Source organism: Eretmochelys imbricata, chromosome 5, assembly GCF_965152235.1.
Source record: "Eretmochelys imbricata isolate rEreImb1 chromosome 5, rEreImb1.hap1, whole genome shotgun sequence".
In the NCBI taxonomy this organism is placed as follows: domain Eukaryota; kingdom Metazoa; phylum Chordata; order Testudines; family Cheloniidae; genus Eretmochelys; species Eretmochelys imbricata.
Window position 1 is genome coordinate 17,407,515 of NC_135576.1, and position 1,153,433 is coordinate 18,560,947.

At 41.1% G+C, this 1,153,433-nt stretch overlaps 1 protein-coding gene across 1 annotated transcript; it reads left to right on the forward strand.

Moving 5' to 3' along the window:
- The first annotated feature begins 824 nt into the window (after positions 1 to 824).
- DCC (DCC netrin 1 receptor) lies at positions 825 to 949,282 on the forward strand. Its single transcript, XM_077816218.1, has 29 exons — positions 825 to 915; positions 323,713 to 324,033; positions 432,065 to 432,349; positions 457,733 to 457,883; positions 458,292 to 458,428; positions 577,971 to 578,125; positions 580,512 to 580,632; positions 661,027 to 661,183; positions 677,938 to 678,092; positions 703,169 to 703,317; positions 704,949 to 705,087; positions 716,349 to 716,398; positions 787,656 to 787,797; positions 790,839 to 790,949; positions 798,909 to 799,103; positions 829,264 to 829,359; positions 833,135 to 833,373; positions 840,852 to 840,990; positions 847,572 to 847,679; positions 854,799 to 854,993; positions 863,306 to 863,338; positions 890,031 to 890,096; positions 897,038 to 897,200; positions 903,800 to 904,026; positions 907,416 to 907,532; positions 912,359 to 912,514; positions 921,901 to 922,113; positions 946,454 to 946,596; positions 949,193 to 949,282. The coding sequence occupies exons 1-29, from the start codon at positions 825 to 827 to the stop codon at positions 949,280 to 949,282; spliced, it is 4,344 nt and encodes a 1,447-aa protein (XP_077672344.1).
- The last annotated feature ends 204,151 nt before the right edge of the window (positions 949,283 to 1,153,433 follow it).

Consider the following 1,153,433-nt stretch of genomic DNA (forward strand, 5'->3'; position numbering starts at 1 on the left):
TGGGGAGCTTTATACTAACAGGAGGTGAGCTAGCTACATAAGAAGGGACATGCCCTGTATTAAATAGCTCCGTTGAGGAAAAGTTACTTCCCACGCTTTACCTACAGAGGGCATCCCAGCTCATTCATATGTAGACTCTGTGACTGCAGCTGCTGGAAGCAGCAGGGCTCAGGGTTGGTTTTTTTTTTGTTTTTTTTTTTTTTCCAGTGGAATCTTTCCCGTGATCCGGTTGGTTTCTCTCCACGTTTTCCCTTCCAGCCCTCCACTTCTTCGGATCAATGGATGTTACAGCTCTAACTCCCATCTCACATACTGCTGGTGGACAGCTCCAGTAACAAGTGAGAGCTTTACATCCCCTTTTTCTTTCCCCTTCTTTTCCCCCCCACACCAACATCTGCCAACAAGGAAGAAAATCACAAGCTTTCCCTTTTGTATTCTTCTGATTTTTAATTTTTTTTTATAAATACATATATATTTTGTACTTTGCCCAGCTGTGGAAATGGAGCAACCCCCAATCTTTTGATGCACCCTGGTTCGCTTTTTTTTGCAGTATTTTTCCATGTATGGTTTTCCAGCAGTGGGAGCACTGTTCCCCACCTTTCCCCCTTTTCCTTGAGTTTGTTTCCTAACATAATCTGGAGGCTTGGCGGCTCTTGGACTGAATATAACTTTTTTCCCTCCACATCCCCCAACTCCCCCTTTTGCTGAGCTTTGTCAGTGGGGACTGGAGAAAGAAAAAACAGAAGAGGAGGAGGCAGAAGGGGCTGTGTGTGTGATTGTTGCTGGTGCTCAGGACCCAAATCTCTGTAGGTGTGTGTTGAAATATGGAGAATAGTCTTGGATGTGTCTGGGTACCAAAGCTGGCTTTTCTACTCTTCGGATTTTCTCTGATCAGCCTGAATCTTCAAGTCACCGGTAAGTGATCGCTGCCTTATTTGTCTTTTGCACTCCATGGATAAGGGTGAATTTTGCAAAACCCTAAGGAATGTGCCTATCTCTTATGTGTTATCAGCCTTTCCCCCCCCCCCCCTTTCAATTTTGTTGTTGTTGTGGATCAGTGTAGGGTTTTTCAGGTAGTTGACATAGATTTGGAAAGGAGTGAGACGAAATCCGGTTTAGAAGCACCCTGAGAAGCCTCTGAAAAAGGAAAACCAACTGAAAGGAAAGAAACCCAGAAAAATAAAGGAGAAATGTGGAAGGAGGTGGTGATAGTGTGTGTGTGTGTGTGTGTGTGTACACTGGTTTGTATTTTCTCTTTTGCACCTGACCACTGTTGCAACTGGATTTATTTGCCTGTGGCGTTTTTTTTTATCTTTAGGCTGAGATGGGATCTATAGATTTATTTATATTTTTCAGACGGTAGGGGAAGGGTAAATGATGAAAAGCAAAATATTAGTTTGCAAGATGGAAAATGTAGTTATTTGCAGAGCTCTCCAAACTCCATTTGATTGATATTCTTTGGGGCTGCCTCTCTCTCTCTCTCTCTTTGCACTTGGCAGGCACATTTTCTGATTAAAAATGGCAAAGCTGGTTTGTATATTGAATTAGGATAGAGAAGGAAAGAGGGGGTATTCATACTGTGATGCTCAGGAGCTGTCTGTGTTGGAGGCAGAGAAGAGCTGGGAATTAGAGATTTTTTTAAAAAAATTCAGGAATTGGAGTAATATCGAGAAGTGTTAGGAACTAAGAAAGTGCAGCTTCGATTTGTAGGTGACTCTGTGTGTGTGTGTGTGTGTGTGTGTGTAGAATGTATGTGGGAAAATATTATTCTCCAGTGATCATTTTTTCTCCAGAAGAAAATGAGCTGGGTTTCATTAGGAGCAATCTTAGAAAGAGAGAGGCATGAAAAGCAAAAATAAATAAAATAAACACACACAAATTGCTTCCACACCAGCTGCTGCTGAACAATAGAAACCGATAGCCCCCTCCACCCCCATACACACACACACACACACACACCCCACACACCCCCCCCCACTAAAGCAGCTTTTTTTGTGATGGGGAAAGTGCTGCATATGAAAGCCTTTGCAAAAAGATCTGTACCCTAGACTAGTATCATTCAGAATATCAGCTGTATGCAAATAGAAATGCCTTAAATTGTTCATATAGATGATGCTTCCTTTTAAAATATATATATATTGTTTGGCTTGCTTTGGAGAGCTAGTAAGTGAATTGGGAAGATGCTTCTGTTAAATACAAGAAGGTTCATTTTGTGTGTGTGTTTGTGTGTGTCCGTCACAATGTCCTCTGCAATAACTTGCATGGAAGGTGGGACTTGGGCAATCAGAGCAGGATAATAGGTGTGTCTCTTGAATTTCCACCTTAAAGGCTAGTAGTTGGGAGACATGTCAGTGATCCTCCTTCTGGAACGATGATTGACTTGCAGACTTCTTTGCGGGCATATGGCGAGTTGGGGTCATGTGTGCATGCAAGAGAGAGGAAGGGAGTGAGGATGCACACTGTCTTAATGATGTCGTGGGGGGAATGATGTCTGATATTATGCAGATAACTCATTACAGGATCAGGTTGTTTCCTAGCTGTACATTTTGGTTGTGCATTTCACTCTCTACGTATAATGTGTATTTATCGTGCTGCTTTTTGGAGACATGCATCTCTGTGTTGTACCAAGTTCCCTGATCTGTCCTTTGCAATCTAGAATTGTGCAAAGTTTTCCCTATGGTTAGCCTCCAGATCCTTCCTGAGATTGTTGTTTTGAGCCCTCTTTTCACAATCTCTGGATTCAACTGACAAAATAAGAGATCCTGCGTCTTTAAGGAAATGTTGTTCAAGTGGCTTTGGCCTCTGCTCATTAATCTGAGTTTCCACTACTCTTCTTAGTAGCTATTTTCTCTTTTCAGAAACCTAGTAGGGGACTAGGGTAGCGAAGAAAGCATAATTCACTCTATGAAAGGACCAGTAGGAGGTGCCCTTAATAAAGCCAAGTAGCTGGTTTGCTGTTTGGCAAAATTCCCATTCGGCAGGGCATTTAAAGATTTGTTGACTAGAAACAAAGGGCTTATAGAGATGCACAATGGGACTGTGTCCTTTCACACTTTCTAACTAAACCCCAAAGCTGGTTTGGAGATGTAAGAATTTGTTAAAAACTTTAATAACAAAGAGCAGTGTTGCACAGTGTCAACATATGAGGAGGAATATGCTACCTTTGTGCCTGAATGAAGTCATTCAAGTCCCTTCCATTCACACTTCCATTGTCTGTAAGATGCAAAATGTTATGTGGTAGGCGATCAAAAGTAAAATCCAAAAAAAAAAGGTTCTTTTCTCTGCACAAAATCTGAATGCACAGAGGCATATGTTACTGAGCAAGAATTGACGGGCAATGTTCGCTGTTTTGGAAAAAGAACAGGAAAAGACATTATTAATTAGAACCAAATCTCTGACTATTTAGCACTTAATACTGGAAAGTAAACACATATATGGCACTATATAGTTTGCTTGCCACTCATAATTAAGTAAATGCAAACTACTCTTTTGTCTGGAGGGGGAAACAAAACCCAACATGATTATTTGTTATTTTACTCTCACATCTTGGTATGCTGTTTAGCATGGTACAACATGTCAGAACCTTGTGGTGCCTGGCCAATATGGCAATCCCTTTCTCTCTGAGTGGTGCAGTATAAATCGACAGTGACTTGTCACAACATCCATTTCACATGCAGCAGAGTTGCCCTCTGTGTTATGACGCATGGGTTATACGAGTGTGTTAGGTTAGGCTTGGGGTATTTGATTACATATTCTTAAAAGTTGTGACGGTCATGATTGAGGGCAAGCATTTCAGTCTATATATTTGCAGCTTTGTCATTTTATAATTACTTGATTTATGTTTATACAAACACTATTTGCCTTCTGTTTCTCTTTTTACTCCCCCGCCCCCAGTTTGTGCAGAATTAAGGCCAAATCCTGCTCTCAGTTACACGTGGGTAAATCTGGACTAATTCTTTCAATGGAGTGTCTCCAGATTTGAAGTCAGAATTTCATCCTCCGTTTATTTCTCATTCCTGAATTCCCCTCCAACATACTTCCCAGCACATAACACAGCACCAGCTGTCTATTCTGGAATCCAAGCCATGACAGTGCCACCACGATATAGACAGCCATACTATTCAGACTTGAACCAAGTCTTCTGTAGTGAGTCACTCCAAATACCCACTTGAGGTCCATGTGGAGTTTTGTCTGAGTAAGATCTGCATAATTGGGTCATCAGTCTAAGACAAGAGCTGGTACGCTGACAGTGTAGTCTGAATTGCCCAGTGGGTCCTTTATCTGTAGCTGACCGCTCCCTCTGCCACCACACCAGCGTCTTTTCCCTCTGCTAGTGGAAAATCTAGTTTTGTATCACCAGTCCTGCCTCATCAGCATCCTGCCTTTGGTCAGCATTAGATTTGTGCAGTGTGCATGTGATATATCACTGTATTCTCTTTGACTTTACTTTGCAATATTGCTTATCACTTGGATTGTGCTTTAACCTAGTCTCCAAGATATGTATATGTATGTGCGTGTATTCTTTATGCTGCCCAGTTTGGTTTCTTATTGAGCATAAGTGGCATTTCATGAATTCCCTCAATGATATGCTGCCTTTAATAAAACGTTTTCTCTTTGATGATCTTTCAGAGTAACTCCTCACAGTCTCACAATGCACTTACTTTCATCCACATGTACTTTAGAGATCCATCATTGAACTCCTGGCTCTTATTTTCTGCCTAGTAAAAGAGAGGTTATAAAATCAAAATAGTTTTCTATGTGGCTGTTTGTACAGCAAATGCAGCTACAAGGATACAGTTTCTAAACTGATTTTGCAACTGTACTTCTAATGGAAGAGATCGTTGTGGAGATCACTAAATAAATGTGTTTACTACCATACCATAAGAAGTTTTTCCCATTGCAATACTTCAAAAACATGCTAGACCGAACCGTCCCTGATTTTGCTCTTACACTCGTCTTAAACCAGTGTTACTGTGTTGGCTTCAGTAGAGTGACTCCTGATTTATGCTGAGTCAAATAAGTGGAGAATCTGTCTTTTTACACTGGTAACTAAGGGTCAGGCTCTGGTCTTAATTACACCAGTGTAAATAGGAGTAATTTCATTTAGATTAGCAGAGTAACTCCATATTTACAAGAGCAAAATTTGTAGGAGAATTTGACCCTCAAAGGCAGATTATATTTTCCTGTTTATAACTTCATTTCTCATTGAAATGCAGAATTGGTATAGACTGATCCAATGAAGACAATCTCTCTTTGTTGTAGTATAAATAGAAGTAAATTTCTGAAGATGTTGGCTTTGCCTGTGTAAAATGAATAATGACAAAATTTCATAGAGGCCTTCAAGACTAATTATCTAAAGACAGAATTTCACATGATTCTGTTAAAATAATCCCTTGGGTGAATCATTGATTTACATTTTATATCTCTAGTAAACATGTTAGGCCTAATTCTGATTTCACCTATACCACAATTGTAGTAATGTATCTTCACTGACTTCAGTGGAGTTGCTCCTGATTTGAACCATGTGAGATCTGCATATGTAGGGTTCTATCTTGCAAGTTGCTGAATGCCTTCAACACTCATTGAGTCAACACCCGACAGAAAGCATATCACCTCTCTGAAGTCTGGGCTTTTTCAAAAAAATGGGTAAATTATTGACTTTGTAATTTTGGGACGCTTTGCACACCCCAAATTCAGATTTGCACAAGCAAACTCTTTGATTTGTGTATGCATGCCTGAGATTCTGGGTGCACAAAAATTAGGTGTCACTATCCCTACTCTTCAAGCCCAGGGGACAGAATGTTGAGTGCAAATTTAAAGGTGGAGTTGAGGCCATACTGTTACGCTGATTTTAGCAGCAGAATCATTGTACCATATTGTATCAGACTTCCTTTCAAATATTTTTCACTCCCACCTTAAACATTTCCTTCTCAAACGTTATGACCATTTGTGGGGATATCCCAAGTTGCTATTGGTTTTGATCGTCATGAAATAACAAATAGTGTGTTCACTGCATATGCACCCTCTCTCCTCCTTTCTTTCCATAAAGTTTGCTGTCTTTTTTTTAGCACTCTTTCTGATTATAAGCAACTGTAATTGCTAACTAATGCTCAGAATGCTTGATGCTTGCATATCCTGGTTTAATGTTGGTAGAATGTCTTTGTCTTAGGCATTAAAGAGATTCATTCCTTTGGAAAAAAGAAAAGGAGTACTTGTGGCACCTTAGAGACTAACCAATTTATTTGAGCATAAGCTTTCGTGAGCTACAGCTCACTTCATCGGATGCATTCCTTTGGGTCTTCCATATAGAATCCTGTAAGGAAAGCTATCAAATTAGCTTTATTCCATGAAAGGCAATGGCTGAAAGTTATAAAGAGTAGTCTGTGATTTCTGATAATCAATACACTGATAAAGCAGAGTATATGTTTCTTGAAAGATAACAAAATGGATAACTGACCTATCAAAATTGTTTCTTTTAAACAGTGTTTGTCAATTTCAAATTTGATGTGAAAGACTACAGCTATATTGGGATAATGTAAGAACATCTCATTTGGTAGTTTATAGATACCCTCATGGTAAAGGAAACTACAGCTACAGAGAGACATGAAAAAATTCACAATTAAATATCTGCTTCAGTCTCCATTGATGGCAATCATTTACCAGCAGGAATACCAATATGTACTGTAATTTTATAAATGCTACGAATACTCAAACTATATTGAAAACTGGTTAAGCGGTTGCCCAAAGTATTGGTAAAATACGGAGAAACCCTTTAAAGAGATACTATCACCATGGAAATTAAACGTCCAGTTGAAAATTTTGTTCCTACCCTTGCTACAAATATACCCCCTAAAGCTCTTAGAACACAGAGATTAAGGGGGAAAACTGCTCTGTTTTTCTACTTTTTATTGAAGGAGTTTCCCATCAAATTTAATGAGACCAAAGACCAATTTCAGGCCGGCAGTCCTATCCACAGATGAAGGCAATTGTAGACAAATGTGCATTGCTTTAAGCCTCAAACAGCTCCATATATGCAAGCTTTTGGAATCTTTCAGTCTGAGGTGACAGAGCTACCGCCCTCGGATCTTGTCTTGGGCTAAGAGCTCCCAGGTGTTGAGGTCAACGTTGCAAGATTGACGGTTGCAGTGAAGAGTGTCTTCATAACATTTCCCTGGTCTGTCCCTAAAATGAGTTCCAGTCTGCAGTTCTCCACAAAAGATGGTTTTCAGTATTTTACTGTCAGGCATATGGACCACATGGCCACATCACCTCAACTGTGCTCTCATTATAAAAGCATCAATGCATGTGATGCTGCAGCACTCAAGGACCTCAGTGTTTGGAATAAAATCTTGCCATTTAATTCCCACTATCCACCATAGACATCATAAGTTTTATGTGGCATTGATAACTAGTCCATGTATTTCAGCCATACAAGAGTGTTGTGATGGTAATGGCATGCCAAACATCAGCTTTTGTTTGCAGTCTGACACTGTGTTTGTTCCAGAGATGCTAAAGTTTTCCAAATGGATCACGGGTTGCACCAATGCACTTTGTAATGTCGTTGTCAGTCGTTGTATCTCATGAAATGACACTGCCTAGGTAGCAAAATTTGTCAATGATCTTGAGGGTACAACATCAATCGACACAATTCAAGTAGCTGCAGTATTTCCCAAGGCAGGACCATGATTTCAATCTTCCTTAAACTGATCATTAAGCCAAAATATTTTGCTGCACATGCAAAGCAGTCAGTAAACAACTGAAAGCCCCTGATGTTATGGATCAATAAAGCACAATCATCAGCAAACAGTTTGTAAAAAATTGTCTTCATAACTTGTCTTTACATGCAAGAGATGCAGTTTTGAGACCACTTTATCCATGGGGTACTACATAGAAATGACACAATCAGTACTATTGTACACTTCGTATATACTCAGTTTCACTGTTTTGCTGATCAGTTGGCAACCTGTCTCAAGCACTAGTACTGTATGGGAACGTCATTTTCAAACACTGTCTGCAGGGGGCGCTCACATAGAGTCACCAAAGTGTAGGACTGGAAGGGACATCAATAGGCCATCTAGTCCTGTCCCCTGCACTTAAGGCAGGACTACATAATAACTAGACCATTCCTGACAGGTGTTTGTCTAATCTGCTCTTAAAAACATCCAGGAGATGCCACAACCTCCCTACGCCCTTTATTTAATTGCTTAACTATACTGACAGGAAGTTTTTTGTACTCTCCCCCTTCCTCTCTTCCCACCCCCCCCAGTTCAGAAATACCAAAGCCGAAATTGAAAAGGCAGCAATAATCAGGCAAACAGGAATGTATGCAGAGAGAATGATGAGGTAGATAGATGGATGGATCTGATAGAGGACTGTTGTAAACATCTGCTGGGAAGCAGAAAAACCCTTGTAACACTTTCTGAAGGTATGTTTTTATTTGTTTTTAAGTGTAAAGTTTCAGGAACATCATGTATTTTCTAAGGACCTGATCCCAACCTCATTGGAATCAATGGAAACACTCCTTTTGACTTCAGTGGACTTTTGGATCAAGGCCCTAATTGAGCACTGGCTGATGAGACTATTGAGATTGGAACCAATTGTTGTTGTGCTTTCCTTCTTTTGATTTTCAGCTTCATGATGGACTCCTGGCTCAACTTATTGCAGGACTTGAAGCCTTGGATAACACCAAGTGTAATATTGGAAGTCAGACTAGATGATCACAGTGGTTCCTTCTGGCCTTAGAATTTATGAATTGCTTTAATATCTGCTCCATCCTCCCTTGGGGTTCTATATGGTGAACTTCCAGGAAGTTGGACTTATTGAAATAGATACTTCCCAATGTCCTCTACTATGATCTTACAACTGGATGTTGGGGAGAAGTGTACAATAAACACATGGGAACACACTTCAAAATGTCATAATCGCTAAAATACCTGATTTATGCTCTCAATTTCCTAGACAATTACGAGTAACCAATCACAAATGAATACAATCAGGAATGTAATTGTTTTTAATACGAATACAGAAGAAGATTACTTGTCATCTAGGATTCCTGGTCATGAATTATAGACGATGTCCAAAGTCCAAGGTACTCTGCAAACAGAAAATATAGACTACACAGTGCAGTTGCTGCTGTCCTGTGTAATAATATACACTGTGGAATAAATAGGAGATCACTGTGAATTGCCAGGCTATAATTCTACCATTGAGTTCTGGAGATGAGTTGAACTGAAGGCAAAACTCATCTGACCAGAAGAGCCCTAAAATAGAAATACAGTTTCAATTTATTTTTTAAAATTTTTACATAATGTATGGTTCCATTGTCCTGTACACACCTGCCAATACATGAAGGGTTCAGATACTATGGTGGAATAGTCCATGTATATATATGGATGGGATGTATAGATAGCTAATTTCTATTCTTCCAGATAGTACTTGCTTGCTGCCTTTCTCTCCTCCTTGAACTACATTAGCTCCCATTGCTGCTTCCTGTTCCCCAAACTTCTTGATGTCTTCTGTTACAGCCCCCCTTCCAGCTCGGGGTTAATCTCCACCAGAGTACTTTTGCCCACTGCTCCAGTAGCTTTCATTACGCCACCACCACAGTGGCTCTTTGATCGGAGGTAGCAGCAGCAGCGAGTGATAGAATAAAGTGATTTTCTTAGACAAAAAAGCAAGGAGAACAGCGAGAGGCTGTGGCATGGTAAATTGGTTTGAGGCTAATTTTGCTCTCCCTGCCTGGTGTTTTGGTACAGTAGAGGACGATACATTCTGTAAGCAAAAAATACTGGTACTTTGGCTTTGTCTCCTTTCCCTGACTGGTTGTGGATATGAGAGCTGAGTCTTAAATCTCCAAGGGAAAATGCTTAGGGCCAAATCCTGGCTTGGGTTGTTCATGCCTGAAAAGCTGCAGCCAACAGGGGAATCCTGAATCACAATTTATCTGTCCAATTCTATGCTCAGTTCTGGTTTCCCACCAAACTGACAGAGAATTAGATTAAGAAATTCATCCATTTGAATGCCAGAAGGGACCTTTAGGTAATTTAGTGTGACCTTCTGTATAATGCGGGACATAGTATTTCACCCAGTTACACCTGTACTGAGTGCAGTAACTTGCCTGATTAAAGCATCTCTTCCAAAAAGGCAGTCTTGATCTGAAAACTTCAAGAGATGGAGAATCCACCACTTGGTAGTTTGTTCCAATGGTTAATCACCCTCACTGGTAAGTTTTTTTTTTTGGCCTTATATTTAATCTGAATTTGTTTGACTCTATCTCCATCCATTGGTTCTTGTTACATCTTTCTCTGCTGAATTAAAGAGCCCCTTCATACCTGGTATTTTCTTCGTATGAAGGTATACACCATGATAAGTCACCTCTTGATGTTCTTTTGGGTAAGCTAAACAAATTGACCATAGAGGCACAGATAGTCTGTGTATGCAGCCTCACCTGTCCCATTACACATTATTTACTCTGCTATTGTCAGGATTATTCTGTGTGAGACAGGGAGGGTGACCGTGAGGGCAGCCAATAATTGGCCCTATAAATATTCTTTCAGGGGCTCAGTCCAACATTTTCCTATTTCCTTTTCATCTTTGAATATATTTTAAGGTAACATAAAGATAAAAGAAAAGTATCTGAAAGCCAAAATTGGTTCAACAAATTTCCGGAATCTCTCTGCTCGGGATGTCTGAAGGCCTGTGACTGTATTAACTATCTGACTGACAGCTAAACTGGTAGGCATTTCCACCTGGCTCCAGAAAGCAGTGATTGCAGGAGATGTTGCAGTCATGGACAAGGATGATTGATATAATCATATAAAGCGCTTCTTTCTAGGGGAAAGATTTCCAAAAGAATTATAATTTTTTTTAAAAAGTTGCTTCCTTATAAGTTGAACAGACTTCTAATGAAATAGTGGAGTACTTGGGGGATACCTGCAGGCATACCAAGTGGAAGTTAGGTACTTTAGTCCCCAGCCATACCTGCTTAAAAGTGCTCATTTGGTGCTCAATTCACATGCTGACCTCCTTCCTCTTTGAGGTTCTCTCTGATCCTTTCCCTCTTGCTAGCTGAAGACTAAAAAGCATTTAAAAAACACTCTTTGGGGGTTCTATCTAGAATATCCACGCTTTTCCTCTCTGTTACATGAAGGGGGGAAAAGTATTTTAAAGAACTCAGTTGGGCCTCAGTCTACATGCTCTTCTTTTTCTCTTTGCCCTTTGCTGCCTCTCTAATGCTCAGGAAAAATGGCACTTAAAAATGCCCCCTCAGCTTTTCCCCTCCTTCCCTCTCTCAGATTCTCCGAAGCTGATGACACACAACAGAACATCTTCAGAATGATACTCTGATGCTGTGACCTGGTTCTGAACTTTACCTTTGTATTATTCAAGCACTGTGGGCTCTTGTTCAGGTTGAGGTTTTGTTTGCCATTGTCTTGGTGGCAGGTGTTTTTGTAAAGCTCCTGATGGACAGCTATAAAGCTCAGGTTTTTTAATAGCATTTTTTTTATGAGTCTCATGGAGAAATGTTTGTGTGAGCTCACCAAGGAAACCCTTGGGCTTTGTAGTGTGTGTGAAAGTAAGTTGGAAGTATATGACATTTCACAGTAGTTTGTTTGCTGTGATGTGTGGGTTTTTTCCCTCGATTCATCGCATTTTGTAAATTTCATAGTCATTTGTAAATTTCACGGTATCTTTCACACAGTATTCCTGTTATCCAAAGTAAAAATCAGTTTATACTTGCTCACCTCCTTTTGTATACTGTATGCTTCTGAAAGAGCACTTGGGGAAGGAGACTTCCGTGACTCCCCATCCCTTATTCACCGCAGATTCACCTCTTTTGTTTTAAGAATGAAACAACACAGTTCTCTGCTCACAAGATTGAAAAGGTTCAGCTGAATCAGTGAAGAGCATCTTGTTGTACATTTTAAGGCCTTAGATTTAGACTTTGCTTTAGAAAAAGGAGGTTGGGGAAATTTTTGGTGAAAGAAAACTTTTTCGGATAAATTAAACGTTTTAATGTAGTGTTGGAAACTCCAAATGAACATTATTGTCATGTCATATCTACGAATCACAGTGTGAAACTGGCTAGTTTCACTTCTGTTTCTAATCAATCTCATTTTCCTGCTTAGGATGAGTGAAATGTAAAATTGAAACTATGGTCTATGTACCTTTTTGCAGTAATTGAAAGATGTCATTCCATGGCCACCTATAAATGTACAGAGTTTCCTTGCTTGCTACAGGGACTATAAGGCAGCTGCTATTTTATAGTTAAAAAATACCCCTCAGCTGCCCAAATGTGGGAACCAATATTTGACAGAGTTACAAATGAAGGACACCAAAAATCACTCATTTGAGTAACTTTAAAGTGCTGTAGAAGTCATTCCATTAGTGTAAATTATTCCTTTTATAAAACACAATTTAATGGGTCTTTCTGATGTAAATTACGTTTGGGAATAAAAGGGGGGACACACCAAATTTTGGAACTAAAACAAGTGATGTCCCATGGAATGACAGGTACATTTCAGAGGTATCTTCAGTTCTGATGCATAACGTTCCATACTGACTCTCTATGCATTCTCTTTCTCTCTCTCATCAAGATTCTATATTTGTTCTTTCTTTGGTTTTTCTTAATCTGAAATAGAGGTCATGTAGGCTGAAAAGTGTTGGGGAACGTGACATAAACAAAACAGCTGTACTTCCACACTGTTCCAGCAGCTTTCTTAAATTCTAAGTATTAAAGAGTAAATTAGATTTAAAAAAAAAAAAAATCTGTTCATTTTGATGACCTAGAGGTTATAATAACAGAGAAAAGGATTCACTTAATATCTGGGGCCAGATAAAGGGCTGATGTAAATCTTCATTGACATAAATGCAGTTACACCAATTTAGACCAGCTAATCTTTATCTGAACAATAACCTTTTAATGCAATTTGCTGATGATGATTTTGCATGTTCCACATCATAATATAGATATTAACTCTTTCTTCACAACCACAGTAGACTAATCAGGCTTTGCTAAAGCAGCTGTACTGATATTAAAAGTGTTATAACATGACTGCTGAGGTTATTCTAGCATCAGTAACGTAATCAGGTTTTCATCTTTGTGCAGGGAATTTGTTAGGACCTGGTATTATATTATTAAAGTATTAGTTATATCTTGATTTGGGCATAATTGAATTGTATCATATTAATAAAACACAATTAAAATCAATGGCATATGATACCACTGTGAGGATGTGGGCACTTGTGGTTGTTTATAATGCTCTACCAACAGTTCACATGAGACAAAAGCATGGATAGTTTTAAAATGAGCAAATTTTCCAATACTGATGGGTTTTTTTTCCTGCTTAAACGTGTATGCTGGCAAAGAGCCACCCCAATCCCTTGGAACAGTTGCTTTGTTTTGGATTGTCTTTGTGAATCAAGAGTGAAATATTTTTAATCTCTAACAGGCAGTGAAATAATACTGGGCTTTGTACTCTTTCTTAAGCTTAAGCTCCATTTAATGCAAATTCTCGAAGTATCACAGAGTGAGGCCATGAATTGAGAATGACAAGGTAGATTTCATTGTGCAGTGAGCCTTGTCTGTTAAACATGCAACGCTTTAGCCACATTGTCCAGCTATTTTTATCATCAGCTCTCATGGTACATCCTTAGAATGGGAGATGCAGCAGTTAAACATAGCTATCAAACTATCTAGCATTACAAAGTGCGTTGAAACTGTGAGCCTTGGGATAAAAAGTTTAAATCCTAACAGAAAACTCGAGTGGAATCTAAAATAGAAGGATCATAGTGAGGTGCTCCTAGGTCTGTGCTGTGCCAGTGATATTGTTCTTGTTGATGAAATCCAACATTGTCCCTCAGGGAGGTAAAAAGAGAGCTATAGATTCTTTGCTGGTTATTTCATTCACTACTCATCAGAGGTGGACACCAACAAGCACTGGTGTCACAGAGGCCTCCGGCTGCAACAGTAGTGCAAAGGAAAGATACTGCAGTGAAAACGCAGGATAAACAAGATTATCTGTCACTATGAGCTACGAGACTTAGAGAGCTGTAATGCTGGGAGTCTGTTATAGCAAAAGCATGGTCAATGTTGTACCGTTAATTATCTTTAAAGCAGTACTCCTCACTGTTTGTTTTTTTAATGGGAAATGCTGCTTAAAAATTGAGTGGTTTGGTCCCATATTACTAAAGAATTCTCAGACAGTGGATAAGTGGAATTACCTTGGTGCAGTTCAAATGATCTTTACATTTGATGGGTATTCAGTGTAATTTATTGTTCACATTGCCAAAGTCTGCCTCTGTAAACGAATTGTGTGTGTGATCATTCATATGCCAGCTAACTGATAGGCACTGTTTAGTTTTGTTTATTACTGACATCTTCTATCTTGTCAAAAATTGCAGAGGTTTACTTTATGCTGTGCTCCGTACTATTCCCTATATCAGTATATTCCTGTACGACATGCAAATGTGATGTGTCAGAAATAAGTAAACCATTTATGCGGGGTTGGCCAGGGTCACTGCTTGACTGAGGAACTTCCAAAGAACACCCAGTTGCTGTGAGAAGCGAGGCTGATGTTTCAGTTGGTGGCATTTTTCTCAAAGATAAAACTGAATCAATGCTGCAGCAGGTCATAGAGACCTAAAGGTTAAGGTCAGAAGGAACCACCAGATCATCGAGACTGACCTCCTGCATATCACAGTCCACCAACACCACTCGGCATCCACATACTAAACACAACAATGAAAATTTCATCAAAAATTCATAGCCCTGAGGAAACTAAACTATTACGAGCCACAGGCAGAGAATAGGCGGGACCAAGGGGCAATAGTGCCCCAAACCCTGCAACAGTAGGGAATTAAGTGAATATACCCAGATGATTCTGGCAAATGACCCACATGATCCTGGGAAGCAACAGTGGGCCATGGTGTTTCTGGAAATACTCATATTTTGACTGAAATGTAAAACCAAAATCCTAACCACTTGCGGTTTATTAATGATGCCACGTCTCTTTCCATGAGCAGGGGTGTTACTACTTGTGTCTTGGCCAAATTCCAACTTGGTTAATTGCATGCTGCTTCCCTAATTTTCCCTTTCATTTTTTCAATCAGATAAATTATTTTTCACTTCCTTTCCTCATCTGCTGTGCAGTGGACTGTTACACCTTTGCTACCTTCCACTCCAGCAGCAGCTCCATTGCAGTGGTGGGACTGCTGTCAGTGTGAGACTATGCTTAATGTTAAGTAAGTGTGAAAATCTTTACAGAGTCGGGGATTCAACTGGTAAAATACTTTGAGATTCTTTTAGAAGAAAAGTGCTATACAAATGTAATGTATTACTATTGTAAAAGCTAATCCTACTAATACTGATACAACCCAAATGAACACGTGAGATAGCTCAGCAATAAATAAAACATAAAAGGTAGTTCCACAAAAGCACAATTATGGATTTATCCTCTCTTCATTTATCCCCAGCTAGCTGGATTTTGTTAATCATCTTACCTGAACATGTGTTGCTTTGCATATAGGAGGAATGTAGCACATAAGAATATTAGTGGATAATTGTCTCCACAAAAATCCTAGGAATGTGACTTCCATGAGGGAGTAATTGGTCTTTTAAATTATGTAAGAATAACAGGTAAACCTTCTGTTGAAGTCATTTGACGACGTCTTTCACAAACTATTATGCTGAAGAAAAAACTGTTCTTGTTTTCGGTCCATTGGTCTTTGAATGGTAAGTGGAAAAACACTCCCTAGTAGCTAAAAGCTTTCCTCCCCCACCCCCTCTGTCATCACACCAGATAATTTTCTTGACATTCTCTGCCCTGGTGAACTGAAGAACAGATGGAAAACGCCCCTCTGTATTCATATGAGCTATCACAGGTGACTTACCCACTTTACCTCTAATGTCACCACTCTCTTCATTACACACCTTCTGGGCAGATGCACAGCAACCCCACACAGTAAATTTATGATAACAGTAAGACAAAAGGTAAATAAGAAAATAAGGAACATATGTACCCTGTCTCCATACTCTGTATTGCAGGAATGTCCACATTTTTCCCACCAGAGGGCTTCATTGCCAACTTTCTAACAACATAAGGGGTACAACTAATGAGCACAGCTCATTCTGCTCTTTTTTGATATTGCAATGTATGGCTTTGTAGGTTTTTATTGTCCTGCTGTATTGTTGTGAACCCAAGTTGCAGGCTTCTTGTGGCAGAAAGGCTACTTGAACAGAGGAGTGGGAAGAGTGGGACAGTGGAACATTAAATAAAATATGTTTGAAATATAATGGGTGAGAAACGTGTAGTAGATATATTTAATGAGACTGATCCAAAGCCCATTTATATCAATGAAAGACGGATCATTGAGTTCAATGGTCTTTGGATCAGTCCCAGTAACTATAAGTTCTGAACTAAGCGAGCAGATTTCATGTCCTTGGTTTCTTGTGGTAATGGGGTTTAATTTGGTGTGTATCTTCAAATATGTAATAAATCCTCCTCTAATCTCTGAGGAAGGAAATTGATGGGCTTCTCAATGGTATGAGATCATCTGGTTATCCTTTCTATGGCCCCGTCACTAGAGGGTGACATCATTCAGTTAGCATATTACAGGCACTCTGTCTTTTCTTAGCATCCTACGGGTATCAGAAAGATTCTCCCTTCCCCATTCTTAGTGTTTTAATGTCACAGTAAACACCTGATTGTCTTTCAGAGTGGTAGCCGCGTTAGTCTGTATCAACAAAAAGAATGAGGAGTACTTGTGGCACCTTAGAGACTATCTATAGCTCTCTTTTTACTTCCCTGAGGGACAATGTTGGATTTCATCAATAAGAACAATATCACTGGCGCAGCACAGACCTGGGAGCACCTCACTATGATCCTTGGCTTTCGAAAGCTTATGCTCAAATAAATTGGTTAGTCTCTAAGGTGCCACAAGTACTCCTTTTCTTTTTGCTGATTATCTTTGTCACTTTCTGGGACAAATGGGCATTTGGATGTCTGCACTCACCCAGATGAAAGGCTCCTTAGCGTTCTGCACAGGTAGATACATAATTGTTGCCAACACTCTGAAACTTCATATCACTGTTAATATAGTTTCCTGTATTTCAATAATTATTTGCTTAACTTAAAGCCCAAGTAGAATAGTGTCAGACCTGTTCCTCTCTATCACACCAGTCTGAATCCAGCATAGCTCCACTGACTTCAGTCGCATTATATTAATCAGGTGTTACACTGATGTAAGTGAGAATCATGGAATCTTGGCTGTGAGTGCTTTAATTTACTGGACAAAAATCATGCTATAATTTGCATCCTTCAGTATGGGCCTGCAAATCCTTCGAGAGTCTGTGGGCTAAATTCTGCCCGCTGTTCTATTTAGTGATTTCAGTGGGAGTTGCACATGTGTAAATGAGAGTAAAATATAGCCCTTTGTATATTCACTGTTTAACAGAAAGCGAGAGAGTTTGGTAGACTGATAGTAAGGAAAACAATGGTAGCTGCCTAAAATGCTGGAAATGCTATTAACTCTGATAGAAAAATTGCAGATAAACACCACAATGGTCCTTATTTCCCATCTTATAAAGTGATATGTAACATTTGAGCAAACAAGCTGGAAGGATTTAGCTTTAACAGCAGATTTAGCTATTATTGGTAAGGACAAAATAGCCTTAATATTATTTGGGTTTCTGAGAACCAGAAATTTGCTGCCAGATTAAGCACATCCTAGCAATCATTTGCCACTGTGCTGTAATGCTATTTTCATAACCTAAAATAATAATGAGCACTGTAAGTCATGTATATAGAAATTTCTCTTCCCCTTATAGTATTAGGAAATTTTATGTAGTTTTGATCTATAGTGTAAATTAGGCCAACAAAGTGCTGTGCTATGTCTTCATTAAAAGAAGAGACCATAATAATGAAACCATGTAGCATAGAGTTGCAGGGTTGTTGTTTTAATTATGAACATTCAGGACTGTTTCCATACTTGTGCTTAAATTGGCACTGACCAACATATATTCAATTAATCCATATGTCCACTTTCTCTTAGAGGTGATGTTTCATTGAAAAAATTATGTATCCATGAAACAAATTATGTAACCATTTGTTAAATAAGCACTTTTTAAATAGAAATTTAGTGACTCCTGCTATCAAGTATAATAGTTAATGCTATTTAGGAACATAGTTTTGAAGAGAACCTGTATTTCCAGCATTTACTAGGTTATCTCAAAAGTGGAATTCAATTTAAGGCAAACTCTCACTATACCCTGGATTTTCCCACTTTCATCTCCAAAAAACAGACACAGGGAATTTAACATGAGGAATGAATGTGCTTGTAACAAATGATTGGATGCAAATCAAAATTGCTGTGCACTGAAATTATGGTTTGGTGAACTATGACTTTTAAAGCCTTTGCAAAACCCCAAACTTAACCAAATGTCTTTAGAAGTTTGAAAAAGCTTTATTAACTTTGATTAGGATTAGGATTTGTTTTCCTTTGTTTTAATTTTCTTCTGGGTATCTGCACTTCCAGGTGTCAGCAGAAGTTGACTTGTTCATTAGCCATGAAAAAGGCAGTTTTTGTGGTATTCCCTATCTGGCCAAACCCAGGAAACACTGCCAATGTCTTAAGAAAGCCTGTATGCAGTGTTGTAGCTGTGTCAGTCTCAGGATATTAGAGACACAAGGTGGGTGAGGTAATATCTTTTACTGAATCAACTTCTTTTGGTGAGAGAGACAAGCTTTTGAGCTTACACAGATCTCTTATATTCAAAGGTTTCCAATGGTTTAAATAAATGTAGGAAAAAGTAGACGAGATTAGATTCTGTAGGCTGATTCTGTTCCCATGCTAGTGTGAATCAGTAGGGACTTAATTGAAGGTGATGGAGTTGCAACAATGCAAAACTGTTATCAGAAGAAAGTTAGGTGCTTCAGGGCTAAATTTTGCATTCAGTTACACTGATGTAAACGCAATCACTCCAATGCTTTCAGCTTAAGCTGAACACTTAAGAACAGAACCTGTCCCTAAGGCTCTATAGGCTGCCATAGAGACATCAAGCTCTCTCTATTATTCCATTTGATTGGATTTGTTTCCAGCTGAGTTTTTCAGGAAACTGGAATAATTTTTATACATCTGTGCTTTGTGAAACAATTGGCTTGATATGTGCAGAGATGGTAAATGTGGAGACGGAGAGGGGAAATATTGATTTGTAATGCATTAAAGTTGAGTTTCCTACATATAATATATTTTTTATGGTTTTGAAGGAAATATTTACCCGGCAAGTATGTTTGGCAGCTGGATTTTAGTATTCCCCAGTTTGAAATTTGTGATCCTTCATTTAAATGGGTGTTTAATTTATGTGAGCAATCTAGTTAAAATTTTATCCGACAATGAAAATGAAAGTCCCCAAACACTGTTCCTTAACTATAAGTGCTATACCCAAGTAACTGCTATTGCAACAGACTTCCATTGTCTTTGGATCTAGGTTTGCACACCTGTGGGGACAGAGCTTCAAAAGAGTTTGGGCCAAATTTTCAAGGTCTCAGCAGTCACTTTTATGGACAGATTTTTCAAAAGGGCTCAGCACCCATTAGCTCTCGTTATGACACTTACAGGCAGTTTTTCCAAAGAGTTCACCCCACCGGGGTCTGATCTCCTTTGAAAATCTGGCCAATTATTTTTGTGCATGAATGAGTGCTGGGCTCTCTTTATAGTATAAAAGGGATATCATCAATCTGAAATTGTCATTCAAAAATAAAAAGGGGTCTTCCTGTCAGTTTATGTGGTTTTACAGCTATATTCTCCTGTTTTAAAGATGTTTCTCTCCTTTGTTGTTCTGTGAAGGACCCAAACTTCTCTATCTCACAGTGGTGTTGGGAGGATAAATACAGTAAAGACTGCGAGGTGCTCAGATATCAAAGTAATGTACAAAATAAAATCAGTCCCTCCTTTCACTTTTTCCACTGTACTATAGCATTTCTTTCTTTCCCTGCCCACAGTAGAGCTCATTCCCCTATGCTGCTTTCTAATGTTGTGTGAGGAACACAGGACTACATCTGGCTATGCTGATTTAGGTGTTAGCGGCTTCGTTTGCTGTTGTAGGGAAAAACACAACACCCTGAAAACAGGTCTTAAAATATAAAACAAAACCCCCCTCTCAGTCCATGATCAAATTGAAAGCTTGCTTTATGCTCTACTCTCTCTGGGAAAAATCCAGGGCCTATGCACAAAGCCTGCATAAACGGCCTTTTTCAAGGGAACCTGAGCACAGAGCTTAGAGCCCAGGAGATGTGGCAGTAGCTGCTAACCCTCTAGCTAGTGGGGTTGCTGAACATGTGTAGGGAGGGACTCAGGCCCTGATTCAACAGTCCATCCCTAAGCACATGCTTAACTTTAGGCATGCATTGAAGACCCTTTGACTTCAAGGAGGCTGAAGCAGGTGCTTAAAGTTAAGCATGTGCTCGAGTGCTTTGTTGGATATGGATGGGCTTGGGCACATGAGTAAATCTTTTGCTGAATTAGGGCCTGAATGTCAGTCCCACCAGTCCTCAACTCTGTGTTGCGCTGCTGTGGAGAGTGTCTCTTGGAGTACAGATGTACGACATGCAGGGGACACATGGTCCTGCTGCATGCATGGCTTTTCTGTGCTCTGCCAGCAGCTACTCAATGGAACCGTGATGTCAGCACTGTGTTTAGTACCTTCTTGGGATTTGGAAGCTCATGTTGAACTCTGCATTTAGCCAGGTTTAATGTAACCCACACACCTCCTGGGTGTGGTGCGCTCTCTCATCTAGTGGCACTGAGACCACTTAGAGATTAATGAGTCTGCTCTAGCCTTAGCTAAGGGCCATGTGGCTTTTAGCTCAAGCAGCAGAGGCTCATGCATTTAGCTCCGGAGGTCCCGGGTGTGATCCTGCCCGCCTGCGACCGGAATGTGTCAGTGTTACATTAACTTTGACTATTTTGATGGATAGAATAATAGTTTGGTTATGTTTCTATTTCTAGGTTAGTCATTACTTAAAAATGAGCCATCATCACCAGTTTATGGGTACATGAGATCACTCTTTGCCTCTGCTCATTTCCGTTCCTCTCATGGTCCCTTGGAACAAATGTAGTAATCTTTTCCTTTACGAAGTCAAAGGGTGGGAAGACTTGAGTCAAATATCTGTTCTGAACAATGGTTTGGAAAGAATCCTCCGATCACTTGACTCGAAGCAATACAGATATTTAGAAACTTTCCAAACGCAGTCAAAACTCTTTGAAAGGTCTTCCTAAAAGGACATTGTCAAGGTGAGTAAGGCCCTAATTCAGCCTGTTTCAGAAGGTCTATGCACTGGGGCTTAAGTGGGACCTACGTGGTACTTATGCCTGTTCTTAAAGGGGAACTTCACCCTCTGGTCTAAAAAACAAACAAACAAAAATGACTAAAACAGCATTTGGACATTCTTGAGCACCTTACAATAAAAATAATGCCTAGCTCTTATATAGCACTTTATATCATCAGTAGCTGTCAAATTGCTTTGCAAAGAAGGTAAGTAGTATTATCCATATTTTACAGATAGAAAAACTACAAGTGTAACCCTCACACCACTCAGTGTGGTGCTCTGTCCCCCTCTCGTGGTGGCTGGGACACCTAGGGAGGTTGATGAGCTTGACTGACTTGACTTACTGAACGGTCTTTTTTAGCTCAGGTAGTTGAGGCTTATTCTTTAAAACCCAAAGGTCCTGGAGTTGATCATTGCTACTGTTGACCCATATAGGGGCACTGCATTACCCAAAATGACAACCCATCTTGCTTGTATTAAAGAGGAGTGGGATACAAACAGTAAGACATTTCAGAGTCAAGCTTCCACGGATGTTCACTATAAAACAATATTATAGAAAAAACGATGAAAAATACCTTGATAAGAGTCCTTTAAAAACGTGTTGTCTTGTGCTAAAGTATAGTTAAAAATGTGTTGACCTTTGCACTCTCTGATCAAGAGGAACTGGTATCTTCATTCCCCCCTCACGCAGAGGATTTACTACAGATTCTACTGTGCTGTTTGCATAGTAAATTAAATACAGTCAGACCTAGTTAATCCATGTCTCATTTTACCCTATGCCTAGGTGACCAAAAGCTCCATGTGGTAAACAATGTTAGTGTTTCCTGTGCATGAACCGTACCAGTGTCTTGTGTAGCCAAATAGGCATGAAGTTCACTTTGATTTAGATTAATTAGGTTTGATGGAAATGTATCAATGGCTTCTCTAGTATATCACTTAATACACAGGAAGATTACTGGTATTCTGATGGTAAGGCCTCTCATTCTGCTGAATGATTCAGGAAGTTTAGTAGTTGCAAGGTCTTTGTTCTGTCTGCCTTTCTGATGAAGGGTATGCACTGATCCAGCTCTTATGGCTGACGAGGAATAGGGAATGGGCAGTCATGGTTATTCTTTTCCTATGTAAGTCCAGGAACTTTCTTAGAATTTTACCTGGGCAGTTGCAAAAGTAATTCAGTAGTTAGATGGTGCGTGCACTCAGGGCTTCAGCACTTACTCTGGACAGGAACAATCACATTTTCCTCAGCATTTTACCTGTACTAGTCAGGATTTTGTGTATCTTCCTTATCAAGGGCTGGAGATAGATTTATTTTTTCCCAAAACTTGTTAAGCTCTTTGACTACTAGATTTTAGCACATTAATTTCAAGGATGGCCTTCAGTTTGGTGGTAACTTACAAAAGGGGACAATAAATCTATCTCCATATGCACAAACTATATATACATTTCATTTTATTAATGTATGTAGCACTTTTTCTCCAAAACATAAAGTAAGGGTCACAGCAGTAAGCGTTCAATAATAAATGATTACTGCTTACTGTAAAACAGTAAATTTGTTTCACAAATTCATTTTTTTAAGGCCAGAAGAAACCATTATGGGCATCTAATCTGACCTCCTAAATACCACAGGCCACACAGAACCTCCCCCAGTAATTCCTTCATCAAGCCCCCAATGTCTGTTTGAGCTATAGCAAATCTTTTTGAAAGACATCCTCTCATATTCACACTGAACATAGTGCTGTATTTTCAAATATTCAGAACTTTATTTTCCCATAAACAAAGTGCGTAAGTCCTGAAGCCTTAATGTTCCATCTGTGAATTATCTCTGCTGTAGAGTGAATTCCACTGGATGACACAGAGTTCCCCTCTTCTACAGCACAGACTTGGGTACTTGACCCTGCAAACACCTATTCACACAGGTAGTTCTCACTCACATTACACTGAAGTCAGTGGGTTTATTCTGGTGGAGAAATATTGGCAAAGTTTGGCCTGTACTCTTACTGAGGGTTTTTTACTTGTAAAGTTTGACTTCTACCTTTTTTTCCTAGTTGTCACCCAGTGGAAAACAAATGATCAGAACTTTTTTAAAGTGTAATTTTTTTCGAGCTCCGATAACTACAAACTGGTGGAAGGAATTTTACTCCAGCTTTGCTTAGAAAAACCAGTCATCTTAGGAAGAAGATAAAACATGAAATGCTTTAGATAGAGGTTTATTATGGAAATTGTTTTACAGCTTTAACTGTATGTATCAAGGGCTGCCAGAGAATGTCGGTGATGGGAAAATTGGGAAGTGTGTTTATGTTAAGATTCCAAAACACGAATGCCTAACAGATGTTTATCCAAACCTCTGGTGCCTAAGTCAATGTCAAGGGCCAAATAAACAGTGAAAAGTTATAAATTTATGACATTAAAGACCACCAGCCCCATAGGAGAAAAGAGAAGTCGGAGTGTGAATTAATGATCGATTCCCTGTTCTATTTGAATCAAAGAAAATGCCAGAATGATTGATACACATGCACAGTAGTCAGTATGGGGAAGTGCCAGATTTTGCAATAGAAAATTGGGACATCTTTCCTAGTGATATTATCATTGGTGGTTCGAGATGGGAAGGTGTGCAAGGTAGAATAGTAAAGCAGATTTTTGGCACCGTGCAGGTGATTTCTTTGTTGTGTAGCGGGAAGACAGCAATGTACATTGTGTACAATATCAGACAATGGGCCAGATTCAGAAAAATTGTCAAAGGACGGTGTAAATAACTTTCATGAACTGGAAAGAGATTTATCCTAGGAGAGGGCTGGCTGTATGGGTAGACACTGTTTTGTTTCAGCCTTCCTTCAGGGTCTCTGATATGGGGTCTATTCTCAGCAGAGTTTTTTTGGCACTTTGTCAGCAGAGATCCAGAACCAGTGGATCCTCTGTCCATGGTCACTTCATGGCCACATGGTCCCCTTATATTCCCTGGCATATGGGAATTAGTCTCTATTTTGTGCTGCCACAACTCTGTACTTTCTGAAGCAGATTTTCTGTCACCAGGGTCCCTGGAGAGGAATTGGCTGTGGATGTGAGAGAGTAGAAGTGGACTTACAGTACCTCTGTGGCCAAAGGGATAAATGTAACACTCTCCTCTCTGCCCTCTAGGCTTTTGAGAAGATGTGGAAGACAGAGTGTAGTAAAAATGGAAAAGGAACTATAGAGTATATGCATCATGCAGCTTAAGACACTGAATGAAGGTGAAGAATGGGTTATGTTGGGTTAGTGTGAATGGGAGGGATGGATTCACTGCGCCTGTGCAGATTATGGTTTAAAAATGATGATCAAAAAATGAAACATTTTAAGACCACGTACTGTTTTGTTTACTTGACTGGGTATAACCTACAGGCAGCAGCTCTACCTAAGAAAGTGATTTTGAGTCAAAAAGATGAAGACAGGGGACAAACTTTACTGGAAATATGTTCATTATCTTTAAAAAATGCACCACAGCTGACAATAAGCAGTTCTCTGTGAACTGTTCATTCACATAAACAGAACTAGCAAGACCACCTTTGTCATAAATATAAAGGGAAGGGTAAACCCCTTTGAAATCCCTCCTGGCCAGGGGAAAGCTCCTCTCACCTGTAAAGGGTTAAGAAGCTAAAGGTAACCTCGCTGGCACCTGACCAAAATGACCAATGAGGAGACAAGATACTTTCAAAAGCTGGGAGGAGGGAGAGAAACAAAGGGTCTGTGGCTGTCTGTATGCTGGGCCTTTGCCAGGGATAGACCAGGAATGGAGTCTTAGAACTTTTAGTAAGTAATCTAGCTAGGTATGTGTTAGATTATGATTTCTTTAAATGGCTGGGAAAAGAATTGTGCTGAATAGAATAACTATTTCTGTCTGTGTATCTTTTTTGTAACTTAAGGTTTTGCCTAGAGGGGTTCTCTATGTTTTTGAATCTAATTACCCTGTAAGATATCTACCATCCTGATTTTACAGGGGGGATTTCTTTATTTCTATTTACTTCTATTTTTATTAAAAGTCTTCTTGTAAGAAACTGAATGCTTTTTCATTGTTCTCAGAACCAAGGGTTTGGGTCTGTGGTCACCTATGCAAATTGGTGAGGCTTTTTATCCAACATTTCCCAGGAAAGGGGGGGTGCAAGTGTTGGGAGGATCGTTCATTGTTCTTAAGATCCAAGGGTCTGGGTCTGTAGTCACCTAGGCAAATTGGTGAGGCTTTTTACCAAACCTTGTCCAGGAAGTGGGGTGCAAGGTTTTGGGAAGTATTTTGGGGGGAAGGACGCGTCCAAACAGCTCTTCCCCAGTAACCAGTATTAGTTTGGTGGTGGTAGCGGCCAATCCAAGGACAACGGGTGGAATATTTTGTACCTTGGGGAAGTTTTTGACCTAAGCTGGTAAAGATAAGCTTAGGAGGTTTTTCATGCAGGTCCCCACATCTGTACCTTAGAGTTCAGAGTGGGGGAGGAACCTTGACAACCTTCAATAGCTCCAGCTGCTGAATCTCGCCAGCATTGAAACTGGTACAACAGACAGATCAGAACTATAGTGCTCTCAGAGACAGTAAAATTGCAAGGCTGCAATTTCTTGACAAGTTTAAAAACTGACCAGAAGGTAGGAGAGAGGCAGGCACGGGCTGCAGTGGCAATACTGGAGACCAACAGGGAGGCCTAACATTCCTTTCACTTATAACCAGAGTGAACTAGAAGTCAGAATGGTAGGCCAGGAAAGAACAGTTGTTAGATATGGTGGTACATGGTAGGCACTAGGTGGGGACTCCACCACTAGGAGATAAAGTGTGATAATCTGTGTTCTAACTTTTGAACCCTCTCAGAAAAGACAGCTGCTGCTTTTTTTTCTAGTCAGGAAACATACGTTAAAAAAAAAAAAAAAAAAAAAAAGCCCCTGCCGGCTTGGCAGATGTAATTAATGAGCACTGAATTCTGCCCTTAGTTATATTCATGGCAACTTGTTGAAGCCAATGAGTGTAACTAAGAGTCGAAGGTGGTCAAAATCTTTAAAACAAATATGCTGTGAAATGTGTGGGCATTTCTCAGGTTGGGGCAGGCTCCAAGGGCACCCCATCGGTGCAAGACAGCGAGTAGTATCTTGTTTACTGTTCACACTGGCACTAGTCCAGGAATTGAACTATCTGTCATTCTTGGGGGGGCTGCAGTGATTATTTTTTTTAACTCACTCCCTGCTGCAGTATAATCCCTCTCTTTCTTCTGCTCTTTCCTTGCCCATCTCTCCAATGTGAAAAACACATTCTCAGCATATGTACATGCCCTATAATTGGCAATTAGATACTGAAGGGGGGTGGGATAGCTCAGTGGTTTGAGCATTGGCCTGCTAAACCCAGGGTTTTGAGTTCAATCCTTGAGGGGGCCATTTAGGGATTTGGGGCAAAAATTGGGGATTGGCCCTGCTTTGAGCAGGGGGTTGGACTAGATGACCTCCTGAGGTCCCTTCCAGTCCTGATATTCTATGAATCTATGAAGTCCCTTAGAAGTATCATTGATAGACAGTTATACAAAATCTACCTAAGAGTAGAACCCTGCAGTGCTTGTGTGATGAAATACCCTTTTTGAATTTTTAACAAGAAGTTGCTTTGGGGTTGCTTCCAAGGATAGGCAAAGGTTCAGGGTGTCAAGAGGGTGAGTGGTGTTCATCTTATATCTGAACTAGCTAGATACAAGTCTTGCTCTGTTTAATTTGCTTCTCCTGTTAGTTTGCATGAGCTTGCACTTCTTGAAGCTGCAAATATTCTCTGTTAACCCAGCCTGCCTTGGGGAGGGAAAGGGTATGTATGAGTTGCATAGATTCACTGGGAGAATTTTCTCTTCTAGGGGAAGATGACAGAGGCACTTATACATTGCTCCACTACCAAGTTTATTGCAATGTGTATTTTTTTAAAACAGAGATTGTACATATAGCCAGAGCACTGGTTGAGTGCATTTTAATACATCAAGAGAAATAATAAATATATGTAATTGTTGTTACCCTCCTCTTCATACCATTATTTGCTGCACACACATATGAAGTTGTCTTAGATTACTTGGCTGAGACACAAAATTCTCCCAGAACACAGAAATGCCATGTCCACCAATATACAGTATTCCACCACAGTTTATACCTAGTGCTTTCTACTATACGCATCTGGGGAGAGAGGGAACATAGAAAAATAGATTGACACTCCACATCTGGGAATGGCCTGTGTTTCCTGTTTTGCAAAATCAGGCAATAGCATACAGCTCACAGTACACACCAATGAGTGTCAGAGTTAAAATATCCACAGGGCCTTTTAGCAGAGCACAACAGGGTATCATTACAAAGATGGAAGTGGTTCCATGGTAGCCAAGGACTGGCTGGGCCCAGATAGAAGTGGTTCCATGGTAGCCAAGGACTGGCTGGGCCCAGATTTATTTTCCTTAGATTCTTGTGATGTGCCATGCAAATTTACAGCCCTTTATAAACAATGATATAATCTCATATGAATCTATATATTGAGCTTCCTAAGAATGAAAAAAAAACATAGGAACAATCAGTAGGCATTATGCAGGTGACAGCATTAGCTTTAACAATAAGCACTGCATATGTCTTGACTTTGAGTTTTATGGCACAGGGCAGTGTTGAAATCAGTGAGGGCAAAATGACAATACATGGTGAAGAGTACGTGAAGATCCTAAATTTGGGTCATTTCTGTTGTGAGAGTTGAGCAATAAATGGCACTCTCCAATGCTAGGCCTTGATTATTGTGATGGACAGAGAGCATAGAGAGACTAAAAACCAATAACTAGGTTATAGAGTCAGACAAGTTTCATTCATAGAGCCAAAATTTGCACTACAGAGTCAGTCAAAATGCCCATAAACTTGGCTTCTGTGGGAGTTTTTGCTGACCAAAAACTGCAGGATTTGGCCCCATATAATTTTTATAAGTAACTTAAGAGGATTTACAAATAAGCATTTGGCTCAATATATTATTAATCACTGCATAATACACCCGCATATTGTGTATGAACATGTTTTGTACTGGCTGGCCTCACTGAAAGTAAGGTACTTAATATCATCTGGGGTACATTAGTTATTTCTCAAGCTAAAATGGCAAGGACTTGTGCTTTTGATGCAGGTCATGGGTTCTATCCCTCTTGGATAACTATGGTGTCTTTGTATATGTGTCCAGACCCATTCAGTGATGGGACTTGTGGATACATCACATAGATATAAGCCAAGCCTCACCAGAGCAGGGTATGAAAGGCCTGACATTTGTTTCAGTCATCCCATAAGACTCGCTTGACCAACACCACACACGGCCGCAGTAAACCTAGAAGAGGAGAAAATTGTTAGCAGTCCAGAATCAGGGTTTAAGTTTGGTATCAGATGTTTTGTTTGGAATAATGGCCTTTAGGGGCTGTTTCAGAGTTAGGAAAATAACAAACGACTTCACTGAGAGTAAGAGATTAATCAACTGTTCTGAAATTAAACTGCACAAACAAGCAGGCGAGAGAGAGAATCCATTTCGGTCCAGGTCCACAGACAGCCCTCCCTGTGCCCCCACCCCACTCCAAGTATGCCAGCAGGCTCTCAGACTATACACATTATATCCTCAGAATGTACCTTCGCTGGCTGGTCATGGGTTGAGGGAAGGACAGTGCTGCCTGCCAGAGCATTTATATGTCTAAATTAACCCCTTCATAGGTGTTAAAAGTGTCCAGCTCCACAAGGTTGGGAACAAGAGCTGAGCCTCGTTTTCAGCCATCCCTGTGGGTTACTGAACTAGTGCTCTGTGTTTCAGCCTCTAAGTGGGGAACGTCGTTTTCCTGTTACACACTCATTGCATTTCCATATGGCTTTGGAGCTATTTTTATAAATTTGCAACATTTGTTACAGCTTTGCCTTGCTGCTCAGTGGCCTCATTTCCAGCCACGGTTACTCTTTTTTCCTCAAGTATCACTTCAACAGGGAAAGTTCAACAGGGAAAGAGACTCAACTGCTGTGACAAAGCTGGAAGGATAGTCAGTAAGGGACAGATCTGAATACACTTACTCATGTTGAGTAGTACCAACCTACACAAGCGGTCCCATTGACATCAGTGGAATTTTTTAAGGATTATTTTTACCCAACAGGGCAAAGGTGATCAGAACCTAGTCCTTAATTATTGGGTTAGGCTGTGAAATGGAGCCATCTGATTAGTCTATTTGAAGTGAGAAATATATAGTGGTTCTTGTCACACCCACTTCATTCAGCGCTGAGAAGAAACAGAGATGGAAAGACTGGGGAAAAAAACAAAAAGCCCACCCTAAAACACATAGCTGAAGGTAGGTAGTAAAATAATACAGATAGAGCTTGACTCTTCCCAAGAGCATCTTTTGCTAGCTTTAATAAATTGTTTCGATCGACAGCTGTGGCTTCTTTTGACCCTGGAGAGTTCGAAGTCAGATCTGATTCTTTGATGTGGTTTGGAAGGATTAATCCAGAAAATGCCTTGTTCCCTAAAAACGATAATTTTACACAGCACAGTGGGATGTGGGGGAAGGCTATTTTCCCCCCTTGTATATTGATTTTTCACTGAGCTGACAGAACTGTCTCTGTTTGCAAATGGTCATGCTCAGAATTATAACTCTGATATTTGTCTAAAAATGGTTGAAAGAGAACCATATGGCTTTTAAGTTATTAGTTTCATGAAAGGTTGGGTTATAAAAAAACCACAATCCTTTTGTGGCTGCACACTTAAAAATCCTCTAACAAGGGATAAGTCCACAGATACATCTCAATATTTGTTGATATCGGGGGGATACAGATATCAAAGTCCAATAGATGTGAGTGAATATATGCCAAATTCACTTAATGTGGACAGGCCAGAATACAAAACAGAAGCTAATTAAAATAAGCTAAAACAAAGGATGTCCAGAAAACAACAATTCCTTTTTCTCAAAAAAATTGAGGTTTTGAAATTTGTTTTGACGCAGAACAAAAATGAGGCTGTTCTGAATTTTCATAAAAAACCTGAATGAGAAAGGCCTAAAAATAGCCAATAGCCTCGTGGTTAGAGTAGCCATCTGGGAGGTGGGAGACTCTAGTTCCCCCCTCTGTCATTTTGACTAGAAATTCCATTCTGGACCTGAGAAACCTTCTCAACAAAAGTTTGGTCCAGAGGGATTCATTTCAATAGAATGGTGTTTTTTGAAAGAAAAGTTTTGTGATTTTTGTTTTTCAACCAGCTATAGTTAAAACAGTTTTGAGAGCCAGACTATTTATTTTTTTAAGATGAGATGCAGCAATAATTAAACAAAAATATGTTGGACTTGAAATTGGCTCATCTTACAAACTGTAGAGTCTAATTACCTATATACCATTTTATTTTCAAAGTGATGCATTAACACCAAGCAACAGTTCAGTGATTATGTCCATCTCTCTGATTGGTAATGAAAATCAAAATAAATATTAGTACAACTACTGTTAAATAGATTTGGAGTATTAACTTTAGCAAGCACTTGCTGCCAAGCATAAATGCTATGTCTAACTCCTGACAAAGGCAATTTTTAATAACAGTAATGTCTTATATCACTTTTCTCTTCCTAGCTTTACAAACTGTACAGGAATCACTTTGGCTGTTCCTCAAATGCAGGCAACTCTAGGGTGAAAGACAGAAGATATAAAACACAGAACACTACCAAACCATTTAGGATATAAAATTTAAAAACAACATGTACATCTGTGTAATATAGTGTTGATAAGGGTCATGCCGATATAACACCTTCATTAATCATTGTCTGGACCTTGTTTACTGTACTCTGTGCAAGGTTAATCTCTTATGGCAACTTCTTTCCCATATGCCTTTCTTGGAGATGGCCTTTTAAATCTGGCAGAAACAACCAATTTCAGTTCTAAAATGGTCGTTTTGCACCAGGCTGTTTCAGGACAAGTACCTCCATCTCTTTTTTTCTATTTAGTAAGTGTTTTACACTCCTTTTATGTTTATGCTGCATTTTCTGAGACTCTGCACAGGATTTGGGTCAGCAGAATGTGATTATCCAAGGTAGAATGGGGACAGACACTTGGGTCAAACCTCCTATTCTGGCAAAAAGTGTCATGTGATCTCTAATGATTCTCCGTTCTTAGTGTCATGTATGGTAGGGAGAGAGGAAGGAAACACAAAACTTGTTCAAGAGTCTTTTAGTTAAGTGCATGCATAGAAAAGCAATTACTTAACCCGTGAGTTTCTGTAACCGTATTCCATTTTCTTCCAGCCTAGCTGTGATCCTATGTGCAATAATACAGTAATCAGCATTAAAAATGAAATATTTAACAGCTGTTACTAATCTGCAATATCAGTTTTGCCAAATCTCAAGATTTTCTTGCCATTCTTATGACACTTCTTGTTGTTCTTAAAGCCACAGCTCCTGCAATCTAGTAATTATGTGAGAATCTCAGATTTTCTTTAAAAAAAAGTTTCAAGCCCTCATGGTTGTGGAGAAAAGCTTGAAAATGTGACCTGAATGTACCCTGAAGATTCAGAAACCAGAAGGACAATAGAACCCAAAACTTATTTTTAAAAATACTGCATGATTTCTAAGCCAATCTCATGATTTTTTGGGACCTGACTCATGATTGTTTGAGTGCTTAGGATTGGCAATACTGTAGTATCCGAGATAACATCGTTAATCCTGTTCTTAACCACTTACATTTCATGTACCATAGTGCGGTTACTTATTGTAAATGTCCAACTTTTAAATGCAATCTTTATATCTTATGTACCTATCTTCACGTACATAGTGTGGTTACTTATTGTAAATGTCCAACTTTTAAATGCAAACATTATATCTTAGTTGCTGAATTTCCCCTGGTTTGTCAGAATCTTGGTTTTGTATCTTACGGGGGAAATTGGATGTCTCCAAAATGCCTTGGCAACAGAAACTTTCCATTAGTCAACAGTCAAGTCTTACTTTCATTTCTAGAGATCCAGGAATTACAGTAGAGCCTAAAGTCTCCATTGTGCTAGATGCTGTACAAATACATAGAGAATTCCTGCCCTGAAGGGCCTGCAGTCCAACATAAAACAAGATATAATGAGTGAGGAATTGGGAGAGACTAGATGAGGGCTACAGTAATGAGAATGTGTGTCTATATAGGCTAGCTATGTGCGCAATTTAGCTAATTAATAGAGTGATATACCTTATCCCATCATTTAGGTTAGACTGAAGCAAACTTGCCTGTTTGGTTAGCAGAATGGAGTGGCCATTTTCATCCAGACTTGGTCTCCGTGTCCCTGACTTGGCGCAGAAAGCCTTTCCATTTCCCTCCATTTTTCCCCTTCACATTTTTGAGAAGCTCTGTTCATAGATTCTAAGGCCAGAAGGGACAACTGTGATCATCTAGTCCGATTTCCTGCACTCTCTCACACAAGCCATAGAACTTCCCCAACATAATTCCTGCTTGAACTAGAGCTTAAGTTTATGATTGTGCTTCATTCATCTTTCTGCCTTAGTGAATACTGAATGGCAATCCCTTTAGAGTCTATCAGTTATGCTTTTTAGTTGTGCAGATGTTGGTACTGGAAGATGAGCATAGTTCTCTGTTGGTCCAGGCAGCAAACTATTAGCACTGGTAGTTCAACCTGGGTCTCCTGCAGAACAAAACAGGGGTGCTCCAGTGGGCCAGAGAGCTATTTTTTTCCCCTTCCGATGAAGAATTATGTGTTAGTACGGCCGACTTCGTGTTTCCATGTCATTTGGGAACATTTTTACAAACAAGTACTTGACACCAGGATTTGTTAATTGCTCTAAATGCAAACCTTAATTAGCTGTTGAATATTTTTTGTGCATTTAAAATTATAATTATTCCAATACACTAAGAATGGGAACCTGGTATAATTTATGTTGTACTGTACAGCTGAAATTAAAAAAAACAAAACAAAACACAGCAGCAGCAAGAAAATAAAAGCTTAATGGGTAATATTAAAATAAGGCCTCTTTTTTGTTAAGTATTGCAGATAAAATAATATGAATACATTGAAAAGCACTTTTATGGTGTCTTCCATCCAGGGATCTCAACTAACTTTATAAATGTCAATGAACTTAACCTCACAGCACTACTGGCAAGTGGTTTCATAGGTTGACTGTGTGTTGTGTGAAAAAATACTTCCTTTTGTTTATTTTAAACCTGCTGCCTGTTCATTTAAAAAAAATAAATTAAACATTGCACAAACCACCTGCAAACTGAAACATGTTTCTACTCAATGGGTCCAATTCAGAACCAGTGTAAATGGGCCTAACTCTATTGTACTTGGTGGATTTGCTCTTACTTCCACCTGGAGTGAATTTGGACCGTTAAGTATTTTCTTTTCTAAAAAAATGCTTGGAAGGGTTGTTAAACGCCACATTACAATATACAGCAAAACACTTCCCTGTGAGTAAAATATGAAACATAGTTAAGGGCCTCGGGGAAGATGGCTGCACTGTTTTCACAGCTAGAATATAGGTATTGTTGTAAAAGGTAGTTACATGTTTAGAGGTCTCGTATTTATATTTTAAGCCTTAGGGAGCTAACTTGGCCATTCACCTACCATTAAAATGTATATGAAATACAGAATTTACCTAGTGATATAACATTCATGCCTTTCACTTTACAGGCTGAGATTTAAATGCTTAATTTGTTATATCTAAAATGTATGTAATTTAAAACAGAATATTTACGTTTTCCCGTGAGCCACGGACAGCTTATTGGTCTCAAATTCTGCAGGGGTCACCTCCAACCGGATGATTTATAGCTTTTTAAAATAATATCCTCCCATCACTCAATGTTTATCCTACTCTCCTTAGAAGCTTGAAACAAAAACTTTTTTTTAAAACTGAATTTTCTTTTCTCCCATCACATGTGCACACACTTATTTTAGTATTCTGATCTATAGATTTTTCAATGCTAGAAGGAACCATTGTGATCATGTAACTTCCTGTATGACACAGGCCATAGGTTTCACCCAGTGACTCCTGGTTCTAGCCTAGGAGTGGGCAAACTACGGCCCGTGGGCCACATTTGGCCCGCCAGCCATTTTAATCTGGCCCTTGAGCTCCTGCTGGGGATCGCGGTCTGGGGCTTACCCCCCTCTCTGGCTCTCCAGCTAGGGAGCAGGGTCAGGGAGCCGTTCCGTGTGGCTCCTGGAAGCAGTGGCATGTCCCCGCTCTGGCTCCTACATGTAGGGGCAGCCAGGGGGTTCTGCCCTGCACACTCACCCCGCCCCAGGTGCCGCCCCCGCAGCTCCCATTGGCTGGAAACACAGCCAAAGGGAGCTGCGGGGGCGGCACCTGCGGAGGGGGCAGGGCACAACAGAGTCGTCTAGCCGCACCTCTGCATAGGAGCCGGAGGGGGGACATACTGTTACTTCTGGGAGCTGCTTGAGGTAAGGACTGCCCTGAACCTGCACCCCTGAGTGACATCCCCCCCCCAGAGCCCCAACCCCCTGCCCCAGCCCTGATCCCCCTCCCGCCCTCCAAACCCCTTGGTCCCAACCTGGAGCACCCTCCTATACCCCAAACTGTCATACCCAGCCCCACCCCAGACACTGCACTCCCAGCTGGAGTCCTTACCCGCCCCCATACCTCACCGTCCCTTCCCCAGCCCAGAGACCCCTCCCACACCCTGATCCCCTCATTTCTGGCCCCACCCTGGAGCCTGCACCCCTAGCCAGAGCCCTCACCCCCTCGCATACCCCAACCCCAATTTGGTGAGCATTCATGGCCCGCCATACCATATCTATACCCAGATGTGGCCCTCAGGCCAAAAAGTTTGCCCACCCCTGTTCTAGCCTAACAACTTGTGGTTGATTCTGACTACAGCATTTGTTGTAGCAAGGCAATATTTTAGTACAGATGCTCTAGAGTTCAGGGTTGTATGTCCTGGCTTGTTCTTCAGTGCTGGGCTACGGATGCTAGTTTGTTTTTGTAGTAGCTTCCCTTATAACTTTTAGTCCAGAGGTTAGGAAAACTCCCCTGGGATGGGGGCAGACCCTGGTTAAATTCCCCCCTCTGCTTGGTGTGGAGAAGGGATTTGAGCATTGGTGTCCTAGCTCTCAGACAAGTGCCCTACGGACAAGTGCCCTATGGACTATGGGATATTCTGATGTGGGTCTCGCCATTACTCCTGTTGAAGCTGTTCCACTTTTATAGTTAAACTATATTGGACCAGTGAGAAAATCTTTATAGTCCAGTCATTGTGACACTCACCTGAGAGGTGTGAAACCCATGTTCAGATCCCTTCTCCACATCAGGCAGAGATCAGAATGCAACTGGGATCTCCTCCTCCTACAGGTGAGTTTCCTGACCATTGGACTAAAGGTTATATGGGGCCCTCCTCTGGCTATTTTGCTGTTTTGGAGAAGTACTTTGAGCGTGCTACTGGACTGGGCCCTACAGACATGAGACAGGTGCTGTCTGTCAGGACTGAGGCAGCAGTGCACAGGCCCAGAGACAGAAACTTGGGTACCTATGGAACTTTAGCATGGGACATGTAGTTGCCTTGGGATTTTAGGCACCTTCAGGGTTAGGTGGCAGCTAAGCAGGGGTTTTGAGGCTCTCAGTGGTGCCTAAATTTTGGATGTATGCACCTAAAGTGTGAGTTAAGCACTTAAGCCCTTTTGTGAATCTGGGCCTAGGCCCTTCTTTACCATGATGACATAACACTGTTGTAGCTAACAGCTTGTGCAAAGCCTGCTGGGTTGTGAATGACAGAAAGCATTACGATATTCAAGTGAAGAACTGTGACTATAGGTGGCAGAATAATGCCTGAATACCAACTTGGCTTTACTTGGGTAAGTAGGGTACTTAGCTGCATCCTGCTTGACTTTAGTGGGTACGAAGTGTAAGGGTAAGGAGCTACCAAAGAGATTAATACTCTGATCCTAGAAGCAATGGAATTTCACAGAAAGGTGGCTGAATCGGGAACGGAGGAGAAAGAAATGGAACATAACCAGATAGGATATACATTAAAATGTGCTTGCTTGCTTTCTTACTTATTTTTGTATTGGTTCCTCCAGGGGAGATCCCAAGCAGATATTATGGTGTCTACAAATCATAATTAAGGTTTCTAGGGAGTTAACAATTACAAGATCAAATATTGCTCTCTTAGACCTGTGCAAGCCCACTGATGTCAGTGGAGTTGCACAGGTCTAACTGAGAAATATTTAGCCTGCAGTATGCATAAAAATGAATGTGCACAACATATTTGATAGCCAAAGTCCATTTAGGGAATGATTTAAAAGTGAGACTCTGTCCTGGCTGTACCCAAAGAGGTGAAGTAGGCAATTGCCTGGCCCCCAACCTGAATTATTGGTACCCCTTGGAAACCCAGAAATGAACAGGTGCATAGGGTTGACAAACCAGGATGCACCGGACTGACAGCAGGCTACTGATGTCTGTGAGATTGCAGATTCTGACTTCTAAAGAAGAGCTTAATTAGCTCCGCTCCAAGGGGTCTATTCTCCCCTTCGTACGCGTGCATAACTCCAATTGACATTAATGTGAGTTACACACCAAGAGGAGAATAGACCCCTCAGAATGTGGGGGAGGACAGGGGCAGCTACAGAGAAAGAAGAAAGAGTGAGTGGGGGAGGTAGACTGAGAGAGACACAATGAAAGGAGAATGGTTGGGGGGAGACCCTTCTGTCAAAAATGTTCCCAGCTTTTCATAAAAAGTTTTGAAACCACAGGAAGTCCTAAGTTGCCGCTTTTACTTCTCCAGCATATAGCTCTTAAAAGCACCAGCCTATTCAGAGCTCTTTCCCAAGGTTCAAAATCCTTCGGGAACCCCACTTCCCCCATCTGTTTTGTTTCCCAGGGATCCTGCTTCTATATGAAGTTGATGGCAAAATTCCCCTTTACTTCAGTAGCAGCTGCCTCTGGGATGTAAGCTTAGTTATTATGGGACATAGACGAGGATAAAAATCTCTTCCGAGGAAAACGAGAACTCTTTGTAAATGACAGCAAGGAGACTGGATTTGTGAACAAAAGCTTAGCTAAACTTAATTAAAATTAAACCAAACTAAACTTTAATAAGAACAAGGGAGAACTGAAACTGAATAGAATGTAAACTACAGAAATGATGAATGGCTGAGTTTGGTATAGCTATATATGGAAAGCTAGCCGCAGTGCATAATTAAATGGGACAAATGGAAATGTACATGGTCATTACTAACAAAAGCAAGTGATAGATAAGGTATACTCCGTCATGCTCATAAATTGCCTGTTACTATTTATGCATTCACACTATTTATTCTGTTTTCAGTCAGGCTACTTACGTGATAAGGAAGCAGGAGTTGACCCATAATAACATCATATCCTAAAATTCCTGAATTAATGTTGCTGTTGCAGGCAGTATGGCTAGGATAAGAAAGTAGAGAGGTTGTCTACACTAGGAGGTCTTTTCTTGTAAGTTTTGTTTTTTCAAATTAAAATGCCCTACATCCACAATACTCAGTTCTTCTTTTGAATTAACTGACCAGTTATTGCAAATTAGAGAATCTAATTTGAAAGTAGATTAAGTTGATTTTGGAGTGAATTAGTACAAATAAAGGGGAGATACAGGTGTTTGAATAGACAACCCAGGAAGTCTCTTCCAAATGTATCATCTGTGGCATCATAATTTTCCAGGTGGAAGAGGCCCTTGAGCTAAGCCACAAAAATCTTTACTGGGCCACGGTCCCACAAACTCTGGAGTGAAGTAGCCAAAAATACTTTTTAACAACAGAAGATAAATTGAAATAGTTTTGTGTTCAATAGGTCTAAAAGTCAATGATCCTAGAAAGTTCCTCTCCTGATCTTTGTACCACTGAAACTCCCCCGGGAACCCAAAAGAAATTAAAGATTTTTCTTGAGTCTTTTTTTCCCTCTTTAGAATTGGATCGGCTTTGTGTGCCCAGACTTAAATGAACAGAGCTGATGATATAAACCTACCATTAGGGAACATACTGAGATCAATAAAAAATCGCAAAGAGCAGCTTGCCATTGTAACCTTTGCCAGATGCTTGAAAACAGGGTACTAATTAGAAAAGTAAGAAAGGGTTCCTAATTATTTTAAAATGCCATTTTAGGGCTGTAGAGTCCGTAAGTTAGAGTTCCAGTTTAAAAAAAAAAGTCAGACTTAATGCTGTAACTGTTATGCTATATGATAGAGAGGCTTCTATTTGGAACCAAAGTAATCACCAAAGCAATGTCTATTATGCTCTGTAATTGCTTGGCCAAATGATGATTAATGGGACACACAATAGCCATGTGCAGTATTTGAAAAGGTGTAAACGTTACAGGCTAAGTTGTGCAAGATGGACACAGCCTTCAGTGGGTGGGGGCTTGGGCAACCCCAGGCGCATCCCAGGGAAGGAATTGTGGTCCAGGGAGCTACAATTCCCTCCCTGCTCCTCCCCATTTTTGCTCCAAGGGTGTGTGTGATGTTTTGGGGATCACTCAGACCAGTAATGGGTCCTGTCACTGTCGGCCTTGTCACTTTGGGTGTCTTAGCGCTATTCTGCTATGGCTCAGAGCCCTGACACCAATAGCCAGCCCACCAGCATAAAGGTCCCACCCGGGCTTCCACCTGCCCCGTTAACTCCTTGCAGGATGACCTCAACAGCCCTTCTGGGCCTGAGTCTCCCCGAATCTGTCTACCTGGATCTCTTAACTACCAGAAACTCAGCCTTTTCCCCTCCAGTGCATCACCCCCCCAAGGTGTGAAAACAGCCCCCCAGTTATCCGTTCACTTTGAAACCCGCACAGTTTGCACAGCAGAGACCTGCTTGGGATAAAACTAAACAAAAATGTTTTTAACAGAAAAATCACAGATTTGGAGGTAAAATAGTAAGGGAAAGCATACACATACAGCATACCCAGAAAATAAACATAAAGACATAACTTCAGGCTTTGCACGTCTATATTAGGTAAGTTTCCTTGTCTAATATAAGTTACCTATTGACTCTGAAGAGTTTCCCAGTGTGCCCCCTACCCCTAAGAAGGGAGTCAGCATTCTCAGACACCCTGTTTTTAAAACTGTCCCTCAGTTTCTGGATAGCCTTCATTCAAACCCCTTCTTTTTAAGGGTTTGCAGTTTTTTCCCCTTTCACTCAGACTATGGTGATCCAAGTTTACTCAGAGCGAAGGAAATTCCCTTTCAGCTTGGTATCTGGGGTGTCTCAGTGTCTTTCCTTTAACTCCATCGTTTGTCTTTTCTTGGGTTGTACCATGCATGGTTGGTTGTACCTGGTGTTGTGTAAACAACTGGCTGTGAAGTGTATTTAATGTCATAGTACAGGTCATGCACTTAGTATTCTATATACATAAATACATAGATTCATAACCACAGTCTATATACATACCTCATAATGACCATCAAGTTCAGAACACTAAAGGCTTTCATAGAAGACCGTACTGGACATATTTCTGTACACAATTAATGTATACAACTAGTTGATTCAACTGCTTACTTTTCGGAGTTCAAACCCCTGTTCTCCCCTTAGGGTGTCTGCACCCTGATTGTCACAGGCTGGGAGGTGGTATTTGCAGCTGGCCTTGACCAGCATCAGATTACAACACGCTTTGTGCCAGGTCAACTGGATGCATTTTGGGGGTCAGAGCCTTCAAGGCTCCACCCAATGCTCCCTGTACCCTTGATTCAGGATGTGGGGTAGTGGCACATGCACCCTAATGAATTAATTCTGTGCCCCAAAACCCAAGGTGTGGCCAGTCTGTGCAGGGACACACTGGCTCCCTCTTACACTCTGAACATGCAGTCCAAGGTGCAATGTAGCTCTTCAATGGGAAGAGGAACTGGAATAAGGGGGAGTAAGTACAATGAGGACACAGCTAGCCATAGTGGGATGAAATTAAGCAAAATATACTTGTCTGCGTATCAGAGAAATGCTGAGATTGGTGGAATAATTCCTCAGAGGCCAGGATGGAAGGCTCACAGTTTGGATTATTTAAAAGTAGGTTAGATTAGGTCTTTTACTGTGCATTTGTGCAGCACCAAACACAAGGGGGGCTTACTCTGACTGGGTCTCCAAAAGATAACGTAATACAAATAATCTCCGCTTTCCCATGTACGGGACAATCCCAGACTGGATTCACTGGAGTCACTGACTGAACAGGTTCTTTCTATCTTCAAGGGCTGTGATTCTCTGGTAACGGTGCGTTAGGAAAAGAAACATAACAAAACAAAGCTGATGACTGTGTTAAACCTATCACCAAAATTGAAAACATTGTCATTTGTTCCATATTTCATTTCCTTGTCAGTACAAATAGTACTGTGCATCAGACCTGCTCGTATTTTCAGTGGCTGTTCTGATGCACTTCAGGCTCCTCGAGAGAGATATGAGAGTATATCATGTTTCATTTGGCATGGCTCCCTCCCACAGGCTCCGTTCATTAACAATACTGAGGAGCGGCCAAGGGATTAAATCATGGCAGTAAAAAAATAAATCTATAGAATTAATGGCACTAATGAAGGTCAGGATGGTATTTGCCATGTTGAAGGAGAGTTGACTGTGTTATAGAAGCACTGAAACCCAAAATTCCTTTAAAGAAAAATATAAAAGTCAGATATGTTTTTTTCCCCACATATTTTAACTTAGCTGTTTTGTGGCATCAATACAAAGCTTCTTAAGACCAGTAGAAAAACTATTTGAAATTCATAACAAAAATAGATACAAATTCAGATTATCCTGACTGCAACTGCTCCCACCCAACCCTTATGTTCTGTTGCGGTTTCACTGAATAACACAGCAAATAGAGAGAATGAATGGTCTCTGCAGAACATAATAGAAGATGGATTCATTTATAGAGGTAGATGTAACATTAATGAATATATTTAAGTAGCAGATGTTTAAATAGCCATAACATACAGCACCAGTACCATAAACTCAAATTCAACTTGATGCTCTGTTTGCTATGAAAAAGCACATGACAATAATTCCAATGGCCAAAGTTTCAATGGTTGATTCTCAAGATGGGCCTGAAAAATTAGTAGACAAATCCATTGCACACACGGGAAAGTTGTGTTTGCAAGTCAAAATTTGTAGATGCAAAATGGGTAATTCCACGTGTGGGCTGCATGCGCAATTTGTTGGTTTGTGCATAAAAATGTGCTTTTTGCAAAGAAATGTGGGTTTTGCAAGTAGACATGCAAATTCTGAGGGTACAGGTTTGGCATCAATTACTGAAAATGTGGTCTCAAGTGTCTTCATCTATCACGCATCACATCAGATGGGATTGGATCCTCATGGCAATATGGTAGTTGACAGTCTAGAGAGGGTATGTGATTAAACATTTTCCTTTCCAAGCCTGCCCAGTCCACCGTGCAGTTCTCTGGAGCTTATTTTGCTCTTGATCCATGTGCAACTCTCACTGCAGCAGTTTGCTTTAAAGGTTAGAACAAGTGATCTAGATTCTATTCCTGACTCTGCCCTTGTCAGTGAGCTTGGGCAAATCATTCACATCTCTGTGTGCCTCATTTTATCCATCTGTATTTTGGGTACAAAGGCAGTTAGAAGCATTTGTACTCAGACTTGAACCTGCAAAGTAGCCATGTCAGACTTTGGCCTGTTGGAAAATATCAGCAGTAAGGCTGGAATATTCAAAGGAGACTGGGAGTGAGTTACCTGAAATTTGTCGTCTGACTCCTTCGGAATCTTTTGAAAATCCAACCTAAAATTCCAGCCACCTCAAATTCAGATTGGAAGATCAGCGTGAAACAGGCATGAACAATGGCAGGATTAATATACTGTGCAGTGCCTATTTTCACATTTAGATGCTATAACCCATATCTTTATTTTTTTCCCCACAAGTTCTGTCTGACACTTGCTGTTGCAATTGATCACTAAAAAAGTCCGAAATTCATTCGAAGATATGGTGGCCTTTAGTTAAGGTTACCTTTTGGTGAGTGAGTAAGGCTACCTCAACAGGTGAGTGACCTTTGTTGGGTCTTAATAATCGAAATCTAGTTTATCTGGTTCTGAGAGGATGACATGCTATGAAGAAAAGGTCCTTTCTGCTTTCTCTGGCTGTAGTGAATGCCCCACTTTTCCAGATGAATTCTCAAGATGATCAACTTATATATATATGTAGACAGTTAAAAAGGGATGGAAAGAAAGGGAACAAGTACATTTAAGTGGTGTTAGAGATGTTTTCTCTTGTTTTTATTCTGATTTATTATTTGGGGCTAGATTTTAAATTGCACCCATAGTGGGGGCCAGATTTTCAATAGTGCTCAATACCCACCAGCTCCCATTGTGACACTCATGGCCAGATTTTTACAAGAGTTCAGCACACAGCATACTGAGCTCTTCTGAAAATCTGGCTCCTTATTTATATACAGGTTTCAGAGGAGCAGCCGTGTTAGTCTGTATTCACAAAAAGAAAAGGAGGACTTGTGGCACCTTAGAGACTAACAAATTCATTTGAGCATAAGCTTTCGTGAGCCACAGCTCACTTCATCGGATGCATTCAGTGGAAAATACAGTGGGGAGATATTTTACCTTCAGTCCTTTTGGTAAGATGTCCATCTGTTTGCATTTGGAAAGGAAGATGATGCCTGTCCGTATGAGTTTTTTCTGAAGGTGATAGATTTCCACTCCATACGGCTAAATTCAGTGCCTTGCATAATGACAGGTTTTCTGAAATTTAGCCATATAGAGTGGAAATCTATCACCTTCATGAAAAAACTCATACGGACAGGCATCATCTTCCTTTCCAAATGCAAACAGATGGACATCATACCAAAAGGACTGAAGGTAAAAAATCTCCCCACTGTATTTTCCACTGAATGCATCCAATGAAGTGAGCTGTAGCTCACGAAAGCTTATGCTCAAATTAATTTGTTAGTCTCTAAGGTGCCACAAGTCCTCCTTTCCTTTTTATTTATATACAGTTATTTATACACAGATTTTCAAAAGTGCTCAGCTCCCATGTATGCCTCCCCCCACTTATGTAAGGGGGTGGGCTAACGGCCTGAGCATTTCAGTAGGAGTAGGGAACCTGAGTTCCAGTCTGTCTATGACACTGTCTCCCCTCTGTAGCCAAGGGCACGTCATTTAACATCTCTTCCTTTGTTCATCCGTGATGTGAATAATAGTGACCCACCTCTTAGGGCTGGTGTGGAGATCACTTAAACCTGTTGTGCAGTATTAATAGTATGTCATAAAATACACTTTTTGAAAACAGCTTGCCAGGGTGAGAGAGGAATAGCAAGCATTTACATATCACTTCATGCAGCCATCCTGTCCTTCACCCTTTGAGGGCCAGTGATGGAACTCATTTAGTAAAATTGTGGAGGCTAAATAAAGAAATTAGGGAAGTCTCCCATTTGGAAGACGCAATGACAAATGCAATGGGAAGCTGTGTTGGCACACCAGATATACATCTGCCTGTTGGCCACAGTGGAATGACGTTAGCATTTTACAGAGTGAGTCAAGCTAAGGAGAAAGCATTGCTTTTGTGGTCTGTGGAGTTTATCACAAACACTTCATTTAAAGGGTGTAGTCCAGGAAAATCAATTATGGCTCAACTTGCCATTGGCTTGAGTGGAAGCTTGCCCTTGATATTCACCATAGTAGAGTAATTAATTGTTTTTTTCATATTTGCAAAACTGTCTTGCATCTTCAATTAGAAGCAGTAATGCTGTGAAGCAGGCCCAGTCCAGCTGTGATTAATGGATCCCTTTAAAGGTTTTCATTCATGAAAGATGGCCATCCTAAACCAAGGCTTACAAAAGCTGGTTAAATACCCTCCTATGGGGAAAACAATAGGATTGTTAGGCTAGGGGTTCCAATGAGGTCTGGCAGTCTGCGTTTGCAGGCAGAGCTTGCCTGTGCGAATAGGATAAACTACCTATGTTATGTACTTTGCCCAGGCAAAGATTGTCTCTCAAAAGTGTCCCAAATACTTTAATCATCAATCTGTATGCAGCTACGCACCCCCTTCTATGCTCCGGTTATAGCAGTGAACTATAACAAATGCTGTTTATAACTGTTTTAAAGTGCCTTTTGTAATGATGCATCCATTTTAAGGCCACTGTGCGGCTGATATCTGAGAACCACATCTCCAGACTGTTTGCCCAGGGACTAACTCCCACAAAACTGCAGACAATGAGGTTCTATGTAATGGCAGCATTACAGCTTACATCCGCAGCACCGTGGTACTTGACTAAGTTATTGTTTAAGGAAAGATATGATATTTGCAAAGTTTAAAAATCCAGGATTAAAGAAGAGTGATTGGGAATGGTAAACTTGGGAGCACTTGGGATACCAAGGAGATTTTAGGCTAATTTCTGCGTAAATTTTCTCATGGTGTGATATATTGGAGTGTGGAATCATTGTCCAAGAGAAATTCTGGAAGACCAGTTGCTTGGATCATTTAAAATTGGGCTGGGTAATGGCAGTGCTTTAAAAAGGTTGAATTTTGTATTAGATCAGTTGATAGTTACCTTAATATTTATTATTATTTTTATCTTACCACCTCAGAGTCCTAGTCATGGCCCAGGACCCCACTGTGCCAGGTGCTGTATGCACACACACAAGAAAAAGATGGCCCCTGCTCTGAAGAGTTTACAATCTAAATTATGCCCTAGGACATAGGTGGGCAAGCTGTGGCTCACGGGTCACATCCGGCCCATGGGACCATCCTGCCTGGCCCTTGAGCTCCCATCCGGGGAAGCTAGACCCCAGCCTCTCCCCCGCTGTTCCCCCTCCCCCGCAGCCTCAGCTCGCCGTGCCTCCCGTGCTCTGGGCGGCAGGGCTGCGAGCACCTGCTGGATGTGTATTAAATTGCTCCCTGTAGGCATGTGCTTCTTACAGTGTACTATTTATGGCTGCCACTCCTGGTGCTCTGAGCAGCATGGTAAGGAGGTGGAGAGCGGGGGGGTTGGATAAGGGGAGGGAGTTCCAGGGGGGCAGGAGGGTTGGATGGGGTGGAGGTTCTGGGGGGCGGGGCGGTCAGGGGACGGAGAACAGAGGGAGCTGGATGGGGGTAGGGTCCCAGGAGGGTGGTTAGGGGTGGGAGGTCCCAGGATGGGAGAGTCAGGGGGGTGGGGTGTGGATAGGGGGCGGGGCAGTCAGGGAACAGGGAGGGTTGGATGGGGGTGGGGTCCCGGAGGGGGCGGTTAGGGACGGGGGGTCCTGGGAGGGGGCGGTCAGGGAACAAGGAGCGGGGGGGTTGGATGGGTGGTGGGTTCTGAGGGGCGCGGGAAGTGGGAGGCGGCGGACAGGGGGCGGAGTCCAGGCTGTTTAGGGAGGCACAGCCTTCCCTACCCAGCGCTCCATATAGTTTTGGAACCCTGATGTGACCCATCAGGCCAAAAAGTTGGCCCACCCCTGCTCTAGGATGTAACTGGGGATTATTGCAAAGTCTGAGGTAGCATTATTTAGTTTCTGAAGGCAATTGAAAAGGCTTGTATTCCGCATATGCATATTCAGTTACTCTCTTTGAGAACATGGACCGAATATCTGTACGCTTTTCATGGGCCAAATCTTGAAGCCCTTATTCGGTCAATGGGAGCTCTGCCTGAGCAAGGATTGAGTGAGGTCTTTGGGAGTTGGCCCTGTACATACAAACATATGAGGGTCCAAATACTGAAGACTATCTGTACTGAGGCGAAACTCTCATTGGTTTTGGTTATCATAACAACGCTGATCATTGTTCACTATTGCGGTAGTGTCTATAGGCCCCAATGAGCGAACAGAGCTCTATTTTGCTCGATGCTGTACACGCATTTAAAGAAAAAGATACTCCCTGCCCCCCAAGAGTTTACAGTCTTAGTGTATATTAGGAGATGACATGGCTACAATAAACAGCCAGGGAGGAGGCTGAGGCAACAGTGAAATGAACAGGATCTGCGCAGCAGGCTCATCATGCCAGTGGCTTTACCGTTATCAAGTACTTTGTAGACATCATGGCAGGCATGACTTTAAAGAGAGCCTGGAATAAAAGCTGCAGAATTGGGTCCATTCCAAAGTTCCAGGTAAATGCATGTTTCGTAATGATGGATAGCAAGCTGTGGGGATGTATTTGTTCATTTTTCAATGCTTCCGATGTGTAATTTGGAGAATTGAAATATGATATTGCCCGTCCTAATGACAGGAACTCCTACATTTCCACACTTGCAAATGTCTTAAGGTATGTATTTAAATGAGTCACAATCATGTTAACAAAGCTAACTCCAACCATTAGGAAATCTGTATGCCACATCTCTGCATGCGGATGCTATTAAAATGTCAACTCCGCATGAATACCAATATTAACAGTGCTGTCAAACTTTAATGATTTATAACTATAGGTGCTGTATCAGCACAGAGAGCAAGCAATAAGAAGAAAACCCAAGCCAAAATAAAGGGAAACATATGGAGGGAGAGTGGATAATATAAATAAGTCCAATTCAAATTTATATAAAACAAAATGCAAATTACTGAGATAACAGTGAGGTGCAGTTGTAATGTGTGATAGATGGTCTTTGGGCTGCATAATTTGTTCAGTGTTATCAGGAGGTTGAGATTTTTTTGCTTGTTCATTTTACTTTGCAAACCTCTGGTAGACATCTCCAGTGCTGCTGAGAGGCTGTGTCACGTGGCAGATCAAATCTAAATTCAGCATCTTTAGTATGATTATTACCTGCATAGTGCCAATAAGGCGGTTTACATACAAAGTTCTTAACCCAAAAATCTTAGACTCCAGCCTGACCCAACAATCAGGTCTAGGAATAAGCCCTTGTGCCCAGGCACAGCCCGCATGGATCTGAATGAAGGATCAAGGCCTTGCTTGGCAATTTACAACTGAAGGATGAGGAAAGGGGATGAAATGAATAGCAGTGTGATGAATGGCCATATCTTATGTAGGTTTATTGGTTCCATGACTTTTTAACATTTTTTGAGATTTACCATCTTACATTTAATAGGCAATGTCTCCTTCCAGCACCCAAACCTGAATATCTAAACACCAGTCTCCAACAACAACAACACAGTGAAAAGTATGTGTCGGGGGAGATGGAAACCAATGCCAACAGAGGCTCTAAAGCCATGCACTCACGTAAAAAAATGTCGAATTCATACCTACTGCATCTCCCCTGACTTCCCCAGTATCACAGCAGAGGTGAGTTTGGTGTTTTGAGCATATTCACAAGCCCCTTGGCCATGTCTCTTTCAACTTCCTCACTGCTCTTTCCCATTATCATCAACTTCATCTCCTATTTCTGTTGTTCGGATCAACACCTCCCCTGCTTTTGTCTGAGCAACTATCTTCATTGCCTCACTCCGTCCAAAAACTAGCCTGTCTCCCTGCTTTCTCAGACACCTTTGCCTCACTGGCTTGATTTGCATCTCTGATCCCTATTTTGCTGATCCTTTGCCTGCCCCTTTGTCAAAAACACACTGTCCCTGAACTTCAGCTTTCCATAATACACAGGCCTCTTCTGTACACAAGTCAATGCCTTGAAGACCAATGGCACATGCCCTATCTCCATGTTCACTATGAAACCTGGTTATCTCATGAGGTACTTTACAGAGATATCTTCAGGGCTGGTCAGTCTAATTGCTCCCTGATTTCCATAAGCATTGGCAGTTCTTATCCCATAGTCAGCAGTATCAACTCTCTTCTCTGCCCACATTTCTTCTTTGAGTGATTGCACGAAGTTACTAACCTGTTCTTTAACTGTTGTTCTTCTAGATGCATTACACATGTCTATTCCACTTTCGATGTGTGTGCCCTGCACACAGTTGTCTGAAATGTTTCCTTCAGTGGTACCGGTCGGGCAGCTCATGCGCCTTCTGCTGCCGCTCATCATTGTGCGCCATATTAAGGCGAGATGTGCCCCAACCCTCCTCAGTTTTCTTACCACCTATGGCAGTTATAGGAACTTGTTTGCTTGCTTTAGCAAGTTCTTTCAGCATGTTATAATTTTATATAGTTACCTATTTCTATAGTTTTTAGTGTCAGTAATAGACTAAGCTTGATAAGTTTATGGAGGGGATGGCATGATGAGACTGCCTACAATGGCATGTAGCTGATCTATGATTGCTAGTAGCAAATATCTCCAATGGCCACTGATGGGACATTCTTTTCCAGGTATCCAGCTGGTGGATCTTGCTCACATGCTCCGGGTCTTATTGTCATATCTGGGGTCCGAAAGGAATTTTTCCCCTGAGTGTTTTTCACATTCCTCTGCAGCAAGGGGCACCTGTCAATGCAGGTTTAAACTAGTGTAAATGGTAGATTCTTTGTAAGTTGAAATCTTTAAATCATGATTTGAGGACTTCAGTAACTCAGCCAGAGGTTAGGGGTCTATTACAGGAGTGGGTGGGTGAGGTTCTGTGGCCTGCGATGTGCAGGAGGTCAGACTAGATGAGTATGATGGTCCTTTCTGATCTTAAAGTCTATGAGATAAGTTTTTGTTAGTAAAGTTATTTTTCTTGGTCCCCCAAGTTTGGGGTTCCATTGTTGGTACCAAGGAATGCTTCTGTCAGCAGGCTTCAAGCCCTGTCTTACATCTTCTAAACCAAAGCCCACGAGTGACAGATACTCCAGTTATTTCAAGTGTCTGGGTGAGTCTCACATTAGGATCGATGTCAAATCTGTAAAGACTTCAAGCCAAGGACCAGAAAAGACAGGGGGGCCAGGCTGAATGTTCTTTGATGAGGATTGGGGGGAAACTCCCATGAAGGCTGCTCTGAGGCTGCTCATGACACTTTCCTGCTCAGAGAGGGTGCCGAGCAGTTCAGCTTCTGTGAGAAGTGCTCCTCCAATGTTGGTTGAGTCCCAGCACCATTCAGCTTCTCCAGTGTCCAGGAAGAAACATAAGGCTTCCAAGGATGCTGCCAGGAGAGAAACATCACCTGTTCCTAAGTTTACCTAAGGGAACAAAGAATCTAGTAGCTTGCCGTCAGAATCAAAGCACTCCTTCCCTCACTCATTTGCTAAAGCAGTACTGTTGACGCCAGTGCTGGGGCAAGCACCATCAAATCTGGGCCTAAAGCAGCACCTTCATCATCCATGGTACCATCTTTGTCTCTTGCTCACCTATTTGTCTTCCTGGCTGTGTGTGGCTATCACAGGCAGAATGAAAGGGCTCTACTTCTCTTCTCAATGAATATAATCTTGGATAGCCTCCTATATTTGTTTGTGCTATGACTTGGCTAATGGTATCCCGCCAGGCAGAGTGACAGCACATTTGACAAGGTCGCAGGTGGCCTCTGCGATCTTCTTGGCTCAGATATCTATCCTAGACATTTGTAGGGAAGCAACTTGGTCTTCAGTGCACACATTTGCATCCCATTATGCCATCACTCAGCGCTTTAGAGACGATGCCAGATTTGGGCCAGTTGTCCTTCAGTCCTTGTTCAGATAGACTTCTGATCACACCTCCTGATATCACAGCTTGTGAATCACCACAAGTGGAATGCACATGTGCAATCCCTCAATGAAGAAAAAATGGTTACTGACCTGTTCTTAATTGTTGTTTTTCGAGATGCATTGCACATGTCTGTTCCATGACCTGCCCTCCTATCCCTTTGCATTGGAGTTTTCCAGCAAGGAGAAACACAGGGGAGTTGGGGTAGCTCTGTTCTTTGAACCTGAACACAGTGGCACATGGAAGCAGAGGGTGCTCGAGTTGCACCTATGGATATGCCGAGGGAGAAACTTCCAACAACTGTGTGAGGAGCTCTCACGCACACCAAGAGTGGAATGGACATGTGCAGCGCATCTTGAAGAGCAACTGTTATGGAACATTTTTTCTACTTTCTCCTCCAAGCTGTTCTTCAGCCAAGTGCAAGGAATTGGCTTTGTTCTATCAATCGGCGCTTGCCCCAATGTAAGATACTGACTCCTCCATTTCTGTCCATTAGAGTATTACCTTTTCCTTGTCCCTCAGGCACTTTCCTAACATAATAAACCAGCCACTTCCTCAAACCCCTTCCATGCTTATTTTTTGATCCTATTATCCACATCTGTGCTCCCACCACTGTCAAAAACTTTTTCCCACTGATACATTTTCTCTACAATTTGTCACTGTCCTCTTCCTTCTTAAAATCTTTTCCTAGGTCCTCACCTTTCCTGTTAATAATGGCACATCTCCTAATCTTTCCATTTATGGTAAATGCAGAGAAAATAGCCATTTCTGGTCTCTCTGATCACATATCACACCGTAATCCTAGAGCTGGTCAAAAAAATTGGAATTCACTGAAAAATTTCAAGTGGCTTCCATCTTGCAGGGTTTGAAATTGATGCATTTTCCATTTTTTTATGAAATTGAACATGGTAGTTCAATATTTTTATAAAAAGTCATAAAATCAAAATTGTTGTTGAATTCTTTTTAGTTTACCAAAGACTGTTTTCTTACTGAAAACTGGTTTTTCAATAAATCAAAAATTTCGTAAATGATTTCAACAAAAGTATTGTGATTTTAGTTTGGTCGGTCTCTTTCCCCATCACTTATGTCTGTTTTAGGTATTTCTGAGGTACCCATCACCTTGTTACCTGAAAGCTTGATGAAACTGTGACAAAGCATACAGAAAAGATGTTCAATCTTTTCTCTCTTCTCCATTTCCACAATAGAGGCTTATGATTTATAGCTGAAACCTTTGTGAGACAACAGGGATTACAGCAGAAGTCAGTCTTAAGTATGGATTTGAAGGAGGAAGAGATGGTGGCTTTATGGATTTTGATAAGAGTGCACTCATGCCAACAGTTGACTTTTTTTAAACCAAGACTGGATGTCTTTCCGAAAGAGATGCTATATCCCAAACAGAAGTTATTCGTTTGCTTCAGAAACTACTGGATGAGGATCTATGGCCTGTGTCATGCAGGAGTTCAGCCTAAATGATCATTCTGGTCCCTTCAGGCCTTAAAGTCCACGACTCTAAGAGAATCTACTCTCCTTCACATGAATGACCTTTTCTGCAAATGATGACCCTCTTCTCTTCCCCCTCTGGCTCACTGCATCCTTCGGAGCTGTGAGTCACTTTACTGGCTCTCCACTCATTACAGAATCCAGTGAAAACTGCCCTATTGATCTCTAAACCCTTCTCGACTACTTTCCCTCATCCAGCATCAGCCTCTCTAGACTTGCCATTGCTGGGAAAAAAGTAGCCTCTGATTTATCCCTGCCTCAGAGTTTCTCTGTCTCATTTCAGAACTCTGCTGAAAACATATCTCTTCTCCCTCATGTCTCCCTCCTAAAGTTGCTCTGCTATTATTTAACTCTGTAATTGCATTATTTAACAGCAGCTCTATAAAGCATTTTATGATGCGGTCTGTGGGCAAGACAGCACACAAATAAAATTGTGTTGTCTTGCAACCTCTGTATTTGTTTTCTGTGTTGCGCTCTCAGTTTTAATGAGGGCTGACACTGCAATTAGAGCAGGGGAGAGTCTCTCAAACTCTGAGCAAGTCAGAGGCACAGAGAACACATTTTATTTAGACCTTCTGTCAGTTTAGATAGGAAGATTTATCGCATCTGACTATAGTAACGGCATTACTCATGCAGCTGCTAAATTCACAAAATAGTAAAAACAGCCAATTATTTCAAACACTCAGAGTGTCTGTGTATGTGGTGTGCTTTGGCATCAGTAATAGTAGCTTGTAGTCATAATTTCTGCATGTGATCATTGAAGCTACAACCAGGTTGGGCTGGAACTGTAGCTAGGTCTGTGTTTGCATTTTATGTGCTCTTACATGAGCAGCCATGCAAGACACTTTTTGATTTAAGTTGTATTTCACTTCCCCTCCCCATAAGTGTTGTATTGTGTTGCTGCCAAAATGGCTGCCTAAACTCACCCTAGAGGTGGCTGCATATTAGTGGCTACTGAGTTTCTTGTGTAAACAAAGCCCAGTTTTCCAAAGTGGCTTCCTAAAGGCTGAATGCAAATGGAACTTTTTCTTGTATTTTGTGTACCTATGTTCCCATTCCAATATGCATACAGTATGTGGGATTTGCATGTGTAGTTGAGGCAGATACTTTGGGAAATTGAGCCCCCAGTATATAAATCATGGCTTGGGAGGTATAACATATTAATAGAGATGGCCTGAACCAAAACCATGAAACTGAATGCAAGAAGTAGTAACATTTTCAAAAGCTTCTACATGACATAAGAACCTTTGTCTCATTCTCAGAGAGGACTTAAGCACTTAGAAACCTTAGGGACTTGTTTACATGAACATTTAGTTCACAATAAGCTGGAGTGTGAATTTACTCCGCACTAGCCTGCTGTGCATTAAGTGTCCAGGTGGACCCTTCTGCCATGAACTAAGCGTTTGTGGAGACAAGCCCACTGATAGGACCATGATGCTAGAGCAGATGGGCTGGTGCGGTGGTGCAATATGGCAATTCATATATTCTAATTCTGTTTCTGTTGTTGAGAACCAAATGTCAAAGCTGGTCAAAAATCAGGAAAACAATCATGCCAAAAAGTTTCAAATCTAATTTCCACTTTAGAAGGTTTGAAATGGACCCATTCTGGGTGAAAATTTTCATAGTATTTATTCTCAAAATTGTTGTCAAACTTTGCTGCTTCACAAAATTAGTCTTTACTTACTAAAAGCGGAGTTTTCAATAAACAAAAAAAAATCAACAATGATTTTGATAAAATATGTTGCAGAAAACTTAGATGTCAACAATTATTCGTGAAAAGTTTTGTTGTAAAATAATGGCCTTTTTTTTTTTGAAGAGCATTAACTTTTAATGCAAAAAATGCTGACCCAGTCTCCTAAATATGCTAGTCCATGTTTTCAGTAATTACTGGCATATCCATTTGAATATGTTCATTTTACAGTCGAAGATGTTTGTGTCAGCAAATGGGCGGCGGGGCGTTCTATCTCTGCTGAATCAAGAGAGGTTTTCTTCTTCTGCAACAGTTTCTGTGTAATGCTTCTCAAATTGGGTGCAGAACAAGCACTATCAGTCCTAGCTGTGGTTCAGAGAGTCAAAAGGGAAAACTAAAACAGCATTGCTTTGGAGTGGTAGTAATGGAAAGAGGGAGTGGGTTTTTTTTTTGTTTTTGTTTTTTTTGGCCAGAAATGGATAAAAATGAATTACTTTTCCAGTGAGCTCTAGGTGCTTAAATCAAACCATAATAAATGAGGCTGCATTTTGGACAAACTAATCAATAGGCTATCATAGTCAAGGAACTTCATGTCGTATAAACCTCCTGGGTTGAATTTAATAATGTGAGCTGTAGTGCAGTTTCATGTAGCACCGTTTCTTCAAAGTGCCACTAAAACATAATTTTAGAAAATTCTTCTGAAAAACAGTGAGTGTTACAGAATCATTAGGGCTTTAAGGGGCTCTGGCCGCTGCCTTTTTGAGGATTCTTTTTAAAGAGAAAAAAAATTAAAGTGAACTCAGTGCTTATGAAAGAGGCTGGATTGAAGTCGGTTTCACTGTCTAATAGCAGAAAACTTCCACACAAAGTCCTACCTATGTGTCTCATCCTGACCTCCAGAGGTAGTTAGTTCAGGTTACCCTGCCCCTGAATATGAAATCTTCAGCTTCTCTGTTGAGACTACTAATCACACACTGAGACCACTATCATTTCACAGAAGGCTTTGCATTTCTATAGCAGCTTTCACTGAATGAATCCAAAACATTTCAGGGGAGATTTTCAAAGTCACAAATGAGAGTCAATGGAAGTTAGGCATCTAATTGCTATTTGTGCCTTTCAAAATGTCAGTAAATGTTATGGTTCCCCTTTTCCAGATAAAGAAAGTGAAGAACAGAAAGGCCAAATGTTGTACGCCACATAATTTGGTGAATCAGGAGTGGAGCTGAGAGCAGGATTGCAAAAACCCCAATTTCTTCTTTGCTACTTTAGCCACAAGCCCAAACTGCCTCTCCACTGCTAAAATGTCTGTGTGCTATATATGCTGAATGTAGCAATGATTTTATTTAAAATCTATCACCTCTAATGTTTTCTGGCTAATTAATGAGACAATGTCACTCCCCTCATGTTGCACTACTTTTCCTAGCAGTTTTTTATGGGCAGATCTTAATTATTGTTATTCTTGCATTGTGCACGTACACAGGGATTTACAGTCAAATATTTCAAAGTGGTTGCTTGCCACCAATATACACGAAGGGTGTATCTCCTCTCACTTAACAAGCAGCCACGTGGCCACCACTCCTGAGCCAGAATTGTTCACTCCGAGTTCCTCCTCCTCTCACAGCCGGGCATTGTGCTCTTGGTCGTACTCCAGACTCTTGCTGGAGCAACTGCCACTGGCATCCAGAATATGAAGCAGGAAACAGTTCTTCTGAAAAAGAAATGTAAAGTAATTACATATTTTCTGAGGCATCATCTTGTTTTCCAAGCATTCCAGAGTCCCCCTTGAGTGGAAGAAACACGAAGCTTCTTTTAAGTGTCCGGGGTTAGCCGTGTTAATCTGTATTCACAAAAACGAAAAGGAGTCCGGTGGCACCTTAAAGACTAACAGATTTATTTGGGCATAAGATTTCATCGGTAAAAAAACACTTTTTCAGATGCATGGAGTGAAAATTACAGGTTCAGGCATTATATACTGACACAGGCAGAGAAGGGAGTTACCTCACAAGTGGAGAGCCAGTGTTGACAGGGCCAATTCGATCAGGGTGGATGTAGTCCACCTCAATAATTGAAGAGGAGATGTCAATTCCAGGAGAGGCAATGCTGCTTTTGTAGTGAGCAGCCACTCCTAGTTCCTATTCAAGCCCAAATTAATGGTGTTAAATTTGCAAATGAATTTTAGTTCTGTAGTTTCTCTTTGAAGTCTGTTTCTGAAGTTTTTTTGTTTAAGTATGGCTACTTTTAAATCTGTTATAGAATGTCCAGGAAGATTGAAGGGTTCTCCTGGCTTTGTATGTTACCATTCCTGATGTCTGATTTGTGTCCATTTATTCTTTTACATAGAGACCGTCAAGTTTGGCCAATGTACATGGCAGTGGGGCATTGCTGGCACATGATGGCATATATAACATTAGTAGTTGTGCAGGTGAATGAGCCCCTGATGGTGTGGCTGATGTGGTTGGGTCCTCTGATGGTGTCACTAGAGTAGATATGGGGACAGAGTAGGCAACAAGGTTTGCTACAGGGATTGATTCCTTGGTTAGTGTTTCTGTGGTGTGGTGTGTGGTTGCTGGTGAGTATTTGCTTCAGACTGCGGGGCTGTGTGTAAGCGAGGACTAGCCTGCCTCGCAAGGTCTGTGAGAGCACGGGATCATTTTCCAGGATAGGTCGTAGATCGTTGATGATGTGCTGGAGAGGTTTTAGCTGGAGGCTGTATGTGATGGCCAGTGGTGTTCTGTTATTTTCCTTGTTGGGCCTGTCCTGTAGTAGGTGACTTCTGGGTACCTGTCTCGCTCTGTCAATCTGTTTCCTCGCTTCCCCAGGTGGGTATTGTAGTTTTAAGAATGCTGGATAAAGATCCTATAGGTGTTTGTCTCTGTATGAGGGATTGGAGCAAATTCGGTTTATCTTAGGGCTTGGCTATAGATAATGGATCGTCTGGTGTGGTCTGGATGAAAGCTGGAGGCATGTAGGTAAGTATAGCGGTCAGTAGGTTTCCGGTGTATTTATGTGACCATCACTTATTTGCACTTCAGTGTCCAGAAAATGGATCTCTTGTGTGGACAAGTCCAGTCTGAGGTTGATGGTGGGGTGGAAATAATTGAAATCTTGGTGGAATTCCTCAGTGGCCTCCTTTCTATGGGTCCAGACGATGAAGACGTCATCAATGTAGCGCAAGTAGAGGAGGGGTGCTAGGGGACGAGAGTTGAGGAAGCGTTGTTCTAAGTCAGCCATAAAAATGTTGGCATACTGTGGGGCCAAGCGGGTACCCATAGCAGTGCCACTGACTTGAAGGTATACATTGTCCCCAAATATGAAATAGTTGTGGGTGAGGACAAAGTCACAAAGCTCAGCCACCAGGTTTGCCCTGCCCTCATCAGGGATACTGTTCTTGACAGCTTGTAGTCCATCCTCATGTGGAATATTGGTGTAAAGAGCTTCTACATCCATGGTGGCCAGGATGGTGTGTTCAGGAAGATCACCAATGCATTGTAGTTTCCTCAGGCAGTTGGTGGTGTCTCGAAGATAGCTAGGAGTGCTGGTAGCGTAGGGTCTGAGGAGAGAGTCCAAATAGCCAGATAATCCTGCTGTAAGAGTGCTGATGCCTGAGATGATGGGGTGTCCAGGGTTTCCAGGTTTATGGATCTTGGGTAGCAGATAGAATACCCCTGGTCGGGGCTCTAGGGGTGTGTCAGTGTAGATTTTTTCCTGTGCTATAGCAGGGAGTTTCTTGAGCAGATGGTGTAGTTTCTTTTGGTAACCCTCAGTGGGATCAGAGGATAGTGGCCAGTAAAATGTGGTGTTGGAGAGTTGCCTGGCAGCCTCCTGTTCATAATCTGACCTGTTCGTTCTGACTACAGCTTCTTTTAGGAAACTGGAAAGGGATGGTAAGTGTGTCTTCCCCTTTCTGCTCTTTGACTGTGCCTAGCACACCACACTTCAGCATCCTGCCCTCCCCGCCCAACAGCAGTGGAGATTGGAGGAGGCCTGCTCTGGAGACACAGGACATAAAAGAAGATCCAGGGGGCTCAGATCTGGAGAGGGAAGGTAGAGTCATGGACGTCTGATGAGACAACCATGGGGCTGGGTATGGGGTGGGAGAGACGAAACAAGACACTGAAACAAGCAACCACCCCCAAGCCCGGGAAATCCCCAAATTTAATTCTTCTTTGTTTCCAAAACCGGTTGTGGTTACTTGGTGATAACTATGCCCTCTAGCTTTCACATTGTGTAAAACACCCAAGCTCTTAAAAGCAATGAAACACATAGGTGCTAACTTCTTCAAAGCAGGGATTCTTTGCTACTCTGTGTTTGTAAAGTGTTGAGCACAATGGAGCTCTGATCCCCTTTGGGGCTTTTGGGTACTATCACAACAATAGTGAGGGCATCATAAATCTTTCCCTGTCCGCATACTGAAAATAAAGGCATTGGGACAGATCCTCAGCTGTCACTAAGGGCACAACAGCTCCATTCAAATCAACAGAGCCACAGTGATTTACAACGGAGGAAAATGTGGTCCATTCTTCTCATAAAACACAAAGACATACACATTTCAGCAAAACACAAACTGTCCTTACCACTAACACCAATTAAATCCTTTTCATTCGACAGTAGTTTCAGAATATGAAGCAGGAAACAAAGTTCTTCTGAAAAAGAAATATAAAGTAATTACGTATTTTCTTGCATCCATATATATCTGAGAGTTTCAAATCAGGACCACATACATGAATAATTTGCCATGTATTCACAATATTATACACTCTTCCTATTAGATGCCATACCCTCCATTATTCTTAAGAAACAGCAATTGTAAGTAGTTGACCAAATATCTACTGTCAATTGATAAATATATTAGCTGATAAATCCTTCTTAACAGTGTCCCGTAAAAGGCAATATTTAGATATTGACCTCAAAATAGCAAAAAATGCTTTACAAAAGAAATCAATGGGTCAGCTTGATGAAATGTTCATTCCTTCATACAGGGTAAGAAAAATGTGTTTGTGTATGTGGCAGAGTAAGACTTACGATATCATAAACTATTCATTGCCCTGGCTTTAAGTGCTTAGGTTTTTTAAATAATGTGATAGACAAGTACATTGCTGCACTTTATACCCTTAACGGGTTTGGGTTTTGGTTTTTTTTTTAAATGGAACTTTTGTCTGAATTTTAGGGAAGGAGAATCTGCCACTGAGAGAGGATAAGAGACTGAAGTCACCCACAAGGTTTCTTTTCTCTCAGACCTGCCCTGCTGCCCCCCTTAAATGAGAATCTTATGACCCCATTCCTATCCCACCTGCAATAACTTTCATTTTAATCCTGTCTGTATGTGTATCATTCTCTTTATCTTTCCTCTTAGTCCATTTTCTCCAAACCACCCAGGATCTCAGTTGTTCCTCTCCTTGTTTTTTCGGTGTCCTCTCCACTGCCTGGTGTGTCCCAAATTGTATTCATCAGGCGATGAATTAATTTTTCACCATGAAAATGGGCTGAAAGGAGGAGGGAGGGAAATGGTGTGGCTGTGTACGTTTTAAATGTTCAAAGCATAACTCAGACCTAACTAATGCATTCACTGCTAATTCAATAACGTATTTCACACCGCAGAAGTGCCTTTTTGTCAGTATGTAGGCTCAGCACCTGCTCTCCTAAAAGAAGGCCTCTTTAATGTATATTTTATGGCTGTGTTGTGCAGCAAGGGAGAAGGGGGAGAAGGCATAATTATTTGGCATTTCTCTGTATCAATACACATTAAATAGGGATTTAGTCATGGGTAATTAGCAAGCATTGACCCACACTGTGATTTATACCATATTTCATGAGCTAAAAATAGTCATTTTCTTTAAGAACAAAAATGCTGTATATTTCAAGAGGGGCAGCGCTGGCAGGATGCTTGAACAGAGTGTGAGGGATTGAAAAGGAATGAAACCACAATTGTTCCCTGAGCCTCTAAGGAGTAGAAGCCAGTGCTTCCTCTGGTTAAAAGCCAAGATGCAGTCTATAAATTGCATAGCAAAACTCAACTTTGTTCTCCCAAACTTGTAGATTACTAAAATCATTCCTCATATTTAAAAGAGGAGAATAATAATTACATATTGCAGAGAGTTAATGAATTGAAATTAAACAGGCATCATTAAGCAACCAGCCTCTTGAGTGGGAGCAGCCTAGTTGTTGATTTCAGAATGCTCCTATAGAAAGAGAAGAGAGCCTGTCAAAACAAGCTGAGTAATAACTACGGCCTATATTGTGCCATTGATTTTTTTTCCCCTAAATGTCCCATTGGAATCAGTGAGGAGGTGGACTTAAAAACTGGTGACACACTTTGACCCTAACACTTAAAAAGGCACTGGAGGGAAAAAATAAAGATGGCCTGTCTATGCCAGTAAGATTCTTGCTGGTAACAAGACTCAGTAAGGCAGTATTAATAAGCAAAGCCACACTTGGTAGCAGTATCACTAGTAAACTTTTAAGGTGATATTTACGTAACTGTGGGTGTTGGGAAGGAAGATGTAGCTTCACTGTTTTTGCTCAGTAGCTCATGCTATTTATCTCTTTACTCACTGTACAAATCAAATGGGAAAGAAAATAATACGGACAAAATTCTGGCTCTCTTTTGTATTTGGAACCTTAGACACAATTTTGTGCACATATTGCAGCCAATATGGGCTGGGCTCCCTCATGATTCCTGCATAGCTAGCTACCCATGCAGAAGTTATCCCTACAGAACTGGTGCATCAGAGGAGTGGGGAACATGCTAAAATGAGTGCCCTGCACACCCTATCATGTTAGTCATATGTAGGCCCCAGATATGCCTCCACAGTTCAGCATGTGGCTTACATATGGAGGAACATAGTAATTGCATACTAGATCACATCCATTATCTGGCCAACTCAGTTGCCTGCCTTGGACAGTGGCCAGCACTAGATGTTTCAGAGGAAGATACAAGAAACCCCAGTGTAGGCAGGTGTGGGAAAATGTGGCCCCATGAAAGTCTTATCTTAATCCCTAATAGTTCGAGATTGCCTTAAACCCTGAACATGAGGTTTATATCCCCATACCCCTTCCATTTTTTTTAGCATTAACTATAAAAACTCTTGATGTTCTTGTTATCCATGTAAATAACCAATCCCTATCTGAATCTTGCTAAATTCTTGGCATCAGTGGAGAGCCTCCAAAATATAAATTCTGTGAGTCTTGGGTGAGTAGAGGAGGGAAACCAGATAGGAAAGTGTAGCTACTGCACCCTACAAGTCTTCAGGTGGTGGCATTTTGGGCATATACATATCCTCTTGTTTTAATTCAACTCTTTGTGCTCATAGCTGCAAATCCAAAAACATACATTTATCTCAACTTCCTTTTCATGGTCAAAAATATAATTAATCACATGTGTATGTTAAATGAACAGATGAATTTATATATGATGGATTGTAACCAGAAATCGAGTTTGAATGACTAGACAAAGATTTCTGTCTCGAGTGCATTAATTTTATTTTGTTTTTTAACATTGTTCTCTTTTTATTAACTCTTTGTATAGTTTTGATTCATACAAGTCTGCAACATGTTGAATTGTCTGAGCTTCCTATATATCATATATATCTGTAATTTCCCCCCTGCTAGTTACAGTGCTGGATTACACATGCTAAATACGGGTCAGTGATTCTGATTTTACTGGGTCTTCTCCCTATATCACCATGTCCTTTGACGCTGAGTTGTGCTTCTCAATGGCATACTTCATTGCACAGTATAAAATGCTGCAGCTGGGGGGTGATTGCTAACGAGCAATTACTTTTGCCACATTGTTTCCTTCATTTGGATTAGTTGGTATTTGATCTAACCAGTCCTAACTGTAAATGGTGCTTTATTGCCGGGTTTGAAAAGAAGCTCTATGTCTTGAGTTATGGATGCAAAGAGCTTTCATTAACGAGTTTTTCCATTTGGTAACTCAGGAAATTGAACATGTGGGGAGGGGAGGAAGAGTAGAGAATATATTCTTATGAATCAAATGCACCTAAGATTTCAGAGATTATAAACTAGATACTGTATATTTTATGGTCTATATTTTGGACTTGTCTCGCTTCCAGTTTTCCATTGATTAAACTGTTTTATAAATTATAGATCCATTCCTACAAATAATTGACATCAATGCTTTAAAGATATGCAGCCAATATCTTTGGAGAGGTGGAGTCTGGGGATTGTAGGTGGCAGATACTTGCAACTCTGTCCTCTTATCTTTTTATTTATTGCTTTAGTGCCTTGAACAATGGGGCCTCAATCCCTACCAGGGCAGACGGGCACTGTTGTAATACAAGTAATATATAATAATAATAATTAGTAATGTCTGCTAGTGAACTGGCAAGTGTCGGCTGGAGAGTTTGTGGCACTTTATTTGAAGGAGTTCTGATCCACTGGTTTAAGCACACTGCTGGGAGTTGGTCAAAATTATTATTTAGGACTTCTTATGTAGCTTTGGGCAAGTCATTTAGGGCAGAAATTTCAAACTAGGGGACCTACGATTAGGCATTTAGGTCCATATTTAGGCTCTTAAATAAGCGGTTTGACTTTCAGAGGTGCTGAATGAGTTGCAGGAACTCATTCCTCTAAAAATCCAATTGAAACTATCTTTTGGCACCCAAGACTGAAAATTTTGGCCTTAACCTCCCTGTCTCAGTATCCTCAGTTGTAAGATAAATAATATTTTACACACCATAGAGAGATTCCTAGGATTAATTACATAAGTTGATGCTTGAAGTTAAAGCCCATTGAGCATGAAAATGAAAAGTGCTAAAACAGTGTCCAGTATATTTTGAAATAAATGAAATATTTTAAGCATTTCTGAATGTTAAATATTATGTGCTGAGGAAAATAAAGTCACCTACTTAGAAATATTTTCTATAACTGTTGTGGAAACATCAGATCCACTTTCATTGAATTTAGTGTAAATTGCAAATGTATATACATTAAGAGTGTTATACAAAATGTATTACAAATATTATATTTGAAGCACGTTCTTTCATTCCTTGCCTTTTCCCACTGCTGCCAATGGCAATCAGTGGGAGTTTTGAGTGAATAAGGAATACAGGATCAGGAAACTTGATGTATAATACCTGTCAGACATATAATGGTAATTCGTAAGGAAATTAGTGGGACTGCATCATTTTTGGCAAGTAATGACTGTGCAGTATAATTGTAATTCTTTTCTTTTTTGCCAATTTGTACATGCACTGCCTATTTTAGCCTGAGCAGCTAACCAATATTTGGGACTTTGCAGGTTGTTTCTATTAGGAAGAGAAATTGATGGTGCAATTATTTCTTTGCTCTGCAATCCTGTTAATTTACAAATAATATACACAAAGTTCTGTTTCCCTGAACACAGTAGGAATCAAATTGGAGGCAGTTCGCCGTTCCATGCCTCTTTTCATCCAGCACTCTGTCCAAAAAGTGAATATTGTTGGCTTTCTGTCAGGGACACTGAGCTACCTCTCTTGCTGTGTCCTGATTATCTGCTTCTCTCTGCCTGCACGCTGCTTCTGCTTCTTTGCCTCACACACACAAGCAGCTGCAGTCAAATCAATCCCCACCCCCTGTGTTTACATTCAGTCTAGTCTTTGGCTGGTAAAAAGAAAAGGAGTACTTGTGGCACCTTAGAGACTAACCAATTTATTTGAGCATAAGCTTTCGTGAGCTACAGCTAGCTCACGAAAGCTTATGCTCAAATAAATTGGTTAGTCTCTAAGGTGCCACAAGTACTCCTTTTCTTTTTGTGAATACAGACTAACACGGCTGTTACTCTGAAACCTGTCTTTGGTTGGTGACGTCTGTTGTTTCAGCTATACCTAAACAAAGGCCCATTTAATTGTTCCCTCATTTAGCCTGAATGGAAAGCAGCTAGTGTGCCCAGCAGCTTCAGTGAGGTTTGTGATTGCCCACAGATCAAAGACAAACTTTCTGGGACTCCTCTAACCTCCAGTATAAGAGTATTTGCTGTAGGGTGGACCTGGAAAGTTTTGCTATAGCAGAAATAGAACTATAACTGTATAAGACAATAATACACAGGACATAATTCATTATAGTTCAAAAGTTCTGTGTATAAAATAACTTTTATAGTTAAAATAATGGTAATAAGTTCTCATGCTTCAGGACAGAAGCTGATATCTGGGCAGAAAAGAAGGCAGGGGATAATTCATTCAAAATACTCAGTAGTTTTTGCCAAATACATAAGAGATTCACTTTTTAATTTTAAAATCATTGACTTTAAATTGTGCTCTGCTAAAATTTTCCATTTAAAGATTGGATGCCTTTTCTCCTGTTGACTTCTGGGAGATTGTTATGGCTCATTCCATGGGACAGTGTATACCTCGGCATGTAATACTATTAAAGGAACATTGGAATTTGTTTAGAAAAGTATCGTCCAATAACTAAAATGCATCCATATTTCGGCTTGAAATTATTAAAATGAAAATACAAACTGAAGCATAACAAGGTCAATGTCTTCCAAAGGAATTGCTTGAATAAGTGTTTTTCAAGTACGATTTCTGTAGAGATTCTAGTTTGCATCAACATTTCGATTGCTTTTCTGTATCTGTATGATGCTAAAGTTCATGAGATTTGCAGCAACTACAATTTTGAGTACTGCACTGTTTCAGTTTGAAGTTTGTTCTTGGCAGAGGTGACCTAATCCATCCCTGACTCAGGGTTTGTCTATACTTACAGCACTGCAGCAGCCTAGCAACCTTGGTGATTCTGTGCACTTGGTGTCACTTGATGAAGAAGCTACCTACACCGAGAGGAGAGGTTCTCCTGTCAGCATGGGACTCCTCCCTGGGAGGTGGTAGCTATGTCAACAGGAGAAGCCCTGCCGTCAGCAGCTCTGTCTACACCGAGTTAGGTCAGCATAACTGCGTTGTTCAGAGGTGTGGATTTTCAACACCTCTGAGCAACGTAGTTATACCAACATAGGTTTGTAGAGTAGACCAGGGCTCAATGTGTGATTACTAGGCTCTTATTTTTTATATATAGTATATTATGATTGCACAGTAGCTAGAAATTGGTACAAACTTGGTCTTGCAAAGAAAACCTGCCTGATAGAGGAGAGGTTTTAGAAGTGGTTGAAGTGTAAATTAAGAAGTGTTGGGATGCACTTCAGTGTATGGATACTCTTACATAACTACAATTCTCATAAGTGGCCCATTTATACTCTCTCCACTAGGGAAGCATGAGAAACGGTAGAGCTTTGTCCTTGGACGTAGCTGCTAATTTTCAGCCCTACTATACTTTGTGACTTCTATGCTCCTGTTTCTAGTCTCACACCCAACATAAAGCAGGAGTAACTCCATTGGAGTTATGCCACTGTAAAACCAGTGTAAGACTGTCTACACTACCAGTTATGTCAGTATAACTTATGTTGCTCCAGGGTGCGAAAAAATGCCACCCTGGAGTGACATAAATTAGACCAACATAAGCGTCAGTTTGGACAGTGCTATGTTGGCGGTAGAGCTTCTCCCGCCGACATAGCTACTGCTGCTCATTGGGGGTGGTTTAATAACATAGACGGCAGAGCTCTCTTCCATCAGCACAGAGCGGCTACATGAGAGATCTTACAGCGGTGCAGCTGCATCAGTACAGATGTGCCACTGTAAGATCTCTAGTGTAGACATAGCCTAAGGGAGATCACATTCAGGGCCTTATATTATTTCCCCTATATGTAATCACCCCATGAATTAGATTAAGCCAAACCAGCTTGTTTTATTCCACAGGGATGATCTGAGCTCTGCAAGTCACATGAGAGTAGAATTTACCTCTGGTCATCCTGCTAACCCATCCAGCTAATGTGTACCATCAGTGTGTTTATTCAAAACACGAGCAATTCAAGGGCCAGGTTTGATTCCAATTGAGATTTTTATCTCTAAATTAGATTCATATGAAAAAACTTTGCTTTACAAGGATTCTGCCGGCTGTGGTCCTCAAAACCTTTTGAAAGCTCTCACCTGTTCAATATTTTTATTAACAACTGTTAAAGCAAACACACACAAAAAAGAATTAATAATAGATGTTGCAATGCAAACTGGTTTACTCATGTTCCTTGCTGCTAAAATATGCTGGAGCAGAGGCAGTATGCCATGTGGTATTATGTATGTTGCTTGCAATGCTGTCTGGACCAATGTCATTTGATGGCATACTGGTTATGGAGCTGCTTCCATGTGGACGGCATCACGAATAAATAATCAAAGCACACTAAAAATAGATTTCTCTGTGTCTTTCTGTCTTCTTTTAATAAAGTTCTTATCTAGAGAACTATCTAAACGTTGATAAACATTTGTCTACCTACTAACCTAATGAGAACAGGCTGTACATCATGTGTGAAAACTCATGATCAGTAGATATTTAAAATGGCTCTGGTTTTCAAATTGGCAAGCTGGCAACCACCCAGCATAACAGAAAGGTTGTATGGATTTCTTATTTGGTAGTTAGTGGGCTGGATTAATCCCTGGTGTAGATTCCACTGTTTCAGGGATGAACTTTGCCCAGTGGGATTACATGACACAATTCACCTGAGCAAGAGTTTTCTCAACAAAGCCATCGACGGCATAGCAAATATGCTTAGCAAATAGAGTTTTCTGCCATTTCCTTCATTGTTCCCATCTTTTGGTGGAAGTAGAAAGAATGTGACTTTCCTGCAATTACTGTGCACTGAGTGTAACAAGTCTTAAAACAATGTTGAGGAGGAGGAAATGTACCACAACACTCACAGACTCTGTAACAGTCTGGACACTGAAATGTAAAAATATTACTTGACATGCAGAATTACTACAGCTGGCATATGGATTCTGAGCATTATGGTCTCCCTGCCTTATAACAGTTCTTTAGTATGCATATGTCTGTCCCTGTATATTACAGAGTCATCTGAGGTGTAAAGTTTCCCAAAGTTTGGAGGCGTTTGGCTCTGGGTTTCTGTCTTGGGGACAAACATTCCCAAAGTTCAGGGGTATTAGGGATAGGGATTTGATTCAGACTCAGCTCTAAGATACATACATAATGTGTATGTTTATGAGTGCTTTTAAAAAATAATAAATCAGAGGAATTAGGAATTGAATATTGGGTTACCTGGCACTCCCATCCATCCTGCGATATAGGATTGTTCCATGCAGTATAATTTCTAATGTTTTCTCCACTGAGAAAGACTATATACTTCTGTTGCACTTCCAAGGGATCTCAAAGTGCTTTACAGCTATGAGCTGTGAGGTAGGAGAATTAGTGTACCTATGTTAAGGAGATTAAATTGAGGTATATAAAGGTTAAGAGATCTGTCCAACATCACACAGTGAGTCACTGTCATATGTAGAAGTGGGTAGTGAACCCAGGTAGATTAATGATTGTGAGGCCTCATCTCTAACTACTTTTGTCTTTGGATGGGCTATCACCAGCAGGAGAGTGAATTTGTGTGGGGGGGTGGAGGGTGAGAAAACCTGGATTTGTGCTGGAAATGGCTTTTAGATAAGCTATTACCAGCAGGACAGTGGGGTGGGAGGAGGTATTGTTTCATATTCTCTGTGTATATATAAAGTCTGCTGCAGTTTCCACGGTATGCATCTGATGAAGTGAGCTGTAGCTCACGAAAGCTCATGCTCAAATAAATTCGTTAGTCTCTAAGGTGCCACAAGTACTCCTTTTCTTTTTACTTTTGTCTTAGAATCATAGAAGATTAAGGTTGGAAGAGACCTCAGGAGGTCATTTAGTCCAATCCCCTGCTCAAAGCAGAACCAACACCAACTAAATCATCCCAGCCAAGGCTTTGTCAAGCCGGGCCTTAAAAACCTCTAAGGATGGAGATTCCACCACCTCCCTAGGTAACCCATTCCGGTGCTTCACCACGCTCCTAGTGAAATAGTATTTCTGAATATCCAACCTAGACCTCCCCCACTGCAACAGGAGACCATTGCTTCTTGTTCTGTCTTGAACTGGTCCATGTACTATGAACATAGAACAAAAACTAGCCTTGCTCCAAATACCTTGCCACAAAATGCAGCCTTCTTATTGTCTCCTGCTCTTTGTCATTCATCTATCTACTTAGCTTATCAACACAAGCCAGGATAATGTTTTTTCCACCTATGGTTCACTGCAATTACAGAGCTAATAAAGGGTAATTCACTGATGAAGAGCAAACTTCTTTTGTGCTGCATTTCAATAGAGACAGTTTCCAGTGTGCCTCAAACAACACAATACAAAATCTTCATGAGATGCAAGGTATAGAGCAAGAGGTTCTCAGGTGCTTCATTGGATGTTGGAGTAACCTTGCAGGGTGGCTAATGCTGGTATTTTGTGATCAGATAAAGTTCTATGATTTACAGGTCCTTGGGGCTTTGTGTATTCATTTTTATTAACTTTAATAATAGAAGCTCTATAAAATGTTCCCATTCTGTGTTGCATGAACAATGCAGAAGTTGATTGCTCCTGACGTTTAATTGGTTTATGTTTCTCTCAAAAACAGTCTTGCACTGCAAGAGACAGGGATATCAGTTGGCTTGCAGAGATTGCAGAAGATTTTAACACCAACAAATTAGCCTTTTTGTTACTTTTAGCAGCAAATTGCAAATGTGAGTTTAGAAGTGTGTATGGGCAGGTGGAATTCCGCTGTTCAACATTCTAAAGATGAGGGGTTTCCTTCACACTATGGAATACTCACCCAGATGGGGACACTTTGTTTTTTTCCTTCATTCTTCGCCTTTTTTTATTTTTCCACAGTGCTGTCAGTTTTTCATGTTATAAGCTTCAAGCCATCTGGACTCATAGCTGTCTTTATTTTTCCCCTCCCCAAATGTCATCTCATCTGCTGTAAAAAGGCATGAGGCATCTGAATATTACCAATTATAATTTATGATTGTTAGATAATCTTGGAGTTCAATGTGGCAGCAGTTCCTCTGTTTTCCGTGGCAGTAAGACACTTTGGAATACATCCATCACCTATGATGATGTCTTTGGAACTCCAAGAGAGAAAATGATATGCAAAGCAAACTAACCTGATGGTGATTTAGAAAGACAGAACAATGCACAGTGTAGGGAACCAACACCGCACATATCACTCTTTGAAATGTAAAGTCAATTTGGGGGAAAAAAACCTTCAAACATTACTGAACCTTCTTTCTGGTAATCATACTGAAGCCTCCTTGGGCTGCAAGTACTGGATGGATACAATATTAATAATGTTGAGGGCGGCAGCAGCAGTTGTGAAAGGATAAAACACTTTGGAAGGAAAATTCCTATAGAATTTTATATTTTTCCGTGGCTTATTGTAATGATGTACTGAACCAGAACCTATTCAAATAAAACCTTTCTTAAAAATCATATCCTCTGAAAATGATCACCACTTCTGTGCTCTTAAAAGAATAATTTCAAATGCTATTATATTAATGACAAATTAAAGGTCAGATCAGCAAATATAGAACAAGATAAACAAAGGCACATCTGGAAGGTTCGGAATATTCACAGAATGAGACTTCTTTCTGACATTTTCTTGGTAATTTTTTTAAAGTCTGAAGATTAAAATCATACAACCAGACCAACAACAACAACAACAAAACACATAAAAAAGCTACTGTTAAATCTATCTCTATGTGCAAAAGCAAAATTATCATGCAGCCATTGATATCCTCGGTGAAAGGTCATGGAGATGTTTAGTGGGAGAAAAGACAAAATAAAACCACATAAAAATGAACAATCTGGAATTAAACTAATGTGCTTTGAATCCTATCATAAATTCAAACAATTCCTTTGCAATTTTTTTTGTAATTTCTGTGCAACTGAGGTGATCTAATAAGGTCATTCATAAGGTCTAATAAGGTCACTTTTTTGTTTTAGGCTTCACGTGAGAAAATGACTGCAGCTACTTTGTACTACTGAGTCTAGCCAAACCTACATGTAATATTAGCACTGCATGATGTGAAATGAGAAGAAAAATACAATAGTTATTGGAAACTGCGCTGTTTCTGCATTGTAAATTTCATGTTCTGTGGGTTACCTTCGCTTTTCATTTTAAGCTGCGTGCTGAGGCAGATAGCCAGTTTAAAAAAAAATAAAAAGGTTGACACACATCTTATGAGCAACATGGTGTAGAATACCAAACGTCTCAACGCAGCACACATAATGAAGATCAGAAATGTGACCAATTGTGGCTTGCCTGTGTGAGTGAGCTGTCAAAGATCAGTAGATTATAGGTTGGGTTACATTGCCTACTGTGGCCATGCTGCTTCTGGCGGCTGGTGAGCCTTGTGTTCATTTCACATCATTTAGACTCATATTAGCATATGTAGGAGTAACAAAGGTTGCCCTAGCTCAGAAAGCAATGGCACTTACAATGGCTTTTTGCAAATATAGGCCCAGATCTTTCACTAAAGATTGAAGCACTCCACTGCACGGAATGGAGTTACACTGATTGACAGCAGCTGAGAATCTGGTGTTCTGTTCTATTTTTCAATAAAAAAGATATATTTTTTCCTCGAATGTGTTTAATCTACAGTATCGGCATAACTTTCAGACAGTACAAATGAGGGCTGAATTTGAGCCAGCCACGTAAAGGGGAAAGGCTGTTCAGTATATTCTGATAGCAATACCTTCCTTTAGCCACCTGGTCCCCCAGACATCTTTGTTAGAAATTACAGTTTCTCGGTATTCTACAGACCTTTCAGCATCTTCAAATGAAATTCTTGCAATTCAGGCTGCAGTTTTATTTTCCTATTCTTAGTACAGGACCAAATTCTGAATTTCTGACTCAAGCAAAACTCTCGTTGGACTGGAGAGTTTGGTATATAGATAATATTACTTTTCATTGTTCAAAATTAGGGCTATTGAAAGTGGAGAATTTAGTTAAGAATATCTTTCAGTAACTTTCCTACACTCAGTCCAAAGGATATCAATCAACTAACCCTGGTGGTGGTGCATTTTTTTTTTTAGACTCTAAGCAATTATTTCTGCAGTAAAAACGAAGCAGTTGGCAGCACTGCAAACTGCAGTGTTGCAGGCTAGTCATACTGCAGAGAGCTACAATGCAGGTTTCCCCTCATTGCTTTGTTAATGAACTCAGCAATATGTCTGTGAAGAGAGCTTATTCACTCACTGTAGTAACCTAGTTGCGGACTCCTGAACTGTTGCTGGTACTCTATCTATAGAAGGCTCTGCATATGGGACATTTCATATATATCTTGTTTGGGGTGGGGCATTTGAATGTGTGGGTTTATTTTTAAAAAAATCTATTTCAGTGTGTTTGCTTTAATATTTGTAATGCAGTTCCCTAAAGATATTTTGCTGTATTTTGTTTGTATACATATGTAACTTACTGATTGATCTTTTTATGATCAATAAGACTGAACCAATTCAGGAAAGCCCCTGAGTATTCTAAAGAACCACTAAGCAGTTTATGGAGTGTCAGTTTTCTGTATTCCACAATTGCTTAGATGAATGATTTTTTAGGGACTTCACTTTGAGACCTGAAAAGTTTGCTTCTCATATGACACAAGGTTATGCATAAAGGTAATCTACCTCAGAGATAAAAAACAAACCTACTTAATTATGTTCATTTTAGGGCTGTCAAATTATTAAAAAATTAATGATTAATCACAAGATTTTTTTAAAAATCACAATTAATCAGTTTTAATCACACTGTTAACCAATAAGAGAATACCATTTTATTTAAATATTTTGGATGTTTTCTACTTTTTTCAAATAAATTGATTTCAATTACAATGCAGAATACAAAGTGTACAGTGCTCGCTTTATATTATTATTTTTATTACAAATACCTGTACTGTAAAAAGATAAACAAATTAGTAATTTTTAATTCACCTCTACAAGTACTGTAGTGCAGTCTCTTTATCCTGAAAATGAAACTTAACAAATGCAGATTTTTTTTAACTGCACTCAAAAATTAAGCAATGTGGAACTTTAGAGCCCACAAGTCCGCTCAGTCCTACTTCTTGTTCAGCCAATCACTAAGACAAGCAAGTTTGTTTACATTTATGGGAGATAATGATACCCACTTCTTGTTTAAAATGTCACCTGAAAGTGTTGTAGCCAGCATCGAAAGGTATTTATGTGCCAGATATGCTAAACATTTGTATGCGTCTTCATGCTTTGACCACCCTTCCAGAGGATATGCTTCTATGCTGATGATGGGTTCTGACTGATAACGATCCAAAGCAGTGTGGAATGATACACGTTGATTTTCATCATCTGAGTCAGATGCCACCAATGGAAGGTTTTTGGTGGTTCGGGTTCTGTAGTTTCCAAATTGGAGTGTTGCTCTTAAGACTTCTGACAGCATGTTCCACATCTTGTCCCTCTCAGATTTTGGAAGGTACTTCAGATTCTTCAACCTTGGGTCGAGTGCTGTAGCTATCTTTAGAAATCTCACATTGGTACCTTCTTTGCATTTTGTCAAATCTGCAATGGAAGTATTCTCAAATCAAACAACATATGCTGGTCATCATCCGAGACTGACATAACACAAAATATATGGCACAATGTGGGTAAAAATCCAATTTTTGCATGCATTTTTTAAACGAGCATCATCAGCATGAAAGCATGTGTTCTGGAATGGTGGCCAAAGCATGAAGGGGCATACGAATGTTTAGCATGTCTGGCATGTAAATACTTTGCAATGCCAGCTACAAAAGTACCATGCAAATGCCTGTTCTCACTTTCAGGTGACATTATAAATAAGTGGGCAGCATTATCTCCCGTAAATGTAACAAACTTGTTTCTCTTAGTGATTGGCTGAACAAGAAGTAGGACTGAGTGGACTTGCAGGGCTCTAAAGTTTACATTGTTTAATTTTTGAGTGCAGTTAAAAAAATCTGCATTTATTAAGTTTCACTTTCATGATAAAGAGATTGCATTACAGTATTTGTATGAGGTGAATTGAAAAATACTATTTCTTTTGTTTATTGTTTTTACAGTACAAGTTTTTGTAATCAAAATAATATAAAGTGAGCACTGTACACTTTGTATTCTGTGTTGTAATTGAAATCAATTTATTTGAAAAAAGTAGAAAACATCCAAAATATTTAGATAAAATGGTATTCTATTATTGGTTAACAGTGTGATTAAAACTGTGATTAATCACAATTAATTTTTTTAATGGAGTTAATTTGTTTTGACTTAATCACTTGAGTTAACTGCAATTAACTGACAACCCTAGTTACAACCAATTCTCTCAAAGGTCATTAGTTACAACAAAGTAAGCTGCACTGTTCTCCTAACCTTAGCAACAGAAAGGGCAATGCAGAGCACATGATTTGCCCTTGCTCACTTTTTAGACTCTCTGTGGAAAAAATGGATGTAGCTCTTCTATATAAGAAGAGGGGGTCAGGATCAAATACTCCCCTCCAATATCAAGGCAAAAAGTGAGCAAGAAATAAATACTGAAAGCAAGACAGACTTACATGTTCCTATTCCCTTCCTCCCATCTAGTTCTGGTGTTGGTTGGGGGATCATTGCTTTTTGCTGGGACAGTGGGTAGTTGCCTAATGGACCAGTAAAAAATTGAAATTTGCTTGTTTGTGACATTGTTATCCTAATGATCTCTCACTCAGCATTTGTCTTGTGAAATGTATGTACTTTGGGGATATGTGCCATTTATTGCTTGGTTTTGCATTACTATTGGGGGAGAGTGTCCATAATATGTTTGATGTGGATATGATCCAGTGTTGATGTAAGAGGCTATTAAAAGGACTTACATGTAAGTGCCAAGCATACCATTACTGAAGTACTTATAAGTAAAATATACATATGTTGTGGAAATAGTATTTATGTATTTATAAATACACACATAAGCATAAGTACTTCCAATTCCCCTATTCCCTGCCATTGTCTGGTCAATATATATGAACAACTGCCTAAATAATATAAGCACATAGTGAAAGAAAAGGGAAAAGAGCCACCGTGAAAGCAGACTAAGCAATTGCTTATGCCCCAATTTCTCAACAGCCCCTTTAGCGTTTGAGTGTGCCCAGTAGGTGTTTCCTACCCCATCCTGCAGGGGATGCAGTTACTGGGATTGTTCCCTCAATGTGGGACACTGAGAGGTATGTCTGCCTGCTTTCATGTGACTGCAGTGGAGTTACTTGAAACTTCCTCTGAAGCATCTGATGCTGGCCACTGTTAGAGACAAGATACTGGAATAGATGGACCATGGGTCCAATCCTGTATGGTGATTCCTATGTAGTATTTCCTGTTCCAATAATAGGGATATTTTAAGGAATGCTGCAGATACAATGGTCATATTATCTAAACTGCAAAGGCAAAAGTAGCAAAACTTTAATGGAAGCCACTGTACGAACTATGCTGGTAACCTGTCATTATTAGTTATACCTGTAAAACCGGTATACTTGGAAACTAGTCCAGTATTTATAACAAAAAAGTTGTTCCACATGGCAATTGGTATAATGGGTTTATTGCGAACATATAATAGCTAGTAAAATTATTTTCCTATCACAAATAGTAAATACATTATATTGATTTCCCTGTAAACTAGATTTCCAGCTAGTACAATCCGTTTCCCATTGTAACCAATAAAACCAACAGAGCCTTATACTACTCCTATGTTTAGTATAGTAGGGTTTCAAAAAGAAAAGTTGATTTCTGTGGTTACTGGCAATCTGATTTATTTTCTGTCCCAGGTGCCATAAATTCGAATGCATTTGGGATAAATGTTGCTTCTCTCTGATATGGCACATTCCTTTGCTACCCTTGCTGATTGCTGTTCAGGTATCAAGCTCCCATGCTTTGATGAGAGAACAGGACGCACTGTGCATTTTTCTAGTATGAAGGAGTTTGAGGTCTAGCTTTTCCCCCAACCTAACCCCTTTTTTTCCCTTTACACAATAGGAGAAAATTTGGATCTAAGAATTTTATTTACTATGCATCATCAGTGGAAAGCTGTGCTAGCCATATATGGACCTTCATTTATCCATTTGTTTTAAGGACACGATTGTCTCTGCTAAGGATGGATCTATAGCACCAGATGTTGTGAAGTAGCACTGGCTCTTGCTTCCTATGTATTTTGTTTCAGTTGTCAGCTGGCACTTGAAACAAAGTGTCAGCACCATCATTGCTGTGCATGAAAACAGGTTGCAAAGTGTGTGTGTGTGAACGTCAATCAATTGCTAACATGTCCTTCTTTCCTTCCACCACAGCTAGACGCAATATAATTGTTTTCTGTTTTCTTTGACTGAGTGCTTTTTCCCCAGTGTGGATCAAAGGGAGATCAAAGCCACTAATGTTACACAAAAAGAACTGAATGTAAACCCTCAGCTGGCATGCAAACCCGATCGGGCTGCATTATCAGTATGACTATGCCACACCAAAGACAGTAGGCATAGAAAGGACATGGATCATACTCAGAGCAATTACTTGCTTTGAGTTGATAATTTATCTTGTGAAAGGAGGGATAATTCCACTTATTTGCAGATACTGATAACTCACTTAGTTGAGTAATCACTTCTTTTTTCCATGTTTGAATATCCTTGCTGTTTTAATTCCTGATCTGCATCTAGCGTCCAGGAGCCCACTTGTCTTCCTCTCTCTCTCTCTCTCAATGAATAGTTTTTGTCAGGAGAAGTTGGCTGAAGGATTTGTTTAACACGTTAGGAGACAAACAGACTAATCTTTCACACTACTGATCTGGAACCAGGAGAAAAACCCTCCACAAGTCTGCCTGCTGTTCATTCTTGTCACGTCCCTGAGACTCAATTGTCTTTCCTGGTGTCTTGGCACACATCTTTACTACTTCCCTGGCCTTGCATTTTAAATGCTACCTTCCTTATCTCTTTTTTTATCCACTTTTACTTATCTTTTGTCCTCTATCCATGAACCATCATCCCTCCACAAGCTTTACTACCATCAGGCATACTTCCCTGCATAGTTATTAGCTGTCTAATTTTTCTGCCTGATAACATCCAGCACCTTATTAAGAATTGCCATTGTGTGAGTCTCATCTGAGCAGAAATTGCTTTAATTAAATAACGCTTGGCTACTTACGGTTTTTGCTTCTTACTCCTTTTTTACTTTGTAAAAATCATTTGAAAAATAACCCCCCGTGTACTCTAAAGATACTTTAGTGGGGTTTTTTAGAATAAAGGGGTTTAAAATAATAAAGCTAAGAGAATTGTTGATTAGAACTAATATTTGACTGGAATACTCAATGGAAAAGATGTATAAGGGAAGGATACTGTACTTACTAAAGTGGGTGCATGGGGTGGGAGGAATCAAACCATCTTCAGGCAGCTATTTGTAAGTTCACATCTTTTTATCCAGCATATTGAATACATGACAGCAGGTGGTACTATAGTCAAATGCATTCTCCTAACTGTATGTGTGTGCAGCATCACGTCCACCACACTGATCTTCATGTGACCCTCCATGCATATGTAACACCTATAGATCGTGTCGTCGGTGGGTGGGATCAAACCTGGGCCCTCCTCTGGAACTAAATGCATGAGCCTCTACTGCATGAGCTAAAAGCCATATGGCCCTTAGCTAAGGCTGTAGAGTGGACTCATTAATCTCTCTCTCTCTAAGTGGTCTTGTGCCACTCGGTGGGACAGAACACCACACCCAGGAGATCTTGCCTCTCCTGAGCCACTTTCACAACATCAGCCCTGTCCCTCTCTTCCACGTGCACTGAGGGCATTCTAGAGACCTGTATAGGCAAGGGGCAGGGAATGAGGGAAGAGTGAGTGGATTGGGAGTGTGGTTATGAGGGTGTACATCCTGCTTATTGGCCTCCTGTAGTTTACAGACAAGAAAATGCAGCTGTATTATCTTTCTTGCAGAGCCCCTCTACAGTGAGTGAGGCTCCCTCTTTTTAAGATATCTCCAGGGCAGTTGTGACCAGGTGGAGTCTTTGGTAGGGAGCACACAACACAGTGGTGGGGGCGGGAGGGGAGGGGGTCAGATCTTCAGTGGATGCACAGGACCATCTGCAGATGGCTCGGGCTTTCTGCAAATCCTCTGGAACCAGTGGGTTTTAGGGGCATGGTATTCCGTTAGCCTCTTCTGTGGTGAGCAAAACTTGCTGACTTTTGGGGATGACGGCACAAGGATTTTGAGGGGATCGCATTTCATCCCCCTCTCCAGCCCTCCTCCCGCTTGTGCTTGGGGCAGGGGCAACCTCACTCATTGAAATTAGTTTTAAATGACAGAGAAAGGAAAGTATATAAACCTAGTACATTCTGCATCCATATATTACTATTCGTTTTCATCTGGAGGTGTGGTGGTGGTTGCCAAGATTTTTCTCGTCTTTGGGGTTTGCCCAAAATATGAATGTTAAACCTTCTGATGCAACCCAGCAATTACCACATAGGGCTGGATGTGTTCACTGTCCCTAGCTCCTCAGGGGCTGCAGTGCTGGCTTTGGACTCTGATCTTCAGGAAACTGTAATCGCTGGACACTGGAACTCAGGTCTCTGCCTTCCCTCACCAAATAGTGACTACACTGCTCCTCAGTGACAGATTTCCATCCAGTTTTTCTCCTATTTGTTTCTCTTCTGCAGAACCCCAGGAATCTATCATCTTTAGGTTACTGGCCACCTTTGGGGTGGAGATTCCTGTCAGAGCCAGGGATGAATATTTTTGAGAGAATGACTCAACTCAGCAATGTGACCTTAACTCCACACAGGATGTTGCAATCTCAGTAATGGGGCTCAGCTGACAGACATCTTCTCTCTGAAGCTTCTCTCCTAATAGTCTGTGGTCCATGTCTATGCAGCTAATATGTTTGAAGTATCTAAGATGGTGCTCCCCTCTGCTTCTGAGTTAGGTAGTGAATTGCTCCCTCCGAAAGGTTATTGAGATCCTTAGAATTGCTGCTGTCACTGCATTTGCTACATTTCTACAGAAGTCCAGCTCTTGGATTCTGCATTTGTAAAATTCTGCTATACTCTTGACTTTTCAGTCCTGGACAGCTATCTGCTTTTCTCTGCGTTATGGATAATTTTGTGTTTAATATAGCAGCTTCTAGCCTAGAACTTCAAAGAAAGCTAGAAAATTAACTTATCCACTGACTTTTATCTCCTTGCTTCCTGGTAGCAGGCAGTTGTCTGGGATCTTTCCATCACAAGAAGGGGAGAAAAAGGGAATGAAGGACAATCTAACTTACCAAGTAGCCATCTCCAACATTAATAATATTAGTGGTGATACCCAATGTGATGGCGGTACCATGGAAATCATGGGAGGATTTTGAAAATCAGTGCATTAGTGCTGGATTAGGAATTTTACACCAGTGCGAAAATCTGCAGCTTGAAATATCCCTGCAAAAGGTGGAGGGACAACCTTATTCTGTGTGGTCTCCAGGGATTCCATGAATTTCACCTTCCAAGCCAAAGGCTAAGTACTGTGAATGTTGCATTGAATCAGCTGGGGAAGATAACTCTGCAAAGGTTTATCCACTCTTGCCCGCTTGGTCTGTATCTCTTTTGGTCCTCTGCCCAGCCTATGGTTAGGTTCTGCCAGAATAATTTTTGTGAAATGACCTGGCATCCTCTTCTCCTATTCCAACCAACAACTTATCTGTTCAAACTCCCTCCCACATACCTCCATTGCCTTCTTTTGGAATTGAAAACAGGTGAATACTACACTTCTCCAAGATGGTACAGGTGTGTTTCCTCGAATAGATTCTTTCCAGATTAGATAAAACCAAACTCATATTTATTTTAAGGTACAGGATAGAAAACACAGAAAAATGAAATGGGTTAGATGGATGTGTAATGTATTGCCTCTAAAAACGGGTCTGTGAGCGCCACCTTAAGTTACGGAAAAGAGATATCCTTTAAGGCATTCAGAAGGGCAGAGGTGACTTGATGAGGGTCAAGGGGAAGCAGAAACAAACCCCTACATAAATATAATCCTCCTCTGGCCCATTAGAGGTTGTGGTTATTTCTGATCCAGCTTCCAGACATTCTGGGTGAGATTTTCAGACCCCACTGCTCCAGCCCCTTTACACTGCGTAAAATGCCAGAATGGCACAAAGGGGTCCTTAAAGGCCACTTCCTGCTGGGGGAAGATTTTCCTGGCTGCCTCCTTAAGACCCTTTCACAAGCCCTGGTATGTGAGGATGTTAGGCCAGGCTGAAGCACACAATCCTGTGGTAATTCTGGTCACCTCTGTGGCCCACAGGGCAGCCCACAGAGGTTGCCATAACTTAGAGAGGTCCCTAGAGTTGAGTAAAGTACATCAGTGACCTTTTCAGCCCCTGAAAAGCCCAGGACTGAGAGGGCACAAAGGCGGTTTAATGCTACCATAAGCCCCCCTTCCACTTGTGCTACAGATTCTGTGCTCCATCTCTGAGACGGAGCACAGAATTTCACCCCACGTCAGATGCTGTAGTGGTATGCTTCGTAGAACTGCATGAATTCATAAAACAAAAATATAAACAGAAAATGACAGCAAAAATAAAACGCAAAACTCGAAGGCAGTTTATTTAATCACTAAAGAGGCAGGAATGTTGAAGAATTGGCTTTGTCCCATCTCTTCTAGTTCTCCTCATTTGAAAAGATTGTCATTGTGATGTCGAACTTTGATTATCTGAGGTACTTATAGGGCCTGCATCACAGTAGTATCTAAGCACCTCACAAACTTTAATGTATTCATCCTCACACCACCACTGTGCAGTGGGGAAGTGCTTATTGTGCCCAAGTTACAGATGGGAAACAGAGGCACAGAGAGATTAAATGACTTGTCCAAGGTCATACAGAGCATGGTAGAGTCCTAGAGCCCTAACCATCCTTCCTTTCTTCTGTGTGGTTTCAAAATGAGAACTTACAGTGCCAATAGATATTTGTGGAAATCTTAATTTTATATTCAAAATTGTTATGCCTAATTTTATATTTCTGTAAAACAGAATACCACTTTTAAAGTTTCATTTTCCTCCATGCTTGATTAAAGTTCACAATAAATCAGAAGCCTACGGGCCACCTCAACACATATTGCACCAGCTTCTGCTCTCAGAATCCAGTGTGATTCCATGCTCAACAGCACTTGAGTTGTATGTGAAGTTGTTGGTGCTAGTGCATCCTGTGAGGACAGCTCTTCAGGCTTGAGGAAATCTAGTTATTTTTATTCCTCTAAGTAGTATACTTACAGCACGTCTCTGTTTTAATCATGACGGTATGTCTTTGATGTCCGTAGCAATCACTAACATGTTCAACTATCATGTGGTGCATAGCTTACAGGTATAGGTGTATTTGCTTGGTGAGGCATAGGTATATGTTAAGGCAATAATGCAGGGGTGGCCAACATGAGCCTGAGAAGGAGCCAGAATTCACCAACATACATTGCCAAAGAGCCACAGTAATACATCAGCAGCCCCCCATCCGCTCCTCCCGCTCCCAGCGCTTCCCACCCACCAGCAGCCCCACCAATCAGGGCCTCCCTTCCCTCCCAATCAGCTGTTTTGTGGCATGCAGGAGGCTCGGGGAGGGAGGGGAAGGGGAGGAGCGAGGGCATAGCAGGCTCAGGGGAGGGGGCGGGAAGGGGGCGGGAAGGGGTGGAGTGGGGGCGGAGCCTGTGGCAGAGCCAGGGATTGAGCCGTGAGCACCCACCCTCACATTGGAAAGTTGGCGGCTGTAGCTCCAGCCCTGGAGTCGGTGCCTGTACAAGGAGCCGCAGATTAACTTCCGACGAGCCGCATGTGGCTCCAGAGCCACAGGTTGGTCACCCCTGCAATATTGCAATGAGCCTACAAGCCTCATGACCTGTAAGACAATAGCTTAGTTAAACTAATTAAGGCATGAGGTCCAAAAAGCCTTAACATGAATAGCTAACCAAGAGTAACCCTAGCTCATAAGATATCACAAAATAGAAAGATGTAATGACTAAATTGCTGGTAGGTAATCACAAAATGCTAGTTTATAGCAGCTTGGGATATTTTTAGTCAGGCCTATCAGCAGATGTCTGACCACAGGAAAGCCATAGTAACTAATTGATGTATATGCTAATAAGCGCGAGGGAAAAGGATTAATAACCTATGGGAGATTTCAGAGTAACAGCCGTGTTAGTCTGTATTCGCAGAAAGAAAAGGAGTACTTGTGGCACCTTAGAGACTAACGAATTTATTTGAGCATGAGCTTTCGTGAGCTACAGCTCACTTCATCAGATGCATACCGTGGAAACTGCAGCAGACTCTATATATACACAGAGAATATGAAACAATACCTCCTCCCACCCCACTGTCCTGCTGGTAATAGCTTATCTAAAAGCCATTTCCAGCACAAATCCAGGTTTTCTCACCCTCCACCCCCCCACACAAATTCACTCTCCTGCTGGAGATTGGCATCCCAACATTAGTAGGGTGAGGCAATACAAATAAGGAAAAGAGGAGAAACTCCTACTGAATATACGTTAGACATAGTGGTATCAGCGTAACACATTGTAAAAGTTGTATCCCAGCCTGTGTCCTTTGGGAGGGAGAGCTATAGCCCTTGGGAAATGACCACTGGTGATGATGGTGAGGGGGAAGATGAGGAAGATGAAAACTAACACTTTAGGTTGTTTTGCAAGGGAGAGTGCAAGTATATGGATGCTCAGCTCATTCTGTATTCCCTCTACGTGCCTTACTGGGTTGGAGTGTTTGTGAATTTGCTAACTGTTAACCAAACTATTATAAATATAGTGTGATTTCCTAAGTGTGAGTGTTGCAACCATGTGCATCAGGGCTCCCAACTGAACACCGTTGGTGCTGGAACATTTTTTACAATGGGGGTGCTGAAAACCAGTGGTCCCCACTCCAAACTTTTTACCTCACCCCCCCCTTACTCCTGTCTGTGCCACCCCCACCTCCCAGAGCTGGGGCCAGGAGCGGGGCTGGGGCTTGGAGTGAGACACGCAGACAGGGGTAAGAGGGCCAAGGCTGGGACCCGACATCCTGGGCTGGGAGCGGAGCTTCTGGTGCAGGGCTGGCAGCAGCTGGGACCCCCGCATGTGGACTCCAGGTGCAGGGCCATGAACAGAACCCTGGGTGCGGGGCCAGCGGCAGCCAAGAGCTGAGCCCCCAAGCGCAGGGCCAGGAACAGAGCCCTGGGTGTGGGGCTGGCGGCAGCTGGGACCCTGCGTGCAGAGCCCTGGGTGCGGGGCCAGGAACACAGCCCTGGGCATGGGTCCTGCAGCTGGGAGTCGGGACCCCAGGTGTTGGGCCAGGAGCAAAGCCCTGGGCGCCAGGCCCGCAGTGCTGGGACCCTAGGCATGGCATAGCAGGCAGGATGTGGCCACACAAAATCTGGTGGGTGCTGCAGCACCCCTGCACCACTAGTTCCCACGCCTAAGCTGAACAGTAATTTTGATAATACTGGGCCTGATTTTGGGATAAGAACTTACCAAATTTCAGTGTGCTAATTGGGGAAACTAATTCAGTAATATGATCAGTATACAATCAATAGGCAACAGGTAGGACTGCACTTCTTTGTAATAAACCAATTGTAATAAGGTTCTGAATTGCTTGTCTGTTGAGTGCTTTGTAAACATACTCTTCAAATGCAACCTCAGTGTACCTTCCTGCTTAAAAGCCATAGCAAAGTATCTATGGCTTTTCTAATCTTTTGTGATAACATCAACTACTATGAATGAAGATGCCCATGTACAGGAAACACTTCTTTGTGAGTTCTGACTTTGGGCCAGAGATCTGGATTCATAGAACCATAGAAGATTAGGGTTGGAAGAGACCTCAGGAGGTCATCCAGTCCAACCCCCTGCTCAAAGCAGGACCAACCCCAACTAAATCATCTCAGCCAGGGCTTTGTCAAGCCAGGCCTTAGAAACCTCTAAGGATGGAGATTCCACCACTTCCCTAGGTAACCCATTCCAGTGCTTCACCACCCTCCAAGTGAAATAGTTTTCCCTAATATCCAGCCTAGACCTCCCCCACTGCAACTTGAGACCATTGCTCCTTGTTCTGTCATCTGCCACCACTGAGAACAGCCTAGCTCCATCCTCTTTGGAACCCCCCTTCAGGTAGTTGAAGGCTGCTATCAAATCCCGCCTCATTCTTCTCTTCTGAAGACAAAATAAGCCCAGTTCCCTCAGCCTCTCCTCATAAGTCATGTGCCCCAGCCCCCTAATCATGTTCACTGACCTCCCCTGGACTCTCTCCAAATTGTCCACATTCTTTCTGATGCGGGTGGGGGTAAATCTGGATGCAGTCCTCCAGATGTGGCCTCCCCAGTACTCAATAGAGGGGAATAATCACTTCCCTGGATCTGCTGGCAACACTCCTACAAATGCAGCCCAATATGCCATTAGCCTTCTTGGCAAGAAGGGCACACAGTTGATTCATCTTGTCTTTCAAAGCTGAAGATTTTTGTGATTTACTGCTGGTCATCCTCAATAAATCCCAGACCTCCCATCTGCATGTATGCCCTTTCTGACCTTCCCAAAGCCTTTCAAACTTATCTTGAATGGGTATGGCAAAGTTTCTTGTCTCATTTCTCAACCTTCTTGCTTTGAACCAGGCTCAAGATCATATCCTGCAGCACTGGAAAGCTGCATTCCATTATATTCTTAATCAATTACTTCAGAGAGGGGTTTGGATTTAGCACAAAGGATTTTAAAAGTTGGAAGACTTAATTAGATCTGAAATAACAAAAGTAACATTTCAGTTTAGTTGGGGGTGGCTGAGAATGCTGCAGCTGCAGCTGGCATTGCGTGAGGGAGACTGTTGGGTGAAAGGTTTCAGAGTAACAGCCGTGTTAGTCTGTATTCGCAAAAAGAAAAGGAGTACTTGTGGCACCTTAGAGACTAACCAATTTATTTGAGCATAAGCTTTGATCCGATGAAGTGAGCTGTAGCTCACGAAAGCTTATGCTCAAATAAATTGGTTAGTCTCTAAGGTGCCACAAGTACTCCTTTTCTTGTTGGGTGAAATACATTTGCTTTTCTTTACACTCTTTTTGTTTGCCAAATCCTGTAGTTCCTACTGAGGTGTAACTCCCATTGGAGAAAATGGCAATGTTGACTGTTGACTGAAGTGGGTAAGCAAAATTGATGTGTAAAGATGCAATAAGGGCTGATTTACAGCAGAAGGTAAATATGCTGGTGTATCTGATTCAGGCTTACAATGGCTGCCCTGAGCCTCCAATGGGCCTCAGTTAGAAACTAGTAAAATCTGCAGGATTTAGGATGGTGCGCTCCTACTCAGCATGAACGGTACTGTTAACAATACTCACATGAGCAAGGTTTGAGTCTTGTATTAAAAAGACTTGATGTAACTAGTGTTAGTAAAGCAGATGGAAAAAGTTTCAGAATTACAGGAGCATTTCAGAACAAAAGAACTATTCTTAGCAATGCAGATCTGATTTGACTGTTATGGTGGTTAGCAGCTTTGTAGGTCTTTATGTTCTTCTCTATCATTGTTTTGGTAACATTTATGACCAGGGCTGTCCTTACCCATATGCAAAGTACTCAGCTGCGTAGGGCACCAGGAAATTTGGGGCACCAAATTTCCTGGTGCCCTACACATCTGCGTGCTGCTCCGGCCCCTGCTCTGCCTGTTTCCCATGGCCCCCGGCCCTGCTCCGCCCCCGCCCCGTCTCTTCCCGCCCCTGCTCCACCCCTGCCCCCACTCCACCCCTTCCCCTGAGGACTGCAGCAGGGGTTGGGTGCTTCACTCACCTGGTGGCGGTAAGTGGAGCGACCCTGCCCCAGCCCACTCCGTGCTGCTGGCTCCCAGCCACACTGCCGGTGCGTGCTGGGGGACAGTTTCCCCTGCCCCCCGAGACCCAAGGCTGGGAGCCAGGGGAGCGGAGCGGGCTGGGGCGAGTCTCTCCACTTCCCGCTGCCCCATGAGTGCAGGGTCAGACCCACTCTGCACTCACCGGGCGGCAGGAAGTGGAGCCTGCTCCTGCCCACCCACGGAGGCCTGGGGCCACTCCCCCCCCAACCCGGCCCTCTGCGTGTGTGTGTGGGGGTGCATAGGGCACCAGAATGCCTAGGGATGGCCCTGTTTATGACACTCCTATTTCATGACACAGAGAGGCTTTGCTTGAGTTCTTAGGGCATCATTACCCTAATTAAATGCATGGAGAACATTTTCATATGAAATATGAACATACAAAAGTGAGAAGGGAGTTGGGCCTTAGACTCTACCTTAACTGGGCAGATTTCCTCTCCATCCGAAGTTCCTTCCCAGAATATCTGAATATCTGGAATCATTTGATGAATCTTTTACGTGGCAAAACATTTGAAGGTGAGATAGAATTCAGCCTCCTTTCTCTCACGGCATGATCCTTTTAAGCTTTGCTGTGGAAAATATCTTCAGCCCTTGACATCCTGGAAACCTAAGTGCATTGCAGCAGAACGTCAGAAATGTCAGAACTGCCTTTGTTGATTTCCCCTTTTCCCTATTTTATCTGTGGTTCACCTCTGCTGCACTGTTTACCACTTTTATCTTTCTCTACTTGACAGGCTGCTTTCTCCACTGCTGTCCGAGCCTTGAAAGAGTTGTATCTCCTTTTAGCTGATCCTTGTACCCTTCTCAGGATTTCATTGACCACCGCTTATCTTCAACATGTTGCATGATTGCTGTTATTGTTTCTTTAATAATGCATTCGCTCTCATGATCTGGCATAGAGATGTCCGTGTTGTTACAGTAAGACAGTGGTTTACCCTACTGGCTCTGACTCCTTTGATATATTAACACATTTGCTGGCTTTAGATACTTGATGTGTGTTATTATTCTGATGTGTATGTGCTATTTTCCTTTTAAGTAGAAAGAGGAACAAAATAAAGAAACTTCCCGTCCACTTGCATCTAATTTATGTTACCTAAGTGCTCTCTAATGGCATTAATAAAACTTTCCTCTTATTGGAAGGTATATGATATAATTTGGCAAAGGCAAGAATGCAATACTGCAAAGACAAAATATTATTGTCTGTAGGATCTACAGGAATTCTTTGTGTGTCTCACCTTTTGTGACACTGGAATACATTAGTTCTTCACTACAGGAGAACACAGGGAGAAAAATAAAAAAGAAGTCCTGAGGATTTGTTCATTTCTTGAGAAAGTCTCTCCTTGACCTTTTTGTCGTAATCTATTTTTATTCTTTTTCATATTTTTTAATTTTATGTGAGATGCCCCACCGTTTCTTGATCCAGAACACACCATGTACAGCATAGGATTATTTGATCTCACTCTGCAAAGGGCCAAATGCTAAGTGTTTTCCCCATCCTTTACTCCCATTTACTTTAGATCTCTCACTGATTTCAGTGGGAGGTTTGCCTGAGTAAAGGTGTAAGCATTTGTCTCTAAATGCAGGTATGGAGGGAGCCAGAGATAGTGTGTAAATCTAAATCTATGATGACAGCTATTTGTACTTAGCAGAGATTAGCTAAAATTGAATTCTCCTCTCCCAACCCTTTCAGATCATGCAGAGGATCCCAGGATCCAAATCTGCCTGTGTAATTTTTGTTCTAGTTCCTGGTCCTTGGTGAACAAGGGGTTACAACCAGCTCATCTTTCCTTTTCCTCTCACATAAGTGTTTATCCTGCTCTTTTTTCATTGATATTATTACCCAAGGCTCAGTATTAGTGATGGTGGTTTTTTCTGTCCTTTCTGTAATCTGCTAACCTAGTTGCTGGCTGACCCTACTTGCCCTTCCCATTTATAACATTGTTCCTCCAACAGTTGTCTCAACTAACCTGCTGATTGCTTTTCTGTACTCTGCAGAAACTCCAAGTCCAGATTTCAGAGTGGTAGCCGTGTTAGTCTGTATCAGCAAAAAACAAACAAACAAACAAAAAAACCCAAAGAGCACTTGTGGCATAAATTTGTTAGTCTCTAAAATGCCACAAGTACTCCTTGGTTTTTTTTCCACTCCAGATTGCCAGTAGAAACGTGTGTGTGTGTGTGTGTGTGTGTGTGTGTAAGAAAAATACCTCTGCTTCATGTGCTGTATTCTCCAAAGAGTATCCATTGCACACCCAGCTGTTGAAACATTTGTTTGGTTTCCATGCTGTCTTTTTCACAGGTGGCAAAGATGATGAAAGCACTTAAACATCAACTCTCTGTTGAAGTCTGCAGCTAGATAGGAAACTGGCTGGAGCATCTTTACCCACTTGTCAGTGTTAAGCACCCTGCAGAGCTTTACCTGGAATGCTAGACATGAGCTAGCTGTTTCCCATTCTCCACCTGTAGAGTTGAAGAGAATTTCCCATACATCAACATAATGATAGCAATCCACTTTACTAAGGCTCCTAAAGTAATCCACTTTACTACAATCCTCCTCCTCCTAGGCTATGCTTTCATTGTATCTGTTGCTTAGATTGATACGTACCTTTCCCTATGACTCAGATTATTTTGGCGACTGTGGACACAGTATCTAAAATGGATGTTACTCCCTCTGTACTAGAGATGAGAGCAACATCATTTGCCCACCTTTGATTCCCATCCTGCCCTCAGTACACCCTTTGTCTTGTATGTTTCAATAAGCTATTCACATTACCATCTAACGAACACTGTCAAAAAGACATACCGGGATAATAAAAATCAGTTGTGCTTGCCGTTTTCAACAACAAAGCAAACCTGTCTTTTGCTGGGATAGGAATTTGGACTGTTCTTGATAGTGAGAGAACAATATACATTAGAGATGCAAAAAATATTTTGGGCATCCACCCCACCTACAAGTGCAGGTTTGTTGCCGCGTAGAGAACGTTATTAGTGCTTTCTTTCATTCAGTTTTAAGTGTCCCAAGTGATGGGGCTTCTACCACTCCCACTTCCCTTGTTACAGATTCCAGCTAGATTAACTATCCTGGAACCTCCACCTCCTTCAGTAAAACATTACCATTTATATTGGACAAGAAATTATGTCTTTCAGTAAGACAATTTAGCACATGAAATAGATTATTAAAATCACGGTTTCTTCCATCAAGATTATCCATTTAGAGAAAACGAATCCCAAGTCCTTCTGTTACTTAATCCTGCTGTTTCTTCACTGCCTCCTGTTCTATTGTGCTCAAAATGCAGCCTGCATGAGGTGCAATCACACCTTGACTGCATGCAAAATGAATGCAATCTTCCTGAAATGCTAGTCTTCCGTTTGATCTCTCAGCTTTAATCAGCAGAGCCCTACAACACCTCTTATGCATATGGTGTTCAAACAGACGTTAGCTTGGGTTACTTGGAGTGTTGTAAAAGGGTAGTTTAGGTACTATGTGCCCTTCTGGACCTATGAAGGAGAACTGTATTAATTTTGCACATTAACGCAATCTTACTTAGCTCATGTAGCCTCTTCCCATCTGGGAAAGCGGCAACATTTAGTCATATGGTGCAGTCAAACATATACCACAGCACATAAATCCCTTTAAAAAGATTGTTCTGTTCAATCTCATGCTAAAATAAACAAAAACTGAGCTTTCCAATGACATGGGGTTCGCATTAAAGCAACACAGGAACGAGGTCACTTTAAAAATAAGGACTGTTTCTCTGGCAAACACGGACTATGTGAAAACTGAGGGACTGGATCATGAGTTAGGCTCAGATAAGTTAGGCTCAAATGCAAAGACACTTTAGTCAAGGTCATTTCATCCTAGTGATTGATGACATGATCCGGTCCCCCCGTTTTCAAGTAGTCCACGCTTGCCAGAGTAATAGACTTAATTAATCTTTAATTCCTGGACACGGCGGGACAATCCTGGAGGGTTGGAAACCCTAAGCACAAGTCCCACTGAAAGTAAATGGGACTTGTGCTCCTAAGTGATTTAGGACTGGAGCCTTTGAAAGTCCCAGCCTAAATCTTAAAGAAACCAACTACATTTGCAGGCTTGTCCTGATTTACTGTCCTTATAGTAAAGACACTTCATCCTAAACTGTCAAACATGATGAATTAGTCACTAGTACCAGATTTTATAAACACCATAGGATGCACCAAGAAGCTCATTTAAATGGGTGAGTCCAAGAGACTGGCAAGATTCATAATCATTATATGTGTCCATGTTAAGCAGACCTGTGAGTAGGGCTGTTTGCCTGCATTTTGAATTTGAATTATAGTGCTCACATTTAATGGTGCAGTTCCTCTGTCAGCTGCCACTTCTCTGAAAGTTGGGGAGAAGAGATTGAAGAAAGGGGTAGTGCATGGTTAATGTTTCACAGAACAGGGAGAGATTTTTGCCTTTTTTTTTAAATAGCTGATGTATTAGTAGGATTCTAAATTGCAGAGTTGAGATGTTCATTTTATTCAAGCCCTGTTGCTTTCTGGGAAAATCAGACTTTGTTAGCTGTTGGGGCAATGCATGTTAGATTTGTCATGATGGTAGCGCAGAATAATTTGGATGACACCTGTATTTTACTGGCGCTGCTACTTGTGTTGTGTATTTTGGGTAGTGTGAAACAGGAAGTAATATCAAGCAAATCTGCATGTGATATCATCATAGTGAAACTTGAGACCAGGTTACAAACCCAAAAACTGAAGTCACCAACAATTTGTCAGGGCTCATGAATCTTCAGTGACTCTGGACGGAGACCTTCTGGCCGGGGTATGGTTTCGGGTGGAATCTAGAGAATACTCAGTGATTTTTGCATAGTTTCAGGCAACCCAGGCAAAACGTTCTGAGTTCAGTTGAGCTTTGTTTTGAGCGTTTGGGTTTATTCAGTGCCGAGAAATGGGTGCATGAACCCTTCTGAGCCAAACTCACAGATGCTCTGTATTGAATGACCACGGGGCAGAATCAAAATAATTTAAAATATGCTGCTGCTATTAAAAAACTACCAAAAAAGTATCTTTGGGTAGAAATACTTCAGAAGCTGTTGTTTGTAAATTAGTGAAAGGTTTGTTCGTGTGTTAACCAACCTTGGCTTTGCTTGATCTGTTGATTTAGCAAACAGCTGATAACTTCTCTTTACGGTTAATTTTTTAGGAATATCAGTGAGCAATTGGAGGCACTCTCCGTCAGTGGAATTTTTAACTGATGGAACTGAGCAGGAGATGCCCATGTTTGTCCAAGGCCATTTGTTAGAGGATCAGTAATGCTTTACAATAGGATATGGAATCCAAAATGTGGATGACATGATATAGGAGTGCTGTGAAAATAGGACATGAATGCATTAGAGTTGAGGGATGTTTCTATTGATCCAACAATTCAAAATGCATTGGTGTGTAAGTTTTCCCCATCTTGACTCTTTCCCTTTGCTCAATTAATTGTTGCTACAATTCCCTCTTGTTTATTAGAAACACTTAAATCTCCACACTGTCATGGTTGTTTTTGTCTTACCATAATCTGAGAGCGAGAGAGAAATCTCAGGGACCAATTATCTATGCATGCTTACATCTTGTTTTTCCTAAGCAAGTATACTTGATGCTGATATCTTTTGCTAGCAGAATATTTTTCATCTGCTTTACACTGACATAATCAATGCAGCTACGTTTGCTTCTGAGTGCTTATTTCTCAGCCAGGTCTGAGTCTCCTCGTCCTTCCTTAACCTTAAAAATGTAAAATGAAATACTCCAAACATCCTTGTGGGTTTGCAACCTCTAACTGAAGCTGGTGGCTAATAGGAAATAAAAGTTCAAGTTGGGTCAGGTCCCACAGAGAGAAATTGAATTTATTTTCTGACACAAGATTAGTGGATACTTCAGAAATCCCAGCCCACCATCTCCTTCCTTTCACTCTAATGAGTTTAGTATGCGATAATGATGTTGTGGGCTTCATCAGAATTCTGCCCGTGAAGGAGAATTTCCAAACTGTGCCTGCAAATGACAGCTATGCCGTAAACTGTAGCCATCCATCATAAAGAAGTAGCTTGTGCCTGATAAAAGGCTGTTTGGGCAGAGTCAATCGAATGAGCAGTATTAGAGCTTGGTATTAGTCTGCCCTTTGGGTGGGGAGGGGGGAAGAGGAGAACATGGTAAAAATATGTGATATTTATTCATGGCATTGCCCTTTCTGAAGACTAACCTATAATGCAAAAATGGACATGTCAGATGTAATGCTAATAATCTTAGTTATAAAAGGAGACCTCATCCTGATTTTAGCCTGTCAAGAAGCGTTATTAATGCTTCCGGCATTCTTTAAATGGCAAGCATTGCAACTAAATGGCGCTGTATTAAAATCAGGGTTCATGGTCTGTTTGCTATTAATGAAACATGAGCCAGTGTTTCCACTTTTAGAAGAACTCTGAGGGCACAGAGAATACTTCTGTGTATGCTCAGGATATGGCAGAGCCCAGATCATACTGGTCATATCATCATTTTGCACCTGAGCCAAATTAGTGTAGAGAAAGGTGAATTTACACCTGCCCTCAGACAGTGCTAATAAATCCAATCATACATTACTTCTTCTGCCAAAATGCTCTACTTGAGCCAGAGTCTGATCTGACATTGCTGTAAATACAGTGTATAACAGAGTGGCGTTATTCCAGATTTATGCTGAGATATTAATCTAGTCCGTTGACTTGAGTTGGTGTTTTGTTGTGTTGAGGCACAGAAATATTGGTCTCTTAGATTCCATTAAAAATAAGGCTTTTTCAAATATCTAAATCTTGATCCATCTCAGACATTTCTTTTAATGAGGGCATCCTCCAAGGGGCTTTGCAATGGTGACTTTTCAGTTGATGCCTCATGGGGAGCTGTCCAAAATGATTGGCAAACCTTACTCTTCTCTCTTCAGAAACTGCCAAATCACTTTGCAAACTAAAGTCTGCAAGGACCATAAGTTAATAGTCAAAACGAGAAAGGAGCCTCTCCAAAATTTAGTTTTGCAATAATGAGCATATATCTCACACTGAGGAAAGGCAGCTGGATAGTTGCTAAACAGTGTCAGTAGCATTTCTTTGCCTTAAATTACTGAGTGATGAGATAAAAGAACCATCTTTCTCCAAGGCCTGCTAATCTGATGGGTTTTTTTGTATTTTCCTTTACGTCTGAGATTAGAACAACTAAATTTATGTTTATTAACCTCATGAGACAAAGGCTAAATGGTTTTGTTACCTGTTCTAGTGTCATAGTAGTCGTGGATTATTTATTTTTTGTATGATTTACTTGTTCCTTAAACCTGGCATCTTGGAGAATTCCTGTCAAAGAGACCTTCATGCTCTTGAGTTTGAACTCCTGGTCTGTCTTTTATGCTGATCTTAAAAACTATTTGATAGCTTTGTTTGATTTGTGGGTTAAGTTGAAAGCTAAATGGTGATCAATTCCAACAAAGTCTGCATTTTTTTTAGTTCAACAGAAAACCTCCTAACACTCTGTATAGTGCAGTGGAATCTATTCAATGTACCCCATCTATTGGGAAACAACATAGAACAGACTATGCCCTGTGGAGTATGAAGAAAACAATTCCCTGCTGTTGGACATCAAAAGTTACTAGATGTTATTAGTGCCTAGTCCCCACCAATGCAGCAGATATTTTTCTTCTGCTGATTCATATAAAAATATCAGGTTTTAGAACAGCATGACTTTTTTCCCTAATAAAAGGAGAGGGATTTTAGTCAATTAATAATCTTACATCCGATATGTATTTACTTGCCTTCCTCTTTACAGGGAAATAATGAATACAGTAGTAGAGAGAAACCAGCAGTAGAAAACTTGATATATACCTATCTGGAGAATCTGGAATTCTCAATCTGTGGGAAATAAAAAAAATTGTTTGGAAACGGAACACAAATTAAATTTTGAAGTTTACCATGGGATGAGAATTTTAAAATGTCCCTGAGGCTCTCCAGGGAGCTCTGGGAACTGGACAGCACACAGAGCCAAGTCTTCCAGGCTGAAGAGGAGCTGGGAGGCTGGAAGCCCAGCCTGCTGAGGAGCCATTAAGTCTGGGACCAAGGCAGGGTGCTAAGGAGCTGGGCAGGTGAGATGTCAGGAATGGAGTTCTGTCTGGTTTTCATCAGAATTTTGGCAAAATGGATATGGTTCTGAAGGTCGATAAGATATCGATAAATTGAATTTTTCTGATGAGATAAATGACCTGTTGGAAAATTTACAAGCAGCTCTGTATATCTGTGTATGTTATGCACTTCAAATACAAACCTGAAACAAAGTTCAGATGCAGAGATGTTTTTAAATAGTATTTTCAGCTCAAGCTCCAATTTGTAAGCATTAGTAAGCTTCTTCAATGTATTTTTGCTTAGTAGGTGATATTTGCATTTTACAATTGATTCACACAAGGGCTTGCGTGCCCTTTTGTGTGAAGGAAGGGGATATTGAAAGGGGTGGAGGTTCATACAGGAAAGTATTTCCCTAAATGGAACATTCTCATGATCACAGAGCTAACACATTCTTATGCTTTTGGATAGATCTGGCTATTTTGTCATTTGTAATCCCGCCCTATCAGAATGAAGACATTTCAAATCTTCCTATCATTAGACTTCTTTTGGAGTGTCTAAAGCTACTTGGATTTTATTGATCCCATAAAAATGAGTGAGTTCATTTCCTGGTGGGCAATAGAATTCCCTAGAACTTGTTTGTAACTGTCTGGTCCTTGGTACTAAGCCACTTCATATTATTCCCTCATTATTATTGTTTAGTATTTTAACAGCATCCAGGTGCCTCTCTATACAAATAAGATATGATCCCTGTCCTGCAGAGTTTATAAACTGAGAAACAATGCATGGACAAGAAGGACAGTAAGAGTTGGGAGTAATGGGCATAATCACAAAGATTAACCGGAACCTAAGCAATAGCTAGCACACTGCATGAAGAAATAGGAGGTGTTGGGATTTTTCTTCAGAAAATAACACACAGGTAGCTTAGTCAGCTAGTTTCTTTTAGTGTGAAAGAACACATGCTGGAGAGAGATGAATGGGGACCGTGTACTTATTTTATAGACCAGTCCCAACGTTTTAGTTGAAGAACATTAACACGCTGAACCTTATGTCACCTAGTTTCCACAATGCAGCTTAATCCCTTCAAAGGTCCTTAGAAGAGGATCAGAAATGTAAATTTGATTCCTTTTTCAACCCATAGCATGTTATGTTCTCAGCATTTCTTTCCACTTTTTGAAGCAAACATACTGTTTTAAGTGCAGTAAGCCTACTGAGGAAACCACTTAGCTAAATGTTGGGGAAACATGGGCAGGCTGTAAGTAAAATGTTGCTTTAGATTAATCCCTGGTGCAATAGGGTATAAATATTTTGACATGATAGCTATCAATTTAGAATTAAATGCTGGGACTTGGAACAAGTCTGAAATTTCCCCTGGATTGTGTTGATTTAATGAAGTTGGCTGTGCTGACATGCCTGCAGGAGAGCCAATGTACTGATATGGAGAACTTCACTGAGTTTCTCTGATGCACTTGTAACCTATAAACAACCTTAACGATAGCTGTTTTCACTATGATGCGTGTGCCCAAAATCAATGGGGTACCACGCAGCTTTGGAAAACTGAATGCTCTCCAATGATTATTTTGTACACATACCTTTTAAGTTGTTACCAAAGTGGTGTATGGAACCAAATCCTGGAGTCCTCACTGATGAATTATTCAGGCTGAATTTCCGTTAATGTCAGTGAGAACTTTAGCTTAGTAAATCTTGAGCAGAGAATGCAGGATTTGGCCCAGAGAAAGTGCTGATTACAGTGAGATCTGGGATTACAGTGACTCTGCTTCAATTGGCTCCTTGTTGTGGAAATAGAACTTTGGAAGTCGATACTGAAGGTAGTTTACACACAGGCTTCTGAGGTTCTGATGATGAAAGCTAGAAAAAAATGGTTCATTTGCTTTTACGGATAGCACAAATCTCTTTCTTTTGGTTTGAAAGAAGGCATTTTTAATAAATCAGAGCCTTTCAAGTGACTTTCCCCCCTCACCCTCACTCCCCCCAATCAACTGTTAAGAGAATAAAGACGACTTGACAAGTGCACAAGGTATGAAAAATATAGATTGTCTTGATTATTATAATGTTCTTTACTTCTCATGACATGGTACAAACATGGTTCTTTCTGCAGAGACAGACTGCAATAATCTTTTTTGCACTTCTGATTGCATTTGCAATGGAACAACACACATGCCATGTGCCAGCTCTTCAGATGCAGCTGTTTGTTATGCATTTGCCACAGTGGCTTTCCCCTTTGTAATCAACGCACTTTTAAAAGACATTCATAATGCATCATGGTTAAAGGGACACAGTCATGGCTGACGCAGCCAAAAGCTAACATATCTTAAAATATATATTGTATTATTATTTAATTCTTTGAATTGTTTCATGGAGGCCTAATCCTGGAAAATGCTGAGATTCCCTCAACTCCCATGGAAGTCAATGAGAGTTGAAGGTACTCAGTTGGTTATATGACACAGTCTACACCTTGCAAGACTAGACTTTAAGAAAATATTCCAACTTTGTTTTTTAATTAATAAAAAATATCTCTACCTGTGGCTGAATTTGGTGAGAAACAGGGAAGGGTGGCCTACTCTGAATTGTTTATAGTGGTCATTTTATTTGTTTGCTGACCGTGCCCTTGATATGCTAGGGACTGTACAAACATTATAGAGGGCATGGTCCCTGTTCTACTGTTAGAGTTTACAATCTAAAAATACAATACATACAATGGTTAGGATTGAGGAGTACTATGTAGAAATGAAGTGTTGAAGCTGGTGATAGGTCATGTTGTGGTAATATACTCCATCTTTTTCTTTAAAAATACATACAGACTGTTCCTAGTTACCTTTAACCTTTGCCATTATCAGTCAGTCACTTTCTTGTAGTCATCACAGTAGATGTGGGTCTTTAGGATAGATTGGAATGGAGAAATGATTAGTAGGATTGCTCACTAAGGGTGTTCCAGGCATGGCAGTGCAGGGAAGTAGGCATGAAGACAGTTGTGGGAGAAACTGACAAATGGGATATCAAGGCTGGCCTCATTAGCTGAGGGGCTGGGTCAGTGTGCTAAGAGACTAGTTCAGATGGTGGAGTTTTGTAAAACCTTAAGAGAGATAAGAATCATAGGACTGGAAGGGACCTTGAGAGGTCATCTAGTCCAGTCCCCTGCACTCATGGCAGGACTAAGTATTATCTAGACCATCCCTGACAGGTGTTTGTCTAACCTGTTCTTAAATATCTCCAATGATGGAGATTCCACAACCTCTCTAGTCAATTTATTCCAGTGCTTAACCACCTTGACAGTTAGGAAGTTTTTCCTAATGTCCAATCTAAACCACCTTGCTGCAATTTCAGCCCATTGCTTCTTGTCCTATCCTCAGAGGTCAAGAACAACAATTTTTCTCCCTCCTATTTGTAACAGCCTTTTATATACTTGAAAACTGTTACCCTGCTGCTCCTCAGTCTTCTCTTCTGCACACTAAACAAACCCAATTTTTTCAATCTTCCCTCATAGGTCATATTTTCTAGACTTTTAATCATTTTTGTCACTCTTCTCTGGACTTTCTCCAGTTTGTCCACATCTTTCCTAAAATGTGGTGACCAGAACTGGACACAGTACTTCAGCTGAGGCCTTAACCAGCATGGAGTAGAGCAGAAGAATTACTTCTAATGTCTTGCTTACAACACTCCTGCTAATACATCCCAGAATGATGTTTGCTTTTTTTGCAACAGTGTTACACTGTTGATTCATATTTAGCTTGTGATCCACTATGACCCCCAGATACTTTTCTGCAGTACTCCTTCCTGGGCAGTCATTTCCCATTTTGTATGTGTGCAACTGATTGTTCCTCCCTAAGTGGAGTACTTTGCATTTGTCCTTATTGAATTTCATCTTGTTTACTTCAGGCCATTTCTACAATTTGTCCAAATCATTTAAAATGTTAATCCTATTCTCCAAAGCACTTGCAACTCCTCCCAGCGTGGTATCATACACAAACTTTATAAGTGTACTCTCTATGCCATCATCTAAATCATTGATGAAGATACTGAACAGAACCGGACGCAGAATTGATCCCTGTGGAATCCCACTCGATATGCCCTTCCAGCTTGACCATGAACCACTGATTACTCTCTTGGAATGGTTTTCCAACCAGTTATGCACCCACCTTATAGTAGCTCCATCTAGGTTGTATTTCCCTTGTTTGTTTATGAGAAGGTCATGCGAGACAGTATCAAAAACCTTACTAAAGTCAATATATACCACATCTACCGCTTCCCCCCCATCCACGAGGCTGGTTATCCTGTCAAAGAAAGCTGTTAGATTGGTTTGACATTATTTGTTCTTGACAAATCCATTCTGTTACTTATCACCTTATTCTCTTCTAGGCGTTCACAAATGGATTGCTTAATTATTTGCTCCATTTTCTTTCCAGGTACTGAAGTTAAGCTGACTGGTCTGTAATTCCCGGGTTGTCCTTATTTCTCTTTTTATGGATTGGTACTATATTTGCTCTTTTCCAGTCCTCTCTCCCATTTTCCATGACTTTTCAAAGATAATCGCTAATGGCTCAGATATCTATTCAGTCAGCTCCTTGAATATTTTGGGATATATTTTACCAGGCCCTGGTGACTTGAAGACATCTAACTTGTCTAAGTAATTTTTAATTGGTTCTTTCTGATAAGAAGATTGACTCTAATGTTCTAGATGAAGTCCATGGAGAGAATCAAGTAGAGGGGAATGTAAAAAACCTGTAGTTCTTGGGACTTTGGAGACAAAGGCAAAGAAAATGTACAAAGGGAACTGACCATATTATTTTAGGTCTACATAGGTGTGTGATATCACTGTATTAGTACTAGTAAATTAGCAAGTAGCAGTAAAACAAAATGGTGGAACTTAAGTGACAGATTGGACTGGTGCTGTTCCCTCTGCACTGGGATGAAGTTGATTCAGCGTGCATGCTGGATGAGTGGGGTCTAAGTGTGCCAGTGTGCAAAATTCCAAATGGTCACAACACGCCTGGGCTTTCTCATTATGCACAAGTTAGGCTTAATCTACCAGGCAAATATTTGTGTATGGTATAAAAAAATAATGAAAATCTTGGTTCCTAATGTTTGCAAGATTGTCACCAATACTTCCTGGTGAGACTCATCTTTAAAATTGGTTAAATGAGGAGTAGGACTTAAGTCACATAGAAAATTTTCTGTTGGGATAAAAAGTGAAAAGATGAGAAAAATTCTAAAAAACTGTACTAATATAAGAAGAATCCCTTGATTATTTAAAGATACTATCTATGATTAACAATAATTATGTGAAATCAAAGCTAGAGTAAATGATTAACACAAGCATGCATTCTATCTTTTGAGAATGAAGGAGATAGACTATGGAAAGATTTGACACAGTCTGCTTTCTCATATAGAATATTAAGACACAATGAAATAAAATGTCTTTTTATAGACTTTCTGTTAACTTTCCTTCAAATTAAATACAAGAACATTCTTCAAATAGGAACGAAAATTATGGACATGATATAGATGAGCCAAAGAACCAAAATTCAGATTTAGATCCTGGTTAGTGGGAGGGTTGGGATTCTGGATTCTAACCAAATCAGGCACATAATGGCCTTTCAATTCCAAGTAGTGAAACTCTCATGGTATCCATAATTGTAATTAATTTCCTACAATCTTGAATGGTGAAAAGCTTACAAGGTCAGCTGCTTTGCAGTATTTCTGTCATTTTTGGTTACATCTGAAACAGAATTAATCCAAAACAGATTTAATGGCTATTAGCCAAGATGGTCAGGGATGCAACCCCATGCTCTGGGTGTCCTTAGCCTCTGACTACCAGAAGCTGGGATCACTCGATGATTGCCTGTTTTGTTCTTTCCCTCTGAAGCACCTGGCATTGGCCACTGTCACCTGACAGGATTCTGGGCTTGATGGACCATTAGTCTGACCCAGTATGGCCATTTTTTTGATCCAACACAATTTGGATCTTGGGTTTTGAATCCAACTCATGTTTCTCTTTGTTTCCTGTCATCCTCCCAAAAGAGTTTTGAAGGCATTTATGCTGAGTTTTGGTTTGGAGCCATCTCTACTCTGACTTCTCTGCCACTCAGAAACTTGTCTTAGCTGGTTACTGTGTATTATTTTTTGTGTAATTGTGCATCATCTCATGTCCCAGATAATGGATCTGGCGATGTATTTCATAAATTTACTTTTACTTTTTATGTTATTTTAAAAAATTCAAATGGAGCACAATACATAATAAAAATGCACAGAGACGCATCAGTAAGCCAGAAGTGACTGCTAAAACTAATTTATCATATTAATATTTTATCATATGCTCATCACAATCAATGGAAGTTGAAATCCATGAGTGAGATTGATACCTCCAGTGATGTTCAGAAAATGAAAGCTAGTCAACGCTACTTGGTGGAAGAGAGGATGGATTGAATGTGATCTTATCACTATTTCTATCTTCTCCTCCAGAAAGCTGTAATCATTCTGTGAGCTCATGAAATTAATCTCTTGATGCCAGACAAACATATATAGATTTTTTTCAGAGACATGTTTAACTATGGAGAATTATATTACCTGGTTCAGAAAGCAAATTCTGTTTCATGTGGCATAAAACGGTCTTTGACCTTAGTCTCCACAAATGAAAAAACTTTGCTCCCACAACCAGACTTATCCTCATGAGGGTCAGTGAATTGCCACTATGAACAGGCATTGGGCCAGGGAGAGAGTGAGAATTACTCCATAGGCTGGTGGTTAGTGTACTCATTTAGGCTGCGGGAGATCCAATTACCAATTATTTATTGCCATGAAACTGCTTCAACAAGAGAGACTGAGAAAGAACTACAGCAGCCTAATCCATAGTCTAATGGCTTAGGCACACTCTTTCCACGTGGAAGACCCACGTTCAGATCCTTTCTTCACATCTGGTTGAGGGGGGAATTGAATGGGGGTCTTCTACAGCCAAGGAGAATACCATATCCACTGGGCTAAGGGTTATAAGTGGGGGTGCTGCTGCTGCTTCTCCTCCTCAGATGTTCCTGTGTGTTTTTATGAATCTAGTCCTTCTTTGCTTTTGCCAAAATACCTAAAATCAAAACAAACAAAAAGTCTGCTTGAAACAAAATATTTTGGTTTTACCTAGATTGAAATATTTTTGACTTTTCGATTAGCTGAAATTTGTTTTTAAAGAATTGTTTTTGGCTCAGCCTGAAACAATTTTTTAAAATTATTATTTTGGAATTGCCAGAAAACCAAAAAAAAAAACAATTATTCATCCAGATCTGCTCATGACACCTATTTCAGTAGGCAGAGTCCCCACTTACAGATAAGGGAGCACAGGCCCAGGGTCAGATTCTCCCGTGTGCCCAAGTTTCACGGTATTCAGCTTACTAGGCAGCCCTGCAAAGGTAGTGTTCATAGAATCATAGACTATCAGGGTTGGAAGGGACCTCAGGAGGTCATCTAGCCCAACCCCCTGCTCAAAGCAGGAGCAGTCCCCAACTAAATCATCCCAGCCAGGGCTTTATCAAGTGTTGCAGCTCTTTGATGCTGAGGCCAATTTTATGCAGGTCCCAATGTCATTTAGAGCAGCATAAAGGCTGCTCTAACCTATGCCAGCTGGCCATGGGCTATTACACCTGCTGATATTAATTGGATTACAGGTGTGTTTCAGCCATACTGCATCCATTTATGACACAGCCCTTAAAACGGGGTTGTAAAGAGGTGTACACAATGGTTGCATTGAACTAAAGAATCTGGCTCACAGAGCAGTTAAGTGACTTGCTCAGTGTCGTACAGAATATCTGTAGAAGAGCTGAAAATGTAACCTTGGCTTCCTGATTCCTACTCCTGTGCTTTCACCATACAACCATCCTCCTGCATCTAAAACATCCCCCAAAGAGCTTGTCACTTAGTGGAAGACTAACTAAGAGATCCTGAGAGCCTAATAATTCCTGGCCAGGAGAAATTTTGAGCTCTGAACAGATTCTGCCAAAATTTGCTACATATTCCACTGAAGTTGTCTGTAATAAATGGAAGTTTCATTAAGTGGACATTTTGTTATAACCCCTTTCCCTCACCACGAAGAGAAGAGGTGCTGGATTATCAACAAGGAGGTCATTTAAAAAACCGCTAAATTAAAAGGCAGTAGATGGTATGATGAAACATCAGTTCTAGTCAGAGCTTTCCTCAAAAGGTACAACTCATTTGCATAACTGTTGCTTCTCACTGCCACCCGTCCCCCTAGTATTCAGATTAGGCTTTGTTGTTCTGCGGTAGGAGACCCAGAAAAATGTCATTGATAAGGAAGAGAGAGCAGTTTGGCTAGCTGATAACCATAGTATAGCTGAACTGTTGGTTTTTGTTCACTTGCAGTAATTAGCTACAATTTCAGTTAAATGGCTGCAGGTTTTCAATGTACCAAAGAGACAGGTGGGACCTTTCTCTGAACCATTAAGAGATTGGAGTACAAAGCTACTGCCCTTTTGGTTAAATTATTCAGGGCTACAAAAATGCCTGCCTAATTAATAAATCAAGGCCATAATAGTCTATCTTGTAATGAAAAGCTTTTACATGTAGCCATTAATGAAGATAAGACCTTGCTTTCCAGTTGAATCCATCATCATGAACAGTGAAAACCTGCATGATGATGGAGAGATGTATCGATGTTCTATGCTATATCATTTGGAGTTGTCATTAAACCTTCATAGATCAATTATGCTTCACCAAGTTTTATTAATGATCCCTTTATCTAATATTAATTCCATGGCACTAACATTCAAGGAATATGTTCCACTGAACATAATAGAGCTTTGCCTGGATAATTTTGTGAATGATCCGAGGAACCTGGAATTCTGTAGTTGATACAATATGACAAGTTCTACATGACATGAGCTGTTCTTTGAGGCCAAATTTTCAAAAGGGGCTTCCATCTGACAACTGTGTGTGTGTGCATAAAATTGTCGACATGCAGATGCTTGAGTATTCATTTTGCAGCATTATCCATCTGTGTATGCAGTTGATAGTATCGACAGGTGGGTTTTGTATGTTCTATCACCTTTGTTTGCTATCCCCATTACATGCAGGAGTACCAATTATTTCTGTATGATTTATTTATGATTTATATTGCAATAGAGCCCACAGGTCCTAATCACGGCCCCCTTGCTCTATTCTAGTCTATAGAAGCTCTTCTACTGTGTTCAGAGCTGTAGTATCTGCTCACCTTCTAGCATTGCATTAAGCAATGTCACCATATATCTGCAGCTGTTTGTTCTAGGGAATGTACAAATGTAACCACTGCTAAGTGGGTGTTACAGGTCCCATCTGTGCCCAATCCACGGAAAATATGAGCATGTTGTAGCCCCCGACGAGAGCCTCAGTGCTGGAGGAGAAAGCACTGTGTTTAACCCAGATGGTGCACTGTTCTGTCTTTTACAACCAGTACAATATGTGGGTGGATGAGACAGTTATCTAGTCTCCCAGCTCTCTGGTTGCTATCATTTCAGTCACTGGGAGAAAGAGGGGCTGAAAAGGGCAAAAAAGAAAACAAGATCTAAAGTTCAGCTCACAGTTCCTTCTCGCTTGCATCAGAGTTGTGACTCCCCAGGCTTTTCCCGGCTGGGAATCCAAATCCAACATAAACAGGTGCTCTGCCCCTTCTGTCTCCTGTTTCAGAGCTAGTTCAGGGCTCCCCCTCAGGAGCCTACCCTGAACCCTGTGAGTCTCTTCTATTCCCTGTCCCGCTCTCTCAACACTTGGCCCCTTGCTCCTGGGGTACATGATAGAAATTAGCGCTACTCCTGTGGCTCAGCTCTCCTGCTACAGCCAAACTGCTGGGCCGCTCCAAAGGCATCCACCAGCTCTCTTCCCTGAGCTAATAACCAAAGGTCTCCCTTCCCCAGGGTCTATCAGACTTCCTTTGGGGCTCTCCCAATTACCTCCAAGCCCTAAATCAGAGTTCCTCTCCTACAGGAGCCTGCATTGCTTCCCGTGGGCTCCTTGTAGCCTGCAGTCCCAGGCCTTCCCCAGAGAGAGAACTCTTCTCCTTCCTCTCACCTCAGATCATCCTTCCTACCTGAGCAGCTTCCCGCTTGTACTGCACAGGCAGTCTTATAGAACTCAGCTGCTCCCTTCCTAATTGGCTAACGAGCCACCACCTGCTCTTAGGTGTGGTTTACAGGGTCATCATGGGTCAGCTAAGCCCTGATTCTCCCTAAGGGCCACTGGCTCCATGACAGGACCCTACACAATAATAAGCTCTCAACATAGTGCTTTTCACCTGTAGATCTCACAGCCTTTTATAAGCATAATATAGTATCAGAAGGCAAGTGTTTTAGATGGACAAACTGAGGCACAGGGAGGTGAAAGGACTTGCCAAAGGTCACTCAGTAGGTCAGTAGCAGGGGCAGGTACTGAACCAAGCCTCTGGACTGCACAACACTGTCTTACACATATTTTCATTTGGATATGTTTAAAGATAAATCTTTGGCTGCTTCATATTATTGTACCTTTAGGACTTGATTTCCTAGTTGGTAGCAAGAAGTCCCTATTATGTTTGAATACATAGTTTGACAAAGTTCCTCCTCTACCTTGATGGGTCTTGCGCTTATTGGCGGATTTGCTCGCCTTGGAGCTTCACGGCAGCGCTCAGTTTGGCTGTTTTCGTGAACCCTCAGTCCAAGTCAACTCCTCCTGTGTCTGACCAGGAGTTGGGAGGTTTGGGGGGAACCTGGGCCCACCCTCTACTTCGGGTTCCAGCCCAGGGCCCTATGGAATGCAGCTGTCTAGAGTGTCTCCTGGAATAGCTGTGCGACAGCTACAACTCCCTGGGCTACTTCCCCATGCCCTCCTCCCAACACCTTCTCTATCCTCTCCATAGGACCTTCCTCCTGATGTCTGATAGTGCTTGTACTCCTCAGTCCTCCAACACTCTCAGTTCTCACTCTCAGGTCCTAGTGCCTCTTGCTCCCAGCTCCTTACACACACACCACAAACTGAAGTGAGCTCCTTTTTAAACCCAGGTGCCCTGATTAGCCTGCCTTAATTGATTCTAGCAGCTTCTTGATTAGAACACCTGCAGCCAATCAGCCTGTCTGTCTTGTCTCCAGAAGGTTCCTGATTGTTTTGGAACCTTCCCTGTTACCTTACCCAGGGAAAAGGAACCTACTTAACCTGGGGCTAATATATCTGCCTTCTATTACTCTCCTGTAGCCATCTGTCCCAACCCTGTCACAGTAGATACTGCAGCTTTGCATCTTAACATTTTATTTATAATTCCATTCACTTGGATTTCATTTAATGGAGACAATTAATAAAAGGTCTGTGCTTTTAGCTTTTCTCTTTTCAATAGCTTACACACAGTATACTCTGAAACCAGGATGCATCCGATGAAGTGAGCTGTAGCTCACGAAAGCTTATGCTCAAATAAATTGGTTAGTCTCTAAGGTGCCACAAGGACTCCTTTTCTTTTTGCGAATACAGACTAACACAGCTGTTACTCTGAAACCTGGTTTCAGAGTGGTAGCCGTGTTAGTCTGTATCAGCAAAAACCACGAGGAGTCCTTGTGGCATGTCTCTAAGGTGCCACAAGGACACAGTATATTGTAACTTTTGTATGTCTGAAATTAAATGAACCAAATCATGCAATTTATTACCTAGAATGCAAATTAGGTGACAGCACTAAAAATGTACTATTGGTATAACCATTTTTTTCTTCCTGTTTGCAACAGGGTTGTGAGCCAAACTGTTCACAATGTCAGGTAAACTCCCAAACAAGCTTATAAATTTCCTGGACACACTTGGTCCTTCATGTTGTAGGTATATATGTGACAAAGTTGTAACACTAGTGTGTTATATCAGACTCTATTGTCTCAAAGTATCTCACAGCACATATCACAAATAGAAAAATGTAGTATTCGAGCACTTAAGAATGTACTATAGAATTTAATAGAAAAACATTTTTAAAAAGATAACCGTCTTACACAATTTAACAGGGAACTATATTTCTGCTGTGCAATTCTATAGGATTGTTCAAAAAAACCTATCGAAGAGATCATTCTCTGTTCAGTTCTATAGGATTTTAGAATGTTTTCTATAGAATCTTATTAATTTTATCCCTTTTAAGTCTATAAGCCTTCTCTATAAAGGTAATTTTTGTTTCATCCTTTTATTTTATGGTCCAAGCTGTGTCTATCAGATTATTATGTTTGCTTATTATGGTAATGCCAAGAGACTGACTGTGGATGGGGCCCCATTGTGCTAGACATTTTACATAATGAAAGACAGTTTCTACTCCAAAGAACTTACAATCTAAATACACAAGACAGACAATGCATTATATATAAGAAATATGCATATAAACATTGTAATTTTCATCCTTTGTTAGGAAAATGACAAGAAATAGACTTTCATAAGCCAACTCCTCTTTCCACTCAAATGTTTTCCTATTGTGTGAAAAATGGATGCAGATGCCAGTGGCAGGAGCGACTGGTGATAAAAAAAAAATTGGTATCATTTATAGAGCATACACAGAGTGGAATCCTTGGTACCATTTCCTCCACAGAAAATGTCTCTTGCATTTTACTTTTTCAAAGTATGCGTCAGTATGGTTCCCCTTTATTTAGTGCTTGATTTATGTGAAAGTGAGCAGAGTTCATTCTGTTACACTGCTGTTTATGGAAATGAAACATCCTGCACAGTATGAAAAAGGAAGTTTACTGTTCATTGCTGGAATTCTTTTCATTGAGATCTAACCTCAAGAAGTAGTTTTGAGTTATGAATTACAATTCATAACAGGCATCGATGAAATGTTTAATTTAAATAAATAGGACACAATCATACCAGGGAGAGTGAAAGCGTATGGTATGATCAGGCTGCCTACAATGGCATGTAGCTGACCTGCCACTGCTAGCAGCAGATATCTCCATTGGAGAGACACAAGATGGGAAGGGCTCTGATTTGCTTCAGAGAATTATTTTGCAGGTGTCTGGCTGGTGAGTCTTACCTACATGCTCAGGGTCGAACTGGTCACCATATTTGGGGTCAGGAAGGAATTTTCCTTGGGTCAGATTGGCAGAGACCCTGAAGGATTTTCACCTTACTCTGAAGCATGGGGGCACGGGTTACTTGCAGTTTTAAACTCGTGTAAATGGTGGATTCTCAGTAACTTGAAGTCTTTACATCATGGTCTGAGGACTTCAGTAACTCAGCCAGAGTTTAAGGGTCTATTACAGGAGTAGGTGGGTGAGGTTCTGTAGCCTGCAATGTGCAGGAGGTCAGACACGACAATCATGATGGTCCCTTTCGACCTTAAAGTCTATGAGAAAGCATTGAACTCTCAGGGTGTAGCTTATAGAACAAACATTAAAGAAGTAAGCTGTGGGGCCTGCTTCATATGGCAGTTGATAAATAAATGGATCACACTCATAATTCCAGACTCAGTGAGCAGTGCTCAGGGTTTTACACCTGGATGCTGCGTTCACTTTAAACACCCTGGATCGAATTCATCCATGTAACTCCACTGACTTAATCAGTATTACATCATCAATGAATTTGGGTCATGGTATGTGATATGCTAACCCTCATATTTCTCCAGGAGAATAGATAAGAAGCGGAGGTAAACACAAAAGGTTCTACAAGGTGAAGAAGAATCAGCTTGTTAAAATTCAGGCATTTTTCTTGTTGTTAAATGGAATTCTGGTCCATTTAATAACAAGGGTTATTAGGTTTTTAAGGGTTTTAAGGGTTTGAATTGAGTGATACTATTTCAGAAATATTTATGAATAATATCTATCTTCAGTACATCTATTGTCTGGCAGAGAAATTAAGGAACAAAGCTACAGAGAGAGAGAGAGTATAAAATGAGAAATCTTTTGTTCCCTTAACTTTTTTTCAAATCCGCTGGCTTGTTTTAAACTTTAATCACAAAATCTTTTCTTGTAATTAAAAACAAATACAGGTTATCAGAATAAAAGTCCTACTAGCATAATTTTTAAGGGGAAGAACTAGTATTATGCAGCTTTACTATAAGGTTTGGTAAAATTAGTGGAACGCTAAAAAAAAATTAGAAATATTTTTTTCCAGAAAACTGGACAATTCCTGTTCCTTTTTAATCTACCAAAGTAGAAGAACTCCTGTCCAACCGCCCTGTCTCCTCCTGTGGAAGAAATAGGATATAGAAACATATTGTATTTAAGTAACTAATATGTGTAATTTATCCCTAGGTTATTCAACTACTTTTTTCACGTCTCCATTCTTTATGCAAACACCTTCGCTAGCTATGCATAACAGGAGGGGTGTATTCCTGTTCCCATTGAAGTTAACTGGAATATTACTATGGACCTAAATGGGAGCAGGAATGGAGCTCTGGTGAGCAATTATTAATACATTACTTTATAATTTACAAGTAGAGATGGGTTATCGCAGTGGTGGGCAACCTGGGGCTCATGGGCCACACGTGGCCCGTCGGGGTAATCCGCTAGCGGGCCATGAGACAGTTTGTTTACATCGACCATCCGCAGGCACAGGTGCCCACAGCTCCCAGTGGCCGCAGTTTGCCGTTCCCAGCCAATGGAACAAACACACGATTTACTTGTTTGCTAGAATGTATCCTGTGCAGGCTATAGGAAGTGGTGATGATAGTGTAGTAATCATTCTTCTCTGGAGACTTGAGCTGTAGAGTTATAGAGTCTTGCAGGAGACGGAGTACTGGTTTACTCTAGCAAAGCGCTTAAGCGCACAGACAGTCTCACTGAAGTGATATTAGAACTGTGCAGATGTGGAAATGAATTTGGCACTCTTATTCTTCTCCCTGGGCTAAACCATCTCACGTGATGGTAAAATGTATTCAGGAATTATGTATGGGCACAGTATCCTTCTGAGATAGGGCGGTGTTTGTGTGTCTGCAGAGGGAGCAGGAGGGCAGATGTCCTTTGATTAATGGGAAATCCCATGTATTTTTGGGCATCTGGCAGACAGACAACTCCTCAGTATCTCTGCCCCCTCATTCATTCAGTAATTGTTCTACCATTAGGTCACCACCTATTCACTTTCCCCTTCTCTGAGAGGGGAAAGAAGAAGCAGAACTGGAGGTAAAGCTGCAAGAAGCAGCATCAAATCTTGCAGGCATTTCCCAACAGAGATTCTCTGGATTTTCCAGGGATCTATACGTTGCCTTCACCCTCCTCTGGCTGGCAAAGCCCACTAATCCTAGAAACCCCTAGAGGGACTTTTGTAGGCTCAAAGGGATGGTGAAAAATACTAGCTCCCCTCCTCTCCTCTCCCCTCCTTCATACTGTTTTTAAAGTACTGGAAGAGAATGTCTGCCCTTGTGAATGAGTGTTTTGGCTGAGTATGCACTGAGCCTTTATAGACTGAGGGCCAACACTTCAAAGACAGCACAACAGCGCCCCTCAAGGAGTGCACATCCACAACCCAGGCTTGTACATGCGATTGTCTGTTTTGCATGTGCATTTACCATTTTGTATGTACAGTTGTTGGGTTGCATGCAGAAAGGTGGGTTTAGCAGGTTCAAAGAGACACGCAACTGGCACATGCAAAATTTGTGTACAGCATCCATTTATGTATTTTATTTTTTGGTTATAAAATGAACCTTATCGATTTCCTCTTTTGATGCATATACCATTTTTTTTATTGCCAAACAAAAGGTGTTAATCAATGTTAACTGAAAACTAAGAGACACCACCCTGAAAATCAAAACTAAACATCAGCACTCTCTTTTGCCTTCCAACCCCTCAATCAAAAGCCCTATAAGACAGATAAGTCGCTGTATATGCAAAATTAGGTGCAGAATGACCCATTTTATAAATCTACTGTTACAGCAAAATATACATGAAAAACCCTGTGGGTCAGCTGCAAGCCCATATAATAATATTTTACCATAAAGCTAAACATTAACAGATATTTTCAAACCTTAGCAGTGGCGCATTAACAGCATTATGTATATGGAATTATCTATGTCATCCCCATTAGCTTTTGCTAGCTGACTATTAGCTATGCAAATTTTACTATTTACATAATGAAAATTTCTATTTAAATAATAAAGTAATATTTAACTTTTTATGGTTTAATAAAGATTTTTATGCCTTTGCTTATTCAGGGGATTCATTTTTTATATTTAAACATGAAGAAATACATTTTCATGAGTCCTAAGGAATGGGTTTATTTCCTTAATTTCAAAAAGCTATCAGTTAAATCCCAGCAGATTGTCCAGTGTGCTTTTATAATTTATGCCCTGCAGGCAGGAGAAACCTCAAGCCACAGCAGTGGGTAAAATAAATTACCAGGAATTCGTTTGTCTGCTGGGAGGACTAAACTATAGTCCAACAGGGGACTTAACCGTCTCTGTGTAGTTGTACCAAGCTGAGGGCCTCCCGGCTTGGGAATAGACATCTGTTACTAAATCATTTGGTCACCAAACTCCCTCCCCATGACTCCTTGCTGCAAGGAAGGCAGGACTCCAGGTGCGCTGCTTTTTTCCTCCTCATTTCCACACTGAGGCCTCCACTGCACAGTTGTTAAGACACAATGGGCACATCATGTCAATGTGAGCACATACTTTTTAAAGATCCCCCCCAAGGGAACTTGGCACAACAATAGCTAACTAAAGAAGCCAGAGGGCCCTTTATCTTACCAAAAGAAGCATCTGTTTAAGGTCTAGTGCTTGAAGTGGCTCTATTCAGCCTATTGTAGCTAGGTTTGCCCTGTTTAATTGCCACTTTCATTGTTTAAAAGAAATGTAACACTTTGAGAAAGGAAAATAAAAAAAACTTGATTTTTTTTTTAGCAAATATTATGTCTCTTGCTGAATCTGTTTTTATGGGTTTTCTATTTCCTAACTGTATATCTCTGTCTGTGATGTCTGTCTAATTTATAATAAGGCACTCAGATACTAGGGTGATGAGCACAATATAAATACCTTAGGGCTTGTCTACATTACCTGCTGGATTGATGGGTAGCGATCGATCCAGCGGGGGTCGATTTATTGGGTCTAGTCTAGACGTAATAAATCGACTGCCGAGTGCTCTCCCATCGACTCTGGTACTCCACCAGGGTGAGAGGCGCAGGCGGAGTCGACTGGGAAGCATCAGCCATCAACTTACCGCAGTGAAGACACCATGGTAAGTAGATCTAAGTACGCTATGTTATTCGCTGAAGTTGCATAACTTAGATCGATCCCCCCCCGTGTAGACCAGGCCTTAGAGTAGATAAACACCTCATTTCTCTATCTCAATACTGTGTGGGGCAGACTCTGATCTCAGTTACACAGTGTAAATATGGAATGATTCCATAATTGCTCTACTCTAAGCATTACATTGAGCCCATGACTTCTGTGGAGGCTTTGCCGTTAACCTTAGTGGGAGCAGGATCTGGCCCTAAATACTTAACTTGCAATCTTACAATCACTTTGGATTTACTCCAATACAAGTGAGATCAGAATCTGGCCCAGGTTCTTTAGACATTCTATCTTTACATAGACTGTAAAATTTCTGATAGTTGCTTCTTAATATATGTCTCACCTAACAATATTAAAATTGTATGCTTCTCTTCCTGAATACTAGCTGCTCTTAATGAATGTAAAATATACAGTAATGCAAGACAGCTGACCTTCATTTAACACTTCTTATGAAGACAATGACTTTGATTCTGAACTAATTACAGACAAAATTCCTGTTGAATTCAGAGATTTTTCCTGAGTAAAGACGGCAATATCAGGGCCAAAGTATCCCAGGTAGTTCTTCCCAAGTCTTCTGCAACTTTAGATATCATACATGGGCCATAGGGATTTTCTGCAAAGCTAAACAAAGAAGTGCCCTGGCTTTCCCTGAAGAGGGAGCTGAGATCCTCCTCATTGTACTTTATAATTACCAGTCATTTCAATATCAGACTGTGAAGATTTCCCCTGAAAATGAAATGCTTAAAGTCTAGCCCCTCGGTACCTTGACCTCTTCTGAAAGATGTTTGCTGGGTCTTTGAAAATCCTCTACAGCCTGTTCAGTGGTTAGTAAACTTGTTCCTTACTAGTTTTAAAAATTAATTTCATTGGTGAAGCCTTGACCGATGTCTTCAAGCAAAAGTTCTGGCTGTTAATATGAAGCATTTACTTGTAATTTATTAGTGCTTTGCTTTCTATGTTCAGTTTCAGTTGTTATTAATGTCTTCATAATTCAAGGCACTTACATTTGCAATACAAATGAAATAATATCACACCATAGTAAATAACTATGCCATAGTAAATAACTCGTTTTATAGGGAGTGAACTTAAAAATAACAAAAGGCCAGGTAGGAGCCTGACTGCCAGTGAAAGTCAGTAGCAGTTACACAGCTAAAGTTCCTTTGAAAAAAAAATCTCTCTCGATGATCATAAGGTAGCAAAGAACAAAAGTTAACACGTCATCTATGGAAGATGCATTGTACCTAGTGAGGTGGCTGCTCTGGTGCATTAAACCCATGTGGATGGGGAGGATATTTAAAGGCATCTAAGGGAATTATACACCTAACTCCCATTAGTTTTCAATGGGAATTGGGTGCTTAATCCTCTTAAGTGCTTTTGAAAGTCCCACCACTAGGCTTTAGTACCTCAGTGGGCCTCTCATATGCTGCATGTGGCTTGCCTGGGTAAAGCACTGGCAAATAAAATGCAGGGCTCTTTCATAGGCTAGGGATGGGAAAAGTGATCTAAAAAGGTCCATTGAAGTCAATGGGACTTTTGTTCCATTGACTTCAGTCAGGCCAGGATTTTGCTCATAATCTCTGCAATTACATGATAAACCCTTATCTGTGCACCTTCTTGGCATATAAGGTTTTGGGTTGGGCATAGTATTTTTCGGAAAGTTTGAAAAAACATGGAGCTTGAATATTCCCCCAAGTCAGCAACTATTCAAATGGCCTCCTCTGTTGTGTATGAAACCTGAAACTATCAGTGTTTTTAAATCATTGTGCTCCAGTGTTTGATGCCCATTATTTACTTGTGTTATAATAGCACTTAGAGGACCCAATGTGATAGGCATCGTAAAAACTCATAATGAGAGAAAGCTTGTGCCTTGATGAGCTGACAGTCTAAATAGCTGACACAGAGAAAGGGGATACAGAGGCACAGTGACATGCTCAAAGTCACACAACAGGTCAGAGGAAGAGCCAGGAACAAAACTCAAGTCTCTTGAGGTTTCCATCCATGTCTTATCCCCTGGATCACACTCTTTCATTTGTGCTTTAGCATTGAGATTAGCATATCCCTGAACTGCTTTATTAAAGAAACTGGTTGTTCTACATATCTGAAGTGGTATACACATTCCGGCCCCTTTGTGAACAAGTTCTGTTGCCTTATTTATTTACTGAGATACCTCCATCACACCTGTTTAATATGTATGTGTGTGTTTGTGTTCAACTTACTAGAAGATAAGAACATCCTTCTCCAGTGTATACTGAAGAAGAGTTTTTTTGTTGTGTGTTTTTTTTTAAAGTTTATTTTTCATTCTTGTTTCAGGCCTAATAGAAGAAAGCACCTTCTGGGGGGCAAAAAAGTTCCAACAACAAAGGAGATGTTTGAAAATGAGACTGTTTTTCTAGGTTAAAGTAGTGTATGCAATTTGTGAAAATAAAGGATGTGTGTATCACTCATGAAGTAAAACAGGAACTAAGCACACAGCATGTGTTGAATTTTTCTGTTGACCTTAAGAACTGTGTTTTTGGAGCACTGTGGTGCTTTTTAGGTCATTCTAGTGCCTTGTCTCTCTCTGTTCGCTTCTACAACATGAAAAAGAAGCTCTGGGGAATAGTAAAATATATATATTTTTTAGTGCTAAATACTGACCAATTGGCTTAATGGTTATTATTAAATGAGACAGGATTAGGGAGTCATGCATACAATTCTACAACAGGCTTTATAGTCTCTTGACTCATTGCCTAAGATAAGTGCTGTTTCCTTGACGGTGCTGTTTAACTCTTTAGATTGAGAAAGGAAATCCTCTGGGTAACTAGACACAAACCATCCACTGAATGGGGTCCTAATCCTCTTCCTTATGCACAGGTTCTCATGCACAGTGCTATCATGCCTGAAACTGAAGAAGCCCTTTTGACATGCCTGAGCGACATATGGGAATATGCACTCTTTTTTAACCAAACTTACGATTTTTAATGAGCTTGAGTGGTAGGATCTTTTATTTGGATTGCAAGATTGAAAACCAATGTCTACGTGCATATGGGAAAGCCAAGGCAGTGTAAATGGTCAAAGAATGGGTGTGGGACTTCTGGGTTCTAGTGCTGTGTCTGCCACTTTTTTCCTGTGACTTTAGGGAAGACACTTGACCTTTCCATGCGTCAGTTCCTTCATCTCTAAAATGGGAATCATAATATTTACCTACCTCAACAGGGTAATATGGCATTTCAGATAAATTTGTATTATACTTTCAGATCCCTTGATCAACAGTAATATAGAAATGCAAATTAGTATTATGTCTAACTTGCACATGTTCACTAACTCCTAAAAGATAAAGAACAGCGAGATGGTGGACTTGATTCAGAGTCAGCACTTTGTAAATCTGTGTTCCTCTCACATTCTCTGTCAGTACACAGCTTCTAACGATCTAACCGGTGGACCAGATTTGGTGATGAATCTTGGTCACGTGCTACCTGAGGTACATTGCGCATATGCTAAGAAGGAAGTATGGGCTGGATGAATGCACTATAAGGTGGGTAGAAAGCTGGCTAGATTGTCGGGCTCAACGGGTAGTGATCAATGGCTCCATGTCTAGTTGGCAGCCGGTATTAAGTGGAGTGCCCCAAGGGTCGGTCCTGGGGCCGGTTTTGTTCAATATCTTCATAAATGATCTGGAGGATGGTGTGGATTGCACTCTCAGCAAATTTGCGGATGATACTAAACTGGGAGAAGTGGTAGATACGCTGGAGGGGAGGGATAGGATACAGAAGGACCTAGACAAATTGGAGGATTGGGCCAAAAGAAATCTGATGAGGTTCAATAAGGATAAGTGCAGGGTCCTGCACTTAGGATGGAAGAATCCAATGCACCGCTACAGACTAGGGACCGAATGGCTAGGCAGCAGTTCTGCGGAAAAGGACCTAGGGGTGACAGTGGACGAGAAGCTGGATATGAGTCAGCAGTGTGCCCTTGTTGCCAAGAAGGCCAATGGCATTTTGGGATGTATAAGTAGGGGCCTAGCGAGCAGATCGAGGGACGTGATCGTTCCCCTCTATTCGACATTGGTGAGGCCTCATCTGGAGTACTGTGTCCAGTTTTGGGCCCCACACTACAAGAAGGATGTGGATAAATTGGAGAGAGTCCAGCGAAGGGCAACAAAAATGATTAGGGGTCTAGAACACATGACTTATGAGGAGAGGCTGAGGGAGCTGGGATTGTTTAGCCTGCAGAAGAGAAGAATGAGGGGGGATTTGATAGCTGCTTTCAACTACCTGAGAGGGGGTTCCAAAGAGGATGGCTCTAGACTTTTCTCAATGGTAGCAGATGACAGAACGAGGAGTAATGGTCTCAAGTTGCAGTGGGGGAGGTTTAGATTGGATATTAGGAAAAACTTTTTCACTAAGAGGGTGGTGAAACACTGGAATGCGTTACCTAGGGAGGTGGTAGAATCTCCTTCCTTAGAGGTTTTTAAGGTCAGGCTTGACAAAGCCCTGGCTGGGATGATTTAACTGGGAATTGGTCCTGCTTCGAGCAGGGGGTTGGACTAGATGACCTTCAGGGGTCCCTTCCAACCCTGATATTCTATTCTATGATTCTAAGAATGGTGTGATTCCATTGATGTCAGTGGAATTACTCCTGATTTATGCTGGCATGATGTCAGAATTGGGCATCACATTCACTGACCTTTGAAGTAACTCTATACCCCAGGGACCTGACTCTCCTATTGTTTACACCAGCATACATCAGGAGTACGTCCAGTGTAGTCAGCACTAGTTGAGAGAGGGGCTCATTCAGAGCCTGTTGATTCAGTTTTGCAAAAGCCAAAGTGTGTCGTTCAGGTTACCAGAAACAAGGGTAAAACAGGAAGGATTCACTTGCCTTCAATGCTTCATGTGTCTCCCAACTGCCTACATTCAGCTCTGACCCCACTCTCAACTGATAGGATGCAATAAAACAGTTTTCTCTGAAGATACAGGGCTGTTACAGCCTTTGGAATGACTCTAAGATCTTTTAGGATTAATCTCATTGAACCTCTGGGGGGCCTGACAGCTGGAGCCGAGCCTTTCACTACCAAGACAACTTAAGCAGAAAAAAAATTACTTAAACTTTCCATAGTTAAATCCTAATAGGCTTAGTGGGGGAAATAAAAGCAGTTAATTTAATGTTATATTAGTTTAAAAGGAAAATGAAACAAGTGGGGAGAGGGAGAAAAGAAGATTCAGGCTGTAAAATTAGCCAAGTTTTCATGCCTTTTTTTTCCTTCCCATCCTCATTTGCTGATTTCAGGCTTGTCAAAAGCATCAGTTTAGGCCTTCAATCTTGTGTCGGTAATGAATTTTAATGGCAGTCCACATGGCCTCTTGACACAGCATTAGCCGTGCTTCATTTACTGGCAGGGTGCTGAGCTGTTGTAGCTCTGGCTTGGTAGCTGTCAGGGCCATGATTGTGGCTGGAAAGGCAGAGGGGCTGTGACCACCTCCTGCCCCTCACTGACATGGCAGGAGCCAAATTAAATCTCAGACAATGAAAATGAGCGGAAAATTTAACCCGTCTGGGAGGTGTGGGGGGAGATCAGAGGGAAAGTGGCTTGTTGCCGAGCTTGTCAACTCTAGAGCTCTGAGAGTTCCTATTGATTGTTTCAGCTTCTATCATTATAACCTGACTCAGCTCCCTTAATTTGTGTGTGGAAAAAAAAATGTTATGCAAAATAATAATGGTTCTGCCCTTAATTAATCTGCAGCACACACACATCTCTGCACTGAACTGGGTGCTTTTGACTTGCACACACAGCTCTGCACTGAACTTGGCTTGGTTTGTCACATGGCTTGGGATGATGTCATTATTTTTTAAGAAATTAAAAAAAAATTGGATGGCATTTTCCTTTGTGAGAATTGAAAAGCAAATATGAACAGTTTTAGTAATAACTATGGCATTTCTATGTTGATAGAAAACCAGCAGAGGTTTTATCTTGTTTCAGAAAATAAAAGGCACTATACAGAACAGTGGTTATTGTTTACATTGACTGCTAGTGAATACAAGTGTAGTTGGTGCTAAAAAAACTGGCCAGTGTTCTTTTAGGTATAGCTAATATAAACTTACTGTTTGCAGTATTCCTTACATTTCCCTGTACTTACTATGGGAATACTGCATTTACTGAGGTAACATTGTTTAAAATATCTAAAAGTCAGCTGGCGTGTTCTTAAGGGTGTCCACTTTATCCCCGAGATATTAGTTTTTCTCTGGTGACTTGGAATAGGAAAAAAACAGTGCTAGCTTTGTAGGGTCAGAGGCTGTTGGCAAATGTTGACTTTTTCATTATGAGCACTGTCTAGGTAATACCACAGTTGGATAGTTATGAATTGATGCTTTTCTGGTTGCATAGAAATTTGGGGGAAAATCCTGGCTCCTTTGAAGTTAGTGGAAGTTTTACTGTTGAATCAATGGGGCCAATATTTCACTCATGTTACTTACCTTTAAGCCAATTCATTCTTTCTCTGTTTTCACATTGTAATTAAGAAGGATGACACTTACAAAAACGAGTGCCCTAATATTTCAGTTATCCTGAAAGAAGAGAATATGTATTTTTAAAAGAGCTTAGTGCATAAAATCTCCTTTAGCCAAAGTGGAATTTTTAAGACTACAGGATATTACAATTCAGAAAAAAATTGCACTACATCTATTTGTTTTCCCTTTGTAGTCTCTGTCTCTATTGGCTGCTGTTTAATGTTGAACCATGATATGAATTTTAAACACTTAAAAAACAAGATTGAAGAAGAGGTGTTTGCACAGGCTTTTCTTGGGCTCATTCTTTGCTTTCTTGTTCATAGCCCTTTAGTTTTCTGTGCAGTACTAAAGCAGTTTTGCTGCCTCTAACTGGTAGAATAGACAAGCCCCACCAGGGACCACGTTGTGAAACGTTTCCACTTTCAGAACAGACATCACACATTGTATGGCATCTCTACTCTCCCTGTTACAGGTGTGGAACTCTCTGGCTACCATTAGCAAGAGTTCCACAGTGCATTGCACAGAAATTGAGTGGGTGTTATGAATAGGTCAAAAAACTGCAAACTCCATATCCCATCTGGGAAGAAGAAAAGAAGTACTTGTGGCATCTTAGAGACTAACAAATTTATTTGAGCATAAGCTTTCGTGAGCTACAGCTCACTTCAACTGTAGCTCACGAAAGCTTATGCTCAAATAAATTGGTTAGTCTCTAAGGTGCCACAAGTACTCCTTTTCTTTTTGCGAATACAGACTAACACGGCTGCTACTCTAAACCTGTCATCTGGGAAGGAAATACTTAATGATATTCATGTGAACCTCCTGTCACAATAGCACTTTGAACTGTGATCTTATCTTGTAAGTAAGGCTATGATTTAATTGTGGGTATTTTTAGTAAAAGTCATGGACAGGTCATGGGCAAGAAAGAAAGCATCACAGCCAGTGACCTGTCCATGACTTATATCATAAACACCCCTGATTGAATGTTGTGGGAGGGAACCTGCAGCACTAGCTGCAGGGGGAATCCCCAAGGGGGCCCGCTGTGGGGGTGGGGAGGCTCAGGGGGCCAGCGGCTGCTCCAGCTGTCGCCGTGGGGGAGGAGCCCTGGGGGACCAGTGGCTGCTCCGGCCACCGCTATGTGGGGAGCCCCGGAGCCAGCCACTGCTCTGGCCACCCTGGGACCAGTGCTTGGGCGATCCCCAGGGCCAGCTGCTTTGGCCGCTGCTTGGGCAGTCCCTGAGGCCAGCTGCCTGGGCCACCAGAGCAGCTGGCTGCAGGGCCACCTGAGCAGCTGGCTAGAGAGCCACTCCAGCAGTGGCCAGTCTGGCTGTCCCAAGGGCCATCCTGGGGTCAGCCACACTGGCCGCTGCAGAAGTCACAGAAGTCTCAGGAAGTCACGGGATCCGTGACTTCCGCAACCTCCGTGACAAACATGGAGCCCTATTTATAAGCTAAGCATGGTTATACCTGGTCACTGCTGGAATGTAAAACATTCCATTAATACCCAAAAGGAGGCGATGTGGTAGGGGGTCCTTTCCCCTCTGACTTATTACTGAATTGATGTTAGGAGGCAGTGTGCTCTTTCAAGTGAGATTTAAATCCAAGGTACTAATAACTTGGGACTGTTAAAGATTCTGTGGTACTTTACCCCCAAACATGGTGGTTTTTAGCCCTGAATTTCCCTTAAAGTTTCAACTGGATACAGTAGTATTTATTTCTTGTCCTAAAATGTTGTGTAACATTGTTGCTATGTTCCACTCTAGAATTTGCTGTACTACCATATGGTGTAGATAGCTGTAATCTCCTGTGTATATGGTCCTAAAACACTTGGGGATCAGGTGCTATAAAAACACAAGAGAGAATTAGCCAGGTTGTCTCTCTAATTCTAGAAAGTTGATGGATGAAATTGTTACAGAGCATCATTTATAAATAAGATATTACTGTGTTTAGTGTATAGTTGTTTCAGAGGCCTGAAATGGGTGAAAGCTACCTTACCCTTTAAGTGGGAAAAGAGAGAGTCTTTCTCATCTTAATTTGATTCCTGAATAGTTCTACAGGGGACTTTAATTTCATGGATTTCATAGTTTTATCAAGAACATTCCTCCCCTCCCCTCCAGAGTAATCCACATATGCATTTACTTGCAATTCAGTAAAACTTTCAAAGATATAAATGTTCTTTGGAAAGCCCTTAAAAATGCATTACTATACTACACCCTGAAGGAAGAGGAGAACAAGTAAAAATACCTAAAAATCAAGTTTGTCAACTGCAAAGGGACCTAGATGAATTTTCAGAAGTAATTTATTTTAAAGTTAAAATATGTTGTAAATTTAGCACTTTAAATTCATAGAATGGGTGTTTCTTAACTCACTTTTTTTGGTCTGAATTATATGTTGTTTGAACTGTGGTTCTACTCTGAAAAGTGACTGAAAAATGGCATTTTAAGGTTCTATGTTTATTGCCTGTCATAGGTTCCATAAAGTGTATTTTAGTTATGAGCAAAAATATGTTTATCCTAACTGCCAACCCTCAAAATTATAAGTGGATTCTTTGTTTCTCATGCACCATCACCACTGCTAAAGAGAGTGCAGGTTAAACCTCATTAACTTTTGGATGGAAGTATCTTTATTGCTGCTGTAGATTTTGGTTTGTGCAACTGCAGGGCCAAATCCTGCAGTCCTCCCCTTGGCAAATCCCACCGAAGGAAGTGAGGTTACAGGTAAGGACTGCAGCATGGGAAAATCAGAGTATGAGAATGTATCTAGTTAATAACTGTGCTCCTGATGCTCCCCTCTATGCACATAGGCAGAAGGGAGCCCTGGGACAAAGCATGAAATTGCAGGGGCCAAAACATTTGCAGTCAAGTGGGAATGAATTTATAGAGGCATTTATTCAGATCCAGCCTGATTGTCTTTAAGAGACACTGAGAAACGTTAGCAAGAATGACACTGACAACATCGATGCCTCCTGTGTGGTAGGCTCTCAGATACTGTGATGATGAATTGCAATATAACACTCTTAGATCTATAGAATCATAGAATATCAGGGTTGGAAGGGACCTCAGGAGATCATCTAGTCCAACCCCTGCTCAAAGCAGGACCAATCCCCAATTTTTGCCCCAGATCCCTAAATGGCCCCCTCAAGGATTGAACTCACAACCCTGGGTTTAGCAGGCCAATGCTCAAACCACTGAGCTATCCCCCCCCCAAGATAATTACTATGTGCTGAACTGGCTAGGGTTGGGACCATGGAAGAGTGAGCTGCATCTCTGTAAGATGCTTCTTCCTCCCATAGAGGCCATGGAAGCTATTCCACAGGCATACCACATGGTGGGGAATCTGTGGGTCAAGAAGGATCAGGGCTAGTGAATCATAGAATCATAGAATATCAGGGTTGGAAGAGACCTCAGGAGGTCATCTCGTCCAACCCCCTGCTCAAAGCAGGACCAATCCCCAACTAAATCATCCCAGCCAGGGCTTTGTCAAACCTGACCTTAAAAACTTCTAAGGAAGGAGATTCCACCACCTCCCTAGGTAACACATTCCAGTGTTTCACCACCCTCGTAGTGAAAAAGATTTTCCTAATATCCAACCTAAACCTCCCCCACTGCAACTAGAGAACATTACTCCTTGTTCTGTCATCTGCTACCACTGAGAACAGTCTAGATCCATCCTCTTTGGAACCGCCTTTCAGGTAGTTGAAAGCAGCTATCAAATCCTCCCTCATTCTTCTCTTCTGCAGACTAAACAATCCCAGTTCCCACAGCCTCTGCTCGTAAGTCATGTGTTCCAGTCCCCTAATCATTTTTGTTGCCCTCCGCTGGACGTCTTCCAGTTTTTTCACATCCTTCTTGTAGTGTGGGGCCCAAAACTACACACAGTACTCCAGATGAGGCCTCACCCATGTCGAATAGAGGGGAACGATCACATCCCTTGGTCTGCCAGCAATGCCTCTACTTATACATCCCAAAATGCCATTGGCCTTCTTGGCAACAAGGGCACACTGTTGACTCATATCCAGCTTCTCATCCACTGTAACCCCTAGGTCCTTTTCTGCAGAACTGCTGCCGAGCCATTCGGTCCCTAGTCTGTAGCGGTGCATGGGATTCTTGCGTCTTAAGTGCAGGACTCTGCACTTGTCCTTGTTGAACCTCATCAGATTTCTTTTGGCCCAATCCTCTAATTTGTCTAGGTCCCTCTGTATCCTATCCCTACCCTCCAGCGTATCTACCTCTCCTTCCTTTGTCATCTGCAAACTTGCTGAGGGTGCAATCCACACCATCCTCCAGATCATTTATGAAGATATTGAACAAAACCGTTCCCAGGACCGACCCTTGGGGCACTCCGCTTGATACCGGCTGCCAGCTAGACATGGAACCATTGATCACTACCTGTTGAGGCCGACAATCTAGCCAACTTTCTATCCACCTTATAGTCCATTCATCCAGCCCATACTTCTTTAACTTGCTGGCAAGAATACTGTGAGAGACCGTGTCAAAAGCTTTGCTAAAGTCAAGGAACAACACGTCCACTGCTTTCCCCTCATCCACAGAGCCAGTTATCTCATCATAGTGAGAAGATACTCTGCAGTCTCCATCCCAGAAAAACGTGCTGCCCTATTCTACTCAGTTTTCCTGATGATCCTTTAATTTCACTTCAGTTTGTTACTCCTCCTCCTGCTGCTAATTCCAAAATTATGTTTGCAAAGATTTTTTCCCCTTAAGTAATCCATTAAATTCTAGTTCAACGATAAATGCCAGCAACATGCTCTGTTAACTTATTTTGATCTTTACTGTACCAACATGCCTACAGTATAAAATCAATGAGAGAGAGAGAGAGAGGGAGAGAGAGAGACCTTCAATGTTGTACAAAATGGCTATCAAGCTGCAATCCTTTTCAGTTCCAAACTGCCCATCAACTATATGGCACAGAAATATTTCTTCTAAAATATTTTTATAGCTGCTCATCTATGCAATCAGTTGTGGATGTAATTTTAAAGCCACAGAATAGAAAGATCATATTTATTAATTCAGCAGGGGTAATTGCAGCATGATAGCATAGAGAAACCTTCTATTGCCCTTTAGTTTTATGAAAAATCCTACAGAATACAATAGAGAATGGTAACTTTTCTTGGCTGTCCTATAGAATTTAATAGAAAATTAAACCTCTGGCGTAGAATTCTATATGTTTGTTCAAAAAGCAATAGAAACGGTATTCTACATTACATTCTCAAGGGTTTTTTTAAGAATAACATCTGTAGAAATCTGATAAGTTTATATAGAATCCTATTGGCTTCAGCCCCATTACATTTTGTAAGAGTTTCCCATTAGGGTAGTCATATCAATAGAGCTTATTCCTGATTCAGCATTTTTTGGGAACAAAAGGAGGACTGATCTCTCAATATTTTTAAGTGCATATGCTATAATGGGAATTAGTACAGCAATAAGCCACAACAGGGTATGCATTATAAAGTTCTTGGGGTAGGCTGGCCTTGCATTCAGCCATCCAAAAAGTAAATCAGTTTGCCCACTAGTGCTTACCCTGAAGTGGCCTATTGCTATTAGAATATAGCTCATAAACTTCACACATTGTAAACTACCTTTCTGAACAACATTTTGGGAGGTGAGGTGGAACTTTGAAATGTGTCCTTCCACTATTAAAATAATCCCTAGAAAAATTGTAAGAGACAGTATCAGGGAAAAACTTAGCGGTGAAAAGGTTATAAACATTTTTTTCTCTACTTTATCATTTATTTGTCATCTCCCGCCCACCCTCACCCCCCATTTATTATCTAGACCCCTTTGCACTACTCCCAGCTTCCCTTTCAGCAGCAATGTGATACTTTCATTGGTAAACTGGCTACGTATACAAGAATTTGGATTATTAGTGATTAGTTTCTAGTGTAGCCTTTACAAAAACAAGAGGATCACACGTGGCTAAAATGTCACAGATTGCTCCTGAAAGGGCAGATTTGGACTGTGGAGGAACGGGCGAAATGTAAACATCAATCTTTCTCCTCAAGCTTCTGCTACTTTCTTTCATAGTGCACCCTGTCAATTTCCTATCCCTCAGTCCACCCATTTAACTTAATGGGCAGAGAGATTTTTTGTTTTGGGCTACATGTAACTTTGAGAGTTATGATGAAAAGTGTCCAGGTAGCTAGCCAATGAGAACGTGACTTTGGACAATTAGTGTCCTTATTTGGACTCTAATAAACATGCACTTCAGTGTACAAGGCCTTAAAAACCAAATCGGGGGCTAAGTTCAGACCTGGAGTAACTGCTTGCAACTCCACTGAAGTCACCAGTCTGGAATTTGACCATGTGATGGGGTCTACAGGCCCCACACGGAACCAGGGTGATGGGCAGAACAATATTGGGGTAGAGAGGCCCTGCCCCGCAAGAGTTGCAAGGCAGGTTTCCAGTAGAGGAACAGTTTAAAAGGACACTGGTTGCCCAGGAAAAGGCGGAAATGAGCTGCATGTGGCACCAGGGAGAGAGGTAGAAACTGAGCTAGGAGTGGCAACAGCTTTGTGAAGGCTGCTCTACCAGCAGGGACTTGGATTCCCACCCCCATCTTCTGGATTTGAAAGCCCTAAGAGAAGTTGACTGACTGAACAGGACACAAAGAGACTGAGAAGAGTCTGTTACGCCCCAAATTGAGGAGCTCCAGACTGGTGGGAAGTGACCCAGGGGAAATATAATTTGGAGTAGCTCAGTAACAGGATTGGAAACTTTGACGAATCCCTAGGGATCCGATGGAATAGGTGGGCCTGGGTCCCCCTACCTTACACCCTCCCCACAGCTGCTTTGTAGTGACTGAGCTCTGGGGGAGTAGTTGGCGCACGAGGGAGTGATTAAGGCCACAGCCTGGGATGACTAAAGTGGCAGAAACCCTAAGGCCATTAGCTAACCACAAGGCAAAGTGATCATCTGACCTTCCTGCTTCAGATTGTTTTATGGTATGTGCAATAATGAGAATACTGTGTGAGGAAATCTCCCTTACTTAAATCCTGGCATGTTCCTCTTGGGGCTGGATATGCTGGCTTCAGGATGCTTATATAACATGGCCAGCTTAGGATGAGCTATATCACCATAATCATCTGCATAAGTGTTGAAGTTGCAAACTTTGCCTTGAAGTTGCCCAGCCAGCCAACCAGTTCTTATTGTGCAGTTCTGAAATAGGATCAAGTAGCTTTCAAGACTTAGTTCTCCATCCTAAGAAACAACAGCTTATCCTTCTCATTAACGAAAAATAGAGGAAACAAAATCCGTTGAGTTTCTGCATGTCAAAAATTCAAGCAGTCACTCCTCTCACAGGTGGTTTTTGTTTTGTTGCTGCAGAGAAAGTGCCTGAGATTGTAAGTAGGGATGATTAAATTGGTTTAAAAAATCCTCTCTTCTGCCATCTCCAAAACTTCTGGCCATTCCTAGAACCCTCAAAATACTGAAATGATCAATTAAATTTGTTTCCCCACCCCTTCCATTCACCTTTGTATTTTCTGAAAAAGGCCAGAAATACGAACAAAACAAAAATAAATGTTCTCACATTATTTCTGACCTAACTGGAAGAAAGATATCTTTTGAGAAACCTGTTGTGAGACTTCTGGCCAAAATGTACACGCTCTAAAGGTTTGTATCGTTCAGATAAGCAGCCAAAGTGTTTGTGTGATTAGCAGTTGGGGCCCGATCCTGTAAAATCCTGAAGGATGCTGAGCACTTACAACTGTGAAGATATAAAGTTGTGAGAGCTCACCACCCCTGCAAACCAGACAACTGATTTAGGAGCCTAAACTAGGAATTCTAGTTTTAAAATGTTGATGACTGTGCATTGAACTTCTTCAAAAGATGGATATTTGGCCAAATGAAAATCATACTTGATAAGAATACACTTCCCTGTGTAGGAGTGAAAAATCAGTTGGATAAGAATGAAGAATTTACCTAATGAAATCAGAAACAAAATGATAATTAGAAACGTATTATGCTGAAAACCTAGTCTCAGGTTTATGTTGGAAATGGACTCCCGCATGACAAGATTCCATAATACCAGAGTTAACTGTAAAATACTAATGAATAGAAAATAGGTGAAAAAAGTCTAATTTATTTTCTGAAGGATATAATAATTGAACCCATGATACGGAGTCTTTAGCAGCTACAGCTCTAAACAGTATTAAAAACAGATCATAGTGTATTATACCAGAGAAAAAAAATCATTCTCATTTTCAAAACTGTGTACTTTATCATTTTGTAAGAGTTCTTGACCCCAATGTCTTGGATCTTAATCACTACCTGGTTATTAGTATTTAAAGATTACACAGGAATTTAAAAAGGGGTTGTGCTAAAATCTTCTTTACCTTTTCAGCAGTGCAACAGCCCTCTATTTATAATCAGTATAGCAGGCTTCCAATATGCATTTCAGTATGCCCAAAAGTAAAGTCATACATCTAGGAACTGTATCCTGGGATGCAGGGCCCTGAAAATGACTTGGGAGTGCTGGTAGATAATGAGTTGAATCTGAGCTTTCAGTGCAATGCTGTGGCCAAAAGGCTAATACGATGCTTGGATGTATCAACAAGGGGATACTAAGTGGGAGCAGAGAGGTCATATTATTTCTGTATTGGTCACTGGTATAACCACTACTGGAATACTGCATCCAATTCTGGTGTCCACAGTTCAAGAAGGATGCTGAAAAATTGGACAGAGTTCAGAGAAGAGTCATGAGAATGATTAAAGCAGGGATGGGTGGCTTGTTTGATCATTTAATTTGGCCCACCCATAGGAAGCTGCTGAAAATACTATTTTTTTTTTGGGGGGGGGGAAGAGATGAGCAGGAGCGTAACCGTGAGTGGGTTGGCCATAGCCCACGCAATTAGCACCCAGTCCACAGCCCACCCAAATCTGAGCATCAGCCATAGAGTTGAGAGTGAGGAGGCTTTCAGGAGGTACAGAGTGGAGGCTGGGACGAGGAGCTCACGAACCAGGTCGCAATGCACTCATTGGCCCAGCCACCTCTCCATCACCCATGCCACCTGGCACTTGTTACTGTCTTCCCATTGGCTGTGGGAGCTGGGAGACAATCTGATTGCAGTTATCCCCCAGCTCCCAGCCATGGGTGTGTCAGGGAATGAGGAGGCAGTAACCAGAGCCGGGTGGCATAACAGCACTTTGCATTAACCGAACAATTAGAGCACGCGGGTGATCTCTCCTGTGGCTGCTAGACAGTGCTGCAGCCTCACACTTTCCCATTCTCTGGATTATCTGAATTTTTGATTATCCGATCTGGATCCAGTCCCCATTACACTGGATAAACGGGGTTCTGCTTTAGTCCCTTCTGGCTTTATATATCTGTGAATCAATGAATCTCTACAACTGCTTTCAACTGTTTTTATAAAGTTCTAAACCTTCTCTAGGTCTCCTCGAATAGAAACTAGTTCTGTTGTGTTACTGAGAATTTGTAACAATTGGCCCGACCTAGTAAACAAACATGCATCAAAACCCAGACTCCTCATATGGCTTCCCGTTTTTTGAAAACTGGTCATGTTCCTTTTCCTCCTTTCCCCATGACAGACTCAGATCCAGTTTGCTCATTCTTATGTTGACAACCACTATTGACATCAATTATCTATCACAACAATATGGAATGGATAACACAGTGGGTGAAATTCTGACCCCCGCACCCGAAGGGAAGCTTATGGCAAAACTGTCATTGACTTCAGTGGGGCCAGGATTTCACAGTATTACTTAAAAAAAAAAATCAGTGATGAACCCATACAAGTTGTCTAATTTTCAATAATTAAAGTATAGTTGTCTTGATATATATCAAGAAAATTATTTCCCCATTTTATAGTGATCACTGTCTGTACGGTTAAGGAAAACACAAGGGGTTTGTGCATTCCTGTATCAGCAATTACACTCCTTATAGTAAAAACAATATCCCAAATCTCAAGAGCTAATGGGATATTTTGTTTTCTGGGAGGGAAGTAATGCTATGGTGGAATTTGTTGTTTCCATATTTCTGGGTTATCTAGTGTTTTCATTTTTTATTGATATATGAGTTATATTCTCATCTCATTTCAACCAGTTTGGCACAGTATTACCCCACTGTGTTAGTGGAGTTATCCAGATTGCCACAGTGTAGATGAGTCCATAATAAGGCCTAAAGACATTTTTAAGTACCCTGACTTTAGAGCCTGTCATAAATATAAAGGGAAGGGTAAACCCCTTTGAAATCCCTCCTGGCCAGGGGAAAGCTCCTCTCACCTGTAAAGGGTTAAGAAGCTAAAGGTAACCTCGCTGGCACCAGACCAAAATGACCAATGAGGAGACAAGATACTTTTAAAAGCTGGGAGGAGGGAGAGAAACAAAGGGTCTGTGTGTCTGTCTATATGCTGGGTTTCTGCCTGGGATAGACCAGGAATGGAGTCTTAGAACTTTTAGTAAGTAATCTAGCTAGGTATGTGTTAGATTATGATTTCTTTAAATGGCTGAGAAAAGAATTGTGCTGAATAGAATAACTATTTCTGTCTGTGTATCTTTTTTGTAACTTAAGATTTTGCCTAGAGGGGTTCTCTATGTTTTTGAATCTAATTACCCTGTAAGATATCTACCATCCTGATTTTACAGGGGGCATTTCTTTATTTCTATTTACTTCTATTTTTATTAAAAGTCTTCTTGTAAGAAACTGAATGCTTTTTCATTGTTCTCAGATCCAAGGGTTTGGGTCTGTGGTCACCTATGCAAATTGGTGAGGCTTTTTATCCAACATTTCCCAGGAAAGGGGGGTGCAAGTGTTGGGAGGATTGTTCATTGTTCTTAAGATCCAAGGGTCTGTAGTCACCTAGGCAAATTGGTGAGGCTTTTTACCAAACCTTGTCCAGGAAGTGGGGTGCAAGGTTTTGGGAAGTATTTTGGGGGGAAAGACGCGTCCAAACAGCTCTTCCCCAGTAACCAGTATTAGTGTGGTGGTGGTAGTGGCCAATCCAAGGACGACGGGTGGAATATTTTGTACCTTGGGGAAGTTTTGACCTAAGCTGGTAAAGATAAGCTTAGGAGGTTTTTCATGCAGGTCCCCACATCTGTACCCTAGAGTTCAGAGTGGGGGAGGAACCTTGACAAAGCCTGTCTGTGCTGTACAACCAGTTCTTGCAGGACACCCAGTTATAACACATTCAAAATTGGAGCCTCGATGGAATTTAACCCTATTATAACTGGGACATGATTGAAAGCTTTAGATCAGTTAATAGCAAGTTTGGGGTCAAGACTACAACTCTACACACTTTAAGCTTTATTTGCAGTGGAGTTATGTCCTTAAGTCATCCAATTTTTATTTATAATTATTGACTGATAAATTACCTAGAAGTTAGACTTCAGGTTAAAAGTTTAGTTCGACTCTGAATATTGAATTTGGAATCATGTTTATTGTGTCTCACTGATTCCAGATCAAATTTGCTCTCTTTATGAGAGGAAAATATTATTGTCATTTTTTCTAACAGTCTGCTTGACAAACTCACTCTGGGACTGAAAGTCAAGCAGTGTTCTTTCCTGTTCATGCGTCATTACCAATCGTTCTGACCCAATTGACGTGTATTATGGGCATAGTTAAAATAGTCAATTTTTTTCAAGCTTTTTGGACACGAAAGGTATAATTCAGAAAAAGTCTGGCTGTTAGGGCCCCTTGCACACAATTGCAGACTTAATCGATGTATGGATTTGTCATAACTGCACATACTATTTGTGTATTTGTTAACTAACGTAATCTAGACTCTTTACTAGCCAGTTCCATGCACAGATATCCAGTTTGCACAGGTAGCTGCACTTTGCATGTATAAAGTTTCAGACTTGCCTGTACAGACATGGTACACATGCAAATCAGGCACTTCGTTGTCTAACCACCAAACGCGTGCCCAGAAATGAGATTTGCACACTCAAAGGTAAGTTTTTAGATGCAAAGAAAATCAGTTTTAGACCCCGGTTTTTGAAAAGTTGGCTTTAAAGATTTTATTTCTTCAGAATTTGTGTAGCCTTAGAATTCCAAGAGTACCAAAGCCAGGATCAAACTACCAAGACATAATCACGTAATTTGAGATATTCAAAGTTCATACACCATGTATCACAGACAATTTAGGAATATTCTGCCATTATGCCGGAAGATAGATTTTATTGCTCACTAGAATTCCCTCCCAACCTGAATAATCTGTGACACTACGATCACATTATGTAATGATGCTTTGTTTCCATTTCCACAAGCATGACTACTAATGTAAGCAGTGTCAGGATGAGCTCCACCCTGACATCTGGTGGTGAGGTGTGGCAAGTTGTGGAAAAGAACTTCAGGGGCCGATGTCATTTGCATAGGCACACCCACCACGCCTAGAATGAGACCATAGCCGCTCAAATGGTCACTTTGGCTGCTGTGGGATCCCCAGCGTCTCTGTTATTGGGGCAGGAAGAATAAATTGTTATTACCCTGATTATGGGAACTGTGCTTGGAACTGTACGTGGCCTTTTGTTATGATGGAGGGATTCACCATCAACTAAGTAGCACTCGCTAGGCAAGGGTCATGGGTTCCAAAACTGTGTGAATAGAGAGAGGCTGGGGACAAGTATTAATACTTGGTGGCATGGGCCCCTTGGTGAGGGCCTTACATGCTAATTGCACTTCCTCCTCTCTCCACTGTGGAATATCAGAGCTAATTTTGATTTCATTAGAAGTCTAGTTATAGGCTGCTGAGCTCACTTTGGGCTGACAGTGCACCAGCACTGGGGCTCCCCTACTACAAGCTGAATTCACCTAAGAGCTGAAATCACTGAGTGTTGTGTTAAGTAGTGGGGGAGCCTGAAGATATATTGTGGAGCTGTTTGCGGGACGGCTGGTGAAGCAGTTTGACGCGGAGCAGTGTGTAGATGGCAGGAGCTGCTTGTGGGTCGTGGAGCTGAGCGAAGGAGTTCGTGGGGCGGCTGGCGGAGCGGAGCGCAGCGGAGCGAAGGAGTTCGTGGGGCGGCTGGCGGAGCGGAGCGCAGCGCAGCGGAGCGAAGGAGTTTGTGGGGCAGCTGGCGGAGCGGAGCGCCGCTATGGAGCTATGGGGCGGTCAGCTTCAGATCATGTAAGGTGCCTCTTACCCCCGTCCCATTTCCACCCCGGTTGGGAGGTAAAGCTCCGCAGATAAACTTTCGAACTCTGGGGCTGCCCTGACCAGGGACAGAGACTTTTGGGGCATTGGACTTTTGGGACTTTGGGTGATTTGGGGTTGCTGGACTCAAGAACCAAAGGGAAAAGGGCATGCCCCAATTTGCCTGGGGTGGGTTTTTTTTTGCTCATGGGTTGTGTTATGAATCCTGTTGGTGGTGTTTCCCCAACATAATGCCACATTGTTTCTCTCTGTTATTAAAAGGCTTTTGCTACACTCAGACTATGTGCTTGCGAGAGGGGAAGTATTGCCTCTTGGAGGCGCCCAGTGGGGGTGGTATATATTTGTCCCAGGTCACTGGGTGGGGGCTCGAGCCGGTTTGCATTGTGTTATTGGAATGGATCCCCTAGATATTGAACCCGGCCCTTGTTGCTGCCAACTCTGACGGGCAGAAGGGTTACATTTTTGGGGGCTCGTCCGGGATGTGTTGCAGAAGCTTTGGGCCTGCCCCCTGAATGCATGCCTTCTGCTTCAGTGAACTATATTGCATTAGACCAATCTCCTTTGCCCATGCTCAATGCGGCTGACTGGCAAGAAGCCCAGCGGCAAGATATTGACATTCGTGATACACTACTTGCCAAAAGGGAGGGGCGAAGCCCAGCTGCGGTTGTCCCACCTAACCCGGAGGGTAAACTACTATTGAGAGAATGGACCAAACTAAAACTGATTCAGGGAGTGCTACACCGAATGACCACTGACCCTTTACAAAAACAACGAGCACAACTAGTACTGCCAAAAAAGTACAGAGCCCTGGCCATGAGGGCCCTGCATGATGACTTTGGGCATTTAGGGATGGAGAGGACCCTGGAACTTATTCGTAGTAGGTTCTATTGGCCCCGAATGGCTGAAGATGTTCGCAGGAAATGTGAGACTTGCGCTCGATGTGTTCAAAGGAAAACTCTGCCCACGAGGGCTGCATATCTCAAGAACATCACCAGCAACAAACCTTTGGAGTTGGTATGCATTGATTTCTTGTCTGTAGAGGTAGACAAGAGGAATGTTGGAAACATTCTAGTAGTGACTGACCATTTTACACGGTATGCACAAGCATATCCCACACGTGATCAGAGGGCCACCACCGTTGCTCGAGTATTGTGGGACAAATATTTCTCAGTCTATGGATTCCCGGCTCGGATACACTCTGATCAGGGGCGGGATTTTGAGAGTCACCTTCTGAAGGAGGTGCTGAAGATAGCAGGAATTAAAAAGTCTAGGACAACGCCTTATCACCCCCAAGGTGATCCTCAGCCAGAGAGGTTCAATCGAACCCTATTAGATATGTTGGGAACTTTGCGACCAGAGCAGAAGGCAACCTGGAGCCAGCATGTCGCATTTCTGGTGCATGCCTACAATGCCACAAAGAACGATGCTACGGGAGTCACCCCATATCTCTTGATGTTTGGGCGAGAACCAAGATTACCCATAGATTTGTGCTTTGGTGTATCAGAGGATGGAGATAGCTATGAAACTCATCAGCAATATGTATCCCGACTAAGAGAAAAGCTGCGGGATGCTTATCGCTTAGCTACCGCTGCGGCTCGGAAGAACGCAGACCGCAACAAACATCGATATGATGCTAGAGTGCGTTCGCAGGAGCTCCAGCCGGGGGACAGAGTCCTGCTGCGAAATTTGGGTATTGCTGGCAAACACAAGATAGCTGACAGATGGAAGGCAATACCTTACCTGGTGATGGAAAAGCTAGGAGATCTGCCGGTCTACAAGATCAAACCTGAAGACGGTCCAGGGCAAATAAAGACGGTGCATAGAAACCTTTTGCTCCCTGTGGGGGAATTGGTAAGCACCCCTTATGAGATGGGCCACGGCAGGGCCGCCGGGCAGAACAGAGGTGCTAGACCAAAGCCGCCATCCAACACAGACAGTGGGCCCCCGGCAGCTAACTTACCCCTATTCTGCACATCTGAGAGTGAGTCTGAGGAGGAAGACACAACCCTGGTGTATCCTGGGATGGAGACAAGATTTCAGTCTCGATCAGCTGAACCAAACGAGAGTTTTCCCTCTTCCGCCCTAAACCCAATGGCGGAACTATTTAGGCCCCTTTCTGATACCCCGGTGCTGCTGATGAGACCCCCCTGTGATGACACACACAGGTTACTGGACAATGGGGACAGACAGGTAGAGGATGTCCTGGGCACCTTGGACCCTCCAGCGTTAGAACTAGGAGTGCAGGGGCCTACACCAGTAGCCGAGGGACCCTCCAGGGAAGCCTCTCCATCCGTCACTCAAGAGGATGTTCCCCCTACCTCGGCAACAGAGATTCTCAATAGACGAGACAGGGTGATAAGACCAGTGAAACGGTTAACTTATGATGCACCTGGGGTGACTAGTGAGGAGCCAATACATTTAGCACACAGGCTTGTGGAAGCTAAAGTGGGCTTCCTGAGGCCCTTTGGAGGAAACCAATGAGTTGGTATAAAGGGAGTGTGATTTGTCGGGACGACAAAGTCTCGGCTGGGGGGAGGATGTAAGCAGTGTCAGGATGAGCTCCACCCTGACATCTGGTGGTGAGGTGTGGCAAGTTGTGGAAAAGAACTTCAGGGGCCGATGTCATTTGCATAGGCACACCCACCACGCCTAGAATGAGACCATAGCCGCTCAAATGGTCACTTTGGCTGCTGTGGGATCCCCAGCGTCTCTGTTATTGGGGCAGGAAGAATAAATTGTTATTACCCTGATTATGGGAACTGTGCTTGGAACTGTACGTGGCCTTTTGTTATGATGGAGGGATTCACCATCAACTAAGTAGCACTCGCTAGGCAAGGGTCATGAGTTCCAAAACTGTGTGAATAGAGAGAGGCTGGGGACAAGTATTAATACTTGGTGGCATGGGCCCCTTGGTGAGGGCCTTACATGCTAATTGCACTTCCTCCTCTCTCCACTGTGGAATATCAGAGCTAATTTTGATTTCATTAGAAGTCTAGTTATAGGCTGCTGAGCTCACTTTGGGCTGACAGTGCACCAGCACTGGGGCTCCCCTACTACAAGCTGAATTCACCTAAGAGCTGAAATCACTGAGTGTTGTGTTAAGTAGTGGGGGAGCCTGAAGATATATTGTGGAGCCGTTTGCGGGACGGCTGGTGAAGCAGTTCGACGCGGAGCAGTGTGTAGATGGCAGGAGCTGCTTGTGGGTCGTGGAGCTGAGCGAAGGAGTTCGTGGGGCGGCTGGCAGAGCGGAGCGCAGCGGAGCGAAGGAGTTCGTGGGGCGGCTGGCGGAGCGGAGCGCAGCGGAGCGAAGGAGTTTGTGGGGCGGCTGGCGGAGCGGAGCGCCGCTATGGAGCTATGGGGCGGTCAGCTTCAGATCATGTAAGGTGCCTCTTACCCCCGTCCCATTTCCACCCCGGTTGGGAGGTAAAGCTCCGCAGATAAACTTTCGAACTCTGGGGCTGCCCTGACCAGGGACAGAGACTTTTGGGGCATTGGACTTTTGGGACTTTGGGTGATTTGGGGTTGCTGGACTCAAGAACCAAAGGGAAAAGGGCATGCCCCAATTTGCCTGGGGTGGGTTTTTTTTTGCTCATGGGTTGTGTTATGAATCCTGTTGGTGGTGTTTCCCCAACATAATGCCACATTGTTTCTCTCTGTTATTAAAAGGCTTTTGCTACACTCAGACTATGTGCTTGCGAGAGGGGAAGTATTGCCTCTTGGAGGCGCCCAGTGGGGGTGGTATATATTTGTCCCAGGTCACTGGGTGGGGGCTCGAGCCGGTTTGCATTGTGTTATTGGAATGGATCCCCTAGATATTGAACCCGGCCCTTGTTGCTGCCAACTCTGACGGGCAGAAGGGTTACACTAAGTTTCAGATCTTCATTGTTTTGTAGTGAGATTCTTGGTGCTGCCAGTAACAGTGTAACTTTATTTTTCATGAGCGCTGATGGTTAGATGCTGTACTGATATGCACTTTAGAATACCTAGGATTGAGGAGAGTGCCTATCTGGACAGGTTTCAGAGTAGCAGCCGTGTTAGTCTGTATCCGCAAAAAGAAAAGGAGTACTTGTGGCACCTTAGAGACTAACAAATTTATTTGAGCATAAGCTTTCGTGAGCTACAGCTCACTTCATTGGATGCATTCAGTGGAAAATACGGTAGGGGGATTTTATATACAATGGGTGTTACCATACACAGTGTAACGAGAGTGATCAGGTAAGGTGAGCTATTACCAGCAGGAGAGAAAAAAAACTTTGTCGTGATAATCAAGGTGGGCCATTTCCAGCAGTTGACAAGAATGTGTGAGGAACAGTAGGCGGGGGGAATAAACATGGGGAAATAGTTTTACTTTGTGTAATGACACATCCACTCCCAGTCTTTATTCAAGCGTAATTTAATGGTGTCCAGTTTGCAAATTAATTCCAATTCAGCAGTCTCTTGTTGGAGTCTGTTTTTGAAGTCCTTTTGTTGTAATATTGCCACTTTTAGGTCTGTAATCGAGTGACCAGAGAGACTGAAGTGTTCTCCAACTGGTTTTTGAATGTTATAATTCTTGACGTCTGATTTGTGTCCATTTATACTTTTACGTAGAGACTGTCCGGTTTGGCCAATGTACATGACAGAGGGGCATTGCTGGCACATGATGGGATATATCACGAGCCTCTGATAGTGTGGCTGATGTGATTACGCCCTATGATGGTGTCCCTGAATAGATATGTGGACACAGTTGGCAACGGGCTGTGTTGCAAGAATAGGTTCCTGGGTTAGTGTTTTTGTTATGTGGTGTGTGGTTGCTGGTGAGTATTTGCTTCAGGTTGGGGGGCTGTCTGTGAGCAAGGACTGGCCTGTCTTCCAAGATCTGTGAGAGTGATGGGTCATCCTTCAGCATAGGTTGTAGATCCTTGACGATGCGCCTGGACCAGTCCACACAAGAGATCCACTTCCTGGACACTACAGTGCTCATAAGTGATGGTCACATAAACACCACCCTATACTGGAAACCAACTGACTGCTATACTTGCCTACATGCCTCCAGCTTTCACCCAGACCACACCACATGATCTATTGTCTACAGCCAAGCTCTACGATACAACCGCATTTGCTCCAACCCCTCAGACGGAGACAAACACCTACAAGATCTTTATCAAGCATTCTTACAGCTACAATACCCACCTGCTGAAGTGAAGAAACAGATTGACAGAGCCAGAAGAGTACCCAGAAGTCACGTACTACAAGACAGGCCCAACAAAGAAAATAACAGAATGCCACTAGCTGTCACCTTCAGCCCCCAACTAAAACCTCTCCAGCGCATCATCAGCCCTGAGCAGTGGGGCTCAGTCTTTGACTTTGGCCCCGGGCCCCAGCAAGTCTAGTGCCAGCCCTGGCAACCCCATTAAAATGGGGTCGTAATCCACTTTGGGGTCCTGACCCACAGTTTGAGAACCGCTGTATTAGACCATTGACTAACAGAAATATAGTAATATGGGAAAGGAAAAACCCATATTTTGTATTGCTATAGACTTGAATGAAAAGATAAAATGAAGGCTAAAAAAAAAAGAGCAACTATTAATTGCACTAGCATTTATGTGGTTGTATAGCATGTATACGATTATTTTGATTGCTATTAATGAATACTCATCTGAAAAAGCCTTGTTAATAGGAACTGAGAGTTAAAAGGTAACTCTGGACTATGTATATTCAAAATTTACTCTGAATTGCTGTCAAAGTGTAAAAATGAAGAGCCTGATATATATAACTGAAAAAATCCAAGCTGTGATCAAGGTCTCTAGTCTTAATATATTATTTCTATTTGTACAAGATATGTAAGTACAATGGATCTGTGTAGACTATCTGTGAAGGTGGGCAGTGGAAGAGTTGTTTTATCCTTGCTAGGTGTGAGTGTGTGTAGCATAATTCATGCAAGAGGTCATATTTTCACCATCAATATAAATGGCTTGTTTTACATTTACATGAATGTAACATGAGCTGTGTGCTTGTATAACCTCATTAACTTCATATGAAGGGCCACATTTATGTTCACTCCGGTCACTTTAGACACACAATCTGTATGTTTCAGAACAATAATCGGTTGGTTTTTTTTGTAATGTGATAGCTCCTAAAAACACCACTGAAGGATCAGGGCCCCATTCTGCTAAGCACTTATAGCAAAAAGATTGTCCCTGCTCCAAAGAGAAAACAGTCAAAGTATATAATGAGAGACAACATATGGATACAAGAAATAGACTTGGGGAAAACAGCATAACAGTGAAGCCATCTGGGGACATAAGAAGGGACAGATCTTACAGCTCTTGCTCTGATAAGCTCTCAGATGGTCATTGATTTTAACAGATTTTTTTCCTGAGTAAGGACTTCAAAAGATTGAAAGTTCTCAGATTTCTTTCCCCATGAAATAAAGCCAGGTATATTCACCTGCTTGACATATTGATAGCTTTTAGATTGAAAATTATTTCCCGCCTTCACCTTGAAAGTAGAAGAAGGCAGTAGTGTTGAATATTTTATGCCGCATGCCCTGCTATGATTAATCTGCAACTCTCTTCTGGGCTATTGAAGACAGGGCTATGAGGTGGAGTCATCACCGATAGCGGAAGGTGTGAACAAAGGAGAAGTTGAGTCAGAGCCAGGCATCTTTCCACTAGTTGTTTGTGGCTGCTTTTCAAAAGTGCTGAGCACCCACCCAAAAGATTCCATGGAAGCTACTGTGTGCTCTGCACTTCTGAAGATCAGGCTAGTGGAGGGACAATGAAACTATTTTATGCTACCCAGGGTAAAAGTGAACCTTTCACTGACTGGTACCCAAAGTCTTCAAGGTTCTGTACCTTTGTTCTTAAACCTTTCTTTAAATAAATGAATAGACAGGATTTCTGCTACATAGAGCCCAGTTCTCCCACCTACACTTGGTCTGAGCACTACTTGTTCATGCCACTCAACGGATTATGTGTACAGAAAAGCACTATCAGTGTTTGCAACAGTGATTGAATCTGGACCCCTAGGGAGCTGAATGAAAGGAATAGTCTATTTTATACCACTGAATCCAGCCAAGGATTCCCCCCTGCCTTCCCCCCCCCACAAGTCTTGCTATTTGAAACCACTTTATCATTGATGACAAACCAAGTTCAGTCATGTATCTTTCACTGTCTTTTCTAATTTTAATTACTGAGTGATATATACAGTTGCACAAGATAGAGGCATATCTGCATGGTGGTGTGTGCCTTGATGGGAAAACCCTGCTTTGATTGCATCTGTGGTGGCAAGTATATTTTGTAGTCAGAGCATTGCAACTTCTAACATGGCATGGTTGTCACTTTTGTAATATTAAACTTAAAGGAATATATGCTCTAATGACCATATCTGTCATCTTTGTACTGTTTGCAAAGACCATAAGAGTATTTGAATCAGCTTTATTTTCTTCTGTCTGACAAGCCTAAAATCTATTGATCAATTTCCCTGTGTAACTTCATCAGAGTCCATTTTCTTTACCTTTGTTTTACTGCTATAATAAATATGAGCCATTAATGATGCTCTTTACACATACATTTATTCTGAACACTGCAAATATTTTGACAAGTTATTTATTCTTTTGGAAGGTTTCTGTAAATACAATTAGACCAGATATAACTCAAAATGATGGTGAATCTTCCAAGCTTTTCTGAACTTCCCAGGGGTGCTGTTCAGTTCTTTAATTGCTTACTAATATAAAAATATCATTGTTAGTATAGTATAAATCATGACAATTGTGCCTCACAAGAGGCTAAGAGTAGCACAAGATGCAGTAATTAAGATATACTAATAGGTCTAGGAATTTATATAACAGCAGCTTTTAACAAGGTTGAAAAATGGCATGTCAGAGTCCAGTGGAGACAAAAAGGGAGGGGGGAAGAAAGAGTAGAGAGCAAAGCTGCTCCTTGTTCTAAAATATTTATTTGTGTTCCAATGACACAGGTGTGGAACATAATATAAGGCGTGATTAAAGCTGAGGATGTGGTCTCTAGTGAAACCATCCAAGTTTAGTTGACTTTTTAAAGTGCAACGGTTTGTTAATAGCCCCTTCAAACACTCTGAACTCAGACAGTCCTTTTGACTTCTTCAGAAGTATTGTGGATGTCTCTTTGCAATAGTAAGGAAATGAGGGATTGTCCACGGCTTTTGGCATGTTCAGTGTCCCAGCCCGGTATCTGACCATTCTGACCATTGAATAAAGTGGCAACAAGTAAATCACTTGGTTCAAGAATGGAGAAAAAGGGCCCCGATTCTGCTCTACTACATCTGTGAAAATCGAAGAGTCTGCTTTGACTGCAGTGCAGTCACTCCAGATTTACAGTAGCATAACTGACAGCAGAATCTGACCCATTTCCCAGACCTATACTAACAATAAATCTTTTTCTTTGCTTCAGAAGAAGAACAAGGGACTTTGTTAAAATGAGCATGGATTCCTCTGGGATACCAAACATTCAAAAAAACCGTCCGTTTGCCTAGGGCAGTAGAATCCCTTGAACTAGCACTTCTGTCTTTAAACCAAAAGTCTATGAATCGATAATCATAGAATCATAGGACTGGAAGGGACCTCGAGAGGTCATCTAGCTTAGTCCCCTGCACTCATGGCAGGACTAAGTATTATCTAGACCATCCCTGACAGGTATTTGTCTAACCTGCTCTTAAAAGTCTCCAGTGATATTATTATTTTTTGACCAGTGAAAATGTTTTTCTCTGCAGCATACTCTCCCCACATGATTTCCTTTCAAGCTTGGGGCACTAAAGGGCTGGTCCTGCTCAACTGAAGTCCGTGGGGAACGTTGCCATTGAGCTACATGGAAGCAGGGACATTGGGGGAGAACTAGACCCTTAGAACTTTTTTGAGTGATGAAGCTATTTATTTTGGTAGATCTTAGGGTACAGTCATTCACACACTGAGCATTTTGAGCTCCCTAATGTTTTGATGGCCTACATGATCAAATACTTTCATAGATACCTCTCAGGGTGCTGTTCCAAGTTTGTATAGCCCATAGGAAAAAATGTCTGACTTAGTAGTAACATTGGTAATTGTGCAAGTGAAGTGGATGCAAATCTTTTGTTTCAGAGTGTAGGAACTGCCTTGTAGGCAGAGCTCATTGAAAAATGTTATATTGTTTCAGGGGGGAAATTCAAACAAAATGGAAAATTTTAATGTTAGTGTTTTTTGGTGGAATCTTTCAGGTTTTTGTCTAAATTAAAACTGAAAAAATTCTCAGTTTCCAGTTTTCAAAAAACTCCCCCCTCCCCCCGTATTCAGGTTTTAAAAACATTTTTTCTCTTTTTATTATTTTCTCCCCTTCTTGCCTTCCCCTCCCCTTTTTCCACTGGAAAAGGAGAGAAAAGGGACAAAAAACATGCAGGGGGTGAGGGCGGGGAACAACAGTTTTCAGTTTTCAAAAAGCAAATGTTTTGCTTTTCATTAAAAAGTAAGAAACGTTTAACTTCGATGAATAATTTCTGCAAAAATTCTCATTTGAGTTGAAAAGCCATTTTTCATTAAAAAAAAGTTGTAAAAAAAATTTGCCAGCTCTACTCACATGTCAGTAAGAATCAGTCTCCTACCTCTGTGTACAGGATTTCCCAGAAAGCTAGGGACATTGGTAGGGCTTTTTCCCCCATTCCTCTCAAGTATCAGACAGTGGCTACTGCCCAAGGCAGGATACCATACAAGGTGCACCATAGCCCAGATCTGCCAAGTCCTATGTCCTATCATAAGTACTTATGTGGCTCTGATCACAATACTATCCATGCACCTCAGTAATGTTGGATGTATTTATCTTTACAACATTAGAGTGACGTAGAGAAGTGATATTATCCCCATTTTTACAGCTTGGGAACTGAAGCACAGAGAGATCATGTGACTTGCCCAAAGTCATGCAGGAAGTCTGTGGTGGAGTAAAGAATTGAACCTGCATATCCCAAGTACTGGGATAATGCACTAACCACCTTTCTTCCCCGCTAATGTTAATACTGTTGATGTTTTAAAGGAACACATTACTTTGAAACCTAGCCAATTTCAAAATCAGAATTAAAATTCAAGTAAAGAAACAATTAAGTTTAATAAAGTAGTTTTGTGTCCTACACCTTCTTCTGTCAATTGTTGTGGTTTTACAATCCCATTTACCTATTATAAAATGATTTTTCTATCTCCTGTTGCTGTGTGAAAGACCCACAAGCAAGGGAAAATTAATGAGTGACATAGAGTTGGGGGTTGGGGCACAAAAGGGACAGTGAAACTGACTACATAACAATTGCTCTCAAATCCACAAAAATAACCACATGGACAAGAGAAGGATTTTTCCTCCTCTCTATTGGCTTTCAGTTATGGTATTGCTTGGTGCTACTTGTAACACTGCTACAATGGTTTTAGACAGAAATTTGGTTGAATTTGAAGTTGAGGGCATTCCTTTAAAAAACAGAATAAAGCAAAGTAGCCTAAAAAAGAACAACTATTTTGACATTCTGTTAGAAAAAGAAATCAAATTATAATAGAAACCAAGTATAGAGCCATATTCTCAGCTGGTATGAATTAGCGCATCTCCACTGACTTAAAAGAAGTGATGTTGATTGAGACCAGCAGAGAATTTGGCCCATAGCACAGAAATGGATATGAGCCATGAAACACACATGAGGAGGAGATAAGTCATTTTAAAATAGAGTGAAAGCAGAGAGTAAAAAGCCAAAGGTCACACAAATGGTTCAGACGCACTCTGAATATTCTCACACAGTTTAAATATCTTAGCTGGCAGGACACAGTCTTGTCTGGGGCTCAGCGCTAATTTTAGATACAAAATTGAAAACCCTAATTATCCTTTTTGTGTCCCTTATTGAATGAGAGCTTCCTGATTTTTGAGATGTCATCGCAAAAATAATCCTAGAATTTTATACACACATCTACAAATTGACAGAACCTCTGTAACATCTGACAGTCCCATTTCTTAATGTCTTGGTATGAGTTTATACCTAACATAAATCAGGGTAGATATTCAAATGTATCTGAACAGCTTCTGTATATCGATGATTCCATGCAGTTCATGCAGAAAAGGAAGAGTCCCGAAAGCACTAACTATAGTGTAGGAACAAACATGCCTTGGCAATGGGGTACAGTAAAGGTAACATTTTCAAAAGCATCTAGGTAATTTAGGAATCTAATGCCCACTGAAAGTCAGTAGGACTTAAGTTTCTAATTCACTGTTGAAAATTTTGCTCTAAATAATGTATAGTTGTTTTGCCATGTCTAATTTCTAGCATTCTGTGAATGGCCCATTACTTTTCCATGTTACATTATGGGTACATTTCTCTATGGGTCTGATGACACAGTGGCACAGAGAGACAGGATGCTAATCTTTTGCCCCATCATGCCTAATCGCCTCTTCCTCACTGGCACCTCAAACACTCAAGAGGGAATTTTATGGCTGCAGTAGCAGAGCAGACACTGGCAGGAACTGATGTGCATTTCTGTGCCTCCACCCGCTTTCCTCTTGATTATCCGTGGTATTTGCACTTCATTTCACTGAATGTGTGTATCTGATTCATTGACATCTGTTAAGGAGGCAGTGGAGAATAAGCTGTGCAAATGAAATTTCGGTGAATAATGTCTGCATTTCAATGAGCTGGAGCTGCTGTTACCTAGCCATTTATTATGTGGCCTTTGGGGCTTTGACAGGCAACACCCAGTCTGTTTCTCATCAGTTTAAATCCCAATATTTACTTGCAAACGGTTCACTGTAAAGGCTTTTCTTAAGGTTGTACGTGTCAGTTTCATGATGAAAATGCCGTCTTACCAAACCCAAATGCAATTGTTTAGAGATTTTGATATTAAAAAAGGAAAGAAGACAGATAATTTCTGCCAGAAGAAAAAGGGGAACTAGGGGGTGGAAGCTGATGCTGAGACTGTGTTAAGTACTTGTATGCAATGGGCATGATCCTGCTTCCACTGAAGTCAACAGCAAAGTTCCCATAGGCTTTCAATGACTGGTCCATGAAAGTGAGTTGGAGTTTCCAGCTGCTCAGCACACTTTCAGGATCAGACCCAGAGTCAATCAATATAAAAATAAGAAGGGGCCAGAATCTGTGCTGCATCTCCTGAGCCAGACAGCATAGAAATAAATGCCTGACTAGGATTCCAGGTTGCTGTAGGGGTCAAAACAACCCCTGGTGGAAGGGAGAGCAGCTCTTTGCGGGTGTAAAGGAGAGCAGCCTTCTCCCTCGCATCAGCCTGGCTCAGGCTTCCTCATCGTGCTGACCCCAAGGCATTTTAATAATTAGTTTTAAATATCTGCTCTTGGTGGTGTTAGTAACAACTGCCCTTGGATCAGTGATCTAGTTTTTTTTCGTCCATGGTATGTGTGCAGTGCGATTTGTTGTTGCAGGGTTGCTCCTGAGTGCAGAGCTGCAGGTACTATTGGTTTCTTATTAGCCAAAAGACCCTCAAAACAATCATTTAGAGCAGGAGAAGAAAAAGTGCATGGAGCTTCCAAACAGGTATACAGAATACACATCTAGACAATACATTGTGGGCCAGATTAACCCCAGAGGCACAGTTTGTGTGTGTGTGTGTGTGTATGTGTGTGAATGGGCATGCAGCTGGCAAACCCCTTTACACCCATGGAGACACCTACATTGGAAGAGGAATTCACCCTGAAGGAAGAGAGGTGGTGGTGGGTTGGCTCTTGGTCTCATTTGGGGGGCTCTCCTGAGCAGCTTATTTTATAACTGTTTATCAAGGAGTACTTTGAACCTTCCTCTGAAGCATCTGGCTGCTATTTGAGACAGGATAGCGAACTAGATGGACAATTGGATTGATGATCTGTATTAAGTTCATATGTTTCACTAAAACGAGAGCAATATCGAAGTGACGCTGTGAGTTAGTGGCTAGACTTCCATCTCTGAAAATCTAAATTCTGATGGTAACTTGGATCACATGTGAAAATAATTCATGGTGGTCTCATTCTAGTTCCCTTTTACTCATACCGTAGCACCTTAATGCTAGCTTTCCCAGCCAAAGTGGTGACTGCCACATTGCTTGAAATATTTACAAATGAGCTACAGAAAAATCTGAAGAATATAGTGTAAGGAACAATATTGCTCTGGCAAAGGAATGATCCAGGAGATACAGATTGCCTAAAAGCATGTGGTGATTTTCCCCAATCGTCTCTGGTACTTTTCAGCAGGAGGTCTTCTACGTATAGTATATGCCCTCACTGATAGTAGCAGTACGCTACTACCAGAATTGCCCTTCCTTTCCCCATCTCCGTATGCTGAAGAGCCTCATCACAGGTGACAGAATGAAGGTGTTCCAACTCAGCAGAATGGTAGAATGCCTTTTATTTTCTCCATTTTACATGCAATAATATCTGTAAAATGTCTGCAGAACAATGCTGTGCAGAGCTTCTTCAGCAGTGCATGGGTGCATATGAAGTATTCATGAATTACAAATGACTGAGAACAGAGAACCTCTGACTGGTAGTAATGTGTTAGAAATTGAGGATGTAGTTTTTACACAGGAATTTGCCTCTTGCTATCATTTTGGGAAGGAAGTACAGGCCCTTAAGACTTAATGTAAAATAAAGTGAAACAGTTGTACAGATATCATGAAAGCTTATGCTCAAATAAATCTGTTAGTCGTTAAGGTGCCACCGGACTCCTTGTTGTAGTTGTACAGATGTCATCTATGATATCATAATGGATCTTGCTGGAGAAAAATGTTGGTCTGTGTATTTTTCATACAATGAAAATAAATAAGATAAGGTGGTTCTTTCACCCTGTGAAACAAGCAGGCTGTACATGCAGTACTCCAGACCTCTACCATCCTGAGGATGAATCTCAAACCCTGATCCTTTGTGTGGCACCTAGCTGTTTTACCACTAAAACAGCCTACCGTGTCCTTTAATCACGTCCAATTACTGCTAAACTAAGGTGTCTCTGATCACTAGTTTGCAAGAATTTTATATTGTCACCACCATGTCTGAATGCAATAGTATCTGATCTATCTGGATCACAGCAGATCTTACGGCACTCTGGACTCCATCACATTACTGCTTTCCTTTTTAAAACAACATGGCATTTCCCATTAGACTTTTCGTAAAGGAACAGTGATTTTAATTTTTGCCCCTAGTGCAATGAAGCAATACTGTCTATGAGAGAGGAAGGAAAAATGAGTTACAAGCATGTAAGGATGTTTAATAGATGTTTGGTGCCATGAAATAGCTAGTAGATGAAGCTCAGGTCTCCTTGAGAAAAAGTAATAGACACTTTCAATCATATTTGTTTTATGTGTTTTTGTTTTTGTTTTTTTTTTAAACTGAAGGTACCTCAAATGGTGAGATCACCTGTTCTAGCGGAGAGCTTGGAGTCAGGAATTAATTTACTTTACTTCCACCTCTGCTGACATTGACTGCATATAATCCCCACTTCTCAGAAGTGTTCTCATCACTTCAGAAATGCTCTTCTAATGGCACATTCCTGTATATGAAACCCAAAGGAATGTTTTCCTTTTTATGTGGTTACTTTAGAGCAGTGGTTTTCAATCTTTTTTCATTTGTGGATCTGTAAAAATATGTCAAACGGAGGTGTGGACTCCTTTGGAAATCTTAGACATAGCCTGTGGAACCCCCCCCCCCCCCCGGGTCCTGCAGACCATAGGTTGAAAACCACTGCTTTAGAGGATCATATTGTAAGCACTGTTATCACAATATAGGATTCCCACTTAGTGATGAGGAATACCAGTTAATTGTGCAGTAAGAACTGAACATTCTGCCTATTTTATATCATAGTAAAATATTTGTGCATTATGCTTGTATCAATAGAAGCATTGCCAATAGTCAGTTCATTGATTGTTCCAGTGTGGAACATGACAAATACTTTATTACACTACCATGGAATTGCCTGAAGTTTTGCATACACAGCACAATTCAATAACTCACATAATCTTACTGAGGTGCTCCAGAAGCCCCGAAGCAAGCACATTCCAAGTGTGATGTTTATTTTAACCACAGCCTGGGAAAACTTCCACATACTCTGAAAAAAAAAATCTTACTTCTAGGGGTTCCACCTACTATATCTCCTAATTTATCACACACAGCATTAATATTTCCCCAGAGAGTTCAGATTCATCTGTGTGGACCAAATTCATCTCTACTATAAGATCAGTGACTTGGATAGATGTACAGCCAGGATGACTTTTGCCCTGTGTGTAAAGCAAAGCCAGGGAAGTTTTAAGTGATTGCCATTTTCCCCTGAAACTGGGGAAAGTAGTTCACTTTTCTTTCTGTTAAGCAAATTTATTTGCTATTAATAAAGCTTGAATAAAATTCATGTTTAAATTATATAACTTTTCCTCAACATGCAGGTAGAGTGCCTCTTTGCATATACTGAGCAAATTCCCTTGTGGTTGAGAACCTGTCACTTAAGTAAATCTGACTTTCCATGTAATTTCTAACTTAGGTGCCTCCCAGAATCAGTACCCAAGAGCCAGAGAAACCATCTGAGCTAAGACTGGGTGTACAAGGGGCACAGTCACCTCCCACATACTCCCTTGTGGTTGAGTGTGGCTCTTCAGTAGGGGCTAATCAGGCCTAGATCTCCTCAGCCCTTCTCAGTCCCTTCTGTTCCCTGAGCTAATTCCTATTTCTGTGGTTTTCTCTAGCCTCCTGCTCCATTTCTCCCTCTTTGGAGTGTTGGTTTTGCCTGGTAGCTTCTCACCAGTCTTCCGGAGGGATCCTCTCTCTGTCTCTCTAGTAGCTATCTTTCTCTTCAGAGTTTCTCTAACAGAGGTCCTTAAACTTCCATCCAGGTGCTTCCTTGCCTAATTAACTGCCTCCCAGTTACCCAGTGAATTAACTACTCCCAGGTGAAACTGAGCCACCTCATTCCCTCTTGTGGAGGCTGCTAGAAGTGAGCTGTAGCTCACGAAAGCTCATGCTCAAATAAACTGGTTAGTCTCTAAGGTGCCACAAGTACTCCTTTTCTTTTTGCGAATACAGACTAACACGGCTGTTACTCTGAAACCAGAGATAGGCTAGTTACCTTCTGCCAAGTGGCTTGTATGCAAGGAAATTCCTTCACTAATGTCTCTTCTCTGTGCTTCTGAACTTCACTAGAGCTGCTTCATGCAGGTACAGCAAACTTTCTCTCATTTCTAGGTAACACTGTCAAATACTAGAGAATGGGGGGACTGGATCCTTGGTCTCCCATGTATGTGCTTTAACCACCAGGGTACAGTTATTCTCATGCTTGCTCTCCCTCTGTCTGACCCAATGGCTTTTTAAATTATTTATCCATAGTGGAACATCTTTAACAGGAGGGGCTGTGGGAACTCCTGTATCAGAATATCCTATAGCCCAGTTGCTAGAGCACTCACCTGAGAGATGGCAGATACCTGTCCAAATCCATTCTCCCTCTCAGGCAACCTGAAGTGGGGGTCTCCTACATCCTGGATGAGTACCCTAACCACTGGGCTAAAAGGTATGAGGGAAGTCCTCCTCCACCACCCCTCCCACTAGCTGTTTTGTACAAGTTTGCCTTCAGGGCCCAATCTGGTAGGTAAACTCTGAGGATGCTTACTGGATTGGGCCCCACAAGGGAGTTAGGTGGAGGAACACTTTTGGTTCCTGAATCATTCTGGGGCATAGATGTCCAGATGCATGTGCAGAGGTAGAAACATAAGTACCAAGGGAACTTTTACTGCAAAAACGGAAGTGCTGAGTATGTTTAGGGACCTATGTGATTTGATGGTAGCTGAGCATGAATTTTGTGAATTTGAGTGGGGTCAGATTCTGGGATTTAGGCACCTAAAGTGGCAGATAGGTGCTTATGTCCTTTAGTAAATCTAACCCTCAGCGCCCAACTCCTATTGAAATTAAATAGACATAAGGTGCCCAACTTGTTAACCACACATCTGGGTTCTGTGCTTGGCTCTGCTATTGACCTACTGGGTGATCTTGGTCAAGTTGCTTTTGTTTCATGACTCAGTTTCCCCATCTTTAAAATGTGGATAATGATACTGAACTCCTTTGTAAAGTGTTTTTGAGATGTATGTTTAAAAAAGTGCTATATAAGAGCTAGGTGTTGTATTATTTAAAGATCTGAAAAGACTGCATGGTCAGTACAGGAAGCCTGTGAACTCTTAGGCATAACGGACAATACCAAATTGTCAGGATGGGGGGAAAAAAAAGAGAGAGAGAGAAATTCTGTGAAGCAGCTGTGATACTTTTCTCGAACCACTTGCTGATGACCTCTTTAACAGAACTGGAGTAGACATTCAATGGTGTGCTGTAAAGGGTCGCTGTTCACACCTTCTGCCAGGGTTATAAGAACTATAGATGTATTAATGTGCTCACAGGATCTTGGCTTTTGTGTGTGTTTTGCAGTCCTACATTCCCCTAAGATGACACGAAGCCAACGGTCATAGCCTCTCTGTGTTTGAGTCAGGTGGTATGTTTGGTGGAATTACAAGTGCGTGGATAAATAAATCTGAAAAATGGTGCAGTCACACCAGGTTTCAGTATCTTTGGGCTAAGTTTCTCCATGTCCACTGTTTCTTTCTGTACAACATCCATCCCAAATCTATCAATTTTCTTTGTCCCCAGGGCTATGCCATGGGCCAAATCCTCTGTAGTTATTACTCGTATTCTATTACTCAAGCAAAATTCCCATTGATAAAAGAGCTAAGTAAAGAGATTCAGGATTTGTTCCTAGAAGAGGATTCTACTGCCTATATAAAACCAAACTCAGTGTGAGTGAAGTCCTCTGCTTTTGAAATAATCAGAGATAGCATTTGTAGCAAAAAAGGGATAGCGTCATTTCACAGAGTGCGCTCAGCACATTTTCAGCAAAGTTTGGGGTTCTGCATTCTTAGGACTAATATCATTTCCTTATGGGATAACTAATAACTTAACTCACCCCAAATTGAACAGGGACAGAAATATCACATGCGGAAAAACTTGTACCATACACCAGCCTTTTTATATCACATCCTGCCTTAATGCCTACCCCAAAATGTCAAATGCACTGGGCTTGGTTTTCCTGCTCACTTACACCACTGTAAATCAGGAGTAAATTCACTGAAGTAAGTGCAGTGTAAAACCATTGTGAGTGAGAGGGGCCAGATTCCAAGGTGCCGCCAGACTGTACAGAATGGAAATTGGAGTGAGCAGGCAATGGTGGCTGAAAGTTCACCTGTGCACTTCTCTGATCTTAGGGTCCTGCAGAGGCCTATTCTGGTGGTTCTGCTGCTCCCACCCACCACTGTAGTATCTCAGCATCTAGACATTCCCCCTCCTCCCCCCCGCTTTTTTTTTCCTAGCTAGGAAAAGAGGTTAAGTGACTTGGCCAAGGGCATATGGTGAATCAATGGCAAATCTGTGAATAGAACCTAGCTCTCCTGACCCCAACTCCAATGTTCTCTCTGCTGTACCAGGCTGTCTCTTCTGCTGTGCTCTGTTAGGCTAAGGGCTGAACTAACATTTGCTGTACAGCAATGACCATAGAAGCTAAAAACACAACTGAGGATTCACAAAGTAGAGGGGATCCTGCCACATGGTCCCCTTTTCCTCCAAGCAAGGATGGTGAGTGGGTGGTGTAAGAGTTTCTGTGCACTACTGTAGGATTCCTCATATAGTGGATAATCTTCCCCTGGGCATTTCAGATGGCATCGGTGCCACGGGTATGGTGCAAAGCAGCCGCACTCCACTGGAAGACCTGGCCCACTGAGTTCAGCTTTGCTCCTCCTTTATGAGAGGGCCCTCTCCATTAAGCATCTGAGTTTTTGTTGGTCACTTGAGCGGTTGCACAGGATTGGATTGATCGTGTGTAAGTCTCTGTGACAAATGTTTTCAGTAAATATGGTCATGAGCAAACAACACCACCTTTTCCCTTTATACTTCAAAAATGTCAGCAGGAAAGAACCTAGGTGCTACTTGTTGATGCTGCCATAATTAAAGACTCTGCTAATTTCTCATCTTGTCTTGCTCTTTCTAGCCATCAGTATAACTTTTCGCTCTGCCCTGCATTTCAGTGAAATATTTAAAGAACAATCATTAACAATACAGGTTTCAGAGTAACAGCCGTGTTAGTCTGTATTCGCAAAAAGAAAAGGAGTACTTGTGGCACCTTAGAGACTAACCAATTTATTTGAGCTCACGAAAGCTCATGCTCAAATAAATTGGTTAGTCTCTAAGGTGCCACAAGTACTCCTTTTCTATTAACAATACACTAGATAGATGATCTAAAGTGACAGTTGTAGGTGAATCATTGATCTTTTAGATCATTGCATTTAAAGTTTAGGCTCACAGTGGTTTGTACTGATCAAGGGTGAGAAGCCAGCTGTATTGTGGGACTCCATGCACAGCTGGATTCCAGATATCAGGAGAGGCTTTCCATCTAGGGGACCTAAAGGTTTGATCTCTTGAGGGCCGGTGGTAGGTCCCCAGCTCTGCTTGTTCTCTTTCCCAGTCTAGCTGAGTGGGAATTTGGTGATCGTCAGGGCATTTTTGCAAGCTATTACTTTATTTTAAGCATTTTCCTGACTGCTGGCCATGCAGCTGCAGTTGGTGAAATATGTTCGCTGGTGGGTCAGAGTGGCCAATGGTGGGATTAGTTTAACTTGTTACATGTTGTGAGCATCACTTGTGTTTTTAAATGCTGTAATGAATCCAGCTGCTTAGGCAATGTGCATAATACAGATTCTCATATAACAGACAGACACACACACACTATATATATGTCTAGAGGTTAAATACTTGGAAGCAGTGAAAAAATAGTTTGCATTTCTTTAGTGTTTTTCATCCCCAGGATCTGAAGCTGCTTCAGAAATATTAAGACAATATAAATAAATGGAGGTGACAGAGAGATGAAGAGACGTGGTCAAGGTCATAACATTTGTAAGTGGCTGCATCCAGAATGCCTGATGCCAACTCCCCTCTCTAAGCACAAGAGTACACTGCTTGCTCAGCATAAGAAAAAGCTTGACCAAAAAATGTCCATGGCTCAGGTATCTGGAGAAAGCGAATGACTTGTTTAATAACATCATTAGTTACGGGTTAGCTATCTTCCTTTCTAATACAAACCAGTCAGGTTTAACTAATTACTTATATCAAATGATGTCAGATCTGCTAAGCAAGAGCACAGGAAATGGAGTGTCATTTTCCAATTTCTTTCTAATTTTCAAAATACACTGACCTAGATGAATGTAGTATTTGCAAATATTGTGCTATTGGGAGAGTGGAAAGTAGGTTCAAATGCAAAATAACTGACTAGTGTTGTGTGGTATTGGAAGGTTTAACATATGTATATCACAGCTAAACTTGGGTATATTTTAGAGGCAGTCTACACAGAATGTATTTGCCATGTTTTATTTTTAATAACATGTAAAATGTGCTTATATTTTGTAAGATATAAACTCTCCAATTTTGTGATATTAAAAAAAAATAATTATAGTGGGATAATGAAGCTGGCTTTAAAAAATCAAGGGCCATGGAAACATCCACAAGAGGGAACAATTGGCCCATGAAACTCCACAAGGTTAAACTCACAAAATTTCCTTTCTCTAATCCCCTCAGTGTGGAGGGCATTAACAGGCCACAGAAACGGTAAGGAATACAACTCCATGAATGCAGTGCATCCACTGGGAAGGGACCCCAAAGCTGGTCTCTCCACACTGTTCATTTGGGTTCCACTTCATCATGGCACCTTCACTCCTGCAAGGAGCCTATTTGTTGTTGTTTCTGTGGCTTGGCTGCCGTCATAGTGGATAAAGGGGTGCTGCTTCCCTCATTGTCCATCAGGCAGGTGGCTTCCACTCAGGAGCAAAGCTTTGGCTTTAGGCCCACATCCTTCCCCAGCTCATGCCTCAGACTCCCCAGTTGTACCCAGCCTCTCTGGGAAGGAACAGCTGGCACCTTTTGCTGAGGCACCATGTCTTTTCCTCAGGCCTCTGTTGTTTATGCCTACGATTTTTTTCAGGAACAAGAAGCAAAAAGAATCAGCCTGGAGCAGCAACAGCAGCCTAAGGAGCTACAGATGAAGCAGTTCCCAGACAGGGAATGGGGGCAGTGCTCAGAGTACCGCAGTGTTCTCACTGGGCTTTAGCCTCGGCAAGGCTGGAGGAATGCACCGTGCTTTGGGAGTAGGAATTGGTGAGGGAGTCAGAAATTTTGGTTTTGATGCAATCTTATTTATTTACAAGGAACATACAAAGTCCTACTTCTCTGAACATAAGAGGACTCTTATAGCTTGAGGCAGTTCGCTTGTTTGCTATTCCAAGCCTGCTTTCCCAGCCAACCCTCTGTACTCAAAACACTTTTTTTTCCTTCTTGCTTTATCTCAAGACTACGTGATGGTGCTTCCACGCTATGTTTGCTTGGCTTTCTTTCACTGCTTCTGTGTAGCTTCTCCTTGCCTTGTTGTACATCAGCTTGTCTGGAGTGTCTCTCGCGTGCGCACGCACACACAAACAGGTCCACCAATCAAATCCCTAGCCCCTGGATTAGAAACATTGTGGGCCACTTGATTCAGCTTCTGTTCAGCTTTTCCATGTGCCTTTGGTTTTCGGGTGCTAACTGCTATTGTTTCAGCCACCTGAATACAATGTTGTCTTCACATTTATTCCAAATGGAAGGTGGCAGCCATGCCTGACCCAACCACAGAGTTTAGCCCGGTCCAGAAGCTCCTAAAAGTCTTCAGATTGGACCCTAGAGTACATTCCACAAAGCTTGGAATTCTCAGCCTAAAGTGGACTCAGCAGTTGATCTTGCCCTCATAAGCCAATAGCTCCTTTAGAGAACCTCTGAATCTCAAAATAGATGATGGGCAGTCAAGTGAACTTTTGACCCAATTTATACTTCCTACAAGTCTACATCAGTCATCCAGTAGCTACCACAGATCCAAGCAGAAAAAAAAATCACCTGTGCCAAGTTCACAGTGTTAGTCTGCAAAGATCTCCAGATTCCTGTCACAGTAAAACCAGTGTGAATGATACAGGAAGGTGCCACTGTCCTACCATGCAGAACCCACATTAATTAGAAGTCCTGTTATCAGAAAGGAGACTGCCTTCACTCTCCCTGAAGAGTTGTAGATTGCCCTGGACTCAGTGCAGAATGAAATCTTGGAGGAAAAAGAGTAACTTACGCTCAAGGTATGCCTACACTGCAATAAAACATCCACGGTTGGCCTGTGTGAGCTAACTTGGGATCGCATTGCAGGGCTATAAAATTGCAGTGTAGATGCTCGGGCTTGGACCCTCCCTCCTTGTGGGATCTCAGAGCCTGGGCTTCAGCCCAAGCCTGAATGTCTACACTACAATTTTACAGCCCTTCAGCCTGAGCCACGTGAGCCCAAGTTAGCTGACATGGGCCAGCCATGGGAGTTCTATTGCAGTGTACCCTCAGTCTCATCAACCAAAATCCCTTTACAATTCTGTTTTGGACTTCTAAATTCTTTTAGCAGCAGTAAGGGCATAGCTACTCCTGGCTTCTTCCTCTCCTTCCTTGGTCACAGTGGGACCACTTATCTTTGAGCTTCAGCAAAGCATTTAACTTCTCTGCGCCTTGGTTTCTCCATCTGTAAAATGGGATAGTAATAAAACCTACCTACTTCACAGGAGTGTAGTGAAGCTTAGTTCATGAAGGGTTATGAAACACATCGAATTTCTCAGCCAGGAGCTGCTATGGAAGTGCAAAATGTAAAAATGCAAGAAGTAGAAAGAAGGCATCTTTATTTTCAACCTCTGGGTAGTGTGTAGATTATTGGTGGTTAGAAAAAGATCTTTTGATTCTAATCTGTATGCAAGCAAAGAATAAATAGGGACCCTTGCAATGTCACTTTTACAGAGTCCCTTTTCAAACATTAACCACACTTTAAGTATTTACCAAGACTTGCTGTCATGTTTGCTTTTCATCATCCATGGTTTATCTTTCTCTCAGGCCACTGATTAATCTCCTGTCTGGGCATCTGAAGTGCTGATTAATTGATGACCCTGTATAATTACCCAGAAACACTAACAAGCATGCCCCTCAGTTTGAAACACTTTTTTAAAAATGCAAAGGCATATTGGTAGGTAAAAAATAAAATTTTTCCTGAGGTTTCACAATTATTACATCTTTGTGTCATTTCTGTGCCCCCCTTTGCAGATATATCACCTCTTTACAATATAAAGGGATGGAAAATAATAACCCTTCTGGTGTTGGACTCAAATAAACAAGTTTGATATTTTGTTTTCCGTAAAACATAGTTTCCTCTAGTCTGCCATCAAAGAGACATTTTCCCTCTTGTAAAATAAAACATGAGACACATTCCACCTGCTTCTTTGCTGTGTGTATACGGCAGCCCCCATATTTTCAGATGGTAGAAGCCAGTGCTTTCGAGAAAATGGATAAGTTATGTACAGAATTTTGCCGATGCATGCCAAGTAAAAAGAACTCTGTGCAATATTGTCATCCTCCCAATGGCCCAGAGGAGCCTGTTCTCTCTTCCAGCAAAGAGTTAAAGGTGAGAAAAACAACATTAATCACAACAGAAAAAGAGAGAGCATGCTTAGCTACTTTTGCCTCACTTTGGCATTTCTTTTGGCCCTCTTTCAGGTTCCTTGCAGGTTTCTAAAGTGGAGTCCTGGTGGGATTCTCTCCTGTAATTTTCTCTTTTCTTGCAGTTATCCTGCAGTGACTAAATAATGTAGAACTGAGCAATGGAGATAATAGGACTGCTGACATCTGGCTAATTGCCATTCCGGCTGGGGGTTGCCTGGCAGCTGAGTGGGGCCTGATTTGGAGGTGAAGAACTTCTAGTGAACCGTGATGGACAGAAACCATCAGCGAGAGACAGAGAGAAAATTCATGTTTTATCCCTAAATGGGTCTCAGTGGTAATGCCATCACCTCTGGTATCATGTGGCTCCGACCCATAAAATGTAAGTGCTGTATGGGTAGGAAGGTGTGCATGCTGTTTAACAGTTGTGATGTAGTTTCTCACAGCTGCTGCAGCTAAATTTCAGTATAAAGCCAAGACCTCTTATAGCTTTGCTGTCTATTTTCATCTTAAAATTTGTAGTTGAGGGTGGAAAAATTCAGAGAAGTCCCAGGGCTTATTTTTTTTGTACTCTCCATGAGGAGCTGATTTTTCTTCCTCCCTCCCCCCCCCCCCACCTTGGTTTTTACCTTTTGACATATCTTCAGATAGAAAGGAAATTGACAACTGTGTTCACTAGCTTATCAATGCAATAACTTCTATTTGATTGCCTCTCCCTCCTTGTCTTGTGAGACTGTAAGCTCTCCCAGGCAAGGACTGTGTCATTGTAAGCCTTTGGTCTGATTGGGCCCTATGGGTACTACTATATTGTAAGTCTGAATAATCATCCATTCTAGGTTTCATTCATATTCACTGTCAATGTGTCTTTAAAAATATGCAGCCCATCTCCACTGTCCCATAAATAAAATGAAAAGATACTTTGCAGTCACCTGTGGCTCCAAATTCAATAAGGGAGTTTTATTAGGGACTCAGTTTTGCAAAGACACAATTAAATTTGTCTAAATGCATCTCGTTTGATTTGATTTAGAGCACAGATTTAGAGTTGATGAGTGCAAATATTTGTTTTCACTGACATCACATAGAGGGGAATCTTCAATGTGAACAGGATGCTTGGAGTGGAGATGAGTAAATCATTCCTGGAAAGAATCCAAACTCTCTCTTGTATCAATCATTGAGTCAGGTCAATTCAAATGCAATCAAAACTTTCAGTTCTAAACAATGAAGTTATTTCAAATTAGTTTACAAGGAGTCTTTAAGATATTGCAATAAGTACATAATCCTTGAAATTAGACAACACTTACTTTTCTAGTGGAATGTATTGAGTGAGTGCAATCCATTTTCTGGGGGGGAATGCTGCAGGGCTATTCTAAAAATAAAATAAATTGATCAGTTTTGCAGTTGTATGAATATGTAAAAAAGACACTGCCTTGTTCAGATGATAAATTTGGAATAAAAAAGGCACCCATGTTCTCATGTCTTGATAGTGTGTTGAATGAACTCCAAGGTTGGTGCCTAAGGACAGCTTTTCTGTTGCTGCTTGAATAGCTGTTCTGTTTTTACAACACCTCTTTTGTTTTCATTCCCTACCCTTAAAGAAATACTGTTAACCAGCATGCCTACAGCGTGCTTCATTTGCGCATACAATTGACTTGTGAACACTGGGTGTGGCATAAATGCTGCATGTTGTGTTTGTATTTATATCTGTATCTGTGTAAGAAAGTCCTCACCAAAATATATTAAATCCAAATAGATAGAGGACCATTGCTTTGCTGTCCGCCATAGATATTTTATGAAACTTAGATAATGTGGTCATAGGAGAATAAGGAATAGATTGAGAGATTTGGATTGGCATTTGTTTCTATTTACATACACACTCTACACATGACCATACACATCTGTGCTGATATATTTGTTAGAGCTGGCAGTAAATGATTTTTTTCACCATGCAGAAATTTTTTTTTTTTTTTTGAAAAACCAAAACCCTTTTGTTTTTCACTGAAAAGTTTTGTGGTGGTGTCAGTTTTTTGACAAAGGCAACATTTTCTGTGGGAAGCAATTTCTGTTAAAAATTTGTCTAATCAAAAATCCAGATTTCCATTTAAAAACAGTATAGACACACAATTTTTCTCCAGCCCCAATATTTGCATATTGTATACAGTCAGCACACTTAACTTTTTTCAGAACAATAGAATACTTTATCATTTCTAGCAGAATTCCTCATTAGAGATAGAGAACATCCCTGAAAACAATAGAATGTTTTGAAACAGTAGAAACGTTTAATAAACACACACACCTCTTATTTACATATACACAATACATTGTATACATAATCTGTGTCTGAGAGTCTAAAATACACATTTAAAATAGACAAAATATGCGTATGGCAACTCTAAACTGTTTCCTTTATGTTATGAATGCCACTGGCTACATGCTTATTGTGTAACATAATCTGGAAAGATTCTTTCATGAATTTTCATCAATTTTTCAACAAAGCCATGTTGCAAATGGTGAATTATGTATTAATATATGCTAATTTATACACCACTGACAACTTTTTGGCATTGGATCAGTAACATTTATATATCTAAGTTTGTTTATTAATAATATCAAGGAATTGGGAGAACCATTTAATAAGAAAAAAAAAAGATGTATTTTTCTAAGCCAGAGTAATGAAAGTGATAATCTGTGGAAGTTTCCATAGCCTTTACTGGGTGAACTATAAACTCCTATAGATCTAACACATAGCAAATGCTTCGTTTTGTATTTCAAGTAACAGTGGACATTTTAGCATAGTTAAACAAAAATACGAATATTATATAAATTATCAAAGAAGAATAAAGCATGCCTGTCAACATAAATAGTTTTGGCAGTCAAGAGTTCTAACTAAAGCCCCACATACGACACCTGATGATATAGCATTTATGGGTTTTAGCTGACCTGTGTGGAGTTTTTCTGTCTCGTCCTTTAGCTCCAGGGCCAATTACACCTCTGTGCAACTTTGGGCAGCATACACATAATTAGTTGCTTTTAAGAGTGCAGAATCATTACACAGTAAGTTAATGGCACATCCTGGAGGTAACTGGCAGACCATGAGGAGGGGATATTGACCTTTTAGAAAAATATATTCTCTCTTTCTCTCATGTAAGAAGCATTTACTAATAATGGGTTGTTAACAAATACAAATTAAACAAAGCATTTGTTATTTTCATGGAGAAGAGCTAGAAGACTTCAAATTATCTAGTAAAATACAAGAATATATAATATTAAACTCTCAAGGCCCAGTTCTGCAATTCTTTCTGAAGCAAAACTCCCATTGATCTCAAAACATGCTAGATTCAGGCCCGAAGGCTGAATATAATTATTTTAATCTGAGTATACTGTATATAATCAGGATGATAATTTAGTTAATCTAATATCAGTAGCTACCACTATAATGAAATGAGTGTAGATACTATGGTGATAGGCACATTTATAAATGTGATAAGTTATATTAGGATTGACGGGCATGAACACCACTGAGAAATATTAATTTGAACAATTATATAGACGCCATTAGAATCCTTCAGCTGGCTGGTTTCTACTAGAAGACCTGTATCTCAAGAACCAGTTGATCAATGGATTTGCTGTTCTGTTCATAACTTTTTTTTGCAAGCAGAACCTTTTTAAATTTTTGAACAGAGATGTCTACTAGAGAAGTCATCAGTTGCATTGCTGCACTCACCTTTCACTACTTTATCTGCTAATCCATCCCCACCTGGGAGTATTACTCATGTTCTGAACCTCTGAGTAACTTCAAACTACCCTTTCTATTTTTTAAAAAAAGTACTATAGCCTGAGATGAAGCAGTACTCAGCCCCGGATCTGCAACAAGTTTAAGGCCAAATACAGAGGGAGATTTTCCAGTGGGAGGCATGGTATATTTAACTCAGACCTTGAAATGCTATCTGGCTAGGATTTTCAAAGGAGCAAAAGTAGGAATTAGATGCCCAAATCCCATTTATTTTCAATGGCATTTGGGTGCCTAATTTCCGTAGACTCCTTTGAAAATCCCAACCCCTGATTCTTAACTGTGACATTAAGTTGTTTTTTGTTTGTTTGTTTTTTTTGCGGGGGGGGGGAGGGGGAGGAGGAACCATCTTTTTGGTCTTCTTGTACAGCTCTTAGTACAATAGGGTCCTGGGACATGACTGGGGCCCCTAGCCACTACCACAATACAATGTATCAAATTTAAATTTTAGGAGTTTTGTTGTTGTTTCTAAACCTTCATTAGTTACAGTTTTTCCCTCCAGCTTTGACTTGATCAGTGAGTTAGACTTCTGCTGCTTCACAGGTGCCTGAGTTTGGCATATACAACATGGTGTGGTGTTGTATAAAAATCTTATGGGTACTCGACTCATCTGGTCTGACCTCACCCATGGCTTCACCACTTATGAGTAATATTATCACTCCAAACTCATGTGTATTCCTTTTTTTTCTATTACAACACTATGTATTTTATAAATACTCTATAAATAAACATACCTAATGATGCCACCAGTGATTAATTCGTTCCTACTGATTTGCTGGTCATGATTTATGGATGACAAGTTTAAACAATTATTAAGCTTAATTATACTTAATTGATGGGGTATTATCCTATTGTTTGTTAGAAGTGTGAATGAAAATAAAGGTGATTGGAAAATCTAGAGTTCCGTAGTTGCTAAATCAGCATATTAATGTTTACATATGTAGCAATTTAAATGTATTAATATGCACACAATGCGTAGGTGAAGGGGTACCCAGATCAAGCCTTTGAGACCCTGGGTTTGGAAAAGAACAGGAAACGTAGCTGTAGATATATATATAGATATAGAATATTTTAAACAGATAATTTTGAGTCTAACATAAGTGGAAAATATTTTGCCTTAGGCAGTTTTCCTGAGATTAATTTTTAATCACTAAAACTGCTTAGTATCAGCAGTGTTTACAAAAATCTACCATCTTCGTAGGGTTTGCTGTGTGAGTGTTTGCAGAAACTTTGCTCAACCAAAAATCGTTGGTAACTCAAGGCCCACTTCTTGCATAAATGGAATAGACTGCAACTGCCCTCATGGTTTAGGGCCTGATCCAGAGCCCACTGACGATAAGGCCAATAAGTCAGTCCTGAGGTACGTTCCACAGAGGTTATATATCCCAGCATTCAGTGCTCTATTGCCCTAAGCAACTATATGAGCACATGATGGATACCCAACAAGAGACACTGTAAAGTTCCATTCAGATTACAATTTTATACTGGGATCAGCACAAAGGCTTATTGTATATAATGCTCAGGGTGTTAAATCTTAGACACTTAGACACTTTTTAAAAAAAAAACTAAAATCCATGCGACTATTGCCTTTTTAGGGTCTACAGAAAAATACCTTGTGCTCTCTGTGGGCATGTCTACAGTGCAAGTGAAGGTGTGATTGTAGCATGGGTAGACTTATCTATGCTAGCTTCTGTCTAGCTATCACAGGTCGCAACAGTAGTGAAGGCCTGTGATATGGGCTTTAATGCAGGCTAGCAACCTGAGCACATACCCAGACTCCCCAGTGGGCTTGTATTGGGATTGTTAGCTCATGATAAAGCCCATGCTGCCATGTCTTCACGATGATTTTACCCGCTCTAGCTAGATTAAAGGTACAACCACAGTTGCCCTTGTAGGCTATGTCTACACTTGCTGCTAGGGCTGTGATTCCCAACTCAAGTAGACATACTAGTGCTAGCTCTCATTGAGATATCACCCTAAAAATAGTGGAGCGGTGGTAGCAGGGTGGTGGGGTGGGCTGAGAGCCCCTGTGGATACATACTTGAGGTGGCTAGCCCATGCTGCCGCTCACTGCTGCCCCTGCTTCTGTGGCTACACTGTTATTTTTAGTGACCAACTAGCTTGCTGAGTGTTCGCATGAGTATGTCTACATGAGCTGGGAATCACGCCCAAACTCCAAGTGTAGATGTAGCTGTAGTATAAACATAGCTTTATCTGTTGCCTGTCCTTTAATGTCCACACTGCTATTTTTAATGTGCTGGCTCAAATGGAGGGAGCGTGGGTGATCTGTCTCCTTGAGCTGGGAGGCACACTGCCAGTTGCAGTGTAGACATATTCTGTGTTGTCTGGCAGTCAGCTAATAAAGATTCCTAGCTGATAGTGGGTGCTAGACAAAGATGTTTGTATACAATAAAATAACCTTTAAAAGTTGATGTTCAGTCAAACAGCCATGTTAATTTCAGTCCCACGCATGGTAAAATGAGAAGAGAGAAGGAAAAAATGATTTCCAGACTTTTGGAAGAATATCACAAAGAACTAAGAGAATGACAAAAGAAGTGCTATATAAAAGTGTCCTTTAGTCAGTGAAAATCAAAACTGAAATCTCATTGCAGTCTTAACTTCAGTTGTTTTATGAAATCCCTGAGAGAAATGTCTGACACTTGGTGTTTATAGGTTTCAGAGTAGCAGCCGTGTTAGTCTGTATTCGCAAAAAGAAAAGGAGGACTTGTGGCACCTGAGAGACTAACCAATTTATTTGAGCATAAGCTTTCGTGAGCTACAGCTCACTTCAAAGTTGCTCTTGTAGCTCTGAAATACAAAGCACCGAGTGAATTTGAGATCTCTCTTCAAGAATCGGCTAAATGCCTCACTTTATGTTTTACTTAAACAGACATGATCCTTTTAACTGGAGTCAGACCAGCCTCCTAGTCTGCATTAGATGTGCAAACAGGAGGGAGATTGCTTGCTTTGCTGGTCTGCAGCAGCAATTGCAACTGGAGGGAGGCCGCTATATAAACTATTAGCACTTTGTCTAGTCTTAAAAAAAAAAAGTCACAGCACTTTAATTTTTAGTAGAAAAACCATGTTTCTGTGCTCGTTACACCATGTTAATCAGTGAACTAGCTGATGCAATATCATGGCATGACAAAACATTGACTCCTTGCTAGCACATAGTTGAGATGAAGCCCCATATTTTTCAACATCCATTCCTATGAAGGCAGCTGTGGTCCAAGAGATTAAACCCCACTTAGATGCCACCAGCCTTCTGAGTTCTATCCCCTGTTCTTCTACTGATTTGATGATCTCATGCAAGTTACCTCAAAATGTGCTCTATTGAGGTATCTAAATAAGTGATCTCATTTGCATAGATGAGCACCTCCAACTCTCACTGTGACCATCCAGAGCTTCTAAAACCCAGTCTACTCATACAGGTGCCTTCATACTCCCGAGTTTTATCTTCTGTGCCTCAGTTTCCTCAGCTGTAAAATGAGTGTGTGAATGTTTTGTACTTTCCTATCTCCTGGAGGAGGAGTAGGGGGTTGCAAGGGTTAATGTCATTAGTTGTTTCTTAAGTATTTTGAGATCAACTAATGGGAAGTAGTAATGAAGTGCAAAACATTATTATTTATAAACAATTTTAGAACAGCAAAGAATTGAGAGGTTAAGAGGTAGGAAAAACACCAACAATGGAAATCTGTTTTTAGAGGTGTTGATATCATCATAACCTTTGCACACCTGGCTAGGAAATAGCTGAACATCTTTGTCACTATTTTCACATGGGTAGAACATTTGGTTCCTTGAAGCCAGTTAGTGACTGCTTCTTAACAGGGTGGGAAAGTGGGGAAATGAGAACAAAGGAGCCTCAACCTACCTTGTGTACTCTTCTTAAGGGCCCCTCACAACTAATGGTTATTGTACTCATGGTAAAGCAGGAACTGCACTCAGATGTTGTGGGGATCCTTCCCCTTCTCTGCTCCACCTTGCAGTATGGATCTAGTGCACTGAGGGAAATCTACCCAGAAGGGTGTATCAGCAAGAGTCCTCCTCCAGCGCTGGACCATGCTGAAGAATTTTGGCTGCAGTTACCCCAGCACAGGTTTAGGTCTACATGGCATGACTGAGGCCTGAGTAACCAAGCTGGAAATAACTTTTTGAATATGCTGTACAGTGCAAGTCATTCTTCAAAGATGATTTTATGGTGAGGGCTAGCATTTTGTCCTTCCACTTACAGGTTTTCCTAAAAACAATGGGTCAGATCCTGTCTTGAGTTACACCACACAAAACCATGCCTGATGCTTTACAGAAAAATGAAAGCCTTTCCCTAAGGAGCCAATGCCTTCAGGACTCAATATTGAGAGCAGAATTTTGACCATAGGGACTTTCAGTAGAATTCTGGTTTCAGAGTAACAGCCGTGTTAGTCTGTATTTCCAAAAAGAAAAGGAGTACTTGTGGCACCTTAGAGACTAACCAATTTATTTGAGCATAAGCTTTCGTGAGCTACAGCTCACTTCATCGGATGCATACTGTGGAAACTGCAGAAGACATTATATACACAGAGACCATGAAACAATACCTCTTCCCACCCCACTCTCCTGCTGCTAATAGCTTATCTAAAGTGATCACTCTCCTTACAATGTGTATGATGATCAAGTTGGGCCATTTCCAGCACAAATCCAGGTTTTTTCACCCTCCGCCCCCCCCCACCCCACACACACACAAACTCACTCTCCTGCTGGTAATAGCCCATCCAAAGTGACCACTCTCCTTACAATGTGCATGATAATCAAGGTGGGCCATTTCCAGCACAAATCCAGGTTTTCTCACCCCTCCCCCTCCCCCCCCCCCAAACTCATTCTCCTGCTGGTAATAGCTCATCCAAACTGACCACTCTCCTTACAATGTGTGTGATAATCAAGGTGGGCCATTTCCAGCATAAATCCAAGTTTAACCACAACGTCTTGGGGGGGGAGGAGGTAGGAAAAAACAAGGGGAAATAGGCTACCTTGCATAATGACTTAGCCACTCCCAATCTCTATTTAAGCCTAAATTAATAGTATCCAATCTGCAAATGAATTCCAATTCAGCAGTTTCTCGCTGGAGTCTGGATTTGAAGTTTTTTTGTTGTAAGATAGCGACCTTCATGTCTGTAATTGCGTGACCAGAGAGATTGAAGTGTTCTCCGACTGGTTTATGAATGTTATACTTCTTGACATCTGATTTGTGTCCATTTATTCTTTTACGTAGAGACTGTCCAGTTTGACCAATGTACATGGCAGAGGGGCATTGCTGGCACATGATGGCATATATCACATTGGTGGATGTGCAGGTGAACGAGCCTCTGATAGTGTGGCTGATGTTATTAGGCCCTGTGATGGTGTCCCCTGAATAGATATGTGGGCACAGTTGGCAACGGGCTTTGTTGCAAGGATAGGTTCCTGGGTTAGTGGTTCTGTTGTGTGGTATGTGGTTGTTGGTGAGTATTTGCTTCAGGTTGGGGGGCGGTCTGTAGGCAAGGACCTGCCTGTCTCCCAAGATTTGTGAGAGTGTTGGGTCATCCTTCAGGATAGGTTGTAGATCCTTAATAATGCGTTGGAGGGGTTTTAGTTGGGGGCTGAAGGTGACGGCTAGTGGCGTTCTGTTATTTTCTTTGTTAGGCCTGTCCTGTAGTAGGTGACTTCTGGGAAACAATGGTCACGTTGGTCAATGTCTATAAACAATGGTCACATAAACACCACCCTATACCGGAAACCTACTGACCGCTATTCCTACCTACATGCCTCCAGCTTTCACCCTGACCACACCACACGATCCATCGTCTATAGCCAAGCTCTGCGATACAACCGCATTTGCTCCAACCCCTCAGACAAACACCTACAAGATCTCTATCAAGCATTCTTACAACTACAATACCCACCTGCGGAAGTGAAGAAACAGATTGATAGAGCCAGAAGAGTTCCCAGAAGTCACCTACTACAGGACAGGCCTAACAAAGAAAATAACAGAACTCCACTAGCTGTCACCTTCAGCCCCCAACTAAAACCCCTCCAACGCATTATTAAGGATCTACAACCTATCTTGAAGGATGACCCAACACTCTCACAAATCTTGGGAGACAGGCCAGTCCTTGCCTACAGACAGCCCCCCAGCCTGAAGCAAACACTCACCAACAACCACATACCACACAACAGAACCACTAACCCAGGAACCTATCCTTGCAACAAAGCCCGTTGCCAACTGTGCCCACATATCTATTCAGGGGACACCATCACAGGGCCTAATAACATCAGCCACACTATCAGAGGCTCGTTCACCTGCACATCCACCAATGTGATATATGCCATCATGTGCCAGCAATGCCCCTCTGCCATGTACATTGGTCAAACTGGACAGTCTCTACGTAAAAGAATAAATGGACACAAATCAGATGTCAAGAAGTATAACATTCATAAACCAGTCGGAGAACACTTCAATCTCTCTGGTCACGCAATTACAGACATGAAGGTCGCTATCTTACAACAAAAAAACTTCAAATCCAGACTCCAGCGAGAAACTGCTGAATTGGAATTCATTTGCAGATTGGATACTATTAATTTAGGCTTAAATAGAGATTGGGAATGGCTAAGTCATTATGCAAGGTAGCCTATTTCCCCTTGTTTTTTCCTACCTCCTCCCCCCCCCAAGACGTTCTGGTTAAACTTGGATTTATGCTGGAAATGGCCCACCTTGATTATCATACACATTGTAAGGAGAGTGATCACTTTAGATAAGCTATTACCAGCAGGAGAGTGGGGTGGGAGGAGGTATTGTTTCATGGTCTCTGTGTATATAATGTCTTCTGCAGTTTCCACAGTATGCATCCGATGAAGTGAGCTGTAGCTCACGAAAGCTTATGCTCAAATAAATTGGTTAGTCTCTAAGGTGCCACAAGTACTCCTTTTCTTTTTAGTAGAATTCTGTAGGCTTTCTGTGTACTACATCATTGTGCATCTAATAAACCTTTGTTGCTGTCCTACAATGGGTGGGTTGTTTTTTTCTGCACTGAGTGATTTATCATGTGCAGAATGCATATGTTGCCTTTGAATCGGAGGGATACAGCGTTATCAGTAGCTGCATAAGGAGTTATAGCCAATTTCATCATGGAAAGTAGTAGATGATTGCAATCAATAATCAATCAGACCATTTGTGACAGTAATCGTACATCACCTTTCCATATGGATGCTCTGTTCTGCTGTTAAAAATTATAGGTTCTTTTTAAAGGCATATTTAGCTCCCTGTGCAGTTCTTTGTGTGTTTGGAAAATGAAAGCAGTCATAAACTTTTAGGCAATGCTGTCACAATTTTGGAACAGCAATTAAGTAAGTGACAACAAAGTAATTGAGTTGAATATGGAGCATCGGGACTGGCCTTTCTCTTCCTTTGAATTGTGCTGGAGGATAATAATATACTAAGTGTCAAAGCCAGCGTTAGCACTTTTGAGCATGCCTGAATAACAATGGTTGTTGCCCCCACATGCATGGCTCCTGTTTGCTGCTGTTACATTGCTATTCACAGGGCAGGCATAAAGATTTGTGGAAGGGACAATGGGATGGTTCTTTAGATTAGAATACACCACCGACACAACTGAGTCTTCTACATCTACATGTGATGATCTTGATATCTTTTCAACATCAGTGATCGGTGTATGTTTTCAAGGAAAATAGCAACATATTTTGTAGATCCTATAAAATCCAGGGCCTTATACTCTGTGTTTCTCTTCAGCTGCTGCCAGTTAATAAAGATTCTCAGAATTGTGGTTGGTTGTGATGGTGATGGACAAATAAAAATGTCTCTCTGTTCTCCTCACCAGGAAAACGGGTAGAAACTTACTACTTAAAAGAAAAATGAGAGCTGAGAGTGTCATATTTTCATTCTCCCAACTCAAGGGGCCTTTAGCCACAGGTTTCACAGTGTCCCCACAATCCTCTCTTTTGTGTGTGTGTGTGCATATAGATTTACTTCTGCCTTGTAGTTAGCACTTGGCCATGTATATCGATCTTAGGGTTTCGCACTGGAGTAACAGGGTGCATATAGTTATTGTTACAAAACCATTTCTATTACAAGTCAGAACTGTTTCAAGACAGGCACTCCTGAGCAATCCAACAATATCATAATTCCTGTCTAATCCAAAGAAGAAGCAAGATCTGGAATTTTCATTATTGTCCAGGGTACAAAATAGCTGAACCAAGTAAAAGTTATATGATTCCACCTGCCTCAGTTTCTCCATTTGTCAAATGGAAATTAATATTTTACCTACCTTACCATGGTACTGTGAGAATTATTTGGTTATGGTGGGATTTTCAAACATGTCTAAGAGAATGTAGGAATTAATGGGATCTATGAAGCTTTGCAAATTTCTGTCTTAATGTCTATACAGCACTGTGAAAATGAGAGCTTGATACACTATCAATCTTTAGCATATCTAACATTTTGGTTCCGCAGGGATAATTCACAAATGTTATAGATGTGTGCTTATTTTTTTGTTTTGCTTTTGGCTGGCCGGGTTAGCAGGAACCTAGTTAACATAAACTCAGTCAACACAAGTACTATCAGCAGAGGTGAAAGTAAGCCAGTATGGCATACCGGCAAGAGCGGTGCATCGTACTGGGACTGGCTTTCCCAGATGGCAATTTAAAGCCCTGGGGTAGTGGTGGTGGGGCTCCGGTGGGAATTTAAAGGGCCCCAGGGCTCCAGCCCCTGCTACTGCCCCAGGGCCCTTTAAATAGCCCTCTGAAAAAGACAGGAGAAGGAAGGAAGGACTGTCTAAGAAAATAATGAGTAGTTTATGATAAAATAGGTCTACACACTGGAAAACTTTTCCTTTAACTGTCTGCTGAAAGGCTAAAACTGCTGAAGGACCAAATTTTGTACTGATTTACAAAGCCATAGGGTGTGAGTCCCAATATATCCCAATAGTTTGACCCAATATATCTGCCTGGCTGTGTGCTTCTAATATACTTTATTATTATTTATAAATTATTAGATGTTCTGTGTCGGGAGAGATTGATGTAGCCTCCAGCAATATGGCTGATGCTAGTTTGATAGATACAGTGCTACTGGCCAGTGATTAAAACTAGAGTAGCTTCTTGCAGTCATTATAAATTACAACTAGCTGTACAATACATCGCCTGAGGAAACTACCTTTTATCTGGGAAGTGTGCATGGTGTTTGGAGCAGTCAGGACCTCCTGGGTTCCATTCCTGGCTTTCCCACTGACTTGTGTGTGACTAACTTTAACTTTAAGCATCTTATATCTATATGTAGAGGGCTTTGACATTAAAAACTTTCAACTAAAAAGTAATTTGCCTGAAGCTGTGTAGCAAATCAGTGGCAGAACCAGGAAATAAAACCAAGAGAGAGAGGATGATCCACGGGTTAGGACTAGGGTTGCCAACTTTCTATCTGCACAAAACCGAACAGCCTTGCTCCTTCTCCGAGGCACCGCCCCTGATATTCTTCCCCACCCTCTGTTGCTCGCTTTACCCACCCTCCCTCACTCGCTTATTTTCACCGGCTGAGTCAGGGGGTCGGGGTGCGGGCTCTGGGGTAGGGCCAGAAATGAGGAGGACTGGCTGTGGGAGGGGTTTCTGGACTGAGGCAGTGGGTGAGGATGCGAGAGGGGGTGAGAGCTCCGGCTGAGGGTGTGGGCTCTGGGGTGGAGCTTGGGATGAGGGTACAGGGGGTGCTCCCAGCTTTGAGTGAGGGATTTGGAGAGCAGGAGGGGGACCAGGGCTGGGGCAGGGGGTTAGGACACGGGATAGGGTCAGGCTCCGGGCGGCACTTACCTCAGGCAGCTCCTGGAAGCAATGGCATGTACCCCCTCCGGCTTCTATGCAGAGGTGCAGCCAGGCAGCTCTGCATGCTGCCCCCTCCACAGGTGCCTCCCCTATGGCTCCCATTGGCCATGGTTCCCAACCAATGGGTGCTGCAGAGCCGGCGCTTGGGGTGGGGACAGTGCACAGAACCCCTGGCTGCCCCTACGCATAGAAGCTGGAGGGGGGGACATGCTGCTCCTTCCGGGAGCCATGGCAGGCAGGGAGCCTGCCTCAGCCCTGCTGTGCTGCCAACTGGACTTTTAATGGCCAGGGTCCCTTTTCTACCAGGCATTCCGGTTGAAAACCATACACCTGGTAAACCTAGTTTGGACTCTAGTTTGGGTCTCATGGAAAACACAAGTTTAAGTTCCTGTTCCACCATAAACTCCCTATGTGACCCTTGGCATGTCACTTAGGGCCAGAATTGTAAAAGTATTTAGAACTGGGGTTCTCAGGACAATTTTTTTTTGATGGGGTCTCACATTTTTTACTAAAATACTTAATTAGCTTTAGGAAAACCAAATAAATATGCACACAGACACATCCAAATCATTAAAAAGAAAAGGAGTACTTGTGGCACCTTAGAGACTAACCAATTTATTTTAGCATGAGCTTTCGTGAGCTACAGCTCACTTCATCAGATACATACCGTGGAAACTGCAGCAGACTTTATATATACACAGAGAATATGAAACAATACCTCCTCCCACCCCACTGTCCTGCTGGTAATAGCTTATCTAAAGTAATCGTCAGGTTAGGCCATTTCAGCACAAATCCAGGTTTTCTCACCCTCCACCCCCCCACACAAATTCACTCTCCTGCTCTACTTGCGCTATATTGATGACATCTTCATCATCTGGACCCATGGAAAAGAAGCCCTTGAGGAATTCCACCATGATTTCAACAATTTCCATCCCACCATCAACCTCAGCCTGGTCCAGTCCACACAAGAGATCCACTTCCTGGACACTACAGTGCTAATAAACAATGGTCACATAAACACCACCCTATACCGGAAACCTACTGACCGCTATTCCTACCTGCATGCCTCCAGCTTTCACCCTGACCATACCACACGATCCATCGTCTACAGCCAAGCTCTGCGATACAACCGCATTTGCTCCAACCCCTCAGACAGAGACAAACACCTACAAGATCTCTGTCAAGCTTTCTTACAACTACAATACCCACCTGCGGAAGTAAAGAAACAGATTGATAGAGCCAGAAGAGTTCCCAGAAGTTACCTACTGCAGGACAGGCCTAACAAAGAAAATAACAGAACGCCACTAGCCGTCACCTTCAGCCCCCAACTAAAACCCCTCCAACGCATTATTAAGGATCTACAACCTATCCTAAAGGATGACCCAACACTCTCACAAATCTTGGGAGACAGGCCAGTCCTTGCCTACAGACAGCCCCGCAACCTGAAGCAAATACTCACCAACAACCACATACCACACAACAGAACCACTAACCCAGGAACTTATCCTTGCAACAAAGCCCGTTGCCAATTGTGCCCACATATCTATTCAGGGGACACCATCACAGGGCCTAATAACATCAGCCACGCTATCAGAGGCTCGTTCACCTGCACATCCACCAATGTGATTTATGCCATCATGTGCCAGCAATGCCCCTCTGCCATGTACATTGGTCAAACTGGACAGTCTCTACGTAAAAGAATAAATGGACACAAATCAGATGTCAAGAATTATAACATTCATAAACCAGTCGGAGAACACTTCAATCTCTCTGGTCACGCAATCACAGACATGAAGGTCGCTATCTTAAAAAAAAAAAACTTCAAATCCAGACTCCAGCGAGAAACTGCTGAATTGGAATTCATTTGCAAATTGGATACTATTAATTTAGGCTTAAATAGAGACTGGGAGTGGCTAAGTCATTATGCAAGGTAGCCTATTTCCTCTTGTTTTTTCCTCCCCCCCCCCACCCCAGATGTTCTGGTTTAACTTGGATTTAAACTTGGAGAGTGGTCAGTTTGGACGAGCTATTACCAGCAGGAGAGTGAGTCTGTGTGTGTATGGGGGTGGGTTTTTGGAGGGGGGTGAGGGAGTGAGAGAACCTGGATTTGTGCAGGAAATGGCCTAACTTCATTATCATGCACATTGTGTAAAGAGTTGTCACTTTGGATGGGCTATCACCAGCAGGAGAGTGAATTTGTGTGGGGGGGTGGAGGGTGAGAAAACCTGGATTTGTGCTGGAAATGGCCTAACCTGACGATTACTTTAGATAAGCTATTACCAGCAGGACAGTGGGGTGGGAGGAGGTATTGTTTCATATTCTCTGTGTATATATAAAGTCTGCTGCAGTTTCCACGGTATGTATCTGATGAAGTGAGCTGTAGCTCACGAAAGCTCATGCTAAAATAAATTGGTTAGTCTCTAAGGTGCCACAAGTACTCCTTTTCTTTTTGCGAATACAGACTAACACGGCTGTTACTCTGAATCCAAATCATTGTAATTTATTTATTGCTCGTTAGTAAGTCTGTGTGAAAAGTGATATTAACAAACATACAAGTATCACTTTTCACAGCAGACTTTTTCACCCCTGGCAAGCCTGGGGATAAATTAAGCCCTGGATGGAGGGTCAGGGGAGGCAGTGGGGGCCAGGGACGATGGGGGTGAGGGGTTGGGAGAAGCAGCCTGAAGCCCTGTGACCAGAGTCTGGGGCCTGCTGCCATGCAGCCAGAGCCCAGGGCTAGAGCTGGAAGCCCCACGGCCAGAGCCTGCCACCCCACCACTCCAGGGCTGAAGCCTCAAAGCCTGAGCCCCAGCGCCTCTGGGAAGGTGAGGAACTCAGCAGCAGCATTCTCGTCCAGCGTTGTGTCCCAAGGGACTCTCAGAGCAGGGCAGGACCCAACCCCTGCTGGTGGTCCCAGCAACCAACACCAAGGCAGTGCATCCAGGAGCAACGGGGAGGTGGAGGGGCCGCTGCTTTGCCTCCCCTTCTCCAATCACAGCCCAGGAGGCTGTGGTCGCAGCCACAGTGGCTGCATTTGAGAAGCACTGATTTAAGTGCCTGAAGAAGCAGATAGGTGCGCACTGGGGTTTCCAGAAGGGCCGTGGCACCTAATTCTCATTTAAATCAATGGGAGTTCTTCACCTAAGTGCTTTGGGGACCACAGCACCTTCCTGCCTCACAGGGCAGTTCTGAGGCGAAGTGTATTAAAGCTTGTGAGTTGCTCGGCTACTATGTGAGGGGGGCCAGAGAAGTGCTATATAGAGACTAAATCTGCATACAAGTATTTAAATCCAGGCACCCACATTTAAAAAAAAAAAAGAAAAAGAAAAAAGTGGCTTTTTGGCCTGAATCTTTCCGTGCCCCAATGTGCTCATTTGTCAATTGGCCTCATAACACTTACCTGCCCCTGGAGCAATGTGTGATTTTAATTAATTAATATTTGTAATGCACAATGAGATCCTTGGGGGAAATGCACCACACACGGCAATTTGCCAGACTCCTCCCTGTCCTCTTGGCTTGCACGCAAGAATGTTTGCTGGCTTCAGAACTTTTTATAAAGATGCTGTATCTTCTATTTTTGAGATAGCAGCAGTGATGGCTTTCCAGCTGCACAGGTTTTCATAATCCAGTGAGAGACTAATCACACCTTAGTAGTAATGAGGGAGAATCATTGACAGAAGTCAGGTTTCAGAGTAACAGCCATGTTAGTCTGTATTTGCAAAAAGAAAAGGAGTACTTGTGGCACCTTAGAGACTAACCAATTTATTTGAGCAGAAGCTTTCGTGAGCTACAGCTCACTTCATCATCGGATGCATCTGATGAAGTGAGCTGTAGCTCACGAAAGCTTATGCTCAAATAAATTGGTTAGTCTCTAAGGTGCCACAAGTACTCCTTTCCTATTGACAGAAGTGACGTTTATCACCAGTATCCTAACAGCAACAGGAATATATGCACTGACAGTGGAGTCTGGTTTCCCCCTACTTTTGTACATTGAAATCCTTTTATCCCACATTCAAGATTTATAAGATCTTGAGACCATTAGCCGCAGAATCTCAGCTGGCCTGAGGTATACAGTATTCATTTAAGCTACGCACCTGGCTATGATATGTTAACATCCTGCATCACAACCTCCTTATCACCAAAATGCCATAGGAAAGAAAGGTTTCAGAGTAACAGCCGTGTTAGTCTGTATTCTCAAAAAGAAAAGGAGTACTTGTGGCACCTTAGAGACTAACCAATTTATTTGAACATAAGCTTTCGTGAGCTCAGCTGTAGCTCACGAAAGCTTATGCTCAAATAAATTGGTTAGTCTCTAAGGTGCCACAAGTACTCCTTTTCTTATAGGAAAGAAATTGAGGCATTTACCTTGATCATCAATCCTTTTTTAGATTTCTTAAACATTTTCCTTTTTTATTCCCCCTTCCACCCTCAGCAGCTGTTGTTTATTTATTCAGGTATGAACTCTTCTCTGTGATTTATTATTTGTCATTTGATTCAATCTTGATTAAAACTATCAGATCACTCTTTAAAGGAAATCAAATCAGTATCGCATTTCTGCAATTACAAGTCTCCACGGAATTTTTAGCTGGCCTGTCCATTCTTCCCATCACCTGGTTGTCAAGGAAATTTTTGTTTGGTGTCTAAATAATTCATTGATCTTCTGTCTTGGACTTGACATGAAAGTATTTTGTTTCCCCACCTCACCTATAGATTGGTAGATAAACGAGGGATTTTTAGAAAAATAAGAATATTTTGAAGTTCTCTAACAACTTCCATCCAAAGAGTTCTAACCACTTTCCAAACATTTAAAGAAGTTAGCCTCACAATATTCCTGCACTGAGAAGGAAATTTTGCTGTAGGTATTCCAGAATAATTCTAGTGACCAGACCAATTGTCACAGAGCTTTACAGTCACACCCTATTTTGCTTGGGAATAATTTGCCCATGTAGACCAGCCCTTATCAATTTGCTCAATGTCAAAGCAGGAGTCAATGACCAAACTGGGGACAGATGAGCCGGGTCTCCTAATTGCTAGTCCAACTAGACCACATTTATTTTTTTCAAAAATCCTATATGCCCTTCTCATCACTCGACAAATATGAGGTTACTGTCTTCTAACTATTTATAAGGGTTAGTCCTGCAACCTATTTGATTTACAGACTTCTTGTAAAGAAGTTTTGGGCCACATTTGCTATATTTAATGGGAGACTATATTTATATTTAACAGGAGACTGTAAACAATCCATACCTTTGAACTAATGTTTTGTCTTAGTGCAGCAGTTTAAAAACCCCTTCCTTTTTACAGTACTTTGGGTAATAAGTGAGTGACCATGGGCAGGTCACTAAGGGTGAAGTAACAGATTGGGGGTTAGAGGAGGAGAGTTTCATTTTGCACATGTTAACAGAGACCATGTGTGCAAAAATGACAGTACAGTATGGAAATTTCGTTACTGTGATCCCACTGAGCAGCATGCAGAAGTGAAAGTAAGCTGGTACACCCCAGTAGGGCGTACTGGCAAGAGCCGGTGCACCGTACTGGGGCAGCCCGGCTTCCCCAGGGGGCAATTTAAAGGGCCTGGGGCTCCCAGCAGTGGCTGCAGCACCAGGCCCTTTAAATTGCCTCCAGAGCCCCGCTGCTGGAGCCCTGGGGTAACGGCTGCGGGGCTCCGGCAGCTATTTAAAGGTCCCTGGGCTCCCCTGCGTCTGCTGCCCCAGCCCTTTAAATAGCCCCCGGAGCCCCGCCACCGCTACTCCAGGGCTCTGGGGGCTATTTAAAGGACCGGGACGGAAGAAGCAGGGGAGCTGCGGGCCCTTTAAATAGCCCCTGGAGCCCTGGGGTAGCGGGGGCTCCAGGGGCTATTTAAAGCGCCGGGGCTCCAGCTGCCTCTGCCGCCCCGATCCTTTAAATAGCTGCTGGAGCCCCGCCACTTCCCCAGGGCTCCGGCGGCTAATTAAAGGACCAAGGCAGTAGAAGCAGGGGAGCCCCGGGACCTTTAAATAGCCCCCGGAGCCCGGGGCTGCTGCTGCTACCCCGGTGGGGGGGAGGAGGAGAAGGAGAAGTAGGCGGTGGGGCACTTACCTTACAGGGTGGGCTGGGGCTGGTTCTGACCGCCTCAGCCCTGCCCCTTCTGCCCTAGGCTCTGCCCCTTCCCGGGGCCAGAGCTGGCCTCAGCATACTGGTAAATCATTGGACTTACTTTCACCCCTGACAGCATGTGAAAGTTCATGGAATTGGGCACTGAAGCAGAGCTCAGAGAGAGAGCACATGTGGTTTATTTGCTGGCTACTTGTGCACCAGGGGAGAGAAATTAAAGCAGCAGGGGAAAGATACTAGCAGGACCTCCAAGAAAATTTCTGGGTCTATTAGTAAGCTCAAGGATTCCTTAACTCATCTATCCTAGGCAGTGCCTCGTACTCCTCCTAAAGCAAACAAATTAGAAAAAGGCCTCCCATCATGACTCATTTAGGAGTGCTTTGAATTAGGTAGTGTGTCATTCACCCCTGCCCCTCATCTCTGTCTGTTACCGGCTGTGCTTTTGGTTGGTAATGCCCTTCCAATGGCTCTCTCCTCTCCAGAAGGATACACCCAGCAGCACAAGCAGATCAGAAAGAGAAATTTAGATAAAAGCACTAGGCCTAGTGATAGCATCAGGGGAGGGGTATTATTATTGGGATCTATAAAACTGGAATAATGTTCCAGTGAGGTCAAAACGCCATCATTAAAGTAATTTAAAACTGGAATGGACAAAGCGCTAGAAAATATATTCTAGCCAACAATCCTGCACTGCAAGGGGGATGGTCTGGAATATCTAAATAAAGGGCCAGATTTAAAAACGTACAGAGGGACAAAATTAATCCAAACTCTGCAAGTTCCCCACCCCCCCCTCAATTTTAGAATAAAATCTCATTTTGGTGGTTGATTACCAGTACTGTTGATTACAGAACAATAGGTTCTGTAGCTGACTCTGCCACAAGGAGAAATGAAAACTAAGTGGATCTTAGGATTCAGTGGAGATTACTGGATCCACATAATCACGATCCAGTTACCAGGTACAGCCTCTCCCTTGGTCTGCTGAAACTCCCACCTCCTGCACACTAAGCTATCTGAAGTAGGAGTGAATCCCAGCTCCATAGCACAGAGGGAGTGGAGAGTTCCCCTGGAGCCTACTTTGTATCCGCTGTCCTCCAGCACACTGTATTATTAGTGTTAACGACTTCTATTATGGTAGCAGTTAGAGTCTTTAATTGAGATTGGGGCCTCATTCTTCTAGATGCAGTAAATGAACATGGTAAGAGACAGCCCCTGTCCTGAAAAGTTTGCAATCTAACCAGACAAAGAAATTATTATACCCATTTTACAGTGGGGGAACCCAGGGCACAGAGACATCGAGTGATTAGCCCAAAGTCACAGAATCAGGAGAAGAAGTCTGCTTCCTTAACCACAAGATCTTTCCACAAGGTGGAAACATTGTGTGGTTCTTGCGGCTTTCTTTAGCACTAAAAAAAACCCCAAGCTGAATTTCATCCGTATTATAGTCTAGAAAAATTCTTTCATTATCAAGCAGAAAGTGAGTCTCAAATTGATCTAAGGCATTGAAGTGTGACAATTCCAATTCACCTCAACTCAAGTGGATTTGCAATGAAAAACATTGATATTGCTAGGAGGAAGTGTAACCTGGTGGCTATATCACTGGACTGGGACTCAGAAGACCTGTGTTACATTCCTAGCCCTACCACTAGGCTGCTGGATGGCCTTCGGCAAGTCACTTCAACTGTCTGTCTCAGTTTCCCTATCTGTAAAATTGGGATGATACCAATTTCCCTTTGCTAAGTGCTTTGAAACCTACAGATGAAAAGTGCTATATAAGCGTTAGGTTACTTCTCTAGAGTCGCAAACTGCTCTTTGTATGGTGCCAGTGACTGTGGTATCTAGGTGTAAAATATATTTCCTCTTCTACCTCTTCTTTTTCTTCTTTTTGTTTTGTTTTCAAGACTGCTGTCACCATTCACTGCCTATCACCTATATGGTTCAGCCCTTTCTTTTCCTGCTTCTGTCCTCATTTGCATCCTTTGCTTTTTTTCTGTCACTTACTGACCCATGAGTCTCTTGTGACCAACTAGTTTCTCTCAGAACAGAAAGCTTTCTGACAGTTAGTCTGAGTTCTTCTCAATGCGTGAAGAAAGAAAGAAGCTTAACAAGTTTTCATCCACTTTCAATTCATTTCTCTAGCATCTTTCTTCCTTTTTCCTCTTTCATTCTAAGATGTTCACCTCCACACACGTAATTCCACCCTCCACACACTGTGATAAGCTCTGTTTCAGCTCTGACACTTCTCCTCTTTCTACTTTCATTTAAGCCAAAAATATGCTAGTTTTTATTTTTCCTACAGGAGGATTTCCCTTTGGAAGAAACCAGCGAAGTAAAGAATCCACCTACTCAGAAATACAAAGGGCAGATTCACTAGTTTTTCAGTAGGTGCAATTCTTTTTATGCAACACTGTAATAATTAGAAAACACACTAAGCAGAGTGAATGTTAGGATACTGGGGGAGATTCTGTATTCCATAGGCATTATGAAATGTTTGCACTGAAGTCCCGAAACATGGAAATCTCACCCATGTCTGTGCGGTTCATCACAAACTTAAAACTCAGACAAAGTTTAAAGAGGTTTGTGAACATTTCAAAGAAATAAAAGACCTAGGATCATTTGAGACCACTACAGTTTGTGTCAGAATCATGCTTTTATATTGTCATTGTGAATCTAGGTGACGCTCAATGGTTTCAACTGGAGGTGAGCTCACATGAAACCTCTGCAGATTAACATCTTTCAATTTCTGGGCTTTCAAAAATCCAAAATCAAATCCAAAATGTTGTCTGAGCACATCTTAGGTTTCTGGGAGTCTCTCTCTTAGATTTTGAGATAATTTGAATGCTAATCTGAAATAAAAACTTAGGGTGTAAGAAGCCAAGTGAATGGTAACTAACTAAAATGCACAAACCTCTGCAAAATCAAGTCACCCAAGTCTGTGTGGCTGTAGCATCATCCTTTTCAAATTTTTTGCATGATTTTGGCTCGTGGTAACTCACAGTAAACCTCAAAAGATATCAAGTTCAAGTCTGATCTGCTTCAATATCTAAAAAGTCCCATTCGTATTCTGTATATGGCTCTGGTCACAAGTACTCCTCGTTCTTTTTGCCGATACAGACTAACACATCTACCACTCTGAAACCTGCTAGAATACTGTGTCCAGTTCTCGTGTCCATAATTCAAGAAGGATGTTGATAAATTGGAGAGGGCTCAGAGAAGATCCATGACAGTGATTAAAGGATTAGAAAACATACCTTATATTTATGGACTCTAGGAGCTCAATCTGTTTAATTTGCCCATGTTTGTGAGGTAATGTTGTATCCTGTGAGCATATATGTTACGATAACTCATGAACTAGTGGCCTTCCAGTTGTGCTGTTTTAGGACATTGTCACCTAGCCACCCAATGAGGTGAAAAAAAAATATGTAGAATAAATTTTTTTTTTTCTGTTTCAAAAAGTATGTGGGCTACAAATGTGCTCCAAACATGTTGCACTGTTACCCTGTATTTTTAGCAGTTCTATGTACCTGTTTGCTTCTAGGGAGAGTATCTTGCCTTGTAAGAGTGATAACTATATCTCCCTCACTAAGCAAACTTGTGGTTTTTTTCATAAATTTAATTTACATATGCTATAATGCTTGTGTGGAGTAATGTTGTACCCCACAACCATATAAGTTACGCTAACTCACGAACTTGTGGCCATCCAAATATGCTGTTTTAGGATGTTGCATATGCTAATTGATGATGTATTGCAGTGATGGTGGTTGCTGCATACAGTCACTCCAAGGTACTCTTCGTAGGTTCATCCCTTCAAGTCCAGGCTTGTTAGGTATCCTCACGCCAGAATGGTCTGATGCCGGCTCTCTTTGCCTAACATTCTTGAGAGGATCTTCTGGCTAGGTATTCTGCTCCAAACACTGCAGACTCAGGAGACTCTTGCTAGTTCTTTCAATTTGTTAGTTAAATAGAGTTGGTTTTGCCTACAACATTGAATAATTGTTCTTAGTTTCTGAATGCATTTGGGTACAAACTTCCCCCATGACACAGTTAATATAACTTTTTTTTTTCTGGATGGAGATTAAGGGGTGACTTGATTGCTGACTGTAAGTACATACATAGAGAACAAATATTTAGTAATGGGCTCTTAATTCAGCAGAGAAAGGTATAACATAATCCGATGGCTGGAAGTCAAAGCTAGACAAATTCAGACTGGAAATGAGGTGTACATTTTTAACAGTCAGAGTGATTAGCCATTGGAACGACTTGCCAAGGGTTGTGGTGGATTCTCTATCACTGACGATCTTTAAATCAGGCTACGTCTACACTTGCAGATGTAGAGCGCCAGGAGTTAAACCAGCCCTTGGAGACATCAGCAGAGAAAGCGCTGCTGTGTGTTCACACTGTGCTCCTTGTGACTGTGGAGCATGTCCACGTTAGCAGCTCTTGCAATACCACAGAGAGCAGTGCATTATGGTAGCTATCCCAGCGTGCAAGTGGCTGCAGTGTGCTTTGGAAAGGGTTTGCAATGCCTAATGGGGCAGGCACAGCACCACATGATGCAGGTTTCCCAATCCCGTGGTTCCATGGGCATCCTACTAGACTGCCAGCTGCTTTTCAAATGAGGGGATGGGGAGTATGACAGGGAGTGTGTTGTGTGTATGTGGCGGGGGGAGAGTGTGTGTTTTGGGATGCAGAGTGTGTCAGCTTGCTATCTTGTAAGTTCAGACAACGGCAGGGGGAAGGGGGAAACCTGACATCAACCCACACCACCCGCCTCTCTCTCTCTCTCACGCACGCACGCCTGCCTCTGCAGCAGGAGCATTCCACAGTAATGCTTTACTTTGTCCCAGAGCAAATAAGCATGCAAGCTGTCAGAACAGAGCTTTGAAAGGGGATATTCGCATGCCTGCAGCCGAGTTCAAAACAATGACCAGAGGGGCCACTTGACTTCAGGGGACTTTGAGATGTTTCTGGAAGCCAATCACCATGCAGTAATGCAACACGTCATCCACGCTGACACCCCGGCATTTCAGCCCGGGCACAGAAAGCTCTATGCTTCTCGTGGAGGTGAATTACCAGGCGTGCTCCAGCCGTGGGGTCCGGGCGCTCTAAGTGCCTTGCCAGTGTGGACACCTCAGGAGTTATGGCGCCCGGGGCTGATTTAATGCGCTCTAACTTGCAAGTGTAGACGAGGCCTTAGATTGTTCTGAAAGATCTGCTCTAGGAATTATTTTGGGGAAGTTCTCTGGCCTGTGTGATACAGGAGATCAGACCAAATGATCACAATGGTCTCTTCTGGCCTAGAATCTGTGAAATCATATCTGAAAGTTTTAAGGGTCTGCAAAACTAGGTTGGAAATCTCACAAACTCAAGTTTTGTGATGAAATATCTGGCACTCTGCTTCCAGTCCCATTTGGAAATGCTGTGAGAACAGGTTCTTTCACATTGTCACCCTTCCAGGTCTTGTTCCAATAAGAGATTGGAAGGAGGCAATACAAAGCTAAACATTTCAGAATGTGAAGAATGGTACATTCTGAATTCAGTGTTAAAAATGAGTGATCATTTGGAATAGATTTGTATAGGAGGTTCCGATTTATTTTGGACGTGGTCATTCAATCTTCTTTAAGATAGAACAGTTCCAAAATGAAGCAAGAAATTCTAGGGCATTCCGTTCTGGGAAATGCTGGTGAAAATAAATGCCTCAGATTCTTATAGATCTGCAGGGAAGATAAGGAGCTCAATTAATTTTAGCAAGCAAGATTACTCTTTCACTGCGAATAATGTTACTCCTCCAGGAAGTATTTGTTCTCTCTGTTTTAGTTTATCAGATTATGCAAGATGATTGGCTAAAATTGGAGGTTGTCTCCTATGGAGTAGAATCCCAAATGACAATTCCTACAAATGCAAAGATAGAATTAAAATGTATTCCCAGAAAGAATATAGAATACATTCCTGTTAAGACACAAGCATTAGAATAAAATATAATTTTCCTGCTGTTGAAATGGACTGTTGCATTGTGCACAAATTCAGATTTCTGTGGCTTCCACCATTTTCCCTCAACAAAGTCAGCTTGAAATAGGAGGATCATTGGAGGACACAAGATGAAAATATATATATTTATGCATCTTTTGCTATTTCTAATTTCCAGATTATAGTGAATGCTAATTGAAGTAAAAATATTGGCAATCAATATAGTCATGTCATTCAAATTTTCTTCCTTACGCTAATGCTGAAATCATAAGGCAGCAAACCTTCCTAATGTCTTCAAGTTGTCAGAATCAATAAATGAGGAAACTTGTTTTCTGTCTGTAAAAATTAGCTGACAATGAAGATAAAGGTGCAGTGTTTCTGCTGCTCATGTTTCATTCAAATCTGAAGACAGATTGTGCTGGAATATCACTACCATGTACTTGTGAAAGCCATAGAACAAATACAACATTTTAGCTTTGACTGATTGCTAAAGAAATAATTCCAAGATGAATGTTTATTGGTAAATTTGAGAAACCCCTCTGTTATGCTGGCTGGAATGGCTTTCAATCATGGCTGCCAACTTCAGTGCAGACTGTTGAGAAGCAGAGCAGAGACCCCAAATTGTTACATGTTCTGTTATTAGATTTCACCAACCAGTAACAAATGTGAACTTGTAAAGCACTAACAGTATTACCATGGAATCCCTGGGACATTCCAGTCTATCTAGCCACCCAGGCAAGCTAGACTTAGTGATACATGGTTGCTACACACCAAAGATCACAAAATACTCAGGTTGCTCCCAGTCCCAAGAGACCAGTCGCTTACTGCAGGTGAATTTGTACCTTAGATTTCACACCAAAGACAGTGCTTGTAGCCAATCCTATAGTAAACTGTTAAGGGTTTATTAACTAAGAAAAGAAATTAAAGTTATTGCAAAGTTAAAGCAGGCAAACAAATATAAACAAAATGAGTTAGTCTATGGTTTCAAAAGGTGATAGAGTTGTAGTAATCTGTCACCTCTGAAAGCCTTTTAGGGCTAACCCAGGTTGAACCTGGGAAATCTCTGCTTCTGTTTTGTAGCTCCAGCCCTGTGAGAGTCCGAACAGCAAAAGAAGACAACTTTTCTCATCAGTTACTTTTATTTTCTTCTTCCAATTCAAGCTGATGGGATGAGCCCTTTTGCACACAGCCTCTTCCTGAGTTGTATTGTGGTGTCCCACAATGGCCCATTGAGTTTTGACAAGTCGTCTTTCCAGGATAGGAGCTGATCCCTCCTGACTTGGCTCAGTTTCGGAGCAACCATTTTTTTACACTTACAAAGCAAAAACTTAAATATTACCTTATAGCATGCGATAAAGAAAAAGTGACCTCAAGGCATGCAGCAACTAACAAGCATTTCATAAAGACCAAACACTAAACACTTTGTTATAAGTCCAATACCCACCTCAACCATACTAACACACAGGTGAAAGAGACTGGTTTCCAGCAATGAATTTGTCAGGGCTTGGCTGAGGCAAGAGCTGTCACCTGGTCTGCCAGCGTCATACCTTCTACTGGTTCAGATCACTGAATTCTGATAGAAATACTAGGAGTGCCTCCTGTTGATTTCCAAATGAACATCCTTCTAGCACAGTTAGTTAAGAAGGATGGTCATCATTAAACAGATAAAGAGTTTGACTTGATCAGGTTCTGTTTGAATACTTAATTCAGGATTATTATAAGTAATGAGTTCATATTCTTTTCTACACTCCTTTCCACTTAGTGGACTTTCCATTCTTTGATTTTTTTTCCCAATTCTCTGCTCACTCATCCCAAACAGCTACTGCCCAAGACCACTTATATTTTGCTTTTATTTGTTTATTAACATAGCATCTAATGTAATTCCAGAGATAGTGGTCCAAAATGAGGGTGATCTATTGATTATTCATTTCTCAGAAACATAGAAACAGAAGGATCATTTATGCCTCTGAAATCCTCCATCTTTCTGTGTGTCCTGTCTTTCTTAAGGAGCCCCACCTGCCCCCGCCCCAAATGGCACTCTGGGCACCATCAGACACAAATGATTATTATTACTAATAATAATACTAATAAGAAATCAAAAGTGTGAGAATTTCTCACACCAAAAGTTCTTATTGTACCAGTTGATCCTGACTGATGCTCAACGGGGAGGTGAAGCCTCGTGAAGGTCCCTGTCAATGTGCTCTTCTTTTCTGACGCTTCAATACAACTTCAGTCCCATGCACTTCAGCAGGACGTTCATGGGACTAATTGATATGGAGTTGCATTTTTGTAACACAAACACTTCCTTTAGAGCTGGGCAAAACGAAGGCTGACCCACTCCTTACTTTGCAAAATGTTGGTTAGGTTTCAGTTTTGCAGAACAAAAAAACAAGGAGGGTTCAGATCCAATTGAATCTGAGTCCCAAAATACCATGTAGGATTGAGGTTTGAGAGTAATATAAATGGTTCTGGATTTAGTCCCTCTCTACGCTTGTGTTTCCATGACGTTTTGTTGTCCTGTTGCTGTTTACAGTGCGCTGAGTCTCTTAACAGATCCCAGTATCTGCATCTTACAAAATGTATTGAAAAGTTGAAGAAAATTGAAGTGTGCATGCAATTTTCAATAGCCATAGGTTGGTGCAAGCAAAAATCAGACAGTGTTATGTGACTTTCAAAGGTTGTTACCAATTAAACCAGTTTGAGCAGTGGTGTGTGTTTGTTTGTTTGTTTGTTTGTTTTAAAATAAACTCAGCCTGGTGGACTACATTGGACACTGCTAATTTTACTGCTATTTATCAAGCAAGTTTATTTAAATAATTGAGTCCATAATTTATTCCTGGCTAGCACTGAGCCTCCAACTGCATATTGGGTAATTCAAGAGAGTCATAATTATGTATATCCTAAATATTAAATTAACTGTTCTTTTTTGATGGCTCAGCAGAGACTGCAGGGGGTGTTCTTCTCTTTTTTCCCATCCTGGCCAGTGATGAGGTTTTCTGAGTGAACGGCAGACTTGAGCCATGAAATTGGCCAAACTGAGTGCTGCTGTGAATCTGTGAGGCAAGCAAATCCGCCAGTGAGCACAGGACCCACCAAAGTAGAGGAGGAACTTTGTCACAACAGTATAAAACTTCCTCTCAAGCTTAGGAGACGTTTGTTTGGAGACATCTTTCTGCTTGTGGGGAAGGTGGGCAGCAAACATCTCTTCCAAGGGATGTTTGCAATAACTGGGCACTTCAGGAAAGGTAAGGATGCCTGCCGCCCTTCCCTACCCTGGTTGCTGAGCTTTTGGCAGTTGGAGACCTGAACACTTTGCTACGTTTCCAAACTTGGGACTAATCAAAGTGAATTTGGTGCCTGTTAATGTTGTTGCCAATCAGAAATCACATAACGTATGTGCATAGTAGTCCAAAAATAATTTTCCGCCTCTTGGGTGAGTTTATAGATACACTGAAGTTTTATGTCATTAAGAAGGGAAGGACAGTCCTATGGTTAAAGCAGAGGACCAAAAGCAAAATTCTGGTTGTACAACAGACTTCCTGTGTAACTTTTGGACCTCAAACTTTCTGCAGTTCAATTTTCTAATGTGCTATATGGAGTTAATACTTTCCTAACTCACAGGGGTGATTTTAGACAAAATTCATTGCCATTAATACAAGATGCAAGGTTATGTAAGATGCAAAGTGTTATTTAAAAGCATAAATTATCTGCAAAAGTTGGTTAGCCTGGTACTGGGGATCATTATACAAATGTAGGGAAAGACTACAGGTTAAAATGGCATTACAACAATGCAGGGCTCTTTCAGTGGGAATGACTCTGTTTATACTTTATAGGTTATGACAGGCTAAATATATACAGCATGCATTATCAATTAGCAGATAGTTAGGGAAGATCAATTGAAGGAGTACAATCTCTTCCAGGAAGGCATGTGAAGGGTCATGCTCCCATAGGGAGAACCCTGCATACCATAATCTAAAGATTAATCCTTTTGCCCCAGGGTATAATTTAATAATGTATGTCACCAATCCACTTAATACCTGCATGTTTTTGGCCAGTGCATTGTCTACCCCTTCTATTAATAAGTCCATAGAAAAACATGTTCCTGATTAGATGCCTTTAAAATGTACTTAGTCTGTTGCCAGTACCCCTATCACAAGCTACAGTTTAGTTAAGACCATAGTTCTCTGTCTCTGTGTGTGTGTGTGTGTGTGATATAATATTAAATATAAATGTGTATTTAATTTGGGGCATTTAAGGACTCCTTTTCACTACAGGGTTATTTGTGGGTGTGTGTGGCATGTTTAATTTCATGCCCACATATACCTGCACATTTTAATGCCTGCGATTTATATTGTGAGGATAATGTTAATTATCCATTTGCACCTACAAATGTAACTAGTGCACTTTTTGCCCATAGTTAACTGCAGGCATTTAAATGTGACCCAGTTATTTGTGGGGACAAAACTGTGTCCACAAAACCAACCTAGCATAGGTGAAAATCAAGCCCTTCAAATAAAACCATGTTGGCTGCAATAGAATTCATAACATCTGTAATGTTTCCAAGTCACTTCAGTTTTTTAGCTAGTAATTCTTTTCAGCTACACTTCCTTTCCCTTAACGTCATTTGAACATAATACTATAACCTTCATAAATTGTTAGGCAGAGCTATAGTTACTAAGATCCAAAATGTAGAAGAGTTCAAGAATTTCTGGGAGTGAATTATAAAACTGGACAGATTTAGGTATACCAAGAAATCTCATGGAAATAAATTCAGTCCACCAAGTCAATGCTTTCTCAGATTTAGAATATTTCAACGCTATAAAACTTTCAAAAATCTAAAGGCCTGAGAGTAGGGGATGAATTCTCCTAAACAACTCTGTAGCTTTTTTTCTGTCATGATTCACGGTCTTTAAATATACAAACCGATAGTTAGTCACCTTGTCCTTTGCTGTCAAGGAGGTAGACTAACATTTTTTCCTCCACGATGCAGCTCATAATAGGATAGACAATACATCACTGAAGGGCTGCTATCTCCTGACAATGTACCTCCCATATTTGAATAGCATTACTGGCAAATATGCCAACTTTTCAATGAGTAAATCAAGGTAAACACCTCTACTCTAGTAATGGGCTTCCTTTGGTAACAGCAAATAGTTGTGTTGATACAGTACACTCTCTGTCACTGTCTCTGAGTTTTCCACTATCACAATTCTTTATCAACACAATCTATTCTATTAATCTGATGCTATCAGTGTTGGTTATGGAAAATCATGTACTTTGCTTTTTAATGTCTGTCTTTTTCATATTTTCTTCAGACATTTTTATTCAAGACTTAAACATTTGTTTCAGAGGAAGATGAAGACACTGTGGGGAAAAAAAATAAGAAACTGCAGTTACATAAATAGGGCTAGATATCAGATGGTGTAAACCAATGTAGCTGCACTGAATTCACTCGTTGGTTCAGGGGCTAGGTTGCGGGTCCAGTGATGAACTCCAGTCTCCCATGTCCTAGGAGAACTCTCTGTTCCACCAGAGACTTCTCAGTGACCTTGGATGAGTCACTTAATCTCTGAGTGCCTTAGTTCTCCATTTGCAAAATGAAGATACCAGTACTCCTCTACCTCACAAAGGTGTTTGGGAGGAAAAATACATTGGAAAGAGGCCCTGGGGACAGCCATGCTGGCCGCTGCTGGACTCGGGTGGCCCCGCAGCCAGTGCTGGAGCTGCTGCTCTGGCGGCCTCAGGCAGCTGGCCCTGGGGATGGCAGAGCAGCCACAGTTCAGCGGCTCCTGGCAGTGGTCCCAGGGTGGCCGGAGCAGCGGCTGGCCTGGGGCTCCCTCCCCAAGCTGCTACCCGCCCCCCCAGGATTCCCCACCCCCTGGCGATGGCTGGAGCAGCCACTGGCCCCCTAGGGCTCCCCACTCACGGCAGGACTAAGTATTATCTAGACCAGATGTGGGTAATCAGCGGCCCGCAGGTTGCAAGCGGCCCGTCAGGGTAATCCGCTGGCGGGCCGTGAGACAGTTTCTTTACATTGACTGTCCGCAAGCACGGCTGCCTGCAGCTCCCAGTGGCCACGGTTCCCGGTTCCCGGCCAATGAGAGCTGCGGGCGGCCGTGACTGTGGATGGTCAATGTAAACAAACTTTCATGGGCTGCAGGTTGCCCACCACTGATCTAGACCATTTCTGAGAGGTGTTTGTCTAACCTGCTCTTAAAAATTTCGAATGATGGAGATTCCACAACCTCCCTAGGCAATTTATTCCAGTGTTTAACAACCCTGACAGGAAGTTTTTCCTAATGTTTAATCTGAACTGCCCTTGCTGCAATTTAAGCCAATTGTTTCTTGTCCTATCCTCGGAGGTTAAGAACAAGTTTTTCTTCCTCCTCCTTGTAACAACCTTTTATGTACTTGAAAACTGTTATCATGTCCCCTCTCTGTCTTCTCTTTTCCAGACTAAACAAAACCAGTTTTTTTCAATCTTCCCTCATAGGTCATGTTTTCTAGACCTTTAAACAGTTTTGTTGCTCTTCTTTGGACTTTCTCCAATTTGTCCACATCTTTCTTGAAATGTGGCACCCAGAATTGGATAAAATACTCCAGTTGAGGCCAAATCAGGGTGGAGTTGAATGGAAGAATTACTTCTCATGTCTTACTTACAATGATCCTGCTAATACATCCTAGAATGACGTTCACTTTTTTTTGAAACAGTGTTACACTGGTGACTCATATTTTGCTTGTGATCCACTATGAACCCCAGATCCCTTTCCACAGTACTCTTTCGTAAGCAGTCATTTCCCATTTTGTATGTGTGCAACTGATTGTTCCTCCAAGGTGGAGTACTTTGCATTTGCCCTTCTTGAATTTCATCCTATTTACTTCAGACCATTTCTCCTGTTTCTCCAGATCATTTTGAATTATAATCCATCCTCCAAAGCACTCACAACCCCTCCCAGCTTGGTATCGTCCACAAACTTTATAAGTGTCCTCTCTATGCCATTATCTCAATCATTGATGAAGATAACGAGCAGAACTGGACTCAGAACTGATCCCTGGACAAACATCCATTGTTCTATCCCCCACATCCATTCTCTGCTCGAGCCTACTGGATGTTGTTGCAGAATCAATCTATGTGGCATACAGTGATTGCAGAGGACTGCCTTCGCAGGTAGTCTGCCTCCCAGCCGTGCAACAGGACTTAGTGTTGTAGAGGGCTTTGGTCCATCCTTCTGCAGCAGATGTTACTCTACACATATGCAGTTATAATTTGTACTTACAGGCATGTATTTTTCAGGGGCAATTTAAGAGCGCTGGTGCAAGCAGCTTCAAAACCTTCCTCTATATTTGCATGGCCAAAATAGCACACCCACATTTGAGACAATAATTTTGGTTTATCCAGTGTTTGCAAATTCTATGATTTTTATTCATGCTAATTGGGTGTTCCAACTGATATTTTTAGGACAAACAAAAAGTGTATTGCACAGAAGTTGGCACTCAAATTAGGATGCACAGCTTTAAAGGTGGAAAATAGAAGGATGTGTTTCAGTAGCATGACCCTAAGTATGTTAGGGAAAATCCTTCCTATGTGATTTTTTTTTTATATTCATTCACATATTAATTTAATTTGTTCTTTAAAAAAGAAAATCTGAGCCAAAGGTTAGCTGAGAGAATTATTTAAAATCCCTAGCATATATTTAGTACTTTTGTAGCATTTTCTCTCTTAAGATCACAGAGTACTTTATATGCATGCATGAATGAACCCGCGAACCCCATTTATGAACACTGATGTAAGGAAATATCCCCATTTTATTAGTAATTATTTGCCATTTAGTGAGGTAAATTAGTGACTTGCCCAAGATCACACAGGAAATCTGTGGTGGAATCAGAAATAGAACTCAGGCATCCAGGTTCCCAGTCCTGTGCCTTAGCCAGAAGACAATCTCTTCGACTCTCTGTTCTCCTCACACAATGCTTTCTATCTTCAAAGCAGTGAGAAAACAAAGGAGAGAGAAAATGACAATCTGTTCAGTGGCACAGATACTGCTTTGACAAGGTAACATTATAGTAAGGCTTCACATTTTCCATAGGTAGTTGTATTGTCTGTTTTCCTGCCTTTTACATGCATTGTCTTTGTCTTTACAAAGACCTGTCTTTTATTTAGTGTTTACTGTCTAAAGTAAACCTGTTTGTAGCCCTTTAAAGCAGCCTGTAGTCTGCAGTTCAAAGAGGACTACACAGCAGCAGTAGTCTTCTTTGTGGTGGACAGGTTCTGTGCTATCAAAAGCAGGTATGGACAATCAGTTACAACTTATCAGAGTCGTTACTGATGTACAAACAAGTGAGTAATTGTGGCTCAGAATTCATTTATGGTATGAACAATGAAACAAGAATGCTGAACTGTGGCTCAGCACAGAAAGGAGCAGCGGTTTTGGTTTTTTTTTTTTTTTTTCTTTTTCTCCCTCAGTATTGGAAGGTTGCCTAGCTCTGTAACAAATTTTGCTGTCAGTTGGGAGAAAGTTACTAGCAGGCATTATGTTAGGAACTTCCTTTACAAAGAGTAATGAGTATTGAAGCATCTGCAGAGACTAACAGTGCTGCTAACAGTCATAATAGGGAGGCAGTCAACCTTATAGTAATGAGCAGCAGTTGACCTGATGGTTGAAACACAACTGTCATGTAAATGGAAACCTGTGGGCTCCTCCTGCAGCTTTATGATATTGCCAATTTCACTCTGCCCTCAGGTGCAAATTCTCTTCCAGGAAAAAGGTCTGAATCTTACAATAAGCCTGCCTTCTGGCTGTTTTCCCAGGGGACAGTTTGTGACTTGGAATAATATTTTTAGACTATTCCTGCACAGGTGCAAACAGAAGACCGAATCCTTGAAAAATAAAAATGAGAATGATCATTGACCAGAGTGTGTCTACCAAACTCTCCTCGTCTCAATAAATTAATAATATAGACCCTCCAAGAGCTGGAGAAGTTTGAAAAGGAATGTGGTCTAGTCTGCTGAACGTAAGGATTGATAGTGAAGACATTTTGCTCCTGGCTATGCTGCTTACACCTCGTAAGTCAGTTAGTATCTCTCTGTTTCAACGTTCTCATCTTTCAAGTGGATATAATATTTACATACATTGCAGGTGTGGTGTTTATAGCTATTAAACTATTCTGACTGTTTTTTGGTGTTCTCTGCACCTTTGTTTCTAAGCATTCGCATTCTTCCTTTGCACAAAGCTAAGTAGCCATTTTGTTCTCAGAGGTGCTTCCGGCTTGCAACAAAAGAGTCACGCTCTGTGCTCTTTCATAGACTTTATATTTTTTGTAGTTTTCCATAATCTAGAAATCATCTTTGGAAAAATGGTACGTTGTCCTCTCTGTATGTGAAATCAGAACAAGACTTGGGATACAGATGTAAAACAGCAATGGGCTAAAAACGAAGTGAAGAATCAGTAAAGAGGTCTCCTGGTTAAAAAGACATGTAGGAAAGGTAAAACGGCCACTTATGGAAATCTGGAAAAAGCAGAACAATTTGAAATCTATGGATAAATGTTTTAACAATATTTTATATAAATGTTATAAATTGATAAAAGAAGGAAGAATGACCCAGTGGGCAGGGTACTAGCTGGAAACCTGAGTGAAATTCCCTGTTCTGCGACAGGCTTCATGCATGACCTTGGATAAGTCCTTTATGCTCTCTGTGCCTCAGTTGCCCATCTGTAAAATGGGGATAATCATTACTTCTCTAGCTCACAGAGCATTGGGAAGATACATACACTAAAGATAGATTGTGAGGTGTTCAGATACTTCAATAAAGAGAGCCATAATTACCTTAGATAGAAAAGAAGGCACTATATGTGCTATAATGGGGGTCTTTTGAAGTGTAATGAGTTAATGTTTGTAAAATATTTTGATATCTGGCTTGAAAGGCAAAAATGGAAAATATTATTGTACTGAAGTTCTTTCCCCCTTAGGTTATAGGTACACAGAGCCTCATCCCCTTGTACAGATACACAAGAGCCAGTGACAATCGCAGTCCCTGCGGCGAGGGGAAAATGAGGACTGATTGCTTTGTGCCCCTTGGGGATGATGCATAGGTTCCAAAAATGGCAGGAAGAAGGCAGTGCTGTGACCCCCAACCACTTCTACATCAACTCATGTAGCTCATGAGGCACACTGGGGGTGTTACTGTCACAGCATATTCAGGGCTATAGTAAAATGCCATGATCTAGCTGTAATTGAGCATCACAACACCACTGTGAGGTAAATATTAAATCATGTTCTTATTTTACAGATGGGGAAACTGAGGCAAAGACTGACTAAGTGACTTAACTAGAGTTAGACAGGAACTCTAAGGCAGAGCTGTGAAGAGAATCCAGATCTCCCAAGTCCCAGTCCTGCACTTTAACCACAAGATCATATTTTATCATAAAGCCTTCAAGCAATTAGCTATAATAGCCCTGTTTCAGCTTGAGTTGAAGTGACACCACTTTCCTCCTTTTGTATTTATCAAATTGACCTTCCATTTTTTTTTATCTCCATTATCATTACAACTATCTGGGGGATGACTTCATTACAGGGGGTATATCTAGATGCTTGCCATTATCTGAAAGTATCTGTCAAATTGTGAGAATGGTTCCTTGGGTACAATAGGTGGAAGAAATTATGAAAATGTATTTTGGAAATCAAAGTGGCCTCTAAGGGGTAAAGCATAATGTCATTTTGCATTGCAGCTACATCAGGAGAATTCATCTGATAGAGCCATCTCCAAAATTTAGCCTGTTCTATTAACTTACCATTTAAAAAAACCCCACAACCCAATCATGGTCATTGTTTCCTAAATATTTTAAACATAATTGAAATTCCACAGCCTAATTTCCCTAATGCCATGCTGTACCATGACTCCGAGAAAAACTCCAAAGATAAAAACTCCAAAGATGATTGATGAAAAAACAAATTTTTTTTTCATGCTAGCCAATTAATACTGTTTGTGTTTTCATATGATACAAGAAAACCCCTAATTAAGGGAAATTTCCTTGAAAAAGTCCCTCTGGGGCTTCCCTGTAATGTGGACTTACCTCTTAGTCGAGGGCTGGACTTAATTTGCTTAAGGAAACCACAGTAACTGGCAGCTTGTTGTGTTTAACGACATTCACAATTTAATCTCCAGACACAATTACTCCTGTAATTTTGCGAGGTGGTTTTCTATCAAATATTCCATCAAAATTTTACAGCAGCCTGATTCATATCTGAAAAACCAATGAGTTAATGCATGCATATTTATTATTGACATGTCATCTAGATGTCTGGTATGAGCCAGCCTTCTCATGCATGGCTTCAAATCAGCGTAAGAGGCTTTTCTTCATATCTGAGATTGTTCTCGTTTGCATTTTTACTGTATAAATATAACATAAATGCTACGGGAGATTATCTGGATAAACAATAACCTGGGACCAGCAGTTACCTTCAGTGATGCTATCCACATATCAAAATAGAACGTGATTGCATGCAAAGTTCTTAGAACAGGAATGCTTTTCCTGTCTAACCGGCATTTGTGAAAGAGATTAGCCAGTAAATAAGTGGGACAATTGTTTTCTGAAGACAAAAAATCTAAAAGGTCCATCTAGGTTTAGTTCCTGTATCTACCACAGTGGAAAACAAGACATGCCCATGATGTATAGCGATGGGGCCATTAGAAATATGTGTAATAAATAAATCTAGAACTAAAGAAATATCGAGTCAGATCCTCTGCTCTTGTAAATTGGGTGTAGCTCTATTGAAATCAGTGAAGTCAATGCAGCTATGCTGATTTGCATCCTGTGAAAATCTGGCCCATTGTGTGTGTGTGTGTGTGTGAATGTGTACAATATATGTATCGCCATCCGAAAGCTAGTGAACTTCATTTTCTGGTTTCTTCAGATCTTCAGTACAGTTTACTCCTCATTACTTTAGTAAAGCATGCTCCAGAAATGCCTACCATAGCTCAATACATTAGATCAACCTGCACAGAAATATCTGCTGAGCAAGACACTCAGCTAGTATAAAGTGATGTAACACCACTGAATTCAGCCAATTTACACTAGTTATTGATCTAGCCCAATGTGTCTACATTTATTAATATACTTTACGCTTCTCACTGCTGCCAAGATGTCTGTACCAAGTTTTTTTTTTTAAATTAGCTGTTCCAAAAAGCACTGTTTTATTTTAGCTGTGGTTTCCATTTTAAAGGTGTATTCATGATTCCATTAGCAAACACATAAAATGAAAAGAAAAGGAGTACTTGTGGCACCTTAGAGACTAACCAATTTATTTGAGCATAAGCTTTCGTGAGCTACAGCTCACTTTGCCACAAGTACTCCTTTTCTTTTTGTGAATACAGACTAAAACGGCTGTTACTCTGAAACCTAACATAAAATGGACTATTAGAAGTGGTTATACATCTATCAAGAGTAATTTATCTAATCTATCTATAAAGTGACAGTATATGTCATTGTGACTACCAGGAGCCAGTTTTAACAGTTTAGCTCTTCTTTGACTCATTCTTATTCATAAATGGGTTTGAGTTGGGATTGAAGCTCAATTGCTTGCTAATCAGTACTTGAGCAAAGTAAACTTCCTGCAAGTGTTTGGTTCAGTGCTAGGCAGAAGAGCTGGGCTAACAGCAGATGCAAGATTCATGCCTTTAAAACAATGAACTTGAACTTATTTTAGCTGGTGTGGCTATGGGAATTAAGACATAGGTACATCTACACAGCAATTAAACACTTTAAATTACTGCATAGACCTTTGGGCTTGAGCTGGAGCCCAAGTTCTGGGAGCGCCATGAGTGGGGAGCATTCCAGAGCCCGGCCTCCAGCCCGAGTCCTAACATCTGCACAACAATTTTTAGCCTTGAAGCCCGAGTCCCGTGAACCCACACCAGCTGACCCAGGCCAGCCACAGCCATTCCATGGGTCTTCTATTCCAGTGTAGAGACTAAGTGTAGAGATTCTCCTTTGCAAGAAATACGCTATCAGAAATGCTGTCAGTGGGATTCTGATCCAGTATTCATGGGCGTGCACCAAAAATATAGATGTGTCTGCAGTTTTTCGAGACTTTCCAGTTTTGTTCTAGTTCCAGGTGCTTTTTAAATGTTTTCAAAATATCTGGTGAGCAGATCGAGGGAGTTAAAACTCCCACCTACCTAGCGGTTTTCCTTTGTTCAGATAAGAGTCTGGGTTCATTCTGATGGTCAAAAAAATGGACTGATTATGGTTTTTTAGTCAGGGAAGAATTTAGAATCCAGCTGGTCTGGGCAAAAAAATTGTAATCTTCAGTTTATTTGGGATTCTGTCAGATGAGGCATGTTAGTGAGCAAAACCTCAGTTATTATGAGCCAGTTTGCTTTGAATAATTTAATTAGAAAATACTTATCAGCTGGGAAGTTCACAGGAAAATATTTAAGTGGGGTTTCTGATTTACTCCTCTGTCCCTAATACTTTTGAAATACTAACGTAAACAGAGCAATGATGGGCATTTTATCGTATTGCTAATCATTAGTTTGGTTTAAATCATTAGTGAATTTCAGTGTTTGTGAAAAGTGTCCCAACTGACAGCCTTGAAGACTAAAGTGCTATACTTATTCACAGACCTGCTACAATCTGGGTAGCAGCAAACAAGTTTTATCCACACTGCTCCCTCACTGTGCCTGTAGAAGGACCACCACTGAGAGAATAAATTAGTGTTCATGCCCATTCTTTCTGGGGCTGACAAATTGTCATCTGCTGACAAATTGCCATCTGGGGTGCTTATGGTTTCATTATCGGGATGCCCCATCCATTAGGAACTGTGGTGCCACCCAGCACCAAGTCATTTCAAACAGGCTACCAAATCGCCATCATGTGAAAATGTCTTTTGGTCACTATTGCCCTGGTCTGGACTTGAACTGGTAGCCATAAACGGCATTTTTCCCATTACCTAGACCTTGAAACATGCACTTCCCTGTTTGTCACTTTTTTCTTCCCACTGGTTTTTATTCCTCCCACTAATAACTTCAACTCCAGTGTGTGTGTGTGATCACAGTAAGCTGAACTGAGTTGTTTACTCTGGGTAATATTCCCTCCTTCTTCAGAAAACCTGCGCAAGGGATATGCTCCACTTAAGGCCTGCTCTACACTAGGAAACTGGGTCAGTATAACTATGTTGCTCAAGGGAGTGAAAAATCGACACGGCTGAATGATGCAATTAGACTGACCTAACCCCCAGTACAGTCAGCACTAGGTCAATGGGAGAATTCTCCCATTGACCTCACTACTGCCTCTCAGGGAGGTGGATCACCTGTGTGGATGGGAGAAGCCCTCCCATTGGCATAGATCAGGAGTGGACAAACTACGGAAGCGGCTGGCACCATGTCCCTGTGGCCCCGGGGGGAGGGGGAAGGGTAGAGGGCTCCGCGTGCTGCCCTTGCCTGCAGGCACCGCCCCTTGCAGCTCCCATTGGCCTTAGCCCCTCTGCATGCCGCTGCCACCCCGGAGCTGCTCCAGGTAAGCGGAGCTGGGCCAGAGCCCACACCCCTCCTGCACCCCAACCCCCTGCCCTGAGCCCCCTGCCACACCCGTCCTGCACTTCAACCCCCAGCCCTGAGCCCTCTCCTGCCCCCCAACCCCTTGCCCTGATCCTTTTCCTGCACACCACACTCCCTACCACAACCCACTGCCCCAGTCCTACATTCATGGCCCTGCATGCAATTTCCCCACACAGATGTGGTCCTCGGGCCAAAAAGTTTGCCCACCCCTGGCATGGATAGTGTCTTCCCTGAAGCACTACAGTTTTGCAGCAGCTACAACGTTTTAAGCATAGACAAGCCCTTAGTCTCACTTACACCTATTTAGTGGTGTATCAACCTTACATATGTATTCCACCCTGTAACAGGGTATACCTGGCCCTCTGGAGGCCCTACTACACCCTGCCCTAGGAGAAGAGCAGAAAAGGTGGGTCATCCAGACCTTCCTAGAGAGGCCTCATAAGAAGCAGCCCAGCAGGTTCAGTTAAAAGGCGATACAGGGCTTTAGCAGGTCAGTTGCTGGCTGGGACCTGAGCAGCAAGGCCGGGTGCTCTTCTCTGGCCATAGGAAACTGAATGATAACCAGACTTTGAGTTCTGGCTGCATTTTGCTTTCTGCAAGGACCTGATAACTGTAACCCTAAGGTCCTGGGTGAAAGGAAGGAGACCAGTGGGAAGAAGCCCAGGGAAAATTGTAGCAGCTAATTGAAGGAGTTAAAGGGAGCAGTGCATGACTATTGTTCATAAGTTCCCTGGGTAGGGACACATAGTAGTGCGTGGGCCTGGGTTCCCCCCACCAGTCATTGGGGAAGTGGCCTAAGCCCCAAGAAGGGGATAAGTCTCATTGAGAAGCCCAAGTAAAGGATTTGAATGTGAAGTGCTGAGGGATGGGGTGAAGACCTTGGTCAGGACAGACAGACAGTCTGGTGAACACCAGAAGGGGACTGACCCTGAGAGATGACCTCATTGGAGAGCTGGGGCATTGAGAAACAGTGAAGACAAAGAATCTCCAGGGAGAAAGCCCTGGGGCAATGCTCTAGAACACGGCAGGACTCAGGTAGCCCAGAAATGTTTGAGAACTGAGCCCAGAGACAAGGCTGAAGACACTAACAAGGGAACAAAAAGAAAAGGAGTACCTGTGGCACCTTAGAGACTAACCAATTTATTTGAGCATAAACATAAGCTTTCGTGATGCATCCGATGAAGTAAGCTGTAGCTCATGAAAGCTTATGCTCAAATAAATAGGTTAGTCTCTAAGGTGCCACAAGTACTCCTTTTCTTGAGGAGGTCAGCCTCACCTCAGTCCCCGGAAAAATCATGGAGCAGGTCCTCAAAGAATCAATCTTGAAGTACTTGCATGAGAGGAAAGTGATCAGGAACAGCCAGCATGGATTCACCAAGGGAAGGTCATGCCTGACTAATCTAATCGCCTTTTATCATGAGATTACTGGTTCTGTGGATGAAGGGAAAGCAGTGGATGTATTGTTTCTTGACTTTAGCAAAGCTTTTGACACGGTCTCCCACAGTATTCTTGTCAGCAAGTTAAGGAAGTATGGGCTGGATGAATGCACTATAGGGTGGGTAGAAAGCTGGCTAGATTGTCGGGCTCAACGGGTAGTGATCAATGGCTCCATGTCTAGTTGGCAGCCGGTGTCAAGTGGAGTGCCCCAGGGGTCGGTCCTGGGGCCGGTTTTGTTCAATATCTTCATAAATGATCTGGAGGATGGTGTGGATTGCACTCTCAGCAAATTTGCGGACGATACTAAACTGGGAGGAGTGGTAGATACGCTGGAGGGGAGGGATAGGATACAGAAGGACCTAGACAAATTGGAGGATTGGGCTAAAAGAAATCTGATGAGGTTCAATAAGGATAAGTGCAGGGTCCTGCACTTAGGACGGAAGAATCCAATGCACCGCTACAGACTAGGGACCGAATGGCTAGGCAGCAGTTCTGCAGAAAAGGACCTAGGGGTGACAGTGGACGAGAAGCTGGATATGAGTCAGCAGTGTGCCCTTGTTGCGAAGAAGGCCAATGGCATTTTGGGATGTATAAGTAGGGGCCTAGCGAGCAGATCGAGGGACGTGATCGTCCCCCTCTATTCGACATTGGTGAGGCCTCATCTGGAGTACTGTGTCCAGTTTTGGCCCCACACTACAAGAAGGATGTGGATAAATTGGAGAGAGTCCAGCGAAGGGCAACAAAAATGATTAGGGGTCTATCATGACTTATGAGGAGAGGCTGAGGGAGCTGGGATTGTTTAGCCTGCAGAAGAGAAGAATGAGGGGGGATTTGATAGCTGCTTTCAACTACCTGAAAGGGGGTTCCAAAGAGGATGGCTCTAGACTGTTCTCAATGGTAGCAGATGACAGAACGAGGAGTAATGGCCTCAAGTTGCAGTGGGGGAGGTTTAGATTGGATATTAGGAAAAACTTTTTCACTAAGAGGGTGGTGAAACACTGGAATGCGTTGCCTAGGGAGGTGGTGGAATCTCCTTTCTTGGAAGTTTTTAAGGTCAGGCTTGACAAAGCCCTGGCTGGGATGATTTAACTGGGAATTTGGTCCTGCTTCGAGCAGGGGGTTGGACTAGATGACCTTCAGTGGTCCCTTCCAACCCTGATATTCTATGATTCTATGATTCTTTTTGCAAATACAGACTAACACGGCTGCTACTCTGAAACCTAACAAGGGAACAGTGATAGTCCTTATTGGACCTCTGTTATCTCAGAAGGGGTTCATTCATGCATATTGACTGTGTGAGTTGGCTGAAGGGCTGAGACAGTGAAGAGCTGCCTAGAGAGCTTGGCAGCCGAACGGCGCAGCAGGAGCTGAGGAAAAGAGCGCAGGATTGCACCCAGCTGACAGGAGACGCTAATGAGAGGTTGGTGACACACACCCTTTGGGCCAATATTGCAGTCAAAGACACATTTCCCATTGATTTCAAAAGAAATTTTGCCTGAATAAGGACCAAGGAAGGCAGAATTTGGTCTTAGCTATTTACTTGGTTCAAATCTAAAGTTGACCCAAGTACAAATATTTTTATGCAGATGTGTAGGAAATAAGTACCCAAATCTTTCCTTCTGCTTACACCTCATGAATATATTATTTGCATTGGTGTTCAGCATGATCTTAGTGTTTAAAGGGGTTGTGCTACATTTGTTGTCAATGACTAGTCTTAAGATTTTTCAGACACTACAGTTTCTCAAAAGTAGGCAAAAAAAGAGGGTAGGTTTGGGAAATGGATGTGGGCTGACATCTCAAGAAATACCAGCCTACAATGTATTTCATTAAACCCTGACAACAGATGAATGAAATCCACAGAAGCACAGATGAAACCTATCTCTGCCTTTATAAAATGAACACATAGCATTCTGCAGCTAAAGAAAGCACAAATCTCACCAGAAATGACATCAAAGACCTGCTGAGCTTTTGCAGCTGTTTGTCAAATTCCCCTGAAGTGTGAGGGTATTTCTAAGCAAGACAATACAGAATATAGTATTTTGATGTCTCATAGAACAGCACATGCATTATCCTCATTTTATTTCTTGTCACTAGCCTAATCTGAAAAGTAAAGTAGGATAGTGTGGTGTTTAGTCATGCTTCTTGAACGTGCTTTGTAGGCTGCTTTGCTCTGTTCTGCTTAATGATATGCTGCTAACATTTTACTAAACCTTAAATACAGCTCTGAAATAAAAGGACCATTTTCATTTTCCTGTGTTTATAATGCCAATCAATTGGTGCCTTCAAGCAATTATTGACTAATTAAAGACTATCTTAGAGAAGACAGAGAAAGCATTAGGAGCTCACATGTTGAGTTAAACTCTCTCATAATATTTGCATAGTGCCATATATGGAAGAACAAATAGATGTCTGCTGAATCTTTTACTGGGGAAATTGGAGCCCTGGCAACCAGGCAGTGTAATTCAGTTACCAAAATTGGAGTCCTTTTCCAGGTTCTCATTTCTTTTATGGGTCATATATCGCAGCATTGGAGGGTTGGGGGTGTCAAGGTGAGCTGTGCAAAAAGTATGCACAATTTTGATATTGAGCTTGCCTGCTTTCAGCTCCCTATTTCCAGATGGGTTAAAAATTTAGATCTAGATTTTGACTAGTCCATGGTTCAGGAACATTCAGACTGAGAATAGAGCATGTGATATGATTCGTTTATAATGAGAAGGGCCACATACCAAAATCACCCAGTGACATTACGTATTGGGTCTGAGACTCAGTCCAGGTTTCAAACACCCTCTAAGTTTGAACAGGTTTGATTCTGTGATCTTGATTCCATGATCTTGATTCAGGGTCTAGTTTTGTTACAAACTGGTAGTGAAGACTGAGTTAATCAAAAGATTATTTAAAGCTCACAAACCTTTTGGACAAACCTGTGCCATGCTTCAAACCAGCCCCAGGTGACGTGTTGTTTTGCTCGAAAATCACAAGGACTACTTGTCTTCAAAAGGTTTTGTTGCCGGCACCCAGTGCCGAGAGGCAAAACAACAGTAGGGGTTCATTACCCGGTGTGCTTCACTCAATAATCACAACGGGGTGGAGAAGCAGAAAAGTTTATTTGAAGCTTCAGAAAGGTACAGGGAGTTTAGAATCTCAAATCCTGTACACAGAGCAGGAAGTTACACAGACTTTTATACATCCTTTCTTCAGCATACTTATCCAATAGCAAGCTGCCCTAAGTATCCATATAGCCAGCCAATCCAGTTACCAGCTAGTTCCTTTGTTTTTTGTATCATTTGTTAAACTATACATAAAGCTGCTTTATTCAGCATTTTTTTTCCATATCTGCCCTGTTTGGCCTTGTTTAGTTTCAGGCAGTCTGACTCTGCAACATAGTGTTGCAGATCCTCAGCATAACTGCTGCGAGTGCCTCCAGGCTGGGGGGCCAAGGACACTTGGGCCTAGTACGCAATGCTGCTGCGAGTGCCTCCAGGCGGGGGGCCAATGACACTGGGCCTAGTGCGAGGGGGCTTCATCGACACTTGTGGTCTTCCATCCCCTCAAGTTACCTAGTGGCCATGCCCAGTGTCCCCAACAGTTTCAAAACTGAACTCAGGTGAAATTCAGCAGTTTCGTCTGAGTTTCTCTTTGAAATATTGGATTTGATTGAACCTGCACAACTCTGACCTTTGACCCATGGCCTGAGTTCAGGTGATCATGTAAACAATCAAATGAAACTAAAACTATAATGCAAATAGGAATAAACAAAGACGCTTAAACATTTTGTTTAAAATGAGCCTTGCAGTTAGCCTGAAGGCTGGTATTTAGTTCAAGGCCTAGTGGTGGTGGTAATAGCGCAGGCCACATTAGGCCTACTAAAAGTTAGTGTTAGTAAGTAACCTTTGGTTAGAAGATTTAGCAATATATATCTTGTGAGAAACTGTCTAGACTGTAGAGGCTTTATTTAGCCCGACTTCCTTAACCACATTGTACAGAGAATCTCCTAGCTGTGCAAATGCTTACAACAGTTGTCAGAACCCCCAAAATGAGTAGCAGGAATGACACACATGAACCAGAGGCCAAAACTTAACCATATATGGTCTTGGAAATACATAGGTGTAAGGAATGGGCTCATTAAAAGGGACTCGAACCCAACCCTCAGCAAGATCTTGGGAAAGCAGAATGGTGGCTATCTGAATGCTTAATCTCACTTTAAGGTGAACCCAGAGTCCCATGATTCATGAGTATATGTGAAGTGGACTCTGCTGTTGTTGTTGTCATTTTTTCTTCTAGGTCTGATGTTGCTTACATTGATTGTGGTATAATAAAACTCATAAAGTCTGTGTCTCAACAATCATCTTCTTAATTTAATTGCTTCATGTCACTAATAATAGGTTCATTCTTTGGTGGCTAAGTGCATTTTGCACCCCAAATTAATGATAAGGCTGCAACTCAAAGTAAAAACAGAGCAGCACTAACCCTGCTATACTGAAATCGCAGAATGTAGTGACAATATTAATAATAGTTTGCAGTCCTCTTAGCCCTTCCCTCTGTGGATCTCGAAGCTCTTAACAAACACTAAAAATTAAATCCTCACAACAGACTTGTAAAATAAGGAAGTGTATTATTATAGTATAATTAATGGTAATTATTACTTGTATAATGATAGTACCTAGAGACTTTAAATTGAGATTGAGAGTCCATTATGCTAGGTGCAATACAACACACCATAAGAGACACTCCCCACTATGAAGAGTTTACAATCTAAATAGATAAAGATGGGAAACTGAGTCATAGACCAGTTAAGTGTGTTACTCGGTGAGTCTGTGGCAAAGCTGAGACTCAAACCCAGATCTCCATTTTTACATCAGAGAAACTCCAATGGCTACAATGGATCTATTCAGGATTTACCCTTGAGTAAAGTGGGAAGAAGTCAGACAGTTTAATTCATTCTGGACAAGCGCAGACAGAGTAGGCCTGTTGAATGCCTTAACTGTTTAAGTTTTAATTTTATGTTTGAGGCTAACCGTTAATGGTCTAATGCCCAATCTTTAGTTGGGAAAGTCTTTGTTCATTGGATGCTCGAGCTCCAGTTTTGCTGTATTAAGTCAATGTTCAGTTGTAAACTTTTGAAAGAACCACCAAGATGTTTTGTTCAGAGTGACGAACAACCTCCATTCCCGAGGTTTTCATAACTCTGAAGTTCTATTGTACTGGGCTAGGTGGACTATTGGTCTGACCCAGTATGCACGTTAGTTTTTTCTATCAATCGCATTATCATCAGCTGTTTGTAGGAGCATAAACCTGATGATGGACATAACAACTGGCTTTGCTGAAAGGCAAATAGTTATGGTTCTGTTGCTGCTTGGGTTATATCCAAGCATGCATTTTGATGTTTCCTTGGATAAGATAAATTAGACCCCCCCCCCATATTTTCTTGGATCATGAGTAGTACACTGCATATCCATCCAGCACCATGAAATGACCCTTACCATTCCATCACAGCTCTGAGATTCCACATATTTCTCTCCTATACGTTTTCAATTCTTTGGTCACAATGGCACACTTCCTTTGTTACATACTCTTTACATTCCACATTCCTACTCTAACGATTTGTTTATGAAGGTTCACGTCATTCTTTTCCTTGGTGCAAACATGCACTGTACTTCCCATACAGTGAAGTATTTGGTGAAGCACCATCATAACTATAATCAACACTCTTAATGGCTAGAACCTCCTCTCCAGTGTAATTTGTCATGATTTCCATCCAGAATATGTTTGAGACATTGTCACAGGTGAAAGAGGATAACAGCCTGAATGATCTTTGGAATAAAATGAAAATTGACCTATTATGTAAACTTCAAAAGCACACATTTCGAAAAGTCTGCATGGGACTGCGTTGTGGCTAGCCAAGAAAGTGTTTGAACTGGCAAAAAAAAAAGATGCAGAATGGCTTGGAAATGGAAGAATATAGATGGGAGTACATGGAATTCAGCAGACAGATTCAAAGGCAGACAAGAGAGGCAAGAGTGAATGCATCAGGACATAAGGAGAGGAACTTGAGAATTATAAAGAGTCCTAATACAAAACATACGTTCACAGTGGTCTGGCCTGTTACAAAAAGTTTTCCCATGATCAAGCATAATAAAAGATCATGATGGCAGAGTTCTCACCCAAGGTGACAATATCAAATAGTAATAGAGAAATTGATACCGAAATCTATATGCCTCATCAGAGCCACTTACAATACTGAACAATAGAAAGATGAATACAGTATGGAGTTGGAGCCATCAATCTTGTGAGAGGAAGTGATGTGAACTGTTATGAAAATGGAGCCTAGGAAAGCACCAGGAGCAGATAACATACCGGCAGAACTGCTGAAAGTGATTGGTGACTGTGGTATAGATCTCGTGTGGAAAATTTGCAGTGATAGATGGATGACTAGAAATTGGCCAGATGACTAGATGAAAGGAATCTTTCTGCCTTTACCAAAGAAAAGAGACACAAGAGTGTAGTAACGATCATATTCTCGCCCTGATATCGCACACAAGCAAAGCTCTGCTCTACATAATCCAGGATCTGCAGCGAATGTTTAGAAGCAGAACTACCACCACAGCAAACTGGTTTCAGAGAGGGGCAAGGTGTGATGGTTCTTGGGGTACCCAGACAGGACTGAGAGTCCTCTTGTTACCCCCCTGTCTCCAGCATGAGGGAGACTTGTTTATGCTTCTGGGTATCAGCTCCCTGATGCCATCTGCCTGTTAGACATGTAATCACTCGTCTTTGGGCTATGCCAGCCCTTATTTTACTATGCAAGCTAACAATTTGTGTACCCCAGTCCCTGGTTCTATTCAAAGCATTTGTCTGTAGTATCCAGCCCCTTCTACATTGAACACTCACAGAAATACCAGGTCTGTAGTCCCAAGGAATCCATTTTGAAGCCCTTGGAGGAGAGGAAGGTGATCAGGAACAGTCAACATGGATTCACCAAAGGCAAGTCATGCCTGACTAACCTGATTGCCTTCTATGATGAGATAACTGGCTCTGTGGATATGGGGAAAACGGTGGATGTGATATATCTTGACTTTAGTGAAACTTTTGATTTGGCCTCCAACAGTATTCTTGCCAGCAAGTTAAAAAGTATGGATTGGATGAATGGACTATAAGGTGGATAGAAAGCTGGCTAGATCATCAGGCTCAACGGGTAGTGATCAATGGCTCGATGTCTAGTTGGCAGCCCGTATCAAGCAGGGGTCTGTCCTGGGGCTGGATTTGTTCAACATCTTCATTAATGATCTGGAATGATGGGATGGATTGCACCCTCAGCAAGTTTGTGGATGACACTAAGTTGGGGGGAGAGGTAGATACGCTGGAGGGTAGGGGTAGGATCCAGAGTGACCTAGACAAATTGGAGGATTGGGCCAAAAGAAATCTGATGAGGTTCAACAAGGACAAGTGCGGAGTCCTGCACTTAGGACAGAAGAATCCCATGCACTGCTACAGGCTGGGGACCGAGTGGCTAAGCAACAGTTCTGCAGAAACGGACATGAGGATTACAATGGACCAGACGTTGGATATGTGTCATCAGTGTGCCCTTGTTGCCAAGACAGCTAATGGCATATTGAGCTGTATTAGTTGGAGCATTGCCAGCAGATTGAAGGAAGTGATTATTCCCTGTATTCGGCACTGGTGAGGCCACATTTGGAATATTGCATTCAGTTTTGGGGCGCCCACTACAGAAGGGATGTGGACAAATTGGAGAGAGTCCAGCGGAGGGCAACAAAAATTATTAGAGGGCTGGGGTACATGACTTTTATGAGGAGAGGCTGAGGGAACTAATACTGCTGACCAGAAGAAAATTGAAGCCTTTGAGATGTGGTGTTGACAAGGATGCTTGCCTATCTCCTGGACAGAAAAAAAGATGAATGCTTAGGCTAGAAATATTATTGAAGAGAAGCGGACTCAGCTGGCAGAAATTAATTTATGTACTTTGGTCACATAAGGCGTAGAGATGGAAATAACCCAAAGAAAGTTATCATGAAAGGAATGGTGTCAGGTCTTTGTAACAGGGGATGACCCGTGAGGAGGTGGATAAATGGTGAGCAGCAAATATCTGGGAGGTCGTCTGATGAATATTCAAAGTTAGCAATGGATCAAGAAGGCTTCCAAAATTCTTTTGTGATGTCACCAATATTCAGTCATGAATAAATGGTTTTTACTTAAGTGGGAAGGGAATCAAACCCTTTCTAGTGCCTTAACTGTTAGATCATCCTATTTTTAATAAAATAAGTGAACATTTTTCTTCCCTAATCCTTACTACTAATTTAGTTAATCCTGGTGTCTTGACCAAAGTATTTATCACTTAATTTCATTCTGGTGGACCCAGTATTTCTCCAATAATTCAGTTGGGCAGGTTGAGTCTGATTCTTCATTCTGATACAATCAGAAGCAGGCCAGTTATTTTTTACTACTTATCAGCTTTTGTATAGAGGTGTTGTTACTGGTAAATCATTAACTACAGTCTTCCCTATAACTGCATTCCATTGGTGGGTGAATTGATCCTAGCATACCTACAGTGGGCCTGATGCTGTAGTCATTTACACAGGTTTTACATCAGTGTCACTATACTGACTGCAGAATAGCTACTTCCAATTTACACCCATGTAATTTAAATCAAACTTGAAATCTGCAGAGCAGAATTCCTCCTGATGGCAGGTAGTATATGAGTTGTTGTTCTGATAAATCAGAGAAACCATTTTATATAAGGAGTCATTTACAAGGAGTTCTCTGATCAGATGTTTTTTCCCTTCAACTGTTACAACAAAATGAATATCTTCCTACCCTTCTCAGACACTCTTGACAGGCTCATAAGAGCAAACAAGCTTCTAGTTTTATAGTTGCCAGCATTTGGATGTAAAAATCAGCTTTGGGATCTGATGTTGCTCTCAAGAGATGTATTTCTTTACAGAGCTACAGGCTTTATTCCTAAAGAGTTTTTGTGCAGCTGCATGTCTGTTTTTTATTAAGAACTATAGTTATGCAGAAACTCACATCAGGATACATGTCTCTCAGGAGGACACTAGAGTCACTGTCTATTACTATTACATCTGGAACTGTATGTTTTCTTATCGACACCTGTGCTGGTTACTCTTTATTGTTGGTGGTGCTGTTTATTATATGTTGTAATAAGTTGAGGATACCCAGTTGTCTAGGCCGGTCATCTCTGAAAGTTATTTACCATAATCCTCAAAATACATTACTGGATTTTTGTTTCACCTACTGAAAAGCCAGCACGTGGATGCTCTCTTTTGCTCTCTACTTCTTCATTATCCATTCCAAGACCTAACTCAGCCCAGACACAACGGTTTCTGGTTGACAGACACACACGAGCAGTGGTTTTCAAACTTTTTGTATTGGTGACCCTTTCACACAGCAGGCCTCTGAGTGTGCCCCCTCCCCTTATAAATTAAAAAAGGGAGGGGGAGTTAATTTAATTTAATTGGGGCTTGGAGCTGTCAGCCCCATGGAGCTGACAGCTCATGATCCCCATGTAACCACCTTGTAACCCCTTGAGGGGTCATGACCCTTCATTAGAGCCTAATGAAAAAACGTACATTTTATGGGAAGTTTTCACTTTTTTTTGTTTATTAGCTGTCAGAATGGGTTTGTTTTTTGTATTTTCTACGATAGAGCATAGGTAGCAAATATGTGACCTTGGATAGAAAAGGTTCCAACTATCTATTCCTTTGCACCTTGTATAATCATCCATACTTTTGCAAAGTGAAGGGAAAGTTGGGTATAAAAATGCTTCCTTCTGCAGGTGTACACTGCAGTGATGAGCTGCCAAAATCTTAACAACTGGTTCCCTATAAAAAGTTCTGATTTAAGGGATGTGCCACAGTATGTATTTTTTGTACCTTTCTCCATAAAAAGTGGCAATGCATTGAGTCATTGGGAGTCATACTTAACAATAAAAAAATATTTTTACATGTTTATTACAATAGAAACCAGGTATTGCTTTATTAAAAGCATATCAACATGACAACAAGGCAAGTGCGACCCCTGTTAATAAAATAATAAACTAGACCAAGGTGGCCCGAGGACCACATCGGGATTGCAAAATTGTGTCAGGGGCCAGGTAGGGAAGGCTGTGCCTTCCAAAACAGCCTGTCCCCATCCCCTGTCCGACCCCCACCCACTTCCTGCCCCTGACTGCCCCCCTCAGAACCTGCAACCAATCAACCCCACTCCCGCTCCTTGTCCCCTGACCACCCCTACCCGAGACCCCCCACCCTAACTGCTCCCCAGGACCCCACCCCCTACCCAACTTGTCCTGTTCCCTGTCCCCTGACTGCCCCGACCCCATCCACCACCACCCTGACAGACCCTCGGAACTCCCACACCTACCCAACCCACCGCCCCCGTTCTCCGTCCCCTGACCACCACCCCCAGAACCTCCGCCCCCTCCAACCACTCCCTGCCCCTTATCCAACCCCTCCTCCCAGCCCCGGCCCAGCCCCCTTACCATGCTGCTCAGGGCATCGTGAATGGATGCCGAGCGGCCTGCCGGAGCTCACAGCCCCACCCCCTTACCACGCGGCTCAAAGTGGCTGGAGCTGCAGAGCTGCCCAGGAGCGGTCCAGGGCGCTGGTGCCGGTGGTGCAGCACGCTGAGGCTCTGCAAGAGGGGGGAGGAGCTGGGGGAGCCTCCCCGGCCGGGATCTCAGGGAGCCGTAACAATTTTTAGCAGGTTCTAAAACTGCTTCAAAATTTAACAACCGGTTCGCACGAACCAGTGCGAACCGGCTCCAGCTCACCACTGTGTACGTGACCATACAAGGTGCAAGGCAGTGAAGAATCAGGCCTACACTGATTGTTCAAACTTCACAGAAACCAGCAACCCAATTGGCAATAACTGGCAACCTTCTTGGCAGCTTCACCAGACAGAGGACAGTGCCTGAAAGGACCTGGAAACTGAACTACCCCCGCTTGAAAAGAAAAGGAGTACTTGTGGCACCTTAGAGACTAACACATTTATTTGAGCATAAGCTTTTGTGAGCTACAGCTCAGCTCACGAAAGCTTATGCTAATAAATTTAGCTAATAAATTTGTTAGTGTCTAAGGTGCCACAAGTCCTCCTTTTATTTTTACAGATACAGACTAACACGGCTGCTACTCTGAAATCTACCCCTTGTGGTAAATGCATTTGGCTAGATTGTAACTCGGACTAGAGAACGCATGCAAGTGGGTAAGAGAAAGTATGTGTGTATATATGTGCCACCTGGACCTTAGGCTCAGATATGTGGTCATAAATGAGGCTATTTACCCACCTTACCTACCTACCTCCCCTGTGCAGACGAATAGGGAATAGATGGAGTCTTGGCTCCAGACTTCCCTTACTCAGTGGCCAGAGTAGATTCATCCATCTTCCTTGGAAGTCTTTTCCAGTAATTGTTTTTTCCTTTAAGAACTTCTCTGATCTCAAGTATTGAACTCTTAGTTCCAGGCCATTGTTCTTTGTTCCTCTATCTCCTCAGACTGTCAGTAATTCTTTCTTAAGATATATTATTACCTTAAAGATAACATATAATTATAAACTGTGATCATGGCACGTCTGGAGCTGTCATTGTCTTTCATATATTCTGAATTTAGGTAATCCTCACCCCTGAATGATCCAATACTTTAGAAAAAGACATACTTATACTTTCTTCTAAGGGCATGTCTTCACTTAGCAATGTTAAGCAGCGCTTTAACGTGGCTGTGTAGTCACGGCACTATAAAAACCCCACCTCCACGAGGGGTGTCGCTACCAGTGCTGGGAGTGCGGCTCCCCGTGCTGATGCACTGTCTACACTGCTACTTTACAATGCTGAAACTTGCAGTGCTCAGGAGGGGTGTTTTTTTCACATGCCTGAATGAGAAAGTTGCTGTAAGACAAGTGTAGACAAGGACTTAGAGAGAATAAACAATAATGATCTCTTCTGCAGCATCAGTGTGTTTATGGAGGAGAAGAAACTGCAAAATGTATCTAATTCCAGTGCCACTTCATGGGCTATTAGTGGAGATTGAACCTGAGACCTCTAGATGAATGGCTCTTAATCTTTCCAGACTATTGTACCCCTTTCCGGAGTCTGATTTGTCTTGCGCACCCCCAAGTTTCACCTCACTTAAAAACAACTTGCTTACAAAATCAGATATAAAAATACAAAAGTGTCACAGCACACTATTGCTGAAAAATTGCTTAGTTTCTCATTTTTACCATATAGTTATAAAATGAAGCAATTGGAATAGAAATATTGTACTTACATTTCAGTGTATAGTATATAGAGCAGTATAAACAAATTTTAGTTTGTACTGACTTCACTAGTGCTTTTTATGTAGCCTATTGTAAAACTAGGCAAATATCTAGATGAGTTGATGTGCCCCCTGGAAGACATCTGTGTACTCCCAGGAGTACACATACTTCTGGTTGAGAACCACTCCTCTTGGTTGCGTGAAGCCACTTGCGCACGCCTCCGCCTAGGAGCCGGACCTGTTACTGGCCGCTTCTGGGGCACAGTGTAGCCCATGATGCCAGGACAGGCAGGCTGCATTGCTGACTGGGAGCCACTGGAGGTAAGTCCATGCTCCTGCCCCAGCCCTGAGTCTCCCCAAACCTGGAACCCGCTCCTGCAACCCAAACCCCTTATCCCCGGCCCCACCCCAGAGCCTGCACCCCTACCCCGCAGCCCTTACCCCTGCACCCCAACCCTCTGCCCCAGCCCTGAGCCCCTCCCACACCCTAAACCCCTCATCCCCTGCTCTGTTGGGTCATGGGCATCAACAATTTTCTTCAACTAGGTCCCCAGAAATATTTGAAAACCACTGCCTTAGACAACTAATGTAAGCTATCTTTCAGAGACGCTGAGAAACCTTATTGTCCGTGTGCTAGTCTAAGGTAAAGTGCAAGTGTTTGGAACTAGGGCCCTGATTCTGTAATCACATATACTGCTTTTGGGCCAGATTCCCCCACTGGTGTAAATCAGCATAGATTACTGGAAATCAATGGAGCTGTGGACATCAGCTGAGGATCTGGTTCAGTGAGTGTAGCTGGACTAATTAAATATATAATATATAATATTATCATATGTGTTTCCAGGATTAGGACCTTGGAATTGATCTTCTGACATGAACACCCTCAACCTCTATTAAAGTTAGTTCAAGGTAATCAGAACTTCGTAATTGGTGGTATTATTTCGTATTATTTTGGTCCATGACTAAGAGCTGTATTCATGGACAAGGACTATTTGTTCTTGGTGCAGTACAAACAGAATAAAAAGATTGTTCCTGCTCAAAGCCCATACAGTCTAAGGCAAGAAACAAAAGATGGATTGAGAAAGAGAGTATAATGAAACAATGAGACAACATTGGTCAGCATAGATTCATAGATACTAAGGTCAGGAGGGACCATTATGATCATCTAGTCCGACCTCCTGCACAACGCAGGCCACAGAATCTCACCCATCCACTCCTGCGAAAAACCTCACCTATGTCTGAGCTATTGAAGTCCTCAACTCGTGGTTTAAAGACTTCAAGGAGCAGAGAATCCTCCAGCAAGTGACCCGTGCCCCATGCTACAGAGGAAGGCGAAAAACTTCCAGGGCCTCTTCCAATCTGCCCTGGAGGAAAATTCCTTTCCGACCCCAAATATGGCAATCAGCTAAGCCCTGAGCATATGGGCAAGATTCACCAGCCAGATACTACAGAAAATTCTTTCTTGGGTAACTCAGATCCCACCCCATCTAACATCCCATCACAGGCCATTAGGCCTATTTACTATGAATATTTAAAGATCAATTTAATTACCAAAATCATGTTATCCCATCATACCATCTCCTCCATAAACTTATGATAAGCTGTCGTAAGAGAGAGTCAACATCTCACAATCAGATCTAGAATATTTGTATATGAAAATATGTAAATATTGTAGCCTTTGGCTAACAGGACATTTCAATTTGAGTGAAATTTTGAATTTAATTGAAGTCAGTGGCTATACTTCTGTTGACTTCAATAGAGCCAGATTTAATATTACATTGGTCCTACACTAGGAGGTCAGTGTTATTTAGTTCCCACATTTTTCATAATCTCTTTACAAAGAAACATGCATCCTTTCTTAAGATGAATTTTGATTTATTTATAAATAACTCACAAAGATTCTGTATATCTCCAGAGAGGTGAAACTAAACAGAACTACAGAGCTAGAATGTTGAAGAGAAACCAGAGATTAATATTGGGGGTTAAAATGAAATCTTGATATGGCAATTTCAAAGCGCCATGCAAATAAGCGTAATAGTTATGAGGTTAGACAATGAAGCATAAATGCCTTTTAATGTTCTTTAACTAGCCTCTACTTATTACTGAAGGTCCTGTTTGAAAATACCTTTCGTTGTCTAACTATTTTTGAATTGAGCTGCAATGTCATGCAGCATTCAACAATTACATTGTTTTCTTGTTGTAGTGGAAGATCTTTATCAGCTTTCATGGCACTCTGGTGAGAGCCTAATAAAAGCACACATGGCCACTCATTCAGGAACCAGATTTACAGACTTGTATGGGGTTTTTTGTTACTGTTGTTTTGAAGGTGTTTGGGCAGCTGTAACTCACGTCTGCTTTGCTGGTCAAAGATCATCTCGCTAAAATACTCTTTTTAATCCTTCTTTTTGCCAGAGAATCGGAGCTAAATACAATTCCATCTACTAACATCAATTTGCAATAGATGTCCACAAAACAGCCTATAAACTTGTGAGCAAATGAGGTTTCACCTTGCTATTAACAAGGTTGCATTGCCAAGCCTGTCATCAGCGAAGCTGACCCTTTTGCTCTAGGAGGTCTGTTATATTGTCTGTTCCAGCTGGTGCTATTGGCTGTTAATCAGAAGTGTTTATGCTTTTTCATTCTCACTTAATTTCTGCTCTCCGTGCTCAACTTTGTATTCAGAATTGGTTCATTACAAAGTATATTGTTGCAACCCTGTCTCGACATTTCGCCGTCAGCTGGCAGTGATCAGTCAATATTACTTCTGCCACTCTTCACAACGCAGAAAATATGCAATCACACCAATTAGGATGTTTACAGAATCTTTTCTCTGCCGTCTTTCTTCTAACTGGCAAACCTGGCCAAAGATTTTAAAACAGAGAAAATAAGGAAAAAAGCTGGACATGCTGAAATAACGGGCATGGCACTAGCATTGAAAGCTTTTGTGAAGTGTAAAACTATAACATGGCCAAATTCTGCTCTCTTACGCCATTGCATGTTGTATATTGGGTTACATTTTCCCCTCACTTACACCATTTACTACCCATTTGAATGGAACTGCACGTGATTTAAGTAAAAGGATAGAATTTGGCCCATTGATTTGGAATTACTGCAGATCTACAATGATGTAGCTCAGAGCCAAATTTAAGCTACTTAACTATAAGAAAGGATCTTTCCCTACTATTCAATACAATATTTCTTTAAGGATATACGTGCAGACTGAAGTCAATGGCAGTATGCTGAATTACAGCAGGTGACGATATATCTAACTAGTTAAATTGACATTTGATTTTTAATAAAGCAAGTTAAAATTTGAAAAAAAGTGGTCTTCATTTTGCAGAATTCAGAACAGACCCATCTTTCACTTTGTACCAATACTTTTTGTGACTTTCCTTTTAATAGACGTTTCATCTAAATTTATATTGAAATCATCTTAAAAAAATGTAGTTTGTGGCAACTGAAAATTTTAAAATCATTATCATAAACATATTTCAGTAAATTACCAATAAAAATAACATTCAGAAAAAAACTGATATTTTTGGTAATTTTTTTCCACACTTTTTTCTTTTTTTTGAAAATGGTTTTCTTTACCCTCCCTTCCCCCCGAAAAGGGTGAAACTTTAACCCGCTTTAGACTCTACCCAAAAGTAGTAACTGGAAAGATCCTGTAAGGGAGTGTGTCACTGTCTTTCATTTTTGCCTTAAAATTTCAGCATGCTGACTTTTATTGACTAGTAACAGTGCAAGATAGAGGGCCAGGTTTACTGTTTGACTGCAGTTGTACCCACTTATGCTGATGGTATTTGACCCATAAGTTTTGTTTAAGACACACATTGGTACCAGTGTAGAAAGGGGCATTGCCTGGGATTAAGCACACTTTTGTGATCCCGATGGAATGCTTTTCCATTGTTAGGAAAATGGTCCTGTTCTTGACATAAAGAACATAGGGATATGTGCTGTGAATTGCTAGTGAGCTCTTGCTGGCGTAACACTTGTTGTTTTATTATCAGAACCTCTTCCCTTGAGACGCCCTTTCTCTCCCTTATCCACTTTTGACTTTATCTTTTACATCCCACTCCTTTGGCTTGCAGCAGACTCTGACTTTCAGCATGAGGACTGCCTTCATTGCCAATGCTTCCTTAAGCCCCAGTTCTTTTGCAAAGCTCTATAACTACCATCTAATGGCTTTTGTAAAGTATCCATCACCACGGTATCTAGAAACCTGATCTATACTCCAACAATGTCTCTGTACTTTTTAGCACCTGAAAAGTTCTGTGAAATGTAATCGTTTGAGTTTGATTGTAAGCCCTTTGGGTGAGACCCATGATATTTTTTGTCATCTTCATAGCAGCCCATACAGTTATGGTGCCTTTAAAAGTAATATGCTAATTCATTGCCATCACTGTTGTCCTGGCAAATTCTAGAGGGATGTAGGCCTGGTCTACACAACAGAGTTAGGTTGACATAAGCTGCCTTATGTTGACCTAATTCTGTATGTGTCTACAATGTTCATCATGCTGCTTTAACTTGCCCGTTATGCAGACCTAATAAATCTACCTTGGTGAGAGGCATAGCATGTAGGTTGACATAGTTAGGGCGATGCAGGGTCAGTATAGACATTGAGTCGCTTACGTCGACAATGCCTCACTGTGGCCACTCTGATCACTGTTTTGGACCCCACTGCCTGAAAGCCAAGTACACTGGTACATGCTCCTTCACTTTTAAAGCCCCAGGAATTTTTGAAGTTCCATTTCCTATTTGCTCAGAGTGGAGAGCTAACTTAGCAGTTGACCATGCTGGAGCCATGCAGCAGACCTGCTCCTGCATGGAGTACACTTAAGGTGGTGTCTGTGGGGAGAGAAGACTGTGCAGTCACAGTTCCCATCCAGCCATGGGACTTAGACATCTAAGGCTGGTTGCTTGGGGCATGGTGGAGAAGGGTTACGACAGGTACACGCAGCAGTGACGCATGAAAATTAAGGAGCTGTGGTAGGTGTACTAGAAGGCAAGGGAGACAAACAGTCATGCTGGGGCAGAGCCACAGACATGCTACTTCTACAAGGAGCTGCTTGCCATCTTTGGCGGTGACCCCACCTCAACCACCAAGCACCCTGTGGATACTTCAAGGGAGCTGGAATCACAAGGCACCACAGTAAACGCTCAAAATGAGGTGCTGGATGAGGAGGAGGAGTATGGGGGACAGGCAACCATGGGATTCAGTGGCATGGCGAGCCAGGATCTGTATTTGACTCCTGAGCACTCAAGCGACTGCAAGCACTCCAGTACTGGCGAGCCTGATGCAGCAGAGGGTGACAATCAATGACAAAATGCAGAGAGTTAGGGAGGACAGGAGAAATGGGCAGCAAGAGGTGACCCTGCTGCCCAGGGAGCAAACAGACATGCTGCAGTCCCTAATTGAACTTCAGGCTGAGTGCATCTGTGCTCACCTCCTCCTGCATCCCATACAGAACTGCATTCCAGGACCTCCCTACACTCCCCTCACCCCCACAGCCCAGATTTCTTTTGGGGCCACAGTAGTACGCCAACCATGCTGCTCCGAAGGACACTGAATACAGTGATAGCAGCACGTCCACCGAGCTGTGACAGACTAGGTTGGTGTATATGTTTGTGAATTCCCTGTTCCTTCCCCCTTAAAGATACTTTTACCTGTATGTAAGAAGTTTATTTCAGCTTGAAGCAGGTATATTTGCATGGCTGTGAAATAAAAGTCTGTCTTAGGAAACTGAATTCATCTTTATTAATCTCTAACATATGGTGGCTGTGGCCACCATTCAAAGATAATAGCAATAGTTGTTTTTGCATTGTTATATTAGCACACATATCACTCATTACAAGGTTCATAGCACAGTGCAACCCCCCCCCAAAAAAAACAAAACAAAAAAACAAAACAAAAAACAAAAAAAAACAACCAAGCACAGCACAGTACAGCAACTCACATTACTGTGGCTCACTATTAAAATGCTCCTTCAAAGCCTCCCTGAGCTGAATAGCTCCTCACTGAGCTCTTCTTATAGCCCTGGTATCTGGCTGCTCAAAATCAGCAGACAGCCAGTCCGCCCCTGCAGAAACTTCTCCCCCTTTGCTTCACAGTTATCATGAAGTGCACAGCAGGCATCAATGCCATAGGGGTATTTTCTTCACTGAGGTCTAATCTCATGAGTAGACAGTGCCAGCAGCCCTTCAAGTGGCCAAAGGCACATTCAACAATCATTCTGCACTTGGTGAGCCTGTTGTTAAAGCATTCCTTGATGCTGTTGGTGGCTGGTATATGGCTTCATGAGCCATGAGAATAAGGGGTAAGCAGGGTCTCCCAGGATCACTACTGGCATTTCAATATCCACAATGGTAATCCTCTGATCTGGAAAGAAAGTCCTGCTTGCAGCTTTCTGTACAGGCCTGTGTTCCTAAAGATGCATGTGTCATGCACTTTCCTTGATCAGCCTGTGTTGATGTCAGTGAAATGACGATGGTGAGCCACCAGAGCTTGCAACACTATAGAAAACATAAGAATGGCCATACTGGGTCAGACCAAAGGTCCTTCTAGCTCAGTGTCCTGTCTGCTGACAGTGGCCAATGCCAGATGCCCCAGAGAGATTGAACAGAACAGGGAATCATCAAGTGATCCATCCCCTGTCACCCATTCCTAGCTTCTGGCAAACAAAGGCTAGGGACACCATCCCTGCCCATCCTGGCTAATAGCCATTGATGGACCTAATCTCCATGAACTTACCTTGTTCTTTTTTGAACCATGTTATAGTTTTGGTCTTCACAACATCTTCTGGCAAGGAGTTCCATAGGTTGACTGTGCACTGTGTGGAAAAAAATGCTGCCTATTAATTTCATTTGGTGACTCCTAGTTCTTGTGTTATGAGGAGTAAATAACACTTCCTTAGTTACTTTCTCCACACCAGTCATGATTTTGGAGACTTCTATCATATCCCCACTTTTTTGAGATGGGGTGACCACATCTGCCATTTTGTTGCCCAGTCACCTAGTTTTGTGAGATTCTTTTGTAGCTCTTCACAGTCTGCCTGGGACTTAACTATCTTGAGTAGTTTTGTATCATCTGCAGATTTTGCCACCACAGTGTTTACACCATTTTTCAGATCATTTATGAATATATTGAACAGCACTGGTCCCAATACAGACCCCTTGGGGACATCACTACTTACCTCTCTCCATTCTTAAAAGCTTTGCTTAAGAGCCTTTGGTGAGGGACCTAGTCAAAGGCTTTCTGCAAGTCTAAATACACTAGTTCTTCAAATTCTTTTTTGGCCTTCCTAAACATATTTTTACACTTCATTTTCCAGAGTATATGCTCCTTTCTATTTTCCACACTAGGATTTAACTTCCACTTTTTTAAAGGATGCCTTTTTGTCTCTCACTGCTTCTTTTACTTTGTTGTTTAGCCATGGTGGCACTTTTTTGGTTTTCTTACGATGTTTTTTTAAATTTGTGGGTATACATTTAAGTTGAGCCTCTATTATGGTGTCTTCAAAAACTTTCCCTGCAGCTTGCAGAGATTTCACTTTTGGTACTGTATCTTTTAATTTTTGTTTGACTAACTTCCTCATTTTTGCATAGTCCCTTTTTCTGAAATTAAATGCTATGGCATTGGGCCGCTGTGGTGTTTTCCTCGCCACAGGGATATTAAATTTAAAAGTAGCCCTTTCAATTGATGTACTCCATTGCAAGGTGATCTGATGCCAGAATAGGGATGTGTGCCTTCTATCGACCTACTGAAGTTCAGCAACTCCATAGCTGCAAAACCATCTACTATTTCTTGCACATTGCTTAGAGTCACAGTCCATCATAACAGGATGCAAATAATGGCCCTGCACACTTGCATCACAGCAATGTTCACGGTGGATTTACCAACTCTAAATTGATTCCTGACTGATTGGTAGCAGTCTGGCATTGCCAGCTTCCACACAGATCACCACTTGCTTGTCCACCATGCATGCAGCTCTCCTATTGTCGCTGTGCTGGAGGGCTGTGGCAAGCTCCTCCAGTAATGTGGCCTTGCACATCTGAAATTTCTGCAGCCACTCTTCATCGTCCCATATCTGCATAAGAATGTGATCCACCAGTCTGTGCTTGTTTCTTGGGGCCAGAACTGGTGGTCCACTGTGTGCAGCATCTCATGAATTCCAAAACCAATCTTGAATTGTTTGTTTCCATGGCACATCCACCAAGGCATCATCAGACTCTCAGCTCTGGAAATACTGCAGGATCAGGTTCATTGTGTTTGTAATGCTCAGCGCAATACTGAAGCGCAGTGCAGGATCCATGCTTCTCATAGAGATGGCAAATGTATGGGTTAGTGGGGTTTATGAAAGGGGGATTGGGAAAACTGCACCATAGGATGCTGAACTCATGTTTCCAGCCACCCCTGGGGACTTGTTTGCATCTATGAGTCATTGCAAGCCCTTCCGAAAACACCCCGCGCTAGTTGGTGGCAAGTTGCACAGTGGGGTAGCTAGCTCTGGTGCTCTGCTCTCTGTGTTGATACAAACACTGCTACTGTGGACGAACACTGTTGACACAAGGAATGACGTGTGGACGTGCAACTGTGGTTTAATTAATGTGGCGGCTATACATCAACGTTACTTAAGTCAACTCAGTTTTGTAGTGTAGACAAGGCCTTAGCCTCCTTGCAGATTGAGTGCCACCCAGATCATTCTCTACCTAGATCCTTAACGTAGTCAGTCTGGCTACTAAGTTTGTGTCACTGATGATCCACTATCATGACAAAGCTTTTGACAACCATGTTATCACTGGCCTTGTAGCGACATTCATTGGTAAGCATCTTTCATAATCTGTTGGTCTTCCAGCCCAATATGTATACCAAGAAATTTGTCGAAACTGAACCAGTGCTGATGGAGGCAATTACTGGGTTTGGCTACAAATATCCTTGTTTTTGATCTTGTCCTGCCACTTCATATGGAATAACTGTTAAGATGACAAAATTCCAGAACACCAATTCACTACTCTTCAGCTTTCCTCAGTGCCCGTGTATCATGGCCATACAGTAGCACGGGTATAACCAAGGGTCTATAGATCCACAGCTTTGTAGCAAACTTGATGTCTCAACATCCCCACACAGGCTTCTGAAGGGCCCAAAACATGGCAGCAGCTGCTGCTATATAAGTGTCCACATTTGTCAACCAACCTCCAGCACTGGCCCAAGTATCTGAGCAGGTGGCAACTGTCAGTGTCCCATCTGGACAGGTCAATACTGAGCTAGAGGCTGCTTGATGGTAATTGACACATATTTAGTTTTATCTGGATTCATAACCTGGCCAATGCACGCTGCTTCTTGCTCAACTAGGTCAGCCATCAGCTGCAGCAGTTCACCAAACTGAGCCAGTCAGACAATGTCAGCAGCGTATTTGAGCTCTCAAAGCAGAATAGTTAATTACATATTGATTAAAAAACAGTTATAAATCATGAGAACTACAGTGCTACCTCTTGATATGGCACAGGAAAGACAGGAACATCTGTGTGCACAAAACCCCTTTTTGAATTGAACAACACTGCAAAGATATAAAATAAAGCGGCTAAACTTTCTTGCGTGAAGCAGAGTAATCTTTTCTATGCAAGATTTATACAACCAGCTTGTCTCATTCTTCATGTTTACCCATCAGGTTATGAATATCTTCTCTGGAATGAAAAGCTTGTTTTCTGTTGAATTTTTAATTCCGTCACTGTTTGCAGCTACGCCAAACGAAGCCTAACCTGTCACTGCTCAAGAGGGAAATATGGTGGTGTTTAAAGCTCTGTTTGTACGATCAAATGAAGCTCACAAGGCTGATGGAAACCCCCTTCCCCACAAAATAATGAGTTTAATTTCTTTGAAGAAAAAATCTGTTTCAGAATTTAAGCTCTTTAGTACATCATCTCAGATTGTCATTGAGGTGAAACTAATATTAATGACAGGTTTGTATAAAGCAGTGGTAGATTTCATCTTAAAATTATGACACTCAATTTAATATGGGACAACTGAAACCAGGGAAAAAACAGCAATTATAACTAATAAGCTATTGTACTCCATTAGTTAGGTTCTTACATCTGCTGCTATGCAACTACTAAGATGAACCTGCTACTTGTTCAGTATTGCCACTGTGAGCAGCGTAAAAAATGGTACTGTATAATAAATGTAGAACACAAGTAAATTGCAGGTAATCATAAGCCAGAATCAATAGAGAATGGATAAAATGCCATACTGCAAATTCAAAATTGTCTGGAGCCAGCAGCCTGAAGTGATGTACTGGCATTTCTGCAATATACACTTTATTCATAATTCCTATACCTGTTCCTAAATGCTATCTGACTGTAGTTTGTCAGATTCTAGTTTGTTTCCTCACTGCAACTTTTTCATCATTGTGTCTGGACTTGATTTTGAATGTCATACAGTGAGTATTTCATGAGCAAAGACATAACTGATTAGGGATAATGGGAGTAGTTAAATTTGGATCCAGCAGTTCATCCTGCTTCTGAAATCCAATCAATACATTCGGTCAGGTCTTCTCTGTGGTAATGATATAGGTTGCCGGCTGGGGTCAGGGTTACTGTCTTATAGCAATTAAAGAAAGGCAAGCTATCTGGGAGTCATACAGCAGAGTTTGTCACAGTTTTTAATACTGGAAAAATAAATGAGTCATGTTTGATGGAAATTAATTAAAATGCCCTCTGAAATGTATTTTATATTGATTATTATGAGTCTCCTCAGCAGCTTTATCTGTTACATGATTTTCAGGCACAATGTTAAAAAGCCCCAAGTGGTTTATATCTATTTCAAGTAATAGCAAAACTGTCTGGCAGTTGTTTCACTTATAGAAGTCCAGAGCAAAGAGAGGAGTGTGTGTGTCTGTGACTGGGAACGGAAGGAGAGAGATAAAAGTGATACTCAATTTATCTACTTTAAAATCATATTTTTTCCAGCTTTCATGTCAACCACATTCCTCCCCACCCCCGACCAAAAGAAAACAATATCTGACATCCTTTGACAGGGCCTTACTTCAGCCACCACCATTTCTTTTCACTTCATTTTTCCCACCGCTGGGGAATTTGTTGTCTTGTTTCTTTATCAATTCAGCTATGGTTATAGGTGTCATAAGTTCTCTTTACAGTAGCTTGTTTTCTGTAGCCTTTTTCCCAAGCCTGCTTAATGCTGTTGACAGTCTGAGTGTAACCTCCTCTTGAAACATTTAATTATGGCAGTGCACCGCGCACACATTGTATTCATGTCACTTGGATATTTCAAATACTGAACTGGCCGATTTCCATCATTTCAGAAATATAGTTTGACACACTGAGCCAAATTTTCTCCTCTTTTCTTTGGAATCCCTTAAGAAAAGTGCCAGACTGCCAGCCCTTGGAAACTTTACTCCTCTGTTTATTCACTGACTGGGTACAGGATGGATAGCAGCAGTGCAAGCCTCTCCATGCTATTCCTCCAGTGATCCTCTGATCTGGTCAGAAGAGATCACCTTTAGCAAGGAGATGGAGTTTCAGTTTTTATAACTATTCAGTCCTTGGCCCCTTTTCTATTGCCACCAGTGAAAACATTAATTGTGGTGGTGGTTCTTGGGTATCCATTAGGAAATGGAATGAGCCAACTCGACGTCAGGTCATTTCTACAATGGGGTGGATTTGAATCAGCAACCTAGATATGCATGGCTGAATATCCCTTCAGACATATTCTCAAAGTGGAGCACAAATGGTGTACGCTTCAATCGAATGCTTCACCTGTCTCAATTCTGCATGTACACCAATGAATGTCAGTTACCATATGCAGGTGGCTATTTTATATGAAAAAATTGTGGAATTTTGCAGTCACTGTGAGGGCACACACATTTTGACCTGTGTATTGATAAGTTCGCCTCTAAAAAGTTGGTCCAGTGTGTTTGTTTTAGTTTATAATTTGTTAAACACTGTGACAACGTATTCAGTTCTGTAATAATACCTAGCTTATAGCGCTTTTCATCAACAGGCTCAAAGGGCTTTACAAAGGAAGTGAGTATCATTATCCCTGTTTTACAGATTGGGAAATGGAAGCACAAAGAAGTGAAGTACCTTGCCTAAGGTCACACAGCAGACCAGAGGCAGGAATAGAACCCACATCTCCTGAGTCCTGGTCCAGTGCTCTCTCCCTTAGGCTAACCCACATAACATGAATGATAGCCACTGCCCAAAAGTGTTTCTAATTACTGAGGTTACAGGAGCTACCAGGGGCAAGAATATGGAGGGTTTTTAATGGTGTCCACTGAATTGTAGCCTTGTAAGTCCATGATGAAAGATTATCAAATAATCACAACCAAACTGCATCCAAAAAAATATGGGCCTGATCCAGAGAGTTGCTGAGCATCTGCAATTCCCATTAAAGTTAATCAACAATCAGCATCTTGCCCTAATCCTATGGGCTGCTGGAGACACCTTGCAGGTTTATGCCTAACTCCTTTTAGGCCCCTTTGCAAATCGCAGCCTTAGCAAACAAAGTCAATTTTGTAATACATGACCCATTCTCTTGTTTGCTTACTGTCTGGCAAAATTCAGCAATTTGTAATGGTGCAAATAAGCAAGTTGCTACTATACAGAAATATTTTGTATGCATGAGTTTTTAATATAACATTAAGCCCATAAATCAAATAGATTACATATAAAACATAACTATATATTTAATTCTGCAATATCATATGTAAATGAAATCTGTTTGATACATTATGTTTTTCCTAATCTTTTACTATTGTAGGCAACTATACTAAAATACTCCTAACTTAAAGCTCTTGTTCCCTGAGTATCTCAAAGTGATTTACAAACATTATGGAGCCATTTGTGCAACTCTTCCTCACATTAAGCACCTATTCATGTGAGCAAACTGCAGACTAGTGGGTGTCTAACTCCCTCAGGTTCCGCAGAAAATCCCAGGGTAAAAGAATTGAGAGCAACTGAATTTACCTGAAGTTCCTGAAAGGAAATACTGATTTTATGCTGAAACTGTTTATCAGGACTTGGCAGAAAACATAAAATTGTCCAAAAAAAGAAAGAGCTATAAAGACAAAGAATTCAAAGCTTAGCATTACCAGTAAGATACAAAGCTGGACTCTGATTTTATTTACACTGGTGTAAACTCCAGAATAACTCCATGTTCTTCCTTAAAGACAGTTTGTTCTCAATAATGTTGGGAAGAGACTTTTTAAAAAAAACATTTTCAGAACAAAATCATTTCCTTTCGGGAGATTTGGGTAAGTTAAGAGACTTTTATTCTTTTAATCTTCCAAGGAACTCAAGACATCTGGGCTTCTGTCTTGGTGTTCTAAGTGCCTGATCCTGTGCAATCCTGACCAGTCTGTTGAAGGTTCTGGGTGGCTTCCTTTTCAGTTGACTTAACTGGGAGCTGAGGACACTGAGCACCTGGCAGGAGGGATCAGGATCTTGAAGGATCGTCCCTTAAAAGCTAAAACCTCCTTTCCAAACAGCAGGGTGGATTTCAGATAAGATGCTCCAGGGAAGGATTATTTTGGCTGCAATGAAGAAATGTTGATCAGCAGGATGCGCCCATGCTCCAAATAAGCATTTATGCTGCCTGTGCACCATTTCCATGTTAGAATTACTGTGGATTTACACCTGAATCTGGCTCATAAATTACAAGACTGTTTCATTTGGTAGAGTTTCCTATGAACCTTGGGCTGATTCTGAACTCATGTTGTTTTTACACCAGTATAGTATGAGATCAGAGTTGGGTTACTTTTGGGGTGTGTTTTTTGCTTGCAGTTCTGGGTCATAAGAATTGCTGTTCTCCCCACATTCTGAGTTTTGTTTTGAATTTTAGGTTCTGGTGGCCCCAAAATTTAACGATAACCACTGTCTTTTCTTAATGGTTTCAGATTGGAGAGCACCTGGGTTCCTCACTGAGTTTTTGTGTGGAATGCATGCCAACCAGAAACCGACTGAGGTTCAGTGAAAGGGTTACGGCCTCAGTAAACTTGACCCAAGACTTGGCTCTGGAATGAACACTGAGACTGGTCAGGGGTTTCGTTAGGACAATTTGGCACGGCTCCAGATTGTGATTAGCCTTGGTATGGAGGATGGTGGAAGAAGGCAGCTGAACAAGAGGCCCTCAAGCAGCAGAAGTGTGTACTTAGTTTGCTCAGTTACTTGGCTTTGCTTGCTATTTCAGCGTTGGTAGATGGAAGTGAGCAACTGCCAGTATTATTGGAAAACTAACCTGTGCTGTAATAAAACAGAGACTGGCTTATGCCATCCAACTTCCTAGCCTCACACAAATAAAGTAATCTGAGGGCGCTTGGCTAGGATACATTTTCTGCTGGTATTTTATTATTAAGTACAAAAGGGCATATTTTAGAGCATTTTGCATATAATTTCCAAAGAGACGGGGAGGGCAACACTCAGCAGGTAAAGAAGTAGTCACAGAATACTGAATTATTGGTCTGATGCAGCACAGTGTTGTAGCTTACCAGTTACCGTTGGCAAAACGATTGTGCTGCTATGAATAAGGGGCTAAGGCAAGGCAGACGAGATGTGCCCATACAACTTGATTTTCTGAAGCCATAGTTCTTTACAAAACATTGTTCCAAGTAATGTTGCTAAACTACTGTTGAAGTAATTTTTATTGGGTTGATTAAAGGCTATTTTGCTTAGGTGAGAATGATGCACTATTGCATCATTGATGCTTCTGTACCAAATGACTGGAGGACAGCTAATGTGATGACAGTTTTTAAAATGGGCTCCAGAGGTGACCCTGGCAATTACAGGCCAGTAAGCCTGACTTCAGTACCAGGCAAACTGGTTGAAACTATAGTAAAGAACAACGTTGTCAGACACATAGATGGGGAATAGTTAACATGGTTTTGTAAAAGGAAATGCCTCACCAATCTACTAGAATTCTTTGAGGGGGTCAACAAGCATGTGGACAAGGGGGATCCAGTGGCTATAGTGTATTTAGATTTTCAGAGAGCCTTTAACAAGGTCCCTCAATAAAGGTTCTTAAGCAAAGTAAGCAGTCATGGGATAAGAGGGAAGGTTCTCTCATGGATTGGTAATTGGTTAAAAGATAGGAAACAAAGGGTAGGAATAAATGGTCAGTTTTCAGAATGGAGCGAGGTAAACAGTGGTGTCCCCCAGGTAGGGCTGTCCCTACCCCTATGCAAAGTACGCAGCTGCATAGGGCACCAGGAAACTTGGGGCACCAAATTTCCTGGTGCCCTAGGCAGCTGCGTGCTGCTTCAGTTCCTGCTCTGCCTCTTCCCTGTGGCCTCCGCCCAAGCCTCGCCTCTTCCCACCCCTGCTCCACCCCAGCCCTACCCCCACTCCCATGAGAACTGCTGCAGGGTTGGGCCTGCACTCACGGGCAGCGGGAACTGCAAGCCTGCAGGGTGCGGGGGAGGGGGGGTTGTGTAGGTCCCCAGAATGGGTGGGGATGGCCCTGCCCCCAGGGGTCTGTACTGGGCCCAGTCCTATTCAACATATTCATTCATGATCTGGAAAAAGGGGTAAACAGTGAGGTGACAAAATTTGCAGATGGTACAAAACTACTCAAGATAGTTAAGTCCCAGGCAGACTGCAAAGAGCTACAAAAGGGTCTCTCAAAACTGGGTGACTGGGCAACAAAATGTCAGATAAAATTCAGTGTTGATAAATGCAAAGTAATGCATATTGGAAAACATAATCCCAACTAAACACACAAAATGATGGGGTCTAAATTAGCTGTTACCACCACTCAGCAAAGAGACCTTGGGAGTCACTGTGGATAGTTCTCTGAAGACTTCCACTCAATGTGCAGCGGCAGTCAAAAAAGCGAACAGAATGTTGGGAGTCATTGAGAAAGGGATAGATAATAAGATAGAAAATGTCATATTGCCTCTCTATAAATCCATGGTACTTGAATATTGTGTGTAGATGTGGTCATTCCCTCTCAAAAAAGTTATATTGGACTCGGAAAAGGTTCCAACAATGGCAACAAAAATGAATAGGGGTATGGAACAGCTGCCATATGAGGAGAAATTAATAAGACTGGGACTTTTCAGCTTGGAAAAGAGATAACCAAGGGGGGATATGATAGAAGTCTATAAAATCATGACTGGTGTGGAGAAAGTAAATAAGGAAGTGTTATTTACTCCTTCTCATAACATAAGAAGTTGGGGCCACCAAAACAAACAAAGGAAGCATTTTTTCACACAACGCACAGTCAACCTGTGGAACTCCTTGCCTGAGGCTGTTGTGAAGGCCAAGACTATAACAGGGTTCAAAAAAGAACTAGATAAATGCATTGAGGATAGGTCCATTAGTGGCTATTAGCTGGTGATGGTGATGGGAAGGGCAGGGATGATGTCCCTAGCTTCTGTTTGCCAGGAGCTGGGAATGGGCGACAGGGGATGGATCGTTTGATGATTCCCTGTTCATTCCGTCCTGGGCACCTAGCATTGGCCACTGTTGGAAGACAGGATACTGGACTAGATGGACCTTTGGTCTGCCCCAGTATGGCGGTTCTTATGTCTACTGCATATTTACAGCTGGAATCCCTTCCCTACCCCACCTTACAATTGCTATCTTACAACTCCTTTCTGAATAACAATAGCTCTGAACCTCTATTTTTGTGCAATGAAAAATAGTAAAGGAGATTTCAAATATATAGGAGTGTATACACAACTCCTGTAGTGATATTTACTTCTGCGGTCTTGGACTTAAGTGGTTAAAAAGACAAGGGTCCAGTTCCTCAGTTGGCATAAAGTGATGTAAATCAATTGAAGTCAAGGGAGGCATGCTGGTTTGTACCAGAGGAGGATCAAACCTTGGATGCGTAAACAGGGGAATCTTGAGTCGAGAGGTGATTTTACCTCTATATCTGGCCCTGGTGTGGCCGTTGCTGAAATATTGTGTCCAGCTCTCACGCCCACGATGCATGAAGGCTGTTCATAAATTGAAGAGGGTTCACAGAAGAGCCACAAGAATGACTAAAGGATTTAAAAAATGTGCCTTTATGGCAATAAACCCAAGGAGCTACTTATCCTAACAAAGAGAGGTTTAAGGGGTGACTTGATTACAGTCTAAAATTACCTACTTGGAGAATAAATATTTCATAATGGGCTCTTCAATCTAGCCGAGAAACATATCCCAATGGCTGGAAGTTGAAGCTAGATAAATAGGGAAATAAATGTTTAACAATGAGGGTAATTAACCATTGGAACAATGAACCAAGACTTGTGGAGGATTCTCCATCACTAGCAATTTTTAAATTAAGATGAGGGAAGGTCAGCTGGCCTGTGTTATACATGTGGTCAGACGAGATGATCACAATGATTCCTTCTGGCCTTGGAATCTATTAATTGGACCTGCTACATTAAGAACGGATAATGCACAAGTTGCTGTGGCCCAGGGCCTGTCTAAGCGTGGGAGAATTACAAAATTCTACCCCAAGATAGGTAAAGGCATGAGACCAGACACCTGAAGAGAGAGCCTCAGAGCTCAAATAAATTGGTTAGTCTCTAAGGTGCCACAAGTACTCCTTTTCTTTTTTAGAGACCAGAAAGGGGACAGAGATGCTGCTAACCCTTTAACCATGACAAGTTGTATTAACAGTTATTTTAATGTTACTTACAAGAAGAATGCTTGTTGCAGAGTTAAGCACTCAAAAGTTCAGAAATGTCAGATTTAGAGTTGCCCGTGCAAGCAACATTCTGCCCCTTTGTGCATCCAGTGTCTGCACGGACTGATGCAAGGGTCTTGTGGAAAAAGAGGGAATGATTATATAATTTCAGACTGAATCAAAATGCATATGCCATTCTCAGGAATTCCCAGTACAGCATGTCCTGCTGCTACCACTTTCCCAGCAGCACAGGCCCAGCCTTAGTATGTGAATGTTCACTTATTTTGCCTGCCTGCCAAAATGTGCACCACCCAAGTGAAAGCGGGGAATTGGCAATTTATATCTCAGCCAAACCTGAGCCAAATTCCATGGGACAAAGACAAGGCACTTCTCTATCCATAGGGCTTTCTCTTTGGTGAAATTCAAACGTCTGCTGCAAACAATAAAGGTGTTAGATCTTTTCAAAAATAGTCACAAGAATCTTTACTAAGGGAAATATTTAGGCAATGCAAATATAGGGGCCACTACCAGCTCTCCCTATTGTAACCTAAGATCTAAGCTGCTAGAATAATTTGTGAATTTTGGCTGTTTTTATATTTTATAATTTGACCAGCTCTATTCAAGATCAAATGGACAGATGCCAGTTTAGTAAATTCTTCATTCCGGTCTCATTTGTTCCTTCCCTTCGAGATCCTTGACACATCCCTTCTTTCTTGTGCTTAAAATAACAGTAACTTTGTTCTTCATCAGGAAAAAAATTAACAGCTGTAGGAATGGTTGAGTCTTTTATATGATACATTTTTAAAGAAATCTAAAGTATTTACACTTGAAAAATGAACAATGACAAGATCAAAAATTCTCCGGTTCCCTGGAAGGGGAGAGGAAAAAATACAATACAGTGTCTATCAAAGGACAAAGATAAATTCAGACCAAAACTCATGGTTTTCTTCTCGGCAAGGAAATATGGATGCCTTAGCAATTATATTTCCCACCTCTACCAACTATCTGTTTTTACTTTATAAATGGTAGCCTTTTATTGTGATCTGTCTTCCAGAGTGATATAAATATAATTACTTTTATTCATTTATTACTAGCCGATGTCTCGTCTTTCTAATGAGATGTTACAGTTCTAGAATGTGCATTTGAACAAAGTAGGAAAATCAGCAAAACAGTCACGCAATTAAGGATTTATTTTCAGCAAGGACATGCAATTTGGGACCTCAGAATGTGTGCACACATTTTAAAAATGGAAACAGCTCTTAGTTGCACCTCTAACAACCAGATTGCTAGAGCAAATAAGAAAATTTTATAGGTGGAATTGTTCAGATTTGTGGCAGATGTAAATTGCACCTTAAAACAAGGAGGCTAGGCCATGGGACAATTAAAAATATACTACTTATAATAACCACTTACATATATATAGCAGGATACCTAGAGCAGTACGTATGTTACACATTGTGCATACCACTGGCAGGGGCAGAGCTGGCCCCATGGCAGTGGCAAGGAGCACCAGCACTGACTGCCCCACTGCCCACTCAGGTTTGGCCCTGTGGCCCTTCATCATCACAGAGGGTGGCAGAGCTAAAAATGAACGAGTGGCATTGTGATCTGGTACATGGGGGTCGCTTCACCATTCAGGGCGTGGGGGCCACAGGGCCAAATCTGAGTGACTGCAAACCCCTGTACTAGGTTGCAATGTCATTAAGTTTGCCCCCCCCCTCCCCCGCCACCCAGGCCAAACTAGAGATGCCCTATGACTCCTGTTCACAGGTCACAATGCTACTCACTAAATTTTGGCCCTGCTGACTTTCTGTCATGATGGAGGTTCAAAGGGCCAAACCTGAGGGACCAGCACTGTTCCTTTTTGTGGCTGCATTGGGACAGCTCATGCCCCAGGGCTTCCCCCTGGGTACCTGCACAGTCTCACCCCTCTTTCAGCAACCAGTGTTTCTTTTGCTCAGCTTCAGGACCTGCAACAAGTATGATCACTCTGGTAAGCAACTGCACGGGGTGGGATGCTGGAGAGCCCTTTGGAGGGCAGACATGAGAGGGTTTTACTGAGGGCCCACTGACGGGATTTGGTGGGTGGCTCAATTTTATTTCCTTGCTCCAGGCAGGAATATTGTTGGAGAAGACCAGAACCCCTGGAGCTATTATGCATTGTGCATCCCGTGAGAAAAATTTGGGGTGGCATCCCTGATATAGCACTTTGTTATTGGCATATCACAAATACACGAAAGATGCAGCTTTGTGATGTTGAGGAAAGTGTTACCTATTTAGTATTTCCATGGACTGTGAAACTTGTGGATAATAGCCCATCTCATCACTCTTTATAAAATGACTGTGCTTTTGACTCATTTCTCAAATGCCTCAGGAATGAGAAGGGGGGAAATAATTTCTCAGGTAAGTCTTGTATCAGAAACCGGAAGGTAGGTCTCCGGTGGTAAATTTCACGCTTGGGTATACACAATTATGTAGTGTCCCTTTTAAAATAGTTTTTGAACTCTTTAGTGGACATCATGGTTTTCAGAAGCCGCCAGAACCCTGCCAGAGCAGGAGCGGTGGTGTGTATGTGAGAGCGCGAGCGCATGAAAGCGAGCCTGTGGCCTTCCAACTTGTCTGTATGTATATATATTTCTTCTTACTATATGTTCCATTCTAGGTATCCGATGAAGTGAGCTGTAGCCCACGAAAGCTCATGCTCTAATAAATTTGTTAGTCTCTAAGGTGCCACAAGTACTCCTGTTCTTTGTGCCCATATGGTTCTTCATGTTACATTTGTTGTATAAAAGAGTAAAACACCACAGTTGGTGACAAGGATGGGATCCTAATCCAGGAATACAGCGAAACAGAGAGTTACTACAGAGGCAAGAAGAAAAGGAGTACTTGTGGCACCTTAGAGACTAACCAATTTATTTGAGCATAAGCTTTCGTGAGCTACAGCTCACTTCATCAGATGCATACTGTGGAAAGTGTAGAAAATCTTTTATACACACAAAGCATGAAAAAATACCTCCCCACACCCCACTCTCCTGCTGCTAATAGCTTATCTAAAGTGATCACTCTCCTTACAATGTGTATGATAATCAAGGTGGGCCATTTCCAGCACAAATCCAGGTTTTCTAACCCCCCCCCCCACACACACACACACAAACCCACTCTCCTGCTGGTAATAGCTTTTCTAAAGTGACCACTCTCCTTACAATCAAAGTGGGCCATTTCCAGCACAAATCCAGGGTTTAACAAGAATGTCGGGGTGGGGGGGAGGTAGGAAAAAACAAGGGGAAATAGGTTACCTTGCATAATGAGTTAGCCACTCCCAGTCTCTATTCAAGCCTAAGTTAATTGTATCCAATTTGCAAATGAATTCCAATTCAACAGTTTCTCGCTGGAGTCTGGATTTGAAGTTTTTTTGTTGTAATATCGCAACTTTCATGTCTGTAATCGCGTGACCAGAGAGATTGAAGTGTTCTCCGACTGGTTTATGAATTTATGGTGTATGTTCTCCGACTGGTTTATGAATAAATTGGTTAGTCTTTAAGGTGCCACAAGTACTCCTTTTCTTTTTGCGAATACAGACTAACACGGCTGTTACTCTGAAACCTGTCATTATACGGAGGCAAGGAAAACTGACAAGGAAACTGCAGCCTGAAGCCGCCACGACTGAGCATAAACTGCTCTTTAAGAGAGAAATATCTGACTGACTGAGAAAAATGGTCTTGTTTGATAGCTCTGTGAGGACTGACCCACCTATATCAACAATCAGGAACAATATATATTTGCTAATACTATAACTGACATTTTTACAGAGTGCAATGTGAGCTAAAATTTATAATCAGGTGCATAGTTTATCAGTTCAACAGTTAAATCAGCAGACCAAACGTTTGAGATTGTGGAAATTCTACAATATCCCCAAAAGCCACTGTTGACTACAGAGCACTCACGGTTTTATTAATGGAACCAAAACAAAAATGAAACAATTTCTCAGTATATGCGGGGTTAGGAAAATTAACATTGCCAGTTTGGAAAGAGTTTATAGGGATGCGATAAGGGACCAGTCAGTGTGTGATTATGCAAAGTGGAATAATCCAAAACAAGGTGTTGTTTTGGGATGATTCAACCCTCACATGTGCTCTGGAAATGACTCTGTTAATGGAGTAAGCTCCTGAAGATGCCAGGGAGCTGCAAAAGCATCATGTAATGTGTGTAACAAATAAAATAGATCAGGTAAAAAGTGCAATTTGAGCAAAAATCATGTGAACTTTAGCTGAGGGAAGTGGCCTAACAATGCAAATGATTGTTACTGTGAGGCGAAACACAGTGGAAACTGAAACAAATTGGGGCACAAGCGGAAGACGTGCAAGTGCCACCACATTATGAGAGAAATAGATGGTTTCAGATTCCTCAGCTTGCAGGTGGTAACATGGAGAATGTTAGAGGATCTCTACAGCTGTTTTATTTAGAAGACAAGAAACAATGGGGTTATTCTGATTTCTTTACAAGTGGAAGGAATAAGACTTAACATGGAGCTTGATACGAAGTCTACTGCTTCTGTAATTTCACAGGTTTCAGAGTAACAGCCGTGTTAGTCTGTATTCGCAAAAAGAAAAGGAGTCCTTGTGGCACCTTAGAGACTAACCAATTTATAATTTCACAGAGGATTATCAGAGAGTACTTAAAGAGGTGAAACTGCAGAAAACCTCAGTGCTACTGAAAATGTATATGGGAGGAATCCTTGTTCCTCTGAGTGTTGTTGCAATGAGGTATATAAAAAGCATATAGGGTATAAGAATTAGGTATTATCCCTTTAAATAGTTTGTATTGGTCCTCAATCTTCTGTGCTTCAGAAGCCACCAGAAATTTGCCAGAGCAGTAGCGTGGCTTTGCCTGTAATAATCGTGGTTATTTGGATCCCACTATGCCCATGTGGTTCTGTCATGTTATGTATGCTGTGCCTTTAGTTCTTTACACAACAAATTCCTAGTGTCTTGCATTGACGCTGTGTGAGACTATCCAAAGACAAGAGTTGGCCTTTAAATTTAATGAATTCTGCATACAAGGAACCCAAAATTCCAGTAGATTTTTATCATAAGTAATTTCTATAAGGCACTCCAAGGCTGATAGCCTCAAGTGAGCTTATTTAAACAGTGAAGTCATATACACATACAAAAGCAACAGTGAAACACATCATTTGCACCAGCATCAGAGAGGAAAACAATTCTCTAATGATCTTTCTCAAATTAAAACAGCTAAATGGGAGTGAACTGCTCTTCCTGTGTTGTAGAAAATGTCACTTAAATGCCAGAGCTCTCCACCTGCATGACAACCGCTTTCATGGAAATGTAAGGTAGCCCAAACATCTTTGAAACATCAAGTCGCAGTTTCAAGGCTGGATGGGGAGAACCTAGTGTATATTTGGTGTGAATGCTTCACATTGTAAGGGGACTATCCCAGTCTCCTGGTACCCTTCAGATCTTTGGAGGGTCTTAATAAGGTAAATCAGTCCTTCATCTCAGCTTCACCCATTTCGTTTCAAGCCTTTATGGTCAAAGTAGTTGCTACCTTGAGAGCAGATTTTTGGGCCAGGAAATTCACTTGGAAAACAGAAGTTAACCCCAATTCATATATTTCTATATTTTAGCCTTCTAGACAAGCATTGAGCAGTGCCTTCTAGACTAGTGTAGAGCCATACCATTTTCAGTAGTAAAAGAAGGAAACAAGAATGTCAGCAAGGGAGTATAGGAATAAAAGTTTGAGCTAATGTGGAAGGTTTCATAACCTAGGGGAATAGGACGCTGAACCTGGAGTCCAGAGACCTCAGAGGGTGCTGGATCCTATTCAGGATCAGCTGCTCACTAGTGCGTGACCTTAGACCAGTCATTTCCTCTCTGTGCCTCTGCATCCCCTCCCAACTTTTGTCTGTTTGATGTATACAGATTGTTTCATTCAACATCTTCATTAATGATCTGGATGATGGGATGGATTTCACCCTCCGCACGTTCACAGATTACACTAAACTGGGGGGGGAAACGTAGATACGTTGAAGGGTATGGATAGGGTCCAGAGTGACCTAGACAAATTGGAGGATTGGGCCAGAAGAAATCTGATGAGGCTCAACAAGGACAAGTGCAGAGTCCTGCACTTAGGAAGGAAGAATCCCATGCACCGCTACAGGCTGGGGACCGACTGGCTAAGCTGCAGCTCTGCATAAAAGGACCTGGGGATTACATTGGACGAGAAGCTGGATATGAGTCAATGGTGTGCACTTGTTGCCAAGAAGACTACGGCATATTGGGCTGCATTAGTAGGAGCATTGCCAGCAGATCAAGGGAAGTGATTATTCCCCTCTGTTTGTCACGGGTGAGGCCACATCTGGAGTATTGCGTCCAGTTTTGGCCCCCCCTGCCCAGTACAGAAAGGATGTGGACAAATTGGAGAGAGTCCAGCGGAGGGCAACAAAAATTATTAGGGGCCTGGGGCACAAGACTTATGAGGAAATGCTGAGGGAACTGGGCTTATTTAGTCTGCAGAAGAGAAGAGTGAGGGGGGATTTGATAGCAGCTTTCAACTACCTGAAGGAGGGTTCCAAAGAGGATAGAGCTCAGCTGTTCTCAGTGGTGGGAGATGATAGAACAAGGAGCAATGGTCTCAAGTTGCAGTGGGGGAGGTCTAGGTTGGATATTAGGAAACACTATTTCACTAGGAGGGTGGTGAAGCACTGGAATGGGTTACTTAGGGAGGTGGTGGAATCTCCATCCTTACAGGTTTTTAAGGCCTGGCTTGAGAAAGCCGTCTCTGGGATGATTTAGTTGGTGTTGGTCCTGCTTTGAGCAGGGGGTTGGACTAGATGACCTCCTGAGGTCTCTTCCAACCCTAATCTTCTATGATTCTGTGATTCTATGATTGTAAGCTGTTAATGGTAGAGAATGTCTCTTGCTATGTATTTTTACAGTGCCTAGCACAATGAGGCCCTGTTTCAGTCAGAGCTTCTAGGTATTACTGTACTGAAGCATTAATAATTCTATATGAAGGAGAAATCTGACATAACTGTAACTCTAGGCTTTTGAAACTGTGTTCTCATCTGGGGTCATGAAGCATTTCCTGTGTACCTGGAGGATTATAGTACTGCAAGCAACCTACATTCTATGAGGGATTTCCTGAAGGCCTGTGGCCTTTAGATGGAAAGTTCTGAATGTGGTAGTTTCCAGACACTGTTTCTTCGCTCTCGCTCCTTAGAGGTTGTTTCACCTCTTCAGGGAGTTTTGAGTGACATTTCCAAATAGTCTACAATCACTGGAGTTGTAAAATAAGATTTCTCAAGAAGACAAAGTCAAAAATCCTGTTAAAAGAAAATAATGCTTAAGGTATCTAGCTATTCATAGATCAAGGTCCTCTTTTGGGTTAATTACAGGAAAATAAGCAACCCTTGTTTCCTAGCTTGTCCTCTAATCATTGATCCTTTTGCTGTGTTGCATACCTGGCATATGACCTGTAGCTTCAGGTGTCTCTTGCTGTCATCCTCCTCCCTTCTCTGCACCTTGGGATCCCAGTAGCATGTGACCATTTTTTATATTGAAGGTGAGATGAAGTGCATCAACATACTAGGTCAACATCAGCCTCTCAACAATGGAACATCTGATCACATGTGCTATCTGGGGGGAATGGAATTGCCTCTGTGATATCGCTATTGTCTTCAGTACCTCCTAGCAGCAACACCATTCAGTTCTAAGGGTATTTCCTCCAATCTCCTCTCTAACATGATGGCATTTCAGATACCACTTTAGTCAACCTAAATAGCAAAGGTGATTGGATCCTGGTGTGCAAGTCATTTGTCCCTGGCTGCAGGTGTAAAACTGTACCTGGCTGATTGATCTTTAAAGAGACAGAACTTATAATATTATGTTCCCTTCAAACACAAATATACGCTACAGAAAGATTAATTCTGTTCTTTCAAAAAAAGGAGTACTTGTGGCACCTTAGAGACTAGCCAATTTATTTGAGCATAAGCTTTCGTGAGCTACAGCTCACTTCATCGGATGCATAAAACACAGTATGCATCCGATGAAGTGAGCTGTAGCTCACGAAAGCTTATGCTCAAATAAATTGGCTAGTCTCTAAGGTGCCACAAGTACTCCTTTTCTTTTTGCGAATACAGACTAACACGGCTGTTACTCTGAAATCTGTTCTTTCACAACAGCACAAAGTTTGAGTCAAACAATGCATAAATATTAGTAAGACAATAGCTGTTATAAACTAATAGGTTCTTTGTGTAGGAATTCAAGGGACTCTATTTATAGTTCCAGTTCTAAACTTCAAACAGTTGGGATGTTATGTACTCAAATTTGCTACTTTTGAGGATGGACAAGTCCTATTAGTTTTCTTAAACTGTGCAACTTTATTTAGTACTTGTGTGAGATAATCTCTAAAAGAAACCACTTGTTTTGGAAGTCAGTAGCACTGTTGTGAAAATCAGCAAGGTTGATTCACAGGTGCTGAACTTTTGAGTGAATCCTTTCTTCTGCTTTTTCATAGAATCATAGCATAGGACTGGAAGGGACCTTCAGAGGTCATCTAGTCCAGTCCCCTGCACTCATGGCAGCACTAAGTATTATCTAGACCATTCTTGACAGGTGTTTGTCTAACCTGCTCTTAAAAATTTCCAACAATGGGGATTCCTCAACCTCCCTAGGCAATTTATTCCAGTGCTTAACTACCCTGACAGTTAGGAAGTTTTTCCTAATGTCCAACCTAAGCCTCCCTTGCTGCAATTTAAGCCCATTGCTTCTTGTCCTATCCTCAGAGGTTAAGAAAAACATTTTTTCTCCCTCCTCCTTGTAACAGCTTTTGACATACTTGAAAACTGTTATGTCCCCTCTGTCTTCTCTTTTCCAGACTAAACAAACCCAGTTTTTTCAATCTTCCCTCATAGGTCATGTTTTCTAGACCTTTAATCATTTTTGTTGCTCTTCTCTGGACTTTCTCCAATTTATCCACATCTTTCCTGAAATGTGGCACCCAGCATTGGACACAATATTCCAATTGAGGCCTAATCAGCACAGAATAGAGCAGAAGAATTATTTCTTGTGTCTTGCTTACAACACTCCTGCTAATACATCCCAGAATGATGCTCGGGGTTTTTTTTTTTGCAACAGTGTTATACTGTTGACTCATATTTAACTTGTGGTCCACTATGACCCCCAGATCCCTTTCTGCGGTTCTCCCTCCTAGGCAGTCATTTCCCATGTTGTATGTTTATTGTTCATGTTTGAATTCATCTTGAATGGGTAACGAACAAACCTCAAAACTCAGCCCAGAGAACCAAGTTATTCCTGGTCTGAGGTTCAAAGCCATGCAAATCCACCTGATTTTTTATGGTTTCCAGTGAAAAAATATAACTTGAACTATGGTCTTCAAAATTCAGGTTCACCAAAAGCCTGGTGAACATTTTAATGAATATGAGCCGAGCTTCAAATTAGCAACCAATCTCCAGGCCTCTAGTTTGTGATTTTGTCAGTAAAATGTCTTACAGCATCATTTAAATCCCACTGTTCCAAGAACAGAAGTCCAAGAAAACAACTATAAATTATGCCGTTTTAAGGCTTCTATTGAAGTTTGAGAAATCTCAATATGAGGTATCTTTGAACTCCTCTCCAAGATAAAATTTCTCCATGTTCTACTTGTCTCAATGTCCTCCCCTCCCCCCAAAAGTATGTTTTCTTTTATATGTCCCTTAGGGCAGAAAGAACAGCAGTGTGATATGAATGCATAGTCATTTAGGAGTAGGTCTGTCTGAAGCACAGTTCTAAAGGAAATTACAAAAGGGACATGTAGGACAATCCTTTCTGTCTGATCATATCTGCTCCTGGAAGTTGCATAGAACACTGTCTGTTAGCTCAGGGACAGAGGTTGCTGTTCTACTCCCAAAGCAAAATGCTGACTACATATGGCAGCAGAGCAGAGAACTGCATCATAAATCATTTTCTAGCTTTGTTTTGCATGCATTGCTTCCCTCTGCAGGCAGTAGGTCAGGTGTGGGGGTGGGGTGAAATGCTTGAGGTATGACCTCGAATGAATTGAAGGGAGAGTTTTCAGCTGCCTCTCAATCTGTTTGGTTGCATCTTGGACGGAAGGGATTTCTTTCCCGCCAAAGGTGGTTTTTCATGTAGTTGCACAGCTCTAAGGCTAAAAACATTCCATCGTGGTCAGCTAAATCCATATTCAGACACTTGAATAAGTGTCCTGATTTTCAAAGACTGATAAGCTCCCACCATTCCTACTGAAGTCAAAGGGAGTTTGCCATTGACTTGTATGACAGCAGGATCGGGACTCCTGGGAGCGGTAGGACTATGTGTGGGGGAAGTTCAGCGGAGATGCTCCTAGGGTTTGATCCTACAGGAATTTTACCCTTGACTTCAATGGGAGTAGGTTCAGGCCCCTACAGTGCCTGCGAACTAGTCATGGTAAGAGGTATGTAATGCATGAGACGAAGACATTGAAAGTGATGTGCAAAAGGGGGAAAAATGTTTCTACCCTTTTCCTTTCCTTAGGGCCACGTTGTGCTGAATATGGAGCTCCTAGGTTCTTCCTCCTCATTCTGCAGTGGGAATGCAGGCAGCTGCTGCCTCCTCTCTGACTCTTTGGGAATGGGACATTGTAGCAACTGCAATTGTCTAACCCCTTAAGCAGGGCTCCTTGCTCCTCCCTCTTTTAAATTAGAAATTCAAGTCTCCTCACGCTGTTATTTCAGGAAGACTCCATGGATGGCTAAAGAGGTCATAGCTGTTATGACTTCACAAGTAAGAAGAGTGAAACATGAACTATTGTGGAAGGAAGTGATTTTCGAATGTAATTTCACATATACACCTTTGCAGGTCACCTCAATGCATAAAACAATGATCCAACTGATCAAGTTATTAGGGGGAATTCTCTGCCCTCTTGGATATGTCATAACCCTCTCTTCGATTGCATAAGAGTATCAGACTCCCCACCTAGCCACACTGTATCTCTGAATCTGCCAAGGTCCAGCTTTGGGAATGACGCATAATGAGGTACACCTAAACACTATTCCTGCCCAACACTTAACATGCTGTGGGATTCCTTTCCATTGTTACAAGTTTCTCTTTCTATAGTTTTAGTTTCATTGTTATTTATTTCTGATGTAAATAACATTTAACAATAAAGGTGAGGGACACCACATATGTGTGGTGCAGGTGTCCTCAGATAAGGATGTTTGGCTGTACAGACCAATGATCATCCTCCATTTTGGAAGGCGGGGCTTCCAGCAGGGTTGGGTTTCTGTAGTCTGTAATGCTTGACTAATAATGTGTTAAATTGCATGCTCTGGATTACTTTAGAAGACAGAAGACAGAAGAACACAACACTTGCGTAGAACATAGGTAGTTATAGTACTAAAAGGAGTAACATCCCTCCAATTAAGGGACATGGGAGAGGTGTCACATATACCGATACCAATTGTTCAACTAGAAAACAAGGGAAAATCTACAATTTTGTTTTTAAACCATCATTTGGAAATGCATTTCTGCTCAAAAACAAGAAAAATGAGGATGAAAGTATTTTGGCAACAAACCTTCTCTGACAGCAGAGGAAACATGAAGATTCATCAGGCGCAATCAGACATCTTTGTGTCTCTCTTTGAAAACCAAGTAACTTTTACATATAATAAAAGACATTGAGAAATGAATGTTGATATAATGAAGCCAGTACAATTATTCTCTACAGGGATGTGCAGTGGAGTGAGGTTGCATTTTTATTACCTCACAAGCTTCCTTCCTAATTGTTTTGCTTTAAAAAAGACCACATTATATTTGTCCTCTTAGTGCTTTCTTTATTTTGGATTTTTGTCTTCTGATCCAGTAAGCTACAGCCAGGCATGTTTACTTGCGTGGCTTAATCTCATGTCACAGTTTCTCTGTGAATAAAGCCCATAAGATAACAGTTTGTAACTGGATTACATAGATTGACTTATTTTATGCAATTTTCGAAACAAGGTTATTCAAGGATACCCTACTTCGTATAACATTTTTTCTGGTTTCAGAGTAACAGCCGTGTTAGTCTGTATTCGAAAAAGAAAAGGAATACAGGTGCCACAAGTACTCCTCCTTTTATTTTTTCTGGTGACATTTCTCTTCCTCCATATTTGAGCTTTCACTTTCACACTTTCAAGTTTCTGTCTCTCTTGTTTCCCTCAGCTCCTCAACCCTTCACATTTTTCTTTTTTAGCTTGCTGGCAGTAAGAAGCAGCACCTCTTCATGGCAAGACTGCTTTCAGGCTTATCATAATGTCAGCAAGGACCGTGGAATAACTCAGTGATGCACAAGTGTGTGCTAGGCACATAGAGATTTTTTTTTCCCTGACTAATAAATTAACAAAAAAAAGGAGCTTTGCTCCAGTAACCCTGTTTTCTGTTGTTGCAGTTGAATTTCCTGTTTTTCATTCAGATTGGGTGGCAAGTGCATTGGATCCTCCCAGAGCCCCCAACCATGAATTCCACTTCAAGGGCAAGGATTCATTTCTTCCACAGTGAAAGTGGTGGGAGGGGGAAGCAAGAAGTCTAAATCCGTGCAGTAAATTATGAAGATGAAATTCTCTCAATAAAGCATTTTTAAATGCTCCAGTGCAAACTCTGTTAAGCGAGTGCTTCCTCATAAATCTCGGCAAAAATTAAATGACTCTCAATTGAGACTTGCATCTGGTAATTAAAACTTTGCAGGTTCCTCTAGACCTAAATATAAATTAACATTTCTATTCCCTTTTTATGTGCTCATATTTTTAAAGATGAAAAATGCAAGTGTGTGTTCGGGGGAGGGGGAGGAAGGCTCACTTTGTTTCACGTGTTCTGAATGAGGAAACAAAAAGATCTTTATTTCCTTGCAGTAAAATGGTTTTTATAACAAAGGAGATGGCTGAAGTATGAAAATGAAAATCTCTAAGGGAAGTGGAAGCTGAGCTCTTTAAAGAGACCCTGAAATGTACTGCTCCAGATGGGGCCTAATCTGCAGCCTGGGCCGGCTCCAGGCACCAGCTTTCCAAGCAGGTGCCTGGGGTGGCATTCAGAATGGGGCGGCCGTCTGTGTCCCGCAGCGGCAATTCAGTGGCAGCTCCATGCGGCGGCAATTCAGCAGCAGCTGCTTGGGTCAGCAAAATTGGTAGAGCCGCCCCTGTCTGCAGCCCATTGAAGTCCAGGGGAGTCTTTCTGCTGACTTCAATGCTCTTTGGATCAGGCCCATAAAAGAATATGGCTGTTTGGTAACAGGTTGCTGGGCAGAGAGTGGGATTCTACAGGCAAATTAGTAGCTCTAAAATCAGTAGTCCACCTCATCCATTGTTCTTCTTCGAAGCCAGGGTGTCAAGTAGAGCCAAAAGGAACCCATTGAAAATCCACCTACTGGAACAAACTTGCTATCTTTTTTCTGAATGGATGATCAGCTATAGAGACTGGCTGGATGCTGGGGAAAGAGGTGATTTCAATCAGCTGTCTCCACGCTGCCAAGTGAGTGTCTCATTCTTGATCTGTGGGGGCGCACAGGGTGAAAGAGTATCTCTGTCTCCATACACATTGTGTCCTTGACTCTTCTGCTGGAACTTCCATAAGAATGCCACTCAGCATAGGTTGGGTTTTTATGATGTCCCTCAAGAACAGGAGGAAAACTGATCACTAACCCCTTTTGCACAGGCTACCAAACAGCCATTAGGGTTGAAAAAACTTCTTATGTCAGCCTCAGACACATTCTACCTAGCAGCTTAAAGGTGTAAGGGTCTCTCTATCATGTTACCAGTTTCCCAATTCATCTTTCTCTCTTTAAACTGATCCCAGCTTCTTGCTTTGTCAATAGAGTCTTCAAAGATTATTTTTGTGGGAGATGAGAAAGTAACTTATGCATCTTCAGAGAGCATGAAAATGCCTTCCTACTGGGAAGTTGTCTCACTCTGGGGTTCTATCCAGACCAGTGTGAAGTTGTATCACCACTTGCTCCACAATGCTTAACCTTAGGTGCTTCACAATGCTTTTCTCTTGTAGCTTCCAATCTGGACCACACATAAACAGCCTACCAGTGTGTAAGTCACACCCTGATTGTGTATAGCTGCAGTCCTGGTCCAGCAGCTCTGATCCCAACAACCTGTCAGCAACACACCAATCAGACTCGGGCTTCCACCAGCTTTGGTTATTAGTTGCAGGGTGACCTCAAGACACTCCCAGTCCCTCCCAAATTTTCTCAAAAATGTGTTCTGCACTGTCAAGCCCTCTTCTGGGCAGTATAGAGATTAAGAGCCATTGCCCTTTAAGGAATCAATATTGCACACTTTGCTATTTTAACCGGAGTTACCAACCAGTTCAATTTAAACCTAGCACTGGATTGGTTTAGATTAAAAAAAAAGTTTTATTAGCAAAAGAAAATAGGATTTTAAATGAATTCAAATATAAGATAGAAAGTTAGAAAGGATTACAAGCAAATGACTGGATGTGAAACTGCGATAGGTCCCTTTCGGTTTGGGATCTCCAAATGACAGCACTTGGCTTCTAAATTGTGTGCTGCCAAGGTTTGTCTGTCATGAGATCCTGGTATAGTTACCTCAATAACAAGATGGACCTGGATTTCCAACAGTAGATGTGCCATGAAAGAAACTAACTGCATCCTCTCAGAAATCACTCCATAATGAAATGTCACCAGGTCTTCAGTAGTGCAGAAGCACCAGCAAACTCAGACCCTAGACTAGTTGTTGCTCAGCTCTCACTACATCTTCCAACTCCTCTCAAGCCAGATGTCCATCAACAGCATGATGCCCAGTGTCCTTCCAAGGATCCTTTTCAAGCTCTGAAATACACATAGGCCACTGAAGATGACATACGTAATATTGGTACCTTCTCAGATGATATGGATATAGCCTGGCTTAGTGTATATATAATGCTATATCACACACCAGTGCTGAAATCATCTGCACAATAGTCTCACAAGAAACCTTGGCTTTTCTGAAGAGTCCTTTGATATATTAGTGAAAAAGGCAGAAGCGCACAAACAGGGAGATGGCCAACAACATAAAGGGTTGGAAGGCATTTTCAGGGCTATGGCAAAACATAACCATGAGATCTGCACCATCTCTCTGGTTGACAAAAACAGAGGACAGCCTAAAGCACAACAATCTATCCTGCCTACAGGGCTTTTACATACTTGTCTGGCAGCCATAATTAGCTTTCTAACATTCCCATCACAAAACCAAATGGCTTTCCCTGCTCATCAATGGACAAGGTCCTATATAGATGGAAAACACATTATTAAAGCAATGCTGAAGCATGCATGTGCTGATGATTGTCCAGAGCCGTGTGACCTAGCAACCATACAGAAGACCCAATGATGAACATTGATCCTGCGACACTTAAGGAAGTACAGGAGAACCTCAGAGTTACAAACTGACTGGCCAACCACACACCTCATTTGGAACTGGAACTATGCAATCAGGCAGCAGAGACAAAAAAAGAGAAAATATTGTATGGTACACTACTGTGTTAAACATAAACTACTAAAAAATAAAGGGAAAGCTTTAAAAATGATTTGACAGGATTAAGAAACTGTTTCTCTGCTTGTTTCATTTAAATTGAGATTGTTAAAAGCAGCATTTTTCTTCTGCATAGTAAAGTTTCAAAGCTGTATTAAGACAATGTTCAATGTAAACTTTTGAAAGACCCACCATAACTTTTGTTCAGAGTTACAAATAACCTCAATTTCCAAGGTATTCCTAACTCTGAGGTTCTACTGTGCAAAAGGCCATCCTAAAGTTATGCAATGGATGTGCTTCTGGACCTAATGGCATTCCACCCTGGTTGCTCAACAGTTCTTTGGAACCAGTGAGCATTGGCCAGCTGTTTTAAAAGAGTTGGCATCAGGGAGAGTAGCAGCAGATTGGCATCATAGGTTCTCTGTACACATGTAAAGGATTTCACACTGAGTGTGGCAACTACAGGCCTGTCTCATTCCTATTGGTGCCTGGAAAGGTTTTGGCTCATGTTCTGCTTAGTAGAATGCAGCCGCTGCTTAACAGATGACATCATTCACAGCAATTGGGTTTCAGTACCGGAAGGGTGACAATGGACACTGTCCTTACCCCCTGGCTTCTGCAAAAGGCTTGATTAGTTCACTCTCCATTGCAAACCTAGGGGATTCTTTGATAGTATGAATGCAGACAGGTGATCAGAAGAGAATGCTGACCTCAGCTGCTGCCGTTCACAAAGAAGAGGGGGTTGGCTTCCATGTTCAATAGAGCAGATTGCAGATTGTGAGGCTAGAAAGAACTAAGGAAGTTGTCCCATGGAATTGTGGGATACTTCCAGTTGACTTCCAGGACCCGAGTTAAGAGGGGCTGTGTGACAGGGTGCTGAGCAGAAGGATTGCAGAATCAGCCCTCTGCCACGCCAGCCCCATTTAAGTGAATAAAGTGGAGCTGGCTGGAAAGAACCTGCCCTACTTGGGGAATGAGAGCCAGCAGCCAGCCCAATTAGCCCAGGACTATATAGGAGGATGGGAAGAAGGAAGCGGCGATGGTATAGAGCTACCCTCAGAGGCCTCAGGTAAGGCACACTTCTGTTCCCCTAAGCAGGTCCTGATGAGAGGGCCAAAGCACAGAAAATATTGTAAATTGATCGTTGCATGAGAACTGTAGTGGTATTGGTGGAGGGACCACAAAATAAATGGCACTGTGAATGCATAACAAAGGGAGTCTGCACAGTTTCTGCAGGGCAAGAGAACAGGAGTGGAACGTACCCTTTAATAACATGAAAACATCTTTGTGCTGAGATGAAGTTCAGAATATATCAAACCTGGATCCTCTTACAGGCAGACTTGGAGTGGCTAGAGGCATTCCGTATGTGCTGTCAGTAGCAAATTCTGAGCATAAAGTGGTTTGACTTTGCGTGAAATGCCATAATCTTACAGAGATCTAGCCTTCTTCCATTCACTCACTACATTCAAAAGCGGTTGTCAGAGTTCCCTCCCCACTCTGAACTTTAGGGTACAGATGTGGGGACCCGCATGAAAGACCCCCCCAAGCTTATTTCTATCAGCTTAGGTTAAAACTTCCCCCAGGCACAAATTCTCCCTTGTACCTTGGATTAGGTAAATGCTGCCACCACCAAGTGATTTAACAAAGAATCAGGAAAAGGACCACTTGGAGTCCTATTCCCCCAAAATACCCCCCCAAGCTCTTTCCTGGGGAGGCTTGAGAATAAACAAGATGAGCACAGACCAGCCTTGGGTTTTTTAGGATACTAAAAAAACCAATCCGATTCTTAAAAAAAAGAACTTTATTAGAAAGAAAAAAGGTAAAAGAAGTACCTCTGTGAAATTAGAATGGGAGATAATGTCATAGGGCAATTAGATTCAAAACACAGAGAATTTCCCTCTAGGCAAAACCTTAAAGTTACAAAAAGAAAAAACAGGAATACATCTTCCTCTCGGCACAGAGAAAATCACAAGCAAAACCAAAAGATAATCTAACGCATTTCCTTGCTAAATACTTACTGAGGAGTTGGAGTGCTTGCTTTCTTGTTCTGTCTCTGGCAAAAGCCACACGGAACAGACAAAGCCTTTCCCCCCTCACCTCCCCAATTTGAAAGTATCTTGTCCCTTTATTGGTTCTTTTGGTCGTGTGCCAGCCAGGTTAGTTGAGCTTCTTAACGCTTTACAGGTAAGAGGTTTTTCTGCCTCTGGCCAGGAGGGATTTTATAGTACTGTATACAGACAGGTGGTTACCCTTCCCTTTTATTTTATGACAGCGGTGTTGCATGTTCTTTGGCCATTTTGCCAGGATGGACAAAAACACCTCAGCACAGAGTCCTCTCAGACTTTCCTTTGACACATCCAGGGGTGCATGCTTTGACGCTACCTGCCATCACCTCAGGGCTGCCCCAAAGATTCATGTATTCACAGGACTGAGCCAGATTTTGGAACTTCACTCTACAATGCCTGGTACGATACCATGGTCGCTCTGGGTGGCGCAACAGTCCTCAGTACATTGTATACATTTGATGATGATGATGATGCATGTCCGCTACAATATATGTTTCAAAATTGTTCTTCTTTTGAACGATGCAGTTCTATGGTCAGTATCTTTTTGTCCCTCTAATGATCCTTTATCTTGTTTCTACTTATTGTTTGATAGTCTCCCCACCCTCCCAACCAAGCTTGTTAATATATTTTTAAAAGCCTTCTGATTGATTATACTAATCTTTACAGCCCTGCTTAACCACACTGGTCTCTGTTTCCCGTGTCGTTTCCTGGGCTAACTACAATGAATTTTCATTGTGCTTGTCAAAACGATTTCTTAAATACAGCATATTCCACTTTCAAGCCATAGATTTTCCAGACAATCAATCCCTCGCAGCAGAGATGTCCAAACCATCATAGATTTGGAATTTGAGTTCCATATAAACATCCATAAGATCTGAGTGCTTATCCAAAGTTTATCTGAAGTCAATGGAGTTACTTTAGATTTACCCTAGGGTGTTTTCGAGCAGAATTTATCCCATTAAATATGCAAAATTGGGTTGGAAATCATTCTTGTGAGATTTCCACACATATATACTAAGGGAATAACCTTTCCAGAAATGTCATGTGAAAATGAAGGGAAAAGGGGTGTGGGTCTATGTAATTTAAATAGATCTATCTCAAAACCTCAAAAATAGCTTTGTTCTCAAAATGTGCAAAGGTTTGGGAAGCAGTTAAGCTGGTTTTTTTATCCCTCTATTCATGCCATTCCTACACTGTATCAGTCTTTTATTTTCTTAAAAGTAACATCCCTCAAGTCAAAAATGTGCTGATTCCCATAATATTTCATCTTTTGAGAATTTGATTTACCTCCACACATTTAATTTTCTCTTCATGTTTATCACTCCTTCTTATGGAGGAAAAATAGTCTTTCAGGTAAGGCACTAAATTGGGACATGGAAAATCAACATTCAATTCTTGGCTTTGCTATAGACTTCCTCTGTGAGCAGTTAATCTTAAACTGAGGATAGTAATATTTATTCCCCCCCATCCTTGTTTTTCTTGTCTATTTCCATTGAAAACTCGTTAGGTCAAGGACTCTATTACTATGTGTATGTACAATGCCTAGCACAGCGGTACCCAACCTGGGCTGGGGCCTCTACTGTAATACAAAAAGAAAAGGAGTACTTGTGGCATCTTGGAGACTCACAAGGACTCCTTTTCGTTTTTGCGGATACAGACTAACACGGCTGCTACTCTGAATACTGTAATACAAGTAATAATATTTCCAGTGATAATACTTGTATGACTTCCTACCACCGCTATAAGACCGGAATAGACTTTGATCGTATGAGCTATTGAGAAAATTCTGCAGAAGAAATCCTGCTTGTCCTTCATAAATGCATCCCCCTCTTTGGGTGTGATACCCTGACTATTTATGAATACTTAGTTTCCCTGTCAACATTTTGACCAGTTACAGGCCTTTCATCTGGGCTAACAAGACAAACACCTCCCATCCCGCTTTTCCTCTTGGGTTCTTTTAGACAAGTAACTTTTCCCATGAAAAGTTATAGCCAGCACAAATAATTTCATTTTAAATCCTTAATTGTAACGATTTCCTGAAGCCTGGAAAGGCACTCTGCATAGTCAATGAACTGGTGTGGCTGCCAGTGCATGAACAGCATAGATTGTTCAGTGTTTGCAGTGGCTCTATCACCAGCTATACATTTTAATCAGATAGCTGCTTTTCAAATTTATTACTGTTTGCCAAACACTGCTTCTGGAAGCCTTTTGTCACAAAAGCTAATGAATTATGTATAATGTTTCCACAGTTTTTCATTGTATTAGCCTATGTAGTATTTGTGTGGACATTTTGCAAATTCATTACCAAAGTATTATCGTATTAATGGATTTGGTAAGAAAAGTATTAGTGTGCGGGGGAGGGGAAATATGAATATTAATATCACACGTGGCTTATGTCTTGTGGTAGGGGAAATGGTAATAGCCTATTTCAGAATGTGAATTTCAAACAATATTAGCAACTGTATTAGAAGGAACAATCATTGAGGAAGTATATTGCAGGCATGAAAAATTCATGATATTCTATGTCATGGCTCCTTGAAGAATTGATGTTAATTTTCAGAACCCTGGGACCAGTCATCACTGTAAATCAACTGATACTTTTGAGGATGTTTCCTTTTTTGTTCTGCACATTCTTCAAAAGCAACATAGGAGAGATTCTAATTTCACATAGAGAGGGTCACATTTTCTTGCCTGTTACACCACTGTAATTTCACATAGTTCCATTGACTTAAGATACCATTGCAACTGAAAAAAGAAAGAGGAGTCCTTGTGGCATCTTAGAGACTAACAAATTTATTTAGGCATAAGCTTTCGTGGGCAAAACCCCATCTGCTGAAGTGGGGTTTTGCCCACGAAAGCTTATGCCCAAATAAATTTGTTAGTCTCTAAGGTGCCACATGGACTCCTCATTCTTTTTGCTGTTACAGACTATCACGGCTGCCACTCTGAAACATTGCAACTGAGTGTCTGTGGGCCTGATTCTCCTCTCACTCTACAAAGGTGTATCTCCGCTGCCTTTAATAGCGTTACTCCTCATATGATTTAATGCTGAATCAGAGTGGTTCTAATCCATGATTTTACCTCTCTGAAAATCCTGCTGGACTGCTGGTGACTTGAGAAACGTTTAAGGGAAGGCTGTACAGCTTCATAGCTGTATGTGTGCTCCTTGATAAGGGGCTCTTTTAAAAGCACTCTTCAGCCCTATGCTGTGGCTGCTACGCTGATCACTGAAGGGCAAGTGCTTTCCCAAGACCCTTGCTGCTTCTTGGGAGCCTCTGAGTCGCTCCTGTTCTCTGTGTATGGCACACAACAGCTTAGTCTCCTGCTGACTAAATCCTTTAGTCAAACACAAGCTATAGGCTCAGTATAGGGAAGGGGTATCTGGGTGAAATTTAATGGCTGGTGATATTCAGGAAGTCAGACTAGATGATCTAATGGTCCCTTCTGGTTTTGCACTGTGAAACTATTAACATGTGTAATCCACTGGTCAAAGTATGTGTTACAGATCCCCCCTGCCTCATCCCCGGAGGCTGAGTTTGTTATAGCCTCAGTTAGGGAGCCCTGGCACTTTAGCTGGGGCTGTAACAGACTCTGTGGATTGGGCACAGAGGGGGAACTATTAACACACACCAGTGGGATACATATGCACTCCCTACTTTGAGATACAAAGATATCTGCCTCCACCTGGAAATGGAAGATCTATGCCACTAATTCAACAAACGGCACAGTGCAATAGTATCGTAGTATTTGTTTCAACATAATAAGAAATTGTCCCGTATTAAAATATTCCGGTAGGTGATGCATCCATATTATTGCTGCCACCGAGTGAGAACTGAGTCTATTCTCCATGTAGTATTAGCTTATGAACCAATAAAGTTGCTGCTCCATGCTCCAAGTGCGAATGGTGATGTAAAGAGCTGCAAGAGGATGCCGTTGGCAGCACTCAACAAGAAGTTTTATTGGTACTACAAAACCCAGGACGTATATGCTCTATATTCTGGAGTGCCATCTATGGGCCTGTTATCCACTAAGTAGCTATTTACATATATGGAGCACTTCTATAACAGTGGCTCTCTACTTCTTGCAAACACCTATTTCTCCAAAGAGACACTGTAGCAAGGAAGGTAAAATTACTGTATTTTATTTTCTCAGTGAAGCAATGAATTATCTCTGCTGTTAGGTCATGTTGTCCATCCCTCTCAGTCAATGCAGGATTATCCCTATGATCTATTTTCCAGTGATGTTCAGCTTGGTTTGGAAAGACTCAGGAGAGGACTTCCACCAGAGTAGGGACAAATATTTGTTAAATATTTTCCATGTTTGGGGGTTCAGAAATTGCCTCATTTTTAGTATTTTCTGGGATAAAAATGCTTTAGAACTGATGCGAGACTCTTCTGCATCAATATGGAGATAGCAGTTGTTGTGCCTGGCTAGCCCATCACCCCCAGTATCACTGTCATGTAGCAAACTAAGTGTCTCTGTCCCCCTAAATGGGAAAACTGAGATACAGGGAAAATTTGAGATGTGGGGGTGCACTACTGGTCAGTGGAATGGTGGCCAGTGCTAAGAGTCTAAAAGAGTTTGATCTGATACTCATTTTCTGTGTGACTTTGGGAAAGGCACCCCTCTCAGCCTCATTTCCCCAGGGGGCCAATAATATTTACCTGTTTTGTCGAGGTATTATGTGGTGTAGCTAAATCACCCACGTAAATTGCCATGTAAGTGCAGAACATAGTCAGTGGCAGAACAGGAAGGTTATTAGCTCCCCGTCCTATGCCCACTCTATTAGATCATTTGGCCTCTAGGGACAATTTTCTTCTCCACTTCAGGACAGAAACCATGTTTTGATTGTTCACATGATTTAATGTGGAAACTGCCCATTTCCCCATAAAAATCCGCTATTTGGGGTGGGGAAAAATAACATTAAATTCAATAATGGAAAATTATGCACAAACTTTTGTGAAAATTGTTTGCCAATTTTGCCCAGCTTTAGTCTGCTAGAACCCATCATAGCCTATTTCTGGTGAGAGTGGTAATGGCTTTTATGCTGTTGTTTTTTGCGGGGAGGGGGGAGGGTTGTTTCATGTCTCTGGACAATTTATTTCCATGTGGTTTTGCTGCTTGCATATCTTTATACAGTGCAGGTGTGGAGAGGGATGAGGGAAATAAAGCACATCTGATGTGTTGTCATATTTTTTTTTTTTAGTATGTTTACATTGAGACATGAACTCCCTGGTCTTCATCTCAGTCTCTTATTTTGCAAAAATATATGTATAGCACTTTTGAGTGACTTGTGAGCAACGTGAAAAGGTATAGTCTGTGTTTTGGCGCAAGCTGCAGAACTCAATTTGGGTCATTCTGCCCTTATGCCTCAGCAGTTAAACTGGAAGGACAAAAGTCTTCAAAAGTTCACAGTGGCTTAATTTCTTTTTTACATGTTTTGCTGTGGCCCAACTGTTGTTGTATCGATCACATGATATAGCAATTTATTTGAGTGATGTTGGGCACCTAGAAAGATAAACTGCTATTGAAGTGTAAATAATAAGTAAACCACTGGCTTTTGTTGTGCAAGGATCAGGAGGGATAAGGCAGCAATTGGAATTCCAATAGGCAGGCTCTGTGTACTCTGCAGCAACCAGGAATTCTGCAGCACCCTGAGGTGGCAGGCTTGACTTTTTCATCACCAGGAACATTTGACATTTTGCAAGTTACATGTATTCAGATGTCATCCTTTGCAAAATCCAAGATGATTATCTGCAAGGGTCAGGAAGTAGAGTTTTCTACCATACACAACACTGGGCTAGATTGGTGGTGGTGGGGTGTGTGTGTGTTTTCCCCATCCCTTGAAATATCAGTCATTGTGCACTGCTGGAGGAAGATGGATCAGCAGAGTGTTCAAGTGAGGCAAAAATCCAACTCGGATTTTCAAAGGGTGAAATGCACCCTGCTGCAGCTAGCTGTTGCAAAGCCTTATGTATCTGCTGACTCCATGTTAAGTGCAGGGTTTTCAAAAGCACTCGATGTCAGCCTAAGATGACCCCCACTGAAGTCAGTGGTAGGACTCCCATTGACTTCAGTGGGAGCAGAGTTAGGCCAGTGCTGAATACTTTTCAAAAATCCCACCCTGCGGGCTTAATTGGGGCTTAAATGGCATTAGGGTAAATTTTGCGCCAAAGAACGAATGACATTTTCATTATTTATGGCTTGATAGCTATTAGAAATAAAAATAAAATATTTCTAGTCATACTTTTAGGGAACAGGCACGTCATAAATGTGCGGTGTAGCATTGTCCTATTTATCTATATATGTAGCTGTTTTATATGTTTATGGAAACTCTAGAATTCAAACTATGCTGTATTTTTCATGATCATCTTTGCATTTCTTTGTTCAAAGTTATTTTTCAATAAATCCATATTTCAAGCGTGACCCTTATGTTTGTCCAAAATACCCAAAAAAGAGAGATGTGCTTCAGAATAGAGAGCTCAAAGAGCAAAGGACACCAAATCCCTTCAAACCTCTCAAATCAGAGTGTTTTCTAACAGCCTAAAAAAGCATACAAAAAGCTGCCAGTCTCTGAGCAATGAAGGATTTTCTCTTTTGTTGAGAGACATGGAAAATCACTCAAAAGAAGAAGAAAATCAATGTATCCAGCGAGTATTGGAGACGTGACACTTTTAGACTGCTTTGGTCTTAATCTATAGGGTAAAGGTAATGATGAAGGTAAAGGAAAGAGTGCCTGGTCCTTCCCATAGAACACTATCTAGTTTAAATGAAATGCTACTCTACTTCCTGTTACCTGCCTCATTTTCTTTATTCCATCTTATTTTGCTTCATTATTCTTAGATCTGTTATCAATCTCTAGTCTTTTGCACTGGAAAATAAGACTAACTCAATGTTAAACAAACTACCAAGTAACTGAGTTGGGTGAGTAACAGTACTATTATCTAACCCACCTTCTCTCTCTCTAATACCCTGGGACCGACATGGCTACAACAACACTGCATACAAGTAACTGAGGTGTCCATCTAAATGCCAAATCCCATGCTAATCCCATTTTTGGCAAATGCCTGTGGCAACCTCTTTCTAGAGGTGTCCCTACTGGGTTCTCTGAAGCAGAAAGAGAGCAGAAAGACGTACAGGATACTATATATCCTTAGGCAAAATAAAGTCAATTCCAAAAGTTGCCATCGTACACTCAGAAGCACTTAAGAAGATAAGTGACCATGTCTGCTGAAAATTGTGGAATTTGAATATTATCAATTTTTTGTCTAGTAACTTATTTCTGAAAACATAAGGCACCAAGAAACCTTATTTTAATGCATATACATACAGTTAAGTTTACATTTACATCAATAGTTTTTTAATATTACTATTTAGTTTCTTCTTTAGATGCTGCTAGCCACATTTTTAAAATTACCGCTAAGTATAGTACTAGCTTTTGAAAGCTTGGAAAAACAATTCAGAAATTTAACTATGAAACATATCTGTCTCTTAACATAATTCATAGGAAACCAGGAATCTATTGTCTTGAACTAAGATACCTTAGAAAGAAATTACACTTAATGAGATTTAACAGAGTAATTTTTATACTCTCCTCTAACTATTGTCTACAAACATTTTATTAAACATTTAAAATCTATTTAATGTAAGAAACGCAACAGAAATAATATGCCAGTAATGTAATTTGGTGCATGACTGGAAAATCCTGCACATATAATCATTTTTATTAACATAAGAATGGATAACTTCATTTTTGTTGAATTTTAAGGGCACACATGCTGTTAGATTTTGTCCATTGACTATAGCTTGTTGACCAGAGAATGGTAGCACATTGAGCTAATCCTGCCCATTAATATCTGAATGTTCTCATATCAAAGTGCTTATCTGGTACCTCAAAAGATGTGGATTGTGTTCAATACATTCAAATGACTGTCTGAAATGCCATTATGTTGTATCCAATAACGTGTTTCATGCCATTACTATAGTATGCACTAGAAATAAAAGAAGCATAGTGGAAAGAGAATGGGGAAGAAATGGAAAGAAAATGAGTCACTGGAATGGTGCTACAGATTTATTCTCATCCTAGTAGGACCACTTCTCAACCCACAATAAATCAAACAATAGTGTGACTTACTCTGCAGAGGAATCAGCCTTAGACAGCTGTGCATATCCAACTTCCAGGTGTTTCATCCTGAATTGGCAATCAGACATTGTTTTCAGAGGTGGGAGTCACACTCAGATGTTTTGCAGGGAGTAGGAGAAAGACAGAGAAATCCACTCTTGAGTCTTTACATATCCATTTATTCCTCTTGCTACAGTTCCTCTGACTATGCAGTTTTATCTAATTTGTGGTACATTAAAAGGAAAGACATATAAACCTGGGAAGTTTTTCACATTCATCCTTAAAAAAGTTAGATGCCCGTTGCCTATTGCTTCAAGCTTGGTGCCACTACTGTCTGTTGCAATGCAATCAGCATGATCGCAATTGAATGTATGTTACAGTGGGGAATGTCAGTAAATGCCACCGTTTAACATGACCAATGTGTATAACACACTAGTGGGAAAATAGTCTACCTCCAACAAAGAAGAAGGTTGAGTTTCTCCTGCACATAAGAAAAACTCCAAACTAGCCACTTGCTCTCTATTGTTAGGACAAAGCATAGGTGTAACAGAATTTTTCAGCTGCTGCTAATGGGTATGCCACTAGCTTGCTGCTTTTTCACAGGATTAGACAGCATCAGCAGCCTGGCTCTAGCAAGTGATCCAAACTTCAGAGGATGTTGAAAACATTTTCGAACAGTGGACCTGGACAATTGTTCATTGTTCTATTGAAGGATAAGAGTCATCCTTACTGACTCTTGGGATGATGATGACACAAGGCATGAGATTTGATTACCTCCATTTTTTTCATCCTGAAGAATATTTTGTTGTTGAGATTGTGGAAAGAGGAAAAGGGTGACCTGTAGGTTCTAGTTCCATTAGCAATAAATGTACTCTGTTTTCCCCCTGAGATTGGGGGTAGAGAAGAATGGTGAAGGAATTCTAGTATTATTTCAATAGCTGGGCTGTGTTATAGAATCATAGAAGTTAGTGAGGGAAAACTATCATCTGTGGCCCACAGCAGGATTGTTCCTTACGGTACGCTTTCAAGTGCTTTGTTCTTTGAAGTGTGTTGTTTGGTATGAAACGTCTCAAGTGATAGAACTTATACCACTCTTCACCCATATAGAGAATAAGTAAAAGTAGTGCTAGCAAGATGCATGCTGAAAATCTTTTCTAACAAATTTGCTTGCTACATCAAGGGGAAAAAATCCAGAGACTTTGAGAGAAGAACTTAGATGACTGGCTTTGGAAAATTCTTCCCCTCCTATGATGTTGTTTCTCTTTTGTTATATTTGACATTATGGGGGCCCAGTTTTCCTTCCAGATTAAAAGCCAATGGGAGTTGATTAAGGAGAATAGGTTTCTTTGAGAGATAATTGAGCACCCATGCAATAGAGGGAATGTGTGAAATATTACAATGACAAGGACGCATTGATAGTTTGTTGTTGAGATGGTTGAAGCAGTTCGCTGTGTCCTGATGCCAGCAAATGAAATATGCTTATGTTGTGCTTAGACAGATAAGGATATTTGACTTATGTGCTGTCACTGTGGCTTGTGCTTTGGGAGGAAAATGAAATTTGTGTCCAATGTACCTAGACAGAACTTTCAAAAACCAATAAAAAAAAAAAGGAGTACTTGTGGCACCTTAGAGACTAACAAATTTATTTGAGCATAAGCTTTCGTGAGCTACAGTTGCATCCAATGAAGTCAGCTGTAGCTCATGAAAGCTTATGCTCAAATAAATTGGTTAGTCTCTAAGGTGCCACAAGTACTCCTTTTCTTTTTTGCGAATACAGACTAACACGGCTGTTACTCAAAAACCAATAACAAATTTATATTTAATCTATTTATTCCTGTTTACTTTGTTTAAGGGATTATATGTTTTTTTAGCTCCTAGTGCAGCCTGTGATGTGCTAGTGAAATGAAACAAGTACTCAGTGTGACTAGACAGGACTTTAACAAAAACAACAAATATGCCATCTGTGCTTTGAGTTATGAATATGTGACTTCATTGCTGTCACTGCAGCTTGAGCTGTAGCAGCGCATTGAAATCCATGACCAGCACAACCAACTTCTGCCAGGAGAAACAAATTACTATCATGCTCTTCCTTTTCTTCTTCATCTCAATAGGCACTGACATTGTGGAATCATAGCAGAAAGATACTGAGCAATTGCTGCTCTTTGATATGATTGGCAAACTGTGTAATAGTCTCTTTAGAAAGGCCAAGGATCCACCCCCTGACGAGAGCAGACAAAGACAAAAGGAAAAAAACAAACAAACAGGAAAGGTAGCATCATGTCTTTTCTTTCAGGGCCTTTCCTAGAGTAACATTCTGATAGCAACAACTAGATGTGAAACAATTTAATGTGGGACTTGAATATAGGGACCGATGCTCAAGTCTGGCCAAACTGGATTCAGGGCAGGAGAAAGAAAGTTTGACCCTGAGCCACCTCTCTGCTCCCCTGATTTTGTGACCGACCAGGGTCTGAACTGACTTTTGGTGTAACTTAGAGCAGCCTAACTGATACACACTTGGGACCACTGTTGCCAGCCTAGGATCATCAGGGTTCATCACTGGTCCATCTAGGAATGCCCCCTGTGCTTGCACAGGAGCATGTAGTGTAGAGCTGGGTGAACTATTTTGATCAAAATTTGGGGTGCAAAAAATGAAGATTTGGTGACACCAAAAATGTTTTTCCAATTGTATGTTGGGTTTGCTGAATTGCTGATTCTGAAAAAAGCCCCAAAGATAAAAAAAAAAAATCTAAATGTTCATTTTGATATTTTCCAAGTGAAATGCTCTGATTTTTCCATTGAAAATGACTTTTTGTTTAGAAATTTCCTTTAATTTAATTTTAAAAAAATGCAGAGACATTAAAAAAATATTCCAAAATCAAAACAGAACATTTCAGTTTAGGTCAAACAAAGCATTTCATTTGAGCCAAAATAAACTGTTTCCAACTCATCAACAGTTTAAAACATTTTTGGTTCTGCTCTGACCTCCAACTATGTTTTCCAGATTTTCTAAATTGCCAAAGAATCCATTATTTGCCCAGCTCTAGACTTCATTACCACTTGGGAATTGTCCTACTCTGTCCCCTTTGTGTCAACAGAGTAGTGCTAAGGAGATGGAGACAGGTTCCGGAGCCAGCTCAGAAACTGTACCTAAAGACCCCTGTAGCAGATAAAAAATACAGAAAAGGGCCCTAGATGGTAATACGTAGCCCTTCAGAGAGGCATTTACATCTCCAAAGTACAACAGTATTGCAGGGGTTTATTAGTGATTCTCTCCATTTCAGTGATGATGGAATTCACACTCAGAGGTTGACTGACTTGGCTATAATCACACAGTAAGTCAGTGACAGAACCCAGGAATTCCTGAGCTCAGTCATCTTGACCCTGGTGCTTGAAAACTGAAAGCAGATGATTTGTAAAGACACCAGATGTCTCTGTGACTAGATTTTGCAGCTAAAAGGATCTTGAACCCAGGCTTGCAGGGTTCCCAGGAGTAGCCAAGCTCCAACCCAGCAGCCTGCGGCCAATAACTTACCTGGGACCCTTGAGGCTCAGCCTGAGTGTGAGGCTGTACCCCTGAGGTGTGATTGGCAGAGTCCCAGAGTGGCTGATCTGTCCACTGGCCCCATTTAATCCAGCAGCTATTTGAACAATTGGGCTCCACCTTGCTCTGGCCTGTGTGCTTTTGTTCCCCTATCTTGATTTCCTGGCATCCTGACCCAGTTTGACTACTGGTTTCTGACTTGTGGTTCCTGATTTCCATTTTGTCTCCTGCCTCTCATATCCTGATCTGGCCTGACTCTGGTGCCTGACTCATGGTTCTGCCTCTGACCTCCTGGTATCCTGATCCAGCTGACTCTTGACTCCTGTCCCATGACTGCAGACTCTGGCTCCGACTACTATGTCCAGCCATCACAAACATGAACCAATGGCTGGAGGCTGAAGTCAAACAAATTCAAATTAGAAATAAGGCATACATTTTTGACAGTGAAGATGATTAAACATTGGCCCAAACTACCAAGGGAGGTGGTGGATTATTCATCTCTTGACGTCTTGCAATCAAGTCTAGATGCCCTTCTGTAAGATATGGGCTAGCCAAACACAAGTTATTAGGCTCAGTACAAGAGTAGCTGAATGAAATTCAGCTGTACAGGAGGTCAGACTAGAGATGATTAAATGACCTTAAAATCTATGAACGTTTCACTGCTGTTAATCAGCTTTTCTTATAAAAATATAAAATGTCACCTTCTCCTCTATAGTTCAATAAACTAACATACTTGGACTTTTGCTAGGTATTTATGAATGTTGATTCCTAATGCAGCTGAAAATGGGAAGAGAAGAGCATGCTGGATACTTGGAGTAAAATTCTTGTCTCATTGAAGTCATTGATTTCAGTGGATCAGGATTTCACTCGAGGTTTCCAGCTGAGTCAAAATAAATGGATACTACCAAAATAAATGCTCACAGGTCCCAAACTGCAGTTTTTCAGAATTCCTGGGAAATTTTACAGATTTTGGCTTTTCATTCTGAATTGGAATTTCCAGTTCCTGACCAGCTCTCCTTCTGACACCTTGCATTTCCCCAACAAAGCACTCTCGCTATCTGTGTCAGGAAAATGCTTGTATTGTTTATCTGCAACATGCCATAAATACACGCCAGCCACCCTTAAATCCTCCATGCATGACTGCAGGAATAAATTCCTCTGTGCTGTGCAGTGGAATTGAAGCATTCATAAAGGGTGAATACATCGTGTTAAGCAGCTGAACCTTTGCCTTTTTTCCATTAACCCATGTACTTCCTTTGCCTTTCAACAAGTACCTTGGTGTTTTCTCTAAGTGTGGAGGAAGGACAATGTATTCTGCACGATAAATTAAAGAGCTCATTCAGCAGAGTTATAAGGGGTGAAAATATAAATGGTTCTTTTCCCCCCTTACGGGAAAGAATCTTTCAGACATAAAATGACTCAGCGAGGTTCAGATTTTATTATAAACTGTTAGAGTATGTAGCAAAAAAATAGTTTTTGTTCTCTACTGTTTAGCATGTCTCATCTTAAAATAAAAAAGCATGAATCATGAGTTGTTCAGCATGGCAACATCTCCACCATGAGTACTCACACAGGTATATAAAAAGAACTATAGTCGCACTGCAAACTCCATCAACCACACAACTACTGCCCCTATAAAAACATAGTGCAGTTAGAAAAATTATCAGATTAGCCATCATCTGAAGTTGAACCTGGGACCTCTAGAACCAAAGCATTGTCTTCTACTATTAAATATTAATTCTTTTAGCTCAGTGGTCCCTAAACTGTGGGGCATGGAGGCATGATTAGTGGGTGCAGGAGGGGCATGGAGGAATGATTGGGGGTGCAATGCCATGGCCAGCCCCCACAGAGGGCGGAGAGGGAGCATCATGCTTCCAGCACTGTTCCCTCCAAGACCAGCTCTGCCCCCAGCCTCACTCCTCCCCCAACTCTATTCAGTCCCCAGTCCTGCTCTGCATCCAGACCCAGCTCCACCCTCTCCGCCCCAGACCAGCTATGACCCAAGCTGCAGCTCCACTTCTCCCTCTGCTCCACCCCCAGACCAGGTTGGCCTCTAGCCCCAGCTCCTCAACCGTCCCAGTTCCACCCCCGGCTCTGCCTTCAGCCCAAGCTTTGCTGCTGAGGAAGCCTTGGCTGTACAGTAATGGAGGTGGGCGCAGACGGATTCCATTATTGGTCAGAGGGGGGTGTCACTGTGCCTCAGTGGCTGAGGATACCAGATTCAGGACAAACCTCTGAGAAATAGGGCAGACCCGCCCCAAACTGGTGGTTATTCTTCCATAAGATATACCAAGCCAGTAACAAAAGTAAACTTCTGTCTCACCACACTGGTTAACAAGAAGTCCAAACTGCAGTCTCCTTAGGTATCCCAGCCCTTGTTTCACCATCCAGATACTGGACTTTATGATGAGTGGTTATTTAAAACCAATTTCATTAAAGGGTCCTTCTAATCCCAAGAGATCAGCCACATAGCCAGCTCAATATATAACTCAGATCTTACCCAATAATCATGCTGTTGCTAATCTTTTAGTACCTAATATCTAAGGGTTTATTTATAAGAGGAAAAAAAGGAGGAGCGAGTTAAAATGGTTAAGGAAATCAAATACAAGAACTTTGCAATCAGTGTGTGTGTCGGGTTTTTAGCAGTGATGTTACAGACTGCTGCCTTGTGAAGTCACTGGTGACTTCTAAAAGATTGGAAGGGCCTCAGTTCATTGGTTATAATACTCCTTTTAGGGTAAGTCCATGGTCCAGAGATCAGAGCAGGAAAGAGGCAAAATGGAGATGCTATAAAATGGATCTTTTATATCTTCACCCACATGGAGGGGATATTCTCATTCTTAGTTTGAGGAAAGTTACAGGCACAAGATGCAGTCCAAGGTCACATAAGCAAGTCACAGGTCCTTGCATGATTCAATGATTCATAGGAGCAGCCATTACCCATACTTTGGCTAAGGTGTCCACAGCAAGGTGGCCATTGTGACCCATTGTGAGGTAAATATTCTTTGATTGGGCCATCAACTTGAATAGTCCATTCACAATGTGCTGTCTGGCTTCAATGTAGATTTTACCTGGCGGGTGTTAATCAGGATCACCGCACGTATGTAGGATGCCAGTATATAGTCAATATCTATTACTTCAGATACAAAAATGATACACGCATAAAAACAAGATAATCATATCTGATAGACTGTTACTTTTCCATTGATACCTTACATGACATACTTTGTATAAGATTTATTGTAATTGTCTAACAGTCACAATATTAATGATATAAATGGTCAAGTTTCACTCATACCGCGTCACAGGGAGCACGACTGAAAAAGTTTGAGCAGCACTGTGCGAGGTGGAAGCTGTAGCACAACTGTATTCTTTGGATCAGGTGCAGAGAGGAACATGTAACTTACTGAACATGGAGCTAGATAATATTGTACAACCCTTAGGATTTACATCACCAGAGGATCTGGCCGGAATATTGAATTCAGTATCTGATACAACATTGATACCTTTGTTCATTATCAGTTAAGCATGTTAATTGTAGAACATTTCTTATTTAAAATGGGGCGGGAATACCATCCTGATACTTTGGAGTTATGATCTCCTGGCAACAAAACTTCCTATTGGGATGATCCTTGCTAAATTGGAAGGCTTTTTGTCCAGAATGATTTAAATATTCTTTATTCTCAAGATAGTTTCTCAAGCTTCTATCAAGAAGATGCTTGATTAAATTTGATTGCCTGTAGAAAAGCTGTGTGCTATTTCCTCACTTTCTTAGAAAGATAAAGTTAAAACATGGTCACATTAAACCATCATTCTATATTTTAATGTAAATCAGATCCCAGAAAGCGAAGGTACTGCTTCAGAAAGATAACAGGAGTTTGTGATTAGCAGGGTAGTAGTTTGAGTTTGAAAACTAGTCTTCTGTGGAGCACAGAAAATAGCTCTGTCTGCTGTACCAGAGGTTCAAGCCTGCAATCCATGTATTATAGGTGAAGCTGGTAGTGCAGCCTATAATTAAGATTGCCTGACATTTCCCATTAAAAGACCCTGTTTCAGTTGCTTATAACTTTTGCCACACTATATCCTTTCAGGCTGAAATTTTCAAAGCTAGTTGTCTGCCACAGACTGATTTTTTTAAATTTCTTTTAAATATAGGAGGGTTTTTTTTGTGTCATAGATACATATAATCCATATTTTAGGAAAGTCATTATCACAGCATGCAGACAGATATGCCTAACTTTAAAATCTGTACAAATCTTTTTTAAAAGTGAAAGACTTTTTTTGTTTTGTTTTGTTTTTTTACTATTTTGGCACCCAAAAAAGGGTCTATGATTTGATCCTGAAAGATTCTGAGCACCTGTGCAAAATTCTGAGCATTCACTGATCAAGCCCCAAAATGCCAATATTCTGTTTTGGGGGAGGGGAGATTTTTTCAGCATGATGTGCCTGGAAACATTGAAATCATAACCCTATGTGATAGACTTTATAAAGGAAAGCTGATAAAGGGATAGATTCTGATCTGATTGTTAACTGATGTAAAACCAGTAATAACCCTGTTGAAGTAAATGGAGTGAGAGCAGAATCAGGTTTAAGACCTTTATATGGGATAGGGCTGAATTTGGGTGCTGTGGTCGCAAGAAAAATAAAAACAGAGTACAATAATAGACACAATGTTATGGACAAAATTGGACTAAAAAATAAACTAGTGTGACTTTTTCTGTAAGGTTTCCTTTTTAAAGTTAAATTCTGTTGGAAAGAAGGATTCAAGATGCACTGCATTAGTAAAAGAATTCCAGTAAAAAAATTACTCAGAATGAAAGACCAAGCAAGAACATCAACCAATTTCATGTCACAGAATGAGACAAATTTTAGTCCAAAGTCCAGAGCTAGCAAAAGAAACTCTCCTTGACATTTATCACACTGTGCAGGTACCCAGTGCTGCAGTCTGTGTATGCCTCATTTTAAAATTGACTTCAAATGTGTCTTAGAGAAACCAACAGGTCACCCTGCAGGATAGTGTGGAAAAATATTGCAATTGTCTCGGTAAAGAGAAGACTCCAGTATTGCCAGTAATTTTTCCTTAACAAGCACATTATGAACTGTATTCTGCTCTTTTTTCACCTGGCCAATCTCACTGAAATCAGTGGAGTTGCTTCGGTGAACTGAGAACCGGTGCCTATATCAATGTATTGGGATTGCTATGAAAAAACAACATTTATGTCACAGTATCTGAGATGCCAGTGTGATCTCCCGTTCTACGTACAGGGAAAGGCTGCAGTCAATCAGAGCTGATGATGTCATAGATACTGATTTGTTTGGTTTGTTTTTTAAGTAGTGGCTGTTCTAAATAAAGATGCATATTACCATGAAATCCCAGGACTTACTCTGAAAGAAAATGAGTCTGTGGTATAATAAAGAATTGATGGTTATTACTTGTATTATCGTAGCACTTAAAGACCCCAGCTGAGATTGGGTCCCATTGTGCTAGGCACTGTATATACGCATAGTGTGAGACAGTTCCTGCCATGAAGTTTCTAATCTTAATAGATAAGACAAAGGGTGGACACATACAGAGAGATGAAGAGACTTGCCCAAGGTTACCCAGAAGGCCAGATTCAGAGTTCAGAACAGAACCTCTTCATTGCTATATTAGTTGGTATATGACATGGGCCATTAGTTTTAAGTACTGTAAGACTTCTGAAATGGCACTGGTGAAGTTACACTGTCCACGTCCACATCATGGAAATCTAGTTTAAAATGCCTCCCACAAAATTGCCACTATAAATAAATTTGAAGAGAACAACTAAACAGACGCTTTTCTCCACACTGTAGTCTAATTAAATTCCTGACCCATGAAAGTGTGACAGGTAGACAGACATAGCTTTATTGGCCATGCTGACATATCCTAGAGTGAGGATGGTATGCTTGCTGTCTCTGTTGATCTCCTGGCAAGCTGTCCATTCTTGCAGATAAAAGCAGAGGAGGATAGTGTCTGACCTCTGAACTCTAAGCCAGCTACATGGAAAGTTATTAATATTTGTGGTGACATGCCACTGGGCTTGTGACAGGCCTGTGTTACTAAGGAGGATAATCAAAACTGGAGGTTGATGAGTTGGAATCTTTCTTTTCTGGTTGGTGTTGTGGTTATTTCACAAATATCATAAATGTATGGGATGTCTCCATTCTCTGAGCTGCTTTTCAAACTGAAAGAAAAAAGTCATTTGTTGATGGCACACTAATTATAAAGAAGTTCCCTCAGACAACACAAATGTAATTACATTACGTTTAATTACATATAATTAATTATACAAAATATTGAAATTATGTTGAATTTTGCAGCACTGGGTGCTGTACATTTTGTTGGTGTATAGAGCAGATGTGCATGAAAGAGATTGGAAGTCATCCAGAAGTTGCCAATTTGCAACTAGATAATATGATCTTGATTTACAATAATGCTGGAAAACATATATATCTATATCGGAGATTCAACAGTGTTGTGCATGGTGATGTTTAATGGTTAGACAGTGTTTCTATAATTATCATCAGAGACTAAATCCACATGCAGATATATAAGGAGGGCTAGGACTACTTTTCTCCTAGCTCCTTTGTCAAGGCCTCACACTACAGTGGCAAAGCCAGGAACTGAATTCAGATTACCCAAATTCTAGTACCTTAACTACAGGCCAGCCTTCTAATACGGATTAGCTATGGTGCCAGTAAAATAACCAGTAAATCTTGATCTGGACATGCAGACGAATGACAAGAGATGGGTGAATGGACTTAAAGTGGCGGGACACAACTTTATGAAATATGTCTAAGGGGGTAGGGGAAGGAGGAAACAGCAGGGAGGAGAGGTGAGCTCCCACTCCCTGCACCCTCCACCAAATTACCAGGCATTAATTGGGTCCAGTGAAGGGTTGAATGGCTCCTTGTCATATGACCAAAGAATGAACGTTGGCTCCCCTAACCAAAGCCCCATCTTCAGTTCCTGATTCAGCCCAAAGCTGAGTCCCACCACCTTCCACTTACAAGGGGAAATGAGGGACAGACAGCAGAGAGCTGAGACTTAAGACCTTTTCTCTCCACACAGGCTAAGAGGGGGCATCAATCCCTCTTAGTTCTGTGCTCTGATTTACTCCAAAACCTGGCCCCTTGAAGTCTCCAACTGCCTGGTCACAAGTTGTGCCAATATTTATTATCCCTCTCTTGCTCTCTCTCTTTTTTTTTTTTTTTTTTTGGCTACTCTCTCATATTTATCATCGCTACTTACCAGGCCTCCGGGATGCTGTGGAGACCATGAAAAAAATCTCACTTTGCCAGTCTTGCCCAGATGGGAAATTCTTTCCTGATCCCAAAAGAGATTAGTTTAGACCCACAGCAATCCTGGAAGCCCAGCTTTGATAGTTATATCTGGGTTTCCAGGATTGCTGCGGTCCACTGTTGCACTCTTCCCACCTTCAGCTTCCATCCACCCACAAGCCTGAGTACATCTGGGTAGGGAGAGAGGAAGCAAAGGAGACCTGGTCCAGAGGTCTTGCCAGTTCCAACCAGGACCCAAAGGATTGGTCATTCTCCTGCCAGTCCAACCATACATCTTTCCCCACCCCAATAAGACAGAATGCCTCTTCCTATCAGGAGTATATACCCTTATTTAGCAAGGAAATTGACTCAGTCTAATGGCTTGTTTACAGGAACATTTAGTTCACAGCAAGCTGGGGTGTGAATCTACCCTGTGCTAGCCTGCTGTACCCTAACTTTCTTTGTGGACCCTGGTGACAAGCACTAACAGCCCCTCAGTGTGGTTTGATGTAGTCCCATTTCAGGAACTGTTAGTGCGTGTCAGTCTAATGCAGAGTAGATTTACACCTCAGCTCGCTGTGAGCTAAATGTTCCTGTGGATAAGCCATAATAGATCTTTTCCTTCTTTCATATCCTCCAAAGCCCGGGCCCTTACTTCCACATAGTCCCATTGACTTCAAGATGATTTTGAAGGTTTGAGGTGTAAGCTTTAATACCAGCACTACAGCTGGTTAAATAATGGAGAAAGATATAAACAAATAATTATTCCATGAGAGCGGTAGAATTTGCAGCAGTTTATTTGCTATCTGCAGAACTGGCTCAGTATTAAAAACACAAATTCTTGTAATGCCCCACTCCTAATGCTTCTGGAGAAGATAAGTTCAACTCATTTTATACAAAATTCTTAAAATTTGCAGTGAATATGATTTCATAATGAATATTTTAACAACTCTAGGAAGGAAATTGTAGCTACATTTTGATGATAAATCTCAAAGTTTGAACTCTCAGGAAAATTGCTCAGCTTTCATTTTAAAGAAAAACTTAATTTCCTGCAGAATTCAATTATGTCAAAATGCTTTGAAATTATTTAGATTATAGACCAAATAGATACAGAAAATGAATAATAAATCAACAATTGAGTGTCAGTATAACAGTACGTTTCTGTATCTGAATTGTTACTATGATGCGAATACAGACTAACACGGCTGTTACTCTGAAACCTGTCATAAACTGAGTCATTACCCACCATAAACAGTGGACAATCGGAAATCTGGGCTTCTTCTCTTACAAAAACACATTTATTTTCATTTAGGACTATATTTAGGATGTTGTCACTGTACTGAAGTCAACCAAAGCTTCTTGACAGATAGAATGAGTAACTATGTCCTGGAAGTCATAAAGGAGAAATTTAATATGTGACATAGAAAGAAAAAGTCATATTTTCGGGGAAGGGTTAACTTAGAAAAGATATTTTTTCCCACCTGAGCTGTGCTTTTGAAAATCGCACCCTTTGCTTAAAAAAGATGGAGCAGAGTCTAATATTGTTTCCTTTGAATTAATGGCAAAACTCCCTTTAATGTACGTGGGAAAAGGATTGAACTCCAGAGTAGAGCTGTGTAGCGAAAGGAAATTCAACTGTATAAAGGATTTTGAAATTTCAGATTTTGGCTTTATTCTTAATTAGAACTGAAAAATCAAAAATTTCAAAATTCTTTAGGATGGAAAAATTTCTTTTAAAAAGTTTGGGGTTCATCAAGACCTTTTGTTCTGGTTTTATAGTTTTTGTATTGTATACTAGAACAATTTTTAAAAAAAAATACTAAATGAAAAGTTGGTCCACAACAAAACATTTTGTTCCAAAAATTTTGAAATGGGACATTTTGACATTGTTTGAACTCCCCCTCCACCCCATGTTTTCTTCTGAAACATATTTCCATGAAGCATTTGAATTTTGATGGAACCCACATATTCCAAAGTAAATAGGGTTCAATTGAAATGGCAGAGTTTCTCTGAAATGGCTTGGCTGCTAGAAACAATAGCTTTGATGCATAGCCGGTGTGTACAATAGTTGGAAGCAGTAAACAGTACTGGTAACATAGTAGTATGAAGCAGATTAACCTTATTAATTTATTGGAATTACACCTTTGTTCCTATCAGCCCTGATACTTAAGTGTACTAAATTATCACTGTCACAGGATGCTCTATGCACCACTGGAGTGCCTCCTTCTGGCCGCATCTGGGGATTAGCTCCGCCAGTCCAATGCCCCTTCCTGCTGTTACTCACTCCATCACTCTTGCAGTCTTGCTCTCTTGGGACTTGGTTGCTCCTGCTTTGTGGCTTGGCGCTCTGGCCAGGTCACTGTCGTTTTCCCATTCTGAAGGGATACACACACGCCAAGTCTCTCTGGACCCACTGTTCCAGGCACTCTTCTCTTTCAATGCCCTTTACAGTGCCACTTCCTCTGTGGCTGGTAGAGGAACCCAGGCCCACCCTCTACACTAGGTTCCAGCCCACGGACCCTACAACAAGCAGCCAAGGTCTGCACAGTCCTGTCCCTTACTGCTGTATCCCTAGGCTACATCCTACCTTGCCGTCCCACATCCTAACAGAGACTGCAGCTTCTCTCTCTGCATCCTCCCCTCTACTCTCAGCTACTGGTCTTTATACAGGCACCTCCTGTTTCTGTCCAGCTGAGCTTCATCTCTAACTAGTCCTTGCTCACTGGCTTCTCCTCCAGGGGCAGCCTAGGTGGTTAATTGGTCTGCCTCACCACCTTAACCCCTTCAGGCCTTGTATTGGGTGGACACCCCATCACATCAGAAAGATCCAGCATACGATCACTTGTACTTAAAATGTTGCATAAGAATGTGCAAGCAGAAACAATCAGTGGATCAATTTGCATCTTGTTGTTGATTCAGAGCAGTTGCAATATACTTAATAGCAAAATCATATAAGGTATTATTTATTTTTTGTGCTGTAGGCAAGAATCAGAGAATTAACAACATTTCTGTCTCGTTATTCCTTTTGTGTCTGCCCGAGAACCCACAGCAACCTATATCTGTGTGTGTTTTTTTAATGGAAGATGTTCCTTTCACTATGTTTGGAAGATATAATGACAATGGCTAGGAAGGTGGTAATATGCTGTCCTTAATGCTGGAAATGGGTGTGGAGGAGGAAGAAAAAGGAGGGGAATAAAAACTGAAAATATTGTTGGGTTTTGAAATCTGAAGAAGTTGGGGAGGTTGGTTTCATGTAGAAAAATGTTTCCAAGAAACTTCTAGAAAAAAAAAGGGCTTTCAAAATTTCCTGTGACCAACATTGGCTTTATTTGATGTTCTGTTACTTTGTTCTCTTCCTGTCTATCTGTTGCATCACTTGTTGTCTCTGGTTTAAAGATTTCTGGTACAGGGACTGTCTTTTTTTTTATTGGATGTCTGTGCAGCATGTAGCAAAATAAGAACTGGTTCCCTGAATTGGGCCTCTAGGTTCTACCACCAAACACAAAATAATACAAGATGAAAGTCCTTGGAGTTGATTTACTCCTTGCTTGCACTTGTCTGAATCAGAAGTAACTCCACACAAGCAACTAATATTCCCAGACATAAAACTTTATGTACTGAGAAAAAGGCCATCTTCAGTTTAGTTGGATGAAGGCAGAGAAAGCAGTTTTTTGCCTCTGTAAATCCATTGGCTGTAGTGGAGTTACTTCTGGTTTACACAGGTGTAAGTGAAAGGATAGGTAGGTGGGCCCAGTGTCTCACATCTGTGAGAAGAGTTCACAGGCCAAATTCCTTGTCCTCTGGTGCTCCTGTGTAGTTACAAAAAAGAAAAGGAGGAATTGTGGCACCTTAGAGACTAACCAATTTATTTGAGCATAAGCTCAAATAAATGCATCCGATGAAGTGAGCTGTAGCTCACGTAAGCTTATGCTCAAATAAATTGGTTAGTCTCTAAGGTGCCACAAATCCTCCTTTTCTTTTTGCGGATACAGACTAACACGGCTGTGTCAAGGTTCCTCCCCCACTCTGAACTCTAGGGTACAGATGTGGGGACCTGCATGAAAAACCTCCTAAGCTTATCTTTACCAGCTTAGGTCAAAACTTCCTCAAGGTACAAAATATTCTACCCGTTGTCCTTGGATTGGCCGCTACCACCACCAAACTAATACTGGTTACTGGGGAAGAGCTGTTTGGACGCGTCTTTCCCCCCAAAATACTTCCCAAAACCTTGCACCCCACTTCCTGGACAAGGTTTGGTAAAAAGCCTCACCAATTTGCCTAGGTGACTACAGACCCAGACCCTTGGATCTTAAGAACAATGAACAGTCCTCCCAACACTTGCACCCCCCCTTTCCTGGGAAATGTTGGATAAAAAGCCTCACCAATTTGCATAGGTGACCACAGACCCAAACCCTTGGATCTGAGAACAATGAAAAAGCATTCAGTTTTCTTACAAGAAGACTTTTAATAAAAATAGAAGTAAATAGAAATAAAGAAATCCCCCCTGTAAAATCAGGATGGTAGATATCTTACAGGGTAATTAGATTCAAAAACATAGAGAACCCCTCTAGGCAAAATCTTAAGTTACAAAAAAGATACACAGACAGAAATAGTTATTCTATTCAGCACAATTCTTTTCTCAGCCATTTAAAGAAATCATAATCTAACACATAGAATCATAGAATCATAGAATATCAGGGTTGGAAGGGACCCCTGAAGGTCATCTAGTCCAACCCCCTGCTCGAAGCAGGACCAATTCCCAGTTAAATCATCCCAGCCAGGGCTTTGTCAAGCCTGACCTTAAAAACTTCCAAGGAAGGAGATTCCACCACCTCCCTAGGCAACGCATTCCAGTGTTTCACCACCCTCTTAGTGAAAAAGTTTTTCCTAATATCCAATCTAAACCTCCCCCACTGCAACTTGAGGCCATTACTCCTCATTCTGTCATCTGCTACCATTGAGAACAGTCTAGAGCCATCCTCTTTGGAGCCCCCTTTCAGGTAGTTGAAAGCAGCTATCAAATCCCCCCTCATTCTTCTCTTCTGCAGGCTAAACAATCCCAGCTCCCTCAGCCTCTCCTCATAAGTCATGTGTTCTAGATCCCTAATCATTTTTGTTGCCCTTCGCTGGACTCTCTCCAATTTATCCACATCCTTCTTGTAGTGTGGGGCCCAAAACTGGACACAGTACTCCAGATGAGGCCTCACCAATGTCGAATAGACGGGGACGATCACGTCCCTCGATCTGCTCGCTATGCCCCTACTTATACATCCCAAAATGCCATTGGCCTTCTTGGCAACAAGGGCACACTGCTGACTCATATCCAGCTTCTCGTCCACTGTCACCCCTAGGTCCTTTTCCGCAGAACTGCTGCCTAGCCATTCGGTCCCTAGTCTGTAGCGGTGCATTGGGTTCTTCTGTCCTAAGTGCAGGACCCTGCACTTATCCTTATTGAACCTCATCAGATTTCTTTTGGCCCAATCCTCCAATTTGTCTAGGTCCTTCTGTATCCTATCCCTCCCCTCCAGCGTATCTACCACTCCTCCCAGTTTAGTATCGTCCGCAAATTTGCTGAGAGTGCAATCCACACCATCCTCCAGATCATTTATGAAGATATTGAACAAAACCGGCCCCAGGACCGACCCCTGGGGCACTCCACTTGACACCGGCTGCCAACTAGACATGGAGCCATTGATCACTACCTGTTGAGCCCGACAATCTAGCCAGCTTTCTACCCACCCTATAGTGCATTCATCCAGCCCATACTTCCTTAACTTGCTGACAAGAATACTGTGGGAGACCGTGTCAAAAGCTTTGCTAAAGTCAAGAAACAATACATCCACTGCTTTCCCTTCATCCACAGAACCAGTAATCTCATGATAAAAGGCGATTAGATTAGTCAGGCATGACCTTCCCTTGGTGAATCCATGCTGGCTGTTCCTGATCACTTTCCTCTCATGCAAGTACTTCAAGATTGATTCTTTGAGGACCTGCTCCATGATTTTTCCAGGGACTGAGGTGAGGCTGACTGGCCTGTAGTTCCCAGGATCCTCCTTCTTCCCTTTTTTAAAGATTGGCACTACATTAGCCTTTTTCCAGTCATCCGGGACTTCCCCGGTTCGCCACGAGTTTTCAAAGATAATGGCCAATGGCTCTGCAATCACAGTCGCCAATTCCTTCAGCACTCTCGGATGCAACTCGTCCGGCCCCATGGACTTGTGCACGTCCAGCTTTTCTAAATAGTCCCTAACCACCTCTATCTCCACAGAGGGCTGGCCATCTCTTCCCCATTTTGTGATGCCCAGCGTAGCAGTCTGGGAGCTGACCTTGTTAGTGAAAACAGAGGCAAAAAAAGCATTGAGTACATTAGCTTTTTCCACATCCTCTGTCACTAGGTTGCCTCCCTCATTCAGTAAGGGGCCCACACTTTCCTTGGCTTTCTTCTTGTTGCCAACATACCTGAAGAAACCCTTCTTGTTACTCTTGACATCTCTCGCTAGCTGCAGCTCCAGGTGCGATTTGGCCCTCCTGATTTCATTCCTACATGCCCGAGCAATATTTTTATACTTTTCCCTGGTCATATGTCCAACCTTCCACTTCTTGTAAGCTTCTTTTTTATGTTTAAGATCCGCTAGGATTTCACCGTTAAGCCAAGCTGGTCGCCTGCCATATTTACTATTCTTTCGACTCATTGGGATGGTTTGTCCCTGTAACCTCAACAGGGATTCCTTGAAATACAGCCAGCTCTCCTGGACTCCTTTCCCCTTCAAGTTAGTCCCCCAGGGGATCCTGGCCATCCGTTCCCTGAGGGAGTCGAAGTCTGCTTTCCTGAAGTCCAGGGTCCGTATCCTGCTGCTTACCTTTCTTCCCTGTGTCAGGATCCTGAACTCAACCAACTCATGGTCACTGCCTCCCAGATTCCCATCCACTTTTGCTTCCCCCACTAATTCTACCCGGTTTGTGAGCAGCAGGTCAAGAAAAGCGCCCCCCCAGTTGGCTCCTCTAGCACTTGCACCAGGAAATTGTCCCCTACGCTTTCCAAAAACTTCCTGGATTGTCTATGCACCGCAGTATTGCTTTCCCAGCAGATATCAGGAAAATTAAAGTCACCCATGAGAATCAGGGCATGCGATCTAGTAGCTTCCGTGAGCTGCCGGAAGAAAGCCTCATCTACCTCATCCCCCTGGTCCGGTGGTCTATAGCAGACTCCCACCACTACATCACTCTTGTTGCACACACTTCTAAACTTAATCCAGAGACACTCAGGTTTTTCTACAGTTTCGTACCGGAGCTCTGAGCAGTCATACTGCTCCCTTACATACAGTGCTACTCCCCCACCTTTTCTGCCCTGCCTGTCCTTCCTGAACAGTTTATAACCATCCATGACAGTACTCCAGTCATGTGAGTTATCCCACCAAGTCTCTGTGATTCCAATCACATCATAGTTCCTTGACATCACCAGGACCTCCAGTTCTCCCTGCTTGTTTCCAAGGCTTTGTGCATTCGTATATAAGCACTTGAGATAACCTTCTGATCGCCCCTCATTCTCAGTATGAGGTAGGAGCCCTCCCCTCACAGACATTTCTGCCTGTGCTTCCTCCCGGTATCCCTCTTTCCCACTTACCTCAGGGCTTTGGTCTCCTTCCCCCGGTGAACCTAGTTTAAAGCCCTCCTCACTAGGTTAGCCAGCCTGCTGGCAAAGATGCTCTTCCCTCTCTTCGTAAGATGGAGCCCGTCTCTGCCCAGCACTCCTCCTTCATGGAACACCATCCCATGGTCAAAGAATCCAAAGCCTTCTCTCCGACACCACCTGCGTAGCCATTCATTGACTTCCACGATTCGACGGTCCCTACCCAGGCCTTTTCCTTCCACGGGGAGGATGGACGAGAACACCACTTGCGCCTCAAACTCCTTTATCCTTCTTCCCAGAGCCACGTAGTCCGCAGTGATCCGCTCAAGGTCATTCTTGGCAGTATCATTGGTGCCCACGTGGAGAAGCAGGAAGGGGTAGCGATCCGAGGGCTTGATGAGTCTTGGCAGTCTCTCCGTCACATTGCGAATCTTAGCCCCCGGCAAGCAGCAGACTTCTCGGTTTTCCCGGTCAGGGCGGCAGATAGATGACTCAGTCCCCCGGAGGAGAGAGTCCCCGACCACCACCACCCGCCTTCTCCTCTTGGGAGTGGTGGTCGTGGAACCCCCAACCTCAGGACATCGCATCTCATGCCTTCCAACCAGCGGAGTCTCCTTCTGCTTTCTCGCCCCAGACATATCATCTGGTCCACTCGCCGCAACGGTACCTGCGGAGAGAACATGAAAGCGGTTAGTTACCTGTGTCTGTGTTACTGGAACCCGGACATTCCGCTTACCTCTTCTGGAGGTCACATGTTGCCAAGCTTCTTCACTGGCCTCTTGGCTCCTCTGTGCAACCTGTTCTATATCTTTAGAGCTTTGTGCCCCTAGAAGCCTATCCTGAGTTTTGTCTAGAAAATCCTCAGTTTCTCGTATGCAACGCAGGGTCGTTATCTGTTGCTCCAGACCTTCAATCTTCTCTTCCAATATGGAGACCAGCTTGCACTTTGTACAGACAAAGTCGCTTCTGTCCTGTGGAAGAAAGACAAACATGGCACATCCAGTGCAGGTCACAACAGCTGAACCCCCCCCTTCCATATCACCTTCCTACTACGAGCTTCCTCAGAGCAGTTTGCAAGACGTAAGCCTCACTGGGCTCACTCCAGGCGAACTCCCAGGCAAACTCCTGCTGTGAGCTGCTCTGCTGTCCCCGCTGCTCAGCTGGTTCGCCGCCGCTCAGCTGGTTCGCGAAGCTCTGGCTATTTTTAAACAGCCAGGCTTCCCTGACGCAAACAAACAGACACCTAGCTAGATTACTTACTAAAAGTTCTAAGACTCCATTCCTGGTCTATCCCTGGCCAAGACCCAGCGTATAGACAGACACACAGACCCTTTGTTTCTCTCCCTCCTCCCAGCTTTTGAAAGTATCTTGTCTCCTCATTGGTCATTTTGGTCAGGTGCCAGCAAGGTTACCTTTAGCTTCTTAACCCTTTACAGGTGAGAGGAGCTTTCCCCTGGCCAGGAGGGATTTCAAAGGGGTTTACCCTTCCCTTTATATTTATGACAGGCTGCTACTCTGAAACCTGTGTAGTTACTGACACCAGTGAAAAGTAGGTGCAAACCACTACCACCAGCATAAGTGAGAGAGATGTTTGAATTGATAGGTGATTTACACCCAATTTATATTTACTTTTCACTGGTGTGAACAATGAGACAAAATATGAGGCCATAGAAAATTGGGTCCAAAGTCTTTCAGAATGAATGAATGAATACTCTCCGGTGGAGTAAAAACAACATTAGATACTTTTTTGCTCCCACTTTGTAAATTACCATAAAGGCAAAGTGCTCCCATCTACGTCAATAGCAAATTTCTCATTGACTGTCATGGGAGTAGGATCGGGCCCTCCGTTCCTCAATTCTACTTTTTAGGCTATGGGCTTGTCTTCACATACAGCGCTGCAGCCTTGTAGCTCCTGTTGACATAGTTAATCCACCTCCCTGAGAGGTGATAGCTAGGTCAGCGGGAGAAGGTCTCCCATTGACATAGCGCTGTCTACACGGGCGGGGAAAGGGTTAGGTCAGGAGAACTGTCGCTTAGGGGGGTAGATTTTTCACACCCCTGAGCAATGCAGTTATACCAGTATAGGCCTGCACTGTAGATCTGGCCTAAGTCTACACTTAGAATGCTACAGTGTCGAGACTCACTACACTGACAGGAGTTCTCCCTTCACTGTAGTTAATTCACCTTCCCGAGAGGCAGTAGCTAGGTCAACCTAGCGCTGTCTACACCTTTTTTTTCACACTCTTGAGAGATGTAGCTCTGCCTACATAAGTTTCCATTATAGGCCTGCCCTTAGAAAGGCCTGCGAAATTTGGGAATGAAAATGGTAATGGTATGCGCTGTCCTGTTCTGTTATTGGCTTTCTGTACTGAAGAAGGCAATGATTCTTTGGCATATATACAGAAACCTGATATTCTTAATATGGCTGTTGCTTTAATAATAATAATAATAATAATTAATAAAAAAAATCTCCCCGGCATGGCTGGAGACATCAGGACAACACCCTGGCAGGAGGTAGCATTTGCATCTCTGCCTTTGAGCAGCAGTGCTGTGTCAAAGCTCATCTGGGAACCCCCTCTCTGCATTTGACAGTTGTGGCAAATAAGAACAATTTATTCCTGACAGCTTTAGTAACAATATCTGCTAATTTATGCAGAACTTCTCCTGGGATAATTGGGACGCAGACATGCTCTGCATAAAAGCCAATGGGTACATGGAGACTCCTGGCTTACCAACTGCTACTCTCTAGAGGAAGAGGCAGTAGGCCAAGCAGATTGTCCCTTTTCAATAAAAATTAAGGGTGATAAGGAGTTTGGAAGACAAAGTAACGAGCTGTTGACGGGTCATCTGTCAAAAGTCCTTGATAAGGTTGCTGGGGAAACAATGGAAACTACTTCAAAGTGAACAATGCAACTTTGAGAATGTGCCAGCTTAAAAAAAATTAAAAAGGGAAACAGACATGTCGACACTTAAACATATTCATTGAGCAACACATTTTTTCAAGAAAAGAAAAGGAGGACTAGTGGCACCTTAGAGACTAACCAATTTATTTGAGCATAAGCTTTCGTGAGCTACAGCTCACATGGCTACTACTCTGAAACATTTTTTCAAGATTTTTCCCTTTCATTTATACTTAAGAAACAAAGAAGCTCCACTGAGGGGAAAGCAAAAACTTGCATACTTTATTTTTTAATAAAAATCAGTAAATGAGGAATTTAATCTAGTCAGTGAACTGAAGTGTGTGGAAAGAGGAGACAGAATGCAGATTAAAGAAAGTACAATTTGTGCAAAGATGGTGATAGTAAAGGGGAAGAAAAGCTGCTGTTTTTCAAATCTTGTCTTTGTTTCTTTTGGAAGTTAAGGGAAAACATCTCATTAGAATGTAGTTATTTACTAGAACTTTTCCTGAAGTCTGGCAATATTTAAAGTTATACTTAGTGCTATCGACAAAAACGACACAAAAACTTTGCAATTAATCATCTAGAGGAGCGGCCAGAACCTTGGCTGGTGGAAATCAGAATACCTTCATTGAATTCAGTAGGCCAGATTCTGCGGCTGCAACGGTTTACGCCAATTGAATTTCTGACCAAGGTTTTATAAGTATCATCCTAAAGATATAAAATATTAAGAAAGATTGTTCTGAAGGTCAAAGGTAGATTTAGTGTATAATAGTAGAAGCCCACAAGCTGCAGATGATATATATATTTGCAGCTATGCTAACTTTGTTTATTACTGAGCCTCATAAAACTGAATCATCAGTTTTCTTTCTTCTTAACCATTTATTAGAGAAAGAGTTTTTAGATTTCAAAAGAAACCTCTGCAGACATAAGTCCTGCTGCATTTTTTTGTTGGCAAAATATATATTTCAATGTATAGAGCCTATGTTATATTTATCATTAATTTAGTGACCCCTGCTGGGGAGGATCATGATGATCAGATTCAGGTATCTCTGCAGTTTGATTTTATGAGAAACAAATTTCTCCAGGCTACATTATATGCTTCTGAAAAGCAAGGTAAATTGGACAGACACTGACTGTTTATTTTTTTATCAATCTGATCATAGGCAGCTGATCACTAATCTTTGGGGAGAATGAGTGATTGAAATGAGCGATTAAAACTGAACAATTTAAAAAATAAGACATTTATCATAAACATTGCCTTTTACTTGTTCCTCTCAGTTCCCTCTGTTATATTAGTGAACTTGTTTCATATGAAATGCAAAGTAGTGCTTTTTGATGTTTTTCCAATATGTTTTTATAACATCAAAGGGTCCAGATGATGCCATTTTCCCTTCTCAATCTGATTTACCATCACAATGGCATCATTTGGTTCCATGTGCCCGCATATTTTCTCTTTTTACTATTGCATTTCTGGAATTAAAATTTGTGATAATGGAATGAACAACCCCAATGATTGGAAATTTTCAGCTCATTTTCATCACTATTTAAATTGTTAAATGTATTTTTTGTTACACTTTTCTTCTTAGGTGCTCTGCAATTCCTCTCCCTCCTTCCCACCCCCCACCCTCCAATAAATGTACAATAGAGACATTCTATGCATCAAACTGGCTTCTTATATTAGACCCTCAAAATTTGACCATGCTCATGTCAGCAAACAGATATTTGAACAAACAAAACAGCCAGTGGCCTGCATGATTGGCAGACCACGTGTACAATTGGCTGTTTTGTTTTTTGCTGCATTATACAGGTTTTGCCTGTGCAGTGGGTGCAGATATCAATTAAAATGATTTTCTATAACCTTTTAGGGGTCTCTTTTCTTCTCAGTGTGTTCATATAACAACCAACAACACTAACAGGAACTACAGATGAACAAGAGATCAGTGTGAGGTAAATCCCAGCTCATGATCTCGATTTTGAATCCTCTCATAAGAAAATAAGAATGGAGATACTGGGTTAAACCAATGGTTCATCTAGCCCAGTACACTGTATTTTCACAGTGGCCGGTGCCAGATGCTTCAGAGGAAATGAATAGAACAGGGACATTTATTAAGGGAAGCTCTTGTCTAGTCCCAGCTTCTGGCAGTAATAGTTATACTGTATACGGTTTAGGGACACCCAGAGCATGGGGTTGCATCCCTGACCATCTTGGCTAATAGCCATTGTTAGACCTAAACTACATAAATCTTTTTTGAACTCAGTTATACTTTTGGCCTTCACAACGTTCCTTAACGAGTTCCACAGGTTGAATGTGTGTGAAGTACTTACTTTTGTTTGTTTTTAAACCTGCTGCCTATTAATTTCATGGGGTGACCCTTGATTCTTGTGTTATGTGAAGGGATAAATAATACTTCCTTATTCACTTTCCTCAGACCATTCATGATTTTATAGACCTCTGTCATATCCCCCCTTATTTGTCTCTTTTCCAAGTTTAACAGTCCCAGTCTTTTTAATCTCGCCTCATATGGAAACTTGTTGCCCTTCTCTGCACTTTTTCCAATTCTAAAATTTCTTTTTTGATATGGGGTGATCAGAACTGCACACATAATCAGAGTGTGGGTGTACCATGGATTTATATAGTGGCACTGATATTTTCTGTCTTATTGCCTATCTCTTTCTTAATGGTTCCTTACATTCTGTTAGCTTTTTTGGCTGCCGCTCCACACTGACCAGATATTTTCATCGACAGTGACTTCAACATGTCTGTCTTGAGTTTAAACAACTAATTCAGGCCCCATCATTTTGTATGTATAGTTGGGATTATGTTTTCCAATGTGCATTACTTTGCATTTATCAACATTGAATTTCATCTGCCATTTTGTTGCCCTGTATCCCAAATTTGTGAGTTGCTTTTGTAACTCTTTGCAGTCTTCTTTGGACTTAACTATCTTGATTAATGTTGTATCATCTGCAAATTTTGTCACCTATTTACCCCCTTTTCCAAGTCATTTATGAGTATGTTGAACAGCACTGGTCCCAGTACAGATCCTTGGGGGACCCTGCTATTTATCTCTTTTCACTGTGAAAACTGACCATTTGTTGCTACACTTTTTCTATCTTTTAACCAGCTACTGATGCTTGAAATGACTTTCCCTCTTATCCCACAGCTGCCTAATTTGCATAAGAGCCTTTGGTGAGGGACCTTGTCAAAGGCTGTCTGAAAGTCCAAGTATTCTATATCCACTGGATCACGCTTGTCCATGTTTGTTGGCCCCCTCAAGAAATTCTAATGTATTGGTGAGGCATGATTTCTCTCTACAAGAGCCATGCTGTCTCATCCTCAACATATTGCATTCATCTGCATGTCTGATAAAGCTGTTCTTTATTATAGTTTCAACCAATTTGCCTCCTTCATCAAATTTTGGTGTTTGGGTTATGCCTGTTATCAGCAAAGGCTTATCTTGGGTAAAGGCTAAATTTGAATACCCTAAAATTTGAGGGTGTTCGTAGTTTTGGGGTCTGATCTGGACACACCAAAAGGCGACTTAGACCAGCTACAAATATAGGATGTTTTATGCATGAAGACAGCAGTTGGTTGAATCTGGGCCCTTTGGGAAACTTTGCCTATTCTTACCCTGAACATAAAGACAACAGATTCTGGACCTTGATATTGCATAATCACATATTTCATGGCTGTCATTTTCCTTTCTGTGGAAAACATGCCTTTTTCCGTTTTTTTCCACCCTGACAGATGAGATACAGTGGGACACTTTAGCTTAGTTTCTGGATACTTTTGTCTGTGGGATAGGAGTAGGTAGTCCTTATTAGGAGCTCATAGCATCTGGAGATTTTTCCTTTCCTGGTCCAACAAAGCCCAGATTTGGTAACCTTCAGAGCAGGCTGCAATGCCTGTTTTCCCTGACTGTTCCCGAGGGGCTGGGATGAAAGGGAAGAAAGTATTGCCTAGGCATTCTGAGAAGGTTGTAATGCTGGCATATGGTCAGCCTGACATGTTTAAGGACTGAGTTGCAGACAGGTCTAGAGCCATGGATAGGAGCAGGTTTTAAAAAGCAAAATAAGAAAATTTGGGGCTGTATTGTGGAATATCTTTAGACAGACACATGGGGAGGAGAATTCACAAGGAGCCCCTCAGTCCACCCCTGTGTAATCTGCGTGAAAGCCTGTTATTACATTCAGGAACCCCTGATGCTGCAGTATCTGGCTGCATTGTGTTCCAGAGGGGGAAGGGTGGCTTGGCTGCATCAAGGGAAGTAGGCTTCTCCAGCCACAGACTTGGTGCAGCCCATGCAGTCCTCTTTCAGAGTGGTCTGCTCGAGAAGGTATTGTACCTTCCTGAGTTTCCCATAGGCGGGGGGCATTGCCACTTCAATCCCAACAGAGGACAGTAGCTAAATGCCCAAATTTGACCCTGTGTCATCTTTGCTACTTTGAATACATTTTCTCTGGTCAATCCTCTGTAGCTACTGAATGACTTCTCTCTGTAAGGGTAAGAGAAAGCCTCTCTTTAGAAACCTCTGTTCAGATTGTGGATCAGCTTGTAGTCTGTGCGAACACCCTATGACACTGTAGTAGAGAGTATTATAAGACGGCTTTCTGGCAAAAAGAGAAAAACTATCAGCTCCCAGAAGAAACTGCATCCCTCAGTTTTTGATTTTATACGTGATGTTTCTATTCAAGCATATGAGAATTTATGAATCTTGGCATGTTGATAAGAAAGTATGGCAATAATTCCTCCTCTCCCCCCCTACCCCCCCACCACCTCCAACTCTATCAAATGCAATTATTTTGGTAACATGGATACTCTCTAATTTTCAAAACACACAAATCAAGAAGAGTTTTGTAGGTTGGTCTGTGTTACAGAATGCAGAGACAAAATGCAGTGGAGGCCGGATTTGGTTTGAAAAAATCAAATACATAAATTGTCCAGCTTCTCTGCTAGGGGAACCTTAAAAATCAGTGTTTTGCTGCCTTCTGTGGGTGCTGCTGTTATTTCTGTTGCTTCTTGACATGAGCTGCATCCCAGCGCTTGCATTAAACAATTCTCATGCAACCTGAACTTTTTTCATCAGCTATAACGATAGTCAGGGTGACCAAGCGAGGTTGAGAGTGAGAGAGAAAAATTGCTGTGGTGTTAGCAGTGATCTTCAACGCAAATACAGCGAAGGTTCAGTGACAATTTCTTCTGCTTATAATGTTTTCTGTTCCTTGAGCTTTGGCGAAGCGGCTTGACTGACCTAGCCAAACAGATGTATGCATGCTGGTCGGCACACACTGGTCTGCCTGGGTCTATTGGAATAGTGTGTTCCGATACTGTGAGCTGCCGTTGGTGGTTGTTTAAAGAAAAAAAAAAAGCCTGCTGGTAGTTAATGCACCAGGCAACAATAGACGTGTCTGTCTAGTGAGATTTATTTGCAGGTCAACAGCTATACATTTGCACCACTCTACCTTTCAGAAAGTATAGTGATTTATTGTGGGGTTTTTTCCTATGCACCAACTGTTTGTGTAAATGGATGCTCGGAAAAGGGCACTTTATATATTTACATTAGGAAAAGTGACTCCTAAAGTACAAGCCAGCAAAAGATTTAATTAACCTTTTCACTAGAATGTAACTCCATTGATCGTCTCCATTTTCCTCCTCCCTGTTCAGTCTTTCTCACTCCCTTTGTAATGGACCTATGTTAGCCTTACATTTGGATAGCGCATGCATCAACTGCTCTTCGAATCTTGGGTCCTTTTCAGTCCCTCAAAGCAACTATCTTTCCCTATCGGTCCCCCTCCTCCAATCCCTCGGACCTCTCTGACTGATCTTGGCTGCTTTATTATTTCCTCAAGTCCTGATAAATTTTTAATTGAAAAATCAATATGGACCCATGGGAGCAGGGTCAGCAGGGAAGTTTGGTAGCCTACAAGGGATAGAGCTTTAAAATATTAGTTTTATGTCAGGGCTTCATCATTTCCTTTGAAAGAATATTATTTATGGGATTCTGAGATGAGAGCAGCTGTGTTAGACAGACTGCACATAAGCAAGTGGAGCCATGTTTTGGAACTATGATCAGAGGATCTGCTTTTACCTTTGAGGATTTGGTTACCTTCTTACCTTAAGCATAAGTCTCTTGATAGGTTTTTGTACCTCCTTTAAACCTATCAAGCTGATCCCAGCAAGCTAGACAGTGGGTACATCCTCAAATTACTGGGATGGGCCAAAACATCACTATTAGGATCACTATTTATTCAAACCTCAAATTCAACTGAAACCAAAAACTTTTTGAGACTGAAACAATCGTCAGTTTATTTTCTCCTACTATTTTTACTTGCCTCTGCCCTTTCTGTAGCTGGCATTGGAAACAGAAGTGCTGAGAAGCCAGGAAGATGGCGATTGCCATGGTCTTTCCAACCTGATAGGAATCAGGAAGCACCAAGGGTCTTATGAGACTGTTGTGAGACTTACAGACTGATTTCTATACTAAATAAGTTCAAATGGATCTGATCGATGTTCTAATATAACATGTAAACATTCGGATGTCAAAGCTGGATTCCCCATAAAACATGAAGCCAGGCAAAATTTGGGTGGTTCAGGGGTTTCATGATTTAGATTGTAAACTCATTAGGAATGACAGTCCTATTGTTCTGTGTTTGTACAGCACCTAGCACAATGGGGTCCTGGTCTATGACTTGGGCTTGTAGGTGCTACCACAGTAATATAGTAATAATTACAAGAGTCAGTTCAGATTAACCAACAGTAATCTGCTCACCTGCAAACTCAAATTAGCTCAGCCCTAAATTCATCTCAGGATGACCAGGTTTAGTAAGAGTGACAAAGGTGGGTTGATGAATGGTTTCATATCAAAATCAGGTTGCCGTTTTGCCTAATTTTTTTGGTTTGCTGCAGTTCAAAGCACAAGAGGATGGCAGCCCATATAATGAAACCAGGGTAAAGTTACATACGGCTTGTAAATACTGTACTAGAAGAAGTTGTCTCCTCTCCATGTAATATCATAGTAGGAAGTTGTTGTGTAATTCACTGTCTCTGGTTTTGCACTATGTTGGATGCATTACAGCTTTAGCATTGTCCTGGACTCGAGGAAAAAAAAGACAAGATGCAAGGGATGTGGTTTAAATTATGTGACAGTTTTGTTAACTTAGCTCATCTGGGAAGTACCAGGCAATAATTGGTACAGTGCAGGTCATGATTCCTTTTTTAATCATCTCCAGTAGTGGGCTGCTCTCAGGCACCCCCCCCCCCCATCCACAGCTGTTCCCCAGCCTGTTGCTGGGCCTCTATTTCCCTCCTCTCATATAAATGTTAAGGGGCTGGGGGAAAGGGGTTGTCTCCTCACTGTACCAGACATAAAGAGTCCCAACCCCACTCCCCAACTTCTTTAGGAGATGCCTGCCCCTAAGTCCTCTTCCACTTCTGGCTTATCAGAGAACTGGACCTCCTGTGGAATATGGAGTAACTTCACTGGGCACCTCCCACCTGCTAAGATGTGACAATTTGAACTTGACCTGCCCCACTGGGTCTCTGAGCTGTTATGGGGAAAGTGAAAAACCCATCCCACCCAGCCAATCTGACACGAAGGGAAAAATTCCTTCCGGGTCCCCCAAAAAGGTAACTACCACAATGCCCACTGCAGAGTAAAATCCTGGTCCTGCACTAATCCCAGAGGTGAGAGGGTGGGAGCTGCTGATCTGGGCATAAGAGGGGTCTCAAGCAGGAGGGATGTGATTTATATACTCTCTTTCATAGATGTGCAGGGGCCAATGGGGTTACTTGAGACCCAGTAGCCTGCCCACCAGCTCACGTCATGATTAAGGCTGCGATTCTGTCACGGAGGTGGCGGAAGTAACAGATTCCGTGACTTTTGCAGCTTTAGTGGCCGGTGTGGCTGGCCCTGGGGTGCCCGAGCAGTGGTCCTGGTGGCGGCCCTGGGGCCAGCTGCACCAGCTGCCACTCAGGCAATCCTGGGTGACTGGCCCAGAGGAGTGGCCAACCAGCAGTCCCAGGGGTGGCCCTGGGGAGCACTTGAGCAGCGGACCCTGGGACTCAGCAGTGGGTGGCTGGGGTCGGTCAGCCTCCACGGCCAGTGCAGAGGCTAACCATTGGCCCCCTCGGGGTCCCCCAGAGTAGCAGCATGCAGAGACCCCAGGAGCTGCTAAGTATTAGTCAGGGGTATTTATACAGTAAAAGTCACGGGCGGGTCATGGGCTGTGAATTTTTGTTTATTGCCCATGACCTCTCCAAGACTTTTACTAAAAATACCAGACTAAATCTTAGCCTTAATCATGTTGCCTTCCTCTCCCCACCCCATCCCCATGTCCCAACCTCCCTCATTACTCCCAAACTAGGGGGGACTCTTAAAGGAGACACTACTCTTTTCCCCCCTCTAGTCCAGACAAAGCTCCCCAACTTTCAGGCTGTGGGAATTGCATTAGTGCAGCGGGCTGTCATCAAGGATAAAGCAATGAATATGTTCATACTGTTTTTTTTCCTATAAATTGTGGGCCGGATCTTGAAGGCTGGACTCTATTTTTACAAAGGGAAATTTCCCACTGACTTCACTGACCGGCTGGGAAGTGCTTTGGAAAGCCCTTCAGACCAGTTCCCCTTGTTTTATTATGTTTAAATCCAATTATGTTAGTTATAGTACTACTGCTGATCCAGCTTACCTGCTGCAGAGAGGCCAAAAGCAAGCAAACCTACTTTGCTGATTTGGAATTAAGTTAGTTATTTGAGCCAGCTCATTCTGTAATGTGATTAGCCAACATGCCAGGGAGACTTAGTGCTCCATTCACAACAGCAAGGAGGGTAAAGTACTGTCTTTGTATCACCAATACAACTCTCTTCTCAGTGCTTCTAATGAGGGACCTTCCCCTTCTTAGAAACCCACACAATTATATAGTAAGTTAAACTATATCCAGCCCAATTTGCTCTCAGTTAGTGACTGGAGTTCATTAAGTATGCTTTCAACTTGTTTTGTGTTGGAGGCTTTTGTGCAAATTGTAACTCAATTTGTACTGGAAACATTGAGCTTTGTAGGAACACTACCAATCTTGCAGTTAGTAAATATATAAGCAGAAAGACTAAATTGCTACTAATGGGGCTACATATTCCATGTCTTATTGACTGCCTGAGTTTTGTCCATTACAGTACCTTGAATATGAACTTCTCAATAATAAGTGGTGCAACTGAGTTTAATTTGTTAAAAAGGAAAAAAAAAAGTTAATTTGTTTAAAACTGCCAGAGCATCTCGGAGTCATAATTGGTGCCATATCTTCCCTCAAAAGCTTCTGTGCCTTATTCTATGCTAGTTTGGGTAACAAGTTGCAGATGATAAATCTCATTTATTTTCTTTGGGAATAGAAATGCTCCCTTTCAGCACCGGACTGCAAACTGTTATTCAACTAGTTATTGGGTGTTTTTTGATCTGTTAGAGAGAGAGAAAGCAAATCCTTTACAGCTATGTGATTCCTTTTGAAATATTGCTGTTTGCGTCTTGCTTGAATGGAACTTGCTCTGATGTATGTATTTTGAAACAATCAGTAAATATTGGCTTTCACTTATTGATCTGAAAACATGCAGTTTCTCCATCACCGACAAATATGAATTCGGACTAAGATTTTGGATGTACTTTTTTAGACATCAAAACGAAGATGCTTCTTACAAACATTTGGCTGTTGTAAAATAATGCTGTGATTTGAGACAAAGTATGGATGTCCAAGTGACAAAGATATTTGGATAGTGTATGTTTGATGGCACCATAACCAGTAATTTAAAAAAGTGACTGATTTCTTCCACAATTAAAATCTTCCATTATGCTACTTCAAAGCTAATTTCTTTCATATTTTCCTGAATAGTTCCGTCCATTAATATCACTCTAAGTAATGATACAATTATATGTAATCATTGTCAGAATTCAGCACATCAGTTCCTTTGTGTAGTGATTGTGCAGCCCCTTCAGCTGCTTGAATTTGGATTGTTTCCATTCTGTGTATTGCCAAGAGCAGTTCTGGAGTCTCTGACATTTTGTCTGACATGAGTGAAAACTAGGAAAGCGAGGGTCCCTGTCAGTTGTTCCACGAGCTCCTCCATCTGGCAGATGTTGATTTAAAGCCCTGAGAAAAAGGGATGAGCCAAAAAGGAGCCAACTTTTCCTATTGAATACAATGGTTAAAATGTTAATTTAAGATAAGAACTTGTTTTGAAAGAAGTCTCTTAAATTGGGGGTGTATCTGTTTAAAGTGCTAAAGAAAAAAAATCATGCAAGTTCCCCTGGAGTATGATTTTTTGAAAATAGAAACTGCATATTTATCAGACAAATCAAAAACATTTTCTATTTTACTGCTAACAGAAAGCCCAGTCCTGCTGGCCTTACTCAGACGTGCAGGGAGTTCTCACATAAGGAAAGATGGTAGGATTGGTTCCTTATTTGGTTTCCTATCCCTTTACTATTGTGCCAAACTCTGCTCCCCTTACTTGCATGAGTAGTCTCATTTAAGTCAGTGGGACTACTTGGGTGGACAAGACAAACAGGATTTCATCTGCTTTTTACACAGTACAGACCAAGAACTCCATTCTGCAAATCTTTACTAATGTGAATAGTCCTTAACCAAAAGAAGTTCCATTGAAGTCCCCACACTTGTCTTTGTTTACGTGAGAACAACAGTCTGAAGTCATTGGTATGGCATGTGTGTGAGAACAGATTTCTGTTTCATGGATTCTAACAGTGCATATATAATATTGGTTGGACTAACAATGAGGTCAGGGTGTTGCTAAATGGGAGGTAGTAAACACATGATTGCCTTGAACTTCTGAAGGAATGTGGGAATCAGGAATCACCCTGCATTCTGAGACCCTGATAAAGTGACAGTTTTAGCAATACACAAGCGCTTCAGAACACTGGGGAATCCTAGCTGCTGTCTGACAAGGAAATAATGATTTCCAGCACTACAGGAATGGAGGAAACCATAAAATCACCCTTTTCTTTCCCTGTGTCCTCAGGTGTCTTTGATCATTAGATTTAGTGCATTCTTTCTATACAGTTTGCTCCTTGAAAAGTTATCCTTTGATATAAGGCTGTTATATACTTCACTGAAGTCCCTTGTAAAGTACAGCTATGCCAGAAATAAATTATCTGCTACCTGCCTCAACCCATGGGCTGGACGCCTCTGGTTTGAATCTTTTCAAAGGTGCTTAGATCCTTGTTTTATAAAGAAGTTCTTTGAAAATGTTTTGTCATTGAGTTTTCTTGTTCACACTTGCCAGCTGATCCATGCTGATTCTTCATATCAGGTTTAGTAAATCACAATGTGTTACTTGGGGGTGAGAGAGAGCCTGTTGGGAGGTTAGAGAGAGCAAGGGAGTTTAAAACCGAAATAGTGTTGTGCACAGAGAGACTCAGGGAGGCTGTTCTCTTTGTAGGTCATTAAAAAATTAGATAACAAAGTGGTTACTTAGTGGAGCAAGAGAGCAAGCGCTAGACCAGGAGTTCCCAAAGAGTAGCCAAATGACTATATGCAACGCAAGTCTACGCTTTCCTTGTAATTATATCCTGTGGTAAAAATCTTACAGAATCTAAATATATATAGAAAGGATCTCATTCTCAATTAATCATCCCATAACATTTAATTATTATAGACCTTCTGTAGGATGGTTCAAAAACAAGAACACAAAACAAAACGCCCCCAAACCCAAATCTATAGGAAAGACCTCCATTTCCGTTGAAGTCTATAGATTGTCAGAATAATTTCTATAGCACCTTATTAGTTTTCACACGTATAAAATTCTGTAGGACATTTCCATCTGGGCAGGGCAATCAGTTGTAACTTTTTTTTATTGCTGGTGAATTCATACAGTAAGCAATTTCTATGCGTCAAGGACAGGACAAGCACTGTACAAGCATCCATTATGACTTTCTGCATTTATTTATTAAAAAAAAATAGATGTTTGTATGGAGATTAGCTGCAACCTTCAGATTCGTGCTAAAATCCTGTCACAGCCATTCTACTGTACTTCACCAAGTCTGAACTGCGCACTCCGAGATGAACCCCCACCTTTGGAATTTGCTGTCTGTTGCTGAGTAGTTTGGTAGGTGCTGCTTGAGTGTTCAACAGGGCTGCTACTCTGAAACTTAACCATCAGGTAGCTGAGGCATTCCAACCTTTAACATGGCATTTCCTTTGCACAGCAACTGAGTCCTGTGTTCTCCTCCCGCTGGTAAAGATCAGCTATAGTTTAATTCCGTGCCATGATCATCTGAAGTGTTAGCAGAAGGAACTAAATCCTTTCATTACACTAGGCAGTAATTAGCCTTTCTGAAGTAATGCTGCATCCTGCTCCTTTTGCATGCACGGTGAGCTCTGACAGTAGTGGGGCCTCCTGTTGCTTTCCTGAATGGCTCCGAGCTAAAATGCTGATTACAGAAGATGAAATAGATTCCTATCACTTCAAAATTAGTGTCTAACAGATATGATTCTAAATCTAAAGACTTTCTTTTGGACCCAACTGACCGGGGGCTGATGCATGCCTATAGAGGACCAAATCTGATGGTCCTGGGACCATCTACTGTGTAATGGAAAGATCTTAGAGAATTTACTAAGAATGGAACCTAATAGGATTTTATAGAAACTTGTTACAAAAATTATTCTCAAAACCTATAGAACTGAACAGAAAATGCTAACCTTTTTGTAGATTTTTTTGGTAATCCTATAAAATTCTCTAGTAGGGATATAATTTCCTAGTAATTCTCATAGAAATGACTAAAAATGTACACAAAGGTTAGGGTTTCCTATTCATTACTATAGGACTTTTCCATTTGTGCAATATTACAAATCCACATGTATTTATTTTGTAGGCTTTGTAGCAAATGAACTACTGCTGTTGCCTTTTTTGCCATTCATTTATTTTATGCCTAGGTTTGAAAGAATTTTATTTACATTAGGGATGCTGCAGAAACATATATGGCTTCCTTCTTACAGAGGTGGTAGTAGGAATAAGTACAATACCAGTTGAGATTTATTTGTTTCCTCATCCCGCACACTCTTTGCATGCACCTTTTTAATGGGCTTACTGCTTAAATTAATGTAAGGAAGGATGACTTTGCTCCCTGAGGCTATGAAGTGTGATTACAGTAATCAGGTGGGTAAGTGATTGAGAGGAACAAATGGGGCTTGCTGGATTTGAGGCACCACCACCAACAATATCTTGGCTAGTAGTCAGTCACTGCAGTTTCACGGGGATGTGCTTCCTCGTGCCACAGTGACACCTGCTGGGAGATTGGATTATGATGTAATATTCAGAATGAAAGCTTTGGGCTCAATTTTTCTTTGTCACACAGGGATGCAAACCCACTTATGGTCTTACATCCGTGCAATGGAAAGATGAATTTGGTTCTCTGTGGTGCAGTGAGAATGCTGAGGTTCACCAGGCTGTTGTCTGTGTATCGAATTGGACCGCATCTGTGAAAGTTTTAGGTTTGGTAGTAAGAAAGTGGACTGAACTCTTAGAATGCTAACCACTCTTTTGAAAAGGAGCTTTCAATGTCTGGAAGAACCCTGAAAGCCAGATGGTGAGGGCCTTTAATTTATCCTTTCCCTGCCACATATTTTTTTGCCATATTGCTGTTTTTGATAGATTGGATCATTGCTTTAAAACAAGGCTGCTGGCTGCAGCTCTGGAGGGGGTAGAGTACACCTCATTTAAATGCTTGATGTTTTAGCATGTGCCCAAACACTCACCTACTCTCCTAATATTGGACTCGGATGCGAGCATTTATAGTGCAGACCCAAATCATTGTGAGAACATGAGGAGCTTTGGTACCTCAAAAGCTTTGTATAGCTGGAATCCTTTGGAGGTGATGGTTGAACTGTGGTTATGTGTTTGTGATATGGCTGTGTTTGTCAATCAGCAGTGTGCAATAACTTTTAATGTCTCACTCAACTACGGGAGTTAAGAAAGAGGGAGGGGATAGTATCCCAAGATATTTGCCCTCTACAGATAGGTAGCATTTTAGTGTCTACTATGGGTACTGCACACATGTAGCTCTCCTGGAGGCATTGCTCTTGTTTGGGGACTTATTATGGCATATTGTTATTGCCTCCGTTTATTGTATACTGTACATTTTCTTCATATTTTGCTAAGGTTTAAAATTGAATAAAGCACTTCAAAGTGCAACAGGCAAAATTCCTGACAAGGCGTTTTAATGATTTACAAACAGGGTAATGATTTACAAACTTTAAGCAAAAAATCTTCTGAACACCAATGTTTGGAAAAGATTAGAAAACACTGACATTAAGGTCACCTTGTTCTCCATAACTCTCCTACTCAAATAAAAAAATTAAGGTTAATGAATAATTTAGGATGATACATATGTTTTGAATTATGATGATCAATGATGAAGAATGTCTGAATGGTAAAAATCAGGGTTACAATTTTGATTTAATGTTAATAGTTTATGCTTACGTACAGTGAATGAGTTTGGATAGGCCAGGATAGTACTTATGCCAAGGCTTTGGCATAGCTTTGCTTGACATGAGTGTTGTCTTGACAATTTCTCCCTCACGTAGGTGTGCTTAAGTAATGCTCAGAGCTGAGAGGATAAAGGTGATGTTTTGTTAGTGGAATGTATTCTGTTGGAGGGCATCAATAAGACTAAATTAATCATTACAGTAAAATACACAAAACACAATGCTAAAAAGTCCCTACACTGGGAAAAACAAGAATAAGATGACATGATGACAGGAAAATTAGTGTAGACAGCAAAAATTATGTAAATTGAACCTTGTGCATGTGTATTGTATGTGTTATTGTAAAACACAATCTTAACATTGATTGGAAGAGAACTAATGAATATGTAATGTGAGATGCTTTATGGTGTAGACATAGATGCACAAATTAACATACGAAAAACAAATGAACAAGGGCCCAAGTCAGAAAGTTCTGGACTAGAGACTGAGACAACCGTCATGAAGAGTTTCCCAATTCCCCAGAACATGGTAACTTGGGACCTGACCTGTTCCATCTTATTTGTTTATTCTCTGTCATAAATGTATGATCAGAAATTATAAGTGACAATGATTGTGTCTAAAAAATTATAAATAATGGCTCAAATCGATTAAGCCTAAATTGGGTGGAATTGTGCCTCAGTTTCCCACCTTACAGTTCAATAAGGGGTCTTCAAGTACCTCTTATTAAAAAAAAATAAATAAAAAACCTCACAATTATATTGTTCTGCAGTCATAGTCTTGTATAGTAATGAGCCTCAAACAGTGTAGTAAGTGTTATAATGTTTGGGCCATTAATATGGAATAGTGAACTATTTCTGTTTTTATAATTTATGCACACCCACAACTTAAATTGTTCATAAGTGGCCTAGAATTTTGCTTGCATCAATTTTTGAGCATTTCTCTGTAGATAACAAGGCCTTGTTTTTCAGAGGTGCTGAGCACCAGAGCTCCCATTGACCCTGTATCTTTTTACTCCAAAGAAGAATTGTATGTGTATTGCCTGAGATTACTAAAAGGACCATGATTGCTTCTTCATCAGCATGTTATAGAAATGGGCTTGAATTTCAAATTGTGTTCTGGGTTTGAATTTTACACAAATGTTTGTGGATGTACAGATCCAAGATGTTGGTTTGCCACAATATAGAGATGGGCCAGAAAAAACATTTGGATCCAGACCCAGGATTTTATTCTGATAATTCCTCAATGTGATCTGATCGAGGATTTTGGTTCAGATGATTTCTATTTGTGTATCTAAATACCAAGAGTTGGGACAAGCTTAAAGAGTTGAGAGGTTTGCTGAGTATAAGCATCTAAAATATTATCTTCCACCACCCCAGTTCGCCAGTCCAGAGGTACTGCACCCGACTTCCATGCAACACTGAAGAAGCGCATTAACCAGAACACCCCAACATTGTCCAGTGCTTTCAACGTCTCTGGGCGAATCTCATCCACCCCAATGCCTTACCACTATGAAGGCACTTTGCTGCTGTATCAACCTCAGCATCAGAAATAGATCCGACCTCACTGGAGGTTTCTGGAGCTGTCTCCTGAAAGGGGGGCATGTCAATCAGGTTGAGGAGTTCCTCAGAGTGCTCCTTCCATCTCTCTTCAGTTGAGTTCAGCGTTTCACCAACCTTGCTAAGTACAGCCTGGGCAACGTCCCGCTGACCCCTCCTAAGGTGACAAATGGTTTGCAGAACACCTTTGAAGCTGTCATTCCCCATGGTCTCTCCAAACTCCTCCCAAGCCTGGGCTTTCGCTTTTAAGAAAGGAGACCAGACGGTATGTTCCACTTAGAGGGGGATCACACTCATCAGCCTCTCCGGCAAAGCCTCTGCCAGGGTGCTGGAGAGTAGGTTACACCCATTAGTTGAACCTCGGATCCAGGAGGAACAATGCAGATTCTGTTCCGGCCATGGAAAAACGGACCAGTTCTTTAGTCTCTCACAGATACTCGAAGAGTGGTGGGAGTTTGCTAATCTGGTCTCACTTTGTTTTGTAGACCTGGAGAAGGCATATGACTGCATTCCCCAAGATGTCTTGTGGGAGTATGAGGTGCCGGGGCCACTTTTGCGCACTATCCAGTTCCTCTATTCTTGAAGTGAGAGTTGTGTTCGGATTCTTGACATTAAGTTGAGTTTGTTCAAGGTGGGTGCTGGACTCCGCCAAGGGTGCATCTTGTCCCCACTCCTGTTCGTGATTTTCGTGGACAGGATATCAAGGCACAGACGAGCTGTTGAGTGCATCCAGTACAGGGACACAGAGGTGCCATCTCTGCTGTTTGCAGATGATAATGTCCTCCTTGCTTCTTCCGACTTCGATGTGCACTCAAACATTTCACTGCAGAGTGTGAAGCAGCTGGGATGAGAATCAGCTCCTCCAAATCAGAGGTCATGGTCCTCTCCCAGAAGAAAGTGGACTGCTCTCTCCAGGTGAGGTGGGAGCAGCTGCCCTTAGTGGAAGAGTTCAAATATCTAGGGGTCTTGTTCTGGTGCAGTGGCAGCAGTGATGTGGGTGCTGTACTGATCCATGGTGTTCTGGTGAAGTGGGAGCTGAATTCTCAGATGAAGCTCTCAGTTTACAGGTTGCTCTATGTCCCCAACCTCACTTATGGTCATGAACTTTGCAAAATGACCGAAAGAACAAGATCGCGGGTACAAGTGGTGGAAATGAGGTTTCTCTGCAGGGTGGCTGGGCTTGCTCTTTAAGACAGGGTGAGGGGCTTAGCTATTCAGGAAGGCCTTGGAGTAGAGCTGCTATTCTTCCCGATCAAGAGGAGCCAGTTGAGGTGGTTCGGGCACCTGATAAGGATGCCCCCCGTGGGGCTTCCATTGGAACAATACTAGGCATGTCCCATTGGGGAGAGGCCCTGAGGCCGACCCAGGACACATTGGAGGGATGATATCTCCTGGCTGCCCTGGAAACACTGGGGGATCCTCCAGGAGGAGCTGTCACCTGTTGCAGAGGAAAAGGTCTGGTCTTCCCTACTCTTTATGCTGCCACCTCGACCCTCACCAAGTAAAGCAGCATGAAGGAAAAAGTAGACTAAGAAGATTATCTTACCTTTCCAAACTTTCAGAGTTCTTCTTTCCTCTGTGAGTTACCAAATGAACCCGATTCATCAAACAACTGTGATGATCTTTCATCTGTTATTCAATTTTATCTGCTGTTAATTGCTTACAAGAGAAAAGAAAAATCCTGAAACTCAGGCAGCAGAAAGTGGTTAACTGTGTTAATATTAGTCTCATTCTGTGGGACAAATACTATCAGATACTTTTCAGCAGGTCTCCATAATTAGACCTGCCAAATTTGGCAAACTGATTATGCAAGAAGCTAGTGAGTGAGCCTACAAATGTTGCCAGTGTTCATAAGGTGGCCACTTTTTGACTTGATAATATCAAATCATTCATTTAAAAACATTTCACTTTAAAAGATCTTGAAGACTTGTTTGACCTGACAACTTCTGATTTGTTAGGTGAACTTTTGTGGCACTGAATTTTATATTCTTTCTCTAAAGATTTCTTTCATCTGTCATTTCCTGAATGTAGTGGGCTTACGGGTTCAAGTTTCTCTCCTCTCTCTTCCTTAAGCAGAATAACAGCATCAGAGAGATCAAGAAGCTCACTTGTCAACACACCTGACAGAGTACTTAGTTGATTGTGACATCTGGAGCTTGTCTCAAAAGCAGAGGCATATCGTGTCATCTCTGTCAATGAGTGATTGCGTTATCTTGAAAAGCCTTTGTTTCTTTCCTTACTGTAGAAACAGCACTCATAATCTATTTCTATAGCTAGTGGCAGACTTCGATCTCTATATTTTATGAGCATATGTATCTCAGAGCATAATACCTACATTGAGTAATATCTGAGTGGTTTTAAACACAGTAGATTGGCCTTTCTTTGCTGAGTGGTGAAGACTATTGCTGAATGTGCTTTTTGCCAGCTAGTTTTTAAGATCTATCCATTTTTCAAACTCTGCCATGAATTCTCTTTTACCATTGTTCTACAGTTTGCTTCACTAAATAGTAGCTGACATATCAAGCGTGATTCTGCAGTGTCTCATCCCTTGTGTAATCAATTCCATCCCTGTAAGATGGCTGCAAAGCACTGCTAGATGGTAGCATTTTGCCATCACTGGGACAAAATTACCATTGTAAATAGATCTTTTGTAGTCATTTATACAAGTGGAACGTGCATATAAAACATTACTGGTCATATGTTAAATTAAAGGTACATTTTGAAATAGTTTATAAAGTATTAATAAACTGAATAATAGATATCTTAATGAATGGTTAATCAATTGTTATTCAGTCCAGCAAGTCAATATAACAAGGGCTTATAACTGCCTATAACACTTACAATACCTCAACTGATATATGTACAGCCATCTGTAAAGTATATTACACATCTGTGACATGCTTATAACACCTATTGGTCATTTCTGAATGCTAAATAAACTGTTTAGAAATGGCATTTTCATAAATATATGACCATGTTACCATTCTGATCGGTAACATTTTACACGCACTTTGAAATCGCTTGTGCTGGAGTATTTAACTATGTTAGTGGCAAAGAGTGGAGAATCTTACACTTCAACTTTATTTAAGTTAGAGCACTAGACTCTTTGACCCAACCAACTATGATTATTCCTTTTGAACAATACAATGTTGTGCTAAAAGAGTGTCTAAGAGTTGACTTGGGAAAATGGCAAGCAATGACCAGAGAACAATACTTAGGGCTTGTCTACATTACCGGCTGGATCGACAGGCAGTGATTGATTCAGCAGGGGTCAATTTATTGTGTCTAGTCTAGACACTATAAATCAACTGCCGAGCGCTCTCCCATCGACTTCAGTACTCCACCAGGGCAAGAGGCACAGGTGGAGTTGACGGGAGAGCATCAGCTGTCGATTTACCGCAGTGAAGACACCACGGCAAGTAGATCTAAGTACATTGACTTCTGCTACTTTATTTACGTAGCTGAAGCTGCGTAACTTAGATCGATCTCCACTCTCCCCCGCCCCCAGTGTAGACCAGGCCTTATTTATACCTTTTTTCAATGACCGCACATTGAATCATTGAATTCAAAGGTGAAAATCCCCTGGTTGTGCTTTGTACAGGGCTGGTTTTGTCTGATCACACAATTGCAATTACTGCAAATGAACTAGATATTTAAAAGAGACTTAATTTGCCATCAAGATGGGAAGAAAGAGTTTGAGTCAATTTCGAACCATCTCAATGTGTGCAGGTTCAAAATGTAAATAGGGAACCACAAGTGTCCTTTTTCTTATGTCGTTTACAATACTGTTATACAGGAGAAAGTCCAGTAAAGTCGTTAGAGTTACACTGGTGAAAAAATGGTGTGAGATCATAATTGGGCCTACTGAGTCATAACAAGTTGATATTTATACTATACCAGTGGTCTACAATGAGATGGTGTGGACAAGCTGATACCAGCATGCTATTCATCTAAGGTTGGGTGGCATTTTGGGTAAGAAGCATGTCAATCAGTGATTATAACAAAAGTGGTGAGATCAGGACTGGTGTCAAGGGCTCTGATTTTGTGGCCTTACTGTACCTGATTTGAATGTTTTCTTTGACTCAAGTGTGTAAGCCTGCTGAACTGAGCTACGGGGTCCGCTCATAGTATTGCTATCTATTTTTAGATATAAAATAGTGTGCTAAACATTGTAAAGTGAGCACAGTGTAAAGTGGGACACTGCCTGCCCCAAGGAGCTTACAGGCCAACAGATAAAAGACAAAAAAACCCTGTGAAATCTAGAGGGGTGTGGATAACAGATTTGTGATCCTTTCCATAATTATAAATTTCCAACTTGGGATCATCATAAAAGGAGGAAGATTGTAGGAGCTATGCAGGAGAGGACACACCGGTGACTTGGTGTTCAAAGGTACTGCAGGCATAGGAGGTGGCATGGGAAAAGGTACCAAGATTGGGGTGATTGAAATAGTCAAATAAGACGTCAAGGATGGCATCACCAGCAGAGCGGAAGGTTTGAAGAGAAATGTGGTGGGAGAAAAGTCTGAGATGTAGGCCAGAGTGAGTTGTTTAGGTCTGAGAAGGTGTGCAAAAGATTTTTACACTTCATGATGTGTGCGAGAGGGAGTCAACTGAAGTACACTGAAGGAGGATCTGGGGAACTACAGGCCAGTCAGCCTCAACACAGTCCCTGGAAAAATCATGGAGTAGGTCCTCAAGGAATCAATTTTGAAGCACTTAGAGAAGAGGAAAGTGATCAGGAACAGTCAGCATGGATTCACCAAGAGCAAGTCATTCCTGACTAATCTAATTGCCTTCTATGATGAGATAACTGGCTCTGTGGATGAGGGGAAAGCAGTGGACATGTTATTCCTTGACTTTAGCAACGCTCTTGACACGGTCTCCCATGGTATTCCTGCCGGCAAGTTAAAGAAGTATGGGCTGGATGAGTGGACTATAAGGTGGATAGAAAACTGGCTAGACTGTCAGGCTCAACGGGTAGTGATCAATGGCTCCATGTCTAGTTGGCAGCCGGTATCAAGCGGAGTGCCCCAAGGGTCAGTCCTGGGGCCGGTTTTGTTCAGTATCTTCATAAATGATCTGGAGGATGGCGTGGATTGCACCCTCAGCAAGTTTGCAGATGACATGAAACTGGGAGGAGAGGTAGATACGCTGGAGGGTAGGGATAGGATACAGAGGGCCCTAGACAAATTAGAGGATTGGACCAAAAGAAATCTGATGAGGTTCAACAAGGAGAAGTGTAGAATCCTGCACTTAGGATGGAAGAATCCCATGCACCGCTACAGACCAGGGACCGAATGGCTAGGCGGCAGTTCTGCAGAAAAGGACCTAGGGGTTACAGCGGACGAGAAGCTGGATGTGAGTCAACAGTGTGCCCTTGTTGCCAAGAAGGCCAATGACATTTTGGGCTGTATAAGTAGGGGCATTGCCAGCAGATCGAGGGATGTGATCATTCCCCTCTATTCGACATTGATGAGGCCTCATCTGGAGTACTGTGTCCAGTTTTGGGCCCCACACTAGAAGAAGGATGTGAAAAAATTGGAAAGTGTCCAGCGGAGGGCAACAAACATGATTAGGGGACTGGAACACGTGACTTATGAGGAGAGGCTGAGGGAACCGGGATTGTTTAGTCTGCGGAAGAGAAGGATGAGGGGGGATTTGATAGCTGCTTTCAACTACCTGAAAGGGGGTTCCAAAGAGGATGGATCTAGTTTGTTCTCATTGATAGCAGATGACAGAACAAGGAGTAATGGTCTCAAGTTGCAGTGGGAGGTTTAGGTTGGATATTAGGAAAAACTATTTCACTAGGAGGGTGGTGAAGTACTGGAATCCATTACCTAGGGAGGTGGTAGAATCTCCTTCCTTTTGAAATTTTTAAGATCAGGCTTGACAAAGCCCTGGCTGGGATGATTTAGTTGGGGATTGGCCCTGCTTTGAGCAGGGGGTTGGACTAGATGACTTTCCAACCCTGGTATTCTATGATTCTGTGATTCTACACATGAGAGATGGGGACCATAGTCAGATTAATGGGCAAGGAAAATCAGTTATATGGTGAGATATAGATCTCTTTTAGTACTTGGATGTGCCATATTCTGCCCCCTGTTAATCACATTGAGTAGAACCACAAAATCAATGAGAGTACTGGAATACATGGAGGTAAGATTTTACTTAAATTCCTAAATGACTGGTACAATATACCTTTGTATTAATTAATTAACTGTAATGCAGTGTCTAGGATATTTGAGAGCACTGTATTGTTAGAATTATTATTAGAATATTACTCCCACCCAAAACTGAAGTGGATTTGGTAAAAGAAAAGTCTTCAAAATATGCCATCTCTCCTAATGGAATACAGTGTAATTATATTGTGTTGGCAGTGGGTCATTTTTAAAGATGCAGATGTCAAAGCAGCAAAAGGTACGTGCCACTAATTGAAATATATTGAACATATGTAATTGCGTATTGGTATCCAATAGAAGTTAAATAATTAAACATATATAGGACTCTTTGCAACAAACACATACTAATAGTAAATGTCATCATTAGCAGCATATTATAGCTGTAATACGATCTGATCAAAGGCTAATTGAGTTTCTGGGATATTTTGGGTAAATAAAACATGGTGATTTCTAATAATAACAAATTACCTAATAGGATAGATGGTTGGCTATTTTAAAATGTTATTTTTACAATTGAATTACAAAAATCTCATTATGGGTTTTATTGCCATCAATTTTATTTCTCTTGTTGAAACTGTGTTTTCTGTGCTAAGAAATTCAGCTTCATCACAATAACAGTAGCTGTGATAAGCATTTAAAATTTTTAGACTACTGAGGACTGAATCACTTGGAGTAGCTGATGGGGTAGGGGAAAAACAGAACATTAAGCCACGTGTTAGATCTTTTGATCCTGCGTTAGCAAGTGGCCAAAATAGTCCCAGGTGCAAGGGCACATCAACATGAGACATTACTGTGTGCAAGCCAGGGTGCGATTCTACAGCGCACTAGCTTGCCACACAGTAATGTCCCATGTGAACAGTACACTAAAAGTTCTGGAGTGCTGCTATTTGAAATTGGACTACATCAAAGCACACTATGGAACTTTTAGTGCACTGTAGCAGGTTCCACACTGGATGTTACTGTCCAGCAAGCTAGCATGATGTAGCGTCATACCTTAGCTTGCTGTGGAGTAATGTCCCTTGTAGACAAGCCCTTAGAGCACCCTGAGGGCTGCTCTAAGTCGCACCAGCTGCAGCCAGTCACTGTGCCAGATGGCAAAATGATGTGTGCTGTGCACTGCATTTCTCTTCCACACCCCCAACATATAGTGGATATGAAGAACTGGTGCCATAAAGCTAAGTCTGCTGGCTTTGTACCATCCAAGGTTTTCCCTCGGTCAGCCTGCCAACGGAACAGGATCCAGTCATCAGTCTCCAGGAACAGAGAATCAGACATAGCTACATTGAGCCTCCTCTGGCACCTATTGAGGTCAATAGCAAAATTCCTATTGATTTCACTGGTAGAAGTATCCGACTTATTGTAATCACCTGTATTAAAAGGGGAGGGCCTGAAATTTATGATTTCTGGGGACTGGTTAGAGTTGTGAGATGTGAGAGCTGGACAGGCTAGGAACACAATTAGCAACATACTATCTGGACCTTTTAGCTTGGTATCTTACCTCTAAAAGCAGCCCACATGTGATGTTTGGGAGGAACGCAAAAATAAATCAGTACATAAATGTAAACCTATAGTTTCAGTTTTCAGCATTTTCCATCTGGCATCTTTTATGAGAACTAAAATCACAATAATAAAAGTAAGAAAAGTTGCAAACCTTTTTATTTTTTAAGATACAGCAAAATTGGATAATAAATGGGTAGTTTATTTTTATATTAGTATGATTTTACAAAAAATACTCTGCTTTTGATGCATCCACGGCAGTGGTTGAGTGTTTGCTGAAGGGAAACCTGATATTGAATGAGTAAGGGGAATAATTGTTTAATTGCTTTAATAAAAATATTTGGCAGACAGAAATGCAAAGGCAAGCCTTATTCCACTAGGATATGCACTCACACTATTATTTATATATTAAAAACTGGAGTCAATAACAGGCTGAGGCATGGCCAAAAATCAGTTCCATATAATCACGGTAAAGTCGACTTTCCAAGGTGATGGAAACTCTAAAATGAAATATTCTGATATGTTTTATTTATGTACTGTATTTAAAGCCAAAAATGATGGTGTTGAATTACGTGCTGAAATTCTAGCAAACTTGTCTCAGACCTTTTATCTATCCAAAGTAGAAAATTAAATTATTAGTGGTTTATTGTATGGGGGTGTTTCAAATGACACCTGAAAAACAATTCTTCTCTCTGCACCCTGAAGGGTTTTTTGTTTTTGTTTTTTTAAAGGATGCCCAATTAACTGTAAAACACGTGTGCCTAATTTTTTGCATGCAACTGCCGGTTTTTGCACATGGAAATTGCTGTAATTATGTACACAAATAAGCCATATAATTACGTGAGCCTGATTTTAGAAATTCAGCTCTGTAGTTCTCATGATACTTTTCTGAAGAGTCGGGGCAGATTTTCTTCTATGCCAGAGCTCTGTTTCAGAGAGCCAGTTATAGCTCTTGATTCCCAAGCCCTGACCCCAATGGGACTTATTTCGGCTCTCAGCAGCATTAATTTGAACCGTTGATATGGGGTCCTTAATGGACACTAACCACTGAGGATAGAAAAAGTAGAGCAGAACTCCATTATGCTCTCCCCTTTCCCCAATGTGCCACCTAGGGGGAAATTAAGATACAGAGTCCAGTTGCAGTGTAAACGCACCAACAAAACATTACCCTATGAAAGGAGAATTCTCTGCTAGGCCCTTATCTCTTTGTGCCACAAACGAGCCTGAAAATCGTGTCCTAGGAGTTTGCCCCTTAACCTCCGGGCAAAAGTTCCTTTCCCCACCCTGTTAGGCTGTGAGCTATGTCCTCAACCCCCCAGAGATGGCTGCATTTGGAGTTATTGAACTTGTATAATTTGTGAACTACTTCTGTGGGAAAGATAAAATATTGGTTTTGGTGGTGGCATGTTCATTGTATTTTTAAGGAATGACACAAAAGAAATTCTGATCTTAAATTTACTAACAAAGCTATTTTTAAGGGGAAGATTTCTCCTTAAATGCAGTAAGAAAAATCTGTTTGTAATAGATGTTTCTTCCTGATGTTACCATTAAATGTGTTAAAATATGAGAAACAGTATCTCCTGGCTTGGAAGTGAATACTGTTTTTACAGTGGAGGCAATGTCCGAATTGGAAAGGGTTTTAGATGTTCTACTTGAAAAGTCACATCCACATCTTTGTATGTTCTATTTTTTTAACATGAAAATGACAATTATTTCATATGTTAGAGGAGCTGTTTACAGACAGCTTTCTTTAGAGTGTGCAGAACAGATACAATGAGCAACCAGTTATAAACCATATGTACCATAAATGCACCATTACACTGATTGTCAGTCAGAGTATTTTGATGACTACTTATTAATCTAAATGGTTTTCCATTCTTCCTATTTTTGTTTCTAGAGAAACCAAAGCACCACTATTCCATCTTTTTTTGCTAATTAATTGGCATAATTGGTAGAAATGGGCCATTTGGGGGCTAAAACCTCTTTAGCGCCTAACTGAAATTACCGAATGCTGTTTATTTGCAGAAGTGCCAGTAATTTAAAGGAAAATGCTTGAATCCTAACCTTTTCACACTGAGTGTTTTATTCCTATTTTCTCTCCTTTACTTATTGCATTAGATACAAATATAGGCAGATGCAAGCAAACCAAGCACCGTCAGTGTTTACACGTTCATATGACTTATTTATGGCTTACATATTTATGCAAGACACAATGGAACCAGAGTCTCCAAGAACAATGAAATATTAAAAAAATATACTGCAATATCAAGAAGTTGTTAGAGAACCATGTAGACTAAAGATTGATTTTCCTTTAGAAAGGGAGCAGTAATCACATGTTAAATGTTACATGTTTTACATGTAAGTACATGTAAAATAACATTTGTATTACGGTAGTATCTAGGGGCCCTATTATGCAAAGCATTGTATATGAAGACATGGTCTCTGTCCTGAAGAGTTTACTCTAAGAGCTGAACACAGTGTTGTGCATGCAGCTATGTGTTGTACCTTTTATTGCTAAGGTGTTTGCCAACAAGTCTGCTAAAGGCCAGGGCTAGGAGGCATTTCAAGACAAAAGGATTTTACAGAGTGAGAAATATGTTCTATTTTCTCTCCCTTGGGGATTTTATATTTGTTCTTTCTTCTTTTCCTTAATCCCAAATAAAAACCATCTAGACTGAATGAGCCTGTCTTGCTACTTGCGTATAGGAGCCATATGTAACACCCGTGTAAAGCATGCACCATGCCTCCACCTTCTGGTGGCTAGTCTAGGGGTTAACTACTGCTGCTAGCTAAGGGAGCAACCTTTTTAGCTCAAGTATCAGAAGTCGGTTCCTTTGGGAGTGAAAGTTTCTGATTCAAATACTGCTAATTTGTGGTGTGGAGTGTGTTCCATTGCACAGAAGCTACTGTTGTTGGCAGCCGTGAAGAGGTTAACTGTGTGTATTTAGGAGTCTGTAGGCCTCTCTCTTGCAACACACATCATCCTTTAGTGGACAAATAACAGCCATCATAAAATCTGCTTTTAAAGCTGGGACTTTATGTAGCCACCAAGTTTCCACATGGAGCCAACTTTGATGGCTGAGTTGCAAACCTTTGAAAAATGGTGTTTTTAAAGAAGAGGCTGACACAGCCTTACCAGGCACCAGTACAATTACGGCTTTTTCTCCAGGAAAAAGTCAACCGTTGGAGAGTGACTAACTCAATAAATTGCTTACATTTATAGCATAATTGCTGCCAATGAGACAAGCCATTTTCTATAATCTGGATTCACACAGGCTCTCAGATACCTTGGAGTCACTTCAGTGGATTTACACTAGTGTAACTGAGAGGAGAATTTGGCCTACGGTGTCTCTTCTTTCGATGGGATTGTTGTATGACTGGACTGAGCACTCAGCTACTCTGATGTAAATCTGCTGTATGCAATCGAGTTACTGTAGATTTAATCCGATGTGACCAAGAACAGAATTTTCGAGGGCCCCCTCTTCCAGTCTAGAAACAAGCTGTATGTTGGGAGACTGAGAAGCTATATCACAGAATGAAAGAGTGGAATGAAATCACCGAGCTCTTTAACACTGAGGGGGTTGACTTGTCTGTTGGCTCACAGATGAAGGAAAAGGTGGAGATTCTAGTTTCCAACATGTTTTTAATACACTTATATTTCCACATGAGAGAATAAAGAGAATCAAGTCAGTCTGTGCAGAAGACTTTGTCCCCTGTGGTCTCCATGGAATCCCCTTTGCACCAACCCCTTATTGCACCATAATTTTCCATCTCACAAAGTTCTCCATTCTATCACTCCAATTCTGACAGTGGCTGCAACCCCTTATAATTTTCCATGATTATCTCTCATCATGCTGCCTGACCCTGATTCAGAAGCCAGGAACCACTTGGCACTAGCTCTGTGGCACTCAGACTCACAACTTGGGCAATATCCCCCTGATCATTCCAGACCTTCTCTACTTAAGTTGCATCTCTTAACATGCCCATGTGTTAACAAAATCAGTCTGAGTCACGTAGGTGTGCGTGGAGAGCACAATGACAGAATTAGACTAACCCAGTGCGTTTCTGCAACCACCTTAATCCAGGTGCTTGTTAGCAAGAGAGAAGCAGACATGCATAAAGAAGAATCCCATGGTTCCCTTCAGTGTTAATGTGCTGTAAGAGGTTCGATTGGAGCCCATATAGACTTTGAATGCTCTCCTAGCTAGGGTCTTGTAAGCAGGAACAGATTTATATTTTCTGTGCTTTCTGATCTTATGCATATCCATGCTATCTGCGCAATCATAGGTGTCTGTCACAGTGTGAGAAAAATCTCCTCTTTTCTACAGGCCCACTGAAGAAATGAACATACTGTACACCCTGTGGTTGACCAGTCAGGCTTATGACTACTCAGCTGGTCACATATTAACACAGAATCCAGGATATGGATTCATTCCTTTGTGATTCAGTTTCTTCCTAGGTGCATTTTCCAGACATTGGTTAGCCTGTAGAGTGCCTGCAGGCTGTACGTCTCATGTTACATAATTTTGACACCCCAAGTGATCTTAATGGGCTTCTTTGTGAATATGTGGTACGCAATCTGTCATGCTGGCATTCAGAAATGCCTTTGTGTGAACTCTGTGCTTTCTCTTCCTCCCACTGTTCAGTGATTCTTCTTTTGACATGTGTATCAGTATAAGGGAACAACCACATGGAGGAAGGAAGCACTAATAATTCAGCAAAGGAAAAGTATGATGGGGCATGAAAATTTGTTAATGGCATGACTCCAAAAAGTATCAGTTTAAACCTCTCGTTGCCTAGCAGCTAGACAACGAAGCAAGGTCAAAACAACTTTTCAGGAAAGAATATGCTACCATTAAGAGGAAGGAACAGCTAGAGAGTGACATCCTAGTGTAGTGAGTAAACTAGAATGACGAGCAAGGAACTGTTGGGTTCTAATCCTGGCTTTGCCTCTGATTTAGTGTGTGAATTTGGGCCAAGTGCCTTAACTTACGTGTGACTCTTTCTCTCCATCTGCTAAATGGGGGCTATTTTCTCTCAGTTGTTGAGGATTAACTAGATGTTTGTATAGTCCTTTGGGAATATAAAGTACTAATTATATTTTAACAGATTAGCATGAGTTAGATTAGGCATGTGATTACATATGTGAATCAAATGTGCACAGACTCCCATCTAAAATGATTGTAATCATTGCCCATGCTGATGAATCTATAGCTAGAGGTTCCAGTGTCCCATCTCTAAGGATATGTTTTTAACATGGATGAAATATGAGTCATGGGTTTACAGTCTTCACAACGGCAAAGAGAGAGGCTCTGCTATATGGGAGGTGGTTGTATTATATGCATATGTGGTGACACAAGGAACCAGATTGGCAGGTTCTCAGTGAGAGCTTTGATTCCAAAGTGATCATGTGGGTTCTGAGCTGAAAAAAACCTGAAGCTAGCTTGGGTTCACAAGAGGTGGCTCCAATAGTGATTTGTGCTCAAAACTGTTTCAACACACTGTGCTGATGGTTTAGTGTGTTTTCATGTCCTGGGCACCGAGCAGAGAGGCAGCCAACCTGGCTTCTAGTCCTAACCCTGTCATCTGCCATGTGACAGTGGCCAAGGCTCTGTGCTTCTGTTTTGTGCCCTATTTTGTCTAGACTGTAAGATCTTTAGGGTAGGGGCTGTCTCTCACTGTGAGTTCATATAGTGCCTAGCACAGTGGGGCCCTGGTGTCAGTTGGTATGAATGTAATACAAAAAATAATAATAGTCACTGTGATTTTATGGGTTTCAGGGTAGCAGCCGTGTTAGTCTGTATCCGCAAAAAGAAAAGGAGGACTTGTGGTACCTTAGAGACTAACCAATTTATTTGAGCATAAGCTTTCGTGAGCTGTAGCACCCTGTAGCTCCGCTCAAATAAATTTGTTAGTCTCTAAGATGCCACAAGTCCTCCTTTTCTTTTTGTGATTTTATAATCTGCCTTTAAAAGAAACCACTAGACATTATTAAGGTGTCTCAGGGTGATGCTGACCCTGTAAGTGGGAGCAGGGCCAGAACACCTGTGCTTCATCAGCTGACACAGATAAAGCTTTAAAAGAGGGTACCTGGGCCACTGGAAGAGTGGGAGTGAATGAGTGGGTCTGTAACCAACCTGGCAGGTTGGAGCTAGGAAGCTGCAGGAATCAGGAGCAGAAATAGCAGGACTGCCAGAGTCCCCTGGGAGAGGAGGAGATAGTGAGAGGCAAAGGGGAAGAGATCCCCTGGGAGTTATAGCCCAGCTGCCTAGGGTGTGGTGAAGAACTGTGTGTGTTTGTGTTATGTTGAAGTTTGTAGGCAATCGAACTGCCTACAAGTGACAGGCTATGGCAGTGGGTCATGTGGCAAGCCCTGCCTTGTTACAAATTGGTGCAGAACTAGGAGTCTTGGTAGTTTCCTTTTGTTTAACTTTCTCTAACCTCTTACCTGTCCTCTTCCTTGGAAACTGCTACCATAGATGTTTGCCTTCTCTCATTTTCTGCCCCTCATCTCACTCAGAGATAGATTAGGTTCTGACTATTTTCTAAAATTGTCTGCGTTGAGCCTTTGCCCAGTCTGAATCAGGTCAGATGCTGAGGGGCAGTGGAAAGAAGCATTAAATAAAGTCTGGCTCTTTTTGGCTCATTCTGGGAGTTTTCTGTAGAATGAGCCAGAAATGAGTGTCTGTCATCGGGCCAAGATGCGTCTGCACAGACAAGCAGGGTGCAGAAACCTATTACATAGCCTCAAGGGCAGAGGGGTCTGTGTAAGGTTTTATGTAACTAAACGAAATGGGTGGTGAGGCAGAGGCTGTTTGGCAGTCTTCCATGAAACACCTGGCACACTTTTGGTAGCTGTAAATAATTAGTGTTCTATTTCAAGCATTAAACCGTTCGATGATACAACATTTTAAATGGACTGCTCACCAAGACGGAAAGCCAGGTTTGTCATCTGTAGTGCTCCTTGAAGCAATATTACATTTTTTTAGCTGTGGGTGGCCCCTTTTGGGTATCTTTTGAGAAATTTCAGTCGTCGTGAAAGGGGGAAAAAATGACAGCTGTAGTGAGAGCCAAGCATTGTGTGAGCAGGCGCTGCCTTCCCTTCTGCAGAGTGCTGATACCAGGGAACCCTGTATGGTGTTTTGTTCTGTAGGCAGTCATCAAACTCATTTCAGTGTTTTACCTTAGCCATTCTGAGTTTAAAAGGCTGCTAATTAATTTCCCATAGTAGCCAGAGTGTTCCTCATCCAACCTAATGCAAACTTTGGCACGGTGATCCAGGCCTTCATGACCTGCGGGTTGGATTCTTGGAAAGTACAGACTTACGGAAGGAAAACACAGGCATTAGAAAAAGCTGCTGCTGGTTCAGCATGTAGTAGCCCAGCTACTCAGCAGCACAGGATGATATCAACACATCATTTGATTCACTAATGCCTTTCCTGGCTTTCCATTTCATACTGGATTATATTCAGGTCCTGATGGTCTAAATGCTCAGTTGGCAGGACTGGGGCTATTTTATGAGAGGAGAAATGGAAGTACAAAGTGATTAAATGACTTGCCCAGGGCCACACAACGGTCAGTGGCAGAGTTGGGAAGAGAACTCAGGTTTTCTGACTCCTAGTTTTGTGCTTAACCACTGGAGTTATGCACACAGAGTATAAAATGTATACGCCTAAAACTCATTTGCTAACAGAATTTGCAGCTGCAAATGCAATCATTTGCTCAATCAAACACTATATATGCAAGTAACTGCACAAGCAAAATGGCTTGCAAACAAATGGAGGTCAAGTTATTGGCCCCTTTGAAAACTTGGCTCAAATGTACAAACTGGTTACAATCTATACTCTTCAAGGTATATTTTGGAGAGGGGGGGAAATCTTTAACACATTTCATGCACTGTATGAATCAAGGGGAATGCTGAATATTTCTGCAAGGTTGTGGTTCCCCCATGCCTATTCTGTTCATATCTGTAGAACCATTAGCCTTTCACATTTTCCAGAAGTTTTGCTTTCAAAGAGCATTGAGTCTAGAGCATTGTAGTGTGGAGTACTGTATGAAGCAGATTAGCCATATGGCTACAACAGCAGTATTAGTCCTAACTGAGGGGTAACAAATATTTTGCTGTACAGTTTTTCTTTCATAAGACTTGTGATCCATATGGATTTTAATCAAAAAGCATTTGGCTGCAGGGGTGGCCAGGAGCGTACAAGGCCTTGGCAAAAGGCCCCAAAGCCACTGTCCCATCTGCATAATATTATCCACTTGAGTAGGTTTTCTCTATTGAAATCAACAGGACCGTATGGCGATATTCAGATCTGAAATTATTTCAAATGGATTCCCGTGTAGTTACAACTCTGTACTTGCAATCTTGGTGATTTCAATTTGGAAACTCATTCAAGTGGATAATTTAATGTAGGACTGTTCCTTCTGTTTTCCCTTGGAGCTGGCAAACTTCTAAAAATAATTTTATTATGAGCAAAGGTATACAGTTCATAATAGGACAGTGTGGGGTTTCAGATTTATTTGCTCCAAACATAAAATTGACCGCAAGTTATTGTTGTGGTATAATGTTTTAATATGAATAACTAAATTGTGTGAACTGACCTCTGAGATTTCTCTACAGTCTAATCTCAAAGGACACATTTAACAACTGAGCTTTTCACATTGCTTATCCTCATCTATTTATATGGACTTCAGACTCTTTTTTCCTGCACATGCCACTGCTGTGTTATTTACTTATTTTTGTAGGGAGCTTTGTCAGAGTAAGAAGTAAAAACTCACAGCATATATTATATAAGGCATACATGGCCTTTCTATCTAAGGATCTCAAAAAGCTCAAAGCTTTCATTAATGAACTGTCTACTATACCTGTGTGAGGTAGGTGTCGTCATTACAGATAGGTAAACTGAGGCACAAAGAAGTTAAAGTCGGAATGCACAAAAGGAGTTAGGTGCCTAAATCTGTTTAGGTGCTGGTGTGGTAATTCGACCTACACATCTACCTTAATCGTTAGCTCAACTATAGGAAGTATGTGAAAGTTCATAAGATGTCACAATAACCTATAATAACTAATGTTGATGGGAAAAGGGAAACAGACTGAATTAGTCCAAAAAAAAAAAAATGGATGAACAGCCGGAGACTACTGGAGCAAGTTTCACTATCATGACTACCATGCTTGCCATTTCCTGGGACCCCAGGCCTTCATCATCCTGGTCCTGAGAGAGGGATCCAGACGATAGGCCACCTCTACCAGCTCCAGAGGAATTCCAGATGCCACCTAAGATGAAATGGAATCAGACTTTAACAATAGGGTTGCCAGGGTCAATAGGGAACACCCGGTCGAAAAGGCACCCTGGCAGCTCTTGCTGAACAGCCCATTAAAAATCTGGTCGGTGGCACAGCGGGGCTAAGGCAGGCTCCCTGCCTGCCATGGCTCTGCGCAGCTCCCGAAAGCAGAGGCATGTCCCCAGTCCAGCTCCTACTCGTAGGGGAGCCAGGGGGCTCTGCACACTACTCCTGCCCCAAGTGCCGGCTCTGCAACTCCTATTGGCCAGGAACCACGGCCAATGGGAGTTGCAGGGACGGCACCTATGGATGAGTCAGCACTCAGAGCTGCATGGCTGTGCCCCTGTGTAGGAGCCAGAGGGGGGACTTGCTGCTGCTTCTGGGAACTGCTTGAGGTACGTGCTATCTGGAGCCTGCACCCTTGACCCCCTCCCACGCCCCAGCCCTGATCCCCCCACCCTCTGAACCCCTCGATACGAGCCCAGAGCAACCTCCTGCATCTGAAACCCCTCATCCCCAGCCCCACCCCAGAACTCACACCCCCAGCCGAAGCCCTCACCCTGCACCTCTGCCCAACCCCAGAGCCCCCTCCCACACTCCGAACCCCCCAGTCCCAGCCCAGAGCACCCTCCTGCACCCCAAATCCCTTATTCCCAGACCCACCCCGGAGTGCACAACCCCAGCTGGAGACCTCTTCTGCCCCCATGCCCCAACCTCATTCCCCAGCCCGATACACCTCCCACCCTCCAAACCCCTCGATCCAAGCCCAGAGCACCCTCCTGCACCCCAAACCCCTCATCCCCAGCCTCACTCCAGAGTCTGCACCCTGAACTGGAGCCCTCCCCCCACCACCCTAACCATCTGCCCCAGCCTGGAGCCCCCTCCTGCAACCAAATTCCTCAGCCCCGGCCCCACACCAGAGCCCACACCCCGATCTGGAGCCCTCATCCCCTCCCACAACCCAAACCTCTGCCTCAGCCCGGACCCCCTCCCATACTCCAAAACCCTTGGCTCCAGCCCAGAGCCCCCTCCTATACCCCAAACCCCTTATCCCTGGCCCCACTCCTCTCACCCCCTCACTCATCCCATCTCACTGCCTCAGCCTGGAGCCCCCTCCCCCTCCCCACACCCTGAACTCTTCATTTCTGGCCCCACCCCAGAGCCAGCACCCCCAGCCAGAGCCCTCACCCCCTCCTGCACCCCAAGCCCATGAGCCAGCCCGGTGAAAATGAGTGAGTGAGGGTGGGGAGAGCGAGCACCAGGAGGAGGGGATATGGGGCCTCGGAGAAAGGGCAGGGCGGGGTGGGGCCTCGGGGGAGGGGGTGGGCCAAGGGTGTTTGGTTTTGTGTAAGTAGAGAGCTGGCAACCCTATTTAATAACAACAGCAGCAACAACAACTGCTCCAGCCTATCTCAACTAACTTCTCTTTTACCCAAAAAGACATGTATTACCATCTTTGATACCGTCTAAGAGACTGTCAAACAAAGGGGTTTTCCTTCTAAAAACCCCCTCCAGCTAAAAGGAAAGGGAATAAGGCCTATGGTTAAAATTAAAGTTAATACTTTACGTTTAAAATGCTTTAACTCTATTTCCTTCTTTTCTTTATCTTTAATAAAAGGCTACACTATTAAAAATTCTTTTATTTGCCCTGGTACTAAGCAGCCTAAGAGCAGTGCAAACAAAACCCTGAGCCTTGTTTAACCCTGTTTAATTTTGGACAGTAACTGCATTATATTAACATCTTTGAGCTCCTATATTACATCTAAAATAATGCAAGAGTGCCTAAGTCACAGTTTTAGGACCACTGCAATGGACAGAATTCTCATGGGACCTTGGAGACACCTAAACTCAATCGGCACCTGAGTTTTTGCAGTAAAAGTTCCTTAGGTGCCTATGTTTCTGCCTCTGAGAGTGCGCACTTCTGCTCCCCTGTGGGTGTCTGGACGCCTATCTCCCATCTAAGTCTCATTGTGATTCACAAACCAGGGGAAGGGACCACTTGTCTAACTCACCCGAGGCGAGCTTGCATAAAATGACTCAGATTGAGCAAGGGTGCCCACTTGATGGTTAGTGCTCTCTCCCAGAATGCGGGAGACTCGGGTTTTAGTTGCTCTGCTCCAATGGCTTTTTCATTATTTAGCCAAAGTGATTATTATTTAGCCTCCTCTTTTAAACTTTTTATTCCGTCCAATTAGCTTATATTTTGACATGAAACGTCATTTTGAGCTGGAAAACCAAACCGTTTTTGTTCTGAAAATGTCAAAACATTTACTTTTAACAATTTCAAAACTTTTTCCCTGACATTTTTTGAGTTGAAAAAGTTACTGATTCTGACCCTGGTTTAGGTTTTAGTCAACTGAATTGTGTGTGTAAGTCAGGTAGGGTTCAGTTTTCCCCATGAAAGACATGACTAACTCCCACTGAAATACATGAGAATTACTCAGATCCTGTGGGGAAAGAATCAGCCCCTTAGTTTTGGTGCAAAGAATACAGTATATATACTTAGAACAAAAAGCTGGTTTCTGATCCAAAGAGTTTACAATCTGTGTTTCTACAGCACAATGGGGTCTTACCCCATCCCTGGTCTTCTAGGTGCTACAGTAATTCACATAATAAAGGTGTTTATGTTTCAGGGTAGCAAATAATCTATTTCTGTAATATCACCTAAATCTGAAGATGGGGATTTATTTCAAATGCTAATATTGTGGTTTACCCCAATTTGTGTATTGCAGGTTGTCCTTATATATTTCTAATTGTAGAAATGTAGGACTGGAAGGGATCTTGATAGGGATCTAGTCCAGTCCCCTACACTGAGGCAGGACTAAGTTACCTAGAACATCCCTGACAGGTGTTTGTCTACCCTGTTCTTATAAACCTCCAATGACAGAGATTCCAGTGATTCCACAACCTACCTCAGTAATTTGTTCCAGTGCTTAACTACACTTACAGTTAGGAAGTTTTTTCTGATGTCTAACCTAAATCTCCCTTAATGCAATTTAGAGCCGTTATTTCTTGTCCTGTTCTCTGTTCTAAGGAGAACAATTTATCACCCTCCACTTTATAACCCTTTAACCTACTGGCACACTGTTATCATGTCCCCTCTCAGTTTTCTCTTCTCTAGACTAAACAAACCCAGTTTTTTTCAATCTTTCCTCATTGGTCATGTTTTCTAGACCTTTAATCGTTTTTGTTGCTTTCCTTTGGACTTTCTCCAATTTGTCCACATCTTTCCCAACGCGTAGTGCCCAGAATTGGACACAGTACTCCAGTTGAGGCCTTATCAGTGTGCATTAGAGCGGAAGAATTACTTCTTGTGTCTTGCTTACAACATTCCTGCTGATACGTCCCAGAATGATGTTTGCTTTTTTTGCAATAGTATTACATTGACTCAGATTTAGTTTGTGATCCGCTATAACCCCCAGATCCTTTTCTGCAGTACTCCTTCCTAGGCAGTCATTTCCCATTTTGTACTTCTGCAATTGATTATTCCTTCATAAGTGGAGTACTTTACATTTGTTCTTATTGGATTTAATCCTATTTATTTCAGACCATTTCTCCAGTTTGTCAACATCATTTTGAATTCTAATCCTGTCCTCCAAAGTGCTCACAACCCCTCCCAGCTTGGTAGTGTACTCTCTATGCCTTTATCCAAATCATTTAGGGAAATAGTGAATAGAACTGGACCCAGGACATATCCTTGTGGCACCCCAATCAATATGACCTTTCATTTAATTGTGAACCACTGACAACTACTGAGTATACTTTTCAAACCAGTTGTGTATTCACCTTATAGTAGGTTCGTCTAGGCTATATTTCCATAGGCGATAATTTTGTTAATTGAAATTGTGGGATTAATTGAGTTAAAAGGAAAGTGAGACATGGAAGCTGTGATTGATTATGAAACCAAATCTTTCCCTTTTGGAAGGGCTGATGCACCCGGAAGCGTGAAGGTAATGGCTTGCTGATATTCACTTGGTGATCCCCCAATCCAGCAGTCTCATTTGCTGTCGGATGTCTTACAATTTGGATTATGTTCAGGTTATGCTCTTTTTTTAAAAATGTCTTTGAGATTTTTCACAAACTGTAACAATTCATTCATGGCTTTATAGTGTGCACTTTCATTGTGTCAAGAGGGAAAGGCTCTGCATCTGCAGAGAATACACCATTTATTTCCTTACCAGTCCCATTCATTATTGTAGCAGCGCAGTTTGTTTTGTTAACGAAGACCATTTTGCTGTTCTCCCAGAAGTCTTTTACTAAAAATGGGAGCACTTTAATTTAGGGATGAAAGGGAGAGCTGCTCTGTCCCTCTACATTTTATAAATTTAGAGCGGATAAAGTGGGATAATGTACACGCAGACACAAAGAGGGAACAGCTATTTTTATTTGTAATTCTGCTGTCAGAGGTAAATCCAGTTCTAATTTGTATGGCTGGGTATGTATATGAATCCATACAATAGGTGGACACTAACTTCCATGGATGCTTCTAGTGTGCCAGTGATGAGTGGGACTTTGTCATGGGTAGGCAAGAGAGCCAGGGGATTCCATACTATATGGATCCTCTCCTCTGCAAGGGGAAGATGGGCGCCATTATTCTTCCCGGCCCAAGTTATTGGATTTAATGCAGAAAATTCTGTGGCTTGTGTTATACAGACGGTCAGACTAGATAATCATCATGATCCCTTCTGACTTGAACCATTTCCAGTTGAACTCATCAAGGTTTATTTTGGAGGAGCTTTTCAAGCTATTGTTAGTGGCTGAAGCAGGTGGTGGGTTGGGAAGTAGGTAAAGCCTATGCTGTTGGGGATGTGCCAGCTCATCCCTTGTCATCCCCCACTGCAAACACAGCCCTAGAATCTAACATAAACAACAGAATACACAGAATTTGTCTGTGTATCATTAAGATAATTGATATTTATTAGCCTCTTTATAATTTTCTGCTTTTTGTTTTCCAATGGTGCATATAAATCACACTCACAACAGCCGCTGTGGATGTGTTTGTGTCTATTATGTTGTCCTGATAAGACTGGCCAGTTTCACCTTCCCAATGCAAGTTATTGAGATTGATTGAAGCGCTGTGCTTGTCCAATCCGGAATACTATGTAATTAATGTTTCATTATGCTAATGTATGCAAATTTACAAGTGTGTATTTGGTTGGGAGGGGAGAGAACAAAAAGGATTAAAGAGTTCACTCTAAAGTACAAATTAATTTATTGCGTTACTAAATGGCCTCAGAGGAAGGAGGGAACACATTTAGAGAATGAACAAAAATGGAAACAAGAAAAAATACTGCCTAAATATATTGTCTTTCTGAGAAGTGCTTTCACTGTGGAAGTGCAGTGTGGGTTCGAATGGTGTTATGCTGTAGCATTGCATAGGAGCTTTGGTGTTTCTCTATTAAATTGGATTTGGTTGGCTTACTACACAGATCTCATTGGTGGAGCTGTTTTTTACAACAATTCTCTATCTTTACATGTGTGCACCCCAACATTCCATGCTCTGAGTCCCCCTTCAACCCTATCCTCATCTCCAAGTTCTCCCTAGGGTTCTCCTTTTTCAACCTATTAATATGTTCTCTTGACCCCGTACCTTCCTGACACCTCTCACTCTTATCCAACCTTCCATCCTACTTCATTTGGCACCTTTCCCTCTATTTTCAAGCAAGATACTGGGTTTCTAATCCCCAAAATCCCTAGCTCTCCCTCACCCCCTTCACCAGCAATGCCTCTGTCTGTTCCCATTGCCTTTTTTCTCTCTCGTGCAATCTGACTTTTGTCCTTTCCCTTTCGTTGAGACCACTCTCATTAAGTTCACTAATGATCTGTTTCTGGCCAGGGGTGAGGACCTCTTCCCTATCCTCATCCTTTTTGATCCATCTGTTGCCTTTGACACGTTCACATCAATTCTCCATCTTGGCCTTGATTCTGTCCTGCATTGGCTTTCTTCCTACTTTTTAAATGCTCTTTCAACATTTCCCTCAGTGGATCTCCCCGTTCCCTGTTCTATTCAACACTGGTGTCCCTTTTTGCTCTGTCCTTGTCCCTCCTCCTCTTCTCCCCATACAATCTAACTCTGGGTGACTTTGTCTTTTCTCTTTGCTTCAATTACCACCTCCTATAATTATGAAACCCTAAATATCTCTGTCATCCTCCCCCTCCACAGCTCTGTTTAGTTCCACCTCTGTGGATATCTCTTCTGGATGCCCTACTTTCCTGCCGAGAATGAACACAATGAAAACAGGCCTGACCCACTCCTTGGGTTCTGCTGGCACAACACATGCAAATGATGACATAGCGCCGGGAAATGGGTACTCTGCCTTGAGTTGGGGGGTCCAGGGGCGTTAGTTCCCCAAACCCCTACTTTGCCATGGAGCCAGCCAATGTTGTTTAGGAATGGGTGGGATTGACCTAGGAGACCAAGTTTACATCCCCATGCTCCGAAGGAGGCATCTGCATATAACGGGAACAAACTCTTGCATGGCATTCTTTGCCTTCCCATTCCATGTGTAAACCAGATGAGTAGAGATGTGCAGAGAGAGGAATATAATGATACAATACAGTCAGGCTTATTTACAAATCCCAGAAAATGCTTCAGTCTAAGACAGGGGTGGGCAAACTTTTTGGCCCGAGGGCCACGTCGGGGTTGCAAAACTGTATGGAGGGTTGGGTAGGGAAGGCTGTGCCTCCCCAAACAGCCTGGCCCCCACCTCCTTTATCTGCTCCCACTTCCCACCCCCTGACTGCCCCCCTCAGAGCCACCAACCCATCCACCCCGACCCTGCTCCTTGTCCCCTGACTGCCCCTAGCTGCCCCCTGGGATCCCACCCCCTATCCAACCCCCCCACTCCCCATCCCCTGACCACGCCACCCCATTCAATCATCCCCTATTCCCTGTCCCCTGACTGCCCCCGGAACCCTTTGCCCCTTATCCAACACCCCCCCGCCCCAGCTCCCAGTCCCCTTACCATGTCAAAAGCGAAAGGAGCTTGCAGCTGCGCTGCCCGGTAGGAGCAGCGGGCCAGAGCGCTGGTGGCGCAGCGAGCTGAAGCTGCGGGAGAGGGGGGACAGCGGGAGAGGGGCCGGGGGCTGGCTAGCTTCCCTGTCCGGGAAGCTCAAGGGCCAGGCAGGACAGTCCCACGGGGCAGATGTGGCTCGTAGGCCATAGTTTGCTCACCTCTGGTCTAAGATCTACTGAAAGCTCTGGGGGATAATTTTATCCGAACCAGTTCTGTATCCCTCCCATCATCCACCATAGTTTCAAATAGTAGAGAAATTCTCAAATTACAGTCTATGAACCATTAGCTATCCACAAAAACTCATTTTTGTGGTTCCACAGGATGATCTGTTGTTCTGAGAGCAAGAAGTGAGGGGCATCTGGGTTGGGTAGGAAAATGACCTGTAGAAGGTAGCTTTCTTTTTCGTATTGTTTTGCCAAATAAAAGAGTTCAGCAACAGCACTCCTGAAGGCCAAAGAAAGGGGAAGGAAAGGAGGCTTTCTCATTGCCTTTTGCTTGACAGGTGCAACTCTGCTGCCCCTTACCTTAACCTCAAGCTTTCCCACTCCTAGGGCAAAAGTGAAGACCCTTTGGAGGAATAAGGAAGGCTTCTTGTTCTCCCAGCAGACAAAAATCAGATCAAGATCCCAGGGGCTGAGCATCAGATGCAACTATCAGAGGGGGGAGGAAGAGAAGCAGGATCAGTAGGTGTAAAGGTCATTGAAGTCAGCGGGAATCTCCACTAGGATTTGAATTAAGCCCTAGTAACAAGAATGGGGAAGCTACAATGATTCTCAGATGTCAGGTTTATAGGTGCCTTAGAAATATTCCAGGCAGATTAGATAGATGGAGGTGAGAGGGCAGTTACAGCAGACTCTTATGGTGAGGGCTTCCTTCTGTTCCAAACTCCCAACTCTTGCCTTTCTGTGGAGAACCCTCCTTCAGCCAGAAATCACTCCACCAACTTTATCAGTAAACACTCAAAGTGCCCTCTAACATTGATCCCTTAGTTCCTGCTCACTGTACCTCCTTCTCTTTGCACTCAGACTTGTTCTCACCTACCGTGCAGTGCAGGCTTATTATATAGGCCATGTGCTCAGGGTGCTACCTAGACCTGTCCTGGGCTCACACTCTGCCTTCTATGTCATAGAATCATAGAATATCAGGGTTGGAAGGGACCTCAGGAGGTCATCTAGTCCAACCCCCTGCTCAGAGCAGGACAAATCCCCCATTTTTGCCCCAGATCCCTAAATGGCCCCCTCAAGGATTGAACTGCCAACCCTGGGTTTAGCAGGCCAATGCTCAAACCACTGAGCTATCCCTCCCCCCTGCAGCAGAAGCACCACTTGCACAGTCTCTTCTCAAATTGCATCCCCATCCTCCAGCCAAACAAAAGCTAGCAGCAGGAATTAGGGATGGGGTTTCCTACCAGCTGTCTAGCCAACCAGGGTTCTCTGAAGGCAGAGGGCTAGACTTTCTATACATCAATTATGTGTTACAGCACTAGGAGCCTGAGGGAAGTAGCAACACATGCAGGCCATGAACTTGGGGTGGGGGTGGGGTGGGGTGGGATGCTGGGGCGTTCACATAAATGTACTGTATCATATTACATTAAAAATACAAAACGGCAATTACAAATTGGCTCTACTAGAATTTTACCTCGATTTTCTACGTAAACTAGAAGAGTGAAGGGCTCATGGTGTTACCACATGCCTCAGCGGAGTCAAAACCCTATAATTCACAATACCCTATTGTTTTCCTGACTCCAAAAAGAAGTTACCAAAAAAACCCAAACCGTAGTAGGAGAAACTTCAACAACATACAAAATACCCTGCCATAAATATAAAGGGAAAAGTAACCACCTTTCTGTATACAGTGCTATAAAATCCCTCCTGGCCAGAGGCAGAATCCTTTCACTTGTAAAGAGTTAAGAAGCTAAGGTATCCTCGCTGGCACCTGACCCAAAATGACCAATGAGGGGACAAGATACTTTCAGATCTGGAGGGGTGGGGGGAAGGTTTTTGTCTGTCTGTGTGATACTTTTGCCAAGTACAGATCAAGGATGCAAGCTCTCCAACTCCTGTAAAGTTAGTAAATAATCTAGCTAGAAAATGCGTTAGCTTTTCTTTGTTTTGGCTTGTAAATTCCCTGTGCTGGAGGAAATGTGTATTCCTGTTTTTGTGTCTTTTTGTAACTTAAGGTTTTGCCTAGAGGGATTCTCTATGTTTTGAATCTGACTGCCTGTAAGATTATCTTCCGTTCTGATCTTACAGAGTTGTTCTCTTATCTTTTTTTGTTATTCTAATAAAGTTCTCATTTTTAAGAATCTGACTGGGTTTTTTGGGTCTTAAAAATCCAAGGTGTTTGTGCTCATCTTGTTTATTCTCAAGCCTCCCCAGGAAAGGGGGTTTAAGGGCTTAGGGGGATATTTTGGGAAAACAGGAACTCCAAGTGGTCCTTTCCCTGTTCTTTGTCTAAAACACTTGGTGGTCACAGTGTTTTACCTAATCTAAGTGCAAAGACTTTGTGCTTTGGGGAAGTTTTAACCTAAGCTGGTAGAAATAAGCTTAGGGAGTCTTTCATGCGGGTCCCCACATCTGTACCCTAGAGTTCAGAGTGGGGAGGGAACCTTGACATACCTGTTGCAAAATAAGTTAATGTCATAAAAATCAGGTTTTTGTACATTGAGGATGTTTTCATAAAGCCAGCAACAAGCTTCACTGTGTGACTCTGTCAGGAAAGAACAGGCAGATTGATACAGAAAAATGACTTCGTTTTGATTTGGTTTCTCTGTCTATCATTTACAACAAAGTACACCTAACTGTGCACAATGTAAAGCTGTATTTCTGGCCTTGGTTTGTTTCTGCTGACATGTTCATATAACTTGAGTATTGATCTCATGGTTTATGTTGTTGTCAATAAAAATATAGTCTTACATTGTAGCGTTGGGTGTAGTCTATTGTCTTGATCGTCTTTTAAATGGGTAATAATTCATTAAAGCTTTGAACTGTGCTACTTTCTCACCTGGAGGCATCAGGAAATACAGGAAGTGTGCCTGTAAGCATGTGATAGAGATAAGCAGATTAATATTTGTTGTTTTTCTAAACCTTTCAACTATTTTAGGAAAAGTACATGGTATAATAGCTGAGGAGATTGTGGTGTCAAGGCAGGGACGTGGGGCAGGGTAGTCTTGGTTGCTGTAAGCCAAGACTCTTCCTGGTGACCTTGCTGCAGTGAGAACCTCAGATTCCGAATAGATAGACTTCCTTCAGGCATTTTGGAGTGGCAATTCTGCCATCTTTTGAGAAAGTGCCAGCTGTGGAAGGGTAACAGGCCTAGGTCCTGCACCCATCTTGCCAATTTGAGGGTAGCTTGTGCCACAGGTATCTGGCCTTGTGCATTGCCCTGATAGGAGGATTGGGGGGAGGGGGGGCTCAATCTGATCCTGCAATGCAGAAGTGAACAGTTCTGCTGTAAATCCCAAGCCACTGAACATGCCAGAGTCTAGCCCAGTCAGAGGCAATTAAACCAATTAAACCAATCTCCTTGTCTTTGCACACAGCTCCCAGGCTGCTGTCTCCAGCCTGCTTTCTCTTTCCCTCTAAGCTTGATCCCAGTGGATTCTTTTTTGGTTCAGTAAGTATCACAGACTGGCTGGATGCCTGGTGAACTGGGTTCTTGTACCTCCCACAACACCCTGTGGCTAAATCCTGGTGGTTCATCCTCTCCCACCCATCTTCTGAAAATAGGATTATTAGATTATTTCATAGTTAGCAAACAAGCAGTTCATCTCTCCCATCCCCCCAGATTCCCCCTTCCTTTCCCCTTTCTTCTCTTGTACTACAGGCCAGGTTTCCCCTCTCTGAACTATTTACATGTTATTATACCTCCCAAACATTTCATATATTGGTGCTTCCCTTCTTTGGGGATTCTCCTCATTCACATTTACCCCCACTGACATCACACTGTTCTAGAGGTTTCAATCAATGCTCAGTACATTTTTGGATGCAGCAGATTGGATGGGATTGACAACACAGCACTGCACCTTAAAGAGAGACACTCTGTTTGTTTGTTTTTAATTACTAACTAAAAAGAGAGAGAAAGAAAAGAAAGCGGTTTCTGATAGAGAACACCTTAAATAGCATGTCCTGAACTTTAAAAAAAAATGCTTTAAAACATTTTGATAAGGGATTTTCTGTTTTCCTATTGGTGGAGAAAATGAGATGGCTATACAGGAGAATAATGAAAGAGACTGAGTGCTGTCAAATAGAGTAAACACTGTAGGAAAAAGTCTTTCTCCTACCTTCTTTCAGTGACAGTTATCTTAGATGGTACCTGTAATTATAGTAGGTACAACATTTTCAGACAGAAATGGGATTTTATTTTTTCATGTTGATGGTGTCTTTTTAATTGGAAGTGTTGTTTTTAAACACCTTAAAGCAATGCTGTTTGCCAGGCCTGAGCATTTTGCCTTTACTCCTAACTCCCTTTAGCCCTGAGAAGCAAACTTAATTAGCACATCTGGACCTTTGAAAAGGAGAAGACTGAAAATGTTGCGGTACTTTTAAAAGACCTAAAGCAGGATTTTTTCCCATAGAACTTTTGTGTTCAAATTAGCATGCATAGTGCATAGGTTACATAAGGAAACCGGCGTGTTCCAACTTCACATAGATACCTGTAATTGCTTGGGGCTTGTATGAGCTAGCTATTGTGCACAGCATTAAATATGATCGTAAAAACAACAACAACAACATCCTTTTGGCTCATGCAGTGAAAGGTCTGACAACAACCTGAGTATAGGTGATAACACAAAATTGCACCAGCAAATCACATTCAACAGCCACCAGTGGATGAGTTGAAATAAGAACTTGCCTGAACTTAACTGCATCTAAGACTAACTCAAAATTTATTAAATTTCGGAGCAGTTTGTAGGGTAACTTTTATGCTAAAGTTGTAGGGCCCAGAAGTTGTGGTACCTCCTTAGAGTGGTCCCCAGAGACCAGCAATCTGGAAATCACTCACTTCCCGTGTATAAAGTATTTTGGGGTCCCTTTCACAGCTGGAACCCTACACTGCACAAAACTTTAATGCAGAGGCCCCAGCAGAGAGCCAGATACAATTGCTGGACTCCACAGATGGGTCAAGAAAAGCAGCGGGCCAGTGGATGAGAGGGCAGGGAGCCTATAGGGAACAGGAAATCAGCCATAGGCAGAATCTTACAGGACAGTCATAGTTTGTGAGGAGACTGAGATTCTGTAGCTGCTAGTAGTGATTGCAGGACATAGTATTCCTTTAATAAGAGAGTTTCTTTTAAGTAGAGAGTACTTTATTCTTGATCTGACTTTGAGCTTTCTGCAGAAGATAGAAAGAAGTGGCTGACGTTAACAACAGTGTATAAGAAAAGAGCTGACTTTTGTACTCCTACAATGAGCAAAACATTAAAAACAAATCAGAGAGACAGGATTATGCAGTGTGTGTTCCAGTTATAGAACTGTCAGGTTTTTTTAATTCAGTGTCCATAAAAAGTCTTAAAAATTATCCAGCAGTGAAGGAATGAGCTGCAAGTTCTTCTCTGCAATTACTCTGGCTCTGTACATTTTACCACTTTGTCTAGATTTTTCAAAAAACCTGTCAAATTATTACAGAATTAATCCTTGATGTTTTCCTTCTGAATCCCAAAAAGATGAACACTTAATTTCTCGTGAATTGTATTAAGCAGCCCTAGCAAAGTTGGTCAAGTCTGTGGCATGACCTCAACAGTATATAATCTTATATTTTTTCGAATGAAAAGATAAGACAGCCTCTCTCTGTTAAGGGTGAAAGGAGTTGTTCTGCTTCTGATACTTTTTGAAATGGTAACACTCTTTACGATTGAATTTATATCTTCCTGACTAGGCCACATATAAGCAGGGTCAGGATGGGGCAGTACTAAGATGGGAGAAACCTAGGGAAAATGTAGGCCCTGAATGAGGTGATGAGGCACCTTCTGAGTCAGTGTGGAAGCAATGCCCCCTTATGGTGCCAGGGGATCATGTGCTGTTTGAGTTAATGTCTTCTGGATGAAATATAACACTCACATCACTAAAGGTCCAGGAGCATTTTTTATGTCAAAGTAGTTCACACTACTAAGGTTGGCCAGATTCCAACTCTTTGCCACTCCGAATTTCCTCTGCAGCTCCAAGTGGCAACTTCTGTCCTGATGTGTCATGTGGTGTTTCTGTAGGCTGCCAAAGAGTGGCCATATTTGGTCATAAGTGCAGCTGAGCTTCAGTGAAAAGAAAAGGAGGACTTGTGGCACCTTAGAGACTAACCAATTTATTTGAGTATAAGCTTTCGTGAGCTACAGCTCACTTCATCGGATGTACGAAAGCTTATGCTCAAATAAATTGGTTAGTCTCTAAGGTGCCACAAGTACTGCTTTTCTTTTTGAGGATACAGACTAACATGGCTGCTACTCTGAAACCTGTACCACCTTTGTTAGTATAATATCTGGGCACCTTCCGTGATGTGACTAACATCAATTGCATGAGGCCTATTCTTCTCCCATTCCCTCCCCAGGGGAGAAATGTGTCTGTAGTGGGGTGTTTTAGTTTGGTAGGGTTTTTATTTTAGTTTATGTCCATCTGCTATGTATTTATTAGAGAAATAATGGTAAAAAAAGTGCAGCTTTCCCAGGGAACTGTGAGTTGTAAAATTTGTGATGGTCCTTGGTTCCTGTGGGAGTTCACGCCACAGCCTTGGACTGGCTGTAAAGAGCTCTGTTTCCTGCATGGATAAACTGTCTTCTCATTGTAGGATCAGGCAGAACAGGGATTGAACCTAGGTAGGTTTTGTTAAAACGAATATGTTCCGATGAAAAATTTTGGTTTCAACAAATTGGCATTTCCCAATTAAAGAAAATTTCATCAAAAAATTCTTGACCAGCTCTAAACTCAACTAAATACATAAATGAAAAATCTAAATTACGAATGTCAAAACTAAATGTTTAAACTGAAAACCTACTCTTTATATGTGCTCAGTAACCACCAGGATTCTTGGGAGTTAGTGACACAATTTTCCTAATAAAAATTACTGCAGTATCAGTCCAAAACACTACAGGAGAACTATTTTAAAATGCAGTGAGCTGATGCACCACTATAGAGAACTACAGAATTGTATATAATGCCTGAAGAGTTGTTCTATGTACCGTGCTCCTTTGAATCAGATTGTAAATTCCTTGGGGGTAGCAGATTTGTCTTTCTACATGTGACATGTAATATTAATGCACATGTTGGGCCAGATATTCAAAAAGGGCTAGAATTTAAAGTGCTCAGCACCAACAATCAACGCTACACAAGTTAGATTAAAATGAGGTCGTTCCTTTTAATAATTTTATTATATTTGAAGCCTCATTTCAGTTTTAGCTGATTTGGAGCACATAGAAAATTGTGACAAGTTTTGCTGTACTGTACGCTACCTGGAATTGTAAATAAGTGTTTACTAGTCTGAGCACTAAGCTAATTTAATGCAGGATCTGTAGACAAAATCAAAATGGCCCCTGAGAAAAATACTCAGGGCTTCCATAAATGCATTTTATTGTAATTGACTTAGTTCAGCTAGTATATTATGCTACCACATTTCTGATAGATGCAGGTACCCTTACATTTGCAGATTTCAAATAATTTGTGTGCAAAAGTTTTTATTTCTTAATATGTGTTTGAAAAATAAAAAAGCTCCCAGGGTTGTTTGGTCAAATGCTGTTGCAACTGTGAAATCTCTTCTGTCTCTGCAATGGAAGTAGCTGATGATTGTTATAACACTTAAAACAATTAGAAAAGCACACACATCTCATGCTCTGATTGTAGATGTCTTTGAGGGGCATAGAACCTGAAGGAACATGTTGGGGAAAAGTCACAAGGGAGGTAAACTTTTGTGACAGAAGTGCAGCAACATCCCAGGCATGGACTCAATTGTGCAAATTTTACTCAGGTTGGTTAGCATTTACCTATGCAGACAATCCCATGGAAGTAATTAAGGCTCTCTGCAAGTAACCTCAGTCTATATTCACCAAACGTTCGTAAGCATAGGGTTTCCAAACACGCTGATGAACATCAAATCCAAGATTCAGTTTCATTGGGTTTGATGTTGAATGCTTTGGAGTTTAATAATCACAGACTTTTTATTTTAATGTTTAGCTTTTTGCAACTCTGAGGGATTGCAAGGGAAATATAATTAAAGATGGAAAAAATTGAGGTGATCAAAGGTGCCAGATAAAGCACTGAAACTGTAGAAGAGACATTTTATATTGCAGTATACTTTAAAAGAGCTTCTCTACAGCTACCGTCTTAGTTTACCCCTTCCTCCCACCCCTTAATTTCAGCTATTGGCATAAGTTTTAGTAGTCTAGAGGTTTAAACATAGCTGGAAAATATCAGTCTGGTTCTTAGAAATAAAATGAGCCCATTGGCCATCTCGAATGGAAAAACAAATCCCACCCCTCCTCCAAATACTAGGGGTGAAGAGTTTAATGGCCTGTTGTAAACTGTGCTGTATTTAGGTGCTTCCATTACATTGTTAACTCATCTTGGATTTCGTGAGATATTTAAGGTAAAGCACAGCTGGGAAGCGTCTTCTCAAGGACTCGGACAAATACTAAAGAAGTTTTACAGCATCTTCACATCTTCCAATAGCACGAGATTAAAAACCTCCACTGGCTGTAGCTGAAGAGATAATCATCCGGGACAGTGCTTTGCCATGCAAAGATTTGACTTCAGATCTGGTTCCCAACAGCCCACTCTTCCTTTCATTGATGCCAGCAGGCGTTTTGCTATTGGCTTCAATAGATGTCCCTGTGCTGGGCATTAGGAACGTTTCAGAGGTGGCATTTCCGCTTTTGGCAGAATAAGGGAAAACACTGTGGGATTTCCCCCCTCCCCCCTTCTTGTGCCCTGAAGAAGCTATTTCCAGTGCTGCTCACTAGAAGGAAGGTCACCATGAGTTGCAATGTTGTGAGAAAGTGGTGCAGAGCAATGATTTCTAAGTGGAATTTATTTAGGTCTCATCAAAAAATAGGTTTGAAGATCATTTGGGAGCTAAACTCAATTTTGGAATTTCTAAAATATATTCATAAATGCATCTTTTCTTTCTGTTTCGATTTCAACTCTTGCTGCACTAATTAAACACTCACTAGGGAAAAATATTATTCTCCATCAAGAAATTATATTCTCTCCCAGAGGACCTGGAGTCCAACTCTAAAATGTGTGTGTGAAGAACAAGAAAGCTGGATTACTGCAATCCACTAGAAATAAGGCCACACGTGATGACTGCTTGAACACTTTAGCAAGTGTAAAATATTGCTGCCTGGTTACATAGAATGTCTTTAATATGTGCTTCATAAACTGCACTGCCCTCATATTGGTTTCTCAGTGCAATTTACGTTGTGAGTTTCTACCTTAAAACTCTCCATGATTGGGCTTCTGAGTACCAAGGTGTTCCAGTTGACAGGCTCTAGGGTTGTAAGTCCAGCTCTGGTCTGGAATCTGGTTCCCTGTTAATCTAACGAAGACGAAATCTGGGTAATCTTTGGACATATCATAAAAATTTTGAACAATGTTCAGTCCCTCAGCCTTCCTGTCTGCAGGTACCTGCACTCTGGTACCCGGAGTTTACTACAGGTTAGGGAGGAAAAGGTTTGTGGAAGTCCCTTGTTAAAATAATGATGATACATGGTTTGGAATGTTCCCAAAGATTGGCTGGCATTCAAGATCTAATATTTTGGTTGGGGGTTGCTTGATCTAATTCCTAGGTATCTAACCAGATAGGAGCCGAGTGGGATTTTCAAAAGCATCTAGGCACCCCCTAACTGCCATTGATTTCAATAGGGGTTGGGCACTATGGCAGTTCTGAAAATCTCAGTAGGTGGCTATCTGTATCATTAGGCATCTAAATACCTTTAAAAACCTGTCTCTTAATCCCTCCTCCTTCCTGGACTTCCAAGAAATTGTCTTTGAAAGCATATGATCATTTCTTCAACCTCTCACCACTTCAGCCTCCAGGAGCAATATTTCAGAGAAGGGTTTGAATTGTATTCACATTCCAAAAGCATTACAGGTTATTCAAGCTTTTAGGTACTATGCACTAAAGCAATTTAAGATAACTATGGCTTCTGCAAAGGATATGAATAGCTGAAATTGTGACTGAACTGCAAGGGTAATTGCATGAAAAGAAAGTTAACTTCTGTAATTTATGAACTCCCTGAATTGAAATCTGTCATAACCCCACTGTTTCAGAAGAAGTGGATTATTTACTTCTGATACTAGTCACGTAAATTCATTAACATACTGTCATAAACAGCTGGGTGTTAAAATGTGTTGTGTTTTGGTGGTATAAATAAAAATGTCCAACAAGAAGCTGTGGTTTAAAAACAAACACCAGAGGCCTATGGAAGAATAAAAAGCAACAAATGTTTTTAAGATAACTGTACTTGCCTAAATTGTAAATGGGTCTGTTTGCTACTAACAACAGTTTCATGACAAAAGTGTACCTTCCACCAATATGCAATCTTAGGTTGCTGAAACCAGTGTAGCTCCATTGACTTCAATTGGGATTAAACCAACGTGAGCAAGATCAGGATCAGGCCTTGAATACATCTTTTGCCAGTCAATTAATTTTGTTCTTCCTTTAGAACATGGTCAGAGTAAAGATAATGTGGAGAGGAGGATGGTAGCTGGCGAGGGGCTGGAAATATCATATACTGGAGGCTTTGTCAATCAGGAGCCAAGCAGTTCAAGGTCACACTGTCAACCCAACCCTTAACAGCTAGGAATGTTATATATAGCATATCTGTGGAAGAAAGGTTGAGGAAAAGGTTTGCATAACAGAAAATATCTGCCTTGTTTCCATTCACAGTCAGCAGCTGTAAAGACATGCAATGTCTTATAAGTTTTGATTCTCTGATACCATTTAGCAATCGATGGAAATTATAGGGCCTGATTCTCCACACCTGGACCGTGGCCTAGTAATTTACATTTGTGGAAAGTGCATGTAAAATGCTACAAAATCAGAATCCAATTTCACGCACTTTCCACAGGTGTAAATGACTGGAAAAGGTGCAATCCAGTAGAAAATCAGAATCAGGGCCATTTCCGTTCCTTTTATTGTGCCATTAGAATATGTAATAAAATCTACTAGTTCTTAAGCATCTTAACAGTTTTCTAGTCTTTATCAGTTAAGGTTTATATTCATATCATGGGCCCTCCATGGAAGCCTCTCACTCCATCTTCTTCTCCATTGCCTCCTAATTCTGCAGGTCTGCAAAGGGGCCTAGACTCTGCATTTTGCAGCCCTGTCATGCATTCTTGATGTCACACATTTATGGCGTAAGAATAGCCTGTAATGGCTGCTGCTGTGACACCTTCTCAGCTGGTATCCAAGGGACTTCAGTATCTCCCCCGTTGCTCTCTCTATTGCAGAGGAATGGAAAAGAAGTCAAGAGGACGTGTTTTTGAGGATGTTGTGGTTAGATGTTGATAGATGTTTGTGTGTGTGTGTGTGTGTGTGTGTGTGTGTGTGTGTGTGTGTGTGTGTGTGTGTGTGTGTGTTCGTTCCCTCTATGTGCCGCCCCAGCCCTGTGCAGGCAGGTGGCACGGCAGACCTTGAGCGAACCACCCAATGACCACAAGATCCATTAAGGGATGAAGGCACCCAGCCAGGTGTATTGTTGACAAAGCATAATACTAGTATCCTGCAGACTCTGCCAGACCACTAATACATGCATGCCCATAACAATGGACCAGCTCAGTGAATGGCAGGACTTTCCATTCCTCCCTAAGGCCAGACAAAGATACTCCCTCTGAGATACATCTTTATACCCTGATACAAACAAGTTAGTCTTGCCCCTTTGACATAGTTAGTTACTGCCCCCTGACATCGCTAGTTATCACTCATCTTGTACATGTTGGTTAGATCAGAACATCTCTATTATGTACTATCACTCTGACCTTATCTTTTAGGATGGGTCAGTGTGTTCCTATTATCCTTAGTAATATTTTTGTACCATCCTTGATATCGGGATGTTCTGGTACCACTGGACATTGGCATGTGTTTGCATGAGCATTCTGTGACTAGCACTTGTTAGAAATGTGTTTTTCTGCAATATCAGCCGTGTTCTTGCCAATTTCTGTGAGCAGGTCCTGCCTCATACCAGGCCTCTGATACAAGGGCTTATGTCTCAGACTCTCTTCCTCCTACAGATGTGAGTGTCATTCTGGTTAGGGGAGAAAAGCTTCATCATATACAAAGAGTTGGGAGCACTTCCAGAAGATTGCCAGACTCTGGATTTGTCTAATCTCCTCTGAAAGGTTGCTCATAAATACAAAGCCACCCAAGTGCTATTTGCAAACTTCTCATGGTGAAATTCAGCTCTGTGCAGGGATCCAGCACAAGCCCTACGAGCCAATTAGAGTAAATTCCACTTATACCCTCAAAATGGTACTGAAATAGTGCATAGGCTTTGTACTGATCCACTGCACTAGAGAAAATTGAACACGTTGGAACTTGTTTCCTGAAGTAATGCTTGCGGGGGGGGGGGGGGAGTGGTTAGAGGTATTTTGCTTTGTTTACATATTTGTCTCCCTTCTGTAAATATTGTATTTGAACTGGTGGCACCAAAATATTCATCTTGGTTTTCCTTAGTCAATTTGCTGAGACATGCTATTTTAAATTAAATTAATTCTCAGACTGTTCGCCAGGCACCCAAAGTGTCTTCTGGGATTTTCAAAAAGAAAAGGAGGTCTTGTGGCACCTTAAAGACTAACAAATTTATTTGAGCATACGCTTTTGTGACCTACAGCTCAGGTCACGAAAGCTTATGCTCAAATAAATTTGTTAGTCTCTAGGTGCCACAAGTACTCCTTTTCTTTTTGCAGATACAGACTACCACGGCTGCTACTCTGAAACCTGTCATTATTCTGGGATTTTGTGTTCGTACTCTTCAATGAGTTAATGCACCAGAACTGGCATCTATCTCCCTGTACGTGAATGAATAACCAAGCTTTTCTTATTTTAGGTTCACAAGTTAAGGGTTTTACATCATTGCGGTTCCTGACTGAGCCTTCAGATGCTGTCACCATGCGTGGAAGTAATGTGCTGCTGAATTGCACAGTGGAGTCAGATCAAGGAATTCCTGTCATCAAGTGGAAGAAAGATGCAGTCTTCTTAAATCTGGCAGTGGATGAAAGGAGACAGCAGATGGCCAATGGTTCCCTTTTGATACAAAGCATAGTCCATTCCAGGCACCATAAGCCAGATGAGGGTCTCTACCAATGTGAGGCCTCTTTAGAAGGTATTGGGGCTATCATCAGTCGGACAGCTAAAGTCACTGTAGCAGGTAGGAATAACTCTTCTGTCGTTTAAACTGCTAGAAACGTTGTCTTGTGAGAACAATTTTAAAGAAGCATTAAAATGTAGGGAAACATTCTTCTGGCAGAAATGTGTGGTTTGGTTTCCCCCCAAAAATAAATAAAATAAAGCCAGACATGACACATGAATTATTTTTGACAAGCAACTATTCTTGCTTAAATATGTCTAATCAGCTCCTTGTTGCTGTGAGATATTTGCTGCATATTTATTGTCTTCAAAACAAGAAGAAATCTTTGAAATTGGAAATTAACTGCTTTCTTAGTTAATTCAGCCTTAGAAAAAATAAAACGCTGAACCTCTGTGGGACGTAAAATGTGCATAATTTGTTTTTCAGTTTAGGTCTTTTTTTTCCGCACTGACAAGAATCCATTATACAACTTATTGAAATTTGTAGCCTTAATTTCTGTAGCTCTTTTTTGAAGTACCTGGGAGGAAGTATAATATAGTGGTGAGAACAGAATATTGGTCATCAAGAGACCTGGGTTTCATTATGGCTCTAACACTGAGTTTCTATATGATAACCATTTGAGCCTAAATTATTACAGGTGGCCAATAATTTTGGGTGACTCACTGTTTGGGGACCTGAGCTAGTGCTCCTACATATGATTTTCAGAAGTACCAAGCATCCACAATGCCAACTGAAGACACAAGGGATTGGTAGGTGCTCGGCCTTTGTGAATGCTTTAGGTGTGTCAAAAATGTCGTCACCTCAAGTTAGTGGGCACTTAAAAGGATAGGCAATAGCCTCTCCATGTCTGTTTCCCCTTTTGCATAATGGGAATAACTGTGCTCCACTTTACAGGGTGGCGTGAGGCCTTAATCAGCTAATCATTGCAAACTGCTTTGAGACCCTTGAATGAAAGGTTAAATAATGAAGTGTTGTTATATTTCAGGGGTGGGCAAACTTTTTGGCCTGAGGGCCACATCGGGGTTGTGAAACGATATGGAGGGCCGGGTAGGGAAGGCTGTGCCTCCCCAAACAGCCTGGCCCCCGTCCCCTCTCCACCCCCTCCCACTTCCTGCCCCCTGACTGCCCCCTCCCGGGACCCCCCACCCCTAATTGCCCCCCAGGACCTCACCCCCTATGCAACCCCCCCTGCTTCCTGTCCCCTGACTGCCCTGCCCCCTATCCACACCCCTGCCCCCTGGGACCCCCAACCCATCCATCCCTCCCCCACTCCTTGTCCCCTGACCACCCCCTTCCAGGACCCCTGTCTCTAACTGCCCCCCCAGGACCCCACCCCCATCCAACCTCCCCCCGCTCCCTGGCCCCCCTGGGACCCCTATTCAACGCTCCCTGTCTCCTGCCCACTCCCCCAAACCTCTGCCTCATTCAACTGCCCCCTGACCGCCTCCCGGGACCTCCTGCCCTCCCCCTGTCCCCTTACCCTTATCATGCCGCTCAGATTGGCAGGAAAGACTTATTTGAAAGCCTGGGAGGTGGGTGGGCACAAGCCACGCTGTGCACGCGGCAGTGTAGCTGCGGGGGGGCGGGGAATATGGGGAAGGGGCCGGGGGCTAGCCTCCCCATCCGGGAGCTCAGGGCCCAGGCAGGACAGTCGGGCCGTAGTTTGCCCACCGCTGTTATATTTAGTATCCCATGGCATCTAGCTTTCAGCCTGTTTCTGTAGGATCATTGTAAACCATTATTAAAATATTTCACAGGGCAGTAGGTTTTCTTTTGATCTTGAGCAGTGTGTTACTAGATCTGGCTCTGACTGAAATATGTTTTGGCTGCCTAGAATGGTCAGAACTTGAACTGGACTTCCTGCGAGTAGATATCCAGAGCTGGACTATATTCCCCTATCTTACTTTATTTACTATGGGAGACTTGCAGGCACAGGGTCCTTGGTCTTACGATGGTTGAAAGCAGCCAAGTCTCTAATCTCCTTGGAGGAAAGAGAGTCTAGGTAAGTATTTTTTTACAGTCATGCTAAGAATCAGAGTTGATGGTACTTGAAGCAACTGGAGAGCTCCCTTGTTAACGGAGCTATTCTTTGGGTCATGTGAAAGGAATTTTTTTCTTGAAGAAGAAAAATAAATTTGTAGCCACTCTTGTTCCAAAGATAAACCTAGAAAATGCAACTTGATTGCTCGACTTGAACGCAGATGGGATCCATTCCTTCAGCAGCAGACTGGGTGAGGTGGGCTAAAAATTCTTCATTGAGTAATGTCCCTATGAGTGTTCCACTTCAGGTACACCTGTGTCTCTTGCATCCTTAATCAGAGATTTCCTGTTTGCAGTGTCTGTTTGACCTGCCTATACATCCTCGTGCCATGCACTGAGGCTACATAGGGCTGCCGCGGTCGATCTGCCCTCGGTTCCCTCTCAACCACCTCGGCCTAAGACAGAGCCCTAGTGTGTCTGCCTTGAGAATGCCTGAGTGAACTTCTTCTTTATAGTTTAGTGTTAGTTGGTTTTAGTTGCATAGTTAGTAGATAAGTAGTGTGAGGATTAACTTTGGTCCTCTCCCTCACTTCAGGGAGCCTTTCTCTCCTGGCAGGGCAGGCCCGACTCTCCAGGATTCAAACATTGCCTCTCTTGTTGGGAGCCTATCTTGGTCAGTGATGGCCACTCTAAGTGTGTCAGCTGCCTGGGAGAGTCACATGTCTCCCAGAAGTGTAACTTTTGCCTGGCTCTTAAATCCAGAACAAGGAAGAACTGTGAGGTCAAGCTGCTGCTGGAGTGCTCCTTTTGACCCAGTTCAGAGTCAGGTCAGAAGACCTTCCCACAGACATCTGTCTCTGGGCAGATCAAGTTCCCCTTTGACCTCAACACAGATCTTGCCTAAGAGGGGCAAAACTCTTGAGTCCTCAATGAAGGGTCCCAAAAGAGAACTGCTGACTGTTATCATAAGGACCCTGCTCCCAAAAGACCCCCGTCCCCTGCTGAGTCCATGGCATCAGAAGCCCCAACCTCTCAGCTCAGCACTGTAGAGGCAAAAGACTCCTCCTCCAGAACTGGTGGGTCTGGGAAATCCCAGAACTCTTAAGAGAAACACATTTCCAACAGAGCCCTGGAACTGTCTAAAAGGGACAAGGAGGATAAGCACTCCTCCAAACCAGTACAACTGAGCACAGCTCCATCATTAGTAGCTCCCCAATCAGGATCTTCAGTACAACCATGCAAACCAGTGTCAGACCATTGGCGCCTACTTTGGTATGTTCAAAATCTACAGTATGTCTGCTTCAACTGCCAAGCACGCTATTATGTCAGTACCAATCCTCCACTCAGTACCACAGGAATTCAGATACTCAAAAGACTTTTATCAGTGGCAGATGGACTGGAATCTCCACTACTCATGGGTACCACATACCTCTCAGTACTGAGACCCCATTCTCCAGACTACTATCACTCTCCAGTACCACTGGACTCTCCACCCTTTTTCAGCTGGTGCCCGCTTAGTTGGAAGATACCAAGGAGGAGGAAGACCTTCCTTCAGTCACATCCATCTCAGTGCAGGGTTCTCCTACACATCCATACAGGAACCTGTTCTTTGAGTCCCATAGGGAAAACCCTCATGCTCAACACCACAGGTGGTGGGACTGACTCCTGAAAGGGGTACAGTAGTCTGGAAAGGTTGAGAGCCACTGGTCTAGGGGACATCCACTCCCCAACCTGACCACTATACTAGTCACTGAAGACCCACTCGCCCACACCATCTGGAGAAACCCACTTTCCTGCTGACTCCTCATACCAGCCAGCAAAGGCCTGTTTACTTACTGAGCCCTCCACACCATCCTGGGAGAGCTACCCCCCAACCTAATATCCTTAATAGCGATGGGAGACCTAGTTCCCCTACTTGATCCCTGTACAAGGTGGGGTAGACCCCTCTCAGTCGGACAAAACTTCCCACCTCAAGAATCAAGGGCGTACATCCCCAACCTACCAGAAAACACCCATTTCACCAACCCACTCTCTACCTGACCAACCACCCCAAGACGGAGGCTTTAGGACAGCTGCCTGCTACAATCACCTCTGTTTTGAGGAACAGCTGCCTAAGAAGGGATCCTCTGAGATGCTGTTTGGCTTTGGTTGGACTTCTGCTGATTACTAATTTAAGTAAATGCACCTGTCTCTACTGTTCCCTGTCAACTTATCCATTGGTTGTGTGTGGCCTAAATCCCTGACTGTGAGATTTATGGGGCAGGGATTGTCCTTGTGGTGTTTGTACAGCAATGAGGCCAAATCCCTGACTGGGGTCCCAAGATGTTATTCTAAAAGAAAGAAAGATGCAGGGTAGAGGGAAGCCTGGCATGTTAAAGGGACTGATTGATGTGGGTGAGAGTGAAATCACTGATGCCGCTGTTTGGTGTGGGAAGAGTGTAGAATTGCTACATTTTGTGGGGTAGAGGATAAGTATGTGGGGTTATTTGAAGTGTGGGAAGAGTATTTTGCTGACAGAAGGTCAGATGTATTCCTGAGGGAGCTGGAAAATATTTGAAGAAGTCCTTGTTAAAATTTTGGCAGCACACCGCTGACTTAAGACACAGGCAAATGAAAGATACGACAGGGTAGGGAAGAAGGGTAAGAGGAGAAATAAAGATTTAACACTCCAGTAAGTTGCACTAATCACTGCATGAAGCTGCTTTTACAGGGCTTGTGTTGTGCAAGTACTTTAAGTTGTCCAAAGTAATGGAAGATCAACTCAGATTGTTAAATAACATTATTTGGAAAAAAGTAGAGAAGGGTGACAGGCTGAATTAAACCAAACAAAAATGTCCACTGGTACCAAGGACTGTGAGAAGTGTGGTTGGTAAACAAGAGGCAAATGAAATTGGAGATTAATGGACCAAAATTGGTGTGTTGGAAATTGGGCCTAATTGGTGGACAAAATATGAGAGGATGGGCTTAACCCACTCTTCAACCCGTTCAGGGTCCTTAAAAGAGACAGAGGGGAATAGTGATACCAGGTGGAAGATGGATGAATTGAAAAGAGTGATATTTATGGGGCTTGGGTTTCTGTTCTCAACTCCTCCCTTGCATGTCCTTTTTCATTCCTAACCTTCTTTCTTCTCTTTCCTATTTCTCTCTTTGCCTTCTGTTTGAGTCTGGCTTAGCCAGCAATGACAATTCAGTCTTTTGGAACACAACTGTGAGCCCTTCATGAGAGAGGCAGCTAAGAACAATGCCTTAAGTAGCCCGATGCTGGTACTAGTTTGGAAGTTCGTGGAGTGACTGAGCAGACTATGTGGTGTGCCCATGTTTCTCCAGCCATGAGACTGCAAGTAACAGTCAGCTCCAGGGACAGAAACTATATTTTCTATTTTTTCTCTTGTTTTCTGTCCCCTTATGTGTGTGCGCATCTTGTTTTGACTTCAAGGAAATCTGACTCTGACAACAAGGGCAATAAAGTGCTCCAGACCATTTCAACTAACTTCTTCTCTCGCCCCTCCCTCCAAAAAGGACAGTTAATACCACTATTAGTACCATCTAAAAGACTGTCAAGCAGAGTTATTCTTTCCTCTACAAAATTTCTACAGCTAAAGAGAAAAGGAATAAGGGATATTGTTAAAATAAAAGTCTTATTTAATACTTTACATTTCAAGTGTTTTAACTTTTTTCCTTTTTCTGTATCTTTAATAAAAGGTAAATAATTTTTAATGGTGTATTTGCCATTGAGGGGATTGAGCACGTCAAGGTCTGTGTAATCAAAACCATGTTTGCCTGTTTTGTCTTGTACAGTGACAGGGTCATGTTAATACCTATGTGCATTTAATTCCATCAAAATTAATACGGCAGATATCAAGGATTCAGGAGAAGCTCTGGATAGATCTTTGGTTAATATTATCAGTTGAGCTTTGAACCTCTGTGATCAGTTATGATACCAGAAACATGGTTGCTAAACAGATCCTTTTGCAAAAGGTAACAGTCAACTTTGCTTAGAACAAACTGCTCAAGAGTACTGAAAGTATATCGCCCTTTTAAAGCCCTTCCCCCCTTCTATTTTCATTTATTAAAGTGCTATTTAATGAAGAAAATGTGTCAAATGAAAGCTGTCTGTAGTCAAGAAATTTTATGCATGGAACCTGCCATGTACCACAAATCATATTTTCCAGGACCTTCTCAAGGGCTCTTGAGGCCTTGACACTCACCAGTTGTAAAAGTGTTCTTGGCTGAAGTGGGAATGAGAGCAGCGAAGAGAAACTAAGAGCTGCCTCCTACTCTAACATCTTATTAAAAGTCCCAATTTAACAGGCTACTGATTATTGGTATTTCTAGTAATGGGTAGGTCTTCAGATACAGACATTACATTGAGCAATTTGATTTCTATTCATATACCATTCTTGGGTCACTGATCCAAAGTCTCTGGCTTTAACAGCACCCTAACCAACCCAAAACATTGCTCTTTTATTGAGGGGGGTTGAGGGAAGTCTGTTGTTCTTAATGCAGCAATTGGCTTTTGAATGAGGCTACCAACTAGATTAATCTGAGAGGGGTAAACTTTTCCATGTAGGTGTCATGGGACATTCACCTCCTGAGCACCTCCAAGCTGCTGGATGTGAACCACAGCCCTTTACACATCCCTAGTGCCACGTAAGGGCTGCTGACTGACCCTGGTTGGTCTTCAGTGGCTTGGGCCTCTGGTCAAATTATAAAGTCAGAATGAACCCTTTCCAGGGTATTAAAGACTCTAGCAAATAAAAGTCTCTTTGTCCTTGCTAGGGTCTTCAGCCCAACTCTGGGCCCTTTAAATTCAGCCCTTTGTTCTGGCTTCCAAATAAGCTATGCACCTTTTGAGTTTATGCCACTTTACCTGCAGTGGCAGAGGAACCCAGGCCAGTCCGCTACTTCGGGTTCAACCCAAGCATCCTATAAACAGCACCTATCTCCTGCTTGATTCAATTAGTTGTGCTGCTTCTCCCGGCCTCTTCCATGCTAGCCCCTTTAGCATCACCCTTATCTCATGGTTAAGGTTCTTCAGCTCTCTCTCTCCCAAACCCAGCAATGAAAAATTCAGCCAGGAAAAAAAAAATCTCTGGTTATCTCTCAAACTCCTTTGGCCAGACAGGAGCATCCTTCCTTGCCCCTCTGGTCCCAGCAAGGAACTGATCTGCTAAGGCCCTGCAGCTCTTTTTATCTGAGCCTTCTGGGCTCTGATGGGCTGCTTCCCTGAGGCTTCTCTAGGCAGGCCTGGAGGATCCACCTTCGTTGCTACTTTCCTGTCACTTTGCTGGAATGGGATGAACTAGGATGCCGGGACTTTCAGCAGTGTCCATAAAGGCCTGGTACACCCTCTCACAATGGGGCATTTTTTTTTCTTGTAATGGTGAAAAATAAGGTAGGACAGGTTATACAGATTAGTTAATTAGACTGAAGAAGGAAGGGCAGGAATTTGAGTGTCAAACTAGGGTTCTGAATTAGACAGTTTCTGAACTAGTTGGCCCCAATATCCTAATTGTATTAAAAGATAAGCCAAAAGATTAGATTATACAGAATTCCTGCACTTCAGCTTCATGCTTCTTGATCAGTCTGCATGTTTGTCATCCAAAAATTTGATTACGTTGTTTGTTGTGGCAAATTATGACTAAAGCGATAACTATTAAAAATCATTTATGAACACATTCTGCCACCTCACTCACCCTGAGTAATATCTTACTGTATTCCTGTTGATCCAATTGCAATCAGTTGGGCTACTCATGCAGTAAGAAACTACTCAGGGTGAGTCACTTTGGTAGAACTGAGCCTTTTATATTATTCAGTAGTTATGAGGTAGAAGATACCCAGCATAGAGGGCCCACAGAATGGCCTAGTGGACAACCTGAACCCCAGTTGAACCTGTAGAGCCTAAGTGGTACATAGACCTTCAGACTTTAACCTTATAAGCATTTAGAAACTAATATTCCACACCACTGGATATAGAGCCAAACTTGTATACAATTAATGCAGTAGTCTTGCTCAGAAGTGGGCTGACTGAGGAGAGTTTTAAGAAGAAACAGTAAAGTATCAATTTTTGTTAAGGAAGTCAGGGATGTGACAAACATACAGGCTATACTTGTGACAGACCCAATGCTTTTGGCTACCTTGGTGTAACTGAACATCTTGCCATATGTTATTGCTTGTGGAAATCAGTGAAGATAAATGTCTACACAAGTACTAATGTGAGATACCTGTAAACCATGTTGTATGGCACCTTACAATACCTAAACACAATAGAATGGACCCTGGATTCTGACAACATACACATAGTCTTTCATGCTTTCCAGCCACTTGTGGTAACTGAGCAGTTGGAATGAGATACAGATTTTGGATGTTACTGCAAACAATCCAAAACCTGTTTTTTATTCTTGAAAGAACATGCCTTTTGTATTATGCCAAACTAACTACAAGAGTTTTCCTATATGTCTGGACATTTCTGACTCAAAATGGGCTTAGTTTTTGTTCCTCAGTGGTAAAAAAGCCAAATCAATTCATTTTATTGCAAAGGACAATTTGAATAGAACAATATTTTTTAAACACAATGGGACTTTCAGGTTGCAAATTTTCTCACTTATCTTCTGAATAACAGTATGAGAAGCACGATTAAATCTCCTCTCTGCTTAAAATATTAGTTATCACAATATCCGTAAAAAATCTTTCAGTGAATTTTCTTTTAGAATATGTGTTTTAATTAAAATTAGTTATAAAATTCTTAGCAGCTATATTATGGTGGCATGTGGAATGCTAAAATTTTGCAAATGGATAGGGATGGTAATGTGAATTTTTACTTATTATTATTTATGTTATTATTTTATTTACAATTGTTCCTAAAAATCCCAATAAGAAACAGGACAGCATTTTGCTAGATACTGTAAATTCACCTAATGAGTAGAGCTGGTTGGAATTTTTCCAACAAGAGAAAGTTTAGTCAGAAAATCACAATTCTTAGAGTCCAAAGTCTTTTGCCTAAAACATTGCTGGTTCAATGAACTTTGGCAAATCCAAGACAGGGTTCCCAGGGAATCCTGCCTGGATTCATGGTGGGCAACTGGGGACCCCAGTGCCCCCCAGCATCCATGGTTCAGGGGCATGCATTCCAGGGGACTGTTCCACATTGTAATTTCTCTAACAGTATTGCCAAATTCAGAATAATATAAAGCTAGTGAATAGGATCATGGCTGAACCTGAGATTAAAATTTTATAGATGTGAAGAAAGAAAAATCTGAATCCCAGATCAAAGCTCTCCAACAGAGAGAGAAATTTTCCTAATTTTTAAAACTTTAAACCCACTAATAATTTTAAAAGAACTATTGATGTGTGGCACAGCACGTTTAATTAACGGCTAAGGAGACTAAGGGGCATTACTATTTACAACTATTTTAGGGCATTAATAAACTAAGATTAAAATGAATTATTTAGAGCAGTGGTTTTCAAACTTTTTTTTCTGGCGACCCAGTTGAAGAAAATTGTTGATGCCCGCGGCCCAGTGGAGCTGGGGATGAGAGGCTGAGGGTTAGGATGAAGGGGTGAGGGCTGGGGCCAGGAATGAGGGGTTCAGGGTTTGAGAGGGGGCTCTGGGCTGGGGGAAGGGGTTGGGGTGTGGGAGGGGGGTCAGGGCTCTGGGCTGTGGGGGCAGGCTCTGGAGTGGTGCCAGGGATGAGGGGTTTGGGGTTCAGGAAGGGGGTCCAGGTTTGGGGGATCTCAGGGCTGGGGCAGGGGATTGGGGCATGGGCTTACCTCCGGCGACTCCCAGTCAGCAGCACAGCCGGAGTGCAGAGGCAGGCTTCCCACCTGTCCTGGCACCGTGGACTGTGCTGCACCCGGAAGTGGCCAGCAGCAGGTCTGGCTCCTAGTTTCGCATCTCCACGCGGCTCTTGCCTGCAGGCACCATCTCCTCAGCTCCCATTGGCTGGGAGCCAGTGCTTGGAGAGGGGGCAGTGCCCGGCGCCTCATGACCTAGAAGCCAGACCTGCTGCTGGCCGCTTCCGGGGCGCAGCATGGTGTCAGAACAGGTAGGCACTAGCCTGCCTTAGCCGGGCAGCACCGCTGATGGAACCTTTAACATCTCAGTCGGTGGTGCTGACCAGAGCCGCTAGGGTCTCTGGGTGCTGAGCAAGGCGACCCAGTGCCTTACTTGCTGTGACCCAGTACTGGGTCACGACCTGAACTTTGAAAAACACTGATTTAGAGGGTCACAAGGGCTATACATTACCTAGGGGTAATGGGATGAAATAAAATAAATGTCAGCGGAATATTAGCAAATGCTAGACTGGAGACAGCACTAGAAAATGTGAGAGAGAGCATTAGGTCTGTTCCTTTTTGAATTTCTGTGTTTCTATGATACTCACTTTTATAGAGGAGGCAAGCATCCTTTAACATATGTCCACCTCTCAAGCTGTCAAGTATTAATTTGATTCATTCTTCTTCTCATCCCAAAGCATCTTTATGTGTACAGTGGAGCATTGCCATTCATTCCTGCCCATGGATTGTTCCTATCTTAATCCCAGACTGTTCATGTCCCTGCATACAATGCCTATCCAACTAGTGGTAGGTCTCTAGACCTGCCTGACCTTGACTGTGTTGTTATTTCCTTTGGCATCCTATTTGTCTGGTGTAGTGTCCCCAACATAGCAATCTTTTTGATTGCAGCCATACCCTGATTTCACGTTTGTCTTAAAAACTGTTATATGTGTAACAATGAAAGTGAGCCATACTGCGGCAAAATTAATAAAATCTAGGTAGTAACTTTTAAAATAATTTTGTAGAAGAAAACTAAAACCAATTTCTTTCCAAAAATCCCCTGTGGCTCTCTAAAAATTGAGTTTCTTGATAAATGCTGAAATAACAAAGGTCTCAATCTTAGTAACTCAGTAGAAGAGACAATAATGCTAGAAAACTCTGAGAAAAATATGACCATCTGATAGTAAATTCAGTAGTGTGACTGGACTTTTATGAACTTTTTATCAATGACGTTTCCCTATTTTTCTTTTTATATTCAAAGCATGATTCTTTTATTCAAATTCAATATGTTATAAAGGCCTGTGAGTTGATGTGGTTCTATTATGTATTGAGTTGGTGAATAATTTAAAGATAAACTTGTACCTAGGCAGCACACTGAGTACTGGTGTGTAGGACCACTTAGAAATCATTCGGGAATTGGTTAATTTTGTTGTGCTGAAGGATGATCTTGAAGTTTTGTTTTTCTTCTTTTTCTTCTCTCTCTCTCTCTTTAAAGCTACATGGCCCAATAGTGTGTGCATGCAGGAGTGCTTCCTATATCACTTGATGACTAATACTACTTAATTGTGTTTTTACTTAATGAAATGGACTGTTCCTGATTGCACACTTTGTGCTATTACTGTTTAATGTCCCATTGTTATCACTGTAAGATTTACACGTGTGTGTGCATACTCACACATACAGATGTCCATTCTATCACATTGTTAAAGCAGATTAAGCACCATTCTAATAAAACTGAAAAATTAATTATGCTGTGATCTGAAACTTAGAAGGACATATTGGGAAACCAAATAATATGCCTGACTGTTCACTTGCATCCTGACTTGGGGCCTGATTCTCCACAGTCTCCAGGCACCAACTGGTTTCTAGAGAACTAGCAGATTTGGTGAATCACAATCTAGTGTTCCCTATAGTGCATTTTCTCATGCTATGTCCACTCTGGTTTTAAAAGTCCCAAGTGATGTGATTTCCTAGGAAGTCTGCTGTACAAATCTCTTGGGAAGTTTTCCTGGACATTAAGCCTCAATTTTCCCTTTATTAATTTCATCCCACTTGTCCTTTATTGCCCCAAATTAAATAAGTGCTATAGTCATAATGCTTTTAAGCTTGAAAATAAATGGGTGTACTGATCATTACTGATGTCACTCTTCTGTTTTCTTTTCAAGCATAAATTAAAATTTGTGAATGATGTTTAGAACTGATACAAAGGAAATTTAATTAATGTAATGGTCTAATTTTCCTAAGTCGGGTATCTCCACAAGTGCTCCCATGGTAGAATAAGCAAGGAATCTATTAGTATGCACCTATCTTGGTGAGAAACAGCCTTTATGACTCAGGCAACTTCCCTAAACCTATGGTTACCTGCAAACTATTTGAATCATTACGGGTTTTTTTTTGTTCTTCCCATCCTACCTCCTCCCCACAACATCCTGTTTCCAGCTTGACCAGTCATTCAGGCACTGAGGAAAGGCTAGGCCTGGTCCTGCTCTTAGTTCCTAGCATGTCATACTTCACGTGCAGTCTGTAGTAGGTGCTTTTCCATCTGGAACATTTTCTCTTGCTCATAGCTTGGTCCCTTCTTGCTCTCCTTTGCTGTCCATCTGAACAAATTCACTGCCCAGGGTCAGTTTTATACTTGTTCAGCCGTAATCTTCCACTTGGGAGGCCAGACTGTGAGTAGCTGAGTTAGTGTAGGACTACAGGGGCCAACCGCTCACTTGTGTCGCTTTTGCCTAAGGCTGTCCTTGACACTAGTTATGTAATCTAAGTCCCCAACAGCTTTAGAATTATTTGTTTTGCAACCTAGACAAATTTGTTCGTTCTTTCTTCTGCAGTCTATAATTTCTCTTAATCTTGCTTTCAGTTTTACTGTGACTTTTTTCCCTCTGGGCCTAATAGTGATGTAACAGACAATTAAAAAGTAGGAGTATCAAAGTAAGGCCTGCTATTATTGGATCTTCTTTCAGTGTCGCCATGTGATGTGAGTATTAGTACTTGAGATGTAGCGCTGGAGCAGCCTCAGCTCTAGTACTGTGTTCCGTTTTGGGTACCTCACTTCTGGAAAGGTGACAAATTGGAGTCCAGAGGAGACCAACAAAAATGATGATAAAAGGGTTAGAAAAACCTGACCTCTGAGGAAAGGTTAAAATAAACTGTTTAGTCTTGGGAAAAGAAGACCGGGGACCATAACAGTCTTCTAATATATTAAGGGCGGTTACAAAAAGAGGACTGTGATCAATTGTTCTCTATATAGGAAAAGAAGTAATGGGCTTAATCTGCAGCAAGGGAGATTTAGATTAGATATTAGAAAAACCTTTCTAACTATAAAGGTAATTACATTCTGGAATTGGTTTCCAAAGGATGTTGTGGAATCCCCATTACTGGAGATTTTTAAGGGGTTAGACAAACACCTATCAGGGATGGTTTAGGTTTACTTGGTCTTGCTTCAGTGCAGGGGTTTGGACTGGATGACCTCTTGAGGTCCCTGCCAGCCCTATATTTCTATGAATCTATTCACTGTAATATCTAAGCACCTCGGATTAGGGCAGCTATTTAGAAATGAGTTTTTCACACTGCATGACAGTACCCTACCCCTGGGGCTATAAGGGTAGTCTTTCCAGTTGAAGCTGTTCCACTTTATATAAAATACTTTAGTCATTGAATCAGAAAGAGAGAGAGAAAGACTTGATAGCTTATTGGTTAGGGTACACACCTGTGAGGTAGGAGACCCAAGTCCATGTTCCTGTTCCAATGACTATATATAGATAATTGGAGAGATTGAGAGAGCCCCACACCATCATATCTCATAGCCCAGGTGCTAGGGCATTTCTCTTCAATGTGTGACACCAAGTTCAGACCCCTGATCTGCATCAGGCAGAGGTGGGAATTGAACCTGGCTCTCCCACATCCCAGATGAGTGCCTGAGCTAAAAGTTATGTTGGGTGCACTATCTCCTCCTGCAGCCATTTTGTGAATCTAGCCCTTCATTGCCTTTGCTTTTACATTTAAGTACCCAGAAACTAAACAAAATTGTTCTTTTTTCAGCTTTGGTGGGGCATGATACCTTTACAAATCTCTTAAAATTCTTTGAAGGGGTCAACAAGCATGGACAGGGGTGATCCAGTGGATGTAGTGTACTTGGACTTTCAGAAAGTCTTTTACAAGGTCCCTCCCTCACCAAAAGCTCTTAAGGAAACTAAGCAGTCATGGGATAAGAGGAAAGGTTCTCTCACAGATCAGTAACTGGTCAAAAGATAGGAAACAAAGGGTAGAAAAAATGGTCAGTTTTCACAAAGGAGAGAGGTAAATAGTGGGGTTCCCCCAGGATCTGCCCTGGGACCTGTAATGTGTATAATATTCATAAATGATCTGGAAAAGGGGGTAAACAGTTAGATGGGAAAAATTGAAGACTATACAAAATAATTCAAAGTAGTTAAGTCCAAAGCTGAATGAAAATTGTTACAAAGGTATCTCAGTAAAATGAGTGACTAGGCAACAAAATGGTAGATGAAATTAAATGCTGATAAGTGCAAAGTAATGCACTTTGGCATACATAATTCCAACTATACATACTAAATGCTGGGGTCTAAATTAGCTGTTACCACTCAAGAAAGAGATGTTGGAGTCATTGTGGATAGTTCTTGGAAAACATCCACTCAATGTGAAGCAGCAATCAAAAAGTTAACAGAACGTTAGGAACCATTAGGAAATAGATAATAAAACAGAAATAGTATAAATTCATAGTATGCCCAAACCTTGAGTAATGAATGCAGGTCAGGTCACCCTATCTCAAAAAAGGTATATTAGAATTCGAAGAGATGCACAGAATGGCAACAAAAGGGATTAGGGGAACGGATCAGCTTCCATATCAGGAGAGATTAAAAAGATTGGGACTGTTCATTTTAGAAAAGAGATGACTAAGGGGGGGATATGATAGAGATCTATAAAACCATGAATGGTGCAGAGAAAGTGAATAAGGAAGTATTATTTACCTCTTCACAGTACTGGAACCAGGGGTCACCCAAGGAAATTAATAGGCAGTAGGGCTAAAACAAACCAAAGTTCTTCTTTACACCACACACATGCAACCCGTGGAACTCATTACCAGGGGATGTTGTGAAGGCCAAAAGAATAGCTGGGTTCAGAAAATAATTAGATAAGTTTATGGTGGATAGGTCCATCAGTGGCTATTAGCCAAGATGATCAGGGATGCAACCCCATGCTCTAGGTGTCCCTAAACCTCCAGCTGCCAGAAGCTGGGATGGGACAACTCAAAATTGCCCTGTTCTGTTCATTCCCTCTGAAGTATCTGACACTGACCACTGTCAGAGACAGGATAGTGAGTTAGATAGACCATTGGTCTGACCGAGTATGGCCATTCTTATGTTTGGGTAGCAAATAAACTTTCATTTGACTAAATTCCCCCTCCCCCCCTCCAATTTACTGACATTTTTTAGATTCGGTTTGGGTCAAAGTGATTTTTTTTTTTTAAAGAATTGCCAGTGAACTGCAAAATCAGTTATTTGCCCAGATCAAATAGAAACCTATTTATATATTTTTTCCTGGTTCATGCTAAAGTGTCATTCTCCTGTGGCATAACATCCCACCTACATCAGGTTTCCCTCCTTCAGAGTCCCCCATAACTCTATGCCATGCTTTCTTACTTCAATAATACCCTTGGATGAGGCTAGTTTATTACAAAATCATTGTGTGAACAGTCCAAATTCTAAATCCCAAAACATAGTCCATTTATCACACAAGTACAAATAGTCCTTAAAATCCCCAGACAGCACATCCATTGACATAACACATTCCAGCATCTTCCATCACACCTGGACTGTGTCTGTCCTTGTCCCTCTGGTTATCCCTCTGGCAGGACAGCCAGCCTAGCCCTTCCAGCAGGAGTATATCCCCACTCTTTTCAGTGGGAACCTCTCCCAGTCTCTCTGGTGGGAAATTATCATTCCAAAAGAGCGGCTCTCGTTCTCTCTGACCCTCTCACTGTTCCCCTGGGCCCAGCTTTCTGACTCAGCTATGTCAGCAGTTGCTGGTCCTCAACTTTGGCTCTCCGACTTAGATGTCAGCAGGCAACTCCCTCTACTGCTGCCTGACCTCCCCATCTTTTCCCAGGAACCAACTACAGCTTCCTTCCAGGACCTTCCACATGCCCCTGGTCTCTGGCAGTTCTCACCTGCTCCTGATTCCCAGGCAGCTCTTGCTTGCCCTTTTCCTTGTTGACTCTGCCTTTGCTCACCAGGTCTCTCCCCCTCTATGGCCCAGGTGTCCTCTTTTAAGCCCAATTAGGAGGCAGTTGATGAGTCACAGCTTCACTTACTCTGATCCCTCTTAGAGGGCCAGTGTCACTCTGTGATACTAGCTTAGTGATCTAAGTTTTTTGTTCAGAAACCTCTAGAATCTCAGGTTCAAATCCCATGATTCAGCTCAACCCATCATCCTTTTGAGGTAGATAAACTGATTACCACTTTGGGTGCTGGTCTTTCAGGCCAGATATTAAAGGGCTGTCTGCTCTGCATTCATAATAAAGATCTCCAGGAGTCTTTGTGAGAGTAGGGATTTTCACTGATATTTTGGGAAAACTTCTCCATCTTCCTACAGATGTGGAGCACTATATGTGTGGTTGCTTGACACCCTTCACAGAGGATGTCTCTGCATTTCCGAAGTGCCTTACTGATATGGTTTCCATAGCATGGTGAGATCCTTTGCGGGTGAAGGGTTACATAAACATGTGAAATATTAATAATAAACCTTTTGGGATCGTTCCTCACCCATTCATTTCCTTATAATCTGCAGTGCAATTTATAGCACAGAGAGAGACAAAAATACTGAAATCTTAAGCCCTTATTTGTGACATAGAGTAGATAATAAGGCTTTTCTTATGAAATACATAGAGCTGAGCAAATAATTCACAATGAATAATTTTAGACAAAACTAGCATAAAAATGATCAAGAGCAGATCACCGTTTCTTTGGATATATTTGTTTTTAAATTATATTTGCTGAAGCCTGTGATATTTTTTTTCAAAATGGTGAACAGTTCAGTACAAGAATTTTATACTTCTATTTGACGTTTGAGTGGTGTTGTTTTGTTTTGGTTGGTCAGATAATTCACACTACCTTTTTTCTGATCCCTAATTGGATGACCATGCAGGCCGTTTGGAATAAATACCTTGTGAAGTATGGATTTAAAATTTAGTTTCCACATAGCTTTGAGATTTGCTTTCCCCATACATTCATGCTAGTAAAAGTCAATAAGCGAAATGTTCACATAGGGTGAGTACAAAAGGTTGAATGATCCCAGCTAAAGTAAATTTGTTTTTTTAAAATAGGAATATTTGTAGACAATGCGTTGTGGAATTTGCTCATCTCCAGAAGTCAGTTTCCTTTTTGACAATTCCTCTCCCCATTTCTGGATTTCATTCTCTGTCCCAGATAAGTAATATAGGTGTAGCCACCTGCACAGATTTGTATAGGTTAATTTAATTGTGTACCTTGAAATGATCTTGTGACCACTTGCATGCTTTCTTGTTTCCAGTTTAACCTCTCTAATGGTATCGTGACCTCCCATACTTGAAATCTATACACATTTCAAAAGTGGTGTTTAATAAGATGAGGGGAGCTGTTTACAACATTTCTAGTTGTCCTTAGTGACCTCAGGTAGGCAAATGAGAAGCAGGTCATTTTAGATGCCACAGAATGTCACTGCAGGAAGGAGATGTTTATATGAATTGAGTCAATCTCCAAGTTTCAGAAAGCACAATATCAAAGCAAATTAATTAAAGCATGGCAGATTTCTCTACTCCCAACTGCTGCCTGCATTTGAACAATAGAATTATTTCATGTGCACTTTACAGTTTGGGGATTTGATTGACAAGCTAGGTGTGGGGAAACTTATGTCTCCAGATTTCACTGCATGCCAAAACTGATGTTGGATGATCACCGATTTACAAGGAGAAATGTATCATTCTTACACTCTCTCATTCCTTATTCACCTGGAGAGAGACAATTCTTCATTGACAGGAGATTGACTGGATGACGCAAAGGTCTCTTCCAGTTCTAATGTCTATGATTCTATACAAGCCTTAAGAATGGAAATAGAAAGCATGTCTTATATTCTTAAGTGCAAAAATGCTCTTGAAAAGCTTTCAATTTGAAAAGATTGAAATGATTAAAATTTATTAGGCTATTTTTTTCATGCAAAACAAACAATCAAACAAAAGAAAATGGTCCTGATTTTACTTAAACTGAAACTTTGCACCTTGAATAATAACTCAGCTTTAATTTGAATAACATTCAGAGTAAAATTGGCCTGATATGAAATTAAGTGCTATAGAGAAGAGAATGCTAATGCAAGCTGTTAAATGTGTGTGTTTGAATATGGAGACAAAAATGATGATGTTTACAAGTAAGTGGTATCACAAAGGGCATACCATTTTACTAGATACGGTAGGAAAAGTCTGGGGGAAAAAAGCAATTTAGTGGAGTGCAAGATGTTAAGTTTCTTAATCTTCTCCATAGCAATCAAATCTGGTAAAATGAAGTGAGTGATTGCATTCATTTTATTACACTGATCCCCATTAGGGTAGCTATAGTTAAATCTGTCAGCATTCCATTATAAACTCCATTTTTATGGGTTTATAACTCCTCTCTAAGAACTCACATAGGCTGAAGTCTGGCATATAAGATTTTAGGTTACACAGGAAGTCAGTAGCAAAGCGAAGGATAGAGTTGAGGTACCTCAGTTCCTAATCTGGTGCTTGTCTTCTACACCACATTGTATCTCAAGTTTGTGACTTTGTTTGACATCCCAAGCTAGAGACTTGTAAGTGACTGGGGCAGAGAGGTTTGAAGAGCAAAGAAAGGAGATTGGGAGTAGAGTCAGAGGAGGATGAATGTAGAGAGAAGGGGGCTGAGGAGTTTGGAGAGAAGAAAGGGAAGACTAAGAGCAGAGTGTGTTGCAGCAGAAAGATGGGTCTTCAAACGGGGAGGGAGGACATTTATCTTAAATGATTTTTTTTTAACAGATACCATTGTTTTACCAGTGCTCTGTCATTGGCATGCCATCATGGTTTCGTGGCGATTGGTAGTATGGTTTTTACCTCTGGCAGCAAAATTCCATGTTTATATCCTGCTTTCCATTTTGATAGCATATGGTCAGTGGTGGCAGGGAGGAAGAGGAGAACATTGCATCTTCTACCACTATGTTAATTTTTCTGCCAGGAATACATAGCGATGCTGGTGCTGCTCCCAGAACTTGCAAATAAAAATACTATTTTGTGGTATGTAAACTGTCATTTAAATCAGCATCCGTACCAGATGACTGGAGGATAGCTAATGTGATGCCTATTTTTAAAAAAAGGCTCCAGAGGTGATCCTGGCAATTACAGGCCGGTAAGCCTAACTTCAGTACCAGGGAAATTGGTTGAAACTATAGTAAAGAACAGGATTATCAGACACCTAGATGAATATGATTTGTTAGGGAAGAGTCAACATGGCATTTGTAAAGGGAAATCATGACCTAGACTCACCAATCTATTAGAAGTCTTTGAGGGAGTCAATAAACATGTAGACAAGGGTGATCCAGCAGATATAGTGTACTTAGACTTTCAGAAAGCTTTTGACAAGGTCCTGCACCAAAGGCTCTTAAGTAAAATAAACAGTCATGGGATAAGAGGGAAGGTCTTATCATGGATCAGTAACTAGTTAATGATTGGAAACAAAGGGTAGAAATAAATGGTTAGTTTTCAGAATAGAGAGAGGTAAATAGTGGTGTCTCCCAGGCGTCAGTACTATACAGTATTGGGGGGAGGGATAGCTCAGTGGTTTGAGCTTTGGCCTGCTAAAACCAAAGGGTTGTGAGTTCAATCCTTGAGGGGGCCATTTAGGGATATGGGGCAAAAATTGGGGATTGGTCCTGCTTTGAGCAGGGGGTTGGACTAGATGACCTCCTGAGGTCCCTTCCAACCCTGATATTCTATGACCAGTGTTATTCAACATATTCATAAATGATTTGAAAAAAATGGGTAAAGAGTGAGGTGATACAATTTGAAGACAATGCAAAATTACTCAAGATAGTTAAGGCCAAAGCAGCTGCAAAAAGTTACAAAGGGATCTCTCAAAACTGGGTTACAGGGCAACAAAATGGCAGATGAAATTCAATGTTGATAAATGCAAAGTAATGCACATTGAAAAACATAACCCAAACTATACATACAAAATGATGGGATCTAAATTAGCTGTTATCACTCAAGAAAGAGATCTTTGAGTTGTTTTGGATAGTTTTCTGAAAACATTCACTCAGTGTGCAGTGGCAGTCAAAAAAGCTAACAGAATATTAGGAACTGTTCGGAAAGGGATAGATGATAAGACAGAAAATATCATAATGCCTGCATATAAATCTCTTGTATGCCCACATCTTGAATACTATACACAGATCTGGTCACCCCATCTCTAAAAAAGATGTATTGGAATTCAAAATGGTACAGAGAAGGGCAACAAAAGTTATTAGGGGTATGGAACAGCTTCCATATCAGAAGAGATTTAAACGACTGGGACTTTTCAGCTTGGAAATGAGACAGTTAAGTGAGGATATAATAGAGTTGTATAAAATGTTGACTGGTGGGAAGAAAGTGAACAAGGAAATGTTATTTACTCTTTCACATAGCACAAGAAGTAGGGGGTCACCCAATGAAATGAATAGGCAGCAGGTTTAAAACAAACCAAGGAAGTATTTCTTCACACTATGCACAGTTAACCTGTGGAACTCTTTGCCAGGGAATGTTGTGAAGGCGAAAACTATAATAGGGTTCAAAAAAGAACTAGATAAGTTCATAGAGGATAGGTCAATCAATGGCTGTTAGCCAGTATGAGCAGGGATGAAGCATCATGCTCTGAGTGTCCTTAGCATCTGTTTGCTTGAAGCTGGGAGTAGACAAGAGGGGATGGATCACTTGATTATTGCCTGGTCTGTTCAGTCACTCTGAAGCACCTGGCATTGGCCTCTGTCGGAAGACAGGATACTGGGCTAGATGGAACATTGGTCTGACCCACTATGGCTGTTCTTATTTTCCTATATTGCTAGTATGCCACCGTTTGGTACCATTGTGATAAAACCAAGCTACAATCTGTGCTATGACCTTTGGTTCATGCTACGAGTAGTGCATAGGAATAGGGTAGTATTCATGTAAATAATTTATGAACTCTCTTTTTGCACATATAGTAGACCTTGCACTTTTGTGTGTATTTAGTGAACACAGTAATTTGGGACTCATGCTTTGTTAAGTAAAGAGCGAAAGACACAACAGTAGGAAAAGGAGGGCCCTGAAATCTGGTGTGAAAGAAGCAGAAATTTGAGACAGAGAAAATCCGTATGTGTAAACTAATGTGGTTATCATACAATCCCTGACTGACTTCCAATCCTCTTCAGGTGCAAAAAGCCTTAGCCACCCCTTATTTAGCTGCCAAAACCTCCATATTCACTTTTAGCCCTGGCCTACACTACACAGTTATGTCAAGGTAAAGCAGCTTATGTTACTTACATCAGCTGTTGGCTCTCTCTTTTGTCAATTTTAGGACACTGAAGCTATGAAATTGACATGAAAGTCCTCTCAGCTCCCAGCGGGGCTGCTGCCCAGGCTCCCTGCTCCAAGCCAGGCTGTCCCAAGTAATCCTGGCTTCCCGCTGGGAGCCCGACTGCCCTGAGGCTCCTGGTGGGGAGGCGAGACCCCGGCCAGCGGCTGGGCTCCCGGCGGGGGGCTGCGAGCAGCCCTGAGAGCCGGGGCTCTCAGCTTCCCACACTGCCCCTCCTAAGTCAGTGAAAGCGCTCCTGCTGAGGATGCACACCACCAACTGAAGGAGGGTAGTGTGGACATGAACCACTGCAAATTACTGCAGTGGCTGTAAGTCAGCCTAATATATAGATTGACTTAAGTTTTTAGTGTAGACATGCCCTTAGCAATTTCTACAGTGTGGTTCTGCATTGTCAATACAAAAAACACTGGCATTCTGAAAACTGAAAATGTAGGGATGGTGGAAAATACTTTTAATTTAAAATTCTTTTAAATAACACAGGACCTAAGGCACTGATTGTGTTATTCAGTACTCCATTGAATTCACTGAACAAACACATCCTTAAAATTTAAATGAAGCCCCCACAGAATTTCAAACCTGCCACATAAAAGCGCTACAGAATGCAGGAATCTTGCCACAGAATTTAGGTCTAGCTGACTGTGGATTGTATAGGCCTTCAGTATTGCCAACCTCAGGCTTTCAAAAATCTTGACTCAGTCCCAAAAATAAAGAAATGGGCTGTGGAGCCGCAGGGATACAGTGGCTTCACAATTTCAAGCTTTTCTCCACACCATAAGGGCTAGAAACTTACTTTTCTTTTTAATTACAGCTGAGATTCTGATTTAAGCTCTTGATTTCAGAAGTTACATTTTTAAGAACTCTAGAAAAATCATGATACTTGAAGTACAATTCCAAGAACTGGAAACACAGTTGGTTTTGGTCTTTTGTTTGGAAATACAGTTGGTTTGCATATTGTTAGAGTTATTGAAAACTTAGCTATTTACATGTTCTAAAACATGGCTTGCAAAATTCTCAGCTGATATAATTCAACATGGGTCCACTGAAGTCCATACATTCTACTGCAAGATTCCTGCATTCTGCAGAGTCAATATCACTATGCTTATTCACACCAGCTGAGAATCTGGCCATATATTAATTTTTTTTAAAGTAATTAGGTATTATCTGGTTCTCCTTTTCTCCTCTCTCTAGCTGAAATGCCCCCTCTAATCCTCTGAACATTCAGCATCTACTTTATTAACCCTTTTATATTTCTGCAGTTTTCAGCATACATGGATGGCTCAAGCAGCATCTTCTGGAATCAATAGCACCCATGGGAATTTTTCAATAAGCCTTCTTAGTCCTCATCAATTACTGAGTTTCCCTTGAAAGCTATTAGAGATCCTCTATTTATTGAGGAGATATTACAGTGAAGAACTTTTAGGCAAATAATTACGTCTAACAGTACTGAACGCTTCATAGCTTAGCATTTTCATGTTCACAGTTATTCTTTCAACAGGGTTTCATTGTATCATGATTAAAAACAACCAGTAAACCATGAATATCAGGAGGATAATAATAGTAGGTCTGAGAGTACATTGTGAGGAGCAATTGATTTCTAAGAGAACCTGATTAAAGCCATCTCAGTGGACTGCTTAACTTTATGGTAGAAATGACACAATGATTGGTGTTGCAGTTTAATAGGCTTATAGTGTAAAATTTGTTTTCTGGAATATGGATCAGCAAAATATCTCTCTAGGCTGAATAGATGATGTGTGGGTTAACAATCAAAGATAACCAGTTAGGTGTAGTGTCTAATGAGAATACCCTAGTAAGGGCAAATGGAAGCCTTTCCATCCCTGGGTTAGATGAATATGATTCATACCAGAGGATTTGTTCTCAAACACACTGCAGAAAAGCCACTCTGGCAGCCAAACTACCCTGAAGCATCTCCAATTCTTTGGTCTGATTCATGTCTTTCGGGTTAAGTCCTAGTAGTGTATACTTCTCCTCCCTTCCTTCCCAGGAGACCACCTGCTTTAACAAGAATCCCTGCTAGTTAATCACTTGTTACTGTTTCTGAGGTCAAGTATTACTGCAGTTCCTGCCATTGTTTTTTGCCATTTTTTTTCCAGTGAAAGGGCAAAAGAGAAATTTGCTCATGCCCCATTTTCCTCAGTCGTACTCTTGTGCGGGCTTGCAGAGACTACGGTAGACAGGGTAGGAGCAGTGGTTCTAGGTCTCTGCAAGAGAAGTCCTTTGGGTTCAGGACTGCTTTGCTTCAGTGGAGCACTGCCTAGGACTGGATGTTTGAGATGTTCCTTCCTAAAATGGGAAAAGAGGAAACTGATGAAAGGAATTACTGGGGAGTAATTTTCCTTTCTTTCAGACTAGCCAGAGACCCAATGAAATAATCCCTGATAAGAACCAGCTTGCTAAAAGAAGCATTTTCTTTATTCTGACTCAGACACAGAAACCACCTCACAATGAAAACCTTTCTGCTGAAGACCTGATAAAGGAATAAATCTGATGAATGGATAAGTTTCCAGTTCCAAAAGACAAAATGCAATGCAAAAGAGACCTGTCAAGGGAAGAGATTTGTTCATTTATTGCATTTTCTGTGCACCAAACAAAAAAGTACTTTGTCAACAAAGGGAACCTTCTCTTTTGAATACTTGTTAAGAGAATAGACTGCTTAAAGCTAAAGATATAAGCTGCCCATGAAAGCTTATGCTCTAATAAATTTGTTAGTCTCTAAGGTGCCACAAGTACTCCTGTTCTTTTTGCTTAAAGGGTGGTTTTACTCTAACACCACCAATTCCTTGCTAAACAACTCCATTCTTTGTATATATTCAGAGTCATATCTTCTGACTTTAGTGAGAAAGATAAGCATTTGCTGAGTTTTTCTCTTGTTAAAAGTGTAGAGCTAAGAGAGAGGGAACTGGGTTTTATTTCCTTCATGTGCATCTTTTAACAGAATCATTTACTAAGTCCCTATCAGTTACACCTGTGTGCACTGCTGAAGGCAACGAGGTTACACAAGTATCATTAGGGACAGGATCTGGATACAGCAGGATATCGCAAGTGTAAGTGAGGATGAAACACAGCCTAGAGAATTTTTACTGTTGGAGATTGTAACATGAGTGGAACTGGAGAAAGAGGGTCAGGTTCTAAGAGGAGACCTAGTTTGATGTGATACCTTCAGCAGAATGGTGGAAGCTGGGCAAGGCTGACAATAGACAAACACAGCTCTCTTAGCATGGCCTTTCTGTATGCTCAGTAAAGATCTCTTTGCTAAAACTCTGCGTGATTTCTGCATGATATATTGCTAATGAAACAGAGATCAGATGCCAGAGCTGTACCTGAGAGCTGGGACATGCCCATAGTTGTACTTGGGTATTCATGACTAGTGGGACTTGAAAAAGGAATGTATCGTTTGCACTAGGAAAATCTGGGTTATAGTTGTGGGACTTTTCTAATAAATTAACCCCTTAAAGGACTATCTGTATTTTAGAGAGCTTTTGTGGAGTTACTGCTACCACTGGAATAGGGAAACTGAGACAGAGAGCTGGGTTGCAGGGACACACTGAGCTAGCCACCCCATGAGAGGTCCCTTTACAAAAGTGAAGGTATGGAAAGCTGTGCAAACTTTTATGCTAGGGAGGAGATTGTTGATACAGCACAGGACAGGAGGATAGACTATCTAAAGATTGGGGGATACTTTACCTTAGACACAGAACAGAGCTGACAACCATATTCTGTATGCACAGGGTGTGAAAGGAGGATAGCTATGGTCTTGAACCATGTATGGGGACCAAAGCAATGAGGATGCACCTCAAAAGCACCAACAAAATGGTATATTTGGCCTTGCACATCGGTGTTTAATGCAAGGGGAGGGAGAGGAGAGCACCATTGTAAAACATCTTTGGGCTAGAGCAGACTGGACTTTCCAGCCTGAGACCCAATCAAAAGACCTCTCTCTCTCTCTCTCTCTCTCTTTTCTAAATAAGTAACCAGAGCATTACTGTGCAAGTTGTTAACTCACAAACAAAACTGAAAATTAGGAAATTGAATTTGATTTGTAGTTGAATTTACTTAAGTAAAACCATGCTTAAGTGCAAACTTGTGAAATGCCAAACGTGACCACTTATTGGTTGAAGTGCTGCTCAACCTTGGCAATGTCTTAAAAACTTCTGGACTCTTTTGAAGTATCTTTAACTTTCTAGCTCTACTTTTTTACCTTTTGAATAAGCTATAACATTATAGCAGCATGAAACAGGTGAATACAACTTTCACCTGCTTTAAAGCTAAATGTGCTATATGAAATCCAATACTTTGCTTACTTTAGGAGATCACAGGCTATGGAGCACCACTGCAAGCAAGGATATCAGCAACAGAGGAACTGCTTTTACTCTAAAAAAGAAAAGGAGTACTTGTGGCACCTTAGAGACTAACCAATTTATTTGAGCATGAGCTTTCATGCTCAAATAAATTGGTTAGTCTCTAAGGTGCCACAAGTACTCCTTTTCTTTTTGCGAATACAGACTAACACGGCTGTTACTCTGAAACCTGCTTTTACTCTGAGACTCTCAGTTAGTGCCATTCTCTTTTTTTCTTTTTGAAACATTTCCCCATGATAGCAATAATACACTTTCTCTTGACCTGGTAAGTGCACCATTGGTGGTCACTGGAGCTATTTCTGTCACAGTGAGCAGACTTCAAGCAGTGTTTCCTGCTAATTGTAACCCATTCTCTTTGTAGGGTTTCCAGAGGCTTTTGCCCAGTAAATGGAAAACAACCAAACATCCTGTTGTGGCTGCTTCATAATCTTCGTCGTTGGGTGTTTTGTTCTAACACACAGTAAAACAGAACCAAACTCCAGAGTGACGTGGAGAGATTAGGGTTGGAAGCAATCAAGGGAGATTTGTCCCTCATAAATATAAAGTCAGGAAAATGAAATAAAGACAATGGATACAGAATGGATGACGAGCTGTACCTATAACATTAAAGCAAGTTCACTTCCTTATCTGTTTAATTTTGTCCTCATATTACTTTACATTTATGCATTTGCATTTACAATATTGTTTCCTTGTACTCTGCTTTCTGTCTCTCTGTATCCACCCAGTTGCTCTTGTTCTGTTCATAAATTATCGTATGCTCGTTGTGGCAAGAACCATCCTTTTGGTCTGTTTGTAAAATGCCTAGCACAATGTGGTCATGGTCTATGATTGGGGTTCCTATGTGCTACAAATAATAAATCAGAGTAATAGTATATTTTAAAAGAACACCTCAAACAGGAAAATTGAATGTAGAGCCAATACATTCTAAGGTGTCCCTTGGTTCATGCTGAGATCTGCATGCATACAAAATCAAATGTCAGGAAAATTAAACTTAATACCAAACAGTATATTATGTTTTGTTTCTCAAAGAAAAGGTTGTTAAAACAGTATAATTAAATGCAGAGTATTTTTGATTTATATAGATAATTGAGTAAAAAGAGTAGTGATCCATATTGTAGTGAGAGAAGAAAAGACGTGAAGAATTTCTCATAAAAACTCAATCCCCACAGGATTTGAACTTCTTTCGGCATTTGCTATATAAGGTACATATACTCTAGAGAATGATTTTTAGCTATAGTTCAGGACCATTTACAAATGATAAATACAGGAGAGGTATCCTCTCTTCTTGCAACATCCTAGAAACAAACTAAAAATTATAAGGGAAATATTTAATAATAAATTGTCATATAGGTTTCAGAGTTCAGACAAAGTCTGTTTCCTAATTCATAGCAGATCTCCATGCAGGCAGGATATTATGAAAGTATACAGGATTTGCAGCACCTATTGCTTCTTTGATTAAAGTGAGAAGATAAACAAATAAAAAAGGAGTTTGTGGTTTAATGGTTAGCTCAAGGGATTGGACCTGATACACAAGGAACGAAATCTTGGCTCCTTTTAAGTGACTGGGACTTGTGCCATTGATTTCAGTGGTGCTAAGATTTCACCCCAGGACTTCTGGGTTCAAATCAGCTTCTGTAACTGACATACTGTGTTTAATTTCAAGAAGTCAGCCTCTATATGACCCAGTTTATAAACAACTTTGACAAGTAGAAAAGTTAAAGGTTTTTTTTAAAAAGCACATGATAAATATAGCATAATCTCACTAATTCTTACCTATTGGTCCTGATTCTCCATTCCCGTAAACAGATTTTATGATGGTGTAACTCCATTAAAGTCAATATTTTTCATGAACACAAACTCATTTCTTTACAAAAGAATTTAGTTTGTTTCAATTACTAGTGGTTAAGTTGCTCAGTATAGCAGTGGAAACTACATTAGTTATAAAAATAATTAGACATTCTTTCCTCATCTGGACATCTAATATGTCTATATTAATTGGATATCTACAGAAAACATACCTAATTGTTACAGTGTTCAGTATTGCTGATTTTACAATAAGCATCTGTGTCCTACAGGATGCTATGGATCAAGTACAAACTGCTTCTTTTTCTCAGACAGATGTGACAGCATGATTCTTTGATCTGTGTCTGACACAATATAGTTATATTGGTGTGTTGGAAACCATATGTTTTCCAGAAAGGGATGTGCAGGGAGAACATGCTTTGGCAAGAAAAAGAACATCAAAGTATTGATACCAGCTTAGTAACAGACAAGCAGCAGGGGAAAAAAAAGTGCTCCAGGCTGTGGAGAGAAGTGGAAACGTTATTATAATGTTGTCTCAGAAATTTGACTTTTCATTAAAATCAGTTCGAGGAAGTCAATTCCACCATAATCCTCCCCTTCTGCCTCTGGAGTAGTTTTGACAAGATCCATAATAATCCTGGAACACTGTGTAATTTTACAAACTCAAACACAAACAAGTGCTTAGCCCCATCCTTGCTAGACGCTGCCAGTTTTAACGTAGGTGCAAATTTAAGATTTTAATATGATTTTGTATTTTTTCCATTAGTAGCTCACGGCTCATCCTGTTGTGTAACAGCTATTTCTAATCTTCCTTAAGACAGGATGAAAAAAATATTATACTCTTAGGTGATTCTTCTAGGCCATTGTGGGACTGCCCCAGTTTTCCTTTGATGCAGTAATATTGATTGATGCCATAATTAAATGGCCAGAAGGTCACTGTATTATGGTTGCTATGACCACTAATGCTTTGTGTTACTAAAACTCTGTCCTACACTTCGGATTGTGACATGCTTTCCCTTGTTATGCTGGGGAAGTTCAGGATATAATCAGAAATTAGGACACATGATACCACTCAATTAAAAGGGGAGTAGTCCAGAATTGTAATTGTTACACAGATGATTTGAAAACACAATACCCTGTAAAAGGATCTGAAGATTGAAAAGTTGGAGTATTTCTCAGGTTAACACACGATACCTGGAAACAGACTTTAAGTGAAACCTGCTACAGAACAAAAATGCATGCTGTACAGTATTAATCTAATTCAACAGAATCCTCTTCATTGAGCTAGTCCACTTGTGTATCCATCATTGTGAATGGGCAAAGAGGATATTTCATCAAAAGAAAAGTCTGAGAACCCACAGAATAAATGTAAATTGTTCTACTGAATAAAAGTAGTAGAATAAACATGATACTCTCTGCTTTTCAGGGGTCAGTTCCAACAAATGTGTTTTAATACAGCCAAGTGCAAAGCTGTATGTCTAGAAACAAGGAATTCAGCCCATACCTATAGAATGGGGGACGGTGTCCTGGAAAGCAGTGATTCTGAAAAGGACAGTAGTGGTCATAGTGAACAATCAACTGAACTCCTAGTAGGATGCTGTGACAAAAAGGGCTAATGCAATCCTTGGATGTGTAAACAAGAGAGTAGGAAGGTGATTTTACCTCTGTATGAGGCTTTGGTGAGACCAGGAATGGAATGCTGTGTCTCGTTCTGGTGTCCACATTTTAAAAAGAAGTTGAAAAATTGCAGAGGGTGCAGAAAAGAGTCACACAAATTATTTGAGGACTGGAGAAAATGTTTCACAGTCAGAGACTAAATGAGCTCAATCTGTTTAGCTTATCCAAAAGAAAATTTGAGATAACTTGATTTGAGTGAATAAGTATCATAGAATCATAGAATATCAGGGTTGGAAGGGACCCCAGGAGGTCATCTAGTCCAACTCCCTGCTCAAAGCAGGACCAATCCCCAACTAAATCATCCCAGCCAGGGCTTCGTCAATCCTGACCTTAAAAACTTCTAAGGAAGGAGATTCCACCACCTCCCTAGGTAACGCATTCCAGTGCTTCACCACCCTCCTAGTGAAAAAGTTTTTCCTAATATCCAACCTAAACCTCCCCCACTGCAACTTGAGAACATTACTCCTTGTTCTGTCATCTGCTACCACTGAGAACAGTCTAGATCCATCCTCTTTGGAACCCCCTTTCACGTAGTTGAAAGCAGCTATCAAATCCCGCCTCATTCTTCTCTTCCACAGACTAAACAATTCAGTTCCCTCAGCCTCTCCTCATAAGTCATGTGTTCCAGTCCCCTTATCATTTTTGTTGCCCTCCGCTGGACTCTTTCCAATTTTTCCACATCCTTCTTGTAGTGTGTACCTTCATTCTAATCAATGCTGGGTACTAAATGGTTCTTTACCCCAGCAGAGAAAAGCATAACAAAAGCCTATATCTGAAAGTTAAAGCCAGATAAATTCAATTTGGAAATTGGACACACATTCTTTAACAATCAGAGTGGTTAACTATTGGATCAAACTACCAAAGGAAGTGGTAGATTGTCCATCTCTTGATGTCTTCAAATCGAGACCAGATGTGTCTTTGGAAGATACACTTTTAGCTCAGTATAAGTTTGGGTTTACTCAAACCCAAGTTATTGCTCTCAATATCAGGATAACGAAGTGAAATGTAATGGTCTGTGATATACAGAAGGTCAGACTAGATTAGTGGTTCTCAGTGACCAGTCAGTGAACCGGCACTGGTCCCTGAGATCTCCCACAATTTAGAAAGGCAGCAAGCTGCTCCCTGGTATTAAAAAGATTGAGAAACACTGGACTAGATGATCTATGATCCCTTCTGACTTAATAAATGCTATGAATTTGGGATCTAGTTAACCCTTAGGAACTTAACTATAGCCTGATGGATGCCACTAGGTTCTCCCAAGGGGCATCAGGAAAGAGGAGAGTTTTCTGGCTTCCTGAAAGCAAAGCCAGGTCAAGACTCTTGGGAGAAGCTGGTTTCTTCCAACCACACTCTCACTTCCTAGGAAGTTCTCTCTGCCTCAGCTTGCAATCCCAATATGACTCACCTGTCTTTTTTGCCTGTTCTCTACCTGTTTCTCATTCTAGGAACTAGCAGAGTAGTGAAGTAGACAGGTTAGGCTGAGCATCAGGGAAAGAATGGGGAGCAGAATGTAGTTGGAACCTACGGTGCTTCATGACAGATAGATCATGCGTCTCGTGGCTGTTGGTGGTAGGAACAGGTGTTCTGTCATTTGGAATCAAGGAGAGAGAGTGTGTGAGTGTGGGGGGGATGGGCTGTGTAAGAAAGTGGCAGATGTCTTCTTTGCTTTGGGAAAGTGAGTGGCCAATAGTAATGAAGAAGGTGGAGTTCCAGTTTGGGGCTTAGGGAGAAGGTGAGTGGAGGTAATGAAAAATGTGTATTTTTTTTGGCCAATACTTCAGTGCAGAAAGAGTATAAACAGCAATTAACCACTGGACACAGGCAAACTGCATCATCATTGTATCAGAGTTTATGCTACTACTGTCCCAATTAAGCACCAGTTATTGTCATTTCTCCCATCACAATGAACTGATGTCCCAATAACTTCCTGAATAAGTCTACCAAGAGGAATAAGTGGAATATACTGTATAAAACATCAAATTTACAGATTTTTTAAATTAAACTATTTTTAATAAATATCTGGTTAAAGATAAACTTGAAAAAATGCTGTGTTTGCAGAAAAACTCTGTTCTTTAGTTAAAAACACCCATAACCTCTGTACATAAATTAATGAGTACTCTGGGTAGCCCAAAGTTGATTAAGAGAAGCAAGGTATACTATACTGGTTTGGTGAGAAAATGTAAAGGGTTGTATTAATTTCATAAAGTGGAAGGCTTGTTATACAGCTCAGCAACTCACTGGAAAATTGCAAAGAAATTGCCTGATTGATTTTAATAGGAAGTGAATATTTTTCTCCACGGACAAGAATGTTGCCTCTAGTTTATTAATAATGAACCTTTCCTCCTCAAAATGATCTGGTGAAGGAGTTTTTGCATAATAGAACAGTAGACTGGATCCTCATAAACCTCTGTTTTCTTGGTGGGTGGACGACTGATTTGCTATGTGACCTTAGGCAAATTATTTAACCTCTCTGTGACTCAGTTTCTTCATCTGCAAGATGATTACTCTGATGCTAACTACCCTCACAGGGATGTTGTGAGGCTTAATGTTTGTAAAGTGCTTTTGGATCCTCTGTTGAAAGGTGCTACGCATTTTTAGAGATTTTATTGATAATACTGGGTTTTAGATTGGAACCAGTCTCCTCTGGTGAACATCAATTATATAGGAAATACATGATGCGGTTTTTCTGAAGATTTGACCTAAGATTTGACCTAGATTTGACCTAAGATGCGTTGTTATAACAGTATAATGGTTTATGACATGTTGTACCTGAAAGCAATGCAGTATTGAGGGTGAAGGGAAATTCTTCGTCTTTACCTTGTCCCATTAATTGGGGTCAGCAGTTCTTGTACTTTGTCTCCAAGCTCTCTTGACAGGTGCATCTTCTAAGCTGATACCAAGCTTCTTCTTGTCCTCCTTCAGAATCTCGAACCATCTTTTTCCTTGGTTTTCCTCACGGTCTCTGTCCCGTGACTACCAGATCTTTTACTCTCTGGCCAACATATCTCGAATCTTGTTCTCATGTGACCCAGCCATCTCAATTAATACTCTCATGTAGTTTCCATTATGGGGGTTACATCGCGGCTCATACCATTTAATTGCATAGCCTATCAGCTCTCATCTTACCCAGTATCCACCTGAGCATTCTCATCTTAGCTGGGGGAAGTACTTGTTCTCTCTTTCTCACTGGCCAATGTTCATGGCTGACCTAATCATGGTCTTATACCCTTTGCTCTTTATTTTACTTGGCATATTCTTGTCACAGAGAATCATAGAAGATTAGGGTTGGAAGAGACCTCAGGAGGTCATCTGGTCCAAACCCCTGCTCAAAGCAGGACGAACCCAAACTAAATCATCCCACCAGTGCTTTGTCAAGCCGGGCCTTAAAACCCTCTAAGGATGGAGATTCCACCACCTCCCTAGGTAACCTATTCCAGTGCTTCACCACCCTCCTAGTGAAATAGTTTTTCTAATATCTAACCTAGACCTCCCCCACTGCAACTTGAGACCATTGGTCCTTATTCTGTCATCTGCCACCACTAGGAACAGCTGAGCTCCATCCTTTTTGGAACCCCCCTTCAGGTAGTTGAAGACTGCTACCAAATCCCCCCTCACTCTTCTCTTCTGCAGACAAACAAGTCCAGTTCTCTCAGCCTCTCCTCGTAAGTCATGTGCTCCGGCCCCCTGATCATTTTCATTGCCCTCTGCTGGACTCTCTCCAATGTGTCCACATCCTTTCTGTAGTGGACGGCTCAAAACTGGACACAATACTCCAGATGTGGCCTCACCAGTGCCAAATAGAGGGGAATAATCACTTCCCTCGATCTGCTAGCAATGCTCCTACTAATCCAGCCCAATATGCCGTTAGCCTTCTTGGCAACAAGGGCTCACTGTTGACTCATATCCAGCTTCTTGACCACTGTAATCCACAGGTCCGTTTCTGCAGAACTGCCACTTAGCCAATCGGTCTCCAGCCTGTAGCAGTGCATGAGATTCTTCCATCCTAAATGCAGGACTCTGCATTTGTCCTTGTTGAACCTCATCAGATTTCGTTTGGCCCAATCCTTCAATTTGTCTAGGTCACTCTGGACCCTATCCCTACCCACCAGAGTATCTACCTCTCCCCCCAGCTTAGTATAATCCGTGAACTTGCTGAGGATGCAATTCATCCCATCATCCAGATCATTAATGAAGATGTTGAACAAAACCTGCCCCAGGACTGACCTCTGGGGCACTTTGCTTGATACCAGGTGCCAACTAGACATTGAGCCATTGATCACTACCCATGGAGTCTGATGATCTAGCCAGCTTTCTATCCATCTTATAGTCCATTCATCCAATCTATACTTTTTAACTTGCTGGCAAGAATACTGTGGGAGACTGTATCAAAAGCTTTGCTAAAGTCAAGATATATCACAGCCACTGCTTTCCCCATATCCACAGAGCCAGTTATCTCATCATAGGAGGCAATCAGGTTGGTCAGGCATGACTTGCCCTTGGTGAATCCATGTTGACTGTTCCTGATCACCTTCCTCTCCTCCAAGTGCTTTAAAATGGATTCCTTGGGGACCTCTCCATGGTTTTTTCCAGGGACTGAGGTGAGGCTGATCGGTCTGTAGTTCCCTGGATTCTCCTTCTTCCCTTTTTTTAAAGAATCCCCATCAACTCCCTTAATTTGCGTCAAGAGCTCTTCAACTGATTCCTAATATCTATATTCCCATCATAGCTCAACAATGAAATTAAGTATTTGAACTAGAACATCAAGCAAGCAACAACCAATTTGGGTTTATACAAGGAAGATCAACAATGGATGCAGTGTTTAATGAATTCTATACTATCTAGTTTTACTGGCTTCTTATTGTCCATCTCAGTGAAGCAGCTGTGGAGGAAAAGTTCAGTGGGCCCAGGTAGCCCTAACCTTCCCAAGTAGGCCTAAAACTTTGGTCAAGCTAACTGTGTATATAAAGCATAAAAAGAAAGTGAGGAAAATTCCATTGTAAGGCTATTGCAGCAGCACAGCTTAAGAAACGTTAACTGCAAAAGAACAACCTGTCAATAACAAGAAATAGCTTGTTAACCACAAAGAAAACACCTGTCAATAACAGAAAAGGCTTGTTTTGCTATATTCCAAATAAGGTAATTAAGACAAAAGTATGTGTAATTTGTCTGTGGTTTTAAGCTTTAAAAAGCTATGTGTGCTTTGCACCGGGGGGCAGCTACTTAGACCTATTACCCCACTGCGCTTGTAATCAATAAAGGAGCCTCAGGCTTGGTTCTGATGCAAACACAACACGTGGTTAATTTTTCCACCACACAGCAAATGTATTCTGTCCTCTGTCAGCTGACTTGTAAACCATTTTCTTCTAATGCAGCCCTTCATTGTTCTAGATCCCTTTTCAGTTCATACCTATCTTCATGGCACAACCTAACATCATCAGCAGAAACGATGGTCCATCAACCCTCTCTTCTAATTGTAAGGGGACTGTTGCCCCCTTACTAACATTCAGTGGGGGTGTTTTGGTTTTCTAGCTCCCAGTACTAAAAAGGGGGAAGGGTCGATGGGGAATCAGGACCCTGAGACTGACAGCCCCCAGGAACAACGGGGAGAGGCCAATGCTCCAGGTCAGCCTGAATGACAGGGTGGGCAGGCTAATCAGGGAGTCAGGAGGCCAGGGAGGTCCCGTCCTCCGTGTGAGCTGGATTTGCCTGGGTCAGACAGAGTGGGGCCGAGCTAAGGAGAAAGCTGGGGCCCAAGCTGAGCTGGGGAGCAGAGCTGTGCCAGATCCAGAGGAACCAGAAAAGCAGCCCAGAGAGAGCAGACCCTGTCCTGGGAGCAGAGCTGCAGCCCCAAAGCCAGAGGCACAGCCCAGAGAGAGCAGACTTGCCCTGGGAGCAGAGCTGCAGCAACCAGAGCCAGAGGGGCCAGAAAAGCAGCCCAGGAAGCACGTCAGTGCTGGGAGCAGAGTCACAGAAGCAGCCTGCAGAGCAGACCTGTCCTGGGAGCAGAGCTGTAGCAACCAGAGCCCGAGGGGCCAAAGAAGCAGCCCAGGGAGCTGGAGGCAGAGCAGCAGCAGCAGTGCAGAGACCGAGCGGTGGAGCTGGGGCTGGAGCAGTCCGGAGCTGGGTGTGGTGAGCAGCTGGAGAGACCGAGAAGGACCCTGGGCAGCGGGCCCAGCACAGGGAGACGCCTCAGCCAAGAGGCTCTGCAGGCCAGGCTTGGATCGTAACCCCAACAGGGCGGGGGCGACGCTGGGAAGAAGGGTCCTACCACTTAGAGCCTGAGAGCGTGTGGCCACCACCAGAGCAAGTGTCCAACCCACAGCATCCCTGCAGCACAGCCAGGGCCTGAGAAGAAGGCCTGGGACTTACAAGGAGCAGACTGTGAACTGCCCTGACATTCCAGAGACACTGTTTGTGATGTTCCCTGCCACAGAGCGGGGTGATGGGTTTCCTTTAACCTTTCCCATTTTTCCTTATTTTTTTTTTTAAATTAATTGTAGATTAAATAACTTGCATTTGCTTTAACTTGTATGTAATGGTCAGTGGGTCAGAGAAGTGCCCAGTGCAGAGAGAGTACCCCGGAGTGGGGCCACCCTAGCCCCTGTCCTAGGTGACCACAGCAGGCTTGGGGGTCGAGCCCCCCAGGAATCCTGGGCCCAGCCTTGTTGGGGTTACGAGGACCCTGCCAGACAGGAGAGTGGAAGGGGAGTCCTCAAGGGCAGGGAGGCCACTGTGTAAAGGAAGTGGGAGTGAGGACTCAGATCCTTTCGCTAGCCCACCTCACTGGTGCAGAAGCCCGGAAAGTTCCCCACAAGAGCGGGACTATTCCCCCGCTTACATAATCATCAAGGTATCCATTACAGTGACAAATCGAAATGGGCTTAAGGCTGATCCTTGATGTAGACCTACCCTCACAGTGAATGAGCAGCAGCTACTTACTGCAGCAGCTACTCACATCCTTTTGCTCCCCACATACATGGCCATGATAGTCTGAAGCTATCTCAGGCAGACTGTGTGACTGCAGGCACTACCATATCAGTTCTCTAGGAACTCTAAACCTTCTGAAGGTGAACAAACACTAAATGCAATTCTTTGCATGTCTCTCTTTGCTTCTCCTGTAATATTTGAGCTGAAAACACTGCATCCACTGTTGATCTTCCTTGCTTGATGTTTTAGTTCCTTACAAAGTCTTTTTGATAATTCTTTCCAGCCATTTCATCCTGTGACTCACTAACTTGATGGGTCATTAATTACTACATTCCGGCACATCCCCTTTACACTTGATTAGCACATTGGTCCTACCTTCATCACTTGTCTGGCATTTTTCCAGTATGGAGAATTAAGTTGAATTTCATCATCGTCACCATTCCCCCATGGCCTAATGCTTGAAATGCCACACTTTGTAGACTGTCCGGTCCCACAGTCTTCTAACATTCTATTTCTAGTGCTGTCTGAGTCTCCACCAGAATGATAGGTCTTGTGAAGTTGTTGTCTGAACAACTAAGTTATTACAATTTTTGTAGAGTGGTGAACTGTAAAGCCAACTATGTAATGGACACTACAAACATGCAAGTGCTTAAATTTACTCATGAGAGTAGTCACACTGAAGTGCATGAGACTACTATCATCATAAGTGAAGTAAAGTACATGCATCAGTGTTTGCAGGATTGGGGGTTTAGAGTGCAATTCCTTGTGGAGATCTATGTAGTGAACCTCACCATAGACTTTGTAGAATTGGAGACTACAATGGTAAACAGACAATCTAAATGCTCAGCCTTTCTCTATTTTTAAAATGTAGTTTATACTGTTTTAATTACAGAAATGAAACAATTCATTTTAGTAAATTAATGGAGTAAATCTCTACATTTAAACGTAGTATTTTAGAGAGTGCCCCAAATTAAAATTTAATTAATATGGATGGAATAATTTATGTCACTAGTCTGTGCCCTGTAGCATTGATCTTCTTCTGCCTGCATGACCGTAGGACAACATTCATTAAAATTCAAAAGACTACAACAACAACTGAGGGGGAAAAACATCTTTGGCTAAAGATATGATCATGCATCTGTCACAGTGCACAAGCCTGTGGCCATTGAGAAGCAAAACATGACTTATTTGTGTGTTTTAGGCAGTGGTATCTTAATCTCTGAGACCTCCAACCTGACAGAATATACATGGCTATAAAGTGGAACATCTGTTAAGTTATTTTTGTTTAGAGTGTGGGGACTAGTGGTTAGCACATGAGGAATGAAAATCAGGATGCAATCCCAAATTTTCTCTTGCTTAAGACCTTGAAAATGTTACTTAACCACGTTGCACTTTGTTTACTCACCTATGAGATACCTGTAATAATATTTGCCTGGCTCACAGGAGCACACTGAGGCATAACTAATGTTTATAAAATGTTTTAGAGATGCTCTAATAAAAAGGTGTCATTTACAGGCAAAAGCTTTTCATTGCCTGAAGTGTTTAGAGTTCTATAGTCAGCGGTGGTCTATAATTAAACCTTTGCACATGGACAGCACTTTATTATAGTGCTCGGTTATAGTTCCATCTGGTACGAGTAGGAAAATTCTATTAGGAATTTATTCCAAGTCCCAGTCTTTTGCTTCCTGAGGAGCACAATCTAAGGCCTGAGCCTTATTGATATTAATAACCACTGACTTCAGTTGGCTGTGGATCAGCCTCTAAATCCCTTGTGTTTGGAGAGGGAGAGAGCTAAACTCTCTGAAGAGTCTATCCACGCTGGGCATGTGCTAGCGCGGAGCTCAGCAGGACTTTCCCTGCAACTGTAGCTCTAGGATGCTGTGGGTCATGCCAGGTCCAGGTTCAAGCACCTGAACTGACAACAGTGAGACTGTATCTCCTATGTTGTCAATGCCCTCACTCTCTTCCACTGGGCCCAGGTAGCAGGGAGGAGGAAGATGCCTGTTTGAATTCAGAAGTGGAAAGAGCTGTACCAGGGGCGTGGGAGAAGCAGAAAGTCGGACTGGAGTTGGGGTGGGCTTGGCGAGGAGACTGGGACTGAGAACCTTTGGGGCAGGAGGAAGAGGAAGACAGATCTGACAAGGAGCAGGTGTGTGGATAGAACGGGACTTGGGACTGGGGTGGAGACTGGGACTTACATGAGCAGTTTGGAGGGGTGAGACTGGGACTCACTGGGCTAGAAGATTGGGACTAGAATAAGAAGGCTTAGGAGTGGAGACTAGAACTAGGTGAGGAAAATAGACTTTAAGGTCAGAAGAGACCATTATGATTCTCTAGTCCGACCTCCTGCACAACACACGCCATAGCATTTCACCCACCCACTCCTGTAATAAACCCTTAACCTATGTTTGAGCTATTGAAGTCCTCAAATCATGGTTTAAAGAATCCAAGTGCAGAGAATCCTCCAGTAAATGACCCGTGCCCCACACTGCAGAGGAAGGCCAAAAAAAAAAAAAAAATGGGACAGGGAGTCATGGAAAGGGAAGAGACAGTACTGGGACAAGGATAGGTTGGAGGCAATGGGGCAGAAGAAGTTATGCTTGGAGGGAATGGGCAGAAGAGTCTATGACCAATAGAACGCATGCCCCTCCAAAGCCTGGAATGGAACCCAACATTCCTGTATTTCACTATTCCTATGCTGTCAGCAAACATCTGTGAAACCCACTGGCAAAATGTCCTCTATGTCCCATTAATGCTGGTCCACAAGGGATGAGAACAACCTACTATTGCTATTTACTACTCTGTTATCTCAAAAGGCAGAAATCTGTGTGATAGATCCAAGGGTTCTACCCCTGATTGCAATACAATACTGCATGACAGAGTTCGCTTTCTTAAAAATCTAGGAAATTACACACAAAAACTACATTAAAAGAACACTACTAGGGTTACAAAGTCAAGTACTCAAAATGTGGGGAATTCCCTAATTCAGATTACCGGTGCAACCTTAATTCTCCTTATGCACACACATTCAGATAATCTTTAATTACATGATCACATACTCTTTTTTCCCCACAGGATACCTCCCCCATTCAATGCACGGGATGGACCTGCTCTGAGGATAAATCATAAATGGTATAAGTGCTTGACTTTGTAACCATAATGTCTTTTTTTAATGCAGGATATTTGTGTGCATGTACATTTTTAAGATAAGATGACATTTGGGCTATACCCTACTTCTTTCCTTACAGTTGGAAACACTGATCTTTTGAAGTAAAGTTCTCGTAATAACATGTAAATGGAGCAATTTAAGTCACTTTGAATGAAAAGTTCATTTAACCATGGAGTTCCTTTTTACTTTGATTACCAGTTACCAGCTTAGAAGGAGTACCAAGCTCAGCACAACTCTGAAGGTTCTGTGACAGTATTTAATAACACTTACAAGTCTACTTCTTTCCTTGCCCCCAAAACACCTGGGATTAAATTCTCCTGTGGCCTAAGCAAGGTATAACTGCCATTTATTATAACATGGCAATTATATGTTAAAATTATGGGACCTGGAAATCCAAATTCCTTAGTCCCTTTAAAATCTTTGCCTACAAGACTTAGTAATAAATTTGGTGCCTAGACACTAATTCATTTCTTATAAATAAAGAAAATTCCCTAAACACAAGGTTTTTGGCTATATTTTCCCACCTTCCCATTTACCTAAATAGCCCTGCTTGTGCCAACCAAACCTATTCTTGCTCATAAGTGAGCCTATTTCATATATATTTTTCAAGACTGAAGCAATGAATGAGAAGGCTATAAAGAAAAAATAATCTGAAAGGGGAGAAAGAAATGAAGCGATGAGGCAACATGAACAGTCATATTCCACAGTTGTTCATTCCCATATACTACTTGTTGTGCTCAGCTTCTCAGCTCAGACTTGAACCTGTGACTGCATGTATGCCTCCCTCGCCTCAACACATAGCTTTGTGTACTGGATAGAATTAGAGCTGGTTGAAAAATCAGCTTTTTTTCAGTGGAAAATTTAAGGGAGAGAAAGAAATCATTCTCTTTGACATTTTCCACAACAAATGTTTTCAATGAAAAAATGAAAAACCAAAATATTTCAGCCGACAACTCAAATATTTTGATTTGGAAATGCTGCCATTCTGCCATGGTGCCATGAGTTATATTTTGGGTGGCTCATACTTCCATTTTCCTCCATAGGCTGGGTTCCCTGGTCAGACTACATCCCCCAAGAGCAGTCTGCCATTATCTTGAGGGCCGTGGCTGTGTTATGAAAGTATCTGGTCACTGTGCATCATGGGAGATGTAGTCTGTCTAGGGAGCCCAGCCAACAGAGGAGAATGTGGATGTGCGGAAAGTGAAATGTAACTCCTGTCAGGGACCGTGGTGGGATAATTAAATAAAAATATTCTGAATTTTAGCGGAAATATTTTGGGTTTTGGATAAGAATTTCAGTTTTCAGGTGTTTGGCTTTTCAACTTAAATAAATAAGTACACAATTTAAAACTTTTTTTGTGGAAAGGAGACACTTTTCATGAACATTTTTAGTCAAAATCCAATTTTCCATCAAAAGGCAGTTTTGATGGAAAACTTTTGTTGAAACCTAGTTATTCTTAACACTTCCAAAAAGATATTGTTTTCCCTTAAATTTTATGCACCATTGAAAATGGACAGTGTGTTGTTACTAAGAAAATATTGAAAACTAAAAAGAGATTAATTGTATTGACATGGTCACGTGTGGTTGATGCCTGGGAGAGATACTTGTTTTACATGAGAACTTTAACATCTCCGAAAACAATGGTTTCTTCATTGCCCTGTACAATCCTTATTTTCCCCCCGATGAACAGTTTTGAGAAAGGAGAAATGACATAATCAATCACCTATGATTTCACTGAGTGATGAAAGTGTAAATACAAAGCCGTGCTGCTTTGCTGGAGTGAGTGAGGCACAATACATATGGTGAAAGCTGTGAGGTTTCATTTTAATGCTCTGTTGGAGAGAAATGTTAAAGATAAAAGGAAACCCAAACTATGGAGAGGTGACATAGATCACAGTCTTGGGGTGTACTCTGGAATATGCAAGTGTGAATGAGAGTGATACTTTGAGAATACTAATTTTTCTCCCATTTCTTCTCAAAGTAAAAATGTGGAGCTCTTTCTACTTAGTATAGTTGCCATATAGGCATAACTACTAGTGTAGTTTTCAGACTCTATGAGCTAGTTCTAGTTGATAAAAATGTTTTTCCTTCAGGGCAATTAGAAATTATCATTCTACCTATGAAAATGGGAAGGGGGTGGTGGGATCTTGATCACAAAAAATCCTCTAAACAGAAAAATCATAAGAAAGTAATGGTATAGTGTTGTCATCTAATGATAACAAGCAGAATTATTATGATATGAGATATAATAATATATCAACTTTTCTTCATTCTAATTTTTTACGGTGGATCTTCAACTAAACTCATCACTCAACACGATTTCAGAAATAATTTCACACAGTGGTCCAAGATGTTTTAAAACCTTTATATTGATAAATGATCCTTTCTCACTGCAACACGTGCTCTCATGAGGGTGCAATTCTCATATTCAATAAGTTTTAAAATGTACATTATTCTCATCCAGGTCAAATTAGAAGATTAATTTTCTCTATTTTCCACAGGGTATTGTTTAAATCAGAAGACCCTTAATACTCCCAAAGAAATTATGGTGTATTTTCTCATCAGAATGGTTTAGAGTTAAACACGACTTCCATTAATCCTAATGGCGTTTGGTATACAAAATGTTTCAAAATAAAAATGAGACAGTCAAGTTAGGTAAGGTAAGATCTTGTTATTGGGCCAACTTCTGTTGGTGGAAGGGACAAGCTTTCCAGTAACGAGAATGTCCAATATTCTATTGTTACAGACAGTAGAAAAATCCCGGCGCACAATTGGCTGACCACAGTCATGTGTAAGTCAGTATGTTTCTATTTATTGCAAAAGAGGTGAATAATGCTGACATCTGGTAAAATGTGAATCCGTCAGATAATTTATGTATGTAAGTGCATACTAATTGGCTACAGTTCAGTTAAAGGAAAGTAGAAGTGGGTCTAAAGTAAAATCTCAAATCCAGTCTCCTTACCCTAAAGATTTGGTGTTTAGTTTCCAACCTCAGTACAGCTGGATGAAACCTATAATGTTGATTCCTAATCATATTTTTGAAAGGAAGCTATTTCCTGATCTGATTCAGTACATTCTAATGTGTCAGAAACCTCACAAGAACAACTTGATGTAGTGCTATTTCCCTAATTCAAGATAGCTTAAATCTGGTAAAACAAGCACTTTTTGTGAAATGTGCACCCTTTGGGATCAAAATATTATGAAAACAGCTCATGAGATTTCAGCATTCAACCCCAAACTTAACACACTTCAGCTTCAAAATTTAAACCGTCATCCTAAACCTAAGGTGAGGATATGTCTACATTAGAAATGTAAGTCCGAAAACAGGGGTGGGCAAAATTCTTGGCCTGAGGGCCACATCTGTATATGGAAATTGTATGGCGGGCCATGAATGCTCATGAAATTGGGGGTTGGAGTGTGGGAGGGGGTGAGGGCTCTGGCTGGGGGTTGAGGATGAGAGGTTTGGCATGCAGGATGGTGCTCCGGGCTGGGACTGAGGGGTTCGGGAGGAAGATCAGGGCTGGGGCAGGGGGTTGAGGCACAGGAGGAGGTCAGGGGTCCAGGCTCTGGGCGGCGCTTACCTCAATCAGCTCCTGGAAGTAGTGACATGTCCCCCCTCGGCTCCTATACAGAGACGCAGTGCTGGCCCGGCAGCTCTACACACTGCCCCATCCACAGGTGCCTCCCCTGCAGCTCCCATTGGCCACAGTTCCTGTCTAATGGGAGCTGAAGAGCTGGCTCTTGGGGCAGGGGTAGCATGTGGAGCCCCCTGACTACCCCTACGTGTAGGAGCCAGAGGGGGGATATGCCGCTGATTCTGGGAGCTGCATGGAGCGGCGAAAGCACCCGATCCCACTCCCCGGCGGAAGCTCAAGGGCTGGACTAAAAGGTCTGAAGGGCCAGATGTGGCCCACGGGCCATATTTTGCCCACCCCTGACATAGAATCATAGGACTGTAAGGGACCTCGATATGTCATCTAGTCCAGTCCCCTGCATTCATGGCAGGACTATTATCTAGACCATTCCTGACAGGTGTTTGTCTAACCTGCTCTTAAAAATCTCCAATAATGGAGATTCCACCACTTCCCTAGGCAATATATTAGGTCAACTTCTAATTACTGCAGTAATTACTGCAGTGGTGCATGTCCACACTGCCCTCCTTGCATCGGTGGTGTGCGTCCTCACCAGGAGCGCTTCCACCGATCTAGGAAAGGCAGTGTGGGTAGGTGAGAACCCAGTCTCTCTACTCCCCTGGCAGTTCCCTGCTGGGAGCCCAGTTGCCTCAGAGGCTCCCGACAGGCTGTCCCCCTCCCCGCTCCACTCCCCATTCCCCACTCCGGGCTTCTCCCTTCCCTGTTCCCTGCTGGAAGTGGCTTCTTGCCCCAGGGAGTGGGGGTCCAGCTGCCTGGGCTTCTTGTCCCTCTCTGCCCCGCCTGCTCCCCACTGGGAGCTGAGCAAGCTCACCAAGTGAGCTGTGAAATTGACAAGGCCTCCCCGTTCCCAGCTGGGAGTGTGTCCAAAGCCAGTGGGGCTTCTTGCCTCAGCTCCCAGTTGAGAGCAGGTCCATTCTCTCCTGGCTCCCAGCTGGGAGCAGGCGGGAGGAAAGCTGCTGGGGCTTCTGCCGTGAAATGGGCTAAACAGCCAATAGTCGACGTAAGGGATGCAGTGTCACCCTAACTACATGGACATAAACCTTGGAAGTGGAGTTCTGATGTTGGTGTCGTAGCAGGAGGAAGGCTGTAGTATAGATACTGACACCATTAGGTCGACATAATCTGCTTTGTCTACCTAACTGTTTAGTGTAGACCAGTATAGTATCTGTCAGGACATCAGCTCCTCAGGCAGTCTTCTAGTGAAAGCTCCTGGTGATCTTGGGGTAAAACAGCAACTCTGTGCAAATGAGTGCATTCTGATCTGATCTGATGTGTAGCTTTTAATTTCCCTTTTAGCAATATAGTTACACTTTTGAAATCCACAATGGAGAGATTTCAGGATGTTTCTGAAGAAGACAGAATGTATGTAACTATTGTGACAAAGTCAGAGCTGACAGTTCAGGAAGGTTTCAGAGTAACAGCCGTGTTAGTCTGTATTCGCAAAAAGAAAAGGAGTACTTGTGGCACCTTAGAGACTAACCAATTTATTTGAGCATAAGCTTTCGTGAGCTACAGCTCACTTCATCGGATGCATGCTGTCAGCATCTGCACTTTGCTTCCTCTCCGGAAGCGATAAACAGCATAACTGTCCACAGTTATAAGGTATCACACAGCCCGTTCAAAGCAAACATTTATTCTTAAAATGAAAGCATTATAGAGAAAGCACATTTAAAAACAAATAAAATAACCTATATGCATGCTAATAAGCTTACCAGAGATCACCCCTAAATGAAACCTCAGGCTCTGGTAGGTATCAGTCCTTCAAACTCGACACACAGATTTTTCTGTCCTTACAAGTTTGTAACAGCTTTTGCTCACAGAACAAGAACTGTGAATGGTTCATTCTTTCCTTTATACAGCTTGGGCCTTTGATCTGGGCCTCATATAACAGATGATTAGCAGACAAAAAGTCCCCTCCTCAGGCTTTAACTTCAAAAGTCTGAGTTTTTGCATAACTGGAGATGGTATATTCACATTCATTTCCTCCTGGAGGTTACCTGGGAAATCCACTTAGCTTTGTCCCATAAGTTTATTCTTTTCTGGAACATTGTTTCAAATAGTCCTTTGAGGGTTCTAACTTCTCAGGGTTTACAGTGGTCATGCATCCCTGCTATAGAAGTTACATTCAATTCCATAATAATATATAAACTTTGCATTTCTGATACGTTGGACTCCAAAGCTATTTAAACTTAATTCGGTAAGGTTTTCCAAGGACATTGTAGGAAATTGCTGTATCTGTCACAGTCACAGAATCTACTTGTCTGCTTTTTGCAATGATGATTGATGAGAATGGAAAAAAAACTAAAGGATATTTTACTTGTCTGCCCAAAAGAATTTAGTTGCCCCAGATGAATGGGTAAATAGAATTTTGCAAGGTGTGATAATATTCCAAACATTGATTTTTAGAGTATTCCTGCTATGAGGTTCACTTTCAACTGTGATCAAAAAGAATGACAAGGCCATGGTTCATAAATCAGTGCCTAGCATAGAGTGGGTACCACATAAGTATGACCTAATGTAATACACATTATGAATAATAAGAGTAGATCTGTTAGTGAATATTCATGTCAGTATTCTAAGCTCCTTTGCTGTAGCCAGACTGCAAACTGCCATTTTTAAGGCCCTGATCCTTGAAAGACTTTCACACATCCTTAACTTTACATATGTTAGTATTTCTATTGGTTTAAGTGGGACTACTAATATACATAAAGTTAAGCATATGCAGGATTAGGACAGTAGTTTAATTTATATCATGATTTTATATAGAAACTACATTCCCATTTTAAGGGAACCTTTGACGGATGACTTGCGCTCTGTGACAGCACACTGTTTTTCTTCTCATTTGTAGCTGAATACACTCATACTCTTTTTTTTTTTTTTTGTTTACGCCGCTGCCTTTTGTACATTTTCAGTATGAAGGTTAAGACTAGAGATGACCCTATATCAGAGTAATTTAGACACAGAGTTTGAACACTTTGTCATTATGGGGAGATTCACGTCTGGTGGGGTTTGGTTCAATATGTTATAAATATAGGTGCCGGTGGGAAAACATAGATTTAGATAGCTAAAGTTTGTATTTGAGATTTTGCTTGAGGCTCATATCTAGTAAATATTAGTAGGTACAGATGTCTTGCTACTCCAGCAAATGTGCCACAGTAAAGGTGACCGAGACAACTATTTTTATTTGAAGCACCATCATTATGCATTTTATATAATGAAAAACTGTTAAAGGCAATTTAGATGGTCCTATTCAACACTTCCAGATGAATACAGAATAGAAGTAGATATCTGAGAAATTAAAAAAAAATACATGAGTAATATTTTTTGTTTACCCCTGAAGCCTGTAGCAATGAGGTCCTCCATATGGTTAGTTAAGATACTAACTTGTGATAATCCAAAGCTTTTCCTAACATCACAAGGGCTTTCAAGACCTGCAGAACTTGAAAACGGCTACACTGGAAAATATCAATTATATAACTGACTGGCTGACTGATTTTTTTAAATGAACTAATTATAATCAATTACAGTTTTTGATAATATGTGAAATAAAATCTTGAATCATGTCCTTTAAATAACGTCTTGAATCTAAAAAAAGAAAGTCCTTCTTAGAAAAACAAAGATTTTGTAATGCTTTTCTGCTCCTCTGGTTATCATGGTCTTTTATAAAAGAAGAAATTAACATTTCAGTCCTGCAAAGACTAATGCACATGCTTAACTTTACACAGGTCTAAGTACAGTTAAGCATGTGTGTAAGTGTTCAGAGGATCAGAGCCTAAGTGCCCTATAAAAAGAAAATAATGCAAATGACTGTAACAAAAGCTCTGTCAAATGCAGGAAGTGAACAAACTGAAAAAGAAAACTAAAAAGAAATCCTCTTTTTTAGTTACAGATAATGCCTAAAATTACTGTAGGTTCAAATTTTCAGACATCAGTGTGATTTTTGTCACTTTTAAAAAAACCAGAAACTATATATTTAAGAATGAAATCTTACACTGACAAGAATTGTAAAGAGCTCCAAGTAATATATTACAGTATAAGAGTGAACAGTCTGTTTTTTGTCTCTTTATACCTATAGGGGAATGGACTAGGGCATATATTTTTACCTGGAAATAGCCATAGACTGTTTTTAACTGAAAACAACAATATAGATTGTTTTGAGGATATGTAGGCAAGGAAAGATAAAAATCCATCCAGCATTCATCCAAAAGCATTAGCTGTTTTCTCAAACTCCTGCCATTGCATCAGAACTGAGGAATGACCTGCATTTTGTGATTATATCAGCTTTCTAGAAGAAAATCATGCTTTATTTTAAAATTCTCATTTTAAATTTTGCCAGATTAAGTCAAACCAAATCAGATAAAGAGATTAATTTTAGGCCACATTATGAAGTCGCTGTGCTTACTTTGTGGAAACACGTATGTACAGTCATTGTACATTTGGAAAGACAAAACAGATTTCTGCAGGGTGAGCTTCTTTATTGAAGCAGAAATAATCCCCTAATTGAGGGTGATTTTTTTTTTTTTTTTTTTTGGTGAGTGTGTGCTAGACTTTGCCAGCAATAAATAGCAAACCTAACAGCTTCACACACCGTTAGAACATGTGAAAGGCAAAAGACTTTTCACAACAACAGGGGATGTGACCTTTGGGAGCAGCAGGTTACAGAGATGTTTCTCTCCAGCACTAATCAGCAAGGATGTGTAAAGTCATCATGAGTGACAATTACAAACCTCTCATTAGAGGAAATGATTGTGCAACTAGGCAGAATGATTAGCTGATTGATGTTTGGTGAAGGACTTGGCTCCTCCCTGCCCCGCTGCCTTCTGAAAACATAGTTGATATTATCAAATACATATTTCAAATAGCTCAAGCATGGATTCTTCATTTGGTTCATGATTGTTTAAAGATTTATTCTAAGTAGTTAGATTTATACACAACCATTAGCTGATGCCACGAAAGCCTTTTCAGATGGTTTTTAAAACATTTTTTCCCTTGCTGCTGTTTATACATATATCTTTGGATGCATGGAACTGAAATTTGTTTCCTTCCTAAAATTGTTTTATTCCATTTCTCACACTGTGGTTTATTATTGTGGGGTTGCTCATGCATGCTGGGCTGCGACTAGCATCATTTTCTTCATTTGTATGGGGCGGGGGAAAGATAACATAAGCTAGTGGAGTGGCCCAAATTGTTTCAATAGCAAGAACACAGCTCTTTGCCAAGAGAATTTCTTCCCTTTTATTCACAGGTTTTAAGGTTCCTGGGCTGTAACAAGGAACACTTTTAAAAAACATAAAGAAAAGGCAAAATGAAAAGGCTCCTCAGGAGCTAAAAGGACAGTATTCTAGCACTTCAGCTGATGGTACCAGAATTCCACCTCCCTTCTCCGTTCCCTCTGGCTTTCTTCTTTCCAGCTAACAGGGAACTGGTTTTAGTGAGCCTCAGTGGGTTAGTGCTAAGTCCCAGTAGGCCTTCAGCTCTGCCTGATTACCCTACCCTTCCATCTTCCCCCTCCGTCTCCAGGTAGCTTGTCATTCTAGTCCTCCTTGGCCTCTGTCAAAATCCCCCAAAATTGAAATGAAATTTGCAGGAGAGTACAGCAGGGGAGCTAACCCTCCATTTGCAAGTACTGAGGTGGTGGCTTTGTCCTGTCATAAGACAGCATTGAAATACTCATTTGGAAAAAAGAATAACTTGAGTTTCCTGGGTTGACACAGATAGAAAAGTGTGAGTAGTATGGTTTATTCATTGAAAAATGCAGTTTCCATCGACACCAAAACTATTTACAGAGACAAGGTGGATGGGACGGACATGGCTACAGCTACGCTACATATATACCCCAAAACTGTTTGCCAATTTGTACCAAGTTTGCCAAATAACTGCAGGTGAACTGAAAAAAATCAAAATGATTAAGGACAGTCATTATGCTGGGAGAAAAGGGTGAGAATGATTCTAAATCAGCATTTCTCAAATGCGGCCATCAGGGGCTTTTCTTGTGGCCACAGCCTCCTGGGCTGTGATGAGGGGTGGGGGAAGTGGGGGAGAGCAGCACCAACTACCTTGGTGTTGGTGGCTAGGGCTGCAAGCAGGGGTCAGACCCTGCCCCCTCTGGAGACAACTGGGGCACAACACTGGAGGAGCAGGCAGCTGATGAGTTCTCTATCTTCCTGGAGCAGGCAGCTGGTGAGTTCTCTATCTTCCCGGGGCGGTGGGGCTCAGGCTTTGGGCTTCATCCCTGGGGTGGTGGCATGGCAGACTCCAGCCGTGGGGCTTTGGGCTCCAGCCCTGGACTCTGGCTGTGCGGTGGCAGGCCCCAGTCTCTGGCCATGCAGCTTCGAGCTCCATCCCCTGACCATGGGACTCTGGCCCCCGACTGTCTCCCCCAGCACCGCATCCCAATTGTCCCTGACTCCTGCTGTCTCCCCCCCGATTCCCCATCTGGGGCTTAATTTGTCCCCAGGTTTGCCAGGGCTAAGTAAGTCTGCTGTGAAAAGTGATATTTGTATGTTTGTTAAGATCACTTTTAAAAACAGACATTACTAGCTAACAATAAATAAATTACAATGATTTGGACATATCTGTGTGCATATTTATTTGTTTTTCCTAAAGCTAATTATGTATTTTTGGAAAAAGTGTGAGAGTGACCAGCAGCAAGAGTTGGTGGCCGCACTCTGAGGCCACCAAAAAATTTGTTCTTAGAACCCCATAACCTGGGTGTTGGGGCACTCACCAAGGGTGTAGGGAGATCTAAATAGCTCCAAGGACTACTTTTAATTATTTAGAAAAAGTGCAACAGCTTCAACAGGAGAGGTCGAGAACTCCCCCAATAGCCCAGTGGCTTAGGGCACTTTCCTGCAATGTGAGAGACCCAAGTTCACATCCTTTTTCCACATTAGCCAGTGGTGGGAATTGAACCTGGGTCTCTCCACATCCCAAGAAAGTACCCTAGTCATTGGACTAAAGGTTATAAAGAAGGTTGTCTTTCCCTGCTGTCTCTTAGTATTTTGTGGATCTAGTCCTCCTCTGTCAAAATGACCAAAATATAAATGAAATTTGTCAGGTCAAAAGGATTCACTGAAGAATTTCATTTCTAGTTCAACCCAAAACTAAACTTTTTTTTTTTAATGGAAAAATTCATTATTTGCCCAGTTCTTGGGGGTTCGTAGGGAGGGGAAGGTAAATTAAATTTTGGAATTACCAACCTCTACAATATCTGTTTAAATACTGAGGTGTAAATCCCCATCTCTGCTCCAGCAAAGATGCCAGCTTTTGTCACACATCAGTCCAATTTTCCCCCAAACACCTTCCTGCTTTTTCCCATGCTGCCCCTTATGATTGGGAGGATCCCCTGAAAAAGCCACTGTGTTGTCCTCCTTCAAATTCTTCCTTAAGACTAACAACGGCCAGGCAATTGGTAAGCGGTGACTACTACTTATCCTGCTGCTTATAATCACCTCAATGGTACCTGATGCTTCCTGGTCTGTTTGTTGATGCCACGAGTTGTACCTTTTCATATACTTATATTGTAATCTCTTTGTAGCAGAGACTGTGTACAATACCTACCACAATAGGGTCACAGCTCCCTGCCTAGGGTCTGGAGGAGCTGCTCTAATATAAACATTAGTAACATTAATACTTGAAATGAATGTTACTGTGTAAAACAAAGACTTTTTCCTTTGTAGGCCTGATACTTTGTGAGCTGGGGTACAGGATATTTTAGCAGAGTTCCCCATCACAAACCTGAAAAGAAAAATAAGCAGGATGGTGGAGGGAAGCCTTGTGTGCTTAATGCATTGGAAAAATAGTTCAAAACCTGTTCATCCGTGTGACCTCTTTAATGCTGCCAAGGTCAGTGAGATCTAGCATGCTAAGTGCTGATGATGAAAGTTTTAAGCTCCTCAGGGGCAAAAACGTTGAATGACAAGTGGGGTCTTAATGGTAGAATCTAATGGTACTTGTTCAAGTTAATTCCCCATGTGCCAATGACAGTACCCCCAAATTATTGTCAGTAAATATCAATTGTCCATTTGGGCTGTATTTATTCTCCACCCACCCATCCCATCTCTCCATTTGCCTTTAGACATTTGCTGTTGACCTGTTTTCCAGCATGTATGCAGAGATCCAGGGGAGATAAACATTTATCATTTACTTGGAAACAGTGTCTTGTATTGCCACATTTTTTTGTTTGAAGTATGAAAAAAATCCAAATTATTGGCATCTGACACCAAGGGTGGAATAGATGTCTATGTAATTATCTCTGTGCAGGAAATCAGGTAAACCCTAGGTACACTAGAACTGTCATGCCAGAACAGACTAATAGTCCATGTAGATCTAGATGGGTATCCTATCTCCAACAGTGGTGCATGTATCACAGAAGGGCATAAAACCCCTAGAATACAATTCATTAATTGTTCTGTACTATAAAGTAACTAAGGAAAAAAATCGGGTGCCATTTTATATTTAGTTTTCATTTATAAATCATATAAGGTTAATAATTGGTTAACAGTTTAACAAGCAGCTAATCAATTGTTATAGATTATTAAAGAGGTCAGTTGGTTGCTTGTTATCTTCTATAACATCTTTGACTGATGATACTGACCTACTTTGTAAAGTGCTTTGAGATCTACTGATGAAAAGTGCTATATAAGTGCTAGGCGGTATTATTTATTATGATGATCTTAAAATCTACCATAACATCTGATTTTCATGTCTGTAATACGCTTAAAACATCTTTTAATTATTTATTACCTTTCATAAACCATTTATAAATGGAACCTTATTATAAACTCTGATGTACCACTGCTAAAGCATCACTTTGTGAAAAGATCACTGTGGTACAAATTTATACTCTAAAATAGCATGAAGTGTTGAATATATACCATACAGTGAAAAATATAACCATGTCATTACAGCCTTTTTAATATAATAAATTAAACTGCCTGCATAATTTATTTTGTGATCCAGGCGAGATGGAAAGTATTCCAGCGTGAAATATATTTCACTTAAACATTATCCGCTAAAGTTTGTAATATGAAAATGAAAAGTCAACCTTCTCCATGCTCCCTGCCCCCATTCTCTGTCATTGCTGACATACCATCTGTCAGAGGATGGGATGGCCCTATAAGGGTGCTGGAATTACCTCCACCAGTGACTGATTAGCTGCCTCTCAAGTGATGGGACTTAGGCCAGGGAACAGTTGATAGTCTGTGAGGCCACCTGGTCCTCTGATAAAAGTCCAACAAACAGCTCAGTGGATAGTTACATTGGCAGGGACAAGGTGGGCTCTTGCAAGAGACCCTGGGTTTATGGTTTGGATTAATGCTGAACTGTCTTGATTTGGAAAGAACCCTGAAGAAAAGGGACTGAAATCCTGTCACAGTTGGGACTGTTTGATGCACTGACCAGTCACTTGACCCACCAGTTTACACCATCGTCATGATAGTTCTCAGGGCTCTCAGGACTGAGTCACCTTGTTACCCACTGCCTTCAGTGTGAAGAAGTCTTGTCGGGGTCTGGCTGAGTCTCAGCATCTTAACACCACCAGCCTTTCAGCCACTCAAGCATTCTCCTCTTGGCTATACCATCCTGGTCTTTGCCTTACAGGTTAGCAATAGGTGCACCTGAGTCCATTCAAATTATTCCTCTGTGATATCCAGCCCCTGATGCTGGCTACTCTCAGAAATCCCTGATCCTCTGTCCCCAGAGAAGCAGTGTGCCTCGGTTTGAGTTTCATCTGTAAATCACTGCTCCTGTAAACCAGCTAGCACTTGTGAGCACTTAAAGAAACCTACTTTTATTTTATTATAAGGAAGAATTAAAATTTAACTAGAAACCAGAGAGAATGAAGGAAACAGATGGTTACAATATAAAGCAAAATCATAAGACATGAACCTGGGTCTACCCTTAGGCCATGTCTACACTACCATGTATGTTGGCAAAACGTATGTAGCTCAGGGGTGTGTTTTTTCACACCCCTGAGTAACATAAATCTCAACTGCATAAATGGTAGTGTGCACAGCACTATGTGGGTGAGCTCCGAGCTGCCCAGGGCTTGCTTTGCTCGGCCTGCCAGCAGGAGGAGGGCTCTGTCATTCCCACGTTGTGCCTCTTCCACCATGCAGGTTCCAGCTCCCTCGACCCCTCTCCCTGCAAGCCAGGGCCGGGAGGGTGTGGGACAGCTCTGCAGCTGAATGCCACCTCCTGGGTGCTAGCACCAGTCGTTTTCCCCTTCTGATGTGTGCCGGGTGCCCTGCATGGCCACCATCCAGTGTCCTGTAGAACTGTGAGTGCCCACGGTGAGGCTGGGCAAGGGCTCAGGGTGTGGCAGGGGAAATGGGGGTAGGAGGATGAGGTGGGAAAAGAGGCAGTGGGGAAGGAAGGGGAATAGGACAGGGTCGGGGAAGAGAAGGGGATAAGGGAATGGGGCAGGAAGAGAGGGATGTGGGAGTGGGTGGAGGAGGATGGGGCAGAACTGTGGGAAAAGGGAGGGGGAAGAGGCAGTGGGGAAGGGAGATGGCAGGGAGTGGGAGCTCGGCGTGTGGCATCCCCTCGTCAGCAGCAGCAGCAGCTCCCCCATTAAGTTGGCCCATGTCCCCCACCAGCACTGGCAGCCCAGGTGCCACTCCAGGCGGAAGGAGAGAGCCAGTGAGGCAGGAGAGAATGTCCAGAAGATCCCACACATGCAGGCAGAAGAGCGCTTCCCATACCTATCTTCAGTGGCTTGAACAATAGCCTAAAGCCTCACCAATGAACATAATGATGCTTCAAGAGCTATGCATCTTGGCAGCAAAAAAGCATATTAGCAATCTCAAGCAGAGTACCATAGATTTTTTTTTCAAGTCTACGTAGTTTATCCTGTAGTACTTAAACAGGAAAGTGAAGTTTGGATACTTTTTCTTTTTTAATGTCATTAGAAAGACTAGTGCCGGTACGTTTTGCTGCAGCATTTTCTTTTAGTGCTATTTGAACGAACATTTAAATTGGTGGGCTTTTGCGTTGGCTTGTTTTTTTTCATGGATAATGAACACTGAAAAAGAAGCAAGAGAAATTAGTTAAAATTGAAATACAGTACTGCATTAAACATGAACTGCTAAAAATAAAGGGAAAGTTTAAAAAATAAGATTTGACAAGGTAAGGAAACTATTTCTGTGCCTGTTTCATTTAAATTAGGGCTGTCAAGCGATTAAAAAAATTAATCGCAATTAATTACATGATTAATCGTGCGCTTAAACAATAATAGAATACCATTTATTTAAATTTTGTGGATGTTTTCTACATTTTCAAATATATTAATTTCAATTATAACACAGAATACAAAGTGTATAGTGCTCACTTTATATTTATTTTTGATTACAAATATTTTCACAGTAAAAAACAAAAGAAATAGCATTTTTCAATTCACCTAATACAAGTACTGTAGTGCAATCTCTTTGTCATGAAAGTTGAACTGACAAACATAGAATTATGTACAAAAAAACCTGCATTCAAAACTAAAACAATGTAAAACTTTAGAGCCTACAAGTCCACTCAGTCCTACTTCAGCCAATCGCTCAGACAAACAAGTTTGGTTACAATTTGCAGGAGATAATGTTGCCCACTTCTTGTTTACAATGTCATCTGAAATCGAGAACAGGAGTTCACATAGTACTTTTGTAGCTGGCATCACAAGATATTTATGTGCCAGGTGCGCTAAAGAGTCATATGTCCCTTCATGCTTCAACCACCATTCCAGGGGACATGTGTCCATGCTGATGATGGGTTTTGCTCGATAATGATCCAAAGCAGGGCGGACCAACAAATGTTCATTTTCATCATCTGAGTCAGATGCCATCAGTGGTAGTTTCCTCATCGGAGTGTTGCTCTTTTAAGACTTCTGAAAGCAAGCTCCACACCCTGTCCCAATCAGATTTTGGAAGGCACTTCAGACTCTTAAACCTTGGGTTGAGTGCTATAGCTATTTTTAGAAATCTCACATTGGTACCTTCTTTGCATTTTGTCAAATCTCCTGTGAAAGTGTTCTTAAAATGAACATGTGCTGGGTTATCATTCGAGACTGCTATAACATGAAATATATATGGCAGAATGCGGGTAAAACAGAACAGGAGACATACAGTTCTCCCCCAGGGAGTTCAGTCACAAATTTAATTAATGCACTGTTTTTTTAACTAGCATCATCAGCATGGAAGCATGTCCTCTGGAATGGTGGCCGAAGCATGAAGGAGCCTATGAATGTTTAGCATATCTGGCACGTAAATACCTTGCAAAGCCGGCTACAAAAGTGAATGCCTGTTCTTGCTTTCAGGTGACACTGTAAACAAGAAGCGGGCAGCAGTATCTCCCGTAAATGCAAACAAACTTGTTTGTCTTAGCGATTGGCTGAACAGGAAGTAGGACTGAGTGGACTTGTCGGCTCTAAAGTGTTATATTATTTTGTTTTTGAGTGCATTTATGTAACAAAAAAAAAATCTACATTTGTAAGTTACACCTTCACAATAAAGAGATTGCACTAGAGTATTTGTATGAGTTGAATTGAAAAATACTATTTATTTTATCATTTTTACAGTGAAAATATTTGTAATAAAACAATAATATAAAGTGAGCACTGTACATTTTGTATTGTGCTGTAATAGAAATTAATATATTTGAAAATGTAGAAAAAAATCCAAAAATATTTAATAAATTTCAATTGGTATTCTATTGTTTACCAGAGTGATTAATCACTATTAATTTTTTTGAGTTAATTGCGTGATTTAACTGCGACTAATCAACAGCCCCAATTTAAATTAAAATGGTTAAAAGCAGCATTTTTCTTCTGCATAGCAAAGTTTCAAAGATGTATTAAGTCAATGTTCAGTTGTAAACTTTTGAAAGAACAACCATAATGTTTTGTTCAGAGTTATGAAATTTCAGTTACCGAACAACCTCTATTCCCGAGGTGTTTGCAACTCTGAGGTTCAATTGTAAATACATTATCCTTACATATTACCCATGAGAAATGCCATGAGAACAGTCATGGAATATTACTGATTCTGATTCAAACTATATCCGTCAATGCAGAGAGCAATTCTAAAATGAAACTTAAATGGGACAAGGAGAAACACAAATTCATGAAATTTATTCAAGTTCACCTTAAAATACTTGGCTTGCATTTGAGTTTTGGACATATCTTTAGGGGTTCTTATTTTATCTGACCTTGTTAGTCAATTCCAGGCTTCCTAGATGAATACATACTGTAAATAATAATTATAGAGAATCTTCAGTCTCAGAAATTTTATGGTAAATCTTATTTCTATTTTTAAAGGATGTGTGATATTTAGGTTAGGTACAAAGTATCATATTATTAGCCTAGGAGACTGACATTCTTTCTGTACCGATAAGATAAAAACAGTACAGGTAACCTTTTTCCCACTGCTCCTTCTATGTGCTTTATTCTTGACTGGGAAGAACCAACTCTAGAATATAGTTCAAGCTCCACTCCCATTCAGTTCCTGGACTCTCCTCTGAGATGGACAAGAAGTGGTTTTTTTTTTTTTTTTTTTAATGTTGTGGACAGGTCTTTGGGGAACTTGGATGCAACAGCACAAATAATGCACAGCAATGGGGCTAATATTGTTTTATAAAATGGGCAGGAGTGAAGGAAAAATCTTACTGGCCAAGATTCCAAATCATTCAGGTTGTAGTATTCTGTGTCCTTGTCTAGCAGTTATGGTTAGCTGGGGCTAATTTGCTCTAGGTTCAACCTGGATTAGGCCAAGAGCAGGTCTGTCTGTCTTTTATTTTTTTTTTTTTCTTAAATTTAGGATCTTTGGTTGTGGAACTCACTCCTAAGAAAAAGTCCACTGCAGTCATTCACTGACTGTCTTTGGGAGATGGCAGAGTTTCTCACTAGGCCACATTTCCTCTCAGGAGGCAATTGTACATGTTGGAATCTATGCAGTAGACTCCAATCATAATCAGGTGGTTTCATTCCCATATATTTTAAAACCTTGTTTTCAGCTTTTCTGTTATTTTGGAATATATAGTCTGTTGCTCTCCTTCATCAGGGTAACCTTATTTATTCTAAGCAATATTTCCCGATCATGCAGCCATTGGCATTTGACCCAGGTCATGTCTCTTTAGGTCAGTTATGCATATACATTCCCTACCTACTCTTCAGACTACATATATTGCTCCTGCCAGTTTTGTTTTCAAAACCATTCTAGTGTCTTACTGAATTGTCCAGTTCTGCCTTTCTTCTCTTTAACTCTACAGGGAAAACACTATAACTAATCATTGCTGCTAGCTGAGATACAAATGCTAAATCCAATAACCATGAGCATCAAGCAGCATGCACAAAACATTTCCTAATGATCAAACAATACATATGCTGAGGTATAAATGAGGTGAATGCTGTGAATGGCATTCAAATATCAAAAACAGTACAGGCAATATAATGTGTTCCTTTGTGGATTGACTCATAAATGTTGCTATTATAAATTGATTATTTATTGGAAAATTCTCTGTCCCATTTCTAGCATAATACTTTCATTACAGAATTTTATATTTGAAGGTGGAATACACTGTGCATAGATTTACTGTATGTCTGACAGTAGAACAGCTGTTTCAAGTTAAGCAAAAGGCTTAACATGGGCTCTTCATTCATCTGATCTTTTCTTAAAACCTGTGGAACTACTGTAGAATACTCATGGATAATAAACATCACAGAAAACAGAATATGATAGTGTCTAAAATGAGACAAAGAAAAGTGGAAGGTTAATCTTGTGGTTTGGGCCCTATACAGGGAATCAGGGGTTAGAGCACGAGTAGCTGATTTTTCAGTTTGTTGGCAAAAAAAGAAAAAATCATTTTGGGTCAACCCAAAACATTTTGTTAGACCTGAAATAAAACGTTTTCATTTTTGAATTTAAATTTTAAAGAAAGTTGAAGCAAATTTCAAAATGAAAATTGTTTCAAATTGAAACGTTGAAATGTTTAATTTTGAAAATGTCAAAACAAATGTTGGGGGGCGGCGCGGGGCAGGAGTTTCAACTAAAAGAATTGGACAAAGTCAATATGAATTCATGACAAGTTTTGGCCCACCCAAAGCGGCATTTTTCAGCAAAAAAGAGTGTGGGATGAAAAATTTCTCCCAGCTCTACTCAGGACATCAAAGTTCAGTTCCCAGCTCTGTCATAGCCTTACTGTGAGACCTTGGGCAAGTCACTTAATCTCTCTGCCTGAATTCCCAGGGCTCTTCTGGTAGGTTCTGTCTTGTTCCCTTCCACATTTGACTGCCTTGTCTATATAGAATATAAGCTGTTTATCACAGGGACTCTTACTATGTGTTCGTATGGTGCCTAGCACAATGGGGCCCTAATGCTGAGCGTGGCCTCTAGACGCTACTATCTTACTAAGAATGTGTTTTTACTCCAGTTAGGTTAGTCCCAATAGCATTCAATTGGTGAGCTCTAATCAGACAGATATATGGTGTTGGATTCTATGAATCCATACTGGAGATTTATTTCTGTGTTTAAATTTAAAATACATAACGGCATTTCTGACATCATTTAACCAAGGCAGGATTTTAGGTAACATTTTGCATGGAAGTATAGTAATCATACTAGTCAAAATTTGGAAGTACTCCCAGTTCTTAGGAAGTAAAGTTAATTAATCTGGGTGCACGCCATTCTTGTAAAGAATTTTCAGAGAACTATAATTGGCCTTTAACTTAAAAAATTGGTTTTTAAAACATAGTTTTAAAAATACTATAGTTGGTTATTTACAATTAAACTATTCAACAAAAAAATCTCTGATTTTAATAGTGCATTGGTGGAAAAACCCTTCTTTTCCTTTTTGCTTTTCTTAAGTCTTAAGTCGACTAGCAAGATTTCAGAAAAGGGTTAGATATTTTTATTTTATTTATCCCAACACCAGCCAAAACCGATCATTTTGGCACATCTGAATACCTAGGTAGAGAAGGTATGTTTATACAAATATGGACTGTTCCTGAAGTCTTTCCCACTCTGCTCATCACTGGATGTCAGGGGAGAGCTCATTCAGACTCTGCTTACACTAATGATGTGTACTTGGCCATACTCCAGAAAACAAACAAATACCCCACCCAAAAATGACGGCAGACCTCTCAAGAACATATACATCTCCAAAACTTGATAGCATCAGTTGATGTCTACATAAACATAGGGCCTGATCCAATGTCTTTTAAGGTCTGTGGAAAGAGACTCTTTGACTTCAATAAGCATTGGATTGGGCCCTTAGCTAAATGTGTTTTTACTACCAGACTCTTGGTTATCAAGGATTTCTCCTGAGAAGACCAAGTTTAATTATCCCTTCACTGTCATGCATCTCTGTATAATATTGAACAACCTGAAAATATCCTCCTATTAGAAGATAATGCTTTTGTAAAGAACTTAGCACTGTTCTGAATAAAAGTGAGAGCTGGTCAGAACATTTTTGGCAAAATTAAATTTTACTGAAATATGCTGTTTTATTGAAGCCAAAATGTTTTTCAGAGACTTGTCATTTTCAGTGATGTTTTCATTGGGTGGGAGAAGGGGGAAGAGATAAAGACAGAATCTATAGCCTGGTGGCCTGATTTCGAGTAACCTGGGATGAAAAACTCTGCTCTGAATCGGGGAGAGCGGGGACCTTAAACTGGGTCTCCCAAAAGGCTACGTATGCTCACAAGCATGTGGCTTTGTTTCTGTTCCAACACAGAATGAAAACAAAATTTGAAACCTTTGAAAGTTGCTTCAAAATAGAGTTGTCATCCTCCAGTCAGCTCTAGTAAAATAATTGATGATTATAATAAATTCTCTACTCTTCCTTTCTGAAAGGGCTCAAGAAAATATTAAACAGCCTGTAATATTTATTTTCACTCACTAAACTATACAGCAAGTCAATCTAATATATCTTGAAATACGGAGTTCCAGTGATAGGGGAACAATGCCTCTAAATTGCATGGAACATATCTATTTTTTTATTAGCAGTTGAAATTTCAAGTAAAGTAAATCAAGATGAAGGCTATTGTTCATATTGATGTTTTTTCCCCCTCTCTTTGTGGGCTTCCAAAGGACTAATTTCAAGAGAATCCTTTTTATTGGAAGATTCAGTGTGATTTTTCCACATATACTGTAGGAAGATATTGAGTGACTTCTAAAACTGTCAGCCAGAAATTCCAGTACCTGTCTATTCTCAGAGAAGTCAAAGTATTGAGCAACAGAACCTTCTTGCAGTCTTTTTAGAAGATAGATTTGCTTCCAGGCTTAATGAGGTTGTAAATATATTTAGAAGTAGGAAAGAGTGCCTTGATTTGCACAACGATTTCATTCATGTATTTTTGATGCCAGAATATCTTTCTAATTTGGTGTTGGTCTGGATTGGCTTTGAAGGATTAAGAGAATATAGTATTGCCCAGGTAACAAAATGAGGAAAGCAAAACTAATAGCATTGCTTTAAGAAATGCGCGTGTGGGATGTGACAATGTGGAGTAAAATGAAGTGCAATGAGAAATCCCTGCTGGAGAACACCATGCGACCAGCATAGGAATTTAATGGGTCAGAGGCTTAGGGCTAGTCTACGCTGGTAATGCTAAAGCACTGCCACAGCAGCACTTTAACTTGGCTTGTGTGGTCACAGCCCTGGGAGGGAGGTCTCCCAGCGCTCTAAAAGAACGGCCTCCGCTGTCTACACTGGTGCTTAACAGCGCTGCAGCTTGCAGCACTCAGGGGGTGTTTTTTCACCCCCCCCAAACAAGAGAGTTGCAGCACTATAAATTGCAAGTGTAGACAAGCCGTGAGTGGATGAGCATATAAACGAAGCAAGGAAAGGTTCTGGGTCAAGCATTAAGTTTTCAGAATAACAGTTACAGTTAAAAGGCCCAGTGTCCACTAGCCCCAGTTTGGAGTAGGTGTTTGAGCAATCTACGGAGGAACAGAGTTATGGGTCCCTGATGTTGGGGCTGGTTCAAAACTGGTCCTGGCAGTTTAGAGCAGCCTTAGGGCTGCTGGAACTAAACTCACAATGTCTGTTCTCCACAATCTAGCCTCATCTCCTCCTACCTCTGAAATACACAGGGTGGGGAAGACATGGTTGCACCAGCTGTGCATTACCCACAGGGGGGCAATCATCTGCCTACTTTTTGGTCCCTTTGTATGTCTCTAGTGGTACAAAGAAGCCAGTTCACTGCTGAGAATTTGGCCACAAATGTCAGGTGGTTGTACATAGTGTACATTTAACACAGATCATTTTAGACCTATCTCTATTTCATCACTGCCCAGGACCTTCCACATAAATTCCATTGAGCTTTGCTTCTCTTGGATAAAACTCTTGTCTCTGCCTTCATTGAGATAGTGCAGATTAGTTTGAAAGGACACTGGCTGGCAATTTGATTATTTGGGAGATAGCAAGGGAGTTTCCATGTTAATTAGTTTGGAAGAGTTATTGGTGTTAATACTGCAGTCACTTTTTCTGAAATAATCGTAGTTGATTAAATGCCATGACAAGGAGAAAATGTAAAAGCTGCAAATGGACTATTAGTCTCAGGACTAATTTAAAATAATTCCTTTGTACTAAATCAATTAAACTGTGTAATACAGAGAGGTAAATATGGCCCATTTATGTGATGGAATAAGAGCACTTCTACCTATATTTGCTTTATTTGGATAATTGAATAGCCTTTATACCTGTAAAAATTATAGGTGATTTTCATCTTTTCTGAAGTGTTACTTTTTAAACCTTTAAAAGACTTCAGAATAAAGGGTCTGCTTCTATTTAAACTGAAGTCAGTGGCAAGATTCTCAGTGTCTTCAAATGGATGGGAATGATACCCCAAAAGTCTGTTGGGGACACTGATGGTAGCTAGCGATAGGTGACCATATTTCCCAGAGTAAAACAGGATACCTTGCAGAGCTGGCCTGAACCACCTGGTGTTGCCACTCTCCTGAGCCCTCCGTGCTTCCCTTCCCACGTAGGACTGGGCTGAGCTGCTCCTCCCCCATGCAGGACAGGCTTGAGCCACCTGACATTGCCCCGGCCCAAGCCCCGCACTGCTGGAGCCCCGTGCCACCCAGAGCTGGAGCTAGCCACCTGAGCCCTCTGCTGCCCAGGGCTGGAGCTGGCCATCCGAGCCCTGTGCTGCCTAGGACTGGGGCTGGAGCTGGCCGCCTGAATCCTGCCACCCAGCGCCTTGCATAGGGTGACCAGATAGCAAGTTTGAAAAATCGAGACAGGAATGGGGGAGTAATAGGTGCCTATGTAAGAAAAAGCCCCAAATATTGGGACTGTCCCTGTAAAATTGGGACATCTGGTCACCCTAGCCTTGCATCACCACTTGCCCCCCCCCGAAACTCCCTCTGTGCTCCCCTAGAGGGGCACACCCCACTTCTCTGGCAAAACTGATCGTCAGTTGGCAAGAGCAAATGGGACAAATGGCCAGTTTTACCAAAAAAAATTGGGATGTCTGGGACAGGGCTTAAAAAGGGGACTGTCCTGGCCAAAACAGGATGTATGGTCATCCTAGCTAGTGATAATGCAAACTTCACAATTGTCTTGGTAATATCCTCTAATGACATTGGTGTGGTACATAATTATCCTATAAAACTGCCTAGCAATCAAAGTGGTGACCAGTCTTGCTGCCTGTAGGTGACTATTACAATCTTTCAGAGTAACAGCCGTGTTAGTCTGTATTCGCAAAAAGAAAAGGAGTACTTGTGGCACCTTAGAGACTAACCAATTTATTTGAGCATGAGCTTTCGTGAGCTACAGCTCACTTCATCGGATGCCTACCGTGGAAACTGAAGAAGACATTATATAAACACAGAGACCATGAAACAATACCTCCTCCCACCCCACTGTCCTGCTGGTAATAGCTTATCTAAAGTGATCATCAAGTTGGGCCATTTCCAGCACAAATCCAGGTTTTCTCACCCTCCGCTCCCCCCCACCACAAACTCACTCTCCTGCTGGTAATAGCCAGCAGGAGAGTGAGTTTGTGTGTGTATGGGGGTGGGGGGGGTGAGAAAACCTGGATTTGTGCTGGAAATGGCCCACCTTGATTATCATGCACATTGTAGGGAGAGTGGTCACTTTGGATAAGCTATTACCAGCAGGAGAGTGAGTTTGTGTGTGTGGTTTTTGGAGGGGGGTGAGGGAGTGAGAGAACCTGGATTTGTGCAGGAAATGGCCCACCCTGATTATCATACACATTGTAAAGAGAGTGGTCACTTTGGATGGGCTATTACCAGCAGGAGAGTGAGTTTGTGTGTGGGGGGGCGGAGGGTGAGAAAACCTGGATTTGTGCTGGAAATGGCCCAACTTGATGATCACTTTAGATAAGCTATTACCAGCAGGACAGTGGGGTGGGAGGAGGTATTGTTTCATGGTCTCTGTGTGTATATAATGTCTTTTGCAGTTTCCACGGTATGCATCCAGTGAAGTGAGCTGTAGCTCACGAAAGCTCATGCTCAAATAAATTGGTTAGTCTCTAAGGTGCCACAAGTACTCCTTTTCTTATTACAATCTTTGTAACTCTTCAGAGTGTTTCTTACATAAGAACATAAGAATGGCCATACTGGGTCAGACTAAAGGTCCATCAAGCCCAGTATCCTGTCCTCTGACAGTGGCCAATGGCAGGTGCCCCAAAGGGAATGAACAGACAGGTTATCCCTAAGTGATCCATGCCCTGTCACCCAATCCCAGCTTCTGGCAAACAGAGGTTAGGGGCACCATTCCTGCCCATCCTGAAGGAAGGATGATAAACATTTTGAAATTTCTTTTATTCTATTGTGTATTTTTTCTCCAGCTGATAAAAGCAGATGATAGTTGCTAGCAAGACAAGGTTAACAAGGTTTTTTAATGCCTGTATTTTTCCACACTGTAGAGATGTCTTGTATGTTATGATTTACTAATGAATTATAAGACCAATAAAAGATAGCCTCTCTCAATATGCAATAAATGTGTTTTCATTATTTGATGGGAAAAATATTATAAATCAAGCTTCCTTGATCAATGGTCGTTAAATGGGCACATGGGACTTATACAACATACATTCCTTTCAGACAAATATTCCACTAGGCATAAAGCTATTACTTTAAAGCAAATCTGTAGATCTGTACTATGCTAATACTTAAAACTGCAAGTACTCTATTGTTGAAAATAGTTTTTATTGGTTTATGGAAAATAAACAGAAAATTAACATCCACTTCCCATCAACTCTAGAACTGCTACTTATGGGGTTTTTTTACACATATTTAGGGCCAGATTCTACCTCCTTTACTCATCAGTGGGGCTACTTGGGGAGTAAGGTACTATTCAGAGTGAGGCAAGGCTATCAAAATCAGATGCTCTGTGAATAGTCTCATAGGTTTCAACAGAACTACTCGTAGATTTAAGGTACATTTTTATTAAGGATGCCCAAATCTGAACCCTTAAAGAGTTTAGAGTTTTGAAATGTATTGCATTCTTAAAATGTCATCTTGCAAAGAACATTGATTTGATTATATAGTGTATATTGAGCTCAGAGAGTGACTTCTAATTGCTGTAGTCTGATAGAAAAGATGAGAAAAGTACTTTCTGCTGAAAATACCTCTGGGACTATCGGGTAAATATAAGCATAGATTTTGGCCAGACAATTGGTAAACTGAGGTGGTCATTTGAAGCTATACTGTAGAGGTGCGTGGGGGGCGGGGGTTAGAATCTTTGTTATTTCTTTCCACGCTATGCAAGTGATAACACTGCCGAGTAACCCTGTTTCAGGAGTTATATTCCCATACCAATTTTTTTTTAAAGAAAAGTAGTTGTTCCCTTCATGTCTGGTCTTGCTAAGACTTCTGTGCATGATTCATGTGCCTTTTTAAAATGTCAAACCTTGAAGACAGAGTTTTATAAATGTCCCAGTGGTTAAATGGTTGGAAATATTAGGAAAATATGAGCTGGTTGTTATTTGAATTCTGCTGGCTAGACACTTCTGTGATATACTGTGTAATTAGAATCAAACATCTCATCCTTAAGAGGCCACAAAGATGAAACAGTGCAAGTGTCTTGAGTGATCACCAAGCATTAAACATGCACATAATATGAGGAACAATTTGTTGCTAGCTCACTGTTTTTATTTGGCTGAATGTTGCACTAGTCATTGCCTCACTGTGCAGTTATATTCTCTAGAAAGACCTGAATGTAGGACGTGCTGAGTGTCCTGGACATTGTTAGAAGTCCATGGATGTTGAAGGTGCTGAGAACCCCCCCAGGAAGCACTCAGCAGCTCACAGGATCAGGTCCTAAGTGAGTAATTATACTATCAAAGTCACCAGAAAGGTTACAACAGTCAGTAAAATGAAGGAAAGGGATTAGCATTCTAATGAGCCAAATCATTACCAATGAGAAAATAATAATCTTGTAATTAAAGCATCCTCTTTTAGTCTAAACATTGACCATAAATAACAAAATCGTTTTTCAGTAATTGTTTAAAAAACGATTCGTAATTAAAAATCCCCTGACATAGCTGTTTGGAGGAAATAATTTTTTTTAAGAGTCTTCAGAGTCTGAATTTCAGAATTAGTTTCTTTAGCCAAAAAGGAAAAGCTAATGCATTATAGCTTTCTTCTAGTGCAATTCAGGATGCAGATATTAACCTTGGTCCTGTTCCTGTAAACTTATTGCTGAAGTCAAAAGGACTGCACCTGATATGTGTCTGTAGGGTGGGGATCCATGATACTATTCATTGACCAGTCTTGGTGATTACTGAACTGCATATATTATTCATTTTTCATTTGTGGTCGTCCTGGTAAATTCAGAGCTACAACTTCACATAGACATACTCTGGATGAGAGCTGTATTGAAACCACTGGACAGAAAAGATTCCACTCTTTCGAAATCAGCATTCGAAGCCCATTGAGAGAGCCTTTAGACCTCTCTGATTCTGGACGGATTAGCACCTGTCACTGTTCAAGGATTAACCACGGGATTTGGAGAATTCTCTCTAGCAATGTGAATGATTGTTTTTATAGCACTAGAGACATACATTGTGCTTTATAGAGATATGCATGGTGGAAGAGCTATTCTTGGAAGGCATTAGTTTAAAATGGGGTTAAAACAAAAGGACAAGAGACACTGAGGGTGCTGGGAGGCGATGTTAAATGAAAGGAAGAGGATTGTGGTACAATGTTAGTAAACTTTAAGCACGGGAAATAGCTGATATCCACAACTCACCTAGGTTTTTGGTTTTTTGTTTTTGTTTTTTAAATAAAGCTTTATAGTAGCAAAGGAAAACAAAAAGCATACAAGTTTTTTGTCAGGGTGACTTTTGCACAGATCCCTGTCACTCAGGAAGGGGGAAATGCAACTTCTTCCCTAAAAGCTATTCCCTCTCAGATTGCCTTTTGAGAGCTTGTCTATATTTAAAACGCTACAGCGGCACAGCTGTGCTGCTGTTGCTCTGTAGTGTAGACACGACCTCAACTGACGGGAGGGATTCTCCTGTTTGTGTAGGTAATACATCTCCTCGAGAGGTGGTGTTAGGGAAAAAGGTTTCCCCTCCCGTCTAGGGTTAGGAGGGTAGCCTTCCCTGGACTTCTGTATTAGCCAAACAAAACACAGAGTCTTGGCTCTTTGATAAAGTGAGGCACTTCAATGCTAGCAAGTACGACAGCTGAAGGGCTCACCAATTCCTTTACAGAGGAAAATGGTGAAGCCCCGAACAAAGAACAGAGATGGGCTTTTATAGCCTGGTTCAACATACAGTGTGATATCTCTTTCAGTTCAAGCCGGTTAACCCAGTCTGTTTGAAGTTCTGGGGTAGGTATACACATGGAGGCTTATCTGTATAAGGAATTCTTTCCCCAAAGCGGGGAGTACAGGTTACACACAGTTCACATTCCTTCTACCCATAACCTTAGAGAGAAGACAGATAAGCATAGAAAAAAGACAGAGGCCTAGCTTTACATGATTATAGGGTTGTTTTCTGGTTCTTTTCTTTATCAGTTCCCCCCTTTGAGCCTGAAGATAATTATCTTACATGGCTCATTATTCATTGTTTAACATGTTCATATGCTTTTCATCTTGGTTAACACCACCCTTTCTTATATATGATATCTTTGCTGGGCTCATGGCTTTGGTACATATCCGGTGGAAGAGGGCATAACAACTGGACACACAGCAGAACAGCAGACCCACAATCATAAGGAATCCCACTCCATACACAAACAAGGTTTTTAGCCATCCAAAGTTAGGCAACCAGCTGGTGAGCCAGCCTCATAAGTCAAAGCCCCCACTGGGAGAAATATAGGCCTGCTTATGAAAGAAGGCTGACACGTTTGCAATTATATTAGTATCCGTGACCATGCATCTGCTTTGATTCACAAAAAAGGCAGCATGTGGCATTGAGAAATGTGCACACCCCTCCCTGCGCACTTAAAAGCTGATCCAGGGCCAACCTGTTTTGCATATTGTAACGGGCTAGTGAGCTTTTTGCAAGGCTTGGATGGCATCTCTTTTTGCAAGGCTTGGATGGCATCTCGAGTGGCGTTAGTAAATATTTCCATTTCGGCTGACATATTTTTTAGAGCGTATTCAAGTTGGCCCACCTCCACCCACGGAAAAAGAATATGGAAGGCTCGCATGCCTGCACTGCCTTCCTCGACAATAGGATTATAACTGGTATCTCGACGGGTTCGTCGATTTGTGTCTTTGATTTCTATTAAGTCAAATGGCCAAGCGAAGACCACCGTGCATCTTCCTAACCACTTTGGGGGCAAGGTTTTTCCTGCCCAAGTACCACAAACCCACCATAAATGGTGATCTCCTAATACTATGCTATAGTTGCCTTTATTGCCCCCTGAGTTCTGAGAAACATCCTGCAATCGTCCCACCAGGGATGCAGCATCATCAGGATTGGGTCCTATCCCCCCCAATTTCCATAATGTAAGGCCAGCAAATTGAGTCGTGTTTTCTCTGAAAATGTACCCCACACAGCCTCCGGCATGGGCATAGTTGGCTACCTCAGTACCATTGGGATACAGCAAAAGAGTAGTGCCTGCATTTTTTCCCAAAATTAGAATTTTCTCACAGTGGGTTTTTGGGTATTTTCCCAGAGTAGTTTTACCTCGGGTGCGTAGCGACCTTTTCTCTACGCACAAGGGGGCCTTAACAAGCAAGTCTGGGCGATGGTTCGGGATCCAGGTCCTAAAATCTATGGGTCCCCTTCCCCTTTTTTCCTTTTGGCCGTACCACGCCGAACCATTTTGCCAAGAATTGAGGAGTGCTGGAACCGGCAAAATGGGGAACCCTTGCAGTGAATGGGAGAAGTGGGAACACACCCAACAATCACTAACATTCTATGCGTTGGTTAAATGTTGGGCTAATTGTAGAAACGTATTTTTATCCCAAGCCCCCAGGGCAGAGGTCCAGGTTAGCGCCCATAGCCATGCATACATTATAAACACTACCAGCTACTAACAACACAAAAAAAATAATATTAATACAATATTTGTAACAGTATAACTAATGCTCCAGAGTTCTGTAACTGCTTCTGATTCCGCTGACTGACCGGTACACAGTTCATGTAGAAGCGGCGGTTGTGATGGCAGTCGTTGGGGATGTTGGAGCAGGAACCTTTTTACAGTGGCTGCAGTGCACCCATCTATCGATGCCCTCGACCTTCACTGCACTTGGAGTAGTCAGAAGGACTTGGGCCAGGGCCGACCACCTTGGTTCCAGGCAATGCTTCCTTCGATGGATTTTAACACAGACAAAGTCACCTGGAAAAAGAGAGTGTGCACAAGTATCAAGCGGTAAAGGTTGGGCATTTTTTACTCTGGCCCACGCATCACTCAATGCATCTTGCAACATGCGACAATAACCCGCCCACTTATCTTGCCCAGCCATTAATGAAGTTTTTGCTGGGGCAAACCCGTCTACACTGGTTAGAGGAATTGGCAAGGGTCGGCCAAATAGAATTTCGAACGGTGTCAACGAATGCTTCCTATGGCGTGTATTACGAAGATTGGTTAACACTATGGGTAACACTTCAGGCCACTTTAATCCAGTCTGCTCGCATAGCTTTGCTAATTGAGTTTTTATCAGCCCATTCACCCTTTCTACTTTTCCTGAACTTTGTGGATGATAGGGGGTATGCAAGGCCTGTTTTATGCCGAGGGCCTTCGCTAAGTGTTGAATAATTTGGGAAGTGAAATGGGGGCCTTGGTCACTTTCCAAGCGAGTCATTATCCCAAAGCGGGGAAGAATATCCTTGAGGAGACACTTTGCTACGGATACTGCATCTGCCCTTCGAGTGGGGAAAGCCTCAACCCACCCTGAAAAAAGGTCAACCAGGACAAGCAAGTGTTTTAGTCCTGTCAGTGGTGGTAAGTCCATGAAGTCCATCTGGACCACAGCAAATGGGTACTCAGGCAGTTTGCAATGTCCCATAACTTGTGGTTTGATTGCTCCTTGATGATTATACCGTTGACACAATTCACACTGTGCAGTGACGGTCTTCGCAGCTGCATGGACCCCCGGAGCAAAAAACAATTTCTCCATTTGAGCCACTAACCCCCCTTTCCCAGGTGCGAGGCCAGGTGGAGTGCCTGGGAAACCTGAGTGAGGAGTTGTCTTGGGAGAACCGGACGACCGTCCGGGCTGACGTAGAGGTTGTCCTCATTTAGGTGGCATCCAATGGATTTCCAATGGCTAACTTCGGCCGGGGGCGTCGTCTGCTGGGCAGAGAGCAAAACGGCTGGCGTCACTGGTTGCAGTAGCAGGGGTGCCAAAAAAGGAAAAGGGGCGGGAGCCCCACAGAGGGCAGCATGACGGGCCGCCGAATCGGCTGCAGCATTTCCCTTGGAAACCTCATCCGAGGCGCAGGAGTGGCCCTTACAGTGTGTAACCGAAACAGCTGCAGGGAGTTGAATAGCCTCTAACAAGGCCAAAATCAAGGCAACATGGGAGATCTGAGAGACACTGGAGGTAAGGAACCCACGATGTTTCCAAAGTTGTCCAGTAGAGTGGCATACTGAAAAGGCATATTTGGAGTCAGTATAGATGGCCACAGTTTTCTTTTCAGCTAATTGACAGGCCCTAACAAGCGCCACGAGTTCTGCTGCTTGCGCTGACTTTTGAGTAGGTAAGGCATGCGCTTCAAGCGTTGTCATCAGGGTAACGACTGCGTAGCCAACTCGTAAGGCCCCAAACTCGTCCCGACAGGCGGAGCCGTCACAAAACAATTGGAGGTCAGGATTCTGCAATGGAATTTCGGAGAGGTCAGGACGAGGCGTGGAGATCAAATCCACCAAGTGGAGGCAATTATGAGGTTCCCCGTCCTCAGGCAGAGGCAAAAGGGTTGCAGGATTCAGGACTTCACAGCGGCGTAGGGTAACAGCCTGATTGGCGAGCAAGGCCAACTCGTACCTGGTCAATCTGGCTGCTGTGAGGTGCTGCGTGGATCCATGATTAAGAAGCGCTGCAACAGCATAAGGCACTTGAACTAGAAGAGGGTGGCCCAAGGTAAGTCCCGAAGCTTTCTCGACCAATACAGCGGCAGCCGCAACAGCGCGGAGACAGGGCGGAAGACCCTGAGCCACTGGGTCAAGAAGGACCGAAAAATAAGCCACCGGTTGCTGGCCAGGCCCAAAGGGCTGAGTTAGCACGCCAGACGCCGTGCCAGATTGTTCATGGCAAAACAAGGTGAAAGGCTTTGCGTAATCCGGTCTGCCCAGGGCTGGTGCAGAAGTTAATGCTTGTTTGAGGGCGGTAAGGGCGTTGTTGTGTAGAGTTGTCCATGGCAGGGGTTCGGGAACGGAATCCAGCAGCAAATTGGTGAGGGGGTGCACTAACTCCGCATAAGCCAGAATCCAGGCTCTACCACTTGCCCCCAGTAACTGGCGGAGTTGTTTTTTAGTGGTAGGCCTCGGCATACTCAGAACGCTTTCAATCCTGTCCTGAGTAAGTGCAGTAGAGGCATATGAAATACGATGCCCTAAATATTCCACCTCGGGTTGGGCAAACTGTAGCTTGGAGAGTGCCACCTTGTGACCTTTTTCGGCCAATGCAAAAAGAAGGATTCAAGTGTCTTGTACACAGGCAGTCTTGGCTGTAGAGCAAAATAACAGATCATCAACGTATTGAATCAAAGTAGAACCCATAGTCAATGAAATAGAGTCCAGATCTCGCTTTAAATACTGGCTGAAGATGGTAGGGCTCTCCCTGTAGCCCTGAGGGAGGCGGGTCCATACGTATCGACATCCGTCAAAGGTAAAGGCAAATAGGAACTGTGAGTCTGGGTGCACAGGGATGCTGAAAAATGCTGAAGACAGATCAATCACAGTAAAATAAGTAGCTCCTGGGGGAATAGCAGTTAAAATAGTTGCTGGATTGGGAACAACCAGAGCTCTCGGGATCACAATAGCATTAATCAGTCGGAGGTCATGCACGAAACGGTAAATCGGTTTGCCATCGGGGCCAGGCTTGGGTTTCTTAACAGGAAGAATAGGTGAATTGCAAGGGCTGGTAGCCTCTTTAATGATTCCTTGAGTTAAAAGCTGTTGTAGGACTGGCCGAATGCCCTCCATGGCCTCTTTAGGCAATGGATATTGCATTTTTCGGGGCAGAGGGATGTCTGTACGGTAAGTGATATAAACCGGTTCTGCGGACTTTAAAAGTCCAGTTTCAGTGGACACCGAGGCCCACAATGCTTCAGGAATATCAGATAACTCAGCCGGGACAAGGGGGGCACTGGGTGTCATTGTGGTGGCATTAGTGGCTAACAATGCCATTACTGTAGCTGCAGGGACGGAAGTAGGGACTGAGATATATAGCCCCTCCGGGCTGCAAGTTATAGTTGCTCGTAGTTTACATAACAAGTCTCTGCCTGATAGATTTGCAGGACAGGAAGTTGCAATTAAAAAGCTATGATCCTCTGATAACGGGCCAAGCTGGGCCGTTTGCTCCGCAGTTAGAGGAAGGGCGCACACGGTGCCATCTATAGCTTTTACAGTTGCAGAAGTGGTAGGAAGGTTGGGGTCCTGCAGAGTACTTCTATCTGCCCCGGTGTCAATTAACACTGAATAAGTTTTTCCTCCCACCACAACTGGAAGTTCCGGGTGGTTTGCATCCAACTGCACTGTCCAAGAAGCGGAGGGGGTTCCTGGCAAGGGGGACGAAGCATTGTGGGCGGCTAGCTTTCAATCAGTACTCCCTTTTTCTCCCCCCCTTTCCTGTACTCTCTGGTAGGCTTGCATAAGAGGGTCAGCTGACTGGAGGGGGTAATTTGGGCACTGGGCAGCCCAGTGTCCTTTTTGTCGGCACCGCCGGCACTCATCTGGCCCTGCCCTCCCGGGCCGTGGCTGGAAGTTCTGACCTTGTGGTCCCCATCCCTGGGTAGAGCTGCCTCCTCTTCCGCCTCGTCCCCGAAAGCCTCCCCTCCTACGGCTTGCATCTCGTCCCCGAGAGCCGTCTTGGAAACCTTGCAATTGCAGATTAAGGAGCTTTTCGGACCTCCTAGTGTCTAATTCCTTCCTATTTCTCCAGGCATGGGCTGCTATCCCCACCACCTCCTCCAGCGTTTTGTTTTCATAAACTGGTTGACTACACACATACTTCCGAGCGAATGGTAATAAGTTTTTTACATACTGGCCGATCACTTGTGTTTTTGCTACAGGGGAGGTTGGATCTAAGCCGCCATGGTTTTTCAAAACCTTACAAAGGCGGTGGAAGAATTCCCCTGGGTGCTCCTCATGCTTTTGAACACATGCATCTACCTTTCCCCAATCATACACAGGCTTAGACATATCCTCTAATGCTTCTAAGATTTGCTTTCTCATTTTATCTCACTCTCGAACGGTCTATGGAACATCCCAATCCATTTCAGGTTTCTCTTGCGGATAAGCCGCCCTGCCTTGCACCGCCTCTCTAGCTTTCTTATACACCGTTTCCTTCTCACCCTCATTTAGCACTTGATTCAAAATCATCTCCACATCATCATAATTACAATTATACATTGTGAAAATACCCTTCAACTTTTTAATAAATTCTTCCGGATACTGTCGAAATGAGGGAAAAGTAGATGACCAATTCATTAGATCCGTGCTGGTAAAAGGGACATACACCATCTGTGTCCCTCCTCTACCGCTCGGCAGTTGTCGCACAGGCATTTGGACTGCACTAGCTATTGCAGCTCCAGTAACTTTTGCCTTAGGTGTGCCTAGAGAACTATGAGACCGGGTCTTTGCAGGGGTCGCATCACTGGGGTGTCGAGGATCAGGACGTGCCAACCCCCTGGTAGAGGTGCCAGCCTCTGGATGGTCCCCCAGCTCTGTGTCGGTTGTGGGGATATCGGTAGCTAGGGGGAGAGTGGGGCCGCTCCTCTCCCCGTTCGAGGGTGTGGGTGCATTGGGGTCAGGCTGCAGTACCCCACCCCATAGCCAGGTACATTCTTCCAATGGTGTAGGGTCCCCCGCTTCTTTCAATGGGAGTTGAGGATAAATAGACTTTGACGCTTTTAGCTTCCAGTCAGCATTACTAGATTCTGGATTGTAGGGCGGGGGCCGCATGGCTTTAAGTTTTTCTACCTCAGCACGTAAACTAGGAGTTACACTGGCGCTTTTGCGCCGTTCGGCCTCCCTTATCCATACATCAGAATATTTAAGTTGCCGCGGTTGCAAGTCATACAATACTTTTCGTAATTGAACAATGTTATGTAACTCAAATGTTCTCTCCCCCGGCCAGCGATTTCCTGGTTCCGGGTTGTCTTGCGTCATTCCCACCCAGGGACCTTGACACAGAAATATAAACTTATACAAAGCTTTGTTGCCATCCGATTGTAAGGCCTTGATATCCCTATCATAATGTTTTAACATATAGCCCAGAGGCGTAGAAGGATCAACAGTTCTACTGGACCCCCCCCCCCATCTTTTCCCAAAGACGGAACCTCTGGCTGTTGTCTAGACAATCACAAAGGAAAAATTCAGAACTCACCAAGTTCCCACCGGCCGGTGTTCACCAATAGGTCCAGACCCTAGTGCCTTTAGGGATGCCTTATTTCGCCGAAGCGGTGGGTGGAAGCGAGACGGGAAGCCTTCAGGGTTAAAGCAACCCAGGTGCCGGCAAGAAGGATTCAGAGTCCCGACCGTCCACCGGTCCGGAGAAGCAGCAATCCCGGACGAGCCCCCAAATTGTTAGGGAAAAAGGTTTCCCCTCCCGTCTAGGGTTAGGAGGGTAGCCTTCCCTGGACTTCTGTATTAGCCAAACAAAACACAGAGTCTTGGCTCTTTGATAAAGTGAGGCACTTTAATGCTAGCAAGTACGACAGCTGAAGGGCTCACCAATTCCTTTACAGAGGAAAATGGTGAAGCCCCGAACAAAGAACAGAGATGGGCTTTTATAGCCTGGTTCAACATACAGTGTGATATCTCTTTCAGTTCAAGCCGGTTAACCCAGTCTGTTTGAAGTTCTGGGGTAGGTATAAACATGGAGGCTTATCTGTATAAGGAATTCTTTCCCCAAAGCAGGGAGTACAGGTTACACACAGTTCACATTCCTTCTACCCATAACCTTAGAGAGAAGACAGAAAAGCATAGAAAAAAAGACAGAGGCCTAGCTTTACATGATTATAGGGTTGTTTTCTGGTTCTTTTCTTTATCAGTGGTGTAGCTAGATCAATGGATGAATTCTTCCTTTGATCTAGTGCTGTCTACATGGAGACTTAGGTCAGCTTATCTATACCACTTGGGTGTGGATTTTTCATACCCTTGAGTGACATATTTATGTCAGCCTAATTTTCTAGTGTACACAAGGCCTTAGATCCACTCTTTTATAGAAGCCATTCTCACCTTTTCTGGAAGCTAGTCCTTTAAGCCTTGTGTACACTACAAAGTTTTGTTGGCAAAAGTTGCCTTTGGCTGACAAAACAGTGGAGGTGTACACACTACAAAGTACTTTTGGCGGCAAAGCTTTGCTGTTTTGCCGATGAAATAAAACCACCTCGATGAGAGGCATAAAGCTTTTTGCAGCAAAGTTAGAGAGACAAAGCATCAGAATAGATTTCAGAGTAACAGCCGTGTTAGTCTGTATTCGCAAAAAGAAAAGGAGTACTTGTGGCACCTTAGAGACTAACCAATTTATTTGAGCATGAGCTTTCGTGAGCTACAGCTCACTTCATCAGATGCATACCGTGGAAACTGCAGCAGACTTTATATATACACAGAGAATATGAAACAATACCTCCTCCCACCCCACTGTCCTGCTGGTAATAGCTTATCTAAAGTAATCGTCAGGTTTGGCCATTTCCAGCACAAATCCAGGTTTTCTCACCCTCCACCCCCCCACACAAATTCACTCTCCTGCTGGTGATAGCCCATCCAAAGTGACAACTCTTTACACAATGTGCATGATAATGAAGTTAGGCCATTTCCTGCACAAATCCAGGTTCTCTCACTCCCTCACCCCCCTCCAAAAACCACCCCCATACACACACAGACTCACTCTCCTGCTGGTAATAGCTCGTCCAAACTGACCACTCTCCAAGTTTAAATCCAAGTTAAACCAGAACATCTGGGGGGGGGGGGGGTTAGGAAAAAACAAGAGGAAATAGGCTACCTTGCATAATGACTTAGCCACTCCCAGTCTCTATTTAAGCCTAAATTAATAGTATCCAATTTGCAAATGAATTCCAATTCAGCAGTTTCTCGCTGGAGTCTGGATTTGAAGTTTTTTTGTTTTAAGATAGCGACCTTCATGTCTGTGATTGCGTGACCAGAGATATTGAAGTGTTCTCCGACTGGTTTATGAATGTTATAATTCTTGACATCTGATTTGTGTCCATTTATTCTTTTACGTAGAGACTGTCCAGTTTGACCAATGTACATGGCAGAGGGGCATTGCTGGCACATGATGGCATAAATCACATTGGTGGATGTGCAGGTGAACGAGCCTCTGATAGTGTGGCTGATGTTATTAGGCCCTGTGATGGTGTCCCCTGAATAGATATGTGGGCACAATTGGCAACGGGCTTTGTTGCAAGGATAAGTTCCTGGGTTAGTGGTTCTGTTGTGTGGTATGTGGTTGTTGGTGAGTATTTGCTTCAGGTTGTGGGGCTGTCTGTAGGCAAGGACTGGCCTGTCTCCCAAGATTTGTGAGAGTGTTGGGTCATCCTTTAGGATAGGTTGTAGATCCTTAATAATGCGTTTGTTATGTCGACATAACTGGCTTTTCCCAGTATCCCACAATACTGCTCTGCTCACTGTTTTGATCTCTGCTGCCCTGCAGGCATGCGCCTCTCCTCTTTCAAAGCTCCAGGAAGTATCAGACAGCTGAGCCTGCTGCTCCCTTTGGGGAACATTAAGGGGAATGCTGCTGTTCTGCCCTGCACTAGGAACACAGCAAGAGGCAGACTGCTGCTGTGGAGAGTGGCGGGTGGATGGGGGAGGAACTGCTGTGCTGCTTTGACATTCTTCAGCATGGAGAGCTCACAGAGCGGCTCAGGACATGGCTCCTAGCAGCTGAGGAGGATGTGAGGGAACTCAGATGGAACCACAGAACCATAGACAGGCAAGCAGAGCGGGCTGCTTCTGCCAGGAAGAGGGGCGGAGGGAGACTGCTGTACTGAGCAGAGCCGGGGGCTGATATGGGGAGGGGTGTCCTCCTCCCCCTGCCTCAGGATAGGTCAGTCAGCCTGCTGTCTGCCCCCTATGCCCCCCATGCACCACTCTCCCCCCCCCAAAACATTTCAGTTGAAAAGAGGCTGACAATCTCCTAGGGTGCCCCTGGAACAATGGGATTGAGAAATCTGCATCATGTGATGCTGTACCTGCCCCACGAGGCGTTGCAAACCCTTCCCAAAGCACTCTGTGGCCAGCTACACGGTGGGATAACTACCCACAGTGCACTGCTCTCTGTGTTGATGCAAGAGCTGCTAGTGTGGACGCACTCTGCCAACACAAGGAGCGAGTGTGGACATGCAACAGCAGTTTAATTAAAGTGCTTTAATTAAAGTGGCATAACTTTTGCCGACAAACTCTTTGTGGAGTAGACAAAGCCTTATATTCAGGAGGCAGAAGCAGCTGTAGTCCCATTTTATCCCTTCCTGCTCCTTCCCCGTTAGTTAACTAGTATTAGCACTCCTATGTTGTCAACCTCCACCCTAACCTTCTATTTCCTGAAAAGGTGAGACATCATCACAGGCATTGAGAGGTAGTAAAAGCTAGTTGCATTGTGAACTTTCCCAGTAGTTACTTATTTGTATTATTCTATAAATATTTGCATGGGTACTTAAATTAATTTTTTGATGGAGTTGATGGTTTTGAGGAAAACACAGGTTTTCAGGAGAGGCTTCAGTAGTGGAATGCTGGTTGTTTGGTGCACAAGGTCAAGGAAAATCTTTTCGGATATAAGGGGAGAAGGCACAAATGGGAGAATGAGTTGAAGGAAGCAGTCAAGTGGAGGCTCTGGCAAAATGAATCATGCAAGAAAGGATTTAGGAAGGTGTCTGATGAGATATAGGCAAGAGGGCAGTTTGCAGAGCCCTGAAAATCAAGAGCTTGAATATGGTGCAGAAGGCCAGGAGAAGTCACTGAAGGGATTGAATCAGTTTGACTCAGTGTCCTCCAACGTGAAGACAGATATTTGTCATATCTATGGCTGCTTATAAGAAGGATTAAGTAAGAAGTCTGGCTCAAGAAAAAATATGGAGATGAGGACAACAACTCAAGTAAAGATATCAGCACAATATAGTATTGTGCTCTATTTGTTCTGTTTGCCCAAACTAGGCTTTTAGGTTGCATATTAACTAGGACTAGGAAGAGTATTTTTTTTTGCAAGAATGCTTCTAAAAAGCAAACCTTGGAAGTTCCTTGGTGGAATACTTAAGATAAGGATTGCCTGGTGTGTGGCCCAGAGCCATAAAACACAGCTCCTGCAAGGTATCTGCAAGGTGAGGATAAAGCCAATCAACTGCAGATTTTTATTATTGGAGATCTCAAACAACAAACACGTTCCTGGTGATTAACAGAAGTAGAGTTATGTGCATTTATTTTTGATTACCTGAAGGCTAATGCAAAATAAATTCAGCCCTTCTGTCCTGGCAAGTCGTCAGCTGTGTTAGACTGTGTAAATCAGGGCCCCTGCAAAGAGGCCTTGAAGATGCACCATTTAAATCCTGGTTTCAGAGTAACAGCCGTGTTAGTCTGTATTCGCAAAAAGAAAAGGAGTACTTGTGGCACCTTAGAGACTAACCAGTTTATTTGAGCATGAGCTTTCGTGAGCTACAGCTCACTTCATCAGATACATACCGTGGAAACTGCCTTTTCATTTAAATTTTAAACTTTTCATTTAAATCCTCAGGCTCAAGTAAAACTGAAGTGGTGCATGGCTCTCAGGAGAGGGGAGAATCCCTCCCAGAGTGCAACAGAGAAAGTCTTCATATTTCAGAATCCGCTGCAGATAGAACCTGTGGTCTAAGGAGAATCCATATCCACTCCAAGAAAGGATCTGCTCTGTTGGAGCTATAGCTGCCTCAGGGAGAAGGCTTAAAGGGGCCTAGATTGCATGGGATGGCAGACATAGTTTAAAAAAAATAAGGGGGGGGCGGGGGAGCAAAATTTGGAGATAAGTCGTGGGACAGAGGCAGGTTGGTTACTGGAGACAGGACATGTAAAACAGTAACATATTTGAAGCAAGTCCTCAGTTTCGGTACAAACTAGTGAAAGATTATCACTGGATAATAGCAGGCCTAGCATGTCTTTGAGACTTTAAGACTTATTCATGGGTTTGATAGGGAGAGTTTAGTAAACAGCAGATCACTCTGTGTTTAAGCACTGCTGATCAGATGAACTATCTTTTGCTACTGCTGCTTTCCACTAAAAGGTTCTTGCTAATAGCAAATTGGAAATAGACCTGTTTTTTGTTTCTCTATGCCCATTGCTAATGTTTTCTCGGAAGATGGGGAATTCTGCATCTCTGCTGATACCAGAAACACTGTGAGGGTCTAAAGCAACTTGCTTTTAGGATGGTTATTAATTATTATTAGTATTAATAATAATTCATTATTAAAATATTAATAATAAAGGGTAGCACCAGCTCCCCTATAGTTGTTTGAAAAATCCCTTTCCATTTTAAAGTTCTACTTTTCTAAGTTCTGTAAAATTTGCACAGTTACTCAGGTTGCCTTGAAATTTGGTGTGTTTCATGTAGGTGTGGGTTACGGTTAGTGAATCAAATGTGGAGTCATTTGAGCAAGAGGTTCCTGAAATACAGCCGCCCCAAAATGAACAGCGTTTCTAAAGGTTGGCATATTCTGGCAATGTTTGGTGTGTGTCATCCCCCCCGACCTAGAGATCAAACCAAGGCTCTGATCTCAGTACAAGGGTCTCAGTGACTTGAGGGTTAACCTCAGAGAGTGCATGGCACCCACTAGCCCTTTGGGTGAACAAAATTTAGAAAATTATGAGCAAGAGTTTAGTTTTCCAGTCTGGTACTTGACCCTTACTCGAGAACCTAGCAGATCACACTGAGCATGTGTAGAGAGCCTAGCTAAGAGGATCTGTAAGTGGAATGCTTTATGGGACTCAAGAGCTTAGGTAGCTCAAGAGGCTAAGTCCTTGATCCTGAGCCCCCCTCACCCAGGGACAATTTGAGTTCCCTTTGGGCAGAAATCTGGAAAAGATCAGGAAGCATACTGCTAAAATCTGTCTCTGTGAGGTGTGGGATTTTTTTTTTAAAGAAGGGAAATGCTTGCTGGCAGGGGAACGGCATTTTAGGGGGTGGAGAGAAGTAGGGGGTTGGGGCTGCACTGAGGGAAGGGGATATGACATTCTGGGCTGTAATCCAGACCAATGAAAGGCTGTGTCACTACTTGCCCTTGTAGCTGGCAACTGGGCGCCTTCTAAACATCCAAACAGCATGCAGGTCACACCCTGAGTATCTGTGTACAGCCACAGCCCTGTTCCAGCAGATGTAACCCCAGCAGTCTGTCAGCAAACACCAGCCACACTCTGGCTTCCAGCAGCCTTGCAGGGTGACCCCAACACACTCCCAGTCCTGGATTTCCCCTAAAAAATGTGTGTATTGCACTGTCCAACCCTCTCCTGGATAGTCCAGATATATTAGGTCCATTGCCCCATAAGGGAATCAATATTCAGTGGTCTGCTATGTTAAATGGAGTTACCCAAACAGTCCACAACACTGACTTAGTTTTAATGAAAGAATAAACCAAGTTTATTTAACTACAAAGAGAGACATTTTAAGTGAGTACAAGTAATAAGGCATTAAAGTCAGAAATGGTTACAAGACAAATAAAGATAAAACACTGTCTAAACTTAACAAACTAGCTTTGGTTCAAGGTGACATTCTTACCATGTTTTCAGTACCTTACTGACCAATCTCTCGAGCAAGGATCTGCTCCTGAAGTCTATGGGCTGTTTCTTTTGTCTTGTTAGATAGAAAAAGAGGGATGGATAGGGAGAGAGAGACTGGGGAGTTTTTGCCCCTTATTTTTATAGTTCAGTCTTCCTTTGAAAAACATTTTCCTGAGCGTAACCCCTAGTTAAAGTTCTTTCCAGCTGAGAGTAAGACGACATAGTCTGGTGGATGTAAGAGGCTTCGTGATATTTCTTTTCACCTGTGTATGCTGAAATGCAGATTTTTTGTGTCTTCTTTCTCCCCCCTCTGGCTGTCTGAGGACTCTGTTTACAGCTTATTTGCAGTTGAGGTAAACATGTGTAAGCGGGGGAATAGTCCTGCTATTGTGGGGAACTTTCCTGGCTTCTGCACTACCCCAGTGAAGTGGGCTAGCGAAAGGATCCGAGTCCTCGCTCCCACTTCCTTTACCAGTGACCCTTGAGGACTCCCCTTCCACTCTCCTGTCTGGCAGAGTCCTCGTAACCCCAGCAAGGCTGGGCCCAGGATTCCTGAGGGGCTCGACCCCCAACCCTGCTGTGGTCACCTAGGACAGGGGTAGGGTCTCCCCACTCTGGGGTACTCTCTCTGCACTGGGCACTTCTCTGACCCACTGACCATTACATACATGTTAAAGCAAATGCAAGTTATTTAATCAACAATTAATTTTAAACAGAATAAGGAAAAATGGGAAAGGTTAAAGGAAACACATCAACCCGCTCTGTGGCAGGGAACATCACAAACAGTGTCTCTGGATTGTCAGGGCAGTTCACAGTCTGCTCCTTGTAAGTCCCAGGCCTTCTCAGGCCCTGGCTGTGCTGCAGGGATGCTGTGGGTTGGACACTTGCTCTGGTGATGGCCACACGCTCTCAGGCTCTAAGTGGTAGGACCCTTCTTCCCAGCATTGGCCTCTCCCCATTGTTCCTGGGGACTATCAGTCTCAGGGTCCTGATTTCCCATAGACCCTTCCCCTTTTAGTACTGGGAGCTAGCCAACCAAAACACCACCCCCACTGAATGATAGTAAGTCTCCTTACGCATACATGCCCTTGTTTAAGACAGGCCTGCTTGACCAGTTCTACCTAATTGAGGCTACATGAGTTTGAACATGTGCCTTTAACATCATCGGGGGGATTTCCTAACTTTACACATATTACTGCTTCATACATTTCACCATGATATTGTTGACCAGTGAGTTATTAGTTTTCAAATGATACTTCACATGGCATATTTTATTCAAAGATTATTACAATAGCGTGCAGGATGTGAATACAGGGAGGCATTCGGTCACAGTGGGATAAATGTGTATAGGTGGTAGGGGAAGTGAGAGGGGTTGTGGGGCTCAGGTGATGGGGAAGGACCTTGGGAAGGGGACATAAGGGTGAGTGGAGGGACACCTGTCATCACCACCTTCTCCCTTTCTGTATGTGAGCAAAGTACTGGGGCCTCTCTGCCCATCTAAAGGTGGCCTGACCTCCTCCCTTACATGAGACAGGTTGGGGGGTGGGATTTTTCCGGGTTTGGGTCTGAGTCCCACTCCCTCCCTCCCTCATTTGGCTTGGGATATAGGGGTCCCTGCCCCCAGGAGTTTGTGAGCCCCTATCTCTTCCTTCCATGTGTGTTTCAGGATCCAGGGGTTCCTACCCATCTGTGGGGGCCTGACACCCTCTACATGCCACCCCTTGTGAACCAGGTTCTGGAGGAGGCTTACCTTACCTCTCTGGGGGCATCTGAGCCCCTCATACACCCTCATGTGAGCCAGGATCTGGGAAGCTCTGCCCCTGGTTGGGAGCTTAGAATAGGCACGTTTGGAACATGTACCCAAAACAATCAGGTGAGGATGGGGTGAGGAGTTGAGAATGGGTATGCTTGACACATATCAGACTCTCCCCAGCAGGGGGGATGGACAGGGGGATGGCAACACCCAGTGATATGAATGGAGCAGTTCACCCTTCTCAGAGTTATTGTTTCAGGCTGTATTCGTCTCCATTGTGCATTCTCTCTCAGATGAGAACATCTCATTTAGGTGAATGGGCCACATTAGCCCCCTGTGAGCCTGCTATGTTGCTGATGGATGTGTGCAGCCCCGCCCCTCCATTTTCCCTCTAATTTTGTACAATCTTGTAATGCAGTGCTAGCTCTGATTTAGCTGATCTTAGGAAGCCCTTCCTGTTTAAAGGATGACTCTTCTAAGTGCTCTAAAATCCACATGTTTAAACTGATTGTTGTGAAATTTGTTATGCTTCAGGAGCGTGTAGGGTAGGGTGGGTTCCTTTGAGCAAGGAGTTCCCAAGGTACAGCCTCTGGGTAGTGGGGAATCAGCATTTTCATTACGTTCTCAGACTTTAGTGACTTTGAAGTTTGAAATCCACTTTGGGCAGAACTGAGAATGAGCTGTAAACATTTGAGAAAAATCTGCCCCGTCAAGGCTATTTTACATTTTATTTTATATTGGAGAAATGTAATCTGAGTACAGCCGATAAATAAGAAGGTGCTTACACTGTTTTTGAAAAGAAAATAAATGAGATAGGTGAATGCTCACTGGGAGGGAAGGGATGATTAGGGGTGCAAGAATAAGTGGGAATGAGGGAGAGGGGTTTGTGTCTGTAGTGAGGGATGGAGTATTATAGTATTGGGGAGAAAGAAGAGGGCTTGGGGCTCAAGGAAGGAGGATGGGGGATTAGAAGGAGTGGGAGGGTCTCGAAATAGCAGATGAAGTTATGGGTTCTGCTCCTCAGTGTATGTGCTGGGATCTGGGGGAGTCTACCCCACAGCAGGGCTCTGAGGCCTCGACCTGTCTGCTGAGTGTGCTGGAATCTGGGAGATCCTGCTCCTCTTGCGGGGTTTGAGGCCCTCTCCTTCCGCATCCATGTAAACTGGGATCTGCAGGGATGGGAGCTGTGCCTTTTCACTTTAATGGACAGGCGTTACCTACACTTTCCCTACATTCCCCCAAAGAATACCACACTCATAAAATTTAACGAGCACTTCATAACCTTTTGCACCCCTTTATACTTGCACACAGGATACCACTTTAACCTATGCTTTCCCCTAGCTACCATTAAATCCACAGGCTGCTCTCCTATCCCATCTCATTACTGACAATGTCGATAGTAAAAAGACCACAGTTCTTGTGCTACTGACACAACCTACAAAATTCTGTAGTGAAATGGTGCAGTCTGGAACCACAAAGTACATCTTCATCTCTTTCCTTTCATCACTCTTGGGGGTGGTTGGGGGGATGACTCAGACCCAGATCTACTCATTTCACAATCACAGCTCTGATTAATTCCTTGATCTCCTCATATCACAAACCTCTGACAACTTGTCCCACTTACTGGCTCCACCATTCAGTACAGCTACACCTAAAACACTGAAAGCAACTGGAATGCTTGCAGATAATTCTCAGTGGCTCATGCCAGCTCCAGGAAGGCAGAGTTAAGGTTGTGTGGCCTTCCTTGTTTTTAGAAGTTTGAGTTTTGCAAAACTTAGCATTCTGTAGGGGCATGAGCTATCACTGGGCAACAGTAATTCTGTGTTAATGAACATTTTTGCCATTGAATTTGAAAATAAGTTGTGACATGTGTAGCAATGTTTTAATAACAAACTACCCAGTGTATTAATTGTCTTAAATGAAAAGTTTGCTTCTTATACCTTTATTTCAGAAACAATACTTAAATGAACTGGCCTAGGGGCATGTGTTCCACTCCCCAGCCCTTCTAATGTAGAAAATTAGAATTTCCTTAAATGGAAGGGGTCTGTATTTTAGGAGGAAGGGGACTTGAGTTCAATCTCAGCTGTTCCAAATGATTGTGGTGAGCAGCTCAGGAACTACCGTAAAGAGTTATGTAGCTACAGATTTGTTACAATAATGGAATATATTAAAGCAAATAAACTTCACATGGCAGATTTTAGTCATGCCAGTTAACACTTTACTGAAGGGTACTCAGATTCTTCGGTGATTATGGCCGTATAAGAGCCTCTAATGAGTAGAAATAATAACACCTAGCTGTTATATAGTGATTTCATCAGTAAGGAGATAAGAGCCATAATCACCATTTTACAGTTGGGGAAACTAAGTGACAGGAAGGTGAAATGACTTGCCCAAGGCCACCCAGTAGACCGGAGACAGAGCTGGGAATAGAACTCTGGTCGTAAGGCTCTCATCACTAGGAGGCATTCCTTTAAAATGTTGTGTTGTAGTTAGAGCAGAGGTCTGGGAGATGCCACTCCAATGTTCTACTTCCAGCTTTTCCACTGGCTCCCTGTATACCCTTGGGAAGTGACTTTTCCTTTCTATAGGTTTTTCCATCAGTAAAATGTGTCTCTGACAAAATGATGCTTGCTTACCTGACAAAAGAACTGAAAGGCTTTGTGAATGGATGAACATTTATACCTCTTTTTGAGCGCACTGGTCAAACAGCATTATGTAAGTGCAAAACATATCAGTGCTTGATTATTAGAGGCTAGTAGATGGCCCCAACTTTCATCTGCTCTCATCTTACTTTTCCTGTTGCTCTTGATTATTGCTGCCTACTATCCTTCTGCCTGCTGAAAGGGTGAGATGAGCAGCTGCTTCCTAACCCATTGAGATTCCTGGCATGGGATGGAGGGCCGGGGGAGGTGTCTGGGTGGAAGGAGAGAGGTGCATCATAAAATTGGATTATTTTCTCCTTTTGTGAAGTGTCAAGGCCACCTAAGATGCACTGTAATGTAACTTCTTTATTTTTCACTGAACAAATTTAATACTGCTACAGTATATCTCCATCTAACCCTGATATAAAGAGCAGAGAAATGCAAACATTGAGCATAATATTCAGGGGAAGGAGAGTGTGGGGGGGGAAGAGGGGCAGTAAGCATACGGTAAACATAATACTGAAGAATTCACTGGGGCTGTTCAGTTTCATGTAACCCATCCTCAGCTATGGATAAAAATAAAGTTGAAGTCAGATATGATACAGCATAAAATATTCATGTTATTTATTGGTGCTGAAGGCTACTGCTGATTTACTTTGGATTTGTGATAAAGCGTAACAATGCTACAGTACTCAATCCAAATAACCCTAGCAGGTTGCTGCATTTGGCTTCCATTATTATGGAATAATAAATGGAATGCCTTTATTATCATTAAAAAGAAAAGGAGTACTTGTGGCACCTTAGAGACTAACAAATTTATTTGAGCATAAGCTTTCGTGAGCTACAGCTCACTTCATCGGATGCATTCATCCGATGAAGTGAGCTGTAGCTCACGAAAGCTTATGCTCAGATAAATTTGTGGCACCTTAGAGACTAACAAGTACTCCTTTTCTTTTTGCGAATACAGACTAACACGGCTGCTACTCGGAAACCTTTATGATCATTGTTGTTATTTTAAAGAAGACAAGCTAAGCCCTGGCAGAAGAGATTGTTGTATCTTCAGAAGTTTTCCCTCTCCAGTTTGGTGCTATGAGCATGAGAATTTCACCCTGACAGAAAGGAATGTCCCCTTTCAAGTCAATGGGAATTTGTTAATGAATAAAGCAGGGTTCGACCCTCCGTGTGTACTTTATTCATCAGTAGTTGAAGGATTTTTCTGTACGCTAGAACATGCTTCTGTCCTTTAAGCCGGACAAATAGATTTAGTAAACCAATGGACATACATGACTTGTTCCTTTCTGTCAGGATCCAGTTCCTTTGCCCCTACACTCTGGAGCTTTAGAAAATATCGTGCCCTGGCCAGTATCTGTGATTTCTGTTGTTCACTAAAGTAAAATGACATATACAGTGAAGTTTTAACTTACCCTGCAAGACATTGCATGGTATCCAGCAAGGACAGCAAAGGTGTTGTGCTTTAGCAAAAGTGCCAGTTTAGGGTAAACATGGGTGAAAGTAAGGTGAAGAACTGGGAGCCAGCTTGTGCTCTGAGTCTCCTCACTCTGTGCTTTGGAGTTAGCGGGTTTCTTCTGGATTTACACAGGGTAGTTTCAAGCAGATATTTTGCTTAGATGCAGAGTGTTTCAAGACTCTTGTCAGTCCACTGCCTTACTTATAGAACAGAGTAAAATGGGGAAGAGTGTGGACAGGTAATGGTCAAATCTGAGGAGACATGGACTTAAATAGGATCTTTAACATACAAACAACACTCTGAACCTGCGTGTGTGTGTGTGTGTGTGTGTGTGTACTGCACCTACCACAACAGCTATGATAGTGAGCAGAGCCTCTGGGAGATGCTGCACTACAAACAATAGTAGTGATAAATGGTTTCTTATGCATATCCAATGATTTAGTTTTGCCAGCTAATATTCAATAAAATACCAATCTGTTTCTCAAATTGGCATTTGACTCTGCCTGGGCTTCTTCCTGTGTAGTGGCCATATAGAGAACACTCATTTCATTGCCCTATATTTCAGGGCTGAATTTAGAGATGCTTTTATCAAATTTGTCTCATTAAAAGATAAGTTACGTGATCTGATCACTCCAGGGGCCTACAGATATGTATGTAAATCTGTGCAAGGATCCAGGAACTACAACTCAGGTCTTCTGAGCCTGATAAAGCTGATATTCCTACAGAGTCACAGCCAAGGAGCAGTGCAGGATGGGTGGGTGTTAGAAGACTGGAATGCCCTCTTTTGAGCATAGGTCCTGGAACTAGGGGTGCTGCACTCCCTGGCTTGAAGTGGTTTCCATCATATACAGGGTTTACAGTTTGGTTCAATGTCTCTCAACACCCCCACTATACAAAAGGTTCCAGCACCCCTGCCTGTGAGCATTTTCCACATTTTAATGACCTTCATTGTGCTCACTCAGCACAAAGACTCCAGCAAGGACAAAGGCCAGCTGCCTTGTACATTCTGGACCATATCACCTCAGACTTAGGCCCACAGTTTGTCTCACACTTTTGGTGTGAAGCACTCTGACTAATGGATGTTTGCACTTTTACCTGCTCCATGTATCATCCCCAGACAGGTGGGCAGATGAAGAGGACCACCAAGTATTAGAGTGATACCTAAAGTGCTTTGTCAACGACCATCAAGACAACTGGTTCTTCCTTCTTCCTTATGCTGAGTTATCATACAACAACGCCAACTACTCCTCCATGGGGTAGAGTCCCTTCATTGCCAGTTATGGGTTTCACCCTTCCTTCCACCTGGCCTTGCCAGCAGCCTCTCCAAACCCAACAGCTGCTCACTGGATCCAACAAATTCACCATATCCATGAGGAGATTAAAGATAACCTCAAAGATGTGACAAGGAACTACAAGTGGTACTCAGACCATCAATGCCAGGAAGGCCCAGCTGTCATGATGGATCAAAAGGTCTGGCTTGCAGCAAGACACCTCTGCATGCACAGGCTATCCTGCAAGCTAGGGTCCTCAGACCCTTCCGGATTTGTCAGCAAAAACCCCATCATCTTCAAATTGCAGCTCCCTTGATCACTTAAGGTACATCCAGTTTTTCATGTATCCCTTCTGAAGACTTACACAGAGGACCCCTTTCCTGATCAGTCCCAACAACCACCTCTGCCAGTCCAGATCCAGGGGCATGAAAAATATGTAGTCCATGCTATCCTTGACTTTAACTGCAGAGTGGGATACTGTACTACCTAACCAATCGGGAGGACTATGGTCACGGAGAACATAAAGAAGGGCTATACTGGGTCAGACCAAAGGTCCATCCAGCCCAGTATCCTGTCTACCAACAGTGGCCAATGCCAGGTGCCCCAGAGGGAGTGAATCTAACAGGTAATGATCAAGTGATCTCTCTCCTGCCACCCATCTCCACCCTCTGACAAACAGAGGCTAGGGACACCATTCCTTGCCCATCCTGGCTAATAGCCATTAATGGACTTAATCTCCATGAATTTATCCAGTTGTCTTTTAAACCCTGTTATAGTCCTAGCCTTCACAACCTCCTCAGGCAAGGAGTTCCACAGGTTGACTGTGTGCTGAGTGAAGAAGAACTTCCTTTTATTTGTTTTAAGCCTGCTACCCATTAATTTCCTTTGGTGGCCCCTAGTTCTTATATTATGGGAACAGGTAAATAACTTTTCCTTATTCACTTTTTCCACACCACTCATGATTTTATATCCCTCTATCATATCCCTCCTTAGTCTCCCCTTTTCCAAGCTGAAAAGTCGTAGCCTCTTTAATCTCTCCTTATATGGGACCCGTTCCAAACCCCTAGTCATTTTAGTTGCCCTTTTCTGAACCTTTTCTAATGCCAGTATATCTTTTTTGGGGGGGACCACATCTGTATGCAGTATTCAGAATGTACCATGGATTTATATAAGGGCAAAAAGATATTCTCCATCTTATTCTCGATCCCCTTTTTAATGATTCCTAACATCCCGTTAGCTTTTTTGACTGCCACTGCACACTGCGTGGACGTCTTCAGAGAACTATCCACGATGACTCCAAGATCTTTCTCCTGATTAGTTGTAGCTAAATTAGCCCCCATCATATTGTACGTATAGTTGGGTTTATTTTTTCCAATGTGCATAACTTTACATTTAACCACATTAAATTTCATTTGCCATTTTGTTGCCCAATCACTTAGTTTTGTGAGATCTTTTTGAAGTTCTTAACAGTCTGCTTTGGTCTTAACTATTTTGAGCAGTTTAGTATCATCTGCAAATTTTGCCACCGCACTGTTTACTCCTTTCTCCAGATCATTTATGAATAAGTTGAATAGGGTTGGTCCTAGGACTGACCCTTGGGGAACACCACTAGTTACCCCTCTCCATTCTGAAAATTTACCATTTATTCTTACCCTTTGTTCCATGTCTTTTAACCAGTGAAGAATGCTCCTTGGAACCTGCTGCCCATGTCCATGACCCTGACTTGGAAAAAGGTTTAATCAATATCACTTAGATAAACCAGGTCTGTAACCTATCCGGAGGAAGGGTGCCTCTGAAGTGGTGGTGGGTGATGTAAGGAACCAGAGATTAGAACCTGGGACAGCTGATGTTCGCACAGTGCCACAATGAGGCCAATCCTTGTTCATCACTACTGTCTCTGACATGGACCCCAGCACAGCTGTGACCGCTAGGCCAGACCACTTATGCCCTGGTCCCTTACAACCTACCAGACCCAAATTCCTATCACTCTCCATCTGCTTCCATGAGCAAGATAATAACTTCTTTGGGGGAGGGCGGGAGGATAATTTTATTAGCTAATAATTTACCAAAAAAATCCCAAAAACATAATACATCCCTGACCAAATCTTCCCATGTGTAGCAAGTACATTTAACTGTATCTTTATAAATAAATATATAAATGTTGTGGGCATAAGAGGAATTTCATTGTATTATACAAATATTTCTGTCTATAATGATACAATGCTTAGTATACTAAGTTTCTTACATGTTCATGCCTCTGTTGTATTTGGCACTGCTCATAATATGGATTATGTAATGCTACACTATTCCTTCACAGTATAAATTAATAAGCGTACAGTGTTGCCAACTCTTGAGGCTTTATCACAAATCTCCTGATATTTGGTGATTTCTTTAAAGTCCTAGCTCTTGGATACATGTGATTATGTGAGAATCTGAGTTTACGTAGAAAAAAAAACAAAAGGAATTTTCTAGTTCTGATGGTTGGAGAGAAAAGCATAAACTTGAGCCCTAAAAGCCAAAAGCAAAGCACAACTAAATACAACCCAAAACAATTAAAAAACAACAACCCCCTCCTCCCCACCTCATCATTTTAAGACAATGATGTCATGATTTTTGAGGCCTGAATTGTGATTTTTTGAATTCTTGGGTGCGTAGTTCCTCGGAATGAACCTTTCAACTAATTTGCTTCTTCAATACTTCTCTCTAGTTTTTATTATTAGATAATGAACTATTAGGAGAGTGCCAGGCCCCTTAAGGCCCCTGTTGGGAGGCCTCAGGGTTCTACAACATCCTGTCCCAAGCAAGGAGCTGTGAAGGTGGGTCCTCCAGGGCACTACCATCATTCTATCACCCCCTGAAGAACCACAATTAGCATTTACAGGCTTGGTGGCCTGCAGAGTTTCCTCAGGCAGCAGATGTGAACAGTGGAACTATGTTGAACCAAAGTGCTAAAAGCATTACCTGATAGTAATTCAATTATAATCGACATTACTGGGCAGGAATTCTCACTTTGTATTATCCCCTTTCCCCTCTGCTCCACCAGTGTCCCCAGCCTTATTTACTTGTTTGACAGCTTCATTCACAATCATCTCTGTACCTTCTTCCACACGGGCCTCTATGCTTGGTGTCACCTCCCTGACCTCATCCACATGACTTTTACCCTGTCCATCTTTAAGTCCCTCTTAAAAACCCATTTCTGTCATGCTGCTTATTGTGAAACAAGGAGACCTATATAGATTGCCCATGGCTGTTCCCCTTACCCTGATATCGGCCAGCTTGTCTGTCTGCTCAGACTGTGAGCTCTGAGCCATCCTTCTTGAATGTTTGGAAAGCAATGAGCTTTGTACCCTGCTGTAAATAAACAAACAGTGGGTCCAAAGTGGCAAAACATTGCCATCCTTAATGTCTGTTGAAGTTAGTGCCCATTGAAGTAAGTGGGAGTTAAGGGTGCTCAACACAGAATTGGGCTCAAAATGAAGGTAGTAATAATTGGTAAAACTAACACTATAATTATGACAGTCAACGCTTGTTCAAACTCAGCTTAATTTGGTGGAAAAGCGTTTTCTGTTTTATATAGAATTATGCCACCCTCATCACTGTAGCATCAGAGCACCCTCCCAGCAGTTGAAGCAACATCGCTGACATCTGTCACATGTGGTTTGTTCTCTCTCTGATCCTCTCCCCATGAGAAGAATCATGTTTGTAGTGTAGAGTGTTTTGGGAGGGTCTCTTGCTGCTGTTGTGTGTTTTTTAGTTTTGTTTTAATATGTACGCACAGCTCTGCGTTTGTTAGAGAAGGCAGATCAAAGAAGTGTGCCTTGCACTTGGAGAGGAAGGTGGTGAGATTTGTGACAGTCCTTAATTCTTGTGGAATTTTATTCAACAATCTGGGAGAAGCACCTAAGAAAGTTCTATATCCTGAAAGGTCCCAGAGCCTGGGCTCCAGCTCCAGCCAGAAAGTCTACACTACAATTAAACATTCCTGTATCCCAAGCCTTGCAAGCCCAGATGACTCGTGCCAGCTGCGGGTGTTTAATTGCTAGACAAACCCTATCTGGCTTGAAATAAGGGCTGAAGCCTTGAACTTGATTCAATATTCAGTAGAAAGCCACTGTAGAGAGTTTCAGAGTAACAGCCGTGTTAGTCTGTATTTGCAAAAAGAAAAGGAGTACTTGTGGCACCTTAGAGACTAACCAATTTATTTGAGCATGAGCTTTCGTGAGCTACAGCTCACTTCATCGGATGCATCCAATGAAGTGAGCTGTAGCTCACGAAAGCTCATGCTCAAATAAATTGGTTAGTCTCTAAGGTGCCACAAGTACTCCTTTACTTCTTACTGTAGAGAGTGGAGGATATGCAGCAGCAGCATGCTATACTGTTTTTTATCTTTGGTGTGTTTTGGATCTAAGCACTTTCCAAAAATTGAAAATGGATGGTCCATGCTGCAAGCTAGAGGTTGGAAAGGTAATGTACATAAGCATTTTCTGCCCTGTAGTCTAGTCTAAACGCAATGTGTTTGCTGGTTATGACAGAAGTCAATGCTCTGACTGAACAGTTTGACCTTCAGCATGTCAGAACTGGTCTGTCATATTAGGAATACCTCATGATATCACTAAGGAATAAACTACTGGTCATGTCACATTAGACATCTGTTGAGATTTCTAAAAGCTTCAGCTCCAAAATATAGAGCTGGATTCATAAGCCATGATGAAAAGAATTTGCTGATACAGATGTGTTAGTTTTACACAAATCACACTGACCTTTGTTACATTTGCTGGGCTCAGTATCGCTGTCTCACAATGAAGAATCCGTTAGGGTAGTGGGTTGCCTGAGCTTTGAGCCCTTCATTCGACAGGGTTTTGTTTGTGGCAGCTGCTGCCCAATGGAAATGCTGTAGGTTTCCTGTGCAGCAGAATACAATTGTGAGGGTCTAGGAGCAATTGCTCATCCTCAGAGGCCAAGACATATTATACACCATCTCTTTACCCAGAGCATGATATCACTCTATTTCCATAACAGAGCATTAGGGATTTCCTTCAACATTGCTCAAGGAATCTCTCAGGCATCCTAATGGCGGACAATTGTGAGCCATTCAGCTCAAGTAGAGGTGAAGATGTCAGTGATCTAGGAAAGCGCTTTTATGGTTTTGCCAAAGGAATTTTAAATTCTCCAAAGGTCTCTTCAAAGTGATTGAGAAACTAAATAGTTTGACTACGGGGAAGAATAAATATATGTATTATTAATTATTTCCTTTGTAATAACACTGAGAGATCCCACTTCATTGTGCTGGTCACTGTACAAACACTTATAAAAACAACGTCCCTGCTCCAAACTGCTTACTTTTGAATTTAATAAACTACATTGTTTATGACACATGTACTACCAATGCATGGCATGTGGATGACAAAGACTCCATTTTTATTGTTTTTAATAAGAGATTTTGAAATATGGCTCCTTCTAGATCCCTCAGCAGTGACAGGCCTGTTACTTTTTCTTGCTGACTTCCTGTTTTGAGAAGCAGATGAAATTGTTCCATTGGTGATTGGCAGGAAGCCTACTCCATTTACTGGCTGCAAGTCACTAGCACCTTGGCAAGAAGTGCTGAAAGGAAGATGAAGAGATTTGTACCCTCTGATTTCTGTCTGAGCAGGGACAAAGCAGTATGTGGGTTTGTCAGTGGATTAAAAAAAATAAGGGTAATATTTCCTGTTTCCCCACAGGTGTATTGTCACTGAAAATTAACAGTTCAGCTAGTGTGGATGACAAATAGCTATGCTCAAAGTGATTCAAACCCAGGTGGAACTCAACTGTAGAGATGTCATGTGGGCTTATGATATATAATATGCAAACCTTATGGCATTTTGACCCCCTAAATATCCAAGGTGAAATTCTACTGAAAGAATCTACTAAAAAAGATTTAGTGGCATTATAGCAGAAATGCAGTAATAGGCTCCTAATTCAGTAATAGAGTGTGAAATGCAAATTGCAGAAATGACATCTCACTTTACCCTCAGATGCCTGGATTGAAAACAGTTTGATTCCTCTGAAGTGAGTCCAAATGCTTTGTTTTTGGGGATGAAGCTGGTTGAAAACATTTAAACTTCTTTTGCTCTCTTGGCAGAAAGCAATATTACTCATTCTGGGATGGCAAAACAAAGAGGCACTAACTAAGGGAACATCAGAATAGCATAATAATAGGAGACTTTTTGGCGGGCAAATATTGAACATAAAGAGTATCTGTTCAAATATTTTTTAAATGGGGGAAAAATTGAGTGTCTGAAAGTAATTGATGTCCTTAGACTGATGGATCCAGGGTTTGTTGCCAAATGGTAACTTCCCACATGGGTCTGTGTGAACTAGTTGAATGCCCACCCCATTCTTGGCAGAGTGCATAGACCTGAATTGGAGTCCAAACTTATCTCCTTCTGGGTTCTGTTTTTATTTTATTATCTATAGCTGAAAACTAACTCCTCAACATGAACCTAAGCTTCCTTTCCACCTGTAAAGTTTCTGTCAAGATTTCCCCAAAAGTTAGGTCGACGTAAGTTGCCTCATGTCTACTTAACTTTGTAGTGTAGAAAAGCCCTTAGTGGAACTCCTAAGTACCTAAGTTGCCGCTAGAAAATTTTACCTTTAGTCCATCTCTGCCCCAGTTCCCCAAAATGGGGGTAATAACACTGGCCTGCTTCTCAGAAATGTCTTCAGTATAAATGTGTTTGTCATAAATATAAAGGGAAGGGTAACCACCTTTCTATATACAGAACTATAAAATCCCTCCTGGCCAGAGGCAAAACCCTTTCACCTGTAAAGGGTTAAGAAGCTAAAATAACCTCACTGGCACCTGACCGAAATGACCATTGAGGAGACAGGTTACTTTCAAAGCTGGAGAGGCGGGGGGAACAAAGGGTCTATCTGTCTGTGTGATGCTTTTGCCGGGAACAGATCAGGAATGCTCTTCAGAACTCCTGTAAAAAGTTAGAAAGCAATCTAGCTCGAAATGCGTTAGATTTTCTTTTGTTTAATGGCTGGTAAAATAGCTGTGCTGAATGGAATGTATATTCCTGTTTTTGTGTCTTTTTGTAACTTAAAGTTTTGCCTAAAGGGATTCTCTATGTTTTTAATCTGATTACCATCCTGATTTTACAGAGGTGATTCTTTTATTTTTTCTTTATTTAAAATTCTTCTTTTAAGAACCTAATTGTTTTTTCATTGTTCTTAAGATCAAAGGGTTTGGGTCTGTATTCACCTATGCAAATTGGTGAGGATTTTTATCAAGCCTTCCCCAGGAAAGGGGGTGTAGGGCTTGTATGGAAAAAGGGGGGAAGACGTCTCCAAGTGGGCTCTTTCCCTGTTCTTTGTTTAACACGCTTGGTGGTGGCAGCATAGGGTTCAAGGACAAGGCAAAGTTTGTACCTTGGGGAAGTTTTAACCTAAGCTGGTAAGAATAAGCTTAGGGGGTCTTTCATGCAGATCCCTACATCTGTACCCTAGAATTCAGAGTGGGGAAGGAACCTTGACAGTGTTAAAGACTGTGAGGCACTTGGATCTTACATAAGTATCTAAAATAGGTTATATTTGTGATGCCGTCCTCCCCTGGGGTGTAACCTGGAACTGGGGTACCCCAAGCCATTTGTCTCATCAGCTTGGGCTCCCCCTCTCACACTGTGCTTCTGTGACAAGCTGCAGACCACTCCCGGTCCTGCGCTCATACAAACCTTTCCACACCCAGCCGCAGTTACCTGAAGGCTTCTCCCCAGCTCCACAGCCTAGGACCTCAGAGCTGTACTATCTTGTCCCAGTCAAAAGCCTGGCCAGTATAAATTTATTATCCTATCCGTCCCTCCCTCAAAGTGGAGAAGACCATGCACCAGTTGTTGTTACTGAGCAGATTCCCTAAGCACTTCTATCAAAGTTTTAGGTAAAAAATATAAAACAAATTTATTAAATACAGAAAGATAGATTTTAAGTGCATATAAGTAATAGCATACAGATCAAAGAAGATTACCATAAGAAATAAAACAAAAATGCAATCTAAGTTCTCTAAACTGGATAGGATTTGAATCAAGTAGTTTCTCACCCTGTTAGATAGTACAAACAGTCCACCAAGCTTCCATATGCAGGCAGGCTTTCTTCTTTCCCACTTGGAACCCCCCTTCCCTGTTCAGTCTTTATTCCTTAGGTGTTCTCATGTGCTGTGTTGTAGGGGGAGTGAGGCCAAGCACTGATGTCACTTCCCCCTTTTGTATCTTCTTCCAACTTGCTGGAAACATCTTTTGCTGTGACCTGAGTCAACCAGTCTCCTTTGGGTCTGTGCTATCTCTGAGAGGTTTCCATTGTTCACAGTTCCTGGGGGTAATCCTTGTGAGTGTTTGTATTCTCCTCAATAAGCCATCAACATTGTTTGGCCTTTTTATTGTTGTACCTGAAAGGCTGCTTGTGGGTGTTTCCAGCCTCACAACATATTTCAGCAACACATACACAGCCAAACTTCATAATTTCACATACAGTGATAGCACATACAATCCAACGTGATATTAATGTTCAGTAGATCAAGACTTTTAAATTACCTCACAAGGCATATGTAATGCCGATAGACCCCGGTCATTGACAGACAGGGTCAAAAAGTGGACCTCTGGGAGCTTAGTGCATGAGCCTCTACAACATAAGCTAAAAGTCAACTGCCTGTTAGCTAAGGCTGTAGAGAAGACTCATTTTTTCTCCCTCTCTCTAAGTGGTCTCAGTGCCACTAGATGGGACACAACATCACACCTAGAAGGTGTGTGGGTTACACATATTTTGTACAAAACACACCATAATTATATCACCATGGTGAATATGAGGGGCAGAGTGTCACTTTAGGACACAGAGTATCACAATATTCTCACTAGAGTTACATGGAGGCACCTGCCAGCAGGCTTTAGCAGCAGTTACCTTGATTCCTAATACAGGATTTTAAAATCACTGCCTCGAAAAACCTTATTTCCTATATATATGGTGTTGGAGTCTGCCATCATCTTACAGTCTGGCTTCTGAGTTCAGAAGTCTAGGCTCCTATCTACCTGTAGCAGTATCTGTGGCTGCTGTTAGCCACCTCTAAACTGGCTTCTTTCTATGATAAGGGGATAGCCACTTAGTAGGCTCTCTGGAATTCAAAAGATTGCCTTTTCCCTAGTGGTGGAGTCATAGGTACCACTCAGTCCAGCTGCCATAAATAACAATCAGGCTCATGGAAAAATATGTTCAGGTAAAACCAGTGTGTCACTGGATGCTGTAAAGAAGCGGGTGGGGTCTTCCTAGGATGGCTGACATTGTGTCAGCTAAGGAAGCATTTTAAAGTGGGCCTCATAAAACAACAATCAGTTCATTTCATCTACTGGGGCCATATATGGGAAGAGTGCTTTTATATTCTATACTATGTAGGTTCTTGTACCACTTTCATCATTGTGGAATCTGGATACCTTCCATAGTACATTAAATGACGTGGCTGATATCTGTCATGTGTAGTTTGTTCTCTCTCTCATCCTATCACCAGGGAGAGAATTGTGTGTACAACCTATGTAGTATTTTTTGTTTCCTTTATGTACAAACTGCTGTTTTTATGTTAGAGAACACAAAATTGAAGAAGAGTGCCGTGAATTTGGAGTGGCAGGTGAGCTTTATGATGGTTTGTGACAGTCTGGGACCATCCTCTGAAAAAGGTCTGTCTCCTACATAGATGTAGGATGTATTGTAGAGTTCCATTGTGCCACAGGAGAAAAGCTGTTGACCCCAGCCCTTGTCATAGTGTTTTAGGTGATCTTTTAGATATGTTGGGTCCAGGTCATTGAATGCTTTGAAAAGGACCAAGACTGAGTTAATCCAGCCCTAGGAAATAAATTTTCTGTGAGCTGCACAGATACAGCACAGAGGAGAAAAAGGATTGGTGAATCATAATGCTTTTAGGAGCTTCTGTACAAGCATTCACCTCCTTCCTCTGAGTATCTCTGCAATTCTCGTCAGCTGTTATTTTTCATTTGAGTTGAGCATAATTTTTAATGTTTTTCATTTTTGCAGGCACAATTTTGGGTCCAATTAATTGTGAAGGCAAATACTAGATTTAGACATCTGATTACTTGACTTTGCCCATAGATCAGATAGTTAGATGGGTTACTGCTTGAAATTGGCACATACATTTGATTGCACATGCAAACATTGAGGCTATTTTTATGATCACTTTCAAAATTTGGTCCTACAAGTCAGCCTGCTGTACAGCAAGCAAATGCAGCCTCGCTAGGCATGTGTTGGGCTAGTAGGCCATGCTATTCTATTGGCTTTGATCCTTCTATTGATTTATCTTTATGCTTAAGTTGTGGCTCCCTTGCCAACAATGCTGTTAAATTAGAGTTAAGTTTGCTTATGTGTCATTCCACACACCACCACCAGAAAGCAAGGGAATCATGCTTCGGTAGAGCTGGGAGAAGTTCTTTTGGTCAGTACATTTTTCACTGAAAATGACCAAGCTATTTCACGGCTGTGTCTGTCAAACTGAAGAATCAGTTATTTGCATAGCTCTGTGTTCAAGTCAACATTCACATCCAGCAGAATGTTCATCTCCAAGTATTAACCCATTCTTGTCATCATACCTTCTCTAACATACTCGCTTTCAATTTAACAATTCTATTACACTTCAAAGAACACATTGAAAGATCTAAGAATCACACTGCAATGGGCAACAGTAGCTTTGACCTTTCAATGATACATAAAGTACAAGGTAACAATTATTGTAAAATTACAATTTTATCTTATGAATTGTTGTTCTTATTTCCTCGGTCATGGACTGTGATCTCAGTTTGCTAGGTACTGTACAAACACACAAAAATGATGGTTCCTGCCACAAAAAGGACTTACAAACTAAGTATGAGACAAGAGACAATAGGTAGATACAGGCAGAAAGGGGAGTACAAGGAAACTTATCTGTATACCATACCTCCAGAGAAAGAATTTAAAGTTGTTTTTGAAAACAAGACATTTTCCACACAAAATCAATCTTCTACTTTATATTTACATTCTGACTTTCAAAAATTGGATTTTTGGCAGCACATATTATTAAGTAAAGCCAGTCAATTAGTACTGAAAAGTATGCATATTCATCACTTCATGGATATAGTAACATGTTATAGAACACATTAACAAGAGAGCTAAAGCTGTGTATAACGGTGTGATTTGAAGATTTTTCGTATGTGCATTCAGTTTGATATACTCCACATAGAATGTGTGTTGGAGAGCGTTTCAGTCTGTTGGTGCAGATGCAAAGAGTTGAGATTGAAGAATTGTGTTAGGTGTAAAAAGGTACCTTACCTTGTGATTTCCATGTGTTTTAGTGCTAATGCGTGGAAACATACCTACCCAATCTTAACTGTAGGAAATTCCATGCACACTTTATTACTGTAGAGTAAAAAGAAAAGGAGAACTTGTGGCACCTTAGAGACTAACAAATTTATTTGAGCATAAGCTTTCGTGAGCTACAGCTCACTTCATCGGATGCATTCAGTGGAAAATACAGTGGGGAGATTTATATACACAGAGAACATGAAACAATGGGTGTTACCATACACACTGTAATGAGAGTGATCACTTAAGGTGAGCTGTTACCAGCAGGAGAGCGGGGGTGGGGGAAACCTTTTGTAGTGAATAGAGACTGGGGGCGGATGGGTTATTACACAAAGTAAAACTATTTCCCCATGTTTATTCCCTCCCCACCCCGCACTGTTCTTCAGACATTCTTGTCAACTGCTGGAAATGGCCGACCTTGATTATCACTATAAGGTGGGTAGAAAGCTGGCTAGATTGTCGGGCTCAACGGGTAGTGATCAATGGCTCCATGTCTAGTTGGCAGCCGGTATCAAGTGGAGTGCCCCAGGGGTCGGTCCTGGGGCCGGTTTTGTTCAATATCTTCATAAATGATCTGGAGGATGGTGTGGATTGCACTCTCAGCAAATTTGCGGATGATACTAAACTGGGAGGAGTGGTAGATACGCTGGAGGGGAGGGATAGGATACAGAAGGACCTAGACAAATTGGAGGATTGGGCCAAAAGAAATCTGATGAGGTTCAATAAGGATAAGTGCAGGGTCCTGCACTTAGGATGGAAGAATCCAATGCACCGCTACAGACTAGGGACCGAATGGCTAGGCAGCAGTTCTGCGGAAAAGGACCTAGGGGTGACAGTGGACGAGAAGCTGGATATGAGTCAGCAGTGTGCCCTTGTTGCCAAGAAGGCCAATGGCATTTTGGGATGTATAAGTAGGGGCCTAGCGAGCAGATCGAGGGACGTGATCGTTCCCCTCTATTCGACATTGGTGAGGCCTCATCTGGAGTACTGTGTCCAGTTTTGGGCCCCACACTACAAGAAGGATGTGGATAAATTGGAGAGAGTCCAGCGAAGGGCAACAAAAATGATTAGGGGTCTAGAACACATGACTTATGAGGAGAGGCTGAGGGAGCTGGGATTGTTTAGCCTGCAGAAGAGAAGAATGAGGGGGGATTTGATAGCTGCTTTCAACTACCTGAAAGGGGGTTCCAAAGAGGATGGCTCTAGACTGTTCTCAATGGTAGCAGATGACAGAACGAGGAGTAATGGTCTCAAGTTGCAGTGGGGGAGGTTTAGATTGGATATTAGGAAAAACTTTTTCACTACGAGGGTGGTGAAACACTGGAATGCGTTACCTAGGGAGGTGGTGGAATCTCCTTCCTTAGAGGTTTTTAAGGTCAGGCTTGACAAAGCCCTGGCTGGGATGATTTAACTGGGAATTGGTCCTGCTTCGAGCAGGGGGTTGGACTAGATGACCTTCAGGGGTCCCTTCCAACCCTGATATTCTATGATTCTATGATTCTATGATCATTACAAAAGGTTTTCCCCACCCCTGCTCTCCTGCTGGTAATAGCTCACCTTAAGTGATCACTCTGGTTACAGTGTGTATGGTAACACCCATTGTTTCATGTTCTCTATGTATATAAATCTCCCCACTGTATTTTCCACTGAATGCATCCGATGAAGTGAGCTGTAGCTCACGAAAACTTATGCTCAAATACATTTGTTAGTCTCTAAGGTGCCACAAGTACTCCTTTTCTTTTTTGCGAATACAGACTAACATGGCTGCTACTCTGAAACCTGTCATTACTGTAGAGTGTTCATTTTGGTTTGGTTTTATAAATATGGCTGAGGACTTATGGCTAGCCTAGCTGAAAAGCTGGAAAGATACTTCCTGGTGCTCTGAATAGCATGGTGATGGGGGTGATATAAGGACCTGAATAGAATATGTTAGAAAGAAAAGGGGCTAGCTGGGAATTGAGGTTGTGGAACTAGTTGAAGAATCATATCTCCTCTGCTTTACATTGGCACACCTGGTTTAGAAAGCTTTAAGGGCTGCTCCAGGGGGCTTTCAAAACATATTACTTGAAACATCAGGAACCTATCAGAATGAAAGGCTTTGAATGTCATTAAGCAAAAGCTTGAACATTGGTTCAACGTTTCCTCCCCTGGGAGTGTAGTTTTAAACAGAGCAGAGATGACTGTTTCACCAGCTTCCTTTGTTTCTCCTAGCTCTGGCCTGCTCTGCTCTTGAGCCATTCAGGGTACATTTGCACCACAAATTAAGGTATAATTGTAACAGGGGTAGGCACATCTGCACTATTTTTAATCTAATTAGCATGTTTAACAATAATAGTGAAGACATGGTGGCATGGGTTTCAGTATGGGCAAGCAACCCAAGTACATACCCAGGGCTCACTGGGGTGCACATCTGCCCTACAGTTACACCTTCACCTGTGGTGTAGCTGTACCCTCACTTTCCAGCCTTTGCTGTTTTCCCCATTCATTGTCCTTTGTCACTGGCTGGTCAAGTTTTCTTTTTTGAAAACCATAAGTGCTTAAGTTTTAGGTGTAATTGCATAGGCATAAAATATCCTATTAAGGTGCATTAAGTTGAACAACTTAAAAGCTTGGTGAATCTTTCTAATTAGGTTGACAAAAGGGACTCAGAATAGCTCTATTGTAGTAGTTGAGGCATCTTCTCTGGTTGGCTTTCCATTATAAAAGTATTTTTAAATGTATATCATTAACTTCAATTTTCTCCCAGTAGGTTCTTCTAAATCAGAAATCTAAATTATATAGCTTTACCAGAAGCTTTTCATCAATGTTACTACCTCTACTGTGGTTTACTGCCGCCAATTTCCCAAGGTGTGATTTGTAACAAGAAAAGAACCATTTAGATGATGATGATACAAATTAACCCTAGCACAAAATTACCTTTATTTAACCATATGCTAAAATACATGTTCTTTTGTAACATTTCTTTTGCATACTGCCTCAGCAAACTGAAGTGCCACTCTATCAAATGTTTTCATTCATTCACCCCAAGCTAGAATTCCACCAAAGCATTTAGGGCCCCATTTTCTTCATCAACCCCTAAAATGCAGCAACATTTTGGAAGGAACACATCCGTTATTTAACTGTGTGGTGCACAGCAATACTTCACAACCATTTAGGAGAGGAAGGAAAAAGGAATCCCGTAGCCCTCTGAAACTGCAGAGATGAGAAGTTATTTTAGTTGGATAGAAAGAAATTGCCCTAAGGGGAATTAGGGTCTTAACTTTAGTGTCTGAGCCAAAAACATTCACTGTTGGTGGATGGGGAACCCTGTCATTGGTTCTGTGATGACCATAAGTGACCAAAACCTCATTTTTACATCTCTTCTTAAAAGACAGCATCTCCAGCAACTCAGTGCCACCAAACGCTACTCTGTCACCCTGATTCAGCACAATCCCAATAGAAGAGTTCCACTTACAGGCAAGAATTGTCATGACTTATCCTTTAAGGTCCTTGTACAAGTACTGTCCAATCCTGACCCAGCTTAGTGTGTGAGATTTATACAGTATTACAGCCCAAATAAGTCTGGCTGCAAGCCATGAATACTCAATACTTGCTGATACTTTTCTCCCCCTTTCTTTGTTGTTGACTCCCTGGCTCAGCTAGTGTGGAGAGTTTTTCTGATGAAGTAGAATAAAAATATGGGAAAGGAAAGATTAAAAAAACAAAATGAAAACAATAAAAATAAGGGAGAATTAATTAGGAAGAGGTTTATGGAAGATCTGCTCTTCCTTTGGTGCTGCCTGAACCTAACAGAAGCATATAGCTCCTTTTCATTAACTTGGTTCCCTGCCCTTCAGCTACTGTGTGCATTCAAAGTGGAAAAAAGGGTCTTGCCTTGATGTTATGTAACCTTGCAGACATAAATTTGAAACAAACAAAACACTTAAAGCAGCTCTCATTCATGGGATTTTACTGACTGTTACTAAATTGCTGAATATTTAATAGCTAAGCATGCTCCAGACCCCAAGGTCTGTCCCCCAAATGATAAGCCTTTTTATTAAATGAACTTTAATTACTTAATAATTAGACCTTCTATAGGGAAAGATGGGGATCCTGATAGGCTGCCAACCAGGCTGCAGGGCAAATCAGACCTGCATGTCATTTTCAGATTAGAATTAAAAAAGCAGGTCTGGGTGTAATGCTCTGAGACAGTGGGTGAAAGGCAGCTAGCCCAGTGCATTCAAAGCCATAGATGGCATGAACCTGAACTGTGAAGTGGTTTATTTTTATGGTTGTCTTAAAACTAGTATAACTATGCAAGGGAGTCAACGCCAGACTAAAGCATTTGAACCAGATGTCAGTACTGTAATGCGGATTGTGTCTGGGGTAATATTTAAAATACTTTAGGTGCAGGGAAAACATTGTGATAAGTTGCTGACCATGTGATAAATGTTTTGACTGTCTCAGTATCTACTCATTAGTCCTCTCCCCGAACCAGCATACAACATTCCAGGCTTCTGAGCAGCTTCAAAAGAACTATCTTAATAATAATTAAAAAAAAGCCTAATAATGTTGTTGAATTTCACCATAAAAACTGTACAGACTTGAGGCCTTTGCCAGGCAATATGTAGTCCTGGACCAGTGACAGCATTGGGGTGTGCTATAGTGGGATCCCGGAGACCTATAAACAGGAGCATTGTACATAACCACTGGAAAAGAGAAGGTCCCTGCTTTCCAGTGGAACAGCACATGCTTCTAGCCCTGCAAGGACCCAGGAGATCAGAATTTAAAACCGTGACATTTTATATATATACAAAAAGCCTACGGTAGGTTATTTTGAAACTTTTTTTTTATGGCTCTCTCTGTGTTCTGAATGCTTGGGCTGAGAATGAAGGTACCTGACCTTAGAAAAAATGAAAAGTCCCAATAATGTTTTAAAACTCTCTAAAACATGCCTAAAATGTCTTTTCTGTAACACAAGTGGTATATATAGAATGTATGGTGGTGTCGAGTGGTGGTGCTTTGGGCTGAGTGCATAACTAGTGACTTTGCCTCGCAAACGTAACTTGGCCATCCAATCTGTGACTGATAAAATCCTTATACCACACTGCACCAATCTGTAGCCATCTACAGGGTAGAATTTCAAAAGCACCTATGTAGCTTAGGAGCACAAGTCCCATTGGGGGTCACAAAGTCTTGTGCTTTTAAATCACTTAGGCACTCTTGAAAATCCTAACTATAGTGTCTTTCTTCATCTTTTCCATGAGTTGTAACAATGTGTGTGTTATATACAGTAGAGCTGTCATAAATATAAAGGGAAGGGTAAACACCTTTAAATCCCTCCTGGCCAGAGGAAAAACCCTTTCACCTGTAAAGGGTTAAGAAGCTAGGATAACCTCTCTGGCATCTGACCAAAATGACCAATGAGGAGACAAGATACTTTCAAAACTGGAGGGTGGGGGAGAGACAAAGGTTCTCTCTGTCTGTGTGATGCTTTTGCTGGGATCAGAAAAGGAATGGAGTCTTAGAACTTAGTAAGTAATCTAGCTAGATATGCGTTAGATTCTGTTTTGTTTAAATGGCTGGTAAAATAAGCTGTGCTGAATGAAATGTATATTCCTGTTTTTGTGTCTTTTTGTAACTTAAGGTTTTGCCTAGAGGGATTCTCTATGTTTTGAATCTGATTACCCTGTAAGGTATTTACCATCCTGATTTTACTTTTTCTTCAATTAAAATTCTTCTTTTAAGAACCTGATTTTTTTCATTGTTCTTAAGATCCAAGGGTTTGGGTCTGTATTCACCTATGCAAATTGGTGAGGATTTTTATCAAGCCTTTCCCAGGAAAGGCGGTGTCGAGCTTGGGAGGATTTTGGGGGGAAAGACGTTTCCAAGCGGGCTCTTTCCTGGTTATATATTTGTGAGACTCTTGGTGGTGGCAGCAATAAATTCCAAGGGCAAAAGGTAAAATAGTTTGTTCCTTGGGGAAGTTTTAACCTAAGCTGGTAAAAATAAGCTTAGGGGGTTTTCATGCAGGTCCCCACATCTGTACCCTAGAGTTCAGAGTGGGGAAGGAACCTTGACAAGAGCCAAATTCACCACTGAAATAGGCATATCTCTCTCAGCCACCACCACCGTCCCCAGTACACCCTTGTTTAGAAGGACTTTTTCCACAGCAGGAGTGGAAAGTCTGCAGTCACTTGCACTGCTTTGCGTATGGGCTTGGAAGGAAGACCTCCAACCCTCCTCTCTCTCTAACCCCACCCCAAACTTCTGGGTCTGGATTCCCACACAGAACTCACGAAGGGGTTTGTGTGGTGTCTGGCGAAAGGTGCATGTGCCACAGGGGTTCCAGGTGAAGTGAAGCATGTTCCTCCTTTCCTACAATAAATGAATCTGTGACGTATGGAGGGTGATGGTTGTTTGTATTATGCCTAACATTCTTAAGGAGTTCTGGAGTCACTACTTAGGGTGGCCAGGTCGAAGTGAGAATCAGCCTTGGTCCTGCAGTTATTTTATTTATTTTATTTGCCTAAAATGGAGACTCTTGGGATTATTGCATGGACTCTTGAGGACAGCCAGCTGTTTGTGACAAAAGCCTTGGTCCTATGCTATCTTGATGGACAGGTTTTGTTTGTTTGTTTGTTTGTTTTGCTCTCTTAAACTTTCATGAACCTTCTTTTCTGCTGACATGGATGTAGCAGTGGCTTTTAAAAGCTTTCTGTCCACACTCATGTTGCTTTTAACTTTTTAATTTTTTATTTAAAGCAAAGCTAAAATGGAAAGCGTTCAGTGCTTCTGCTTTTCTAGTTCATTTCAGCTTTGCTGTGTGTGAAAAGCTGTTACATCCTGTGTCTGTGCCAACAGCTTAATTTGAAATGTAGCATTTTTGATCTTTCTGTAGACTATGGAAGGGTGCAGCTGACGGCTGTTCACCTGTGGTGTGGAATTCCAAACTACCATGTAGAGTTTAGTTGTTCTTTCTCTTTTCAGAGCAAAGTACTCTTGAAATATGTATTAACTGTGATCATTATGATTACAAAGTACTAAACATGTTGGACAATATGCAGTATGACTTTTTTTTAACATGCAGGAACCTTTTCACAGGTTGCAGTTACTGTCATTAAAATTCATTATTAAGTTAAAGGATGCATGTGTTCCTCTCCTCCAACTCCATCCTTGACTATTTAGCTAAATGTGTGTATATTATATGTGTGTTTGTACAGCACCTAGAACAATGGGATCCTAGACCATGACTGGGGTTCCTAGGCACTATGGAAGTATAAATAATAATAATATATAGTTCTTGCTACCATAATATCTGATCAGCTTACAATCATTAATGGATTTCATCCTCACACCCCTGCCCTCCCTCTTCATGTGAAATATCTCAGGTGGTGAACTGAGATAATGGGTAGATTACGTGACTTGACCCCAATCACACAGGAAATGTGGATAAGCCAGGAATTGAACCCAGGTTTCCTGAATCCAGCTCTAACAATACATCTATTAGACCATACTAGTTTCTGCCCTACCCACTCAGTGAACTTTTGAGTGACTTCTTATTGGTCAAAATGCCAGGGCCTTTATTTTCTTTCTCCTTGAACTCTTGGTGGCCTCGGACACCAGCGACCATTCCCCTACTTTTTGAAGTACTGTACTCTGTTGACTTTTGAGGCTCTTGCCTCTTACTGGTCATCTCCTACCCCTCCAATTTGCTTTCAAAATCTCTTTTGATGGGTTTTTTTCTTCACTCCCTCCTTTTGTCAATAGGCCTCTCCAAGAAGCTCTGTGCTTGTCCACCTGCTCTTCTCTCTCTACCTCCTATTTCTAAATGATCTTATCCATGAGGGTGGCTTCAAATAGCATCTTTATACTGATGGTTCACAGATCTAACTCTCTGCTAAAGACCTGTCTCCCTCTATCCAAACCCTAACTTCAGCCTGTTTCTCTGATGACATCTCGTCATCATTTGGCAACTGAGCATTCCCTCTCCCCTTCTCCCTCAGTTTTCTGTTGCCATTGATAACATCACCATAGAGGCCTATAATCTGGGCATTATCTTTGAATCACTCAGGCCAGGTCCAATTCTTGCAGCTTTCACCTACTTGACTTTTCACAGATCTGGCCTTTTAGTTTTGGTATCCCATGCTTGGAATAAGGCTGGTGTACTTGGGGTGGGTGGGAATAGTTTGATCATATCATTAAAGACAGTATCATGCTCATATGCATGAGGGGGCAGAATTAATGTTGCATTGGCAACCATAAATGTGCCATTTCCTAATGCCAGATTAGGCATTGGGTGGGGGGTGTTTTGGTTGGTAAACGTGCATTTTTGTAGGTAATTTCTTTCTAAGCAAAAGATACAAACAATTTCTAGTATCTACCCCTGTAGTAACCCTGCTATCATACATCAGCAGAATTTGAACTCTGAGTCAGAGAGTGCTACCAATTCAGATATAGGACTAACTACATTAGTTGCTACCAAGAGACTTGGTTGTCCCAGAAGGGGTGGAATGAGCTATTGGTGCCATGTGTCGGGTCTAGGGAGCGGGTTCACCTCTGATAGCTCCCATATGTTCCCAGTGCTGCTGCCACTATTGCTTTGAAAGATACTTAAATCGTTCATTTGGATTCCTTGGGGGAAGTGGTGATTTTTTTAACAGACTAGCTCAAAGCCTTGGGGCCTATTGAATTTTGAAGACCTGCTGCAAACAACAGCTGTGTTAGAACTTCTCCAAAAATAGGCTGCAAGAATCCTTCATAATGAAGAGTGGTAGGCAGCCTAAATATAGGCGTTGCTCCCTCCCCCCGCAATAACATGCACATATACGTCCCTTGTTTCAACACAACAAATAGTACCCTTTCAGAGGGTATGTCAGTCGTACAGTTTGATGTGCAGCATGGAAGAAAGATTCCATTAGGTGGAAAGTTGTGAAAAATAACAAAAGTTTCTTAACCCTACCTAATTTCAGTACATCGTTCTTTGAATTTCATCCTGTTCTGAATAGTTTGTATTGCATAACATGGTGTTTGTACTTTGATAAAAGTTATTCCTGAAGTTGTTTGTAAGCAACGGGTTGCTATTTGGTACTCTTCTTATGTCAATAAACACATCTATTATTTTCTTCTTTAAATTACACTCATTAGTGGCACACTGATAGTCATTCAGCAGCCACGGAAGCCTCAAAGTACTTGTCTGAACATCACTTATTCTTCAGATTGCATGATTAACCAAATCCAGATCAACATAGAAACAGCATGCAATTTATATTTTCAGTGACTATATAATTGCTTCTTTTCTTTGTGCTTGCAGGACCATTGAGGTTTCTTTCCCAGACAGAATCTGTCACAGCTTTTGCAGGAGACACAATTTTGTTAAAGTGTGAAGTAGTTGGAGAGCCTATGCCGATGGTACACTGGCAAAAAAACCTGGAAGACCTGATCCTGAGCCCGAGTGACACCCGAGTGGCTGTCTTGCCCTCTGGAGCTTTACAGATTAGCAGAATCCAAGCAGGAGACAGTGGGATCTATAGATGCCTTGGAAAAAATCCTGCTAGTTCAAGAACTGGAAATGAAGCAGAAGTCAGAGTTTTGACCGGTAAGAACCATATGCTTTTACATTGTCCTTATATGCTGCCCCAATTATAGTGGCTCGAAAGCTTGTCTTTCACCAACTGAAGTGGTCCAATAAAAGATATTACCTCACCCACCTTGCCACTCCTAATGGGGGCAGTTAAGTTTTCTTTTCAGTTGCTTCTATAGGTTTCCAAGTTCTTTATGTTGAAGAGCCTGGAGACCTTTAGAAGCTTCTGGGTGTGAAGGTGAGTCGCTGGCCTTATGTGACTAGCCAAATTTCCATAGGCCATGGTTTGAGAGCTGATGCAATTTTAGTTAAAGGTTTATGTTCCTGTATCTATATCCATATTCATTCCTGTATCCAAATCTCACTCTATGTACCTTTTGGCCTGCCAGGTTTTCCATCACTCCAATATTCTTCCATCTAGCTCCAGCTTCTTTATTTCTAGAAATATTATCATGAATATAATTGAGCAGCAGAAGATTGCTCTGCAGGATGATTCTGTGCAGAAATGCCTTGCCTTCTAGTGCTGTGTGTCTATCGGCAAACACCAGTGAAATTCTACAAAGACATTAACCATCATATTTTTTAGAATCTGCTGGGAAACGCCTTCCTGCTGGATGATCACAGGTATATGTGACTTCTAGTTAAGCCAAAGGGCACAGTGCAGGTCTCTTGGATTGCCAGAGTGAAATCCAGACCCCACTGAAGCCACTTGGAGTATTGCCACTGAGTTTGGCAGAGCCGGAATTTTATTAGAATGGATCTGTTAGAATGGATCTGTCCATGCATGGATCTCTTATAGGGGCATGGCTCACAGAGTTCTGCTTATTCTCTGTTTTGGGGAGTGGTAGATGGCTCTGGAAACCATTGATTTGATGGGCAGAGCCAATGGGATTTGTAAAAAGAAAAGGAGTACTTGTGGCACCTTAGAGACTAACCAATTTATTTGAGCATAAGCTTTCTAAGGTGCCACAAGTACTCCTTTTCTTTTTGCAAATACAGACTAACACGGCTGTTATTCTGAAACCTGTCAGAATGGGATTTGTGAGATTCAGACTTTCTCTGTATCTTAGATTCTGATGCCAGGGCAAAACCCATGGGATAGACTGGGATTATAGCTCCCAAATCCAACTCCTCTGGATGCATTACAGACTGCTTGCAGCTTGGGGGCAGACTCAAACCCAACATTCGCTGGTAGCAAGTTAATACACCACCTCCTAAAGTTCCCTGCAGTTTTTTTTCTGCATCCTCAGTGGTTGCAGCCCTCCCAGCTGCTGAGCTTTTCATAGGGAAATTCCAAACTCCATTTCAAATTCTTAGATAAACAATTCTCAATAATTTGCCATTTGAGGAATTGTATCCTCAGCTCTGCTTCCTCTTCTGAGGCATGGGCAGTCACTGGTGCTCTGAAGGCTTCAGGGAGAGAGCTAGGCTGAAATAGGTAAGAGGCAAAAGGTGTGGACTGTGGCCCCTCCCCTCTACTTCCTCCCCATGAGCGTCTTGTTGAAATATTGGGCCAATTCTGTGGGTAGATGCAGTCTCCCTCCCAACTCAGTCCAGGAGGGGTTACCTTGATACCCTTCCCCCTGGCAGGAAAGGAGGCAGGCAGGATTGGAAAAGAACAGACTCCAGAGCAAGTAGTTCCCCAATCTCTGCCATGGGAGTGAAGTCAAAGTGCCAGCACCCCAGATATGGTTGCACGTGGGCCCTGGCCATGCTTCACACTGTGGAGCACAGCCACCTCCTCCCCATCTGCTTCCCCATGAGTTGTGGATGGAGGGCACTGGGCACAGTATGGACGCTGCAAATGGCAGTAAGGAGCCTTCATGTCCAGCTCCCTCCCCTTGCTGTGACATCTGTAATCACCCCTCAGCCCCCTACTGATATACCAGGATTAGGCATCCAGGAGAGAACAAGACCTGTCTGGCTCATGTGGATCCCATACAACAGAGGGTTGTGATTCTGGGGACTTGAGACCCAGAATCCCAGACCCCTATTTGGGACCCAAAAAGGGCCTATTTGGGAGAGGGACATAAGTAGTTCCAGCCTCTTTTAGGACAGGGAAATGGCTCTGAAAATATTTCAAGTGGATTACAATCTCGGAACCCAATTTCATTTCGCCATCAAAAGCAGGATTATGGGGACAAGCTCCCATAAATAACTGAATAATAAAATCAGCCCTGTTTCCTCTGCTCCCCTCCCTGGAATGCAGCAGGGCAACTGATCCTCAGCACCTGGTTCCCTGTCTCATGAGAAGAGTGCAGCATGGTGGATCAATGCAGAAAAGAATAGGCCATAAACATACTGATTCTTCTAGGCATGCATGTCTGTATGCCCCTCCCCACAAATAGAATTGTTCCTTCTTAGGGTAGGAAGGCCAGATTATCAGCATTAGATAATCAAATATTTACAATATATTTAAAGTACTCAACACAGGGAAGAAGGAAATTTACTTACCTCTTTCTGAACAATTTTTCTGATCAGGGTTCTGTACAGAGAAAGCTGAAGCAAACACACAAAGTTATACATTTCCTGGAATATGTTGGATTTAGGACAGACACAGACATATGATGCCTGGGAAGTCAATTATAGGCCTGAGCTGAGAATGAATACTATCAGATATAAGGTTTTATCTCAGAAGAATGTGCACAAATATGAAGATGGCCATAATGTGATACAAGTGGTATCACTGAGATGGAAATCCAGTTCATATTGGAGCCTATTGGGAATTCTAAACCATACACAGGCATGATTCAATGATCCAGATTTTATATAATACCTGTTCAGTAATTCCAGATAACCCATCTACATCTCACTCTATTTCATCTGTTGACAGAGATCTAGCTCTGCTATATATTCTCTGCTCTTACAACAGCTAATTTTGTGCCAGTATTTTAAAAGGGTAAACAGAGTGACCGGATAATTATAGACCTGTCAGTCTCACATAGATCCCAGGCAAGATAATGGAGTGGCTGATATGGACCCTGTTGAATAAAGGGGTAGTAATTAATGCCAATCAATATGGGATTTTGGAAAATAGATCCTCTCAAATTAAGTTGATTTCCTTTTTTTTTAATTAGATAACCAGTTTGGCTGATAAAAGTTAATAGTGTTGATATAATATATTTAGACCTCTTTAAGGCATTTGACTTGGGTACTGCACAATATTTTGATTTAAAAAGTAGCATGATATAAAATTAACATGGCACACTTTAAATAGATTTAAAACTGGCTAACTGATAGGTCTCAAAATATAATTGTAAACAGGGAATCATCACTGAGCCAGTGTGTTTCTGGTGGGGCCCTGCTGTGATGTGTTCCTGGCCCTATGCTATTTACTATTTTTATCAAGGTCTGGAAGAAAACATAACATTATCCCAGATAAAATTAACAGATGACTTAAAAATTCGAACAGTGGTAAATAATGCAGAAGATAGGTACAGAGCAATCTGAAGTGAGTGGTTAGTGGGATGTAAGCAAACAATATGCATTTTAATGTAGTAAATGTGTATATCTACAAAGGAAGTAGACCCTACTTACAGGATGGGGGAATTCTATCCTGGGAAGCAGTGAGTCTGAAAAAGATTTGCAGATGGTAGTGCATAGGCAGCTGAACCTGAGCTCCCAGTGCAATAGTGCAGCCAAAAGGGCTAATTTAATCCTGGGATGCATAAACTGGGGAATCTCATGTAGGAGTAGAGAGGTTATTTTATCTCCGTGTTTGGCACTGGTGTGACTGCTGCTGGAATATTGTTCCCAGTTCTGATGCCCACAGTTCAAGAAGGGGGTTGATAAATTGGAGAAGGTTCCGAGAGGAGCCACAAGAATAGTTAAAAGATTAGAAAATATGACTTATTGTGATAGACACAAAGAGTTAACCTTTTTATTCAATCTATTTCATTTAAGGGGTGATGTGATTCATGTCTATCAGTATCCAAATAGGGAGAAAATATTGGATAATGGGCCCTTCAGTCTAGCAGTGAAAGGTATGACATGATGCAATGGCTGGAAGTTAAAACTAGATAAATTTGGACTGGAAATAAGATTTACATTTTGAACAGTGAGGATAATTAACCATTGTAACAACTTATCCAGTGGCATAGTTTTAATTCAAGATTGGATGTTTTTCTAACAGTTACACTCTAGGAATTTTTTCGGGGACTGTGTGATATAGGAGGTCAGACTAGATAACCACAATGGTCCCTTCTGACTTTGGAATCTGAAACAGGTGATTGCAGAGAATCGGATTTTTTTAAAAAGTGATCTTTACAGTTCAGTTCAGGGAATGTATACCAGAAAGAGATTACTACATCCACTAAAACATAGAGATTCATTGGGTCTCACAGCATTTGTATCTTCGATGTAGGGTGACTAGATACCAAGTGTGAAAAATCGGGACAGGGATTGGGGGGTAATAGGCACCTATATAAGAAAAAGCCCTGAATATTGGGACTGCCCTATAAAATCAGGACATCTGGTCACCCTACTTCATGGATAACAGACCTGTTGTTGTTGTAGCAGTCAGTGTGTCCGATAGGATTTTCATAATAAGTAGGAAGAACATAATCAACTCCACCCCAGAGAGATTCTCCTGCCTTGGGTGGAGCAAACTTGTGCACTGCCCAACAAGGTGTAAGGATCCGCAGGTTATAATCAGGGTTCATAGAATCATCGAAATCAGGGTTGGAAGGGACCTCAGAAGGTCATCTAGTCCAACCCCCTGCTCAAAGCAGGACCAATCTCCAACTAAATCATCCCAGCCAGGGCTTTGTCAAGCCTGACCTTAAAAACCTCTAAGGAAGGAGATTCCACCACCTCCCTAGATAACCCATTCCAGTGCTTCATTGTTGCAGGGTCCTGAGCCACCAAGGAATCAGCACCCAACAATTATTGGAGTGTTAGGCACTGCAGGAAATACTGTTGTTAGTCTCTAAGGTGCCACAAGTACTCCTTTTCTTTTTGCGTGAAGAGGGTTAGGAACTGCAGGAAACACTGTCTGAAGAGGCCAGAGAGACAGAATCCTGCAGCCACCTGGTTAGTCCACACCAACTATTTAAATTAGGACATTGTCCCAAAGAGCTGTCCAAGCAGGAATGAAGACTCTTTCTTGCTACAGATCTCATCTTTGCCCTATCTTGCTCCTGACTTCTGCCATTGATCCCAGCTTGGCTTAACGTTGGTATTCATCTCCTGCCTCACCTTGGTCACTAGTCTTGACTTCTGCCTTTGACCCCAGCCCAGTGAAAAGTACCGGCCCAGCTGCTTCTGCCCCAGCCATTGTGCAAGGGGGAGACAAACAGCATCAAGATCTACATGGCACAAGTTGGAGTAACGGGGTGACTTCTGCACCCAGAAATATCTCACTCATCATAAGTAATTCAATGGGCTGGTGATCAACTCCTTTGCAACTAGAAACAGAAAATAAAGTGCCCTGGGGCCTTTCTGTGTGTCAGGGCTCAGGATCTTAGGCAGTGAATGGCATCTTGCAAAGCTGGGCAAGGTCCCTGCTACATCTTCTCACCTTTTCCACTGCTCCACAGGACAATACAAAACATCAGAATGAGATACAGCTTATGCTTTTTTGGATGTAGAGACTATGATACTCAGGCTTGATTAGCTTGGCCCTGGATCTTCAGATGCCTATCTTACAGAGCTCTGCTACTGCAGGACCAGTGAGGTTTAAAATGGATACTTAGATGAAGTGGTGATTACTCTCATGGAGCCCAACAGAGAAATCAACATATAGAACCTATTCTATTGGAGGGTGCAAAGTCCATGGTTTAACTACCATGTTAAGACGGTGAAACATATCCTTGTGTGACCCCAGCCCAGGAAGGCTTGGTTATGGGTATATAACAGTGTCCAAGCAAAAAGATCAAGTCTCTATAGTATAAAGTTCTTAGCATGTTCAAGAAAAGGAAGTTTTTTGTACAAATGCCAACATCAAATGCTTTCTTGATCATCAACCTTATTCCAGCCCCAGGGAATAGAACATGTCCTTGGAACCTCATTCTGCTCTTTACAGCATTACCTAGGTTAAACCCTTGCAGGAGCTGTTATGTTCTCTATCCAATGGAGTAGGCCTTTCAAGGGCTACAATTTTCATTCTGATTTTTTTTTATTTGAAGTTGGGAGCTTTCTCTAATGAGGCCCCGTATTGTATTTTTAATTCAGATAGGTGGTCCTTACAACTATCATAACATTTATTCCTTAAATAAATCCAAGAAATATTTCTTCTGTTCAGCATCGAAGTCCAGTCTTTAGGAGCACACTGACAATCTCAGGGCAGAGTAGTATTTTCTCCTGTATTGAGATCTGCTAGATGGCCATTTGTTCACCAAATTCTGAAAATTGGTCATCCAGTCTTAGCCAGCGTCATTTTTTTTAACCTTTTGGCAGAGTTTTTCTCCATGCCTGGTATCCATATTTAAAGAATAATTTTGCTTCCCACTCTTGAAGCACATTGGCACAAAAAATAATTTTAATGGCTCCAAGAATAGGAAAACTTATCCATACTTATCTGAAAATTGCCTTTTTTTCAGGTAATAAGGTCCACAGATCCGGCTCATCCTGGAGACTAGTGGATTATACAGAATAGAGATGAAAACTGGCATTGAAAGATTAGGGTTAGTTGTCCTTTGGTGGAATTTACCATCTTCTGCAGTAGGAGAAATTGTTGTGGTTTTCCTCAAAGCGTATTTAACAAAATCTGTAACTTAAGAAAGTGTATTTGAATTATCCTGATTGTGGAAACTTTCTCAACTGGAGGATACTTCGGGGGCAGGGCATTCCCCTGCTGCCAGTTACTGACAGGTCTGGCTGGCCCCAAGCTGCAAGCAGGTGGAAGTTCCATTATAATGGATCTATAGACCTTATTGCTTAAAGAAAGGGAAATTTTAGTTAAGCATGGATAAATACTCTTATTCTTTTGCTTTGAAAGTGGGGATGGGGAGCAAAACAAAACTTGACACATTTAATCCATTTATCCACCAAAGAGCACAAATTTGTTTAGGCCATTAAACCTATAACTGAAATTATTTTTGTGACATGATCAGTAATGCTGTAAATAAACGAGACACTACCAAACAAAAATAGGTAGAAGCAAGGTGTGTTCCTCCAAAATCAGAATGGGGGGAAAAAAGTAAAAAGAAGAAACATTTTGTAGGGAAATGTCTTCCTTTAGTCTTCTAAGACAGCACTTAAAAACTTGATGAGAGAGACTCTCAGTCAAATTCAGCCTGTAGATATGTGCTTCCAGCCCTCATTGAATTTCAGTGCAGGCACAACTCGGAGAGCAGTATCTGATAGAAAGATAGGTCTTGACAGCATTCCTTTACACTGAGAAGTCTCTTGAATTCCACCTTCGAAAACAACATTCCTGATTTAGTTGGGTTTTGGTCCTGCTTTGAGCAGGGGGTTGAACTAGATGACCTCCTGAGGTCCCTTCCAACCCTGATATTCTATGATTCTATGATCCTCACTAGCAATATGGGAAATGGATAGTCTGGATAAAATGCAAGTTGTCTCAGGCCATCATCCAAAACCCAAACTAAAGTCAAATCTTTTCTGATGTCTGGAAAAATTCAGTTTACTTTGAGCTCTTGCACTTCCTTATTCCATGTGGGACTGGAAGCAGTAGTGCCGAAATCCTGGGAAAATGGGTATTTCTCTTGGAATTTCCAACCTCAGTGAAGCTAAAGAGAAGTGGAAATTTCATAAGAAATCCCGTTCTCAGTATCTTCAGCACTGGGTCAACATGGCTGAATTTGGGATAAACATCAGTAAACTCAGTGATGTGTTGCCCAGAATTTAACAAGGGGGATCCTGTAAATATCCCTCTGAGCCTATGGTAAATCCCATGTACCTGATGTGTGTATGATGGCAGAGAGGAGAGCTGAGGGACTGGAGAATCTATTCATTTATTTTCCCATTTAAACACAAAATGTGCTGTCATTACCATGACCAAAGACAGAGACACCAAGTTCAACTCTTATAATATCAAATAGATAAGGGTATCTGGGAGTGTCCTCCCATGAGAATATTTTTGATAATATCTGCCAATTGGTGCAATCTGGTTTATTCCAAAGGCAAAACATTTTCTCTTGCAATGTACTATTATGAGCACCTGAGGTAAGTCATCTCTGGTAGGGATGGGATGGTGTAGTAGTAGCCAACCTTGCCTTCAGCTTGGTGGCAGAATTTCAACAAGAGAGCCACTAGCCTTTGCTATCAAACTCCAACACATCACTGGATAAACTTGGGATGAGCTTTGGAACTACTGGATGCTTATCTGAGCAAAGGCTTTTAACCAAGATCTAACACCCTTACATTGTTTCACTTCTTCGTTTGTTTTACGAATAGCTAACACACATTTTCCCCCAAAGAATTCTTATTCCCGATGCACAGACCTAACCTTTAATTAAAATGCACCCCTTTTCTTCAGGTTCCAGAAACATAACCTCAACCAGACACTTTGGACAGATACTACAAGACTTCAGAAAACAAGAGAGACACTCACATCACCACATACACTCTGCTAATCAATATAGAGAAAAGAATCTTCTTGTACACAGAAAAGAATCTATGATACAAAATCATTCCCAAACTCATCCCTGATGTAAATTAATTGGTCCAGTTGGTTTTTGGAGAAGCCTGTATCCTGCTGAAGTGCAATGACTTTTTTCCCCCCAATGCATAAGTTGTGCAGTTCATTGTCTGAAACCATTAATTTTCCTTTTGTAAATAATAACCCTGCATTGTCCTTAGGGACAGATAACATTGATGGGTATAGTGTTACCTATTCTGGAGTCTTCTCTTTTGTCTCACACAGTTTACCTCTGCTGAATTACAGTGCAGAATTTGCCTCCCTCTTTCTCCCCCCATCAAAAATCACACACAATGTGCTGTACCAAAGATAAAGAAAAACTTGCAACCTGTTCTTATTTAATGAAAAATAGAGTTAATTTGCCTTTGAGTGATCAGCTCCATGTTCACACTTGTACTTATGGGGAGGGGGGGTGAGAGGGAGGAGGGTGAATGCAGCATAGACGTAAGGGCGATATGAGAGAGATTTTTTTTTAAAGTTGCTGTTCCTATTGAAGTAATAAGACACACTCTGAATTGCATGAAGGGCTAAGATATACTTCGATGGTTGTTAAGTAACTTCTACATTAAAAGACCAGAGATTAGAACTTCACATCTGCTTAAGCACCACTTAACCCCACAGCACTGGGAGAAGGTGTTCTCATAAAAGTGGAATTACTGTCCCAGTTGAACAAAAGTCATCGCTATTAGGCTAAATTGATCCCCTGGGGTGCTACAGGAATCTGTTTTTGGCCCAGTTCTATTCAATATGTTTGTCAATGATCTGGAAGAAAATATAAAATCAGTGTTGGTAAATTTTGCAAATGACACAAAAATTGGTGCAGTGATAAATAGTGATGGCGAGTGGTCTTGGCTCACTTGAACAACATGCATTTAAATACAGCTAAATAGAACTAGGAGCCAAGAAATAGGATGAGGGACTTAAAAAAAAAAAAGACTCAGAGAAAGACTGGAGATAAGGGAGATGCCAGCATCAGCCCAAACAACATACTGATACAGAAATTATTGCTTTAGACTTTTTTTCAATGCTATATTTAGCACGCCTATCATCGGAGCATTCATTTATTTTGTAATGGAACAGTTAGGTCAACTCAACTGAATGATTCTCAGCAGACTGTCTCTATATTGCTCTTCATCTCAATACAATGTTAGAAAGGAATTTTTCACTGTCCTCTGCCTCCCAAGCATGTTGGGGTTTGTGAAGTTTGCAAATACAAAAAAATCTTATTTTTTACTGCCTGGTCCAATTGCCAAACTCTTTTCTTCACTACACATGAGGGATTTTGCACTTTTTTTTTACTTAGTTGTCATTAATGATGTGTTTGAAATTTACTGTGTGTAAATATTTAATGTTAACTCCAGTGTAGCCGAGGCTTACAATTTGATCACCAGGTTTGCAATATTTGGTGTTTTACTTAAATCTCCAGCTTCTGGTTTCAAGTAATTGTTAGTTTATGTGAGAGGAAGCAGTGAAATTCTAGCCTTCATGGTTGAGGAGTCTAAGTGTACCTCACTGGCTCAGAAACCAGATGACAAATAAAAAGAACCCAATATTTATTATTTGACTTAAAATCATCAGATTATTTTTTTTAATCTAATGATTTGGGGGCCTCACTGTAACGAAGTGGGAATTTTCTGTAATATTTTGACACCTATCTGTGCCTCAGTTTCCCTCAATTTTTGCAAGGCTACGATGGCGGGGAGGGGGGTAGAGAGATTGTTTTGCTCTCAGGGTAGGCAAGAGACACAGGTATGAATATCACCTTGCTGTCTGAGCCTGAATGGGTCATTGAAAAAAGACTGGCTGAGGCCAACCCCATAGCAACAGAGAATCTGAGACAACAATGACAAATCCAGTCATCAGGACATTGATGCCAAGCAACCATAGAGAGATGTATTTCCCCACCTCTTAGCAGGAAAGCTGAGCAACATCCCCCAGCTTCAGAACAAAGGACAGAGATGTGAGGTGGGGAGGATAAAAGTTGGCTGCTGGAAGGAGTCAGGGCTCTCACCTGGGATTTGATGAAGTAGGTCAGATGGAGAGAGAGACAAACATCCTGAACATGGGGGTTCACTACAGCTTTGCAGGGCTCTGGACTAACCAGAATGGTTTATGTGCTTTAACCTTCAGTTCTCTATGCTGACCTCAGGACTTCCTATGCTGTGTTCCAATTGACTAATAAATCCTACTATGTTGACAATGCTATTTGAGAATCATTGAAAAGGCTTGGTGAGGTGTATTAATCCCTGATGAGTGTACAAGTCTCTACGAGGAGCCTGTCTCATTTGGACTCACTGGGCAATGCTCAAGGTGTGAGGCAGGGGTGCTAAAGCCCCAGAGTTTCAATCAAGAAGGTGGCGAGGCCATCTGTTGTACCTTGGGGGAAGTGAGAGAGTGAAAGACCCCTTGGTGATGGGCAGGTCTAGTACACTGAAAAAGTTCCTCCAAGAGACTGTTCCAAAACTAGGGCCTGTTACTGATCCTGTGGATTTGTGACCCTAGCACATAATTTTTAAACTCTGTGTTTGAGGTCATGTAATTTGTTCTGTAATTTGTCAGTCATGGCACTCTTTAGTAAGTATACAGAAGTACTGCAAGTATTGTAGTATTACTTAGAGTAATAAAATAAAATGTCAACAGTTCAATGGAGAACTGTGATTTTAGTTCATGGAGAAAAAATGAAAGACCCAATAAAATAAAATTGTTGACCCTAACCATTTTATTCACATTTGGTTATACCTTAAGCAGGAAACAGAAATACAAAGAGTGAAGAGGAATTCTGCTCTGTGTGTACACTCTGTGTACAATGTACTGTATAGCACATAATGATGAGTATATTGGCAATGTATACCATGGTGAATAGTCATAGAATATTAGGGTTGGAAGAGCCCTCAGGAGATCATCTAGTCCAATTCTCTGCTCAAAGCAGGACCAACACCAACTAAATCATCCCAGCCAAGGCTTTGTCAAGCCGGGCCTTTAAAACCTGTAAGGATGGAGATTCCATCACCTCCCTAGGTAACCCATTCCAGTGCGTCACCACCCTCCTAGTGAAACAGTGTTTCCTAATAGCCAACCTAGACCTCCCCCACTGAAACTTGAGACCATTGCTCCTTGTTCTATCATCTGCAACCACTGAGAACAGCCTAGCTCCATCCTCTTTGGAACCACCCTTCAGGTAATTGAAGGCTTCTATCAAATCCCCCATCACTCTTCTCTTCTAAAGACTAAATAACCCCAGTTCCCTCAGCCTCTCCTCATAACAATGCGGTATAAGAACTTGAAAGGACAGGTTTGCACATATTTGAATGCTCAAGAATGCCGAGAACTGTTGGAGAGAAGCTTCTTGAATAAAGAGCGGCAAAGTTGCAATGTGCAGAGTGATAATTCAGTACCTCACACAGGTTTTGTGAAGCTTAACGTGTGTTTTTAACATGCTAGACAAGTGAGAAGTGTTTTAAGGCCAATAAGTGGAAAAAGTGGGAATAGAATTCTGGAGTTATTGCTCATTTTTTTGGCCATATGAATGAGGTGGTTAGGGGGTGGTATTAGATTTCAAAAATACCTATGCTCTTCTCATAAGTCTTGATTTTGCTCAAATTTTCGAGGAAAATTCACCGTTATGGAAGAGGCCAAACAGGGATAATTTCAATCCAAAAGCTGATTTTTTCAGAAAGGTTTAAGTGTGTGTGAGAATGGGATTATAATGATCATAGATACTGTTTTCAACCTTAACAGGTGTCTGACAGTGACTACTTTACTTATGTGCCTTGTTTTGGGACCTAATCCCAAACTCACATACTCAATAAGCAATTTTTACTCATACGAGTAAGCCGAGATCAGTGGGGTTTCTCATCTGAGTGCAGAGTACAGGATCTTCATCAGGGTGCTGGTATGTTGGGTTTTTTTAGTGTTGCTAGTAGAAAATTTGACTAAACACTTTAATTATAAAAAAATAAAATCGGGATTTTGACTTCACTGAAGAATCATGTAGGAGAGGCAGTCTGCTGTCCCAGGGGGAGACAGGCTTTCTTGCTATTTAGCCATAGTGGGATTGAAATTTATGGAAGCACAACACAGAACTATAAATCCATATCATTAGCATGATGTAGTTTCATTTTTTTCCAGTATGAAAGTCTCTTTTATGTGGCATACCCATTAATTATATAAAGGTTTTGTATTTCCAAGCTAGCTTTATGCTAAGCGTTAACAAAACAGTATCCTTAATTTCAGTCCTGGCTGTAAATAACCATCCACTCATAAATGTATATTTTTCCAGATATGGTATACAATTTTATAGGTAGTCTGTGATACTTAGAGAATATAATGGGATGCTGTTCTGAATAGGCCAACCCATTGGCTATACAACATGTAACATACCAATATCACTGTTTATAGCATATATGCAGACGGATGGGGAAATAAATACAGATATAGGCATATATACCTAGTCATGTCACTTTTTGCATAGAACTGGTATAAGTCAAATAACAGGAGTGAGAGAGCTGTAAGTGCAATAACAAATAGCTACCAAGAAACTTCTGACTTTTCCTTGTCTGCTCAAAACTCCTTGGCTTGTTGCCAGATTAGGGTTTTTCCTGTGATTAGTTTGGGTAGGATTGAGTTTTGTGTTTAAGGTATTCGATGCACGGACTTAGGTCAGAAGAAGGGCAATAATAGTATCATGTAATTTGCCTCTGAATGTATTTGAAATACAATTTGTTATTTGAAGACCCATTGTACAGGATGATCTTCATGAGATCTAACTAGATTGAGGATGATCTAACTAGATTGAAGATTGTCAATAAGTGGGGAATAGATTAGTTTACAAATTTGGGGATAGAGACAAGAGTGGACTATTTCCTTTCACTTTAAATCAACGTGGCACAATATGCATGGAAAGCAGTCAAAAAGAATACCTGCTGTAGCCTTGGAGTGGCCTTTACTTTTCAATGGCAAAGCTATTTTACACCACATCATGGCACTACATATTTAATAATGAAAACTGTTGTGTGCTAAATGATGAAAGATATTTCTTCTATCATAGGAGAGTTGAAAAATTAGAAATACTGGGTTAGATGCTGAGAATTGCACAGCTGAGGCATGTAAAGAGGTGTGAAAAGGTTGCATAAAGCTCATCTTCACTCTTCTCCAATCCTGGACCTGCTGTGTGTTGTACAGCTGGGATCTTCTGGGTATAAAGAAGCCCATACACCTTTGTTTGTCATACATCCACTGAAGGTGGAGGGAGGAGGAGTGGCACAGAAGCTGCTACGTCAGCTGTTCAAGACTCATAGCCACTTGTGCCAGATTCGGGGCTAGGTTTTGTCAGTGTTGCAGCACACAGTGTTTACCTGCAACATGTAATGGGGGCCAGTAGTTGTCCAATAATTGTCCAGAATTAGGCAGGATTGCCAGATGTTTAGAAGAGGGGACTGTGTGTAAGGGTTCCAGAGGATGTCCTCTCCCTCCTGTTATGGACTCTTTATTCTGAAGTGTAAAGGGACCCGAAAAACTCAGGGTCCAGCTTGGAGAGAATTCTCCCCGTGCAGGAATTGAGTAAGGTAGCAATAGGCAGTTTTAGAAGGCTCCCTACACAAGTCCTGTTGTAAGGGCAGGGCCAGGGATTGGAGGGGCGAAGTCATAGTGGACGCAGCTATAACTACGGAAGGTGCAACAGAAAACAACTGTGAGCCAGATCAGCTGGATGAAAGAATTTAAATAGAAAAATGCAAGTGATAATTGGGAACAGTTTAAATATATTTTACTAGATGCCCAAAAAGCCAAAATTGAGAGAGATTACATTAGTTAGAAAACAAGGCTGGCTGAGATGGGAAGTGTGTGTGTATTTGATATATATATTGAATATAAAAAAAGGGAAATTTTATAGTGATTGATACAAATAGATGCTAGGAATTGCAGAAAAATGATAAGAGAAGCATAAGACAAAACTGGTGGCCAGAAGAGTTAAGGAGAATGATTGTTTCAAGTATATTAGGAACAAAAGGGGTCCCAACAACAGTACTTTTCCATTGCTACATAAAAATAGTACGTTTGTCATATTAATACAAAGAAGGCAGAAGTGTTCAACAAATATTTCTGTTCTGTATTTGGGAAAAAAGACAGATAATATATTCATGTCATATGATGGTGATGAAATACTTTCCATTCCAACAGTAACTCAGGAGGATGTTAAAAAATTAGACTTTTTAAAATCAACAGGTCCAGATAAAACATGCATCTGTCAATTTTAAGAGATGGTCAAGGAGCTCTCTGGACTGTTGTTGATGATTTTCAATAAATCATGAAACACTAGGGAAGTTCCAAAAAACTGGAAGAAAGTTAATGTTGTGTCAGTATTTTAAAAAGATAGAGAATTTGGTGGGTAATTATAGACCGTCAGCTTGACGCTGATCCTGAGAAAAATAAGAAACAGTTGATAGAGGGGTCAATCAACAATTAAATGAGGGTAATATTATTAATGCCAATCAACATGGATTTATAGAAGACAGAACTTATCAAACTAACTTTATCTTTTTGATGTGATTACTTTGCTTGATCAAGATAATCGTGTTCATGTAATATACTGAGTTTTCTGTAAGCCGTTTGATTTGGTACCACATGACATTTGGATTAATAAACTGGAACAATACAAAATCAATATGGCACACATTAAATGGATTAAGAAACTGGCTAACTGATAGGTCTCAAAATGTAATTGTAAATGGCGAATCATCACTGAGCAGAGGTGTTTCTAGTGGAGTCCAGCACGGATGGGTTTTTGGCCCTGTGCTGTTTAACATTTTGTATTAATGGAAGATAACATAAAATCATTACTGATAAAGTTTCCAGATGACACAAAGATTGGGGAAGTGGAGTGGTACATAATGGAGAGGACAGGTCAGTAATACAGAGTGATCTGGGTTGTTTGGTAAGGTGTGCGTGAGCAAACAATACATATTTCAGTGTGGCCAAATGTAGAGTCATACATCTAGGAAGAAAGAATGCAGGCTAGTCTTGCAGGATGGGAAGCAGTGACTGTGAACAAGACTTGGGGGTAATGGTAATCATGAGCTTCCAATGTGGCCCTGTGGCCAAAAGAGCTAATGCAATCTCTGAATGTATAAACAGAGCAATATTGAGTGGGGTTAAAGGAATTATGCAGGGTTACATTCATATATTCTTGACTGCGTGAATTCATAATTTATTAAGGATATGGACTAATTTAGTATATTACAGTTCCTCATTCTGTAACATTTTGCCACTGACAATTAAATCGCAGCGGAAGAAGCTTTTCCAAAGCAACTGTTTTCTTGACAAAATTCTGGTATATTTAATTTAAAAAAAAACCAAAAACTCTCCACCTAAATAGCTAAAAGTAATAATCCCAATAATAAGATGTTCATTATTTCAAAGGCTTGTAAAAATTTTTATTCCCATCACAGGTCAGGAAAACCAAAGGTTCAAGGTCACACAGCAAGGCAGCCGCAAAGCTGACTCCTAATCCCATAGTCCAACCATTAGTTGACACTGCCTCTCCTGCAGACTGTAAATGTATTTTGCAAATACTGTAGCAAGAAGAATGCCTTGATGGGTGTCCGTACAAAGGTTATGATCTTTTTACCTCTTTATTGCTTATCCGCATAGGCTCATATGACATCCTATAGCTCTGCTAAGCCAGGCCTGAATTTCCTTCGGGGTGGAGGGAAGCAAAATCCCAAACACGTTCATACTTTGTGGTTATACACTTTAATGCAGTCTGTATATTGACAGATCAGTATCATTTTAATGACAGATTTCTCTATCGTTGTTCACACATAACCTTTGCTTTTTTGGTAGGATTAACTATGCAGCCTCTAGGCGTGATGGTAAGATCAGGTCAGGGAATTGGTTTGTCCTTGTCTCTGTGACAGGAGAGAGCAAAATTGGGTTTTAGTAAGTCTGAATCTTATCTCTTCTAATCAAATTTAGAAATGTGACTATGAGCACTTACAGACATTAATGTCATATTAAAGGAATCTGTTCTGCAGTTTGCAATAGAAAAACTGCTGCAATAATAAAATAACATTCTACTGGCCTGATATACATTATTAGCAAATATGTTCAGCAAAATTCATATATATGATATGATAGTTTTCTTTCAGCTGAACAACTCTTACTAATGGACTGTAGTGCAAAAGTAATTTAGTAGAATGAGAAACTGTGTATTGCAGGCCAGCAAAATAGGTCATTGTATGGAACCAGTTCCCATTTTCATAGTAATGTACAGCATAGCTCAAATGCAGTAGTGACAGTCTCTATCTCCGGCCAGGCATTCTCCATTTCTGTAACACTGAATGAGCCAAATTCCCTGCAAATTCCTTTGTTATTCCTACTTGGGGAGGCTTACGGGATGAGATATTAAACAGAATTTGAATTATTCTTGCCTAATTCCATTTGATATGAGATTAAATGCATCACAACCCTTATTAATAAGATACGATACAGACCTACAACATACCCCTGGTTTGATTAAAGGAATAATCAGTAAATGATGATTAATAATAACAATAAATTATGGTGAGGGGCACTACCCTGGGAGTGGGGAGACCAGAGTTTAATTCCCTGCTCTGCCACAGACTTCCCGTTTGACTTTGGATAAGTCACTTAATCTGTCTGGGTCTCAATTCCTCATCTGTGAAATGGGGATAAAAGTACTTCCTAAATTAATTCTTTGTATCCATCTCCAATGTAGATGATGTGAGGGAGATTCCCATACCCGAGCCATTCTTTTTAGGTGACAAATCTGAGGAACTGTCCCAGTCTGAGGTGTCAATAGAGGAGATTTTGGAAGAAATTGATAAATAAAGCAGTAATAAGTCAGCAGGACCAGATGGTATTCACCTGAGAGTTCTGAAGGAACTGATATATGAAATTGAAGAACTACTAACTGTGCTATGTAACTTATCACTTCAATCAGCTTCTGTACCAGCTGACTGAACAGTAGCTAATATGATGCCAATTTAAAAAAAAAAGGCTCCAGAGGTGATCCTGGCAATTACATGCCAGTAAGCCTATCTTCAGTACTAGACAAATTGATGAAAACTATATGAAAGAATAGAATTACCAGGTACATAGATGAACACAATGTGTTGGGGGAGAGTCCACATGGCCTTTCGAAAGGGAAATCATGCCTCACCAATCTAGTACATTTCTTTGAGGAGGTCAACAAGCGTGTGGACAAGAATGATCCAGTGGCTATAGTGTACTTGGACTTTTCAGAAAGTTTTTGACAAGGTCCCTCACCAAAGGCTCTTAAGCAAAGTAAACAGTCATGGGATAAGAGGGAAGGTCCTCTCATGGATCAGTAACTGGTTAAAAAACAGGAAACAAAGGATAGGAATAAATGGTCAGCTTTCAGAATGGAGAGAGGTCAATAGTAGTGTCCTCCAGGGATCCGTAATAGGACCAGTGATATTCAACATATTCATAAATGATCTGGAAAAAGGGGTCAACAGTGAGATGGCAAAATTTTACAGACGATACAAAATTACTCAGCGTAGCTAAGTCCAAAGCAGACTGCTAGAAATTATAAAGGGATCTTACAAAACTGAGTGACTGAGCAACAAAATGGCAGATGAAATTCAGTGTTGATAAATGCAGAATAATGCACATTTGAATACATAATCGAAGCTATACATTCAAAATGATGGGGTTCTAAATTAGCCATTACCAATCAAGAAAGAGATCTTGGCGTCATTGTGAATAGTTCTCTGAAAACATCTGCTCAATGTGAACCACCAATCGAAAAAGTTAAGAAAAAGTTAGGAACTATTAGGAAATTGATAGATATTATGACAGTAAATATCATAATGTCTTTATATAAATCCATGGTATGAGCACATTGAATACTGTGTGCAATTCTAATTGCCTCATCTCAAAAAAGATATATAGAATTGGAAAAGGTACAGAGAAAGGCAGCAAAAATTAAGGTTTTGGAACAGCTTCCATATGAGGAGAGATTAAAGAAGACTGGGACTTTTCAGCCTGGAAAAGAGACAACTAAGGGGGATATGATAAAGGTCTATAAAGTCCTGAATGGTTTGGGGAAAGTGAATAAAAAAGTTTTATTTACCCCTTCACTTAACACAAGAACCAGGGGACACCCAAAGAAACTAATTGGCAGCAGGTTAAAAACAAACCAAAGGAAGTACTTGTTCACACAATGCATAGTCAACCTGTGGAACTCATTGCCAGGGGATGCTGTGAAGGCCAAAAGCGTAACTGGGTTCAAAAAAAGAATTGTATAAGTCCATGGAGAATAGGTCTATCAATGGCTGTTAGCCGAGATGCTACCCTCTGCTTTGGGTGTACCTAAACCTCCAATTGCCAGAAGGTGGGAGTGGATGACGGGATGGATCAGTCAATAATTTCCCTGTTCTGTTTATTCCCTCTGACACAGTTGGCATTGACCTCTGTCAGAGACAGGAAACTGGGCTAGATGGACTATTGGCCATTCTTATGTAAGGACAGAATCAAGCTATTGGTGTTTAAACCGGAGCCTCCAGATTCATTAAAAGATCATGCCTAATTGCTCCCTGCCATAATATTTGAGAGGGTTCAGTGTGCACTCCCTCTGAACTGGGCGAGCGTCCAGATGCTCTAGTGGAAAATAGACATCCACATGCATTGGGGTAGCATGGGCCTGAATGACCCCCTTTTAAATGGTTCAGTATATGCTATCCCAGGTCTACTAACTGGTTGGGGCAGAGGGGGGCTATGGGTTGTCTGTACTAGGCTTTCATGATCATTGTGTGTCAGACTACAATGTCTGTGAAGGATGCATAAGGGGCAGGGTGAATTCTTTTTTTTGACCACTTCCCTTTTTCTTTAGGCATAGCTGAGTGTTATTATAGTGTTTAGTTTCTATTTATTTTATTATGACATTCTTTTCTTCTTCCCTTTTTTCTTCTGTCTTCATGTATAGAGTGTGACTATGACAAGTACAAGTGACAAATTGCATATAATTTGGGCAAAAATACAGGAAATGAATTTGTAATATTTTTATTGCTATTTTACCTTCTTATTGCTAAGTAAAAATATAATCCAGTAAACTTTCATAATCAATAGATGTTTTTTCACTGAATATCACTAATAAAATCATATTGGACCATAATCTCAGCTGATTAAATTGACATAGCTCCTCTGACTTCATTGGACTTTTTAGATCAGCTGAGGATCTGCCCAATCAAACATAAAAAACAAAAAGTAATGGTAATAAATACACTAATTGTTAAGTAATCAGTGTGTGTTAAAAGCCGTTCTTCCTTTCATGGCACAAAAAAAAAGTTTGTATAACACCGTGATGTGTGTTATTTTCAGTTGCATTATTTTAGGTTAAAATTGACATTCTTTTTCACATTCCAGTTAACCAGCACATGTGAGTTTTGTTCAGTTATTTGTTAGGATTATATGTCAGGTTTGATAGCCTGAGATAGCAGATCAATTCTTGTTTCCAAATATTAATGGTGGGACTAGCATTCAATACCCAAAATGTCATATTTGCTCAGCAATTAAATACAATTTATTAACTACTACCTGATCCCTCTTGTTCCAAAACTACTTATAGCCTTTATACAGCTGGCATAAGGAAGGGCTAAGGTCCTGATTCTGTGGCTGATCATCTTTGGGGAAACATTGAGCACATTTAACTCTTATTGACATATATGGGAGATGAGAGCACAGTCATCAACTTCCAGGAGGTCCTCAGCACTTTCCAGGGTCTTGCCCCCCTTTGTGCAGGAGTTCCTACCATCTCTAAGTAGACTTCAGGGATCTGAGACCGAAGATTCTGTTCTTCCCTTTGCTTTTCAGAAAATTGTAGGTGATTTCCTCATCCTTTCTTTTTGTAACTGATTTTCTATTAAGATCTTTATGTACCATTCTGCTACAGTCTCTGGCCGTGCCTTGCACTCCCTCACTCAGGTGGAGATTTCATTCAATTCTGCTGATGTTTCAAGAATTACTCATTTATAATTTGTATCTGCTTTTGAAGTGGACTAGCAAATGAAATACGGATGTGTAGATAATGCTGCCTTTTCAACTAGCATTTCTGTGGCTAAGCAGGAAAGAAAAGTTCAGATAGAGATCTGCCTTGCACTTTTAAGGTCTTAGTGGGGCAGATATTGAAATGGTGTTTGTTACCATACAGCACAGTTCCTCCTTCTTGTGCCAGGAAATTTGTACATTAATAAGTAGAAGCAGCTAGATGACAGAGAGAGAGAGGCAGCTGGGTTGAGTTTAAGGCACAACAATGCGAATTTAGAAACTACTAGGATATAAAAAAAAAGTAGCCCAGCTAGGAAATAGGTTGTCAGAGGGTGAGAGAAATCAGACAAATGAGGCTTGGATGACTGTAAATAACAAATTTTGGAGGAAAAAAAAGCAGAAGCACGATTATGCAATGGTATTATACATATGTATACTGAGAAACCGCGTGATTGCCTGTGCTGGTTGCCATTTGTCCACACAATCATGTTCTTTACATGTGCTAATGCAGGTGGGCAAATGTGGTCAAGCACCAAGCCTCCTGTTTTAAAATTCTGGTCTAAGGAAGATTTATATAAATAAACAAGTTTCCTTGCAACTTAGATTTTTGAGTCTATCTTAGTTATTTCATCTAAATAGTTTAAGCTATGATTTGAAGTTATCCTCAAAGAAAGGCTGAATAAATTTCAGATTTAGATGAAATTTGGCAATTTCACATTAAGATAAGCGTTTTCCAATTTAAAAAGTCACTAATCTAGCTGTATCATTTTTATTAGGGTTTCCATTAAAGTATGTGTATCTGATACACTTCAGCTATATCAAAAATTTGGCCAGGCAAAATTGAAGCAAGAGAAAAACACGTGAAATAACTAGGGCTGTCGATTAATCACAGTTAACTAATGCGATTAACTCAAAAATTAATTGATTAAAATATTAATTGTGATTAATATTTCACACTGTTAAACACTAGAATACCAATTGAAATTTATTAAATATTTTGGGATGACTACCTACATTTTCAAATATATTGATTTTAAATACACACAGAATACAAAGTGTACATGCTCACTTTATATTATTATTTTTTATTATAAATATTTGCATTGTAAAAATGATAGACAAAAGAAATAATCTTTTTCAATGTACCTAATACAGGTACTGTAGTGAAATCTCTTTATCTTGAAAGTGCAACTTACAAATGTAGATTTTTCTGTTACATAACTGCATAAAAATAATGTAAAACTTTGGAGCCTACAAGTCCACTTAGTCCTACTTCTTGTTCAGCCAATCACTTGACTAACAAGTTAGTTTACATTTACAGGCGATAATGCTGCCCAGTTCTTATTTACGTGAAAGTGAGAAAAGGCGTTCACATGGCACTTTTGTAGCTGGCATTATGTGCCAGATATGCTAAACATTCATATGCCTCTGCATGCTTCAGCCACTGTTCCAGAGGACATGTTTCCATGCTGACTATGCTTGTAAAAAAATAATGCATTAATTAAATTTATGACTGAACTCCTTGGGGGAGAATTGTATGTTTCCTGCTGTTTTACCTGCATTCTGCCACATATTTCATGTTATAACAGTCTCCAGTGATGTTGTTCTTTAAGAACACTTTCACAGCAGATCTGACAAAACTCAGAGAAGGTACCAATGTGATATTTCAAAAGATAGCTACAGCACTCGACCCAAAGTTTAAGAATCTGAAGTGCCTTTTAAAATTTGAGAGGGACGAAGTGTGGAGAATGCTTTGAGAATTCTTAAAAGCACAACACTCTGATGCGAAAACTACAGAACCTGAACCACCAAAAATGGGAAAATCAACCTTCTGCTGGTGGCAACTGACTCAGATGATGAAAATGAATGTGCATCAGTCCACACTGCTTTGGATCGTTACCTAGGAGAATCCATCATCAGCCTGGACGTATTTCCTCTGGAATGATGGTTGAAGCATGAAGAGACATATGAATCTTTAGCATATCTGGCATGTAAATATCTTGAGGTGCCGGCTATAACAGTGCCATACAAATGCCTGTTCTCACTTTCAGATGACATTATAAACAAGAAGTGGGCAGCATTATCTCCTGCAATGTGAACAAACTTGTTTGTCTGAGTAATTGACTGTACAAGAAGTAGGACTGAGTGGACTTTCTATGCTCAAAAGTTTTACATTGTATTATTTTTGAATGAAGTTATTTTTTGCACATACTTCTATATAGGTAAGTTCAACTTTCATGATAAAGAGATTGCACAACAGTACTTGTATTATGAGAATTGAAAAATACTATTTCTTTTCATTTTTTTTACAATACAAATATTTGTAATAAAAAATAAATACAAAGTAAGCAGTTTTCAGAGTGGTAGCCTTGTTAGTCTGTATCAGCAAAAACAACGAGGAGTCTTTGAGGCACCTTAGAAACTAACAATTTTATTTGGGCATAAGATTTTATGGGCTAGAACCCACTTCATCGGATGCATGGAGTGAAAATACAGGAGCAGCTGTAAATACATGAAAGGATGGGGGGGTTGCTTTCCCAAGTGTGAGGTCAGTCTAACGTGAGCAGTGTAGACTTCATATTCTATATTGTAATTGAAATAAAAATATTTGAAAATGTAGAAAACATCCAAAAAAATTTAAATAAATGATTTTCTATAATTTAACAGCATGATTAATCGTGTGATAAATCACAATTAATTTTTTTTAATCGCTTGACAGCCTGAGAAATAACAGATCAGAAATTTTTTCAGTTTTTTTAAAATAAAACTATTTCCTGCTTCATTGAGTTACCTCCAGTTAATAATGGCTTGATCTGAAAAAGGAGGATGCTGTTATCTGGGAACATTTTTTTAAGAATGGCTAAACAAGATGCTAAATAGCCATTATCAAATTTAACATTGTCCCTAGATTCTGATGGAGTAAAAGATATTTAATTATCACTGTAATATAGGAATATATCAAACAGATTCTTTCCAAGTATACAAGAGAAATATTTATTGAATACTTCTGCCTTTTTTGCATCATGATGCATAATTTTATCATCCTTGAGTGTTATTCGGACCTGTTCTAGTGCTATCTTTAATTTATTCTTGATCTATTTAAAGAATTATTTCTTAATGCCCTTAAGCTTACTGGCTGCAAATTTTCTTTTTTTCATTGATACCTTTGGTCTCATTTTTAGCATTTCCTAACTCCTGGTTTGTATTCATTGCTATCAGCTTCCACACTTTTTAATTTGTTTTCTGTATATTAGTTTTTACTGCTGCCTTTATCTCCCCTCTTAATCAGGACTTTGTTAACCAAAGAAGCCTTCTTTCATGGTAGCAGAAGAGTGGGTTTTTCTGAGCATATAATAAAGCAGTCACAATTCGTAATTGGCATTCAAATTTTTATGTTCAAATATTGTCTCTTATTCAGTTCTGTTCACAACTGTTTTTAGCTTGGAAAATTGGCATTTTTAAAGCAGCATTTAGATTTTATTTCTCTATGTCTACTGTATCTTTAAGTTACACCTTCTAAGGTAGTGATCTTATCGACCAGTTTGATCATCTAATCCAACTTCCAGCATAATGAAGTGCATAGAGTTTCACAAAGTAAATCCTGTGCTGTGTCTACTAACTTGCAGTTGGGCATGGCATGTGTATCTTGGAAGGCTGGGTGTATGGTAGACATGGAGCAACAGATCAGCCAGTGCATACAAATAAATAAAATTTCTAGCTATATGTTTGGTAAAACAGAGCCATTACTTTGGACCTGAGATCCTAAATATTGTGGCTTCCTGCTAACTTAAGTGAGATTTGCAGGTGTCAGTGTTTGTCAGGTGAAATGGAAGTATGTGTAATGGTAGTTACTCTGTGTGTGTGTGTGTGTGTGTGTGTGTGTATATATATATATATATTCTGAAATCATTTTAAATAGAGTTGGAACAGACTTAAGACATCTCATCCCCATGGCATATCAGGAATTTCCACAGTTCTGTTCTCAAGTGTTTTATCTGCCCTGTAAAGTAAAGTGATACTTTTGTTTAACTTCTCGATGCTTGCTATTATATACACAGTAAACAAATATAGGAATATCTGTCTGTCTTTGTCCAATCTTTTCACTACTTTGACTCTTTCCTGGTCACCCTTTCTGTCTATTTTCTGCCTTCCTTACTACCAACTAAATTTGAAGCTGTGTCTCAACGTCACCCAGTAAATTTGTCTCAGGAGCCTCCCTTGAGTCAAAGGAGCTTTTTGGACACTCCTCTTTCTCCTAACTTCCTTCTCAATTCAGACTTTCCGTTTATGTCCATGGTTCGTAATCTTGATGACTTCCTTGATTTACTAGAGTTTCCCTTTTCCTCTCTCTCACCTCTCATATTTATCAATCTGCTTATCAACACTTTCAAAATACCGTGACTACCTTGACCCCAGCTTTTCTGACATCATTATACATGCCTTTGTCTCTTCTTGCTTGAGTGGAACTTTTTCTGTGGCCTTCCCAAGACTCAGCTCTGACTCCAATCTCTAAAGAATGCTTCTACAGCTATTCAAAAAGATAACATTGCCCCAGAATCAAGCAGCTCCATTGGCTTCCATCCACAAACAGCTTCATCAGATCTCCATTCCATAGTCCTTTCTATAGTTCTTTATTACTGTTTTTTTTCCTCTTCAGAGAGAAGACTTGAAGACCTGAATTCCTTGGGTCCATTAGTGACAGGCTATTTTGATTCCCTGTTCTGAAATCAAACAGCATTTTCTGATAACTCTCTCTTTTTCCTTCACAGATCCAGGTTTGCACAGACAGCAATTTTTCCTGCAGAGACCATCAAATGTGGTAGCCCTTGAGGGAAAAGATGCCGTTCTTGAGTGTTGTGTTTCTGGGTTTCCCACACCCACCTTCACATGGATGCGAGGAGATGAAATTATTCCTGTCAGGTATTTAATACTCGGGTCTCTTATGTAATGAAAATTTGTTTCCCAGGGTGAAGTAAGGGTAAAACATTTACTACCATTTTAAGTGTTGTCAATTTGGTTCAGCTTTGAGGAGATCAAGCTTTCATTTTAAGTAATAATAAGACTGAATGTGCACATGAAACTCGTGTTTTCTTCCTTTGCAGCTGTGCATGCACATCTGAGGGCAGAATTTGGCCATAAATGTCTTCTTTTATGAAATGCTATTTAAATCAGGTAGAGCGGCATTCAAAAGTTAATTATCACATTTAATAACAACATTGTAAGATCAGAGCTAGCTCACCGAAAAGTCTCTGTGGAGTACCTTAGATCCTGAGTACTTTTCTTAGGAGATTAATGTGAACGTGGATTTTTTTTTTGTCAATGTTACAGATCCAAAAAATATTCATTATTGGCTGGCAGTAACTTACTTATTTCTAATGTGACTGATGACGATTCTGGGACATACACTTGCATTGTCAGCTACAAGAATGAGAACAGTAGTGCCTCTGCCCAGCTCACAGTTATGGGTGAGTACAGATTTCCAGACTCTGTTCGAGAGGAGTCCTTTGCTTTCCCAAGAATGTGGATAACCGTTAGCGCTTATATAACTCCTTCCTCTGTGCGTCTCCATGTACTTATCTCTAAGCTGGTGGGGTTCCCACCCTTCTTTGAACAGGATTTTCACTCACCTATAAACGGTATATACAAATAATCAATATACCTCATGGAAGAACATAAAACAGCAGAATAAAACTTCTTACGATGTCTATGGCTTATAATCTAATTGCTAGTAGAATATTTGTTGGTGTCAAATCCCAGCTTGCTCCATTCAGTTAGCTGTTTTTTCTTGTTTATGGCATCACAAATGGAGACAATGGTGATCTGCAATCTTATTTTAGCAAGTTGTGCATAACTATAGTATTGCTTACTGAAATTGATTTATTGTTTTCTCTTTCTCTTATGACTCCATGGCCTTGCTTTAGCATCTGGTATTATGTGCCTGTGTTGTTGCTTTTAATGGCCAGGCTTTAAAAACCTTTGGGTTGAAGATCAGGAATTCAAGCAAAAATATGTTGTTTCCCACCCCCAAGTTTGGAAGATCACCTTTCATGCTACCCACTGAGCAATGATGCAGTGAGGATTTCCTGTGTTACTTAGGGTGAACAGATAGAAAAATCAGGGGGTGGGGCATAATAGGTCAATATAAGAAAAAGCCCCGAATATCAGGACTGTCCCTATAAAATCAGGACATCTGGTCACTCTAGTTTTACCTTCTACATAAAAATGTTTTCTCCTCTATTTCAGATGATAGGTTTAGTGGCTAACTAACAAAATATGTTGTCTGAGAAACATGTGAAAAGATGTCCTAGAAATTTTGAAACAGGCTTTTCTCCCCTATTGTGTCAAATTTTAATAGAACCAGAATTATAATGAATTCTGAGAAGTGTTGTGTTTTTTTAATCGGAGAACAATACCAAGCTGCATTAGCATTATTCAATAAGATTCAAGAAACTACATAGATAATACTTTGTCAAACAATAGCATAATTTCAATGTGCTGTTCATTTTGCATTCTGGTTTTAAAGCTTATGCATTAAAATACTTCCATTAGAGAACAGAGCCCAAAGTTGGATTATAGGATATTCAATGCTTGTATAACAATATCCTTTTATCAAATCATAATGCAATGTTATAGTAATTACACATGATGGAAACTTTCTTTCTTTTGCTTTAGATACATTAATACAATATATTGTTTTATTGGCTACATTTTGAAAATTAAAAAATGACTTTATAATTGCAAAAAATTCACCTTAACTATTTATTGTAAACCTACATTTCCAATCTGCAAAGAATCAAACACAGAAATGGAAGAAAACTTCTGGGATAAAAGGCTTATTTAGCTTTGCCGAAAGATGCTGATCAGAAACCAACAATGAAATTATAAAGAACTGCAGCTATTTATGTGAATCTTCTTTTTTTCTCGCCTATAGTAGATTGCAGGATCCTGTGGCATGGGCCAAAGCTGAAATTTCAATGCTCTGTAGAGGATTTGGCTATCCAGTTTCCATGAAAGTTAATAGAAATTTCATATCCAAATCCTTTCGGGACTTGAAAATCTCAGCCCATGTCTTTGTTCTCTATAATGCACTTTACTATCGCTGGACTATGACTCTATATAAATATATAATAATGTTATGCTAAAAATGCATTATATAGAAATTAACTTTGCATTTATTTTCATGCTTATACAGAGAGAAATATGTAACGGGGAGTGTACTACAATTTTGGGGACAAACTTGGATTCAGATACTTCAGTGATAATGGTCATATATGAATGGTAGAAGAGAGGTTTCAGAAGGCGGCACTTGTTACTTATTGATCACAGTTTGATTGGGGCTGTACCAGCATAAAGGGATAGCACAATCACTGACACAATGAAAACGAGATCTAAATTTGACACAGAAACATGCAAATGCATGCAAAATACATAATAAAAATGCATAATACAAACATTGTGCATGCAAAACAATCAATTGTATATGCAAAGTAAAGTGGGTTGGGTTTTTTTGCATAAGTGTCTAGTCACATAAGCTAATGAAATGTGGGTGTAAGTTTTGGAAGTACAATTTTGATAACTTTTAAAAGTTTGGTCATTTATTTTCATAAGCATGTAGGGTGGCAGCTTTAAATTAACACCATGTATCATATTGCTTAGCAACAATTATTATGTTTGTATTGCTATAGTGAATATGTAAAAGATTCAACAAAAACGACACACCTACTAATGGAGGGCAATAGAAATCCCCATATATCCTTATTTTCATAAAAATTGGACATATATATTTGTTAAATTCATCTCCATAAGTAGGAAACTCTCTGAGAAGTTTACCAGAGTTGCTCATACCATTAGCCTAATTTATAGACATGTAATAATTAATTGATGGTTTATTCATTTCCCATTGGTGGGGTATAAATCCGTATATGTTCTTCAGAAAAAGTTGGGTTATTTATCAAACAAAAACTGTGAATTGCAAATGCACATTTAGTTGTAAAGAATCCATTGTTTATTAGAAAGATAATTGTTTTCATGTAAACAGTTTGTGTAAGAGTATGTTCTGGAGAAAAGGGCGGGCAAAGCATTTTACATGTGTCACCTAAAAAATTAAACACTCCAATAATTAAATCTTTTCCTGAATGCAATGTGAATGGGTCAATACTAGATCAAAGTTAGTTGCATCACATGATAGGGCGATAGCTTCATTATTTAAAAGATAAAAGACTATCTGGCAGGAAAACCAATGTCTTTCACTGGAAAGATCCTAGGTATCATTTCTCTTGAGGATCTTGAAACAACCCCTCACCTGTACTGACCATAATGCTAAAAAATGCAGAAAGGAATGAAGTTGCTGGAAAGGCTAAATAATATTTGTTGCCAAATTTTTAACTCTGAATATTTCACGTACAAATCCTTTTTGGCAGGATGTCAGTTGTGTCTCCTTGTGCAGTAGAAAGTTTAAAAGTCCAGTAAATATTACCTCCTCACTTTATAAATCAGCTGCATGCTTGGCAATGATTTTAAAGGACTAGGCTGTTTAATGATGACAATCACTGGCAAGATGATTGCTATGGTTAGGTTGGCTAATGAGTGTCCCTTATAACTCTTCTTTCTAGATTGTCTTAAGCTTTTAGAAGCATTCATCTTTTGGGGTTGGAATTTTTCCTGTTTGATCTTGGAAGGTGAATTTAAAGCTTGAACAAAATCTCTTTCTCAAGAGATTTAGTTTAGTGATTTCATTTAGATATTAGTGAGCAACAGCTCAATGTCTAGCTGGCAGCTGGTATCAAGCAGAGTGCCCCAGGGATCGGTCCTGTGGCCGGTTTTGTTCAACATCTTTATTAATGATCTGGATGATGGGACGAATTGCACCCTCAGCAAGTTTGCAGACAACACTAAGCTGGGGGGAGAGGTAGATACGCTGGAGGGCAGGGATAGGGTCCAGAGTGATCTAGACAAATTGGAGGATTGGGCCAACAGAAATCTGATGAGGTTCAACAAGGACAAGTGCAGAGTTCTACACTTAGGAAGGAAGAATCCCATGCATGGCTACAGGCTGGGGACCGACTGGCTAAGCAGCAATTCTGCAGAAAAGGACCTGGGGATTACAGTGGACGAGAAGCTGGATATGAGTCATCAGAGTGCCCTTGTTGCCAAGAAGGCCAATGGCATATTGGGCTGAATTAGTAGGAGGATTACCAGAAGATCGAGGGAAGTGATTATTCCCCTCTATTTGGCACTGGGGAGGTCACACCTGGAGTATTGCATCCAGTTTTGGTGCTCCCACTGCAGAAGGGATGTGGACAAATTGGAGAGAGTCCAGCGGAGGACAACAAAAATGATTAGGGGGCTGGGGCACATGACTTACGAGGAGAAGCTGAGGAACTGGGGTTATTTAGTCTGCAGAAGGGAAGAGTGAGGGGGGATTTGACAGCAGCCTTCAATTACCTGAAGGGTGGTTCCAAAGACAATGGAGCTCGTCTATTCTCAGTGGTGGCAGATGACAGAACAAGGAGCAATGGTCTCAAGTTTCAGTGGGGGAGGTCTAGGTTGGATATTAGGAAACACTATTTCACTAGGAGGGTGGTGAAGCACTGGAATGGGTTACCTAGGGAAGTGGTGAAATCTCCATCCTTAGAGGTTTTTAAGGCCTGGCTTGACAAAGCCTTGGCTGGGATTATTTAGTTGGTGTTGGTCCTGGTTTGAGCAGGGGATTGGACTAGATGACCTCCTGAGGTCTCGTCCAACCCTAATCTTCTATCATTCTATGATTCTTTAGCCATTTCTGTATGGAAGAATGGGCCTGAGATGGGCTGGATTATAGCACTGATCAAGCAAAGATTCCAGCATGGAATCCCACTGATTTCAGCACAGTGTTATGCTGGAGTGAGAGTCAGAGTTTCCAGTTCCAGTCACTGGATTGGAGCTTAATTTTGCAAAACTGACTTTTGCAAGCATTTATTGTAATGAATGCATACCCCTGACAGTCTCTAAATTCTATACATTCCAATGGCAAACATAATGTGACTGCCAGATTTCAAATAACATAGAGTTAGAATTGTGCCTGTCAAGTCCAGGAAGATGTACATAGTCTTTTGAGGATAAAGAAGATTTTTAATCAAATAAACACTTCCATATTAATGTGACATATTTTCAGGTTCATAATAAAATTGCACTTGGATCTCAAAGCTACTTTTAATTGGGTTGAGATTATTGTACATAACATAATTGTTGTTCTCTCTTTCTGTGATTTAAAGATCCTGTAAATGTCGCATACAGAGCAATACAGAAGTGAATTGTTTCACAGCAGTGCAAGGTCAGCACACTGGCTTTGCATGGTTTCAGGTTACTGACTAGACAGAGATTGCCAACAAGAACAGAAGATTAGGTCCAAAAGGTGGTGTTCACAGAAAAACACCGTTCGTAGTTTTTACAAAGCAAGTTATATGTAATCTATAAAGAGACAACTTAGAAAATGCTTCCAAACTGCAGCCAGGGAAACAAGCACCTTTTACTATTGAGTTTTCAGGACCAACTGTTTTTTGCATCAGTTTTATTTTCCAGCAGGAAAGATGAGCCTCCATGGTGTTATGAGCCAGGTCTCCAACAAGTCTAGTTTAGTTTGCCAAGAGTAAGAGGTAGTCGGTATTGCAAAGGATGGTCAATCTAATCTTTGTTTGGTTTTATTTCCACCCCGGAACATCCATTGCCAGAATATGTGTGCACAGATCAAAAGGATGAAAAATACTGACTGATGGAGGCCTGGAGCATGTTCCTGTGTGTGAATAATTTAGGAACAGAGTAAATGCTAGGGGAAAAGCCCTGTGTTGAAATAACATTGTTTGACATGCCTAGGAACAAAAGCCAGACAATTGTATATTAAGGCTACAGAAGCATCTTTTAAACTTACCCTGCTTGGCACAAATCATGAAGCATTTATATAAGAAGGATTCAGTCTACTCTGGATGTGAAAAATATGTCCAAGGATATACCATATTACTAAACATCAATGGTAAAATAGTTCCACATTGTAAAAGATCATTCACTGTTCTTAAATCCCTGACACAGAAACATTCCAGGGTAGATCCTCAACTGGTAGAAATTGTAATAATTCCATTGAATTTGCTGGAGTGAAGACAATTTACACCAGTTGAGGATCTGTCCCTCTTTACCTTTGCATGGTAGGGTGAGTTAAGGATCCCATATCAGTCTGTTCTGTTAATATTTTTGAATGTTCTGTTTGTGGCCAATAGCTAATCCCACAGCAGCTAGCTGACGTAGATTGTTCAGTCAGGTGTTTTATTCTGAATGCCAAACACAGTTGAAGCTCTTTACTTATTCTCTAACTGAATCTATCATTCTATTTGGAACATTGTATGTTTATGTATGCAATGGAAAGCTAAAGTGGAAACAGACCATCCAAAAGATGGTTCCATGATGCATTATCCCAGGCAATTTTAAAAAAAATTAATAAATCTTAAATCCCCAAAAGGCTGTAAAAACTCCCTTCAAGTCATTTTTACCATCAATATAAGGTGAAGGTCTAAAAGTAGAATACAGGATATCAGAGTTTTTTTTTTAAATTTTCTTCTGTATATATCAGAAGTGAATGCAGAAGCAAACTAAGGATGCAAGAGGATAACTCATCCACCCTGTCATTTCCTCTTACCATTATCGAAGTCCCTCCTCTTTTGCTTCCCCATGCCCCAGCTCTTCAGTGCTGCTGAGAGGCTTGTCAGTTTCATCATGCTGCAGTGTCCATTTTCTTCTCATTCTTTTTACGATTTATCTCTTCGTGGCATTAGTGGGAATTGTGTGGTTAAATTCCATGGAACTGTAAGGGCATGCTTTGCATTGATGTCTTTTGTTTCCTGGTGTTTTCACAGTAATATTAAGTATCAAAAATATGTTTAAGAGTTGACATGAATGAAGTAAAAGTAATGTATTTAGCTTGGGCATTGGAAAATATTTTGCATTGTGCTGTTGGGAAATGGGATAGGCTGCCTGTGCTCAAAGAAGTCGCAAGAGCTGCAAACATAAAAAAGAATGGATGAATCTCTGAGGAGTGCTGGCACTTCAACTTTATACCTACTAAAATTCAGCTAGTCATTCCAAAAGACGGGCTGAACTGGATGGATCAATATTTCCTTTCATCTTTGTTTTCTCTTATTTAGAAATTTTTTAAAATACATATTATGCGATCAATAGACTTTAAGGGCTCCATAGGAGCAGTTATTTTCCATCTAGTAAACACCCATTTGGACAGTGTTCAGAATGTGTTTTATGCAATTGATTGAGAGGCTGTAATGTTTCCTTGAGAATCACTCCATCCACTGTTGCATCATGCTTATGAAGAAAATGGAAGAATTATGATGAAGATGATACAGATGCAGTTACTGCAAATGTTATGAAAAGCAATGCTATTGGGGATATACCCCGTATTTATCTTAAAATCTTATTAAATCCTTTTCTAGCATTTTTTTAAGTAATTGAAAATTGTAGGCTTTGTGTCATACAGAATAAGTTATATTTGTTGACCCTCTGTTTTTATTAAGGCTGTGATGGAAGTTTTTTCTTACCCCATAAGTTGGGTGCCTGCATGCAAGGCTCACACAATAAAGGCAGTATCACCGAGGGTGGAGAAATCTGGGTACCTCACAGGTTTTGATCATAAGTAAGCCTTCTTGTGATTTGCATCCCAGGTGAACTTTGCTTTTGGTGAGAACCAGAAATAAAAAGAGAAAAGCAGAAGTGTGGGGAGAAATGGAGGGGTGTGATGAAGATTTGTCTGCTTAGAGTCTCTGGTTCAAGTTTGCCTCAAGGAAAGAAAACTTTATTGCTAGAATATAGAAGGATGTTGAAGGTAGCATTGAAACTAAGAGTTTAGTAGGATTATAAAAAGAATGGACATTTTATATGGATAATGAAAACATCCAGAGTTGTTATAAACAAAGATTTTAAAAATAGAATTTTGGTAGGGATATAAGCCCCTATGTTTCCATGCATTAGTCGACATCTAATGAATGAAGGGTAAAGAAGAAACTTTCCATTTTGAGGTGGTGTTCCATAACTTTACTCTGCTTTATGCTGAATCTGCTGGTACTGGTCAATGTCCGAGGCCAGATGCTGGACTAAGATGAGCGCTGCTGTATCCAGTATAGCATTTTCTTTGTTGCTGTGTTCCTTGCTTTCTTGAACCTGTTGGTGCAGATGTGAGCAGTTTGGTCTGTAGCAGCATGATAGAAAAAATTCTGCTAGTGTCTTGCCTTAAAGGGCTCTCACAAGAGTGAATTGAAAATGAACCCAGATCAAGGATGTCTGGGGACGGTGTTTGGTAATCTAAGAATAAGCACCTAATTTACATTGAATTTTAATGGGAACTGAACACCTAACTCATTCAGACACTTCTGAAAAAGTAGTCCTTGTTAATACATCTGTGGGCTAGGTTCTTACAAACGCACAGGCCACACCTCTCTTGTGCTACTTATTTATGGGAAAGGCTTGAATAAAACTCCACTTATTGCCAGTTTCAGCTAATATGCATATTCATGTTCAACCCAACAGCGGAATATGCATGTAGAAAGGAGCTATTTGTTGTTGGTGCTCTCTCAAAATGACCTAGGGGAAATTGTTGGAGATACTGAATTTGAGGATGATTTCCCCAGATCTTTGTTGTGGCAATGGAAATGCATCGGTCCGTGGGAAAACTTGTTTGAATCCATCTGCACAGGAAGATCAGTATTGGCATGATGCCTTTGCTACTTCTATGCATAACTCTCTAATTTAGGAAACATCATTTTGTAGAGCTGGCTGTAGTGATCAGTCAGATACTCTATAACAATCAGAATGGAAATTGCTCATATTGAGCCTTATAAAAAGATTCAACTGTACTGCATAATAACAAGTGAGATCTATTCTACAAAAAGGACAGATCATCACAATAGCAGGTAGTAATCTGTTGTTCTGTATGGATAGTTTAATGATCTACTGCACATATGTCCTCAAACCTGCAGAACAACAACTATACGGGTAACTAGAATGCTCTGTTTTTATTTGCAAAAAGAACAGGAGTACTTGTGGCACCTTAGAGACTAAATTTGTCAGTCGCTAAGGTGCCACAAGTACTCCTGTTCTTTTTGCGGGTACAGACGAACACGGCTGCTACTCTGAAACCTGTTTTTATTTATATCTCAATATTCTGTAGCGACACCGATACACATCCCCCTTATGGCCAATACTAACGATTCTTCTGTTATAGGCAAACCAGCAAATGCCAATCCGTACTGCTCTACCACACCAACTTGCTGTCACCCGCACAAACAGTTACTGGATGCTTTGCTGCTCTAGGCAACCACTTATGGCATCTGTATTATGCAGCTGCCTATGTGTTCTCCTCAAGAAACTGTCAAAGAGAATCACTTTTTAGGCTTGGGGTAAAATTTTCTGAACCGATTAAATGATTTAGGAGTCTAAGGGCTGTTTTCAAAAGAGACTCAGAACTGGGTGTACAAAGGTGTTTAAAGATGCAGATAGGTACTGTGACAGGGTCAGGCCAGATGGCTACAGAAGAGTGTTAGAAGGCAGATATATTAGTCCCAGTTAAGGAGGTTCATTTTCCCTGGGTGAGGTAACAGGGGCAGTTCCAGAACAAGAAGGAACTTGCTGGAACAAATTCAGGCAGGCAGGCTAATTAGGACACCTGGAGCCAATTAAGAAGCTGCTAGAATCAATTAGGGCAGGCTGGCTAATCAGGGCACCTGAGTATAAAAAGGACCTCACTTCAGTTTGTGGCATGAGTGCAAGGAGCTGGGAGCAAGAGGTACTAGGAGCTGAGAGTGAGAAGGTGTACTGCTGGAGGACTGAGGAGTACAAGCATTATCAGACACCAGGAGGAAGATCCTGTGGTGAGGATAAAGAAGGTGTTGGGAGGAGGCCATGGGGATGTAGCACAGGGAGTTGTAGCTGTCACGCAGCTGTTCTAGGAGGCACTCAGGGCCCTGGCCTGAACCCGGAGTAGAGGGCGGGCTTGGGTTCCCCCCAAACCTCCCAACTCCTGATCAGACCCAGGAGGAGTTGACCTGGACTGTGGGTTCCACCAGAGGGGAAGGTCTCTGGGCTGTTCCCCGATCCACATGGTGGATCAGCAGAGACTGCGGTGATTGTTCTCCATCCTTTTTCTCATGCTGGCCAGTGATGAGGTTAGCTGAGTGAACGGCAGGTTTGAGCCACTAGCAAAAGTGGCCAAACTGAGGGCTGCCGTCAATCTCTGAGGCAAGCAAATCCGCCAATAAGCACAGGACCCACCACGGCAGAGCAGCAGTGTATTAATGCCTAGGCCGACAAATTTGCAGGGGCGGCAAATTTATAATAGCAGCCAGAGGCTGCTTCCCCCGGTGCCGGTTTGCACCCTCCGGCCCTGCCCCCATTCCCCACCCCTTCCCTGCCCCATTGGTCCCCTTCCCCAAATCCCCGCCCCAGCCCCGCCTCCTCTCCTGAACGTGCTACGTTCCCCCCCCTCCCCCCCTCCTTTGCGAAGCTGTTTCACACACAAGCACTGGCAGGGAGTGGGGAGAAGTAGGACCCTGCGGCATGCTCAGGGGAGGAGGTGGAGTTGGAGCGGAGGTGAACTGGGGTGGGGGGACGGCAAATATTTCTGGGCCTAGGGGTGGAAAAATCATTAATCTGCCACTGAGGCAGAGGAGGAACTTTGTCACAGTACCTAGTGGGATTTTCAAAAGGTTAGGCACCTAACTCCCACAGGCTTCAAGTTAATCTTCTGTAAATCCCACGAGGCACCTATTTGTATCTTTTGGCACCTAAATACCTGTGTAAATCTGGCTTTTAGGCACTTAGGAGCCTTATTCTAATTGAAAGTCGATGGGTGTTAGGTTCCTAGGCACCTAAGTCACTTTTGAAAATGGTACAGTGGGAGATTTTCAAAGGCACAAAAGGAGAATGGCTGCCTAACTCCACATAACGTTCTGTGAGAGATAGGAGTCTAACTGCTCCTTGTGCCTTCGAAAATCTCCCCCTTAGGTTCTTAAGTTACTTAAGTGTCTTTCAAAATTTTATCTTCATCTAATATGTAAGGCTATACCTTATGTCCATGCCGGAACACTAAGCTGTACACTGTACTTTATTTGGTACTGCGTTGATTGATGTTTGGCTCATGAGGGTCAAAATTTAGGGCCTTATTCTGATAACACTGGAGTCAAGGTGGACTTTCCCCACTATTTCAGAAGCAGGATTGGGCCATATACGAACACAGCAGGCACATAGCTTCATTTGCTGTCCCTCTCACTCATGCTTACCACCCTGATGACCATGACTATGCATGCAGATGTATAATTCTCTCTTCTGTTTGAATTGTATAATTATTATGCATGCAGATGTATAATTCTCTCTCTTATTCTTCAGAAGCCCAGATATTATTCATTAATTTTTCAATGTTGTGTAATTAAAAAGCAAAACAGTTATTAAATTCCAATTTAAATATTTGTCTCCCCCCTCTCGCCCGAGAAATAAGCAACAGAATAGAGGAACATACAAACAAACAAACAAACAAAAAATCATGCATTCTTTTAATGCTGTTGCTTAGCAACTACACTATCTTGACTCAGACTGATTTTAAAAACTGGTTTGTATGCTGTTTCATAACTAATTTGCCCATAGGTTGTCTGGTCTCAGATGCAGGGCTTGCAGGTGAGCACACATCTTTGAAAATCAGGCCAAAATGTCAGTTCATTAACCTCCAAGATCATCTACATTGCTACAATTTAGGGTTGTGACTGAATGGATTTTGCTAAGTTTTATTGTTGCTGCTTCTGACTCAGAATAGTTATGAGTATGTAAAGCCTGTGTTGACATCCATGGTAAAAGACAATAAAATGTAATAAATTCTAATAGAACACAATATAGTTGTTAGCAAACTACCTAATAAATTAAAACTAATGGTTACCACTGTGTTATGGATGTTGATTCTATGCTTCTTGGCATTCCCTGCACTATTCTACGTTATGCAGGAGAAAATGTCAATTGTAATGGCACCCCAATTTTCTTTCTTCCTCCAGTAATTAATCTGGTATTTATAACTCACTTCTCCTTATTCTTTAAAGGGTCAGAAAAGAAAACAATTTCATGATTTGAGCCTGGATTTTGCAATTCATTGCATGTGGGCAAAACAGACTCTGCTTGTTCAACAAATTATAGGAAATGGGCCTAAATTATCAAATTACGTGAATTATTATTGGCCAGACCTTAACAGTGGAACTGTAGATACCAATTGTCCTTCAAAAGAGGAAGGATAATTTTGTGGTTAAGGCTGTAGACTGGCAAGATCTATATTTTCTGAGTGACTCTGCAAATTAGTGGAATGGACAGTTCATCACGCCTGAGAGATCGGTCCCTGAACAATACTGTGGCAGATTCACAGCAGATGTAAATCAAGACAACTCTGACCCTAAACGCCTAACTTTCTCCAGCTGTCAAATGGGAAGAATGTCTGTCTATCTGTCTCATTGTTTCAAAGATTAATTAGTACACATGTCTTAGAAAACTTCTAGCCCTTTAAAATTTCTCCTAACCCACAGGAAAGGAGTGTCATTTATGGGAATTTAGGCTATGTCTAACCTTATGGTAATGTGTAGAGTACATATACTGTATGCATCCCGAGCACAGGTGTATATATAGCAGTGTAGATGGTGAAGCACTACTTAGGTGAGTTGAGTAAAGACATGTCAGAATCGTAGGGTAGTGCCCTATGCACCTCTCTACACCCCAGTCAGTACCTGCCACATCTATGCTGCTATTCCCTATTAGTATCGGAAATAAGTAACATTTTTTATTTTTGCATAAAGGCAAAGTCATTAAATATAGTTGTAAACCAACCCCTCCACCCACCAAAAAATGGCCATTGAGGAAAACTGAAATTACTTTTCATTTTACACTGGCTGAGTGGATGTGTTTGGTTTGGTTTTTTTTTTTTTTTTTTTTTTTTTTGTTAAGAGCTATTGGCATCAGCTGCTGCCAAAATGATTCACTGAAAAACAAACAAATAAATAAATAAGCCCCAACAAATAAATAAATCTTGAAAGAAAGCATCTTTATTCTGTTTATAGTGAATTCCACATCCCCACTACAGCATGCCCAACACCAGAGGTTATGGGACCAGATTTTCAAAAGAGCTTAGGGTCATATTTTCAAGTGCTCAGTACCCAAATCGGGGACAACTTTTAGAAAGAGTTCATTCCCTCTGAGGCACCTGAATAACGGCTAGCTTGTCAAAAGAACTCAGACACCGAGCTTTCTTGAAATCTGGCCCCAGTTATGGGTACCGAGCCTTTCTGAGAGTTCTAGCCTTAAGGGTAATTTCAAAAATACAGTGCAAAAGGCTCTTAAATATTGCATTGCATGTGCTGGGCTTGTATCACTCAGCATCTTCTCCTGTGAGTGTTGGATAATAAAGCTAGAAACCTCTGTATCATAGCACTGTCTCGACATTAATATATTATGAATGTTAACATAATATTTATTTATTTGCAGTAGCATCGCCGGTGTGCTAGGCACATTCCAAGGATAGAAGACAAGAAGCTAGGAAAACACGAAATGAAAGGGGACTTTTCCTATAGCGCTGACTGGTTTTGTGGAGTAAAAGTGACAGATCACGCCACCACACACACACACAGACACTCCAAACAGCTTGTAAAAAACAAACAAAACCAGGAGTGATTAGGCTGCTGGAGTCCTAAGAGAACTAGGCCTCTTTCTGCACAAAGCTTTTCTGTGGATGAGCGGTCTCATTTTTCTGGTAGGAGTTTTTTCCTGATTCGTACCTTCACCTTAATATGTTCAAATTTCCCGTTGGATTTTTACCATCTTGTTTTGTTACTTAGCAGAATGGACAGAAGTGCTTGTAGCTGAATGCTTCTGAGAATGATCTCTTAAGCTAGAAGTTCAAGACTGCATAAATATATACAGTAATGGGATAAGTGGTTTTTTGTTTCTGTCAAAGTGTTTTGCACTACCGTTCTGGGTGTACACTTATTGAAGCGCTCAGGAGCACTTTCTGCAGCAAAAAGCTTGACAAAAATATTTTAGGCTGATACATTTATAAACCTGTAAAATGTTGTCCAGTTTCATTATTATCATTTGAAAAAATGGAATTGATAATATATTGGGTTTGATTTTTGTTGTTGTTGGTCGAGGAAAATTCTAGGAAGTGGAATTCTGTCCCTCAAATGGAACATCTAAAGCACCACATTTGGTGTGTACAGTTTCATAGACTACAGGAAAACGAAAAGCATGACACTTAAAAGATTTTGTGGAAAGCCTGAATATTCCATTATTATAACATGACATTCATGACAATGTTCATTGGATCAGTCTCTACCCTTTTGCCTCAAAGTTCCAGTTTGATTCAATCTCTGACAAGAGTGACTGAACCTCAGTTTGCTTAATGGTTTTAGTAGATCCTAAGTGAAGTGAATGGTGAATTCCACTCAATCAGATCTGGACTATACAGTCATCTGCATAAAATGAGCACAATTAACACAAATCGGTGCAGCTGCAAACCTTCAATTTATAAGAAAAAAAGAAGAAACGGGGGGGGGGGGGGGGGGAGAAGGGGAAGGAAAAAAAGGCTCCAGAGTATGGTCTATAATATCCTCTAACTGCACCCTATGGATGGCTGGATAGAAGACTTCCAGTGTCAGAACTGTCCCAATTACTGCATCTCAGCCCATATTATGATGCACACAGAAGCCTTCAATCCCTTGTTCTTTAGATTCTTGGAAGAAATGCCTCATGTTAGCTTTCCTGAGTATATTCACCACTTGCTGGGAGAGAGATATACTGAAGTCATTTACAGCTCCCACAGTGGTGATCTGCTAGTGCCCATTGGGGAACTCAGACGCTACCTGTATTCAGTGTACAGTCAATCTGTGTACAGTATGGGTGTTCCATTTGTGACAGATTTTCAAAGCTGTTGGAACAAATGGTTCAGGTGAAGTTAACTAAAATATGTTGTATGGAGCATAGCAAAGGCTTCCTAAAAGGTGGCTGGGTTAATACCTGCATTTATCTATTAGCTCAGGCACACAATTCAGATATGCCTGAGGGGAATACTGAATTGTATCTATGTGATGGATACATCATTGTTCATATAAACTGCATAAGTAAACCTAGGTGAATCCCAAATGATTGCTAAATAAATGTGGATTTTGGGATGAGGTGCACTACTTTTCTCTTCCACCTAAAATAGAAGCTGGAAAGTAAACTAAAGATCTTCCTATGTATTCCTAAATGTATTTAAATGTATAATAACTATACAGCCAGCAGCAACCCATCCTTGCTTTGACTTTTTCCATAATTACATATGACCGTATAAAATATTTGTAAGAGGAGTCAGGGTAAGTTGCGAAAGCTGCTAGAGTCCCTGAAATTCTCCATCCACAGACTGCACCTGGCACAAGCTTTAATATTACATGCTTTAATATTGTCAAATTAGTGCCCGTTATGGTACTCATTTTTATTACGCGGGCACATGGGATTTCTACACTGTAGCATCTACATAGTGCTCAAAACAATCCAGAAGTGAAGTGAGAGTTTGACTGCATTAAAAAATAAAAAGCACAAGTGTGATCAGTGAGAAACGAATTTTTAAATATGCAGCATTTTAGAATGCTCCGAATAACTTTAGTTGTATGTAGCTGGGAAAGACCAATATAGTTAGGATTTACTTTCTGATTCCCTTTTAAGTCTATTATATGCATATTAGTTAAGCCTGGCATGGGGTTTGTGAGCAATGTTTTATTTCAATTTATCGAATTAAACCATAGCTGTAGGCCAATTAGACTTAACCAGGAGTGTTTTAAGCGCCTTTTATGTATAAGAAGAAATCATAAAATGAGGTCTCTTTTTCTCATATGAAGGAGAGAGCTGCTGTTTATGCGTAGATATTAAATCTCAGTGAGGAAACTAGCAGACTAATCAGACAGCTCTAGCTAGAACAGAGAATAAGGCATCAGCAGACTGCAACATGCTTACTCTCGCTGAACTTTAGCTAGGCTATAGAAGGGAAAGTCACATGAAGCTTCCTGTTATCTTAACCTTCAGCAGTAAGGTTTCCCCCTTGGCAATCTTATCATTTTTACACTGATGGTTTCGTTGAAAGAATGAGTGGAGCAATTTTTAATGAACTCTTTTTTTTTTTTTTTTTTTTTAAGTGAGAGAGGAAATAGTTTTGATAAAGCAGTGGGAAGTAACAGAAGATTATATGCCACAAGATACATTTCTCTAAAGGAGCCATCTGGGAAAAAAAGACACATTATGCAAATATTTACTAGGGCTAAACATTTTAAAATATCCAGAAACAAAGAGTACACAGTCCCAGAAATGCAGTATGTTTTGTGCTGACAATATACATTTTATGGTTTTCATGTTCCTATTCACTATCAGTGTTCCTGCAAGAATGGATGCATCTCCCATAGTTGGGATGTTTGATAGCTTTTTTTTAAGAATCACACTGCAAACTCTATAAACTGTGGATAGACATATAAGCTTGTACACAAGAAGAACCTTTCAGAGCCTTCAACCATCCCTCTAACCAAGAGTGAATCTTTGTTCAGGTGTTGAAAAGCCCTCTCCCCATAACCACAAAGTCCACCTGCTCTTTTTACTTTAGTTCACTTCCTTGCTGTAACTGCTAACCATGTCTTACCCCTTATCTGCCCCCTCCTCTCTGTTATCCAGCTAAGTCCAAACCAAATCCCTTTTTCCATGGAAGGAGGAGACTAATGGATCTGTTCTCTGACTTGTTTTCCATCTGATGAAACCCTCTCTCTTTTTCACTGTGGCTCTTCCCCCCACCCCGCATTTCCCCCCATATGATGTGCCTAAAAAGTCTATGAACCTCTCTGATTGTTCCAAGATTAATGTTTGCTTCAAAGTCCTGGGAGTTCAACCCACCCTAAGTATGCACAGCATACTTTGAACTCTAGAGAATGCAATACTGAGCTCATGAATTTTAGTAAAAGCATTTTTTTATGGCATGTAGTAGCTACCTATTAGCCAACTTGACAAGGAAGTTTTTTGGACTTTCTTTCATTAAATTTCTGGTTTAATGAAAACAAAAACAACCTCCCCCAAACCCAAAAGATCCTAATGTCACTGCCACCAAAATAACCCTTATTTTTCTCATAAAAGTTTCAGAGCTAAGGGTTAATTTCCTTTGTTTCAGCCCATATATTTATTGTTGTATTTCAGAAGCAGTCAAGTTAGATATCTTCTCATGTTTGCAATTTAAGCGATTGCAATGCACGGAAACACAGCAATGCATGGAAAAATACTTTGTTCACGGTTTGTGTGGATTGGCTCACTTTGAACTTTGGATTCAAATGAACTCAAAGCAAACTTGTCAAAACTGTTTCAATTCACTGGTTTTTGTTGTGAAACTAAATTAGCTCACGGTTGTTTGCAAAGTTTGTGATGAGATTGGGCTGAGAATCAAATCTGTAAAGAAACTCGTGTGATTTGGGGTTGTCTAATGAGTTTCACAAAACTATAAATGTTTTTAGTCAAGTTGGAGCAAAAAGTCCATTTTTCTGAAAATTTTTCTTTAATACTTTGGTGGTCAAATCCCTGATTATTTTTGCAGCATGCAGCTTCTCTTTTGATGAGGGTTTCCTGAATGTGGTTGAAGTCCGCAAATGTAAAGTTCATTAGTTGTTATAGGGGAACATTTTACTAATTTAGGTATATATAGTTTTGCTTCAAAAAGAATCAATCTTTGAGACTGCTACTTGAGTGACTTAGCATGGGAGTTAATTGAAGTATCAATTTTGGCCATTATCTAGAAATACTGAATTTGAAAAGTATGTGCATACATTTTTGATATTTACGAAGCAAATTGTTCCATGTAATTAAACGAGATTGTGAAGTGTTGTTGAACTGCATAGAGTACCTTTAGAATTAGAGTTTCAAATATTATTCAAATGGTTTTTGAATTTATTGGTTCATGGGGCTGGGATTCATTTTTGTTCACTCTGTGTTAATTTTTAACAGTCTTACAAATATATTGTTTGTCTCACTGCCAGAGTCTTTAATTCACAATAATTTGCAGCGTGGCAGCTTTTCTCAGTCATCTGTTTATGCCAGCACACTAGCAACTGATAAATATATACTTTAAACTAAATGGGTAGCTAATCATTTTCAAATTCTTTGTTTTTGTTTTTGTTTTTTTTGGAGTGGTTGGGTGGTGAGAGGAGAATTTGCAGCCAGACTGAATTCAAGAACAACTTCTGGTCTCCACATCCATTGCCATGGGGAGATAAACTACTTGCTATAAAACTCTATGCTGGGAAGAAACATGGGGAGTGAGGTAGATCCAAAAGGCAACCAGTCTTAATATTCCGCTGCTTGGAGATTCCTGCCATTAAAAAAAATTTTTTTTCAAAAGATATTTTTATACCCCACCCAAAATCTGTGAATTGTGCAACATTTCTGGGAAAGCACCAATTTGATGAGCTTAATTCCAAGCTTCTATTACACAACCAAAGAGGAATTTCAGACAGTCACATTACAAGACTCTAACATTAATCCCTCACAAACAGCACTAAAATCCCCAGAGACCAGTTTCCTACCTTGAGCAGAGAGATAGCTCAGTGGTTAGGGTGCTGGCCTCACAGAGGTGTTGTAAGGACAAATTCCTTAAAGATTGTGAGGACCTCAAAAACCACAACACCGAGAGCCATGCACAGTAATTTAATAGTTATTTAATCTCAGTCATTGGAGAAAAAGTCCCAGTGACTTGTATGGGAATGTGTACAATGTATGGTTGCTTCTGCGTAAAATTACAGTAGTAATTAATACTGCATACGGTATAACAAATACTGCCTTTTTAAGAGGGAAGCTTGCATTTTTCTTGTAGCTCTGTGTATTAAGGAAGAAGACAATCCTACAGAATGACAGAAGAGAGTTTGGAGCTAACTGCCAGCCTGACTGGGTCCCTGCTAGGCATCTCATACATTGAAATCTGAAGTAAAAGCACTATCTGAACCCCAAGGACGGAGAGAGGGGCAAAAACTCTTTCAGAATATGGTTGGACTGTGTTATGCTGTTTGTGAGAGCACAGCATATAGTGTCTGCCCCTAAAACACATGTACATAGCAAGCTGAGTCAAGGCACCCAGTAAATGATGGATGACCAAATGAGCTACGTCTTGCAGGAGTGAGATTAGCCTGCTGGATAAGGCACCAGACTGGGCATCAGGAGACCAGTTCCATACTGGTTTTCCCAGTGACTTTGGGCAAGTCACTTTATCTCACTGTACTTCAGTTGCCCTATCTGTAAAATGGGGATAATAATATCGACCTACTCTGTAAAGTTCTTTGAGATGTATGGATGAACATTGCTGTATGAGAGCTATGTGCTGTTATGACTGTTTATATTTAGAAGAATTATGGGTGTCTCACCCCTTTGTTAGTTTTTTTCAGTTCATGTTCTTTTTTTAAAACGTTGATCTTTCAGCCCTCCTTGTTTTGTTGCTGCTTTTTTATTTATTTTGTTATGTTTTATTTTTCAAGTATGAGGATTTGGATAATTAGAGTATGTAGGGCATGTTCTTCACTGATATAGTTCAGCATAGCTCTAGGATCTCTTACTTACAAATCACTGATATACTATCATCACGGTTTATTGAGGATTTTCTAATGATGTCAGTGGGGTGAGAGCAGTTTCCTAAGTGAACAGTGGTTTGAAGGACTGAGTTTCAGGGAGCAGATAAGGAGATGAGGTGGCTAGATACATGCTGTGTATCCAAAGTACTTACTGTAGAGCCCCTATTTTATTAACTCCCTGGGGGTGAGGTGTTCATAAAATCAAAGTTAATAAAAGTAAGCATCTCAAAATTACAGTACATACAGTGCGTACGTTAATTTATTAATAATTCATTGATGTGTATGTAATGAATGGTAACAAATGTATACAGCGTGCCCAATTTTAATTTGAGAGAATTGCAGTCCTTCGTTGCTGACAAATCTATTTCTTTTCAAACCTGTACAGCTGCTTGAACATTGGCTGAAGGATCAAATTCACATTTGTGGCAGAAAAAAATAATAAAACCAGTCACTCATAAAATCCATATTCATACAATTGAGGTTTTACTGTGCATGGCTCTCAGTATTGTGGTTTTTGAGGTCCTACAATCTTGAAGGAATTTGTCCTTACAACAGGTCTGTGAGACTAGCACCCGAACCACTAAGCCATCTTTCCGCTCAAGGTAGGAAACCGGTCTCTGAGGATTTTAGTGCTGTTTGTGAGGGATTAATTCCTCTTTGGTTGTGTAATAGAAGCTTGGAATTAAACTCTTGTCAAATTGGTGCTTTCCCAGAAATGTTGCACAATTCACAGATTTTGGGTGGGGTATAAAAATATCTTTTGAAAAAAAAATTTTTTTTAATGGCAGGAATCTCCAAGCAGCGGAATATTAAGATTGGTTGCCTTTTGGATCTACCTCACTCCCCATGTTTCTTCCCAGCATAGAGTTTTATAGCAAGTAGTTTATCTCCGCACATATGCATTAATCTCCCCATGGCAATGGATGTGGAGACCAGAAGTTGTTCTTGAATTCAGTCTGGTTGCAAAAACTGCAGCTTTAAAAGCTTTTTCCCCTCACCACCCAACCGCTCAAAAAAACCCCAACAACAACAACAAAAAGATAGTTTATCACAAACCATTTTTCTCTGTCGTTTTCTATTTTCCCATAAATAATATCTGTAGAAAGAGACAGAAAAGAAAAATGACCCCTTTAGATAGAGGAATAAATCTGAAATGTTCCATACAAATGTGTTCTATTCTTCAGTGCAGCCATTCTTTCCTATGTGAGTGTGTTGTAACTTCTGCAGTATATTCCAGCACAATTTTATGCAGCTTCTCTTAAAATGAAGAGCATATTCCTGATAATTCATGGTTTAAACAATCCCTGACCAGAAACTGATTAATAAGTGTTTAACAGGGGGAACTTGTCCTCTCCTCATGCCTCTGAGGACAAAAGGGATTTTTTTAAAATGTGAATGATGGATACAGTAATTTCACACATAGAATCTTCTTTCATCCTAAAACCCAGCTCCCTCACTCTGGTTATGTGGGCCCATATTTTAAAGGACACTTATTTCTCTGTGAAGGTAGCATGAAAAATCTAATTCAGTATTGTGCTTCATAAAGACGGTACCCAATACATAGTGTGGGATATTTTTTGTGGGGGAGGAGAAGATACAAGTCTTCTTTTGACTTTTTGTAGCCTGCACAAACTCTACAAAACACAGCTCAGTGTGCACAAGAGTTTCATATATATGAAGGCAAATTATTTTGTTCTATTTAATAAATAAATTAATCATATCATGCAAAGTTGCCCTGACCTCTGAATTAATAGGGCAAATTTTTGCTTGATCTTCCAATCCATATTTATGAATGGCTTTAGAAGATGGAAACAGGATGGAGAAATTCTCATCTCTCATTAATGTGTAAATTCCTCATGGCATGCTATAACTCAGTAATACCTTGTTGGAAAACAGCCTCCAATTTTCTGTTTTCCAGTTATTATTTGTTATAGCTATTTGAAGTGATCCTACTTGAATTTTTTTCAATGAAAATTGTAGTTTCATCAATATTTCACAAACCATTTGATTTAGGAAAAAAATTGATTTTTTTTCACAATAAAAAATTTAAAATGAAACAGAATGACCTTTTAGGCTTCAAAATGACACATTTGTTTAATTTTGGCTTTCAAAAAAACAAAATGAAATGAAAATTCAAAGGGAACCAAACATATCAATAAGAAATTAAATGCATGTGTTTTTCCTTTCAAATATTTTCATCAAAAAATCAAAATGTTCTGCAAAAACATTGAACAAAACAATTTAGAAATTTTTCACAGAAATAAAATGGGATTTTTTTTTTACCAACTCTAGTATCAACAATATAAAGAGTTGTGGGTGTCAGCTGGAAAATGAAGAGATGTAGCATCTTCACAACAAGAAAGTTGGAATTTTTTTTTTTAAGAGTTCAGAGTAACAGCCGTGTTAGTCTGTATTCGCAAAAAAAAAAGGAGTACTTGTGGCACCTTAGAGACTAACCAATTTGTTTGAGCATAAGCTTTCGTGAGCTACAGCTCAGAAGTGAGCTGTAGCTCACGAAAGCTTATGCTCAAATAAATTGGTTAGTTTCTAAGGTGCCACAAATACTCCTTTTCTTTTTTTTAAGAGTATAATCCATGAGAGGTCTTCCTAAAACAAAAACCAAGTGGCTTTAGCAGTAGTAGAGAGTGAATGGCTCATACAATTAGAAATAGAACCATTCATCTTTAATCTTACGCCTTCAGCTATGATCTCCCTTATTTAAAAATTTAACTGGGGTTGTGGAAAATGAACATTATTACTAACTATGGTGTCAGGTACCCATACGTGAAATGATTTTTATGGTTTTGCAGAGGACAGAAGTCTGCATCACAAAAAATCATGACCACAATTTGCATTGATCTCCTTCTCTTTCAGCAATGTAAGCACAAATGCCAAGAACTGAATTTACATGGAGACTGAACTACCCTTTCAGGTTGTCTCTTTATATTATGTTTTGTGGGATACCATGAGGAAGTCACTGTTGCTGTGTAAACTATGTATAGAAGACTTCATCTAGCACCTTTTAGAAACACTAAAATTCACACTTGAGGGTGAGAGGGGCGAATCTTGACTTGAACGTCTGTATATAAAACATCTCAGTTTGAACCCTAATATGAAAAGGAGTACTTGTGGCACCTTAGAGACTAACAAATGTTAGTCTCTAAGGTGCCACAAGTACTCCTTTTCTTTTTGCGAATACAGACTAACATGGCTGCTACTCTGAAACCTGAACCCTAATCAGTTATCAATGCTATATTTAGTCAGTGGCATGTCAGTAATTTTTTTCCAAAGAAATTCCTTCAATATGCTAATGTGGTTTCTACTTAGAAAAACAATTTCCAACATGAGACTTGACGGTTATTAGTGGAACAGGATCAAGACTTTTTTCATTCTTCCTTTTTATTTTCATAAGCACTGTTTCATTTACCCAGAGTTCTCTATTTAAGAGCTTTCACATTCTAACTGATTAGTCATCTTATCAAATCTTACTTCTTTTGTGGCTCCCATGCTACTAATTGAAAATTATTAACTGGACCTAGGAATTTAGCTGTCGTGGCACAATCTGAATTGTGGCCTGTTTAGCAGGTGATGCCTAATTTCCTGTGATTCTCTGTGAATAGAATGGCTACAGAATGGTGGCGTGACTGACTTTTGTGACTGTAGAAAATAGAGTATTCCAAGGAGAACATCTTCAATAGATCATCCATATGCTTCGGGTCAAATCCTGCTTGCCATACACAATCATACCTCCCATTGAAATCTATGGACGTTTTGCTTGAGTAAGGACAGCAAGGTGTGAACCTTTATTTCCAAGATATTACATATAAAATTCTTAATACTCCTTAATACATACTATAGTATAACATTTGGAGAAGGGCTACCATGGTTAAAAGAACAAAGTTCTCCTTCAGTGAATCTTCCACTAGGTTGCCTTTTGCAGCTTTTTCCTAAATCCAGCATTTTCTCTCTTCTTCTTCTTCCCAAATCCCACACACTATTACATCTGTCACTGGTGCTGGTAGATCTGGGTTAAAGCAGAAACTATAGTTATTCAGTGTTTGTAGTTAAGTCTGCATTGTATCTTTGCTGAGCCACATTATCTTCAAATGCATCATTGAATACAATTCTGAACATCACTTTGGCTATATATCTTCTTTATGTGGGGCAGCAGACTGTTGAGTGTGCTGTATCTGCATACATAATAAAATTTTAAAAAAAGCAAGAAGGAATAGTTCAGCCGGTGGGAATAGAAGGATGTTCAGTCAGGGCAATGTTAACTGCACTGGATTGTACTTGTCCACTTGGGTAAATTGCTGTCCACCTTTCCTGTGCATACCCACTAATCCTACCACCCACACAATATTTTCAATACTTCTTAAGTTCATGATATTAATCATCTAGCACCAGTGGAACATGGCTTAAAACGTTACAGCCTAAGTGCTGTACTTGGCTTTTGCTCTCTCACTGAAATAGTGGGTGTCTGTTCCTGAAACCAAAAGCAACACAAATGCTCACTTTCCTAGCTGGGATGTGGCTTCTATGGGGCTGGGAGCAGCGGAGACATCCTCAGGGTGGGGGGGAGATGAGATCATGTCCAGGAGCAACTACGGAAGTGATCCATGTGCTCCCTCTGCTTCCTGCTTCTCCTCCCTCTTGTCTTCAGCATGGTGGGCTGCTTGGCATGAGTCAGTCCACACTGCTTTTGACTGTTATTGAGCAGAACCCATCATCAGCATAGATGCATGTCCCCTGGAATGGTGGTTGAAACATGAAGGGACATATGAATCTTTAGCACATCTGACATGAAAATATCTTTTGACGCCGGCTACAACATTGCTGTGAGAATGCCTGTTCTCACTTTCAGGTGACTTTGTAAACAAGAAGCAGTCAGTATTATATTCTGCAAATGTAAACAAACTTGTTTGTCTGAGCGATTGGCTGAACAAGAAGTAGGACTGAGTGAACTTGCAGGCTCTAAAATTTTAAATTGTTTTATTTTTGAATGCAGTTTTTTTTAACATAAATCTACATTTGGAAGTTCAATTTTCATGATAAAGAGATTGCACTACAGTACTTGTATTGGGTGAATTGAAAAATATGATTTCTTTTGTTTTTTACAGTGCAAATACTTGTAATCAAAAATAAATAAAAAGTGATCACTGTACACTTTGTATTCTGTGTTGTAATTGAAATCAATATATTTGAAAATGTAGAAAACATCCACAAATATTTAAATAAATGGTATTCTATTATTGTTTAACAGTGTGATTAATTGTGCAATTAAAACATATTTCTAATTGCTTGACAGCCCTATTTTACATTTGAAGATATGTCTCTGAGATATTATGATTTTTTTGAATTATGGGCATATTGAGTTATGGAAGGCCTTTACAACTCTGTACTCTACTGGTCTCAGCTTTTCACTGCTACTAACTGAAATGGTTTTGTTGCCTCAGGAAACAAAAAGAAAGGGCTTCCGCAAGTCAGTTCTCATTTTATATTTTATTTCTATTTGAAACATTTTTATTTCTAAGCAGAACACATGCCTCTATATGAATATGTTAAGTAGTTCTGCACTATCCTGAACATTGTACCTAGAGCTTATTACATATAAAAACATCAAAGTTGTTTCAATTCATTCCCAAGAAGAAATGAACACTTTGGATCAAATTCTGCTCATGATTTCATCAGAGTAAATCTGGAGTGAATCCAGCAAAGCTGATGGAATTACTAAGTTTTTACTTTAAGAGAACTGAGAGCAGAATAGTATCCCTTTCACTAGTAATGCTCAGGAAAAACTTTAGAAACCAGATATGATGTCAGAATTTTCAGAAACTGAATTTGAAAAATTGATATATACACCACAGTATTTTGCATGCCCTGCGTTTTGAGATGGTTCAAATGCTCCAGGCTTTAAAAGAAAATTAAAGCTAATCAGCAAGACTTTAACCTTTTAAAAAGAAAATTGACCTTTTGTAATATCATACTTAAATTATAATGCCACACAAATTATTTGTTTATTTATTATAGTACTGGAAAATAATGCTTTTGTAATAAAAAAAAAATTCCAAAATTGTTATTTTACTTTCGTCGGGGGAATTTTATCACACTTTTGTGTGAAGCCTAATGGGTAGAAATGTTTGATAGATCTTTTTCATCACCCTATCTCATACCTTGGAAAGGACTCTGAAGTGCCAGTTGCATGGGGTATGTGATAGCCAATACATCTCTGATTATGATACCTAATGTTAACATTTAGTACTACAATGACATGCATGCAGAATTGCTTGACTCTTACCACACCAATAGGACTGTCTTGCTTTTATGAGGCTCTGGTTCTACTGCTTCTTTTTTTTTTTTATTGCTCTGTTTAGTACTTGGAGCAGCTGTTTTGTAAGTCCCAATGTGCTATAGTAGCTTAAAAAAAAAAAAAAAAGGCTTACTGAAGTCTTAAATTGTCACCCCTGAGAAACAGGAAGCATTTCAGTGAGAAGGAGAGTGTTGATATTTGTTAGATATTGTGTTTGTATTTTTGTTTTGTTGTTTTTTTTCCTCAATTCATAAGTCAGAGATTCCAGAGCATGCAATGCCATTGCAAATGGTATACATGAGGCAGTATATACTACTCTCAAGAGTAGTGTGTGTGTGTGTGTGTGTGTGTGTGTGTGTGTGTGTGTATGTATACACACACACACACACACACACACACACACATATCACTTATTACAGTTCATACAAAGAAAGAGCCCCAACCCCCTCCTCCCTTGTTTTTTGGACATCAACATAGAACTCAAATATTGCAAAAAACAAACCCCAAAAAGCAGAAGCCCTCACTAGCTGACTTTGAATGTCGATCTATCAAAGTGAGTATCATACAAAGGTTCTGCTTTGTCTTCTGGATGAAGGAGTGAAATCTAAAATGTATTATATGAGAACAGATATCAAGATAAAGGAAGATTGTGCAACACAACTGATGACTAATTAGGTACACAGGGCTGGCCTTACCATGAGGCAAACTGAGGTGGTCGCCTCAGGTGCCAGACTGTGGAGGGGGGCATCACTGGGACCCAGAGTGTAGAAAATTGTGTCTGCTGCTGGTGCATCTGTATTCTCTCTGCTCTAGATGCACAGAGATGGTGGAGTGCTGTGCTGGAGGAAGGAGGGCACAAGAGACCTAACAGGCAGGCAGGAGAAGAGGTGAGGGAATAACAGAAAGCAGCAGGAGCTGCAGGAAGCGAGAAGAGGAGGAGCCCCTTATGTACCTCTCTAGCACCCCCAGGAGCCTGGACTGATTAACACCAGCTTCTCAGGGGAGCTTCCTATTTCCTGCTGCTTCCCTGAACCCACCTGAGGAGAACAGGCAGTCAACTGAAGTAGTAGGAGCCAGTTAGGCCCTTAAGACGCTGATGTCTTCCCTCACTGGGGCCCTGCTACTAGCCTGCTTATTTGTCCCCTTCAACTGAGTGTTGAGAGCCACTATAGCTGGCACAGAACAGCAGTCATGAGTGAAAGAAGAAAACGCCCCTCTGGGGCAGCATTCAGAAAAAGAAAGCAAAGGAAGCTTTTCTATCTAAACAGGAAGGAGCTCTCCTGAGATACATAGACACAAATAGAAATGGAGTACTTGTGGCACCTTAGAGACTAACCAATTTATTAGAGCATGAGCTTTCGTGAGCTACAGCTCACTTCATCAGATGCATACTGTGGAAACTGCAGCAGACTTTATATATACACAGAGAATATGAAACAATACCTCCTCCCACCCCACTGTCCTGCTGGTAATAGCTTATCTAAAGTAATCGTCAGGTTAGGCCATTTCCAGCACAAATCCAGGTTTTCTCACCCTCCACCCCCCCACACAAATTCACTCTCCTGCTGGTGATAGCCCATCCAAAGTGACAACTCTTTACACAAATGTTCAGGGTGAGCCTTCCAGCCCCAGTGAAGATGTGAGTGGTGAGGAGATGCCTGATCTTCCAGTTAGTCAGAGTGCAGGTGACCTGGCAGCTACTGCAGCATCCGTATCTCCATCTCAAATGGATGTAACCATGCACATTCCTGAAGAAAAGTGTAAATCAGAGAAGAGTGTGGTGGAGGTGCAAAAAACAGCTGCTGCTGAGTTTAGTTCCTTAAATCTGGATGATCCAGGACTGTGGATGCACTTGAGCAGTAGCCTGAGGGACTTCCTTGTACTGCAGGGGCCACAGCAAGTGGAAAAACTTCATGTTCCCCAAAGACAATGAAAATAGAAGTTTCCATCCAACACATTACTGGCATGAAATCTCCAATGACAAAGTGGAGAGGCCATGGCTTATGTACTCAGAAACCCTGAATGTTGCATACTGTTTTTGTGGCAGATTCTTCCTAATGTTCCAGCCGCATTGGGTTCTACAGGGACTGGAAAAATCTGGCTAGAAATCTGGCATGCCATGAGAAGGCAGCAAATCACCAGAGAGCGTTCCATAGGTGGAAAGAGCTTGAGATGAGACTAAAGTTAAAAGGCCACCATAGATGATCAGCATCAAGAGAAGATTGCATCAGAGTCTCTTTACTGGCAAAATGTTCTGAAAAGGCTCATTGCCATTGTGATAATGCTTGCTACCCAAAATCTAGCACTGCGTGGCACTTCAGATCAGCTGTATGTGCCAAACAATGGCAACTTCCTTAAAATTGTGGAGCTGATGGCTGAGTTTGATGCTATACTCCAGAAACATCTAAGAAGAGTCACCACCCAAGAAATGTACACACACCACTATCTTAGAAAAACAATTCAAAATGGGATCATACAGTTACTGGCAACAAAAGTCAAACAGAAGATTGTGGCAGATCTGAAGTCAGCAAGATATTACTTTGTTATTCTGGACTACACACCTGACATCAGCCATACGGAACAAATGACTTTAATGGTGCATTTTGTAACAGCAACAGAACCTAGTGAAAACGTGTCTGCAATGGTGACTGTCAGAGAGCATTTTCTAGAATTTATTGACATTGATGGTGCTACAGGAGCTGATATGACAAATGTGCTTCTTAAAAAGCTGGAAGATATGAGAATTGCGATAGCTGACATGAGAGGTCAGGGCTACGATAATGTGCCAACATGAGAGGAAAGAACAGAGGAGTGCAGACATGTATCCGAGAGTTAAACCCTCGAGCTTTTTTTGTCCCATGCAGTTCTCATTCACTGAACTTGGTGGTCAGTGATGCAGCATCAGCTTCTATTGAGGCTGCTGAATTTTTTAATATAATTCAAAGCATCTTTGTATTTTTCTCTGCATCAACTCATCGATGGCAAATTTTGAACCAACGTCTGGGAACATCCTCTCTGATATTGAAATGACTGAGTGCCACACGATGGGAAAGTCGAGTGGAGGCGATAAAGCCTATCAAACACCAAATTGGGAAGTTAGAGGATGCCATAGTTGTCATTATGGAGGGCAATGCTGTGATGGGAACTGTTTGTGGGAGAACAGTGGCAGAGGGAAATGGAATCATCAGAAACATACATAACTTCAAATTTCTGTGCGGCTTAGTGTTGTGGCATGACATACTGTTTGAAATAAATGTTGTAAGCAAGAGACTCCAAGGTGTTGACCTTGATATATCTGGAGCAACGGAACAACTGGACAAAGCAGAGTCAGACCTACAGTTTTACTGGTCAGATGAGGGATTTCAAAATGTTCTGAAGAGTGCACAGAAGTTGGCAGAGGAACTTCACACTGAAGCTATTTTCCCACCCATTCAAGAATACAAGAGTCACCAAAGAAGAAGACATTTTGATTTTGAGGCGTGGGATAATCCCATAAGAGACCCCAAACAATAATTCAAAGTTGAATTCTTTAACCAGGTGCTAGATTGTGCAATACAGTCAGTTGAAGAACATTTCATGCAGCTCAAGGAACACAGCAGTATATTTGGGATGTTGTATGATATTCCAAAACTCCTCACTATACCTGAACAAGACTTACACCAGCAATGCAGGGCACTGGAGACAGTGTTGACACATGATGACATGCGATATTGAAGCGAGTGATTTAGGTGATGAACTGAAAGCCCTTTCAAGATACATTTCAGCAGGATCAACTCCAAAGGCTGTTCTGGAATATATGTGCACAAATAAGATGACCACCCTCTTTCAAATGCTTTTGTTGCTCTGCGCATACTTCTAACACTTCCTGTAACAGTTGCCAGTTGAGAATGCAGCTTCTCCAAGCTGAAGTTAATAAAAACACATCTATGCTCCACACTGACTCAGGAGAGGCTGGTCGGCCTTGCAACCATCTCAACAGAGCATGAGCTGGCCCAGACTGTGGACCTTCAGCAGGAAGCAGTCCAAATCTTTGCAACCAAGAAGGCACGGAAAACACCACTTTGATTATTCAAACAGATAAAAATGCCAGTGTTACTATGCAGACAAGAAAAGTGATATTTGCTGTTCAGGTTTTGAAAGTTAATTGTCATTTAAAAATTTTGAACAAGGCATTTTAAGTTGTTAGTTCTCCTTTATTGGGGTAGGTGGCAGAGCAGTACTATGAGAGGAGTAGAACAGGAAGAAAGCAGAACTGAGACCTTTCAAAGTTTTGGCCAAAGTGAGGGGACATGGGGACATTTGAGCTCCCTGCCTCGGGTGCCAAAATGTTGTGGGCCAGCCCTGTAGGTACAATTGCTCATATTATCTTAATTGTGTGCATAAATTAGGTGTACAACTGCACATACATTTTGAGCTTCCAGCTGGCCTAGTAATTGGGCACCACATTTTATTTATTTGGATTTGTAAAATGATAATAAGGAGGCATGCACACAAAGATTCTGGGAGCCCTGTAATTGCTTAAGCACACACACAAATAATACTGTACTCAGAAGCCCTAACTTAAACAAAATCCAACCACAGTCAAATCAGAGAAATCACAGTAGAAGCAGTACCTCATTTCATCTCTATCTACTACTCTGTTGTTTATACGATTTCCCCCAAACAACCAAAGAACTCCGATGGCCTTGCAGAATGCCAATTATCTTTAAAATGCTCTGAGTGATCAGCACCTTATAGATTATAGCAGGTAGAGAAAGATTGCACATTTTTTCTCTGTAATTGAAAATACTCTATGACCTACAGGAATGTATATTAATGTCTGCATTGCCTTAATAAAGTAAGGAGAAATACTACTTTGAATATGAGAGCCAGTGCTGCCTTTGAATGTGATGTGCTATAGAGATGGTGTAGAGTAGTTATTTTTGGTTTGAAGTAAAAAAGGACTTAGCAAGTGGAGTCCTGCAAGCGTCTGTCCTGGATCAGGTGCTATTCAATATGTTCATTAATGCCTTGGAGTGGAGAGTATAATTATAAAATTTACAGATGATACCAAGTTGGGAGGAGTCTGGTGGCACCTTAAACACTAACAGGTTTATTTGCATCTGAAGAAGTGGGTTTTTACCCACAAAAGCTTATGCCCAAATAAACCAGTTAGTCTTTAAGGTGCCACCGGACTCCACACTTATTTGTGGATACAGACTAACACGGCTACCCCTCTGATACTTGGTACCAAGCTGGGAGTAGTTACGAGCACTTGGAAGAACAGGCTTAGAGTTCAAAATGATCTTGACAAAAATTGGTGAATTGGTCTGAAATCAACAAAATTAAATTCAATAAAGATAAGTCCAAAGAACTATACGTAGGAAGGAAAAATCAAATGCACATTTAAAAATGGGGAATACCTGACTAGGCAGTGGTACTGCAGAACATGATCTGGAGGTCATAGTGGATTGCAAATTGAATGAGTCAATGTGATGCAGTTGCAAAAAAGGTGTATATCATTTTGGGGATATTAACAGGTGTGTTGAATTTAAGACACAAGACAGGAGGTACTTGGTCAGTTCTGCTCAGCATTGGTGGGGCCTCAGCTGGAGTCCTACGTCCAGTTTTGGGAACCACACTGTTAAAAGATATGGACAAATTAGAGAGTCTAAAGGAGAGCAACAAAAATAAGAAGTTTAGAAAAAATGACCTGTAAAGAATGTTGACAAACTGGGCATGTTTAATCTTGAGAAGAGAAGGCTGAGAGGGGACATAAGTCTTCAAATGTGTAAAAAGTTGTTGTTATAAAGAGGAAGATGATCAATTGTTCTCCATGGCCACAGAGGGTAGGATAAGAAATGATTGGCTTAGTTTGAAGCAAGAGAGGTTTAGGTTTGATATTAGAAAGTTTTTCCTAACTATAAAGATAGATACGGCACTGGAATATGTTACCTAGGGAGACTATGTAATCCCTTTCAGTGTGAACTTTTAAGAACAAGTTAAACAAACACTTGCTGGAGATAGTATAAGTATACTTAATTGTGCCTTAGTGCAAGGGAGTGGACTAGATGACCTCTTGAGATCCCTTCCAGACCTACATTTCCTAAAAACACTAAATTGGGGGAAAGGAGAGGAAGAAAAAAGAAAAACAGAAGAGAGAGAGGTTTCAGAGTAACAGCCGTGTTAGTCTGTATTCGCAAAAAGAAAAGGAGTACTTGTGGCACCTTAGAGACTAACCAATTTATTAGAGCATGAGCTTTCGTGAGTATGCTACAGTATGCATCCGATGAAGTGAGCTGTAGCGCACGAAAGCTCATGCTCAAATAAATTGGTTAGTCTCTAAGGTGCCACAGGTACTCCTTTTCTTTTTGAGAAGAGAGATACAGTCTAAAAGACAGCTGCCTCCTTCATGATAGTATTAAACTGCCTGGGTGCTTTCATGTTTGGTATCAAGGTGTGTCATAAATATAAAGGGAAAGGTAACCACCTTTCTGTATACAGTGCTATACAATCTCTCCTGGCCAGAGGCAAAACCCTTTCACCTGTAAAGGGTTAAGAAGCTAAGATAACCTCGCTGGCACCTGACCCAAAATGACCAATGAGGGGACAAGATACTTTCAAACCTGGAGGCGGGGAACAAAGGGTTTGTGTGTCTGTGTGATGCTTTTGCTGGGAACAGATCAGGAATGCAGCCTTACAACTCCTGTTAAGTTAGTAGGTAATCTAGCTAGAAACATGTTAGATTTCCTTTTGTTTAATGGCTGGTAAAATAAGCTGTGCTGGATGGAATGTATATTCCTGCTTTTGTGTCTTTTTGTAACTTAAGGTTTTGCCTAGAGGGATTCTCTATGTTTTGAATCTGATTACCCTGTAAGGTATTTACCATCCTGATTTTATAGAGGTGATTCTTTTACCTTTTCTTTAATTAAAATTCTTCTTTTAAGAACCTGATTGATTTTTCATTGTTCTTAAGATCCAAGGGTTTGGGTCTGTGTTCACCTGTACCAATTGGTGATGATTCTTATCAAGCCTTCCCCAGGAAAGGGGGTATAGGGCTTGGGGGGATATTTTGGGGGAAGATGTCTCCAAGTGGGCTCTTTCCCTGTTCTTTGTTTAAAATGCTTGGAAGTGGCAGCATACGGTTCAGGGACAAGACAAAGTTTGTACCTTGGGGAAGTTTTTAACCTAAGCTGGTAAGAATAAGCTTAGGGGGTCTTTCCTGCAGGTCCCCACATCTGTACCCTAGAGTTTAGAGTGGGGAAGGAACCTTGACAAGGTGTCTCAAATCTGACTATATGTTGGTTGGCCTCTCTTTCTGAATAATGCATTGCTGGCTTTTGGAATGAAGGTTGTATGGTCATCTGTCTCCTGCTACAGTGGAAAGCTATGTTCAAGCACCTTTTGAAATTGATGTTTGTGAATAACATTTGAAGAGGTGAACAAAGTCATTCAGTAGGAAACTTTGCCTTTCCCTTTTCAGATTTTGATTTTGCAGAACTCACTGTGTGGAAAGACGTAAGTATAATTTACTAAAATGGGACTGTACTCAGTAAGTCAAAAGTAAAATGATACCTAACCCAGGCAGGAGAGAGAAGTCTGATGACCTGTATATAACTGATGAAGTCAACAACTCATTGCATTGAGAAGCAGATTGAACTCTTGCACATCTTGTTGAGTGGAACTGACTTCTTCTTTCATGAGTTCCCCAACAAAGAGAAACTAGATTGTGTAAGGCAGAGCAGAAACATCTCTCAGTCACACTTCAGAGAGAGACTGGGCCCCATATATTGCTTGTCTGAAGATGTCTCAGAGCACTTTACGATTGATTTTCAGAAGGCTGCCCCATCTCAGTATGTCATTTAAGAAAGCAACAGCCTGTAAATAATCAAGTGAGATTGGCAGTGACCACTGAGCTTGCATTGAAAAGGTGTTTGTAGGATTAGGAAAAGGCTTACATTTAAGAGAACAAACAAAACAGAAGTGGGGGAGGGGGGGAGAGATACCCTTCTTGAGATCTATAGGGAGGTGTTTTTAACTGAAAAGACCTACTTGGTGGAAGTTGTCACAGCGGATGCCATTCATCCAGCTTGTATTGTTGTAGAGGATTTTCTGGTTGTCCCGTCTCAAGTTATTTCCCTGGTTGTTCAGTCTTAGCTCATTTCCCTAGACACATGCAGCACTTTTCTTTTTTAAACTGGAGATGGTGAGAAGAAGTTGGGATGAGATCATGAGAAAAGGTTCCCAAGACTGTGAACTTAGTCATGTCATAGAAAATTGTGACAAAAGGCTATTCTTAATGAGGATTATGCTGAGCCAGTAGATAATATCATGACTTATCTATTGCAAGTGTTCACAAATTTCACTAATCATCTCAATTAACTTATTACATCACAGATATTTAGGAAAACTTCTGAGATGATATTTTTATTGGGATAGCACCTAGGCTCTCCAGTCATGGACAGAACCCCATTGTGTTAATTAGCGTATAAACACACAGCAACCAAAAAAGTCTCAAACAGCCTTAAACAGTTTACAAGCTTAAAAAAAAAAAAAAACACACAAAGAGGAGAGACCTAAAGATTGCAGTAGATTTTCCTTGAGCAGACATATTGGAAACTGTAGTCATTTATGAGGCAAGCCTGATAATTAACATGGAGTATGCTCACAGGCATCTTTTTGAAGGTGCTGCATGTTCTTAGGAATGTGGTCTTGGTTCATACATTTTACAGAAGTTGTCCACCCTGTGTTGTATGAACAGACTTAATAAAAACCTGCTTGAGAAGTCATGTTTATCAAATTTTCTCTCATTTTAAGGACCATAGAATATGGATTTGGGGTCCCTAATATATTGACCTAACTAGTAGTGACTGGGAATAAATCACTGAATTTCAGAAAAGAAATTCAATAACTTGAAGAAACTTAAGTTCAAAATCTTGTGTGTTACAATCAAAATGAAACAGATCAAGATGAACTCTTGGAAAGCAAATAGACCTGTGAGGAATGTCCTCACTGCTTGGGTAAAAGCTTGTGTTTTTTCTGCTTTCACAAAATGTTTAACTTTTTATTGTTACATATCAATAGTGTGTGCAGGGGGAGGAGCCTGGAAACCACAAATTGTTTTTATGGGTGAAATATTTGCTATTTTGTTGCCCTTTGGGGATCATTTGTTTTTAAATAAATAAACTATGGTGTTGAAATTTCACCATTGGCCAAAGTGGCAAATGTGCATGTCCATACCCTTCCCCCCCCCCCCGCAAAAACAAAACAAAACAAAAACAAACCCACCACAGTTAAAAGTTTGGTTCCTCTTCTTATGAATTTTGGAGTGCCTTTATAAACTCAGTCTGTTCCTTCATTGCCCAGTTTAGTTCTGGTTTGACTACCAAGCCAGTTGTTCAAAAATGATAAGCTACTGACAAGACCATTTCATGTATCTATTTAAAAATGTCAAACTGTGATTCAAGGGCTGAACAAAATTCAACAGAAATTCAGCAGTAGAAGGATCTATTAACACCAGCCCCACAATTCATTTCTAAATAAAATACTTGGAATTTTTGATGCCCATGTTCAAAAGGTCCATCTTACCGGTTGAGATTATTTTCATGGAAAAATATTGTGTGAATTCATGCTCAACAAATTCTCTCTCAATTTGAGATTGATTGAGAAGCTGATTTATGTATTACTTTTGTTTTATTTCCTCTCTCAGTTTACACATACAGAATGCTGGTGATGTCTAATGTACCTTTTCCTTGACTGAGAATGCAGATGAACATTTCCTTCCAAACTTGTTGCTGATAATACTTTCTAGAATCGTTATGAAGGGCACCACGAGACCTACTGATGCTCCTCATCTCTGTGGATGGGAGCTGAAAGCACCACCTTGATTATGAGCTCTATTTTCTCTGGTTTGGCATTTCAGAGCCTGAATCCCCAGTGGAAATCAGGCTTCCCAGTTGGCAGTGTAGCCTGCTGCTGGCACGACTGGGCTGGCTATAGTTCTTTGTAGTTGTTTTCTTTGGCATTATCCCAGGAAAGAGCTAGTGACAGGGCAACAGTAGCAACAGTACTTATATTTATAACAGGTAGCATGCAAATAAATACTATGAAAATGATTAAAAAGTTCCATATTGACAAGAAATTCACAAATGGCTCCTTTGCCATAAGTGTCTTAGGAGAAAAAGAACATGCATTTTCAAAGAGTGATGATCTTATGATTAAGGCACAAAACTAGGACTCAAAATTCCTATACCTGACTCTACTGTAGATTTCTGGGAGACTTAATTTCTGTATGCCAAATTATCGCCTGCTGTAAATCAGTGCAGCTTGATTGAATACAGCAAAGCTACCCCGGTTTTACACCAGCTGAGAATCTAACCTTCTGTATCTTCACCTACAAATTGGGAAGAGTCACATTTCCTTATCTCCACAGGGGTGTTATGAGGATTAATCCATTAAATTTTGTCCGTTGCTCAGATATCACATTGATTAACTCTATGGAAACACAAATACATTCAAAACACCCACCTCACTATGTTGCTGTACACAGTTAAGAAAGAATAACTGAAAATGTTGATCCACAAATCTCTGCCCTTTGTTCTATTTCAGTTGTCCCATGATGATTGACTGCAAGTATAGGGAGACGCATATGGTCTACAGAACTGGAGTTTTAAATAAATGGCTTTTTTTAGAAGACGGTGATCATTAACCCTGGCCTGGATTCAGCAAAGAGTTTAAGCATGTGCTTAAGTCCTTGTCTTTGACTTCAGTAGGAGTGAATTGATTAAATGTGGTGTATGAGCTTAACAGTAGTTCTACTAACAGTGAAAGGTTCAGGACTGTGGATTTTGGAATTGAGTGAGACTAGTTCAACTTCCAGAGAAGCAAAGCAGTCCCTCTATGTGTGGAATTCCAAGTTGTCAGTCCTCTTCTGTCATTAAATATTTTCAGCGAATCTGTCTGCTGTATGTCCCCCTGGGATGGTACATGAAGCCCCTTTCATACATCTCCCTAAAAATAAAATTCACTGATTGCTATTAAAAACTCAGTGTTGGCCTACAGTTACTACACACTTACCAGTGGATATCTCCTGTTCCAATTATAGGGGAAACTTTGGTATCTCAGAGACTATGGTGTGGTAACTGTTATAAACGGTTTTAATTATTTCAGTTTAAAATGGGTGTGAGTTTTACAGTTTGATTTTACAGTTTCATTTGAGATAACACATTTCTATAGTCCCTATGAATAGACTTCATGCCAATGCGTATGTTCAACTATGATCCACAAATGTGTGTGTTTGAGTGTGGAGGGAGAGAGCAAGAATGAAGGCTGTTGTATGGTGATTAAATAAATTAATGTTTCTGTGAGGAGTTCCTGCCTCATTCTGATCTCATTGTTTCTCAGTGTCCATGGAGCCCTGTGTATAATTACATGGTTGTCATTTTGGGTGCCTTGCTGATCTTCTCTTTTTGTGTACAGGTGGGGTTTATTGGTATCTAGCTGCTTGCTTCTGGCTCCTTATTACAATTCTCTTTCCTGAAACATTGAATGAATTACACAGAAGTTTTGGGTTTACTGTGGGGGTGGAGTATGCTTTGTCAGCTCAGGAAGAGGGATCAGTATGCCTCAGCTTCAGAATTCAGATTTTTTTAAAAGGTGGCTGCTTTAGTGTCCAGCAAAACTACAGTCCCAACCATGATTTCCAAACTTGTCCACTCAAATGAAGTAATAGGACACTTTTCTAGTTCTGTGATTTCAGAGGAAGTAGCAGTGGGTTGATGGGCTCCTCTCACCATTCTTTCCAGCTACACTGTTGCATTGATCCTCCTCTAATGTATGTGTGTTGCTTCTTACATCTATAAATCTCCTTACTTTGCCTTTTCTTACGTGATTGTTTCATATGGTTTTCATTTTAATTAGTTTGAACCCAGTCATCCCCACGTTAAACTCAATGACAAACTCAGTGGGGGAGGGAACATGCCCTCTGTCTATACCTGCTCATTCACATTGACTTTTCTTCTTTCTTTTTTCAGCTACTTAGTGTCATTTCCTTCTTTAGCCCTGAAAACTCTGAGAGGAGCCCAATCCACTTAATGTTTCTTTCTCCCTCTTGTGAACAGCCAACAGACCCTGTACTGAACTTGTGCACTCCATTTCCAGCTGGCACTAACATCTCCACTGTGGTTGCCATAGTGTCCCTGGTTGGAAGATCAGCAAGGGCTTCGTCAGCCTCACCATATGCATCATGTTTTAAAGTGGCTATTTTTATAATAGGCAATGAACCCATTATCTGTTATGCTATAAATCCTGGGCCTTTGCAAACTACTTTGGTCTATTGGGCTAAACATGGGAGTAGAAGATGGGAACTCCTGGCTTCTAATCCAGCCTCTTCCATTGACTCACTTTCTGGTCCAGATGACTCACTAATAAATTGGGAGAAAACTGTATGAATGGACTGTGGGGTAACACTGTGGGCATTGAGTTTAATATTTAAACTTGGCTGTCTAAATTTTGGCAATAGGCATCTAAATCAAAGTGGCCTGATTTTCTTGACTTGGAGATGATCGTGCATGGTGCCTTACAGAATTGGTTGGTTGATTGTTGTTATCTCCATGGTGAGATTTTGTCAGAACAGTAGGTGAAAGCAAATTCAAAGCAGAAATAAATAAATAAATAATATTTGTAACACAGACATTTCCCATTCCCTTTTCTTAAAACTTCCAAAAATCTGTAGATGCTGTAAGGTCAGCTGTACTCTACAGAGATCTTCCAAATACTTCTCAAGTCCTCAGATCTGTCCATGGTAGAATTCAGTGGCCTGAGATCTGCTGGAGCCAATGCATACAAAATTGGAATGGAATGGAAAGGAGAAGACTAATATACATTTGAAGAGGTGTTAGAGTGATCAAATGTAATGATTATTTTGCAGACTATTTATGAATTAGGCCAGTAGGGAAGGTTGACAGTGCTGTTGGACACACAAACATTCAGTTAAGGGACTGCAAAAGTACACCCATTTTTATATCAGAGCTGATGTGAACTGTCAGAGCATCATACAAATAATCTGTTTTTTTGTTTGTTTGTTTTTTTTAAAAAAAAGGGGGAATGAAAGAGGAAGTGAGAGGAGAGACATTCCCATTTCACGATATATGTCAAGAGCCACAAATACTCATCTAGATTTTTTTTATGCAGCTGTTCAGGGATTCGGGGGATTAAAAGCCCCCTCTCCAAAGTGTTGGCAGGATGTGGAATACCAGTGTTGGTGCTCTATTCTCAATACAACTGCCATGTGTCATGCAGAGCTTTGAAATGTAGACCACTGTGCAGGGGTTATTATTATGTGTAAGTGTGCGTGGTAAATTAGTTGAGTTACCAGAACATTCTTGGGCTGTAGTGGAATTTTGTGCAGTCCATCCATGTAGTCAGTTCTCCATCCTGTGTAGGAGTGAATTCATCTTGGGACTTTATTACTACAGAGCGCCCTGTTCTTTGGTATACAGGAGTTTTGGAGACCACTGCACCTCTTGTTCATGGCCTTCCCCCCAAGCACAGGAGAACTTGGTATTTTCTCTGGTTTCAGAGTAACAGCCGTGTTAGTCTGTATTCGCAAAAAGAAAAGGAGTACTTGTGGCACCTTAGAGACTAACCAATTTATTTGAGCATGAGCTTTCATGTAAATAAATTGGTTAGTCTCTAAGGTGCCACAAGTACTCCTTTTCTTTTTGGTATTTTCTCTGTTTCTTGTGTGCCAGTAAAAGTGGGTGGGGGCGGGGGGAAGAGTCAAGATTTGTCCACACAAGGACTTACTGACAGCAATATTGTGGACAGGAGTTAATTCTGAATCCTCACTTTGGATTTCAGCCCTTCCTGGAGTTAACTGAGTAGATTTCCTGTAAGCCTCCATTATTAGAAATACACCCATCAGGACTGCTTCACATAAACGTGAGAGTGACATTTATCTTCTGAGTCATTAGCTCAGCATCACAGAACTCAGAGAAGAGGGGAAAGAAAACTATAAAGTTATTGAGTCCATTTCCCTGCCAATGTAGGATTGTTAGTTACTGATTAAAAACTTAATTTGGTAAAGATTAGGCTCATGAAAAGGTTTTGAGAACTTTGAAGATGCAGAGCTCAGGCATACAATCCTAAGTGTGTTAACTTCATTATGACTTTTATAGGTATAAAAAGGAGCAATTGCCATAAGTAATTGTTGAAGGAGTGGTGTGTGCATGTTTGTATGGAGTTCTGCCAGTGCTTATCTACAATGCATAGTTCTTCAAATACTGCTCTTATGGGAAAGTTCATAGCAATGACATAACTGTGTAACGCACAGAATACCATTAAAAATATAGATTTCAAAGAGTCTGAAAGGAATCTTATTGCAGCATCTGTAGTTGGTTTTATTAAGAGCAGTTTAAATTCCCCTGCCTGGAGCAGTTTGGAATTAGAGATGGGCTGCAGAAATTAACATTTTAATTGAGGTGGAAGACAAAATAGGGCATGGCACAGCATTCACACATTACAAGGAAGAATAAATAAGATATGTATCAGCTGGGAGAAAAGAAATGACTGGTCGTTTTTCATTGCCTCCTGTGCTTTATTTTCTAACATTGCAATGAGCAGTACTAGGCTAATTTTTTTTGTTCCCCATCAAATTGCAACAACCAAAAGCTACTGTGTTTCAGTCGGTTGTTTAATTAAAATCTGTTTTAAGACACACAAAAATGTTTTTTTAGAAAAACAACACAAAGGATCTCACATAAAAGTTGTGTGTGTAATGCACTGCTATATTTCTTAGAAATAGCATCTTGTCCAGACCCATACAATCTGTCTGCAAGTATAATGGACCAAATCCTTCATACCCTACCAAAAGCCACTCTGACTTCAATGGGGTTTTGCCCAAGTAAGGACAGCTGGATTTCAACTTTAATGAGGATTTTTAAAGCAATAATTCATTGTGTAATGCAGTAAAGGTCTATACGGCTCAGAATCTTTTGGAAGGGAATGGCATGCTCAGGGTCAAATCCTGCTTGCCTTATCTCAGGACATGGTTTGAATTTAAAGGAATTATTCCTCTCATGACCAGAGTGACTTACTGTTTTTGTTGTTTTATTGGAATCTTTGAGGGATGTGTTCATAGATTCTAAGGCCAGAAGGGACCATTGTGATAATCTAGTCTGACCTCCTATATAACACAGGCCATAGAATTTACCCAAAATAATTCCTAGCACATATCTTTTAGAAGAACATCCAGTCTTGATTTAAAAATGGTCAATGATGGAGAATCCACCATGGTCCTTGGTAAATTGTTGCAATGGTAAATTACTCTTACTGTTAAAAGAGTACACCTTATTTCCAGTCTCAATTTGCCTGCCTTCAACTTCCAGCCTTTGAATAAATTTTATTATTACTATTTATATGACAGTAACACCTTACGACCCCAACCAAGATCAAAGCCCTGTTGTGCGAGGCACTGTACAGACGTGCAGATAATAGACCAGAGAGTTCACTTAAGCAGCTAAACTTCTGGATACTTATCCCTTGGTTCACCCATTTCTAATTATGAGTAATGACCTTAAAGATCCATCAGGATCATTTTAATATCAAACAAGAAAACATTTATAATATGGTTCAAAACCAAGTATTTTACAGCTTTGACATGATACTTTTTAGTACCAGCTGTCAATACAGTCTCTATTATTTTAGGATCTTGATATTATATTATTCCCATGCTCAAATCACTCCAGTGTTCTTGAGTTTTAATAGGATAGTGTACACCTAGTAGCAACTACTGTGGTGAAGATTTCTGTACTGTGTGTTTGATGCTTCCTGTTTAGAGTGATATGTATACTAAATAAGTATTAAGGTCTTGTGATTTGAACAAAAAAATGTGCTAATTGAATGATCATTAAATGCCATTTGCTCTGGGGATGGGATTCCTGGTTTCCACTCTGAAATGGAAGAGCCCCGATCAGCAGTAGCTCTGTTGGTACTGTACTGCTAATGAGGTGGAAGATAGGTCTTTGCACACATAGCTGTGGGCCTCAGCAACTCCTCCAAAGTTTGGGAGATGAACTCTTTGTCACTTCCCCAGGGGGCAAGGGAGATAAATCCTGCCTACCAATTCAAGAATTAGGAGTTAACTCTGAGTAAAACTGGAGAGTTTCTTGTTCCTTGTACATATGTTATTGTCCTGTAGAGGAACATAGCACCTAAACACAGAGCTATAGCCTGTAGTAGACTACCCAATAAATGCTGTGGTAGTCACTTTACTGAGATATTGAATGTCAGAAACTGGTGGTCAGGTTGAAAAAAAGAATATCATGAACATGCTGGAGGAACCAACACAAACACAACCTGTATTTTCAACTGACTCTCTTTATTTCTTCCCAGCAGAGGAAGGAGGTGTGTGAATGGAAATGTGTTGTCCTTCTGAATTAAACTTGTAAATGTGTAAAATAATAGTCCTTTACTATGTATGTCCATGACACAGTATGTGCATTTTCTAGGCCATTAGAGAAATCAAGTGACAGGGCTGGAAAGCTGGCAAATATGTTCCAACATGTGTCATCTTTATGGCTGCCCTAGAAATGCTGAGATTTTACTCATTCAGATCAGAGGAAGTACTAAAAAAGCATCTTTTCTCTGACAGTCCCAGAGATGATTCTTTTCTGTAATCCTCCCTGTAGTTTATTTTTCTTCTCCTTTTCTAAAAACATATGGAAAAAAAATCTCCTACATACTTGTCTTGAAGGGATTAGCCTTTGTGTGATAAAGAAGTAATAATTTTTGTTCTTTAATCCCCTGAGTTCTGACCTTCGTTGTCTTTGATCTAAATAGCTAATTCAATATGCATTTATTTTTTATGTTATTTCAGAATTTGGCTTCCTGCTGGGTTTTGAAGTTGTTACTGTGAAACATGACCCAGGCCCCACCAGATTGATGCCTATTGATATAATCAGGAGAGCATGATTTCCCCCTCCAGTCCATCCTAAAGGCAGCAGCCAAAACAATCTTCCTGGCCCATCGTTTGGACCATATCATTCCCATGCTCAACTCACTCCAGTGGTTTCCCTTCATCTTCCACATTTAAGATAAAGATTATTTTCTTTGCCTCCAAGGCTCTGCCCAATGATGCCTTCCTCTCTGGTCATCTTCCTTGAAACATCCTACCTATTTTCCTTTTCACTCTGTCAAATACTCCAGGCTCCTCAGCTTGTTTCTCAATCCTCCAACTTTCACCTTCTTACAGTATTCTAGAACAATCCCAGTCTCCCTTTATTCACATCCCTCCTGCAAACACACTTCCTTGAAAGACCTAAAAAAGCTATCCCCTGTGGTGCCATAACTAACTCAATTTTGTGAATAAAATAGATATTTTATTTATGCATCACCTTCCTCTGAGTCATAGGCATTCTTGTGTGATCTTTCTGTCTTGTCTGATCTTTCTGTTTTACAGATGGCAAGCTCCTTAAGGGAGCAGCATATTTAGGTGTAAAAGTGGGCTAACCAGGTGGTGAATCTGATCCTAGATCTGTATTTGAGTCTTGTCCAGTTCTCGCTCTAATCTTATCTATTGACTTCACTGGACACTGGATCAGAATCTAAGCACACGTTTTTGGTGCATAATAAATAATAATCACATGACTTTCAGACCATATTTATCAAGAAAGTATCCCTAGCAACATTTATCCTCCAAATAACTTTGATCGTGTTTCTTAAAAGTGGACTGCTTTCATTCTCCCTTTTCTCTAGAAGCATATATTTTCCCTTTTGGTGCAATTGCGTGCATATAGTCTAATTGAGAAGAATCAACAATCATGAAAATTATCGGCTGGATTTTGCTCTTAATACTCAGATATAGCTACCACAAAATTAATAGGAGCTTCTTCTCAGTATCTGAGGGAAGAGTTCCTTGAAGAGAGCTTTGTTTTGAGTTTTTCAGATGTTTTACTGTCGTGTCTTTCATGGGGTATTTTCATCCATCTACAGTAGTGGAAGCAATGCAATAGGAATAGATGCAAACAAGGACTTTAAGTGAGAGTCTATTGCTGAAATTAAAATCTACCTAAAAATTCTTATATAAATTAGTTTTGTAGTTGTGGATTATAGGAAGGTTTGTCCCCTTCAATGGAGGTTCACTAATGAAGGTAACAGGAACAGATGGGTTATAAGTCCTTTTGGATCATTATGAGCAAGGAATTATAACTTCAATGTAATATTTATTTTTGGACGTGATTTGGTATTACAAACTGAGATATTGGGTCTGACCTGCAAAGACCAGAATCAGATCCACACTTCCACAAAGTTTAGAGTTGTTTGGAGCTGATCTTTTTTCCCCTCTCAGCTTTTTAAAAAGCGTGTAGCTAGCTCCAAACTGCTCCAGAGTTTGGAGGGAGTTGAGATCTGGGGCATATGGTTTGCTCTCATCACCAAACACTGTATATCTGAGCTGTTTGGAGCCTATTTCATGCAATATGATTTTTTTTTTCCTGCTAGAAAATAAATCCACTTGGCCATTTAAAAAATAATATAGACTTGGTTTTTTTCCCCCTAAGTGTGTCTTTTCTTCTAGTTTATATATTCTGTTTCCTGGTATTATCAATGCAAATAGTCCAATTATATTTTTCTCTCATTGTTTTGCTTTTTATTTTCTCCTTCATTTTGTTAGGTTTTCTGCAGGTAACATTCACATCAGACTGTTGCATTTTATCACAAAGCAATGTGTCAGTCTCAGCATCATTGACTCACTATTATATACTGGAATTTCTTTTCCTTTTAACCTAGCGCCATCATTTATTAGGCTGCTTTCTCTAATTAAGTACTTGATATAGACACAATTGAGAGTGAAAGGGGAGGTCACTCACAAGTTTGCAAGCATTTTCAATGTGTTTCATATTTTGGAAGCATTGTGGTACAGCATGTTCAGTGATATAGCAAGGCCCTATTCTTGTCTGACACTGTCTTGAAAGCAGTGGTTTTGAATCGTTTTCATTAGCAGACCCCTAAAAAATTTTGAATGGAGGTACAGACCCTTTGGAAATCTTAGGCATAGTCTGTGGACCCCCAGGGGTCCACGGCCCACAGGTTGAAAACCACTGCTCCTTATGTACACAAATGGTACCAAATGAACTAGTAGAGAGATGCAGGATTTTTGGGGTGGAGGGAGGAGGAGGATCAGAGGAATTCTTGTCTTTGAAAATCTGATCCTATGGACAATTTAAGTGGAACTCATGTTTTATAACACGTACGGTGATGAGTTACAACATGTGATCCAAGCTGTCACTGTTGGTTTAGACACAAATGCTGTATGATACTATAGGATAATTTGCTGCAGGGTAATGAGCAGACACCTGGGCACCTTGATATTTGGCATAGAGGTGGGTAAGGTCGGCATTGCTTGCCCTATTTTAGTACTATTTACATAGAGCATGATAGGAAAAGGAAATAAAATAGCTTTCAGAAGAAAGGATGAGTGAAACCCAGAGAGGAAGCAGTACTGTTATAAAGTACTTGACTTCTGTGTTTTCCTTTTGAGTTGGGAGTCATGATCACCTTCCTTAGCTCTTGGGTTCTTTTCTACATTTTCCCCACAATCCAGTCTTAGTTTGATCCCTCTCTTCCTGGCCGGCTGTGGAGACTGGACCTGCAGGCACATGGCTAATTTCAGTCAGGGGTGCCTACTCCACCCAGTTTCATCAGGAAAATGAAGGTAGCTCAGACCCCCGTCCCGCCCCCCCACTCAATCCATGATCTGTAAAAACTTCTACTCTTACTTTATTTGAATCTGCACTCCAACATCAGCTGCCCAGTTCTCTTGCCTCCCTGCATGCTGCTGGCAAACTACGTGCAAGCAACATGAGCCCAGCTCTATTATCTTGTTTACCCGTGAATCAAAACATTTCAATTTCAGACTGAGTCTATGTCAGGGAATGTTTTTTTACGCTATGCACCTGTGCTATGCATTACTAGCTTCTTCACAACTGACAAAGTTATTTATCTTTTTGGGAATAAAAGGCAGCTGATCCAAGCTGTATGTTTATTTTTAACATAGTTGATTTTAGTGTGTTTATAAAGGCAAGGTCTACTGGGAGAGGGAATCACCACCATTGTTCTTCTTTACACCTCTTCCTATTATCAGATGCTGCTGCTTTCTATCTCCCATCTTTTCCTTTTCCTTTGGAAGTGATTTAAATTTACTTTTATTAATTGAGTTACATTTGAAATTTTGGCTTTCAGTGACTGCATGTTAGAGATTTATGCTTCAATTCTGGGTCTGCTTTAACACATATAAACTTGTGTGACGCTGCCAAAATGAACATTGTGTCATTATCATTAAAAAAAAATGCAAACATTTAATTTACTAATAATACTTAACTATTTAGGAGGTGATTTTTAAAGGCACAAAGTAAAGTTAGGTATCCAACACCCACTTTAATTCCCATTAAATTCTCTTAAATTCTCCACTACCGACAACAGCCTTAGATAATGAGTTTGCATCTGTAGATCTCAAACTGGTTTCAGAGGTGGGAACCAAACATCTAAATTTTATTGCTGCACAAAGAGAGATTATACAACGCATTAGTATAAGAACAAGGAATAGTTCTGAATGCAGTCCTTGGCTATAATCACTGGACCACATTATCTTCTTGCATAAGGAGCATTCTCACTGACTTCCAGCAGGTAGTGTGGATGATGTTGAGCTTGTCATGAGTCTCTGCTGTTTGCTATTCATGAGATACAATAATATATAGGAAATGCTGTCCTTATTTGCTAAATATATAGTCAGTTTCACACACTTTCCAAGGTACCCTTGAGATATATACACCGCCCCAAAATCTTTGTGGCAAGCAAATGACACAAGCTGTTGTTTTCAGTCCTTTCTTAGATTCTCTCAAATGTTTGTTTTTATAATGCTTATACCATGTTTGTAAACTAACATTGGGGAGATCAGTAGGAGACACTGGAAGCCTTTGTCTTGGCTGATGTCTATTAAAACTTCCTCCTTGCTCAGATGCATGGAGGAGGCAAGCTGTCAAGGTTCCTCCCCCACTCTGAACTCTAGGGTACAGATGTGGGGACCTGCATGAAAAACCTCCTAAGCTTATCTTTACCAGCTTAGGTCAAAACTTCCCCCAGGTACAAAATATTCCACCCGTTGTCCTTGGACTGGCCGCTACCACCACCAAACTAATACTGGTTACTGGGGAAGAGCTGTTTGGACTCGTCTTTCCCCCCAAAATACTTCCCAAAACCCTGCACCCCACTTCCTGGACAAGGTTTGGTAAAAAGCCTCACCAATTTGCCTAGGTGACTACAGACCCAGACCATTGGATCTTAAGAACAATGAACAATCCTCCCAACACTTGCACCCCCCCTTTCCTGGGAAATGTTGGATAAAAAGCCTCACCAATTTGCATAGGTGACCACAGACCCAAACCCTTGGATCTGAGAACAATGAACAAGCATTCAGTTTCTTACAAGAAGACTTTTAATAAAAATAGAAGTAATAGAAATAAAGAAATCCCCCCGTAAAATCAGGATGGTAGATATCTTACAGGGTAATTAGATTCAAAAACATAGAGAACCCCTCTAGGCAAAACCTTAAGTTACAAAAAAGATACACAGACAGAAATAGTTATTCTATTCAGCACAATTCTTTTCTCAGCCATTTAAAGAAATCATAATCTAACACATACCTAGGTAGATTACTTACTAAAAGTTCTAAGACTCCATTCCTGGTCTATCCCCGACAAAGAAGCATATAGACAGACCCAGACCCTTTGTTTCTCTCCCTCCTCCCAGCTTTTGAAAGTATCTTGTCTCCTCATTGGTCATTTTGGTCAGGTGCCAGCGAGGTTACCTTTAGCTTCTTAACCCTTTACAGGTAAGAGGAGCTTTCCCCTGGCCAGGAGGGATTTCAAAGGGGTTTACCCTTCCCTTTATATTTATGACACAAGCTTAAGCTGATTGGGACAATTCTAGTTCCAGTTGCTTCCTTCCCTCATCTTCACTAAGGAGAAAGACCTGTATGTCAAGGGAAATGGAGTCCCCAAGTCCACTGCTGTCTTACTGTGAATTTGACTTTCCATTTGGGACTTGAACTTACGGCACCAAAGAGTATAAAGGTTCAGTGCAGTGCAGAAGGGAACAATTAGTGGTGACTTGTGTCACAAAGCCCATCAGATATTATGAGTATGAGAAGGGGTGCTTAGCTGGAGAAATGACAGCCATTAAATGATTTAAGCATTGTTTCTAAGATTGTGCTGTCATCAAATATGCAAAATCCATGCAGTAGCCTTAAAGGTGTGAGTAGTATGGTATAGTTATTAAAAGATATTTTTCAATGGGATCAGATTTTTTTTTATTGAATATTGGCTTTTTAAAGCTTGGTATGAAACAAGCAATATATTTTAAGCTATTTCTTGCAACAACAGCACATCATGCCTACTCATGGGGAATAACTTCCCATGTATTGTATTTTTTTAATTTAGATTCTGTTAATAAGACAGTACAGACATTTTACAGAAATAGAAGTCTTATTTCAATATCGATTCTGTGGATAGGGCTTTTCTGTTGCTGCTTTTTGCAGTATTCTCTGTGGTAATTTTTTTTCAATAAACTATGGAAAAAATAAAAAAAAAAATATCTTGAGTAGCATAACATTATATGGAGATATAACTTAGCTATACACACAGCACCAGTCAAAAGTCAATCTAATGGTCACATTTTGATCAGTTTTTTGAATATAAATTATTACGGTGTCTAAAAATGTGCTGGGCTTTCTGTAATAAAAAAGAAGAATTTAGGACCTGACAGCTTGAGTTTTTTTCCGTTGACTTTAATGGAAATGGGATGAAGCCCTGAATCTCATACCACGTACAGTGCTATGTACTCTGCTGGGGTACGTCTATTGCTATGAGCACTTGCAGTGGTGTGAGCTTGGGTGTAGCTCTGCTGATCAGGACTGGGACAATGAGCTGCAATGAGTACACAGACTAGGGACCTGATCCTACGAAACTCCTGTTCAAGCACAGAAACCCACCCAGGGGGAACATTGAAGGATGAGGTCCTTATTTAAATATGGTATGAGAAGTTGGGTAACAAGCAATGGGGAGATAAAGAATAGTGTTATAGCAGTAATATCACATGGCTACTTAGTTTAAATGTTTCAGCTGCAAGTATATATATTTCATTCAGTTCATAATTCTGCTGGGTGTATGTGAATGTGTGTGTATTTTATTATACATGCACACGTGTACATATACCCACTAGTTATTATCGGTGACTCACTTCCTACGTGTATAATGGGTACTGAAGCTTATGGTGTTAATGACCTAATATTACACTGAGGAAGGCTGATTCCACCTTACATATGAGTAACACAGATTTCAAAATTAAATTCTAGGTATTCATTTTTTCCCCAAAAGGGTTGCAGTCCCTTCACATCTTAATGTAGTCTGATGTGGATGTTCTACTTTCATATGTTTTTAGATGCATCTTAGTGCATTATTCTTTAATACAGTAGGTCTGCTTATGATTTCTATTTGAATCTTTGTCCTCATCATGTGACTGGGGCTTCAAATGTCCATCATGCTCAGCACCTGAAGTTTTATAGTAGATTTGATATGTTTCTTCAAGTTATTTCTTCCAATTATTATAATACCTATGCTAATTAAATTAAAGCCATAGGGACTCTCTGCTATCATTCTAGAGAGGTACTTTGTATATATTTTCTGTATCTGTCCCAGAATCATACGAATCTTACTGACTAGTCTCTTACATTTCCATTTTTAGCTGGTATTTTTTTTTAACGTCAACTTCATTGTTACATCAGGATTTCTGTTTAATTAAATAGTTCTGTGACTAATGTACAAGTTGCTTCACTGAGTGATTTTTTTTTGAATGCAGAAATTTGATCTATCCTGCTATCCATTATTTTAACTAATAGCATAGCACTATTTTATTTCAGAATCAATAACAATTGCTAAAGGGGAACCAAAATAAGTTGATTAACTGTTAACCTAGTTTAAAGATTTATTTTAAAATTTTTGTCAATATTCTTGTATGTGAAAATGTCAAGTAAGGTCACTTAAAAACAACAGAATTTTCACATTTCCCCCCTTTTAAATCCAGACTAGTGTAACCCACACACCTCCTGGGTGTGGTGCTCTGTCCTCTTCTAGTGGCCCTGAGACCACTTAGGGAAGAATGAGTCTGCTACAGCCTTAGCTAAGAGCCATGCAGCTTTTAACTCATGCAGTAGATGCTCATGCATTACGCTTCAGCGATCCCAGGTTCGATCCCGCCCGCCTGCGGATGACCAGGGTCTGTCGGTGTTACACCAATACCTTACTGACTGAAAACACTCTTTGGATTATAGAGCCATGACACTCACTGATTTTTATGAAGCTCAAACATTCACCCCTGCATTCCTATAGGTTGTCAGAGTGGGCATTGGCAGTTCTTCTCAATGGTTAGAACTGGGCTGAGGGAGCCAGGAACCAGAGTTGGGGGCAAAGGGTCAGAGCCGAAGTTAGAAACCAGAGCCAGGAAGCAGAGCCAGAATAGGAGCTGGGGTCAGCGCCAGAGCCAGAAACCATAAATAGAGGTTGAACCCAAAGTCAGGAACTGGGAGCTGGTGCTAGGAACCAGGAAGGGAATGCAGTGCTGGAGCAGGACAGGAACAAGTCAGGGGCAGAACCAGGGCAGGACTGGAACAGAGCAGGAGTGAGACGGGAACAAGGCCAATGCTCTGTCTTCCTTGATGATGAAGCGTAGGGGAGACAGTCTTATACTGTCAGTGTAGGGACTCTGATTAAAAACTTCATAAAGGCATAACACTAATGATACAATACTGCATTTTATGAAAGAAATATAAATAACTTTATATCATCAGATCATGTCATGGTTTTGCTATCTTCTAGGTCATGTTTTAAATGTAATGCAGTGATGGGTAGACTTCAAGGGATTGGATTCAGATAAACTTACAAAAGTGTAAGTTGCCAGAAGCTGGGAATGGGCAACAGGGGATGGATCACTTGAGGATTACCTGTTCTATTCATTCCTTCTGCAGCAGCTGGCCACTGTTGGAAGACAGGATACTGGGCTAGATGGATCTTTGGTCTGACCCAATATAGCCATTCTTATGTGCATGTTCATTGGTTCTGGTTGAAGAAAGAGTCCTTGTTCAGGAAAGTACTTTAAGCTGTGCTTAAATCCCGTTGAAGTCAATGTTACGTAAACATGTGTTTAAAGTCAAGCACATGCATTCGTGCTTTCCTAAATGGGGATGAACTTAAACACACACTTAGGTGCTTTCCTGGAAAGATATTGGGAACAGGTTTTCTGTTATCACTTACAATACTACCCCCTTTCAGTATGTTTGGAAATATCTTTGTTACATAAGAACAGCCCTACGAGGTCAGATCAAAGGTCCATCTAGCCCAGTATCCTGTCTTCCAAAAGTGGCCAATGCCAGATGCCCAAAGGGAATAAACAGAACAGGTAATCATCAAGTGATATGTCCCTTGTTGCCCATTCCCAGCTTCTGGCAAACAGAGGCTTGGGACACCATCCCTGCCCATCCTGGCTAATAGCCATTGATGGATCTATCCTCCATGAATTTATCTAGTTCTCTATTGAATCTTGTTATAGTGTTGGCCTTCACAACATCCTCTGGCAAGGAGTTCCACAGGTTAATTGTGCATTATATGAGAAAAAATACTCCTTTTGTTTGTTTTCAACATGCTGCCTATTAATTTCATTTGGTGGCCCCTAGTTCTTGTGTTCTGAGAAGGAGTAAATAATACTTCCTTATTTCATTTCTCTACACCATTCATGGTTTTATAGACCTCTATCATATCCCACCTTAGTCGTCTCTTTTCCAAACTGAAAAGTCCCAGTCTTATTAATCTCACCTCACACAGCAGTTGTTCCATACCCCTAATAATTTTTGTTGCCCTTTTCTGAACCTTTTCCAGGTCCAATATATCTTTTTTGAGATGGGGTGACCACATCTGCGCACAGTATTCAAGATGTGGGCGTACCATGGATTTATATAGAAGCAATATATTTTCTGGCTTATTATCTATCCCTTTCTTAATGATTCCCAACATTCTGTTCGCTTTTTTGACTGCCGCTGCACATTGAGTGGATGTTTTCAAAAAACTATCCGCAGTGACTCCAAGATCTTTCTTGAGTGGTAACAGCAAATTTAGACCCCATAATTTTATATGTATAGTTGGGATTATGTTTTCCAATTTGCATTACTTTGCATTTATCAACATTGAATTTCATCTGCCATTTTGTTGCCCAGTCACCCAGTTTTGAGAGATCCTTTTGTAGCTCTTTGCAGTCTGCCTGGGACTTAACTATCTTGAGTAGTTTTGTATCATCTGCAAATTTTGCCACCTTACTGTTTACCCCTTTTTCCAGATCATTAATGAATATGTTGAATAGGACTGGTTCCATTACAGACCACTGAGGGACACCACTATTTACCTTTCTCCATTCTGAAAACTGACCATTTATTCCTACCTTTTGTTTCCTATCTTTTAACCAGTTACCAATCCATGAGAGAGCCTTCCCTCTTCTCCCATGACTGCTTACTTTGCTTAAGAACCTTTGGTGCGGGACCTTGTCAAAGGCTTTCTGAAAATCTAAATACACTATATCCACTGGATCCCCCTTGTACACATGCTTGTTGGCCCCCTCAAAGAATTCTAGTAGATTGGTGAGGCATGGTTTCCCTTTACAAAAACCATGTTGACTATTCCCCAACAAGTTATGTTCATCTATGTGTCTGACAATTTTGTTCCTTACTATAGTTCAACCACTTTGCCCTGGACTGAAGTCAGGCTTACCAGCCTGTAACTACTGGGGTCACCTTTGGAGCCCTTTTAAAAAATTGGCATCATATTAGCTATCCTCCATTCATTTGGTACAGAAGCTGATTTAAATGATAGGTTACAGACAACAGTTAGTAGTCCTGCAATTTCACAGTTGAGTTCCTTCAGAACTCTTGGGTGAATACCAGTCCTGGTGACTGATTACTGTTTACTTTATCAATTTGTTCCAAAACCTCCTCTAATGACACCTCAATCTGGGACAGTTCCTCAGATTTGTCACCTAAAAAGAATGGCTCATGTCAAGGTTCCTCCCCCACTCTGAACTCTAGGGTACAGATGTGGGGACCTGCATGAAAAACCTCCTAAGCTTATCTTTACCAGCTTAGGTCAAAACATCCCCAAGGTACAAAATATTCCACCCGTTGTCCTTGGACTGGCCGCTACCACCACCAAACTAATACTGGTTACTGGGGAAGAGCTGTTTGGACGCGTCCTTCCCCCCAAAATACTTCCCAAAACCTTGCACCCCACTTCCTGGACAAGGTTTGGTAAAAAGCCTCACCAATTTGCCTAGGTGACTACAGACCCAGACCCTTGGATCTTAAGAACAATGAACAATCCTCCCAACACTTGCACCCCCCCTTTCCTGGGAAATGTTGGATAAAAAGCCTCACCAATTTGCATAGGTGACCACAGACCCAAACCCTTGGATCTGAGAACAATGAACAAGCATTCAGTTTCTTACAAGAAGACTTTTAATAAAAATAGAAGTAAATAGAAATAAAGGAGTCCCCCCTGTAAAATCAGTATGGTAGATATCTTACAGGGTAATTAGATTCAAAAAATTAGATTCTAGGCAAAACCTTAAGTTGCAAAAAAGATACACAGACAGAAATAGTTATTCTATTCAGCACAATTCTTTTCTAAGCCATTTAAAGAAATCATAATCTAACACATACCTAGGTAGATTACTTACTAAAAGTTCTAAGACTCCATTCCTGGTCTATCCCTGGCCAAGACGACTACAGACAGACACAGACCCTTTGTTTCTCTCCCTCCTCCCAGCTTTTGAAAGTATCTTGTCTCCTCATTGGTCATTTTGGTCAGGTGCCAGCGAGGTTACCTTTAGCTTCTTAACCCTTTACAGGTGAGAGGAGCTTTCCCCTGGCCAGGAGGGATTTCAAAGGGGTTTACCCTTCCCTTTATATTTATGACAGCTCAGGTTTGGGAATCTCACTCATATCCTCTCCTGTGAAAACCGATGCAAAGAATTTATGTAGTTTCTCCTTAATGGCCTTATCATCCTTGAGTTCTCCTTTAGCATCTTGATCGTCCACTGGTTGTTCAGAAGCAGAAAGCCTGCTAATGTACTTAAACATTTTTTTGCTATTTTTCAGTCTATGGCTAGCTGTTCTTCAGATTCTTTTATGGCCTTCTTAATTGTATTTTTACACTTAATTTGCCAGAGTTTATGCTTCTTTTTTGCCTCTAACTGCTTCTTTTACTTTGTTGTTTAGCCACCGTGGCTCTTTTTTGGTTCTCTTATTATGTTTTTTAATTTGGGGTATACATTTATGTTGAGCCTCTATTATGGTGTCTTTAAAAAGTTTCCATGTGGCTTGCAGGGATTTTACTTCTGGTGTTGTACCTTTTAATTTCTGTTCAACTAACCTCCTCATTTTTGTATAGTTCCCCTTTCTGAAATTAAATGCTACAGTGTTGGGCCACTGTGGTGTTTTCCCCACCACAAGGGATGTTAAATTTAATTATATTATGATCACTATTACCAAGCGGTCCAGCTATATTCATTTCTTGGATGTGATCCTGTGCTCCACTTAGGAATGCTATGGTACAGTTTGGTTCATTTAAGATTTTTACTTCGTTTGATCCTATGCTTTCTTTCACATATAGTGCCACTCCCCCACCAGCACAATCTGTTCTGTCCTTCCAATATATTTTGTACCCCTGGTATTACTGTGTCCCATTGATTATCCTTATTCCATCAAGTTTCTGTGAAATAGGTATAAAATATTTGTTTAAATTGAACTACAGAAGAAATATGGCAACCTGAATTATGACTTCAAATGATAGAGAATTCCACCTTAGTAGGGACTAGATTCTTATTTCATTTATACTAACATGAATCCGAAGCAAATCTACTAGCTTCAGAGGCTAATTCCATTGTCTTTGTGGATTTACATTAGTAAAGCAAAGTAACCCAGAGTCGTGTGCTAAAGTCACATAATTAAATGCTGCAAAGAAAGCATGAGAAGTCAGATCAGAAGGTGAACGTGCAAGAAAACGGCTCCACAGATAAGCAGAGGTAAACAAGTTTCAGCCAAACTTCAAACCAGCTTCTGATTTTTCACCCCGTGTTTGGTGCCGGCAACAAATGAAAGTGATTGACACATTTAGTTGGATGTTTAATTGCTACCATTTGGGGCCATGGCTTGTTGTAAGCGCAAAATTGTCGGTTCCAAACTTGTAGGTATAATGTTGTGGGTATAACATAATATTGTGTGTATAAAATTACAGGTCATTTCCGAATGTTTATACTAAAGAGTCTAATATGACAGAAAGATTTTGTATTCCTTGTGAAATTTGAAAGCTATCCTGAATAAAATACTTGCATGCTACTGATGCGAGTGAACAACAGAGTTAAGTGAACCACACAATTTGATCACACTTTATATTAAGGTTCTATTTCTGTAGTTTGTTAATGGTTAATAATTGTTTAACATATATGTTATTAAATGGTAATCAGTTATTGAGACTTAAAGGTCAATATGTTACTTATAACTATGTTGCATAATCATCCGTAACACCTACTTATGTGCTTAGAACTATCTATAACACACATAAATCATGTCAGTAACATGCTTATGGCATCCATTTATCATTTATTAACCATTTATAAAGTATTTGTAAATGGAACACACACATAATTATATAAAGTGTGACCTTTGTTTTGATTAATGAATTTGGGATACGTGCCTTGATTTATTTCCCCCCCTCCATTCTGCATGTGTCTCTCCCTTTGACATTCCTGTGTGGCTCAAGAGGAGGATAATAAGCTTTGATGTTAAAATACCATATTTGTTAGAATATGTATTCCATTAAACTTTTGCAGGAGCTGAGAGGATGTAGCCTATTAAGTGATCAGTTAAGCTGTTGTGACAATGGATGATAGCAGTGAAGCACTGAAGGAATGCAGTGCCAGAGATTCCCAACTTGGTATCATGCTCACCCCAGGGGAACCTTGGCTTAGAATGGACATCAAGGTTGCCTTTGATTCAGAGGTCCTGTTAAATAACATGAACTGAGAAGGCAGGTATCCCCTGAGAAACTATTTTCTCCATAAAAGCGGCAAAGAGTCCATGTGGATGGTACTCTTTGGAGACATTGAATGTATCTTTAACCAACTTGTATATCTTCTTCATGATCTATTTAATTATGCTTGAAATATCAAATGTTAAAAAGCAGCCCACAGACATTAGCTGCAAGCATGAAACTTCTCCTTCAGAGTAAATAAGCAATGGGAGGATGCTACAGAATGAGCTAAGGACAGCTTCTCATATTCAAATTTCCTTATTTCTTGTTCCGCTCCACTAAGTACTGTGTAATTGTCTGCCCGTCCTTAAATTTTGAACATCTGTGGGCAGGGAATGTCCCTTTTTGAGTATCTGAAAGAATTATTTTGGGAACTACTAACAACAATTAGCATTAACCACTACCACAACAAAATCAGGCGGCTATAATGAAAAATAATACTGAATTGCTGAGTGTGATTTCAGGGGAACTCTAAATTCATATTTGTGTTCTCATCTCAGGTTTTTCTCATATCAACCCTTTGCTGGATATGTCATTTTCTTTTCCCTGATGTCCAGGCTGGCATGATCAGTAACTTTAGGCCTAATTTGCTTATATGCAGGAAAAGGCTGTGAACTTCCTCCCTGCACCTCAGAAGCACAATTTTGCTTGTGTAGCTGCTGCTGTCATGGTACCTTACCTCTGGTTGGGAAGACAGACATGTGGTTCCTTTCAACAATGAGACTAATAGCATTTTCTGACTCTGTATAGCCAGTAGTGCTGATCCAATAAGACAGCCAATGTCTTTCTCACAGCAATGTGTACTATACATGCTAGAATACCTGGGTAGTTATTCTGCAGTATGATTTAATATCCTTCACTACGTGGCAAGAGAGGGGTTAGAGCACCCACTGCTGCACAGAATTATCAGAGTACAGCAATGAAGTTTGAGCCTTTATTGTGCCTTTCCTACACAGGGCTCTAGCTCTAACACTTTTAAGCCACCTTCATCAACCCAAGAAAGAAGTGGCATATAGCCTTCAAACTCACCAAAGGAGAAGGAATTCTATTTTCATTTGTTTAATTTAGAAATGTTGTTGGCATAGGCGTGTTGTTGTTTGTGGTGCTTGTGTATGTGTGTGAGGGGGAGGGGGGGACAAGATCCTCTGGCATGACTCTATAATCTACCAGCATGGGGCTTCTTTAAGGCAGTCAGGATTCTGATTTTTCTGTCACTGTACAGTTGGGTTCCCTGTTGGTGAGAGGGTGAGAGCTCTGCTCTGGAAGCGTGTGTATGCTGCAGTTGGAGTCTGTATGAGGAAATCTACACATGTGAAGTGACACGGCACAATATGAATTTGTAATATCTTGAAGTCAGAACTACTATAAGCTACCTAGAAAATGCTAAATCAGTGCTTCCACAAGATATTTCCAGTAAGCCCAGTCCTACCTAGCAAGTTTACCTAGCATGTTTGCTTTCCATCAGCTCAAATGTTCCTTGGGTACTTGAGACATCCTACGCAGTCATTTACTTAGTACTTAAAATGCTGGAAAGAATCCTTGCTGCATAATTTTTAAAAAAGGATTATTGAAAGCAAACCATCAATAAATGATTGAAAAGGTTTTAAATGAAGAGTTTCTAAGCAAAGAGATCTATATTGTGCATTATTATATAGCATCATGTAATACCTCACACATGGGCTACAAAGATGATAAGATTACTAACATTTTGCCTTTTCACCTTTTAAACAGAATGCATCCAGGACTCAGAGAGGATGCATACTTTGTAATAGAAACCATTTTGACTATCACCTACTGTAGGGGGAAGATAGTATTAAAATTCAGCTTTCTACAGCTCTCTGTTTTTAAATGAATTCTATTGCACATCGCCTTTGTGTTAAGTACTGAAAAAAATGTTAAGTTTGGATAAGCGGCCCAAGTCCTGACACTTACCTCCTGCACAAACTTAGCAAACTCCTCAACAAAATCTGGACCTGTGAAAAAATTCCGCCTGACTTTAAGAACGCCAACATTGTTACAATATTCAAGAAAGGGGACAAATCTTTGTGCGGGAACTACAGAGGTATTGCTCTCCTCTCCATCGCAGGGAAGATCCTTGCCCAGATCCTACTAAACCACCTTTCCCCCTTGCCGAGGAACTCCTCCACGAATCACAGTGTAGCTTCAGGCCATCCCAAGGCACAACCAACATGATCTTTGTGGCATGACAGATTCAGAAGAAGTGCAGAGAGCAACATCAGGAACTGCTCATGGCATTCATCGATCTAACCAAGGCCTTTGACTCTATCAATCATGATGCCCTATGGAAGGTGCTTTGCAGGTTTAGGTGCCCACAGAAATTCATTTCCATCATCTGACCACTCCATGATGGGGTGACTGCCACCATTCTGTGCAATGGGTCAGAGACCGAACCATTCTTCATTTGCACTGGTGTCAAGCAGGGCTGTGTTATAGCTCCAACACTCTTCTCAGTTTACCTTGCTGTGATCCTGATTCTCATCTGTGACTGCCTTCCTGACGGAATCTGGAGTGAGTATCATATGGATGGCCAACTCCTCAATCTCCGACATCTCCAAACAAAATCTAAGATCATGAGAATTGGAATCACTGACCTTCAGTATGCAGATGACTGCGTCATTCTCGCACACACAGAGGCCAACCTGGAAAGCACCCTAAATCTTTTTTCAGGTGCCTATCACAGCCTGGATCTCTCTCTGAACATCAGGAAAGTCAAGGTACTCCACCAGCCCTCATCTGCACAAACTACTCTTCATACTCCACAAATCACCGTCAGTGGAGAACCCCTGGAAAAAGTGGACCATTTTCCATACGTTGGCAGACACCTCTCCCAAACAGCCAGCATTGACACAGAAATCGAATACAGGATTCTCTGTGCCAGCAGATCCTTGGAATAGTACTCAAATGAGTCTTCAATGATAGGGATCTGCAAACAGGCACCAAGATCTTGGTTTACAAGGCAGTTGTCATCCCCACCCTTCTCTGTGGGTGTGAGACCTGGGTAACCTACAGACGACATCTCAAGAAGATGGAGAGGTTCCAGCAGCTCTGCCTCAGGAGGATTCTCAGGGTCAGCTGGGAAAACCTACACACTAATATCAGCGCTCTCTCTGCAGCCAACATCAGCAGTGTAGAAGTGCAAGTCACGAAACACCAACTCTGTTGGGCTGGCTACTGTGTAAGTATGCCTGACACTCGCCTCCTGAAGCAAACACTCTTCTCAGTTAAGTCAGGGAAGAAGGGCACACGGAGGGCAGAGGAAGTGCATCAAAGACATACTGAAAGTAAACCTTAAAAAGGAAGGCATCAACCCAACAAACTGGGAGGACTTGGTGCGGAACAGAACACAGTGGTGCCACACCATACACCAAACCACAGCCCACTTTAATGAAGAACAGATGTGCTCATGAGACAGAGAAGTGACAACGGAGGAAAGAAAGGGTACAGCACTCCAGCTAACAACCACACGATTATACCTGTCACCTCTGTGGGAAAATCTGCAGGGCACCAACTGGAATCCTCAGCCATCTAAAAACCCACCAATGAACCCCCTTGGCAGACATCATCCTTGCATCGAGGGATAACCAAAGACTCTTAGATATTAAAGCTAGAAGGGAACATTATGATGGTCTGGCCTCTTGCATAAGGCAGGCCGTAGATTTTCCCTAAATGATTCCTGCTTCAAGCCCATAACTGCTGGTTGAATTAGTATATATCCATTAGAAAGGTAAAAAGAAAAGGAGTACATGTGGCACCTTAGAGACTAACCAATTTATTTGAGCATAAACATCCGATGAAGTGAGCTGTAGCTCACGAAAGCTTATGCTCAAATAAATTGGTTAGTCTCTAAGGTGCCACAAGTCCTCCTTTTCTTTTTGCGAATACAGACTAGCACGGCTGTTACTCTGAAACCTGTCATTAGAAAGGTATTCATTCTTTAAATCAAAGACTTCAGATATTGGAGAACCCCCTCCCCCCACCTCTCTAGGTAAATTGGTTCATTGGTTTCAATGAACGGTTAATAACCCTCACTGTTAAAAATGTGTACATTATTTACAGTCTGAATTGGTCTAGTTTCAGTTTCTAGTCTTTGGATCTTGAACACTTATCTGAATCCTTTGGTCTGGAAATTGAGTGGAAAAGCTCACAAGATGCTGCTTTCCAGATGATTACCAGCAGTTCTCGATTTTTCATTTAGTTTCTAGTACCTTTAGGTCAGAAACAAATCAAGAGCAGCCTTTCTTGAAATATTTTGGTGCTTTCCACTCCCCCCGCCCAAAAAAAAACCCAAAAACAAATAAACCCCAAAACAGGACAAACGGGCATTTTAATTTTTTTTAAAATAAGAGGCAAAAAGTTAGCTTAACTTACTACCAACACCAGAAACCTGTCTGCATTGGTTCCCATTTTATTCAAACCCATTTGCCCATCTCTATTTATTTACTTTAATTTCTATAAATATTATAAAGGGTACCTATCCCAAGTTCTAACTGCCTTTGGTAAATCTTTAATTATTATTGAAGTCATTTCACTTCAACCCCCCCCTCACAAAGTATAACTAGCCAACAAAATAAATAAATAAATACCCTTTCCACTTCACCTTTCTCTTTCAAAGGCCCTGGAGAATAATTAGCATTATAGCAATAAATTTGGGTTATTTTTGAGCAAGGAAGGAGGTTAGTTATTGTTTTTTAAGAATAAAAAAGGATGCATCAGAAACCCAGGAGTCTTTGAAAAATGCAGATTTTCCAAGTTACTATGGCTAAACATACCAGTAGGGGGTCCTGAAGATGTGAATGTCAAAAATACAGAGAACAGGATAGCTTGAGCCTGAACCACATTGCAAGAGAGAGGTTTGTTTTATTATGTGCTTTTTCCTGGAACCAGTCAGTGGTGAACTGAGAATGGAAATAGTAGGAAAGAGGCTTGAAGAGATGTATTTGGTTTGGCAAAAGGCTTAATCCTTTGCTCTTCATTCCCAGGGGAGTGTTGCCTTTGTAAGTTGCATGGGATCCGGACCCAAAAATAGAGGCTATTCCTTAAGCAGATAGGCAGGATAGTTGAAGTTGCATTCTCTAGAAACATTCAAAAATTATAATCATTGTTATTAAAGTTGAGAAATCTAGCACTGTTTACTGCTCCCATCAAGTAGTTTCTTGTGCAAATCTGCAGGGAAATAATTATGCTGGAGTGTAATAATAATAATGGCTTAGAGGGGGTAATTGCAAAATATGCATCTCTCCATCATGCCGGTACAAATGAAAGGAAAATAGTAGAGAACACCTATATGGTGTTTGCAAAAACAGCGAGGAGTCCTTGTGGCATCTTAGACACTAACAAATGTATTTGCGTTTATGGCAAATAAATTTGTTAGTCTCTAAGGTGCCACGAGTACTCCTCTTTGTTTTTGCTGATACAGACTAACATAGCTCCATTTTGAAACCTGTCACCATATATGGTGTTTATTCTCCTCTGCTACCAAAGGCAGGTGAGAGATGCTCAGAAAAGAATACAAGAGCAAATACGACCGCATAATAATAAAAGGAGATGATCTGCCACCTGACTGAGTAATGCTCTGATCATGAATTGGATAAATAAGTATTCAAAAAGAGTGAGAAAAATGATCACTACAGACACCAATTCTTGCTACATCTATGATTTGGAAAGCTTGTTCTGTTAGCTGGCTACATGCCCAAAGGGAGCACTAATGGAACCTGCCCTGTCTAAGGCCCAGATTCAGCAAAGCATTTAAGCATATGTTAAGGCCACCCCAAAGTAGTAGCAGCCTAAAGTTGCTTCATGGTTATTCACGATACTTGTATGGAAATTAGTTTGGTGGATTCAGTGGCGAGGTGTTAATCTCTTTTAAGCCCCCCTATTAATTGTCTCTTATTAGCTTACTCAGGAGGCCAAGGTTTGAATGAGAATTTGTGCTGATGGACCCCACTAATCTTGTATATGGTCTGTCCAGGTCAGGAATGAGGAATCGCTCATGGGATGGCAAGGGAAAATTTGCACTGCCAATGCTCCTATGCTATATTTGTACTGTTGTTGAAGGACTTTTGTCTTTAGGGCTCTCCGTCTGGCAAACAGACAAGACATCCTTTTTCCAGTATGATTCCTGCCCTCTGTGACTGGTTTAACTTCACTGGTCAAAAAGAAAAGGAGTACTCATGGCACCTTAGAGACTAACAAATTTATTTGAGCATAAGCTTTCGTGAGCTACAGCTCACTTCATTGGATGCATTCACTGGTCAGTCAGCTTTCTTTTTTGCTCCGTGAAGAAGACCGACAGTCTCAGTATCTTTTTATAAGCTTAATAGGGCGGACACTGTTGTTCTGGCCTTCTAGTTGCCTTCTAGTTGACCACATAAAAGTTATTGTGGTGAAACAGTTTTGGTACAGCTCCTGCCGCTGCTGTTCACGCTATTTTCATTTCTCCTTCCTGGTACACAGTATGCTTCAGGCTGAAGCAAAAGATTCCTTTTTTTCTCTTTCAGTAATAAGCACTGGGAGTACTTCTGTAGGAGGAACCTTTGATTTACCTTTGTATTATTTTTAAGTTGTGGTACATGCTAGTGATAAGATATTGAAGGTAGACTATCAGAAACTGTATTTCATACCAAGTTCTGCATCTCAGTCTCAAAGCTGCTGCTTTCAGTGCTTTTTTTGTGTGGTGCTTCCCCGTTTCTCTAACTTCTGTTCCTATAGGTATCATCAAGTGAAGAATATCAAGCATGCCGTTGGAGCTCCCATCAAGCTGAAAAGGATTTCAGGGAGGGGGAAGAGAGCAGATTTGGGAGAAAAATTCACTACTAATTGATCTGCTTCTTTTAGTTAGTTTTCATGTGCCTAAAGCTTTACAGTGAAATCTTCATGTATTTAATGGTTAACTTTCTTTGTTACATTGATGTATGTTAAACACCCACAACTCCTATATAATCGCAGGTGTTCTGCTCCTCTCTGGACCAGGCCCTTAATTAGCAATCTGTACTGTCTCAGGTAATTCCAATAAAATGTACTACCATGGGTAAAATTATTCACACTTTCCATAGGATTTGGATTTGAATTAATTCATGTCAGTTTCCTGCAGAAATGCAGTACTTTTTCTGTTGAGGTCACTAATCATGGGTTTTTGTTGTTGTTGTTGTTCTTCCATTAACAAAGCCCCGCGTGCCTTAAATGTCAGAAAGGAAGAAAAAAATCAATACTATTCTCATGGCGTTTTCCCCACTGTGGTGCCATTTATTAAGCGAAAGCCAAGCTTGCTGGTGGGAGACAATGATGAAGTCAATGAAAGTGCACCCAGGCGAGCTTATCTCTGTAGCTCTTGCTGGAGCTTTAGTATATCCAGTTTACATTTGCCTTCTGCCATCATAGAAAAATGACTGCCTAGGCCTTTTTTATGCTGTGTTATCTCTTGGCTATTATTTGAACACCCAAATCCTTTTGATCATATAAACAAATAGACGGAACATCCAAACTGGTTACATACACCATGTTAAAACTGCAAAGCAGCAGCTTTCAAGGTGCTTTAAATTAATATTTGGAAAAGGTGTCTAATATATTTTTGGTTCTGATTAAAGTGTACAGTTAGTGCTTTGCTAGGTATATATTGCTTGATTTAATTACAGTGCTTATTCCTCTGCATCAATATGCTTAGCTTAAGATCAGTGGTATGAATCTATTCTCTCTGTGTTGATGCTGAGCTAGGATGAATGGAAAAGCCCTATGCAAAGCTAGCAGCTCTACCTTGGAAAATAAAGCATTTTAGAGGACTAGGAAAAGAAGTAGTGCAATGACCAGAAAGGGAAAACAAACCTAATAATGATAATCCGTGACCACAAAAATTGACTGAAGAACATGAAGTAAAGAAGCAAATCTTCATAGCACAGACAGTACATTTTCAGTGGGAGCTTCTTATATACTACGTTTCAGAGTAGCAGCCGTGGTAGTCTGTATCTGCAAAAAGAAAAGGAGTACTTAATTTGTTAGTCTCTAAGGTGCCACAAGTACTCCTTTTCTTATATACTATGGATATTTTCATTTTAAATGACATATATGGAAAGAAGTGTAGAAACAAAGACTGATGTCAAAGCCCTCTTGTACAGTAGCTGTTCAGATCAGCTCTATTATATTACCCAGGAGCTGCTCTGCCCTTGTCAGATCTGGTGAGAAGAGAGCTTAAGTCATGGACCCTGTCAATATATATCTGGCAGCTGGTTCAGTTCAATCAGGGCATGACAAGGTCTCAGGAATTTTGTGCTGTGCCCTGACAAGTGATAATGACCCTGGAGAGTCAGAGGAATTATTTAGCAGCCTTCAATGTGCCAAATCACCAGGAATGATGTACATAAGTGTGACTTACTAATTGTAATGGGATACTTCAGTGCAAGCACATCATCACATCGGCACTGTAGGTTAGTTCTGTCATTGTGTAACAACTTCTTAACTACTTATACCTTGCTTGGCTATCTGCAATGAGGCAGCAAGATTGGACTGTATTTTAATTTGGGGTACAGGAGGAGAACTAGACTTGGATGTAATAATTAAGAGTGGTAAGATTGATAACATAATAGCCAAAATTGACACTGAAAAATCTAAAAGCAAATCTTCAATAATGTCAGAAGGGGATGTCAGTCAACCGAATATGTAGAAGCCAGGTATGGCATTCCAACCAGAGTTTACCATTTCATTTACTGTCAACTGTCAGTTGTTTCAAGAGTTACTAGTTGGTAAGACCTGAGAATTTGAAGAGGGAATCTATCAAGTCACAGAGTTTGATATAGAAGGAGTGACAAAGGAAGTTGTTATGGTTTGCTGCATAGACCCTTAGCTTTTTTGGGGCTCCCGATTTCAACCCCATCCTTACACTAGTATATTGGCTCTTCTTTGGTGCCAGGGCCTGGATTCATCACCAATTTTGGGATTTAGAAGGGATTCTTCCCCATGACAAAATTTGCAAACTGCCATGTGTCATCCTGGAGGTTTGATTTTGGGGGCATAATTTACAATTGCCACAACTTTGGCAGGTTCCTGGGCAGCTCGTGGGTGTAGAGGGGCCATGACCTTCATACTACCCCTGAGAGGTGTAGTACCCCATTGCTGCCGGTTGTAGTCCACACTGGACCAGTCGTGCTAGGTCTGGTTAGCTTGGGGATGGTTACCCCAAGTGGATAATTGTTTTAATTGAATTTGCTGCCTCTCTATTTAACCATACTCTGGTGTTGTGTCTCATTGTTTTCCTGACCACATCAATGCCTTTGTCATAACAGATGTGCTGCAATGTATGGTACTCACACTACTGTGTACGTTTATAGATAGGCAAACCAGTTCAGCCTGGTGTTGCTCTACAGTGGCTGCAGCCTTCAGAGGATGTAAAGCTAATGCTACCAATAGCTAATGCTGTTCTTAGCTCAAATGGAGGACTGTTTATTTGAGAAGTTATTAAAGTGCTGTTTTACTCTGAAAACGACTATGATGATGATGATTTATTGCCATAGCACCTCAGAGCCCTAGTCATGGACCAAGGCTCCCCCATTGTGCTAGGTGCTGTACAAACACAGAGCAAAAAGATAGTCCCTGTCCTGAAGCGCTTATCATCTACATAGACAAGACAGACATGTGATGGGGGGAAGAGTGGAACACACAAGCAAAATGAACAATATGAGGGCAGCAAATGTCCTGTTAGTTCCATTCTTTCTTTCTTGTGGGTGTAGTTAGGAACGGATCAGAGGTTTTCTCCTTGTGTGTATTCAGAGCCATATCAACTTCAGTGACAAAAGTAAGTGGTGGAGGTTTTGTTATTTTTACTTTTTACTCCTGTTAAGTTGTAGTCAGACCAGCTATAGGAGAATGAATTGAGATTTTTTTTCTTTTTTCACTTGCCATCAACAGAATTATTAATTTAGTTCTAATTTCAGGGCTGAATTTTGTGCTTCGTCATTTATTTTATTTATTCCTGCCTATATTACAATGAACAATGTTGCCCATCTATACATCTTTGACAAACATTAGAAATGAATATAGTAAAATTAATGGATTCCAACGATTACTCCCAGATAATGCTTTCTTGGCAGCAACATCATTTAATAAACCTCACTAACAAAGTTATCACCAGAATTTTTACCTCTAACCACTCCTAGACCTTTATGCATCTCCCAGTTCCCCATGAACCAGTGAAGAAAGAAGGTTTTTGCACTGTGTACGGTAGGTTAACAATCTTAGGTTGTTACAGAACAAGTGAAAGTGGGTCTCAACCCTCTTGGAGAAGACAAGACCATAACTTGAAGAAAATGAGGCAGCCAACGGTCTACCTGAGGACAGAATTTGGCCTGAAGAATCTTTATTTCTGGTGAAATTGTGCAAGAAGAAGAGAGTGCAGGTTGACATTCAGATCCCAGGGGAATTTGCAGGGCTGGTAGTGTGAACCCTGCACCCCCTTCTCTGAATAATTTTACTTATGAACTGACCAAAGTTTATTTGGATATCACTGAGATAATAAACATGGAACCCTATATTGCTCTTTTGAAGAGTTACTTTTCACAATAGAACTACACTTTAAATTATACTATCAAATCCATGTGTTTGCTTAGTTGGTGACCACAGTGTCAGAATGAGTTTGGCCAAGGAGTTGTTGGAATATTTCAATTTATTTTCTTACCTTTCAGTGTTTGGCAAAATTACCTTGGAGCTGGTAATTCTTGTAGTAAAAATATTGCCTCACATTTCCATTTCCACATGAGCTACCACTGCTATCGAGCTACAGGAAGTGGACAAGAAGCGGGAAAAATAAACCCAAATAGCATAGAAAAAGGACAGAGAATAGTGAGACAAGGTGGGTGAGATAATATCTTTTATTGCAGTGGTTCTCAACCGGGGGCCCATGAGCAGGTTTCAGGGGATCCACTGAGCATGTTGGCATTAGACTCGCTAGGGCCCAGGCAGAAAGCCGAAGCCCCGCCATGCAGGACTGCAGCCCAGGGCCCTAAGCCCCACCATCTGCAGCTGAAACCAAAGCATGAGCAATTTAGCTTTGTGATGCCCTCTATGATGTGGGGCCCCAGGCAATTTCCCTGCTTGCTATCCCCTAACGCCGGCCCTGGCTTTTTTGTATGCAGAAAAACAGTTGATGTGGAACAGGTAGGACGTGGAGCTTTTAGACCATGTTGGGGGGACCGCAGAAAGAAAAAGATTGAGAACCCCTGTTTTATTGGATCAACTTCTGTTGGTGAGAGAGACAAGCTTTTGAGCCACACAGAGCTCTTCTGGTCTGGGAGAAGTACTCCAAGTGTTACAGCTAAATGCAAGGTAGAGCAGATTGTTTAGCATAAGTAGTTAGTACATATTCTCAGGGACCATTCAAGATAGAGTGGCCATGGACTGGCATGGCTGTAACTACACTACATACAGAGAATAGATACTTAAAAGAAAAATCAAGTTGGCCATCCAGCTGTGTGGCTTATATTCCTTTTAACATAGCTGTAGCCAATGGAAGATGAGTGCAGTCTAATTCTGGGTCCATCACAATTATTCAGCTGTGTACCCAGCGGAAAGACAACTTTTTTTTAATATTGTCATGTTTTAATAGAGTAAGTAGAAAATGCAAACAATCCCTAAACTGAATGAAAACATCAGTGTATCAAAAGTTCTGAAATCATCCCCAGTTGTGACTGATATTTTATTTTATTTTTAATTTCCTGGTGGGAAGTAGCTTATTTCCTGTCCAATTGTTAATGAATAAGAACTTGAAATGTCAGTGCCACTGAGATTGGTCGTCACGTCAACACTGGGCCTGAGTGGTACTTTATCCTCTCGGAAGATGCAGTGAAGCCATAGGAGCATCTCTTTAAAATTAATATGACAAATGCTTTTTTAAAGTAAAATGCATCAAGTATTATTACCATTTTAAATTTGTTTAAAAAGTGATTAGGCCCAGTTGTGTGATATTGCCTTATACCAGTTCTGTGGTGTTTAGTTAATGTTGCAGTTATTCTTCGCAAAAATCTAATTCGTCCCTGGGCTGCTTTCATGCCATGATCAGTTTGTCTAAATCTACTGCAGCAACCCTCCACCCCCACCCCTGGTCTAATCAGAACTGTTATTCTTATTGGGAATAGCAGCAGGTTTATGGTGTTTTGTTATAGAGTGATAAAATTATGTCCTCTAGAGACTGATGTATTTAATCTAATTATTATGAAGACTGTTTGTCATAATAGGGCACACAGTTCTTAATGTTACACTTTTTTCTCTTGTAATAGTTTGCTAAATGTGGAACAGGGGCATTTTACAACACATAATGCCTCACTGTTTGGACATAAGCACTTAGGCAATATGGGCTTTGATGAACCAGAATCCTTAAGTCTAGCAAAACGAGTAAATGTACCCTTACATCATACATTAGAGTGAATGTAAGATTGATGTTTAATTATTACTGACACATGAATATGATCCTTTTCATTTCACCTTGACTGTGTTAGTTGGGTAAAATAGGGACATTGCTTAGAACTCTTCTAGTAGGCAGACACTGAAATCTTTACCCCATCCTTTGCCAATGACTCTCTCTCTCTGTCCCATCCTATAATCTGAGTATCTAATGACCTCCTCCCATTGGGTTCCTGGCCAAAACTGTCCTAGCCTCTGCCCCCACCAATAGAGACTCTATGATACTCAAGATAGTTTATTTTTAATTATGCACAAACAAATTTGACCTGGTCCTGATGGAATACAACCTGCAGGAATTTAGGTAGGCTATATGTGGACCGACCAATAATTTAGATAATGTGCCTCACTGCAAAGCATGCAGATGGGAAAGAAACATATACAGGGAAACAAACTGTCTCTGTGCCTTTCCCATCAGCAGCCTAAAAAAAAGTAGCTCCTTGGGGCCCAAGGGGTAATTAGTCACAATGTGTGACACAAGGTTGGACTGAGATGAGTGAGGAGCCCTGAAACTGACTTCAATATAGCTATGCCAAGCTATATCAGCTGAAAACCTGGCCTGGGGTGCTTATAACATTTCCTCATTTGTTCTTAATGATTCAGGAAAGTATAGTATTCTGCATAATGTAATAAATGTCAGCCATAATATATCAGGCATATATATATACCATCATTCTTTCAAATTTGATTCCCTTTCTCAAACTGATCAGTGTACCTTTAATGTTAAAAATAAGAGCACTTTCATAATTAATGCTGAGTAATTACATATAAACCTTCATCCAAGGAGCTCTAAATGAGTTTATAAAGATGGGCATTATTGTTTCCATTTCTCAGATGGCATGACTGAGGCAAAGAGGGGCAGTTTTTCATTTACACTAGGCTCCCTTTATACAACTGCCAATGAAAGGAGCCTTAAAGTATAATATACCAACACTGGTTAAAAAGCCCAAAACTTCTTGACAAATTTTTTTGTTGAAAAATTCATCAACGTTTTGATCAGCTTTAATTTACACTCACTTTAAAACCCATAGCAGTGTGAAGGGGCCATAAAGTGAGTAGAATTAGGCCTACATATGTTGCCAAGGGTGACATAGTGAATTAGCTGTAGTATCAGGACCACATCTCCAGGCTCCTCTGAATCCCTTGCTTAGATCACCCTGCTAGCTCTTAGAATCTATGAGAATAAGGAAGATGTTTATCAGCATATCAATGCATTTTATGTTTTTTTTCCTGCTTTGGTGTGATTTTATTCCACTGCTATAAAATAGCTAAAAGTTTAATCTTTGTAATGAATAAGACTAAATACAGAATTCATAGGCTGGATTATATACACTAAATGCTGGTGAAAATGTCACTTTTATAAATAAATTGCCCTAAACCCATTTTGTAAACACTCTGTGTGAAGGCTGGTATCAGAGTATGAAAATAACACGATGTACTTAAGGTAAATAAATTGGTGGATGGAAGACATTTCAATAATTCAATTGGATTGTAAAGCATATAATCTGCAGGAAACCAGTAACTTGCCACTTAAAGAGCTATTTATGTGTCATGAAAATCTTCAATAAACATTCTATTAAAAACAACTCTTTTTTATGTCCTATATTTTCTGTATTTTTCTTCTAGGTTTTTTTATAATTGAAGACATCTGCATGAAAACAGGATCTTTTTTTTTCATGTTTATCTACTCCTACAGCTTATTTCTCACCTGAAGTTATAATTCTGTCTTCACAATGACATAATTGCTTCCACAGCAGTCAGTTCTGATAATTCAAGGATTTCCACTTTGAGCAGGGAAATGAGCCACCAGGGGTTAGAGACACATTTTAGTAACCAAAATCCCATTTTTAGACAGAAGTCATTAGTTAGGAAGAACAAAGGACGAGAAGAAGGGGACATATGGACTATAGAAGCAGAGCTATTTCTAGCATAGCTGTCCATGAGGCACTGGTAGTTATCTAATATTTCACTGAGGATGAAATTCACTCCTGTGCAGAGGGTTATACACTACTTAAGTCCTCAAAATAGGGTTTAAGTGTAGCAAAGGCCTTGTCCTCCAAAGAGGGCTGATGTTTAGTTAGAGCAAACTGCCAAACTCTTCTGAAAGGTTTTGTGCTTTAAATCAAAGCTAGAGAGTTGGTTTGAATCAGCCAAACTTAGCTGAAGTTCAGATCTGGTTCCTGGATGTCAGGGATGAGCCCTGTCTCCGATCTAAACTCTGCAGAGATTTGTAAACTTGTATCAGTAAAATAAGAGCCACACAAATCTGCATTCAGTCTTCAAACTGGACTGAAAGTTTTCCTAGCTCCTTTCAGTCCCCAAAGCCATGTCCTGAGTCTCTTCCAGGGTGCCATTTCAGATTTTGGTGTGAGGGGGCAACTTTAATTGTGATTCCAGAGGCTACTTGGGCACCTGAAAACCCCTGTTTTTTGCAGATAACTTAGATACAGTGCTCCTGTCAGATAATAATTTCTAATTCCTATATAAAGAAAGAAAATTAAATATTAGACCCACTCAGCTCTAATATTAACATGTTCTGACATCTTCTGTCAAGTCACATAAGGGACACTGGTTAGGTTTAAAATTTTAATGCATATTCTTAATTTGTTACTAACTCCTGAATACAATAATTGAAACAATTGTAGAAATATCTAGCAAAAAGAAAAGGAGTACTTGTGGCACCTTAGAGACTAACCAATTTATTTGAGCATAAGCTTTTGTGAGCTACAGCTCACTTCATCGGATGCATACTGTGGAAAGTACAGAAGATCTTTTTATACACACAAACCATGAAAAAATGGGTGTTTACCACTACAAAAGGTTTTCTCTCCCCCCACCCCACTCTCCTGTTGGTAATAGCTTATCTAAAGTGATCACGCTCCTTACAATGTGTATGATAATCAAGGTGGGCCATTTCCAGCACAAATCCAGGGTTTAACAAGAACATCTGGGGGAGGGGAGGTAGGAAAAAACAAGGGGAAATAGGTTACCTTGCATAATGACTTAGCCACTCCCAGTCTCTATTCAAACCTAAGTTAATTGTATCCAATTTGCAAATGAATTCCAATTCAACAGTCTCTTGCTGGAGTCTGGTAAACACCCATTTTTTCATGGTTTGTGTGTATAAAAAGATCTTCTGTACTTTCCACAGTATGCATCCAATGAAGTGAGCTGTAGCTCACGAAAGCTTATGCTCAAATAAATTGGTTAGTCTCTAAGGTGTCACAAGTACTCCTTTTCTTTTTGCAAATACAGACTAACACAGCTGTTACTCTGAAAAAAAATCTAGGTTACTTTCTATCACTTTTTTTGCGGTTCTTTAAGAATGAAGGCTGAAATCACATATCACTTGACTCCAGGATCTGGGGCTTTAAGGAAAACAATAATTATCATGAGACTCGTGACAAAATCATGAAAGTTGGCAGCACTGCTTTCACTTCTGGTTAAAAGACTCCTAAGGGTCCAGAAGGGTCTTAAACACAACATTACAGTGATTGAGTTGCATTTTTCACAGGAGAATATTTTAAATCAAGCACCAAAAAAATTCCACGTTTTAAAGTTGGGGAAAAAATTAAGACTTCAGAGGTATATCAGGGCCACTGCAGGCAAGAAAGGAAAATAAACAGGCAGGGGGGCTCTGGGCAGCTCTTCCTCTTGAAAGAAAGTAGGAGGGTCCAATCTTCTAGTACTTAATCAAGTAAAACTTCTATTGCCATCAGTGCCTCCACTCATAGATATAAACATCACAGTGAACAAGTGATAACATGTGTGGTCAATAACTATACACGTCATATTTAAATATCTGAGCCATCTTATCCAGAGTTATACATCTTATATACAATGGCTCAGGGAATACATTTTCTGGCATATTCTGAAAAGTGCTGAGCACACACATGATGCCCAATGAATAACACAAATCATGACAATAATCATTGACTTTATGGACTCTCTGGATGCAATTTCTGTTCTTTGTTCTGGAAATTGGCCTGAATACAGCTGAAACTCTAAGAATTTGTTGTATAATCACATCCGATACTCATACAACACTTTCTCATTCCTTCATTTTCTCAAACTCGGAACAAAAAAATTAAACAACAAAATGGTTTTCCATTAAAATCTAAAATTGTATAGGAGGCATTGCTGTACAACTCAGCCTAGGGCAGAACCTGCCACCCATTGGTGGTTAAGTGCTCTCCTCACATCTGACTCATTCTTTCTTTCTTTCTTTTTTCATCTTTCCTGACCTCTGTGTGGCTTTTCATACTGTCAATCATGACATCCTTCCCAATCACCTGGGACCAATTGCTGGAGTCTCAGAGAACTGGCCTTCTTGGTTTTTCTCCCATCCATTAGAGGCCTTTTTTTGCAGCATGCAGCAGAGAGAAAGGCTGGTCCAGTGGATAGGGAGCTGAGAGACCTGGGTTCTACTTTCCTCCCTTTACCCCTATGGACTTCCTGTATGACCTCAGGTCAGTGCCTTAGGGACAGAGTTTCAAAGGTTTTTAGGCACCCAAGGATGCAGCTAGACAGCTAGTGGGGTTTACAAAGCACCTAACCTTCTAGGTGCTTTTGAAAATCCCACTAGGTGCCTAAATACCTTTGAAAATACTGCTCTACCTCACCGAGGGGCTGTGATGTGAGGCACTGATACTACAGTGATGGGGCAATATAAGTACCACAGATAGAGTAGGGACTCCTGTATATGACTGCTATCCCTTCCCTGAGTTTTGGCCCCATCTTTTCACTTATGCTCCTCACATCTTCCTCTTTTCTGAATGTAACGTTGGCTCAAAGGGCTTGGCTGTATTTCTTCTGAGTCCCTGTGTTCTCTCTTCAAACCCCCTTCCCCTCCATCACTCCCCTCAGTGGGATTCCTTTTTTACAGGTTCATCTAGTGACTTCTAGATCCTTAATTTAATTACCAGCCTTTTTCTTCTCTTAATAACCCTGCCTCTGTTTGTAAACCAGACACTGACTCCCGGCCCCAGGGACACAAGCTGGGAGAAGCACCTCTCTGCAGAACTCACATTCCACACTAATTCTGAGCAGTTAAGAGCTCCACCTGGGAGCACACCTCCTGTATGAAACTCTGGGGGCAGCCCTACCTAATTGGTGCCCTTGGTCTCTTCCACATTGTTCTTCAGATCACCCCTATATTGCTGAGGCCTGTCCCACACTAATAGAAATGTAGGGCTAGAAGGGACCTCAAGAAGTTACCATGTCCAAACCCCTGCGCTGAGGTGGGACCAAGTAAATCTAGACCATTCCTGACAGGTGTTTGTCCAATCTGTTCTTAAGAACCTCCAGTTATGGGATTCCACAACCTTTCTTGGAAGCCTATTTCTGTGCTTAATTACCCTTATAGTTAGAAAGCTTTCCCTAATATCTAACCTAAATCTCACTTGCTTCAGATTAACCTCATAATTTCATATTCTATCTCCAGAGGACATGGAGAACAATAAATCACAGTCCTCTTCATGACAGGCCGCAACATATTTGGAAACTTATCAGGTCCATCCTAAGTCATCTTTTTTTCAAGACTAAACATGATGAGTTTTTTAAACCTTTTCCTCACAGGTCAGGTTTTCTTAACCTTTTATCATTTTTGTGTAGCCCTCCTCTGGACTCTGCAATTTGCCCACATCTTTCCTAAAGCACAGTGCCCAGAACTGGACACAATACTCCAGCTATGGCATCACTAGGTCCTTTTTAGCAGTACCACCCTTAGCCAGTTATTCCCCATTTTGTAGCTGTAGATTTCATTTTACCTTCCTTCGTTCAGTCGCTTGACCAAGGAATAGAACTCTGGTCTCATGACCCACCAGACAGGTGCTCACACATACTCACACTGCTTTCCTAACAGATGGCAGGGGAGAAATGAATTGGAGTATTGCAGATACTTTCTACATCTCAAGAGTAGTGCGTGTATGGGGTCTGATTCTGTACTCTCACAGGTTTTATACTGCTGAAATTGCTTTTGATGTGTGTAGATTTATATGCCTGGTTTACACAACTGGGAGCAGAACTGGGCCATGAAGTACAAACATTTGGTATGTTACCGCAAGCTGTGTGACATTTTTGGTTTGTATGTAGTACTTTTAACAAGCTAATTTGTAGAAATAAATTTGTAATGAATGGTATATTTAAAACTAAATATATCACATGCTGTAGACATCATCAAGTATTGCTTAAATAGCTTCATATTTGGATGTTAAGTCTTTTAAATATTGGGACTAGAGCTGTTGATTAATCACAGTTAACTCACACAATTAACTAAAAAAAATCCCAATTAATCATAGCTTTAATCACACTGTTAAACAATAGCAATAGCGATACCAATTGAAATTTATTAAATATTTGTGGATGTTTTTCTACATTTTCAAATATATTGATTTCAATTTCAACATAGAATACAAAGTGTACAGTGCTCACTTTATATTATTATTTTTATTACAAATATTTTCACTGTAAAAATGATAAAAGAAATAATATTTTTCAATTCACGTCCTACTACTGTAATGCATTCTCTATATCGTGAAAGTGCAGCTTTCAAAAAAACCCTGCATTCACAAACAAAACAATGTAAAACTGAAGAGCCTACAAGTCCACTCAGTCCTACTTCTTGTTCAGCCAATCGCTAAGACAAACAAGTTTGTTTACATTTACGGGAGATAGTGCTGCCCGCTTCTTATTTACAATGTCACCTGAAAGTGAGAACAGACGTTCGCATGGCACTTTTGTAGCTGGCATTGCAAGGTATTTATGTGCCAGATATACTAAACATTTGTATGGCCCTTCATGCTTCAGCCACCATTCCAAAGAACATGTTTCCATGCTGATGATGCTTGTTAAAAAAATAATGCGTTAATTAAATTTGTGACTAAACTCATTGGGGGAAAATTGTATGTCTCCTGCTCTATTTTACCCACATTCTGCCATATATTTCATATTATAGCAGTCTCAGATGATGACCCAGCACATGTAGTTCGTTTTAAGAACATTTTCACAGCAGATTTGACAAAATGCAAAGAAGTTACTAATGTGAAATTTCTAAAGATAGCTACAGCACTTGACCCAAAGTTTAAGAATCTGAAGTGCCTTCCAAAATCTGAGAGGGATGACGTGTGGAGCGTGCTTTCAGAAGTCTTAAAAGAGCAACACTGTGATACAGAAATTCCAGAATACAACGCACCAAAAAAGAAAATCACCCGTTTGCTGATGGCATTTGTCTCAGATCATGAAAATAACATGCATCGGTCCATACTGCTTTGGATCATTATCTATCAGAACCCGTCATCAGCATGGACATATGTCCTCTGGAATGGTGGTTGAAGCATGAAGGGATATCTGAATCTTTAGCGCATCTGTCATGTAAATATCTTGCGATGCCCGCTACAACAGCATCATGCAAATGCCTGTTCTGACCTTCAGGTGACATTGTAAACAAAAAGTGGGCAGCATTATCTCCTGCAAATGTGAACACACTTGTTTGTCTGAGCGATTGGCTGAACAAGACTGAGTGGACTTGTAGGCTCTACAGTTTCACATTTTGTTTTTGAATGCAGGGTTTTTTTGTACATTTGTAAGTTCAACTGTCATGATGAAGAGATTGCATTACAGTACTTGTATTAGGTGAATTGAAAAATACTATTTCTTTTGGTTTTTTACGGTGCAAATACTTGTAATCAAAAATAAATATAAAGTGAACATTGTACACTTTGTATTCTGTGTTGTAATTGAAACCAATATATTTGAAAATGTCTAAAACATCCAAATATATTTAAATAAATGGTATTATATTATTATTTAACAGTGCGATTAATCACAATTAATTTTTATAATTGTTCGAGTAATCGCAATTAATTTTTTTAATCACTTGACAGCCCTAATTGAGACTAATCTCTATTTTTATGAGATGAGAAAAAATTCAAGTGCAAGAGGGTTTATGGCTTATTACTCCTCCGAGTACTGTCTTGTGGAGATTTTTTAAAAAAAAAGGGCAAAAAAAAAAAGCTCATGTACCAACAGGGCTTGAGTTCCCTACTTACTGCTGTAAAGGGACTTAAAGGCACACTGTCATTATGAAGCTTCAGCATCATTTCTAGTTAAATTGAGAAATATCTTTGTATGGTTGGTTTTATTCCAGAGTTATCCGTGTTCCAGAAAAATTGGGTGGAACTCTGTTTTTATAAATGTGCGCTGATTGGCTGAGTAGGATATTCTAGGCCAGAGGTTCTCAAATTGGGGGTCGGGACCCCTCAGGGGATCGTGAGGTTATTATGTGGGGGGGTCGCAAACTGTCAGCCTCCACCCCAAACCCCGCTTTGCTTTCAGCATTTATAATGGTGTTAAATATATAAAAATGTGTTTTAATTTATAAGGGGGGGGGGGTCGCACTCAGAGGTTTGCTATGTGAAAAGGGTCACCAGTACAAAAGTTTGATAATCACTGTTCTAGGTGAAAGGCCAGAGGTTAACCATTCCTCTGCTGTGGAAAGTACTCTATTTACTTCTGGCAATATAAATTTGTAGTGATTTCTGGCTGCTCTAGTAACTTCATGAAATTGACTAGTGGACTGTGATAACTTTTAGCCCATTAAAAAGCCTTAGGGGACCAAACCGGTCCAAGGGATAACATATGTGAAGCAACAAACTTTAATTACTGTTCCTCTGTATCCCAATCTGTGTATAAAACAATTTTTTTAGTTTCAACAGAGCTGTTTGCAATAGCTACAGTAATTTCCCCATATTACTTCTTTTAAGTGTCATTGGTCATTGAAGTGCTTGAGTTATAAAACTTCATTGCAGTCTCTTTACTATTATTATTTTATTTTGCATTATAATTACAGTGGACAAAATTATCTGATGACTTCACGCTGCATAATCTCCTTTATTTCAGTTGGATTACATAGGGTGAAAGCAGTGCAGTATTAGACCCAGGATTTTGCTTCTTGTTTCTATCGGTGTTGCAGCAACCTTCATCTGTTAAGTGACAAGTTTCTGTGTAGTGTTGCAGCAGCCGCCTTCTAGTAATGATAGGTAAGCCTCAAAAACCTTGGAGATTCTGATTCTGATAAAGTAGTAGCTTTTTCAGAAGTTTGGATGCTGATCTGAACTGTCTGACCCTCTCAAGTATTAAAGCTGAACATAGACTCTCATGAGCAAAAAGCTCTAAGTTTTTAACCAGTAAGGCTGAACGGGGGAGTGAAAGAGCAAAAATCAGAACAGACTTTCTTGCTGTATTTCTCCTGTTAACATTTACTGTGCAGAATAAAGAAGCATGGGATAATGCATGGTCAGTGTTCAATATACATTCTTGTTTTGGAAATAAGTATAGGAAATTTTGCCAGTGGTTAAATGCTTTGTAAATGCTCTGAAGTTATTGTTAGAAGGGTCGATGCTGAAGAGCCAGGGTCTTCAGCCTATTCCATATCCAGAATCAATGGGCCATATCTATATTAGTGAGCCACTGCCATACAGGTAAAACTTCTAACTGAAGTGGAATTTTCCTTCAGTAATGACAATAGAATTTGGCTCAAGGTTATTACCATGTCAATTTGATACACCGACACTAACAGCTTTAGAAGATCTCATTACCATTGATCCCACCCTTCAGATACTAACTCTGAAGAACATCCAGTCAATGATCCTAATGTGTATGTTTGATTTTCTTGGTTGGGTATTTCCCCAGTTACTAAAGGAAATACAGTTTCTTCTTATGGTGAGGTGAGAGAGAATCAATGGTTCAGGCTCTAACTTTGTTGACTGGAGGAGAGTTTTCTCACTCAGATAACTTGCTTTTTGTAACCTGTTTTTGTTTTTTAATTGTATTATGTTTCTTTCATTGCCGAAAGACAATGCACATAGTTTGGATATATACAAATATACTCATTTTCAAACTTCAGAAAAGCTTTGGTTCAAGTTTTGGGCAAAGTTTTCAGTCCGTTCTGATTTGTGTACTTTATTTAAATCAGGTGGTCCTCTGCTACTGGTTATATACGAAAAATCACCTTAGCTTTATGTGAAAACCTGCCAATTATGGCTGTAGTTAAGGTTTAAGTTGACCATGTAGGTCCAGTTCTGTGGTCAATAAGTAGAAACTCCCTTTGATTGTATTGTGGATTGCATTGATCAATCCCCAAATGTTTCACTGTTCAAGGTATCTCGATTATCTTTGAGAGGAAGCATTTGTCTATTTATTTATTTATTTATTTTTAATACCATAGCACCTAGGAGGCTAGTCATGGACCAGGGTCCCATTGCAGTTGGCACTGTAAGAGAACAAAAAGATAAGACAAGGAGTCAGGAGACTTGGTTTTCATCCTAGCTCTGTCACTTTCTTCTTGTAGGACCTTGGTTAATTCATTTAACATCTCCATGGTTCCACTTCTCCTGTATATACTGTGGATAACAATACAGTACCTATCTCAGAGGAATATAGTAAAATTTATTTGATTAGTTTTAGTAAAATATTTTGAGATTTACAAATGGAAAATGGAAAGTGCAAAGTAGTATTAGAATCAATTAATGTGCAAACTTCTTACAAAATAATGGCCAGATTGCAAACCCTTTATTCACACCGGACAATGTCATACTTCAGAGGTAGCCCATTGAATGAGACAACATGTTAAGCAGGATACTACTCAATGTGAGTAGAGGGTCAGAACCTAGAGGAAGAATGGTAGAGTGGTTAAAAAACTAATCTGGGATTTATGAGGTTCAGTACCCTGGTTTGCCAGAGACTTCTCATGTTACATTTGATAAGTCACTTATACTCTCACTTCCCCTTTGTGAATTGGGGCTAATGTGACTTCTCTACCTCTCATGGATCCTGTGAGGGTACATATCTCCTTTAAATGTTGCAAGCAGCTCAGATACTCTAGAAATGGAGGCGATATGAGTACCTAAGGTAAATAGTCCTAACTTTGGCAGTGCAACGTCATTAAGTGTAAGTAAGAGGAGATTCGGGGCCTTAGGGTGTGGTCTTTTCAAAATCTTATATTCTGTTTGATGGCTCAACATCAATATCAATGAAACCCAGTTTAAAGAGCTGATAGAGGCTTCTCTCTTGTGTCAGTTTGATGCTGGATCGATAGTGAGTATTCCAAGAGTCCTGAGATGCTTGTGCTGTCTGTAAATAAAATAATTTGTTTTTTCTTGTTCTTTTTATATATTATTCTATGCCTGAATTACATTGAAAAGGCAACTAGAGGTATATGTATTATTTAGTGTGTAATCTCCTTAGTTGCCTGTGATGTGCAGTAGTGTTAACACACTGATGATTGATTTATATACCAGTAGTGGATGGAGTACTGGAGAAAAGGGACTGCACTTGTGGAAGGATTAGGTAATTTTACATGGTTATAAATCATAAACAATTCTTTGTTTATGAATTATGTAGAATGAAGTAATCTATCCGAGGAAGGGAGGAGGGGAGGAAAAACCTATGCATAGCAGCATTACCTACAGAAGCACACAAACTATTTAAATCAGAAATTCAGATGCTTTCAGATCTCTTCTTTCAGAAAGACAAGATATCTTGTAGGCAAGATATAAAATGAACTCTTGTGACAGTGGGAGCGTAATGGAAAGTCTACCATCATGAAGACGGATCAGAAGTTTTGCACTTTGGTTTGCTCTCAATTAGAATGAAAAGTGTTATGATCAGGGAAACCATATTAACTGGTTCTTTGAAGCATCATACACCTCTACAGAGCTACATATATAATAAAGTTATACCACTGTAAATTCAATGATTTCAGTGACATTGAGTCTTTGATTCACAAAGGTGTAGCTGAAAGTAGAAGCTAGCCAATTGTTCAGATTTTCTTTTCAGTCTTCAAGACCACGGATCTTGTGGGTCTGTATATGTTATGTGTTAGAAAACATATATTTAAACAGAAATTTATCATAAAAACAAAACCCCAATAATCCTGAAAATTTCTTTTTTGTTTTGTTTTATTTAAGTCTTCAGCTTTAATCCTAAATTTCCCAAAGCAGCATTTACTCACTTGAAATATGTCAGGGAAACTTAACTTCGGAAATTCCTGACGTCTGCATGTACATTTTCAGCTACAATATTGCATTAATGTAGGCATTTTTCCTTTCTTACTCAAAAGTGTAAGCAAACCCTTTAAGTAGCTGATTAAATGTAACAGATTCCAAATGGCCTAGTAATAATCAGACTGTTACTATGGGTCGAGCTATATTATTAGCCTTTAAGGAAATAATTAAAGAGTCAGATTCCCTTATTTGGCACAAGTCCAATAAAGACTTAGCTGTCATTCCCCCCTCCCACCCCCGGCTGCCCCAATTATCTCCATAACTCCTAAAACTGAGTTGGGCTGTTGACATACAAAAATAACAGAAGGAAAAGAAAAAAAAAAGAAAAGCTACAGATATGTCTAGATATGCTCATTCCTAGTCTGTCCTGATTCCTTAAGAATATTTACACTTCAGGATACTATCTCATATAAACCATCAAATAGCTTTCATGGGTGATTAGTTCTGTTAGCTACCAACTTGACCGGCATTTATATTAGTGGAGTGGTCTTTTCAAAAGTATTCAGTGTTGTTTTAAGTCTGTTGAAGTCCATGGTAAAACTCCCATTGACTGCAATGGGCCCAGAGTCAGGCCAGTGCTTTTGCTTTTGCAAATCCCATCATCATTATATAAAAACCACCGTAGTCCATAACTTTCAAATTCAGGTATGTAGCTGGCATGTAGATTTGGCACTGATTATGGTAAAGAACATGACTGACAAGCCGAATTTCATTTCTTAATTTTGCTCTAATGTTGGGAGGAAGTGGGGGAACAGATGACATTTTTTAAAACTGACTACAGCTAAGCAAAATTTCAAACTTCTATTCCAAAGAAATTCTGACAGTTCAAAATTTGTTTTTGTCCCAAATCAGGACAAAAAGTTGAAATCGGTAATGTTTTGCAGCACAGACATTTTAAAAAAATTCAAAATTTCATTTTGAGTGAGTTCGATATTAAAAGCAATTTTCCCGTTGTGGCACATTGCCTCGTGATAGTTGCAATTTGGGAGCCTTCTGCCCCCTTTCTCTCCTATAGGCCAGGATTCTTGACCAGACTACATCTCCCTTAATGCACCCAGAGTCATGTGACTCCTACACAGCTTGATCCAGAGGGAAATCTGCATTACGTTATGCGATATGTATTCCTCCAGGAGTTCAACCCTAGGACACAGTGGGTGGATGGGAGCAAACTACAAATCTCAAAAGGCAGTGCACTGATAGGAAAATGCAGTTTAATGTTTGTGGAACTGATTTGAAACAAAACATTTTGCATCAGTCCAAAAAGCTTCCAATTCAGGTTGGACCGACCTAGAATGAAATATTTCATTTTGATTTCCCCAATGGAAAATTGATAATGTTTAGCAAAATCAATATTTTCCCACAGAAAATTCTGATTTTGTGGAGATTTTGTTTTCCATCAGCAAATCATTCTGATGGAAAATTCCCAATGAGCTCTAGAGCTCACTAAGATGATTTTTTAAAAAAATTACACTACATTAGGTTCTATTGAGGCTTGAAACATTTAATTCTACAATATTTATAAGCTCCTGAGCCTTACAGTATTTAACACAAGCAAGATTTTGAAATGCAACCCATTAGTGCTCTGCCTGCTTTCACAGATTGCAGATATTAACATGAGCAACACCCCGCTCTGATTTTATAGCACTTCTAAGACATGTAGTTTCAAGCCACTTTATAAATAATCAGTAAGTACGAACTAATATAACGTACGCCTGATAAAAATGGAGTTCAAAAGAGCATAAATATGGATGCCCCAGTAATTGTAAATAGCTTGTTGAAACGAATAGGTTGACTTAGGCAAGATTTAAACTGTGGTTTGATTTCTGAACCCCTGATTAAATTAATCAATGTGTTCACTGATGGGACCATTGTGACTGAAAGCATAGGTTCCCTGAGGGTTCAGTGCCGGCAGTGGTAAACAAAGCAGCATACAGACTGGTGCTTAATGTTAGCTACTTCATTGATAAAGAGTGAGAGAGGCCCAAAAACTTTCAGCTCAGGTCAGCTAGTGCAAACTGACTGAAGTGGAGCTACACTGATTTATGCTAGCTGAGATTCTGGACCGCATACTTTAACACAAGTAATAAAACATTAAAATCAGTCCTGGAAACAAAGGAGGCCATTAGAGATGGTGAATTATGCATTCCTTTCCTAAGATTGAATAGGTGTAAACTTTGGAATCAGGAGCTAAACTAATTAAATTGAAGCTTTCTCCCATCAAAATATCCATAGCTCCAGATAAACACAACATTTTCTTGATCTGTTGTTGTATCTGCCAAGAGGAATGCTCCATAGTCCATGAATCCCAACCATCCAGCTGTTAAATGTCATGTCATGGTTTTTTAATCTGGCAGGTCATAGCTATGCATCTCCCTGTAACTTACAAACCATTAGTGCATTGGAATTGCGGTAGTCTGTGCTCTTACAGTCACTGTAAGTACAGTTTTTATTTGAAGAAAACACCAACCTCCAAAGGTCACTGAATACCAAACTCTAACCTTTTGCCTGCTAGCAGAATGGCATAAATGGTTTGCTCATTTCTTATATCTTGAAAGCCTCAAAGCCATAGCTAATCTACGGTATTCACATGGCTCCTCATTGTCGTTTCTACCAATATGCAGGAGATTATGTTGAGTGGTTATGCAATATTTATGTGAGGAGAACAAAGAAATATACAACTGAGCACCCTTTAAAAATGTCAAGGTAGCTGTTGTTATAAGATGCACTCAAGCACTATGATGATGGAGTCCATAGTAATAGCTTGCTAGATAAAGAGATACATAGATCTGAGCATAAAAGTCAAACTTAAAAATCAAAATATTATTTAACCTGAATACATTGTAACATGGTAACAAGCATATGTAACAGTTGTGTGTTCAACAGATAAGTAAAAATATCCCTTACAGAACCAGGTTAGCAGAATGACGTTACTCTGTCCCACTCAACAAGGATGTTGCACATTAATGCTTCTTCATATTCCTCCATTCACTTGCAGCAAGGTTCCATGCTCTTCATCCGTAGCAGGATGACAATTACTTCCAGAGTCACATAAACCTGCTTCAGTTTCTTTTCTCTGGTGCTAATTACAAAGCCTGCAGAGCAAACCCCTGAAGCTTATGTACATTCTCTTTCCCTTACCATGAGGAAGATGTAGCCAAAGCTGGCTTTTGTGTGTGTGCGCATCCATGTTGTCACAGTTCTTGAGGTAACTGCACTTCTGACCCATTCATGATCACTTGAGAGCACTCCCTCTTCGATTTCAGGCCTCTAGTTATCTTGAGATAGGATGCCACAATCCTCGCCCTCCAGACCTGTGACTTAGGCTGCAATTCACTGAGATGATCTTTGCAGGTCTAACTTTAGTTTAGCACCCACAGTCCTGTTCTCTTAGGGGCAATGACAGGGTTAACCAGTGATCAACCCGTTCTCAAAAAGCAAAGTACTATTTATTCAAACAAAAAATATTAGAGAGAAAACATATACAAATAATAAATGGCTCGGTCTAGCTTTCTAGGCAATCATCCAACTTCCACATGAAGACCAGGAGAAGTTTCAAGTACTTCAGGCTCATTTCTCAGGTCCTGTCTCTCTTGGCTCGAGTGGGAGTGACTTCCCTCCCTAGGTCAGGGGCAGCCATTTTGTATAGTTTTAAGTTCTTTGTCTGCAAGGCCCCTTGAACTAAGTCAAACCAGACTATACTATTTCCCCACAAAATGAAGCTTTCACAGACTTTTATCTGCATTAAGAATTTGCATTAACTACCCCTTCCTGCAATGACTTTAGTTGCTGTATGAAGAATCGTTTAGCTCATCCACTGAGCCAGCAATGTAATTGCTAGCCTTCCCAGGAAGATACACGTAATATTTATAAAGTTGGCAGAATAGTCACTGATTATTCCATGGGTCCATAGCATCTGTCACATCTCCGTATAATAGTCTTTGAATATTCCATGTTTCCAAAGTATTACGTCTGTCACACATGTAAGATATGAGAGTTAATGATGCTGGTTGCTATTGGTATGTATAGAAATGCATTTACTTTTAAGACTGTCATTTACTTTATGAAAATCTTACAAAAGAGTTGAATGTATGCAAGCGTAAAGGACGTAGCAAATCTGAAATTTCCCAGGTCAAATAGTAAAGGTGAGAGCTGGAAGAGGGAATAGTTTAAAGGCTGACCATCAGGCATGGAATGTCAAAACTCCCTAGAACACAAATTCAAGTACTAGCAGTATAGACTTGGTGTTTTCATCTTTTGGAAATACATAGACTACCATGCAGTTCTCTGCATATGTGTGCATTTCAGATAAGATCTTAATACAGAAGGTGAGGGTGGACATTAGAGATTGAATAGTATGTTGTGTTTGCCCCACGGCTCTTGGCCAAAAGTTTTTCCACCTTTGCAGTCTGCAGAATGTGGTATACTTAGTTTTCACACTGCATACCAGAGGAGAGATTTCTTTCAGTGGAGAATTAATCTGTCAATTTGTCCAGATGAAAGGTGTTAGATAAATATTACACATATTCATTAAAATATAAAGCCACAGGAAATGCAAATTTCTCCTCTGTGTAGCGTGGCTCTCTCGTGCTTTTTCTGCACTCAGATCTTCTACTAATGTCAACAGAAATTCCACTCAGACAGAACAAATGTGGAATGTGCAACCAAACTCTGGCCTGCAGATTGAAAGGCAGATTGTTTCCTTTATCACTGCATAAACCAACTTGCTCTGGACAAATATTTGGTCAGTCAAAGATGGTCTCTACACCTTTTTTTCAACCTAATTTCCTGAATCCATAAAAATACAATTCAAATAAAAAATGTACTAACATTTTAATATAAAATATTTTTGGAGGGGAAATGAGGACATTAAAGAAATTGGTACCCTGTTTTTCTGTTTGGAGTTTCCATGTCTTTCATCTTAGACCTTAACAATTCCTTAGAACATGGGGATAGTGGAGTAAAATAGTTCCAAAGGCTTGCTTGTTGCATTAGTAGGAATTGGAGCCTGCCTCTGACAAGTGTTTTTGCTCAGCTCTCCAGGAGATTGGCCCCTATTTGGGAGGGTTTAAACTTAAAAATAAGCCCTCATTCATCACATAAAGCTGATAGAAAGAAAAGAGATGTAGCATTCAAAAGATTATTTCCAGTAGCATATTCTTATTCTTCAGAGCTTCCTACATTCTTTTTAGGAGAATAATGAGGTCGTATAGTTGCAAATACAGTATATAGTCACAGAGGGATCCAGCCCAGTCCCAGTGATGCACAGCTCATTAATTTCTATAAGGCCCCTGAATAAGAACATGGAACACTGGTATAAAGTGCATTTTTTAGAGAGAGGTTCTCATTGAAAATCAAATGTGATTCTGGTCATTGTTTTGTTTATTTTTGGCCAGAAATTTAAGATATTCAAACTAATAATGTAATTACAGGAAATTAGCCATCAAAATATTACATTTAGCCAGGAGATTTAGTAAGTATTAGTAGAAAAATGAAGGTAACATCAGCTGTGAGAAAGATATTAGAAATGATTTTGTGGGATTTAATGTGAGAACATAATTTGACTAAAGACAGTCAACATGAATTTATGAGAAGACAGTCTTGCTTAAATAACCTGTTGATGTTCTCTGAAGATATTACTTTCATGGTAGACTAGAGAAATAATGTTGGAGATATATGCTAAATTTTTCCAAAGCCATTTACTAAGGTTTAATATCTAAATAAGGTTCCACATTGAAGATAACTGGTAAGATGAGGTACAGTGTAATGGTACTACATAGGGGGTAAAATTGCATGTTGGACAGAAAATTGTCAAACTTCAGAAAAATGGCAATACATAAGTATTATTTCTAGCTGGAAAGAACATGACAACGTCAAGAGGTAATTTGTTGGGGACTTCTGTGTCATGTTTGTGTGTATATATATATAACATATAGGAAATAGAGAGATATTAAATAGGGTAGATGGAAAGAGGTACAGTTCTGATGTGCCGATGATACCAAATTTGAAGACATAAAGCAGAATTATGACCTTGAATCTATACTGAGGACTTCCGTTTCACAATATGCTCTCCATTTTAGTTCAGGTCTTGCGTTCTGATCAATGTCAATGTTGTCCTTAATGAGGAATAATGCAGCCAGATTTAGAAGGGCTTAGTTTTTGTGGTGACTCAGCAAAATGCATGAAAACATAGTGTGATATAGACATCTGTGATATAGGTCTGGAGGCAATGAACCAAGCTAGAAAATACATGCGTCTATAATAGGAAAATCCTTGAGGCCATCATCTTAACTTTTTGATGAAGTAAAATAGAAAAGATGCTTTTGAGATCCATCAGCAGAAGAAGAGAATATAAATCATTAGTGTTGGGCAGAAATGGAGTGATTTCTTTGCATCAAACTCACTGATGTTCAGTGGACTTCAGTGTGCATGGATGGAAGGAATATTATGGCTGGGGTCACTAGATGCTGCTGTTAGACATAGTCTTTGTCTTAATATGTGAGCAAGTTTTAGATTTGAAAGTGTGTTTTGTTGCAGTTTTTGTGGGAGCTGAGGCAAATAAGGAGGGTGTTTTCTCACTGCCTTAATTTCTCTACCTAGAGTCAATTAACTGAGCCAGAACTGATCCTTTGGAACTGGGCATGAGTGTTGGGGTGAAAGGGCTGAGAGTTCTGCAGGTATGAAGATTGCCTGCACACTATTTGTGACCACCGATATTCCAGGATTGGTTTATATGTGTTAATAAAACAAGTTACAACAAGTTGCCTCATCCTTTTTCCACCTCCATCACCACACTCTGTCATGGACTGAGTGAAGCTAGGATGGAGATCCAGATTGTGGGGTGCAGGGTGTTCAGAGGCACCTCAGAACATCTTGCTCTGTTGAGAGCAGCTCTGTGCAGTCCCAGTGTGGGATTATGTGGTTCAGAGGACCTTTTGAAGAGTAAAACTAATGTATACTGAAACAAAAACAAGGTGTTGCTGGGACAGAATGTTAACTGACTGGGGTCGAAACCAGTGGTTCTCAGCCAGGGGTATGCGGAGGTCTTCTGGGGGTGGGGGACGACGACAACACCTCAACTGATCTAGATATTTGCCTAGTTTTACAGCAGGGTACATAAAAAGCACTAGTGTAGTCAGTACAAACTCTTGTTTATACTGCTCTACACACTGAAATGTAAGTATAATATTTATATTCCAGTTGATTTATTTTATAATTATATGGTGAAAGTAAGCAAATTTTCAGTAATAGTGTGCTGTGCCAGTTTTGTAAGTTTGTCTGATTTTGTAAGCAAGTAGTTTTAAAGTGATATGAAACTTGGGGGTACACAAAGACAAATCAGGCTCCTCAAAGGAATACAGTAGTCTGGAAAGATTAAGAACCACTGGTCTATACAATAATAAATGTCATTTTGATAGCTAAATAACAACGGGCTTCCCTTGAAAGTTTGGAATTAGACGTTAATTCCTTGGCTGAAAACATCTGCCAATTTTGGGGGAGATTCAAATTTTGTGGCTCAAACATATCTCTAATTTAGGGGCTCTGCTTGGTTTGAATAAACTCCAAAATGTAATGAACCATCTGAAATATATAGATTTGTCAGATTGGCGGAATCCTGCTTCCACTGAGGAGGAAATGCTTATACTGACTTCAGTGGAAGCAGGCCAGAAGCTGCTGGATTGGAAATTTAGTGAGAACAGGATTTCTTGCAAGATTTTTGATATTTTTCCTGATTTCAGTTCACCTAAAATTAGCACAAGGATGGCTTGGTCCTAACTTTCATCAGGAAGGACACAAAAATATAATAAAAAAAGATTAAAAAAATGTTCCCCGAACTTTTTCAAACCACCAGAGAAGTTCAGCTTGAGTTTTGGCTGTCAGTACATATCATATCAGCTTGTGTTTTATCCCAACTTGTTCATCCATTCTTTTTATAATATGGAGTTAGCACTGAATATATAAAAAACAAATTCCCTCTGATAGGCTTTGTGTAACGTGAGACATTTTTCTTTTACTTTCATCAGTTTTTAATTTTCAGTGAAAGGTTTCTCGTGACTCTGCTCCTCCCCCCAGGTTTTTTCCCTTTCAAGTTATTTTTTCATTGTATATTTCTCCTTTCAAAAGAGCTCTGTACCTTAATCAAAAGAGAGAAAACTAAAGCTTAAAAAAAAAGAGAGAGAGATGAAGACAGAACTAGAGGCGGATTCCTGTGGTAAAATAACAAAAGGTAAAGATTTTTTGGTGCCAACTTCTTGTTTCTTGATCATCTAACTCTGCAGTGAGGACCTAAGTGAGGGCCACAAGATTTGCTACCAAATGGGAAAGGTCCATCACTTATTACTATAGAGTTGAGAAGATACAAATTCAGAAATACTTTTTGTCATGAGATACTCTGAGTGTTGCCAGAAGGCCCTTTCTGAACCCAGAAAAATGAACTTTTGCTGAAAATGTGTTTCAGCATTGATTTCTCTGAACTAATATTGAAAACTGATTAAGTGCTAAGGTAGATCAGGCAAAAGAGATTACATTACCATTGCACAGAACTGGATTGAGAATTTCCTCAATCCAATCTCAATAAGCTTGTCTACACTAGGAAATTGAGAATTTTCTAAAGCTTGCATCTACCAAATCTCAGTAATGCTTTCTGAAATGGTGTTAAAATAGTTTTGTCAGGTCTTCACTAGCATGTACATCATTTTTCAATACCTTTTTTCTGGGAACCAGTGCTAAGAACCATTTTCAGTAACTGTTCATTTTCCTAGCAGGCACAAGGCTAACACGTAAAAAGAGTGAAGCCTCGGGTTTCTGCCAAGTGCAGTTAGGTGCAATACTTCAAATATCTGCCCATGACCCACTTCCTGGATCCCAATAGGATAAGCAGGTAGGTGAAGCAATCAAGGAAACAAAACAAAAAAATTGGCTGGTCTAGTGGAGTTGGACATTTTAAAGGATGTATCAAACTGTACTGCAAACCCTGAACTACTTATAGGATACTGTCTTCCTCTCCCCATCCCCCGGCAACCAGTAACTTTCTTTGTTTACATTTATATTCTTCCTACCTGCCTGAAGTACTTACTTACTTATTTACTTACTACCTGAAGTAAGTACTTACTTACTTATTACCTGCAGTAATTTTTTAGATAATGTGCTGAGATCCCTTCCAGTCCTACATTTCTATGATTCTAATCTGAGGAGGAGAAAGCCACCTCCCTTATAACATTTATCCCAGTGTTAAGGTACTCACCTCGGAGGTGGGAGCAGAGGTGGAAGTAAGCCAGTCCGGTCCGGTATAGCATACCGGCAAGAGCTGGTGTGCCGTGCTGGACCGGACCGGCTTCCCCAGACTGGCGCTTTAAAGGGCCCCGGGCTCCCCACAGTGGCCGGAGCACCGGGCCCCTTAAAGTACTGTCCGAGCCCCGCTGCTGGAGCCCCTGGGGTAGTGGCAGCAGGGCTCTGGCGGTGATTTAACGGGCCAGGGGGTCCGGCTGCTGCAGGGAGCCCCGGGCCCTTTAAAGCACCGCACGAGCCCCGCTGCCAGAGCCCCTGGGGCTCCCTGCAGCAGCTGGAGCCCTCGGCCCTTTAACGCACCCCCCGAGCCCCACTGCCGGAGCCCCGGGGTAGCGGCGGCAGGGCTCCAGCAGAGATTTAAAGGGCCCGGAGCTCTGCTGCGGTAGCAGTGGCCAGAGCCTGGGGCCCTTTAGATTGCACCTGAGCCCTGGGGCTCCAAGCTGACTCTGCAGCTGGTAGCTCTGGGGGTGATTTAAAGGCTTGGCGGCTCCCAGCCGCAGCCAGAGCCCTGGGACCTTTAAATCTTGATTTAAAGGGCTCGGGTATTTAAAGGCCACGCCTCTTCCGGCCGAGGCCACCCCTCCACTCAGGACTCTGGAGTATTGGTAAGTCCTTTAAGTTACTTTCACCCCTGGGTGGGAGACACTAGTTTAGTTTTCTTCTTGTGGGGAAGGGATTTGATTAGGGGTCCCACTTTTCATGTAAGTTATGGTCCAGTGGTTAGGGTGAGTAATTCCCATTCTTTCCCTGGCCCATTTAATATAAAGTAGAATGGCTTCAGCATGAAAGATTAAGAGGAACCCACATCAGAATATCCCATAGTCCTGTGGTTAGAGCAGTCACCTGATAAGTGGAGAACCCTTGTTCAAATCCCTCTTCTGCATCAGGCAGAAGTTGAAATTGAACCAAGGTCTTTCACATCCTATAAGAGTACCCTAAGAACTGGGATAAAGTTTATGAGGGAGGTCTCCTGCCCTGCCATTTTGTGTGGAGTTAGATGGGCTCTGAGGATGCCTACAGGATCAGGCCCTGCAGATGAGATAAGTATTGCTCTGCCTTTCTTTACCTGATGCTTAGGCATGAGATAGGTACTGGACATCTACTTGAGGCACCAGTGCATCCGATGAAGTGAGCTGTAGCTCATGAAAGCTTATGCTCAAATAAATTGGTTAGACTCTAAGGTGCCACAAGTACTCCTTTTCTTTTTGTCTCTGTTCAGTTCATGATTTTTAGTGTCTAGCAGAGTAATGAATTTAAGTTCCCAGGCTCATGTTTTGAAAGTGTTGTGCAGGTTTCTTTTGAGGATGAGGACTGATCAGTCAGATCAGGGCCATCCCTAGCTATTCTGGGGCCCTACGCAGCCCCCACGCGGGAGGAGGTGTGTGTGGGGCCCTTGGTGGGGGGTGGGACTGCCTTGGAGGACTGGGGGGAACCACCCCCGGCACTCACCGGCAGCGCAGCTGGGGCCGGGTTCCTGCACTTCCCATGGTGAGTGCAGGCCTGGCTCTGCTGCAGTCCTTAGGGGCAGGGAAGGGGCAGGATGAGGGTGGGGGCTTTGGGGCTGGGGTGGAGTGGGGCAGGGCTGGGGCGGGAAGAGGCGGGGCAGGGGCTGGAGCAGCATGCAGCTGCGCAGGGCACCAGGAAATGTGATGCCCCAAATTTCCTGGTGCCCTATGCATCTGCGTACTTTGCGTATGGGTAAGGACAGCCCTGAGTCAGATAGAGTGAACACTTTTCACAATGCGATCACGCACAGGTGATAGGGTGTTTTTGTCTTTTATCATTTTCCTGTGTGAGCTCATTCGAGAGTGTAACTTAAATTCGTTACTTTCATTAAAAGATGTTAGCTCACCCACATTGTCTCTAATAACAGGCTTAAAGTATTTTGTATCTAAGAACAGCATGTGGTCATATTTCCAGTCAGTGTAGAGATGCTACAGTATGATAGAAAGATATTCAAGCTATATGACCGAATGTATTATTATCTCTTATATGTATATTTAACTATGAGCTCTACAGTACCTAAGGTTGCCTACAAAAGGACGAGTAGCTTAGGTAACTGATAGGAAAGTAGTGATACCACAATGTAGTTTCAAATTTTTGTGGAATTGCTTTCACTTTTACACAAAAGATGGCAATAAACAGAAAATGCACAGTGGAACTAGAATAATTGGAAACTGTTTCCGAACCATTGTGTGTGACTTCGCTCCTAAAAAATATGATATTTCATTTGGCCACAAATAACATATTGGTAAAAAACAATGATATTTTATTCAGTTCCTGTTTTAGCAGACATGTATTGATCTGACCTTTCTTTTGTGATTTATGGCAGTATTTTTTTTTTAAATACATACTCTAAATATGCATCTTAATACCACTTATTATTCTGAGAGAGGAAACAAGACAGGGACTTAGGACTTTCTTCCTATGCTCTGCCATTTTATTAACTTGATACCTTTGCTCGGGCAAGTCATTTAGGTCTCGATTGTAACACCACAATAAGAGGCAGTGTGTAGTTGCACCTCCCCAGGAACAGACCAGGCACTCTGTTACTTGGAGGGGTCACAATTTAGTCCCTCTTCCCCCTTGGTACTGTAAAGTGTGACAGCCCATTTCCTGAACAAAAGGCTTCACATAGTTTTCTGAAGTAAATGACCTGGCTGTTGTTGAAACAATAGTTGTCAAATTATGCTTCACTGAACACCACATGTAAAACTGAAACACTTTTATTCCCAATAATCTTGGATTACTTAAACATTATTTGGCATTCTTGCTTGCTAATCAAATTAGAGTTTGTTGATTCCTTTCTATCAGATCAAAATACAACTGCCTCACCCAAAGCATAAGGGTAGTATTGTAATGGACTGTCCATAGCTGAGGGGGGGCCTGTTTAACTCCCTCTCATCTATCTGCATTTAACTTTTAATGCTGAGAACAAAGGTTATTGTGTCCCCAGAGCATCGAATGGCAGAACAGGGAAGAAACTCCCTCCTCCCTCCCCCCAACAACCTTTACTCCATTGAAAGTGTTTTTAACATTTTGCATAATTTTATTCATATTGTATCTTGGCCAAGCTAGTGGAATTGAAGAAAAGAAACCCTACTTCACAAGTTACCAGCATAGTACATGTTTTTTTAACCCAATTGCAGTTTTTAGATGGTTTTTGTTAGGCAAGAGGTTGATTGCTGACTGGGCACAACTGAAATCAGTCTACACCTAACCAAGTTTAATTCATTTTGAAAGGAGACGTGTGCTGGTATAGAAACAGGGAGACAGAGAAATTAGAGCTGGAAAAGACTATATTATATTCTTCCCTACAGTGTATTATTTTCCAGTGCTTTGTCTAGACTCATTGTTAATGACTCAGAAGTCAGGACTGCCTCATGAGTCCCCCAAGCTTTGTAAATAATGGGGAAGGGACAAAATATTGTTACTTTTCCATTAACTCCTCCCTCACTGATGATTTGTCCTGCGTTCTGTCTCTGACCTGCTCATCTTAGATTGTAAGATTTGTCGGGCAGAGACCATCACTTTACTTTCTGTGGGACAGATTTCAACCACCCTTATTCAAGCTCGGTAGTACCTCCCTCCATGAATAGTCCTGTTGGTTTGAATATTATTTACTCATGTATTTAGCATGAGTAAATAGTATCAGAATTTTTCCCATGTAAAACAGCATAGACAGCATAAACACAAGTGTTAGATATAGTAAATATTATATATAGTGCCTCTTTAATTGATCCAGCTCCTCCTTTTCTGCCCATCTAGGCACTGAGATACTATGATGATTTGGGCCATATAAATAGTACATGATAACTTTTTTAGCACTGTCCCTCTGGCCTGCTCTTGCACTCTGACAGACTGTCACCATACCTCAGCATGGCAGAAAACAAACTTGGCTTGCAATGTTCAGAGTTGCCTTGGCAAATGCAAATGGTGCTGCTTTGACTGGATTCCTGGTTTGTGTTTGCTCTACACACCCGTTCTCTACACACCCCACCAACCATTCATCAGCCTTAATGCATATATTTGCAAGTATTCTGGTGCCCAAATTAAATGGGAACTTTGATCTCCCAAAAGAGATCATAGCATAACTGGAGTGTCATGGGGGCTGCACGTTTAAGGAAAGTCAGGGCCCAGCCTACCTGTGACAGGCTCCTGCAAGGGAGAGCGGACCAACTCAGACCTATTTGGAAGTAATTACACCTGTAGATATGGCAGGGGGTGTGACAGGTTGTCTTCCTCCTGGGCATTCGCCTTTCTCACCATAGATCTGCTGTTTGGGGGTCTGTCCTTTCAGTAACTCAGGCCAGAATCCTAGTCACAAGTTTAAGGGCACTTCTTTTGGGGTACACATGAAGAGTCCGATGATGCAGAAATCTACAGTAGTCAGTAAGGACTTCAGGGCTTCTCTCCTTGGGTTGGGGTTTTAACATCTGGACCCTTGCACCTTCAGAATCTGGACTCCAGGTAGCTTCCCTGCCAAGGGATGGACTTCTGTCAATGTCCCCTCCTTAGAGGGTGATAGGAGAGTCTGGTCCACCCTCTCCACCAGGCTCTAATCCAGGGCCCAATGGTAGCCAGCTAAGACTTGCATCTTGGGGTGTGCTATGTAGTTGCCTCCCTGGATGACTTCCTACCAGGATCCCCTCTTCCTGCAGGGAAAAATAAAGAACTGAACACAACATTAAAGTTCCTGACCTTCACAAGTCACCAGTACCTCCTTTGCAAGGTTGTTCAGGTCAGTATCTCCAAACTTTAGGCAGCCAGAGCTCCATGGATGTTCCCTCCCATTAGGTGTTTGCTTCTGAGCTGCTCTGCTTCTCTTTTTAAGCTCCACTTCCAGCGTATGCACGCTTTGTAGGTGCAGTGGGGCAGGGTCCCCTGGGCCCAGATCTGCTCCTGAACCCCTTCTTCTCCAGTGTAGGTTTTGTATACCCCAATCAGAGTGTCTGATTGTTCGCTAATTAGTTAATGAGCCTGATAAAGTCTCAGCTGAGGTGGATCCTAGAGACAGAAAGCTCTTGAGGGGAGGAGCTCTGTGGCCTGTGATGTCCAGGAGGTAAGACTAGACGATGGTCACTTCTAGCCTTAAAGTTCCCAGGAGAGTTGAGCAGGAGTGCTCACCAGAACCTGGAATGTTTGCTCTGAGGCAGAGGGAACTCCCAAATAGTAGCAGGAAGCCCAGGCTGGCAGCAACTATTTGCTGCCCCAGACAGGTGCGACAGTTGACACATCTCTGTAGATCCCCTGGATCTGTGGAAGGGTTCTTCCCATGTTGTAGCAAGAGACCTGATTCCAGGAAAGGGACCCGAGCTGAGAGAACCCTACTGCAGGGGAGTGGTGGACCCAGGTGGGGATGGAGAAACTGAATTATTCTATTTCCTAGCTAAGATCCCAGGGTGAAGCCCTTCTTATATTTTCATTGGGTCTTTGATAAATCAACTGGACCCCTCAGAAGGGGCATTGTTTCCTATATAAAGCTTTGTTAAACTTATTGATGACATTAAGGTAAACTGAGGCAGGGAGGACCTACAATGCCACACTTGGCCAGCAGGACATGCTAGAATAGGTACAGCCGGTGACATGGGGTTAACATAATGAAATTAGGAAAGGGAAACTACAGGGTGCCTACCAGGAAAAAAAGCTTCTTGGTCGGTTACTCTGTGCAATAGACTCAAGAGAGAAGATAGCGGATACCCCCTTGTTTGGACATTTTAAAAGCAGATTGGACAAAGCATTGGTTTTGTGGTTACAGCAAAGGAATGGGAGTTAGAAGATCTGGAGTCTATTCCTGACCTCCTATGTAATATTGGTCATGTCACCTTCTTGGGCACGTTGCCCATAGCCCGGTCCTGTGTGGGGCTGTGTTCCTTCAGCTCCCATTAGTTTATTAGTATGTGTAGTAGAAGAAACAATCCTGAATCAGCTAAGGTAGGGTCTAGAGTCTATTATTTTTCTTAAGACATCTTCTGTGATTAAAATTGAAAATAACTCCCACTCCTTAAGTATCAGAGGGTAGCTGTGTTAGTCTGTATCCACAAAAACAACCAGGAGTCCAGTGGCACCTTAAAGACTAAGGGTAGTGATCGATCGATCCCTGATCGCTCTGCTGTCAACTCCTGTACTCCACCATGGCGAGAGGCGGAAGCGGAGTCGACGGGGGAGTGGCGGCAATCGACCCCGCTCCGTGAGGACATGAGGTAAGTCGACCTAAGATACGTCGACTTCAGCTGCGCTAGTCTTGTAGGTGAAGTTGCGTATCTTAGGTCGATCCCTTCCCATAGTGTAGACCAGGCCTAACAGATTTATTTGGGCGTAAGCTTTCGTGGATAAAAAACAAGATAAAAAAAAGAAGTGGGTTTTTTTTACCCACAAAAGCTTATGCCCAAATAAAGTGTTAGTCTTTAAGGTGCCACCGGACTCCTTGTTCCCACTCCTTAATTATGGAATCATAAAGGTCTGTGTGCACAATAGGCCCGTATAGAGCCCTATCACTTAGAGCAGAACATAGCACTGGCAATAAATTTCATTTCACTACATTGCAAGCTACCTACACAGCCTTATCATTACAATTTGTCACACTACCTTCTTTCTTATGTGTTTTTATATGTCACTGGACTCTCATCTCCCCACAACTTGTTGCTACAGGCTACGTAGCTCTCAGATGTAATGAAAATTTCTTTTTTTAAAAAAGAAAACGTTAATAGCCACAGCTACCCTGTTGTCTTCTGCTCCCACAGGCTGTTCAGCCACATTCTGTAATATCAACCAAATCCTGAGTTAGAGGGACACGCTGCTGTAATTTCTATTGCAGCTGTTACTCTGCAAAACGTTCAGTATCACAAGAGATAGGAACATTTCCCAGGCGCGAGACTTGCATCCCAAGAAGCAGCCTGGTGATGGTGCTAGTTGTAAAATAAGTAAAATAATAAACAAACAAAGCCCTTTGATGACCAAAGCTTGCTACAGAGACAGCAACAGATTAAAAACACACATTACTGTGAGAGAGGCAGTTAGGAAAATTCTCTCTCTTATTCCTCCCCCAACATGTCCAGTATTTTCATCTGATTGTAGCCTCTTTAATTTCTGATTAACTGAGAATACCAGCTGATATTCTTCTCTTGGTGCAGAGTATTGGGGAGAGCAGAACATTGTAGATCTGGCTCAATTATTGAGCTGACTAGAGAGGAGAGTCCCTAGGTCACTTTCTTTCTCTGGTGGGAACTAATGGTTATAATAAGAGTCTGTGACTTGGGAGGACTCTCAACCCAGTGATTACCTGCCCGTGAACCTCAATTTAAAAGAAAAAAGAGTCTGAGATTATGTAAGTGAAATACAAGCAGCTCTGTGTAATAGACACAGTGACAACTTGGTTTTACAGTGAACATTCTGGGGCAGACAATCCAGAAAAGGATTTTCATAACCCCTTCTCCTCCACCAAAAAAAAACTTATGGCTTTGGCTACAGATGCCCAGTAAGGAAGGGGCAGGGTTCTTAAAAGTGTAGACTGCCACACAGGGATGCAGATTAATTATGCTGTTTTATAATTGTCACTGATTCATAGCACAAGATTCGTAGAACAACCTTGAGAAAGTCCTCTACACACACTCTCTCTCTCTGTATTAGTTCACCCGTCTGCAAACTACTTGGTGACTTTCAACATCTGCGAAGAGCTTTGATATACTTGGGTGAAAAGTGCTATTGCATATGAGTGTAAAGTGTTGCAGAGTGTGTGCATGTGTCTTAACAAGAGAATCCCACAAAAATATTCCTCCTTGATCTTTGACAAAACACAGGGACCAGGATGCTTATGCTTGCATAGAGGAGGGGTAAGGGCCTGAGGTAGGTGTTTATTTTCAGTCCTCTTAGAAAAGGCTTGAAAATTTTCTTTAAAAGACATGAAAGGCCATGGCTGCAGTGCTCTTGTGGAGTGAATGTCTGAGCTATTCTCTATTAATATAAAATTCATGTCCCTTTTGGTCTGTCTTCCTTTTTGTAGTCATTGGCCATCCTCAGGTACAGAGACAAGATATGAAAAAATAAAATAGCCTGGGAAAATTCCACTGTTCTTATAATTTTTCTTATGAGTTAAATCTTTCTTTCCTATTACATCTTCTAGTCACAATTTAGTTAAATCCCAGTCCTTAGAAGCTTCCAAGCATATTGGTGTCTGAGACATGCTCAGCTGTTATTGAGCTCAATGGGAATCATGTTCACGCATCCAAGGGCAAAAATTTGCCCACTGTTAGGTATAAAGTGCACAGTGAAAAAATAAGGCACATTTATCCACAGTGCAGATGGTGTATGGTCAATAACTGATGTCTGTACTGTAAGTCATAAAGGCTGCACTAAAATAAAATCTTCAGGCTGTTATGAAGTGACGGATAACTGTGACCTTTGATTTCTCTCCCTATTTTCCCTATTAGGAGTAGATTACATGGAGAGAACATTTATTAACATCCTGCTGCTGTGGTCTTCAAACAGGCATCTTCATTCAAGAATCATATTGAAGTCTGTACTTAGGACAAGCAGTATTTTTTGTAATGTATTGTGAGATTTAACTGCTTGTATGCCTAGAATATAGGGGCAAAATCCCCCATGCATGCTTCTCCATATTACAACAAAACTTACACCTTTATTCTGTAATAACGATCCAGAATGTTATTGCTTAAAATGGCATTACAATATTTTGGATTATTAGAAGAGAATGCTCTTATAATTCATTTATGATTGGTTCTATAAGTCCTTATAGAAAAGGATACATTTTCCATAGGATTTAAAACACATTCTATTAAAATTTAACAGAAAATTACATTTGTGCTGGTAATAGCTCACCTTACCTGATCACTCTCGTTACAGTGTGTATAGTAACACCCATTGTTTCATGTTCTCTGTGTATATAAAATCTCCCCACTGTATTTTCCACTGCATGCATCCGATGAAGTGAGCTGTAGCTCACGAAAGCTTATGCGCAAATAAATTTGTTAGTCTCTGAGGTGCTACAAGTACTCCTTTTCTGTTTGTGCTGAAGAATTCTATACAATGGCTCATAAAATCTACAGAAAGGATATTCTATGGATTTTTAAAGTAATCTCTGTATATCCTATTAAAAGTGTGTAGATCCCTATTAGTTTCATCCCTATTCAACTGATTTCATACTTATTTAATTCTATAGGTCTTTTCTGTAAGAGCAGAATGTGTACAGTCATAACCTAACAACATAATATAAGAACATAAGAATGGCCATACTGGGTCAGACCAAAGGTCCATCCAGCCCAGTATCCTGTCTACCGACAGTGGCCAATGCCAGGTGCCCCAGAGGGAGTGAACCTAACAGGTAATGATCTAGTGATCTCTCTCCTGCCACCATCTCCACCCTCTGACAAACAGAGGCTAGGGACTGAAATGCTGATGTTACAAATTTCGCATGTGTGATACAAGGATCTTGCATATAATATTAAAGAGTGTAAAATTTAAATGCTGTGAGCTGAATGGAGCAGTGATCTGAGGAGAAATTGGTACGCCACAGTGTACAGCTTCTTTGGAAGCAGCAGGTTGGTGAATACTGTGAGTGTCCAGTGGACCAGGGGTTGGATGCTCCAGGGAGACACTCAGAGGGCTCAAGGGTTTCAGTTTGGCAATCACTAACCTGTAGAGAGAAAGCACGGCCAGCGAGGCCTAGAGGGGAAAGCTTGTGTTGTCCACAGCCAGAGGAGTTGGGGACCTGACCTGTGGCAGACCCAGACAAGGTTTCCTCATGCTAACAGCATGTGGTAGCAATGTGCCTGACAACCCTGCGTACCCTGGGAAGAGTAAGATTCATTGCTTCCAAAGAAACAGTATACCCCAGAGTACCAGGTTCACCTTGGCTCACCATTCTGCTTAATACACCACACTTAGATTTGTTTATAGTGAAATCAAGTACAAATTTATTTAACAAAGCATAGAGATTCAAGTAGTAGCAACTAGAAATATTGGAAACAAATGGTTATGTATAAAACAAAACCATAACACACAGTCCAGAGTCTAGACTTAATTAACAAAATATTCTCAAGTCTAGTATAGTATTGGTCACCCTTGCAGAGCTTTACGGCTAGGCTAGGCTAGGCATGATCCCTGCATATTCCCTCAATGCTGACGTGTGGTCCTGGCACTTCTATTAATAGGGGTATTTTTTTTTATTTTTAAATGGAGACAATGAAAATAATCCCTTCTATAAAATGATTTTTGCATCAATATATAATGAAGACAGTAGCAAAGGTTGGCAGCTTCTCAACTGGTCAATGTGACATTCAATTTGACTCTTTTTTCATAGGAAATAAGGGGTAAATGATAATTTCTTGTCCTATCCTCTTATCTCTCTGATAGATTTGCCAGGCTGTGGAGTTCCACTAGCTGGGACATAGCTGAGTCCACACCACCCTGAACTGTAGCAATGTAGGAAGCATTCACAGGGAAAAAATGAGTTGACTGAGCATAGCTGTGCTTTGGTGGACCCTGGCTGCTGGAATGACCCCTTGGGATCATGAAAATTTGGGTGTAACAGAGAGAAATTCCGAGGCTGTTCTATGTTATGCTAGACCATTGGTTGACTCCAGAACTGGAGACTTCAATTGGTTAAAAATAACCTTTGCACCCACTTGCACCTCCCCAGTTGCACTGAGGATGTCTCAGCTACAATTGAGGATCAAGCTCAAAATGCCCTGACCACCCATGCCTGCTCTAACCACTTGGCATATTTCCAAATCCTCTACAGCTACCTTTCATGTGTAACTACAGTGATATTTCATTTTCATTTCTGATGGCTCTAGTCTGTTCCTCTTCACAGCCATGAAGATCTGCTGTTGTGAATTTCTGCACTAACTGACCTTTATGTTGAAAACTACAGAAGCATGAAAATAATCAAAAAGCATCAAACAAGACAAGAAGTATCTTTACTTGGTTGAACTGCAAGGCTTTATGTAGAATATCAGTATTATTTTTCTTAAGACACTATTGTTTCCAAGGCTGGTCTGATGGCAGATATATTGAGAACTTACTGTCTCGGTTTGGATATGTAGACCAGGGGTAGTCAATAGGCAGATGTGGGCCAAATCCGGACCACCAGATGCTTTTAAACAGACCCCGAAATGTTTTTATTTACTTATTATCATTATTGTTAGTATTTTTTATTATTTTCTTCAGAGCCTTGACCTTGATTATACCTTGATCCAGAAATGAGGATCTTGACAAAAAATAATTGACTACCCCGATGTAGAGCATCCCTGACAGGTGTTTGTCCAACCTGCTCTTAAAAATCTCCAATGACAGAGGTTCCACACCCTCCCTAGGCAATTTATTCCAGCGCTTAACCTCCCTGACAGTTAAGACATTTTTCCTAATGTCCAGCCTAAACTGCCCTTGCTACAATTTAAGCTCACTGCTTCTTGTCCTATCCTCAGAGGTTAAGAAAACATTTTTTCTCCCTCCTCCTTGTAGGAACCTTTTATGGACATGAAAACTGTTATCATGTCCCCTTTCAGTCTTCTCTTCTCCAGACTAAACAAACACAATTTTTTCAATCTTCCCTCATAAATCATGTTTTCTAGACCTTTAATAATTTTTGTTACTCTTTTCTGGACTTTCCCCAATTTGTCCATATTTTTTTCTGAAATGTGGCGCCCAGAACTGGACACAATACTACAGTTGAGGCCTAATCAGCGCATAGTAAAGTGGAAGAATTACTTCTTGTGTCTTGCTTACAACATTCCTGCAAATACATCTCAGAATGATGTTTGCTTGTTTTTCAACAGTGTTACATTGTTGACTCATATTTAGCTTGTGATCCACTATGTTACCCCCAGGTCCCTTTCCGCAGTCCTGCTTCCTAGGCAGTCATTTCCCATTTTGTATGTGTGCAACTGATTTGTTCCTTCCTAAGTGGAGTACTTTGAAGAAATGGTCTGAGTAAATAGGATGAAATTCAATAAGGACAAATGCAGTTTGTCCAGATCATTTTGCATTTTAATCCTGTCCTCCAAAGCACTTGCAATCCCTCCCCACTTTGTATTGTCCGCAAACTTTATAAGTGTCCTCTCTATGCCATTATCTAAATCACTGATGAAGATATGAACAGAACTGGACCCAGAACTGATCCCTAAGGGATCCCACTTGATATGCCCTTCCAACTTGACTATCAGCCACTGATAGCTACTCTCTGGGAACAGTTTTCCAACCAGTTAGACACCCACCTTATAGTAGCTCCATCTAGGTTGTATTTCCCTAGTTTGTTTATGAGAAGGTCATGAGAGACTGTATCAAAAGCCTTACTAAAGTCAAGACATACTACATCTACCACTTCCCCCTTATCCACAACGGTTATCACCCTGTCAAAGAAATCAACAAGGTTTGTTAACCTGTCAAAGAAAAAAATTTGCTAGCCCATGAAATGATATCTGCATTTTAACACCATTTTCAGTAATAAGGCTTCTGCTTGCAGGAATACTAACATGATTCATGTATTAAGTGTACCTGCAATATACAGCAGGATGTGGGGGGGGGGGGTACTCACTGGTATTTATCTTGAAATGTCTCATGTTAATGCCCAGTTTCAACAAAGCAACCTTAACAAAATACTAGGCCAATTTTACTCCCATAAATGGAGCTCACCTGGAGAGGAGTATTCTTTCTCTGAAAGACTACTTTAAATTCCAGTCAGGTATCCATAGGAACTTTGACTATGGAGGCTACTTGCAAGGTGCCCTGAATTTGGATATCTTGTGGTGACCTAGCCCTGCCTGTTTTGAGGACAGAGCCAAGGAGAAAAGATGCCTGATCTTTTAAATGGTACCTTTCATCCCAAAGCACTTTATAAACTCAGACCCTGATCCTGAAGTGATTTCAGAAGTGATCCTGCACCTCATTCTGCTGCACGAGATCAGTGTAGAATGCTGGCTGCCGAAAGGGTCCACCCTTGTGGAAGAGTCATGGAAGAGATATGGTGCAGATGGGGTTGAATAAGAGCTATCTGGTCAGGAGCAAGCAGCAGAGATGGATGCAGGTGGCGGGGGTCGGAAGCAGAGTCAGATATGTGTGCTCCCAGCTGAAGTTATGATCACTTGGAGAGTTGATATCTACAGAGCAATTTAAAAACCCTGCATTTCCTTACTATTGCTTTCCTTTGTCCTATGTTTTAATTTCACTGCATTAGTCCAATATAGCTTCTCGTGACCTGGGGATATTTGATCTGTCAAATGATGTTATGTACAGATGATACAAAGCAGCTATTCAGACTTTAAGAAGACAAACAGAGGAGAGAATAAATAAAGGGGTCAAATTCTTCCCTAAGTTATACCATTGTAAATATGAGTAACTCCAGTGGGTTTAATGGAGCTACTCTGAATTTACCCCAGTCTGACACAGTTAGACTGTGGTGCATTGGCATACATGTAGCTTTTAAAAAGAAATCACACGTTTTGCAAGTTAACACTGAAAAATGCAAGGGAAATGTTTTTAAAAGATCTGAATATATGAGATGACAAGCCCACCTTTTAACTACATGCACTTAAGAGTCTTCCCAGTCTCAGTGTTGACAGAGGTTGGGCAGTGGGTGACAGCTGTTATCTTTTTTGGGTCAGTAGAAACACATTCTTTATTCAAACATACAAAGAGAAGACACTTTGCATTAGGAAAAGCTGCCATTCCTCTGAGTTAAAAATGTGTCCTTTTGTCGTAAGGTCAGCTATAGTTTCTTAGAAGGTATTTCTAGAAATATTGAGGTCATCCCAACACGCAGCTCTCTAAAGTAGCTGTTCCTGCTGGCAAGCACTCAATTAGTCGCTAAGGCTCCTTTGCAGACTCATTACAGAGATTCTCTGACATTTTCTGTAGTAAATGCATCCTCCTGTGTACCTTAAGGAGGAAGCCCCATTTGTCAGTATTCAGACATGAGATCCAACATTCTAAACCAGTGTAGAATCTCCAGGAAAGGCACATCTTTGACTGTCCTTTCAAGAAACTCTTTGGAAGATGCCGCAGTACTGTTTTCTTAGAACCAGACTGTCAACCTGTGATAATTTTGGTGTCACATTTAGTGGTGAACTGCAAAAGAAACATTACAATTGAGTTAAACCCAGCTTTTTTCTTTGAGTGACCACACCAGCAAGACTGCCGGGTGCACTCAGCATAGAAACATATAAACTAACCATTTAAAAATTCTTTTCTCTCTATAAAATATCTTGGTTATCTTTGGTGCCTAGATGTCCCAATATATGATGTTACATACACCAGATATCTGCAAGAGAAGCCATGGTATTTGTTTTTAAAAAGTTAGTTGATGACAGGCTGATCCTGAAATCATTATTCATTTAACTGGCCCCACTTACATCAATGAGAGTACTAGCAAATAAACAGAACTGCACATTAGGGTCCATATTTCTGTGCTGAATGTCCCCCACAGCATTAGTAGTGGGGACATTGGCACATAAATCTGGGCTAAAATTCCATTTCATTCTTTCTTTGACCCTATGCAAAGGCCAACTGCAATGTCAACATCAAGAACAAAAACTTTTTACTTAGATTACTGGCTCAGTGGATAGGAGGAAGCAGTAGACATAATATATCTTGATTTTAGTAAGACCTTTGACACAATCCCATAGGACATTTTCATAAACAAAGTAGGAGAATGTGGTCTAGATTAAATTACTATAAGGTGGGTGCAAAACCATACTCAAAGAATAGTTATCAGTGGTTCTCTGTCAAACTGGGGAGCCTTATCTAGCAGGGTGCTGAAGGGGTCTGTGCTGGGTTGGGTACTATTCAATATTTTTTAATTAATGGTTTGCATAATGGAGTGGAAAGTATGCTTTTAAAATTTACAGATGACACCAACCTGGGAGGGGTTGCTAGCACTTTGGAGAAGAGGAGTAGAATTTAAAATGACCTTGACAAATTGGAAAATTAGTCTGAAATCAAACAAGATGAAATTCAGTAAAGACAAGTGCAAAATAGGACTCTTAAGAAGGAAAAATCAAATGCACAGCTACAAAATGGGAAATAACTGGCGGGGCAGTAGTACTGCTGAAAACAATGTGGGGGAGCTAATTATTGTGCTCTGCTCAGCCCTGGTAAGGCCTCAGCTGAAGTACTGTGTCCAGTAGCGGATGCCACATTTTAAGAAAGATGTGGACAAACTGGAGAGAGTCCAGAGGAGGGCAACAAAAATTATAAAAGATATAGAAAACTCAACCTATGAGGAAAAAAAAATAAACTGGGCAGGTTTAATATTGAGGAAAGAAGACTGAGTGGGGGGACCTGATAACAGTTTTCAAATATTTTAAGATGTGTTATAAAGAGGATGGGGATCAATTGTTCTCCATGTTCAGTGAGGGTAGGACATGAAGAAATGGGCTTAATCTGCAGCAAGTCAGATTTAGGTTAGATATTGGGAAAAGCTTTCCAACTACAGGGGTAGTTAAGTGCTGGAATAGGCTTCCAAGGGAGGTTGTGGAATTCCCTGCACTGGAGGTTTTTAAGAACACGTTAGACAAACACCTGTCAAGGATTGTTTTGGTCAGTTGTTCTCAACCTGCAGCCCATGTGCTGATTGTGGCTCAATCAGCGTACAGCTGTGGCCTGTGTGACATAGAGCTAGTATATATGTTTAAAACACAGAGAGAGCTGCATATGCGTCCCACAATGGTAAATAGGTTGAGAACCACTGATCTAGATATACGTGGTCCTGCCTCACTGGGTGGGGCTGGACTCGATGACTGCAAGGTCCCTTCCAGCTCTACGTTTCCAAGGATAAAAATGTCTTTCCTTTGTTCCTAAGAACTCTTTAGATTGCTAAAACAACTTAGATTTTAAGCTTTTTTGGGACGGGACTATTTTTTAAAAAATTATATGTTCTTACAGTGTCTAGCATGCTTGGAGGGGTCCTAGGCAGAGCTGGCTAAAAACAACAATTCTATTTTATGAAAAAAATTGAGGTTTTGGAATTTGGATTTCTGATGTGTGTGTGGGGACCTTCAGAAATGTTTCAGTACAAAAACAGAGAGAAAGATATATCAACATGAATTCACCAAGGGCAAGTCATGCCTGACCAACCTGATTGCAGATGACACTAACCTGCGGGGAGAGGTAGATACGCTGGAGAGTAGGGGTAGGGTCCAGAGTGACCTAGACAAATTGGAGGATTGGGCCAAAAGAAATCTGATGAAGTTGAACAAGGACAAATGCAGAGTCCTGAATTTAGGATGGAAGAATTCCATGAAGGACCTGGGGATTACAGTGGATGAGAAGCTGGATATGAGTCAGCAGTGTGCCCTTGTTGCCATGAAGTCTAATGGCATATTGGACTGCATTAGTTGGAGCCTTGCCAGCAGATCGAGGGAAGTGATTATTCCCCTCTATTTTGCACTGGTGAGGCCACATCTGGAGTATCGCATCCAGTTTGTGGCCCCCCCACTACAAAAAGGTTGTGAACAAATTGGAGAGAGTCCAGCGGAGGGCAACAAAAATGATCAGGGGGCTGGAGCACATGACTTATGAGGAAAGGTAGAGGGAACTGGGCTTGTTTAGTCTGCAGAAGAGAAGAGTGAGGGGGGATTTGTTAGCAGCCTCTAACTACCTGAAGGGGGGTTCCAAAGAGGATGGAGTTTGGCTGTTGTCAGTGGTGGCAGTTGACAGAACAAGGAGGAGTGGTCTCAAGTTGCAGTGGGGGAGGTCTAGGTTGGATATTAGGAAACACTATTTCACTAGCAGGGTGGTGAAACACTGGAATGGGTTGCCTAGGGAGGAGGTAGAATCTCCATCATTAGAGATTTTTAAGGCCCAGCTTGACAAAGCCCTGGCTGGGATGATTTAGTTGGGGTTGGTCCTGCTTTGAGCAGGGGGTTGGACTAAATGACCTCGTTAGGTCTCTTCCAACCATAATCTTCTATGATTCAATAGACCCAGGCTCAAGTCCCTCGTCTGTCTTGATTCTGAGCAGGGACTTAAACCTTGGTGTTCTATATCCCAGGAGATGTGTTATATATATATATGAGAGAAAGACATACAGAATAGCTTGGTGGTTATGGCACATATATGAATGAGAGAGAGAAGGACCTTGGAGTATTGGTTGACCACAGGATGCCTCTGAGCCGCCAATGTGATATGGCCATGAAAAAAGCTAATGCGGTCTTGGGATGCATCAGGCAAGGTATTTCCAGTAGAGATAAGGAGGTGTTAGTACCATTATACAAGGCACTGGTGAGACCTCATCTGGAATACTGTGTGCAGTTCTGGTCTCCCACGTTTAAGAAGGATGAATTCAAACTGGAACAGGTGCAGAGAAGGGCTACTAGGATAATCTGAGGAATGGAAAACCTGTCTTATGAAAGGAGACTCAAGGAGCTTGGCTTGTTTAGCCTAACCAAAAGAAGGTTGAGGGGAGATATGATTGCTCTCTATAAATATATCAGAGGGATAAATACCAGCGAGGGGGAGGAATTATTTAAGCTCAGTACCAATGTGGACACAAGAGCAAATGGATATAAACTGGCCATCAGGACTTGAAGACTTGAAATTAGATGAAGGTTTGTAACCATCAGAGGAGTGAAGTTCTGGAACAGCCTTTCAAGGGAAGCAGTGGGGGCAAAAGACCTATCTGGCTTCAAGATTAAACTCGATAAGTTTATGGAGGAGATGGTATGATGGGATAACATGATTTTGGCAATTAATTGATCTTTAACTATTCATGGTAAATAGGCCCAATGGCCTGTGATGGGATGTTAGATGAGTTGGGATCTGAGTTACTACAGAGAATTCTTTCCTGGGTACCTGCCTGGTGAATCTTGCCCACATGCTCAGAGTTCAGCTGATCGCCATATTTGGGGTCGGAAAGGAATTTTCCTCCAGGGCAGATTGGAAGAGGCACTGGGGAGTTTTTGCCTTCCTCTGTAGTATAGGGCACGGGTCATTTGCTGAAGGATTCTCTGCACCTTGAAGTTTTTAAACCATGATTTGAGGACTTCAATAGCTCAGACATAGGTGAGAGGTTTATCGCAGGAGTGGGTGGGTGAGATTCTGTGACCTGCATTGTGCAGGAGGTCGGACTGGATGATCATAATGGTCCCTTCTGACCTTAATGTCTATGAGTCTAAGACTGAGATCAAAAATTCCAGTTTGTACTTGAGAAACATTCCCACAAAAAGTTCAGATGAACATTTTGATTTCAACAGAAAAGATAACTGAAAATGTTTGGATACCTTTTATTCCTGGGAACTACTGCAATATAAATAACAATACAGATGCTCTTAGCTTTTGTTTTATTTTTTCTTTTATTCATGGGTCCTATCAATAACTTTCTATGCACATAACTATTCTTAAAGGTTTTCATTATAGTATCTAAATCTTTCTCAGTTTACTACTTTACAATGTATCTGCCAAAGAAACCATATATGTTACTAAGGGTAGTGTCATCTTTAGTAAAAAGAAATCCTTCTCTAAAATTTGGGACATACATAAATTACCAAAAGTGTGCGTATATAAACCTCTTCAGATATACAACCAGCTACAAATGAAACTCCCTAGACAAAATAAAACACACACACACACACACACACACACACACACAACCAAACTCAACACGTAAATAAGCATATCAGACAATATCAAGCAATCGCTGTACTTTCCAGGTATCATCACTGAGCTGAAGGAAATGGATGAGCAGATACAAGGGTATCGAAGAAGGATTACAAACTTCAGGCCATATTCTACTCTCAGTCCCCACATAAACCTCTCACTGACTCCAGTCCAAACTCCCGAAGCGGAACAATGTAATCTGGATTATGACCCTTTTTTTGCATGAGAAAAGTACAGATCCCGTAGTTTGCTTATGGGAAAACATGAACTGATAAATATACTGCACCCTTAGGGCTGGTAAGTACCTCCCTTAGCTTATCTTTACTGAATGCAAGGCAGTTTCTTTTTCTTCCCTCATTTTCTGACTGGCATAGTTATAAATGGGGATAACCCTGGTATCCTAACTGCCTTCTTCCCAGCATGAGCCTGGTGTTATATTCATAGACCTAATGACGTGGATGTATGTTTTTTGCAGACTAGAAAAATACAGCAATAAAGAAAAATGGGGGAGAGGGAAACAACTCTGTTTTAGGGTGGAAAACGAATAGTCTCACAAGTAGAGGTCAGACTCCTTGCGTTTGTGTGTTTATATACAGAATAACTCATGGGTATCTACGAATTACAAGTCTATAAATTCATTGTGGGTTTCTGGTAACATCATAATAAACTATACAAGCAAAGATTGAGTGGTTTATGATTTTGACAGACTCTGAAATGTATTCATGGCTTGTGAGCTACACAGCTCCCATTTTTTATTTGACTTTAATGCATGGATTAGACTAAGACAAATAAGACAAAAGAATTAATAGATTAATATATTTCCTCTTATCCCATTTTTGTCCTTCAACTCTCTTATATCCAGTTAAACGTCTTGTATCTTCTTGCTGTTTCCTTGACCAAGATGCAGCCCAGATATAAATGGGCACAGCTCCCTCTGACTTCAGAGGCAGCTACATTCACTAAATTTGCTCTCAGTGTTTTTCTCTCAACTCCAGTTAAAACAACAACAAAGACCCCACCACAAATTGCTTGAATTAGAATGTACTCACCAATGTTCCCCTTATTAAGGATTTTTATATGAAAAACAAATCACAGGAGGCATTTCCTTTTTCTTTTATTATTATGAGTTATTTGTATTGTGGTAGCACCTGGGAGCCCCAGTCATGGATCAAATCCCCATTGTGTCAGGCATTGTACAAACACACAACAAAAAGGTGTTATCACTCCCCAGATGTTTACAGTCTAAGTATGTATACAGTGGTGTTGTAGCTGTGTTGGTCCCAGGATGTTAGAAAGATAAGGTGAGTGAGGTAATATCTTTTATTGCACCAACTTCTGTTGGTGAGCGAGACAAGCTTTCGAGGTTACACAGAGCTCTTCTTCAGGTCAGTTGAAGCTCGAAAGCTTGTCTTTCTCACCAACAGAACTTGGTCCAATAAAAGATATTACCTCACCCACCTTGTCTCTCTACAATCTAAGTATAAGACAAGAGACAACAGGTGGATATGACAGACAAACAGGGGTGCACCAGGAAATAATGAGACAATATCAGTCAATAGGATAGGCAGTGGTCACAGCACCCCAGCTGTCTAATTTAAGTAAAGTTTTAAAGCAGTGTGAAAAAGTTTGAAAGTAGTGCTTACTCACTGTCTGTGGTGCCTCCTGCAAACGACAAAGCAAGAATTCACAAGCCACTCTCAAGATTCTGCATCCATTTGTAGCTCTGCTCACGTTGAGAAGTCCCTGAGAAATGACAGTGACTACAATCACAAAGCCAAATTTGGAGAAGAGTCTAAGCTGATGTATCTTCTTCTGATCCCCTCACGGTGTGCGTTGGAACAATTTAGAATCTGTTGGATTTACTTGCTTTCTCAGTGTCTCACCCACATACCAATCTGCAACTTACATTCTCACCCATCTCTGAATTTGATCCACTGAGTCTATATGAAATCTATTTTACAACACCTTACACATCACCTACACAATGTCAACGGGTGCCTAAAGCATCAGCTTGAAAGTTGCATCTGTAGTATTGCGGGGGCAAGATCAAATTATGATCTTTGTGTATAAAAACCAGTAACTTATGGGAGTGACTTTTGGGATGTTAGTGATATATGCACTGCATGGTCTGCAGTGTTAAACTCCTGTACGTTCCTTGAACTATCATTGCCGCTATAGCTAAGATACCAGAGAGTGACAGGTTGGTAACTATTTATATGTAAAGTGATTAGACCAAAATCTGACATAAAACACCAGCAGCCCACTAGGGATCAAAGCAGAATTTGGCCCATGAAACATAGCTGCACTGATCAAAAGCTTTATCTTTATAATTTGCAAAGGTAAGTATAAAAGTAGTGGATTGCTTTCTTTGGGAGACTCATCCTTCGACGATAAGTGGGTCTAAATCTCTCCCAGCTCTCTGCAGTCAGTTCAACTTATCTCATTATTATCTTGCACTCCCCTCGCCTCCCCCTTCATTTTGTTGTATCTGTCTGTTGGCTCTTATACTTTGGGCTAGGGATGTCTTTCTATTGTTTTTTAGTACAGTGCCTAGCACAATAGTGCTAGGGACACTAGGTGCTACCACAATACAAAGAATAATAATGACAGATTATTTTGTTAACCACAAAATAAAATAAATGTATACAATAGCAGTTAGTTTTTGATAAAATATTATGTGTGCAGCTAATAGAAACTATAACTGCAAAGTACTAAGTGGCCTGTCTTTCTTTGAGTGTCGTCATGCCATGTTAAGATATTTACAAGGCCCAGAAACCCAATATTTTACTATTTGTGTATAAGTATTTACATTTAAAACCCTATTCCCAATGCCAAGTGGAATATACTCTAGCAAACTCATTATGATGGCAAGTAATAGGGTTCATTGTGGAACAGGTTATTTCACCCACTTTGAAGTTTCCACTTTAAATAACCAGTTTATATTAAGTATACAAATAACACCCACAGCTCAGTGCTAGTGGTCAATACAGCCTCCTGTGTGGCTGAGGAGATTCAGGACTCTGTTGTAATGACTATAAAGGCGGGGATATTTTATGAAGGACACTGGATATGGACCTTGTGGATCTCATTTTCTAACTGCCAGGCTAGCACAGAACGCAGCCTATGCTGTGTAGAATCACCACACACTGGGTCTCCCAAAGTCCTGGGTGAGACTTAGCTGGCATGGAAGTTCAGTCAGATTTTCTGATTGACGAGAACAGTGACAGCAACTATTTGAAACTCCTAATTTTAGTAATAAATTAACTGCTTCAGTGCTGCTGAATGTGTGAGTTGGATAAGGCAAAGCAGGGCTTCCTTGTGGACCTGGTGTGGTACCTTTGAGCCACTGATATTCTAACTGAGACAACCCTATGATGTTCTCCCACTGCACAGAGACAGCGGCAAGTACCAGTTGGGAGGGGCTAGTGGTTTTATTAACTCTCCTTTTATAAGCCACAATAGAAATCCTGACGCTTCAAACATGACCTGGACTTTGAATATTAATATGTTCTTTATATTTCTGTCACAGGCTGAAAATTGGGAATTTGCAAACTACACATGAAAACCCATCCAATTTTTGTCATTTGTTATTCACAAACACACAGTGCATGTACCATATTGTGAACTATGCCAGGATACTCTCACACACTTAAAACAACCAAACAAAACCAGCCACAAAATAGTGCATGGAGATTTTTTTAAATGTTCACTGACTTTTAGGAAAAAGCAATGGTAAAAATCAACAGCTCTAATAATAATAACATTGTACTAAGAACATCTTTCATCTCAGAATCTCAAAATGCATTATATGTTTAATTAACAAAAGTTTGCACCACTCCTTTAGGCAGGCATATATTATCCTCTCCCTCCCCCCCCTCCCCCCGTGTATATATATATAAACAGCAATAGAGAGATTTTGTGACTTGCTGAAGGTAACAAAGTGAGTCAATAGTACAGCTGTCAAGATATCATAGAAGTCCAGTAAATTTACCTACCCACTAGACCAGTGGTTCTCAAACTTTTTTTTGTGTGGACCACTTGAAAATTGCTGCGGGTCTCGACGGACTGCTTAATGATCTTTCCAAATGTTGTTTGTACCGTTAGCTAACTATTGTAAAGCGCTTTGGATAAAAGTGCTATATATAAAAAAATAATAATCATTAGTGTTTTCTGTGCTACAAATAAAAGCACACAGCTCATATTTTAATATCAGTAGTCTTACCTTTCTAATGCGATGGATGTGCCCTCTCTTCCCCGCCATGGCAGCCCCCTGAGCTGAGGCTGGGAAGGAGGGGGGGTCTCTCTCTCTCTCTCTCTCTCTCCCCCGCTGCAGCAGCCTCCAAGCTGGGGCTGGGAAGGAGGGCTGTCTCTCCCTGGCAGCTGCAACCCTGGAGCTGGGGAAAGTCGCCTTTCTCTCGCCGCCACAGTCCTGCACATCCCAAATTCCTCCCAACCCCTCTTCTCATCCCGCTGCCCCCTTCCACCTACCTCACTATATTAACTGCCCAGAGGCTGCTGAATATTCCCACTGTATAGAGCAAAACATATGTTACATTGTAGGCAGTCTGTTGTACTTGATACATCACTGTGAAGTGCTATGGAGAGAAGCTCCAGCAGATCATTCTGAAATGCTGGTGGAAAAACTTGGAATTTCAAAGCAATGGAAACGTAACCTTACATAGACTAAAGAACAGAAGCTGGAGTGGAAAAAAGGAGCCTTTGGTTCATTGATGCCACTTCCTAGACCAGAATTAAAAGATGGTTTCTAGTTATTTACAAGTAGGCGAAACACGTGAATATCTATTCTTGACTCCATTGCATAAGTCTATCTGCTCATATAAATAGAAAAGCTCTACAAAATTATTCTTTAGAGGAGTCATGTGGCTTACCTCATGTTGTTCCTCTTCTACAGATTTGAGTTGGGAAGTTATAAAAGATTCTTGTTCCTCATTCATTCAAAACACCAATTCAGTGTTCCTAAAGTGAATTGAAAAGTGATTTCTCTCTGCTTTTTAGCTAGTAAATATTATTGCCTATCACTGGAGGTAATGTGAGGTATATGGGAGCTCAGATTAGAAATTGAAGTTTGCTGGACTTGGGGTTAATTTATTTCTGGCCATGAATCTATGCTTTGGAATCAGTTTAGTTTAAATCACTATGACTACGTAATTGGTGAAGGATTAAAATAAATACCTTATCTACAACTATACAATATCACACCTATATTTTGATAAGCATGACAGGAAACTGACGCTAAGAAGCTTTCACAAAATTAAAGATTGTGGATGCTACTAGCTCTTTTTATACAATACGATATGAATTGGTATGATATTATGATATTTCTGTTCTCTGTTCAACAATTCTGTGTATTAAAGTAACTTATAGTATTGCATGTGGCTCAGTTCGTACCTGTATCCCTTCCATTCTCCTGCTAGTGTTCTGGGAGATTAATTCTGTTTCATTTCTTCCGAAAACAACCTATTTTCAATTCTAATCTATTGCTGGGGTATATGATTGCCTACCAAGAGTTCATTAAAAAGAAGCATCTGCCCCATGTAGTTCTTCTTTCTCTCTCTCTCTTGTGAGGAGGAAATAGTCTGTGGATTTGAAAAGTTTCTGCTGCTGAGTATTTTTATTAAAGTATGCCTCGCACTTGGAGTGACAAGTGGTGAGATGTGTGGTGGTTTTGAGATGCTGCAGGAGTTCATTCCATCCTTCGATGGCCCCTCAGAAAGATCTGAGTCCTGCATAAATGAGCTTTGCTCTTCCAGCAGAGCATTCTCTTATATCAGAGAAGAGCCATGGTTCTTGATCAGAACATCTAACCCAGTATCCCGTCTTCTGACGTTGGCCAGTGCCAGATGCTTCAGAGGGAATGAACATAATAGGGCACTTTTGAGTGATCCATTCTCTGTCATCCGCTCTCAGCTTCTGGCAAGTTGGAGATTTAGGAACATCCACAGCATGGGGCTGCATCCCTGAGTATCTTAACTAATAGCCATTGATGAACTTATCTAATTCTTTTTGAACCAAATTATACTTTTGGTCTTCAGAACATCCCATGGCAATGAGTTTCACAGGTTGTCTGTGCATTGTGTGAAGAAGAACTTCCTTATGCTGGTCTTAAACTTGCTGCCTATTAATTTCATTGAGTGCCCCCTAGTTCTTGTTATGTGACAGGGTAAAAAATACTTCCTTATTCACTTTCTCCACACCATTCATGATTTTACGGTCCTCTACCATATTCCCCCTTAGTCATCTCTTTTCTAAACCAAACAGCCCCAGTTTTTTAATCCCTCCTCATATGGAAGCTGTTCCATACTTCTCATCCTTCTTGTTGCCCTTCTCTGTACTTTTTCCAATTCTAATATATCTTTCGTGAGATGGGATGAACAAAATATTCAAGGTGTGGGCATACCATGGATTTATATAGTGGAATTATAATATGTTGTGTCTGAGTATCTGTCTCTTTCCTAATGGTTCCTAGCATTCTGTTAGCTTTTTTGACAGCAACTGCACATTGAGCAAATCTTTTCAGGGAACTATCCACAATGACTCCAAGACCTTTTTTGAGTTGTAACAGCAAATGTTGACACTGTCCATTTGTATGTATAGTTGGGATGATTTTTTCCAATGGGCATTACTTTGCACATATCAACATAGAATTTCATCTGCTATTTTGTCATCCAGTCACCCCATTTAGTGAGATCCCTTTGTAACTCTTCACATTCAGCTTTAGACTTAACAGTCTTGAGTAATTTTGTATCGTCTCCAGTTTTTGCCACCTCACTGTTTACCCCATTTTTCAGATAATTTATGAATATGTTTAATAGCACATGTCCCAGTACAGATCCTTAGGGGACCACACTATTTACCTCTCTCCATCGTGAAAAATGAGCATTTATTCCTATCCTTTGTTTCCTATCTTTTAACCAGTTACTGATCCATAAAGGGCCTTCCCTCTTATCCCATGACTGCTTAGTTTGGTTAAGAGCCTATGGTGAAGGACCTTGTCAAAGGCTTTCTGAAAGTCCAAGTACACGATATTTACTGGATTACCCTTGTCCACATGCTTGTTGACAGCCTCAAAGAATTCTAATGGCTGGTGAGGCATGATTGCCCTTATAAAAGCTATGTTGACTCTTCCCCAACATACCATGTTTATCTGTGTCTCACTCTCACAGATCTTGGGAGACAGGCCAGTCCTTGCTTACAGACAGCCCCCCAACCTGAAGCAAATGCTCACCAGCAACCACACATCACACAACAAAAACACTAACCCAGGAACCTATCCTTGCAACAAAGCCTGTTGCCAACTCTGTCCACATATATACTCAAGGGACACCATTATAGGACCTAATCACATCAGCCACACCATCAGAGGCTCGTTCACCTGCACATCTACCAATGTGATATACGCCATTATGTGCCAGCAATGCCCCTCTGCCATGTACATTGGCCAAACTGGACGGTCTCTACACAAAAGAATAAATGGACACAAATCAGACGTCAAGAATTATAACATTCAAAAACCAGTTGGAGAATACTTCAACCTCCCTGGTCACTCAATTACAGACCTAAAAGTCACAGTACTCCAATAAAAAAACTTCAAAAACAGATTCCAAAGAAAAACGGCAGAATTGGAATTAATTTGCAAACTGGACACCATTAAATTAGACTTGAATAAAGACTGGGAGTGAATGGGTCATTACACAAAGTAAAAACTATTTCCCCATGCTAATTTTTCCCCTACTGTTACTCACACCTTCTTGCCAACTGTTGGAAATGGGCCATCCTGGTTCTCACTACAAAAGTTTTTTTTTCTCCTGCTGATAATAGCCCACCTTAATTTATTAGTCTTGTTATAGTTGGTATGACAACACCCATTTTTTCATGTTCTCTGTGTATACATATCTTCCTACTGTATTTTCCACTGCATGCATCCGATGAAGTGGGTTTTAGCCCACGAAAGCTTATGCCCAAATACATTTGTTAGTCTCTAAGGTGCCACAAGTACTCCTCATTCTTTTTGCTGATACAGACTAACACGGCCACCACTCTGAAATGTGTCTCAGATAATTCTTTTCTTTCCTATAGTTTTGATCAATTTGCCTGGTAGTGAAGTTAGACTTACCAGCCTGTAATTGTCAGGATCGGCTCTGGAGCCTTTTTAAAAATCGGCATTAATTTAGCTATCCTGGTTCTGGACCTTGTTCTTTTAGATATTCCCAATCATTAAGCACCCTGACTGAGCTGAGGGGGAGGTAGAGAAGAAACTGGGAAAAGGACAAGGACAGGCTAAAGGGGTGCCCAGGATAGTGTCACCATGTTATCCCCTCCCCATCTTAGCGAGAGAGAGATTTGCTGGTGCTAAACTGGGTGTCAGCTCCCTGACACCACCAGGCTATTAGTCACCCAAATACTTTCCTCATGGCTCTGCCAGCTCTTACTTTGCCTTGCAGGTTAACATCTGGTGCTCCTCTGAAGCATCCCTCTGTAATGTCCAGCCCCTATCACTGGACACAGTAATTTGTGAGTCCCAAGAGAACAGCATACACACAGCTTGACTGGTACAACTCAAGGCCATGGAGATATAGCTACAGTGAAACAATCCTAAATTTATTATCAAAGATTAAGACTTAAGAAATAATGAGTAAGGATAATGACTGGAAACAGAAATGGTTACACATATAAGAAAAAAACATAAAATGCAATCCTAAGTCTACACTTATTAATGGTTACCGCTCCTATTTAATAAAGTAGACTTTGTCCCAAGAGTTCAGTCTTTGACAGAGTTTCTGGTTTTCAGTCATAACCAAGCTCCAAATTTTCATGAACAACCCACACCATTCAAGGGATTTCCTCCATGAATGTATAACAAAGTGCTTTTCTTTCCCCCTCCTTACAGTCCAGTAAACCTTTGAGGAGCCCTTCTGTTGTTTGTTCTCCTGTGTGCTGACCCCCATGTTGACATCATATCCTTACTGTGACTTGGAATGCAAATGTAGCTCCCATTGTGTTTGGCTTACAATTCTTAATTTACATCAGAGATAGGAGTAGGTGAACGGCCATTCTTTTGTCTGGCAGAAAACCTGTTTATTATCTTTGCCTTGTTACACAGTTTAAAATATATTTTAGTAGGTACACATAATTTACACACCATCTGTAGATACATCTCACAATGCTAATGGTGACTAGTGTGTCACTGTGGCTTTCATTTAATGCCTTGATATTATCTGTGAATAAATGATATTGAAGTGTCATAGAATCATAGAATATCAGGGTTGGAAGGGACCTCAGGAGGTCATGTTAGATGTAGTGAGTTTATCAGGTCTGATAGGAGTTGCTGTTATAGAATGGTGAACCCTGGCATTGAGAAGTTCTGAGGGTTTCAAGGGTCCTGGGCAGAAGAGTCTATATAACTTCTAGATAATATTCTCCTTGGAACCTGGAGTAGAACGTAGGATTCCTGAGTCATAACATTACTTCCTTTGTTGCACAAGTTGAAGGTATGTAGTGAGTGAGGCAGGAGATTGCAGGAAGAGTAAGGATGGACTCATGGTTAAGGCAATTAAATGCCACCCTGGAGAACTGGATTCTATCTCTGCCTGCCACAGATTTCCTATGTGATTTTGGGTAAGTCACTTAAGCAAAACTTTACACAGGAGACCACAGTGTTCTTCATTTTCTAGGTGGCCAACTTGAGATCCTGAGGTCTAATTTGCAGAAGTGCTGAGCACTCACAACTGCAATAGATGTCTGTGAAAGCTGAGTTTTGAACATGTAAAGTGCTATATAGTGCTGTATACTCTGAAAAAAAATCAGATCCTAGGCATTGCAAGTTGGGCAACCAAAATTATTGGACATCTTTGACCTTTAATTTCTTAAAGGTCTTGGTATCGCAGCTCCCCATCTGTGAAATGGGGATACTCGCCCTCACCTCACAGGGATGTTATGAAAATTAATTAATTAATTTGAAGTGGGCAGAAACTATAGTGATGAGTGCCATAGAAAAGCCCAGGAGGAAATTTTTAATTCTATGTTGAGAACTGGGTTTGAACAGTATGCAGTAAATAAGGCTGCAGTGGAATGTCGGTAGTGGTTCAGAGACAATCTACTATGTCAATGTGGGCAGCCACAAGCTATGATACACATTGTTGAGAACTGCAGTTTCCTGGAGGTCTTTGTGCCTTGAACATCCTTGATAAGAATTCTGTGGCTTGGCTTGACTGGACTGCGTATGCCAAATAAATAATAAAAAGGCATAGGGCCACATGTTGAACAATGAGGAGAAAACAAAATATTGAATAATGGCTAATAAAGCGAGTCATGTCCATTCTGTGCACTAAAAGAAGCAGGAGACCTGTGGCCATTTAATTAAAGACAGATACATAATGTATAAGCACAAGGAGTCATATTAAGGTTGCACAAGCAATCTTAATTCTGATATTTCCTAACTTTTGAGTGTGTGATTTTGCAACCTTAATAGTCTTTTCATGTCAGTCCCCCCCGCTTTTAATGGATTTAGATATATTATAAATCAGACATTGGAAATGGTTGCTTGAGAAATACAATTGCATTTTCTGTTCAAATGAGAAGCCATGGATGCTACCTAGAAATGAATGTAATCTGGCTTCCTAGCAACTATGAATATTCAAAATAGTGAACATTGTTCCCCTGTGAAAGATGATGAACTGTATGTGAATTGTTTTTTCTGTGACAGGGATCTCATTAGAAATTTGATGTTATTAGCAGTTTTCCTCAAATTGCAAATCTCCATCATACCAGTATTATGGTAATGATGAAATTAAATTAAATTAGCATATCATATACCATACTGCAAAAGTGGGAATACATTATAGTAATACAAGGCAACAGATAATTGCTATCTTAATAAGAATTTGTCCTCAGCAAAAATAATCCAGATTGTTTCTTCTTTCTATCATCATGGACAAAATTCATTCTTATTAGTGAAATCCTCATATTTTGTAAATCCAGTCATAAGTTCCACTTGGTTATATGAAACTGTTTTCTCAAGCCTAAATATACTTCATTCTGCACTGTGTACTTGTCTAAAAGCTACTTACCTGCATATTAATGTGCATGCTTTTGGCACCTGGTCCATTGAATGAGCTTTGGATCAGGCCCCTGGTTACTCAAGGTGCTTATTGTGTATATTTCACACAAATCTTACATACTCTCCATACTGGGTTTTTAAGCTTTCCTTTTTGTAAAAATCATATGACTGTTAAATTGTATTCACTAAAATAAATGTTTTCCCTGGTATTTGATTTTTTAAAAAAAAAAAAAAACAGGGCTTGGGGAAATAATTTGATTTGCAGATATGTTTTCTATTTCTGTCTAATATTTTCCAGGCCTAGTGAAATTATTAGGTTGCTAAATTTACATTCACATCCACTCACTATTTGTTTTGGTTTTTATCTCTCTCTTTGCAGTTCCTCCGTGGTTTTTAAATCACCCTTCAAACCTCTATGCCTATGAAAGTATGGACATTGAGTTTGAATGTGCTGTCTCTGGTAAGCCTGTCCCTACCGTGGATTGGATCAAGAATGGAGAAGTGGTCATTCCTAGTGATTATTTTCAGATAGTGGTAATTATCTGACTTTTGTCATTGCAAATTCACTATTTGACTTATTTTAAAGTATGTTTTTATTTCTGATTTGTTCCTTCTTTTCATAACCAGTGTTTTAACTAGTTTAGCAGAAGCAGGAAACAAGCAAAACTAAGCAAAACTGATTAAAAATCTCTCCTGCCTCCTGGTGGACAAAGGGGATATGGCACCAGAGTGCACTGTTACCATCTGACCCAAAGCACACTGATTTCACTGGGATTTGGATCAGGCCCTTACTCTTTCATTCAACAGTGGTTTAGATTTTTGTTTAGGCTCTCCTCCAGAACAGAGCATTGACCATAACTTCATGTCATATTTTCAATTAAATTATTATTTATCGCCTATTATTGATAAAGTGCCATCAGTGTCATGTATGATGCTTTACTACAGACAAAAAATGATAAATCCCTGCTCCGAGGAGATTACACTTTCAGACATAAGTTAGTAAGGGATGACAAACAAAGGGAAGGAAGCGAATGTGGGCGGATGAAGAATACAACAGTGGTCAGTCATCAACTGTACTTATTGTTAAATGCACAACTTCTTAATCTGTCCTTCTAAAAATAGATATGTTTAAATTTGAAGATAGCGGATCAACAATTACAATGGAGGTTAGTGATACTTCACACATCTGCATGGGGCCTTTCTAGCTAGAGAAAACAGGCTGTGAGCCACAATGCAACAACGGGGATAAACTCGGACAAAGGGGAAACGGGGCTTAATATCCTTAAGCCTCTGTTTTAAGGATATGCTGCAGTACGCATTTTAAGTAATCATAAGTGAGAAAGGTAGAGCTCTTAAAAGGGAGCTAACAAATGCCATTTGGAATTCACAGAAGTGTGCAGATCTTGTATCTTCTTAGCAATTTCTTTTCATAGGAGTTAAAAGTGAAACAGATATTTCTGCCACAGGTATGACATTCAACTGGCATCCCTCCCTGCATTGTTTTCAAATCTGTTTTAGAACATATTTGCTGAACTTGATCTTTCAATGACGATCCATCAGTTTCTTCAAATGCAAAGTATTTTCACCACAATTACATTAATCATGATAATGGTCATTTGACATGACCATTATCATATGACACAAGTTTGTCGCCATAGCACATAATTGGTAGTGTGATACCATGTCACATTCCCATCTTTTATTACCCAAATAGCATTATATGTGGGGCATTAAAAGTTAAACATCAATGGTGGAATTCTCAAAAGCATTGGCGTAACTAGTCTCATGAAAGTTAACGATAGTTTTATCACTAATTTCAGTGGGAGCAGAGTTGAGACACTGTAGAGTGCTTTGGAAAATCTCATCCCTAATATATCTATCTTTTGTTACAGCATGATAAAAATATCCACAGGCCATGAGATAATATTTTTCTTTTGATGACTTTGGTATAAGAAAGTTAGCATGTCTCATTCATATAGATCAGATTGCAATATTTAGTGCCAATTTCCTAGTGAATGCCCATTCTAATCAATGAAATGGACTATGTTCCTGTAAATTAAACTTCTTCCAATGAATAAAGGTTGGTTTTTACCATATTTTTCTTGTGGAGAAGATTTACTCAGTTAGTTATATGGAATCACAAGTTCATGCTACTTTATGCAGCATCACTGTTTGTTATGAGGAGGATCAGACAGCAATCAGTGTACTTGCCAAGGAATGGAAAGTCCCTTTATTATTATTATAATGTGGAGGGGAATTATCCTTTCAATTTTTATTTCCTGAAGAAATATTTATAGCAAGGGAATCTCTCTTGCAGCATTTTCTTATGCAAAGAATTGTCCCTTAGAAGCCAACATTTGCCACGTCACTTAATTCTGCTAGTGCTAGCAGCAGCTAAAACTGAAATCCTGCCCATCAGCAGCACACAATGAGTGACCCTTCTGTTGCTGCTGGTCTTTGGGTCTCATGACATGATGTAGGATCTGACCTTCAGAATGCTGTTTATACATAAGGTACAAAAGTTGGAAGTTCTTTTTTATCTCCCCTGCTGCAAAGAGCCAATACAAAGCCCTGTTCCCCACTCAAGTCCCACTCTAGCTTTTAATATGGTGTTTAATTGTTGCATAAGGTGTTGGGCTGGCCCTCCTCTGTCCCAGCGTGAATAAGGGCACAAGCACCATCCTTGTAACAGAGTAGTGCAAAGAGAACAAAAAGAATCAGTTGATTCCGATGAATGTGCATTTTATTACAATCCACTGGAGACAAAGACATTACGAACGGAGGCTGACGTTTCCTAGTACTCTCTGCTCTTGTTTCACGAACAAAATATTGTTGAAGCTCCTTAGTAAGCGACATTCAGTTTGACAGTTTTTTCTAATTATTTCCCTCCCTTTCCCCTCTCCCCTCTTTGTCTCTCTAGGGTGGCAGCAACTTGCGGATTCTGGGCCTTGTAAAGTCAGATGAAGGTTTTTACCAGTGTGTAGCTGAAAATGATGCCGGGAATGCACAGATCAGTGCACAGCTAATCATCCCTGAGCCGGGTAAGATACAAAGGACACAGAGAATCATATCAGTGATTAATACAATTAGCATAAATCCTAGTTGGGCATCTACTATTCCTCCCCCCACACTTCATTCTCAGCCATGTTAAAAAATATTTAGCTAGCTGGCTGGCTTGACTTATAACAGTGTGTTCCTTAGCACTAGGGGAGATGCAGGTCTGTCTTGGTGTAACCTTGAGACTCTCTGTCACTGGGACAATTACAGATGCTGGGTGCATCCCTGAAGTGACACTGGAGGTCAGAATCTCAGCATGAAAAATCAAAGACAGTGTCTTCCCTTTCAACCACTGGTTTCATCTTGCTGAAATATGAGAAGAGGTTGGGGATTATAAAGGGCCAGGGGGAGTGTGTGTGTGTGGAGGGGGGAGATGGAAGAAATAGTCCAAATGGAATGGAGAATAAAATATTGTATGGCTCCTCAGCGAACACTCAGAATATTTGTCATAGGGGAAAAGGTAGGTGAAATTTAGCACTGTGATGGCAGGGGTAGCAAAGAGGACTGATTGAAAGGCTGGTGTCTCTTATACAACAAGGGAACAAAAGTGTGTTTCTGTGGCCCAGAAATGAGTAGTTTCACAAGAATTATAAACTGTCCTTTCTTGTGCCAATACCGATGGGGTTTATTTCTTTATGGAATATTAAACTGTAAATACATAAAAACTATGTATTCATTTTAAACCAGGTAAGGTAAAACATGTATAAATGCCTTTAATGTGCTTTCTGTGTTTTATATGATAGTTATTTACTTGAAGTGGGTTCTGCTGTGTTTGTTAATTATGTAGAATTGTGTCATTAAGCTGTGAGCAAGTGAATATTCAGAAATATAGGCTACGCCTACACTTGGCGCTATGGCTGTGATTCGCAGCCCAGGTAGAAATACTTGAGCTAGCTCTCTCTGAGCTCGTGTGCTAAAAATAATAGTGTAGCTGCCATAGTACGATAAGTGATGAGGAGTGTCATGGGCTAGATGCCCCCAGCACTAACCCCACCTGGACCCCGCAGGTACATATTTGGGGTGGCTGCCCATGCTGCCATAGCTATGCTACTATTTTTAGCATGCTGGCTGGATGAGAGCTAGCACAGGCATGTCTTTGCCAGCTGGGAATCACCACCCTAGCTTGTGGCGTAGATGCAGCCATAGTTCATTCACACCCTGACCTGGACTGGAAAAAGTAGAAAATTGGCAGTTCATAGTTGTTGATAGATTTTAAAACCAGAAAGGACCACTTTCATCATCTTGTTTGACCTGTTTTATAGCACATGCTATAGAATTTGTTTTGAAAAGTGTGCACAGAATAATTTTAAAATTGTAAAGCTTTACTTAAACGCTGCCATAATTTGAAAAAAAAAACAAAAACACTGTTCTCCACTAGTGGCCCATAACTACAGTAACACACCCACCCTCTGTAGTGTTTTAGACAAGTAATATGGAACACTCTAGTAACATTGTAATGTGTTGTTAAAGACCATTGATTTCCTGAAAGGCTATGATACTGCAAGCCTTTGTCCTGTGGGCAGTAATGTGCCAGGTAGTTGCACTGCAGTGCAAATGCAAGTGGTAACTCCAGGTGGGCACAACCAGGGTTAACTGCTAGGTCCTCACTAGTCTCGAGTCCCTGGCATAGCATTTCCCTCACAACAAGTACACACGGTAAACAGAAAAGGGAACAGGACCAATGTCCTTTCTCTATCTTTGTTCCTGAGTACAGAATGAATAACTGCTTGAGCTCAAATTTTAAACCTCTTAGCAGTTTGTCACTCCCATTCCCTCTCCCTTGCTATCAATCCCTCCTTCATTCACTCATTCTTTCTCCGACCAACCCATGTCCAAAATGCAACTCCGGCAGCACCTGGGGAAGCCATGGATCACTTCCCAGCCCACATCCCAAGCCAGCTCCCTTGTGCAGTAATCCCCCACTGTGAGCTGTGCCTGCTAGCAGGGGATGCAGCTACGCAGTGACATTGCTTCATGGGAACCCTGGACAGAGGCATGATTTTCGTCCTCATTGTGGTAATGAGACACTTCACTGTGCAACTCTCCTCTTAGGCCTGACTCATGCTATTAATAGACTGGATGTCTGCACAGCAGGATCAGGCTACACTTGTGCTCCCAGTATGGCTCATCACTTTTTTACTTGGCCTTTATGCACTCAGCACTCTGCACCTGCATAGTGCAGAATCAAGCCAGATGAGTATTTCTCTCCTTCTGTGCAGAGTGTTACCTTTCCGTTGGGGGAAACATGAACATAAGAAGGTGCTTAAAGAAAAAACCTTGGCACAGTAACTATAGATAGCACATAACCCCACCGATATTTAAGATGGGCAGCTGGGAGCAGAACGATATAATGGTACCTAAAAATAACTTCATCCCTATTAAACATCATAATGGGGGGAAAAGAGGGTTTTTTGTGGGGGTGGGGGGGGAGGAAGGGTTTGATTTTTTTTTAAAGCTGAATCTTGCATTTAGCTCATACTTCTGGAATATATTTAGACAGGTGCAACCCTGGAGAAAAGGGGCCATCGTGAACTATAATGTAGTTTTATTTATCAATAGGACCAGTCTAAAGGAAATGGGAGAATTCATTACTGTTTCCACCTAGATGTTCAAATGCTGTCAGTAAATTCTGTACTTTTGGTCAGTGTTTATTATGTTTGGCATTGGATTAGAATGAAAGTAAAAGAAAATGAAGACAAAATCCTAAAGAGCTACGGGATACTATTGTAACTGTCTCCATTTCCCTTTATAAATGATGGATTACTTTTTCCTAGCTATTTAATCAGATCTTCAAACAATGCCACTCCAATTCCTCCGAGATGTTGAGAAGGCCAGCATGCACAGATGGCAGAGAAGCCAGCTATAAATACAAATTAAGTGCTGGGGCCGACCATGGTGGGAAGTACATAGCCCTCTCTGTTTAAATTTAGTCAATATACGGTCACCATATCTTTCACACTCAGTGTGAGCTCTGCACTGCACAGCTGTTCAGTTTTGGCCTGTCCACAGGCCTCAAACTAAGGGTTACCCCTAGCAACTGTGACAATCTGCTTCTTGTTAAGGCATAGACAATGACCTGTTAAATCCAGTATTCTCTGTTGGTGAGTATTTACAAGAGCCTAATGAAGTTTCAATATAGTCTTTTATAAATAGTTACCAACCTCTTTTTGTAACCATTAATTTTGAGGGAACAGAGTCCAAGACATGTAAAAGAGCTAACAGAGTTTTCTTTTTCTGATAGCCAAGATGAGGTTTATCAAAAAACCCCTAGGTAAATTAATAATCTTTTTATTCCCTAAAGTAACATTATGGGGAAAATAAATAGATGACCATTTATCCTCCATGAGATTCGTAAAATCATGGCTACTGGCATTTTAGTTAGTTGCAAATATTCTTGGCCAGCCTATGAACTTAAAATTAGGTGTGTCATCTATTCAAATGGCTGATGCATAGTCTATTGGAGATATCCAGTATAGTGTCTGGTAGGGGGTAAATCAGAAGATCTTAAGATTCTTTTCTGTCTCTAGTTATTGTGATCCTGCTCTGATACCAAATCTTTCTGTTGTCATTACACAAACGTGTAGCTTGATCATCTGATTCTGAGCTGACTTAAACAGCAGTTACTCCTGGTATACAGGAGTAACACCACTGATGTCAACTATAAAACCAGTGTGAGATCTGATTCAGACCCATAAATTATGTTCAGTGTAAATACAGTGGTATGCTGAGTTGAAACTAGACAACACTGAAATGAGTAATGCAAGCTAAATGGGTAGTGAGTTTACACAGATTATAGCCTTTCTTCTAGAATTCCAGATGGAATTGTTAAAATGTTAAATGCTATTTAAATATATATTGGTTAGACATTGGGGAGCAAGTGAGCCTCCTGGGAAAATTAACTGAAATTTTAGCTTTTAGCTGAGATTATAGTTATGGAGGCATTGTATTTAACATTTCATCATCTTTGAATTACATATTGGAGAAATTGCTCTTCTTTCCATAATGAAGGCTGCAATCATTGTCCTGTAATAACCATCCCCTTTGTATCCCTTAAAAAATAATAAATAATCACTTTGTTTCCAAAATGTTTAACTCTATCATCTTCTGCAGCTCAGCTTTCCTGGGTTCTTCAGCCTCCGCCTATGCTCCAAAGCTACCCTGTTTTGTTCCTGCTTCCACTAAAGAAGGACCATCCCTGTGGACCTTCTATAATCTGTAGGATCTGTTGTACACCTTAGAGGTTTCTAGATAAAGCCCCCAGTATGTACTTCATGAAGAGAACAGGATAGTTAATAGTGAGGTTTTTGTTAGTGAATTATTTATTTTTAGAACTGTAAAAAACATCATTTGTACATCTAAAAAAAATAAATATCATGGACATGCATAACCGCAGATATGATGGACATGATCCCAGAGGAAAATTCTCTCCAAAGAACCTGCAAACAATTATTATCTTAATGCCCATACTTTCACTCAGATCCGTCCTTCAAATAGCTTGGTGGGGTTGGGGGGGAGCAGCGGGAGGAGAATTATTTACTCCATAGTGTGCAAAAACAGATAAAGAAACTAATCAATATAATCCTGAAATAATCAACTCACATAAATGGATAATTGTCAATTATGTTTTTTTAATAAATTCCTTGTTAAACACATTTTAACTTATGGATATACACTTTACCATGGATACGTGAGAATATTATTTACCATTGGGAGCTCCAGACATTATAAGAAGTAGCTAACTTGAAAACAGAAAGATAAAGAAAATCATCTGTTACATAAAATAGCTAGACAACAGGAAACTACATGGGCTATTTATGTTACACAAGGAGGATATACTGTACTGGAAATATTTTAATAATTAGTTATTTTGTGTCCATCCACTGCTACAGGAAATGGGAGAGGCAGTTTCAAACTACAGACTATGGAGCACTGAGGGTTAAAAAGAAAACTTTTGGCAAGCTTCACTTCAATTTCATAATTTTAGATGTTTATATCTGAAATGTCATGGTGTTGTAACCGGGGGGTGGGTGGGGGTGTCCTGACCAAAAAGGAGATCATGGGCGGGGGGGAGGGTGTTGCAAAGTTGTTGAAGGGGTGTCCCAAGATTGCCACCCTCACTTCTGTGCTGCCTTCAGAGCTGGGCTCTGAAAGCAGCACCCTCCAAGCTTCCTGCAGTTAGAGGAGGTTCCTGGAGGTGGGTAGGATCTTCCCCATGCTGCTGGGAGTGCCCCAGCCAGGGGCTCCTAGCTGCTAATCCACACCAGGGACAGATTAAGGCAGGGACCCCTGACAGTTTGGGCACCCCAGGAAAAATGGGTGCTCCAGCACTGGAAGAAGCTCCAGGGCAGAAGCCCCTACTGGATCACACCAAGCCCCAGGAGGAAGCCCAGAGCCCAGGCTGCCCCAGATGGAGCAGTGGAGGAAGCCTGTTGCCTGATCTTTAGATTGTGTATTAATTATGTTGATTACTTAGGAATCCCCAGTTATTACTCTGAGGTTGAGAGGTTCTTGTCCCAGGATCAGGCCCAGTATTGTTTAAATTATTATATAGTTGGGAACCCCGATGTGCACAGTTGCAACACTTACACTGTAAGAACTCTTTTATATTTACAAATATAGTTTATTTAGCACAGTTGCAAACACCCTCAGTAAAGTAGATAGAGATACTACAGAATGTACATCTGCACATCCATATACTCACACCATCCCTTGTGGAACAACCTGAAATGTTAGCCGTCATCTTCCTCATCATCATCACCTTCTCCCTCATCACCAGTGGCCATCATTCTGGCACCTCCCAAGAGCTACATCTTTTTCCTACCACCCCTAGGCTGGAATGCCACTTTTATAATACGTTACGCTGATGCCATTATGTTCCATGCATATTCAGTAGGGGATTTTTTCCCTTTTCCTTATTTGTATTTCCTCACCTTACTAATGTTGGAGTGTCTTTTTTCTATAGATTAGTGTATCAATGATTTCAACTTATTATCATATATGTCAATTTGTTACTATGGCCCTTTTGTGGTTAGGTATCACATTTGTTATTTCTGTCCCAACCGGTTATTTCAGTTCTTTCCAACTTTCATGTTGTGGTGTACCTGTTAAGTTTAATAGGGTATGAACTTAGGAAGCCCCCTATGCCAACCTACTTCAATGCATCCTTTATGTTAAAGGTCACAACCATATAAGGACCTCATGCTTTAGCTCACCACCATGTATCTAGGTGAAAGGTCCCAAACATGTATGCTAACTTTGCTTTAGTTCAACATACAGGACTTTTTTGTAGGTCCCTTGCATTACAGCCAAAATATAGTCTATAATATAAACCTATTATAATAAAACAAATAATCAAGCCCATAAGAAAATAAGAAAAGATATATAGGCAAGCAAGCAGGCGAGCCTTAGATGTATCTCATGTACCTGTTGCATTACTGCTGAATATAATGCAAAGCAGAATATAATGCAAAGCAGTGACTATAATAAAGGCAAGCTAGCCCACTGGGCTACAAGCCCTCAGCTGGAGTGGCAGGGGGAAGAAGCCCCGAGCCTGGGCTGCCCCCGCCCCAGCTGCAGCCACCAGAAGTGGAAGCCCCCAGGGGAGGATATACCACCCTCATTTCTGTACTGCCTCTGGAGGTGGATCTGATCACCCCATCAAGAGTGGCAGTGCAGGGGAAGGACAACTCCTATTGCCCCCTAGCATGGCCAGACTAGCAGCTAGGAGCCCTGGGATCCCAGCAGCAAGGGAGATCAGATTTCATGGGGGAGGGTTGATTTCATGGTCCATGACACATTTTTCACATCCGTGAAATTGGTAGGGTCATACCCATCTACCAGATTGCAATGTCTGGAGTGGGAAGCCAGGCCCAGCCCCTTGGGGCAGAAACTGCCACACTCAAGTCTCCCCCTCCCCTTTCTCTGGGCCTTGCCTTCTAACTAGGCCAGGTTTAGGGTTGCAGTGCTGGGGCAGAGGGTGCTGCTGCAGCTGGTTGTTGCCCCCTTGGCAATTTAGTATAGGGTACAGTGACATCCTGACACCCCAATATTCACCACTGCCATGTAATTAGGATATGCCTTATACAAAGTATGCCTTGTGGGGTGTCTAAAAGTCTTGATCTGCTAGACAGTAATATGTAGTTGAATTGTATGTGCTATCATCATATGTGAAGTTGTGAAGTTTGGCTGTGTATGTGTTACTGAAACATGTTGTGAGGTTGAAAACACCCACAAGCAACCTTTCGGATGACAGTAAAAAGGTCACACAATGTTAATGGTTTTATTGCGGAGATGCACACAAACAAGGATTACCCCAGGAACCGTGTACAATAGAAACCTCTCAGAGATAGCACTATGCAGTGGAACTGTTTGACCCAGGTCACAGCGAAAGAGCTTTCCAGAAAGTGGGGAGAAGATATAAAAGGGGGGAAATGACATCATGGGGGGACCTCACTCTCTCTACAACAACACACCTGGAAACACCTGAGAAACAAAGACTGAACTGTGGGAAGTGATGGTCCCAGGCTAGAAGGATTTTTATCCTGTGTATGAAAACCTGAGAAAGCCAAGGCAGCTTGTGCCTTAAGTATGTGCCAGCCTGTTTATCATTCAGGGTGAGAATTTGCTAATTTATATCCTATCTATCTAGTATGTTAAGGTCACTTCATGATTTTTGTTTATTTACTAAGGTAATCTGCTTTGATCTGTTTGCTATCACTTATAACAACTTAAAATCTATCTTTTGTAGTTAATATATTTGTTTTGTTTTGTCTCTAAAACCAATGTGGAACTCATACTTGGGGCAGAAAGCTGTTGCATATATCTCTCCACATTGAGGGAGAGGGCAAACTTTATGAATTTACACTGTATGGTTCTCTGTGCAGCGCAAGACAGTACAATTTTTGGTTTACATTCCAGAGGGGGTGTGCACTTGCATGCTGGGCAATCCTTAGCTGAGCTATCCCATGCAGAGCTGATCTCAGCATCTGTGTGAATATAGCTGCATCTGGGTGTGTCTTTACCTGTGTGTGTGCAGGAAGGGGGCTTGAAAGCCTGTCACAGCAGCACAGAGTAAGGGGAATGCAGGCTGGTGGGACAGGCGGGCTCAGTGATGCTACATCCACCCACTACATCGCTGTTTTTAGCCTTATACTCATGTTTCCCCATTTTTTTCCTCCAGGTCAACATATTTAACAGACAAACCCTTACATTTTTCCTCAGAGGAAGGAAGAATGAGCTGGAGTTTGTCATCTGTGATGTGCAAAGGGACTAGCAAAGTTTACAATGCTATTTCCTGTAAGTTAGCCAGAGGTAGAGTGGTACAGGAGGAGGAGGAGTGGGAATTACAAGAGAGCTCTCATAAGTTGCAGTGCATGCTGCAAAAGAATATGTTTTATCTCCTTGCCTTCTCTTTGTAGACAGAGCGGTGTTTGGGGGCAGAGTTGTATGAGTGTGTGGTGTAATCACCACTGCTCACCTGTGGCAGGTCGGAGCTAGGGCCATCTCTCTCAATGTGTATACTAATTAATGGCGGGTGTATTGAGAATTTACTATGTCATTATCAAGCCTGGAATCCTGCTTCCATCAGTGGCTACTAACTGAAGCTTCAGGGGAAAGCCAAAAAATCCTAACATAAAGCATATAGCCAGGTGTACACTACCATAAATGAGATGGGGAATGGCTTCCTGACCCCATCATGACGTGTTTATGCCCTGAAACTTGAGAACTGATTGCCCTTGTTTTAATATGCATAGCTAGTGTGCTGTTCAAATGTAAAGCACCATATAAGCAGTAATAATAAGGATAAATATAAATTTTGTTTATGTATTTTATGATGGCCTTCACCATAATATCATGACTGTGAATTTATAATGAAACCATGCAAAAATGCTAAGTTAGCCAAATTATTTTTGGTTTAAAACATTTCCACTTAAGTTGCCTTGTGACAGAGCCCAGCCTAAAACTATCTGTGCTGAAAGCCTGATAGAAGATGTGTGCCTTGCTGAAGGCTGCCAACTTCAGGCTGTAGTAAGCCATCACAAGGAGCAATTTCCAGAGTCCATTTTCAAAAGTGATTTAATGAGGACAGATGATCCAGTGGTGGGGGCACTAGCTTTGCTTTTGGGAGTCCTTGGTTCAAGTCCTTGCTCTGTCACGGACTCCTCTGTGACTGTGGACAAGTTACTTAGCGTTGCTATGCCTCTATTTCCCATCTGTAAAATGGGAATATTAGCACATCCTTACATTAGAGGCGTGTTCTTAAAGATTGAGAGGTTCTCAGATACAACAGTAATGGGCCCATATATCTATATCTATCTACCTATCTATCTATCTATCTATCTATCTAGGAGCCAAAGTTCCACTGATTCTCAATGAGACTTGGACACCTAAGTCTCTTCTGAAAATGGGCTTTAGGGTAACATTTTCAAAAGGTACTTAATTCACTTAGGAACCTTATTCTGTTTGAAAGTTGACAGGACTGAGGCTCCTTAGTCATTTAGACACCTTTTGAAAATTCAAATTTAGAAAATAACAAAGATGAAAACATTAAGGCCCAATAGCAATATGATAGAATTTTACAAACTTTATTCTGAAAACTTAGTGTTTGAGAGAATCTCCTATCTATAGCTTAGAAGGTAGAGTAGTAGTTATTAAATTATATACAAATAGTTTAATTTAAAAATAACTATAAAAAAGGCTATGTTGTCCTCTTAAATTGATAGTTCTTTCTTAAACCCAGCTACAGAATCTAATGAATATGTTTTTTTTATTTCCTTAATAAATAATACATAATAGTAATAAATAATAGTCAGGAGAAAACTAGAAGGCATTTTACTAACACATTGTATTAAGTGATGCTAATTACAATATCCATTACTGTATATTGACCTTACATAGTAACTTCAGAAGAATCACAAGATGGAATGAATAAGTGCGCACTTAGTTTTAACACTTCAGGATTTGTTAGCATTTAATTTGTTAGGTAATAGCACTGAATTGACTATCTATGAGTATGAAAAATGATGTACTTCCTAGTCTCATATTAGTTACTTGCAGACAATTAAGTGTAATTATTATCACTTAATATAGGAACTCTTACTATAAATTCAAAGCCTTGTTTTTATTTTATTTAATTTAAACCTTGAAAAAGAAGAAATGTGTTGTGGTGTAAACAAGCGCAAGAGGCGAGGGCTCCTGCCTCATACTGAGAAAGACGGACAATTAGCAAGTTATCTCAAGTGCCTATACACAAATGCAAGAAGCCTGGGAAACAAGCAGGGAGAACTGGAAGTTCTGGCACAGTCAAGGAATTATGATGTGTTTGGAATAACAGAGACTTGGTGGGATAACTCACATGACTCATGCATGCCTCCGATGAAGTGAGCTGTAGCTCACGAAAGCTTATGCTTAAATAAATTTGATAGTCTCTAAGATGCCACAAGTCCTCCTTTTCTTTTTGTGCATACAAACTAAAATGGGGGCTACTCTGAAACCTGTCACATGACTGGAGTACGGTCATGGATGGATATAAACTATTTAGGAAGGACAGGCAGGGCAGAAAAGGTGGGGGAGTTGCATTGTATGTAAGAGAGCACTATGACTGCTCAGAGCTCCGGTATGAAACTGCAGAAAAACCTGAGAGTCTCTGGATTAAGTTTAGAAGTGTGAGCAACAAGGGTGATGTCGTGGTGGGAGTCTGCTATTGACCACTGGACCAGGGGGATGAGGTGGATGAGGCTTTCTTCTGGCAACTGACTGAAGTTACTAGATTGCAGGCCCTGGTTCTCATGGGAGACATCAATCACCCTGATATCTGCTGGGAGAGCAATACAGCAGCACACAGACAATCCAGGAAGTTTTTAGAAAGTGTAGGGGACAATTTCCTGGTGCAAGTGCTGGAGGAACCAACTAGAGGCAGAGCTCTTCTTGACCTGCTGCTCACAAACCGGGAAGAATTAGTAGGGGAAGCAAAAGTGGAGGGGAACCTGGGAGGCAGTGACCATGAGATGGTCAAGTTCAGGATCCTGACACAAGGAAGAAATGAACGCAGCAGAATACGGACCCTGGACTTCAGAAAAGCAGACTTTGACTCCCTCAGGGAACTGATGGGCAGGATCCCATGGGAGAATAACATGGGGGGAAAGGAGTCCAGGAGAGCTGGCTGTATTTTAAAGAATCCTTATTGAGGTTACAGGGACAAACCATCCCAATGTGTAGAAAGAATAGTAAATATGGCAGGTGAACAGCTTGGCTTAACAGTGAAATCCTTGCTGAGCTTAAACACAAAAAAGAAGCTTACAAGAAGTGGAAGATTGGACAAATGACCAGAGAGGAGTATTAAAATATTGCTCAGGCATGCAGGAGTGAAATCAGGAAGGCCAAATCACACTTGGAATTGCAGCTAGCGAGAGATGTTACGAGTAACAAGAAGGGTTTCTTCAGGTATGTTAGCAACAAGAAGAAAGTCAAGAAAAGTGTGGGCCCCTTACTGAATGAGGGAGGCAACCTGGTGACAGAGGATGTGGAAAAAGCTAATGTACTCAATGCTTTTTTTGTATCTGTCTTCATGAACAAGGTCAGCTCCCAGACTACTGCACTGGGCAACACACCATGGGGAGGAGGTGACCAGCCCTCTGTGGAGAAAGAAGTGGTTCGGGACTATTTAGAAAAGCTGGACAAGCACAAGTCCATGAGGCCGGATGCGTTGCATCCGAGAGTGCTAAAGGAGTTGGCGGATGTGATTGCAGAGCCATTGGCCATTATCTTTGAAAACTCATGGCGATCGGGGGAAGTCCCAGGTGACTGGAAAAAGGCTAATGTAGTGCCCATCTTTAAAAAAGGGAAGAAGGAGGATCCTGGGAACTACAGGCCAGTCAGCCTCACCTCAGTCCCCAGAAAAATCACGGATCAGGTCCTCAAGGAATCAATCCTGAAGCACTTACACGAGAGGAAAGTGAACAGGAGCAGTCAGCATGGATTCACCAGGGGCACGTCATGCCTGACGAATCTAATTGCCTTCTAGGACGAGATAACTGGCTCTGTGGATGAGGGGAAAGCAGTGGACATGTTATTCCTTGACTTTAGCAAAGCTTTTGACACGGTCTTCCACAGTATTCTTGCCAGCAAGTTAAAGAAGTATGGGCTGGATGAATGGACTATAAGGTGGATAGAAAACTGGCTAGATTGTCGGGCTCAACGGGTAGTGATCAATAGCTCCAGGTCTAGTTGGCAGCCGGTATCAAGTGGAGTGCCCCAAGGGTTGGTCCTGGGGCTGGTTTTGTTCAATATCTTCATTAATGATCTGAAGGATGGGGTGGATTGCACCCTCAGCAAGTTTGCAGATGACACTAAACTGGGAGGAGAGGTAGATACGCTGGAGGGTAGGGATAGGATACAGAGGGCCCTAGACAAATTAAAAGGATGGGGCCAAAAGAAATCTGTCCTCAATAAGGACAAGTGCAGAGTCCTGCACTTAGGGCGGAAAAATCCCATGCACCAGTACAGACTAGGAATGGAATGGCTAGGCAAAGGACCTAGGGGTTACAGTGGACGAGAAGCTGGATATGAGTCAACAGTGTGTCCTTGTTGCCAAGAAGGCCAATGGCATTTTGGGATGTATAAGTAGGGGCATTGCAAGCAGATCGAGGGACGTGATTGTTCCCCTCTATTCGACATTGGTGAGGCCTCATCTGGAGTACTGTGTCCAGTTTTGGGCCCCACACTACAAGAAGAATGTGGAAAAATTGGGGAGTGTCCGGCGGAGGGCAACACAAATGATTAGGGGACTGGAACACATGACTTATGAGAAGAGGCTGAGGGAACTGGGTTTATTTAGTCTGTAGAAGAGAAGAATGAGGGGGGATTTGATAGCTGCTTTCAACTACCTGAAAGGGGGTTCCAAAGAGGATGGATCTAAACTGTTCTCAGTGGTAGCTGATGACAGAACAAGGAGTAATGGTCTCAAGGTGCAGTGAGGGAGGTTTAGGTTGGATATTAGGAAAAACTTTTTCACTAGGAGGGTGGTGAAGCACTGGAATGCATTACCTAGGGAGGTGGTGGAATCTCCTTCCTTAGAGGTTTTTAAGATCAGACTTGACAAAGCCCTGGCTGGGATGATTTAGTTGGGGATTGGTCCTGCTTTGAGCAGGGGGTTGGACTAGATGATCTCTTGAAGTCCCTTCCAACCCTGATATGATTCTATGATTCAAGCATTTTGTGGATGACTAGACTGTTATACCCCTGGAAGACTCATTTTCCAAGGAGGAATTTTTGTGTGCAAAGCAAATGTTTCCTTGAACGGTGTTAGGGTGCTTTCCCTTCACCCTTTCTCCTGGTTCTTGTCACATGGACAGAAAGCAGAAGACCAGAAGTCTGAAGTGTAGACAATGCAATGTTTATTGGGGTTTGTTTCCAGCAAACATGTATTCCATAACTCTGACGCCACAGAGTCTTGTTTCCCAGTGTCTCATCCCCCTCTCCTCAGGAGGCATAATTATACCTGAAATGCACGCCCACAGTCCCACCCCTTACAACTTGGGGTCATGTTCCATTTTGGGTCTGGGGTCTTCATCCCACCTCTTTCGTACCCAACGGGAGGGGTAAGGAATGAGGTTGTGCTCTGGTCAGGACGGGCATTTCTTTGGTCTTTTAGTGTTTTATACCTCCCCTCCAAGCCTTTTTGCGCCTCTGACTGGTTGCTTGATTTTACCTTCAGATAGGGGTTGAGGCAATCTTAAAGTGTGCTCTGAGTAACACTTTAACTGCTTTTATCTATTCCCATTGTACAAACAAATCCATTTGACTAGGCAGAAGCAACATCACAGTGTCTTTGTCCTTTGTTTACACATATTAGTATAAGAGTATCAAAAAGTCAAACCCAAAATTCTATCCCAGACTAACAAACAGACCTATATACTAACAAACAGCTCATATAATAACAGGTTTCAGAGTAACAGCTGTGTTAGTCTGTATTCGCAAAAAGAAAAGGAGTACTTGTGCCACCTTAGAGACTAACCAATTTATTTGAGCATAAGCTTTCGTGAGCTACAGCTCACTTCATCGGATGCATACTGTGGGCATCGATGAAGTGAGCTGTAGCTCACGAAAGCTTATGCTCAAATAAATTGGTTAGTCTCTAAGGTGCCACAAGTACTCCTTTTCTTTTAGCTCATATAATAGTTTCTCATTCAGGTTTGGCACAAGCTCAGGCTTTTATGTCTTCACTTACAGTAATATAGCATATTACATAACGATCTAGCACTGTAGAAAAAATCCCCAGAAATTTGCTGAGTCAAGTTTTAGCTAAGCCTTAATAGGTTATAATGTCAGTTAAGTTTGGGGAATTCAAATTGTTGATGTTTACTGCTACCTGCATCTAACAGTTATCCATCTGTTTCCACTCATCTCTGAATGTGGCAATTCTCAAAAGTAATGTGCACTGAGAAGGTTGATGGGTTTGTTTTATTTCCCATCTTGTGAACTGCAGACTTCCGATTGCATGGATGAAGCAATATATATATAATGTTATGTGGTTATTTTTTGAGTTTTACATTAAATTACAGGTGAAGAACAAAGAGACAATCATTATACATGTGATATATGCGTGCACATATTTACTCATAAACAAAGGAAATCAAGTACACAGTGAAGATGTAGTAGTCATTGCATCTTTTGTTCAAGGTATCACATAATTAAGTGCTTAAAGGAAGCCCAGCTGCATCAGCATATTTTAGCCATAAACAGAACAGTTAGCTTCTGCAGGGTGTTTGGTGCTGACTGTAAAATGAAAGGAAAAAAGAACAAGAGGAGAAGAAACCAAACAAAATGATAAAGGAGAAGGGCTAATACACATGGCTGGTGAAATTGCATTGACATTCAGTAGAGGTGAATGTGACTTGAACAGTGATTCCAGTACAGGTTTCAGAGGAGTCATCATGGAGATTGTTGTTATCCTGCTAACCTATTTTGAAAGCAGGAAGTGACACAACTGGATCTCAATTTTCAAGCATAAGTGCATATGTCAGGGCACTCAGATCTACTTTTGAGCACTCAAACTAGAACCAAGGCACATAAAATGGGTATCTGGGTACCTACAGTAAATGTTAACTTGAGTACCCCAATTTATACACTCAAGTTTGGAAGCTGGGCTCCTTTTGGGGGGAATGGAGATTTAAAACAAAGCACAAGATTCCCTCTTGACAATCACAGTTCTCCTAGAATCTTAATATTCCACCTATCCTCCACAAATATTTCTTGATCAATAGGGTGAATTGGGGTACCCATGTTAACATTTACTACAGGTAGCTAGAAACCCATTTTGTGTGCCTTAGTGCCAGCTTGAGTTCTTAAATGTGGAACTGAATACGCTGACATTTGCACCCAGGCTTGAAAATAACAAAAAGCACCAATAAAAATGTGAAATTTCAGTGGTTATGTTGGGAAGGAATAAGTGTAGGTTCAACAAGGATTTATGCACAATTACAGCAATGTGTCAACAAGTCTAGCATTTCCCTTTGTGCCATGTTATAGTTTAAAGATTATATATGGAGGCTAGGGAGCATAAGCAACTTCCACACAGTAATTTGTAAATTTAATAGGTAGGGATAGCTAGGTGCAAAATGGTAATATACTTTTCCATATAAATCACATTGGAGGCAACTGTAAACTCTAAATTGTTTGCAAGTATAGCAAATCTACCTTTAAGAGCTTTGTCTGGATCATTTTTAATCTCCCCAGGTAAAGTAACTTCACTAACCTGGAGTTAAGATTAAAATATTCTATCACTTCCATGAAAGAAATCCCTAAGAGAGCACTGTAGATTTCTCAGAACAAACACAAATATTTGAAAGCTATGGTATTTCAAAATAAAGTTACACTTTACAAAAACAAGTTAAAACATTTGAAAGGGTCCAAGATTATTCAAACACCCTTAACTCTGCCTTTTCAGCACTGTACTGCAGGTAATGTTTTCTAGGACACAAATGGGTAAACTTTTGTGGTGGGTAGCTGAAGTTCTCTCTGGTTGCTGTTGGAGTGCCATTGTGTGACATGCAGTGTTGTTAGTGTTGTGTTGGTCCCAGGATGTTAGAGAGATAAAGTAGGTATGCCCTAAAGATATTTTATTCACCCACCACATTCATTGTAAACTGTCTGCCATTGTGCTAGGCTGTTAAGGTGTTTTGTCTGACATCAACTGTGCGTTTTGTTTCTGACGTAGAAATCTGAATCTGGAATTTCCAGACTTTTTATTTTTTTAACTAATGTTCTCTGGTGAGTTTATTTGCTGAAGTGATAAATTATTTCATCCCTAATTCCAGGGTGATGCAGATTTTTACATAGGAATTTCCTTAAGATCAAAAAAAAATTAAGAATTGCTCAGAAGCAGGAATTCTTGCTGTTCTGGAACTCTGGTGGCCCTTGTAAAGGGATCTATGCCTTTCCAGAGGATTTCCCACCTCCACATGTGGCTATTCTCCTCCATTCTCCAGTCAGTGTCCTACAGAGGAAGAATTTTTCAGTGGTTAGGGCACTGATTTGGGACTTGTGAGACCAGGGTTCAAGTCTTTGTAAAATGGGGATAATAGCATTTCCTTACCTCACAGGAGTGATGACGATAAATACAATAAAGACTGTGAGGTACCCAAATACTCTAGTAATGGAGGTGTGGGGTCATGTAAGTACCTAGGATAGGTGGACCTGTTTACTCCAAATTGTTTCTTTCCTTCTAAGTTAGACAAGTGTGCTTACCACATCGTTTTGCTGACTTGAGTTATATGTACTGGGGCTCTGACTTTACATGCCATGTGTCAGCTCAGGGAAATTTAATCCAAGAGTTAACCCTCCACTTTCTCCGAAACATGCTAGTTTCGAATGGAGGCTTAGATGGAGCGGCAGCACTAAGCCCCATTGTAATAAGATCACCACATTCATTGTAAGCTGTCCGAGTACTGACTGGTTTTATAACTAGTGTTCTAGCCTGTCATCCTCACAACGGGAAAGGAAGGATTTAAAGCTGGAAGCCTTTCTTTTGAGTAGCTGTTTGTTCAAAGGCAAGAAAGGCTTAGACATATCTGAGCATGTTTTGCTTGTGGGGAAACAGCAAGCTGATCATTAGGCATTTTTTGTCAGTAATGTTCAGTTGCTGGCTCTGGTCCCTGACTCTAAAAGATTTAGAAGAAGAGAGCATGCCGTCACACAAGCTGCCCACTTAGGATGCTGCTTGATCGAAAACTGGTGATGCGTTTGTTCACAGCATATGATCAGCTGTACCTGAGCTCCATCCTTTCGGGTATAAAATGAAAGAAAATATTACTGATTGGTACAGAAGTTTAGAGGAAACCATCTAGCCTCGGTAGAGTGAATTAATGTTTGAGAATGAAACGCTTCCACAAGTGTTCAGGATCATTATCACTGGGCTAATTCCACACCTTGCCCTGGGCATCTGTGTAGGAATTTTAATCTAAGGTGAATCACTGGATCCATGCCATGGAGATGGAATAGAGGGGGATGTGGAACAGCTGTGAAGTAACTCTGCAACCAGGACTAGCAGAGCTATTAAAGGAAGCGGGGACCTTCTGAAAATTAGATTAAATGTCCCTTTATGGGACCCAATACTGTGTCTGCCACAGGAGGCAGGGTCCAAAGGTTTTCCTCATCGGTAGGTGGGGGAATCCTAGAGGTCTGTATTATCCCTCTACTTCTGCTTGCCCTTAATCAGAGCAGGTCAAGAATTTTTGTTGTTGTTCTGTGGAAAATTACATTGAGAACAAAAACATTTTTGGCTTCGTCAACATTCCCACATGAATTTTCAATGTTGTGTCAGAAAATCAAAACTGATTTTTGGGTGTTACTGAACAGTAAAAAAAAATAATTTTCTTTGTTTCTTTTGGTTTGCTAGTAAAAAACTGAAATTATTCAGACACTTTCTGCAAACATTTTTAATTAATTAAAAACAAAATTTTCCATCAAAAAGGGTATTGTTGGAAAATTTTCACTCAGCTGTATTCCACCTTTTTCCTTTAGCATCTCCCAGGAAAAGCCCTTAGTTCCTCCTGACCAGAAAGTCATATTCCCTTCCCTCACATACTGATAGATTAACAAGGGAAACCCATCAAAAATCAGCAATATTTACCCAGGAGATTTCTTCAGAGTTCTAAGTCCTACTCACAGAGTAAGCCAACAGAACAGACCTTTCTTTGTGGCATCACAGTGCTCATCATGGGAGACCAATAGTGTGGAGTTATTACTAACATATAATTGATGGCAAAGTTCTGCCTTGCAAAATGAGCATGCTACATCTTCTTCCATAATGGGCTTGAAAAGCCTTTTTATCTTCCACTGATGTAACAGATGCTTGTGCGCTCCGTATATATGGTATAATATTGCACGCTATTTGTTCTGTAGTGATTGAGGATTGTACTGCATCAATGATGTACTTTGTTGTAACAGGACGGGAATATTAGCATAAGAAAACAAAAAGTATATCGTCAATATCGCCCTGAAGACTGTTATATATTGATTTGAGTAGCACTTAAAGATCCAATGATAGAAGACTGTCTTGAGTTTTCCCTTCTCATTTCGTGTGTGTGTGTGTGAGAGAGAGAGAGAGAGAGAGAGAGAGAGTCTGTCTCCTTTTACATGCAAAAGATTTTTGGTTAGTGTTAAAAGATTAGAGCCTAGAAAAGAATTAAAAGAGGAAGGGCAAGCTTTGGCTCTCTGCAACCTAGAAATAAAATCTACTTAATTCACCCTGAATATCCTTGTTATAGTGTTAAATATAGACTAAATAGTATAATATGGATTTGCGTAATGAGCTCACAAATTGATTTTGCAGGGCAAACTCAGTTTAGAGTTTAGGAACAGGCAAATCTCTTAATAAGATCAAAACAGCACTCTTGCATTCTGACATTTCAGAATATGCTCTTGTTCATGAAGATGATGTTTTCTTTGTTTTGTTCTGATGTGGACTGTGACCCATCACCATCCTGTCTGTCTATTTATTTACTTATTTACATCTGCAGGATCAAACAGTGACCAGAAAAAGCCTTGTGCAATCTCCTAACAGGCACATTTCTTGCAGGAATGCAAATATCTTCTCTCTCTGAGTGATAGATAAAACAGGCTTCCTCTATTTACCCTTTTTCTTCTCCATCCTTCCCTCCCACTTCCCTCTTCCCACCACTCAGGAATAATCTCATGCACCTTATTTAAACATTAATTATTTAGCTTGGGTGATCCACCGATAATTTGCAGAATGAAATTCCTTGGAAGTTTGGGAGATGAAACCCTGAGAAGGTGCCTCTTTCATCCAGCCCCCTCCTCTGTCTGGCTCAGTGGCCTCAGTTAGATGTAATTGTAATTGGTGTCTGGGCTGGGATGACAGTGTCAGCCTATCATTTCAGGGTTTAGAGCTGTACATCCGATAGCCAGATTTGTAATTATAATGTGCTTTATTCCTATTTATATTCAGCAACATTCTCGCCTTTCGATTCCTTCCCCTGGAGTGGAGGCTTTGCAGCAGTAAAATCCACTCTTTGCACAGAATACACTCCAATTCTGCAAGGTATAGAAGGCCAAGGTGACCAGCTATCAAAGGTTAGAATTTATAGTCCACAGGTTCTCAATCTAAACTCTGTCTTTGTCAAAATTAAACATGCGGAACCCTTCAATTATATTAATTGGAATGTTAGTGGAGGGATCAGATAGGGGTTATCAGTTATGCAAGCTAAAACTGTGCCCTTGCCACATACTCTATGGAATATTTGTGTTCTGATTTTTTTTTTAAAAAAGATGCATCAATTATCACAGTTTTCACCTGAGGACCTGCTTCTGATTGCAGTTGCACTGATGTAAATCCATTAAAATTGCTAAACATACACCATTGTACCTGAGATCAGAATCTGTCACCAAGTTTACTATGAGCATTCATGTAATCATAAAAGTTAATTCTTAAAAAGACTTCCGAGGACTGGATTATGCAGAGGGACTCACACTGACTTCGTTCACCACATGCAAGCTGTGGCTGTATAACTGGGTATCCATTACTCAGCCACCGGCCATGGCAGGATTGTTTCCCTCAGTATGTTTCTTTCTAGGTCTTCATCCAGCCTAATCCACTTGTTTCACATATTCTTTTGGGAGACTTTTTCACAAGCTAGTAGATCTCACAACTAGGGGATTTTCCCTTCAAGCTCTTTAATATTTTTCTTTTCTTAATTTCATCCCACTGTTCTTACTCACATCAGAGAATTTCTCTCCTGCCCTGGTGTCTACTTCCTGCAAATACTTACATAGGGTATTATCTCTTTCTCATATTTGCAGCTACCACTGTTCTGAAGAGTAGTTAATTGAGAAATTAGTCCTCTGCTACTCTGTGTGTGCGCACACGTGTATGAGTGTGAGAAATAAGATTCCTTCTAGTGGCCCATAATCTTTCTTCTTCTCACGGGCTCATGATACCTCTGTATGTGATTTTAAAAATCTTTTGAAATGTAAATTCAGAGTAAAACTTATTTGCAGCTGCCATTAAGAGAAGGAAAACGAATTCATTCAGTTAAGTGCTCATAAGTAGCTGCATTTACTATTAATACCTGTATAGAAGGGGACAGGATTTCATTTAGTAAATTGAAATGTGGAGGTTTCTTGGTAAATCTGAAAAGTAACTCTCTTAGGTTACAATGTTTATTAAATTTTTTGAGCCAGATTCTTCCTGCGTTTCAGACACCAGCATAAGGCAGGCCTAAAGCTGATGTAGCCATCCGTGGGAGGATGAACTCCAGTGGTACAGAGCTGGCATTAGAGCTCCCACACCACTGTGCTCCCCATTAATAGCCTCTGGGGATGGCTATCCCTTCCCTATCTCCTGGTGATCTTTGGCTACTGTCAGGGCCCTTAGAGCCATTGGTAAGTGTAATATAGAGTAGCCTAAAAATGTGCTAATGTATGCCTGGAGACTGATCCAGTTCACAGTCCACTCTGCATTGGGACAGCACAAAGGAGACTTAAACTGAATTTGTGCACACATTCTTCCTGAGATACGTTGTGCCATTGTGGCTGCAGCTGAGGAGGCCTTTGTTCTGATGTCTCCTCTTTGAGGAGACCTTCATTTCTTCCTGAGGGGTTCTGCAAGCCCCCGCTGGAACAGTGAGAGATATCTGAGTTATTCCCCTTGCTTCCCACCACCCTTGAAAGAGAGAGGGCCATGGTATCCTTTCCAGTGTGGTAAGAGGGCTGGATACAGCTCCATCGGCAGGCTGTCAGTACCATTCTTTGGGGTAAATTCATCTCACATATTCTGATGTAAATCTGGGGTAACTACATTGATTTAAAGGGAAGTTCTCCTGATTTACACTAGTTTAATTGAGAGCAGAATTGGATTTCCACACACCTACCAGAAGGTTTTGATAGAAGATAGACAAAAAATTACTCGGAAGGTCATTTCCTCACTGGCTTAGAGCCAGACACTAAATAAGGTCCCCACAGCATCAACTCTTAAGAATTTTGGATTTGATTCTTCTCACATTTATACCAGTATTGATCACGAGTAATTGCACTGAAGCCATTGGTGTTACAATGCTATAAATGAAAAGGTCATAAGGCCCTTTATGCTTACATGTCATCATAACTTCATCAGTGTAAATAATGTACCCTCTGTAGAAAACAATATTTTTGTCTTTCAAAGTTTTTGAAAATTCTTCTGGTCTCCTTGTTTCCTAGAGCTAGAGTTCTGTTATGGGTAATACAGGATCTCAAGCACAGCTACCAACCTATTTCAAGTCAAAGCATACAGTATTTGAAGGGCACTACAGTAGAACCTCAGAGTTACGAACACCTCAGGAGGTTGTTCGTAACTCTGAACAAAACGTTATGGTTCTTGCTAAAGTTTACAGCTGAACATTGACTTAATGCAGCTTTGAAACTTTACTATGCAGAAGGAAAATGATGCTTTTAACCATTTTAATTTAAATGAAACAAGCACGGCAACAGTTTCCTTACCTTGTGAAATCTTTTTTTAAAAAAATCTTCCCCTTTATATCTTTTTATATTTTTAGTAGTTTACATTTAACACAGTACTGTACTGCATTTGCTTTTTATGGTCTTTGATGCTGCCTGATTGCATACTTCCGGTTCCAAATGAGATGTATGGCTGACCTGTCGGTTTGTAACTCTGGTGTTCATAACTCTGAGGTTCTAATGTACTATTCTATTGTAGAAGAAAACATACTATGGATTGTAAAGGCTTTTCTTTGTATCCCATAACATTTCTTTCTTTTAGAACCAGGAATAAGAAAATCTAGATCTTTTAATTAGCAGTCTTTTAGTCTGTTCCATCAGTGTATGGTAGATTATTGGGTCAGTCACTCATGTGAAAGATTCCCTAAAGAGAAACAACTGGAAGGATTTTCCTTACCAAACCTTTATAGCCATCCTTCAAGCTGCAACAACTGTTCCCAGTTGTTGTCAATAAGCCTTTGTGCCAGCAGTTTAAGTTTGGTAAGTACAATTTTATGGATCCAACTGTTTTAATACAGTTGGAATGAGAACCTTGAAATATTTGTCACAAATACTAACTGTGCAAAAGAAACAGGAACTAAATAAACCAGAACCAGATAACCTCATCATGATGGATCAGCTTCTGCCTTCCTTATTCTCAATGAGTAATACTTTGCTATGTGAGAAGTGCTATTGTAATGAAGGAGGCTACTCATGGAGCAGTGCTACTCAGCATGAGTTAGATGAGCAGAATCTGATGCTATGTAATGAATAATGAGAATCTAATATTTTGGTAACTTCCTTTACTTTGGGCGCCTAATCCACTTCCCACTGAAGTCAGTAGGACTCTTTTCTCTGACTTCAGTGGCAGCTGGCATGGGCCATTTTCCTAGAGTCCAAGAGTATTGATGTCTGTGCCATACCCACACTTTTCACATGCAGTTTGGGCAAGCTGAAGAAGAGGTGTGGAAGAGAAAGAGGAATTTGAAGGTGGCTAGTAAAGGGAGGAGGAACACCACACTTTTTCTTGTACACCATTTCTTTTCTCATCCAGTTTTATCTCAGTTTTGGTCTATGTGTCTTAGGCCTGGTCTACACTGTGGGTGTGAGTGTGGGGGGTTCGATCTAAGATATGCAACTTCAGCTGAGAGAATAGCGTAGCTGAAGTCAACGTATCTTAGATCGACTCAGAATCACTTACTTCGCGTCCTCGCGGCGCGGGATCGACGGCCGCCACTCCCCCGTCGACTCTGCTTCTGCCTCTCGGCCTGGTGGAGTTCCGGAGTCGAAAGCAGAGCGATCGGGGATTGATCACTACCTGCCGATCCGGCGGGTAGTGTAGACATGGCCTTAGAGTTCTCTATGCCCTGAACTCACCATCCATGCGTAACCAGTCTAGCAATAAGAAATGGGTCGGATTCTGATGTGAGTTCCTCAGATGTGAACTCCCTTGAAAACAGCAAAATTACTTTGGTTTTACATTGGTGCAAATGAGATCAGAATCTCTTTTACTACCCCTTGCCAGTATTTTTACAATCCTTTATGAAGCACCTAACTTGGTGAAATGTATCTCTGTATGTAAATATTAGTGATATAGAACAAAAATAACCTATTAAATATAATAAAAATCATGGATATTTTGCACAGTGTTCAAGGCATGCTTAACAATGCCTTGTTTTAAACCATGCTGTTTCACAGAAATGTAAAGCTGCATGTGGTATGACTTTGCTTATGTTATGTAACTATGCATACTTCTTTACTAACTGTAAAACTAAACCATAAAACGTTTTATTCGCTGGCTTCCAATTACCTGAAATCCCATTAAAAAAATTTCTACAAAGTGCAGGAAGCAGCCTTATGTCGGTAATGAATCGGTGAGCAAAGTATAGCAGTACAGTGAATGCTTTCTCTGCAGGAAGGTTCAGTTTAACTAGTACATTTCCGCCACGTCATCTGCAATCACTTATAATTAGCATGGGATGGAGATTATACTCAGATTGATTTTTTTCCTCAAAAAAGCTTAAACACCATTTTATAGCTTTTTCATTCAGTCTTCTACCAAATAAAGGGCCTATATGTGGCATTTATCCACTGGCCTGCATTAGGAACTAAGCAGAGCTGCAAAATCCTTTCCTTAGTGGATTGATTAGAGAGAAGTATGCAAATTGCATCATGTTTCAGATGGAGAAGTCCACCCACTCTGGGACTGCTGGCCAAGTCTGATTAGGACTATGGAGAGTGGGAAGAGCAGGAGAGGTTCTCTCTAGTTCCCCTGGGGCAATGCACAGCCTGTTATGTGCACAGAGGGAATTATCCTTGAACTCTCCTGAGTTCAGGAATTGCAACTGAGAGTAGCACTTGTGCACGACGTGATGGGATGGAATACTGCTTGCATACTACCTCTCCCCCATACCGTATGCACCCAAGTAAGAGCCAGTCAGCCCTCATATTATTGCCCTAAGCAGGTTGTAGCATCTCATGTTCAATGTTATAAAGCATCTCAGCCCATGAGCAGTTCACAAACTCCTCGCAAAAGAAATTGCAGGGGGGAGGGGGGAGTCACTGCAAAATACTTGTAATGTAAATTGATCCACTTATTCTTTGATAGTTGTGATTTTAATTCTAATACACGAGTCTCGGTGAACACTGTTGTGTTAAATTAAGCAAATATATTTCTTTCACTACTCTGGGCACAATACTGCATTCCTTACACAGGCCATTTATAGGTACATGTACTGTTGAATACCATGGGAGTTTTGAATAAAGACAGCATAATCTGGAATTACAAACTCTGGGTGACATTCATGTTAGGTGCCATTAAGCTGTGTAAAACCTCTTTATGAAAGTTTAAGTGAGGACTCTGTTCTGGGGATTCAGAGGTAGCAAAAGCATCACATCATTATAGCGATGATCGATTAACAAATGGTCATGGAGAATTTAAGAGCTGCCAGCCTCGTTGCCCTTGTTTTGTTACAATGATGGACTTTGAACCCAGTTTTCCAGGTGTGATCATTAATAGAGCATAACTCCTGGCTCCCCATATTGGTGTAGGATCACTAATATACCTAATATTTTGTGTGCCACCTTGCCCTTTCGTTCTGATTTACCACATAGCAGCCTGGAGATGAATGCCATACTGTGTTCTCTCTCTTTTCACCACTCCTTGCGCCCCACAAGCCAGCTCTCCTTGACCAGTTTCTGCAATTCTTCTCACGCTAACCATCATGTTGTTCCCCCTTTCCATCCAGCCAACATGGCTGCAGCTCCTCCTGTAGGCCATCCAGAAGAGCTGCAGCTGCTAAACATGTGCTTGCTGGTCAGTCACGTCTCATGGTCCCTCTGTTTTCTCGACTCCCACCTGCCAGCCTGGCTGCCTTTCCAATATAATGTCTACATAATCTCCCTGCACTTTAGGCCCAGGACTCTTGAGCCTGTTGGTTTACTATTCCCTGTTCTTTCATCCAATATTATTAAAATATATTTAATATTCAGAGCTTTAGATCCTGACCTTCTATAATTATTGACACCTATTTAATTTCTCCTTTCATCCATAGCCAACTCTGGTACAGCTGCTATGGCACATGTACATACATCATTGTTGCCAGCACAAGCTGATTGGCATTCATGCTTGAGTGTCTTTTTATTTTCTCCTTGGCTGCTGGGAGCAGCCTGAGTAGCTCAGAAACTAAAGAGCTTCATCTATTAGGCGTGACAGATTTGTATTCAGCGGTAAATGCCTGACCTTGCTCAAACTCCCTCATCCGTTCCCATCATCCCCTCCCCAGATGAAAGATTCTGCTTAACTCCTGCTTCCTGTCTGTTGCCTTGGAAACATAGACTAAGCAATTCAGCCTAAGAGAATAACTAATAAGAGAATATCCCATTTTAAGAATAAGAATACATTTTTTAAAAAATGGTGATCACTGCACACCTAAATGTGAGGAGTTTCAAAGGGAGAATTTTAAAGACAATCAAACAAACATGAAGAATGTTAATATCCCACAGTGAAATGGGTCAATAAGTAAATTGTAATGCTAAAACCTTCAGCTACAGGACAATGCATTTAGGCTTGTAGTTTCCATATGGGTTACATAACAGGAATAGAATACTTTGGCAATAAATCGACTTATACAAACTGAGCTATTGTATGAAGAGGTGAGAAGAATGTATGCATGTAAATCTGTAAATTATGAGGGAAGCTTAATCCCTGGGAGATGCATTACTGATGTCTATCATCTGCAGTCATTTTGCTTCTCCCTCCTCCTCCTCCTCCTCCTCGTAATTCCTTGATTAACCTACTTCTTTAACCCCTCACCCTTGCAGGTTAAAGTCTAGCTTTTTCACCAAAAGCATCCCTGATGTCAGCAGGAAGTTTTAGCCCTTCCCCCGGGTTTACTTTAGCCTTGAAACATTATTAATCCCTGAATAGCAGCCATTCTGGTTTCCCAAAGGACTGGTTTACAATGGAAGGACTCAAGAATGGCTTTTTTTCACTGTTTGCTAGAATTAGTAGAATGTGTGTCTGGCTTGCAAAAAAATTATACTGAAAACATCTACGAATTTCAATAGATGTGTACTAACTCATCATGCTAGGTCCCACAAATCATACAATGTTGATTCCACTATTTTCAACCAACAGCACTTTGCTAGCTCCTTCAGTTCAGAGGAACCGCATATAACAGAATGCCTTTTTATAGCATAGACTTGAGCTAGTGTTGCTGCTTGCTCTATGGACAAATGTTATCTAACTGCAATTGCATTTGGCACCAAGGTCAGGAAACCCTGTGTTAGCTAATACATATATGTTAGGCATACCACATTAATAGGTATTATGTGCATGGTATTAATACTATCTATAGTGTATATATGTGGGTGTTGGGAAGTTATGTTAACTAAATGTATTAGCTCTTCCTACAATTCGGTTCACCCATGCCAGGCATCCCACAAAACTCTGCAAACCTGATGTCAGCTTCAGCATTAGAAAATAGGAAGCTTCTCAAAGCAAAGATGCGTGAATACTTTGTAATATGTACAGCTAGAGAGTTCTTTCATGGCTTAACAACATTTGGAATGTAGTATTCAAAATGAGATGTGGGAAAGTATAGGGCAGTATCGTGGACAAAGCTGGTACAAACTAGTGAGTTAACCTTAAACTTTAAGTGACGTGTAAAGAGTATTGTAACACATAAAATCATACTATAAACACTACCAGCTGAAATTCAAATCTTTGAAGCACACCTTACACTCTTCTGTGTAAAGTGAACAGTCTGCTAGAATTTGCTTCCCACAACTTCTAATGATTCACACAATGGACTAAAACATTCTTGATCTTGACTGAGGTGTTACGACATTTTAAGGCCATTTAAAAATTCCCCACTTCTGATAAGCGATTCCTCTTGCTCATTCAGCTCCCCTCTCGTTAATTGAGTACCAATGTCCTATTTGGATCTTCTTTAAAGGTTTTCCAGTAAAGCAAAGGATTGGTGGGCCTTGATTATCTCCTTTTGGGCAGCCTAAAATAGTCACAAAGCAAACAGCTGTGCTGGTTGATATAACTGACAACAGAGTCACTTCACAATGAGCTTTGAAAATGGTTTCTAAAGCAACCCAACCCAGTAGCTATAGTGTTTGCAGGGCTCTAATGATGGTTAGAGTTATTGTGTTTCTCATGCATATTTGAAGTGACTGTTATATCATCCAGCAGTGTGTGGGTGGTTTTCTGGGACACCTTTTCCTTCATCAAAATGATTATCACTATCTGCCATCTGCCACTAGGGAGAGCTGGAGAGTCATGGATGAAAATTGATTACATTTTTGGGTTTGGTTGTATTTTGCTATGTATTGGGTCTGTGCCACTGGTGTGTGCATGAGAGAGAGAGAGATATTTGGCAGTTTAGGCTTAAGCCAGTAAAAGGTGCCATATTTAAGTCCTTTACATTGGACAGAGCAATAAAGTGTGGTAAATGTCTAAATGCCAGCCAAATGCTGCACTGATTGTTTTGGGCTGGGGGAATGGTTAATTACTTTTTCCTATGATCAGAATATATCAGGATGTTTATTCTGTATTTTTGTGCTTGTCCATGATACCATTACCAAATAACTATGCTAAAATTTTGCTAGTGACTGTGCAGTGCAATACTATATTTATCTAGCTTCTGTCACTCAAACCTTATTCCTAAAATATTTTTACAGAATTAAAGAATGTAGTTTCAAAGTTTAATTACAATATTAGAAAGAGAGAAGAAGGGGTGAGAATAAAGGGACTTAGATAAGGGGAAAATATGGTTGTAAATTAATTGCATCTTAATTTATATTCATGCTTAAAGAGATACCAAGGTGACAGCCACCTTACAAATTCTTATGATAGGTAAATGAGTAAATAAGAGTAGGAGAGAGAGAGAGAAAGAAAGAGAGAGAAAACATTTCAAGAAGGATAAGAGAAAAATGAAAATTGCAAGGCTGCAAAGGAGAAGACTCTTGTATTAGCCATGGTGTGACTGGGCAAAGGGCAAGAAGAATAGCCACGCTAGACAAGATGGAAGGAATGGCTAGTGGATAAGGCAACAAACTGGGACTTGGGAGGCCAAGGCTGAATTCCTGGCTAAAGCACAACTTCCCATGTGTCTTTGAGCCAGTCACTTAACTTACCTTGGGCCTCAGTTCCTTGTAGGTAAAAATAGGGATAATACTTCACTATCCTCAGATGCACTCAGCTAAAGGAGGAGTCAATGTGCTAGTTTAAAACAAAGAATTTATGTAATGCATTCTTCCATTATGAAAAATAGTTCCTTGGAGGAGGATGAGAGAAAACATAAGAGAAAATTATGAACACATTTTATCCACTAACTTAGCAGCTGCCTAAAGTGTTAGTGAAGGTTAAACGTGGGAAAGGTACCTGAGCTACCTGCGTGTTTTCAAAAGAGCAAGACTCTGTTTTATTGACTTAAAATTATTTTATCTAGTCTGCTAGAAATGGCATAAGATCAAAGAAGTGCCTGGTTAAGAAGGCTTCATAAATTCCAGTTTAGACCTGGCAGTCATTAGATGAACTTTAGGCTAATTCACACACAATATCCTTAGTTTTGAATTGAATTGATGTAAACAAAGCAATACATACTTTTGACTATCAAACAGGCTTTATTTCTGGTATTTCAATCTTTTCTGTATGGATTCAACTTTGTTTTGGAGGGAAAATAAAAATGAAAAGGGAAAGATTTGATGCCTCTCTAAAAGAAATAAATAATTAGAGCTGAGCAAAATTTCAAAATTTCAACATTTGTTTTCAGCCCACATTGGAAGTTGATATTTCAATTTTTTTCAGATATTCCTAAAAAAATTGATTCCAGAAATGTTGAAATGCATTATTTCAATCAAAACAAAATATTTAAACATTCCTGAAATCAAATGTTTCATTATGTTTAGTTGAAATGTCCCAGAAATGCTCATTTTGTATCAGTTCAACATTAAACTGCAGTTTTCCATTGTGTCAGAATGCCTCTGGGAAAAGTAGTTAGAGAGCCTTATGCTCCCAAAAGGCCTGGATAACTTGCTCTCAAGAGTCCTAGAAGAGTTGGCTGAGGAGATCTCTGGCCCCCTGATGTTAATTTTTAATAAATCTTGGAATACTGGGTAAATCCCTGAAGATTGGAAGGGTGTTAATGTTGTGATGATATTCAAAAATGGTAAGCAGAATGACCCCAGTTACTACTGGCCAGTTAGCCTGACATTAGTCCTCAGCAAAATAAAGAAAAAGCGGATGTGGGACTTACTCGATAAAGAATAGGGATGTAGTTAATTCCATACTACATGGTTTATGAAAAATAGGTCTTGGCAAGCAACCTAAGATCATTCTTTGATGAGATTACAAGTTTGGTAATATACTTAGAGTTTTATAAGGCATTTGACTTAGTTCTGATTAAAAAATCAGTGCTATACAATATCAGTATAGTACTTGTTATTTGGATTAGAATTGGCTAACTGACAGTACTCAAAAAGTAGTTGTCATTGTTGGATCATCATTGAATGAGGATATTTCTAGTGGGGTTCCATGGGGATTAGTACTAACCCTGACACTACAGAGGGCAGGGCAGTCATACAGAGCTGTCTGGATCACGAGGTAAGCAGGGCCCATTCTAACAAAATGGGTTTTAATACAACCAAAGACAAAATGATACCTCTAGGAACAAGGAATGCAAGCCGTATGTACAGAAAAGGAGACTGTATGCCAAAAAGCAGTGACTTTGAAAAGGATTTAGGGATCATAGTGGACAAGCAACATAACATGATCTCCCAATTTGACAGTGGGGCCAAAAAAGCCATGCAATCCTTGGACGTATAAACAGGGAGTAGTGAATAGAAATGGAATTTTACCTCTGCATGTGGCACTGGTGAGACAAATGCTGGAATACAGCATCTGACGTACACATTTTTAAAGGGAAGTTAAAAAGTTGGAGAGGTCACCGAAAACATCCACAAAAATTATTTGAGGGCTGAAAAAATGCCTTGTAATAAGAAATTTAAAGAGCTCAATCTGTTTAGTTTATCAAAAAAAAAGCTTGAGAGATGATTTGATTACAGGGTATCAGTACCTTAATGGACAGAAAATACCAGGTACTAAAGCAGTCTTGAATCTTGGGGAGAAAGGCATTACCTGTTTCCAAGTCACTGATCACTGGGAAGAAAATGATCCTGATTGCTTATGGATCACTGTCTTAACAGATAAAGCACAAAATCGGGTGCTGCAGACCATCCAATCACATTAGGGAACAGGATGACCTGCTCCTTACACATCTATCTGTAATGTGTGGGGGAAAAAGCTCTGTGATCCTGGGGAACTCCAATCTGAGTAACATATGTCGGAGGTCTCATGCTGCTAGTACTAAAACATCCTTGGAAAGTCTAAATATTATAGATGACAATTTCCTAACTCAAGAAGTGTTTCATTCAACATAGAGGAATTCTGTATTAGACCTCATCTTGACAGACAAGGAGCAACTGATCACAGTACTAAAAAATACTGGTAAATTATGTACAGGTGATCACGACTTGATTACATTTATACTGTGCAAATAGAATAAAGTCCAGGCCAGGGATAGATTTATCTATCTATCCATACTTGGTGCTTTAAAAGGGCCAATTTCACAATGCTAAAAAAAATTTTGAGCCAGATCAGCTGGGAGGAAGATGTATAAACAGGGGAATCTTGAGTAGGAGCAGAGAGGTTATTTTAACTTGGTATTTGGAACTGGTGCAACTGCTGCTGGAATAGTGTGTCTAGTTCTGGTGCCCACAGTTCAAGAAGGATGTTGACAAATTGGAAAGAGTTCAGAGAAGAACCATGAGAATGATTAAAGGATTAAAAAACCTGCCTTATAGTGATATATTTAAGGAGCTTAATCAATAACTTAACAAAGAGAAGGTTAAGGGGAAATTTGATTACAGTCAAGGTTGATGATTTTATTACAATGGAGAACAAATATTTAATAATGAGCTCACTGATGATTTGTAAAACAAGATTGGAATTTTTTCTAAAAGATATGCTGAAGGAATTATTTTGGAGAAGTTCTTTGGCCTGTGTTATACAGAAAGTCAGGTTGAAGGTCAGGCTAGATGATCACAATGATTCTTTTTGGCCTTGGAATCTATGATCAAGAATCAATGGTTGAAAGCTGAAGGCAGACAAATTCAAATAAAAATTAGACACCTGAAAACAGGATAATTAACCACTAGAACAAACTGCAAAGGGAAGTAGTGGATTCTCCATTTTGCTGTCTTCAAATCAAGACCGTCTGCCTTTCTGGAAGATATGCTTTAATCAAACACAAATTATTGGTCAGAATAGATGATATGATGGTCCCTTCTGGTCTCATACTCTGGAAGCATCACAAATTCAAACTCTAGAGTTATGTGACTCCCATTATGCACCACACAGAGCTTGGTGAGAAGAAAATCCACATTGCATATGGCAGGTGTAGTCTTCCAGGGAGCTCAGCCCATAGGAGAGAATGAGGACTCGAACTACAACTTCCATGAGGTAATGCACCACAACAGGAAAATGCAATTTAATGTTTTATTGAACTGATTCAAAACTAAACTTTCTGGGTCAGTTCAAAAAATGAAATATTCTTATTCAGGTCAAAATGACCAGAAATAAAGTGTTTAATTGTGAGTGCTCCAATAAAAAATATTTTTTTCAGCAAAGTCTAGATTTTTCTGCATAAAATTTTGATTTTGCAGAAACTGCATTTTCTGTCAGAAATTCAGTTGCTAGAAAATTCCCATCCAGCTCTCTATATAATACATTTTAACCAGACCTCAAGATACCATTTTTTGAGAACCCAAAGCCTTGAGGTGAACAAAAAACACCTGATTTGCTACCTCTCTTTTAATATAATTCATTTGATCTGTCCATAGATAGATTTAATAGATTGTAGATGGCTAGATGAGAGAGAATGTAATCTATCTAACCAAATCCTTCACCTGGTAACTGAGAATTGCAAACTTCTGGAACATAATTGTCCCATCTAATGTATGTGCAGTTGGTATTTACATGCTTAGCCTTTTTTTATGAGAGTGTATGTCTTATGGAAAATTCTTCCATTATGCAAATAGTGTATGCAAAATCTATATGGAGCCAGAGTGAGAGGGAATGGTGGAGCTGCTGGCAAAAAATAAGCAAGTTGCACTGACCCTTAAGGTAAAAATAAACAAATAAATAACCTTACAAAATGTTTAAATAAAAAATTACACGCACAAGTTACATCTGCAGATCCGCCTCCAGACAGCTGTTACTTGAGCTAATAGTATTTTCAGACCTGATAATGCAAGGTCTTCATAACCTTGGAGGAATCACAGGGGCAATCTTTGCATAAAGAGGAAACACTCTTTAACAATTTCTTCAATATATTAGTCACACCCTGGCTTTTCTTCAACATCAGATATGCATAGCTATTTGTTCCAGCAGTTACTTTTTCCTTAAACATGTTGGACCAAATATTGCCCTACACATGGTTCTCGTTGATTTCATTAGGAACTGAGTGTGATGTGTCTATCTGGTAGCAGAATGTGACCTTTGTAGTGAAGCAAAGAAAAGAAATTGAAGCCCGCTTTCTACTGATTTTTGAGTTTCTCCTATGCCCTTTTCACCAACCCAGGATAGCAATGCATTAGACAGTTGTTCCAAACCTTTTGGCTTTGCCTTCAGGAGTCTTGTGCCACAGAATCAATTCTGTTTATTATCAGGCTTGCCAGCAGTTCCTTCCTTCTAGGCATTAAAATTAATTTTCCTCATCTTGTATAGGACATGAGCATCCTTCTTGACCCATTGCCAGGGCATATGCAATTATCCTAAGTGTGGAGGTTATGAAGGAGGCAGCTTTTAAAGCATTAGAAATGGCAGCTTTAGCATTAGCAGGCGGTGGACTGAGGCAATTCTTCCAGAATACTAACCAGTTTCTATTGTATATAGTAGATTTAAGGTAGCTATTCTTCATTATCACTGGATACTACAGGGGTATAAGACTTGCACACAACTATTCCTTTGTATGGACACATGGTAAGAATCCTATGTCTATGTTTAAAATCCTTGCTCACGTTATTCTGTCAGTCATACTCTGTAATGTCAGCACTGCAGTAATCCCCAATAAAAGAAATAAGGGCAAAGCTACTCAAAACTATAGGCAGTATTTTAGCATTAAAATACCATCTGCCCTATGGAATGAATTCCATTGACTCCTTGGGAGGCAGATAAAGCAATGAGCTACGACAAGGGAGGCCTGGATTCAATTCCCACCTCAGCTACCAACCTGCGCTTTGACCTTGGCCAAGGCATTTCATCTCTCTTGTTTCACTTGTCCTCTCTATAAAAATGGATAATGCTACTTCCCTCGCTTTGTATAGCACTTTGAGATCTATTGAAAGAGCTATATCAGAACTACGTATTATTATTCACTATTATTATTTTTAAAAAAATAGAAAAGATTTCATTTCCTGCCAGACAAGTGGAATTTTAAGACTCCAACCTTTTGTTAGAGCATAACACAAAATGACTGGTTTAAGCAGCACAAATACAATAAGATAAAAGTTTTCCTGAAGGCGGATAGGGTTAGATTTTTGAAATCTGGATTCCCTTTTCTTGCCTGCAATTTGCAGGTGCAATTAATGTGAGCTACATATTGGACTACTGTACCTGATGTACAGGTATAATCAGATAAACAGCCAAATGGTATAAATTGAAGACACAAAAAGGACAAATTAGTTAACACACAGCTGAAAACAAGGCCGTTTGTAGCTCATTAGCCTAAAGTCATGCTAGTACAGAGATGGTAGAACGTGAAATATTCTGGCCCCTTGTGGATTTCCAGCAACATGTGCTTCTTTCTGATTGCCTGGAGAGAGGCAGCTTCTTTAACCCCATAGACAGGGAATATGACCATATTAGAGAATAAAAACCTGTGCTACTATTTTCTTAAAGTAAGAGTGTTGGCCTGAAACTTTTACTCTACGGAGTCAGTATTTTGGATTTTCCTGAATATTTTACAATCCATGCTACTCATTCAACACACTGACAAAATGTGGTGGGGAGAAAGATACTTTCAGACTTGAACCCTGGATGTGTTCCTCTGTTGTTTAATACTTTTTACATGTTACCAACTTCTGACAGCTTTTATCATGGATAGCGATGGTTGCAACTGTTGCCTAAGTTCCTTTTTCCTGGCAATTAGCTGTGGCTTTTGACTGACATTATAATATTTACTGTGCAATGGTATTAAGAGCTGGATTTTCAAAATTCTGTGATAGCATTTACGCCCAAGGAATTGGTAACATGGCGTGCAAATAGATACGCTGGCTCATGTCATACACTGGATTAGTGCGTGTGATCGTGTCTCCCTCTAGTGGCTGATACCAGTAAAGATAAGCATCTGCTCCATACTGAAAGGTGTTGGAGTTACTCCCTTAGATAAAATGGTATCTGATTGCAGATGCAATGAGTTCTGTGTGAATATTTTGTGATTGCCGTTTAGCTTTTGAAAATTAGATTATAAAGGTCCTATAACTTTTCCTGATCTAAGCTTAAAATTCTTAAGAAGTCTAAAATGCTGCTAAATAAACAAAAAACCATACCACAGACACACAACCAAACACCTGTCATTGAGATTGCTGACCGAAGGCATAACAAAAACAGTCATGTATGTGGTTTTCATCCCCATGACCTGTCAGCTTTATCATGTATAGCAATGCCATTAACGGTAGTAAAGCAGATTATTTTTATCAGATTTCATAAATTATCAGGATACTTCTTGGTTAGATGGAATTTTTCCACATACAATTTGTAGCAATTGGATCACAATAAATTTACTCTTAATAAGCTGTAAAATTAAAAAAAATAATTAAACCAATATCTAAATGGAACTAATCGCCACCAAAACTATTGTTTTACACTTTGGGATAAATTATATGGTTCCATTTTTGCCTCCTGTTCTTATTTCAATGTAACGTGAATTTCTGGAGCCTGGAAAATGTAATGCATTTTTGCTGCAGATAGATTATTTTCTTATCAGTCTCTGACAATTTGTATTCTAACACCTCAGCTTTTTGCCATCATACCAGACTCAGAGAAGTATTCTAGTGTGACCACTGTTTGAATGTACTCTTTGGTGTACTCTTGAATTTTGCCTCAGGCAGTTTGTCTGCCTGCCATTTTTTACATTACCCTGATGACCTGAAAAAGAAAGCACGATCTGTAAAGCAGAAAATGTCTACTGTTTAAAGTAGTGTTTTGCATTAAGAGATTCTTATCTTTTTATTTGAATATATGAATTTTAAAAATATATCAAACCACTCACTTTTCACTTAGGGAACATAGCAGAAAACCTGCCAGTTCTGTGTATGCTGGATAGTTTTGTGTTCCCTCCATTGTCATTCATAAATAAACCAAAACAAACGCTTTATATTGCAGCTTGTCCATAACATAACATAGGATTATGTTAGGTACCCACTGTAAAGTATATGAAGACAGCATCAACACATCCTGAATGAAATTTGACTGGTGCTCTGATCCCTGTTGATCACTGTTATTATCTTTAACAGCTATTGTCAAACACCACCTTCTACTGCGTGTGTGTGTGTGTGAGAGAGTGTATTTCATATATTTATATAGATCTTCTGTTTCTATGTTTATATATATCTAAACATCCCAATCCAGCAAAGCACTCAACACATCCTTAATTTTAAACAGGTGAGGACTCCTGCTAAGGTCAATGCTTAAAGGCTTTGGTGGATAGGAGCCATATTGAACACTTGACAGTTATTAAGGGTTTTATTGGCATGCATTTGAGGCATCTGAGTGCTGGGGACTCCTGGGTATTGACAAAACTATCACAGCATATCACACTTCCATTATTTTCTGTATATGTTATCAAAAAGTATTTTAGGAATCTTGTAGTGAGTTTAAAACAATTTATTGGGGTTATTTTTTATATTGCTTTAATTGCAAAGGGAATTACCATGTGTCCAATTGTATAGAGTTTAGAGAGAGAGAAAAAAGGGTAACTAATATATTTTAAATATATCTAAAATTGACGTTAAATAATATATCAACTATCTTGGGACCGTCTAGGGCTTGAAGCAAGCATTGAATGTCACATAGAAAAGCTGGGACTCCTTCCTTTTTAATTCCCTGTGACAATAAAATTTCTTCTTTTCCCCTCTCCCTTGGAGTAGCTGTATTGTGAGAGGAAGTTAGCCATTTAGGACTCTCGCCTAGATTTTGGAAGACCCAGTTTCAAGTCCCTTAGACACTCTGTGCCTCAGTTTCCCATCTATAAAATATGGATAATAGCATTTTCATAGCTCACAGGGATGTTTTGAAGGTAAATGCATTAAAGATTGTGACACATTCAGACCCGACAGTAATTAGGCCATATTAATACCTAGAGCTGGCTACAATGTTTTGGATAAAAGTGCATTTTTTTGTTGTTGTTGGATTTTTTTTTGCTAAAAAATACAGATTCAGGTCAACAGAAACATTTTCTGAATGCATGTCCGTTTCAAGAAATTGTTTCTGTCCTAACAAAAAGAAGAAAAACGCTCCATAATGTTGAAACAAAACGTTTCAAATTTTCAGTCTAGAGTTATAAAGGGATTTTGGCACAAGACATTGTGCTGGTGGTGGTAGTGTCCTTCTTGTGCTCTTTAGCCCAGTGGTGGGAACACTCATGGGGGATGCGGAAGACCCCTATTTGAATCTCTGCTCTGGAATAGCGAAATGTGATGGAGCGGAGAAACCTCACACCATCAGAAAAAGGGTTCAAGTGAGCCTGAGAGCCTATGGGCCCAGCTAACCCTGCCCTGCTAAACCTGCAGCCAATGCCAGGCCTGGAGGGGGAAGAAAAGGAGAGAACCCAGCTCAGTTCACGGCTGACTGGAGGTAGCTCTGCCTCTGTATGTTGAGGGGAGCTTCACTGCAAATCTGGGAGCTGGGACAGCCACTGGGAGAAAAGCACTGTGTCCCTGACTGAGAGAGAGACTGTTGGGGAGACTGAGGAGCACCCAACTGTGAGACAACTTTACTGTTTGACTGTCAGAACATTCTGGGGCTAGGGCCCCTACAACTGTACATCTGATCTTGCCTAGAGGGACCTGAGGCCATGGCAGGATGCTGCAAAAGGTACACAAGTGGGTGTTATTCCAAGATAGAGAAACTACAGACTGGACTATGGACGCCATGTCCCAAACTGAAGGGCCATAGGTAGAAAGTAGCCCAGGGCAGTGGCCTTACACTCTCTGCAGGAAGGACCCTGTCAGTGTTGCTTCACACAGGGCCCTCGACTGGAACCTGGGGGAGGGGAGAACTCAGGACCCCCTATCGCACCTGCTTGAGGGCTGAGGCCCAGAAGTGAGTGGAGGCCAGAAGGTTCATAGCCAAAGATGAGAAACCAGGCACCTCTACTGCCCAGTGGGGATTCAAATCTAGGTCTCCTCCATCCAACCCCTGAGATAAAGGTTATAAGGGTGGCAGCAGCACCACCATCACCAGCTTGGTGAATCTAGCCCTTCATTGGCTTTGCTTACAAAAAACAAACAAACAAACCCAGAATGTTTTGTTTGACCTGAATCAGTTTTTTCCCCCGAAAAAATGCACTGGGGCTTGTAGGGGGGAGGGGTAATGGGACTCTGCAGGGGGGTCAGGGCGAAGGTGGTTGGGGCTCAGTAGGGTGGGGATCAGGGTGCGGGTGGCTCGTTGGGGTGGTCTAGGTGCAGGGGGAGTGGGGCTCATCGAGGGGGGGTTCTGGGTGTGTGGGGGGTGAGGCTCAGCAGGAGGGTCTGCGGATGAGGGGTTCTGGATACATGATGTTGGGTGGATGGAGGATCAGCTTCCTGTACAGAAATCCCTCCCCCTACAGCTGAGGAGCAATGGGTGCAGAGCTTCCTTCAGCTGGGGGAGAAATCTGGGGATGGGTCTGACACAGGCCCAGGTGTCATGCAGTGGAAGAGGAAGTCCTGTCCTCCCCAGCCCAGCCAGGACTAGCAGTTGAGCCTGGCATAGGGTAGGAGTCTTCCCCAGTCCCTCACTCTGGCCCACAGTGATTTACCTCTCTGCCAGCTGCCCTGGGCACTTGAAACATACTGCTGGGGTGGGTCACATGCCCACTCTTGTGCCTTCCCTTTGCTTCCCTGTCAGAAAGTCATTTTTTTCTACGGGGAAGCAAATAAATCTACAGGGGACATCAATTCTGCACATATGCAATAGCACAGAATTCCCCCTGGATTAAAATTTGTTGATGCCCTTGTTGTGAACCATGGCTACACTTTGAGTCTGTTATTAAAAGAAGAAGTGAAAAAAACCCAAAGTAACTGGCTGGTGATCTCTAATGTCCCTTTGTGATAATAACAAAACATAATATATTCATTTTCATATAGATTAAATTACTTTCTACCAAATAGTCATTAGTAGCACCAGTTGGTAGCATTTGTTTCAAATTTTGGTAATGCCTCAATTTAGAACTGTATCCATTTTAAATGAAATTTTTCCACTTATTGCTGCACATCAGATATGATGCCGACAACAATGGAAATATTTAAGTTGTTTTTGATTTTATGTAAAATGGTTAATGCTCCATGGAATAGCCAGTGTTTGCCAGCTACATAATGTATTCCCCAGAGAAACAGCTCATGCATAAACTAACAGCAGTCACATAAAGAGGTAATTCTATGTATAAAGTAAACTGGAATGTGTTTGCTCTCCTGCTTTGGTATGCAGTGCATGGTAAAACTTTGGAGGTTTGTTTTAGAACAATCAGCTGAAAAAGTACAAAATTAAGAAGCAATCCTTGAAAAGCAAGCAGAAGGGAGAGTGTTGTGGCAATAGTCTTAGACAGAACAAATGCTCTCTAGGGTTGCAAAACGAGCAGCATTCGGTCACTCTTTCAAGCCATGGTGGTAGATTATTTACGTGCAGATCATCCACAAAGTGCTGAGTTGCTCCTGTATAGAATAACTCAGACCTTCAAATCACTCTGAATAGACCAGGCCAAAGCTATAGATTTCTGCAGACCTTTCTGTTTGATTACATTTTGACTGGATTCACAAATTTGTCAAAATAAGTCAGCTCATTTATTTAGGGCTAAATGAAATACACATGAAGAAATTTTATACATCTGATTAAAGAAATGTCCAAATGCAATTATAACCTTGAACTTTGAAAGCTCACACCCATTGCAATCAGTACTAGTGCATGAGCCCCTGTAGGTTCTGGCTTGCATGATAAACTCTGGTTTAAATGAACTCTACCGTTCTCATTTACCTCAAACGTTGTGTGTATTTTTGCAGACTTTCTTAAGGGAAGAGATTTAAAAATATTTGCAAATTTATAACCAGGCGCACTGTCCTCATGATATGAGCAGGTTCCTGTTTAAAGAGAGAAAATAAAACAACAACAACGAGCAAACACGCTTAGACCCCTCCATCTCCAGTTGCTGGGGTTGTGTAGAAGGGAGGGATATTTCCATTTGCTGGAGATGCTATGTTTTGTGCTTTTTTCTATTCCCCCATTGCAGAATCATTCCCAAGGGCCATCTCTTTACTTGCCTCTTCTTTATCAAAGAAGAGGTTTTATCTTGATTCCAATGGACTCAATCTCTATTGACATCACTCTAGGTGACAGGCATGAACAGTCAACAAAGGAGAAGCACATGACTTCTCTGAAGTTCTTCTTCTAACCCATCCGCTAAAATAGGATAGCTGTCTAATCTACAGTTTCTAATTGATCTATGTTTTCAAAAAGCTCCCATCATGTTAATACTTGAATGCCTCTCAGAAAAAGAGCTAACACAAGATAGGATTGTATTTCTCCCTCCTCTCTAGGAGGTTTCTGGATTGTATTTTTCCCTCCTCTGTAGGAGGCTGCTGGAATTACTCTCATTCACACCTCTCCTTTCAACATGTACATGTGAGTGTGTCTCCTCTTTCTTCTCCTGTCTTCTTACTCTTGTGGTAGGGTAGACTAAATAAAGTCCTACATTTTGTTCTATAGGCAATGAGTTCTGTGGTCTGCCAAAAAGCAGATTCATAGTCCTGGACTAGTTGCTGAAAAGACTCTGTGCCCCATATTCACAAATGTGACCTTTGGGGATTAACAGTTTCATCATTCCAGTGGAGCACAATGACTGAGAGAGATCTCAGCCCCTGTGAGGGGATGATTTACTTTCCCATCATGAGGTTCAGAGAGCTTTACCCATAAATTCAGTGGGTTTAGCTTCTTGGTGCAAACAAAAACTCCCCCTTTTGGGGGAAAAAAAACCCCTCTTCCTGGAGAAACAATCAGAGTCCAGTTGAGCCTTTTTCCATTCTCATAATAGGCACCGTAGTGATTCTCTTGGTTCAATTATGCACTCTACTAAATTGTCCTTCTTCTCCAATTCTTCCTTCGCTTTAGAAACAGCAGAATTGGTATCCTCTATACTGTGCTGAGAAAATAGGGTACATCCCTTTCTTTCAATAGAATCCACCCTAATTCTCCCTTTAAGCAGGACATTTTCACCAAACACCACATTTGCTTTTTCTATCTCTTTTATGAGGCCCATCTCAATGGTTGGAGCTCATGTCAAGGAGGATACTTACCATGGATCAATTAATGACAAGCACATGCTCTTTGTCTTTCTGCCATAGGTGGTATGGTCTTCTAATTGACCCAGACAACCTTATCTCTCCTTTTAGGCTATTGATCACTACCTTGGACTGTTCTAACAAAACATCTCTGTCCCTGCATTAATCTCCTGAATCAGTTCTAAACTTAATAGTATTTTAGATCTTGAGTTAAACAGTGAATACTGTCTTTGGACACAGATCCCTGAAAATAAGTATGACTTACCTATCTCCTTGATTCCTTTGCTCCAACAGACAACCTCTCAAGCCCTGTTTTTTCTTACATTTCCTGCACATGCTTCCACAAGCATGTGCAGGAAAACAAGCTGGGCAAACTCCATCTGTTGTGTGTTGGCCTTTGTCATGTCTCTACCTGGCGTGCTCTTAAGAGGCTTTTTTTAATGGTTCTTCCCTTTTCTCCATGGAGGTTTTCTCTGTGCTATTTGTTAGACCATGCTTCCATTCCTTTTATTTATTTATTTTTGTTTTTTGCGTCTTGCAACTGGCATGTCAGTCACAGCTAATGAAATGCATTGTCTTTTCTAAAGTTTGCTTAAATATTATCTTTAATTTTTCTAGCAATTGCCTGTTTACAATCTCATTTACTGGAAAATGTCTTACGTATTTCACCTTATTCAAACTAAAGCTATAATACTGTGCTTGTTCATATAGGTCCCTTATAAAAATGTTCCTATTTCCTCCCTCTCCCTTGCCAAAAGCCTGTGTGTGTATTACATTGCCCTTTGAAATGGAATATTCATCCAACATTTTAAGAACAATGGCATAGCTATTTTTATCTTTGTGCAAATGAAAAACGAAAAGTTTACCGATAGTTTAAAAATGAAAAAAGCCCTGCTTAATTGTAAATATTTGAAAACTTCGTCTCAAGGAGACTTAACTACTCCACTCGGAACACTTCCGGTCTGAATCTTAAAGCCAAGGACTTGTTTAAAGCATTTGAAAAAAGAAAACTGCAACTTCTCCCATGTATTATAGGGCAACTTCTTCTAATTTTTGTCAGTGGGGCAAAAAAACCAACAACACATGGTTGCAGATTGACTTCAAAAATTCAGGGCTAGGAGCAAACATTCATAAATACCTGGGTGGTGTCTTAGATAATTTTTTTATAATCCATTGTCTTGTATTGTAAACTGAGTAGTTACTTTCTGCGAGAGTCACAGAGAATTCAATATCACAGAGACCATGGTAGTTTGTATTACAGATATTACGTTATCTGCTGAATAGTGGAAAAGTGCTGGCAATAAAATCCTCGTGCCCTTTTCCCATCAGTGAATAGCTGTAAAATAACTTTACTGGCAGGATTTGTGATCGCTTCCACCTGCCAGCAATTTGTGATGAACTGTGTTTCATAAGAAATTTGAAGAAAGCTGTTTTATCCATCTACCACTTTAGCTGCAGTTTGACATATCCCAGTTGAGAAGATTTCCTTTTCTTTAACCAATGAAATCATGCTCCACTTGCCCATTGTTTCAGTTTTTTCCCATAAGTAGTATATTGCATCAACAAGTGATATGGATTTAACTGTTCCTTTTAACATGCAAGTCTGACTACCAATGTTCATGTCAGCATAGTGTATATTTTACCTAAATACTTGGGACCAGATCCTCCAACTCTTACCCAGGGTTAGTAGCTTATACCACAAGTAGCCCCATTGACTTCAAACTATTCATGATGTAATGTGCATGAGGGTATCACAGTTCAGCCCTAAACATCACATTTTTAGTGTCGTTTCTAATTCCATACTGATTTATAGGCACTATCCTGCACCCTAGAAATCAATGAGAGATTTGCCACCATTAACTTCAGTGGGAAAAGGATCAGGGGCATAATTAAACATCTGATTTTTAAACGTGAGCTCTAGAAGTCGTCACTTTAATAAATGGAGTTTTCTTCTTTTTCACATGCTAGAGAACCATTTCCTCCTATATTGAATTTTAGATGGCGGATTATAATAAATAGAAGGAAAATTAACTCAGTGTTGTTCTAACCTCTCTGGTTATAGGAATCAGTGATGTAATTTACAAGTGATATAGTGTGAAACTTACACGACTAATAATCATCATCATGATTATGAATAATTAATCTTGGGATGCTATTACACAAAAAACATCCCCCCAATCTGTGTGTCTCTGCTCAATTATTTAGACTCCTTGATTATTATAGACTTGTTTTAAGTCTGTCTCCTTAGATGATTAGGAACTGTAACCCCAGCCAAAACATCAGCACTTTTATTTTTTGACACCACTGTTCAAAATAAAATCACATTTAATATTTAAAAAGGGAAGGATTATTTTGTTGAATCCTCCAATTTTTCTGTGAGCAAATGCTATTTCAGTTCAAAGCACTATCCCGGAAAAGAAATAAAACCAGCACTTCAGACCACAGCCACTATTATTATGATCCTCCAAGGAAAGGAGTTGGAGATGGGGGAGGGGGCAAGAAATTGTTTTATCATCTCTTTAAAAATTAATTGCACTAATATATGAATTATATATCAAATAAGATTTGTCTCCCTTGATGTGAATTCTGTTGATGAAGTATCTTGCAGCGGGTCCTCTGTGGTTGAAACCCTCCATTACTCAAATCACAACATGGCAGCACTACTCACATTCTGGTGGCATGCCACAGAACTTAAAAATTGGCACTTCCCTCCTGTGTGCCTCAGCAAGTCTACGGCTAAGGACTCCTAGCCATTTAGGAGAACCAGAACAAGAGGAGTATCCTGGGGGATTGAAGAGTCCATGAGAAGGGGGCTCAGGAAGCCTGAGAGCACTGGAGCCCTTGCTTCAGCCCATGTACAGTACACAATACTATTCAGGAGGGTAGGGCTTGTCTACACAGCACCAGCAAAGCAAACTAAAGGGGTATGCTTTAAAGAGCACACTAATGTGTTACACTCTGACTGCTCTATGTAGACCTGCTGGCACACTATAAAAGGTACAGCGTTTAGAACTACGTTAACACAAACTAGATAGAGCGCTCCAGCAGGGTCTCCATGGGGCCATTTGAGCACAGCTTGTTAGTGCACTTCACAAATCACACCCCTCTGGTGTTTGCCGCATCGTGTAGACAAGCTCTTAATCAAGTACACACCGCCTTACGTAGCTGTACACTTTAGAAGCTTTTTGCACCCACTAGTCAAAATGTGCTGCACACTGGTGGAGTGTAACTTTGAAAGCCTCATAATTTGGTCTAATCAAAACCCTATTCTCTGAACGTTCCAAGTCACCTATCAGTGACATTTCGTTCCTGGCCAAATTTCAATGTTACGGGCCCTCCAATTTTAGTGATGAAACTCATTGCAATAAAAAATGGTCAGAAGATTTTTTTTCCATAATGAGTAAAATGTTTTTTCCCACCCCAATCTCTCTTCTTCCTCCTCCTCAAAACGTAGTCACGGTTGTGCAGATGCTAGCATTGGAAAATTGCAACCTGATAGGTTAACATTTTGGAATTTATGAGTGACTATAAGGAGAAAATTAGTATGGAAACCATTCAGTAACTTTTAATTGCTGATAATGCTCCATTTGGTTGCCAACAATCCCTATTCTCTGCCTTTAGCCTAATAGCTGAAACACGGGAGGGGGAGAGGGGCTGAATTACATCAGGAATTTTGATTGGCAAGTGACCAAGATTCATCCTTAAAAAGGACTTCAAATGTGGTCCACTGGTTGGATCATCAATTTCCCCAGTACAAACCAGGTATTCATGGAGTGTGCAACAAGAACACTGATCCATTAATTTCTGAAGACATGGCGAATATCAAATTGCTGTCCCAGAACTGGGGAAAGACCCACATAACATTGCAAGCTATCAACAAATATCTCCGTCTGTGCCATTCAAGGTGATGGAGCATCTCATTCTTTAGTGCATCTCTCCAGAAATGGAGTCAATACTCAGCATTGAGCCAGTAGGTTTTCGGAGAAGTAGACCATCTGCAAACAAATTCTAGCTTGGATAACATTAATCAAAAACAGATTTCAGAAAAAAAAATGAAGACAGGATCTGTGTCTCTGGACCTGACAACAGCAGATGACTGAGCCTCCCACTATACACAAACTTTTTTGACCCTTCAAGAGCGTGCTGTCATTGAGACACCCACTGTGGGGCCACTTGCCTTGCCCCGATTTCTCTGTGATATCAACATGCTGTGAAGAATGGTCTGTGGCTGATGTTAGAAACAAGTCTCTTCTAACTGATCCAATCAACCATGTACCCAGCTTTGATTTGCCACACCACTCTGGAGCTCTGCTTAACTGATTTGGAATGGGCCAGGGTCAATGTGTAGCCAATCTTTCTACTTGGGGCCAGTGAGAGGATCCCACATGTGGTTATGTCCAAAGACAGACAGTGTCACACACATCACTGATGACTGCCCTCTGACCAGATTTGAGGGGTCTGCACTTCATTGATGAGGCTGCTGCAAATTGGTTTGGCAAGTTCCACATCCTATAAAAAGAAGCAACTTTAAAGATAGCAGCCACTACCATTATAATGCTTAATTCTTTTAAAATCTATGTGAAAGTAGATAAAGTTAACAAAACCATTAGTGTCCTAACCTGCTATATATATTTCCTGTTGTCTAAAATAAACTGCTTTTCTAATGGGACACAGTGAGTTTCATTAAGGTATAGATTAGCTCAGCTGGTTTCCTTCTTATGTCTGTAAAATTCAATATTCTAGGAAAATTTTATCTTAGGAAAACATGTAGCAAACACAACTAAAATATGCATTTTGTCATTGTGTCATTTTGATAACAGAACCTGCAGTTACCAATTTTATCATTGTAGAGGACAGGGTACAATAGAAAATGTTTTTACGTGTCTTTTCACATCGTACCAAGACCTTACAAATCTCTGTCACTTCTTTTTTGTGTTGTCGCTGTACCTTGATTTTCTGGTAGAATTTTGGGTGAATTGTAGAAAATTTGAAGCAATAATTCTTTCAGGCTGGGAATCCTCTCAGCTACTTATTTTGGCAACTAATACTTGAAAACAAAAACATGAAATCTGGGAATCAACTGCCATAGACATCTTGCAGATCTTTTGATTGAGTAAAAAACAAAGCTGCAAGGGAAGACTGTGAACAGATTTCATTTAATGCCTTTAACTTTTGGCTCCAGAAACACAGGCTATAATCATTTAGGTCCCTATCCTTCAAACATTAGACACATGCTTAATTCAACATATGTGAGCAGGTCCATTGAGTTCAATGTGTGTGAAGTTAAGCACATGCAAGAGTAAGCACAAGTGTTTACAGGATCACAGTCTTATTCTCCTTTACCTCTTAACAGTAGTTGAACTTTTATTTTCTGTAAGCCAGTCATTAGGGGGCAGAAGTACATCTGCCTATTATGGGATGAGCAAACCCTGCAGGGTTCTGTTTGCATAAGCTAACCAAATCAGACTTTTTTCGGTTTTGGTGCGTAGGGCTTGGCACCATCCATTCCCTGCAGGAGGTTGGAGTTTTGCAGAATCTGGACCCCCAAGAAACTTCTCCCTCAAGACAGCTTCATCTCCCTTTCCCCTCAAACCCATTGCGCACCCTAGGTCATCAGCGGTTTCGTGACGACACTGCACCACTCGTCCATTTAGTTGGATGTGAGGGAGATGAGAGCTGCAGAAATATCTATACAGAAATGAAGTTTGTGAATAAATAAACAGTCCTGCCTTTGGGCCTATGGCCTCTCCACGAGGGCATTTCAGGGTCACTGAGTGGCTCCATCTCCATCTCACAGCTTCATGTTGCCATTTGTCCCAATCCACATCATCTTCTGGGAAGGTTGAGAATGAGGAAGAATGTCCCTGGTTCCTAGCACAGTAGCAAAGTCAGGAACACTCCCTCTGCCACTCTTTGTTACTGTCTTTAGGCAGACCGCTTCCTGCTCCCTGAAATTCCTGTGGGATCAGGGGACGCTGGTGAATACCTAGTAGCCCCAAACGTCTGAGGTGGTAATGTGCTCACTCAGAACTCTTGGGATAGCCTGTGGGAAAGGGTTACTGGATTCAGGGAGGAATCAGAGCATGGTTCAGGCCACTAACTCCCTGACTACAACAAAAGCCAAGTAAGAGCCTACGCGGTCTGTGACATGCTGCAAACCAGGTCCACTGACCTTTCAAGGACATTGGCTGATGATGGAAGTTGCAGTCGAGTCCCAACCACATCCCAACTCAGGGCTCCAGATATACTTTTCCTGTGCCCCTAGTGATCATTCAGGAAGTTAACTGCAGCAAGTTGAGACTGACCTGCCATCTTACAGATAACATCCCTGACATCTGAGTCACTTGCTGATCACTACAACACTTCATTCTGATTGCATTACTCCTCTTCAAAGAACCCATAGGGAGGCTTTCTTCTCCCTCTGTGCAGTCATATGGTTTATTTTTAAAAGTCTTGAAGGTCACAGTAACTGCAAATCTCTCTCTTTTAAAAACACTTTTCTTGAGATACCTTACTGGATAATATCCATTTTGCACAGGGCGTCTGGAAGGCCTCCAGTTCTGTGATGATTTTGCTTACTCTGCCAAAGATTTATGGGCTTTATTAAAGCAGTCGTCTCTGTGATGTAGGGAAAAATAACCCCTTTTTATTCTGGCTGGATATTCTTTCCTTACCATTAAACATGTCCTAGCCAATTAAAGTTGCTGCTTTATAGCCATATTCTCATCTTATTTTTCGCAGATACCATTTAAGCCCCCAGAACCCTGGCACACACGATCTTTGATGTGCAGTAACGCTGATATAATCTGTGCTTTTGGATCATAGTGGTTGTGCTTTCAATGAGCAATCTTTCCAGTCTGTGATTGCCATCCAGTTATCTGCCCTGATGTCATTATTGTGTTCCCTGACTTTTATGCTCAGCTGGATTGAACCACACAAAAGGTCCCTGCACCATGCGTGCACTACAGATGCAGTATGCACTGTTGTGCTGGGATGGTAGCGCAGCTCTGGGTACACACAGCCTTTGGCTGTGCCTTGGCTATAAAGCAGCCAGTACATCTGGAAGAGGTAGACCTTCCTGAACTGCTCTTTGGGTAACATTTTCTGAGCTGTTTGCTGATTTCATTGGTGATCTTGTTATCCCAGCTGTTTGTGCCCGGTGTCATACCAAAAGCGTTGTGTGCATTACAAGCAGTGAAGGAAGTCATTCAAGAGCTGGCCAGATTGAAACGGTGAAATTTTTAACAGTCAATCTGAATTCAGCTGTTTGTTTTATGTGTTTATTTTGAAGCTAGGTGGTGTATTGGTCTTCACTCAGGGTTTGGTTGGGAAGCGTGGGCTAGCCCCAGACTGCCAAGGGGGTTGTGGAGAGTGGAGCCCGGGCCCTGCCACTCCACCAGGCTCTGACCCTGGGCCCTTTTAGCTACCAGTAACCTGGCAACCAAGACTACTTACGGCTGTCCACCCTGGGCCTCTTCCTCTCGTCTCCCCCTCCCCCCCACCGCGGTCACCTCAGTCCAAGGCCTTCGCCTGATGGCAAAATTCAAATCCCAAGGAAGCAAGAGGGAGTCACCACTGTCCAGGGCCACAGAATACTTCCCTCTCTGCAGAGGGTCCTCCCTTTCCTCACAGAGGGCCTGTCAAGGTTCCTCCCCCACTCTGAACTCTAGGGTACAGATGTGGGGACCTGAATGAAAAACCTCCTAAGCTTATCTTTACCAGCTTAGGTCAAAACTTCCCCAAGGTACAAGTTATTCCACCCTTTGTCCTTGGATTGGCCGCTACCACCACCAAACTAATACTGGTTACTGGGGAAGAGCTGTTTGGACACGTCTTTGCCCTCAAAATACTTCCCAAAACCTTGCACCCCACTTCCTGGACAAAGTTTGGTAAAAAGCCTCACCAATTTGCATAGGTGACCACAGACCCAGACCCTTGGATCTGAGAACAATAAAAAAGCATTCAGTTTTCTTACAAGAAGACTTTTAATAAAAAATAGAAGTAAATAGAAATAAAGAAATCCCCCCTGTAAAATCAGGATGGTAGATACCTTACAGGGTAATTAGATTCAAAACATATAGAACCCCTCTAGGCAAAACCTTAAGTTACAAAAAAGATACACAGACAGAAATAGTTATTCTATTCAGCACAGTTCTTTTCTCAGCCATTTAAAGAAATCATAATCTAACACGTACCTAGCTAGATTACTTACTAAAAGTTCTAAGACTCCATTCCTAGTCTATCCCCGGCAAAGACAGAATATAGACAGACCCACAGACCCTTTGTTTCTCTCCCTCCTCCCAGCTTTTGAAAGTATCTTGTCTCCTCATTGGTCATTTTGGTCAGGTGCCAGCGAGGTTACCTTTAGCTTCTTAACCCTTTACAGGTGAGAGGAGCTTTCCCCTGGCCAGGAGGGATTTCAAAGAGGTTTACCCTTCCCTTTATATTTATGACAGGGCCCCTTTGGGCAGCTGCTTTGGAGCCTTTAGGTTTTACTCCACTCTGCACTGCAGATCTGCTCACCTTCAATGCTGCTCACCAACTAAGCTAATTTGCTGCCTTTTAACTCCTCCAGCCGATGGAGCATTTGCTGCAGGTGTGGCTGGCTGAACCCAAACTAAGCTATTAAACCCTTGTTGCTCAGTGTGGGGATTGTATACCCCATCACAGATGGTAAAATTTATTTTAGCCACCTTGTTTGCACACAGAGGAGTTTACAATAAAATGATGGGTTCAAAAGGAAATGGAAAATGACTGAACTCATGAAGCTCCTCCATCAGGAAAAGGTAATAGTAAGAGCAAAGCAAGCATGACACCTGGGAACTTAGAAATGGGAGAAGGCCTCTTATATTCCCATCTATCTGTGTCAGTACTTATCTCGCCCTACATTTTGAGTGCCTCTCAAACACTAATACACTTATCCTCACTGCACCTTGTTATTGCACCATGACTTGAATATAGGGTATGTCTTCATTTCAACTTGCAGTGTGATCTCAGCATGGCTAAAAATAGCAGTGCAGATGTAGCAGAATGGGCTTCAGAAGAGGCTGTACAAGCACACTGGGTATGTACTTGTGTTGCTAGTCTGCATGGAGGCCCATGCCTCTCATGCATATACACTAATCTTTTTAGCTGTGCTAGCATGGAAATGACTGCCCGGACTATAATAACACCTCTCACTGCAGTGTCAACATACCCTAAAATGGTAAACTCTTTGGGAATGTCTCTCATATATTTGGACAGCACCTAGTAGGCTGGGACCTCTAAAAGAAAATACAGAAGAAGAATACAGACTATTATGGTCATTTTACAGATGGGGCAGCTGAAACACAGAAAGTAAAAGACTGCGCCAAACTCAGGAATCGAACCCAGCTCTGCTGAGTGCCAGACCTAGTGCCTTCATCACATGATCTCTTTTCCACCCTGCTCTTGATGGTTGGTTGTTTCCTCTGATCAAACTGCAGTCTGTTTGGGTAAAATTATCCCCACCTATTAATAAATCATTTTTATTATAGTAAAGCCACTCATCAGCTCAGCTTTGCTTTTTCCCTAGCATTCACAGAGTCGGAATGTGGTAAATGTTCAATTAAAAACAAACAGACAACGGCATACAGATTTTGCACTTAACCAAGAGGCCTAAAAACCCATTGTGGAACATTAACATTCATTTCCGCTGTGAGCAATGGTGGTACAGCCAGTTCTTTGCAGCATGCCGAAGTGAAGTTTGCACAGACTCAGGAATTAAAAATTCCTCCTCAGGAAAATTGCTATGAGAGATTTGATTAATTTGTTTATAGGTTTGTTTCCAATCTATAACAATAGTAGCTAGGTGCTATGCAATTTATTAAAAACAGATTCATTGCAAAGATAAGGTCACTATGCAATAATCATCATAAACCTGCAGGCCAGGAAAATGCCTATTGCCTCCAAAACCTTGGGACAAGTAGAAGTGTCAAATTTCCTGCATGCCAGTCAAGGAGAGCAGGGGAAGCTGACTGAGAACCATAATGCACAATAGCATTGAGAGGATGATGGCTGAAGCTGAATTGCCTCAGGCATGGGGCTGAGCAGGGCAATAAAACTGAGCTATCAGTCACAAGGGGAGAGCTGAGCAGAGCCTAAGAATTAAACTGCCAGTCGGAGGTGAGGGGGGATAGGCTTAACGAATGCCAGCCATGCAAGTGATGCTTTGGGAGAAGGGGTGGAACCAAGGAGAAGGGCACTGCTGAGCATACTTGAAATAAAGCCTCTGTTTGAATATGCTGTCGGGCAGTCCAAAGACCTTTCTTTTTGTCAGATAGTCTGGCAACAGTTTAATTTTCCTTCCAAGCCAGAGTAGACTGTATAGCAGCTTGTAGAGCCTTGTGAATTTAGCGGCAACTGCTGTAAGACAGGTTGATTTGATTTTGAGAGAGAGAATAAAGCTTGCAAACTATAGGCCATAGTCACAAAGTTCAAAGGCAGATATGTTTGGTCAGAAAGGACAGGGACAGTTCCATTTGTCAACTAAGCCAGACTGGGTTTTGTAATAAAATAAACTAGAATTTGATCACTTACTGCTGCTGCAAACCACAGATTTGATTTCTTCTGAGGAGAGAGACGGTGTCTTTAATAGTGGTTTACTGCATCTGCAATTGTAAATCAGCTTTTTTGCCAGCACCTCATTCTGTGCCCAGGATGGACGGTGCTCACTAAATGAGAATCTATTCTCATTGTTTTCTCCTTGATGTTCAATGCGTGGCATCATGCCTTATTTACAGAAATCAGTTGAAACCTTGCTCTAAAGAGAGAATTATTAATTTCCTCCTGGGCTTTTCTCTGATGCTCATCATTATAATATCTGAATGCTTCATGAAGAATTTATTTTTGCAACACCCTCTAAGGTGAATTATTAACCCCATTTTACAGATGGGGAACTGTGGTGCAGAGAAATTATGGTTCAAAGTATTCACTAATGTTGAGTGCCCACTGTGAGATGCCCAAGACCTGATTTTTTCTTTCTGAGCATTTTATAATGAGCCCTTTAATCTATCTGAGGAAGGTATAACATGATCCAATGGCTGCAAGTTGAAGCTCGACAAATTCAGAGTGGAAATAAGAGACATTTTTTCACCATGAGGGTACTTAACCACTGGAACAATTTATCAAAGATCATGATGACAATATTAAAATCAAGATTGGATGGCTTTTTTAAAACATATGCTCTCTGAGTTATTTTGAGGAAGTCCTATGGCCAGTGTTATACAGGAGGTCAGAGTAGACCATCACAATAGTTCCTTTTGGTCTTGAAATCTATGACTATATAATGGGAGATAGATGAGATGCCTTAATCGTTTGAAGTATAAAAATATACCTACCATGGCCTCTCGGCATTTTTGTGTACAACAATTAAGGCTCTGTGCCTGTCACAGAGCTTGCACAAGTCACAGATTCCGTGACTTTCTGTGGCCTCTGTGACTTCTGCAGCAGCTGGTTCTGGCTCCGGGGAGCTACTGGACCAGCAGCAGCAGTTTGGGTGTGTGGGAGGGGGCGCTTCCCGTCTCCCACAGGCATGTCCCTGCAGCTCCAAGGAGCAGGGGCCAGGGGGCTCCGCGGGCTGCCCGGACCCGCAGGCACCACCCCCAAAGCTCCCATTGGTTAGGAACCATAGCCAATGGGAGCCGTAGAGCTGGCGCTTGTGGCAGGAGCAGTGCTTGGAGCCCCCCTGGCCGCCACTCCCCCTAGGAGCTGTAGGGACACACAGAGCTGGGTAGTGAGCCTGCGAGCCCCGCCAACCCTCCTCCCCAGCACCAATGGGGGTCCCAGGCCACGCACCACCACTCGCTTCCCCCACAGCACCAATGGGGGACCCAGACTGCTCCCCCAGAGCACCTCTGGCCCCCCTGCCCAAGTTTTAGTTAGGGGTATATAGTAAAAGTCATGGACAGGTCACGGGCCATGAATTTTTGTTTACTGCCTGTGAGCCTTTTGACATGGTCTCCCACAGTATTCTTGTCAGCAAGTTAAAGAAGTATGGGCTGGATGAATGCACTATAAGGTGGGTAGAAAGTTGGCTAGATTGTCGGGCTCAACGGGTAGTGATCAATGGCTCCATGTCTAGTTGGCAGCCGGTATCAAGTGGAGTGCACCAAGGGTCGGTTCTGAGGCCGGTTTTGTTCAATATCTTCATAAATGATCTGGAGGATGGTGTGGATTGCACTCTCAGCAAATTTGCGGATGTTACTAAACTAGGAGGAGTGGTAGATACTGTGGCAGGTAGGGATAGGATACAGAGGGACCTAGACAAATTGGAGGATTGGGCCAAAAGAAATCTGATGAGGTTCAACAAGCATAAGCGCAGGGTCCTGCACTTAGGACGGAAGAATCCAATGCACCACTACAGACTAGGAACCGAATGGCTAGGCAGCAGTTCTGCAGAAAAGGACCTAGGGGTGACAGTGGACGAGAAGTTGGATATGAGTCAACAGTGTGCCCTTGTTGCCAAGAAGGCCAATGGCATTTTGAGATGTATAAGTAGGGGCATAGCCAGCAGATCGAGGGACGTGATCGTTCCCCTCTATTTGACATTGGTGAGGCCTCATCTGGAGTACTGTGTCCAGTTTTGGGCCCCACACTACAAGAAGGATGTGGAAAAATTGGAGAGAGTCCAGCGAAGGGCAACAAAAATGATTAGGGGTCTGGAACACATGACTTATGAGGAGAGGCTGAGGGAACTGGGATTGTTTAGTCTGCAGAAGAGAAGAATGAGGGGAGATTTGATAGCTGCTTTCAACTACCTGAGAGGTGGTTCCAAAGAGGATGGTTCTAGACTATTCTCAGTGGTAGAAGAGGACAGGACAAGGAGTAATGGTCTCAAGTTGCAATGGGGGAGGTTTAGGTTGGATATTAGGAAAAACTTTTTCATTAGGAGGGTGGTGAAACACTGGAATGCGTTACCTAGGGAGGTGGTAGAATCTCCGTCCTTAGAAGTTTTTAAGTTCAGGCTTGACAAAGCCCTGGCTGGGCTGATTTAAATGGGGATTGGTCCTGCTTTGAGCAGGGGGTTGGACTAAATGACCTCCTGAGGTCCCTTCCAACCCTGATATTCTATGATTCTATGACCCGTCCATCACTTTTACTAAAAATACCTGTGACTAAAACGTAGCCTTAACAATAATAATCACATACTTCCTTTCATCATTTCAGTCAGTATCAACTAATTCTAAAAATACAGAAGGCCTCGTATCTTACCCTACACCAGTTTCTCCTGTGGAAAACATTGAATAAAGGGGGAAGTCTTGAAAAGTGACTTGAAGATTGACAAACTCAAGCAGTGAACAAATGGCTGAGCAGATGCTTACATTGAGAAAACTGTGTCCAAAGCCAGTATGTACCAATCTAGGATCTACTGGCCCCAATATTACAATGTCTCAGCCAGAGTGTAGATACTAGATACCTTTCATTAGTACTTTTTTCAATGAAAATCAGAATATCAAGATTAATTACAGTGATTTTGTTATGTTTCTCATTTTAATTATCGTTTTATGTTAGACTTTGTAAATTTGTCTATGTTTTGGACTAGTTGACTTATAATTAATTATAGTTAAGTCCACTGGGTTTTTTCCCCCACAGCACAGAAGATCAATAGACTTAATTTTCTGCAGAAAATAGTGATTTTCTATTTGACACAGATCCCAGTTCTTTCAATAGATTTGAAGTGTGAAACTGGCAAATTATATGAGACACTCATCCAAAAATAGACTTAATAATAAATAGCTATGATTACAACATATTTTATCATATATTATTTATAGAATACCATAAGTACATGTGATGCTTCATAGAGTACATAAAAGATAAGAGTTGAAATCCTGGCTCTTGGTTAAGCCCCCAAACACTTCAATCGGACCAGAATTTCAAGGTCCTCTGGTCCCAGTAGCTTACATTTTAAGTCAAATAAATATCACTTTATGTAGAACTGTTCAAACAATGAAGGGAGGGGGGGACCATTTCATCAAAATGAAGGCTGACTTATGTGGCTACAAAACCCAATATAGTATCTAGGCCAAATTCAGTGGCGATGCGTAAACAGAGATGAAAGTTACAAACAATGGCTGTACATCAGTCACAGAATGGCTGTGGATGGGTGACAAAGCATCATAATTTTCATCAATTTGGTCAGCCACAGGACAGCTTATTTCGCAGCAGCAAACAATCTAGGCTATTCCCACCTGGATCCTACAGTGTTACTGATTCTTCTCACCTGTACATAGCGAAAAGTCACAGAAAGGATGATGATTGTGATCAATAAAAAAATATAACAATGCATAATAAGCTCATGAGGAGCAGGAACAGTTAGGTAGATGTTCCAGCCACAATATCATTTTACTGAGCATTCCAAAGCATTGCTGAATATGACCTGTAGAAATAATAAATACAGTCAATGTTATGTATGATGAACTGAACACATATAACAGTTACATTATCTATTTAACGCTTTTGATATTTGGCTGTGAAATTTATTTGGAAGTCCCATGGCTACTTGAAACAAATCTTTTGTTTATTTCTGCTTTTACTGTGAAAGGCAGCTATTGTTCAATGAATCAAAGATGGTTGACTAGATTAACTGGCCAGCATTTCCTAAGGAAATATTTGCGAGTGATTGAATTTCTTACAATCAACAAACTATTTTCTCCCCCACAATTTTTCTTGTTGACCAATTGATTATGATAGCTGTCACCTGAGCTATGAAGCCAATGCTGCAGGACTGAGGATCTACGTAATAGTCCTTCTTTTGAAATTGGTGAGCTGATCATTGGTGTTTTTGTTCATTGATTTTGTTTCCAGTGTGGTGTCAGTTAATTACGAAGATCTGGTCACTGCACAGAAGTAAGCAATCATTATGGTCGTATTTCCAATTGTTTTTTTTTCCCTGCAAACATGAACAACAATTTGCGCAGCTTTAGAGGGGAAGAAAAATATATAATATAATATATAAATACCTCAAACAAAACATTATAAATAGTATAACATTCCCAACTGTACCACTGCAATGTTTTGATAATTAAAGACCCAAACAGAAACTCCTCACAACTGTGTCTAAAAAGGATTTGAATGTGTAAATAAAAACATTTCAGAAAGTATTGTATTTAAGGAAAATAAACAAACGTAGATAATATTAACTACAGATGGCATGTTTCTAAAAAGAATAATAGCAGACTAGTGTGACAGGTTCGGGCCAGATGGTGACAGGAGAGTAATAGAAGGCAGCTATATTAGCCCCAAGCTAAGTAGGTCCCTTTTCTCTGGGGAAGGTTCCAGAACAATCAGGAACCTTCTGGAGACAATTAAGGCTGATTAGAACACCTGCAGCCAATCAAGAAGCTGCTAGAATCAATTAAGGCAGGCTAATCAGGGCACCTGGGTTTTAAAAAGGAGCTCACTTCTGTTTGTGGTGTGTGTGTGAGGAGCTGGGAGCAAGAGGCGCTAGGAGCTGAGAGTGAGAACGCAGACTGTTGGAGGACTGAGGTGTACAAGCATTATCAGACACCAGGAGGAAGGTCCTATGGTGAGGATAAAGAAGGTGTTGGGAGGAGGCCATGGGGAAGTAGCCCAGGGAATGTAGCTGTCGCACAGCTGTTCCAGGAGGCACTCTAGACAGCTGCATTCCACAGGGTCCTGGGCTGGAACCCAGAGTAGAGGGTAGGCCCAGGTTCCCCCCAAATCCTCCCAACTCCTGGTCAGACACAGGAAGAGTTGACCTGGACTGTGGGTTCAGGAAAATGGCCAAACTGAGCGCTGCCGTGAAGCTCCAAGGCGAGCAAATCCGCCAATAAGCGCAAGACCCACCAAGGTAGAGGAGGCACTTTGTCACACTAGTTTTTGGACAGAATTGCTGTCAGGTGAAAATGGTAAAGAATCACAGAAAACTCACTTTTTCTAACAGTGAACAAGGAACTTTATTACAACAAAGAAAATAATATTATCCATAAGGGTGCTTTCTCTGTCTTTCTCCCCCACCCCTACGCTGTAGTGCTGCTGCTTAGATCCTTGTCACAGCGCTCTGCTTGTATCTCACGACAGATTTAAATAAATGATACATGTGTCCTCACAGTTGCAGCGGCTGTACACAGTATTGTTCCACCTGCGTAGCAGCAAATTAGCAACTGTGATTCATATAATAATATCTTCCTTAATTTGATCATCCACTAACTACATTTTATTTAGCCGTTCAAAATAACCAGTGGCCATGATCACCCAGGGTTAATTCAACTTTACAGGGTCTTGTAATTGCTAGATTTTCTAAATAATATAGAAAAGATGTTTTTCATGCACATATGGTTGTAAAAGAGATGTGCTTACTTAGCATTTTGTTGGCAAAATTCCATTGCATTGATTACATATGTTACTCCTGAGGGCATTCTTCACCAAAAAATTAAAAATTCTGCGCACAATATTTTAAAATTCTGCACGTTTTATTTGTCAGTAAATAAATGCAGAGGCTCCAGCATGGCAGTGGGGAGCACAGGCCACTGACTACACAAAGGTGGGAGATCACCCTGCAACACCCTTACCCCTGGGACACGGACACAGTGGTGAGGCTGAACCCAACTCTGACACAGCACAAGGCCTGGGCCTGCCCCAAAAACACCCTGGGGCTCTGCCCCTCTGCACCAGGCACTCCAGGTGTGGGCAGGCAGCCTCAACCAGGGAAGATTCAAATGGGGAGGGGCTCAGTGTGAGGTGATCCAGGTGTGGGGTGAGAGGATTCTGCATGAGACAATCTGGGTGCAGGCAGCTCAGTGGGAGGTCTAGGTGTGGGAGATCTGGATGCACAGAGGCTCATTGGGGAGATTCCAGGGGCAATGGGACTTTCAGGGGCTTCCAGGTGAAGGTGGTTGGGGCTCAGCGGAGGGGTCTGGGTGCTGGGGAGTGGGGCTTGGTGGTCTGGGGCTCTGGATGCAGCTAGTTGGAGGTCAGTGGCATGGGGTTTTGGATATGGAGGCTCAGGGTGGTGCAGGGGGTGGGACTGATCAGGGTGGGGGTTTGAGGTCAGGGAGCTCAGTGGAGGGTTGTCTGGGTGCAGGGGCTTCAGATGCAGGGGTTGAGGTTCAGTGGGGTGGGGTTCGGGTACAGAGGACTAGGTTGATTCTGGGTGTAAGAGGTGAGGCTTGGTAGGGATGTCTGGGTATAGGAGGTCTGGATGCAAGGGGAGTTGGGAGGATTGGGGAGCAGCTCCCGTGCAGTGACTCTTCCCCCTGCAACTGAGGAGCGATGGGGGCAGGAAGCAGGGGAGGATGCTGAGCTTCCTGCAGCTGTGGGGAGGTTTCTGGGAATGGGTTTTACACAGCTTCAGCTACTCCTTGCAGGGGAAGAGGAAGTCCCACCCTCTCCTGCCTCCAGCCCAGATGGGACTAGCAGCTGATCCCAGCTCAGGGTAGGAGCCATTGTCTGGGGTGTCCCCAACCCCGCATTGATTTACCTCTCCACCGGCTGCTCTGGGTGCCTGAAACAGTGTACCTGCCAAGCTAGGGAATGGTGTATGACTGCCCTTGCATTTTTCTGCAGGGAAGCAAAGAAATCTGTGGGGGACATGAATTCTGCGCACACGCAGTGACACAGAATTCCCCCCCAGAGTAAATAAAATGTAGACACAAACCTTTTACAGACATTCGCAATTTACATGAATGATGCCAGCTAGACCACGTAAATGTTGGCAATGAAGAGCCTTCAAGAACTACATACTGCTCCCAGTCTCTCCGCTGTTTCCTTTCCTAAACTCCATTGACCAGTCCAGTATTTTTCCTTAGCCTTTTGACTCTTCTCTCCCCTCTTTTCTGTCTTTCTGTTATCTTGTCATCTCTTATCCCTCTGAATCTTCAATATCTGGCTCGCAGTCTGCACTGCTAAAACCCTTAACCAGCCAAATTGTTATTTTTTGTAATTTACAGAACACTATCCTTGGCTGTTCCTGCATTAATTACTTGTAGCTGTCTCCTGTCTGGTTTTACCCTCTCCTTCAGGCTGTGCAAAAGACCACTATTAATGTTATCTTATTCCACATCGTGGACTGCATAACTTGATTTCCTCCATGGGCATTGTGTCTCTTACTTCATCACATTCAAATTTCTTGTCCACACCTGCAGGGCCATGCATAACCTTACCCCAAACCACATCTACGCCATCATTTCCTGTGGCCGCTTCCCAGTCTCTGTGGTATGCCCAGCCCATTTGCCTTAGTGCTCCCTTTGTCTGCCATGTTCCCTTTTATTCCTTTAAAACCTAGTGCAGAGGGATGGGAGAGGATGAAAGCGCTATGGAACCTCAGCTGGGAGAGGGGTGTGTGGGGAAAATGCCTGCATCATCCCCATTGTATGTTGACCTATGAATGTGGACTTGGTGATCCTTGTGGGATTGCACATCATCTCACAGTAGCTTCATGGGTGATTCTGTAGCATACCTAAAATGCAGCTAGATAGTATCCAAGTTGGGTATGCACCCTATGGCACAACCCCTGATGCAGAAGTTTTCCTTGCAATTCATTCCCCTGACTACTGACTGCTGACTTTGACATAATTGTGATGTCTGACAAAACTAAAGTCCCTGTTTCCCACAGATCTTCAGCATGTCCTCACACCCTCACTAATTTAAGGAGACGATGAGTTTCCTTAAACAGAGCTGCCTACTCAGCTGTAACTAAAGTAACAATGAGTGCCTGAATGACTAATACTCTAGCACTGAAACAGTCATTGGTGGAAGTCTGTTCTCCCCAAGACAAACCAAAATGACCTGGCTTTGTGGAAGTCACTAAATGTGGACTGGTGGGGATGGAATTCAACCTCACTATGAGCAGCAAACACATGGGCACATTCTACTGTCTTTATGCACCCATTGTTCAGGTCTCTGGGTTGGAACAATGGCTACTGCTAGTCCACGCTCCCAGCATACCTCTATTTTTAGCCTAACTCCAATTGCTCCCTGGCAGCTGCCTTTTCAGCATTGTTACAGAGTTGTACACAGCAACAAGCCAATGGGGTGCAGTGCCTCCACAGCCCTGAGAGGGCAAATCTGGTGTCTCTTCATAAGAACCCTCCGAGCACTAGCAGAATTTCTCTGCATGTAATCCTAGTAAGATCTGTGCTAAAGCGTGGGAGCAAATGCACAGATTGCTCTCTGCAGAGGTGTCCCTGTTTACTAGTTTTAGAGCACAGCAGATAACTAGCCTCCTTCCTCCACTCTATCACAACCTAGCAATTAAACTATTAGTCTTATGTACTTCTCTGTTTTCTGTGTTTAAGAAAAAGAAGCTGGAGGAAAAGAGAAAGCAGTGCATGGTTCAATTTTGGTCTGGTTATTATAGCACAGGGGTAGATCTATCAAAAATCTTGTACAGCTTCCTTTTCCTGTTTTTTTTTCTTTTTTAAAAGAGCTTTGGGTCTGATCCTGAGAGGTGCTGTGTGAATTCCTCAGTCTTTCCATTTTTCAGTAACTTCAGGAATTATTAGCATGGGTCCATAAATAATGTATTTATTACAGGTCCCCTAATGTCACACAGGAGGCATAGTAAAAATTAGCACTGCACCACTTAGTTCTAAGGACATCATTATGGACCCAAGAAATAACACATTTCCATTCAAATGCAAAAGTAGGTGAAGTTTGTGTGGCAATCAGAACCAATCTTTTACTCACTGCTTTAACATCATCGCCGCAGGCTAACATTTTAAAAGAAGGATATGCTGATATTTACTCACACTTTGGCACTACTCAACCTAAACTGAGCTGCATATTACATATTTGCACCCACATTGGGCAAGTGTAAACATGTACATGCACTTAGCACTTTGAAAATATGGAGCACAATTCATAGGCTGGATGAACATTTCTCCTTTAAAATGTCAGAGCCAAATGCTACCTTTTATCCCACTGAAGATAAATGGGAGTTTTACATCCAGAGAAGAGTAATATTTCAGCCAATCGTAACTAGTGATCCTTCAGGACTAATCTAATATACTTATGAGACCCTAAATCATTAGTATTTTCCTATCTGCTTTCTTTCTAGCTATTAGAATCCAGGTTAAAATTTATCTACAGTATCTTAAAAGTGAGAATTGTCTAATGACTTAAGCAAAAACTGGGAGTCATCATTGGCCCTCATTTCTTACTCTTGCTGATTTACTGTGCAACACTGAACATGTCTCTTAACTGATGTGTGAAATTCACTTGCCTCATATAGGTAGTGGCTTACTGATATATCCAACATGCTTTGTGATCTCTGAATGAATGGCATTGCATGAGAACAATAATACAGCTCGTTCCATCTTAGAATCACAGCATGAATTGTTAAATAATGAAGTCATATTGGTACTATTGCAACTGTAAAGTCAAATTAGACTATAAACTCTTTGTGTCAGGCATGAAAATATAAATGGATGTAGAACTAAAGCTATCCCCTAACTTTCTGAGTTGTCTGGAGTTTGGAGATTTAAAGACACATTTCATATTTAAAATAAACAGGAATTCTGTGAAATTAAGACACAACCAATTCTTTGCCAAGAAGGCCAATGACATTTTGGGATGTATAAGTAGGGGCATTGCCAGCAGATCGAGGGACGTGATCATTGCCCTCTATTTGACACTGGTGAGGCCTCATCTGGAGTACTGTGTCCAGTTTTGGGCTCTACACTACAAGAAGGATGTGGGAAAATTGGAAAGAGTCCAGCGGAGGGCAACAAAAATGATTAGGGGACTGGAACACATGAGTTATGAGGAGAGGCTGAGGGAACTGGGGGTGTTTAGTCTACGGAAGAGAAGAATGAGGGGGGATTTGATAGCTGCTTTCAACTACCTGAAAGGGGGTTCCAAAGAGGATGGATCTAGACTGTTCTCAGTGGTAGCTGATGACAGAACAAGGAGTAATGGTCTCAAGTTGCAGTGGGGGAGATTTAGGTTGGATATTAGTAAAAACTTTTTCACTAGGAGGGTGGTGAAACACTGGAATGCGTTATCTAGGGAGGTGGTAGAATCTCCTTCCTTAGAAGTTTTTAAGGTCAGGCTTGACAAAGCCCTGGCTGGGATGATTTAATTGGGGATTGGTCCTGCTTTGAGCAGGGTGTTGGACTAGATGACCTCCTGAGGTCCCTTCCAACCCTGATATTCTATGATTCTATGACATATACATAAATTCTAAAATATGAAAGGGCGGGTTAAAACTGATAGCCGACATTATATATATTAACACTTTTTTTTAATGGAAAGATGTCTCACTTTCTAGAAACCTAATGGCTTTGCCTGAAACTTGCTTTCCCCCCCTCACCTGTATCTATTACAATTGGGCCTTACTTAAGTTCAGTCAAACTATTTTGAAAATTTTGGGTACTTCTCCAAACACAGTAGTACACAAAAGCCTCCTCAATGTATAGATTCTTGTGCATTAATAAGTAGTAATCATGTGTTTTAATGTTCCTGGAGCTAACACTCTCTTTAGGTAGCATATCCTTTTAACATTGAGGCCTCAGAAGTAGGAATAGATTAATGTTTTTATGTCATGCCTGAAATATCATATTTCTGCATCTGGATGTTGGATGTGTTTAGAATATCAACAGTAGAGTTGATTGTAAAATAGGATTATTTTTTCATAAACCTTTATGTGATAGATTTATTGTTGTTTGTGTTGCTGAAAAACTTTGAATTTCAAAACTTTTCAGCCACTACTGAGCAGTATTGCAGGGGTGAGGGGAGCATGCTGTAGATGTCTTTACTCTGGAGCAGTTCTATTTATAAATTTAAAACATTTAGAATAAATATTTTGGATGGATTTCATTTCGCTCCATTTACACCTTGATAAAATTCAAATCCATTACTAATTAGGTAACATTGAAATTCATCCTCTTCCATTCAAACACAGTATGACCTCAAAAAAGTTACTCTCTCTATACCCACCAGAAAAATTAATATAATAAATCTTTTCAATGATAACGTGTCACAGGGTGTGTGGTGACACATTATATTTGTAAAAAGCTTTGAGATCATTGGATGAATGTCATTAAATATGTGCCCATTTTCATTACTTAAATATCAACAGAGCTATGCTGATTTATATCAGCTGAGGATCTACCCCTGAATGTGAATATTCAGAATAACTTGCAACAAAAAGTTTTAAAAATCAGATTGTGACCCATGACCACCATTATATTGTATCAAGGCAATTTTTGCTGGTGATAAACTAACAAAAGAAACTTGAATAAAAAAATTCAGTCTTTTCATAGGTTTCAATTGTAATGCTTCAAAACTACTCATCACTACCCTCCTTTTTCTCAATTCCTTCCTTAACTCCCATTTTTTTCCTGCAATGTCCATAGGAAGTGAGTCAATAACAACAATAATAAATAATTAAAAACACTTTAAGTTGACCATCAAGATGTGCACATGCTGAGTAGTCACAGGAACCTAACATGTCATTCCTCACCCCATCCCTTTCCTGCACAGTTACAGTATTACGATGATGGCAGCTATATAAGCTAGGTAGCTAGCTAGTTACTCTCTGTTACTCTTATGTGATGCAGAAGTCCATTGGTGTTTCATTACACTGTGTCAGCAACTCTTATCAGGCCTAACATACTCACCACACCTAACACACTGTTGTCATAATCTTTATCTAAAAGATGTCATGTAAGGTATCATACGCAGACTGGTAACACACTGGTCCCAAAATCATTGTGTGGTGTATGTATGAGGTGTGTACAAAGAGTTATAAAGATGTGCTAGAATTATGTTTTTAAGAGATATTTGGCAAGCAATGCATAAACCCAATCTGCTCTCAGAAAAGGAATGTGTATTTGCTTGTCTGACCAGCCTGGTCATCAAGTAGAGACAATGAAGGTATATATAAGGTAAACAAAGCTAAGGTAAACAAAGCTATCAAGCATATAAGGTAAACAAAGCTATCAAGCTAATAACTGGGGAAGGAGACAGCATGGCATCTATTCCCCAGCAGGAGAGAGAACTTAGTCTGGGCTTACTTTTCAAAGAATCCATCACAAACATTTAATGGACTATAAAGATTGGGGGGAGAGAACCCCTAAATTATCCTTCACCTAAGGAGTCAAAGAAACCAAGCACTTTGAGCTCTATGTGTTGGGTCCTGGCTAAAGGTTTAGCCACCTGTGAAGGAAGAAAGATTGTGGTGAGAAAAATTCTTTGAACTAAAAACTCTAGTTTGTTAATTTGAGTTTTAGTCTTGGAAGCATATTTTTACTTTTGGTTTATTTGTAACCATTTCCATCCTTCTTTCTTACACTAAATATCACTTAAACCTCTATCCTTTTGTTAATAAACTTGTTTTACTTTTAGCATAACCAACTCAGTACTTTGATTGAAATACAGTGTTTGTTAACTCCAGTTAAGGTCATAAGTGGCTGTGTACTGTCTCTTTAAATGAGCAGCAAACTTGGTAAGGTTTTATGGTTGCTACATTTAGAGGGACTGGACACTACAAAGAAGGGTGTCACTGAGGAACTCGAGAATTGAGGTTCACTGATGGCTACCTGCTAGGCAAAATTTGGACTGGCAGAGTCCAGAGGAGTTTGCTGGCAAGGCAGACAAGCTGGTGTGTCAGGGAGCTAACACATAGCTTAGCAGAAGCAAAGCTCTCACTTGCTGAGACTAAGAAGGGTAATACCATGACTCTCAGTTCTGGGTACCCCAGCAGGGGGTCACATCCTGTTTATCCTATCGTGTAAATTAAGGCCCTGACCCTCCAAAGGGCTCTTACTGCACAGAGCTTTAAGCCTGCCTAGAGTTCTTTTGACTTCTGTGGGACTCCACATAACCAGGGATACCCTTCTCAGGATTGGTTTCAGAGTAGCAGCCGTGTTAGTCTGTATTCGCAAAAAGAAAAGGAGTACTAGTGGCACCTTAGAGACTAACCAATTTATTTGAGCATAAGCTTTCGTGAGCTACAGCTCACTTCATCGGAATGCATCCAATGAAGTGAGCTGTAGCTCACGAAAGCTTATGCTCAAATAAATTGGTTAGTCTCTAAGGTGCCACTAGTACTCCTTTTCTCTTCTCAGGATTGGCCCTGATACTACAAAAAGACCTGTTCACTCACAAGGAGTCTCACTGAAGTCTCTAGAAGGAGATCTTGGCCTTAGGTTCACAGATTTTTAAGGCCGGAAGGTTATCCATTCTGACCTCCTGCATAGAACCTCATTCAGTAATTCCTGCATCTAGCCCATTAAATGTGTTTGTGCTATAGCATATCTTTCAGAAAGCAATCCAGTCTTGATGTAGAGACATGCACTGGAGAATCCACCATGTTCCTAGCTAAGTTGCTCCACTATTTAATTATCTTCAGCATTAAAAGGTGCCTTATTTCCAGTCTGAATTTGTCTAGCTTCAGCTTCCAGACACTGGATCTCTGTATACCGTTTACTAATAAATTGAAGAACCATTGGCTATAAGAAATCTCTCCCTAATGTAGATATTTAGAGTCTGTGCTCAATTCACCTCGTAACCTTCTCTTGGATAAACTAAATAGATGGATCTTAAGTCTCTCACTATAAGGCAAGCTTGCAAGATCTTTGGGTTTGTTCTATACAGTTAGCACAGTTTCTGTAAAATTAACACAAAGTCTGAGCTACTCTGAAAGTTATTTATTTCTGTGGATATATCGACAAAATTGAAAAACTTTCATTTTCATTGAAAATTTCCCACAGGAAATTTCCAGTTTTCATTTAAAAAAAAATCAAATTCAAAATATTTCAGCCAAAAAACAAAGTTTTGGTCTAAAAGTGGATGTGGTAGTTCCTCATTGGAGTTGCAGTTTATGCCTTGTGTCCCCATTATTTTTTGTAGATGAGGATCTCCAGCAGGAGTCCAAGTCCCATAATGCATCACAGGCTCCCCTTTTGGTAAAGAGAAGCTGTGCAACATAAGTCCTGGCCATGGTACATTATGGGAGACATAGTCCAACTGGAGATCCCAGCCCAAAAGGAGAATGGAGACACAAGGAGCAAACTACAACTTCCATGAGATACTCTAATTCCCATTTCTGGTATAAAACTTTCAGGTTTTTTTGCAGAGGGAACAACAAACATCTTTCCATTTTCCACATTTCAGTTAAAAAACAAAATTTCTATGTAAAGCAGACACTTGGAGAAAAAATCATAACAGTTTTCTACTTAAAAACAGTTTAGATTAAAACATTTTGACCAGCCCTAATAATAAACAACTAATATTGATGACAATGATAATATTTTATCATAACAATGAATAATTAATTAATTAGTGCATCCTCGAATACTTAAGGAACAGGCTGAAGAGATCTCTGAGCCATTAGATACTATCTTTGAGAACTCATGGAGGATGGGACAGATCCCAGAGTAATGGAAAAGGGCATATATAGTACCTAGCTATAAAAAGGGGAATGAGGACAACCCAGGGAATTATAGACCAATCAGTTTATTTTTGGTACCTGGAAAGAGACTGAAGCAAATAATCAGTCAGTTTGTAAGCACCTAGAAGATAATAGGGTTATAAGTTAACAGTCTACATGGATTTGTCAAGAACAAATCATGTCAAACCAACCTAATATCCTTCTTTGACAGGGTAACAAGCCTTGTCGATAGGGGGAAACAGTAGATGTGATATATCTTGATTTTAGTAAGGCTTTTGATACTGTCTCACATGATCTTCGCATAAAGAAAATATAGCCTAGCCAAACCTACCATAAGGTGGGTGCACAACCTGTTGGAAAACCATATTCAGAGAATAGTTATCAATGTTTCACAGTGAAGCTAGAAGAGCATATTAAGTAGGGCCCTGCTGGGATTTGTCCTGGGTCCAGTTTTATTCAATATCTTCATAAGTGATTTGGATTGTGGTACAGAGAGTGCACTTATAAAGTTTGCAGACAATATCAAGCTGGGAGGAGCTGCACACGCTTTGGAGGACAGAATTAGAATGTAGAATGATCTTGACAAACTGAAGAAATGGTCTGAAATAAATAGGATAAAATTCAATAAGGACAAATGCAAAGTACAACACTTAGGAAGTAATAATCAGTTGCACAAATACAAAATGGGAAATGGCTTCTTAGGAGGGAATACTGCAGAAAAGGATCTGGGGGTTAGTGTGGTTCACAAGCTAAATATGAACCAACAGTGTGACACTGTTGCCAAAAAAGTGAACATCATTCTGGGATGCATTAGTGGGAGTGTGATAAGGAAGATGCAAGAAATAATTCTTCCACTCTACTCAGCACTGATAAAGCCTCAACTGGAATACTGAGTCCAGTTCTGGACACTACACTACAAGTCCAGAGGACAGGAACAAAAATAATTAAAGGTCTAGAAAACATGACCTACAAGAAAGACTGAAAAAAAAATTAGGTTTGTTTAGTCTGGAAAATGGAAGAGTGAGGGGGGACATACGAGTCTTCAAGTACATAAAAAGTTGTTATAAAGAGAAGGGTGATACATTGTGTTCCTTATTCACTGAGGACAGGACAAGAAATAATGGACTTAAATTGCAGCAAGGGAGACTTAGGTTAGATGGGGAGGGATAGCTCAGTGGTTTGAGCATTGGCCTGCTAAACCCAGGGTTGTGAGTTCAATCCTTGAGGGGGCCATTTAGGGATCTGGGCCAAAATTGGGGATTGGTCCTGCTTTGAGTAGGGGGTTGGACTAGATGACCTTCTGAGGTCCCTTCCAACACTGAGATTCTGTGATTAGGAAAAACTTCCTATTGTAATGGTAGTTAAGCACTGAAAGAAATTACCTAGGGAGAATGTGGAATCTCTGTCATTGTAGGCTTTTAAGAACAACTTTAACACACACCTGTCAGGGAGGGTCTAGTAAGACGTAGTCCTGCCTCAGTGCCAGGGGCTGGACTAGGTGACCTGTCGAGGTCTCTTAGGGTATGTCTACACTACGGAATAAGGTCAAATTTATAGAAGTCGTATTTTTAGAAGTTGGTTTTATACATTCAAGTGTGTCTGTCCCCACAGAAAATGCTTTAAGTGCATTAAGTGCATTAACTCGGCGGAGCGCTTCCACAGTACCGAGGCAAGCGTCGACTTCCGGAGTGTTGCACTGTGGGTAGCTATCCCACAGTTCCCGCAGTCTCCGCTGCCCATTGGAATTCTGGATTGAGATCCCAAAGCCTGATGGGGCTAAAACATTGTCGCAGGTGGTTCTGGGTACATATCGTCAGGCCCCCGTTCCCTCCCTCCCTCCATGAAAGCAAGGGCAGACAATCGTTTTGCGCCTTTTTTCATGAGTTACCTGTGCAGACACCATACCACGGCGAGCATGGAGCCCGCTCAGGTAACCGTCACCTTACGTCTCCTGGGTGCTGGCAGACGTGGTACTGCATTGCTACACAGCAGCAGCAACCCCTTGCCTTGTGGCAGCAGACGGTACAGTACGACTGGTAGCCGTCATCGTCATGTCCGAGGTGCTCCTGGCCATGTCGGCCAGGAGCGCCTGGGCAGACATGGGTGCAGGAACTAAATTTGGAGTGACTTGACCAGGTCATTCTCTTTAGTCCTGCAGTCAGTCCTATTGAACCGTCTTATGGTGAGCAGGCAGGCGATACAGATTGCTAGCAGTCCTATTGCATCATCTTCTGCCGGGCAGCCATGAGATGTGGATGGCATGCAGTCCTTCTGCACCGTCTGCTGCCAGCCAAAGATGTAAAAGATAGATAGAGTGGATCAAAACAAGAAATAGACCAGATTTGTTTTGTACTCATTTGCTCCTCCCCCTCCCCCGTCTAGGGGACTCATTCCTCTAGGTCACACTGCAGTCACTCACAGAGAAGGTGCAGCGAGGTAAATCTAGCCATGTATCAATCAGAGGTCAGACTAACCTCCTTGTTCCAATAAGAACAATAACTTAGGTGCACCATTTCTTATTGGAACTCTCCGTGAAGTCCTGCCTGAAATACTCCTTGATGTAAAGCCACCCCCTTTATTGATTTTAGTTCCGTGAAGCCAACCCTGTAAGCCGTGTCGTCAGTCGCCCCTCTCTCTGTCAGAGCAACGGCAGACAATCGTTCCGCGCCTTTTTTCTGTGCGGACGCCACACCAAGGCAAGCATGGAGGCCGCTCAGCTCACTTTGGCAATTAGGAGCACATTAAACACCACACGCATTATCCAGCAGTATATGCAGCACCAGAACCTGGCAGAGCGATACCGGGCGAGGAGGCGTCGTCAGCGCAGTCACATGAGCGATCAGGACATGGACACAGATTTCTCTGAAAGCATGGGCCCTGCCAATGCATGCATCATGGTGCTAATGGGGCAGGTTCATGCTGTGGAACGCCGATTCTGGGCTCGGGAAACAAGCACAGACTGGTGGGACCGTATAGTGTTGCAGGTCTGGGACGATTCCCAGTGGCTGCGAAACTTTCGCATGCGTAAGGGCACTTTCATGGAACTTTGTGACTTGCTTTCCCCTGCCCTGAAGTGCATGAATATCCAGATGAGAGCAGCCCTCACAGTTGAGAAGCGAGTGGCGATAGCCCTGTGGAAGCTTGCAACGCCAGACAGCTACCGGTCAGTTGGGAATCAATTTGGAGTGGGCAAATCTACTGTTGGGGCTGCTGTGATGCAAGTAGCCCACGCAATCAAAGATCTGCTGATATCAAGGGTAGTGACTCTGGGAAATGTGCAGGTCATAGTGGATGGCTTTGCTGCAATGGGATTCCCTAACTGTGGTGGGGCCATAGACGGAACCCATATCCCTATCTTGGCACTGGAGCACCAAGCCGGTGAGTACATAAACCGCAAGGGGTACTTTTCAATAGTGCTGCAAGCACTGGTGGATCAAAAGGAACGTTTCACCAGCATCAACGCGGGATGGCCGGGAAAGGTACATGACGCTCGCATCTTCAGGAACTCTGGTCTGTTTGAAAAGCTGAGGAAGGGACTTTATTCTCAGACCAGAAAATAACTGTTGGGGATGTTGAAATGCCTATATGTATCCTTGGGGACTCAGCCTACCCCTTAATGCCATGGCTCATGAAGCCGTACACAGGCAGCCTGGACGGTAGTCAGGAGCTGTTCAACTACAGGCTGAGCAAGTGCAGAATGGTGGTAGAATGTGCATTTGGACGTTTAAAGGCGCACTGGTGCAGTTTACTGACTCGCTTAGACCTCAGCGAAACCAATATTCCCACTGTTATTACTGGTTGCTGTGTGCTCCACAATATCTGTGAGAGTAAGGGGGAGACGTTTATGGCAGGGTGGGAGGTTGAGGCAAATCGCCTGGTTGCTGGTTACGCACAGCCAGACACCAGGGTGGTTAGAAGAGCACAGGAGGGCGTGGTACGCATCAGAGAAGCTTTGAAAACCAGTTTCATGACTGGCCAGGCTACGGTGTGAAAGTTCTGTTTGTTTCTCCTTGATGAAACCCCCCGCCCCTTGGTTCACTCTACTTCCCTGCAAGCTAACCACTCTCCCCTCCTCCCTTAGATCACCGCTTGCAGAGGCAATAAAGTCGTTGTTGCTTCACATTCATGCATTCTTTATTCATTCATCACACAAATAGGGGGATGACTACCAAGGTAGCCCAGGAGGGGTGGTGGAGGAGGGAAGGAAAATGCCACACAACACTTTAAAAGTTTACAACTTTAAAATTTATTGAATGCCAGCCTTCTTTTTTTTGGGCAATCCTCTGTGGTGGAGTGGCTGGTTGGCCGGTGGCCCCCCCACCGCGTTCTTGGGCGTCTGGGTGTGGAGGCTATGGAACTTGGGGAGGAGGGCGGTTGGTTACACAGGGGCTGTAGTGGCAGTCTGTGCTCCAGCTGCCTTTGCTGCAGCTCAACCATACACTGGAGCATACTGGTTTGTTCCTCCAGCAGCCTCAGCATTGAATCCTGCCTCCTCTCATCACGCTGCCGCCACATTTGAGCTTCAGCCCTCTCTTCAGCCCACCACTTACTCTCTTCAGCCCGCCACCTCTCCTCCCGGTCATTTTGTGCTTTCCTGCACTCTGACATTATTTGCCTCCACGCATTCGTCTGTGCTCTGTCAGTGTGGGAGGACAGCATGAGCTCGGAGAACATTTCATCTCGAGTGCGTTCTTTTTTCTTTCTAATCTTCACTGGCCTCTGGGAAGGAGAAGATCCTGTGATCATTGAAATACATGCAGCTGGTGGAGCAAAAAAAGGGACAGCGGTATTTAAAAAGACACATTTTATAAAACAGTGGCTACAGTCTTTCAGGGTAAACCTTGCTGTTAACATTACATAAATAGCACATGTGCTTTCGTTACAAGGTCGCATTTTGCCTCCCCCCACTGCGTGGCTACCCCCTCAAACCTCCCCCCTCCCTGTGGCTAACAGCGGGGAACATTTCTGTTCAGCCGCAGGCAAACAGCAGGAACAGGCTCCTCTGAATGTCCCCTGAAGAAAAGCACCCTGTTTCAACCAGGAGACCATGAATGATATCTCACTCTCCTGAGGTAAAGAACGGATGTTGTTTGAACGCCAGCAAACATACACTGCAATGCTTTGTTGTACAATGATTCCCGAGTACACGTTACTGGCCTGGAGTGGTAAAGTGTCCTACCGTGAAGGACGCAATAAGGCTGCCCTCCCCAGAAACCTTTTGCAAAGGCTTTGGGAGTACATTCAGGAGAGCCGCGAATGCCAGGGCAAATTAATCCTTTCACATGCTTGCTTTTAAACCATGTATAGTATTTTAAAAGGTACACTCACCGGAGGTCCCTTCTCCGTCTGCTGGGTCCAGGAGGCAGCCTTGGGTGGGTTCGGGGGGTACTGGCTCCAGGTCCAGGGTGAGAAACAGTTCCTGGCTGTCAGGAAAACTGGTTTCTCTGCTTGCTTTCTGTGAGCTATCTACAACCTCATCATCATCATCATCATCTTCTTCGTCCCCAAAACCTGCTTGCGTGTTGTCTCCATCTCCATTGAAGGAGTCAAACAACATGGCTGGGGTAGTGGTGGCTGAACCCCCTAAAATGGCATGCAGCTCATCATAGAAGCGGCATGTTTGGGGCTCTGACCCGGAGCAGCTGTTCGCCCCTGTGGTTTTCTGGTAGGCTTGCCTCAGCTCCTTAAGTTTCACGCGGCACTGCTTCGGATCCCTGTTATGGCCTCTGTCCTTCATGCCCTGGGAGATTTTGACAAAGGTTTTGGCATTTCGAAAACTGGAACAGAGTTCTGATAGCACAGATTCCTCTCCCCATACAGCGATCAGATCCCGGACCTCCCGTTTGGTCCATGCTGGAGCTCTTTTGTGATTCTGGGACTCCATCATGGTCACCTCTGCTGATGAGCTCTGCATGGTCACCTGCAGCTTGCCACGCTGGCCAAACAGGAAATGAGATTCAAAATTTCGCAGTTCTTTTCCTGTCTACCTGGCCAGTACATCTGAGTTGAGAGTGCTGTCCAGAGCGGTCACAATGGAGCACTCTGGGATAGCTCCCGGAGGCCAATACCGTCAAATTGTGTCCACAGTACCCCAAATTCGACCTGGCAAGGCCAATTTAAGTGCTAATCCACTTGTCAGGGGTGGAGTACGGAAATCGATTTTAAGAGCCCTTTAAGTCGAAATAAAGGGCTTCATCGTGTGGACGGGTGCAGGTTTACATCGATTTAACGCTGCTAAATTCAACCTAAAGTCCTAGTGTAGACCAGGGCTTACAGTCCTACATTTCTATGATTCTATTATTAAAAACAAGATTTCCAAGTGTAAAATGTGATACTGAGTGCCTTTATTTTCAAATATCCTAACTGAAACACACAAAAACCCGCGCCTGGCCTGTGCCAGCTGACTCGGACTCCTGGGGCTCGGGCTGCAGAGCTGTTTAACTGTAGTGTAGATGTTCAGGTGCAGACTGGAGCTTGGGCTCTAGGACCCTGAAGGGTGGGACAGTCCCATAGCTTGGACTGAAGCCCGAACCCAAACACCTACACCACACCTACACCGCAGTCCCTTAGCCGAAGACCCGCAAGCCCTAGTCAGCTGGTACAGGCCAGCTGGGGGTGTCCACTTGCATTGTAGACATACCCTAAGTGGCCTGATTTTCAGAAGCTAAGTGCTCAGCAGTTTTGTAAAATCTGACCCCATAATGGTGTTAAGCTGACACCCAAAAATTGAGACACCCAGAATTACTAGTCACTCCTGAAAATATGGGCCATGATTTTTTTTAAATTATTTTTTTGGATTTGCTGTTATTGGCCACTGTTGGAATTACATTTGAACCGTTTTTATCTTTTGTGTGAGGGGGTGTACATTTTATTAGTAATAAAGACATATAGAATGTTGCCATCAATCTAGAAAAAAATCATAACTAAATTGCAATAGGCATAATTGTCTCTAATTATGAGTGATTGCCTCCTGTATCTCTATGTAAAGTTTGAGTATGTTGCATATCGAACTTTTTGTGTTTTGTCGACAAGTAATTTTAACATCTGCAATTATATGCCGTTTCCTGTCACTGGTAAGTAACTTTTTCACACAGTAATACTCTTTCACAGCAGAAGCGTTATTTTTGTTAAGAAAAATATTTAACACATCATTATTTCACAAACTCCAGAAATTAATATTTTTCTATTTAAAGTGACAGTAAATGAGATGGCGGTTGATGCATGTCCACGATTTATGATTACATAATGAGTTTTTATTACCTTAATTAATCATTGCTAGTAGTTATTCCTTTCATTTGCCTACTTACTGGGTTTTAAGTACAAGAGCCGTTCTCGCCAATGAGCCCTTTTTATGCTTTACAGCTTTACTGTCAATTTCCCCTCTCCAATACATTAAAAAAATGAGATTAGCCAGGTTGTTGGCATGGTAACAAATTAATGTGCTAGCCCACTGACCATACTTCATTCCAAAATGAGAGTTTTAATCTGAAGGTAGATATTGCGTCCACTCTCAGTTTGAGCAGGGCAGAAACAATTGGGAGAGAAAGTGCTATATAGGGTAGAAGGAGACACGTGCTGAATAAATTTGTTTCACACAACCTGTATCTCAAACTGCATTCCAGAATTAAATGATATGTAATAGCAGAGAGACAAAGTAAGTGATATAATCAAAGGAATGGGAAGATGTTTTAAATGAAGATCATGAAAATACATGAAATGGAGAAGAAACAGAGATACAGAAAGGCTGTTCCACATGGCAAGACAGGAGAGAAGGTGGCTGTTACATAGCGAGATTGTGGAAATCGAAATGGTGCTTGTAGAGTAGAAAAGTGAAATCCAGGAGCTACAGTTGACTGTCCATTGGGTAGGTTTAAACACAGAGGATTATGTTTAACTGCATCCTGAAATGAGCGTGAAACTAGTAGAGCTGTCTGAAGGAGGGAGGTGACGTGTCTGTGCTTTAAATCTGTGGAAATGTGGACAGGTGGTTTATTTTATTTGTTGTTCCTACAGCACCTTCACTGCTCGCAGCAATTACTCTTTGGCTAGATGGTTGCAACTCTTCCATCTGGATCAAGACTTCACTATAGTTCCCAAATCCCAATATTCTCTTCATAGGGCTGCACTTGAAGTCCACTTGGAAAATTCAGCTAGTGCAGAATGTGGTTGGTTGCTGTGCTTGCTCACTGCTGCTTCCCACAGAGAGCATGTTGCTCTGTGTTCATGGAAGGCAGGTGAGATTCCAGAGGACTGGAAAAGGGCAAATACAGTGCCAATCTATAAAAAGGGGAATAAGGACAACCCAGGGAATTGTAGACCAGTCAATTTAACTTCAGTACCCAGAAAGATAATGGAGCAAATAATTAAGCAATCAATTTGCAGACACCTAGAAGATAATAAAGTGATAAGTAACAGCATGGTTTTGTCGAGAACAAATCATGTCAAACCAACCGAATAGCTTTCTTTGACAGGGTAACAAGCCTTGAGGATGGGGGAAGCAGTAGACGTGATCTATCTTGACTTTAGTAAAGCTTTTGACACTGTCTCGCATGATGTTCTCATAAACAAACGAGGAAAATACAACCTAGATGGAGCTACCGTAAGGTGGGTGCATAATTGGTTAGAAAATTGTTCCCAAAGAGTAGTTATCAGTGGTTCACAGTCAAGTTGGAAAGGCATATTGAGTGGGATCCCACAGGGGTCAGTTCTGGGTCAAGTTCTGTTTAATATCTTTATCAATGATTTAGATAATGGCATAGAAAGTGCACTTATAAAGTTTGCAGATGATGCCAAGTTGGGAGGGGTTGCAAGTGCTTTGGAGGATAGGATTAAAATTCAAAATGATCTGGACAAACTGGAGAAGTGGTCTGAAGTAAATAGGATGAAATTCCACAAGGACAAATGCAAAGTACTCCACTAAGGAGGGAACAATCACTTGTACACATACCAAATGGGAAATGACTGCCTAGGAAGGAGTACTGTAGAGAGGGATCTGGGGGGTCATAGTGGATCACAAGCTACATATAAGTCAACAATGTAACACTGTTGCAAAAAAAGCAAACATCATTCTCCTCTTTTCTGATTAGGCCTCAGCGTATTGTGACCAGGTCTGGGCGCCACATTTCAAGAAAGATGTGGCCAAACTGGAGAAAGTCCAGAGAAGAGCAACAAAAATGATTAAAAGTCTAGAAAACATGACCTATGAGGGGAGATTGAAAAAACTGTGTTTGTTTAGTCTTGAGAAGAGAAGACTGAGAGGGGACATGGTTGCAGTTTCAAGTACATAGAAGATTGTTACAAGAGAAAAAGTGTTATCTTTAACCTCTGAGGATAGAACCAGAAGCGATGGGCTTAAACTGTAGCAAGGGCAGTTTAAGTTGGACATTAGGAAAAACTTCCTAACTGTCAGGGTGATTAAGCACTGGAATAAATTGCCTAGGGAGGTTGTGGAATCTCCATCATTGGAGATTTTTAAGAGCAGGTTAGACAAACACTTGTGAGGGATGGTCTAGATAATATTTAATCCTGCCTTGAGTGCAGGGTTCTGGAGTAGAAGACCTCTTGAGGTCTTTACTCACTGGCTGCTAGTTTTGTTCTGGTGCAAATAAACTTGCCGGTTTAATGGACAGCGGTGTAAGTGCCTTATTTGAACAATGGCGTTTCACCTCCTGGGACTCCATGGCAGCTGAGATCAGCTGTGGCATAACATTGGTTTAGCCTAATTGGGACTGAGGAAGGCATTTACAGGAAGGAATCTTGACTTCACAACTTGTTTTATCACTGAACTTTGGTTTGACAGAGCCATAGTCTGTTGATTTTCCAGCAAGCTTATCTATTTCTACTAGACTTTTCAGAAAGGAGTAGTTTAGGTCGAGTGTATTCTAGGGGGTGCTATCTACAGTATTGTCAGCCCCAAACATTCAAAAATCACGAGTGTAGTCCCCCAAACTCATGAGAGTGGCTTAAAATTCACGCTATATTTTTTAAAAGATACTAAATATTGTATAATTTTTATTTGCCTTTTGGATTTTCAGCCTTAGGGTGCACTTGTTTCTTATTTTCAAGCTACCCTCTACAATCCTGAGGTCTGAGGGCCAGAAACGTACTTTAAAACAAAACAAACGAAAGCTGGGATTCTCATGCATGAGTATGATTGTGGCAGCTGAGGCTTTAAGGGGAAAAAATTGTGAGACTCTGGCTGTACTCATGGAAGTTAGCAACACTGTATTTATAACAGTTGCTAGGCTGTTGGGGTGAGGGGAGTTCTTTGTTTTGTTAAAGTTGTTATTGTTGGTTTGCATGCAGTTGGAGCACATTGAATAAAAATCAAAATAAAATAAAATAAAATAAATAATAACAATTTGATCCTGCGAACATTTTTGTGCATGTTTAAGTTTACTCATGTGAGCAGTCCCATTGAAGTCAAGAGAATTACACATGTATGTAATTTTATGCATAAACCAAAGTGTTGGCAGGCTCAAGGCCTATATGAGGGCATATAGATTATGTGATTGGAGGGAATTAAGTTTATATTCAGTAAAACTCAACTGTACATAACATCTGGCTTTTGACTGTGTGCCATGATGGTTTAGGATGGAAGGAGCTTTCCCCTTGGGGATAGTTTGCAAATATTTTATTTTTAATTTTGTAAACACAAATTTTGTAAAAGGAACATCATATATAGTACATCAAAAAATAAATTCCACACATGTTGATGAGCTGGAACTAGTAGAGACCATAGAAAAAAGAAGTTAATCTGGCTGAGCTCTCTTGACAATGTGGCCCTAATGTTCTAATCAGGATAGTTTCCCTGCCGAACCCCAGCTGCGAACCCGCAGGCAACTTGGATGCCTGCCTATGCACCCAAAAAAGACAAGACTGTACCTGCAGATCCACACCACTATCTGCATGGCCGGTCTTCCAACATCTGGAATGAGATTACAACAAATCAATGCCGATTTACCACCTGGGGTCTCACATACATTCCGTACGCTTCTGAATGCCAACACTCCATTGCCTGAATCGCCTCTGACCTTCATACCCAGTTGTGCTGCTCTTGTTGCTGCCACGATTCTGAATGAATGGGAACCAAATTTCTGGGCTGGCAGCCCCAACCTCTTCAGTCCCTGTCTCAACACCATAACAAATGGATATGTTGTGAGGGGAGTCCTGTCACAACTGGGCCAGAGTTTCAAAAGAGCTCAGCCAGATTAATAATCTGGCCTGTTTATTTAGGTGCCTAAATGGGAACTGAGCTCTCTTGACAATGTGGCCCTATGTTCATCCGCTGCCATGGTCTCCACTGAATCTTGTGTAGTAATTTATGCCTCTGCAAAGTGGCTCAGAACTGTCATGTTTTACACTCACTTTACATAGGAGTAAATGATTACTCCAGGTGCCAAGACAGTAGAGAAATGTCCACTGTTTACAGAGTGGGAACAAATGGGACAAATTCATCCCTGATCAGACGCAAGCGACTTCATCCAGTGTATTCATATGAAACTTTAAAGGATTTTAGAATATTACTTGTTGAGATAAATGGCAAGTTAACAGGTTATTTCTATATTATAAGTATAAATACATGTTTACTATTTGCTGCTAACAACCATAAAAGTGAAATAGATTTTACTGGAGTTAGCAGAAAATGCATATTTCAAACACTACAGTATTTACTGAAAGCAATAAGGAGTGGGTAGACCCTCCAGCTCCCAACCTTGATGTGTTTCCCCTTGGAACTTTCATTACCCTACTCAAAGTTGGTGTTGATCTTACAAAATCTGTCAACTTAATAAAATTTCTATCTTATCATTCAACTAAAAACGTAGCAAAGGTTCTTGGTGCTTCCATAATGTACTTATGCAGTCTAGCATTCATTAATAGGCCTGATTAAGGCGTGTGGCATTGGTGTTGATATACAAATTAGACCAAAACTCAGAATCTCTCTTAGTATTGCAAATCAGCTGTCATTCCATTGCAACAAATGGAGTTGCACCGCTGTAAGATGTGAGTGGAGAATTTCACTTGTTGTGCATTTGTACAGCTCCTAGCACAAATCAGCCCTGTTCAGGACTGGGACTTCTAGGAAATACAGCTACCACAGAACAAATAATAAAATAATAATAGTTAATCAGCCCCAGGTGTCAAGAGCTGTCAAGACTACGGCCTTTCTTTTCCACCAGATAGTGCATGAGGAATATCATAGAGAAATTCCATGGGTCTCACAATTCCTCCACTGAGGACAATTATCCTTCAAGCATTACTACTTTTTAATGGACCCCACCATACTGAGTATCGTATTTAATAGAAAGGAGTATTTCTTCTCATGAAAATAGTCAAAAGATGTGGCCATATTTTGGACATCTCGTTAATAGCAAGGGTTCCAGAATTTGAGGATGAGGACATGCAAATAAGTTCATTGGTTGATCTAATATTCAATGCAAATTACTTTTTTTTTTTTTGCATTTTTATGAACACATCAAGCCATCCTTTATATGCCATTTAGATAACACAGTTCATGAACTGTTAACCAGCCCAGTGTAAGTTAATGTCTATAACACTGTTCACAGCACACACCAAAAAATAAAAAGAGGTTGCGGACAGCCATAGGGCTTATTGCTTCGTGGCCAATAAAGCTGAACAGTTATGAAAAAAGTAATTTCTTTAGGTGCACCATCAGTGGCAAATTTCTGATTTTAAATGATGCATTCTGTTTCTTTAAGTGGCTTATGTCAGGCTCCTGGTCTGCTTATTTTGTACTATACTACGGTGAGCCAGCTTTTTTTTTTTCTCATTGAAGTTTATAAAACATATCAAAGGTGCCTGTCTGCTACTCTGTGGGCATTTGATAGTATTTAAAATAACAACACAACAAAACCAAAACCAATAATAAATGTGCAGAGGAAAACTCCACCCCTAGCACATCCCACCAGGGGGACTTCCCCACTAAGCTTGCATCCTCCATAAACAATCACTCCCTTTGGGCCCCACACACACCTTTTGGACACTTGACCAGAAACACGGACCATTGAAAAAGTTATAACAATATGCTGGTATTCTATGAGTGGCTGTGCTTCTCCATGACAACAGTTAAGGAAGTTGTGACTGTGGTAACAGCAACCGGCCTGGGAGATTAAGCATTGGATTTCACATTAGGTCAGAAAGGAAAAAAAGGTTGTGGATGCTGGTTATGGAGTTTGCATGCTAAAACAATATGTAGCTGGAACCGCAACCGATAAGACAAACATTTAGTGTTCAACACACACAAATACTTCTGTAAATTTCACAACCTGAAACCCTGACCTGGCCATTTACTCGTTTTACTGTTTATACACCTGGTGTGTTTGACTTTTTTTTTTTTTTGAAACTCAACAGATGCTCAGATGTACCAATATTAAAACTGAAATCTGAGTTTCCATTCTGCTTTTTATTGTATTGCACTTGGGAGCAATCATCCACTAAGTAATTCATAGAAGAGTTCTTAGTTTCTGCCTTTCCCAGTCCAATAAGGGTGGTTCTTGTAGAAAATGGATTTTTAAGAGTTGCTAAAAAAATTTTGTTTGTCAGATAACTAAAGATCTCTGTGTGAGCAATGCAATTTTTATGAGTTTTTGTGATCATACATGTAAGAGAGAAGCTCTGAACATTAGCAGGACAGTAGCTCATCTAATATATGTTTGTTGCTGTTGAACTTTGTGGATTATTGCTTGCACAGAATGTTGTATTTTAAAGTGTGGTTTTACTGTCAGTTTTCTCTTTTTTTCCCCTCCCATTCATTTTATTTACACACTTCCATTTCACATTGGCCCTTTGTTTTGTAACACATCAGTTGTGCCAACTACACTGCTTCCCACCAGCCCTGAATCCCCTGTTCCACCAACCTCTCTGATTGATTCCTCTCCTTCCCCTTCAGCTATCCCAAGTTCCAGTGTCCTCCCCTCTGCTCCCCGAGATGTGGTCCCTGTTTTGGTCTCCAGTCGATTTGTCCGTCTCAGTTGGCGCCCACCTGCAGAAACTAAAGGGAATATCCTGGCATACACTGTCTATTTCTCCAGGGAAAGCATCAACAGGTAGGTGCCAATGACTAAGATGACTTAAGCAGCCCACTACTGTTATCAGGGTGATCATGGTCCTAAAGCTGCGCAAGGTTTTTAATAGTGTCTCACAAACTATTCTTGTGGTTTTGGATACAATACTTCACAATAATAGCCAGTATGAAGACTGAGATTGTCTATTGTAATTTATCTAAGTTCATATACCATGCTTAGTACCTTGATAACAGAGCACCTTTCTGGCTAGGAGGGTAGTATATTGATTGTAGCTTATGCAATCCCAACTTACTTGCAACAACTTTATCATCCTAATTTCTTGTCTAATATATGGCTAGTAGATTAGCACATTTAACTTTCATTTCCCTCTGGAGAAACAGGTTCAAATTCTGTTAAAATCACAAGTGAAAGTAAATTTGGTGAGCTTTCCTTAATTGATAAAGGAGGATAGCTCCAGCAAAAAAGCCAATGTCTAATTCAGCACTGGTGTAAAATGGAGTAACAAGAATGGGTGCAAGAGTGGTACAGGTATTAGAGGGGAGAACTGAGATGTTAACAGCAGAGTTGTGTTTTGGAGATTGCACTGTGCTATGCCTCAGTTTCATAAGTATTTATAATTGTACATTGAAAAGCTGTGCTGTAATAAAGATGTTGTGGGGGTCTTGTTTGTTGCTCACACGATTCCCTGTCTAATGTGCTCAGGGTACATGTGAAAAAGATGCTTTTAGTTTAGTTTTGTTTTTCTAATGGGCAAAATCAGCCTGAGATCTGAGAGTTAAGATGGATTTTTCCCTTCCTTCACATCATTGTCTACTAAACGTCACTTTCACCTTAACTGCACTTGTAATACACCTCAACTGTGTGATGGTTAATGGTATTCTTGTAGGAGCCAGAAAGAACACAGATTCTGAGGGTGAATTAGAATGAAACCTATATTGATTTGAGAAGTAAATGAATTTGCAATGGAATCATTGAGAACTAATATACTTGGTGCCCCAGGACCATTTTGTATAGTCATTTTCCCCAAAAACCTTTTCCCACATTTTGATCTCATTTTATGAGGTGGAGTAGCATCTGCAAAGAGAGATTTTTAGGTTTAGCCTTGGGTTTTTTTGGGAACTATGCCTTATCCACAGTGAAGTATGTGCTTAGCTATGAAGGGCCCAGTCCCATTCTCTCATTGTTTACTTGTACTCTCCTGTCTGTCTGTAACCATCTGTTATCTCTTATCTTACACTTATAGTGTAAGCCTCTTGGAGCAGGGACTGTGTGTTCTTTGTTTGTGCAGTGCTTAGCACAATGCGGTCCTGATCCATATCTAGGGCTCAGAGGCGCTACTTTAATACTACTAATAATCAATAATAATTAATACAGTCTTACCAAAGAAGAAACTCCCCTTTTGGAGATTAGCATGTGCAAAAAACTGCAGGGTTTGGCCCTTTATCTCTAGCATTATATGTTTTATTTGATGATGCTACAATAATGTCAGGATTTTTAAGAAAAATAGTGCTATGCACTGCACAGAACAAACAGAAACCTACAATTATTACAGAAATTCTTACAGCAAGAGTCAAACCATTCTCTTTAATGGAAAACTGCACCCATTTTGCTCAGCAGAATACCCTGCAAGTACACAGTGCCCACAGCACAACTTCCTGAAACATGATGTCATTTGTGGGAGCCCTGTGGAGCCTCTATAAAGGTGAAGAGGAATGATGGGCTTCTGTTGAAAATACAGCCCTAGGAGTCAGGGTTGTTGGGTTTTATTCATGGGTCTGCCACAGACTTCTCTGTGACCTTGTGTTGTGAAGATAATATATGGATAGGGCTGTCAAATGATTACAAATATAATCACAATTAATTGCACGATTAAAAAAATTGTGATTAATCACAGTTTTAATTGCACTGTTAAGAATAGAATACCAATTTAAATTAGCCATATTTTAGATGTTTTTCTACATTTTCAAATACATTCATTTCAGTTACAGCACAGAATACAAATTGTACAGTGCTCACTTTATATTATTATTTTTATTACAAATATTTGCACTGTAAAAAAGATAAAGTAATATTTTTCAATTTACGTCATACAAGAACTGTGGTGTAATCTCTTTATTGTGAAAGTGCAACTTACAAATTTAGAATTATTATTAGTAAAACCTTTAGAGTGTACAGGTGAAAGCATGAATGTGCATACAAATGTTTAGCAGATCTGGCACGTAAATACCTTGCAATGCTGGCTACAACAGTGCCATGCAAACACCTGTTCTCACTTTCAGTGACATTGTAAATAAGAAGCAGGCAGCAGTATCTCCCATAAATATAACCAAACTTTTTTTGTCTTAGCGATTGGCTGAACAAGAAGTAGGACTGAGTAGACTTGTAGACTCTTAAGTTTTATATTGTTTTGTTTTTGAGTGCAGTTAGGTAAAAATATGTATAATAAATTTAAATTGGTATTCTATTATTGTTTAACAGTGCAATTAAAACTGTGATTGATTCACTAGATTTAAAAAAATAGTCGCAATTTGTTTCACATTAATCGCTTGCATTAAATAAGATTAATTTACAGGCCTATCAATTAAAGATTCTAAGGTATTCTTAGATACTACAGAAATTGGGGATATATAAGTAACTAAGATAGCTAGAACATGCTAACCACTGTGTGAGGAGCTGACTGTTCTTAAAATCCAATTTAGATCAGTGGATGCTCAGCATGTTACACAATCAATCCATCAGTAGGGCCCCATGTCTATCATGGATTCCACGACTTTCCGCGAACTCCGTGACTTGTGCAGTGGCCAGTGTGGCTGACCCCAGGACCGCCCAAGCAGCTGGCTCCGGGTCAGCTGCTCTGGTGGCCACAGAGCCTGCCACACCATCCGTTACTGGCGCAGCTCTGCAGCCAGCCACTTTGGCATCCCCGCAGCATGCAGCGGTCCCTGGGGCAGCCAGAGCAGCTGCTGCTCCCCACAGCAGCGGCCCCCAGGCGCCTCCCTCACCTCCGATTTAGTCAGGGGTATTTATAATATAAGTCATGAGATAGGTCATGGCTGTGAATTTTTGTTTATTGCCCGTGACCTCTCCGTGACTTTTACTAAAAATACCTGTGACTAAATCGTTGCATTATCCATTAGCTATCTCAGTTTGGGCACCGAACAATTGATGCTCCCAGATAAATGGACATTCTTGAAAATATGGATGTTAACATCTGTGCTTCAATTTCCTCAACTATAAACTAGGGATAATAATACCACCCATACTGCACATGGGAACTTTCAGAACTGATGTTATAAAATGCTTTGGGATTTGAGGATGGAAGGGATGGTAACAATGCAAAGCATTATTACAATTATTTCTCATCTGCTTTAATGCCATACTGAATCAGACCAGTGGTCCATCTAGCCCAGTATCCTGTTTTCAACAATGGCCAGTAACAGCTTAACATTGAAAAGAATACTTCAGTATTTAAATATGAAATATTTATATAAAACTACTGTTATTTTTTTAAGATTCCAAGATATATCCATATCTATATCTGTATCTGTGTAGTAAGGGCCTCCAATTCCCTTACACTGGTTGAATATTTTCTTCCATTTAATTTCAGTAACACTACTCACAGAGGGTAAGGCACTATTCAATGTGAGGGTGTCAGACTCTAGCCCTAACCCAGGTATGGAAGTTGTTAACACTCCCTTGCAGAGGGTTTTCATGCTTGCAAAATTAAAAAAAAAAAAAAACTTTTTAGCAAGATGGCAGCCTCCAGCGCTTAGCTTAAAGATGCCAATTGTAATTAAAAACTTTCTTAAAAAATAAATTTCACAGTTTAGCCATGGCGAGAACTGCCTCTGGTCTTCTGAACTTTCAGCCTGTGAGGCTGAACCAAATGAATGTAGTTTTCCTTTAAGCACTTGCATAGACTACTGAGTCATTTATTGTTTATATGTTATTTTTACAGAAGAGCTATTTTTCTCCTTACAAAAATAGTGGATCTGACATTAACCTCAGGCATGCAAAGAAATTGTCAGGCAAATTACTGTAACTCGAGAGTAAGAAGCTCTTCCCAGTTTGAGAATAACAGTAATTTTGTGTGACGATTGACAGTACCAGTAATGCTAGGGATGTGTATAAGTCCATACCATCAAACTTCTTTAGAGCCAATCTTTAGTTGTACAAAGAAAAGGAGTACTTGTGGCACCTTAGAGACTAACCAAGTTAGTCTCTAAGGTGCCACAAGTACTCCTTTTCTTTTTGGAATACAGACTAACATGGCTGCTATTCTGAAACCTTCAGTTGTACAGTAACTACTGGGTGACATCCATCTCACAGGTTTGAGAAGCAGATTGAGAAATCTCCTCAGATTGTACACTTGCTAGGTTGAAGCTATTGCCTCACTGCTAATCCAGCTTTCCAGTAAGTGAATTTTAAACTTTCCCCATCAGCTTTCTTGTATTACATGCTGTTATTGGATGCCAAAGAGCCAGGCAAGTCTTTGAACTTGAGCTAATAGGAACAGTGGATTGCTGAAAACAAGCTGGACTCTTTTCAAGAATGTCTTTCCTTACCAGACACTAAAAACATCTAAAGGGGAAAGAGAGGGAGAAGTTTGTGTAGTGTGGGGCTGCAATTTGAACAAGAGGGCTCCCTGACTCAACACTTCTAAAGAGAAACCCCTTTGGAAGTGAAGCATTTATCATATACCCTCACCTTTGGTGTGTTTTTGATGGCCTGCTTTTTAATCTTCGCACTTGGGTAGGCTTGCTTCAGGGGATCAAACACTGAAATGGTTTTGCTTGCTGATAAGGAAAGCACTTACAGGTAAAGGGCAGGGTTTTTTATTCTTATAAGTATGATAAAACAAACCTAAATCTATTAGGAAATAAATAAATAAAGACCACAGAACACACCTGCATCCAAAAGAATATCTGCATGAGAAAATACTTTCGTTTAAAAGACATCATGCTTTCAAACTATCTGCTGACATATATAAAGGAAAAATAAACATGATTCAAAGGAACAGGTGACCAAAAGTAATGATAAACATCTGTTAGTGGGTGCTAATGTTTATCTTCTCCTTTAAAATATCATGAAAATATCATGTCAAACTTTTAAAAATAATGGTAAAATTTTCAACCGTGCCAGAGTCACTTGGGAGGCTAAAGCATTGTCTACATGGGAAAGCTTTGTTCAGTGTAAACTAGGTTGCAGATTTAAATGGATATTGTTATACAAGTATATTCTGGCTTTTATGGTTTAGTTTAAACTAGGGCTCTCAAGCGATTAAAAACATTAATTGTGATTAATGACATGATTGATAAAATTAATCGTGATTAATTGTGCTGTTAATAATAGAATATCATTTATTTAAATATTTTTGGATGTTTTCTCCCTTTTCAAATATATTGATTTCAATTATAACACAGAATACAAAGTGTACAGTGCTCACTTTATATTATTATTTTTACTACAAATATTTGCACTGTAAAAAACAAAAGTAATAGTATTTTTCAAATCTCCTAGTACAAGTACTGTAGTGCAATCTCTTTATCATGAACATTGAACATGTCGAATTATGTACAAAAAATAACTGATTTCAAAAATAAAACAATGTAAAACTTTAGCGCCTAGAAGTCCACTCAGTCCTACATCAGCCAATCTCTCAGAAAAACAAGTTTGGTACAATTTGCAGGAGATAATGCTGCCAGCTTCTTGTTTACAATGTCACCTGAAAGTGAGAACAGGCATTTGCATGGCACTGTCGTAGCCAGTGTCGCAAGATATTTACTTGCCAGATGCGCTAAAGATTCATATGTCCCTTCATGCTTGAACCCCCATTCCAGAGGATATGCATCCATGATGCTGATGGGTTCTGCTCGATAATGATCCAAAGCAGAATGGACGGACACGTTCATTTTCATCATCTGAGTCAGAGGCCCCACCAGCAGAAAGTTAATTTTCTTTTTTTGGTTGTTCGGGTTCTGTAGTTTCTACATCAGAGTGTTGCTCTTTTAAGCCTTCTCAAAGCATGCTCCACGTCTTGTCCCTCTCAGATTTTGGAAGTCACTTCAGATTCTTAAACCTTGGGTTTTTAGAAATCTCACATTGGTACCTTCTTTGTGTTTTGTCAAACTGCTGTGAAAGTGTTCTTAAAATTAACAACATGTGCTGGGTTATCATCGAAGAGAGCTATAATATGAAATATATGGTAAAATGTGGGAAAAACAGAACAGGAGACGTACAATTGTCCCCCAAGTAGTTCAGTCACAAATGTAATTAATGCATTCTTTTTTTAACGAGCCTCATCAGCATGGAAGCATGTCCTCTGGAATGGTGGCCCAAGCATGAAGGGGCATACGATGGTGTAGCATATCTGGCATGTAAATACGTTGCAATGCCAGCCACAAAAGTGCCATGCAAACACCCATTGTCACTTTCAGGTGACATTGTAAATAAGAAGCAGGCAGCAGTATCTCCCGTAAATGTAAACAAACTTCTTCATCTTAGCGATTGGCTGAAGAAGAAGTAGGACTGAGTGGACTTGTAGGCACTAAAGTTTTACATTGTTTTGTTTTTGAGTGCAGTTATGTAACAAAAAAATCTACATTTGTAGGTTACACTTTCACAATAAAGAGATTGTACTACAGTACTTATATGAGGAGAATTGAAAAAATACTATTTCTTTTGTTTATCATTTTTACAGTGCAAAGATTTGTAATGAAAATAATAATATAAAGAGAGCACTGTACACTTTTTATTCTGTGTTATAATAGAAATCAATATATTTGAAAATGTAGAAAAAACATCCATAAATATGTAATAAATTTCAATTGGTATTCTATTGTTTAACAATGTGATTAATCATGATTAATTGTTTTAGTTAAGCACGTGAGTTAACTGAGATTAATCAACAGCCCCAGTTCAAACCTCTTCCCAAGTGAGATAAGCTTACCAAAAAGAGACACTTTTAGACTGATAAGAAGTTAATGATACTGAGATAGCTGTATCTATGTAACCTGTAAAACTTTTCCATGTAGACATATATACCCATTTACAAAAGTTACTTTGTCACTTAGGAGCCTACCTAGATTGTGAGCAGCTTGTACAGTGCCTGTTCTGTGACTGGGGCTCCTATGAGCTACAATAATACAAATAGTAAATACTATTACTACTATGTCTTACTGAAACTCAGTGGGACTGTGGGCTTGTCGAAACTTGCCGGGGATCGACACGTGGCGATCCATGCATCGGCAGTCGATTTAGCGGGTCTAGTGAAGACCCGCTAAATTGGCCGCAGATCACTCTGCTGTCAACTCCTGTACTCCACCAGATTGAGAAGAGTAAGGGGGTCGATGGGAGAGCATTTCCCGTCGACATCGCATAGTGTGGTCCGCACGGTAAGTAGATCTAAGTTACGTTGACTTGAATTACATTATACACGTAACTAAGTTCTCAAACTTTTTTACTGGTGACCCCTTTCAGATAGTAAGCCTCCGAGTGTGACCCCCTGCTTATAAATTAAAAACACTTTTTTATATATTTAACATGATTATAAATGCTGGAGGCAAAGAGGGGTTTGGGGTGGAGGCTGACAGCTTGTTATTACTCCCCATGAATAACCTCGTGACCCCCTGAGGGGTCCCGACCCCCAGTTTGAGAACCCCTGACGTAACTCAAATTGCATAGCTTAGATTGATTTTTCTCTGTAGTGTAGACAATGCCTTAGACTCCCAAGTCACTTAGGTGCTTTTGAAAAATTTACTCAAAGTCTTTAAAATTAGTAATGGACTCAAGACGCAAAAACTAGCTCTAGATCCAGCTCTTTAATTCCCCCAAAACTCAGGAGCATTTGAACACAGGCTTTAGGTCTGGCATAGTATATAGATTGCAAGGTCTTTTGAGCAGGGCACTGTTTGTTCTGTGCACTGTGTAGCACATTTTTTCCCTGTGAAAATTCACTCATAATAATAGGGAGTTAGATTCAATATTCAGATCCACACCCTGGTTCACATTTCAAGTATTCCCCCAAACACTGGGGCTGTTGGCATGATTCAGGCTGAACTGTTTTTAAAACCTGCCTCCAGATTGGACTTTTATTCAGTTATCTTTCCTGATATAATTTAAACATGCAGGATTTGCTCGCTGGCCATTTGTTTGCATTCCCTCTTCTTTTCATCTTTAATCTTCCATTCCCCACCCACACCCCATCTCTGTCTTTGTCAGGCTGACCCTGGACAAGTTTGGGCATTGATTCATGAAGGCATTTGATCTTTGTGTGGTTTTACATTAGTCACCACAAGGACAGACCCACTGTTTGCTTTTGGCAATTTGTTCATGATCTAATGCAGTGGTCTCCAAAGTGGGGTGCGCTCCTGGACCGCTGAGTCTTTGGCGGCAGGCCGGCGGCAGGCTCTCTCGGCAGCTCTTCTTTTTTTTTTTTTTTGCTTCCCTAGATCTGGCCCTGGGGGTGCGCGATCCAAAAAGTTTGGAGACCACTGATCTAATGCATGTTATTATGAGAAAAAGATTACATTCAGTTCTAATATCACCTCAGAATATGTCTAGTTAACCGTGCACAGTATTCACAGAATTCAGTCTTCCCAGTGGAGAATAAAAAGAGGAATGCTGTATTTATACTGTGATATATATTCCTGTCCAACATTTTCAGCTAGACATGGGCCCAAGAAGCAAAGTCCATGTTTAGATTGGTTTCAGAGTAACAGCCGTGTTAGTCTGTATTCGCAAAAAGAAAAGGAGTACTTGTGGCACCTTAGAGACTAACCAATGTATTTGAGCATAGGCTTTCGTGAGCTACAGCAAGTGAGCTGTAGCTCACGAAAGCCTATGCTCAAATAAATTGGTTAGTCTCTAAGGTGCCACAAGTACTCCTTTTCTTCATGTTTAGATTCTAACCCTTCAAATTCTGATTGTGTTTGGATCTGGTATTTTGGTTTGTGCCCATCTTTCTTCTTAGTTATTATTAATAAATCTCAGTTTTTTCTCTGATAAATGAAATTAAGGCCCTGATTTTGCAAAGAGATTGATACTTTTGGAGACAACAGGACTCCCCTTGATGTAAAGGTCCACATAGGGAAGATCAGGGCCTACATTAATATTATAAAGGACCAAGGCATTGATTTGTTTTTCTTTTTGGTCACAAATTAACAGGCGCAAAATCTTAAAGCCAGAAAGGCCATCAGATCATCAAAGTCTGACCTGTGTAATACAGGCTATAGAATTTCACTCAGCTACCCCTGTACTGACTAACACATATCTCCCAGAAAGATTTTCATCCTAAAGTTTTTAAAAATTATTCCCAGAGGCACTGTTCATGTTTGTTGTTTTCCTGTTATAATCCATGTCTTTCTGCTACTTCCCAGGAGTGAAGATAGTGGGAGGTACCAAAAAAACTTAAGGTGCTAAAACCTTATTAAATTAATAATATGGATTTCACAGCAAGGAACATTAACATGACTCTTCCACCTTGTAACAACTAATTAGGTGTTTGATACATTGTAAAAGCATTTGTTGCTCACCTAAGAGGTGTATGGGAACAATGTAATTGCATTATTAACCCTGATACGCTTATGTAAGATGATCTACATTCACCTTTGGAAATTACATATTGTAGGCTCCATCTTATAAACAAGTGAATCACATTAGAAACTGTTGTTTATTTTACACATGAATGTTGTGGTCTAGATTTTCAAAAACTGATTGTCTAAAGTTAAAGGCTCCTGATTTCAGTGGGAGCTGCTGGATCCTCCTCACTATCTGTGGTACTTCATATAGCCCACATTACCGTAGTATCTGAGCACCTCACAATTGTCAGTGTATTTATCCTCACAACACTCCTATGAGGTAGGGTAGTGCTATTATCCCCATTTTATATATGGAGAACTGAGGCAGAGAAAAACTAAGTGACTTGCCCAAGGTCATACAGGAAGGCTGTCACAGAGCAGGTACCTGAACCGAGGTCTCCGAAGTCCTAGCCTAGTGCCCTAACCGATGCTCATCCTTCTCATATGAAAATCAAATCACTTATGTAGGTGCTGAAGTAAGAATATAGGATTTGAAAGCATAAATCAGGAGTTCAGGATCCTGACACAGGGAAGAAAGGTAAGCAGCAGAATACGGACCCTGGACTTCAGGAAAGCAGACTTCGACTCCCTCAGGGAACTGATGGGTAGGATCCCCTGGGGGAATAACATGAAGAGGAAAGGAGTCCAGGAGAGCTGGCTGTATTTCAAGGAATCCCTATTGAGGTTACAGGGACAAACCATCCCGATGTGTCGAAAGAATAGTAAATATGGCAGGCGACCAGCTTGGCTTAACGGTGAAATCCTTGCGGATCTTAAACATAAAAAAGAAGCTTACAAGAAGTGGAAGATTGGACAAATGACCAGGGAAGAGTATAAAAATGTTGCTTGGGCATGTAGGAATGAAATCAGGAGGGCCAAATCACACCTGGAGCTGCAGCTAGCAAAAGATGTTAAGAGTAACAAGAAGGGTTTCTTCAGGTATGTTGGCAACAAGAAGAAAGCCAAGGAAAGTGTGGGCCCCTTACTGAATGAGGGAGGCAACCTAGTGACAGAGGATGTGGAAAAAGCTAATGTACTCAATGCTTTTTTTGCCTCTGTCTTCACGAACAAGGTCAACTCCCAGACTGCTGCGCTGGGCATCACAGCAAGGGGAGTAGGTGGCCAGCCGTCTGTGGAGAAAGAAGTGGTTAGGGACTATTTAGAAAAGCTGGACGTGCACAAGTCCATGGGGCCGGATGCGTTGCATCCGAGAGTGCTGAAGGAATTGGCGGCTGTGATTGCAGAGCCATTGGCCATTAACTTTGAAAACTTGTGGCGAACGGGGGAAGTCCCGGATGACTGGAAAAAGGCTAATGTAGTGCCAATCTTAAAAAAGGGAAGAAGGAGGATCCTGGGAACTACAGGCCAGTCAGCCTCACCTCAGTCCCCGGAAAAATCATGGATCAGGTCCTCAAGGAATCAATCCTGAAGCACTTACACGAGAGGAAAGTGAACAGGAGCAGTCAGCATGGATTCACCAAGGGAAGGTCATGCCTGACTAATCTCATCGCCTTCTATGATGAGATTACTGGTTCTGTGGATGAAGGGAAAGCAGTGGATGTATTGTTTCTTGACTTTAGCAAAGCTTTTGACACGGTCTCCCACAGTATTCTTGTTAGCAAGTTAAAGAAGTATGGGCTGGATGAATGCACTATAAGGTGGGTAGAAAGTTGGCTAGATTGTCGGGCTCAACGGGTAGTGATCAATGGCTCCATGTCTAGTTGGCAGCCGGTATCAAGTGGAGTGCCCCAAGGGTTGGTCCTGGGGCCAGTTTTGTTCAATATCTTCATAAATGATCTGGAGGATGGTGTGGATTGAACTCTCAGCAAATTTGCGGATGATACTAAACTAGGAGGAGTGGTAGATACGCTAGAGGGCAGGGATATGATACAGAGGGACCTACACAAATTGGAGGATTGGGCCAAAAGAAATCTGATGAGGTTCAATAAGGATAAGTGCAGGATCCTGCACTTAGGACGGAAGAACCCAATGTACCGCTACAGACTAGGGACCGAATGGCTAGGCAGAGTTCTGCGGAAAAGGACCTAGGGGTGACAGTGGACGAGAAGCTGGATATGAGTCAACAGTGTGCCCTTGTTGCCAACAAGGCCAATGGCATTTTGGGATGTATAAGTAGGGGCATAGCCAGCAGATAGAGGGACGTGATCTTTCCCCTCTATTTGACATTGGTGAGGCCTCATCTGAAGTACTGTGTCCAGTTTTGGGCCCCGCACTACAAGAAGGATGTGGAAAAATTGGAGAGAGTCCAGCGAAGGGCAACAAAAATGATTAGGGGTCTGGAACACATGACTTATGAGGAGAAGCTCAGGGAACTGGGATTGTTTAGTCTGCAGAAGAGAAGAATGAGGGGGGATTTGATAGCTGCTTTCAACTACCTGAGAGGTGGTTCCAAAGAGGATGGTTCTAGACTATTCTCAGTGGTAGAAGAGGACAGGACAAGGAGTAATGGTCTCAAGTTGCAGTGGCGGAGGTTTAGGTTGGATATTAGGAAAAACTTTTTCACTAGGAGGGTGGTGAAACACTGGAATGCGTTACCTAGGGAGGTGGTAGAATCTCCGTCCTTAGAAGTTTTTAAGGTCAGGCTTGATAAAGCCCTGGCTGGATGATTTATTTGGGGATTGGTCCTGTTTTGAGCAGGGGGTTGGACTAGATGACCTCCTGAGGTCCCTTCCAACCCTGATATTCTATGATTCTATGATTCTAATTTAGAACACCGGTTTTTGAACATCTATCTAGCTGTCTGTCTAGCTATCTTATGGCTTTATACTACTGCCCATCACCATGGTATTGGGTTGCCTCCCATGTGAACTTGAAAGCAATTATAAAGTCCCGAATGGATTTCATGAATCTCAGCCCTTCTTTCTTTGTTATTTTTCCCACGTTAAATCCTGAGGTCCTTGCTTGGGTTATTACTCAGTCCTTACGCAGTCAAGTTTGGAAAATTTACTTTTGCTATGGTACATTTCTTATTTTTTGAAGTTAGGAGAAAGTGGGGGAAGCATAAAAGCACTCCTTATATTTTATAAAACAATACATCAGCTAGTCTCAGGTCATTAATCTGGGATATAAGACATATAGGAAAATTATGTATTGCAGTTGCAAAAAGAACATTTCTAGACTCAGATGTCAGGTTTCTAATACTTTATTTGGAAGACATCCTCAATACGACAGCTGGAAACCCCCCAAAATAGGAATTAGACAAATAATGGAACCTGCCATAATATAATAATGTCCATCTTTTCTAGCATATAAAGAGGGAAGTATTGGTTAGTATAGAGCAAGCTAGCCAGGAACAGGAACACCTTAGACTGTGTTTTTTCAAAGAGCCTAAGGGAGTTAGACACCCAAATACCACTGAAATTCAATGGAGGATGAGTACCTAAATCTCTGAGGTGCCTTTGAAAGTACTAGCCAGAATCACTATCTGCGTATTGATCACTTGTTCTGACAGGCCTAATTCTGAATGGATTAAGATGTGAACTATAGCCTGAGATGTAGGTCTGAGAAACAAAATAGTTATAAATCCCACCCTGGTCTGTGTCCAATGGGCCTGATTCTTCATTGTTTTGCAGAGGACAAAACGCTACTTTGTCAGCATTTTCACGCACGCCATTGGTAGCATTTTGCACCCAATTTGCACAGACTACACAAGTTGTAAAGCAGCAGAGATTCAGGCCCTTTAAGCCTAAAGTGTAGATTTGATACACTTATACCGTTATTAGGGGAAATAACGGTACTCAGCAGGCAAAATAGGCTCTTCAGTTCCTTGACTGGAGTTGAGCATTGGCCTGCTAAACCCACGGTTGTGAGTTCAATCCTTGAGGGGGCCATTTAGGGATCTGGGGCAAAAACTTGTGGATTGGTCCTGCTTTAAGCAGGGGGTTGGACTAGATGACCTCCTGAGGTCCCTTCCAACCCTGATATTCTATGAAATACATAACAGGGAAAGAAAATTCAAGTATTTCCTTTGCATATTACTTGGAATAGATTTGTTGCAGAAGTGCTGGAGGCTGTGTATCATCCCTAATGTGCTGTGTATTGTCCCTAATGTGTGTAAGATGGACATCACTGCAGGTAGCGTTGCCACAGATGAAGATAAACAGATATATAAAAGCAAATACACACATCAAAAGTTCTAGAGGAGCTGCTGAACTTAAGAGAAGTTTCATTTTTTGAGATTTAGGTGAATAGAATTTCCCATTTTTGCTTCATCTCTGTTTTCCTTTTATCACTTCCTTTCTACTGTTTTGTGCGTTGAAGGGCCTCTTCTGTTACTTATTTATCTCAACAAAAAAATGGTTCTCATAGGCAATAGCAATACGTGTCTGACCATCCCACAGCTCACTGAAGTTATTTTTTTTCTTCATTTCTTACTGTTGTGAATTCCCACATTGCAAATAATTAATGTAAAGGTTGTTATGGGCTAGATTCTGCATTGACATGAATCTCTTGCTACCTCACTGACTTCAGCGGAGTTGCACTCAGGGTCAATGAGCCTGGAATATGGCTTATTTTGGTTTTGAGTTCAACAGATTCCATTTCCCAAAAGAAGGGAGTAGCTTGGTTCTGGATTCCACCAGAATAATAATAGAAATTGGAGATGGAAGAGACCAGGGGTGAAGAGGGTTTGGGTTGGTCAAGCACAGATCTACTTCCTCTGCTAAAAGCAAAGGGAGAGCTCCCCTCCTCTTCCCATTTTGGAGGAGCAGCACTACTCCACAGCTCTCTGGCCCATGTAACAGGAAATTGACCTGTTGCTTTTTATCTGCTTGCACCATTAGAAGAGACCTAATGGTCCCCACTATCTCCTATGTAGGACTTTGCTGGTTTGCTCTGTAGACTATATTCACCTGTGCTTTGTCTAATCCACCAGTGCTTTGTCTGAATGAAGCAGAGCAAGGACTTGAACCTGCCCCCCCCCAAGTGCTCTAATCTAGAGAGACAGACTGACACTGCAGCCTGGTGTTTAGGAAAGTAGTGTTGACATAGTCCTGCCAAAGTAGAAGAAAAAGTGATCACTGATAAAGTGTGCAGATGACAGGGGGTCTGGATTGCTTGATAAATCAGGCGCAAGCAAGTAATATGTTTTAATACGACTAAGTGTAAATGTATACATCTAGGAACACAGAATGTAGGCCATGCTTTCAGATGGGGGACTCTATCCTAGGAAGCAGTCAGTCTGAAAAAGATTTGGGGGTCATAGTGGACAATCAGCTGAACTTGAACTCCCACTGTAATGCTGTGGCCAAAAGAGCTAATGCAATTCTGAGATGCATAAACAGGAATCTTGAATAGGAGTAGAGAAGTTATTTTACCTCTGTATTTGGCACTAGTGCAACTGTTGCTGCAATAGTGTGTTCGGTTCTGGTGCTCACAATTCAGGAAGGATGTTCATATATTGTAAAGGGTTCAGAAAAAACTCATAAGAATTATTAGAACATTAGAAAACCTGCCTTATAGTGATAGACTCAAAGAGCTCCATTTATTTGGCATAACAAAGAAAAGATTAAGGGATCACTTGATTACAGTCTGTAAGTATCTACATGGGGAACAAGAACTCTTCAGTCTATCAGAGAAAGGTACAACAGAATACAGTAGCTGGAAGTTGAAGTTAGACAAATTCAGATTGTAAATAAGGTGTAAATTTTGACAGTGTGGGTAATTAACCATTGGAACAATGTAGCAAAGGTCATGGTGGAATCTCCATCAATGACCTTGTTTAAATCAAGATTGGATGTTTTCCTATAAGATCTGCTGTAGAAATTATTCTGGGGAAGTTCTGTGGCCTGGCCTATGCAGAGGGTCAGCGTAGATGATCACTATGGTTCCTTCTGGCCTCAGAATCTGTGAAGGTGAGGTTCTAGGGAGCCCAAACACCAAGCCTGAACCTACTAAGCCTTCACTGTTTCTCAAAATCAGAAGAGTCTATCCCTCTGTGGCTTTCTAGCCACAGTCTAGCATAGGGAAGTATGGAGGAGCACTGCCCTCAGAGGCACTGGGCCTGGAGTATTCCCAATGCCTCTAAGAATGCAGGGTGTTTCCACACAGCTGTGGTCACAGCAGTTCCGTTCTCAAGGTGTAACATGCTCTCCTGATGCTGGCTTCTGTCTATTGATCAGTAGGAAAGGACATGAAACAATGGCTTCCTCCTGCCCTATTTAGGGAGTCCAGTGCCACCAACAGACACACCCTTAGTCTTTGTGTACTTAGATGCCAGGATCAGTAACCCGGCTAGAATCTGAGAAGATGTGCGAAGGAAGAAGGACTCCTTTTATTCTCTCTCCCAGCTTTGGGTACATGCACAAGACCAACCATAGTCTTATCTTATGGGACTGAGGCTAAAATCCTTATTCAGTTCGTAAACAGGCCACACTCCCAGATACTTTTTGCAATATATCGCCCTTAATCTGTGTGCTCAACTGCTGTTGACAGCCATGGGAATTGCACATATGTATCAGAGACTGTTTGTCTTCCTAGGATATGAGAACACCACTTAATAATCTCTGTGCTATTTTTGCCAAGACGCTAAAAGAGCTAAGTGGGGCAGAGCGCAAACTTTACAAATTTGCCTTCTTTTCAGACCTTTGTAATGGAGACGGAATCAATCAAATGGATACACTTCATCTCTGTGTGATCTCTTTGCATTAGCTACAGTAACTGACGCCACTGAACACAGCACTGCTAGCTGGGTGGTGGTATACTTTTGTCCCCATTGTCATCAAGAAGGCACATCTGTTAGCGGCACTGACAAAACAATTTGTAGAACATCAGAACCTGTTTTTCTGTCATTAGCCCAGTGTTTATGATCCAGTACACATCTCACCGTCAAGATCACAGATGTTTCTGTTTATTGAACAGCTATTTGTTTCCCATCAGTTTCCATTTCCTATTGTATTAAGGCAGGGAAGGAACCAGAAGATTGTGTTGCTTATTAAGTGTTTATAATAGAACATTTCTGAGGTTCTGGTAGTTCTTGCAGCATTTATCTTGGGCCCCATCGCATGAGTTAATTTGTAATATAATGCTTCAGGCACCTAAAAGAAACTCTATAGCCCAAAGTCAGAGTTAAAAGAATTAGCGACACTTTGCTAGCTTGCCAAGTATTATTAAATAAGTATTGCTTGGAAGGCTATGTTAATTTTAAAGTTATTTTGCTGTGCTAATGTCTTTACTTAGGGAACGGGCACAGAACACAACACAGTCTGAGACACTTCAGCTTACAGTGGGAAATCTGAAACCAGAGGAGACCTACACGTTCCGAGTGGTGGCATACAATGAATGGGGACCAGGAGAGAGCTCGCAATCCATCAAGGTTGCCACGCAGCCTGAATGTAAGTATGCGGTATAATGGTGTTTCCAAGTTAGATAGAGTTAGTAATGATCTACTTCTGCAGCAGCTCTGCATTTGTCATGCTGAATTTCTTTAAGGTTTACAAATAATTCTTCATTATAAATATTAGTAACAGAGTCCATATGGATGGTCAAAATAAACTTCCCTCTATTTTCATTGTAATATAATATATGTTCTTACAATGTATTTTCAAAATATTTGATCTGATCAGTGAATTGTTTATTAGATTTGAACAGTACGGTATATTGTTAGTTGGTGTGTTGACTTTGTATTGTGTGTCTCTCTCTCTCTCTCACACACACAGTATTTCTCACACTTTATATACAGGGTGAAATACTAGTCTCCTTGAAGGGCATGGAAAATTTTCCAGTTGCTAGATGTTTAATCTATTCATGGTTAATTGGAAATATTTTTATTAGTCTTCAGTATATTTTGGAGCTTCTTTGCAGGGCCTTGCACTTTCTTCTCTGTTTTCTCCAGCTGTAAATATTTGCACACATGTTTCATCCTCAGAAGGAAGATAAACTTTCTTTAGTTCAGAGTATTCTGCAATATGTCAGGGATGTCCCACTTAGCCAATCAGTGTCCCAGAGAAAGGGACCCAGGCTGGACCAATTTTTGATTTTCACAGCACCACCAATTGGTAGGTCAACTTTATTGTCAGAAGGGGAATCTTCTTTAGTTTGTAACACATTTTGCCTCAGTGGAAAGGGTTAAATGGGGTTTCCTGATTTACTGTTGCAAGTGACTTGTTGCCCATCTAAGTGAAGGAGATGGGCGTTGCTTTCTGTGGTGGGGGGAAATAGACTGAGGTCTTGGAGACAAGTCTCTTGAGATGCCAAGATTCTTGAGAAGGCTTAGCTGGATTTTATACTGTTTAATTCTGCGTTCCTTTTGTGAATAAAATCAAATCCAGGAAAGAGCTACCTTCAGCCCAACTACAACATGTGTGGAATGTCTTTGGAATGGACTGGAGAAACCACATGTACACACTGGGTGTGTTAATCAGGAGAAAAAAACAAGATACTCTCATTTGTGATCATTACAAACAAACAAACAAACAACCCCTCTCTCTCCCCACCACCACAGCACAAGTAGGGATGTTAGTGCAGGACCAATGCCAACTTGGGAAATTACATTCAGCTTCCCTAAAGTTCTCCTGAACTGCAGATTTGTTTGGGCAAAGTATTCTACATTTCCTGCCATGAAACTCTTTTGCAGTGCTGTTTTGTCTTGTTATTCCCCTGCTGTGGTCCACCAGAGGTGGCTGCATTTCAGCCCTGAGTGAGGAGAAATCAGGTTGAAAATCACTTTATAAATATGAAAAGCAATTTGATATCCTTTGATGCAAGGTGCTATGTAAATTAGCTATTATCATGTTATTTACTCCTTCACCTAACACAAGAAGTAGGGGTCACCCAATGAAATTAATAGGCATCAGATTTAAAACAGACACTTCTTCACACAATGCACAGTCAACCTGTGGAACTCTTTGCCAGGGGATGTTGTGAAGGCCAAAATTATAATAGGTTGAAAAAATCTCTACATAAGTTCATGGAGGATAGATCCATCAATGGCTATTAGCCAGGATGGGCAGGGATGCTACTCCATGCTCTGAGTGTCCCTAGCTTCTGTTTTCCAGAAGCCAGGAGTGGACAACAGGGGATGGATCACTTGATGATTGTCTGTTCTGTTCATTCCCTCTGGGGCACCTGGCACTGGCCACTGTCAGAAGACAGGATACTGGGCTAGATGGACCATTGGTCTGACACAGTATGGCCATTTTTATGTTCCTTTTAACCATTAATTTATATATATATATATATATATATATATATATATATATATCAATTTAAAAAATTACATTAATGTATCTATCAAGAAAGCACATTCATAAGAGATCCTTGCATAAACATGCACCAACACTTCCTAGTGTTGCTCTTAGTGTATGTGAAGCTCAAATAACATAGGGACTCCTACAGTATTTAATAGAATTTCTCTCCTATTCAGTAACTTGAAGGTTGCTCCAAAGTATCAGAATTTGATGGTTGGAGAAAATATCTTTTCCCATCATTATTTTTCCCCCCTTGACAAAATGATGTTATCATTTCGAAACAACTCTCTTCTGTGCTGGAATTCAGTCAGTATCTATGTTGCTGTCTCCTGGAACATGATGTAGCTATTGTACAATAAAATATACAGCTGCACTACAAATTGAATATCAAGATATCTGTGTTATTTGAAAATATCAGAAGTATTATGCAATCTAGCTTTGTTAAGAAATAAAAACCAATGAAAAAGGACATCTGAAATGCATGTCTGTCAATGACTGTTTCTAAAAGTGCATACAGTTTCTCAGTAATCAGTTTAAGAGATCAACAAGCACAAGTTCCAGCTTTTGAAATAATCATCCAAAATATATGGGATGGATTTATATGAAGGTCTTTGTCTCCAGATTAAATCTTCCTTTGGACTAAACTCCAACCCCTTTTCCTCTGCTTTTGATGGTGTATAATTTCACAACTGTATTATCAGTCAAGATTTAAATCCCTGCCCGCTTAAGTTGTCTAATCTTTTCATACCACATGTGGAGACTTTGTGAGTTATTATTTTGACTCTTCAAGATGCTATTAGAGCAGCCGAGCAGCAGAGAGTACAGAAATTTGTCTAGTTCTAGCTTGGAGGGTTGAGTTTTTCTGTGTTTTTTGAAGGTAGCCTCCCTGCTGGGGCACCAACTCCATTATCTTCACCACCGTTAGCTATTAAGACACGTGTCAGGGTTCTCTCCCCACTCTGAACCTAGGGTACAGACATGGGGACCCGCATGAGAGACCCCCAAGCTTATTTCTACCAGCTTAGGTTAAAAACACCCCAAGGCACAAATTTTCCCTTGTATCTTGGATTAGGTAGCATTGCCACCACCAAGTGATTTAGACAAACTCAGGGAAAGGACCACTTGGAGTTCCTACTCCCCCCTAATATCCCCCCACCCCCCTCACCCCCTTTCCTGGGGAGGCTTGAGAATAAACAAGATGAGCACAGACCAACCTTGGGGTTTTTTAGGACAACTAAAAAAAACCCCAATCAGATTCTAAAAGAAACAGAACTTTATTATAAAGAAAAAAGGTAAAAGAAGCACCTCTGTAAAATTAGAATGGAAGACAATCTTACAGGGCAATCGGATTAAAAAACACAGAGGATTTCCCTCTGGGCCAAACTTTCAAGTTACAAAAAGAAAACCAGGAATACACCTTCCTCTCAGCACAGAGAAAATCACAAGCCAAAACAAAAATAAGCTAACGATTCCCTTGCTAGTAGTTACTAATTCTAATGAAGTTGGATTGCTTGCTTCCTTGATCAGTGTCTGGCAAGCACACACAACAGACAGACCAAAACCTTCCCACCCCCTCGCCCCCCAAGATTTGAAAGTATCTTGTCCCCTTATTGGTCCTTTTGGTCAGGTGCCAGCCAGGTTACCTGAGCTTCTTAACCGTTTACAGGTACAAGGATTTTGTGCCTCAGGCCAGGAGGGATTTTCTAGTACTGTATACAGGAAGGTTGTTACCCATCCCTTTATATTTATGACACATGCCTTTTAATAACCCTGTTTCTCTGTGATGTGTGTATTGGAAGAGGTTGGAAAAAGAAAAGATTAATAGGGAGACGTGTCAATATACAGTTAAATAATTTGATTGATTTACTGCTTAACTGTCATGTAATTTGCAGCCTGTAAACATTGCCTTTGATCATCTGCAGTCTAATGGAATCCTTTTACTTTGCAATTACATTTAACCTTCCATGCAAGAGTCTTAAAGGGCTTGATAAGGAATAATTAATTAAGCCTTACTACATCCCTCTGAGGTAGGGAAGTATTATTATACCTACTTAACTGCAGCATAGAGGCCCATCTGTGTAGCCATATGTTCACCCCCCACACACACACACACTGCATGGTGCAGAAGGGAGCAAATCCACTGAAAAGCCAGTGATTCCACACAGGGAGGAAAGGTGGCTAAGTGGATGCCCCCATTCATGGAGCCCAGCCACTTTGCCCCCTCCACAAAATAGCCACATAGTCTGTTGACAATGGAAAAGTGGGTGAACTGAATGTTTGGGAGGAGGGGCTGCATTATATGGCATTCTCCTCCTCCAGAAACCAAACCAACCACAGGCTGAAGAGTTATAGCTGCTTGAGACAGGATTAACTCTCTGCTGCACACTCTGGGCCAATCCAGCCTCTCCACACCCATGGAAGTCCCTCTAGCTGCCAAATCAGTGTAGTGTGGCTGCTGTGAGCAGTGCTGCTAGAAGTCGGAGGGCCCGACATCTATAAAATTAAGTAAGATGAACATATCATTTCAGAGAGGCATGGTTAACTAGACCTGACTTTGCAGATCAACTATGTATTATTGAAAAAAGTGTAGGACTGCCTGATGCTGCTGCTTTAGATTAAAGAAATGCAATTGTGTGAAGTGAGAAATGAAAGAGTGAAATACTGGTCACAATCAGTAATTTTCAACAGATGTTGTGAGTGATAAAGATCCACAGACTAAAGGTTTTACGGTTAGAGTGGAAGATTGCTATTATCTCAGTACATATCTATTGTGATTGGAAATGAGATAAGTGCAATCAAGGGAAGTGGTTGTGTGGTCTTTGTCAGCAGGACTGGAGGCCAGTTTTTCAGGGAAGATGAATTACTGTAGGTAATCCGTTCTCCTTAACATAATCATATGAATCTCTACATCCATGAGTCTAGGTCTTAAGGGGTCTCAGCAGTGTAACCGCTTTTCTGTGGCAGTTTATTGTGATCCTCGTTATGACAGAGCTGAAAGGCAGGGCATTTCCATTATCTGAGAGGTCACTTAGTACTGGAAGAGAGTGCTACAGGGCTGACTGTAATATATTGTAACAGTACATTTCTCACTATTCAAGGCAGATTTGAGAAAGGAGAAAGATAATGTAATTTAGAGGAAGGACTGGCATTTCTTTAATATATTTTCCATGAGCAGTCACAGGATGAAGGAGCTTTCCTGGTTCTATTGGTTGTGGACCTGATCTTCTGAGGTGCTGAATCTCTTCTACAAGGTGCAGGGCACCTTCTTCTCTGCAAGGGGAATTGAAAGTCCTCAATGTTTTCAGGATCAGGTCAATTGAGTAAAAAATAGGAGGCCAGATCCTTCTCCTATTGAAGTCAGTGGCTTCAGTGGGAGAAGGATCGAACTCTGAATAAAAGCCTTAGGCTTGGCCTCATGATAAAAACCATTATTCCCTAATAAATCAGGAGGAAACTGATAAACAGGAGGAGCTAATCCACTCTGTTATAATCCATCATCCAAATCTGCATTTTCAGTATCAAAGATGAACTATCACTATATTTATGATTGCTAAAAAAAAATCATTATGGAAAGAGTTGCAGTAATTTATTTGAACACTTACAGGGTCTGCTCCAACCTAGGCATAAGCAAATCTCCATTAATTTTTAAAAAATATGTTTTGGAGTAATGGAAGCAGATAAAAACAGGCTTGAAGTGTTTGATTCTATGTTCTGGCCTTCTTCTATTATAAAAAATAATCAAATGAATAACTGTTGTGACAGGACATACTGTGATTATCAAGGGAGTGATATTCAGTTCTAAATCCCTCTTTGTCCCCATGGTAGAAACAGTAAGTGTGGGGTAGCTACTTTCAGGTTTTTCCTGGAGGCCAAGGAAAAGCCAGCTTTTCGTTTAAGTGGGTCTTTAATCTGTTGTTTGATTTTCCTCAGGGAAACATCCACCTGTTGAAATGAGCCAAATATGTGGTCAAACATCAATGACAACACAGAACTGGCTTGATTATTCAGAGAGCATTTCAGAGCACGCATACGTATTATCAAGAGGAGACAAACACTCAGGCCAAATTTCTCACAATTGGATGCCTATGTTAGGCCTTTCAATCCAGCTCTCTGATTTTTTGAGGACGCTGTCTCCACATATCCTGTGAGATTTGTCAGTTCACAGCACTTCAGAGATTCAGGCTCCTGAGGCCCTAATCCTGCTGGCCTCATTATTCTTGTCATACTGCTCTACCAAACTGCTCCCTCCTAGCACTATTAGTTGTGGATTTGTGTGTGGTAGCGTATTATATTGGGATGAGTTAGTCTGTAAAGGGGTTGCTAGAAGACTGACATTCATAAGGGACAGAATTAAGGTTGCAGTGTTTGGTCTGCAGTGTACAGTAGTTGTGAGAGAATAAAACTGGACAGAAATGTGTGACTGCCAACAGAAGATTTTGGGTGGGGTTTCCAAAAGCCACAAGTGACTTAGGAGCCTATGTTCCATTGAAAGTCAGTGGGATTTAAGCTTCTAAATCATTTACATGCTTTTGAAAAACATATCTACAAATTCCATTGATTTTAATTGAAGTCAGTAGGAGTAAGGCCCCTTGCCTGCTTGGATGCTTTTGTAAATCTCAGTGGGTATCCATCTGTATCTTTAGGTGCCTTTATAAATCTGCCCCCAAGTGCTTTTGAAAATATCACCTTTTATGTCTATAACAGAGAAAATTTTATTTGTCCGTTGCAACTAAACAAACAATGGCTAAAACATCCCTAAATACTACTTTTAAAAAAATGTTGACCAGATCTACTCAAGCTTTCTTTCTCAACCAATTTTTGTGTAGATAAGCAATATTTTAAAACAGTTATAAACACAATAATCAGATTGACATAGACCAATGTAAGCCACAACCAAGTTTAAACACTTGCTATTAAAAATGTATCTAAACAAAACATCTTAGAAAATTCAAAGAGCATAAAAAATAACACTGTGAAATTTCACATAAAAAGGTCAGGTGTTGGGGAAAACAGGGATTTGTGCCACATTTTAAGCCCATTTCAGAACCTAGTTTCAACTATCAAGCCACAACTAGCTCCACAGTGATAAGTGTGTGAGTGAGAGAGAAAGAGAGATGAATTGGCAAGTTAAAGAACAAAAGCGTATGTGTATGTAACACATACACACCTTTGTCCTTTTAACTTGCAAATTTTGTTTTCTTTATAGGAAAAAAAATAAGGTCAGAGCAGACTCATCCTTTTGCAGATACTGTTGGAGGGACTGAGTTTGTACCTCTCCTAGTCTGTGGCTGGTTGGGGTCACATGGCAATGCTGAATCGGGCCCTTCGCTTCAAATGTTCAACATTGCTCAACACACAGTTATCACAGTTATTTCCCATTCAAACATTTAAGGTGTCAATGTTTAGAATTTCTAGCTCACGCTTTCAACATTAATAATAACAGTAATGACATATTTTTCTAGCCAACAATACAATGGAAGCCCGGGTTTCAGAATGTCTCAGTGTAATGCGTGGATTGTTAGTCTATGGATTATTAACTCATAACGTTAGAAAATCTTACCAGAAAGTGCAGATTGATGTGTTGTCCAGTATAGGTAGATGATGGGTCAATGGACTTGTAGTTTTTACATCTCCATCTGTCATTTTTATGACATGAAGCATCTGTCTGTTTCTCAGGACATATGCTCTACAATATTTGTATGCTTTTGGTCAAGGGCAAAGTTATACAGCCAGTCAGCTTTTTGTGATATCTTACTGGGAGAGGTGTAACTTAACCCCTTAATGTCAGGAATCTGGTATTCCTGGGGCGACTAGCATTATATACTCAGACTTTAAGGCCAGAAGGAACCATCATCATTACTGGCAAAAAATGATCCAAAAACAACAACTGCTGCAGCTATTGTGGCTGCATGCCAAGGAGATAAGCAGTGGGCTCTTTTACAACACATCAAAGCAGAACATGAAAGAGTGAGACTGTTAACAGATTGTTGTCTTGTCATCATCTAGATCTACTCAGGGCATTACCGTCATGGGATGTTTTTGGAAAGGTGTCAAAAATTTCAGTGAATTTATAAATCTGCTCTTCCCAGACATCTGGATAGATCTGGTAATGGGAGTGGGGTAGAAGGAAAGGTGATTTTCATTTCTAGGTCACTGGTTCAGGCTGGCTGTGAACAAAACCTTCTCTTCTGCTGGATGTTCATTTGCAAAATGATTTGTGAACTGGTGAGTTTGGTCCACCTCCTTCTAATAGACTTGTGCACCATCACAAACAGCATGACATTTGGCACTACTTGGCATCCATTCTGATCTGAGAGATTTAGCGCACGTCTACACTACCCCACAGTTCAGGCTAGAGGTGTGTGCATCAAAATGCTATGCTGTAACTCCCTCATGCTGGGTCAGCATCTGTGGAAAACCAGTAGCAGGAAGTGGGTGTCCAGGGTTGGTGTTCAGTGCAGAGTTCAGGAACCAGAGGCCAATGGACATGTTTGGAGTCAGGAGCCAGGTGTTGGAGCCTACTCTGCTTTCTCCTCAGAGGCTCTAAACAGCAAAATTGCCCACAGTTACAAGGTACCACACAGCTTTTCCTAAGCAAGCACATTTATCCTTAAGGCAAAAGCATTACAGAGAAAACATATTAAAAGCAATAAAAGAACCTACATGCATGCCAATAAGCAGAGATTATCCCAACTCTAACAAGGGCTCGGGTAGGTGTCAGCACTTCAACCTCCAAGGTTTTTGTTCTGTGGTTACAAGTCCATAACACCTTTTGCTCAGAGCAAGAATCTGTGAGTCACTCCTTTATACAGTTTGAGCCTCTAATCTTGTCCTCATGGGATAAGTGATCAGTGGATGAATTTTTCATAGATTCCAAGGCCAGAAGGGACCTCTGTGATCATCTAGTCTGACCTCCTGTATAACTCAGACCATAGAACTTCCCCAAAAATAAAAGGTCCCCTTCTCAAGGTGAAGCTTCCAAAGGTTAAGTTTGCATAACCAGAGAAGGTACAGTTGCATACACCTTCCCACAGAGCTGAACCTGCTCTTCTGCTTCACAACCCTGTTCTACTCTAACGTCCACCTCTGAGTACTGTTGCTTCCAACAACTCCACACAGGCAGCCAAGTCAGGTTTAACTGTTTAAAGTTAAATCAGGAGCTGCTTAATGGTGTGAAGTTAGCTAGCCCTACTAATTCAGACCAAGTACTGAATACTACTTCCTTGTAGGTGAAATAAAGTTTCAAGCTGAGTAAATTTAATGCTGTGCATTTTAATTTTACCTCCCATTGTTTCAATTCCATTGTAAAAAGTTATATTTTTATGAAATATGAAACACAGCATCTTATGTCTTTCAATTAACAAAAAAAAGCACATAAAAAGCTTTTAAAAATCTGACCCTCAGCTTCCAGATGTATATAATTATGTCAGAATATCAGGTTTTATTAAAGGAAAAATAATAATAAGTTCCTAGCTGTCAATGTTGGAGAAAAGCACAAAAACTCTAAGAGCTCAAAAGCCAGGAGGCAAGTAAAAAGAACCTCAAATTTACTATATTTAAGACAATCTAGTGATTCTGGGGGGCCTGACTCATGATTTTTAATTATTGAGGCTGGTATTTTCAAAAGAAAAATGTCATCACCATAGGAGCTGCTGGTAGTTGAACTCTTTTGAAAAATCTAGCTTTGTGGAAAAACTGGCCTCTCTTTGACTTTTGCACCCCCTCATTCACTATATATAAGGGGTACCATATATGAATACACATCCTAAAGGCCAATTCCTTTAACTTCAAAGAAAGGGCTTTGGATTTGGGAACGACAAAGTCAAAGCTAATAAATAATATACATTCTTTTATTCACTCTTTGGCCACACAGATTATGCTAACTGGATGTTTTCAGCATGTGCTGAAATTTAAAGATAAAATTATATAAAATAAAACAAATCTTTACATGACAGATGCCAGTCACATAATCCCATCCCATGCACTGTGACAATATACAGTTGCCAGTCAGTTGGAGTTAAACACAGTATTTAATCATGTGATTATATTATAGCTATTACATTCACTGGTAGGATGGGGTGGAGATCAGAGAAACAAATCAGCATCACAGACGTGCAACTGCCCTGGAACATTTGTAGTAATGGAGGAGGAAAGAAACCCATTTTCCAATCAAAATAACATGCACTGCAAGAGAGGGCTAATGAAAATACTTAATTCTTAAGCAACTACGATGGAGTTTACAAACCCCCACATAGGAGAGGAAGGGGTTTAGGAACTGCTCAGGGCTTAGGCACACACCTGCAACACATGCACAGGCTGGAGGAGGAGCTTATAAGGAGAGCTGAGTACTGCACTGCAGGCAGGAGGTAGTAGACTTATACTGTGAAGCTCTGCAAAAAGAGCCCCATGGAAGGACCAACTACTGGGCAACTCACTTCATTTCTTTATGCCTCTGTTTCTTAATCTGCAAAATGGGGATAATTACACCTACCCTCCTTTGTAAAGGCACTTTGAGATCTATGGATGATCACAGAATCATAGAATCACAGGACTGGAAGGAACTTCGAGAGGTCATCTAGTCCATTCCCCTGCACTCATGGCAGGACTAAGTATTATCTAGACCATCCCTGACAAATGTTTGTTTAACCTGATCTTAAAAATCTCCAATGATGGAGATTCCACAACCTCCCTAAGCAATATATTCCAATGCTTAACTACTCTGACAGTTAGGAAGTTTTTCCTAATGTCCAACCTAAACCTCTTTTGCTGCAGTTTAAGCCCATTGCTTCTTGTCCTATCCTCAGAGGTTAAGAAAAACAATGTTTCTTCCTCCTCCTTGTAACAACCTTTTACATACTTGAAAACTATTATCATGTCCCTCTCCGTCTTCTCTTTTCCAGACTAAACAAACCAATTTTTTTCAATCTTCCCTCCTAAGTCATGTTTTCTAGACCTTTAATCATTTTTGTCGCTCTTCTATGGACTCTCTCCAATTTGTCCACATCCTTCCTGAAATGTGGCAACCAGAACTGGACACAATACTCCAGTTGAGGCCTAATCAGTGCAGAGTAGAGCAGAAGAATTACTTATTGTGTCCGGCTCACAACACTCCTGCTAATATATCCCAGAAGGATGTTTGCTTTTATGACAACAGTGGTACACTGTTGACTCATATTTAGCTTGTGGTCCACTATGACCCCCAGATCCCTTTCCGCAGTACTCCTTTCTAGGCAGACATTTCCCATTTTGTATGTGTGCAACTGATTGTTCCTTCTTTAATGGAGTACTTTGCATTTATCCTTATTGAATTTCATCCTATTTACTTCAGACCATTTCTCATTTCTCCAGTTTGTCCAGATCATTTTGAATTTTAATCCTATCCTCCAAAGCACTTTCAACCCCTACCAGCTTGGTATTGTCCACAAACTTTATAAGTGTACTCTCTATGCCATTATCTAAATCATTGATGAAGATATTGAACAGAACAGGACCCAGAACTGATCCCTGAGGGACCCCACTCATTATGCCCTTCCAACATGACTGTGAACCACTGAAAACTACTCTGGCAATGGTTTTCCAACCAGTTTTGCACCCACCTTATAATAGCTCCATGTAGGTTGAATTTTCCTAGTTTATTTATGAGAAGGTCATGTGAGACAGTATCAAAATCTTTATTAAAGTTAAGATATACCACATCTACTGCTTCCCCCCATCCACAAGGCTTGCTACCATGTCAAAGAAAGCTATCAGGTTTGTTTGACCCAATTTGTTTTTGACAAATCCATGCTGACTGTCACTTGTCACCATATTATCTTCTAGATGTTTGCAAATAGATTGCTTAATTATTTGCTCCATTATCTTTCTGGGTACACTGCTGAATCAGAACTAAATATTAATTGCTCTAGGAGTAAGGTACACCCTCATATGTGCAGAATCTGGCCCATTAGGAGCCGTTTCCTTACTGAGCACAGTGGTAAACTAAGAGATAGATAACAAAACTCATCAAAACCAAAAAGTAAGTTTATTTTTTTTAAATTGCCTTGTGTTTAATTCTAAGAAGCACCAACTAGTTATTTACTGTTCACCATTCATCTTAATTAACTGGCATAATACACTGGACATTTTTTTTTGAACCATTCTACTGTTTCCTTTGAAAAGTGCCAATCTTGTTAGAAACTCACATGGATACATTAAATATGTAATTACAACTTACTTTGAGTGACTCCATATCCCCTCTCTGAGACCTGCATCCTGTGTCCCACAGTGCAAGAAACCCAGGAATACATTTTACATTAGAAGCATACAGATATTCTCTACTAGTGAATTTATGAATAATCCTCTAAAGAGATTTCCCTGGCTTCACACTTAGGGTAGAATTGATAGTACTTTATTAAGAGCCCTCTAAATCAGTGACAGGTTAAGACACACAGGTATTTAATTGGATTGCTCCTGATTAGCGAGGTTGTCGCTACAGTAGAAAGAGATTCTATTCTGAGCACAAAGGTCATTTTTTACATTTATTGCAGAATTTATTTTAAATAGTTTATATTTTGTTAGGTATAAAAATGGCCCTGAACTTGAATGAGCTGGAGTGTCTCTTGTGATGTCCTTTTCCAGGGTAACTGTTATCTAAGTATAATATCAGCATCAGTTACCACAAAAGCATCAATAATTATAACAGTAGCAATGAGAACAATTACTCTAGACTTCCTCATGCTACATTGAAGTTAGTCTACACAAGATGCTGAAAACAAAATGGATGCATCTGCTCCTGCTCCTTGTTATAAATCACTGGCTTGGCATGAGCCTTTATTCCCCTTGTTGCCCAGTTCTTTGATGCTGCATTGCAGTGATAATTGAAACGGATAATTCTCTCTTTACACCATTTTGATGGGGCCTGTCTAGCTATGGCTGATATCAATGTACACATAAACTTCCCAGTGTGGAAATCTGTCTCTTGCTGGTTGAATGGACTGTATCAGGGTCAATTATAGTAATTTCAGAGGGAATTCCAATAAGACTGAAGTAAATAGCTTTTTTCTATTGATTTTAGTTCATTTTTTCCTCTCGTCAATACAGGTTATTTGCACTCTATATGACATGCCATTTTGCGTATAAAAGATAATGTATGTGCCCGATATTACCTTTTCAATGGAAATGTGTAGTCCCCTTTGATATGTGCTTTTTATCCCATTCCTAGGACATTAGAAAATGCTAGGATTATTGGTATTTTTGTGTATTGTTGTAATAGTACAGGGCCCCATACTTCTCTCTGCTTCCACAAGCAGAGGGCAGCCAAAAATCATGGATCCAGCTGCCCACAAGAGGGAAAAGCTGTTTCCATGGCATGTTGTTCATTTCCACACTGAATCCAATGGAAGAGTTCACATTGGTTTCCACAAAGTTTCCATGAAGTTCTGGATCCTGTGTGAATGGACAGGATGGGGAAGCGGGACCAGATATGCTCCATTTGTTTCTCACCTCCTCAGCCCAAACCCAGGAGACAAGGTTAACTGTGTGCAGGAACCTGCACAGGTTTGTGCATACTCTTTCTCTCATGGCCTCCCAACTGAGAGTCTGAATCTCTTGGGAAATTAGACGTAAACAGTAAGTGAGGGTTAGACTCTACCCACAAACACTTTGTGAGTAAAATCCTGGCCCCAGGGAGTATTGACTCCAGTAGGGCCAGGATTTGACCTCTAGTCTGTGGTCTCAGCTAGGTTGCTCCATGGCTAGTGCCTAGAAGTATAGACTGCCACTTCCCAGCAGACCTCGGAGCATAGTTCTTATGGGCTGTATTGGGGATAGAGTGCCTGTGTGTTAATGGGTGGATTTCACTATGGGAGCTGAGCCAGCTGGGCTAGGACTGAAACCAGGCTCTGTGAGTCTTTTGGGGGAACTGGGAAGGTGAATATAAGAAAGAAAGAAAGAAAGAAAGAAAGAAAGAAAGAAAGAAAGAAAGAAAGAAAGAAAGAAAGAAAGAATCTCCTCTTGAATGATCTCAGAGCTCCTCCCACCAGGGCTTCTGTGGGGTCAGAAACACCAATGAACTTAATATGGCAGTTTCTGGTTTGGCTCAGACGAATCATTCCCATTTCTGCTGCGGTAGTGTTTTAAATACATACATGCATATATATGCAATTGAGATTTTGCATATTTTTCAAACATGCAAATTGAGGCATTACATTATTTGTATAAAATCTCCAGTTTCTGGACCTGCTTAAGAGAGAACACAGTCCATCCAGAGCTTTTAAATAAGATCTGCAACCTCTGTGTTTACTTAGAAAAAATTGTCTCCTTAATGTGAAGTACTTTTGCAATTTAAGAAAGATTATGGTCAATTTCCTCCCTTCGTCTTCAGGTCCAGCAAAAATAATTTTGATTTAATAGTGCTTGAGTAGCACACCTATGTTTTTAATTTAGTATTGGTCTGACGTAATCTGACATGATTTAGCAATTACTATAAAGTAAAATTGATCTTATCTGTTACCATGAGAGCACAACAATTTCAGCTTATTCAGAATCATTCCAAAACTATTTCTGGATGGCATTCTGCTGAAATCTATTTGTCTTCATACAGCTCTCTCTAAACCAGCCAACATCCACTATGGTGGTAATGAACTTATCTTCTGAATACTTCCACTAAAATAAAACTTTATCATAATTGTGGGTTGTCAGTGAAAGAAGAGCCTTGTTGATGCTTCAAATTGACATGTTGTCTTTCCCATGCTTGAATTGCATATTTGGTATGGAGGCATTATAAGATCACCATTCTCCCTTTAACCCCATAATGATAATTATCAAAGCAGTCCCCTCTATAAATCATGTGTATTTGTAACAGTATCTAGACCCTGAAACTAAGGCCCCATTGTGCTAGGAGCTTCTAGCGCGGTGGTCACCTGCTCCCGGCCCAAAGGGCTTAAAAGCCAGCCCTTAGAGAGGCCTGATCTGGGAGCCGTAGGCTGGGCTAATTGGGAGGCAGCTTCAGCATGGCAGACTCAGATGACCCTATAAAGGGGCTGCTGGGCTGAAGCTCAAAAGACTCTCTCTAGCTTCTGAGAGGGAGGGACCTGGCTGCAGGGACCTAAGTAGAGTACCTAGATTGGAGCAGGGCTGGGGAAGGGCCTGAGGAGCTGGGGGTGCGCCTGCCAGGAAAGCCCCAGGCTGTGGCCTAGTATTAGGCCCAACAGGTACTGGGGTTGCAGGGGACAACCGAAGGTTAGACAGAGGCAGCAGGTCCAAACCCAACCTTGCCTGTGATGAGTGACTTATACTGCAGTCTGCCCCAGGGCTTCGGGACTAGCTGGTGACTGGCAGTAGCCTACGACTGAGGTGAGGTAGCGATAGGGGGTTGGGGTTCCCCAGGGAGGGAGACCCTGCAAATGAGAGGTTACTGCTAGGGGGCAGCACCCCTGCGTACAAGGGGCACCGGGTCCAGGAGGGACATGGGGGCCCGGCATAAGCAGGACACCTGCCTGCAGAGGGTGCTCCAAGGCTGAAGTAGAGCTAATTCCCAGGACACCAGCAGGTGGCGCTGCAGGGGTGAATCCCACACCCTAACAGAGCTCTACATATTTGGAGTAAGTCCTTGTCCCAGAAACCTTGCAGTCTACATAGATAAGACTAGAGGTGGGCAAAAGAAAGCATTCTCCTAATTTTATTGTAGGGTAACTGAATCACAAAAACATTATGTGACTTATCCAGGCTCACATGGGAAGTCGATGACAGAACCACAAACAATAATTTCATTTTAAGAGAGAGCTTGTCTCCTGGACCCAGACGCTATTGCATCACCACCTCGCCCTCCATTTGCAATTGGGTAGCTTCACTTTGGCAACTATAGCAATTACTCCTGTGCAAAAGTGATACTAATACATCATTTAATATATGTTAGGCTGTCTCTTACTACAACTTAGCAGCTGCAAACAATGAGGAGAGCCAACAAGATGCTCAACAGATCAGCTCCCACAGTTTTTTTGGAACAGCTCAGCATGAAAATCTGGCTGCAGTGTCACCAGGAGAGCTGCTGGGTGCTGAGTCCTTTTTTTAAAAAAAAAATCTGGTCTTTAATTAGGTACGTAAATGAAAATCTGTCCCCATGTGACCAGATCAACTCTCCACAGACCAGTATAGGAACCTTTGAGCTTAAAAGCTGTGGTAATGATTCCTTCAGATGTCAATGCTCTGTGCGTATGTCTACCCAGCAGTTAAACACCTGTGGCTGGCCCATGCCAGCTGGTTTGGGCTCAGGCTGCAGATGTTCAGGCTTAGGTTGGAACCTGGGCTCTGAGAAACTCCCTTCTGGTGAGCCTGTCAACAAACCTGGGCCAGCTGCACGTTTGCTGTGTAGACACACTGTATCTTTCTAATCAAGGATGCGTTCACAGAGGAGATAGCAGGGAAGTTCTTCCATCTAAACTGTCTTTTCCTTTGATCTGAGCTTTCTATAACTTCCCTTCCATGGAGATGAGGTGTGTGTGTGTGTGTGTGTATTCCTATGTGTTTTGTGTTATATTTTGTTAGTATAATGTGTTGTTTTGTGACTACTGTGCAGGACTTGGAGTCGAGACCAAGGCCGAATTCTAATCTCATTCACTTCAATGGGAGTTTCAGCGGTGTAAATGAAGTGTGCACTTTGTCTTCTGTTCTTTTTTATGTCCTGTTCTGCAATTGACAGTGACAATAAGCAAGTCACTTACTCCTGTACCTCCCTTTTTCCCATTTTTAAAAAAATCAGATTCCCTGCAGTAGAGTTAAGTGGGTGGAGAGGTGTTTTCCCAAGACCCCTAACTAGATACAAATTAGTCCCCATCCCCATAGACAGAGAGCTTGTGCAAGGAAGGCAACGTCCCCCCTCAAAGCCAACTTTCTACAGAGAAAGTGGGAGACCTGCAGGTGGAAGAGACCTGCTGCTTGCATATCTGATGATATGTGATCTGGCCCATAGTTTTGCTAGTAATGTGACGAAAACATTATACAGTAGGTTAATATATTTGACTATGGAATATAGTTGCACACCATCTAAGCAAATACAGAATAACTCGATGCAAAGCAGAACAAAATGTGAAAATATCTTTAAGTGACAGCTACTTTCAAAAACCTGTGTCCAGCAGAACTCCCGTGGATCAGCAGCCAAGGCAGACAGGGTAGTTTTTGCATTTCTTGCCAAACTGCTGTCATATCTTTCAGCTGTATACAGTGCAGGGAAGTAAGGGTTTCATTATGCTAATAATTACATTGCCTGCAGGCTTTTTGAAGTCACATCTCCCCATACAGCACAGAAACAGATTTTACAGAAATATCACTAAAGCTGTTAACTACAGGGAAATGGGGGAAAAAATCAAAGACACAATCAAAGAATGCACTCTATTATCAATAAATGCAAGTGGCTTCGTAAATGTGTCACATTCTAAATGTTTTCATTGCGAATCAGCATAGGAATCAGCTGTTTCAAGGGAAAGTGAAATGTAATAAAAATAAAATTTTCATCATTGCATCTCATAAGGAAGAATGAATCACTAGAAAAATGTTTTAAAGTGTGTTGCATAAGAACAGAAGCAAACCAACAATCATAAACATGACTGGGGCTCCTGAGTGCTAGAGTAATACATAATGATAATAATAAAAATAGAAATAGGCACCTTGACACTGTTTGAGACAAAGGAAATGCAGGTCAGGATTTAGATGCATGGGAAAGGATTGTTTGTTGTTCATATTCGAGAAGATGAGACGCTTTCACTGAAAAAGAGTGGTATAGAATTTGAGAGATACAATACAAACAACTAAGGACTATGCACAAAATTTTGAGTAAGAGGTAGCAGTTAGGAGATCTGTGTGATATGCAGAGCAAAAGAACTGAGAAGGTTTGTGAGAAGGATTGTGCTCTGAGAGGATTTGGGAGTCTGGCTACATATGTGCACACATAGTGTTTAATGAGTGGGGGGGAGTGAATGCAGGTTATCTCAAGTGCCTATATACAAATGCACAAAGCCTTGGAAACAAGAAGGGAGAACTGGAGGTCCTGGTGAAGGCAAGGAATTATGACGTGATTGGAATAACAGAGACTTGGTGGGATAACTCACATGACTGGAGTACTGTCATGGATGGCTATAAACTGTTCAGGAAGGACAGGCAGGGCAGAAAAGGTGGGGGAGTAGCACTGTATGTAAGGGAGCAGTATGACTGCTCAGAGCTCCGGTATGAAACTGCAGAAAAACCTGAGTGTCTCTGGATTAAGTTTAGAGGTGTGAGCAACAAGAGTGATGTAGTGGTGGGAGTCTGCTATAGACCACCGGACCAGGGGGATGAGGTGGATGAGGCTTTCTTCCGGCAACTTGCAGAAGCTACTAGATCGCACGCCCTGATTCTCATGGGCGACTTTAATCACCCTGATATCTGCTGGGAGAGCGATACAGCGGTGCACAGACAATCCAGGAAGTTTTTGGAAAATGTAGGGGACAATTTCCTGGTGCAAGTGCTGGAGGAGCCAACTAGTGGGAGAGCTTTTCTTGACCTGCTGCTCACAAACCGGGAAGAATTAGTAGGGGAAGCAAAAGTGGATGGGAATCTGGGAGGCAGTGACCATGAGTTGGTCGAGTTCAGGATCCTGACACAGGGAAGAAAGGTAAGCAGCAGAGTACGGACCCTGGACTTCAGGAAAGCAGACTTCGACTCTCTCAGGGAACTGATGGGTAGGATCCCCTGGGGGAATAACATGAGGGGGAAAGGAGTCCAGGAGAGCTGGCTGTATTTCAAAGAATTCCTATTCAGGTTACAGGGACAAACCATCCACTGTGTCGAAAGAATAGTAAATATGGCAGGCGACCAGCTTGGCTTAACAGTGAAATCCTTGCGGATCTTAAACATAAAAAAGAAGTTTACAAGAAGGGGAAGATTGGACAAATGACCAGGGAAGAGTATAAAAATGTTGCTCAGGCATGTAGGAATGAAATCAGGAGGGCCAAATCGCACCTGGAGCTGCAGCTAGCAGGAGATGTTAAGAGTAACAAGAAGGGTTTCTTCAGGTATGTTGGCAACAAGAAGAAAGCCAAGGAAAGTGTGGGCCCCTTACTGAATGAGGGAGGCAACCTAGTGACAGAGGATGTGGAAAAAGCTAATGTACTCAGTGCTTTTTTTGCCTCTGTCTTCACGAACAAGGTCAGCTCCCAGACTGCTACGCTGGGCAACACAGCATGCGGACTAGGTGGCCAGCCGTCTGTGGAGAAAGAAGTGGTTAGGAACTATTTAGAAAAGCTGGACGTGCACAAGTCCATGGGGCCGGATGCGTTGCATCCGAGAGTGCTAAAGGAGTTGGCGGCTGTGATTGCAGAGCATTGGCCATTATCTTTGAAAACTCATGGCGATGGGGGAGGTCCTGGACGACTGGAAAGAGGCTAATGTAGTGCCCATCTTCAAAAAAGGGAAGAAGGAGGATCCTGGGAATTACAGGCCAGTCAGCCTCACCTCAGTCCCCGGAAAAATCATGGATCAGGTCCTCAAGGAATCAATCCTGAAGCACTTACACAAGAGGAAAGTGATCAGGAGCAGTCAGCATGGATTCACCAAGGGAAGGTCATGCCTGACTAATTTAATCGCCTTCTATGATGAGATTACTGGTTCTGTGGATGAAGGGAAAGCAGTGGATGTATTGTTTCTTGACTTTAGCAAAGCTTTTGACACAGTCTCCCACAGTATTCTTGTCAGCAAGTTAAAGAAGTATGGGCTGGATGAATGCGCTATAAGGTGGGTAGAAAGTTGGCTAGATTGTCGGGCTCAACGGGTAGTGATCAATGGTTCCATGTCTAGATGGCTGCCAGTATCAAGTGGAGTGCCCCAAGGGTCAGTCCTGGGGCCAGTTTTGTTCAATATCTTCATAAATGATCTGGAGGATGGTGTGGATTGCACTCTCAGCAAATTTGCGGATGATACTAAACTAGGAGGAATGGTAGATACGATGGCAGGTAGGGATAGGATACAGAGGGACCTAGACAAATTAGAGGATTGGGCCAAAAGAAATCTGATGAGGTTCAACAAGGATAAGTGCAGGGTCCTGCACTTAGGACGGAAGAATCCAATGCACCGCTACAGACTAGGGACCGAATGGCTAGGCAGCAGTTCTGCGGAAAAGGACCTAGGGGTGACAGTGGACGAGAAGCTGGATATGAGTCAACAGTGTGCCCTTGTTGCCAAGAAGGCCAATGGCATTTTGAGATGTATAAGTAGGGGCATAGCCAGCAGATAGAGGGACGTGATCGTTCCCCTCTATTTGACATTGGTGAGGCCTCATCTGGAGTACTGTGTCCAGTTTTGGGCCCCACACTACAAGAAGGATGTGGAAAAATTGGAGAGAGTCCAGAGAAGGGCAACAAAAATGATTAGGGGTCTGGAACACATGACTTATGAGGAGAGGCTGAGGGAACTGGGATTGTTTAGTCTTCAGAAGAGAAGAAGGAGGGAGGATTTGATAGCTGCTTTCAACTACCGGAGAAGTGGTTCCAGAGAGGATGGTTCTAGACTATTCTCAGTGGTAGAAGAGGACAGGACAAGGAGTAATGGTCTCAAGTTGCAGTGGGGGAGGTTTAGGTTGGATATTAGGAAAAACTTTTTCACTAGGAGGGTGGTGAAACACTGCAATGCGTTACCTAGGGAGGTGGTAGAATCTCCTTCCTTAGAGGTGTTTAAGGTCAGGCTTGACAAAGCCCTGGCTGGGATGATTTAATTGGGGATTGGTCCTGCTTTGAGCAGGGGGTTGGACTAGATGACCTCCTGAGGTCCCTTCCAACCCTGATATTCTATGATTCTATGAATCTGGTTATGCATGACCAAAGTAGGCAGTAGCACTTATGGAGCACTGAAAAACAGGTCCTGGACCTCTTACTTCTATACACCTACTGAAATTAAGCTCACAAAGTTTTTTTAATTGACTTCTAATCTAAAAACATTGGTTTTGACCGTTTAAAAAATAAACACTGTTCTATTTCAGCAGCTGTGAATGTTTTTTGCCTTCCTTATGCATTCAAATGCTGACCTACGTTTCCTTTGTCTTGACCTACCTCATCAGAGGGGACAATCTGCTGGAAGTAATAAAAAAGGCAGCTTTTGTTAGGTTTGAACCTGTGCGCACTGAAACCAATGTTAAAATTCTCACACCCCAGTTCAGCAGCCTATTCCTATTCAATGAAGTCCAGAAGCATGTGCCTAACTTTAAGCAACTGCTTAAGTTACACAATGTGCTTAAGTGCTTGGCTGAATAGGAATGGACATAAAGCACATGCTGAAATGCTTTGCTGAAATGGGGCCCTATTAACTCCACTCAGGCACAATGAGAAACAGTGGAACCTTCAGCAGTTATGGAGAAATTAAGACAGTTATAGGTATTATAGATCAAAGAAATGTAGGACAGGAAGGGACCTCAATCGGTTATCTAGTCAAGTCCCCCACACTGAGGCAGGATTAAGTATTTTAGACCATCTCTGACAGATGTTTGTCCAACTTGTTCTTAAAAACCTCCAATGGCAGAGATTCCATGACCTCTCAAGGTAATTTGTTTCAGTGATTAACTAATATTTAGTTTGTGATCCACTATAAGCCCCAGGCCCCTTTCTGCAGTACTCCTTCTTGGGCAGTCATTTGCAATTTTGAATTCTAATTATGTCCTCCAAAGTGCTTGCAACCCCTCCCACCTTGATATTGTCCACAAACTTTATAAGTGAACTCTCTATGCTATTCACAATATCATTTATGTAGATATTGAACGGAACCATATTTCTAAAGCCAGCCTTGAAAATGATATAGAATTTGGCCACTTGTAGCTTTAGGCTTGATTCTGTTCCCATTTACATGGTCTAAATCAGGAGTAACTCCACTGAAATCAGTGGGTTCGCAGTGGTGTAAAACTGCTATACGTGAGAGTAGAATCAAATTCTTTCACAATTAATGTAGCTTTTATTTTACAAAAGTGTCTCAAACTTCAGGAGGAAAATTCTCAATGGAATAAGTAGGCTTAGCATGTTTTGTTCATGTGAGTATTAATGATCAAATATAAATATGACTTCACAGTTTATGCACAGTCCATATGGGGCAAAAAGCACTCAATCTTTGCTCTTTCCCATCTTTGGGTATGTTTCTTTTTGGCCAGGAAACTGATTGATCTAAAGAGAATGACTTTTCTGGGAGAAGTAGTTTGTGCTGCTTGAATGGCTCTTGCTGTACTTCTAAAGCCTTCCCACCAACAAAAAAACAAAAACAAAAAAGTAACAGGAAAACAAGGACCAAAACAAAATGCTATTTCCCCCTACATTATTGTCAGCAGGGATCAGCAGAGACTAAAGAATTTCTGCACGCCAAAGTGTTGAGAAGTTTAGCATATTAGCGGGCCTGTCAGGCAAACTGAAATATAATGAAATGGAAAGCTGGAGGGAAAAAACCTTTTAAAATGTATTAATTCTATATTAGAGTGAATATTGAAAGCCATTTAAAAGTATATGTCACTGGCAGCCTTTCACTGATTTTTAGCTTTCTACAAATTCTGTATTGGTTCTCCTACCATGCTCATCACCACAGTATCTGAGTGCCTTCCAGTAGTACATTCAGCTATGTGACAGACATCTGGCATGTGTTGTTCGTTTTTTCCTCCTCTCCCCAGAGGGTGCAGTGTGTGCACCCGAGTGAATTGTTTGGTTTTGGGTTTTTTAATACACATGTTGCTATGTATTTGTTAGAAGTCAAAGAAATGCCCCTTACACTTGGAGTAGAGAGTGACAAGCCTTGGTTCCTGAGGGACTAGTTCACTCCACGTCTCGGTCTAGCCCCTGAGAAAGTTCTGTCTCCCATTGTTTATCCTTATTACAGAGTTCTGTTTGGGCCAGAGGAATGAAATTGTCAACCATGATCTTTACTCTGGGCCGGGTGGCAGTCTTTTTGATATCCTCCACTTTGCATTTAGTATATTGTCAAATACACAGGTATTAGCAGAAGAAAGTATCATGTTCTTTCCCTGTCACTTGCCACAAACCTGTTAGTTTTACCCTAACAGCTTTCTTCTATGAAATTGTCTGGTAACATTCATTTGACTGTGAAAAGCCTTTTATAGGAATTGTAATGCTGCTATCTTTCAACTGCACAATAACTGGCAAATTTGTTTTGCCTGATGGCATTTTCTATATGTAAAATATGAATAGACCATTTCATATTCAGGCAAGAAAAAGGTATAGACATGCAACAACAACTCAGATATATTAAACACTGTTGATCACACCAGTCTTTAGAGTTTAGATCATTTTCAGAATTGGTTCTCAACTTGTTCTGCGAATTTTCTGCCAATTTTCTTCCTTTTTCTCTCATCTGTTACTCTTCTCCTTGGGTTCCAGCTGAAGGGACAGATGAACTGTAGAGACAGACTTGAAAGTATTAGTCAGCGTAGTGGTTCCTTCTCATTGCCCGACATGTGAGGAATGATTATGTATGGAATGGCTATTAGTGGTAAAGGGAGTTTCCCAAGTATAGCACTTTTGTTATTTGGTAACTAGTTCAAGTCAACAGTGAATGCATAACATTAATAATGTGTGACAATCAGAATTAAGAGTGAAAAACATAAAACATAAAAACATAGAGCTGTGCAACACTGGGGGGGGGGGGGGGCTTTTCCATGAAATTTGTGAAGAAAACAGGCAGTTTCATTTTGGGTTAGTTCATGCCAAAAAAAAATCTCCTCTCTCACTTCCTACCCCAAATTTTATGAAATCATACTGAAAATGGAAAATAATTCAGCTTTCTGTGTTTTTGGCCCCAGATTTTCCTTTGCCTGAAAATAACTCTGTTCCAGGTTAAAGTATTGTTAGAACTGGTTGCACTAACTCCAATAATTGCAAGATTTTGTCAGATGGTTGCAGTTTATAACACTTTTATTGTTGCTTTTAGTTTTATAAGTATTGAGTTCCAGTAACATCTTCGGAGTGCTAGATATTGCACAAATATAAAACCATTGTTATGAAACAGAACTGGGGATGTGCTACATTTTCTTACCAATTCATATAATTATCTTTCACCAGAAATTCAAACCTGAAAGTTCTTTAAATGCCTAAATATGGATATCAGGACCTAACTTTAGGCATCCAGGTTTGAAAGTTTTTACTTATATCTCAGTCACACTAAACTGCGTTTCTTCCTACCAAATCACTAGCAATGTTCAGTGGCAAACTGTGAATCCATGAAGGCAATAGGATTACTTGTGTGTTTCATAGTTCCCAGTTTGGCCCTCAGTGCATGCCCAAGATTACTTTTATTATGATGATTACTTTTAGCAACCATGCATTTGTGATCCAAAGAGATAGTTACAGGAAAGCATATAAAATATACCTAAGGTTAAGTAAATATACAGGGACATGAAGCAACAATGTAAGTAGGAGTGATACTAAAACCCCATTGTTGCACTGGTAATAGGAGGCCAAGCCAATATATGATGCATTAAATCAATTTTTAAACAAGTAGCAGTTGAGCCAGTCTATACAGAGCTTGAATAGATATTCAAGAAGTATGGTAAGGCTACGTTGTATTTCTCTGAAAAGCTGGGTTTTGTGTTGATATTTTAGGTTGTGTGTCTTTCAGTTTTGCTCTTTTATAAGTAGAGAGTAATGGGTCTGCTAAAGTTCCTCCTTTTCTTGAACCAGTCTTGGGATTGATCAGATTTGGACTGTTTTTTCTATACCTCATATTAGATAGGTAGATAGATTTGAAAAATCAGGAGAGAATATTAAGAAAAAACAAAACAAAAAGCAGAAGTGCAGAAAGGTGAAGGAATGCGAGGGAAGGGAAAGGAGAGCAACTTCTCTGTTTCCATGCACTAGGAATTAATCACAAGTATAGCTCATACTTCTTGTAACAACATGCTAAACGAAGGGCAGTATTTTACAAAGCCACCTCTGTACTTAGAAGGTTATTGTGATGCAATGTTGTATCACTCTGCGGATCTTCTTTATGGATTAATCGTGCTTTGCCCCAACACCATTCAAGTCTATTAAATGCTTCCTCATAGAGAAACACGCTTCACTCCAATGTTAAAAACATTCAACTCTGCACAGTCATATATAGCAGGAAAAGTGTGCGCTTTTGGGGACACATATTGGGGCTGGATATGCCAGAGCAATCAAAAGGATAACAAAATGATTAAGGAACTGAGCTGCAATAAATGACTGCTTTTATTCAGGCAATTTTTCTTCATACAGTGCAAGTTCCAGGGCCAGTGGAAAACCTGCGGGCTGTATCTACCTCACCTACCTCAGTTCTTCTTTCCTGGGAACCCCCTGCCTATGCAAATGGTCCAGTCCAAGGTTACAGATTGTTCTGCACAGAGACTGTTACTGGAAAAGAACAGGTGAGCAAGTTAATGGAGCTGTATGTTCTTCTTTCAGTTAGTTGTGAGAGCAGGGTTTTGCTGGATGACATGACAAAATCAGACAGGAAGGAGAAGAAGCGTTCAATCCAAGTGATCGAGGATATCTGTTCAGCAGCTTTAAACCTGTTGATAGTGGAAATTTTGGTGCTTCAATGGCATAACAGACTGGAGTGGTTACTCCTCAGGTTAAGTACCTTGGAAATGTGCATTGAAAGGCAGTGAGTAGACGGGATTTTTTTGAAAAAAATCAAGTCGTTAGAACCCCTGGCAGGTTTGAATGTGAGAATTTACATGCCACTTTAGCTGAATATTACACAGGCCTATTACAAAATACTTTAATATATAGAGGAACTCATTCTTCTTTCACTTACACTGTGCAAGACAGGAGTATCTCCACGGCAGTAAATGGGATGGCCTATTGAAATCCACGTTAGTCTTATGATTTACTAATATGGAAGCAGGATCAGGCCTTATGGATTGGTGTAAGCGGGAGAGAATCAAGCCCTTAGTTTACGTTTCTTATCCAAAATCTAGAAACGAAGCAAAGAGCCCTTCCCTTATAACAGTCCTTTAGATTTTTCAGACACAGAATCCCTGTTATATTTGTGCAGAACTACTACTGATGTTAAGGGAAGTTCTACCAATGAAATGGGGGTAGATATGATCTAATTTATTTCCTCAGTGGCTCATTTTCCCTTTCCTCAGGGCCAGGTCCATTCCAGGAGTGTAAAATATATAAACCCAGTCTAGGCATTATCTGTATTTCTCATAAATGAGATATATAAACAAAGGGAATTTGCATCATCATTATTATTGGTGTTCTGCAATGACTGTGTGTTTTTATGTGGAAACATATAAGATCATGGTCTCTGCTCCAAGGATCCTGCACTCTAGCAAATAAACAGTTTAAACAGTTCAGACTGTTAACATAGTATATCAGTAGCTGATGTAAAGTTAAGGTGGCATAGTGATCCTGTAGAGGTCATTGAAAGATGCTATGTGGTTGAAATGTGACTTAAAAATAATAATAATAGAGATTTAGAAGAGGACAGGGTAGTAAAATAGGGACTCCCTTTTTCTCCATCTGAGCCAGTTTAATTTATTAGTAGCCTGTAACAGTCACAGGCATCATAAATCCCAGGGTAGATTTATCTGGCTTCTTCACCCCCCAAAATCTTCTTTCTCTTCTCTTGTCTTTCTTTATTTCACTCTCTCCTTTTTTTCCTGGAATTCCTCCATGACTCCTAGTCCTTATTTTCTCCCTTCTCTTCCCTTCTTCCTTTCCCTATCACTTTCTTATGGGAGAAGGAGTGATTGATTTAAGTAAGGTAACTTTCTACTGTGCTTTAAATAACTAAACCAAAGGTATAAGCACCAGAGTCAGCTATATCTTGAACTGTGGCAGTTTAATATCATAATCTATTGAGAACTGAGCTGTAACAAGCAATGCTATGTTACAAATTACCTTTTACAGCAACTTAAATAAGGATTTAGCATTACCTCTTAGACATAGAAAAGCCCCACTGTGTAATCAGTTCATCCCTCAGCATTACTGTCATATCTTCTTTAATGTTTCCCCTTAGTAACAATTATCATTTTTATGTGCCCAGAATATAGAGGTTGATGGACTATCATACAAACTGGAGGGGCTGAAAAAATTCACGGAATACACCTTACGATTCCTGGCTTATAACCGATATGGCCCTGGGGTATCCACTGAAGATCTTACTGTCATGACGCTTTCTGATGGTAAGTTAGAACTACAGGTGCCAGGATGGACAATGTAAGGAGAAGAAAAATGTGCACTTTGTAGATGAACATCACGGATCACTATGTAAAAGTTTTATCCTTGGACCAGGACAAATTTAGGATCTCCTCTACTATATACTCAGTTCAAGTCAATGGTAGGCACGACAAACTAAATGAAAATTGACTACCAAAATGTAAACTCTTAAATAAAATAATAAATAAATAAATAAATATATTCAGGTCTTTTTCAGAGGCAGAAATCATAGATTCATTCTCTCCCCATTATATCGTTTCACAGGTGTTTGTGGTCATATCCCTCATGATCATTTGTCCTTTTCATTTTTCCTAGTTTGGTAGAAGGTTGTTACATAGCATGATGCTATCTCTACCCTCCCTTTCCAGTTCCTGAAGTTATACACAGGTTTGTCCTCACCACTTTTTAATGGAAAGTATTTTATTATATTTGGTAATCTGAAGAAACAGGTTTCTAGATCTTCCTCATATTTGGAATGCTAGAGTAGAAAATGTTTGGTTTGCTTTCTTCCCTGTCACAGTGATTGCATAGTCACTCGTCCCATGGCTTGCACTGCGGTTTGTGTCTCTGCATTCTTGGGATATTAAATTGAAATTTATTTTGTGCTTGGAAACATCTAATGCCTGATATTCATGTGTAAGTGCTGCTGTGACTCCTGGTGAAGTCAGTGAGCCTGATTCCCACACTTGTAAATCAGGAGTAACTCCATTGATCAGTTTGGTTACAGTGGTGTAAAAACAGTGTAAATGACAGGAGAATTAGCCCAATAATTGGGTGTACAAAAAATGGATGTGTGTGTCCTTCTGGTGGTACCTTGATGACTTTTCTGGGTAGATTTTTTTCACTGCTAGAAACTTGTTACAACTTTTTGGAGGAAAACAGAACCTTGAAAGTTAGAAGGGAATAATTAGTATTGGTGGTGGTAGTGTTGGGGTAGTGATGGAGATTTTTATAATTGCATGTATTCTGATAGCCATGGTTTTTTCCTGTGTATTTCTGAATTTAGGTATTCAAATTACAGTCTCTGCTCCTGTCCTGTATTCGAATCACTGTTTGACTTAAGCTCACAGTAGTGCTGTCTTTACCAGGGCAGTGTCTTCACTGCAAAAAAATGGTGTTTTTTTACACCTAGGTAACTATCTTGCTGTAAAATCCTAGTGGAGACAAGGCACACACCCAGGTGGGGATATAGAGTTGACCTTGACTAGCTCCATTTAAATGAAGAACTTACCTGCCCTTGTTTCTGTTACATTTTTACAGAGACATGGCTACTTAGATGTAAAAAAAAATACACATTTTTTGTGGTGAAGACAAAACTTAGGAAAACAGAAGTGTTTAGCAAACGTGTTAGCAGAACACTTACTTAACACATTTTAAAACTCCACTTTGCAGCCAGTGGAGACAAAGACAATGGTGCTTATAAATATATTAGCTAACACACTTGCTAAAAACATTTCCTTTTCCTAATCTAGGCAGTGCCTATGATGGAAGAAAAGATTTAAATAGATAAGGATGAACACTTGCCTCAAGTTCTGTTGTATTTACAAATATTTCCCTTATTAAAAAACAAATATTTGCTATCCTACAGAATTGGTAAAAACACTATGATAATATTATCGTAGGCTGTAGTGTTTCAGACCATCATTGTAGTATCCTTTATAAGGTTCATCTGTGATACCCACACCTCATTTGGCACTTCAACTTTCAATTATTTTACATTTGATACCTCTTCAATATTTTTTCAAGTACTACTTAGGCCTATCCATCTAATTCAGTCATCACTTGTAATACAGATTGGATCTTGGCAGAATAAATTACTTCACACTTATAATCATAAAAACAAAAGGAAAACAAGTGAAAATGAATATTTTGCATAATTTATGTAGATATAATTCAGACTGTGAAGTGTAGTACTGTGGCTCGGTTCTTCACTTTGGTTTTAAATGTCATCAGAAGTGAGAAAGGGAGAGATTGTTATTCATGAGTCTGAAAATTATCCTCTGCAAATTTTGTCAGAAGATTTCACCTCTTTGGGAGCACAAAATGTCACTGAAGAGAGGGCTTTTATGAAACTATTCCAGAAAACAGCAAAATGGAGAATATGGCATCCCAAGAAGCATTTAATTTCTCTGCTGTTAAGCAAGGGGAGAAGGTAGGGTGTTGGTCTGAAATGAAACCTATTGGTACCAGTTTTGCATTGTTTTGTATATGTGTACATGAAGCAAGTGAGTAGATTTGCTTCATGCTGTCCCCACAAGTGGGTTCCATTCTTGGGTGCCAGCAGGTGACTAAAAGTTACAAAAGTCTTTTGCTCCAGAGCAACCTTCTTGTCAGTTGCAGGTTCAGTTTACAGGAAAGGAGCAGGCAGGCAGCGGACATAGATGATGTGTTGTAAATTATCATGAATCCAAACTAATTCAGCGCTCTTGGTTTGGTTTTGTTGGTGGGAGTGAGCTGCCCAGCAGAGAATTAAGAATTTTACCCAGGTTCCTCTCCTCTTCTTTTAGAGTTAACAGAGTTTTCAGTATCCAGGAGATATTTGTAAAACTATTGTAATGTTCTGTGGCAAGGACAGTCAAATTTTGAGCCTGTCAACTTAGATTTTGCCCTTTTAACTCATCCCACTGAATACAGCAATTGCAGCACACACAGACAAAACTACCCCTGGTGCTGCAGGGAGGTGTAAACTGTAGCTTTTTGCAACACTGAGGACTTGGTGTAGTGAGGGGAGGAGAGGAAGGTGTCTTTAAGACATCTTTCCATTTCCCTGATCCTAGGGCCACTAGGAGACATTTAAGCCTTTGGTATAAGTTAGAGCAATCTATGGACTAAATCAGTGTTTCCCAAACTTGGGACGCTGCTTGTTCAACGAAAGCCCCTGGCAGGCCAGGCCAGTTTGTTTACCTGCCACGTCCACAGGTTCGGCTGATCGGGCTCCCACTGACCGCAGTTCGCCACTGCAGGCCAATGGGGGCTGCGGGAAGCAGCACGGGCTGAGGGACGTACCGGCTGCCGCTTCCTGCAGACCCCATTGGCCAGGAGCGACGAACCACGGTCAGTGGGAGCTGTGAGCAGCTGAACCTGCGGACGACGCAGGTAAACAAACCGGCCTGGCTCACCAGGGGCTTTCCCTGAACAAGCGGTGTCCCAAGTTTGGGAAACACTGGACTAAATTATACCAGCCTCCGTGGTGCCATTGGGACCATTCTTCTGGCCAAAGAAAGGCTGGAGCCCGGGCTTTCTGGCCCTGACCCCCTACTATATTCCCAAAGTGTGTTTGTGTGTGTGGGGGGAAATGGGGGAAGTATATGCTGGGATTTCTGGTTGCCTCTTTAGGACAGCTTTTCAGTTGTTTTGCACTGCCACAATAGCCCAGGAGTACTTGGCAGAGGGGCCTGGGATCTGGCCCTTTATGTATAATATCATACAGTGATCTGAGTTCCCACAAAAATGCTATGGACGGCGAAGGAGGGAAGGGAATTAAAGAGTGCGAAGCTGAAAGTGATACCAGAACTTATTACAATTATTTTATTTCAGTAGAATTTAGAGAGTACAACCAAGATTAGGGCCTTACTCTGCTACGTACTGTACTATACAAACAAATAGTAATAGACATTCCCACCCCAAAAAGCTCATGATCTAAATAGATCAGACAGACAGAGGGTGGGAGAAAGGAAAAATTATTATCACAGTTTTACAGATGGAGAGCAGAGACAAAGAGAAATTAAGTAGGAAGGCTGTGTAGAGCAAGGGATTAAATATAGGTCTCCAAAATCCTAGGCCAGTGTTTTAACCACAAGACCAAAACCTTCCTCTCTAAAACTTAATGACCAACATTTTCCCCTGTATCACTTTGCAAAGACCATGTAATCTTATTTTATTTCTCCAAGATGAATACTACAACAGACTTGTGTAGGTGTACAGTTGAAAAAGGGGATAGGGATTCTGTTAAAGAAACAGATTTCCTTTTCAGTCTTCCAAGGGTTTATTTTGAACAGGACTAAAAATTAAAATGATGAAGAAGCCTTGATACTGTTGTTCTATCTGATTTTCTTTGTTGCTGTAATACTGCTGTGTCATCGCTTCTGTAGGTCCCCACCTCACCTCCTGTGTTCTTTTTTTCTGTGCGTCCTTCACTGTGGGCTGTAGTGCTTCAGTCTAGTTTCGGTTGTTGGGTTTAGTGTGTGTGAGTTGGGTTATATTGATGTCCTGTGATACACAGTAGGTCAGACTAGATGATCTGGTGGTTCCTTCTGGTGTTAAATTCTGTGGCACTTTCACACTATATGATACAGTAGATGATGTTATAAAGAAGCCGCACATACTATTTCCTTGCATGTCTGTAGGAAGAAATTATCCATGAAGCTCTGGGATCTAACGTACAGTCTAAGAAATATACTTTAATCACAGGGATTTATTATAGCTTCTTCAATTCCAGGAACTATAGAATCACAGACTTATAGAATTTACCGGTTCTTTAATGTTTAGTTTTCTGTTTAATATACAGCTCAGTTAATATTTGGTCAGGCTTTTTGCCATTCCAGAAATGCTTTGAACGATCATGCCTAAGAATTTTTCAAAATGTGTTTAATCCCAAAAATTGGCAGACAGTTTTTTTAAATTCTTTTTTAATATTTGATTCAAAAATAATTAATATCCATAATGATGATAGGAATATTTTTTTTTAAAAAAATTAAGGAGTGAGGATAAAACTGACACAGTCAGGACACTGAGCATATAAAGTTATTCATATATCAACAGCTGGCTCTATAACTTGAGCTATTCATGTGTTTACTTGCAGGTGGGGAGAGAAGTAACAGTGGCAGAGGAAATGCAGGCTGTTCATAGTATTTAATGCAGAAAATTACCAGAATCTGTGTGGTTCTAACTCACAAGAGAGCAGATTTCTCCTATGCAAACACTCTGTGAGAGATGTCATGCTTTAGGACTTCTTTGGGTTCTGCTGAACCCCAGTTCTCTTGGGTATAGTTAGCTCCAACTAAAGAATATTATCTGACCTCTCTGTGTTTTTTATACGGACTCCCCTTTACTCCCCACAGTATCTAAGTACCTTGCGGTGAGGTAGGGAAGTGCTAATATCCCCATTTTACAGATGGGTAACTGAGATACAGAGAGGGCTAAATGATTTCCTCCAGGTCACACAGACATTCTGTGGCAGGTCAGGGACTTGAACTCAGGTATCCCAGGTCTTAGGCTAGCGCCCCTAAGCACTAGACCATCCTTGCTCTCACAGTTCCTTCCTATATAATCTCTAAGACAGTGGCCGCCAGACAGTTTGTTTGCATTTGCACCACTGCCCGCAGCTCCTAGTGGCTGCGGTTCGCCATTCCCGACCAATGGGAGCAGCGAGAAATGGTGTGGGTCACAGGGACATGTTTCCAGTCTGTTCCCTGAAAAGTGGGGGAATTACTCCATCCTCTTGATTTCCCAGTTTGTCCTCTCATCTCTGTCTGTATTTTAGATTATAAATTCTTCCAGGCAGGGCCTGGCTTCATTTCTGTTTGGCACAGCCCTGAGCATATTGTCAGCACTTAAAAATACAAATAATAAATAACTGCAATCCATGTGGCACACAACACAATCTGTCTATTAGGATGTGTGGTCTGCACTACAAAAACAGAATGCAAGCTTCTGTTCAGTTCTGAAGAGAGATTCTGTAGCAATGGTCGGTAGGGTTATTAGTTTATTGTCTCTCAAAGATTCCATATCAGATCTTCTCAGTTTACAAATACAACACGATTTTTTTGGGTAACCTCCAGATTTACAAATGTAGCCTGGGATTTGAAAGTAAAAGTGTGTTCATTCTGGTGCATGCACCAATGCTAGTAAGGAAGATTTTTCAGGCAACATTCTGCCTCCCCTAAACTCTGCAACCCATTGTCTTAAATTTCTGAATGTGATTGCACAGGTGTAAATGAGGCCTGAATTTAGCCCTGCATTTTGAAGTTAGTTAAAAATAGATTACAAGAAAACTGCTTAACCCCAGCCTCCAGATACATGATGTGTTCTTTTATTGAATGATAAGAAGTTTCATATTCATATTCAGAGTGACTCCCAGTCATGACTCCTGCCAGCAATCCCAACCCCTGCCCCATGCTACATATAATCTGAAGTTATATTAGTTTGTTTTTGATTGGCCACATCAAAAATAAATGTAATGTACTATGTTTTGGAAAATGTGATGATGCAGCAAAGGAAGGCAAAAAGACAATGCTTAATGATCTGAAGTGTAATTGCACTTGGCAGCATTTGTTTTTGAATATGGAGGAAGAGTTAATCTGGAGTTTTTTGTGCTGTGTACCTGCTTAGTTTAATGACACAGCAGAGAGTAATTGCCTGTGGAGAGGACACTTGGTGCTTTTAAAATTGTATGAATGTGAAAGAGTTGCGAAATCTATTGTAAGAATTTGGGTCTGAATCCAAAGACCACTGACGTTAATGGATGTGTGTTCCCATTGACTTCACTAAACTTTAGGTTACTGGTTGATCAAGAGCAAGAAGTCTCTAAATACCTAGATTATAATACACCAATGATTAATCAAACGTAATGGAACCATAGATAATAAGCCTCATCCGTTTATAAAGAACAAATTGCACCAGACAAACTCAATTGCTTTGTTTGATCAAGATACAAAATTGGTAGAAGTAGGAAATAAAGCAATTGTAATCATTCTAGACTGTTGTAAAGCATTTGATACAGTGACCCACAGATTTTTTTTTGCCTAAAATATTAAATCACATTGTCTTAGTTATAAGTACTGTCTCATTGGCTGAAGTACAGTAAACAAAGGTAAAGACAATCAGCAATGTTCCTGTGAAGGTGACTCAGATTGGTACTGGTTCTGGATTTATTTAGCATGTTGATTGAAGATCTGGAAGAAGGGATAAACAGCACATTAATTAAATTTGCACACGAAACCAAATTGGGAGGTGTTGCACACAGTGAGGACAGAGAAATAATGAAAAAGTTATCAATGTGGACAGGAAAAACAATTATAGTCAACCTGGAGAAATGCAGGCTAATGCATTTGGGTGAGGAATCTTTTGAAACTGACAATCAATAGAAGTAATACTTGGAAAAGGAATAATGACAAAAAAGGCCTAAGGTGATAATGGAGAGCAAATTATATACAACATTGAAGTTTAATGTGGTAGTTAAAAAATGCAAGTTTGATCTGCATGGGCTGAGACATCCCACCTGAATTCAGGAGACACAAGTTGCTTTGGCACTGATCAGATCGCCTTTAAAATCCCACATTTTTAAATACCTCAGGATTAGTGAGGATTGGACCTCAAAATATTTTCGATTATATAAGCACCCACAAATGTGAATGCTGACCACCATCACCAAGAGAAGGTGAAAGATCCACCCATCTTTGTCATAGCCTCACCATGATGCTTATACACAGATGCGCTATGACAAAACCAACCAGACAAACACTCCTACTTGTCCTCAGCAGAAGATAGAGAGGGGGGAAAAAAACAATCCTTGTTCTTCACCATTCCTCCTGCTTGTTGGGCAGGAGGGGAGAAGAAAAAAATCGGGTCTTTGTGTAGATTGCGAGCATAGTGTTTTTATAAGTGTACAATTCCTTCACACACCATCATGATGATCATATTACAAATACTGATATACTATATATAGAAATGTTACCTGAATTCTTGCTTCTGTAAAATAGCTCATGAGAACAGGCTTTCTTGTGTGAGATCAGTTATTCACTGTTTCTGATCAGGTCAGTAATATCACAGGAATACCATAATTACTTCTCTTTTTGACTTGAATTGTTGAGTGTCATACAGATACAGATTCTGTCTCTAAATTTGTCAAAATGAAGAAATGAATACAATCTCTGGAGTAACTGATGAGCAACCACAGCTTCCTTAGATATTAAGCAGCTGGACTGAACCTTGTATACCAACGTATTATTGGTATTGGTATTTGAATGATGGTACTGCCTAAGACTCCAGTCAAGACTGGGGCTCCATTGTACGAGGAACTGCTAGAAACACACAGTAGGGAACAGTCCCTGTCCCATCAAGTTTAACAATCTAAATACACAAGACAGATAAAAGATGAGAAGAGAGCAGGAGGTGATTTGCCCAGGGTCACATAACAGGTCAGTAGCAGAGCTAAAAATAGAATTTAGGTCTCCTGATTCGCATTCTAGTGCCCTAATCATTGGTTCATACTGTGTCTCCTAATGCAAAAGGCACAAAATGGACATTCACAATCTAGAACATAAATTCAGTTGTAAACACTTCTTGGAGAACATGTCTCCTAAGACCATACCAAACCTCAATAGCACTGGGGAAAAGTCTAAAGACTCCGTTGTCACTTTAAGAAACCTGAAGCTATGTTCAAATGCTTGATTGCTCATCATCCTTTCCAAAGCAGACCCCTATGATGTGCTATATATTGAGGAAAGGTTTCAAAGATCATTGTCAAACACTTCATTGCACCATACATCCAAAACATGTATTTCTTGGTACACTTTGATAGAAATTAGAGCTGGTGAGAAATTTTTCAACAACATTTCTTTTGATTTCTCAAAACTGAAATTTTTTCAGAAATGTAACTGTATCGATTAAACTTTCCTCAGATCTAGGATGGAATTTCTGGTGAGAGACCCATCCCAGAATAGACAATAGTACTCATCTGTGATGTCAGGGAACCAGGTTCAAATATCTGCTGGACCTGATTTGAAGTAGAGACTTGAATTGGAGTCTCCAACATCCCAAGTGAGTGGCCTAACCAGTAAGCTATTAGGTACTCTAGTTTAAGTGGGTCTCTCTGGTTTTCACAATTTTTTTGAAAGTTCTCAGTTTTATGAGCAAAGCTGTTTAGGGTAATACATGAAACTATCATTTATATTCCCTACTACGATCCTGTTCTTCCAACACATTAAGAAGCCACCACACCCATCAGTAAATTGTTCCAATTCTTAATTACCATCACTGTAAAAAAAATGCCTTATTTCCAGTATGAATGGCTTCCAGCCATTGGAGCTTGTCCTTGTCTGCTAGATTAAAGATCTCTCTACTATCAGAAATCTTCTCCTTATTCTTATTGTGTTAGATCTCAATCAAGTGTCCTTTTAATTTTCTTTGTTTAAGCTAAATAGACTGAGCTTCTTTAGTCTCTCACTGTAAGGCAGGTTTTCCAGACCTCAAATCATTTTTGTAACTGTATTCTGACCTTTTTCAAATTCGTCAACAGCATTTTTAAATTGTGGACAATGCAAATGGACATAGTATTCTAGTAATGGTTTCACTAATGTCACATACAGTAGTATTAACAGCTCCCTACTCCTAATAAATATTTTACTTCTTATACATCCAAGGATCATATTTGTTCTGTTAGCCACAACATCACACTGTGAGCTCATTTTCAGATGATTATTCACTGTGGTCCCTAAGTTCTTTGTTTAGTCACTGTTTTTTAAAAAAAAAAACAGTTTTCAAAAGATAAGGACTGTTATGAAGAATTGTTCTCCATATCATCTGTAGGTAGGACAAGAAGTAATGGGCTTAATCTGCATCAAGGGAAATTTTGGTTAGATGTCAGAAACAACTTTCTAACTAAAAGTCAATGTTTATTTGGTCCAGTGCAGGGGATTGGACTTGATGACATCTCAAGGTCCCTTTCAGCTCTACATTTCTATGTTTCTATGAAAATACAGTCCCCCACATTCTATATGTGTGACCTACAGTCTTGGCTTCTAGATGTATGATGGTCATTTAGCTGTATCAATATGTATGTTCAAATTTAAGGGAGCCCATCTTACCATGTGATCCAGCACTCTCTTTGTATACTCAGGTCAGAGGGAATTATGGGTCTAGATCTCTGAGTGACAGGAGGCAACAAAATGTGCAAAGGCACCACAAACCAAGAATTTATGTCTGAAGATATCGTCTGTTAAGCTACTGGTTGAACATTGACTGTGTGCTAGGAGAAAATATATATGAAAACCTCCTCCCACAGCCAGATCTGCAGCACACATCTGGTTCACTTATACAGGCACCAAGGAGACAATTGTCAGTTCTGTAAACATTTAGCTAATAAGGACCTATTCTACCACCTTTATGGTGAAGCCCCAATACTATTCCATTGATATCAATGGCATCACTGAATGTGGGTGAGGATGGCAGAAATGAGTCCTAGATGAACAAAAGCTTTACTTTGGGGATGTTTAATAAAAATAGATTTATTGTTTGAAGGAAGTTCTAATTTTAACTAGATAGGAACTTGAATCAGTTATTTCTTCAAATTAAAGGCCTGCTCCTGTGGTGGTCTGATGATTCCGTTCTGAGGGAGCTAAGGGCATCAGCAGCTGGAAAGAGGGTGCTCAGCAGCTTGTAAGATGAGGTGCTAAATAAGCATTAGTTGCATTTAACAATTAAAGCATGTTTACTAGTGTGGACATAATAAAATTAATAGTGAAATTAATAAACAGTGTCTCCCCAGTTACATATATTACTTGGAGCAAGATTTCAGAGTAGCAGCCGTGTTAGTCTGTAATCGCAAAAAGAAAAGGAGTACTTGTGGCACCTTAGAAACTAACCAATTTATTTGAGCATAAGCTTTCGTGAACTACAGCTCACTTCATCGGTGAAGTGAGCTGTAGCTCACGAAAGCTTATGCTCAAATAAATTGGTTAGTCTCTAAGGTGCCACAAGTACTCCTTTTCTTTTAGAGCAAGATGGTATATTTTAAAATAATTTTTTACTAATATCAGAAAAAGACTTCAAATTCTTTTATTTTCTGGGAGATCTTCAGAACTAGTACCAATTAGGAGAACATGCACGGATTTATCTTAATGCAGTGTGAATTCTGAAATGCATGTATTCTAATAGCCTGGTGCTCAGCAGAGCAATTACCTGAAAGATCTTGTTATAAACATCAACTGAAATAAACAAGTAACTGAAATCAGCTACTTGGTATCACTGCATAAAATCTACTGACTAACTGTTTAAGGGGCTCACTAATAGGTCTACCAAAAATGAGAAGAAACAAATAGATGTATTTATTTTTTTGTCTCTCAAGGGGACCCCTGAAGTGCCACCTGAATTAACTACACATTTAAGAACAGATTATAAAGTGTGTGGAAAAGCCATACTTAGTTCTTTCCAATAAGAGAGAGATTTGACATAGCCTTTTATGACTCTGCTGCTAATTACATATTTCCAATTTTTTCTCCCCTTTTAGTACCAAGTGCAATGCCTCAGAATGTCTCCTTGGAAGTGGTTAATTCAAGGGTAAGTCTGCCATATGTTCACCATTTCATTGTCAGAGTTCATATATATATTTGGTAATCATGTATATACACACCCTATTTATGTGTAGATTTTATGTTAGAGAAAATGTTCTAAATTCCACACAATGCTTTGTTTCATTCATCTTTTTATCCTTCCTTATTAGTTGAACTGACCGTTCCAAATCCCTGTTTCTCTTTTGTGACAGTCATTTTGGTGGGCATTATATTTCTTGCCTTTCCACAGGCCAAGGTGTCCACCTGAGTTGGTGTAATTAAGACAACAAACTTCTTACAGTAACAATCTAGATGAGAATGTGTATTCATTGCTAATGAATGAGACTTTGTAATCTTGTTGTTGATTCTAACAAACAAAGAGAGGATTGCTCCTTCCAATGCTTTTAATGAGGCAGCATTCTTGTGGCACTTGATTTTGCAGTCTGGAGTTTGACACAGTGCTGACTCTACTGCGTTCAAACGGGTTTCCCTATCACTAGTAAAGGAGTTCAGTTTTCTCTGGAAACCATGAAAAGTTCTGTTCTCCTGAAGTACGTGACTTAGTCTCTCTCCTCAACACATATAATGAAACTCCTTATTTACAAATAGTACTTGCTGTATCACAAAACAAGTTTCACAACAATCCTGTGACTTAGATGTTGTTCACATTTTACTGTTGGGTGAACTGAGGCACAGAGAGGATAGGAGACATGCCCAATAAATCTGTAGCAAAGTGAGGAATAAATCCTAGACTACTTTACAATCGAGTCTTCAGCCTGCTTAAGAATGTGCTTCATTGTTAGCACTTTGTAAGTTATAAGTATTATTGTTATTACACTGTAAATCTCAAAGTTTTTAACAAAGTAGGGTAATTATTAATATTTTACAGACAAGGAAACTATTAAGTGACTTGCAAAGGGCCATTCAACAGAACTCCCTGATTCCCTGTCTTGCTCTGTTCATTCTCATTGTCTCAACAAACAAAAACACATAGTTGACTCTAAAAAAAAATTGAAAATGTAAATAGCTATTTATTATTGTCCCCTTAGCTTTTCAATCTTTCAATTCACCTAATACAAGTACTGTAGTGTAATCTCTTTATCATGAAAGTTGAACTTACAAATGTAGAATTATGTAAAAAAAACCCCTGCATTCAAAAATAAAACAATGTAAAATTTTAGAGCCTGCAAGTCCACTCAGTCCTACTTCTTGTTCAGCCAATCACTCAGACAAACAAGTTTGTTTACATTTGCAGGCGATAGTGCTGTCCACTTCTTGTTTACAATGTCACATGAGAGTGAAAACAGGCATTCTCATCACACTGTTATAGCCGGTGTCGCAAGATAGTCATGTGCCAGATGCACTACAGATTCATATGTCCCTTCATGCTTCAACCACCATTCTAGGGAACATGCCTCCATGCTGATGATGAGTTCTGCTTGCTAACAATCCAAAGCAGTGCGGACCGACGCATATTCTTTTTCATTATCTGAGTCAGATCCCACCAGAAGAAGGTTGATTTTCTTTCTTGGTGGTTTGGGTTCTGTAGTTTCCGCGTTGGAGTGTTGCTCTTTCCAGAATTCTGAAAGCATGCTCCCTACCTTGTCCCTCTCAGATTTTGGAAGGCACTTCAGATTCTTAAACCTTGGATCAAGTGCTGTAGTCATCTTTAGAAATCTCACATTGGTACCTTCTTTGTGTTTTGTCAAATCTACAGTGAAACTGTTCTTAAAATGAACAACATGTGCTGGGTCATCATCCGAGAATGCTATAACTTTGCTATAACTATGCTATTCTGCATATATGGCAGAATCCACATAAAATAGAGCAGGGGACATACAATTTTCCCCCAAGGAGTTCAGTCACAAATTTAATTAATGCATACGTTTTTTAATTAGCATCATCAGCATGGAAGCATGTACCCTGGAATGGTGGCTGAACCACGAAGGGGCATACAAATGTTTAGCATATCTGACATGTAAATAGCTACAAAAGTGCCATGCAAATGCCTGTTTTCACTCTCTGGTGATGTTGTAAATAAGAAGAGGGCAGCGTTATTTCCTGTACATGTAAACAAACTTGTTTGTCTTAATGATTGGCTAAACAAGAAGTAGGACTAAGTGGACTTGTAGGCTCTGAAGTTTTACATTTTTTGTTTTTGAGTGCAGTTATGTAACAAAAAAAATCTACATTTGTAAGTTGCACTTTCATAACAAAGAGATTGAACTACATTACTTGTATGAGGTGAATTGAAGAATATTATTTCTTTTATCATTTTTGCAGTGCAAACATTTATAATAAAACTAATATACACTTTGATTTCAATTACAACACAATATATATGAAAATGGAGAAAAAAATCCAAAATATTTAATAAATGTCAATTGGTATTCTATTGTTTAACAGTGTGGTTTAAACTGTAATTAATCACAATTAGTTTTTTTAATCATGAATAATTTATTGAATTAATAGCGTGAGTTAACTGCGATTAATCGACAGTCCTAATAAATATGTATTATCTGCTCCTATATGATTGTATTAGAAAAGGCAGGTCAAAGAAGTGTATCTTGCACTTTGAGCAGAGGGACGTGATGTTTTTGATGGTTCTCAGCTCCTGTTGGAGTTTGCTCCACAATCTGGAAACAGCCTGAACAGATGAGTTTTGTCCTAGTGGTATGAAATTCTACTGTACATGAGGCGCCAGAGCTGGTCAAAAATTTGCCAGCAGAACAGTTTCCCATCAAAAAAATACTGATCAGATAAAATTGAAACATTTAATGGGAACATTGATTTTTGTCTATTTTTTTCAGGAAATTATCAAAATGTTTCATTTTAATAAAATCTAAATGTTTTGCTTTGGTAAGGTTGATTTGGATTTTATTGTTTCAACTTTTATATTATATGAAAATAACACAGATGTCAAAATAATAAAGTGGAAATGGAACTTTTCCATCTTATTGAATCCAAATGTTTGGATAAGGTCAAAATGAAATATTGGAATATTTGGAATAGTTTGTTCCATGAAAAAAAATGACATTTCTCCTTTACTAAGTGGTTGGAGATGATACCCATTTTGAAATCATGGAATTTCCTTCAGGACAGAAATTCAGAATTTCAACCATCTCCTAATGGGCGTTCTTTAATCTAATCCTTTCAACGTGGACATGAGATGTTAGCACATATTAGACTGACTTACATTAATTTCCTGAGGGTTAAATTGATCTTCACACAAGAATTAATACCAGCTGATGCCAACCACTTATTAGCTCATAAAAACAATCACTGTACATGCCCCTATAGAAATCGCAATAAGAAGCCATACTAGTTTACGAAGACAAAACAGACCCACAGGCAGTGAATAAAATCACTGATCTGTTTTACAAAACCCAGCTCTTGCTCAGATATTTTAAGGTTGTCAACTGAGAAGTTGTAACTGAGCAACGGAATTAATCCAATGTAGAAAAAATATGGTGGAGGCAAGGGGAGAAAGGTATCTGTAAAACATCTTAAGTAGTGATTTTTTTCATTCAGGATTCAGCCAACAGCACTGTCAGTGCAGCCGAGGTGAACAATTGAAAGGTAATCCCAAATCATAACTGATCACCAAAGGAAACAATCACTTAGAAGACAGAGAGGCAAATGTGCCCTTTGGAAAAACTCTCACCAGGAAATTATGTTCAACATACACGGCTTGCAGTGTTTCTATGTCCTGTGTATGACTATTTCCATCTTGCTAATTTTATGAATATATTTGTTGACAAATAAATTCCTTCATAATGGCACAAATGTCAATTAAATCCAAGAGATCACTAAAGGCTTGTCTGCATGGCCAGTTACTGTGCACCAGTTTGCCATGCAGTAGCTTGCTGTGTAGGCAAGCCTTTAGGGTTTGTCTACACTTCACTCAGAGGTGTGATTGAAGCATGTGTAGACATACCTGAGCTAGCTTTGATCTAGCTAGCTCAATTAAAAATAACAGTGAAGTTCCAGCACTGGTTGGTCACATGAATTCATACCCAGGGTCCCTGGTGCGCTTGTAAAGCCTGTGCTGCTACCCCTCGTTGCCGTCACTTCACTTACATTGTTGTTATTCGAGCTAGTTAGATCAAAGCTAGCTCAGATTTATGTGTGCTGCAGTCATGCCTCTGATTGCAGTGTAGTCATACCTTTTGTTGATGATGTCTCTTCCATTTGATATTTTATATGTTTGGTATTAATTCTGTTAGCATTATATTATATAAATAGCAATGTACTATTTTATTATGCTGTGTGTTTGGGAGGTTCTTTTTCCCTGTTTTATTGGAGCAACATAAATTTTTTTTTGGTAACTCATTGCAATAGGAAGTCCATTTAGACCCTGAAGTTGACACTTCAGAGCATTAAAAGAAATGTGCATACATACTTTATCAATTTCAGCAGCCATCAGACATAATGGAAAAGTGTCCATGTGTGAAATCTGTATTTACAGGTGGTCTAATGGAACATGCCCTTCAGACATTTCCTTTTGCACCACTGACACTTAAGCAACAAGTTAATTCAAAAGCTCATTAATAAGGATGAACTTACTGTTTTGGAAACACTTCTGCAATCTCATGTTAATTATGAACTTAAATTTCAGTCATGCTGATCTCCATTTTCCATCTCTTGTTCTCTTGAATGCAAATTTGTATTTTTAAAAAAGTGCTACTCTCCACTTTTTAAACCCTCCTACATATAGTACCCACGGGCAATGCTGTATAGAAATATCTCATTCCAAACCTTTGTGTGCCTCTTTGACTTATTCTCAAGACACATGTCACAGAGCAGCTGGTAATCTTTGGTGACCTTATGTAGAGATCATTCAGTGATAAGACATTTAAAACAAAAACAGGAAAATATGCTGTAGGAAATAATGCTACACAGAAATGGGGAGGACTAAGTCCATTTTAAAGTTATTTGTGTTTGTTCCTATAGTAATGATATTTATGTTTCTCTTGCTAAAGGATAGAGCCTTTTATCTCTAGGTTTTCTATATCTGGCATAATCAGAAGGTGCTACTCTAGTTCTGATTCACAAAGCATTTAAGCATAAAGCTTCAATGGGATGTTAAAATACATATTTAAATGCTCTGTTAAATGGGGATGGATTAATGCACATGCTTAAGTGCTTTGCTGAATCATGGCCTACAGGACTGCTGTGCTGTAGCCCATGCAAAACAAATTTATCCCAGTTCTTTTCACGGTGGCCAAGTTTCGATATCACAGAACCAAATGACCGGTAACATACACACTTTTTGGCAATCTGAAGAGACTGAAGGCAAAGGATTGAATGCTGGATATGGAATCTGAACTGCCCTCCCACTATGTCAAGATTGATGCACATTGGCAGGGAAGTGTGGGAAATATTCTGTGGATAGTCCCTGAAGTGTTCTTCTGTTAATAGGGAATTTCTGCTTCCTAGAGCTATCAGTATGGCACCATTGACGAGCAATCCATTCAAAAATAGTGATTCCAAGAGTGTGCATCTCAACTTCTGAGTGCTTATTGGTCCCAAAGTGAATTTCTGAAACATTTCATGTTTGTCCATCATTAAAGCCCGCAACCTTTAGAAAGTACATTGGTAGACATGTATATCTACACAAGAGCACTGTTTGAAAAAGCTAGAATAGATTTCTAAATGTGGGTTGTTTTTTGAAGAACAATCTTAATACAGTAAATAGAAAAGTAAATTCACTAAATCTAGAATAACAAAGTTAATCAAGCAGAAGAACTGGTTTCATGGACTGTGTTTAAAATGCATTTGTTTATAGCTAAGAGATATGATTCTTGTGGCATTTGTTGCCAAGACATAATTTAACTCCCAATTTCACATTGAACTTTAAAATTATTTTCCAGTCTTGTGAAAGTCTGCATGAATTTTGTAATGTTTTTCTTTTATTGCTTCGGTTTTGCAACGATCTAAAATATAACACTACGCTCTGTCAGCTTTTGTCCTGATCATTCTTTCTTTTCTTCTAACCTGACAGTAGTCACTGAGAATTAGTTCAGTTAAACACTTCCATTTCACAAATTGATTAAATTAAAAAAAAACATAGCTGAACTTTATTCCAGCACAGTTCCCAAATTGTATTTAAATATTGCACAAGGCAACTATGCTTCATAATGCAACCTTGTCTAATAAAATAACCTGCTTCAACACGTCCCATACCTGTTTAAACTTCATGCTGACTTTAATAAGATTTCTGGCTTCGTAATATTTTTCCTCAGTGGTGAGAGATGTAAACATTTAATTACATAGAAGATTTTGGAGTATTATTATTATTATTATTAACATTTATATTGTGGTTGTGCCTTGAGGCCTCAGTCAGATCAGGATTCCATTTTGCTAGGTACTGAATAGTAAAAAACAGTCCCTGCCCCTAAATAGCTTTCAATCTAAAATACAAGATATTACAGGGGGATGAGATAAGCAAATGGCTGAGGGTTATTGGAAGACAGAGTAACAAAAATCATAGAATGTTTTATCGGAGACTAGATGAGCTGTGTGTGGCAATTCTTAGCCAATCAGTAGCCGTAATCACAACTGCCTGTGTTTCTTTTAAGTGGCCAAAAGTCTATCTTATCATGAAATTTTATTTCATAACTTCTTTACACATAATATTTGACTGTTCCAGATCTTCTTTTTCTACTAATGCATGTTCCATTGTGGTATCCCAGCGTTACAAAAAATAAGCATTTATAGTGTTTGTGTGTGTATTTCCTTCAGTTTAACTTCTACATGGGCTCAAATTCAGCTCTCAGAGCTGCGCGTGGCAGCTCTTTCATTAGTCAGTGGGAGGTAGCATGCATCCTAGAACAGTGTTTGACCATAAAGTTATATACAGCTCTGTGCTTTTTCATATTTACTGACAAAATTGGAAATCTTGGAGAAGAAAACAAAACCTGTGGCATTCATAATGTGATGTCAGTAGGATGAGCCACCTACACAAATGTGCCATGTGCCAAGAAAGTTAATTTAAAAGCAAGTTACTTGGTATAATACTGTGCTTAGTTATTCTTGTGGGAGAGGATATGTATGAAATTCTTTACATAACTCTAGCTCTGGGTAAAAATTATAAGAAATTCTTCTTTTGGAGAGCGACAGAGACCTGTCTTGGATCTAAACACTTCAGAATTCCAGTCTGATTTCTTTGACAGACCAGCTGCTGTTTTAGCTGAGAGGCAATAGCTATTAAGTTGATATTTGTCCTATTTTGTTTTTAAAATGGAAAGTACTTTAGTCTGAACAGAGCCCTTCTATGTGAAGAGAAATATTTCAGTCTGTTTTTGGTTTGTTTGTTTTGATTTTTGTTATAATGGAGCCTTTTTCAATACAATACGGTCTTTGAATTTTTCTCTGATGCACAGAAACTTTGATGCCCGTTAGTATATTGGCAGTTTTAAAGCCACTAAAGTGTGCAGTAGTTGTATTATATTTCAGTGTCTACATTATCTGTGTGGTACTTCAAAAGACCTGTATGAGAGGAGCATCAAGGATTTGTACAGCAAACATAGAGGCATGTTTCCCATTCTTCTCTTTCAAATCCCTCCTTAAATATCTCCTTTGCTGTGATGCCTACAAAAAAATTAACAATAAGCTGGTGTGCTGAGACCACTGCCTATTATGCTCACCAGTATTGTCTCATTTTTTCCTTTTACTCCCCCATCAGTCTGTCTGTAGCCACCTGTTGTCTCTTGCTTTTTACTTAGATTGTAAGCTCTTTGGGGCACGGATTATCTTTTTGTTCTCTGGTTGAACAGCACCTACCACAAGGGGGGTCCTGGCCTATGACTGGGTTTCCTAGTCTCTACAATATTACTATTAATAATTATCATCCACAAGTTGTTCCACTGAAGTGACTGGGACTGCTTGTGAAGTAAGGCACTGCACAATATAGTTAAGAGTCTTAGAACCGGGAATGTAATAATTCCTCCAAATCAAAGATGAGATAAGGGGTAACAGGCCTGATTCTTCTCTTATTCCAATATAAATCAGAAGAAACTCAACGTTATACCACTTTTATACTGATGTAACTGAGAGCAGAATCAGACCCAACCATGCTTGGGTGTAATATTTACAACAGTAAGACCCACAAATGATCCATCAAAGATTTATTATCACAAAGGCATAGTGTGACTTCACTGGGGCTACTTATGATAATAAGTACTCTGTCAAGTACTGTTTGCAGAATCTTACCCCAAATAAAATTCACACAGTTAATAAAGTGTGAAAAGATATAAGTTGTTTAACTGTATATGAAAGGTTCAGAAGAATGTTCTTCAATATGATCATCCTCATCAATTTAAGTTAAGACAAGCATAAGATTCTTGTTGCAGCCATGCTGAAGGAGACAATGGCTGGCATAAAGAGATGATGACAATGGAATATCCTTTTGAATGTTTTATTTGCAAAAGTGTTGAATAGTCTCTTTTACTTTACAGTAGTAATAATTATAATACTTAGCACTCAATGAGTCCCACTCTCCCCTGCTTTGTGCCTGGTGCAGTCATTTGACAAAGGGCAAAACTGAAGTGAAATGTTACCAAATCTGAAATATCTACATAAACTGGTGATAGCATCTTACAGTCACTTTGTCCTTAGTTTGCAAAGGTTTAAATGGTTACATAAGGGGCAAAATAGTGGAGAATCAGGTCCACTGCCTTTAGCAAATTACTTTACTTTCACCACCAGCCATATATTTGTGGCTTGATGATTTGCCTCCAACTCATATGACTCTGAGCGCTGGTCAACACTGCAAAATTTTCATGTGTTTGAATACAATTATCAAGAATCAAGTTCGTTAATATGATTTTGAGCATGACTTTGTAGTCAGGGTAGACCTGGGCAAATCACATTCAGCACTGTGTCAGCTAATCATGATTAAACCTGAAGAAGTAAGGGTTCCATGATGGTTGTCTGGTGCAATGTTGAGCCTGACTTTGATCAACCTAGGGAAGGACAAATTGTAGTCAGCATCATGTCTGCTAACTTGATTCTTAACCATGTTCAATCAGAATAGCATTTCGTCATGAAAAAGAGCCCTTAGGGTTATGGGCCCTATAAAAAAACAAAACAAAAAACAACACTCTACAATACAGATAGTTCAGAAATATCAGAATGGGTTTTTAAACGTTTTCTTTAAAAAAAAAATCACATGAAAGTTTGTTGCTTCTCTTTCCCTTCCCACTCCTTTGTCTAATTTAAAATTCAATTCTACAACTTATATTCACCCTGAGTGCTACTTACTCATGTACGTAGCTCCTTTGTAAAGCACTGGGCACCTCTGTTGTTTTGTATAAATAATAACAAATTTTAATTGAAGTCTTGCAACGCTGCTCAGAGCTTGGTGAGTGGTATTGGTATCCCCATTTTACAGAGGGCCTAGAAGACTTGCCCATGATCACAATGAGTGCCAAACCTGGAAATAGGACCCATTTGGGTTGTTATGCACAGTAAGTTCGTGTTGCTGCTGCTTCACCAATGATGCCAGCATTGATGCACCATTAGCCTGCTTCATTTACAAATGTCTCTGTGCCTATTTCCACGCCACCCACTTTGTGTGGAATTCTAGTCCTCCAAGCCAGTGCCCTCCCTTTGTTCATATCATTTCCATGCAACTGTGGCTGCCACCATTTTTAAACGCTCTAACTCTAAAATGCTATTGCACTTTTTCTGTTTCTGGTTTTGCTCCTGGAATTAATTTCTGCTACTTAAACAGACGCAGACATCAGAAGCATGCCGTAGGATACAGTGTGACATACATGAGACTCACAGGAGCCAGATTTGCCAGTGGAAAAATATTTTTTTCATTGCTTGGCATCTGGGTCTGGCGACTGCTCTGTACTGAAGGGAATTTATATACTGTAGCAGAGTAAAGGGATGAACAGGTCTATCACAACACATTTAGTTCAACTGTTTAAAATTACTTTCCTATGAAATCTGCATTGAAATATCATGTAAATCCATCCCAAACCATTCTTACAATATTGACATATTAGGCCACACAGCCTGTTTTAATGCCACTGAGTGGGTGAAATTACTAGGATGAATTTGTCCTTTATGTTAAAGCACCAAGGAATTGCTTATGGTGGCTCAGCATTCCACTGGTTACCATGATTGGGGGTGGAGGGTCATGTCCTTGCCCTGAATCTGCATATATCATATTTGCTCCTCCCCTCTGGCCACCTCCATGCATTCTGCTACCTGATGTTGGACCAGAAGTAGCATGTGCATCTCCACCACTAGCTATCTGCAAGGCCAGCTGAACCCAAGCAATGAGGCAGGTATACTATTCTATACTATTCTTTTATATTCTATTTTGGTTCTTACACTGAACTCATCACTGTAGTGTCTGAACACCTCCCAGTAGAGCAGTGGTCCCCAAAGTGTGGGGTGTGCCCCCTTATGGGGGTACAAAGTAACATCTGGGGAGGACATGGTGGGCCCAGCCCAGCCCCAGGCGGGGAGAGAGCGCCACCCAGCCCAGCTCTGCTCCCAGTTCTGCCCTGGAACCAGTCCCAGCTGCCTGCACACTAAAAGTCCAGTTACCCACAGTAACTGGCCTCTGCCACCAGGGGGTGGGAAGAGCAGAAGCAGAAGCAGCTGCTGCTGGAGCCTCAAGGAGCACTCAGGGACAACTCCAGTGAGAGGGGTACCGGTGGCTCTCCTGTCCTGCCCCAAGCACGGCTCACTCTCCACTGTCCTGCCCCACTCCCCCCACATTCTGTCCTGGCTCCTGGGGGAGAGGGTCGCGGTACAGACCAGGTAAGGGGGGGCATGATTGAAAAAGTTTGGGGACCACTGCAGTAGAGTATTAAGCAATTATGATAATTCCTTGCACTTACACTGCACACTTATTTCATCTGAGGATCACAAAGCACTGACCATCTATTAAGGCCTGAACCGCCAGATGCTGACTGCCTTTCACATACATTGACTTGAGAGGGAGTGGAGGGTCTTAGGATCAGGAACTAATTAGAATTCAGTCACATCACCTTTGTCAGGTAGCTACACTAAGCAGCAGTTATCCCCATTTTGCAGATGGTCAAGTCGAGGTCTGGTGGGACAGCTATGTTGGTTAGGAATATAAAAAAAAATCACACTCCTAACCACGTAGCTATGCCAGCAAAAGTACCTGTTTAAATATAATAATGCTGGAGGGGGGAAAGGTCCCTTTGCCAGTATAGCTTATTTTGTAACTGGTATATATTTTGCCTATATGAGCTGTGTCTCCAGTAGGAAGGCTTGTCTAAGGCACTCAAGTCAGTGGAAGCTTGTGGGAGCTCATTACTGTTGCAAATCAAGTCACCAATTTCAGTGATTAGCTTTAGTCACCCCAGTTGAAAATGTTGTCCTGTGCTTCTACAATGCGGCATTTTTATATCAAAGGATGTAGGAATGTTTGGGTGGGTAGTTAGGCTGGAACTTAGCACAGAGGTTGCTGTGGTGTGTGTCTGACTCATTTAATTAACTGTTGTTTCTAAAACACTAACAAGCTGGGAAGAGCTACATAAATGCAAAGTAATATTCTTATTAGAAACAAGTTCTAAAGGTGAGCTGCTTTTTTTAAAACTGAGACTGGAGGAAAGATAAAATGTTTACTCCAGTCTTGCAAAATGAAGAACTATCAGAGAGTAAAAATAAAATAAAATTAAATGGGAACTAGTTTTTGAAAACATTCAAAATATTCAGCAGATTTTTGACCCATGACGACATGAATAAACTTTAATGAGATCCAGGGGCAAATATAAAATGTATTATAAAATAGTCAAGTGAATATTTAAAAACACAAAAAAGTGAAAACAATGATTGTCACCACTATTTAGAGAGGCGACCCCTAGGATATGGGTTTAACCTTTAAATATATTGCTTATGAAGAGGACTGCATCGCAGGAGCTCTTTAACCTTTAAACCTATTACTTATGGGGAAGAACAGCAATGAACATTGAGCTTAACCTTTAAAAAGGAGAAATTTGCTGATAGTCTGTAAGTCAACATATCTTTTGTTTATCACTTTACACTTTACACCATTTGTGGGTCATTCTCTTGGTAAATATTCTTTGCACTTATGCCACTGAAAAAGTTTCAGTAGCAGGGTGGCATTATTATAGCGTGTTTCAAATATTTTGTTCTAAATCTGTTAATGAGTTTTCTAGCTATTTATATGGGTTTAATTTCTTTAGCTTTAGGTTTAGCTTTATAAGTGTATTTTCTAAATCTATTTAGTTAGTATCTCACTGTCACCCATGCACACATGTCCTCCAAGGTTATGGTACAATTTAACTAAAAAGCCAAGTCATTTAATTATATAATGCATCGAATGAAGACTGAAGCATTTTTAACAAGAACATTTAATATATTAAGCTTAGAAATATTATTTCTCTTGTCCAAACTCTAACTGTTTTGCCAATGGCCTGGTGCCAAAAAGGGAGTTTGGAAAAATACATGTTACATCTGTCATGTATCATCTCTGGAAGGCATATCAGATAATGGCTTCCTCTAACTATAACTGAGTGCTGTATCATTAGGCAACTCAGCATCAACATTCAAAAAGTATTGAATTAATGTTTTGACAACTGCCAGTGTCCCCCAAGGACTTTGAATTGTTAGGTATGTGGTTCAGTGTCTAATATTATTTTGGTAATTCCTTGCCCATAGGCTTCTGAATATCCTTCAAATGGGCAGGTTCAATTCAAGTTGTTTATAAGGAGAGTACACTATATCCGTATATTGCATTTATAGATCCAGCTAAGAATGATGATATCAAGAAAGCATTGTACCATCTAAAAGAATTATCAATACCTAAGAATCTCATTAACAGAAGACAGATGATGATGATTATACCGACCCTTGGAAATGGACCTTGAGTAGATAGTTGTAAAATAGCCAGTGAAATTTCTTCTCGGATATCTTGAATCATAGAGATTTTATGCTGAAGGCATCTGTTACACCTGTGCAGGCTTTGGAAAAGGTAGTTTGTAAAGAAGTTATCAGACACATTGCCAAAATCTCTCTATTTTAAGTCACTCATCTAACCTAACACCTAAGTTTGATGGTTCAGATGATCTCCTTTAAACATAAGAAATACAGAGTGATTGTTTCAGTCCAAGTGGATGTACTTATTTGCTTGAGCTACATGTTATAATATTCTGGGATTTTGGAATTCATTATAGCGATGAAATGTTAGGAGCTATGCTTTAGGTTTGGATGGTAGTAATACAATGCATCAAACCCCAGGATCTCAAAGCATTGTTACAAAGCTGAGTATTACTATTATCCCCTTTTTTACATAGGGGTAAACTGAGGCACAGAGGTTGGATGGTTCCCCTGAGATTACACAATGACCAAGAGGCAGAGTGGGGCAGAAACAACCCTGCGGTATTGACTCCAACCTCCTTTCACTCACCACCAGACTACACTGCCTTCTAGCTGAGGCAAACACTTGTATGCCTGCGATAGTTCAACTTCTTGTGTTTGCAAAACTTGCCTGCAGACCTTCCCAAAGGTGTTTTTTGTGAGCATTCCATTACTTTCGGTTTTCATTCAGAGCAGAAGTTAGTTCAGAGGCACAGAAAGGAAAATGAATATTAAAACGGAGTCAGCAAAATATGTCAGAACTTTCAAAAACGTTTGATTCAGATTTGGTTCTAGAAATGGACAAACATTTGGAAATGGGGTGGTAGCTTTATTTTGTCTAATTTCCTCTTTTGTCCTCTCCTTTGCTGAGAATCATGGTGTACTGCACAGCAGTCAACAGTCTGTGGCAAACTGGGAATTACAAGAGATTATATGTTCTTCAATTTTTGTGTCTTGTATAGAGGTGCAACTTGGGGGATAAAGGATAAAAAGTCTGAAGGATAAAAAGTGATATTTCATTTAGATAATAAACCTGTACTCAAGACTGAGAATAAACAACTCCCTTAATCAAAATCAGTCTCATAGCTAGTCAAGATATTTATGCCATGGAAAATAGTCATAGAATACTTTTCAGTTATGTACCACCAAAGAATAATCATGTAGCTGATGCATTGTCTAATTTCCAGTTCCAAAGGTTCCACGTGCTGGCAACAGAAATGGGCGCAAAGCTCACAGCTATTCCTAAATCGTTGCAGACAGAACTATTAGAATCTTAGAGGATTCTGTTCTCAAGTTATCTGTGAACTGAGTCCTGTTGGGGCCATTAGCAATATCTGGCAGCAAATCAGCCTCTTGTTGATTTTATTGGATGTAAGGAACCTGATTCTCCACTGCCTTGAATCTAGTGTAGTCCGTAAGAAATGTGCAAAGTCAGTGCAGAATGCTGACGTTGATGTAAATAAATGGAAAGCTCTTAGAAGGTAGTATTTTAAACAGGGATAAATGACTTTAGTAAAAGTATTTTACACTTTGCACAGGTGTAAATGACTCCACAAGATGCTGGGCCGTGGAGAATTAGGACCAAGACTTCTACAAAGAAGCAGTGCTTCTAAGAAGAATGCCCACTCCTTCTTGACATAGTTATCTCCTGCAGTTGCCCCGACACTCAAGCTTGGGATCCTTCTTCTTACCTATTTTTGTTTTCAAGAGAGCTGGCTCTCTCGGACTCCTTACTCTTGGTATCTGGTGGACTCCTCTGTTGCATCCTCTAAACCTTGATGGAGACACTGTATGTCTACTTCTCCCTTATCTGGTCACCTTCCCAGTAAAGAGCATTCTTAGAACGTGACTACTCCATTCCATATAGTGCAGCAGGAACTGGGAAACTCAACTGCATAAGCTTAGGAGAAAAGTTGTCCCATAAACCTTAGTGTTGGAGCTAATGAACCCTTGGAAGACCATTAGCAACTGCGTGCTAGGAAAGGTGAGGCTTTCCCCGCTATATTAAATTCATATATTCTGTGGCTCAGCACAGAGAGGGATGAGTTTCACTGAACAACAAGTTGCATATTTCTCTTGGACAGTGGAATCTTGATACAACAATCTGAGGTCCCCAGCAACTCGGATCTCAGAGAAGCCCCCACTGTTGTAAGGTCACCGCCAGGCTCTCCAAAGCTAAAAGCATGAGCCTCTACAATTTGATCTAAAGAGCCAAGTCCCTTAGCTGTCAGCTTTAACAGGCTAATATCCTCTGTTGGCTAGGCATGGGTGCGCGGGGCATGAAACACACTATGAACAGTGGGTTAGTCTTACACTCCATTATTCCCTTTTTCTTCATTCTTTGCAAAGGGGGAAAATGCATTTTATCTGCCATATTTTCCTTGGGCAAGTCAGTGGTGACTTTCTGCTAAGTCTGAAATTCACACAGTAACTGAAACTCTCAAATCTTGACCAGGGGCCTTCCCCATTTTGCACTAGTGTATAAAACTGGCAAGTTCCATTATTCAGCCAGCTATTGCTTGGAAGACAATGGGTCTGGGAAGGGAAAAACAGAATAAAATAAGATTACAGGGGAGGTAAACCACTGAAGCATTGGCAGAGGGAAAGCTGCTCTGCTGCCATTCAGCAGTTCCCACACTTTATTGTTTCAATTATCACCTTCTTAAAAATTGCTGTGAAGTGAATGAATGGGACCATTGAGCTCATGTACCACCAGGGGTAACCATGTCACAGTTTGGGAACCCCTTGGGCATTAAATCAGGTATATGCTTTTTATAAATTATTTGCTATATTTTTGTATCTTCCTTCATGAAATACATTAATTATGCCATGATTCTATTTACTAAGCAGGCTGTTCAAGGTTGTGCTTATTTATTTTGGTCATTTAATGGCACTGAAGACTGTCCAGACATACATCAGAGTATGTTTATTCCTTTCTAGTCTTTGGAGTCCAACCTCTCAAAGCCTGCTTTGCATTCCCAGGCATTTAAGTACATTGTGGACAACATAGCCATCTCTTTTAATGGATTTGGTCATCTGACTCTTCAAGCTTACTCTAAAGATTCTTTCTAAGCATTGTGTTATATTTTTCACTAAATTTTGCTGACCATTGTGTCAGCCCTTTGCTACATTCATGAACAGGTGCTATACTCAGTGTCACTCTTACTCATTTGGAAGGACTTGTGTGTTGCTACTCTACCTCTGAAGTCTGTAGAGTATCTATGCAGTGCTATAGGTCCTTCATTTTTTGAATATACTCCAGCAGCACTCAAGGAATTTACAACTACCTTTTTATCTCTTGTCTGTCAATGTATCTTTATTCATTAACTTTTAACTGCTGTGGAAATTATTCATTATGACATTATTCAGCTGGCCTTTATAGTCACTATCTCACCTCCCCAAGTATTTCCAGTTCTATTATGGTTACATATGAACCATGAAAAGATTAGGGATTGATCTAAAAATGTACTGAAGTATTTAGGCTCAAACTGATTTTAATGGGCTATGGATCGAGCCCCTTAAGAGGCTCTGCATGAGACAGGATACAAGCAAGCAAGCTGCTGAGACCTCTGAAGTCAAAGGGTGCCTTACTGTTAATTTCAATAGTCTTTAGATCAGGCCGTACGTGCTGATCTATATTTTAGAGGATTTTACCCCATGAACCACATTGGGGCCTGATACTCCTCAGTGTTACTCTATTGTTATTCTGGACTTTGGTACAGTCACATTGGTTAAAAAATGGTGTAGTGCTATGGAGGATGAGGCACTTCTGGTTTAGGCATAGGTTGAATTCCGAGCTTCCTAATATCCTGATGTAAATCCTGCAGAACTGCAAGTAAGCTGGTCCGGTCCGGTGTACCGGACTGGCTTCCCCGGCGGTGATTTAAAGGGCCAGGGCTCCAGCTGCTACGGGGAGCCCTGGGCCCTTTAAAGCACCGCCGGAGCCCTGCCACCACTACCCCGAGCGGCAGCAGGGCTCTGGCGGTGTTTTAAGGGGCCCAGGGCTTGGGCCGCTGCCGGAAGCCCTGGGCCCTTTAAAGCGCCACCCAAGCCCTGCTGCCAGAGCCCCAGGGTAGCGGCGGCAGGGCTTCTGTGGTAAGGGGCCTGGAGCCCCGGGCCCTTTAATTCGCCCCTGATCCCCGGGGCTCCCAGCCACCTCTGCAGCTGGTAGTTCCAGGGTGATTTAAAGGCCCTGGGGCTCCCAGCCACAGTCGGAGCCCCGGGGTCTTTAAATCTTGATTTAAATGCCCTGCCTCTTCCAGTTGAGGCCACGCCTCTTCTGGTTGAGGCCACGCCTCTTCTGGTTGAGGCCACACCCCTGCTCAGGACTCTGGCTTACTGATAAATCCTTTAAATTACTTCTGTTAAAGGCAATGGAAATATTCCCACTAATTTGCATGGTTGCTGGATTGGGTCGTCTGAGACAAAACTTTGCTTGAAAGCTCTACTGGAAATTAGGTGAAAGAGTTACACGGACACTAAAGTGGAATCAGTTGCCTCTCAAAAGTGGCTGTGGCTAAGGAAAACTTTAAATGAGCTGGAGTCTTTGAAATAGGAAATCATGATGGAGATGATGGCTCTGTTAAGAAAATATAATTGCTCAAATACAAACTATTTCAAGAATAAAAAATAAAATGTATGTCCTGAAAAAAAAACATTGCCGGATCTCATTGCTATTATAAAATGTGGCAAAGGATCAAATTGGAATTGACAAGGAAAATTTTCTCATTGACAAGAAGATAAAGAGTTCAACTGATTCAAAGTCAGCCAGCTCTTTGATTGGTATGATTACAACCAGAGATCAAGTTGAAGCATAGCACATATTTCTGGAGTCCTTGGTGGCTATTAACATGCTTCAATAGATATTGATCTTAATTGGAGATTTGTTCACTACTTATAAAATTCTCTCCCAACCTCTTCTTCCCCATTCCCTCTCCCCGCAAAAAAGAATGATTTGTATTGCAGTAGTCCCCAGACAGCCCAATCAGGATCAGGGCACTGCTGTACTTGATGCTGAATAAACATGTGCAGTGACATTGTTTGAACACACTAAAAATATGCATAGGATCGCCTAAGACTGCTTGTTATGCAGAGAACAACTGTGACATTTATTTGTTGTTTTTTGTAAACATCATGGTTGAAAAACCCTACCTTTAGAATTCAGGGAAGAGTGAGCTAACTATTGAATGCTCTAATATATTTTTCTTCCAAATTCTTTCTGCTGAACTATATAAGAAACTACAAGGATTTTGTTTTGTTTAAGTCTAATCTCAAATCTTATAATCTCAGGTACGGTTGTAATACAGTGTGACCTGCAATATTTAGCAAGCCTGATGAGTTCTTGGAAAAAGACATGTCTTCAAACAGCCTGAAGAAATCTTTGAATTTACAAAAGCTAAAAGCCTCCTCTCTAGAAATAAATTAGAGAGACTATGTTCAGCAAGAAAATAAAAATCTTCATGCATAAAAATCAGATAAGAAAAATATAACATATCATCCATCCATTTCCATTCTCCATGGCATTACAATATTTAGAATTCTTCAAACTTTTCATTTTGCAGCTGGAAAATGTAAATGGGTTTATTGTTCTTATGTTTCTTTGCCCTGAGCCATGGTTTTAGTTTTATTATAGAATCTTTTTAAAAGCCAGTTGTTTAGTACTGGGGAAAGGAGGCAGATTGCTCAGACACCCTGCCAGTAGCTTCCTCACACTTCCTGTCAGCGTGCCTGAGTCCTGATCTATAGTGACCACCTCTAGGACCTACAGAATAGTTTAGTCTCCATGCCCATCCCATTCTTGAGCTCTCAGGCAACCAGAAAGGTGTTAATTGTGGCAGTATTTTTGTGTGTGTGATGTGGATACCTGTCCTTTGGGTGCAGATTGAAACAGCCAACTCACTTCATCTGGGCAACTGATCAGCTGTTAGATAGTAGTTACATTGGGTGACCAGACGTTCCGATAAAATTGGGACTGTCCCGATTTTTAGTTCTTTGTCCCACGTCCCAACTGATGCACGGTCAGGATGCCATTTGTCCCGATATTGCAGCTTTGGCTGCTCCAGCGGTTTTTTGTTGTTGTTGTTTTGCTTCGGCAACTCAGGCGCTAAACTGGATTTGAGTGGTGGGATAGAAGACAAACTTCGTATCTCATTACCAACCCAGCGAGCCCTCCAGTCATCCAACTTACTAATCATTTTGGTCACTGCATTTAATCCTTCCCCATACAGTATGAGCCAAATGCTGTTCTCTGTCAGTCTTCAGTGGGTTGCCCAACTGGTGGACCCCTGGGGGTGAAATTTACCTGTACTACAAAGTCATATATAACACTTATGCGCCACCTTGGAATATCATGGGGAGGTTATAGGCTGTGTGGGGCGCTCCCGATGGTCTCCAAGCTAGTCTTGCCTAAGCCAGCACTGTTAGAGGGAGCAGGACAGTTGAAGACCGCATATGGTCCCGACACTCATGTGTATTACAAAGGGACTGTGGCTGCTAGTTTAGCCCATAGGCTGAAGTAGCAGTCATGGAGGACTGCACTGCACTGCAGCCCCCAGGCTTAGGCCCCACATAGGGGGTGGATTTCCAGATACTCAAATACTACAATGATGGATGTAACTTAAGAATCTAAACAGGGAGATTTGATTTTCCCTAGGGCATTCACACTTCTCGTGTTTAGAGCTGATTACTAAGGCTTTATATACAGGAAGTGGTTTTCACCGAGTATATTTTATCACTATTTTATCTCCTGTGCTGTTAAGAAAAGATGTGTGTTTATACTCCTAACGCTCCATCGGTATCGCCCCACAGCCTATAACCTCCCCATGACACTCCAGTGTGGAGCATAAGTGTTATATATGACTTTCCCTCTGAAACAGTTCCAGTATGCTTTTATTTCTTGTGTTGTTGACTTTAAAAATATAGTTAATATTAAAACTTTTATTTTTGGTGAAAAACTAGTAAATTGGGTTTTTGTAAAAATGTTTATTTTGTCTCTGTCAAAACTGTTTGGATTCTACAGTTCAGTGAGTTACAGTAAATTTTCTTTTTTTACTTTAACTGATATTGATCCTTTTGTGCTTATGCCTATTGAGGATAACAAATAGGATATATTCATAACTAAATCAGCAATAAGATTCTAAACACAATTTCTCCTTAATTTGACCCGTTGCATAAACCAATTTATACATCTCCTCAAAATACTGACTCTTGAGAGATTAGTATAATAGCAATCTTAATAAGCATAATGTTGTAAAAGCAATGCAGTTGACCACTTTTCTTTCAACAATTTCTCCTCCCGCACCGCAAGTAAATGCCCTAACCGTTGGGCTGTTGGCTGTTCTGGAATGGGTGTCTCCTGTGGTTTTTTTTAATGAAAAAAATCAGACTTTTTTTTCCAATGTCAAATTAAAACAAATATTGAAAACTTTCAAATCTTTTCACAAAACAGAATTCTTGTTTTTCCAGCCAGTCTTAAATATTATTTAACAATGGTCCTGTTCTGCTTAATTCAGTAATGTTAAGTGGTTTGGAGATCACTGTGAAAATGTTTGAACCTACCCTCAGATATACATTTACAATACTGTAGTTACCACTGGCTGAGGGACTCAATGCTTATCTGCCTTTATCAATCAATATTGCTCCTGAACGCCAGTTTTAAAAATCTAGTAAAGATATTTGGCCATCAGTTTCGATAATATCCCTCCAGTATTGCTCAGTAAAACTGGACAGGAACACTAAATGTGGAAAATGTTAATGACAAAACAATCAATCTGAAAAAAAAAAAAAAAAACCTAAGTAAAATTTTCAAAAACATCCAGATGACTTTGGCATCCAAATACCCAAGTTATTTTTGAAAATAATGGGATTTAGGCACCTAAATCCCTGATGTTCAGTTATATATAAAAATTGGACCTAGACTTCTTAATCATTTAGTCGCTTTTGAAAAAGTTACAACTATTTCTCTCTATGCAGAATCAGCTCCCTGTTGTCCTATTGCTTCATCCTGTGTGTTAATTAGAGGTAGGCGACAAAAGTAAGAACATTTCTTGCATATTCATTTCAAGCTGAATCTACTCTGGCTGTGTTTCTTTTCTGTGAGCCTTTGAGGACAGCATATATCAGTGTCTGTGGAAACCAAATTTAAAACTTGCACATCCAAGTCTTTGCAACAGGAGTGTTTGTGTGCTCACACATTCAGGCAACAGGAACAATACCATGTGACACATAGGACCAGTCACAGCAAATCTACACAGTTCAGATAAGCAGTGTGTATAATCAAATCAGAATAACATTTTTCAAAGATTTTTTGAATAAATATGAGGTAATTGCAAGTTTTTCATGGATGTTTTTTTACCAGAAAGGAAGCTAAATTACTCATTGTGAATTATTCGCTCATCTCTAATTTATTTTGTCTTAATTCTGTAATCCTTCCAGGGATTTTATTCCACACTGATTTCTTTGGTTTTTGTTATCACTTAGTCCTCTGCACCTAATGCCTGCTCTGTAATTGTTTTGACTAGAAAACATCTTGCAATAAAAACAGAATTTTTAAATTGAACAACAAAATTGTAAATGAGAGTAACACTGCCATTACAGCTGAAAAGACACAAAGAACAGAAGATGCTAACACAAGCAAGGACAAATAGAAAAATATATTATAGGAGAGCCAAGTAGCAGTCAGTTTTCCCATGCGTCTAGAACACTATTGAATTGACTTGCTGAGAGCAAACAAGGATACTTTTGGTCTGTGGATTTTATGTTACTTTGGACCCACTGAATGGTTGGCTGTGTCTTAATGTGAGACATCACAGAAATGTCAGTATAATAATGGCCTACTGCTGGGGGCGGGGGAAGGATGAGCTTGTTTGCTGTACAAACATTCGTACAAGGTAATGGAAGTGGAGGGCAGTTTTGTCAAGATGCTGACAATTGTCTTGCAAACTTGAAACTATTTTTTTAGAGTTGATAGTGATCAATGTCAGCAGCTGCAACACATTGCTTGCTTAGGGCAAGCTCCAGCTTGTAAATGTTGCGATTTTGTTTGCTCTTTTTTGAAACAAGGAGAGTAGCCTGTGGTCACTAAACTCAATTCCTTTTTCATATATGTAGATCTTCATCCTTCTAGTAGTACTTTTTTCATATTTTAAAGGGGATACAGAAATTGCAGAAGGGACATGCAGTATCCTCCCCATTATCTGAACATCTGCATTATCCAAATCCCTTTATTGTCCCCCATGTATCTTATGCTGGAGAATGAGGGTGGGATTCCGCTAATGCAGAGGTGAGATAATAGAGCAGAAACCTCCAGCCAGGACCAAAAGAAGAAAGCGGTAGACAAGCCCCTAGCCACTGGGGAGGCCACCCCACTACTGAATAGCACCTACCCTTTGGATTTTCCAAACTCTCAATTATCTGAATAAAATCTGTGTCCTCCAGGCTATTGGGATAAGTGGGAGTATACTGTATATGGTAAGTTTCAGAGTAACAGCCGTGTTAGTCTGTATTCGCAAAAAGAAAAGGAGTACTTGTGGCACCTTAGAGACTAACCAATTTATTTGAGCATGAGCTTTCGTGAGCTACAGCTCACTTCATCAGATGCAAGTGATCTGTAGCTCACGAAAGCTCATGCTCAAATAAATTGGTTAGTCTCTAAGGTGCCACAAGTACTCCTTTTCTTTTTGTGTATATGGTAATTTCATCATACTTTTTAAAACGTAAAACTGTCAAGCAGCTAGTTTTTTCACACAAACATTATTGCTTGTGCCTGATTCAGAGCTAGGAGTGCTATATTGGCCATGTGTGCATAAAGAGGTCACTATTCTGACACCAGTATATTGCCATTGATGTTTTAATAGTGGCCTTTGCTCACCCATGCACTAGTTCAACAAACAGCTGACTGCAAACAAATGAATGGGGCCAAAATTCAAATGTAACATTCAAGGCGGTGTAATGTAGACCCCCAAATACGGACTGAAAATGCCCTTACACTTCTAAGACCACCTTTGACACCTCTCTTTTGACATGCCAGGGGGTCTACGTTGGTGAAGGATACATGCTGAGAAGTTAGATGGTGGGGTAAAAGGCACAGGTTAAAATAGGTAGGGTAATTTTAACTCCACTTTCTTCTGACTCCTCTGGGTAAGTTACACTTATTTTAAAGATGCTTACACATTTGTAGCTTGATGTTAGGGGTAAGGATGGCAAACTGACATCATCTTTATATTAGCAAAATAAGCTAGGCAAAATAACCTCTTTTATTGGACCAACTTCTGTTGTCTCACCAATATCCTGGGACGGACATGGCTACAACTACACTGCATACCCACCTTTATATGTCATGTATGAATTTGGTCCACAGTCTCACAGAGGAGAACATGGAAATTAATGTAATTTGTGTAATCACCTACCAGATACTTACATAGATGTTCTTGGCTAAAATTCAATAAATAGAACTGGTAGCCCTGAATGATCTTAATTTCTCCAAATTGGGAAGTTTTTATCCAGCATGACTGGCTTATGGAAAAAATTACTATACTAATTTAAAATTGTTGCCGCGTCTACACATGTAATGACACTGGAATGGTTAGATCCGATTTAAAAAACCACACAGTTATTGACTATTTGATGACCGCTGATGAGCCAGTCAGATTTCATGTCTAAATCTTAGTAGCCCGCAATCAATGGGTGTAGGAAAATTCAAGATTCCAGCTCAATGGCAACTTGGAAAATAATTGCTGCCGTCTGTCAGTGGCCTGCTACAGTCTTCTGTGCTATATTAGAGTATGAGATATTAAATTGCTGCATATTTATGTAAGACAATGATGCTGATGCTACTATATCTAGCGGTATTACTAGTGAAACTGAACTGTGAATTCCTCTTCTCTGTATTCCGGGATCAAAGCCTCTATACTGACAACAAAACTGGTTGTCATTTTAGTAGGTGATAGTGAAAACCTCTGAAGGCATGTTGCATGAGTTGGAATCCTCTGCACACATAGGGAACCAGAAGACAATATCTGACTAATTGACTGCAGTAGAAATATTCAATATTCTTTGAGAATTCTGTTGCACTTTACTCTGACGGTGTGGCTTGAGAAACACAATTGAGTGGCAGCCAGACTAAAATGAATTGATCCAAACATAGTGAATATGGGGTGTCTGACATTTGGCTGATAACTATGGTAAATCAGATGTTGAGGCTTTTTTAGTACCATGCTGTGAATATCCTTTCATTTGGCTCCTGTGGTCACACACGTCTTTGGTGCTGTGAGAGGATAACAAGTATGATAAAGCAAATTGGCACAAGTTGCCACTTTGTTATTGCAGTGATCACAGGAATGTAAACTAGAAGAACTTGCATGATGACACTAGAAGAACTTAGATGAGACACTACATGGCAAATTATGCAAAATATTAGAGCTATTATGTTGCAGACTTCTGGAATCTGGAGGCTGCAGTGAAATTTCTAAAGCACAATTATCTGAAAATATTAGATAATTAAGATAATTTTCACTATATAAAATTAGGTTTCTCCTCATGCTCAAACATGCACATCTAAAAGGCATGTTGGTTGAAGTAAAACCCTGTATCAAAAGAGTGTGCTAGCTCAATGATTAATAATAATTGAGCTATTACAATTAATTCTTAAAGTGCTTCACAAATATAACTAATTAATCCTCCCAATACCCTCATGAGGTAAGTAAGCATAACCTCATTCACAGTCAGAAATTAACTTCTGAAGAATACTGCCTACTCTTTGAACACCTCTGCAGTGATTCATCTATTTGCTTGTTCGATGCAGACCTGGCTACCAATTTAGAAGTAATCCGCATAGGCAAAGAATCCAGTCAGCTGGTGGTTGTCTTGCAGGTACTAATCCTTACATTCTGATTATAAGGCATTGTCAAGGTTCCTTCCCAAGCCTGACCCTTTCTTCCTCCTCCCCTCCATCCTGTCCCAGACTTGCCTCTTTCTCACCCCTGGCTCCTTCTCCCACTTCCGTTCTCCTCAACTAACTCGTCCCAGTCTGCACACTTTAGGTTTTTCATTCCAGTCCCAGCAAATCTAGTGTTAGCCCTTCGGACCCTCTGTATCAGTTCCCCCAACACTGAGTCTCCTTGTCTAGTTACCCCCACCTCCTTGCTTCTAGTTTTGCTGCTCAGCTAGTCCTGTTTCCATCCCATCCTGGCTCCTCAACTAATCTGTCTCTCCCCCAACATACTTTGGCCTCGGTCACCCAATCCCTGACCCACATTCCCCATATCCACTGGCCCCAGACCCAATTAGAGCTGAATGTAAATGCTAACATTTCAAATACATTTTGGATTGGAATCAGAACAAAAGTTACAAATTTCAAAACTTCAAGTGGAAAATATGTTCTGAAAATTCTTTAGGTTTTGAAAAAATTGAAAATTTTCTGTTCAATTTTTCCAAAATTAAACAGAGCCACTCCCTAGGTTGCTCCTGTGGAGTCCTCAGGAGTCAAATGAGTCCCCCACTATCCATCAGGGAGTCTAGAAACCCTGATAACCCTGTCTCAGGCTCCTGGATTTAGTTTTTCTCTAGTCACAATCTTCCTCTCTGGGCTCCTCATCCAGTCTACATTACAGCCGGGATCGACACTCTGAGATCAATCCACCGGTGGTCAATTTAGTGGGTCTAGTGAATATCCACCAAATGGACAGCAGATCTCTCTCCAGTCGACCCCTGTACTCTACCCCCAACGAGAAGAGTAAGGTAAGTCGATGGGAGAGATTCTTTTGTCGACTGCCTGCGGTGTAGACCCCACGGTAACTCGACCTAATGTACATCAACTCCAGCTACGTTATTCATGTAGCTGGAGTTGCGTAGTGTAGGTCGAGTTACCACGGTAGTGTAGGCATAGCCTTGGGGTATGTCTTCACTACCCGCCAGATCGGTGGGCAGTGATCGATCCAGCGGGGATTGATTTATCATGTCTAGTCTATAAATACCATGGGTAGATAGGAAGAAACTTTCTCTCTGTGGAAGTTTTTCCATAATTGCCCTCTTTAGCATTCTTGCACTTTATTCTGATGCTGGCCACCATCAGACACAGGTTACTGGACTAGATAGTCCAATTATTCTGATCCAGTATGACAATTCCTATGTACCTTGAAAAATATTATGTAAATAAAATATATTTTATTAAAGAACAAGGCAACAGTTAAAGCATCATATTTAATTTTAAATATCTATCAATACACAATATTATTTTTAATAATATCTAGCCTATATATTTACTAACCTATATCCTGGATAGGCTAAATAGTTTAAAAGAAACTCTATAACCTAACCCCAAGTTTCCCATAACTAGAGTTAGGCATGGGGTCATACTTCCTAGATCTGACTTTCTTAAGCTTCTTCCTGAAGGTGCTTTCCTCTCTCTGTCTTGGGTGTGCTTGCATGCACTGTATATGTGAATATTATTATTTATTCCATGCCCAAATTTGCGCATATATATACACACACACAATACAAAACGCCAGTGGTTCACAATTAAAAACTTTGCATTTGTCATTTGAAAGTTATTGTTAGTGTAATATTCCTATAAAATTACACACACACACACACACATATATATATATAATTACTAGGGCTGTCAATCACAGTTAACTCATGTGATTAATTGTTTTGAGTTAATCACAATTAAAAAAATTAATCATGATTAATCACAGTTTTAATCAAACTGTTAAAAAATAGAATCCCAGTTGAAATGTATTAAATATTTTTGGATATTTTTCTACATTTTCAAATATATTGATTTCAATTATGATACAGAATACCAAGTGTACAGTATTCACTTTATATTATTATTTTTTATTACAAATATTTGCACTGTAAAAATGATAAACAAAAGAAATAGTATCTTTCAATTCACCTCATACAAGTACTGAAGTGCAATCTCTTTATCATGAAAGTGCAACTTACAAATGCAGATTTTTTGTTATATAACTGCACTCAAAAACAAAACACTGTAAAACTTTAGTGCCTACAAGTCCACTCAGTCCTACTTCTTGTTCAGCCAATTGATAAGAGAAACAAGTTTGTTTACATTTACAGGAGATAATGCTGCCGGCTTCTTATTTACAGTGTCACCTGAAAGTGAGAACAGATGTTTGCGTGGCACTTTTGTAGCCAGCGTTGCAAGGTATTTACGTGCCAGATATGCTAAACATTCATATGCCCCTTCATGCTTTTGCCACCATTCCAGAGGAGATGCTTCCATGCTGATGATGCTAGTTAAAAAAAAAATGTGTAATTAAATTTTGACTGAACTCCTTGGGGGAGAATAATATGTCTTCTGCTCTGTTTTACCGGCATTCTGCCAAGTATTTCATGTTATAGCCATCTCAGATGATGACACAGCACATGTTCATTTTAAGAACACTTTCACTGCAGATTTGACAAAACATAAAGAAGGTACCAGTGTGAGATTTCTGAAGATAGCTACAGCACTTGATCCAAGGTTTAGGAATCTGAAGTGCCTTCCAAAATCTGAGAGGGACAAAATGTGGAGCATGCTTTCAAAAGTCTTAAAAGAGCAACATTCTGATGCAGAAACTACAGAATCCGAACCACCAAAAAAGAAAATCAACCTTCTGCTGGTGGAATCTGACTCAGATGATGAAAGTGAACATGCGTTGGTCTGCACTGCTTTGGATCATTATTGAGCAGAACCTGTCATCAGCATGGATGCATGTCCTCTGGAATGGTGGTTGAAGTTGAAAGAACATATGAATCTTTAGTGCATCCGGCACATAAATATCTTGCAATGCCAGCTACAACAGTGCCATGTAAACGTCTGTTCTCACTTTCAGGTGACATTGTAAACAAAAGCAGGCAGCATTATCTCCTGCAAATGTAAACAAACTTGTTTGCCTGAGCGATTGGCTGAACAAGAAGTAGGACTGAGTGGACTTGTAGGCTGTAAAGTTTTACATTGTTTTATTTTTGAATGCAGTTATTTTTGTACATAATTCTACATTTGTAAGTTCAACTTTCATGATAAAGAGATTGCATTACAGTACTTGTATTAGGTGAATTGAAAAATACTGTTTCTGTTGGTTTTTACAGCACAAATATTTGCAATCAAAAATAAATATGAAGTGAGCATTGTACACTTTGTATTCTGTGTTGTAACTGAAATCAATATATTTGAAAATGTAGAAAACATCAAAAATATTTAAATAAATGGTATTCTATTATTGTTTAACAGTGTGATTAATCGCACAATTATTTTTTTAATGGCATGATTATTTTTTTTAATCACTTGACAGCCCTATTACAGTAATAAAAGGTAAAAATATCAAGATTTTAATGGCAACCACTTTAAGCATTTCCAAAATACTCTCCATTAGGCACCTTTCTGCTGGTGCAGTCAGCCCTCTGTAGATCATCTGTGATGAAAATTCAACTCTGTAGGTTTTACCTCTTTGGAAAGAGATTCTTTGTTCTACAGGTTTCATCCCTTTGTCAGGGAAGAGACTTTGTTCCTCCAATTATTCTACTAGTAAACCGAGTCCTTTTCATCTGAAGCATTGCAATTTTTTTTCTGCTTTCTGTCTCTTTAACTGCCACTCTCAGACTATAGCTGCTCCCCCCCTCCCCTACCTGTTCTGGAACAAACCAGGTGAAAGCGTCGTCCATATTCACAAGCTGGCTTTTTGCAGTTTACTGCAGCTTCTTTTTACATGATTATCTTATGCATGATCATTTCAGAAGGTTTTTCAGGCCCTGGACCAAAGTGCTAAAAAGAATGTCTGAAGCTATCAGACAGTTAAAATAGTTATTACAAGCCTCTTGAACAATCTCCTATGTGCCTCAGCTCACTACCGAGTGGAAGTGTGCTTGCAGTGTAGTTGAAAAAGTCAAAACATCTTTGCACCAGTTTCAATATAATATTTACTCAGTTAGTTACTTGCCTTGAAGAGGAATATTAAGCCATCCTGGTTCGAGGGAACAGCAATAGAAGGAATACTGGAGTCTGCCAGAGCAGCTTCTGTGATGTACAAAGGCCTTTTGTGAGAATATAATCACAAATAGTATTATTTGATGTATTCAATCAGGCTATCAATACCCTTATACTATAGATTTATATTGTCTGAAAACTAAGTTCAAGCAAAGTTTTTCATCTCATTTTCTCTTGATGTTATTGCTTTGCTATGCTAAAACATTCCACAGTTAAAAAAGTCAATGCCTCAGTGTGCATCCCATGTTGCTACCACATTTGAGAGCTCTGGAGCACCTTAAAGTCAGGAGTTGAGATGTGCTTCAGGCCAGTTACTGCACCAGATGCTTTCAGACAGTCTTTGTGCTAGTTGTCTTTGGAGCTTATAGGGTTTGAGAATTAATTAGGAATCAGGATTAACTGTAGACAGCAAATAGCCTAGACACTGGAAAAATATTTTCTCTGGCAGACAGAAAAGAAATAAGTAAAATTGGTTCCGTCAAGTTTGCATGAGTCTCTAATGCTCAGGAACAGGAGTACTTGTGGCACCTTAGAGACTAACAAATTGATTTGAGCATAAGCTTTCATGGGCTACAGCCCACTTCATCAGATGCATGCAGTGGAAAATACAGTAGGACGATTTTATGTACACAGAGAACGTGAAACAATGGGTGTTACCATACACACTATAACGAGAGTGATCAGTTAAGGTGAGCTATTACCAGCAGGAGAGAAAAAAAACCTTTTGTAGTGATAATCAAGATGGGCCATTTCCAGCAGTTGACAAGAACGTCTGAGGAACAGAAGTGGGGGGGGGGAATAAACATGGGGAAATATTTCAGAGTGACAGCTGTCATGTTAATCTGTATTCGCAAAAAGAAAAGGAGTACTTGTGGCACCTTAGAGACTAACCAATTTATTTGAACATAAACTTTCATCACTTCGGAAATAGTTTTACTTTGTGTAATGACCCATCCACTCCCAGTCTTTATTCAAGCCTAATTTAATGGTGTCCAGTTTGCAAATTAATTCCAATTCACCAGTCTCTCGTTGGAGTCTGGTTTTGAAGTTTTTTTGTTGTAATATTGTGACTTTTAGGTTTGCAATCGCGTGACCAGAGAGATTGAAGTGTTCTTTGACTGGTTTTTGAATGTTATAATTCTTGTCGTCTGATTTGTGTCCATTTATTCTTTTACGTAGAGACTGTCCGGTTTGGCCAGTGTACATGGCAGAGGGGCATTGCTGGCACATGATGGAACACCCATTGTTTCATGTTTTCTATGTATATAAAATCATCCTACTGTATTTTCCACTGCATGCATCCGATGAAGTGGGCTGTAGCCCACGAAAGCTTATGCTCAAATAAATTTGTTTGTCTCTAAGGTGCCACAAGTACTCCTATTCTTTTTGCGGATACAGACTAACACAGCTCCTATTCTGAAACCTGTCGTAATGCTAAGGGTGTTCAGAAAGCCTGTAGGTAGGCTAGATATTTTCAGCCCTCAATCCAAAACCCATTGAGGTTAGTAGGAGCTTTCCTGAAAGTTGAAAATTCCTGGAATTATGTTACTTGGAGCACAGAAAGATGCTAATCAGGCTGACACAAGGACACTATCTCTGGAAATGCAAATGTCCAGAAATGGTACTTGTGAGAATAAATGGATTTCCATTAATGTATCAGTTTTATGTGCTTGTAAGTAGACAGATGGGTTGTTGGGCTATTAGGACATCCCCATGCAAATTGGTAGTTGCCATTTTGCTGATTAGTACTTTGTCTCCCATTTTAAGACCTTCATCTTCAGAGTTGACAGTTTATATAGACACATAATAACAAGCTGGAAGTTTGCATGACCAAGCAACTAGAGCTCATACCCTTCCCCGTCAGCTCAGACCACAGGCAGACCAAGGAGGATTTAATAGATAGAAAGTGCTTATTAGAAAGTGATTTAATAGAATCTCTTAGCATGATAAAAGTTTCAATAAAGCTAAAGAAAACATAATGTAGGCTGTTTGTGGATTACCAATGCTTTTTATAGGTCAATCGCAAAGATACTAATCCAGTAGTATAGTATCTGAGTCTGAAGACATTCTGTATGTTTACAGCAAGAAAAGGTGCACAATATACGCACACACAAAACTTTGAATGGCACACAACTAGTTATTGCCAGCAGTAAAGCAAATAATTATGGGTTTATAAAAAGAGTCATGGACGAGGGATAGCTCAGTGGTTTGAGCATTGGCCTGCTAAATCCATGGTTGTGAGTTCATCCTGAGGGGGCCATTTAGGGATCTGGGGCAAAAATTGGGGATTGGTCCCGCTCTGAGCAGGGGGTTGGACTAGATGACTTCCTGAGGTCCCTTCCAACCCTGATATTCTATGATTCTCCCTGACATGTCTCAATCCAGAGTTGTTGTGAAACACATTATTTGAGTTATTATTGAGTTTGTCAATGACTTTTTTTTTAAAAAAGAATTACTTAAAAAATACCAATGCAACAGGTGTATAGGAAGAGGGTATATTGAGCTGACAGTGTTTGGTTATTTATAGGATATTATGATTTAATGACACTATGGACCATTTTGCTTAGAGCATAGTTAATTTATCAGCTATTGAAGGAAATACATTCAGTAGAGAACTAGAACCTTAGAAAAGTTACTCAGGGAAACCTTCTGAGTGAACTTGATATGGCTTATATTTTTCCATCTCAAATGTGCAAAACATTTTTTTGTTTTTTGTTTTCAAGTGATTCACTTTCCCTTTTTTAGTTGGTGGCTAATACCCCTCTGCTACAGCAGGTTGTTGTCATTTTTGTAGAGTAAAGTCTTCTCTAGAACACAAGCTTCTTGTGACAGGTGCTGATTCTTCTTTTGTGTATTGTACAGGGCTTAACATACCAGTTGCAGCAGTCAGTGCTCATTAAATAATCGGTGGACCAAAACCACAATGTTTGGATCTGGATCCTCATTACCCCAAAGTTCAGGCTTTTTTGGATCACAGGTTTTGGATAATGGTGGTCTCTATTCAATAATATTTACATTAAATGGAATCAGGTCTCATGACCTTGGGTAGGTCAAGCATTGTATTCCAGGTTTAAAAGTTCTATTGCAGATACCTTCTAGGTGGCTAAAAGAAAGGGAGTACTTGTGGCACCTTAGAGACTAACAAATTTATTTGAGCATAAGCTTTTGTGAGCTACAGCTCACTTCATCAGGTGCATTCAGTGGAAAATACAGTGGGGAGATTTATATATAGAGAGAACATGAAACAATGGGTGTTACCATACACACTGTAACCAGAGTGATCACTTAAGGTGAGCTATTACCAGCAGGAGAGCAGGGGGGGGTGAGGGTGGGAACCTTTTGTAGTGATAATCAAGGTGGGCCATTTCCAGCAGTTGACAAGAACGTGTGAGGAACAGTGCTGGGGAGGGGGGGATAAACATGGGGAAATAGTTTTACTTTGTGTAATGACCCATCTACTCCCAGTCTCTATTCAAGCCTAAGTTAATTGTATCCAGTTTGCAAATTAATTCCAATTCAGCAGTCTCTTGTTAGAGTCTGTTTTTGAAGTTTTTTTGTTGAAGAATTGCCACTTTTAGGTCTGTAATCGAGTGACCAGGGAGACTGAAGTGTTCTCCAACTGGTTTTTGAATGTTATAATTCTTGATGTCTGATTTGTGTCCATTTATTCTTTTACGTAGAAACTGTCCAGTTTGACCAATGTACATGGGGCATTGCTGGCATATGATGGCATATATCACATTGGTAGATGTGCAGGTGAATGAGCCTCTGATAGTGTGGCTGATGTGATTAGGCCCTATGATGGTGTCCCCTGAATAGATATGTGGACACAGTTGGCAATGGGCTTTGTTGAAAGGGTAGGTTCCTGGGTTAGTGGTTCTGTTGCGTGGTGTGTGGTTGCTGGTGAGTATTTGCTTCAGGTTGGGGCGCTGTCTGTAAGCAAGGACTGGCCTGTCTCCCAAGATCTGTGAGAGTGATGGGTCGTCCTTCAGGATAGGTTGCAGATCCTTGATGATGTGTTGGAGAGGTTTTAGTTGGGGGCTTAAGGTGATGTCTAGTGGCGTTCTGTTATTTTCTTTGTTGGGCCTGTCCTGTAGTAGGCAACTTCTGGGTACTCTTCCTAGGTAGCTGTTACCTATTTCTAGCTAGTCTTCACTTGGTGGATATTTCGACTATTCCACTATGATTACAGAAATCATCAGATAAGATATCCAAAATGATGTCTTTGTCAATTAAACAGGTAATTTGGGATAAGAAGCATTTTAGTAGTGTTCCCCAGTCAATATAATTGTATACAGTAGTCTGCATACCAGTGCAGAGTGAGCAGATTTTCCTAGTGATTTGTTTCTGATGTACAAAAAAAGCATGGGGAGATCACACACACGTATTCCAATCACTAGCTTTCATTTTATGATGCACTTGTGAATTTTGCTCTTTTTTTGTGTTGCTAATCAGAGACTGAAACAGATGGTAAAGGCTCAACCTAAAGTGATGTGTCCATTCAAATAACCTGCTAAATGCTGCTGTGTGGGTGTTTGTTATAAACTTCTGTTCGTTCATTATGACAAGTTTTTTTTTTTCTCAACTGAAACACAATGAAAATAAAATGAGCTATTGGAAATGTTTACACTGACTCACGATAAAAAGAGTGACTGAATCAGGAACACAGTGGCAATTCATTCCTCCACTGTCTCTGGATACACTTGGTTTGGGTTGTCAACTACTTAGGGTGTCTGTCTTCTGTTGATTTCCAGTGGCGTGTAATGAGTCATAAGATTTTTGCAGCATTTGCAAAGTTTCTTAATGGTATTGTATTTTTATTGTATTATTGAGTGTTAAAAAAAAAGACAGTGGTGTCTTTCTTTCCATTTTTCTGATATTTCTTAACATTATATTTTAATTGCCTTTTATACAGATGGATACATTGACAATATGTTCTTTTAGCATCCTCAGATGTATTGAACTGATGCTATTTAAGAAAATTCCTCTCTTACATTTGGATGGCACACCATATAGATTTACATGATTTTGACATTTTCAGTATTTTTTATCTCTGGTAAAAACAATATATGCAAGGTTTAGCAATTCATTCCCACAGCTGTGAAATCCCACCTGTCCTACAGAATGGGAGTATCTTTACTGTAGGCACTCAGTTTTATTCAATAGAAATCAATCTAACTTTTGTTCTATCTCTCCCTACTTTTTGTTTATTTACTCAGAAGTCTATAATATGGGGGTCAGTGAGATTGCCTTTAATTGCTGGTAAAATTAGAACTCAGTAAGCAACGTGCTTAATTTTGCTATCAAAACACAATACAAGTTTTTGGGGCAAACAAGTGTTTTGTAAAATACAAAAAATTCTATTAGGAGCATATAGAAAGCTTCTATCTCTTCACTCTTGAGAAATTGAAAACCCCTATGATACCATAAAAAGAAAACCATTGAATTTAAAGTGTGATTAATAGTTATTCAAATATAAGTGATGAATAAAAATAACAGGATGCCTCTCAAAGCCAGTTTAGTGCTAAGATGCTATGGTTGAAGAACTGTATCTCCTGGGCATTCCAGGTGTTAGATAAATACTTTTTTGGCATCCAAAACTTAATATAGCCAAGCATTTTGGTGATCAAAAGGTAGAGACATTTCCTATAAAATATAAAGGAAGGAGATGCAGTCAGCCGAGGTTGTTAATAGGCTATCAACAGTGCTGCTACTTATCTGACCTGTACTTCTTGAGATGACTTTTTCTTTTCACTTTGGTTGATATCTACAGTCTTCTCACTGAAACAGTATCACAGGTCTTGTGATTGTTTAAAACAAACCCCCTTTGAAATGAATGAGTGCCTGTCAACTTCCTGGAAAAATATAGTACACTTTATGTACATTGCACATCTAGTAACTGTTTAGTATAGTACCCTTTCTTCCAGGGATGAAAATTGCTCAGTTGAGTTTCCAGTACTCAAAATTACTGAATGAGGAAAACAAAATTATTTCAATCATAAAAGCTATGAGAAAATTAAATAAAAGTGCACAGGTATTATCACCTGTACTATGCTATTAAAGTCAAAGCCCTAGAATAGGAGACAGTTGAAACTCATCTATTAGTTGCCACTTATTTTCCATAGGAGTAGTGAATGTAAAATTTATCTATACCACTGGAATCTACGTATTCTACTAGGTGATCATCAGAGGTATCCATTTTTTATAAGTGGATCTTTTCATTTCCCGTTATGTGGAGATGACAACATACATTTTCTCAAACATGCATGCAGAGTAAAACAACACATTTTTGTAATGGTGAATCTGTCAAGGAGGCACTGAATGACACCAGAGGATGGCTATGTACCATATAATATTAGGGAATGCTGGGTATGGAGCATGCTTCTTCAAGTACATTTGATATGTGTGGGAAAACAGAGTGATTCAGATAGAAGCTATGAATTTTGGCAGGTGTCTAGGAAACCTAGATACCTAATTAGATTATTGTGTGATGCAATGTACCGTCTGTACCCTCCTGAATCCCAAGATGGACAAGGGGCTGATGGGTTCAGAAGGCCCTGGAGTCCCATATTGTTTTTTTTTTTTTCCCATGGAGGGAAGGTTTAATGGAAGGGGAAGAATAAGCATGGAGCTTATTACCCTGTCAGGAGCATAGAGAAGGAAGTACAAACTACCACCTAGAGCCTGCTAGGAATGGCTGGCAATGTGACTAGGACTGTGGCAGATCTAGGCAAGGAAACTGCCAGTTTCAGAGTGAGCCTAATTTGCGTTAAAGACTGTAGGCCCAATTTACCATGGCCTTGCACTTAGTGTAGACATTTATGCTAGTGCCACATGGGTGTAAATAGCTATCGTTCTGATCTGGTAGCATTTTACACCCACTTTGTGCTGGTGCAAATGACTACACTAAGAGCATGATAATGGTGAATTGGCCCCTGTGCTCTTTTTTCTCTTCTGAGGAACTAAAGGAATTCAGAGGGGATTTTAATTACTTTCAGCCTGTGTAGCCTGCTGCCTCCATCTGAAAGGAGAGGATCCTGGAACTGTTTTTGTGCAAAATCTTTAGAACTTTATTTTGTTCTGCAACTATAGCTAGAGAACAAAGGGAAAGAGTCTCAGGATAATGTGGAGTCCAGCCTCGCTGCTGCCTTACTGCAGAGTCTAAGATTGCAATACCACAGTGCAAGGTGGATTGGTGTTCTCCTCTCCCCTTAGTATTGGAGGGTTGCTGTGCTGTATTGGAATCTTCTCCAAAACCTAATAAAAATAATGGCCAAGGGTTCTACTTAGGAGATGCAAAGTGTCTTTAAAAAACAAACAAAAAACCCCTCATTTGTTTGTCTTTCATATTTAGTTGAGTTCAAATTCCTTTACCCAGACATGCATGAAATCCTGAAAGGAATATAGAAGTGACTGAAACATTCAGGAAAGCAGAACCAAGAAGTAATAAGTGATCTGGTAATATATATTCTCAGACCTCTAGGTAGACTGATCCAGGGAGTCTGGTCAAATCAGAATTAGGATACTGTAATCTTTCAAATACCCTGCTTAAGCTATGCTGGCCTTCTTATAATTAAATCTGAATCCTTTACATCCAACAGGAGGAGACTTAATTTGTTTTTGCTGCTAGATTATTGCAGAATGTAAGCTCAGTGCCTGAAATTTTCCTGTTCACAAGTGAATATGCAGCAGTTCTGCCTCTGAAGATAATGCCATAATGGAAATTTCTACTTTCAACAGTAAAAAAGAACAATGTACAAACTTATCTGCAAAGGGATAAACAACTTGCCTGTGCTGAAAGAGTGACAACTTGGAATAGCACAGAATAATGAAAACCCACTCCTTGGTAACATTTGTGTGATGGTCTTCAACAGAACTGATCCCTAGCTGCATTGTGCAATATTATCCTTTAACCTTCTCAGCATATTTATTCAATCACGGATACCCATTGCACCTATCTCAGGATTTACTGCAGTTCAAAACTATATATAATATTTGAAATAGAATGACAGGTTTCAGAGTAACAGCCGTGTTAATCTGTATTCGCAAAAAGAAAAGGAGTCCTTGTGGCACCTTAGAGACTAACCAATTTATTTGAGCATGAGCTTTCGTGAGCTACAGCTCACTTCATCAGATGCATACCGTGGAAACTGCAGCAGACTTTATATATACACAGAGAATATGAAACAATACCTCCTCCCACCCCACTGTCCTGCTGGTAATAGCTTATCTAAAGTGAGCATCAGGTTAGGCCATTTCCAGCACAAATCCAGGTTTTCTCACCCTCCACCCCCTCACACAAATTCACTCTCCTGCTGGTGATAGCCCATCCAAAGTGACAACTCTTTACACAATGTGCATGATAATGAAGTTAGGCCATTTCCTGCACAAATCCAGGTTCTCTCACTCCCTCACCCCCCTCCAAAAACCCACCCCCATACACACACAGACTCACTCTCCTGCTGGAAATAGAATGTTTTTCAGGTCAGACCTCCACTCTGAGACCATACAAGAAAAGAACAAAGATCTTCTGTAATATCACCAACACCCAAACCAGCTATTCCCGGTTCAATGTAGCCCCTCCCCTGAGGTGTGGCTCAGGCCTCTTCCCTGGTATCTGTTGTTGAAGTGGCTTCTCCCTTCTCCTTTCAAGGGGTTGGTCCTGGGTTTGCTGTGATGCCTGGCACCTCTGTCACAGTTCAGGGCGACTGCACCTCTGTTTTCCCTCTGTGTAGCAAGAGCATTCACTCGTAAGAAGCCGTCACCTCTCTTGGGTAGAGACTCACATCTTCCTCCCACCTGACTGGGGTTGTTCCAAGCTGCAGTTCCCTGCTTTCACTGTGAATTCCCCTTCAAACAAAGGCTGCCTAAGCAGGCCTGTTTAGTCTTCTCTTCAGAGACTATAAATCGTACAGTTGCCACAGCTGAGTTATCCCACAGCTGTTTCAAAGCAAGCATATGTATTCTCATGGTAAAAGCATTATAGAGCAAACATTAAAAACAATAAAAGAACCTAGATGCATAAGCTTACTAGAAATCACCCCAACTCCAGCAAGGTCTCTGGCAGGTGAATGATCCTTCAGACTCCACCTAAGGGATTTTCTGCGGTTACAAGTTCATAACAGCTTTTGCTCAGAAGAAGCATATCCAGGAATCCAAGGGTCATTCTTTTATCTAGAGTGGGCCTCTGATTTTGTCCTCCATGTAACAAGGGATCGGTAGACAATGGTTTCTCTTTAGGGCGCAGCTTCAAAAGGATGGGTCCAGGAGGTGAGAAGTTGCCTTCCCCTCCTCCCAAGTATTTCCTAGCAATCTCACTTAATTTTGTCTGTCCAGCACATTCGTTTCAAAGAGTCCTTTGAAGCTCATAACACTTCTCAAGGTTTGTATTAGCTATGTCTCCTGGATAAGTTATCTACAATCCCACATGAACACATACATTTTTTTCATACAGTGAACTCCTGGGATACTTAATTCAGTAAGGTTTAATTTAATTCAATAAGATTTGTACAGGATACTGCAGAAATTACCAAGTAACCCTTCCCTCCCAACCCCCCACTATGCATGGGATGGTGTTCCTTGGGAAAATGCTATCTCTCTTAACAAGGAGTATAACACAGCATGGCATTTCATGTGGTTGCACACACAAAAAATCCACTCTAGCAAAGGCAAAGGGGAGTTTATTTGGGACTGGACAAAGAGAACAAAGGGGTTAAGTTTAATTAATAAATGCTGAAACATGAATAATACAATAAATGCCTATTTCCCCAATTCATCATTCTTCCCAGCCCCCAGCTCCCTCCCTAGCACCTTCCCACGCAGCTGGTACTCTGGGGATGAATCTGGAAATGCGTGTTGATGTGAATATTGGCCAGCCTAAATAAAACAAAAAACGGGAGTGGGAGAAGGGCTTTACGGTGTCTTTTTCCCCTTGGCAGGACAAGGTCCTCTCCTGGCTCCCTGTTCTGGAGTCCTGTGGAGAGCTCCGCTGGTTCTTGATAGCCAGCACCAGGTCTGATTTCTGCTACTCTGGACTTTCTAGGGCTGGAATGGCCGGAGCCATGAAGCAGATCAAAGACTTTGTGGGGAGGGAGAGTTAATCAGAGATTTCCTGAACTTTTCTGCTTCTCTGTCTCACAGCTCCCAAACTGAAAGCTCAAACCTGAAACTAATACTAATTGTTGTCTCAGTCAGGCTGTCCCCTCCCACTGAGGGGCTTAGCAGCCCTGGCTCTTTATAGGCCTAGCAAACTGTCTGAGCAAATCACCCCATGTAGAACCTTCCCAATTGGCCTCAGCCGGTGTTGTAAGTCCATTCTGTCCCCACTTAACTCCCTCCACTGACTCCATGGGCATGATGGTGTCAGAGGCCTCTGGGGATAGTCATTATTGTTGTAGTCTATTACGTAGAACCCCTTAAACAGGCTCAGGACAGAGTGCCAGGAGCTGGCCAACTCCAAGTGGGGATTACACAGCTATCCAATCAGTCCCTCACTCAACCCCCCATTAAAGGCTGCTTATCAACTCTTCCAGAGACATACTTGAGAAAACTTTCTTCTGAAGGTCTCCAGATTTAGTCTCTGGAACCCAAGGAAGCAATTTCCAGATGTAGGGAAAAGAAATAGGGATTGATGGATTTTATTGCATGCTGGCCTTGTGGAGAAGATCTTTAAAACGGAGGGCATGTCTGTCCTTGGACATGCAGGGCTAAATTATCAAAATGTGACCTATATTTGTGCATGCACAGCTTGCAACACATAATCATTTGTGTGCACAGTTTTTGTGTATAAGTAACAATTTATATTCATATCCACACATTGGTGTGTGATTTGTAATCCCAAGTGGGATTTGCACATTAATGTGCAATCATCTGCATGCCTAAATGTTTGTGCATGTGTGCATGCTCACAAGGTGGCCATACAGAGGACTGTTGCAAAATCTGCTCCCAAAGATCTAATGAAAATGGGCACAGCCAAAGTGAGCTTAGCAAAAATGTCCCCACTTTCCTCAGTGTCATGTAGTAGTGGGCACCAGGCTGCATGTTCCATGATGCTTATGCTGAGCATGGGGCCTCCATCTGTAATGTACAGATACCGGCACACACATTTTTTAGCACAAATATTAGTGTTCACAGTTGGTAGGTTCTAACTGCCGCGTGCCAAGATGAATTTACAAGCGCAAAATCCATTTGCCCATGTATTTGTGCTTATAAAGTTACATGTCCATAACCAGAGACCACTTCCGGAAAATGTGGTACTGTGTGTGTGTGTGTGTGTGTGTGTGTGTGTGTGTGGAACTGATTCATCACTGCCTTGCAGCTTGCTTTGTAATTTATACCATGTACAAAATGAGTGTAAGTACATTAGGATAAAGAATCTGGTTCATAGTTTGCAAAGTGTTCTGGAACCATTTGGGATAAAAGCACTGAATAAATAGAAGCTATTATTTATCTGAACCAGACAGAGAATTCAATAAGAAATAAGTTGACAGCTCATATTTTCAAAAAGAAAAGGAGGACTTGTGGCACCTTAGAGACTAACCAATTTATTTGAGCATGAGCTTTCGTGAGCTACAGCTCACTTCATCGGATGCATACCGTGGAAACTGCAGCAAACTTTATATACACACAGAGATCATGAAACAATACCTCCTCCCACCCCACTGTCCTGCTGGTAATAGCTTATCTAAAGTGATCATCAAGTTGGGCCATTTCCAGCACAAATCCAGGTTTTCTCACCCTCCACCCCCCCACAAACAAACTCACTCTCCTGCTGGCAATAGCCCATCCAAAGTGACAACTCTCTTCACAATGTGCATGACAATCAAGGTGGGCCACCTCCTGCACAAATCCAGGTTCTCTCACCCCCTCACCCCCCTCCAAAAACCACACACACAAACTCACTCTCCCGCTGGTAACAGCTCATCCAAAGTGACCACTCTCCCCACAATCTCTTTATAGTCTCTAAGGTGCCACAAGTACTCATTTTCTTTTTGCGAATACAGACTAACACGGCTGTTACTCTGAAAGCTCTTATTTTGTGAATCAGTGTTGTCCTTAAAGAAAAGTTTTTGGGAGCTGGGACCTTTCTGTTACATTTGTGGATAATGATCAGCCTTGACCAGTTGCATATTGTATGTTTTGTGTGCCTTTGTCTCTGGGATAGGCAAAATGGTTCTGAAAATTCAGACTAACATGGTGCTTGCTATACTCTGAAAGAATGCAGCAGGCATTCCTCCCATATCATGTCAGCTCCACTGGCTGGGCCAGAGAAGGCATAGCCATGATTTCACCCACCTTTAGGCAGCTAGTACCGCTGATAACGCTTGTTTCAAGATTTTGCTCTCTTAGAGTGAAGGGTCTGTAATTACGGATGGCGTCTTGTGCACACTTGCACAAGCTGTAGTTTGCATGGTTTATGCCGACATTCAGCCTACTTCTTCTGCTGGACTCCTCAGCAGATGATTAAAAGTTATAGCTTCAGTGTGCCCATAGAGTAGAATATATTCAGTGAACATATTCACGTACCCACCCTTGGTTTAAAGTTTAACTGTAATTAATGGTGTACTTTCATGGGCTTATGGATGGGGTCAATAGTGAACCTGACTGTGCTGCTTCTATTCATTTAAGAGAGATGATGATGATAATCCATCTCTTAGAGTGAGGTGAGAGAGGTATGCTACTCCCATACCCAGTTCAATTATAAACTAGTTGTCAGAGAGCTCTCCCCATAAGCTCCATAATTCTAATAATTTTTCACAATATACTAGCAGGCCAGAAAATGAAATGCAACATTTACAGTGCAATATACAGTTAAGACTGGGAACATAACAGGACAATCCTTCATTCTCAAAGGATCAGAAGTGACTGGGCAGTTCTGTAGAATTGTAACCATAAGGGTTTATTCTATTTATTTATTTGTACTGTAGGTTTTTAAATCATAATCTTGAGTGCAGTCTTTCTCTTTTGTATTGCCTTTTTTAGGAAAAGTTATTTTTAATTACAAGAGCACAGCAATGGGAGAGTGAAGAAATATGAGACAGTTTAAAACAAATTAGGCAATAAATGCCTTTGATGAAGCCCATGTCCATCTAAGCTTGGCTTCATGAAAACTTTATTTCTGAGGTTCATTAATCTAGAGTAAGAGGGGTTTTTACATTCACAGTGAACCAGGAAATAAAGGCTTCTGGGTTATGTGATTCTGTCATAGAATGGTTGAAATTGTAGATGGAAAGAGTCATTACATCATCAGGTCCTACTCTTTGCCTAATTCACTCTTTGTTACCTACCGTGCATTTTTCTAGTGTTTATCGACATCTAATTTTGGAAGTTCTGAGTGATAGTGCTTATCGGTCACTTCCCTTGGGAGGCTATTCCAGTGGCTAATATTTCAATGTCAGCATAAATTTTCTCATTTTTAATTTCATTCTTTTCCTCCTAGTTATGCCTCTCGTTTGGCATTTATAGCCTTCATATGTTTTTGGACAGTTGTCTTGTTCCTGCATTTGTTCTCACTTAGTCAAGCTATACATGTTCATTTCTTTAAGGGATATATTTCAGAAAAATGTGTGCTTCATTTGTGTGGGCAGTTATTCTGTTGACATGCACATGCATTAAAACTGCATGTGCAAACAACTTTGGATACTTAACTGGTACTTTGCGAGATTACATTAGCTGAGTCTGCAAATATGCACGCATTTTTTTGTGAACATGTTCATGTCATCTTTTTCTTATAACTAAATTCCTCTACCCTAGCTGATCACTGGAATTGCTATTCTCTGTACTCCCTCAAATTTATCAGTAGTTTTCTGGTCATTTGTTTATCCAGGTATAAAACAGTTTTCTAATTTTGGCTGCATAGTTTTGTTTAATATGTAATATCACTGAAAATATTAGGACTTTTCATGCTAATTCCTGTGACCAGTGAGCAAAATCACTTATATAATTTTGCTACTTATCTTATATAACGTAAGATCTTGTTATAGATGTGCAATTACTAAAGGAGAATCTTAAGCCTATCAGAAGTGAGCAGAGGGAGTGGGTTGGGACTGACTGTGCACAAAATAAGCTATCAAGTTGGTACCAGATGGCTCAGGCTGGGCTAGCCGAATGCCTTGCCAGGTGCACAATGTTGTTAGCCCCTAGCAATCACATTTTTGAGACCATGTTTCCCAATCACAGACTATATGCCTCTTAGGAGTCATGAATTTTGGCTAATGTTGAACCCAAGCCTCCTTTTAAGTACTCACCTGAGTGCTAGATAGAGATGCTGCCCTAGATCTTAGAGGTCTGTATCAAATTATACATATGTGACTTCATTTTTTTTGTCTGGAATTGTGACTCCTGTGAGTCAAAAGGGCGAATAAGCTACTACGTTTAGAAATATCAAATTATGCCCCCCAACAATGGATTCCGTAGCAATGACTTCTGCAAGAGAGGTACGCAGTTCTCTGTTATCCAAATTCAATGAGTCAGGTGCCTTGGATAAAAAATGTATTCTCAAAGCTTCATCGCTCTCATAGCAAAGCAACATAACTTACTGCTGCAGAGATGAGGCATAGTTTACAGGCATAAGCTGTCACTACTTGTAGAAAATGACCCATGATGTGTTCTGGGATCTGATGAGCTAGCCCGAAATACATTGTCACCCTCAGGATTTTGAGAGGTTTGTTTTAGTTTCCCCCTTGACTCTTCGCTTAAATCAGACTCTGCACTTATGTAGAAATATTCCCTTACAAAACATGCATTTTTTATTAAATGCACCTTAATCACTGATGATGAAAGTAAAGTTGCTATATGTGCATTGACTTGTCAAAATCTGGTGAATTGAAGGTGAGATGTTTAGATTCCTCCTTGGCATTCTTCCAAGGTATAATGTTCTAATAAAGGATAAACCTGGAAGAGATGTTTTTCATCTATAGAAGGCTCTTTTGTGTTCTAACTACAGAAATAATTGTTTTGAAGTTATAAAAAAGAAAGCACTTGAAACTCTCAAAGATTCCCCTGCGAGAAAGTTGTACAGCAGACTTATTGCTTCGGTGTAGCTGGGAGCTTCCATTACATTTGTAATATTTGATTTCAATTTGAACACAAACAACTGAAATAAGTATTTAAAAGGTCTCTAAAGTAAATTTGTCCATGAATAAGATTAATATTAAAAGCTGTCAAGAATAAAGAGCTTTCTTTGAGAGGCTTATTTTAGGGAGTAAGGAACGAGAAAGAAATTCACTTTCCATTCTTGCAGTTGCATGAGTTTTGAGTGTTTGAGGTAGAAATCACAGGAATTTATGTTGACCTGTACTAAAAATGCACGTGCACACACACACACACACACACACACACACACACACATTTTCACTTTGAAATGAAATCTTGCAACATATTTGCCTTTAAAGAGGCAGGTTTGTCTACTAGGTAGAGCACTGGTCTGCCTAGATTCTGTTCCTGGCTCTTACACTGACCTGCTGGGTTAGATAAATCACTTTCACACTTATCTATTTAGAATGAAAGTTCTTTGAGCAATGACTGTCTCTTTCTGTGTGTTTGTACACTGTATCAGGCCCTGATTTTTAGGCACCACTATAACACACATAATAAACAATACCTAAAACAAAAGCTATTTAATAAGCTACCAGTCTGATTTCATGATCTAATTTATTATAGGCATCAATAGTTGTGCCTAGTATCATTATTACAAATCAGTTTCTATCATAAATCCCATTTTTCATGGCCTCATAACATTCTGGAATATTCCCCTTTTGAGCTGAACTTTTCTGTGCTTGCGGTAAAATTTTCAGCATTGCCTGTGTCCCATTTTCAAAAGAGACTTGAGACTTAGGAACAAGTGCCAATACCACTTGGCTCATAAAGGCCAGATTTTCAAAGGTATTTAGGCACTGAAAGATGCAGCTAGGCACCTAGTGGAATCTTTAAAAGCATCTAAGCAGGTGAGGTGCCAATTCTATGGGAAAATTTGGCCCTAAGTCTTTTTGTTTTTAATCCATATTAAGGATAAGAGAAAATTTGTTGGCATGAAAAAAAATCATGGATCCCATAATTATCATTTTTTGCTACACGGTACAAATTTGGTCATATTCTAGGCTCTCATTTAAACAAAGAACCAAACAAAATACATGAGGCCCAATCCTGACAGGTGCTGAGAATCTCCTATATAGTGCTTAGTTTCCTCAGATTACATTGACTCCTATAGGAATTAAGTGTGCTTAACGTCTTCCAGGGTTAGGCCCCAAGTTTTTGTCCCCACCCATTGCAAAGATACCGCATAAGAGTATAAACTGCTTTATTGCTGCTATCTTGTTAACCCAGTTTTGCAGAAAACAAAGACTGGAACTTGCATGCCATGGTCACAATATAAAGCTAACTGTGTCCCAGCCCCCTTTCTGTTTTCTCTGAGTGCACCTCAGGTGTAAGGCCTCTTCCTCTTACCTGTCTCGGTTGAAATATACCAATTTTTCCATTTTAAGACTGGGAACTTGGTACACCTCTGCAGCATATTCCAGCCATTTGATCACCTTGCAGGTCCAACTCGGGTTTGGGCACCTGTCTGTCCTGTCTTCTGGAACCTGTGACCAGTGCTACAGTGACCAACAGCTTTCTTGAAACAAAGTAGTTTTATTTAGTAGTTGGAACTCTACACCAGAGGCAAAAGGCATTTATAACCACAAACAGCCAACATGCATGTTTACTCTCATCTAATCTTGCCTCTTCACACACACTAAATTAGATAGACTTTCTTCTTCCGTTGCAGGAACAAAGCATAACCATCTGACATTCTCCTAGCAAACCCAGACCCTCCTGTGTATCTCTTAATTTGGTTCTCTCAATATGACCCATCCTTTTGAAAACTGGTTTTGGTGCTCCTGAAGGAGAAGTTAAAATTGAACTTAAATCCTTGTCCCTGGAAAGGAGAGGAATAATATAATTGTCATAACAATATTCTAGATGTCTCCAGTGAGAAAGATCAGCTTTATATTAGTTGGGCCACATATTTTCTCTGTCTTTCCTTCAGTATTTTTAGGGCTTGTCTACACTTGAAAAGCTACAGTGGCGAAGCTTCAGCACTGTAGTGGTGCCACTGTAGTTCTTCAGTGTAGACATTATCCATGCCGACAGAAGGGCTGTAGGTAATCGACCTCCGTGAGAGGCGGTAGCCTTCTTTCAACCTGGTGCTGTCGAAACTGGGGGTTAGGTTGGCTTGATTACGATGCTCAGAGGTGTGGATTTTTTATAGCCCTGAGCAATGTAGCTAGGTAGATGTAAGTTCCCAACGTCCTCTCTCTTTATATGTAAAAAATGACAGCATTTACATCTGGACCTTGCTCAAGTCAGCTTGGTAGAAACGGGAGCACTTTCACTCAGCAAACATAGGCTGTTACATTAGTTTTAAAATGTACCATGGTTACCATGTTATTTCTGAGTCTTTCCGATAATATCCTGAGTGATTCTAACAGCAGCATTATTTTCCACTTTATTTGAGCAAGAAGAAAGCCAAATGTTTCTCCGAGTTCGTTTAGGATCAGTGTAAAATGAGGATGGATGGACAGTAAGAAAGCCAGCTTGTGAGGACCACCTTTGGGAGACAAGGCAGTTGCCCTTTATGGGCTGTGGTCCACGTCATTTGCAATAGCGATGCATTTTTCTGGAATAAAAGCACATTAGTGAATGGACGGTCTGAGCAGAAATGTCATCTATGGGACAGGTGTCAGGTTGGATGAAAAATTCAAAAGAAAAAATAAAGTTAAACTGTTCCTCTTATTGATATTGGTTTCCATCTCAAAAATTTAAGGAACTACCACTGTCCCCCAAATGGGGAAATCATTTTAGGATTTATTTTTAAAATAATATAAAATGTCACACTGCTGAATATTTTAAAATTCTTTTATGGTCTTTCAGCTTTTTGTTGCTTGTAATTACCAGTTAGGGCCAGAGTTAGCCCTTAAATCAAACATGTTGATAGGACCGTTTATCCTGAGAGACTACATTTTTCTGATATGCACACTATGTGTAGATTTGTGTGTACATATGGATGCCATACTGAGTGGGTGTAGATTTCACACTCACGAATACATGTAAGTTCAAAGGTATAGTTTGTCTTCAGGCCTAAATTACATGATACTCAGTGGAATCAGTCATGCCAGGAAAACTTTGCCTACGAATTTCTAAAGTAACTGTCAGAGTACCCTTTAATGCATAATCGACTCCTTTCACAAACTCAGTGTTATCTTTCAGCAAGAGTTCAGAAAGTATGTGAAATTTCCAGTATTATTCAGAGTTTTTCTTTTTGGGGGAAGAGAGGAGTTGGGGGACGAGTGGAGGAGAGTAGAGGAGTTGGTGTTCTTCGTTATCCATGGAGCAACACCACAGTTATTCTGGAGAAGCATTGCAGCAGTAGCTTCAACATCTTTGAGTTTATTACAGAAACTATGCACAACTCTAACTCTTTTTCGTTACACAGCATGCAGTGCAGCTAATTATACGACTGTATTTCTTCCAGAATAGTTAAATCATCATCAAAGAAGTTTTAGTCTCCACAAAATTACATTTGAATAAGGGTAAAAGTTTAATTAAACCAACTAATGTAGGAAAATTCTGAACTAAAGCTAAATTCTAACTTGTGCTCCCTTCATATTTGCCTGCTGTAAGCACAATATTTCAAAAGTTTCCATGCAATGGGTAATTTTACATATCATAGAAAAGATTTGTTGGCCTCTAAAAGAGGCCCGAAGTTTTGATGTTTGCATCAATTGGCAAATGCACAACAACCTGAATTTTTGGTATATAAGAGTGGGTTTCACTGCTTGCTTATGTCCACAATTACCTATTTTATGGGCCCAATCCAATACCCACTGAAGTCAGTAGAAGACTCCTATTAACTTCAATGAGCATTGGATCTGGATGTGAAAAATATATGGGGTTTAGTGCACTCAAAACTGCCTCATTTTTAGATGCTGCAACAGGTGCCCAGACTGATAACATATTACCATTTAAATAATGAAACCAAATGATGCTGTTGACCTCTTTGTTTTTTCATTGTCATTAGGGAGAAGTAGATCTGGTATCATCATGAAATACAACATTATTTGCCTTTTTTTGAGTCAAAAACTAGATATTAAATATCATGTGTTTAGCTAAATATCTTCACATCTGTAAGTTTTTTTATACTGATGTATTAAACCGCACTTTGCACTTGACAATCTATTTAACGTTTCTTCCCTTCTCCACTTGTTTTTTGAATGCTCAGGGAGTTACTTACTTTCCATCCCTCCCTGCATTTTTTTTATGGTGTCTTCTGGATGCTTTTCATTTAAACACAGCAGTATTTCAGCATCTTGCTTCTCTTGTCCAAATGAGCTATTGAAACTGAATTCATACAGCATACACCCAGAGAAGCCACATGTGTATGGACCAAAAACATATGCTGCACATCCTTGCATAACTGTTTCTTCGATTAAGCTAATGTGGGTCATGAGGAACAGATTCAGAGGGTTGGGTTTTTTTAACCTCTGAAGAATCTCCAACAACATCCTTTTTGCATTCATCTATATTAGTTATATTAAAGGGACAATGCCAATGTTTTAACAGATCTACTTACGGCAACCAAGTGTAGTAAAATCCCTCTGCCCGTGTATGTGTTTATGATGATTTATTATTCATGCTCAGTACTTTTCAGTAGTACTGGGTACAAAACAAAGTCCCAGATTCAGACACCCCCAAACATTGAGGAAATTTGGATTAGTTCCAGATTTGGGGCTTGGATCATCTCTGTTCTTCAGATAACTCTGCCAGTTGACTAGATTAAAGCCATCTGGGCCTCCAGTGACCTCTTTGTGCCCTCGTCTCATAACTAGCTACTTCCCTCATTGCATGTGAATGTGCTGGGTTCATAGTATTCTTTGTCCTCACTGTTTCTTTTGCCCACTCTCCGTATACTCTCTCCTTGCTCTGCCACTGATATGCTCTGTGGCCTTGGACAAGACACTTCATCTCCCTGTGTCTGTTTCCTTATCAGTAAAACTCTGATTACCTTCCTTTGTAAAGTGTTTTGAGATCTCTCTTTATAAAATTCTACATAAGACCTAATTACCATTGCTAGGACCCTGTCCGTCTAGGTTCACATATGCATATGAGTGCTTTCAACCGGATGGCAAGATTGAAGCTCTTCTCTTTTAAGGAAGTTCATGGAAATGTCACTCTTTGCTGTTGGACAACAATTTATTCTGTATGTTTGCTATTCTGCAAGCTAGGTTTCCATGCCAAATACAAATGGGACCTAAACACTAATTTATACTATCATCTTAACTACAGCCTGAATATTCTGAGAGTTGACATCGGGTAAAAACTAAGCAAACTAGCAAAAACCATGGAAGTGGTTTGTCACATTTAATATGTGACAAAGATTTTTTTTAAGCTGCTTTCTTCTTCCTGTAGAGTTGTGGTGCTAAAGATTGAACAAACTAAGTTCTGAGGAATATAATCTACAATGAACATTTTCCCTTATTCTGTGGACCATTCCTGAGCAATCTTTGGTCATTTGTTTGACGAAAATACTATGTTTAAAAAAAAAAATCAGCAGTGCCTCAACTCAGCAGAGCACAACACCACCAACTCTGACTTTTATTTATATCCAGTAGAACTCTGATGCTTTGCTCTGCAAATTTATAAAACCACTACTTCTGAGAATAGCTCATGTACTGGCAATTTACTGCTCCTGATGTGCCCACTAAGGCTTTGAGAAGGACATGGTGTGGGATGATATATATAATCATAATATTTCTGCGGTTTTGCTTTGTTGAATAGTGATGACAAGGCATTGAGTATGGTTCACTGTGCAGCATTTTGTTATGCATATAATTATTTGGACAGAAGATAAGTAAGGGCTTGATTCTTCACTCTGGTTTTGAGTGCATTTAACTCAAGTAAATTCCACTGGAGTTTCACCAATGTAAAACTGGTGTAATGGAGTAGAGAGTAAGGCCCTAAACTCTAACATGTTATGAGGGAAGCTCCAGGACAGTCTCTTTTAGGATCCCTTTCTTGTGAAAGGTTGACAATATTTAGTAAGGCAGTTTGATGTGATAAAGCTTGCACTTGCTCTGAAACCAGACACATAATTTGCTTAATGCATTGGTGTTCTTTGCACAACACCATGAGGTGATTTGGTAAATTCTTACTAGTCTATACTTTCCAAGAAATTAACAGTTCTTGTTCTAAAATGTCATGAACATTGTGTCCCTGTGAATGAGGATGGTGAGAATTCAAATACATCTTTACCTACATTATTTCTGTATTAAAAACTTTGTAACAAAGAATAAGGAGCAAAATTGCCAAAAGTGGTAATTCTGCCAGGCTGAGGTACTTCACTGTTCTCAAATATTCTTCCAGGTTCTGGAAGTTAATTGTGATCAGCAACTGGGAATCCAGCCAGGGTTGTTAAAGGAGTTGATTATTATAATGGGTTATTTTCCAAAAATTGTAATCCAGAAAAATAATCTGGACATGGAGGAATAATTGGTCACAGTCCTCTTTATAACAGCCCTTAGTATATTTGAAGACTGTTATCAGATTTCCCCCCTTAGTCTTTTTTTTTAACCTTTACTTATATGTCACTTTGTCCTCATCTTTCTTAAAGTGTAGCACCCAAGGCTGGACACAGTATTCCATCTGAGGCCTCAAGTGCTGAGTAGAGGGGAGAGTTATCTCCTGTGTCTTATGTAAGACATTCCTTGAATGATATTAGCTTTTTTCACAACTGTATCACACTGTTGACTCATGTTCAGCTTGGGATTCACCCCCAGATCCTTTTCATCAGTTGTAGTACCTACACAATTATTTCTCATATTGTAGCTATGTATTTGACTTTTCCTTCCTAAGTGAAGTACGTGCACTTGTCTTTAGGTGAATTTCATCGTGTGATTTCAAACCAATTCTCCAATTTGTCAAGATCATTTTAAATTATAATTCTGTACTCCAAAGTGCTTGCAAACCCTCCCTACTTGATGTCACCCTCTCCACTCCATTATCCAAGTCATCAGTGAAAATATTGAATAGTATTGGACATAGGACTGACCCCGGCAGGATCCCACTAGATATGCCCTCCCAGTAGAGAGTTAACCATTGATAACTATCCTTTGCGTACCATCGTTCAACTAGTTTTGCACCCACCTGGGATTGGATTTTAACCCCACATCAGCCCTGAATGAGTTAAGGTGGCACACAGCAGGCCAATTAACTTTCTAGGCTGCATCTGGTGGAGAATCTGGCTTGATTTAAAGCCCAGGTGATAAAACCCAGGTGGGTGAGAAGCTAGCCAAGGTACAAAACCAGGAGGCTTGTAGCAGAAAGGGGCTGCAGTGTGGAAGCCAGCAGTAACAATGTGGGCTTAGAGAGGGAAAGGGAGGAAACCCAGGGAGTGAAAGAAGCCTTGGGATCCTGGTCCTGAGGGAAGGGTTTACCTTGATGGGTGTAGAAAGCCTCTGGGAAGCAAAGTAGGAAGCAGCTGAGGGAAAGAGCAGCAAGACCAGAAGATAGAAATTGTGCAGACCTTGGCTGCTGATTGTAAGGTCCCTCGGCTGGAACCTGGAGTAGTGGGTGGGTCTGGTTTCCCCTATAAGCCACTAGGAAGTGGCAAAGAAGTATGGGAGATGCCAACCGGACATCTGATCCAGAAGGACTTTGATATCCCGGAAGAGGGGACTATATAAGACTATATATCTGTGATCTAACCAGAGGGCTGAGTCACAAAGAAAGGGAGCATGCCAATACTCAGAGAGAAAGACAGAGAGAGAGAGAGACTGTGCAGTGAATAACTGACTTTTTGTAGGATTCCTTTTTGATTTTTAGGTCATTAATATTTCAGGCCTTTAATATCTTTTTGAGAAACTGCCAGCTCTCTTGAATTCCTTTTATCCCTTAGATGTTCTTCCAATGGACGCTTACCTACTAGTTCTGAGTTTGTTGAAGTCCACTGTCCTTATTCTACTGCTCTTACTCCCTCCTTTCCTTAGAATCATGAACTCTATCTTTTCATGGTTACTTTCTCTCAAGTTGCTTTCAGTCTTTAGATTTCCAGCCAGTTCCTCCCTGTTAGTCAGAATCAAGAGTAAAATGGCTGTCCCACTGGTTATTTCCTCCACCGCTGGAACAAAAAGTTGTCCCAGGTGCATTCTAAGAACCTATGGGGACATTTTGTATCTTGCTTTATTACTTTTTCAACAGACGTCTGGATAGTTAAATTCTCCCATTACTACCAGGTTTTGTGGTTTGGATATTTCTGTTGTTTGTTCTGGAAATGCTGCCTCCTCCTTCTGATCTGGTGGATGATGGTAATCCCTACAATGACATTGCCCCTGTTTGTTACCCTTTTGTCTTCACCCAGAGTCTTTCAACTGGTCCTTCTCTCACATCCTTCTGGAGCTCTGGACAAGCTTGTATAATCCCTGGCTGTCCTTCCTGAACACACTGTACCAGTATTCCAGTCATGGGAGGTGTCCCACCAAGTCTCTGTAATGCCAGTTTTTTTCAGTGGTGTAGAGTATCCAGCATTCCCATTGAAGCTGTGGGTACTCAGCACTTGGAATGCCCCGGCTATTATTTTAGGAACCTAACTTTAACTTATTTTTGAAAACCCTGGGTCTAGTTTCCAAGTCTGCTTCCTACTTCAACTATTTATATTGAGAGATCCCTCAAATTTGCTTATTTTAGTGCTGATCCAAGAAACCCCACTTAGGGCTGCCAACTTTCTAATGGCTGAAAAACGAACCCCGCCCCCCTGTCCACCTCTTCCACAAGGCCCTTCCTCTTGCTCACTCCTCTTCCCCCTACAACCCTTCTTTGTCACTCAAACCTTTTCATCTCCCTTGCCCTCCCCAGCTGGGCTCCCTTTGCTCCAGGGATGGGACAGGAACTGCAGCCTGCTGTGGAGCTTGCTGTATGCCCACGAGATGCAGGTAGGAGATGGCCCCTGGCTGAGCAGGGGCTGGCATAGGTTGATGACCTGGTGCCTTCGCCCCCCCCCTCTCCCCCCCCGCACACACATACACTTCCCCCCGTCCGCGGTAACCAGACTTTTGGTGTCTGACCGGACATTGCCAGGTCCCCTTTTTTACCAGACTTTCGGGTCAATAACCAGGCACCTGGCAACCCTGAAAATCCAGCTCCCGTTAAAGTCAATGGCAAAACTCCCATTGCCTTCAGTGGAAGCGGAATTGCTCCTGACTACATCCTACATTGATTGGTGCCATATAAAGAACTCAGCCCGATGGACAGAAAGGGTTGTGTTCTCACAATTTTTATGAACATCAGTTGCAGATATGTAGAATGTGTTTGCCTAATGGGTTCAAGACTGTCTGCAAAGACACCATCAAAATCTAGCTGATAGCTAAAGAAGTCCTGCACAAGTTTGTTTGGCTTCTCAAATTGCTGCTCTTCAACCAGCATTACAAATTTAAAAAATGTCTGGTTGTGAAATTTATTTTCAAATGTCTGACTTTGTTTTTTATAAGTGTAATTGGTTTGTAATTGGGGAAATAGTCCTTTTATTTTTTTCAGCTGAAGAGGGGTTTTTTTTTCTGCAGCTATAAAAGTTAAAGGGGAAAAAAGGAAAATCTATTTTTCTGGCAAAGTTGATTTTTTTAAGAACTCTGCTTAATGTTATTGAATGTGCACAAGAAGCAGGGGAAAAATATTAATTAAATGGATGCCAGTGGGTACACTATTTAAAGACCTGTGCTGAATGACCCTAGTCATTAATCCTAAAAATCAATATAATGTGTTGTATTGTCTAGCAACTTCTAGTCATTTACCTTTTCAAGATGAATTTGGTGTCTGGTGCCCAGGATAATTACAGGACCCTCCAGCATCTAAAATTTAAAGATGAAAATATAGAGATCAACACTAAAATAATTATTAAAGATCATGTATTTTCATAGCTGCCTGCAGCCAGAGATATTTAAGGCAATATGGGACAGCTAGAGTACTTTTGTTTAAAGAACCAATGTTTTATAGAATTCAAAAAGCTTAAAGCAAAAAGAATAGATAAAGTTCAATAAGAATTTATGAATAAGATCAGCCTTGGGATGCAAAATGTGGAGAAGTGAACTGTGGGCAGGATTTAAAGTGCCAAGATACAAAAAACTATTGGGGAAAGGAGACTCAAGGTAGGATTGCCAATTGCTCTTCGATATGGATTAACGTATTCTGATTTGCTCTAGGGAAAATGGCCGAGCACCTTCATTTTTCACCAAAATGCCAACTTCACATTTTAATTTTAGATGGTATCAGAGGTTTGGGTCCTCACAGTTTGCCTATCTATCTTTACCAATGTGTGAGAAGTCTTTTATTTCCAATCTGTCTATAATATTTAGCATAATATCAAAAACATTGTATAAAACACAGGACAGAGAAATCAGAGAATAGCAGTAACAAAGAGGACTTGTTCTTCCCATAGTCACTGTGGGTTTCAAGTTGTAAAAACACTGTATTGAAAAGCATGGGGGTTTATGCCTGTCAAAAAGTCATGCATAGCTCAGTGCTGAATTCTGTTTTACACACTCATGCCAGAAAACCCCACTGAAGTAACTGGACCAAATTCAAAAGACTTGGAACAAGGACCGAGCTGAGTAAAATTTCCCTTGACATTAAAGTCTTGAGTAAGAACTTCATAAAAGCTCAAAATTAGGCCCACGTGAACTATTCACATGGGATAGAATTCACGCTCAAGCAAGGGGTCTACAAAAGGCCTAAGCAGGACGTAAGTCCAACTTAAGCACTACTTTGAGGTCTAAAAGTGTTGCAGATGCCTTGTGTTGGCATTCTGTGCAGGGTGAATTTGACCCATGGTCAGCTGGGAAAAGCTGTCATTCTAAAACGTGTGCTCTAGCTCAGAAGTTATGGGCTTGATGTAGGAAACACTTGGTGAAATTCTCTGGCCAGTGATGTGTCAGAAGTCAGACTACAGGTTTATAATCATCCCTGGTCTTAAAATCCATGATTCCATGGAAATACTAACTATTGTCTTCTGCAAGTACCTTCTAATTCCATCTCTGACACTGACTCCATCTCTGTCTTTGTCAAGTCACTAAAACTTCCTTCCTTAATTTTTCCCTCTACAAGAGGAGGATGTTATTGTATACCAATCCCAAGGGTGTTAAGGTGTTTGTTTAGTTAATATTTGTAAAGTGGTGCTAATAAGTGCTCATTCAGGTGAATTTTTGCACACACACCACCCAGCTTGTTTTGAGGATTGTCCATTGAAACACTTTTCTAAATTTCAGAAACAATATGCAGATCCCAGCACACACACCTAGGTTCCACTTCTCCTACAGTCAGCCCCTTTCATTGCCCCTGCCCCCACAAAAAGGGTTTAAGGCCAATCCTGTGTACAATGCTATGTTAAGAGTGGACATGAGTCAGTTATCATTTGTGAAGGGAGGGGACTGGAGTAGAAATAAACAAACTGGTTCATATGCTAACCCAAGAATATCTGTGGGGCGCCGACTCCTTGGGTGCTTCAGGGCTGGAGCATCCATGGAAAAAAATTAGTGGGTGCTTAGCACCCACTGGCAGCCAGCTCCCCCCTTCACGCCAGCCCCCAGTGCCTCCCGCCCACCAGCAACCCTGCAGATCAACTCCTCCCCCTCCCTCCCACCGCTCTTGCCTGCCATGGTCAGCTGTTCTGCGGTGTGCAAGATGCGTTGGGTGGAGCGGGAGGAGGGGGATGGAGCACACTTGGGGGATGGGGCAAAACTAGGCGGGGGTTGAGTGGGGACAGGAAGAGGCGAGGGAGAGGTTTGGGAGAAGGGGTGGGGTAGGGGCGGGATCTGGGGCAGGGGTGGGGCCTTGGAGGAAGGGGTCTGGTGGGGGAGGGGCTGCAGATTGAGCACCTCCAGGGCCCAGATGAAGCTGGCACCTGTGTCTGTAAGGTTTAATTATTAACTTCTGGGGCCCTGTCATTCCCCATCTTTGTTTCTGCAGAGGATATCAGTAGTTCTTACGAAGGTCAATAGAAATTAATGGTATTCTTGGACCCTGGCATATGAAATGTTACCTCTTAAGAGAAATTTTAAAAGACATGGGAAGTGTCTTGTTGGGTAGGAAATCCATTTCTATGTTCATTATGCGTTTGCACAGTGTGAATGTGTAATTGCACATTCATTCTCAAAACCATACATTCCGAATATTGGTTAAACTGTGCAATAGTCTGGAATTATTCCTGGCCGTTTCCAGCCATAAGAGGGCTTGTTTCCTCAGGCTTGATGATGACCTGGTCACCTTCTCCCAGCCTCATGTTCTTATATCTTTGAGCACTTCAGCAGCAGTTGTACACGCCACCTGTAACTTCACCTCTTCATTGATTGGCTCCTGGTTCAGCCCCATGCAGAGTGACTTGCCCACTGTAGATTGTCCTCAGTCAGCTGCTCTGATGCAAGTTACGTGGCTTCTTTTTTTCCTTCGAGAGCTCAAAGCTGCCATGCATGCAGGCGGCTGGGTCCCACTCTGCTTTCTTTTTAGGCTACAACTATTCTGTAAGCTAGTGATATGATTCCCAGCTGCATACACTTACATATGATAGCTTACATTAAGCTAGCACCCTAAAAATAGGAGTGTAGCCGGGGTAGCATGACCAGTGGCAACAGAAGCAGTATGGGCTAGCCAGACTGAGTACAAAGCCGCCCGACCCCTGTGGGTACATACTCAGCACAGCTAACCTTCTTGCTGCTGCCCTGTTGTCCCAACTACACTACTATTTTTAAAAAGAAAAGGAGTACTTGTGGCACCTTAGAGACTAACCAATTTATTTGAGCATAAGCTTTCGAGAAGTGAGCTGTAGCTCACGAAAGCTTATGCTCAAATAAATTGGTTAGTCTCTAAGGTGCCACAAGTCCTCCTTTTCTTTTTGCAAATACAGACTAACTCGGCTATTACTCTGAAACCTACTATTTTTAGTGCTCTAGCTTGATGAGAGCCAGTGTGAGTAGGTTTACACGAGCTGGGAATCACACACAGCCCAGCTCCAGGTGTAGACATATCTTTATTGTGTTAGGGGCGGGAGGGAGGGGAAATGAGCAAAGATACCTATACCTCCAGGGGTACCACAAGGCGGGGATGGGGGGGAACGAGCAAAGATTTCCGTCTCCCCCCCTTTGCACCTGACACATTCGGTAAACTTGTATCCCCTGGCTGGGAGTGCTGTTAGGCCTCAGAGGCAGCGTGGTGCCATGCCGACGGGTCTCCTCCCCCTGCCTGTAGAGAATGGCAGTGGCGGAGGAACGCGGGCTGTGACTGCTGCCAGCTGGTGGAGAATGTGCTGCCTCTCCAGGACTCCCTGCATGCTGCCCATGGGGAGGGAGGATGCTTAGAACTCAGAGCTGGGGCGGGGGGGGGGGGGGCGGCTGTGGGGGAAGGCGGGATGCAGATTCTTGGGGTGCTGGTTCTTGGGAGGGGGCAGTGGTGGCCTGTTGCCAGCCTTTTTTTTACTAAGCAGCCTGTGTAGGAGCCCAAGCTCTGCTGCCATATCCAAGTAGCTCCTGAGGCAGCTCGGGGTGGGGCCGGGATGGCTCAGCCCCAGGTGTCGGCAGGAGCGAAGGGCCTAGTCAGGCTGGTGGTATAGGTGGGTGCTGGTATAGGCACGGCTCAGAAAAGCACCAACCCCACCAACCGATTCAACTTTGTGATGCAGGATCAGATCTGTCAAGGCCTGTCTCCACCCCCAGCCCTACCTCCTTGGCCAACCTGACTCTGGCTCTTAAACCCTCCCCCACCAGTGGCTGCCCCAATCTCCTCCTCATCCAGGGTCTCCTCCCCCCCAAGCCCCTCACTTCCACTTCACACTCCCAAATCCCCTGCACCTAAACTCCCTCTCCCCCTTCCCCTCTCCCCCGTGGTCCTTGTCTTGTAACAGCCCCCTTCACACTACCTCTAACCCATTGTTCACCCAGTCCCACAGAACTCATTCACAAGACATTTTCCTTGATTAACAGCTTATCAGTGAAATATGATTTAATAATATTTGCATGTTTTGTCACTTCTTTGTAGGCTGAAGAATTGCCATTTTTGTTAGCTCAATAACATTTTGGGAAACATTCCCTAAATTTTTTAGACTTCAACCCCCACCCCTCTTGAGACCCAAGATGGTGCCCCTGTATAGATCTTGCACCTTCCACAAGAGAACTGCATTTATACTCTTTGAATTAGACAACCAGAAAGACAGCATCCAGGATAATAAATAAGGCTACATTTTAGTCACGGGTATTTTTAGTAAAAGCCATGGACAGGTCACTGGCAGTAAACAAAAATTCACCTGCCCATGACTTGTACTATATGCCCCTGACTAAATCTTGCATGCTCTGGGGTAAGGGGTGTCCCAGGTGCGCTGTGTGTGCTCTGGAGGCGCGCATCCCAGGACCACCGCTGGTGCTGGGTGTGTGATGGGCAGCAGCATGCAGCATGGGACCCCCTGCTGGTGCGGGGGAGCGGGGTGCGGAGGGCGGCCCAGGACTCCCGCTGGGGGGAGGGGCAACGGTGGGGTGGCCCGAGACTGCCCTAGCACCAGCCGGTGCAGCTGGCCCAGGGGCTGCCGAGCTGCTCGGCGGCCCCCAGGCCAGACACACCGGCCTCTGTAGAAGTTACAGAGATTCCAGAAACTCGTGGAATCTGTGACCTCCATGGCAGACTCGCAGCCTTAATAATAAGTAAACAGTAACGATAGTCATACTTTGCACTTCTATATCATGTTATATCTGAGGTTCTCAACGTGTTTGATAAACCTTCACTAAATAAGCCTCACAACATCCGATGTAGCTCACGAAAGCTTATGCTCAAATAAATTTGTTAGTCTCTAAGGTGCCACAAGTACTCCTTTTCTTTTTGTGGGGGTAAGTAATTACTTACTATACCCTTTTTGCACACAGCTGCATTGGGACAAGTAGAAGTTAAGTGACTTTCTATAGGTCACACACAGTCAGTGTCAGGGCAGCAACTACAGCAGTGAAAAGAGAGAGTACAACTGAGTTTTAAATTTCAGTCCTGCACTACTGTAGTAAGTGGAAGTTTTAACTTTAACTTCAGTGGGAACAAGATTGGTGCCCTAATCTTTATAGGCCAGATTCTGGCACTCTTATTCACACTGAGTAGCAGTCATCAGGGATTATTTGTGGAGAGAGATACTACTCAGTATGAATAAGGCAAGAGTGCAGAATCAGGCCTTAGTTAAGCAGTAAATTGTAGATTTCTGCAGAACTCTCTCATCCATCTAATGTGGTCACAGTGACGTGGTTTTTGTTGTGATGACAAAAAAATCAAGAGCACTGTGGAAAAGGAATGACTGATGAATATGTCAAGCTGTCTTGCAGTAGCTTAACAGCAGTAGTACCAACCTCAGGGCATGCTATTAAGAACCTGAGCACCAACCCCAAATTGGTTGTGAGTTCTACACTTAGATTTCACCAAACAATTATCAACTGTAAACTCCTTAGGCACTGTAACAGCTTTAACGTGGAGTCACAGAAAGTTCCCTTGTGTACTCCGATCTGCCACTGAGGTAAGCCTAACTTTCTGATAGATGATCCTTTACACTGTGAATACACTCACAGTCATATTCGAGTTACGTCCAGTCCCAAAAGACCAGTGATTTTCCCCAGGTCAATTGCACCTTAGATCTCACACCCAAAAAATGCTTGTAGCCACTCCTATAATAAAATATATACAGATTTATTAATAGGAAAAGGAAAAGAGTTATTTCCAAGGCTAAAGCAGGTAAACCTATGTACAAAAATGAGTTTTAATCTTAAATTTCAAAAGGTAATAGAAGCTTCTATAAGTAAACTCTACATGTCCTTTAGGGCTAATCCAGGCTAAGGAGCTGGGGATCTCTTCCTTATGCACAGAAATCTTGCCCCCAGAGTCCAAGCAGCAATAAGACACAGTTCCTCCTTGTTAGACTTTTTTATTCCCTTCCCCATTCTGCTTTTGAGCTGCAAATTCACTGGATGGGAGGAATTCACTTGCAAGACATATCTTCATGGGGGTAAACAACAAAGTCTTTTGTGCTCTTTAATGTTCCACTCTAGTCTGTGTGGTGTTGAGGGGCCTTTCTTCTCCTGGAGATTGGCATTTCATGCTAGTTAAAGTATCTTTCCTGTCTAGAGATTTACATGGTGACAGAGGCTCACAATGCAAACACTCAGATATTATTTTATAATGTGGGATACAGATGTTACAGGTGAGATGAATGCAGGCAGAAACTTAAAAGCATTCTATAAAGTCTAAACACTAAACACATTCTTATAATTCTAATATCTATTTTAACAATACACACAGGTGAGCGAGACTGATTTCAGTGTTCCATTAAGGCTTGGGGACATTGGCATGAGCTAGCACCTGATCAGCCAGCATCACAGAATGCATTATTTAAAAAATCAAACTTCCCATTGCTGAAGTATGAATATTTAATAAACAAAATTAGAAGGGGTGGGATCCCTGTTTTTTTGTTTGTTTTTGTTCTGTTTTTTGCTCCGATGGACAACTTACATATTCCATATCCAAGAGAGAAGCAGGCGATTAGCTCCCTTAGAGTGATTGCTAGGAAGCTCCTCAGATCTGTGCTGCATAATTAAGGAAAAGAACATTACTATTGTTTAAAATGGAAATCTCTTTGAAATATTTAGAGATTTGGTTTTAATCTGAATCTTAATAGCCTAATTATTTTGGAATTGTTGTGCCCTTTGTTTTATAAACTGTTAATCATAGGGCTCTCATGCAGATATTTAAGTAATCAGCACTGGTGTAATCAGTAATTAAATGATAGCCAACTACAGGTGCTGCTAATTGTTAATCAATCAAATGCATAATTATTGCATCTGTAATTGAAAACTCAACTGAAGTATTGATACTTGCCTATGGACCTTGGAACAGTGAAATGCCTCTTGGTATTCTGGAAGTTGACTTGAGCATTTTACAGGTGTGGAATATTACAGAGTTGTAGGAGAATAAAATTGGCTCTAAACATCAGTATCAATGGCCCTGCCCACTCCAGTTCATATGAATAAAATTGGTACTGTAGATCAGAACTGGCTTGACTGGCTGTTGAATGGGTGTTTGAATTTTAATAGGTTTATTTGCATGAGAACAAGCGGCTTTCTGCAGATGATTTTGCTGTCCCTGTACATCTGGAGTTGGCAAATGCCAGGGCCATTACATATGCAATGTGACAGTCAATAAACAATTATAGAATTCTTATTTTGCCAGGAGGCTGCAATCAGTATCAATGTGAATTTGCTGATTGGCCTTTATGGGGGGTTAATTAGTCCACATGTTTATAGCCATTTGGAAGCTAGAATGCTGATGAGGGAAAAAAGCAAATATCACTGGAATAAATGAACCTGAGTCAGAAGGGAAGGTGTTCATACTAAAAACTAATATTTTACCTCTGTTGTGATATAGTACTAGAGCTGGGTAGGAAATGGTTTTCCTCTCTTTGGAAAAAAATGAGATTTCAAAAAAATTCCCTATCCCAAATTGGAACAAAAAGTCAAAATCTTGAAAATTTTTGCAAATTGGAAATCGGTTTGGGTCAATTGAAACATTCTGTTTCAACAGTTTTGAAATGTTTCACTTCAGTTTTGACCTTTATTATTATTATTATTATTTATTATTTATTTTACTAAATTTACTTACATTTCTAAATGAAAAGTTGTTTTGAACCAAAAAAAAAACCCTGGAACATTTCATTTAGAAAATGTCAAAGTTCCATTTTTGACAGCCTCAAAACTTTTTTCCATTTTTTTTAAAACAGGAAATTAATCAAAACTGACCTTTTCCCATTAAAAGTTTCGCTTTAAAAAAATCAGCATTTTTTTAATTGGAAAAATTTTTTGTTGAAAAATTCCCAACCAGCTAGATAGTATTTCTAATACTATATTTTTTACCTCCAAAGAGTACTTTACTGAGTTGTACATATTTATTACCCACATCGTATTTAAATACAATAGTAAAGTAGGCTAGTTTAGAAAGAATGAAAGCAATATCTGTTGTTTTTTTATTTAGTTATTTGAATGACTAATATATGACTGCATATACAATAACTGCAATTGTATCACAGAAGCACAGAAAATAGGGAGTGGAAATTAGAAATGTTTTTTTTCCATACTTAATGTCATCCCATTACTCTTAGTTATACTGTCTTGTGCCACCCTAAATAATTCTTCTCTTTACTTGTTTAAACTCTTTAGACAAATGTATATGGTTATGCCCCCCTCTCTCCCTCTTAGTAACTGCATAATCAAGATACAATTAAAGTTAAACCAATGTTGCACTTTGGAAAATCCCACCAGCTTTCTGGGCTGGGCCACTCAGGAGAACCATGAAGAGGTCCTAGGTGTTATATCAGTCTTCTTTTCCTGATATATTTTTTTTACGTTTGTGGTGTTGAGACGCTATTAAATATCTAACTGTATCATTTTAATTTGAGAGCTCTTTGGGGAAATATTTGCAGAAGAGAAATACCCAAAACACACTGGCAGAGTCTTAATGCTGTCAAAATCCTTGTATAATTTTTTTGTTATGATGAACAGTGGAGCAAAAGTGGTTTGATAAAAACAGCATGATTGGGGACTTCAAAACTGCGGGAATACAAGGCAACTGTCCACTGACATCAGACCTGTTTTGTAAATCAATTTTCAGTTTCCAAGTTAGTTGTACAATAGAGACTTCCCTAACAGTGCAGAGTAAGTCAGGTGTGGAGTGGCGATGATGCTGAAGAGGATTGAGGACTGAGATCTGACAGCAGCAAGTATATTTGAGGAACTGCAACTTTAATATTAAACATGAAACCTCCGCTGCCTCTTGTGCATACACATACTAATGGGGCAAGGGAATGTGTTAAGGTAGGCAGGGCATTTCATTTACAATAATGTATCAAGGAGTAAAGTACCCCTTTAACTGTGCGCCCTCCCCTTGTAGTGTCTTGCACTGTATGTACAGTGTTGTTCCTGGGACATAAGTCATCCGGCTAGTGATTGAACTTCTAATTGAATCTCTGAATGTTCAGAGGTTCAGTTTTGATCCGCCCTCTAAGTAGGAAGGCTTAGCTGACCTGCCCCCTCCCCGACCCCCCCCCCCCACACCCAAATGTCTTAAATATTGGGTTTCTAAGCTTGAGTAAACAGGTTCTCTTGTGAGAAGGAATGTATTTTATATTCCAGGCTTACCATGAGAACAGTCTATTTACAAGGTAGCTTAACACTTCCACTCCCAGCCAAAGTCAAGACGTGCAATGATTTCAGGGGTGAGAAGAAAATGCAAGTTATCTGAATTTAGGGATTTTAAAAAAATGTTCTCTTTGGGTTTAGATTAGAGTGAAGTTTTGGGTCTGTTCCTTTTTTATTTTATTTTTTTAAACTAATACTGCTAGACCTCTTCTACAAGAGAGGAAGTGAATGTTGTGGGATGCAGGATGCAAGATAGACATTGTGGGTTAAATATTTTTATTATGGAGATCAAACATAATGAATTAAATTGTTTTTTTTTCCTGATGTCTCAGCGGTACAGTTGGAACTAAGGTCCTTTATATCCATTGCATCACTTCTCATATATAAGCAGAATTGCTAGAGCTGGTTGAAAAATGATTCAGTGTTCACAAAAATGTCATCCCTATTTTCCATCAGCTTCTGAAGTTTTCTGACCAGCTTTAATGGAAAGTAACTGGATAAGGAGTGAATTCTGCCCTCCCTCACCTCTTATGCTTTCAATGGTTCCCATATGCGGCAAAACTATCATGGTTCTGCTCTGTACATGTATGTGTGAGAGAGATGGATTTGGGGAGTCAGTGCAGGAGATGAACCCCCCAGTGTGCTGTACAGAACTTAGTTCTGTATGGGGATTTCTGTGCACAGACACAGGTAGGGGAGTGACAAAGGAAAGAGAAATGAGAGCTATTTCAGTCTGAAGACTACAATACTGGCCATGGGATAACTTTTTAGCTGATTTGCAGCCTCAGGGGAAAGCTTCCTCCACCCAGACCTTCACAACGAGCCTCAGGACCTAGCCTGGTTGATCTGGGAGTTCCGTAGTTTGGTTACTCTTTTATATGCATAAATATAGATAAGGACTGAAACGTAGGGGACAAGTAAATTATTTTCAGTCACAATAACTGGGGTGTTCAATTGAAGTACTATATTTAGTCTGAGGGTCTTGATATCATGTGTAATACTTGGGCTTCATTTGTATTCTCACAGAACTGAAGCACATGTGACCTCTTTCAAAGTGAGACACACTTATTTCTTACTAAACATCATACACCAATTCCAGAGACTACCATAGTTCGGTTTCTAAACAGAGAGTTTGGATTTTGCATATAATCTTAATCTTTGCCCCATGGAAGCCAATTACACATACATAAAACCTAATGGGCATTTCTTGGAAATTGATCTTATCCCATAAGTGAGCGAATTCACGTGTAGCAATGTGACAGTACATTAAGCTGCCTTCACCTCAGGATGGTTAACTTACTGGTGAAATCAATTACTTTACAGTTATGCCATCTGTTAGCACATCTTACTGCTCGAATAATACATTGATTTTCATGTTCTCAGGCAAAAAGGAAACATTTATTTGAGAAAGCTGAAGCAATAACTTGCCTTAAAATACACCTGAAGACTATACTTGTTTCTCAAATATAATCGTTGTTTCTTCTCAAGTCCCACATGTTTTTCAAAAAATACTTGATTCAGGAAATGGTCTACATGTTCTCCTCTGATTGGCTCAACAACTATCGGGTTATTCAGGAGACTTGGACTTAATTGTAATGAAAAAGGTAGATTGGGACTGTCTGTCCACCCTTTCTGATAATACAAAAACAAGGGAACATTCTATTAAATGGAATGGTGGCAAATTCAAAATACTAGGAAACACTTTTTCACACAATGCACAGTTAGCACATGGAAGTCATTGGCACAGGATATCATGGAAGCCAAGAACTCAGCAGAATTCAAAAAGCAATTGGACATTTATATGGGTAATAAATCTATCACGAGTTCTAATAGTAATTTTTTTAAAAAGGGTTTGGTAGAAATTGGAACCCTCATGCTTGACAGCATAAGGCAGCATCTGAATATTGGGAGTTGGTTAGGAATTTTTTTCTGAAGACAGACTTTTCCTGAAGCCTAATGAAAAATGTCTTGTACCTTCCTCTAGAGCAGCTGGCATTGGCCGCTGTTGGAGAGAAGATACTGGACTAGCTGGGCTACTGTTGCTAGTCTGATCCTATGAGACAATTCCTTCTTAAGTACTGAAGATGGGTCAAACTAATCTTAAAGCTTTCCATCAAATGTGTTTAGGAGATTGTTGTTATTTGTAACTGGTGTCTGCTGTGAATGGTATTCTGCATTTAGATAAAACAACGAGGAGTCCTTGTGGCACCTTAGAGACAAACATATTTATTTGGGCATAAGCTTTCATGGGCTAGAACCCACTTCACCAGATGTATGGAGTGGAAAATACAGGAGCAGGTAAAAATACATGAAAAAATGTGAGTTGCCTTACCAAGTGTGAGGTCAGTCTAACGAGACAATTCAACTGACAGCAGGATACCAAGGGAGGAAAAATAACTTTTGAAGTGGTAATGAGAGTGGCCCATTTCAGACAGTTGACAAGAAGTTGTGAGGAACAGTTGGGGGAAATTAGTATTGGGGAAATTAGGTTTAGGTTTTGTAATGACCCTATGCATTTAGATATCATTCCCTAGAAGTATTGGAACCACTGGTACTGTGCAGTGTAGACAGGATGCAATTACTCTGCTGGAATATGCTGGTTTTGAAGGAACTACCATGGCTAAACTTGAAATTCAGAATGACTGGTGCTTCGAAGTCTGTTCCAGAAAATTCTACTTTCCATAATGATGGGTTACTTTCTTATTTAATATAAATCTCTCACTACATTGAGTTCATTTTGAGGGAGAGTGGAGTTTTGTTTAAATTGAATATGTACTAAAGTGCAATACATAACATTCCTATGAATTTTCAGCACACAGTAAGTATGTGCAGTACACAGTTTGAAAGAATACAATTTGAACAGAAATTATTGTTAATATTTAATGCATACAGTACACAACACCTTACAAACTTTAAATAATTAATCTTCACAATGTTGCTGTTGATATCAGTAAATGGCAGATACGGTTAGACTGAGGCAGAAATAATACTTAAAACAGAGCCTTTTATGCAACAATCTCAGGTCATTTTACAAAAGTTAGTAAATGTTATCCCCAGGGAAACAAAAGAAAAGTTAAGAGTTTGCCTAGGAGTCCAGGTCTAGGTCTCCTGACTCCCAAATTTCCTGCCCTGTTCAATGAATAGGGTAAGTGATTGTCCAAGGTCATGTAGGAAGTCAGAGTTAGATTTGGGATTAGAACTGAGTTGTTTCTTGCTCCTAGAGTGTTCAGAGAGCTATAGTCCATCTCTTAGTTGAATGAAGTCATCAGATGTGGCCACAGCAGATGATTTGAATTTACAATCTTCTTTCTTTTATTTTTGTTCAACTTTATACAAACTGTATGTGTCTGTGTATTGTGCAGCACAATTACACAACTTTACTCTAGAGTCCTCCTGTTTTAATTCTATTTCCCCTCCCCACATTTTTGACAGTTTTCAAGGCCAGGTTTTCTAACAAGGGGCATGTGCAAATCAGGTACATATGTGAACTCAAAAATGGCCAACTAGGTGCATAACTGACCTTTCAGGATGAAATTTAATAGTGAAAAGTGCAAGGTCATGCATTTAGGGATTAATAACAAGAATTTCTGTTATAAACTGGGGACACATTACTTGGAAGTAACAGAGGAGAAGAAGGACCACGGCGTATTGGTTGATCAGAGGATGACTATGAGCCACCAATGTGATATGGCCATGAAAAAAGCTAATGCAGTCTTGGGATGCATCAGGCGAGGTATTTCTAGTAGAGATAAGGAGGTGTTAGTACCGTTATACAAGGCACTGGTGAGACCTCATCTGGAATATTGAGTGCAGTTCTGGTCTCCCATGTTTAAGAAGGATGAATTCAAACTGGAACAAGTACAGAGAAGGGCTGCTAGGATCATCCGAGGAATGGAAAACCTGTCTTATGAAAGGAGACTCAATGACCTTGGCTTGTTTAGCCTAATTAAAAGAAGGCTGAGAGGAGATATGATTGTTATCTATAAATATATCAGAGGGATAAATACCAGGGAGGGAGAAGAATTATTTAAGCTCAGTACCAATGTGGACACAAGAACAAATGGATATAAACTGGCCATCAAGATGTTTAGACTTGAAATTAGATGAAGGTTTCTAACCGTCAGAGGAGTGAAGGTCTGGAACAGCCTTCTAAGCGAAGCAATGGGGACAAAAGACATATCTGGCTTCAAGACAAAGCTTGATAAGTTTATGGAGGAGATGATATGATGGGATAACCTAATTTTGGCAATTAATTGATCTTCGACTACTAGTGGTAGATATGCCCAATGGCCTGTGATGGGATGTTAGATGGGGTGGGATCTGAGTTACTACAGAGAATTCTTTCCTGGGTGTCTGGCTGGTGAGTCTTGCCCACATGCTCAAGGTTTAGCTGATCACCATATTTGGGGTCGAGAAGGAATTTTCCCCCAGGGCAGATTGGCAGAGGCCCTGGGGGTTTTTCGTCTTCCTCTACAGCGTGGGGCATGGGTCACTTGCTGGAGGATTCTCTGCACCTTAAAGTCTTTAAACCATGATTTGAGGACTTCAGTAGCTCAGACATAAGTTAGGGGTTTGTTACAGGAGTTGGTGGATGAGATTCCATGGCCTGCGTTGTGCAGGAGGTCAGACTAGATAATCATAATGGTCCCTTCTGACCTTAAAGTCTATGATTCTATGATTCTTTCCTGGGTGCAGTTACTTGATTTGTGGATCTAGTTGGTGTAATTGTAAATACACTTTTGCATGTTCAGTTGACCTTTTCTTTGAAAATTGCATCCTCGTTATCCATTAGCATTGCAAAAAAAAAAAAAAAAAGAAAGAAAGAAAAAGAAAAAGAAGAAAAGCAGCAGCTGCAGCATACACACAACATGTATACATTGTTTATAAAACAGGACAATGAATGTTGGATGAAAGTTCAGGTCAATACCTACTTTTTCTGAATAGATTTACCTATTGGGGGTACAGTGAATGAGAAGCTGGATATGAGTCAATGTGTGCCCTTATTGCCAAGAAGGCTAACAGCATTTTGGGATGTATAAGTAGGGGCATTGCCAGCAGATCGAAGGACGTGATCGTTCCCCTCTATTCGGCATTGGTGAGGCCTCATCTGGAGTACTGTGCCCAGTTTTAAGCCCCACACTACAAGAAGGATGTGGAAAAATTAGAGAGTCCAGAGAAGGGCAACAAAAATTATTAGGGGTCTGGAACACATGACTTATGAGGAGAGGCTGAGGGAATTGGGATTATTTAGTCTGCAGAAGAGAAGAATGAGGGGGGATTTGATAGCTGCTTTCAACTGCCTGAAAGGGGGTTCCAAAGAGGATGGTTCTAGACTATTCTCAGTGGTAGAAGAGGACAGGACAAGGAGTAATGGTCTCAAGTTGCAGTGGGGGAGGTTTAGGTTGGATATTAGGAAAAACTTTTTCACTAGGAGGGTGGTGAAACACTGCAATGCGTTACCTAGGGAGGTAGTAGAATCTCCTTCCTTAGAGGTTTTTAAGGTTGGGCTTGACAAAGCCCTGGCTGGGATGATTTAATTGGGGATTGGTCCTGCTTTGAGCAGGGGGTTGGACTAGATGACCTCCTGAGGTCCCTTCCAACCCTGATATTCTATGATTCTATGATTACTGGTCCTCAGTCAACCTAATGTGTGTCATGCAGTGCAGTTTGCAATCACTAAAAGAATAGGCCCTTTGAAAACATTTGAAGATGTGTCTAAACATTATGGTGGAGAGTTGTAATCTGTGCCACGTTATGAGTGGGGTAGTGCCATGTCCACTGCTGTGCCACAATAAGCATAGGGTCTGACTTTCAAAAGTGCAGCTCTGAATGAAGCCAATGATATCTTTGGCTGCTGAGGCCCATACAGTGCTGCTGGTGATGACCTTACAGACGTGCAGGCCAGTGTACACAGTCTGATTACAGTGGAATTATTGCAATAATACACAGGTGGTGAAAAATCCTTTCAGTGCATTATTAAAATTTCTTTTCAGCCATGCCTAGAAGACTCATGAAACAAACTTGATAGCTGAATCTTTTTGTGGTTTCCTTAGGAATCCTGGTACGAGAGAAGTGAAATATTTTCCTTCAGTAAATTGTCCCTTCTATAAAACATAAAGGATTAAAGTACGAGTAATTACTATTCTCTCTCAAACCGAGTAAAGGAGAAGAAGCACTTCAGAGCCTTAGCCATTGATTTTTGAGAAGCAAGGGTCACATGTTAAGTACTATTGATGAAAAGCATTGCTGCAGTGTCCATGGAGACTGAGCTGAGGTGAAAGTGAACCGTTACCATAATAGTGACAGCTTTGGGTAGAGCTGTAAGGGACTGGGACTTGTCTAACTATAAAGTAGTTTTATGCATTACACCTTGAATGTGAGATCAAACCCATTGCTCCTATGGGGCCAATCATTCAAGGGTCTGCCATCACTATTAACTTCAGAGGGAGATAAAGATGCACAGGATCATACAAAGGTGCACAGTACCATGCAGTTTTTAGGGCCCACAGAGTTCTCAGATTTATATGAGCTAAAATCCCTCATTTAAGCAAATGTTAACAGAATTACTGTTAACCTCCCAAAAGAATTCAGAAGCATTTATTTTATGTTCTCCATTACGTCTATGTTTATAGCATCTCTTTTCTCAGCAGTTGCATTTTCCCATAAACATATTACATGAATGCAATTTTATAGCCAAAGCTGCTAAATCCATTTTTTAAAAAACAATCATTCCTTGAACTGAAAAATGTAGCTTGTTCTACCAGATTGAAAACCCCACATATTGATTTTGAAATGCATAATTGGTTTGGACCAATAAATCACTATGCAGTAGATGTGCAAAATTGATTTTTATATTGCAGTAATTAATTTGATATTTGCCATAACTTATATTTGTGCATGGACTAAGCAATTAAATAATGATAATTAATTGTATATGGTCAAAAAACTATCCACTGCCCTGTAGATGACTCTTCCTTTTGTCCAAAAGCTGGCTGCATAGGTTCTGTTGAAGACTGGGTATGTTACTTTTATAGGGCCCTGATCCTGTGAGGTCTTGAACATCCTAATTGTCCAGTGATGTCAATGGGAGTTAAAGGCACTCAGTACTCACGTGACCAGAATCTTACAAAGAGTGAATTCCCAGACAGTGGTCCTGGGGAAGAGATACTGATGAACAACAAAAGCTCCCTTATAAATGGTAGCTCAGATTTCACTTTTCAGATAAGAATCATGCCTTCGGGGATTTTATTGTATCTGTTGATAACATGGTGTAAAGTGAATTATCATAAAGAATCCTAAAAGCAACTACCTCAGTTCTCAGAAGGGACCAATGATTTGGGGACACCTCAGTATTGGGAATGTCCAGTTTGAGACACCTGTTTTTCAGACGGTGTGGTGGTCAGTATTTATGAAAATCAGGCTTCATTTAAGGTGCTCCAAAAATGAGACAATCAAAGTCATTTTTGGAAAAGGCAGGCCAATGTATTTACACAAATTTTGATCAATCTTAGTGCTATTGACTTCATTGAACAATTCTGCTAAAATGCTCTAATGTATTAGAATAATCAATAAGATTAAAACCAAGGGAACTGATTTTTTGATGGGGACTAGTATAAGTCAGAAATTATTCCACAGAAGTCAATGGAAGTAGAAAGCTCTTGATGTGAATCTGTCTCTAAATATTTGTACAGCTAGTGTGGGTGGTTTTTTAACTTCGAGGTTCACTAGAAAGTGGAGATGAGCCACAGTATATGTTCACATATAAAGATGACAGCTGTAATATCACAGAAGTGCATGAAGGAGCTGAGACATCCCTTTGGCCTGTTGAGATGAAATGTTCCTGAAACTGAGACAGTTTTCTAGCAAGGGACCGTGCTATTTATCTCCCAAGCTTCAACCATCCGTATAGTTAATTTTGCCAATTAATAGGTAGTTTGTGATATCATTGTTTTAATCTTTTCAAACTTATTTGGTGCCTGGTTTAAATTACATTTGTTTGTTCTAAAGTTAGTAGTAGTAATTAAAATTAATCAATGTTGTTATAAAAAACAGCCTTGACATCTATTTCTTCTTCCTCCCCACACCTACCCCCACCACACTTTACTTGTGATTCCATTTATTGTGGCTCCATTTCTCGTCTTCTTTTGCAAAAAATTCAACATTAACATCTCCTGTTTTTACAGAGCATCAAAGTTAGTTGGCTACCTCCACCATCAGGCACACAAAATGGATTTATTACTGGCTATAAAATCCGACACAGAAAGACTACCCGCAGGGGTGAGATAGAAACACTGGAGCCAAACAACCTCTGGTACTTGTTCACAGGTCAGTGTTCATGGTGTAGCCTTGCAAGGTTTTGATGAATTAAATGCTTTGGGAATAAAATATATTTTCACTTCAAGGAAACATTGATTTCTTTTCTGGCAGGTGACATTTATTGGGCTGTACAGGAACAACCTTTATATATATTTTTTTACTTTTCTCCTTAATGCTTTTTTCATACATTTTGTCCCCTGGATTTCATCACCCTAATGAAAGCAAATTCCCTCTGTTCATCTTAAACCTAGCTTGGTTTCTCGGACCACTGAGTCCACCACAAATCCTTTCTCTTAATACAACGACATCTACCACACTTATTTGTTCGCCATCCCTCTTCTTGTACTTTATGGGGGGGGGGAATCTCTCTTCCAAGTGTGACAGGTCCCAACACTACACTATTTTAAAAATATAATTGCCATGCTAAGTGTAAGCAGCCAAATCAGTACTTTCAAGGTAACATTAAATTAAACAAAGAATAATTTCATTTCAGTCCTTTCTGGAGGAGGATGTTGTCACAGAGCAGATGTATCTGTATTTCTCCTCAATGGCCCAGCCAGGGCACCCAGTATCAAGCTTCCAGCTCCCCAGCCATTGCCTTTCTTTGGTGGAGACCTGCATCTCATGCCCTTCTGATTGGGGTAAATTTTCAGGGTGCACAGTTCCCTTCCTTCACTGTGTTATTCCCAGCATAGGCAGGCTACTCAAGCACACCTGCTTGCTTTCTCTTCGGAGATAGTTAACAGGTGTAATTGTTACCGTTATATGTCACCACACTGGTTTTTTATTCTGTACAAAACTATTTTTTTCTTAAGATAAAAGCGCTACAGAAAAAACACATTAAAACCATAAAGAACCTACACACATGCTAATAAGCTTACCAGGGTTCAACCCAACCCTAACATTACGTTTTGGCAGAAGCAGTCCTTCAGATCCCCACCAAAGGGGATTCCTTGTGCTTACAAGTTCCTCACAGCTTCAGCTCAGAATAAGCACATAGTCTTATGGACCTCAGTAGGCCCAGTGCTTCCAACCCTTCCCTAAAGATTGGGGCCCTCCCTGGACGGGGATCCTGTCTATTTGCTGGATTAGAAAGATGGCACTGATCCTGTTTAAAACCAGGCTATTTATCCAAAAATCCTGAAGAACTAGTATATGCATAACTCTCCTGGGAGGTGCCTTCAAAGGGTTGATAATGGAGGAAGTACGTTAGCATCCCCCTCCCTGATCAAGGAGGTACATCAATTCCACAATACACTGTTTCATTTGCAATACCAATTGGCCCCCAAAAGTATTAATCCTAATGGTCCCTTCTAGTCTTAAAGTCTGAGTCTATGAGTAACATTTAACTTGTTTTCAGTAAAGATTATCTTAATTCCATAAAGTTTGTCCAGGATATCGTCAGACTCTCATAGGTATATTTTCATATTGCACCAGCAATATGTGTTTATTGTGAAGGAAGTTAAGTTCCATAGGTGAAACCCAGACTCTCCCCCTGAAATATCCCCATTCCATTTACTTTAAAATAAAATAGTATTGTTTGAGATTTGAAAATATTTCTGTCTCATGAAAATACATATGTCAGGGACGAAAATTATATTTATGTTGAAAAAACACCAACTTTGTTTAGAGTCACAGAACACCAAACACAGGAGATAATTTTTACATAATTAAGACCTAATGATGCAACAATGAGTAGTTCTTACTCATGTAAATAGCCTCAAAGATAATGGGACTACGTGAGTAAAGGTTGCAAGACTAGTGATTATTGGATTTGGAGCAAGGTAGTTTTCGGGAGATACAAATGTCAGGTTTGTTGGGAAAGAATGAAACACCTGATAGGTGATTTCAAAATAAAAAGTGGTGGATGCTGAGAGACTTGGAGTGTTAAAAGAGCTCCAGGTGGTGATGGATTAGAAGGAATAATGCAGGTGATATGGTCAAAGGTACATAATGAAGGGAGTTTTATCACATGACTCCATAATGTGTTCCTCTGATATCATCAGTTTATGATATATCCCTCTGTAAAATATACTTATGCACACACACTGTACTGTAGACACTAATATAAATATAATAGAGCTACCTTGACCTCGGAAAATTCAACATTGCTTAGGAAGAAAGAGTGTCCTTAAAGTTTTGACTCTAATTGTAAAGTGAGACTCAAATGTAGGCATATGCCTAGCATAGAGGACTGGGTGCTGGTTGTCTTTGTGGGGGGGTTCAATGTGTGGAAGATTTTCTGCATTTCAAAATACTAAGTTGGGTATTTTGTTTTGGGAAAGTAGTGGAAATACATATTTAAATGTGCAGGTTTAAAAACAAAACTTCCTTCAGATCGCATTATTATAGGCTCTAACATAATAAAATATTAAAAATAAAATAATAAAATAGTTGCTATAGAAGCTGAATTGTACAGTTGTTTTAAATGGATGACTTAAATATTCAGTTGTAAATACTTTTTACAATCCTCTATTTGTTAGGCAGGTATTTTTGTAGGATAATGTAGAAACCTGTAATAGCAAAGTAACTTAGAGTTACAACAAAGATTTTAAAAGGCTGCTATCTGTTTTATTGTAAGTTCCAATGACTGATAAATTTAAATTGCTGTTTTTAATTTTGATCATTCTTCTTCAGAGAATGTTTGCAATTGAACATAACAGTTTTTCTTGTACTTTACGGTCAGGATGGGCTAAATAAAATGATAAAACACTTATAGGAGGTTTGGTGGCCAGATTGCTTCACCATAGTCACATAGGGTCCAGAATTGAGTCTATGAGTTAAACTGATTTGGTACTAAGTAGCAACAGTAATAGAAATTTAGAGTGACCAGTGGTTCTGTTGTAAATGAATATGTCTGTAGGAACATACCCACTATTGCTATTCGTGTAAATGAATATATTAGTGCAGACCTGTTTATCTACACAACTCAATGTGGCAAGGAAGTTGGAATTTTACTGGAGACTATTCATTTTGCTCTAGTTCTGTTGCAAACTTTGGAACTTGATAAAACTATTTTTTCTATTTGGTTTATCTTATGTTTTTAACAGGACTTGATAAAGGAAGCCAGTACAGTTTCCAGGTAGCTGCCATGACAGTCAATGGGACAGGACCCTCCTCGGACTGGTATACAGCAGAAACTCCAGAGAATGATCTTGATGGTAATTACATTTCTTTTCAGACATTATCAGCACATTCCTTCTAGGTTTTTATCTGACGGGTGTCATTCTAATTGTTACCTAGAGCTTTAACCAGATGCTGTGCAGGTCTTGGGTTAGATTCCAGTGATTATAGCTGCAGGAGCTGTTGTCTGGGTGTTTTTGAGCAGAAGAACTCAGTGATTACCCATTATTAAGATTGCCTGCTTGCATTCTGAACAAGTGAAGTGGAAGGGACAAAACAAGACAACTTAATTTTATTCCCCCATTTACACTGGCACTCTAAAAACTCTCATTTTCAGTCTCACTTTTTTTTCCCCCAGTTTTGCTGCACTTGCGAAAATATACAATAACAATCTTGGATAATAACCAACCAAATAATGCGTACATAGATTTCACTACTAATATTTCTTAAGCTATATCTCTGGTCTGATCACCAATAAAGCATCAAAAGTCTTTGTTGTAATTATCAGGTATTAGAATTTCATGCCTTGTGTCATGACTATTGGAAAGAAAATTAGTAGGAAGTGAACCAATAACATCATGAACGATAAACATAATCAATCAGAGAAACACTTAAAATAATAGTGATGCCTCTAACTCAACAAAATGTGCCTACAAATGTCTTGAGGATTATTGTCTTTGAAGTATCTATTTTCAGATGGTTGGCAATGAAGCCACATAATAACTGAAAGATGATAGAAACAGGAACCTGAAAAATATGGAATGTAAAAATGAGCACAGATGTTGATATAAAAGAAAAAAAGTGACTGAAAGCAAAGGGACAGATACAATGACTGAGACATTTGAAGAACTGAAAGAAGAAAGAGAAAGTAATGGAAACATCTTCCTACTTTCAAAAGTAAAGAAAGTGCAAGTAAAATGGGACAAAAAAGATGCAGATAGAAATTGAGGGGGAAAAATAAGGAAATTGTCAAGAAGCAAATATGTTAGGAAGGAGATCAATAGAAAATATGGGGAAACTGAACGAGGGGAAAAAAACTAATCAAGGCTCAGAAGCAAAATAAAGCCAAAAACATCTAAAGAGGAACAAAGGTAAAATGGATGGAAGAATAAACAGGCAATAAGTAAACAGGCAACAAGAGATTGTCATCTTCCTTTTTTTTTTTTTTTTTGGACTAAGAGTCTTTCCTCATGATTTCACAACCAGCCTGCCCTACTTTGAGCATTTTTCCTCACCAGCATGTCCAATTCCATTTTTATGGAGGAGCCAGGAATGACTCTATCTGGCTTACTTGGCACCTAAAATATTGTATTCAATGCAGCTGGGTTCCAATGAACATTTTAAAGAGGTGATGACACTTCTGGAAGTGATGTGACCATACTGACTGGCCACAATATGATATGGTATCTGGTGATGTATGCTATCATTCTACTAACTACTATTTTGGGTGGACAGCGCTTTCAGAAATGACACATTACTCAAGATGAGAGCAGCTGGCCATTCATTTGGAGGTAGATCTTAGTAAGTAAAAATAAATATATTCTAAACACGTCTCAATATTTAATATCATGTTGTTGTTTTTTAAAGCAAATACATCCTTTGGCTTTATTTATTTATATTGCAAAATGAAACACAATGCATTTCTTGGAACACATTTGTTTTTATTTGCATTTAATCCGTATGAAAATATCATGATATTTGTTCTCATCCAACAATATATATGTATATGCATGCAAAGATGCTAGCAGCGTAATCATCGGGGACATGCAGTGAAAATGAAAACACCCTGATAATCAAATTAAACTGAAGACTTTTTTCATATATTGTGTCTACACATATTTGTATTTACAGTACCAGTGAAAAATCTGTAGTGAAGCTGCAGCAGTCTGACACTTTGCGTGCTCTGTGTTGCATAATATATACACCACTGAGATACTTCGATAAACTCTGGGGAGAAACCGACTTATTACTGTAGTTATGCAAAGTCCTGCAACTGTCAGCTAAATAGTAGAAATGTCGTTGCACGGATTGTTAACCACAATTCCCTGTCTGCTCTTATGGTTTGTGCAGTTTTTCTTGCCTTCACTGTATGTCTGCTTGGCATAAGCAACACAAAGATGAACAGTTTCTAAGAGAACTACACTAACCCCTATGGATATTCTTTTTAATTAGTGTGTTTTGTTAAAGTGATTAGAAAGCCAAACATCACTGCTTATTCAAGGTTCCCTGGAAAGCTTGTGTGCCCTTACTGACAGCTGGGAAGCTTTTAAATATTTATTTTTGAGCCTCAAATTTTGTGCTTTAAAAAATGGAAATTTAGCTTTCCCATAGGGTCTGATTTAAATAGCAAGGATGCAAGAGACTCAAGTTTGCAAAGGTATCCTCCAGGAAAATGGGTTTAGGATTTTCAGTTTCTGCTTACTGCCTTGAACAGATGGAAGCTATTATAAATATTAGTGATATAGTTTAACTTCAGCTCTGAATTAGTGTTTAAGAGCATGACAAGCTAAACCTATATTACAGTATAGTTTCTTCTGAAAATGAATTGTGGGAATACAGGAAGAAAATGAAAATAATATCAGATAGCCTTAATTTAATATGTAAAATATACAACTATGAACTCCAGAGAACCCTCTACAACAATTGCTAAAGTGACCCAAATATAAATAACTTCCTTAGTGTTGTCAGTTAGCCTGAGGAATTAAGGACCTTTAAACATACGACATTCCCTGAATGAAAGACATGTGGTTGGACCATTACATAAAAGAGTAATTGATTAAGGATGAAACAAAGAAGATAGTACGTTATGCAGTGAAACTATGGGATAGGGTTTTATTTCTTGGAGAATCTAGCTTGACTACTTGGCACCATGTAGACAAGCCCTAAGATTCTCAAAATGTGCATAGTGCAGAAGGTAAAGAATGCAGAATCCAAGTAACATGGAGTGCCAGATTCAGCCTTCAGATACTTGTGTGCAATTCTGAGTGACTTCAGCAGCTGACGTATACATAGAATTTTTCCTTCTATGAACGAGGACAGGAGACATCAAATTACAATCAGAGAAACTCCATGCACAATTGCAGAGTGCAATGAGAGTGGAATCTTTATTCATGTTAGAAGCGTTGACAAATGTAGAAGTAGAATGGAGATCTTTCAAAGCAGGTTTGAGGATTTATGTATAGAAACAGAATTTCAAGATTCCTTCTTTCGGAAATATCTCTGGCACCATGTTTAATATCAGGTAGACAGAAAAAAGGTTAGAAACAAAGGCATAACTGGATATTGACTATAAAAGTGCAAAAAAATGCAATAAAGAAGAGACCAAGAGATGTATCTATACGCTCTAAGTAGATGTTTACATGCATTTAGCTGGAAGATGATGGGGAAGTGAGAGTTACTAGGGGCTAAATGTAAAAGGTATGTAAAGAGTAGAGCTGTGTGAAGGATGTAAATTATGCTGCACAAAGTGTTTCAGATTTTGAAATTTGGCGTTGTTTTGAATCAGAACAAAATCAACTTTTAAAAATTCTCCAAGGGATGATTTTAAAAATCATTTCAAATCAAGCACCACATATACTTTGGCTTCAATTTTGACTTTTTAAAAAAGGTCATATTATATATTATAAAAAAGAAAATATCAAAATGAAAAATCACTTCACAATGAAAAAAATTGAAATGTTTCATTCTGGAAATGATGCTGAAATATTCCGTTACAACATTGCCCATCTATGATAGGAGGAAGACAGGAGACCCTGAATGTGGTATTATTTAGGCTGCAATTTTATTTTTAAAATACCTGGGAATACTTGGCTGATAAAATTGTACAGTGCAGGTAATTCCATGATCATTTCTTGGGGGCTGCTATCATCTGTTCCCCTTTTCCATTCTGGTCCCAGCCACCCTCCTGCTGGGACTCTGCCACTGAGCCTCTCATATGAGAGGGGGGCTATGAAGGAGGAGGAGTTGACTTCTTGCCCTACCAATTGTAAGAGCCCCAAACCCCCTTTTTCTGCTTATTTAAAGTGTGTCTTCTGTAGCTCCTTTACCCATCCATTTTTTATCTGATCCATATCCATTCCCAATGGAATACTTGCACTGGACATCTGCCACATCATTACACAATGAATTGTGACATTGCAGCCTCTCCCCCGTCCCCGTTTTCTGCCTCAGTAGGTCAGCAACTCACCTAAGGCAATAAACCCATCTCACCTAGGCCAATTTGGTGGTGAGGGAAAATTCCTTCCCAGCTCCCGTCTTCTGCCCCCCCAAGAAAAGGGGGTGACTAGTGTAATGCCCAAAGCTGATATTTTAAGGCCTTCTGGGAGCTGCATACCTTGTCCAGGTTAAAGAGGGCTTTTCCAGAATTTCCATGCATATAAACACTCCTCCTTTCTTTTAACATCCACCCCCACCCCCACCTTCCGGCTACCTGGGAAGGGAGGGGGCAGCATTCCCCACCCAGACCTCTTCTGGCTGTACTGTTTTCCTGCTTGCTACCTGGGAAAGGTAATCCATGGAGGTCGGGGGGGGGGGGGGAGGGCGAGCCTTAAAGAGGCAATGGCCCCCTTTCAACCAGCTTCTGTACAAACCCCATTACTGAAGTTGAAAGGGGCAGTTTACCTCCTACATCCATCTAGAGAAAGGGCCCCACTGCTTAATACATGGTGAAGACATTGGGCCCTTTTTTCAGTTTTTGTCTGGAATGAAATGTTTACAAAATTGACACCGTTTTACAAAGCATTTGGTTTTAACAACAGCATTTTCCTATGGAAAATAGTTCCATTTTAATTTTTCTGACCAGCTTCAGTAAACAGATATAGGCATTTAATAAAGTAGAAGAGATAAAGAGAACAGTGGTGAACTAGGAAGTATTCATTGATGAATGAATGTGGCTGTGGACACAGTGGGCCAGATACTCAGCTGGCAGAAACAACCATAGCTCCATGGAAGTCAATGGAGCTACACCAATTTACACCACCTTAGGATCTGGCCTAAAGTAATATATTTGGTGTTTAAGGAAGTTTACAGTGCATTATCATCCAAGAAGCTTATATTCAGAATTGACAATGGGTGATATTGGGATGAGCTACTTGAGCAGATAAAGAACCTACTTGGATATCCAAGGCAGATTGTAATTGTGTAAGGGGAAGTATTTTGGATCATTTTAGATATGTGACCTAAAGAAATAATGGCTAGCAATGTGATGAAATGGTTTAATCACAAAAAGAAACTGTGGGTCTAGTCAGTACAAAGGCAATACATTTCAGAATTAGTTGGCTAGATGAGGAGTATAGATAGATTGCTTCATTTACTCCAGGGTAGAAAAATATCAGATAATAAGTTTAAGCAAAAGGACTATGTTCTGCATCATTTCTAGTCATAATTAGACCACTACCAGCCATGGAAACAGAGGCGGTAGAACAATTTGAATAGTCGGGGTGCTGAGAGCCATTGAACCAAACAGTAATCCCTGTATCTGAGGGAAACCATTTCAAGCCAGGGGTGCAGTAGCACCCCTAGCACTACTAGCTCCAGCATCTGTGCATGGAAATTCCACAGTCTGGCATATAATTAAGGTTTCTTGGTGGAGTCTTAGCATTTACAGTGTTTTTTGCAGAATCTGAGTGATGTTACATTTCTGTTCCTTCTGGTTGTGAACAAAACCTTCAAAAGTAAACCAATTCATTTAGTTCCCATGAGTCTGCCAGAAGGAAACAAGCTCTTCCAAGAGTGGATGGTTAATGCTAAGCACTTAGCTATATTCAGAAAGATTAGAGTTAACCACATTTGCAGTTCTCCTAAACCTTTTGGCATCATCTAAGTAACAATGTAAAAGGAGCAGGACAGGTGCTAGATTTAAGCTAGAATTATATATAGAATTCTTCTGTCTCTAAAATGCATTCTGCCCCTGAAATGTCCTGTGTTTCCATGTTCATAAAACTTTTATGTGGGCAAAATAGTCCAAAATGGTTGAGTTCACCCTAGGTTCATTTTTGTCTCTGTATTTCACAAGAAGGGTAAATTCCTTATATTTTTTCCTACTGAGACAACAGTAGCACCACTGTTTAAAATTGTGTGATACGTATATTTGAATTCCTTCATACTAACAGTTCAGCCTATCAGAATAAAATTGTTTGAACCCAACAGCTACCTAGGGGTGTCTATGCTGGTGTTAAAATCTCTATATATTATGTAAGTGAGATGAAAAGATTATTGCTTGATGCCAATAGCTTTTTGAATGTTCAGATTTCATGAACTGCTTGAGATTTACTGCTTCTACCATGCGCAAGGAATCCAGTATCACTTCATTCTACGACTTCCTATTACAAGGTGCTAAACTGCTACTATATGTCTTTTTCACGTAAGAACCACTTTTGTAATTTTAAAAATCATCAGTATTCAAAGACCGTCGTTCAAGTAACTTTAGATTCTGCATTGAAGCAAAGTCTGGAGGTCAGAAGGAGATGAATGACAATTGTATTTGATTTGCTGTGGCACTGCTGGTGTAATCTGGTTTTTGTTTTGTCAGTAGCTATTCTTCAATGCATTTCCTTCATTCTTAAAGTTTATGACCATGTATAGCAACTTTAAGAAAACTGAGTGCAAAGAATTTTTAAAACTTGTATATCAGACTGGTAATGTACTAATCAGATTCAATAGTTCTTCAAAAGATTTTAAATGCATTAAACAGAATTCATTTCAAAGCACATCAAATACCAAAGACACCATTGTACCATATATGACAATAGGACTGAAAAGTATTAAGTTCATCTTTTAACGGTCTTTTCCAAGGTTTATAGTGGGAATGCTTCACAATCTCAAAATATCTTTTGTTGGAGTTTTACACCAGCATTTTGTACCACTCCCCGCATGCATTTGCCTATTATATTACAGGCCTCTTCAGTGGGGAAAAATAGTAGCTTGTCTCTTTCTGCTCTCAAAAAGACAAGCTACTGTGCTGCTCTTCTAAAGAGACTTGTGATATAGTAGCTATCATACACTCCAACAAAAGGCATTTATTCATCTATTCTTTAAAGTAAAAATGGGTTCACTGAAGACAAAGTGTGCTAGTTACACGTCAAGTCATTAAGTCACTACATAAGAAATGAATATGCCTTGAGAGAACCTGTATAAAAGATTTCAGAGTAGCAGCTGTGTTAGTCTGTATCCGCAGAAAGAAAAGGAGTACTTGTGACACCTTACAGAGACTAACAAATTTATTTGAGCATAAGCTTTCGTGAGCTACAGCTCACTTCATCGGATGCATGCATGTAGCTCATGAAAGCTTGTGCTCGAATAAATTTGTTAGTCTCTAAGGTGCCACAAGTACTCCCTTTATTTTTGTATAAAAGATATCATTGTATTATTTCATTTTATTATCCGAGTGCTGTTGTATTATTCAGAGCAGCCTCCAAGCCAAGAGAGGCATGTCCAAGAAAGTTCAAGCTTGCTTGCTCATAATTAACATTAAGTTTTCACATGCATGAGATAGGTCACTGCTGTTATAAATGCTATTATATCACTTACAAAGTCAACCAGCTCATTAAATACTGTAGTTAAACTACTGGCCCATGATAAGTCATCTAGTTGATTTCAGCATCTTATTTGACTTGCAAATAAACCAGGAAGATTCAAAATTTGTTATGGAAAATTTTTTATCAATTCCAAACATTTCCATTTTCCACTTTCCTGCATAATTTCAGATCTGCTTTGTATTCATACACTAAAAATGGGATGAACAGAGGGATATTCTGTTTTTCTTAAAAAGAGGAAAGGAGACCTTATATGTTGAAGAAGCTGCTTAATGTACTTGTTGCCGAAGAATGTAGTTCAAAACAAGTCTGAATGTTCAGAAGGGAAATTGCAGGTAGACTATGTATGTAGCTGTGAGATTCCTGGTTACTTTCTTATAACATATTTCTTAATCTCAACTCTGCCTTTGTGAATGGTAAAACTCAATGAGCAGGATATTAATGGATCCTTTATTTGTATCCCAGAATCTCAGGTTCCTGATCAGCCAAGCTCTCTTCATGTCAGGCCATTGACAACCAGTATCGTCATGAGTTGGACTCCACCGCTGAATCCAAACATTGTTGTACGCGGATACATCATTGGCTATGGAGTGGGCAGCCCATATGCTGAGACAGTGCGAGTAGACAGCAAACAGCGCTACTATTCCATTGAAAACTTGGGTAGGTAGTTCTTTGTTTTTTAGTGATTTTAAAAGAAAGAAGTTTCTTCTGGAGTTTACTAATTTTTGAGACTTTTCCTAGGCTATCACTAAGTCCTTGTGTACAAACCAAATTTGTAGCCACTTTATGGCTGAGTTTGCCATAGTATGGTTTGTGCCAACACAAACAATGGTTAATATTCAGCTACTAACAGCATTGGCTACTGAGGTTTGACTCCTGCAGTTGACCAAAACTGGCACTTGGTTATCTTCCTGTAACCAGGTGATAACACTATAATTCTGTAGCATGAATGTCAATGAAGGTGTTATAACCAGGTTACCAGAATAAAATTGTACTTACAGTCTAGATGGAACCTTAGTTACATTACATTTATAACTTTGGAAACAATAATCAATAAAATATCTTATATCATTACAGTGTTTGATTCTAATGAGCACATACACTCTCTTAATGTGTTTGAAATTATTGCTAAATCATGTTCTGCTTGGCTTTTACAAAACAATGAGATACATCAATGATCGAGTTGGGAAAAGAGGAAATAAAAATCGTTTGTCTCCATGGAATTTAGAACAAATAATTCATCTACTAAACTGAGATCATGCATTTATTTGTTCGTCACCGATTGGTTGAAATTATTCTCTGTCCTTGACCATATGCTGAAAACTATAATAATAGCCAGATCAGGGAGGATCAAGTTTTCTTAATCAAGTGGTCATGTCATGTAGTAGACCTTTAACTGATGATCCAATGAAAAGCTCATTGAGCTGAAGATAGACTCCAAAATATAATCAGCATTTTATATTTTTGGACTGCAACTTTGGTAGCATATCAGCTTGGCTCCTACACTTCAGAGCAAATCTAAATACTAAATAAGCACTTCACCATGTGGCCCCCTATTTTGAAGAGAGCAGGAGCTGGAAATGCTATTCCCTGAGCTGGCCCAAGTGTTTGAATTTAATGGCACTCACAAAACTCATATTTTGTATCTGTCAAAAAGGTTTAAGGAGATATTCTGTTATCCCATTATTCATTGCACACTCTGATGGTTCATCTTGATGCTGGGCCTGGTATGCAGGGAACTGGTACTTTGATGATGAAATACTGGTATTCAAGCATTGGGGAAAGGGTTCACAGTTTGAATGAAGTCATGAGAAATAATCAGTTTTCTTTGTTTTACTTCTATAGCATTTTTTCTTTCAAGGATATTATTTTTCTTTATTATTATTGTTATTTAACATTTGTATGTGATGCTCTAGGCTTGCTCAAATGCTTTACAAATATTAAGTCTCATAATGCACCTGTATGTTAAGGCTGGGCACAAAAGTTAAATGATTCGCTAGAATTTATACAGATAGTTGTTGTAACAGCTGGGAATGGAACATAGAACTTCTTGTCTTCCAGTCGTCTTCTGTGATCACTAGATACACCTTTTTGGTAATAGCATCCAGTAGCACAAGAAACCAGATATGATTCATTTCTGTGGTCACCCTGTTCTCAAGAGAAATCTCATACAGATAAAATCTTTCTTTATACATAGGAGGACTTTTGTTTTGTTTTTGGTGGGGTGGGGTTTTTTTTGGGGTGGGGGGGGTCACAATAAAAGGCACTGTGAAGAAATTGCTCACTGTGACTTCACCAAGCAGCTTCTCTGTGGCTATTAGGGCATTTGTATTTTTAAGTAAATTGGCTTGGCAAAGTCATTTGAAAAATTAGAAAACAAAACAAAACAAAAACAACCATAATGCAAAAAACTAACATATAGAAACGTATATCAAAAATCTCTCAGGAGTGTTTTAAATCCCTTAAATATTGGTAGTCCGTGACTGATGATAATGACAATATTGTCACAATTATCATCTATGGTTAATTCTTAAGTAATTAAATATGCAGAGCTAGATGTTACTGTAGTTTTCCCATTCTCAGCACCAATATGATAAAAAAGCTGTTTTTTTCTGGACAACCCAGTAACTCATATGAACAGCACTGAATCCATTTAATATATTACATGTCCCTTAAATGTATAATATTCAGAATTTCTCGAAATTGTGCCCGTGAAGGTACTTGCAGGGAACTACATGTAAGCTTTGCCGCCAAAGTCCAAAGACTCAAAGTGTTATGTAGATAAAGGCTGACTTGAAAGTGTTTTGGTGGAGATTAAAGTTATTATGCAAAATGGAAAGAGGTCTGAATGGGCCATCAAAGAAGGTTAGTGGAACATAAGGATAAAAGTGATTACTAATGACTGTATAGGTCTAACAGTTAATGATTAAACACATTTTTCTAGATTCCAAAATGGATTTATATTCTTCCAAATTTAATCATCCTACTTTAAATCGTTTCATAACTTTACTGAGATTGAATTGAAGTGTCTCACCTCCACTGACCTGAAGGTATTAGAAACAGAAATTATATTAACAGAGTTATATAGGTCAGTATGTTCTCTGGACTTTGGCAAGGCCCCAGGAGAAGATGGTTATACAACCAAATTCTTGAAAGTTTTTAATGAGCACCTTTCATTATAGATATTCTAACTAGCAACTGAAGAGATGCCTCATAACATGGCATCATGCGGCTTCAATTGTTCTAATTTATTATAGTTCCAGAAATGACTCTAAAACTTCTACCAAAATGTGAGGAAACTATTTAGAGCTGAGCAAATATTTAGTTACAAATAACTTATTTGCTGAATGTAGCTTCCTCTTTTTTTCTTTTTTTTTTAACTTTCTGAACATTCTTTAGCTGTTCAAGATTTCATCAGTATTCAAATGTATTGGACAAATGCTTTTTTGGATGTTTATACTCTGGTTTGATCACAAATATTCAAAATGTAAACAGTGTTATTTAGTTGTGATTTTCCAGATATATGCATTTGTTCCCTAATTGGTTAAGGGACTTAACTTTGTGAATTTTGGCATGTGTACTTTTTATACTTAATGTCTGTGAATACTCTTGTGTACAACTTTGAAAATAATTTTTGGTGAGCAACTGTGCTAATTAAATTCAGTTGCTCAAATGTTCACAAAAAATTAACCCTGAAGTGATGTAACCAAGAGCCCAAAGAATGCTTTTAAAAATTAGAACAAACATCTTTCAAAATTTCTTACGTTATTCACCTAACTCTATTAGAGACCATTACAAGAAAATTACTACAAAATGATTAGACAGAATTCTTTTCCTAATGGAAATATTGTTTTCAAGAAGATAAGGATCAAAATACACTAACAGACAGAAAGGAAAAAAGATAGGCATTAGATGGACTTATCCCAACTGTTGTAAAATGTCCCACAAACCATGCATATTAAGTGGTATTGTTAATACATAATATGATAATAAAAATCTGATACCTAAAATAAATGGTGAAACTTCAGACTTCCCTCTGTGCTCCAAAGAACAAATTCCTACTAACCCATTCAACAACCGTGGCATTCACAGACCATCTCCCCTATACTCCACTGTCTTTCATCCCTCCCTCTCCCAACTCCACTGCTCCTGGGTCCCAAATAATGTCTCCAACTCCTCATTCTGCAAACACCACACCTGTTGCATTCCCACTCTCCTGGTGCATCACCTTCACCCACTCACTGCCCAGCTCTGACTACTCCTCTCCGCCTTCATCTCCTGCCCAGTTCTACAAACCCTCATGCTGTCCTCCAGACATTCTCAAGAGTCTGACTCCTGGTGAATTAGTAATACTGACATAGGGTGATAGCGATCAGAACATTAGACATAATTTTTCAGTGTGATATGATAGTTGCAATTACAGCAATTTATTTTCAGCTCCATCTATATAGATGTACATCACAGGAGAGGGACCTTGATAGTCACTTTCTGTGGCCATGTTTCTGCCTGATGCTAAGAAGTCAAAGGTATTTACCTCATCTCAGGAAGGGGTCCTATTCAGCTCTGGACGTAGAATACCACATTCAGTTCTGGGTACCTTGTTACCAAAGAGATACTGACAAATTAGAAAAAGACAACAAAAATGGTCATGTAGCCCAGATGTGTTGAAGAGTGAAGGAGATAAATATGTATTTTAGCAAAGCAGTAAATAAGTGGGCAACATGATACCAGTAACAGTCTACAGGTATCTTAAATGTTGAAACCTCATGGAGGAAAAGGAATTATTTTGCATAATGAAAGGAAGTTACCCCATAACTGGGGATAATAGAATACAATTCAGAAAGGGGAAAATAGGTAAATATCAGGAAAAAGCTTCCTGAATATGAGCATTATTAGAGATGTCTCCCAGTGGAAGGGTTGGAAAGCCCTATCTCTTGGCACATTTCAAACTATCCTGTACTGTCTTGTGTGCAACAGAGAATGATCCTGCACTGGAGGATTCTGCATGGAGATGGTGACCTAATAATCATTTTCTGAAAGTCCAGGACCTAGTAAAGAATCAAAATGGCTGTCTGTTCAGAACCCATATTTACATATTCAAATCAGACTGTGAATCTTCATGACCAAGTGTATATTTGTAGGTACATATATGAATTTAAGTTAAGGGCCGTTTTTCATAATTTGTCCCAAGGTCCCAAATAATGAATATCAGCACTTAAATTCAACTTTTAAAGGCGTAATTTATTAACATATTTCTTCTCTTACCCTTTTTTTAATTATTTAAGCCAGATCCTATTATTTATTTTGGCCCTTTTGTACCATTCTGCTGATGCAAATGAGCTGGAAGGCCAGGTATCTTCCTAACAGAGGATTTCTCCTGGTGGGTGTGCCCCCAGCTAGTATAGGCCATTACCAGCCACTGTGGATTAGAGCAGCCCAAAAGATGCTCTAATCTATGACGGGACCACTATAAATCCAGCCCCAGAATAGGGGCTCTTCAACCATCTCCTTTCAGGCCCTCCATTTCAGCTATACCCAGTGGACAACCGGTGTAACTGAGAATCTAGGCCTTTGTTTCAGGGCTCAAACTTAATACTTATCTGACCTCCCTATGACTGAAATGCACTGTAGTGTGTGTTTGGTTTGTTTATGCTCTGGGTGTTGTTTTGAAATATGTTAAATATTTAATTAAGTATAATTTGGATTCCAGAGCAATAGGTTTGTTCATTAATGAGCAATCAGATTTGCCTGACATGATTTACCTTGCACAAATCCATGCTGACTCACTTCTGTGGTAAATCCTTAAGCTAGCAACCTAAATCCATGGTTGGAGATAATTTAATTAATAGAAATAACATTATAAACTCACTTTTGAGGGCCTCAGGGAAATGGCTTTTATGAGCTTCTTAAATGAAGAAAAATGCATACCTTCATGAACTGGGACAGCAGGGACATCTTAGGGGAGAATGGCAGAGAGCTTGGAAATGGGAGTGAGAGAAGGATTCTGACTGGAGCAGGAACACACATGTGGCCTGGTTTCAGAAGGGTTGAGCATCAGCAATTCCAGTTAAAATCCATGGGAACTGTAGGTGCTCAGCCCATCTGAAAATCAGGCCAATAGGCAACATAGTGGCATAAGTGAAACATTTGAGAGTTGATGCAAATGGGCATGAGTATCAATTGGTAGATGAGTGGGGTTGCAGCAGAAAAAGTAACCAACAAATTAATGTACCATTGGAAGGTGCTTAGATACTATGGTAATGAGGGTAACATAAGAACCTGAGTAGTGTGGAATAGATTAGGATAGAATAACAAGGTATAAGATAAGCAAGGCTACCAAAGAGTAGAAGAAATGGTGTGTGGAATGCATTAGTATTCTTGTATAGGTGAGGCTGTCAAAGGTGCTACATAAATGTAGTTTATCACATGACTCTGCAATTTTGCTACCACTTCTGTACACACCATATATGTGTGCATACATAAACCTCTTTCCAGGAACTATCTATGTGTTCGGCACTGTACAATACACAATAAGAAAGATTTCTTGCCCCAAAGATCTTACAGTCAAAAAAGACAGACATGGACAATGGGATGCAAATGAAAATGTAAACATGAGGATAACTTACTATTGTTTTTTACCCATAAACTTGTGGGCATGTTATAATTTGCTATTATTAAGCTAGGCACTGCATATTCACCTCGTACGTGAGAATTACTGCCATAAGGAGCTTACAGTTGAAAATATGCCAAAGGATGGGAAAAGGAAGTGGTGTTATTCCTATTTTACAGATCACAAACTGAGGCATAGAAAGCGCAAGAGTGAAATCCTGCCCCCATTGAAATCAATGTGAGTTTTGTCAGCCAGGATTTCACCTCAAGTGACTTTCCAGTATCATACAGTGTGTCTCTGGCTGAGTTAGAAACCAAACCCAGAATTTCTGTCTTATGTCTTAACCATAAAACCATCCCTCCACTCTTCTGCTCAGCTTCTACAGTTTAAAAGCCCTATCTACTTTGCCAGTACAGCTTACCAATAATCACTCGCCGAGCATCCAGTGCATACACTTATGCTAGTTAAAAGCCTGCACTGTTGTCTGGGTGTAATTCGTCTTATGAGGCGACAGAGCTTACTGGAAGAAACTGTTAGGCAACACACATCGAAAGAATGCAAGTGCAAAACATGCACATCGTCTACCTGCAATACTCACATAAGAACGGCCATACTGGGTCAGACCAAAGGTCCAGCTAGTCCAGTATCCTGTCTTCCAACAGTGGCCAATGCCAGGTGCGCTAAAGGGAATGAACAGAACAGGTAATCATCAAGTGATCCATTCCTTGTCACCCATTCCCAGCTTCTGGCAAACAGAAGCTAGGGTCACCATCCCTGCCCATCCTGGCTAATAGCCATTGATGGACCTATCCTCCATGAATTTATCTAGTTATTTTTTTGAACCCTGTTATACTCTTGGCCTTCACAACATCCTCTGGCAAGGAGTTCCACAGGTTGACTGTGCGTTGTGTGAAATAGTACTTCCTTTTGTTTGTTTTAAACCTGCAGCCTATTAATTTCATTGGGTGACCCCTAGTCCTTGTGTTCTAGGAAGGAGTAAATAACACTTCCTTATTTACTTTCTCCACATCATGATTTTATAGACCTCTATCATATTCCCCCTTAGTCATCTCTTTTTCAAGCTGAAAAGTCCCAGTCTTATTAATCTCTCCTCATATGGTAGCCGTTTCATACCCCTAATCATTTTTGTTGCCCTTTTATGAACCTTTTCCAATTCCAATATATCTTTTTTGAGATGGGGCAACCACATCTGCACACAGTATTCAAGGTGTGGGCGTACCATGGATTTATATAGAGGCAATATGATATTATCTGTCTTATTATCTATCCCTTTCTTAATGATTCCTAGCATTCTGTTCATTTTTTTGACTGCTGCTGCACATTGAGTGCATATTTTCAGAGAACTATCCACAGTGACTCCGAAATCTCTTTCTTGAGTGGTAACAGCTAATTTAGACCCCCCCACATCATTTTATATGTATCGTTGGGATTATGTTTTCCAATGTGCATTACTTTGCATTTATCAACATTGAATTTCATCTGCCATTTTGTCACCCAGTCACCCAGTTTTGAGATATCCTTTTGTAGCTCTTTGCAGTCTGCCTGGGACTTCACTATCTTGAGTAGTTTTGTATCATCTGCAAATTTTGCCACTTCACTGTTTTCCCCTTTTTCCAGATCATTTATGAGTACGTTGAATAGTACTGGACCCATTACATGTTACAACTTTGGCTTTTATTACCTAACCGCAACATACCAACCTTCCTTCCCAGTTGTTTGGACCCAGCAGTAACACTTCCCTACCTCCCCACTTTCCTACCTCTTGTCCCAGGAACCTCTCTCTGCTCTAGGTTCAAGCATGACGTTAAGCTTCAGAGTGACAGACAGTGGCAATCATTATGTAGATATGTACAAGGTGTGGTAACATAATATTTGTAATATATGGATGAGACAGGTGATAAACTAGATTTGTCACGCACCTTTGAGTGCCTCACCTACACTCTGCTCACTAATTCTGACATATTAAATCTTTAGTCAGTCACCTGCCATTAAAAAAAATTTGTTCCTGTGCATTTTTCCCCTCTAGTGTTAAGTTTCCGCCAATTAGGCAGTGTCAAGGTTCCTCCCCCACTCTGAACTCTAGGGTACAGATGTGGGGACCTGCATGAAAACCTCCTAAGCTTACTTTTACCAGCTTAGGTTAAAACTTCCCCAAGGTACAAATTAATTTGATCCTTTGTCCTTGGAATAACCCCTGCCACCACCAAACTCTAACTGGGTTTACTGGGAAACGTAGTTTGGACACGTCTTTCCCCCCCAAATCCTCCCAACCCTTGCACCCCACTTCCTGGGAAAGGTTTGGTAAAAATCCTCACCAATTTGGATAGGTGACCACAGACCCAAACCCTTGGATCTGAGAACAATGAAAAAGCATTCAGTTTTCTTACAAGAAGACTTTTAATAGAAATAGAAGTAAATAGGAGTAAAGGAATCACCCCTGTAAAATCAGGATGGTAGGTACCTTACAGGGGAATTAGATTCAAAACATAGAGAATCCCTCTAGGCAAAACCTTAAGTTATAAAAAAAGACACACAGACAGAAATACTCATTCTATTCAGCACAATTCTTTTCTCAGCCATTTAAAAAATCATAATCTAACGCATACCTAGCTAGATTACTTACTAAAAGTTCTAAGACTCCATTCCTATTCTATCCCTGGCACAGCAGCATACCAACAGACCCAGACCCTTTGTTTCTCTCCCTCCTCCCAGCTTTTGAAAGTATCTTATCTCCTCATTGGTCATTTTGGTCAGGTGCCAGCGAGGTTACCTTTAGCTTCTTAACCCTTTACAGGTGAGAGGATTTTTCCTCTGGCCAGGAGGGATTTTAAAGGGGTTTACCCTTCCCTTTACATTTATGACAGGCAGAATAGGCAATGTATTCAGTAGTGCACTAGCGAAAGGTTTACGATCCAATATCTTGTAACCCTAAATTTAGTGATGGTCAGGTAGGGGAGTGGCAATCACCAAGTACCTGAGCTGAACTTTAGTATTAGAAATGTAAGCAAAAGGAATTGATGTAGACATTGCAGGGATGGATTTTAAGTGACAGGCCACAACTTAATTAAATTTAAACACAGGGGAGGGAATTACCCTGTCATGTACCAGGCATTTTAAGTGCTGGGATTACAGGGCTCCTACTATCTAACCCATAACTCGGGGTAGGCTCTCCTCAGCCAACCCCTAGGACTCACTCACTCTTCTGAGTTCTACCACCCACTCACTCTATAACACGGCACAAGGTACTAAAAGGGGGGACCTCCGCCCTCAAAGGCCACAGGACCATCCCTATCCCATTAGCACAAGGTCCATCAGTAAAATCCCAGGTTTTTTACTTCTGGCCACAAGTTGCAATGAACTAACATCCTTACCAAGTACTATCAATAATTAAATACTGTTCCTATTTAACTTAACTGTGTCTCCAGGATGCTGTGAGAAGGGCATAAAAATTCTCCATGCCTCTGCCAATCTGGTCCTTCTGAGAATCAAAAATTCCTTCCTGACCCCCAAACTGGTGATTGGTCAGATCCACAACATCTGCAAAACACAGCTTTGAACTAGCAATTCAGGAGAGAGAGAGTGGGGCTGCTGGAACAGAACACAAAGAAGCTCCATATGGCCCAGGCTAGGGTTTAAAAAGGGAGGGTGAGGACCCAGTCAGCTTCCTTCTTCCCCAAGTTAGCCAATAAGTAGCTAGACATTTTTAAAGTAGGGGGATCCTGCATCTCCTCAGTAAGTGTTCTCCTCCTCCTCCTCCTCCTCCTGTTCAAGATGCAGATAGGTACCAATTTCAATGGGATTAGGTGCCTATGTACTTTTCAAAATCCCACTAGGTTTCTATCAGCAGCATTAGATACCTGAATACTTTTACAAATCTGGCCCTAAATCCACCAGCTGGAAGCAGTAGCAGACTCATCAACCTCTTAATGGGCTATCCATTAGATGGAGCCAAAGACCCACAATCTCCCGGAATAGGTTATTTTAGCAGGTCCAATAAATACATTACTTTATTTCTCTCAGTGACTGGCAATATCACACCAAAATAGGTGGTTCTTCATAATATGTGATCTCCCAAACAAAACATCATGCCTTAATCTGTCTACCTGCACCTCATCTCAGGTTTTCATGGACTTTTAGTATCCCAGAAGCCTTCTTAATTACCTAATCAGCCTTCAGCTGCTTGCTCCAGAAGTAACCCAAGCAGTACAGTTTGAATATTGAGTAAATTACTTCAAAAGCATAAAGGACAGCACTCACTTTGTCTTAATAATTGTTGGGGGTCCCCTTTCTTGTGGTGATTGCCTTGAATATGATTGGCGGGTACTAACACTTGAAAGTCAGCATAAATTAAACAGAGTGATTAATCCCATGAGAAAGTGGTCATACTGCCTGGGAAATACTCTTCTTGGGCATGTCAGAATATAAAAATCTGGAATGACTTCAGCTTTGTAAGTGAAGAATTTGTTATATTTTCTTTTGCGGTGTTTGAAAGATATTTGTGTCAGTCTCATAAATTTCAGGTGCAATCATCCACTGCTCTCATTCAACCTCTTCTGTGTCAAAGGAATCAGTGGTTGACTGATTCCCAAATGAATAATTCTAACAAGAAGGCCCATTTGCAATGTGCTCTCTTTTTTCCCCCTTATGATTATAAATAGCAAGGTTATTGCCTGATTAATGGATGTTTTGACAAATGCTCAATACTGGAACTTCCACACATGCCCATTCTAATCTTTTACGCATAAGTTACAATGATTTTTGTACTGATGCAACTCAAAAGGCATTAAACCTTGTAATGAGATGACTGGGCTCACTTCCATGGAGCTTTGTGTTAAAACTTACTCATGAAATCAAAAGTGAAAAAGAACAGGAAAGAAGCATACCAGAGTTTACTAAATGTGCGACTATCGGCAAAAACTTTGAGTAAGTGAAAAACGAATAAGTCTGGCACTGGAACAACTGATTCACTATGATAAGCTGAATGAAACATTTTATGATCTTTAAAGCTTTATTTCTTTGTTAATACCATATGTGAGAGAGCAAATAAACAATACTTTGTTGAGCATATGAAAGGACAGGCAGTGTGTGCTAAAGTATAGGGTACTAGATTGGGAGCCAGGTGATATGGGTTCTAGTCTCAGTTCTGTAACTGACCTGCTGTGTGACTTTTGGGCAAGATACTTCAACTGTCTCTGCCTCAGTTTCCCTGATAATGATGTTTCCTTTTCTTTGTAAAATACCCTGAGATCTATGTGTGAGGAGTACGATATAAAACCACCTGTTACGATTTAACTGCTGAAAAAACTCTTACTAATCAAGTATCAGATGAACACAGTATTGAATTTCAGTAAATTAAAGGAATGTGAATTTCATTGTTTAAAGTACATCTTTCCCTTTTTACCTGTTTATGAACAGAAGAAGAAAACATAATTTAGGAGCCAGAATCTCAAAGGCTCATAAGTACGTAAATCACTTGTGAAAATGAGACTTTGCTGCATTCAGAGTTGCAGCACCTATGCCTAAATACATTTTAAAAATATGGACCTTCATGTCTAAGCATCTTAAGAAAGAAATCAAATTGATCTCCTTGAGCGTGATGGTAATGTAGGAGTTCATCTACAAGCACATGAAAGGGTTTCTTTGGGAAACAGGAGTACACACCTTTAAATATTATTCTCTTTTTAATGTAAACCTTTGATGCTTTTTCACCACCCTTGGAACTGAATCTCCTAAAACACAGCCCTCGTACATAATCTAGATAAGGACTTTTTAAAGAATGTGGGTTTTTTTTCTGATTTAAACTGCTCAAATAAGAACTTCTATTTTTGACTTCATTCTTCCCTATAAAATACCTTGTACATCTACAGGTAAATCCTGGTTTTAAAAATCTCCCAGGGATATTTGAACACTTCATAAAACTGAGAGTTTCAGTTAAACTTTGCAGCATCAAAACTAAGCTCCTGTGTTGCTTTTAGGAGGATAGATGGAAGAGGGACTCCACTACTGTGGAGTAGAGCAGCTCTATGGAAGTTTTTGGTTCTCTTAAGCCCTATAGAACTTAATGGCTCTGTAGGACTGAAGCTGCCCATCTATGGAAATAATGAGCTCCACAGTGTAAGCCTAGGGGATGTAACCAACCTTTGTTAACCAGTAGTTTGGAAAACAAGGGTTAAACTGTAAATGATAAGCATCAATACTACTAATAAAACTCACACAGAGAAACATTTTAACCACACTTACATGCTGTAGTTCTATGCTTTTCATATACCACTCCTGAAGGAATTCTGCGCGCACACACACAAAAATTCTGCACACAATATTTTAAAATTCTGCATATTTTATTTGTCAAAGTAAATCATCATACCAGTTTCAATTATCTTGGTAATTTATTTCAAAATACCTGTCAACAAGTATGTCTGTAACAATACAGACAATGAAAAAGGTTCAGAAATGTTCTTTTTTAAATTTTTTTGACAAATGGATTCCTTACTAGGCATATTAATAAAGAACTTTGAGTAATAATTCCTTTAAACTACAATACAGAAACACATTTCGTGCACTCCTCAGAAGCAATGCAAAGGCTTGGGGCAGTCAGGGGTAATGGAAGAGCCGAGGGAAAGGGAAGTAATTGCTGGGAAGGAGGCTGGGCGTGAAGCTGGAGGCTTTTGGGGTGTGAGTGGGAGAAGTATGGAACAGTTTGGGGGTTTTTTGGGGGGAGGGATATTAGGGATTTGTGGAGCCTTCCTCATGCAGACCCTGGATGAGCCCTAACCTCTCTCATTCAATCAGGCACCTCTGCCCCACCCCATGTCTCCCTGCACTCTCCCTTCCCCTGACCTCATGTGTCCCTGCACCCATCCTCCATCCCCATGTGTCCCTGTACTCCTGTCTCCGTGCACCCACTCCCCCCATCCCATGTGCCCCTGCACCCCACTCCCATTCAGCCTCTGCCCCAGTCTGTCTCCCTCCACTGAACCACAGTCTGTGGCCCCCCCAGAAGCCCCATGTGCCCCACTCTGTCTGTCCCCCATCATATGTGCCTCCTCTTCTGGCCCCGCAGACAGGGTGCTTAGGGAAAGGAGTACTTGTGGTACCTTAGAGACCAACCAATTTATTTGAGCATAAGCTTTTGTGAGTTACAGCTCACTTCATCGGATGCATACTGTGGAAAATACAGAAGATGTTTGTTTTTATACACACAGATGCCCTGTGTATCACTACAAAAGGTTTATATCACTACAAAAGGTTTTCTCTCCCACCACCCCACTCTCCTGATGGTAATAGCTTATGTAAAGTGATCACTCTCCTTACAATGTGTATGATAATCAAGGTGGGCCATTTCCAGCACAAATCCACGTTTTCTCCCCCCACCCGCCAAACAAACCCACTCTCCTGTTGGTAATAGCTTATGTAAAGTGATCACTCTCCTTACAATGTGTATGATAATCAAGGTGGGCCATTTCCAGCACAAATCCAGGGTTTAACAAAAACGTCTGAGGAAGGGGGGGGAGGGGTTAGGAAAACAAGGGGAAATAGGTTACCTTGCATAATGACTTAGCCACTCCCAGTCTCTATTCAGGCCTAAGTTAATTGTATCCAATTTGCAAATGAATTCCAATTCAACAGTCTCTCGCTGGAGTCTGGTTTTGAAGTTTTTTTGTTGTAATATCGCAATTTTCATGTCTGTAATTACGTGACCAGAGAGATTGAAGTGTTCTCCTACTGGTTTATGAATGTTATAATTCTTGACATCTGATTTGTGTCCATTTATTCTTTTACATAGAGACTGTCCAGTTTGACCACTGTACGTGGCAGAGGGGCATTGCTGGCACATGATGGCATATATCACATTGGTAGATGTGCAGGTGAACGAGCCTCTGATAGTGTGGCTGATGTTATTAGGCCCTGTGAGGGTGTCCCCTGAATAGATATGTGGGCACAGTTGGCTACGGGCTTTGTTGCAAGGATAGGTTCCTGGGTTAGTGGTTCTGTTGTGTGGTATGTGGTTGCTGGTGAGTATTAGCTTCAGGCTGGGGGGCTGTCTGTAGGCAAGGACTGGCCTGTCTCCCAAGATTTGTGAGAGTGTTGGGTCATCCTTCAGGATAGGTTGTAGATCCTTGATAATGCATTGGAGGGGTTTTAGTTGGGGGCTGAAGGAGACGGCTAGTGGCGTTCTGTTATTTTCTTTGTTAGGCCTGTCCTGTAGTAGGTGACTTCTGGGAACTCTTCTGGCTCTAGCAATCTGTTTCTTCACTTCCGCAGGTGGGTATTGTAGTTGTAAGAATGCTTGCTAGAGATCTTGTAGGTGTTTGTCTCTGTCTGAGGGGTTAGAGCAAATGCGGTTGTATTGCAGAGCTTGGCTGTAGACAATGGATCGTGTGGTGTGGTCAGGGTGAAAGCTGGAGGCATGTAGGTAGGAATAGCGGTCAGTAGGTTTCCGGTATAGGGTGATGTTTATGTGACCATCGTTTATTAGCACTGGAGTGTCCAGGAAGTGGATCTCTTGTGTGGACTGGACCAGGCTGAGGTTGATGGTGGGATGGAAATTGTTGAAATCATGGTGGAATTCCTCAAGAGCTTCTTTTCCATGGGTGCAGATGATGACGATGTCATCAATATAGCGCAAGTAGAGTAGGGGCGTTAGGGGACGAGAGCTGAGGAAGCGTTGTTCTAAGTCAGCCATAAAAATGTTGGCATACTGTGGGGCCATGCGGGTACCCATAACAGTGCCACTGATTTGAAGGTATACATTGTCCTCAAATGTAAAATAGTTATGGGTAAGGACAAAGTCACAAAGTTCAGCCACCAGGTTAGCCGTGCCATTATCGGGGATAGTGTTCTTGACGGCTTGTAGTCCATCTTTGTGTGGAATGTTGGTGTAGAGGGCTTCTACATCCATAGTGGCCAGGATAGTGTTATCAGGAAGATCATCGATGGATTGTAGTTTCCTCAGGAAGTCAGTGGTGTCTCGAAGGTAGCTGGGAGCGCTAGTAGCGTAGGGCCTGAGGAGGGAGTCTACATAGCCAGACTATCTTGCTGTCAGGGTGCCAATGCCTGAGATGATGGGGCGCCCAGGATTTCCAGGTTTATGGATCTTGGGTAGTAGATAGAATATCCCAGGTCGGAGTTCCAGGGTGTGTCTGTGCGGATTTGATCTTGTGCTTTTTCAGGGAGTTTCTTGAGCAAATGCTGTAGTTTCATTCCTACCCATGACCGCTATTCATGCCTCCAGCTTTCACCCTGACCACACCACACGATCCATTGTCTACAGCCAAGCTCTGCGATACAACCGCATTTGCTCTAACCCCTCAGACAGAGACAAACACCTACAAGATCTCTAGCAAGCATTCTTACAACTACAATACCCACCTGCGGAAGTGAAGAAACAGATTGCTAGAGCCAGAAGAGTTCCCAGAAGTCACCTACTACAGGACAGGCCTAACAAAGAAAATAACAGAACGCCACTAGCCGTCTCCTTCAGCCCCCAACTAAAACCTCTCCAACTCATTATCAAGGATCTACAACCTATCCTGAAGGATGACCCAACACTCTCACAAATCTTGGGAGACAGGCCAGTCCTTGCCTACAGACAGCCCCCCAGCCTGAAGCAAATACTCATCAAGAACCACATACCACACAACAGAACCACTAACCCAGGAATCTATCCTTGCAACAAAGCCCGTTGCCAACTGTGCCAACATATCTATTCAGGGGACACCCTCACAGGGCCTAATAACATCAGCCACACTATCAGAGGCTCGTTCACCTGCACATCTACCAATGTGATATATGCCATCATGTGCCAGCAATGCCCCTCTGCCACGTACATTCGTCAAACTGGACAGTCTATACGTAAAAGAATAAATGGACACAAATCAGAAGTCAAGAACTATGACATTCATAAACCAGTCGGAGAACACTTCAATCTCTCTGGTCACGTGATTACAGACATGAAAGTTGCGATATTACAACAGAAAAACTTCAGATCTAGACTCCAGCGAGAGGCTGCTGAATTGGAATTCATTTGCAATTTGGATACAATTAACTTAGACTTGAGTAGAGACTGGGAGTGGCTAAGTCATTATGCAAGGTAACCTATTTCCCCTTGTTTTCCTAACCCCTCCCCCCCTTCCTCAGACGTTTTTGTTAAACCCTGGATTTGTGCTGGAAATGGCTAACCTTGATTATCATACACATTGTAAGGAGATTGATCACTTTACATAAGCTATTACCAGCAGGAGAGTAGGGTGGGGCGATAAACACCCATTTGTGTGTATAAAACACCCATTTGTGTTTATAAAAACAAACATCTTCTGTATTTTCCACAGTATGCATCCGATGAAGTGAGCTGTAGCTCACGAAAGCTTATGCTCAAATAAATTGGTTAGTCTCTAAGGTGCCACAAGTACTCCTTTTCTTTTTGCGAATACAGACTAACACGGCTGCTACTCTGAAACCGGTGCTTAGGGAGACAGCAGAGGCTGCATTCCTCAATCAGCTGTTTCGGTTGGTGAGCGTCTATCCTCTGTTCTCGCACCACAGCAGCCACTGGTGGGTGAAATGCATAACTCTAGTGCCTCTCTGGCAGAATGTATTTTTTGCAGAGGAAAAAAAATCTGCTAGGGGACACGAATTCTCCGCGTGTGCAGTGGCGCAGAATTTCCCCAGGGGTAATATACCCTGTTAAGACTACCAACTAGTGGTTATATATAACCAGAGTTTCATTCCTTAAATGAATGTTAAATGGAATTAGTTCCCCTACAGTGCTTGCAAACCAAATGTTGCAGACTTGCAATAACTGTGAGGAGCAGGAATGTGAAATTGAGTAGAAAAACAAAGTGAAACTTACTAGATAGTTTTTGTTTCCTACACTGAATGAAGTGTAGATCGCAACAAGAGTATAAAAAATAAATGGTAAAAAGTGAATTAATTAGAGTTATTTCAAACTCCTTCACATTAATCATCTATCATATGTGAGTAGAACAGTACAAGAAAATTCTGGGATGTGTTAAATTTGATTTAGTCGCTCTTCAATGTGTTGCAACACTACATTATATTTTACATTGTATTAATTTTGGCTGAAATCTGCTTCTCACCAGTAGAGCTTGAGTAGTCAGGTTCCAGGCAGGATAAATGCAGATAAATTGGTGAGGTGAAATCCACTTCCCAACCAGCCAAAGGCTCATGGTAGCAATAGCAGTTGTACCCAAGCCAACCTGCTCACAGAGGGCGTTGAAGCCACTGGTTCAAAGTAAACCTGGAGCACATAGCATTCTCCCCATCACATGCCTCAGTGCTGGCCTATGTGGAGCCGGTTCAGAGACCCTTTCTGAGGCACATGGGATGCCCAGCTATCTCTGCAGAGTCGTGCCTTCTGCAGCTACCATGTTCCCTTATGGGAGTGCACTATAGTTCTGTGTCTACCCATTAAACATTGGAGATCACATCATTGCTCACAGAATGAGAGCAAAGAGAATATCAACAAATACAAGCAGACGAAGCACTTGAGATCTGAAGTTATATTTTAATGAACATAACATAGGGAACATCAAAGGACTTCACCTCCCTTTTAACTACAGATTAGATTAAATTTGACCCTCATACATAAATGAAGCAAATGATTATTTTGGTTTGCTGCAAACCGAGAGTGAGAGATCTCTTCATTTTGTTTAATCTCTGCAGATGACAGTTCTGGATTCCAACAAAGACATGAAAGAACCACTTTCGTTTTATTATAGGTTTAGGGTTTTTCTTCCCTTTACATTTTTTTAAAACAAAATGGAGCAGTAGAAATCAAACAAAAACATGTTATGTTTTATGCAGCTCCACTTCCTCCCTCAAAGATCAAATTAAAGCACAGCAGCGGCAAGAAAAAGCATTTCAAAACTCCAGGGACTGTTCATTCTATTTCCTTCCTCTGAGAAATGACTGCAAAATGATTCATTGCACCAAACATTACACAGACTGATTTTTCTTCCTTCTTTCCTTCTCCCTGTATTGTGGCCTCAGATCCTGGTTTCAGTGCAGAGACCCAGCAGCAGCTACACTATGGCTTAGGTTGGCTTAACTACATCTCTCAAGGGTGTGACTTTTTCACACCCCTGGGTGATGGAGCTAGTTCATCCTGTTTTAGGTGTAGACGGGGCCTCACTCTGGGGCAGAGGGTCAACACAAGACATATGTGCTGCTTCAGTCCTGGTCTTGAGTGGTACAGAGGCCTTGTCCTGGCCTTCAGCCAGGGTGAATTTCTGCCAACCTGTGTAATGAGGCTTGGTGCTGGATATCTCCAAAGGGCCCATGCTGGATATCTCCTCTCAAGCTCTTACCACTCTGGTTATTGTTCTTATGCTTGCAATAGTGTCTTTACAGAAATAGTGGGTCAATAGAAACCAGGGTCCCATTGTGCTGGGCACTGTTCACACACATAATAATGGACATGCCCCACTTTGAAGGTCTTACCATCTAAATGGGCAAGACAGACAAAGGTGGGAGAAAGCAAGTATTATTACTCCTTTTTCTGAATGGATGGGCAGACTGTAGACCAAAGGTGGACACTGCAGCATGCACAGGCTTTCCCTCAAACCCATATTTCTCACATGAGCTCCCAGAGTTTGCCTCTCTTCCCCATGCATCACAATCCTGCAGCAGTTGCTGAGTCTGTCTCCCCACTCATCGAGGGCAAGATTTGAATCCTCGCGAGAGTGAAAGAAGAGAACGACAACTAAAGTTGAGCAGGAGAACAAGAGACTAGGGCAATGCTGCAATGTAGCCTAGTGACTAGCGCACTGGATAGAAACTCAGAGGACCTGCGTTCTATTCCTGCCTTTGCTATTAGCCTGCTAGGTGACCTTGAGAAAGTCACTCATCTCCCGCTGCCTCCATCTGTAAAGTGGGAAGAATGACATTTACCTCTTTCGTAAAGCACTTTGCTCTCTAGTGGTGAAAAGAATTATATAAGAACTAGATTTTAGTAGTAGTGTTCCTTGCAGCAGCGCAGAATGCCCGAGAATAAACTCCTTGGGCCCAGTTTCCTGCATAAATTAGACAAATATCACAAAGGAATAATTTAGTTACATTACCAAATGGTAATAATCAAGTGACAAGTGAATTTTCTCAAAGATTTGTTATCTCTATCAAATTCAGTGGTGTGTTCTGCCTTAGATAGGCTTACTTCTGCCTCACCTTGCCTCAGCAGACTGATGCAGAGCAGAGCAAAACTGTGAAACAGGTCCTAAGTACATACATTCACATTTCCCTGAATGCAAGTACCATTTCTGTGAAGTCAGACAGCCTTTTCCTGCTCCAAAAGTCTCAGTATTACTTTCTGTACATGTACCTAAAGAAATCCTGCACAAAGCCAAGTTTACACTACTCACACAGTGAGTGCATTTTACTAGGAAGCCAGAATGCCTTGTAGATTATAGTTATTCGTTTTTAATTCATTTGTCCATATATCTTTTGCTTTAGTTTCTGCTACACCGTTTAACTTTTACTGATTTCAGCTGTGTTTGTAACATAAATTCCAAACACATATGCCATTTATTTTTGTAAACTTATTTAGCTTTATAACTTATACAGTATGCACTGAGCTTGTAATGCACTGTGGGAGTTGTAAAGGTTCATGTCTCCACAGGGGAGGAGACCTATTTCTAAGCATGTTCAAGTTACAGTCATTCTTTGAAAGCCTGTACGCTTTGTTATGATGCACATAGGACATGACTCAAGAGAAATCAGTGAGCAGGTATATTGCATGATGAGATGACATCTTAAAAGCTACTGTATAGATGGGATTTGCTCTTGATGGGATCTCCTGAGCTGTTTTAAAATTAATGCAGATGATTGTTTAACAGAGAAGAGAGAATTTATAATGAGAATCAAACTCCCTAATTTTTTAGAAACAAAGTATTTCTAGAGGCAGTACATGTATCTCTATATATACACAACTGACTCCAATATATTGTGGCACAATTAACAGCCAATCACAATGAAATATTTTAATATCATGAAACTCACCAGTTGAAAGTCATGTTACTACCTCAGTGCCTTAGGATTGTTTGTTGCCTGAAAAGACACACTGGCCCTGTGGATATGCATACATCTAATTCTCATAATGATTCATTGACTGTCTTCGGAAGGCAGGGAAGCAGAGTGCTGAAGGAGTCATCCAAGTGAAACGTTACTATACAGGTCACAGAAGAGGCCAAATCCTGTGGTACTGACTCCAGTCGAGGAAAGTCAGTAGGAGGCCTGCCTGAGTAAAGACTGCAGAATTTGCTCCTATAACACTCCCCATTACATCTTTAGTGGATTAGGTTAATAACTGGCATTGGATGAAGAACGGAGGGCAAGCTTGGGCCTTTCTGCAAAACAAGTGAGCCAGGATCTCTCTCCACCCCCTGAATCCCTGGGCAGCAGCAGCATGGTAACACTGCAGTCCCTGGGCACCATTATAAATTAAACGTAAACACTATTTTTTAAATGTAACCAAGTGTTTATATATTATTATGTTGTTATTATTTGTATTACCATAGCGTCTGGATGATCCGACTGAGACCAGTGCCTAGCGCACCTGGGCCCTGGACAAACATATAGTGAGAGGCAACCCCTGCACAAAGAGCATAGCTGCAAAGAGGCTAAACAGAGAGGAGACAAAAGGTAGCAGAATGATTAATGCCATTTTACAAACAGGGAACTAAGGCATGGAAAAATGAAGTCTCTCAGGAAGTCTGTGGCAGAGCCAGGATATGAGCCCAGGTGTCCTGAATCCCAGTCCAACGTTTTAATCATAAGATCATTCTTTATCCTCTGCAGCAGGTTTGAAAGTTCAGCCCGTCATATTTTGATAGGCCAAAACATTCAGGCTTGAGTGCTCAATTCAGGAGCCTACGTTTATATTTAGGAACCTAAACAAAAGCCACTGATTTTTTTAGGAGGTTCACATTCTCATATCTTCAGTATCTCAAAAATCAGGCCATTTACTTAGGTGCCTAATAGGTATTTAGCTGGTTGAATTTGGGCACCAAGTTTAAACCTTTTGGCCTAGGAAAATATTATTGGCTGAATTTTCACATCTGCAGCCAAACTTCAACCTTCACTATTTGTAGATGCTCCCATTGCTTACAGTTTTGTGCACAAATCCTTGGTTTTTCATGTACACAAATAGGAGAAAAGGAGTACTTGTGGCACCTTAGAGACTAACAAACTTATTTGAGTCTCTAAGGTGCCACAAGTACTCCTTTTCTTTTTCCAGATACAGACTAACACGGCTGCTACTCTGAAACAAATAGGAGAGTTAGACCCACATTTTATAGACATGCAGAAGAAATGTTTGAAGTATACCCTATAAGGCTAGTTTAAATTGCATTGTACTAACATGTTTTTTAAATACAGTAATTTCCTCTCTGTTATAATGCAACGTACAATTTAACAGAAAGATGAAAAACAAATGCAAGTTCTAGTATATTACAGAATGGCCAATATATTGGTAGTTCTTTTAGTTTACTGAAAATGTGTTCAAAAGACATATATTTCCATTTCATTCGTAATAATAACAATTATCACTTAAAGTGTTCCTTTGCCAACCAAGCAAAAATTCCAAAACACCTGGCCTACTTTATCCACTTTAGTGTTGATCTTATCCATCACTGAAATGCACCATTTCTGAGGTGGAAGGTGGTTTGTATACAATGCATAGCAGAAGTTAAAGGCAGAAAGTAAAAATTAATTTATCTAGCTGTAACTACAGGAGAAGTTTAGGTAAGAAGAAATTAACTTCTTTGAGCATCACCATGACACGTTGTTAATGCTATGCTAATACAATATTTTATAAAGAGAACAGCTAATATGATTAAAGGCTGCTAATAGGATTAAAAGATTGTTTCTAAATAGGATATAATTTTCTTATACTGGGTTCAGGTCTACTTTTCAGTCTTGTTCACAGGGGAAAGGATAAGATTGTACAAGATGGCGAACTTGTCAATCTTGCTGTTTCTTTGTAATCTCACTGCACCTAATGGCGGTGAAAATATGTTGAATCAGGGCTTCATTGTAACATTAAGGCACATAGACTCATAGACATGTAGGGCTGGAAGGGACCTTGAGAGGTCGTCTAGTGCCGCCCCCTGTGCTGAGACAGGATCAAGTATCCCTGGACAATTCCTGACAGGTATGTGTCCAGTGTGTTCTTAAAAACCTCCAATGACAGAGATTTCATAACCTCCCTTGGAAGCCTATTCCAGTCCTTAACTCTCTTACTGTTACAAAGCTTTGCCTAGTATCTTACCTAAATCTCCATTGCTGCAGAATAAACTGATTACTTCTTGTCTTACCATCAGTAGACATGGAGAAGAATTGATCACAGTATGCTTTACAGCCTTTGACATACTTGAAGACTGTTATTTGGTCCCCCCTCTTTTCTCAAGACTAAAATACCCAGTTTTTTAAACCTTTTCTGATAGGTTAGGTTTTATAAACATTTTATCATTTTTTCTGGCTTTCCTCTGGTCTCTCTCCAATTTGTCCGCATTTTTTCAAAAGTGTGAAGCACAGACCTGGACAGAGTACCCCAACTGAGGCCTCACCAGTGCAGAATAGAATGGGACAGTTACCTCCCATATCCTACATACGACACTCTTGATAATACATGCAAGAATTATGTTACCCTTTTTCACAACTATATCACACGGTTGACTCATTTTTCAATTTGTGATCCACCATAATCCCCAGATCCTTTTCAGCTGTCCCGCTGTCTCACCAGTTATTCCCCACTTTCTATTTGTGTATTTGATATTTCCCTCCAAAGCGTAGTACTTTCATTTGTCTTTCTTGAATTACATTTCATTGATATCAGACCAATTCTCCAGTTTGTCAAGTTCAGTATGTTTGTGTTGGTGGTGGTGGTGCACACCCATGCTGCCTCAGAGGAAACTTCAAGAAGAAAGCAGAATCCCTCCCTGGGTTTTCCAGCCCTCAAGAGAATCACATCTAGTACTATATTCCTACAGGTAGTGCAGTGAATTCCCTTGGCATGCTTGACCAGCTCTGCAGCCTTCACCATATCCATCTCAAAGAGCAGATGTATTCTGCATAGAGTAACTTGCTGTATCTTAGCAGTTTTCTCCGGAGCCAGAGCTGAGTGCCTCCCATTATAAAGAAATTCCTCCTTATTTTACAGAGAGCATTCTTCAGATACACACTGAGTTGTCTCAAAGAGCAAAATCTTGAAGTAGGCAGTGACTCAGACTCTTTTGCTCAAATTGCAATGGTGCAGCTTACTGAGTTGCTGCATGTGCTGGGAAACCTTTGTTCCAAACCTGGGCTCTCAACATCTCAGACGTCCATGGCTCTTGTCAATCTGGTTTTCAACCTGCATTTGGCACTTGTTGTATTGCTTAATGATCTCTTTCTGGCAATATGTAATGCTGATGTCAGTAGATTTGTCAACATATGTTGATACTATTGGTCATTGCATGTGGTTGTTTCACAGACCTAAATGGGAGCAGATTGGACTGCTTTTTGGTGGCTTTTTCATTTCTCTCTGAAATAATTTTAGGTGCTTCATTTTCTGCCCTGAGGGATCACTCATGTAGGATTCCACGTTATCACCCCTATCCTGTTCAAGTTATACATGGGGTTGTTAGTAGGGCTGAGGCCTGGGTTGAAGTGTTTCAGTGTGCTGACAACACTCCGCTCTCTCTCCATGTCATGGGACTCAAGGGGTGCAGATAAGGTTCAGTCCAGAGAAAAAGAAGTGATGTTGGCAGGCTGAGATAGGGAACTGGAAGATACGGAAAACAGAATGGGCCAGATTCTCATGTTATGTACCTTTTGTGCCACTCAGATGATTCAAAGGAGCCATAATTCTGCTGTGACTGTCCAGTATAGCTTTCCTCTGCTGGAGGGGAACTCCCTCCTGTGCAGCTGGGCCTTCCACCTCCACTCCAGGTATAGAAGAGGTGGAAGATGGGAGGGGAGTTGTAAGTGGCTGTGATGAAGCAGAGGTCTCTACAGCAACGCTTCACAAGCAAGGGGGCCTACGGGCATTATATCAATGGCACAGCTTCAAAATTCCCTCAAGCAGCTCCTCAGTATCATCCAGGTCAGCCCCCCTCAACTCATCACATTTGCAGTTCGGATGCTTTGTTAGAATCCTTTTTCTTGTTAAACAGTCATATGGCAGCCATGACCAAGATAGCTGGAGTTTACCTGCCCTTTCTGCAGACCTCACTACGATCCTCCAGGCCTTTGTCTTCCCAAGAGTAGAACACTGTAAGAAGTTCTACACAGGGCTACATCTTAAACCAACTTGGTACAAGAAGCTAGAGCAGGAGGTGGCAGCCTATTTGTTAATCAGGCTATCTTGTCAGGAGCACATTACACCAATACTCTGAGATCTGCATTGCTTCTCAGGCAGAGTTCAAGGTTGTGGGTTTGATGTGTAAAGTCCATAATGACTTGTGACTTGCCTATCTGATAGACTCCCATTTAGGGTGACCAGATAGCAAGTGTGAAAAATTGGGACGGGGGTAGAGGTTAACAGGAGCCCAAATTAAAAAAAGCCCGAAATGTTGGGACTGACCCTATAAAATTGGGACATCTGGTCACCCTACTGCCATTCTCCCTGTGCCTTACTGCGACAGTTGAGATTGGTGCCGTTACTGGAGTTAGAACTCCCTTGGTATATGAGAAGGAACTGTTGGCAGGGAATTCATTTTGAGGGCTCTTGGCTTTGTAATTCACCTATATTATTATTTATTCATTGTATTACATTAATATCTTCTAGTCCCAAAGAGATTATGACCCTGTTTCTGACAAGACACAACAAAAGAGAGACATATAGCTGGAAGGTTTCAGAGTAGCAGCCATGTTAGTCTGTATTCACAAAAAGAAAAGGAGTACTTGTGGCACCTTAGACACTAACCAATTTATTTGAGCATAAGCTTTCATGAGCTACAGCTCACTTCATTGGATGCATTCAGCAGAAAATACAGTGGGGAGATTTATATACATAGAGAACATGAAACAATGGGTGTTACCATAACACTGTAATGAGAGTGATCACTTAAGATGAGCTATTACCAGCAGGACGGGGGCGGGGGGAGGGACCTTTTGTAGTGATAATCAAGGTGGACCATTTCCAGCAGTTGACAAGAACATCTGAGGAACAGTGGAGGGTGGGGGGGGAATAAACATGGGGAAATAGTTTTACTTTGTGTAATGACTTAGCCACTCCCAGTCTCAATTCAAGCCTAAGTTAATTCTATCTAGTTTGCAAATTAATTCCAATTCAGCAGTCTCTCGTTGGAGTCTGTTTTTGAAGTATTTTTGTTGAAGAATTGCAACTTTTAGGTCTGTAATCGAGTGACCAGAGAGATTGAAGTGTTCTCTGACTGATTTTTGAATGTTATAATTCTTGACATCTGATTTGTGTCCATTTATTCTTTTAAGTAGAGACTGTCCAGTTTGACCAATATACATGGCAGAGGGGCATTGCTGGCACATGATGGCATATATCACATTGGTGGATGTGCAGGTGAACGAGCCTCTGATAGTGTGGCTGATGTGATTAGGCCCTATGATGGTGTCCCCTGAATAGCTATGTGGACACCATTGGCAACGGGCTTTGTTGCAAGGATAGATTCCTGGGTTAGTGGTTCTGTTGTGTGGTGTGCGGTTGCTGGTGAGTATTTGTTCAGGTTGGGGGGCTTTCTGTAAGCAAGGACTGGCCTGTCTCCCAAGATCTGTGAGAGTGATGGGTCATCCTTCAAGATAGGTTGTAGATCATTGATGATGCATTGGAGAGATTTTAGTTGGGGGCTGAAGGTGATGGCTAGTGGCGTTCTGTTATTTTCTTTGTTGGGCTTGTCCTGTAGTAGGTGACTTCTGGGTACACTTCTGGCTCGGTCAGTCTGTTTCTTCACTTCCGCAGGTGGGTATTGTAGTTGTAAGAATGCTTGCTAGAGATCTTGTAGGTGTTTGTCTCTGTCTGAGGGGTTGGAGCAAATGTGGTTGTATCGTAGAGCTTGGCTATAGACAATGGATCGTGTGGTGTGGTCAGGGTGAAAGCTGGAGGCATGTAGGTAGGAATAGTGGTCAGTAGGTTTCTGGTATAGGGTGGTGTTTATGTGACCATCGTTTATTAGCACTGGAGTGTCCAGGAAGTGGTTCTCTTGTGTGGACTGGTCCAGGCTGAGGTTGATAGTGGGATGGAAATTGTTGAAATCATGGTGGAATTCCTCAAGGGCTTCTTTTCCATGGGTCCAGATGATGAAGATGTCATCAATGTAGCGCAAGTAGAGTAGGGGCATTAGGGGATGAGAGCTGAGGAAGTGTTGTTTTAAGTCAGCCATAAAATGTTGGCATACTGTGGGGCCATGCAGGTTCCCATAGCAGTGCCGCTGATTTGAAGGTATACATTGTCCCCAAATGTGAAATAGTTATGGGTGAGGACAAAGTCACAAAGTTCAGCCACCACAGTTGGAAGGTAATAGTAAAATGTGCATCTCAGGTAACAGTAAAACGGTCACGTTTTGCAGGGTAAGTAGAGACTCCATCTTTAGTCTGAAATATCCCAAAGGTATTGAGTTTCAGGGCACTCTTCAAAGCACATGTATTGGGTAAGCATTTGGGAAAAGCTGAAATGTTAGGTGGGAGGGGGAATTTGGGAGTAGATTTGAATTGAAAGATTAGGGGTTTGTGGAAACTGAGGTGGGGGGAAAAATTTGTCTTCTTGTATGATGGTTGCTGTTTTGACACTGGTGTTTTTAACTGGTTTGGATTGTATTTTTTAATTGTCAAGGGTGCCGAGTGTCATTTTAAATATTTATATTTTAAAACCAAATTGAATACAGAAATAAAAAACTCAACTCCAGAGTGGCCCCATAAGTAATATTAATATACAGTGGGTGCAATTTAAAAGGCAACATTTAGCCATGCAACAGTATTTGACTTTACTGCAGTGTTTTTTAGATTCAGAATAGGATGTAGCTCTGATATTGAGCTCAAATACCACAGCATTAGGGTTTAATAATAAGAGTTTCTGCTGTAAGCTGCTTGAAAGTGACAGAGGAATAAAGAAGCCCTGGTGTGTTGGTGAACCACAGGATGACTATGAGCCACCATTGTAATGTGGCTGTAAAAAAAAAAATCAAATGTGGTCCCAGGATGTTTGCCATGTTTTGTAGCTGTGTTGGTCCCAGGGTATTAGAGAAACAAGGTGAGTGAGGTAATTTCTTTTATTGGACCAACTTCTGTGGGTGAGAGAGACGAGCTTTTGAGCTACACAGAGCTTTTAAGCTACCTTCTTCAGGTCAGACCTTGTACAATGTATTAATTTTCATTGCAGGTCAGAACTAAAGAGCTCTGAGTAGCTTAAAAGCTTGTCTCTTTCACCCACAGAAGTTGGTCCAATAAAAGAAATTACCTCACCCACCTTGTCATCCTAGAATTTATCAGGCAAGTTATTTCCAGTAGAGATAAATTAATACATCACACAAGGCACTGGTAAGACTTCATTTGGAAGACATTTCTGGTAACCCTATGAGCAAGAAAGGTAAATTCAAACTGGAATAGTTGCAGAGAAGAGTTATTAGGATGAACAGGAGAATGCAGATCCTATTTGATGAGAGGAGATTAAACAAGCTTGCTTGTTTAGCATAGCAAAATGAAGGGATATGATTGATCTCTATGAATGCATCTGGGTGGAAACTCAAAAGAGAGGATGAAGACCTATTTAAAGTATGGTAAATGTTATTTTTTATTTTTTTAAATGAGACCTAGTCTATTACTTATTGTCCTAATTAGCAACAGACTTCACTGAAACCTCTGAACTTTTCTTGTTTGTTACTCAAAGCCATAATTCTTTTCCTCACAGCCAAATATCAAACCAAGTTCTCTTGAAACATGATCCATGTTTGCTAATGAGACCCTCACCCAAATTAGTTAAAATGTGAAAACAGGAAAGTATCATCTGTGTGTGTGTGTGAGAGAGAGAATAAGGGATGGTGGATAATAATTTAGAGCTCGATAGGCAGTTGTAAGGAAGAATGTGTTTGATGAATATAGCTTCTGTTTATGGATTTTCTGTGAACATATCACATTTTTCTGCAAAGAATTTGTTTGAAATTGTTTGCCAAATAATTCCTAGGAATAATTTTTGGTCAGTAGATTATTTGTGAGCAATTAATTTCAAGTATTCAATATTGGAGGTTCAAGATGTGTTTTGATTCGATATGTAGATCACATGATATGTTTCAGAGAATAACTTGTAGAATCATACTGTAAAATTTGCAAAATACTAAGCAATTTTTTTTAATTATAATAACTACTATATTTTCATATGGAACCTAAAGATAAAAAAAGTCAGGTACCCACAAAGATTAGAAATCTAAGATAGTAAGCTAGTGTATCGCGGAAATCACATGCATATCTATATTACGTTTCCATGAATACTAAATAATTTCATCATGACGAATGATATTACACTGAATACCAATTGAAGTAATCACTGTGGAACACTTAGTGTAGAGCATTATTAATGGAGAATGCTCCAGTCATTCATTAGCCACTTTTAAAAATTTAGCTCTTTTTGGAAATGAACAGAGCATCTACCTGAATATTAAACAAATATGTCACAGTTTCTGCTCAACATAATATTAATTACAAAATTCGGGGGTACTAGCAACACTATACAATACATTGTTAATTATTATTATTTCATTCAGTATAACAACATCTATCATTCCTAACTCATTTAATATTAATGTGGATAAAGTATGTAATTCCACAGCAATTCCTTTGTAATGTTACATTAATTCATGTCTCCTCACTTAAAATCATTTGTTTCTGTGAAATAAAGAATCTCAAGAAAGTGGTTCCCTATGTTTGGCCCATATGTGAGCATGCAGCAGTCTTGGTTAAAATTTACATCAATACAATAACTATCAACTTCCCTACTGAAGAAAATGTGGCCCTGAAGGTATCACTTGAGAACATGCAGCAGAATGGATTGTTTTATTTTCTTCTGAAAACAGTAGCAAAAAGTATTACAAAACTGACCTATTCTGTTTCTTTCTTTTCTTTGGGGGAATATATTTAGAATATTCCTATTGCAATCTATGACACAGAAAGCTATCAAAGAATATTCATGTTGCCAAAAGTTAATTCTTGTATGTCAGTATTTCTGTCCTTCACATCCCACACATTTACAGCATAGCTGGATAGCTTTGGATGTATATCCCTGGATGATTAGTGGTCTTCATTAGTACAACAGTTAGTAAATTATAAATCGCTAACTGCACACCAGAGTGATATACAATGTCTGAGCTTCAAGTCAGGATGCCAGCATTATTCAGATAGCTCAAGGCTTGATAAATTCTCAATATTAGTAAGATCAACAGTAGTAAAATAGCTATTACCAATAAATTTTCTGTCACAAAGTTAGTGAGTGAGATATACTCCTCAGCAGCAATATAGGAATTATAATGGTATGTGAGTTTTTCGAATTTTGGTTCGGAACAAAATCTCCAGCAAAAGGGTGGTGGGGGGGGGGACATTTTAAATGCACTGACATGCATTTCAAAAAACAAGTCAGATATATAGTTAGCGATCTTAAAATCTTGGCCTCAAATTCTTCCCCAAATACACTGCCTGAGTACCTGGGTGGTGAGCTGGGGACCTCATCAGGGGTTGGGAAAAAGGAATGTTTCCTATCATTGAAATGGAATGGCAACCACAGCATCTGTACTGACAACTTTCCTTCCATATAGGGGCCAGCGGATCCAATTCCTGATGTATCGCTAAATCCATACTGCATAGTGACACAAAGCAAAACCCCATGCAACATGCAGGGGGAGTGTGAACTCCATGCAGAGTTGTGCATCAGTAGTTACTTCTTGTGGAAGAAAAGGCTGATCTCGCAGTCCTTACTCAGGCAAAACTTTCATTGAATTAAATGGGAACTTTGATTAAAGACTGAGAAAGGACTATAAGGTTGGTCCTAAATTAGAAGCCTGAATGGAATGAAAGCAAAAAACATGACAGCTTTCTAAGCAGCTCTATAGCTGTTGGTTTAGTTTGAACAGGCATTCACTTGACATATTTTATTTATTTTTCATGAAAATGCTAATCCAGTCTGATTCAGAGCATTGATTTTAACAATGTGTGTTATGCCTTGTTTGTTTTTGCCTGCAGAGCCAAGTTCCCATTATGTAATTTCTTTAAAAGCCTTTAACAACGTGGGTGAAGGAGTTCCTCTCTATGAAAGTGCCACCACTAGATCATTGACAGGTGAGTTCGCAATGTTGATTTTTATTTTGTTCCATATCAGTTATCATTAGCCTTACCTACATATTCGGCAAACTATTTTGGGAAGCCAATAAAGAAAGAGCTCTTCAACATCCAACTTTCTGCTAAAATAAATCATTATTATTTTTCCACCCCATTTTAAATGGTTGAACTACATGGATATAAGATAATGAATTAATTACACTTTCCTGAAATATATTTTACAGCAGTAAATTTTCATTAGCTGATATAAAATAATGTAATGCTTGCACATCCGTTAGTAGTTTGATTGAGTTGGCTTGGGAGCAGCATGAATCCCAGAGCAATTTGAATATCTGAAGATCAGGTTAAAATTGTAGCTGCTGTAACAAATCAAGGACAGAATTTAATTATTTTCTGTATCTCTTATAATTTTTGCTAAGTTTAAATTAATTAATTAGAGCCAAGAACAGTCACAGACATAGATAGGGTCAGGTAGCCAGGTCTCAGATAAGATGAAGAAAAGTATTGCAAATAATTAATGATGATATAAACTCACACAAAACAGAATACCCAGTATTAATCAGGCTACTCACTTACCATGCAACATTTTTCTTCATAGATGTATTCTTCATACAAAAAAACAGGGTGCCACTAAGTTTAGGGTTCCTTTGGTGACCTTTGTACCTGTATGGGGTTGGGGGATGAGTGGGTGAGACTGAAGAGAGCTAACAAAAAAAAATACAAAAACAAAAACGATTTTCCTCTGGAGTGACACCATCATTTGGTAGTTTTTCCTTGTGTTTCACCCACCATGTTAAGAACTTCCTCGGAGGAAGGAAGCTTATGTCACTGAGAGCAAAAGGACCATTGACAGACAGATTGACTAGGGTGAACCATTAAGGATAATTAAATCAAATGGCAACACTGTGGCTCCAAATGGAAAACCATCCGTTGTCCGTATGTTTTTGTGAAGTATTCCCCTAAGAAATCTTGGAAAGTCCTAAAGGTGGGGAAAAACATTCAATGTAAAAGCAAAGACAACTGTGAGAAACCGTATCCAGATGTAATATCTAACAGTGAGCATGTGACTTCAACATTGTTAATATCGCTTCTGGTGTGGTATCTGAAATGGTCAGTTCTTCCTGCTAGGCCTGCGAGATTAAGTATGTGTCTTTTGAAATCTTTATTTGATTAACTTGGTTCAAAATCCATGTGTTGTTTTTGTTTGTTTGACCTTTTGTTTCATGTTGATGCTAGATCAAGAATTATCTATGTGTAGCCTGTGGGAATTTTTTTTTTTTAATGTATGTATGTATGTATGTGACCTCTCATAAATGAAATGTTATCCAGATGTGAAAAAGGTATGTCAAGCTTGGATTCTACTTTGGTGAATTGACCCAAGGACTCTCTACAAGTATGCCATTTTGCAGCTTCTCTTTTACTTCTAAGAGCAGTTCTAACAAGGAGCTTCCTATCTAATCTCTTACCCCTCTGGATGCAGCTTCTGAAGCGAGTCAGTGCCATTGGGTCATTCATGGAAGAACATTTCAAAAACTACATTCAGCAAAGTGAGAAGCATTTTAGTTGAACTCCCTGAGTGGTTGTTGAACTAACTTGCCCTGAATGAAAAAGAAGATTTAACTACTGTATTTATTTCAGTGCATAAGAATTGTGTATATATAGACAGATATAGAAATTTGTGTGTGTGTGTGTAACATATAATCTCAAATGATGTGATAAGTAAAATAAGATTTAAATGAAGCAGAAACCTTTTTATCCAGGGTATGCAATTTCTAAATGACAGATGTCCGAACATGAACAGCAGCAAATAACTCTGTTTTGAAAAGTGGAGGAAGTGTTTAGGGACCTATTTTCAGACACCAAAGGATTATAGAAATTCCACCGTTTCTCAGCTCAGTGATGGCATGTGTCAAGAACTGAATTATCTTGATTGAATCTAATCATTTATTTTGCAAGACCTAGTCTTTCTTCATGATCCTCTGTACAACAGACATTCAGAATTCAGTATGTCACTATGGGGAAAGAAAAAAGATGCAGTGTTTTATTTGCCAAAATACCGAATGCATATTACCTTACAGCATTAACTATGTAAGCAAAAAAGAAACAAAAATGAAAAGTGTTCATTATGTCACTGTTTATAGACAAATCTCCTTGAAAATTTCAGTTTAGAACTGGGAATTGAAATCTTAAGAGTAACAATATTCTTTGTGAATAGGCAAAGAAGTTTCAACCCATCCTGCTATGCAGAATGTCCGAATGAATTTTGGAACCGTAGGTGAACTACCAGATTGCTCTATTTTCCCAAGCATCTATTTTCAAGCTTCTAAAGAAGCTGATGATGAATGAAGCAGCAACAGCAGCAGCAATAAAAGGCTTATCTAGTTGCTCATCAAAAATTTCAAACATGCTTTTCTCCTGTATATTTTATTCCAAAGTCTGTGACCTCCTGAAGTCATAAATAATTAATTACAAAAAAAAAAAAAGTGATCAAAGAGTGTCAGCAGTTTGACATACATATAAAGCTGACAAACTGAAGTAATTATCAATCGGGAAATGTCAGATTAATTTGTGCTTTGATTAATTACGTAGTCTGTTATTTTGGAAAAAAATATGGTGGTGTGTGCTGTGTCATAACTACTGCTGCCTGAAATTTTTGGTTGATAAAATCATAATCTTGCTTTTAAATTGCAAATATATATTTTTAAAAGGTAACATTTTAACATAATGACTCTGCTCTGACCAACATTTTCTGCATTAAGAGGTAGTATTTTAACCACTTAAAACTCAGAGGTTAAAAAAAAGACATGCAATCCAATTCTCCTATCACATTGTTGTAAATCAGGGTTAATTTTGTTGAAGTCAATTCAATTACAATGAAGTGAGAGGAGAATCAGGCCCATGATGTTTTAGATAGCATTTGGCTAACTGCCAAGTATGGCTTTCCAATATGGAACTGCATTTTTGGAAATGGAAGCAAACTTTTCTGTATAATAAAACCTACCACAGATTGCCTCTGTATGTTGTACTAAGTTCACCTACCTCTGCATATCATTATGTTCAGTCTATTGATCTGTCTGAAGGCAGCATGATCACCAAATGCATAAAAGAAGTGTGCTTATGTCTCAAGGAGGAAACATGCTCAGAGATGAAAACAACAATCCACATATCCATACCTGGATGCACACATTTATCATGCTGGCATTCTTAAATCAACAAATGGGGACCTCCATCTTAGCATTAAAATTATGTTCTCTTTTGCCTGACAAATGTTTAAGCAGATGTAGAAGTGCTCCTTTGAATAGCATTAAAAGAACAAAAGAAGCTGCAGAGAGAGAGAGAGAAAAGCATAGGTAACTCCTACACACATCAGATGTCTTTTAGAATGACACTATTTTGTACGTGTTTTTAATAATGTATCATTTATGTATTTCTTTTTTCTGCAAAGTAAATCATTTTAAGGAGAAACAATGCATTTCAACTTCATTTTGGAGCCAAGAAAAGAAAGCACACCTGGAAGTATTTGAACAAGCCATACAAAATAACATTAATTGCTAGTTAGCTTTATTTACAGTAATGTAAGTGAAATATTGTGTGTGTATATATATATATATATATCGGTATTATCTTTTTCAATTAATGCCTCTCTTTCTGTTCTTCTCCTGTTCCCCTCTCATCATTTAACCCATTGTGATGTGTATCCACTGGTGATTGTTTTGTTTTTGTTTTAACTGCTATTCATTTTTTTTGAATGTTCATTTGGTGGTTTTTGACCCAGATCCCATTGATCCATTAGAAGTTGATTTTTATCCTTTGCTTGATGATTTCCCTACCTCAGTCCCAGATATCTCCACCCCCATGCTCCCACCAGTAGGTGTCCAGGCTGTTGCACTTACCCATGATGCAGTGAGAGTCAGCTGGGCAGACAACTCTGTCCCAAAGAATCAAAAGACTACTGAGGTTCGCTTTTACACTGTCCGTTGGAGAACCAGCTATTCTACAAGTGCTAAATACAAGGTGAAGTTATAAAGGGATATGAATTGAAGACCTGTGATTTCTTGTGTTCGTATTTTATTTGACAATAACCTGAATCTACCTATTCTGTACTTCACTCAGGAAAAACTCCCAGTATAGTCAATGGGAGATTTGTCCTGAATAGCAAGCATGTTAATAGGGCCACAAATATATATAGTTGAGGTTTTTTAAGAGTATTTATTGGCCTGAAAATGCCACACTAAAAATCTAATTATTGAAGGTTCTCATGTTTAATTTTACATATTGTATGTAAGTTAGAAAGTCATTGATTGGACAGCATAATGCCCAAGAATGAAAATGGGATGCCAACTTCAAATCAACCACGCTGTTGGAAATCCCTGTTTTATTAGCAACAAACACTCAAAAAGCACCAAGTGAACAGGAAACTTCTCAATTTGGAAATAGCCTGTAATAGGATGAATATCCTACTGCTTGTAAATGAAAGATGTTTTCAAACACTAATGCCAACAAAATATTAAAATGTATGTGGGATAGGAGAGAAAATAATAATAATTAATAATCTGAAAAAATAAACTCTATCAATTTACATACTATAGTCAATTCATATCCTGCATCTTATAATGTCCAAATCACTCCTGGTGAACATGCTTCACCATTCCTGTCATGCCATGTCATAATTACTGATTAACTTTTCTTGCCATATGGTGCTATCTTCTTCAGCAACATGCAATTGTTCCCAATAGTTGCACATATACACTGTAAATATGTTCACCGATAAGTGACTGGTCACCACCCCAAACATAATTCTCTAGTACAGATTGTTCTTATTATGATCACAGGGCCACTAGTGAGTAAATGAATTTGTGATTAGAAACGTGGATTTAGGGATGGATTTTTAAAAATATTTATTGAATTAGGGACCTAGGTGCATTTGAAAATCCCACTAGAGAATTATCTTCATCTTTTGGCACCTAAATACCTTTTAGAATCTGGTTCTTGTTCTTAGACTGTGAGCTATATCACTGTGTCAGTGGATTTTGAAAGGAGACAAAATAATTGTGGAAACTTTTTTTCTCACTCCCCCTGCTGGACATGATTTTTCTAGTAGTGACCATAACACATCTGCCAGAATTTCATTCAGTGGTCCTAATTTTTCTGGTGCTTACACTAGTTTTGCACTGGTGTAACCACTGCTTTTGATTTACAATAATGTAAGTGAGAGAAGAATCAGGCCAGTTGTCTTTTAACTGTAGATGCTGATGATCTTAAATGTCTTAAGAGATACTAGTTAAACGTGCTTAACTATATAACAGTACATCTTGAACATCTTTTCAAGTGTATCACAATTACTATCATAGCTATCTCAACCTCAGATAGCACTGTTCTGGGCCACAGTGTTAAACCGTAAGATCACCAAATTCTTATACGCTCATGTAGCATACACATGGGGCTTGTTGGCAGTGTAGTAAGCTCCAGTGTAGAAAAATTAAGGCTTCTGAAATAGTGTAGTTTTGTATTTTGATGTAATTGTACCCATTGAGAGCTTTATTCCCATTCCCAGTAAAATGTGTAATACAGTAGAACGAGACAGTTTTATTAATTTAGTTCCTATAGTAAGAGCAAGGCTCCAAAGAGCACAGCATTATTTATCGTGACCTTTAGACAATTATGAAATTGTCCACATTGTCACTGTGTGTTCATCATGTGCAGGCCCAGTGGAAAATTGCAGGTGCCAAACAAAAAATATAAAGCTAGCTTTGTTAGTGTCATCTCATAGTAACCACACTTATGTAAAATGAGTTCAACAGGTTAACTGTGTTTGCCTGTGACACCCCACCCTGTCATCACCCTGTTTCTTGCTGGGAAACTGTTAAAATGGATAAGTGGAACTCATTGAAGAAACTAACTTATTACAGCACATAGATATAGGAAGGAACCCTAGGAATGGTCAAGACTGGAAACAAAAGTTTAGGTAACTATAAAGTAACTATACGGACAACCAAGCCTGATGGAAAAACTTAAGGTGGGGTGATCATATAGGGTTATTTTTAATGAACAGGACAACAAAAGAGATGGCTCATGTTGATTCCACCTGAAGGAGAATTATGGAAATTAGAGTTGATCCAGAACTCAAGACAGTCTCCAAATCTGCTATTTTTCCATTGAAAGTTCAGTTGAATTGGGGGATGAAGAGTCAAACCCCTCTGGGCTTTTTGTTTGTTAGTTGGTTTGGTTTATTTTTTAGTTTAGCCAATCTGTAGCTGAAATGTCATGAACTAGTTGTCGCAGTTTCCAGGTAACTGCATCTGTATCCCCTCCTCCATGGTCCGCTTTAGAGTGACCAGTCAGGCCTAAGGTCTCCAGCGTTCACCAAGGACCCTTGTCCCATTCCCTTCTCCCTGGAGATCTTAAGGCTGCACAGCTCCCTGCCTTACACTCGGATACCCCAGAAAGGCACTCTGCCTAAAGTTTGCCCCTGTGTGTTGCGTTTTCTCTGAGGGCTATGAACAGTGTATTGCCAACAGTTACAAGTTACTCTCTAGGCAAGCACATTTATTCTTACAGTAAAAGCATTAAGAAAACATACAAAAAACAATAAGTTCCAATCCGCATGCAGAAAGCTTACCAGAAGTCACCCATCAATCTTCTGAGGCCCTAGCAGGGCCAAAGTCTTTCCAATCCGCAAGGGTTGGGGCCCTAAGATAGAAAGTCTTGTCCATTAGCTGGATCAGAATGAAGGCCCTGAGTCAATTTAAACATGGCTTTTTTAATGCCAAAAGCTATGTATTTGTCTCGTAGTCTCAGGAAAATCTAGATTGAACCTCTCCAGAAAGTGGTATCTCTCTGGAGGAGTTTACATTTTGAGTGATTCACCTTAATAATTGCCCCTCCTCCCAACCCCCTGCTATTTTAGTTCTTGAAGCAGCTCGGGTAACACTTCCCTGTGGAGAAGGACACGGTCATACATACAATCCCTGGCCCACAGGGATTGTATGTATTGTGGCAGAGCTCCAAAGTTGTCCCCGTGGGTCCCGCACTTCCAGGCGGTTTATGCTAGCTTCAGAGACTCACTACATAGCCCTTCTCTCTATAGGGCCAGGGGTACAGTCTACTTGAGCTTTTTTCAACATAAGCCAGCAATGGAGGTTGGTGAGAGAATTCCCATAGTCTCTGTTGCTCCTACAGCCTCATGCTAAAACAGTTTAGCCTTCTGTCCTGACAGGGGCCTGTTTTTCCCTCCCAGGAGGTGCTTCTGCAGTGGTGGGTTGGGGGGAACCCAGGCCCACCCTCTACTCCGGGTTCCGACCCAGGGACCCTAATGGTAGCAGCTGTAAAAAGCCAACCTTTTACTGCCAGAGTTGCAACATTTCCCTGGGCCACTTCCCCACAGCTCTCCTGCTTCTCCCTTACCTCAGGGCTCCCTTACCAATGACTTGAGGGTGTCTTCATTAACCAGCCCTTCAGCCACATTTCCTCTCCTCTGGCTTCTCTCTGCCTGACTGGAGTGAGCCCTTTTATATTATCAGAGGGGCCTTAATTAGAGTCAGGTGGTCACATTAGCTTAATGGCCTCACCTAACTCTTTGCAGGTTAATTGGAGTCAGGTGCTCTCATTAGTCTGGAGCAGCCCCTGCTCTGGTCAGTCAGGGAACAGAACACTGTTAATCCAGTGGCCAGTATATCTGCCTTCTGCTACTCTTCTGTACCACCCTGACACAAAGTGGCAGGACCTCCTGCCACCTCTAGAGGGTGAGGAGCCCCGGTGGGCCAGCCTATATTCCACCTTAGTCCTCAGGCCCGCCGGGGATATCAGTTGGCGGCTCCTTCACGTGGCCGTGAGCACGGGCATGTACTTGGCGTTGTTCACCCCAATCCCGGACACCTGCCCCTTTTGCAGCGTGAGGAAAACCCTGTTGCATGTCTACCTGGAGTGCGCCAGGCTGAAGCCCCTATTCTGGCTCCTCACGAATATTTTGTTAAGATTTTGGTTGCACTTTTCCCCTCACCTCCTTATCTATGCACTCCCTGTCCGTGGCCCCACTAAGTCGTGGGACATCCTGGTCAACCTCCTCCTGGCCCTGGCTAAAGTGGCCATCTATAAAACCAGGGTGAGGAGGTTGGCTGATGGAGTTTCCTGCGACTGCGGGACCTACTTCCGATCCTCTGTCCATTCATGCCTCCGGGCAGAGTTCCTCTGGGTGGCGTCCACTGACTCCCTTGACGCCTTTGAGGAGTGGTGGGCGCTGTCCGGGGTTCTCTGCTCGGTGTCCCCGTCCGGTTCCCTTCGTTTGACCCTTTGACCGCACTCTCGTCCCTGTTGTTCATTAGTTGTCCCCTGTAATTATTTGGTTTCTCAGGTCCTGTGGATCTCCCCCTTAGGCTGAGGGGGGATCCTTTAGCAGTGGGCGAGCTTCGTCCGCCCACTTCCTGGATCCCAATAGGGCTACTCTTCTGTACCACCCTGACACAAAGTGGCGGGACCTTCTGCCAACTCTAGAGGGTGAGGAGCCCCGGTGGGCCAGCCTATATTCCACCTTAGTCCCGAGGCCCGCCGGGGATATCAGTTGGCGGCTCCTTCACGGGGCCGTGAGCACAGGCGTGTACTTGGCGTTGTTCACCCCAATCCTGGACACCTGCCCCTTTTGCAGCGTGAGGAAAACCCTGGCGCATGTCTACCTGGAGTGCGCCAGGCTGAAGCCCTTATTCCGGCTCCTCACGAATATTTTGTTAAGATTTTGGTTGCACTTTTCCCCTCACCTCTTTATCTATGCACTCCCTGTCCGTGGCCCCACTAAGTCGTGGGACCTCCTGGTCAACCTCCTCCTGGCCCTGGCTAAAGTGGCCATCTGTAAAACCAGGGTGAGGAGGTTGGCCGATGGGTCTCCTGCGACTGTGGGACCTACTTCCGATCCTCTGTCCGTTCATGCCTCTGGGCAGAGTTCCTCTGGACGGCATCCACTGACTCCCTTGATGCCTTTGAGGAGCAGTGGGCGCTGTCCGGGGTCCTCTGCTCGGTGTCCCCATCCAGTTCCCTTCATTTGACCCTTTGACCGAACTCTTGTCCCTGTTGTTCATTAGTTGTCCCCCATAATTAATTGGTTTTCCAGGTCCTGTGGACCGCCCCCCCTTAGGCCGGGTGGGGGAATCCTTTAGCAGTGGGCGAGCTTCGCCCGCCCACTTCCTGGATCCCAATAAGGCTACTCTTTTGTACCCAACTGGTCTGGGTCTATCACAGTATACAATGTTGATACAATGTTTCCCCCAAGGTCTGCATACAGTTGCAATATCTGTCACATCAGTCTGTTCCTTTGTTATTTCCAGTTCAGCCAGAAGCAGCAATCTCACAACTTTACTTTTAATAAAAAAAAGTCACAATGAATGTATGTTCACTCAAAGCCTATTGTGTCCAGAACATGTTCAACCCCAGCCTGTTTTCCAAACATTTTGGGCAGGTCTACACTACAGCCTAAGTCAATATAACTTACGTTACTCAGATTTGTGAAAAAGACTCTCCCTCCTCCCTCCTCCGAGTGACATAAGTTTTGCGCTGTCCACAGTGGTGCTATGTCGGCGGGAGATGCTCTCCTGCTGACATAGCTTCCGCTTCTTGCCAAGGTGGAGTAATGATGGCCACGGGAGAGCGCTCTCCCACCGGTATAGCGTGTCTTCACCAGATGTGCCACAGGGGCACAGCTGTGCCAATGTAGTGCTATAGTGGAGACCTGCCCTTTGTTTTATTCCTGTCCTTTCATCCTGAGCATGTGAAATATCTGAGCAAGTTTGAAAAAAAAGGAAAGTTTAATTCCTACAGCGCTCTTCTTCCTCTTCCTCTTCTTCTTTCCTATTTGGGGTCGGCGGCTTTTATAGCCTTTTTCCAGAACTCATGATAGTATGCCTGGCTGTCATGCAAATTGGTCTCCATAAAGTCAGCTTATGTCTAGTCCACATAGCCGGTCTTTGGCCTCCCCCTTGGTCATCTTCCACCAAAGATCATTGCATGGGCCATCCTACCAATATAACTCTAATTTCTACAGTGCTGTCTATAAGATTTAGCTTCCTTCAGTCATGCTGTGTAGTACCTCGTTCCACAAATAGTCCCACTTAAGTCAGTGGCGTACTTATGGTGAACAGTAATTCCCACCACAGGGAAATCTGTCACATAGTTAATGGTCAAATTTTGCCACTTTTACTCCATGAGTTGACACGTTGATTTCACTAGGATTACTCACAGAGTGGGGGACTACTCAATGGGTGAAATCCTAGTCTCAAAGAAGTCAACTGCAAATCTCTCATTATCTTGCACAGGGCTACTATTTGTCCCAGTGAGTACAAAGATGACGGAATTTGTCTCTGAATACAGAAGCTTCTTTGTTTAACTGTTGTGCAAAGCCTCAGTGTGAATGCTTGTGGAGTAGCAAAGCAAAGCAGTATTCTGCACTGCCTTCGAAGCTAATTGTAACATTTTACAAGATTTAACTTGCATCATTAGGGCTGATGATTAATGTCTACACAAGGGTGACATTATTGGTGAATACCAGAGAACTGCAGAGTTCCAAACACATCCTACCAAACAGTGAAAAAGGATCCATTCTAATGATGAAAGTCAGATGTTTTGCATAACTGGGCATAAATTTCACTCACCCGCTCTAGTGGTTCAGGCATCATTTGGTAGATTTTAGGCCATCAGATATATCGTACAAGTTAAAGATTTACCGCTCAGATAAATGAGCTGAGATCACACGTTATGCTGGATGTGGCATGCCCTCGACTCTCACTGCTGTCAGTGGGCACGGAAGATGCTCAACATCTCACTGGAAGTGCCTAACTCTTCAGAAATTGGGCCCAGTATGATGGGGCTTCATAATGCTCTGAAAATACAGACAGGGTTTCATTCAGTTTTCACCAGTTTTATCCTGCAATTTTCCTCTGGCTCTACTCATGTGATAAAAATGTGCTGTGTCTCTTAAGTCATTCCTTAGAACAGGCTGAGATCAGGTAAATCTACATTATAAAAATGTAATATGCACATCAATATTAGTTTATATACCTGTTCTTAACATGCTGTAGTGAGCCTGATAAATAATGCATAATTAAACAAGCAAAAATACAAGACTTAACAGTTCTAGTTTTTATAAGAAATTAAATACATATTCATTCAAGAAACGTAGAAAGACCAGAGTGCCTTAGTTGGAACCATTCTGGTGAGAAAATATGTATTTGTAAACTTCCATTAGAGGCTGCTAAACATTTTTTCTCCATACCTTAGTTAACTGTCTAAATGATAGAAAACAAGTTTAGTATCTTATTTATAGTACTAATAATAGTTCCACTAAAATACATGCTACAGTGCCAAGGTTATTTAGTGTTACTCTATTATGCTCTTCCATTTTCTCTGTTATATGGAGAAAGTGTGTGTGGAAGTTAGTTTTCTAGGATTGCGTTTTTCAAGTCTTACTTGCTTAAACATATATTTGTTTTCCTCTTCCCCCCCTTTTGTAGTCAGCAGATACAACAGCTTTGAGCCATAGTGTAATAGGCCTTAAGCCAAACACTATGTATGAATTCTCTGTCATGGTAACAAAAGGTCGAAGGTCAAGCACGTGGAGCATGACTGCACATGCCACAACATATGAAGCAGGTATGTCTAGATATTTTGATAGCTTTAAAAAGTGATTTTGTTTAAAGATGCCCATATTAGTAAAATATATTTAGGAATTTTCAAAATCTGGAACTGACTAAATATATTGAAATTGCTGAACTACTGCTGATATAGTTGGTAGCATTGTCAAATTTCTTGCCAGCAAAACAAATCAACAGTGTACATTAAAAGCTAAATTTATTTTCTTCACTTTTTTCTATGGGTAACAAAACAGAAGACATTTAATAGTTCCTCTAAAGTTTCTCAAAGCCAAATGTTGGAATTTAGTAAATGGCATGTTTCCAATAATATGGATCATAAATACGGTGAGCTTCAAAGATCTTTTTCACTAATGATGTGACCTAGTTGGTATTCAGTTTTCAAAGAAAACTGATATCAGATGAGAACAATGATGGAAATAGTCTTCTATGACTAAGATGGCAGCTTTGTTAGTCTCTCTCATTTATTAATTCATAAAAGGCGACTTGTACTGGCTCTAGTGTGTGTGATCCTGTCCCAGCCCCCTAGTGCCTCTGGGAATGGATCAAGTACTGATACCAGCTAATAGAGATTCTTTTTGGCTGAAGAGGAGAAGATGCTTTTGAAGTCACAGGCCCACAGTTCTATTAACTATATTGTATATGTGCAGTTCTGTGGGCTCTGGAGGTGTCTGTATGCGGACATTACATAGAATCATAGACTATCAGGGTTGGAAGGAACCTCAGGAGCTCATCTAGTCCAATCCCCTGCTTAAAGCAGTACCGATCCCCAACTAAATCATCAAGCCTGACCTTAAAAACCTCTAAGGAAGGAGATTCCACCAACTCCCTAGGGTAACCCATTCCAGTGCTTCACCACCCTCCTAGTGAAAAAGTTTTTCCTAATATCCAACCTAAACTTCCCCTGCTTCAACTTGAGACCATTACTCCTTGTTCTGTCATCTGCTACAACTGAGAACAGTCTAGATCCATCCTCTTTGGATCACCCTTTCAGGTAGTTGAAAGCAGCTATCAAATCCCCCTCAGTCTTCTCTTCTGAAGACTAAATAATCCCAGTTCCCTCAGCCTCTCCTCTTAAATCATGTGCTCCAGCCCAGATGGATTAAAGATCCTGAATTGGAGTTACAGCAGCTGGTACAGCTACAAAATTAAACAAAAAATATACAACGAAGTTGAGCAGTCTCTTCAAATCACATGTTATTTACAGATACAAACTTTCTACCTGTAGAACTTCTTGTCTCATGTCAGAGGCTCCCTGCCTGGGTGGATGAGGCTCCTTAGATGACACCAAGGCTTAAATTCAGTCAGAACCCACCAGAGCCCCGTTGGAGCCCTGGGGTTTAGGGCTTCAGCCCCACGGGAAGCACCGGGGCTTGAGGCTTAAGCCTCAGCATGCGCCGTGGGGACTGAAGCCCCAGCACCCCCCTTCTCCCCTGAAGGACTAAAGCCTCAAGCCCTGGCGCCCCCTCCATGGGGCTACAGTCCCAAGTCCTGAGTGGGAATGAGAATTTAAGCCCTGGATGACACTCCCATTGTCTTCACACCTTTCTGTATTCAGGCCGCTACTAGTCACCATTATTCTTTCCCTATTATTAGAATTGTTATTATATCATTGAATAGATATTAGACATTAAGGATTTTATGTAACTGCTTGCCTCAGATGCTCAGTGGGGGGCTCTCAGGAATACAACTATGATGGCTACTTAAGACTCTGAGGAAAAGTATTGTTTGGGTAGCAGTCATTTAATGTTTATTGTAAGATAACACCTCCAGTAAGCTGAATGAACATATATTAAAAGGGCAATAGAGTTAGGAGGTCTCTGGCTTGGACCTTTATTTCTGTCTGCAAGGAAAAGGAAGCTAAGGAGCTTGTCAGGTCCCAACCTCTCTATTTTTCTTCTAGTCTGTTCTCCCTTAAAAAAATAGAGAATGATACCTTTTCTCTGGGTTTTGCTTTTTTAACTGTCATATTAATATTATAATGATATTAATGGCGAAGTGTATCCCAAAGTATAGAATTCTATTGAGTGGATAAAAACAATGCTCTACAGCAGTGGTACTCACACTGAGGCTTGTGAAACACAAGTGGCTCTTTAATGTGTCTCCTGAGGCTTTCTTCAGCACATGATATTAAAACACTGTGTGATTTAATTATTAACCAATCTAAGTTATTAACCAGTCAGCTTTTACTATGCTATTAACCAATTAAGTTATCAAATTTTTTATCAAGTTATTCACTTATTTGCTGTGAGAATAATATGTATTAAATATATAAATGAAACAATGAATTCACACTGCTGTGGCTTTTTTGGGTAATGTTGATCACTAATTTGGCTCCTGAACCACTGAGGTCTGAGTATCACTGCTCTACAGAATGATTAGTATTTTCTATTAAATTCTATATGTGTTTAGAATAAATTATTCATCTTCCCTCCTTGAGGCTCTTCAGAAGAATTGCTTTTGAGTCAAGCCAATGAGCTGCCTTGCCTCAGCATAGGGAGATCCGCAGAATCTAAATAGGGAGAAGAGCAGGCAGGAAGTTTCTTAAATGCAGTTACTAAACTTGAGCTCTCTGGTTCACTGTTTTTGTTCATTTTGTGTTTTGCACTCCAAAGTCGGCCAGTCTTTCTTCTGAATAGGTAGGCCTTCTGCAGAGCTGGTAGATCTTCCACAAACTGAGTGGCTCAGAAGACTGCAGATATACTGTGCTGGATAGGATCCAAACTGTTTAGTTACTTTATTGTATTTCCCATGCTCAATAAAAAGTGTATCTATAGCTCTGAGTATGATATTTTCCTTTTTAACTGACTGTTGATTCTAATATATAAACTAATATATAAACTTAGATGACTATGTAATATCTGTGATATTTTCTGTACATGACAAGAAGCAGCAGAAGTACAATGGTTACAACTAAAAATCAACATTTACCAACAGATGTCAAATGTGGAAATGTCTGCTGGTAAATATTGACTTTTTAATGGCAACTGCTGAACACATCAGTTATTTAACAGGGGGAAACTCAGTGGAAATATATGTATCTTTAGATTTTCCCATATGGTTGACATACAATTAATTAAGCTGGAGATGCAGCTGCATTAACTAAAGGGATCCTGTATTTCTGATTGTTAATGCCTATTTTATACCCATTCTGCGTGTGGAAGTTCCCTTAATGAAGAATGTTCATATCAATATTCATATAAAATTCAGTAGAAATCAGCAACATGGGGTGGAAAGAAGGTGTGCACCCACAATACAAAAACAATAATTAGAGCCAAATTTTGGCCCTTGATATACCCAGATAATTCTCATTGACTTCAGTAGGAGTTAGTGAGAGCTGAGAGCAAGATTTGGTCTTTTAATTTTACTCACAATTCCTTATGTTCACAATCTGTTGAATCCCAGAACTCAAACTTCAGCCCTTCAACAGAAATTGATGAGCCAATGTCATAAACCGGTTATGAGTTGAATGTTTTTTATGAAGCACAACCCATTAGAGGCTATTGTTGTTACACTAATTTTCCTAGTTAAGTGTGCAGGCATGTCATACTGTAAATATATCTAGGTTAAGAGATTTGAAGAACTAAAATTGTGCATTGTGTACCTAATTTTGAACATCCTTGTTCAAATATTTTGGCCTTACTAAATAGAATGATCAAAAATCTTGACATGACCAGGCTCATCTGTAAGGAAACCCAAAGGAATAGTTAAGGTTAGCATCCAGTAGCCATTAGGCCTAAGCCAAAACATTGGTGAATGATCGTCTCAGCTACTTATCAATATTAATTATAATGTGATCTTCCTTTTTACATCTTTGTTGATTGTTTGGGATCCTTTTTTGAATAGGGTCATTTGATACATTAATTATAAGATTAGCTGATCAGTATTCTGTTGAATCCTGAATTCAATATCGTAATGATCCTTTCTTTGTTAAGTGTGTGGTTGTTCATTTGTTTCACAGTATTTAGCACCATTATATATTTTTCATTTTGGGTCAGATGTTCAGTTAGAACCTCTTTGCTTAATATAGATTTTTTTCTGATGTAACATCAACCCAACGAAATTTTTAGAAACAATATTTTAAAAAAGACTTTGAGGCAGATTTTCAAATATTCAGAAAATTCACATAGTGGAAGTCAGGTAAGAGATGGTGATAGAGCTGTGGAGCTCACATTGCACTGCCCTGTTCTTTTTCTATATTGCACATGCCTTTCACAATGAGCTGTGTGACTGCTCTAAGGGTATGTCTATACTGCAAGCCAAGGTATGATTACAGCATGTGTAGGCATACCTGTATTAGATTTACCTGCAATAGCACAGCTGAAAATAGCAGCGTAGGTCTGAAAGTGTAACTGTAAATGGGGAATCATCATCAAGTTAGTTTATTTCCAGTGAGGTCCCTCAGGGATCAGTTCCTTGACTTAATGCTATTTAACATAAGGAAACATCACTGACCAAGTTTGCAGATGACTCAAAAATTGGGCAAGTGGTAAACAAGGAAGAGGATGGGTCTGAGCAATCTGGATCACTTGGTAAACTGGGTGCATGTAAACAATATGTATTTTAATAGTCTAAATGTAAATCTAGGAATGAAGAATATAGGCAATACTTACAGGTTGGGGGACTCTATCCTGCGACACAGTGACCTTGAAAAACATTTTATGGTTGTGGTGGATAATCACCTGTACATGAGCTCCCCGCGTGATGGTGTTGCCAAAAGAGCTAGTGTGATCCTTGGATGCATATGTAGGGGAATCTCGAGAAAGAGTAGACAGGTATTTTTACCTCTATATTTGGCACTGGTGTTTCTGCTGCTGAAATATTGTGCCCACAGTACAAAAAGGATGTTGATAAATTGAAGAGGGTTCAAGGAAGAGCCACCAGAATGATTAAAGGATTAGAAAATTTGTCTTAGAGTGATAGACTCAAAGAGCTCAATCTGTTTAACTCAACAAAGAGGCAGTTATGGGGTGATGTGATTACAATCTGTAAGTGTCTATGTGGGGAACCACTATTTTATAATGGGCTCTGCAATTTAGCAGAGAAAGGTATTACACAGTCCAGTGGCTGGAAGTTGAAACTAGACAAATTCAGACTGTAAATAAGGCATAATTTTTTAACAGTAAGGGTAATTAACTATTGGAACAATTTACAAAAGGCTTGTGGTAGATTCTCCATCACTGACAATTTTTAAATAAAAATTGTTTGTTTTTCCAAATGATATGCTTTAGGAGTTATTTTGGGGAAATTCTGTTGTCTGTGTTAAACAGGAAGTCAGACTACATGATCACAATCGTCCCTTCTGGCCTTAGAATCCATGAATCTATGAATGAATCTAGGAAAGAGGCACAGTCTTCAGCATGGCTGTACAAGCACTCCAGGATCCTGGATACTTACCTGCAATGATAGCCCAAATTAAAGCCCATGTCACTGCATCTACACTGCTATTTTTAGTTATACTTGCATGGGTAAATCTCATGTGGTTATATATACCTGTGCTGAAATCACACCTTAGACTTCAGTGTAGACATAATCTAAGGGCTTGTCTTCACCACGGGGAGATCAGTTTAGTGACTCTAGTGAAGACCCACAAAATAGATGGAACAGCACTCTCTGGTCGACCCCGGTACTCCAGCTCTCCAAGAAGAGTAAGGGAAGTCAACCGGAGAGTGTCTCCCATCGACCCAGCGCAGTGAAGACTCTGAGGTAAGTTGAGCTAAGCTACGTCGACTCCAGCTACGTTATTCACATAATAGCTTAATTTAGATCGACTTACCCCAGTATTGAAGGAAGCCCTAAGTTAACACCTACTATATTATACCCCAAACACTGAACATCTAGCTCAGGAACAGTATAGCTCAGTGCAGTCCTCATCATGTTCTTTAACAATAACCAATCCCCTCTTTCTCCACTCTGCTGATAGTCTGTACACCACCAGAAGATCCCATTGATGATCATCCCTAAGCCACTCTGCAAGATTATGTGGCAAACATGCAACAGACATGCAGTGTAAAGAAGGCACAAGACACTCACAGACCCAGCCTTCTATATTTAATGGGATATATTGCTCTATTTAGGACTCCTTTTGTACTATTGTTACACAATACTCCCAGGACTTTGCTACTATGTCCAGAATGTCTCATGTTAGATGTATTTTCATTTAATTTAATTTCATAAATGGTGATGGGCACCTAAAAAATCTTTGTAACATGGTAGTAGCAGTGGTATTAATATTAAATATGGTGACGCCTTGAGGCCCTAACATGGACAGTAGGTGTTCAAATACCACAGTGAAGTGTGAAAGATAAGCACCAAAGTGGAATGGAATGGGATAAAAAGGATCTACGTTTCCAGAAGTACCCATAACCAGTGGGATGATACAATAGTTTCCCTTAAGAATCGAGGTTTTAGTTCTCAACATATATTGCCCGAGAATGTATCTGTAATGCATTAGAGGATCTAAGAAAAGAAGTAAATGCAGAATGAGTAGTTATAAAGAATGACTGATATAGCATTTTAAGGAAAACAAGTATATAGCTGAGAAACTGATGGTTTGTGTTCTATTATTTCCATTCTTTTAAGCACCAACCTCTGCTCCCAAGGATTTGACAGTCATTACTCGGGAAGGGAAGCCTCGAGCTGTCATTGTCAGCTGGCAACCTCCATTAGAAGCCAATGGAAAAATTACTGGTAAATGCTTATATTATCCCATGTCTATCTTTTTTATTTTACAGCTCTGTTCACTTTCTGGTTTCACTCCTCCATTCTTCTTCTTCTATCTTTTTTTGTTTCCACTATAATATTTCATCTGAACTTTCTTTTTTTTCTGCATAGAAATGCTGAGTTATATTAGTAGTTAATTCAGTGCCAGAGTTACAGTGAGATGGAGAACTGAGAGAATATAAATCCTTTAGTTTTAATTGCTGAAGGCATTAATATACTTTCTAAATGTAGTAATTCTGAGCAAAGGTCTTCTGATGGCAATTAGAAATGACTAATAATAAGTAGTTTGTTTGGCAATATTGTAATAAATAAGGTATATAATGATAGGTTGCTTAGTACAACACATAAATGGTAGGATTTATGTAGATGTTTAACTTTGTAATAACAATTTAAAGCACTGATGATCAGAAAAACTCTAATATTGACTGACAAGGACTGAACTTAATGGATGCTTCACAATGACAAATTTTATTGTTCAAAATATTGCAGATAACATCAATGCATAATTAAGACACCCATTACAAGCCCATAATGTTAATTTAGTATGAAAAATATAACAGGTTCTATCAGAGATTTTGCATCTAAATGATCACTTTAGGATTTTAATAGACATCTAAGAGACATAGAATTATTGTGACAAATATCATTCAATTTAAAAATATGCACATAATGGTTTAATTAACACAAACTATTGGGATAGACACCTGGAAGTCATGCAGCGTATCTTCTGTGTGTCAGAGATAGTCTGTGTATGTCACCAATACTACTACTAATTCCTGACACATATCGCTCAAGCATCCTGAACTATAAATGCTGGCACAAGAATACTTCTAAATATAAACCCTATGTGAGTAATTCAAAGCCTATTGGATCAGATTCTTAACCTGTGCCGAACAACATATTTCCATTGGCTTTGGTAGAACTAGGGTGGTTTACACCAGTGGAGAATCTGGTCCAGTATTACCAGTAAAATAAGATATATTTGGATCTGTCGGGAAATTTCCCAGGGATAATACACCTCAGGTTGGAAATACTCTATTCATTATTTCCCTGTACATTATATTCAGTACTTTACACTCAATGACCACATCCAAAAGAAAGGCATGTTAAAGGTATGCATTTTCATAGAAAATGTTTTTTTCTGACATTAACTCAATTTCAGAGGGAAAAATGGTCATATTAATGGGCAGTCAGTGGTCTTGAGTCTTCTTTCTGTTCTGCTGTGTAACTCCATTGACTTAAATAGAATTACTCCTGATTTCCATAGATGTAAGTGAGAGAAGAATCAAAGGCAGTAACTTTAATGGAGTTTCTTATTCACAGTGTTGTAAGTGAGAGCTGACTTTGCTTGAAAATTTCCATGGAGAACTATTCTTCATTGTGGAATTGTTTGAAAAACGACACATACAGAAAATCTATAATGCAGTCAGGAGTGGCCAAATGTTATTTAGAAATGTCAAGCAAAGGCAAAACGACCAAAACTCCATAGCTGCAAATATTTAAGCAAGTGTGTAACTTTATTAATGTGACTAATCCCATTGAATGATTAGTAATATGTTACATAGTTGAGGTAATATATGACACATGACACTCATATCATCATCACAAGGACTAACCTAAATGGGCTGACTGATACATGACTACAAAGAACTTTCATAGTTAGAACAACCTCTAAATAACTGTATACAATCCTGTAAACATCATACAAAGCCAAAAAGCTTTAAAGTACAATCATGGCCTTTCATTCTGACGTTTTTTTCCCTGCATTAATACCCCAAATTCATTTGGAAACAGGGACATGCAAAGATTATTTTATTTTAAAGTGAATAGAGGGATATTGATGAGAATACTTATGCCGATTTGCACCAGCTGAGGATTTAGACACAAGAAGTTTCCCAAGAATTAGAGTAGCCAAGGAAATTATTTGTAAAGACAATTATTATTTCACATTAGTTCTGTTATTCTAAGGGTTACTATAATTTCTGTTTCTGTGGGCTTTCATCTTATGTTTTAAAATAATACCATAAGGCTTAATAATGCAATCTGAACCTCACCTATGTTTACCCATGTGGCGTCTCGTGTAAGTTGGTCGGGGTCCACAAAAACATGAGGGTCCAGTCATAGATCTGGTTGTAGGATCAGGGACTCAATTTGCTCATAGTACAATTCTTGTGGTTTTAGTCACTTTGGTTTTATATGAAAATACTTAATTTCTATTTTTGTTTGTTTATTTTACAGTTACTGTGGTTTTATGTGGTGGAATTTTATAAGTGATATAAGAATTTAAGAATGGCCATACTGGGTCAGTCTAATGGTCCATCTAGCCCAGTATCCTGTCTTCCGACAATGGCGAGTGTGAGATTCTTTAGAGGGAATGAACAGAATAGGGCAATTATCAAGTGATCCATCCCCCTGTTGTCCTCTCCCAGCTTCTGAGGTCCACTCTAGGGACATCCAGAGCTTGGGGTTGCATCGCTGACAATCTTGGCTAATAGCCATTGATGAACCTATCCTCCATAAACTTTTCTGATTCTTTTTTTAATCCAGTTATACTTTTGACCTTCACAGATACTCCGGCAATGAGTTCAACAGGTTGACGGTGTCTTATGTGAAAAAGTACTTCCTTATGTTTGTTTTAAATCTGCTGCCTATTAATTTCATGGGGAGATCCCTGTTTCTTGTGTTATGTGACAGGGTAAATAACACTTCCTTATTCACTTTTCTCCACACCATCCATAATCTTATAGACCTGTATCAATTCCTACCTTAGTTGTCTCTTTTCCAAGATGAATACCCAGTCTTTTTAATCTCTCTTCAAATGGAACCTGTTCCATACTGCTAATCAGGGGTGCTGGAAGTAGAGGTGCTGGGGGTGTAGCAGCACTCACTGTTGTGTAGTGGTTTCCATCATATATGGGGGGTTTCAGTTTTGTTCAATGGCTTTCAGCACCTCCAGTATAAAAATTGTTCCAACACCACTATTCCTACTTGTACTTGTTGCCCTTCTCTGAACTTTTTCCAATTCTAATATATCTTTTTTTTTTTAAATGGGGCAACCAGAACTGTACACAGTATTCACGATGTGAGTGTAGCATGGATTTATGTAGTGGCATTATGATATTTTCTGTCTTACTAGCTATCCCTTTCCTAATATTCGGTGGGCCTTTTTGATTGCCATTGCACTTTTAGCAGATGGTTTCAGAGAAATATTCACAATGACTTTTATAGATAGACTCATAGATATTAAGGTCAGAAGGAACCATTATGATCATCTAGTCTGACCTCCTGCACAATGCAGGCCACAGAATCTCACCCACCCACTCCTGCGATAAACCTCTCACCTTTGTCTGAGCTATTGACGTTCTCAATCATGGTTTAAAGACTTCAAGGAACAGAGAATCCTACAGCAAGTGACCCATGCCCCTTGTTACAGAGGAAGGCGAAAACCCCCCAGGGCCTCTTCCAATCTGCCCTGGAGGAAAATTCCTTCCCGACCCCAAATATGGCAATCAGCTGAACCCTGAGCATGTGGGCAAGATTCACCAGCCAGACACCCAGGAAAGAATTCTCCGTAGTAACTCAGATACCAGCCCATCTAACATCTGATCACAGGCCATTGGGCCTATTTACCATGAATAGTTAAAGATCAATTAATTGCCAGAATCATGTTATCCCAGCATACCATCTCTGGTGACAGTTTGGGTCACAGAAACCCCACAGAAACCCCCTTGTGAACTGCCACCTGATGTGCTGAGACTACCTCTAAGCCCGTTTTCCCTGGCAGCTTGGGAGTTCGAGTACCCTGTCTTATTGAGCCAGACACACTAGCCTGCTGCAGACACTGACCCAGGTCTGAACCACGTCCCCCAAAAGCTGTAGACTTAACTGAAAACAGCTTAAGAAGTGTTCCTGTCTCTAGCACCTAGATACCCTCTTCCCAATGGGATCCAAACCCCAAATAAATCTGTTTTACTCTGTATAAAGCGTGTACGGGTAACCTCATAAATTGTCTGCCATCTATAACACTGATAGAGAGATATGCACAGCTGTTTGCTCCCTCAGGAACTAATTACATGTTCTGGGTTAATTAATAAGCAAAAAGTGATTTTATTAAATATAAAAAGTAAGATTTAAGTGGTTCCAAGTAATAACAGAGAAAACAAAGTAAATTGGCAAGCAAAATAAAACAAAACCACACAAGTATAAGCCAAATACAGTAGGAAACTAAATGTAGGTAAATCTCACCCTTAGAGATGTTCCAATAAGCTTCTTTCACAGACTAGACTCCTTCCTTGTCGGGGTCCAGCAATCACACACACCCCCCGTAGTTACTGTCCTTTGTAGATGACTTCTGGGTACCCTTCTGGCTCTGTCAATCTGTTTCTTCACTTCCCCAGGTGGGTATTGTAGTTTTAAGAATGCTTGATTGACAGAGCCAGAAGGGTACCCAGAAGTCAACTACAAAGGACAGACCCAATAAAGAAAGTAACAGAATGCCACTAGCCATCACCTACAGCCCCCAACTAAAACTTCTCCAGTGCATTATCAAGGATATACAACCTATCCTGAAGGACGATCCCTCACTCTCACAGACCTTGGGAAACAGGCCAGTCCTCGCTTACAGCCCCCCAACCTGAACCAAATACACACCAGCAACAGCACACCACACAACAGAAACACTAACTCAGGAACCAGTCCCTGCAACAAACCGCATTGCCAACTCCGTCTGCATATGTATTCAAGGGATACCATCATAGGACCTAACCACATCAGCCACACTATCAGGGGCTCATTCATCTGCACATCCACCAATGTGATATATGCCATCATGTGCCAGCAATGTCCTTCTGCTATATACATTGGACAAACTAGACAGTCTCTACACAAAAGAATAAATGGACACAAATCAGACATCAAGAACTGTAATATTAAAAAACCAGTAAGAGAGCACTTCAATCTCCCTGGACACTCAATAACAGACTTAAAAGTGGCCACTCTTCAGCAAAAAAAACCTTCAAGAACAGACTTCAACTAGAAACTGAAGAACTGGAATTAATTTGCAAACTTGACACCATCAAATTAGGCTTGAATAAAGACTGGGAGTGGCTGGGTCACTACTCTGTTGATACTCACACCTTCTTGTCAACAGATGAAAATGGGCCACGTCCACTCTAATTGAATTGGTCTCGTGAATTGACCCCCCCCCCAATTCAGTAAGGCAACTCCCATCTTTTCATGTACTGTAATATATATACTGCGTACTGTATGTTCCACTCAACGCATCTGATGAAGTGGGTTATAGCCCACGAAAGCTTATGCCCAAATAAATGTGTTAGTCTCCAAGGTGCCACAAGGACTCTTCATTGTTTTTACATATCCACATGTTTGTTGACACATTCAAAGAAATCTAATAAACTGCTGTGGCTTGATTTCCTTTTACAAAATCTGTGCTGAGTCTTCCCAACATGTTGTATTCATCTATGTGTCTGATAGTTCTGTTTTTTACTATAATTTCATTCAATTTGCCTGGTAAGTTAGGCAAGAAATTAGGTAATAAGTTAAGTTTACTAGCCTGTAATTGCTGGGATTGCCTCTGGGTCCTTTTTTAAAATCAGAATTACATTAGCTATCCTTCAGTCATCTGATATAGAGGCTAATTTAAGTGATAGATTACGTACTACAGTTAGTTGTTCTGCAAGTTCACATCTGTAATTTCTGCATTTTCCTTCAGAACCCTTGGGTGAATACCATCTGGTTCTAGTGACTTATTACTTTTAATTTATCAGTTTGTTCCAAAACCTCCTCTATTGACACTTCAGTCTGGGACAGTTCCTCAGATTTGTCACCTAAAAAGAATGGCTCAGGTGTGGGAATCTCCCTCATATCTTCAGCAGTGAAGACTGATGCAAAAAAAAAAAATAATAACTTCTCCACAACAGCATTGTCTTCTTTGAGTGCTCCTTTAACACCTCGATCATCCAGTGCCCCTCTGATTGTTTTGCAAGATTCCTGTGTCTGATTTCTGTGTCTTTAGTTGCTTGTAGTGTTTGTACTTTTTGCTGGTTGTTCTTCAACATGTTTTTGGCCTGCCTAATTATACTTTTACACTTGACTTGCTAGTGTTTATGCTCCTTTCTATTTTTCTCACTAGGATTTCACTTCCAATTTTTGAATGTTACCTCTTACTGCCTCTTTACTCTGTTAATTAGCCCTGGTGACATTTTTTGATCCTTGTACTGCTTTTTTTTTTTAATTTGGAGTATACGTTTAGTTTGAGCCTCTATTATGGTTTTTTAATAAAGTTTCCATGCAGCTTGCAGGCATTGTACTTTTCTGGCTGTTCCTTTTAATTTCCATTTTACTAACTTCCTCATTTTTGTGTAGTTCCCCTTTTTGAAGTTAAATGCTACTGTGGTGGGTTTCTTTGGTATTTTCCCCCTTACCAGGATGTTAAATTTAATTACATTATGGTCATTATTACTCAGCGAGTCAGCTGTATTCACCTTTTGGACACGCTCCTGTGCACAATTTAGGACTAAATCAAATTACCTACAGCAGTGGTTTATTTTATTTTCCTGGGGATTGTGAGATACAGTGATAGCATTACAGTGAGTTACCATGGTTTTTTCAAATGGATTTACTGTATAGTTACCAGGAAATATTGCATGGTTTCTCATGAGCACCCAGTGAATGATGTGCATCATCAATGTTGTTTAGTTTTATAACAGCCCTGAAACACTAAAGACTTATCACATATGGCTTATGACTGATATCATACTGGATCACGAGTCTGAATTTGACAAGTGTTATGTACAAGTAACAAATATAACACAATAAAGCTTGCTAGGTATTTCCCTAATTGTTAATCCTATGTTTTATATTGCAGTGAATACTGCAATTGATACTCTGATCTTGAAATAGGAAAATTATGCATTAATTCTTGTAACATTCATCAAAATAGATTTTAATGAAAGACCTGTCATTAATGTAGGTGAAATAAAAAACATTTATCTTGTCTGAAATTTGAATTTTAAATATAGTTTGTAAAATGCACTATATGTACTAACCAAGACAATGTTTATGCAGCTTATATTCTGTTCTACACCTTGGACAAGAATGCCCCAATTGATGACTGGGTTATGGAGTCAATCAGTGGTGACCGACTTACTCATCAAATCATGGACCTCAACCTAGATACTGTGTATTACTTTAGAATCCAAGCTCGCAATGCCAAAGGAGTGGGACCGCTCTCTGACCCTGTTCTCTTCCGGACTCTGAAAGGTTTGAATTTTTCTCTTAGATAGCTGGATATTAATGAGATATACAACATGCTCATGCTTCAATGCTTGCAGTTTACTTCAGTGACATTAGGAGTCACTTATGCTAACACTAATACAAAAGTTTTAGAAGGCACTCTGAACCCGTTATTGAGAGACTGGAAGTAGCGCCATAGTAGACAAAAATGAACGCCATAATAATGCAGTAGCTGTATTCACACGCATACCATTGGGTAAAAAAAACTATGACATCATTCCATTTTCTCCCATGAACAAGGAAGCTAATTGCACATGATTGCAATTTCTTAGTGAGATACTGTTTCACCTGGGTATTTATTTTATCTCTGTTGGTGGCTGTAAAGAACTAGTAGTGACTCTCTCACATATCTAGAAAATAGGGATACAAAATTATGATTTCCTTCTTTTAATTGATCAGACAAATGCAAAATAATTAAAGAACAGAGCAACACTGTCTGAGGCACAGTCTAATTGGATACATATGGAATTTTCTCTCTTACTTGGAACAAACTATTTGTCGGCCTAAACAAGTCTGTGCCAGATATCTCTCTTGCTGGCCAGGATGGAGGAAAGGCAAGGTCAGGGGGACCTTTTCAATGGCTTGTGCCTCAGTGCGTGTTAATGGGGAGCAGTGCCTGTGCTTACTGGAACTCTGGACTGCAACCATGTTTGGCCCCATTGAAAGTGGAAGTGGAGAGATAATCCACAAATGCAAAGATCTGTCACAATCTGCCCCTACATTATTAGCCATGAAAAGGTAGACTATATTACTGCAAGTGGCACAAAGGATACTGGCAGCAATTGTGTGCCTTATGTTTGAAACTGTCACTTATGTAGTTACATGACAGTATATAAAGTCTTCTTTTTTAAAAGGCAATTAATTAAAGAAACAAATAGAGTGACATAAGCTATGTGCCTATTTTAGGAAACTGGGGTCACATGTAGTAGAGATGTAGCTTTTCGAGAGCAAAAATTCCAAAGCTTTTGAGTATAAAAAATAATGTCTTCACAGAAGGCTGCTTAAAATGAAGATGGGCCAGAGCTGAAAAGCTCTGATCAGAGGTTTCAGATCCAATTCCATTTCTGGGGAGTAAGAGGTCTGGATCCAATATTCTGCTTCAGGCCTATCTTTAATTTAAACATATATATGAAAATGACTGAACAAAAGGGCAATTCATATGCAATACTCTGTAGAGCTACATACATCTTATCCTTGTTTTCCTTGTAGGAAAGAGGTATTATGCAAGTTCAGCCTTTAACAAATATTGGAACAGAAACGTCATTTTTCCTACTCCTGCTGCTTTTGAAGGAGGAAAGGGAGACTCCATTTTCAGTCAGTCCCTAGCATCGCAATGAATTGGCCAGTGCACTCAGCAGCATTGGCAGAGGGCTAGCCATTATCTATGTGTATAAAGACCATGTTATCAAATATTCAGGCTAAGTGTGAAAACCCTCATATAACAGTTTTAGTGAATTAACAGGAGTCAGAAAAATGAAAAAAATGTATTAATTTGTTCAGAGCTTATCACAGTCTATCCAGATTTTCAGGACTTACTTGTCCGAGTCTGGTTTCACGCTGAATGAATTATTTGTAGGATCCTGATTATTCATTCTCAACTACCATGAAATGTGAATAGAAAGCACTTTGCAAGTGCTTAGTCTCTATCAACTTGAGGGGTGCCAAGTTAATTTCATGCTCCCAATTTGTGCCAAGTAAAAGAACTCTGTTAGAGAGAATTTAAAGTGAGTCAAAGAATCAAAATATAATAATGACAGAGTAATGAGACATCAAAAGATACAGAGACCCAGATATCTAACTAAACAAAAAGATTAATGGACTAGATATCACCTACTTCGTAGTGTTTACACAAAGTACCATAAAATTCATTTGGGAAATAAATTCTATATCAGAGAGCATCAAGAGATACCAAAAAGATAAATTTACACATTTGTTACATCTTGTAATAGTCTACAAGGACTATGTTTAATACCCTGACGTGAATATTTAATGTTATCCACCCTAAATATGTCATGTTCAATAATATTCAGCTGGTTTTTGACAAATCTGTCTCTACCTATAAGGCGAAAAGAGCTTCTGAAGGCTTGAGTGCATTCTGCATTATGCAGAAATGTTGGTTTCCTGACCTTAATGATTATTAACAGGAGATATGCATGTGACTTATGGTAATGAATGCTCTGTTGGCAAATATGTGTTTTGATCACAAGATATTTTAAACCGCAAGGAACTAAGGAAGCATCAAAGATCTATAAAGTCACCCCTTATCTGATTTAAGATATTATAGCACACAAAGCTCTTTCAAGGAAACCACACCCCTAGTCGGTTATAAAACTGCAGCTGAATTTTTTTTCTCCGTAACATGCCTTTAGTAACTAACTATGCAGTGACCTGTACAAGAACAGACACGTTTTATTGTACATATCACTGCCACATGAGCAAAGTGCTTATGGTTTTTCCCCCTTAGATCCATTGGTAACAAAATGTAATCCAAGGAGAGATCTTCAGCTGTTTTAAATTGTCATAACTCCAGCTGAGGATCAGCCTGCATGTTCTTTGGCTGGGTATGGTCATATTCACCATTTAAGACATAATTCCTTGGATACAGGCATTACCAGGTCGTTCTTATGTGCCTGGAGGAGATGAGGGTGTGAGATGTGATTATCTACCCCGTAATTAATTACTAGGGAGTGCGTCGCTTTTTTGGTGTTATATACGTTGGACCAAAACCGGAATCACCTGATTCAGGTTTTATTTAGTTCTTATGTGAACAGGTTCCAGTTGATTTCATTAGATGTCCTGAAAAAATATAAAGAAAATTAGAAGTAAATTATATTTCTTTATGTTGAAATATTAAACTGCATATTGACATGGATTCCTCTAGAAGTTAAAGATGCATGCAGTAACAAGTGGGAGAGCAGAACTTCAATCTCAATGTTCCACTAGATTTACTGTATGTAAATTAATAACATTAAATGATACATTTCTGAAGCAAAGTAACTGGAAACTATTTAGCAAGATAGGGAAGCAACTCCAGTTTGGAATTTACTTCTGACTGCCTTATGAAAAGGCTAGCTAAGAAAGTCTGAATGTAGTAGTGTCCGATCAGTAGGAGATCCCCTCATTCTTTCCAATTTTAACTTATTAATAACTTTTGTTTTTCACCTGTAGCAGAAACTAATAAATCCCAGAACTGTACTTACCCCCTTTTCAACTGAAACATAATTTGATTCTAAATTTCAGCTTCAATTTAGAAACAAACCATAATTGTCTACTGAACTTTAAATGAAGCAAATAAAATAATAGTATTTGAACTGTTTATTAATATCGCACACAAAAATAAACCACCATGCATAGATAACAATATGAAAATGCACATACTGCATTTTCTACAAATCTGTGTACGTGCAGTACATTTATAAGCTTTATTTCAAGGATGAATGAAATACATGGTCAGTTGTTTATAAAAAGGAGAGAGAGAGAATTATCTTGGCTTTTCAATTTTGTCAGATATTACTAATGCCATTGGACCAAGATAAGCAGGGAAAGTCTTTATTTGGGGACTTGCTGCAGGACATCAGGAATACATATTGCCGATGTCCCATTTTTCTTTGGCAAAGCTGATGTGGGGCAGCATTTCTAGCATTACAGTGCCCTCTAATGCTGTATTGGAGTGGTGGTTAAAAAACAAATCCTTGCTCCTAAGCTACAAAACGTGAACCTTTATGACCTGCCAGAGAAAAATGTTACCTACTGACCCACCACAGCAGTATTTCACAACAGTGTAGATATCACAGGTTACATCTCCTTAATAACTTGAAGGAGGCAGAAAAAGTTGAGGTCAGCTTTTAAATGTTATAAATAGTTGGAATGAAGTAACTGCAGTTGCAATCAAGGGTTTAATGTTTTTATAAATTAATTTGTTCTCTGGGGAAGGTCATAATCCCAGATATTACTCAGCAGGGAAACCCATTCTCCCCAAAAGATTTCTAGAAACTTTGAGGGAATATGTACAACTCTGTACATTTTTCTCTGTTAACATAGTTGAAATAATAGAGTGCATGATGATCATTCAGGTGTCTGTTTTCCCTTTGCTGCAAGCATGGAACTTTCATAAGTACTGAGGGGAGTTACAATGATAACAGGTGCTGATGACATTGTAATCAGAAATAGATACACTAATATCATTGTGCTACATGTAAGTTGCCACCATCTTGGGGCTTTATTGTTCATGGCAACATCTTGTAAGCTAAATCATGGGATAACACGGTGGTCATAACATGAAGGTGGGTAACGAATTTATGTAGTGTTCTTCAAAAGGAGAATAGACCAGCCTTTAAAAAACACCCTATATTTATAGACTACTTACTCAGCTACTTAAACTCAGGTGTGTCAAACTCTTTTTTTTTAAATCTCCTGTAGCTTAAATTTCTCTTAAATTTTATTAACCAGAAAATTGGATAATTTTTCATAATCATAGCTATTTCTGAATCTGAAGGGAAAGTTAATACTCTGTATCATTTAATAAATTGCTGGGAGCTGCTAACCATTCAGAAGAGCTTTCAGTGTGTCTGTTGAATTCTGAAGCCTTGTCTGATGCACTTCAAATCACACCATCATTTGTGTAATTATTATTCAAAAACGTGTAAATAATTTAAAACCTCTTTTGTAAAAAGATGAAACAATAACATTATAATTCAGATCTAGATTCCAATATGTAGGTGATTTGTATGCAATTATTCAAGGAACAAAATGAAAAGGAGTACTTGTGGCACCTTAGAGACTAACCAATTTATTTGAGCATAAGCTTTCGTGAGCTACAGCTCACTTCATCGGATGCATACTGTGGAAAGTATAGAAGATCTTTTTATACACACAAAGCATGAAAAAATGGGTGTTTTACCACTACCAAAAGGTTTTCTCTCCCCCCACCCCACTTTCCTGCTGGTAATAGTTTATCTAAAGTGATCACTCTCCTTACAATGTGTATGATAATCAAGGTGGGCCATTTCCAGCACAAATCCAGGTTTTCTCCACCCCCACCCCCACACAAACCCACTCTCCTGTTGGTAATAGCTTATCTAAAGTGATCACTCTCCTTACAATGTGTATGATAATCAAGGTGGGCCATTTCCAGCAGAAATCCAGGGTTTAACAAGAACGTTTGGGGGGGGTGGGTAGGAAAAAACAAGGGGAAATAGGTTACCTTGCATAATGACTTAGCCACTCCCAGTCTCTATTAAAGCTATACTCTTAGCCCAGCAGAAGCAGCTGTCCTATCTCAGGGCCTCTCCTTCTGCCCCTCCAACCCCACGAACATGATACAGTTCTGTGGTGACCTAGAATCCTATTTTCGACGTCTCCGACTCAAGGAATATTTCCAACACACCTCTGAACAACATACTAATCCACAAAGACCTCCCTACCAACACTACAAAAAGAAGGATTCTAGGTGGACTCCTCCTGAAGGTCGAGACAGCAGACTAGACTTCTTCATAGAGTGCTTCCGCCGACGTGCACGGACTGAAATTGTGGAAAAGCAGTATCACTTGCCCCATAACCTCAGCCGTGCAGAACACAATGCCATCCACAGCCTCAGAAACAACTCTGACATCATAATCAAAAAGGCTGACAAAGGAGGTGCTGTTGTCATCATGAATAGGTCGGAATATGAACAAGAGGCTGCTTGGCACTCCAACACCACTTTCTACAAGCCATTACTCTCTGATCCCACTGAGAGTTACAAAAGAAACTACAGCATTTGCTCAAGAAACTCCCTGAAAAAGCACAAGATCAAATCCGCACAGACACACCCTGGAACCCCGACCTGGGATATTCTATCTACTACCCAAGATCCATAAACCTGGAAATCCTGGGCGCCCCATCATCTCAGGCATTGGCACCCTGACAGCAGGATTGTCTGGCTATGTAGACTCCCTCCTCAGGCCCTACGCTACCAGCACTCCCAGCTACCTTCGAGACACCACTGACTTCCTGAGGAAACTTCAATCCATCGGTGATCTTCCTGATAACACCATCCTGGCCACTATGGATGTAGAAGCCCTCTACACCAACATTCCACACAAAGATGGACTACAAGCCGTCAAGAACACTATCCCCGATAATGTCACGGCAAACCTGGTGGCTGAACTTTGTGACTTTGTCCTTATCCATAACTATTTTACATTTGCGGACAATGTATACTTTCAAATCAGTGGCACTGCTATGGGTACCCACATGGCCCAAAAGTATGCCAACATTTTTATGGCTGACTTAGATCAACGCTTCCTCAGCTCTCGTCCCCTAAAGCCCCTACTCTACTTGCGCTATATTGATGACATCTTCATCATCTGGACCCATGGAAAAGAAGCCCTTGAGGAATTCCACCATGATTTCAACAATTTCCATCCCACCATCAACTTCAGCCTGGTCCAGTCCACACAAGAGATCCACTTCCTAGACACTCCAGTGCTAATAAACAATGGTCACATAACCACCACCCTATACCGGAAACCTACTGACCACTATTCCTACCTACATGCCTCCAGCTTTCACCCTGACCACATCACACGATCCATTGTCTACAGCCAAGCTCTGCGATACAACTGCATTTGCTCCAACCCCTCAGACAGAGACAAACACCTACAAGATCTCTATCAAGCATTCTTACAACTACAATACCCACCTGCGGAAGTGAAGAAACAGATTGATAGAGCCAGAAGAGTTCCCAGAAGTCACCTACTACAGGACAGGCCTAACAAAGAAAATAACAGAACGCCACTAGCCGTCACCTTCAGCCCCCAACTAAAACCCCTCCAATGCATTATTAAGGATCTACAACCTATCCTGAAGGATGACCCAACACTCTCAGAAATCTTGGGAGACAGGCCAGTCCTTGCCTACAGACAGCCCCCCAACCTGAAGCAAATACTCACCAGCAACCACATACTACACAACAGAACCACTAACCCAGGAACCTATCCTTGCAACAAAGCCCATTGCCAACTGTGCCCACATATCTATTCAGGGGACACCATCACAGGGCCTAATAAAATCACCCACACTATCAGAGGCTCGTTCACCTGCACATCCACCAATGTGATATATGCCATCATGTGCCAGCAATGCCCCTCTGCCATGTACATTGGTCAAACTGGACAGTCTCTGCATAAAAGAATAAATAGACACAAATCAGATGTCAAGAATTATAACATTAATAAATCAGTCGGAGAACACTTCCATCTCTCTGGTCACGTGATTACAGACATAAAAATTGCGATATTACAACAAAAAATCTTCAAAACCAGACTCCAGCGAGAGACTGTTGAATTGGAATTCATTTGCAAATTGGATACAATTAACTTAGGCTTGAATAGAGACTGGGAGTGGCTAAGTCATTATGCAAGGTAACCTATTTCCCCTTGTTTTTTCCTACCCACCCCCCCCAAACGTTCTTGTTAAACCCTGGATTTCTGCTGGAAATGGCCCACCTTGATTATCATACACATTGTAAGGAGAGGGATCACTTTAGATAAGCTATTACCAACAGGAGAGTGGGTTTGTGTGGGGGTGGGGGTGGAGAAAACCTGGATTTGTGTTGGAAATGGCCCACCTTGATTATCATACACATTGTAAGGAGAGTGATCACTTTAGATAAACTATTACCAGCAGGAAAGTGGGGTGGGGGGAGAGAAAACCTTTTGGTAGTGGTAAAACACCCATTTTTTCATGCTTTGTGTGTATAAAAAGATCTTCTATACTTTCCACAGTATGCATCCGATGAAGTGTTTTCCCATGAAAGCTTATGCTCAAATAAATTGTTTAGTCTCTAAGGTGCCACAAGTACTCCTTTTCTTTTTGCGAATACAGACTAACACGGCTGTTACTCTGAAACCATTCAAGTAACAGTCTCTCTCTCTCTCTCTCTCTCTCTCTCTTTCTCTTTTTCACTTCCAAGCTTAATTAAACTTCCCAGGGGATACTTCTAAGTTCATAGACCAGCAAGTTTAGGAAATATATAGTTTTCACTGCTTTATTTTTTTAAGAACTTGTGACTACATTTGATGAGAAATACAGTGCGACTTGTACTTGTCCTGTCTGTTCTTCAGAATCTCTTTGAACAGGAAAATGGTAAAATATCTCTCTTTGTCCCAGTCAATCTGCCAAAAGTGCAGGAGAGCAGCAACTTGATATGAAAACTTGCTAACAAAATTGTTGATTTGATATGTCAGCTTGCCTACTAGGAGCTGTCACAGTCTAATGATATTGTCTTTTTCTTGCAGTCGAGCACCCTGACAAAATGGCTAATGACCAAGGTACAGTAGCCTCAATCTGTCACGTTTTCTCTTAGAATCAGTGCTGAATGTTAGGAACGATGTTACTCGACACTTTGCATTCTGTTTTTCACCTGGGCTGCACACCTGATGAGGCAGGCACTGGCATGATAATTAATCTTGTTAATGAAGTTCTGCTTCGCAAAGGCTGCTGCTTTGATGGGGAAGATGTAAATTTTCTTGAGAGGAAATTGTTTTGTCTCTTTTCTGAAGGACCAATTAAAATGTCAAGCTTCTTTGTACGAAATAAATTTTTACTCTCTCTGCTGCATTTCTGAATAATTCACATTAAGTATAATTAAGTTCAGCATACTATTCAGACCGCTCTTGCACCCTTTCATGGGTTATAGATTAAAGTTCTGAAGTGTTGCAGTGAAAAATCATGAATCATTTTCTTTCTCAAGTCAGCAGCCCCTGTTTAATAAAAGCAAAGTTTAGTCAACTTTTCAAGGCATTATCATTGCTATGTTTACCAAATATGAAATGTTGTCTAACTAGTCATTTTTCTTCTGCTGTTAACTTACTACAGTTTTTTTATTATTTGTGTTGTCTGTTGCTTGGAAATTTTCATCTTCTTTTTACTCCAAACTGATTTATTGTCGACATCCGTTTCCAATGCAACTATAGCATCTTCCACATAAGTAATGTCATTCAAAACATTGAGAGGGGGAAATATTCACAATGATATCTGAAAAGTTTAAGGCTATGAAGTTTAAGAAGGTGATTTGAACTCCCATTTCACACTAATTTCAATGGAAAGAAGGTCTCCAAACCCCATAGGTCTCTCTTCACTTGGGGAAAAGGTGCAGTGTTACCTTCTGTTAGCTAACTCGAGTTAGCTAACATGACGTAAAATCCTAGTGAAGACAATGCAGTTTGTAGCTTTCACTTGTGTAAGCAGGTCACAGTAAAGCCTATGCTCTCCCATAGTCTGTACCTCAACTTGCTAGCACCTGTGAAAGCTATAAACTGTATCTTAAGTAGGATTTTACATCATGTAAGTTACCACAAGGTAATAACATACCTCCCACCCCAGTGAAGATACGTCCTTAGACTGTTTTGAAAATCCACCCTAAGGTTTCAGGATTTCATTCTTTATCTTTGGGGACAGGGATCTCAACATTTATCTTTTTGAAACTTGACATTTGATTTCAACCAATGTTAGGTTTTTCACCAGAACACACAAATTTCATGCTTTTACATGAAAAACCAATTTTATTTTGTTTTGGAAAATGTGAAAAATTGTGGGCTGCAAAATAGTTTCAAATTAACCCCTCACCCTTGCCTTTTTAAAATAATTGTTCTTTCCAAGTAGGCCTAACAAGCAATAAATAGGGCTGTCAAACAATTTAAAAAATAATTGCAATTAAGCATGAGATTTTAAAAAATTGTTGCGAATGAACACAATTTTAATGGCACCGTTAAACAATAAAATACAGGCAGTCCTCGGCTTACAACACAATTGGTTCCTGAAAATTGCATTGTAAGTCAAAACATCGTAACTTGGAACTGCAATCCACTCCATTACGGGACCGAGCGTCATTAAGTCAAAACCAGTTGTCATAAGTCAAATCAAGGTATCAATTCAGAAACATCTCATCGTAAGTCAAACGTTGTAAAGTCGAGGACTGCCTGTACCATTTAAATGTATTATAAATATTTTTGGTAGTTTTTCCACATTTTCAGATATATTGATTTCAAATACAACACAGAATACAAAGTGTACAAGTGGTCTCTTAATTATTTTGGATTACAAATATGTTCACAGTAAAAAATATAAACAAAAGAAATAGTATTTTTCAGTTTACCTCATACAAATACTGTAGGGCAATCCCTTTATCATGAAAGTGCAACTTACAAATGTAGATTTTTTTGGTGACATAACTGCACTCAAAAGCAAAACAGTGTAAAACTTTACAGCCTACAAGTCAAAGCACAAAGAGGCATACGAATGTTTTAGCATATCTGGCACATAAATACCTTGCAACGCCCTCTACAACAGTCCCATGTGAATGCTTGTTCTCACTCATAGGTGACATTGTAGTTAAGAAGCGGGCGACATGATCTCCCATAAATGTAAACAAACTTGTTTGTCTGTGCGATTGGCTGAACAAGACGTAAGATTGAGTGGACTTGTATAAGGCGAATTGAAAAATACTATTTCTTTTGTTTATATTTTTATGATGTAAATATTTGTAATAAAAATAATACTAAAAGGTGAGCACCGTACACTTTGTATTCTGTGTTGTAATTTAAAACAATATGTTTGAAAATGTAGAAAAACATTCAGAAATATTTATTATACATTTAAATTGGTATTCTATTATTGTTTAACAGTGCAATTAAAATGGTAATTAATTGTAACTATTCTTTAATCTAGTTAATTTGTTTTGCATTAATTGCATACGTTAACTGTGATTAATTGACAGCCCTAATAATAAAATTATCAGTACTGAGGAACAGTTAAGAATAATAAGTAGATAGGCTATGATTTTCAGTGGGGCCTAAACCACTTAGGCACTCTTCTTCTAATTAAAGACAATGTGAGTTGGGCACATAACTCCATTAGATCTCTGCAAAAATCTCAGCATATTTCATTAGACTTGCCTTAGCTGATAAAACAAACGGGGCATCTTGATTTTCAGTAAGATCCCCAACTGTTATAACTCCAGGACTGCCTGTTACAAAATGTTCCTTCTACCTTTGATGCCAGTTTACAAATGAGGCAATCAAGTAATCAGTCAATTCTGATCTTAATAGAAAATCAGGAGTGTAAAGAAGATGCCAATTTGCTCAGATACCTTGGGAATGATTTTAAAAAAATGCAAATAGAGGGAAACTTGAGTTATCATTTTGGTAACAGTGCAGCTAACTTGCTACCCACATAATAAATTTGGATTATCAACTTGAAATCCAACAATATAACATAAAATAGGCTTGAAAACAAAAGGGTAGGGGGGTTTTTAGTGATAACTGTTGCTCTTCAAAGCATTATGGTATGGTGCATTAATTCAAGTTAGATGTAAAACTGCATGTACATAACATAATATTGCACAATTTAATGTTTTGTGTCATGCCCCTCTTGCTGTCACTTCAGATAGCAAATAACTAATCTAGGCCTCAGCCCTCCAACAGACTCTGTACAGACAGGCACCTGCACCCATATGGAACCCCAGTAGGGCTCCATACTGGTGCTTATGTTTGCCTTCCTAGAGTTACTTAAAGGATGAGGGCTGTAGTTTTTCTGTGGGCATTGGAGTTCTATTTCTGAATGTGTGGTGTACAAAATTGCTATAGCTTGGTTATCCAGGCCTGTCTTACCTCTAGTTCAGGATTCTTCTGTATTTGTCCCACAGCTACTGCCCATGAAAAAGGTGCATAATTTAAATATGAAGTCAGGATCAGCGGTGTTCTTCTTTCTTGTCTGCTGGCTTGTATCCATGTAGAAACCAGCAAAAATACAGGAACATTTATTGAATATTCTAGATACAGCATTGGCTATGCCCTTTTAAAAAATTAATAAGTAGGGGGGAAAAGTATAGTCTTCTCTTCATTTTCTCTAGACTTGCCCGAGTCCCTCTTGGAAAAAGATCAGAGCCTCAGCAGAGAGGCCGGTTGCACCCCCTTTGAAAAATGGTGCTGTAGTTTAATTCATGTGAAGAACTAAATAAGCATGTCAGTTGAAGGTAGAACTAGCCTGTGTATCATATACGAATATACATTCCTTGTATCACCAAGAGATCTAATCACTTCCTTTTCCACTGTAATAAACATGCATTTTACTACAGATTCAAATAGGGTCTTGAATACTGTGCAGATATAATACCAGGATATGCACAAGGCTATTTCAAGTTTGTTTATATAAATCTGTTAGGAAAATAGGAAAATAGCTCCAGTTGCCCAGAACTACTGCTCAGCAAGGCTCAGTGCAGGTCTATGCTGAGAATGTACATGGTACTTTGATTCACTGATCAAAGAACAAGTGTAGTATCACGAGTAATGTTACAGTTAAGGTTTTGTCAGCACAAACATAATCCTTTTACCCTAGATAAATTAGAGGATTGGGCCAAAAGAAATCTGATGAGGTTCAACGAAGACAAGTGCAGAGTCCTGCACTTAGGATGGAAGAATCCCATGCAGTGCTACAGACTAGGGACCGAATGGCTAGGCAGCAGTTCTGCAGAAAAGGACCTAGGGGTTACAGTGGACGAGAAGCTGGATATGAGTCAACAGTGTGCCCTTGTTGCCAAGAAGGCTAACGGCATTTTGGGCTGTATAAGTAGGGGCATTGCCAGCAGATCGAGGGACGTAATCGTTCCCCTCTATTTGACGTTGGTGTGTCCAGTTTTGGGCCCCACACTTCAAGAAGGATGTGGAAAAATTGGAAAGAGTCCATCGCAGGGCAACAAAAATGATTAGGGGACTGGAACACATGATTTATGAGGAGAGGCTGCGGGACCTGGGATTATTTAGTCTTCAGAAGAGAAGAATGAGGGGGGATTTGATAGCTGCTTTCAACTACCTGAAAGGGGGTTCCAAAGAGGATGGATCTAGACGGTTCTCAGTGGTAGCAGATGACAGAAGAAGGAGTAATGGTATCAAGTTGCAGTGGGGGAGGTTTAGATTGGATATTAGGAAAAACTTCTTCACTAAGAGGGTGGTGAAGCACTGGAATGCATTACCTAGGGAGGTGGTGGAATCTCCTTCCTTAGAGGTTTTTAAGGTCAGGCTTGACAAAGCCCTGGCTGGGATGATTTAGTTGGGGATTGGCCCTGCTTTGAGCAGGGGGTTGGACTAGATGACCTCCTGAGGTCCCTTCCAACCCTGATATTCTATGATTCTTTTGAACTGAAAGTGAGAAAGCAGGACTTTCTGTCCTATTATAGGCACTAAACACAGTTGTAACTCAAGATAACTTATAGAGAGAGCTAGTTTCGAAGAGCCACATATAATACACATAGAAGTTGATATAGAAAAGTATATCAATATTGTAAAAACAACAGGATGGATAGATAGCACAGCAAGGCTGATGGATAGGTGTAGTAGGAGCTCAAGTTTTCAGTCAGAATAAGATAGGGGTGTTTTTTCTTTTCTCCATACTGAGACTCTGAGATCCTCATGCAGGGAGCTCTATATCTTACCTAGTGTCAGGCTCACTGTCAAGCAGTTAAAATTAGGTACTTAAACTGACAGTGACATGGGAGTTGTGGGTGCTGACCTGCATGTTTAGGTGCATGCTAATTTGAAGATTAGGCCTAAGTGACTTGCCGGGGCGGGGCTATTGTCTCTCTCTGAGCCGAATTTAGAATTGAGATGCTCCTGGTCCCCATTCTCAGGCTCGTGTTACTAAACTGTATCTTTCTTCTGACTTCCATTTTCAAGCACAGTCCATCAACCCCATATAGAAATCATGTTCATGGTGTTCTTCCACTACATCATCACCAATCACTTCCTGTAGGGGATTCTCTCCACCAAAGTGTCCCGTAAATTAAATATACTCTAAAACACAGTTCCAGAGCTATGGCAGTCATAGCAATAGAGCTCCTGCTAGATGTGTTGTTGGTGAACTGTATCATGGCAATCTGAATTGTGTCAAGTAGAATGGAAAGACACCTTGAATATTACCAGTGGTACTGGCAGGCACAAATTTATTCTTAAAAAATCAAAACACATTTTAAATGTATCAGTTAGGTTTAATTGTCTTAGACATGAAAGTTACACTCCTTCAGACCATAGTTAATCACCATTATGACACAAGAACCTGAGGATGTCTCATGGAGTACTGAGATGCAGACTCTTGCATGTAGGCCATACATTGAAAGTCAGTGTCAGCAACTACAAAAGCGTTATCACTGGATTGCTCTTTGGTTAAATGAGTTAGTGGTCTCAGCTCAGTTACTAGAGTACAGATTTCCGCAATCTTGTTTTCAATCCCAGAAGGGAGACCAAGGATTGACAACTGAAAAACTCTGAATCATATAGCTGGTCAGGATTTTTACAGATCCTGCCCATACTGGAACTGTCCTGTGTAGGTCTTTCAATGCTCTCAATCCAGCAACTTTCATGAACACAAAATTAAATTTTAAAAGTAACTTAAAGGCTAAAATACGGTCCCTAGAACAATCTGAGGAATGTTTGTGATATATGTGATTAAATAAACTCTGAATAAAATTTGATTTGGTTGGGTATAGATTTCAGAAAGTGTTTTAATCTACTATATTCTGAGATTCAAGTGCAACCAATACATTCAGGGGGTTAAGTTAATATTGAGATTTCAGACATAGTCTATGAATACCCTAGTTTGTTTTGATTTGGAGTTTGTTTAGGGAGTTTTTTGACTGGGCCACATTATTGATACATTATAAATGTAGTTTGTTGTTTTAACAGACATTAGGATATTCTGAGCTCATGTTCTGTGTTTTGAAACATTCTGGTATTACCTATACACAAATATGTTTCCAGAGTAGCTCTAACGTACCATTTTGAGTTATTTATGACTGTGTTATGTAAAAACCAGGCTTTAATTTCCCATCCATCTATGATATCTCACTTAGGGATAATAGTAAGACTTTTGCACCACGCAGAAACAGCACATTTCTGTGGACTACTTAGTATTGTATGTCATTAAGGATCCCATCTTATGGTATGTAATGTGCATTGGATCAGGTCCTAAATCAGTAAAGAGGTACGTTAAAGTCATCTAATAAATTTCTTAAGCATATGAGCCAAATCCTGAGGTTCTTATTCAGTTTTCACACAATTCTTACACAAACTACTGTTTGTCCTGGCCCCACTGAAGTCAAGATAATTTTGACATTGGCTTCAGTGGAGGTAAGTAAGCACCAAGTAAAACCTTAGTAAGGATCTCAGGATTTGGCCCAGTAGAAGCACACACCAAGATAAAATCCAATTAGAAGCTGAGTTTTGATTATAAGGTGATAAGCACCCTAGACATACCTAAGAGAGTGTTGGATCAGGCCCTTAGGGTGTATTCCATCACATCTGTCCTTCTCATAGAATAACAGAATTTACCCTATTAGGGCATCTGCTTCATTCTACTGTTAGTGCAGGATTGTTCCTGCCAACATAATCTCCAATGTTTCTCCCACAGAGTTTTCCACTTTGGAATCTAGAAAGACTATCATGCCTATAATGAGACCTATTTGCTCCCCAGGTTCCAAAGCAGCTACTGAGAAATGCATTATTTTTTCCATACATTATTTTTTCCTTCAATTTTCTGCCTGTGCTCCCTCCCATTTCTTTTGCTGCAGCTGTTTCATTAACCCCCTGCCTATCCTTCCACTAGGATTATGGTTTGGATGGAGCAAAGAAAGAGATTTACAGGAAAGAGGAGACAGAGGGAGGATGAGAAACTCACATGGCTCAGCAGGACCTAACCATGACCCTTAATGACAGCTATGTCATCACAGCATGCTCTAATAACATGAGAGCTGCATGCAGTGAAGTAGGTGGGAGCATTGGTGGTGTCAAAGCCACTCTGCTAGTTCAGCCTAGGCAACTAACTTCTGCTGTCAGCTGCTCAGTATCTAAAAGGTCAAAAGAGCAAGCTAGGAAAAGAGGCAAGAGCACAAGGCAGGCACTTGTCAACAAAGGAGAAGGGAAAAGAAGCACAGCAGATAAAGAAAACAAATAAGAGCACAGTGAACTGCTTAAAAGCAGGGCCTAGTGAGATTTTCAAAAACTTTCTTATTTTCAAAAGACTTCTCACTGTGAGTTAGGTGCCTAGGCACATTTAAAAATTCCATTTGACATCAATCTGTATCTTTAGGCACCTAAATACCTTTAAAAATCCATCCCTGAATGTCCAGGAATAGGGAGTCCCCCTTGCTCTTTGCAGAGGTTAGAGGTACACAGAGATTTAAGGCAATGTACATTGAGTGTGAAATTTTCAAAAGTGCCTAAGTCACTGAGAAGCCAAAATCTAGTTTACAAATGTACCCAAATCCCTTAGGAGCCTTCGTGCCATGGGTTAGGTGCATTTGGAAATGGCATTTAGGTTCCCCTTATTTACTTTGAATGTGTGAGATTTATAGGCCTGCTCAAGTTCCAAGGCAATAACTGTCAATATGAAGGTAAAAGTAAAATTATAGACCAGGTCATATGAGAAGGAATTTTTGTCAGAGGCACAAAGTACACATGAAAGAGGATCCGAGGTGTGTAGATACTTTCAAACAGCTTGTTAGAATTGCTGAGTAACAAAGTCTTGTTGAAGTCTAAATAGTTTCTCTTTAAGATTTTTTTTTTAAATAAGTGGACAGTGGGTGATGAAGAGGTTGGTTTATTTTGTTTTATCCTATCCCAGTTTTCATATGATAAGCTAATATCAAGTTCTTCATTCCATATTTTCTCTGGATAGGAGCAGATTAGTATATAGGTAGCTAATGAGAAAATAGTAGCAGTTACATGCAGAATTAAGGTTGGTTCCAAATTTGGCAATCATGTCTTCTCAGGTGACAAGCTGATTCTTATGTGTGGACTTAGGTAAGTTTTATCATTGATTTGTAATGTTTGGTCAATGGGAACATGTGAGTCTTTGAGTTGATATTTTCCTTATCCTGGGGGAAGTTCAGTAGATTTTTTTTCTTCAAATAAATAATCTATGCAATGACTCCTTTGAACTTTCCAGAGTTGGTTAGGTTCAATTTGCCAGTATAGACTGCTGTGTTATTTCAAATTAGAATTGTGTTGTGTGTTGAGGAGAAGTCAGATTTTCAAATAACATTACCCTTTTGGTGGTAGCCCATGAGTGACAGATTTACAGGGGCATGTATAAAATGTACTACCATTAGGAATAATTTCACGATGTACAAGTCCAATGGAGTGCCATCTGCCTTATCTATAGTTTATAAACCTTGAAAAAACAATGGACCAGAAGAACTATGCCAATTTACACCTGCTGAGTATCTGATCTAACAAGCATATCTGGCAGGATGTAAAGAAGTTCTCCTCAGATAGGTCTAGCATCAGAAGCACTGGTGGAAGATCACTCAAGACTGAAAACCAAGACTCATGTCTCAAAATCCTGGAGAAAATGGTGGCCTTCGTCATTCTGAGGGCATTCAGCAAGGCATCCAAACAGATCCCTGTGAATTCAAAAGATTTTGACTTTTCTGGATAGGGAATGAATGCATTGCACATGGCTTGCACCTAACCACTTTACACCTCAGTGGTTTTGAGCTCATGAATAAATAGAGCACTAATTGTTTTAGCTTTCAGGGAAATAGGGTTTTTAAGGCAGGCTCGTCATGCTGAGAACTTAACTTTCTGTCATTCAACCTTTGCCATGTTTGGATTACAGTGGGCATGTTGCGGTTTGGCTATTTGAAGCATAAACCATCCAGTGTTCAATATCATTAATCTGAAAACTATAAACCGTCTCATTGTTTTGCTTACTGCTTCCTCTCTGTCAGTATGAAAACAACTGCAAATACATCTGTAGCCTGATGTCAGCCTAGAGACAGCAACCTGCTCCCATACTGTGACAGCAGAAGGCAGCTAACTCTCCTCTTTACCTTTTGCGAAGCTTCTGTTAGCTCCAGGCTTTTGGTATTATACCCTAAGTCTCTCTTGGAAGCTGTGAACATAGCAGAGATAAAAAAGATGAGTAATTCATGAGCATCTCAAACAGCTGCTTTCTAAACAAATTTATTTATTTGTTTACGGTTTACATATTCACCAAGCCAAGCAATAATGTTGCTAGTGGCTAAGTGGGGCTCTTGGAGCCCACCGCTGGATTTGGCTAGCAGACACTCCTCCACAATGTATATCATTGTTAGATCTGCACCACAGCTGCAGCTTGGATTGTCTCAAAGACCCCCAACGGTGCTGGTTGGCTGCACAAAGGCCTTGTCCAGTCCAGAATCGGTAAAGAAGGGCCCACTGATGACCTGGCAGTTCAAAGCCGGGCAAGCAGACAGTAGGGTCTGTGACAAGGAACTGACTGCTGGTTGAAGTTAAGCACCAGTCTTCCCACCACAGGGCTCTGCTGTCACATCCTAGCATGGCAGCCTCAACCACAGTTGGTGTCGTGATGAAAGAGATGTAGCTGGTGGACTAAAAAGGTCATTAAACAAGGGCAAGCTTGGGTTGGCACATAACTTCTCAAGCAACTTGCCAGCTGCAATCTCCCTCATTATGTAAGGGTGAGCAGTGTGGCTGAGAACTAGGAGCCATAGAAGCATACGCCATGCATGGGGGGAGTATGCAGAGTCAAATGCCCCTCAAGAATTCTGCTTAGACAACCAGGGAGGAGAAGGGCTCTGTCCTTCTCCTGCCATGCCTTTCCCCCCAGCACATTTGGCCCCATCCCTGGCAGCCAGGTCCGGGCGGGGAGTGGACTCAGTGAGACTAGCCACTTCTCATGCCGGCCACTCGGGTCACTGCTCTGTGCCTGCGAGAGTCTGGCTGGGGCAGTGGCAGTGGTGGCTGGGCTGTCTCTCAGGCAGCTGCTACGCTGCACAGAGCAGTGACCCTGAGCAGCCTAGTTCAGCCAGTGTGAGAAGTGACTCTGTCCCACCACCTCTGCTCCCCACCTAGGCCCAGCTGCCAGGGGGAGTGGCTGAATGTGCCACGGGGAGACACAGTGGGAGAAGGACAGAGCCTTTCCCCACACAGGTAACTTTGGTGGGGTGGGGAGAGCACAGTGGCCCCAGGCTGGGCTCAGGGCTGGGGGGTCCCTGGGCACAGGAGACACATGGGGTGGTCATGTGTCCTCCCCTTTAGATTGTGCCCCACCAGTATTAGGATGCACAAGTCATCTATGCATGGAAGATGAGTCAGTCAGAGAGTTCCTGGTATGATGCACGTTGTTGAGTTGAGTTGTGTCAAGGTTCCTCCCCCACTCTGAACTCTAGGGTACAGATGTGGGGACCTGCATGAAAAACCTCCTAAGCTTATCTTTACCAGCTTAGGTCAAAACTTCCCCAAGGTACAAAGTATTTCACCCGTGATCCTTGGAATGGCCGCTACCACCACCAAACTAATACTGGTTACTGGGGAAGAGCTGTTTGGACGCGTCTTTCCCCCCAAAATACTTCCCAAAACCCTGCACCCCACTTCCTGGACAAGGTTTGGTAAAAAGCCTCACCAATTTGCCTAGGTGACTACAGACCCAGACCCTTGGATCTTAAGAACAATGAACAATCCTCCCAACACTTGCACCCCCCCCTTTCCTGGGAAATGTTGGATAAAAAGCCTCACCAATTTGCATAGGTGACCACAGACCCAAACCCTTGGATCTGAGAACAATGAAAAAACATTCAGTTTTTTACAAGAAGACTTTTAATAGAAAATAGAAGTAAATTGAAATGAAGAAATCCCCCCTGTAAAATCAGGATGGTAGATATCTTACAGGGTAATTAGATTAAAAAACATAGAGAACCCCTCTAGGCAAAACCTTAAGTTACAAAAAAGATACACAGACAGAAATAGTTATTCTATTCAGCACAATTCTTTTCTCAGCCATTTAAAGAAATCATAATCTAACACATACCTAGCTAGATTACTTACTAAAAGTTCTAAGACTCCATTCCTGTTCTGTCCCTGGCAAAAGCAGCATACAGACAGACACAGACCCTTTGTTTCTCTCCCTCCTCCCAGCTTTTGAAAGTATCTTGTCCCCTCATTGGTCATTTTGGTCAGGTGCCAGCGAGGTTACCTTTAGCTTCTTAACCCTTTACAGGTGAGAGGAGCTTTCCCCTGGCCAGGAGGAATTTCAAAGGTGTTTACCCTTCCCCTTATATTTATGACACGCCCCCCAAATCTCAGCTAGGGTGAAACACTGGCTGGGATTTCTTCCTGGAGCTCTAGGAAAAACAGAGTTAATAAGACACATGCATCTCTAAATATACTACCAAGTACATAAAGACTAACAATATTTTCCACATCTTAAGGACGATTTTAACCAGTTGATTCTGGGAAACTTTCACGGGAGAGTGCATCAGCCACTTTGTTAGAAGCTCCTGAGATGTGTTGGATGTCGAAATCAAAATCTTGGAGAGCTAAACTCCACCGAAGAAGTTTTTTGTTAGTTTCTTTGACGGTGTGAAGCCACTTCAGTGCAGCATGGTCGGTTTGCAGGTGGAAACGCCGTCCCCAAACATATGGGCGTAGCTTTTCCAGAGCGTAGACAATGGCATAACATTCTTTTTCAGTGACTGACCAGTTGCTTTCCCTCTCAGACAGTTTTTTGCTGAGAAACACTACAGGGTGGAATTCTTGATCAGGTCCTTTCTGCATTAAAACTGCTCCCACACCACGCTCGGAGGCATCTGTGGTTACTAGGAACGGTTTGTCAAAGTCTGGGGCCCTTAGTACAGGGTCAGACATGAGTGTCGCTTTAAGCTTGTTAAAGGCCTTCTGACACTTTCCGGTCCACTGAACAGCATTTGGCTGTTTCTTTTTGGTTAGGTCTGTCAGTGGGGCAGCGATTTGGCTGTAGTGCGGTACAAATCGTCTGTAATAACCAGCCAAGCCTAAGAAGGATTGAACCTGTTTCTTTGACTTTGGGACAGGCCACTTTTGGATAGCATCCACTTTGGCCTGTAGGGGGCTGATAGTTCCTTGACCCACCTGGTGTCCAAGGTAAGTCACTCTGTTTAGGCCTATTTGACACTTCTTAGCCTTAACAGTTAGTCCTGCCTCCCTTATGTGCTCAAGGACTTTTTGTAGATGTTCCAGGTGGTCTGCCCAGGAATCCGAAAATATGGCCACATCGTCAAGGTAGGCGACTGCATATTCTCCTAATCCCGCTAGGAGACCATCTACAAGTCTTTGGAAAGTGGCGGGTGCATTTCGCAGCCCGAAAGGGAGTACATTAAATTCATACAGCCCGAGATGTGTGATGAAGGCTGACCTTTCCTTGGCAGATTCATCTAGCGGTACCTGCCAGTACCCCTTTGTTAAGTCCAAGGTAGAGATGAACTGGGCCCGTCCCAGTTTCTCTAACAGTTCATCTGTGCGTGGCATTGGATAGTTGTCTGGGCGAGTTACAGCATTCAGCTTACGGTAGTCCACGCAAAAACGTATTTCCCCATCTGGTTTGGGAACTAGAACCACTGGAGATGCCCATGCACTTTCAGAGGGGCGGATTACACCCATCTGTAACATATCCTGGATCTCCCGTTCTATAGCAGTTTTAGCTTGAGGAGACACCCGGTAAGGTTGGACCCTAATTGGGTGAGCATTACCTGTGTCAATGGAGTGGTATGCCCGTTCAGTCAGTCCTGGGGTGGCTGAGAACGTTGGCGCGTAGCTAGTGCACAGCTCCTGGATCTGCTGTCGCTGCATACGCCCAAGGGTCATGGAGAGGTTCACCTCTTCCACACCACCAGCACATTTCCCTTCGTAGTAGACACCTTCAGGCCACTCAGCATCATCTTCTCCCTGGGCTGTAAACTGACAAACCTTTAATTCTCTGGAATAAAAGGGCTTTAGAGAATTAATATGGTACACCTTAGGCTTTCGGTTGGAGGTGGGGAATGCTATGAGATAATTAACAGCTCCCAGGCGCTCCTGGACCGTGAATGGCCCTTCCCACGATGCTTCCATTTTATGGGCCTGGAGCGCCCTTAAGACCATGACCTGGTCTCCTACTTTGAAGGAACGCTCTCTGGCATGTTTATCATACCAGGCTTTTTGCTCTTTTTGAGCATCCTGTAAGTTTTCTTTAGCAAGGGCTAAAGAGGTTCGGAGGGTGTTTTGTAGGTTGGTTACAAAGTCCAGAATGTTAGTTCCTGGAGAAGGTGTAAATCCCTCCCATTGCTGCTTCACCAACTGCAATGGCCCCTTAACCTCACGGCCATATACAAGTTCAAATGGGGAAAACCCTAAACTGGGATGTGGTACAGCTCTGTAGGCAAAGAGCAACTGCTGCAACACTAGGTCCCAATCATTGGAGTGCTCATTTACGAATTTACGTATCATGGCCCCCAAAGTTCCATTAAACTTCTCCACCATGCCATTTGTTTGATGGTGGTAAGGAGTGGCAACCAAGTGATTTACCCCATGAGCTTCCCAAAGGTTTTTCATAGTTCCTGCCAGGAAATTAGTCCCTGCATCTGTGAGGATGTCGGAGGGCCAACCTACCCTGGCAAAAATGTCTGCTAGTGCCTGGCATACACTTTTAGCCCTGGTGTTGCTTAGAGCTACTGCTTCCGGCCATCGGGTGGCAAAATCCATGAAAGTCAGTATGTACTGCTTTCCTCTGGCTGTCTTTTTCGGAAAAGGACCCAGAATATCCACAGCTACTCGCTGAAATGGAACTTCAATGATGGGGAGTGGTTGTAGAGGGGCTTTGACCTGGTCTTGGGGTTTTCCCACTCTTTGGCACACCTCACAAGACTGGACATAGGTAGAAACATCCTTGCCCATTCCCTCCCAGTGGAATGACCCCCCCAAACGGTCTTTGGTCCTGTTCACCCCAGCATGGCCACTAGGGTGATCGTGGGCTAAGCTCAAGAGCTTGGCCCGGTATTTAGTTGGAACTACCAACTGTCTCTGAGGATGCCAGTCTTCCTGGTGTCCACCAGAAAGAGTTTCCTTGTATAAAAGTCCTCTTTCTACAACAAACCTGGATCGATTAGAAGAGCTGAGAGGCGGTGGGTTGCTCCGTGCCGCTGTCCAAGCTCTCTGGAGGCTTTCATCTGCTTCCTGTTCGGTCTGGAACTGTTCCCTTGATGCTGGAGACATCAGTCCCTCATTGGATTGTGGACCTAGGCTTGGTCCCTCTGGAAGCAATATAGGGGATGGAGCTGTTTCTGTTGACTGTGAACCGCTCTCCGCTGGTGCACTATGTTGGGATTCAGGCTCCGGCTGAGCCTCTTGTGTAGGGTTATCGGCTGCTGCCAGTTCAGGTTCAGTGGGGCCCTCTGGTGTTGAGGTTGCAAGTACTGGATTCAGTGCTGACACAGGGTCTGGTGTTGGTTGTTCGGCTGGTTCCGGTTCTGGGACTGGTTCCGTCTGGGTCTCTGGGACTGGATCCACTACTGCTGTTGCAGACATTGGCCTAAGGTCCAGGTCCATCACCTCTGACTGGGTCCTGATAGCAGTTTCCGGAACAGAGCTAGGCCTCACGGCTTGTTTAGCCTGGCTGCGGGTGACCGTTCCCACCCTCTTGGCCTGCTTCACATGATTGGCCAAGTCTTCCCCCAACAGCATGGGGATGGGATAATCATCATAGACTGCAAAAGTCCACATTCCTGACCAGCCCTTGTACTGGACAGGCAACTTGGCTGTAGGCAAATTGAAAGAGTTGGACTTGAAGGGTTGAATCGTCACTTGGATCTCTGGGTTGATTAAATTGGGGTCCACTAAGGAAGCATGGATAGCTGACACTTGTGCTCCGGTGTCCCTCCACGCGGTGACCTTCTTCCCGCCCACACTCACAGTTTCCCTCCGCTCTAAGGGTATCTGGGAAGTATCTGGGCCTGTGGACCTCTGGTGTGATTCCGGTGCAATGAACTGTAATCTGTTGGGGTTCTTGGGGCAGTTGGCCTTTACATGCCCCAGCTCGTTACATTTAAAACATCGTCCAGCTGACGGGTCACTGGGGCGAGGAGGGTTGCTGGAGAACGGGGTGGCAGGACGATAAGGGGTCTGGAGGGTTCTTTGGGAGGTAGGTGGGGCCTTGGGCGGCCCCCGGTAATAGGGTGTGGTCTGGGGTGGTCCCTTCTGGTCTCCGCTCCAACTGCGACCAGTTTTCTTCTTCTCTGCCACCTCCACCCATCTGGCTCCAATCTCTCCTGCCTCGATTACAGTTTTGGGTTTCCCATCTAGGATGTATCTTTCTATTTCCTCAGGAACACCCTCTAAGAATTGTTCCATTTGCATTAGGAAGGGCAAATTTACTGGAGATTCAACACTTGCTCCTGATATCCAGGCATCCCAATGTTTCACAATGTGGTAGGCATGTCGGGTAAATGACATGTCTGGTTTCCACCTTAGGGCTCTGAACCTCCGACGAGACTGCTCGGGTGTTATCCCCATTCTGACTCTCGCCTTGGATTTAAACAGTTCATACTTGTTCATGTGTTCTTTAGGCATTTCAGCTGCCACCTCAGCTAAGGGTCCACTGAGCTGCGGCCTCAGCTCTACCATGTACTGGTCAGTAGAGAGGTTGTATCCAAGGCAGGCCCTTTCGAAGTTTTCTAGGAAGGCCTCAGTATCATCGCCTGCCTTGTAGGTGGGGAACTTTCTGGGATGGGAAGTGGTACTTGGAGAAGGATTACTAGGGTTTGTTGGGATATTCTGCTGAGCCTTTATCTTCTCCATCTCCTCCACATACTTCCTCTCTTTTTCCTTCTCCTCCAGTTCTTTGTCCCTCGCTTCCATAGCTCTCCTGTGAGCAGCTGCTTGGTGTTGTTCTGCCTCCCTTTCTTGTTCCTTCTTCAGCCGCATGAGTTCTATCTGTCTTTCATGTTCCCTTTGTCTTTCCTCAGCCTGAAATTTGGCTAATTCCAGCTGTAGTCGAGCTGAGGATTTGGTCATTCTAACCTCTCTGTTTTTAACTAACTTTACACCCGAGGTTTAGAAATAAACAAACAAAACTTGGCTGTAAAATTTTGCTGTGCTGGAATAGAATACCTATTCTCTGATAGTGATTGTCAGCCTACAGAAAAAGACAATTCCCTTGTCTCTGTTCTGGGCCCAACTTAAAGCAAAAAACCTCCAAACTACTTGGAAACCTGCTTACCCAGCCCAAAGAAAAAGCAAATGGGTAGAACACACACCCCCTATTTACTTTTAGGAAGAAAAGAAAAAAAAAACCTCTGGGTTGGAAGACTGTGAATTTCCCTGCAGGAGTTAAGTACCCTGCCTCCAGGCAAAGAAAACCTGCAATTCACAAGATAATCCCCTTTTGTCTCTGCTTGGCCACAAAGCAGGGAAAACCCAAGATGCTTTCAGTTTCAAAGCTGCTTCAAAGCCACAGGAAAAAAAAATTCCTTTTTAAAATCTGTATTTCTAGTTCAAAAAATCTCAACTGGATCTCAAAATGATTTCAGGTTAATCCCACCACTATGCCACCATGTCAAGGTTCCTCCCCCACTCTGAACTCTAGGGTACAGATGTGGGGACCTGCATGAAAAACCTCCTAAGCTTATCTTTACCAGCTTAGGTCAAAACTTCCCCAAGGTACAAAGTATTTCACCCGTGATCCTTGGAATGGCCGCTACCACCACCAAACTAATACTGGTTACTGGGGAAGAGCTGTTTGGACGCGTCTTTCCCCCCAAAATACTTCCCAAAACCCTGCACCCCACTTCCTGGACAAGGTTTGGTAAAAAGCCTCACCAATTTGCCTAGGTGACTACAGACCCAGACCCTTGGATCTTAAGAACAATGAACAATCCTCCCAACACTTGCACCCCCCCCTTTCCTGGGAAATGTTGGATAAAAAGCCTCACCAATTTGCATAGGTGACCACAGACCCAAACCCTTGGATCTGAGAACAATGAAAAAACATTCAGTTTTTTACAAGAAGACTTTTAATAGAAAATAGAAGTAAATTGAAATGAAGAAATCCCCCCTGTAAAATCAGGATGGTAGATATCTTACAGGGTAATTAGATTAAAAAACATAGAGAACCCCTCTAGGCAAAACCTTAAGTTACAAAAAAGATACACAGACAGAAATAGTTATTCTATTCAGCACAATTCTTTTCTCAGCCATTTAAAGAAATCATAATCTAACACATACCTAGCTAGATTACTTACTAAAAGTTCTAAGACTCCATTCCTGTTCTGTCCCTGGCAAAAGCAGCATACAGACAGACACAGACCCTTTGTTTCTCTCCCTCCTCCCAGCTTTTGAAAGTATCTTGTCCCCTCATTGGTCATTTTGGTCAGGTGCCAGCGAGGTTACCTTTAGCTTCTTAACCCTTTACAGGTGAGAGGAGCTTTCCCCTGGCCAGGAGGAATTTCAAAGGTGTTTACCCTTCCCCTTATATTTATGACAAGTTGTAAGTCAGCAAATCTGTGCTGTGATGTGTGCTGACTGTCTCCAAACTGGTGTACAGTACTCTGCTCTTGAATACAAGATAGCAAGGGCTGAGGTCCTTAGGGATGGAGCATGTGTGCCCCATAAAGAACCTGCCAGTTTGCTGAGAAGTTTGTTGCATGTCTTGACCTTCACTGCTATCTTCCTCAGGTAGCTTTTGTATGTCAGTGTTCGGTCAAGGGTCACACCTAAATAAACTGGGTATGCTTCAGCCTCTGGCCATTTATTATGATGTTTAGTTCCGTCTTAGAGTTGGCGTAGTGGAGGTGGAATATGCCAGAGATTGTCGTGCTGGTGCTAGGCTGAAGGCACCATATCTTCAAGCTTTGCAGCTTCGTTACTCAGGGTCTTCTCCAGCTCAGAGAAAGTTGGAGCCTGTAGCCCTCAGCAGATGTCTTCTGCATAGATGAACTTCCATGACTGGGTTGGTGGCAGGTCATTGATGTATATATTGAAAAAGGTTGGGGCTAGAACAGATCCCTGGGGCAACCCATTCATCTGTTTTTTCCAAGCACTTGTTTGCTCACCTACATGCACCTTGAACCGTCTATCTTGGAGTAGCAGTTCAATGACATCAGTGACCCGTGGTGGAAGGATTCTTAATTTTTAACAAGAAGACCCGTGGGCCATACCACATCATATGCTGCAGTGAGGTCAAAGAAAATAGTGCCTGTTTTCAGGTTTCTTTGAAAACCATTTTGGATTCATGTGGTTAGCACAAGTACTTGGTCGCATGTGCTTTGATCTTGTTGAAAGTCTCCTTCCTTGACATTCAAAGTGTTCTCCGACTCTCATGTTATTCACTGTAAAATTAGGTGCTCTAAAATCTTGAGACACAGAAAGCAGCAATATCAGGTGGTGCTGCCTGGTTTGGGTCTTTACCAGGTGCTGGGAGGCCGATGACTTTTAATATGCACCAGATTTTCGGCAGCATGTCTGATTATTTCTAAACAAATAATGCTGTGGGTTGAAATACTCTGTTTCTGTATGTATAATAAGCAAGGAGATTAAGGAAAACAGAAATTAAAATACCAAGTTTGTTTGTGGAACATCTCCCCACCACCCAAGTCAGCAGGGATTCAGTTATATGGCTAATATTATGAAGCAGCCCATAGAAAGTCATCCTTAATGGGAGAGACATTGAAAGCTTTGCTAATGAGCAATGCATAGCTAGCATTCTTGGGAAAGAAGCTAAAAAGATATCACTGAATATTGGTTTTAATTTTTGCTTTGCTGAGACACTACAATGTTTGAAACTGAAAGTTGAGCAAATCTAGAGGTGATATAGCTAATGTAGTCAAGGGATAACTTCATCTCTACTCAAAACTCCAGTTTCCTGCCCGGAAATATATCAGGATCTAATTGGCTGAAGAAAAACAAACTTAAGACCCTGTGAATATTCTCCCCTGTGGCCTCTCTCCTCCCCACACTTCCTGGGTACTCTTGTGGCCCTCATTCTTGGGTGTGGTTGAACTCTGCTTGGTGGGGGCACAGATAGATTTATGTCTCTTACACCATCCTCTGCCTAATCCTGGGGCCCACCAGAACTGACCTGATTTATGCCCAGCACCTCTAAGAGGCCATTCAAGCGCTGAGGATAGATGGAATTCAGTAACACCCTGGCCATGCTCCCTACATGAGGATTGTAGCAACAGGGGTAGGAATTTCCCAAAACTGAAGGAATCCTAGTTAGCCACTGGAGTGGTGCAAAAGCGGTTGTCTGAGTCCCAAGAATTGGATTGAGTAACTTTAGCATCCTTCTTTCTGGCTGAGTGGATGAGTACGGAGTCATCTTCCCAATCTATTGATTATTGACAATCTAAGTCTAAAAGGGAGTAGCAATCCTCCTGACAAAGAGCAGCTAATGGAGTTGCCGCCTTGAACTGTACAGTGTAGCAAGTTAATCTTATCTCTCTTCTTATTTGTGTGTGCCACTTTTCCAGTCCCACATTCTGTCTATCGTGTTTACAACAAACTATTGCAGGCCCTTGTGGGTAGATTTCCTATGGATGGGTTTCCTGGCAATCAGATTCCTACTTCCTCTTGCAAATTCCTGTCTGTCAATTCCATGCTCAAACTCCTGTTACTCCTTCCTCTCCATCAGCCTTCCTTACTCTGCTTTTATATACACCTGGCCGGCTTTCATAGCCAGTTTCCCAGGTGGCAGCTTGGCAATCCAATTTGAGCTCACTCTCCAAAGCTGCTAGAAGGCCAGCTTCAATTGTTTCAGACCTTCTCTCTTGCAGCTGCTTTATGTCTCAAGGCAAGATTTTCAAGTGCTGAGCACCCTCAGCTGGCACCAAGTTTCCTAAGAGCTCAGCTTCATTTAAGCACCTAAATAAGGGCCAAATTTTCAATAGTACTTAACACCCGGCAGCTCTCATTCTGGCACTAAGGACCAGATTTTCAAAAGAAATGAGCAGCCAACATGCTGATCAGTTTTGAAAAATCTGCCCCTAAGGGTACATCTACATTGCAAGTGGGAGTCAGCCTTGCAGCCTGGGTAGGCAGACTTGTGTTAGCAGAGCTTGTGCTAGCATACTACAGATAGCTGCGTAGATGTTGCAACACCAGTGGAGGCTCAGGCTAGCCACCTGAGCTCAGACCCAGGGAATAGGGTTGGCTCAGGTGGCTAGCCCAAACCTCTGCCAGTGCCACAACATCTGCACAGCTATTTTTCGCACATTAGCGCGAGCCCCACAAACCTAAGTCTGTCTACTTAAGGTGGGAGGCTCACACCCAAGCGCAGTGCCGCCATACCTTAAGTGACGAGACCAGACTCACTGTGACAGAGCCAGGAATTGAACCTGGATCTCCTCAGTCCCAGTCCAGTGCCTTAGTCCCAAGATTGACCTTTCTGTGCATGATGAAGCCTGCAGACTCAGACAAAGTGCATGGCCAAGTTATCACCCACGGGTGCAGGCACATTGAATACTCAGTGGCTTTTGGAATGGGTGATGCTGCAGCTTACATCCAAAGCTGTCTGTGCTAACAATCCTATGGCAGAAAAACTGCTTTTGGTGTGTTGGCACAATGAAGAGGTTTAATTGAGACATCTTTGACTAAATATAATTTTCTTTTTTATGATTGAAAACTGTCAGTACCTCTAAGGAAATACAAGGGTGAACAACCAGGAGGCAATCCCTAACTTTGGCAATGAAGATGTCTATGAATAACATGAAGCGCGAAATGGCAGAGCTGGGCTCTCTTACATTTTCTTTTGCTCATTGTACACTATGTCTGAGGAGTGTCCGTTAGTGTATTGGAGCTTGTTTTGGCAGCTCTGGTGCCTGTGGAGGAAAATCATGTGACCCATAAGAAATGTTTTTTTGTTGAAGTAAAATAGGATGGTCATATTATGGCCTTGCATTGGCTGGTATCCATGCACAGCGCCGAAGGACTTATAGCTGGCATCATGTCTCAAACTGTGGCTCCTGGAGGGAAGGAAAATTGCTTACAGCTTCTGTAAACTGAAATAAGACTACTTCTCAATTTTCCCAGGGTTAAATGAGTATAGGGCTGAAAACATTGGTAAAGAAAGGATGTATCTGGGTCAGATGAATCAGATGATGAGTCCTTCATGGAGAGCAAGACATACTATAATGATGTCACTACTCTTCATAGCAAGTACCCATGTATAATATAGTTAACATTAAGCAGAATGGAAGCAATAATTCCTGGAGTGAGAGTACTCTGGACAGGGCATTCTGGGATATCTGAAGTTTAGAGATAAGGGATTTTCAGTAGTTAAAATATAAATGATGAAGCATAAATCAGGAAAAATGAGCTAACAATGAAGAAGTCTGCTAGAGTTACAGCAGGATTGATGCCAGATTTACAAATGCTGGAGAACTGACAAGAAAAAGAAAATCTGTAGTCAGGGGGAACTTCAAGTTTTGTGGCCTTGATGAGGCAAAGTTAAAACATATTAAAAATAATGGTAGTTCAGCTATAGTAGTGGGAGAAGGACATTTTCCAGTGGAGGACTTTAGTCACAGAAGCATTCAAAAGAAGGAGCTAATTGAAGACAGAGGACAAATGGGAAATAGAAATGTCAGAAATCATTCACACTGAAGTGATGTCCAAAGTTAAAACCATCCTTTCTGCATAATTTGAGTGAAAAGTTGGCACTTCTTGAACATATTTCTGCTAGTTTGAATTCTGCCACCCGTTACACAACTCAGAGAAAAACTGCAGAGTACCGAGAACCCAGCCTTGTGCCAACTACATAGATCAGATATTGAGGGGGAAATATAAAGTCTCCACTAAAGAAGAAGTGAGAAAGGTGGGGTTTCATCCAGGGGAAGACTGTACAGGGGAATAGCAACAGTTCTGAGTGTGGCAGAAAAAAAATCACAGTGATATGAGGCAGGCTTAGCAAGGTAGGAGGTGATGTTGTAAGTGCAGAAGGATTCACAAAGGAGGTGGTTTTGTGTGTAGATGAGACTAAGTATGTAGGCTAATGGGAGAATGAGACATGAAGCCAGAATGAAGCACTTGGGCTCAAAGTAGCAATGGACTTGTGCATCATTTTACTTTTCAAAAGGAAGAATGTGGTAAGCTCCACACAGAGCTAGATGAAGAAAGCTTCCAAGAAGGCATGTTGGCTCGAAGTACAGCATTAATAGTCCTGCACCAGCACCATTTACTCTTTAGCATCTAGCTTCCAGCACGCTGTGTTGAAGATTTACCTTACAGCTTTACAACCTCCTAAATGTGTAGATTTCCAAGATAATCAAAATGTTGAATAATTGTGTTTGTTTGTTTATCTTAATACCAGAATAAATCTATATTACCATAAATCCAATTTTAGCTACTGCTGATAGCTAGTTTTGTTGAAATATTGTGTGCTGGGCTTAAGTGTTATTTATTTCTCTGCCCTGTTATCAGTCTAATCAACACTTATCAAAAGTTAGACCATTTGAAAACATTAGCTTTCATGCATAAAACTAAATCATTTTCCTTTGCCATGAAGCTGATTTTCCCTCCAAAAAGACATTTTAGAAGCTTTCCTTTTATGAAAGCTTTCTTTTTATGAAAAGTTATAAGATTGTTCCCCCCATCCCTTGCACAGTGGCACAGTTCTCCCTCCCCTACCAGAGCATCCTGGGGCATCCTCCTTTCCCCCAAGAACAGAAGCATGAGAGGAAGGGGTGGCAGCAGAGGACCCCCCCGTTATTTACCCCAGAAGTTGGGGTGTATTTGCTTAGGTAAGTGGGTATGGCTGCACTCTTCTCTTCCTGCCATACACTGAGTGTTTTCAGAGCTGTCCTAAGCATCTCAGAGAATAGGTCCATCATTGGCTATCAGCCCAGGCTAGAGCTCCGCAGCTCCTCTGGCCTTTCCCCAGCCCTGCTCCACTTTAGGTACCCTGCTCAGCTCCCAGCAGTTAGGCCCCTCCCTCTCAACATCTAGAGAAAGAGTGTGTCCTCGTTGCCTTATAAAGGCCAGCTGGGCCCTGGTTGTGGCTTGGCCACAGCTGTGGCTGTTTCCCCAGTCAGCCGAGGCTTGCTGCTTTCCCTAGCAGCAGCCCTCTCCTAGGTCTGATTTCAAGCCCTTCAGGGCAGGAGTGGGTGACCCCTCCTCTACACAGCAATTCTTGGCGGTAACATCCAGGAAGATGTATAGCGCCGTTTATGCCTTTCAGTGCTATTGTTTCATGATGTGTGCCCACTCAGACCGTCATCACTGTGTTGATTACCTCTGGGTCACATTTTCAAGAATAACTATTACAGTTGTTTTATTTATAATCATACGACTTCAAGAGCTGGGTCTCTAGGTACAAGCCTATATTACCTGTGCTTTAACCTAGCCCTGTAGTAAGTGTTATTTGATCTTTGGAATCCCAGTGTTCCTCTTACTCTGGTCAGGTTCACCAGGGTTTGCCTGTAGGGCAATTCAGTTGAAAATGAACTTAGAAGAAGTCTCACCAAATCAATTCCCTGCCATTGCAGGGGGTTTAGCTGTTGTGGCACCTCAGTCCTTCCTATTCTCTGCCTGTGTTATAGAGTAATTTAGTCTCTGGGAGGTGTAAATACTGTAGCCTAATTCAGATTATTGGGCTCAGTACAGGGATAAGTGGGTACGCTTTGTTGCCTATGATGTGCAGGAGGTCAGACTAGATGATCTGAAGGTCACTTCTGGCCTTAGGACTCTGAAATAGCCATGTTGTCTGTACTTTGCTCAATTACTCAATCCATGATTTCATGAGGATCATGAAACCTTAAATTGGCCTCCAGTTTCTAAAATATTTGTACATCAATTAATGTGACATGTAATGCCTTGAAGAGTTCTAATATCTAAAATTGTAGAGAGGTATTAAAGCAGACAGCAAGGGCTAGATTTTTAAAAGAGATCAAGTCCCACTTAGATGCCTAAGTAAGGACAAAATTTTAAACAAATACTGAGTACCCACCAGCATCTCCCACTGAGACACCCAATTTACTTGGTTCTATTGACAATTTATCCCCATATATTGAAAGCTGCTAGTGCAAACCCGGGAATATGACTTATATACAGTGCAGTTTTGGTAAATAGAGTTACAGTGCATCCTACATTCATTTCACTTTTGCCTGTACTTGTTGCAGCTAAATATTGTACAACCTTGCTGTGCAATTATGCTGATTGAAAAGATGATTATGTTGAAGTCACCTATGATGATAATGATCTTACATTTATATAGTTCCTTTCGTTGCAAAGCACTTTACAAATTGATAGACAAAATTATACATAGGAATCACTTCATACTCCCCCAAAACGCAGCTACCTCTGGAATGAAATGCTGCAACTGTTTAACAATGCACAAATATAATAATAGTGTATGGTAGGAAGTGAAGAAAATGTTTTCCAGCTGCAACTACTGAGGGATTCGAAGTAACTAAACACTAGATACCAGAGCTGGAATTTAATTAGAACATTTGGGGTTAAATGCCCCCATACAACTTTTCTAAAAAGACTCCTGGGTTTTTTATTGTCCAAAATTGGTCATCGGCTCATTTTTATGTCTCACCTGAAAAATGGAAGTAACAGGACTCCATGACTCCATGCTAGGATGCTGATTTATTACGAACTCAGAGGGAAGAATACCATCTACTTAGTCACCTCGCTATCTATTGGGAAAGTACATTACTCAGGCCATGCCGACACTACAGGTGTCTGCTGTATAGCTGTAATGGTTAGGGGTGTGAAAGTGTGCAATCCCACCCTGACAAATGTAGATGTGCCAGCAGAAGCCCCTAATGTAAATGCAGTAATAAATGCAAAATTTCACTTTTACTGGTACAGCTTGTTTTGCTGAGAGGGATGGGGGTGGAATAAGTAATACTGCCAAGAGCACATATTTGCGAGTATAAGCTGCATCCATATGAGCAGTATGTTGCTGGTATAGGATTCCTAGACTGGCAAAGTACTCAGATTCTGTCCTGCACCAGAGCTGCACTACATTCTACCAGTGGTTTATGGTCCTTGATTGATCCTATACCAGTGGAAGATAAACATAGTATAGCAGAGCTCTACCCTGCCCCCTACCAACCCTGACATGCCCCATCTACCAGGAATGGGGAAGGCATAAGCATAGTCCTTGGCAACATCACAGATCCATCACCTGGGTGGCTCAAGGTGGCCATAGCCACCATTTTGAATTTGCCCCTAAAATTGCTTACTGGTATAAGCATACAAAAATTAAGTTCAAAATATGAACATCTCAGAAGTCAAAGTTTTCCTTATTTTCCACGTTTGTGTAAAACCTGTGAAATGGGGCAAATATTCTTTTCTTAAAAACAACAACAAATATTAATTTTAAAGGAGATTTTTTAGTTTCTTTAAAACAATAATCACTTCATATCCATTTTGAAATTCCTGCATTTTCAATGTAAAAAATGGCAATTCCATGAAAAATAGTATTTCTGAGGATGGAATAAAATTATATATATATATATATATGATAAATGATATTAAATAAATATATTTAAATGATATATATATATATTTGCTTAATATCTTGTGGAATACTATTTGACAATTTTACAGTGTTCTTACATTCTTCTGACTGATTTGATTCAATATTAAGTATAGCACCCCAAAGAACATCAGTTTATAAACTAAACTATACAGGGGTTACTTTCCCCATATAAGAATATAATCAAATATTAAACTTATCTTCTGTGGCAAGTAACAGAAGGAATACTAGACACCCAGACACTAGATGAGATGTACTGTCACCTTGTAGAATAATAATGACAATTTACCTGCACTCAAAGAAATGTCAGTTGGGAGCCATCAATGAACATAAGCCGCATAAATGTGAAGGAAGCCCAATATTATGTCTTTCATCTGTGCTATGAACTAACTTTTCCATCAGATCTGTCAGCTTTTGAGGAAGAACATTCTGACTGTTACTACTGCCTCACCTTATTTTGTCCCTTTAACAAGGACTGTTGGAGAAAGAATGTAAAAAGGCAAGCCTCTCAAAGGCTTGAAATTCAGCTTCATTTAAAAGTTGACGTTTATGACAGATTTTCTCATGCACATACAGAATTACTTTTCCCCTCACTGTCTAATGGCTTAAATGTTGTCAGATGGACTCTGTTTCAAGAAGCAGATCACACTTAGATCAGTTTATCTATCATTCTGTTTCTGACACATGCTTTTCTGTTAACAGGTCGTCATGGAGATGGGGCCTATTGGCCAGTTGACACGAACTTGATTGACAGAAGCAGCCTCAATGGTAAATATAGACTAAACTAGACTCCATCTAATTAAGTTTGATTATTAAGTCCATTTTCAGCAGTGAACCCCATCCTCTCTCTCCCTCCCCATCACCTTCTTCACCACTTATAAGATTGTTCCATTCATATATGGGTGAGTTTCAAAATCCCATTCATAGTATGATAGTTTGTGTTACAGAATCATAGAAATATTGGAATTGGAAAGGGGACCTCAAGGTCATCAAGCCCCTGCTCTGAGGCAGACCCAAGTAAACCTAGCCCATTACTGACTGAGGTGTTTGTCCAAACTTTTCTTAAAAACCTCCAGTCATGGGGATTCCACAGCCTCCCCTGGAAGCCTATTTCAGAGCTTCTATCTACCCTTATAATTAGACATGTGTCCTAACCAAAATCTCTCTTGCTGTAGATTAAGCCCATTACTTCTTGTCCTACCTTCAGTGGACATGAAGAACAATTGATCACTATCCTCATTATAACAGACCTTAACAGAATGGCAGACTGTTGTGTTCCCCCTCAGTCTTCTTGTTGATTTCAGACCAATTCTATAATTTTTCAAGGTCATTTTGAATTCTAATCCTGTCCTTTAAAGTGCTTGCAACCTCTTCCAGCTTGGTGTTATCCACAAATTTTATAAGCGTACTCTCCACTACATTATCCAAGTATGAATGAAAATATTGAATAGAACCAGACCCAGGAATTACCTCTATGGGACCCCACTAAATACACTCTCCCATTTTGACAGCGCACCATTGATAACTACTCTTTGAGTACGGTCTTTCAGCCAGCTGTGCACCCACCTTGTAGGAGTTTCATCTAGACCACATTTCCCTAGTTTGCTTATGAGAATGTCATGTGAGACTGTGTCAAAAGTCTTTCTAAAATCAAGATATATCATGTCTGCTGCTTCCCCTGTATGTCCTAGGCCAGTAGAGGAAGAGGAATAACAGTTTTGATGAGTTGAAATTATATTTCAGATCCTGTAGTTTAGATAGACATTAATGGATCTTAGTACACTTGAGAGAGGAAGACCAGGTGGAGTTAAGTGAAATTTAAACAAGGCTGATATTGATAAGATTTTGCTATGAGGCAGCCTGCAGTAGTATTACATTCCATTGCCAACTGAGGCACCTCTGTAAGCACTGGTGCAAAGTAGCCTGTAAGAGAAAAGAGGTTAAAGGAGATTAAAGAGTAAAATGAAATAGATAATTGAGAAAATTTAATTATCCCTTGGCAGGTTCTAACCATGACTAAATAGTTATTATATGTATTGTAGATTTAGCAATTGTAAACCACAGAAAGAGGAAATTATTCAATTTTAAAAAGCATACCAGAAAGGAAGTCCTCTTTTTTTGTGTGTGACAAATTAAAAAAAAACTTTTTTGACTGTTTCAAAAGCTGACCCATCAAAGTAAAAAATAAATAAATCCCCTGTCATATTTCCAGTCAAAAAGATATTCTTTCCCCAGTAGAAGCTTATTGTAAAACCAGTGAGCTATTTTCTTCGTAGGAGATGTTTTAGTTTTATCTCACATCATAAGAACAATGATAAGAAGGAAGTATAAGAAATAAAACAGAGAACCAAAAGATCGTAAAGGGAAAACATCATAAAAAGTATTTCATGGCATTTTGTTTCAATGTGTTAAACCTCCTGTTGGCAAATGCAATCTTAATTAAACCTGAGCTGATATAGCAAGACACAAGAGGAAAAGCTGTGGATTACTAAAGATTAACTGAATCTGACCACTATCAACTGAGTTTTAGATATGCTATCAACACCTTTTCCTCCCCAGTTACCTAATGGAGCTTTAGTTTTCACATTATTGAACAAATGAGAAGAACAGAGCACCTGAGGTGCTATATAAAGCCAGTCTGGAAAATACACAATTATTGCAAGGCACCTAACTGATTAAGTCAGACTGATTACTTTCCACAGACCAGATAGGGAGGGAATACTGAACTCAGTACCTTTTCTTGAATATATTTTGCCAGCTGACAAATGTATGCTTCATATTTTAGACATAGCTCCTGCTGTTAAAAGGAACTTAGTAATGGTATCTTAAACAAAATCAGATCCAGCTATTAAGTACCCTACTTTGTTTTAGAGTAGCAGCCGTGTTAGTCTGTATCTGCAAAAAGAAAAGGAGTACTTGTAGCACCTTAGAGACTAACAAATTTATTTGAGCATAAGCTTTCGTGAGCTACAGCTCACTTCATCAGATGCATGCAGTGGAAAATACAGGATTATTAAGTAGGGGGATTTTATATACACAGAGAACATGAAACAATGAGTGCTACCATACACACTTTAACAAGAGAGATCAGGTAAGGTGAGCTATTACCAGCAGGAGAGAAAAAAAACCTTTTGTAGTGATAATCAAGGTGGGCCATTTCCAGCAGTTGACAAGAACGTCTGAGGAACAGTGGGGGGGGGGGGAAATAAACATGGGGAAATAGTTTTACTTTGTGTAATGACACATCCACTCCCAGTCTTTATTCAAGCCTAATTTAATGGTGTCCAGTTTGCAAATTAATTCCAATTCAGCAGTCTCTCGTTGAAGTCTGTTTCTGAAGTTTTTTTGTTGTAATATTGCCACTTTTACGTCTGTAATCGAGTGACCAAAGAGATTGAAGTGTTCTCCGACTGGTTTTTCAATGTTATAATTCTTGACGTCTGATTTGTGTCCATTTATTCTTTTATGTAGAAACTGTCCAGTTTGGCCAATGTACATGGCAGAGGCGCATTGCTGGCACATGATGGGATATATCACATTGGTAGATGTGCAGGTGAACGAGCCTCTGATAGTGATGTGATTAGGCCCTATGATGGTGTCCCCTGAATAGATATGTGGACACAGTTGGCAACGGGCTTTGTTGCAAGCATAGGTTCCTGGGTTAGTGTTTTTGTTGTGTGATGTGTGGTTGCTGGTGAGTATTTGCGTCAGGTTGTGGGGGCTGTCTGTAAGCGAGGACTGGCCTGTCTCCCAAGATCTGTGAGAGTGATGGGTCATCCTTCAGGATAGGCTGTAGATCCTTGATGATGCATTGGAGAGGTTTTAGTTGGGGGCTGAAGGTGATGGCTAGTGGCGTTCTGTTATTTTCTTTGTTGGGCCTGTCCTGTAGTAGGTAACTTCTGGGTACTCTTCTGGCTCTGTCAGTCTGTTTCTTCACTTCAGCAGGTGGGTATTGCAGTTGCAAGAATGCTTGATAGAGATCTTGTAGGTGTTTGTCTCTGTCTGAGGGATTGGAGCAAATGCGATTGTATCATAGAGCTTGGCTGTAGACAATGGATCGTGTGGTGTGGTCTGGAGGAAAGCTGGAGGCATGTAGGTAAGTACAGGTCACATAAACACCCTATACCGGAAACCTACTAGCCACTAGACTTACCTACATGCTCTCATAAATATAAAGGGAAGGGTAAACACCTTTAAATCCCTCCTGGCCAGATGAAAAACCCTTTCACCTGTAAAGGGTTAAGAAGCTAAGATAACCTCGCTGGCACCTGACCAAAATGACCAATGAGGAGACAAGATACTTTCAAAGCTGAAGGAGGTGGGGGAACAAAGGGTCCTCTCTGTCTGTGTGATGCTTTTGCTGGGACCAGAGCAGGAATGCAGGTCAGAACTCCTGTAAAGAGTTAGTAAGCAATCTAGTTAGATATGCATTAGATTCTGTTTTGTTTAAATGGCTGATAAAATAATTTGTGCTGAATGGGATGTGTATTCCTGCTTTTATGTCCTTTTGTAACTTAAGGTTTTGCCTAGAGGGATTTGAATCTGACTACTCTCTAAGGTATTTCCCTTCCTGATTTTACAGAGGTTTTTTTTTTTACTTTTTCTTTAATTAAAATTCTTCTTTTAAGAACCTGATTGTTTTTTCATTGTTCTTAAGATCCAAGGGTTTGGGTCTGTGTTCACCTATGCAAATTGGTGAGGATTTTTATCAAGCCTTCCCCAGGAAAGGGGGTGTAGGGCTTGGGGGGGGGGCATTTGGGGAGGGGAAACGGTTCCAAGTGGGCACTTCCCCTGTTGTTTTTGTTAGACACTTTGGTGGTGGCAGCATATGGTCCAGGGACAAAAGGTAAAACAGTTTGTACCTTGTGGAAGTTTTAACCTAAGCTGGTAAAAATAAGCATAGGGGTCTTTCATGCAGGTCCCCCTTCCCCTAGAGTTCAGAGTGGGGAAGGAACCTTGACACATGCCTACAGTGTGTAGTAGAGAAAGAAGTTGCACAGTAAAATAATGGCTTGTTTGGGGGACATTGGACACCCTTGGGGAAGAAGTGCAGAAATACCTAATATTACGTTTGCATTGCTATATGCCACTTCTGTGAAGCTGAACAATCTTGTTTAAAATCCAAATAATCAATCTGAGGCTTCTTGATTCCAGATAATTCATATTTACTGTGTAGTCTTAAGTCCCTGAGAAAACTGTAGAAAATATGGATGTTTCTAAAGGATATTATGTTGTGTGAAAGATAGGATGAAGGCTGTTATTTAACATGGTGTTCTTTTTTAACAGAAGCTTCTCTAGTCTTTTTCAGCAAGTGTTATATTAAGATGTAAGAGATACTGTAATTTTTTAAAAAAGAAAACCCTTCCTATTGCCTCTAGAAAATATCAATTTGTGGTTTATATAGGTAAAGGTAATGTGTGTGCTTAAATGATTACTGCTGTCTGGATATGTCTTTTAAGTTGTTATGGTATTTTTTTGAAGTTTCCTGTGCCTATTCCTGTTGGTTGGCTGTTCCTGGCTTCAAAGAGGTCGAGGGGGGTTTAGAGTCCAGGACATCTTGTTTGGAGGAAAATGTGTGAACATGGATTCTGTTACCTTAATAATGATCAGACAAATCCAGTCAGTACTTTATTATATGAATCACTATCCTGGGTTGCAAGAGAAAAATTAAAATAAGCCGTGAGCAATTTCCTCCATCTTGTATCAATTTTATACTAGTATTACATCCATGGACTTACCCCTACTTCACTAGTTAAGAATGGAACACCAGACCTGCCATTTGTTTACTGTTTTTATAGGAATAATTATTATTATTTAAGCAGCACCCATGTGCTCCGTACAAGACACAGAAGGCACAGTCCGTGCTCTGTGAAGCTTATATTCTAAGTAGACTTTTGAGGCAAAATTTACTGAAAAGCCTTCAGAAAGGTTCTGTCTTGCAGCTTGTTTATTTTGCTTGGTTTAGCGGATTTTACGGATCTGGGTTAATATTTGTTGGCTTCATGGAAAAATTGAGTTTTGCGGAGAGAACAGAGGATGGATGCATGAACTAGGGAAGGAGGAAGGGCTAATTTGTTTTACAGTGTTTACTATACATGTCATATTCCTTATACACAATATGGAAATGAAAAACTACTGAATTCCTGTACTAGGTCTTCTAATGACAAAAGCCATGAAACTCACAAGAGCTTGTCGTGTTCCATTGCCTGAAAAAGAACTATGAGAAAAAGTCAATTTATTTAAACAAATTAATTTGTTATATAAAGAAATGACACTACAGTACAGAATGAAGATAGAAAATTACCATAAAATTACATTTATCACTAGCTAAAATGGCAATTTAGAAAGCTTTGACCTTTGTCATTTGCTCATTCAGTTCTAATGAAGGTAAAATGACTTCACAATCACTTTTTTTTTTAAGTTACAGATGGGCTTTTGGGATGATGCCGCTGTCTGAAAACTCTTGACAGACTCTGCTCATGAAGTTATTGACAAGTTCTCCAAACTTGAGTGTCATCATCTCTTGGTTTTCCTGAGCTCTTAATCTTTATGGGATCCATTAGCAGACAAAATAACCAAATTTCATATTGTCCTGCACTAGTGTCTATAATGTATGATCCTGAACCTTCAGTCCTTACTCTGGCAAAAAGTTCCTTTGACCAAAATGAAAATTTTGTTGAATAAAGACTGCATGATTGGGCCATCTCTGGATGGTATGCAAGGGGAGTTTTTCTATGTAAATTATGCAAGAAGCTGTCAACGCAGTTGAAAAATGTGCCATCCACCATGTAATAGCATCCATAAAAGCTTGTGAGCAAGGGCCCAATCTTTGAAGTCCGTGGTATTGGGATCTGAAACCTGAAATGATGTAACTTAATCATTTGGCGTCCAGTCTTGTCATTCCATTGAATTGACCTCTGTATCTGCTATTATGTTCCAAGTGAAGCGTGATTAACACCTTGCATCAGAGGAGCTATATCAATAAATACAATAGAATATAATGTGTGGCTGATTATGAGCTGAATGGAATCTTGAGAGATGAATCACACATTCAGATTGGCTAATACACAAGACATTAATTTTCCGGTAAATATCAATAGAGGCTATGAAAGGAATAAAAATGCATATTGCTTTTTTTTTCAGTTTTAGCTGCTAATAGCAATAATGAGCTGATAGCCATCAACTCCCAGCAGCTGGTCATTAATCTCCAGTAAACGCCTTGCACCTCAGTCCTTACTGCTTCAATATTTTCCTGTTTGCTATACCACTGAAACACAGTGAAACATAAATTTCAGTGCTTTATGACACCATTCTGAACCCACTATCTGTTTTTAAGTAGGATTCACACACCCCAGACAGGCTTTAAATTGTGCCTTTTTTTATGGGTGGCTTCTGAAGGAGAAGGGGGGTAAATTGTGATCATAATGTGTCAAGTAATTTGTCTTCCTGCATGAAATAAGTTGGCTATTTCTCATAAACCATGACCTTTCATCAATTATGTCAGAGAAGTATTTGTGTGGCATAAAATATCTTTTTTTCCTTGTCTCTCTCAACTGGGGACAAAACTTATCCAGGCAATCTGATGGGCAAAAGGTCTATACCCCGGATCTAGCAGTCTCTGCCAACTGTTGTTGTACATGACATCTGTTTTTTTTACATTCTGTTGTTAAATTTTGCTGCTGAAACTCTCGTCATTTATATTTTTTCAGAACCTCCCATAGGGCAGATGCACCCTCCACATGGCAGTGTAACGCCTCAGAAGAACAGCAACCTTCTAGTAATCATTGTGGTCACCGTTGGGGTCATTACAGTGGTGGTGGTGGTGATCGTGGCTGTGATCTGCACCAGGCGTTCTTCAGCACAACAGAGGAAGTATGTTGCTATCAAATACCTGAACAAACAGACAAAAAAGTGGCCACTTTTTAATGTCTTTTCTGTTGTTAGGTTTCAAAGATGGTATGAGCAAGGTCCTCAAATGAGCATTTAGAGGATGTGGCATCACAGGCTGAAATATGTAATCAGATCCAGCCACTTTGTGCCACTTAGAGGGTGCAAAAGTTCCAGAAACTGGATGCAACTGGCCAGTGGAGAGAATTTCCCTGTCATATGGGAATTCCCAACTCCAGTCCCTTTGCCACAGATGGCCTACCCTTGATGGAGCACATTGGGAGCACACAGTAGAATGGGAGAGGGTGTGGTGATGCTAAAAAGTAGCTCAAACATTTATTGGGGCCGAGGGCTGCTTCTCAGAATCAGACAGCCAGACCCAGCCCCCTCATGGCCCACCCCATCTCTGTTCAATCAAACAGGGGGAAGAATCAATTCCATTGATTTAAGGAAAAATGTGATCTGTCTGCATGCCTGATAATGCCTTCTAGGTACCAGACTGCCTGACTTGACTTCCTCTCCCCATTCAGCTGAAAAATGGAGAAGTTCAGGCTCAGTTTTCAGCCTGTTTTGCAGGACAAAAGCCTCACAAGAAAGTTAACATCTGTTGTTCCTGTTATTCATATATATGTAAAAAATGCCAGAAAACAGCACTGAGACCATTTGAGACCATTTTCATATATTTTAAAGGGACAGTGTAGGGTGCACCAGAGGTGGCATCTTTCCAAGTTGCCGGGGTGTGCTCAAGCTCCGCTCTGCCCGAGGCCCCGCCTCCCACTTCACCCATTCCCCCAAGTCCCCACCCTTGCCCCATCTCTTCCCACCCCTGCCCGCTCCCGCCCCATTCCAGCCCCCCTCCCCAGAGCGCACCCCCTCCTCGCTCCTTCTGCATGCCACTGAACAGCTGACTGCAGAGGGCAGGAAGCACTGGGAGGGAGCGGGAGGAGCTGATCAGCAGGGCCCACCAACGGTCATGAGGTGCTGTGAGGAGGAGGAGGAGTTGATTGGGGAGGCTGGTGGTGGGTGCTCTATTTTTTTCCGTGGGTGCTCCAGTCCCAGAAAGTTAAAGGTGACATCTGGCCCTGGTGTAAGAAGAAGATATTCCACTGGAGTCACCTAATTTGCCACCGAGCTGGATTTTACCAGTTAATTGATTCAGAATTATACAGTAATTATACTATTGTGAAATAATGAACTTTTTGATATAAAATTTAATCATGTTTTGCGTATGAGGATGACAAATAGTTAGTCTAAGTGCAAGTCAAAAGTCTATTGCATTGATTTTTGTTGATGCTTGAAAAAGAGTGCGAGCAACAAAAGGATGGTCATGGACAGGGTAGGTGTCCTTAGTCTCTGTTTTCCAGAAGCGACAAGGAATAGATTACTTGATGATTACCTGTTCTGTTCATTCCCTCTGAGGCATCTGCGACTGGCCACTGTCGGAAGACAGGACACTGGGCTAGATGGACCTTTGGTCTGATCCAATATGGCCATTCTTATGTGACTAAATTGTTTCACCGTCTGCTGAAATTAGCTTTGACTTATCAAGCTCAGAGGCAGGGGAGTTTATAGTATAATATAGTAACTGGGAGCCAAATTTCCAAAAGAATTTAGTACCTACACTCAAGGCTGATTTTCAAAAAAAATCAGTCCCTATTTAGACACCAAAATAAGTGTCCAGGTTTTTAGAAGAGCTCAACATGTTGAATGCTGAGCTATTTTGACAATCCGCTTCAACTGTGGGTTCCTTGCTCTTGAAAAGTCTGGCCCCGAAGCCCATGCAAGACAATGGGAGCCTTTCTGTTGACTGCGATGGGCTTTGAACACTGCCGAAAGCTCTTATTGGATTGCTACTGTGTAAAAGAGATTGGAGGATGTGGAGACTGTGTTAACCAAAACCAAACCTTTTATACTGAAAGTGTGGGAGAAGGGGGAAAGTCATCACATAAAAATAAATAAATAAACAAGTAAATTCAGGCTCGAGGTCCAGAATTCAAAAGTCAGAAGCCAAACTTCCTCAAATTTAAGGTTGTTGGAGCCTCTTGTTCAGACCATTATGAAGAGATACCTAAACTGAAACAAGGGGTTTTAGATCCAGCTTCCAATGTGGACTTGCCTCTGATTTTAAAATCACATGTAGGTTTCAAAACCTGTGAATGAGATGACATCAAGAAAAGGTTGATTCATGTTGAATATGAGCGAAACCTTCCTAACAATGAAAGTTTTTAATACTGTAGTGTACAGTAATCTCCCAAGAGCAGGGAAGGCCATCCTTGAGGCATTTAAAACATGAGTGGGCAAAGCACTATTAAAATATACTGTAGGAAAACACTGTACTGACAGAGGGATGGATTAGGAAACCTAATAGCTATTTTCTGTCTCTGACTTCAGGGGGGAATAATGTATCAGCCACACTAGCTTTCCAGTAATTTAGACATCTGTAAAAAGCAGGAAAGTGGGATGATTAAGAGGTCAGGTTTACGTTATTCTGTTGTACCTACAGCAGGCGATACAGCTCTTGAAGTACGTTGAATTGCCTCAAATTCTGAAACATCTCAGTAGTCATATCCTCTGTAGTACTCGAGGTTTACTGGCATGCACTCAGAACATGGGCACTCGTACTTCCCTCAGGTGGGAACTACATCTGTTTGCCCTCATTGGCCAGTGCCGGGGACAGCCCTGTGCCCCATGCTCATGTGCAGCCTTACTATTCATTAATAAAAGATCAGGCAATTTAACTTCTATATATAACACATCTCCCTAGTATCCACATGTATGTGTGAATATATGTATTTATTTGTTTGTCATGGACCAGGACCCCATTGTGCTAGGCACTGGAGAAACACAGAATATAAATATGGTCTCTGCTCCAAAAACCTTACAATCTATGTATAAGACAAGAGACAACAGGTGGAGAGACAGATGGAGGGGTACAAGTAAACAATGAGACAAAATTACATAAAGTAAAGGGCAGTAAATAGAGAGAAAATTAAAGATATTAAAAATATGACCTAGGACTAAAGGTTAAAAGAATTGGCCATGTTTAGACTAGACCAGGGAAGGCTTTCGGGGGACATGGTAACAGTCTTCACAAATGGAAAAGGTTGTAATAAAGAGGACAGTGATCAATTGTTCTCCATGTCCACCGAGGGTAGGACAAAAAATAATCAGCTTTGTTTGCATTGAAGGACTTTAGGTTACATATTAAGAAAAACTTTCTAACAATAAGGATAGTTAAGCACAAGTTATGGAATCCCCATCACGGGATATTTTTAAGAACAGGTTAGACAAATATCTGGCACTGATTGTCTAGATATGCTTAATCCTGCCTCAGCATAGAGAGATTAAATAGATGACATCTTGAGGTTCCTTCCAGCCCTATGTGTTTGTGATTCTACTTTATGCAGTATATAGCCAATCCATGAACTTCACTGCTGCAGGAGTTTGTCAGGATTGGATGGTAAACGACATTGTGCTTAGATTGTATAATATAATGCTTATTAATGGCCTTTGCAGCAAGCTAAAACCATGAAATCTCACATGTGCAATGTAAATTAAAACCTGAGAAGTTCAAAAAACTCAGGTACTGGCCACTGCAAGAAGCAAGGTACTGGTATAGGTGGACCTCTACTCTGATCCAGTTAGGTAAATCCTCTGTTCCTAAGCCACTCCAGAGCGCAGCAGCTAGCTAATAGGAGGTTGTCCTTCAGAAGTTGTCAGGTAGAGAATAGGACGTTAGGCATCTGAAGTGGGTAAAGGAAAAATATGAGAAATAAATAAAGATTACCGGCAAGGTACTATTATAACTGATGGTAGCAAATGTGTACAGAGATAGGAGAAGCTAGGTGGAGACTTAAAGAAAGTAAAATAAAGTTCAGGCGAATAAGTCAGCAGCCACTAGACATCCTCAGTATGTCTCTGCAGTTTTCTCTTGGGATATGTCTTCTGCTTTTTTCCTTTGTCTCTGCATCTCCCACCTTGACATTGCTCATTAGCTGCATCTTATGTTTTTGACTCTTGCCTGCCAGGCATTAGGTTGCATTTGTTGGTGGTGTGAATGGTGGTAGGGAAGACGTGTCATTTCCACTCCTTTCATGGTAACCTGAAGGAAATAACTGAGCTGAAAGTGAAATCACTTCTCATTTGTAAAGAGATTTTTTTCTTACTAGCACCTTTATATCAGCTGCGTTCCTTTTACTGTAGCCTGTTACAAAAACAAAAGTGCAGACAAGTGTTATATGTACGATGCTGTCAGGGCAAATGGGGTGAATTGCAAAAGGCTTCATTGAGCTTCTCTTCTATTTATTTGTCTACAGCTGCTGGGAGATAGAATCCCTATCTGCTGGAAGACTTATGATATGGTACAGTAATTGGTTTAAATCAGAGACAAAAAGCTGTTCTCCTGCAGGGGACAAAACATCCTTTCCAAGGTCTGATGCTAATGAGTTATCAGCTATGTCTTCACTTATTTGCCTCATCCAAGCTGGTTAGGATAGTGTCTGCATAACAAAAGGCAATGTTTCAGCAAAGTGGAAAGAGCGTTCTTAAAACATTCAACGTGTACTGTGTCTTAGTGAATTCCACAAGGTGTAGTGTATAATATCATACTCTGTCTGTGTGTATTGCAAAGTTTAAAAGTAAAGAGTAGTACATCTTAATTTTTAATTCAATTACCAAAAAGACATTTAAGATTTAATAGTAGTTGCACTCAGCACCATATATCTTCAAAGCACTTTACAAACAAATGAATGTTCATGACTCCCATGCGAGATAGTTGCAGTAAGTAAATGTTTTATTGATTGCAACTTGATCAAGTAAATAAATGGCAGAGCAGAATTAGAACTCAGGAGTTCCTGGCTCAATGGTCTTTCAGTCAGGCCTGTTATGACTCGGTAGATGTATAAAGTGCATTTTGGCATGAATAGCTTGTGTGGCTCAACAGGAGTTGGTATCAGAGGGGTAGCCATGTTAGTCTGTATCCACAAAAACAACGAGGTGTCCGGTGACACCTTAAAGACTAACAGATTTATTTGGGTATAAGCTTTTGTGGGTAAAAAACCCACTTCTTCAGATGCACGGAGTGAAAATTACAGAAACAGGCATAAATATATATTGGCACATGAAGAGAAGGGAGTTACCTTACAAGTGGAGAATCAATGTTGAAGGCCAATTTAGTTAGTGTGGATCTGGTACACTCCCAATAATTAATGAGGAGGTGTCAATACCAAGAGAGGGAAAATTTCTTTTGTAGTGAGCCAACCACTCTCAGTGCCTATTCAAGCCCAAACTGATGATGTTAAGTTTGCAAATGAATTATAGCTCAGCAGTTTCTCTTTGAAGTCTGTTTCTGAAGTTTGAATAAGAGTTGGGAGTGCTCAGCATGTGAAAATCAAGCTGCTGTTTTTCTGATGACTAAATGTGCACCCAAGTTTGAAAATTTTGGCCTCATCGAGGTGTATCTCACTTTCCTCACTTATAAATCGGATTATACTTATCCGTTTATGTAAACTGCTTTGAGATCTGCAGATGAAAAATGCTATGTGAATGCTCAGGCAGATTGTTCTGCAATTAATACCATTAAAAATAAAACAGAGGGGCTGCACGTTTTCCATATTTTTAGATTGCTTAAAGTGAGTTTAAATAATGCATCTCCAGTGAAACTTTTTAGGTAGCTGCAACAGAGAGCTCTTGATTTATATTTAAGTTGCATACGTTTTCTGTAACAGCAGATGCACATATGTCTCTGAATATGTGTGCGTGCATGTTTTGTGTACATACACACATACACTGTATGGTCTTGTAAGGATAGAACATATTGTAATGAATATACATAAGGAGGAAAGTTAATGTTGCTGTGGGATATATCACTCTGAATTTCTTAGCTTTTGTGTGATAAAAATAATGTTTTATTATTTTTATTTATTTATTTATATTTTAAGAAATATAATGTATGCTGTAGCCATTTATGGAAAGTATGAGGCCTGCAGGACACTACGGGAATATATTCTGCACTATTCAATTGTTGTTGCTATATGTAGTTAAATCAGAAATTATAGTCTTCCCAAGAGGAACTTCACAATTCCCCTATTGTTTCTGGAAGGAATTTTTCTCCAATTGCACATCAGCTGGTGCACAGATGACCTACCCTGCTGAGACCCAAGTCCACCCCCTGGAGCAAACAGCAGTATTTCCTCTCACTTGCCCCTTTCATTCATCTCCTAAACATATGCTGTCAGTGAGACACCTTTATGTCTAGCTCTAAGGGCTTGGCAAGTGGCCTCATCTGGAACTAATGCCAGTGCCACTTCATGGATCAGCAAGCAGCTGGTGCTAGACAGTGAGACACGTGGTGGTACCTACCCCCATGCCCTGGGGATTTAACATATCGCAATAATACATTTATCTCTAGAGGCCTAAAGGCATAGCAGCCAGATCCAAGATAACTGGTTCCTAAGCCTTGTAGGACAAACCTAAATGGATTTATTTGTTGTGTAACCTGAGATCACTTAATTTTTAAGGTTTTTGGTTTTTTTATTTTCTTAGATTTCAATTTTCTTAGATTTCAATTTTGACTTTTTCCATAGAAAGCGTGCTACCCATAGTGCTGGTAAAAGGAAGGGCAGCCAGAAAGACTTGAGGCCCCCAGACCTCTGGATACACCATGAAGAGATGGAGATGAAGAATATTGAAAAGCCGTCAGGTTCTGACCCCTCAGGAAGAGACTCGCCGATGCAGAGCTGTCAAGACATCACACCAGTCAGCCACAGCCAGTCTGAAACTCAGCTGGGCAGCAAGAGTGCCTCACAGTCTGGTAACAGCACTGCCATTGTGCTCACTGAAATGTCCCAGCTCTGCCTGGAGTTGTTTTTAACTTCAAGCATCTGTAGTGATATGTAAATAGTCTCTTTGGGGGGCAGAATAACACAGTCAGTCCTAAAATCAATAAATCTGGGTGCTATGGTCCAAATTTGGCCTAGCTGGATACAGTTTTATCTGAGAGAGAAAAGGCTGCTCATAATCCTTATACATGGGCCTGCCACCCTCCCATTGGTGCACTCCTAGACATAAGGACCGGGGAGTCTAGACCCACCAAAGGGAGCAGCCGGCAGAATCAAGCCAACACGGGGTGGAAATGTGCAATGTACATGCGTAAAGGGTACTACGGTGGTTGCTCTAAAATGTGCCTCTGAGGGAGTCCCCTGCTGCAGGCCCCCTCCACCAATGACAGCAGTGATTAAGAGGCCCAATACAGTTCTGGTGGTATTGCCAGCTCCAGGCATTCAAAAATCACAAGTCAAGCCATCCGCAGATTGGTTTAAAAAAATCACAAGATTTAAAAATAATTAACTTTAGGTTCTGTTTATTTGCCTTCTGATGTTGGAGTATTTAGAGTTCATGCTGTCAAGCTTTGCTCTGTAGCCACAAAAAAATGAAATCTGGGATTCTCAGATGATAACCAGTCTAGATTCCAGCAACTGGGGCTCTAACAAACACCAATTATCAGGAGACTTGTAATAAAATTGGGAAAGTTGGCAACACTGCGACTGGGCATGGTGGCAGATACTTCTTGTCTAATATAACAGCATGACTAGCTGCATGGGTAGCTTCTAATGCAAGTGGAGCAGTACATATGTTGAAATTGAGATCTGAGGGAAGGAAAAAATCACCTGGACCCACAATTGATGGGCAGAGTATATTTTATACAATATTGGAAGGTTTTAGCTTATCGTAATCAAATATTCCCAATTGGTTTAATGGATAAGAATGATTTTTCAAGAAATCAAATATTAAGCAATTCAATAGTGTCTGCAGAACAGGTACATTTCATTTTTCCAAAATGACATGCTACTTTGCATTGGTTCATAATGAGAAGAATATGCATTATGTTTGATTTCTACTCCATTCTTTCATGATGGGCTCAGAACTTCGCTGGAAATCAAACGTTATTGAGAGCTTGTCTGCACGGTCAATTAGTACACCGCAAGCTGGGGTGTAAATCTTCAGTGCCCTAGCCGGCACATACAAACTGGCCATGAGGACACTACTGTATGAACCAGCTAGTCAAAGTGTACTATAGTGCTTTAGTGTGCAGTTGCAGGCTCCACATGGTGAACACGGCAGGCTAGCATGCTGTATATTCCTGGCTTGCAATGCACTAAGTCTCCATGTAGACAAGCCCTGAGTTTGCATTCCACTTTAGGAGAACCTATTGGTGGCGGGGGGAGGAAGGGAATGACATAGTGTGGGGGGGAACACAATGGAAAAAAAATCAAATGAAAAATGGAGCAGAGAGACAACACGGTAAAAAAGAGTTTCACCATCGTAAGTGAGATCAGAATTTGGTCCAGAGAGAAAAAAAACTCTAATGCAAAGAATGCAATTTAAGTGTAGTATACAGACAGCCTAGCTTTTCTTTTCTATCCTTAAACTGTACAGGCTTCCCTTTTGTTAGAGAAACTTTTTTCAGTAATAAAATGTAATGCGGTGGGGAAGAAGAAGCAATATATAGATTCAAAATATAAGTATATTTGGCATGAGTTTGCATGGGTGCATCATTCATGAGTGACAGAAGCAAGTTAGTCTGGAAAATCACATAGGGTTTTAAGTATTTCAGATTCTTTGGTGATATATATGATGGTAAATGCTTAGATTTCTTCAGCTGCTACTCTGGTTTGTGTCTCTCTATTCCTTACCTACCATAGGAGGTACAGGCGTTAGTGTGAAAGAAATGGCAGACCTAATTGGATTTCAAACCTCTAAAATGATCTAAAAATCAGAGGTTGCTGTCAGGATTTTAGGGTTTGAACTCTTACATAGTGGTTTGTCTTTTTTCTTTTTTTAATTTGTCTTGGATTAGCACCGAGAGGCCCCAGCTTCATTGCTCTAGGCGCTTCACAAACATACAACAAAACAATGATCCCTGCCCCAAAGACTTTATAATCTGTTCATAAGTAAGATGATCATGGACCCTAATCCAAGGCCCATTATGATCAACTGGAGTCTTTCCACTGTCTTCAATGATCTTTGGATCAAACCCAAGATAATCAGTGGTCACAGCACACCAGTTGCCTCGCTATAAGAGCTAGATACAAATACATGCAAACAACTAGGCCACATACAAATACTTTTATAGTACTAGGAATCCTAAAATATCAACTGAATAAAACATATTGTCCTCGCCCTATTTAATCACTAGATTTTGGACCTTAAAACAGTTACTGAGTCCTGAAAATTAAATCAAGATAATTTGAAGGAAATAGTTTTGTGGAGACACTTATTTAAAAAAAAAGTTTATGAGCTGCTCAGAGGTTTAGAAAGTAATAGCCCTGTGGAGATGAGTAGGTAAAATGGAGGTGAACTACTCAAAGATACCAAATAAACTCAATTTATGTTATCATGGCGATAATAAACTCGTTTTCCCATGGTAGTTTAACTACTTATGTGACATTAATATAATATACATATGAGATATGATACAATCTGGGAACCAGAAAATGTATCTTCTATTTCATTGGGAATTACTGTACCAAACCACGGAAAATAAGGTACCTCCGTGACCAGAGATAGTTACCCTAGCTTCTTTGGTTACACCAAACATCTCTGTATGAGTATAATTGGACTAAAACTTTCAGTTTGGCTACCTGAAGATACCTACATCTATATTTTGTACCTAAGTATAATGCCTGATTTTTGTAGCTGCTGAGCCAATCATTTGAATTGGCTGGGACTTGGTGGGTGCATATAAAGCATCTCTGCAGATAAGGCCAGTTATTTAGGTGCTAGATTATGGATTTAGACGTCCTACTTTATGCACCCAAATCTGGCCATGATACTTTGTTTGAACTTTAAGGGAAGTGGGTAACAAGAAATGTTGAGGCACAGGGTTAGTGTCATTTTTATGAAGCAATTTTTGTTTCAGTGGCAGGGAGAAAGGGGAGTTAAACCAGGATGTGATTGTAAAGGGAGAAATTTACATTTAAAGACAGTTGTAAGAAAATGAGAAACAACCATTTTATTCAGGAATGGTGTCCAAAGTAGTCTGTGCAGAACAATTAGGAGATGATACCATTTAAGTGACCGGTTTTAATGATAGATGTCTGAAAAAATATCCATCCACTTTACTGCAAGACATATGGTAAAGAGGGAAACAGTCTGGTGTTTAGCCATTATTAACATAGCCACTGTGTTGCTTTTCACTAGGTCCTGACACGGAGGATGTGGGAAGTAGCATGTCCACGTTAGAGCGCTCGCTTGCTGCCCGCAGAGCCACTCGTGCCAAGCTCATGATTCCGATGGATTCACAACCAAACAACCCTCGTGAGTAGCGCATCTCTTACTCCCTCTTACAATTGTATGTGAGAACAATAGTGCATCTAGAGTTTCTTCCATTTGAGGATCACAAAGCATCTTACAAATATTAATTAATTAAGCCTCATAACACAACTACGGTAAATAGCACTAGCCACATTTTACAAAGGAGTAAACCATGGTTTCCCAAGGCTTCACAATGATTCAGTAGGTGGGAATAGAATCAAGAAGTCCTAACTTCCCAGTCCACTGCTCTAACCACTAGACCACACATTTCCTATGTGTACATTTCCTATGTGTACAGTACTTGGGGACACAAGGTCTGTGAGGGTAAGGGATCGTCCCTCAGGATAGGTTGTAGACCTATCCTGAAGGATGATCCATCAGTCTCACAGACCTTGGGAGACAGGCCAGTCGTCGCTTACAGACAGCCCCCCAACCTGATGCAAATACTCACAAGCAACTACACATCACACAACAAAAACACTAACCTGGACACTCAATAATAGACTTCCTACTGTATTTTCCACTCCATGCATCTGATGAAGTGGGTTTTAGCCCATGAAAGCTTATACCCAAATCAATTTGTTAGTCTCTAAGGTGCCACAAGTTCTCCTCATTCTTTATGCATTACTGTGCAGTGTGATTCTCAACATGGACTACAGGATGGAGATGTTTATCTCTGGAAAGAATCCTTTGGTTTCAAAGAACTGTGCAACACATATTAAATCTAGACATTATTTGGTATATGTTACATTACCAGTAATCTATAAGGCCCTGATCCAGCAATCCATTACACAGGTGCTTAACTTTAAGCACATGAGCAGTCCCACTGATGTCAATGGAACAACTTGTACTTTAACGTAAGGAAGTACTTAAATATACAGAGGCAAAAATCATTCTTGGGACCTTTCTCCTTTTTAGGCTGTATCCACTTGTAGATAACGCGGTCACATGCACACTTTGACATTCCGGCCTGACATACTTTCCCTAAGGGGAGTTGTAAACATAAAAAATATTGGAGAATGCACAGGATAAAGATTCAGTGGGTTGGATTCTGATCTCATTTACTTCAGAGAAAATCAGAAGTCACATCTCTGATATTGATGGGCCTGATAATCCTCTTTCTCACACTAGACTGACGCTGCAATAACTGCACTAGCTGCAGTAGCATTACTCCTGATTTACCTGATACAAGGGAGATATGAATAAGGGCAGTGGAATTACACTGATGTCGACGTGTTGTAGGCAAGATCAGAATCAAACTCATTATAATTGCAATGGGACAATACCGGTATAAGTAAAATCAATCCGCTTTATAGGTCAGTGTATATGGATAAATGTGCTGTTGGGTTTTTTAGGATCAAATCATAAATAGTTTTAGAAGGGTGAGGTTCTGTTTTCTATCTGTATCCTATTCCCACTAGTATATGTCTAATAGAGAGATTATATAATGATACATGGGGGCGGGGGAGAAATTGATCTCACATTTTGGTCTAATTTGTGAACTTTTTAGGCTGGGTTGTAAAAAACCTGTTTCTTTCTCCATAAAATAAAAGTGGTATGTTTTTGAGGGGCTTTATCGTATTTTTTTTAATTTATCTGACTTGATGTGCCAAACATTAAAAGTGATAGGAAATAAGCTATAGAAAGGACTGAAGAAATCAAAAGAGGTAATTATTCTGAAGTAAAATAAACACATTGGCATTGTTAAGTGACAAAATAGATGTGATTTAAGCTGATCTTAAAAAGCACAGAAAATCAGTTTATTTGGGTTCTTCAGGATCAAATGAGCTGTTGAATGAAACTTTTTGTATTGACGTGAAAGGGAAAAACATTGGTGAGTTTCATGATGCTACAAGTGAGACTGTTTGAGGCCATCATCGTTATTGAAATGTAGCCATTGTGATACTCTTAAGTCTCTAAATTCCTTCACAGGAAGGCACTAAACTTGATAAAGCAATTGAAGGGAGTTTCATAGGGTCTTGGCAGATTGCAGTCCAGTGATGCTAAAGTCACAGTCTCAGTGGAAATCTGGCTTGATCTCATTAATAACGAAGACCTGGACGCACACAAGGACAAAATTGAAAAACAATTCAGAGCATTGTTTCCAATTCATAACTAACACAATTGATGTCAAATACTCAGATCAAAGAGCTGAGAGCTGAGCTGAAAACCAGAAAAGAGGCTGAAATCTAGCTGATGATACATAGTCCTAAACACCTTCCTTCTCCCCAAGCATTTAAAATCAAAGATCTGGATTTCGATCCCAAGTCTGTTTGTGCAGGAGGCTATATCACAATTTGTTGTATCAAAATGGTGACAAATTATGGAGTAAAATCTTGGAAAACAGGACAGTTGAATTCAGAGTGTTATCTACTGGTGAAAGACCTGTGCTCCTTCTTAGCATCAACACAGCAGATTTTCCATTTTCTGATTGGCGTAGTCAAAATGTTATAATAGGGTAGGTGCTGAGATAACAAATAACTTGATAAGAGTGTATCATTATATAAGGGCAGATTTTTAAAAAGGAGGTAGAAAAATTTTGACTACTTAGTTTTATGTTCTTGTGATTTATCTACAGAATTCCAGTATATTTATTTTTTATAATACATCTGTGTGAGGAAGAAATATGCTCATAGAATGAATCACTTTTGGGGGTTTATTAATCACTGGTTTTTTTTTAAGTATGTTTTCCCAAGTTGTGGAAACAATCATGTTGATATTGTGTTTGGCAACATCTGTGGACTTTGGGCTACTGAGCACAGCTTTGGAATCTCTACTTTGTAAATTCAATAAGCCATACTTAGATTACATGTTTATAGGACATATTGAAAATTTTTGACGCAGAAGGGCAGTGATCAGGGAGCTCCAAAATCTGGTGAGGGAATTTCTGCTTTCAAACTCCTAAAGCATCCATATCAAATACAAATTCAACTCTTGTTAGGCTATGTCAGAACAAATTTCTTGTCATATTGCAGAGACTTTTTGAAAATGCTTGAAGCTATCTTTTCCCTTAGCTTCTCTACATAAATATAATATTACAGTGAATACTCTGATTTTTTTTTATTCTTATTACTTATATCTTGGAGAAGAATGAAGGGATGGCCTTCAATAAATGTGTTGGATTTTTTATGACTCAATACAGAATGATTGTTTTTGCAGTGCGTTAACAATGTTACAAACAGGAAGACTATTATTTAACCTTTTAACAGTGTGAATAAAATGATTTCCACAGATAAAATTAAATCTTTGAATAGTAAGATTTCTATTCTGAGGATGGGTAAATTGAACCTAGACATTTTGAACGTTCAAAATATTACGATTATTATTTCTTAATAAAAGTTTTGTGCGGTTCTACACCTCCCGTTTTCCTCTGGAAGTACAGAAATGCCCAACAAAGACTGTGTTGTTTAGTGCTTAAAGAAGTAATAAGGAAAAAGCTTTGGCCCAATTACTGACTCTTTGTGTGACCTTGGGCAAATTGCCCAGTTTACAACTCTGTGTGGTGGATTTAATAAGGGCTAGAAGTAATAATAATGTCTACTTTAATATTTATTATATTGTTTGCAATTCACGTGTTAAAAGTGCTACATAAGCCAAAAATATCATCATTGGGGCAAATCCTGAAGTTACTACTCAGTGTTTACTCAGGCAAAACTTTTGTTAAAGTCAATGGGAGTTTCCCTGAGTAAGAAGTGCATAAAAACCGGTAAAGGAATTCAGAATTTGGCCCATTGTTTTTGTTATTGGTTGTTTATTCCTGGATTGTTCAAAACCAGAACATACTGGAACTCACTCACAAGAAATCCTGATTTCATTAGATTTTGAGCCAGTTTCCAAACCAAAATGGTTCATATGCTTTGGAGAAGCCTTAAATGTTCAGGTGATTAATTTGCATAACACATTGTTTCTCTTTCCTCTCTTTCTTGGTTGTAATTCCCATTAGAACACTCAGAGTTAAATGTACACACTGAGGCCATGGCTACACTGGAAACTTCAAAACGCTGCTGTGGGAACGCTCCCACAGCAGCGCTTTGAAGTGCGAGTGTGGTCGCGTGCGAGCGCCGGGAGAGAGCTCTCCCACCGCTCCTGGTAATCCACCTCCAGGAGGGGATTAGCTCCGACCACTGGGAGCACAGCTCCCAGCACTCGGAGCCTGTTTACACTAGCGCTTTAAAGCGGTCTGACTTGCTGTGCTCAGCGGGGTGATTTTTCACACCCCTGCGCCAGCAAGTTAGAGCGCTATAAAATATAAGTGTAGCCAAGCCCTGAGGAAGTAAGGCCAATCTCAGTTACACTGGTGTAAATCAGGAATAACTTTAGTAGAGTCACTAAGATTATATCCTGGCTCTTGGAGCCTTGATTCATCCATTTCCATTTCAAATATTTGTCACTTAACAGGAAAATATTCAAACTTGTCTGCCTAATTTGCACCCTTGAAACAGGCATTTATGTGTGCAGATAGTTTCATACATAAAAGCGGCTTTTTGTATATGAAAATATCCCAGTCACATGAAACATGCCTATTTCTGTATACAAATGTGGTGTTTGTATGTGTGTTGGTTTGTCTATAAAGAGCATACACACATTGTTTGTTTGTTTATTTATTTATCTATTATTTATATTACCATAGCATTTAGGAGCCCTAGTCATGGATCAGGACCTCACTGTATCAGGCACTGTACAAAATACATATTTTGTGGCTGCAATTTAGGCACCTGCTTTGGAAATGTGGCCATTTGTAGTTTTCTGCGAGATCCATCCATTTATTTTTAACTTTCTACAAATGTTAAGAGATCTTTAATTCTCTTTCTCCTTCTCTCTCTTTTCAGCTGTTGTCAGTGCCATCCCAGTGCCAACACTAGAAAGTGCCCAGTACCCAGGAATTCTGCCATCGCCAACATGTGGATATCCACACCCGCAGTTCACCCTCCGGCCTGTGCCATTCCCAACACTCTCTGTTGACCGAACCTTTGGAACAGGAAGAAGTCAGTACAATGCCTTACCTTTTATTTTGATGTTTGTTCTCTGATGAAGTGTTTTGAAGTGGTGTTTAGACTGGAAATAAGGCATACATTTTTAGTAGTGAGGGTAATTAATCATTGGAACAAGGGTTATGTTGGATTTTCCATCACTGACAAATTTTAAATCAAGATTGGCTGCTTTTCTAAAAGATTGGTTCTCGTGCAAACTGGAATAATTTTGGGAAAGTTCTGTGGCCTGCAGTAGATCAGACTAGATGATCAGAATGGGTCCTTTGTGGTCTCAGAATCTATGAATCTATGAAATGGCAAACACAGTATTATTTTCTTTTCAGGAGGACAGTATACTGTAAAGGAAGGCTTATAACTAGCTTAGAGTTTGTGTACACATTCATTTGAACAAAATGACATCTCACCTCGTGACTGGGTTCCTCTGAATGTTTTCTGGTATGAGCCGGTACTAAAAAGGAAAATATCTGAAGTTGTGTAGTACAGTATTATTCTGAAGTGTAGTAAGAATACATGTGGTCTTTGCAGTTAATTTCTTCTTCTCAAAGTTAACCAGTAGACAATATAAAAAGAATACATTGCGGGTTGCATTTTCAAAAAGCACTCCATCCTGGTCTAACTCGAAATCAATGTCAAAATTCACATTGCCATCAGTAGAAACATTTTCATTGATTTCAATGGGAACGGAATTAGGCCAATGTTGATTGGTCTTCAAAATCCCACCCAGCATTCTCTATATTAAACCCAGGTTTGCCAAAATTGCACTAATATTTTCTTACCAGCAGACTTGCTCCTTATAAAACACTGTCATCGTATACTCCTTAAACTCAGTGTTCATCTGTGTTTAATTAGGCATTCTTGTGCATTTGGAGGATCAAAACATTATGGTAGAGAGCTCGTTAGTTTGTACCAGGTGGACTGAGAATACTGATCAGGGGCGACACCAGAAAGCCTTGCTTCACATCTCTTCTTAGAGGTTGAAAGTTGTTGCACCTATTCAGGATCATCTGTTTCAAATCCCCCAAAGTTTTAAGACCCTTTGGTTTGTACCAAAATGAGATTTATTAAGAATTGAAAGAGAATTGGATCAAAATAAAAAAAAACAATCTGCATAACATATCTAGCCTTAAACTCTGCACCAACTTATGTAGATAGGTCCAAGTCATGCCATTAAACTTGGAAGAAATCTTGTACTGTTCTGGAGAATGCATACTTTACCAGCTTGCCCCTTTGTCCCTGATGGTTTGACAGAGCAGCATTTCCTAGACTCAGGCATCTCATACCATCCTTTGCCCCCTCATCCTCTTACTTTAGTTTAAACTGCCTTGCTATGGCATCTTCCACAAAGATATTAGCACATATGGACCCTTCAGGAAGGATATAACAGTCTTGCATGAAATAATAACACCTAGCTCTTATATAGTACTTTTCATCAGTAAATCTCAAAGCACTTTACAAAGTAGGTCAGTATCATTATTGCCATTTTACAGATGGGAAAACTGGGGCACACAGAGTTGAAATGACTTGTGCAAGGTCACCCAGAAGGCTAATGGCAGAGCCAGGAATAGAATCCATGTTTCCTGAGTTCCAGACTATTGCACTCTCCACTAGCCCACACTGCTTGCCTTGGCATACATTTACCAGACTTATATTCTTTAGAGAAATAGATTGGGGTCTTTTTGTCTTGTACTCACTTTACAGTTTATAATGCTCTTTGGAAAGCATATGCACACAACAGTTGTCCTTCAGCCTCACCTTCACACTTTATTTTTAAATAAGCAGTCCTAACATCATGGGCCATATGTTCTAGCCTATGACCATGCTTTTGCATGCTAATTATCATAGCTGGAGGGCTCATATTTTCTTATAATTCCCTCTTAACTTTATTCTACTCTTCGGTATGAATTATTGACATATTTATGTCAATCTATCACACACATTTTTCATATTCCTGGCAGTCTGTGCAGCTAGTTCATGGAGAATAAATTCCATGAGTGGTTTTTATCCTGTTTGATTTTTGCTTTCAGTCATTATGGTCAGGCCCAGAGGGACTAGCAATTGACATTTCAGTAGAAGGCTTGTGGGTAGACTGTGGGCCTAGATGTTCTATCCATGAACCCAGTATCATTGTCACCTTCTTCCCCTACAATGACTGGGTCCAATACAAGGGTAGGTGGTAGTTGCCTCTGGAGAGCGTGACTAACTCTGGCTGGATGTTTCTGAGAATATAGACCTCCCTCACCCCGAAATAATCACAGATTTAACACACGGAAGCACAGCTCGGTGATGTATGGACACCAGACTTGGAGGGAGAATTTTAACTTCACATTACAAGGTGTTAGATTCTGCCTACCCATGGAGATGGAAGAGAAGATTGACAGATTGGAATGTGTAGTCTTTATCCTGGAGAGTTGAAAAAAATGTGAATGCATGGGCAATTGCACCTCTGATAGACACTGCAATAGTGTTCACAGGAGCAATGTGGAGCAGGGACCGTACATTTCATAAGTATATTGCATGGTACATTTCACAAGGGATTATATATTTAATAAATTGTCAGCAGTATAACACAAAGTAAGGCATGCACAAACTCGACACTCCCCTGAAGAGCACTCGTCAGGAGGCTGGTGTCCTTTCCCCCATATCTTGTAGATGGCCTCCATCAGGATGGATTGAAACATGACTGCCTCCTTTTGAAAGAAAGCCCTTTTCTCCTGTCTCTGAACTCTGCTAGGTCAGCTGCTATCATCTTGCCCTCCTTGTGGCGTTACCTCATCTTTTTTCTAATACCTCCAGACCTCTCCTGTGACCTCTCACAGCATTCACCCCATCAAGTGCTTCCATCCACAAACAATCCTTTTACATGGCACCCACTTTGCCAGACTTCTCCCCAGAGGATGTCATAGCACACCTCAGTCATCTGATCAATAGCTTACCCTTTTCTTGGGGAAAAAATGCATTTTTGAACTGAGTCTGACCAACCTGCCCACCCTGGAATCACCACTGGAAGCAGGCAGTGAGAGCAGCTGAGCATTTCTGTACAGCAGTGTTTGAGCCAAAGCAGATATTTCTGCAGCTCTCCAGTAGGAATTGTGAGGCACTACTTTCAGAATGACATCTTGAAAATTTCTGCCAAAATATTTCGCTTTTACACAGCAGAGTAGAAGAAGTGAGGAGAGTTATTAAAAGAGAACTATATAAATTCATCGAGGTTAAGTCCAGTAATGGATATTAGCCAGGATGGGTAAGAAATGGTGTCTCTAGCCTCTGTTTGTCAGAGGGTGGAGATGGATGGCAGGAGAGAGATCACTTGATCATTACCTGTTAGATTCACTCCCTCTGGGGCACCTGGTATTGGCCACTGTCGGCAGACAGAGTACTGGGCTGGATGGACCTTTGGTCTGACCCAGTACGGCCGTGCTTATGTTCTTATCTATGGATAAATTCCCACACATGCAACAAACCAGGTGGGAAATCAAAGAAGACATTGTTACTTCTGCAGCATCCATCAGAGATGCAGGAAACTCAGCTGCAAAATATGACAGAAAGAAGTGCCACAAAACTCCATACACAAAAAAATCCATAAGGCAGAAACTATTTTTATATATGTTGTTTGTTTTATCGGTGACATGCAGGCAACCAGCCAAGCAATTGCCTAGCTTTCTGTAACAGCATGGTGGGTTAGCTTTCTGCCTGAGTAGAATGGAGGGGGGGCTAGATAGATAGATAGATAGATAGATAGATTTGTGTGTGTGTGTGTGTGTGTGTACATACCTGCTATCGCTACTAATGCTGCCACCACTGACATAGGAACTGGCAGCAACACATCATATGAAAGAGAGGCTGTACTCCTTGTTTCACATTTCCCTCCCACACGCTCGGCAGCAGGCAACATTAAAAAGCAGCTGGAGCGTCTGCTTTATGTTTGGATCACCTTACCAGGTCTCCCATACGGCTTCTCTTCTGTAGAAATTGGTTTCAGCAAAATTAATCTAGGATTCTGACTCAGTCATACCCACTTCTTTGTCTTCATCTGATCATGTGGGGTTTTCTTGACACTGAATGGCAATTGAAGATCATACTAGGGAAGGTGCATAAGGTAGGTTTGTATCCATTTGAACTACACAGTGAAAAACCCATGATATTCTTGCCCCATTGCAGTAAAAGTTTAAAAAAAATAAAATACATGCACTGCAGTAATTCCTTTGCAGTGAATTCTACCTACTGTACTGCATGGCTGAACATGCTATTGATCAGGAGGTAGCAATCTTTGAATACATCCTGTGCAATGTCATTAGGGAGGGTGTTGCTGTGCATTCTGCCAAGTGGACCATGCTCCAACACCTCTTTCTGTTCCTGAAACTCTTCATGGTTGACCTCAAAGCTTCCAATATTGAAAATCTTCCTTAAGCCAAGTTTTACCGTTCATCTTCTACTGAAAAGAAAACTTTAAAAAAAAATGAAGGGCTAAATCAGACTCAACCAGAACCTCCTGGAATAATAGATCTGCTTGTCTGTTTCATGCTATCAGTGAAATCTATATAAGCCAATTATTATACATTTGCTTTTCTATCCTTGCTCCCAGGAAATATATCGGTGCCATATTAAGGTGGCTTCACTCTGTGCAGCAGTTCCTCCTAACCATTAGCCTTCACCTGAGGAATCTGTCTGGTCTGTATTTTGAGCTGTTTAACGTGTACCTCAGGATGCCGGGGAAAGATTGTGAAATGCCGTGGACTGCACTGTCATCAAACTTGCAGAGGACACTCAGTTTTGTCTCCTCCCCATCAAGCACAGACAATGCTGTCCCTTTGAGGTCTCAGAATATGACAGAAATGAGCAACTGGATGAGACCTGATGATTCATCCTCAACTAGGAAAAACACTGAAGTGGTACTGGTCAGGAAGAAGTAGTTTTAAGGACTAGTAGGAGCTGCAGTGTCTCCCTCAACTGGGGGCAAGGGGAAGGTCTGTTCTCCAGTTTTCAAAATGGTGCTGTCCAGGAATCTTCCCTCTCAGATGTGAACATGACCACAACACGTTTTAATCACTTCTAGGTTGAGCTATTGTAATGTGCTGTGACTTGGCTGACTCTGAAGGTCATATGGACGCCTCCACTTGTCCAATATAGATCAGCTTCCCTTCTAAGGGGCAGATCATCATCACCAAATATGAGTAATATGAAAATATGAGTAAAGGCAAGATTGTTAGTTGTAAAACCAAAACCAACCAAACAAAAAACTAAAGAAAAGAAGAAAGAAAGAAAGAAACAGTCCTCACCATTTTGAGGTAACAATACGTGATTAGCAAGGAACTAAAATAGCTTCACATCCCTCAAAGTGCAAAAGTGAATTATACTCATTTTTTAATTAAAATAAATCTTATTTCTTGACAGTGTTTCCTCTTGGAGCTAACTGTAACAGTGAATATTTAATTCTGGGATTTTAGGTAGGAAGTATTATTAAGCTGAATCACTGATATTTCAGTTTAACCAGTTTTTTAAGAGAGGAGAGAAAGGATACTTTAATACTGGGCTATATCATGCCTTCTGTTTTAGGCAGGCCTTCTCTGTGATTTCATTGGGGACTGTTGCACGTACAAATGATGGTGTGACATGACCCAATGTGACTGTGGGCCCAATCCTTGAGTTTTGACTGAGGCTCTTCTTTCTCCCTTATTTTCTATATTTGTTCTTTATCAACTGGATGAGTAGGAAAAATAGCTTTAAAGGTAATTTTTTTTCAGAAATGAATTATTTGGGGGTCCATCATAAATGACTTCAGAAATATTTCTATTGACTTCAGTGAAGCTGGATCTGGTCTTATTCTTGCAAATGCAAAAAAAAAATAAGACAAAACCAAAAACCAACACCCACACCACCTTTTCCCCAAGAATATAAATATAAATGCCTAAACTTCTCACCTGAGAATAAAACTGATGTTTTAGCAAATTTATTATTCTTATTTGGATAACAATAAATCCAGAGGCCCTAACTGAAACGACGGCCATATTGTGTAGGTGCTATACAAATAGCTAGAACCTGTCCCCAAAGGGTTTATAATCTAAGTAGAAAAGACAGACAATGGATGGGAGGGGGAACAGAAACACAGAGAAATGCAGCCCAGGGTCACACAGAGCTAGGAATAAAACTCACACCTCCTAAATCCCAGTCTGATACCGTGGTCATCCTCTGGGTCATGATGGCCATTCATGTTTAAACATACGCTGGATAGCCCGGGCTTATCTCATGTCAGAGTGGGGCAAACAGCCACATTCAAAGTGGGAGTCCTTCTCAAAGATATCACTCAGTAAAAAATGTGCAATGAACAATTCATACATCTGACATCATACAGTTAGGGCCTGATCCAAAGCCCCCTAGAAATCGGTGGAAGGCCCTCCTATTGGTTTCATTGGGATTTGGATCAGGTGCCAAGGTACAGCAAATTTTTTTTTACCTTGTCAAAGCTCTTAACTTCAGCAGTGAGGACAGTTGGGACTCACTACAATGATTTTCATATTCAGGGTTGTCTGAGAGCCTAGCTTCCATTAAAATCTTATTTTTTAACTACAATATCTTTTCAAGTAATCAGAATTCTTCTGGAATTAGACATCCATGCTGAGTTTCATAAGGACAAATGTCTAGCTTCGAAGTGGGAAATTGAGGTAACTGGATCATGTGGTACCAGCAACGGACTCATCTTCATCCATTATTTAAATAAACTTTCAGAGCTTCCATCTTCCATTCCCTCAGGAACCTGAACTAACTGCGAATTGATGGCTCTCATTAGTTTTTCAAGCATGTACGTTTTATTGTTTTAAAACTCCCTTCTCAAATACTAGACATCTTCCTCAGACAAGTTACTTTCAATATTTACAGCCCAGTTTAACCTTCTAATTTTTATGGAATCCTTGCCTTCAATTGTAGATGGAGTGCTCAACCCCATCAAGTTTTTTGTATAATAAAAGTTATTGTAGTCTTCAGATTTTACAACTGTGCTTCCCTTCCAGTATCCATCACCATCTTTCATTTCTAGCCCACTTGGATTTATACAAAAACTTTCTCAGGAACTATATCTAATGCCCATTAATCTAATGTTAAAAATATCACTCTCTACACTGCTGGTGCCAGCTGATCAAGTTTTTCTCTCTGAGATCATAAACTCAGAAGATATCAGGCAGGTCAGTGGAGGTTACCAATATGTGCCTGTTCTCTCCTGTCTGTGCATGCGAGCCAGCAGACTCCCAAAAGAAGTGGATTTGAAGGACATGATAGCCTTGGGCACAGTAGAAGAAGCAGGCTGTTCCTAATATCATGAAAGAAAATGTGAGGCTAAGAGCAGGAGAAAGAGACAAAAGGCTGGATTTTTTTTCCTTTAAGCACCGCTGTGAGCGAGGAGTCACCCTCAAAGACCTTGCCACTGAGACACATACCTTTGAGTCACGATTCTCCAGTTTCTCCTTGGCCAGCAGGTAGTAGAGATGGAGCCAACATTCCACCCATTCTCTGTCCCTACTATTTCCCAGCCTGCTCCCACAGCACTAGTTTACCTCTGTGCACCAAGTCAGAGATTTAAACGGTGTTTTTACTCTCCTGCACTGGCATGTGGTCCAAGTCAAATCCTAGTCCAAAGAGAACAGTCAGGAAAGAAGAGTAGAAAGGGTGCACATAGCAAGGGAGTGGAAGGAAAGAAGAGTGGATATGCCAGGAAGTGGCATCATTATTCAGAGAGCACTGAAGGTGAGGACAAGGAAACTTCACTACAATCCAAGTAAACTTTTACAAACTACAAATGATTGTGACCTTGGTCTCATCCTGTAGTTAGTCTCTTCTGCCCGGAGTTCCAAATTGCTGGAGAGGTCTGCAATATTGCATTGGGAACAGATAACAGGATTCTGGAACAAAAACCCTCATTTCCGTTTTTCAAAATAATTTTTCCACCTAGTAGGTTGTAATTACTTATATACATTGACATTCATTATTATAAAGTGCCTTGAGATTTGTCTTGGCTCTGTAATTACGTTATTTCGACAATGAGTTCTGGATTTTGAAAGCAACCAGATCCTCTAGAGTATTTTCATTCCCAGTATAACAACTAGATCTGATATCTAAGTGTCAGGAAGATTGTTTTCTATAGGAGAAGGATGAGCTGTTTGGGGTCTTGACTGAAATTTTTCAGTTTAAAAAAAAAAATGAACCCAGAGCATTTATCACTTTCACACATGGCCCATGACTGTGCAAATAAAGTGGTTTACTGCAGTGCTTCTCAAGCTATCTGATGCGGGGGACCAGCAATTTTTTTTCCAATGTGCGCGCAGACCGGCAGCCGATGGCTCGGGGGCCGGCCCCGGCCCGCGGACCACCAGTTTGAGTAGCGCCGGTTGACAGTATTAATACAAATGCCCTTAACATGTTCAGAAGCTTTGGCACTGTCACATAGCATCTCTTTTATCCTGACACTGTTCTTTGAAAACATCACTGAGCAGCTTCTCTGTAGTTCCATTTGCAATATGTGCATATTCTCAGTAACAGACCATGCTGTTGCTCAGTGACCGTGATGAAAATGCCTAAACAGTTGTAATTACCAGTCTGGATACAAAGCAGACAAAAAAAAGAGATTATTTCATCCACTGAAATGTTTTCCTTTTTGTTCATTTTTCTTTCACATTACTTTAGTCAAGTTTGTAACTCTGTTCTGGCATAGAAAGTTCACGAGAGAGGTAATTTTTGAGAGCCTTTTATAAGAAACGCTCTAGAACATAGAGTAACCTTGATTTATGTTTGAAGGTTGACATGGCGTGTTTAAATCACAGAAAAATTGACTTTGAGTAAAGGATAATAAAACAGCAACTGACTGCTTTGGCACAGTGAATATTACGCTGTTTCAAGGAAAAATGATGTTGGTATTTGGTTAAATAGAAATTAAGTCCCTTCTTTGTCTTCAACTCTCATTAGCTGTGGCTATAATAATAATATAGGGCAGAATGTAATGAGTTCCAGCAACTGGGATTTGTGTCACTATCCATATGATATACTTATGATTTTGGTTGATTTTTACAATTTAAAGGCACCTAGATCCAATAGTGATGGGAACTTAAGAAGTTTGTATACAAATAAAATATACAGAGGGAGCTAAAAATGTCATTTTCTGTACTTTATTTGAAGGAAGATTTATTGCAGCACTCTGGCACGTGGCTGCTTTTAGGAATGTCTTGTTTCTAATTCATGTATTCATATCTTTTGAAAAAAAAATGTTTACATATATCTTAGAGCTCCTCAAAGGTTAAAGGTTGGCACTTCCCGTTCTTTGGGAAATGATCACAAAAGTAAGAAATAGGATTTGGAAAAATATCTCAATAATAGTTCATTTTATTATTCCCTTACAGCGGTGAGTGAAGGACCAGTCCCACAACAGCCATCCATGCTGCCACAGACACAGCCTGAACATGCCAGCAATGAGGACGCCCCAAGCAGAACGATTCCCACAGCCTGTGTCCGGCCTACGCACCCTCTCCGCAGCTTTGCCAACCCCTTGCTACCTCCACCAATGAGTGCAATAGAACCGAAAGTCCCTTATACACCACTTTTGTCTCAAACAGGTAATAATTCAGGAAAGAATGACTGGTATTATTTATTAGCCACCAAGGTGCAGTATTCTAGCGGAGCCTGGATGCAGGGATTATCTGTCTAAGGTACTTATCTGACCTGTGCCCTCAGAATAGTTTGTGAGCACCTCATAATTTTAAGTTAGTTATCTTCATAATACCCATGTGAGGCAGGGAAGTGCTGTTTTCCCCATTTTAATGGTGGGGAACTGAGACACATAGAAATAAGGGCCAGATATTTAAAGGTATTTATGTGCCTAAAGATCCAGATAGGCACATTGTGAGATTTTCACAAGCCCACAAGAACCTAGGTAGATGCTTTTGAGAAATCCCATTAGGTACTTATCTGCATCTTTAGGAGCTTAAATACCTATCTAGCCCTGGCCCTAAGTGACTTGCCAAAGGCCATGCAGGAAATCTGTGGGCAGATTAGGGATTTGAACCCAGATATTCCAAGACCTAGACACTGGACCATCCTTCCTCTTTCTGCAGTAGGGCTTTGATTTTTGTTCTGCTTATTTTCCATTGACTGCCACCATTTTATTTTTTGCATTTAATTTGTACTGCGCCAGCACCCGGAATGGATGTGCAAGGAAAGTGAAGGACACAAAGACCTTCCCTCCTGCTGCAGAACCCCAGATAGAAGCCAGCCACAGTTGCGGTCCTTGTGTTCTCCTCAATACAGAGACTGTTCTCAACACTCCCTGGAGGGCTACGCACCTCAAAGGAGAGTGGGAGGAGCAGCAGTGGAGAGGAGCACATGCTGTACTCTAAGGGATGAGCCGCACACTCATTTGCACTAAAGTTTATTTACATCATTCTGGCCATTGGAGGGGGCCTTGAAGTGAGCATAAATGTCCTTAATGCCCACTTAAGTGCTCCAAAGTGGTGTAAAGTGGGGGCCTGAGTGTAAATGCAAATCAGGCTTCCAGTGCCTTTCAGAGGTGCCCCTTGGAACAAAGCAGCTCTTCTCTGCCAGCAACCTGGGCTAGACCCTAATAGGCACAATCTGGCTATAAATTGTAATGTCCATGTACTGCGCCTTCTATCTATACACACCACTGCCAGTCACATCATTGACATCAGTGATGGTTGTGCCTGCGGACTGAGGCGGTTTGTAGAACTGAAACTAAGTGACATCCTGGTGAGAATTGTAGAATTAAAGGTCAACCCTTACCTATATTTTGACTTTCTTAAAAGTTGCAGTCCTCTACATTTAAAATTCCTCATCCTCTACAGGGAAGCTCCATTAAATACAGTTAAGTTCTCACTTGAAAGAAAAAGACATGCTTTAACTGTCAGAAATAAAATATAGACTGTCCTGTATCTTAAAAAAATTTCTTTAAGTTCTTGTAGAATGAAAAAAGAATTCAGACAATTTTATGATAATATTCCAGCATTTCATTAGGATTTTCTGGAATGGGAATTCAGAATAAGGCAATAGTTTAAAATTAGAGTTAACTAATAAGGGAGGAGAATTAAATAAATCAGGAGCCAAATGAATAAGTTGGTCTTGTTTCAAATTTCATATTTGCTACAATAAATTAAACCAATGCCAAATTCTTGGCTCCTGTTTCAAGGTTTACTTTCTTGATAATGAAAGGATTATGTATATTTGCTAGAAAAACTGTCTGGAATGTAGTCCTGACAGCAAACTCGTTAAAAATAAAAAATAAATTTGCAGGGAATGGAAAGAAATAGAAAACAGCTACACGAAAAAAACAGTAGGAGATGAGAATGATGCTAGTAAGACCCTTCTTTAAATTCCTGCGTTGCCTCCCTGCACCATGGGTCCAGGTGCAGAGAGGTAAGGGGCCAGGAGTCCTCACTACTAGAGATGGACAAATACCTGATTTTTTTGTTCTCTTGGCAGTTCTGAAAAATAGGAGTGGAAAAATCAGTTCGGATCAAACCAAATCCAGAAATGCCAAAAAACGTTGGCAAATTGAAAAATTCTGTTTTGGGTCAAACAAAAGTTTGACCTGAAACATTTTGTTTCCAGTCATTTTAAAAGGACTAGATACAGAAAGTGGTTGGAGGAGGAGAAGATGGTGGTGGACCTCCCTAGAGCTTGTGTCCCAGTGATTAAGGTGCTCTCCTGGGATTGGGAGAGCCAGGTTTGAATCCCTGCTCTGGAGCAGGCATTTGAACCCAGGCTTCATCCTATTCCAGGCTATAGGGATGGCTTTGTCTCAGCCTCTCCTTTCGAAGCTCCTCCACTTTGTGTTAAGTACTTGAATAGTCATTTGGCCAGAGAGAAGGAGAATCACTACAGAGTCATTAGGTTGGTGTTTAGGACACTCACTCAGGTGAAGGAGACTCAAGTTTAAATCCCTGCTCCAATGATTATTTATAGGAAGAGGAACCGCTTCAAAAGGAGAGATTGAGTGTGCCCCTATCCCAAAATAATCTATGGCCTGGTTCAAATTTACAAATAGTTCCATGTTGACTGAAACTGCATTTTTCGGCAAATACACTATTTGCCAAAAAAATTGACCTGATCTACCAACTATCCTGCGTCACAAGCAAGTGGGGAAAGAGTAGAATCTTAGGTCCATTCTCCACAATGCACCATCTCCACATTGGAGCTGTCATGGGGAAGGTAGTTGTTTGCTGCTAGTATGGACTATGGAACAGAGAGAGGGAATTGCGCTTTTCTAAAGAGATTCCTTTCTTGGGATGCTGCTCGGATAGCACAACTACAAACCACCCCATATTTCACCCCTCTTCTATATTGTATTAAATGCAATAAAATTAGAAGAGTTTTATAACATAAGCCTTACAATATATATATTGATTCTAGGATATTGGGCTCATATATATATATGAGCCCAATATCCTAGAATCCTTACATGAATAATTCTTATAAGTTGTGCTTTTGAAGTCAATAGCGTTATCTGGTAAATAAGGACTACCTGTGTGAATAACGTTTGCAGGATGGGAACTAAAAAATATTGATAATTCACGCTGTGCAGTTTGGTGGGTTGCTCAATTTGGCACAATTACCTGCAGTTCAGAAATTTCAGCTCTACTGAATTCTGTTCTATATTCAGATGTTGCTCTCTGAACATAGTGTTCTTGCCACACAGCATATGTTACCTAACTGTAAGTGATTACAGGACTACCAAAAAAGCACCATGTTTCTACTTTGAACACCTGCTATCCATCACCAGGTAATTCAATTTTTGACAGCAGACAGAAGCAGAGAAACCCTACAATGTTGGAAAGTCTTTTTTTTTTTTTGGCCAACTCTTACAACTGAATTATATTTTTATATGTGTTAGGGTCTGTTCATCCTTATGTAATACCACAAGTTTACCTAAGGCCAAATCCTACTGACCTTATTATGTGAATAAGCCTACTTACTTCAGTAGAACTACTTGGCAATCAGGTTTTTGCACTTAATCTTCATGATTTGGTGGTGGGGGGAAGTAAAGGCATGTTAGCCATCCCCATATAAAGTTCAGTGATCACCATTAAAATTGCTGTTTGTGAGTAATTATGTTACCTCAGAATTTGCTGTGTTCCCTACGCTGTATAAGGCTGTGTTGTTAATTAGACAAAAGTTAACATTAATTATGACCACTGGATCCACATTTCCAGAGGAGGTGGCTGCCATGTACCAGAGCCACGGTGGAGACACACTGGCTTATTTGTGGGTAGTCTCTGATAATTGTATGGAGCTCAGAGGATCACCACATCCCTCGGCCCGCGCCGCTTCCCACAGCCCCCATTGACCTGAAACGGTGAACCGCAGGCAGTGGGAGCTGCGATTGGCTGAACCTGCAGACACTGCAGGTAAACAAACCAGCCCGGCCTACCAGGGGCTTTCTCTAAGGTTGCCGATCCCTGACTTAGAGCAAGGAAAATGTTTATTACTTTAAGTGAGTGTCATGGAAAACATCACTCTCTCATTTCTCAAACACATGTTGGGCAAGTGTCTTATCCCATCAAAAATAACAGTGATGGAAACTTCCTATTTAAATGAACTGGGATGAAGTGAAAGCTTGTGTATGTTAGCACTTTTGAAAATCAGACCATTTATTCATATGCATAAATGTGGATTTAGGGGACTAACTTTAAGCCCCTGTTTTTGAAAATCATGGCCACAGAATTTAAGGGCCAAATGTCACGGTCATTTAAGTCAATGGGAGTCTTTTTGTTGACAACCCCCCTTTGTTGACAACCCCCCATTGAAACAAGCCCTAATAGAAGATCTTTTCTACAGGCATTTTAGCCAACCAAAATCAGCTCAGTCTGGTGGTTGCTGTGTCTGCCACTTTTCTTCCTTTATGAAGATTTCAAAGAAAGAACCAGAAAAACAAGAGAGAAAACTGAAAAAAACAAAAACAAAAATCATACCCACAGAAATGAGAGGTAAAATCAATATGAAACAATGGATTTAATATAACTTAATTAATCCTGTGCCATAGTAATCTCACACATACAGAAGTGTTATAATTAGCTATTAACATCTATAAACTAGTACATACAAACCTGTAGAAAGATTAACATCATTTATTCAGTTCTATAGTATTTTACCATAAGGGAACTAATAAATTACTTAAAAGGCCACAATCCAGTTTTTCAGGTCATACATGCAACATACCCCAAAGCTGAAATTTACTCCTTTTTACTTGAGGCCATTGAGTTTGCTCTCTGCTTTAAGATGGCCCATGTCATAGATATTTTATAGTAGATCACACCGTTTCATCACCGCTTTATGATACACTGGTTCAGATTCTTAATACTAAATCTGAAGACATGAGAGCCACTGCACAATCTTTCCTTTCCACGCTCCACTGTGGCTGCGGTCATTTCTCCCTGCAAATCATGGACATAGACATTTAAGCGATTTGACTTAGTCCCCTTTCAGGTTAAATAGAAAATGCTTGATGGAGTGTTGAGCTTATTGCATGATGGATCTGACATAAATTCTACAAATGGCCAGGAAAGGAGTGGTTTTTTTTTTTAAATTTCTGACAAGTGGAAATTCCTTTTAACTGTTGAAATGATCCGCTGCACTTTAAATGAACCTGGATTAGCAGGCCATTTGTCTTCTGTAGCTGGAAGTGTGCTGTAAGCGGGATAGAAAATGTGACCTCTTAAGTAGAGCCTTTTATACTGTATCACAGGCTTATAACTTTAGCCCTTGTATTTTTTTGCAGTTGTAAAAGTGCTGTATTCTATTGCCACTTTCCTTTTTTTTGCATAATATGTATATACAGAAGTAATAATTCCCGTCTTTTCAATCTTCCCTGGACCAATATGCCAGGGGAAATGACAGAACTAAAAAGTACATCATTGTACAGAAAAATTGAGTTTGATATTGTTTTCTTCCTTACACATTGTAAGGTGTGATTTAAACTGGATATAATCCGGAAGTAGTAGGGGAGGGTTGCACAGAATGTGGACTGATTTATGTTCTCTGGCTCGTCAGGACATCATGTATTCTTGGCATAACTTTTTTTTTTTTTTGCAAGAAGTAGTTGAGCATGCATGCCTATAAATATAAAAAAGTAATAAATTATGGCAGCACATTAGTACAAGTCCCTACCAGTGCCCGGTTATAGCCACCCATTAACTGTCTTTGTTAGACGTTACCGCAGCATACCTGCCTAAGGAAATCAGCTCAGTCTGATGGTTGCTGTGTCTGCCACTTTTCTTCCTCTGTATGAAGATTTCAAAGAAAGAACCAGAAAAACAAGAGAGAAAACTGAAAAAACAAAAACAAAAATCACACCCACAGAAATGAGAGGTAAAATCAATATGAAACAATGGATTTAATATAACTTAATTAATCCTGTGCCATAGTAATCTCACACATACATAAAGGCCTCTTTGGCCAGAGAAGACATAATTACAGGCTATATCTACACTATGAGTTCGGGTGTGATTCCCTGCTTGCGTACACACGCTTGTTCTACCTCTTATCAGCCTAGCATGAGTATAACACTGCAGTGCAGCCAACATAGTACAGGCAGGGGCGTCATGGCAAACCCGCCTGACACCAGTGGGTACATTCTCAGCACAGCTCACCTGTGCTTCCGCTGCCCCTCCATGTGCTGCCGTGGCTACATTGTTATTTATACTTCCACTCGCGGGATGAGAGCTAGCAGAAATACATGTACATGACAAGGGGAATCACTCCCCTAGCTCATCGTGTAGTTGTAGCCTAAGAAGTTGCTGTTGTGTTTGGAAAAATGACTGTAAAAAGTGACACCATCTTATTCAACAGATCTGCTCCCTGTCATGTATTTCTTGTACACAGTAGGTTGCAGGGCTGCTACTAGCAAATCAGGCTTCTGTACCAGATATGGACTGGTTACAGAGCTACACACCAGATATGTTCAGGATCAGACCCTTTAATGTTCTGCCACATATTGTTGGATTGAGATTCACTTACTCGGCAGGTCAGTCTAACATCTTTATTAAGGCAAGACACTCAGCAAGTAGTGATCACTTACAAGTGGAAAGTTCATCGGGATGATCTCATCACAGTCACTTCCAGCACAGGACAGTACAGTTTTGACCTCCCTTTTTTACACAAATTTATTTATAACTTTTTGTTATCTTCTCTTATACATATGTATTAATCTCACATTTCCTTGTTAACTCTCCTCCCCCGTCAGTACAGAGCTAGTGTTAGTTTAAACTGGTCTTTTCTAGTTTTTTAGTTAGTTTATCTTTTCTTTTTCTCACAAACATGATTATTCTGTAATTTCTCACACAAGTGCAGTTCTACTTATGCTTACATTGTTAAATGTTATCAGAACAGACTCTTAACATTCACAGCAGGCTTTTATCAGACTCTACCCATACCTTCACTCCCAACACTGTTCCTATGTCTCTCTTTTATCTCTCTTTCCTGGACTCTTTCCCTTCTCAGACCACCAACTTTCCTCCAACTCCACCCCATCCATTGCTTGTCTGAAACTTTGCATCGTTTGCACATAGAGGCACACATATTTTCCATGACAGAGCTGCTGAGATGAAAAATTGGTTAAATTCAATACTACTGGTATCAGTTGGTACTGTATGTTATTATATATAATCTGATGTTCACGATTTATCGTTAGTCCATTTTTAGGTCCTGCTTGTGTTTCTAGGCATGGTTCATCATCTTGATTCAGTTCTGGAGTAGGAGGCATTGTTACTCCAGTACGTTCACGAGTGGTACTCTTCCAGTCCTTAATCACATTCAGAGAGCAGGTCAAAGTCTCAGGCCATGTCTACACTACTACTTATGTCGGCAAAACTGATGTCATTCGGGGGTGTGAAAAAACACACGCCTGAGTGACGTAAGTTTTGCCAGCATAAGTGGTAGTGTGCACAGCGCTATGTCAGCGGGAGAGCTTTTCCTGCCGACATAGCTACTGCTGCTCGTTGGGAGTGGTTTAATTACGTCGACAGGAAAGCTCTCTCCTGTTGGCAGAGGGCAGCTACACCAGAGATCTTACAGCAGCGCAGCTGCATCGGTACAGCTGTGTCGCTCTAAGTGTAGACATGGCCTTAGTCATTTTCCTGGCTTGGTGGGCGAACTCATGGGCGACAGTTCAGTGATCTACTAAAATAACCGTAATGTTTCCTGCAAGTGTTACCTGCACTCCATTTAAACACACCACACCCTGCTCCTGGGAGTTGCTTTTGCTGTAGGATCCTCCACCTTGGTTGCAATCCACTTTGTACCAGAACACTTCGGCTTTCCGATATGATTACCTGAGAACCATAAGGCTAGGGTGGCAGTCTCCACTTCGTGCACTGTCACCACCTTGTTCTTCTGCGGCATCACCAATTCCACAGACCCTGTTAAATACCTAAAAGAGAAAACAAATACAGGCTGAGGTTAACTTAAATAAGATCTGCTTTGCACAGTGCCACCAAGTAGCTGAACAGTATCATACAGGTTAGCATTCCATTATACTTTTGTGTGTTTAGAATCATAGCTGCTTAATATAGCAACAGACAAACAAAAGGCTGCTATTGTTTTGCTTTTGTTGGCACTGCAGAGCCAACAAAGCTATGAGAGAGCAAGCTCGATTCTCCTGGGGCACGGACTCTCATTTTGTTCTGTGTTTGTACCACACCTAGGGCAAGGGGTTCCTGGTCCAGAACTAGGCTTCCTTCGCACTACTACTATATGAATGATAATAATAATAATAATAATAATTAATAGCTGTTAACTGCTAATTGTGTTCCAAGGGCAAGGGCAACTCTTTAATTGTAAGCAAAGCAAATCTGATCAGGAAGTAATTGGGGGAGACTATAAATCTAACACCCTGTGGAGCAGAACTGTACTTAAGCACAAATCAGAGAGGTGTAATCAAGTGATAGAACAGGGGCATTTATTCACATGAATCCAACTGACACTAATTAATTAACTGTACAGATAAATCTGTGTGCTTTTTTAGAAATTTACCCCTCAGAGTCAATATTTCCCATTGCTAATGGAAAATTTAAATAAAATCCTATTGTCGTTTTATATATAGTTCTAACTCCCACCAATTCACCTAATAGTTTTTAAAGAGAGCCTTCAGCTTCTTTGCATAAAAACTAGGCAAACTCTGGTTCTTCTAGTTCCAGTTCTTCATCTTTTAATGTTGGCTGGAAATGGCAGTTTTAGATTCTTCTCTTGATAAATTATCTAGAATACAGAGTAACAGATGTCTTGAGAATGCAGCAAACACTGGTAGGGCAGGAGGTATGTTAGAAACTTTTTTTGGTAAACTAATGGCATATTCACAGCCTTTTGGTGCTGGAATCCTAAATTAATTCACATTAGCATCAGATAAAAAAAACACAACTTTTGAAGTCAAAGACTGTTGGCATTTATGTTCAAAATCCCACCCCCCATATACCCTGTCCCTCTCCCCTAAAAACCCTTTCAAACTTTTTGGCTCCCATGTCATTTTATTAAATCAGGCTTCCTCCATTCAACTCGGATACTTCAGTGATGAAGGATCACAGGGGTTTAATCATGCATGTTAATAAGACGTCTGGCCACAGTCCAGCAAAACACTTCAAGCCCCTGCTTAATTTTAACTACTGAATAGCACTATTGACTATACTGGAATTACTTAAGGTTTTAAAATTTACCATGTGCTTAAGTGCTTTGCAGGATCAAGCCCCTATAGAAATAAATTGATTGATTACACGTTTTGTCAAGTTTTTTTTGTTTTTTTTTTTTGTAATGGTTTTCTGGAGAATCACTACATCTTCTCTAAAAAACTCTCTTTGAAAATGTTGGGTGTTTTTCCAAAAGATCCACTACAAATCCATAAAAAGACTGCATGGATGGCTTATTTACCACCTGGTTTTCAGGTTGTGACCAGGGTCCGGGGGGCACACTGAGATTGCTTAATGAGAGCAAACTGCAAAGAATGGGGTGGCAGGTGATCTCCGAGATTGCTTAATGAGAGCAAACTGCAAAGAATGGGGTGGCAGGTGATCTCCAAAACTGGTGGTGATTTCTAATAATTAGATTCACCAATCCAGCAACCAAACAGCTTCTACAATACCTTGCTGGTTATCCAGAAGCCAAAAACACAGCTCCCTTAAAGCAGCCCAGCCTTAGGCCTCCATCCCAGACACCCAAGTCAAATATGATGGGGATTACTGAAAATCTTATTCATCGAAAATAAAGTTCTGCCAGTCCCAAAGGATGAGACACATTACCCACCAGGTCAATGGATATTTCAGACCTTATCCAAATACATGCTTACAGCCAATTCTTATTAACTAAACTAAAATTTATTAAAAAAGAAAAGGAGAGAGAGTATTGGTTAAAAGATCATTATACATACAGATATGAGTAAAGTTCTTAGGTCCGTTTCATAGTAGAGATGGTGAGCTTTTGAGTTGCAAAAAGTTCTTTTCAGCATCAGTTCATCAGGTTATAGTCCAAAATAGGCAAACCATGTCCAATATCAGGGTGATCCAGACTGGAGCTCAGTCTTGAGGAGACTTAAATTCTCCTGACAAAGCTTAAGTAGATCTCAGATACAGGATCAGGGCCCTAGAATACTTTTATAGATCTCTGGTAAGCTATGATAGTCTCTTGACAGCAGATATTCATTGGGTGAAGAATAGTGGCTTTGAAGTAAAACCTTTTGTATCCTATGTATACAAGGTAATTAGTCGCATTCATCGGCATAAGGTAATTATCCATTAAGCAGTTCATAGACAGTTGAGTGCAAATTTCAAAGAGAAACATAGACAGTGATATTATTACACCCAAATTCCATCTTAATGTTAATATCCCCTTTTGATCTCTGAATCAATAAGAACATAAGAAAGGCCATACTGGGTCAGACCAAAGGTCCATCTAGCCCAGTATCCTGTCTTCCAACAGTGGCCAATTCCAGGTGTCTCAGAGGTAATGAACAAAACAGGTAATCATCAAGTGATCCACTTCAGCAAACTCTGGTTCCAAGTGCCTAGTCAGTGACTTACACCAGTTCAGCAGTTTGAGTTGATTAAAAGCTTGGCTGCACAGCTGTACTGGTGAATATTATTTTTTGTATTTAATTTAAATGATTTTAATAGATTATAATAAATTTAGGCCTTAAATTTCAAACTTAATTTACAATAGGTTTACTTTTAAAAATTGAACCTCTATTTCATTTAAATATGACATTTTTAAAAAAAATCTGATTTTGATTTTTTTTAAAAAAAGAATAATTGATTTTTATCCACCCTGCTCCATGGCATTTGCACCCTCCAGGAGCCTGCAGTCACTTCTTGTGGCCACTCCCCGTCCACCCTTTGTGAGCTCAGCTCTAGAAATTCAGTCTCTTTTGAACTTTTTCTCTAAACTGATCCCTCTGGCTCCTGGCCATTGCTGCTGCTTTGCCCTGGAGGAGCCCCCTCACCCCCACCCACCCACCCCCAAACCAAGGGGAGGCCAGGTAGTGGCACCAGGTTCCCCTTCACCAAGGGTTTTCAGTTCCTTCTGGGCTCCAGAGGAGCTCTGCTGGCAGGGGAAGACTCTCTGGGAAACACACTGAATCTGCGCACCTTCTGATCCCACCCTCCCCGCTTCTGGGTCTGTGCTGGCCTTCTCTGGGCCACAGGCTCCACAGCCCAGGCCCCAACAATGACTCCACTGGCGATCCTGGCCCATTACCCTTCTCTACCTCTTCTCCCCTTCCTCCCCATCATACTCAGCCCCAGAGGACCCAGCCTGGCTGCCACTGGCCATAATGTCATGTGCCGAGGCTGAAGAGTGTCACACCTTTATCCAGCTGATGAGGGACCGGAGAATCTGAGTCCAGTTCCCTCTGCAGCCAGCTCCTGCCTGGGCAAAGTGCTTCTGCTATTCACAGTACAGAGCACAGGTCCCCAGAGCAGACACATGGGCAAAGGTACCCCCACCATGCTAAAGCATCTTTGGGGACACGCTGCAAGGTTGCTGGAGAGGTGGTGGGCTGCCACTGGATTGGCAGGGTGCTGCCGTAATGGCTCGCGAGACCCCCTGGGGTGCTGCACCAAGGGTGGGAGATATAGGCACGGGGAGCACCACTGGGGCTGCTCGCTGAGTTAAAGATAGTTGAGTTGAAGATAAAAGACAGGAACAGACAGGAACCATCTGGTTACATTGTTAACCTCTAACAAGATATATGTAAATAGACCAATACAATCACTACCTTCTTCCAATTCTTCTAAGAATGCAAGTCTACATTTCAAAGCGTGAGTCAATCTAATATGGCTTGGCTCAGTGTCACAAAGGTGGAGGAGGAAAATCTTTTTCGGATGTATGAATATGCAGTTGAGATTGTGTTCATTATCACTGATCAGCAACATCCATATTATACTGACAGCTCACTGATCTCATTGCATATTTCCTGAGGAGAGATGAAAAGCCTTTTTCCTTGTTGAGAATTAAAAAACAAAGAGGATCAATGTGATGATGTAAAGTAAAACACTAACAGTCACCGGATTTTTCATGGAATTCTGACAAATGTGTTAACTTCATATAACGGAATTGTACGAAAACATCATAATACCCAATTGAAATTTGTGAGTGTCTTCATGGTCTTAAAGTTTATAGCTGTAATTTTGATGGAGAGGCCCTGAAAGGACAGAACAAACATCTCGTATGTTTCAAGGCTTTGACTTTCATCTTCTACCTGTTAACATTCTCTGTGATTGTTTTAATCTTCAAGTGTCCTTTCTATACCCACCATTTGTTACATCTATCATGAAGACTTATTACATTAAAAATAAGGCTTATCAACATCCTTCAAAAGTCTTCCCAATTGGCAATTCCATGAAATAGCTGGTACTGTACATTTGAAATTCACAAAATGACCTCTTCCTTTTTCTCTTTTCTGTTTGCCTGTTTGAATTTCTTTCCCCACAATATCAAAGTTACCCAAATGAAACTTTGGCTCTTTTTAAAAGCATCTCCCCTATAGAATGAGTCAAGCCGCTGTTCATTATCATCTGGGAAAGTCATTTTTTAAAGCTCCATTTTTACCGATGATGTAAATATCTTTTTATTTCTTTCATTTTTTTTTACTTATAGTGTAAAACAGTCTAGTCTTCAAATATTTTTCATATGCTTTCATATTCCATTCCCTTGAGAGGCACCATCTCACTTAATGGGGACATTCTGCCGTGTAGTACAAGCAAGCTCAGAACTACATTTAAACAGCTAGAACACACACTTTAGTACAGTCAGTATCAAATAACCCGTTAGTTGTCTTTGATCCTTTTGTGATTGTTGTGGAACTGAAAGGGGAAAAAAAAGACCTTTTCACATGGCAGTATACATAACCGTCCCCAGAAACCCCTCTACAAATATTTAATTCATAACAATAAAAACATTACATTTATTTATTACTAATTAAAAAAATAAAGATTCAAGTTTTGTCTGTCACCTTCTTTATAGTCAGAAGCATCTGAGACTGAAGAAAGTATTAAATGAAAGCTTAAATATCTTTTAATGTGACTGTAGCACCTTACTTAGTCATTCGTGGTCCAATCCTGCAGAGTGTCTCACAATTCTGTTAATGCTGCAAGGAAATGGCTCAGTGCTTACAAAACGAAAGATTTAATTCAGCCCCAGTATACAGAATATCTATTATAGATTACATATATTAATATTCTATACTGAAACTATTTATGCTTAAAGTTAAGCAGGTGTTTAAATGCTTTGCAAAATTGGGAGCCTATATAGGAAATAAGGCCCCGATCCTAGTAAACGTTTATGCATGTGCTTAACTTTACTACTATTAATTGTCCCATGAAAATCAAATACATGTATAAATGTTTGCTGGACTGGGGACTAACTGGAATTCTGCCAAGTCTGTTGGAAGCTGTTTCCTTTTTACAGGCAAACTCTCTATATGATCGGCAAAGAATCCTGTGGCACTTTATAGACTAACAGACGTATTGGAGCATAAGCTTTCACGGGTGAATACCTTTTCTTTTGCTGCAGGATGGCTACCTTTAAATCTGCTATTGTGTGTCCAGGGACGCTTAATTGTTCTCCTACAGGTTTTTGTATATTGCCATTCCTAATATCTGATTTGTGGATAAATGGACACAAACCAGATATTAGGAATGGCAATATACAAAAACCTGTAGGAGAACACTTCAACCTCCCTGGACACACAATAGCAGATTTAAAGGTTTGAGCATTGGCCTGCTAAACCCAGGGTTGTGAGTTCAATCCTTGAGGGGCCCATTTAGGGATCTGGGGCAAAAATTGGGGATTGGTCCTGCTTTGAGCGGGGGTTGGACTAGATGACCTCCTGATGTCCCTTCCAACCCTGATATTCTATGATTCTATGATTTATCCTACCACAAAAAACTTCAGGACCAGACTTCAAAGAGAAACTGTTGAGCTTCAGTTCATTTGCAAATTTGACACCCTCAGCTCAGGATTAAACAGAGACTGTGAATGGCTAGCCAACTACAAAAGCAGTTTCTCCTCCCTTGGCATTCACACGTCAACTGCTAGAAGAGGGCCTCATCCACCCTGATTGAACTAACCCCGTTATACCTGCCTCTGGAAATTCCCACTACATGCATCTGACGAAGTGGGTATTCACCCACGAAAGCTTATGCTCCAATACGTCTGTTAGTCAAAAAGGTGCCACAGGACTCTTTGCCGCTTTTACAGATCCAGACTAACACGGCTACTCTCTACATGATGAATTACTGCTGTTATGTGCAAAAAGAAAAGGAGGACTTGTGGCACCTTAGAGACTAACAAATTTATTTGAGCATAAGCTTTCATGAGCTACAGCTCACTTCATCGGATGCATTCAGTGGAAAATACAGTGGGGAGATTTATATACACAGAGAACATGAAATAATGGGTGTTACCATACACACTGTAACGAGAGTGATCAGGTAAGGTGAGCTATTACCAGCAGGAGAGCGGGGCAGGAGAAACCTTTTGTAGTGATAATCAAGGTGAGCCATTTCCAGCAGTTGACAAGAACGTCTGAGGAACAGCAGGGGTGGGGGCGTGGGCAATAAACATGAGGAAATAGTTTTACTTTGTGTAATGACCCATCCACTCCCAATCTTTATTCAAGCCTAAGTTAATTGTATCCAGTTTGCAAATTAATTCCAATTCAGCAGTCTCTCGTTGGAGTCTGTTTTTGAAGTTTTTTTTGTTGAAGAATTGCCACTTTAAGGTCTGTAATCAACTGACCAAACAGATTGAAGTGTTCTCCGACTAGTTCTTGAATGTTATAATTCTTGACGTCTGATTTGTGTCCATTTATTCTTTTACGTAGAGACTGTCCAGTTTGACCAATGTACATGGCAGAGGGGCATTGCTGGCACATGATGGCATATATCACATTGGTAGATGTGCAGGTGAACGAGCCTCTGATAGTGTGGCTGATGTGATTAGGCCCTATGATGGTGTCCCCTGAATAGATATGTGGACACAGTTGGCAACGGGCTTTGTTGCAAGGATAGGTTCCTGGGTTAGTGGTTCTGTTGTGAGGGGTGTGGTTGCTGGTGAGTATTTGCTTCAGGTTGGGGGGCTGTCTGTAAGCAAGGACTGGCCTGTCTCCCAAGCTTTGTGAGAGTGATGGGTCGTCTTTCAGGATAGGTTGTAGATCCTTGCTGATGCGTTGGAGAGGTTTTAGTTGGGGGCTGAAGGTGATGGCTAGTGGCGTTCTGTTATTTTCTTTGTTGGGCCTGTCCTGTAGTAGGTAACTTCTGGGTACTCTTCTGGCTCTGTCCATCTGTTTCTTCACTTCAGCAGGTGGGTATTGTAGTTGTAAGAATGCTTGATAGAGATCTTGTAGGTGTTTGTCTCTGTCTGAGAGTTTGGAGCAAATGCGGTTGTATCGTAGAGCTTGGCTGTAGACAATGGATCGTGTGGTGTGGTCTGGTGAAAACTGGAGGCATGTAGGTAGGCATAGCGGTCAGTAGGTTTCCGGGATAGGGTGGTGTTTATGTGACCATTGCTTATTAGCACCATAGTGTCCAGGAAGTGAATCTCTTGTGTGGACTAGTCCAGGCTGAGGTTGATGGTGGGATGAAAATTCTTGAAATCATGGTGGAATTCCTCAAGGGCTTCTTTTCCATGGGTCCAGATGATGAAGATGTCATCAATGTAGTGCAAGTAGAGTAGGCGCATTAGGGGACGAGAGCTGAGGAAGTGTTGTTCTAAGTCAGCCATAAAAATGTTGGCATACTGTGGGGCCATGCGGGTATCCATAGCAGTGCCGCTGATTTGAAGGTATACATTGTCCCCAAATGTGAAATGGTTATGGGTGAGGACAAAGTCACGAAGTTCAGCCACCAGGTTTGCCGTGACATTATCGGGGATACTGTTCCTGATGGCTTGTAGTCCATCTTTGTGTGGAATGTTGGTGTAGAGGGCTTCTACATCCATAGTGGCTAGGATGATGTTTTCAGGAAGATCACCGATGGATTGTAGTTTCCTCAGGAAGTCAGTGGTGTCTCGAAGATACCTGGGAGTGCTGGTAGCATAGGGCTTGAGGAGGGAGTCTACATAGCCAGACAATCCTGCTGTCAGGGTGTCAATGCCTGAGATGATGGGGCATCCAGGATTTCCAGGTTTATGGATCTTGGGTAGCAGATAGAATACCCGAGGTCGGGGTTCCAGGGGTGTGTCTGTGCGGATTTGTTCTTGTGCTTTTTCGGGGAGTTTCTTGAGCAAATGCTGTAGTTTCTTTTGGTAACCCTCAGTGGGATCAGAAGGTAATGGCTTGTAGAAAGTGGTGTTGAAGAGCTGCCTAGCAGCCTCTTGTTCATATTCCGACCTATTCATGATGATGACAGCACCTCCTTTGTCAGCCTTTTTGATTATAATGTCAGAGTTGTTTCTGAGGCATTGTGTTCTGCACGGCTGAGGTTATGGGGCAAGTGATGCTGCTTTTCCACAATTTCAGCCTGTGCACGTTGGTGGAAGCACTCTATGTAGAAGTCCAGTCTGTTGTTTCGACCTTCAGGAGGAGTCCACCCAGAATCCTTTTCGTAGTCTTGGTAGTGTGTATGGTAACACCCATTGTTTCATGTTCTCTGTGTATATAAATCTGTATTTATAAATATACTGTATTTTCCACTGAATGCATCCAGTGAAGTGAGCTGTAGCTCACAAAAGCTTATGCTCAAATATATTTGTTAGTTTCTAAGGTGCCACAAGTACTCCCTTTCTTTTTGCGGATACAGACTAACACAGCTGCTACTCTGAAACCTGCTGTTATGTGTTGATCCTTCCTGCAATGGTAACAGGCTAGTTAATTAGTTAACAGCTTGACTTTTACCTGAGCTCACTCGGTCTATTTCTTATGGTCTTTTAAATGTCTGCCTAATTAGCTTTTAAATTCCTCGAGAACATGTAAACATTCAGTCAGCTTCTGCCTTTTGAGCCTAGCAATTTCTTACTTTAAAATGATTCCCAGATTGCAAATTCCCACTTTACGGTGAAACTGGGAAAATACAATGTGTAATAGATAAAATTGTTAACCTCATCAAACATAGTATTTCCTCTCATTCTCAGTATTGTTCAATGAAACCTTAAAAGTAAGTTTTAAAAACTCTCTGTGTAAATGGCGGTGGAGGGAAAATACTACTCTTTAAATAACTGCATGTCTGTGAATGAAAGAGTTATTTTCAAAAAAAGAGAGTGACTCTAAATGTATGAGTTATACACATGACATGTTAGGGTCCTGGGGGTTGAGTGGGGAGGAATTGGCTACATGTCTTACTGAGGGTCTGATCCAACCCTAAAAATGCCATGAGCTATACTAGCTGGAATGGAGAAGGGGGTGGGGAATTCATTCAGAATTAAAATTGACAGCATGTTATTGCCCTCCAATACTCTTTATGGAGTCAGTGGATTCAATACCAGTAAGTTAAAAACTGGAACCATTAAAGTGTGCCCATACACCTCTTAGAGCAAAATTCTCTTTTCAGATCCTGATACCTTGCTCAGCCTGCATTGATGTTCATGGCTGCACACTTGTAGGAAGAACAGAATATAAGAAAGGGATGTAGGAACTGCCATATTGAATCACACCTGAGTGGTCCATCTAGTTAGGGACCCTTTTTCTTACAGTGGTTAGAACCAGATGCTTCAGAAGAAAGTGCAAGAAATCCTATAGTGTACAATTATGGAATTATCTTTCCATCTGAGATATTGCTTCTTGCATGCAATATATTTACACTTATCTTCATTTAATGATGTTACAGAATACTTATTTGCCCACCGATGTGCAGTGCTGTTGAAATATAATGCAGAGTGACGTCATGTGCTCAATAAGGCCTTCTGAAATAAGACACTAGCTGGAATTTTCACCTAGCAACCGTATGTTGTATAACTAATGAGCAAATGAAGTGTTTAATTAATAACCCTTCTGAGAAATAAAACTTTAAAACAGTAAATTCATGCTGTGGCTACTTAGAACTACACCTGATGAGCACTGTCATTTTTCTCTTCATGAGCTGGCAGTTCCTATTTTTCTTCTAAGGGTCCTGCTGGGTTTGGAAGCATTAGAAACTAATGTTGTTAATTTAATTAGTAATTCATTTGCATATATGAGCTTACTTACCACATCAACCTTCTGTGTCCAGTGTATTTTTTGAAAGGTCTGCTTGGTCTTTTTAATATTCTTTGTTTCTTTCTTGTATGTATAACTCATGAAATTATATACTGTGTGTGGTTTGATAATGGTCTGTAAACATTTACTGGGGAACTTTAAATGTAGGGTTACTTAAGTAACATTTTCTGGTTGTCATTTTAGTTACAAGCTTTAGAAATTGCCTGTTGTTTTTGTGAGCTGAAGGGGAAACAAAATGCTAATTGTCAATTTGGCTTTTCTCTAACAATATCCAGGAGGGAACATCTGTCTTTGTACAGAAAAGCAGCTCTTTAAGGCCAATTACTATAATGAGTTACATATTAGTAACAGGATTTTTACCAGGGGATTTACAGGTACAAATATGCATTACAGCAGGAATATTGTAGCAGAATATTTCTGCAGTTCACATAAACTCATTCTCCTCCATGTAAAATGTTTACTTTCTCCCCAAATCCATGAAGATCAAGCAAGTCACAGTATGAAGTCATTTGTTGAAAGAAACATTATACAGTATAGCTGTGCTAACCAGTGAACAAGCATGGTGCAAGTCTGACTAGCAATTGTTTAGTTTTATTCTTTGTTATGTTACAGTGGTACCCAAAGGTTCCAGTCAAATTGTACTGCAATAGGAATCTGAATAAATATATTTTTATTGGGCCCTTTGGGTGCTAATATAAATAAAAATAAATCATACAGTTACAGAAGTCACAGTTGCACTCTTTTTCTTCATAGGTTACTCTTAGTGCTTTAAAAATGTATAAGAAGGTACGGTCCCTGCCCATACCAGCTTACAGTTTATTGCATTTTTTATCTGTATTACCATAGCACCTGGAATCCCCAGTCATAGACCAGAACTCCATTGTGCTGGGCGCTGTACAAACACAAAACAAAAACCAGTCTCTGCCCCAGGGAGCTTACAAGCTAAGTATAAGACAAGAGACAACAGATGGATACAGACAGATCAGGGAGTAAGAGTGAACAATAAGACAGTATCGGTCAGCATGATAGTCTGTAGTCTGTGCACACCAGCACCTAAATTGTGTTTTTACCTTTTTAAATCTTTAATATTTTAAAAATATTAAACACTTAATTTGCTCATTAGTTATATAATATATGACTGCCAGATGCACATTCCAGGCAGTGTCTTGTTTCAGAAGGCATTACTGAACACTTTATATTACTCTGCTTTATATTTCAGCAGCATTGCACATCAGCATGCAAACAATTGAAGTAAGCTCTAAACCTAGGTGGATGCATGGCTTGAGGCCCAGATGCTATGGTCACAAAGACCAAGCAAGTTCTTGTAACAACAATATGTTATGTATTGTACAGACAGTATATTGGGAGAACAGGCTTGCATTACTTTATTCTGTACCACATCAGCGGAACCAAGGATATGTTCCCATTCAAATTGTTCCTGAACTCCAGTGAGCACTGGTTGGAAGAAGAGGAAGGAGGAGGAGGACCTATCACTTATATAGTGCTTTTCATCTCTAGATGTCAAAGCGCTTTACGTAGGGAGATCAGTATAATTATTCCTATTTTACAGATGGTAAAACTGAGGCACAGGGAGGCACAGGGACCTGCCCAAGACTCCCAGGAAACCAGTGGCAGGGCTAGGAATTGAACCGGGATTGCTTGAGTCCCTTAAAAGCCTATAGGAGTCAAGGGCAGCCAGGCATAAATAAAACAATGCTGATTGAATTCAGAGCTTGCAAAAGGCGCTGCCTGGATAGTACTGGAAACAGAAATCCTGTTTTATTCACAACAGATATAGCACAGGACCCTTCACTGTGCCTCAGCCGGGACCCAGAGGAATCACTTTTGTGATTGCAATCAGTCATTGGTCTCTTCAGTGAGACCTCCAACAAGAGTGGTAGCTATAATTGTGGGTTTGTGATATGGAGGCCGATGTACTTTCAGAATATGTGTGTGCCACACTGAAGTCACTAGTCATGTGTTTAAAGTTCAGTATATGCTGAAGCGCTTTGCTCAGTTGGGGCCCCAGCCTTTCACAACTGGACTGAAACCACTCTACTGTTTCACATATAGTGGACCACTGAACATTGATCACTACAAACACTGGCAAAATTCACACCTGTGACCCATAGGTGAAAGGCCCCCAGTATTGTGGGCTTGGGTCATCCAGGCTTCTCAGCCAGTTTCTGGTCTCTGCTCCTGCTGTTTCATATGGACAGATACCTACAGAGCGCATTTTGAAACTACAAACAAAAGGGTATTAATAATTTATAGAGCCAGATTCTCAGCTGGTGTAAATGGACACAGTTCCATTTAAATCAATATAGATACACCCATGTATGTCCTCTGACTCAAAATGTTTTTCTTTGTGTAAATAGAATTTAAAAGTTCAGGTTTGGATGGTTTCTCATTTTATCTTGAGAGCTTTGTCTTCTTCCTCTGCATGCCTTACAACACGTACTGATTTCTTATAATGTCAAATGGATTCTGATGCCACAGCCAGGGTCCAGAAATTGCTTGGTCGAACACAAATTTTAAAGAATGCTTCCATCAATGCAAATGAGGGTGTCTGCATTCACTTCAACATCAGCAGAAATCCTTTAATAGCCAAAAAAAGAGGGAAAAAAGCCTCTTTCCTTTTGAAAATCACTTTTCTCTGAGGAAATGGAAGCTAAACACATTTTCTTTCTTAAAAATTTTACTTGAATTTGTAAAAAGAAAAGGAGTACTTGTGGCACCTTAGAGACTAACCAATTTATTTGAGCATAAGCTCACTTCATCAGATGCTGTAGCTCACGAAAGCTTATGCTCAAATAAATTGGTTAGTCTCTAAGGTGCCACAAGTCCTCCTTTTCTTTTTGCGGATGCAGACTAACACGGCTGCTACTCTGAAACTTGGATTTGTGACATTTAAGCGATTTTATCTGTTGGAGATATCTGTGTCTTCTACTCTTTCTTTGAAGTACTGGGAAGTTTGGAGCGCCAGTTATTAAAGAACTTTTTTAGCTACTAAACTGGAGCAAGCAAAGGGTTTGTATCTTTTTTAGCAAAAAGAAAAGGAGTACTTGTGGCACCTTAGAGACTAACCAATTTATTTGAGCATGAGCTTTCGTGAGCTACAGCTCACTTCATCAGATGTATACCGTGGAAACTGCAGCAGACTTTATATATACACAGAGAATATGAAACAATACCTCCTCCCACCCCACTGTCCTGCTGGTAATAGCTTATCTAAAGTAATCGTCAGGTTAGGCCATTTCCAGCACAAATCCAGGTTTTCTCACCCTCCACCCCCCCACACAAATTCACTCTCCTGCTGGTGATAGCCCATCCAAAGTGACAACTCTTTACACAATGTGCATGATAATGAAGTTAGGCCATTTCCTGCACAAATCCAGGTTCTCTCACTCCCTCACCCCCCTCCAAAAACCACCCCCATACACACACAGACTCACTCTCCTGCTGGTAATAGCTAACTTCATTATCATGCACATTGTGTAAAGAGTTGTCACTTTGGATGGGCTATCACCAGCAGGAGAGTGAATTTGTGTGGGGGGGTGGAGGGTGAGAAAACCTGGATTTGTGCTGGAAATGGCCTAACCTGACGATTACTTTAGATAAGCTATTACCAGCAGGACAGTGGGGTGGGAGGAGGTATTGTTTCATATTCTCTGTGTATATATAAAGTCTGCTGCAGTTTCCACGGTATACATCTGATGAAGTGAGCTGTAGCTCACGAAAGCTCATGCTCAAATAAATTGGTTAGTCTCTAAGGTGCCACAAGTACTCCTTTTCTTTTTGCGAATACAGACTAACACGGCTGTTACTCTGAAACCTATCTTTTTTAGTGATCTCTTTTAGTCAGTATTGACTTTCCTTTTTTGTTGTTGTTTCAGTTAAACTTGTATTATCAAAGAGCTTGATACATGGGTCTCTTTTCCTTTTAGTCTTTGTCTTATAATTCTTTGTTGGAAGTTACTTATAACTAATGTGCGAGGGGAGTCTCTAATGGGGGGGATTTCATTCTCTCTTTGCTCTTTTGTGTTTCTTCTGCTGCGGGTCCTGGGTATTTTAGTTCTGTTATACACATTTTAAACTAATTAAAAATGTAAAAACAATTCTTTGAAATGCAAGGGAATTAATCTGCAGCTTTTGTCCCCAGGCTACTCACTAGAGCTGTAAAAATACTAAAAACTATCATGACTGCAATCCGTTATTTGGAGTAGGGGAGTACTTTCTCTGCTCCAGCTGCAGCAGCTGCCTTTCCTACCATAGTAGAGTTATTCCTCTTGGTAGAACAACTGATGGCCCCAGAGAATTACTCTTCATGATCTATTAATGATCTACAATGACTGAGCTCATCAGGTTGGAACCTATTGGGGAAGAACAAGAGCAATGAATGATTAAAGTTAAACCCTATAATTTAGAAAGGACAGTCTGGATTTAAATAGAGGCTGGATAAGTTGTATGACCAAAACTGATATTTGCTTGTTAAAATAGGATAATCAGTTCTCATGCCTCGGGATGTCATATATTTCCTACCAGGGTCAGGACATCAGGAAGATGGTATTATTGGTGTATTATTTGGCCAGGAGGGATGTTCATGTTCCTCTGAGGCATCACACATAGGCCACTATTAGAGGCAGGATATCAGACTGGATGGTATGATAATCCAATCTGGGAAGATAAACCCAGATCTTCAAAAGTATTTAGGCACCTTACTCCCAATGATTTAATCTATACATGGAGGAGGGAGAGCAAACTGATGTAGTAATAGACATAGAAAATATTATATAATGCCATCTTGCACCTTCTCCTAGCATCTTTAATACAAGTATTTTATAGCATTTTACAAACATTAATTAATTAAGCCTAACATGACTCCGATACTACAGAGATAGTGGTGGTTTTAAGACCATATCTAGATATAATTCACCTATGTGAGGTAAGTAATTATTATTGTACCCATTTTACACATGAGTAGACAAAAACACAGACATTTTAAATGCCTTGCTCCTAGTAACATTATGGGAGATAAGGAGGGGAGGCTGGTGGGCCAGACTCATTCATTCATATATTTTTTTGGTTTTGATTCCCAGAGAGACAAATGAACTGAATAAAAAAATGTCTTGCACAGTATAGAAAATGGAGCATTGTCCCTAACAGGATCATCTGTATTAGCAGCGATCTCCTGACAACTGATAGCAGCCATGCTTTGAGAGAGATTCCACAACCCTAGCAAGAAATGTACTTGCCAAACAAATTTCAATCTGGAGAGTGCTGATAACCTGGGCATATCAACCTAAAATGTACCATAGGAAGCAAATATGCATTGCAGTGGTTGAGTGTCCATAGAGGCAAGGTAGAAGAGAGTCAGATTAAGGGATATTCAAGAGAAGGGATAAAGTAGATGCAATGGACTGAGTTGGCTTTACACAACTGGTAGTGTGGGACTTTTACCAGTGACTTCAGTGGGAGCAGAGTTATGCCAAAGCTGACCATTTTTGAAAACCTCACCTCTAATAGTATGAGTCCTTTATACGTGCCCAATTTCTTTAATGAATACTGTACATTTTATTTCATATGGTACCGTTCATTCTCAAACCATTCCAGTGTCTTTAAAATCAGTCATACACTTTGTGCAGTAGCCAGACATTATGTCAGCAGCAATAGTTTCCACATATCCATGAGCATCAGAAGTTATTGTACGTAGAGAGGACACATTGACCACGACACTGGTTTTATTACCAGTTGTTTTAAAAGATAAAACATGAGAGAGGACCTTTAATTTCCACCAGAAAAACCACCGGGGACCTCATTATAATGTCTCATTAGACGAGTGGCAAGTAGCAACCCTTACTTCTCCCACCACCCACAATGCTGAAGTGTTAGTACTGGGCAGGATTTTAAGTCCTATTTTGGGAGATGAGCCCACCGTGGTCTGGTCTAGTGGCAAAAACAGCTGCCATCTGGATTACAAAGACATCCCAAAATACTTGACAATCTGAATATGGCAGCAATAGGATTTAGAGCTTGCTCACAGTGAAATCTAATTGACAGAGTTTTAACAAGAGCGTTCCAATCGGCATTGGTTTCCCTTCAGGAAAGAAGCAATATAAGAACATTTGGAAAAGATAATCTGTATTTAGGATTGAAAATATAAAACCAATTATAACCAGTTAAATCAAGTGCATTTTGCATAGAAGGCTTAAACCTCATTATTCCCCTATATGTATTATTCATACATTATTATTGTGATTTGTTTCCTCTTTCAGGGCCTAATCTTCCCAAGGCTCAGGTTAAAACAGCATCACTTGGGTTAGCTGGAAAAGCACGATCCCCTCTGCTTCCAGTCTCGGTGCCAACAGCCCCAGAAGTGTCAGAAGAGGGCCACAAACAGACAGAGGATCCAGCTAACGTAAGAACAATCTTAAAAAAACAAGAGTCTCATCGCAAATCATATTAACTTTAAGTGAAGGGTCATAGTTGTAAATCATATTCTGTGCAATCATTTTAGTTGAACAGCTTCATCTCTGCCTACTTGATGTATTAGGTTATACCAGTGAGTAGCAGTTAAGGAACAACAGGTCTGATCCAAAGCCTGCTAGCGTGAGTAAGATTCTTTCTGTTGACTTCAGTGGCCTTCGGATCTGGGCCTCTGTCTGATAGAGATGGACAGATAACCTGTATTCTGTGCACATATAATTCATATTGTTACTTACATGATCTCTTTTGTACCGACTCAGAGATCAAAACAATTCTAGTTGTCAAGCATGGGATCCAGAAGGAGAAAGGGACTGATGGAAGAGAGAATGAATGAGAAAACTGATGTCAGAAAAAATAAGTTAAGGAATAAAAGATTATAAAGTAATACCAGACAATGGAGAGAGAAAATAATGTGAAAGGGATAGGTAAGATGAAAAGAAAGGATCAGAGGGAAAAGATGTCTGAAAAAATAATCAGAAAATTTAAAACGATACCAATCTTAGATGCAGTACTTCGCAAAAGGTGGGGAAAGAGCAAAAGAAACTAAATAGGAAGAAAAAAATAAGGGAGACAGACTGTTATGTACAATCTATTTTCATTTCCTTGCATGTGAGAGTGGCTTACTAGGCATCATGAGACAGGTTCATCTGGCATCTTGTCACCTAATCCTCTTATGTTTGAAACCTTGGGGAAGGGAAAAAGCAAGAAATCTGCTTTTGACATGCACAGAGAGATTTTTGGTCTGCTGCCCATAGAAATGTAGAACAGTTAAATTATGTTCCCTCTTATTGTTAGTAGTATCATAAGCAATGTGCTATTGTGTTGTTCTGAGAGAATTCGTCTCATGTTACGTTAGAGTAATGGCCGTCAAAGTGTGGAGCCATCTCCAAAAAACTGGTTTTTATTACCTGACCCTTTCCTAACCCAGTAGCTTTTTTTCTAGTGATGCTTATGCTGCCAGTGGCTCTTTGTAACGTTGATAATAATGCTTAGCACTGACTCTTGTAAATGCAGATTTACTTGCAGGATTTATGCCCTGGTTCTTTTATCCACAGATCTCAAAGCTCTTTCCAAAGCAGATAAGATAAATATCCTCGTCTAACTAAAGAAGTTTCTTTTCAAACTTCTTTACTCCCCTTGCTGTGTTGGGAATTTTTTTTCCTGATTCTGGCAATCACCTGGATCTTCGTTCAACAAGTGTAACATGATTCCATGATTTAGAGTCTAACCCTACAACAGCAATGGGACTGAAACCACTAGTGCTTGGAATGAAGGGTAGTGCTGAGCCAGCGCACCAGTGGGTAAAATCCAGTACTGAACAATGTGGTCACAGAGCAGTCCTGTGGATTACTGCAGCCTTACTATTTCTCTGAACTTCTTCCAAGCCCTGCTGGCTCTCCCGCAGAGAGGAGATAAGGGACACGGAGTCTTGTATTGGGGGAAGAGAAATGAAAATGACTTACTTGGTAAAATTACTGACATAAAGAGTAATTTAGCACAGAACATTTGATTACATGAAATGCTATTTCGGCTCTAAACATCTTATAACAGCAGCACAATTTATTTCCCAAGAGGGACACTTTTCAAACTCAGCAAGTGTGTGAGCACTTGGTGGAAATAATGACAGGAGTTAATAGGCTCTTCAGGTAGTCAGAGTTTTGGGGGTGGAGGGGTGAATTGTGGGAGTTTTTTAAGTTTATTTCTGCAGAGGTACGATTATGTTATTGGATTCTTAACTTTGTCCAGACCTTTAGGCTGCAGATTTCCCACAGTGCGTTCAAATCATTTACTTTGAAAAGTCCCACATAAATAACTAGTGTTTGAGTTCTCGCTCAGTGAATCAAAAGCGGAGAATCATTCATTTTACTCTTGTCTCTATAACTTTTGAGGTCAGTGGTTCCCAATGATAGGTACATTTGCCGGTCATTTAAGGTTTCATGACAGGTACTCAGTCGGCTGTCCAATGTACTTCCCCTTCCACTGTTGTCACAGACCCTAATCCTGCAGGGTACTGAATACCTCCTGCAAGGCGCTGGGTGCCCTCAAATCCCGTTAACAGCAATGGTAAGAGTTAAGACTCACTGGCTACAATGGGAGTTGGGAGTGCTCAGCTCCTGGCAGAATCAGGCCCTTCATTATGAACTCCAGGAGCAGCCTCTGTAGTACATCCCAGTGCACCATGGCTGCATTCCCAGTCCTTCGTTCAGTCTCGTGCCAGTCTGGAATAATCCAAGATTTGGAGTACTGCAAGCAACACCTCTGCTGGACGGCATATACTGGAACTCTAGGACTCATCACAGAGTTTGGTCCTTGAGTTCACCAACTAGATACCTAGGAGAGGAGGCTGCTGACTGCAGTGGAAGGGAGCAAGGAGGTGACGGGGTCTCCGTTGGGCAAAGTGATGAATCTGAGAACAACTGTTTTAATGCATTGTTTCAAGTGGCTCTGCCCCTCCTTGTCTTTTCTGTGTCCTTTAAAACAGATTTTGGTTATTGCTCACATTGACTGTTGATTTGGGTTTTTTGCAGGTATATGAACAGGATGATCTGAGTGAACAAATGGCCAGTTTGGAGGGGTTAATGAAGCAACTTAACGCTATTACAGGCTCAGCCTTCTAACAGCTGTTGATGAATAGATAAATTGTATTATCCAGGAACATTGCAGCATACAAGTACTTCATATATGCCACACACATACACAACCCCATAAAACCACCCTTTCTGCAGTACCATTCATTCAACGTAAGGAAGAGTCTTGATGAGTCCTAAAAAATAAATAACAAAAAATATGCTACATTACCATAGATCAAGCATCTAAAGCAATTAAAGTGCAGCCCTTGCAAATAAGTGAAACAACTACAGCAGAGACCAAGGTGATGCCACTTGATTGCTCATTTTGATCTGTTAGCCTTTGTAATACTTGAGGTGTCATGACTATCTCACATTTTACTTAATAGAGGTGTATAGTTCTTGGTGAAAATCTAGTTTTACGTCAGTCAAATGTATTTTTAAACATATACCATGCCATAATTTGTCAGGGTGGAAGTTCACTCTTTGGGTTTTTTTTTTGTTTTTTATATACTTTTTTTACATGAAAGCACCTGTAACAAATAATCACGACATAGCACCAAAGGATTGGAAGTGTTACCAACAGCACAAAACCAGACAAATAACTCCCATTTCTTTTGTAATTTCAATCACTCATCTTGCACAAGCGGTATGCATTAGCGAGTTGCTGTAAAATCCACCCATTTTTGCAAGTATTTGGAAATCCTCCCATAGGTAACATTTTATATCTGGCTACAGAGAACGGGAACATAAAAAAACCTGCATTGGTGGCACGCTGCCAGCTGCCGTATGCTTACAAAAAGAAGATATGATATGCAATCTTCTCTGACACACACTAATGATGTGCTTAAACTTGGAATAGAACACTTCTAAATATGGGTGGCCTTTGTGCCAGACTGCACTGTGATGACATTTGAAAGCTCCTCCAGGGCCACCTTTCACAGCAGCAAAGAGGAAAACAGGGTGAAGTTCCTCCCATCCTTTCTCTACTGCTCCATCTCTTGTTTGAGACTGCTCGGTTCCATTAACTCTGTGATTCAGTCACCAATGGCTTCTCCTTAACTCAGTGAAGGCTGCAGAAATTGGAAAGCAACCCTCGGTCAGGCACAGTGAAAGATAAGACTTATCGGTTAACAGTGATGGACACATCACAGTTTTTACAGAGAAGCAACAAATCCAAGAAAATGAATTCAGAAACTGTGTTGCATAATTGGGAAACAAATTACAGGTGCTTGATTGCAGTAAAATATTCCTTGTTCAGTCATAGTTAAAAAACAACCAACCAATCACAATTTAGCATCAGGACACTGCTGTGAACTTAGAGGAACCCTTTCAGTGTTTTCCTCCCTCTTCTAGTAGTCTAGCTTCATATTACAGCGTTTATTGATAACTATAACTGTTTGAATTGACTAAATTTTGTGAGCATACTTTTTATTGCTGAATTTTCAGCTGCATTCAGAGTTAATCCCTGTTTATGCAGCTGAATCACCAAAAGGGAACTAATTTGCATATTTATCAGTTAGGAGGCTGCAAAACTCAATAAGAGAGTTTCAGATGAATTACTCCATTCAGTTCTGCCTTTGATTTCAAGCTTGAGTAGGTCATAATTTTAAAAGAGCATGGAAGGGCCGGGATCTTTACAACCTAATAGTTCCTTTTATTAGGTGGGTAATTATATGTGAATCCCTGAATAAAATATTTGGCGTAAAATGGCACTGTAACAGAAGTAATAATTCAGATTATTTTCTACAGTCATGTATTGGAGAGGAAATCAGATGTGAAGGATGGAATTCAAATGCTTCATTAGGAACTCTAGTGTGTTTGTGAAAATGTTCCTTACCAAAATATATTTTTATTCAATTGACTAAGATTTTAGTCAGATATTTCCTAAGAGTTAAGAAGGTGAGAGGTTGAGTTTTTATGTTCTGTTAGATTTGTAACTAAGAACTTCCACTGAAAACAAAGCAAGCAAATCTGTCATGATGACAACCAAATTCATAGCCTTGGTATTGGATCCCATGATGTCCAGCCTAGTACCTTGTTTCTGCAAGGCAGGTTTCAATACAGCTTCTGAAGAAGAGCCTCTTCCCTTCTAGCACAGATTGTCAATTATTTTGAAATGGGACCATAGGGCCAAATTCTGCACTCCCTTATTCTGGAATAAGTCTAAGTTACTCTGGAAAACAGTATCTGACTCACAGGACTTTAACAAGGGGCTTTGAGCCATAGAACATTAACCCAAAACTGAATATATCCATGGTACAAAATTACCTAAAATATGTGACGGGTGAACCCCAAAAGTTTTGACAGCTGGATTTTGTTTGGATAAGCATCCTGATATTCAGATGCTTATTTGAACATTGGTTATGGTGTTGGCTGTCCTGTGACATGGATTATCATATTCATTTTGTGAATGTGCAACTCCCACTGATTCAAATGTTAGACCCTTGTATGTCTGAAAAATTGGTCTGGATTTCTCGAGGACAGCCTTTCTTGTGAATTGTAAAGCATTGCCATCTCTAAACTCAGTGAGAAACTGGAAATTGAAAAAGAAATGCAAAATTTCAGAACCTGAAGAAGATTCAGAATAGGTTTGGTTTTAGATATCTGTGAGTCTTCAGGAAGAGGAGATTCTTAAATTTTACATAGTAATTCAGTCATCCCTAGTTTGCAGGCATTTGCAGTCATACCTGCAAATATAAAGTAGCTATTTATTTAATAATCCTACTCAGAATCTCTGGACTTCCTCTGATAAAGTTTCTGAAGGGCATTATTGCCCAGAGATCCTTCATTTTTCCTGTAGACCCAAGTTTATTTTCATTTAGCTTGATATAAGTCACAGGGCTACAGCTTCTTTTTTAGCTATCAAGTGAAATCTTAAAGGAGACTTATGTGCAAAACCTAAACTGTATAAATTGGATTGGCAAGAGGAACAAATTGAGGTAATCTACCAATGTTCATAGCTTAGTACTTGGCTAGAGTATTTGGAAAATGGAGAAATTAAAAATTAATCCAAAAACTCAGTTGGTTACTTTTTTATGTGAAATATGTATTCAATAGGCACACTTCTACTTTTCCTGGCAAATTTTAAACTCAACTTGCAGCAGAAGCATCTTACTAACTAGAATGAAAGGTTTTAGCATTTCTTGGTATTAGCTAATAGAATGAGCTGTTCTTTCCCATAGTTTATTTATAGGATAGAGAACACAGGAATTTATTTTAGCTCAGACTTTGTCCCCAGTCCTGCAAAGTTGTATTGACTTAGATGAGACAACTCACTTCCGTAAAGTTAAACAGACGGGTTTGAAGGACTGACGCCCACATTAGGACTTCAAAAGATATTGACCTTCTACATAAACAGCCAAACATGGGAGACTCACATGAGTGTAACGGCACAGAACCTTTAAAGGCATATTTTGATAGTGCTACTTTTGCAGTGAATTCAGCTGTAAAATTTATTTCAGTTTTGACTGATTCCTAAGCTTTCAGAATATTTAAAATGAAAAATTATTGACACTGAATCATTCTCTACCACAAACACCCTTGCAAATGTAAAGAAAGATAAATCAACTTGTAACGAATTTGTAAAGCTGCCATGGGGAAGAAGCTAGCTATTCACACCTAGGAATGGTTTCCTTGGCTGCCATTACAGGTAGCAGATAGACTTTGCAGTCAACACTTCTGCAGCTGTATATCTTGTATCATATTCATTTTTCTGAGAAAGACTTCACAGATGGAATGCTGCCAAGAACTTCATTGTTTAAGAATCCTCTAGCTTGAGAACTTGGCTGTCAAAGTTAGTTTGGTGATGGTTGGCTTTTTTTTTTTTGGAAGGCTTAGTTCAGGAAACCATCCAAACATTTAGTTACCTATCTAAGGCCATTTATCCTTTTGCTTGGTAAACTAGCAGAAAAATTGGTGTACTCCCATATGATCTCCATTACTTCATGGTTTGGGCTGGATAATACTGCAAAAGCTGCCCAAACCATAGTGTATGGGAATTTCTGCTTCCTGACCAGAAGAAGCCATGAATTGCAAAGTATTGCAAATTGAAATCATTGTGGCTTCATATGAGTACAGCGGCCACCCAGGTGATTGAGATTGCAGTCTCAAAGGCCTAATTTACCTTTTTGGAGTTTCAAAACAATGTTACCAATAGTTCAGGAGTTATTACTCATTTTCTCCAAACCAGTTAGCCCACCCCTAGTTGTGAACACAATTCCCAGGTTAGTCTCACAACTTTGTATTGTTTAACAAATGAAATCTGAAAACCACCCCACTAATATACAAATATACCACAAACATAAATAGCACCACTCTGATTCCACTGAAGGAAAAACTCCATTAACTTAAATGGAAGAAGTATGATGGCCAAGTTATTTGTACATTCAAAGTTTGCCCTAAGAATTTTTTTAACATGAAGAGCAAAATCATAATTTACTAATCCCACATCCTTATTGTAAGAATCGTTTGGTGAACTGTTGTGTTGATAAAAGGCCTTGTCCTGCTCAGCACTGAAGTGAATGGGAGCTTTGTCATCGAGTTTGGTGGGAGCTGGTGAGTTTTATATTGCGTTATAAAAATGTCCTCTCTTAAATGCAATATTATTCTCAAGTCTGATTTTCCACAGTGTTACTCCAGTTATACACTAATGCAGACTCACTGCAATCAACAGAATTGAATCAACAAAAACTAGAGTAACACACTTGAGAACCAAGGCATCAGTTGTGATACTTTAGAAAATCATGTCTCTTACTGTATCAAGACTCAACCTCATAATGAAATGATTATTTCCATTAGAACATTCTGATCCTGTTTCCAGTAGCCCCTTATCCCTTGTTATTTGACAGCCAAATATCTTCACTGAATCCTTTAATAGGCATGCCAAATCTGTATTTTATTAAAAATGGCTAGGCCCCAATCTTGCAAACTTAGGGTTGTCAATTTTGGTTGGATGTATTCCTGGAGGTTTCATCACATGACATAATCTTTAATTAAAGATAAATCTTCGATTCCTGGAGACTCCAGGACAATCCTGGAGGATTGGCAACCCCATTCAAACACTTGTGCATATGTGTAACTTACTGCTGAGCCTACTCACGGTAATAAAGTTAAGCACATGCATATGTGTTTTCAGAGTCAGGGTGTTAAACATTATTGAATCTATATATAAGCATGTAAAAATATGGAAAATAAAAATATTTCAGGTCACAAACATACACATTGTACAGTGTAAATAAGTAACATAAAGGGTGGATAAGATGAAAAGCATTCAATATTCTGTCAGAAATGGAAGCACTGGAAACTGGATAAAGGAAGCTGATTATTAGCAAAGCCACAAACTACTGAAAGTGTTCAGAGATTATTTTTCTTATCTGTTTGACTTGTCTCTCTGTTGGCCAGCAAGTGTCCTGTCTGATTTCAAGTTGAATTTGCTCAGTCTTTCTTTTTAGATCTCAGCAGACAGCATTTTAAGCATCTTCATTCTGACCTTTTTTGATTGGAGAGAAACAATAACAATACAGTACATCTGTCATAAAGCGGCACAGGCCAGAGTCTCTCACTGTATGCTGTACACGTATTTTGAAGTGCAAGAAAGCAATGTTGGTAGAAGAAGGGAAAACTGCTGTTTTTATTATTGTAAAATATACCTGGCAATTCCTACATTTTTGAATTGTCACCATGTGTAGGATGGGAGGGTTGGGGGGAAGGGTGTACTTTTTATAAGTAATATTTAATTTATTATTTAGAGTGTTTTCTTTTGGATAATTTATGATAAAAGGGAGATCTGGTTGGAAACCTAGAGTTGGCTGTTAAAGCTGCTGTGTCCCATGTCTCAGTGTGTTGTGTTTTGAAACTATATTATTCAGACCTAACTATAAGAATACTCAAGAGTAACTGGCAAAGATATCTTGCTAAATATTCACTGGTATCTGCCACTGAGGTCACACAAAAGATGGTGTCTGTGAAACACTGACATAAACTGTTAATTAATCGTTACAACATTAAGGAACCCAGTGCTCTCTCTTCCTTTAAAGGGCTTTGCAAGGTAATTCAAACAAATTGTTAGCCTACTAGTGATACCTTAATCTGGTCGAAATGGGTTACACTACAGCTTTAACTAGCCTTAGTTTAAAAAAAAATCTTGTTGTTACAAAAGGCCTAAAAATGGCATTTTGAGCCTATAAACAGTTTCTTTAAATTGTCAAATTCTAGCATTGTTAACCAAATTAGACTAGTGACTGCAATATTTAAGTGTAAATCTCGTTCTATGCGAAAGGAAACTTGCTTACGATGTAAAAATAAATGACTGTTTCTACACACACTCTTGTATACTGCTACATGAAGAAAAAGGGGGTTTTGTAATGCACTGTAGAACAGTCTCATATTCATTTTTATAGAAATGTTATTCCAATGGTGCATTTTTTTGTTTAATAAATAAAGTTTTGATACAAACGTCCTCCTGTGTGGTATGGTGTATAAAGTTCAGGCATTTTTTATTTGCACTGAGTGACCCAAAGTGAAAACAAGAACATTGACTAGCTTTGTGAGGATTTTTGTTTGTCACAACACAGAAAGGGTAAAAAGTCTGTAAGCTTTATCCAGCTGAATTCACAGAGAGCAACAAAAATTAATTAGCAGGCTAGAGACTGATTTATGAAGAAAGATTAAAGAGTTTGAGTGAGGATGACAGTACAACCCCTAGATACACTGGCAAGCACTTACTCACCCAAGAAGTCCTTTGAGCTCCTCCAATAAGCAATTGTTCACCAGTATAAGTAAAGTTTGCACGATCTAAATCAGACTAGATAGTTTAGCTTGGTGAGGACAAAGGGTGGGTGGGAAAGAATCATAGAATCATAGAATATCAGGGTTGGAAGGGACCCCTGAAGGTCGTCTAGTCCAACCCCCTGCTCGAAGCAGGACCAATTCCCAGTTAAATCATCCCAGCCAGGGCTTTGTCAAGCCTGACCTTAAAAACCTCTAAGGAAGGAGATTCTACCACCTCCCTAGGTAACGCATTCCAGTGTTTCACCACCCTCTTAGTGAAAAAGTTCTTCCTAATATCCAATCTAAACCTCCCCCACTGCAACTTGAGACCATTACTCCTCGTTCTGTCATCTGCTACCATTGAGAACAGTCTAGAGCCATCCTCTTTGGAACCCCCTCTCAGGTAGTTGAAAGCAGCTATCAAATCCCCCCTCATTCTTCTCTTCTGCAGGCTAAACAATCCCAGCTCCCTCAGCCTCTCCTCATAAGTCATGTGTTCTAGACCCCTAATCATTTTTGTTGCCCTTCGCTGGACTCTCTCCAATTTATCCACATCCTTCTTGTAGTGTGGGGCCCAAAACTGGACACAGTACTCCAGATGAGGCCTCACCAATGTCGAATAGAGGGGAACGATCACGTCCCTCGATCTGCTCGCTATGCCCCTACTTATACATCCCAAAATGCCATTGGCCTTCTTGGCAACAAGGGCACACTGCTGATAAATAACAGGCAAGAACTCTTTGGAAATTATGAACAGTAAGGCCCTGATCATAGAAAACACATGGGTACATTCTTTAAACACACGGAGAATCCTACTGACCTCAACCCAACTACTCATGCTTAAAATTAAGCTTGTGCATCAGGGTTTGCAGGACTGAGACCTAAAGAAAGAGAGGAACTTTTTAGGTAGAACTTGGGAAAATGGGATGGCATAGAAATAAGAATAAATATAACTAGGGGAAATAGGGGAAACTAGGTATAACTAGGAATAATAGCGCATAATTAAGAAAAGGGAAGATTTATGCTGAATATAAGGGAACACTTCTTGACAGTGAGCTAATTCAATTGAGTGGGGTGAGAATCCGCCCTGGGAAGTAGTTGAAATCCTGTTGCTTGGAACAGTTAGGGCCAAGTCTTACTTAGATTAGTAATCTCAATTAAGTGTTTGCATGGTTGGGGGGCCTTAGAATGGACAACGCACTATTAAAAAACCATAGTGAATATTCCTGTATTGGCAGAGAAAATGATCTAGGGGACTGATTTTCAAGGTGCTGAGCACCCAAAGCGGAAATCAGTGGAAGCTGTGCTTTCAGTACCTCTGAATCAGGCCCTAACCGGTATCTCCCATCAATAATATTTGTCTCCCTAATATTGTGAAAGGGCCTATGACATGAGAAGAGTCAACATCCCCTGAGTACAGGGCTACTGTTATAGCCTGATTCGTGCTAATTGGCTACACCAATGGGTTCACAAATTTAAAAGAACATGAGAATTTATGACAGGTTTCAGAGTAGCAGCTGTGTTAGTCTGTAGTAGCAAAAAGAAAAGGAGTACTTGTGGCACCTTAGAGACTAACCAATTTATTTGAGCATAAGCTTTCGTGAGCTACAGCTCACTTCATCGGATGCATTCAGTGGAAAATACAGTGGGGAGATTTATATACATAGAGAACATGAAACAATGGGTGTTACCATACACACTGTAACGAGAGTGATCACTTAAGGTGAGCTATTACCAGCAGGAGAGTGGGGGGTGCAGAACCTTTTGTAGTGATAATCAAGGTGGGCCATTTTCCAGCAGTTGACAAAAACGTCTGAGGAACGGTGGGGGTGGGAGAATAAACATGGGGAAATAGTTTTACATTGCATAATGACCCATCCACTCCCAGTCTCTATTCAAGCCTAAGTTAATTGTATGCAGTTTGCAAATTAATTCCAATTCAGCAGTCTCTCACTGGAGTCTGTTTTTGAAGTTTTTTTGTTGAAGAATTGCAACTTTTAGGTCTGTAATCAAGTGACCAAAGAGATTGAAGTGTTCTCCAACTGGTTTTTGAATGTTATAATTCTTGACGTCTGATTTGTGTCCATTTATTCTTTTACGTAGAGACTGTCCATTTTGACCAATGTACATGGCAGAGGGGCATTGCTGGCACATGATGGCATATATCACATTGGTAGATGTGCAGATGAACGAGCCTCTGATAGTGTGGCTGATGTGATTAGGCCCTATGATGGTGTCCCCTGAATAGATATGTGGACACAGTTGGCAACGGGCTTTGTTGCAAGGATAGGTTCCTGGGTTAGTGGTTCTGTTGTGTGGGGTGTGGTTGCTGGTGAGTATTTGCTTCAGGTTGGGGGGCTGTCTGTAAGCAAGGACTGGCCTGTCTCCCAAGATCTGAGAGAGTCCTTCAGGATAGGTTGTAGATCCTTGCTGATGCGTTGGAGAGGTTTTAGTTGGGGGCTGAAGGTGATGTGGATACAATTAACTTAGGTTTGAATAAAGACTGGGAGTGGATGGGTCATTACACAAAGTAAAACTATTTCCCCATGTTTATTCCCCCACCCCACCCCCCACTGTTCCTCAGACGTTTTTGTCAACTGCTGGAAAATGGCCCACCTTGATTATCACTACAAAAGGTTCCGCACCCCGCAACTCTCCTGGTGGTAATAGCTCACCTTAAGTGATCACTCTCATTACAGTGTGTATGGTAACACCCATTGTTTCATGTTCTCTATGTATATAAATCTCCCCACTGTATTTTTCCACTGAATGCATCCGATGAAGTGAGCTGTAGCTCACGAAAGCCTATGCTCAAATAAATTGGTTAGTCTCTAAGGTGCCACAAGTACTCCTTCTCTTTATGAGAATTAATAAGTGGATCTGCCTCATTCCTATTACTAGTCATGATGAGCTGGTTTTAAATTTAAGCATGGGCAGTAACTGATGTCAAAAAGGCATCCAGATTGATATTATATAAACATGTCTTAGGAAACTGAAATTACATGAAATATCTCAAAACACCCTACCATTTAGCTCTGAACACATCAGAACGTGGTCTTCTGCACAGATTCCCCAACCCTTAGAGTTAGGAGCTTAGCCCTTTCCCTCTAATAAATTCCTAGGTAGCATTTAGTTCTCAACTTTGCCTTTACTAGATACTTTCCCGGCATGTTCTGATCCTTTAAGCAACAACAGAAGATATAGCCTGTAAGGAGGTGACTTTGCTGTAGGCTCTCTCCTTTCCATCTGGTAAGTATCATAGAAATGCAGGTCAAGGAGGGACCTCGAGGAGTCATCCAGTCCAGCCCCCTGTGTTGTGGAAGGACCAAGTAAACCTAGACCACCCCGACAGGTATTTGACCAACTTTTTTTTTTTAAACACTTCCAATGATGGGGACTCCATGCCCTCCCTTGGAAGCCTATTCCAGAGCTTAATGCCCTTATAGTTATGTTACATGGGAGGAAAAACTTTCTGACCCATTACTTGTTGTCCTGCCTTCAGTGGACACGGAGAACAGTTGTTACCATCCTCTTTATAACAGATTGGGAGACTGCTATCAGGGTCCCCAGTCTTCTCAAGACGAACCATGCCCAGTTTTTTTCTACCTTTCCTCATAGGTCAGGTTTTCTAAACCTTTTATCATTTTTTGTTGCTCTCCTCTGGACTTTTTCCAATTTGTCCACAATCTTTCTAAATGGTGGTGCCCAAAATTGGCCACACTACTTCAGCTGGGGTCTCAACTGTGCCACGTACAGCTGGACAATTACCTTCTGTGTCTTATATACAACATGCCAGAATCATAGCCCAGATCCTTTTCAGCAGTGCTACCACCTAAACAGTTAGTTCCCATTTTGTAGCTGTGCATTTGATTTTTTCCTTCCTAAGTGTACTACTTTGCACTTGTCTTTACTGAATTTCAGCTTGTTGAATTCAAAGCAATTATCCAATTTGTCAAGGGCATTTTGAATTTTAAACCTGTCCTCTTGCAAACCACTCCCAGCTTCGTGTCATCTGCAAATTTTATAAGAATACTCGCTACTCCATTATCAAAGTCATTAATGAAAATACTGAATAATACTAAACCCAGGCCTAACCCCCCTACAGGGTCCCACTAGCTATGCCCACTGGACAGGGGACTCCAAGTGTGGCAGCAAACCATTGATAACTACTCTTTGAGTGCAGTCTTTCAACCAGTTGTGCACCCACCTTATAGTAATTTCAGCTAGACCACATTTCCCTGGTATATATAAGCTAAATTATTATTTAACTGGCGTCGCAGAGACTTGGTGGGCTAAGTCTCATGACTGGAATATTGGTATAGCGAGGCATGGGCAGCGCGTGACTCCTCCATTTGAGGAGGCTGCGCGTGCCTGGTTTGTGGCCCCACCCTGAGGCCTGCCTCTGCTTAGCCTCCTCCCCCTAAAGCCTTGCCCACTCGTCACACCCAGCGCCACTCAGTCCCCCTTCCCGAGACCCCCCCTGGCTGCCACTCACACCTCTTCGCTGCCCTCTCCCAGGGCCTGCCCCCTGCCTACCTGATGGCTGGCCACTCACTGCTTTTGCACGCTTCTTCACCTCCTCGCGTGAGGCCCCCATGCCAGCAGAGCAGAGGTGGGAAGAGGAGGAGCGGGGCAGAGCATGGCTGGGGCGCTTTTCAGCAGCGGCGTGCTCCAAAGGTGGTGGGCCAGTTGTTTGGGGAGGCTTAGCCTCCCTTCACCTCTTATACCCACTGCATGTGTAGAGGGGTATAGCTTGTTCAGCAAGAATAGGCAGGGAAAAAAGGGAGAAGGTGTTGCATGCTACATAAAGGATATAGGCTCTTGTTCTGAGGGCCAGAAGGAAGCGGGAGGCAGACCAGTTGAGTGTCTCTGGGTGAAGCTAAAAGGGTTAAAAAATGGGGGTGATGTCACAGACTACCAAATCAGAATTAGGCAGTATATGCGGCATTTCTAAAACAAACAATGTAAATATTCAAACACAGGACCTGGTACTAATGCGGGGCAGGAGGGGGAGCGGGCTTTAACCACCCAGACTCTGTTGAGAAAGTAATACAGCAAAACACAAAATCGCCAATAAGTTCTTGGAATGTATCAGGGACAACTTTTGGTCCAGAAAGTGGAGGAAGTAACTGGAGGGGCAGCCATTTTAGACTTGATATCCTTAGCTCCTATTATGTTTTCCACTTTGCCTTATTCCTGAGGCATTGGCACAGCCTCAGTCTTGTTTAAAAGCAGCGTTTTATTCCTAAAGGTGTTTCTTCTCTTTCACAGTGTTTGTCTTGACTTGGTAATTTGGGGAGGTGTTTCAGTGGAACAAAATATTTGCTCTTTTTTCTCCCTGAAGTATTTATTTCTGAGGCCATGTGATCCAGTGTAATGTATCAAAAAAAATATTTTTTTTTGCATTCTAAAAAACTTGTTTGAGAAAATTAATGTCTGCTATAAGGGTCAGAAAGCTCTTACGCAAATACCTGCTCTAAAAAATAATACTTAAGCATTTATATGAGACAGCACAGCCTCTCTCTATGGCACGATCCTGCTCAATAAATAGCAATTTTCTATCGTGACCTATCAAGAAATAGCCCAGCCCAGGCAGTTTAATAAATGACCCCTGAAAAAATCCCTCAAGCTTCTTGCTTTCCAGCCTTACTTTAGTCCAACAGTTCCTGCAGATTCTATAATCTAGAGCATCAACCAGTTTTTTCCATTTCCACCTTGTCCTTAGAAAAAGAAATGCTGATATTAGATTTATTAGGATTAAATGAACATGAGAAATGCATCAATACACTATCTAGGAAGCGCTCACCTCTAGTATTTTAGTATTTCCCCTTCCAATTAAAATCCATAAAAAAAAACCCCAAGCCTCTCAGAGTCTCTGTGGTTCTCTTCACTGACATTTGATGGGGAATCACTAGGGACAACATTATCCCCCTGGGTTCATGTATCCTGTTAAAGGTTTATGATGGGGTTGTCACCCAACACCAGCCTCTGAAAAAGTTAAGGTGGCTAGATGAGCCAATTAATTGTCTAGGCTGCACCTGGAGGAGCAGTCAAGGAGCAATGAGGACTAATTAAAGGAGGAAGCTCACCTGGACAGCAACAGTTGGGGTTTATATAAAGCCAGGTATAGCACAGAAAGGGGTGGTAAGGAGGAGTTCTGTAGTTATTCTCTTTGATGCTTGGCCCAGAGGGACAGGCCTACCTGGGTAGCGTAGAGATAGAGCCTGAGAGAAGCACTGTAGGAAGTAGTCCAGGGGAGGAGCAGCAATGTGTGGGACAGTGCAGACCTCAGCTGCTGATTGTAGGGTCCCTGGACTGGAATAAGCAGAAGAGAGTGGGCCTGGGTTCCCCACCAGCCACAAGGGAAGTGGCACCATTGAAAGGCAGTGAATTGGAAGACTGCCTGGGTTGGCTGGTTGGTACAGAGAGACTTTGATACACAACCCCATCCCCCCAAAGGGGCAAACTACAGTGAACTGGGTGGAGGGCCAAGCACAAAAGAGGGAGCAATTGAGTCATGACAAAGTGATCGAGTGAGCAACTGCAAGAAGGGGATGGCATATTGGAAAGAATTCATCTCCAGAGCAGTGAGGCGGAGGTGCCTAGTGGTGAGTGGAACCCCATAAGTTGTCTTGGTTTTGGAAGACTTAGTCATTTTGCCCATTCTCCACAGCCCTTCTTACTTACACACACACACAGTCTTCTCAGATGTCAATCACTGCAAACTTCTGCAGCCTTGGAGACCATGCAAGGTACTGAATAATTGCTAAGGAGCTGCAGGTACCAAGCAGTGCCAAATTATAATATCAAATTGGTAGGAGACTTTAAAGTTTCAAAGTTAATATAGAGAAACAAATAACCATGGAATTTGCAGAAGGGACAACTTAATGTCCTTGGATTTAAAACAGAATAAAAACAACTCTCATGCCCCTCGGCAGAGGGGAGACAGCAAGAGGCACGCAGAGCATCCAATCACATAACTTTCTTGAGCTGGGTAGTGTGTGACTTGCATACCGTAGTGAGGTCCCTGGGTGACGTCAATTCGGGATGTCAGTTTTGTGGGGCTTCTTAGATACCGCAGTGATGGGCCCTGTATTAGAGAGAGTAACTTGAAAGGCTAACCAGCTCAACCTAAAGATGAATATCACCTACGCCAGCACCCCAATCAGCCAAGTTGGCGGAGTATTTGCATCCTCCCCTTATCCCTGCACCAGAACTTCACTAGTGACAAGGGAGGCACCAATCATCACAGCAGCCACTGGGAGAAATGGGGGCAGAGAGGAGACACTTCCTGGACAAGTTTTCTCCTATGGAAATAGGCTCCGCATCCCCAAGTAGCCAAGAGGCAAACCTGAGATTTAACAATAGCAGACCCACCCCCATGACTCCCCTACATGCCTGAGACTCTTAAGACTCCAAGAGGCTGGCTTAGGCAATTAAAGATTTACTTATGTGAGTAAGAGCTTTGGAACTGACCACCTACACACAGCCCAACATCCACAGCCTCTGGAGCATGAAAGATTGTAGTTTTTTTGTGGAAAAATGAGGGCTTGTATACCTTGTGCATGATCCTGAGTTCCCTGCCCATTCCCAATCTCTCACCAGAGTCAATGACTGCACCAGGAATGCAGGTGTGGAGTCAGTGCAGAGGTTGGAGGTGATAGTTTAGACTTTCCTTCTGAAAGCATCCATTGGTGCTAAATATGATTGGGCTGCAGCTGTAGAGGCTTATAGCCCCTCCTGTCTTGCAAGAGACTTTTCTACAGGAACCACTCAATAGAATTTATCCTGCAGGGTAGGAAATCATCTACAGGACAAGTCAAACAGGACCCAGGAATGTATATGATATGTTAAATGAAATCCCTTCCAGCCATCAAAATTGCTATATGACAAGCCCTTTACTTAACTGATAGACTAAAGAGTCATTGTGGTGCAGTGTAGCAAACATGCTGACTCTGCCCGTGCTGAGCTGGATGGAAAGGATCTAGCCAGCGGAAGACACTGTATTACTTCGTTCAACAGCCAGCTGGTAGAGTAATCCATAATCCCTAGCCTACACTGTGCATTGCTAGCATTCTGCAGTTTGGATAGCAAAAATTCAGCCTCTCCCCAAGGGATCCAGAATGTGAACGGAATCAAAAGGGGGTATCTTACAAAGGAGTCAAACTGGTGCATTAATATGGGGGCATCTTGGGCCCGCCTAACCCTGACCCATTTAAACTGTTTTGTTTTGTACAGTGACAGGATCCCGTTTAACCCTTCAACTCTCTGGGCCCCCCTATTCCACCAAAACGAACAGTCTCTCCCTGTTTGAGACTTTTCTTTTATTCGGCTTTTAATCTAAACTAAATCATTCCAAGTGAAAGCATGGGATTGCCCTTTGTGTGTTTGGGAAGCGGGAGAGAAGGAGGGAGGAATATAACCAGCAGTAAACTGTAAACCAGCCCATACATGCAGCAGCTTGAGGGGGGAAAAACAATCAGAAAGGATGGGAAATGCCAAGATCTCCTCCAACTGAAGACTCTTCTCATCAGCTCTTGAGTCACAGCAAAAAGCCTTTCTACCAACACAAAAGGAAACTCACCTACTATAACTCTAGGAACTATTCTGGTCATTCTCACTGGTTGCCACTGAGGTAAGGGCAAGGGGAATTGTCTTTTTCATATACTCTCCCATGCCACAGCTGCTCTTAAAAATGTTGGTTGGTGAGCAGGTTCAGACACTTTAGGCCTGGCCACATTGAAAGCATGAATTTTGTAACCTGCCAAAGGGACAGGTGTCTTAACATCTTTCTGCTTGTTTGCTGTTGGGGAAAAAAAGGAGGCAGCTAGTAAGTACAGGACAAAGTAGTACCAGCATGCTATGAGACCATGAGCTGTCTTGCTACACTATATAGAACCTCCCCAAAATATTCCCTTTTGCTTTGAGTGTAGTAAGATATAGCCAGGAGACTAAAAGACCACACAAAGCAAAAGGGAATATTTGGGGGGAGGTTCTATGGGCTGTGTTATATAGGAGGTCAGACTAGATGATCACAGCTGTCCCTTCCGACTTTGCAAACTAGTAGAATAAACCCATTTTTAAGTCAATGAGGTAGCGGGCCTGTAAGTCTTTACAGACGGGCTGGCCCAGTGGTTAGGATGCTAGCCTGCGACTTGGGAGACCTTGCTCATTTCCCTGCTCAGCCACAGACTTCCTATGTGATCCTGAGCAAACCACTTAGGGCTTGTCTTGGAGTGTAGTAACTGGTGCAAACTGTGTCCACAAAGACAAGCCCTAAGTCTCCCTGTGCCTCAGTTCCCCAACTACAAAGTGGGGATAATAGCGCTTCCTTACCTCACAGGACTATTGTGAGGATAAATGCAGTGTGAGATGCTTATATTCTCTGCTGACGGGGGCCACATAAGTACCTAAGATACACCAATACACACTACAGTGGCAATGCCACTGAAATCGTGTTACGCTGGTATAAATAGGTACAAGGGTGGGGAAAGTCAGGCCCCAGCTTTTCTGTAGACAGAAAGGGAAGTTCCTGGAGTAGAATGTGATCAGCAAAAGAAACGTGCCTGGTTTTGAAAATAAACATCTCTGCTTTGCCTTGATGCCATCTCTTCTTCCCTGCCTCAGCACTTACCTAGCAACAGGAAACCATTATCTGTGACTATGTTCTTGTCTATTGATACTGGGCCTGATTCTCCTCTCACACAGTTATAACTTGATTTCAGTGAATTACTCCCGATCTGCCCTAGTATATGAAAGAGGTGGATCATTATCTCTAAATGATGGTCCAGGTGCAAACCTGAGGACATGTTCTAAACCACTGCTTTTATTTTTGTGCTAGAGTCCTTGAAAAAAATCTATTTGGGACTGTCAGTCGGGATTAATGGAAGCCTTTTCTATTATATCACATTTAAGGGCAGAGAAATATGAGTGTAGGGTAAACCAAGCCATGATGAATTGTATGTGTGAGGTTTTACTTTGAATTTAAAATAGTGGCTCACTAATAAACTGATCATGATTCAGTATTTTATTGGCCAAGTGGGAATATTTTTATTTCAGGCACAAAAAGATGCTGTCCTCCCTTGGGCCTAATAAATTAAATCCAGTTGAGAGTTTCATGTAACAAAATAACAGTATGGGAAATAAATCAATAGAGTTTAAAGAGAAAATGTTGCTATCTGGTTTTGGGGTGTTGGTTTGTGTTTTTTTAAAGTCAAACTTGACACTGTTACATCAATGTGCTTTCATGTAAAACCTTTATATTTGGGAGGAGGAGGAGGTTATTTATATGCATAGAGTTCAGTTGCTGAATATGTATTTGTGCAGCATCCTTTGAAGTCACTGATGCACGTTGAGTCACTGCAGTACTTGGTGCCAGTACTGGCTTCCTGTCCTGTCAGTGTTTGCCCTATGCATCTGTAGGGGGGTTCGGCCGGCTCATCCCTCTCCGGGGTGGTGGGGAGCCAGACCGCCTCGCTACAGCATCCTAATAATTCCAGTAGTGCTGGCTGGCTCAGGAAGTCCTCCAGGGAACACTAAGTGTTTTTCTTTAAGACCCATTTCCCTTTTTCCCCCTCCCTCCCCCACCCTTTCCCCTATTCCCGAGAGAAAAACTAACCTTTACTTTGTGCACTGAGAGCTAAGTAATTACTCATGCATCAGTGCTTTTAACTCCCAGAGCTAAGGGCATCCCAAGGAAATGAACCTCAAGTGAGCCTCTGTGTACATCTAGTCATCCACAGCGACAAACAGGGAACACAGAGCTGCTCTACTGCGTTAGTCTCATAGTTTGAAGGAACCACAGTGCCTCACAAAATCTTTCGAGTAAGAATACGGCATTGCACCAAAGTAGAGCGAACGCTTTTTTGGAAGCTCTGCAGCGCTGGGGCCATATCTTGCACTAGGTCTAACACATTGGGTTTTGGGGACTCACCAACATATAAATATAAAATCATAATAAAATTGATGTGCATGATAGTCTACCAATTATATGAATAACAATGGGAAATAACATATATATGATTGCATGGGTGGTTTTTTTTTGTATGTTGCATATTTGATCAGTGAGCCACCCTGTCTAGCATGGACAGAAAATGAATTCTTGCGTCCTGGATATTTGTCCATGGGGGTGTTATGTGTTCCCCTTCTCACCATAATACTAAGTCTTTTAGAAAGAGGGAGCAGATGAGCTTATACAAGTTTTATCTGCAGGGAGATGGTGGGAGGTTCTGTAGTTATGACCCCTGTGTTGCCTTCTCCAGACCATACCTCAGCTCATCACATGATGACATCCAGAGTGAATCTGTACCACTGGACTACCAGTGCCTTTTGGTACTTGTCTCAGACTCATTTTTGGGAGGACATTGGTACCACCTGTGTCTCTGAGTCAGAACAAATCTTCCCTCCTCCTACTCCACATATGCACCCTAGCAGGGTTGGGCACTGGGCTAAACCAGTGGCTGGTGAAGCCCCTACCCAGAAGTGCAAAACCCAAGAGGAATCCTTTCTCAGGCTCCCTGCCCTGTCTGGCACATACCCTGTTCCCTGCCATTTTTCTGATACACTCTCTCTCAGCCTCCACCCACTCAGCTGATGCCTTTAATCTGTTTATACTGGGAATCCAGGAAACCAATGAGCAAATGACTGGTGCTTGAGTGGCTAAACATGCACCTTCAAGTTTAGTTGTGCCTTTGGCACCACTCACTCAGAAGTACCTGACTGGGCATGTAGGGCCCTCTGAGTACATGGGTGAATATTGCAGGAGCACACATCATGTTTGGCACAGCCTCCTGGAACACTCAGCACCCGGAGATCTCGGGAGACTTTCGTACATCAACAGACTGTTTCTACAAAAAGGCCTGGAGTCCCCATATATATGCTGAGCCCCCGGTCAAGTGCGCAGTGGACCACTTGGGCTTCGGCAAACTTTGGAAAATTCCCATCTCAAGTTACAAAGTGCACTAGCAAAGGGTTCATGGGGGTGATAGGCTGAGGAAGTGAAATTTATCTCCTCATTGCTTGTTTGTCCCATGCCTGGAGCGTTCCCTGGTAACATACAGTCAAAAAGTCATTGGTGTTCATTTGACTCTACAAGAGTTGGGTTGAGGCTTCTTGGCACTTGCCAGTTTAACAGATGTAGTGATGTCCTAAGCCCAGTGATTCAAGTCTGTTAGTGCAAGTTACCTGTGGCACAAAGAAAGAGATGAAGACTATATTATCCGCCTCAGCAGCCAGGGCAGAATGATTGGGTCTCCACTTGAAACAGTTTTGGATACAGAAACAAAGCTTGGGAGGTCAAAAGTTTCTTAAAGGTGCCCTACAAAAGGAAAAGGGACTGGTTTCCTCTTTGGCTGGCTGTGTATAAAGAATGCCTGAAAGGTATTTTTCCTCTTTCTGTTTGTGTTTTCATCTGAGATTCTGGTCTTGTTGCTATTTTTTATTTGCATTACACTAGCTCCTAAAGACCCCCCCCTGAGATATGGCCCCCAGGGTGCTAGCCCTGTACAATCATAAATTCCTGCCCCAAATAGCTTACAGTCTAACTCAGTGGTGGGCAACCTGCAGCCCATGGGACACACATGGCCCGTCAGAGTAATCCACTGGCAGGCTGCCAGACAGTTTGTTTACATTTGCATGGCCATCCGCAGCTCCCAATGGCCACAGGAAGCAGCGCAGGCCGCAGGGACGTGCTGGCCACCGCTTCCCACAGCTCCCATTGGCCAGGAACAGAGAACTGCAGCCACTGGGAGCTGTGGGCAGCTGTGCCTGAGACAATCAATGTAAACAAACTGTCGGTGGCCCGCCAGGTTGCCCACCACTGGTCTAACTGGACAAGAAAAGGGAAATGTTGTTGTTCCTGTTTTATGATGAGCCACTAGTTTAAGATCACAGAGGGAGTCTGTGGCAGAGACAAGACAAAGATTTCTTGAATCTGAGGCCAGTGCCTTGACCACACAGCCAGCTTGCTCTAATCCACCTGTAAATATGGGAGAACTTACACAATGACATCACAAAGACAAAGAAGGGGAAAGCTGAGTAACTGAGGGGAAGGAATTCACAGTCAGACTTAAAAACCTTTCCTTTGTTTTGGTTATCAACAAGCAAACAACTGCAACACTGTTGGGACTGGGCATCTCTATCAGGGATTCAGTGCTCTTACCTCTTCAAATGGTAACTAAAAGTTCTGGTCATCCAAGGAGCTCACTAGCAGCAATAACAAAATTCCTGATATTCTTTATAGTTTTAAGGGGGAAATGGCCTTTTTATGCACACCAGAACTAAGCACAATTGGGCTAAAACCTAACTTTGTTTTTCCTTCACTTTTTTTTAACCAGGAGAATTACAGAGAGTGTCAAAATCATCAGTTGCTTCTCGTAATGTTCTATTCCTAAACAGTTTTAAATATTCAAACACAAATAACATTAACAATCAGCAACCTCTGAGGAAATCAATCACCCCATGGCACTGTATATGCCTCCTAAGAATGCTTGCTCTGATATGCCTGCTTTTATTCAATGACTCTAGCTTGATAAAGGCCATTTCTGTGATGGGCTGTATCGATAAGTTTTATTTATTTTTCCATCTTAAGCCCATCTACTAAACACAGAAATGAATCTTTTGCTGATTTGGGCAGAATTAATGTACTGAAATTGTTTGGTTGTTGCATGTGATAAATGGTTATGGATATGAACTCTGTTCAAGGACAGAACATTGAGTATTCAATTGGCCATATATCCATCCCTCTGTAGAGGAAAAGGCTTCATTATTAATGTGTGCTAAAATAATGACTTAGTTTAGTTGGCATATTTTGGAGGAGAGAGTCAGGATCATGTGAAATAACCTCAGAAACATTGTTTAAAAGAAATACTTCTATGTCCAGGCTGTTACATATACTATGGCAATTATATCAATGTGATAAATTTGGCTGTACTGATCTTATTTGATATTTAAATTAATTACAACTTAAACTGGGAAAAATAAGGAAAAAATTCAAAACGGGGAAATCTGAACAAATTGTGAAATGATATCAATGGATGTGATGGAAGCCCCATCACTCAAAATATTTTAAAACAAGCTAGAACTCAGTGCTAGATATACCATAGAAAGTGAATCCCACATTGGCCAGCAGATGCACTGGATGCCAGAATAGGTCTCTTACCATTTTGGACTTCTACAATTCAATGACTTTTCCCCTTCCATCCTTGTTAACAATATTATGAAAATTGATGCTTCTGGAAACACCTTTCTCCTTAAAGCCTGGACTGAACTGTTCTAATTCTCCAGTCTCCTAACAGCTCTACCCAGTCCTGCAATTAGCAGACACCTGCGCCTGCATGGAACCTCACAGATTCCAATGGGTGCCTGCCTGTCGATCCTTACCATGTAACTAAGTCCACTGGCCAGCTCAGCGGAGCAGGTCATAACACTTGCAGAAGATCACAGACCTGGACAAAAGGAAGGTGACTGGGGAGTCAAAACAAGATATTACACAGAGAGAGAAGTGAATAGTATCTAAGAATCCTCCTTGAACTTATTTTCTCTTTCAAGCAAGAACAAGAATTGTGTGTACTGTCTCCAGTGGGCCTCACTTGATCTTCTACCATATATTATGTAGTAGGGTGGGTAAAGCGGTCACTAATCCAGGATGATCTACATTGGCTGTTTAAATGGCTTGGCTTTATAAGCACTTCTATCCAAGCTTCTCTGACTGGCAGAACTGAACAGAATACCAGCAGTGTCCCTCTTCTTTCTTAACCTTCAGAGAAGCTGTTTGACTGGAAATAGTCTGAACCCACGCTACCAGATACAAATAAGCTTGACAAGGCCGTTCAGTTAGACACAAATGCTATGCTGCAGATCAGTGTTTTCAGGTCTTTCGTACACATTTCTAACATGAAAGGCAAATTTGCCTATCTGGGAATTCTACTACTATTATATCCATTTTACAGATGTGAAACTCAGATTAAGTGCCTTGCCTAAAGTCAATCAAAGTCTCCCCAGTCCAGTGCCTTAATCACAAGACCTTCTATTCTATTCTGTATAGGTTTTTATACCTCACTAACCACTGTTGTATCTAAGCACCTTCCAGTAGTACATTAAGCAACATGACTACACATGTGGCACATGTGAGGAGGTTTTCTCATCCTCTCCCAAGGGAGATAAATGTGTGCAGTGGAGTGTCTTGTTAGCAGGATGTGGGGTTTGGGTTTTTTTTAAAATATAAACATACCTATTCTTGTGTGTTGCCTCCAGAGAAAGCTCTGTCTCCTGCACAGATGAGCTTTACTCTTATTGTTGAGAGTTCCATTGTGCTATAAGCACACCATGGTCTTCATCCCAGAGCTTTAGATTATCTTCTAGATAGCACATCTTGGTCTGGGCCCTGGGTTTGAAGATCAGGCCTGAGACCTTGAAATGGATTCAAAATTCTATAGGAATCCAGTGTAGAGAGCAGAGGACAGGTTTGCCTGTGTTGCTGAGGAGACATGGTGCAGCATTCTGAATCATTGGCGTTTCCTATATGCTGAAGGCTGCATGCCAAGGAATATTGTTTTGCTGTACTCCAGCTGAGAGGTGATGAAGGTAAGAATAACTGAGGCCAGATCTTTGTCCACCAGGAAAGGATGGAGTTTCCTTGCCTTGCGGACATGGTAGAAAGTGTTACAGATGCTGATATTTCAAGCTAAATATGAGTGAACAGTGTAACACTGTTGCAAAGAAAAGCTAACATCATTCTGGGATGTATTAGCAGGAGTGTTGTAAGACAAGAGAAGTAATTCTTCCTCTCTACTCCATGCTGGTTAGGCCTCAACTGGAGTACTGGGTCCAGTTCTCGGTGCCGCATTTCAGGAAAGATGTGGACAAATTGGAGAAAGTCCAGAGAAGAGCAACTGTCATAAATATAAAGGGAAGGGTAAACCCCTTTAAAATCCCTCCTGGCCAGAGGAAAAATCCTCTCACCTGTAAAGGGTTAAGAAGCTAAAGGTAACCTCGCTGGCACCTGACCAAAATGACCAATGAGGAGACAAGATACTTTCAAAAGCTGGGAGGAGGGAGAGAAACAAAGGGTCTGTGTCTGTCGGTATGCTGCTTTTGCCGGGGATAGAACAGGAATGGAGTCTTAGAACTTTTAGTAAGTAATCTAGCTAGGTATGTGTTAGATTATGATTTCTTTAAATGGCTGAGAAAAGAACTGTGCTGAATAGAATGACTATTTCTGTCTGTGTGTCTTTTTTGTAACTTAAGGTTTTGCCTAGAGGGATTCTCTATGTTTTGAATCTAATTACGCTGTAAGGTATCTACCATCCTGATTTTACAGGGGTGATTCCTTTACTTCTATTTACTTCTATTTCTATTAAAAGTCTTCTTGTAAGAAAACTGAATGCTTTTTCATTGTTCTCAGATCCAAGGGTTTGGGTCTGTGGTCACCTATGCAAATTGGTGAGGATTTTTACCAAACCTTTCCCAGGAAGTGGGGTGCAAGGGTTGGGAGGATTTTGGGGGGGAAGATGTGTCCAAACTACGTTTCCCAGTAAACCCAGTTAGAGTTTGGTGGTGGCAGAGGATATTCCAAGGACAAAGGATAAAATTAATTTGTACCTTGGGGAAGTTTTAACCTAAGCTGGTAAAAGTAAGCTTAGGAGGTTTTCATGCAGGTCCCCACATCTGTACTCTAGAGTTCAGAGTGGGGGAGGAACCTTGACAGCAACAAAAATGATTAGAGGTCTAGAAAACATGACCTGTGAGGGAAGATTGAACAACTGTGTTTGTTTAGTCTGGAGAAGAGAAGACTGAGTGGGGACATGATAAGTTTTCAAGTACTTTAAAGGTTGTTACAAGGAGGAGGGAGAAAAATTATTCTTCTTAATCTCTGAAGATAGGACAAGAAGCAATGGGCTTAAATTGCAGTAAGGGAGGTTAGGTTGGATATTAGGAAAAACTTCCTGTCAGGGTAGTTAAACGTGGGAATAAATTGCCTAGGCAAATTGTGGAATCCCCCTCATTGGAGATTTTTAAGAGCAGGTTAGACAAACACCTGTCAGGGATGGTCTAGATAATACTTAGTCCTGCCATGGGTGCAGGGGGGTCTAACAATTCTATGTGAGAGCACAGTGTAAGTAAGGAATCAGAGTACTCCTAGACTACACACTATATCATCAATTGTGGGTTTGTATTTTCAACCAACAGAGACTGCACCACGGCTGCAAGTTCTTCAAAGTATTGTCCTCTGCCCACAAGCATCACTTCTGACTTACTCAGTTTCAGCTTCAGCTTGCTGCTCTTCATTAAAGAGCAGATCTCATCAAATCACTTGATTCATCTTGGTGGTAATGGTGTGATTATGAATTTAGGTCAGAGTTACTTTGTTCTTAGTGTTCCACTTTGCATTGTGACTCTGACCTATAAATGATTATACATATTGGTGTATACATTATCCTTGATAACTGGAAATAATTTTCATAACAAGCAGACTCTTTTGATAAATTATTTAACTTCTAAAATTTGAAAAATACTATTTACTCTTTAATTTTGAAAGAGTAAACATAATCTATAGGGTTTGGAATGTGTGAAAAGAAAATGGCACCAACCATGTAAAATCAATATAGCTTTATTATGACAATGTGCTATCCAGCCTCACAACAACCCGCTCCAGACATGAATATTTCAGTAAACAAGGAAGAGTTAGTGTGAGATGGAAACAGAATAATCACAGTGTAGATTAATCACAAGGCTGTTAGAGGCATTTTAAAAGGATAATTAAAGCAGGACAAGTAACTAACACAACAGCATACGCAGAAAGTGGAAAGCTACTGCCTCATTATTATAACAATCTAAGCTACTGGCAACCAGAAGTTGACCAGTTGATTGTCCCAAGAGGAAACGCCAGCAAGTAAATAGGTGCAAGGAAATTAGGAGTGGGAAAAGACCAAAAGAAAGGGAAGATACGTAAATGGAGTAGAGGGGAAGGGCAGGTTTCTTTCATTTGTTTACGCTAGAAACAAGCACAAGCTTCATCCGATAGAAACAAACTTCCTCTCTGGCCCACATCCCTGCAAAACCAACAGTGATGAACTTCTGATTCAGTTGCAGATGGAAATCCAAACCTTGGGACTCTAGCCCACCTCCAGCTTAGCACTAAAATAGCATACTAGTGCTCAGGGGTGTTTGCCTTCATGAACTCAGGCATGTGGGTGTGAGTACAAAACAGATCTCTAACTCATAGATGCATGCTTTATAAGGCCAGTGGGTTCACTGTGATCATCTGATCTGACCTCCTGCATACCATAGGGCATAGGACTTCCTGGATTTAATTCCCATTTTAATTAGAAAAAAGAAAAGGAGGACTTGTGGCACCTTAGAGACTAACCAATTTATTTGAGCATGAGCTTTCGTGAGCTACAGCTCACTTCATCGGATGCTGTAGCTCACGAAAGCTTATGCTCAAATAAATTGGTTAGTCGCTAAGGTGCCACAAGTCCTCCTTTTCTTTTTGCGAATACAGACTAACACGGCTGCTACTCTGAAACCTGTCATTTTAATTAGAGCGCAGCTTGTAGCTTTCAAAATTTCAGTGTTGGGGAATCTACCACAACCTTGGTACATTGTTAATTACTCTCACTGTTAAAAATATGAACTTTATTCTAGTCACAATTTGAATAGATTTAATATCTAACCATTGGATTGGGTTATATACCTTTGTCTGCTAGAGTGAAGAGAGCCTCTATTATCAAACGTATGTTCCCCATATGGGTACCTACAAACTATAACAGAGTCACTCATTAATGTTCTCTTTAATAAAACAAAACAGATTAAGCTCCTTGAGTCTTTCACCTTAAGGCATGTTTTCAATTATTCTTTGGCTCTTCTCTGAACCCGCTCCAATTTCTCAACATCCATATTGAATTCTGGACCTCAGAGCTGGAATCAGTATTCCGTTAGCTTTTGCCTCTCTGCCAAATACATAGCTAATATAACCTCTTTACTCCTCCTCAAGATTCCCCTGTTTATACATCCGGGGATGAATTAGCCTCACATTCAGAACTCATGTTCAGCTGACTATGCACCATGTCCCCCAGGTTTTTTCCAGAGTCACAGCTTCCCAGGATCATCTCTCATCCTGCATGTATGGGTTACACTCTGTTCCTGCATGTATAACTTTATACTTGGCCATATTAAAATGCACATTGTTTGCTTGCACCCAACTTACCAAGTGATCCAGTTTGCTCTGTATTAGTGACCTGCCTCTTCATTATTTATAATTTTCTGCCAATATTTGTGCCATCTGAAAAAAAAATTAAAAAATTCATGAAAGATAGGTGCATCAATGGCTACTAGCCAAGGTGGTCGGGGATGCAACCCCACGCTCTGAGTGTCCCTAGCCTCTGACTGCCAGAAGCACGAGTGGATGCAGGGGATGGATCACTTGATGATTTGGGTCTGTTAATTCCTTCTGAAGCACCTGGCATTGGCCACTGTCAGAAGACAGGATACTGGACTAGATAGACCATTCGTCCAACCCAGTATGGCCGCTCTTATGTTCTAAACTTTATATGTAATGATTTGTTTTCTTCCTGTTCATAGATACAAAATGTTAAATAGCAAAGGACCAAGAACCAATCCCTCCAGGACCCCTCTAGAAACATTCAGTTGATGAGGATTCTCCTGTTCCTTGTTGAGGATATTCTATCAGTTAGCCAGTTATTAATCTGTTTGAAGTGTGCCTTGTTGATGTTGTACCAGTCTAGTTGCTTAATCAAAATGTCATGTGGTACCAAGTCAAATGCCTTAGAGAATTCTAAGCATATTACATCAACACTATTTGCTTTTATCAACCAGACATGTAATCTCATCATAAAAAGACATCAGGTACATTTCACAAGATCTATTTCCATACACCCTTGTTGCTTGGCATTAATTACATTAATCTCCATTAATTCTTCGTCTAATTATTCCTGTATCATCCATTCCATTATTTTGATTGGGATTTGCCCAAAACATCAAAATTCTAGAACCCGGCAGAATAGGTCCTTTCCCCTTGATATATACACACACACATATTGTGACAGGGTCAGGCCAGATGGCTACAGCAGAGTGATAGAAGGCAGATATATTAGTCCCAGGTTAAGTAGGTCCCTTTTCCCTGGGTAAGGTAACAGGGAAGTTTTCAGAACAATCAGGAACTTTCTGGAAACAATTAAGGCAGTCAGGCCGATTAGAACACCTGCAGCCAATCAAGAAGTTGCCAGAATGGATTAAGACAGGCAGGCTAATCAGAGCACCTGGGTTTAAAAAGGAGCTCACTTCAGTTTGTGGTGTGTGTGTGAGGAGCTGGGAGCAAGAGGCCCAAGAAGCTGAGAGTGAGAAGGCGTACTACTGGAAGACTGAGAAGTACCAGCATTATCAGACACCAGGAGGAAGGTCCTGTGGTGAGGATAAAGAAGGTGTTGGGAGGAGGCCATGGGGAAGTAGCTCAGGGAGTTGTAGCTGTCACACAGCTGTTACAGGAGCCACCGTAGACCGCTGCAATCCACAGGGCCCTGGGCTGGAACCCAGAGTAGAGGGTGGGCCCAGGTTCCCTCCATCCCCCCCAACTCCCTACTTGATACTGGAGGATTTGACCTGGACTGTGGGTTCCACCAGAGGGGAAGGTCTCTGGCCTGTTCCCTGATCCACTAGGTGGATCAGCAGAGATTGCGGGGATTGTTCTTCTTCCTTTTCCCCATGCTGGCCAGTGATGAGGCTAACTGAGTGAATGACAGATTTGACCCATGAAAGTGGCCAAACTGAGGGCTGCCGTGAACCTCTGAGGTGAGCAAATCCATCAATAAGCGCAGGACCCACCAAGGCAGAGGAGGAACTTTGTCACCATATATATATATACACAGCAGCACCCCGAAGCACCAACTGAAATCAGGGGGCCATTTGCTAGTACACAAAATATGAGACACTTCCTGCCCTAAACAGCTTGTCCTGTACATAGACAGAGAATGAGCAGGAGACCTGAACGGAGACACAGACTAAATGATTTGCTTAAGATCACACAGCAATGTGATAGAGCCGAGAACTGAACCCAGATCTCCTGAGTAGTCTGGTGCCTGAATCACAGTGTTAGGATATAGATATTCAGGCCTGTCTGTAAAGGCCTATACCCTAAGAATTTAGGTGTATTCTTATCACTTGGCTAGTTATAGAGGTATAAAAGAAAGAATCAAAATCACTGTCTGCTGGTGTAAGGGCCTTCTCTTACTGTGACAGTCTGAGGCCCTGTTCTTAGGCGAAGGCTTTTGGCTAAGCAACAGAGGCAGCCATAAGCTGGGAAGTGACCGATCACATCCTCACATTCCAAACTAGTCACATTGAAAGAAGGTGCTATTGGGCTCTTAGGAATACAATCCTGTCCTGATAATGCCTATCACCTCCAGAGAAAGGGAAGTGCCTAGAAGATGTAAAAGGAAACTTAGTTTGATAGCATCCTGTCTGACAAGAACTCACTTATCAATAGCTGGGATGTGAAATCCTCACTACTGTATTGTTTTGTCATTATAGTTCCCACTTTGCTATTGTTTGTCTGTATAATCTCTGTCTGGTTCTGTGATTGTTTCTGTCTGCTGTATAATTAATTTTGCTGGGTGTAAACTAATTAAGGTGGTGGGATATAATTGGTTACATAATCATGTTACAATATGTTAGCATTGGTTAGTTAAATTTCAGGAAAATGATTGGTTAAGGTATAGCTAAGCAGAACTCAAGTTTTACTATATAGTCTGCAGTCAATCAGGAAGTGGGTAGGTGTGGGGAGGGGAAATGGGAACTGTGGGTGGGGAACTGGAATCATGTTTTGATAAAGGGGGAAATGGGAACAGGGAATGGGGGTAAGGAAATTGGAATCGTGTTTGGTTAAGGGCAGGAATGGGAACAGGGACACAGGTGTAAGGCTCTGTGGTGTCAGAGCTGGGAAGGGGGACACTAAGGAAGGAAACTGGAATCATGCTTGCTGGAAGTTCACCCCAATAAACATTTAATTGTTTGCACCTTTGGACTTTGGGTATTGTTGCTCTCCATTCATGCGAGAAGGACCAGGGAAGTAAGTGCGTGAAGGAAGAAGCCCCCTAACACACAGTCACATACAGCTAGCCCAGGAGTCGGCAACTTTGCAGAAGTGGTGTGCCGAGTAAGGTTTCGGGTGCCCGTAATACATTTTAATGTTTTTAGAAGGTCTCTTTCTATAAGTCTATAATATATAACTAAACTATTGTTGTATGTAAAGTAAATAAGGTTTTTAAAATGTTTAAGAAGCTTCATTTAAAATTAAATTAAAATGCAGTGCCCCCCTGGACCGGTGGCCAGGACCCGGGCAGCATGAGTGCCACTGAAAATCAGCTCGTGTGCTGCCTTTGGCACGCGTGCCATAGGTTGCCTACCCCGAGCTAGCCTGTAAGGAAATGGCGGCCATCTTGCTGGCTCCAACCCCATTGGCAGTAAGAGGGGATGGTGGCCATGTTGAATGAGGAAAACGCATCAGTTGGCAGTCTTTCATCATGTTGTCAGGTAAAACACCCCAGAATTGGTAGAGTCACAATAAAACTGTCAGAGTTGGAAATGCTGCTGCGCTACCTGGTGCCAAGCCTCATGGCCACTATGCTGGTCAGGACACGTGCTAGGTCTAAACTTCCCCTGGCCTGCTCACCATAGGTAAAGCTGCTCTTGGGCCTGATCCCTCCAGCAGCTGCAAAATAAGATGTGTTTAGGCTTTAGCTGTGTATCTCCCATCACTCAGTCTACCCTTGTGCAGATGATTGGCCCAGAATCAATCTGGTGGCCTGCAGGTAATCCCTGCCCCACTTGGCCAGGAGTCACTCCACAGTAGAAGCTGAGATTCCCCACTTCCAGTGGGATTTGGGCAGGGACAAGATGATTTTGGACTTTGAAGACCAAGATGAACTTCCCCAGCCAGGGTGTGTGCGTAACCCACTCCCACTCAGTGTGGTGCTCTGTCCCTGGGCCAGCTATACAGATTGGAGAGGCTGTCATAGCATTGGCTAACAGAGCAGTCTTTCAGCTCAGGCAGCAAAAACTCATGCTGGTGAAGGCAGAGGATTCTGGGTCTGATCCCTGCTGCTGATAATCCAGGGCCATCACATTGCGCTTACATTAAGGTTGTAATATTGAGAACTTTACTCTGCAAAGAGTCCCATTGACTTCACGGATGGAATAAAATACTGCTCAGTGTGGGTAAGGGTGGTGGAATTTGGCCTGATATAGGTCAAAGAAGAAAAAGCAAATTTCTGCAAGATGTAAAAACAAAATACTACTAAAGTGATTTGAGACCCCCCCTTCAAGGCCGCCAGTGATCTGTAATCCCCTGTGCTGGTTGTGTGCAGATCTGTCTACCAAGGCACCTTTGTGGGAGTCAATGAGGAAAGAAAGGACTCTGTCTGAGACAAGTCTGCATGTGGTAGAGAGTTGTATATGTGGGGGTATAAAAATAAGAGGCAATGAGGGACAATGTGAATTTGTCATGAAGGCCAGATCCACTGCAATTTTAGGCTGTACTGAATCCAGTAGAGAGGAAGGATGGTTAAATACTACTATATACTGATATATTCAAGGGTCGTTATAGTGCATAAGCAAGTCAACATGAGCTCCCCGTGCAATGCTGGGGCAAAAAAGGCTAATGTGATTCTTGGATGTATAAACAGGGAATTAGGAGTTGGGAGGTGATTTTTACCTCTGTATATGGTGCTGGTGAGACCGATACTGGAATAATGCCCCCAGTTCTCATGTGCATGTTTTTTAAAAGGATGTTGAAAATTTGGAGATTCAACAGCTGGAGAAAATGCCTTGCAGTGAAACTTAGAGCTCAATCTGTTTAGCTTATCAAAAAGGTTAAGGGGTGACTTGATTACAGTGTGGAAGTACCTTCACCGAGAGAGAATACTAGGTAGTAATGGGTTCTCATCTAGCAGAGACGGGCATAACAAGAACCAATAGCTGGTAGCTGAAGACAGACAAATTCATATTAGAAATAAGGCACATTTTTAATGGTGAGGGTGATTAACCATTTGAACAAACTACCAAGGGAAGCGGTAGATTCTTTATCTCTTAATCCTTCGAATCAAGACTGGATGACTTTCTGGAAGAGATGCTTTAGCCAAACACAAGTTATTGGGCTCAGTACGGGAGTAACTGGATGAAATGTAAAGGCATGTGATATACAAGAGGTCAGATGCAATGGTCCCTTCTGGTATTAAATATACATCTATGATATTGGGACTTCTGAACACAAATGTCACTGTCTGAATAATGACCTACCCTCCCACTGTCTTCTGTCTAGAGGACTCCTTGTCCTCCCATTATAGTACCTAGGCCCCACCTCCCTTGAGATGTCTTCTAGGAGGGGGGCGTATTCTATTCTTAATGGCATTCTATTCCCCTTCTGTACATCACGGATTATGGCTGCTAGTTTCTTACATGACTCTCTCTTCAGAGAGCAGCCAGCTAGTCCACATCTCTACCTGTGTATTTGTGGCAGAGAAAAAGCAGACCAGTTACTTTATCTTTTTTAAGTTTGCACTTCACTGCACCCTCCAAAGCCCCCAGATAAATATTATTAGAGAGGCAAGTAGCATGCAGCAGGCCTGGGAATTTCACCACAGGCACCCATTACTGAAGCTGAGACAGCCCCACTTGGGGGAGAATACATGCTGAATCTATGTTTCCAGGAGGCATCATTCCTAGCACAAAACTACTCCCCGCAGCAAATTGTCCTTCCAAAAAGGCCCTGCCGAGTTCTAACGAGCCATCAGTCTCCTGCTACTAGAACACAGATAGCAGCGAGACTGGCTAACACATACATTACAGGGAGCATCTGCACATTATTGCTGTTCATGCTGTGCTTGCATCTGCTTTGTTCTTGTTCACACTTCCTGGCAGTAAAGGGAAACTTGCAGTAATAATCCTGATTTTTGGCCTGCTTCCAACAACTGGCTTCTTTTGAATGGTGTCATATTCCTGTACCAGATATGGACTGGCTAGAGAGCTTGCTTATACACACCTGCTGTGTTCATTGCAAGTTCCTTTACTACTCTGCCAGGTATGACTGAGGTTCATTTATATAAGGTACTTTACACACAGTCCCACCTAGCAGGTCAACAGTATAATACATTTAGCATTCCATTACATTTCCCCCTTAAATTCTACATTCCGACCATTTACAATATTTACACTAGCATGCTGTCTTTGAAGTTCAGTAGGTAGCAATTGTACTGGTTTTCTAATTACACGACCTGAACACTAACAACTTGGTCATCTGGCTATCCATTAGTTACAATGACTGTCTCCAGTTGGTTTGGAATAAGAGTCGTCATCTTCATGGTCTGCATCTGCCATCTATTTGAGATTTTGAGTTTGCTCTGTTGAAGCACTTCGAGGAGAGGAAAGTGATCAGAAACAGTCAGCTTGGATTCACCAAAGGCAAACCATGCCTGACTAACCTAATTGCCTTCCATGATGAGATAATTGGCTCTGTGGATGAGGGGAAAGCAGTAGACATGTTATTCCTTGACTTTAGCAAAGCTTTTGATACGGTCTCCCGTAGTTTTCTTGCCAGCAAGTTAAAGAAGTATGGGCTGGATGAATGGACTATAAGGTGAATAGAAAGCTAGCTAGATCATCGGGCTCAACGGGTAGTGATCAATGGCTCCATGTCTAGCTGGCAGCCGGTATCAAGCAGAGTGCCCCAAGGGTCGGTCGTGGGGCCGATTTTGTTCAATATCTTCATTAATGATCTGGAGGATGGGGTGGATTGCACCCTCAGCAAGTTTGCAGATGACACTAAACTGGGAGGAGTGGTAGATACGCTGGAGGGTAGGGATAGGATACAGAGGGATCTAGACAAATTAGAGGATTGGGCCAAAAGAAATCTGATGAGGTTCAACAAGGACAAGTGCAGAGTCCTGCACTTAGGATGGAAGAATCCCATGCACCGCTACAGACTAGGGACCGAATGGCTCAGCAGCAGTTCTGCAGAAAAGGACCTAGGGGTTACAGTGGACGAGAAGCTGGATATGAGTCAACAGTGTGCCCTTGTTGCCAAGCTTGATATGAACATAGTCACGGTATTCTAGAATTAGCAGCTGTCCGAGTGACATCTCTTCTAAAATTATTCCTAAACTCTTTTAGCTGATTCGGCTATTCTCTTCATGTGTGGCCATTTTGGAGATAGATTCTTTTCCAAAGTTGGAACAGTAGTTCTGAGTTGTCTTCCCATAGGGAGTTGTGTTGGACTATATCCAGTAGCTGCTACTGGTGGTTTTCTGTAACTTAAACAAGCAAGGAATGTCTCTTCCTGTTGTAGGATTTTCTTGGCTGTCTATACAGCTCTCTTAGCTTCTGCCTTTGCTTGTGGGTAATGTGGACTGCTAGTAATATGATCAAAATCATATTTCATTTGGAATTACTTAAATTCTGCTGCAGTGAATTGTGGTCCATTGTCTGTCACTAGTTGTTCTGGAATACCAAAATGAGCAAAAGTGCTTTTCAGTTTCTTGATAACACAGCTACGTATTACGTCTCAAACACATTTGTCTATATTCCTGGAAAAATAGTCCATGCCCACCAGGTAATAATGTCCTCTGAATTTGCATAAATCTGCAGCAAGATTTGTCTGGGAAAGGTGGTGGTGTTAAAGCATCTTTGTGTTGTGTTGGCCTGTTAGTTCTGCAATGTTCACATGCAGACACTTCATTCTTTATGTCCTTGCTGATGCCCAGCCACCACAGTGACTAGTTGTTCCATTAATACTTGATGTCCTTCATGGATGAGTTTTATGTTGTCTCCTCTCATTTCATTTGGAAATGCGACGCAATTGCTTTTAATCATGAGTCCCTTTGACTCACTTAATTGTCCATGCACCACAACACAGTATAGGCGCTTCCTTGGTGACCTCTTAGATACTTACGCCAGCCACCCCTAATGTAACTTAGAATTGTGTGGCAAAGTTGCTTTTTTGTAACTGGAATAGTCTCTCGTCAGACATAGGTCTGTGTCCACAGCATACACGTATGCCTTTACTTCATCTTTGAGCTCATGGGTAGTTGAGTGTGATGGTGGGCTCCTTGACCGAGCATTTGCTACTACCAGATTTTTCCCAGGAACATATTTAGAAATGAGGTTAAATCTCATTAACTATAGAAATAGATACTGGCATCTCAGCTTCCTGATCCAGGTCTTGTCCATCAATGAGTGTTACAGGTGGTTTATGGTCTGTTATCTGTGTAAACGATTCCAGTCCACACAAATATCTGTAAAACGCCTCACAAGCCCATATGCTTGCCAGGCACTCCTTTTCAATCTGCACATATAATTTTTATGCTTCTGTGCATGTGCAATAACAAAAGGAATCCTGTGAGGTGTATGTACACTGTATGGCAGTGGTTCTCAAAGCCAGTCTGCTGCTTGTTCAGGGAAAGCCCCTGGGGGGCCGGACCAGTTTGTTTACCTGCCATGTCCACACAGTCGGCCGATCGCAGCTCCCAGTGGCCACGGTTCACCGCTCCAGGCCAATGGGGGCCGCAGGAAGCGGCGCAGGCCAAGGGATGTGCTGGCCGCCCTTCCCGCAGCCCCCATTGACCTGGAGCAGTGAACCGCGGCCAGTGGGAGCTGCGATCGGCCGAACCTGCGGACGTGGCAGGTAAACAAACTGGTCCGGCCCGCCAGGGGCTTTCCCTGAACAAGCGGCAAACCAGCTTTGAGAACCACTGCTGTATGGTTCAGCATTGTCTCTTAAGCTTATTTGTACAGGATCTGCTTTCAAAAGTCCAATTTCACTAAATATTCCATTGAGTTCTTCCACCTTTCTCACTAGGCCCATCATGGCTGCCACGCTGTGGCTGAGAAGACTGTTAGTCTGTGGTCCTTTAATTATATATGCTCTGAATTGCACAGCTTTTGTCTTTCTAAGTTGTTTATGTGATGAACTGGCTCTAAAACTTGTCTCTCTAATCAACAGAAGTTGGTCCAATAAAAGATATTACCTCATCCACCTGGTCTCTAATATCCTTGGACGGACACAGCTACATCAACATTGCATGAACTGGTCTATGCCATTAAGAATACCTCCAGGGCTAGTTTAGAGCTATGTCATTTTACTTGAGCTGTGGGAGGTGTTGAAGATTATTTTAAATCCCTTTTGAGATGACTGACATCAGCTTCTGAGTCTATTTTAAAGTCAGTAGTCTTGCTATGAATATTCAATTTCACTCTCCAGGCAGGTTGTATGACATCACAAGTGATAGGCCCCAGAAAGAATGGTTCTTGATTGTCTGTTTGTAATATGTCAACTCCCTGACCACTTTGGTGCATCGAACAGTTGCAAAATCTCCATATTTAAAGTGATTATTATGTCAGGAGCCTCTGGCTGGCCATGCATCACTTCTTGGGACATGATTTTTTCCACCCTTTGTGCATGTAGACTGGAATTTGTCCCTGGGAGTTTTCTGTCCTTGCCTCAGGAGTTTGATGATGATGATTTTTGACATACAAGTGATTGTTTATAGCTGCTAATCTAGTTTCAGGGTTTTCACGTTTGTCAAGTTGCTCCTGTTTCACCAGCTCTGATTGCTTTGAATAGCTGTGGCTAGGGTTAAATCTCTCTTCAGCTGTAGCTGCTGTGAAAAGTTTTTATATGTTAACCTAATAACCAGCCTGTCTCTGATGTTTTCATGTATTGCATTCCCAAAATCACAGTTTTCAGTCAATGTATGTAGAGCTTCTTATAAAACATTCAACATTTCCCCCTGGTTCCTGAATTCTCTGGTGAAAACATGTTCTTCGTAAACCACATTTCTCTCAGGTATAAAGTATGCATCAAACTTAGCCAGAATGCTTTCATCATCATCTTTGTGACTGTCTTCAAAGGATTTAAAGATATTCTCTGCCTGCTTCCCCATAGTATAAATTAAAGAAGATACCTGTATACTTTCAGTTTTTGTGTGGAGTTTCCTTGCAATTCCAATTCTTGAAAAATATTGCTTCCAGTCTGTCCATTGTGAAGGTTTGTCAAAGCTGAAGTTCTCTGGGGCATTGAAGAGTGGCATATTGATGAAATCCTCCAACCTTTGGTACTGTTCCTTCTGTCTGCTCTTTCTGTTTCTGTTTTTAGTTTACTCCTGACACCATGTTGTGTTCCTGGACCAGATATGGTCTAGCTACAGAGCTTGCTTATACACACCAGATGTGGTCATCATAAGATCCCTGCTATTTTACACACAGTGCTACCTTGTGGCTGAATAATATAATACAAGTATCAGAGGGGTAGCCATGTAAGTCTGGATCTGTAAAAGCGACAAAGAGTCCAGTGGCATCTTATAGACTAACTGACGTATTGGAGCATAAGCTTTCATGGGTGAATACCCACTTCATTGGATGCATCCAACGAATACCCAAAGCTTACGCTCCAATACGTCTGTTAGTCTATCACAGGGGTCGGCAACCTTTCAGAAGTGGTGTGCCGAGTCTTCATTTATTCACTTTAATGTAAGGTTTTGTGTGCCAGTAATACATTTTAACGTTCTTTTTTTAGAAGGTCTCTCTCTATAAGTCTATATATTATGTAAATAAACTATTGTCGTATGTAAAGTAAACAAGGTTTTCAAAATGTTTAAGAAGCTTCATTTAAAATTAAATTAAAATGCTGATCTTACGCCGCCAGCCCGCTCAGCCCGCTGCTGGTCTGGGGTTCCATTCACCTAGGCCGGCAGCAGGCTGAGCGGGGCCTGCGGCCGGGACCCCGGCTGGCAAGGGGCTGGCAGCCAGAACCCCAGACCGGCAGCGGGCTGAGCGGGGCCGGCGGCCGGGACCCCAGACCGGCAGTGGGCTGAGAGGCTCAGGGTCCTGGCTGCCAGCCCTGCTCAGCCCGCTGCCGGTCTGGGATCCCTGCCCTGCCCACATAGAGTGGGTACCTATCTTCTCCCTGGTTCTAGCCCATTCTCTTCCTCTCTTTCTGCACTGAGCTGAGGGTGGGAGTGCACTGAGCACAGGGCTGGGGGTGAAGGAGCAGGCTGGGGTTGGGGTGTAGGGTCTGGCCAGGAACTAGAATGAGGGAGGGGGCTCAGAGTTGGGGCAGGAGGTTTGGGTGTGGAGTGCTTACTTGGGCAGCTCCCATTTGGTGCGAGGGGTGCAGGTAGGAACGTGGGGGGGGGGTGCAGGAGCTCCCGGTTGGTGCTGAGGGTGCAGGTGAGAATGTGGGGGGTGCAAGAGTCAGGGCATAGGGTGTGGGGGGGCTGGATATGTGTGGGGGTGCTGGAGTAAAGGCTGGGGGTCGTGGGGGGTGCAGGGGTCAGGGCAGAGGGCTGGGAGGTGTGTGAGGGGGGTGCAGGGGTCAGGGCAGAGGGCTGGGGGTGTGGGTGTGGGCTAGGGTTGTGGGGGTGCTCCCAGCTCCCTGCCCAGACTGGCTCACAGCAGGGGGCTGGAGGGGATATGCCCTGATTCCATCCCCCTTTCCCAAGGCCCCGTCCCTACCTCTTCCCCGCCTCCTCTCCGGAGCAGCGAGCGCGCTGCAGCTCCGCTTCTCCCCCTCCCTCGCAAGGGCCATCAGCTGATCGGCAGCAGGGAGAGAGAGGAGGAGGGGCAGGAACCCAGCATGGCAGGGGAGTGGGGGGACCTTGCCTGCCCTGCAGCAGCAGCTGGCAGGACCAAGCTTCTTCACCCTGCCCCTGCAGTGGTGGAGGCAGAGAAGAGCGGGCCGGGGCGGGCAGGATTTTTAATGGCACGCTGCTGCCTGCCGGGGTCCCAGCCTGGGTTCGGCAGCGCGCTGAGCGGGGATTGGCGACTCGGACCCAGCAGGCAGTAGCGTGCCATTAAAAATCGGCTTGCGTGCCATCTTTGGCACGTGTGCCATAGGTTGTCGACCCCTGGTCTATAAGGTGCCACAGGACTCTTTGCCGCTAGCACAATACAAGTATCAGAGGGGTAGTTGTGTTAGTCTGGATCTGTAAAAGCGGCAAAGAGTCCTGTGGCACCTTATAGACTAACAGACGTTTTGGAGCATAAGCTTTCGTGGGTGCAGCCGATGAAGTGGGTATTCACCCACGAAAGCTCATGCTCTAATACGTCTGTTAGTCTATAAGGTGCCACAGGACTCTTTGCCGCTTTTAGTATAATACAGTTTAACATTCCCTGACAAATAATTCTTCATTGACTGCTTACAAAAACCAAAAAGCAGGCAAGCATTGCAGAGAAGTTGTTGTTAGGGTTATGATTATTATTTGTATTGCCACAGCACCTAGGAGCCCTACTCCTGGACCTGGATCCCATTGTGGTAGGCACTGTACAAACACAGTAACAATAGTCCCTTCCCCAGAGCTTACAGTCTAACTAGACAAGACAGACACAGGATGGGGAAGGGCTGTAACACATTGGTTGCCAACCTTTTTTCACTTGCGTGCTCTTAAAAATTTTTGAATGAAGGTGTGGACCCCTTTGGAAATCTACTGTTTGTATATGTAGTTGAATTCTGTTCAGTCAGTTTTCAGTCTGTCTTTTGCAGACCCCTTAGGCCACAGGTTGAGAACCACCACTGTAAAACACAAGCAGAGTGAACAATGTGATGACTGCGACTAGCATGTTAGTTACACGATAAGTGTTTCTTTGGGGGGAGCCAGGGGGTTTACTTTGCTAGGGATCAGCTAAGTGGGGAAAAAAGGGAAGCAAGGGGGGAAGAGGGGAATGGAGCGGGGAAGGAGGAGCAGGTGTGGCGTGCAGCTGAGGTGAAAAGACTATTGGGATTGCTGGTGCAAACAGCCAATCAGCACAGGGCAGGGAAATTCAGACCATTCTACTGTTTTAACTAGAATTCCCAGAGGTCCCAGGTTTGGCTGCTTCTTGTAAGGCTGGAGTCTCTGGCTGGCTCCTCTCTGCAGTTGTCCCCCAAGGCCACAGGGTAGGGCAGAGGGGATGCACCACTGGACCCTAATATCACCAGAGTGGGGGGTTCTCACTTGCCTTAACTGGGAAGGGTAGCCTTAAATGGGCCCCATTTTACCTCCTTCCTCCTAATGCAGCTGTCTCTGCTTTGGGTCCTACTGGCTGGAGCATAACACTTTCATTCGCAGTTAAAAACATAAAAGGTTTAAATAAACCTTGTGGGGGGGGGGGTGACTCAACCCACAAACCTCAGCCTAAAACTGGCTTCCCCAAAGCTCGAAGGGATTCAGATCTGATGTTCTGGTTTGAGTGTGTGTCTTTTTTTAATTTTTTCCAACTCTGCCAATGTATCCCTGGAACATGTGGACCCCTGCTGCTGCAGTTACATCTATAATCCACCAGATGGCAAAAATAAAATTTCTCCAGATGCCCAGAACGGTTGTATCTTTCCCAAAGAGAATGATCCTGGTGCCTGGTGGAGGAGGTCGGTCAGACTCAGAATGGCTCATTATAAGCCAGATACCCTTTTAAACTATTATCTCCACAGTATACGGTAGGGAGATTTAAAATGAATATTCTGTGAATGAGGGGAGTCAGAAAGACTCTTTTGGAGAAAAAATCCTCCATTTATTCACACTGGAGGTAGCACAAGCAAAGCAGTGCAAGCTCCTTCACCTCCTCTCCAGCTTGACCTGGTGATGTGGCTAGAGTTCAGTTCCTATGGTCAGTTCAGTCCTTGCCTTTAATAAGACTACCAATAAGGGTGCCAGCTGCTGCCTAGTAGCACGATATTTTTTTTGATACTTCTCCACAAGGAGCAATACTGAGATTACCAATTAATGTCACAAGGGTCACTATACAGATCTAAAGTAGCTTAGGTTGAGAAAATGCCTTTGTCTCAAAGTTCTAGCAAAACAAGCACACTCCCTACTACTTAATCAGTTCACCATTTTGGTCCTGTTTTTTTTTTTAATAGCCCCCCCCCCCCCCGTGTACTTGCAATTTCGCATTGTACAACCTTCATTTGCTAGTCTTGGATGTCCAGCTAGCTGATTTGTGGGCTTAGTCATTTGCATCCATGATTATTTGTGTATGCAAAAGCGGCAGCTGAGGTTTAAAAAATCATGCCTGATGGCTACATTTTGCAAAAGACACATGACACACCGCAGCTTTAAACTGCAAAGGAGAGTGGCATTTTTAAAAAGCCCCGTTCTTTGGCCTAATTCTGCTTTCATTGTACTAGAACATCTTTGACCGTGATACTTCAGAGAAGAAAATCTAGTAGTGCACATCCAAATGAGATACAATTAAAAATTAGCTGTCTAGCTGGGAGGAATGAAATGAGGGGACAAGGCTATCCGTTTATACACTCAAATGCATGTTCAGAATGATCAGCTACCTACCTTGTTGCCTAAATTAAGGCAATGTATTTGCACATGCAAGTAAAAGCTGGTTATTTACTTGTCAGGTTTTGTTTCCAATTTCCTAATAATCAAATTCCCCAAGGGAAGATTTGAGCATTAATTCATTTTGAAAATGTTGTTTGTTGCAATACTCTCTGTTACATTTCTGTAAATGTAAAAGGCAGACACACAAATACCCAGCCAACTGCAACAAAATGGTTACAACAAAAAAGGTTTTGGGGGGGGGGGTATAAAGAAGAGAAGGTATAAAGCTTTACAGATCATGTGACTCATGCTTCACATATATAGCTACAATCAGCCTTAACTATGGGTGAGCCATTAAGAAATACTTAGAATACCCGGCTCTGAGAGCTCCACATTCAAATTATATCTCTAGCCAAATAAATGTGAAAAGTCTACTAAATCTGCCTACGGAATATACCCCGGAAGGCTCATGCATTTCCATTGGATGTAAACATACAGGGGAATTTTTATTCTGTTGCCCATCTCTGTAGTATCTGAACATCTTCAATGTAAAAACAACAGCAGCAACAAAGTCCCAAGAGGATTTAACAGAATCTCTGACACTTCACCATTTGGAAGTGGGGGAGGGAGGGGAGAGGAAGGAATTGTGTGCTGGGGGGAGGGGGGGTAGCGCTACTTTGGTTTTTGTTTAGGTTTAGGATTTGATTTATTTCAGGGGATGGTTGGTTGGTGTCAATGTGGTGACTTACTCTTGTGATTACAATGCCTATTCAAAGAACCATAGAACCATAGGACTGGAAGGGATCTTGAGAGGTCTTCTAGTCTAGTCCCCTGCATTCATGGCAGGACTAAGTATTATCTAGACCACCCCGGCAGGTGTTTGTCTAACCTGATCTTAAAAGTCTCCAGTGATGGAGATTCCACAACCTCCCTAGGCAGGGGTGCTGGAAGAATTTGGATAATGGGGGTTCTGAGAGCCATTGAATCAAACTGTAAACCCTGTATATGATGGGTTTGATGTAACTTCAAGCCAGGGGGTGTGGCAGCACCCCCCGCACCACTAGTTCCAGCACCTATGTCCCTAGGCAATTTATTCCAGTGCTTAACCACTCTGATAGTTCGGAAATTTTTCCTAATTTCCAACCTAAATTGCCCTTGCTGCAATTTAAGCCCATTGCTTCTTCTCCTATCCTCAGAGTTTAAGGAGAACAATTTTTCGCCCTCCTCCTTGTAACAAAATTTTATGTATTTGAAAACTGTTATCATATCCCCTCTCAGTCTTCTCTTCTCCAGACTAAACAGCACCCAGAACTGGACACAAGACTCCAGTTGAGGTCTAATCAGTTTGGATTAGAGTGGAAGAATTACTTCTCGTGTCATGCTTACAACACGCGTGCTAATTCATCCCAAAATGATGTGTGCTTTTTTTGCAACAGTGTCACACGACTCATATTTAGTTTGTGATCCACTATGACCCTCCCAAATCCCTTTCCGCAGTACTCTTTCCTAGGCAGACATTTCTCATTTTGTACGTGTGCAACTGATTGTTCCATCCTAAATGGAGTACTTTGGATTTGTCCTTATTGAATTTCATCCTATTTACTTCATACTATTTCTCCAGTTTGTCCAGATCATTTTGAATTTTAACCCTATCCATCAAAGCTCTTGCAACCCCTCCCAGCTTGGTATCATCTGCAAATTTTATAAGTGTACTCTCTATGCCATTATCTAAATTATTGATGAAAATATTGAACTGAACTGGCCCCAGAACTGATCTCCGCAGGACCCCACTTGATATGCCCTTTCAGCTTGATTGTGAACTACTGATAACTACTCTCTGGGAATGATTTTCCAACCAGTTATGCACCCACCTTACAGTAGCTGCATCTAGGTTGTATTTCCCTAGTTTGTTTATGAGAAGGTCATGCGAAACCGTATCAAAAGCCTTATAAAGTCAAGATGTACCACATCTACTGCTTCTCCACTATCCATAAGGCTTGTTACCCTTTCAAATAAAGCTATTAGGTTAGTTTGACACAATTTGTTCTTTGTAAATCCATACTGACTGTTACTTATCCCCGTATCAGCTTCTAGGTATTTGCAAACTGATTGCTTCATTATTTGCTCTATTATCTTTCTGGGTACTGAAGTTAAGATGACTGGTCTGTAATTTCCCGGGTTGTCCTTATTTCCCTTTTTATAGATTGGTACTATATTTGCCCTTTTCCAGTCCTCTGGAATCTCCCCCATCTTCCATGAAGATAATCGCTAATGGCTCAGTTGTCTCCTCAGTCAGCTCCTCGTGTATTCTAGGATGTATTTCATCAGGCCCTGGTGACTTGAAGACATCTAACTTGTCTAAGTAATTTTTAATTTGTTCGTTCCCTATTTTAGTCTCTGAAGAAGGACTTTAAAGAGAAGCAAGAGTTTTAGACGTATAGGCCAGCACAACCTGTATGGCCCTGCTCTTCAAGGAAATGCTGGCCCTACTCCAAAGTCAGAGCTGTTCAGCCATGTGCTGGGGCACTCCCCAAGGGTTGGGATACCTGGGAAGTGAATATCACCCACCCAGGTTGTTAAGAACTGCCCTCTTTCAGTGAAGGAATACCCTAGAGAGCTATGTGAATAACTGGTGTGGGTTGCTGGGTTATTTTTTGTTTGGTTGGTTAGGTTTTTTTTTTTTTTTTGGTTGCTTTTGTTTTGCTGGCAAACTGAAAAATGTCATTTCCAGTCAACAAAAATGTTTCATCTGACCTGAAATGAAACATTTAGTTTTAAAGAGGTTTTTAACCTTTTTTCCTAATAAAAACTGAAGTAAAATTTGGAACAAAAAACTTTCAAATTGAGAAACATTTCGTTACAAAAATGTCAAAATTTTGGGGGGGGGGGAAGTGGCTTTGAATGAAACAACTCAGCAAATTCGACACGAATTTGCGGAATGTTTTGGTTGACCCAAATATGAACTGTTCAGTGGAAAAATTTCACCCACTTCTAGTGTCCCACTTAAGTTGCAGGCAGGGCCTTTTGTACCAGCAGAGGACTGATCAGAAATTGCTTCAACATGCACACAGCAAAACTGCCAGCCAGTGCACCATCACTGAGTCTACATCCACAGCCCACTGCTACCAGAGACTGTGTTTGCTAACTGTCCTTCCTTTTTTCCCTTCCTAGGAAGTCATGTCAGATCCCCTGAACATTGTTCAATACGAATTATGAGCTCAGACTCTTTTTCAGAATATGCTGAAAAGTGAATGTTTTCAGGTAACGCTTCAGGCTGAGGCCCAACCTCTGTTTTTGTGAGAACAATTTGCAGCTAAAATTGAATGCCCGGTGGTGTTAATCCCTAGCACTGTCTCCTTTAACTACCTAACTTGCACCTTCAACCAGCAAGAGGCACATTTCAATCATGAGCTGTAGTTCAGAAGTCAAATATTTTGCACTTATGAGAGTAGGACTTGTCAAGCAAAGAGCTCAGCAATTTGCAAACAAGCTTCGTGTTCTACTGGTGGCTATACCAAGGCACAGAGATTAAGTCAGTGGTACATCCAGGATTCCCTGCACTGGCAATGGAACCCAGTTTAAATGTGTTAATATTAGGCCCTATTTCTCGTTTATGGTTGCAGATGCATGGAGCAACTTGGGCGGAGTCACGAATGAGTATTATAACAGCTAATGCGATATGCTGCTATGCACTAATATCCGTGCTGTATGTTCTGTGAACTTTCCATACACCGAATATAAATATCATCTGACAAAGGAATGAGCCTGTTAAAGGAAAAAATTGCCTCCAACTCTACAATGTGGATAATCGGGCTGCACTGTATTATCTGTTGGATTTGATTCTCTGTGTGTTATTTGCTGTCCGTTTTTGTTTGTTTTTTTTTTTATTTATGTTAGAAATTGATGTACAGAACACTTCATTTTCTTACCAAGTAAATCAGGAAGAAAATTCATCATATTTCTGGACTCTCCAGCCAAGGAGGGCTTTTCATAGATTTTTAAGGCCAGAAGCAACTATTTTAATCATCTAGTCTGACCTCCTATATAACACAGGCCTTTGAATTTTACTCCATGATTCCTGCATCTAGTTCCTTAACCTTGGGGCCTTGGGGGAAGGGGTGGAGTCAGGTCATGGCATGGAGCGGAGCAGCGGTCCAGCACCCCTGGGGGAAAGTGAAATGTTGGCACCTCTGAGTGGAGCAAAGTTTCCTGCAGCAGAACCAGCTGGATGGCTGAAAGCACTAAGAAGCTCTGCAGTGAGCCTGAAGAGGAGGTTTAGTGAGAGTGATGCAAATGCACAGTAAGCCCAGAGAAAGGCTTTTGGAAAGCCCTGAGATAGGGCTGATAGGAAGTGCTTCAGGAGGCAGTCAGGGGTCCATGTAGCCAGACCTTGACTGTTTATTAAAGGGTGCCTGGACCGGAACCCAGAGGAGGGGCTGGGGCCTGGGTTTCCCTACTGACCGACTGAGGAAGATAGGATGGAAGCCTCTGGACACAAGAGGGAAGGGGTATTGAAACTCCCTGATACAAGTGGTAAGGACTAGAGAGCCTGGAATTGGGAGGTTGATGGACTATGGGTTGTTGGACTGTTTGTTTATCCCGGAATGGCGGGATTATATATAATCTGGATGGAGGGCCGAATCTCAAGAAGAAGCAAACTACCTCAGGGCTGGTGTGACTGTCAGCTGACAGCCATGCCAAATAGGAGGAGACCCTGCTGTGCCATACCCTGCTACAAGGGGGCAGGCTGACTGGTGAATCACACTTACAATTGGGTTTTGGGCCTGTCCAAAATAAAGAAAGAGGCCACTTAGGAAATGTTGATCCAGATCTAAATTAGATTAGTAATCACCATACAAATTTAGGAATGTTTGAATTCAGGGTTTCAGGTTCAGCCATCACTACAACTTTAAACACAAAGAGAAACTTAGAAGGTGTGAAACCATGTGGATCGAAACCAAAGAGAACATTTTCAGAAACCCTTATGAAGCAACACACTGAATTTCTTTTGGCTCTCATCTTGACTACAGATAACTATAATCTGATGCACCCTGACATACAGATCCACATACCACCAGAATACACACAGGAAATCAGCAAACCAAAGTAACTCTTAACTGTGCTTTTTTTTTTTTTAACCCAAAGAAGCCTGAGTAAATTTCCCAAATCCCACTGACTTTCAGTCGGTATTGGACACACTTCACACTCCTCTGAAAAACATTCAGTGTGGATATTCAGTATTTCTCGTATTCATTAAAAGGCTCCCACTGACATGTAGGTCAAAAGAGATCTAGTGATTAGAGTACAGACTCAGAATTCCTGTGTTTTGTTCCTTACTCTTCCATTGACTCAACCTTCACATTTTGCAGAGCTAACCTATGTAACCATGTGACCTTATTACTATTAACCTCCTTATTCCTTCACTCTTCCCACCTATTGATTGTCACATCTTGTTTCTTGATTGGGGTCTTTGGACTCTACCACAATACAGATAATAACTTGCTTTTGATCCTGCCTCTCTGTGCCTCAATTTGCCTGAGTGGAAATAAGAACCTCTCACAGAGGTGTCAGAAGGGTTTAGTTTGGGCCACCTTCTTAACACCCTTGCATTAAGTAGCACCTCACTCTGCGGATTAATTTTCATGGATACTCACAGTGTGAGGTGCTCCTCATTGTGAGTAATGATTCAGTCTCTGGCAGCCTATCATTTAATCATTGAGATTCTCAGGAGGAAGGCACGATGTGGTGGTGCTCATTCATTCATTTCAATATTACTTTGCCAGTATTAGGTCTAGAAAGAGTTCAGATCTATCTGAGCAACTTTCTCAGATAGCTGGTGCTCAGTGACACTTTCCTGTTCAAAAGTCAACCCCAGCTCTGCCTGTCTGTGGTTTACCCTGATATAGAGTTCAGATATTGATTGCCTGAGGAGAACTGTGCACCAACAGGTTTATCTTTACATAATTCCGGCCTGTAGCCAGACAGCCAGCGCGCCCCCCCCCCCCCCCTCAGACCAGCACTGCTGGAAACACAGGAGGAAGCCGGAACAGGGCACTTAACATATAGTCCAGCACAGCCTTTGAAGCTGTGAAAGCACAGGTGTGCTGCTACAATGTGCCTCTGGGAACAGATACAACGATTAAGCTCACAGCAGGCAGAGGCCCTGTGACAGACATGGCTCTTAGCCCCTACTAAATAGCGTGATGCACACACACCAACATCCTAGGTGGGAAAATATTTACCCTGATAAAAGAAATGTCCAGTAGTCGACACTTATTGTTTCTCTCCCTTGCAAGTGTAAACTACTCTTGCGAAAGCTGGCGTCACCCAGACAGACCAGCCTCAATTTGGCATAAGAAAGGAGAAAGAGAATAAAGGAGTACAGAGGTATAAGTAGGGGACCTACAGCACCATGATTTTTGAGTGCTTTTCACTATCTATCTGCTGGTCAGATAAGTGACAGCCTCCCAAGGCTTCTGCAGGTAAGAGGGTCCCTAAGCCTTGTCCCTTATTCGTCTTTCCGCGGAATTGAGTGGCCGATCCTGGCTTGGCACCGCTGGAATCGAGAGATGCAAGGAGGGTAAGAAGCACCCACACCTGATCTCCTATCTTTAGTGTACACATATTTTGAAATAGAGCTCTATACTTTGTTTTCTTTCTTTGGGATTGTGGCTTCAGTTTTGTAACTTGTTTGTGTGTGTAACATCTCTACATTTAAATAAGTAGGCACTAGCAATTTTGTAACCACATGATTAGAATCTAGCTTAATAAATTTTGGTAACCATTTGTGCATAAGCCTAACTTGTTTTCTCTTGTTTACTGTAAAGCAGCCAACACAATTAAAGAACCTCAGCCGTTTTGGCTCTAAAGCCTGGCCATGAGGTGAGAGTACTAAGAGCCTAGCGTTGAGTTGTGCCGCCTCCACGGGGCAAACTCTTGGGGCACCTGTCAGTCAATCCTGGCTGCCAGCTGCGAAGGAGCTCTGAGCTCTAGTAGTTAAAGTCACGGGTGTGGAGAGGCTCTTAGTGCTGCCATTGGGGCACCTGTCAGTCAGTATTGACTGCCCGCTGCGAAGGAGCTCTGAGCTCTAGCAGTTAAAGTCACAGGTGGTTAGGACCTTGGGGCATCCGTCAGCCTAGCCCGGGCTGCCCGCCGCGAAGGGACAGTGCGTCCTAGCAGTTAAAGTCACGGATGGTATAAACGGGCATAGCTGGCACCTCACCAAACATCCTTGGCCGTTGGCTAACACGGCCCCTGTTAAAAACTGAATCACATGAAACCATTACTCATGTACAGCAAGCAGTACTGTCGTGCAGGAAGGATACTCTTCCAAAATCCATAGCAAGGATAATGTCCTTGGAGATAATCCCTTTTGCTGAGCTCTTACTGCAGGATTGCAAAGTAATCCACTGGTAAGAGCAGAGGTTGCATTCTAGCAGAAAAATCTTCTTAAAACATTGGCAACTCAACAGGGGATGTAAATCCAGATAGCTTCTCCTTACTACCATTTGACTTACAGCTTGTGGTTAATGCAACCAATATCTGCTCAGGTAAAGCATGGACAAACAATGTTTAGTGCAGCATTTAGAGAGCAGCTGCACCATACATGGCTAGATAGTCGCAGGCCTTACTCAGCTTTGCAGGTGAGTAAGGCGGACGACAACAGTTTCCCCCACACCCTTACTTGGACCTGCTCAGATTCTGATTCCAGCCAGAGAGGGGAAGAGCAAGGGCTATTCAAACACTGCAAGCAAGTGGGTAGGGATGAGAAGTAGAAGCTCTGGCTCCACCCCCTCTACTGGCCAGCATAGGCGGTTGGCTGGGCACATTAGTGGACTAAGATACTCCATGAAAAGAAATGAAGGGAGCACAGGAGAGGAGTTTTCCATGAGTCTCAACTTGTGCTCTGCTTCTGGAGCAGCGCAGCTGTGGGCCACCCCTTCGTCAAGACAATTAGCCCCTAACAATCAACACAGAAAGCCTCCCAATTCTTGGAACAATACTCCTTTCTACTTCCTCTGCCCCTTCTGTTTCAGGGTTATGCTAGAAATATTTGCTGTTGCTCAAACTGTCACCTTCCTGCTGTGTGAGCTTTCTCCAAGGGAATATTGTTTTTCTGCATTTACAATTCACTGACGTGTGGTATGCATGCAGTTCAGATTACAGGGAATGCACTAACCCACTTTCCCAGCTACCGCCTGAGTGCTGAGACCTTCCCCTGAGAGACTGAAGCACCGAGCAAGCTGTGCCCAGCCACAGGTGTACCCTTGCAGGTCTGATAACTACAGATGCTGAAAGGCTTGCTGAGGAATGAGAATGAAGCAAATTAACTGGTGATGTGCAAAGAATGTAGCCTGAGTGAATAGAGCCATCTGTGCTTCTTCCCAAGCAAACACAACCACCTTTAAAGGAAAGCCACCAGGGTGTTTGCATAAATATTTCATTTTGGAAAGTTCAGCAAACGAATGGCTTGTGGAGAAACGACAAAGTTGGGAACTCGCACACTTTCACCAGATTTTTTCCCCCCATTGTGGGTTTTTTGCTATTGATCTCAAAGGTTAAAAATTCAGACTGCCAGGGCAAAACTACTTTTCAGTCCCTTGCATTGATGTGGCCATTGTGCTCTATTTCACTTTCAAAGCTAGTGATGGATTTTTGAATGAAACTTTAAAAAAGAGAGGTCCTGTGTGTTCTGCATTAACGATCCCATGCCACTGTTACTAAGGGTAAGGGCGCTTGATCAGCCATTTCTCCTCAGCCAACCAGGGGGAACTGTTCTGTGTGTCAATCAGTTTTCTACTATCCAGCGCCAATGCTGGCAGAAGCATCTTCACTGGTGCTGCGCTCGTCCATGCCCCATTCTGTATTAGTTTTGCTACTGAGAACCCCTGCACCTATGCAGAGCCTCGCTAACTAGTGTGGCTCCCTGCAGCTGAAAAGGTACATGGACTGAGTCTGATTGTAAGAATGGGTCCATAGTTTGTGAAGCACTTTAGGATCCTTCTGGATGAAAGGAGTTTTGCCTGTTTTACATAAATATGTACGAATATTTTATTATGGATATTCAAAAACCCATAGACAGTGTATTTGCAGCAAATTTAGGACAGAATAAAGATCTTCACTGACTTAGTTTTTAGGGTTGATTTTAAAGGATCACTGAAAATGTCTTTACACTAGTCTCTCTTATTGGTGTTTGGGAATATGATGCTAGAGAACTCTGCTTTTGCCAGGGGAAAAAAAAAAGTAACGAAAACACTGAAATATGAACAAAGAGCCGTCATATTACAATTGGCTCATGAAAGGTGTTGGCTAATAGTCAGATGGAGACTTCAGAATTTCACTTGATCCGATGGCAAAGTCATCCCAACGGCTTGCTTTAAGAAAAAGACAGGGATGAGAGGAGTGGAGAGTTGAAGAGACACAAGTCAGGCAGTGCAGTAATTGGCTGGAAGTCATTCCTCAAATCTACCTCAAAGACCACAACTGAAATACCTCTGATAACCTTGCTTTAAATTTTAATGACCAGCTCGGTGCTCCTAACAATGAATCATCGTTTTCAAATGTTCCATATGGTTAGGAACTACATGCTTGATTGCACTGTGGATGAAAAGTGGAAGGGGGAAAAAAACCCAGCACTTGTAGCTTGAAAAGCCAAAATAATGATTTGGTTGCAGGTGTTTTGTCAAAGCAAAGAAAGGAGAAACCTTCTGGGTAAAAGTGTCCTTTGGAGAACTCCACAGTCAGAATCATTTTTATTTTTAAATTAGGTGAGTGCAAATGAGGAAAGCACCATTCCGGGGGGGAATGCTGTTGATGAATTTCCACTCTAAATAGCTAATAAAATAGCCTAGATGTGCAGTTCGATGAGGAAATTGAATTGGTCCAAAAGAGAGATTTCTGCTTTAGTCAGTCTCTTGGACTGAACTTCAATTCATGGCACTTTTCCCATTAACTTCAAGGGGAAGAGAGTGGGATTCAAAATATCTTGCAGATGCATTCAAAAAGAGACATAAATTCAGTGGTATTTATGAAAGCCTCCATTAGCAAATGGAGCAGGCAGGACCAGCTCTAGGCACCAGCAAAGCAAGCAGGTGCTTGGGGTGGCTCAATTCCAGGGGCGGCATTCTGGCCACTCCCCCCCCCTTTTTTTTTTTCTTTGCTTGGGCTCTCAGAGCTTGGGGTGGCAAAAAACCTAGAGCCAGCCCTGGGAGCAGGTCAAATCAAATGTAGGCCCCGATCCTGCAAACACATGCATATGTTAACCTTATAGTCAATGAGCTACTCATGTGTCAAATTAAGTATATGCAGCCGACATCTTCAAGAATCAAAGCTTTAGTGGGTTTGAGAATCTGATCCTTTCTCTTCCAAATGGAATTCACAAGAGGTAGCACAGACAGAAGATGAAAAATGCAAGGCAATGAAATTGGCTGGCAATAGCTAACCTTCTTTGGGTCTGTTGTAGTTCAGATACAACATGCACAGGGTGCCCAATGCAGCTTCTATAAAGGTTGTGTGAAATCTGCATGTACACTGTACAGAGTGAAACCAGGCAAAGCTATAATGAGAAGATGGTAGTGGTGCAACCCTTTCCGCCTTCCTACTCAATAGCCCAGGGGTTAGAGCTCTCATCCAGGATGTGGGAGACCTGGATTAATATCTGTATCTGATTCAGAGCAGATACATACACCCAGATCTCTAACTTCCCAGCTCAGTGCCCAAACCACTGGGCCACTGGGTAAAGGGCACATCACCACCACCTCCTCTTCCTCCTCCTCCTGGCTGCCTTTTGTGCAGGACAGGTGATGTTGAAGAATGCCTGCTGGATCTGGCCACGGAGATGAGATAGAGGAATGCCTTGTTTGAGAATCCTACCAGGGCGTAGATGTGAGTTAGGTATTGAGCAGCTCAGTGGTGTCAGGACTTAGGCCCCTAGGAGACTTTACACATGGAAACTTAGGTACCTAGGAGGTTAAGTGCAAATAGGACTAGGCAGTAGCTGAGCAGTGGTTTTGTGAATGCAAGTGAAACCCAAATGTTGAATTTAGGTGCCTAAAGTGTCAGCTAGGCACATTCTGATAAGTAAGCTGGAGAATTGCAGGCTTGGTGAAACTACCATTAAATGGATACATAACTGGTTAAACAACCACAAACAAAGAGTAACTTATTAATGGAATGATGTCAGATTGGAAGGAGGTCTCAAGTGGGGTTCCACAGGGCTCTGTTCTGGGTCTGGTGTTATTTAACATCTTTATGAATGACCTGGATGTAGGAATAGAGAGCATACTGATAAAACTTGCTAATGACAAAGATGGGGGGGGGGGAAGGTTCAAACACTTTGGAGGAAACTGGAAAGGATCCAGAGACAAGTGACAAAGATAATCAAAAGGATGGAATGCAAGCTATCTGAGCAAAGGCTGAAAAAACTGGGTATGTTTAGTTTGGGAAAGAGGAGACAAAGAGGGGACGTGATGGCAGCCTTCAAGTACTTGAAAGGCTGCTATAAAAAAAGATGGAGAAAATTTCTCTCTTGCCACAAAAGGCAGGACACAAGGCAATGGGTTCAAACTACAGCATAGCAGATTTAGATTAAATTGCAGGAAAAACTTCCTAACTGTAAGAACAATAGGACAGTTGAACAGACTGCCTAGGAGATCATGGAAGCTCCTTCTCTGGATAGGCTAGATAGCCATCTTTCTTGGATGATTTAGACACAACAAATCATGCCTCTTGGCACGGGATTAGACTAGATGACCCTTGTGGTTCCTTCTACTTCTATGTGTCTATATATATCCCCTTCTTCACACCTCTCTGTGGCAATGCAAAGGGTTCTGTTGTGATAAATGGTCCTACAAATTTACCCTAATTGTCAGCTCTACTGCAGAAACGTGGGTGTAAATTCATAAGATGTCACAATAAATAAACAATAAATAACAATAAATGTTGATAAGTAAAGGTGCAAAAGCAAGACAGAAAGTCTGAATTAGTCCAAAGAAAAAGGATTACTGATTTAACTCATGGACTGTGTTACAGTCATGCTTGGTAAACACGATACGTGTGGAACCAGAAATCAGTAAACCAAAATTGATGTGTCAGAAATTAGGCCTAATTGGTGGAAATAATGAGCTGTTTCACCCATCACTCCATTTTGGTGTCCTTCAAGAGACTTTGAGGAATAAAACTGGATACTGGAGCAAGTTTCACTATCCTGTCTGTCACCCCCACCATCTGCTGCAACCCCAGACCTTCATCATCCTGATCCTGAGAGATGTCCTGACCAGACTGGGCCAGAGAGAGAAAGCCAGATGACCTCGCCACCTCTACCAGTTCTGTATGAATCCCAAACACCTGGGATGATAGACTCTCTCCCTGTCCTTTTTCCTTCTGTTTAAAAAGAGCCTGGCTTAGCCAGTCAAGACTACATATTTTGCAAGCCTGTGAGTAAAAAGGCAGCTAAAAGCAATACCCTAAACAGCTTGGCACTGGCCAGGTCTTGGAGTGGTTGTTAGGACAGTGTGCTGTGCCTGTCTTTTTCCAGCAGTGAGGTTGCACATGAGAGTCAACACCAGAGACAGATGCTGCATTTTCTATCTTTGCTGTTCTTTTCTCTCTCCCTTTTGTATGTGTTTGTCCTGTTTTGTCCTCTTAGTAAACTAGATTGGACTTTAACAACAGCAACAATAAAAACTCCAGCCCATCTTAACTAACTTCTCTTTTCTCCAAAAGGACAGTTATTACTATCTTTAATAAAATCTAAGAGATTGTCAAAGGAAGGTTTTTCCTTCGAGCTAAAGGGAAAGGGAACAAGAGATGTTGTTAAAATGAAAGCCTTTATTTAATACTTTGCATTTCAAATGCTTTAACTATTTTTCTTTCTTTTCTGTATCTTTAATTAAAATTTAAAAGGATTTTTAATGGTGTGTTTGCCGTGGTACTAAGCAATCTGAGATCTCTGTATACCAAACCCGAAATCTTATTTAAAACTGTTTAATGCTGTTCAGTGACTGGATTATGTTAGTGCCTTTGACTTTTTGGGCCTCTTTATTCCATCTAAATTAATACAACAGTCCTTAAAGTGGAAGTAAATTATATTTGCACATACATTTTGGATCCTTCACTTTGCTAAAATGATGAAAAAGGGGCCTTTGTGTACATTAGAATTAGGCTTGATAAATTCCAGATTATCGCTTCTTTGTAATTTTGAAATCCTTTTCAAAGCTGAATATATTAGGAGTTGTTTGGAAATTCTTTAGTTTATTGAGGAAGCTCATATTTTAAAAAAAATTCTAAACCTTTGTTCTACAGTATTTGCTTAGGGAAGAAAAATCTATACCTATATTTGCGGCATTATTTTCTTTAGTGTTTGCATTAGAAAGAAACGGGGAAAAAATCAAAGCAACATTGATTGTAAGTCCACTTTAATATTTATTTAAAGACTTTTGTCAGTACCTTTTTATCTAGTTTAGATGCAGTATTCCAGAAAGCGTGAACCTTTGTCTCACTCAGCTTTGATTTAGATTGCAGCCCGTATTGGCTTATTCCAAATTTCTTTCTTTAACAGTTTGTAACTGTTTAACTGCCCACTAAATATACTGTCTGCTGGATGTGTGTGGAACAACAATAGTGCCTAATGATTATCTAGAAAAATCCCAGGTCATCCTTCCTCAATGTCTCAAAGGCTAGAGGCAAATTTTTCTATATATAAAGTACTTAGATGCCCCCCCCCCCTCGCAATCTTTGATATATTTCTCCCCTAACACCCTCCTAAATCAACTAGGTGTTACACTACTGAGCACAGCAATGCCTAAACCCCTTTCCAAATTGGGCCTAAGTGACTTGCTCAGTATCACACAGGAAGTCTGTGCCAGAGCAAGGGCTGGAGCCCAAGTCAGCACTCTAATCACTGGACTATCCTTTCAAACAGCTGTCATTTCAGGAATCACTTGAGGGAAAGGATGGAGGAAGCAGGGAGAGCCAAGGAGAGGATCTCAAGCATATAGGGTCTAGTAGAAGTCACAGAGACAAGAGCGGGAGAAGAACACAATGGGAACAGTAAATTATGGAATGAAGGATGAGTCACCCATCTGTAAAATGGGGATAACAATATTTCCCTCCCTCACAGGGGTGTTCTGGGGACAAATAAGATAAAAATGGTGAGGTCCACGTAAGTACCACAGATAGGAGAATAGAGAATAAGGCTAAAGCTGAATTGTGAGAACTAGCATAAGCAGCTTCAGTTCTATACAGATGACAAGGGGAAGGCTGCAAATGGATTTGATAGGGCGATGCATGGTAGCAGCATAGTTATGCATTTATGCTTTACAGCTTACTAAAACATAATTGCCCCTTTAAATTTACATCTTGAAAATTAAATATGCTGAGATTAGCCTTCCAGCTTGTGACACTCTGGAAAATAAGTGCCAATATGGTTCTGTACACTAAGTATATAGTATATAACTGTCTGATGATTTTAATCCAAACAAAACAGGCTCTGCCGGAATTGAGGATGCACTGGTATTTTAAACGAACAAACAAAAAATATTAACTGGCTTCTTGAACAAAAAAAATCTCTTTCTCTCTCCCCTGTAGTCACAGCTGTTATCCTTCATATTGTTTTGGCCTTTGGCTGCGGCTAGTTTGTGATCACAAAATGAATCTCAAACCAAAATACTGGGAAGGTAGGCAGTTATATTTGCATTATGGGAGGTTTTCTGGGCCTGAAATTAATAAGTGAGGACTTGTTGCCAACTACGCTGTTCCTTTACACATCATTCCTTCAATCTGCTATCGGAATGAATGACTGTTGCGCAGTGGTCATTGTTATTCAAAAAGTCTGTTTGAATATTCTGTTTGGGATGTCTGTCTCTGTTAGAGCTGAACTTCCCTGTGGCTCTGTGGGGGTGCAGGCAGCAGGAGTCAGCCAGGGAGTTTGCTCATCTGTGATTGTTATACTGTGATGAGCCTGTTCCTGGGTTATCTAAACCTGGATTTGTTTTGTGCCTTTACCCATCTAACACAAAATACCAAGGACATGAGTGAGCATATATAGGACGAAGAGCCAAGACTCAGGACTCCTGGGCCTTACTAGTTAAAAACCAGGGAAACAAATATTATGGAAATATTTCAAACCATGAGATGTCAAAAAATGCCATCAACATTTTCAATTTAAAACAAAATTGCAACTATTTCTCCCACTGGCTTTCCCAGTGACCTTGAGCAAATGCACACAGAAGTACGGTGCCTCAGTTTCCCTCTCGATAAAATCAGGATAGTAACTACCTTACATGGAAGTTAGGAAGATTACTATTTGCACAGTATTTTGGGATCCTTTGGAGTGATAGATCAAGTAGTACTATACACTGTCAATGTTTGCAGACATAACTTTGGGTGTTCCCTCCCTTTCACCAAGCTTTAACCCTCAGGAGCTTTCTTGACAAGGCTGAATATTTTCATGAAATATCCTTGGCACTTACAACTATGGTGGTTTATAGGAACTCTAAGTGTGAGTCACAAAGGAGACTTAGTCGCTGTAACAGAAGGCAGACCTATGGATTACAAGCAGAGAGGTCAGTCCAGCTTGGACCTCATCCTGAGTGCCAGGACACCCTGAACTGACAGAAAGACTGAGTCAGAGGCCCAGACCACTAGGCCTTTTGACTGACTAAACCACATGACTACTCCCAGACCCTCTATTTTTTTCTAGTTTGAAATATAATTTTTCCTGGAATCAAAAAGCGTAGCTTCAGTGTGGTGAGAAGATGTCGGGGAACCAAGGTTCATACTTCAAACCACAGCCTTCTTGACAAATACAGGCAAGTGAAAGCAAAATCTACATTTGCTAGAGCTCTCTGGCCAAGTGAGAATCCAGGTTGGAAATCTCCAAAAAAGAAAACTGGGTGTCTTTACACTTCTTGGAAGTTCAGTGGGGAACTCTTTTAAAAATGTCAACCCAACATATGCTAAAACAAGTGGCAATAAATGTTGAACTCCTCTTTAGAAGCTGAAAAAAACAAAGTAGCCCCTGAAAACTTCTAGGCAAGCAACAGCATTGTACATTGACTTACAGGGACTGCAATGGATTCATCACTTAACTCTTGGAGCACCAATTCATATTTCTGAAGGTTAATATAAAAGAGTAAACACATCAAATCAGAGGCTCTGAAGACAGAATATGATTTAATTAGTTATGGTCAGAAAAACAAATTTAATTAAGGAATGAATAGTTAGCACGTATATAGCAAAACTGCTGTTTGGTATAATATATAGGTAATTATTAATGTCCCCATTTTACAGATGTTAGAGAGTGTTAAGTGCACAACTTTGCAAATCCTTAACAGTTCCAACACATAAAAATAGTTTGAGTTCAATAACAATATTCTCATGAGTACGAATGGCTCAGATGAGTAAGAATTTCAGGATCAGGCACTAAAGACCAGCTCCTCAAAGGTACAGAATCATCAAGTAACAACTGTACAGTTAGACAGCAAAGGATCATAGCACCGAACGTCCATGACCATGCCTTACGGCTTTATTCCAGTGCTCCAAGAGCTCCTCACTGATCTGATTCAGCCAGGTTAATCCTGGGTGACCACATGACTGCTGGCAGGTAGTGACCCTCTCCCCGCATCCTGACCTCAAGTCTGATCTTCAGAGCTCCGTGTGCATGGACCTTGTCTCTGAGGCAGACAACATGACCAAAAAGAGCCTGTGATCAATGATGATTGCAGTCCTCTCAAGGCCCATTCTCAACGATACACCCCTACTATTGATAAAGTCAAACCAGTTTATATCCTGTAGTCACCACTGGCAACGAACAAACATATGAAATGCCTCCAGCTTCCTGATGTCTTCTCTAAGCTATATCCATATTTCGAACCCATATAAGAGCATTGGAAGTACACAGGTTTGATTAAATCCATACTTTTGCACATAGTTTTGTCTTCTTTTGGCACCTGACCCTATGCAGGTCCTTCATGACTGAGGCCGCTAAACCAATTCTCCTTAGAATGACTGACTGGCTGCGCTCATTTGATGACAATTTATTGCCTAGATAGTTAAAGTCATCCATTATTTCCGCAGTCTATCTGGAAGCATAGATGGTTTGTATCACAACTTTTGTGCCAACATTCTGGATTACATTTGAGGATCTGGGCCTACTTTGCTTGTCCCAGGCCACAGACAGAGTCATTGTTTAGAAGGTTTAAAATTCAGGACGACTTCCTGGCTTGCTGTCCTGAGTTCAGATCACTAGGACGTGACTCTTGTTTAATCAAGCAATTTCGTTCTGAGACAGTTTGATGTGGTATGAGTTCACATCTCATTTAATTCAAACTGCTGTGTGCTGGAGACCGAGATTGCTCAGGGGATTGGTAACAGGCCAAAGAATCTTTCAGACTGCTTGAAATCCAACCCAGCTAGGTAACCCAGGTTAGAAATGATTCAAAGTCATTAATTTCTAAAGGATTTTCAGAGATCTGTATAAAGTGAATTAGTCACAGTTCAGCTCATAGTGGAATGAAGCTTTGCACTAATAGACACCTTTGCACTAATAGACACCTTTGTTGGCACTCCCTGCAAGGACAAGTCCATAGACAGAAAGGAGTAGGGAAGCTTGAGTAGCCACTACCTAAGATGTACCTGTTCTACTCCTGATTTGCAAGGTGCTGAACACCCTCAACTCCAATCTGATGCCAGGCCCTCATGCCAAAGTCTAGATAGCCATCTCCAGGCATGTCAATACAGCATTTTTCACAACCACTAACGGATTCATTTAAAAGAAAAACAAAACGCATCTGTGGCCTAGATCCTCAGATCCGAACTTCTGTGGGAGTTAGATGCCTAAAATACCTTTGAGAATCTAGGCTGCAGGGAGAAGGGGGATGGTAGATAAAAGATAAATTACATGAGAGAGAGAGAGAGGTTTTCATAGATTTTAAGGCCAGAAGGGACTATCAGATCATTTGGTCTAACCTCCTGTACATAATAGGCCACATAACTTTCATCCAGTTACTCCCGAATTGAGACCAATAACTTGTGTGGCTAAAGATCATTTCCTGAAAGGCATCTAGTCTTGGTCATTTGTTCCAATGATCATTACCTACAAGAAATGAATTTTTAAATACTGTAGAAAGGTTTATAACCTACAAACTTTTCTTTCAGGAAAAAATGTGTGCTACAGATACGTATACCAGGAAGGAAAAGGAGAGCTTTTCTATAGTTAAACGTTCATGAGAAATGTTTATGGTGACATACTTATTTTGGTAGTTCCTTATTGGGTTTATTTGTTGTTGTTGTTTTTAATTTGCTTTCATTGACACTGAACAGATTAAAAGATGGAGACGGTGTCTGGAGTGAAGCCCAGGGTGCAGATCACTGGTGGAAGGCTGACTAAAAGAAGGAGCCTCAGTACAGAAAGTTGAAGAAGTGTGAGCTGAAGTTGCTCCAGGCCTAAGGAAATGAATGAAAAAAGTTGTGGATCTGCTTTATGTGTACCAACTTTTCGACCCTTTCAAGGTTATCCATCACTGGTTAATGGTTATGCGCTGAAGTAATTGCTCAGAATGTATTAGCACTGTACTGATGATACAGAAGTACTGAAAATGTCAGTTAAAATTAGCACAGCCATAATCAATGCCTCACAGCAATAGTTTTACATTTAGTAGGCTACAGTCTTTTCCTACAGCAAAGGAAGTTGTACAACTTAATTATGTTTTGCAAGACGTGTGTTTCTGAGTGGAAACAATAATAGAATCTAGAACCATTACAAGCTTTCACACAGTGATATCACCTGTCAATTCTCCTATAAAATAGGCAGTTGTGTTGAGCATACACTGTAGATAACAGACAAGTTGTTATTTGCAACTGTGTTCTGTCTGTATCATGCTGACATTTGCATTTCTTTAGCACCTATCACCTGAGATCTCAAAAAGCTATGCAAACATAATTTAAGACTCACAGTAATCCTATGTGCTACCTGGGTGTTGTGAGATATAGAACTTTGGGCTCCAAAATCAGAGTTAAGCCACTTGCAACCAAAACAAATCTTTATCAGTGATGAATAGTTGTGGCATTTTCTTGATTTCTTCGAGAAGCAATCGTTGCCCCCATGGTAAAGCCTCGAATAGGTCAGCGTGCATCCAGAGGTGAACATAAACAAACCACTATGTATAGCAAACTTTTAACTAGTGCAGCATCTAATGCTTTGCTAGAGCCTAGCGAAAGAACACAAATAAAAAGTAGCTGTGAGCAGAGTTCAGTTTCAATAATTTTTCCACCTTGTCTCTCTGTCTCCCCCCAATAACTGTGGATGGCCATGAGCACCAATTCTAGTCAACCATGTAGTCCACAATACATTTTGGCGACTTAAGATGCTGCTATGCCAATATAAATGCAGGATATCAGAACAGCTTGGGCTGTGATGGATCACTATTGATCACACTGATATTCATGACAAGGCCTTTCCTACCTACAGAATTAATTCTGACTGTTAAAAAGAATTTTAAAAATGTTTTTTGCTTGTTTGTGTTTAAAAAGAAAAGGATTGTCCGAGATTGCAACTCCGTAGGTATCTGAGTTTCTGAAATAACCACAGGTTAAGAGCCAAAAATGAGAGAAGAAACAGTTAATACAACTTATAAAACCAATAACATGCTCCAAAAAAAGTGTAGCTGTTAATAATCTGCATTTTTGAGTAGTTGAAATCACTTTGCTTTTGGCCTCGCTCACTATGTACTGTTGTGATATGCTGTAGGATCCTAAGCCTTGATGAATAACAGTAATTAAATGGGAGAGTGATCCGCTTGACTAACAGTTCCAACTTGCTTTATTATATCTTATTAGCATGCCCAGCTAGTTCAACTCTACGCATCCTTTCTAGGACCAGACTTTTCCAGAACTGAGTATTTGTATTTAAATTCCAGGCACTGTTACCATTACTGTATGTTTGTTTGCAATAAGTGCATTTGCAAATGATCATAGTGGCTTGTAAATTACAGCCTTAAAAAAAAGTAGCCAACACAGTGCAAGCACTAATCACCCAAGCAATTGTATGGTAAAATTGCCCTGTCTTCATCTCCCTCTCACTCTGCCATTAAGTCCTTTTGCTCTTGTCTTAATTTAGGCCTCCCTCTTGCAATCTGATCTGTGCAAACAGACTCTGGCACTTGTGCAGAGCCCTATTGACGTATTCTGTGTGGGGACCGCTTGTATTGATCCCATAGCAGGATTGGGGCCAGAGGCTGTAAACTCTTCAGATCAGGGAATTGATCCTTGGTGCTCTATAAGTAGTAATAGCTCTTCATTCTCACACACTATTACCCTAGACAGCACAGGCCACTAGATAGGGTGATGGCTTATGACTCAAGCCACCAGGGTTCTATTCCTGCCTCTGCTATTGATCAACTGTGTGACTTTGGGCAAGTCAGTCTACTTCTGGTTCCCCAGCCACTGACTGTCTGTCTTGTCTTGTTGATTTGGACTGTAAGCTCCTCAAGGCATAGACTGCCTCTTAGCGTGTGTATGTATAACACCTAGCACAATGGGGCCTGTAGGTACTACTGGACTACAGTTAAAAAAGGTGTAAATTAGGTTCAAAGAACACAACTCTGAAAATCTGGCACTTCAAGTTATATGTCTGTATAGCTCTTTAAGTCACCGCATGCCACTGTAACTGAGCATTGTAAGCCCTTTGGAGGCAGGGAATGTCTTTTTGCTCTGCGTTATACAGCACCTAGCAGAAAGGCTCTGGTCCATGGTGGGGCTCCTGGACACTCACAATACATTAACTAATAATAGCGTATCTGCTTATATCATGTGTTTGTGGTGGAAGCTGTCCTCTCTGGTAGTTTGTTCCAATCCCATCCTTTCCCTCTGGGTGGAGAAGACTTTATCTCGACTGTCGACGTTACAGCAATACACTTATTAGTGAGCAAACAGTCTTCATTGCTAGCAAACAGGCCAAGTGTCCCTCCAAAATCCTCCCTTAGTCACCAATCAGGGCACATTTGTGCTCAGCCTGAGTCTTGCATACAGTGCAATGCAGGTTCCTATTAGCCGCACACCCAGGGTGCCCTCTAGACCTGACCAACAGCCCTGACTCAGGCACTGGACTTGCAGTCTCCCTAGAGTAGTATCTGTCCTCTAGCCCATGCAACACTTTATCAAATGGCATCCCCATCTTTCAACAGGAAGAGAGCTGGTGGCAGGAAGCATGGGTGGGATTTCCCGCCAGCTCTGTAGCCAGCTGGGGCCACAGGAGATCAGCTCTGCTCTCTGACAGTCCCCAAGTCCATCAGTGTTCATGGGGAATAGGGCTACCCCTTCCCTATTGCTGACATGTGTAGGAGAGACCTTCGTAGTCTCTCTCTAATTCAGATTTTGAAAGTATAAAGGGGACAAACAATGTGAGAAGTTATCTGTGAAAGGAAATGAACACTATGTCTTGTCTCAGTGCTGTTTGGACGTCGTATTTTGGTTCTATCAGCTGTGGGCTTGTGGGGATTTTTTAGCAAGTCCACTCTGCAGTTTTGTAGAGTTGTTTAAAAATTAATAAAGAGATTGTAAAAATAGAAAATGCTGTAACAGTTGTAACCTCAGAGGCGCTGCTAATGGAGACATCTGTAGGGCTAAAGGGCCTTGAAGATAATACTTTATTGTAGTCAAGATCTCCATCTATTTTAAGAAGAGACTGTTCAGTCCAATCAGCCCTCCGGAAACTATTGAGATGGAAATTGATGAGAAAAACCACTGTAACCGCAAGCAGCCCTGGCTCCTGACTCTTTCTGGAAAATATGCTATAGCTCAAACAGAAGTGAGGGACTTGATGCAGGAATTGTTGGATGAGATTCTTTGGCCTGTGTTATCTAGATCAGAACAGCTGATCATAATGGTCCATCCTAGCCTTAAGATTATGCATCTGATCTAATTATGGAAATTGTGAGGAGAGATAACCAATGAAAGTAGCCTCACCTCTTCCTATGCACTCAAGGCCTTTTAAGACTCCAAGGCTATGTCTACACTATGAGCGAGGGGGTATGATTCCCAGCTTGCCTGCATATACTTTTGCTAGCTCTCATCTAGAATGCTATAAACAGTAGCGTAGCTGTGATAGTTTGGGCAGCACCGGCACATGCTAACCACCCTGAGGATGTATCCATGGGACTCGGGGCGGGGGAGAAGGAGGGTTGAGTTTGAGGCAGCTAGCTTGTGCTAAACAGCTACACTGCTTTTTTTCGCTGGTTAGCTCAGATGAGAGTTAACATGTTTGTCTATGTGAGTTGGAAATCACACCCTAGCTCCGAGTGTAGATGTAGCCCAAGTTTGACATTTTGCCATTACGAGGTTTATTTCCTTGCTATATAGTTTGCCAAGCATTGATGTAACCATGCCATGAGCATCCGTCCATTCCTGTGGTGCAATATTTGTCAGTTCTGCTCAGTCAGTTAAAGTATTCGCTGCATCACAGTCACGTTCCAGACAACTCCTTGCACTAACTTCAAGGTCTGATTCAATGAAATGGAGACTCCATATTATATGCTCCATTGTCTTTATAGCCAAAACCACATATGCCAACATAAAAATATCTTCCCTAGTGTATGCAAAACAGCAAATATCTCTTTCCAGTTCTCCCATTCACCCTGTACCTCAGGAATGGCAATAGCAAAACAAAGGGCTTCAGTCACTGTAACTATCTTCCCCAAACGCCACATCAATGGGATTAGAAAGGCTGCTAGCACTGTACAAATGGATGAATTCAGCCAACATAGATCAGCATAGTAATGTGCACTTTTATGAGCAAACTGTTTTCTTTATTCCTGAAATACAGGAGTCTAAGCTCTCAAATGCAATGGGTGCCTGCTCAATAATGCTGATTCATGTACACCCAGATGATACTAACCAACTGAGCTGCATGCCAAAGCTTACGGGCCTTACATGTGCTCATGCACTGCTGGACATTTGCCCCAACCTACCAGGTCCCATCTAAGGCAGCTGCAACAGAGTTTTCCACTAGGAGCCTTTACCCAGAGTCCACTGAAGTCAATTTGTGTTGTTATATGGTTTAAACACACTTTGGATCAGACTCTAAAAGCAGTGGGACAGGTAGCAGCTTTCACTCCTGCTGCAACCTCATTCTTCTGTTAGTCTTTTAGAACTGTTCTATTGTATGTTATTTTCACTCAATCAGTAGTGTTAGAATACAGATATTCAGGCCTATACTCTAAGAATTTAGGTGTATTCTTATCACTTGGCTAGTTATAGAGATATAAAAGAAAGAATCAAAATCACTGTCTGCCAGTGTAAGGGCCTTCTCTTACTGTGACAGTCTGAGGCCCTCTTCTTAGGCTAAGGCCTTTGGCTCAGCAACAGAGGCAGCCATAAGCTGGGAAGTGACCGATCACATCCTCACATTCCAAACTAGTCACATTGAAAGAAGGTGCTATTGGGCTATTAGGAATACAATCCTGTCCTGATAATGCCTATTGCCTCCAGAGAAAGGGAAGTGCCTAGAAAATGTAAAAGGAAACTTAGTTGGATAGCATCCTGTCTGGCAAGAACTCACTTTTCAATAGCTGAGATGTGAAATCCTCACTTCTGTATTGTTTTGCCATTATAGTTCCCACTTTGCTATTGTTTGTCTGTATAATCTCTGTCTGGTTCTGTGATTGTTCCTGTCTGCTGTATAATTAATTTTGCTGGGTGTAAACTAATTAAGGTGGTGGGATATAATTGGTTACATAATCATGTTACAATATGTTAGGATTGGTTAGTTAAATTTCAGGAAAATGATTGGTTAAGGTATAGCAAAGCAGAACTCAAGTTTTACTATATAGTCTGCAGTCAATCAGGAAGTGGGTGGGTGGGTGCGTGTGGGGAGGGGAAATGGGAATCATGTTTAGCTAAAAGGGGAAATGGGAACAGGGAATGGGGGTGGGGAAATTGGAATCATGTTTGGCTAAGGGCAGGAATGGGAACAGGGACGCAGGTGTAAGGCTCTGTGGTGTCAGAGCTGGGAAGGGGGACACGAAGGAAGGAAACTGGAATCATGCTTGCTGGAAGTTCACCCCACTAAACATCGAATTGTTTGCACCTTTGGACTTCAGGTATTGTTGTTCTCTGTTCATGTGAGAAGGACCAGGGAAGTAAGTGGGTGAAGGAATAAGCCCCCTAACAAGTAGATTGGCAATAATGTTCCTGGAATTGAAATCTGGGCCCAGCTGAAGGTTTCCTTGCCACTTACAAAATGCAGTAACCCATTTCCCTGCTTTCTCACAAGTTTATTTTCTCCAAATGCCTTGGTATTTACCTTTCAGCGGGAATCATTACTCAGTTCCAACATTCCTTTCCAATGACAGTATCACTTAGTTGTTCCATTTTCATAACAAGGAATCTATTTATTGCAATACTGGAAAAAAGTGATGATTCAATTAGCTATATAAACACTAACATGAATACTTCATAGGATTCTTACTGTGAATTCTAGCAAAGCTGGTCTAAGTGAATCTGCATACATGTTAATCCAGTGATCCCAATTTGTCTAAGGGATGCAGAAGGACTGTGGCTAGGACAGATGGTCTAGCATGTACTTGTACCTGCATATAGTTGACAGGTTTGAGAGTAGCAGCCGTGTTAGTCTGTATTCTCATAAAGAAAAGCAGTACTTGTGGCACCTTAGAGACTAACAAATTTATTTGAGCATAAGTTTTCGTGAGCTAGAGCTCACTTCATCGGATGCATTCACTGGAAAATACAGTGAGGAGATAGGCTTGAATAGAGACTGGGAGTGGATGTGTCATTACACAAAGTAAAACTATTTCCCCATGTTCCTTTCCCCCCCACCCCCCACTGTTCCTCAGACGTTCCTGTTAACTGCTGGAAATGGCCCACCTTGATTATCACTACAAAAAGTTTTCTCCCCCCCCCCCCACTCTCCTGCTGGTAATAGCTCATCTTAAGTGATCACTCTCCTTACAGTGTGTATGATAACACCCATTTTTTCATGTTCTGTGTGTATATAAATCTCCTCACTGTATTTTCCACTGAATGCATCCGATGAAGTGAGCTGTTGCTCACGAAAGCTTATGCTCAAATAAATTTGTAAGTCTCTAAGGTGCCACAAGTACTCCTTTTCTTTTTGCATATAGTTGCTGGCTCATTCAGAGACTTCTTGTCTGGCCTTTGGCAAGTCACTTAATGAATCTTGTGCCTCAGTTCCCCATCTTTAAAAAAATTGGGACAAGCACTTCCCTACCTCACAGGATTGTTGTGAAAATAAAATCCATTAGCGATGGCGAGGTGCTCAGATACTAGAGAGATGAGGTCAGATAAGTATCTAGATAGGTAGAAGTCACTATTCCCACTCTTAAACAGGTATTGTTTCAGCTGCATGGTCTCCCTGCAGAATGAAAGCTAGAGCCCATCTTTTTCCCACCCCCAATGAGTTGTCAAGGTTTGTGTGGAGGGTTTGGCTTGGTGAGTTTATTAAGCAGAGGAAAGATTAGATGTTCGTTTAGTTGTTTTTCACTAAGTTGTAATTTTCTGTAGTCAGGCTCTAGTAGATCCATCTGGATAGTGAAAAAGTCTGACTCCACTGTTCCCAGTAACGTCACATTGTCTCTCCTAAAAAATGGAGTTGGATAGCCTCAATATGCACTACATTATTTGTAAGCTTTTACAAAACGATGTCAGTGGTATTTAATCCTGTCTTTTTTTTACATAAACCCCACAGTGCTATATCTCATCACTGCTGGAGAGCTCATAACTATCTGGTACAAAGGTTCAAAATTTCAGAAACCAAATCTCCAAATACATTGCAACAGTTATTAACACTACTTCTTGGCCATTACGGTATCTTTTACAATTTCAAAGCACTGTATAAATCAGGGATCAGTAACCTTTCAGAAGTGGTGTGCCAAGTCTTCATTTATTCACTCTAATGTAAGGTTTCGCGTGCCAGTAATACATTTTAACGTTTTTGGAAGGTCTCTTTCTATAAGTCTATAATATATAACTAAACTATTGTTGTATAGAAATTAAATAAGGTTTTTAAAATGTTTAAGAAGCTTCATTTAAAATTAAATTAAAATGCAGAGCCCCCCGGAATGGTGGCCAGAACCCGCGCAGTGTGAGTGCCACTGAAAATCAGTTCATGTGACACCTTCGGCACGCGTGCCATAGGTTGCCTACCCCTGGTTTAAATCGATTATCCTTAAGTCTCTTCTTTAGGATACAGAAATTTTCTCTTTCAGGCCCTGGTATGATAGATGACCCTTATTCTCTACGTAACTCACGTGAGTAGTCCTTAAGTACACTGAACTACTGTACTGAGCTCACATATGTAATCATATCTTTTAGTTTTATTAGCTGTCCCAAGCAGCTACGACAACTTGTTCTTGATTCATTCCTAAAGGAATTCTCCTTTTGCTAAAGGAGCAGGGGCTCGATCATGCTACAGTGGCTGAAAATCCCAGATTCAATTCTAGTGGATGAAGAGGGGGGCTTATAGATACTACATATGACCACAGTTTGTTTATATTACTCATGTGAATAACTCTTTGTAAGTATGAACCTACAGGGAAATTGATTTTGAAGCTATACTGACTGCCAAAAGACCCCACTGCAGTATATAGAAATAATGTTTCTAGTTCCTTCTCACAGTGCCCCAAAACAGAGAGAAAGAGATGAATGAGAGAGAGAGAGAGCATAGAAAATGTAATCACTCACACTAGCCCCGCAAAGACCCAGCTGTGGGAGGTGAACTGGGGAGAGGATGGAGTCCCTAACATCCAGAGGCACAGGAGGTAGAACAGAATGTGTGAAAGCATCAAGGCAGTGGCCCGCTGGAAAATTACAGAACATTTTGCCTTTAATTGCAGGAATTTTCTTCTGCTTCTGCTGGAAAAAAACCAGACAAATGTGACACTGCCCATGTTTCTTTGGAAACATACAATTTTGTTCCATACAATATAATTATGCATACACAAGGCTGCTGAACAAGCCTTTCACATTAAATTAAACTCCTGAAGTGTTGTAAGATGTACTACTTTGGCCAAAGCTGGATTTCACTCAGAAATAATTACTCCTGTCTCTTTCTACCTATTCCTGCTTAGTACAGCTGGCGGAAAAATTGATTTTATTTACCACAAAAAAATTCCAAAAAGAAAACAAAATTAAAAAAAAATTTGCTGAATTTTCCAGGTTTTTGTCAGGAAAAAAATATCCTCTCTGAAAACCAAGTTTTAACAAATGAGAACCACAATGTTTTCAGTCTTGAGGTGGTTTTCTTTTTGCAAACCCAGAAATTTATATGAAAAATTCCATACCATCAAAAAGCCATTTACAGAGAAAAAAAATTTTTGGTGGAAAATTCTTGACTAGCTCTTTTGCTTAGTTCAAACTGTGAAGAGACAAGCTCCAAGCTATCACAGATGTCACTGTAAATGGAGAAGGAGCCATCTAGTTGGCTACATATCCACCAAGTTACCTCTTCTCCCATTCTTCACCTATATTTTCCTATTTTTTTCATTTTTGCCTATATTTCTCTCTCATGTCACTCCCTTCTTTCATATGTCATATTCATGTGGATACTTCGCTTCCATTTCTTTTCTTCTCCTTTCCTCAATTCTATCTCCCTGTTTTTTAGCTTGGAATGTCAGTTCAGACCCAGTGAGCCAAAGCAGCCAACGGCCAATGGCTACTAATATAACTCAGCCCTGGTCTACACTAGGAGTTGAGGTCGAATTTAGCAGTGTTAAATCGATTTAACCCTGCACCCGTCCACACGATGAAGCCCTTTTTTTCGACTTAAAGGGCTCTTAAAATCAATTTCCTTACTCCACCCCCAACAAGGGGATTAGCGCTGAAATCAGCCTTGCTGGGTCGAATTTGGGGTACTGTGGACGCAATTAGACAGTATTGGCCTCCGGGAGCTATCCCATAGTGCTCCATTGTGACCGCTCTGGACAGGACTCTCAACTCAGATGCACTGGCCAGGTAGACAGGAAAAGGCCCGTGAACTTTTGAATTTCAATTTCCTGTTTGGCCAGTGTGGCAAGTTGCAGATGACCATGCAGAGCTCATCAGCAGAGGTGACCATGATGGAGTCCCAGAATCATAAAAGAGCTCCAGCATGGACCAAATGGGAGGTACGGGATCTGATCGCTGTATGGGGAGAGGAATCCGTGCTAACAGAACTCTGTTCCAGTTTTCGAAATGCCAAAACATTAGTCAAAATCTCCCAGGGCATGAAGGACAGAGGCCATAACAGGGACCCGAAGCAGTGCTGCGTGAAACTTAAGGAGCTGAGGCACGCCTACCAGAAAACCAGGGAGGCGAACAGCTGCTCCAGGACAGAGCCCCAAACATGCCGCTTCTATGATGAGCTGCACGCCTTTTTAGGGGGTTCAGCCACCATTACCTCAGCCGTGTTGTTTAACTCCTTCAATGGAGATGGAGGCAACACGGAAGCAGGTTTTGGGGACAAGGAAGATGATGATGATGAGGTTGTAGATAGCTCACAGCAAGCAAGCAGAGAAACCATTTTTCCCAACAACCAGGAACTGTTTCTCACCCTGGACCTGGAGCCAGTACCCCTCCCGAACCCACCCAAGGCTGCCTCCTGGACCCGCCAGGCGGAGAAGGGACCTCTGGTGAGTGTACCTTTTAAAATACTATACATGGTTTAAAAGCAAGCATGTTTAATGATTAATTTGCCCTGGCATTTGTGGCTCTCCTGGATATACTCCCAAAGCCTTTGCAAAAGGTTTCTGGGGAGGGTAGCCTTATTCCATCCACCGTGGTAGGACACTTTACCATTCCAGGCCAGTAGCACGTACTCGGGAATCATTGTAGAACAAAGCATTGCAGTGTATGTTTGCTGGCGTTCAAACAACGTCCGTTCTTTATCTCTCTGTGTTATCCTCAAGAGAGTGATATCATTCATGGTTACCTGGTTGAAATAGGGTGCTTTTCTTAAGGGGACACTCAGAGGTGCCCATTCCTGCTGGGCTGTTTGCCTGTGGCTGAACAGAAATGTTCCCCGCTGTTAGCCACGGGGAGGGGGGAGGGGCTAGCCACGTGCTGGGGGAAGGCAAAATGCAACCTTGTAACGAAAGTACATGTGCTATGTATGTAATGTTAACAGCAAGGTTTCCCGTGAAAGAGTGTACCCATTGTTCTAGAAAATGTGTCTTTTTAAATACCACTGTCCCTTTTTTTCTCTCCACCAGCTGCATGTGTTTCAAGGATCACAGAATCTTCTCCTTCCCAGAGGCTAGTGAAGATTAGAAGGAGAAAAAAAGGCACTTGTGATAAAATGTTCTCTGAGCACACTGACAGAGCACAGACGAATTCGTGGAGGCAGACAATGTAAGAGTGCAGGAAAGCACAAAATGACCGTGAGGAGAGGTGGCGGGCTGAAGAGAGTAAATGGTGGGTGAAGAGAGGGCTGAAGCTGAAAGGTGGCGGTAGCATGATGAGAGGAGGCAGGATTCAATGCTGAGGCTGCTGGAGGCTCAAACCAATGTGCAGGAAAGGCAGCAGGAGCACAGACCGCCGCTACAGCCCCTGTGTAACCAACTGCCCTCCTCCCTAAGTTCCATAGCCTCCTCACCCAGACGCCCAAGAACGCGGTGGGGGGGCCACTCCACCCAGCCACTCCACCCCAGAGGATTGCCCAAGCAACAGAAGGCTGGCATTCAATAAGTTTTAAAGTTTTAAACTTTTAAAGTGCTGTGTGGCCTTGTCCTTCCCTCCTCCACCACCTCTCCTGGGGCTTCTCTCCTCCACCACCCCTCCTGGGCTACCTTGGTAGTTATCCCCCTATTTGTGTGATGAATGAATAAAGAATGCATGAATGTGAAGCAACAATGACTTTATTGCCTCTGCAAGTGGTGATTGAAGGGAGGTGGGGAGGGTGGTTAGCTTACAGTGAAGTAGAGTGAACCAAGGGGCGGGGGGTTTCATCAAGGAGAAACAAACAGAACTTTCACACCGTAGCCTGTCCAGTCATGAAACTGGTTTCCAAAGCTTCTCTGATGCGCACTGCGCCCTCCTGTGCTCTTCTAACTGCCCTGGTGTCTGGCTGTGCATAACCAGCAGCCAGGCGATTTGCCTCAACCTCCGATCCCACCATAAACGTCTCCCCCTTACTCTCACAGATATTGTGGAGCATACAGCAAGCAGTAATAACAGTGGGAATATTGGTTTTGCTGAGGTCTAACCGAGTCAGTAAACTGCGCCAGCGTGCTTTTAAACATCCAAATGCACATTCTACCACCATTCTGCACTTGCTCAGCCTGTAGTTGAACAGCTCCTGACTACTGTCCAGGCTGCCTGTGTATGGCTTCATGAACCATGGCATTAAGGGGTAGGCTGGGTCCCCAAGGATAACTATAGGCATTTCAACATCCCCAACGGTTATTTTCTGGTCTGGGAATAAAGTCCCTTCCTGCAGCTTTTGAAACAGACCAGAGTTCCTGAAGATGCGAGCGTCATGTACCTTTCCCGGCCATCCCACGTTGATGTTGGTGAAACGTCCCTTGTGATCCACCAGTGCTTGCAGCACTATTGAAAAGTACCCCTTGCGGTTTATGTACTCGCCGGCTTAGTGCTTCGGTGCCAAGATAGGGATATGGGTTCCGTCTATGGCCCCACCACAGTTAGGGAATCCCATTGCAGCAAAGGCATCCACTATGACCTGCACATTTCCCAGGGTCACTACCCTTGATATGAGCAGATCTTTGATTGCGTTGGCTACTTGCATCACAGCAGCCCCCACAGTAGATTTGCCCACTCCAAATTGATTCCCGACTGACCGGTAGCTGTCTGGCATTGCAAGCTTCCACAGAGCTATTGCCACTCGCTTCTCAACTTTGAGGGCTGCTCTCATCTTGGTATTATTGCACCTCAGGGCAGGGGAAAGCAAGTCACAAAGTTCCATGAAAGTGCCCTTATGCATGCGAAAGTTTCACAGCCACTGGGAATCATCCCAGACCTGCAACACTATGCAGTCCCACCAGTCTGTGCTTGTTTCCCGAGCCCAGAATCGGCGTTCCACAGCATGAACCTGCCCCATTAGCACCACGATGCCTGCATTGCCAGGGCCCGTGCATTGAGAGAAGTCTGTGTCCATGTCCTCATCACTCACATCACCACGCTGACGTCGCCTACTTGCCCGGTATTGCTTTGCCAGGTTCTGGTGCTGCATATACTGCTGGATAATGCATGTGGTGTTTAATGTGCTCCTAATTGCCAAAGTGATCTGAGCGGGCTCCATGCTTGCCGTGGTATGGCGTCTGCACAGAAAAAAGGCGCGGAACGATTGTCTGCCGTTGCCCTGACGGAGGGAGGGGCGACTAACGACATGGCTTACAGGGTTGGCTTACAGGGAATTAAAATCAACAAAGGGGGGTGGCTTTGCGAAAAACTGAATGGCCCCCTCAAGGATAGAACTCAAAACCTCAAGGATAGAACTCAAAACTGGGTTTAGCAGGCCGTTGATTTCACAGAGGGAAGGAGGAGAAAATGAATACAAAACAAATCTGGTCTATTTCTTGTTTTGAGCCACTTCATCTATCTTTATACATCTTGCTGGCAGCAGACTGTGCAGTACAACTGCTAGCCATTGTCAACACCTGGGTGCTTGGCAGAAGACGGTGCAGTATGACTACTGGCCATCATCTTCTGCTAGCTGCAGATTGAAAGACAGTGCGGGACTGAATCGCCACAAGACGAAACAAGGGAAATGACCTGGCTGAGTCACTCCCATGTTTGCCCAGGCGCCCGGTTAAAAGAGCACCCAGGACTACGTTGATGACAGCTACCAGTCATACTGCACTGTCTGCTGCCAAAAGGCAATAAACTGCTGCTGTGAGGCAAATGTAGTACCACGTCTGCCAGCACCCAGGAGACATACGGTGACGGTTAGCTGAGCAGGCTCCATGCTTGCTGTGGTATGGCGTCTGCACAGGTAACTCAAGAAAAAAGGCGCAAAACGATTGTCTGCCCTTGCTTTCACGGAGGGAGGGAGGGAACGGGTGCCTGACGATATGTACCCAGAACCACCCGCAACAATGTTTTAGCCCCATCAGGCACTGGGATTTCTACCCAGAATTCAAATGGGCGGCGGAGACTGCAGGAACTGTGGGATAGCCACCCACAATGCAACGCTCCGAAAGTCAACGGTTGCCTTGGTACTGTGGACACACTCCGCCAACTACATGCACTTAGAGCATTTGTGTGAGGACACACACAATCAACTGTATAAAAACGCTTTCTACAAAACTGACTTCTATAAATTCGACCTAATTTCGTAGTGTAGACATACCCTCAGACAATAAAAAAAAAGAGGCTGGAATATAAATGGGGGAAAATAAACAGGGAACCATAAAAGATGATAAAAATCATGGAAACCATCATTTATTTTAACCTTTTCAATCTTTTACTGTTCTTGAAAGTCAGCTTAAGACAGCCTAAATTCCAGTGCTGAAATGCAGAGGGAAAAGTCAATCAGGAAAGCAGATAAAGATGTAACCATTAATATTAACAGTCCAGAACTATTAACTTTCATCACCTCAGAATTGAAAGCAATCCCAAGTGCCCAAGCTGTCCTGCCTCTCACCAAGTTCAGTTGGAGATATATCCTTCAGTGTCCTTTAGACAGTACTACATCTAGCAACAGGCACCGCTGAGAAGTGGAAAGTGAGACAAGGATACAGAAAACAAATGTTCCATAGAAAAGAGTTCAGCGCAACATTTAAACCACCTGTTAAATATTTCCAGGGCGAGAGCAGCAACTCTATGGATACCAAAACTTAAAGAAGAGCAACATACCAGCAAACAGCCAATGATTAATTGCAAAAAACTGCAGCAAAGGAATGGTGATTTAAAAAAATAAAAATAGTATCACACTGCACAGCTTTGGAAGTGTGTGAGATACACAGCAAACCATCCATGCAGCAATAGCTCCACAAAGATGCCAGCTGCTCTTAGACAGACTTAAAAAACAACAGCTCTCACAAATGGTACTAACAACAAATAAAAATCCCCCAGGCATAAAATGCCCAGCTAAATAAACTACACAGCTGAAGAAAAAACAACACAGAACCAGAGGACATTGATAACTGCCTCTCTCCCCATTAGCCTGCATACACACGCACAGTGGATTTGATTGTGACTTTAGGCACAGTCCTGAATAAAGGGTGACACATAGCTTGTGCCATCCTAGGCCGAGCCCCTGAAACCCTTAGATGACCCCCTTAGTCAAAATTCCTCCCCAGCTTCCACTTTGCTTCTGATGTACAGGCCAGCAGTAAATTACTAACCCCCCTCAATATGCTGGTTTAGCTACTCTATGAAGCAAGTTGGGGCTTGGAGCTATGGCTCCGCCCATTATCTGCTCAGTCCCAGGCAACCCATGCGTTCTAAGGCAGGAGTAAGTGGACATCTAGACTGACTTACTTATATGCTTCTGGAGCCAAGGTCTAGTAGTCTGTTTAGGAAATCTACAGGGTTGGGTTGGGCAGGGGGGCTCTTACTCCAAGCATTATAAGTAGTTCATGTCAAAATATGGTTCTTAGGGGGCAAATTTTGAAAAGCATAATTAATCGTTTGCTCTTCTAGACCCTCTAAGCCTGCAAACATTGATTCTCTTGGGTAACCTGCAAACATTGATTCTCTTGGGTAGCATCATTTTGGTCTTGCTTCGGTACAGTTACAGCCAACTGCTATTCCTCCGGGAGCCAATCTCTTGTAGGCATGGGGACATTTTAGTAATGGTGGTTGGCGCATCAGTGGAGAATGAGATCTGCAATTCAGTGTCATCATTGGCATATTGTTAGTAGTGAATCCCATGATGTCTCACTGTATTTTTAAATGGTTTCGTATAGATACCAAAGAGAAGAGAGAATAGTGTTGAGTCCCGTGGGACCCTACAAAGGAGGATCTTTGAGGAAGAGGAGCAGTAATGCATCACTGCTTTGTGGTTTCTACTGAAGAGTAATCATTGGAGACCAGAGTACTGCCTACTCCTGATATGTAATGTAGGTAGGTTAGCAATAGCTGTAATCTACATGTCTTGTGAGCCTTTAGGATGGTAAATAGTAAATTGATATAAAATATTTTAGTGTAGGAGTATTAATAATGCCTATTAATTATTATTAGTCATGAGTGATTTACAATATTTATTTTAATGTGTTCCAAACTTGTATAAATAAATACAAATACAAATACAAATAAATAAATATAAATGCTTGTACAATCACTGGCAAGTCCAAATAATACCAAAAATGTTCTTAATTTTAACCAAGACTGCTGTAAGGATACCAGGGACATTTATATGGATAAGAAGAAGCTGCAGAGCTAGAACAGTAAGGCTATTTTTTAAAGAGGAAAAAAGGCATTTTGAAAGGAATATGAACTCTCTTGCTTCAGGGCGCAAACCAACTCCTAACTAATAGAGGTTAGGAAGAATTTTTTTCCTGTGGTCAGGTTGTTCCAAAACTGGTTACTGCAAGGTTTTATTGCACCTTCTTCTGATGCATCTACTATTGGCCACTGGTGCAGACAGGATACGGGATTAGATGGCCCACTAATCTGATGCACTACATCAGTGCCTATGTTTGCAGGAATATGTCTGAATATGAAGTTACCATTTATAAATGTGTGGATTAGGAACTGAAGGGATTAACACACACTTCTGTTTTATATTGGGTACAGCTGAGGATTTAGAAGAACAATGTTACAGATACCCACACTACATTTGTAAAATCAAATTACTCTAAAGAAATATCTATTTATATTCTACCTCAAGCCTGCTCAAAAAAAGATAGTGTACATGATTGGGCAATTACAAAGCCAAGCATGAGCAGTTATATAAATGAGAGAGCTGGGAAGAGTATAGAAGAAAGGGCTCAGAGGACAGCAGTTTCCTAAAACGCAGAGAGAAAAAACTACAAAACAAGGAAAAATGGCTCAGAGAATGAATTAGAGTTGATTAAGAAAGCCACAAAAAGGGGTAAACATAATAGAGAAAGATCAGGAAACAGTAACATCAGAACAGAGGATGCTTAGGCCCTGATCCAGCAATGTGTTGCATGCACACAGACTGCTGTATCCAGACAGCACTACACTGAAGTAAAAAAATAAAACAAATCAATGGGGTTCCATATGAGTTCAGCTGTCAGCCGTCATATAACAAATTGTGCGATCAAGTCCTTTGAACTAAAAAGCCCCCTCTGTGCATTCAGTGATCCAAGTTTAATGTGTTTGATCTTGGTCCAGTGTTCCAAAGCTCCAGATTGCAAGTAATTAACTCCAGAGCTCTGCTATTTGTTACATTTTAAAACGTGCTTTTCAAGTCCAGCGGCGCTTCTGTGAAAATGCTCTGTATGTCCTGAGAAATGTTTTGCCTGTTGCTTTTCACTCACTGATTGGCAGAAACAATTTCTTATTTGTAGTGCATCTTTGATTTGCAAGCTGCTTTGCATAGTTTTCATTACCTGGTTTCGTTATATGGTGTTCAGGTTCCCTGACTGGCTAAGCCTACTCCACATGCTGTGAAGATCAGCAAAAAGCCATTTAAAGGGGGAAAGGAGAGTATTATTTCTCTTTAGGAGTCACAAATGAGAAGGAGTAACCTTAACATGTATAAAATACTGGTCTAGGGACTTGATCCAGTCCCACTGAAATCAGTGGGAGTCTTTCCATTGATTTCAAAGGACACTGACTCAAGCCCTTAAATCCAAACCCCACTCAGTCCGATTTATGTCTGCCTGAATTAGGACTGAGATAAAAAGTAAGGACTCCAGCATTCAGTTCACTGGCCAAAAAAAAAAAAAGGCGGGGGGGGAAATTGGGTCAACCCAAAACTAAAGGTGGTTGAATTCTTCTGTGAACTGAAAGAGCCGGGGAAAAAATAATTTTTGTTCCACCCAAAATGAAACATTTTGTTTTAGAGTTTAACATTTTTAAAGAAAATTAAAGTAATAGTTGAAACAAAGTGGTTTTGAATAAAAAACATCAAAACATTTTTAAAATGTCAAAATGAAACATTTTGGGTTTTATTTTCAAAAAATATTTTTGACCAAAACAATTTGTGGCTAAATATTTTAGTCAACCCAAATTTTCATTTTTCAGAGAAAAAAAGTTTTGGCCAAAAAAAATTGCCCAGACTTGAGATCATCCAGATCAGAGGCTGCCCCAGCTTGCAATGGACTTTGATTCTGGAGCCCTTATTCAGGCAAAAATCTCATTTACTTTTATGGGAATTTTGTTTTACGTGGACTTCAAGGTTGAGCCTTAAATGTGGAAAACACTCCCTTTTGGGGGGGATGTCTATTCAAAGTATGACAAGTAGAATGTGTTCATAATTTACCTCTTTGCCTCCTTAACACAGAGTTGTATCTTCTAACTCTGCCCATATGGCCATTGTAAAGAAATGTGATTTCATTAGCCGGCGCGCATGGCTCCAGTGATCTGATCCAGGTTGTGATTTTATGGGCCCACTAGATAAAACATGATAACTCTGATTCACTTTGCCAGCTTCGAGCTGATGCTATTCTTAAATAAAATTCAATACTGCAAACCAGAAGCAGGGCACGACAGATTTGCCAGCTGTTAGCATTATGTTTACAGCATGAGTTTGGAGCCAAAAGCATTACACAGAATAATTTATACACAACTGGAGAATAAAATGCATTTGACAAAAAAATGTTTTCCTGCCAAGATACCATCCCTTGTTTCACTAACGTGTCTCTCTCTACATCACTGTCTGTCAAGATTTGTAGGTTTCTTTGATGTTTCCTTCTTGAGGACGGCCCACAGAAAGGGTAAGTAACTTGCTACTGATGTTCTTCCTTTATGTTAAGTGTTAGTATCCTATGTGTTGGAACTGAAGGACCAGAGTTCTAAGTTTGCATCCACATGGGCTATGTGTAATTTATATAGTTATTGTGTCATGTGCAGCACCCCCATTATTATTTTATGATAGTTCCCATAACATGCTAGGTGCTATGCAGACATTCAAGAAGGGACGATCTCTGCCATAAGATGCTCACAATTTAGGGACAGAGCCAGTAGACAGAGATTAGGGGAATGGAAACATCACTTGTGAGTGAGCTGGGGGAGGAGGGGAAACAGAAGAAACCTGAAGGTGAATATATAAGGTGGTGACAAATGGGTAGATAAGGGTGGGAACACAGGTGGAATCATAGAGGATTTACATGAAGCGCCATCATTTCATCACAACTGCTTTGTCATTTCACCAGTGTCTCCATCTCCCACAACACTCCTCCCAAGGCTGCCTACTAACTGTTCCTTTGTGTCCTTCACCTACTCTCGCCTCTGTGCCTCCTTTCACACTGTCTGCTGTGTTTGAAACGGCCTTCTTCATCTTATGTATCTTATGCACCTTTTTCCTTCTAAACTAATTATTCACTTACCTTAAGCTCCTCTTTTCATGATCTTTCTCACTGACAGCTGCACCTATCACTACCTAGCTGTTATCCAGAGTATTGCATAGGTCTGAGTCAATTTCTAAGTTCCTTATGGCCAGGACTTTGGCCAAAAGCCACTCCTAGCACGTTACGTTGTGTTGGCTTACACCACATCTGAATTTGGCCCATATGTGTAAAGTGATATGGACCTTTGCTGTATTGTGAATTGTAAATAACAACAATAATTGTTCAATGTGCTGTGCCTGTCTTTACAGAGCAACTCTCCAACCTTTCAAATCAGCATTTCTCAGTGCTAACAATGTAATAAGCAGGTGATTATTTGTTACTCACCTTAGTGTGGATAGAAAGAATACTTCCCCACAGGATACTTGCATTTTACAGGACATTCAGCGAATACATTTTCACATCTCTAGCAAAAGATGCATACCATACACTCACATAAGCCTATCACAGCATGCATCTTTGTAAAGGTACAGACGCAGTGTAAGTACATGTATCTCCACTGACTCTGCTTATACACAGGCTGAATTCGAGCTTCATTGTTGCTATGACATTCACAGTTGTGGCCTGATTTTCAGTGGAAATTGTGGGTGGTGAAAAGTGCGGTTGAGATAATTCTCCTGGCAGACACTGGATCTCCCTCTCTAGAAAACTACAGAAGAAGAAATAACCCCATCCTTCAATCTCTAGCATGCCATTATTCCAGTGACAGGATACCCTAAGCGACACCACTACACATGGGTGCTGATGGCAAACAACACCTAGAAAGTTCAGGTACCTATTGAAAGAAAGGAGACCGCAATATGAGACAAATATTTGCCCAGAAGAAAAAGAAACTCTTCTGATGTTTTCTCAAGCTGGGGAACTTTGTTTCGCATACCACCTACTGAATTCATTTTGTTTTCAGCATTAGCCTTATTTCTTCATCTAAAGAATTTCCAGATGACTTGAAGTGCATTCTTATTTGTTTGTATGTCTTGTCAGGATCAAGTTAATTACTTCTATGTTCAGTGTTTTAAAAAGTAACCTGCCCTCAAGTCTTGCAGGTAAATTGCGTTGGCATGGTTACCTAACCCATTACTCTATGGATATTGATCCTATTACTCTTGAAAGCCATAAATTCACTTCCCAATAATATCAGTCTAATCAAGATTCAGAATTATAGTACATGGAGTTTCTAGGTCTAGAAACCCTGTGACAAGATGAGAACTGGGAATCCAATACCAGATTCTTTATAATGACTGTTGTATATCGATGGAAGAAGTATTAAAAGGAAAGAGACAGACCAGTTTGCATACGAATGAAGATGTTACGGAAACATGCAGAGGAGCAAGGACAGATTCTCTCTGTCTCTGAAATCACTCAGTTGCTTTTATTTAGAACATAAGAATGGCCATACTGGGCCAGACCAAGGGTCCATCCAGCCCAGCACCCTGTCCTCTGACAGTGGCCAATGCCAGGTGCCCCAGAGGGAATGAACAGAACAGGTAATCATCAAGTGATCCATCACCCGTCACCCACCCCCAGCCTCCGGCAGAGGCTAGGGACACCATCCCTGCCCATCCTGGCTAATACACATTGATGGACCTATTCTCCATGAACTTAATTTAGTTCTTTTTTGAACCCTGTTATAGTCGTGGCCTTCACAATATCCTCTGGCAAGGAGTTCCACAGGTTGACTGTGCGTTGTGTGAAAAAATACTTCCTTTTGCCTTTTTTTTTAACCTGCTGCCTATTAATTTCATTTGGTGACCCCTACTTCTTGTGTTATGAGAAGTAAATAACACTTCCTTATTTACTTTCTCCCCACCAGTCATGATTTTATACATCTTGATGATATCCCCCCTTAGTTGTCTCTTTTCTAAGGAGAACAGAATGCAGGAATTATCATATGGAATCAGACCAGGGCCATTCTAGTGCAGTATGCTATGTACGAACAATGCCTAGCCCCAAATATCTCAGAGAAAAGTCCAAGAAACCCCATAATAGACTAATATGCAATTACCTACCCATAGCCATTTCATGGGGCATGGGTCTCAAGCTGAAACAAAGCCATATCCTCCGTGGATCAGTGTCAGATGGGGACATGGAATGTAACACACAATGACCAGTGGGTTACATATTTCCCACGTCCACTAGCATAACACCAGACAGAGCAGTGTGGAGGCAAGTGTTCCACAAACAGCTCCCCTTGACTCTACCTAGCCACCTGCATTCTGACCTGAACGCTCCTGCTATGCCAGTCTCGAGGCTCTTGAGCAGAAACTGCCAATTGTGTGTTTTCCTTTTGTTTTTTTAGGCTAGAGCTAAATCAGACCACCTTCCTAATGCCGAAAGGCTAGTGCGCTCTCTGCACCACTGCTGTATCAGCCCACAATATGATGCTGCAGTCAAACTAACTGTTAGGTATGAGAGTTCCCAGCTGTAAGAGGTTTCCTCATATAATTATTCTTTTTATGCTGTTTAGTGGTGGGAACAGCGGATTGGGAATTAGGACTCCTAGCTTCTGTTTCCAGCTCTATCACTCACTTGGTCTGTGACCTTAGGCAAGACCACTTATCCTCTTTTCCCCCCATCTACACCCCATTTCCCCTCATCTGTAATATAGCGATTGCACTTACATAGGCCCTAGGGTGTTGTGAATCTTAGTTTTTGTAAAGCATGTTGAAATCTTTGCATGTAAGGTGCTACATCTGTACAAATATTATCATCAATGTGTAACCCCCCTACACACATGCGCACACACACACTCCTGTTCACCATCCCTGTAGGATTTGCTCAAGATAGGGCCTTGTGACTTTTTACACAACTCTGGGGGACGGGGCTCTGCGTTGTGTGCCAGTGTGTATTCACCACAAACCAGACACACCACCAGGAACAAAGTTTTAGTTTTATTCTGTAACAAAACACAGAACAGGATTCCAGTCCTGCAGCCACCTCTCTGCACACCTCCTGCTCCCAGCTTCAGTGCTTAAACTTCCTGCTGGGAGGGCAGCGGGTCTTCCTGGCAGGAAACGAGGAAATTCTCCCAACATGCAGTCGTGTGTAGTCCACCATTTGTAGTTCCTACCACTGCACCTTAGGCTTATAAATGTATTATAACTTTATTCTCATGCAATCTTACTTACTTCTACATTGTGTGGGTCTCAGAATACAGTTGCATTGTAGACTCTTTGTTGCGAGATTAGATAACGAATGTATATTGCTTATATGAACCATCATTAGGAAGAATCTATATTGATGTCACCAAATTGCATCATTAAGTGGCGTTATCCCATTCGCAAGGAAACTCCAGGGATTGTACCTCCAGGATGGTGCTTGCCAACATACAGGGGAGTGCGTGGGCCAAACCATCACATAGGTATGGATACATTCCAAACCACTGGTGGCAGCGCATAGGGTATGCGTAGCTACACGCCTCAGTGAAAAGCAGGCTGCGTCCACACTACACTATGAAGCTACACGTCTCAGTGAAAGGTGCTCGCAGGGGGAGGCAGCAGGGAAGGCTCCAGCAGCTTCTTGTGGCAGACAAAGGCTCTAGCAGCGGGGAATCAGCAGGACGCTATGCTGCTAAAAACTGTAGTGTAGCTGGGGGAGGCATTGCTTGGGCATGTAGAGAACCATGGAGGGTACAGACCCACAGGGGTCAGGCATGCCTCACCCAAGCAATATCTCACCATCTACACTGCTATTTATATCCACCCAGGGAAGGGGGATGAGGCATGCAATGTATATACTCAAAATACTGCTGTAAGGCATGTGCGGTGTAGATGTTGCCTTAGGATGGGAAAGCCTGCTCCCCTCCTTCACCTAACCAGCTCCATGGGCTACTAAAGGGGAGACAAAGGCATGCCAGCCGTGTCTCCTTCCTACCTACTTTGAGGGAACTTCTAATCACATGGTGCACAAAGCAGCAGTCTCTGGAGTGTGGGGCCTGCTACTTATTTTAGCCCTGACATGAGGGTCAGGCATAACAAATAGCTCCTTTTTCCTTCCCGTGCTCATGCCAGGACTAAGACAATCTGGGTCTCTGACAGATATTCAGATGCAGCTCCCCCCATTGCCCTAAGTGAAAAGCTTGGTTGCTGTTGGGGTATATAAGATCAGCCCAAACAATTTAAATCTGTGATGCTAGAGGACTGAGGCATAAGCTGTTAAAAAGTGTGAAATCCTGTACTTCTGATGGCTTTAAATATCGATCCTTTCCACACATCAGAAATTATTGGTTGAAACCGACGTATTGACCAAAAGGCCAGGGCTCTCAGCTTGTATCTGAAATAGCCAGACCACTGAATAGCACTGAATAGCACTGAAACATTTTGATAAGGTGATAGCTATTGGTGTGAAATTAGAATGACCAGAGAGAGGCTCTCACAAGATACCATGGTAACTATGCTATAGCCATTTATTATATGGCCAAACATTTTAATTTATTTTTCCTAGGAAACGTCTATTTTACAATATATTTCACTTTCATTACAGACACCCACTCACTTAACATGCACTCATTTAAAAAAAGGGGGATATTCTGAGTTAGAATCCCTTGAAGTTTCCTAAAGAGGCAACCTTGGAACCTTATCTCAGCCGAGGTTTATTAAAGACTCATTTGTGGACATAAGCAGTAAAAGCTGCGCTAAAGATCTGTTTGGTCTAATTTCAGTTTTGTCATTGCCTGTGTTATCTGATCTTGGGGGCGTGAGAGAAGAATTTTGCAGAGCGGCAACTGAGCGATGGTGCCGCTGTGGTGACAAGCTGAGAAGCTGAGGTCAAGTTTTTTTTAATTTTAACTTTTACATGGAATATTGATCATCATTACAGAGCACGCTACCACTTTATTCTATATGGGTCCTTATGCCACCGCATCCTGGTAGTATCTGAGCACTATCCAATAGTACTTTAAGTGACGTGACTGACATTTTTTCACATGTGGTTCATTCTTTCTCTCTCTCATCCTCTCTGCAGGGAAAGAAATACGTGTGCAGGTGAGAGTTTGGGTACGGTTTTGTTTGGGGATTTTGTTTCTCTAAATGTACATGTGTCAAAGGGTGTGCCAGCCCTGTTGCACCCCTTGCTAAGTTAGTCTGACACTGTGTGTACTCCCTGCCTCAGTTTCCCTTCTCAGGAAGACAATAATTCCACTTCAGGCATTCTTGATGCTTAACTTAATAATACCCTTCTTGGAGCTTGTTTATTACAAAACCTCATACAAAAGGATCCATAACTAAAAGTTCCATATAAAAAAAAGTGCTTCTTCAAAAGTGATTCCTCTGAAGTCTGCCTTCTAAGCTCTGTTACGAGCCCCCTCAGGGTTATCTTCTCAATCTGTGTCTTATCCTTATGGCAGGTGCCCCAGCCCTCCTCCTGGAGCTGGGCTGTAATTTGTGATCCTCAGCTGGCCCCACTTAGTCCTTAGGCTCAGAGGTTTGGCAGCCTTCTCCTGTCACTACTTTCCTGTTCCTTGTTTGCAGGTTTAAAACAAACAAAAGGAAGTATTTTTTCAAACACTGCACAGTCAACCTGCGGAACTCCTTGTCAGAGGATGTTGTGAAGGCCAAGACTATAACAGGGTTCAAAAAAGAACTAGATAAATTCATGGAGGATCGCTCCATCAGTGGCTATTAGCCAGGATGGGCTGGGATGGTGTTCTTAGCCTCTGTTTACCAGAAGCTTGAAAATTGGCGACAGGGGATGGATCATTTGATGACTACCTGTTCTGTTCATTCCCTCTGGGCCGTTCTTATGTTAACTGAGGACCCTGCAGGAGCCCTTTACTCCATTTCGCATCTACAGGCATCTGCCCTGTTATGAGGGAGGCAGCATTTTATTCCCCTTTTCTCCCAGCCAATTGAGGGCTGGGAGAAAAGAGAGCCTTGCTCCATCCTGTCTGCCAGGCTCCTGGTCCTGAGCCCTTAAAGAAATACAGTAGTACCAGCATTTCCTTCCAAACCCTCTTACTCCTGGGAACGCTCCCTGTTTCCAGGGTCCTTGCCTGCAATGGACTGTCCCATCACTTCAGCGGAGGAGTGTTCAGCTACTATTGACTTGAGTTCAGGGTTTATTTTATTTTTACAGCTTCTCCCATGGGAAGTGAGTCTGATCTCAGATTTGCACATTTCATTACATATCTTGCAAGTGTAGTCATTGTTGGGGGAAGGTTGGAGATGTTGGCATTATGCTGTGCTTTCTTTTCCCACCGAGACCTTATTTGCCATTCCTCAAAAGTGGACATGGCCTCATGGCACACACTTCTCCATCTCAGTCTGTCCAGTGCAGAGTTCCCATGCTTTAATGTCCCTCTCGCATGCTTTGAGCTTGGCCTTCAAGGTGTCTTTATAGCTGAGGATGGGTCGACCCTTAGAGTGAGTTCCTGTGCTCAGCTGGTTGTAGAGAATTGCTTCAGTATATAGCAGAGGTCCTCAGACTGTGGTGCACGGAGAGGGAGGACCACTGGCATATAGGAAACCTCTATGAGGACACATGTCCAACCCAGCAAAGCTGAACCGTGATAAGCATGCATCTCAATGCCAGGGATCTTGTCCTGCCACTTGACATTGCAGATGAATCTTAGGCAGTGAAGGTGGAAGCTCTCCAGCTATTTCATGCAGTGTCAGTACAGCATCTGTGACTTGCAGCTGGAGAGTAGTGAGTACAACAGTGCAATAGAGTTTTGTCTTCGTTCTGAAGCAGACTACACGCTCCCTCCAGAGCCTGTGGGTGAACCTGTCAATACCAAGCTGGCCTTGGCCAGGCGCTGAAGAATCTGATCACCCTAGAAAGTACGCTATCCAAGCAGCAAAATTTCCTGACCAAGTTGAGGGGTGTATTGTCAATTGTGATGATGGGCTTATGGTGCTCGTGATGCTGGTGGCCTGGTGCTGGCTGGTACATGACCTCCATCTTTTTCAAGCTGTTTGTGAAGCTAAAGCATTTTGAGGCATCGGCAAAGTGATCCATGATAAGCTGAATATCCGCAAGTGTGTGTGTGTGTGTGTGTGTGTGTGTGCAATGGAGGGTGCAGTCATCAGCAAACAGGAGCTCTCTTAATAGTTGTTTGATTATCTTGGTGTGGGCCCTGAGTCACTATAGCCTGACTAGACACCCAATCAAAACCAGATGTGTACACCTGTACAAAGCCCTGGAATGCAAACAAGAGCAGGGCTGAAAAGACAATGGCAAAGACAGCTGAAGCCATTACACATCCTTATTTGGTGCCATTGGTAACAGGGAAAGCTTGCCAGGAGTCACCACACCCTGGCCATCATGCTACTGAGAAATGAGCAGATGATAGCAATCAGCTTCTCCAAGGAGCCACATTCATGAAGGAGTTTTCATAGACCCTTGTGATTCACTGTGTTGAAGGCCTTGGTCATATCAACACACACCATGTATAAATCCTTGTTCTTTTAATGATCCTTCCCTGGTACTTTTCGGCCTGCAAAAATGGTCTATGGTACCACGGCCAGCACAAAAACCACACTGAGACTCTGGATACACCAAATCAAGTAGGTGAGAGATAAGCCTGTTGAGGACAAGCCATACAAGGATCTTCCCTGATACAGATAGCTGTGAGATTCTGCAATGTCACAGCTAGATGTGCTTCTCTTCCTTTCATATAGATGGACTATAAAAGCACCATTATACTCCTGGGGCATGGTTCCCTTTTCCCATTAGTCTTCAAAAGGCTGTTGACTTTCCTGAACAGGTGGGCATCTCCATATTTGCATACTGGAGACTTGTCTGTGGCCAGATGCTTGATAGCCTCAGAAGCCTCGTCCAAAGCAGGATCCACAGATAGCTCCTCCAGGACAAGACGCTGCAAGAGTGAGTTGATGGCTTCATTGGACATAGTGGATTGACAGTTCAGGAGACTATCAAAGTGCTCTACCCAGCAAGAGAGAATATTGCCTTTGTCTGTGAGCAGCTGTTTACCATCTGCTGTGAGGACAGGAGCTGTATCATTGAATTTCAGGCCAAACACAGCACAGAGACCTTCATAGAAGGCCTTCAGATCTTGCTTGTTAGCCACTTCCTGCAGTTCTGCAGCCTTTTGTTCCCATCAGTGGTTCTTCATTGTATCACCCTCCTCTTCATAACAACCTTCTATGTACTTGAACACAGCTATATCCCCTCTTAGTCTTCTCTTCTCCAGAGTAAACAAACCCAACTGTTTTCAGTCTTTTGTCCTGGGTCATGTTTAATAGACCTTTAAACATTTTTGTTCTGGTCCTCTGGCCTTTCTCCAAATCTTTCACTTCAGGAAAGATGTGGAGAAATTGGAGAAAAAGGCTTCATCACCTTCCTCTCCATTGACACTAAAGTGTTCTTCCGCATAGTCAGCCAATGAAGACTTTGCTGTAACCCTAGCAGGGAAAGTTAGGGGTTATCCACACTTACCCAAAGTTTAGCCCCAAGACTAGTGAAGGGGAGCAGTGTCTCACTGTTCCTATACAGACCCATCAGGTCTGCCCACTGCCCAGTCTTGCATCTGTAACTGGACCTTTCAGTTCTTAAGAGCCATAACAGGAGTGGGGTGAACTAACCAATAGGCAGTAGTGCCCTTAAGGGGCAACTACCCTGCCACGATTTGCTGCTCTTTTTATGTTAGAGAAGGCAGGTCAAAGAGGTGCATATTTCACTTGGAGGGGATGGTGGTGAGGTCTGTGATAGTCCTCAGACCCTGTGGGAGTTCGTTCCACAGTCTTAGACTGATACAAAAGTAGTCTCTTTCTCCTGCACAAACAATCTTTACCCTTATTGCACAATTTCTATAGTGTCTGTGGAGTGAAGTTGTGACCAGGGTGAGACAGAGTCTCATATTCAACAGAGACAGTAGAAACCATTACTCATGAATGCTGCTAGGTGAGAGCTTAGTGCCAGGAATCCAGGCACACTCTCATCCAATGGGAGCTGCGGGGGTGGCGTCTGCAGGTGGGGGCAGCACAAGGAGCCCTCTCACTGTGCCTCCACCTAGAAGCCAGAGGGACATGCCATCCACTTCCCAGGAACCGCATGAGGTCAGCACAGCTCAGAGTCTACACCCCAAACCCCCTCCCTTGCCCTAACTCCCTGTCCCAGGTCAGAACACCCTCCCACAGCCAAACTCCCTCCTGGAGCCCATACCTCCTCCCACACCCCCAACCCCCTGCCATAGCCCAGACCCCACCCACACACACACTCTGAACCCCTCATTTCTGTTCCCACCCCAGAGACTGCACCCCCAGCCAGAGCCCTCACCCCCTTCCGCATCCCAACCCTCTGCCCCAGCCTGGTGAAAGTGACTGAGGGTGAGGGAGAGCAAGCAATGGAGGGAGGGGGGATGGAATGAGAGGGGCGGGGCCTCAGAGAAGGGGCGGGGCAGGGATGGGGGCCTCAGGAAAGGAGCGGGGCAAAGGGCAGGATAAGGATGTTTGGTTTTCTGCAATTAGAAGGTTGGCAACCCTACTGGGTTGTGAGACTCAGTGTCTCAGGTCTTTCATGGTACTGTAGACATACCATTAGAGGCTACAGCTGAGATCAGGGATGTATTCTGGTAGCCGTTGTACATACACATAGTAGGAGAGAGTTTTTTTGGAGTTGCAATCTACTCCCAGTCTGCTACTGGGGCAGCATAACAAAGTGTTGCCTCTTTATCAGACATTTTAGTGCTTAACTATGGAGATATGATGGCTTCTCCACAGTTAACATCTGGTGAAGTGTTAGCATCCCTGTTTTACAGATGGGGAAAGGGAGGCACACAGACCTTAAATAATTTACTTAAAGCAACATAAGTCAAGTTAGGGCCAGCACTAGCCTCCCGTCATCCTGGTGCCTGTTCCTAGTTGGCAATGCTGCCCAATGAGTTCCAATTCCCCAGTTATATATATACATATATATATTCTTTACACTCTCTCGCATTTGTTCACAACATGATGCTCAATATTCCAGGCAATGAGTCCTTTATTCTGTTATGCCATTTGCTTTGCTTCTGTGGACAGTGTTCCTTCAATGTTGTTCCAGACATTTAGCTTCCTGGAAACTTCATTTTTTCTCCTTGGCTATAAAGTTTGTTTTATTTCCTGTGAATGGGGCCATGCACAATTCAGGATTTTTATGTATTTTGTATAGAATGTCTTGTGCTCTGAACCAGCTAATTAATTATATTTTTGTTCCTTTACAACAGGCGGGGGAAGGTGGAAGAGACAGAAAAAGTTAATAGTATGGAAAGACTTATCTTAAGATGCTCTTATAAAATTTTGACACTTTTACCAAAGTCTTAAATATTTCAAGAGACTGTGCTGTAACCTAGCGTAAGCCATAGATGGGAAAACTGTGGTCAGCTCAATCTAGCTTTTCAAAACATTTTGATTCTGGATTCAAATTCTGACTCTCCAAAGTTCTTTGTTGTGTGGTTTAAGTTTGGCTACATTTGGGTAAATCTGGGTATATTTCTAGCATTGAAGAATAGCCAATAGCCAAGAGCCCACTTGAATCTCCTTTAAAATACTTAACTTTGATTTAAATTAAAAAAAAATTAACACAGCACTCTCTAGTATTTACATGGTCTTCTACTGTAGTATCTGAGCACTTCAGAATCTTTAATTAATTTATGCTCACAACAACCCTGCATGGCAGGGAAGTGCTATTATCCCCATTATACAAATGAGGAACAGAGGCACAGAGAGACTAAGGGTTAGATTAACAAAAGGACTTAGGTGCCTAACTGCTGCCTAATCAAGCCCCACTGAGATTCACAAGCCCTTGCTGTTTTCCCTGAATCCCATAGATGCCTAAACTCACTCAGTTTTTGAAGTTAAATTTCCCTAAGCACTTAAGTCTCTGACTCTGAGCATACACACTGAAGCCCTATGCCAGGCACCCAGATGCCTACGCCCAAGAGTGATGCACTATCCGGGAGAAGATAGGCTTCCTCCACCTAACCTGCCGGTGGGGCTCAATCCAGTAAGTGTGCTCAGACCTCGCCTACCAGACAGGGCCCCTTTAGGGAAGCTTACACAAAATGGCTGTGGTGGGGAGTTCCCTCATAACTTTTAGTCCAGTGGTGAGGGTGTTTAGGTGGGAGACCCCAGTCCAAGTCCATTCTTCCCTCTGAGGAGCAGCAGGGAAAGGACTTGATCCTGGGTAATCTATGTCCTAGCTGAGTGCTCTAACCACCAGACTACAGTATCAGAGTTGGCCTCAGTCTTCCTTTCTCTCTGGTCCAATGATTTTCTAAAGTTATTGAACCCACAGTGGAATAGTTTCAACGGGAGAGATTCAGGAAGCCCTATATCCAAATATACCACAGCCCCGTAGCTAAGGCCTCACCTGAGAAGTGGCAAAGCCCAGTTTAAATTCCTTCTTCCCCTCAGGAGAAGGAGGGGGATCTGAACTGGCAGTTTTCCTCCTCCCAGCCGAGTATCCTAACCCCTGGGCTAAAAGTTATGAGGGGAGTCCTCTCCTCCTTCCCACCCTCCCCTGGCTTCTTGTTAAAATGGCACAGGAACCTAACATTATGAGAAGATTTCAGCTCAGAATCCCAGATGGAGGGAGGTGCCTCCCTGCCCCCAGGCATCTATCTCCAAGACAGGGGTGAGGCTCAGCACACAGCCCTCAGGTTGGCCTTTCCCATTGGTTAGTTCAGGTAGGGAGCCATCTCACATGCTGGCTTTTGTGAATCTCATTCTAAGCCATGTCTCTCTCCCCATGCATAGAGTTTAGCACCAAACTCAGGCTTTAGCACTTAAAAGTGATGCCAGCAGCACCACACCTCCATTTCTTTGTGAATCTAGCCCTGAGTGGTTTGCCCTGGATTACACAATGACAGAGCAGGGAACTCAGTGTGATACTCCCAGGCCAGCACTCTAATCACAAGGCCATCCTTCAGCCACTGCTAAAGGTCAGCACTCTACCGCTAAATCACTCTGAGCACAGCACTTCTCCAGATGAAGGCTGATATTAGACTGCAGGGGAAAGAACCAGTTCTCACAACCTTTACACCATTTCCCGAAACTTCAAGACAACAGAAGCGCAGCAGATATCTGGGCCTACTGGCCTAAATTATACTGGAGTACATCATTCCTAATTCCATTCAGTTCAATCAAATTGCTCTTGATTTCCACTGGAGATGAAATTGATATCAAAAATTAACTTGTGGTATACAAATTAACACATCCATAACAGATGTAGTAATTAACTCCTGAGTTACTGGATGAATGTGTGTTCAGTACATGCAGAATGCTACCCTATCATTCTTTTTTGTGAATTTGCCCCATCAACTCCTTGTCCATTTTACTTCTCTACATTAATTTCTAATTTGTCTACTACTTCCTAGGGAGATTAGAACATGATACTTTATCTGTGGTCTTACCGGTACAGTATTTAAAGAGACTTGCAGTGTCAAATCCTCACACTGATGTAAATCATAGCACCTTCTGCACTTAGCGCAAATTTGCAGCAGTTTAGGAGTGTACAGAGGTTTTTATAGTGTTTGCCATAATAAATATGGTTTGTTGAGAAATAATGGTGAAACAAAATTCATGCCCAATGGTTTCAGGCAAATACATTTTTATCTCATGCACTACATTAGAGAAATTGTTCAAAAGTAGTTCATGTTTATGTACAGATGGGCCTTGGGAGTAAGTCACCCAAGAGAAAGCTGCCTGCAGGCAGGCTTAAATGAACTCTCATTTTTTTTAAAAGTGTTTTTCTATCATTCAGAGAGTTTAATGTACTAGTTTGAGCCCATTTTCCTCCTTTTCCAAACTCTCCAGCTCCTTTTAGAAATCTCTGCACACAACCATTACATAAAGATCCTTTATTTCAGTGCTTGATTTGAAAAAAGTTTACCGAGGGGTAATTCTGATTTGAAGTGAATTCACGGGAGTGCTGCATTTGATCAGTCTTTCATTCAAACTGAATGAAAAACATGCATGAGGATAAGGTATCAATTCTGTTAAACAGCTATTTGATGTCTGTATTTTAATTAGACAGTGCAAATAAATCCTTTTAAAAAGCTTAAAAATAATATTTTCACCAGACTAGAGCAGCTCATATTTTGTTCCAAACAGCTGAACAAACAAATTGGGTTTCTTTTTCCTCTGAGGTTTAAAACAAAAATAAAAACACACTATACTCTATCCACTCCTAAACAAAGCCAGCATGTCACGTGTGACTTAAGCAGAGCAGCTTCATGTAATGACTGAAATGTGCTATACATAATTTCCTGCAGAATGAAAGAAGCAGACAAAACAGTTTCATTCAATGGGGAAAACATTCAGTCTTTTTCTGCTGTAGAAGCCCCATTAAATGTTTAAAAACATGCATTATATATAAGAACAATCTTCCATCTCATCAGCTGAATCAAGATGTACCTTCTATTTTTACATGCTCCACAGACTACTGGAGTAGTAGCTACTAAAGGCTATGCCTACACTACCACTGGATCAATGCGCTGGCGATCAGTACACCAGGAATTGATTTAGCGGGTCTAGTAAATGAATGGCAGAGCGCTCTCCGGTTGACCCCGGTACTCCACCCAGAACAAGAAGAGTAAGCTAAGTTGATCGGAGAGTGTCTTTCGTGAACCCAGCATGGTGCATACACCGCAGTAAGTCAACCTAAACTACATTGACTCCAGCTACGTTATTCACATAGCTGGAGTTGCATAACTTAGGTCAGCGTACCGCAGTAGTGTAGACATAGCCTTAGAAATGTGAGCTGTCCAGAAGACAGAGCATGAAGGCATGGCTGTCCATTGTAGATCTAAGTTTGCAGGGACTGTTGGAGCTGCTATAACAAAAATGTCCTTTCCTTGGCTGCAGTTCCATCAGGAAGGACTCTTTCTCATGATCATTTTTTCAAAGTGATCATTGCAGCCACTAGGAAAATTTTTAAAAGAGATGGTGTTTGCCTTACTGTCAGAACAACAACAAACTGAAGGTTCTGTGCATAATTTGGTGAGTGTGTGCATACGTCCAACTGGAGTATAAATCAAGAGTTAAGTCCATTCCAACCAGTAGGAAAAACAAAACGTATGGCGGTCCCTTGGGATGATATTAAGAAATGGAAAATTTAGGTTGTTTATTAGGAAAACTTTTCTAAGAGCAATAAACTTATAGGGTGAAGTAATCTCTCTAGAGAAGAGGTGGAAGCCTCATTATTCAGCATACTTACCAGACTGGACAATGAACATGTAGGTAGTTCTGGTTGGAAAATTGAATTTCCGTCTCGTGGGAAATTACAACAACTTTTCAAAATCTGTTTTTATCCCAAATCGGAACAAAAAGTCTTAGAATGGAAATTGTGGAATATTGGTGTGTTTGAACATTGCAACAACTTTATCAAAATAAAACTTTCCAATAATTCAAAACTACAATATAAACTATAATTAATACAATATGTAAAAGTTGAAACAAAAGAAGGCAGTTGGAATGAAACAAAACATTCCGTTTCAATTTTGAATCATTGAAATCAACACACTCCCATGAAATATTTCTATTTCAACAACAACAAAAAATTTCTGATGCAAAAATGTTCTTTCAAAAAAAAAAATTTAACCAGCTCTTCTTGTAGGAAACTTTAGTAGTAAAGTTACATGACCTAGTAGGTTTTTTAAAAACACTGGCTTTCATGATAGCATGACAGATAACTATGCAAACATGGCAGTTAGAGGTTATCCTGATAAACCTCCAGGCCATCCATCCCCTCACTTTCAGTCCAGTTAATGATCGATAACTCATTATCTGACACCAATTTAACTGCAAAGCACCAAGTAATTGATATAACCAGTAAGGAAGCATATATAGCTGTTCAACAATAGTTGCGGGGCAGCCAAGCACGAAATGCCAAAATAGAAGAAAACTTATATGTAATCAATTTATTTTATATCTGCACCCCAGGTACCATGCAACCCCCATTCAAATCATATGAGAAAGACCTGAGGATCAGGATGCCCTTGAGTGAATTGTAATGGTTCACCCACTTTATTGTAACATTTGAAAGCTACATAGCTTTGAAACTAGTTGCAAGTTGTTATTATTACTGTGGAACCTAGTTATTTGTTGTATCAGCTCAACACCAGCTATTTTTCCAGTTCTTTGTAAATTTTATCACTCACTTTCACTGATCAGAAGTGCTTAGCTTCTTCCTTGAATTTCTTAACTGCAGCAGCGACCTTGGAGTAACCTTGACGTGTTGAAATAATCTAAAGTCTGATTGTTTTTTTCCTGATTACACTACATGCTTTTTCCATATCACCATTTCCATGGGGAAGCACTAGCATAAATGTATTCACTTCTTCAATTCAAAAGAATCTTGCTGTATTTGTAAAAGGTCATTCAAGACATATCATTTACGAGGCATGTATTTCTCATCTCCACCAGTCATCAGGCCAAATGCACCCCTAGTGTAAGCAGGTGCAGCTCCACTGATTTCCTTACAACTCCATTGACTCTCTACATTTCCTTCCAAATAAGGACACACAACAAGAGACATTTTCCTCTTAGGAGCTGGAACAGAAACCAGAACCAACTGAAAACAAGGGCAGTCAAAGTGTCTGGAATTTTTTTTCCTCAAGCAACTCATGTTTTCCCTCCATCTAAAAATATGACTTGTTCAGTACCATATTACTTCATCATATTATAGAATCATAGAATATCAGGATTGGAAGGGACCCCAGAAGGTCATCTAGTCCAACCCCCTGCTCGAAGCAGGACCAATTCCCAGTTAAATCATCCCAGCCAGGGCTTTGTCAAGCCTGACCTTAAAAACCTCTAAGGAAGGAGATTCTACCACCTCCCTAGGTAACGCATTCCATTGTTTCACCACCCTCATAGTGAAAAAGTTTTTCCTAATATCCAATCTAAACCTCCCCCACTGCAACTTGAGACCATTACTCCTCATTCTGTCATCTGCTACCATTGAGAACAGTCTAGAGCCATCCTCTTTGGAACCCCCTTTCAGGTAGTTGAAAGCAGCTATCAAATCCCCCCTCATTCTTCTCTTCTGCAGACTAAACAATCCCAGTTCCCTCAGCCTCTCCTCATAAGTCATGTGTTCTAGACCCCTAATCATTTTTGTTGCCCTTCGCTGGACTCTCTCCAATTTATCCACATCCTTCTTGTAGTGTGGGGCCCAAATCTTGTAGTGTGGGGCCCATTGGACTCCTCCTCTTCCTCTGGGGGAATCATTCATAAGAACATAGGAACAGCCATACTAGGTCAGACCAAAGGTCCATCCAGCCCAGCATCCTGTCTACCGACAGTGGCCAATGCCACGTGCCCGAGAGGGAATGAACAGAACAGGTTATCATCAAGTGATCCATCCCCTGTCGCCCATTCCCAGCTTCTGGCAAACAGAGGCGAGGGTCACCATCCCTGCCTATCCTAGCTAATAGCTAGTACCTCTTCACAGAGAACAGAAATGTGTATCATAAGTATCTTTTAGGAGAACTGTGGCCCTCTTCTGACAAAATGGAGTTATCAAGAACACATTTCCTCCTTTCAGAAGGAAAGCCTCTGCTTTTAAAACTGAGAGTTGGCTGGTACCTTGATATTCTCAGACACTGTTCTAGGTGGTGCTATAAATTTGAGAACTAAATGAGCCATTTTATAATGACTATTAAAAAGTTCCCTTAAAATACTGACTGCAGTTATGTGGGACTGTCTCCATCCAACTGATACTTGAACAATAATATTTTGATTTCCTATAGCACATTGAATTCAAGGATTTGCAAGGTGATTTACAAATGTTAGTTAACTAAGTTTTACAACATCCCTGTGAGATAGGTAAGTATTACTATAGCATCCACTGTCCATCTATTAATTCACATAACGCAAGAACCAGGGGTCACTCAATGAAATTGATAGGCAGCAGGTTTTAATTTAACATAAGGAAGTACTTCACATAACATACAGGCAGCCTGTGAAAGTCATTTCCAGGGGATGTTGCAAAGGCCAAAAGTATAACTGGGTTAAAAAAAAAGAATGAGATAAGTTCATGGAGGAGAGGTTCATCAAGGGCTATTAGCCAAGCTAGGTAGGGAAGCAACCCCGTGCTTTGAGTGTCCCTAAACCTCCAGCTGCGAGAAGCTGGGACTGGGCACTAGATAATTCAATAATTGCCTTGTTCTGTTCATTCTCTCAAGGCATCTGGCAGTGGCCACTGTTGGAAGATAGAACTTGGACAAGAAGGATCACTGGTCTGCCCTAGTGTGGCCATTCTTATGTAATTTTTACTCAATAGAGCAATAATGCTTTATACAGTAAAAACAAAATAAATACATGACATTGGAGAAACCACATAATTCTGGTGCAGAAATATCTGAAAGTACTCATTACTATAACCAAAATTTAAAAAACACAGGGCCTCCACTATACTTTCCTTTTTCCTGCCAACCCTATTATCAATCAGCAGGTAAGTTACAAGGCAGAGGATAATCCTGCCATGAGTGGAGGGGACTGGACTAGATGATCTCTCGGGGTCCCTTCCAGTCCCACGATTCTATGACTAGGCAAGCTGAAGTCAGGACGTAAACTGGTGTTAGGTGTAGGCAGTAGTAGTAGACGTAAGGTTATCTTGGCTGAGTTTTCCTTTCCCTTAATGCCTCCCATAATGTTTACTGTTTTGTGGTATCCACAGTTTGCTCAGTCTCTTAGCACAAAAGAGAAAAAGTCAGCATAATCTAAGAAGAGAAGAAAATTCTTCTTGACAAAGTTGTGGTCTAACATTAAAATTAACCTCTGCTTTACATAATTATAATAAAGAACATTTGGTAAATAATCAATTATAGGCCTACATTTTCAAAATTGGCTAGTGATTTTGGGTGGCTCAATTTTTGGTATTCAATCTAAGACCCCTTAGGTTTTCAGAGGGCAAGTGTTTTATAGTTTCCTAATATACCCTCCTATCAACTTCTAAATGGCACAATATAAAGCATTTAGATGCTCACATCACAAATAGGTCTAACAGGATAGATTGCAGGATTCACTCCAAAGCACAGAGCTATCCCAACACCTTTTTCAGCACAGACACTGTAAAGACTGTCATTCTAAAGACTAGCCAATTGGAATATAACAAATCCCACATACCTAAAAGGAACGCTACCTCCATCACTCACAAACTGTCTCAACTGCCCCTCCAACCCTGGTTCCTTAGTCCCAGATGAAGGCACCTCCTTCCCTTTGGGCAGTGACCAATTCTTACATGCCGTGCTGGCTCATAGGGATCAAGCATTCAAACTGGGCCTGCCCCTCATCCACAAGATAAGCATCTGCTTGGGCTTGCTGTCTCTGCAGTAGCAGAATATACCATCTCCGGCAACATATGCAGTATGTGGTTTTGAATGGCATCCCCATCCTTCAGATGGAAGAGAGCGGGCAATTGGAAGCAGGGTAGAATATCCCCCCATCTTTCTAGCTAACCAAGGCTCCAGGCTGCCAGAAGTAACCAAGAGCTGGTGTCCTCCCTGTGGCAGAGCTATTTCCTCCTCCCCCGGTGGCATGAGAACAGTCCTTTTTAGCTAGATAGCTTCCTCAGCCTTGGACGTTTCCATAGGAATACTCTTGAAGAATTCCTCGTGGGCACACAGATACTTCTCAGCCTGGCCACCTACTCCTGTAGCTCTCCCATCTGCTTCCTGAGAGATTCCACCAGCAGGCACCTTTCACTCTGGACGCTCCCCCCAGCCTGGCTTTCTGAGAGTGGAAAATGCGGGCAACAATGTCTGCAAATCCACACCAGGATTTGGGTAGAGATAGCCATGGTCAGGTTCTCTGGATACAGACATAGGTGGAGGAGACAGGAGCAGCGTTGGCACTGGTGATGTGGCCCTTCCTAACCATAGTGATTATATTAAGACTCCCTCTTACAAGCTTCCCTGGTTGCTAGCTCCCATGGTTGCTTAGCCTCTGGTTTTTAAGGCCTTCTCTCCTAGGTCAGCCCTACCTCCTCATTATTCACACGGGGGAAGGTGATCACAAGGCTGATTGAAGCTGATCAAAGATGATCAAAGATGATCCAGGGAACAAAGGCTCAAATAGTCCCCAAACTCACAATCTCAGCTGACCCCGTAACTTTAAATAACCTGTAAGAAAATGAAAAACACAAACAACCACACAAACTCACCCAAAAATTAGTAAGTGCAAAATGCAGAAATATGCCTTGAGCCCTTTGCCAAGACAAAGTTATGATAACGCGGCTTCCTTCCTGGGTGTTTTAGAGGCTTCCAACATTGGAACCCAACACGCTTTCTGCAAGATCATCCTTGATATCCATATCCAGAACTTTTAGCTCAAGTTCTTTTGGCTATAGAAGAACACAAGTCCAAATCACTTCCCCTAGCGGGACACCTGCCACTTTTACCTTTTGGGATCGTAATCTTTTTTTCTAAGTGCTGCAGTGCACTTCACTAGTTTTGAAATTGCCTGAGTAGTTCAAAAAGGAGATTTTCAGATAATTTTATTTTACTACCTAAAATGTGCACTGCCATCATTTTCCCCCACCCTCCTGGCTTCTAGTTTAGCAGATTTTGGAGAAATACCAATTGCCTTTTCCACTGAGAAAGTAGTACAGAGAATGCCTTGCTTGGAATTAATCCAGTCAGTTTTATTTCAGGATAGAAAAAGCCTCTGATTGAGAGTGCAGCCACCTGCATGTTACTGGAAAAGACCTTAGATTAAAGTCCAGATGTCCATTAAAAGTAAAACTAAAAATGATCATGTTTTGCTTCTCCAGATTTAGCATCTTTTATGTGTTTGGAGGAAAACTCCCGCTGACTTTACTGGGAGCTGAATTAGGCCAATAATTCGCACTTCTGAAAATCCCACCTTTCAATTCTATCATCAGTGAAACAAAACCACACAAAAAACCAACCCGCAACATGATATACAGATTCAGATGGAGCTCCTGGATCATGCCTCCACCAAGAGCCTTGCTGAGACCCTTCCAGCACTGCTAACATTAGTACTGACTTTTCCCTATTTCTGCACATCTGGAAAATGCATAAAATAAATTTAGAATAAAAAAATTCATCCTTTGTAACAATAATTAGGAACTGGTGACATTTTCAAAAAAGCGTTGCATGAAAATAAATGAGAACACATACAGCACAAAGAATGCATGGCGTTTAAAAAAGTGAATACAAATAACTATGGTTGTATACCTATTATAGAGATGGATCAACTTAGGCACAGAGAAATATCTGCCTACAAATAGAACCCGGTCTTGACTCTGCATCCCATGCCTGTGCCATTAGAAACATTTCCAGTTTTTAAAACCTATAATTTCAGTCTTAAGCATCACTTGTGACCACTGTCATATATAGAAACTAAGTTAAGAAATACTTACAATGCTTTTTTGGAACATCTTTGGAGTTAGAATATCACAGGCAATGGCTTTCATTGTAAACTATCCAATTAATGTTGATAAAATGTACATCAAAAATTGGCATAATATGTCTTACTGAACCATCTCCATATTTTTACCCAGGAATCTCCAAAATGCTTTATTTTGCCCATCAGCTGACCTATTTGATTATGGGAATTTTATTTTTGTTTCTCATTAACCAACAAAGCAGCTTGCTTAGCTTCCTCATTCTTAGTGGTATGATATTTTTAATGGTCATTTTGGGGGGTGGGAGGGAGGTTGTTAAGCCAAACATGCACACTCAGGATGGCGATGATGAAGAGCAAAGCTTCTAACAAATGGCAGATAGCTCATGAACTTCCACAAGTGAGTTGCAACGCTGATGAACAATTAGCTACAGCTCTATTTAAAGCAAATGAGGGAGACAGTATCCAGCAAGATGAATGCTAAGCTTCCAGCAAGTCTAAGAAAACCGGCCAAGAGAAATAGAAAGATGATCAATGAACATGACTTTAAATATGTCCTATATATATGGGGGACAGAGCAGGGGCGGGGGAAGGCAGTTATCAGATCTGAGTATGCTCATCTCTTCCTTAAAACATAAAGCAGAATCTTGTGTATATTGCTTGCTAAAAGCCATCTTGTCCCAGTGAAACCTATTATCTCTCTGCACAAACCCATGACTGCATCTCAAGAATTCTAACATGATGTTTGCTGCCATCACATTGTTTGCTTGTTATACCTCTGCTTGCACCTTGTAGCCATCTTCTCTACTTAGGCTGTAAGCTCTTTGAGTCAGGGACTATCTACTACTCTGTGGCCGTACAATGCCTACCAAAATGCAGCCCCACTCTTGATTGGCCTTTAGACACAACCTTAACAAACACAAATAACAATGAAAATAATTCTGGCTCCCACATGTATAATATCAAGTAAAAAAAAATGAAAATACATATTCATACAGAGAGCTTGCTGAATTTGGGCCTTATTCAAAGACTGTTAAAGCCCACCCAAGTCTTTCCATTGGCTTCAGATGAGCCCTGTACACCTGGGATGAAATCCTGGCTCCACTGAAGCCAATGGCAAAATTCTCATTGATTTCAATGGAAGCAGTATTTCACTCCTCTTGCTTTGTCACAGCTCATTTAGGAATAGTGGGAAGAACCTGTAGAGAGAAAGGCCATGGCACAATTAGAAGCATATTTGGGTGTTTTGCTGCTTTCATTTTCACTAGCGCTGGGAAATACCAATTCTTCAGTGACAATTTACGCTGGAACTAATGCTCAAGACTGTATGCAGATAAAACTTTCATTAACTTCCATATCCAGTCCTTTATTTGTGAGCTGGGTATATTACATTTTCTATACACTGACACCTGTCTTCCATGACGACCAAATATATTGGGGATGATCCTTAGCTGATGTAAAACAGCATAGTGCCATTGACTTGAATGCGACTATGCAGATTTGCAACAACTGATGATATGGCTAATATTAAAGTTAAATGTCTGAGGTTTAGTGGGATCTACAAAAATGCTAAGGAAATTCCCAGAGCCATGGACAATAATTCAAAATGTCATTCAGTCCTGAACTCATGCATGGGGCAGTACATTTTAGAAATATCAGAAAATATGAGATTTTATGAACTATGTATGCTGCAAAACTCAGGAATTTAGCCTCCATTCTGAATTTTATTCTTGTTATGGCTATATGTTACAGTAACACTACTTATAAAATTGCCTAATTCATTTCAGTAATGATAATTAACTCAAACAATTTAAAGCTAGACTAGACATAACTCTCAAAAATAGTAATTCCCAGGGAGGGGGATACATAAAAGTCCCTCATGCTCCCTAATACAGAATATTATGGAGAATGAAGGGAAATATTAATGTAAGATTTTGTGTCTTGCATGACCTGCAAGACTAGATTCCACTATCAAATTCAGTTGTCATTCTTGTTTACTGTCCAGTCAGCAGTGAAGTGGGATAAGCAAAAATTAGCCTGAAGAGAGGAGTTCATTCACTATCTTAATGCAACTTTTCATACTGGGATTCTGCATTAGGCCGATCTTTTGCCTGGAGAGGTTAGTTTCCCACAGAGCCAGGATCTTCAGACTTTTAAAGTTTGTGACAAGCCAGAGGCTGCAGTAACGTGCATTTTATTCTGCATAGAGACCTAAAACACCTTTTTAAATATACCAACTGTTATTTAAAGCTGTTTTTGGTTTCTCAGCAGCTTATTCGTTATGAATGATGTACTGCTAGTGGGCTTCCTCGCAGTTGGGAGCCTAAACATCAAAATTGCATCAAATTAGGTGTAACCTTCAAATAAGTCTGCAAAAGCAAGGCTGAGCAGTGTTCTAATTTATTTTATAATGTCTCACTCTTAGTGAAGTTGGGGATGGTGAAAAGTGATGGCACAATACCTCTGGAAACAGAAATTCTCTTTATACATAAGAGCAGTCACAGTACAGACAGTAAGGGTGGAATTCATACAGGGACTTAGGCGCTGCAATACTGAGTGTCAGGGTACCTAAAAGTTAGAAACTCAAAGGAACAACTCTGCAGTGCAGTTTGCAATCCACAAAGCAGAGTTGCGCACCTAGGTGCCTCCACAAAGAATGGGGAGAGATAGGCACCTACACTAGGTGGCCGCCCACCTAAGCTAGCCAGCGGGAGATGCCGTATCAAGCCCTGCACTTTCTCAGCCATAGGTGCCTAAATCCAGGATGCAGGGACATGCCTAGCTCTGCTGAAGACTCACAAACAGGAACCCCTCTCCTGACTTAGGTGCCTATGTTGTTTCTTGCAGGCATGACTGAGGCACCTGCCTCACTCCACACAAAACAGCTGGAGGAGGTGGTGGTGCCCTGCTCATCAGTGGTTAGAATACTCACCTGGTATGTGGGAAATACAAGTTCAACTCCCCCTTCCCTGGCAGAGGAGGGGAAAGGATTTGAACAGGGGGTATCCCATCTCTCAGGAGAAGGCTCTAATCACTGAGCTGTGGGACTTCCTCAGTCTCTCCTGTTGAGCCTGGTCCACTCTGGATAAATAAAGATAGTGAGTGAAGCAGGGAGATTTGACCCGGGGGCTCCTGCACCCCCCCCTCCCTGGATAGGTGCCCCATCCACTGGATTAGTGTCATTCCCACTCACTCTCTCTCTGGCCCAACTACTCTTTTTGTATTTATCCAAAGTGCAACGGCTTCAACAGGAGAGACCGAGGGAGCCCCAAAATGTGGACGTTGAAGCTAAATGAATTCAGACTGGAAATGTGGTGTACATTTTTAAAAAGTGAGCATAATTAGCCATTGGAACAACTGAACAAGGGTCATGGTGGATTCTCCATCACTGACAACTTTTAAATCAAGATTTGATGTTCTTCCTTGCAGTAAGCTGAAGTGCACTTTCACTGAGAAGAATTCTACAACATATGTGTACCTTATACCATATGAGAAACTAAAGCAGACACTGCAGGCAGTCACTGGATAGAGTTAAGGATATACTAGCCCCTATTAAATGCCAGGGGAAATTTGTGTCAAGGTGCACTGCTCAAATGGAAAGGGAGTAGAACTATGGATATTATTATATTTCCCTTTGGGGCCCCAACCAGGAGTTTTTAATCAAGTAAGATGGCCACTGACCTTCCAATCACTTGTAAAGATCAATGGGAGTTTTGATCCTTAAGGATAACAGTGAGGGTGATAAAGGGTAAAGCTTTAAGGGGTGAGTGAAAATGTATTGACACTGGTTATAGTATGACAAAGGTAGCAGCAGATAACACTAAACCAATTTGACCAAGATGATTTTCCCTTTTGCTTTTATTTCACAGTCAAGGTTTATTTTTAAAAAGCAAGTTTCAAATCAAATCAATTGCAAGTAAATCAAAAATTAATTTTAGACAGAAAATGCATCTGTGATGAAAAAGGGAATATCAAATCATTGAAAACTCTTCTTCGTGCCAATATTCAGGCTATTTTATGAAAGTTCACATTGGCTGTAAGATATGTGACATTTACCACACATACATTTTATTATTACTTTTATTTCATCTTTATCTCTCAATACAAAATATTTTCCATGAATAATCTTCTAATTTGAATCTAAAAAGAAATCACCTCTGAATTACAAGTACAATGCAACACACAAAAACATGCCACTTTTGTAAACCCTGGGTCCGGTTCTGTTCAATATATTCATCAATGATTTAGACAATGGCATAGAGAGTACACTTATAAAGTTTGCGAATGATACCAAGCTGGGAAAGGTTGCAAGGGCTTTGGAGGATAGGATTAAAATGAAAAATGATCTGGACCAACTGGAAAATGGCCTGAAGTAAGTAAGGACAAATGCAAAGTACTCAACTTAGGAAGGAACAATTAGCTGCTCACATACAAAATGAGAAATGACTGCCTAGGAATGAGTATTGCAAAAAGAAATCTCAGGGTATTGTGGATCACAAGTTAAATATGAGTCAACAGTAACACTGTTGCTCAAAAAGCAAACATCATTCTGGGATATATTAATGGGACAGTTGTAAGCAAGATACGAGAAGTAATTCTTCCGCTCTGCACTGATTAGGCCTCAACTGGAGTATTGTGTCCAGTTCTGGGAGCCACATTTCAGGTAAGATGTGGACAAACTGTAGAAAATCCAGAGAAGAGAAACAAAAATGATGAAAGGTCTAGAAAACATGACCTACGAGGGAAGCTTGAAAAAACTGGGTTTGTTTAGTTGGGAGAAGAGAAGACTGAGAGGGAACATGATAACAGTTTTCAAGTACATAAAAGGTTGTTATAAGGAGGGAGGGAGAAAAATTGTTCTCCTTAACTTCTGAGGACAGGACAAGAAGCAATAGTCTTAAATTGCAGCAAGGGCAGTTCAGGTTGGACATTAGGAAAAACTTCCTGTCAGGGTGGTTAAGCACTGTAATAAATTACCTAGGGAGGTTGTGGAATCTCTGTCAATGGAGGTTTTTAGGAGCAAGTTAGACAAACACCTCCCAGAGATGGTCTAGATAATACTTAGTTCTGCCATGAGTTCAGAGGACTGGACTAGACGTCCTTTCGAGGTCCCTTCCAGTCCTATGATTCTACGGCATACCTGTTATGGCACAAATTGCTAATGTAGACCTGGCCTAGGACTGACCCTCAGGAATAAACATAGGCACTGAACAGCCAATTGCATTATCTCCCTCTCTTCAACCACCCTGTTAACACCTGCTGCAGTCACACCCAATATTCTCTTTTGCTATTTCTGCAATGATGGCACATAGTTTTCTTTCACCAGGCACAAAATATTTCAGAAGTATTTTTTGTGTGCTAATGACTCAAAAATTTCTTCTTTTCAAAATTCGGAACTTGCCATGGGTATAGTCCTCAATGAGGACAAGTTCATTCCTGGTATAACTAACTCCACTGCTCTTAAGGATGCATTTGTCCCATTTTGATCAGCAGCCACAGAACAAAAAGGCAAAGTGTGCTTGTTTGTTAACAATGTGTGAAGCTGTGATACTGCAGAAGATATACCCTTGCAGATGCATTCATCTCTCTGGAACCTGGCACTCCAATAATTTGTCCAAATTACCCCCATCTCAATTTAGGGCATTTTGGACCCTTGCTGCACACTGCCAGCCTCTCTCACTGAATACCCCTCTTATCATCCATGCTCATATAGATGTGTAACCCATCTGCCAGGTGCCAATACTACAACAATCTATCTTGTGGTCCATTTCTAAAATAAATAAAACTGTGGTTCAAGCCTTCACTCACAACCTTAGTCTTATTCTTGGCTCTGGGACAGTAAATAAAACTTGGTCACATTTGCAGATTTTTCCCCAGTCGCAAGCACTATGAGTCCTTGTGAACACTGTATCATCTTATTTGGGGAAAAAGAGGAAAACAGTCAAAAGAAACATGCAAACTCATTATTATATATATACATCCAAGTATTTAAGCAATCCAAATCAATACATCTGGAATTTGGTCAATCCCCAAGTCACAGATACTACTTGTCCATCTTATGGAGGTCCAGAACAGTCTCTCACCATAAACCCCATCCAAATAATACTTCATTCACAGGTAATGTTAGTCTCAGTGGTAGTCAGGTGCATTGGGGGTTGGCTCGCCTCTGCTGGTCTGCTCGAGTTCTGATAGGCCTGCACCATCAGGTCCCACTCCAAGGTGCTAGACTGTGTGATATTATACAATGTGTACAATATTTGTACATCTCTCAAAAGAACTCATCTATTGTAGAGAGCAATAAACAGGAGGTCCTGACTATTTATGGACTTTAACAAGTCCATGGAATGCTTCATAAAAGCAGAGCTGTTCACACCAATATCCAGGCCAAATTCTGTCCTAAGTAATTACTCTGTGCCTGCCTAGATACCTACTCTAATTTTAGCTACAATACATTATTTCCACACACACACACCCCTTCTCTCCTAAACTATTGTATTATATTGCTGTGAGCATCAATTAAACAGATGCTCTAGTCTATTACAGAGGTAGCTGCATTTCAGTGATGAGTGAAGGGAATTTCCTATAAGTTACCTACCTCACAAGGATGCTGTAAACTTTCATAGATTTAGTTATTTTTATTATTATTGTTTCTTATTTCTGTATTAAGAAATACAGTCAAGATCAGGGCACCATTGTGCTAAACACTATGCAAACATGAAGGAAGACAGTTCTTAGACACAAGAACTGAAAATTTAAAGAAAAAACCCAAACAGGATATAACATACAAGTAAAATAGTTGTCAAGTGCTTTGAGATTAAGTTTATTCATGCAAAGAGTTGTTACTACCTATATCTATCTATCATCCAAATGGGAGAATTTTTACTTATTTGCCCCTATTTTTTTGAGAAACAACACCCCCCAAAATAATGCAGCCTTTGGCAGAATTTAGAATAAGGGCCCTGCTTTGCTTTAAAATGTGTGTGTCTTTCCAGTTTTAAAATATGCCTATATAAATGTGTTATCTGTCAATTAGTTTCCTAAGTGAAAAATGTACTGGAATCTCTGATTAAAAGGGACAAAGATAGCCCGCACTGGGTTTGACAGCTTGAATATTGCTGAATAGTATCTTCCCTTCCTATGGTAGCAGAGTAGCTAATATGAAACCAAGGCACATTCTCTGCACTGGATAGTGCTGCTGTATATTTTATCTTTGGTGAAATATTTCTTCAGGGGCAGTAAGCCTACTATGCATTTCAAAACTTGTAATATTTTTGTATGGGGGTGGCTGAATAGCTGCCAGCTATTCTCCGCTCCCATCCCCTGCATGAATTCAATCCTGCATCTCTTCCGCACAGGTCTTTATCAAGTGCACTGCTGCATATATGGCATGCCTTACCCAGGCTGTGTGCCGAAGAGATGTGTTTTTACAGTGAGATGGCAAACTCAAGTTGCTGTCTCAGTGTAAAATCCTGGTGGAGACAAGGCACAGACAGTTTTTTACCTCAATGTAGGTAGTCAAGACAACACTATACCCCTCATCTGAGGTAATATTTAGTTGCGCCCTGTCTACTAGGATTTTATAGTTAGGTAGCAAACTCCAGTTCACTATCTTGCTCTAAAAACAAGACATAGCCTTATGTCTACATTGTGCTGCTGTAGAGTTTTAAGTGTAGATACATACCATAGCAACAAAAGGGGTTCTCCCTTCGCTGTAGGTAATCCACTTCCGCTGTCTACACTGGGGTTAGGTCAGCTTAATTGCATCTCTCAGGGGTATGGATTTTTCACACCCCTTTGAGATGTAGCTATGCCAATGTAACTTTTCAGTGTAAACCAGCCCTCAGAAACTACTGTTCTAAGTAGCCATGGAGTAGTATAACACTCAGTTCTGCTCCCACCAAATCTGCTGCATGAAATATTGTGTATTACCAAATTCAATACAAAAATGTACATAGAATTGAATTGGTCTAATATAAAGGTAAATTAGAGAATCTGAGCTGGGATGCCTGTTGCCTTGCACCTGTGGAGACATTTACACCAGTGTAGGTAAAACACTATTCAATGAAAGTGGTAACAGTTTACACCCACTTTGCACTCGTATAAACCACTACAAAAGAGCAATGGAGAACCTGCTCATTCCCCCATTTTTGTCAATCAGTTGCTCTGTAACCCTGCTTGTCTAGGAAGAGGGACAAAATTGAGGCTTGGGTTTTCTCATTCTACCAGCACGTTGGCAGGTGACTTAAATGGACAGTTTGGCTATTGTATAGAAAAAGGACTGTAACAATTCCTGGTCAGAACTATTCAAGCCTTTTTGTTTTGTTCTTTAAATATAAAGCTCTTTAAAATTCCTTTTAGATTCCTGGAGCTGCAAGCCAGTTTGCTGCCATATATAGTGTGTATGAAGTTTGCACCAGGTTCTTTGTCAGAAGCCTCCACTGAGTTAGGTTCTTCGTGAAAACAAACAAGTACACTTCTCCTGGTTCCAGGTTTTCTTGGTATTCCCTTATAATGGATAATAATGATCAAAATCTCCGCTACGTAGTGTATTTTACTTATGCCGAAGCACATGTTACTGCAGTCAGGGGTTTACTCTGTGAAAACTAGAGATGGTCCAGAGATGGTGAAAAAGCAAAACCCAACCAGGAGTGGTCCAAATCTAACCCCCCAAAATTTTGGGGTGATTTAAATGGCAGAATCTATTTTTGGTCCAAGTCATAGATCAAATGAACTGTAATAAAAAAATTCAAATATCCCTATTATTTATTTGTATTACATAGCACTATTGGCCCCTTTGTGCTGGCCACTATGCAAACACAGTAAGAAAGGAGAGATGTGACTGTGTCACAGGATTTACTCATTACTAGGGCACCTCCTCCTGGCTGCTGTGGGGATTAGCGCTTTCCAGGTCCAATGCTCCCTTCTACTGCTCATTCATGCACCCTGCCTTCTGTCCGTCTGTCTCTCTTTCTGTCTCTGCGCCTTAGGGTGCTCCCTCTTCATGTGTTGGCCCTCCAGCCAGGTCACCATAGTCCGCTCCATCCAGGGTATCAAAGTCTCTCTAAAAACAATAGCAGTCTTCCCTTCACATCCAAGACTGTGCCACCTCGCCAGGGGCTGGTAAGGGACCCTATATTTAGCAGCTGCTCCCAGATCTTTTGCTATTTCCCTGGACTCCTTCTGACATCTTCTGGCTCCCTCTTCCTTGAGTTTATCAGCCCAAAATCCTTACTCCCACAGAGTAACTTCAGACTACTTAACTCCGTAGCACCGAACACACCTCCCTTCTCCCAGGGAGTGACTGCAGACTACTTCCTGTGCAGCCCCTTTCTGCTGCCATTTTCCTGGCTTCATCCCTGTCCCTCTTGTTATTTCTCAACTGGACTCCATCATCAATCAGCCTTTCAATCCCTGGCCCTCTCCTAGGTGCAGCTTCTCTGGTTATTTAATTAATTTAACCTGCTTACCTTGTCTTGGGTGGACACCCCATTACAGACTGCATGACAGCAGAACAAAGGTTTAGAAGGGAAAAAATAAAATCAGAAGAGGACAGAAAATAAAGATTTGATTAGGAGAGAAAATAAGGGGAGCAAAAGAATGGTATTAGGATTCTTCTCCTCTTGTTCAAAATCCAGAGGCAGTGACACTGTTGCTTGTACAGTCAATATTTTTAAATGTTTATATAAATAATCAAAAGGATGTCTATTTATGGCTTTAGGTGCAGAACTCCCATTGAATGCAATGGGGCCATTTCACCTTACTTGCCCTAATGTTAATATTACAGCATAACCCCAGCAGCATTAAAACAATCATTCAGACAGGCCCTCTGCCAACCAACCTCCTTCCTAAAAGTTCCTTTGCACTCCTTCATCATTCCAGGAAACACACCCTCAGCCCTCTTCAAGAACTGTATTGCAGAGGTATCTTTTGCAGCATAACCAGAAGGTCACCAGATTCGGGCTGTTTCAGATAGTGTGTAGGAGCAAGTTCCAGAGACCTCAGAAACCCCCCTCTTTTTTAGAAGAAGGGGAAATCCAGCATGAGCACCTCTTCTGGCCACAGATGCTGCTGTATGGCCGAGAGAGAGAGATGTGGTGTTTTTTTAATCCAAAATGTTGCTGAATTGTTGACAAAAACATGGAAGGATGGGGGGAGAGATTTTTATGAAATGTTCATGGTCTCCCCTTGCTTCCATTTTTCAATTAGCTCTAATACAATCACCTGTACCTTTATTTTGCTGCACATACAAAGGAGTGGATGGGCAAACCACCCGATTGCCATCCTGAGCCTAAGTGACAGGTTTGAGCATGGACAATCCTTGTACCCGATTTGATTTCTAAGCTATGTTACAGTCCTGAATGCAGCTGGGACTGAAGGGGAGGTTTATTAATACAGTGATTTTAGAAAGTTCTTGCAATTCTCCAAAGCAATTTACCAATACCAGAAAATTCAGAGTTTTGGGGAGGATGATTTTAGCCCACCCCAACAGGTGTTCATAAAAAATGAACAAAAAAGATCATTTCCTTATCTTGCAATCATTGTCTTATGGGAAATAAACTACAATACTGGAACACTAGTGGGGTCAGATTGGAGGCTAACACCAGCTGGAGCAAAAAGCTTCTCTCTCCAATAAGAGAAGAAAACAGCTACCTAAAAGATAGAGGTTGCTGACCTTTCAGATTGCAGACTGAGAAGAAATGACTCTTTAATTCATAACCGCCTCACTGCTGCCAGTATGAACATGCATTTGGATTGGAGTTTTCTGATGAATACTCCTTAAATGGAGAGTATTTTAGGACGTGCCTAAACACACCTATGTTTCTCTCAGCAGTGCACATGGAAGTCAGTCTTGCAGATCTGGACCATTCCACATTCCTCAGCCACATCACCAATATCTATTATATTAAAAGGAATTCATTATGTTTCTAGAACATGACTGGAAAAATACAGTAGCTCTCCAGTGACTAGAACTATCCATAGAATTCAATGACTATTAAGCAATATCTGTGTAACCTAAAGACTACTTGACTTTTCTTCCAAACTATTGAGTTCCAAATTAGTGAGAATGTATCTACTTTATTATTTTCTATTAACATTATTTCATCTGCACAATTTAAAGCAATCTTTAACAGCTTTCTAAAGTGAACAAGAAATGATATCACCTCTGAAACATTTTCTCATGTAAAGAAAAGCGCTTCAGAGATGTACAGTTTAATAAGTGGTTTTATAATATGGGTCAGATCTCTACTGATGGCAATTCATTTCAGTTACACTGATTTCTACCATCTGGAAAACTGGCTCATCAACTAAAAATCCTGAAAAATCTCATGTCAGAGAAGGATTGCTTGTTAAAATGCACACAATTACAGCCAACTTGTTTTCTTTCTCAGAGTTCCCTAGTACTCATTTGCCTTTTGAGTGATGTGTTCCTAATTACAGCTGGATATTTGGGTTTTGTTAGTAACCGTTTCCTAGCAAAACCAAGAGTCTCACATTTATTCATCATTTTAGAGGGTCTGGTGATTAATTATAGCCGGTGATTTGATTTCATGCTGTGTCTTTGAGATCACCTTTGGAGCTGAATGCTTTGGAGCACCATTAATTATTTTACTCTATTTTCCTTCCTTTTCAGCAGTTGTTCAAACAAGCTTCGGCCCCAATCCTACAAATACTTATGCATGTGCTTAATTTTTAAACATGTTTGTAACTTTAAGTATGTGAATAGTCTCCTTAATGAGAAGTTCACGTATATGTGTTAGCACATTTGGGGCCATAGGTGTTACACTAAAGTGTGTAATCTAACTTCAGAAAATACTATAAGAATAAATTAGACAACACAAAACAAAGAGCTACCCAGCATCGACATATTGTACTTGTTCTCATCACTGATTGTTTCATTAGTATTCTTTTTTCCTGAATTTAAATAATTATTTTATCACCTTTGTCATAAATATAAAGGGAAGGGTAAACACCTTTAAAATCCCTCCTGGCCAGAGGAAAAACCCTTTCACCTGTAAAGGGTTAAGAAGCAAGGATAACCTCGCTGGCACCTGACCAAAATGACCAATGAGGAGACAAGATACTTTCAAAGCTGGAGGGGGGGAGAAACAAAGGTTCTCTCTGTCTGTGTGTTGTTTTTGCCAGGATCAGAGCAGGAATGCAGGTCTGATCTCCTGTAAAGGGCTCATAAGCAATCTAGTTGGATATGCGTTAGGTTCTGTTTTGTTTAAATGGCTGATAAAATAAGTTGTGCTGAATGGGATGTATATTCCTGTTTTGTGTCTTTTTGTAATTTAAGGTTTTGCCTAGAGGGATTCTCTATGTTTTGAATCTGATTACCCTGTAAGGTATTTACCATCCTGATTTTACTTTTTCGTCAATTAAAATTCTTCTTTTAAGAACCTGATTGCTTTTTCATTGTTCTTAAGATCCAAGGGTTTGGGTCTGTGTTCACCTATGCTAATTGGTGAGGATTTTTAATCAAGCCTTCCCCAGGAAAGGGGGTGTAGGGCTTGGGAGGATTTTGGGGGGCAAGACGTTTCCAAGCGGGCTCTTTCCCTGTTATATATTTGTTAGACGCTCGGTGGTGGCCGCAATAAAGTCCAAGGGCAAAAGGTAAAATAGTTTGTACCTTGTGGAAGTTTTAACCTAAGCTGGTAAAAATAAACTTAGGGGGTTTTCATGCAGGTCCCCACATCTATACCCTAGAGTTCAGAGTGGGGAAGGAAGCTTGACAACCTTATTTATTCTGTACATAAGATCAAAAAAGTTTAAAAATTGCTTGCAGTGCAATATCTTTTCCTTGTATTTCTTCTGCATTCATTATATTATATTCACTGCAAGCAGTTCAGCTATAGCATTAATAAGATGTAGCTGTAGCTCACGAAAGCTTATGCTCAAATAAATTTGTTAGTCTCTAAGGTGCCCCAAGTACTCCTTTCCTTTTTGCGAATACAGACTAACACGGCTGTTACTCTGAAATATGGCATTAATGCTGCTATAAGAGAACTCTGCACAATCATCAGTCCCTGTTACATGGAGTGACGGGGTGCGACTCACCACACTAGCACCTCCTGCTCATCATCTTGCAGTTCAACTCCACAGGTTGGTGTGCTGACTCTCGATGGTGTCTCACCCACTATCACTTCCGTTTCTGGACCCGTGTCATTCCAAGGACCATGGCATCCTCTTCAGGACACAGCCCTCCAGCTGTGCTACCTTCTGAACCCCACCCTTGCAGGAGACAATACCAGTCTGACAGTCCAGCCACTTCCTGAGTGGCGAGTGTGGACAAGGGGACCCAGGTCCACCCACTACTCTGGGTCCCGGCCCAGGGACCCTGTAGATGGCAGCCACGTGCTGCATCCCCTGCAGCCTCTCAGTCTATTTCTCTGTGCCACTTCCCCACACCTTCTTTGCCCTTACCTAGGGGCCTCAGCATACCATTCTTAGCAGCAAGCCAGGAGCTCGCTTTCACTACCCTAATCCTGCCCAGCACTGCTCTGTCCAGGGTGCTAGTTTTAGTCCTCCTGCAAGGCCAGCAGTCGTCCCTCCTTGAGCTCCAGGGAGCAATTAAACCTGCTCTGCCCTGCAGCTCTTCTTATATGGGCCTGCCCGGCACCAATTAGCTGCTCCTCACAGCCCCTCTCTAATTGGCTGCTTTCTGTGCAGGCTCCCTATGGCCCCTTATAGGCCAGTATGGGGCAGATGACTCAACACACATGGTAATTATAAAATATTTTGACTGTTTTCCTCTCTACACACATACCTTTTTCATTCTTTTTGAAAATGTCCTTCAAAATATTTTTTTCCTGAAATGCTCCAAATATGGGGTACTTAAATTCTTAACACCCTCTTAACCTAGAGTTGCCAATTTTAGTTGGACATATTCCTCAAGGTTTCATCATATGACATAATCTTTAATTAAAGATTATTCTTCGATTCCTGGAGACACCAGGACAATGCTGGAGGTTGGCACCCTTATCTTAACCTCCTGATGTAGTGCATTCACCCCAGGTAGATTTACACCAGGGGTTCTCAAACTGAGGGTTGGGACCCCTCAGGGGGTCACAAGATTCTTACATGGGGGGTCATGAGCTCTCAGCCTCCACCCCAAACCCCGCTTTACTTCCAGCATTTATAATGGTGTTAAATTTATAAAAAGTGTTTTTAATTTATAAGAAGGGGTTGCATTCAGAGGCTTTCTATGTTAAAGGGGTCACCAGTACAAAAGTTTGAGAACCACTGATTTACACTCACTTGCATTTTGGTCTCTCTCTCTCTCCAGTTCTCTGTGCTCTCAGAATCACAATATCTGGAGTATTCCACTAACATCATAGAATCATAGAAGATTAGGGTTTGAAGAGACCTCAGGAGATCTAGTCCAACCTCCCACTAAAAGCAGGACCAACCCCAACTAAATAATCCCAGAGCTTTGTCAAGCCAGGTCTTAAAAACCTCTAATGATGGAGATTCCACCACCTCCCTCGTAACCCATTCCAGTGCTTCACCACCCTCTAGTGAAATAGTTTTTCCTAATATCCAACCAAGACCTCCCTCACTGCAACTTGAGACCATTGTTCCTTGTTCTGTCATCTGCCATCTCTGAGAACAGCCTAGTTCCATCCTCTTTGGTACCCCCCTTCAGGTAGTTGAAGGCTGCTATCAAATCCCCCCTCACTCTTCTCCTCTGCAGACTAAATAAGCCCATTTTACTCAGCCTCTCCTCATAAGTCATGTGCCCCACCCCCCTAATCATTTTTGTTGCCCTCCGCTGGACTCTCTCCAATTTTTCCACATCTTTCCTGTACTGGGGGGGGGGGCAAAACTGGATGCAATACTCCAGATGTGGCCTCACCAGTGTCGAATAGAGAGGAATAATCACTTCCCTCGATCTGCTGGCAATGCTCCTACTAATGCAGCCCAATATGCCGTTAGCCTTCTTAGCAACAAGGGCACACTGCTGACTCATATCCAGCTTCTCGTCCACTGTAATGCCCAGGTCCTTTTCTGTGGAACTGCCACTTAGCCAGTCGGTCCCCAGCCTGTAGCAGTGCATGGGATTCTTCTGTCATAAGCGCAGGACACTGAACTTGTCTTGTTGAACCTCATCAGATTTCTTTTGGCCCAATCCTCCAATTTGTCTAGGTCACTCTGGCCCCTATCTCTACCCCACAATGTATCTACCTCTCCCCCCAGCTTAGTGTCATCCACAAACTTGCTGAGGGTGCAATCCATCCCATCATCCAGACCATTAATGAAGATGCTGAACAAAACTGGCCCCAGGACAGACCCCCTGATGCACTCCGCTTGATACCGGCTGCCGACTAGACATGGAGCAATTGATCGCTATCCGTTGAGCCTGATGATCTAGCCAGCTTTCTATCCACCTTATAGTCCATTCATCCAATCTATACTTTTTTAACTTGCTGGCAAGAATATTATGGGAGACCGTAACAAAAGCTTTGCTAAAGTCAAGATATATCACGTCCACTGCTTTCCCCATATCCACAGAGCCAGTTATCTCATCATAGAAGGCAATAGACTGGTCAGTCATGATTTGCCCGGGGTGAATCCATGTTGATTGTTCCTGATCACCTTCCTCTCGTCCAAGTGCTTCAAAATGGATTCCTTGAGGATCTGCTCCATGATTTTTCCGGGGACAGAGGTGAGGCTGGCTGGTCTGTAGTTCCCCGGATTCTCCTTCTTCCATTTTTTAAAGATGGGCACTATATTTGCCTTTTTCCAATCGCCTGGGACGATCGCCATGAGTTTTCAAAGATAATGGCCAATGGCTCTGCACTCACATCAGCCAATTCCCTCAGTACCCTTGAATGCATCAGATCTGGACCCATGGACTTTCTAAATAGTCCTTAACCTGTTATTTCACCACTGAGGGCTGCTCCCTTCCTCCCCATACTGTGTTGCCCAGGAATACCAAAACCTGGAACCAGTAGAATTGTGATGTGGCTGAGGAATCTGGAATGGTCCAGATCTTTCCTCGTGCACTGCTGAGAGAAACACAGGTATGTTTGGGCACGTCCTAAAACACTCTCCACTTAAGCTCTTCAGGGGAGGGACCATCATTTTGTTATGCATTAATATAGCACCTAATCCATGACTTGTGCCACAATACAAATAGTTATTAATGAATAACCATAATAACAAGCAATTAATATAATTTGGAGGTTGATAAATATCCCCACTATTTTCCTACTGGTGGATGGGGCGGTACTAATATTTAAAGGCAAAAAAATTAAAGAAGCAAAGGAAAACAATTCAAAACGATTAGGAAAGTTTAGACCCATCATGAATAAGAAATGACTTGTGCAGTTCATTGTAAAGTCGTGTTAGATACCAGGGCTAAGAAATAGCGACATGTGAAACTTGCAGCTTTTGCTTTTGCCAAATGTTCACAGTGAAACCAAAAAGTCACAAAAGACCGTAGCTATAATGGAAATGTCACCACAGCAATCCAGCTGTGGAAGCTCACAAAGCTGTGCATTTTTCGGACAACAAACATCCACTTAGATGACAGTGTTTTAATCACCAAATGTTGAAATATATTTATGGTAATTTTCATAGTAGTCACAACACAGTGAAGCATTAAAACAAATGCACGTCTTCTGCTTGTGGGTTGATGGGCATTCGTGAGTAAAAGGCAAGTCACACCATGTTTAACCTAGGTCAGATTTGAGGATTATAATGTACAGTTCTGCATCCTACAAAGTTTCGCATCTCAATATTAGCAGTTCTTGTGACAAAATAACCTTTCTGTACTTTCCCCATTGTCATTACCTGTTTCATTTGGCTCGGTGTACTAAATTAGCTAATGATGACTTGTAAAGGTGAAAGGTGAATGCTCATTCTCATGAATGTCACTAGTTTGACAACAGTCGTAAACAAACAAGTCCTCTGGTCAGTTACACTGGCCCCAGAATCAGTGAAAGCATGCTTATAATAAAAACCTGTGTGAAGATGTCTGAAATACTTGTGTGACACTGAGCCAATGAGCGTTAAGTAACCAGGAAGCTGGCTGAACTAAAAGCAATATTTAAGGACATATTAGAAAGTACTGAAATGGTAAACAGGGCCATTCCTTGTAGACAGTTAGCAAAGCCATGTTAAATAGATTAGAGGTTCAACAATGTGATCTAATTAGCTTGTAGATGCTAAAACTTCAGCTCCTGACTGTAATGTTCCATTACTATACTCCATTGATTCAAAGATCAAAAGGGAATATTAACATTTAGATGAAACTTGTGGTGTAGTAAAATCATTGTCTTTATTTCTCTTTAAAGTTTGTAGTAAACTACCTATAAACAGTGGCCAAAGCCAAGTGCTCAGAGGGAATGAACAGAAGAGGGCAATTATCCAGTGATCCATCCCCTGTTGTCCATACCCAGCTTCTGGCAGTCAGAGCCTAGGGACACTCAGAGCATGGAGTTAAATCCCTGGTCATCTTGGCTAATAGCCATTGATGGCCCTATCCTCCTACACCTAAACTTATCTATATTTTTTTTAACCTTGTTATAGTTTTGGCCTTCACAACATACCCTGGCAACAAGTTCCACACATTGACTGTGTTGTATGAAGAAGTATTTCCTTTTGTTTTAAGCCTGATGCCTATTAATTTCATTGGGTGCTCCTTGGTTCTTGTGCTGTGATGAGGGAAAGAAATAGCACTTCCTTATTCACTTTCTCCACACCATTCATGATTTTATGGACCTCTATTATATCCTCCCTTGGTCGTCTGTTTTGCAAGCTGAAAAGTTCCAATCTTTTAATCTTTCCTCATATTAAAGCTTTTCCATACCCTTAATCATTTTTGTTGCCTTTCTCTGTACCTTTTCCCATTTTAATAGATCTTTTTTTGAGATGGGGCAACCAGAACTGCACACAATATTCAAGGTGTGCGTGTACCATGGATTTATAGAGTGGCATTATGATATTTACTGTCCTATTATATCCCTTTCCCAATGGTTCCTAACATTCTGTTAGCTTTTTTGACTCCCACTGCACACTGAGTGGATGTTTTCAGACCGCTATCTACAATAACTCCAAGATCTCTTTCTTGAGTGGTAACAGCTGTCATCATTTTGTATGTATAGTTGGGATTGTGTTTTCCAAATGTGCATTTCTTTGTATTTATCAACATTGAATTTCATCTGCTATTTTGTAGCCCAGTAACTCAGTTCTGTGAGATCCTTTTGTAACTCTTCGCAGTCTGCTGTGGACTTAACTATCCTGAGCAATTTTGTATTATCTGCAAATATTTACTTCTCTCTAATCTGAAAACTGACCATTTATTCCTATCCTTTGATTTCTATCTTTTAATCAGCTACTGATCCATGAGAGGACCTTCCCATAATAGCTTACTTTGATTAAGAGCCTTTGGTGAGGGAACTGAAAATCCAAGTACACTATATCCACTAGATAACCCTTGCCCACATGTTTATTGACCCACTCAAAGAATTCTAATATATTCGTGAGGCATGATTTCCCTTTACAAAAGTCATGCTGACTCGTCCCCAACAAATCACACTCAGCTCAGTATCTGATAATTCTGTTCTCTACTATAGTTTCAACCAATTAGCCTGATATAGAAGTTAGATTTACCAGCCTGTAATTGCCAGCATCGCCTATGGAGCCTGTTTTAAAAATTGGAGTCACATTATGTACCTGCCAGCTATCTGGTACAGAAGTAATAGGTTACTACCACAGTTAGTAGTTCGGCAAATTTCACATCTGAGCTCTTTCAGAACTCTTGGGTGAATATCATTTGATCCTGGTGATTTTTTACTGTTGAATTTTTCAATTTGTTCCAGAACCTCCTTTACTGACCCCTCAATCTGGGATAGTTCCTCAGATTCATCACCTAAAAAGAATGGCTCAGATGTGGAAATCTCCCTCACATCCTCTGCAGTGAAGACAGATGCAAATAATTCATTTAGCTTCTCTTCAATAGCCTTATCTGCCTTGAGTACTCCCGTAGCACCTTTAGCATCTCCTGCTGAAACTCCTATTGAAAGTCAATGGATGCCTAACTCCCCTTTGCTTCTTTGAAAATCCCAGATTAAAATACATTAAGAACACAAATCCCTAATCTCTTAAAATTATAAAAGGGAAACAAATCAAGCAGGCACTCTGGCAGAAACAGAATGGGGAGAGAGATGGGATGGGGAAAAGTAATCAATGTGGGGCCCTGTGGCAGGGTCTGCTCAGGCTTCCCCTCCCTCACAGCTGCACCCTGTGCTTAGACTCATAGAATCATAGAATCATAGAATATCAGGGTTGGAAGGGACCCCTGAAGGTCATCTAGTCCAACCCCCTGCTCGAAGCAGGACCAATTCCCAGTTAAATCATCCCAGCCAGGGCTTTGTCAAGCCTGACCTTAAAAACCTCTAAGGAAGGAGATTCTACCACCTCCCTAGGTAACGCATTCCAGTGTTTCACCACCCTCTTAGTGAAAAAGTTTTTCCTGATATCCAATCTAAACCTCCCCCACTGCAACTTGAGACCATTACTCCTCGTTCTGTCATCTGCTACCATTGAGAACAGTCTAGAGCCATCCTCTTTGGAACCCCCTTTCAGGTAGTTGAAAGCAGCTATCAAATCCCCCCTCATTCTTCTCTTCTGCAGGCTAAACAATCCCAGCTCCCTCAGCCTCTCCTCATAAGTCATGTGTTCTAGACCCCTAATCATTTTTGTTGCCCTTCGCTGGACTCTCTCCAATTTATCCACATCCTTCTTGTAGTGTGGGGCCCAAAACTGGACTCAGTACTCCAGATGAGGCCTCACCAATGTCGAATAGAGGGGAACGATCACGTCCCTCGATCTGCTCGCTATGCCCCTACTTATACATCCCAAAATGCCATTGGCCTTCTTGGCAACAAGGGCACACTGCTGACTCAAATAAAGTCAAATTTAAATAAAATAAAGTCAAATAAAGAGTCTCAATGCCCTCCTGTGCTGATTCACCTTCGTGTTTTTATTTACAATGCTCCCGTTAGCCCCCAATTCCCCCAGCTGCTATCCCCCGACAGACCCTTCCCAGGGTCTTCTGGCCCTTGAGCTTTCCTTAGATTGGTACAGAGGCAGAAATACAGCCCTCCTGTCCTCTACCAGGTTAGCCCTGACTGAGCTTTTCTCAGGGTTTATATAATCATCCCAGTACTCAGCACAGCTGCCTCCACTTGGCTCAGCTTATTCCTCTGGGCCAGCCCTCTTTAGGGCCTGCAGCTGGGCCCCCTGCTGAGTGCCTGGGCCCCCATAACTGGCCACCCTGCCAGGAAGCAGGGTGTGGCCAGCCCCTTTTAGCAGGGCATTCATGGGGTTACCTCTGCCATGCCACACGTCTCCCCACTTCAATGAGCTGCCAGGCTCCACCTGCTCCCAACCCTCTGCAGCCGGACATATCCAGCCCTTGGCGGGGCTTCTACTACCCTTGCGGGTCCTCCTTGGGGTTTCCTGCCCCCCTCCCCTCTCTGCGGTAGGGACAGGCCTCCCTCTATGTCCCTTGGCCCGGCAGAGTTTACACTCTTGTTCGGGCCGTAGTTGGTGGCCTAGGTACCCCACTTCTGGGTTCGGCTCTCTGGCCTCCAGGTCCTGGCCTTCCTCAGGCTCTCGGGGCCCGCACTCCTGCCCGGAGGATCCCCTGTTGCCTCATAACAAACATTCCCCAAGTTCTTTGACCGGTTGTCTAGGAGTTTCCTTTTTTGTTGCCGCGGTGGGGAGCTCTTGCCCCTTTGGGGATTCAAACTTCCTTTCTCCCCCTTTTGTTCCTCCTTCCCCCCTACCCCAGGATCCATGCTCCGACCCCCGGCTTTGCCCGGAGGGGGTCCCCAATCACCTCCCAGTAGGACCGGGTAGCGTAAGTTCTTTATTACCCTTACCTGCTGCCACTGGAAGTGCCCCTGGGTCTCCAAAGGCACCCGGGCCATCTGGTAGCTCCGGGTGTCGCCATGGACGCATCGCAGGGCCACTTTTGCCCCTGGAATCATCCAGCGTGCCCTCGCTAGACTCTTCCTCACTAGTGTGAGGGTGGAGGCGTAGTCTACTACCCCCTTCCGGGGCTCCCCCCACACCAACACAGGAAGGGCGGTCAGGAATCTATTTTCCTCTGCTAAGTTCTTTATCTAGTTTTGAACCATGTTATACATCTACCATCTGCAGACCAAGCTCCCATTCCCAGAGCATGTTGAGGGTATAGAATTCTATGAAGAAGAGGGGGGAGTAGTCAGCCATTCGGGTCTTTTTCATTGATCTGCTCCTAGTTAATAGTGAAGGAGCTTCATCTTCATTTCTCACTAATATTCTCTGATATTAAGTTGGAAGCCTTAAACATAAGAATTTTTCTGTGTTGTTCCAAGTTGCTTTGGCTACAGTCTTTGCAAGTGAGTTTCAGCCATATAGACAATGAAGGATAGGCCCCTCTGATTCTTTATTTTTATGTGAACGTTCCCTGTCACTATGACAAATGTGCTGTCCAGCAGAGCACATGGCAACCTTGTCAAACAGCTTTTCCTTCAGATTCACTACAGTAAGGGCTTTTTCAAAACGACAGAAAGAGCCACTTATTTACTAGGACAGTGGTCATGAACTAGAAATCTAGCCACCTTTGACAGGGTGTTCCTTGTGGTAAGTGTGTCATCCTTCTGATTGATTCAGCAATAGGCTGTATTATCTGATAGACATATTGGCTAGGTGCCACCTTACTTATAGCAACTGCCCAATACATCACATAGCTTTCCTTATTATCTAGTGCAGTGACAAGTGGATACGACAATAAAAAGATAATAGAGGTACAAAACTCAGTTAGGTGCCTTTCCCAACTTACTCCTGTCTTGCTTCTGTGACTCATTTTTCCTTACTCTGACCTGTTCCTCATTGTTAGATGCTTCCCCATGACACATTGGCAAGTAGGTTCTTAAAGTAGATTTTCCCATGCATGCAGTGTCTTTTCCCTGGAAAAAAATTAGCCTCACCATGGCATGTTCAGTAATATAGCTCTTGCTCATGCCCCCAGTGCCAATACATACAGGGCGAAACTCACCCCAGTGCAGAAGGCCAGAGCAAAGCCTAAACACCACTGTTATTTATTTATATGACAGTAGCACCCAGATGCCCTGATTACAGCTCCATATGTTAGGTGTGGTACAAACAGATAGTACAGTTATTGTCTATGCTTAAAATAGTGTAGGCCTGCTAAGGCAAACAACTTCAGTGGTGCATAGACCTTTTGCTGGCTCTCTGCAAAGAGATGAATTTCAGCCATACACATCTTTTCTAGGCCTTTCTTCATTACTTCCATTGTTGTTCAATAAATGTATTACTTTTATCAGAACAAACACATAAAAGTGAAATAAAAGAAAAAAAAACACCACTAAGGTAAGTCAAGAATCAATAAGTCAAGGATGTACAATATCCCAATGGAATATAAGAAAGAGTATCAGTCCTACATTCAAGATACTTATTAAGTGGGATGCTCAGCTGTAGAATTCCAAATGTTGGTCCACAGTTCCAAGTTCTTGTGCTGTAGAGGAAAATAGTTGTCCAAATTGTAAGTTGGGAACATGAAATGGATCCAGTGGTCAATATGAAGTTGCATAGTCTCTTTCCACATCACCACAACCAACCATCTCTCTGAATCCCTCCATTGGCTCCCACTCAGTCCACCACATCAAGTGTACACTTCAGGTACACACCTTCAAGGGCCTAAAGAACTCCACTCTAGCCAGTATATCTGTGATAGGGAATTACCCATGTCTATTTACCAAATAACTTGTAGCCCCTTTTACAGAAGGTGCAGGCTCATATACCACAGTAATACACTGAAGTCATGAGTTGTATGGTTTTCGCAAAATGGACTATTTTTGAACATTTTAAACAAACTGTAAATGTCTGGATTTTTGACAAATTTAATTTTGTTTGCACAATTCTAAGGGCATTGGTATTGTCCAAGTGCCCATATTGTCCTCAGAAGCACATGCAGAAATATCAGAATCAATATATGCTGCATCAGAGGGAAGGATTTTGATGATCCTTGGCTCTATTCTTTGTGTGTTCTTTCCTCACTTTCTGGGGTGCTCTTCTGACTTAGATCCAATTTCTCTCCTAACAATTTCACAGCACCCCCTTTATTTCCCACAGCAGCAGCAACAAAGTCTTTTACTGCTGATCTCTGGCAATTGGGGATATAAGATGAACAGAAGAACTCTAGAGAAACTAGGAATCTTTTTGTCCATTTTAACAATCTGAACTTCGAGTATCCATATATTTTTTTTAACTTGCTGGGGACTTCCTGTCGCAACAGTAGCCTTTAGTGAGGGTGTAGGTAACGACATTCCAATCAAGTTTGAGAGATGCAACCAGCTGTATTTTATAACTTCCTCTGTAAGCGGGCTGTGCATTTCGCACAATTCCAAGCGTATAAAGCAGTCTTCAGATGGAAAAATAAGTTGTTTTATGGCACACTTCGTAAAACTAATCCAGATGGAAATATATTTTTCTGCATGTACTGAAAACAGCAAAGGCACATTTCTTCACTTTTCCCACTGATATGAAATGTTTCACACAGTTCTCCAGGAAACTACAAGTATTTACAGATGCTAGAGGCATGTAATGTTCCTTAACACTGGGTTCAGGTTTGGACTTAGAAACATTTGGATCTGGCTTGAGCGCTAAACTCGGGGCCTTTTGTGATGGCTTCATTTCATCCTTACTGATGTTCTCTAGTTCTCCCTTGATTTATTTCCCCCTTTTCATATACTTCCTAACCCTTACTTTTCCTCTTTAGAGCCACTGAAGGAGTCACACTTATTATTACCAAATTGTTTTCAAAAGAGAGACAGGTAAATGCTAGAAATATTATTAATTATAGGTTTCAGAGTAACAGCCGTGTTAGTCTGTATTCGCAAAAAGAAAAGGAGTACTTGTGGCACCTTAGAGACTAACCAATTTATTTGAGCATGAGCTTTCGTGAGCTACAGCTCACTTCATCAGATGCATACCGTGGAAACTGCAGCAGACTTTATATATACACAGAGAATATGAAACAATACCTCCTCCCACCCCACTGTCCTGCTGGTAATAGCTTATCTAAAGGAATCATCAGGTTAGGCCATTTCCAGCACAAATCCAGGTTTTCTCACCCTCCACCCCCCCACACAAATTCACTCTCCTGCTGGTTTCAGAGTAACAGCCGTGTTAGTCTGTATTCGCAAAAAGAAATGGAGTACTTGTGGCACCTTAGAGACTAACCAATTTATTTGAGCATGAGCTTTCGTGAGCTATAGCTCACTTCATCAGATGCATACTGTGGAAACTGCAGCAGACTTTATATATACACAGAGAATATGAAACAATACCTCCTCCCACCCCACTGTCCTGCTGGTAATAGCTTATCTAAAGTAATCGTCAGGTTAGGCCATTTCCAGGATTCCTAACCTGATGATTACTTTAGATAAGCTATTACCAGCAGGACAGTGGGGTGGGAGGAGGTATTGTTTCATATTCTCTGTGTATATATAAAGTCTGCTGCAGTTTCCACAGTATGCATCTGATGAAGTGAGCTATAGCTCACGAAAGCTCATGCTCAAATAAATTGGTTAGTCTCTAAGGTGCCACAAGTACTCCTTCTCCTGCTGGTGATAGCCCATCCAAAGTGACAACTCTTTACACAATGTGCATGATAATGAAGTTAGGCCATTTCCTGCACCAGGATTTGTGCAGGAAATGGCCTAACTTCATTATCATGCACATTGTGTAAAGAGTTGTCACTTTGGATGGGCTATCACCAGCAGGAGAGTGAATTTGTGTGGGGGGGTGGAGGGTGAGAAAACCTGGATTTGTGCTGGAAATGGCCTAACCTGATGATTCCTTTAGATAAGCTATTACCAGCAGGACAGTGGGGTGGGAGGAGGTATTGTTTCATATTCTCTGTGTATATATAAAGTCTGCTGCAGTTTCCACGGTATGCATCTGATGAAGTGAGCTGTAGCTCACGAAAGCTCATGCTCAAATAAATTGGTTAGTCTCTAAGGTGCCACAGGTACTCCTTTTATTATTAATTATATTTCACAGCATGAGAGGCAAGGCTGATGCTTGCATGTCTGCAGTGTTTTCTATTATTCTTTATTTTATATGACTCACAAAAGCCACACCAGAGTAACAGCTGGAAAATAAATGAAGTTTTCCTTCCATTTGTTAATATTAAATATATTAATTTATTCGCTTTCCTAACTTGCTAATACTGTGAAGCCCACATAGTAATAGCTTGAGAGTAGGTGTCTCGATTACAGCAGCAGTACTGGAAATATCTCTGGTAGGTATTCTTATATTTTTTATGAGTGTGACAGTCAGAAGTAAAGACTGAAATAACAAAAAGGAAATTGGCTATAGTTAACTTGAACGCAGTAAGACAAGAAAGAGCAGCAGTTAAGTATTACAAGAGAAGAAGAAAACTAAAAAGCTTTTATTTGATAACCTGTGCAGCTCTGTTTGAGTCCTGAGAACTCAATTGAGAGAGAAAGCTAAAGAATAGTTTAACAGCACAACTGTTAAAAACTTTCCAGTTGTAACTTTTTTTAGCTTAAAATGGCCAGTTTTCCAAAACTGAAATCCTTCAGCAGCAACAACAACAAAATCAAAAATGTTTTGGTTTACAAAAGTCAAAACTCAGCCTTTTCTGGTTTAGGTTGTTTTGTCCCTTTACTCTCCTTCCCCTTCTCCTCCCCCATTTTTTTCTATTTTGCCACTGAAAAGGGACAAAAGGGAGAGAAAAGGGGGAAGATCCCTAAAACCCAAGAAAATGAAAACTGAAAAAAACCAAACCCATAGATTTTAATCAAAAAGAATGGGAAAACTTAAGAAAAAATTGCAGCACTTATTTACCATTTTCCAATCAGCTTTAATGAACAGCACTGGAGTAGATCTCCTTTTCTCTAAAGGATTTTAAATTATTCCAAAATGTGGAAACTGTGGGAGGAGGAATGTTTGTGGATTTCTGAGATAACTCCTGACCAGACCAAAAAAAGGAAGGAAGAAGACAACAATGTATGTGACCAGAGCTAAGGCAAGAGCAGCCTAACAAGCCCGGCTGACCACCAGCCTTGGAATCCTGTCTAGGAACAAAGGCTAGCAAAATAAGAGCCTGGACATAGATGTTTTCTGATATACACATAGCCATAAACACATACCTACAATATATATGATATTCCTACCAGAAGCTTTTATTCAGCTAGACCCTACGTTTATAGTTAGTTGAAAGGGGGAAAACATTTTGAGACCATTTTTTCCAGAGTGTTTCTATCCCACTTTCCCCCTGAAATTCAAAATTTACCAAGATTGTCAGCAAATTTCAGCCAGCTTTACTATATTCACACTGACAGGTTTCAGAGTAACAGCCGTGTTAGTCTGTATTCGCAAAAAGAAAAGGAGTACTTGTGGCACCTTAGAGACTAACCAATTTATTTGAGCATGAGCTTTCGTGAGCTACAGCTCACTTCATCAGATACATACCGTGGAAACTGCAGCAGACTTTATATATACACAGAGAATATGAAACAATAACTCCTCCCACCCCACTGTCCTGCTGGTAATAGCTTATCTAAAGTAATCGTCAGGTTAGGCCATTTCCAGCACAAATCCAGGTTTTCTCACCCTCCACCCCCCCACACAAATTCACTCTCCTGCTGGTGATAGCCCATCCAAAGTGACAACTCTTTACACAATGTGCATGATAATGAAGTTAGGCCATTTCCTGCACAAATCCAGGTTCTCTCACTCCCTCACCCCCCTCCAAAAACCCACCCCCATACACACACAGACTCACTCTCCTGCTGGTAATAGCTCGTCCAAACTGACCACTCTCCAAGTTTAAATCCAAGTTAAACCAGAACATCTGGGGGGGGGGGAGGAAAAAACAAGAGGAAATAGGCTACCTTGCATAATGACTTAGCCACTCCCAGTCTCTATTTAAGCCTAAATTAATAGTATCCAGTTTGCAAATGAATTCCAATTCAGCAGTTTCTCGCTGGAGTCTGGATTTGAAGTTTTTTTGTTTTAAGATAGCGACCTTCATGTCTGTGATTGCGTGACCAGAGAGATTGAAGTGTTCTCCGACTGGTTTATGAATGTTATAATTCTTGACATCTGATTTGTGTCCATTTATTCTTTTACGTAGAGACTGTCCAGTTTGACCAATGTACATGGCAGAGGGGCATTGCTGGCACATGATGGCATAAATCACATTGGTGGATGTGCAGGTGAACGAGCCTCTGATAGTGTGGCTGATGTTATTAGGCCCTGTGATGGTGTCCCCTGAATAGATATGTGGGCACAATTGGCAACGGGCTTTGTTGCAAGGATAAGTTCCTGGGTTAGTGGTTCTGTTGTGTGGTATGTGGTTGTTGGTGAGTATTTGCTTCAGGTTGCGGGGCTGTCTGTAGGCAAGGACTGGCCTGTCTCCCAAGATTTGTGAGAGTGTTGGGTCATCCTTTAGGATAGGTTGTAGATCCTTAATAATGCGTTGGAGGGGTTTTAGTTGGGGGCTGAAGGTGACGGCTAGTGGCGTTCTGTTATTTTCTTTGTTAGGCCTGTCCTGTAGTAGGTAACTTCTGGGAACTCTTCTGGCTCTATCAATCTGTTTCTTATAATATTGTTTCATATTCTCTGTGTATATATAAAGTCTGCTGCAGTTTCCACGGTATGTATCTGATGAAGTGAGCTGTAGCTCACGAAAGCTCATGCTCAAATAAACTGGTTAGTCTCTAAGGTGCCACAAGTACTCCTTTTCTTTTTATATTCACACTGACATTGCTGTAATTCCATTTCTGTTTGTAAGAGTAGGCTGCCTGCAAAGTGAGGTACTAAGCTATTGCAATAGCTATAGAAGATAAATTGCTTAACTTTAACCTAAGATTAATTTATGTGCTGATGCGCATTTGTCATAGCCCTGGTTGAGCTCCCTCTGCTGGACACTCACCAGGCTGCTGCATTTGGCTCCCATCACACAGGCCTCTCTTAAGCTTCCCTTGGTCTGGGTAGGCTCTAGCACTTTCTCTCCCCTTGGCCTTTCTGGCCCACTTCCTGGGAACAGACTCTATTATCCCTTCACAGAAGCAGGACCTTGCAGTCCGGTTGCTCTAGGCCCCCAGAACCCCCTTCAAGACCACCGCTGTTGCTTAAACACACTGTTTTTGAGAACTCCAACCACGTGAGCATGCTGGTTTACACTCTACCTCTCCAGGGAGATGTGATAGAGGAAGCACAAAACACATAAGCTTTGCAAAGTTTTGTAACACAATTATTACTCTTTACTTTAGATTGCACAAAAGATAGATCTAGGTAAAAACAACAAGCCCTTCCCTGCCTCAGCTTGCTCACCACTCCTGAGTGTTCTTTGGGACTCAGAAATTGTACCTCAGTCCCCCTCTTGAATATGGCTTTTCCGCTGAACAATGAAATCTCTCACTCCTGCAGAGAGCTTCCTTGTTCCCTAGCTGGTCCCACAGTCAAAAGAACCCCTCTGCTACAAAAGCATTCCCCTTTGTTCCTTGCTTCTGCCCAAACTTCCATTTTAGTGCTGTCAATCCCTCTGAGTTTTTAAGCCCTAGCACTGATTTCTTTCTTTGTTTCCTCTTTCAGGGGTGGGGGGATGGGTTTGGACTGCTGCAAAACCCGCTCACTGTATACGAACATAGTCCAACTGGTTTTCCTAGGCTACAGCCAACCCATCTTCCTAAAATGCTCCCACCTGAATGAGATCCATTCATGTTAATGACTTTCCATTGTTCCCCATCTGGGAGGCACATGACACAACCCCTGTTAAGAAATGGCCGACCCCACACCTGCTGAGCCAGTCATTGATCCAGCAATTTCATAAATTCCACCAGAATTCCCCAAATCATTAGAGTACTTATTTTTATTTTCGTAGTTGTGTTCAAGCATGTTTTCAATTGATCACTCAAGCTTCACTTGATTTTATTGTGAAAGGTGCTATTGCATCTGATAAAACCTATGATACATACATACCTATGATACATAGTACATTATTTTGGCATTCAGTATAATTAAGCTGGTCATGAACGACGAGTTAGTTATGTTTTGTTTCTTACCTGTTGAGCTGGTAGTAGTAAAAACAGAACTTGGTTTGTTACTTACAGAATCCAGTTCTTGACTTTAAGATTTTGTTTAATTAGAGTGCAAGCAACCTTTAGTCCCACACCCCAACCACTTTCTCAATGCTTTCCCTTGTGAATAAAGTCTCCCTGCAGATCTACACAGCACTTATTAAGGGCAGGAAAAAGACTGGCGAGAGATCATCAATAATACGCTAAAACCATCTGCACAATGTTTAGCAACAGTAAATGAGATCTTGAGATGTATGCATGAAGACATATATTATAAATTGGAAGCAGCTTTGCTGACACTGTTTAAACTACTAGCAAGACCAAAATTAGATTAGAACTGTAGTTTACAGTTTTGGTCAAGGACTTTGCTGAGCTTGAAAAGGTTAGTGGAAGACAATCAAACAGATTCAGGGAGAAAGATTAGGCAGATCAGACCTCAAAAGGAAATTAAGAGGGGAAATTTCAAAGGTTTTCAAGATCCTAAAAGGACAGGACAGATTCATGCAAATCACCTGAATATTATAGTTACTAGTTAAAAAGCAAGAGCATAAAAAGTAAGGACATTTGATGTATGGAACTAGTTGCCAACTCATCAGTACAAGCTATTGAAATTAATCCAAATAGAAAGATAAGTCGTTATTTGGGGGAAAGGCTAGATGGTGATGGAGTTATACAGTGAGATATAGATTGACTAATACGAGTACATATATAATCAAAGTTGGACAGACCTGATTGTCCTCTTCTGGCATGTAAAGTTTGAGTGGTGAGAGGAACATTCAGAAAGAAACATTACTATTAAAATCCATCACCTCATACAAAAGTTGCAAATCAGAAGTTGAGTTGGTGCCAGGAGCAGCCTGAAATTCCATACCTCCATTTAATATAATGTTAAAAACTGAATAAGCAACATTTTTGTGAGATATTTATTATATATTGTGCTATACAACACATATGTACATTTATCTCCTGGTTGTTACATAATTTAGTTAATATATTTTTGTTTTGCAATTATAATGTTAACCCTTTGGCCCAGTGGTTAGCCATTATGGGGAGCCTTGGAGGTTTGCTTCTGTTAGAAGGAGAAATTGATAATCTTGAGAAATCTCAAGTTGTGTATTTTTATGGTGCAATCTTGTTTATTTACAAAGATGTCCTGTTTCCATGAACACAATGGAAACAAACAACAGCAGGTAGTTTCCTTCTTCAGAAATACCCTGGGTGCCTGCTCAGTGAATTCTGTGCCAAGAAGATCGGTCTCTCTGCACCCTTTTAGCCTGGAGAAGCAGTTGTGAGCAGGCACATTTCTCCCTTTGCCACTGATACCTTGTAAATTCAAACTCCGAGCCTCCTGCGTTTTCAGTCAGGGAACGCTGTGCTAATCTACATGGGTTAGCTCTGCTTCAGCCTTGGGCAGTAGCTCCATTGTTTCCAGTTATCTCACTACATAAAGAGGCCTAATTGCTCCTCCCATTGAGTCTGAAAGAGTGTCCATTGACTTTAACAAAGTCTGTGATTGTCTTTGGATCAAAGACTCACGTGGTGGCAGCATTAGCACTTGCCAGCATAAGAAATGAGAGGAAGGACACGGGAGGAGGTTAAGGATGGGACATACTTGAAACACAGGAAAATGTAATTTCCAAAGGCTAAAAGTACGGCTGTGATTCCTTTGAAGGTCTATTTCAAACTGCTGTCACCGAAAAAAGAGTAGAAATTAGCTTCAGAATTTATTATGCCTCCAGAATCAGGCTGAAAGGTGAGGCTGCTCTCTACTGATTGCATTAGCAATTCTGTGTGATGGTATGAAAGAGATCCTTCCGGGTACAACCTCTCCCTGGAAAGCAAATGAGCCCAGTTCCTTACACATTGTACCCTTTATCCACATATTGATGAGAGGTGTGTGAAATATTTCTAATGAGATGCAGCACCCAATCAAAATTCATCTTTTTTTCCTTACACTTCTCTTTAAGTCCTCAAAATGTGATCATTTACACAGGCAGCTTTACTGAGATATACACAATAATTTTTAGAGAAATATTAAAATTTTTCCCAGTGAAATGGAACCCTGTTTTCAAGGGAAAACAGGCTCACTTTCAAGGGGAAAAATTACATTTTTACCACATTCTTTTGATATAAAATTAGCCAGAGGGCTTGAAATTTTTGCATACAGTGAAATGTCAAGGGTATGAAATCATTCACAATAATGAAAATGTCGACATAAAATTTTACTAGACAAAATTGGGTAAATTTTACTCAGGTCTATAGTGAGCCCGATACAACTCACACCCTCCCTCACTGCTCTCTCTGTCATTACCAAGAGCAAAATGAGGAGCAGGAGGAGAAGACTTCTTTAGTAACTGGCACTAGGAAATGAAATGAGTGAGAGACAGCTTTCTTGTTAGCTTGCCCTTGGAGTAGCACTCAGCTATGGTGAAGCTATTGATGTTGAACACTCTTTTCTAAATTGTTGTTCTGGCATGTACATAAAGAAGATCCTTCTTAAAAATAAATGCAAGTATCTTTTTGCTAGCTTGTCCTTATCCACATCAAGTATTGCTTGTTCAGAGCTTAACCGACAATAGTCATATAGAGAGACAAAGTGGGTGAGATAATATTTAGATCAACTTCTGTTGATGAGAGAGACAAGCTTTCGAACTCTTCTTCGGCTCTGTGAAAGCTTAAAAGCTTGTCTCTCTCACCAACAGAAGTTGGTCAGATAAAAGATATCACCTCACCCACCTTGTCCTCTAATATCCTGGGACAGCCACGCCTACAACAACACTGGATACAATGAGGCACAGAGGAAGGTAATAGAAAAAAGGTCTCTCTCTTGCAGCAGATGGCTAGGATGAGATGTCTTTGTTCTTTCATTCTTCCTCCAGATTATTAATTCGAGTGGTGCTGCTCCCACCGAGGATTTTGCTGCAAAATGGTTTGGATCATCTACGAAAGGTCTTTTGGGGTGGAACGTATCAGACTAAATGCAGCCACCTCTTCCCACAGTTCCTCAAGCGAGAATATATGACAGACTCTGGGAAGCGCCTATACCATCTTATTTCTTCAACAAGTGGCCAAGGGAAAAGTTTGGGCTGCACAAAGCTACATTTTTCCTGGTTTCCTTCTCTACGCAGAAGGGAAAGACTGGCCCAGAAGTGGCCATCCACACTTGCTGCTTCTTCACATAGCGCAGTGGAAAACCAGGCAAAAAGAGCTTTATGAGCTGAAGAGGATATTAGGGCTTCTCTGTCCTTGAAACATCACAGTGGCACATCTGCAGCTGCACTGCTGTAGCATTTTAGTGTGGGGTTCTCCTATCAGTGTTGGGAATCCGCTTTGCCAGAAGGCTGTGGGTGGGTTGGTGGAAGAACTCTTCCATCGACCTAGTGCTGTCTATGCCAGGGGTTAGGTCAGCTTAACTACTTCGCTCACTGCTGTGGATTTTTCGCACCCCCAGCAACGTAGCTGAGTCAACCTAACTTGTTAGTGTAGATGAGGCCTTAGAAATTATTATGGTTGGAGAAGCCTTTGGTTTACTTGATTGGAGTCTGGGATTGGACCACAGCGGGCTGCAGCCATTTCTCTTCATTAGCTGTGAGAAGATGGGGTGGTTGCAGGGTAGAGCTCTGGTACACTGAGGCAAGTCCCATGTCTTACAGAGGGAAAATAATGTGGGAAATCTGTCGAGAGGAGAGCCCAGCAATCATGAGTCTCATGGCAGGGGGAGAATATTCCTTTCAGCAGGTCTCTAACAGCATTCATGGTGGGAAGGCCAGTCGTGGGTGGGGTTGCTGGGATATATCTTAGGTGAGCAGGAAGAGAAGGAATCTTTTCTGTGGAAGCAAGAATTGCCCCTAAGGTGAAAGGCGTCTCATAACAGTTTAGCTGGCTCGAGTGGGGAGGCAGGCAGGAAGTGAGGGGAAAATGAAGTTAGCCCCAAGAATTCCCCCCACTTACACACTTCAAAACCTCTCGTGGTGCACAGCCCCTCCTGTGCATCTGACTATTACAGACACAACACCTGTCTGGGGCTCATTCTTTTTTAAACAGAACTAGCTATTTGTTTTTAAAAAGGGCCAAGTGTAATGACTTAATTAAAGCAGCTGCTATTTTGATGATACTTTTCGTACCTCTCCCAGATTGTCACATTCCTCCCCTTCCTATCAGACAGCTGAACAACATCTATCAGGATTTTATTTATTTATTTTTCTGGGCAGCATTTTTCTGTAATCAAGTATTACATTTTAAGAAGCTGATTTTTTGAAGCATGAAATGGATATATAAATACAAACCCATGACCTGTAACATCCAATTTCAAAATATTTTATCGTGCAACAGCCATCTAACAGGAAACCAAAGATTCTCATTTCTTGCAAAGCTAAATGTAAATATTCAAAAGCATTAATCATGAAGAATGAACTTTCAAATCTTATGCTTATTTCCAATGTCTTGTTTCTATAAAAACTAAAACGTGATTTTTTTTTCAAATCTTTGGAATTTGTATCAAATTGCCTTTTCCCACCCTTCTGACTGTTTCCTACATGTGTGTACATAGCAGCAGGTAAAACATACAGCCTATAATATACACCTCTGAAGAATGAAACATAGTGTTATAAGTATCAGGTAAGAATAACCAGGAGTCCCTGAAATTGCAGGTTCCAGTCCTGGAAGGACTGACACAGCCCTTCAGTAAGTCTGATTGAAGTATTCAGGGTAAGATCTTGGCCCCGCTGAAGTCAGTGTCAAAACTGCCATTGACTTCAATAGGGCCAGGATTTCACCCACTGTACAGGAGGTGTTTTGAATGAGATATAAAAAGTGAAATTCACCTCTATGCAGACAGCCAGCACAAGGCCTCAAAAACAGGGCTTAAGTGGTACATAGGCCTCGAGCTGAACTTCTGCACGGAGGTGAATTTTACCCTTGCACCCTCTCTTCTGTGCTCTGACCTTAAAAAAAAAAATCAGGGATCTGTTTAGGGTTTAGTGTCTGTGTTGTTGATCAAAATATCTAGTTTTTTCAGTGTGGTGTGTAATGCTAGGCCACCCTTCATCCCTTGGGTGGCAGCTTTTGTATTAAACATATGTGGTCTGAGCCTCCAGACCTTTACTGCTGAGTATTATTATTATTAATTGTCTGCATTGTAGTAATGTCTAGCAGTCCAAATGGAGATCAAACCCTCACAGTGCTAGGCTCTGTACATACATATATAAACAGCCATAGTAAAAGCATTGCAGTTAAAAGCAGTCAAGTGAGATGCTCAAGTGCTAACCCAACGTTTTAGGTGTTTCTTCTTTCCAGTAAATAGATTTTTCAGTCATTATAGCATAGTGACACTTTCCAAGTCATTACAGCAGGGAAATCAGTCTTCTCCCATTTTGCCAGATTGGGTGAAATCCTGGCCCAACTGAAGTCAATTGCAAACATCTATTGACTTGAATGGGGCCAAGGTTACACTTATTGTTTTTGCCCACCTGAATTGTTTCAGTTCCTGCAGCTACTATCTCTGCCTCTAGGAGAACAAGAAAATACTTCTCTCTATGGAGTGAATGATCATTTGTGCTAAAAACTGTGGGATTCCAGGATTCACAAGTAAGTTCATAAATAAACCAGTCACATCTAAATAATCATGAACAAATGATATATCTCTGTGGATAACAATGGAGTGAAGTCCCACAAATCACTTCTGTTATTATTCAAGGAGCTCTAGCTATCTGCCCTTCTAGGAAGAGATAGGCCATGGGAAAAAACTCTGAAAACTTCCAGAGGAAGATGGAGTCAGAATGACTCTGGTAGCCCCATAGTTAAGTCACTCATCTGGGCTGTGGGAAACTCAGGTTCCAATCCCCCTACTCCACTGCATATGTATTTATTTATACACAGTTAAACAGCGTCAACAGGAGATACATGGAGATTTTCCCATAATCTAGTCATTTGGGCAATTTCTTGAGATGGAAGACCTACTTTGTGATTCCCACCAAGGCTTAGGCATGAGATAAGAAAATAAAAGGAGGTTTCTGGAAATGATAAGCTGTATCTGTTAGTAATAGTAAATTATTCACTGTTCATCTTTTTAGTCATTTTCTTTTTGTATATTTGATTAATTTATATATTATCTATTCTTTAAAATCTGTAGGATAGTAACAAAGAGTATGTTGAATTCTAAGACCCAGATCACTGGTCCTTGAACAATAAATAACCCTATTCAGAAATTCTGTGCATTAGACTGTATCAAATATTCTATGGCATCTCTATGTCTAAACCTCAAGGTAGTCTGAGAAAGCAGCCCCTTCACACACACAGCTTACATAAGCATATATAAACCTGGGAAACTGATAAGGGATAATTGCTACAGCAGATGTTTCCTATTAGGGAATCAACAGGGAAGAATGATTACAGGGGAAGAAAGATTCACTGAAAGATATTATCTTGAATTGTTAGTCCTCTGAGCTGAAAATTATTCCTTCACACATAAATTAGGTAAATTGAGAATGTATAGAAATGACATCAAAACATATATTTCTTTTAGCAAAGAAGGTCTCTTTGTTTGAGAACCCTATATAATGACACTGGTGCTGGAATTTAGTTGGAGAATGAAACCTGATTCATCTTTCCAATTACAGTGAAGAAGAGACACAGACCCAACTCTTGATTTTACAAGAAAAGGGTGGTAATGTATTTATTTTTTCTGTAATCTATAGAGTATTTACTAATCCCCGATTGATCATTTTTGATTAAATAATTCCAATTGAGCCTGTTATTCAACAATCTGGAGTCGCCATTAACTCACACACACAAAAAATTGGTGACCCCCAACGTGATTGTCAATAACAGCATCATTTGGATCCAGATTACCTGGGGTTGCAAACTATGTTTTCTGGAAAAGTCTAGGAACAGAGTGTTTTTCTTTACTGTTTTAAAGCCTACGTGCATAGCACACTGCGGTACTTTGGCAGTAAGGTACCTTGGGGGGAAAGAATAAAGTAAGATTAATAATAAGAAGAAAAATTTGAAATAGGTTAAATAAGAAAAATCTCAGCCGACAAGTGGAAAACCCTGGACGATTTTATAATAAGCTGTTACTGAACAAGGAACCATTTTATTTGCATTAAAAGCAATTAATGAAAGTGATCCTTGTAAATACGTGTGTAAGTTGTTTGAAGACGAGACAGAGGGAAAAGGTAAAAAAGGGAAAAAGAAAGTTAAAAGGCATGGCTATACAAGGTCTGTTGTAACCTGCATGGCTTTAAGTAACATGGTTAGTAAAATGAAGGAGAAAATGAGGCAATTAGAATATGATTTGGAAGCAGAAAAGGACTAAGAGGATTAATATTTACCAACAGATACTAACAGAGCTTAGGACCGTTAGGGTGAAATTCTGGTCCCAGTGAAGTCAGTGGGAGTTTTGCCAACAACTTCGGTCAGACCAAGGTTTTAATCGTTATTGTCTACACTTTGCAAAGCAAAAAAAGACTGGGACCTTGCAAAAGGTTAAAGTTCATCAAGATTGCTACCCCCCCCACCCAAAATCCTGCAGTTTCATTAGGTGCTCATGCCTGATATGGTATGTGCCCATCCAGTTCAGAAACTAACTTTGCCCAGATGGGAAATCAATATTTTTTCCTAATTTATCCCTTATTTCCAGTTAGAGTTCAACCATATGTAATAGCAAAAGACTCCTTAAAAAACAACAGTAAGGACACATGTGATAGTCATCTTTCTGGAGCATATGAATAATCATCAGGCACACCAGATGCTGTAAGATTCTAACCATATTTCTATTGGATGTGCAAATTTAGAAGAGCCTATTTAAGCATTCTTTGTGAGCCTTTCAGTAATGAGAAAAAATGCTAATCTGGTAAAAAGAAAGACATGTCATTTGAGAAATCTGAGCCACCATTTTAGTGTTGGAATTTTAGAAGTTCCCCAAGGGAATCTAAACTCTGATCCTGGAAAAAGGATTTTTCCCCCTCAAAATGAGACTGAATTTTAACAAAAGAAAATTCCTTGGCAGGCAGATTTGAAGAACGTTTTCTTCCTTTCATAAGTTCTCTGTGCATGTAACCTTTCAACATACTTTCTTCTGCTTTTGGCTCTGCTTACCAGAGTATTTTCACTGTGGTAATTTGGGTGAAGAGAAACATAAACCTCTACAGGTTTTAAACAGCTGTGAAAGAAACAAATCAGAGGTCTATTAAATAAAGAAGAAAAAAAGGAATACACAGTATCACTTAGCTTTTTATGCAGCACTTTTTATCCTTATCTTTTCTCAAGCTACTGAAAAGGGAGGGGATTGGGGTGGTTATATGCATCGGGGACAGTTATTGTTTGTGTTTTAAGCTATGCCAGCACAGGATGAGTACCTAGAATTATAAATTATACAGTAACATTAAAATAAAGTGCTTAAAAAGAAATAAATCATCTCCATTTTACAGAAGGGTAAACCACAGTACAAAGGGGTTACAGGATGCTGTGTTCAGTGATCTCTCAGGCCCAGATCCTCAAAGGTATTTAGGCATCTCACTCCCAGGGGAGTTATGTGCCTAAATCCTTTGAGGATCAGGGTCTTGCAAGCTTAAGGTGCTTGCAAGAGATCTGGTTTATTCTATCAGGTTCCAGTATCTGGTTCCAACCAGCTGTGCATAACCTCAAGGACTTCCAAATGCCCCAGCTAGACTCTCGGTTACTCAGTCCCCAGCACCACACATGACTTGGCTGATGTCTGGATAAAACCCAGATCTGAGTTCCAATCCTATGCTCCCTCGCAGGACTACACTACCTACCAAAAAGGAATTTTTAATCCTGATTACTCCTCACAAAGATATATTTTTCTCCGACGCTGTACAGTCGCCTGTAACAATCATTCACCATTTGGTCTCCTCCGGTGCAGCCGCAAAGGCTTGATGGCCCGAATGTCCAAGATTGGAACAGACTTGATGAATCCATGGCCTCCAGGCCGCCTCCACCCCTCAGTTGGTGGAATTTTATCCCAGATGTTACAAGCCACCATCAATGGCATTTGCTGGAACGTCTTGTGGCATTCTTGCGACATATATGAAAAACATAAGATGCTGTCTGAGGACAATGACCCCAGTAGTCTGTAGACCAGAGTGACCATAAACATCTGCATTACAAATGAAGTAATTCCACTTTATGCCCAATAGACAACATTGGCATTTTGTGTGGAAAGCCTCCAGCTGAGTTGCATAATGTCCATGTTTCACAACCATACAACAGTACGGAGAGGATACAACTTGAATAGATCCTGAACTTAAGTTGGCGTGCTGATATGATCATAGAATCATAGAATATCAGGGTTGGAAGGGACCTCAGGAGGTCATCTAGTCCAACCCCCTGCTCAAAGCAGGACCAATCCCCAATTTTTGCCCAGAGCCCTAAATGACCCCCTCAAGGATTGAACTCACAACCCTGAGTTTAGCAGGCCAATACTCAAACCACTGAGCTATCCCTTCCCCTATGTTGATTGCATACTCATTGTATATGACCCATGGCAGACGCTGCGATGCCAATCCAATGGAGAACCTCCGTGTGAGAGTTGGAAGAACTGGTGAGCATAGAACCCAAATAGCAAAAGCTGGAGACTCCTTCGACAGTTTCATTATTCAAAGAGATTGGAGTCGCAGATGGACTAGATTGGTCCTAGATTTTGCAGCTTTGTTTTTGACCGTAAAACTTGGAGACCAACCATGGACAACTCCTCCATGTGCTGGAGTGCCTCCCAAAATCTGTTGGGGTTCTGTACTAGAAGAACAATGTCATCAGCACAGTCAAGGTCTGAGAGAGAAAGAGATCACTGATCTTAATGCCTATGGACCTGACGGAATGATACATTATGAAATCGATTGCCCGACAAAAGAGTGTAGCCCTGTCTGACACCAGATACTGATTTAAAAGGTGCCCACATCTGATTCCCTAGACGTATACAGCCAGTCGTTCCATTATGCCATTCACTAGTCAAGTCCAAGTGCCCTTTAAGGCCACCCATAGTGTGACCTGATCAACTGAATCAAACACAGCCTTAAAAATCTATATATGCTACATACAGAGGCTTCTTGAACTCATGATGTATCTCCGACAACAAGTGGATGGCCAAAATGGACCTGTTCCTCGTAAAGCCTGACTGTTGAGGACGATGCTTTCAATGTAGCAGGTGCTCCAAATGCGCCAGCCGAACATGTGCAAACACCTTCCAGGGCACAGACAACAAGGTGATCGGCCTGTGGCTGCTACATTCACCACACAGTCTCTTGCCCTTATAAAGTGAAATCACAAAACTGTCCTTCCGGGAGGTTGGCAAGGTTCCAGTTCTCCATACAAGATGAAAGATGGCCAGAAGTGATTCCGCTCCAGGGTCAATAGCACATTGTAGCAGCTCTCGGTGGATGCCATCAGTGCCAGCTGCATGTCCGTTTTTCAGTTTGCAAATGTCACCCTTCATTTCATCCAATGTTGGTGCATAGGTACAAGTGTCAGGGTCCGCAACCACAGTGGCTGCCAAATTGTCCAGCTCTGAACAAGCAGCAGCTGGAGGTTGGTGCAGGGTACTGTGATAATTTTCCACCCAATGTGAGAGGATGTCATCATCCGATTTATGTGGATGGCCCGGCTGTAGTTCAGGATGCTGTTTGTAATGACTACCTCTTGACCATTGAGGTTGTGGATTGTGCGGAGTACCAGCTTTAAGTCTCCCCGGGCTAAGCCAAATTGAACATCATCCGCCACTTGGTTATAATATGCCTCATGATCGCGGCCGATCCCCCGCCATTCCAAGTCTGACCTGTACCTTATTGTGGTGGAGGGGTGTAACATCTGAAGTAGAAGATTGCTCGTTGGAGCTATGCCATCAATGATGAAGGCTGGTCTGAAATATCACCTTGGGCATTATGAAAGGTGGAGAAACCCAACAAGAACCCTGAAAATTATGTCTAACACAGGTGGCAACGATGCAGGGCAGCAGCTGCACCTAGCTACCCAAGGTAAAGGAAGTTACTGAGACACTCAACAGCTCGGGGTGCATAGCTTGAAGCCAGTACTGATAGACCAGGAAAAGGTTTGTGTTACTACACCTCTGTCTCATGTCAGTGGGATTAAGTATTCTTTGGGACAATTGTTCGCTTTTGCATTTGATCAAGAAAAGAATATTCCAGGAAAGAAATCCCTAATTATTTAAAAAGCAGAATATACAAGTGTAAAAACAAGAACTGATTTAATCAAACCAATTCAATATTTTCAACCACTGAATCATGAACTCCCAGTATTGGAAAGACTACATGAAAGAAGCCCTTGAGGAATTCCACCATGATTTCAACAATTTCCATCCCACCATCAACCTCAGCCTGGTCCAGTCCACACAAGAGATCCACTTCCTGGACACTACAGTGCTAATAAACGATGGTCAAATAAACACCACCCTACACTGGAAACCTACTGACCACTATTCCTACCTACATGCCTCCACCTTTCACCCTTACCACACGATCCATTGTCTACAGCCAAGCTGTACGATACAACCGCATTTGCTCCAATCCCTCAGACAGAGACAAACACCTACAAGATCTCTATCAAGTGTTCTTACAACTACAATACCCACCTGCTGAAGTGAAGAAACAGATTGCTAGAGCCAGAAGAGTTCCCAGAAGTCACCTACTACAGCACAGGCCTAACAAAGAAAATAACAGAACGCCACTAGCCATCACCTACAGCCCCCAACTAAAACCCCTCCAATGCATTATCAAGGATCTACAACCTATCCTGAAGGATGACCCAACACTCTCACAAATCTTGGGAGACAGGCCAGTCCTTGCCTACAGACAGCCCTCCAACCTGAAGCGAATACTCACCAGAAACCACATACCACACAACAGAACCACTAACCCAGGAACCTATCCTTGCAACAAAGCCCGTTGCCAACTGTGCCCACATATCTTTTCAGGGAACACCATCACAGGGCCTAATAACATCAGCCACACTGTCAAGAGGCTCGTTCACCTGCACATCTACCAATGTGATATATGCCATCATGTGCCAGCAATGCCCCTCTGCCATGTACATTGGTCAAACTGGACAGTCTCTGTGCAAAAGAATAAATGGACACAAATCAGATGTCAAGAATTATAACATTCATTAACCAGTCAGAGAACACTCCAATCTCTCTGGTCACTCGATTTCAGATCTCAAAGTGACTATCCTTCAACAAAAAAACGTCGAAAACAGACTCCAACAAGAGACTGCTGAATTAGAATTAATTTGCAAATTGGATACAATTAACTTAGGCTTGAATAGAGACTGGGAATGGTTGATTCATTATAAAAAGTAACCTATTTCCCCTTGTTTATTCCTTCTCTCCCCCCCCCCCCCCCCCCCCGCCCACTGTTCCTCAGACGTTCTTGTTAAACCCTGGATTTGTGCTGGAAATGGCCCACCTTGATTATCATACACATTGTAAGGAGAGTGATCACTTTAGATAAGCTATTACCAGCTGGAGAGTGGGGTGGGGGGAGAGAAAACCTTTTGTAGTGATAAACACCCATTTTTTCATGGTCTGTGTGTATAAAAACATCTTCTGTATTTTCCACAGTATGCATCCGATGAAGTGAGCTGTAGCTCACGAAAGCTTATGCTCAAATAAATTGATTAGTCTCTAAGGTGCTACAAGTACTCCTTTTCTTTTTGTGAATACAGACTAACAAGGCTGTTACTCTGATACATGAAAAGGGAGTTTCAGAGTTAGTTGCTACTACTGTTATAGCACCATGGACAGGACAGACTTTGTGGGTGATAAATAGTGTGATCAAGCATTTTTTCTGAGAATTATGTGAGCTAAGCCATGCTATTAGCTAGTTGCGCATCGCCATGAATACGGTTGAATGGAGCATGTTTTTATTACAAAGATCAGGGGAGGGTATGATAGATTAACAGGGAAGAGGAGTCCAAACCAGATGGAAGTTCAGGGAAATGAGTAAGAGAAGGGGAAAACACTGGGAGAGGACTGAGGAGGGTGAGATGCCCCATAAAAGGAACATACTGCAATTTGACCCCAAAGGTATTGGGGGGAAAGGAAGCCACCAGATCTTCCCTCAGAAGGGAACAACAGCAAGGAAAAGCCAGGGCCTATTGGGGTACACAGTTATTGGGGTACACAGCAGAGCTCACATAGATATACAACATTTTGATACTTATCCAAACTGACAGGTTTCAGAGTAACAGCCGTGTTAGTCTGTATTCGCAAAAAGAAAAGGAGTACTTGTGGCACCTTAGAGACTAACCAATTTATTTGAGCATAAGCTTTCGTGAGCTACAGCTCACTTTCCGATGAAGTGAGCTGTAGCTCACGAAAGCTTATGCTCAAATAAATTGGTTAATCTCTAAGGTGCCACAAGTACTCCTTTTCTTTATCCAAACTAATGACAACTAATAACAAACTCATTGTTGCAAAACCACCTATTATAAACGATGTTGGTACAGAGTTGTATGTATGAGCCCTTAGAGGTGTACCAGGTGTTTTTCAGAAGGGCACTGCCCCCCAAAAGTTTACAAAATCTAAGATTTTGGACATGACCTTATTGTTTGCAAAATAATGTGATTGTAATGAAGCACTGTCCTGTGTTGATTGACCATTACATGATATATAGGATAGAGAGTGCAGGGTTTGGTAGATATTTGGGGGGTTGCCCTCTTAGTCTCATACAACATATCTTTAACAGTCTGGACACTGAGTGGGATTAAACTCACCCCACTTTAGCCTAACTCTGCTTCCACTGAAGTCAATAGTAAATCTTCCACTGATTTCAATGGGAACAGAATGAGGCCAGTTCTTTTGAAAATCGGATCCTGTGTCTTTGCTGAGGCTGCAATAAAAATCATCGAGAACATGCACACAACACAACACTCTTGCAGTTGGGGGCCTGTTGCTCCCAACTCCAAGTCACCGTTTAGTTGAAGAACTGTTAATGGAGAAAGTTTTAAATGTAGCTAATTATTCACAATAATACATTGTATCACTTAATATTGCTCACACTCTCTCTGCTACAATCTGCTCAACATGTTTTTTTCTTCTCCTCACATTGGAAAACAGAGCCCCCTCTCAGGGAAATTCTGTAAACTTCTCCTCCTTCCTTCTAGCTCATTACCACATACTGTTTACTCATACTGATTTTCCTTAGCTAATAAATCTTTTCTCAGCCTCCCCATTTAATATCCCTTTATTCTCAGTTTCTGTGGCCAATAAACCACCTCCTGTAGATCTAACACTTGTGGTTTCCAAACATTTCTAACGAATAATTGGGAAACATCAGGGGAGTCTGAGTTCTGGTTGTGTTTTGATTAGCTACTATTTCCCTTTTACTATTCCATTTAGAATGCAGGGTGTTTGGTCCCACATACAGCTAAAAAGTGTGGGCACTCTTTTCTGTACCCTTCAGCTGGGCCCACAAACAGCCTATTCATTTCAGTGGGAGCAGAACCAGCCCCCAAATGCCCAATGTGCATGAACAAATCAGGTAGTTTGTGTGGAAAACTGAGAAATATCTAATTTTTTATAGATGTTGTGCATGCCTACGTGTTTATGATGGGCTGCCCTTTCTGAGAACCTAAAACAATCTCTGAAGGGGAAACCTGTGCAGGGCCTGTGACAATTTGCATGTATATGACTGTGTGAGTAATCTTTGGGTGGTCCAGAGTTAACTTTACCACTCCTCTTCTAATGCTTCAACACAACTCTGCTAGAAAAGCACATGGAGACCCAGAATTCAGACACGGAGGATTCTGAGCAAGGATTGCAGAGGGTCACCCTGCCCACAATCAAGTCTGAAAAATGCACTTAATTCTTAAGTACCAACTATATAACATTTTATAGCGAAGAAAAAAAACCAGCTTCATTTCTACTACAAAACAAAGCTATTTTATGATCCACATACATTATCTTCACAGTTATACAGAAATATATAACAAAATAAATTGAAACAGGTCAGTCCCTGCAGAAATACAGGGAGAAGTAACTCAGGGTTCCAAAAGCTCAGGTTGAGTTCACCTGAGTCTCAGAGTCCTTATTAATCAGCTCGACACAGTCTGCTGGGTCAAAAGCAGGGTGGCAGGAGCTTCCCTACTCTGGCTTACAGAAATTTCCAGTTGGAACCCATGCAGACTCTTCTTCCTCCTTTGCTGGACTGCGGAATCACGCAATTAGCTAATCAGCTAACTAATTAACTGACTCATTCTATAATCAGTATTGATTAAAACGTGTAAATGAATATCCTTGACAGCACAAAAATAATGAACTGAGAATAGCAAAACATAAAGGACTCTTTCCCCATCTCACATTTAAATAAGAAAATAGTTGGTGAACCGTAGTGATAAAAATGGTGAAAATCGAACAACATTCAAGGTATTCAATTAAAATGAAAAAAGTTAATTTTCCTCCCAATTTTCCCCTTCTATAACTAACAAGGTTTCCCTGTGGGAAAGTTAACAGTATTATCAATCTGCTGCAGAATGCTTCAAAGTTAAGGGAAAACAGACTGCTTTCTGCTCTGATAGCTGAACTTCTCCCAGCCCATGCTGGTCACATGTCCTTTTGTAAAGCAGCTGCCCTGTCTGCTTTTGCTCAATAGAGTCTACTAGTCCAGCTACAGGGAACCTATTGAGCATGCCCAGAAACTCTGGGCATGAATGCTAATTTTGCATCTGTGGAGCAACAATGACTCAGACACATCTCATTCCTCCCCCTCCACACACACACTTCTTCTCTTTAGATGACTTAAAAAGCTATCTCCATATTAGGCTTGTGTGGGGTACATGTACCCATAGTCATCCATTGCCCTGGGCCTTGAGTAGTCTCTAACAAGAGCACAAATTTGATCTAAAAAGCTGACATTCTGATCTGGTAGCATTTTACACCCACTTTGCACAGGTTTCAAAGACTCCACAAGGTACAGGGCAATCAGACCTAGGGTGTTTGGCAGATGCACCTAGGTGAACTTTTAAAAATCAGGTCCTCCATCGGATCAAGCTAGGGTTTGGATCAGCAGCTTAGTACAAGAAACTGGTAACACATTTCCTGACTTTTGTGCATTAGTGTCAACCTTTAACTTGACTTGACTAGCTTTTTTTGTGAGTGTAATCAGTGTTAGAGAGCTTATTCCTTCACTCTCCCACTTCCCTGGTCCTTCTCGCATGAACAGAGAGCAACAATACCCAAAGTCCGAAGGTGCAAACAATTCAATGTTTATTGGGGCGAACTTCCAGCAAGCTTAAATACAAGTTCCTTTTTCCTTATTTTCGAATCCCAACTTACTTCCTGTTTGCCCCTAATTTATATAGTAATATTCTTAGCTATACCTTAACCAATCATTCTACTGAAATTTAACTAACCAATCCTAACATATTGTAACATGATTAGCTAACCAATTATATCCCACCACCTTAATTAGATTACACCCAGAAAAATTAATTATACATCAGACAGAAACAATCACAGAATCAGACAGATATTATACAGACAAACAATAGCAAAGTGGGAACTATAATGACAAAACAATACAGAAGTGAGGATTTCACATCCCAGCTATTGATAAGTGAGTTCTTGCCAGACAGGATGCTATCAAACTAAGTTTCCTTTTACATTTTCTTGGCACTTCCCTTTCTCTGGAGGTGATAGGAATACAATCCTGTCCTGATAGTGCCTGACAGCCCAATAGCACCTTATTTCAATGTGACTAGTTTGGAATGTGAGGAGGTGACAGGTCGCTTTCTAGCTTATGGCTGCCTCTGCTGCTTAGCCAAAGGCCTGAGCCTAAAAACAGGGCCTCAGACTGTCACAGTAAGAGAAGACCCTTACACCAGCAGACAGTGATTTTGATTCTTTCTTTTATACCTCTAGAACTAGCCAAGTGATAAGAATACCCTTAAATACTTAAAGTACAGGCCTTTGCAGACAGGCCAGAATATCTATATCCTAACAATCAGCTTTTTTTTTAAATAAGCACAGTCATGCAGTTTCTAATTGAAATGTAAATTATCAGTAGTAAAACATTTGTGTTTAATATATATTGTAATCGAGTGTCCCAAAAAGTCCAACTTATGTGCCAAAAAATAATTACATTTCTCTCTAACAAGATCTCTGGTGAAAGTACAGGACTTAAATCCTCAGGCTTCCCAGGAGAAGGAGGGGTGTGGGAATGCATATAATGTGAAAAATAATAACTCTTCCTGTGATGTAAAGTTTAATTCAATCAGCAGGACATCATGGGACTAATAAGGCACAATTAATTAAAGGAAAATTGACTTTCTATCACTACTAACATGACTTAATTTCTCAAGGCAATTAAGGCATAAAATACATATGCAAACTTTTTATTCTCAGTCTAGACACTCAAACAAAAAACAAACCCTGGTAAACATGGACATATGGGGGTCTTAAATCCCAGATTGAAATGGCACTTTGTTCAGCAAGTCATTCCAAATGTCTTCACCTCTAAAATTTAGCAATAGATGTGGAGTGGAAAGGTTTTTAAGGAAACAAAAATTACAAGACAGTTGAATGAGCCACTGTCATAGACAATCTTTCATTTCAAAGGGTTAGTTGGAATATTTTCCCTAACGCAAAGTTATCCAATTACTGCCTGCTGCAGAGTTTCTTGCACCTTCCTGTGAAGCAGCTGGTACTGACCACAGTCCCAGATGAAATAATGGATTAGAAAGGCCACTGCTTTAATGTGTTCTGATTACCATAGTTTTGCTACCTTTCTCCTCTTTTGTAAGCCTCGAGTTTCTGTGATTACAGAAATCTTGCTGTATAGAAGTGTCCTTGTTTCCTAATGACATCAACACCGGAAGTGAGGAGGCTACCTGTGAAGAAAAAATAACTGTGTTGGGTTTTATTTAAAAACTGGGTGGCTGTCTCCAGTCTTCCCAGAGGATGCAAAATAAGATGAGGAAAAATTCTGGGCCAAATTCTGCTGTCAGTTACACTGGTGAAGATTCAAAGTAACCATACTGAGTTCAATGGAATCGCCCTACACTCGCATAGGTGTTATGGAGAATGGAACCCAATATATTGCACTTTATTACATTGAAACAGAGATTGTTATCATTTTGCATTTAATCAAAGGGCTTTTATTATTAATTATTATTATTATTATGGGTATTATAGTGGCACATAGAGGTCCCAGTCAGGATTAGGGCCCCATTGTGTCTGGTGCTGTGCAAACCCATGAAAGAGAGATTCCACATTTCAGAAATCTTATAGTCTTAAGGACCTGCTCAAAAGCCCAATGAATCAAAATGAGTCTTTCCTCTGACTACAGCAGGTTTTGGCTCACAGTTTAAGGCTCTGATGCTGCAATTAGATACTGTCATAAATATAAAGGGAAGAGTAAACACCTTTAAAATCTCTCCTGGCCAGAGGAAAAATCCTTTCACCTGTAAAGGGTTAAGAAGCTAGGATAACCTTACTGGCACCTGACCAAAATGACCAATGAGGAGACAAGATACTGTCAAAAGTAGAGAGGAGGGAGAAAAACAAAGGGTCTGTGTCTGTCTGTGTGATGCTTTTGCCGAGGACAGAACAGGAATGGAGTCTTAGAACTTAGTAAGTAATCTAGCTAGATATGTGTTAGATTATGATTTCTCTAAATGGCTGAGAAATTAAGCTGTGCTGAATAGAATGGATATTCCTGTCTGTGTGTCTTTTTGTACCTTAAGGTTTTGCCTAGAGGTGATTCTTTTTTACTTTTTACTTCTATTAAAATCCTTCTTTTCAGAAACTGAATGCCTTTTCATTGTTCTTAAGATCCAAGGGTTTGGGTCTGTGGTCACCTATGCAATTTGGTGAGGATTTTTACCAAACCTTCCCCAGGAAGTGGGGTGAAAGGGTTGGGAGGATTTTGGGGGGAAAGACGTTTCCAAACAACGCTTTCCTAATAAAAATAAACCCAGGTAAACATTTGGTGGTGGCAGTGGAAGTCCAAGGGCAAAGGGTAAAATAGCTTGTACCTTGGGGAAGTTTTAAGCCAAGCTGGTAAAAGTAAGCTTAGGAGGTTTTCATGCAGGTCCCCCCATCTGTACCCTAGAGTTCAGAGTGAGGAAGGAACCTTGACATGGTGGCAGAGCAGTGGGATTAACTTGAAATCATTTTGAGATCAATTTGAGATTTTTTGAACCAGAAAAACAGATTTTAAAAGGAATTTTTTAAAATCCTTTGGGCTGCTAGAAAGCAGGTCTCCAACTGGAAATAGTTGGAAGGTTTTTTTGGTTTTTTTTTTGCTTTGCTTTGGGGCCAGAGCAGAGACAAAAGGGAATTATCTTTTGTGAATTGCAGTTTTCTCTACCTAAAGGCAGAGTGGTTAACCTCCAGCAGGGAAATTCACAAGTCTTCACAGACCTGAAGTTTTTTTTTTTTACCTAAAAGTAACTAGGGGGGTTTTCTGCCTATTAGCCTGGAGACAAAGGTGTTAGGGTTTTTGGGTTTTTTTTTTTTAATTTTTTTTTATTGTTGTTGTTGTGTATTTTTTTTTTTTGATTTTTTGTAGGCTGGCAATCACTATCAGAGAGTACAGGTATCCTATTACAGCACAGCAAAATTTTACAAGCCATGTTTTGTTTGTTTTATTTCTAACCCTCGGTGTAAAGTTAGTTAAAAACAGAGAGGTAAAGATGACAGATACCAAGGCACTACACAAATTGGAGTTAGCCAAACTGGAGGCAGTGAAAGAAGCCAAAAAAGCCTTAGAAGCTGTTCACAGGAAAGCAACGGAGGCAAAGGACAAAGAAAGGGAGGCAGCGAAAGAGACAGAACAACACCAAGCGGCTGCTCACAGGAGAGCTATGGAGACAAAGGAAAAAGAACTGGAGGAGAAAGAAAAAGAGAGGAAGCATGAACTGGAGATGGAGAAGGCAAGGGCTCAGCAGAATATACCAACAAACCCTAGCAATCCTTCTCCAGGTACCACTTCCCATCCCAGAAAGTTCCCCACCTACAAGGCAGGCAGTGATACCGAGGCCTTCTTAGAAAACTTCGAAAGGGCCTGCCTTGGCTACAGCATCTCTACAGACCAATACATGGTAGAGCTGAGGCCGCAGCTCAGTGGACCCTTAGCTGAGGTGGCGGCTGAAACACCTAAGGCACAAATGAACCAGTATGAACTGTTTAAAACCAAGGCGAGAATCAGAATGGGGCTAACACCCAAGCATTCCCATCGGCAATTCAGAGCCCTAAGGTGGAAACCAGACGTGTCATTTACCCGACATGCCTACCACATTGGGATGCCTGTATATCAGGAGCAAGTGTTGAATCTCCAGTAGATTTGCCTTTCCTAATGCAAATGGAACAGTTCTTAGAAGGTGTTCCTGAGAAAACAGGAAGATACATCCTAAATGGGAAACCCAAAACTGTAATCGAGGCAGGGGAGATTGGAGCCAAATGGGTGGAGGTGCCAGAGAAGAAAAAAACTGGTCGCCGTTGGAGCAGATACCAGAAGGGACAACCTCAGACCACACCCTCTTACTGGGGGCCGCCCAAGGCCCCACCTACCCCCCAAGGAACCCTCCAGCCACCTTATCGTCCCGCCACACCATTCTCCAACAACCCACCTCACCCCAGTGACCCGTCAGCTGGACGATGTTTTAAATGTAACGCGCCGGGGCATGTAAAGGCCAACTGCCCCAAGAACCCCAACTGATTACAGTTCATTGCACCGGAATCACACCAGAGGTCCTCAGGCCCAGATACCTCCCAGATACCCTTGGAGCAGAGGGAAAATGTGAGTGTGGGTGGGAAGAAGGTCACCGCATGGAGGGACACCAGAGTACAAGTGTCAGCTATCCATGCTTCCTTAGTGGACCCCAATTTAATCAACCCAGAGATCCAAGTGACGATTCAACCCTTCAAGTCCAACTCTTTCAATTTGCCGACAGCTAAGTTGCCTGTCCAGTACAAGGGCTGGTCAGGAATGTGGACTTTTGCAGTCTATGATGATTATCCCATCCCCATGCTGTTGGGGGAAGACTTGGCCAATCATGTGAAGTCAGCCAAGAGGGTGGGAATGGTCACCCGCAGCCAGACTAAACCAGCCGTCACGCCTAACGGTGTTCCGGAAACTTCTACCAGGACCCGATCAGAGGTGATGGACCCTGACCCCAGGCCAATGTCAACAGCAGTAGTGGATCCAGTCCCAGAGACCCAGACGGAACCAGTCCCAGAACCGGAACCGGCAGAACAACCAACACCAGACCCATTGCCAGCACTGAATCCAGTACTTGCAACCCCAACACCAGAGGGCCCCACTGAACCTGAACCAACAGCAGCCCATAACCCTACACAAGAGGCTCAGCCGGAGCCTGAACTCCAACATAGTGCCCTAGCGGAGAGCGGTTCACAGTCAACGGAAACAGCCCCATCCCCTACATCGCTTCCAGAGGGACCAAGCATAGGTCCACAATCCAATGAGGAACTGATGTCTCCAGCATCAAGGAAACAGTTCCAGACCGAACAGGAAGCAGATGAAAGCCTCCAGAGAGCTTGGACGGTGGCACGGAGCAACCCACCGCCTCTCAACTCTTCTAATCAATCCAGGTTTGTTGTAGAAAGAGGGCTTTTATACAAGAAAACTCTTTCTGGTGGACACCAGGAAGACTGGCATCCTCAGAGACAGTTGGTAGTTCCAATTAAGTACCGGGCCAAGCTCTTGAGCTTAGCCCACGATCATCCTAGTGGCCATGCTGGGGTGAACAGGACCAAAGACCATTTGGGGGGGTCATTCCACTGGGAGGGAATGGGCAAGGATGTTTCTACCTATGTCCAGTCTTGTGAAGTATGCCAAAGACTGGGAAAACCCCAAGACCAGATCAAAGCCCCTCTCCAGCCACTCCCCATCATTGAAGTTCCACTTCAGCGAGTAGCTGTGGATATTCTGGGTCCTTTTCCGAAAAAAACACCCAGAGGAAAGCAGTACATACTGACTTTCATGGATTTTGCCACCCGATGGCCGGAAGCAGTAGCTCTAAGCAATACCAGGGCTAAAAATGTGTGTCAGGCACTAGCAGACATTTTTGCCAGGGTAGGTTGGCCCTCCGACATCCTCACAGATGCAGGAACTAATTTCCTGGCAGGAACTATGGAATACCTTTGGGAAACTCATGGGGTAAATCACTTGGTTGCCACTCCTTACCACCATCAAACAAATGGCCTGGTGGAGAAGTTTAATGGAACTTTGGGGGCCATGATATGTAAATTCATAAATGATTGGGACCTAGTGTTGCAGCAGTTGCTCTTTGCCTACAGAGCTGTACCACATCCCAGTTTAGGGTTTTCACCATTTGAACTTGTATATGGTCGTGAGGTTAAGGGGCTATTACAGTTGGTGAAGCAGCAATGGGAGGGATTTACACCTTCATCAGGAACTAACATTCTGTACTTTGTAACCAACCTACAAAACACCCTCCGAACCTCTTTCGCCCTTGCTAAAGAAAACTTACAGGATGCTCAAAAAGAGCATAAAGCCTGGTATCATAAACATGCCAGAGAGCGTTCCTTCAAAGTAGGGGACCAGGTCATGGTCTTAAAGGCACTCCAGGCCCATAAAATGGAAGTCTCGTGGGAAGGGCCATTCATGGTCCAGGAGTGCCTGGGAGCTGTTAATTATCTCATAGCATTCACCACCTCCAACCAAAAGCCTAAGGTGTACCATATTAAACCTTTAACTCTCTGGAATAAAAGGGCTTTAGAGAATTGTCAGTTTACAACCCAGGGAGGAGATGACGCTGAGAGGCGTGAAGGTGTCTACTACGAAGGGAAAAGTGCTGGTGGCGTGGAAGAGGTGAACCTCTCCATGACCCTTGGGCGTATGCAGCGACAGCAGATCAAGGAGCTGTGCACTAGTTACGCACCGACGTTCTCAGCCACCTAAGGACTGACTGAATGGGCATACCACTCCATTGACACAGGTAATGCTCACCCAATTAAAGTCCAACCTTAGCAGGTGTCTCCTCAAGCTAAAACTGCTATAGAACGGGAGATCCAGGATATGTTACAGATGGGTGTAATCCGCCCCTCTGGAAGTGCATGGGCATCTCCAGTGGTTCTAGTTCCCAAACCAGATGGGGAGGTTTGTTTTTGCGTGGACTACCATAAGCTAAATGCTGTAACTCGCCCAGACAACTATCCAATGCCATGCATAGATGAACTATTAGAGAAACTGGGATGGGCCCAGTTCATCTCTACCTTGGACTTAACCAAGGGGTACTGGCAGGTACCGCTAGATGAATCCGCCAAGGAAAGGTCAGCCTTCACCACACATGTCGGGCTGTATGAATTTAACGTACTCCCTTTCGGGCTGCGAAATGCACCCGCCACCTTCCAAAGACTTGTAGATGGTCTCCTAGCGGGATTAGGAGAATATGCAGTCGCCTACTTTGATGATGTGGCCATATTTTCGGATTCCTGGGCAGAACACCTGGAACATCTACAAAAAGTCTTCGAGCGCATAAGGGAGGCAGGACTAACTGTTAAGGCTAAGAAGCGTCAAATAGGCCCAAACAGAGTGACTTACCTTGGACACCAGGTGAGTCAAGGAACTATCAACCCCCTACAGGCCAAAGTGGATGCTATCCAAAAGTGGCCTGTCCCAAAGTCAAAGAAACAGGTTCAATCCTTCTTAGGCTTGGCTGATTATTACAGGTGATTTGTACCGCAATACAGCCAAATTGCCTCCCCACTGACAGTCCTAACCAAAAAGAAACAGCCAAATGCCGTTCAGTGGACTGAAGAGTGTCAGAAGGCCTTTAACTAGCTTAAAGCGACACTCATGTCTGACCCTGTACTAAGGGCCCCAGACTTTGACCAACCATTCCCAGTAACCACAGATGCATCCTAGTGTGGTGTGGGAGCAGTTTTAATGCAGGAAGGACCAGATCAAGAATTGCATCCTGTAGTGTTTCTTAGCAAGAAGCTGTCTGAGAGGGAAAGCAACTGGTCAGTCAGTGAAAAAGAATGTTACGCCATTGTCTATGCTCTGGAAAAGCTACGCCCATACGTTTGGGGACGGCGTTTCCACCTGGAAACCAACCATGTTGTGCTACGGTGGCTTCATACCGCCATGGGAAATAACAAAAAACTTATTCGGTGGAGTTTAGCTCTCCAAGATTTTGATTTCGACATCCAACACATCTCAGGAGCTTCTAACAAAGTGGCTGATGCACTCTCCCATGAAAGTGTCCCAGAATCAACTGGTTAAAATCGTCCTTGAGATGTGGAAAATATTGTTAGTCTTTATGTACTTGGTAGTATATTTAGAGGTGCATGTGTCTTATTAACTCTGTTTTTTCCTAGAGCTCCAGGAAGAAATCCCAGCCAGCGTTTCACCCTAGCTGTGATTTGGAAGGCATGTCATAAATATAAAGGGAAGGGTAAACACCTTTAAAATCACTCCTGGCCAGAGGAAAAATCCTCTCACCTGTAAAGGGTTAAGAAGCTAAAGGTAACCTCGCTGGCACCTGACCAAAATGACCAATGAGGAGACAAGATACTTTCAAAAGCTGGGAGGAGGGAGAAAAACAAAGGGTCTGTGTCTGTCTGTGTGATGCTTTTACTGGGGACAGAACAGAAATGGAGTCTTAGAACTTGGTAAGTAATCTAGCTAGATATGCGTTAGATTATGATTTCTTTAAATGGCTGAGAAATTAAGCTGTGCTGAATAGAATGGATATTCCTGTCTGTTTGTCTTTTTGTAACCTAAGGTTTTGCCTAGAGGGATTCTCTATATTTTGAATCTAATTACCCTGTAAGGTAGTTACCATCCTGATTTTACAGAGGTGATTCTTTTTTACTTTTTACTTCTATTAAAATCCTTCTTTTCAGAAACTGAATGCCTTTTCATTGTTCTTAAGATCCAAGGGTTTGGGTCTGTGGTCACCTATGCAATTTGGTGAGGATTTTTACCAAACCTTCCCCAGAAAGTGGGGTGCAAGGGTTGGGAGGATTTTGGGGGGAAAGACGTTTCCAAACAACGCTTTCCTAATAAAAATAAACCCAGGTAAACGTTTGGTGGTGGCAGTGGAAGTCCAAGGGCAAAGGGTAAAATAGCTTGTACCTTGGGGAAGTTTTAAGCCAAGCTGGTAAAAGTAAGCTTAGGAGGTTTTCATGCAGGTCCCCATATCTGTACCCTAGAGTTCAGAGTGGGGAAGGAACCTTGACAGATGCATACTGGCACATGCTGTGTCTGCAGGTCCCGTTGGCTTCCAAGGGGTTCCGCATAGGTGTAGGGATCCGCCCACCTGTAGTAACTGAATGGTGCAATAACTGGGTGACATTGGGAGATAAAGGTAATAGTGAGAGGAACACTTGATTACATGGACTCATATTTTAAGGCCCATAAGGGACCATTAAGTTCATAGAGGGTAGGTCTACCTACCCACAGCAGTTTGAAGCCTGTGGGAGTGAACCTCCCAGCCCCAGTCAACAAACTTAGTTCCGAGAGGCTCACACTAGAGCTCTAAAAATATCCGTGTAGACGGTACTTTGAAGTTTTGGCTTGGGCTGGAGCTCAGCCTCTGAAGTCTAGGAAATCAGGCCCAAAGGGATAGAATTTGTTTCATCATAATCCTTGTAAAAAGGAAGATTATTAATATATAAGTACATATTAAAATACTGAAAATATTTTGATTCACAGCTGCAAGGAAGTGTATTCCATGTTGCATGATTTATTTATTCTTTTACATTACTTGTCCTTCATCTAATAGTATGTAGCTGGCTGAAGGAGTTAAGATCCCTAAGTCAAAACTGGAGCCAGTGAGCACTCCCGCTGGTTGTTAAGTGGCTGACAAAAGCCAAAGTAGTTCTAAGTTCTGCAGTATTATGAAACATCCAGTGTTTCAGATAAGCCTCTTTCAAAGTTCTTAATGTTATAGTTCAGAGCAAATTATTCCAGTGGTACCAACATGAGAATCTTTTCTTGCATAACTTTATTTATGTGTAACCACTACATAATGGTCAAGAACGTTTCCAGATGAGATCAGGTTTCTGATGGCAAGAACTCTGAGCTCCATCTCTGTGCTTTAAGTCTTATACCTGTGGCCTGATCTTGCAGCTGGACTCCAGAGACTAGAGCTTACCAATTCCACACAAACTGGATTAATGATGGAACAATTGTGGGCCAATATATGCCAAGTGCAATTCAGTGCTAAGGCACCCAGTTTGCTGGAGGCATGGAATGCAGCCATTTATGCATAAGTAACACCTGCCAGGCATCAGGAGAGTGATGCTGGCATCAGCTGTGGAGGCAGCTGTTTGTCTCCCTTTCTGGCTGGTGGAAAATGGTTGGAAGAATAAAGAGAACAGCAAGCGTTATCTAAATGAGCAGTATGGAGAACAAAAGTGAAGACTACATTACCCAGAATGCAATGTATGGCGGCATATTTATGCACACCCTGTATTTGATGTTGACTTTTGCCCAAATCCTCCACTGTGCTCCAAGCCTGAGTGAACAGAGTGGTGCAGATGGGTTCCCCCAGAAGGAAGAACCAGGATGTGTCCAGAACCAGAGGCCTCTCTTCAATGAAATGTAGAAGTAGCCCCATTATTTGAAAAAAACTGTTATATAGAGCTGGACAAAATTTATCAATTCAAATAATTTTTTTTATTAAATGGCCTTTTTAAAAAAATTAAAATTTTAGTGACAAAGTTTTGGGTTTTTTTTTTTAAAAAGTTTTCTAATTTTTCAGCAAAAATGCCAGCAACCAAAAAACTATTTTTTCAGTTTTCAAAACCAACCCCCTCCCACCCACCCCCAGTTTTCCATTTTCCATACCTCTTTCACTCTCCTTTTTAAGCCCCTTTAGGCCCTTCTTTTTCATTTTGCCAGTGAGAAAACAAGGGGAATGGAACAAGGAGGGAAAAATTTCAAAAACCAAAAAGTGGTTCTCACTGTTTTTCATTTTTATTGAACAAAAAATGAGGAAAAATTCAATATTTTCTTCACTTTTTTGTAAAATGTACAAAACATTTTCCACTAAATGAATCTACTTACCATTTGTGACCAGCTATATTTTCAGATATGAGCAGAACTCCAAAGTCACTGCTCTTTACAGAACTTTTCCTAAGCAATGTTTCTAAACTACTGCTGAAGTAATTTTTCATTGGGTAAGTTACAGATTAATTTTCTTAGCTAAGTCTGATGTACCATTGTCTACTACATATTTACAGCTGGAATGATTCCCCCTACAATTATTGTCTTATAATTGCTTTCAAAATAAGAATAGTTGTTTATATCTGTTTTTGTGCAATGAAAAATAGCAATGTAGATTTTAAATGTATAGGAAACATATTTTCCAATTCCTATAGTGATAATTACTTCTGCAGTCTCGGACTCAAAGATAGTGGTTCATTTCCTCAGCTGTCATAAACAGATGTAAATCCGTTGAAGTCAAGGGAGCTATGCTGATTTACGCCTGCGGAGGATCAGCTCCAGTATGGTCTCCTTTTGCAAGCAGTTGATAGACTCATAGCCTTTAAGGCCAGAAGGGACCATCCTGATTATCTTGTCTGACCTCCTGCACATTGCAGGCCACAGAACCTCACCCACTCACTCCTGTAATAGGCCCATAACCTCAGGCTGATTTACTGAAATCCTCAAATCTTGATTTAAAGATTTCAAGTTACACAGAATCCACCATTTACTCTAGTTTAAACCTGCAAATGACCCATGCCCAGGGATGCAGAGGAAGGCAAAACAAACAAACAGTGTCTCTGCCACACTGATCTGTGGGGAAATTCCTTTCCAAATATGGTGGTCAGTTGAACCCTGAGCATTTTAGCAAGACCCAACAGCCAGATACCTGGGAAATAATCTTCTTTAGTAACTCAGAGCCCTCCTCATCTAGTTCCCCCTCCCCGGCCATTGGGGATATTTGCTACTAGCAGCTGCTGATTGCCTACAATGGCTTGTAGCCAGTCTCATCATACCATCCCCTCCATAAACTTATCAAGCTCCAGCTGGATGCCATTTACATGTTTTGTCCCCATTGCTCCCCTTGGAAGGCTGGAGCTGTTGGAGTTTCACAGTGATCTAAGTTCTAATGTAAAATGAGTTTGATCTGACTCAGTCCAGTGTCTCATGGACTCATACAGAAAGTATCCCATATAACACAACTACCATAATCTGGTGTGATTCAGAACTAGTATCAGGGAAGGCCCAGGATTAAGATTAAGATATAGAATAAACTGTCACCACTATCCCTAAAAGTTCAAGCTAATGAAGGAAATAGAGAAAGAAACAAGCACTGGGAAATTTACACAGAAGGTGTTGAAAGGCCCTATCCAGTACCCACTGGAGTCAGAGAACTTCAGTTTCCATTCCTACCAAATCCTTAGATTTCAAAAATGTGATGGATTTGGAGTTGCTCTGTAATAATTTATGAATATTGTTTGTTGACGGGATGTTTACAGTGTGAATATAGTGGTTTAGTTTAAGAGAGGGCTGTCAGGAAAAATAAGCAGGAAGAAAAAAGAATGGCTCATGATAAGCCATGTCTCAGCAAACATTAAGAGTTGTAAGAGACAACACCAGATCAGTTTTCTTTTGACAATTTTACCTCTGGCTCCAGTCAACCTACAAAACTGCTTTTGATGAGAAGGGCCAAAGCCCTGGAATGTAAAAAAACAAAAGAACTATATCAGTTTAGAAGGGACTGTCTATCAATAGGTGGGTAGATGCTCCAGGGAAGAAGACGGGGATATAGGCACCAACTGGGATGTCTGAAGAAGTTAGGCCTGTCTAGGTTACCATCAGGGTATAGTAAGTCTTTAGGTAAAACACAGATGTATGTAGACTGTTGTTTTAATATGCTTTTTCTCTAAATACTTAGTTCTTACTGTAAAATAAACAGTATTTTCGTTTTAAGAAGGCTCTCTGGTTACTGTACACCAGTGGTCTTAGAGGCTGAAGAGAAGAACCACAGGTGCTCAAACCCAATTGATAATCGGTTGAATATGAACTCCCAGTGTGACACTGTGGCCAAAAGGGCTAATACAAACCTCGGATGCATAAACAGGGGAATGTTAAGTAACAGTAGAGAGGTTACTTTACCTCTGTACTTCACAGTGGTGCAGCCACTGCTGAAATACTGTGTCCAGTTCTAGTGACCACAGTTCAAGAAGGATGTGGATAAATTGAAGAGGGTTCAAAGAAGAGCCACAAGAACGATTACAAGATTATAAAATGTGCCTTACAGTGATTGAGCTCCTTGAGCCTCTCTCTTTAGTTTAACAAAAAGAAGATTAAGGGGTGACTTGATTGCAGTCTATAAGTACCTATGTGGGGAACAAATATTTGATAATGAGCTTCTCAGTCGAGAAGAGATAGGTATAATGCTAGACAAATTGAGACTGAAAATAAGGTATAATTTTTTTAAAGTGTGGGTAATTAACCATTAAAAAAATTTACCAAGAGTTGTGGTATGTTCTCTGTCACTGGCAATTTTTAAATCAAGAAAGAATGTTTTTCTGGATATGCTCTAATTCAAAAGGAATTATTTTGGGGAAGATCTATGGCCTGTGTTATACAGGAGGTCAGACTAGATAATCACAATGGTCCATTCTGGCCTTATAATATATGAATTTATGAATTTCCAGAGGAAGTCACTAGTACACCTCTTGTATATACACACAAATAAATTCATTATCCATGTACCATAGTTTAACCACATGAACAGAAATTTATTGACAAATTAGCGAAAGTTCAGAGTAGAACAGCAAAATGATCAAGGTTCTAGAAGAAGTGACATATGAGAAAAGACAAGAAAAGTTCACTATGTCTAGCTTCTCTGAACAACACAGAAAGGAGAACCGCAGTCTATAAACACCAGAAGAATGTTAACAAGGATGGAGACAGATCATTTAGAACACAAGGATCTAAAAGTAACAGGATGAATTTAAGAAAGGGAGAACTGTGGCAGAATATTAGGAAAAACTTCCTTACTTCATAAAATCATAGAATATCAGGGTTGGAAGGGACCTCAGGAGGTCATCTAATCCAACCCCCTGCTCAAAGCAGGACCAACACCAACTAAATCATCCCAGCCAGGGCTTTGTCAAGCCTGACCTTAAAAACCTCAAAGGAAAGAGATTCCACCACCTCCCTAGGTAATGCATTCCAGTGCTTCAGCACCCTCCTAGTGAAAAAGTTTTTCCTAATATCCAACCTAAACCTCCCCCAATGCAACGTGAGACCATTACTCCTTGTTCTGTCATCTGCTACCACTGAAAACAGTCTAGATCCTTCCTCTTTGGAACCCACTTTCAGGTAGTTGAAAGCAGCTATCAAATCCCCCCTCATTCTTCTCTTCTGAAGACTAAACAATCCCAGTTCCCCCAGCCTCTCCTCATAAGTCATGTGTTCCAGTCCCCTAATCATTTTTGTTGCCCTCTGCTGGACGTTTTCCAATTTTTCCACATCCTTCTTGTAGTGTGGGGCCCAAAACTGGACACAGTACTCCAGATGAGGCCTCACCAATGTTGAATAGAGGGGAACGATCACGTCCCTCGATCTGCTGGCAATGCCCTACTTATACAGCCCAAAATGCCGTTAGTCTTGTTGGCAACAAGGGCACACTGTTGACTCTCATCCAGCTTCTCATCCACTGTAACCCCTAGGTCCTTTTCTGCAGAACTGCTGCCAAGCCATTCGGTCCCTAGCCTGTAGCGGTGCATGGGATTCTTCTGTCCTAAGTGCAGGACTCTGCACTTGTCCTTGTTGAACCTCATCAGATTTCTTTTGGCCCAATCCTCCAATTTGTCTAGGTCCCTCTGTATCCTGTCCCTACCCTCCAGCATATCTACCACTCCACCCAATTTAGTGTCATCTGCAAAATTGCTGAGAGTGCAGTCCACACCATCCTCTAGATCGTTAATGAAGATATTGAACAAAACCGGCTCCAGGACTGACCCTTGGGGAACTCCACTTGATACCGGCTGCCAACCAGACATGGAGCCATTAATCACTACCCACTGAGCCCAATGATCTAGCCAGATTTCTATCCACCTTATAGTCCATTCATCCAGCCCATACTTCTTTAACTTGCTGGCAAGAATACTGTGCGAGACCGTATCAAAAGTTTTGCTAAAGTCAAGGAATAACACGTCCACTGTTTTCCCTTCATCCACAGAGCCAGTTATCTCATCATAAGTGGCTTCAACAGCTATTAGGCTATAGAATAGTCTAGGAAAGAAAGTGGCAGAAGTCCATTGTGTGGGATATTTAAAATTATGCTGGATAAAACCCTGGATAATGTACCATAGGTAACAAACCTGCATTGGCTGAGAGAAGGATTGACTGTGCTAATAGTTCTTTCCCATCCCTGCCTTCTATGGCTCTTTGGTTGCTAAGGTAAAGCTTTCATTAGCTCTGAAATAATCTGTTTATTCACACAACATAATGAACAACCAATGAGATACAAACCTTTTTATACTAAAGAAGCTGCTAAACTGTCTTAGGGTAGGTCTATACTGCAGCTAGGATTGTGGCTCCTATCCCGGGTAGATAGACACGTTAGTTCTCCTTGAGCTAGCGCGCTAAAAATAAAAGCGTGGATGTTATGGTATGGGCAGCAGCAGAGGTCAGCTGCTGCCTGAGTACATGTCTACCTGACCCCAGCTTAGGTGTAGGTGGCTGTATAATCCACACTGCTAGTTTTAACATGCTAGCTCACATGGAGCTAGCTCGTGTTTGTGTATCCAGGATGGGAGGCATGCTTCCAGCTGCAGTGTGGACATACCCTAAGGTGTAATTAATCAATTTGTTTTGAAACACTCCAGTATAAGTCACTGCTTCATCTAGACATATAAATCAGTTAATCTTATCTCCCTTTATACTTAAAAACACGTTGGTGTTAGAGAGCTTATTCCTTCACTCTCCCACTTCCCTGGTCCTTCTCGCATGAACAGAGAGCAACAATACCCAAAGTCTGAAGGTGCAAACAATTCGATGTTTATTGGGGTGAACTTCCAGCAAGCTTAAATACAAGTTCCTTTTTCCTTATTTTTGAATCCCAACTTACTTCCTGTTTGCCCCTAATTTATATTCTTAGCTATACCTTAACCAATCATTCTACTGAAATTTAACTAACCAATCCTAACATATTGTAACATGATTAGCTAACCAATTATATCCCACCACCTTAATTAGTTTACACCCAGCAAAATTAATTATACAGCAGACAGAAACAATCACAGAACCAGACAGAGATTATACAGACAAACAATAGCAAAGTGGGAACTATAATGACAAAACAATACAGAAGTGAGGATTTCACATCCCAGCTATTAATAAGTGAGTTCTTGCCAGACAGGATGCTATCAAACTAAGTTTCCTTTTACATTTTCTAGGCACTTCCCTTTCTCTGGAGGTGATAGGAATACAATCCTGTCCTGATAGTGCCTGACAGCCCAATAGCACCTTATTTCAGTGTGACTAGTTTGGAATGTGAGGATGTGACTGGTCGCTTCCTAGCTTATGGCTGCCTCTGCTGCTTAGCCAAAGGCCTTAGCCTAAGAACAAGGCCTCAAATTGTCACAGTAAGAGAAGGCCCTTACACCAGCAGACAGTGATTTTGATTCTCTTTTATACCTCTAGAACTAGCCAAGTGATAAGAATACCCCTAAATTCTTAAAGTACAGGCCTTTGCAGACAGGCCTGAGTATCTATATCCTAACAGTTGGTTTTCCTTTAACATAGTTTAGACTGCTGATGTTGTGGAAGCCAGCAGATTTTAGAATATTTTGAGTCTTTTTCACCCTTGGATCTTCTTCAAATATTGAGCAGTTCAATTTGTTTACCAATCTGTTTCTTTTCCCCCTCTATTCCTTGATAATCAAGTGACCAAACGACTAACCAGCCGCTAAGACAGAAGCAGATGAAAAGTGACAGCTTGTATTTAAATAGGGAAGCTGGCCTAATAAACAACTCAAGCTTTCAACAACTGGGACAGTTCCAAGTGAATGCCAGGGAGAAAATATTAACTCACAAATGCACAAACTATAGTTCTTTGATTCTGTCCATTGTGGTAAATGATCATTCCCCAGCCAAAGTACAACTGCCACACAAGAAAGATTCTGAAAGTTATGTCTATACTGGGGAAGCTAAATGATACAAGTAAATTCCATATGGTGCTATCTAAATTGCTTCAGTAAATGATTGGGGTAAGATTGATCTCTTAAATTTGGACACAGAAACAGAGAGGCAGAGTTCCAGTTCATGTAAACAAACATAATTCCTATGAAGTCAATGGAAGAGATCTGCCCACATCTTAAAGAAAAGATAAGCTTTGTGGGGTGGCACCAACACTCTAGAATGAGAAGGGACTTCATTTGTTATTATTTCTGATTCTCTTTGCAATCAACTTGTAAAGTCCTATGATCAAGTCCCGACTTGAGGAGTAATTCATATTTCCCTTTCAACTTTTGGTTGAAATGTCTGCATGAGTAAGCATTCAAATACGGCCATTCCATTTTGGCGACAGTTTCTGAAAGATATTACTATACTGCAATGATTTTGACCTTTTCAGTGTTCTGCAATTTAATCTGATGACTATACATGTTCTGCTCTTTTACAACCTCAATATCCTCTTTTAAAGGAAAAAGTGATAGAGGAAAATGTGGCATGGCCAACTAATTAAATACAACGTGGTTTGAAAGTAATGTATTTTCAGAAGGTTCATAATGCTGCAAAATGTTCCTTTCAGGCTGGCAGTTGCCATAGAAATCTTCATCCTCTGAGAGCATTTCATCCCCCTTTCCAATAACAAAAAAGATGAGCTGGGTTTGTTTATTTAGTCTGAAAGCAGGAAAATACTTTGAAATAATTACAATGGTAATTTCATATATTTAGTATTTTAATATGGGCTGATTTTCAGATGCAGATCTTGGCAAGTACTTAGCCCGTGATCTATTTTGGTATTTTTTGCTATTAAAAAAACCAACAACCTGAGACCTAAGAATTGTGTATATGCAGAGTAATTGCTGGTTCATTACAGTTTAATCAATGAAGGGTTCAACTCCTTTGAAATCAGTGAAGGTATCCAAATGAATTCAAGATTTCTCTGTGTAGTTAAGTTAGGATCTGAACTGACCATTAGCAGGGAATGGAGCACATCCCAGTGTAATTCTACAGACTGTCCAGCAGAGACAACCCATGCCTGCGGATGGGGGAGCGGGAGGCAGAGTGTGAGCATGCTCAATATAAGCCAAGCAGCAAATCAGGGGGAGGGAGAGGCACGTGACCCCGCATGCCCCCTTCACACACACACACATCACCTCTGCAGCCTAGTATGGGTTATGGTTAAATTCAACTACACCTATGGAGTTTCATTAATATCATCACTGATAATATATTGTCATGACAACAGGTCACACAAGTTATGAGTCAATGATGTACAAGTCCTCGGGATGAAACATTTCCATAGAAAAAGTTAAAGTAATCATGCAGTAGCCACACTCAGAATTTTGTTAAGGAGAGTGTGTGGTTAAAGAAATCCCTTGAGGGGCAATTAAACCATGCTTAAGTCCATGTGTGTTGCAGAGAAGCTTCACAAAAGACAAATAAATCATCTGGCTACTTTGGAAAATTACATGATCCCAGATGAGCAGGTTTTATGTTAGGGTTGTTTCCAGGTTGTAAAACACAGGGGTTGAAGAAGGCAAAAAGAATGTGTGTTAAGCAGTAGGATTCTAGGTGTATGGTGACACAAGGTAAAAGGTTTGTTTTTATATCATGATAGGTAACATATTGTAAAACCCTATTGTTGACTGGGAAAGTTGTAATTTTACTTGAATTTAGCTAGTTGAGGTGAACCTCCCTGGGAACCCTAGCAAAGTGGAGGTAAAATGGCAACTTTTCTGTCTACACTAGGATTTTACAGCGTGTTGGCTTTCAGTGTAAAAACACACCTTTTTTTCCAAGTGTAGACAGGGCCCAAAAGAGACAGAGACCTAAGACAGCTGCTTCTTGATTGAAGGAAAGCAGTGTCTTTGCTGAGGTTTCTACAAGACGGACTGGCCTATATGCAGTTTGCAACCATCTCTGTTCCTAGAATAAGGATGAATGTAAATAGACAAATAATGGTAAAAATTACGTGGACTCTGTCACTAATTTCCCTTCCAGCAGAAAAATAACATGAGGCCCTGAAAATCACTTGGCAAACAAGTAACAGTCTCCATAACTTTGCACTTCATGGTTGGATCTTATGGGCCTGACTCTGAATTACTCTATTACTGTGCTAGGAGTGGAGAAATGAAAAAGGGGGTGTGAGACACTATATGACAGGGCAGCCCCGCTAGCAAGCGCTTCCCTTCTATAGGCTAATCATACATTCTAAGCATGCCCCAACCTCTCATAGAGATCAATAGGAGTTTTAGTTGCGCTGTGTGCAAGGAATAGAGGCCTGGGCCCATTTATGCATTATGTTCCTACACCAAGAGGATTTGATTTCCCTTATCTCACTCCTGTTGGCTGGATAAATAAATGACTTTTGCCAAGACGCTGCTTATTCTTTCACTGAACATTCAGCATTTGTCACTCATTGTTCCCTCAACCTCTCTCTCTTCTCTGGTCACATTCCAGTAATAACTAAAGACATTTGCCTCTGCAGATGGATCAGGGTCTGCAGATGCCACCTTCAGTTTAATAAAGATGACATTTTTAAAGAAATGGCATTTTGTTAGTTATTAGGAATCCTCACCCACCTGTCTTCGAATCAGGTTAAGTAATATATTACTTGACACAAATGAATTAGTATAAGCACAAGCACCTCATAGTACGCTGGTGGAGGGGGAAAGCTTGCATCTAGATTTACCATTTAATTTTGCACAAGAACAATCTGCCTCTGAATGATTGGAGTATATGCTGAAATGTGAAGTCCCCATGTTCCACTCCCTCCCACAAGCAGTAGACTTCCTGTGCCTACAGATCCTGGCTGATGTGTATGGTATTAAGGCAAAGGGCATTGTTGTTTTTATGAGATGCACCCGCTTTCCTCCAACCCTGTAGAAACCCCTCTGATTTCCAGCTCTGCAAGGTGGATGGAACCAGGAGAGAACACATGCCTATACATATATATATATATATGGGAGACAGGATCAAGTCTTTTCTGAATTCTCCATCTCACCAACCCCTCAGGGCAAACAGAGTCTACCATAACTTGTGCAGCTTCTCTATTCATACTGTGGAACAAACCCATGTTCCATGTTCGAATGTTCCAAGATCAGCCACAGGCAGGAGTATCACAGAGAGAAGGTTCACCCCACATGCATAGAACCATAGTAATCCAGCTGTATGTAGGTGGAGTGTAGGATGGTTGTAGAGGTGAAATCCTGGGTGTGGGTCTGCTGTGCAATTTCCAGACAGCCGCTGTCCCAGCCTATAGATTAGAACAGGAAGTGCAACCCCCCCACAACAGTATTTGGGCCTTAAAAGCCAGTACTCGATGCCCCTACCTGACCTACCATAAATGTGGCCCTCCATACTGGGCTATGCAGGGCTGCTGTGAAACCCTTTTAGAGGCTGCAGACACACCCACATGAGGCTTCTCAACAGGCAGACATCTCCATATGTAGCACCTATGTACCAAGGCTTAAGCAATGCCCAGCACACCTGTTATCATGGTAATGGAAAGATATATATCTATATCTATATTAAACCTAGAGTTTGGAGAGAGCAGCAGAATTTCAAAGAGACCCTCTGCTATCATTTTTATTATTTTATAGCATCCAAAAATATGCTTGGTGCTTCACACAAGACAGAATTACACCTTCATATCCCTGCCTCAAAGGGCTTATTTTAGATGTTATACAACTGATGGTGACAAATCACACGGAAGATATAAAAGGATGAGGGCTACAGCAATAACGGTGATGCAATTACTCCATTTAGTCATGCACACATTTAAAATCAATTTTTCATAAACAGGATTTATGCTTCTTTTGGAAGGTTTTGCTATATGTATTCAATGGGACATTTACAGTCACCCATGTACCAGTCCCAGCAGGAGCCCCTGTATCTTTTGGGTCTCTGGTCACACTGTTTTGGGATGTCACAAAGGAGACAAGGTTTCAATAGGTTTAGGTAAACCCTTAGCAGATCCTACTAATCACACATAAGACTGGCCAAAAAAATTTCAACAAATAGTAATTTTGAAAAAAAAATGCATTTGGGGGGCAGTGAAACTATTTGCAGTCTAAGGTTGAATTTGATGAATAGTTTTGGCTGAAAAAATGAAAACATTTTTTCAAAAATGTTTCCGATGAACTTTTCATTTCAAAATGGCATTTCGTTTTCAAAATTGGTCAATTTAAAACAAAAAAATCCAAAAAACAAAATAAAACAAAAGACACCTGGAAATTGCAGAACCTCAATAAAAAAATTAAGACAAAAACAATTAATTTCAAGTCAATGAAAAAACATTTTCAAAATCAAAACAAAATGAAAAACAAACAAAAAATTTTGTTTCAAGTTGACTCTGACTCATCTGACTCTAAATGAAAAAAAAAACAAACTTAAAAATAGTTTTGAGTTGATCTGAAATGTTTTGGTTGATACAAAAAAATTTTTATCAAGTATTTCAATTTGACAAAAAAAATTTTAAAAAATTGTTTTTGGTTTGAATCAAACTGGTACGGGAGGGGGCTCCAGGCTGGGGCAGGAGGTTGGGGGCAGGGGGTTGGGGTGCGGGAGGGGCTGAGGGCTCTGGCTTGGAGTGCGGGCTCTGGTGTGGGGCCCGGGACGACAGGTTTGAGGTGCAGAAAGGAGCTCTGGGCTAGGGTCGAGGGGTTTGGAGTGCGGGAGCGGGCTCAGGGCTGGGGTAGGGGGTTGGTCTTTGGGAGGGGGTGTGGCCTCCGGCTGGGGTATGGACTCTGGGGTCAGGCCAGGGATGAGAGGTTCGGGGTGCAGGAGGAGGCCCAGGGCTGGGGCTGAGGGTTGGGGTGCAGGCTCTGAGGGGGAGTTAAGATGTGGGAGGGGGTTCTGACCTGGGAGGGGGACTGGGTGGTGGGAGGGGGTTCAGGTGTGGGATCCAGCCAGGTGGTGCTACCTCAAATGCTCTCAGTTGGTGGCACAGCGGGGCTAAGGCAGGCTCCCTGCCTGCCCTGCCTCCGCTCGACTCCCGGAAGCGGCCGCACCTAGGGGCTGCAGGGACCTGGCAGCCACTTCCAGGACCTGCACGGAGCCATGGCAGGCAGAGAGCCTGTCTTAACCCTGCTGCACCGCTGACTGGACTTTTAATGGCCCGGTCAGCAGTGCTGACCAGAGCCGCCAGGGTCCCTTTTCGACTGGGCATTCCAGTTGAAAACCGGACACTTGGCAACCCTAGCTTATTCTCCAACCAATTATTCCAAACATAAACTGTGGATATATTTTCTTAAGAAGATTACTTACCTTCCAAGGGTCAGGTTGTGAACCCTTTTCTGAGTACTTTTCACTGATATCAATGTGACTATTCATGGAGTAAGATACTATTCTATGTGAGGAGGGATTTCACAGTCTGCCCCCAAGTTTTCATGTTGATCTGTTTTTGCGTTCACACCGTATGGAAAGAATTTATCATATGGGAACGGGGAATGTATATTTTTACCCCCCAATAAAGTCAAGGCTAGCTGAAAAAATGAAAAAAAAAAGGAAAAAACCTCATCTTTGTACAAAGATTAGGCTTTGAATATTTCAGCCACGAAGGTCTTCCACCCCCCACCCCTCCCCGGGAGGGTGGAAAAAAATAATTTATAGTAATCACCTTCTTTGTATCTGTGTCTCTCAAATCTAGTTGCATTTGCAAATCTAGAAAAATAAAAGAACAATGCTAGGCAATAGCTAATAAATGTCTGTCCATATGTGACTATATCTCACATTTTCAATTCTGTATCATATGCTTTACAAGCCTATATGGTCCAGCAAAATCAATTAATTTTAAACTGACCCACCCCAGGAACTTTCTTCCTTCATCCTCCTTGCCAACTAATCCCAAATGGTATGGAAATGGTTTCCTAAGAAGTAACTCTCTTTTTCATTAATAAACATTTCTCTGTGACAAAAAATCATCATGTCCCATGTGGCCCCAAATGTGGCACACTGGCAAATGTCACACTGCAAATTTTAGTTGTCTGCTCTGAGTTTAAACTGCCTGAAGTTTGAGCTGCTTTGGATTCAGTTCAGTTCAGTTCATTTTGGTACTCATTAGTCCATGGCATTTTTATTCCCCCATCAAGCTGGCAAGACTCCGTTTTTTTTCTTAGCTCAGAGAAATGCAGAGAGTTGTTAGATCAACGGAGCAAGACACAAATCTTTGTCACCTTCTAGAACTCATTTATCACCCTCAAAATAAATGAATATTCTAGTCTGTTTGGAATGACATACATTAGAGATTACGGCCTTCATAAAACCTGGCGTGTAACTAAACCATTATCACTGAATGTACAAGAAGTTTATTTTGCTTTCTAACACAAACATGAACCATTACTCCAGGGATTTGCTAATAAGTTTCTGTTTTGAAAAGAATTGATTAAACACAAGGATAGAGTAAAGCTATGAATTCTTCTTTGTATAGTTAAAGAGTGTTTCAGATAAAATACCCCTGAAGTTACCTCTTCAACAACCATGTGAATACACTTGAGATTAATGCTTAGGGATGGAAAAACTGGTTTGAATAAAAAAAAAATCGGCCCAAACTTTGCCAAAAATTTTAAGTGAACCAGAATTTTTAGATGTTCAAAAAAAATTAGTAAAGACTTTATTTTATTTTTAATTTTGACATATTTCTGTAGTTCTTAGATTTGAGTGGAACCAGATTTCGAAGTTTGAGTGTGTATCCAAAGTGAACTGAACTTCTAAAACTTTTGACATGTTTCAGAGTAGCAGCCGTGTTAGTCTGTATCCATAAAAAGAAAAGGAGGACTTGTGGCACCTTAGAGACTAACAAATTTATTAGAGCATAAGCTTTCGTGAGCTACAACTCACTTCAGATGCATACAGTGGAAAATATAGTAGGGAACACACAGAGAACATGAAACAATGGATGTTACCATACAGACTGTAACAAGAGTGATCAGGAAAGGTGTGCTATTACCAGCACTACCAAGAATGAAATCCATTACAAAAATCAAACTTGTGGAATAATTTCCTCTGTAAATATATTGTAAAACCTACTCAGTTTAAACAATACTGCTCTGCCAGGTTACTCCTGCCAGGTCTATGTCCTTGGCCTAACTGATGCAACACAAGAATTGGAACTTTGTTTATGAAAGACAGAAAGCTAATGTCATCTCGGATGAAAGAAGACATTTGGACTGACTGTCTCAGTCCATAAGACATAGGACATAACATCTACCCATCCAGTTCAAATTAAACCGGATTGACATTGACCAGACCTTGGGTCTTTCATAGACAATGGGAAATAAACTGGGATATCTTAATCTAGCTCCTAGGGGATATATATCCATATAATAAAACTACCACCACAGTTGACATTAATTGGGAGCTGCAGGCATCAGGTCACTTATTTTAGATGCCTAAATGTAGATTTAAGTGCCTAATTTTAGGCATTCCATTTTCATTTAATCCATTATCTTAACCCACGGCTAAAACTGATTCTCCATATGTGTTACCTTTTTACCTATTGGCTTTCAGACATCACCAGTTCTCTGCATTGTTTGCATTGAAAACATGTACCAAAAAGCTTGGAATAAAGATAGTAATGTTCTTGTAAGGTTCTTTGGCTAGTTGCCACTAAATCAAATACTGTTCTGCATGGTTATAACTAATCTATTATGAAAACCCCGATTATAATCTTTATCTGAGGATCTCAAAGCATTCTAACAACCACTGATTGACTAGGTCTCACAAATCCACCATATGGTAAGTGAGTACTCTTTCAGCCATTTTACAGATGGATTAACTCAACAACACTAGCAAGTCAGTGGCAGAGCCAAGAATTAAACCTAGAACTCTTGAAACCAAATCCCCATGTTCTGATGACTAGATTATGCTTTCTCCCAGATGTGGATGGGTAAATCTCATCCTTTCCTCTCTGATCACAGGCAAACCAAAATAGGGTGTGAAGTTCAGTGCTCACAATTCCAAGTGTTCATCTGAACCTTATCCAAACCACTATAAGGTGCTGGGCTGAAAGTCTCATGAGAACTAACTTATTCCTGAATATTTCAGCCTTTTGTGAGACTCACAATCAAATTGCTAGAGTTGGTAACACAGCTATTCAACAAACTTTTCCAATTGTTGGGAAAACTCTGGTATTAGCTTTTAAATGGGTGCTGGTAGCTATGCTCAGTGCCTCTTAGATGCTTCATTTCACGTGTCTGGTAGCACCTTGTTTGCTGTGGAGAACACTGCACAAGTAAATCATGTCAATATACTATTTTCAGGCAGCATTTCTGATCTTTTTTCCAACATAGTGTTTCACTGTTCACTATATTTAATGACATTTATCACAGACTCTCATCTTTCATCCAATTATATCCTTGAGCTTGTTTTGTGTGCTGTTTGCTCACCTTCACAGCACACATCTCTTACTTGCTACTACACTTTCTTTAAGGCCTTAGTAATTTGTACGAATATCTTTACAGCATTGGAACTAAGTCTTTATCTCTTTCTGTATTGAAAATGCATTCCTTACCTTGATGCTACCGAATTCTGCCTTTGGGTGTGTCTACACTAGTAACTTTTGCTGATGCAATTACATTGGCATAAAGCTGCCACAGTTAGTACATCGTACATTGCGCCGATACTGTGCATAATCAGCAGGCGTGGTTGCTTTGATGCACAATGCAGTGCACCAGGGGTAGTTATCCCACTGTGCAACATACCACTGTCCAGTGCACTGTCTTTTGGGAAGTTTTGGCAATGCATGGTGGTGCAGAAATGAGTTGTGCAGGGGTGACTGGTACTGCAGGGTCAAGTTCCCAACATGTGACATTCTCCACCGCATAATGCCGTCTCTATCCCATAATTTTTGTGTCTATTTTGAAAATCCCACAAACCCGCGAGGCACTTGTTGCTGTCCACCATCTCTGACAGAAGCATGCACAGCACTATTGTCAAGAGCATCGCACACACAGGACACACAATCCTCCACTATTTGCAGAGCCACAAGAAAAGCCGTGGGGAACATGATGATTTCCTGGAAGTCAGAGTGCTGTGGCCATAGCAAGAAAGAATTCAAGATTGTCCACAGAGCAATTGCAAATGCTGTTTCTGGGCCCAAGAAATGAGCACTGACTGATGGGATTGCATCGTAATGCAGGTTTGGGATTATGAACTTTTGCCTGCAGAACTTTTGGATGAGAAAGGCCACATTCCTGTGTTGAGCTTGCCCCAGCTCTTCACTGCAGGGGACCAGTATGAGAGCTGCACTGACAGTGAAGAAGACAGTGGAGACCACACTGTGGAAACTTGCAGTGCCGGATTTTTGCTGGTCAGTAAGAAATCATTTTGGAACCGGAAAATCCACTGTGGGAGCTGTTGTCATTCAAGCATGCAGGGCCATTAATTGTCTCCTGCTACACAGGGCTTGTGACTCTCAGCAACATGCAGGACATAGTGGATGGTTCCTGAACTGTGGAGGAGCAATAGACAGCATACATATCTCTAGTTTGACGCCAGACCACCTTGCCCCAGAGTACATCAATAGAAAGGGCTACTTTTCTGTGGTTAGGCAAGAGTGTGTGGATCACCTGGGACATTTCACCACCATCCGTGGTGGCTGGTTAGGGAAGGTGCATGACATTCACATGTTTAAGAACACTGAACTGTTCAGAGAGCTACAAGCAGGACTCTCTTACCTGACCAGTGGATTACCATTGACGCTGTTGAGGTGCCAATTGTGAACCTGGAGAACCAGCCTATCCCTTACTCCCCAGGCTTATGAAGCTGTACACCGGCCACCTCAACAGCACCAAGGAAAGATGCAAGTACTGGCTCAGCAGGTGCAGAATGGCACTTGAATGTGCTTGTGGTAGATTGAAGGGATGCTGGCACTGTTTACTTACAAGATTAGATCTCAGTGATAAAAATGTCCCAATGGTTATAGCTGCCTGCTGTGTCCCACATAATCTCTGTGAAACAAAGGGAGAAGTTGCCACCATGGTGGAGGGGCAGAGATGGTGCATCTGTCTGCTGAGTTTGAACAGGCAGACACAAGGGCTAACAGAAGAGCTCAGTGTGGAGCTATACAGCCCTGGGAGAGTTTGAAAGAGCACTTTAACAATAAGCCACGGTAATGCATTCAAGTATACCATTCTCTGCATGGCCCTGCAGTTTGGAGCTCTGTTACGAACTGTATGGCGCTTGGTGCACATCTATGAATATAACACTGATAACGCAACTATTAAAGTTGTGGTGCGTGCTGTACATTTATGATTATTACACTGTGTTTGTCACTGATTCCCTGAGTTGTGTCACAATGTACAATAACAACTAAGTGGGTGCTTTCACTGCTGCTAGGCATTCTGTAACATATGTTAAAAACTAACAAAGGCAAATTATTTTCCAAACAATAGACTTTTACTGAGTAACAAAAATACTTCAAAAAATCTGTGCCAGTTAAAAGCAAATACATTAAATCCTTGACAAATGTATGGAACAGAGCTTAAAGAAGGGGAAGGAATATTCATGTCCATTTTAGCTACACATACATCAACCATGACTCACAGGTCTATGTATGTGAAGCTGTGGCTGTCCTTAATGTCCCCTGATGTGGAGTGATGAGGTAGGGATTTGGCTCCTGATGCCACATGGAATGTTGAGGTGGTGCAGGAAGGTGCTTATTTAAGTTCTCCATGGACCACAAAGGGAGACAAGGCCAGGATTGTTGAACCTGGAGGTCCGCAAGAATCTGAAGTATCTGTGTTTGCTGCCAGAGAAGTCCCATAATGTCCTGGTGCATCTCCCACTCTGACTCCTGGGCCTTTCTCCTGTCCACTCTTTCCTTTTCAATTCAGCCTACAATAGTCATCCTTCCGGTCTGCTGTTCACCGTCTGATGCCGCACTGGCTTGCAGGATCTCACTGAACGAGTCATCCAAGTCCGCTTCTTTCCTCTCCTTAACTGGCTCTGGTGTTCCACGAGAGTGGAGGGGGAATCCCTCAAGGCCTCAACAACAGCAGCTACAGATAAAACACACAGAGGTGCCATTGTCAGTATATTCACAGGGGAAAGCAAAAGTTAAGATTCAGAACTCCCTTCTCGTGCTCCCTAAAGTTTTAAACAAGACAAACTTAGTGACACTTCTGCTTTGGCGTGCTTGTGCACAGCATCACTCATAGCTTCAGCCATAGTGAGTATGGCCCACCAGGGAGGAAGAAATGAGGAGGGAATTGCTCAGTTGCATGCAACTTTGAGTACAGGGTGATGGGACTGAATACTGGCACAATTTTATGCAGGCTGTGGTGTTTTTAGCTAACTGCTCACTCCTGGGGGTAACAAAGGTACAATGAGGTACCACAGCTCCTGGTGGCGTGCTGAACTGCTCTGGCCCATATGCTGCTAGCCAGTTTACTGCAATGCTCACAGCTAAAATTGTTGCCAACTGGCATGGGAGGGTGTTCTACCACAGTGGAAGAAATAAGGCTGCCATTCCTAGAAACCTGCAGGAGAGGATTGCACAGTATCTCCATGGAAGTTTCATTGAGATCTCTCAGGAGGATTCAAGGGACATCCCTGTGTACAAAAACAAACTGCTCCACGTGGCCCCACTGCCTAACTCTACAGGGGGAATGAAAAACAGATAACAACTCTACTTTTCTTTGTTGTACCGACACCTCTTCTAGTATCAGTAAATTAATGAAAAGTCAATAGGTGTGTCCTGCTAAATTGGGGGTACCATCTCTGTAATGGGAAATAAATGTACACACTTACCTAAGTTCCTTTCTCTGCATCAGGCTCATTCGTGTTTGATGTCTGGAACGCACTGTATTGCAGTGCAGTCTGAAACAGGTCCTGGCTCACAGCATAGCTGGACCCCTTGGTCATATGTCCCCCATTCTCCTCCACCTCCTCCTTCTCCTCACTAGGGTCTGTGACTTGAGAGGTATCCATAGTGCTGTGGGGGTGGGATAGGGTCTCTGCCAAGTATGGCATGCAGCTCTTCGTAAAAGTTCTGCTGTTCAGGCCCGTATCAACTGTTGGCCTCCCTGGCCTTGTGATATGCCTGTTGCAGTTCCATCACTTTCATGTGGCGCTGCTATTGATCCCTGTTGTATCCCTGCTCATGCATCCCTCATGCAATCTGTTTGTAGAGGTCCACATTTCCATGGCTAGTCCAGAGGTGTGCTTGCACAGCATCTTCTCCCCACACACCCATGAGATCCAATACCTCCTGTCAGCTCCAAATTGGAACACATCTGAAGTGTGTAGCCAGCCTGGTCAGCTGCACACAGCAGTGGAGAGCTGTTAGGTGTGCTCACCATGCTGGACAATCAGGAAAAGGCCTTTCTAAAACTTGCAGGGCTTTACGAGAGGGTCAGGGGAGGGAGGGAGCTTTCCATTCTTCATGATCCCTGGGCAGTGAAATTTACAATTATGGCCAGTGTGGTCAGTGTTGTGGAACAGCTGCTGGAGGACTGTTAGGATTGACATAGGTAGTGCACTGTCCACATTTGCACTGCATTGACCTCAATACATCAACCATTGCTCAACACCACTCTGGGAGGTGGTGTTACCATGATGGTGTAATGGAGATCTTACATCAATGGGAGACAAATCTAAGTGTAGACACATGCACAACTAGGTTGATGCAAGGAGGCTTACGTCAACCTATCTTTGTAATGTAGGCCAGGCCTTAGTCTCAACTCCTACATTTTTCTATCTATACTATATAGCTACACTTTGTTTCTCTTCAGCATTGTGGCCAGAGGAACCCTATGTATTACTCATGTGCTAAATACAGGCATTGAACTGAATCAAGAATTATATTTTTGTCAGGCTGCAATAGAATTCCTACATGTGAGTGCCCAAATACAGTCAGCAGCATGAGGGGAATCAGAAAATCTGCATTATTTATTTTATGTATAGTTGAACAAGGATTCATTTTTACTCTCTGTGAATTTCTGATGAATCTGAGTTTTCTGTATCTTAGTTTTCAGCCTTTTTATCCCAATGAAGTCAGTGTGTTACATTTAGGCACCCAGTTATCATAGAATCATAGAATCATAGAATCATAGAATATCAGGGTTGGAAGGGACCCCTGAAGGTCATCTAGTCCAACCCCCTGCTCGAAGCAGGACCAATTCCCAGTTAAATCATCCCAGCCAGGGCTTTGTCAAGCCTGACCTTAAAAACTTCCAAGGAAGGAGATTCCACCACCTCCCTAGGCAACGCATTCCAGTGTTTCACCACCCTCTTAGTGAAAAATTTTTTCCTAATATCCAACCTAAACCTCCCCCACTGCAACTTGAAGCCATTACTCCTCGTTCTGTCATCTGCTACCATTGAGAACAGTCTAGAGCCATCCTCTTTGGAACCCCCTTTCAGGTAGTTGAAAGCAGCTATCAAATCCCCCCTCATTCTTCTCTTCTGCAGGCTAAACAATCCCAGCTCCCTCAGCCTCTCCTCATAAGTCATGTGTTCTAGACCCCTAATCATTTTTGTTACCCTTCGCTGGACTCTCTCCAATTTATCCACATCCTTCTTGTAGTGTGGGGCCCAAAACTGGACACAGTACTCCAGATGAGGCCTCACCAATGTCGAATAGAGGGGGACGATCACGTCCCTCGATCTGCTCGCTATGCCCCTACGTATACATCCCAAAATGCCATTGGCCTTCTTGGCAACAAGGGCACACTGCTGACTCATATCCAGCTTCTCGTCCACTGTCACCCCTAGGTCCTTTTCCGCAGAACTGCTGCCTAGCCATTCGGTCCCTAGTCTGTAGCGGTGCATTGGATTCTTCCGTCCTAAGTGCAGGACCCTGCACTTATCCTTATTAAACCTCATCAGATTTCTTTTGGCCCAATCCTCCAATTTGTCTAGGTCCTTCTGTATCCTATCCCTCCCCTCCAGCGTATCTACCACTCCTCCCAATTTAGTATCGTCCGCAAATTTGCTGAGAGTGCAATCCACACCATCCTCCAGATCATTTATGAAGATATTGAACAAAACCGGCCCCAGGACCGACCCCTGGGGCAATCTTTGCTGCTTGCATCATTATTCCATCTAGTATAAGGCAAAGGTATGCATACGTACACATGGCTAGCCTGTGATGAAGAGGAGAGGAGAAAATATCTCCTTGTTCAACCCTTAACCAGTTATCCATGTTGTCACTAGAGATTGATCCTGAGCCAGAGCTTCTACAGCCTGAGGTAAATGACGAGTTCCTCTAGCTGAGAGCAGTAGCAGAGTAAGATCTGCTGTGGGTCAGGCACAGATAGGGATGTGTAACAAATGCTGGAAGGTGGGTTGCATATACAGATGGAATATGGAGAATAATAGTGAATGATTGAAGTGGATAGAACTTTTCCATTCTCCTGTTCCAATTATATTTTGCTGACACCACAATCTTCACTCAGAAATGTCTGCCATACATTTTGAACCAAAGTTGCAACCATTACTCCAACTGTTCTCTTCATAGGATCACATTGTTTAACCAAATGGTATTCCATTGAAATGGCAGGTGCAGGTCAACGTGGCTGAAGCTAATGGGAACTGGGGAGAGTTGAATGAAGATCTTGGCTGTGATCCTTGTCCTGTAAGTAAAGAAAAGTCCAGTCTGTAGTGAATATTGTTCCAGAATTCTTTTAATCTCAGTCCTTTGTTAACAGCAGACAGGGTTGTTAATGATCTTATTATAATCACAAAACCAAACTTTCTGTCAAAGTTGCATATTTTTGAAGGTATAGCTAAATGTTACCAGCTGTCAGTTCATTTTATCAAGACAATGCTGATAAAAATGGCCTTTTACATACCAAAATTTAATTATTTTTCATTAGAATTATAGATTCAAACTCTATCTCAACAAGTTCGATATTTTACTTTGCAATTGAACCCAACTTTTTTTGTGGTATTTTTTAGCACACTACAAAAGACTTGCTTCATTATTGCAGCAACAAAAGATAGTTCATTAGCAGAGTTATCTAAAATCCTGTTACTAATGCAGAAAATTGTCTTACACAGCTATTCTTAGATTTTCAGGAATACAGACCATTGGGAAAATTGGGCTTCCACTGACAGTTTTCAAATTTTTGAGATATTTTAGACTTAATTCAGTTGATCTCTGAACTCTGACAGCTCAGCTCAAAATTACAAAAATTAAAAAAAAACGTTCAGGCTTTGACAAGGCTCTTTCTTGTAGAAAACTTTTGTGCAGTTATCAGCTGAGATTTTCAAAATAGTCTAGGGAATTTAGATGCATCCTTCTCATTAATTTTAATGGATTACATGTTTCTAAGTCCCCTAGACTGTTTTGAAAAATATCTCCTCACAAGCCTAAAAATATGCCCACTGTCTTCTTTATTCTGCATGACAAAAGTTGATCAACTTTAGTCATAACAGGTGTAATAGGAAGGGTAACCATTCCACAAGTATCCCATAATTTCAAAAGGTTCCATTTTACCTTTCTCATTAAGTAGTAGAAGAAATGATGCTGTTTCATGCAATAAGCAAACCGTTTTTGTAAAGCCAGTCAAACCCCATCAATTTTTAGAAATTGTTTTTAGCCTAAAGTTTCCCATACAAATGATGTTACACTAAGAATATTTCTTACCAGGCTACCATGTCTTGAGGCACCCAGTGATATAAGGAATTGTAGGTCTGCTCAGGCTAATTCTTCTTCTTCTTCTTTTTTTTTTTTTTCAGTTCAGTTATCCTATTGGCTGGCTGCAAATAGGCCATTTGAAAGTGTGCCTGAGAGTGGGAGGGGACATGTGCCAGGGAAGCTATCTATTATCAAGCACAATTTATACACAATTAGCCCAATAGTGAGGGGGAAGAAGGATGAGCCAATGGTTAGAATGTTTTCTTGGGACCCGAGACACCTGAGTTGAATTCCCTGATCCACAGCAGACTTCCTGTATAACACTGGGCCGGTCACTTAGTCTACCTGTGCCTCAGTTCCCCATCTGTAGTGCAATAACATTACATTTAAGACTGTGAGATGCTCAGATACTGTGGTGATGGGAGCCATATAGATAAATGTGTAATAAAGACTCAGTGGACCAACATGAAGGTGTGGGTATTAGTGGAGGGTGTGACAGGTTACCCCCTCATTCCAGGGTGCCACCTGATGTCCTGGGGTCCCACTGAGCCCACCTGTTCCACCAGCCTGGGCTCCCTCACCTTGTCCTGCTGTGCCAGGCCCACAAGCCTCCTCCAGCACACACACAGAGGTAGGGCCACACCCAGCTGCAAAAGGACACAGACACTGAGATCAGCTCTGTGTGGGATGACTCAGCTCAGGGATTGCCCAGCACTCAAGTGCACACCTGCTCTGGAGGTGTAAACCCAAAATTGTATTGCCTTGTGCTGCATAGAAATTTATACAGCTCCCTCCCTCAATGTAGAGGAAGATATGCACAGCTCCCCCCCCCCAATTGTGAACTACACAAACTGGTTTTCGAATAAACAAAAAACATGTTTATTAACTACAAAAGATAGATTTTAAGTGATTATAAGGGATAGCAAACAGATTAAAGCAGATTACTGAGCAAATAAAACAAACTCACAAACTAGGCTTAATACACTAAAGAAATTGGCTACAAATAGTAATTTCTCACCCTAAATGTTGTTTTAGGCAGGTTTCAGAATTTCTTGTGGACACACTGCTCTTGCTTGCAGCTTAAAATTCCAGGTATATCCTTCATGAGCCAGACACCATTCCCAGCCCAGGTTCAGTACTCCTCCCCCCATTCCCCTTTTGTCTTTGTTTCTTAGATGTTTGCAGCAGTCATCCAGGGTGGGGATTCAGTGAAAAATGAACCAAGATTAACTCACTTCCCAGCCTTAAATAGGATTTGCATATGATGGGAATCCTTTGTTTCCCAGTTTGACCCCCACCCCACTCTTAATGGAAAAACACAAGAAGTCCAAGATGGTGTCCAGTACCAGGTGACATGATCACCTGACCCTCCCGTGTCAAAGCAGCATCCCAGGAAACTTCTCAGGAAGGAGTCCTATTGTTCTTCCTAGTGGATTTATTGACTAACCAGACAGACTGATTGCATTTTGTCTGGTGGGCATTCCCCAGGTGCAAACACTCTTGTAATTGATACATAGTCCATATTCCTAACTTCTGAAACATAAATGATACATGCATATAAATAGGATAATCATATTCAGTAAATTATAACCTTTCCAATAATATCTCACATGACCCATCTTGCATAAAATACATCTTAGTTATGCCATATTCATATCATAACAATAACACTATGAAGAATATGGGGTGTAGGGTCACAGTGGGTACCTTAGCAAGTGATTTAACTTCTCTGTGCCTTTCTTTTCTCTCCCTCCCTTTGTCTTGTTAGACTGTAATCTTTTCAGGAAAGGGACTGTCTTTTACTATGTATCTGCACAGCACCTAGTACAATGGGGGTGGTCTCATTTAGGTCTCTAGGTGCTACGTAATACACATTAATAAATAATAATAATAATAAGTTAAGACTATATCATTTTCCTTCTAAACTTAACTCATCTAACTAACCTGACCATGACTAACCTGAGAAAGCCTTCAACACTTTTGAGTATATTTATTTGTTCATATCATACTGTACGTGACTTACAAAGAAACAAACAAAAAAAAAAGACTTGGAGAGCCATAGAAAGCAGCCTAAGAAAGAAAAGGATGGAAATATATAGGATCCCTTATAGATTTAAAAGATGAGAGAATTTATAGAAGCTGATGTGGTCAAAAAATTCAAGAATAGCCTAGGACTAAAAGAGCATTGGTGTGGTGGGACAGAATTAAAATGAACAGGCAGACATGTGAGGGTACTTCGGTGATACTAGTTCCTTCTCAGCACTAAATTCTCATGTGGGCTAAAAAAGAATGAACTATATGGAAGGCTCCAATATTACTAAAGATGGGCCTCTTGACATACGCTTTCTGCCTAGGTCTGCAGTGCTAATATAATCCAGGTTTATATTTGAAATATACGGTCTGCAGATCTGAGAAATAAAAATCATGTAGTTGATATGGATCTGGAAATATGGGACCAAATCCTGTTCTCAGTTACACCACTGAGGTAAAATCTAGATTTTTCTAGATTATTTACAGTTACTCTCAATTTACACTGCTGCAACCCCAAACAGAATTTGGCCAATGAAAACTTAATAATTAAAAATAGAAGAGATTCTTTTCATTAATGCTAATGAATTAATAGGAATTGAAATCATCAGCCAATAAAAGCACCAGAAAAAAGATTAAATATTGAAGAGGTACTTTAAATCAGGGTGGGTTTTTTGATGGTGGTTGTTGTTGAAAGTCAAACAATTTGGTTCCATTCCAATAATAATGTTTAAATACAGAGGTATTACATTCAGCTACAGTACCCTGACTGCAGTCACCAGAACCTTCTATAACTTCACTGCTTAATCCTTATTCAAGAGATATAAATGAATATTTTGTCACTTATGGTGCTTTCCTCTAATCCCAGTCTTCTTTTGAATACATACAGTCTGTCCCATTACAATGCAAACCTTCCCGGATGACGTACTGAAGAATGAGCCAAATTCATGTCAAAAGAGTTGTGACAGCCTCACTTTGAGGAATGACCTTAGTAGGCACTGCCTTAAAGAGAAAACATAATTTTGTTTAGAATGCTGGTCAGGTTGAAGGAAGTGTGAACTTGTTAGAATGAAGTCTGAACCGCAGTTTATGCCTTAATCTGAAACAAGTACCATTTTTTAGGTAGAAACAGGTTAGCAAATTTTTGGACCCTGTTTTCAAAAACAGAATTTTTACACCCAGAATTTATATCCCAAATGGCCAGCACAATCTTATAAGTGCAACTATTTACCAGGGCAAATGAAGACACAAAAGACTTCTAACAACCTGATTGTGCATGCAGATCAGGTACTTAGAGATCTACAGCTGATGCCCTCATTTGCACTTGCAAATAATTGCATATGCAAAATTGCTGTTGAGAAAGGATTCTGGGTTAAATTTTCTTTTAAAAAATCACATCCTTTTTTCAAATCTCTGTGCACCTCTGCATGCCCTCTTTTTCAGGACAGGAAATACTAAAATAATGTCACAGAGCCTATTGTATTAACCCAGATGAATTCAGCAAGTGATTAGCAATTCCCTAGAAACCCTATTCTCACAAGCTTCCCAGACTGATTTCCAGAACAGAAAGTTTTTGATAAGAATCTGTACTTTGGGATGCTTGTCCAGAGTGAACTGAGCCATTTGAAGTTCAGCATAACTACATAAGCCTCCTTGCTGTTGCAGGCAATTTCAGCTCTGGATCACGGTAGTTTCAGCAAACTCTCACTTGCCCATTGCCTGATTACAGCAAGGCAATCTGTCTTCTGGGCTCTTTTTTGTGACTATGCCCCCAATCAGTCAGGGCACTGGGGAAGGCAGTAAGCACAGGTGGAATCCACATAGGCAATCTCTCTTTTATTCATGTGTCCTATATTCAAAGGCAATGAACACAACTGGTGCAAACTCTTGTTCGGTTTATTTGCCTCAAGCTATTTACCTGATGAGAATGCTCCACTATATTTTTTAATCTTTCTCCCAACAGTACTGTTTTAGATACTTGTTAAGCAAAATGTCATTGCACATTACAATTTATGTCACCTAGATTCCTATATGTTTGAGTTTATCCCCTAGAGCCATGTTCGGAAATGTCCTTGTATAAGCTTGGTATTCTTATACAGAGAGCCAGATGCTGTGTCTTTTCTGTGATGCTGCAGCTTTTGCTGACAAACATGTCCAGCACAGGACCTATCCCTGACACTTTCTCCTCGCCCTGTGATAACACGTCTGCTTGGTATCCTCAAGTGCTTGTGAACCCCTTTTCTCCTCCTCTTGCACTGCTTGAATATTCTGATTTAGCATAAAATGACAGCCAGAACGATGAAGAGTAAAGAGACACGGTGTATGAATGCAATAGCACAGTCACCAATAAGGGAACTGAAACAGTGTTAGCTTTACTCACGGTCCTGATGAAATTCATATCCATATTCATGGACGTTGGGGACCAGGACATCATACGTGTTTAACCAGCTGTGAATGCTGAATGCAATAATTTCAAGATAGCTAGAAAGGGCATCATTTTGCCAACTAAAAACCTGTTCTTTATTCAGGACCTGATCATACTGTCTAGCAGTCCTGCTCCCATTCCGAAAGGACTGTGTTTGGCTTTGAGGAGGGGAGGAGTAGGGAGGTGTTGGTATTTTCCATTAAGACATGCCAGAGGGATCCATTCTGCAGGTCCAAAGGGTCATGTGATGGGAGGGGGAGAGTCAGGAGTGGCCTAGGTGGCCACAGAGAAAAATGCATGTTGTTTCCCACCCATCAGCCTTGTGAACAAAAAGACAATACAGCCATTGGCTGAATAAGAAGTCTGTGCTGCCCTTCCATGTTGGCAAGTCCTCTTAAAAGGCATTTTTGGGGCAACCTCTGGCTGCAGGATCGCTACAGGCAGCATGGCTATATGGAATGTCAGCACAGCTACCTCTTGTCTCTGCTTAAACTTCTACCAGAGACTTGGAGCCAGTGTGGAGGTACAGGGCCTCAGTAGGAATGGCCCTAGACTTCAACTGATCTCCTATAATCCAATTGTGGGGTTTGGAGAATAGCCTCAGGACCTTTTCAATAGGGCACCGAGGGAGGCAAATGCTGCTTCTTGCACCAGAAAGAGTGGGCAGAAAACCACAAGGAGACTCACACAGAGATGTTCTCTGCTTCAGCCCCCACCCTGGAGTTTTTTTGCAGGCGTAGGCGACTGAGCCCTTTAGTTAGTCAAACTATGGGTATGTCTACACTTTCAACTGTATATATGTCCCTGAGTGGGCTTGTGCCAGAAGCCTCCTGTGATCCACACTTAAACCCCTGAAACATGTCTCAAGGAGAGTAGAGGGCAAGTAAGCTAGCATGCCTGAGGGGTGTGGGTAAGTCCATGCCTTAGCTGTGGCATGCCCACATACCCAAGCCAGTCTGCAGTGTGAACGGGGGTAACAGGAATGTACTCTCAAGTTTCAATAGTCCTCCATCCCCATCACCACAACGTACTGAACCTTTGTAAGAAGGTCAAAGATTCCAACAGTTGGTCCAGGAGGGCTCATCGTGAATGCCCCTTCTACAAGGAGCTTGACTGGTGCTATCAAGGTCCCAATACACAACTTGGAGTGGCTTATGATCCCTTCCTCAGCCCCACCTACCTCATTGTCCAACAGGACACTGATCAGGGCACATGGATAAGGAGGCAGCAGGAACCATAGAGGGTGCCCCAGACCTGGAGGAGGAGAAGCATGTCATTCTACTTCTTTATCCAGAGGAGCAAGTTGAAGAAGCCCGCCCCCCCCCCATTACAAACCTGAGGAGAACCCTACACTGCAGCAGGAACTCAAGGCTGGTAAATTACAATGGTCTCCCAACCTCCCCCTGCACCAATATCTCCTCTTGTGCTGGAGCTAAATTCCTGATCTTAAGATCCAGGGTATTTGAAGTACTGTACTCTGACTTTTCTTCCCTGGATAGTATGCCATGCAGTGCTGAAGCCAGTACTTTGTCAAGCTCCATCTTCTTACCAGACTCCTGCAGGTTTCCTTCCTCCATCTGGCCCTTTTACTGCTCCACCCTGAAATGGTCCTCCAGGGAGACAGTTATAAATCAATGACTTTATTTATTTCTATGAACCTCAGCATTACATAACTAAAGATATTTTTTCCAAAAGCTTTATAAAAGAAAAAAACAACCAGTGTGCCCATGTCTGCGCATTTTTCAGTGGGCAGTCAGGTAGTGTTGATTCCGAGGCTGCACAGACAGGGGGCAGGGGTTTTGAATGATCCTACTTGGGGGTAGTGAATTTAGTTGTAGAAAACCTAGTTGGTTGTTTAAGGAAAAGTTAGTCTTTTTTCTCCCTTTAAAGATCACACAGTTTCAGGTCTTCTCCCACACCTCTGATCAACCTGTCTCCTTCCAAACAAGAGCCACATAGAACAGGGGATGGAGTGGGAGAGGGAAGGTCCCAGATGAGGAAGGGAACAGAAAGCTGTTGAGGAAAACCTACAAGTGGTTGTCCAAGGAAAAGTTAGCTACAGCAGTCTTTTCTCCCTTGGAAGATTATGAAGTCTTTCTCTGTCCCTTTGCCTTCACAGAGCCATGTTACACAAGCCAGTGGTAGCAGCGGTGGGAGAAAGATCCAGTCTGGCATTAAGATAAAAACAGCGTCCTTTTCCAGTTGTCTAAGGTGAGGGTTGTGATGCTCAGCTGAATCTTCAGGAAACCTAATGAAGCTGCAGCATGTCCCTTTCTTTCCCTGTCCATAAGTAGGCACAGGTATTCCTGGTAAACCCAGAGGTGGTGGTGGTGGTTTGTGGTTCAGATCTCCTTCTGCATGAAATTTCCATATGGTAGCTGACAATATAGTCAATTTCCATTTGAACTACCTCCCAATCGTGTGAGCATATTTCAGAAAATTTCTATTGCAGCAAAACTCCACCTGGTTCTTCAGGTTCACCCACAGTACAAATGTGCCTTGTCTACCTTCAGAGCTGACCAAACCACTCCATTCAGCCATATGCAGTGGGGTGACCTTTAGCAGAAACATCTTTCTGGCACAGATTATCGGATCTCCTTTGCAGATGTGGTAAGCCACTTCTCTTTTCAGTTCTGGTACTTTGAAAACCGCTATGTTCTCCAAGTTCCCAATGGAGAAGCTAATTGAATGGGGGACCAAAAGAGTACAGCGTCTGCCTGCTGCCAAGACCCCAGAACCAGCTCATCAGTCACAACCTGTGTGACGTGTGTAAAGTGAACTGATAACTAGGGGCAGGTTTCACTCCTTCAGGAGAGCTGAACCAGAGGGGAAATGTCTAAGTGGTAGTTAAGAGCTCAGGAAGATGGATTTGGGGGGACTTGGGACCAGAAGGGCTAGTGGGGACATGCTGTAAGGAGTTAACGGGGCAGGGGAAAGCCAGGGTGGAGACCTTATGCTTGTAAGCTAGCTACTGGTGTCAGAGCTTTAAGCCACAACAACATTAAGGCACCCAGAGTTACAGTAGACAGGTGGTGACAGAACCCTTCCTTGTCTGGGTGATCCCCAAATCCATCTCCCCAATTTCTTAACTACCAGACACTCAGACTTTTCCCTTCTGGTTCATCACCTCTGAAGTAATGAAACCTGCACCCCAGCTATCAGTTCATTTTGACACACCCACATTCCACCCAGTTTGCACATCAGAGACCTGGCTGAGGTAAAAATAAACAAGAAGTTTATTTAATAGAAAATCATAGATTCAGAGATGAAATATTAAGGAAGAGCAAACACGTACAATATACACAGAAAATAAACATAAAGATCCAATCACAGGCTTTACACTTCTGTGTTGGCTAAATTCCCTTTTTAATACAAGTTCCCTATTGCCTCTGAACAATTTTCCAGCATGCCTTCTGCCCCAGAAGGGATCCAGTGTTTCGCTGGACAGCACTCTGCTTAGATGCTGGCCCCTGGTTTCTTGATCGACTTCTCTTCAAACCCTCTTCCCTTTTAAGAGTTTGCAAGGGTTTTTTTTCCCCCTTTCTCTCAGGTTTGGTCGACACTACAGACCTATATCAGTATAACTAGGTCACTCAGGGGTGTGAAAAATCCACACTCCTGAGTGACATAGTTGTACCGATCTAACCCGTCGTGTAGAGAGCACTATGTCGGCATGAGAATACCACGTCTTGGGGGTGTGGATTAACTACGCCAATGGGACAGCTCTCTCCCGTCGGCTTGGAGTGTCTTCATTAAACCGCTACAGTGACGCAGCTGTGTCGGTGCAACTGCACCAGTGCAGCATTTTAAGTGTCCACTTGCCCTAAGACTATCGTAATTCATGGTTACACAGAGCAGGGAAAACTCTCTTCTTCCTTAGTTTTCCAGTACTGGGGTTTTCTTTTCCGTTCATTGTCTTCCATTAACTTTAATGGTCCACTGTTGTCTTTCCCTAGGTTGTACAATGCTAAGTGCTTGCAGTTAGTTTCGTGTAAACAATTAGCGCAGGAGGTGACCCTCCCTGACTGGTTACTTGACCCTCCTGGTATAGGTGATGCTGCAGTTGCATCTTAGGCTATGTCTACATTTTAGTTGGTAAAACTTTTGTGAGTCAAGGATGTGAAAAAACACACCCTGACCAACATAATTTTCACTGACAGAAGCGCCAGTGTGGACCGCGCTATGTTGGCGGGAGACGTTCTCCTGCCAACATCGCCACCACTGCTCATGGGGGGTGGTTTAATTATGCCACCGGGAGAGCTCTCTCCCATCAGCATAGAGCAACTACATGGGAGACCTTAGAAGAGCAGCACAATGCAGCACCAACATGCTTTCAGCCTACCTTGAGAGCACTCCACGGCCATTCTGCAGCCACTCAGTTTGTCACTGAATTCCCTTTTTACAGCGTCATTGATATGGGGGCATGGTTTCATGAGCCAAGTGAGGAGTAAGTATGCAAGGTCACCCAAAATACAGTTGGCACAGACCCACACCATAGAGATCCATATTGTTTCTAGGGAACAAAGTCCCTCCTTCCCCCTTCAAGTACTATCCTGATCTCCCCAGCAGCCTGGCATCATGAACTTTTCCAATGTTTCCCACATTGCGATCCATGAATCTGCATCTTTGGTCCACTAAGCCTTGCAGAACAATAATCTTTTTGGTTCACATACTAGATTGCCCCTTTTGGTGAGCAAAATATTGGGATGCAGGTACCATCGATGACCCCTGCGCAGTTTGGAAACCTCATCATCTGAAATCCAGCTATTATATCTGAAACTTTTCTTATGGCAACTACCCATGGATAGATCACAATGTTAACTGCCTTGCAAATCTGCACAACCATGGACCTGACAGTGGCTTTTCAGCCTCAAAGTGGTTTGCAATGGATCAATAGCTGTCTGGTGTTGCCAACTTCCACAGAGCAATAGACACCTTCTTCTGCACCAATATGACTTCCCTGTATTGAGTGTTCAGGTGTTGAAGGATTGGTTCATGCTCCATGAAGGTCTGTTTCCTCATTTGGAAGTTCTGAAGCCACTGCTGGTCATCTCAGGTGTCCAAAACAATGTGATCCCACCATACTGTGCTGGTTCGCCTACACCAAAGGCGACAGTCAACCAAAGGGCACACCGTAAAAATACCAGCATTTGCTATACCGGTACAGTGTGAGCTGAATGAATTGTCATGTAATTCATCCTTGATGTGTCAGAAAATGCTGCCCAAATTCCATCCAACATCTTGACAAGCGTCTACACCACTACATAACCTTTTGTCCAGCATAAAGGAGCAGGAGCAGAACTGGAACCAGATCATCATCCAGTTGCTCCATGTTTTCCATCCAGTTTTGCAGAGATAATAGTGAGGCATGACATGATCAGGAACTAGCATGGGCAAATGTGTGAAAGCAGGGAATAGTACCAACAAAGCACAACAAAGAAGTTTGTTCCTTCAGTGTCTCCCTGTGATGCACAGAATCATGAGATACCACGCCTTAAATGGTAGCACTAACATTGTGTACCTACAGAGGCAGCACAGATGCGGGTATACACATGTACATGGCATTGTACCCATGTCTAGTATGGCATAGGTGGACTCTCGGCATAAGTAAGGGGAGCACGTGCAAGCATGAACACAATCCAGTATTCAGGTGTGTGCGCCAGTGTAGACATAGCCTAAGAACTTGACAAAGGAGGAGGGAGAAATATTTTAATGATATTCAGGGTGACCTTCAGGCAGAGCTCGCTAAGAAGACCCTGCAGTAAGACCACTTTTCTGCTGAATAGGTTGAAAGAGTGATCACTGCCTCGGAAATAAAGTCTAGGACAGTAAAGCAGATGGCATGCATCATTAGGAAACACAATATCCCAGTAAATGATATGTGCTAAAGACAATTGGAGAGAAAAAGTTGAAGCACCAATTTCAGTGAAGTCCTTTTTTCCTTAAACACATATTACAGCCATGGTTCTGAAACTGTGACCAGGTTTTTTATTCTAATTATTTAGGAACTGTGCAGGCTGTTTCTTGGGGTATGTTTAGAAACAATGATTTAGGTTGGGATTTTCAAAGGAGTTGAAGACCCAACTCCTGTTGAAATTCAGTGTGGTTTGGGTGCGTAGTTCTTCTAGGTTCCTTTAAAAATCCTAGTCTTAAAAATGAAATAGGGAGCATTGCATTGAAACTAAACCTTTGTTTCCTTACAATTATAGGACGAAGCTGTAAATCCATAGATCTGTCTTGCTCAGTTATGAGAATGTGATTTAGTTCCCACGCTTCAGTCATACCAACCAGGAAATGTACCCTGTGGCCCTGAGGGAAAGTGTTAATTGAATTGACATAACCAACCATTTTCTACTGATTCTGCCGTCACATGTACAGCTTTTCATTATGATCCACTGAAGAGTCCCAGTGCAAGATGGGGCCCATCTGCTATTAGCTGGTAACAACTAGAATTGATCAAACAGTACTAAATAAATAAAAAAAAAATTGCAAATATTTTCACAAATAAAAGCCAAAAAAAACCCAGTCTGTTGTGATTCATAGTGTCACATTATTTCTTATTCACAAGAACATAGACAACGCCTGGTTCTCTGGGTTCTTAGCACAAAATACTATTCATCCATGAATTCATACTGAAAGTGCCTTATTAAATATTTGTTACTTGTTTTCATGTTTAAAAAGTTTCAATCATTCAAAGAAGGAACAAAAATGATAATGTGACTTAAGTGACCAACCACACAACAAGAATAACCAATGGAAAGCAGTCAAAGTGAGCAGTTTGCAAATAGCCCATACCTGGAAGAATCAATCCTTGAAGCTATTAAATACACCCTTTGAAACAGTGAATGTGTTCAAAGTAAACAATGATCAGTTTGCAAATAGTTTGCTAAGCAACAAGAAGAGTGGATTAATATGAATAAACATGATTCATAATTAGAGCTAATCTAATAAAAATATTTACTGAATCACTTCATGAATAGCATTTGATCAGCTAACTGAAGGTCAAATAATGCAAAATAATTATTGAACAGTAGGCAAAATTAAGTGAATACATCACATATGCAATAATATTTAGCTATCTCCATTATGAAAAAATGACTGACCTGCTCTAATAATGGCTCATAAAGAACTAGCTAGCATGAAAACCTTTGAGGTTCTTATTAATCTACAAATGCATATATGCTTTTGGCATCTGGGCACTTAAAGTTCTTCTGTCTATTCACTGAGCTCTCACAAATGTGAGACCTGCTACAATATTGTTACATCAGACATAATACCTTAAAGTAAGCTATATCATGACAAATTATTATTGTGTATATGTTGTATTGCTAGAGTAAAAATAGAGATAAAACTACTTCGCTCCCAAGAGGAACCCATGACACGAAAGTGAATCTTTTGAAAACCAGTCCCCCACCTCACCCCCCATCTTTAGCTTTGTTACCAGTCTATGGTAACCACAGAAATTGCTGAAAAACCTGATCCTGCAAAGAAAACTTCCTGGGCAGTTCCCTGTACTCACATGCATCCCCAGTAAAGTTAGCAGAACTCTGCCCAGCCCCAGAAGTCTGTCCATAGAATCATAGAAATGTCAGGCTGGAAGGGACCTTGATAAGTCACCTAGTCCAGCCCCTGTGGTGAGGCAGGACCAAGTAAACCTAGACCATCCCTGACTGGTGTTTGTCCAACCTGTTCATAAAAATATCTAATGATATGTTGAATGTTCGAATTAAATGTTTGAATTAAATAATAATTTAATAACAATTCACGATGTTAAAATAATCAGCTCAATTGGAATTTTTTATTCAGAGATTAGTCAAAGATTAACACAGCACTATATAGAATACAGGGAAAAAAAGTATATTTACCACTCTGTACAAATGGTGATGAGATGGCAGTTTAATCCCTTCATCTGTAACTACTGGAATGACGGCAGTTTATTCATTCCCAAATTAACTCCCCAAAAACTCATGTTCAATTTGTGATCCTCCATAACCCCCAGATCCTTTTCAGCAGTCCTATCACCTAACCAGTTATTCTCCATTTTATAGTTGTGCATTTGATATTTTTTCTTCCTAAGTATATTACTTTGCACTTGTTTTTGTTAAATTTAATATTGTTGATTTCAGCTCTCCAATTTGTCCAGGTTGTTTTGAACTCTATTCCTGTCTTCCAAAGTGCTAATAACTCCTCCTAGCATGGTGTCATCTGCAAATTTTATTAGCGTACTCTCCACTCCATAATCCTAGTCATTAATGAAAATATTGAATAATACTAGATCCAGGATCTGAGCATTCCTTCTAGATATGTGCCCCCAGTTTGACAGTGAACCACTGATAACTAGTCTTTGAGTACAGTCTTTCAACTGAAACCATGATACCACCTGTGATAAAGGAAGGGGGGAGGGGGGCAGCTCCCTTTTAGGGACCCAGCCAGCCACTTAGCTATAAAATCCCTCTTAGTAGCTATTCTTTACTTGCTTTACCTGTAAAGGGTTAAAAGTCACTGCGATACACAGGTAAAAGGAATTGCGTAGGTACCTGGCCAAAAGAGCCAATGGGAAGGCTAGAACTTTTTAAAATTGAAACAAGCCTCCCCTTTTGTCCGTCTGTTCTTGTTCTCAGGGAGAAACAGACACAGAGCAACTATGCTGTAAGAAACTTGGGGTCAGGCATGAAAAATCATTGGTATCATACCTAGAAACTACTCATTTGAAACCCCAGATATGTAAGTAGATCAGGAAATGTCTAGGAAGACACGATCAGGTTTATCTCCTGTTATTTCTTTATGGCTTGTGGACTCCTCTGTACTAACCCCAAATGCTTTTGTTTTGCTTGTAACCTTTAAGCTGGACCTCAAAAAATGATTAATTGATGATTAATCTAGCATTTTCTTTCTTTTTGTTTTTAATAAAATTTACCTTTTTTAAAAACAGAATTGGGTTTTTGTGTCCTAAGAAGTTTGCGCAGATGTTGTTTAATTAGCTGGTGGCAACAGCTGATTTCCTTTGTTTTTCTTTCTCAGCGCTTCCCTGGAGTGGTGGGGGTGTGTGTACAAGGGCTTGAGGGTACCCCACAGGAAGGAATTACCAAGCACGCCTTCCTGGGTTCTCAGAGGGGTTTTGTACTTAGGTGGTGGGAGCATTTACCAATCCAAGATCAGAAAAAGCTGTAACCTTGAGAATTTAATGCAAACCTGGAGTGGCAAGTATTAATTTTTAGAGTCCTTGCAGGTCCCCACCTTCTGCACTCGAAGTGCCAGAGTGGGAAATCAGCCTTGACACCACCTTATAGAGATTTCCTCTAGCTACATTTCCTTAATTTGTTTAACAGAATGCAATATGGGACTTTCAAATGCCTTACTAAAATCAAGATGTATCACACCTACAGCTTTCCCATATCTAGTAGGCCAGTAACCCTGCCAGGCAAGGAAATTAGGTTGGTTTGGCATGATTTGTTCTTGGCAAATTACTTATCACCAGGTGCATACAAATTCATTGTTTAAAAATTGGTTCCAGTAACTTTTCAGGTATCAAACTTAGGCTGACTGGTCTGTAATTTTCCAGGTCCTCCTTTTTCCCCCTTTTTAAAGATCAGTACTATGTTTGCCCTTCTCCAGTCCTCTGGGACCTCACCAGTCCTTCATGAGTTCTCAAAGATAATCACTAAAGGTTCCAAGATTGTTTCAGCTAGTTCCTTAAGTTCCCTAGGATGAATTTCATCAGATCCTGCCAATTTGAATACATCTCACTTATCTAAATATTCTTTAACCTGCTTTTTCCCTATTTTGGCTTGTGTTCCTTCCTCCTTGTTGTTAATATTAATTGGGTTAAGTATCTGGTCACAATATACCTTTTTAGTGAAGATTGAAGCAAAATAGGCCTTAAATTCCTCAGCCTGCTTGATGTCATCCATTATTACTACTAGTACTAGATCGCAGGCTCTGGTTCTCATGGGCGACTTCAACCACCCTGATATCTGCTGGGAGAGCGATACAGCAGTGCACAGACAATCCAGGAAGTTTTCGGAAAGCGTAGGGGACAATTTCCTGGTGCAAGCGCTAGAGGAGCCAACTGGGGGGGAGCTTTTCTTGACCTGCTGCTCACAAACCGGGAAGAATTAGTGGGGGAAGCAAAAGTGGATGGGAACCTGGGAGGCAGTGACCATGAGATGGTCGAGCTCAGGATCCTGACACAGGGAAGAAAGGAGAGCAGCAGAATACGGACCCTGGACTTCAGGAAAGCAGACTTCGACTCCCTCAGGGAACGGATGGGTAGGATCCCCTGGGGGAATAACATGAAGGGGAAAGGAGTCCAGGAGAGCTGGCTGTATTTCAAGGAATCCCTATTGAGGTTACAGGAACAAACCATCCCGATGTGTCAAAAGAATAGTAAATATGGCAGGCGACCAGCTTGGCTTAACGGTGAAATCCTTGCGGATCTTAAACATAAAAAAGAAGCTTACAAGAAGTGGAAGATTGGACAACTGACCAGGGAAGAGTATAAAAATGTTGCTCGGGCATGTAGGAATGAAATCAGGAGGGCCAAATCGCACCTGGAGCTGCAGCTAGCAGGAGATGTTAAGAGTAACAAGAAGGGTTTCTTCAGGTATGTTGGCAACAAGAAGAAAGCCAAAGAAAGTGTGGGCCCCTTACTGAATGAGGGAGGCAACCTAGTGACAGAGGATGTGGAAAAAGCTAATGTACTCAATGCTTTTTTTGCCTCTGTCTTCACGAACAAGGTCAGCTCCCAGACTGCTGCGCTGGGCATCACAGCATGGGGAGTGGGTGACCAGCCCTCTGTGGAGAAAGAGGTGGTTAGGGACTATTTAGAAAAGCTGGACGTGCACAAGTCCATGGGGCCGGACGCGTTGCATCCGAGAGTGCTAAAGGAATTGGTGGCTGTGACTGCAGAGCCATTGGCCATTATCTTTGAAAACTCGTGGCGAATGGGGGAAGTCCCGGATGACTGGAAAAAGGCTAATGTAGTGCTAATCTTTAAAAAAGGGAAGAAGGAGGTTCCTGGGAACTACAGGCCAGTCAGCCTCACCTCAGTCCCCGGAAAAATCATGGAGCAGGTCCTCAAGGAATCAATCCTGAAGCACTTACATGAGAGGAAAATGATCAGGAACAGTCAGCATGGATTCACCAAGGGAAGGTCATGCCTGACTAATCTAATCGCCTTCTATGATGAGATTACTGGTTCTGTGGATGAAGGGAAAGCAGTGGATGTATTGTTTCTTGACTTTAGCAAAGCTTTTGACATGGTCTCCCACAGTATTCTTGTCAGCAAGTTAAAGAAGAATGGGCTGGATGAATTCACTATAAGGTGGGTAGAAAGTTGGCTAGATTGTCGGGCTCAACGGGTAGTGATCAATGGCTCCATGTCTAGTTGGCAGCCGGTATGAAGTGGAGTTCCCCAAGGGTCGGTCCTGGGGCTGGTTTTGTTCAATATCTTCATAAATGATCTGGAGGATGGTGTGGATTGCACTCTCAGCAAATTTGTGGATGATACTAAACTAGGAGAAGTGGTAGATACGCTGGAGGGCAGGGATAGGATACAGAGGGACCTAGACAAATTGGAGGATTGGGCCAAAAGAAATCTGATGAGGTTCAACAAGCATAAGCGCAGGGTCCTGCACTTAGGACGGAAGAACCCAATGCACCGCTACAGACTAGGGACCGAATGGCTAGGCAGCAGTTCTGCGGAAAAGGACCTAGGGGTGACAGTGGACGAGAAGCTGGATATGAGTCAACAGTGTGCCCTTGTTGCCAAGAAGGCCAATGGCATTTTGGGATGTATAAGTAGGGTCATAGCCAGCAGATCGAGGGACGTGATCATTCCCCTTTATTCGACATTGGTGAGGCCTCATCTGGAGTATAGTGTCCAGTTTTGGGCCCCGCACTATAAGAAGGATGTGGATAAATTGGAGAGAGTCCAGCGAAGGGCAACAAAAATGATTAGGGGTCTGGAACACATGACTTATGAGGAGAGGCTGAGGGAACTGGGATTGTTTAGTCTGTAGAAGACAAGAATGAGGGGGGATTTGATAGCTGCTTTCAACTACCTGAGAGGTGGTTCCAAAGAGGATGGTTCTAGACTATTCTCAGTGGTAGAAGAGGACAGGACAAGGAGTAATGGTCTCAAGTTGCAGTGGGGGAGGTTTAGGTTGGATATTAGGAAAAACTTTTTCACTAGGAGGGTGGTGAAACACTGGAATGTGTTACCTAGGGAGGTGGTAGAATCTCCTTCCTTAGATGTTTTTAAGGTTGGGCTTGACAAAGCCCTGGCTGGGATGATTTAATTGGGGATTGGTCCTGCTTTGAGCAGGGAGTTGGACTAGATGACCTCCTGAGGTCCCTTCCAACCCTGATATTCTATGATTCTATGATTCTATGATTTATCCAAAAATTATTTTTTTTTCCACAAGATTCCCGTTTTCAAATTATTTTTACTTCCTGTGAAAAATTAAGACCATTTTTAATAACTGGAGCATTTTTACATGAATGAGTAGTCCTGTTGAAGTCAATGGGATTATTTAAACTGTAGTTAAAGTTAAGCACATCCTAGATGCTTTGCTGGATCACCACAAAATGCCTGATCCTTTTTCTGGGTCTACACTTTGTCTGCTCTGTAGGAGAGGTATTCACCTCCAGAAGTGATATTATGTCTATATGTAAGGCTACAATTAATCATGGGTATTTTTAGTAAATACCCTAAAAAGTAAAAACTTTTTCACTAGGAGGGTGGTGAAACACTGGAATGCTTTACCTAGGGAGGTGGTAGAATCTCCTTCCTTAGATGTTTTTAAGGTTGGGCTTGACAAAGCCCTGGCTGGGATGATTTAATTGGGGATTGGTCCTGCTTTGAGCAGGGAGTTGGACTAGATGACCTCCTGAGGTCCCTTCCAACCCTGATATTCTATGATTCTATGATTCTATGATTTATCCAAAAATTATTTTTTTTTCCACAAGATTCCCGTTTTCAAATTATTTTTACTTCCTGTGAAAAATTAAGACCATTTTTAATAACTGGAGCATTTTTACATGAATGAGTAGTCCTGTTGAAGTCAATGGGATTATTTAAACTGTAGTTAAAGTTAAGCACATCCTAGATGCTTTGCTGGATCACCACAAAATGCCTGATCCTTTTTCTGGGTCTACACTTTGTCTGCTCTGTAGGAGAGGTATTCACCTCCAGAAGTGATATTATGTCTATATGTAAGGCTACAATTAATCATGGGTATTTTTAGTAAATACCCTAAAAAGTAAAAACTTTTTCACTAGGAGGGTGGTGAAACACTGGAATGCTTTACCTGGGGAGGTGGTAGAATCTCCTTCCTTAGATGTTTTTAAGGTTGGGCTTGACAAAGCCCTGGCTGGGATGATTTAATTGGGGATTGGTCCTGCTTTGAGCAGGGAGTTGGACTAGATGACCTCCTGAGGTCCCTTCCAACCCTGATATTCTATGATTCTATGATTTATCCAAAAATTATTTTTTTTTCCACAAGATTCCCGTTTTCAAATTATTTTTACTTCCTGTGAAAAATTAAGACCATTTTTAATAACTGGAGCATTTTTACATGAATGAGTAGTCCTGTTGAAGTCAATGGGATTATTTAAACTGTAGTTAAAGTTAAGCACATCCTAGATGCTTTGCTGGATCACCACAAAATGCCTGATCCTTTTTCTGGGTCTACACTTTGTCTGCTCTGTAGGAGAGGTATTCACCTCCAGAAGTGATATTATGTCTATATGTAAGGCTACAATTAATCATGGGTATTTTTAGTAAATACCCTAAAAAGTAAAAACTTTTTCACTAGGAGGGTGGTGAAACACTGGAATGCTTTACCTAGGGAGGTGGTAGAATCTCCTTTCTTAGAAGTTTTTAAGGTCAGGCTTGACAAAGCCCTGGCTGGGATGATTTAATTGGGGATTGGTCCTGCTTTGAGCAGGGAGTTGGACTAGATGACCTCCTGAGGTCCCTTCCAACCCTGATATTCTATGATTCTATGATTCTATGATTAGCTCTCAATCCCAGTTAAGTAGAGAACCATGTGATTCTTCTTGCAGGAGTGTGGCGGGCGAGATGCCAGCTCTTGCCAAGGCTGCAGGCATTAGCTAAGAATTGATAAACTCATAGCTGGAGACCAGACCAATTCACTTATGTGTTAGTGTTGCTCAAAATACGTATTAGTCTTATAAGAATGTTTTTAGTGTTTAAACTCAATGGAATGTTTGTAAGTTTTGCTTTATAACTTTGAAAATGTTCACTCTAAACTTGTAAACTCAGATGGGAAGAGTGTTCCCCCCCCACACCCATCCAGAAGGATTATCAAAATCAGGTGGGCCATCAAGGAACATCGCAATACAAAGAATCAGTGAATGGCCCTATCACACCTTGGAAAAGCTGCATGCATGGAAGCTTGTCCTGAATGAAGGAAATAAAAACAAAGACACATGAAAATTTGTCATCTCTTTATTGTTCGAGCTCTCACATGGCCAGAGATACTAAACTGAACTAGAGATCCCCAGGGGTTACCTGGGGGTCCGCCCTGAAAGATATTTTGAATTGACAGATCTCTACAACTCTGTCATTCTTAGGATTTAGATTGCAACTCATTTGTGTGTATATGTGGAACTCCTTGGCAGAGGATGTTGTGGAGGCCAAAACTATAACAGGGTTCAAAAAGAACTAGATAAATTCATGGAGGACAGGTCCATCAATGACTATTTGCTGGGATGGGCAGAGATGGTGTCCCTATCCTCTGTTTGCCAGAAGCTGGGAATGGGTGACAAGGAATGGATCACTTGATGATTACCAGTTCTGTTCATTCCCTCTGGGGCACCTGGCATTGGCCAATGTCGGAAGACAGAATACTGGGCCAGATGGACCTTTGGTCTGACCCAGTATGGCCATTCTCATGTTCTTATGCTTTAACCTATAAATAGCTCTCATTTCTTTTTCCTAGTTAATAAACCTTTAGATAGTTTATTATAGGACTGGCTACAGGCTTTGTCTTTGGTGTAAGAACAGGTACCACTTGATCTGGGGTAAGTGACTGGTCTCTATGGACTTGGAAGCAACCTGAATATTTTGTGATTTTTGGTGTAGGTGACCATTCATCACTAAGGCCAGCTTGCCTGGGTGGCGAGATAGACTGGAGAGTCTAAGGTAGGGTGACCAGATGTTCTGTTTTTATAGGGACAGTCACGTTTTTTGGGACTTTTTCTGATATAGGCTCCTATTACCCCCCCCAGCCCCTGTCCCATTTTTTCACAGCTGCTATCTGGTCACCCTAGTCGAAGGGGACTGTCAGTGATTCCATGCTAAGACTGTTACAATGATCCAGGAGTTCACATTTATCACTGGCTTGGTGAAATCTAATGAGAGAACATACCACCTGCTTGAGGAGTCTGCCCTGTTTTTGACAGTCTGCCCTGATGTAGGTACTCACGGTCGTGCGCCACTCCAGGCAGTGTGACACCAACTTCATGAACTAACTTTTCTCTTTTAGTATACTTGATATATTCATAATTTCAAAGCAGCTACTATTATTTTTGTCATTTATCATCACCTGTCAGATTGATGATTTGTGTGACTTTTAGTTGTCTTCAAGTTCACTTCATATACAATGTATACAATTAGTACTGATTCATTTTCCTATTTGTCTGGGACTATATTTAAGAAAAAGAAAAATGCAGTGTATTTGCAACCTGATTAAATATAATTAATCAATTTATAATGCCATCAGATTTATTTTTCTTATTGACACGCAATGGGAGTATAAAGAAAAGGAGGATTTGTGGTACCTTAGAGACTAACAAATTTGTTTGAGCATAAGCTTTCGTGAGCTACAGCTCACTTCATCAGATGCATTCAGTGGAAAAACATAAAAAACATGAAAAACATGGGAGTATGTTGCTTGCTCTGCAAAAGGCCCTATTCTATTCTTTATATACTAGTTAGTTTTGTGAGGCTTTTATTCTTGGCTGGTTTGTATGTAGAAAAGAAAAGGAAGCACAGACCTAAAGCAAACTAATTGAGTAAGATATAGTGCCAAGCAGAACGAAAAATCAGATGTCAGCTTCTTAATCATATTACAAACAGGAGATCAGCCACCAGTTGAAAGAGGAAAACATGGTCTTGCCTGCATAACCCAAGAATGTTGATCAGGACCTTATGGTTAAAATCTTGGGTAGGAGTGGTGGAAAATTTTCATTGAAAGGGTGTTTTCCATGGAAAATTGGGTTTCTAACTAAATGAAATTTTTCACTAAAACTGGCTGCATTCAGTAGAACATATTGATTTTTCTGGAAAAACCCAAACACCCCAAAAAACAAAAAGCTTTTTGTTTTCAGACAAAAAACAAAATTTCTGTTCAGAAACATCTGTACATTTGGTTTAAATATTTTTGATCAAAATGAAATATTTCAGTGTTCGTGAATCTAAATGTTTCGTTTCAGTTCGGTTCAACATTAAACCGTGTCCTCCTGAACTCCCCTGGTCCCAAAAGGGAGCTGTAGTTTGGGAGCCTTAGGTCCCCCTTCTGTTCTATGGGCCAGGCTCCCTGGCCAGACTACGTCTCCCCTGATGAATCACAGCCATACGAGTCCTATGATACACCGCAGTAGATCACAATGAGTTGAGATTGTGGTGCACAATGGAAGATAAAATCTGGCCAGGGTTCCTGGCATACAGGGGAAATTGGGAGTGTCAAGGTTCCTCCCCCACTCTGAACTCTAGGGTACAGATGTGGGGACCTGCATGAAAAACCTCCTAAGCTTATCTTTACCAGCTTAGGTCAAAACTTCCCCAAGGTACAAAGTATTCCACCCGTGGTCCTTGGAATGGCCGCTACCACCACCAAACTAATACTGGTTACTGGGGAAGAGCTGTTTGGACGCGTCTTTCCCCCAAAAATACTTCCCAAAACCCTGCACCCCACTCCCTGGACAAGGTTTGGTAAAAAGCCTCACCAATTTGCCTAGGTGACTACAGACCCAGACCCTTGGATCTTAAGAACAATGAACAATCCTCCCAACACTTGCACCCCCCCTTTCCTGGGAAATGTTGGATAAAAAGCCTCACCAATTTGCATAGGTGACCACAGACCCAAACCCTTGGATCTGAGAACAATGAAAAAGCATTCAGTTTTTTACAAGAAAACTTTTAATAGAAAATAGAAGTAAATAGAAATAAAGAAATCCCCCCTGTAAAATCAGGATGGTAGATATCTTACAGGGTAATTAGATTAAAAAACATAGAGAACCCCTCTAGGCAAAACCTTAAGTTACAAAAAAGATACACAGACAGAAATAGTTATTCTATTCAGCACAATTCCTTTCTCAGCCATTTAAAGAAATCATAATCTAACACATACCTAGCTAGATTACTTACTAAAAGTTCTAAGACTCCATTCCTGGTCTATCCCTGGCCAAGACCAGCATACAGACAGACACAGACCCTTTGTTTCTCTCCCTCCTCCCAGCTTTTGAAAGTATCTTGTCTCCTCATTGGTCATTTTGGTCAGGTGCCAGCGAGGTTACCTTTAGCTTCTTAACCCTTTACAGGTGAGAGGAGCTTTCCCCTGGCCAGGAGGGATTTCAAAGGGGTTTACCCTTCCCTTTATATTTATGACACGCCCCCCAAATCTCAGCTAGGGTGAAACACTGGCTGGGATTTCTTCCTGGAGCTCTAGGAAAAACAGAGTTAATGAGACACATGCATCTCTAAATATACTACCAAGTACATAAAGACTAACAATATTTTCCACATCTCAAGGACGATTTTAACCAGTTGATTCTGGGAAACTTTCACGGGAGAGTGCATCAGCCACTTTGTTAGAAGCTCCTGAGATGCGTTGGATGTCGAAATCAAACTCTTGGAGAGCTAAACTCCACCGAAGAAGTTTTTTGTTAGTTTCTTTGATGGTGTGAAGCCACTTCAGTGCAGCATGGTCGGTTTGCAGGTGGAAACGCCGTCCCCAAACATATGGGTGTAGCTTTTCCAGAGCGTAGACAATGGCATAACATTCTTTTTCAGTGACTGACCAGTGGCTTTCCCTCTCAGACAGTTTTTTGCTGAGAAACACTACAGGGTGGAATTCTTGATCAGGTCCTTTCTGCATTAAAACTGCTCCCACACCACGCTCGGATGCATCTGTGGTTACTAGGAACGGTTTGTCAAAGTCTGGGGCCCTTAGTACAGGGTCAGACATGAGTGTCGCTTTAAGCTTGTTAAAGGCCTTCTGACACTTTCCGGTCCACTGAACAGCATTTGGCTGTTTCTTTTTGGTTAGGTCTGTCAGTGGGGCAGCGATTTGGCTGTAGTGCGGTACAAATCGTCTGTAATAACCGGCCAAGCCTAAGAAGGATTGAACCTGTTTCTTTGACTTTGGGACAGGCCACTTTTGGATAGCATCCACCTTGGCCTGTAGGGGGCTGATAGTTCCTTGACCCACCTGGTGTCCAAGGTAAGTCACTCTGTTTAGGCCTATTTGACACTTCTTAGCCTTAACAGTTAGTCCTGCCTCCCTTATGCGCTCAAGGACTTTTTGTAGATGTTCCAGGTGGTCTGCCCAGGAATCCGAAAATATGGCCACGTCGTCAAGGTAGGCGACTGCATATTCTCCTAATCCCGCTAGGAGACCATCTACAAGTCTTTGGAAGGTGGCGGGTGCATTTCGCAGCCCGAAAGGGAGTACATTAAATTCATACAGCCCGAGATGTGTGATGAAGGCTGACCTTTCCTTGGCAGATTCATCTAGCAGTACCTGCCAGTACCCCTTGGTTAAGTCCAAGGTAGAGATGAACTGGGCCCGTCCCAGTTTCTCTAATAGTTCATCTGTGCGTGGCATTGGATAGTTGTCTGGGCGAGTTACAGCATTTAGCTTACGGTAGTCCACACAAAAACGTATTTCCCCATCTGGTTTGGGGACTAGAACCACTGGAGATGCCCATGCACTTTCAGAGGGGCGGATTACACCCATCTGTAACATATCGTGGATCTCCCGTTCTATAGCAGTTTTAGCTTGAGGAGACACCCGGTAAGGTTGAACCCTAATTGGGCGAGCATGACCTGTGTCAATGGAGTGGTATGCCCGTTCAGTCAGTCCTGGGGTGGCTGAGAACGTTGGCGTGTAGCTAGTGCACAGCTCCTGGATCTGCTGTCGCTGCATACGCCCAAGGGTCATGGAGAGGTTCACCTCTTCCACACCACCAGCACATTTCCCTTCGTAGTAGACACCTTCAGGCCACTCAGCATCATCTTCTCCTTGGGCTGTAAACTGACAAACCTTTAATTCTCTGGAATAAAAGGGCTTTAGAGAATTAATATGGCACACCTTAGGCTTTCGGTTGGAGGTGGGGAATGCTATGAGATAATTAACAGCTCCCAGGCGCTCCTGGACCATGAATGGCCCTTCCCACGATGCTTCCATTTTATGGGCCTGGAGCGCCTTTAAGACCATGACCTGGTCTCCTACTTTGAAGGAACGCTCTCTGGCATGTTTATCATACCAGGCTTTTTGCTCTTTTTGAGCATCCTGTAAGTTTTCTCTAGCAAGGGCTAAAGAGGTTCGGAGGGTGTTTTGTAGGTTGGTTACAAAGTCCAGAATGTTAGTTCCTGGAGAAGGTGTAAATCCCTCCCATTGCTGCTTCACCAACTGCAATGGCCCCTTAACCTCACGGCCATATACAAGTTCAAATGGGGAAAACCCTAAACTGGGATGTGGTACAGTTCTGTAGGCAAAGAGCAACTGCTGCAACACTAGGTCCCAATCATTGGAGTGCTCATTTACGAATTTACGTATCATGGCCCCCAAAGTTCCATTAAACTTCTCCACCATGCCATTTGTTTGATGGTGGTAAGGAGTGGCAACCAAGTGATTTACCCCATGAGCTTCCCAAAGGTTTTTCATAGTTCCTGCCAGGAAATTAGTCCCTGCATCTGTGAGGATGTCGGAGGGCCAACCTACCCTGGCAAAAATGTCTGCTAGTGCCTGGCACACACTTTTAGCCCTGGTGTTGCTTAGAGCTACTGCTTCCGGCCATCGGGTGGCAAAATCCATGAAAGTCAGTATGTACTGCTTTCCTCTGGGTGTCTTTTTCGGAAAAGGACCCAGAATAACCACAGCTACTCGCTGAAATGGAACTTCAATGATGGGGAGTGGTTGTAGAGGGGCTTTGACCTGGTCTTGGGGTTTTCCCACTCTTTGGCACACCTCACAAGACTGGACATAGGTAGAAACATCCTTGCCCATTCCCTCCCAGTGGAATGACCCCCCCAAACGGTCTTTGGTCCTGTTCACCCCAGCATGGCCACTAGGGTGATCGTGGGCTAAGCTCAAGAGCTTGGCCCGGTATTTAGTTGGAACTACCAACTGTCTCTGAGGATGCCAGTCTTCCTGGTGTCCACCAGAAAGAGTTTCCTTGTATAAAAGTCCTCTTTCTACAACAAACCTGGATCGATTAGAAGAGCTGAGAGGCGGTGGGTTGCTCCGTGCCACCGTCCAAGCTCTCTGGAGGCTTTCATCTGCTTCCTGTTCGGTCTGGAACTGTTCCCTTGATGCGGGAGACATCAGTCCCTCATTGGATTGTGGGCCTAGGCTTGGTCCCTCTGGAAGCGATATAGGGGATGGAGCTGTTTCTGTTGACTGTGAACCGCTCTCCGCTGGTGCACTATGTTGGGATTCAGGCTCCGGCTGAGCCTCTTGTATTGGGTTGTCGGCTGCTGCCAGTTCAGGGTCGGTGGGGCCCTCTGGTGTTGAGGTTGCAAGTACTGGATTCAGTGCTGACACTGGGTCTGGTGTTGGTTGTTCGGCAGGTTCTGGTTCTGGGACTGGTTCCATCTGGGTCTCTGGGACTGGATCCACTACTGCTGTTGCAGACATTGGCCTGGGGTCCGGGTCCATCACCTCTGACCGGGTCCTGATAGAAGTTTCCGGAACAGAGCTAGGCCCCACGGCTTGTTTAGCCTGGCTGCGGGTGACCGTTCCCACCCTCTTGGCCTGCTTCACATGATTGGCCAAGTCTTCCCCCAACAGCATGGGGATGGGATAATCATCATAGACTGCAAAAGTCCATGTTCCTGACCAGCCCTTGTACTGGACAGGCAACTTGGCTGTAGGCAAATTGAAAGAGTTGGACTTGAAGGGTTGAATCGTCACTTGGATCTCTGGGTTGATTAAATTGGGGTCCACTAAGGAAGCATGGATAGCTGACACTTGTGCTCCGGTGTCCCTCCACGCAGTGACCTTCTTCCCGCCCACACTCACAGTTTCCCTCCGCTCCAAAGGTATCTGGGAGGTATCTGGGCCTGTGGACCTCTGGTGTGATTCCGGTGCAATGAACTGTAATCTGTTGGGGTTCTTGGGGCAGTTGGCCTTTACATGCCCCAGCTCGTTACATTTAAAACATCGTCCAGCTGACGGGTCACTGGGGCGAGGTGGGTTGCTGGAGAGCGGGGTGGTGGGACGATAAGGGGTCTGGAGGGTTCTTTGGGAGGTAGGTGGGGCTTTGGGCGGCCCCCGGTAATAGGGTGTGGTCTGGGGTGGTCCCTTCTGGTCTCCGCTCCAACTGCGACCAGTTTTCTTCTTCTCTGCCACCTCCACCCATCTGGCTCCAATCTCTCCTGCCTCGATTACAGTTTTGGGTTTCCCATCTAGGATGTATCTTTCTATTTCCTCAGGAACACCCTCTAAGAATTGTTCCATTTGCATTAGGAAGGGCAAATTTACTGGAGATTCAACACTTGCTCCTGATATCCAGGCATCCCAATGTTTCACAATGTGGTAGGCATGTCGGGTAAATGACATGTCTGGTTTCCACCTTAGGGCTCTGAACCTCCGACGAGACTGCTCGGGTGTTATCCCCATTCTGACTCTCGCCTTCGATTTAAACAGTTCATACTTGTTCATGTGTTCTTTAGGCATTTCAGCTGCCACCTCAGCTAAGGGTCCACTGAGCTGCGGCCTCAGCTCTACCATGTATTGGTCAGTAGAGATGTTGTACCCAAGGCAGGCCCTTTCGAAGTTTTCTAAGAAGGCCTCAGTATCATCACCTGCCTTGTAGGTGGGGAACTTTCTGGGATGGGAAGTGGTACCTGGAGAAGGATTGCTAGGGTTTGTTGGTATATTCTGCTGGGCCTTTATCCTCTCCACCTCCTCCACATGCTTCCTCTCTTTTTCCTTCTCCTCCTCCACATGCTTCCTCTCTTTTTCCTTCTCCTCCTCCACATGCTTCCTTGCCTCCATTTCCCTCTTGTGGGCAGCCTCCTGTACCTCCTTCTCCAGCCGCATGAGTTCTATCTGTCTTTCATGTTCCCTTTGTTTTTCCTCAGCCTGAAATTTGGCTAATTCCAGCTGTAGTCGAGCTGAGGATTTGGTCATTCTAACCTCTCTGTTTTTAACTAACTTTACACCCGAGGTTTAGAAATAAACAAACAAAACTTGGCTGTAAAATTTTGCTGTGCTGGAATAGAATACCTATTCTCTGATAGTGATTGTCAGCCTACAGAAAAAGACAATTCCCTTGTCTCTGCTCTGGGCCCAAATTAAAGCAAAAAAATTCCAACTACTTGGAAACCTGCTTATCCAGCCCAAAGAAAAAGCAAATGGGTAGAACACACACCCCCTATTTACTTTTAGGAAGAAAAGAAAAAAAAAACCTCTGGGTTGGAAGACTGTGAATTTCCCTGCAGGAGTTAAGCACCCTGCCTCCAGGCAAAGAAAACCTGCAATTCACAAGATAATCCCCTTTTGTCTCTGCTTGGCCACAAAGCAGAGAAAAAACAATCTGCTTTCAGTTTCAACTGCTTTCTGGAATTCCTTTCCAAAGGAAAAATTAATTTCTTTTTAAAATCTGTATTTCTAGTTCAAAAAATCTCAACTGGATCTCAAAATGATTTCAGGTTAATCCCACCACTATGCCACCATGTCAAGGTTCCTCCCCCACTCTGAACTCTAGGGTACAGATGTGGGGACCTGCATGAAAAACCTCCTAAGCTTATCTTTACCAGCTTAGGTCAAAACTTCCCCAAGGTACAAAGTATTCCACCCGTGGTCCTTGGAATGGCCGCTACCACCACCAAACTAATACTGGTTACTGGGGAAGAGCTGTTTGGACACGTCTTTCCCCCAAAAATACTTCCCAAAACCCTGCACCCCACTTCCTGGACAAGGTATGGTAAAAAGCCTCACCAATTTGCCTAAGTGACTACAGACCCAGACCCTTGGATCTTAAGAACAATGAACAATCCTCCCAACACTTGCACCCCCCCTTTCCTGGGAAATGTTGGATAAAAAGCCTCACCAATTTGCATAGGTGACCACAGACCCAAACCCTTGGATCTGAGAACAATGAAAAAGCATTCAGTTTTTTACAAGAAAACTTTTAATAGAAAATAGAAGTAAATAGAAATAAAGAAATCCCCCCTGTAAAATCAGGATGGTAGATATCTTACAGGGTAATTAGATTAAAAAACATAGAGAACCCCTCTAGGCAAAACCTTAAGTTACAAAAAAGATACACAGACAGAAATAGTTATTCTATTCAGCACAATTCCTTTCTCAGCCATTTAAAGAAATCATAATCTAACACATACCTAGCTAGATTACTTACTAAAAGTTCTAAGACTCCATTCCTAGTCTATCCCTGGCCAAGACCAGCATACAGACAGACACAGACCCTTTGTTTCTCTCCCTCCTCCCAGCTTTTGAAAGTATCTTGTCTCCTCATTGGTCATTTTGGTCAGGTGCCAGCGAGGTTACCTTTAGCTTCTTAACCCTTTACAGGTGAGAGGAGCTTTCCCCTGGCCAGGAGGGATTTCAAAGGGGTTTACCCTTCCCTTTATATTTATGACAGGGAGCATGTCAAACTAACTCCAAAAGCTAAGCAATTCAATTCAGTTCACCAAATGAAAATATTTCTGTTTAGGTCAACCTGACACAAAATATTCCATTTCAGTTTTCCCAATGGATTTTTAAAGTTTTGGCAGAAGGCTTTTGATTTGGGGGCTTTTGACAAAAAAAATCTGAAATTTTCCAGG

Excerpts from the sequence above, each read along its gene's own strand:
- DCC (XM_077816218.1), top strand. The coding sequence starts at position 825 with ATGGAGAATAGTCTTGGATGTGTCTGGGTACCAAAGCTGGCTTTTCTA. Across the intron at positions 916-323,712 it reads CCTGAATCTTCAAGTCACCG|GTTCACAAGTTAAGGGTTTT; the intron begins GTAAGTGATCGC and ends TTCTTATTTTAG. Across the intron at positions 705,088-716,348 it reads TGTCATGACGCTTTCTGATG|TACCAAGTGCAATGCCTCAG; the intron begins GTAAGTTAGAAC and ends CTCCCCTTTTAG.